General features: G+C 46.5%; 1 protein-coding gene across 2 annotated transcripts; it reads left to right on the top strand.

Moving 5' to 3' along the window:
• The first annotated feature begins 377952 nt into the window (after positions 1-377952).
• On the top strand, positions 377953-1079828 carry GPCPD1 (glycerophosphocholine phosphodiesterase 1). 2 transcript variants are annotated; one of them, XM_085612626.1, is made up of 20 exons: positions 377953-378092; positions 433461-433541; positions 468961-469051; positions 481436-481520; positions 488140-488215; positions 512809-512850; positions 527477-527600; positions 577309-577552; positions 626614-626776; positions 664412-664544; positions 694105-694159; positions 752769-752861; positions 790520-790597; positions 804229-804268; positions 846106-846167; positions 880173-880238; positions 976965-977101; positions 1014575-1014710; positions 1077078-1077238; positions 1078304-1079828. In XM_085612626.1, exons 2-20 carry the CDS (start codon positions 433496-433498, stop codon positions 1078605-1078607), a joined length of 2136 nt encoding a protein of 711 aa, XP_085468752.1. In that variant the 5' UTR covers positions 377953-378092; positions 433461-433495; the 3' UTR covers positions 1078608-1079828. The 2 variants fall into 2 exon arrangements, with proteins under 2 accessions (XP_085468752.1, XP_085468753.1); XM_085612627.1 differs by having other exon boundaries at positions 377953-378117.
• Positions 1079829-1153433: the final 73605 nt, after the last annotated feature.

The raw sequence follows: 1153433 nt of genomic DNA, 5'->3' as shown, positions 1-1153433 counted from the left end.
TAAGACATCTTTGAAACAGGTTTTCAGCTACGAGCCTAAATTTTGCATTGTACCAGGTCTGTTTGAAGGAGCGAATCATTGCGTCCCTCCCTATGTGTCCCTGTCCATGATACATCCGTGCCATGGCAGACATCATGCTATCAGGCATGACTGGTCTTCCATCCCGATAAACCCACACCTGATCTTTTCTCTTGGTGCACATCCTGCTTTTACCCACTGCCTCATTTCCTCATCTCCTGCTTCTTCCTGCAATCGCCTCACTTCCTCCCAGGTACCCACAATGTTAGTAAACATAAGTGTGCAAGAATTCATTTCTCTCTCTTTTGCCCGATTTATGGAATTTTGATTTTGTGCACAGTATTGAGCCATATCGTTGGCATACTTGTTGCCGACTGCAGTGTAGTCATCTGACCCACTATGTGCAGCACACTTTAGAACAGCCAATTGCTTAGGCAGCTGTATAGCCTCAAGCAACTTTCCAACCACTTCAGCATTCTTTATGGGAATTCCACTCGAAGTCAAAAATCCTCTCTGTAGCCATATTTGGCCAAAGTCATGCACAACACCAAACCTATACTGACTATCAGTTATCACAGTCACTCTCACATTCTTTCCTATCTTGCATGCTCTGGTCAAAGCAACAAGTTCAGCTACCTGGGCCGATTTTATTCCCTTCAGGTAGGATGCTTCCATCACTGCTGCAACTGTGCATACTACATATGCTGCACTCAACATTCCATCATCAGTTCTCAAGAAAGACCCGTCCACAAACATCACAATGTCACTTTCTGGCAATGGCACATCTTTTATATCAGGACGTGGTTTGGTACAAAAATCGAGTACATCCAGGCAATCATGATCCACTTCGTCTCTTACTTCAACATTCTCAGTGTCAGGCAATAGTGTTGAAGGATTCACATTCACACATCTCACAAGGCTCACATTGGTTGCACCTAAGATGACCTTCTCATATTTAGTCAGCCGACTATGTGTCATAAACTGAGTGCGACTCCTTGTTAAAAGGATTGCCACATCATGAGGTACAAACACTTTCACAGGATATCCCATCACAATTTCTTCGCTCTGTTCCAGACTCCTGCAAGTAGCAGCTACTGATTTCAGACACCCAGGTAAGGCTACAGCTACTGGGTCTAGCATAGATGAAAAATATGCAATTGGTCTTCTCAGTTTTCCATGTTTCTGTATTAATACAGAGAGTGCACATCCATTCCTGCAGTACAACTCAAATTCTTTGTCATAGTCAGGCATGCCTAGTGCTGGGGCTTCACACAAAGCATCTAGCAATTGCTTAAAAGCTGCTAATTCTTCTTTATTCAAATCAATGTGATCTCTTACATCACTTCTCGTCAATCGTACCAGAGGTTTTGCAATCAGGGAAAAGTTACTTATCCACTGACGACAATATCCCACCATTTCAAGAAACATTCTCACTTTTCTTTGCGTCATTGGGGCTCTCATTCTTTTATGATCCTGATTCTGTCTATCGTTACTTTTCTTAGTCCTTTCTCAATGTTATGGCCCAAATAATGAACTTCTTTTTGACAAAATTGTAGTTTTGATGGTAACACTTTAAGTCCTCCATCGGCCAAATGATTCAGCAAGGCTATGGTGTCCACTACACAGGCTTCTCGAGTTTTCAATGCCACAAGCAGGTCATCGATATACTGGACTAGTACTGAATTTTTCGGGCATTTCTAAACTTTCTAAAGACTTTTTCAGTATCTGATTAAATATTGAGGGGCTTTCTGTATACCCCTGAGGGATTCGGCACCAAGCCAAAATACGTTCGCCAAAACTAAGCGCAAAAATCTGTTGGCTATCATGGTGCAATGGAATGGAAAAGAAAGCGTGACAGAGGTCAATTACTGTGTACCATTCTGCATCATGAGGAATCTGATACAAAATCACAGATGGATTTGGTACAATGGGACAACATGACACAACAATTTTGTTTATCTTTCTCAAATCTTGCACTATCCTGAACTTCCCATTAGGTTTTTTCAATCCCATTAGTGGTGAGTTACATGGACTACTCATTATTTCTCTCAAAATACCTTGTTGTACCATTTTCTCGATTATGGGAGTAACTCCTTCAATTATTTCAGGTGTCAATTTATATTGAGGAACATTTGGGTAACTTATCCCTTCTTTCACTGTTATCTTTACGGGATCTACATTAGTCCCACATCTTCTCCTGTGAAATCTCAAACTTCGGCTTTTACGGTCTGCTTCAATTCTTTCGGTAGTTCCTCAGGGTTAAATACAGCATAGGCTTCAGTAACCTCTTTTTCCATCTTTGCCATAGTCATTTTATATAGCACGTCTTCATCAGGGGTCTCAAATGCTATACCATCAGGGGTACAGAATATGGTGCAATTCATTTTGCACAACAAATCTCTACCTAACAAATTTACAGAACTTGAATCGCACACAACAAAACAGTGCATTTCAGAGAATTTCCCTATACTAACCTTTACTGGTTCCGTGAGATACGTTTTAATCTGCCTTTTGGATACGCCAACTACTTGGATTGTCTCGTCTGAGAGAGGAAGATTTTTAACATCAGCTGACCTAACAGTTGATCGAGTAGCACCAGTATCTACTAGGAAAGTAATATTCTCATTATTTACCTTTCCGTCCACAAATGGGCCTGTCTGGTCTACTTCTAGAGTTGCGCAAAGTACGCACTTTTCTTCCTCCCTTTGGCACCGTCAATAACCTTTTTCTGACTCACTCTCATTGCGTTGTAGCCAATACTGCGAGACAGCGCTAGCGCGCGGCAGCTTAGTTACCTGTTCTTCATTGTAGAATCCTGTCTCATTACTGTATTTCTGTGAGTTTACACTCTGCGGAATAGGTGGTTTTGGCACCCGATTCTGTTGGGTAACAACCTGCTGCTGTCGCTGCGGTTGACCGCTCACCTCATTCTGCACCTGTGGATTCAATAATGCATTTTCATTATTAGTATTTGGGGGAAATTTACACTCGGATTGCCAATGCCCTATTCTTCCACAATTATGACATGGGAATTTCTTTTTAGCTTCTTCTATATTAAAATGTCATTTTCCTTTTCAAGGGTTACATTTTTGTTTTGGTCCTGTGTTACTTGCCTGTTCAATTAACTCAGCTTCCTGTCTTTCTGCTACCTTTACTTGTGCCCACATGGCTTTTTCTTTTAATTTACGCTGCTTAGCTTCAATCTCATCACTAAAATACTTTGCATGTCTTAGTACCTCATCTACTTTCTTATTTTGCCAATCCACAGTATGTTGCTTAATAATTTCACTAATTTCTGGACGTAGACCATATACAAATCTGTATACAAAATGACTCAAATCCTTTTCGCTTAAATTTTCGTCTCCAGTGAACTGTTTAAACGTGAGAATAAACCTTTCATAATATGCATGTACTGACTCCTAACTTTCTTGATGAGTTCAGTCAATTTTTATCCAATCAGTTTCTTTGGGAGGCACTTTATTTTTCAGGAAAGCGATAACCTGTTCATATTTCTTCATGACCTCAGGATCAGGGGCTCCTGTCTTTGGATCCCTAGGGTATTCTTGTGTAGGCCAATTTATCATTAGCTTACATTCTGTCCATAGATCTGCTGGTACTATTATGTCAAATAGACTATTTAGGTCAATCCACAAAACTTTCGATAGTTTTACAAACCTATCCACTTGTCGGTACCACTCGACGGGCTTTTCGCGTAGTTGAGGAAAATCATTTGTAAAGGACAAAATATCCTGCCTAGTCCAGGGGACATGTACATAGCCCCCACATGGAATTTCTCTCATAGGGCATTCTGTTAACGCTTTTTCCTTTTCTCTTACAGGGAAAGCTGCAAAGGACTTTTCTGAGGCATCATCTCGTTTCCGGTACCACCTGCTCCTCCGTTTATCCACATCTCCCCATTTTCGCAACAAAACTATTATGTCCTTAATCTGACTTATTTGTCCTGTGGTGTTTAAATTTTCAATATCTTTCTCAGTGAAATCTACTCGATATGGTTTTTGCAAGGCTTTTACCTTTTCAATATCTATACCCATTTCTTTAGCTACCTCCTCTAACCTTTCATGCAGATTCTTTGCTCTCCAAGTTATAAGTTATACTTTTACACAGAAATAGAATTCTTCATCCTGATATGTTTTCAATTTTTCTGTGGGGATGGTCCCTACTATTAATTCTTCCAAAACTATTCTTAGTTTGGCCACATCTATTGATTGTGATTCTCTATCTTTTCTCTGTAAACTCCTCAGCCATTCACTCAATTCTTCCGACGTGGGGCCTACGGATTTTTCCTCATTACCTTGTCCTAAATCTTTTGCGGTCTCTGATACAGATTCTATAGTCATTGTATGTTTTTCTACTATATTTGGGTTTACTGTTAGGTTTTTAAGAATATTTGGCTCTATTGTACTTATGGTTTTCCTCCATGGGTTTTCGTCTGAATTTTGCTTTGGTTTCTCAATCTGTCTATTACTGTTATAAGGGACCGTTAGGCAATGTTCACTATCCTTTTGTTTGTCAAAAATAGGCATCACAGGGCCTATAGTTACGGGGACAGTCACGGCTTCAAAATTTTTAGTTAATTCCCTGATCTTTTCAGTTCATTCTAAAGTGGTTTTTGCTAATTCTGCCGAATTTTCACCACTTTTATTATCTGATTTCCTCTCTATTTCTCTGAAGGAATTATTTTTTCCTAGTTCTTGGGGTACTTGTTCAATTTAAAAAGGTTTCTTCACACATTGCTTTAATTGAGGATATACTTGTATTCTGGTGCTGAGGAGGTGTGAGTCTAACCACACCTTGGGCCTTGTGGAACTACTCGAAAAGCTAGGTCTTCAGCTTCTTGTGGAATTCATGAAGTTAGGAGGATGCTCTTATGTGTAGCAGCTGGTTGTTTCATGCTTTAGGAGCTATGTAGGAGAAGGCTTGACTGCCAAATCTGGGTTGCCGTATGCATGGGATTTGTGCAAGTAGGAGTTTGGATGAGCGGAAGTGTCTGGAAGGTTTATGAAAGCAGACGCGATTGTTGAGGTAGGCTGGGCCAGTGCAATGCAGTGCCTTGAAAGTATGGGTGAGGAGTTTGAATTGTGCTCGTTTGGGAATGGGGAGACAGTGGAGCTCCTTCAAGGGTGGCATGGGAGGTGGAGAGTGATTTGGCCACGGAGGTCTGAATGGTCTCCAGCCTTCTGGTGAGCTTTTTGTTGATCCAGGCAAAGAGTGCATTCCCGTAGTCCACTTGCTTGTGACCAGGGCATGCATGACGTTTTTCCAGGTGATTATTGGGAGCCATTTAAAAAGGAGCACCCAAGATTCCCTTCTTCAAACGTTTTGAAAGATCTTCACTGTCAGCCAATTCAGAAGTGCATAACAGTTAAGGTATACATTATTCTGGACAGTCCATGTCATGTAGTTGCTCCCAATTTTCTATCGCACAGAATCATCCATTATCTGTCCAGCGAACAGTTCTGTCATCTCAATCTCTTCTTATTAAGTCCCCAAATTCCACAAAGCTTGTTTGGGTGGTCAAGCTTCATAGTATTTGTTAGACCTGACATCCTTGGCGTGGGTTTTTCCCCTATCTTTTGCCTCTATTACCTGGATTTTTTGATGCTGTGCTGGATTTCGTTTTTGCTGGTTTAGATGCTTTGGACACTCTGCCACTGCTAACCAGTGCCAGAGTGTAAGCGCTCCCTGTGTAAAATATCATATTGATTGGATATACCTGATTGGCATATCTGTATAACCATGAAGTCCCTAGTAAAGTGCACTGTGTGTGCCAGGGCTGGTGATGACAGATGCTACTAGTGGGTCTGCAGCGCTGATTGCGCCACCCAGCCTGCGAACCCAAGAAGAGAAGGGCCGCACTGCCTTCCCGCCGCTCGTTGGATTGTCGAGAGCGGGCGGAAGGGCGGACGTGACCGACCAGGGCTGTCAAGGAAGAATCTGCCCACGCTGAGGCTGCAGCATAACGCGCACTGTGAGAAGAGCTGACTGGATATTACAGCCCTGCTGTAATACCCCCTATGATAGCGAGTAGAGACTTGAGACTGTTCTTAACATAGAAGAAACTTCCTAGTAACCTAGTGCAACCATTAAGCTTATGTGCAATTACCCTGTAAGTGATCGTCTTTTCTCCTGCTACACTAGATAAAGTTATATTTTTGATATACTCACCTGTGTGGTCTACATTTGTGGTGTACCGGGGGGGTCATTGTGGTTGTTACTTGCAAATACGTTACACATTGCCTTGGAGATAAGCCTGTCTGCTCGAGCCAAGCTACCTAGAGGGTGAGCAGGGGTTATCTACCGTGTGTGTCCCTGTACCCTGACTAGAAGTAAGGGTCCCTATTTGGTCTAAGGTACTTACCTCTGCCAACTAGAGACCCCCAGATCTAACATTGGTGGTCAGCGGTGCGGATTAGAACCAGTATTTGCACTTGACCTGCAGTGATTCTCTGTACATCACTAGTCTAGTTAGCAGTTACATATTGCACAAAGTTTTTGAAACCTATTTTTGGAAGACCTAGGAAGCATCATGTCTCTGAATGGAGTAGGCGAGGAGATGGAATTGCAATTTGAAGTAAAGGAGTTGCTCACATACAAAAAAGAGCAGCTGAAGCAATTCTGCAAGCAGCTAGGATGCTTAGTGAAGGGCAGCGCTAACAAAGAAGAGCTACAGAAAGCTCTGAGGGCCTGGTGGGAGGCCAAACATGTTACGCCAGAGGATTTGACTAGAGAGGACGGTGCACAGGAGCATGGATTTGGATCCAGTGATTTGCCAGTGAATAGGCCAGCGTCTAGGGCTGGCAGCACCCCTTCCAGTAGGGGCCCCTCTCCAGAGGAGCTGGAGGAGAATCAGAGGATTAGGGCCCATGAGATTGAACTTTTTAAGCTCAAAGCTCAAGCAGAGGAAAGAAAATTGCGCCTTGACAGTGAGAAGAAGGCGGAAGAGAGGAGGAATGCTCTCGCCTTGGAAGAGAGAGAACTCCAGTTGGCTCATGAGTTGAGCATGAGGGAGCTGGACATTAAAGCTAAACAGGTGGAGTCCAGTCCTAATGGTGGCAGTGCACAACCAGTACAGGCGGGTAAAGTATACATACCAAAAGATTTGGTGCAGAATTATCAGAGGGGTGAGGATATATATGCATGGTTTAGATCCTATGAGCTTGCCTTGAAGATGAATGAAGTGCCTGAAAAGAGTTGAGGGGCAGGTTTGTGGAAGCACTTTGAGGCCTCTGGGAGGGATGTGTTAGCACCCTTAGAAGCAGCAGGGACCTTATCCTACCCCACTATGAAGGAGGCCTTATGCCTCAGGTATGGGCTTACACCAGAACAGTACCGCCAGAAGTTCAGGAACTTCAAGAAACTTGATTCAAGTACTTGGGTGGAGTGTGTGAGTATGTACACGCGTGCACTGGAAGGTTGGATAAAGGGCAGCAAAGAAACTGATTATGTGGGGTTGTGTCACTTGATTAGTTTGGAGCACTTGAGTAGTCTATGTGTTCCAGAGCTGCGCCAGCATCTTTTAGACAGCAAGTTAACTGATCCCAGTGAGCTTGCTAAAGAGGCAGACCGCTGGACTAGCACCAGGGTCAACAAAGGGGTGGTAAGTATCCCAGCCAAGGGTGGACAGGGTCCCCAGCAGAAAGGTGGGGAGGACAAGGGTAACAGTAAGGAGTTCTCTAAAGGGCCCCAAAACAGTTCCCAGGAAAAAGAGTCCCAAGCCCCCAAGCCTAAGAAGTCTTGGCCCCATAAGGGCAGACAGGACAACAGACCTCCGCCTACTGGCTATGCTTGTAGGGAAGTGGGCCACATAGCCCCTAAATGTCCCAAGAAACCCCCAGCACCAGCTGCTGCTCCAGTCCCAGGGTTAGCTAGTGTAGCTTTGGGAGGGGATTTGATTTCCAGTGGGGAGGAGGGATTAGCTATGATGACCCTTGTCTCTTTAGGAGACCAAGAGATGGTCCAGGATACCTTGATACCCGCTAACACTAAAAAATACGGGCAGAAGGTGACCATCAATGGGAGGGAGATAGAGGCTCTGAGAGACACCGGGGCCAGTGTGACGTCTGTCCGGTGCAAGTGGGTGTCTGAAGAGCAAGTCATTCCCAATGTACTCCGCCCAGTAGTGGCAGCTGACACCTCAGTGCGCCTCTGCAAGATGGCGCGTGTTCCCTTTACATGGGGGGGGAGTCTCTGGTACTTTGGAAGTCTGTGTCAGTGATGCCTTGCCGGTAGATTGTCTGTTGGGTAACGACCTGGAGAGTTCTCCATGGAAGGACGTAGAGCACAGAACTCACTTGGAAATGTTAGGACTGCCAGCGTGGATCTGTGTATCCACACGTGCCATGACAGCCAGTAAGGGTGGATTAGTAGAACTGGAGCCTGGAACAATGGCCCAGGAACCTGCCAGGAGAGGAAGGGGCAAAGGGCGCGGGAAACCGGCCCCCACTGTTCCCACGGTCCAGGAGGAAGCAGAACCTGAGGGGGATGCCCTGGAACCTACAGGGGAACAGGTGGCCGAACTCGGGGAATTGCCTGAGCTGACCCATTGGCAGCAAGAGGGTGGTCCCTCCAGGGAGGAATTCTCCCAGGCTCAGAAGGAGTGCCCTTCTCTCATTGGTGTGCGGCAGCAGGCTGCAGACCAGGCAGCGGGCCTAGGGTCCAAGGAACATTTGATTTACTGGGAGGATGACTTACTTTATAGCGAGCCTAAGTTTGCTGAGCCCGGTGCAGCCCGTGTGCTGGTGGTACCCGAGCGCTTCAGGAACTTCTTACTGGGTCTGGCTCATGACGTGCCTCTCGCAGGACATCTGGGGCAAGACAAGACCTATCACAGGCTTGTCACCACTTTTACTGGCCCCAGATGAAGAAACACGTCGGTACCTTTTGTAAGTCTTGCCAAACATGCCAAGCCAGTGGTAAGAGCGGAGGAAAGTGCGTGGCACCCCTCCAACTGCTGTATGGCCACCCTGTTAGAGGACCTCTCACACTGGTGAAGGAGGGGTGGGAGAAATCCCGTGGGAAAACCCCCCAGGATGTGTTTAGCTATGTACTGGCCATCCGCAACCAGATGCAACGCTTCAGGAAGCTCGCTCAGGAGAACCTCGAAGCCAGCCAGGAAGAGATGAAAAGATGGTACGACCAGAATACCACTCTGGTTGAATTTCATCCTGGTCAGAAAGTGTGGGTGATGGCGCCGGTGGAGCCTTGTGCGCTCCGTGACAAGTGGACCGGGCCATATGAGGTGGTAGAGCGCAAGAGTGAGGTGACCTACCTGATCAACATGAAGACTCCTAGGCAGCCCCTGAGAGTCTTGCATGTGAACCGCCTCAAGCCCCACTTTGAGAGGTCTGAAGTGACAATGCTCATGGCTACAGATGATGGAGGGGAAGAGGATGGTGATCCTCTCCCTGACCTCCTGGCAGCCAAGGAGCAAGACGGGTCAGTGGAGGGTGTGGTCCTCTCCCCCACCCTGACCCCAGAGCAACAGAGAGACTGTCGCCAGGTGTTGGGTCAGTTTGCATCCCTGTTCTCCCTGACCCCAGGTGTCACCAACTGGTGCGTCCATGATGTGGACACTGGAGATAGTCTACCAGTGAAACAGAAGTTTTACAGAGTAGCTGACAAGGTCAGGGCCAGCATCAAGGAAGAAGTTTCCAAGATGTTGGCGCTAGGGGTAATTGACCCTCCAGCAGTCCCTGGGCTAGCCCAGTGGTCCTAGTTCCCAAGAAAGCTGCTACACCCGGTGGCCCGCCAGAACTTCGGTTTTGCGTGGACTACCGTGGGCTCAATGCGGTCACCAAAACTGACACGCACTCCATCCCCAGAGCTGATGAGCTCGTGGATCGGTTAGGAGCTGCCAAGTATCTCAGCACCTTTGATTTGACTTCAGGGTACTGGCAGATTGCCTTAACTGAGGGGGCCAAGGAGAGGTCGGCATTTTCAACACCAGAGGGGCACTTCCAGTTTCGCGTCATGCCCTTTGGATTGAAAAATGCCCCTGCCACCTTCCAGAGACTGGTTAACCGGGTACTGACCGGGCTGGAGCAATTCAGCGCCGCATACTTGGATGACATTGCTGTGTTCAGCTCCACTTGGGAGGAACACTTGCAACACCTCTGTGAAGCGTTGAAGGCCCTGCAGACGGCAGGCCTCACTATCAAGGCCAGCAAGTGACAGATAGGGCAGGGATCAGTGGTGTACTTGGGACACCAGGTGGGGAGCGGCCAGGTGGCGCCCCTACAGGCGAAGATTGATACCATTCTGGCTTGGGAACCCCCCCAAGACCCAGACAGAGGTGAGAGCCTTTTTAGGACTCACCGGGTATTACAGACGGTTCATCAAGGGATATGGCACCATTGTTGCCCCCTTGACAGAACTAACTTCTAGCCCAGGAAAGTGAATTGGACCGAGGCCTGTCAAACTGCTTTTGATGCCCTGAAAACTGCAATGTGCACAGCACCAGTGCTTAAGGCACCTGACTTTTCCAGTGAGTTCATAGTGCAAACAGACGCTTCAGAGCAAGGTGTGGGAGCAGTACTCTCACAGATGGACGACGAGGGCGGGGACCAACCTGTAGCTTTCATTAGTAGGAGGCTACTCCCCAGGGAACAGAGGTGGAGTGCTATTGAAAGGGAAGCATTTGCTGTGGTCTGGGCCCTGAAGAAGCTGAGGCCCTACCTGTTTGGGACTCACTTCCGTGTTCAGACCGACCACAGGCCCCTCAGATGGTTAATGCAGATGAGGGTTGAAATCCAAAACTGTTGAGGTGGTCCATCTCCCTACAGGGAATGGACTTCACGGTGGAACACCGTCCCGGTACAGAACACGCCAATGCTGATGGTCTGTCCAGGTTTTTCCGCCTTAGTGATGAGAACTCCCAAGAGGGTGGGTAGTTCTCCCCACTTTCAGCTGGAGGGGACACGTGTTAGACCTGACATCCTTGGCGTGGGTTTTTCCCCTATCTTTTGCCTCTACTACCTGGATTTTTTGATGCTGTGCTGGATTTCGTTTTTGCTGGTTTAGATGCTTTGGACACTCTGCCACTGCTAACCAGTGCCAGAGTGTAAGTGCTCCCTGTGTAAAATATCATATTGATTGGATATACACATTGCCTTGGAGATAAGCCTGTCTGCTCGAGCCAAGCTACCTAGAGGGTGAGCAGAGGTTATCTACCGTATGTGTCCCTGTACCCTGACTAGAAGTAAGGGTCCCTATTTGGTCTAAGGTACTTACCTCTGCCAACTAGAGACCCCCAGATCTAACAGTATTCACCCACAAACTTTGGAATAATATTCCTAAATATCTCCAACTCTCTCCAAATCATTTTATTTTCCAAAAGCAACTAAACATTTACCTTCTTTAATTATCTGCTTTTTTTCAACATGGTTTCATGGTTCCATGTCAGCACCAGGATGCCTGCAGGTGTCAGACGCACTTTACAGAAAGACTTTATAATGAATATATAAAATCCATTTTCATGAGAAGAGAGTCAAATGACTCTCTACACATCGGAAGAGAGAGAAGAGATCAGACTGTGTATAGCATGAGCACGATACAAGATGCACTAGAAAGATCAAAATAGGGCCTCCCACAATTAATTCAAAGCAGGTTTTGAGCAATTCCATAGTACAGTGAACTATGATTTCACTTCACCTGGCTGTCATCAGCCTTCCTGAAGCAAGAAACAGAAACAGACAAAAAAACGGGTCCTACCTAGACATTTCCTCACCTTGAACAGAAACTACAGTCTCACCCCTTGTTGCTATCATCTACCAAATGGCAGTGCCTGCGAAGTTCAAATTAGCAGTCTTTTGCTACCAAAACACTCACAGATTTCCAAAGGACCCTATCTCTAGCCCTTTCACATCAGTACCTGGGTACCAACCAGCAAGCCACCGGAATACAGGTACTACACTACCATTATATGGGAGAAGAGCTCCTTGTCCTCCAGCCTGTGCCATGCTGAACACAAGCGACACCAAAGGCATCCAAAATGGATCCCACTGGCCCCAGTAGTTATACTCACTACACCCAAAGTCCTACTACCATACATGTACCACAAATACACTGCACATACACACACAGTCAACATGCAGGGGCTGTATCACAGAAGTGCCCCAGGAGTGCAAATGGCGTTTGCGCCTGCTTTGCGTGGCCCAGGGCAATTTGGTATTAAAGAAGGGGCTGCAGACGCTTTTGCGCCCCTTCTGTAATACCGTTCGCACAGGCACACATAAAGCGCCAGTGCTATCATCGGAGGACATTCCCTCATTTGCATGGCCTAATGCAAAGAAGGATATTCCTTTGCCTCTGCAATCAGGCGCTCGGGTGGAGAGGCAAAGAAGCTGTAAGGAGCCTCACTGTCAGTGTGCCCCCTGATAGCAGCCCTCCTTTGGATCCACTAGATATCCCCTTGCAGGTGGGTGGAGTCACTCACTGCACCCGCCTGCGAGGGGATTTCTAATCCCCCTTAAAAATGCAGGTAGGTTGTCGTTTGCATTATGAAACACAGAGCAGCTTCAAAGCAGCCGCTCCGTTTTCCACATGAATGCGCTACCACCAGGTCAGAGCGAGTTTGCAGCTGCCCTGAGGGTACGCCTTCATCCTAATATGGCACATTTTGCTTGTTTGGAAAAGAAGGAAAATGCACCATATGTATGATACAGCCCCACATGTTAGCGTTAGGTTTTGTGTTTCACATCACAGTGAAATCTTACGCAAGTGATAATACTTTGATACAGGAAAAACGTCTGGTCACGCCATAGACTTTAAAAACATGGTACACTGCCACCATCACTTAATGTAATACACCCAGGGCATGGACAGTGAGACACTGACTACTATGAGAGCACAAATGATGCATCCCTCAGGTCACAGGACAGTTCCTGGAGATGGCATTGTCAAGAATAGCCCTAGGCCTCTGTAAACTTGCTAGATTAGCATGATACGAGGGCCAACATAAAAGTCAGAATATCAGTTTCACCTAGAGTATGCACTCAGAGCAGGGGTACGTACCCATTTACCATGCAGGTGACATTCCTGTTCCAATAGGGAGAAAAGCCACTGACTCAGGAGCAAGAATCTGAAATGGACAACATATCCTTCAGCTGTTTAGAAAGGGTCAGACTCAAAATCCATTCTAAGTATTCTTAAAGCTCAAGCTGTCATTAGTGAGACTTTAAAAACATTTGCTGTTTCTGGATGGTGCTAAAATAGTACACATGCTGTATAATTTGTAAGAGAGTGCAGCTGTTTAGTAGCCTTGATGGTCCCTCTCATTGGTGGGTGCAGTACCCACAATCAGAGGTGGCACCACGGCCTATGCCAGGGATTGGGTCAGCAATTCGTGGCTGCTATTGCACTGGCATTGTCTTTCTAGGTGCATCCACTCTGGGGTATCACTGGACTCTCCCAGTCCTTCAACAAATTCACACTGGAGGTGCAAACTGTCAGTGTGCCAACAGTGTGCCACCTCATCGCTGGCACACATTTAGCACACCTGTGGCCTAGTGAAGATTGGAGAACACCCACTTTATATTCTGTGGTCACCAAGTGTGTGCCAGTGCATTGGGAATTAAAGCAGAAGTCACACAATCATCTGCCACCCTGTCTGTAAGGTGGACTTGGCACGGGCATCTTTGCAATACTGTCCATGGCTTCTCAGCTCATCTGAATCGCTTTCAAGTTGGGCCATTGTTTGTGTAAGAAATTGGATAGTTGGTTGACTAGGGCGTGAGCTCTGGTCAAGCAGCAACCACAATCCTTGTCATGGTGAGGCACAAGCTAACTCTAAATTAACCTGTGCTCAACCTTCTGGTAGCTTGGCACATACAAGTCAGGCTTACCTTAAAGGCAATGTGTAACGTATTTGTGCAACACTTCAAACAGTAACATAGTGAAAAACACCATACAAAAAAATCCAATCAGTAGAGCCAGAGATATGCAATTTTAAAGATTTTAGTGAAAATTGCTCCAAAAAACACAAAGCACCAACTGTGGATATCTGTTCACATTGGACAGTACAAAGCAACAACTTTAAGCCAACCACAATGGAGCACTGGCCGGCTAAAAGGGCCCAGTTATGCCCACTGAACAATGTACCTTAAATCCTGGTTTGAAGAGAGTTGCAAGGATTCAGGTCAAAGATGTGCTGTGCAGCCGAAGCGATGCGTCATTCCGAGATGCAGCGAGGCTGCTATGTGAAGGCCTGCGTCATCAGTGAGGATCCTGTAGACAGAGCTTGTAATGCGAAGTCCAGCATCAAGGATGAGGCATGCAGTTGGAACGATGCATCCGTTCCGAGAAGCTGTGAGGCTGCGATGTGGAATCTAGCATCTTCGTCGAAGCTGCAATCGACAAAGGATGCAAAGGCCTGGGCAGAGGATGATTCACGCAGTGGATTTGGTTCTTTGTCCCTGGTCCAATCCACACAGCATTAGCGATAAAGTGGCCTGCCCAGTTTTTCACCGAGCAGCTGAGGAGACACATCAGTTCCGCTGGATCCACAGAGGCTATCAGAGCACCTTAGGCCCACTTCCAAGGGTCTAGGACTGGGGTGGCACTACTCAGCAAGAAAGACTCACGTATGGCAGAGCCCGGGTGCAGGTGCAAAGATGTTGGAAGCATGTTGTGTCCCTGAGGCTTTATATCAGTAGGCCCGCCAAATCGTTCTTGGAGTTACGCTGGGTTCTGAGCTCAAGAGATGCAGGTCCAGTCCTTCTCACCCAGGCAAGAGGGAAGCAGGCGACAGGTCAGCACAGCAGGGCAGCAGTCCTTCAGACCAGGTGTCCAGCAGAGTGACAGTCCTTTCAGCAGCACAGCAGTCCTTCTTCCTAGCAGAATAGCCACAGATCAAGAGGTGTACTAAAGAGTTGGTGTCTGAGGTCCAGTTTTTATGCCCATCTGTGCCTTTGAAGTGGGGACAAGCTTCTTGACGCATGCCTATGAAATGCCCAGATGCCCTGCCTTCCTGTCCCTGTCTCCAGACTAACTACAGGGGGTATGCAGCCCCTTGTGTGGATGCAGGACACAGCCTATTGAAGTGCAAGTGGGACTGGGCCCAAACCCTCATCTCATCCTGACAGTAATGGCCCATCCAGTCACACCTCAGCTCCCCATTGTGTGTGGCTGTCTAGGAGGAATAAGTAAAACCCAATTGTCAACTACATTCAGGCATGTGACCCAGGGACAGGTTGCAGGCACCAAATGGCTAAGGCAAGAAAAGACCAACTTTCTAAAAGTGCCATTTTCAGAATTGTGATTTAAAATTACTATTCCAGAGACACCAAACATGAACTGTGTACCTCTTCGTATTTTGAAATTACACTTACACTTATAAAATGTAATAAGGCAACTCCAATATTATCCTATGGGAGAAGTAGGCCTTGTAGTAGTGAAAAATAAATGTGAGTGTTTTTTACTACCAGGAGATGTAAAACTTAAAATGTCCTACGTTTGAAATATATTTCACCCTGCCCTCTGGAGTGTCCAGGGCATACCCTAGGGTTGGCGTATATATATTACAAAGGGAGTTTTCAGGCGGCAAAACATTTACTTTTCCAGGCTGAAATGGCATTTAAAACTGCACACACACAGGCTGCAATGGAAGGACTGAGACATGTTTAGAGTGCTACTTTGGTGGGTGGCACAATCAGTGCTGCACACCCACTAGTAGCATTTAACTTACAGACCCTGGGCAAAGGTAGTGCCACTGTACTAGGGACTTACAAGTGATTTAAATATGACAATTGGGTAAAATCCAATCTAACATGTTTAAGGAGAGAGCACAAGCACTTTAGCACAGGTTAGCAGTGGTAAAGTGTGCAGAGTCCTAAGGCCGGCAAAAACAAAGTCAGCAAAAACAGGAGGTCTGAAGGCAAAAGATGAGGGGGGAAAACCACCCCAAGGATGCCAGGTCTGATACTTTGGCACTGCTAATTTTACCTACACTTTTTAGTACAGAGTAGCAGAACATTTAAACAGTAATTTCCAGAACCAAAGCCTTCTTGAGTGATCATACGATCAGGATTAACAAAAAACGTGATTGAGGGTGCATGAAGAGGCTACCCTAATGCATTGCTGCGTGTATCCCCTTTAACAGCTCTGTGGAAGTAAGAGTTCGTTTTAAGCGTGTTGTGAAATCTGAGTGCATGTTTTTCCGGATCCATTACACTCTCTTGAGACAGAGGGACTATTTATTTCACAGCCGAGGGTTCACACAAATAAACATCTGTGACTCCCAGTCAGGGGTGATTCAAAGCAGCTGCTTTTGCAAAATGTGCCAAGTGAGTCAGCATAAATCAATGAAGCCAACAACTTTCTCTGGCTCTTTCAACACACAACGCTCAAGCAAGGGAGCTACTGAAGAGAATTGTGTGTAATTAATCTGGCGTGTGGTCAGTGGTTTGGGTACCAGTGCACTTGAAACAAGTGGACATCCCTGTCATCCCTGTCACGTAAGTATTTATCCGTCTCCACTGAAGGGGAATTGATACAAGAAATTAAATGCGGAACTAGTATGTCATCTTCCTGCTAGCTGTGCTTACCAAGGTGTTTAGACTATTTGCCATAGTTGAAATATGCTGCTTTTTTATTGATGTCATGTTCTTTCAGAGGTTTGTAAACTACTTTTATTATAATGGGCACTCATAACTATTCACTTATGATCAAATGAAGTACCCGATTATGATTGTTAGTTATTACGTCTCGTGCTCCGAATTCAAGGGCCTGGGACGCTGTAAAGAGGCACTGTGTATTCAGTAGGATTAACGCTGAGGCATTTGATTATATTGTTTTAGATTGCACGTAGTTTCTAGTCCCTAGTTTGAATTTGTATTGCTTTCAAAGGTTCTAGATATGAATAGTAGAAACAGATAGCACAGACTATTTATCAATTGATGCGAATACACTACGATGGAAAAACTGTTTGAATATTTTGACTGCTTTTTATGATGTGTAAAATTAAGAAGTATGTATTTTATTTATACCTTTATACCGATGTGTACTTTTATATGTGTTCGACATTGGCTTTCTTTCTGTCAGTGGGCATGCACGCTGTACAAGCAGGAACCCTCACTCTAGTCAGGATGAGTAAAGTACACACCTAAGTTTACCTATGCTCACCCTCTGGTAGCTAGGCACAGAACAGTCAGGCTAAACTACAGAGGTAATGTGTAAAGCATTTGTGCAAACGTACAGTAACATATTGAAAATACCACAAAAGGGCTCCACACCAGTTCAGAAATATAGCCACTATTTATCTAATTGAAATAAGACCAAAACTATAGAAATCCAGCATACACAAGTGTAGATGTGATTTTATTAATAATAAAGCAAAATACAGTTCCTCAAGTCAATAGAGCGACACAAGGCTATTGCAACATCGTGACCAACAAAATCCACAGTTCCGTCTGACATCAATGGACTCGAGGGTTGGCAATTGTGTCGGGATGGACCCTCAAACAGCACCTTGGAAATTGAAGAGGCCTCGAAGTCCTTGCTGAGATGTGTGGTGGTGAGGCATCGCTGGGGTCACTGGCATTCGGTGAGTCTGTGAGGTTACACGTGTTGCAGGTTGAACCCCGTGCAGTCGAATTCAGGAGCAGTGATGTTGGCAGTGCCGGAGCTGCGTTGTCGTCGTGGGCGGTGCGGCATGCATGTCATGATGCGGTTGACATTAGCGTACTCGATGTCGCTGTCGTCAGTAGACCAGGGGCTGTGGTATCATCTAAGGCGAAGGTGAGACCAAGGATGCATTGTTGTCGAATTCAGTGTCCACGGCCACAGTGCAGGCAGCGGCGTCAAAGACAATGAAAAGCATTGTCATCGATGAGAACAGGGCTGCGGTGTCATTGGGGTCAGTGCTGCTCTCATCCAGCACGGAGTGACCAGAACGGCGTTGCAGGACGGCTTTTCTCAAGGTTACAGCCCATCAAATACCTCCAAGCACTCAGAACTGGAAATTAGCACCACTCTGCAGGTCAAGACTCCCAACAAGGGAGTCCAGGTGCTGCAGTTTAAGGTGAAGTCTTAGTGTCTATGAGACTTCTTAACTAGAGGCAAGCACGCACAAGCCCTTGGAAAAACTTGGAAAGCAAGATTCAGAAAGCAAAGTCCAATTCTTTCACTGCCCAAGACAGAAGCAGCAACTGCAGGCCAGCACAGCAAAGCAACGAGCAAAATGGCATTGCCCCTCCTACAGCTTCCCCAGCTCTTCAGACTCTCCTCTTAGTTTAGAAGTGTTGTAAAAATGTTGGGTCACAGCTCCAGTACTGATACCAGTTTCTGCCTTTGAAGTAGGCAAACCTCAAAGAAAAGTCTTTGTAGTACACAAGACCCTGCCTTTTCCTGACCTGCTCCAGACACACTCCGGGCGGTGGAGACAACTGTGTGCAAGGACAGGCACTACACTATTCAGGTGTCAGTGACAACTCCTGCCATCCCTCTTCCTTAGGAGAACCCATTGTCCTGGTGATGGGCCATCAGGATATGCAGGGCTCCCTTTGTGTGACTGCAAACAGCCCAACAATCAGCCTAAACCAGACGTTGATTTCCCAGGCAGGTAGAGACACAAAATGGTAAAGCAAGAAAATACCCACTTTCTAAAAGTGCCATTTTCAAAATCATTTTTTAAAAAACAACTTCACTAAAAAATGTATTTTAAAATTCTGAGGTCAAGGAGCCTAAACTCCATAACTCTATCTCTTCCCAATTGAAATTTACACTTGTAAGATAATAGAAGGCAGCTCCAATCATAACCCATGGGAGAGATTGCCTTGCAATAGTGAAAAACGAAATTAGTAGTATTTCACTATCAGAACATGTAAAACACACCAGTACATGTCCTTTCAAATACACTGCACCATGCCCATGGGGCTACCTTGCGCCTACCTTCGGGTTGCCTTGCATGTAGTAAAAGGGAAGGTTTGGGCCTGGCACTTGCCAGGTCGGCATAGCAGTGTAAAACTGCACAGACAGGTTCTGCAATAGCAGGCCTGGTCCATGTTTAAAGGGCTACTGAATGTGGGGCACAATTAGTGCTTCAGCCCCACTAGTAGCATTTAGTTTACAGGCCCTGGGTGCACACAGAATGGCAACTCAAGAACAAGAACTTGCATGCTTAGTCGGTCACCTTTCTGCATGCACATGTGTGTCATTGGGCTTGTAGTGAAGCACCTCTTAATGTCAAGAACTTTTGGTCTACACAGTACACAGAGTTGTTGTAGGATACCGAGAACCAGACAGTGGCATACAACAGGATAGAATAAGCACAAAGAGGATGGGAAAACAAGAACAGAACAAAGAAGGCAAGAAACCCTAATGGGCACAGGCAGGGAAAGGAACCAATAACTGAACAAACACAGTGGGTTTCCACTAACAGTGCACAAAGGCAAGATACAGAAGGTCTCACAGCAATAGATTTAAATTAATCACACTAAGGTTCAATGTTGCGCTCTGCTTACTCTTAGTCACAAGAGCTTTTGTTTTGTTCTCTAGTCCTAGCTAATTGCAGCTAGAGCCTGTGGTTCAATGGCACCCCACAAAAACGTTTCAGATATCTCATGATTAATGGAAGATATTTTTCCCCATCATCTGGCAGGATAGCCATGAGAATCCCTCACTGGTCTAGTGGTATAACCTTCAAATCAAACAGAACGGCAACTGAAGGACAAGAACTTTGGAAACAGAAAAGCTGAGCCTCGTGATATCAAGTTACTGATGACTGTTGCATCCACCAGAAGACTTGCAATACTGTACATCCTGCCTAGAGAGCAGCCTCCTTTTAGGCTGTTGGATCCAAGATGGCTGTCCGCTGGTGCTCTTTAGGAAAGGTAGCTGGAAAAATTGAGCAAACCTCCATAAACCCCTATCGAATGAGTCGTATGGGAATGTAATGGACATATTTTAAGATCACAATGTTTTGTTTGGCAATTCTGAACATTCTAATCCATATGCTTCTGTCTTTTAGTTTAGTTTAAACTATCAACTTGATAAGTAACCCAGCTTGACGAGTCGCACCGTAAGAGGAAATTTAAAAAAAAACACACTGCACTTTAGAGCTCTTGATAACATGCATGTTAGTTTAGCATAAAATGTTTAGAACAATTAAGAAGTTTTATGCACAAAGTATTTTCACCTATCCCGCATCAAACTTTAAATAGACCTATATATTTGATTTTGAGAAAAATTAAAGTTTATATCTCTACATATGCTGCGGTGCCTCTGCTCTCATACAAGAATACATTGATATATTAATAGTTCAAACTATGTATGCTGCGATGCCTTGGCTCTCACACAAGAATACATTTAAATCAATCACAGTCAAAAAAAACTTACAGCTCATCTCATTGCAGCCTCTTTTTTTGGTTCCTGTCTGTATGATACAAGAATTGAACACAGGAATGCCCTTTTATTATCACAGGCCAGCAGTAATAGATTCTGACATTGGCCAATTATTAAGCACTGGTAGTTCGATGTAGGCTGGAATGTATTCATTCTTGAATGCAAGAAGAAATGTGTAGTTTTTATAGATAAAAAATTGTTGTATTCCTTTTTATATTTATTTTACATAATTTAAAGTTTAAAAATGTCATCTTGCTCACTAGTTTCTGCAACTATCATCTACTCCACCGATTTGTAGCATAATATTCAGTCACTTGTGGTCTGTGATTCACCTAAGGAATAATCTGGCAATCTTGAACGAACCAGTTGTGTTGAGATGAGTTCCTGCACTGTCAAACGGACTTGACGATATAATCTATTTTTTTTCATTGCCGTTTTAACCTAATTACATAATATAGTTTCACTCATAATCTATCAATAGTGCAGGTGTGCATTTGGGATATGATATTGTAAAATGATGTATGCCGTTTTTGAATTTTTAAAAGGTTGATCTTAATTATGCATGAGATGTGATGCTGATGTCTTTTATGGCTTAGTAAGCCGAATAAGTATAAAAAATAGGACATTGACAAAAAATGTCGAGAAAGCCGAAACGCGTCTGTCAGTTACTGGTTATCCAATAAAATATCGTGAAAAATCCCTCCTGAGTGCACTACGTTTTCTTGAAGGAGGTTTTTTGAATATGTATATATTCTAAGGGTGAATTGTTTGGCACTATGAACCTATAAATCCAACAAGCAGGAAGAATATTGAATTCAGCAAAGACAAGGATGATGTGAGCACCTAGTGAGCAAATCTCTAGAGCACATACATACTGTAAAGGCCAACGCCACCACCTTCACGAGAGAGGCTACTTGTAAAGTGTATGCTTCAAAGTATTGTATGCGATGAGTTATGTTGACTTTTCACTAAAACGTCTAAACACATAAACCAATGAGGCATAATATGCTGATATTAGTATATGCAGAAGGTAAATTGTTATCTTGTTGTAGCCTTGATGTCAACGTTCCTTTCGAAATGGCGATATTTATGTCATCAGTATAAAGTCTGGTTTAAAATTGTATTTGGATAGTTTGGTGCTGTTGCCAATAAGAAATAGTACAAAATAAATGGTGCAATTCTCCTGCGATATTTGCTTGTTTATAACAATTAAGGACTGGAGAAACAATATTCAGATCATTTTCTTCCCCACTTTCTAGTATCTACATTATTAATGTCCCTCAGTTTCTACAGTTGTTTCGAGCAGCTTGCTTTTCCTGATTAAATCCATTTATGGTGGACCAACAGCGTCAACATCTGATGGTGCATATTGATTATGCTATAATTTGAAGATGTATTCACATTTTCTGACCTTAAAATGCCATTTGGCATATTTTCTTGTATAATGCTTTAAATCAAACATGGCTCTCAAAAACGGACTCTTAAAATTTTTACTATGTCCTAGGATGTTTTTTTTGTGTTCAAAGAATTTTATTAAGTTTTGCGAGCAGAGTTGTACAGTGGTAAAAGGCAAAAATTGTACAGAGAGATGGGAGAGTTACATTGATGGGTAGGTGAAAAGGCTGTGCACAAAGTGAGACATAATTCGATTATGTACTTGATACATATCATTTCTCTGATATTGAGTTATGCATGAATATCATCTTGGATACATATGAGGAGTTTACATTTCCGAAAGAGTGTTACATACATGGCCTTCCTACATGTAAAACAATCTGATGGTAATAGATAAAAGAATAAGTCTTCACATGAGTAAGCAATAAGTTAATTCTTTATAAGACCCGATGTATGTATCAGATGAGCACAGGTGTGAATAGAAGAAGGTGTTTGTCTCACGTCAATGGGGGGAAGATGGTTATGTGAGTGACCTTGGGGAATGGTAACATGTCGGCGGACGTACATTTTATCAGCCGTGAAAGGAGTTCTCTAGCGGGAGAGTGTCTTTCTCAAAGGGAGATCATGGAGGTTTGTGAGGAAAGGCACCATCATCCAGCGCCCTCCATATTGAACATGGAGGGGTTGTCCTAGGATGTTTTTAATTCCATCAGATAATCTTGATGTAGCTAAGTCAACAAAAGCCATGGTGTCTGCTCTTCTAGCAGAGAACCACTTCCAAATTAGGTTCACTGAAGGTGCCATATTTGTTTAGTCACTCAACAAACATTTTTTGCTTTCAAGAAACAAGCTCTCGAAGCGGCAGCTTGGTGAAAACAGAAAGAACAGTAGTCTTGACAAACAGAGTTTGGTGTGGGGTCATTGTTGGACATCCTTGCCTGGGACCGCCGTGCCTTGCGTGGCAGTCCTGTAAAGGGAAATCTAATGACGGTTGCCTTGCCTGCCTTGATTAGGGTGGGAGGACTGACACTATGACCAGATGCCTCTGTGCTGAAAGGGCCATCACATCTGGGATTTCCGATGGTGGAGCCAGCTGATGCTCTACCTTTCGAAACTTCACGGCTGCCTTTCTATGTGGAGTCCAGCAACCACGAGTCTGGTAGATTAGGGCACTGCCAACTTTCAGCCAAACTCCAAATAACCCTTGAAGTCTTACTTTACATCCCATTCTCTATATACCTCAAGCCACTGGGATTCATAAGGTTCTATTTCACTGCTTCATTCAGAGGCCAATTTGTAGGAATAAAAAACCCAAGTTGCTATTGCAACATTATCATCTCCGTAGTCAGCTGCAGTGGAACGGGCTGTCACCAACATTGTGCTCTATGTGATTTTGTGACTTAATTCTCGAGGAACTTGTCATCTGTATCCAAATAAAACAATTATTACCATATGCCCGATTAGGAGTAGATGAGATGTAGCCCTGAAGCCTCCAATGACAAAGGAGCAGTGGATCCGTCCATGTATGCTTGGAATCAGCCTTCTGTTGTGCTCTAGACTCTGTGCTATATCGTACAAGCTCTTGCATAGGATTTATTATACACCCGCTAGCTAGAAATTTAATATACACCCGCTAGCCAGTAATTTATAATACACCCGTCAGACAGAACAGGTTTGGTCCTGATGTCCAAGAGCTTTGCAGAACTACAGCAAATTTAGCACATTTTGCTTGCCAATGTCCCGCTGTCCAATTGCGCTAGGCAAGGTCCCTACTGCTTCATATTCTAGTAGTCCATAGTCATCCTACGTTATGGCCCTGTCTCTGTAAAATAGCATATGCGTGGCGGATGATGGGGTGCATTAGATAGAGCAGCCTGGCACAAGAGATTCAGATGAATGACATTAGACGCATGATGTTTTTGAACAGATATGAGTGTAAGCGTTTTAAGTGCTAGTGCTTCAATGGAACACACTTCAATATTTTAGAATGGCGGGCTGTGTGTATCACAACTTGAACATATTTTTATGTATGTGTATTGGATTCTTATTTTCAGCTGAATTTCATGTGATAGTTTATGTAATTTAGATGTGCCTTGTGAATTTGTGCATAATGTTGAACATCTTGTATCTAACATAAAATAGTTATGACTGACTTGAAAATAAAAATGGAAAAATTACAAGATAGAACAACTATTTATCAGCATGACCTAGGACTAAGAGGGGACAGATGCGCAATAATGAGACCTTTATGTAATCTTAACTGCACCAAATTGTGTTTGTCATGTCTATTAAGCATGCCCATTTGTCGTATTATGAAATACACCTTAAGGTCAAGAAACGGAAGTCTACACCGTACAGAGTTGTTGTAGAATACACATGAGCAGGCAATGACCTACAACAGGAAAGAATAGGCACAAAGAAGGGGGGGAAACAGGAACAGAACAAATAAGTCAAGAAAACCCTAATTGGCACCGGAACCAATAACTAAACAAACCCAGTGGGTTTCCACTAAGCGTGTGCACAGGCAAGATTCAGAAGGTGGCACAGCAATATGGAAAGCATTATCTGTGAGCAGATTATTCCCCCATAGGAAGGGAGCAGCAGCAGTGGTTCTAAATCTAGATCCTAGAGGACAAAGATTAGACACAGATTGGACTTCCATACAAGAAACAAGCCCATATGAGTCCATGTGAAACACAGTGGGGAGAGACACAAGAAAATAGTAGCATCACACGGTCAGTTCTTAAGACAGCCTGTAACACAAGACAAGGGGGGCAGGGGCTGCCCCTTCAAATTCAGGAGACAAGGCGACCCCTGCAAAACGAAATACAGAGATACATTGTTGAGGACAAAATAGTCCACTGACAAAATACTAAGGGGGCTATTCACAAAGGTAAAGTTACACATGAGTAAATGTACACATGTATGATTACTCTTACTCTTACTCTTTTTATTACCTTTACTATCTTTGGCTATGCACCATTTACGAGCGTAAAGTTACTCAAAGTGTTAAATTACATGTCCCCACCCCTTGAATTTTGGGGCTGGAGCATAATTTATGAGTGTAAAATTACAACTTGTAACTTTTCAGATGTAGGTGGGGTTGGGGGGTTGCGTCAAAGGAGCAGAAATTTCTTTATGGTAAATTATAGGGACATTTCAAAACGTTTAATAAACTTACAAATAAATTAGTAACCATATTTTAATGATAAATGTACATGTGAATTAATTTTAAATGTAGAACAAAAGTCAAAAATGCTACAACATAATTTCCTTAATTTGTAGTAAAATTGTTTAAAGTTACCTTAATTTTGGAATTTGAAAAGTATTCTTAAGATATGTTATAATACACTAATATTTAAATTGTATTTATAGACAATTTTTCAATATTGTTTTTTTTTCTTTTTTTTTTTAATTATGTTTTCATTTTAAGTCGCTACCTCTATTAGGGGGATATTAGCAAGAGAAGGCGATAATTATCGCTAACCGCAGTTAACGTGCCTTTTCTTATCGCCGTCTATCGCGGGAAACTATCGCTGTGTTAGCGGCGTATTACCAACACGCCGCTAAGAGGCGATGTGAAATCCTGCGATAGACTGCGATAATGAACATTAGTGCGTGAAATCCTGCGATGATTTCACAGCGCTAATGTCAGGCTTGGTAATAGGGGAGTGTGGACTTAACCTTGCAATCCACCTCCCATAGGTATTAATGGTAAGTCAGGTTTCAATCAGGCGATAGAATATTGCGATGATGGGGGCCTAGCGCAACTTTTGTCATCGCGGGACACCTTTGCTAATAGAGCAAAGTTGTTTTAGCAACCTTATCCGTGTGCTTTTTGTAAGGAACGCCTACCTTGCATGTCATTAGCGATAATTATCGCTGGCATGGAAGGTGATAGGAAAACCAGCAGAGAACGCCGGAAAGCTGGCGCATTTTAGCGCTGGCTTGCTAATGGGGTGATTTAAATATCGCCGCTTTATCGGCAAAAAGGGCCGCTAAAGCAGCGATAAAGCCTGTGTTAATATGCCCTCAGGTTTCTATAGGAGAGTGTTGCAGTACCAGCGGTTGGCCATGTGTTGTGTTGGACTTACTCCAGCTTTAAACTGGAGTGCATTTACAATTGTTTGGGTCTTTTCTGGCTGAAGTAACTATAGAAGAGCAGTTTGTGAATAGTAAAAAAAGCTTACTTTATTGTGAATAGATGAATGTCCCCTCTGTAATCCTCCATTTACTTTGACTTACTCTTCCCTAAATGGCTCCCATTTATGAGTAAATATTCTCTATTTTCCAGCTGCTGCCCCCACCCCTCTCACATTTACTACTAAAACATATATTTATGCGTGGAGATTCCGAAGACGGGGCAGACATCCCCACATCTACAATATCGGAGATGCAGAGTCGTACATTGTAGCAAGTACATTAGTGAGTAGCATTTTGTGGTATATTAGTAGTACTGCTGTAGTACTACTAAACATATTCCAAAATGCAGTTTGTGAATGAGACAATATGATCCTAAGAGAAGCAACGGAGAGAAAATAGCTCTACCTAAACAAGGAAAGACAAGACATAAGAAACTGGAACACAAGCATGAGAATAGCAAGACAAAGGCAAAACTAGAGACCAAATGGATAGGAGTAAGCACAAAGAACCTAAGAACTGTAACAAACATTCCAAAGCAAGGCATGAATGAAAACATGAAGAATGAACGAAGCAGGACAAGTACAGGGATACTAGGACCCAGTGTAACTATGATCTTCCATATCATTTTGGGAACTGTTTCTAATTTTGGACTAGCACTTGATAACGGATGCATTCTGGATGTTGTAGGTTTCTTTTGCTTCCACTGAATTTATTAAACTAACACACATGTAAATCATAGTTTGTAGACAGTGAGGAACCATCATTCGTCTGATCCACATCACCATTTCTCCATTCCACTGTTTCTCCTCAAAGTTCCTGGTCCCGTTCTGTACTCTCGTCTGTCCATACTAGCTTCAACCAACATTCCTTTACTATAGACCACTCACTCAGATCCGACAACCATTGGTGCCATGGAGGGGTTGTGGGGGCTATCCATGTATCACTATGCGTCTCCGGGCCAACTCCGGCCCCAACAGCGCAATTCGATATGCTGTTTTCATCACCATGTTTGGGAATGGCTAAAGCCCAAGCAACGCAATGAGGAACCATCCTGTCTAGCTTGTTGCCCATGACCTCCCTTAGTGTAAACAACACGTTGACCCAGTAAGTCTCCAACTGTGGACAACTCAAGGTCATATGGAGAAAATGGGCCGGGGACATATGACATCTAGGGCATGTATCTGCACAACCAGGAAAAATCCCATACAACCGCTGCGGCGTGAGATACACTTCGTGCAGGTAATAAAATTGTGTGAGTTTGAAGCGTGCATTACTAGTGATGTCCTTCACCTGGGTGCAGGCACATTTATTTCAGCATCTGCAAGGGATCTTCCAGATTCACTGACCATCTAGTGTGGGCAGTCCCCATATTTATACATTTATCAACCTTCGGTGCAACTTATAACCGGGAAATTAGACCCCTATTTCCTTCCGGAGCCAGTATGATACCAAGTATGTGAGATTCTTCTGGTTCATCAGGAAAGTTGGACCATATCCTCCAGGTCGTACAGGAGAAACTGTCCTGGTGCTACATGGAACAGGGTGGTCACTTCCACCATTGTACTGAAGACACAATTCAAATATAAGTCATCCGCTTAGTCGTATCCATCAAGGACTGTACTTGTTGGCAAGGCTTCAACCACCAAAGAGGGAAAAGCAGAGTGCCCTACGCAAGACTCGCATCACCACCTGCTCCCAGGCCATTGCCACCTGTCTCTCAATTGGGGGTGGGGGTCAGTCTGCCTTCACTCCGGTGCCCCACATTAATAGCTTGGGGAGCTACCTGACATCCATTAATTTAGCCCACAGAACTTTTTCCCTATTGGTGCCATCAGCACACCACAGTTCTGCATACTGCAAGAGTCCAGACAGATAATAGAGCTGCCAGGAGCCCCAGTCTGCGGTTTTCAGGGTACAGTTTCAAGACATCAAATTTCACATGGCTCCTCTTGCCCGCCCACACCAAGGACACCAGCAGACTATTGAGTTCCATGAACATAGCCCTCTGCAAGTCGAAGAAAGAATTCTGCATCATGTACAGACAACGGGTAAAGGCACCAGCATGCTCAGGGCCCCCCTGCCCATCACCAAGACCGGGAGTGTATTCCAGAACTAAGCGGAGGTTCGTAGACCATTGATCACCCCGACCATATTCAGGTGATATTGGGGTTCCGCTGCGTGGGCAATCTGCATGTCCAAGTACCGAAACTTCTCCGTCTCTCAAAGTAGACCTACCTCGGGAAGCTCCATCTTCGAATGCACCACCAGGCACACCAATACGAAGGCACCGTCTTAAGTCTATTGACGCGTAAGCCGGATGCCCCACCAAAGTCCTCCAACACCACCAGCAATACCGGGATTCAATTCCCTGGCCTGCACAGGTATAGGAGAGTGTTGTGAGCATACATCTACGCGGTATGCACCAAATTCCCAAAGCGCATATACCACTCCGTCAGGTCTTGCTGCACGCATGCCGCCATGAGCTCCATTTACAAAGCAAAGAAGAGCAGGGACAGGGGGCATCCCGCCATGTACCCCTCCCCACACAAAAGTCCATGGACACCACCTTCCCTGTCCGCACCCCCTTAGTGGGTACAGCATATAAAAGACGCACCCAGGACAAGAATTGCAGCCCCACTCCCATACACCTCAACATCTCCCACAGGAACTACCAACCCAGGGTGTCGAAGGCCTTCTCGATGACCAGTGCCACTAGTGCTGCTTCCAAGTCCAACCCCCAAGTGGAGTGCATCACATGGAACAGTTGTCTGAAATTCATATGGGTACCCCTCCCTGGCATGAACCCACCTTGATTATCCTCGACTAGGCTTGACATAATCTGCCGCAGCCTCATGGCCAGTACCTTGGAAAGGATCTTAGTATCCACGTTCAGCATGGAGAGTAGCCGGTAAGATCCCGGGTCACATGGGTCTTTCTCTAGCTTAGGCAGCATCACAATAAGTGCCTTGTGCATAGACACTGGCAGCAAGCACTGGCGTGTTGCCTCTAGGAGCTTCTCCAGTAGTTTAGGGACCAGTAAAGCAGAGTATGTTTGGTAATATTCCACTGCAGGCCATCCAGACCTGGGATTTTACCATGGGGCATATCTCGTATGACTGCACAGAGCTCTTACTCACGAAGTTCCTCTTTCTAGCTCTCCCTCTGCTCCTCTGATAGCCGGAGCATCACCACTCTGTCTAAGAAAGCCCCCACCACTCGGCCCGTATCAATCAGCGGTGCCTCGTACACCCCTGCCAAATGGTCTCTCAATAGAGTGCTAATGCCTATTTGTCTGAGCAACATTGTTTCATCTGCCTTAGACAAGGATAAAACCAAAGAGGGAGGTAGACTCTTTCCTGTTTAAGTAGCCACACCAGCAGGCGTTTGGATTGGGCCCCTCTCGATGCAGTTGCCGTCGATATTCCCTCCTAGTATAACAGTCTAACCTGTCCCATATAGTCACCACATTGTGCTGAGCTGCAACCAGTGTACAACCTTTTATTCCCAGCCTTCCAGCCCACTGCTGCAGGCTGGTCAGGTCCCCTTCTGCCTACAGCAGGCCCCTTTCCAGCCTCCTCCGAGTGCCACAGACCCAAGAAAGGCTTTCACCCCTCACAACTACTGTCAAGATATCCCACTCTGTGCCTCTCAGCTGGGTAGAATTCCAGTTGGTATCAAAATACCTCTGCAGAACTGTTCGGATCTCCTCTCTATAAATTGGAACTTGCAGTTCCTCAGGGAGTAGACACCACAATGGAATCCAGGGTTGGTGCCTTCCTACCCTGTATTCCTGCAATAAAGGTGCATGATCCGACAGGAATCGCACCAAGTACCAGGGCCCCTAACACATTGGCAGTGATGTCTCACAACACCAGAACTCTATCTAGACGGCTGCCCACATCGTAGGCAGGGGTGAAACTGGAGAACTCCTCCACACCTGGGTTGAGTTCCCTCAAGACATATTGCAGTTCAACAGAGCCATCTATTCCATAAGCCCTACTGTCATAAGTGGTGAGGTCCCCATGCGGGTGGGGCTTCTATTCAACTGTCCATTACATTAGAATCCCCTTCCCAAATAGTGGATATCTCCATATATGGGATTAGCTCCTCCTCCAGCATGCTGAGAAAGTCTTCATCATCCACATTTGGGATGTACACATTCAAAAAACCCACCTCCACTCCATCCAGAAACCCATGGACCAGGACATATCCACCCTCAGCGTCAGTAAAGAAGCTATGTGGGTGGGATGAAACCTGTGGGGCCATCGGTATCGAACTCCCAGCATAACTGGAATAAGTTGAGTTGCCTCTCCATTATTTCAGCAATTTCTGTGCCTCCCCATCCATTAAGTGTGTTTCTTGGAGCACTCCCATCCTTTTCAAATAGGCATTTACTATGTAGCACTTAACAAATGTATTCAGGCCGCACATTCCAGGTGATCATGTGCATGTGTCATGCAATCTCTCTATGCGGTCTGCTCACCACATAGAGGGGCATTGTACATCGACATGCAGCATAAACGAAACATGAACAACTTCCTTGTGCTCCCCCCACCCGGGTAAACACTTGCAAACTCAAACCATGTCTTCCCACCAATATTTGACCCCCCCACCGAACTCGCTGACTCAGGTGTATATAACCGTCATAATATGAAGTGAAAGAACCTCACAGCTGAACATTTAAACACTTTCACACAGCGAGCCAAGTCTCCAGGCCAGTCCAAACTGCATACCCCAAGGGTCACTCTGACCCCGGACAAATATCCTCACTACACTTCCCTACTCACACCTTCAACAAACAAACACTCCTGCTCCTGTCTAAATACCCACCTCTCCCAACTCATCACACTGCAGACACTCAACACACCAATGAAGAAAAAGGAACACCAAATAAACAAACAGAAATAAAAAAGCAACAAGGGTAGAGAAAGAAAGAGAGGGGGAGTGACACACAGGTCCACTGCCGCCCTTCATAGTGTGCCACTACACTGTCTGCTGTGCAATCCGAAGGCACATAAAACAGCATAACGAGTTCCCTTGGACATACAACTGCAGACTGTTTAGTGGCAACTCCACTCAGTCCCAGGTGCTACTGGCTGGACAGGTCTGGCGTCTCCTCAACCATCTCCGAGACACTGTCAGTGGATCTACCTTCACGAGTGCTCTCACTTCCTCCTTATCCAAACATCGTTGTTCAATATCCAGCATGCCATCCTGTCTGACCACCACCAGGGTGTTTGAGCACGTCTCTCTCCTTTGGTTGCTGCGTCTTCTCCCCCCCGCTCCTCTCTGACAAGGGCCAAGTGACCAGCTGGAGGCCTCCCCAGTGCCAGGCACTGGGATTTTGCCATCTCTTCAAGTGTCCAGCCAGTCCCACACTTCCTTTGGCGTCACAAAGAAATAAGACTGTCCCTCATGGAGGGCTTTCAATTTTGGGGGAATAACAGCATGTACTTCAACCCCATGGCTCTCAGTTTTTGTTTCACTCCCCCAAAAGTTTTCTGCATCTGTTGCACATGCTGGGTATAATCCGATAAAATGTGAGTGATGAAGTCCTCAAAGGAGGGATTCCCTTGCCGGCGCACTGTCTGTAATATAACATTCCTGTCCCTGTAATTAAGGGTAGTTGTGATTATTGTTCAAAGTGGACCCACCCCAGAGACAGCCGTGGCTCCACGGCTCTGTGAGCGCGTTCAACAAAAGAGACTGGTTATAAGTCGGCATCTGAGGGCATCTTCTGAAGCCATTTTTCTAGAAAGTGGTCAGGGGCTGTTCCCTCCACTCCCTCGGGAAACCCAGCAAATCTCAATTTACAGCGTCAGGAGCGCCCATCTGCGTCCTCTGATTGCATCTCGAGCCACTGCATTTGGATCGTCAGGGTAGCAACTGTGGACTTGAAGGCTTTTACTTCCTCCGGAAGTTTGCTACATGTTGTTTTGTCTCCAGTGATCTCTCAGCCACCTTGAGCAGGTCGATGTGCAACACATTCAGGTCCATAGATACTGAGTCCATCTTGACCTGTACATTGGCACTGGTTGCTTGATCACCACCAGAATCTATGCACCCGTGAGGCCCTGTGGATTATCCAGCCTCCGCCACTCACCACCAGCGGGCTGCCTCCTGTGTATGTGGCCATGTATAGATCAAGTTTTGTTTGTTGGGCCCCTGCAGTGCTCTGTCTTTACCCATCTCCCGACCAATCAGAGCTACCATAAAATGTTCAGTCAATCACAAGGGTTCTCGTGGATATTTTTTAGTCCTCATTTCAAAATGAGATCGGTCTACAGTTCATCATCCTGTTTCCAAGATTTATTAATAGCAGAAATAAAGACTGAAGTCGCACTCATAGGCTTACCATTATAAATCATCATATCTTTCCTTAATCAAAATATCTGCATATTAATCATAACATTCTTCAATCAACCCGGGAGGTTGCACTTTAGACTTGACACTAAAATTCACTTATTAACTTATGTCCCTCATTATCAGGTACAGTGGACCACTTATACCCCTATGAAAGATTCTACAGCAATTCTAATCACTATGGAGTCATCTAAATAGAGAGTTCATTAAGCCTATGAAAATATATTAAAAATATTCCAATTACAAGTATACACAAAACATGTTTCTTCATATTTTAAACTAGCAATAATTCTGGGATTCATCATCGTTTTCAACCTATATATGCCAGTTGTTTTATGCCCTTTTGCCACTTTCCCAAAACAGGAGTCTAGACTCACAAGTACAAAAAATTGAGGGGCATATCATCAAGGAGGCGATATAAAATTATCGCCGCTTTTGCGTCCGTTTTCGGAAGAAATGCAGCGATAATTTTATCGCTTAGTCAGCAAGGTCACGCTATCGCGTGCAGGGCCAGCTTTAGCGCTGGTGGCGCCCTGTGCGACAATGTTTGTTGGCGCCCCCCAATGACCACATCCACCACAGATTCTCTCACTAGCACCCTTTAACAGTGACCAAGTCTCCATGACCACACTCTCTCAGATGCATTGAATTAGTTATAGCGCCACTCATACCAGTGTAGGGAGTTCGAGCACTTTGCATCACACACATTACACAGAGACAATCAATCATACGTATGTAAATCAGTGTATAGGAAATGTTACATAAGCCAAAGGACTAAAAGTGTAGGAGTCACATGTCATCCATACAGGTAGGCAGTATATTTTAAGAGTGCTTGGTGTGGAGAAGCACAAACTCAGAGTCGAAAAAGAAACCGCATAGTTGGGAGTTTTCTTTAATAATAAGAATCGATTTCTAGCCAAATTAACCCTTTTTGCAACATTAATCAATGTTCTAATAATGTATACTTTGCAGTGTGTATGCAATGCAGTTCTAGGATGAAAGTTAATAGCTCACTATTCTATATTAGGACTTTAAGTCATAAATTGCAAGTAACAAAAGGATGTCTCTTTTGAAAGCAGTAACCTGCTGCTCTGTTTACATCATACGCACTCTGTAATCTACTTGGTACACGTTCTTTGCAGCAGGCATATTAACCCTCTGCACTAACTTCACCGCAGTCAAAACCTCAACTATACAAAATGCTGATCTCTCTCCAGGAAGATAATTAATCACACGAGTTATCCTGACATTTATGTGAGGCCTGATAATTGCCGGCGGAAAGAAACGCTGCAGCAGGTGCTTCAAAAGCATAATGAATTTTCAAACACGGCGCCCCCGGGAAGCCAGCACCCTGTGCGGTGGCACCGGTCGCACCGCCCTAAAGCCGGCCCTGATCGCGTGAATCCTTGCTTTATCGCCTGTTTACTGAACGCCCAGCTTTGCATCTCTAATGAGATGCAAAGTGGACGTTCCTGCCCTGACATAACTGGAGAAATGTCGCTAAGCGACATTTCTCCAATTATCAATGGGCACGCTAACCTGCAGAGCGACAAGCAAAGAAGCGATAACCTCTGTTATCGCTCCTTTCCTTACGCCTGCTTCAAAACTGACTTAGCCATGATATCCTATGTAAGGTGGATATCATGGCTAGGTATGCCTTGCCCTATCATCAAGCTATCGCCAAACTTTGTGAGATTATCGCTGGATTTCCAGCGATAATCTCACATTTGGCAGTTAGCGCTTGGAATTTTATCGCTTTTGAGGTAAGCATTGCTAATAGCACGCTATCTCAGCGATTAAATTCCACGTTACACGGCGATAATTATCCCAGCGCTAAGTGCACTTAGCGATAATTATCGCCGGTCCTTGATGATATGCCCCTGAGTTTGTTGAGTTAATATGAGACAAGCTTCAGTGTATTTTTTGTGAGGGCTCGTGAATACCAATTGTCCTGGTAAAAGAAATATGACAAGAATATTGCTTATAAGCTAGTGTGTGATTTGTAATCCTAAAGATCAGGGAGTAATGAAAACAACACCACATACACGTGGTAGAAGCTAAAATGTCAGTAAAAAACTGATTGTGAGAGCGTCAGGGTACCAAGAAGGATTTTGCCTGCGAGCAACAGCTACGGCTGGGTCAGTGAAAGACCAACATGGACAAGTGCACCTAAGCATGCTACTAAGCTACTTGCTCAATGCTAACAGATTGTGGTCGCCTACATGTATATGGCCATGCCCCCTTATTGGTAAATCATGCCCTTCGTTCCTTGCAGTCGTGCGCAAAAGAGCAAGAAATCTTCTTCGCCTGTCAAGGAGCCTCTACCAAGCAGAACCCCAGCCCTACCATCCAGTATCCTTTTCAGGTCATAACATAGAGGGGGTCTCATCTAGCTCTCCATGGAGCTTGCGACTGGCAGACGTTGAAATGTGACTAGTGTACAACACCACTATAACTGGAAACCGATGCATGCCACCTGTCTCAACAGGCATCACAGACAACACAGGCAAGCCCCAGCCTCAGCCACCATCGCCGACTTCTCGTCTATGCTCGCCCCACCAAAAAATCAATCATGTCTTCACCTTTATTCAATGCCCTTAGACGTGTCCATTAAATACCAGGTTGATGCCTCAGAGGTTCATATGCATCATTATTATACATAAATATTGTTTTACTTATTACATTTCCATTTCCTCCTAGATAAAACTGTCGTTCCTTCTATGCGCCCTTAAATGGTTTATTAATAGCAAAGAATGTTTATGTCAATAGCAAGATCAAGGAACGTCGCTGACCTTCTCTTCAGATCAACCTACTTTAAGACGGCATTACTTAATATTCTGTTCTGTTTTTGTATTCTCTTTAGAATGACTCTCATTTGCCTGGCAGCTTTTTTGAACTTGGCTAGAAAGAGTTTTAGTTCTAGAATAGAGTTCTTCACTTAGAAACATGATTTGATAAAATGCATCTGATGCTTTTGTTGATTGGCAGGTCTGTGTGTGTGTGTGTGTGGCTGTGTGGATAAGTGGTTGCGCTTATGCAACAATGACTCAACAGATGGGTGGGTGAATGAATACAAAGATGAGTAACTGAGTTTCCGAGTGTATGAACGGATGAGTGCATTGATGGATAGCTGGATCATTCACTGATTCATCTACCTAGCCATGCGGTAATTTATCCAATCGCGCACCCACAAGTTCACTTAGTCATTTACCTATCCCCTCGTGTATTTACTCAGACATTCATCTACCCACCATGTACTCACTCACCCATGCATCGTCCATGCACTCATCCACCCACTCACCAATTGCCTTTCTGTCACATTCACCCATACACACAGCCACACACAGTCAAACTCGCCTATCATTAAAAAGCACTTTCACTTGAATGGAAAGTTACACCCATTGGCTTTGTCAGTGCTTGTTTATCTTTCCATTTAACGCCTGACCACAGGTTTACCTAGTTTTATCGAGCTGCTTGCATTTCGTGTTTGTGTTATCAGTGGTATTCCCCAGAAAGGATTGTGGTTAAGCTCTCAAACATTGTCTTTGGAACATTAGTTGTCATCGCCTTTAGTAAATATTGCGCCTTTTCCTCGGCCGTGCATGGCTACTGGCCTGAAAAGCCTGAGCTCCCGCTGACGTGGATGGCACACAAGGTCACACAGAATGGGAGTGTGCAGCAGCCTGAAACAAAGTGCTGAGCCTGACCAGAAACAACAGCCCTTGCCTGAGCAGTCACTATCAAAGCAAGGGACCTGTCGTTCCCAAGCAAAGAACACAATTTGTGTCTCTTACATGCAGACAGAGACGCTGACACATAGTCACAGACACACACCCAGACAAGCTTAGGCACAGAGAGACACACACACAAAGGTGAGTGGGGAACATCAAACAGTGAGATAATAATCATGACTAACCCTGAAAGACGAGCCACAGGAAGTGATGTAACAACTGCACATAGTACATCTACACGAAACTTTGCTTAAAAAAGCCGGCGGAGAAATTCACCAACAAAATAAACGAAAGACAAACCATTAATAAATTAGAGTAAATTAAAAAGGGAACTAGGAGGTACAACCTAGATGCAAATGATAAGCAGCAGGATCAAGGTCGGAGGAGATGAGAAGAGAATTTAAAAAGGCGCTGCACCACCCAGGCTGTGCAGGGGGCGTGGCATCCATAGAATGTACACTGTACATCTCTCAACTGACGTCTGCTTTGAAACTGCCCGGCAGGGTTCTGCGACGACCGAAGGATAGAAACGCAAGAGGCAGGGCTACTCATTGGAATGGATACTTACAGAATATATACAGTGCCACTTTCCTAGCTATGATTGATAATTTGCCCCAGACACTCATGGAATCTGCCACTATACACAGGATGCAGAACCGTGCAGGTAACTGGTGCATGGCTGCTCTAGGTATGGAAGGGAGAGTAGAGTTCAGGTGTTTGATGCACACCACTAGACAATGCCAGCAAAAGGGGTAATAACAAGGCAGATGGGCAATTTCCTCTTCATCAATGAAATCTGGGTAGGCATATTGCCAATGTGCAATCCGAGCAAATTGCTCCCATCCCATGAGCTTCAAGGGCAGCTATCTCCATCACTGAAAATCTCCCGCCTTTATCCACTGGCAAAATAAGCCTTGAGATAGAGAGGCCATTGTTATACAGTGAGAAACAAAGCTGTCTTTAGCCAGACTTAATAACTGAACTATAAGCAGTGATGTGCCTGAACAAATCATGTGAAATAATGCATGTGTGGAAAAAGTCTAGGCTGGGCCCAATTCCACTTATATATTTTCTAAGCAGGTGAAGTATAGTGTGGAAATAATTTGAGTAAACAAATACGTTTTACTGAAGCATCGCTATAAATAAAAATAAATATCAAAGACGTCCAACGTCATAAATGTGTCAGGAAATTTTGGAATATGTTTATATGTTTCTTAAAGCGCTCGAATGCCGAGGCGTCTTGGCGCTGAAAATGTAGAGGCAAGGAGAACAGATATCGACCGCTTATATAGTTGCAAAAAGCTTAGTTTTTTAGACTTTTCCTGAACATCTGAAGATTGGGTTGAAGCCTCATAGCCTGAGGCAGCTTGTTCCAAAGCCCAGCCACACAGTATGTGATCGTCCGGCCACCCCAGCCTTCTCTTCTAATCTTTGGCACTCTAACAAGACCTTAAGTAGCCGATCTTAGAATGCGCGACGGGACATAGGATACAAAGAAACTTTCCAGATCCTCTGTGGCACCACCATAGATTGCCTTATGCACATGTGTAAGCGCCTTAAATTCTATGCGCTGTTTTATAGGCAGCCAATGGAGAGATCGTATCCCAGCTGAGGTGGGCTGTCCTCTACGTAGACCCAGCACAAGCCTAGCTGCTGCATTCTGTATTGATTGCAATTTCAGCAATTGAAATTTGTCGACCCCCAAAAACAGGGCATTGGAATAATCCAACTTCGAAAGAAAGAGAGGTACCATCACAGTTTTTTGTAACTCCTGAGATACAAAAGGGAAAATGTTCTCAACGTCTTCAGGAGAAAGAAGCACGAAGACATGAGACTGTTAACTTGTGCACCGAAATTGAGCTTGCTATCGAAGAGAACGCCCAGATTTCTAACCTTCTCTACTGGGGATGGACATTCTCCCGCCTCTGCCGGCCACCACGATTGGTTCCACAGGGGTGGACCTGACCCAAACTCCATCACCTCTGTTTTGTCTGTATTTATTTTTAAGTAGTTCTGACCCATCCAGGACATGATCTCTGTGAGACAAGAGTGAAATCTACATGCAGTGGTTTCGAGCTGATTGGTGGTAGATATAATAAGTTGGGAGTCGTCAGCAAACGAAACCAAAGCGAAACCATGTTTCCTGACAAGGTCGGCCAGAGGTGTAACATATAGATTAAATGGGGGCACTAGCGAGCCCGGAGCAAGATGGCTGCGCCGTAGTGTAGCTCTGCTGGTCGAGCTATCAATCCATCAAGAATCCGCAACTATTGGTGCCATCCGTGGCTAATAATGACGGCTGCCTGTTTATAAATTGTTGTGGAATGCTCTGCTGCAGAAATTAGTGTGCTCCGCTGTCTCTGCCCCAGGGAAGACGACCTTGTGCTGGCAGTCCGCGCTGCAGGTAAAATGGCAGCCTCTGAAAGGGCCTGCTAGCAACTCTATCGGTGGAAGGCTTCTGCTCCGACTGGCTGGTGGTGCGCGGTACGCTGCGGTGCTGCCTCCTGACGCTTACCTGTGGGATAGCGACTGCTTTTGCTACCCCTGGGCCGTGCGGGGCCTACTGTGCTGCGTCCCGTGGCTAATGGCGACCCCGGTGTTGTGACCTACCTCCTCGAGCCGGGTGCCGCTGTTGCCTGCCTGCAGCCTGTACCAGGGGCTGCCGCGAGACCCCTCTGCTTGGCGGCACAGTGGGGCCCCCGTCTGCAACCCTGGGAGCTGTCGCGGAGTCGGCGGCCTGCGGAGCGGTGAGTTTCTTGCCGGACCGACGGCGTTCCTGTGTAGCGGAGCGCCGGCTGCTGTATCTTGCCTTGGGTCAGACTGCTCTGGGAGGGCTGCGCTGACGTCCGTGGCCTGCTCTCTGCACCGGGACTCTCTGCGCTCGCTGACGGGGCCATGGTCGGCCCGGGGCGGGCCGCGGTGCATCTTGGTCCCGGCTGCGGCCGATATTGGCAGGATAGCCCGGCTCCTGACTCCGGTGATTGCGCACCTGCTGGGACGTCTGGGGCGCGCCTAACTTGTAATGCGCTGAGAGGCGGTGGGACCTGGGGAACCTCCCGGACTTGTCGAGGCCTGCCTGAAGACAGGAAAAAGTGTATAATGTGCTGGGCCTGCACGGGATAAGCACATTGAGCAGCGCATCACCTGCTTTGCCTCTGTAGGGTTGTGTGATCTACTGTATAATGCCTGGACTGTGTCTGCGCTCTGGTCTGGCTGGGTGATCTCTGTGCTGTGTGGGATACCGCCTCATAATCAGTGTTATGCGTCTCATGGAGATGTAGGCTGAGTCGTCAGTTCGCCCCACATTCACTACATCCTTGGGGTGGCTTTGCTCATTCAGGCACTGGTATTCTGCTGAACATCCTATCTAGTGCGCAGATTGGTTTGAGGCGCCGATTGCTATCTTCTATAAAACCACACACCTCTGCTGACCCTACTCCAGTACAACTATGGGGCGCACGGATAAACAGCAAAGTAAGCTTCAGTTTGAGGCTAAAACGAGTACTAAAGCCTCTACGCCTGCTGCCCTTGGATCGGAATCAGACCTGGAGCAGGGCCTGACAGCACGGCTGGAGCGCATGATGCTCAGTATGCAACAAAGCCTCCAAACCATATATGCTAAAATTGATGGATTAAATCTCCGCATGGACAGTATGGCCTCGAAGCTAGACAAACACGATGAGCAAATAGCAGAGGTGGAGGCCCGCATCTCGGCAACGGAGGATCAGATGGAGGTGGTGGGCACCTCATGTGCCACTATGGAGAAGGTACTTGAAGTCATTAAGGCCAAAAGCAAAGACATAGAAGCTCGTTCCCGAAGAAATAACCTGCGCATTATTGGGGTGGCCGAAACTACCAACACTGGGCCCATGGAGACAGATATTGAAACAATGCTCACGACACTGCTGGGAGCTGAGCACTTTTCCAAAGTGTTTATCGTCGAGCGCGCTCACCGGTCCCTGTGCCCTCGGCCCGTCCCGGGAGCCCCGCCGCAACCAATTATTGCTAGACTCCTTAACTATAGGGATAGAGATGTGGCTCTCCATCTGGCCACGGAGAAGGGGAGGCTCGACTATCAAAGGGATGAAAATAGAATTGTTCCCTGACTTCACTGTCGCAGTACAACAGGCTCGTCGAGAGTTTCAGGCTGTGAAGAAGAAACTGCAGTCTCTTCAAATTCCCTATGCTATGCTCTACCCGGTTCGCCTGCGAATACAACATGACGGGAAGGCACGTATTTTTACGACCCCAAAGGAGGCATTACAATACACTCGACGGCTGGAGCGGCAAGAGACAGTACGCGGGAAGAGTGGACATTCTGACTCTGAAGACTGAGCACGTGAGACTAGTTTAACTCTGTTTATTGTCGCTATTTTGCATAGTACTCTCATGGCACTTTTCTGTGTAGTTTGTCCTCTTACGGATTGATATAGGGCTACTGAGTATGCTGGCGTGAGTGACACTTCTAACTCATGTGTACCATGATTTGTAAATGCCGTTAAAGGATGCCAGCATGGGTGCATGTTTCGAATTGTATTATATGCCTAATGATAGTACCAGGTAGCTCAGGATACATTTTGCATTTTGCGCTGTCCATGAGTTGGTTTGCCAATTTTCTTCTAGCTCGACCCATCTCGCCTATGCGGGGGGCCAGGAGCCTCTAGTGACCACTGAAATGGGAATTCCCCGCAAAGTTTTGGGTTTTTGTTGGTGCCAAGTTGGCGCCCCTATTGGGGTATTGTATCTATTTGCTCCTAATCTACTATGTACTGTGAAAATGCAAATGTTCTGTTTTCGTTTTGTTCATACAAGGGAATATGCGCAGCAATGTTTGTTGGCCGCTGTGGGGGGATGGGGTGGTTGGGGATCTATGATTCAATGCATTGGTATTGTGCAGATTCTACTTTTGAGTGCTGAGCTGTGTCGTGAACGTGGATGTTGTACTGTTGTAATGTTATGTCCCAGATTAAGTCGCCATGGTAGTTAGAAACCGACCAAATCTCACTTGGATGAGCTGGAATGTCAGGGGGCTTAATAATGCCAAGAAGGTGCGGCAGGTGCTAGCCTATCTGGACAGGCACAATGTGCAGGTCGCACTGCTGCAGGAGACGCATCTTACGCAGCAGTCCGCCTTGAGAGTTGCCACAAGGTGGGCAGGGATGAGGCTGGCTGCGTCCTACTCCTCGTACGCTCGGGGGGTTATGATATTGGTTTAAAAAAATGTTCCCTATATGCCTGTCCAAGTAGATGCAGACACTGAGGGCAGGTACATAATAGTTCAGGGTACGCTCTACAATACACCTTTAACTATTGTTAATATATATGGCCCAAACACAGACGATCCCGTCTTTTTTGATTCTTTGTGGGGTAAACTCTACAATATCTCATCTGAGACCATTATTTGTGGCGGTGACTTTAATGTGGTACTTGACCCCACGCTGGACAGAAGAACAACAGTAGCTTGAATACGATTGTTGGGGCTTGCTGATATCTGGAGGCAGCGGCACCCCCGAGCCATGGAGGGAACGTGTCATTCGTATGCACGGCAATCTTGGTCCCGTATTGATCATTGGCTGGGAACGCCGGATGTTTGTAGTTGGGTTACACAGATAAGGCATTTACCTAGAACTTTGTCCGATCATTCCCCAGTGGCTTTGGATATGGCCCTGCCCTCTCATGTCCCACCTCCCTTCCAGTGGCGCTTGCAGTCCTCCTCCCTCCTATAGCGGATTACTTCGTAATAAATGCAGGGTCGGTTCCAACTATGGAGGCGTTGTGGGAAGCCTTTAAGGTGACCATTCGGGGGGCCTCCATGCTGGGGTCTTGAAATCTCTCCGTCGCGCCATGGAGGTGCTGGAGAGGGAGCTGGGGGACCTTGAACATCAATATAGCGTCCGGCCCAGCCCAATCATCTTGGCGCAAATAAAGGATTTTTTTTTAGCATATAATGAAACTGGCAAGCAAGAGGTTAAGCATCTCTCTAGGCGGAATAAGGCGCGCTTTTATGGTGAGGGTGGCCGGCCGGGGAGGACGCTTGCTGCCTGCATCCTAGATCCACACCTTAGGACGCCGGTCGTTCAGGCAATTAGGGTTGATGAAGACGTGCATTATGATCCTGACAGTATTTTGTGGGCGTTCTCTGATTATTACACTGCAATGTATGCCCACCGGCCCACGGCTAGCCCCAATGAGCTAGAATAATATTTGGATGATATCTCGTTGGTGTGGTTATCACGAAGACAACAAGAATTTCTGATGTACCGACTAACACTGGGGGAAATACAAGATACTATTTCAGCTCTGCCTGGCGGGATGGCTGCGGGCACTGACGGGCTGCCAGCTGAATTCTATAAAGAGTATGCCGACCAATTAGCACCGTGTCTGCTCCAGCTCTATGAGGAAGCATATGAGACCCAATGTCTACCGCCGACCCTTTGGGAGGCGCTAGTGGTCGCCCTTTTGAAACCTGACAAGCCACCTGATCAGTGCGACTCGTATCGCCCGTAGTCTCTTATAAACACTGACGTGAAAATTCTGGCGAAGGTTTTGGCTACGAGGCTCCAACTTCTCCTTCCGGTTATGGTACTCCCGGACCAGTCGGGGTTCATTCCCACTCGTTCCACATCCCATAACTTACGCACCATATTCGCGGTAATGCATGTTTTAAAGCCCACACTCCCAGCGATAGCAGTATTACTTGACGCTGCAAAAGCGTTCGACTCAATAGCATGGTCCTATATGATTGCGGTCCTCAATCGTATGGGTGTCCCATTTGTGTTTAAGAACTGGATTAGATTGTTATACACTAAGCCGGAAGCTAGAGTCAGAATTAACGGCCACCTCTCGGAAAAGTTTTCTATTCACCGGGGTACTCGGCAGGGCTGCCCGCTATCGCCACTGCTATTTGCCCTTGTGCTGGAGCCCTTAGCCTGTATAATACGGCAGAGGCATGATGCGTCGGCATTGCGATTTTTTCAGCGCTCACTTGCAGTCTCCATGTATGCTGATGACATGGTGCTGTATGCCCGTGAGCCGGCGCAGTTTCTGGCGCCACTTATCCGAGAATACATTCAGTTTGAACGATTCTCCGGCCTTGGCATCAACTGGTCCAAGTCCACTATATTGTCTCTCACTGATAGTACCTGGCCCTTTGACATGGAGTACCCGTTACTGTGGTGTTCGGAGGCTGTCAAATACTTAGGAATCTGGTTGCATAGGGATCAGCAGACGGTCATTCAAGAAAACGTTGGCACAGCCGTTACCCGATTGGAAGAGCAGGTGACTTGTTGGATCAAGCTGCCACTCTCCTTTGCTGATCGCAAAGCCTTAATGAAAATGATAGTGCTCCTATTCTTTTTATATCTCTCTTTAAATATCCCGGTGTGTCTTACAAGACACTTTATTGACACTCTTCGCTCACTCCTGATCACACTAGCTTGGGGTGGGAAGAAGTCCCGGCTCCGGTGGGAAACACTCACATTACCGTATGACCAAGGCGGATTTGCGGCACCAGATTTCCATCTCTACTACCTCTGTGCGCAAGCACAGTATGCCTATTACTGGCAACATGATCCTGCATACATCCCGCATGGGGCGGTGGAGGCGGGTGCTGGCCATCCTATACCCCTTAAGGCAATGGTTGTAAATTCACACACGGTGTATGAGAAGGGGGAATTTGATACGGTGCAAACTACCTCACATGCCTGGCGGGAGCGAGGACAACGGGCGCGTTAAATACCGCTATATGCTGCAAACATGCCTTTGCTCCACCACTCCGACCTCTTGGTTACCCAAAAGACGGGTGCGCTGCGGACGTTGGCGGAGATGGGCCTCTGCATCATGGCGGACGTGTTCCCTGGGGGCCAGTTTATAACTTCAACAGATTTGTCCGCCCGGGGTGAGGTTTCTGCCATGCAGTTATTTGTGTACACTAGGTTGCGCTCTGCCATGCGTGTATTTCATCTGCATTTCCCTTCTGAACCACCGACTCTTGATGCACTACAACTTCTATACACGGCTACCTCCAAAACCAGGCTGGTGGCAAAGCTCTATAGGGCGTCCCAGCGTGACAGGGTTTCTGTGGGGGCGACGGCCCTGGATAACTGGAACACAGTGCTCCCAAAGCCCCTCATGGAGGATGACTGCTGAGATAGCTGCTGCTTGACGGACCGATTGACGCCGAATGGCAACCTGCGTTCGGTGCACTTTAAATACTTGCATCAGTTGTACTATACGCCGGCGCAGTTATTTAAATTTGGGCTCCGCCAGTCTGATGCCTGTAAGCGATGTGGTGTGCCTGGGGTGGGGTTTTATCATCTGGCATGGGAGTGTCCTAAGATATTTGACTATTGGGGCGAAGTTGTGAGAATAATTGGTCTGATGATTGAGGAACCACTAGACTGTCATCCACGGCTGTGTCTGTTGGGAATTGGGGCTAAGGTGAACTCTTCTAATAAAAAACTTGTGTCTATCGCATTGCTAATGGCTAAACAAAGGATCTCTCTCTGTTGGGAGAGTCGACAGGCGCCTACAGCAAAAATGTGGCTGCAAGACTTAGCGTATTGCCGGGACCAGCTCACCTGCTATGTGGAGGAGTTGCCGTCAGCCTCAAGGCCACGGGACCTTTGGAAACCACTTACATCATATCTGCTGTCACTTACTGATGTTTAATGTCCTGACTGTAGTTGTTATGCTACCCTGTTCACCCTCACTCTGCAAGTTGGTACCTGACATGCTATCCTTGTAATTCTGGGTATGTTTGATGACATGGTTTTGCGACGATGTAAGCTCACTACTGTAATACTGATTGATTCTTCTTTTGCACTGATGCCATGAATCTACAATTATGCAAGGTTCTGTATTGTATCTGAAAAGCACAAATAAAGTTTTTTAAACTTAAAAAAAAAAAATCCCCATCTGAGGGAGGAAAAAAATCAAATAAAAAAACATAGATTAAACAGGGTTGGAGATAGGGTTGACCCCTGTGGAACTCCGCAGGGGAGCCGAAAGCTTCCCACCACCATCCACTGCCCTGCGAATCTCGTCAGCTGTCTTGACTAACGCTGATTCTGTCAAATGGCGTGGCCGAAAGCCATGTTGGGAGGAGTCTAGCAAGCCATTTGTATCAAGATAGACTGTTAGGATTTTATTCAAGTGTTTCTCCAGAACCTTAGCTGCAAAAGGAAGGCCAGCAATGGGGCGATAGTTGTTGGAATTACAAGGGTCCAAACTTGGTTTTTTTAACAGGGGGGCAACGGCTGCCCTTTTCCAGGTAGTGGGATAATGTCCAGAAATTATAATTTGATTTAAAATGGGAGTGAGGTGTTCACAGATCGAACCTGCAGCTTGATGCATGAAAGTCGGCAGACATGGATCAGTGGGTGCCCCTGATTTTAGGGAGAGGAGAACTTTGTTAACCTCCTCTTTGCTCTTCAGCTGAAAGCTAGTCAGCTTACAGCTGAGGTGTATAGTGGGCACTATCGTGTCCGGAGGTTTTATAGTATTCGGAAAATTATTGTATATTCTTTTGACCTTCTCTTGGAAGTGATCCGCAAGGGCATTGCAGAACTTTGGTCTGGCTTGAATGTACTAACTTGCTGGGGTTTAGCCAGCAGATTAACCGTATTAAACAGTTCTCTGGTGGAATTGCCCGCATCCTTAATTTTAACTGTAAAATAAATGTTTTTTGGCAGCCACTATTGCCTCCTTATATACTTGGATGGAGAGATTATATAGGGTTTTCTTTTGACTGTCATAGTCTATCCTCCAGAGACGTTCCGCCTTTCTGCAATTAGTCTTTAAGCTTTTGAGTTCAGGGGTGTACCATGGGAATGATGTCTTCCCTCTCTTTATTTTAACTATTTTTACTGGTGCAACCTTATCAGCTGCTGACAGTAGCCAGTCGTTGAACTGCTGCACTGCCTTATTGTTATCATGATCTAACGCGGTTAGGCCCTGACCAAGAGCTGACTCAAAAGCTCCTTCCTTAATTTTGTCCCATCGTCTTATTGGAAGTTTGATTGAACTTACTTGTGCTTTAGGCTGTAACTGAGAGATTTTAAAATTAAAATAGATAGCCTTGTGGTCGGCCCATGGCACGTCCAGTGAATTAGAGAAGGTGATATCTAGATCATTGGTGAAAATCCCTTCCAGCGTGTGACCCGCTGTGTGGGTTGAGCCAATTATCACTTGTTTCAGGTCAAAAGCCGTAAGATTATCCAGGAGTCTGGTGGTATATAAATTGTTGTTTAATTCCAGATAGTAATTGAAGTCTCCTAAAACCGTAAGTGAGTGGGGGTCAGTGTATGATTCCAGGAGAGTCAACAGAGCCTGTGAAAAAGTCCCTCTCGGACCTGGTGGGCGATATATCAGTATACCCTGGAAGATCTGCATATTATTAAGTTTTATTCAGAACTGCAGTGCCTCTGCCAGGAGAGTAGAGATCAATTCCGTGTGTAATTTAAAATTAGCCCGGTAAATGATAGCTATCCCCCCCCTTTGCCTGATGCTCTATTCTGGGAGAAATACACATATCCTACTGGGACTGCAATGTTCCAGTCAGGGGCGAAGGCATTATCCATCCAGGTTTCTGTTAAAAAAACTAAGTCTGGTATAGAGAGTTGAATGAGATCTTTCAGTTCATATTTATGCTTCACCACGGAGCGAGCATTTACTAAAAGACATTTAATGTGTTCAGATGCAGCTCCCTCGAAATTGTCGGTTGCCTGCTCTGAATTTTTCATAGTAAATCCTAACTCCATGTTGCTGTCCTGGATATTACCCTCTGTCCTCCACCTCTGATCGTTTCCCTGTATATTAGGGCTCAGTCTGAATGTGCAGCTTGGGCACCCGACAGTAGCTCTAGTACCCTGTAATGTAGATAAATTATGGGGAACACATGAGCTGGACTTTAAGTCAAGTAAAACTTGCCTGCCATATCTAGCTGGTCCATTTGGACCAGGGGTCCTGGCGCTGGTCGCGCTCCGGGCACCGACGGGCCTGCCTTTGGCGTGACTTCTGCACGCGCCCGCTGCACGGACGCTCCAGCGTGAAAGATATAGCAGTGGCGGTCAGAACAACTAGAGCGTCAACCCCAGTGCAGTGCGGTCCCGATCTACTTCCGGGAACCGCAGGGTTATTGTTATTCTCAAAGTTAAAGAATAACAATGGGAGCAAGTAGCGCGAAGTAAGTAAAAACAATTAAAACACACTTTAGGGAAATAATTCTAAGTGAGCAGCTATTTTATGAGGTAAAGTGATATGGTAGCAGAAAAGTGCAAATAAGCAGCGTTTCACCTTAAAAGCAGCTAAAACTGATGCCCTGCCACCTACACTGCGCGGACGCTCCAGCGTGAAGGATATAGCAGTGGCGGTCAGAACAACTAGAGCGTCAACCCCAGTGCAGTGCGGTCCCGATCTACTTCCGAGAACCACAGGGGACGAAAGCCGGAATATTCTCTTTTCAAAGTTAATGAATAACAATGGGAGCAAGTAGCGCGAAGTAAGTAAAAACAATTAAAACACACTTTAGGGAAATAATTCTAAGTGAGCAGCTATTTTATGAGGTAAAGTGCAATGGTAGCAGAAAAGTGCAAATAAGCAGCGTTTCACCCTAAAAGCAGCTAAAAACTGATGCCCTGCAACCTATCTAGAAGACATTTATTGAAGTTGGCAATATAAATCCAGACAAAACACCATACAAAGTAATGCACAGGTCTCTAAAAGCTAAGTGCCCGGCCTGGTCCCAGCTAATCAGCAAGATTATCAGTTGCAGTGTTAAATTAGGGGGTAGTCAGTCAGTTATCCATGCATAACCACATATTACTCAGCGGCAGAGATTCCTACTGCTTCTGGAAACTATTGTGTGTCTATGCATAGCGAGATAAGTTCAAAGTAGTAGTCTGGGCAATGCATTTTATAGCATATTGTACCAAAACACAAGGAATTAGTATGTTTGCCCTACAGCGACGACATTTAAATGTCCCAAGAATTATAGTCATACTAACTAATAGCTATGTAAGCATACACAGTGACTTCCAATTGACTGCTTAAACCTGAGCATACCACCCAGGGTTCATCTCAAAACTGTTTTATTACAATATAAATTCATAATATATTTCCCAGTGTTTTGATCTGCTCACCTCAAAGCATTAACCAAAGAGATAATTGCCATCCACAACTGCCACAGGTGTTGCAAATTATACCACAAACAGTCATTAATATTGCCAGTATGATGCTCCTTAAAATATTTAATTCAGTCAATTACTGCCCTTGATGATTCTCTTAAGTTTTCATTTTTAGGCGAGGGACATATGAGAATTGGCTCAAATTAGCTCTGAATGCCTGATCTCCTTAGGGTCACAAGTTGATTGGCCCGGGGGTGCACTTCAGCTCTCTATTTGTGCAGCGCCAGGGATGCTGCATGGAAAAATTATTTGTGGTGAGTAGGCACTCGCAGCAACGCTGCCTCATTAATACTTATGAAGCAGGATTCATTCTGTGAATGCTGACATGGAGACCTGCAGGGACAGCAGATCTCCTTCTCCACAATACCTTTTGCAGTGTGGCAATAATATGACTGTTGACCCATAATGGGATTGTGAGGGGAACACTTACTTTAAAAGGAACCACTGTCCTCGCTGCCAAAAGGACAGGCCAGCTAAAAAAAACAAGCATTGGCGTAGCCAATAGGTCTCGCCTTTGGGACCTTATAAGTGTTTAGTTATCCAGCACAGTATCCTTGGTGCAACAACATCAAGTGTTGCATGGCTAAACGCTTATAAGGTCCCAAAGGTGAGACCTATTGGCTATGCCAATGCTTGTTTTGAGTGAGTGGTGTGGTGGTGGATGTGGTGGTGGACGTGGTGGTGGATGTGGTGGTGGTGGACGTGGTGGTGGTAGATGTGGTGGTGGGCGTGGTGGTGGACGTGGTGGTGGTGGACGTGGTGGTGGACATGGTGGATGTAGTGGTGGACATGGTGGTGGTGGTGCACGTGGTGAACGTGGTGGTGGTGGACGTGGTGGTGGTGGACATGTTGGTGGTGGAGGATGTGGTGGTGGTGGAGGACGTGGTAGTGGTGGACGTGGTGGTGGTGGATGTGGTGGTGGTGGACATGGTGGTGGACGTGGTGGTGGATGTGGTGGTGGTGGTGGGTGTGGTGGTGGTGGACATGGTGGTGGTGGACGTGGTGGTGGATGTGGTGGTGGTGGACATGGTGGTGGACATGGTGGTGGTGGATGTGGTGGTGGTGGACATGGTGGTGGTGGTGGTGGTGGACATGGTGGTGGACATGGTGATGGCGGATGTGGTGCTGGTGGATGTGGTGGTGGTGGATGTGGTGGTGGACGTAGTGGTGGATGTGGTGGTGGTGGTGGATGTGGTGGTGGTGGTGGATGTGGTGGTGGTGGATGTGGTGGTGGAAATGGTGGTGGTGGTGGGCGTGGTGGTGGTGCATGTGGTGGTGGTGGACATGGTGGTGATGGTGGATGTGGTGGTGGAGACATGGTGGTGGTGGACGTGGTGGTGGTGGAAATGGTGGTGGTGGACATGGTGGTGGTGGACATGGTGGTAGTGGTGGACATGGTGGTGGTGGATGTGTTGGTGGTGGACATGGTGGTGGTGGTGGACGTGGTGGTGGTGGACATGGTGGTGGTGGACATGGTGGTGGTGGTGGACATGGTGGTGGTGGTGGACGTGGTAGTGGTGGACATGGTGGTGGTGGTAGTGGACGTGTTGGTGGTGGACGTGTTGGTGGTGGACGTGGTGGCGGACATGGTGGTGGTGGAGTGGTGGTGGTGGACATAGTGGTGGTGGTGGACGTGGTTGTGGTGGTGGACGTGATGGTGGTGGGTGTAGTGGTGGACATGGTGGTGGTGGATGTGGTGGTGGACGTGGTGGATGTGGTGGATGTGGTGGTGGTCGACATGGTGGTGGTAGAGGGCTTGGTGGTGGTGGACGTGGTGGTGGTGGACGTGGTGGTGGACATGGGGTGGTGGATGTGGTGGTAGTGGATGTGGTGGTGGTGGATGTGGTGGTGGTGGTGGACATGGTGGTGGTGGACGTGGTGGTGGTGGATGTGGTGGTGGTTGACGTGGTGGACATGGTTTTGGTGGACGTGGTGGTGGTGGACGTGGTGGTGGACATGTTGGTGGTGGACATGGTGGTGGTGGTGGTGGGCGTGGTGTTCAAATAGCTGGCACATTTGCCGTTAGGATCCATACATCATTCAGTCAGTCATAAAAGCTTTGTTCGACAATGTGTCATAAAAGCACAATCCAATGCACGATAAATGACCAATATTTTAAAATTGATAAAACAGGAAATTTTTCCTCAATTAAAAGAGACCATAAAACAGATAGAAAAACAACAAAAATAAAAATAAAATTTATGAGCTTGTCTCCAGACTATATAACAATGTGCAAATAGTAGCAAACAATTTTCATTCGTAACAATGTCATAATTACTTCTCAACTTAAATAAATACCAGTGTACTAAGATTTAAAAAAAAAAAGGAAGTGGGCAGGGTAACGTGCATAGGTTAAAGTGCCGCCATCGCTTTTGATCTTATTATCCATGCCCAACCTAGAAATTTGGCTATAGCTAGGGGAAGTGGTAGCCAAGTTTCGGTGCGAATCAATCTGAGGGCAACCTCACATTTTTGAGTACCCAAAACACGGCAAATAGGAGCCAGCCATATGCGCCGTGGAATAGTATAAGCAGGGCACACAAATAGTAAATGAGCCAAACACTCCATAGATACATGACAGAAGGGGCAATACATATCAACTGTGGTCCCCCAGCTTGCTGAAAAAGACTTGACAGGTAGTGTACCAACTCTTAATTGGAACAAGAGCTTTCTATCAAGAGGCTTTGTAATAGTGTCCCAATAGGCTTCTAGCCTTTGAGTTGGTTTAGCCATAAGGAATTGGCCTGTCAGCGTCGATGGGTCACAATTCCTGAAAGTGTTGGCTTCCACCCATCCCCAATATCTTTCCTTCAATTGCACTTTCGATGGGAACTGCTTTTTTTCTGGATTCTCCCAAAATTCAGCCATACCAATATTTTCTAGCATCGATCTAAGATTCTGCAACCATTTAATTTTCTTGAATTGGTCAACTCTTCTTAGGTCTTTAAAACCCTCAGCATACGAGGACAATTCTGGGGTTGACCAAATTCTTCGCCAGTATAATAGAGGTCGCAGTCTAGCACTGTCGGCCAATGCCTTCCTTCCTAGATCACTAAGTAAAGGCAGCACTGGTGTACTTTGCGGGAGGTTAGTGATTTTTCGTAGAAAACTATTTTCAGCAACAGTCAATTTAGACAGGTTTTTGTAGCCCCATAACTCTGCCCCATAAAGAACTGCACTAATGACTTTCATGTTATAAATAGTCAGGCTAACTGGTTTTGTAAAAGATGCATTAAACTCAGATAATAAGGTTCCAGCTAGCTGTCGATGTTTCAATGTAGCCATATCCAGTTGTTTGCCCCATTTCATATCCCTCTGTATAACAACCCCAAGATATGTATATTCTTTTGCCTGCTCCAGCGGATGTTTATTTAGCAGCAATGTTCAACCAAACAATCTATGGGCGTTAAATGTCATATATTTTGTTTTAGAGACATTTATTTCTAATCCCCGAAGTTGGCAAAATTCCTCAAAGAGAGATAAAGCACGCTGTAAGCCGCTCGATGTTTTTGCTAATAACAACGTATCATCGGCGAACATAAGAATTGGAATTCTTACACCCGCCAATTTCGAAGCGTCCGTTGGAGTATTTTCCAAGAATTTTACTACCCCATTAATAAAGATGGAAAACAAGGTTGGGGCCATCACACAGCCTTGTCTCACCCCTCTTTCCACTCCAAATGGGGGGGTAACCTGGCCCTGGCATCCCCACCTAATTTTTGCATATGTGTCCTGATGGAGTCTAGCAATGAGAGATAATAATGTATGGGGCATCCTCAAGTCTTGTAAAACTCTCCATAATCTCTTACGGGAGACAAGGTCAAAAGCTGACTTTAAATCTACAAAGGCAGCGTACAAGCTGCCTTTTTCCAAAACCACCGTCTTCCAATAGAGTAATGTAAAACGAAAGGTTTGATCGATAGTACTTATACATGCCCGGAATCCAGCCTGGAAGGGAGATAAAATATCTTGTGCACTAATCCATTCCTGAATTTTATTTAACACCAAACGTCCCATAATCTTCTGTGATTAATCAATTAAACTTATGGGTCTATAATTCCCAGGTAATGACTTATCACCCTTTTTATAAATTGGAATTATCTCAGCTCCCTTCCAAGACTCTGGTACCGACAAACCTTTAGCAATTTCGTTCATTAAAATCAGGAAATAACGGTTCCATTTGACTTTGTTGGAAAGGAATATATCAGCTGGAATTCCGTCAGGACCTGACGCTTTACCACCCAACAGAGTACCTAAAGCAGTATTAACATCATCTTCGTTAAAAGCCGGTCCATCATAATAAGTATAAAGAAGCTCGGGTATCTCCCTGTCATCTAAGCCACCAGCATATTGGGATTGGAAATGCGTTACCCATTGATCTTGGCTTACATGGTTTGCCAACTCTGATGGACATCTCTCTCTACCCCATTTTACCACATCCCAAAATACTTTTTGGTTTTTATTTTCACAGGCCCTTTTTAAGTCCAGCCATCTATTATCGTCTCAACATTTTTTTGCCAGGTCCTGAGCTTTCTTGTATTTCAACCTGGCTAGCCGGATCTTAGGGATGTCACCTTCCCTGATGGCAAGCCCCAGAGAACTACGAGACTCCTTACAATCCTTATTGAACCATTTGCTTCCCTTCTTTTGATGGGTACCCTTATTTTTAGTAGTTTTAAAAAAATAGGAACGAAGATGAATGAAAACCTGTGCGTGAAATCCAATAAGCATTTCTGGGGGTGCCAAATTAGCTAAAAGATCTTCCAGGTCTAATACCGCCTTGCCTACATCTAGTGAAATCCTAACTAAAACTTCTGGTTTTGCTACTAAATTTACCCATTTTAGACGTCTCATATCATTTGTGGGAACTAAGTCTAAAGTTGTCAATTCCCTACTGAACTGAAGAACGCCTTTTTCAACCACTACCTCAAAGACTACGGATAGCGGGTTGTGATTGCTCTCAACCCGTTCAACTACCTTCATGTCCTTTAACGCGTGCCAGAACTGACAATTAATTAGTATATAATCAATACGACTATGACTAGAACCATTATTAAAAGTACATACACCAGCTCTATCTGACTGAGTTCTACCGTTTAATGCCCTTAGCCCTCTCTCCATGCAGAGAGAGTTCATTTGCACCACTACATCCGTCCATCTCTTTACCGGATTGAGATCTAATTCTGGGATTCTCCAGAGATCATCTTCAGTATCATAAAAATTGAAATTGCCATTTAGAAGGGGTTCGAAGGTCATATTAAAATCACCTGCTAATATTACATCAGTGCCCATGGAATGTTGGCCGAGGAGTGTATCTAAGGCTACTAACACCTCAGATTTCCTTCCCTTTGTCCCCCTTGCATAAACATTATAAACATCAAGTTTTTCAGCCACTCCCCACAACAACCTAATCACTAGTATGTCCTTATTATTGGACTCAAGGACCTGAACCTTAAAACCAATCTCGTGGCGCACCCAAATTACCAAACCTCCTGAAGGTCTGCCCTTCCCACCATTAATTGCGGGGACATAATAATTCAGAAAACCTACGCAATGAATTGAATCCAATGCCCAGGTTTCCTGAAACAGGCAAACATCGTGTTGATCAACAAATGAATGCCACTCTGGCGATATAATCTTGGAACTTAGTCCAGCTATGTTCCATGACACCACAGATAGTTTAGACATTAGAGTTTTAGGTGGGCACAGAGATCTCCCCTCATTCAGTGGGATACCATAGGAATTTGAGAACTCAATAGCTCTCTTTGATGTCAATATAGGATCAGCAGGGGAAGCAGTACTGGGTGAAATAGCATGATAATTAGTTGCCTCTATAACTCCTCTAAGAGCTGATACATCAATATTGGGGGAAGGGGAGGTCATTGTATATTCTTCCTCATTTGAAAAATGAGTACAGTCAGAGGGGACCCTAGTAGGATGTTTAGCCGACTGCAACACATTTGTTAGTCAGTCATTAGAATCTAAATTTGAGGGTCCATCTGATATACGGTCAGCAAGCCCCCCGGGGCACTCCTGACCGGATACAAATGGAAAACGTCTGAATTGTATTGAAGAGTGGTCTGGGGAAGATGTATGAAACTCTAGGGCTAACAAATTCTCAACCAGGGCATGATCTCTTAATATTAGCTCTATGGAATCCCAAGGATTTGTCCTGGAAGAAAGTCTACGAGCTCTCGTAATATCTTCCCTAATAATAGAGCGACAGCCCCTAACATGGCGAATCCAATGGATTGCTTTATTTGTGAGGGAATCTGTACTTTCTCTATTAATCCCGATATTATATTTAGGGACGTTAATCATATACATTTTTGGTACCTGATCCAAAGCAGTACCCGGCGATGTAAAACCTTGTTGCCTATGTTTATTTCGATTGATCCCTATACCTAGATTAGCAGGACATCTAGTTTTCAACTGTGAGAGCTGTGATTTTAAAACAGTAGCATAAGAAGGACCGCCCAATTCTACAATAGAACTATTCTCTTCTCCCACAGTCTGGGAATGTGGGGTATTGGGCTTACTCTGTGCACCCTTAGATGTTATATCTGAACGGTTTTCCTGTTTAGATGTTGGCTTTGATTGTTCAAACTGCTTAACACTACATTTTGAAACTTTCTACAGGATGAGGGATCCTTTGTGTCAAAAAGTCAACCTTCACAGTCAATTCTACCAGCTGTGTACGTATTAATTCTACCTCTAATTTTAATTCACTAAAGAGGGAGAGCAGACCCAGAGAGTCATTAATATTATCTAGAAGAGGTGCAGGTGGAGAGCTACATGGTAGCAATACAGAATTATTCAGATGAACATCCCCGGTTTCTTGTTCATGTAGATCTAAAAGGGGAGCAACCTATTTGTGCAAACAACCGGAATTTCCCCTCTATCAGCCTTACTCCCTCCTGGAGCTTGTCTCTTGGCTACAAAGCTCTCCTTTTGTTGCTCTACGGTGTCTCCCTTATTAGATTTATGAAACATTGCAGGAATTATTATCTGCTGACATATGGTAGATTTAGGCAAATATGACTTGTCTATATTTGGTTCAATGCTTGCAGCTTGAGTGCATGTATCGCTACTTAAGATATCCTAACAATCGTTGATCAACAGATCAATTCTATCCAAGGTACAATTATTAACGGTTACCTTCTGCTTCAAGGATTTCTTGACCCTTTTCCCCTTAGATTCTCTAGAGCTGCCCCCCCCCCCTGCTCCACTATTCCCATCCATTGTTTTCCTTTTCCCCATTGTCAGCCCAGTGGGATAAATTTTATTTAAAATCCCGTACTATTATTAGACTCTACCCCTATATCAAATGGAATAGTCTTCTCAGTTGGTTTTCCTGTACCAACAGAGGAATGGCAAGACGATACTATGTCCTTCAGTACTGTTCTCCAGAAAGTACAAGAATGAGAAATATGGGTCAAACTTTCAGAAACTGTTTCACATATGCAATTTGGGCAAGTGTGCGACTCACCCAACTGAAGGGACCCTGGTACCAATCGTAGAACAAAGAGCCAAGAGCCCTGGCCCAGCCCGGCCTCTTGTGGGCGATGACGAGCAAGGACGGGCCCACCTTGGCCCGAGCTTCGCCCGGGCGCGGCACGCGCACCTCCCGCGCCGCTGTGAGCAAACGCGCTATTTACGCGCCGCTGTCAGCTCCTCCCTCCTGGAGCACCAGATGGGTAATGGGACAGGCAGTCCCGATGTGTAGAATGCCCCCGGATAGCGTGAATCGGCGTCCCGCGCCGCGGTGAGCAAACGCGCTATTTAGCACCGCTGTCAGCTCCTCCCTCCTGGAGCACCAGATGGGTGATAGGACAGGCAGTCCCCATGTGTAGAATGCCCCCTGGATAGCGTGAAACGGCGCCCCGCGCCGCAGTGAGAAAACGCGCTATTTTGCGCCGCTGTCAGCTCCTCTCTCCTGGAGCACCAGATGGGTGATGGGATAGGCAGTCCCGATGTGTAGAATGCCCCCTGGATAACGTGAATTGCTTCAACAAAATTCCCACCATATGAGTGAAATATCGGATGCAATTTAAAAAGACAAATACAAATGAAACGCATTTCAAATATTTTGACTGTTTGAAAAATTAAGGGCTTTCACTTTTAATTTCTCCCAAGGGAATTGATTAAAAAGTGCTGTCAGTAATAAAGTTAAATCAGGAAATCGGAGAGATGAGTCATCCGCAAGTTGACAAAACAAGGAATGTGCGTGAGAGAGGGGGGAAGCAGGAGGTGAGCCTGGGAGTGGTGCGTGCGTGCGTGCGCAGTCTGCTCATTTTCAAGCACTGCACTCATGCTTGTGGCACGCCCCTGCTCGCTCCCGCAAGCTGGATGCCGCCACAAGCACAAGTGTGTGCTTCAAAATGAGCAGAGCAACGGCTAAAGGCCCTCCTTGCAGCGCATGCGTGCTGCGTAGGCAAGACCTAATGAAGAGAAGATAGGAAGACAGACCAGGAAGAGAGGAAGTACCATGTGGAGAAACAGATGGGACAAAAGAAATAATAGACACTTGCCAGAGGAGATAACATCTAGAGGTAAGGGTTCCATCAGCGAACTGGAGCATGGAGGCAGAGCGCAACTAAGGAAAGGAGCCACATGGGAGACTGTTGAGGAGATAAGAGACTGGAGTCAGAACAGCTGGGACTCAACCTAGCGTTGGAAATGCTGGTTCCAAGGGTTCTATGCGTCAGGAAGACGCTGATTGCCCATATGCGGTCCAAGGAGGAACCGCATAACACAATTAATCAACGAGCGCTCGAGGAGAGGAGTGAAAGAGGGAATTTTATGTTTTATTATCCTGGAAAGAAGAAGTCCAACCTATGAATGAATGAATAAATTGAATGAATGAATTAAGTCATTTATAAAGTGGGATCAAATGGCCTGAGGCGTCTTGGCGCTGGTTGCCTAAGGAAGGTGAATATTAGTCCCCTGATTCTGAAAGAGTCATCAGAAATAGTTTTGACATACTCTCTCTGAGTAAAAAGCAATTTTTTTACGGACTTCCAGAACATAGTCAGGGATGGAGCTGTTTTAAGATCAAGGGGCATACTATTCCACAGAAGAGCTGTTGATCTGAAGAAGCTTTTGCCTCTTTATGTTGGTCTTCGCAAAGGCAGGAACCACAATCTTATTTGTGGAACCAGATCAGAGTGTTCTGTTGGGGATATACAATCTCAGCTGTTTCTTAAAGTAGAGGCGGCCCTGTCCATGAAGGGTATTGTAGTCCACACAGAGAGCCTTGAAGACAATCCGTTGTCTGACCAGTAGCCAGTGCAGTTTTTTTAAAGCTGTTTTGCTGACTGGGACTTGGGAATCTTTAACAAGAAACGTGCCACAGCATTTTGCGTCTGACGTTTATTAAATGAGGTGGACAAGAGATTAGAGTATAGGCTATTACAGTAGTAAAGCCTCCCCAGTACCAGCGAGATGATCACTGTCTTGAGAAGCGCAAACATTTAATATTTTCTAATCTGTTTAACTAATCCTAAGGAATACAAGGAGGCTGACATCACCTTGTTAACTTGTTCTTTGAGCTTCAGTTTGCAGTCTATCATTATCCCCAAATTCTTAACAGTTGCCACAGAAGTGGGGAGTGGGCCCATTTGGGGAGGCCACCATGATGGTGACCAGAAGGGTGGGTTGTTTCCAAATAAAATCACCTTGGTCTTAGATGAGTTAAGCTTCAAACAATGTCAATACATCCATTTGCTAACCCCATTCATACAGTTCCTGAAGGCGTCACTGGAATAAACCTCGCTCTTGGCGAGTGACACCTCAATTTCGGTGTCAGTCAGTCAAACAGTAAAAACGTACTGCACAAAACAAAACACTTGCAAACACAGATAATACAACATAAGACTTTAAAATGCTCATTTATCAGCCCTTTACAAAAGCAGCAGAGTAAAAAAGTGAAAATATAATTTTAAAAAAAGACCACAGAGATTCACCCTGGGAGTACTTTTTTTTATTTTTTTTAAACAAAGTATAAAATACAATAAATGTCTTCTATAAATGTTGAAGAACATAGATCAGCTGAAACTTGTCCAAATGGCACAATACAGTATAAAGGGACCCTTTCAAATGGAGGCGTCCTGAAGACCACCAACATAGCACCTAGCACGCCTGCTCCACATTCCATTAGGAACTTGGCCATACAAAATACGACAATGTGAGATGTATCTGACTGAAGTGTTCTGTGAACCTCCTTGTGCTTTCTAGCTTCCAGGTTTCTCCAAAGTGAAGCTATCCATTTAGCTCGAGACTGTCTATACAGAGGGAAAAGTGACTCGGGTCCTCCTTGGCAACAAGTACAGTTCTCATCCACCATGTCCAATACTTTGCACCACTTCCTTTTAAAAGTTTTTACAGGTAGGCACCCATACCTAAACTGTAAGTATAACTTCCTTGCTAATGGAGGGACAATTTCATCTTTAGTGCTCTCAAATAACAGGGTCAGTTTAAAATCAATAAAAGCAGCAGTGGGTGATCCTTTGCAATTTTGTATGTTGTTATTCACACCACTATACCAGTAAACAGCTTTGAGGCTGGACTTGTGGATTTGATACAAGGTCTCTGGAAGATGCCAGTGTATGTCGAGGCTTAACCTCTGAAAGAGGGTCTTAAGAGTGCGAAGCCACAAGATCTTGCTTACACATTGTGGTGACATTAAATCACGAAGACCCACCCTGTAAGATTCTATTGCTCTGGTAGACAATAGTCAATGCCAAAACATGAGCACTCTAAGCTTGATTATGTGGGTAATTTGTTTCTTGGCCAAATTTAAATAAAGTGGAGTCAGTGGGGTGCTTACAGGGAGATTTGACAGAGATCTAAGAAATGTGTATTCTATTACTAACAGGTTATTAATATTTGTACAACCCCATATCTCCGCACCATATAAAACAGCTCCTAGAGCCTTAACATTGTAAATCTCTTGCACCGGAGCCACCCTTCTGGATATGGTTTTCCCGTGGATATTTTCTATGTTTACCGTTTGTTGAACTAGGGACAGCTGTGCAATTTCTACCTGTGGTACCCCACATACATTATTTGTAAGTTTCAAACCAAGTTAATCCTACACTGGGTTGTTAGTCTGGAGGAGAAAATCATACATTTGGTCTTGAAGCCATTGAGCTCCAGGCAAAATGCCTGGAAGTCATTTAACAATTGCTGGAGCCCCTGAGGCGACTTAGAAATGAGCAGTGTATCATCTGCAGAAAGGAGTGTAGGGGTTCTCTGCGCTCATATTTTCTGTGCATCACACTCATCCCTGCTCAAAGACTTTATAGCATCATTTATATACAGAGTGAACAGTGTGGGCAGTAATACGCACCCCTGTCTTACCCCTGTGGATTGTTTCTGTTAATGCCCCGTCCTCCCCCACCTCACTTGGGCCAGGGTTTCAGCATGTAAACTTTTCAAGATGTTCAGAAGGGGAGCCGGAACTCCCATTCCTTCTCAGACTCCCCATAGCTTGTCTCTTTGAACCATATCAAAGGCTGACCAAAGATCAACAAAGGCAACATATAAGTTGCCCCTGTTGATGGTCACTTCCCTCCAGTAAATACATATAAAGTGAAAAATCTGGTCTATAGCACTCACGTTTGATCTAAAACCCGTTGTGTGTAGATTTAGATTCCGTATGTAGGTTTCCTGATTTATGCCTTTAAATAGGTACAATTCATATTGCCCTTATTTAGGCATAGAAAATCCAGCCCTTATTTAGGCATTGTCCATGCTAACCAAATACTGGCATGGTCTCCTACATCCGTCCATCCACGTCACAACGAGTTCTTGGAAAACAGGACTTAAGCCTTTAGGAATTTCCCCTGCTTGGATATTGATTTCTCCAAGAACTCATTTAGTATGCATGAACATCTATTCCTTAGGGGTTCATTCATGACGTTCCAATGCCCGACTTTTACGTCAATACAGGCATTCCTTCACGGTATAAATATACCTGCTCTTGCCCTGGCAAACCATGGTTCCAGCACGATCCAGCTCGACTGCCTACTTGCTGTTCACCACGGCAAGTTTGGAAGGAAATCGAGTTCCAGCCTGACGCACTGACCAGACGCTGTCATCCTCTTCGCAGAGAATCCAGTTCCAGTGTTTCTGACTCCCCTTGTGGAGTGTTAGATATCGAGTCCCGGAAAAGAGATTCCAACCTCGCACATTCTAAGGTATAGAGCAGACTAGAACTTAAACAAACTTTTGGCAACTCTTGGCAAAACTAAAACTACTGCTAAAACTAGCTGTACTTTAAAAAACAGCACCTACTTCTTACCTCGTACTATACTTAGGTTAGGTACACTGGGGTAGAACTATTCAGAAGCATCAGTTGAGTATCCACATTTTAGCCTGTGAAATACAGTGTTCACTTCAAACAGACATGTTAGCAACAAAACACTTGCAAACACGCGTAAATGTATGCAACTTAGTGATCCGAATCATTCCGGGTCAATGCGGATTCACCTACTTAACTTTTAACGAAGGTGATAAAGTACCCATTGCATACAAATCACACTTGTATACACAAGCAGAAATGAAGTTTACTTCTACAGAAAAAATTCTGACAGCAGTTCAAACCGCTGTAGCAAAAGAAAGAGCCCTAGCACAGGGGAAACGAATAATGGTAGTGACTCCTGTGCCAGCCTTTGAGGCAGTTACTAAAGCTAGCATTCCGAATGCAAAAGCTTTACATCTGAGATGGATACAATGGGTTAATTCTCTAGCTGCAACTGATGTTGAATATGTTTTTGATCCTTATTTGAAAACACAAGCATTCCTGCAATACGAACACGAATGCCCTCTGCCTACTGAAGTTCTCCCTCTTGATCAGTACGAATTTATAATTTATACTGACGGATCTGCACAACCTGCTACGGGGAGTAAACAAGCTTCAAGTGCAGCTTGCACGATCGATAAAGGTCTTTGCGCGATGGCAAATTCCAACCAATGGTCATAAAAACGCAATCTCTAGGAGATTCTACAGATCAGCGAGCTGAACTACAAGCATTCAAGATGGCACTTGAAAACACGGATCGTGAATTCCCCACACTCATAGTGTGCGATTCTTTTTACTGTGTTCAATCTTACAATTAATATTTACAGAACTGGCTTCAAAATAGTTTCAAAGATGTAAAAGGTGGCACAATCAAGCATAAAATGCTTTGAGAACAAGTAGTTCAGTTGCGAAACGGACTACAAAAGACTCACGTGATACACATGCTGAGTCATCAATGTGATGGCGTTCACGTTGAAGGGAATTCATTGGCTGATGAAGCCGCAAAAGGGGCTGTGCAAATGGCTTCCGTAGCTGCAATCACTCGCTCAAAAACGAAAATAGACAGTGAAATAATGCTGGCTGTCAATGCTTCAAGCAAAGGCAGTGGAGCAGCATTACCTAAAAATTTCCACTCAAATACTCATATATAATTGATGCGAATAATGTTCCGTTTGCTCGAATCTCTGAAGTGGGGGATAGGGTAATACCAAATATGGAAGGAAGAGCAGCTTTGATTTACGAAGCACATCTGGGACCGGGGTCTGACACATCAGGTTATCTCTCAAACAATTTTAGAACTAAAAGAGATGTACTGGTGCCCAGGAATGAATACATTGATACACATCTTTATCAACGAATGCAAAGACTGAAATAGAGATCGCAGTACTAAACGCCATCAGATACCGGACTACAACATAGCTAGTCCAGTTCAGACACCATTATTAGACAGCATTAAACTATGTAGGTGCAGGCGTCCTCTTGGACCAATGCAGTCCCACAAGCACTAAATCAAGGTTCCTATGGATGTGGCCTCAGCGCTCGGCTGACGCTCAAACTGTTATAAAAGATTTGCGAGTCTTTATCGGCACATACGCAATTGGCACATTACATTCTGACCAGGGTCCTGCGTTTAGCTCTCGAACTTACAAAGAAGCCATGGCCAGTTTGGGCATAGCATTGCGGTATTCTTCTCCATTCCATCCTGAGGGAAATTCTGTTGTGGAAAGAAAAAAACCGGGACATAAATCAGTCTACAACAGCTAGGGTATTAGGTTTGGGTGATGGGTGGGTCAAACACCTTTATGAGGTCTATCGCGAACTTAATAACTTGCCAAGAAGTTCTCTAGGGGGAGTCACTCCGTATGAAGCTCTATTTGGAACTAGAATGTTGGTACCGGACCTTGATATGCGAGGCACAGTGATGGAAAATAAGAAATTTGATAGCAAAGATCGTTTGGATGTTTTACAGGACTTAAATGAACTGAGAACAAAACAAATCAATGTGCTCCTGAAGCCAACCATCACTGAGGAAAAACCGTCCGTCCCAGCAAGGCCTGTCTTGATCCCAAAGCTTGGTGATCTAGTCAGATAAAAGATCGCGGACAAGAAGGAATTTGGGCCTTCTTACAGACAACCAGTACCTGTCCTAGCAATCCACAGATCAAGAACAGTACTTTTGCCGCCCCTTGCTGGTAAAAAGGAGAAAAGATTTGTGTCCATCGACCTGATTAAACCACACTATGTGGTCGATACTAAGCAGTAGGCCAAGTGGACTCCGCCAATGTAGCAGACGCAATCCTCTGGCTACAATCCAAGAGGTTCAAACTGAGAGACTCATCACCTTTGAAGATTCTGCAGTTCGTCCTGATACACTTGTATACAACGAAGTAACAAGTGATCAACTGGTTCCAGCGAATTCAACGAATCCTGCTGCAATTCCATCCATTGACAGAACTGCCTCTGGCTATTTCATGACCTTTGCTACGTTTTCTGAGGATCCCAGTGAACCTGAAACGACGCCAGCACAAAGAACTTTCAAAGAAACAAGCAACAGACTTTTTTAATCTCCTGAAAAAGACTTATCTGGATTATTTGGGGAATATTCTTCTTTATACTATGGTTAGCTCTGGTAATAACTCTGAGTATGCTGATCAATGGAAGATCATTCAAATGGACACAGCAAGTAAAAGAGTGAACTTAATTCTCCAGCCACACAAATCATCCCATTGTGAAGCAAGAGACCTGTCAAAGGTGAATATCACAGCTGTTCCTATACATGATGGTATAGTTTGGGACCAAACTCAATATGACATTTCTGGCCTTTCGGAGCTTTTGAAGATTCCACATTTGTTTAAGATTTTATTAAGTGGCTTTATTACCTCTAGTACCTTTTCTGATGATTGGGACTTCGAGACAGTTAATAACATGATGTCTGATCTAGAGATGTCTACTCTATTCACAAATCATGAATATTTAGAGGGTTCATCAGACAATGAACAAATGTATTGTTATAACCACTATGGTCATCATTTCTTGCATAAATCTGCATCACCTAGAAATGTATTTATGTATAACCAATGGGAACATTGTCCTACACCTCCAAAGGGTAGTTCGAAAACTTTTGTGATGAAATTTTCATATTTTTCAGGCTACAATTTGTCTAATCCAGAAACGTTTTACTTTAAAAATGTGAACCAGACAGGAACGAAAAATATGTTAACCAATACAAAACAGATTTATTCTGCAGCCTTTATTGCCCAACTGTCTAGACAGGGTTTCGACTTTTGTAAAGACAACATTGAGACAAAGACTGTCTGGGGTACAAAAGATTGGCAAGTATCATCCCTGAGCAAATTATGTTTTTGAATGACACTGTCCAGCAAACGTCTTGCCTTGGATTAGCCAGGATCGAAGACATGAACACACCGACCATACCTATACCTGCAAGTAATGACACTACACGGGGGGAGGTCGACGTACATAATATTTTGCATCACAACAGATCAGATCCAGAATGGAAAAAATGGTTGCTCTGGCCCACAGACACGAATAACTGTCAAGATCGATTCCTGAATAAAACACAGGGTTTCACTATCAATAGGCCAGATCCACGCTATGTTCAAAGACAGCATCCAAGGGTAGTAACAACATACAGTGTACGGAAACTCTGCCTTGATTGGCTACAGAAAGCTACACTGAAGGATGTTAAACATCACTTAACTTTACTTCCAGAAGGCGCAGACCTTAGGGAATTCTTGCTAGGGCCAAGAAAACCGCGTCAAAAACGTTTCATATATGCCAGTATCTACGCTGCTTATAATGAAGCATGGAAGGTTACCCAAGCAGAAACTGCAGAACGAATATGAGAAAGTGATCGTATTAATTTAGAGAAAACTCTCTCTTTAGTAGACAATGGGTTAACGACTGTGTCGTCCAGAATATATTCATTGGACAGCATTGTGTCTTCTGTCATAGACATCATGGAACAAGACTTGGTCATGTTGCAACATGGTCAGTCTCAGCTACGTTCTATCATGCTATTGGGCTGGAAGCTACAAAACTTGCGTGCAGGCTATGTGCCTTGGCGTTTAATCAATACTACGTTACTGTTTTCAGAGTTTAATCTCACTGATAAACAGATCAGACTGGCGCGAAGGGGAGCAGACTACACTATGCTGAACATTGAAAAACTGGAAAAATTACCATTCACAGTGGCAGAAAAACAGCTACTGAGTGGATCATACATGGTAAAATTACTTCGCCTGTTACAACTTTCCATTTTCAGTATTGCCTAAAACATATACCAGTTGGCAAATATGAAAGGTTGGGTAAAGGATACATCAAGACATCATGGGATTTACCTTACACCCATAGATGTTGGAGTTGGGAACGTGAAGTGTTTCTTAGCGGTGAAAACTGTGAACACACACGAAGCGGTTCTCTCCTTTGTCAGGGTATTAACTTACATGGGGCCTGTGATGGTTCCACTACAAACTTATCCTGTCACCTGCAAGGTTCACCGGCTGCAGTGATTAATCCAATTTTTGGCCAACTTTCTAATGGGAGTTACATTATGTTGAATGATCACAGCTGCTGTGGCATGTTGCCAGGTATTCCATATCTAGTTACGGTTACATCCAGGGTCACTTGCTGTATGCAAGTCTTTTTTCCACAAATAGACACAGTCAGGGAGTCGCCTTTATGGCCTTCACTGAACATCTCTTCTATACGAATTGATACTCTAAGCAGAATGAAAGCCATTTTTTTACAACAGTGCCACTGACCTCAGCCAAAGAAACCTATCATCTCCAAGTCGCAAGGACTTCTGCAGAGATACATACCCTTTTGTATACAAACTGCCCTGTACATTTCTCGGAAATGTTAGGTCGTATCTTAAAGATGTCTGATACGAGCGGTATTATACATGTATTTAAGAACGTGTGTGCAGGACTGTTAGCACCTTTTCAAGCAGTCCTCGGAATTTTTCCAAACTTCGTGCAACTCTGTGGACTGCTGCTACTTTTAGCACTTGTTGCAGGGATCCTATTTTTGCTCCTACTGCTACGATATGGAAAGCCTCATCACCAGCGTCACTCCAGACACCATAGAGAGAGCTCTATTGGAGATGAAGTGTCTTGAGCGCATCGTCCAAATTTTGGGTTTACCTCGTCTACAAGAATTAAATACCACATGGTTTCTGTCATTCAGACCAATCTGGCAAGATTGCATCTTACCTGTTCTACGCTGCCTGCTCTGCAGTGAAGAATGCGTGCTAGACATCTGTCCAACACTCCCATCAGTCATGCCTACGGATATCGATACTCTGCTGGACCCAGTAACAGCCCAGGCTCTGTGTTGTCCTCAGCGGCTACCAATCCTGATGACGGCATTCATTGAGATCTCACAGATGCAAATTGCTTCTGCTGAGGTACGAGAGGAAACGACAGGCATGCAGGTAACATCCGATTCGAACATTGCTGATGCAACCAATGCTGAAGGCGATAGTTCACATCTATGTGCAGTTAATCTTTTAAACGAGGTATTCCAACTTTCAGGATTAGAAGATTTCATGTTTTCTCCAGGCCCACAAACTGTCTTTTGATTCAGGCACACAGTGTTCCGTGCAGACTCTGAATTTGGCCTTTGTTCTTTTCAGACAAGGGACTAACTTTGGAACTTTTTCCTATGATTAATTTTTTTTCTCCAAATTTGTATTTTTTCATTTTTTGGCACAAGTAATCTGCTTATAGTAGAACTATTCATAGAGAACAGAATTCTTTGAAAATCTTCCAGTGACATTATGCCACCTTGTCACATCAACAATTGATTTGCGTTAACCTGATATGAAATGGTTTCGACCCTTTTTCTTCTGTATTAACGAGCCATTTCATCATATGTATATATTTCTGGTTCATTCATGTTGGCATTTTCAATGCACGCATATACTTAGAATGAAACATTGCTTTATATATGTACAGCACCTTATGCATAGCAATGGTTTGTAATGCATTTTAGGACATATGTTTTTAGATATGTTTTAGCATGTTTTCGATTATCAAGCAATTTTCTCGGTTAGACATGTTTAGTATGTTTAGGATTTAGTAATGTCGTTCATACGAAACTGGAGTGGGTGTTGTGTGTAGATTTAGATTCCGTATATAGGTTTCCCGATTTATGCCCTTTTATAGGTACAATTCATATTGCCCTTATTTAGGCATAGAAAATCCATCCCCTATTTAGGCATTGTCCATGCTAACCAAATACAGGCATGGTCTCCTACATCCGTCCATCCACGTCACAGCGAGTTCTTGGAAAACGGACTCTTAAGGCATTAGTAATTTCCCTTGCTTGGATATTGATTTCTCCAAGAACTCATTTAGGATGCATGAACATCTATTCCTTAGGGGTTCATTCATGATGTTCCGATGCCCGACTTTTACGTCAATACAGGCATTCCTAAACACCTTCAAGGTATAAATATACCTGCACTTGCCCTGGCAAACCACGGTTCCGGCACGATCCAGCTCGACTGCCTACTTGCGGTTCGCCACGGCAAGTTCGGAAGGAAATCGAGTTCCAGCCTGACGCACTGACCAGACGCTGTCATCCTCTTCGCAGAGAATCCAGCTCCAATGTTTCTGACTTCCCTTGCGGGGTGTTAGATATCGAGTCCCGGAAAAGAGATTCCAACCTCGCTCATTCTAAGGTATGGAGCAGACTAGAACTTAGAGAAACTTTTGGCAACTCTTGGCAAAACTAAAACTATAGATATAGCTGGCTATACTTTTGAAAACAGCACCTACTTCTTACCTTGTACTACACTTAGGTTAGGTACACTGGGGTAGAACTATTTAGAAGCATCAGATGAGTATCAACATTTTAGCCTGTGTTATTTATGTATGTATTTTATGAATATACGTCATAGCTACAAACCATGCTATTGCAGTATTATTTTATCATACTGCTAACTCTGTACATATTGTACTTCGCAGCCTGTCTTACGATTGTAGCAGTTCATATCTCTTGCATAAGAAATAAGACTGTTCAATAAACCCTTTTTATTGAAACGCCCGTCTCTCTATTTCTGTGCAACTCTGTAGAAACGAAGCATGCACGATTGACTGAGTGAAACTGTTATCTATTGTTTCCACCGTTCTGAGATTGTTCCGACTCTAAGGGAAACAAAGTTGTTATGTTTATGCGGTTGTTAGAAACTAATCCCTTCTTGTGTATTCAAGAAGTTTCTAGTGACCTCTGAGTTAGCTGGCACACACAAGTAATTAAGTTTAATGTACTCGATAGAGACATACTGACCTCAGTCCTATGTCAAAACTATAGTGTATATTATTCCAATGCGCAGAGCCTATCAGGGATATAGGAACTACACTTCAAACCTGCCTGCAAATTAAATTCCTCTCACAAATCCAATCCTGAAGATGATCAAGCACCTGCTTCCAAAAAAGGGAGTCTATGAGACTGATAGGCCTGTAGTTCGCTGGAAGTGCAAGATCGCCCATCTTAAAGATGGTAACAATTTCAGCTAGCTTCCAAGAGTGGAGGATGTCCATACTAGCTATGATACTGTTAGAGAACAGGTTAATATATGAACCTCAGATTTCTGGGTTTTCTCTATAGAGAACACGAGGTATCCTATCAGGAACTGCGGCACGACGTGGAATGCAGTAATTGATTGCCTTTATGGTCTAACTTAACGAAAATTGCAAATTGATAGGTGTCATCGGCATATGATGACCTATGGGTGAATTTGGAACACAAAAGATTAATTATTTTAAGCGTAAAGAAATTCAAAGAGAAAGTACATATATAGACACTTGACAATGGTAAATGAGCTCAGGAAGAGATAGAGAATGTTAGAAAAGGAAGAAAGAAGAAAGAAGAAAGAAAATAAAGAAATACACAGGAAAGAAACAGTGAAGAATAAGATATTAACACACTTTTTTTGAGTGCATGTTCTCCTAAGAGGGCAAAATAATTTCTGATGCCCACAAAATAAAACATCATATACAGTTCAGCCTTAGTCGCCAGACGATCTATAAATAAAGGAAAGAAGCAGAGTAATCTCCAAACTTTTGGCCTTCACCCTCTTATTTTCTTATCCCGTTTTTGTTGGCTTTAAAGACTGTGCGCTTTAGCACTGCTAAACAATGCTAAAGTGCTTGTGCTCTCTCCTGTCAACATGGTAACATTGGCTAACAGCCAATTGACACATTTAATTTACATGTAAGTCCATAGTAAAGTGATACTGCATGTACCCAGGGCATGTAAATTGAATACTTCTAGTGAGCCTGCAGTACTGATTGTGCCACCCACTTAAGTAACCTTTTAAACATGTCTTAGGCCTCCATTGTAGCCTGTGGGCAAAGTTGTAAACTACCATTTCGACGTGGCAAGATAAACCTCTTGCTAGACCCAAACATTCCTTTTTAAGACACCCATGTCACCCCTAGGGTAGTCCATATACATCCAAGAGAGCAAAGTGCAGTGTATCTAAAAGGCTGGACACATACTTTTAAGCTTTACATGTCCTAGCAGTGAAAACATCTCAAATTAACGTGAGGCCTACCTCTCCAATAGGATAACATTGGGTTGCCTTGTTACATTCAATAAATGCTAACGTTTGATTGGGAAAAGGTGAACATTTCATGGTTGGTGTCCGAGAAACTGTAATTAAAAATCTTCCTTAACGGTAAAGTCGGAATTTAAAGTACAATTTTGAAAATGTCACTTTTAGAAGATTGACATTTTCCTGCCATATTTGGTGCCTGCAGCTTGTCTTATGTCACATGACTGGGTGTAGTTAGCAGCTGGACTTTGTATATTCCTCCTATACAGGTACATAATAGATGGATTAGGTGGGACTGGATGGGCCATCATCTGGCAGAATGGGGGTTTGTGGAGTGGAGCACAGCCCAACTTTAAGTGAATAGGCTGTGCCCTGGTTTTACACAAAGGACTTGTCACCACTGCATTGTTCATGCGGACAGACTGGTGTCAGGGCAGGGGAGACAGGAAACTTCAAGGACTTGGAATGGAAACCTCTAGAACCATATACCTCAAAGTGGGCATAGGATATAAATATTGGACCCTCATTCCTGACTCTTGAGTACACTCCTTGACCTGTGGATACTATAGAAGAAGGGCTGCTGTGCTGTTTTGCTGCCAGCAGGATTGCCACTTTGCTGCCTTGCTGCTCTGCTGCCATGCCATCTGAGAAGGAAGACTGGACCTGTACCCCTCATCCCAGACTGAAGAGACTCCATGGGTCAGCCAGCTGACTTCCTGTTTTGAGCTACAGGGACATAAACGCTCCAGAGGCTCCCTTTAACTGCTCAGCTGACCTGCTGTCTGTACCTGCAAATGGACCTCCCTGAGCCCTATTGACCTTTGCTGGAGTGAGTTTTTGACCCCCAAGAGGTGTTCCTTAGGTGCTGGTCTCTTAGTGTGGCCTCAGTTTACCAAAGAGAAGGAGAAATCCTGAAGCTTTGGGCTCTTTGCAAACATGAACAGGCCTGTTTGTCTCAAGATTTAGGTGAAACCAGACTCTGCGCCACCGCAACCCCCAACAAGGCTTGCCAGTGCAAGATCTGCTCTTCTTGCTACAGCATTGACAGCTCGTGGGGACCACCAACAGGATCTTCATGCTGCAGCGATAACCAACCGCAATGCCTCGCCTGCTCTTCTCTCTACATTAATGGCGATCCGCGACGCTCTCCCTGCTCCTCGCAAACTTCCACCACAAACAGAACTCCTCGTCCTGGACTTTGAACTATTTCAGTTGGACTAACCTGGTCCCAGTATCCAGCCTGTGCTCCATTATTGTCGGCCTGAACTTGTGACTTTCACCCTTTCTCGCACACCAGGTAATCGTGAGTGGCGCTTTGTGTTTTTAGGTGCTGTACTTTCCTGAAATCTTTAAAATTGCATACCTCCAGTTTCACGAATTGGATTTGTGTTGTTTTGGTGTCAATTTATTACATTTTGCTCTATTTTTTTAAAAATTGGTGTGGGATTGTTTTTGTGTCATATTCAAACTTTCCCATTTGAGGTGCTTCATAAATACTTTACACATTGCCTCTATGTTAAAACTGACTGCTTTTCTGCCAAGCTACCAAAGAGTTACACACAGGTTAATTCGGGGTTCGCTTGAGACTTCACTCTAACAGAAATTGTGGTTGCTACTTGAGTAGGGTTTTACGCCCCCTCTTAACAGTAACCCAATTTCTAACAGAGCCTGTAAGGAAATCCATCTTTTTGCATGATCACTCCCAAGGTTTTGGACTGACGCTGTTGGTTTACTGACTCTGGAAGTACACTGAGGCATGTTAACCTGACCTCAGAGCCAATGCTCTGATCCTCAAAAGTATATGTTTTATTGGTTTGTCATCAATTGGCATAGGTTAATTTACATATAAGTCCCTAGTAAATGGTACGGGGCGTGGCTTCGGCAGCCACGATGGCGGACATGAATCGCTGAGGCTCCCGTCTCGGGTGCCTATATCGCAGTTCTGAGAGCGGCGCCGGGACTGCTAGCCGGTAACAGATCCGGCTGAACCCATGCAGCTGGGGGTGCGGTGCCAGCGGAGACCCGCAAACGTCAGAGAGACCCATTCTATACGGAGCCGCGGCGCGGGGAGCCTCCTGCGCCGCGACATCTAAGATGGCGCCAGCGGCACAGTTAACGACCTGCTGACACGGGGACACAGCGGCGGGCGTTTGAGAGCCGCGCCTGCCCGCAGCGGAACCCAGACCCCTCGGACCTCGAAACACCCGGCGGAGGTGCAGGGGGGAGCCGGCTCCCTCACGCAAGTGGTCATCGCACGGGGATCGGGAGCAGATCTGGCCGTCTCCCCTCCCCCACCTCCTCTTCTCCCCCGCTGGCCGGCCCCAGGGGCCTACTGTGACTGCGACCAAGGAGGTAGAGTGGTGGCGCGGCGCATCGGCGAGGGCCTTGGACTTGCCCGGATGGGGGCGAGAGGCGCTGCCTGACCTTCACATGGCCGCCTGAGCGGCTCGACGACCCGCGGCGGGAGCTCCTGCCTTGTGGGGCGCTGCGGTGATGAGGCCCCCCCCTCCAGCGGAAGACGCAGCGGGGTGCCCCCAAGACGCTGCTGGTCCACGGAGCACAAGGTGCGTGGTGTGGGGGCAAAGGAGACCGTGGCCGGGGTTGGAGCCGCTGTGACCCCAAACTTCATTGCCAATCGGGCGCACCCCCTGTCTGACCTGAGTGGGGCCGCCTGTACGTGGCGTGGCATCGCTGTGTTCCCTCCACGGGCCCCCACGACCTACGAGGACGACAATTACAAGATGTATCCGTGACGTAACACGCACTGACCCGGCTGTATATCTGGCTCGGAGACGCCATAGCGAAGGGGTGATTCGCCGACCAAAACGCTCCTGTGAGGACTTTCCCCCGCCCCGCCTGACTCAGCGGACACTGCCCCGTGCCTGGACCTCTAGGCGAACAAGAATATCCAGCTCCTATCTGAGACTTTCCCCCCCCCCCCCCCTCCTGCTGAGGGACCACAATCGCGCTGGGTGGGCCCATCCCCGTCTCCTACACCCGATAAGGAGTACCACTCAGCCATGGGGAAACCAAGGTCCACGCAACAGTGTGCGGTGCCGGAGACCGCTCCGGAAAAGATGCCAAAAACTTCGACTTGGTCCCCCAATACCGTGCCCTCGTCGGATCTCTCCATCTCGGACAAACTAGATAAAGTCCTCGCAGCTATCGAAATCTTCTGGATCTCGATGGAGGAACGGCTCGGCACGTTGACGACGGAAGTTAATCTGCTCCGGGATGATCATCGCAAGCTGGCGGATCGGGTACGGGCGGAGGAACGGACAATGGAGGAAATGCAGCCCGCACTGAAAGAACAACAGTCGACAATCCAGGGCATCCTCACCCGCTTGACTGCAGTGGAGGAAAGGGCACAGGACTTGGAAGGCCGCTCGAGACGCTGCACTATTCGGGTGGTGGGGCTACCGGAGAGGATCGAAGGAACAGACCCCATAGACTATCTGGACACTTGGATCAAATCCTTTACCCCGGCAGCGGACCGCACCGCGTTTTTCTAGATCGAACGAGCCCACAGGGTGCCGGCCCGGAGGCCCAATCCCGGAGCGCACCCTCGACCACTGCTCGCTAAATTCCTGCACTTTTGAGATCGAGACACGGTGCTCCGAGCGGCACGTCAGGCGGCGCCACTCCGAATAGAGGACAAGCAGGTAATGATTTTCCCAGACTATGCTCGAGCGGTGCAACAGCAGCGATCCACTTTTCTGGACGTCAAGCGGAAATTGCGGGACAACAACATGCAGTATGCGTTACTCTATCCAGCTCGCCTCAAGGTCCTCTACAAGAGCTCTTCAGTCTTTTTCACGACTGCCTAGGCGGCGCACGAATGGGTGGAACAACACTGCACACGGACGCCTGATGCCCGCCCCATAAACGGCTCACCCTACAACACTTTCCGAGCAACAAAAAAGCGCCCCACGAAGCCTCGTCACACAGAAATGAAAGCAACCTCTGGCACCCATGACTCACCGGATCTGGAGCAGATTATGAAGGAGAGACGGGAAGCATTACAGGCGGTCATAGATCTCAGATCCACCCAGCGGACCGACTCCATTGATCGCCCTCCGCACATCTTCTCCTCAGAGGGTGAAAATGACAGTGATGACACCGCATCCGGGGTGGGCTCCGTAGTGCCCTCTGGGGTCACCCCTCAAACGGCAGAGGGACTGTTGGATGGGCAGGTGTCCCCCTCCTCACTATGATGCTCTCATGAACAATAGACTGCCTACTTTGTATCCTTACAAGTTATAGTCAATATGCACCCACTGTTGCAGATGTCGAGCTTGGCACATCCCTAGCGCTGCGCAATGATCCTCTTGCATGCCTGCTAGACACATAGGCGCTCAGCTTCAGGTCGCTACCCCCCAACACGTAGAACAGGTTCACTCCCCCGGCGTTACAGGGAGAAGTTTGGACACATCGTCTCTTGGATGATGAGTCCTTTGCATTGGGACTGTTTCCCGTACCCCAGCATACCGTTTATTTCCCAGTTCTTCCACACCCCACATGTCATGGCACCCTACACCCGCCCGACCAAATGCCCCAGAGGCCGGGATCACTGGTTCATAATTGGGCAGCGGCGCAGGGAACCCCCTAGGTCCCCATACACGACGTACTACCCATGGCACAGAGGACGAGTGTAACAGACGTTAACATCCTCACGATAAATGCACGCGGCCTTCACACTCCCCGCAAGCGCTATGCGATCTACGCCTATGCGAAGCGCCAAGCAGCATCCATACTCCTATTGCAAGAAACCCATTTTTGTGCAGCGGAGGTAAGCAGGGTGCAGGCGAAATGGCGGGGCCTTGTTTGCGCTACAACCTACTCATCATTTGCCCGCGGCGCGCTGATCTGGGTTCGACTGGGTACCCCGTTCCGGGAACTCCAGCGGGTGGTAGACGGGGAGGGTAGGTTTGTCCTGTTGGAGGGACTACTTGACGGACAGGCCGTCCTATTGGGAAGCATATATGCTCCGAATGTTGACCAGGATAAATTTTGGGACAGACTTACGAAAACCCTAGCCCAATTCACACATGTGCCCTGGATTCTCGGGGGAGACTACAATTGTATCCTGGATCCCGAATTAGATCGCTCCTGCCTCCCACTGCCACGCTCCCCTGCATACAGACAAATCGATAGATTTAAGGCATGGTTGGCACACTGGTCACTCATGGATGCGTGGCGATTACATTACCCTCATACGCGCATGTACTCCTTCTACTCTGCTCCTCACAATCTCCGGGTCCGGCTGGACCGGTTCTTATGCACGGCAGCGGTGCTCCCTCAGGTCCGTCACACGGATTACCTGGGTAGAGTTGTATCCGACCATGATGCACATGTGCTAAGTATTCAATGGAGACCCTCACACCCCCCCGTCCCCACATGGCGCCTCCCGCGCGATTGTCTGGCGGATCCGGTCTTCACCCACGAACAGGAGTGTAGTATCCGAGAATATTTTGCCCGAAACGCGGGGTCGGCATCCTCCACCCTGATCGCGTGGGACAGCTTTAAAGTCGTGGCCAGGGGAGATTGCATTCGACAGCGAGCCGGGGTGAAACGTACCCTGGAACAGGCCCTCGAGAAAGCTGAGATACGGCTTGCTAACGCCACAAAACTTACCGACCAATCGGTGGCAACGGTAACGCAGCTCGCCCATGCTAAATCGGAATATCAGGGAGCATGTACGGATATGCGGCGATACAACTTTCGGACATTTGCGACTCAGATGCACAAAGACCGCGACAAGACGGGCTCGCTGCTAGCGTGGCTAGCAAAACAAGACACGGAGGTACGACCCATCACGTCCATACGTACGCAACATGGCGTCTTGGTACACTCCCAGGACGAGATTCTGCAAGAATTCCGTCAATATTACTCGGAGGTCTATGACCGCCCCAGAGCATGGAATCAGGGGACGATCGATCGCTTCCTCGACTCTCTCCCTCTCCCGCGGATCTCTGCTGCAGAGAAAACGGACCTGGACACAGCCATCCATACCTCGGAGATCACACATGCCATACGTACATTGGCCCGAAACAAAGCCCCGGGCTTGGACGGGTTCCCGCTAGAATACTATGTCACCTTCGCTTCCCTACTGACCCCCCGTCTATCGACGGTACTGGACACGGCACTACGTGCAGGCGATTTACCCAGATCCATGAGAGAATCGGTAATTGTCACTTTCCCGAAGCCCAACCGCGACCCACAGCTGTTAGCTTCTTATCGACCTATAACGCTCCTTACAGCCGACTGCAAAATTCTAGGGAAAATATTGGCAGAAAGATACTCCCGGGTGGTGTGTCCACTATTACACGCTGACCAATGCGGATTCGAACCGGGCAGGAATACCTCCCAGAACATACGACGTCTGTTCCATATCCAGGACCAGATTGGTGACCGTTTCCCCAGAGCGGCGTGCCTGATCTTGGACCTCGAGAAGGCCTTCGACACACTGACGTGGCAGTACCTGTTCTCGGTTCTCCGGCGTGCTGGACTCGGCCCCAAGCTTGTAGCCTACACCCGCCTTCTATGCACTAAACTCACCTCCCGAATCCGCATTGGGCGTCGTATTTCTTCGGCATTCGCAATACACAGGGGTACCAGACAGGGCTGCCCCCTCTCACCCTTGTTATTCGTGCTAGCTGTGGAACCCCTGGCTATCCGTCTCCGGAGGGAGGGGCAGGACTGGGGCATACCACTCGCGGACACCACGCACTGTGTCTCACTGTATGCCGTAGGTCTCCTCCTGTATATACGGGACGTCACCGCGGACCTAACCTCCCTCGGGCTCACCTTGACCGAGTTCGCAGAAGCTTCCGGCTTGAAGGTGAACTGGGAGAAATCTGTGGTATATCCCCTACACCCCGACTCTTTCCCTCAGGAGGTGTGGATCGGGGATCAGAGACTAAACTGGATGGCGGAGGCCCCCCGTTATCTAGGGATTCGCCTATATCACTCACCCTCTGACCTTTTCGAGGGTAACCATCGTAGGGCCCTCGCCTCTATACGTTCCACCATCGGGTTTTGGCGGCAACTCCCGCTAGCCCCGATTGGCCGCGTGGCCCTAGCAAAAATGGTACTGGTCCCGCGTCTACTCTATTATTTTACTAATCTTCCAGTGATACCGCCTCGCTCCTTCTTTAAAGATTTGGACACCCTACTCGGATCCTTAATATGGGGCGAGGGACGACATAGAATCGCACTGGCAAAACTGAAATTGCCCACGACACAAGGAGGTCTTGGAGCCCCCTCGTTCGAAGCCTATTTCCTAGCGGCGCAGCTCCAATGGCTCTCCTATTGGACAGCCGGCAGGCACACGTCCGAAACACACACGGCCGCGGGTCAGATAATGACACCGGAACTATGTCGTTTGCTTGTGCCGGGATCCCGCCCGGTGGGGACTTACCCCCTCCAAGTGGAGGTGGCCCGGGGATGCATCCGGCGCATACACCGGCTCGCACCTGACAGGCCCTCGTATTCACCGTTGCTTCCGCTGGTGGGCTGGCCCAAAGACACCCAGTTCTTCACCCCTGCCATGCTTCGAGAGTGGACATCTAGGGAGGTCACCGAGGCAGAAATGCTTTTCGCGGAGGGACACCTCCGACCATTCCAGCAACTCATTGATGAATATGATCTCCCCCCGGGACAATTCTTGCGGCACCGCCAGCTCCTCAGCCATTTTCGACCATACTATGATCTGACGTTAGGGGAGCCCCCCACGCATCCGGTCCTTCACATGATACTGCGAATGGGACGGGGTCGTCACCTCACAACCTGGCTGTACAAGTCCATCCAGGAGTTGATACCCTCATCATTGACGCCCCTACGGACCCTTTGGGAGGAGGCGGTGGGGCGGGCGTTTCACGACAATGAGTGGGACAGGGCACTCGAATTCCCCAAAAAAGTGTCTCGAAATGCCCGTTTCAAAAACATACAATATTACATTCTTCACAGGGCCTACTTGACCCCAGCGCGCCTCCAGCGTTTTTATCCTGACACACTATTCCTTTGCCCCCGCTGCCAGGCGCAAGACGCAGATTTCCTCATATGTTTTGGTCGTGCCCGGGGATCCGGGCATACTGGTCGACTATCCACGAGACCCTCCGGGATCTTACGGGGTTGCCCCATCTAGATACCTGGTAGTACTGCGCACTGGGAATAATGGGCCGGAAAAAGCGGCATAAAGTGCCCATACGATTTGTCTCCTTAGCACACCTCCTGGCTAAACGATGCATAGCTATGCATTGGCGTTCCCCTACGGGTCCCCTGCTGGCGGCATGGAGGGGGGCGGTACTCAAATGGTCTACGGCTGAGGAGGATACCCTGCGGGAGGAGGAGGCGAAGGGCACACGTAAAACCCCGATTTCCCTGGAGTGGGCGCTGTTGATGCATCAGTTTAAACAAGCCCAGCCCCTAGCTGATCAGGACTCGACCGTGACCACCCCTACTGCCACGCGGCCGAGTGCGACACACACCCACCCGGAGGACGCTCCCCCCTAATACTTTACACTCACCCTGGAGTGATTGGGTTCCTATCCCCGCTGCCCCGAGGTCTGCGCCTATGCTGTATGTCCGCCTGCTTCGTCGTCCTGCGGCCAGGAGTTTCCAAGGCGCTGCTCCACCGGTTACCTTACGGATCACATGTGATGTAGTCTAGCTGACCCTTCTCTAATAGTCCATGACTGCCCCTAGTTTCCTCCCCCCCTCCCTGGTTTGATCTTTTATACGGCAAACACCTGTTACATTGCACATAACTGCAGTAAAGATAATTATAAATGTCAAGATTGATTTCACCTGACTGAAAACATGTGCTTAATGATATTGTGATCCAATACTGATATGTAACGAAAGTACTTACAAATGCCAATAAAAACAAGTTTAAAAAAAAAAAAAGTCCCTAGTAAATGGTACAAGGAGTACCAAGGGCATGTACGTTAAAGTGTCCTTCATGGACTGCAGAAATTATTGTGGGGCCCTTAGTGTGACAAAGTAAAAGTTGTCTCCCAGTCTGTCACTGCAGACCGGTAGAGCAGTTTTATACCACTCTCTATTCATTGCTATTTACTAAAGATAAAGTCCAGACCTCCTATATTAACATACATGTCACCCCTAACTTAGGGGTGACATGTATGACATAGGCCTATTGAACCTGTGTCTGATATATTAAAAGGTAGGACATGTATTCTTATATGTCCTAACACTAAAAATCCCAAACTGTAGTTTTTTACTGTGGTAAGGCTAGTAGCCCTATTGCAGAGTCCAAAGTTACATGCTGACAGCTCAGCTGTTTTAACTTCTGAATGGGATTAGTAAAGTTGATACTTCAAGGTATCAAAAGAATTGTTACATTAAGCCTGACTTGATGACCAAGTGAATTTAATGTCATTTTGAGTAAAAGGCAACTTTAGAAAGTTGCCACTCTGTTGCCCACGTTTTCCAGTGTCAATCCACATATGCTGGCAATAAGACTCTGCTCTTCTGGGGAGAGGTCTAAATGACTCCATGGAAAGGAAGAAATAGAGGCCTGCCATTAGAAGAGATGTTACCTCTCCCTGGCAGAAAGTTCTACAGGGTGTGAGCTCAAAAAGAGAGCTTCAAAGGGTAAGCTGCCTTTAAAGGGTAAGTAGTGGACACACACAAGAGGGACTGCTCCTTTGTTCTGGTTGGCGTCTAGGACAGAGAGGGGAAAACAGTTGCGATGCTGCTCTTCCTGTGAGCCTGTAGCTCTCAGGTAGCCATACCTCTAGGGTGGGCTACTAAGCTCCACACACCTAGAAAGGGGTTCTCCCATCTTGGGAGTGAGCTGAATATTGCACTCTGGGATAGCTAGACGGCACACCTGGCATCATCAGGCAGGAAGGGACTTGGTAGCCCATTGGATAGTAGTCACTGCATTCCAGAGGGCAAGTTGCGGGCATAAAAGTGGTACCCATGGGACCCAGACCTCAGATCATGTCTATACTGGAAAAAGGACCAAAGAAGTACTGCCCTGCTATTTCCTGGACCTAGCAAAGAGAGGATGCACCAAAGACTGGACTGCACGTGCTGCTCTTTGGCAAGCAAAGAGAGGACTGTGCCTGTGGTGCCCTGCTCAAGGAAACGTCATCCCCGAGCTCCAGACAGAAGAGGTGAACTCCAAGAGTCAGTTGACTGGCTTCCTGTTACAGCACCAGGGCAACAAAAGCTGAAGAAACCACCTTGGCAAACTTTTTAGCCACAATTGCTTATTCACCAATGACCACCAAAACACAGTCTGGGAGACTGAACTCTGACACTCCAAAGTTGCATCCAAGTCTGCTGTACTCAAGAGAGTCATCAAAGGGTAGTTTGGTTGTCCAAAACGGATACCAGTCGCAGTTTTATGGAAACGCTGGTTTCGTTGTGACTGGAGACCAGGAGACCAGTGGCAAAAGGTTTTTGGCAGGACTTCACCTTGACTTAGGTGTACATTGATCTCATTGGCAGAAGTTGCCTGACCATGTTCGTGGACTGAGGGGTAGCCTCAGGAATATCCCCAAGGACTGGATCAGCATCCTCGACATATTCAGCATCCTGTATCTCGTGCATGAGGAACACTCCATTGATGCCAGTGTTGGTTTGCCCATTGAGTCTGGCACTGGACTGGAGTCTACTTTGACTGCAAGGTAACTATCCTGCTAAGCCTTACTGCCCCCTCTGACTTGCTCCTTGCCAGAGTTGGTCACCGAAAGTGGGCCGTGAGTAATCAAAGACATCGGACCATCAAGGTAACTCTGTGAGGTTGTTGCAGAAAGCGCTGGGAGACTCGGTCGGGTAGCCATGCGCTATATAAAAACAACTGAATTGAATTGAATTGAATCTTGTGGGGAAAAGTGTGCTGCGTGAAACAGCATAACGTCCTGTTATATAATAGCCCAAATTGACTCTAAATGCACGGCAACCATGTCACTCCAACCAATAATGTGCCTTTCAATATACACTGTTCAGGCCATTAACCATACACCCATGCATAAGTGGTCTGTGGTTTAACCTCTGGTCTGTATACAAAGTTTTCAGAAGTTTTCAAAGCAACCATTAACCGGAGTTGTTACCAATGCTTGTTTGCATTTTGAAGGAAAGGAGGGATGTACAATTTACATAAAAACTTGAAAAGTCATACTGCTGGAACCCTCTAGGTGGATTTTGTAGGCTTTGGTGTCTAAAAATTCATAAAAATAAGATCTACTTTTATAAACCTGTGTTGGATTTTGTTTGTGTTGCGTTTCTTTATTATTCAATTGCTTTGGTAATTCTAAATGCTTTGCACTTGTTCCTTTGATAAAGCCTGACTGTTCGAAGCCTCAGCTACCTGGGGTTGACCTAAGGTTTTACAAATGAGCATGACTGGACCCAAGGCAGATTTGTGAGTGTATCACTCAGTGAGGTCGCACAACCCCTCCATATTATATAACGCATTTTCACACTGAGCCTAAGGCTTTTTATTGCAATTGAAAGGGAAACAATGAATCCAAGTATAAATAAATGAATCAGACCTGGAGGTTTCTTCTGCCCACTCCGAAGGACAAAGTAGCCAATACCAAAAAAAGTTTACTTTGAAAAAGGGACAGTGAGAAGGAGGTAGCCATTCATGGGAAAAGTACAGTGCTTAATTTGTGTCAGTGCTCAGCACCGCCACTTAATTCTTAACACCAGCACTTCATTCTTAACAAAAGCACTTATTTATCACTGTCCACCACATGGTATTCCTGTCTGTAATTTTTTAGCACAGCAGCAGATAGTTTACAAAATCAAAATACTTAAAAAGACAATATTACCAGATGATCAAGGCCATTCTTACAGCAGTGGGTAACCTGGAAAAGTCCAACTTGTCACATTCTTAGGAATGTAATGGTTAGTGGTAGCATTTTTACTCCTGTTTGGAAGCAATGTTAGGGGAAAAGAGTGGTGCGTGTTGCAATGGTATGCTGAGACTTCTTGGGCCCAGGCACTCATTTATTTATTTTAATTTAAGCCCTAGACCATTGTTGATTACCATCCTTGTAGTAAAGAATTTGATACTTCTATTGGTGGACAAGTTAATGTGTGATATTTTCTCAAGTGGCGAAACTATGAAAGCCAACTTTAAGGCAATCAAACAGGATCTCTTTTGGACCTGGCCCCTCCTGATATTTTGGTCAAGGTGGCAATTCCTTACTATCCATCCTTATGGATATTCTCAACCACTCACTCAAAACTGGCCCTATCCCCCAAACATGGAAACATCCCCATGGCTAATCCCCACCTGGCAGACAGCTACAGACCCATCTCCCTGTAGTGAGTAAACTACTACAAAAGCACGTCAATAAACATCTGTCCAACTTTTTGGAGACATATGATGTCCTCCACCCCACCCAGACATGCTTCAGATTGAGGTGTAGTATGGAAACTGCACTGCTAGTCGCCACTGAGGAACTCTGCTTTATCTTAAACCAAGGTGGTTCAACAGCAATTATAATGTTGGACCTAAATGCAGCTTTCAATACAGTATTACACTCCATGCTCATCCAGAGGATTATGGAAGTTGGCATTACTAGGGACACCATCAAGTGGCTGGTAGCCTTACTGGAGGATATGAGCCTTCAAGTGTGCAAAGGCCCATATTCTCTCCTCTATTCACCCTCTGCAGTGTGGAGTCCCACAGGGCTCCTCACTAATCCCCACACTTTTTAATTTGTATGCTCTCTCCCTTGCAGAAGTTTTACGGTCTCATGGTCTCGCATTAGTGTAATGTGTAGATGATACTCAGATCATCATGTCCTCACACCTGTCAGCCGAACCTCCACCCAGCTTAATTCATGTTTTAGGGAGGTCACAGACTGGATGCCTGCAAGCAATCTGAAGCTTAATGGCAACAAAACTGAGGTACTGGTGGTAGACAACAATAGCTCAAGGTGGCTGGAATTGTCCTGGCCAGAACAACTAGGCAAGTTACCAGAGCCAGCCAAAGCAGTAAAAAGTCTAGGCTTCTGGACAGACAACAAGCTCACGATGGAGACTCAGGCCAAAAAATTGGCCAGTTCCTGTTTTGTGTTCTCAGGAAAGTCTTACAGATATTACCAGTATCCACTAGCAGGGTAATGGTACAGAGTATAATAAATTCACGTCTAGACTATGGTAACTCCCTCTATTTAGGAAGTCCTAAATATGTGATAAAAAGGCTCCAAGAGGTGCAGAACGCCTTCCAAGAACACTGCTCAAAATACCCAAGCACCAATCAGCAAGACCAGCCCTATCATCCCTACACTGACTGCCAGTTCAAAGGATAATTCACTTTAAGGCTCTGTGCATCGCTCATCGGGCCTTCTACGCAAAAGGCCTACTGATCATCCAGAACTTGCTCACTCCATATGTTCCAGGGAGGTCTCTGCAATCTAACAATCAGGGGCTCCTGTCAGTGCCCAAGATCAAAAGAGGGAGAAGCGGAGCCCGCTCCTTTGTGTACCTTGCATCCGTGCTTTCGAACGCCCTTCCAGCCTCCTTCAGAAGTTAGCAGTCAGAAGTATACTTCAGAATTTGTTTTAAAACACCCCTTTTCTGAAGAGTGGATTTTAATCATTTGGTTCATCATGGTAGCTCAGTGAGGTTGTTGCAGCAAGCACTGGGAGACTCGGTCTGGTAGCCATGTGCTATATAAAAACAACTGAATTGAATTGAATTGAATTGAATCTTGTGGGAAAAGGTGGCTGCGTGAAACAGCATAAGGTCCTCTTATATAATAGCCCAAATTGACTCCAAATGCATGGCAACCATGTCATTCCAATCAAAAATGTGGCTTTCAATATACACTGTTCAGGTCATTAACCATACACCTATCCATAAGTGGTCTGTGGTTTAACCTCTGGCCAGATTTGTTTTGGGCCCAGACTGAGCCTTTACATATGTTTCGTTTTATAGGTGTCATTGCATAACAGTTTCAGCCTTCCCCTGGATGTAGTTGTTTTCAAATTCTATTATATCTAAGCTAAGTTACGCCTGCTCTTTGGGACACTACCCCATTTCTTGCAATTAGGTCAAGCAGGTGCACCAGCTCTACGTGATAACTTTGTTTTTGTATCTCTATCTTGCCACACACTGTTTTTACATCATCTTGTCTGGGAACACCATACCAGGCAGATTACACAACACAGGCACGTTTTAATCTGTCTTTCAGCTTCTCAGCATAATTTCCAATCAACAAGACCTAAAAGCAAGGAACAAACACAGTGTGTGTACTGGCAACCCTTCGTCTTTCTTCCAACTGTGAAACATAACAAGATCTCGCAATGGCGGCTTCAGCTGTGAACAACAGCACGGCTTGAACTATGCCCTTGAGCAGCTGGTTCCTCCTCCATGAACCATTCCTTTCCTCATCCTGTGACATCCAAGTGTTTTATCTCAAGCTGCAATAACAGAAGCAAAACCACACGAGTGGGTGGGACACCTTGCAAGGAAGGCAATACCTACTTGCTCTCTGTTTCAAGTAAAATCATTTTTTTTTAGACATTGGACAAAATCTACTCATAATGGTAATGCACAGGAACCACCTATCCAAAGCCTCGCCTCTGCTTCTACGGACATACAGTCTTTCTCTTAATTCACCTCCTTCCAACCTGGATTCAGTCTCCCAGTCAGCAAGAGTCATGAAAAGCGAATTTGTCTGGACAGTGTGCTGGGGTTCTGTCTTGATAGGCGGAGCTTATTTGTTTTGGAGGCAGTATGTATGAAGGACTTCGGTTCCTGTGCATTGCTCAGAGTGCTGAAAGATGCTTGAAAAATAAGAAATAGACGTAAGAAATCAGCAAAAGAGTTCACAGAAGAAGCGGTCAGGAAAGTCGAGATAACAAGGGTGGAACCAGCTCACGTTGTCAAATTACCTCTAAAGGTGAGGTCTCCTCAAAGCTGAAGGACAAGACTGTTTGGTCTCATCTGTGATGTTAGACAAGGTAGTGCAACTAATATGAAACAGAGGGGAAGATGTCCTGTTGGTGGACGCGTATTTGACATACACGGTTAACGAAAATGCGAAAAAGTAAATATTCAAAGACAGCAAGGATACCTGTCTGTAGGCACCATGACATATTATAATCAAGCCACTATAGAAAATAAAGTTCCCTCACTAAAAAGGTCCCCTGCTGACTACCTGTTAAAGACAAGGTCCAGTTTAAGACACCAGCCTAGCCTTTGTGACAGTACCAACCTGTCTGACTTCAAATGTATTTCGTTCTATGCCAAACAGCACACTCAGAAAGGTTGATTGCCATCTTGTAGGTATCTATGACTTTTATAGTGGTAACATAGCAACAAAGTATTGTAAGGGGTGCTCCTCTGTCACCATGCAAGGGGCATTTCCGTCCCAAGAGCACTCTGTTACGTCAGTGGCATAAGGAAACCTTAGGGGTCGACTGCAAGAAATGGTGAGAGGGCCCTCGCAAAACTCATACCCTTGAGCTGACAAGCTGAGGCACCTCCGCACTGCGGGGGCTGTGGGGTTGTCCGTTACACTCTTGTATTGCGTTATGAAAACTCAATTAGTCAATGCGATTACTGCAGAGGTCCTTCTGCTTAACCAGACAGTCACATAATTGAATCCAGCTTGCTAAAGTGGGTATTAGTAAAACACACAAGATGATGGACGGAATGTTCCACATTGGCAAAACATTCACCCCCAGTCACAGATCTGGGTTTAATCCATCGTTATTTTGCTCACCACGCCACCCCAGTTCAGACATGGCCATATGCAAATCAGTCTTGACCCTGTGCCTCATGGGAACAGTCCAGCCCGAACTGCCAAGCCATGTCTTCCCTGGACTGGAATCAAGCATCCTATGACCAGTTTCGGGGTTTCACCCCTCTTCAGCCAGGATAGCTTGACTACAGTGGCGTAGTGAGAACGGGACCCACGTCTGGGCATACCCTCCCCACATAGGGCGAACAGCAAAACACACAAGATGATGGACAGAATGTTGCACATTGGCAAAACATTCACCCCCAGTCACAGATCTGGGTTTAATCCATCGTTATTTTGCTCACCACGCCACCCCAGTTCAGACATGGCCATATGCAAATCAGTCTTGACCCTGTGCCTCATGGGAACAGTCCAGCCCGAACTGCCAAGCCATGTCTTCCCTGGACCAGAATCAAGCATCCTAGGACCGGTTTCGGGTTCCACCCCTCTTCAGCCAGGATAGTTTGACAGTAGATCCATTTGGTGAAGGTTCTCACAAGAACCCTCAGTAAGTCTATTCTATTTGTTGTTCATTGTACCACCATACAACAGACTAGTTTAATAAATTAAAAAATTCTATTCGCAAAGACCTGGTTTGATCATTAGAAATGTTTTCTACAACAAGCTTTAATTCTGCTAAACACTTTATTTTTTATTAACACATAGCAGGTGACTTGTTGTAATACGAAGAAGTAAGTAAATCTTTATTCGGTTTTCAGAAAAAAAAAAAAAGAAAAACCATAAAAGACTGTCAGGGTACATTACATTAAAATGCCAAACTGAAAATTATTCCTTGAGCATCGCTTTTAAAATTCCCTTTCTCGGGTATACAACAAGATTTATTATCTTTACATTAAAAAGGAACTACCCTTCTCCTTAAATTAACAAACTTTACGTCATCCAAGATTTGCTCTGTGTTTAAAAATACACTTTAAAAACGTGCTGACACATTTAGAGATCAGTACAGTATTCAAAAATTGCAAGTGCAGCATAGCAGGACGGCATCTTCTAAGGCCAAGGCTTCTCAGCAAGGGAATTAGCCATAGTTTGCGATGTGCAGTATAATATTTGCAGAACAAAACGGTATGCATCGTTGATTGTTCAGACGTTTCGTCGCAAGGGCACACCGTTACACACTCATCCCAATTATGTCTTTTAGGAAAAGCTACGAGCCTATGGAAAATGTTCAATCTAAATTGTGCCAACAAAAAGCGCTCAAATTGTGACTCAACGTATGTCAGATATGGTTCCATTTCCAGGGTGGTCGTTACTGCCAAGGAATGTTGGACTGATGTTTTTTTTATCTCTTTACTCAACCGTAGTTCTTCCATATGGCTCAGAGCCCTTATTTTTAAGTCTTTCTTTGGGATCTCAGCAATTGATTTGGGGTTAGAATAATATTTAGCCAACCCCAGGTCTGCAAGGAGATTTTTCACGTATAGCAACCACTCTATTTTCCCCACATGTTCCAGGGACATACAATCTGCCACTATCTCTTTTGTAAATACATTTTTTGTTGACGTCCAAATACGGCGCCACAACAATAGTGGTTGGATTTTTGCCAAATCCTCTATGTGAGGCATTCCGAGCTCTGCATGGCAGGCAAAGGTAGATACTCGCTTGGGTACCGCCAGGAGGAATCTCATAAATGTATTCTCTGCTACCTGTAATGCTTTGGTGTTTTTGTGTCCCCACAGCCCCGCCCCGTAAAGTGCGATGGAATGACACTTTGCTTTACAAATACGGAGCAGCTCTACTGGTGGCCTCTTTCCTAAATTCTGGGAGAATTTTATAAGGGCGATTATTGCTCGCAGTAGTTGATGTTTGCGGGCTTCAATGGCCGCTTTCCAGTTAAGCTTTTCGTCCATCATGACCCCGAGGTATGGGTATTGGGTAGTCAGTTCTAGCCTTTCTTTATCAAGAAAAATACTCCTTCCCCCTTTCTTTCCCTTTCCTGCCACCATGACATATGTTTTTTTTATATTTATTTTAAGATCCAAACAACCCATAAACCTTGAATATCTTTCCAATGCTTTCTGCAGCTCTCGCGGGGTGCGTGCCAGGATCACGGCATCATCCGCGTAAAGGAGCGCAGGCACCAGGGCGATTTTTCACTCGGGGGAGGTCCTGACCCCCCCTCAACATCTCCACCTCAAGGCCGTTAATGTAAAGGGAGAAGAGAAAGGGGGCCAGCATGCAACCCTGGATATCAGATAGAGTCTTACAGTCATCTGCCCACTCCTGAAGACGCTGGAGAACCACTCTGCCCAGTACTTTTCCCAGCGAATCGAGTAGCGAGATTGGCCGATAGCAGGTCACCTCCTCCCTGTTTCCCTTCTTAAATATAGGGACCATAATCGATTGGGTCCAGGATTTAATTATCCCACACTTCATTGCAGCATCAAACACCCTCTTTAAAATTGGGGCCCACAAGTCTAATTTAAACTTAAAAAAATCAACTGGTACCCCGTCTGGGCCAGGGGCTTTTCCACATTTGCTCATTTTAACTGCATTTATGACTTCATGGATTCCATAATCTAAGGGAATCGGGAATAGATTACCTTGTATGCTCCGATTATTATCCTCTACTACATCTAATTCTGATTGTTTACCAAAAACTTTAGAGAAATGGTTTACCCATGCTAAACCCTCAATCGCCACTCCTACTGTTGGCTGGTCACTTGCGTCTGTCAGGAAGGGTGTCTTCACCACCTTCCAAAACTGCTCGCTATTTCTATTCTGGGAACTCTCATGGAGTTGATCCCACAGTGCTTTTTTCAGTTCCTGTTTTCTTGTTTTACAAGCTAATCGGTAGGACCTTCTTAATCTACGAATCTCCTCTTGGTTTCTTACAGTTTTTGTTAACGCTATTTTTAGAGATTTGTGAGCCATAGTACAGTCGTGGTTAAACCACCCTTTTTTCCCACCCTTTTTCCCTTTCTTAATGCTTGTTAAACAATCGTTTACCTTATCCAGAATTACACTGAAATTGTGCAAAACTTCCTCTTCACCTATGTCAATATCTAGGCACTTCACTATGGCAGGATATACCGCGAGTACCACCTTGTTTGTCAGGTCTACTGGGTCTATCTTTCCCCATCCTATGGCATAGCCATTTATTTTTTTTAAATATATCTTATTCTGGGCAAGTGCGGTCATCAAGAGCTGTGGTGTTAATTGCCCCTGGTCCACAACCAAGTCAAAGCCCAGAGCAGCATGATCGCTTAAAGTGTTTATTAATAATCTAAATCTCTGGGCCTTGCTACCAAGGGTCGCTGAGACCAATATATAATCAATCGTCGTCTCCCACCCCCTACCCAGGTAAGTTGGCTGTAACTGCCCACAAGGGGTTTTAGTTTCGTTTAATATCACCAGACCTAATTCAGACAGAGTTTCATTTAGGAAATCTCCTACCCCAGAATGAATAAAGTGGGTCGTGTAGTTTTCTGTTTCGTCCACCACACCACAAATATTGCTATTTTTCCCATCGCAGGGATGATGGTTAAAATCGCCCCCCATATAATGCTTGGGACATCTAACCCTTGCGTTTGTTTTGTCAGGGTAAAAAGTTTCTTACGGAGAGTCCCGAGTGTTTTTACTCTCTCACTTTCTAGCAGATTATCGTACATATTTACCAGGATGATTATCCTCTTCTTCTGGAACGATAGTCTCAATATCTGATAGTTAGGTTGTAAACTCAGAGCTGTTACTTTTAACCCTGATATGGTGTTTTTTATATATACCATCAGGCCACCCTTAGCCCTACCATGAGTGCCTGCTACTGCCGGGGAAAAATAAGTTTTATACCCCATCAGATGCATTTCAGTAGTAATCCATGTCTCCTGTAGGCATATCACGTGGTAATCTTGAACAAAATCCAGGGCACTTCCATTCATAATTTTTGTGCGTAAACCCGCTATATTCCAGGACATAATTTGTACTTTATTATCGTCCTTTCTGAGGTCTAAACTTTTATTTATACTAGCAGCCTCTGCTACGGGTAGATTCTCCAGAACCCTTTGCCCATCAACCCCATTTTTGCTTAGATCTACTACAGAGATTATTCCCCAGAGTAATATTGTCTACTCCTTTGACCAGTGTCAAAATAAGTAGTAGTAGGTGGTTACTGCTTTCCATTTCTTGTCTTTCTGCACTCTCGCTTGGAATAGCATCCTCTTTGAGAGTGGTAGGATCTGCCATAATTGATTTTAGTGAGGAGGCTTGCTCCAGACTAAGTCAATCTACCTCGTCTAAGCCAAACAGCGTCGAAAAATGGTTAAAGGTGGGTACATTAAACCTCTGGTGTAGTGGGGGGTTATTGTTCTGAAACCCCCTGGTAAGCTGAGGGCAGAATGGATAATTACGAGAGTTTTGATGGGGAAATTGGTAACCTGCTTCCCTCCAATCTAAATAAAACTCTTTTACAGGGTTTGGTTTTGGGTAAGAAGTCAGTTCTCGTGGGTAAAAGTAATTGACATAATGTGTGGAAATACCGCCCCCCCCTCTGGCTTCATACCAGTCACCAATACATCTAACAGCTCTATGATCCCTGAAATTTATGATTATCACACCCCCCTTCTTTTCTTTTGGTCTTGTTCCAACCCAGCTCGTACGTCTCACCATTAGGATTTCCCCATTTATATGCGCGGGAAGAGGTCTATTTTGCTTCAACCAATAAATGGTTTTGTTTTTTAAGGCATGATGGTCCTCCCTAATTCCCTCTGACAATTCTGGTACACCAATCATAATAATCGTATATGGGGCTGATTCAGGGGGTAAATCCACTCTTCTACTCGATGGTATATTAGGGCGCTGAAGTGGCCGTTCGCCATTCCCGTTCTCCAATCTATCTTCTACAGGTATATTATTTGTTACCGGAGAGAGTTTCTTTTCAGCTTCTCCTATCTTTCCAGCTTTAGACCTATCACCGACCTTTATCTTCCTTTCTGTTTCTTTGCCATTTGCTAGGGGCTTAGTTTTGTCTTTATTGGTAGTTTCTTTGGATGATTTGGCCAATGCTTTTTTCCCCTGCGCGGTATAAGATTTCATAAGAATACCGCTGGTTGATGGTTGTTCTGAAGGCCGAATAGAAGGGGCAGCAGGGTCAGCAATGTTGCTTTTGGTCTGTAACCTTAGTAGTTCAGTTAGAACCAAGTTATTCCCTTGCATTTGTTTGCCCAAATCGTCCAAATATGAGCTTATTAGTCTAGTTCTCTCAAGAAGAGGGAGTAGGAGGGACTTGACCATGATCTCTATTTTGGTAAATAAGTCACCCGCGGGGTCCTGGCCAGTAGACAGCCCTATGGTGTTAGCGCTTGCACTTGGTTTATTTATCTCAAGGGGCCCTATAAATGACGAAGTTTGTGCCAAGAGTTTTGCTTTCTCCTTTTTAACCGGGGGTGACATAATAGGAGATCCTCGTCTCTTTCTTTTTTTTTTTTTTTTTGATCTATTCTCAAAGTGCCCTGTAGTCAACGGAGAGGATATAACCAAATTCGGTGAGCCTGATAGCCCAGATGTATTTAAGCTAGTTGTGTGGTCGGAGAGGGATACCGCACCTGGGGAGTTTATCTCTATATCTATCTCTTCCCTTTCGGCAATGGGGTGGGTGCTGACACTACCCAGATCCACATTTATCGCCCCAGGGGAGGGTACTTTCCCAATTTGACCTAAAGAGGAGCGTTTACCGGTTAACAGGTCTAATGACAGACGCTTCTCTGTATCCGCAATTTCCTTTTCCAGAACAGTTGTTACACGTTTAAAGAATTGGTCTATTGTACCAGTTACTGTTCCTTTAGAAGTGTTAACTGTTAAAGTACGTGATTTCCCTGCGTCTGATGACATAATGGTAGAAAATATACAAATACCAAATTACAAATGCGGAAAACGGTGTGCAGTGCCCGTGTCTTGTGGGTCTTGGTAGCAATACAGGGAAAAGTCTCTTACCACGAAATAAAGCTTAGAGGGGTGGCCCGTCCCGTCCTCAATGGTCCTCGGATGGCCACAGACGACCCGCCCTTTGCCCGGGCTAAGTGCGGGAGCGCGCGGGAGCGCCCGGGGCTGCTGGCGTGCGACCTTCTAAAATAGTATTGGATGTCAATGTTTATGGGCGGGGGGGCGGGGCCAGCAGGGAGAGCAGCCCAGGTGAAACGGATTGGGCAAGCAGGGACTCCTGTGTGATGGAGTCCCTGCTAGCGTGCTCGCAGCCCTGCCAGCACCAACACGCCCCAAGTAGTGACACACAGAGGAACCAGCCCCTCTGCCTGCAGCAGCTCCCGCTGGACTTCTATGCGCTGCGGGACCCGCGAAGCGGGTCCGGCGAGTTGCTGAGGTTTTTTCAGAGGGCAAAAGGCGATGACGGCTACAGCAGAAATCCGGTGTCAGGAGCCAAGTTGAGCCAGTGTGAACCAGTAAGAACCCCACGAAGACAATCCAGAAGCCCGTTTTTACTCCGTGGGCGGGGGGGGCGGGGCCAGCAGGGAGAGCAGCCCAGGTGAAACGGATTGGGCAGGCAGGGACTCCTGGGTGATGGAGTCCCTGCTAGTGTGCTCGCAGCCCTGCCAGCACCAACACGCCCCAAGTAGTGACACACAGAGGAACCAGTCCCTCTGCCTGCAGCAGCTCCCGCTGGACTTCTATGCGCTGCGGGACCCGCGAAGCGGGTCCGGCGAGTTGCTGAGGTTTTTTCAGAGGGCAGAGGGCAAAAGGCGATGACGGCTACAGCAGAAATCCGGTGTCAGGAGCCAAGTTGAGCCAGTGAGAACCAGTAAGAAATCAAATGGTGTGAGAAAAAAAAGAAATACATTTTTTTGAAACAGAACATTTGACAATGAAGTATTACAGTCAAATAAGCATGATGCAAATAGGAGCTTTCTGTCAACTAATAAGCTGCACATGTTTTTTTACACATTTAAGAAATGCACATTTCTACAGTTTGTTCTTGTTAAACATTCTAAAAACTAATCTCGTCTAGATTTTTTAGACTGTATCACTCACTAGAAGAATACATCATAAACACCATGAAACTTTAAATGAGTCCAATAATTAAAGTAATATAACGTCTCCCTAACAGCCTTAAGGTCTACAGATTAACTGAATGCACAAATTTAAATTTCTTTCAGGTAGCAGTCACCCTGGTGAGATGGCTTGGTGTTGCCTAGCTGACTACACAGTACAGCAGAGATCCCCTCCCCTCTTGTCTACATGGTACAGGAGATCCCTCCTCTTGTCTACACAGTACAGGAGAGATCCCCTCCCCTCTTTTCTACACAGTACAGGAGAGATCCCCTCCCCTCTTTTCTACACAGTACAGGAGAGATCTCCTCCCCTCTTGTCTACACAGTACAGGAGAGATCCCCTCCTCTCTTGTCTACACAGTACAGGAGAGATCCCCTCCCCTCGTCTTCACAGTACAGGAGAGATCCCCTCCCCTCGTGACTACACAGTACAGGAGAGATCCCCTTCCCTCGTCTTCACGGTACAGGAGATCTCCTCCATGCCCTTTCAGCAAGAGGTACCTCAAGGTCAGCATTAAACGATCTAAAAATGTTGTTTTTGATTAAAATAAAGTAGAGGAACAATTTATGTAGATGTAAAAAAAAAGATTGGGTCCGTTGTTGATCACTTCAACCACTGAATGGTGAACGCGAGGGTGAATATGATATTGGGGAGATATAGGGCAACAAGGTTTCGCTTGAGGAGGTGAGTTTTAAGTTCCGTCCAGAAGCGGTGAAGGGGCGTGGTCTTCTGGATTTGAACTGGGATGTCATCCCACACTCTAGGCACGAAAGAGGAGCAGGACTGATGCCTCATGTTTTCCTTGTGTCATTTCGTAACTTGCAGTCTGGTGGTGCATGTTGTCTGTTCTGCCGGAGGTCTTGATCTTGGTTTGGTGCAGCATTAGTGTCCATGGTCTTATTCCTTCCTTTACATGTGATGATAGCTCAAGTAGATAGGATCTGGAATTCACCTCGGTGACATTCACGTCACCGCTTCCTTTTCATCCTTTAGTCAGTAGACAAAAGCATTCTCGTTTTGAAGCATCCCTGGGATAACATTAGTGCCCAGTGACTTCTACCAATGTACTTTTCACTCACTCATTTGGAATCATAAACCAGGGGTGTTAGGGACAACTCAAATGGGGATCACTCCTATAGCTTGAAGATCACTGCTGAGGAACTATCCACATCCAGTTGCTGAGCGAGGGACTTCTATCCATTTTCTCACTTCCTTCCAGCACCTCTCTTAGACTTCTGCATAACCACACATCTCCAGGCCTGTGCCCTTATAGACCTCCTGCTTCAACCTCATCTGTGCCATTCCGGGAACACAGATTTAGCAACAAACTTCATCAGAAACATGCATCAGAAACACTGCCTGTTTTACTGCTTATGCCATAATGGATATCCTAGCTACTAATGATGGACAACAGAACTCTCAGATTTTCCTGGGTGACTTCAACCTCCACTGGAACGACCTTGATGACCCAGAGGTAAATAGCCTCAAAGCATTCCTTTCCGACCGTAACCTGTCCCAAATTTGTGATAATCCCACCCATGAAAAAGGTTCAACCTTGGATCTAGTAATTTCCAAAACAGACTCCACCCAGCTGGAATCAATCCTCCCTTGTGACTGGTCCGACCATTACATCATCACCTTCCATATCAATGTAGCTATTAAACCGCTCTCTGTACAACCCACAATGTCGAAAATCTGGAAGGGAAATCTAAATAACGTAAATTCTGTCTCACTCTTAACCGCCTGCCCAAACCTCTTGTCCCCACCTGTTGAATTAGAGGATGTTCATTATCTGACTAATCACTACTTCCATGCTATGAACTTGACATTAGACAATCTAGCTCCCCTAAAATTGAAAAGAGTCACCTCTAAAGTAACAAACCCCTGGTATGATGGCAGGCTAAATGAAGACAGAAGATCACTTAGAGCAATTCAACGACAATGGAGGGCTACACCATCCTCCGACCACTTCAAACTACTAAGAAGCACGAGAAACTCCTATTACAGAAAGATCAGATGATCTAAAGCTGACTTTATTAGCAAACAATTAGTCCAGGCCAAGAATCATCCCAAAAGATTGTGCAAAATAATCAAATCTCAATCTAAGGGCTTCGCCCACTCCCCCTAAATCGATTCAGAAACTCTCCTCAATTGCAAAGACTTTGCCTCATTTTTCAGACCCAAGACCAACAACATAAAGACTGAACTCCTTAACGATCCACTATCCCATACTGACCCACCCATGCCAACATCATTAACATCAATGACGACCTTGCTTACTTGTCCCGCAAAGCATGACCTCAAAAACAATGCCTCCTGGATCGCCTTCAACCTCTATAGCAAAGAAAATATCCTAAAAACACTCATGTCTCTGAATCCCTCCAATCTCTTTATTGACCCTCTCCTTGCAACCCACCTAAAAGACTTCATTCCAATGTTAGTCTCCCCTTTGGACTAGGATCATAAACACTTCCCTTTTCAAGGAGCCATCCCAGATATCCTCAAAACTGGACAGGTTTCCCCATCCTGATGAAACCCTCGGCGGACCCATCTGACCTGAATACCTACTGCCCTATATCCAACATCCCTACCCAGGCCAAACTATTAGAAAAGTGTGTTCACAACCAGCTTAGCAACCACATAGAACACTTCAACCTGCTTGATCAATTCCAATCTGGTTTTCGGTCCGGGCACAGCACTGAATCAGCCATGACTCATATTATAGATGACGCATTACAAATATTGGACGAAAACAAAGCCTGTTTGCTAATCCTCCTTTACCTATCCTCAGCCTTTGATACCGTCAAACACGAAAAACTACTAGACCTCCTGAATCATAGAATGGGACTATCTGGAACAGTTCTAAATTGGTTCACTTCCTTCCTCCAAAACAGAACACAAAAAATCAAGCTCAATCAATCTCTATCCAAGCCCACCCCTGTCACTCTAGGAGAACCTCAGGGTTTCTTCCCTCTCTCCAACACTCTTCAATCCGTTTATGGAACCACTCACCGTGCTTCTCAACGCCTCAAATGTCCAATATCACATGTACGCAGACGACACACAACTCTGCATTAAGGTCCACTCATTGGAATACATCAAATCCCTTAACTCGACGATACAGAAAACACAGACCTGACTCGCCAAAAACCACTTAAAGCTAAACACCCTCAAAACAGAATTCCTCCTAATCGCCCCCCCCCCAGCCAAACAAACACCATACGCGAGTGGATGAAGCATCCATCTAACTGCACTCGACGGCCAACCCCAAATTATAGACTCTGTGAAATCACTAGGAATAACTTTGGATAATAAGCTTAATATGCAGAATCACATCAGTGCTGCAACGAAAGGAGCACATTTCCAGATGAATACGCTGAGAAGATTGAAACCCTTCATACCCGCAAAAGACTTTAAACAGGCAGTTCAGACTCTTGTAATGCCCAGAGTGGACTATGGGAGTGACGCTCTCTGCGGCCTTCCCAGCTCTATTACAGCCCCTCTTAGAGCCTCAATCGACGCAGCCGCTAGACTCATCATAGGCTCCAAAAGAAATTCTCACATTTCCCCTGACCTTCGTGCCCTCAACTGGCTACCTTTTCGAAGCCAGAATGCATTTGAAAATTGCCTGCATGACACACAAGGCACTGAACCCCAAAACCCCAAGATATCTAGCGGAGACATTGGTTCCATCGGGTGGTACCAGAACCACCAGGAGTTTTAATAACCTTCTATTGAAATCACAACGATTTTCTAAGAAGAAACATATAACCGTACCTTCTCAGGAATGGCCCCCAGGATTTGGAATGCCTTGCCTCCTGACACAAGACGGAACCCCTCCACGAAATCTTTCAAAAAAGAAGTGAAAGCCATCTTTTTGGCCAAATTCACCTGAACTATTTTGTATTCATGTATATATGTGTTTATTTATATTTGATACCATTTATGTATCTATCTAACTCACTGTTTTTTACACCTATGTCCACCTCCTATATCTGCCTTGTAAAGTGCCCTGATACCCGAAAGGTTCTTGTTCGCGCTATACAAAACACTCAAACTAAAATAAATAAAAAATAAGCTTGGATTCTGGGCATGATCTTATGTTTTTGCCATGCCAGTTCTTCCTGGTTTGTATCTAATGGGCACCTACTAGGCTATACTCTGTGGTGGGGTAAGAGGAATCTTCCCTGATCCATCAAGGTCTATACAATATAATTTTGGGCTTATTGACTCATTCATCTTGAGATATCACGTCTTGTATTCCTTTATGGTGTCTTCTCTTACTAGCTGGTGTAAAAATTAAATAAATGAAAGCGAGACTGAAGTGGTGGTGTGAAGTTGGTAGTAAGACAGCTGGAGGAGAGGAAACAATGCCTGTGAGTCCTGAGTTTACTGCCAGTTCCTCCGCAGCTCTGTTTCTTGTAAGTGTTATGCAAAGCTTGCCATTATTGCATTGCACAGGAAGTCCGGTCTGACAACAGTGTCTGTGGTTTCTTTAATATCTTCCCTGTGTTTTTTCTAGTTCATTACATAGAGCATGCTTTAGCCCCTGCATTCAGCATCTCTATGGCTTTCAGAGCCAGGTGTTGGTTTTTGGTGCCTCATAAGTTTACCCTGGTTGAGACCAGTTATTAATTTGTGTATATATTTTAGTTTTTTTGTAAGGCACTATACCATGCAAAATGGCACCTCATTGTGTAATGCAATTGGTGGCAACATCTGTTTGTAATTAGCCAGCCACAAAAAAACACAGGTTACCGTGTCTTCTAAAGAGTACTGATTTTAACAGATGATCATTTTCTATATCTATGGTTTACAAACACAATTTAGTTTGTATTTTGTTGTATATAAATAGCATGTATCCCAATAAATCTCCATGTCTCATATACAATCAGACCGTGAAAGGATAAAACGTTTTCATTGCTTAGTTTCTGTCTCCATCATCTTGTGACGGTTCTCCTGATAGCACAGATTCTAGAGGCAAGGTAAGTAGTGTAGAGCGGCGCTGCTTTTGACTTCTGCCCCCACCGTGACATAACTCTGAGAAAATAAATCGCCGAATGTCCCTGAAGGGAGTCATTTAGAGCCGCGTGTGATGGCAGAGAATGCATCCTCCCGTACCCCGATCTCCCTGAAGGGCAGGTTGCTGCTCGACACACACTCCAGCAGGAACTGAGTGCGCGTTGTTTGCTGCGACCTTCCCAGGTGTCAACAGGTCGCAGTGGGAAGCAGTCAGGACAATTTGCCTGTGTCGGACCCGCTCCTAGCCCAGAGCATACATGCCAACATCTGGAAACTGGAAAGAGGGAGATTTTGCACAAAAAACAAGCATTGAAAATGCAATCGGTCTCGCCTTTGATTAAGTTAAAGCCATTTGCTTTGCTAATGGTATTGTATAGCAAAGCAAATGGCTGTAACTTAATGAAAGGTGAGACCTATTGCATTTTTAATGCTTGTCAGTCCTTCTTTCTACCTAGATCAGTATGTTGCTATGTTTCTGTTCCTTTTATGCCTCTCGTGTTACCGTTTAAAATCTGGTAATGAAAAATAAGTTGCAGAATCACAAAAGGGTGCCAGTACCGGAAAGCACTGGCCCAAATTAAGCACTGTTTGTAGGTAAATAGGAAATCCATTAACAATGAAACGCATTGTGTTTCGTGATGCGTTTGAGCCCCGCATTATAGCAACCTATTGATTTTTAAAGCGGCTGATTGCCTACTCAACCATTGAAATCAGCGTGTCCTGCAGCTCTTAACGAAAACGTTTTGTGGGTGTCCCAGCACACTGTTATGGGACTTCCAGGTTTGCTTTTGACAATTATAAAAAAATGTTCCAAAAAAAGCATGATAAGTGATCTCCTGCAACAAACGTCCATGCTCTGCAATAAACCAGCTTCCAGTGTTTTTTTGTTTTCCTCACCAAACTGCCATATGCCATGAACAGCACCACGTTCATACCCGAAAACTAGTTGCTGCTTCGCGGCGCCATGACTCTGTGCTGAGACCCCAAACCTTCCACAGTTTCACCACTTACGGTCTCCCGACCTCATACCACCACCCGGAAGAAGTCCTCATAACCCCCATCACTTAACTAACAAAAAAGTCAACACTGCCAGGAGATGAAAATAGGAGTAAACAAGAGAGTCTCCATTCAAAGAAAGGAGACTAGTGTGTACCCGCTGGTGTTGACGTTGCCTCGAGTCATAAGCCTCCATTTTGAATGCACTGGGCAAATTAAGACTTTTAGCAAGACAATTGAAAAGGGTGGGCCTGTAATGGACGCTTGCAGAGCCCGAATGAGGAACTGCCCCTCCCCACCAGGAGCAGTTGGACGCTCAGCATGTCCTTCATGCATACCTGCCAGTCCCCTAAGGGAGGGTCCTCTTAGGCAAGCTTGTTGATACTCACAAAGGTTTCATTTTGAGTTTACACTTCCTAATGCGAGTACACGGACAGATAAAAAAAAGAGCATTACATGTTCTTCTAGGCCTACCTAGCTGCCTAGCACAGATCAATGCTTAGATTGCCTAGATTCGAGAAAGCAGGAATGAATATGCATTGTATTTTTCTTTCGAAGGTAACTACATGGTTTATCGCATGGCTAAGCAGACATATAGTGCTATATAGAAGAGAAATCGATATTCTGAAGCTGCCCAGAAGATTTGGCACTTGGTTCATGTGACAAGGAAACATTTCTAGACTCCTGTCCCGTTCTGTTACAAATCACCATTTTCAGGTGAGTAAATTATTTGTTTCAGTTGCAGCAAACCAAACTACAACTCCGAGCAAACATTAGACTATCAGTCAAATGGAAGCTAATGGCTGCGATCATTGTGCCTGCAGGAGGTGGCAACACTAACTCTCAACGCACCCGAGGGTGTCGGCATGCTTGCACTCATTGTTACCCTCCAACAACATAGAAATGTCTCCCATTGACTTCAGTTGGGGTCACCCGTCCGAAAACCTTCCTCGTGTTCCGTAAAGTAATATTCCGATCTCATTCAATTAAATAGCCTGTCCTCAAAAATCACTTGAAACCATTCACATTGAAGTGAAAACGGTTAGAGGTGTGTCAGAAAATCCCTGACCAGTAAGCGGTAGGGAGGGAAACGGCATCAGGGCGAAGGGACAAATAGACCGCTAGGTTGACAGGGGAGGAATTTATATCTCCCCCCGACCCCAACCCCGGCCGGAAGTGACGAGCGGGACCCCAAAGGGGTCTCTGGACACTAGGCTGCCCAGTGTGCCATCCTGTGGCACTAAAGGGGCCGCCCTCTTATGAGGGTCCCCTGCGGTGACTTTGTCAGTCAGCCCACATAGTGCCAATATCGGCCAAACTTACCAGCCCTCCCGCAGCAACATACAGGTAGCATAAATAAGCAGACAAGACAACGTTTTGGTGGAGAAAATTGCTGCAGGTTTATTAGCATACCAAATATGCCAACATGGTGGGTTAGCTTACAGGCGATCCAAAGGCAAGCCGCCCCTCGCGGCCTACCACCTGATGGGCCAACTTGCATCGTGGCATTAGCCAATCGGTGCTTAGGGGTTGTGGTGAGGGCATAGCCCCTCCCACTTCCGGTGAACCATTGGTCCACCATATAACTCACGCCCCACCCGTACGAGGGGCGGAGCGTTCAAGCGACCCCCGGTTGTACAGGTTTCCAACCGCCCGTAGGACTGATGGGTTGCCGTCGCACCCCAGCGTCCACCGCACAGGCTTCTTGGGGATATTCGGCCTCAGCACCCTTTGTGCTCCTGAAGAGGGTATCCCTGAGTACCTTTCTGCCTCTGGATCGCCATGTAACTCCGCCACAGCCCTGGGTGTGGTGACCGTCTCAGCCAGGGCCCCCCACCAAGGCCTCCATTCCTACTTACATCCTGCTAATTCTAGGGCCTCTCCCCTATCCAGCAAGAACAGGTCCACGCTTATACTGGATTGATGTACCCAATCGTCATAAAACACCCTGTGAATTTGGCGTGTAGCACCCATGTCTAATGGAGCCATACCCCCTCTACAGATGAACCTCCTGCTCGCAGGCTCCATCGCCTCCCCTGACCGAGCTCCATGCCATGGGAGCCGGGGGGTGATTTCAGACCACTGAAGTTCACCTGTCCCCCACTGGTTGCTAATTTTCACAGTGTGGTCTTCGTGGTCTTCTTCTAGGGTGCATTACTTCGCCACATTGGCCAGACAATTTCATAGTTCTTTTCTATTGATCCCTGGCAAACATAGTAATGGTGTCACAACAGGTTTGAGGGAATAAGTGTATGCACCCTTTTGTGAAGTGACAACTTACGCAGCCTACTCTGCTTGCGGAACCTTCGACTGGTCACAGATGCCCGGTCCCTGCTACCCACCTGTGACCCTTGATACTTACACCAGTAATGGTGTCGACCTACCAGATTCTGTGTCACATGTTTCGCTGTAGTCCCTTGGGTGGATCCGCTGGGACCCTTCTGTCTCCCTGCAAATGCTGTGTCACACACTACGGCCCTTTAATGCCCTTGCTCGTCCCTCAAAGACACCTGACAGCCTGATGCCCCCCGCAGCTTTGGTGAAGGGTTTTGGCCCAGCACACCCAGTCTGTGTTTCTAACATTTATCTTCCTAGAGGTGCCAGTTAGTGTGAGTGTTTATCCCTGTACTGGCAAGGCATGTCAATGGCCATTCCCCCCTTTTGGTGACTATCGTGCAATGGGATATGTGACATAAACACGGGTGTCCTCGTGTACCTGCCGTGTAAGAGGGTGAACAACATGAACGAATACTTGCCCCTTCTTGAGCAGTGGAAACGGCAAAACAATCCTTCTTAATCATGGTAGCCAAATATGCTCTGACCCCATGTACCCCTCAGCTTATTGCACCGCAATGGGCGTGGGCCAGAATGTAGGCGGTATATGTGTGGCTTATTCAGGCCCAACTAATCTGCAGGGCTACCCAGCTTGCTCAGGCAATGTGCTGAATATTGCCTGGTATTTAGCCGCTATGACATTGCCTCCCTATATTTACTATAAAAGGAGCACTACACCTACAAGAAGCCCATCTGTTGGCTTAGTTAATGCTTTTTAGTTGCATGAGATAAATAAGCCACAATTATAGCTTTCTTGCATAGCCAACCAAGATCTAGCCGCCCCCATCCATGGCTGCCAAGGTTTCAACTGCTATGTGTGACATTTCCATCATTTCAGTGCATTAAGAGTGACATTTAAAAGACTATGAAGGGCACTTTCTTGCTAGCAAACAAACCATGAAGATGAGGGAGACATACTGATATCAGTAATTACGCCCATTTGACCAACAAGAAACTCTAAGAAGACCAGGGTTTAAGGCTGTTTTTCTGAGATATTCCCTAGCTTGGAGTGTGCATGTGTGAGACAGTAACATATATATGATACTTTGGGAGTTAAAGTGCCTGGTGTGGTATGAGACTGACGTAGCTCATATGGAGCAGAGTATCACAAATATACACAGTCAGTCTGAACAGCCTGGCGCAGTAAGTACAGGAGATGGGCGCATCCAAACTACAAGCCTTGTTTGATGTACACACCTTGCGCTGTGGGGGGAACTGGCACGTGCCGGCTTCGCCTCATACTCAGCACGCCACTCACTGACCCATGGTGCCATACTCAAGCTGCACCCCAAAGGCCCCCCAAGCAGCAGCTGCACCTAGAGAGAGCACTGCCCTCCCCTACCAGGGGACGGAAGGCGCAAATATGCCCCTCTCGAGCACAGGACACCAACCAGGCAAACAGCCCCAATATGGCTTTGGTGTAGTAGTATACTGAAAATGCAACGATTCTGGACAGGTGGCGCATGTGCTTGCGAAGAACACAGTCCCTTATCAAATTGGCGCCAACCAAGTACAAGTCTCTTTTTATTCTTCTCAACCTATGAGAGCAAAACTAACGGTCGCACTACCGACCCACAGCGCTCAGATTACCGAGCCCAGTATGCCTCCCTGCAAAGCTTCACCATGCGCCGCATGGGCCATGTGTTCCACCCTTACAACATCACTAAAAGGTTTCTTTTAGATCTAAACAGAACCTCCTATATGCTAGTTGGTAGAGTCACTTATTATTTTCATTACTATTATTGAGCTGCTGCTGTGTTACCATATTGCAAACACGTCACCGACCCCGAATATTGTATGGAAACACATTCAGAAATTTGAAGAGTATGCCCGTGCACTGTCAGTAACTCTTCCCAAAGTGGGCATGAAAGAGCTGCACAGTATCAAGATCAAATCTGTTCCAAACAGGGGCCCCCAAATAAGTTTCTACCAAGGGCAACTGGTAATACTACCGCATGTGCATCAACGGCAACTGGTAATACTACCGCATGTGCATCAACGCATCTAGGCTCTCCTAAACCAGCGGTTTACCCACTGAGGGGCACCAAACTTGCCACCCCTAATAGCTCTGCAGTCTTTCTTCATGCAGCAGGCAAATGGCAAACTTCATAAGGCTCGACAGTGTGCTGTATGTGAAGTTAAAATGGAGGTCTAAAGCAGCCCTTCCCTTATTCTTATGGTGCTTAGCTTGGTGAGCCGCCGGACGGTATTTACGGCATTTGTTATTGCATCCAGATATATCCTACAAATACTACACTACGCCTACAACTAGCAATTATTTTTCTTGGCTTTGTCAATGCTTGTTAGCTGCATAAGATGCACAAGCAACCATTATGGCTTTGTTGCATTGCATATTGAAAAAGCTTCAATTCTACATGGTGAGACTGTTGCGTTTATGTTTAACATTATATCCAATGACTTAATTCAAGCGCAAAAGCAAGTTCTACAGCAATTGAGGGCATTACCACTAAACCGCACGCCTAATAAACAGAAATCAACAGTACCGCCCTGAGAAGCCGATAAATGTGTGTAAAACCCCATCTGTACCAGCTAAACCAATAGAAGTGGATTAAAACAGGGACACTGCAGTGACCACCAGGTGTCCTATCTAGCCCTCCATACTTCCGCAACAGCCAGCTAGGTCACATGCGCACGTGCCATGGGCCCAAACTGGAAAGCAATGGCCATTTTGAAGCCGGACTGGCGATGTACAATCCTTACGCTAGTGGTGACGCAGACCGCCTTCTAGCCAGCTCCAGCTAAGAGCCTGCTCTTTGCCTAGGAGACCCTGGAGCACAGACCTTCCTTACACCACTAAGGTCTTGGAGCGCTGGCCGTTACTGCACAACAGGAACTATATATCTCTGGGAAGAGCACCTGACCTATGCATTTGTAGAGATCCATTTGCAGTAAAACTTTCCTTGCTATTACATTTTTGTATTGTCCATTGTTCCTCGCTGCAGTGGCATGAAATGAAGTACTATTGTGTACTCCTCTATTCCTTAACGCTGTATTTGTATTAATATGTAGAGGAGCATCCATTATATTTTTGCCCCAGGAATGGAACAGGAATCATCACCCTAGCTGTTAGTGCATTAGAGAGCACTCTGTCCCGGTTTCAACCACCTATTTCAGCACTGTTTAAGAATTATGAAGTTATGCCCAGGTCTGAAACCTAGTGCTCAAATCGGGTGTGTCGCTTTTTACTGCTATTGACTCAGAGATGGGCCGTGAAATTCAATTTCTTAGGTTACTAGCTGCTGCGGGAATTCAAACACCTGGCTGTGCAACCAAAACTCTGATAGGTGCCTGCCGGCAGGGGACAACAAGGGGTGGATTCACATGTTATCCATTTAGGCAGGCGGTATAGTTGATGAGTACTTGGTCTGCCCCAGCACAAACAATGATTTTAAAATGTAATGTAATGGATTGGTGCTCTCTTTGATAATCAGAACTGATTTGAAACCCAGCTGCAACTTTTTTTTTTGCGACATCAGAATAATGAAAGTCTGGGGGAAAATACATATGCCCTCATCTGTACTTTGAAGTCTGCACACCTTTGACAGTTAATAGCTTCCTGTAAACTGCACTAACCAAAAGGAAGTCTCTGATAAAAAGCGGTAACCCCACTAACCTGTTGACATAACACTCCCTTTGTGATCTGCATGTTACATGTTCTTTGTCGCAGGCATATTAACCCTCAGTGCTGCGTACCGCTAATAACACTTTTTTTTTTTTACATTTTAATTGTTCTCTGCAACCTTGCTGGAAGACGGGAATGGCGGCCGGGCTTTTAATCACAAGATAACAGCACCCAGGTGCCCCCATGCCAAGTGATTACCCTGAGCTGCACATCATGCAGCCCCTGTAGTCCGAGCCTACTCTTGGATAACTCGAGCCTGCCAGAAGGCTAACCTACCCCAGTTATGTATTGTTGTGCTTGCCCTCGGGATCACAGACATCCGCGGTATGCACTATGCCAGCCATTGTCATCCTGCCTTCAGGTACATTTACATAAGGCAGTACCGGGTAGAGGCGTCACATGCCCAGCTATGCTCCAGGCTATACTTTGCAGACGCATGTTGTACACCGGTATTTATGTGTCTAGATTTTTCCTACTGCGCTGTGATACCAGTACGAATTAAAGCCCTTCACAAGGAACACAGAAATACATTTAGACATATGCAGCATTTACTTGCATCGCTCAGAAATGTAAGGTTTCAGTTTAAACGTTTTCTTGCTCCGTGGTGTTCTTAAACCGTCTGAAAGTTCCATTGATACTGATACGTAGCGTGATCTGCCTATGTGCATGGCTTTGAAAGTGAGTCAACTAGTTTGGAAAAAATGTATTTTTTTTTTATTTTTTTGGGGACTTCGAACTGGAGCCACTGTACCTCCCTGAGGAAAGGGGGGTGGCTAACAGAATAGGGGACTAGGTCAGAAAAGGCTGTAGGTCACACTTCTGAGGCTGCACTAAAATGTACTTTGCTTAGGATCAGTTCCAGGCGGGCTAAGTCCATCAGGTCTGCAGAATGCTATAATAAGGCTGTCGGTAAGAGAGGTGTTGTGACCTTCCAAGAGCGCTATCTCTCGGGCAGAGCAACACTGCATGTATTGGAGCATTTCACACGAGCACCAGTTACATCACAAGGGGACACGCTCATTTTATTGTTAGGCAGGAGGAGATTAAACCTGTTCTCCACATAATAATCTGGCAGCGAAAGCATTCAGTGAGCTGTGGGACAGGCATACGAATCTGTGCAAGCCCGACTCCGCCTTTGGCCCTCTCAGGCCGTGAAAGTGAATGTGCCCACTTTAAAATATTTGCTCTTGATGTTGAAAAACGTCTCTCGGATCGAACCCCTGACCCTTAGCCAGAATGTTACATCTCTTAAACGCGTGTGCTATTGCTCACTTGTTAAAGAAAATCTCTTGTGGTGCATTACAATGCGTGCTACATTACACCTCACGGGTAGTGTTTTCAGTGAGCCGTGGGACAGACGTGCGAATCTGGGCAAGCCCGACTCAGCCCTTTTGTCCCTCTCAGGCCGAGACAGTGAATATGCCTAACTTAAAATATTTTCCCTTGATATTGAAAACGTCTCTAGGTTCGAACCCTTGACTCTTAGCCAGAGACGTTTTAATGCATGGGCAAAGGGGGCACTGGCCCAGGGCCCCAGCCTTTCAGGGGGCCCCCTGACAGTCAGATCCATTCTCCAGAGTTTTGCCCTAATGACCTTGAATATTTCCTAAACAGTTTGTTTTAAATTCTGTTTTCATTTCATTTATTTCTTATGTACCTGATGTGTGAGAGTCTAGTACAGCCATTTTGCAGAGACATTTTGTGTTTATGTTTCATGCAATATACATAAAAAACGTTTATTTTTTATCAAAACAAGGCCTAACATATAAGAAATGGGAGGGCAACACAGAGATTATTTGCAGTAATATTGGTGAGCTGCTGCTGTGTTACAATATTGAAAACACACATAACTATCCCTGAATATTAAATGTAAACACATTCAGGGCCTTATTTATGAGAAGTGATGCATCGCTGTGTGAAAACAGGGATGCGTCACTTCTTAGTGCGCCCTCCTTGCGACATGATGGATGTGTCATATTTGCTGTATGACGCATCATGTCGCAAGGAGTTACAGATACGTCAGTATTTCTGACGTATCTGTATGCGCAAAAGTGATGCATTGCTGGGGTGTGTCTGAAAATAGACGCAACTCCAGCAATGTGTCCTTTCACATGGGGCAAGCCCCATGTGAAAGGGCCTGCATCAGTCTTATGCCTGCTGTGTGGCAGGTGTAAGATATTGACGCAATGGCGTCCTAGAAGTGGCGCACTGAGTTCTCATAGATTTCAATGCGCCACTTCTACGAGGCATTTTGCGGGGCAACACCCACCCTGCATACATTATGCCTGGCGCAGGTATAATGCGGTGCAGGGGTTTACAAAGTGAAGCATCTGCCTAGATGCGTCACTTTGTACATAGGGCGTAACATTGCACATATTTTACGCTGCCGGTGCGTCACAAAAAGTGACGCACAAGCTGCATAAAAGGGAAGCAAGGCCTCATAAATAAGGCGCTTAGAATTTGGACGAGTGTTCCTTTGCACTGTCAGGGACCTAAAGAAATGAAATTGTGTATTTCATAAAGCGCGCAGCTACTCAGACTAGAGTGTCCTGGCACATGACAGTGGGAGGAAAACATGCGTAAAAGACCCATCAGTTATCAAAAAGCCAGGTTTTAAAGTTCTTTCATGAAAGAGAGTAGGTCTGTGGTTAGTCTCAGAGACTCAGGGAGGCTATTCCACAATTTTGGGCCTAGAAAGCCGTGGGATCTGCCTCCAATGCGGGCACTGCATATTTTAGGCATGATGGCCAGGTTCGCATTGGAAGAATTTAGGGGTCTAGATGTTGTGTAGCGATTAACGCGCTTATTTATGTAGCCGGCTCCTAAGCCATGGAAAGCTTTAAAGAAGATGGTCATCGCTTTGAAGTCGATCCGTTCTTTTATGCGGAGAGACTTAAGAATAGGGGTCATACTAGATCTGGGTTTAGGTCTCAGGATGGCTCTGGCCGCCGCGTATTGTACCACTTGTAGGCGCTGGATAAGGGATTTGGGAAGACAGAGGTACAAGCTGTTGACATAGTCAAGCTTTGATGTCACCAGAGTCTGCACCACGATCTTTCTGCTCTCAAGCGGTAACAGTGACAGAAGTTTTTTTTAGCATCCAGAGTATGCCAAAGCAAGTGCCATTTAGATTTTGAATTTGAAAGCACATGGAGAGTGTCTTGTCTATGACAATTCCTACGTTTTTGACTTTCTCCTTTTCAGCGGGCGGGGGCGGCAGAGCTTTTGGCCACCAAGCGCTCCAGTCAGGCGTTTATGGATTACCAAAGAAAACAACTTCAGTTTTGTCAGGATTGCACTTCAGCTGATTGATCTTAACCAGTTAAAAACCTTTGTGAGGCAAGACCTAATCATTGCCTCGTCAAAGTCGGTTCCTTTTTCACACGTAAAAATCAGCTGAGTGTCATCAGCATAGGAAACAATTTTGGCGCCCTCTTCCTCTACCAGAAATGCAAGGGGGATAGATATATATTAAAAAGGGTAGGACTGAGAATGGAGCCCTGAGGGACACCTACATTCATGGCCGGAACTGGTGATGAGAAAGGGGGGAGCCAGATGTCCTGAGATCTATTTGCCAAGAAGGATGACATCCATGCTAAGGCGGTCCCCCCCCAGACCGATGTTAGCAAGTCTCTCCAGGAGCCTCTCATGTGGGACCATATAGAAGGCCGCCGACGTATCGAGCAGTATCAGAACAGTCTTGTCTCCCTGGTCCAGCTTACCCTTGAGAAATTCAGTCACTTCCAGCAGAGCGGACTCCGTACTGTAGTTAGCCCTAAAACCGGATTGGGACTCATGAAGGAGCTTCCCATCTTCAATGTGTTTTTGGAGGGCCTTGTTTACATGCTTCTCTAGTACTCTGGAGAGGGTCGGAAGAAGGGAGATTGGCCTGTAGTTGGCAGGGTCCGTCGGTTTGGCGTCAACCTTTTTTATCAGTTGAAGAATCTTAGCATTCTTCCATATTTCTGCATGTTGCCTGAGGAGAGAGAAGCATTAAAGAGCTGGTTTACTGTGGGGTTTATGGTGGGAGCTAATAGGTTCAAGATATTCCCTGGGTCAGTAGGAGAGCCAGACTTAATGCTTTGGAGAGGGGTCAGTGACTCTTCAAGCTGAAACTCAGGGAAAGCTAGTAAAGATGGAGGATCCAAGAAATTTGCTATTAGAACTAAGGTAGAAGGTCAGTTCTTCCTCTGAGATGTTAGTGAAGGCTTGTTGGATCATGGAGATCTTTTTGTGGAAGAATTCAACTATTTACTTAGACCATTCTTCAGTGCATGGCCCTTCCTTTGTGCCGGCTTTCAGGACAGTAAAGGATTTAACTATGCTGAAGATTTCCTTACTCTTATTTTGGGCATTTTCTATCTTGGTTTGAAAGAGGTTTTTCTTGGATGCCTTCACGAGAATGTAATGAGCTTTTAAGGTGTCTTTATACACCTTCCTGTCCTCAGGTAGATAGGATTTACGCCATTTCCGTTCAATTGTTCCACAATTTCTGTTGCGAGATCTAAGGGAATCGTTAAACCATGGAGCTGGTGGGGCTGACCTCTTTTAGGAGCAGCAAACAACAAGTACCACTGCATCAATGTTCGTTCGGAGCCATGAATCTATTGAGAGGGCGTCCGAGTCGGGGCAGCCAGACAGCTCTGGTGAGGAACGACCGAGGGCGTCTGCTAACATCGGGATGGATACTTTATGGAACGTCCTGTAATTAGAGACCCTCTGCCCTGTGTTAGCTCAAGGGGCTGTGGTAGAGTTGGAAATGATGAATTTTAATAGGAGGTGGTCAGACCAGGTAATGGGAAGAGGTAGGCTTACTGATATGTCAAAGTTGTGAACGATTTGGTCTAGGGTATGGCCCTTCTCATGGGCGGCCAAAGAAACAGATGGAAACATGTTGCAGGCCTGCAGCACCTCCAACAAGGAAATTGTTTGAGGGTCTTTTCCATTGTCCATATGTATATTGAAATATCCCAGAATGAGGCAGTTGTTGTATTTTAAGGCCAGGGAGGTGGTGGCTGTATTAAGCGTAGTAATAACATTTCCAATAGCACTGGGAGGTCTGTAAATCAGAAATCCAGCTATGCTATGATGGGGGGATAAGGTACAGCAGAAGCCTTAGCAGTCTAGTTTTTTATTGTAAATCATGGCAGCACCTCCCTCCTTCCCATTCGATCGGTCCCTCCTAAGAATGTTATAACCCGTAGGGATGGCCGAGGTGATAGTAGGGTTGGAGGCTTCAGACAGCCAGGACTCAGTGAGAAATAAAAGATCAGACTGTTAGTCTAAAAGTAGGCCATAAATGTATGGTTCGTGCTTTTGTATAGAGCGACAATTTAAAAGGGTGGCCTTTAAGTCCTCTGTTTTCTTATTGTTTTTACACTTATTGTTGCGTGGGAGGATATTGGGTGAGAGTTTCCTGGGCTGGAGGAGAGTCCAGTTGCACTTATTGCATCGAAAGTCTACCTCCAACCTCGGATCAGCGGCTGTACAGTGACATAATGGTAGCCGCCTAAGGCTAAGCAGTTTTTCCCTATTGCAATGTAGTGGAAGAAACTCATCGGAGGGGAACTGGGCAGCATGGCCGGCGCCGAACGCCTCCGGGTGCAGACAGGCTTACCTTCGGTGCCAGCGACGCGCCCGCTGGGCACGTCCACTTAGCACGTCCGTTTGCATCGGGAATATATAGGCTAATGCCTATGATGCAAACTGGATCGCCAACGCAGCTGAGGAAGCGGAAACTGCATAGGCATAAGTGAGGAGCCCAATAGTAGCCCCAGCCCTCCGCACAATCAGCGTATCAGCCGCGGCGGACCAGGACTGGAGGAAAAGCGAGATGCGAATCGAAGCAGCTAAGGAGGTGCAGGCAAGCAGAATCAAGTAAAGTGCAAGTGCGCATAGGTAGGAGAAATTGTTAAAAAGCACAGAGTAATTCAGCCAGACTTATACAATTTAAAAAGTAATAAAAACCTAGTAGCAAGGCAGGAAACACTAAATCCTACAGCTATCAGCTGCGCGCATCCGTTTGCATCAGGAATATATAGGCTGATGCCTATGATACAAACTGGATCGCTAGCACAGCTGAGGAAGTGGAAACTGCGTGGGCGGAAGTGAGTAGCCCGATAGTAGCCCCAGCCCTCCACACAATCGGCGTATCAGCAGCAGCGGACCAGGACTGGAGGAAAACCGAAATGCGAATCGGAGCAGCTAAGGAGGTGTTGGCAAGCAGAATCAAGTAAAGTGCAAGGGCGCATAGGTAGGAGAAATTGTTAAAAAGCACTGAGTAATTCAGCCACACATATACAATTTAAAAAGTATTAAAAACGTAGTAGCAGGGCAGGAAACCCTGAATCCTACACCTGTAAGCTGCACGTGTCCATTTACATCGGGAATATATAGGCTAATGCCTATGATGCAAACTGGATCGCTAGCGCAGCTGAGGAAGCGGAAACTGCGTGGGAAACAGGGGCTCAAATTAGATCATAAATTCAAAGGTGTCCTGAATAGGGGCCCCCAAAATATGTTTGGCCCAGGGCCCCCCAAATCCTTAAGATGTCCCTGCTCTTAGCCAGAATGTTACGTCTCTTAAACACGTGTGCTATTGCTCACTTGTTATAGAAAATCGCTCTTGGTGTGTTACAATAAGTGCTATATTACACCTCACGGGCAGTTTTTTTTTTTCACACGTTATAAGGCTGAACAGTTGAGTCAGCGCCCGGCGCGCTGCAAACCTGTGGTCAGTAGTTCGCACACAGCTCTCTTCAAGGACCTCGTCAGCCTGGTGGGCGGCTCCTCCCTTCGTGAGGGAAATGAGCTCAACCCAAACAACAACTTCGAGGCGGCTGCCGCCAAGGAGACCCGGGTGGGCGAAGGCCAGGGCCCCGAGACCAACACGGTGATCCTGCCGAGGGCCCACTACACCTGGAGACCCACACCCACGGTAGGCGCCAGAGCCTACCTCTTGAAAGCACCGCGAGCTATTCCTTAACGATGGGAAGCTCACGCCCAGTTGACATAGGACTATTCCCAGCCCCCAACTGGACGATGCGCAGTACTTGCAGATAGTAAATGGGCCTGTGCCTATGCGGCAGCCCAACTCGATTCCACCATGCCGGGATGAAAACCTATGCCAGCGCTCAGACCCCCCTTGCAGCAACGCCTCTCTGGGCCAGCGGGTGCCGTGTAGAATGGGCCCCCCTAGCCAGCCCCAGTCCTAATCCTCACCCCCAGCCCCGACCGCGGGCAAAGGCCCCGCCGGCCCCCAGCTTTTAATCAGAAAAGAGGGGGGGGGGGGGGGTGGGAGTACTCCATCCGGGACTGCCACAGGGAGCAGGGAGATGATTGGGCCGGATTCGATCTCTGGGTCTGAAGCACTCAGTGGTGTCGTATCCACAGTGCTATGCCAGGCACGATAAGACGCTTGTGATGAGCCTAAGGGAGCTGCCCCAACTTTCCCCCCACCAAGGCGGCTCTACAGCATGGCTGGGGCCGCTTTGCCCTGTGTACAACCCTACATGGGGAGATCGGGCGGGAGGTGGGGGGTCAGACGGCATCACTCACTGTGTGCAAAATCGGCAGCTCCCAGGGGACACAGACAAACGGTATCAGGGCGAGGGGACAAAGAGGCTGCCAGTCAGTGTGTCTTGTTTTCGCCTGTCAGATTCCATCTGACAGCGGTGAGTTTTTGGATACCGAGGCGATAGCCTCATTACTCCACATTCATTTTTGAGTTTTTTAGTCGCTGTTTCGGTTGTCTTATTGATGTGACGCTTTGTCACAGTTGAGGTTGGATCACAAGGTCAGCGCTGTGAAAGGCCGCAGGTTGCGGTCAATATGGTTTGCGGAGGTGTCAGCAAGTTTAGTCGCAGAGTCTTGTATTCGTCTGCCAAATGTCTTCTGGCGGTGATGAGCTTTTGATGGCTGCCGCGGCGGTTGCCTTCTGACAGTGATGAGTTTTGGGTACCTGCCGGGGCGATTTGCCCTCAGGCAGTGATGGGTTTTTGGATGCTGTGTTGTTGTTTCAGTTTCACAAGTTTAGCGCTTCGATGGGCCTCGGGTAGCGGTCAAATGGGTTTGTCGAAATGTCTGCAAGTTTCCTGATCAGTGGGTTATCTTTTTGATCCAGTCCTTTGTAGAATGTCATGTTGAGTTTGCGGAGATGGTCGTCCAACATCTCAACGCCTAGGTCTCTGTGGAGGTCTGCTGTTCTTGTGAAGAGTGGAGCACCTGCTGCGATCCGTAAGGCCCTGCTCTGTAGTCTCTGCAGGTCTTTCCGAAGCTGCGGGCGGCAGCCACTCCAAACTGGCGCAGCGTACGTCATAGTTGGTCGAATTATTGCGGTGATTACTCGCACCTTGCTCTGCAAGGGCATCGACTTGGTCTTCAGGAGTGGGTATAGTGCAGACAGTTTTGTTGCTGCTTTCTGGCAGGTCTTCTCTATGTGGTTTCTCCATGAGAGGCCGCCAGGTGGGTGGGGGAGGAATTTATACTCCCCCCCCCCCCCACGCCAACCCCGGCTGGAAGTGACGAGCGGGACCCCAAAGGGGTATCTGGACACTAGGCTGCCCAGTGAGCAATCCTGTGGCACTAACGGGGCCGCCCACTTATGAGGGTCCCCTGCGGTGACTTTGTCGGTCAGGCCACAGAGTCACGCTGGCATGCAGCTGGGCTTTGTGTTCCTGCACTATGTGCGCCCACGGTAAAATGTAACCGGAAGTGTAATCGGTTTATTGTTAGAACACTTGAGTCCCGGAACCCCGCAGTAAATGAAAACGTTATAACCCTGTGCTAACAGTTAGCCCTGGCACATCTACCGCTACCTGGGGATGCCATATTTACTCCTCAAACACTGAACCGCTCAGCGGTGCAGAGATGTGTATTCCTGGGCACTTCCGCCCCTATCGTGTGTCTTGGGGTGGGGGCTGCGGCGGGAGAGGTGAGGGGACAAACAAAACAGGTGCGTAAAAATCAATCAGGTGCTTTCCATATGCAGCCCGGCACCCCGGAGCCATCGCAGGAAGCTGCGACTTTCAACATTGTAACGTGAAACAGAAGAGCAACGTGTGAAGTCTGGGAGAGAGGGTGCTCAGAGACTGACAGTCCAGGGCCACATGTGGGGCTAGAGGAACGAACATATGAGGGCTTAAGACACAGAACCCAGGGCTTCGAAGAACTGAAAAGGTGCACATATGTGCAGTGATCATAACTGGAACTGTGTAGAAGCATGATTCATGCACGACCAGTAAGGGGGTGAGTGCAGGCATGCCATGCCAGCAATCGGACACTGCCAGCTGTGCATGCCAACTGCAATTGGCAAGAGGATGTGGCAGGTCTGCGGAATTTGCAACTGTGGAACCGTGTTCGAGTCTTGGCGTCGGTTCCACACCCTGTGGTCCTGGACAGATCATTTAACCTGCCTATAACAAAATCTGATCTTGTGTGATGTATCTGCTGCTCCTGTAAGGAGAGCACTCAAGTCGAGTTCGCGCTAAGTACGGATGCCAAGGGGCACACTATGTCACTAGTGTTCTAAACACAGCAGCAGTCTGAAATGAGACAGTACGAATTGGAAGGTGTTAGAACTGGAGTCACCAATTCCAACGTGGTAGCTTGGCGCAAGGTAGGAAGGCACCAGAAGGCAATGTGTAAAGCAGTTGTGCAGCACTCACCCACATGGACTCATTCATGCGCACACAATGAGGGACGCCACACCAAGTTGTTTGATAAAAACAAGATTCTTTATCTATGTCAAGTCGTGGTGAACTAACTCATTTCAGGAATAGGCAGATATGATCAAGATAACCATGAATTCATTTAAATAAATATACCAGATAAATGCAGGGCAACAGTCAATTCATCACAGTAGGTAAAACAGTGCATTTCAGGGCAACAATCAGTTCATTCAGAGTAAGTAAAACAGTGCATTTCAGGGCAACAATCAATTCATCACAGTAAGTAAAACAGTAAGTAAAACAGTGCATTTCAGTGGAACAAATAGTTCATTCACATCAATGGATTATTAACTCGCAGGATAGCAATTAACTCCCCTAGGTGACCAAATTCATTGCGGCCCAAACCAGACATCACCTCTTCACTACGACCTCAGTCCCCAGGCAACAAGATTCTGGGTAGTGGGGCATTATGGGCGCAACATTTGCGAATACGGGCCAACTCACGGGGCAAGTCATCCACACTGGGTATAGTCACCGGCCCAGCCCAACCGTCCTACCATAAGGGTTCCGAGGGGCCTGCAGGGCCCGGTTGCAGCCCTCTGAGGGGAGGGCGGTTACGGGGCTGCCTCTCCGATCTCTCGAAGCTCTTCAGCAGCCCCGCTATCTCCTAGGGTTTCTGCCCTCCCCCAGGGGGGTTACCTTGCTGCTTTGGGGCCTCCGTCGGCCTACGCGGCTCCGTCCCAGGCGGGGGTGAGATTGGGGGCTCCTGCTTTCCTCGGAGCCCCCGCGTCGATGCTCACCGTGGACTCTGGGCCTTCCCTCGGCCCAGGATCGAGTAGGTGTACCGCGTTCTGAGGGGCCTGGCAGCAGGAGCCAATCGGCGGGCAGCTTTCAGAGGGCGTGGCCTCCAGGACCAATGGGGCCGCGTCTGCCACGGAGAACGGCCGACGTCACTCTCTGGCCTAGCGCAGCCTCCTTCGCTACCACGGCGGCCCTCCCAGGCTTCGGGGGCCGCCGCGGCGGGTCTCAATCAATGGAGTGCCGGGGGCAGTGGGCGCTGGGGCCGCGGCGGTGGACTTCACCAGGTGAGCTATCCCAGCGGCACGGTGCCAGTATGCGCGTCCCGGGCCACGGCGGTGATGGCGGGCACAGCAGCAGTTCTACTTCAGCGGTGCGGGGCCCGCGGCAGTGATTTTGGGCAGTTAGCGCTTCCACCACCACAGCGCTAGGTCACATGTCCCCGGGCGGCGGTGGTGAACAAGGTGTGCAGCGCTCGGCGTCAACAGCGCAAGGAGGTCTCCACACACAGGGGCCCAGCAGTTTGAAAATTTTAGGTTGACATAGCACTAATAGTTTACACAGCGCTGGGGAGTTTCAACAGGCAGAAGCACAGCCGCAGTTCAGCGATGGGGCAGAGAAGTAGCGCTGAGAGGAGACACAGCGCCCAACGGCAGGCAACTTCTTTCCCAGGGGCACAGTTCTGGCAGCAGAGCGCTAGATGGTCAAAGCGCTTTACCTGGAGTTCCTGTAGGGCTCTCAGCGACAGTCCACGTTTCCAGGGCAGCACTTATCTTAGGGGGAAAGAAGATGGCAGGTCCCCCCCTGGCAGGCTTATGAGGGGGAGAAAGGGGTTGAGATGGCAGGCATCAGAGGCAGGGTGGGTCCCTGCAGCACACTGGAGTTGGTCCCCTGGGTTCCCCCCTCACTGGGCAAGATCAGTAGGCAGGTAGAGTCCCTCATCTAACTTGGGTACAGCAGGGCCTAAACTCAGTCAGTCCCAGTAGTGTAGCTTTCGCCCCTAGGCCCAACCGCCTACGCTCCGGCAGAGGTTCCCCCAGGTCCAGTGGTGCCCCAACTGACTAGTTCAGTTTCCCTCCTTTCCTCTTATACCCCCAGGTCAGGTGACCCTCCTGTAAAGGCGGCAAAGCATAATCCCTCCCAGGGCTGGAAGGTTCCAGGAGCTTCCACATAACTGTCTATGGGACAAAAAGGCGGGATGGTAAAGATAATGTATCAAGATGTCCCAGTCTGCTCCTAGCCACTAGTGCGTGTATGCAATGGCCACTCCGCAGTAGCAGGGGCCTGTGGCAGCCATGTTATTAGGAGAGAGCACCTGCACCTCAGCACTGTTTGGCAGTGGTAAGGCGCCCAGAGACCTAGGGCCAACAAAAAGATGGTGGCAAAAATGAGGCGACAAGGGCAAAAAACAGGGTAAGACCACCCTAGGGCTGACAGGTCTAACATGCGTCCCCCCCCAGCCGAAAGTGGGGAGAGCTACCCACCCTCTAGGGAGTTCTCATCACTAAGGCGGAAGAACCGAGAGAGACCGTCTGCGTTGGCGTGGTCTACTCCGGGTCGATGTTCCACCCGAAAGTCCATCCCCTGGAGGGAAATGGACCACCTCAGCAATTTGGGGTTTTCGCCTCTCATTTGCATGAGCCAGCAAAGGGGTCGGTGGTCAGTCTGAATGAGGAAGTGAGAGCCAAAGAGATATGGCCTCAGCTTCTTCAGGGCCCAAACCACGGCGAAGCCTTCGCGTTCTATCGTACTGCGCTGTTCCCGGGGGAGTAGCCTTTGGGAGATAAAGGCCACTGGCTGGTCTTGGCCTTCCTCATTCAGTTAAGAGAGCACAGCTCCTATGCCATGCTCAGAGGCGTCTGTCTGCACGATTAATTCCTTGTTGAAATCTGGAGTTGTGAGCACCGGAGCGGTGCATAACGCGTGCTTAAGGGTGTCAAATGCCTCTTGACAGGCAGCCGTCCAGATGACTTTGCGGGGTTGTTTCTTAGACGTCAATTCAGTCAGGGGGGCCACGATGGTTCCATACCCCTTGACAAACCGGCGGTAGTAACCCGTGAGGCCGAGAAAAGCCCGGAGCTCTGTTTGGGTTTTGGGCGGCTCCCAGGCCAAGATGGTCTCAATTTTGTCCTGGAGGGGTTGCACCTTACCCCCGCCCACCAGGGGTCCCAGGTAGACGACAGAGCCCTGTCCAATCTAGTAACTTCCTAGCCTTGATGGTCAGGCCATCCTGTTGTAGAGCCTGTAGCACCTCCTGGAGGTGCTCCAGAGGGTCCTCCCAGCTGCTGCTGAAGACAGCTAGGTTGTCCAGGTAGGCAGCGGAGAAGGCCTCTAGGCCAGAAAGCACCTGGTTACCAACCGCTGGAAAGTGGCCAGAGCATTCTTTAGCCCGAAGGCCATCACCCGAAAGTGGCCCTCGGGGGTGGAGAACGCAGTCTTCTCATTGGCTCCGTCGGCCATGGCAATCTGCCAATATCCTGACGTCAGGTCGATGGTACTCAGATACTGAGCTTCTCCCAGTCGGTCAATCAGCTCATCCACCCTAGGGATCGGGTGAGCATCCGTCTTGGTCACGGAGTTCAAGCCACGGTAATCCACACAGAACCAAAGTTCCGGTGTGGTGCCCGGTGGGGCCGCTTTCGGCACCAACACCATCGGACTAGCTGGAAGGGCTGCTGGAAGGCTCAATCACCCCCAGCTCCAACATCTTGGCTACCTCACTCTGGATGCTGGTCTTGATCTTGTCGGACAGCCGGTAAGACTTGGTTTTCACGGGTGGGCTGTCCCCTGTGTCCACGTCATGGGTACACAGATGCGTGATCCCAGGAGTGAGGGAGAACAACGAGGCGTACTGCTCCAAGACCTGGCGGCAATCCCTCTGTTGCTCAGGGGTCAAGGATGGTGAGAGGACCATTCCCTCCACCGATCCATCCTTCTCTTGGGCCGCCAGAAGGTCCGGAAGAGGCTCGCTCCCATCCGTCACCATAAGGAGAGCAAGCTCTGATCGCTCATGGTGCGGCTTCAGGCGGTTGATGTGGAACACCCTATGGGGTTGCCGGGGGGTCTTGAGGTCGACAACGTAAGTGGTCTGGCCTCTCTTCTCCACAATGTCGTATGGACCAGTCCACCGGTCCTGGAGGGCGCTAAGCTCTCCGGGCTCCATGACCCACACCTTCTATCCCACATCCAACTCCACCGTCCGAGCGTTGCGGTCATACCAATCCTTCCTGACGGCTTGACTAGCCTCCAGGTTGTCTGAGGCTCCCTTTCACAGCTTGGCCATCTGGCTGCGGAATGCCAGCATGTAGCTGACCACGTCACGGGGAAGCTTCGTAGAAGTCTTCTCCCACCCCTCCTTCACAAGACTGAGGGGCCCCCTAACGGGGTGGCCATAGACCAGCTCAAAGGGGCTGAAACCGACCCCCTTCTGCGGCACCTCTCGGTAGGAGAACAGCAGACAGGGTAAGAGGACGTCCCACTTCCATCTCAAGTCCTCTGGCAGGCTTCGGATCATCCCCTTCAGAGTCTTATTGAAGCACTCTACGAGCCCATTAGTCTGGGGGTGGTAAGGAGTGGAGAACCTGTAGGTCACTCCACACTCCTTCCACATGGCCCGCATGTATGCCGACATAAAACTAGTGCCCCTATCTGACACCAAAACCTTGGGGAATCCCACCCGGGTGAAAATCCCCAACATGCCCGTGCCACTGCAGGTGCAGTGATGGTCCTCAGAGGGATCGCCTCCGGGTACCGGGTGGCGTTGTCCACCAATACCAAGATGAACCGGTGTCCCGAAGAAGTCGGCGGGTCCAGCGGCCCGACATTATCAATGCCTACCCACTCAAAAGGGGTGCCGACAACCGGAAATGGTTCCAAGGGGACCTTCAACTTAGTCCCAGTCTTGCCACTTGCTTGACAAGTCTTACAGGTCTTGCAAAAGGTGTCAGAGGCAACTCGCATTCTGGGCCAGTAAAAATGTGGGACCAAACGAGCAAAGGTTTTGTCCTGGCCCAGGTGTCCTGCTAGTGGTATCTCGTGTGCCAATTCCAGCAGAAAGGCCCAGTAGCATTGGAGGACCACTAAGGCCCTTGATGACCCATGCACCGGAGCCTTAGGCTCACTGTAGAGGAGGCCATCCTCCCAGTAAATATGGTAATTGCCGGTCTCTTGGTTCGTCGCTTGGGCTTCGGCCTGCCACCGCATACCTTCAAGCATAGGGCACTCTCTCTGTGCCAGACAAAATTCCTCCCTGGTAGGCCCTCCTTTCACCTGCCACTCTGCAGGGGTCGGCAAGTCCCCCACGGGAACAACATCTACCTCTGCGGACTCCGGGGTCACCTCCGCGGGCTCCACATCCATCTCGCAGGGTGCGTCCTCCACAACGTCCTGACCAGCATTGGGCTGGGCCATTGTTCCAGGCTCCAACCCGGGTTGAGTTCCTTGCAGGGCAGCCATGGACCTAGTGACCACGCAGGTTCACCCTGGTAACCCCAGCATCTCAGCATGGGAGTTGAACTCCACTTCCTTCCAGGCGGTATGTTCCAAGTCGTTTCCGAGCAGACAGTCCACCGGCATGGCAGGGCTTACGGCAACTCTCAACTGGCCTGAGACTCCTCCCCACCCAAAGGGAACTTGGGCCACGGGGTAATGACCCAGGCTGTTATCAGCCATTACCACTGGGTGGAATAACTCAGGAATCACCTGCTCTGGGGACACCAGCTGACGTCTTACCATCGTCATGCTGGCACCCGTGTCCCTCAGAGCCTCCACCTCCTCCCCGTTAACCCGTACCCTCTGCTGGTACTTGGCAGTGTTTGAGGGCAACTGCGTCACTGGGACCCTCTCTCTATCCCCCAGTGAAACCAGGGTCAAGCCTGTCCACTCACCCCCCTCATCTATGGACAACTCCTCCCCCAGTGCTACACTAGCCACTCTGGGGCTCTTACCTCCTGTGGGGGCTGGGGTCCGTTTGCGACACTGGGAATCCCCCTTGTAGTGCCCAACCACCCCACATTCGTAACACCGGCAAGTTCTGGGCTGCTGACTCTTGTCAGGGTAAGTGGGTTTCTGTGATCCAGATTGGGGTGGGGAACCTACCCCCTCCCCTTGTGGTCTATTTTGGGGGCCTTTAAAGAACTCCTTCTTTTTATCTCTCCCCTCTCTCTTCTGGGGTACCCCCTGTCCGCCTTTCGGGGTGTCTCCCCCGGGTCCCTTGTGGGACAACCAAGTGCTAACCCAGGTATCCGACTCTTCCGCTAGCTTCCGAGGGTCAGTCAGCTTGCGGTCCACCAGGTGTTGACGCAGCTCAGGAAAACACTTACCGAGGAGGTGCTCTCTTAAAAACAAGTTGTACTGATAGAGATCAGGGTGTATATAATATCCCTACTTCCACGGATAGAGTAATCTCACAGTTACACGCACATACATTCTTCATACACTAGGGCCCATTTCACTAACATACGCTCAAATACTCTACCAGCAATAACCTGTGGAAAGAAAAAACTCTTAAACACCCTGCATCTATATCGAGGTCAATAGGATCTAGTTATTGAGACTGCCCTTAAACATAATCTAAACAATCTATACAATAATAATCAAAATATAATACTCAATAATTGACAAGAAATAATAACCAACACCATATTCAAAATTATATTGTTTTATCTAAAATTAGTCAAAGAAAATCAATCAGAATAAATCATTTTTCTCATAGTTACCTATTCTAGCTAAATGTCAGAACGGGTCAGAACAAGTCTCTCGGTAAAGTCTCTCAAGACGAAGTCCTCTCAGCAACGATCCTCACCAACGCAGATTCGGAACGCGGCAAAAGGCAAATGGCAAGTGGCAAAAACCCTCTCTAGGCTAACAATTCTTATAGTGAATTAAACAAAGGAAAGACACATTTTGTATTGACTTCTTCCGTCGAACCTCTGAGCAAAGCGAGAAGGAAAGGATGTAGCATCGCTACATTTGAAAATCTCCGCTCAGGAAAAATCACAAAATAAACATAACGGAACAGGAACCAAAAAAATACAACTGTATCTTGTAGTTTCCACATTTCCTCGGCAATGAGATCATAGTTCAGAGTCTTTCTTTAAAGCTCCTTTGTTTCCCAAAGCTGCCAAAGGACGTTTCATTTCATTTGGAGATCGCCCAAAACTGCTGCTGTCCTCACGGAAAGTTTTAACCAGGCAAAGCAAGGACTGTGGTCAGCTGACTTCAGGACCATATTCAGCAAGGCTCTCTCTCGTCACAGTTTTCTACTCGAGGCCAGGCTCTACATGTCGGCCATCTTTACTTAGGCCACAATAGGCCACAATAGACCATCTTAATTAAAAGAGTCAAAAACAACGTTACCACAGCATAGTGATTGAACAGTGTTAACCCCACTAATACCCTTATGTGTATGTAATTATCTAGCTCTTGCAACATAGAAAAGCATTAATTCGAAAAGCGTTTTGTGCTTAAAAATAAACAGCACACAGCAATCTTTAAACATGTAAACACGCACATTATTATTAAACAGCACACTTATGCGTTCCTACGTGTAATTCTCTCTTGTTAAAACAGACGAGTTGATTAGTATAAACACTTACACAAGACAAATAATTAATAATTAATAAATTAATATAACAAATAGACATGCCAGAGCTTCAAAACCCAGTTAATTTTCAAACTGAAAACTCTGCTCTAGCAATCCCCCCTTTGGTGATTTTATCACCAAATAAACCCAAAAAAAAATTAGTGAAAATTTAGTCCCATTTTAGGAGAAATCGGAAATGTCTTTTTCTCCTTACACATCACTACACACCAGTCACTCTTTCATCATCCCTCTTTGTTTCTAAATAAACACTCTCCCTCAATTCTTCTAATTCAATTTCTTGTGGTTCTCTTTTCAACCTTTTGTTTTTCTTCTCTTTATTTAATTTCTTTTTCCATCCCCTGTTTTTACAACACACACACACTAATCTCAGTATCAATAAAGCAACAATTATACAAGTTAAAGGAAACAATATTCTACGTATAATAGTACTACCTATTTTTGCAATAAAATCTTTAACAGCTATCACCTTATTAGCTATTTTAGTCCATAAACTCTCAGCTTCAAGTGGTACTAATTCTTCATGCAAATCAGTAATATTTTTGATATAGACCTTCAGGTCTTTGCTTTCATCTGGAATGTAAGTGCAACAATGTTGAACTTTCAGCATTCCACGAACTCCACCCTCCTTGGCCAATAAAATATCAAGGGCAAGTCGATTTTGCATTGTCATGGCACGTACGGCACTTAATTCCGTATTCACTAAAAGAAACCCTCCAGCGGTATTTGTCGATAAGCGATCCACCACTGTTGACAGTTTCCGAATTCCATAAGCATTTAAAGAAATTCCCACTGCTGGAATTAAAACCCCAAAAATATCACCCACTATTTCAGACCAGGTTTCTCTCTTAAAACGCATTAGTAAATTAATATGTTCTACATCTCTTATTTTATCTATATGGAAAATCTTTGGAAAGACCAGGCCCACATAACACGTGCCATACCAATGGTCAGGCAACTTGTAATAAGCCTTGTTCCCACAAACATAGTACACTCCTGGGAAAACTGTATCTTCTCCACCTCTGAAACCCCAACCTGTTGCAATGAAGTATGTATCATGGCACTCACTAGTCCCAACAAAATATGTATCATATTGGGATTTCCTCCTTGTAATGCATAGCTTACCCTTCTGTGGTGCATCTAGAGCTAAAGTTGGACTAGCCCCATTTCTCAATTCTTTTCCCATCTCAATGTCCCAAATTGTCTCACTCACTTTATATTTCCCTGCTTTCTCATGCATGTTCAATCTCCTTTCCTCTACCATATCCAGGAAAGCTTTCTCCTCTTCTTTCAGACTGCAAGTTAAATTATTCTTAAAAATGTAATCTAATGTTAATCCTTTCTCTTCAATAAAAAAGTCACCAAAAGTGTTAGCTTCTTTAGCTGGATTCAGCTCTTTGATCATTGGCAAATGCCCAAAAATACTATCTCTGTTAGACATCTTATAATCTATCTTCCCTAACAAATAGAAAACACTACTTAATATACTACATTAAATACCATATGTAGCTGGCAAATGATGCTAAGTAACACCCTCTGAAACGGATGCAGGTAATTGCATACAAACGTAGCAATCCCTAACTTCCATTGTTTTCACATATTCGTATAACAACTTCGAAAAAACATTACTAGAAAAATTATTAATTGACCTATCTTTGTGTATGTAAGTATTACTAATTCTAGTCGGAACTACTTTTTGCGAATTCTTCTCTATATCTGTCATATTTTCTGTATGCATCTCAAATGTAACTTTAAAAGTAACTAATAAAACTAAAACTCCCCATAGTAGCATTAATAATCCAGTACAGCAGCAGCACATTCTACACCATCTTTTAAAGAAGGCACATCTACTTTGATTATCCTCTATGTTAGCCATTTTACTACTTTGACCTTGTCTTTTGACTTAGCCTCTACTACTCCACTACTGTAATTTCCCAACTTTGGATTACTTCAGACAACTGAATTTCAGACTTTCTCCTTTCACTTTTTCTCCAAGTGATTTCTCAGTTCACTCAATTTGGATATTCATCAGTTTTCACTCCTTCTTCTTCAGTAACATCAAATTGTATCAGATCATCAACAACATCCTGTGCATCTGACTCTTCTCCAATGTCAGTCAGAATAACTTTTAAGATTCCAACAGTTCCTTCTTTTTCCTCAACCACTTTTCTCAAGATCCCCTCCGGATTATCTCGAGTCACTGTTTCTTCTTCTCCTTCTTCAGACAGTGCCACATAAGACCATTCCGGTGATCTGTACTTTTGGTTGGGTCTTCTTATTCTTTTTATTTCCTCAGGTTCTCTTGATTCTTCTTGCTCCTTTCTTTTTACTTCATTTTGACTCGATACTTCATTCACTTGTTCAGCTTTTGATGTATTTGCTCTTATTACTCTGTATCTCAATCTCTTTACTCTGTTGTTAGGCCAACGATCTCCTCTTATCACCTTTTTCGGCCTAATTTCTTTATTATTTCTTTCTCCAATCCAAGTTCTCTTTCTCAGAACTTGACCCTCTGTTTGTTCATTCTCACTCTCATCCAATTCTGTTTCAAGTGCCTTCTGTTTTCGTTTTCTAGCAGTTTTCTTTTTCTCCACAATTTCTTTCACCACTGTTTGAGACTTCCCTACTCCTGTCCCTCCTCGGGTCTCCGACACGCAATCTTCTTGCTGTCTACTTGTCCCTTCACCTAGCTTGTCAAGAATGTTCCCTACACCTCCTCGGGGGTCTTCCGCAATCTGTCCCTCTCTATCTTCTTCTGACCCTGCTTCTTCAGGTATAATCTCAAGTGGTTCTTCAGTCTCCTCCTCTTCTGATTCAGGAGTAATCTCTGTGGAATTGCTCTTTTCTTTTCTTTTTTCTTCACTGCTTTTTGAAATTTCAGGCTCTCTTACAGAATCTGATCTCCTTTCTGAGACTCCCAATGGTTCTCTTGAAGCCTTTTCTGCTTCTTTTCTCACTTGTTCTGTATCTTCATCATCACTGGAATCCGATTCTTCAAAGTACTCTTTACCAGTTCCCTCTTTTGGGTTTGGAACTCTCAGAGTATGACTTGCATGTATCCAGTTTTTCACACCAGCACACTTTACTGCAGTTGTTGTAGTCAGAATGACTTGTCTCGGCCTTCCCCACCTTGGAACCAAGCAATTTCTTCTTCTGTGCACCTTAATCCTCACCCAGTCTCCTGGACTCAGATCATGGGCTTGCTTCTTCTCAAGTGTGGTAGCTTCTTCTCCAACCTGGTGAAACACAGAATGAACTGCGTCAGCCAGGCCTTTACAGTAATCCAAAATCATGTCATCAGTTATTGTCATCAACTTATTGACAGGTACAAATGCATGGCGCATTGCACGTCCCATGATTATTTCGTGCGGACTTAAACCAGTAGTTCTATCTGGAGTAGATCTAATAGTCATTAGCACTAGAGGCAAGACGTCGGGCCATTTCATTCCAGTGGCTAAGCACATTTTACCAATCCTGTTCTTGATTGTGCCGTTTATCTGCTCAACCACACCAGAAGCCTCTGGTCTGTATGCACAATGTAGCTTCTGCTGTATGCTTAATGCTTCACAAATCAAACTCATGAGTTCATTATAGAAGTGTCCACCTCTATCAGACTCAATCGTTACTGGAAACCCGTACCTAGGAATCAACTCCCTTAACAGTAACTTTGCCACTGTTATTCCATCATTTCTCCTAGTCGGATAAGCTTCCACCCATCTTGAAAACAAACAAACTACCACTAGAACATACCTCAGTCTGTTCACTTGGGGCATTTCAATGAAATCAATCTGCATTCTTGTAAAAGGACCTCCTTCTCTGCCTATTGTTCCCAGACTCACCACTGTCTTTTTCCCAGTGTTAAATTGCTGACAAATCAAACACCTTTGACAGATGCTCTCTGCAATTGTCCTAAACTTTGCATTGTACCAGGTTTGCTTGAACGACCTGATCATCGCATCCCTCCCCAAATGTCCCTGGCCATGATACATTCTTGCCATTGACGACAAAATGGAGTTTGGCATTACTGGTCTGCCATCCCTATAGACCCAAACATGGTCTGTTTCTCTTGGAGCACATCCTGCCTTAATCCAATCTTTTTTCTCTTCCTCTCCTGCCTCATCCTGCAACTGCTTCACTTCATCCCATGTCTCTAAGACATTAGTAAACATCACAGAGCAAAAAGACATTTCACCCTCTCGTTCCCGATTAATAGACTGATTGTATTTCGCACAGTATTGAGCAATGTCATTGGCATAACGGTTTCCAACCGTTACAAAATCCTCTCCATGTCCATGGGCAGCACACTTTACAACTGCTAACTCCTTAGGCAGCTGTATCGCCTCAAGTAATTTCCCAATCACTTCAGCATTCTTTATTGGAGTTCCACTCGATGTCAAGAAACCTCTTTGTAGCCAAAGCTGGCCAAAATCATGCACAACTCCAAATCCATACTGACTATCAGTCATCACAGTTGTTCTCAAATCTTTCCCAATTTCACAAGCTTTTGTCAATGCCACCAATTCAGCAACTTGTGCAGATTTCACTCCTTTCAATGGTGATGCTTCCATAACCTCTGAAACTTTGCACACCGCATATGCTGCACATAGCACACCATCATAATTTCTCAGGCATGAACCATCCACAAACAACACATGATCACTCTCATGCAAGGGAAGATCCCTTATGTCTGGTCTCTGTTTTGTACAGTAATCAAGCACATCCAAACAATCGTGATCATCTTCTGTTTTCACACCCATATTTTCAATATCCGGCAAAAGTGTCGCTGGATTCACATTTACACATCTCTCAAGAGTCACATTCGATGCTCCTAGAATCACTTTCTCATATTTAGTCAGCCGACTATGTGACATGTACTGAGTTCTGCTTCTTGTCAAAAGAATTGCCACATTGTGAGGTACGAATGCCCTTACAGGATATCCCATTATGATTCCCTCACTCTGTTCTAGACTCCTGCATGTTGCAGCCACAGATTTCAGACAACCTGGTAAACCCACAGCTACAGGGTCAAGTGTCGATGAGAAGTACGCAATAGGCCTTCTCAGTAATCCATGCTTCTGAATTAACACTGAAAGTGCACATCCATTTCTCTCACTGCAGTACAATTCAAACTCCTTCTCGTAGTCAGGCATACCCAAAGCTGGAGCCTCACACATTCTATTTTTGAGCTCTTCAAATGCTGCCATTTGTTCTCCATCTAGTTCCAATGGGTCTGTCATCTCAATTTTTGTCAGTTTAATCAGTGGCTTTGCTATCAGCGAAAAATTAATTATCCACTGACGACAATAACCCACCATACCCAGGAACATTCTCACTTCCCTCTGGGTCTTTGGAGCTTTCATTTCCCTGATGATTCTGATTCTGTCATCAGTCACTTTTCTCAGACCTTTTTCAATATTGTGTCCAAGATAATGCACCTCTTTCTTGCAAAATTGCAATTTGGCTGGAGATACCTTTAACCCTCCATCTGCCAGATGATTCAGTAAAGCTATGGTATCTACTTCACAAGCTTCACGTGTCTTTGATGCCACAAGTAGGTCATCAATATATTGTACTAGTACTGAGTTTTCAGGCATGATCAAACTCTCCAACGATTTTTTCAACAACTGATTGAATATCGAAGGACTCTCTGTATACCCCTGTGGGATACGACACCATGCTAAAATACGCTGGCCAAACCTAAATGCAAAAATCGGCTGGCTGTCATGATGCAATGGAATTGAAAAGAACGCATGACACAAATCAATCACTGTATACCACTCAGCATCATGTGGAATCTGATACAGGATCACTGATGGATTTGGCACGATAGGACAACATGCCACCACAATTTGATTAACTTTTCTCAGATCCTGTACGATCCTAAATTTCCCATTAGGCTTCTTTAGCCCCATTATCGGTGAATTACACGGACTACTCAGTAGTTCTCTCAGGACTCCCTGCTGAATCATTTTCTCAATTATAGGAGTTATTCCTTCAATTATTTCTGGTGTCATTTTGTACTGAGGAATGTTAGGATATGTAATTCCCTCTTTCACTGCAATTTTCACTGGATCTACATTATTCATCAATCCCACATCCTCTCCAGTAAAATCCCAAACTGTCCTTTTCACTGTGTCCCTCAGCTCTCGAGGCAAATCCTCCGGATCAAACACAGCAAATGCACCAATTAACTCACTTTCCCTATTTTCTAGAGTCACTCGGTACAAAACATCCTCATCTGGTGTTTCAAAAGCTATTCCATCCGGTGTACAGAAAATTGTGCAGTTCATCTTGCACAACAGGTCCCTACATAACAGGTTCACTGGACTCGTGTCACAGACAATAAATCTGTGCATGTCTGAAAATTTCCCTATCTGTACTCTTACTGGTTCCGTAAGACGTGTCCTGATTTGTGTATTGGCTACACCAACTACTTGGATTGCTTCATCCGAGAGAGGAAGATTACTAACATCTGTTGACCTGACAGTTGATCTCGTCGCACCTGTGTCTACCAAAAAAGTAACACTCTCTTCATTTATTTTCCCATCTACAAATGGTCCTGCCTGGTCTATTTCTAGAGTTGCACCAAGTATGCACTCTTCCTCCTCTCTTCGGCACCGTCAATAATCACCATCAGATTCACTCCCTTCATTCTTTAACAAGTACTGTTGTACCTGATTAGAACGCCTTGGTTTGTTTACCTGCTCATCATTGTAGAATCCTGAATCCTGATTATACTTTTGTGACCCTCTATTCTGCGGCAAGGGCGGTTTTGGCTCTTGACTCTGCTGTCTCACAACTTTCTGTTGTTGCTGCTGTTGATTACTTCCTTCACTCTGCACCTGTTGATTTAAGGGTTTATTCTCATTACTCGCTAATGGTGGATTGGTACTTTCTGATCTCCAATGCCCCAATTGGCCACAGTTGTGACAAGGAAACTTCTTCTTTGCTTCCTCAAGATTCCCCTTTCCTTTCCCTGCATATCTAGGTTTATTCCCTGCATTATTTCCTGGATTATTTGCCTGTTCCATCAACTGTGCTTCCTGTCTTTCTGCAACTTTCACTTGTGCCCACATTGCTTTCTCTTTCAGCTTTCTTTGTTTTGCTTCAATTTCATCACTGAAGTATTTCGCATGTCTCAAAATCTCATCTATTTTCTTACTCTGCCAATCCACTGTGTGCTCACGAATTCTCTCACCAATTTCAGGTCTCAGGCCATATACAAATCTGTATACAAAATGACTCAAATCTTTGTCACCCAGGTGTTCATCTCCACTGAATTGTTTAAACGCCAGTATCAGCCTCTCGTAAAAAGCATGAACTGATTCTTTTGCTTCCTGTTGTGTTCTATCTATTTTTACCCAGTCTGTCTCTTTTGCAGGTACTTTACTCTTCAGGTATACCATCACCTGATCATACTTTCTCATTACTTCTGGATCTGGTGCTCCTGTTCTTGGATCTCTTGGATATTCCTCAGTAGGCCAACTCACAACTATTTTACACTCAGTCCACAAGTCTGCTGGAACAATTATATCAAACAGACTATTCAGGTCAATCCACAGCACTTTTGACAATTTCACAAACCTATCTACCTGCCTATACCACTCGACGGGCTTTTCTCTCAATCGAGGGAAATCATTCGTAAATGATAAAATATCCTGTCTGGTCCATGGAACATGTACATATCCTCCTCCAGGTATTTCTCTCATAGGATAATTATCCACTGGTTTCTCTTTTTCTCTCACTGGAAATGCTGAATAAGTTGTTCTATCTTCAGATTCCTCTCTTTTCTTATACCACCTATCCTTCCATTTTTCTACATCTCCCCATCTTCGCAATAACGCAACCATTTCTTTAATCTGTCCTGTTCTACCAGTTGCATTCAAATTTTCAATATCCTTTTCTGTAAAATCCATCCTGTAGGTTTTTTGCAAAGCTTTCACTTTATCAATGTCAACTCCCTGCTCATTCGCTATTGCTCTTAACCTGTCATGTGTATTTCTCGCTCTCCAGGTAATATTTTTGCACATGAACATTAACTCACCATCATGAAGAATTTCTGTTGGAACTGTCCCTGTAACAAGCTCTTCTAATTCTACACGTAACCTAGCCACATCAATTGCTTGTGAATCTTTATCCTTTTTCTGAAGAACTTTCATCCAATCATTCAAATCTTCAGCTGTTATTCCAGTAGTTTTTCTCACTGGAACCACTCTCTTTTGCGGTTCTAAAATTGGCATCCCTGAACAACTAGCTTCACTAGCATCCAATATTTCACTACATGTGTCATGTCTGGATTGTCTCAGGTCACTACTTTCTGTCCTTTTTCCTGAATCTCCTGAAGGACCAACTGAACTTATCAAATTATTCCCAACATATGGAATCACCAAACCATTTTCACCTATCCTCTGCTTGTCAAACACAGGCATAACCGGACCTATGGTTACAGGCACCGTAACAGCTTCCAGATTCTTCGTTAACTCCCTAATCTTTTCGGTCAGCTCTGTTGTAGTTCTGGCTAGTTCTCTTGCATTTTCGTCACCACTTCGATTCCCTCTCTCCCTGAAAGAATTACCACTTCTTGATTCAGATGCCACATTTTCTGTCTCAATGATACAAACTGTATCTCTTATCGGAGAAACAACTGGTGTACTCTCATCTGGTTCTGGTCTATATGGAGGTGGTCTTTTGTAAATCATGTCATTCAAGACCTCATCCTCATATTCATTAACTCCATATCTTCTCATTTCTGACTCAGGAACCCTCTCTGCTCCCTCTTCAACTGTTCTCATCAGATATAATCCCTCTGACATACTAGCATCTCGCCACCTTTTCATTCGATCATGATGAGTCTCACGATCATGTCTCCTCCCAAACATGTACCTGTACTGTCCTCCAGATCTCTGTTTTTCTCGCTCATGTACTTCCTCTTCCCATTCCACTAAAGCCTCAAACTGTGTAGGTCTTGGTTTCGGGTCTAGACATAACATCTTTTCCCGTAAATTTCTCAACACGGCCAGATTAAATGAACCATGTTCTGGAAATGCTAGAACACCATCCTCTTTGGTATACCTAACCCAATTCTCCAACCATATACAGGTATGATACCCATATTTTGCAGCCATGTAGGATGCAGGTGTTTTCGTTGGAGGTAACAATTCACCCTCTCTCGTCTTAACATCTTTATCCTTGTTAAACCACTTTTTAATTTTTCCAAAGAATGTTTTCTTCTTTTTCTCTTCTTGGTAATACATTTTAGCTTTTACCAAAACTTCTACTCTTTTCCCGTATTACAAATATACAATACGAATTTTCAACCAATAACAGCGCGACTCACACTAACGCACCAATCCTGGAGCGTCTACGTCACTAGAATAGCTCTTCCAATCCTTGCGCGGCTCACACCAACGCACCAATCCCAGCGCGAACACTATTCTGATCTACTATCCAATCAGAGCACGGTCTTCCTGACGTCAGCAGTCGCTGCAGTCGCTTGTCTCCTGTCTCCTGTCACTTGTCTACCCCTCCTTCACAAAATCTTTTCAGTAGACTTCGTGTCAAAATTTCTACAAAATCTATTAGTTACAACATATAAACATCTCCATTGTCTGCTTCGCTAACCACAGAATAGTAAAGGAAATCTATTTCACAAGAACCATCAAACTTTCATACATCTCTTAACTGTTTCCTCCAGGACTTATCCAAAGAGTCTTACAATCAATTAAATGTATATGCATTCACGCACATTCACACAAGAAAATATAGTACATACACACAGAATCCTGCTTCCCGAGAACAGCGAACAATCTGTCCTACTACAGAATTATCACACACGTTAACCAAGCAGCTTACCCCTGCCCAGTTCCTCAAACAAGCTCAGAGAATACCTATTACTCCTCCCGCGATAAGCTTTAACGGTGAACCTTACGGATCCCTGGGACTTAAGACCAGAGTTTCACAGATAACCTTCACTACCATACACACTCCTTATATACCAGAAATATATTCTAATAGTAACATACAATAATGTCACTGATTCCGGACTCAGACAATGTGACGCGCAACTTCAATTGTCACACGTTTTTCCTTACAATTCCGTATTTCCCGAGAGCAGCATATACTTCCCTCTGCCCTTCTACGGAACTGCTACCAGCTTCCAAGTTCCAGAAGCACTACATATAACTCAACATGACAACTCCAACATATAATATTAGTACATATACCAACATCAATAATCAATAATCAATATGTAATCTAATCAGATCAAGACAATCATCAATAACCATCCTACTCTGCTACCAGGAAATTGATAGAGATCAGGGTGTATATAATATCCCTACTTCCACGGATAGAGTAATCTCACAGTTACACGCACATACATTCTTCATACACTAGGGCCCATTTCACTAACATACGCTCAAATACTCTACCAGCAATAACCTGTGGAAAGAAAAAACTCTTAAACACCCTGCATCTATATCGAGGTCAATAGGATCTAGTTATTGAGACTGCCCTTAAACATAATCTAAACAATCTATACAATAATAATCAAAATATAATACTCAATAATTGACAAGAAATAATAACCAACACCATATTCAAAATTTTATTGTTTTATCTAAAATTAGTCAAAGAAAATCAATCAGAATAAATCATTTTTCTCATAGTTACCTATTCTAGCTAAATGTCAGAACGGGTCAGGACAAGTCTCTCGGTAAAGTCTCTCAAGACGAAGTCCTCTCAGCAACGATCCTCACCAACGCAGATTCGGAACGCGGCAAAAGGCAAATGGCAAGTGGCAAAAACCCTCTCTAGGCTAACAATTCTTATAGTGAATTAAACAAAGGAAAGACACATTTTGTATTGACTTCTTCCGTCGAACCTCTGAGCAAAGCGAGAAGGAAAGGATGTAGCATCGCTACATTTGAAAATCTCCGCTCAGGAAAAATCACAAAATAAACATAACGGAACAGGAACCAAAAAAATACAACTGTATCTTGTAGTTTCCACATTTCCTCGGCAATGAGATCATAGTTCAGAGTCTTTCTTTAAAGCTCCTTTGTTTCCCAAAGCTGCCAAGGACGTTTCATTTCATTTGGAGATCGCCCAAAACTGCTGCTGTCCTCACGGAAAGTTTTAACCAGGCAAAGCAAGGACTGTGGTCAGCTGACTTCAGGACCATATTCAGCAAGGCTCTCTCTCGTCACAGTTTTCTACTCGGGGCCAGGCTCTACATGTCGGCCATCTTTACTTAGGCCACAATAGGCCACAATAGACCATCTTAATTAAAAGAGACAAAAACAACGTTACCACAGCATAGTGATTGAACAGTGTTAACCCCACTAATACCCTTATGTGTATGTAATTATCTAGCTCTTGCAACATAGAAAAGCATTAATTCGAAAAGCGTTTTGTGCTTAAAAATAAACAGCACACAGCAATCTTTAAACATGTAAACACGCACATTATTATTAAACAGCACACTTATGCGTTCCCACGTGTAATTCTCTCTTGTTAAAACAGACGAGTTGATTAGTATAAACACTTACACAAGACAAATAATTAATAATTAATAATTAATAAATTAATATAACAAATAGACATGCCAGAGCTTCAAAACCCAGTTAATTTTCAAACTGAAAACTCTGCTCTAGCAGTACAACCCCTCATAGTCGCTCACTTCGCTGCCACACACCCAACCCTCTAAGGCCTTACGTGCATAATCACAAAAATCCACCCAGTTCTGTGTGGGAAGCTTATGGCTGTTGCGGAACCTCTGGTGATACTTCTCTGGAGTGAGACCAAACTTTCTAAGCAGGGCCTCCTTCATGACAGGGTAATTTGTTCGCTCTTCTCTGTCTAAGGTCAAGAGTGTTTCCCTTGCCACGGGAGGCATGTACCGGTATAGGCCACCCCCCCAGTAACTCTCGGGCACCCCATGGGCTACCAAGGACACCTCGTATGCCGCCAACCACTTATCTATGTCATCCCTGACACTAAAACTGGCCACCACCTCCTTTGGAAGATAAAACTTAGGCTCTTGTGGAGCCTCAGAGGGTACGCTGCCACCATTCCTGTTGCCTTGCGCCCCTAGTTGCAATGCTCGCAACTCCAATTCCTTTAGGCTGAGCTCATGCGCAAGCTTCCTTTTCTCCATGGCTAGCCTCTTCTCCTCTCTCTCCTTCTCCATCATAGCAAGCTCCAATCTCAATTGCCTCTCCTCCCTCCTGTTCTTGTACTCCTCCACCGACACACTCCCTGCTGACACACTACTACCTGCCCTGGAACGTCTCCCTGGCAACACATTGTCACTAATGTCTACCTGCAGTAGGTCCAACTCTCCTGGAGTGCCCGGTTCCCCTCGAGCGCCCGGCTCCCCGAAGTGCCCGGGTCCCCCTGTCCCTCGTCCCCTCTCCCCCCGGGGGGGCCAATACCCATGCCCTATAGGCTTTCTGAAGCTCCTCTCTCTTGGCGCCTCACTTGAAGGCCACCCCATCCCCTTACAGGACTCCCTCAGCTGCGCCACCGTATACATTTCTAGTTTGGCCAGCTCGAACTCCATCCTGACAGGTGAGGCCCCAGACAATTTAAGGGGAAACACTAGGACGTAGTCAACAGTTTCAAAACAGGAGCCTATACAATCAAACAGACAGTGAAGGGCAATTTGCTAGGCTTGCAACACAACCGGTGTCCAATTGCGGCGCACACTGAATCCCTGTAGGGTGCTGCACAAGCACAAGTCCCAATCCCACCGCTGAACACCAATGTTAGAACTGGGGTCACCAATTCCGACGTGGTAGTTTGGCGCGAGGTAGGAAGGCACCCGAAGGCAATGTGTAAAGCAGTTGTGCAGCACTCACCCACATGGGACTCATTCATACGCACACAATGAGGGACGCCACATCAAGTTGTTTGGTAAAAACAAGATTCTTTATCTATGTCAAGTCGTGGTGAACTAATTCTTTTCAGGAATAGGCAGATATGATCATGGTCACCATGAATTAATTTAAGTAAATATACCAGATAAACGCAGGGCAACAGTCATATCATCACAGTAGGTAAAACAGTGCATTTCAGGGCAACAATCAATTCATCACAGTAAGTAAAACAGTGCATTTCAGGGCAACAATCAATTCATCACAGTAAGTAAAACAGTAAGTAAAACAGTGCATTTCAGTGGAACAAACAGTTCATTCACATCAATGGATTATTAACTTGCAGGATAGCAATTAACTCCCCTAGGTGACCAAATTCATTGCGGCCCAAACCAGACATCACCTCTTCACTACGACCTCAGGCCCCAGGCAACAAGATTCTGGGTAGTGGGGCGTTATGGGCGCAACATTTGTGAATACGGGCCAACTCACGGGGCTAGTCATCCACACTGGGTATAGTCACCGGCCCCGCCCTACCGTCCTACCATAAGGGTTCTAGGGGCCTACAGGGCCCGGTTGCAGCCCCCTGAGGGGGGCGGTTACGGGGCTGCCTCTCCGATCTCTCGAGGCTCTTCAGCAGCCCGCTATCCCCTAGGGTTTCTGCCCTCCCCAGGGGGGTTACCTTGCTGCTTTGGGGCCTCCGTCGGCCTACGCGGCTCCGTCCCAGGCGGGGGTGAGATCGGGGGCTCCTGCTTTCCTCGGAGCCCCCGCGTCGATGCTCTCCGTGGACCCCGGGCCTTCCCTCGGCCCAGGATCGAGTAGGTGTACCGCGTTCTGGGGGGCCTGGCAGCGGGAGCCAATCAGCGGGCAGCTTTCAGAGGGCGCGGCCACCAGGACCAATGGGGCTGCGTCTGCCACGGAGAACGACCGACGTCACTCTCCAGCCTAGCGCAGCCTCCTTCGCTACCGTGGCGGCCCTCCCAGGCTTTGGGGGCCGCCGCGGCGGGTCTCAAGCGATGGAGTGACGGGGGCAGTGGGCACTGGGGCCGCGGCGGTGGACTTCACCAGGTGAGCTATCCCAGCGGCACGGCGCCAGTATGCAGGCAGCGGTGATGGTGGGCGCAGCAGCAGTTCTCCTTCAGCGGGGCGGGGCCCGCGGCAGTGATTTTGGCCAGTTAGCGCTTCCACCACCACAGCGCCAGGTCACATATCCCCGGGCGGCGGCGGTGAACAGGGTGTGCAGCGCTCGGCGTCAACAGCGCGAGGAGGTCTCCACACACAGGGGCCCAGCAGTTTGAGAATTTTAGGTTGACATAGTGCTAATAGTTTACACAGCGCTGTGGAGTTTGAACAGGCAGAAGCACAGCCGCAGTTCAGCGATGGGGAAGAGAAGTAGTGCTGAGAGGAGACACAGCGCCCAACGGCAGGCAACTTATTTCCCAGGGGCACAGTTCTGGCAGCACAGCGCTAGGTGGACACAGCGCTTTACCTGTAGTTCCTGTAGGGCTCTCAGCGACAGTCCACGTTTCCAGGGCAGCACTTATCTTAGGGGGAAAAAGGATGGCAGGTCCCCCCCTGGCAGGCTTATGAGGGGGAGAAAGGGGTTGAGTTGGCAGGCATCAGAGGCAGGGTGGGTCCCTGCAGCACACTGTAGTTGGTCCCCTGGGTTCCCCCCTCACTGGGCAAGATCAGTAGGCAGGCAGAATCCCTCATCTAACTTGGGTACAGCAGGGCCTAGACTCAGTCAGTCTCAGTAGTGTAGGTTTCTCCCCTAGGCCCAACCGCCTACGCTCCAGCAGAGGTTCCCCCAGGTCCAGTTGTGCCCCAACTGATTAGTTCAGTTTCCCTCCTTTCCTCTTATACCCCCAGGTCAGGTGACCCTGATGTAAAGGCGGCAAAGCATAATCCCTCCCAGGGCTGGAAGGTTCCAGGAGCTTCCACATAACTGTCTATGGGACAAAAAGGCGGCATGGTAAAGATACTGTATCAAGATGTCTCAGCCTGCTCCTAACCACTAGTGTGTGTATTCAATGGCCACTCCGCAGTAGCAGGGGCCTGTGGCAGCCATGTTATTAGGAGAGAGCACCTGCACCTCAGTACTGTTTGGCAGTGGTAAGGCGCCCAGAGACCAAGGGCCAACAAAAAGTTGGTGGCAAAAATGAGGCGACAAGGGCAAAAAACGGGGTAAGACCACCCTAGGGCTGACAGGTCTAACAGAAGGAAATTACAAACTGAGGCGTCGACTTTATATGTGTTAGAGTAGTAATTTTTGTAGCCACAGTTTGCAAGGGTCATCAAACTCGCCCAAGAGGCAGTCGTGATTGGTCACTAGGCAGCGCATAAATAACAAAGGCCATAACCTTGTACTTATAAACTGCCTGGAAGCCTTACCAGACAAAGTCTAGCCGCTGTGTAAAACTGGTAGTCAGACTGTTGCAGAGGGCTGGAAATCCTTGCAAGCACTGCACCAACAGTCTAAACGTGTTAGCAGACGCACTGGATATTTTAGGAGAAATGCTATTGCTGCACGCATCGGAAAACGTCAGCACTTACACGAAGCAGGTAGCAGGAGTCTAGGAATGCGAGCATGCACCACTTAACAACACTCCAAGATCTCAAGTGGGCGTGTAGTATGCAGGCATGCTATGGCTCAGGTATGCACCGGAACACTGGATTTTAGATGCATCACCAAAATGGAATTGCCGCATGCACAGTTATAGCAGCAGTTTGATAATGTTAGCATGCACACAGTATGTAGTATGCTAGAATCGGAACATTGTGCTAAAACTCTGCATGTGTTCTTTAGATGGCTCACACTGCAGCAGAAAGCCTAAAAAAATAAATAAGCTATTGCACATTACAGACGTCTGTTTACATTGCGCTTTCTCCGTCCTGAAAAAACAAAGTGCCTACACGGAGTAATGAAGGACAGATTGTCACGCAGACAGTAAAAGATCCAGTCCTGGTGGGCGGGGCTAAAAGCGTACAGAGCGGCAACAAGGAGGGATTAAAAAGCCTCCTTTGCAATAGAAAGGCTGCGTTTTGCATAAGCCATGATGCAAGCCAATGGAAAGAAGGGGCGGGGCGGGGCGGGGCTTCAAGTCCCCTTCGGAAACCGTATTGATTCCAAGAGGCCCTCGTATGGCGAGTGCAACACATGCACGCTGCTAACGCCAGGCGAGACCTAAAAAGAGGATTTATTTTTCAAAACGCCTTGCATTGAAAGGGGGCAGTTTTAGGCAGCAGAAAGCTAAAATAAAGCCCTTTGAATATAAAAGCCGGGAGTCCACCTCCTGAATAAGGTCTTGTGGGCATGTGTGATACCTACTGGAATTGGAATTCAGAGCCACATCAGCACTAACCTGAAGACCCAGACTCAAAACAAAATTAACCCGGGCAAAAACATTCAAACCACCACCCCAACACGGCAAGAGGTCACTGCAGCCCAGCATACTTCTCTGAAAGCAGCCCTCTGGCCTGCAGCCTACCAGTGAAATGTCGGAGTGGCAGAAAGGCCAGTTCGGTCCTGCTAACTTAGAGTGAGTGTGAGTTAACACACCACGAGGACTGTGGCTCTGGATATTCTCTGGCCTCCTGCCCTGCAAAGTTTACCCCTGCCTCTCTTGGCTCACATCTTGTCTCGATCTCTCTGTACAGCCCTCCATCTTAAGAGTACTTCACCTATGGTGAGCCTAGGCCTCTCTTAATTTCAAGAGTACATGGGCCAATGTTTATGCGTTTCATAGAGCTGTCTATAAGAGCTTTGTGTAAAGGTGTTTATCAACCCCCGAAAGATGAACTGCAGAGTTAGCTTTGTGCCGATTCAAAACCGGGAAATGCCGGTTACACAGAAATGTCAGTGAGTGTTTTACTCACGAGCCATCTTGTAGGTAAGACTGTGAAGGTGTGAGGGCCTCGAAGCATGTATTACTGCACTCAAGGACGACGGCAGCAGGCAGGATAGGCGCTGTAAATCAGAGCGGTGTCCCTAAACAATAGTCCTACCGTTCCGGTACGCCCCCGGGGGCATAAGAGGTAGCATTCGGCATAAGATTGCACTTGCTCTATAATCAATAAGGTTTCAAACTTCGGCCAGCCTGATTTTGTTTTCATTTCACTGGTTTCTTCTAATCTGCCATGCTATTGTAAAGAGCACGCGGATCGATTTCAGCTAAATCCATCTTCTCGGTGTTTTAATTACCTAGCTCCCTTCTCATTTAAAAAAGTTAAATCAGAATAAATTAACTCTCAGTTGGGAGCAAATGTTTTAGGTTAAATTTAATTTTAAATGATTTATTTGGTAGTCAACAACCAATCCCGGGTAACGCCCCCTGCCCCCGCAGTGACCGCATGTTCACTCTAGGACTCGTTTTTAATTAAAATGAAAACAGAGAATCTAATCGCATCGTATTATGCAGCTCCCGACCCTGGAATTTAATCAGTGCTGTGTAGCTGGCGGGTTACTGGCCACGGGCCACTGGCGAGGCAGTTACCAGAGAAGAACGGGTGCTTTGTGTCTCGAAATGTTACCCTGAATGTTGGCGTTTGTAATTCAGTGAGGAAAAATATTTAGAGAAACGCCCATAGAAAAACTCCAAAAACAGTAGATAAAAATATCACAATTTCATTTCAAATATTCTTTTACTGTTATTTTAGATCCCTGTTACGAACCATTTTAGGCAATCCACCAATTGGACTGTCTTTTTGGGCGTCAATTAGGGATCGGCAGGTGCAGCACCTAGCGTGCCCTTGGGCACCCATGACACCCCTTTTTGCTACCCTCGGTGACAGTGGTCATAAAGACAGCAGACGGTCTAAACACCATTCAGGGCAATGAAAAGCCCTGCTTATTTTCTGCTGCTTCCACTGACTTCAATTCCCATCGCCCATTAGCAACAAATAAGAGGCTTTTCGTGCGAAAAGGGTTCAAAGGTTTATGATGTCACTTCCGCTGGTATTTCGTTAAATCAACTTCCATGACTACCCTGGATAGCATATGTGAATGTCAGAGAGCAACTCGAGCCGCCTGTTTCCTACTGCCATTAAAATAAAGGTACATGGAATTTCAGGGCAGCCTTAACCTTGACTCTCTCTGGCATCACATGATATGTACATGCTATATATAGACTGAAGAAAAGCAAAGTAAAAAGTGGCACACAGTGGACTATAACATTTAATGGTTAGAAAGGTATCACAGGTGCCCACGCAATTTGAAGTCAGTAAGACTGGCTTCTATATACTGTATTCAGAAACTGACATGCACGCTAGTTGTATCATGTCTTTAACAATCTACTTCTGAGCCAAGCCTGTGCCCTGTTTTTGACTTCAAAAGAATGTAGTGCTGCTGTTCTTTAACCACCTGTTCTGTTTGTGTGAGGGGAGCTTGCAGTGCTGATGCCACACACACAACTCGTTCTTTGCATGTTACTTGCAGTGCTACTACCCTGCTGTTCCTGGTCTGTCTGTGCATTAGAGGGAATCCTGCAGGGTTACTGCCCTTAGCATCTGTTCTATGTACTGATGTGAACTTGCAGCTCTGCTTCCTAGGGCCATATTTTTGGGCATGTAGAGAAAGCATGTGTATGTGTCTGTGTATGTGAGCAAACCTTGATGGAGGTGGTGGAAGCAGTTTGGGGAGGAGGACAAGTAGAGGAGTAGACAAGGGGGTGTCTAACGGTCAGGACTTACTTCAGTCATGCAGAAGAACCAGCATCCACAGGAGCGGAGATGTGTCTCAGCTCTCCAATACGGTATTGTCTGCCCAAGTAGAACAGTCACACGGGTAATGCCTAATACCTCCTAGGAGAGAAGAGACATAAGAGGAGACCACCAGGGGACGACCAGCAGCAGGACAGGCGAGTTGAAGCAATAACTTTTCTATTCGCATGCCTCCATACTGCATGAACACAAAATAATAAAGAAAGAGAAAAAGAAACAATATACTCAGTGTTAATAGGAATACTTCAAAAGTAACATTGTTAGCTAGGGGTATTAAGCTGGGTAAGCATCCAATATTGTTGATAGTGCACTATCACATACTCACACTTATAACTAACTGCTGGTTTGAGCTTAACATAAGACGCCTCTTCAGGAATAGCAAGAAATGAAAATACCCAGTTCACTCTAATTAGAAGAGCTGAAGGTGCTCTGTTATTGCCGTCTTGTATAGTCAGAGGCACACGTCTACCTTCCGACTTGATTGAGACTGGGTGCACCTGAAGTAAGGAAAAATGTCAAACACCCATTACTAGTAGTGAGTCCTGCTACAATTGTTGCTGAGTCAGATAGTAAAAAATAACAAAGCAGTTTCTGCTCACTGAGAGTTCCACAGGGGGTCTCTGTAATCAACGGAAAGTCTTTGCCAGGCTATAATGAAATTAACAGGGTCGGACAGCCACATAGTTCAGCTTTTTCGTAAGCCACCAAAAACATAAAGGAAACAGTTGACCTGAGAGCCCAAGAGGAGATTCAATGTAGCAAAGGCAGGCGGTTCTCGAGCGGCGGCGCAACCATGCGCTGGAAAGAGAATCCGACTTGGGCGGGGGAAGTCAGCTGAGTGTGAAGCGAGGCAGGCAGTCTCCTAGCAGCAGCGCGGCCACACGCTGGGAGAGGGCATCCGACCTGGACGGGAGAAGTCAGCTGGGTGAAATGAGAGGCAGGCAGCCTCCTTCGGTAGCGTGAGTGCCCGCTTGAACAAAGTTGGATTCCTGCCTTGAAAATGGGGAATAAACCAGGAAGCACAGCACAGGATAAAGACTCTGACGAGCGCATCAGATGAGTCTTCATTAATCTCTCCAGAGATTCCTACAAACGCCGTGCAGAATGTTTACATGGCTCTCAGGACAAACAGGAAGAGCACACTAGAGAATCCGGGTCAGGGGGTGTGGTCCTATCCCATGGTAGAAGTAAACCAAGTGCACAAAACAACAGGAACTGGGGGTCTTATAACGGACAGCACAAAGGTGATAAGTGAAGATAGACTGAAGTGCAACAGACCAAATCAAACCTGGCCACGAGAAGAGCATGGATTACCATCAATCTTACTCGAAGTACAGAGCAAATGGTGAGAGAAAGGTGGCTCTCATGATCAGTAATATCATTTGGTGATCCAACTATTTGGCAGAGGTATGTCCCATGATCATGGGGACTGCCTCGCTAGTTTGAAGCTCTGTTGTTATCTCAGGCTGGTAAGTATTAGCCAGCAACACATGAAGTGTAAGAGGTTGTGAAAAACAAGGATCGTGATCCTGTAGTGTGCAGTGCAAGGAATAGAAAAAGTGAGAACTAAAAAAGGTTGTGTAGAGAGGACAAATCTTGATGTGCCGAGTACTCCACACACCTTGATTAAAAAGGTGTAACAGGTTATAGCAGTACTAGCAAGTGACTACTATGTAAAGGTCAACATGTTTCAGCCATCCGGGTTTGACTCCCTACGGCTTTCGTCAGGACCTGTGTTGCACTGAAACAAGCTACTGCAAAAAGTACAGAAAGTACATTACTAGGCGTGAAAAAAATCACACTTATCTTCAATTTAGGTTGAATAGAATTGGAAAAATACAACCTTCAACGCTCAAAATCCTCAGAGGCGTAGAGTGTAATCATCACCTAGAAAATAAAGCACCCATTGCACATAGTCCAAAATACACCAAAACAAAAGTGCTGTCATTTTAAGCAAGAATCTTTCTTGGCATTATCAATAAGCATATCAAAATTGCTTACCCAACGTGCTCTAGGATAGTACATCACCTACCCTGGAACCATGCTCGGGTGTAGGAGGCCCCGCTCTGTGACGTGGGTAACAAAAAAGCAAAACACAAGCAAAGAGATTCGCTTAAGTTTTTCATTGTTTTGTAATTATTTCATTTTTTTGTATATTTACAATTTTTTCGATCAACCGTGATTATTGGTTTAGCTTAGAGGCGCTCCCCTAGTGTACCCCTGTGTAGTTCTGGCTTAGCATCCAGAATAAAAAACACACTGCACTCTCACTAAAATTAAATCACCCTGAAGACAATCCAAACTATCAGTTTAACATAAAGGAAGTATTTAAGTCAGGCTGCAATCTCAGCCAAGCGCTATTAACTAAAAAACTAAAAAACTAAAGACAAGGCACCAAGTCCAATGAGTCCTCTGCTAGCAAAACGCACACACCTTATGAAGGAAAACGCATCCATTCTGAATGGATAGGAATGCTTACCTCTCTGTCGTTGCCCCAGACCTGGTCGAGCTGGGTGGGAGGCAGCGAGTGGACTGAGGAGTGCACTTAAATCATGTTATCTGTCTCGCCTCGTAACGATCAGCGGTAGCTGCCACGCCCACTGAGGTCACCCCTCGCTGTCTGTGAGTGGCGTATATTGAGAACTACAAAGTGACGTAATGCTGCTAGGGAAATGTAGTTTTGAATGAAGGAAAACCCGTCCATACTTCGCCGCTAAGATTACACATAATATGTGATGCGCGATGCTCAATGTCATAGGGCTAAATAAACTACAATCAAGTAATAAAATCAAATAATGAAATAATGAAATCATGAAGTAATGAAAATCGCCCATTGCTTAGATCCTGCAGCGTCTACTCGAGGCTGCTATCTGCGGACAATGTCACATTTATAGTGTAAAGCCTTAAATTATAAGCGGACCAATAGTGTCGAGGAGCTGTATTTATCCTACGTGGTCGGGTGGTACTTGTCGCATTCTTATATGTTGGCTAATTAAATGAAACCGCCAAGTGATATCATGCAGAACAAAATCGTGGTTCAAAAGGGAATCTTAAATGTATATACTGACTCCTTCGCTCCGTTATAGTAATACCTAGTACTGCATCACATACAAGAAAAAATTGTTTATAAATGCTCTAAGACTAAGAGTCTGAAAAGGGGCATCGAGTTGCAGACTACTGGCAATAGGGGTGTTATATAAATCAGCCACCCGGTCGTTCGTACTGGCAAGCTAAGAGTTGTGCCGAGAAAAAGGTGCTTGGCATTAGAAGTTCCTGACACATACAGATCTCTATGAATCAAGTTTAAAGATTATATCTATATGTCGCCAGTAGCTATCAACCCCAGGAATCGAGTGTTATATAACCTGTCAGTAGTTTATGAAGCCCTTAATAGTCTTATGCTCAGATGTTCCCTCAATCAAGAATTTTCATCAAGAATTTGTAAACTGTGTATCTACAGGCTGGTCCAAGGTATATCATCATTTAGACCTAGAGTGTCACTGTGAAGTTTGTATACCCATTTTTGTTCTTTGATAAACAGGAATCTGGAAACATCACTCATATGTAGAGGTATAATAGGTTTTTCTAATACCGTCCAGTGAAACTCTTCTGCAGCATGGTTCGCCTCTACAAAGTGTCTAGTAAGTCTGGTTGTGAGTTTTTTACACCTGAACGTGCTCTTATGTTCAAGCATGTGTGCCCTCACTTTGCGAGTAGTCATACCCACATATCGGATGTGGCATGGACATGTGAATCTAATCGCATCGTATTATGCAGCTCCCGACCCTGGAATTTAATCAGTGCTGTGTAGCTGGCGGGTTACTGGCCACTGGCCACTGGCGAGGCAGTTACCAGAGAAGAACGGGCGCTTTGTGCCTCGAAATGTTACCCTGAATGTTGGCGTTTGTAATTCAGTGAGGAAAAATATTTTGAGAAACGCTCATAGAAAAACTCCAAAAACAGTAGATAAAAATATCACAATTTCATTTCAAATATTATTTTAGATCCCTGTTACGAACCATTTTAGGCAATTCACCAATTGGACTGTCTTTTTGGGCGTCAATTAGGGATCGGCAGGTGCAGCACCTAGCGTGCCCTTGGGCACCCATGACACCCCTTTTTGCTACCCTCGGTGACAGTGGTCATAAAGACAGCAGACGGTCTAAACACCATTCAGGGCAATGAAAAGCCCTGCTTATTTTCTGCTGTTTCCACTGACTTCAATTCCCATCGCCCATTAGCAACAAATAAGAGGCTTTTCGTGCGAAAAGGGTTCAAAGGTTTATGATGTCACTTCCGCTGGTATTTCGTTAAATCAACTTCCATGACTACCCTGGATAGCATATGTGAATGTCAGAGAGCAACTCGCTCGAGCCGCCTGTTTCCTGCTGCCATTAAAATAAAGGTACATGGAATTTCAGGGCAGCCTTAACCTTGACTCTCTCTGGCATCACATGATATGTACGTGCTTTATATAGACTGAAGAAAAACAAAGTAAAAAGTGGCACACAGTGGACTATAACATTTAATGGTTAGAAAGGTATCACAGGTGCCCACGCAATTTGAAGTCAGTAAGACTGGCTTCTATATACTGTATTCAGAAACTGACATGCACGCTAGTTGTATCATGTCTTTAACAATCTACTTCTGAGCCAAGCCTGTGCCCTGTTTTTGACTTCAAAAGAATGTAGTGCTGCTGTTCTTTAACCACCTGTTCTGTTTGTGTGAGGGGAGCTTGCAGTGCTGATGCCACACACACAACTCGTTCTTTGCATGTTACTTGCAGTGCTACTACCCTGCTGTTCCTGGTCTGTCTGTGCATTAGAGGGAATCCTGCAGAGTTACTGCCCTTAGCATCTGTTCTATGTACTGATGGGAACTTGCAGCTCTGCTTCCCAGTGCCATATTTTTGGGCATGTAGAGAAAGCATGTGTATGTGTCTGTGTATGTGAGAAAACCTTGATGGAGGTGGTGGAAGCAGTTTGGGGAGGAGGACAAGTAGAGGAGTAGACAAGGGGGTGTCTAACGGTCAGGACTTACTTCAGTCATGCAGAAGAACCAGCATCCACAGGAGCGGAGATGTGTCTCAGCTCTCCAATACGGTATTGTCTGCCCAAGTAGAACAGTCACACGGGTAATGCCTAATACCTCCTAGGAGAGAAGAGACATAAGAGGAGACCACCAGGGGACGACCAGCAGCAGGACAGGCGAGTTGAAGCAATAACTTTTCTATGCGTGTGCCTCCATACTGCATGAACACAAAATAATAAAGAAAGAGAAAAAGAAACAATATACTCAGTGTTAATAGGAATACTTCAAAAGTAACATTGTTAGCTAGGGGTATTAAGCTGGGTAAGCATCCAATATTGTTGATAGTGCACTATCACATACTCACACTTATAACTAACTGCTGGTTTGAGCTTAACATAAGACGCCTCTTCAGGAATAGCAAGAAATGAAAATACCCAGTTCACTCTAATTAGAAGAGCTGAAGGTGCTCTGTTATTGCCGTCTTGTATAGTCAGAGGCACACGTCTACCTTCCGACTTGATTGAGACCGGGTGCACCTCAAGTAAGGAAAAATGTCAAACACCCATTACTAGTAGTGAGTCCTGCTACAATTGTTGCTGAATCAGATACTAAAAAATAACAAAGCAGTTTCTGCTCACTGAGAGTTCCACAGGGGGCCTCGGTAATCAACGGAAAGTCTTTGCCAGGCTATAATGAAATTAACAAATTTTCGTAAGCCGCCAAAAACATAAAGAAAACAGTTGACCTCAGAGCCCAGGAGGAGATTCAATGTAGCAAAGGCAGGCGGTTCTCGAGCGGCAGCGCAACCATGCGCTGGAAAGAGAATCCGACTTGGGCGGGGGAAGTCAGCTGAGTGTGAAGCGAGGCAAGCAGTCTCCTAGCAGCAGCGCGGCCACACGCTGGGAGAGGGCATCCGACCTGGACGGGAGAAGTCAGCTGGGTGAAATGAGAGGCAGGCAGCCTCCTTCGGTAGCGCGAGTGCCCGCTTGAACAAAGTTGGATTGCTGCCTTGAAAATGGGGAATAAACCAGGAAGCACAGCACAGGATAAAGACTCTGACGAGCGCATCAGATGAGTCTTCATTAATCTCTCCAGAGATTCCTACAAACGCCGTGCAGAATGTTCACATGGCTTACGGACAAACAGGAAGAGCACACTAGAGAATCCGGGTCAGGGGGTGTGGTCCTATCCCATGGTAGAAGTAAACCAAGCACAGATGTTGGTGGAAAACCCTCTTTTATACAATGCTAGTCACCTGATCCAGTGATGCCTGGGTGTTTTCGGAAATAGTACACAATCAAGAACACTGGATGACCAAAAGAGTGCATTATGGGAGTTGTAGTGGGGTTGCTTTCAGCCAAACCAGGACGCAAGAAGCCTGACGGTTAACACTAACCATCCCTGATGAACAGGACCCACCTTTTGACCCTTTTTGTGGGGATGTATGACGTTACAACGCATGCTTTTACACCGCATGCCGTTACAACGCATTTTTTACACCGCAAGATCTGTTACAACGCCAGCCTTTACAACGCATGCTTTTACAACGACGTACACTAGATGGAGTGCTGACATTAGAAATGTATAATTTACTATTCTAACTCCAGTCCACGTTGCAGTAGGGAAGGTGTTTGGATAGTAAAACTACACTATTTCTAATGTTAGCACGCCATCTAGTGCATTTCGTTGTAATAGCATGCGTTGTAATGGCATGCGTTGTAACAGATTTCACGTTGTAATAGTTTCGTTGTAATGGTAGTGCGGTGTAAAAGTTGCGTTGTAAAGGTTGTTCACCTTTTTGTGGGCATGTTTGGGGAGAGGAAGAAAGTGGAGGTGTAGACATGTGAATGTTACCTTCACTAACTACAAGGTCTGCTGTTGGTAAAAGTAGCGAGGCAGGTTAAGTGAAATCAATAGAAATTAAGTAGCTCGTCTTGCATGAACATGACAGTGAGAAAATGCTTATTTTTGCATGATTACCTTATTTGTTGGACTGATGCCGCTGTGTCTTTTACGCTATGCACTGGGGCAGACCAAGCCCCAGTGCATGTGCTCTACCACATAATACATGTGGAAAATTGCTCTAATCGTAATTTGCACATGTAACTTAAATCCCTATTATATGGTACAAAGTGTAACCTAGACCTATAAGTTAAATGTCACTAGTGAACTGCAGCATATATTGTGCATCCACTAAAGTGGCTATGTAACTTTTTAAGTTTCAAATTCGACCTCTCAAAATAACACCTTTTCACAGGCCTACACCTAACCTTTAAAACTTAATATGTCACCCCTAAGAAAGCCTTAATTGCCTTACATCCTAATTAGTCAGGGTGCATGTTGTTTAAAGTTGGACATGTAACTGTTTATTGTAAAACATGTCCTTACAGTGACAAGGCCCTAAAAGGTATTTTCATAATAGCAGGGATAGGTGTTCCATAGAAAAGTATTAGGAGTTAATATTAAAATTAAATAATGTTGTATCTGCCTACGAACTAGCTAAAAAGTAAATTCTTGGATCCAATTAATTGGTAAAGTCAAATTGTACTAAATATTTTATAAAGTACAATTTAAAGAAGTCCCCTTTGTTGTCTAAAGGCTCTTGATGTCCATTTGCCTGATCTTCAAACTGTCACCCAGGAGTCAAATAGCTCCTCAATGAACTGATACTTTCCCCCAGAGCTGAAACAAAATCCTTGACTGTGGGAAGGTGTTCTGTTCCTTTACAGGATGAACTTCTGGGCAGTGCCCAGGAACTTAATTATCTTCAAAGAGGCCTAACCTGTCACAGGAAGATGTAGCTAGCATCTGATCATGCCCCCTTCCTTTGTCCCACTAGCCAACCAGGCACCCTAAGAACTTGTACCCACTCACAGAAGTGGCCTCCAAGGTTCAGGTGACTGACCTCCTGTTAAGCTACAGGGACACAAAAGCTGCAAATAGAACCTAGCTCACCGGTTTCACCTGCACCTTCTCTAGATCCTGCTTATGGCTTTTGTTGGATTGAGTCCTGGTACCCTGTGTGCTGTTCCCCAGGTCCTGGAGCCCTTGGCTGTAGTTTTAGCACATTTTAAAAGTCTAAGGAACAAGGCGTTGGTTCTAACTACACTGACATCTGTCACAGTGGGGCAGACAAAGGACCTGTGCAGAGAAAGGAAATTGAAGTTGGGCCAGAATGCTAGGTGGCAGATTATGAAAGGGCCCTCAAGGCCTGGGAAGGATCCCATCAAGCACAGATCCCCTCTGAGGAGGAAGCAGTGCAGAAGATGAATGGACAAGGAACCACCTGTCACAAAATGGATTATCTGGTGTACCATCCAGGACTGGAAGCAAAGTAGGCTTTGTCAGCATGAGCCCTTCCGAACTGGACATCCGCCAGTTGGTGCTCAGTGACAAGCAATCAGCAAGGGGACTGCTGGCCAAACTGACAGCCTTGGCACTGGAGGAGAAGAAATTTGCACTGGAAGATAAAGACTGATCTTGGGTGAACACAAGGCCTGATTAGCAGTCTTGAAGTGTGAATAAGATGGCGGGAGCAATGGTAAGGTGTCTACTGGGGAAACATTGCACCTCTAGCTTGCCCAAGGGTATCGTGTCTAGCTTTGCGGTGAACAACGACACTGACAAATGGTTTGTCGCCTACAAAAGAGCACTGAGGCTGCACAGGGTGGGGCAACAGCACTGGAGAGTGCTACAAAGGGAGTTTGTGCCAATAATGGCGAACAATACACTCCTGACTATAGAAGAAGGGGTAGCGATTCGTACACAAACATAAAGGATGCCCTTGTACAGAAGATATTATCACACCTGGAGAGTACTGGGAGAAGTTTCGGAAACACACAAAGGCACACAACAATCCTGGGTTGACTTTGTAGATGTCTCACTAACAGCACTAGAGGGGAAACGCTGTCATTACATCGCAGTACTATTACAACGCGGTTGTGTTGAAAGAGTTTACCACCCCCAATGCCGACGAGCACATACTTCCCCCCACGCAAGAATGGGTCGACACAGTGTCCTCCTTCTTTGACGAAAAGGTCAAAGTTATATATAGGTCCTTCCCTCAAGACAACATGAACAGCGTTGATCTTCACCCGGCCATAAATAGCTATCCTACTCTGCCTTTGCTGATGGAATATAAAGCTGTGACTTGTGAACAAGTATCAGTAGCCGTAGCAAAGATCAAATCAGGCTCCCCAGCAGACCCTCTCCCACTCGGTTTTTTCACGAAAATTGCACCTCTGTTAACACCTAATCTTACAGAGATCTTTAACATGTCACTAGATCAAGCTATGGTCCCGACCAGATGGAAAACAGCTCAAGTTAAGCCCATCTGGAAAAAGCCAAACTCAGATACCAGGGTACCAGGTACCTACCGTCCTATGTCACTGCTTCCTTTTTTCGGGAAGGAACTTGAATCCCTGGTAAATAAACAACTTACCGCCCATTTGGAAAATCACAGACTCCTTGATCCATCGCAATCAGAGTTTCAGTCGGCTCATAGTACCGAAACGGCAGTATTAGAGATGGTTGATAATATCAGGCTGGCCCTGGATAAAAGAGAATCAGCTATGCTGGTCCTTGTGGACCTGTCAGCCACTTTCGACACCATCTCCCACAGCATTTTAGAACAGCAGATCTGGGAGATGGGAGTCAGGGGGAAAGCCCTGGACTGGTTAAAAAACTACCTACAGAACCATTCACCCACCGTACATATAGATACCCTGGCCTCACGTAGTAGGCCAGTAAGCATAGGAGTCCCCCAGAGATCTACTTTGAGTCCTATGCTTTTTAACCTCTATGTAACACCTTTGGCCAGAGTAATCAGGTCCTATAGTTTTGAGGCCGTGTCACACGCCGATGACACTCAGCTGTTGATTACATTTGGTCCCGACCCTGCAGACACAATGATCCGGTTTAAAAACTTTATGATCCATATTAACAACTGGATGGGCAATAACAAACTACAGCATGCTCCTAAACTGCAGATCAGCTGTACAACACGCCACAGACATTGCTGAAGCTCTACTCGCTGAAGAAATTGATATCGCTTTTCTCACAGAATCCTGGCTAAATGTCCACTCCACCCCCATTCTTGACATTCTCACCCCTCCAGGGTATAACATCATCAGACAAGACAGGCCGATCAAAACTGGGGGGGACTAGCCATCATTCACAAAGCTGGAATACAGATTACCAAACTTAAACCTGCAGAATACCTTTCGTTTGAATACCTGGGTGTCGAACTCACTGCCAAGGGCACCTCACCCATCCAATTCCACACCATCTACCATCCTCCTGGAGAGCGTACCATTTTCCCCGAAGAACTAACAGACCTAATAACACGGTTCTCCATGACAGACTCTAAAGACGTGTTCCTCTGTGACCTCAATATCCACTAGAACGACCCAGAAGACTCCACTGTCCAGAACCTATCCAACTTACTTGAAATATATAACCTCAAACAACTCTGCAATAAACCAACTCACATCAAAGGTGCAACACTGGATGCGATCATTGCCAACAATGAACTGGTCTCTCTGAGATCGATTTCTCCCATTGACTGGTCCGACCACCACCTCATTCTGTGCAAGATTGATGCACTTGTCAGCCACCAACCTATTTGTGATAACAAACCTAAACACTGGACCAGAAACATCAAAGAAGTCCCTTTATCCAAACTTGAATCCAGGATTCATGCCCATCTTCAACTACAACCCTCATCATGGGCGGCCGATGATCTCACTACACACTTTAACTAAAAAATGACAGAGGTTTTAGACCAAGTAGCTCCACTCAAACTCAAACAATTGAGTCGAACCAACATGGATCTGAATGATGAAAGGCGTCAACTCAGACAAACGGAAAGGTCTTGGAGCCTAAACCCCTCGACCTTGCACCTACCGCAACTTAGATCTGCTCGGCAGGCATAAAAAAAAACACATTTTCAGTGAAAAGGCGTCTTTCTTCCGCAGCCAACTAGATCTGGCGAAAAACAGACCGAGAGAACTCTTCAACATTGTCAAAAGCCAAACAAACTGCACTCCATCTAAAGTAAATCAATGCCACCAAAGAGCGATGTGAAGAAAGTGGCAATTTCTTCTCTAATAAAGTCTCAAAAATTGATCAATCCTTCATCCAAACTGCTAACCCTCCTTCCCTCTTAACCTGCCCCCCTTTAACCACCCTTGACCATTCAGAAAGAATTCTTACCAAGGATAATCAGGTCTGCCTCCAGCTAAAAAACAATGCGAATTGGTCTGACTTTGAGCTAATGTCGGAAAACGAGGTCTTCAGTATAATCTCTAACCTAAAACCTTCCTCCCACACTATGGACCCCCTGCCATCTACAAATATAAAAGAACTCAACTACACCATTTCCCCTTTCTTGACAAAAATCATCAACACCTCTCTCACCTCAGGCTGTGTCCCAGACTCCCTTCAACTAGGACAAATCACACCCATTCTCAAGAAACCAGGGGCCGACCCTAATGATCTTAACAACCTCAGACCTATCTCCAACCACCCATTCCTTGCAAAAACATTGGAGAAATGCGTTCTCCACCAACTCAACAAACACATTGATGAGTTCAACCTCCTCGACACCTTTCAATCAGGATTCAGGAAACGCTGTAGCACGGAAACAGATATGCTCAACGTCTCTGACGATATTCACAAGGCTTTAGATGAAGGTGATGCCTGCCTACTCATCCTTATTGACCTATCTGCGGCATTCGACACAGTAAATCATCCAACTCTTCTGGAGACCTTGTCAAAGCGCTCCGGCATTAATGGCACAGTACTAAAATGGTTCACCTCCTTCCTTCAACACCGCTCGCAACAAATTAAAATCAACTCATGTCTCTCGAACCCAACAAAAGTCACACTTGGGGTCCCGCAAGGTCGATCCTCTCTCCGTCCCTCTTCAATCTCTTCATGGAGCCCCTCACAATCATCTTAAAAAAAGTTGGAATGAATTACCACCTTTACGCTGATGACACCCAAATCTATTTCAAAATCAAGTCTCCCAGTGACATCCGACACGTCAATGTCACTCTAACCGCGATCCAAACTTGGTTCAATGCTAACCACTTAAAGCTCAACCCAGATAAAATGGAACTAATCCTTTTCTCTCCAAAAAACAACCATCGACCAATCCAAGAGTGGCTCACGAATCTGGTTGCCCTAAACTGCCCCCTCGTCCTATCCGACTCAGTTAAGTCTCTAGGCATCACCCTTGACAAGAACTTATCAATGGAGGCCCACATCAAAAACTCTGCAAAGAGTGCTCTTTTCTCTCTAAAACACCTCAAGAAATTGAAACCTTTTCTTTCCCATGATGACCTCAAGACAGTAGTCCAATCCCTAGTTCTCTCTAAAATCGACTAGGGGAACGCCATCCTAACAGGGACTCCAAAAGCTCCCCTAGCCCCACTTAGGGCAGTGCTGAACATGGCCGCTCGACTCATATCTGGAGTAAAAAGATTTGAACACATCACTCCAGCTCTCAACTCCCTCAACTGGCTTCCCATGGAAGGGAGATGTATTTACAAGCTGGCCTTCATCACACACAAAAAACCCTTCACTCTCCTGTCCCCAACTACCTGAAAAACAAACTGGTAAGAGCAGGTTAATCCAGAACACTGAGAAGCTCCAACTCACTCCTCCTTATTCCTCCGAAACTGAAAAAGAAAACCACCCAATACCAATCGTTTTCTGCCAACGCTCCCAGTATGTGGAACACTCTCCCTAGAGTCCTCAGATGCAACCCCTCCTTCTCCTGTTTCAAAAGGGACCTGAAACTCCATCTCCTTAACAAATACTTTCCTGACCAACGTCAACTAACCTAGACTTCAATATCCGAGTTGACTCCTCTCTCTCTCTTGACATTCAAGGATAGTTGGTGACCGGACTGTGTTAACCACCTTTTTTTTCGTTCTCTCCCCCTCTGATGTACTGTTTACTTATTTATCATGCTGTATTTTTTTATCTCTGGTTTGCTTCCTTACTGCCTGCCTACTATGTAATGCAATTTCCTTCTTTTTTTTACAGTGTGTATGTAAAGCGCTCTGATACCTACGGGTCAAGCTAGCGCTATATAAAACTTTTAAAATAAATAAAATAAAAAATAAATAAACCGCTCAACAGCAGTAAGACAGAGATCATCTTGATTGGCAGGGCTGAAGAGTATTGGTCTAACAAGTGGTGGATCCAGGAATTGGGCTCATGCACATTCCCTAAACAACCAGTGCGTAATCTTGGAATAACTATTGACAACAAACTATCCATGAAAAACCATGTCAATCTTGTATTAGGCACTTGCTATGGGATCCTCCGGAAACTATGTAAAATCTTTAAATGAATAATATTGAATCCAGGAAACCTCTGGTGCAGGGTCTAATCGCAAGCCGTTCGGACTATGGGAATGCCTTACTAGCTTCCCTAAATGAAGATTTGTTTTTCCAGACTGCAGATCCTGCAGAACACTTCTGCCAGACTTATCTTGAATCTTCCACCGAGATCCCCTTCAGTCCCCAGACTGAGGTCCCTCCACTGGCTTCCGGTAAGAAAGAGAGGCCATTTTAAAATCCTATGCCTCACCTATAAGATCATATATGGAACTGGACCCTGTTATTTAGCGAACAAGCCCAACTGGTACCAGCCAGGAAGACTGTTAAGATCCAGCTCAAAATCTCTTCTTACCCCACTTCGAATTCGCCCTGTACGAAGTGGGGACGATCCTTTTCCTTTCTTGCCCCCTACCTCTGGAATAAGCTTCCGTCTCATCTTCTCTCCATCGCCGAACACAAGTGTTTCCGGAAGGAATTAAAAACGTGGCTATTTGATCAGAAATAACGCTGTCTAGATTTGACCGCCAGTCTACTGGAGTCCCGCAAGCGCCATCAGGCCTTTTTGGTGATTTGTGCATTCAACAAGTTCCCAAGTTCCTTTGACTTTGTTACAACGACCACGTTGTTAGTATGCGATGCTACAAAGAAAGGGGATTCAGCCCCCCTCAGTGGAAAGAAGGGAGCTACAAGGATAATAGAAAAGCCAAGCAGGATGACGTCAAACTTAGAATAAGATTAACATGCCACTCATGAAGGAAGTGACCCGAAATGGGCCACCCGGGTCACCTCTTGGCCTTCCCAAAAATGAAGAATCGGGATAACAGCGTAGAATACAATCTAACACCTTTATTAGTAAAATAAACTGGAGTGGAGCCCGGTCTGACCAGTTTCATGGGATATCTGTCGAGGGACTGGCCCCAGAACACTTGTAAACACAAAATAAGCCTTCCAACACCTCTCAAAACCCTGCCCCTGGTAGAAAAATACAGCTTGGCAGAAGACTGAACAAAGAAGGCATTGAGAGATGAGCTACCACCTGCAGAATGGGTACACGTTATCAGGCTCCCAAGGCCATCTTACTCGGTCTCAGCTCTCTCTAGTGTGTGAGCATAACTATATCCAGGGATAGGTATGCAAAGCTGAATAAACTATTCCCTTCATGCCTCTGAGTTCCAACCTTGGATGAGATAAGGGAACTTTCTGAACAGCAACTTCTGCTGAGACAAGCAGAAAGCGGGGGCACAGAGGCCGGGTTTTGCCTACAGCGTAACATGGCGGCTACAGATCGTAAAATGGCCTCTCGGATGCTAACCTTAGCCTGCACAATGTAAGTCAAAGGCTGGTCACACACATTTGCAATAGCGATCAATACAAAGTAGCTACGTGAATCCTAACGTAACACAGTATACGCCATGGCAGACGGGGCAATGGCTCAGTCGATTCTAACAACGCAGAGGCACCCTGCATGGCCCTACATGAACTTGCCTTAAGTTACACTGTGCTGGGAAGGCATTAAATGGATGGGATGTGGGTGTACCCACGTCTCCACCCATGCCCTTTGGTGCACTTTCAGGTTTATCAACACTGGTAGACCTGGGAAAGCATCAGAATTGTATTCCATCCGATTCATCTTTGTTGTTTCATCTTTCTGAGTGTGCTGCATTCTGCAGCACACTTAGAAAGAGGAAAATACCCTTAGATTATTTTTGTGCAGGAAGGTGTCCCTTCCTGCATGAAAACAATCCTGTTTGTGATGCAGGCGCCCTTGCACCACAGCGCAAGGGTGCCTGCATTGACGCTAGGCTGCACTGAATGCAACAGGGCAAGGAGAGGCCAGGAATGAGCCATAGCTTGGGAATATGGCACATTCCTGCTCTCTCCCTGTTATGCAATGGAGCAAAGAAAGTTGCCTTGCTGAATTACGTTGCGTGACATAATGATAAATCTGGGCCGGAACTTAGAAACTGTCTACACACTTTTTACCTGAAGAACTATCAGAAGATCGGAAAAAACTTGCCCAGCCGATTTGATAAGGGAGCATCACGGCTGGGCCTGACTTCACTATAATTCCCACTACGTTATTCCCTCCACACCAGAACTTGTCGGCGCTGAGCCCTCTTTGGTTCCAATCTGCAGCTTCATCTACGTATCCGTTGAAGGAGAACCGATCAACACCAAAGCATTCTGGGGAGCAAAAACCTGAACTTCTCCTACTGGAGCTTTTCCCATCTACATCCAATAGTTCCATAGAGGCTACATCTTAACACCAGAGTCTGTCGACACCAAATCCCCTGCTGTCTATGCCATTCCACTGCCTGCTTCCATTGAAGGCTGTAGACGTTGGGGAGTAACTTTTCCACATGAATGAAACGGGTCCATGTATACGACCTGTGTTCCATTGCAGTTGGCCTGAAAACATACCCTTGTCCTGATCAAGTGCAACCAGATGACCATGCTTGGTGCTTAATGCCTTCTGGCACTATTTTTATTTCAAAAATGTTTTAAATTAATTTCCCCGATTCCCAATATTGGATTATTGACATGTTGGTGTCATTTTGTTCATTAAAATATTCTCTATTTTTATAAATTGGAGTGGGATTTTTAGTGTGCTGTATATTCAACTGTTTTACTTTCGCTGTGTGCCCTATCACAAGCGAAGTCATAAGAAGGGAGACTCAGCCTGTTCCAAGAAGTCCCCCACAGGTCAGCAGTGCCAAGGGTTTGCAAGTGTGGGAATTGAGGTGGAAATCTTACCAGGGCAAACCAGGGTCTGGCCACCTAATCTTCCAGCATGGTGAAAGAAGGCAATGGCCAATCATTAACAGGGCCAAGGTAGAGGCTCCGAGGGATACAAGAGTCAGCATGACCAAAGTAATGGGCTGACTGGTTTCCCCAGACCAAAATATCCACGATTTCCTCCATAGGGTAGTCAGTGCCAACTAGGAGGTGAAATGTTATCACTTAGCAATGGTCACCTTTTGGTTGGGGAGGAGATACTGGTCTGAGAAGGGAGCCATGAGCCCTGCCATTCCAGTGGAGTGTCTGTGAGGCAAAAACCTAGAAACGTCTGCCTGTGCTGAGGTGGAAAGGAAGAGTCCTTCAGAAACATTGGGTTTGCCTTAGTGAGCATGTGTGACCACAAGGGCCCAGAAAGACAATCAGGGAAGTCAAAGGAGCAGCCTGGGGTCTGGATCTGTGGGCATGAAGGTCATCCCCTTTCTTTACATTGCTTTTCATTTGTCTATGTCAGTGTCCTTCAAAAATCCCTGCTTGTTAGTGGTCAGTCCTGCCTCTTTGTCCCTCCTTTTTCTCTTCTGTTCCTCCCACACAGCAGGGACTTAGTACTGTCTCATTCCACTATGGTTATTATCTGTTCTTTAGGGGACAAGTTGTATGCTTGGATACCTGCTCTGTTATTGTTTGTCTGTGTTCAAATTGAGCTACATATCTGCTTACATTTAAATATATGATTGTTACACCCATACCCTCTTAATGCCACATTTATGTTACTGCTGCCTCCCCTGCCGTGCCTCCCCCTCTGTTGCTTGTATTTAATTTAGGTTTATTTCGGCTTTTTGCACTTTTAGATGTTCTCTGTGAGTTGGACTTCTTTTTGGTAGGATAGTTTGGTTTGGGATTCCTTTTAAGGTGGGATTGGGCTTGTGTTTTTTCCTGCCTGCCTCTGCTCACTTCTCATTTGCCTGTCTGCCTAATTATTCCCGTGCTCTCCACCCCTACCCCTCCTAAAATAGTGTTTGTGTGGGCCCCCACCACCCCTCCAATATCGATTGATGCTTTTTTTTGGGTGCATTTTAGGGCAAAGATTTGCCTACAATCATCCACAGGATGTCAGACCGATGCTGAGGCTCGAACACGGATCCCCGTCTCTGAAGTCTGCAGCTCTGGCTGCCGAGCCACATCCTCTCGCTCTGGGGGGTGTCTGCTATCAATACTGGTGCCCCCATGGGGAGACCATTTCCCAATGGGCTCCCAGCGCAGAGCGTTGTGGCGCTCCTAGGTTGTGTGCATGTAATAGGGCCCTGGTTGCTCACCTTCTCCAGGGGCCCGGCAGGTCTGGGGCCAAGTCTCTATGAGCGTCAGACCCCCCGCAGCCCCCTGGGGGCGGGGGGCGGTTCTCTCACCTCCACCGTTTTATCCCCTTGTCCGGAGGCAGCACCAAATGGTGAGCGTTCCCAGCACAGCTTGATTCACCACTCCAGTGCCGTCAATCCCCATCCATGCGCTGGACTTCAAATCGGCCCCCAGGAGGGTGGTCATGTGGATTGGGAGGGGTCAAGCACCCATGGAATGCCTCTCCTTCCAGCTGCGACCATGTCCTCTACTCCAGCCGAAGTGGAGAACAGACCAGTGCGCAGACTCTGTCCTCTTTCCAGGCCATGGCGTACTCCAGCTGCTCATTTGCACCAGTCGAGTGGTCCCTGGCCTGGAAAGAGGACAGAGTCTGCCACACGGGTCAATTCCCTATTTCACCCGGAGAAGAGCAGAGGTCTCTCTCCCATGACCCAGCAGTCCCTCAGTCGTCCCTTTGACTTCTCTACCCCTGCAGACTCTATTACCTTCTTGGGGAGGAGGGGGATGCTGTAGGGTATTGTGAGCTGCACGGATCTAAATTAAAACATGAATGCCATCTTGGGCGGTCAGACTATGCCCCCAGCATCAGTGCTTTAAATGGGCAGGTACTACCAGGCACACAGTACCTGAACTTCATTAATTGGGAAAGGATGATACAAGCACTGCTACAATGGCTCTGCCCTGTAGCAAAGAGGTAGGCTAAGACGAGGAGAACCTTTTACTTCTATATTTCCAATTCAAGCATCATGCAACTGACTTAACCGTGGCAGATATTTTAAATGCAGACTTCTTGTGACCGATTACGTAAACTAGAACAGATTTACTACTACAGTAGACCTTGCTGGCAGTTTATTTGCTGCAAATTGTTAAAAAACAGAAACGTTCAAGTTAACTGTCAGTCCCCCTCCCCTTTTCTCTTCCACATCTTGACTCGCAATTTATGGGTTCCTGGAACAAATTTTTCCACTTTCAGCACTGGTACTAGGACAAACTTGCATCTATTTCCCAATATCTCCGGTGGGTTACGTCTTTGTGGGTGACAGACAGGGGGTAGAGGTCGATAGTTGAGGCTGGAGGGTCCAGACGATGGGCATATGCGGTCCTTATAACTCTCGTCCACTCACATCCCAGCACTCAAAATGACTGAAGACTGCCCAATTACAGAGACCAAGTTATTCACTTTTCTCGTTAGTAATATAGAACAAGCATTTGCAATGCAATAGGTCTTGCATTTGCCAGAGTTTGAGCTATTGGCATTGTAAATGGCAATGCCTTTTATTTATATTTTGTTTTTCAAAACAGATACATAAAAGGCATTGTCATTTACAACACCAATAGCTTAAACTCTTGCAAATGCAAGACCTATTGCATTGCAAATGCTTGTTTTCTTTTATATTGGCACCTAGTCAGATGTCTCTTAAGCCTTGTTTGTGGAGGGTGGGCGAAATGCTCCAGGAACACAAGCAGGACATGGTTGACTATGTGCTGAACTTGTGTTCCCACATTGCTGAGTAAATGAAGAGGGCTAAAACAAACTTGGAAGCCATCCAGGAGTTTATTAAGCACTGGTATGACTAAAAAGCAACCTTAGTGGAATACCAGCCACATCAAAAAGTGTGGGCTGTTGAGCCTGTGGCTCCCAGGGCACTCCAGGACAAATGGACTGGATCCTAAAAAGTACTGGAAAAGAGGGCTGAGGTTACCTACCTGGTACACACAGAGACCCCCACAGGGTGATCCATGTCAACCAACTGAAACCCCAATTTGACAGGGCAGAAATGACCATGCCTATGGTCACTGATAGAGGAGAGGAAGAGGAGAGAGATCCTCTCCTCGACCTCCTATCCCACAATGCCAAGGGTGGTTCATTGGAGGGAGTAGTTCTCTCCCCTAAACTGACAGAGCAGCAGCAGAGATACTGTCGCCAATTATTGTGGCAGTTTGCTGGATTGTTGTCCCTGACCCAGTGGTGTGTTCACGACATTGACAAAGGTGACAGATTACCTGTCAAAACAAAAAATACAGGTTGTCAGACAACCTAAGGGCCAGCACAAAGGAAGAAGTTTCCAAACTGTTGCCCCTGGGGTGATTGAGCCCTCTACTAATCCCCGGGCCAGCACAGTGGTGCCCAAAGACAGCCCAAAAGGTGAGCACTAGACCTCAGGTTCTGCATGAACTACAGAGGACTAAATGCCAAGACTGACATACACCCTATTCCCAGAGCTGATGAGCTCATCGACCAGTTAGGGGCTGCCAATTATCTCAGCACTATTGATCTATTTTTTGGGTACTGGCACATTTTCCTGATTGAGGGAACAAAGGAGAGATCAGGATTATTCAATACTGAGGGCCCTTTCCAATTTATTGTAATTTCCTTTGGATTGAAGCATGCCCTTGCCACCTTACAGAGGATTGGTGAACAGCGTACTGTCTGGGCTGATGGCCTTTAGTGCAGCATATCTAGACAATATTCTTGTCTTTAGCTCCATCTGGCAGAACCAGCGACCTCTGACCCTGTTTACCAGGCAGGTCGCTCCCCTCACCGCCATGCAGCCCCCTGTGTGACCGCTTCCCGCTGCTGTGACCTGACTGCCTGTGACCGAGTGCCAGGTGCCCTCTTTTTCTCCTGTACCCCGAGTGAGTGCCTGTGACCGCCTTTTCATTTGTACCTGTGTCATTTTGTTGCCCGGATTTTGCTCCCTTCACCTTTTGCCCTGATTGTGATCCCTTTTTTCTTTCTGTTTCCCGTGTTTGCCGCGTCACCCCCTCGCCGCCCGTTTCCCGCCGCCGCGTCCCGGTAGCTCCGCCCCCTCGCACCCCATTGGCCGCCCCGCTCCCACCTCCCAGCTGCTCCTCCCTCCCTCTTCCACTCATATGGAGGCCGCGCAGCGGTAGAGAGAGCGACCTCTGACCCTGTTTACCAGGCAGGTCGTTCCCCTCACCGCCACGCAGCCCCCTGTGTGACCGCTTCCCGCTGCTGTGACCTGATTGCCTGTGACCGAGTGCCAGTGCCCTCTTTCTCTTCTGTACCCCGAGTGAGTGCCTGTGTCCGCCTTTTCATTTGTACCTGTGTCATTTTGTTGCCCGGATTTTGCTCCCTTCACCTTTTGCCCTGATTGTGATCCCTTTTTTCTTTCTGTTTCCCGTGTTCGCCGTGTCACCCCCTCGCTGCCCGTTTCCCGCCGCCGTGTCCCGGTAGCTCCGCCCCCTCGCACCCCATTGGCCGCCCTGCTCCCACCTCCCAGCTGCTCCTCCCTCTCTCTTCCACTCATATGGAGGCCGCGCAGCGGACGCGCGCAGCGGGCGCGCCGCTGGCGCGCCTAAGGCAAGCCCGTCTGCGCCCGTCCGCGCCTGAACCGCGCCCAGTGCTAGACCCCCTGGCCCCCGCAGACGCCAGCCCACCCGCCAAACCTACAACGCCGCCACTCTCATCGCACTCAACACCGGCCGGATCCCCGGCTGTTGCCGAGCCGCCCCAAGATGCACCCACGGACCCTTCACCTGCCAATCCTGCAAGTTCTCCTGCATCCGGACCCGTACCGCACCCGCCAAGCCAAGCACCAGCAGCAACCACCTGAAGTGCATCCTGCTCAACACCCGCTCCGTCCACAGACACGCCGTGGAACTCTGGAACCTGCTCGACACCACATCTCCAGACGTCGCCTTCCTCACGTAAACATGGATGAACACCTCCTCAGCGCCCAACATCGCCATCGCCATCCCGGACGGATACAAGATCACCCGGAGGGACCGCGCCAACCAGACAGGAGGAGGCATCGCCATCGTCCATAAGAACACCATTCGCATCACGACCAACTCCGACGACACCCTCACAGCCGCCGAACATCTTCACTTCCAGATTCACACCGACCCCAAGACCACACTCAGAGGCACCCTCATCTACAGACCCCCAGGACCCTGCACACAATTCAGCGAAGACATCAGCCCACACGCCCTCCCCTCCGCTGACTACATCCTCCTAGGGGACCTCAACTTCCACCTGGAGAACAACAGCGACAACAACACCACCACCCTGCTGGACAACCTCACCAACCTCGGACTCAAGCAACTGGTGAACACCCCCACCCACTACGCCAGACACACGCTTGACCCAGTTTTCTCCTACAGCGAGCACATATCCTTCAGCCACTCCACCGGACTCCACTGGACAGACCACAGCTACGTCCAATTCAGCTTCAGAAGAACCCCAACTCACCACCACCAGCAACAGGTTCCCCGCAGGAGCTGGAACAAGATCACCACCGACCAGCTCTCCACAGTACTGAGCCAGAACCCTCCCGCCAGCTCAACGGACCCCAACCAAGCAGCCAACAACCTCACACAGTGGATCACCAACTGCGCTAACGACCTTGCACCTCTGAAAAACCATCCCAACAGGCCCAAGGGCAAGACAGCCCCCTGGTTCAACAACGACCTCAAAAACTCCAAGAAGAACAGTACGGGGGAGACCTCGAGTAGATTTGAAGATCTCCAATCCTGCTTACTTTCCCTCTTTTCAGATCTGTATAAAGAGGATTTGGAGCCCTCCCCATGCTCAGTTCAAGCATGGTTAAGTACTAAATCTCTTCCCTCTATAACAGAGGAAAGCAGAAAGGAATTAGAGGCCCCCATCAGCATGGAAGAAATAAATAGGCTAATTAATAAAAGCAAGAATAAAAAAGCCGCCGGTACAGACTCACTCCCAAATGAAGTATATAAACTTCTAGCGGAAGAACTGACCCCTGCCCTGTGCTCCCTCTTTAATGCGGTCTATAGCCCTGCCGGTAGGGTTCCAGAGTCTTGGAAAGAGGCAACTATAGTCTTGATCCTCAAACCAGGTAAAGATCCACTTAGTGCTGATTCTTATCGCCCTATCTCCCTGCTTAACGCCGATTATAAGATCTTTATGGGCGTGTTGGCACGGAGACTGGCGAAGCTGGTCCCTAAGCTGATTCATCCAGATCAAAAGGGGTTCGTAGAAGGCAGGCAGATCCAAGAGCAAACTCAGTTAATGATAGGTAACATCGATTTGGCCACCACAAGATCTGACCCTCTGGCTATAATAGCCCTGGATGCGGCCAAAGCATTTGACAGAGTTTGCTGGGTTTATTTATGGGAGGTACTGGCAACATTAGGGTTTGGGCCAATCTTTATCCAAACTCTGAGAAATTGTTATCAAGGTTCATCTGCGCGTATCTTACTGAATGGGACTGTTACACCAGCCTTTAGCATTCAGAGAGGGACTCGGCAAGGTTGTCCGATCTCTCCACTTTTGTTCAACTTCTACATTGAACCACTAGCCCAAGTCATCAGGCTAGATAATGATATTCATCCCTTTAAATCTCTATCTTACAGTTGCAAATTAGCACTGTACGCTGATGACCTGACTGTATTTACAAACAATCCCGGTGTGGCGCTTTCCCGTTGAGAGTCTATTACGGAGGAATTTGGGGCTCTGTCAGGCTACCTGGTAAATAAATCTAAGACGGAGGTGATGGGCTGGAATGTTGAACAATGGGGAGGAGTAGACTCAGCAGAATTAAAATACTTGGGTATTTACATAGTCAAAGATCTAGCCAGAGTCCCCTCTCTAAATTTGTCCAGAGTAATTAAGGAAATAGATCGCCTCTTCTCTAGATGGAGAAATCTCCCTTTGACCATATACGGGAAAGTTAATCTGGTGAAGATGATCATTCTCCCCAAGGTTTCCTATGTCTTCTCTGCTATTCCTCTATCTTTTCCCCAAAACTTAATAACTAAAGTTCAGAGTAAGATCGGGAGTTTTATTTGGGGAGATAAAGGTACCCGATTGTCTTGGAAAAAACTAAGGCGTAGACTCGCTGAGGGGGGTTTGGCACTCCCGGATATTTGTTGGTACGCAGTGGCCTTCCAGTTTAAAGCTATTCAATCGCTACTGGTGAGACCTGGAGACTCGGCATGGGGGAAACTGCTCTATGAAATGACAAGAACGGCAGAAGAGGGAGGAAGAGTAGAGGCATTTTTGCACAAGTTTGGTGCTACAAAGTACTTCAAAAAAGTACGCTTGAAGGTTCTAAGGGCAGCTCTAGTTCTCTGGTTTAAAGTAAGAACTATATGGGGGATAGGGTATTATTCGCCCCATGCCCCTATTTGGGACTCCCCAGGGACACCTCATTGTCTAAAGGACGGGCTGGCCTTAACTGTAAAAAGGGCTGGAATTACAACCTGGTCGGAATTGGTGGACACAGAGGGGGTCCTTCCGTGGGAGGTTTTGAGGGCCAGGATCGGCACAGGTTTCTCCAGGTTTAAATACTTACAGCTTGCCTCGTGGTACGAAGCAGAGAAAGAGCAAGTAAAAGGAAACTGGGAGGTAGAAAGGCTGTGCCACTCTGCCCAGGCTTTAAAAAAAGAGGTATCAGTGTGGTACAACCTAGCCCTTGAAGCGGTAGACTCGGAAACACCCTCATCGATCAAAATATGGGAGCAGTCCCCCTTTGAGCCAACAATAGAAGCACTGTTTGAACCATAACTGAAGCTGCTGTATAAATTCATCAAACCTGCAGCTTTAAAAAAGAACCACTTTTTTGTAGTCAATAGACTTTACTACACACCAGCGAGAATCGCGAAATTCGCCCCAGCTCCAACCCCGAAATGCTATAGGTGCAAGATCCCCCTAGCAAATGATCTTCATATATTCTTTGAGTGCCCTGAAATTAAGACCTTCTGGAAAGAAATCGGTGACATTCTCAACGATCTGTTTAACTCTATCATAGAGGTCAATAAGTCACTGATTTTCTTCGGGGACGATGGCCTATTTTGCATCAAGGCGTCACAACAGCAGCGAGGTCTATTGTTATACTTGATTTTGCTTGCAAGAAGGGAAATATGCAAGAGATGGAAAGACCACCATCCACCCACCAGAGAGGAGTGGCTTAAGGCTTCCTTCGCCATGGCCCATCTGGAATATGATGGAATAGGGGATGCGTCTACTAATCTTTGGCATCCGTTTATGAACTGGGGTCATAATCTACGACTTAACACGTTTGTCCAATGATTACACCAGTTACCCACACAAATAAGGGACTGGCCAACCAATGGAAACATATGTGGTAAGCCGTGGGCCTCCTCCCCCATAAATCGTTTAAGCGGCTTCATAAGACCCACAAGTGTTTATTGGTGAGATGAGGACAAAAAAAAAAAAAAAAAAAAAAGAACTCCAAGAAGAACTGCCGCACCCTTGAGAAAGCCTGGTGAAAAAACCTGACTACAGACAACATGAACGCCCTCAAGCACGCCTCCCGCAAACACCACCAGCTCATCCACACCACCAAGAGGACAGCATTCAAGGAACGACTAGACAACAACGCACACAACAGCAAGGAACTCTTCAGCATCGTCAAAGAGCTCTCCAACCCCAGCGCCGGAAACAACAAAATCACTCCCTCACAAGACCTCTGCGACTCACTCGCCTCGTTCTTTCACCGCAAGATAGCCGACATACGCAACAGCTTCGGCGCACAGACCACGCACCCAACCACCGAACCGACGCCCCCCACCACCACCCTCAGCGCCTGGACCCCGGTCAGCACCACAGACACCATCCACACGATGAACACCATCCACTCTGGATCACCAACCGACCCATGCCCCTACCACGTCTTCAACAAGGCCGACTCCGTCATCGCACCCCAACTCCGAGATATCATCAACTGCTCCTTCAACACCGCCACCTTCCCGGAGAGCTGGAAGCATGCCGAACTCAGCGCCCTCCTGAAGAAACCATCAGCAGACCCCACCGACCTCAAGAACTACCGCCCCATCTCGCTCCTCCCGTTTCCTGCCAAAGTCATCGAGAAGACCGTCAACAGACAGCTCGCCGCCTTCCTCGAGATGAACGGAGCCCTCGACCACTCGCAGTCCGGCTTCCGAGCCAACCACAGCACCGAGACCGCCCTCATCGCAGCCACTGATGACATCCGAGCCCTGCTCGACAACGGGGAAACAGCGGCCCTCATCCTCCTAGACCTCTCCGCAGCGTTCGATACTGTCTGCCACCGCACCCTAGTGCAGCGCCTCAGCAACATCGGAATCCAAGAGAAGGCTCTAGAGTGGATCATCTCATTCCTCGCCGGAAGAACCCAGAGAGTCCGCCTCCCCCCGTTCAGATCCAAGGCCACCGAAGTCATCTGCGGCGTACCACAAGGATCATCACTCAGCCCCACCCTCTTCAACGTCTACATGAGCCCCCTCGCAGCCTTCGCACGCCAACACAACCTCAACATCATCTCCTACGCCGACGACACCCAGCTGATCCTCTCCCTCACCAACGACCCAGCCACCGCCAGAACCAACCTACACGAAGGGATGAAAGACGTAGCCGAGTGGATGATGAACAGCCGCCTGAAACTGAACTCGGACAAGACGGAAGTCCTCATCCTTGGACCATCACCCTCTGCCTGGGACGACTCCTGGTGGCCCCCTGCCCTGGGCAGCGCACCCAAACCAACGGACCACGCACGCAACCTGGGCTTCATCCTGTACTCCTCCCTCTCGATGACCAGACAAGTCAATGCCGTCTCATCATCATGCTTCAACATCCTACGCATGCTCCGAAAGATCTTCCGATGGATCCCCACCGAAACCAGGAAGACGGTCACCCAGGCACTCGTCACCAGCCGCTTGGACTACGGTAACACCCTCTACACCGGAACCACAGCCAAACTACAGAAAAGACTCCAACGCATCCAGAACGCCTCCGCACGACTCATCCTGGACATCCCCCGTCACAGCCACATCTCCGGACACCTGAAAGACCTGCACTGGCTCCCCGTCAGCAAGAGAATCATGTTCCGACTCCTCACCCACGCACACAAAGCCCTCCACGACCTGGGCCCCAGGTACCTCAACAACCGCCTGACCTTCTACACTCCCACCCGCCAGCTACGATCGCCAAGCCACGCCATCGCCGCCGTTCCACGCATTCGAAGAGCCACCATGGGAGGAAGATCCTTCTCCTACCTAGCAGCCAAGACATAGAACTCCCTCCCCATCCACCTCCGTCTCACCCAAGACCACCTCTCCTTCAGGAAGCATCTCAAGACCTGGCTGTTCGAGCAGTAGCGGACCGCCCTTCCCCTAGCGCCTTGAGACCCTCCGGGTGAGTAGCACGCTTTACAAATATCTTGATTGATTGATTGATTGATCTAACCTACCCTAAGGGAAGTGCTTTAGGCCCGGCAACAGGCAGGACTATCAATGCCAGCACGTGCCAGAGAGGACAGAAGACTCTAGTGTACTTGGACTACCAAGTCTGTGGGGGAATAATGTGCAGCTTCTCCAGACCAAGATTCATCCAATCATGACTTGGGAGCATCCCAAAATCCAGACTCAATTCAGAGCTTTCCTGTGACTGCATGCTATTATAGGAGATTTATCAAGTGGTATGGTACCATTGTAGCTCCCCTGAAAGAGGGGACTTGAAGAAAGCAGCCAAAGAACGTCATACGGACTGAGGAGTGTCATAAAGCCTTTGACACCCTGTAGAAGGCACTGTGTGTAGTACCTGTACCCAAGGCACCTGATTTCAGCAACAAGTTTGAAGTCCGAACAAATGCTCCAGAACATGGAATTGAGGCATTGTTATCACAGCTGAATGATGGGTGTCAATATCAACCAATTGCCTTTATTAGAAGGCAACAGCTTCCCAGAGAGCACAACTGGAGTGGGATGGAGAGGGACATCTTTGTTCTGGTTTGGTCACTGAAGAAGCTGAAACCTTTGCTATTTCAGAGTTCAAACTGACCACAGGCCTCTCAGATGGCTCATGCATATCTGGGGCGGGGGACCCCAAACATTTGGGGTGGTCCACCTCCCTATATGGTATGGACTTTATAGCGGAGCACAGACCTGGGACTGACCATCCCAATGCCTTTACAGGTTCTTCTGCTTAGATGATGAGAATTGCCAAGTGAATGGCTGAGTTTCTCCTCGCCTTTCATATGTAGTCAGGCCATGTTATAAAATGCCCCTTTTTGCATGATCACCTCTTTTTTTGGATGGATTCTGCAGGGTTTTTTTTATCTCTGTGCACTGGAACTCTTCTAACTAGGCCCCAGTGCATGTGCCCTGACCCATAGAACATGTACACATTTGCTATACTCTTAAGTGGCACATTTAACATACCTATAAGTTTATGGTATATGGCACAAAGTGTACCCATGGTCTGTAATTTAAATGTCTACAGCACATATTGTGCCACCACTAAAGTGACAGTGCAAAATATGATGGCAAGCCTGCCACCAGTAACCTTGCTGTGTAAGGTTATACTGCAAATTTGACCTGCTAAAATAAGCCCATTTGACAAGCTGAAATCTACTTTTAAATGTTAGTAAGCCACACCTAAATAAGCCTTAATGAACCATATGGCAGGGTACATGAAATTTAAAAGTAGGATGCATAAAAGTGTAATAAACAACATGTCCTTACAATGACAAGGCGCCAAAAGCTATTTTCTCTGTAGCAGGATCAGCTTTTTTATAGGAAAGCCCTATGAATAAATATTACAATTAAATATTTATAGCTTTGCCTAGAAACCATCTAAAAAGTTAATTTGTGGGATTTAAAAAAATATCCATCACAAATCAAATTAATTTTTAAAGTCGGAATTGGTACAAAATATTTAACAAAAGCTGCTTTTAAAAAGCAGCCTTTTATTTGCCTAAACCCTCTAGAAGCTTATGTGGTGAAGCCCTCTATGGCCCACTTTGGTTCTCATCTTATTTTTACATTTTACACATTGTTAGCAGACTGCATTTTTTATTGTGTTCATTTTAGCCCTGTTACCTTCTACATGTTTTAGTCTCACAATATGTTTCCAAGTAACCCCGCACATATTGCTTGTATTTAGAAAGCCTTTCCTGCTGCATAATCTGTACTCTTCGTTCAAGGCTAGGAACACCGAACGAGATATCCTAGTACATACATTGTCTTCACGGAGACAGCTTCTAACGTTTAGACACATCATTGCATCAAAGCTGTATCTCTTACACAGTGGTTTTACTATATAAACAGTGCAATGTGCAAAGGGCCTTTGTGGGTGAGAGAGTGCATTCCAGCCACAACGGTCCTGAGACAGATATTGTGCTCAACAATCAGCTCTGCCAATGCTGACCTGCCATGTAGATCCTGCAGAGAGGGACTGCCGATCCAACTCCAGACCAAGTCATTCAGGTATGGGTCTCAGGCCATCCTAAAAGATTTGGAAGAGGGTACACCCATTATGTTCTCAGAGTAGGGGTAGAGTTAGGTAGGAATCTAGTCATATAGAAATTAGACTGCCATGGTTGGACTGTTTATTCTTATCAACATGTTCATAATGCTGGTCACTTTGCTTTGTTTTAACTGCCTAATAATCGCAGCATATTCCAAAATAACCCTATTTGACAGATTTAAATCTACTTTTAAATGTTAGTAAGCCACACCTAAGTTAGCCTTAATGTACAATAAGGCAGGAACACAGAAGTAGGTTGCCAAAATTACACTGTACCCCAGGCAGGTTAGGGGTTTCGGTGAGGCACTGTGAGCTAGCTAAGAATTGGTCCAACAGCATCTGATGGTGTAGATGGACTCAATCCCTGCACTCTGAAGTCCTGTTGTCCTAATATACAGTCATACATTTTCTAGTGGGCACCATATAACACCCATTTGCATGAGCTTCTAACTGTTACCCAGAAGCTGACTAGGTCCTTGGTGAAGTGTAAACATGCTCCCAGAGCTCAGACAAAGTCCTTGGGTGAGGGATTTATTCTGTTCATCTACACAATGACCTTCTGGTTCTGGGCAGTACCCAGGAACTTATTATCTTCAAAGAGGCTTACCCTGTCACAGGCAAATGTAGCTAACTCCTGGGCCTGCCGCTTTCTTTGTCTAACTAGCCAATCTGGCACCCTAAGTGCTGGGGCTGCTCTCACTTGTATGCAGGACAAAGAAGCGGAGTCAAAGGGTCAGTTGGCTGACCAACTGTTATTTAAAAATTCTAAAACAATTCTTTTTTTTAGAAAAACATTATTTTATCTTGAGAAGAGGAATTTAGAAGAAAGCTTATCTGATACAGTTTAAATTTCAGTTGTAAAGTAATTAGAATGTTAGGTTCTTTATTTTTATCAGCGTATTCTAATGCAACCTAGGCCAATATAAGATGGCTTACAAGCTTTAATATGTTCAGGTGAAGAGGCCCCCTCCATAGTCAGTGTTTTGTATCCAACCATTGACAACAATATAGTCTGAGACCATAAACTATGATGTGACAGCTATGACTTACGAGGTCTGCCACAGGACAAAAGACCATACATTTGGGAATGGGAATGGCACCAAAACGTAGAATCAACTCTGTATCAAACTGTAGTTTTTCCATTCACTCAAAGGATAATCGTAAATAGGAGGGAAAGCAGGCTATATACAAGCATATGTGCTTGAACAAACCCAAGAGGGCTCTTGCACAGGAAGAGCTGCACACAAGTGTGCTTAGATGGCACCCTGCTCCATGCCATCAGGATTGCAGGTTTCCTGTCCGTTCTTTCATATGTAGTGGGTACAGTGAGTATCACAGTTTCCAGGTGCTACGGGAGAGCAGCAGCAGCATTCCCTTTAGACGATGGGATACACTATTTGTTTCACTTGCTCATCAGTCTCTGGTGCAGTAAAGAATGTGTCCTGCTCTTAGCAGCATATGGAGCGGCTAAGCGTAAGCAGCGCAACACAAGCAACACCACTCCTAATGGTAATGAAGAAATACTGCTGTGGATTATTCAAAATTGTGAAGGACAATTTCATAGAGCAATAGCTGATCCAACAGATAAAGTTGTCTTTAGCCACACCAAATGTTATATTGCAATGTCTGACCAATTGGAAAAAAATTATTTTCATCTTTGGAGTGTGAGAAAGGCTGTCCAGTCTTAATGATGCTGCAAAATTGCACCAGCACAACCTATGTAGTCTAAAAGTGTGGGTGCAAATGGCACACAGTAACCCATGTAAATAACTCAGGCTGCTCACTTTCAAATGTGAGCAACTCATCCAACTTTGATTACTTCCTTATGTCCTGCTATTTTGCTGTCCTGTATCTATAGCAGTGTGTTTTACTTTCCCTTGCCAGTCAGTGGTAAGATCCATGTCAAACATAAGAGTAAAATAATTAACTTCTACCTAATAAACCAGTAATGTAATGAAACTTGGGGGGGCTCCCCTACAAAGTAAATGGAGGGCCCCCCTCCAGACTCACTAAAAAGCTCCCCGGCCATGTTACTGTGCTGAGGGGGCCCCCACACTACATGGACTGCGGGGGCTTTGTTTCACCACTGTAATAAACACTCACCAACAACAAGGGACAGCAAAGGATCTGTAAATGATGTAGACAGCTTTTCTTTCAGAGCACACCATGAAAAGAACAGAACATAACAGCATTACGGACATAGAGTATGATGTGTAGGTATTTATATAGTGTAAATCCTAGCTGGGGAGCAACAGAGAATGGCGCTGTCATGGGAGCTAGGAGACAATTCAAGATTATGTTTACCAAGTGGGGTTTTACTTATTTGGATAACTGTTTGTGTTATCTATATATCCATTTATGCCCACCCATCTGTAACTCAACAAGAATAAATATGTAAATTATTTGGCAAACTATAACTCCTATTAACTACACCAGTTTAGCAAACGTAAGAAAAATATCCCCACTTCTGGCTTAAGGTCATCAGCCCAAGTCCTGCTGCTTTCCCACTTTGACTGTGTAATGCTTCACTAGATGGCCTTGCCAAAGGCTGAGTGAATGAGACTCTCAAGTAAAGTTGTGTGTCATTATCATATTGTTACATTTTGATGCTGTTATCAGTGAGTAGATTGTCAAGGGAATCCATGTAAAGACTGATGATGATTGGAGATAATATGGAATGCTTGAGGGCTCCACAATTGTTAGAAATCTTCAGGGAACTGCCGGTGCCCATGTGAACAAAAAAGTATTGGTTGGATAGGGATGAGAAGAACCAGTGAAATACTTTGCCAATGATTTCCATTCAGGAATCCAAGGTATGATTAATAGTGGGATGGTTGATGGTTTCAAAGGCAGCTAAGGGGACCAGCAAAATCAGTCAAGGCAGCTAAGGGGTCCAACAAAATCAGGAGGTCAAAATAATCTTTGTATGTTGTCAGGAGAGTACTGTCTAGCACTTGTAATGTCGCTGTCCCTGTGCTGCAGCGTAATCTGAAGCCAGATTGGTAATCCTGCAGGAAATGGCTAGCACTGACATGATCTTGGAGTTGAGAATTGACTAGGATAGATGAGTGGTCGGCCAGTAGTTAGCAAGGTCATCAGGTTCTAGTGTGGATTTCTTCAGGACTGGTATGATCTGGCCTCTCTTGAGAGCTTCTGGGAAGATGCCTTGAATGAGGGGAGCATTGATGAGGGTGAGTAAGGATGTGATTATTTCTTTAGAGGGAAGCAGGTGGTGCAGTGCTCAGGACTTTGAAGACTGATGAACAAAGCCAGATTTTATTAGGACCAGACACTGGCAGGTAAAATCACTGGCGTGCATGTCCTATGGCAGGGGCTTGTCATGCACACAGTCAGATTCAGATGATTGAAAACTGATGATGTAGTCGCGAAGAAAGAATTTGAGATCTGACTGTTTCCCATCTGCCAATGTGCCTAAATTCAACAACCAGGGCTCCACACCCAAGGTATGACAAGGATGCAAAGCTCCGATGGATGCTGTGCATGGGTCAAGTCACTGCCTGGGTCATCACCTCAGGCAGCACCCAAATGTGGAGTGATCACACACACACACACACACACATATACACACACACACACCTCTATAAGTACATTCAGCCTTCCTAGGCCCTGTTTGCAGCAACAGTGACTGTCACTGTTGCTACAAACTTCAAACCTGACAGTTACTGACAAGCCATGATCCTACTAAGAAATTATTGGGGGGAGGTGTTCCACTCCATACACCGCTCATGAGACACACAATCCATAGAAACGGATACACACTTATAGTGATAAAGAGCCCAAAACATCCCATAAGTGGTTAAAGTCCAGTAGTGTCTTTGGATGTGTTAATATATGACAAAGTGTAATGTCTTTTGTTGGTGTGTTTTCTCAGTTATGCTGGTTCATAACGAGGCATTTTTAATGTAATAATTTGTCCTGTTCACATTTTTTGATTATCTGCAGTATCAAATGACATTTCAGCCTTTTTTTACTTGCTCATGTTCAAATTGAATACATTGTTGGGATTATATCTTCTGCTTAGATCAATGTTAAGTAGGGACTAGAATAGACTGAGCTTTAAATGGTGATGCATAACATGCTTTATAAATAATAAACAGTAACTATTTTTTTTTTTAAACGTGAGAGTGTGAATGTTACATTTTTGAATTACATTGGTTTGTACATACAGTCAAGGGACTGCTAGTAGACACTTGCAAAAAGTATCCTATTCCCTTGATCTTACAAGGGATCTCACTCTACTTTCCTATAACCACTCCATACACCGCCCTTAAAGCTATGTGGAATACACTGGTCTTCAATGGCATATTTGTCAAAAATAAATGCAAAAAATAAATGCCCTTTAAATTAGGTACATAGTAATAGTCTGCTGTGTAAATGTTTCACTATACAACATATAGCGTCGCTAATTTGCAGTACAACTATCAAAATAAGGACTGAGCAACCCATTAATGAGTAAAAAATATAAGTGAAATGATCGTGTTTCATACGTTATCTATTTAGAGTGATCATATTTTGTAGGCCCAAAACTGCAACTGGTCACAGAGATAGAAAAGGAATGTCAATTTGTCAAACAACTGACATTGTGTAAAATGCAGTGGCGGCTCCTCCGCAATGGCGGAGGAGCGTCGCCTCACTGCCTGGCTCATAGCCAGCAAATGTAAATAAAACGGTGTTCTTGCATTGCTCTATTTTGCATTTGACGGCTCTTAGCCAGCGCTTTGGCAAGGGGTGGGGAATAGGCTTGAGAGAGTGGAGGAGGAGTGCCTTGTGCACTTCACAGGCCGACCAAAACACACATGCGCACTTAGGTTTTCTCCAGCCCAGCTGCATTGAGCAGGCGGGCTGGAGAACCCCCCGACCACAGACTCCCTGGTCTGAGCAGGGCGTCTTTCCTACCTGCTCAGATGAATCCCCGTGCTAATCCCCGCGCTGCTATGCAGCGCGGGTATTATATATGGCGTCTGTCCCAGGGGCTGCTGGGACCAGGTAGGAAGAGGAGAGGCGGCGCAAAGAGACAAGACACGATGTTGGAGGTGGCCAGCAGCAAAAGCTACAGTCTTTTTTCAGATTGTATTTCTACCCCCCACGCACAACACCTCTCAACCACCGGACCCCACCCACCCCACCACCCTTTGTTTATGGCGGACGCCACAGGTAAAATGGCCTCCTATCGAAACCCAATTCAGGCTAAAAATTGCAAAAACAGTTATAAGAGGCAATATGATATAGCAAGATGTCTCAATTCGATCTAAAATTGTAACACATGAATTATTTCTCTGTCTGGGAAATTTGCAAGTAATTGAGCAAAGTAGGGGTGGTGCTGGTGCGCAGTAATGCTGCTGCTCCGCTCTGTTTGGCCCATGTCAGACATAAAGAGATAATTCAGTTCTGATTAATATTGTGTGTTTTGGAACTTGCAGTTCTTTTTTTATCGTTAAAAATATAGAATGCAAAGAGCAAAACCATAATGGGTAAACTACTCACACCCAATTTCCCACTAAACTGCTGTGGTTGACGTTGCAATGAGTGGGGAACTGTATCAATACACTTGGGTGGAAGCAGTGGAGTTGTGTCTTCCAGTATCCTGTTATGCCACAAAGTTCCTTGTTTCTCTATAACTTCATTCTTTCACATACTTTTAATTCAACTATTTTCTTCTCATTCCCTCATACGCATACCCTTTCTTTCTCTACCGGTCTTTCTCTTGTACCATTTTTTTCTCAAATGCTTTCTTTTTGCTTATTGTTTTTCAACCCAGCTCATAACGTTGTTCTATCTATTCCTTTCTTTCTATTTTATTCTTTATATGTAAGCTGTTTGGCTCATTTACCCTCTACCCCTGTAAAATGTTCTTCATTAATACACTTGTCTAGGCTCCTCCTGAACTGAGGCAGCTCCTTCTTTGGAGCAGAGGAGCGTCGCCCCACGTAAATTACCACCAAAACCCCAGAGATGAAAAATAAAATGGAAATTCATTACCATTGTATTTTTCATCCCAGTAACAAGCAGAGCGGGCGGGGCCTGCTGAGTGACATCAGCAGGGAGGAGTGTAGGATGTCTATGCACTGTTTAAAGTGTGCATGTCTATTTTGCCAGCCGCCACACAAGCACACTTTAAACATCTCTAACCCAAGTGTCCTAAAAGACAGCTAGGTTAAAGCAGGTGCAGGCCTCCAGAGCACTGTGGAGTCCAGAGTGAGGATGCGCCCTCTAATCAGGGCACTGCTCTCATGCTGCATGGGAGCAGTGCCAGGATTGATCAAAAGAATTTCCTGGTGGCTGGGCTGCAGTCGAAGGAAGAAGACGTCCGGTGCGGAGGATGTTGTGTTCGTATTCAGGTAAGTGAGTTGTTTTTCAATTTAATTTTTTTTGTGTGACCCCTCCCCATAGATGTCATCCACCACTGCTTCTGAACTGTTCTCACCCTGCATTTCTTTAAAATACATTTTTATTTCAGTGGTATCACAAAACAAACAATTACTTCTTTTCAATGGAGCATGAGCGAACAATGAACATAGCTATGTAAAACAGATAGATATTACAAAAATATGGCGTGGAATGCTAATCACTCATAAACTCTTGGTAATATTATACAAAGCAGCAAAGGTAATTCAGATATGACCAAGCCCAAGATTAAAGCACACGAAAAACTAAAAAAAAATATGTCTAAGCACAATAGTACTCCTGCTATTTCATTCCCATTGGTGAAACAGTCATATATAGTGCAAAAACGCAAAGTGCTACAGTACCGAACTTCTACATATTAAAAGCCAGGAGAAGTCCCTTTGCATGACCATACAGAACTCCGCGGCCAAACTTGTCCTCGGCATCCCCCGACATGAACACATCAGCCAACACCTGTGGAGACTCCACTGGCTACCCATGGAGAAGAGAGTCACCTTCAAAATCCTCACTCACGCCTGCAAATGCCTTCACAACAACTGACCCAAATACCTCAACGACAGAATTAACTTCCACGTACCCAAAAGAAGCCTCCGATCTGTCAACCTTGCACTTGCCGAAGTCCCTTTGCATCCACAGAGCCAGAGCGGGCCGAAGATCATTCTTACAAATTGCAGCCAAGACCTGGAACGAGCTACCAGCAGACATCAGACGCGCCCCCTCCCTGAACACCTTCAGGAAGACTCTCAAGACCTAGCTCTTCAACTGAACGGAACTGCGTACCTCCCCTTCCCCCTTAGCGCCTTGAGACCCTCACGGGTGAGTAGCGAGCTTACAATTCCCTGATTGATTGATTGATTGATTGTGCAAACATGCAGGTAAAAAAAGTGCAATCGTATACAGAACAAAAATAGCAATAAACTGCTACAGGTTTCAGCGCTTCATCCATCATGTCCTTGTGTTTGCTTTGTTCGAGGGATGTTCGAGGGATGTTGGTCCCTTACTCACTTTGCCACTGTATTTAAGCTAGCCTGGCTGATGAAAAGTGTTACCAAGAAACCGGTTCCAGGATGCTGTTTCCGGTTCAGGGAAGGCCTGGCTTGGCAGTTCGGGCTGGACTGTTCCCATGAGGCACAGGGTCAAGACTGATTTGCATATAGCTGGGTCTGAACGGAGGTGGCGAAGTGAGCTAAAGAATGATGATGGATTCAACCCAGATCCTAACTGGGGGTTAGTGTCTGAAATTTTTCAGCGCTCCGTCCATCATCTCCTTGTGTTTGCATTGTTTGCCCTAAGTTGGCAGGGTATGCCCAGACGTGGGTCCCTTGCTCAATTTGCCACTGGATTTAAGCTAGCCTGGGTGATGAAGGGTCTTACCCAGAAACCGGTCCCAGGATGCTTGTTTCCGGTTCGGGAAGGCTTGGCTTGGCATTTCTGGTTGGACTGTTCCTGTGACGCACAGGATCAAGACTGAATTGAACCTAGTGGGGTCTGCACTGAGGTGGCTAAGTGAGCTAAAGAATGATGATGGATTCAACCCAGATCTGTGACAGGGGGGGGGGGGGTCTGAAAATGTTCAGCCCTCCGTCCATCATCTCCTTGTGTTTGCTTTGTTCCCCCTGAGTTGGCAGGGTATGCCCAGAGGTCCCTTGCTCACTTTACCACTGTATTCAAGCTAGCCTGGCCCATTAAGGGTGTTAAATAGAAACCGGTCCCAGGATGCTTGTTTCCGGGTCAGGGAAGGCCTGGCTTGGCAGTTCGGACTGCACTGTTCCCATGAGGCACAGGGTCAACACTGATTTGCATGTAGTAGGGTTTGAACTGAGGTGGCGAAGTGAGCTAAAGAATGATGAAGGATTCAACTCAGATCTGTGACTGGGGGTGAGGGTCTGACATTTTCAGCGCCCCGTCCATCATTTCCTTGTGTTTGCTTTGTTTAACCCCTTCGATGCTCATGACGGAACGGTTCCGTCATGAGCATCGGTTGGGCTGTGCTCATGACGGAACCGTTCCGTCATGAGGACAGCCCCCGGGGGAAGCGCTGGCGCTCCCCCCCTTGTCCCTCGATCTTGGCCCCCTTTACGGGGGTGGCAGCGGAAGAGCTTCCGCTGCCACCCCCGACCCCCCCCGAGCCCCCCCACGCTTTCTGATGACGTCAGCGCGCACAGCGCGCGCCGGCGTCATCAGGAAGCGTTGGACGCGCTGGAATCCATTTCTTCCAGCGCGTCCGAGGGGAGCAGAGGTAGGTGTTTGGCGTCTGGTGGGGGCCGCGGCGGTGAAATCTCTAGTATTGAGGCATCGGGGGAGAGGAAAGAGTATTTCCTCTCCCCCGATCTCTCAATACAGGGCATTCCTGCTCCACGATCGCGCACAGCGTCGCGATCGTGGAGTAGGGATGCCCCACTAGACACCAGGGATTTTGTATTTGGAGGTTGGGAAGCGACCCCTTAGGCAAGGGTCGCTTCCTTGGGCACGATTATTTGGCAAAGTCTTTTCTGCCCCCCCTGGGGGCAGATCGGCCCGCTTTCTGCGCGTTTCTGCCCCCAGGGGGGGCAGAAAAGCCCACTAGTCACCAGGGATGCTGTTTTTACTATGTAGGAAGCGACCCCTTGGGCAAGGGTCGCTTCCTTGGGGGCAAATTTTGTGGAAGTCTTTTCTGCCCCCCCTGGGGGCAGATCGGTCCGCTTTCTGCGCGTTTCTGCCCCCGGGGGGGGCAGAAAAGCCCACTAGACACCAGGGATATTGTTTATGCTATGTAGGAAGCGACCCCTTAGGCAAGGGTCGCTTCCTTTGGGGGCCAAATAATTTGAAGACTTTTCTGCCCCCCCTGGGGGCAGATCGGTCTTCTTTCTGCCCGTTTCTCCCCCTAGGGGGGGCAGAAAAGCCCCCTAGACACCAGGGATGTCTATTTCGTTATGTAGGAAGCGACCCCTTGGGCAAGGGTCGCTTCCTAGGGTGGTAAAGTGATTAGGAGACTTTTCTGCCCCCCCTGGGGGCAGATCGGTCGTCTTTCTGCCCGTTTCTGCCCCCAGGGGGGGCAGAAAAGCCCACTAGACACCAGGGATGTCTTTTTCTTTATGTAGGAAGCGACCCCTTGGGCAAGGGTCGCTTCCTTTGCGGCCTAATTTTTTAGAATACTTTTCTGCCCCCCCTGGGGGCAGATTGGTCGTCTTTCTGTCCGTTTCTGCTCTTTGGGGGGGGGGGCAGAAAAGCCCACTAGACACCAGGGATATAAATATTATTGTAGGAAGCGACCCCTTGGGCAAGGGTCGCTTCCTTGGGCCCCTAAATGTTTTGAAGACTTTTCTGCCCCCTCTGTGGGCAGATCGGTTTTATTTTTTTGCCGTTTCTGCTCCCATTGGAGGCAGAAAAGCCCACTAGACACCAGGGAATTAGTTCAATTAGAAATAGAAGTGACCCCTCGCTTCCAGGGTGCAATTTGTTATATGTATTTGGGTCACCTGCCCCGGGACTGAATAGCCTTTTTTTTCCTGCTGTTTTCTGCCTGACCTGGCACACAAACCGATTGACCATTTGGGTAGTGACATGGCATGTTATAATGTTTATTGTTATATGTTTTGTGATTTCCAATTGTAATGTTTTTTTTGTTTACTTTTTTGTTCTAGGTGAAGGCTTTTCTTCTGTTCACGGTGACATTTTGGTTCTGGTGGTTTTGCTGTTTGTGTAGTTTGGTAAGAGACTGTTTTTTTGTACAATGCAAATGTGTTTGATTTCTCTGCCTGTTTTTTTTTGCAAATGGTGTAATAATAGCAGTATGTTTGGTTTTTGAGTTTCAAAAACTTTTTGCATTGGTGCATGATGTGTATTTTGTTGTCTTGTGAGTAATTTGTTTTTTTTTCTTCTTTCTAGTTTGATATCGTTGGTCTTTGCTGTGTCACTGCAGAGTTTGTTTCTGGTGAGTGTAGCTGTCTCTTTTGATTTTGGATTGTATAGTTTTTGAGTACATTGATCTTATTGATATAAGGTACACATTTCTTTACTTACTTGGTTTGCACATTGTTGGTTGTTGTTGACTTGTTTGTGCAGTCTTCCATCTTAGTAGGTATAATGGCTAGCCGCAGGATGACTGCTCAGCAGGTTGTTGGTTTGCTGTTTGAGTCTTCCTCTGATATTGGGTCAGAGACTGACTCTGCTTCTGAGGGAGAGGGGGCAGGGGACGATTCTGGCAGTGAGTTTTCTCTCCGTATGGGGTCATCGGATGATGAAGATACTCTTAGCGCGGATGAAGTGCCTGTGTTAGAGGAGGAGACTGATGTGCCGATAGTGCGGCAAGAGGCATCTGGGCTGCAGCCTGCGGCTGCAAGGCTTCCCGTTGGTGTAGTGCGGCAAGAGACATCTGGGCTGCAGGCTGGGACTGCAAGGCTTCCCGTTGGTGTAGTGCGGCAAGAGGCATCTGGGCTGCAGGCTGGGGCTGCAAGCCTTTCCGTTGGTGTAGTGCGGCAAGAGACATCTGGGCTGCAGGCTGGGGCTGCAAGTCTTCCCGTTGAAAGTGATGACCTCTGGGTTGCCCCTGGCATGGTGCAGCCGGAATTTCCTGAGTTTACTGGTGTTCCAGGGTCTAGAGTGAATACCGAGAACTTTTTGCCTGTAAATTTTTTTCAGTTGTTTATGGACGATGTGTTTTTGGCAGAGATTGTTGAGCAGACTAATTTGTATGCCGAACAGTTTTTGAGGGACAACAGTGCCAGTCTTAAGCCACACTCTAGAGCTACCCGGTGGACTCCCACAAATGTTGAAGAGATGAAGAAGTTCTTGGGTTTAACTTTTTTGATGGGCTTGCTAAGGAAGCCATCATTGGCTTCATATTGGTCTAGCAGTCCCTTGATGGCAACGTCTATTTTTCCGGCAGTCATGAGTCGTGACAGGTATTTGCTTCTGCTTCGGATGATGCACTTTGTAGATAATGGTTTAGCGTTGCCACGAGATCACCCTGATTGTGACCGTCTTTTTAAGATTAGGCCTGTCCTTGATCACTTTGTTGATCGATTTTCTGAGATTTATGCCCCTGGTAGAGAAATTGCAGTGGATGAGTCTTTGGTGTTGTTCAAGGGCCGCTTGGTTTTTAGGCAATACATTCCTAGTAAGAGGGCACGCTATGGAATAAAGCTGTATATGCTGTGTGACAGTAGGACTGGATATGTCTCTAATTTCAGGGTGTACACCGGTAAGGAATCTAGGTTTAACCTCCCTGGTTGTCCGTCCACTTTTGGAGTGACTGAGAAAATTGTTTGGGAACTTGGAAGAGGATTTTTTAACAAAGGCCACCATTTATATGTAGATAACTTCTACACTGGTGTACGGTTGTTCAGGGAATTGGCCAAAGTGGACACTTTTGCTTGTGGCACAGTCCGCTGTAACCGTAAAGGTTTTCCGAAAGAACTTGTTTGTCAAAAGCTTGTGCGGGGACAGTGCAGTGCGTTGCGTTGCCAGGAGCTTCTTGCTGTGAAGTTTACAGACAGGAGAGATGTCTACATGCTGACTTCCATCCATGATGAAAGCACTGCACCTGTGACTGTTTGGGGTCAGGTCGCTGAAGCGCGCAAACCTGTATGTGTTTTAGACTATAATAGGTACATGGGTGGTGTTGACAGAGTAGATCAGAGGTTGGAACCTTACACTGCTCTTCGTAAGGCTTACATTTGGTACAAGAAGTTGGCTATCCATCTTTTCCACTTGGCAATGTTTAATGCTTTTGTTGTGTTCCAGGATTCTTGCCCTGAGTCAAAGATGACTTTTGTTAAGTTTCAGGAGTCTGTAATAGGCAGCCTTGTTGTAGTGGAACAGGCAAGTGTTCCTAGAGTTGGACTGGTGGAGGATGTTGCTAGATTGAAAGAACGCCACTTTCCAGATCACATTCCTCCCACACCCGCAAAAGATTTTCCCAGTAGGAGATGTAGAGTCTGTTGGCGAAGAGGTACGCGGAAGGAGAGTCGTATGTACTGCCCCGATTGTCCCTCTCATCCTGCACTGTGTCTCTCTGCTTGTTTTAGAGCGTACCACACGCGAAAAAATTTTTGGGAGGATTCTTGAGTGGTAAAGTGAACTGGCTGGTCTGTATTCTTTGGATAATTTGATTCTGTTTCAATGTTGGTGTTAGTGCAATGTATTTAGTTGCTGATTTTCTGTTAGAAGATTTTTATCTATTTGCAATTTGTTTGTGTTTTTATTTTTTTCTAAAAAAATCCAAAATGTGATGGCGGTGTGTGTAGGCTTGCGCTTGGCTGTTGGTGTGTGTGGACTGGCACTTGGTTGGTGGTGTGCGTGGAATGGTGCTTGGCTGACGGTGTGCGTGGACTGGCGGTGTGCATGGACTGGCGGTGTGCGTGGACTGGTGCGTGGCTGGTGGTGTGCGTGGAATGGTGCTTGGCTGGCGGTGTGCGTGGCTGGTGGTGTGCGTGGAATGGTGCTTGGCTGGCGGTGTGCGTGGAATGGTGCTTGGCTGGTGGTGTGCGTGGAATGGTGCTTGGCTGGCGCTGTGCGTGGACTGGTTCTTGGCTGGCAGTGTGTGTGGACTGGTGGTGTGTGCGGACTGGTGTTTGGCTGGTGGTGTCCGTGGACTGGAGCTTGGCTGGTGGTGTCCGTGGACTGGAGCTTGTCTGGTGGTGTGTGTGGACTGGAGCTTGGCTGGCGGTGTGCGTGGAATGGTGCTTGTCTGGTGGTGTCCGTGGACTGGAGCTTGGCTGGCGGTGTAGGTGGATTGGCGATTGGCTGCCGGTGTGCCTGGACTGGCGATTGGATGGCGGTGTGCCTGGACTGGCGCTTGGCTAGCGGTGTGCGTGGACTGGCGTTTGGCTAGCGGTGTGTGTCGACCGGTGCTTGGCTGGCTGTGTGTGAGTAGTGACTTTCTGCTGGTCACTACACACACTGCTAGCTGAGTGCCACTCCACGCAATCCTTCTGCCTGTGTAGTTGCTGTGTCTGGATTGTGGGCGTGTGAAAGTGATGGGCCCTTGAATGGCGCTGTGTGCCGGTGTGAGTTTTGTTATGTGATGGGCCCGCGGCTGGCGGTGTGAATGGTTTTGTATGTCTCACACGTATGAAAGGTGTATGAATGGCCTGTAAAGAGGTTGGTGCCTTGTCGTGGCTTTACAGCTCACGAGCTGTGAGTCAATGGTTCAGTTTCTTGCCCTTTCAATTATTACCAGTGCATTTCATTTTTTGTGAAATCACTTGGTAATACAATTTTATCTACTGAACCATCACTCACCCTCGTGCCAAATCCAACCAGTATGTGCGTGTGCTTGCGGGTTAGATGACTGTGCAGTAATATTTGTTTTTTTGAAGCAGGGTGTACCTTGTCCCTTTTTGGTGATTTTTGTACTGTGTTGCTTTTGTACCTGGTGGTGCGAATGGTCTTGTTTGTATCACGTATGAAAGGTGTGTGAATGGCCTGTAAAGCGGTTGGTGCCTTGACGTGGCTTTACAGCTCACGAGCTGCAAGTCATTGGTTTGGTTTTTTGTGAATTTAATTATTGACAGTGCATTTCATATTTGTGAAATCTCTTGTTAATAAAATTTAATACACTGAACCATGACTTGCCCTCGTGCCAAATCCAACCAGTATGTGTGTGTGTTTGAGGAATAGATGGTTGTGCAGGAATCTTTTTTTTTTGTTTCTCTGCCAAGGTACACTTTCCATGTAAGAATAACCCACCAACTGTAGATATTGTCGAAAACCTTTGGGAGTTCATGGTGATGTCTCTCTAGTGATTTGAAAAATATTTTTTATCCCCATTGTCCTGTAAACCTCAAATTGTCTGCCACATTTTCTTTGCAGTATTATTCCTAAATTCTCACGCTGTAGTAACAATATGTAATCTGGTTATGCAAGGGGGGTTACTTTTGTTTTTTGCCCAGGGCTCGGCGGCCATCTAGGGAAACCTACCAAACCCAGGCATTTTTGAAAACTAGACACCCGGCGGCTTCCAGGGAGGTATGGCTTGCGTGGATCCCCCAACGTTTCCTTACCCAGAATCCCCTGCAAACCTCAATTTTTGCTCAAAAAATCACTTTTTTCACACATTTTGGGGTGGGAAAGTAGTGGCATCACCGGGCTCACACAAATTTACCACCACCCAGCGTTCCCCCAGGTCTCCCGGTAAAAATGGTGCCTCACTTGTGTGGGAGGCCCAAGTACCCGCGGCAGGCAAGGGCCCCAAAGGTAGTGAGGCCACCTCAAGATGGCCTATCGCCAAACCACCTGGTTTTGCAAGGGGGGTCACTTTGGTTTTTGGCCCGGTGCGCGGCGGCCATCTAGGGAAACCTACCAAACCCAGGCATTTTTGAAAACTAGACACCCGGCGGCTTCCAGGGAGGTATGGCTTGCGTGGATCCCCCAACGTTTCCTTACCCAGAATCCCCTGCAAACCTCAATTTTTGCTCAAAAAATCACTTTTTTCACACATTTTGGGGTGGGAAAGTAGTGGCATCACCGGGCTCACACAAATTTACCACCACCCAGCGTTCCCCCAGGTCTCCCGGTAAAAATGGTGCCTCACTTGTGTGGGAGGCCCAAGTACCCGCGGCAGGCAAGGGCCCCAAAGGTAGTGAGGCCACCTCAAGATGGCCTATCGCCAAACCACCTGGTTTTGCAAGGGGGGTCACTTTGGTTTTTGGCCCGGTGCGCGGCGGCCATCTAGGGAAACCTACCAAACCCAGGCATTTTTGAAAACTAGACACCCGGCGGCTTCCAGGGAGGTATGGCTTGCGTGGATCCCCCAACGTTTCCTTACCCAGAATCCCCTGCAAACCTCAATTTTTGCTCAAAAAATCACTTTTTTCACACATTTTGGGGTGGGAAAGTAGTGGCATCACCGGGCTCACACAAATTTACCACCACCCAGCGTTCCCCCAGGTCTCCCGGTAAAAATGGTGCCTCACTTGTGTGGGAGGCCCAAGTACCCGCGGCAGGCAAGGGCCCCAAAGGTAGTGAGGCCACCTCAAGAAGGCCTATCGCCAAACCACCTGGTTTTGCAAGGGGGGTCACTTTGGTTTTTGGCCCGGTGCGCGGCGGCCATCTAGGGAAACCTACCAAACCCAGGCATTTTTGAAAACTAGACACCCGGCGGCTTCCAGGGAGGTATGGCTTGCGTGGATCCCCCAACGTTTCCTTACCCAGAATCCCCTGCAAACCTCAATTTTTGCTCAAAAAATCACTTTTTTCACACATTTTGGGGTGGGAAAGTAGTGGCATCACCGGGCTCACACAAATTTACCACCACCCAGCGTTCCCCCAGGTCTCCCGGTAAAAATGGTGCCTCACTTGTGTGGGAGGCCCAAGTACCCGCGGCAGGCAAGGGCCCCAAAGGTAGTGAGGCCACCTCAAGATGGCCTATCGCCAAACCACCTGGTTTTGCAAGGGGGGTCACTTTGGTTTTTGGCCCGGTGCGCGGCGGCCATCTAGGGAAACCTACCAAACCCAGGCATTTTTGAAAACTAGACACCCGGCGGCTTCCAGGGAGGTATGGCTTGCGTGGATCCCCCAACGTTTCCTTACCCAGAATCCCCTGCAAACCTCAATTTTTGCTCAAAAAATCACTTTTTTCACACATTTTGGGGTGGGAAAGTAGTGGCATCACCGGGCTCACACAAATTTACCACCACCCAGCGTTCCCCCAGGTCTCCCGGTAAAAATGGTGCCTCACTTGTGTGGGAGGCCCAAGTACCCGCGGCAGGCAAGGGCCCCAAACGTAGTGAGGCCACCTCAAGATGGCCTATCGCCAAACCACCTGGTTTTGCAAGGGGGGTCACTTTGGTTTTTGGCCTGGTGCGCGGCGGCCATCTAGGGAAACCTACCAAACCCAGGCATTTTTGAAAACTAGACACCCGGCGGCTTCCAGGGAGGTATGGCTTGCGTGGATCCCCCAACGTTTCCTTACCCAGAATCCCCTGCAAACCTCAATTTTTGCTCAAAAAATCACTTTTTTCACACATTTTGGGGTGGGAAAGTAGTGGCATCACCGGGCTCACACAAATTTACCACCACCCAGCGTTCCCCCAGGTCTCCCGGTAAAAATGGTGCCTCACTTGTGTGGGAGGCCCAAGTACCCGCGGCAGGCAAGGGCCCCAAACGTAGTGAGGCCACCTCAAGATGGCCTATCGCCAAACCACCTGGTTTTGCAAGGGGGGTCACTTTGGTTTTTGGCCCGGTGCGCGGCGGCCATCTAGGGAAACCTACCAAACCCAGGCATTTTTGAAAACTAGACACCCGGCGGCTTCCAGGGAGGTATGGCTTGCGTGGATCCCCCAACGTTTCCTTACCCAGAATCCCCTGCAAACCTCAATTTTTGCCCAAAAAATCACTTTTTTCACACATTTTGGGGTGGGAAAGTAGTGGCATCACCGGGCTCACACAAATTTACCACCACCCAGCGTTCCCCCAGGTCTCCCGGTAAAAATGGTGCCTCACTTGTGTGGGAGGCCCAAGTACCCGCGGCAGGCAAGGGCCCCAAAGGTAGTGAGGCGACCTCAAGATGGCCTATCGCCAAACCACCTGGTTTTGCAAGGGGGGTCACTTTGGTTTTTGGCCCGGTGCGCGGCGGCCATCTAGGGAAACCTACCAAACCCAGGCATTTTTGAAAACTAGACACCCGGCGGCTTCCAGGGAGGTATGGCTTGCGTGGATCCCCCAACGTTTCCTTACCCAGAATCCCCTGCAAACCTCAATTTTTGCCCAAAAAATCACTTTTTTCACACATTTTGGGGTGGGAAAGTAGTGGCATCACCGGGCTCACACAAATTTACCACCACCCAGCGTTCCCCCAGGTCTCCCGGTAAAAATGGTGCCTCACTTGTGTGGGAGGCCCAAGTACCCGCGGCAGGCAAGGGCCCCAAAGGTAGTGAGGCGACCTCAAGATGGCCTATCGCCAAACCACCTGGTTTTGCAAGGGGGGTCACTTTGGTTTTTGGCCCGGTGCGCGGCGGCCATCTAGGGAAACCTACCAAACCCAGGCATTTTTGAAAACTAGACACCCGGCGGCTTCCAGGGAGGTATGGCTTGCGTGGATCCCCCAACGTTTCCTTACCCAGAATCCCCTGCAAACCTCAATTTTTGCTCAAAAAATCACTTTTTTCACACATTTTGGGGTGGGAAAGTAGTGGCATCACCGGGCTCACAGAAATTTACCACCACCCAGCGTTCCCCCAGGTCTCCCGGTAAAAATGGTGCCTCACTTGTGTGGGAGGCCCAAGTACCCGCGGCAGGCAAGGGCCCCAAAGGTAGTGAGGCCACCTCAAGATGGCCTATCGCCAAACCACCTGGTTTTGCAAGGGGGGTCACTTTGGTTTTTGGCCCGGTGCGCGGCGGCCATCTAGGGAAACCTACCAAACCCAGGCATTTTTGAAAACTAGACACCCGGCGGCTTCCAGGGAGGTATGGCTTGCGTGGATCCCCCAACGTTTCCTTACCCAGAATCCCCTGCAAACCTCAATTTTTGCTCAAAAAATCACTTTTTTCACACATTTTGGGGTGGGAAAGTAGTGGCATCACCGGGCTCACACAAATTTACCACCACCCAGCGTTCCCCCAGGTCTCCCGGTAAAAATGGTGCCTCACTTGTGTGGGAGGCCCAAGTACCCGCGGCAGGCAAGGGCCCCAAAGGTAGTGAGGCCACCTCAAGATGGCCTATCGCCAAACCACCTGGTTTTGCAAGGGGGGTCACTTTGGTTTTTGGCCCGGTGCGCGGCGGCCATCTAGGGAAACCTACCAAACCCAGGCATTTTTGAAAACTAGACACCCGGCGGCTTCCAGGGAGGTATGGCTTGCGTGGATCCCCCAACGTTTCCTTACCCAGAATCCCCTGCAAACCTCAATTTTTGCTCAAAAAATCACTTTTTTCACACATTTTGGGGTGGGAAAGTAGTGGCATCACCGGGCTCACACAAATTTACCACCACCCAGCGTTCCCCCAGGTCTCCCGGTAAAAATGGTGCCTCACTTGTGTGGGAGGCCCAAGTACCCGCGGCAGGCAAGGGCCCCAAACGTAGTGAGGCAACATCAACATTGCCTATCCCAAATGTCGCCTCACTACGTTTGTTGTCCTTGCCTGCCGCGGGTACTTAGACCTCCCACACAAGTGAGGCACCATTTTTACCGGGAGACCTGGGGGAACGCTGGGTGGTGGTAAATTTGTGTGAGCCCGGTGATGCCACTACTTTCCCACCCCAAAATGTGTGAAAAAAGTGATTTTTTGAGCAAAAATTGAGGTTTGCAGGGGATTCTGGGTAAGGAAACGTTGGGGGATCCACGCAAGCCATACCTCCCTGGAAGCCGCCGGGTGTCTAGTTTTCAAAAATGCCTGGGTTTGGTAGGTTTCCCTAGATGGCCGCCGCGCACCGGGCCAAAAACCAAAGTGACCCCCCTTGCAAAACCAGGTGGTTTGGCGATAGGCCATCTTGAGGTGGCCTCACTACCTTTGGGGCCGTTGCCTGCCGCGGGTACTTGGGCCTCCCACACAAGTGAGGCACCATTTTTACCGGGAGACCTGGGGGAACGCTGGGTGGTGGTAAATTTGTGTGAGCCCGGTGATGCCACTACTTTCCCACCCCAAAATGTGTGAAAAAAGTGATTTTTTGAGCAAAAATTGAGGTTTGCAGGGGATTCTGGGTAAGGAAACGTTGGGGGATCCACGCAAGCCATACCTCCCTGGAAGCCGCCGGGTGTCTAGTTTTCAAAAATGCCTGGGTTTGGTAGGTTTCCCTAGATGGCCGCCGCGCACCGGGCCAAAAACCAAAGTGACCCCCCTTGCAAAACCAGGTGGTTTGGCGATAGGCCATCTTGAGGTGGCCTCACTACCTTTGGGGCCCTTGCCTGCCGCGGGTACTTAGACCTCCCACACAAGTGAGGCACCATTTTTACCGGGAGACCTGGGGGAACGCTGGGTGGTGGTAAATTTGTGTGAGCCCGGTGATGCCACTACTTTCCCACCCCAAAATGTGTGAAAAAAGTGATTTTTTGAGCAAAAATTGAGGTTTGCAGGGGATTCTGGGTAAGGAAACGTTGGGGGATCCACGCAAGCCATACCTCCCTGGAAGCCGCCGGGTGTCTAGTTTTCAAAAATGCCTGGGTTTGGTAGGTTTCCCTAGATGGCCGCCGCGCACCGGGCCAAAAACCAAAGTGACCCCCCTTGCAAAACCAGGTGGTTTGGCGATAGGCCATCTTGAGGTGGCCTCACTACCTTTGGGGCCCTTGCCTGCCGCGGGTACTTGGGCCTCCCACACAAGTGAGGCACCATTTTTACCGGGAGACCTGGGGGAACGCTGGGTGGTGGTAAATTTGTGTGAGCCCGGTGATGCCACTACTTTCCCACCCCAAAATGTGTGAAAAAAGTGATTTTTTGAGCAAAAATTGAGGTTTGCAGGGGATTCTGGGTAAGGAAACGTTGGGGGATCCACGCAAGCCATACCTCCCTGGAAGCCGCCGGGTGTCTAGTTTTCAAAAATGCCTGGGTTTGGTAGGTTTCCCTAGATGGCCGCCGCGCACCGGGCCAAAAACCAAAGTGACCCCCCTTGCAAAACCAGGTGGTTTGGCGATAGGCCATCTTGAGGTGGCCTCACTACCTTTGGGGCCCTTGCCTGCCGCGGGTACTTGGGCCTCCCACACAAGTGAGGCACCATTTTTACCGGGAGACCTGGGGGAACGCTGGGTGGTGGTAAATTTGTGTGAGCCCGGTGATGCCACTACTTTCCCACCCCAAAATGTGTGAAAAAAGTGATTTTTTGAGCAAAAATTGAGGTTTGCAGGGGATTCTGGGTAAGGAAACGTTGGGGGATCCACGCAAGCCATACCTCCCTGGAAGCCGCCGGGTGTCTAGTTTTCAAAAATGCCTGGGTTTGGTAGGTTTCCCTAGATGGCCGCCGCGCACCGGGCCAAAAACCAAAGTGACCCCCCTTGCAAAACCAGGTGGTTTGGCGATAGGCCATCTTGAGGTGGCCTCACTACCTTTGGGGCCCTTGCCTGCCGCGGGTACTTGGGCCTCCCACACAAGTGAGGCACCATTTTTACCGGGAGACCTGGGGGAACGCTGGGTGGTGGTAAATTTGTGTGAGCCCGGTGATGCCACTACTTTCCCACCCCAAAATGTGTGAAAAAAGTGATTTTTTGAGCAAAAATTGAGGTTTGCAGGGGATTCTGGGTAAGGAAACGTTGGGGGATCCACGCAAGCCATACCTCCCTGGAAGCCGCCGGGTGTCTAGTTTTCAAAAATGCCTGGGTTTGGTAGGTTTCCCTAGATGGCCGCCGCGCACCGGGCCAAAAACCAAAGTGACCCCCCTTGCAAAACCAGGTGGTTTGGCGATAGGCCATCTTGAGGTGGCCTCACTACCTTTGGGGCCCTTGCCTGCCGCGGGTACTTGGGCCTCCCACACAAGTGAGGCACCATTTTTACCGGGAGACCTGGGGGAACGCTGGGTGGTGGTAAATTTCTGTGAGCCCGGTGATGCCACTACTTTCCCACCCCAAAATGTGTGAAAAAAGTGATTTTTTGAGCAAAAATTGAGGTTTGCAGGGGATTCTGGGTAAGGAAACGTTGGGGGATCCACGCAAGCCATACCTCCCTGGAAGCCGCCGGGTGTCTAGTTTTCAAAAATGCCTGGGTTTGGTAGGTTTCCCTAGATGGCCGCCGCGCACCGGGCCAAAAACCAAAGTGACCCCCCTTGCAAAACCAGGTGGTTTGGCGATAGGCCATCTTGAGGTGGCCTCACTACGTTTGGGGCCCTTGCCTGCCGCGGGTACTTGGGCCTCCCACACAAGTGAGGCACCATTTTTACCGGGAGACCTGGGGGAACGCTGGGTGGTGGTAAATTTGTGTGAGCCCGGTGATGCCACTACTTTCCCACCCCAAAATGTGTGAAAAAAGTGATTTTTTGAGCAAAAATTGAGGTTTGCAGGGGATTCTGGGTAAGGAAACGTTGGGGGATCCACGCAAGCCATACCTCCCTGGAAGCCGCCGGGTGTCTAGTTTTCAAAAATGCCTGGGTTTGGTAGGTTTCCCTAGATGGCCGCCGCGCACCGGGCCAAAAACCAAAGTGACCCCCCTTGCAAAACCAGGTGGTTTGGCGATAGGCCATCTTGAGGTGGCCTCACTACCTTTGGGGCCCTTGCCTGCCGCGGGTACTTGGGCCTCCCACACAAGTGAGGCACCATTTTTACCGGGAGACCTGGGGGAACGCTGGGTGGTGGTAAATTTGTGTGAGCCCGGTGATGCCACTACTTTCCCACCCCAAAATGTGTGAAAAAAGTGATTTTTTGAGCAAAAATTGAGGTTTGCAGGGGATTCTGGGTAAGGAAACGTTGGGGGATCCACGCAAGCCATACCTCCCTGGAAGCCGCCGGGTGTCTAGTTTTCAAAAATGCCTGGGTTTGGTAGGTTTCCCTAGATGGCCGCCGCGCACCGGGCCAAAAACCAAAGTGACCCCCCTTGCAAAACCAGGTGGTTTGGCGATAGGCCATCTTGAGGTGGCCTCACTACCTTTGGGGCCCTTGCCTGCCGCGGGTACTTGGGCCTCCCACACAAGTGAGGCACCATTTTTACCGGGAGACCTGGGGGAACGCTGGGTGGTGGTAAATTTGTGTGAGCCCGGTGATGCCACTACTTTCCCACCCCAAAATGTGTGAAAAAAGTGATTTTTTGAGCAAAAATTGAGGTTTGCAGGGGATTCTGGGTAAGGAAACGTTGGGGGATCCACGCAAGCCATACCTCCCTGGAAGCCGCCGGGTGTCTAGTTTTCAAAAATGCCTGGGTTTGGTAGGTTTCCCTAGATGGCCGCCGCGCACCGGGCCAAAAACCAAAGTGACCCCCCTTGCAAAACCAGGTGGTTTGGCGATAGGCCATCTTGAGGTGGCCTCACTACCTTTGGGGCCCTTGCCTGCCGCGGGTACTTGGGCCTCCCACACAAGTGAGGCACCATTTTTACCGGGAGACCTGGGGGAACGCTGGGTGGTGGTAAATTTGTGTGAGCCCGGTGATGCCACTACTTTCCCACCCCAAAATGTGTGAAAAAAGTGATTTTTTGGGCAAAAATTGAGGTTTGCAGGGGATTCTGGGTAAGGAAACGTTGGGGGATCCACGCAAGCCATACCTCCCTGGAAGCCGCCGGGTGTCTAGTTTTCAGAAATGTATAGGTTTGCTAGGTTTCCCTAGGTGCCGGCAGGGCTAGGGTACAAAATGTACAGCTAGTCACTTTGCCAAAAAAAGGGTCATTTTTCACTCCAAAACCACGTTGCGTTTTGCGCCGTTTCCTGTCGCGGGCACTAGGCCAACCCGCACAAGTGAGGTACCATTTTTCTCGTAGGACTTTGGGGAACGCGGGGTGGGTGGAAATTTGTGGATCCACGCAGATTCCAGAACTTTCCATCACAGAAATGTGGGGAAAATGTGTTTTTTTTGTCAATTTTTTACGTTTGCAAGGGATTCTGGGTAACAGACCATGGTGGGAGGCAGTCAAGTCACCCCATCCTGGATTCCCCTGGGTGTCTAGTTTTCAGAAATGTATAGGTTTGCTAGGTTTCCCTAGGTGCCGGCAGGGCTAGGGTACAAAATGTACAGCTAGTCACTTTGCCAAAAAAAGGGTCATTTTTCACTCCAAAACCACGTTGCGTTTTGCGCCGTTTCCTGTCGCGGGCACTAGGCCAACCCGCACAAGTGAGGTACCATTTTTGTCGTAGGACTTTGGGGAACGCGGGGTGGGTGGAAATTTGTGGATCCACGCAGATTCCAGAACTTTCCATCACAGAAATGTGGGGAAAATGTGTTTTTTTTGTCAATTTTTTACGTTTGCAAGGGATTCTGGGTAACAGACCATGGTGGGAGGCAGTCAAGTCACCCCATCCTGGATTCCCCTGGGTGTCTAGTTTTCAGAAATGTATAGGTTTGCTAGGTTTCCCTAGGTGCCGGCAGGGCTAGGGTACAAAATGTACAGCTAGTCACTTTGCCAAAAAAAGGGTCATTTTTCACTCCAAAACCACGTTGCGTTTTGCGCCGTTTCCTGTCGCGGGCACTAGGCCGACCCGCACAAGTGAGGTACCATTTTTGTCGTAGGACTTTGGGGAACGCAGGGTGGGTGGAAATTTGTGGATCCACGCAGATTCCAGAACTTTCCATCACAGAAATGTGGGGAAAATGTGTTTTTTTTGTCAATTTTTTACGTTTGCAAGGGATTCTGGGTAACAGACCATGGTGGGAGGCAGTCAAGTCACCCCATCCTGGATTCCCCTGGGTGTCTAGTTTTCAGAAATGTATAGGTTTGCTAGGTTTCCCTAGGTGCCGGCAGGGCTAGGGTACAAAATCTACAGCTAGTCACTTTGCCAAAAAAAGGGTCATTTTTCACTCCAAAACCACGTTGCGTTTTGCGCCGTTTCCTGTCGCGGGCACTAGGCCGACCCGCACAAGTGAGGTACCATTTTTCTCGTAGGACTTTGGGGAACGCGGGGTGGGTGGAAATTTGTGGATCCACGCAGATTCCAGAACTTTCCATCACAGAAATGTGGGGAAAATGTGTTTTTTTTGTCAATTTTTTACGTTTGCAAGGGATTCTGGGTAACAGACCATGGTGGGAGGCAGTCAAGTCACCCCATCCTGGATTCCCCTGGGTGTCTAGTTTTCAGAAATGTATAGGTTTGCTAGGTTTCCCTAGGTGCCGGCAGGGCTAGGGTACAAAATCTACAGCTAGTCACTTTGCCAAAAAAAGGGTCATTTTTCACTCCAAAACCACGTTGCGTTTTGCGCCGTTTCCTGTCGCGGGCACTAGGCCGACCCGCACAAGTGAGGTACCATTTTTCTCGTAGGACTTTGGGGAACGCGGGGTGGGTGGAAATTTGTGGATCCACGCAGATTCCAGAACTTTCCATCACAGAAATGTGGGGAAAATTTGTTTTTTTTGTCAATTTTTTACGTTTGCAAGGGATTCTGGGTAACAGACCATGGTGGGAGGCAGTCAAGTCACCCCATCCTGGATTCCCCTGGGTGTCTAGTTTTCAGAAATGTATAGGTTTGCTAGGTTTCCCTAGGTGCCGGCAGGGCTAGGGTACAAAATCTACAGCTAGTCACTTTGCCAAAAAAAGGGTCATTTTTCACTCCAAAACCACGTTGCGTTTTGCGCCGTTTCCTGTCGCGGGCACTAGGCCGACCCGCACAAGTGAGGTACCATTTTTCTCGTGGGACTTTGGGGAACGCGGGGTGGGTGGAAATTTGTGGATCCACGCAGATTCCAGAACTTTCCATCACAGAAATGTGGGGAAAATGTGTTTTTTTTGTCAATTTTTTACGTTTGCAAGGGATTCTGGGTAACAGACCATGGTGGGAGGCAGTCAAGTCACCCCATCCTGGATTCCCCTGGGTGTCTAGTTTTCAGAAATGTATAGGTTTGCTAGGTTTCCCTAGGTGCCGGCAGGGCTAGGGTACAAAATCTACAGCTAGTCACTTTGCCAAAAAAAGGGTCATTTTTCACTCCAAAACCACGTTGCGTTTTGCGCCGTTTCCTGTCGTGGCCACTAGGCCAACCCGCACAAGTGAGGTACCATTTTTCTCGTAGGACTTTGGGGAACGCGGGGTGGGTGGAAATTTGTGGATCCACGCAGATTCCAGAACTTTCCATCACAGAAATGTGGGGAAAATGTGTTTTTTTTGTCAATTTTTTACGTTTGCAAGGGATTCTGGGTAACAGACCATGGTGGGAGGCAGTCAAGTCACCCCATCCTGGATTCCCCTGGGTGTCTAGTTTTCAGAAATGTATAGGTTTGCTAGGTTTCCCTAGGTGCCGGCAGGGCTAGGGTACAAAATGTACAGCTAGTCACTTTGCCAAAAAAAGGGTCATTTTTCACTCCAAAACCACGTTGTGTTTTGCGCCGTTTCCTGTCGCGGGCACTAGGCCAACCCGCACAAGTGAGGTACCATTTTTCTCGTAGGACTTTGGGGAACGCGGGGTGGGTGGAAATTTGTGGATCCACGCAAATTCCAGAACTTTCCATCACAGAAATGTGGGGAAAATGTGGTTTTTTTTTCAATTTTTTACGTTTGCAAGGGATTCTGGGTAACAGACCATGGTGGGAGGCAGTCAAGTCACCCCATCCTGGATTCCCCTGGGTGTCTAGGTTTCAGAAATGTATAGGTTTGCTAGGTTTCCCTAGGTGCCGGCAGGGCTAGGGTACAAAATGTACAGCTAGTCACTTTGCCAAAAAAAGGGTCATTTTTCACTCCAAAACCACGTTGTGTTTTGCGCCGTTTCCTGTCGCGGGCACTAGGCCAACCCGCACAAGTGAGGTACCATTTTTCTCGTAGGACTTTGGGGAACGCGGGGTGGGTGGAAATTTGTGGATCCACGCAAATTCCAGAACTTTCCATCACAGAAATGTGGGGAAAATGTGGGTTTTTTTTCAATTTTTTACGTTTGCAAGGGATTCTGGGTAACAGACCATGGTGGGAGGCAGTCAAGTCACCCCATCCTGGATTCCCCTGGGTGTCTAGTTTTCAGAAATGTATAGGTTTGCTAGGTTTCCCTAGGTGCCGGCAGGGCTAGGGTACAAAATGTACAGCTAGTCACTTTGCCAAAAAAAGGGTCATTTTTCACTCCAAAACCACGTTGTGTTTTGCGCCGTTTCCTGTCGCGGGCACTAGGCCAACCCGCACAAGTGAGGTACCATTTTTCTCGTAGGACTTTGGGGAACGCGGGGTGGGTGGAAATTTGTGGATCCACGCAGATTCCAGAACTTTCCATCACAGAAATGTGGGGAAAATGTGTTTTTTTTGTCAATTTTTTACGTTTGCAAGGGATTCTGGGTAACAGACCATGGTGGGAGGCAGTCAAGTCACCCCATCCTGGATTCCCCTGGGTGTCTAGTTTTCAGAAATGTATAGGTTTGCTAGGTTTCCCTAGGTGCCGGCAGGGCTAGGGTACAAAATGTACAGCTAGTCACTTTGCCAAAAAAAGGGTCATTTTTCACTCCAAAACCACGTTGCGTTTTGCGCCGTTTCCTGTCGCGGGCACTAGGCCGACCCGCACAAGTGAGGTACCATTTTTCTCGTAGGACTTTGGGGAACACGGGGTGGGTGGAAATTTGTGGATCCACGCAGATTCCAGAACTTTCCATCACAGAAATGTGGGGAAAATGTGGGTTTTTTTTCAATTTTTTACGTTTGCAAGGGATTCTGGGTAACAGACCATGGTGGGAGGCAGTCAAGTCACCCCATCCTGGATTCCCCTGGGTGTCTAGTTTTCAAAAATGTATAGGTTTGCTAGGTTTCCCTAGGTGCCGGCAGGGCTAGGGTACAAAATCTACAGCTAGTCACTTTGCCAAAAAAAGGGTCATTTTTCACTCCAAAACCACGTTGCGTTTTGCGCCGTTTCCTGTCGCGGGCACTAGGCCGACCCGCACAAGTGAGGTACCATTTTTCTCGTAGGACTTTGGGGAACGCGGGGTGGGTGGAAATTTGTGGATCCACGCAAATTCCAGAACTTTCCATCACAGAAATGTGGGGAAAATGTGGTTTTTTTTTCAATTTTTTACGTTTGCAAGGGATTCTGGGTAACAGACCATGGTGGGAGGCAGTCAAGTCACCCCATCCTGGATTCCCCTGGGTGTCTAGTTTTCAGAAATGTATAGGTTTGCTAGGTTTCCCTAGGTGCCGGCAGGGCTAGGGTACAAAATCTACAGCTAGTCACTTTGCCAAAAAAAGGGTCATTTTTCACTCCAAAACCACGTTGCGTTTTGCGCCGTTTCCTGTCGCGGGCACTAGGCCGACCCGCACAAGTGAGGTACCATTTTTCTCGTAGGACTTTGGGGAACGCGGGGTGGGTGGAAATTTGTGGATCCACGCAGATTCCAGAACTTTCCATCACAGAAATGTGGGGAAAATGTGGTTTTTTTTTCAATTTTTTACGTTTGCAAGGGATTCTGGGTAACAGACCATGGTGGGAGGCAGTCAAGTCACCCCATCCTGGATTCCCCTGGGTGTCTAGTTTTCAGAAATGTATAGGTTTGCTAGGTTTCCCTAGGTGCCGGCAGGGCTAAGGTACAAAATCTACAGCTAGTCACTTTGCCAAAAAAAGGGTCATTTTTCACTCCAAAACCACGTTGCGTTTTGCGCCGTTTCCTGTCGCGGGCACTAGGCCGACCCGCACAAGTGAGGTACCATTTTTCTCGTAGGACTTTGGGGAACGCGGGGTGGGTGGAAATTTGTGGATCCACGCAGATTCCAGAACTTTCCATCACAGAAATGTGGGGAAAATGTGGGTTTTTTTTCAATTTTTTACGTTTGCAAGGGATTCTGGGTAACAGACCATGGTGGGAGGCAGTCAAGTCACCCCATCCTGGATTCCCCTGGGTGTCTAGTTTTCAAAAATGTATAGGTTTGCTAGGTTTCCCTAGGTGCCGGCAGGGCTAGGGTTCAAAAACTACAGCTAGACTCTTTGCAAAAAAAGTGTAAATTTTCAGTGTGAAAATGTGGTGTGTTCACCTTAGGTTTTGAGCCACTTCCTGTCGTGGGCACTATGCCTACCCACACAAGTGAGGTACCATTTTTCTCGGGAGACTTAGGGTAGTTCAAATTTGTAAAGCAACTGTTATTACCTGTTGATTTTTGATGCATTTCTCCCTTCCAAATGAAAGACATTGTGTAAAAAAAAAGTCATTTTGAAAAATGACCAATAATTGTCATGCAAATATGAGTATTCCCAATTTCGAAAATGTGCAAATATGCACTGTTTCTGAACTCTGTAATTTGTTCCCATTTCAGAAATACATAGGTGACTTTCATACCGATTTTTCCAAGTATACATTTTCCCACAATAATTGCTATATACCCGGACCAAAAAAAAAATACATTACAAAATGCTGCTCATTTTTCTACTCTGGGTTCGTTGGGCTCTTGATGAACCTACAAGTCCTATATGTCCACACAACCAGGAAGGTCTACCGGATGTAACGGTACATTGCTTTCAAAGAGATGTCATAATTCGAAGAAGTTACAGGTAAAAACGTTGACTCAAGAGGCTGCTTTTTTCAACAAATTTTTAATTTCTCCTATATTTGCCTGTAAATTTCTATAAAGAAACCTTGATGGATCTACGCAAATGACCCCTTGCTGAATTCAGAATTTTGTCTACTTTTCAAAAATGTATAGCTTTCCAGGATCCAGTATTGTTTTGTTACCCTTTTCTACCGTTAACTGGAAGGAGGTTGAAAGCACAAAAAATAGCAAAAATAGGGTATGTCCCAGAAAAATGCCAAAACTGTGTAAAAAATGTTGGTTTTCTAACAAAAGTCTGTCATTCCCTAAAAGCTGGAGACATTGTGATTTCAGCCCCACAAACCCTTTTTTGATACCATTTGCAGAGAAAAACCCAGAAGCTTTCATTTGCAGCCCGTTTTTCACATTTTTCACAAAAAAAAAAAAAAATTGCTGTATTTTGACTAATTTCTGTGACCCCTCTAGGAGAATCCACAAACCCTGGGTACCTTTGGAATCCCCAAGATGTTGGAAGAAAAGGACGCAAATTTGGCGTGGATACCTAATGTGGTCAAAAAGTTACAGGGGCCTAAGCGCGCACTACCTCAAATAGCCCAAAAAGGGCTTAGCACAGGAGGGGAAAAGGCCTAGCAGCGAAGGGGTTAACCTAAGTTGGCAGGGTATGCCCGGACATGGGTCCCTTGCTCACTTTGCCACTGGATTCAAGCTAGCTTGGCTGATGAAGGGTGTTACCCAGAAACCGGTCCCAGGATGCTTGTTTCCGGTTCAGGGAAGGCCTGGCTTGGCAGTTCGGGCTCGACTGTTCCCATGAGGCCCAAGGTCAAGATGGATTTGCATATAGCTGGGTCTGAACTGAGATGGCCAAGTGAGCTGAAGAATGATGATGGATTCAACTGAGATCTGTGAAAAGTTTCAGCGTTCCGTCCATCATCTCCTTGTGTCTACACAGTCCCTGTGCAAACATCCAGTTTAAAAAAAAGTGCAATTGTATTCAGTACAAAAATAGCAATAGACTGCTACAGTCCCTGCGCAAACATGCAATTTTGAAAGGGCGATAACAAAAAACGTATAAAAAGGAAGAGCCCAAAGTGCAAAAGCTTGAAACTTCCCCCCCACCACAATAGCTTCCCATACCCTCATTCAATGGGAAAAAAACACCACAACCTCTCAAATGTCCTCAATTAATTGATTGTTCCGTTTAGCATATGCATATTCCAATTGCCTTACCCTAACCATTATAGCTTGCCAATGAATAAAGAGCACCTCGTTGATTTCCAAAATTGTAGAATGAGTTATTGTGCAATTGAAACAGCTAAGAAAATGAACTCCTTCTCACCCCGCAGAAATGCCCCATTGTTATCCAACAGCCCAAAAAGAAATCATAGTGAATCCGGTATCACCTTTTTTACTAGCTGCTGGCTTAAAACCAGAACATCTGACCTCAGAAAGGTTGCAAAACTTGGCAAGTAAAAAAAGTATGAGGGCAATTTCTGCCGATGCAGGACATCTAAAACATTTATTAGGGATACTAGGAAAACATTTATGCAGAAACTGGGGGTGTTATGGAGCACCTATCTAGGAAGAAACTCATTTTTTAAAAGTTTGCTGCTCTAAACAGCTTATAGCTGAAGGAGGAAATATCTACCGATGATATTTTATAACGAAATTTTGCGGTTATTTCCTCCTGAATCTTCTGATGTAGTGCATTGTATCAGTTACCAAGCCCTAACAAATTATTTTAAATATATATTTTTAGAAGATGAAACGTAAAATCCCCTAACTAAGAGTTGTAGGCCTTAAAAAACTGGACATTTGTGCAAAGGTCAGTCATAGGACAGAGGCACTCTCATTATTCTGCCGTGCTAGCTCTTGCCACGTCTTACATTTGTTGTACATTATAAAATCTAACATTATAGCAAACACAGGTCTTTTTCAAAGCTTAACTAGATGTTCCGGTATCTTTAGCCAAAAGCTACTACAATCGTGCAATGAAAAAAAGGGTGACAATCATATATATTATATTTTAAACCAATTTCATTTTTTCGCGAAATCCTTTTTTTATGGAGTTTATTGGGGACATTTTCAAGTTTTTAAGAAGAACGAGAACAGAAATCTTAACTCTTTTACCATTGCTCTTAACTGGAAGAAAATGGATCAACGCACAAACGAGAATGAGAATCGATAAAGTCAGGCTGGTAGCATAGATAAAAATCTTTACTTAAGGGATTATTAATCATTAGGACATGTGGACACTGATGCTTCCATAAAAACTTCATAATTACGCTATCAATCTCATTAAAAAATAGCTTTTACTAAGCTTAAGGAACATTAGCAAATGAAAATATCAATAGGTGTTGGATTGACATTTTAAGTAAAGTAGCCTATTAGAGATCAAGGAAAAAAATTCAATTTCTCTAATAATTTTGTACCTTTGACCAGTGCTACCCAATAATTTGACACATAGATGTCTAAAATATTGGAAGTTACATACACGCCAACGTATCTAATAGGGCGAATGGGTGACCAAATGTTTCTTATGATGACGTTTTGAATCCTGTGCTTTTATGATTTATTTAAATCGAATAAAGCTTGTTTGACTTGACTTGACTTGGGTGACCACTGGCCCCTAACTGCAAAGCAACACTGACAATACTGTATACTGACAAGGCACCCTCAATCTCCTACTCCAAGGATTACGAATACATTTGAAATAAAATGATGTAACTGTAGGTCCTCAATAGCCAAGAGCATTTCCTTCCTTCTCATAGATCATGTATTCAGCTGCCTGAAGTACTCCAACCCTTGATAAATTCTGCTTATACCCTTTCAAATAAATTAGTTACAGGCACTCCTGGCCTAGGGCAAGTGCTGTGGTCATTGCACAGATTGGGCGCCTCTTGAACCCCTGTACTCTTCACTTCCACATCTAGGCATCTTCTAAAACCCAGTATTCTTAGGCCAATGGTGGGATTTACTCCCACAATCCTCACTCCTCTGTAGGTGCCCTGTACACAATTAATCCTATGACAGACTCCTTTTGCACTCCCCAGTCCTGTAAGAAGGTATTTCACTTACCTGTACCCCATCATTTCGTAACACTGTGCTCATGTCAGAGATAACCTGAATAGATTTCTGGGGTGGTGCCCAGCTTGAGGTCTGATAACTTTGGTCAATATGCGAATGACACTCGCAAGAATCAGTGGCTGGGCAACGATGAAGAACTTTTACCACTTTCTGTATAGGTTGCATCACCACTGTGAAACAGCTAAGATGTCTCTGCCCAGACCTAAGAACACCAACTGATTCTTCTTATCCCGTGCAGTTCCTGGATGGTGGCATGTTGGCTGTGGGTCTGTGGAGCTCAGACAGTTGTGGGTGCATGCTACTGGCATCCTGTCCATGGGGCCAGGGCTTGAACAGACATTGAAATGACCATGTTTTCCGTGTAGGGAATGTCTGCAAGCCTCTCCTCTTTTCTAAGAGAAAAGGGCATGGTGGCAGATATTAGAGACTTAGCTAAACATTGGTAAATCAACCCCTTATGCACTTGTATGTTTCCCAAACCATCCTGGATGCCTCCTTTTATAGGTCGAGCCTAGCGTTGCAGCGCATGCGCTGATCGCTTTGCGAGGCATGCAGTATTCAGTATAGCGTGGAAGCTTCGTGGAAGCTCCGCCCACTCGCCGCCCATCTGTTTCCTTGGCTTGTCTCTTAAATGCTGCCTTCCAATTGGTTGTAGGCTTGTTAGTCCCTCCTTATAACGCCCATGTCATCATTTGTGTCCTTCCATGGTTACTGGGCCCTTTACGGCACAGACTAATTTCTTCCCGTACTCCACCTCCCGCAGTCTGATGCTTTCTCATCGGCAACCGCCCCCCACCACCACCCTTTCGTGCCTCGTCACCCGCAGGCATTGCCATTTGCAATGCAATGGGTCTCGCGTAAATGTGAGTCCTATTGCATTGCCAATGCTTGTTCTATCTCGATTTCCTAATCCAAAATGGCCAGACTTTATTTTGAGACCCTTCACCTTCCTGTTCCCATATTATAAAAGCTCTCCTGTTGAGTGAGGAATTGGTGCTGCAATACTCTGTTGCTTTTTTCCCAATGAGCTTGTGCTTTCCTAGTCTACCATTGTTTCTCCCTGTGAATTTTGCCTATGTTTTCCTTCTTTAAGTTTCTCCAGTCTCTTGTTCCTGCTTGCCTTTGGATACAGACTCCTTTCAGTATTGCACTTGATGTCTTGTGTTCTTGGCCTATTGTTCAGCTATGGTATAACTCACTCTGGAATTATGCAGGAGGTTTTTAGAGCCTCTTTCTTTTTTCCTGTGACTTTCATCAGGGAACACTTTCAAGTTTTGCACATTTCAAGTCCTGTCTTGCAAAGAGGCTTCCAACAGGACTCACTATTTCATTGAGTTACAGATGAAGATAGTAAAGGAGCGACCGTTGCACACAGCCCTACAAAGAAGACAAGTTAGCAGAAATTAGATATATCTATGTTGGTGTGCTTGTTTCATGTATGCCATGAAATGGATTATTGGGTGTACAGACTTCTTACGTGAGACATTGTAGATGAGCATAAATGCATATCGTGGGAGCACTGGCTACTCATGGTGAAAATATTTTACATGCATCTAGATATATTGATTCAATCTTGAATGCACACATTAAGTCTCAAGAGACTTAAAGAATATATTTTGGAATAATGTATACTTGTATTGTTCTTCACTTGAAGTACAATTTGATGACAAAACAATCGGAAAGGTTGTAGTGCTGAGATATTGTGAACATAAGAAATGCAATCTAACCCTGTAATGTAAAAATGTGCATTGCATGTGCTTCAATTTGCTTCAAAGACTTCTCAGTTGACAACCTAAAGCTTGAAATTGTATTTGGCCTGCCACCTCCATGTTGGTCATACTCATCTCTATAAACTAGTTCACCGCATTTCTGGAAAATCATCAGAACCCACACACTCCAACCAAAATACTCAAGTGCAAGCCTTACCCTTAAGGACCATGATACTCCAAAGAATTTGCCAGCAACAAATTCTCCATTGGCATACAGGTAAGAAAGTGGAAGAACAACAGAACCCTTAAGACTTCACTTTACTGAAGTTCCTTCACCCAACATGCAAACTACTCCTCACGTCAGCCAAAGCAAAGTTTTATACAAACACTGTAGGAAGCTGGCTCTGTATATGGTATACCACTAAGTGGTTATACCTTGCACTGAGTCCAGAGATTCCCCTAGAAGTGTGAGGGGCTCAATGTAACCCCAACATGCTGTATTAGTAGTAGTGTGAGCAGGCAGCCTTAGGCCTTACAACGAGGAGTGTAAAACATTTATTGCACACATTGACCAATAAGGGACGCACAACTCAAAATTGAGATCTACACCAATTTTATAAAAATAAGCTTTAATCAAGATTTATTTTAAGACCAAGATCTTCGCAAATAGGTAACTACATTTTTAATTAGAAATTCTTTTCAGTTTTAAAAGTGGAGCTGCAATTTCAGACAGTTCAATGTTATCCTATGGAGGAAAACAACAATTTGGTTTTACGGGTAATTACACCACTTACAGTTCCAGTATTCAGGGTTCAAGATCAGCAGAGGGCAAGGTTCAGTTAAGCACAGAGTCTGCACCACCATTGACACAGGGGCGGCTGGGTGCAGAGGTCAAATTCAGAGATCGGGTCAATGCTTTTCAATGTAGACTGGGGGCGTTTGGAGCCACACTGCCTGCAGGTAAGTAGATAGGTTGCAGAGGCCAAGATTTAGGGGTTAGAGCAAGCACAGAGGGGCCCACAAGGTAGCCCAAAACATACACAACCAGCGACACATGAACGGCCTGATACAGAGTACAAAGACAGCATTAGGTGCCCAATGCTTTTCAATAGAGAACTTGGATTTTGAAAACAGGCTGCAGGCGTCAAACTGGAGGCTGCATAGAGGAAACCAGAGACATCAGAGGTAAGTTTGGATGTTGTGGGTTGTAGGGACACCGTCGGTTGAGGTCCCCAAGGCCCAGGGTCTTTGGGTGCAGGGGTGTCCTTTGACGTTGGGTTTTTTCTGTCCGGGTGGTCAGAAGAGCCTCTGGATTCACACTTCAGGTGTCGTTGTGGAGTCCAAGAGGGGTCAGCCAACGCTGGACTTGAGGTCAGGATTGCTGGGGAACCTATTCAGTATCAGTGAATTTAGACTGTGGCAGCCAAGCTTGCTCTGATGAGACCACGACGGGCCTCTGCATCTCAGGCCCTTGCGGAGCTCCATTGGCTCCCAGAAGTGAAGAGAATACAATTTAAATCGCTCTGTATTGTGTTTAAGGCTCTGCACGGTATGGGGCCTATACGGTTGCAGTACAGGTTTGGTTGGTATGTTCCCATTCGTAATCTCCGCTCGTCCTCAGCCAATTGGGTGAAAGTACCGAGGATTAGAAGAGTAAAACTGGGGGGATGAGCTTTCAGCATTGAAGCTGCACGGCTTTGGAATAGCCTTCCCTTGGACCTGAGACAGATGAAAGACGTGTTGCAGTTCAGAAAGAAAATAAAGACCTGGCTCTATCCTAGAGTATAATACCTGTTTTACTCAGCTCCTAACTGCACCTTGGTTTTTCTAGTCTGTATTCATGTTGGCAGGACACATGTCTCTTAGCGCCAGGATGCCCGTTGAGTTACAGTGCGCTTTATAAGTAGCAATAACATTAACATTAACAGTGGGCCACCTGGACAAGGGCTGGAGGCGTCAAGTTCAGAGTGGGCAGGACTTACGTGTCTGGAGGGCACTGGAGTCCTTGGATTTGGTTTCTTGTGGATAGAGCTGCTGTCCTCTGGAGTTCTGGTCTTCTTCCATGGCAGGCAGTTTTGTGGAGGTTGCTGGCTGAACCTGTCAGCTCCTGGAGGAGGCTGGGCTGGGCCACCCCCTTTGGCTCTTAATCCCAAGGTTCTGTGACTATTATCATTCTCTGGCCGCCAATTTTGCCATCATTGTACTATAGAACTACTGCATTTCTTCTCACTTGTGCTACACAGGATCCATATCCACTGTATTTTGTTTATAGTAACATTTGGGTGCTTGTTAAAGCCAAACATTCCCATATAGTTGTGCTTTTGTCTATGTTTTTATCTATGCTACATGGTGTGCGCACATGCTTTGATCTATATTAGTGACTAATGTACATCACATTACAACGAAGGTTTTATTGATTTGTATTTCTGTTTCTTAATTGCGTATCAAGCTGTGACCTATTAACTATCTCCTCTTCCCTTGAAATAAAGTCACACCAACCATGGGGAAGCTTTAAGCATCGGATCCTGCACAGGGTGTTGCAAAGCATAGCATGGCGTCCACACAACCAAATAATCGCACTAAACGAAATTGACCTCTTAATAGAGGAGGTCGAATCGATCATAGTTACGGACTCTGCCCCTAAATGTGATTTAGTGGGTAATCCAAAGAAACCTACCCTTCCCAACTATTTCAATAAGAAATTGGTTTAGAAAACAACCCGCAAAACTCCCACACCACATGCAGATGTTAATCCATCTCTTACGAGTGAGCATGCTATTCCCGACTCTCTGCACACGCTTCCCTCTGAAGATGTTTAACCCTGTAGCAACCGTTTCTTGCCCTGGCATGCTTTGTTAGGTACCTCTCTCGTTGACCTAGCAAATCACATATTATGGAGTTAAAGGCAGCAGTGGGGGAACTAAAGCTTATGATATTGCAACTCACTAGTATGATGAACCAAGTTTTAATTCCCAGGGACAACATCACCACTAATGCCAGCGAAACATCTTGTAATCAGGAAGCTAGGCTTCTCGAGCAGCTACCTAGATTTACCATGGGACATACCAACTGAAGGTTATCCATTGACACTGGCCCGAGACAAGCTAAAGATCTTGGTCAGAGGTATTTTAGGCCTGAGCCCCAACAATACCTCAAGCCAATTAGATCCTTGGACCACTTTCAACCACAAAAGCCATCTAGTACCCACCCAAAGCTGACTCATCCTGCAGCATTTCTACTAACTGGGTACCACTTGAAATCAGCCATCTCCTTCCACATAGCAGACCCCACTAACTCAACCGTAATGACCAATGTTCCTAAACTCCCCTCCTACACAAAGATATGAAGGAGAGGATTCTATAAAAAACAAGGTGATACATTGGATAAGATATGTAAGGGGCTGTCGCTCAGTCATTCGTGATCACATCATTAGTGCTAAAAGACACCCCACAAGCAACCTGAATTTTGATATGATCAAATTAGCTTTTTAGAGATGGGAATATGGCTGAAAGCCTAGTGCTCTGGATATGAGGTCCTAAACACCAAATAATTCTAATATCCAGTTCAAATACATCTGGTCAGGGACTAGTTGGTCTACTGCCACACATAACACTCTACATTCTACATCTGGTTCTTCTCCTCTGAGCTTTGTTGACCGACTAATGGGTTTTTCTAGAAATATCTTGTTACTAGCTTTTCCATCCACATTGAATTTGAACAGTATTCCTTTGATTGAGGCTCCAAATGATCAGGTAGTTGCAGCCAGCTTTATGACATCAGGTGCTAAGATAAATTCCAGCTTGGCCATTAGCCCTGTAATTAATTCACAATCTAACGCCCTTTCAAGCCTACTAATTACTAACAATGTCTTATCTGCTTGTAACACTCATCTCATGGAATGTGGCTGATCTCAAGTAAAGAAAACCCAACTTGAATGAGTTCATTGATAAATATGACTTTTGCCTGTTCCAGGAAACATGGAGCATAGACCCAATTTTCAAACTGGGTTACCTAAATCTTTACGTCCCAGCTAAACCAAGCCAGTTTGGGAGATCATCGGGCATGCTAACTATCTTGGTTAAAGCCTCATTAACTTGTATAATTCGGCAATTAGAGAATTGATTGCCCAGATATTCTGGGCATCCAACTAATGACTGATAAGAAACATAGTGTTGCCATTTTTTGACATCTGTGCTAGAGGGGTTAAGGGTGGTCTGGCTTTGAAAACCTTACAATCTCTTGAAAATTAGCTGGATAGGCACTCACCCCAATTCCATCTCATCCTATCGGGGGACTCTAATACCACCTTTGAGCCTCTCGATAGTGATGAATTTAGGTTAACTTATGAAGAGGATGAGAAATGGGCTATTCCAGAGTTAGACATATAAAAAGGTGGATTCAGACTGCTCAGCAGCTAAAGGCTCTTTCTCTTGAATTTGGGGTCAGGGCCTTAGACACAAAGGGGACTTTTACGTTCACCAAACCCAATCACATGAGTTGTATCAACTATATTTTAGTCGATCTAAGGCTTGTTGATAATATGGTCATCACGAAAAGAATAAAGAGTGACCATAATTCAGTGTGTCTCACTATGTTTGCTCTTTGGGCAGACCTATCTGATCCTCTTCCACTCCCCTCTTCTGGGGACATTGAGCCTACTACTCATATGTGCCAACTTAAATGGCTCTAGTGGCTGCCCACCCGGATATTTTGCCATAAGCTATGACTTAAAAACTGTATTATCCGTATATCTGTCCCAATAGCAAAGTGGATGTAATAGCAGTGAGCGATTTACACAAAACCTTTTCTGAGCATATTTTGACATACTTTACAACCCCAAACCTAGATCTTGGATTAATAAGGAATGCAGACATCTTAGATAATCATTGGCCATAAAATCAAAAGACAATGCCCGAATTCCTTTTATTAGAAATGCCTATAAAACAAGCTTGTTCAAAGCTAAAAGGGATTGGGATGAACAGAGGTGACGGGACTTAATGGAAGCATGCTCTGCTGATGACTCCACCAAATTTTGGTCTTTGGTTACCTGGGAGGGCAATACTACTGTGTCCGAAACTACTAACTATGTCTCTCCGCTTGACCTTTGACCCTGTCACCAGGCAGGTCGCTCCCCTCGCCGCCACGCAGCCCCCTGTGTGACCTGTGACTCTCTGCTGCCGCCGCTCGTATTCAGCCTGCCTCGCCTGCGTCTCTACTTGTACTGTCTTTGCCTCCTTCTCTGTGCCCATTTTGCCTTTTGTACCCCCTTCCTCTGTGCCCATTTTTGCCTTTTGTACCCCCTTCCTCTGTGCCCATTTTTGCCTTTTGTACCCCCTCCCCCTTGTGCCCCCTTCCTTCGTTGTCCCCTTGCCTCTGTTTCCCGCCACTGCGTCCCTGCGGCCCCGCCCCCTCGTCTCCCATTGGCTGCCCCGCTCCCACCTCCCAGCTGCTCCTCCCTCCCTCTGACCCTCATATGGAGACCGCGCAGCGGTAGCGAGAGCAACCTTTGACCCTGTCACGAGGCAGGTCGCTCCCCTCGCCGCCACGCAGCCCCCTGTGTGACCTGTGACTCTCTGCTGCCACTGCCCGTATTCAGCCCGCCTCGCCTGCGTCTCTACTGGTACTGTCTTTGCCTCCTTCTCTGTGCCCATTTTGCCTTTTGTATCCCCTACCTCTGTGCCCATTTTTGCCTTTTGTACCCCCTTCCTCTGTGTCCATTTTTGCCTTTTGTACCCCCTCCCCCTTGTGCCCCCTTCCTTCGTTGTCCCCTTGCCTCTGTTTCCCGCCGCTGCGTCCCTGCGGCCCGCCCCCTCGTCTCCCATTGGCCGCCCCGCTCCCACCTCCCAGCTGCTCCTCCCTCCCTCTGACTCTCATATGGAGGCCGCGCAGCGGTAGAGAGAGCGACCTTTGACCCTGTCACGAGGTAGGTCGCTCCCCTCGCCGCCACGCAGCCCCCTGTGTGACCTGTGACTCTCTGCTGCCGCTGCCCGTATTCAGCCCGCCTCGCCTGCGTCTCTACTGGTACTGTCTTTGCCTCCTTCTCTGTGCCCATTTTGCCTTTTGTACCCCCTACCTCTGTGCCCATTTTTGCCTTTTGTACCCCCTTCCTCTGTGTCCATTTTTGCCTTTTGTACCCCCTCCCCCTTGTGCCCCCTTCCTTCGTTGTCCCCTTGCCTCTGTTTCCCGCCGCTGCGTCACTGCGGCCCCGCCCCCCTCGTCTCCCATTGGCCGCCCCGCTCCCACCTCCCAGCTGCTCCTCCCTCCCTCTGACTCTCATATGGAGGACGCGCAGTGGCCGCTCAGCGGAGGCCGCAGCGGCCGCGCCACTGGCGCGCCAGAGGTGTGCCAAAGGCAAGCCCGTCTGCGCCCATCTGCACCTGGACCGCGCCCAGCACCAGAACCTCTGGCCCCAGCCGATGCCAGGGCACCCGACTGAGATACGACACCGCCACCCTCATCGCACTCAACACCGGACGACCTGCCGCCTGCCACAGAGCCACCCCGAAGCGCACCCACGGACCCTTCACCTGCCAAGCCTGCAAATTCACCTGCCTCTGAACCTGCACCCCACCCACCGAACACAGCAACAATAACAACAACCACCTCAAGTGCATCCTCCTCAACACCCGCTCTGTCCACAAACACGCCGTCGAACTCTGGGAACTCCTTGATACAACAGCACCAGACGTCGCCTTCCTCACGGAAACCTGGATGAACGCCTCCTCGGCCCCCGACATCGCCATAGCCATCCCGGACGGCTCCAAAATCACCCGGAACGACCGCGTCAACAAAACTGGAGGAGGAATCGTCATCATCTACAGGAACACCATCAGCGTCACGACCAACGACAACAACACCACCACCTTGCTCGACAACCTCGACAACCTCGGACTCAAGCAACTGGTGGACACGCCCACCCACCTCGCTGGCCACACGCTCGACCCCATCTTCTCCACCAGCAACCACGTCTCCTTCAGCCACTCCACGGGACTACACTGGACCGACCACAGCTGCATCCACTTCACCTTCAAGAAGACTACATCCCACCACCACTCGCTACAAATCCCCCGCAGATGCTGGAGCAAAGTCACCACAGACCAGCTGACCACATCGCTGAGCCAGAACCCACCTGTCGACACCCCTGACACCAACGACGCAGCACACAATCTCGCACAGTGGATCACCAACTGCGCCGACGACCTCGCTCCACAGAAGAAACCCCCAGGCAAGACTGGCAACAGAAAAACCTCATGGATCACAGACGCCCTCAAAATCGCAAAGAAATCATGCCGAACCCTCGAAAAAGCTTGGTGCCACAAACGGACATCAGAAAACATGACAGCCCTCAAGAGCGCCACCCGCGAATACCACCAGATGATCCGCACCACCAAAAGGACATCGTTCAAGGAGCGGCTGGAAATCAACTCCCACAACAGCAAGGAACTCTTCAGCATCGTCAAAGAGCTCTCCAACCCCAGCGCCAGCAACAACGACATCACACCGTCGCAAGACCTCTGCAACTCCCTCGCCACATTCTTCCACCGCAAGATCGCAGATATACACGACAGTTTCGGACCCCAGACTCCGCCTCCAGCCACCAAACCAACGACCCCCACCACCACCCTCAGTGCATGGACCCCCATCAGCACTGAAGACACCACCCATGTCATGAACACCATCCACTCTGGCTCCCCCTCCGACCCATGCCCTCATCATATCTTCAACGACACCGTCATCGCACCCCACCTCCGGAACGTCATAAACAGCTCCTTCACGTCAGCCACCTTCCCTGAAAGCTGGAAACACGCAGAAATCAACGCCCTTCTGAAGAAACCCACAGTGGACCCCAAAGACCTCAAGAATTTCGGCCCCATCTCTCTTCTCCCCTTCCCGGCTAAAGTCATCGAGAAGACCGTCAATAAACAGCTGACTGCATTCCTCGAAGCAAACAACTCGCTCGACCCATCCCAGCCCGGATTTCGAGCCTACCACAGCACCGAGACTGCCCTCATCGCAGCCACCGATGACATCAGGACCCTGATGGACAACGGAGAGACAGCCGCTCCCATTCTCCTGGACCTCTCGGCAGCCTTTGATACCGTCTGCCACCGCAGCCTAATGACCCGCCTCTACAACACTGGGATCCAAGGAAGGGCCCTGAACTGGATCACATCGTTCCTCTCTGACAGAACCCAGAGAGTCCGCCTCCCTCCCTTCCGCTCCGCGGCCACTGTGAGAAGTTGGCCTGGTATATGATGCTCACTAGTTAAAGTGATCACCTTGTACCATGCCAAGCAACCCTTATGGTGTGGTTGTAAGTCAACCTTTTCGGACTAGCTGCCCTAGTGGTAGCGTAGGCTAAGCAGTCTTTGAGGCTAAACTCGTGAAACGTGTTAAGCCAGCTGTTTTACCAAATGCAACCCCCTTTTATACCAATGAAAGGACACCACACAGATATATATTCAAAATATATAGGTATTTATTTCTCAAAGTAACCCCTAGTCTCTTTATGAGCACAGGAGCACAAATCGTCAAACAAGATTATCACAGAATACACAGAAGTTGCACTTTATATGGATAGGCCCTGGTGGCCACTCGAACCATATACTAAAATAGTGGTATAAGTACCACGAACAGAAAAGGGAAAAGGCCTAGGGCCTCTAGAATCGATGGGCCTACAAGGAGCTAACGTCAGTTAGTGACCAGGAGGTCCACGGGTGGCGTGTGCAGCGCAAATAGTCACACGCGTGCTCCCATAGGTTTCAATGGGTGCGTAAAAAGTACAAAGTTACTGCAAAGAGGATCTTCCGGATGGACTAGGAACTCAAGATTTGGAACACAGGCACTAGAGATGTAATACTACACTTGGGCACAGGTGTGCCAGCTTTACCTCACCCACAGGAAGCGGGTGCATAGGCCTCGAAGTGCGTCGGGTTTCTTCTATCTGTTCCGTGGAGCTTGAAGACAAAGATGCTGCAGGCGGTCGGTCCGGGAGAGATGCAGTGGATCCAAGAGTGGATCGGAGATGTTGAAGACCTGTAAGCAGAGGGGACAGTGTTCACAGTCACTAGCCAGTGACCAGCATGGCACCAGGTGGGTACCAGGCAATGTCGGGTGCAAACAGGAAGAAAGGTGTAGCTTGTCTCTGCAGCCACGTGGTCCCTGGAGGTCGACGACGTCCAGGAGTCGGTTCACGAGCTGTCCCACGCAGGTTCTCGCTGTCGGCGGTGTCGCCGACTTGATCGAAGCAAACAAGCCTTGGCAAAAGCAATTGTTGTAGGAGATGAAATAAGCTGATGGTTCTGACCAGCAAGGTCAGAAGGACTGCTCCTTTGGAGGGGAGCAAGGGCCAGTCTGGAGCAACCAGACCAGCGGTGTATTTCATAGAGTTCGTCGCCAAGATGGCTACTAGCCAGCGGGCCAGCAACCGGTTAGGCGCGTCGAGTGGCAAAATGCAGAAGGGCCCCACGCAGATCGTGGAGATGCTGGAGGGCTCACCTTTGGTGCAGATGCTGCTCGGGTGTTGGGCTTCTCAGATCCCAAAGCACAACTTGGAGGGAGCCTCGGTTGTTGCACTTGTCAGCTTTCGTAGTCGTTCCAAGATGGCTGGCTCCACGTGTCTCGGTGCCTCCACGGGTCTCTTCTTTTCAGGGACTGTGGATCGGGCGGTGAGAGGTCTGGAGGTCCAGGTCTTGTCAGTCTCTGGGCTCGGGCTCCGGCGGGAGGCGGCGGCAAAGCAGACGTTGATTCGCTGGATGGTGCTTGCGTTAGCAAGGTGGTCACTCCCTGACCACAGGGGAGATTGGCTTCAGTCCTCTGTGCAGCAGAGCGTCGAAGTTCCCGTCTTCTTCTTAGTGTTAAGTTGATTCCAGGATGTCTGAAGTCTTAGGACACAGCTCCTACCTTTAAGCGGATTCTAGGGGCCGGACTACCTGCTAGGTCCCTCCCTAAGGGTGGGACCAGGAAGGGGGGTGGTTACACCCCCAATCCTTTGTCCAGCTCGCCCCAGGCCTGGGACTGGTGTGCCCCAGGACCGGTTTGAACTGGCATATGCACCGAGGCTCCTTGTGAGCCACAGGCATGTCTGGTTTCTTTCAAGCCCTACCTGACCAATACACAAAATCCTGTCTGGGGTGGTGCACGCACCTCCCCTGGCAGGAAACCCTTTGTCCACACCTCCCAAGCTGGAAGGACTCCCAGCAGCAGGAGGGCAGACTTGTGTCTGTGGTGGCAGCATCCATTTTGTGGAGCTGAGGCTATGTCTGATTTTACCCGGGTTTCAGGTACTGTACATGTCGTGTCCCTCTAGAAGGGTGGAATGCTAACCCCGTCGCCAGAATTGGCGTGGGGTTAGTATTCCAATTCGTATGACACCTTACTCGACATGTTTTGATAAAGCCAAACCAAAGATAGCATTTAACCGCGAGGTTCATAATGCACTTAAGAGTATATGGTATGACGATATCTGGAAACAGTAGAAGGAAGTTGTTCCGACCACTGCAGACAGGCTCAGCTCATGCCAGAGCACCATCTCACATGGAACCAAGCACTCTGCCTTCAGGATTGTTAAGGCCTGCCATAGGAGTGACTTATAGGTTACCAGGTGTCCCATTTAAGGTTAGGTATAGGTATACTACACCTAAGTAAGAGGTGATTACACCAACTTACCCCAGCTGAGTGATCAGCCAGTTGTGTCAAATTGTTAGGCCAAGCCTGGGGTGGCATAATACATGCTTCAGCCCTTGGCAGGCCTTGGGTACACCAATGCCCTGGGTACCTAGTGTACACTGGTACAGGGGCTGACAGGGTGATCCACTTCCAATTGGTTATGCACCTAGGGTGCATAGTTTTAATTTAGTAGAGAGAACAGCAGGCTGGGGGTCTGATTGGCAGGCCCACAGCCTCAATATGTCAAAAACCAGTGAAGCAAAAAGCAAAAATTTGGGGTGACCATAGGATAGCAGACCCTACTCTCCTACACAACCCCCCCCCAAACGCTGGGACATTAAACTAGCCTTGACCAGTCTCGTCTTCATGTCCTAAGTGGAAGTACCTGGAGAGACCATCTGCATTCCCATGGTCAGTACCTGGCCGGTGCTCCACTGTAAAGTCCATCCCCTGTAGGGAAATGGACCACCTAAGCAGTTTGGGGTTTTCACCCTTCATCTGATTTAGCCACAAGAGGGGCTTATGGTCGGTCTGAATCTTGAAGTGAGTGCCAAACAAGTATGGCCTCAGCTTCTTCAGGGCCCACACCACAGCAAAGGCCTCCCTCTCAATAGCTGACCAATTCTTCTCTCTGGGGGTCAACCTCCTGCTGATAAAAGCAATGGGTTGGTCTTGACCATCTACATTAAGTTGTGACAGCACAGCTCCCACACCCAACTCAGAAGCATCTGTTTGGACAATAAACTCTTTGGAGTAGTCAGGACTTTTCAGGATAGGTGCAGAGCACATGGCCTCCTTCAGGTCATCAAATGCCTTTTGACAGCTTACTGTCCACTGAACCTTTTTGGGCATCTTCTTGGATGTCAGATCATTAAGAGGAGTCACAATGGACCCATAGTTCTTAACAAACTTCCTGTAGTACCCAGTCAAGCCCAAGAAAGCTCGAACTTGAGTCTGGGTGGTTGGAGGGGACCAGTCCTTGATGGATTGTATCTTACTCTCCAGTGGTTGAACTTGGCCTCCACCTACAAGGTGGCCCAAATATACAACCTTACTCTGCCCTATCTGGCACTTTGTAGCCTTGATAGTGAGGCCTGCCCTTTGCAGAGCCTCAAGAGCCTTCTTCAGGTAGATCAGGTGATCCTCCCAGGTGGAGCTAAAGACAGCAATGTCATCAAGATATGCTGCGCAAAAGTCATCCAACCCAGTAAGGACTTGGTTCACCAGCCTTTGGAAGGTGGCAGGTGCATTCTTCAGACCAAAGGGCATCACCACAAACTGGTAGTGCCCACCTGGGGTTGAGAATGCTGTTTTGGCCTTAGACTCCTCAGCTAATCTGATTTGCCAATAGCCAGCTGTTAAGTCAAATGTGCTCAAAAACTTTGCAGAAGCTAGTTTGTCTATGAGCTCATCTGCCCTTGGAATAGGGTGTGCATCTGTCCTGGTGACAGCATTGAGTCCTCTGTAATCCACACAGAACCTCATCTCTCTCTTGCCATCTTTGGTGTGAGGTTTGGGGACCAGAACCACTGGGCTAGCCCAGGGGCTCTCTGAGGGTTCAATGACACCTAATTCCAGCATTTTATGTACCTCAGCCTTTATACAGTCCCTGACGTGGTCAGGTTGTCTGTAAAGCTTGTTCTTTACAGGCAGACTGTCACCAGTGTCCACCACATGGGTACACCAGTCAGTTTGACTAGGTATCAAGGAAAACATATGTGTAAATGATTGTAGAACCTGTCTACATTCAGTCTGCTGATGGGCAGTGAGGTTGCCTCCAAGGGTCACTCCTTCAACTGAGCCATCTTCAGGGTTCTGAGACAACAGGTCGGGGAGAGGGTCACTCTCTTCCTCCTGTCCCTCATCTGTAGCCATGAGCAAGCCCATGTCTGCCCTGTCAACATATGCTTTAAGCCTGTTAACATGGAGTACCCTGTGGGGACTCCTGGGAGTTCCTAGGTCGACCAGGTAGGTGACCTCTCCCTTCTTTTCCAGGATTGTATGGGGTCCAGACCATTTGTCTTGGAGTGCTGCTGGGGCCACTGGCTCCAACACCCATACCTTCTGTCCTGGCTGAAACTCAACCAAGACAGCCTTTTGGTCATGCCAAGCTTTCTGTAAGGCCTGGCTTGCCTCAAGGTTTTTGGATGCCTTCTCCATATACTCAGCCATCCTGGAGCGGAGACCAAGTACATAGTCCACTATGTCTAGCTTAGGCTTTTTGAGAGGTAACTCCCATCCTTCCTTCACCAAACACAGTGGGCCTCTCACAGGGTGCCCAAACAACAATTCAAAGGGGCTGTAGCCAACTCCTTTTTGTGGGACCTCTCTGTAAGCAAACAGAAGGCAGGGTAGAAGGATGTCCCATCTTCGCCTGAGCTTTTCAGGTAATCCTTTGATCATACCCTTTAGGGTCTTATTGAATCTCTCAACAAGCCCATTGCATTGTGGGTGATAAGGGGTGGTGAACTTGTAGTTGACACCACATTCCTTCCACATAGCTGTCAAGTATCCTGACATAAAGTTGATACCTCTGTCAGATACTACCTCCTTAGGAAACCCCACTCTGGAGAATACTCCCAGCAGGGCCCTGGCCACAACAGGTGCTGTAGTGGTCCTAAGGGGAATTGCCTCTGGATACCTGGTGGCATGATCCACTACCACCAGTATAAATCTGTGCCCAGATGCAGTGGGAGGATCCATGGGACCCACTATGTCTATTCCCACTCTTTCAAAGGGGACCCCCACCACAGGTAGTGGTATTAGGGGGGCCTTTGTTGTGCCACCTGATTTGCCACTGGCTTGGCAGGTAACACAGGAGCGACAAAACTCCTTTGTATCTTCATTCATGTGAGGCCAGTGAAAGTGAGGGACAAGTCTGTCCCAAGTCTTGTTCTGGCCTAAGTGTCCTGCTAAAGGAATGTCATGGGCCAAGGTAAGAAGGAAGCCCCTAAATTGCAGAGGTATAACCAACCTCCTGGTAGCACCAGGCTTGGGGTCTCTAGCCTCTGAATAAAGGAGCCCTTCATCCCAATACACTTTATGGGTACCTTGAGCATTCCCAGCAGCCTCAGCAGCAGCCAGCTGTCTGAGGGGTTCAAGAGAGGGACAGGATAACTGGGCCTGCCTCAAGTCAGCCCTTGAAGGTCCCCCTGTCCCCAGAAACTCAACCTGATCAGGTTCAAGCTCTTCAGGGACAGTTCCTTCAGGGTCCTCTAGATCAGCTTCCTGGGAAGGCTGATCATCACTCTGAGGCAGGGGGGAAGGCACAGCCTTGACCCTCCTGTTCTTCTTCTTGGTAGGTGCTTGGTCCATTGTTCCAGGATCCAAGACCTGAGGTTCAGTGAGGCACTTTTTGGCCTGTGACCTGGTCACAGCAAGGACATGTGATGATATACCTAACATCTCTGCATGAGTCCTGTACTCCACTTCTGACCATAGAGAACTCTCTAGGTCATTGCCCAACAAACATTCTACTGGGAGGTCTGCACTAACCACAACCCTTTTGAGGCCAGTTACCCCTCCCCATGAGAAGTTAACAACTGCCACACTATGTGAAGTAGTGGCATTGCTGGCATTGGTCACCAGGTAGTTCTCACCTGGTATGTACTGTCCAGGGTCCACAAAGCCTGGTGTCACCATAGTGACACTGGCACATGTGTCCCTGTAGGCTTGAGCCACTTTGTCATTAATTAAAGGAGTCTGTCTGTACTTGCCCAGGTTACTGGGGCTCACAGTCAGGGACAAATCAATGTCCCCATCACAGATCAAGACTGCCTGTGTCAGGGTTCTGTCTAAGTCAGAATCTCCTTCAGTTCCCATAGTGATTCCCACTACACCCTTTGTCTGGGGACCAACACTGCTAACAGTAGTACTGGGAGCAGGTGCCTTAGGGGCAACAGTGTTGGGGGCTCCACCCTTTTTGCAATCACTAGTCCAGTGAGTTGTATTCTTGCAATGATTGCACCAGGGTTTCTTTTGACCTTCTTTCTTCTTTTTGGACTGTTGTTGGGACCCACCCTCCTTAGCAGTAGTTTGGGGCCCTGTTGAAGACTTCTGGTCTTTAGATTTCTGATCTCCACCCTTTTGGTCTGTTTTCTTCTGATCACCCCCTTGGCCCTGGTTCTGGTTCTTTTGCTTAACCCTGGTTCTGACCCATTTGTCTGCCTTCTTTCCCAATTCTTGGGGAGAGGTCAGATCAGAGTCAACCAAGTGTTGATGCAGTTGCTGGTTTTGACAGTTATTTAAAATCTGTTCTCTCATCATCAAATTATACAATCCTGTAAAATCAGATACCTTACTTCCCAGCAACCAACCCTCCAAAGCCTTAGTGGCACATTCAACATATTCAGACCAGTCCTGAGTCTGTGTCTTTTGGGTGTCTCTGAACATTAACCTGTACTGTTCAGTGGTTAGGCCTAACCCATCTACCAGAACACTCTTCAGGACTCTGTAGTTTCTGACATCCTCTTCTCTAACAGTGAGGAGTCTGTCTCTGCCTCTTCCTTCAAAGGAGAGCCAGAGGATTGCTGCCCACTGGTCTTCAGGAACCTGCTGTACTTTGCAGGATCTCTCAAGAGCAGTTATCCATTTGTGGATGTCATCCCCACTTTTGTAGGGGGGCACAACCTTAGACAGGTTCCTATTGTCAAAGACCCTATCTTTGTCCTTAGGGACAATGCTGCCACCAGTGGGTATAGACCCACTCTCTCTAGGTTGCCTAGCCTTGTTCAGTTTTTCTTCCATCAGGGCTACTTCTAGCTCCTGCTTCCTGATCCTCAGCTGGGCTTCCTGCATTCTGGCCTCATGTTCCCTCCTCTGAGGGGTGGTCATCCTTTTCCTGGAGTGACCTTGAGAGCCTCTAGAGCCATGAGAAGCATTGGAGTCACCTGAGCGATTCCTTTGCCTCCCAAGCCCTGTGTTAAGTCCACTGGGGAGATCCAATGGGGTAAACCCATTGTCAGTCCCCAATAGCCTTAGTTTAGCTGGGCCAAGAATAACACTTGGCACTGGGCTAGTTCTCCCTTCATCCTCACCACTTTCTGTATCCCCATCACTTTCCTCCTCTGTAGTATGGTGCTCATCTAAGGGATGGCTATTGGAAGGGGGTACCTCTGTGGCATCTTCAGAAGGGGGGCCTCCTGTTCCTGACCCTAAGGGGGCTAACTGGGAAGCTTTCCTGAGTTCTCTCTGATTCTCATCATTCTGTAAGAGTTCTCTGAGCTCAGCAGAGGTAGGGTTCTTGGGCTGTTTAAGGCCTCTAAGAGTTGCCAAATGCCTGAGCTCATTCTGGTTAAGGGTAGCAAAGCTGGATGGTGCCCTCTGGGGGTCACTCTCAACAGAGATGGGTACAGTGGACCCCTCTGCCCCGGCCATTGCTCTTAAGTGTGGGTGGATGTGTTGCAATCTACCTACACTTGGGTTTACCTACTAAACCTATCTAGTAGTTGTAGTCAGGGTGTGCTACTCCCTTTGCTCTACAACAACTAAGTTCAGTAGAACTTATGTATATCTAATCTTGTTTTATATGTACCTATAGGTACCTATGTGATCTTTCAATTGGTAACCAAGAGATTACAATGGTAAAACACAGCAAGCTCAAATCCAACCGCTGCTCACCAATGTGAGAAGTTGGCCTGGTATATGATGCTCACTAGTTAAAGTGATCACCTTGTACCATGCCAAGCAACCCTTATGGTGTGGTTGTAAGTCAACCTTTTCGGACTAGCTGCCCTAGTGGTAGCGTAGGCTAAGCAGTCTTTGAGGCTAAACTCGTGAAACGTGTTAAGCCAGCTGTTTTACCAAATGCAACCCCCTTTTATACCAATGAAAGGACACCACACAGATATATATTCAAAATATATAGGTATTTATTTCTCAAAGTAACCCCTAGTCTCTTTATGAGCACAGGAGCACAAATCGTCAAACAAGATTATCACAGAATACACAGAAGTTGCACTTTATATGGATAGGCCCTGGTGGCCACTCAAACCATATACTAAAATAGTGGTATAAGTACCACGAACAGAAAAGGGAAAAGGCCTAGGGCCTCTAGAATCGCTGGGCCTACAAGGAGCTAACGTCAGTTAGTGACCAGGAGGTCCACGGGTGGCGTGTGCAGCGCAAATAGTCACACGCGTGCTCCCATAGGTTTCAATGGGTGCGTAAAAAGTACAAAGTTACTGCAAAGAGGATCTTCCGGATGGACTAGGAACTCAAGATTTGGAACACAGGCACTAGAGATGTAATACTACACTTGGGCACAGGTGTGCCAGCTTTACCTCACCCACAGGAAGCGGGTGCATAGGCCTCGAAGTGCGTCGGGTTTCTTCTATCTGTTCCGTGGAGCTTGAAGACAAAGATGCTGCAGGCGGTCGGTCCGGGAGAGATGCAGTGGATCCAAGAGTGGATCGGAGATGTTGAAGACCTGTAAGCAGAGGGGACAGTGTTCACAGTCACTAGCCAGTGACCAGCGTGGCACCAGGTGGGTACCAGGCAATGTCGGGTGCAAACAGGAAGAAAGGTGTAGCTTGTCTCTGCAGCCACGTGGTCCCTGGAGGTCGACGACGTCCAGGAGTCGGTTCACGAGCTGTCCCACGCAGGTTCTCGCTGTCGGCGGTGTCGGCGACTTGATCGAAGCAAACAAGCCTTGGCAAAAGCAATTGTTGTAGGAGATGAAATAAGCTGATGGTTCTGACCAGCAAGGTCAGAAGGACTGCTCCTTTGGAGGGGAGCAAGGGCCAGTCTGGAGCAACCAGACCAGCGGTGTATTTCGTAGAGTTCGTCGCCAAGATGGCTACTAGCCAGCGGGCCAGCAACCGGTTAGGCGCGTCGAGTGGCAAAATGCAGAAGGGCCCCACGCAGATCGTGGAGATGCTGGAGGGCTCACCTTTGGTGCAGATGCTGCTCGGGTGTTGGGCTTCTCAGATCCCAAAGCACAACTTGGAGGGAGCCTCGGTTGTTGCACTTGTCAGCTTGTCGTAGTCGTTCCAAGATGGCTGGCTCCACGTGTCTCGGTGCCTCCACGGGTCTCTTCTTTTCAGGGACTGTGGATCGGGCGGTGAGAGGTCTGGAGGTCCAGGTCTTGTCAGTCTCTGGGCTCGGGCTCCGGCGGGAGGCGGCGGCAAAGCAGACGTTGATTCGCTGGATGGTGCTTGCGTTAGCAAGGTGGTCACTCCCTGACCACAGGGGAGATTGGCTTCAGTCCTCTGTGCAGCAGAGCGTCGAAGTTCCCGTCTTCTTCTTAGTGTTAAGTTGATTCCAGGATGTCTGAAGTCTTAGGACACAGCTCCTACCTTTAAGCGGATTCTAGGGGCCGGACTACCTGCTAGGTCCCTCCCTAAGGGTGGGACCAGGAAGGGGGGTGGTTACACCCCCAATCCTTTGTCCAGCTCGCCCCAGGCCCGGGACTGGTGTGCCCCAGGACCGGTTTGAACTGGCATATGCACCGAGGCTCCTTGTGAGCCACAGGCATGTCTGGTTTCTTTCAAGCCCTACCTGACCAATACACAAAATCCTGTCTGGGGTGGTGCACGCACCTCCCCTGGCAGGAAACCCTTTGTCCACACCTCCCAAGCTGGAAGGACTCCCAGCAGCAGGAGGGCAGACTTGTGTCTGTGGTGGCAGCATCCATTTTGTGGAGCTGAGGCTATGTCTGATTTTACCCGGGTTTCAGGTACTGTACATGTCGTGTCCCTCTAGAAGGGTGGAATGCTAACCCCGTCGCCAGAATTGGCGAGGGGTTAGTATTCCAATTCGTATGACACCTTACTCGACATGTTTTGATAAAGCCAAACCAAAGATAGCATTTAACCGCGAGGTTCATAATGCACTTAAGAGTATATGGTATGACGATATCTGGAAACAGTAGAAGGAAGTTGTTCCGACCACTGCAGACAGGCTCAGCTCATGCCAGAGCACCATCTCACATGGAACCAAGCACTCTGCCTTCAGGATTGTTAAGGCCTGCCATAGGAGTGACTTATAGGTTACCAGGTGTCCCATTTAAGGTTAGGTATAGGTATACTACACCTAAGTAAGAGGTGATTACACCAACTTACCCCAGCTGAGTGATCAGCCAGTTGTGTCAAATTGTTAGGCCAAGCCTGGGGTGGCATAATACATGCTTCAGCCCTTGGCAGGCCTTGGGTACACCAATGCCCTGGGTACCTAGTGTACACTGGTACAGGGGCTGACAGGGTGATCCACTTCCAATTGGTTATGCACCTAGGGTGCATAGTTTTAATTTAGTAGAGAGAACAGCAGGCTGGGGGTCTGATTGGCAGGCCCACAGCCTCAATATGTCAAAAACCAGTGAAGCAAAAAGCAAACATTTGGGGTGACCATAGGATAGCAGACCCTACTCTCCTACAGCCACCAAGATCATCTGCGGCGTACCCCAAGGCTCCTCACTCAGCCCAACCCTCTTCAATATCTACATGAGCCCCCTCGCCACCATCGCACGCAAACACAACATCAACATCATTTCCTATGCCGACGACACCCAACTGATACTCTCCCTCACCAAAGACCCATTCACCGCCAAAACCAACTTCCAGGACGGAATGAAAGATGTCGCAGAATGGATGAAGCACAGCCGTCTGAAGCTCAACTCGGACAAGACGGAGGTCCTCATCCTCGGACAATTCCCATCCACCTGGGACGACTCCTGGTGGCCCACGACGGCACCGACACCCACGGACCACGCACGCAACCTGGGATTCATCCTGGACTCCTCACTCACGATGACCAAGCAAGTCAACGCAGTCTCGTCCTCATGTTTCAACACCCTGCGCATGCTCCGAAAGATCTTCAGGTGGATCCCCACCGAAACCAGAAGGACGGTCACCCAGGCCCTCGTCACCAGCCGACTGGACTACGGGAACGCCCTATACGCAGGAACCACAGCCAAACTTCAGAAACGTCTTCAGTGCATACAGAACGCCTCCGCACGACTCATCCTCGACATCCCTCGCCACAGCCACATATCCGCCCACCTGAGAAACCTGCACTGGCTTCCCGTCAGCAAGAGGATCACGTTCAGGCTACTCACCCACGCACACAAAGCGCTCCACAACATGGGCCCCGAATACCTCAACAACCGCCTCTCGTTCTACACCCCCACCCGCCAGCTCCGCTCCACCAGCGTCGCCCTCGCCACCGTCCCACGGATTCGCAGAACCACCACCGGAGGAAGATCGTTCTCCTACCTGGCAGCCAAGACATGGAATTTCCTCCCCACACACCTACGACTGACGCAGGACCATCTCACCTTCAGGAAACACCTCAAGACCTGGTTATTCGAGCAATAGCGGCACCCACCCCTCCCTTCAGCGCCTTGAGACCCTCACGGGTGAGTAGCGCGCTCTACAAATGTATTGATTGATTGATTGATTGATTGGTGTGAGTACTTTAAGAATCTCTACCACAACGGTTCTTTAGCTCATACTGAGGGGTTGATCTTGGATATAAGAACCTTGAGTCCTGTCACCCCAATATTCAAGAAACTGATATGAAAGCTTCTCTTGCTGCTATTACAAGAAGTAGGGCTCCTGGGCCCAATGGTATACCTGCCGATATATTGATATAAGATATAGACGCCTGTCAGCATACATATTTACCCTTGTTAACGTCATTGCATTGGGAGCTCCTATCCCAGATTCAAGGAAGGGTGCCGAAGAGATACCAATCTATAAAAAGGGCGATAGAAATGTCCCCACAAATTACAGACCTATCAGCCTATTAGATTGTATATAAAATGTCTTTAGTTGTCTTGTGACCAAGTTCTTCGTTTTATATTAATATGTTGGAAGACGGTGTTGATTGGCAGAGCCAACCTTTATGTTGCTTTTGTCCATCTTAAAATCCACCTTCCATCTGGTTCACCGCCCAAAGTTATGGCAAGTTCTACGTGTTATGGTAGTTATATGCTTGCATGATAACAGCTATGCTGAATCCGTTGAGGAGCCCAGGGTCAGCTGACTGAGAGGATTCCAGTTTCTAAAGGAGTCCACTATGGCTGTGTCCTGGGCCCTACATTGTTCTCATTGTACTTACATAACATTGTGCACTTCCTTTCCCAGAATTCTACTGATGCCCCTTCCCTAGCTCCTTTTTTGCTGATGACACTTTATTGAGCCCCTAAACCCCCAACATGCTACAGTAACTCCTGGATTGTTTTGGTGAGTTTTGTCGTAAACAAGGGTTGGAGATCAATGCAGCAAAAAACACGTTTTTGTCATTTAATCTGGACAAATCACACAAAGTGAGATTAGTACTGGGGGAACACCACTCGAGAGGGTGGACTCTTTTGACTATTTGGGTATAAAACCTTCTTCAAACATGGCATGAAAGTCACATGTTGTCAGTGAGCCGATTGTAAAACACAGACAGATTCTAGGTGTCAATCTGAATGAGCATTGTGCATCATTTAGTAAACCCATAGCGCCTGCTCTCCAGATCTATGAAGCCAAGGGTCTGGGCACCGCTCTTCACGAAGCGGAATTCTGGGGCTTTACTAACATTAATGAACTGACAAGATCTGAGAGTACATTTCTTAGAAGCTTAGCCTACTTACTACCTAGTACCCATCTTTATCATTTGATATTAGATCCGGGCATGAAAGTGATTAACCCAAGCTAGGCTACGCCCTCTATTGTTTTGGAGGAGAATTTGGCCCACCCGTGAGCTTGCTTACTATACTGAAGCCTTGCAGGACATCATTAAGGTGGAAAGGTTTAATAAAATCGTTTGACCCTCAAAAATCAAAAATCTGTTGATTTCCTTGGACATGACTGAGCTTTGGGAGTCTCCATCCAGTGACCATATCCCATCCAAGGAGCTCTTGAAGAAATAATATTGGTCACAGTTAATGTTCAACGATGCCCAAAAAGCAGCAAGAGCTACCTTATCCTTGATTGTAAGTCAACCAGTGTATTCCTGCAATTTTGGGACTTTATTACTGTCCTGCTGGACAGGAAGTTATACTTCCAATTCAGAATTGGTTTCTTACCTCTGAAATCTTTTACTTGCAAATGGGCGGCCCTGGAATCCCCAGTATGCCCAGGTTGAAAATCTTTGAAGGAAACCCTCCCGCATGTTCTTTTTGTTTGCCCAGCTTATGCTCGACCACGATCAAATTAGCTATCGCCTTTTTGTAGACAATTGGGCACATGTAGTTACTGTATTGCCCTTAGAATATTAAGATCAAATTGCCGTCCATTACATGCTTGTGCGGTTGCTAAATACTTGGGCGCCATGTGGTTCTTAAGAAGAAGGGCTCTTCTTCTTCACAAGAAAGCATGGTCCACTTGTTTCCAAGGTCAATTTATTAGTATACTGTACCTTATGTTGTATATGTTGAGATACTGTGCTATTTAGATGACACACATGATTGCTCTATGCATTTTCATTGTCCGATTGGTTTTATGTTAGTCTGTTATTGCTGTGGAACAACGTGAATACTGTATGCATTCATGAAACTTTCTTTGACTATTATTCCTCATTTCAGGCAATGTTGTACCAGCGAACAAATATGAAGAATCAATGTGGCAGCTTTATCATTTTATATATTTATCTATGTATCTTACATTGTTTTTACTGTATATTTGTATGGCCTAAGTTGCCGAAATAAAGTTATTTTGACTAGTTGACTAGTACACATGCAACACATACACAAAGTGACGTTTAATCCACCAAGGCACACAAACTGTCCATCAACCATCCTTGACAAATACTCATCATTCTACAGACATTTTCCATTCACATGCATTCTCCATCCACAGACAGCCTCCATTCATCTACTCACCCATCTATGTATCTATTACAAATTCAACATTCATCAAAACATAAATTCATGAGCCATCTAGCTTCCAGATTACTTAGCTGTCCACCAACTCCCCCTACCTCCTTCATTCACTTATGTATCAATAGAGCCATTCAGCCATCAACTAATAACATAGTATGTGTACTTGTGAAGCACATGTTCACTCTTTGGGGCATATTGACACTGAAATAACAGATGTTTATGCTCAGTCATCCATACATATCTGTTTACTTGCTCAGCGATCAAAGCACTTAGCATCCATACAGTCACGGCCCATGCAGGTAAGAGCGGTGAGGCCCAGAGGATTTCGACAGACGATGACGCGGGATTTTTTTTTATTTATTTAATTTTCCCTCGTGGTCGTCTGTCGAATTTCCCCCCCTGGCCTCCACCCGGCCCCACAGCTCTTACCTGCATGGGCCGCTCCTGAATCCCCACAGCCATTCTGGAACAACTGCATCAAATAGGTAAGGGTGTTTGCACTGCTGCTTCAGACTATGTGAGAGAGGCCTCAGTGACACCCCCTGAACTTTTCCTGTTCAGTAGCAGCAGGAAGCTTGGTAGCGTTGTGACTTTTCAGCCAGTAAGGGAAGCTTCGACTGCTGTTACCATGGTGTACCTGTGCCGTGTGGGAGGGAAGGTTGCACGTTTCTGTGAGGAATGGATATTACCCTTACACATCCCCCCCCTTTTGCCTCTCGCTGAAGCAAAAGCATGAAATATCAGGGTCCCTGTTGAAGCTAATCTCTGCAACCAACTCTAATTATTTATTTGTGTTGCTTCTCGTGGTGCACACTCTCTTTATGTGTCAAAGTGGCGGTTTAAAGAGTGATTTGGGGTAAGGCGGGTAAAAAGGTTGTGGCAAGTTAAAGGAGCAGATGGGAAGTAAACTGAAACACCAACTGAGAAGCTATTTCCACCCTTTCCAGACCCATTGTGTGGAGCGCAATGAAACCACTGGTCGCCATAACAACAGAAACAAAGGACTTGCATTGGCCATATGTTTTTAAATAGTTCCTGTAGTCTATTACCTATTATGATACAAAGAACAAAGAACAAACATCGCATGTTGTCCACTGTACTTCGTTTCTTCTTTATTCACTAAAAAGAATGTAAACGAGATTATTCAGAGGTAAAGCAGAAAGTTCTGTTGCACGAATACATTCATTATACTCTGAGTAGCAAGTCTACAGGCGGCCCGTCAGAAGGGGAGTTGCAGGGGGTCATTACACAGGACCCGCGCTTCTTGTGGGACCCCATTCGGGTGCAGCAAAATATTGGCGATTTAAAAAAACAAAATTTTAAAAACAATACTGCCGCCCTTATCAATTATAATGCAGCTAACATGACTAATTCCTGTTAACGGCGCCAGATGTTGATCCCCGGTGTTTTCTGTTTTCTCACAGGACATAACTTTAAACTTTGAAACAGCTTATTTTCCTGGGAAAAATCCCCGTTTCAATTTTAAGGCCCCAGCACTGCAACAACTTCGAAGCGTGCCTTTCGGGTAGGAATTACTCTGACGGCACAAAGCAATTCAGTTTATTTGCAAAGTAAATAACAAACCGGTAACAGATGGTTCATGAGCAGTGCTTTAAATGGGCAGGTACTGTCCGGTACTGAGTACTCGCACTTCTTTTACTTGAAGGGGAGAGTACCTGCACTTCTCAGGAGCAAAAAGGCGCTCTAAATACAAAGTACCTGCACTTCTATATTTCCACTTAAAACACTGTCCCTGTGACGTTTATATTTGATGCCTTGCCTAATCCGGGTTCTTGACATGACTGTTGAAATTGTGTTTTATTTTTACCATTGCCTTGCAACAAGTATTAGGTGAAACAGCTGCCATGACACAGCAGTATTTCCAGGCTGACTTTGCACGTGGAATGCTCTGCGCTTTATTTTAGGTTTGTGTCATTCTTATATATCGGCGATGCGGCGAGTGCAAGGTAAGTGGTTTTATTTATTTTATTTTCCCTATCCTGTATTATGTAAACCTCCCCTGGCCCCCCTGCCCCGCGCCCCACTGCTCTTACCTGTTAGGGCCGGGCCTGGCCACTTTTAGACTTCACTTTCCTCAGTCTCATCTTTGAAAGGCCTTAAAAGCTGGCAGTCCTTTTCTTGACATGCTTCCTGCTGGGACATCTTAAGGATTTTAGGGGCCTTGAGCCAAACCTATTTTGGTTGTTCTTGCTCAGAACAGGTTTGAATTTATGTTTAATGTCAGCTCTTTCATGCCATCATTGGCCAGGTCACTGACAGTGCACAGGCGAAATGGTTCACATTTTACATGTGTTTACATCTAATATTCAGGGATAGTGATGTGTGGTTTCAATATTATAACACAGCAGCTGATCACTAATATTACTCAAATAATCTCTGTGACAGCCTCCCATTTCTCATATGCCAGGTCCCATGGTGATCGAAAAGAAAACTTTCTATATGGATGTTGTTTGAAACATAAAAATACAATTTCTCTGCAAAATGTCTGAAATAGACTTTCACACATCACCTACATTAAAAATAAATTAAAGGAAAACGGTATTTAAAACAATCTGTTTAAATTATTCTAGGTCATCAGGGCATGGCTCTCTGCAGAAGACCGCAGGCTCTATCTGGGGCCCCCCTGAATGGCTGGGGCCTTGGGCCAGATCCCACTTTGCCCATGCCTTAAAACGCCTCTGGCTTCCTGGGCTCGTCGCCTCTTGTCTCTCCTGCAGTGGTCATTTCATACGAAAGAAAAACTATGTAAGAAGATGACAAACGTGGATCCATGATCAAAAGCCCAGTTAGTAGAAGCATTGAGGTACATTCAATGAGCTGAACTTTACTAATGGACAACAGGGAGGCTTGCATTTATAAGTTACTAAAAAACAAACAGGAGATTTGAAGTATGAGTGTACAATGATTCATTTATTATTAGTCATTGCTCTTACTCATGTAAGCGGATTAAGGATCTTGCTGCAAAACAAGACGCAGCTACACCACTCTTTAAAAGATGCAAAAAACATCAAAAGCCAGACCAGTGAAACATGCTGTTATCTATGTTAGATCTGCCCTGTATATTACGCACTGAGCTCCCATCCTTTCATCAGGACCAGTGATGATTATCAAGGAAGACTTCAGCCTTTTTCTGGATCTTTCAAGTGTGATTGACAGCTTGATGTCATGCTTGTATCCCGCGGTTGCATCCATTTTGTTATTCAAATTACTGTTTAGTCTGTACTTGGGCGATGAGTAATGCTTTTGATGGGCTTGGCAAGGCAACTTGCGAGACTTGAGACAGGATTTGAATCCTTTGTGCTGTTTGCCTATTCAGAGGATATTGGTTGGACGTGCTAAGAGCCTTAGCTGCAGTTAAAGCTGGAGGAGAAAGAAAGCCAGCCACTAATTGTAGGTGGGTTAAAAGTGTAGAAGTAACAGGGGCAACCGGGCAGCTGCCATCATTGCGAGCTTTAAGCCCCGAATGACAAACCAGCCCAGTTGTAATCTGGAACTCTGCAAGAGTTAGCGCATGGACAAAATCAAAAAAAAAGTCTCAAAGCAGAACAAGCATTAAACACCATTACAGCGCAGAACAACCAAAATACAGGGTTCGGAATAATTAAACTCTACATTTATCAAATTTCGCATCAGTTTGATTTCGTTCAACGCCTCTTACATCATAAAGTCAGTTTGGAACTAGCCTAGAATTATCATTTCTTCTACTTAGCAGTCAGAAATGAGTTGCACTGGAAAGCGCTGGAATATTGTACCTCCTAATGGCCAATCTCCCTCTAAACTGTTGGCGAAAGTACTGGCGTACAGACTAATGAGAGTGATGGCTACCATACCAGCCCTGGATAAATTGAGATTTATGCCGTTCAGACAAACGCAGCACAACCTGAGACGCCTATTTGGATGTCTTGAATATAGACACCTGGTAGAGGAACTGGCATTGATATTAGCACTAGATGCCGAAAAGGCATTTGACTCCATGGAGTGGCCGTATCTGCAGGCAGTCCTGCAAAAGATGGGCTTTGGCCAGTCATTCCTGCGATGGGTTAGGCTGCTGTATCAGGACCAGCTAGCACAGGTCGGGGTGAATGGGATGAGATCAAGAGAGCTCCGTTTAGGGAGGGGAACCAGACAGGGGTGCCCATTGTCCCCACTTCTATTTACAGTGGTGATTGATCCCCTGGCAATGTGGATACAGGACCCGGATTGGGAGGACACAATCTTGCTATATATACTGATGACGTGTTACTGTATTTGGCAGCCCCAGAGGTCTCAATCCCATGGATACTCAACATCCTCTATATCTTTGGGAAGTATGCAGGTATCCGTAAAAACTGGAATAAACCCAACGCGTTCCCGATAACAGAGTGGACCCCACTGGCTGCCTGGGAAACTCCCTTGCAATGGGTGATGGACAGCTTTGAACACCTGGGTATCTACGTGACCATGAGGAAGGCTGTATTCCTCTGGAAAAACCTAAAGCGAGTCCTAACAGAATATAAAGTGGCAGTATCCCACTGACGAAAACTCCAAATCTCCACGCAGGGTCGGGTTGTATTATACAAGATGATATACCTTCCCAAACTGCTGTATAGACTGCAAAATACCCTGGTGGAGGTTCTGGATGCGTTTGTTCAGGACCTAGATGCGGTGACTGGACTGTTGTTATGGGATGGAGGCTCACCTAGGATTGGATCTTTGGTACTGACCCAGAAACCGGAGGACGGGCACATAGCCCTCGATTTATTTATTTATTTATTTATGTAGTTTGTAAAGCGCACAGCTACCCCCGAGGGTGTGTCCCGGCGCTAGAACCTGAACCTCCGAGTGAGAAGAAAGGAGCAGAGAGGGAATCAGCAGGATAAAAATCAGAGTCCAGAAAAGAGCCAAGTTTTGAGTCTGGCCCGGAAGATGGATTCAGAAGGGCAGAATCTAAGATCGATTGGCAGAGCGTTCCACAATTTTGCCGCGATAACACTGAACCCTCTGCCGCCCATTCTAGTGAGTCTAAAACGGGGAGAGATCAGAAGGCGGAGGTCGTTGGATCTAAGGGATCTGATGGAATGGGATATTGAGACTCGCTTTTTCAAGTAATTGGGTCCGAGGTCATTGATGGCTCGGTAGGCGAGGGTAAGGATCTTGAACTGGATGCGGCTGGCCACCGGTAGCCAGTGAAGTTCCTTACGATAGGCGGAGACTGACTGACGGTAGGGGATATTACCAATTAATCTGGCCGCCGCGTTCTGGACAATCTGAAGCCGGTCTATCAGATATTGAGGGGCACCAGCATAAAGGCTGTTGGCATAGTCCAGGTGAGACGTAATGAGAGCATGGGTAACTGTACGACGGGAGTCCAGAGGGAGATAGGGGAGTATCTTTTTGATCATGCGCAACTTCAGGAAGCAGGCAGAGGTCACTTTATTAACCTGAGTTTTGCATGAGAGGGAGTCGTCAAACTGAAATCCCAGGTTACGAGCAGAGTGAACGGGAGAAGGAGCAGGATCAAGTGCCGTGGGCCACCACCAAGAGGAAGGGATGGAATTTTTCTGGTTAAAAAAAAGCACCTCTGTCTTGTCTGCATTGAGTCTAAGGTGGTTATCAGTCATCCAGACACTGATGTTGTTGAGGCACTGGCGGAAGTTGGTGAACGCGGAGTCTGAGTGGTCACTGAAGGAAAACATCAGCTGGGTATCGTCAGCATAAGAGACCACCCTGACTCCGTAGGACTCCACAACGTCGGCCAGTGGGGCAAGATAGATGTTAAAAAATAGAGGGCTGAGGGCAGAGCCCTGTGGCACACCGCATGACAAGGGTTTATCCTCAGATTTGAACGGCCGCAGCAACACCCTCTGACTTCTTCCTGAAAGGAAGGACTCGATCCAGCTAAAGGCAGTGCCGCCAATGCCTATCTGTTTGAGTCGGTCAAGAAGGATGGGGTGGGAGACCATATCAAATGCAGCGGACAGGTCGAGGAGGACCAGCATAGCCTCCTCGCCCCTGTCCACGCATTCCCGGATCGTTTCCGATACTTCCAGCAGAGCCGTCTCTGTGCTGAATCCCGCCCGGAATCCGGATTGTGAGTCGTGCAGCAAAGAGTTGCTTTCCAAATACTCCGTGAGTTGCAGCTGCACGGCTTTTTCCAGGACCTTTGCGGGTTTGGGGAGAAGGGAAATGGGGCGGTAGTTGGCGAAGATAGTGGGATCAGCATCAGCCTTTTTTAGGATGGGAATCACCAAAGCCTCCTTCCAAGTAGTAGGGAAAAAGCCATGGTGGAGGGAGGCGTTCCAGATGGAAAGGAAAGAGCTGGCTAATGAAGGAGCCAGCTCTCCCATAAGTTTAGCAGGGACAGGGTCCGAGGGGGCGCCAGATTTGCAGTGGATGAGTAACCTAATAGCATCGTCCAGGGTGAGTTTATTGAAGGAAAGGAAGGACGGAGAAGCTGGGGGGCTTGTGGAGGGAGGCAGGGAGGCTAGCCCTTTAGGGAAGGAGATACAGAGTTTGTTTATTTTTTCAAGAAAGTAGTCAGAGAGTCCCTCGCATAGGGCCTGACTCGCAGAGTTCTGAGTGGCCCTAGCAGGAGGATTAATGAAGTCTTTGACAATGGTGAAAAGGGTTTTTGACGAGTTTTTGGCATTAGCAATTTGAAGAGAGAAATGGTCTTTCATAGTAATTTTTTTTTGTTTGAGGAATTTTTTCAAAGCAGATTTGTAAGTGAGTTTAGCTTCAAGGTCATAGTTTTGTCTCCACTTACGTTCGAGTGCCTTGCATCTGCTTTTTTCCTCACGGAGGGGGGTGGAGAACCAAGGGGCAGAGGGACGAGATCTAGTTGAGGCAATGATTTTCTGGGGAGCAATGGCATCAATAGCTTTGATTAGGGCGGTATTCAGCCTAGAGACATTTCCGTCAATATCAGTGGAGAGGGATTCCGCCTGGAAGTGGAATATTGGGTCCAAGGTGGCACATGTGACCTTATGCCACTTTCTTCCCAACTCTTTCCTAGGGGCCAGGGGGGCAGGTTTCCGGCCTAGGGCGAGAGAGAAGGGGATAAGATAGTGGTCAGACCAAGTAAGGGGGAGGGGGGGGAGGACAGTGATAGTCGAGAAGTTGGCGAAGATAAGGTCCAAGGTGTGCCCAGCCACATGAGTGGGACCAGTGACTAATTGTGTGAGGTTCAGACTATCCATGGTTTCCAACAGATTGTTAGCCTTCACGCAGAGAGGGTTGTCAACGTGGAGGTTAAAGTCACCTAAGACTAGAAAATATTGGTGTTTAAGGGATAGGTCAGCCAGCTGGTGGGTAAGTGCAGTAAGAGAAGGGGAGGCGGCAGTTGGGGGGTTGTAGACTAAGGTACCAGCCAGTATAGCTGCTGCGGAGTCAGATACAGAGAAGTACATGGCTTCAATTATACCGATGTTGGTGAGTTTGGTAGTGGTCAGCTGAAGATGGGATTTAAGGATGACGGCTAGTCCGCCTCCAGATTTTCCTCCAGCCCGATTGATGCACTTTATATCGTAGCCTGGGGGGATGGCAAGATAGATATCCGGAGAGGAGGAATCAGTGATCCAGGACTCAGTGAGAAATAGAATATCCCACTTGTCAGAGGAAATTGACATCCAGATATCGTTGGCATGACGGGGTAGTGACCGGCAGTTAACCAGGCCTGCTTTCAGCGTTCGGTGGTGAGACGATGACGGGCTGCGATATAGGATAAGAAGGCAGACGAGGTAGGTAGGACGGGAGAGTGAAGTTACATTGAGAGCAACGGAAGGGAACTTTTTCCAAATGGTCAGGGTTGCAGAGGATAGTGGCCGAGCAAGGGGAGGGATTTAAGAGATGTAGTTGGGTATTAGTCCAGCACATGCGGGTAGAATCAATGGAACTGGCAGGGGGTCTGGCCCTGGGCACGGTCCAGGCGCGGACGGGCGCAGACGGGCTTGCCTTAGGCGCGCCTTCGGCCCGCAAACGGCGCGCCCGCTGCGCCCGTCCGCTGCGCGAACGGAAATGACACATGATTTATATAGGAGTGGGGTGGGGCGTGGCCACCAAGGGGGCGTGGTTAAGTCGCACGCCGGCAATGGCGCCGAGTTACCTTCCCTGGAATCGGCTGTCAGCGCTGAGGCGGCGCTGAGCCCACAGAGCGGTCGGGATGGCAGTCACAGCGTAATAACACAGATAAAAGTGCTCATAAAATCGGCATTTTAGCAAATATGTGACACAACAAGATTAAAACAGAGTAGCAAGCGGCTCCCGGCTTTTCGCCTCAGGAGTATCAAGGGTTCTGACAGGTAAAGCTAGGAGTTCAGCTTTATGTACACCGTGGGGGGGGCGTGGCCACCAAGGGGGCGTGGTTAAGTCGCACGCCGGCAATGGCGCCGAGTTACCTTCCCTGGAATCGGCTGTCAGCGCTGAGGCGGCGCTGAGCCCACAGAGCGGTCGGGATGGCAGTCACAGCGTAATAACACAGGTAGAAGTGCTCATAAAATCGGCATTTTAGCAAATATGTGACACAACAAGATTAAAACAGAGTAGCAAGCGGCTCCCGGCTTTTCGCCTCAGGAGTATCAAGGGTTCTGACAGGTAAAGCTAGGAGTTCAGCTTTATGTACACCGTGGGGGGGGGCGTGGCCACCAAGGGGGCGTGGTTAAGTCGCACGCCGGCAATGGCGCCGAGTTACCTTCCCTGGAATCGGCTGTCAGCGCTGAGGCGGCGCTGAGCCCACAGAGCGGTCGGGATGGCAATCACAGCGTAATAACACAGGTAAAAGTGCTCATAAAATCGGCATTTTAGCAAATATGTGACACAACAAGATTAAAACAGAGTAGCAAGCGGCTCCCGGCTTTTCGCCTCAGGAGTATCAAGGGTTCTGACAGGTAAAGCTAGGAGTTCAGCTTTATGTACACCGTGGGGGGGGGCGTGGCCACCAAGGGGGCGTGGTTAAGTCGCACGCCGGCAATGGCGCCGAGTTACCTTCCCTGGAATCGGCTGTCAGCGCTGAGGCGGCGCTGAGCCCACAGAGCGGTCGGGATGGCAGTCACAGCGTAATAACACAGGTAAAAGTGCTCATAAAATCGGCATTTTAGCAAATATGTGACACAACAAGATTAAAACAGAGTAGCAAGCGGCTCCCGGCTTTTCGCCTCAGGAGTATCAAGGGTTCTGACAGGTAAAGCTAGGAGTTCAGCTTTATGTACACCGTGGGGGGGGGCGTGGCCACCAAGGGGGCGTGGTTAAGTCGTACGCCGGCAATGGCGCCGAGTTACCTTCCCTGGAATCGGCTGTCAGCGCTGAGGCGGCGCTGAGCCCACAGAGCGGTCGGGATGGCAGTCACAGCGTAATAACACAGGTAAAAGTGCTCATAAAATCGGCATTTTAGCAAATATGTGACACAACAAGATTAAAACAGAGTAGCAAGCGGCTCCCGGCTTTTCGCCTCAGGAGTATCAAGGGTTCTGACCGATGACCTGCAGCTTTATCATTAATGACTGGACATTTGCAACAAGAGCTGTCAGCATATGCAGATAGAAGAGCTGTGGACCCCAGCCAGCTCTATGGGGCATAAAGAGCAGAATGTTAGACAGTGGGCTGTAGCCAAGTGGTTAGCTTAAGAATTCTGTAAATCCTGATTGAGAAACTGTTGCTGTCCGCATGAGGATGTTATGTATCACTATTACATCAGCACATCCTGATCCTAAAAAGTGTTATGACAAAATTCTTTATGTTAATAACAGTATTGTTGGACTGAATTGGACGTTGAGCTTGGTGTCTTTATTTCTCGATTTAAGGTATTCCATATAGAACAATAGGGAGCTTATATTAATGTTCTCTCCAAAAATGTTTAAATGTTTTTGTAAATAATTCCAATAGAACCCTACATGCTTATATTAGCTATATGGGGTGGGCAGAGTCAACGGACCACCGGACCCAACTGCAGTAGTAGTTAAAAGATGGCATAAAGCGATGAGGGTTCTGGGGTGGAAAGGCCGGGTTACACTTGAGACTCCCCTTTGACAGTTGCTCTGCTGTCCCTCCGACCGCCGGTTGAAGCCTATAAAAAAATAGGACCTGCTGGGTATATAATTTGACTTGACGGGTAGTCAGTGTCTCTATTACCTTCAGATAAAACACATCCTGCAGGGGTATGGCGGTCTCCTGGGGGACATTCCAGACGAGACGCCCCTGGAGTTTCGCATACTGGTGGCCCCGTTCCACAAACACGCAATTTCGCATATATACTTTTGAACAGTGTGCCCCCCCCCCCCCCTTGAAAACCTGTGAGAAAATGGATGCAAGACCTGGGAATGATGGACGACAGTGCCTGGGGGAGGCATGCCGGTACCTTTGAGAGGTGGTTCAGGCTCGCTCATCTGAAAATCCTTCAACGGGCATATTACATGAGAACCGGACTACTTAGGAAGGGGAGAGTGAGGGACGACAGATGCCTCTGGGGATGTGGGTAGAGGGGCTTTCTGGTGCATACCCTCTGGGAGTGCCTGGGTATCAAGAGATACTGGGCGCGGGTGCGTGACAAGATTTCTAGTGTTCTGGATTGCCCCGTGATACTCACACCCCAGTTGGTAACACTTGGCACTTGGGAAGGGCAAACGCTGGACAAGTATGCACTCCTCTTCAGTAATGTGACATTGATGCTTGCAAGAAGAGACACAGTGCGCCAGAGAGACAATGACCCTGAGACTGTTGGTGGGGATCTCTGACATGCACTGGTGCATGAGTGCAGCGGAGGTGATGTATCAGGCCAGGGGATTTCCTCCAGATTCGATAATGTCTGGGGCCTGTGAAGCGAGGCAAGGGCTGCAGCAGACTGACAGGACCCAGGCATGGTACAATTCACGCTGGAAGGGGAAATAGAGGAGACATTTTGAGCCGAACCCCAAGATCTCCCAAACCAGAGAGCTGCCAAGGGACTGGGTGGGTAGGTGGTGTAACTGTTGAACTGTGGTGGGAATTGAGACACATTCTGATTAGTTGCAATGTGATAGAGTGCCTTACTGTAACAATGTTCTTGTCTGTTTGTACTATTGTTCAAAACCTAAATAAACAGAATTGTGAAAAAAGAAAGAAAGGAGTTTCACTGGTAGTGGAACGAGGAGTTTTATTGTTACCCCACATTTTGTGTTTGACAAATGATGCACCATCTTTACCACATGTAACCACAGTTCTTATGCCTTCAATTTGCACTCTGTTTACTCCATTGACAAGACCATTAGATTGGGGACTATCTAACAACACAGTGTATTGTTCAATATCATTAGATTTAAAAAAAAAACTCTTGCATTGTTTTGGAAACATATTTGTGAGAAAGTGGCTCTGTATATACTGTTCCCAAATAGGTACAGTGTGTACAGAGTCCACAGTCCCCAGAGGTTTGGCAGAGGCTAAAGTTAGATATAACCTTACTCTCTAAAGTGGTAGCTTGGTCGAGCAGTAAGGCAGGATCAGAACACAGTGTAAAGCATTTGTTGCACACACTCAGTCAGCAAATGGTCTCACACACTCAATAACTGAACTCTAGGCCAATGGTTTATATATATAAAAATATATGCTTGTTTTATTTTAGAACCAACAATAGGTATCAAAATATACTTTCTCAGAATTAGATGCTTTAGATAAATACTTTTGCAATATGCAATTGACTTTTATAGAAAGTTACAGATTGTTGCAGTAGGCAACACAAGTTTAAACACAATAATGCATTGAGTTCAATGGAAGTTTTAAGTTATTTGCAATAGATTACTTTCAGGATTACTTTTGTAATTCCAGGACTGGATCCTAGATTCAGTCCTGGGTCAGTTCTCAGAAACAAGTGATAAAAGTCGACTTAGTTGCTGTTATGATTTTTAGACAATATTTTGCTATTTTAAGAGTTGACACAAAATATTTCATAGAAAACAGTCAATAATTCCCTATGGAAGAAAATTCAAGTTGCAGGTATAGTATGTTCTCGTTAGTACTAGGTGCCTAGACTCAGTACTGGGACCTCTATCTAAAGCAGGTAAGTAATTACGTTTTCACAGTTTGTACGATTTTTAAAGAATATTTGAAGTTTGCAAAAATCGACACTTAGAAGAAATTTCACCGAAAAACACACAATGATTCCCTATGGAAGAAAATTGGGTTACTGGTAAGTACGGTTGTGAATATTTTTCAGGGTCAGTGCTGGGCACCAAGATCCAGCACTGGGAGCTCGCCTAATAGCAGGTGAGTATTTTCGTTTTCATTACTCGGCTGATTTTTGGTGAATATTTTAAATTTTGAAAACTCCACACAGAAGACATTTCAGAAGAAACCAGTCAATGTTACCCTATGGAGAAAATTGAGTTATTGGCTTTCAGGTAAGTATTCGACTGGCAAAGTTAAGGTTCTGGGCACAGACTCAGGGGTCTCCCAGGGTCAGGTAGGTACAGTTGTTACACCCTCAGCAGCACAGGGGCAGCCGGGTGCAGAGTGAGTTAGGCCCAATGTTATACTACGGGAGGCAGGGGGGCCTTGGTTGGTGGCTGCTGACTAGCAGGCCACGCGGCTGTGGGAGCTGGGCTCCAGGTCACTTGCTCAGGGCAAATGGGGAAGTAGATAAGTGCAAAGGTTACACTGCCAGGGCCACTCGGGCGGCTGGGTGCAGGGTGCTTTTGAGCCTTCGGGCGCTCAATTGGTTTCAATGGGAAATCTCCGGTTTAGAAAATGACTGCAAGCTCAGGGACGAAGATTCTTCCGGTGCCACCACCACTTCGAGAGGCAAGTTGGGTAGTTGGAGGATAGGTAGGTACCCAGGAGTTGGGCACACGGGGCCGAAGGGCGCCGGGTGCAGGGGTGCCTTTTGGTGTCGGGAAATCTTACCCTCTGTTGATCGCGGTTGGGGGGGTACCTGGTTCTGAGGCTGCAGGCGTCATCAGGAGCGTCGAGGGAAGTCCTTGGGTGCCGGACTCGGGGTCACAGTCACTGGGGGGTCATCTTCGTGGTCTTTGTTCACTCCGGCACAGGCCAGGCTTGGCGGATGCAGAGTGTGCATGGTTCGCGGTTCTGGCCTGATGCCAGGGATTAGAAGCTGATTTTGAGTAGAGCCTCTACTCATGGGAGTCCCAGGTGCTTAGAGCAAAAAGGTAGCCAGGTCCTCTGGGGTTTGTGAGGTTGCTGGCCACGAGAGATGCCGGGTTGTAGCAGGAGCAGGTTCGAGGGTCGACAGGCCGGTAGGGCTGGGGCCAAAGCAGTTGGTGTCTTCCTCTTCTTAGCAGCTGCAGGGCAGGTCTTCTTTCTTCTTGCTCTTCTTTGTATTTCGGAATCTGGAATCTGGGGAAGGAAGGTTCAGGGTGCCCCTAAATACTAGATTTAGGGGCGTTACAGGTAGGTGAAGGGCAGGGACCAATGGGTCCCTGTCCTGGGGTGGGTACACCCCCTATCCTGCCTCTCTCCTGTGGAAGGGGGGCAGTAGCCTAGTCCTGATTGGGTAGGGCCTCCCATCTTCAAGATGGCGAGTGCCCAGAGATGTGCTTCACCTCGCCTCCCCCACCTGAGGGGTGGGGTTGGCAGGCTGGCACATCCCCTGTCCTTATTTGGGGTTTCCGGCCAGGATTCCCGCCAGAGTGGGAGCTGCCAGTGGCCTGGGGAAGCTCACAGAGGCGGCATGCCTTTGAAGCTTCCCCCTGCCCATCCCGGGGGAGGAGATCTAGCACCTCGCCCAGGATGTGCATTGTTACAGGCCCAGGAGAGCAGGGGCTCTCCTACCCAGGGGTCCAGCAACATGTCTGCTGTGTGGCAGCCTAGGCAGCCTCCCAGACCAGACGTGGATTGTAGGTTAGGTTTCAGTGGGCATCTCTAAGATGCCCTCTGGGGTGCTTGGTACATTAAATCCCACACTGGCATCAGTGTGGGTTTAATGTGCTGAGAAGTTTGATACCAAACTTCTCAGTCTTCAGTGTTGCCATTATGGTGCTGTGGAGTTTGTGTTTGACGAGTTCTCAGCACCATGTACTCTTAAATGGCAGCACTGCACTTACAGTGCCCTGGATTGGACCTGTATACTATAGGGGCACAGGGCTCATGCTCCTGTGCCCACACCACTGGCATAGGCCACCCAGCTAGAGGGGTGGCTGATGTATGCCAGGGCAGTGTAAGTGGTGGGCATGGCACACAGGGATGTGTGCCATGTCGACTCTCTGTTTTGTCTTGTACCCAGACACTCAGCCTGCAAGGGCAGTGTTTGTGTGTTAGGGTACAGGGCCTCCAAGGGTGGCACAACAAGTGCTGCAGCCCTTAGAGGCCTTCACTGGTCACAAGGCCCTGGGTACCTAGGGTACCATTTACCAGGCGCTGACATGTGGCCAGGGTTTGCCAATTTGGGTTTTATGTTTTTAGGGAAGGAACATAGGCCCTGGGCACCTGATTGGCAGGAGTCCAGGGCACACTCAGTCAAAGTACATTCAGCAATCCAGCAAAAAGTGGGGGCATGCCATGCCAGAAAGATGGCACTTTCTCACAACATTCTACACCGTTATCGGAGACTAGCACTTTGGGTGTACCTTGCAACTCAACAAGTTCCTGCAAAAAGTGACTTCTATTTCAGTAGTTGGTGATCTCACAAAAGTCTAGTGCACCCATTTTGAGAAACAGTTCACCAGCACAATAATAAATACGTATGTTCTGGTAGCAATGGGACCTGCAAAATCAATCACTACCTTCTTTCAAGACCAATCGGGCACAGGTACAATCTGATGAGGTGTGTTTATAACTTTCCAGTGCTTATTTGAAAGAGCACATTTCTTGCAAACATCTACCATGCAAACTCACCGACCTGCAGATCCTTTCTTGGTCACCAAAAGTGTTTCCTCTAAATCTTATTAGTGCACCTACTACCCACATATCCTTTTTGTGCTAAGAAAAGGATACAACTTCTTAACCCTGAAAGAGGCAATAATTTTTATAACCTCAAGAACAACCCCCTCCAAACTCAAGTCAGCTGTTACCTGCTCAAAGCTCTTTACTTCCCCACGTAGGCTCTCATTATAAGTGTCCCAGTAAATAGGCTGCATTTTCCGACCCCAAGAGTTGCCCATATAGGGGTCAACAGTAACTCCAGGGTTGGGTAAGATCTGGCCCATTAAAAGTTGGATTCTGAGAGTCCACTAATAAATAAGGAATTACTGGGGAATTGATAATCAGGGCCCGATTCACAGAACTAACTTAAGACAAAATCCTAAACGTACTACCATTTTGGTATTCACAGAAGGCACTTACTCATTTTGGTATTCACAGAAGACACCTACTCATTTCGGTATTCACAGAAGTTAGGAGTCCTAACTTTAGGACTCCTAAATGCATTCTGTGAATACGGAAAGTCTTAAAGTTAGGATTTTCCTCAGTTTAGGAGTAGTAAAGTTAGGAATCCTAACTTTACTACTCCTAAACTGAGAGAAATCCTAACTTTAAGGCTTTCTGTATACACAGAAGGCTTTTACGAGTCCTAAATTTAGGAGTCCTAACTTTACTACTCCTAAACTTAGAAAAATCCTAACTTTAAGACTTTTGGTATTCACAGAAGGCATTTAGGAGTCCTAACCTTACTACTCCTAAACTGATAAAAATCCTAACTTTAAGACTTTCGGCATTCACAGAAGGCATTTAGGAGTCCTAACTTTACTACTCCTAAACTGATAAAAATCCTAACTTTAAGACTTTCGGCATTCGCAGAAGGCATTTAGGAGTCCTAAAGTTAGGACTCCTAACTTCTGTGAATACCGAAATGAGTAAGTGCCTTCTGTGAATACCAAAAAGGTAGTAAGTTTAGGATTTTGTCTTAAGTTAGTTCTGTGAATTGGGCCCCATGTCCCAACTCCCCTAGTAATTCCTCATTTCCACCCTTGCCCTTGCTTTCAATCAGAGATTTAAGCTGTTTTCAGGAGCCAAAATCTCTAGAAGAAAGTAAAGCGATCCAGAGTGATTTTGGGGATCTCATCATTCAGATTGGGGCTTACCTGTAGATACCGGCCCCATCAGAATTAACAAGCTAAAGCTACCTTAATGAGGATCTTAGATGTTTGACAGGGGGCCAAACTTTATCTCTATAATCACACACTTTTGCAACACAATACATTTCGCCTGCTTACTATCCACTTTTGAGATGACAAACTTTGCAGACCTCCACAGCATCAATAAAAGCCACACCACCTTCTATAATGAAGCTTGATACACCCACTGGGGATGCACGGGAGGGAATGGAGGCCTGAGCAAAGCCAATGCCACAAATCGCTATCGTTACCATGATGATTCGGAGGGGGCAGTGTCCCTTAATTTCCACTCAGTCAGGCATAGCGTAGTTGCCAAATGCACATTACAAGGAGATAAGTACCTGGTGTAACACTCTGCGGCTATAGGTCACAGGCGGTTATCCCCTCTCCCTACATTGAGTTATTTTGTCCTCATTATGTTGAACCCTATGTCCATTGTTCTGAGATGCATTACACCACACACAGATCAGCAATGAACTGCATATCACTGGGGGACCACGCGGTATCTCCCTCATTCGCGAACCCCCTGGGATGGTATCCTTTAATCCATCATGCATGACGTGTTAAACACATACTATCATCGCTGAACCATCAAAAGTTGACTTGCTATTGTATTTTCTCTATCTGTGTGGTGTCGTTGATCTATTGCTGTAATGCAATGTTTTTTTACACTGAAAACGACAATAAAAATATTTAAACAAAAGAAAGCCACACCACCTTCTATCTACTCATCATCTTGAAAATCACTTTCATAGGGTATGGGCAACCTTGATAAACAGTCACCCCTGACATTGATTCGACCTGATATGCACTTAAAAGTGTAATCTTGTGATTTGGAAATCAGACAAACTAATCTCAGAGAAGTCTTTCCCAACCCATTTTCACCCATCAAATATATTAATGGTTTATGGTCCGTGCACAAGATGAAAACATGCTCCACAAATGAAATATATTTTAAACTTGTCAGGTGTCAATTTTAGTGGGGCAAATAGTGGTTCTCTTCCTTCTTTCAAATTCAGGAATAATGTTACTTGGCCAAAATGACTCAGAATTGCACCACTTTCTCTCACTTGTCTAGACCTAAGACCCTTCTGGCTGAACCATATACAGAAATTCTTCCGCCAGCTCCCATATTCCCATAGTTAAGTAAAAAAAACGACTTTAGCTTATAACTTTTGCCACATTCTCAAAATTTGAAAAATTCACAGCATGCACCTGCAGCCACACTATCTCTAAAGCCAGTCAATAATTTACGTAATAAAATGTCTGTCCTATCTATTAAGATAGTAGTGTTGTCATATAGGAGACAAGGGTTGGGAATTCTGTTCACAATCGGGTAATCCATATTACATCTCACCAACAAGTTATCAAGGTAATTAATAAAAATATTAAATAATAATGGGGCCAGAGGCAGCCCTGCCTAACCTCGTTAAACATTGGCAAAAGTCCATTCTCTTTTCCTGTGTTCCATAGCGGACCATTGCTTTATTAGTAGCATAAATATAGCATTGATCAACTCAATCTGGACTTGATGTACACCAGCCCCCTTTTCAGAAGAACTCTAGCAATACCATCAAATATCGTCCTGAATTTGAGAGGCCAAAAAAAGACTTCCTCCCCTCAGGCCGACCTATTTCAAGTGGAAACAAACTAGTTTCAGAACCTAATGTACTGTCCCCAGTGAGGGCCTTACCCTAGCCTGGCAAACTATTATATTGTTTCTATGTAAAATACTTGAATTCTTGATTCAATGGCTTTATCAAACAATGTCCCAACCCTTTCAGAGAGTGAGATGGGTCTTGTCTTCATTCTTGAAAATTGAAATTATTGTAGCTAATTTCTATGAGAGTAAAGTTTTGCCTTCTTTCATGGTTTTATTGAATAAACGTGCAAGAGAAGCAGCCCAACCCACTATGTCATGGATGATAAAAACCAACAGAAACATGTCTGCAAAACTGGGAATTGAGTGGCTGAAAGCCACACGTAATGTGCACTCAGCCACTCCCACACAGACCACAGTGGTGTTTCCAGTCTTGAGCCTCGAGGGATGTTCTATAAGTTGTATGGAATGGAAGGAAAGATGGGGCGTAGTGCAGGAGAGGAGCACAACTCAGGATGGAGGACATAAAATTGGGCCTTTTTTTATATGCTTAACCAGAGCCATGTATTTCAGAAAGTTGGTGTGGAAAATCTTATACTCCGCCCTTTCAAAGATGGTGATGTATCTAGGGAAGCCTATACAAAATTCCTGATCCAAGATGGAAGGGTTTTTTCCTGTGATGCTGAATCCTGTTTAGATCATATTTAGGAAGCATCTACAAGTGATATTGCATTACATTTGTTCCCTTATTTTTTCAGCGTGTCCATCATCTATTTGCTTCTCTTGTTCTTTCTGATTTTAGATTCTTTTTAGCAGGCCTTTCCACTTGATGTCTTCTGGATTCTTCCTGCTTGGCTTTTTCTCCTTCCTGATATCAGAATGAGTTATGTTCCTTGTTTTTCATTTTTACATTGATCTCCAACGACAATCAAGAGTTACATGTTAGCCAAAGACATTTTTTACCCCATTGCGACTCCCAATGCAAACTATGCAAAGGAGACACTTGATACCTTGTACATGCACTATTAACTAAAGGGTGGCACTGTGGCTACTGGGAGGTATTGCCCTTTCCTCAGTCTATCACAAAATTAATTCAACACACCTTCACAGCATAATGTCCTTGATACCCTGAGACTTTGCCATTGTTTTGAGATTCAATAGCTGGTGCTACCTCTTAATTCATTAAAGTTGAGGGAGGGCATGAATACTCACTTTGACACAAATGACCGGTCGATATACGTGTCATTCAGGATTGTACTTGGCTTCCCACAGGCGCTGAGTAAGGGGTGTACCAAGCATTGGCAATTACCTGCCATTCCAAGATAATGTTGGTATTAAACAGACATGATGTAACCAACACACATGATGGATTTGTTGAATATCTGTAGTATGTGCAATACAAGCAGCAATAAGAACATTAGGCTAATGCAATATAAAATTCTGTAGAACCAAATGTTGGTTAAGGTTGTTTTGCTAATTCACTACCACCTGATAGGCTGCTCCTGCCATGATGCATGCAAGCTGTGTATTTCAACACCTCGTTAGGGTTTGTAAGCGCTATATAAATACAAGTGCTGTGTTTGGCTTTTCAATTTCATTTGAATGTTTTTAACCATATTCTCAGGCATTACTGCTTTACTCGTCTGATCGCATTTCCTTTAAACAAGGTGATGCCCTGCACAAGAACTTCTAGGTTAAAAGTGCTGCCTGGGGTTTTATATGGTTTAGCATTCACAAGAAGCAGATGGAGAGTGGGCATATTGCATTTTTTTTACAATTTTCTTGCTTGGAGATTTCCAAGAAGAACTGTGCAATCTCAGTTTTTTAAGCACTCAGCCACAGTGTTCCCTTTCCCGTTCTTATCTTTTCTGCGAAAGCAAACTACAAACATTTGCCATAAGGGGAAGACACAACACTAAGGCGATGCTTCCATTAAATCACTGAGTCACAAACAATACATTTATTTTATGTTCCTTTGCTGCTGAAATGTAGTGGTGTTCATTCAAATAAGCCTTTTTTTTTTAACAATTAAATTAAATAAAGATGGCGGATAAATGTCACGACGTCCTCAGTGATGCGACAACTTTACAAGTAGGAAAGTGATACCCTTCGTGATATGCAGCCAGAAAGACTCAACTCAACTCCAATGATAATCGGCGTCACACTGGCCACCTCTAAATTTATCATGGATTGGAATTTGCAATCCAGAGCCAAGGCACAAGCGAAAGCTATGAGTGTACACATTTCACATGGGACGAGTGTCGGACTGGCCCATAAGGCAATCTGTCATTGCCAGAAAGGCTAGTCGCACAGCTCAGAGCGTGGGCCGTTTTTTTGCTATTTGCAAGTCTGTATCATGGTCTGGATGGCCAGTTTTTAGTTAATGTCCTTTATATTACCATAAACATTGCTCGCAGCAAGCACAAATGAATGCAGTCTACAATACTATGCACAACAGCCGTTACAGGTTTTCAGTTTCCCCCGATTTGGACCATTTTTTTTTAGCTGCTTAGCAAATGAGGCCAAATTTATTTTGGCGCCCGACCTAATTTCTGTCCCAGTCTGACCCTGCAATTGACCTGTCTAAGGGCCCACTAGCGTAAAGAAGAAGAGATGGTTGCTTGGGGCAGAGTAGTATGGGATAGCACTTTAATCATACAGGTAAGGTTGCCTCCATTCAAGGAGGTATGTGGACAATGGTGTAACATGTCACTCTCCTAGAGCAGCAACGATCCTTGTAACAGCTCTGGCTTAGTCCCTCGCCAGCCTATCAACATTGATTCCCATGAGATTTCCACTACCCATGGCCAAAATGTAAGCAAGTACGACTCCACTATGGTAATATGGAAGCGCGTTTCACAATTCACTAGTACACAAAATGCCACAACACACACAAAGGCCTGCTAGACCCATGTTTCCAGAAGTCGCAATGTAAGCAAAACCCCAACCCAAGTAAGGACATTATCCCCAGTGTGACCAATGTTCCGTATGACGCAGTGGATGTCTCACTAGTTGACCAGTTTAACAAAAGAAGGATGCTGTTCCTCAAAAAAAAGCAAGAAAGAGAAATGAGAAAATGTCAGTCCTGATCAATTGGATCGGGGATCCGTGTGATCAGAAGCGAGTCCCCTCACACACCCAGATGGGTGTCATGCTTCATCAATGGGCTGCTCCTCATTGGTCTGGCACTGCAATGGCCAACGGCCCCCTCGAGAGGGCTCTGTGCCGGAGATCTTTTGATTTGGTAGCCATAATGATGAATGCAAATGAGGATATAGTGAGTGTAGGGTGATGTGATTTAAAAATGTCTAAGTGGTACAGAAAGAGGTTTAATAAGAGTTTGATGGGAGAAAAAAACAAATGAGTGCTGTTACAGGAGCCAATGAACTGTGACAGCTTAAAATAAGAGAAGTAGGGTCAGCATGTTTCATGCCTTATGGCCCTACTGGATCTTAAGAATTTCTTCAGGACCAAATAGATGAAGGGCATCACCACAGACTGGATGGGTAGACACTCCCTTAACACATATAGTATGTCTTAACTTGAGTTAAAAAACATGCTGAGGGCGCATTGAACCCCGAAGTGAAGTGTGCGCAGTAAAACAAACAAACAGGCAGGCGATCACATGTGGAAACACAGCAAAACAGAACAGCAAACCCACGTATAGGGCGTGGTACATCGTATGGTTGCATTTCCCAAATGCAAGCAAAAGGGATCTTACCCTATTAGAGTAGTGACTGTGCCCCTTAGGTATGGACAGAGGACCGCGCTTAGGTGCAGAAACAAACTGGTAAACATAGGTGTACCAGTTAGGAGGTAACTGATAAACAGAAAGGTATAAAGGTAACACACATTGCATTGGTGTTTTTGGTACTCACGTAGTCCCACATGGTAATTTACCCATTATCTACCCTCTTCTGCCGGTCTGGAGGTAGTGAAGATGTGAAGAAACCAGGGAGAGGGTTTTTTAATGTTGCAGAATTCATTACAGGTGTGTGATAAGGAACGATCACAGGCAGTGGCAGAAATGCGGCCGCCATATTGGAAAGTAAGATTGTCCCGTTATCATGATGATATTTTGTATGTCAAAATGGTTAAGTCGCACCCACGTGTGGACCAGACAATGCAATGCCCAAGATTGCACAGCGCTAGCATTATGCATTCTGGGGTTGCAGCATTGTGCATACTTCCAGTGAACAAATAGCCCCAGATAGCACAATATCCCATCTGGCAAAATACAATGCCAGTCCTATAGCCTCCTCCAATCTCTGTTACCCTACGTTGCTGCTGCTTCTGCCATCCAGGAACACAGGAGGCCTGGTAGATCACGAGTGGCCGGAGGGGAGCCGTCACGGAGGGATCAAGCTAATATATTAATATTGTCTCCATCATCTGGTTGCCTTACCTTGATAGGCTGATGGTGGAGAAGGACGGTGCAGTCCACATCTGCTGCCTAAGTCAGTGTGAGGGCCCCATGCAGCCCGAAGTTCCAGTCTCTCATTGGTCTACACTGACCGGCCAACTCACCCGTTACTGTGCATCTGTCTCCTTATCACCCACCTGCCTGCAGCTCACAGTAGAAGAGAATGATGCAACTGGAGTGCCCTTCTTCCTACCTGAGGCAGAGTTAGATCCAGATGGAGCCACATCACTGCTCTTGAGACCTTCTTTTACCTCAAATAACCTTTGAAGCTTGTGCCTGCAATGAGATGAAGTTCTGTCCCTCCGTCGCAGAGAGTGTCCATGGTGGCTGCCTAGTCTTGTCCTTGAACCACCCCTACAACTGTGAATAATGTACTATAATAAATGTTCCTCCATTACACCACTATGCTCATTATGTTGTATTTACATGTCAATTGAATTTCCCTCAAGCACTAGATGATTTTTTAAATATAGTTTTCTATTTTTAAATAGTTCCCTTGGAAACCCCATCTCCTTCTTCTCTTTCTTGAAGAGTGTAGGAGGAGTTTTGTTCTGGTACCATAGCTGATATCAATCAATCAATCAATCAAAACATTTATATAGCGCGCTACTCACCCGTGAGGGTCTCAAGGCGCTGAAGAGGGGGGGGCGGGGGTGCTGCTACTGCTCGAAGAGCCAGGTCTTGAGGTGTTTCCCGAAGGTGAGATGGTCCTGGGTCATACGTAGGTGTGCGGGGAGGGAGTTCCATGTTTTGGCTGCCAGGTAGGAGAACGATCTTCCTCCAGCGGTGGTTCTTCGAATCCGTGGGACGGTGGCGAGGGCGAGGCTGGCTGAGTGGAGCTGGCGGGTGGGAGTGTAGAATGAGAGGCGGTTGTTGAGGTATTCGGGGCCCATGTCGTGGAGCGCTTTGTGTGCGTGGGTGAGGAGCCTGAACGTGATCCTCTTGTTGATGGCGAGCCAGTGCAGGTTTATCAGGTGGGCGGATATGTGGTTGTGGCGAGGGATGTCGACGATGAGTCGTGCGGAGGCGTTCTGTATGCGTTGTAGTCGCTTCTGAAGTTTGGTGGTGGTTCCTGCGTATAGGGCGTTTCCGTAGTCCAGACGGCTGGTGACGAGGGCCTGGGTGACCGTCTTTCTGGTTTCAGTGGGGATCCACCGGAAGATCTTTCGGAGCATGCGCAGGGTGTTGAAACATGATGACGAGACGGCGTTGACTTGCTTGGTCATCGTGAGGGAGGAGTCCAGGATGAATCCTAGGTTGCGTGCGTGGTCCGAGGGTGTCGGCGCAGAGCCCAGAGCTGAGGGCCACCAGGAGTCATCCCAGGCGGATGGGGATTGTCCGAGGATGAGGACCTCTGTTTTGTCTGAGTTCAACTTCAGGCGGCTGAGCTTCATCCATTCTGCGACGTCTTTCATTCCTTCCTGTAGGTTGGTTTTGGCGGTGGCTGGGTCTTTGGTGAGGGAGAGTATCAGCTATGTGTCGTCGGTGTAGGAGATGATGTTGATGTTGTGTTGGCGTGCGATGGCGGCGAGGGGGCTCATGTAGGTATTGAAGAGGGTTGGGCTGAGCGAGGAGCTTTGCGGTACGCCGCAGATATGACTACAATACATATGATTCTGCAATCCATATAAACAAACCTACATGCGGGTCATACAATTACGCTAGCTGCAACTAATTGACACCACTGAGGCTTTGGCTAGCATAAATGTGCCCAACACCTGCATGTTTGCGATGGCCAGATGAGAATATGGACTTCTTTCATGTATTCTGGAAGTGTCTTGTAATTATGAAAAATTGGTCTTACTCTGCTATTTTCAAGACTCTCCTCTGCATTCTGGGGAGACCTATTGGTATCACACAGGTGTACCCTGCTGGGGCTTTCGTAGGACATGGGAGGTTACAAAGAGGGACCCTTCCCTGGTTGGTTTGAGCACCATGCTTGTGAAATGGGACGTAGCACGTACATTGAACACTTGCTGACCCAACTTCCTTGGCTTTTTTTGGCACTCTGCCATGGAACGTTGTGCGAAAAAGAAGGAACCTTTTTACACGGCACTCGATTGTCACCACAAATATCACAAAATTTGGGGGCAAATGTTGGAACTGTTATGGGCTGGGTTGACAGATGCAAAGAAATGTGTTGTCTGTCCTTCGCCCATTATTCACTTTATTGCCTGGACTGTAATGACTGATTTAAGTTTTGAATAATCAATAAAACTAGTTTATAAAAAATAAACATGTCTCTAGTTTCTTTATAATACTTGGGATTCTGCAATCTTGGTGGTCCTCGTATTTTATTCATGGATCTTCTTGTCTGGTGGTTGGGGAACTGGATGAGGGTGAGATAAGGGAGTGCACGAATGGTTGCATGGTCTTGGTCTGTGCGTAATGAAGGATGGGTTTTGTTGTCATGGGCACTCAGCTTGTTATGTGTATACAATAGGCTTATTGAAAATTTTTCATTGCCTTAAGGGTGGAGAGGATTCTGGGTCAGAGTAACACCTCCCTATATACACAATTACACAAATAGTTTTACTCCAACTGGCCATCCAGTGGTCGGTATCAAAGCACGTGAATGGAAAGATGTGAAGTGCCTAGTGAGGGAGAATATAACATCACCAATAGGTGAGCAAGGAAGCAATTCCTTTTGATTTAGGTACCCTCACACACCCTAGTGGTGTCATGCTTCATCATCGGGTCACCCCAACGCCTAAAAGTCGGGTGGGCTCAACCACAGTGTTGGGAGCTCTTTGAAGATATTTACAGACCAGGGGGGCTAGAAATTAAAAAACCTCAGGCAGATCCCCAGTTTCCCTTTATTATTGGGTCTGACTGGGTTAATAAAATAACTAAAAGAGGGGTCTTAATAGGAGTATTATAGTCCTAGGACCCTAGTGCCAACATGTTTCAGTCCAAGTGCGGCCGTAAAGGTCCAGGACTTTCTTCAGGGCAAAAGTGGCCTCCCTGGGTAATAGAAAGGAGATTCCCTATCCTATTTACTGTTGCAAGGGCAGAGTAGCTGCTCCTTGTGCAAACGACTGATTAATTAATCCGTCTTGCTTGGTATTCCATCTGAAAGAAAAAACATGGACAGCAAGACAAACAACATGTATTTGTAAACTTTTCTCATGATTTTTCCAAAGTGATGTGTCCTATAAACGTGCTAAGGACAACCATCAACACCAACACTTGCCGAGTGATTCTTTGACATAGTGGTGTGTTCGGACTTGTACCACTCATTACTATATCTGTGCACAATTAATTCAAAGTGACAGATGTATTGTGCGGTGGCGATTTTGCTCGCATCCTAACTGTTTCTGCATGCCAGTTAGTGAATACTATCAATGCATCACACTCTCCCAAACCCACTCGCACACAACACCCATACCGTATCAATGTATCGACATAGTAATGTGAACCATGCGTGATTAAAATCGTTGTTGTACTCGTGCGTTGATGATTCACAAAGTACAAACATGCATACGTTCTTACCCGAACTTAGGATGAGTGTCGTATCTCAGGAGATCGTAGGGCTAAAAGGGGTAGCTCTATAGTCAAACCCTGTCAATGTGGTCCCCCGAACGTGGAGAGAAAAAGGGAAGGAATGTTGGACATGGCAACATGAAATTGAGGTGGTTTTGGATGTGCTGGTTGTCATCTCGGTAGAGATGAAATATGCCCACATCTTGGGTTGAAGAAGGAAATCTCCCTACTTACTTCATCAAGAGTCCTGCCCCGCCACTCAACCTACTCGGTCCCGATCTCCGGCGTTTTGCGCCGTTGTGTCGTGGGCCGGGTAACTTGTACTTCCTTGTTCCCAGTGCTGAAACGGGATTGGTTCTGGGCTCCCCCGTCGGAGGTGACGATAAACCACACGTGATCCCGATGGTCGGAGGATCCATGGGAAGTGTAGTTTACATGTACAATATGTCGCAATAAAGACGAAAACACTAATTGTGCTTCAAAAAAAGATTTCGAATGAATAGGATTCATAGGAGAACCACAATGCTGACACTGTTTCAAAAATACTAGCTCCAACTCGAGCGGGTCGCTGAGACACATTAGGAGCAGCTTGTTAAGCAGTTACATTGGTGGTCTTGATGGGGTGTAGTCATCCACTATGGGATATTAACTAGAACGTCAGATCAGAGTTCTAAGCTGGAATGTTAGAGGACTGTACAACCAAATTAAGAAGAGAAAACATTTTGGCTTACATCCACAGATTGATGGTTCATGTGGTGAAGGTCTAGGAGACTTTCCTGGTAGACTAAACCTTCTTATGACTAACATGTGACCTTTCTACAGTGAGAGCGAGAGAGAGAGAGAGTGTGTGTGTGTTTTGGTGGCGGCAGAGGTTTAAAGAAAGGGAATTTACAATCCTTTGAATGACAAACCTTATTTTTTTAGGATGGCTTTATCAATGAATTGTTCTCATTTACTTTCCTACAGGTTTTTATAGCTATGATCAAGGCTCAGGTTCTTGTTTGTTTTTTTGCAGAGTGCCTTTTTTCAGATTGTAGTTGTGATGATGTAGGTGTCTTGATAGCCCTGATCAATGTGCCAGATCGTGAATGGATACACTTTTAGGCCAAAATACGGAAACCTTTTAAAACATTGTAAGGTTCTAATAACCACCATATGTCTCCTTAATGTTTAATCATGTGTAGAAAAACTACAATATAACATTATAGTCCACTGTTTATGGCCTTTAACAGTTGTTAAAGGTCCTCTCTGAGGGAGGGGGGCTTTAGAAAACTATTATACCCCAAGGCAGAGGTGATATAATGCTACTTGTGAGAAAGTGCCTCTTTTGACATAGTTAGCTCCCCAATTTGTGCCTGGAACATGGTGTGGTTTGGACTGAAAGTGCTCAGGGTTCCTGGTAACCAGGTCCCCTGTGTCAGAGCTCCTTCCCTAAAACTGTACCACGATTGGCACCACTTCAGATCCCGCTGTAAGTCCCTAGGAAATGGTACCCCTGATACCTAGGGCACTGGGACTGAGGAGGGTCTCCTAGGGACCCCTCACCATGGCCATACTAACTGCCACTGCAACCTGCATGCCTTAGTGCAGACAAAAATGAAAAAGATGACATAGCACACTGCCTGTGTGCCATACCAAAACAGGAGTGCCTAAGGTTTAGGTAAGTCACCCCTCTAGCAGGCCTTACAAGCCCTGAGGCAGGGTGCACTATATCTCAGATGTGGGCATATCTTCATGAGCAGATATGCCCCTACAATATTTAAGTATATTCTTAACATTGTGATTGCTAGGGAAGTCATAGAAAGTACATGGGCTGACAACTCGACTTTCCCAGCAACATGATGACTCTACTGAACCCAGGAGTATTTGGTACCAAACACCTTCTCTTAATAACCCCCACACTGATGCAAATGTTGGATTTATTAAAACATGTACTGAATGGGCTCCTCAGAGGTGCCCCCTGAAAACCTACCAACCCTGGTGTGGTCTCTGACTGGCTTTAGGCAGCCTGCCAACACCAGATATGTTTCTGGACCCCTAGGTCAAGAGCCCCTGGTCTCTGCAGCCAGAAACAATGCCCATCCTGGGCGGAGGTGTCACACCTCCTTCCTCAGGATGACTACAGAGCTCGAGAGGGATGCTTCAAAGTCCTTGCCACCTTTGTAATGTGACCCCAGACACTGCTGATAGCAGCAGATGGCAGCCCCTGGGTCAAACCCCCACCTTTGGCTTGAGAACCGGTGGGAAAACTTATCAAGAAAAGGAGTTGTGCCCCCCTTTACCAACTCCACCCCTCAGGTGCTGGAGGCGAAGTGATGGACATTTTTCAGCACCCACCATCTTGAAGATGGTGGGGCTTATCAAATCAGTGCTAGGGCTATGCCCCTCTCCCACAGGAGGGTGGCTAAATAGAGGGTGCAGACACCCCAGGTAAGGAACCCATTTGTCCCTATCTATCACTCGCCTGTAATGCCCCTAAATCTAGTGTATAGATGGCACCACCAGACCTTGAAATCTGATTCCTGACAATCTAAGAAGCCTGGATGCTGAAGGGCCGCCCCCAACAAGAAAAAAGGACTAGTGACTGCCGACCTGTCTGCTGCCTTTAACCCTTGCTACAAAAGTCGACTCGTCCTGCAGGCCCAGCGACATCCAAAACCCTGGGTGGACTGCCTGACTTCTATAAAGATCATGAAAGTACTGTGGACAGCGGACCTGTCCAAGAAAAAAACAACTTTAAAACCAAAGTGCTCTGGCCTGAGGAATCATGAACCCATGTCTGGACCCACCTCTTCACCCGACATCCATAGCTTGAGTTCAAGTGGCCCACCGTTCCAGTGGAGGTTGCTCAGCATTTCTGAGCCAGAGTTCAACGTGGGTTGACCCCTGCCGGACTGTACTTTGACATCTGCAGCTTCAATCTGAGGCACTCCCCTGGCCGCTACCTGCCTGGTAAGCTGTTCCTGATGCCAAAGGACACCTCTGCACCTGAAGCCCCTGGGAAGCTTGACCAACAGTGTCCCTACGTCCCCTAGCATCAGAACTTACCTGGGTAGCTATGGGTTTTCTATGTTCCTGGCCCGAGCATGCAGATTTTCTCCCAAACCGATCTCCCCCATTGATTTGCATTGGGAGCCCGACACTGTGTTGGCACTCACAACATTGCCGCCCCTATGCCGATGAGGGTGTAAGTTTGGTGCTGCCTTGTGACCCCCTTGTGCTTACCTTAACTCCCGGAGATTGACTCCTGACACCACTATCCGTACCTGTGAGTAGCGCAACTTCGATCACCTCCAGTCTCCATTTGTTAACATTGGATGCCCGACCCCAAATTTGACCTCTGCACCCGACCGCCCCTGTGCTGCTGGTGCTGCAATCTTGGTACTAATTTGAGCCTTACTGGTGTTGAGCTGAAACCCCGAAGACTGGATCTGTAAATCGTGTACTTATCTTCAAAACTGCATTCTTTGTTTTCCTCCCATAGGTTAACATTGCTGAACTGAAAAATTGCAGTGTCCACTGTTTAAAGTGAAAAGTATTTTTATTCAAAAGCACACTTACCTTTCAACGTACATCTTGGTATTAAAATAAATCTTGAAATAAGCTTTTTTTAATACAATTTATGTGTATCTCCTTTTGAGCCGTGTGTCATTTATTAGTCAATGTGTGTATAACAAATTTCTTACACTCCTGTGTGTGATGCCTAAGGCTGCTCGACCACACTACCATAAATAGAGCACTTTGGGTTTACATAGAGCCCTGTACACTTCTGGGGGAATCACTTGATTCTTTACACAATATAACCACTTAGTGGCATATAACATAAAGTGCCAGCTTTCTACACTACTGGAACACAAATCTATGCAACCGACACCTCAGGTGGTGCAAAATCGTTACTCCATTTGTTATAGTCTCAGGCAGAATGGAAGTAGTGCTACTAAAACACATTATGCCAATTGATACCACTAGTAGATCACTTTCCTCACCTTTGAAAGTAGATTCCAAACAACAATTGACTTGTAAAATACACTTGGCCATTCTGCTAGAGGCTCACTGTGGATGGTTCATTGTCCACAGTTAGGAGCATACTCGATGATGGAGTATGCTTAAACAGTGAAGGTGAAAAACCAGCATCATTAGAAAGGGATTTTCCTGTCTAACAAGGTGGTTTGTGAAAAACACACAGTAATATGTCATAAATAACCTGAAAGGGATTTGAAAAAACTGAGTTACTCTTGGTTTAAGCATCTTGAGAATCAGAAGGATGCACCATGGCTCCCCTTTAACAATTTCCTCTTAGTCCCCTCTTGTTTGTGCTAAAACTCTAGCTACAAGCCAGGTTCTTTTCTTTGAAGAGGGGGACTAAAGGTGGTTCTTGACATTCCTTCTTCTTTATGTCAGAGTGTTTCAGCAATATAGAAGGGAGCTTAAGATAGTCTTGGGCATAGGAGTCTGCACCAGAAAGCCTCTGTTGTATTTAGGGACCGAATTTCGAGGCCCATTGATTCTTCAATATGGTTAATCAACTTTGCTTTGATAGTGCAGTTGAGAGGGTAATCACTCGAGGGATCTTTAACAAGACACTGATCACCTCCCTTGACTCAATTCAATTAAATTCAAATCTTTATTTGGCCTGTTTAAGGATAGACCATAAAAGTAGGTAAAATACAATACAAATCCATGTGCTCTCCAGGAATTTTAAAACAATTGTACGCGTGGTAAAAATGGATAAAAAAGAATATATATGCATTTACATGCTATGAGTCTCCACATTTCGATGAATAGCCAAAATTATGAAAGAACAGAGATACAATTCACATTCAGGGACAGAGAACAAAAACCTCAAATAGGGTCTGCTATGTGCTCCTACTAGCCCCTCAACGTAGCTCCACCTGTAGAAGCGGGCTCAGTACAAGTCATGGCTACCTAAATGTGAGCGAAGAAACAAAAAGAGAAAAGAGCTAACACAGAGAGTCACTCTTCTCCCGTGTACACAAATGTATATTGGAGTCTTCCTAAAAAACCCACAGCAAGCATTCAACTAAAAAAGATACACTAAAAAGTATAAGAACATGAAAAGACCAGAGTGTAAGTTAAACTATCATAGTTTTTCTAGCCTGGATGACTGCTTTCAAAAAGGCACAGACAAGGTAAAAGGTTTCAGGCAAACCTAAAAACTGTACGTGAAGCAAGGCTACTCTACACCATTGGAATCCTAACTTGCGTAACAAAGGTTTCAGAAAGTGCTTGAGTGCTAGACTGTGCAAATTGCAAAAGAATATAAAGTGCAAAAGTGATTGTGAAGATTGATTATCACAGGGGCATGTAGATACTGTGTTTCCTTCTGTGTCTAAGGAGCTTTTAAAAAATAGGAACAATACATTGACCCCGCTCTGAAGCGAAAATGAAGTGATTGCTCCCATTGTGTAAGATCTAAAGATAAATACATAGGGGATTTGCCTGTGACTAGAGATCTGTAATAGTTCAAAACTGAGGGTTTTTGTAGCTCATTTTCCATTCCTGTGTCTACACAGTAGTCCAGAAATAATGCATTCACCTCTATCTTGTCAATTTTGGAAATACTGCTAGGTGCAGTAAACCAAGAAGATAAACCCAGGGTTGCTAAAGTGTCCCGTATATATTTCAGCCATGGGATAGAGAAGGCCTTCTCTAGCGTGAGAATGATATCCCTACATAACTTTGCTGCTGTGTTTGTCCAGATGCTAACCCATAATATGAGTGGCTCCAAAAATACTTAATCAGGAATAAAGCCCTAGTTTAGCTCAGAATGAATAATGGGGCTAGAGATGGTACCTGGTTACTCAACAACCGCCAGAGGAAATTATTTTCCCCTGCCTGTAAGAAACAACATTTGTTAAAACTGATACACTGCGATGGTGGAAAAACGGTCCCTCTAAAACCTGGTCTAATAAGGTTACAAACTGTCCCTGCAGTTTTACTACGTTTGAGACCAGCATGAGTGAGCTGGAGATGCCAAGATCCAGAGGAGCTAAAGATTAAACCTAGATAACAAAAACTATCAACACTCGTTAATGCTTGCCCATTGATACTGATTTTGGTTAGCCTTGATTTACCGGGTCCACATGACATAATATGTGACTTGGAGTAGTTCGTTTTTATGTCAAGATTTTGCATAAAAGAGGCAAAACGGTCCACCTTATGTCTCAACACGTTCCCAGTAAGGGCTAGCAGCACCGCGTCATCTGTGTGAAGTAACACGGGAACCGGAGTGCCTGCGATTTTAGGTATATCTAGGTGGGAAGAAGTTAAATGAGCTGTTATATCATTTATATAAAGAATGAAGAGTAGTGGTGCCAGTAAGCACCCCTGACACACTCTGCTCTTCAGTGGGAAGTCAGATGAGAGCTTGCCAAAATAATTTAAAGGTACTCTAGCTGAGAGATCTGTGTGTAATAAATACAAAAAGTTCACCAGTGGGAGATCCACTCCTTGATCCAGCAACATTAACCATAATTTGGTTATATTCACTAAATCAAATGCAATGGGCAGATCCATGAAGGCAAGATAAATAGGAGACTCTCTGGCATTAATGTACTTGGAAATTGTCATGGCCAGGTTCAGACACTGTTCTTTGGTACCTACATTTGGATGGAAAACAAATTGAAAGGGGGAGAGAATGTCCTTATCAGCTGCCCATTAGACTCTGCCAATAATTTTAAGTGCGCTATTGATAAGCGAAATGGGGCGATAGCACATGGGAGACGTGCACCTGCACTTTTTTAATATTGGCACAACCGTTGCAGTGTGAGGGATATTAGTTGTTAGGCAGGAGTTGAATGTGCTGATAATGAAGGGACCCCATATCTTAGGCACAGATTTCAACAAGTCCATTGGTACCCCATCTGGGCCTGGCGCTTTCCTGCCCTTACTGTGTTGAATGACCAATTCCACTTCTGGCAAGGATATTAGAGGGGGGGAGGAGTTCTGTAATCCTTTGCGCAGAAATGTTAGCATACTCGTATTTTCCTCAATATAGTATACAGACACAAAATGATTGACTCAATCAGAGCTTAAAAAATTATTTTGCAAAAGAGGAATAATAGGGGAGTTCCTTGAACTAATTTGTTTTACTAATTCCCAAAAGAATGTCCTTCCCCAGGACTGAGTTTTCCAGCAGTTCCCAGTCCTGTTTATATAGTTCCATCTTCCTATGTAAGAGCCTGATTTTATACACACTGCATGCCTGAAAAATCTCAAGCCTTACCCTGGGCCTTGCTTTTAGGGCCTTTCTCAAGTTTTGATTCACCAGAGAACAAACCCCATCAAACCACCTAGGGTCCATGTTGTATTTGTGGATTGGCTTGAGCATAGACTCCCTGATAATACATATTAACCTGTTGTAATACAAGGCCATCAACTCCTGTCTACTATCTCCTAGACAATTGAGGAATGTGCCTAGATGGGTCTTAAGTAGACCAGATAATGATTCTATTGTTTTTTTCAGCGGCCAGACCAGTCTCAAGCCATCCATTGAGTGATGTGTGATGGAAACTAAGTTACGATTACATATATGTCTCTTAATCTGTAATAGCATGGAAGCACACAAGGCATTCTGATCTCCCCACTTCGTAGGTAAAATCTCTCCTTTTGAAAATCAGGATATAAAGTTAAGGCTTACAAACATATAGTCTATTAATGAGACTCTACCCTCCCCTCTAAAAGACAGGACCATACTAGTGACCCCCCTAAAGTCTTGAGTAAATCAACCAAGCCATGAGCAACAAGGTACATATGGTGCTCTGCCCCCTTTGCATTCTGGGTGGTAACATGCCCATCTTTCTGGTCATCTTGGATCCAAGAGGGCCCATTTAGCTTTGCATTGAAATTGCCACAAAGAAGAAGATTAAATTGCTGATGACTATTTTCAGCCTTAACTTGTAGATCAGATAAAAAGTTAAACAGACTAATGTAGTGAGTACAAGTAACATTAATAAAGTAATTGTTATAAAAATGTATCAAATAAAAAACTCTATTTGTCTCTGAGTGCACATTTTAAGCACTAGGAAAGATGGTGACTCAGATTTAACCTGTGAGACCTCTACCTGGAGACTTAGATTGACCCAAATGGCTAGCCCACCTTAGTTCGACCGCCACTCGATGGGACATCAAGGCAAGAATAACAAGTATAGCCCATGTGCTGCAGCAGTAAGTCAGGTTTCCTGCAGTGCAATTATATAATATTTTGAAACTAACGCCTACCAGTCCACGTTATTGATCTCCTCCTTATGGCCTACTACATTCCAGCCAAGAATCGAAAAAGTTCTATGCCGTGTTGTTGAGGTGTGAAAAATGTTTACTGGTTGCTGTGTAACAGTGGGTACAATAGGTGTTATGGGTATCTTACTGGCCAGAGGTGTAGTAGGCGGGACAGTGGATGTTTCAAGCACCTTTATGCCCACGGGTCAATCCAAATCAGAAAGTGCATCGTACCAATTGGATGTAGGTACGGGGCAAGGGTCACTAGGTATGTGCGATGAAACCAGAGAACTGGTTGTAACATCAATGGGAGATATAGTAATTAAATCTGCCAAATTATAATTGACTGAGGGGAATTTATAAGACCCACAATGAGTAGGACAGGTGCCTTGAATGCCCTGTCCATGATCTAAAGAAAAATTACTTGATTGCTGCTCTGGAGGTAAGGGGGTCTATAAAAATAACCAAGTGGGACCAGGGAAATAGAACTGCTTGGCAGAGTATTGTGCCTGGGGTTAAATAACAAATGATGTGCCAGCCATGGGAATCTAAAATTTACACCAATACAATCTCCCAAACGTTCTGGGTGGTTTGTCCCTATCCATGCACATCTCCTTACATGCAAAATATCTCTTGCATGGAAAAAAGACATGCCTCTGTGGCGAACCAGCCAGTCTAAAGTTGTATTAAAGAGTTCCTCGTAGGTTTCTCGCTGATCATTTCTTACAGAGGGTAAGCCCAGAAACACATCCACATAGGGCCAAGCAACCAGAGGGAGATCGATTACAAGTAGGTGAGTAGAAGGCTGCACTAGTGAAGCTTTTCCCTTTAACTTTGGGAACCGAGGTAAGCAAATAGTCTGCGTTTGGCCTAGTAAATATGTATTTATTACATAGTTGATCTGAGAAAACTAATATATTACAGGGAAAAGGTGGTGCATATGTTGATGAGCTAGAGTCCACCAGGGGTGCATCATGTGCTTTGCCTACACTGCCTTGTCTGTTGGGACCGTTATTGAGGATGCCTGTTTGAGATGGTAAGTGGTCGCCACCAGGAAAGGAAAAAAAAAATTTAGATTCAATAGCGTCCAAACGTGAGTAAAGGAGAAAGTACAGAACTAAGCATTGCGCACATCTTACCTGAAAATGTCTCTAAATGGCTTGCCAAGAGTTCATTAATTAAATTGGTGAACCAGATCTTCTCTTGCTGTAATAAAGAAGATGGAGGCCTTGGGCTTAGTGTTGATGCAGTCTCAGGCTCTTGTGGGGTATTGACCCGACTGCTCGCAACCTTTGCCGCATTAGATTTCTTTGACCGCGTGAAAATGAGGCCTTATTACTAGAAACAATCGCAGGAGTAGGGGTATCAGAGGGGGAATATCCTCACGGTTTATGATTGGTCCTGGGGCGGTGGTAGGAACCGTGCCGTTAGAGGGTAAGGCAGAGGTCGTGTCCAGAGGGGGTCGGGTGATAGACCAAGTGGATCCCCACTGTCGCCACCAGGATTTAAAGATAGCTTCCGCTCTGTACGCGCAATTTGACCCTGACGGCTCATTCCAGCATTCGATCGATTGACGTGGTATTTGTTAGGGGGTGAAGACAGAGCAACTACCTCCCACTTTTTTTCTGCTCATGGTTGATTGAAAGACTCAAATGCTGAATCTGAACTATTGCCAAATCAAATCGATCAGGCTCCCGAAAGAAGATAAATCCAAAAAATTAAACTCGGAAGTATGAGAGAAAAAAGTACCTCTGAGCCTTTGGACGATCCCAGAAGCAGCCGGTTGGTTGACTTAACTTCAGTGACCAAGGATGGCTGTGATTAAATATAAAGCTTGGTGGCAGACGGCTCCGAGAGTGGGACCAGCCTAGCCTCGTCCAGCCGCAGACGGACGCAGACGGGTCTGCTCTTGGCCGGTCTTCTCCTAGGCACCCACCCGGTTCCGCCCGTGCTGCGGGAGACCCGCGATGAATTTAGCAGGCGCCTTTGGGTGCTGAAATTTGCCTGATCGCCTCCCTTGAGTCCTCCATTGCAGGCACACGCCCCCTTCCTTCTGCTCTTCTCCTGAATGACCTTATGTTTTCTAGACTCTGCTGGATGTACTTGAATAACATCCCCATCAACAGCAGAACTGCCCCAACCTTTCTGCAATTCTCAGGGGGCTCTATTAAGACTGTTCATAGTGAGTTGGGGATTGGGTCAAAGCATCTCCAGGCCAATGTAGCAAGAGATAAGGAGGCCAGTAGTATGCACAATGTTATGGTAGGATATATACCCTGGATGTGACAATCTGCCTGGTAACAGTAGAACCCCGATGGAGCAATTGACACTGCTACAGCTCTTTAGGGTGATAGGGAGAGGATAGGGAGACTCTTGAGTCCCCTATTGCGGTTTCAGAGATCCATAGTGCCATGCAGTCACTGTCCAATTTGAAATCTCTCTTGAGAAAGGGCAATTACCTTCTGCAGTGAGGAGGGCGCACATCTTCGACCTTTCCAAATGAAAAGCCCTTTATTATGTGGTTCATATATGACCCTCTCGCTTTTAAATACCAGTTCTAAAAATGTATCTACAGTGCTGCTGCACAGCTTGGTGCCAGCCACCCATAGATTAATTCATCCAGATCTGTGAAGACTTTTGGCCGGCAAGTAAACCACCATCAATGTTCACAAATTATTCAGGGTTATGAGGGTTGGCAGAGGTAAAAGGGACACGATGTTGTTTGTGCTCAATGCCATGAAGGCTTTTGATTAAACTCTACTAGTGGCAGGTGCTGACGCGATTTGGGTTCCGTTCTTTTTTTTAAATTGTCTGGCTTATCTATAGGGATCTTGGAGTCTGAGTCTGATAGAATTGAGTTTTTTCCTTAGCTATTCCATTTCCGTGAGAGATGAGACAGGAAAGTCAACTGTTCCCTTTGATGTTTTTGATTTCTTTTGCTCCCTTGGTCATCATGTACACCAAGGAGACGTTGCACTATGCGTTTACACATATAAGCACTTAGGTAAATATGCAGGTAAATTCACTTTTTTAGTGCCTTCCCTGAAACTTTCTTCTACATTAACCCAGGCAGCCCATGTGAGTTTTATAAAATGTTTGTGATTTCAAAATTTCTATAACTTCTGCAACTTGACACATAAGCCAGATGTAAGATTTGTTTCCCGAACGTAGAAGGTTGTTGACGCAACTGGTCTGGGGATTAAGGGGGCAAGAGTCTCTTTTGAAATGCTGACATGCACATGGGCTTTGTTACGGATTTAGATTCCTGATTTGTGCAGATATTTCTAGCTGCCCAGTTATGGAATGTGTTGTGCAGGCTTGATCATAGTTGCAGTTTATAGCATAGTCTAATGGGACAGCGGGGTTCAGGGTTTGCGTGTAGGGTTTTCCAAGTGCCTAATTTGTCAAATAAGAGGTGCTAAGCTCATAGTTTTTCCCAGAAACCCACACCAGTGCTATTGAACGTCAAGTGCAAATACCCAGGCTGTGCAGTCATAATTCCACGTGATGCCCTTTTAATTGACCACCAGACACTCCCTGCGTCATTATCTCACCCTTGCAGGTAATTTTTCATACCGGCTTTCCCCGCTTGTCACTGTTTTTCTGCCTTTCTTTTCCTCTCTTCTGTTTTTCTCCATCTTGCTCTGGGACAAAGTCTGTTGAGGAAAAATAAGTTTTGGTTCCCAAAAATGAGTCATAGTGGCCCCCACCTGGCTCAAATTAAGCACTGGGTTTGCCTCTCCTTTATTCATTTAAACTATGGGTCACACTCCGGTGCAATATTCCCGCTTAGCTTGGAAGGAGGCGATGTGGCATTTGACTGCACCTGTTCCTTGTCGTCTGACCCTCAACCCTGTCTCGTACAGCTCCTGTAGTTCAGAGTTGAGCTGGAGTTTTGTCACTATAGGACCTTTTGAAAATAATTTCCTTAAAGTTAGAGACAAGTTAGAACCTTCTGTGCTCAAACTCTTGATAGCCACAAATGAGGGTGGTCCCCACTTGGTTACTTATATTGGCACAATATATAATGACTAGGCTATCTGGTTTTAGGTTGAAACCTACAATAACTGGGAAAAAATCCACCAAAAGGAAAATAGCCATCACCAGTGTAAACAAATAAACGCTGAAAAAACACCTTCACAACCACAAACTAAGTACCATTCAAGGAAAGGAAAAGATGAGTGAAAGGGTCATTTTTATTTCTTACTGAAGGGACCAATACAATGTAACTTTGTTATTCAAGGCAGCAGCAAAAAAGCCTGGGCCGACATTATTCTGCTTGAGTTTTGTTGTTTAGGGATGTCACTAAAATATTGTTTCTTCTTCCTTCTGCTTTTTTCAGTTTTGTGGTATTTGGTCTAAAGATGCAGTGTTTAGAGGCCTGTTTTAGGTCTTATTTAGTTATTTTATAAACTATAGAGAATCAGGAAATATCAAAACCATATTTGATATTTTGGTTACATTTGATTTCAATCGGTGTCCCTGCAATGGTGGGCGCGTCATCAAGAATCTGAGCCCCAAATCACTTCAGGAAGAAACAGGCCCAGACCTTGTGCAGAAAGCCAGTATCAGGTGCAATGAGGGGCATAGTTATCAATAGTGCAGCAGGTGCAGTGGGACTGGGGTCTAGGGGCCAGAGTGACCAATTGCACCTCAATTATACATGGTTTTGCAGCAAAAGCAGAAAGTGGTGCCAATTGCCCCAGGTTGCGTGGGTGCTGCCATGACCACTTCACTCAAAGTCTACAGTGTCTCCGGCCCTGAACTTTTCATCCACAAATCATTTATTTCAGGTGTGGTAGTATTATTACTTACATCGGAGAAAGGGAAGAATACAACACCCAGAATGCCTTAGGATATCAAACAAAAGACCAGGACTGGAACCAGTGTCCATAATGACCTGGAGGATGGTGTTCACCCAAATTAGGCCTCCGAGTCAGTATTTCTTCGCCATTGCAGTGCACATCTTGCCTGACGCATTCTCTGCAGCACCCAGTGCTTTAAATGAGCAGGTACTCGCCGGTACTGAGTACCGGCACTTCTTAGATTTGTCACTCTAAGTACCGGCACTTCTCTACTGCCCAGGAGAGTACCGGTACTCATGAGAGGTAGGCTCACTGGCTGAGAGTGCTAATGAGCAGGAGTGGAACTGTCTGGCAGCCAAGGCGCCGCTTCTGTAGCCCGATCTGAGCCCCAGCTGAGCTACTCAGCAGGGCTCATTTGAATAATGTGCGGTGCTCGTCACCCTGTGCTTGACAGAGCAGGGTCGAAATTAATTTTACCTGCTAGTGTGCGCGTGTGATTTTCAAAGCGCAGCACTTCAGGTAGTGAAAAGTCAGTGCAGGGTAATACTTTAATCATAGAAATGTTATCAGGGGCAAGGGCGGCGGATTCTCACACTTCCCGTACTTTCTCTCAATACCCAGACAATTCAATCGAAGAGGCCCCTGGAGCGCTAATCCAAGTGCTTTCTGCACTAGCACCTACCTTCCTAACGCCAAAAGCCTCAATGACCCTGTCTGTACATAGGCTTTCTTGATGAGACACTGCAGCAGGGCTCGCTGTCTGACTCTGAAGAAGAGACAGGCTAGAGAGCCCCGCGGTGCCGCCAGCAGCTCCTCGGTGGATCGTTCTGACAGCTGTAAAGAGATTCAGCTAAGTCAGATATTAATTTAATATTTCCTGCTGCTGACATTTAAAATGTTTGTTACGGAAATGATTAGGGGGCTCCAGCAGGGCAGAGAGCCTTGCAAATGGGCAAACTAGAGTGGTCTGTCTGTGCTGAAAATGCGCTATGTTCTGTCTAAACTAGCAGTTCTGCTGATTTATTAGTAGCGCAAAGTGTTTAACATCCCTGCTCGACAGTGCACTACGAAGCAGCACCCTTTATTTTCTCAGCACAGGTAGACTTGCCAAGTCAGAGATAAGTCATGTGATTATTGTTCCCGCTGTAGAGAGGTCAGAATTTTCTCTACTGGCAGTTTTCACTCTCATCATTAAGTAGGGTAGAGGGTTAATATGCCTCCTTCAAAAAAGCATATTGTATTGTATGTGGATAGCTCAGTGAGTTGCTCCCTTTGGTACATGTGGTTTGGCCGCACCTGAAGCTGAGGTTGGGGTGGAGGGTGCTGATTTTTTAAAAGAAATTAAATAATAGCTTCAAAAGCACCTGCTGCAGAGTTTGACTTTCTTGTTGCTCAAATGAGTGTGATTTCTGATATTTGTCTATTTCCATTGACTTCATTCCATGATTTTGGTTGGAAGAAAGTGCCACTCTAAGTGTTACACATCTACTTGTTGCCTGACTCTCGTAAATCCACTGAATCTATAAAAATGTCACACATTAGCAATCTGAAATATTAGCAGCTAAACTCAAATGAGTGTCATTTCTGATATTTATATGATTCCCTCGTCTTCATTGCTTAATTTTGCTCGCAGGAAAGTGTCACTCATAGTCGTTGAAATGTCACTCATAATTACAATGAAAACATGAAAATGTCACACATAGCAATCTGAAACCTGGGCAGCTCTGGGGTCCATTCAGGCCCTCTGCTGTCAACCACATTCACAATATCCTCTGCATTTGCGCAAACACAGGAATCATGGCAGTCCCCTGGCAGTGGCAATTAAAAAAGCCATGGTGAAGAGTATAACATGGCTTTTAATATATCAGAGTCTTTTGTGTGTCTGCTTATGTTTGTGTGTTTGCCTGCATTTGTGTGCCTGTTTTTGTAAGAAAAAATCAAGAGAGAGAATCAAGACACTCTCAGGAGGTATTTTAAAGAAAATGGGTGGCACTTTGTGTGTACATGTCTGCGGCGACAAAGGTTCATGAATAACGTAGTAGGGAGGATTGGTGGGTGAGTTAGTGGATGGATGAGTGAGAAAGAGTGGATGTATAGATGGATGAATGGATGGATGAGTGACTGGATGGATGAGTGAATGGATGTATGGGTGAAAGAGGGTGGACGATTGGATAAAAGGGCGGATGATGGGTGGATAAGTGAAAGATTGGATGGATGAATGAAAGGGAGGGAGGATGGATGAGTGAAAGGAGGGATTGAGTGAAAGGGTGGATGGAATTAAAGGGTGGATGGTATAAAGGAGTGATAGGGTTGATGGATAGATGAGCAAAAGGATTGATGGATGAGTGAAAGGGTGGATAAAGAGATGGACGAGTGAAAGGATGAATGGATAGGTTCAAAGATGGATGGATGGATAGGTTTGGATATGAAGGGTGGACATTCGGAATGGTGAAAAACGGAATGATGGATGAAAAACTGAATAGACAACAGAATGTAAAGGGTAAATGGTGGACATCAGCAGGTAAATGGTAGGATGAAAGGATGAATGGATAGATCGATGGAAGAGATTTCTTCTGGGGAGGGGAACAACCTTTACAATGCAACTTTTACAACGCACTACCATTACAACGCATTTTTTACAACGCATAATCCATTACAACGCATGACATTACAACGCATGACACTACAACGCATTTTTAAAAACTACCTTTACAACGCATTCCATTACAACGCATACTACCATTACAACGCATACCATTACAACGCATAATATTACACTATACTATCCAACACTTACCCTACTGATGCACCCCCTGGAGTTAGAATAGTAATTTTTACCCCTATACTATCCAACACTTACCCTACTGATGCACCCCCTGGAGTTAGAATAGTAATTTTTACCCCTATACTATCCAACACTTACCCTACTGATGCACCCCCTGGAGTTAGAATAGTAATTTTTACCCCTATACTATCCAACACTTACCCTACTGATGCACCCCCTGGAGTTAGAATAGTAATTTTTACCCCTATACTATCCAACACTTACCCTACTGTTGCACCCCCTGGAGTTAGAATAGTAATTTTTACCCCTATACTATCCAACACTTACCCTACTGATGCACCCCCTGGAGTTAGAATAGTAATTTTTACCCCTATACTATCCAACACTTACCCTACTGTTGCACCCCCTGGAGTTAGAATAGTAATTTTTACCCCTACACTATCCAACACTTACCCTACTGTTGCACCCCCTGGAGTTAGAATAGTAATTTTTACCCCTACACTATCCAACACTTACCCTACTGTTGCACCCCCTGGAGTTAGAATAGTAATTTTTACCCCTACACTATCCAACACTTACCCTACTGTTGCACCCCCTGGAGTTAGAATAGTAATTTTTACCCCTATACTATCCAACACTTACCCTACTGTTGCACCCCCTGGAGTTAGAATAGTAATTTTTACCCCTATACTATCTAATACTTACCTTAAATGTAATTTAATATTATGCGTTGTAATGGTATGCGTTGTAAAGGTAGTATGCGTTGTAATGGTAATGCGTTGTAAAGGTATTTTTTAAAAATGCGTTGTAGTGTCATGCGTTGTAATGTCATGCGTTGTAATGGATTATGCGTTGTAAAAAATGCGTTGTAAGTGCATGCGTTGTAAAAGTGTGCGTTGTAACGTCATACATCCTTCTGGGGGAGGGTCATGATGATTTGCTTCATTTGCTTGGTGCCATAAGAGCTTTGGTTTGAAGTGCAGGTATTTTCAGTTTCTTCCTACTCACGTGCTCAAAAATATATAGTATTGTGCCAAACAACATCAATTAACAGTATGGCATTAAGAAGGTGCAACTATTGCAAAAAAAGGAAATGTTAACATATTATCGCATTTCTCTTTCATTTTGTGAAATTAGTTAACTTGCTTTGTTTATATAAACATATATCATGTGTTTTGGTGTGTGCTGCAACTATTCTGGAAGTTGTTAAGTATCATTATGTCTTGCCCTTAGCCCCGCCCCTAGCCCCGCCCACTCACTACACCTTTAGCTCATTTTAATGAGTAACTGCACTTATGTTTTCCAATTTAAAGCACTGGCAGCACCTCATAGTTTACATTTCTTACATCTTACGATAAGTCTCATGTATTTCTTGGGAAACGTTGCGAACAGTTGCGGGCGGCCCTTCTCCGGTCTCTGCACGGATTATCCACCATGTGAGCCTGCCATAAATTCAACGTGGCCTACATTCTTGGCTCTGAGTGGTGTTTACTGCATTTACAGAGAACTGCCCTCTGGTGATACCTGGAGTCCTGTCACGTGACTAACTCTGGCGGCGAGCCTAAGTTTAGTGGTTCCACTGGATTCCTTCCTCGTGGTCTGTAACCTTAAACATGCTCTGTTCCTGGCATTGAGCCAAGCATTGAAGACATTTGCATCAAGTTCAGCTCACAGCTGGAAACAAGCGTTGTCACAACAACTTACAGGACAGATACAGCTGTTGGAAGGATCTAACAAAAGAAACAGGGCAACTCTTGTTTTTGTAATCAAACTGATTCCTTTCATTTCACAACTATTTCGGGGAGTATACCGATGAAGGAGGAGGGCGCTTCCTTGCACAAAATGATTGGCAACAACACAGGACTTTCACAGTATTAACATTCCATAGTACATTCTGCAGAGTGGGCTGCCAGGGGAGGCAGAGTGATGGCAATGTACTATGTGGTGCTGTGAGCTGCTGTGAGGTGCTCACTCGCATTGGGCTGAAGGCCTGGCATTTGCTGGCCTCAAACTAGGCACATCATGTAGCCGAAGTAGTGACATTCTGCACATACTGTCTGTGGTATTCATGAGCTGCTCTTGAAAACGTCCATTGCGCTTTTAGGACAGAGACTACCATCAAGTGAAACGAAGCTTGCAGTAATGTGGATGCTGGTTGAGAACTCCCTGTGGAGAACAACAAAAGCAAGCTTGTCACCTTTGGGCACCACATGCAACAATGAAACACACAGAAGGTGAGGGGAGGGATGCTTGCAATTTCTCTAACCACTGGCAACTGCTCGGGGTGGCATTCCAACCTATTTTCTTTTGCCCACCATGCCACCTCAGTTTGCACCTAGCCAGTCTTGATGCCTGCTCCAGTCGGAACAGTTCAGCCCGAACTGATAGGCCAGGTCGTTCTGAACCAGAACACGAGAAACTTAAGACCAGTTTCACCCTGATTGGGGCTCTTCATTCAGATCTAGCACATGAAACAATGACCATTCATGCACCTGCCTGAGAAAGGCTGTATCAATGCAAGGCCCTCTCATTCATTAGGTTCTTTCATCACCTGGGCCATTTACACAGCATCCCAGAATCAAAACTACGAGCTTCTGCTGGCCTGGCCTCATCCATGGATGCATAGACAGCATTGGACTCCACCGGATGACCAGTGCCCACTCGGAGAACCCTTTTCAGCTCAAATATGTAAAGGTGAAAATAGCCTTGCCCCAGGCCCACATTATTTTTCAAGTTGGCTAGACCCCTCTAGGATAACTCTGCCCTAAACCTTGCTTCAAGTAAAGATGCCCATCAAAACTGGAACGTTTTCTTGAACATTTTTACTACCCTTCACGATAATTAACATTTTAATAGACCTTTATTTTCGGACCTACCCTTAAATCCTAATTGGCGGTCTAGACCAGCAAATGAAGTGTTAATGGTTAACTTTTGGAACGTTGTCTATATGGACATCTCATTATTTTTAAAAGTGTTGGGAAATATTGGCTCCCATCCACACCAGGCCATGTTTGGCCACTAAAAGGTGTGCCGAGCGTGCCCTATAGAGGCATTTAATCTTCCCTGTTTGTGAAAAGCAGTTGTATGTTCTTTCTCAGCTACCCGACATAACAATACATACAAGCAATCAATTTTGAGTTTTAAAACAATGAATTGTAAATATTTAAAAGTCGTGATAATATATTTTACAGGTCAGCTAAACTAAAACAGTCAAACATCCACCAACACTTCCAATACACAGAACCACTGGCCTGCTTAGGTTCATTATTGCACTACTGCAATCTATATTACAATCTGCTAAAGTAGGGGGAGCTTGCTGGTTACACTAGTAGCACCACTATGTCCCACTTGCTTAGATAAGTAAAAACCATCACATAGAATCCAAGTTGTACATAGAACAGAGAGTTTTTTCAGGTGCTGATCCAACATAACCAATTTCTTAAAGCACGTCTACGTGAAAAGAACACCTACCTGTGCATAAAGGGAGCTAGCCAGTTCTGGTGCTAGGAAATAGAGAAACATTAGTTGAGTCAAATAGCAAAAATACATGAAAGGTGAAAGTCTAAAAGTAATGTCTGGGGCCATTGGTACACTTCAGAGATCTTCTTGACTCACGGTAATGCTGTAGACAGTAGGAAGTTCTTTCAAATGAACATGTTGAAAAAGAAGTCCCCTTCCCCACTCTAACCATTGAGAGGAGCTATCTAAAGATGGAGGCTTGGTATGCTCAGGCTACTGCATTACAAATAGATGGGCCTAAAGAAAAAAAGAAAAATCCCAACAATATGAGATTTAGAGTCCCAATATAAGCAGGCCCTGGTTTAGAATTCAGAAAAATACACATAAGGCACTAGACTTTCAGAGACGAGATCCCATGGTACCTCAGGAACTAGCCCAAAAGCGCCCATCAATATAATAGGCTACATTAAAAAGCAAGGCACAAACCTAGGTTTTCCAGACTGCGAGTTCAGATGCACCGAATGCTTCAAAATCATACCCGAGAAGCACCAGTAAATCACATACATCTCAAGAAATAGCTAACCACTGCTTTGTTTGTGTAACCAAAATTCCAATTAGTTTATTATTTTTTTAAAATAATTTATTCTGTACAAAACATATTTTTACTCTTTCTACTGTTTATTCACATTAGTTTGACATGCTCACATTACTTCTTCGGTTCCAATAAAGTTTGGTCAATTTGTCATTTGTATTTTATTCATTTAATTGATTTGTATTGTCCTAAGAATGTCACAAGGCTTCCCATCGCTAGATTCGTAGAGACAGACTCGATAGCAGTGTCAGTTACTTAGACACCTAAGCTAGACCCTACAAAGCTTATATGAACATTGATTGTGGGTTTAAAACAAAAGCACAGGCTAGGATATCCAAAAGAAGAATGGGTATTCTAAGGAGCATCATCACAAGTTAAACGTATTTTTTATTTAAGAGTTTGGGTTTTAGTGCTTTTTTGAGCCATGTGTACTGATCTCAGCTGAGGGTCCAGTAAGTTCTAGATCTGGGCTCCATGTGCTCTGAGGGTTATTCCTGCTTGGGTTTTTAGGTCTCGCCTGACCCAGCGCTTGCGCTGGTCTGGCGAGACTTAAAGTAAGGGCTTCAAAAAATGTTACCGCCGGCCACAGCTTGCAGTGCATGGGCGCGGGCGCGCGCTTGAGCAGAGGCGCCATGTGGCGTGATTACTGCTGCGCGCGCACCACTCGTGCACATGCACTGCAAGCTGTGGCCGGTGGTAGCATTTTTCCCCCGCCACGGCAGTCATTTCTTGAAGCGAGCGCTTGCTTTATTTTTTCTGTTTATTACTTCTATGTAGTAATGGTGGCACCCGTGCTTTAGCTTAAACATCTTAGGCTAAAGTCGGGTGCTGAGATTGCTTCAAAAGTAAAGAAATAGACAATTCTTTACTTTTGAAGCAATCTCGGCACCCGACTTTAGTTTAAGATGTTTAAGCTAAAGTACGTGTGCCGCCATTACTACAGAGCAGTAATAAACAGAAACAAGCATTGGCATAGCTGATAGGTCTCGCTTTTGGGACCTTATAAGTATTTAGTTATGCAACTGTTGCATGGCTAAACACTTATAAGGTCCCAAAGGCGAGACCTATTGGCTATGCCAATGCTTGTTTTTTCTTTGGAAGAGCAGTCAAAATTTATATTGCTAGATCCGAGTCACCAACCAGAGTTGCAGAGGTGCATCCCACCTTGGAGGTACTTGGGACCGATTATCGAAAAGGATCTGAAGACTGTAGACAGAAATTTGAAGTTTATCTTTATCTCCATCGTAATCATCATATAAAACACTATGGGGCCGATTAAGATGTTGGTCGGAAAGGCTCCGAACGGGATTCGGATTCGGAGAATCCGATTTGGAACCTATGTTTCCGACCGAATCGGATATATTTCCGACCGACCGATTATGATGCAAGAAAACCGTTTGGGCTGTCCGATTAGGTTCCGATCAGCATACGGACAACCTGAGTCATTTGTAGTCAAACCGTATAGCTCTCTGGACACTTTCCGACCAAGCGATTACGATGTCTGACTCTGACAGCTGTTCCGAATTGGTCTGCCCAACACAAAATGGCTGTCGGAATCTGACTTTGGGTGCCCATAGCAGGCCCCCCTTCACCCACAGGCCTCCGGTTGGGGCCCGTGGAAGTACCCATGGGACCCCTCTTCAAAACCATGCACAGTGGGACAGGCACCATGGGGTATCCGTCACAGGGTGCAAGGTTTTCCCCAACCACCCCTTTATAGGTCAAGCCTAGCAGCAGCGCGCATGCGCTGTTCGCTCTGCGAGGCATGCTGTATTAGTGTATGCAGTGGAAGCCCCGCCCACTCTCCGGACATATTTGTAATTGGCTTGTGTCAGTGTCCTTCCTTAATGCTGGCTTCTGATTCGAAAATAGGCTTGTTAGTCCGGTCTTGGTACTGCCTTGTCTATGTTTGTTACTGCTCATAAGGACTGGACCTTTTACTTGGCTTGTTACACGGTCTGCATTATATAAGGGGGTGAGCACTATTTTGTTTATTGAAAGTGATAGGGACAATGGCGGCCAATTTTTATATACAGCGCTATGCACTCTAAACGGTATGCTGAGCTCGGCGTCCGCTTTAGGGACACCACGCTCACTTTACATTTTTCTTTTTAAAAACTTTGATGAGTTTATCTTTTTATTTTGTAAAGCTTTAATACAGAGCGCGGTTTCCGCTTCAGGGACGCCGCGCTCGTTTTCTTTTTTTTGTTTTTGCCTCCTTAAAACAAGCATTTGCCGTGCAATAGGTCTCGCATTTACATGAGTTTAAGCTATTAAGCTATTGGCATTGTAAATGACAATGCCTTTTATTTATGTTTTAAAAACCAAAACATAAATAAAAGGCATTGTCATTTACAATGCCAATAGCTCAAACTCGCATTGTGTTATAATACTCATCATTGCTCTCAAACTACTAGTACTGATAATGATCTTTATGAGTGCTGCACATGAGCTGTTCACCTGCTGAACCGCCCCCTTCAAAGTGGCTCCCGCTGCCCTCCGCCCCCTCCATCCTGGTGCCTGTGGCCTGCGCTGTTATTAGCCCCCAGCACTGAGTTTACACCCCGGGTCTTTGAAGGGGTGTAGGTAGAGAGGAAGCACCCCACTGAAGGTGGATGGGATTTACTTGACGCTATCTTGGCTTCAAAAGCGCTGTATGCTGAGGTGGGGTGGGGCGGGGCGGGGATCACACAAGCTGGGACACTCAGCTATAGGTTTACACGTGGGTGAAGTGTTGAAGGGGGACTTACGGTGCATCCCGGGCTCCAGACTGAGGAAGTCTGATAGGAGCGTAGCTATTAAGGGTGCATCCGGTGCAGTGGCATCGGGGCTCACGGATCCCTCTATACTGCTGCACTTTAGTACCAAGACAGCAGTTGGGAGTTCATTCCTTGCTTGCACGGGGGTCTTGCCACATTTGCCCCTTCGCTGCATGTTTCCAGAGCAAGATGTGGCACCCCCCCTCCACCGGGCAGTAAGAGTAGAAAGAACTAATGTAATCACCTCAGAGTGAGTCACTGGTGAGAGAGGCTGTACTGCCTCCTGTGAGCATTACACTGGGCGTCAGAAAGTAGCCGGGACTCCAGGCAACTCCTGTGGCACATGAAGGTCGCGATTTGAGCATGAATGTTGCAGTTCTGGTGGAAGTGGATGGTAAAAGGTTTGAGTGCCTCCTATGGAAGATGTGCTTAGGATCACACCATGTGTCAAGGATGAACCTGGGCTCAGACTGGGGTCAGAGGTCACATCATGCGCTCTAAATTGTATTCTGAGCTCGGCATCCGCTTTAGGGACACCGCGCTCACTTTAAATGTTTCATTTTTTAAGCCTTAATGAGCGCGGGGACTGCTTCAGGGCCAACGCGCTCTGTTTATTTTTTTATTTTGTAAAACTTTAATACTGAGCACGTCGCCCGCTTCAGGGACACCGTGCTCGGTTTCTTTTTTTTGTTTTGCCTCATTAAAACAAGCGTTTGCAATGCAGTATGTCGCGCAGTCACACGAGTTTAAGCTATTGGCATTGTAAATGACAATGCCTTTTATTTATGTTTTAAAAACAAAAACAAATAGCTCAAACTTGCATAAATGCGAGGCCTATTGCATTGCAAATGCTTGTTTCAATGGAAACCTGTCTTCTTGTTCAGAACACAGGCTCCCATTAAGGTAAATCCGTGTCTGACCGAACGATGTTCGAAAGCATCGTAATCGGTTGGTTGTACCCGCAGAACCCGATTCGGTCAGAAACGATTCCAAGACCAATTCGGTCTGAAGAGTTTCCGACTGATATCATAATCAGGCCTTCAATCCTTGGGCATCCGAGCACTAGAGCAAGCTGGCAGATAAGAAAAAATCCAAACAACTGCCTTTTCATCAATTCGCAGTAACATAATACATTCTCTGTAACATAAAAAACAGCCAAGGAAGGAAAAAGTTATTCGTCCAGAATGAGACTGATGCAAACTAGGTACGAGCAGCATATACTTTGTGCAGGATCATGCATTTTTGTATTGCTGTATGTACTTGAAGCTTTTGGTATTTTGAAAGGATGCAAAATATATCCTTGCAGTCAAGAATCAGTACATTTAGTGGTATCCTGACCACTACCGACAATCAATAAAGGCGTCTTAAGACTGGACAAATGTGATCTATTTTTAGATGTTCACCACTGCTTCACTAGCTGAGTTTTAGAGCATCCTCAGTTTCTTGTCCTATGTCTTATTATTGAGTGTGCAAAGAATATCATAGTAGTCCTATTTGGACTCATTTTCAGTTTTAGAAACTGAAGATGTAAGTAACTATCCAGGAAGCCGCCAGGCTTTTCATGTGTACATTTGTACATTTGTAAATTGGGATTTATCAAATTTAGCCCCAATATTTTAACCTCATTGTTAGAAATTGGATTTTTGGTCGGCTGGGGCATGTGCCAAAGTCAGGCAGAAACCACCACTCTAGTCAGGATAAGGGAGTTACACTCCTAAAATAACCCCTGATCACCCCCTTGGTAGCTTGGCACGAGCAGTCAGGTTTATCTTAGAGGCAGTGTTTAAAGCATTTGCACATAACCAACAGTAATACAGTGTAAGAACTACAAAAGGACACCACACCAGTTTTGAAGAATATCCAATATTTTTATGTATTTAAGATAAGACCAAAAACGATAAAAAATCCCCAATACAGTACTTACAAATCTTCAATTATCAAAATATGCTTGAAAAATAGTTCCTTGATGTCGATAGCTCCGTCCGGGGCTATCATGGCGTCGTGAGCAAACAAATCCAAACAGTTCTGGCTGACCGTGGCGTCGCAGGCCAGCTACGGTGTCGGAAAGACCAGCAAACAGTACCTTTTAGAAATGCAGAGCATCGGCGACCTTTCGTTGAGCTTCCAAAAGCACGGTGTACGCAGGCGTCGGTGCAGGAGGTCGGTGCAGGAATTGTCGGGGCCCTTGAAGTCACACGCGTTGCAGGTCGAACTCCTCTCTGTTGAAGTCAGGAGCGCTGGCGTCGGCAGGCGTCGGGTTCTGCGGTGCGAAGTGCAGCGGTATGGTGTGCTGTGCCCTCAGGTCAGGGTGCGAGCAGCGGCTCGGTGGCGGCGTCAGATGGCGTCGTCAGTGAGACCAGGGTCGCGGTGCGAGGTGAAGACAGTGCTCGTCGTGGTGCTGGCAGGTCACGGTGCAAGCAGCGTCGTCGTCGTGGCTGAAGCGCTGTCGTCATCTGAGAAACTGGAGTCGATGGTGCCGGCATCGGTAGGCCAAGGCTGCGGTGCAGGATGAGGGCGGTTCGTCGTGTAACTTTACTAGCAGTGCCCTCGAACCACGGTGCAGGCAGCGGCGTAGATTTCGGCATGGAGCGGCATCATCGGGGATACCGAGGCGTCGTCGTGAAGCAAGGCGGTGCGGAGTGCGGTGACCACAGGTCGTGATGCAAACAGCAGCAGCTCTGTGGTGGCGACAGCAGGTATCGTCGGTGAGACCAGGGTCACGGTGCAGTGTTGCGGTGGTGCCATCTGTGGTGCCTTCAGGACACGGAGTCAGCAGCAGCATCGTAGAAGTCGTCCGGTTGCAGCACATAACACACAGTTCCCAGTCCTGAGGGCAGAAGAGCTTGAAGCCTTTGCTGTTCCTGAGTCTTCTTGAACAAGTGGCAAGCTCTACCTCAAGCCCTTGGAGAAACTCACAAAAGTAGATTGCAGAAAGTTCAGTACAGTCCTTTGACTGCCCAAGACAGAAGCAGCCACTGCAGGCCAACAGAGCAAAGCACTCAGCAAAGTGGTAGTTCCTCCTCACAACTTCTACAGCTCTTCTTGGCAGTCTTCTTGGTCCAAAAGAGTTCTGAAGTCCCAATATTCATATCCCAAAATCCTTTGATCTATTAGGCAGAGAGTGTATGTGCCCAGCCAGAACCAGATCTGCCTTCTCTGGTGTGACTTCCTGGCAGGAGGTGGAGACGGCATGATCAGAGGCAGACCAGGTCCTTTGAGGTGCAAGGAAATCTTCTCCTCCTCCCCAGTTGCAGCCCAGGTCTATTCAGCCCTTTCCTGACCCACCTAGACTATCTGGAGCCACTCCTGCTCCCCAGCCTTCTGTCATCCAAAACCCAGACAGGCAATCCACATTCCAGCAGCGGCACACAGGATGACTGAGCAAGAAAATACCTACTTTCTACAAGTGGTATTTTCAAACACAGAATGTAAAAATCACCTTCACTAAAAGATGCATCTTTAGATTCTGAGTTCAGGCATACTAAACATTATCTTCCTACCTAATTCCCCGGGTCAGTTATGTTTATAAGATGGTATAAACAAACTCCCCATTCTGTCCTATGGGGAACAAGTAGCCTTGCAATAGCGAAAAATGAAATTGGCCGTAATTTGCTACCAGGACATGCCACACACCCGGGCATGTCCTACCTTTCACATACACTGCACCCTGCCCACAGGTGTACCTTGGACCAACCTTAGGGGTGCCTGACATGTAAGAAAAGTTAAGGCACTTGCCAGTCGACATGGCAGTACCAGACCACACAAGGGCTCTGCAATGGCAGGTCCAAGTTACCTTTTACGGGCTGTTCATGTGGGTGGCACAATCCCGTGCTGCAGCCCACCAATGGCATTTGATACACAAGCCCTGGCACATGCAGTGCACTTTACTAGGGACTGACACATAAATCAAACCGGCCAATAATGGAAACACCAATCCATAACACATTTTACAACAGGAGCACTTGCACTTTACTACTGACTAGCAGTGAGAAAAGTGCGCAGAAACACTAAGCCAGCGCAAACAGAGTCAGAACCGGGAGGTCAGAAAGCAAAAAAAAAGGGGAAACACGCCAAAAGATGCCAAGTCTAACACTCATCCTGCGATGCAGACATGAAACCGCCAGGAGTAACTTGTAGGTAATGAGTTGTAACCTGTTTCAAAGAGAAAAGTCAATCAGCAGAAAAAAGATTTGCAATAATTTAGACAGTGGTGGTTCACTCAATCCTTATTTAAGTACAAAATGGAGTGAATGAATGTAACATTCATTGTAGATGCAGAGAATATTTTGAAAATAACTTGTATGTTAAAAAAAAACCGATTGAATTATTTGAGGTCGTGCTGCAAGATGTTAAAAATAAAATGTCGAGGACCAACAGAAATCCTGGGAAACTCCGCAGGTTACTTGAAGTGGGTCAGGCACAAAATTTGCCATGCAAAACATGAAGGGTGTGTTGGCCAAGAAAACTGCAAACCAATTTCATTGCAGTCTCGTCACCAACATGAGACGCTAACTGTCCCTGTCAGATGAAACTCCATTGTACTAAATTTTCAAAATGAGGAAAAGCTTTTTCCTCAAGAAAATTGAAGAAATATCAATAAAACACCCACCAGAAGACAAGAAAAAGTTACAGAGGAACAGGCACGGGCAAAAGGGGTGTGATTAATTGAGAGTGGCGGGGAGAGATATTGGTTTGTAGGCAGAATTCAAGACATAGTAGAGGTACTAGGGTGTAGATAATGTAGATGTATTAGAGTATCGGACAGGGATAGATATTCTAGGGTATTTAACATTTTGTAAGAGAAAGAATTTGAAGGTACTGGCATTAGGAAGAGAAAGAGGAATTTAGGGTATAGGGAGTGGTAGAGGTTAAAGGTAGGGATATAGATACTAGGTATAAGTAGAAGCAAAGGTTCTATGGTATAGGGAGAATAGCAATAAGACGTCATATGGTAAGGGTGATGGGGCAGAGGAATTATGGTTCGTGTACATGGTATAGGTATTGTAGAGGCACTAGAGTAAACACAGGTTAGAGATATCAGGGTAAGTATAGAAGCATGTGAGTTTAGGCTGAGGTATAGAAACAACTGTATTAGTGGGATAGAGGTTCAAGTGTATAGGTGAGAGGAGAGGTAATAGGATATAAGCAATTTTAGAGGTACAGGGGTATAGGCGAGGGAGTGAGGGTAGAGATAGTAGAGCAAAGCAGAGGTAGATATTCAAGGGTATAGGTCTGGGGAGATAACAGGGGTAAAGACAAAATAGATTCAGGGAAAAGTGTGGAGAAAGGTGAATAATAGGAAGAGTCATGAATGAAGGAAGAAAGAGAAACAAGGAATCTTTGTGATCAGTAAATAAAGCAAATGCAGGGAATTTTTTCAACATGAAGGGAGTACATCAGAATAAATTTGACATTAAAGAAGGCCATTAATTTGACAAAGAATGGACAATTTGGCATCTACCATATGTGACTCAGTGACAGTGCAGCCTGCTAGTTAGTTCACTCTGAAGGTTTTTTGCCTCCATAAATGTTGCAGATTCCTGAGTTTTAAGTAAACTTAGAAGTAGATTTCTTGCGCTTTAAAGAATGTAGGGGGGCTTTATTGAGTAGAGATGTCACCTGTGTGTGTATCAGAGAGTCTGTGTGTTATGAGACATGACAAGGAGCTACCAATAATGTCCAGAAATGTCCAACTATGACGTGCTGACATGGTGTACAGATGCAGAGAAGCAGGCAAAGGCACAAACATGGAAACAGCTGGTGCAAACAGAGTAGTGGAACAGGAGCAGGACAGAGAAGCCAAGACAACCCCAAGATTCCAAGCAGCAAAAGAAACAAATAACAGGACACACACATTGAGTTACCACTAGAGGTCTATGTATGTATGAATTAGACCTACCTCCAGAACAAGAGAAACACAATGTCACTGTGCAGATTATTCTTGTAGGAGCCGACTTGCCGAAACCCATTGAAATACGATCTATGGAGACTCCTAAAATAATATAGCAATATCACACTGTTAAGGTTAAGGTACTTAGTAATACATGATATCACAAGACAAAGGTTGGGCCAGTGACTGGAACTAGGAGCCCATTCCTCTACAAAAGGAATACACTTGTACACAGTTGAGAACAAAATAGTGTACGTATCAAAACTCTAAGAGCCCCAGAGAGCAAAAGGCAAGCTTTAGAAAGAAAAAGGCAAAAGAAAAGAAGCACAGATAAGGCAGAAGAAACTGGAACACCTATGAATAGCAAAATAAAAATGAAAAAATTAAAGACCTAGAGAATCAAGGGCTGGACATAAGGGTCTATCTTTCAGCTCTTGCTTAAAGGCTCTGAGGAAAGAATGACCTACTATGGAAGCCACACTGTCTGTCCCAGTTGTAGCGCATGTTACAGAGAAGTTGCCCTCGGGAAAATGATGTCTAACACCACACGGAAGAAAAAGCCAAAGGCACAAAAAACGACGAAAGTGCTGGGCCACAATAGTAGAACAGTTCTTGCGAGTTTGAAATTTTGGAACTGAGTGAGACCAGGACAGAAGCAAAACTGGAGCTGTGAGGCCTGGAACAGAGCTAAAGTAAGACAAGCAGTGGAGGAGAGCTGGCAGGCCAAGAACAGAGCTGGACCTGGAGTTAGCAGGACTGGGACAAAGCTCAACCTGGAGTTAGCAGGACTGGAGCAGAACTGGAGCACAGCTAGAGCAGTATCAAAGAGTCTAACAGCAGGTCAAGCCGGTGGAGTTGCAACACCTGGGTACTCTGATCAGAGGCTCTTTATATACTGTTAGGACAGGAACTACCTAACAGGAATGGTCGGGTCTCTGAATAGGAATAGTTTGACAAGATGGGCTCAGAAAGGAACACACTGGAATGATGTTGATGTTTGGTGGCCATTTTGGAGTGGAGTCTATGTTGGTGCCCCATTTTGGGAATGGAGTCCCACTAAAGAAACCTTGTAATATAGCTTTCTACTTCCAGCTAAACACTTAGCTGGGCCAGAAGCATAACAGTAAAACTCCATCTGTTCTTTGAAGTACTAAGTTTTCTGCAAATGGTGAGACTCAGAAGATATAGGAAATTGCTGTAAATAGTTTGGGTCAGGTGGCAACCTGTAGTGATACTTTCCTACCAAGATATCCACACATGGAGCGTGTTTCAGAGGCACAAGAAACAATTGAGCAATGTACGGTGTCTTACCTCCTGATAGTCCCAAAGTTGGCTGTTAGTTTATTTGGAGTGGGTCGATAAGGTTTCTAGTGTTTATTGTCTTCTTGTAGGCAGCGTACTTGGGTCAGAAATGGTCCCAGCTTCTAAATCCAACATGGTGGAATCAGAGTAGTCCTAAATGAAATATTCAGGCCTCAACTGTCAATTCCTCTCAAGAGCAGTGTGCTAGATATTATTTAGATATTATCTGGTTTATTCACACAAGAGCTCTGTCTACGGGGTAATAAGACATCTCTTGTTCTCTAGTCATCTTCAACTCTCATAAGGACATACTAGGAAAGACTTTTGAAGGCTTCACCTTCTCGGATAACATATTTACCAGCTGATTGACATTGGGCGAACTATGCCCAGAAAAATATATTTTTGCTTTAATTGGCACAGGGGCATCATGCCCAGAAACATATCTACCATCATCTTCAGTAGAACCATGTGGGAACCAATTGCCAGATGATGACCTACAATGCTCATGGCAAACGGTGGAACTCATATATATATGGTCCTGGGCCCACAATTTATATATGGGTCACAGTGTACAAGCCAGGACAATCTAAAATTACAGGATTATTGCATGTGGCAATAACATCAAATAAGACTATTTCCTTTTGGTGAACAACCTTTACAATGCAACTGTTACAACGCACTACACTTACAACGAAATTTTTACAACGCAACATCCACTACAACGCATTCCATTACATAGCATGACACTACAACGCATGTTTAAAAACTACCTTTACAACGCATTCCATTACATCGCATACTACCTTTACAACGCATACCATTACAACGCAATCCAACACTTACCCTACTGTTGCACCCCCTGGAGTTAGAATAGTAATTTTTACCCCTATACTATGCGTTGTAATGGTATGCGTTGTAAAGGTAGTATGCGATTTAATGGAATGCGTTGTAAAGGTAGTTTTTAAACATGCGTTGTAGTGTCATGCTATGTAATGGAATGCGTTGTAGTGGATGTTGCGTTGTAAAAAATGCGTTGTAAGTGCATGCGTTGTAAAAGTGTGCGTTGTAACGACATACATCCTTTCCTTTTGGTCTCAAATGTTATACATAATGGCTTTGTGTGACAATGTACAGGAACTGTACATAACATTATACCATCCACTGTCTATAACCAGTCTGCTCCTTTTCTTCTAATATTAAGGATAATTTGTTGTTGTAACAAAGACTGAGTGAGACAGAAGCTCCTGAATCTAGAAGTGCTAGCACCTGAAGACAGTGTCCAAATTCCCCTTGAATCAATACACTAAGAAATAGCATAGATTCACCACTAACACTGACAAAGTCTCACACAATATGTTCTCAAGATGGGTTGACAGGTCTTACACAAAACAAAAGAATATGTCCTTATGAATCCTAATACAGACAAATCCCAAGTGACGTCTGCAAGCTCGTTCTTTAACTGATAGGCTTTCCATAGCCGTTCTGATTTTCATAATCTCTTCAGGTGAAGAGGCAGGAAAATCAAGGGCTTTGACTGGCTGGTAACTTGGGACCAGAGTGGTCTGACACTTCATTTTATTGGCTGGTTTTTTTCTGTCTTCTTTAATTGATTCTGTGCTCTATCTTTAAAATTAGGTTAGTCAATTCACGCAAGGAACCATAAGGGGCACACGTGCTAATTCATTCTTGATTTCTTTCCTTCAGACCTCTTCATAGAAGTGTCATTTGGGTCCAGTCAACCCAGTCTCTGTGGCTATGTGCTTGAACTGGTTAACAAATTTCAGGGCATCCATAATGCCTTGCTGGGGATAACAAAGTGCTTCTTCTGCAAATAAACATGCATATAAACTCTCCCAAGAGGGAAGCCTTAACAATGTAAGATCCTCTTGAATAAGTTCAGCAGGCAGAATAGTTGAATAAGACCCTTTATTAAGTGTAAAGGTAACAGAGACCCCATCCAACGCTCAGGACTGCAACTGCTTCACATCAGATGCTCAGCTCCCATAGCGACCCCAAGTTCCACATTCCATTCCAGTTAAAGAGCCCCTCATACTCATCTTAAGACACTACATTACCTCCCCCTTTATACAACAACACAATACCCCACAAGATATGCATAACACAGCTAAGAACTCCAACACATATATAATATAACATATTGTTCTCTGCAGAAATACTGGTTTGCGCTACTAAACATAATCTTGTAACCTAGAGGGACGTCTAACATCCCTATGGGGCCTCACTTTCACATCTCCAATGGGCATAGATGACGTTGAGTTATCAGCTGGATGCGAGATTGACACCCCCATAGGCATACATTTAGACACCCTATTGAGATTCCATACCCTATGGTCATTTGTCTTAACCGCATTCTTAAAGAGCTTGATGACCTTAAAAGGTTTGCTAAATTTGGAGCACCCTGTATCAAGGCGGGGTGACTTAATTTTTATCCAATCACCCACAGACACCACTGTTTCTTTTGTAGCTTTGCGACCATCAAACCAAACTTTACGCTTTTCTTGTACTCTCTTCTCCTTCTCCTTCCACCCTTCAATGCAACCTACCTTCTCATCAACTAATGTTCTTTTTGCCAGAACCCATGAAGGATAAGTTTCCACGTTTGGCACTCTTCCCCGGAAAAGTCTAAAGGGCGACACACCTATCGAAGAATGAGGCGTGAACCTATATTCTCTCACTTTTTACTTTATAGCCTGTTCCCAGTTCTTGCCTGATATAACGGCTTGCTGTAAACATTCCTTCAAGACTTTTACAAACCTCTCAACCAACCCATTACATTCGGGATGATAGAGAGCTGCCCTTTTGTGTTTAATACCTCTTGAAGACAAGAACTCCTCAAACGCCTTTGAAGTGAACTGAACCCCATTGTCTGACAACAATGAAGAGGGAAAGCATTCCTTCTCAAACACCTCATCTAGAAAATCAATTACTACCTGGGATTCCACTGAGTTCACAATCTTAATTTCAGGCCAACGTGAGTGCATATCCATACACACAAGAACATACCGATCACAAGCATTCCTTCTTATAGGTCCCAGTATATCTATGGAAATGTCACACCATGGACCTTCCGAGGGTTCCCTTTTGACCATAGGCTGCATCCTGCACTTCAAGATTTTATCACTGCTGGCATACTCCAGACAATTTCTAACAACCCTTTCCACATGGGTGTCAACGCCGGGCCACCAATAAACTTGTCTTATTCTTTCCTTCGTCTTAACAATCCCCATGTGACTAGAATGAGCCCGTTCAAGCAGACAACTCCAAAGTTCTGAGGAGGAACCAATTTGCTGCCTCTCATAAGAATGCCATCAACCACAGCTAACTCGTCTTTGACCTGCCAGAACCCTTTAAGTTCCTCACTGCAATCTTTTTTATCACACCAACGACCCAAGACCATGGCTATAACCTTCTGCAACACCTCATCTTTGATCACAGACTCTTTCCAGACCTTTTCAGAAACAATGCCCTCACTAACCAGACAGACATTAACTTCCTCATTGAGTTCATCACCATCAAACCAATCACTCTCCCCTTGAACAGCATCCATAACTGTTTCATCACCTGAATTTCCCAGTCTGGACAAGCAATCTGCTAAAGTATTGCTGGCTCCCGGAAGATAGTTCACCACAAAGTTAAATTCCTGTAGCGCCACCACCCATTTTCTAATCCGGTGAGATACCAGATCAATACCCTTTTTTGAAAAAACCTCTTTCAACGGTTTGTGGTCACTTAACACGGAAAACTGACATCCCCACAGAAACTTTCGTAATTTACGTATAGACCAATAGATCGCTAAAGCTTCCCTCTCAATGACCGAATAATTGAACTCGGCATCTCTCAAAGGTCTAGACAAGAACAAAATAGTCTTGTCCTCACCTACCCCTTTTTGTAAAAGAACTGCTCCAAGGCCTTTTGAGCTAGCATCGGTCATCAAGTAGGAAGTTTTCTTGGGGTCAAAACTGCCTAGTTCTGGAGCTTTATTGAGCAACTCTTTTACCTTTTTAAACTCTTCATCACATGCATCATTCCACGCAAACTCCGACCCTTTTTTTGACAGATTTCGCAAATTCTCTGTGATAATGGCCAGATTAGGAATGAATTTATGATAGAATTCAGTCATCCCTAAGAACTTCACCAGCTCATCTCTATCTTGGGGAGTTCTTAAATTGGAAATAGAGCTAATCAGGTCAGGTTTGGGTTTAATCCCCTTGGATGACAGAAGATGCCCGAGATATTCAATTTCTGCCACATTGAATCGACACTTGTCTTTCCTTAGAGTGAGACCTGCATCACCCAACTTTTTTAAAACTGCCCTCAATCTAATATCATGCTCCATAGTGTCCTTTCCGAACACAAGCACATCATCTTGGTAGATTCTCACTCCCACCAGACCCTTCAAAATCCTCTCCATAACCCTCTGAAATACGGAGGCCGCTGAAATGAGGCCAAACGGCATTCTCAAGAATTTAAAAGTGCCAAAAGGCGTTACAAAAGCAGTGAGATCTTGAGATAAGGGATGTAATTTTACTTGATGGTAGGCAGAGGTCAAATCAAGGGAGGAGAAATGTTTAGCATTATCCAGCGAACATAACATCTCGCTGATGTTTGGTAGAGGGTAGTGATCAACAATTACTGCCTTATTCAATTCTCTCAAGTCCACACAGAGCCTGGCCTCTCCGTTGGCCTTACGGGCCATAACTATGGGAGAAAGCCATTCCGTGGCCTCCACCTCCTGTATGATGCCATTGGTTACTAATTTATCAAGTTCCACTTTCATAGATTCTTTTACCAAAAGTGGCACATTCCGAACCTTAGCAACCTTGGGGATTACATCATGCTTAACTTTAATGTGATGGTAGTAGTTCTTGAGACATCCCAGTTTTGCCTCAAAAACCTCGGGAAATTCCTTGACCCATGATTTACATTCCACCCCAACTTGACTTACAGCCGGTAACTCTTTTAAGCAGACAGAGGGATCCCTATTGGGATCCAAAAATATGTGTAAGTCACGCTGATGGAACCAACTAATAAGAGACTCTCCCTTCATGGATACATACACTTTCCCCGGAAGGATTCTGCCTTTAACGTCAATGGTGCCCCAAAAACACCCTAACAGATCAATAATTTCCCCACCATAACCTCTCGGTTTGATATCAGGCTTTGACAGTCTTACCCTCTTTGCCAAATATTTTTCAAAAAACGATTTCGGAATCAAAGTCACCTTAGCGCCCGAGTCAAGTAACATCTTTATAGGAGCATCGTTAATAAGAACCACCTCCATCGGGCCATCACCACCAGCTGATTTGACTTGACAAATATTCGTTGTATCCGAATCAGAGTCTGATTCATAAAGATCTATTTCCCTTACTTTTTAAAAATCTTTTCCTGATCTACACCATTTTGTAAAATGACCCTTTCTCCCACACACACTACATGAGGCTTTTAACCCAGGACAACCTTTAAAATTGGCCATGTGACCTGGATTGCCACACCTAAAACACTTGCCAGAGAAAGATTTAAGAGCAGGTGGTTTGATCTCAGATTTGACAGAGGTAGCGCCTTTAGAGGTTTTTTCCTTTTCGACAACTAAAACAGTTTCACCATTTGTTTTTTTAACATTACTATTTTTACGTATGGTGTCTACACATGCCTTAGAATGTTCATGGGTTTTTGCGATTGTAATGACCTCATGTAGAGATGGGTTGTCCTTCTGCCACAGGTTATCACGGGCTTTGTCTATGTTACATCCCAACATAAACTGATCACGAAGGCGTTCGTCTAAGGATGCAGCAAAATTACATGTGGCAGCAAGTTTGCGCAATTGAGTAATATATTGCTCCACCGACTCCCCTTCCCTTTGCATTCTCCTTCCGAAAGGATATCTTTCAAGGACAGTACTGATCTTTGGAAGATAATGTAAATCTAGTTTTTTTATGCAAATCTCAAATTCGTTTAGGCCTGAAGCATCCCCATTCGAGAGGTCGGGGAGATGCTCAAACACTTCTTGACCCTCGGAACCTAAGAAGTGCATTAACAAGGAAGATCTCCTTTCAGCACTGAAGGAGGTGCCACACACCCTCGCATAATGAGTAAATACCTTTTTCCACTTTAACCATAGAAGAACTGGATCACCAGGGGATGATAAGAAGAAAGGAGGTGCAGTTACGTTTTGCATTGTTAAACAACAGTAATATGTTAAAGAGAGAAGAAAAAAAAAAAACACAAGTTATTATCAATATCTCAAAAACGTGCACACTGTTTCTGCCCCTTTTTAACCATAACTTAACAAAAAAAAAAAAACATGTATAAAGCAGAGTCAATGAGCAAAATAAACCAAGCTGTGTCAGCGTGCCAAATATTGGAGAAGCTGTGTGTGTCAGCGTTGACTCTACATGCCACACATTAGACTTAAAGAACTGTAAGTCCAGATGAGACCTAACACACTGATGTACTCCTTGAGGCTGTGCGTGTCAGCGCACTGATTATCGAAGAAGCTGCGTGTGTCAGCGTTAAATCTACCTGACACACATGGAGAAGGCTGTGCGTGTCAGCGACTGTAATGGGCAAATGAGAAACGAACTTGTGAAGTGAACAAAGTCACGGTGCGCGTATCGGGGAGATAAGCAACGCGCATAAAAAATATCTTAGAGTTGTACTTGACTTGACGATCTTGTGCGAATACGGGATATTTAAAACCGCAGACGTATGCTGATCAATGAGATTCCCGGCCCACACGGACACAAACAACAGCTGTACGAGTCACCTGATATTCAACCAATCCACAGTCAGCAAGTGACGTGTAAGCGAGGTGACGTTGCCTGATCAACGTAGAAGAGACGTGCAAACGAGATGACGCCGACAGATGCACAACGCTTCCAGTGAAAAGAATGCTTGCCTCTCGGATGCATCCACGCGAACACTTTTAAAACCAAACACCACAGCAACGGAAACTCGGTAGGCTCCTTCCAAATTTGTAAATTAGCAATAACAAAACATGAAAACTTTGAAGAAGAACCAAACATCAGTTTGTATCCGGCCTCATAAGACACAGAAAGGATCTGGGAAAGCGAGGTTTCTCTCTCATGCCAAAGAGTTGAAAATACTCACAACTCCAAACAAATGTACTCCAGAGTAGCGTAGGGAAATGCTGACACGTAGAGAGGTAGACTCACCAGATCCTTGCAAGATTCTTCAATGTCCTTTGTAAAATTGCGTTAAAACTTGATGAACTTGAACATAAAGTCTTATGAAGGTGTTTCTCTTCCTTGAAATGTTGTTGAGGTCTCAGAAAACGAGTAGGGTTCTTTAATTCTCCATCGTCGCCAAATGTAAGATCCACTTGAATAAGTTCAGCAGGCAGAATAGTTGAATAAGACCCTTTATTAAGTGTAAAGGTAACAGAGACCCCATCCAATGCTCAGGACTGCAACTGCTTCACATCAGATGCTCAGCTCCCATAGCGACCCCAAAGTTCCACATTCCATCCCAGTTAAAGAGCCCCTCATACTCATCTTAAGACACTACACATTAACAATCTGACAAGGTTCATTGGCAGCTACTAAGGGTACAGCCCAGAATAAGGGCAAACCAGCAAGGTTACTTATATATTAGCCTGTCTTACAACGATCTGAATGGAAAGTTTGGATATGAGTAAGACCTAGACTGGAGCAGCGCTGGACCCGGTAGGCTTGGAGTAGAGCTGGAGTAAGACAAATAGTGGAGCAGGGCTGGAAGGCTTGGAGCTGAGCTGGAGCTAGAAGTACTGTAGCAGATCAGGAGTAGAGAATACAACAGCAGGAGTAAGTCAAAAGGATCTGTGATGCACTGGTACTCAGATCAGTAGCTCTTTACTGGTATGGCCGGAACCACCTTACATGGTTGATCTGAGAAAGGAACATATTGGAATGTTGTTGGAGTGGAATCTGTGTTTCGCGGCCATCTACAAATGGAGCTTAACTAAAGGAGAACTGTAGTCCTGAATATCCTCTACCAAAATATCCACCTATCAAAATATCTGAATTAAAAATATTTACTACCAAAATATCATTAACCCTATATTCATAACACAAATAACAAAAATTTTGTTTTCATAATATTGTCCTTCAAACAATTTTAAAGTTAGTTAGTACAAAAATATAGATTACAATAATACTGAGTTTTAAAAATAACATTAAAATTAACAAAAATATCAAAACACAAAATATAGTGTATGACAATATGAATAATATGGCTGAAAGATATTAAATGTATTTCAATAAAATTAGTTTCAAATTATATAAAGCTGAGATGCATTTTCGGAATATATTTGATGTAATTAAAAATAATTACAAATACATTATTTGTAATTATTCTTTTAAAAAAGATGTAAATTAAATCACAAATAATAAAAAATAATCAACCATTTTACATTAAAAATATATATTTACAAATCATAGATCGAATAAAAAAATATAAAAATATAAACATCTATTTATTGAAAGATAAACATAAAATGTAATATCTTCACAAATGAATGTATTTAAAAAAAAGTTTAAATGTAAAATGTTTTCCTATAATTCTGCAAAAATGTAAAAAAATGTTTTAAATACATTTCAAATTGAAATAAATTACCTTATATGGCAGGTCAGATTTATTATTTTAACTCCAGTCCAACCAAAATTGTGAAACATTCATCAATTTAGCAGGGGCAGATTTAGCATTCTAACTCAAATCCAACTAACATTAAAGAAAATGCATATGTTTAGTGAGGCAATTGTACTATTCTTACTGAAATCCAACTGATATTAGTTGAAATTCATATATTTGGATGATCAAATTTGCTATTCCAACTCCAAATCAATCAACGCTGGGGAACATGTTGGACTGTGGGCTGTCAAATGTACTATTCCCAACCCAAAGAAAGCAACATTTGGTAAGTGCTGTACAGTCAGATTTACTATTCCTACTACAAACAAATCAGCATTTGGGAAAGCGATGGACTTTGAAAGGTCATATTTACTACCCACGGTCTAAACAAAACAATATTGCGAAAAGTCTTTGAATCTGGAAGGTTCCATTTTCTATTCCTACTCAAGCTAAGCAACAATGGGGAGTGTGCTGGGCTCTGGGGGCTGGGAAGGATCACATTTACTATTGTCTATCCAAAAAAACAACATTGAGGAAAGTGCTGTACTCTAGGGAGCGTAATATGTACTATTCCCACTTCAAAATAAGCAACATAAGCAACATTGTGAAAAAAAGGGATGAATTCTGCTAGTCATACGTACACTAATCAAAATTAAAGAAAAATAAATAATTTATTTAAATAAATATAAAAAATAAATTACAAAAAAAATATCAGTACGACCTTAACCATGCTGAACGCCTGTGGGCCACAACTGGCATGATGATAGCAAAAAGGAACATAGCGCAGAAATGGGGTGTGGGAACACTACCAACAATAGCGCAGTGGTATAGAGATATGGATATGGTGATGGTGGCGGCGAAGGCCGCCTTTGTAAATCGTGGATGCCCTCGCAAATGGGCTAGGGTGTGGGGAAAGTGGAACGCACATAGAGGAGAAATTTGTTCACCCCCAGAACAGGATAGTGGGTCGGACGAAGACGTGTAAGGGTATGAGAATGTAGATGTATCGCGATAAAATTGATTTGAATGAGTGACTGTAAGAAAACTATATGAGGTTGCTGTAACACATGCGGATCTGCACTATGTTATTGAAAAAAAAATTTAAAAAATAAATACAAAAACCAATATCAGTAACCACTTATTAAAGTCAAAAAGATAGCAAAATAAAATTATTTAAAAATGAAAACCCTTAAAAGCAATATCAACATAAATACTTTGAAACATAATATGAAATAAATAACAATAAAAATATCAGTAATTTACCTACCACTTATTAAGGTAAAAAAGATAGCAAAATAAACGTATCTATGAATGAAAACCCTTAAAAGCAATATAAACAGAAATACTTGGAAACATATTATAACTTCTGACATATACATTTATTTTAACACAATACTTTATTTTTCAAAATTCAACTTGAAATGGATAGCAATTCATTTAAATTACCTTGTTTATCAAATGTAAAGATTGTTTCCTGACTAACAAATCTTATTCAAACAAACATAATAACATTTATTTCAAAAATTAAAATAAATTAAAAATACACAATTATTTTAAACAAAAATATTACGATATATACGTTTTAAAACACTACTTGCCCAAAACCCGTCAAATGTAACCACCTAAAATATAGCCAGCATAAAAAATGTAACACAAAATATGAAAAAAGAATTAACTTCAAAAACTCTAAAAACGGGGCGGAGCCAGGCCGGCGGCCAAGATGGCCGCCCGGGCTCCCGGCTCCGTCGACTCTCTCTTTTTGCTGCTGGACCTAGCTGTCGGGGCAGCTCTGCCGACACTCTCCTGGATGTTGGAGAAGGACCGATTTCACCGAGAGTCGCTCCGGCGGCTCTCCGAGCTTCAGGGACGAAGATATGCTTCCCGGTCGGTGTGGCCTACGCGGGTCCCGGAGCCGGGACCTCACGTGATACTGTAGCCGGTGGTGAGTGGAACAACAACGGCCGGGAAAACACGGTCACCCGCGGGGGCGCTCGAACCCGCCCTGAACAACATCCTAGCGCCCATTGCTGAGTGCCGTCCCCTCATGCCGGACGGGCCCCCCCCCCACCCACCCGAACGCTGCCTCGCTAAATGTGGACGTGTGACGCTGCTCTGTGTCTCTCTGCTGGAGATTGGTACGACCCGCTAGCTGCTGCCTGTATCCCGCGATTCGGCGGATCGGGGCCGATTGCTGCATGGCGATTTGGAGTCGTTCGGACACACTGGATGGCGCAGATGAGACCTCTGGGGGGCAGTTGCGATGGCTATCATAACGGGTGCCACCGGGGAGACGTCCGGATGGCACAAATGATGGAGGCTCTAGTGTGAACTCTGGTGGCTTTAATGCTGTGCGCCCCATTTGGTAGTGATACCCTCATGGAACCCTGCCCGCCCGAGTCGATGGCGATGCGCATTTCAAAAGGAGTGTGGAGTTCGGAAGCCCCTTCCCGTGTTTTGGAAGCACAGCGAGTGGGTTTGGTTCGCATGGCGATTAGTGCCCGGCATAAGTGGAAGTATGAGAGAGCCTGATGCGGTATTTTCACTGTGTGCCTTTGCCTGGTGACTCCCTCTACGATCTGTGGTATGTCCCGGATGGGTATCTCTACGGGACCCTATACGTTGCCGATGAGTGGACGTTGGTGACTGGGGTCTACTTGATCGCTACAAAGGGCATCGTCGGAATGGAACTTGGTCCATGGACTAATGGAGTGTTCGGGGATTCCATCGGATGTGAGACTGTGGGGACTCCTTTATTGCCCTCTCCCTTGTGGCAGACATCGTCGCGCAACCCATTTAAATTGAACTGCCTACTCTTCCTGAACCGGACTATGTCTTGCTGCGTGGGAGGCGGTTGTGGGCTGTGAACGGCTGTGAAATGTGTCGTGTCCTGGCGTATTGGAAGAACTCCTACTCTTCTTTGGATATCCTTGTCTATTGTACTCTTGGTGCTTTGTTGGCTACGTTTTTGTGTGGACTGGGACATGTTTCTGATAATGGCCGGGTGGGGCTGGGTTACGAAATAGTGATTGTTTCCCTCAGATGCTGACAGGGGGGTAACTGGGGGGGCTGGCGGGGCGACTGCTATTCGATGGGTTCCTCGGCTGTCCTGCAGCGGAACGGATATACCTGTAAGTTACGCGGAGGGGCAGGGGGCCTGTACTGGTGAACCCCCCAATATATCTTTCTCTTTTATATTTCCTTCTTTTATATTTCTCCTTTCTTCTATATTTCGGGTTCCGTACACCGGGCGACAGGCACGCTGTTAAGGGGGAGGCCGTAGCCATTGGCAGAGGTGCAGGGTGAGGGGTTAGGGGGGAGGGGTACTACTGTTTTTTCCTTTTATGTTCCTAGGGCCTCTTTCTTATTCTTTGTCTCTCTTGGCTTTCTCTTACTTCTCCTCTTTCTTTTTTATTTCTTTTGGGAACTGTCTCACAGGTTCCTCTCTATACGTCCTGGTATTACAGATTACAGGGGTGGATGTTTCTTTAACGTTTTTATATTGCAGCGGGCATGAATCTGTATTGGTGGGCGAATTGTATAGCTCATTGTCTATCCTGTTTAAGGTGCGTCACCGCCAACGTCCTGCCTACAGTAGTCCCGCCTGTGAATATCCTGAGCTGTGGTAACCCCTGTCCTTTGTATTATTGGATTGTGCGGCATTAGATCCTGTTCTTTCTTAAAACTCTAAAAGAAACCTCTTTCATCCTGGTGCCGATATGGTACCGATACTATCCTGAGTTACGACGGGGCATTTGGGAGGCGGGTTGTTGTACTCTTGTGGATTGACTGATTTGCTTTGATCGACTCTGTACTACTGGCCGACTATGATGGTTTCAGGCCCGGGTTTGTAACTGCTTTATGTACCAATAAAGGTTTATAAAAAAAAAAATAAAAAAAAAAAAATAACTCTAAAAACATTACTTTAAAACACTACCCACCTTAAATAAATTTAAACCACCACAAAGCAAAAAAACATGGCATTCATGAATTTTGTTAAAAGTTAAACCTAAAAAACTAAATAAAAAACACCCTAATATATAAAAAAAATAAAGAAAATTTTGAAAAAACAATGATGAAATAAATTAAACATTAGTAACATAAATGCCACGTAAACACAATTTTAAAAACCACAATATTAAAGTAATATATATTTAAAACTTCAGTATTATAGTTACAAAAATAAAAATAATACACTTAGCATTGATATTCAATATACTGGTACTCATGATATTACACCTTTGATATGAAGTACCATCAATATTCTGGCATCAACATTAAGGATCCACATTGGACTGCAGCTTCCAACTTACAGCTGTCCCCTTTGCTGGACCAGACCTATAATACAGAGATCGAATTGAGAAAACAAGCTCATGTAGCATAAGAACTGTAGGAAATCTTTAAGAGAAAAGTAGCAAGGAAACACTGAAAATAAACAGAGCAACACACGCACAAGCAACTTAGACACTGTAACAAGCAAGATGGAGCACAGCTGAGCACTAACATGTCAGTAGGGCACAAGGAAAAAAAGAACCGTAGCTAACACGCAGGATCAAGGTATGCTAAAGTGGAGAATGAAAAATGTAGGGCAAGTAAAAGGTCAATATGAATTGTAACAAGCAAGGCAGGGTAAAGCTGCAGACTAAATATATGAGGACATGCACAACGGCCCTAAAAACTCTAACAAGCAAGAGAGAAGGATTGCCTTGCAAACCAGAGACTTCAAATGGGAGATGTGTTGTAACGTGCAGGGCTGCTGATTTTGGAACTGGGGAACCAGGTTTGAGCCTCGGTGTTGGCTCATCATCCTGGGATTTTGTGCAATTCACTTAATTTCCTAAGTAAAAAATAAAATGAATGTGTCCCTGTGTAAAGTAACTGGTGGCTGTGTAAAGCACTCCAATACCTTCGGGTCAATATTGTGCTATATTAAACTGCAAAAAAAGGATACTGGGATGCAAATACAGGATCTAAGGGTCTCATTACGATGGCGGAGGGACAGCCACTGCCAGCCGTGCGGTGGCTGTCCTCCTCCATCTGGCTGCAATTTTCCCCCGCCAAGTTATGATGGGGGGGGGAATCCACAGGCAAGCGTGGCAGACGCAAGGACCGTCCACCACAGTTCCGCAAGGCGGTCCTTTACTGCCCGCCTTGCGGAGCTAAACTATGGGCCAACATTTCGGTGGTGCCTGGGATTACGATATCCCTTTCCGACTGTCTTTTCGCGGTGGTCATCCCACTGCGAAAAGACAGGCGGAAATGGATTTGGGGGCCCTTAGCGGGCCCTTCTTGTGTTGGGGGGAGGGAGCTGAGCACTGGGGGGGGTCCCCACGGTACCCCCTGCATTTCCCTGCACTGCGTGGCAGGCACCGCGTGATGCCTGCCACGTACTGCAGGGAAATGCACAGCATGGCATTTTGGTATTGCGTACGGTGCTCCTAATTGCAGTGGTGGGACTGCCGCATGTCTGGCAGGTGGTCCCAAACACCGCAACGATGGCGGGCGGACTCAGGTCTGCCCGCCATCGTAATTAGCCTTTAAGTACTTAAATACAAATAATAAACAAAGGGGACAACTCAATGAGAAACAGAAAAACAAGACAAGCAGCAAAGGGAAAAAGAATCAGGAACAGAAATAATACATTTTCTGTTAAAAAAGAGAGCAGCTCAGGAACTGCAGCTGACTGTAAACTAAAGACAGAAACGAATGTAAAGAAAAATTCAGTAGAAGGGTGGGAGAAAACAGCAGCAAGCTTCTAGCAGAGGGAGGAATTGTTCAGCAAACAGGAAACAAGATTTTTGATGCACAGACGTTCATCAAACAATTCACGAAAAAGGATCTTTAGACACTGACAGCTTACAAGCAATTCCACACAGCTGCACAACAGGAGTGGAAACACCTGATTTGGCTGCATATGGCTAGCAAGAGGTGTGTGTAATCCCATTGTTTCACAGGTCTTGGAAGAGAGTATCACGCACTGAGGAATAGCTGGACTAGGAAAGTGGCTGTCAGGTTGTCCTGAATATTTGGCAGTGCATTTTGTTGCAAGTAGTCCATGGAAACATATCGGTTTGCCAGTCATGCAGTGTTTCAATTCATTCTAGTGGTGATTCCATACCACAGTTGGTCCATGCACAACATCTCACAGAGGCAGAGGGGTGCAATTATGATAATAGGAAACACCCAGAATGAAATGAAAATTATGCAGAGTACATCATAAAAGTTAGCTGTTCATCACACCACTTATTTAGCATTTAGAAGAATCATGGAATGGAGGGCAAGGGTCTCCAGCACAGAGTATCAGGTTCATCTGTGGAGCCATACTGGATTTCCTGTATTCTGATCACAGTGAAACAAGATTGCTGTATACTGGTGAGGTAGCAAATGTATTTGCCTTTCGCAAACCGACAAATAAGGGAAGCATTAATAGTGTCCTGATTTTGTAGATTTTATTCATGAAGGCATTCTGAATTTTAATATACCAATAGGATGATGCCAACATATTGAACATTTTTAGACAAGTATCCCCTAAGATTTCCAGAACCATCAATTTTATTCGAGGTACATTCTTGCCTTTTCCAATTGACTGTTCATTGAATTTTTTTGAGTGGTGGATGTCTTTCATGACTGCACTTTTAAATTCCTGCTTTTTAATAAGGGCTCGGCCTGTAGACGTCCTATTGTTCCAAATACATGGCATATACTTAAACGAGGCTTTGGGTCAGTCCCTTGCTCATGATTCGGTTGTTTTGTTGCTTATCTCCTGTATCTCCTCTTGATTTGATAGCTTTCATCCCTAATCTTGCGCTAGTTCATCCTGGGACAATTTTGGTCTGAAAGCATTTTGATTTGAGGAGCTGTATCTTTTTCCCGCTAATGTGAGGGAACTATATATATGTTTTAGTACTGGCTTGGACGTCACGTTTGGTTTTTGCCTTGGTAGCATGATTTTAGCAAAACTGTTGTTTTGTAATTTGGTGTGTGTTTTCCCCTTTTTACGCCTGAAAACATAGGTCACACTCACTCCCTGATCATCTGAGGTACAACGTGTCCCACAGCTAGTTTCTGGCACTGCTATCTAGCAGTGCAGAAATCTGTCCTTCGTAAAGACTACATCCCACCTTTCCCTGGGCTTTGCCAGAACCACAGAATCTTCAAATGACTTTGGGGGATCAATCCCCTTGAAGTTAAGAAGCAGAAGAGGATGGCGTGCTGACGGAAGCATGTGCAGTATGGTCTTGCGCCGTGGGAGTGTTTAATTATTTTGGAATTAGTGAGAAGATCCAGCCTCTTGACACGTTTTTTTAATATTAATCCTCAGCTATGGAACACACGTGATTCACACATGAATCACTTTCCCTTTAGGCTGTCTTTCCTTGTTGTCTGCTCGTCCTGAAGAAGACCTTATATGACACTTACCCAATTGCGTACTTGTCTTGGTCAAAACGTCGATGTAATTTTTGGTCTATGTCCATTAGGTCTTCCGGACCCAAGAATGAAAAAGCCTACTTATGTGCACCGGAGACACTTCATTTACAATTGGAAAGGATAGACTCCGGGCCAGATGTACAACCCTTTTTTGCAGCCGCAAATGGGAAATTGGCCCGTTCGCTACTGCAAAAAATGTTCTAGGCATGTACAAATGCTTTTTTGCGAGTCACTGACTCGTAAATTAGCATTTGTGACTCTCGCTATTAGGAAGGGGTGTCCCTTCCTAATAGCAAGTCACCATGCCATGTACTGTTGTTTTGCGACCCCATTTTCAGTCGCAAAACATCCGCAGTTTACCACCTACTTCAAGTACATGGTAAACCACGCACAAACGGGAAGGGGTCCCCAGGGCACCCCTTCCCCTTTATGAGTGTGTGTGTAAATATTTTTTTTAGGAAAACAGGCTGCATTTAAAAAAAAGACCTGCTTTATTCAAAAAGAAGTCCCAGACATAGTGGTCCGCTGACCCCAGCAAGCCACCATCCCTGGGAGTGCTAGCCATTCCCAATAGGGTCACAAATTGTGCTTGCCTTGTGAATATTGATGAGGCATGCAATTTGCAACCCCATTGGGAATCGCAAACAATGTCTGCGACACTGTTGTACATTGCATTTTGCGACTCGCAAATTGCAAGTCGCAAAGAGATGCAATTTGCGAGTCACAGAATGCAATTGTCGTATATCTGGCCCTCCATCTTTTAGTTGTTACTTGTATATTGTGTATATATTTGTATGTCTTGTATCACTTATATATAAACTCCACCAGTCACTTATGTCACTTTGTCACTTTAGTCACTTAATTTTTTGTCACTGATGTCATTTGATGATCATTGAATTTTGACAGCCCTATATGACTATGTGTTTTACAGAGTAAAAATTAAAAATTGATTTTCATGTCAAATATCGCTGTCATTCATGTTCCATCTTGAAGTCTATAAAGAAATGCATTAGATTTGTTTTTTACCTGATTACTACTACATGAGTTTAAAGCAATTGCTCTACCCGACAGAACCATTTGTAGTTTGTTACATTAAACAAATCAGACATTTCACACAAAATCAAGTGGCAAAGGGTTAGATCAGGATATCTGGGAAAAAAACTACAACGAACCAGAAAGAGCAGGTCTTAAACTCTCATGGGTTCTTCTCTATCCAATTCACAATGAAGGGGCTTTAGGGAACATAACCTGCAACAACAAAAAATAAAGAGAATAATATACTTTTTACGCCATTCACAAAACAGATCTTGCAGAGTGTAAAAAACAGATAAATCTATAATTTTACCTACAAGTATAGTTTGTGTTCGTTGCAATGGCTCTCTAATTCCAGCAAATGATTCTTTCCTTCTAATTTATTGGAAGGGAACAGAGCCTGTATTATAAATAGAAAGAGAAATAACACCTACACCAAATAGGCCTACCAAATTCCTAGATACATACAATTATGTGCACTCACAATGATTGATCTTTTACCTAAAAGTATGCAGATTTTCCTCAGAAATTTGCTTGATAATTTGCACAGGGCTAGAGTGGATTTGAAACTTCTGAGTATCCTTTACATTCCTTGGTCAATAGAGGAGACATTGTGGAATACAAAACCTGCACAAACACGGATAATAAATATTTGATTATGGGCAATAAAACAATACTGTAAAAATCCAAAAGCAAGAAATCTAGATCTATCACAATGTGTATTCTTTTACCTGCATGTACACATGCTTGTCCAAAGTTTTCACTAGCCTCGCTCTGCAAGGCTAGATTGTCTCAGCACCAAAGGCTCTGTCATTTATATCAATAATTCCCTTGTCCAGCTTCACTGTGGAGGACTGCAGAAAATGAAACTGTAACAATATAGAAAGAACATAAATATTATCTAAATGCCACCTGCAGATAGTACCCTTACAAAACCTCCAAAACATACCAAACAGCTCCATTACAACACCTGATATTTTCCTGAAAGTATGCATCTTTTCTCCAAAGTATTTCACAGGATTATCCCTTAAGGGCTGGAGTTCATTAGAAATTTCTGTTGATGCTTTTCAGTCCCTGATTCACATGGTATAGAGGAGTAGACTAGGAGGAAAAAAAGAACCTGTAGAAAGAAGATAACACTTGATTAGGTCCTACCAAAGGATACTCAAAAAAACAAAAGTTAACTCAAGCCAGCATAATTTGTTATCGTTTACCTGAATGTATGTATCTATTGTATGAAGTCTTCACTAGGCTAGCTGCCCAGGACTATAGTGAATCTCAATATCATCTTCAACATTCATGTAGATAATTCTCTTGTTCAAATTAATTACAGAGGCACTAGAGAATGTAACCTATATCAATAGAAAAAACAAAACAATTGTGCAAAACCCAGCAACATGCATAAATCCTATACTCATAGTATATGCAGTATTTTACCTAAAAATATGCAGCTTCTCCCCAAACTCTCTGTGGGTTTTCTCCAGGAGACTGAGTGAAGGTTGGTAAAAAGAGTAGTTTTGAAATCATTATGGCTTCTCTTATCAATTATTCTTGTAATTCTTCTTTTGAATTCACTAACAAGGTAAAGGTAGCCTGGAGTATAAAGAATGCTGAAAACATTTATCCTTACAATTTGTTCCACAGCCAGCAGTTGATGTCCATCTACAGAAAAACACAGTTTTGTTCACATCTGTTTCTGCCTTAAAGTCTGGGCCATGGAGAGATTGAGTATTACCCAACCAAGAGTTCATGCAGCAATGCACTTTTTGTTTTGTAACTAAGTCTATAATGTCATAATGTCTATAATGTCATCATTTTTCAAATAAGAACAACACATTCCATTCAGTTGAAATGAGCATAAAGGCTTCAAGGTTTTCCTGACCAATTTGTTTCTTGGGCGGATTTCGATTCACTTCAGTTTAGAAAAACTTCTCTCACAGGCTACTTGTGTACAGGATAAGGTCAAGACATATTTATATGCCAATTACAAATGCCGGTAGGCACTGCAGGGAGTCATTTGTGTGCCAGTCCAGTTTTAGCTCTATTTTAAAGGCCTTGTCCAAAATGCAGACAAGGGACTTATTTCTCGATATAACAGTAAAAGTATTCAGTAACTTCTGGTTATGTTGGGCTGTACTTTGTAGGTCATTTTGACTAGACTGGACTGATTTTGGTCCTAGGCTGGAATGTGCCAACATTTGTGAGTGTTGCTTTCAGGATATGTTCAAATCTTTGTGTTAATGTGCTTTCTTTGAGCCTTATTCTGAACTAGGCCCTGCTCAAGTCCTAAGCAAAATTTGCAAACTTGACACTTCTTTCTCTGTGCAGCAGGATTGGCTCTTCTAGCATTTTGAGGTTATATGTTCTTGTTGATGATTTGCTATGATTTTAATGGTTGTTGCCATCCATAAAGGCGCTTTTTCTGACAGATAATTGCCTCATGTTTGTTTAAGGGCTTAGACCTTGTTATCACTAAACCTGTGGCTCTATTCTGTCTGCAAAATCAAGGCATTTGGTATATGCACATCTTTTCCTGGTTGGTTATGTTTTGTTATCATGCATGTGGCCTGCAGAAAATAATTCAGATTTGGTGCTATAGCATGTGTCTTACATATAGAGCGGCATGTAAAGAATTGGGAGGGATTGTTACGCAGATAGAATATATAAACCAATATCGCTAGTTGTCTTCAGGTCACTTTAACCATGATTCTTAGAACAGAGGGGATTTATTGCTTTTTCGGGATTCTGGGTGGCATTTGATCCATATTCTCTTTGCAAAGGTGAAGAAGATGCACTCTGTAGGTTTGCATTTTTTTTCCTATGACCGTAAAGTATTATCTATATCTCTTCACTCATTATCAACCTAACTCTTCCTCTTTCTACAGCTTGTATCTTTTCTTTTGGCTACCAGATCGTTCTGTTTTTACCATATGTGTCTCCCTAGCACATCCAGCACTACCTCATTTCTAATTCTACTTCACCTCTCTCATTATACAGTCTCTCTACCTCTCTGTTCACCTCCTCTTTTCCCCCAACCTTCCTATCTGACCAGAGCAGTGCACACAAAGAAAGAGGAGAAGAGGGACAAGGTGGGGAAGAGAGATACAGAGGAAAGTATTAGATTTCACACAATGGAATGGTGAAAATCCTCAGAACAGTTCTTTGATTTTCATTGTTGCTGTAAGTATTGCATTAGTAAACATAACTAAAGATACAATTGTAAACAAAATTCCCATATGGTTTACTCTGATATTATGTGCTACGTCACTAAACATCAACCCACTCACTCCTATTTTACCACTAAAAATGCGAGGAATGGGCTTGTTACACACATAATTCCACGTAAAATGTTGCTGTTGCAATTTAATGTACACAATTCACCCAAAGAATGTTTTTGGAGCATAGTTCCAGATTGTATTATGTTAAGGCTAGGGCATGGGTTCTCGAAAACATTTTCCTAGGGTCCACAAAGTTTGGTCAGTGATGTGCCAGAGGGCAACATTGATTCCAGCAGAGTGGATGTCCGAGGGTTGGTGGTAAGGTGGGTGTAAGGGAAGCGAGGCATATACATCTAGTGTGTGAATTGCACAATGTGAAACCAAAGATTTTGGATTAATCCCGGCTTCTCCACTTAACTAAATGGTGTGATCATAGATATTGTTTTATTTCACTTTCCCTCCTTTTTCTTCATTATCTCATATGAGGACTCAAAATACATGACTTTAGGATGGTTGCTGTACAAAACCTTCTCCTTTGGTTGATTTAATAAACTATAATGTTGTTCATGTATAATAGAAACACAAGCCACCCAAAGAGTGCACATACAGACTGACCTTCCTCTTAGTACTCTATTAGCATTGTTGTCGGAGGGTGGGAATGAATGTTTCTGAATTCATCTTTTAAAACTATTGCTTTCAGTGCCAGCTGGCATGTACCGAAGGTGGTGGGCAGGAGACATTAAATAAATAAATATATAAATATATAAAATGCACTTAGCTTCCTGTGTGACGTGATGTCCTCCTCCTTTGGTCTTTTCTCAAGGCAGGCTCCAACGTGGGACCCAGCCAATTCCCCTAACCAATCCTGGCACTATTCTCACGAGGTTGAGAGCAGCACCAGGATTGGAGGGAATGGCCTCATTCAGCGCTCTCAAAAGCAGTGGAGGCCTGTGCTCTTTCAAACACAGCTGTCTGGGACAGCTAGATGAGAGAAGTTTCAAATGTACATGTCTGGTTGGCCGTCATAAGATGGCCAGCCAAATAGACATGCGCATTTTAAACTTTAGCGCACAGCACCCTGCTGCCACTCAGCAGCACTGGCCCCACCCCACCCTGTCACTCAGTTCGGGATGGGTTGGTTGATGAAAAATAAAATGATAATAAATCAACTTTATTACCATTTCATTTTTCAGCTCTGGTCTACTCTGCAGCTTTTCTTTGTGGGGCGATGCTCCCCTGCTTAAATGGAGTAGCCGCCCCTGATCACTTTAAAAAAAAATACTTTCAATGAACTAATATCATCTGATGTACTAGGGTGAAATGGTTTTGCATGTTAATGGAATACACTATTTGAATTTGGAAGAGACTTTATCATACTTTTAAACTTTTTCTGCAAAATGTCTTTAAAAATGAAGATGTGTCTAAAGTTGAGCAGTGGAGGATAGCCTAGGTACTTTCTTTTTTTAACTTCAATTAACCTTTAAATAACTGCTTAGCTGTTTATTTGGCATCTTTAATGTTAGTGCTGGGTTAAGTAAACAGCAGCCCAGTGGTACTGTTGACCAGAGGACCTCATGTCAAACGTGAGTATCACTAGCCTAAAGTGCTTTCTTTGCACAGTGTTCTCACTACAAAATGTGAAGCTGTTACCATAAAATGACAAATTATGTTTAGCAAATAACATCGCTGCACAAGAAGTCCGGGAAGATGTATTTGTTAGTAGTTTTCCTCTGTTCTCGTTGTTCTCACTAAGCCTGAATGAATGGCACAAACAGGATGTTTTATCTGTCTAGGGAAAGAAATGGGACAGAAGGAAAGAAAAGGGGGTGCTGAAAAATTATGAGAGAAGAGAAGACAGCTTGAAGAAGAAGTGAGAGAAAACCAGAACATTTTTTACATGTTCACAATGCAGTCTTAAACAACAAATGGAGTCCACGGGTCTAGACCAGTCTGTCAAAAGAACAAAAGTAACACAACAGCACGTTCAAACATAAAAGAGTCCTCTTAAAGAGGGCCAAGTCCCATCACCCACCGAAGTGGCATGCTTCATCATCTGGGACCTCCCATAACCACACCTGGTGTGGTTAGAGAGCTACAACTCCTTAGGTTACTGTAACAAGGAGGAGCTCAGGGATGTTTTAATTCCTGTAATAGGGAGGATAAATTATCTCCGGGTGAGAAAGACTGCCATAAGTGTGGTGAATCTAAATGCAGTGTGTGAGTTAGAAAGGTGGTTTAAAATTGATTAACATTGGAAAATTATTTTATTCAGTATCCAATGGCATCAAACTAAAAACAGCAGGAATCATGGAGGAAAACATGTCCACAAATGTTATAGGAACACGTCCTCTGGCATGTTCACAATGCAGACCAAAGAGCTGTATCACAATACTTGTATACAGCAGCGGGTCCTCTATCTTCGGGTGTAAAAGCTTTGGCCATTGCTTTGACAGAAGACTCCACTTGCAAGCAAATGATTCTGAAAGAATGGCTGATACAAAGTCAGAGACAGCAGTTGTATGACGTTAGAACAGAGACGTTTTAAGGCAAGGGCAAGTGGGCTCTGGCCCAGGACCCCAGCCCTTCAGGGGGCGTCTGATGGAGCCAGCTCTGTTCTGCAGAGAGACTTGCCCTGATGACCTCAATAATTCTTAAACATATGGTTTTAAATATGTTGTTCTGTAATGTATTTTTAATGTGGGTGATGTGTGAGAGTCTATTATAGTGTGTTTGTGTGTCATGCAACATCCATAAAACAATTCTTTAGATCGAAACAGGACTTCACATAAGAGAAATGGGAGGGTGTCTCAGAGATTATTTGCAGTAATATTAGTGAGCTGCTGATGTGATGTGATGTGAATATTGAAAACACATTTTACTATCCTTGAATATTAGATGGAAAAACATTTAGAATTTGGACCAGTGTACCTGTGCACTGTCAGTGACTTGGGCAAAGAAGGCATGAAAGAGGTGAATTTGGATCATAAATTCAAAGCTTTTCTGAACTTGGGCCTCCGAAATATATTTGGCCGAAGGCCCGCAAAATCCTTAAGATGTCCCTGCGTTACAATGCATTCCGTTGCAACGCATGCCTTTACCACGCATGCGTTACAACGCAAATGCCTTTACCACTCATAACCTTTACCACAAATATGCCTTAACCATGAATGCCTTTTTAACAATTTTCATAGTGAAAGCATGAAGGTTAACGACATATTCATGGTAAAATTGACCCCTGCTCTGAGTCCTAAAACCGGTCCATTGCGCCCTGACTGCCTCCATTTAAAATATATATATATATATGTATATATACCCCTCCCCTGAGCACTGGAAGTGGACTTCCCTCCCTGCCTCCAGCTTTTCTAAAAATAACCCCTCCCCTGAGCCCTAAATGCAGATACCTGAGCAAATCCTTCCTATAGACCCCACCTGCCTGAAAACTACCCCTCCCCTGCCCTGAGCCCTACATGTGGACCCCGGCGCACCCCCAGCACTTCTAAAAACTACCCCTCCCCTGTTCTAAGCCCTAAAAGCGGTCCCCTGCGCAACTCCCTCACCTAAACAAAATTAAATACATTCATAACCCCCCGCCCGAGACCCAATCCCCCATACCTCTCCATGAAGTCAATTCCTCTCCAGCTCTTCTGAGGTGCGGTACACGTTGTAAAGAGGAAGCGGAACGGTCTCTCCATTTCCGCTAACGACACCAATAGCCTTTACCACCCTTACCACATATATATCTTTACCTTACATACCTTTACAACGTAAAACGATGTAAAGGCATGCATGGTACAGGTTATTTGTGGTAAAGGTGCATACATTGTAACACATGCGTGGTAAAGGCTATGTGTGATAACAGCCACCTCAGGAGTCCTGTCTATTGATGCAGCTAAAGGTGTCACTAGTAAGGAGAAGTCACAAATCAGTACTTCTGCAACACTTGGAGCAAATGTGGAGGAAGCAATAGGATCAAGTGCAAAGGCTACTCCTAATATAATTGGATACTAACATTATCTGTTGAAAGAAATTAACTAACAAGGCAATCATTTGTTTGGCCTTGAAAATTCTCATATAAATCTAAAAAGTATTTTCTTAAATAAATCGCCTGAAGGCACACTGACCTGGAGAGGGGGCATTGACCTCAGGGAGGGCGCGGTGTTTAGCAATAACATAGGATTTGAAAGCCCCTGCTGCAGAGTACATTGTGCGTCCAGCTTTCACGCAGCAATAAAACTCTTGATATACATGATAACTTTTGTGATTAATAGTCCTGCTAAATAGAGGGGTCCGAGCTTAAAGTAGCGCAGATGCTTAATATGCCTGCTGCAAAGAACAAATCTGTATTTTATGTAAATAGCTGAGTGGATTAGTAAATCTAGTCTTTAACAGCAATTTAAAACACATGAAGTGTATTTGAGAGAGAGGCTATGGAGAGATGAGGGGCACTTTTGGCGGGTGGTAGTCAAGGAATCCGGGAAGGAGCCACAGAGGACTGTCGCACCAGGCACCACCAGTGCTAAAGCCAGCCCTGCAAAAGTCAAGAATTTAATGGACAGTTGGCATTCATGAGAAAAGATGGGCGTATGCGACACTAGTTAAGCTTTTCAGAAATCCAAAAATCTTTCTTTTGCACAGTTTGCTTGGCATTTAGAAAATGTGACAAAAGTGGTCCTTTTATCTGAGGGATGAAAAATGTTAGCCACTTGAACATGCGTTTTACAGAGAATGAGGCATCCCAATTCCACAGAAGATGCACTGATTCGTATATGATGACCATCTCTGGAGTTCACATAACCACTCTCTTCTCTCAGCAGGCAACAACTCGGGCAGTACAAGTCAGAAAAGTAGAGAAATATTGGGGCGTGTGGTTGAAGTTATTAAAGTGATTGGGAAAAGAGTAATAAAGGAATAAAGAAGAATAAAGGAACTGTAACTAAGAAGTACTAATGGCACTTCATGAAGGGAGAGTGTCCTTTAAAAATATGTCTGAAATGAGCACAAAGGATGAGCCTATGATCTTAGCTAATGATCGATTTTGTTTTGGCGTGCATAATACAGTAATGGACATTTTTACTCAAAGTTTGACTAATCGCTGCAAGACCCACTTAACTTTGGCAGCAGAGTGAGTTGTGGCCATGATGAGACTGCATTGGATGCTCTGTGAACGAGCACTGTGCAAGGCCCAGGCAAAATCCTGTACCCCGGCGTCATTGGCCTACCAATGAGCCCATCCTGGTATACCTCAACTCTGACAAACGCATTTAAGACTTGGTCTGGCCATTTGCTGTGGGGATCCACTGGACAAAGGAACATCAGTGTTAGTCCTCAATGGACCTGGGGCAGCCTTGATTATATCAGGCGGAAACTGCAAGTGACCTGCTGCGGGACTAGATGGAAGAGCAGCCCTACCACCCAAAATGGACACCTCTCTGAGTCCGGTATACAGAGGCTGGGACTGGGCAACACATACAGTGGAGCGGTCTTACTGCGGGGGTAGACCTGCCCCTGGATGTTTTGCATGCCCACACCGGCTGACATTAGAGGAGACCCTCAGGGGGCGGGCTGGCAGCGTGACGTGATGCCAGAGAGGCCCTATGTGACAGTGAACTGAGGCCAGTGAGGAGTGGAGCCGGGACCTGGCTGAAGCGTTGTGGTGCTCTCTGGGCTGAGGACCCACTGTTGGGGGAGCACCAGGTCGAGGAGATGGAGGCTGTGCTACGGCCTGGCCACCAGAGCCGGTCAGCCCCTGATGGTAGTGGTGAGTTGTCTGTGTCCAGCTGCGGAGTACCTCCGACTGGTAAATTAATGGTGGGACCGCTCCGGTGAACGTGGGCTGTTCCCGGGACTACGTAGAGCAGTTGAGTTGCAACGTACTTGGTGTGTCTTCATCCCCCTGCGATGAGAACACGCCTGGACGAGAGGGTCTGGGGTGAGCGGGCCAGAGCCCTCTGGATCATGCATCAGAGGCCCCAGGGGCCCACACTGAATCCTCTGACAACAGCAGGAGAGTCCCCGGTAAGAGGGGGAGGACATTGTGACCGCCTCACGGAATTGGTGCCTGGAGCTATATGGGAGGCAGGTCACTTCAAGAAATAGCACTGGGAGAGGGAGGGCCCTGAAGGATTACTAGAGCCATAGTGAGGTAGCAGCATCTGCTGCGAGACGCCTGGGGCAACCACGCCACAAAGGTGTGAAGAGTGGCAGCAGGAGGAATCTCCATCTCTACTATAACCCCTCTGGGAACTGGGACCCTGGATCCTCACAGTGCCCTCACCCACACCACAGGAACACTCCTTGAAGTACTGATAACTGAATGCCAGACTCCACCTGTCACTGGGGGAGTGTTGTTTCACCCTGTGCTGGTGGGTGCCCTGCGTACTTCCCTGCTGCCTGTAGCCCCATATCAAGTCTAATATCTATGAGACCGCACATTAACCCTTTTGAGAGACCAGTGGGATAGGGAGGCAAGGCGTGGTATACAACTTGCCCCTGATGTCGGATGTGAGGACCTGCACATGCCCCATTAGAGGAGCTGCACAACACTTTCCAGGTGTTCTGCCTTGCCTGGGCTGCACAGATGGGGAATACAAGAAACAAACAGACAGGGGCCCCACCTGAGGTTCCTGTCCTCTCTCGTGGTACTGCAGCAGAAGATGGCGATACCGTCCCACCTGTGGACCCCATACAGTTCCAGCTGGACAAGTTCCTAGTGGCAATAGCTGATAGTAAAGCCACCCTTCAACAAGATATAGGCACCGTGTCTGTGGGCCTCAGCTTATTGCGAGCGGAGCACCATAAGTTGGCGGTTCGAGTCAAAGAGGTGGAAATCACCACCACAAAACTCAGGCCAAAATGTACAACACTTACAAGTCAAATGTCCGATCTGAGGTACAGGGTTGAGCTTCTCGAACGATGTGCAGAAGATGCAGAAGGTCGCAATAGATGCAACAATATCAGGGTGGTAGGCCTTATGGAGGGAGTTGAAAAGGGGGTATATGGTGGCCTATCTGGAGAGCTGGCTGCATACAGAGGTGGCCCTGGGCCAGCTAACCTCCTTTTTTGCATTGGACAGGGCCCGTTGCGACCGACAGCCCCGGAAAGACCCCCCCCAGACCGGTAATGGCCAGGTTGCTGCACTACCGAACAGAAATATCATACTGCAGAAGGCACGTTCGGGGGGTCCTTTGCAGTGAACAATGGTAGGGTCTCCATATTCCCGGACTTTACGGCAGTGTTGCAGGCCAGAAGGGCCACATTACTGGAGGTTAAAAAGGCCCTCCTTGACAATGAGATATAGTACTCCCTGATGCTCTGCTCCAAGCGCCGGATTGCACTTGATGGCTATACATATTACTATGAGGATCCGGAGTCAGCCTAGGCACGGCTGGATACATATAAGGGGGAGGACTGCCCTCCCGTCGGTGTGCTCAAGATCATTGGCACCCAGGCGGAGGTTGCAGAGGTGCCAACGTAGGACCGTGCATGGTGGCCCCAGGAGTATCCCATCTCTCTCACAGACCGAACTGGAACAAGCAACAGCCCTGCAGGCGGTACCAGATATTGGGTCAGTGCATAAGAAGACCTCAGTCGGAACATAAATCAGTGGGATTGAATCTGTGTCCTTGCATGATGATGAGACTGTACTCCCTGTGGTAACACCGTAGACAGCCGACGATCTGGTTTGATATCCTTTGTTATGTGTAGCCCTGCTACTGCAATGATGGGGGGTGTCTGGGTGGGTAGGAGGTGGGGTCTGGCCTAAGACACATACCCTCTTATGCACCTTGATTGCATCATACTGTGTGGTGCTCTGATTTACTGCCAGGGGAGCATTGGCTCTGTTTAGCATGTGTTAGGCCAGTACTGCATGGATCTGGCGCACCCATCTTGGCCCGCACCTCAAAGAGAGGCCCTTGTAGGCTGTCTGGGGAAAGTATTCATTTAGAGTATGTTCGAATGAATCAGGCATTGACATTTATGTAACGGAATATCAGAGGGATGGGATCGGCCTCCAAGAGTCATAGTATCCATAGGTACCTCAGGCGGAGGTGAGTACAGGTGGCCATGCTCCAGGAGATACACCTGGTTGGGGCTGAGATTGACCAATTGAAACCTAGATGGTGGGGGCAGCTCTATGCCACTTCCTACTCGGCCTGTGCCAGGGGGGCCTTGATATGGAATAGGGCGGGGACCCCATTTGAGCTCGCACGCTCAATTATAGACAGGGAAGGTAACTATGTCTTACTGGAGGGCAGATAGTTTGGAAAGGAAATTACACTGGGGAGCATCTATGCTCAGAAACTAGATAACATTTCCTTCCTTCACTCCTTTTCCACACACATGGCTGGCCTACCAATCTACTGCTAGGTCGTGGATCTTAACTGTGTACTGGATGTACAACTGGACCACTTGATTTTCCCGCTGGCATGGGCGATGGCAAGTAAGCTGGCAGAGGGACTGCGAGACTGGGTGGGACACTAGAGGATGGTAGATATCTGAGGACCCAGCACAGTGACTTTTCCTATTTCTCTCACATCCATAGCATGCACATCCGGATAGATTGCTTTGTGTGTTCCCAAAGACTTACCCAAAATATTGTCCATTCTTAATATTTAAGACGCACCTTGTCTGATCACAGCCCTATTTTACTTGGGTTTAAAGTGGTAGGGAAGCGCCCACCTGTCCCTACATGACGGCTTAACCCGGCCTCTCTGGAAGACGCATGATATCGTAATTCCTTGGTGGGGATGATCTCAGACTACTTGACTCATCACCAGGATTTTGCATGCTCAAGTATAGTGGAATGGGCGGCCTTTAAGGTCGTGATATGGGGCCATTGTTTTGGACAGAAAGTCGGTACCCAGAAGGAATTGAATAAGGAACTCCAGATTCTGGACGATAAACTGCACACCCTGGATAATTCCCTTAGTACCCAGCCAGAAGCACTGGACGAAATCCAGGAGATGTGAGAACAGTACAATGCTACTCTGAATAGGCTATGCAACCATGATTATAAACAGTATATTAATAGGGCACATGATGAGGAGGGGAAGTCGGGCCGACTATTGGCGTGGCTCATCAGACTGGAATCTCGGGAGCCCCATCACACACAGTCAGCAAGGAGATGGTCAGCCCTTGTACTCACCCGCCTCCATTAATATGGAGTTCTGCAATTATTATGAAGTCTTATTATTGAGGCTCGGATATCAGTCTCTAAAATGGTTATGCTCCTGAGGCTCCTATATTTTTCACAAATTTGCTGGTGGGAATGCCGGTTTTGTGGTTTAAGCAACTGGACACCTTGTTACGTGACTTAATATGGGATGGGAGCCGGCAGACGGTGTCTTTAGCTGTCCTTCGACGCCCTCCTAAAGAGGGGGATTTAGGTGTCCTAGAGTTCGAAGTTTATTTCTTGGCTTTCCAACTCCAGTGGATCACGCTGTGGGTGGATTGGGCTAATCAGGGTGAGCTGGCAATAACTGGGCAGTCGGCACACATGGAAACTCTATTGGCAAAACTGTATTGCCCCTCAGTGGCTATCCAACGTCCATTGGTACAGTTGTCTGCGGATATTAGCCTCCCCCAAAAACATTTCTAGTAGCACAAGGTTGAAATACCTGGAGCTGAATGTCGACCCTGCTCTAGATACAGACGCTTGGATGCTGACTTTCCTCATATGGTGTGGTGTTGCCCCCTACTGCAACCCTATTGAGAGGAGGTGCTCTCTGGCCTAGTCTCCATGCTTGGGGGTTACCCCTGTTCCTTTGAGGCTTGTATTTTGGGGCTATTTACGAGGCTAAGCACAGAAAAGATGGCACAAGGTTTATGGACCTAGCCCTAGTGTTAGCTAAAACGTGCATAGCTATGACCTGGAAATCGGCAGTTGGACTGAGGGTCCCGGCTTGGAGGCCAGATGTGACCCAGTGGGCAAAAGCTGAAGAAAGGGCACTGGTCAGTCACGAGGCTAGAGGGGTGAGGATCCGCCTTATAGCAGATCTATGGACTGAGGTGTTGGTAGCATGGGACCACCCAGAGAATGGCTCCGGGGAAGACCCGGAGGTGAGTGATGACTCGCCTGTAGAGTAGAAGTCTGGCGCAAAGGGGGACTGAGGTCATGAGATAGCTGAGAGACATGTTGAGGAGCACACATTGAACCCTAGCTTTGGTATTCTGCCTAGATGTAGCAAATGGAGGAGATCCCCTCACCCAACAGGAGGGACAGACGGTATGGTCTGAATCGGAGGGGGCAAATGTTCTAACTCCGGGAGGAAACTGCCCGGCGATGAGGGTCTGGCCCCTCACCCAACCCCGCCTACCTCCATGATAACAGACGGTCGCTACCCACATGTATTAAAGGTGAGTGGCGCGATGTTGATTAGGTCCCTCCTCTGTGCATGTTTCCCTGTTTCCTTGTGTTTTTGTTTCTCTATGTTTCCCACTGTTTATTAGAAGATTGGCACTTCACTTTTCCTTGAATGTCATATTATCTTTTTCATTGTATTGCTTGTATGCTCCCCTTCATAAAAGCAAGGGGAGATCTCCTGAGAATAGCAACTGTGTGGATCAATGGTAATAATCAGACATGAACAAACTAGAGTGTTATTACCCACTGACAGTACGTTTATTTTGTGCTTTAAATTTGTTACTTCATGACACAGTGCTGTAATTTGTGAAAGTGTCAAATGCCAATAAACAGAACTTTAAAAAAAAGAAAACTTTGGCAGCAGATTTAGCATGCCTGGACCTAAAGAACTTCCATCAGTCTTCCCGGTAATGCTCTTGTGAAACTTTTCTCCTTGCTGCAGAACATAAATAGCTCCATAACAGTGCAGACTTTGCAGAAAGAACTTCAAGATTTTGCTACTAAATGGGGAATTTAAAAAGGACACTACCTGAAGAGTATGCGGAAAAGACCAGACTAATGAAGACCCATTACTGAAAGTAGAAGAATTTGACCAAGAACCTAAGGCTGGGCCTACAAAGTGTAATACATGACGTGACTTCTATGTGTTGTTACTCTATCTTGAAAAAGTATCTTCTTTTCAGCAATGCCTACCAGCATTTGTATTTGGCATAAAAATATATCTTGACCTTATCTTGTACACAAGTAGCCTGTGAGAGAAGTTTTTCTAAACCAAAGTGCATCAAAATCCGCCAAAGAAACCAAATTGGTCAGGAAAACCTTGAAACCTTTATGCTTATATCAGTTGAATGGAATGTGATTTCTCAGTTGAAAAATGATGACATTATAGGCTTAGTTACAAAACAAAAACTGCATTGCTGCAAGAACTCTTGATTGAGTAATTTTCTATTTATTTGCAGTCCAGACTTAAAGGCATGAACAGAAGTGAACAAAACTTTGTTTTTCTGTACATGGACTTCAACTTCTGGCTGTGGAACAAATGTACTACTAAATTGTACGGAAAAAAAATTTCAGCATTCTTTATACCCCAGACTGCCTTTTCCTTGTTTGTGAATTCAAAAGAATTACAAGAATAATTGATAAGAGAAACCACAATGAATTCAAAGCTGCTCTTTTTACCAAGCATCAGTTAATCCTCTGGAAACACCCACAGAAATGTCTGGGCAGAAGCTGCCCATTTTTAGGTAAGAGACTGCTTATATTATGAGTTTCAGATTTTATATATGTTGCTCAGTTTTGCATGATTTTGTTTTTATTTTTTATTTTTTCTGTTGGTACTGGTTATTTTCTCTAGTATCTCTGTAATGAATTTGAACAGGAGAATTATCGAAATGAATGTTGAAGATATTGATGAAATTCACTCTAGTCCTGTGTAGATAGCCTAGTGAGGACTTTAGGCAACAGATACATACATTCAAGTGAATGATCACAAATTTTGCTGGCTTGAGTTAATTTTTTTGGGGGGGGGGGTAGCCTTTAGTAGGTCCTAATCAAGTGTTATCTTCTTTTTACAGGTTATTTTCTCAACTAGTCCTCTCCTCTATCCCATGTGAATCAGGACCTGACAAACATCCACAGAAATGTTTAATGCACTCTAGGCAAGCATGTGTACATCCACGTAAAAGACTACACATTGTGATAGATAGATATTTCTTGCTTTTTGATTTTTACCGTATATTTTTGTGGTCCCTAATCAAATATTTATTATTTGTGTCCTTGCAGGTTTTGTTTTCCACAATGTCTCCTCTATCGACCAAGGAAAGTATAGGATGCTCAGAAATTTTAAATCCACTCTAGCTCTATGGAAGTTAATCTGCATGCTTTTAGGTAAATGACCAATCATTGTGAGCAGGCATAATTGTATATATCTGTGAATTTGGTACGCTTGTTTGGTGTAGTTGTAATTTCTCTTCTTTTATATTACAGGTTCTTTTCCTTTTCATAAATCAGTAGTAAGGAATCATTTATTGGAATTAGAGAGCCGTTGCAACCTATATAAACTATAACTGCAGGTAAAATGATAGATTGTATCTGTTTTTCTCTTATTCATGTTTCTTCTCTCTCCACGTTATTACAGTTTTGATTCTCAGAGGGCCAACCAAGCGAATCATAGAAGAACTAGCACAGTCCTGTCTTGGAACAAAAGCTATTTAAATTCAGGAAAAAGTGCAAAATTTGTGAGGGAGCTAGATTTAATTTCTTTTGAGCGTTTTGCAAAATATTTTTATGGCTGATATGCAAAATGTATTCCTTCACTGTTTGTCATTAGAGGTTCTATTCTCCAAGGAAGAGTTTCAGAGTTGCTCTTTCTCTTATTCTTGTTATCACAAGTTCTATTCCCTGAGATTCCAGTCTAACCCTTTCCCCTTGACTGAGTACTAGATTTTTGATTTATGTGCTGATCAGAGTCAAGGACATAGTTGGTTGGAAAAGAGTATCTAACTACACTGTGCAGGGCGTTAATACTGCAAGTAAGTGTTTAGTTTTCAGAACTGTACTGCTCCTAGTGGCTCTATAAGCTTTAAAATGCTTAATTTACCAAACGTTTCTCTAAAAATGAGACCTCTGAGAGTAGCCAAATGGTGTTTCATGAAAGGGCACGCTCCCTGAATGTGGGCCATTCTATTTGGCAGTGTCAGAGCCAAATTGTAACCTTAATCTAACCCTGAAAGTAAGAGAGGCATGCACAGACAGTGGAGAAGTGCAGCTCAGCGCATACGGAAAGTGCCACACACCTGGATTGTGGTTGCTGAGATTAAACAAAGGCATGTGTGGTACCTCCCCTTGATACCTCTCCTCTCTTCAGACATTGAATATGCACCTCAGACATTTCCAAGGTCACATACAGCAAAACCTTGACCTTGAATATGTGTTCCTTAGTGCCAAGGAGAGATGAGAGACACTTTTGGAGATCAGTCTTATCTTCTGCTGTATATGAAGTGATCTATAAAGTTGTAACGCTGCGCACAAGTCCTAGCCTGCGCGCTCAGTACACAGTAAAACAAGCATTGGCATAGCCAATAGGTCTCGCCTTTGGGACCTTATAAGTGTTTAGCCATGCAACAGTTGTTGTTGCACCAAGGATATTGTGCTGCATAACTAAATACTTATAAGGTCCCAAAAGCGAGACCTATTGGCTATGCCAGTGCTTGTTTATTTGTGTTTAGTTGTTTGTAGTGGGATGGATGGATGTTGTTTGTAGTGGAATTATGTGGTTTGAATTTAAATTGTTAGTTGTGGAATTGTGTAGGTTGTAATTGTGTGGTGTGTAGTGTATTTGTGCATTGTAAATATGTGGTATGGCGAATAGATAGGGGTGAGAGGTGTATAAAATAGATAGAAAGTAAGAATGAGAGGGATAGGTAGTTTGTGTATGAAGTGGTGAATGAACTGTAGACATAGTAGTTTAAATAGTGTGTGAGAAAGAGAGATAGAAGGGGAGAGAATGTTATACATGTATAAAGAGGCTGCGGTTGTGTATGTAGAAGATAGTGAAAGAAGAAGAGGAGAATGTGTGTTTGTTTCTATTATTTGAAAGTTATGGTATTGAAAGTGTGTTGAAAGATATGAAGTGGACTAATATTATAAATGCTGGATTAGTGTGTGTGAGAGCGAAATAATGGTGTGAGAGATATTATGAGAGAGAGAGTTTTGAGAGGGTTATTTTGGAGGGAGGAGTAAGGTGGAGTTGTACCCAGTACGAGGAAGTAAAGGTAGGTAGTATGTGCTACTAGGCAGTTTAGATTATAGGTGTGTGTGTGTGTGTGTTGGAGAGATGATAGTGTGTTGAAGTGTGATGTAGAGATGTGCTGCATTTGTGTTGTTAGTTGTGTAATTGTGTTGTTGCATGGTGTGCTTGGCTGATGGCAGTACGTGAAATACTCCCTGAAAGAACATTAGTTTGACAGTTTGTGCGACAATATTTTGATAACTGCAACTCAGTGTGGCTAAATAGTCAAAGTTGTAAACCAACTTTTGCTAGACTGTGAACAAAAGAATAACAATGGAAGTGCTGCCATAGTAAGTGTTAATTATTTAATGATTATATTTTTTGGTTACTTTTTTATCTTTTAAAGATATTCTAAATCTTTTATTTTATTTACATGTTTTTTTCTTTGCATTTTTCAATTGTGTTGAATAATTCCGATTGACAGAGAGTTGCTCAATGAAAAGCCTGACGTTCTTTTACAAAAAAAACTGCACACTTTTAATGGAATAGTAAAAACTCATTTGATATGGTGTGTAATGCTTCTGTTGTTAGGCACTATAAATAACAAGAGCTATTACTGTCCAATGTATTGGCACTCGACACAGCGACTTCAGGAGGATGAAAGGCTGAACTGGCCCGGTCACAACGGGTGACCCACAGTTCCCACACAGATGTCACTAGCAACCTTGTATCTCACTGAGTCATCAGATCCTTGAAATAGCCCCCATCAAGCGACAGGAAAGATCTCCACTCAAAAACACCCAGCATACAGTTACATTAGAAATATTAAATCGGCACTAAGGTTATATTTCCACTTAGTGACATCTTGACTGGCTCCGCGTTTGTTTGTTCTCTGAGGCATCCACCAGCTCAGGCTGGTTCCAGAATGAGACAGTACGCCCGGAAAACGCCCCTGGCCTGTTTGCTGAAATATGCCCTGTCATTAATGTGGTAAACAAGCTGAGCATTTGGCTGTGAGGTGCGTTCTTTCCCTCAATGCCGCTTCACTTGGCAGGCTTAAGTGCTGAGAGACACCTTCTGAAAACATCCCTGAATTCAGGGAGAACGAACAGCTAAGCCCTCCCGCATGGGTTCACACCAACTCGGTTCACTCCACCATCCACAGCTGCATACCATAAGTTGTTTTGTTTGAAAGCCCTTCTGTGCATTGCTCCAGTGTACTAAACTGAATTTTCCAAAAACAGCACGGCGCTCGTGAAACGGGCACATCCCTGAGTGCTAAAGTCTCTTCTAAATTATTCAAAATGGAGTTGGGTGACCCATGCCGTGCACAACAAAAGAAAGGCAAGGCCGCCATACTCAAAGACAAAGAGCGGTGTGCCAAGCTGGAAGTGCTGGTGTCAATGTAAAAATAAAAAGAAAGTGTGGCATTGCAGCTTACCGCGCTGGAAGTGCTCAGTGTCAATATAAACAAGAGCTGACGCAGAAGCCGGCATTAAAGGAAGAACAGTGGGGGAAGAAACGCAAGAGAAGCCCGGGAGTTGTGTGCAAAAGTGAAAGTGATCGCGATGCACTTAACCCCTTCGCTGCCAGGCCTTTTCCCCCTCCTGTGCCAAGCCATTTTTTGGCTATTTGGGGTAGTGCGCGATGAGGCCCCTGTAACTTTTTGACCACATAAGGTATCCACACCAAATTTGCATCCTTTTCTTCCAACATCATGGGGATTCTAAAGGTACTCAGGGTTTGTGGATCCCCCTGGAGGGGCCACAGAAATGAGCCAAAATACAGCAACATTTTGTTTTTTTCGGAAAAATGGGAAAAACGGGCTGCAAATGAAAGCATCTGGGTTTTTCCCTGCAAATGTTATCAAAAAAGGGTTTGTGGGGTTGAAATCACAATTTTCCCAGATTTTAGGGGATACCAGACTTTTGTCAGAAACCCAGCATTTTTTACACAGTTTTGGCATTTTTCTGGGACATTGCCTATTTTTGCTATTTTTTGTCCTTTCGACCTCCTTCCAGTCAATGGTAGAAATGGGTACAAAAGCAATAATGGATCCTAGAAAGCTATACATTTTAGAGAAGTAGACAAAATTCTGAATTCAGCAAGGGGTCATTTGTGTAGATCCATCAAGGTTTCTTCATAGAAACTAACAGTTAAATATAGGATAAATTGAAAATTAGTTGAAAAAATCAGCCTTTTGTGTCAACGTTTTCACCTGTAACTTCTTCTAATTATGACTGCTCTTTGAAAGTAATATACCATTACATCCGCTAGACATTACTGGTTGTGAGGATATATAGGACTTGTAGGTTCACCAAGAACCCGACGAACCCATAGCCAAAAACTGAGCAGCAACTTGCAATGGTTTTTTATAATGTACCGGGTATATAGTAATTATTCTGTAAAAATGTGTACACGGAAAAATCGGTATGAAAGACACCTATGTATTTCTGAAATGGGAACAAAATATAGAGTTTAGAAACAGTAGATATTTGCACATTTCCGAAATTGGGAATACTCATACTAGCATGAGAATTATCAGTCATTTTTTAGAAGGACTTCTTTTTTACACAATGTCTTTCATTTGGAAGGCAGAAATGCATCGAAAGTCAATAGGTAATAACAGTTCCTTTACAAATATGAATTACCCTAAGTCTCCCGATAAAAATGGTACCTCACTTGTGTGGGTAGGCATAGTGCCCACAACAGGAAAGGCTCAAACCCAACGTGAACACACCACATTTTCACAATGAAAATGTACCCTTTTTTTGCGTAGTGTCTAGCTGTAGTTTTTTAACACTAGCTCTGCCGGCACCTAGTGAAATGTTGCAAACCTATACATTTTTGAAAACTAGACACACAGGGGAATCCAGGAAGGGGTGACTTGACTGCCTCCCACCAGGTTCTGTTACCCAAAATCCCTTGCAAACCTAAACAATTGTCAAAAAAAACACATTTTCCCCACATTTCTGTGGTGGAAAGTTCTGGAATCTGGGTGGATCTACACATTTCCACCCACCCCGCGTTCCCCAAAGTCTTACGAGAAAAATGGTACCTTACTTGTGGGGGTCGGCCTAGTGCCCGCGACAGGAAACGGCGCAAAACGCAACGTGGTCACACCTAAATTTCGCAGTGAAAAATGACCCTTTTTTGGCAAAGTGCCTAGCTCTAGTTTTTGAGCCCTAGCTCTGCGGGCACCTTGGGAAACCTAGAAAACCTATACATTTTTGAAAACTAGACACCCAGGGGAATCCAGGATGGGGTGACTTGACTGCCTCCCACCAGGGTCTGTTACGCAGAATTCCTTGCAAACCTAAAAAATTGTCAAAAAAAACATATTTTCTCCACATTTACGTGGTGGAAAGTTCCGGAATCTGCGTGGAGCCACAAATTTCCATCCAAACCGCGTTCTCCAAAGTCTTACGAGACAAATGGTACCTCACTTGTGTGGGTCGGCCTAGTGCCCGCGACAGGAAACGGCGCAAAACGCAACATGGTCACACCTCAATATTGCAGTGAAAAATGACCCTTTTTTGGCAAAGTGCCTAGCTCTAGCTCTTTAACCCTAGCTCTGCGGGCACCCTGGGAAACCTAGCAAACCTATGAATTGGGGTGACTTGACTGCCTCCCACCAGGGTCTGCTACCCAGAATCCCTTACAAACCTAAAACATTGTCAAAAAACCCATATTTTCTCCACATTTCTGTGGTGGAAAGTTCCGGAATCTGCGTGGATCCACAAATTTCCACCCACCCCGTGTCCCCCAAAGTCTTACGAGAATAACGGTACCTCACTTGTGCGGGTAGGCCTAGTGCTTGCGACAGGAAACGGCGCAAAACACAACATGGTCACACCTCAATTTCGCAGTGAAAAATGGCCCTTTTTGGGCAAAGTGCCTAGCTGTAGTTTTTGAACCCTAGCTCTGCGGGCACCTTGGGAAACGTAGCAAACCTATACATTTTTGAAAACTAGACACCCAGGGGAATCCAGGATGGGGTGACTTGACTGCCTCCCACCAGGGTCTGTTACCCAGAATCCCTTGCAAACCTAACAAATTGTCCCAAAAAAATCTTTTCTCCACATTTCTGTGGTGGAAAGTTCCAGAATCTGCGTGGATCCACAAATTTCCACCCACCCCGCGTCCCCCAAAGTCTTACGACAAAAACAGTACCTCACTTGTGCGGGTCGGCCTAGTGCCCGTGACAGGAAACGGCGCAAAACGCAACGTGGTCACACCTCAATATCGCAGTGAAAAAGGACCCTTTTTTGGCAAAGTGCCTAGCTCTAGTTTTTGAACCCTAGCTCTGCGGGCACCTTGGGAAACGTAGCAAACCTATACATTTTTGAAAACTAGACACCCAGGGGAATCCAGGATGGGGTGACTTGACTGCCTCCCACCAGGGTCTGTTACCCAGAATCCCTTGCAAACCTAAAAAATTGTCAAAAAAAACACATTTCCACCACATTTCTGGGGTGGAAAGTTCCGGAATCTGCGTGGATCCACAAATTTCCACCCACCCCGTGTTCCCCAAAGTCTTACGAGAAAAACTGTACCTCACTTGTGTGGGTCGGCCTAGTGCCAGCGACAGGAAACGGCTCAAAACGCAACGTGGTCACATCTCAATTTCATAGTGAAAAATGACCCTTTTTCGGCAAAGTGCCTAGCTCTAGTTTTTTAACCCTAGCTCTGCGGGCACCTTGGGAAACCTAGCAAAGCTATACATTTCTGACAACTAGACACCCGTGTGCTTCCAGGGAGGTATGGCTTGCGTGGATCCCCCAACGTTTCCTTACCCAGAATCCCCTGCAAACCTCAATTGTAGCTGAAAAAGTCACATTTTTCACACATTTTTGTGGGAAAGTTGTGGCATCACCGGGCTCACTCAAATTTCCCACCACCCAGCGTTCCCCCGGGTCTCCCTGTAAAAATGGTGCCTCACTTGTGTGAGAGGCCCAAGTACCCGCGACAGGCAAGGGCCCAAAACGTAGTGAGGCGACATCAAAATTGCCTATCTCAAAACCACCTGGTTTTGCAAGGGGGGTCACTTGGGTTTTTGGCCCGGTGCTCGGCGGCCATCTAGGGAAACCTACCAAACCCATACATTTCTGAAAACTAGACACCCGGGGGCTTCCAGGGAGGTATGGCTTGCGTGGATCCCCCAACATTTCCTTACCCAGAATCCCCTGCAAACCTCAATTGTAGCTTTTCCCACCACCCAGCGTTCCCCCGGGTCCCCCTGTAAAAATGGTGCCTCTTTGGGGGATCCACGCAAGCCATACCTCCCTGGAAGCCCCCGGGTGTCTAGTTTTCAGAAATGTATGGGTATGGCACCGGGCCAAAAACCCAAGTGACCCCCTTGCAAAACCAGGAGGTTTTGAGATAGGCAATTTTGATGTCGCCTCACTACGTTTTGGGCCCTTGCCTGTCGCGGGTACTTGGGCCTCCCACACAAGTGAGGCACCATTTGTACCGGGAGACCCGGGGGAACGCTGGGTGGTGGGAAATTTGAGTGAGCCCGGTGATGCCACAACTTTCCCACACAAAAATGTGTGAAAAATGTGATTTTTTTCAGCTAAAATTGAGGTTGGCAGGGGATTCTGGGTAAGGAAACGTTGGGGGATCCACGCAAGCCATACCTCCCTGGAAGCCCCCGGGTGTCTAGTTTTCAGAAATGTTTGGGTTTGGTAGGTTTCCCTAGATGGCCGCCGAGCACCGGGCCAAAAACCCAGGTGACCCCCCTTGCAAAACCAGGTAGTTTTGAGATAGGCAATTTTGATGTCGCCTCACTACGTTTTGGGCCCTTGCCTGTCGCGGGTACTTGGGCCTCCCACACAAGTGAGGCACCATTTTTACCAGGAGACCCGGGGAAACGCTGGGTGGTGGGAAATTTGAGTGAGCCCGGTGATGCCACAACTTTCCCAGAAAAAATGTGTGAAAAAAGTGATTTTTTTCAGCTAAAATTGAGGTTGGCAGGGGATTCTGGGTAAGGAAACGTTGGGGGATCCACGCAAGCCATACCTCCCTGGAAGCCGCCGGGTGTCTAGTTTTCAGAAATGTTTGGGTTTGGTAGGTTTCCCTAGATGGCCGCCGAGCACCGGGCCAAAAACCCAGGTGACCCCCCTTGCAAAACCAGGTAGTTTTGAGATAGGCAATTTTGATGTCGCCTCACTACGTTTTGGGCCCTTGCCTGTCGCGGGTACTTGGGCCTCCCACACAAGTGAGGCACCATTTGTACCGGGAGACCCGGGGGAACGCTGGGTGGTGGGAAATTTGAGTGAGCCCGGTGATGCCACAACTTTCCCACACAAAAATGTGTGAAAAATGTGATTTTTTTCAGCTAAAATTGAGGTTGGCAGGGGATTCTGGGTAAGGAAACGTTGGGGGATCCACGCAAGCCATACCTCCCTGGAAGCCCCCGGGTGTCTAGTTTTCAGAAATGTTTGGGTTTGGTAGGTTTCCCTAGATGGCCGCCGAGCACCGGGCCAAAAACCCAGGTGACCCCCCTTGCAAAACCAGGTAGTTTTGAGATAGGCAATTTTGATGTCGCCTCACTAAGTTTTGGGCCCTTGCCTGTTGCGGGTACTTGGGCCTCCCACACAAGTGAGGCACCATTTTTACCGAGAGACCCGGGGGAACGCTGGGTGGTGGGAAATTTGAGTGAGCCCAGTGATGCCACAACTTTCCCAGAAAAAATGTGTGAAAAAAGTGAATTTTTTCAGCTAAAATTGAGGTTGACAGGGGATTCTGGGTAAGGAAACGTTGGGGGATCCATGCAAGTCATACCTCCCTGGAAGCCCCCGGGTGTCTAGTTTTCAGAAATGTATGGGTTTGGTAGGTTTCCCTAGATGGCCGCCGAGCACCGGGCTAAAAACCCAAGTGACCCCCCTTGCAAAACCAGGTGGTTTTGGGATAGGCAATTTTGATGTCACCTCACTACGTTTTGGGCCCTTGCCTGTCGCGGGTACTTGGGCCTCCCACACAAGTGAGGCACCATTTTTACCGGGAGACCTGGGGGAACGCTGGGTGGTGGGAAATTTGAGTGAGCCCAGTGATGCCACAACTTTCCCACACAAAAATGTGTGAAAAAAGTGATTTTTTCAGCTAAAATTGAGGTTTGCAGGGGATTCTGAGTAAGGAAACTTTGGGGGATCCACGCAAGCCATACCTCCCTGGAAGCCCCCGGGTGTCTAGTTTTCAGAAATGTATGGGTTTGGTAGGTTTCCCTAGATGGCTGCCGAGCACGGGCCAAAAAGACAGTTGACCCCCTTGCAAAACCAGATCGTTTTGACATAATTAGTTGTTTGTTTCTACAGCGTGAGAATTTTGGCACAATATTGCAAGGAAAATGTGACAGACATTTTGAGGTTTGCAGGACATTGTGGATAAAATAACTTTTTGGAATTCACAAGAGAGACATCACCATGAACTCCCATGAGTTTACGACAATATCTACAGTTGGTGGGTTATTCTTACACGGAACATACACCTTGGCAGAGAAACTAAAAAGACAAAGATTCCTGCACAGCCATCTATTCCTCAAACACACACACCTACTGGTTGGATTTGGCATGAGGGCGAGTGATGGTTCAGTATATTAAATTTTATTAACAAGAGATTTCACAAAAATGAAATGCACTGTCAATAATTAAATGGACAAAAAACTGAACCAATCACTCGCAGCTCGTGAGGTGTAAAGCCACGGCAAGGCACCAACCGCTTTACAGGCCATTCACACACCTTTCATATGCGATACACACAAGACCATTCACACCACCAGGCACAAAACCAACACATCACACCATTCACAAAAAGGGACAAGGTACTCACTGCTTCAGGAAGACAAAAAAGACAAATATTAGTGCACAGCCATCTAATCCTAAAGCACACACACATACTGGTTGGATTTGGCACGAGGGTGAGTAATGGTTCAGTATATACAATTGTATTAGCAAGTGATTTCACAAAAATGAAATGCACTATTAATAATTGAAGGACGAGAAACTGAACCATTGACTCACAGCTCGTGAGCTGTAAAGCCACGACAAGGCACCAACCTCTTTACAGGCCATTCATACACCTTTCATACGTGTGACACATACAAAACATTCACGCCGCCAGCCGCGGGCCCATCACATTACAACACTCACACCAGCAGACAGTGCCATTCAAGGGCCCATCACTTCCACACGCCCACATTCCTGACACAGCAACTACACAAACTGATGGATTGCGTGGAGTGGCGCTCAGCTAGCAGTATGTGTAGTGACCAGCAGCAAGTCACTACTCACATACCGCCAGCCGAGCGCCAGTCCACACACACCGCCAGCCAAGCACCAGTGAACGCACACCGCCAGCCAAGCGCCAGTCCACGCACACCTCCAGCCAAGCACCAGTCCACGCACACCTCCAGCCAAGCGTCACTCCACGCACACCGCCAGCCAAGCGCCAGTCCACGCACACCTCCAGCCTAGCGCCAGTCCACGCACACCTCCAGCCAAGCGCCACTCCACGCACACCGCCAGCCAAGCGCCACTCCACGCACACCGCCAGCCAAGCGCCAGTCCACGCACACTGCCAGCCAAGCGCCAGTCCACGCACACTGCCAGCCAAGCGCCAGAACACACACACCACCAGCCAAGCGCCAACCTACACACACCACCATCACATTTAGGATTTTATATACAAAAAAACACAAACAAATTGCAAATAGATACAAATCTTCTAATACAAAATCTGAAACTAAATACATTGCACTAATGCCAACCTTGAAACAGAATCATTTTTTAAAACAATACAAACCAGGCAGGTCACTTTACCACTCATGGAAGCTCTCAAAATTTATTTTGCGTGTAGTACGCTCTAAAACAAGCAGGCATACACAGCCCAGGGTTAGAAGGACACCCGGGACAGAAATAACGAGACTCCTTCCGCTTATCTCTTCGCCAACAGACTCTACATCTCCTAGTGGGAAAATCTTTTGAAGGTGTGGGAGGGATGTAATCAGGAAAGTGGCGATCTTTCAATCGTGCCACATCCTCCACCACTCCAAATCTAGGAACACTTGCCTGTTCCACAACAACAAGGCTAGCTATCACAGAGTGCTGAAACTGAAGAAATGTCAACTTTGACGCAAGAGAACACTCCTTGAACACAATAAAAGCATTAAAATTTGCTAATTCAAAGAAATGGATGGCCAACTTCTTATACCAAACATAAGCCTTCCGAATAGCAGAGTAAGGTTCCAACCTCTGATCTACTCTGTCAACACCACCCATGTGCTTATTGTAGTCTAGAATGCACACAGGTTTGCGCACTTCAGCAACCTGACCCCAAACAGCCACAGGTGAAGTACTCTCTTCATGGATGGTAGTCAGCATGTACACATCCCTCCTGTCCACAAATTTTACAGCTAGTAGTTCATCACTACGCAAGGAACTGCACTGCCCCCTCTGAAGTTTTTTGCAAACAAGCTCTTTCGGATAACCTTTATGGTTAGAGCGGATTGTGCCACATGCAAAAGTGTCCACTTTATACAATTCCTTAAATAATTGCACAGCAGTATAGAAGTTATCAAGGTACAAATGGTGGCCTCTGTTACACAGTCTTCTAGCAAGATCCCACACAATTTTCTCTGAAACTCCAAAAGTGAACGGACAACCTGGGGGGTCAATAGTAGAATCTCTACCAGTGTACACACGAAAATTAAAAACATATCCTGTCCTACTCTCAGACAACATATACAGCTTAATTCCATAGAGTGCCCTCTTGCTAGGGATGTACTGCCTAAAAACCAAACAGCCCTTGAACAAGACCAAAGACTCATCAATAGATATTTCTTTCCCTGGAGTATAGATCTCAGAAAATCGATCTACAAAGTGATCAAGAACGGGCCGAATCTTAAAAAGACGGTCACAGTCAGGGTGATCTCGTGGCAACGCCATAGAATTATCAACAAAATGCAGCATACGTAGCAAAAGTAAATACCGATTACGAGTCATAACTGCAGGAAATATGGCAGTTGCCAACAAGGGGCTAGTAGACCAATATGAAGCCAAGGTTGGCTTCCTTACCACACCCATCAATAAAGTCAAACCCAAAAACTTCTTAATCTCTTCCAGATATGTGGGAGTCCACCGGGTAGCTCTAGACTGGGGCCTAAGTTTGTCACTGTTGTCCCTCAAAAACTGTTCAGCATACAAATTCGTCTGCTCAACAATCTCACCCAAAAATACATCATCCATAAACAACTGAAAAAACTGTATAGGCAAAAAGTGTTCACAACAACAACTCCTGAGAGAAAGCTCTACCTTAACATATATAAGTGGATCAAAAAAGATCTCTCTGATTAAACAGCTAAATTAGCCACCATAAAGAGAGGAACACAAACACATGAATGGCAATAGGGAATTGATGATGATATTATAATATTTTTATTTTTTTGTATAATACAGGAGTTCGATAAGTAAGTTTACAAATAACTCATAAATAGGAGATAAACAATACAGTAAGTGTGATGGTTGATAGTGAAAAATACACAAAATAATCAAAAATGGGCCCCCATCAGGGATTGGAAAGAGTATATGTACAATTAAATAACAATCATATAATCAGGCATACAATGCATTCATACACAGTCAATCTTAAAGGGTAAAACATACATTAACTCTTCTTAAAAGATAAGAGAAAAAAGGTGAGCAGAGGGAAAAACTCCTCGTAGTGTAAGGGTGTCTAGGGTTAGACACCGCTGGCTAATTAAGGGGGGATGCGCCAAATCAAAAGCAGCAAGACACGCCAGTGCTTCCCCCGTGGGTGGGTGTCATGACGAGCTGGACTCGTCATGGGCACACCGCGACCGTGCTCCATGACGAGTCCAGCTCGTCATGGGCACAGAACGGGTTAATGAGGCCAGCAGAGTGATGAGATCTGTGGTGGGGCAGGGGGAGGGAATTGAAGCGCGGAGAGAGGCACGCAAAGCGCGCGCCCGCGCACATGTACTCAAGCTCTAGGCCGGCCATGGCAGCATCTGGGAGCACTTTTTTTTACCCCTTTACTAAAAGTCGAGCAAGCACCGCATGCGCTGCTCTAGGCTCGACCTAAGCAGATACCAATACTGCAAATTACACTAGAGCCAGAATTTAAAATACATTTAAAATAGATGAATGTAAGAACTGTATAAAGCCTATTTTTACTCTACAAACAAATTCATGAGGGAATTTTGAAGAGATAACTGTCTCTTAAAGCCATTACAGAAGCCTCATTCAGTTTAGCAACTTTTATTTTCAAAGTATTTATGTGCCATCATAGGTCGAACTTACCCAATAGCACAAGTGGTCTGGTTGCAAATTACCTTTTGTGGGTTTCCCAAGATCTTACAGGGGCTTACACCCACCCATTGCCTACCATTAGTTGGCTTTACTGTCACTCTCATTTGCTTGCTTCTTATTCAAAAGCTTTCCTTGCTCCAGCTTGTCCATCTTGTGTTTGTCCCTTCCTTGGGGCTTGGCCTCTTTACCATCTCTCTGATTTGCCCGCTTCTATCCTTCTACTGCTCACTTTTAGGGATCCTTTTTTTCTTTTTGGTTTAACACTTCATAAAAGCGCATGTATTTTCGAACTCTTTCTTTCTCCTTCCATGTGCTCCTCTCAAATGACCAGCCCCTAGCGATCCATGTTTCTCTCCCTATACTTCTCCCCCAACCTCCTTGTGCTCTGTATTGTTATCACATTTATGTGAATTCCACTGTGCCCTATGTTGCTGTCACTTATGTGTGCTTTTTGCTCTGTAGTGTTCTAATCCCCTGCCCTAATGCTGTGTGTTCTTTATCCTGCACCCCTGCACTCTTTACTCTTCTCCATGTGTTCTTCTCCCCGGCCCCTGTTATGCTCTCTCCCTCATGTGATGCTTTTCCTCTCCTTCCCCCCACCTACTCACACCATTCACTCCTCCTATTCCACCCAAGTGGTCCTTTTTAAAATTTTGCAATAAAAAAATCTACATTTTTTTATTTACCAATCCTGATAGCATCCGCGATGTTGGAGCAGTAAATAAAAAATGAAAGCAAATGGTGCACACGCCATTCAGCTTTTGCGCACATGCATTCTGATGCACGCACAAGCATACATCATCACACATGCATGCCATGAGTGGACATGTTATAGCCTTGGGCCTTTTTTTTATTACTTTTTTTCTGGACAATTCTCCACAGCATCAGAAAAAGTCCCAACACTTTAGAGCATCGCCAAACAGGCAAGCCAAGATGTCACAAAGTGAGACCAACTGGTTGTGCCAATACGTGTTTATACTAAATTCTATTTGAACCTGCTGTGCTATAAGTGGGCCTTTGACTATCATGGTTGTGCACTGAGAAACACAACTTTTAGGAAGTGCTGCGATAAGTTAATTATTATTGATTATTATAATTATTATCAAGCCAAATCATGCCTTTTTTAAGCACATTTTAGGCACATTTTGATAAGGCTTCTGGCATCCTGTACAGATATATGAAAGATGTAGGTGTTGTTGCTAGAGATCAAGTTAAGCAAAGGATACTTACAGCACATTGGGAGTGGGCTTCAATGTGACAACCAAAATTCACGTAAGATTCTACGTATGGACTTCCTAGCTCAGCATATCAACTGAAGAGCTGACATCAATACAATATAAAAGACTAGGTAACAGTGTGCTGAGGTGTCTCAATTCCAATGCATCTATCTCTCTCTCATCTTCCTCAATATGTGTCGCACCAGCCCACATCTGTATATCTTGTATATCACCCTTCCCATTTCTCTCATATTCTCCCAATGCGATCTTCACTATACGTAATAGTTCTTTTATGTGTCCCTATGTGTCGCTCATGATCCCTTTTGGCACACATCATCTTTCCCTAATGTTTTTTTTTTCGTTCTCTCAATTTTACTTTTATCCTTCTCCAGTTTTGATCTCACACACCTTTGTTGTTTATCTCATGTTCTCTAATATGATGGTTACGTTACTCTAATGTCCCTCCATGTTCCCTGTAATGTAACTCTCAGCAGTACCTCCAATCATACCTCAATATCTCTAATATTTACATTTTCCCAACTTCTCAGTGATACGTCTCTAATGATCCCCAAAGGTATCTTTCTTTTCTACGTGTGACTCTAATCAGTGTATTCTCTCTTCCCAACATGTTTCTCATATTTCCCTTATTGTGATTCACCTCTCCCCCATGTATCTCACCTGCAACTAAGGCCTCTCACCTTTCAAGAGATTTGTTGTTCCTCTTTCCTTACCTTAGCTTTCATTTTACTATGAATCACCCCTCTTCTCCCATATATATCCATTAACTATTCAGTGTATTCCTCACTTTTCAATATGTGTTCCTCATTGCTGTCAATCTGTGTTTCCAGGACTGGAGCTTTCATAGTTGGAGCCATGCAATGCTGTCCAAATAATCACCAAATACAATAAATGAAAGTAAATCTGATCAATGGGTCTTTCATCTCACCGGGTCTGAACCTCTCCGCCAGGCCTCATAGACTGGGAGGATTGTAGTGATGATGGAGGGGTGGCGATGATACTTTTTGGTGTCTCATCACTCCTGGACTCTGACAACTCATACTGCATAACACTGGCTGAAGAGAGGCCACACCTTGTGGTAAGGGGAGGGGGCTTCCCTGCAGGAGACCCTCTATTCACCAAGAGGAGCACCTCTTACAGGTCAGGGAGAAGGGGATCATGCTTCGATTATGGAAGATGAAGAGGACCTTGGAAGTGTGGCAAAAACTGATGAACGCATTTGTTGTTGAGGCTACACTCCAACTATGTGGAGCTCTGGTCTCCATGTTGGTGGAATATACCTAGCCGGCCCCCCAGTGTATTATCCCGGGTGTCACCTGAGTCATTTAGTCCCTGGTCTGGGATCAGCCCAGATCAGCTTATTCCTAAAGAGTTTATTCCACAGCCCTCCGATGCCATAAACCACCAGTTGAAAGAGGATGGATTTTTCAGGTGTCAGCAAACGTGAGCCCTCTCTTGTCCTCCACTGGTGCCCAAGACCCCCACAGTAACAAAGTCTGTTCCCTTCTGCTGCATGTCTAGGCACATCTTAGCTAGCTGTCCCAGAGATCCACTTGGGTGTTGACCACAGACGTCCCCCTCCAGTCCGACCTCATTTGTCCACATCCCCTAGAGACAGCCTCTCCCAACTCCCTCGGTCAATCTCATTCATTGTGTCACTTTTTCCACTGAGCTCTCTGCACCCTTCCAAGACTCTGCAGCCCACCTTACTCTGTACATTAATCATATCTGTGGGTTCTCTGCCACCATGTGCTCCCCTCTCCATTCTGTGCTTATTTCTCTATTCCTCCTCTCCTACTGTCAGCCATTCACCATTAAAACTGACTAGACACCAGATTGTAAAACTCCTTCTGTAAATTTATATCATCCGTCTTCCAAAGGGCTGATGAATTAACCAGTAAAACTATCATACAGGCAAGATGACAAACACTCTCTTTACAACTTGCAGCTCTTTTTAGATCTTGCCTATCAGCAGAGTTGTCTGTATTACCTACTGCTAACACTTTTTTAAACTTTTCCATTGAGTGGCTTTGGCTTTTAAACAAGAGTATTTCACTTTCACCTTACATTGCTGACCGGTTGGTGCATCAGTACGCCTAGAAGGAGCATGCATTCTAATAGATGAGTTTCATTGTTTTCAGTATTTAGCTATTTAGGAATGCAGAAGCTATATTGTAAAGTGGGATACCAAACATAAATCAACACGTTGGGCATGTTAACCTTAAACATTATTTGAATTATGATATAGATAAGTGTAGGAATGCATAGTCGTTCTTGCGAAGTCTTATTTTTAAAGAAATTATGTGTTTGTGTGCGTGAAAAACAATACATGAAAGACATAAATGTGATCTTCAAATAAAGGAAGACCGCTCAAGTTTTATACTTCAGATCTGTGCTTTGTTTTCTTCTTCAAATAAATATTTGCATTTTTTAAGTGTAGGGAGCTGCCTCTTAAAACGTTTTTGTGCGTCTCTTTTCTATGCTTTACTTGCATCACTGCACAACTAAACAGTGGCACTGGTAGGTGTCATTGAAAACATCTCGCCCCTTCGGTGGAGGGAGGAATGTAAGGAAAGCATGACACCAGCCCTGCCGATGGGGCAGTGTGAAAGGTGTCACCGTGAATGATAACTCACTCAGGGGCAGCAATCGAACCCCTGGTAACACGTCTCAATGATCACAGGCCGCATGTGGCGATGCCGTGTGTCTAGCTGCAGCTCGCGGCGGCGTGAATGACAAACAAAGCTTTGGTTGCCATTCAGACCGCAGCCGCTGCATAATTAACGGTGACACGTTTTACCCTTCCCTAATGGCGGGACTGGTGTCACGCGGTCTCTACAAGAAGCTCCCCCCATTGTACTTGTCCTGATGAGACCTGCCCAGTGCCCACCTTTCCGTGTCAAAACGCCATTGACGCAATTAACAAACAAACATACAACACATAGCCTTGAAAGGGCTTATGGATTATAATGGGTTTTTTTTAAATAGTGGTTGTTAAAAGAAACACGTGTATTTGTTAGATGTATATTTCAGTGATTCTTAAGTTCACTCGGGACACTGAGCAATTGCTTTCGTTCACGATGATTTGAGTAAAATGTCTTTTACTTTTTTCTACTTTTGAATGAACTTCATAAAGATTCTTACAATCATTATGGTGGTCTGAGATTTGAATATAAGGTTGTTTTCCATTTCTGCAGCACATAGTCAAGTGTGATCCATTTATTTCCATTGTAATTGTTCATGCAGTCTTCAATTAACTTTCCTGGCTCAGTCACAAACTGTAACTATATCCAAAGGTCTTTCCACTAGCTCACTGTACCCTATTCATTCATAATACATTCCTAATAGGTTGCTGTTGTGCATGTCTCTACTTTGTTTCACTTTCTTAGGATGACATTCGAATAGAGTGGGCAGAAAAATAATTAATGTAGTTGGTTAGTGTTTAGGTGTTAAGGCAGTATGATGTTTTATGAGACTGTGTTCTGATTTGCTATGAATGTAACATTTTCAGCCATACCATGACGATTCTACAGTTCTGTCAATTTTATATGCAAACATAATGTATAAATGCCTCGATTTTGGGAGTGAGCAGGAGACTTTCCTGTTCTACTAGGTATGCTGTCCAATTCTTTCCTGATTTTGCTTGCCACTTAGACTTAAACTAATTTTTGATCTTACTTTTCTGTGTATTGGCTTATTTTTGAGGGCCTTCACAGCACTGACTTATTATTTTATTTTTTAATAAAACCCTTTTAACTATTCTGCTGATCTAGAACTCAGTTATTGAGTGGGCCCTTTTACTTAATTGACTATATTTCTGATATTTTGATGTTTTGGGAGGTGTCTTAAGTCAGAGACACATTACCTTATGAAATTCAGGTTTGACACAGCCTCAGATTTATCGAATTGTGGGTCTTCTGATGGAAGTACATTTTAGGGTGTCAGTATTGCAGGTAACCTACGCCCATACACAATACCTGTCTACAGGCTTTAACACAGTGTAAAACAATCCATCATATGTTAAAGGCGAATTGACTTAAACACATTGTTTTCACAATAAATAAGTGAGATCTTCTGCTTTTATCATCATTTTCCATAATAAACTGATTAGACCTATAACATCTGACATAACTTTTTCCCATGAACCAACCAGGCCTGTAGCCTTTTTCATTGGTTTGTCGCCATAAAAACACAGGCCTCAGCATTGAGCACAGGATTCGCTACAAAGCCACCATTGATATACAGAACTACAATTACAAATATATACATAATCATAGCTGGCAAAACAAAATGCAACTGTTGCTAAAACAGAATAACAAGGATTCTCAAAGACCAAATATACCCCAAAGGCTGTTGGCATTAGTAACCTCCTGCGACAAACAAGAGGTAACTAATGCCAATAGAGATTCTATGTAACAAAATATCTGTCTGCTATCCTTAGCTCAGTGTGACGACCATCCACTCGTAAAGGCCTATTGGCTTTAAGATATGTTTTCACAATGAATAAATCTTTGTCATAACTTTTAATAATAACAGATAACGTCTAGAGCCTTGAACAGCAGCTTGTCATTATAACCATCTCAGTCCTACTGTAAGGAGCATAAGCTTTCCCACAAGACAGAAAGTCAAATACTAGCAATGTTTATACGCCAAATCACACAATTTCTACCCAAACAAAATCTGTACTGAAGGGAATCAACAATTGGGCAGAGCCAAACACCGTCTCTCAGTAGTTATAAAATTGCAAATCATGTACACAATTACAGGTTGGCAAAACAATATGCAACCCTTTCTAAAATGACATAAGGATTCGAAAAGTGCAAATCTTTCACCCCAAGAGTTTGTCAGTGAGGTAACCAACACCGTAACCTTTGCCTACTATGGTAATTAGAATGAGTTCCGCTAAGCCTAAAACAAAATACCTGTCTAAAACCTTTAACACAGTTTGAAGACCTACTGGCTTTAACATCTGCTTTTCATAATAAATAAGTAATGCCTACTGTCTTTCTCATACTTTTTCATCAGACCTATAGCCTTGATTAAGGGCTTAGCATCATAACCAACTCAGTCCTGCTGTACTGAGCCTAACCTTTTCCAAAAGGCAAAAAGTGCCGTACAAGCACTCTTTTCAAGCAAACACTCACAACATTTTCCCAATCAAAATCTGTATTTATGATAATCAGCATTTCTGGTGAGCTAAAGCCCCTTTCTCTGTGGTGTTCTTAGGCCTCTTTTTCTGTTGTGTAAGGTTATGAAACAGCTACGCTCTCAAGCCAGACCTAAAAGGAGACCTGCATTCAAGCAAATACACTGAAAGTGAGATTACGTCTACAGAAATGTAAGCAAATGACAAAATGTGAAGTTGGATCAATTTATTTCTAGCCTGCACGTGAAAGGCTTCACATGAAATGTTACAGTCAAGAAACACCACATACCAACAAATTATGTTGCCTCATAAATTCACACCCGCTCACAGCGTTATGAAATTTGCGATTAAAGATTAACACTTCTTGGAGGAATATACCACGTTACATCGCGGTGTTTACACAGTGATACCTTTACAACGCAGGACAACGCAAGTCGTTACAACGACTTGCGCTGGAGGGCGCTGGACTTAGGAATAGTATGATTTACTATTCCAACTCCAATCTACGTACAGTAGGCAAGGTGTTGGAGTAGTAAATCATACTATTCCTTAGGTTAGAGCACAATCCAGCGCAAGTCATTGTAATGACTTGCGTTGTAATACCCACGTTGTAAAGGTATTGAGGTGCAAACATCGCGATGTAACCGATGTTTCCCTTCTTGGAGAGCTATCCCCGTCATACACACTTGATCTGAAACAGTTTCGAGATGAGATAGTCTAGTTAAATAATGCATTCATTGCCCTCAGCATCAAAGAAGAAGTGTTGTATATTATGTTATTTAGGGGTACATGAACCACCTGGCAATCATATCATAGCCCTTAAAGGGGCAGCTGAATGCAAATCGGTCAAGTTTTAGCAGCGTTATAATTTGAATTCTTGCTATGTTAACATCTGAGTAATAAAATCTTGCAGCTTCCAGTACTTCTTGGAGGGGTGGTGGGTGTTTATTTTCATAGCAGGGGAAGAAGTGGAGAAGTGTGGCTCAGGGGTTAGAGGCGGCAGACCCGGAAGCTGAGATCGGTCCTGGACCAGGGTTCAATTCCCAGCCTCGGCGGGTCTTGGGCTAAAAATTCCACGGACTCGATAATTCTTGCCCCGGTGCCTCCTCGACTCACGGGTTCACACTCTGTGACTCTGGGCAATAGCTTGCTTAATCTCCACAACGGCCCCTCGCGGCGTGATGTCTGACTTTCACCTTGTGGATACCCTACTATCTCACAGGGGAATACCAGGACGGGTTCCCTAAGCAAGCGCCGGGAAACCCACAGCGGGTAGCTGTGCGCTATATAAGCTCAATTACATTTACATTGGAGAAAGCAGGTACCTGCCATATCCACCTTTTCTTTCTTCTTATACTAGAAATCATTGGTCCTTCTCTAACAATTTGGCTCTAGGTCCTATCTTGTTATTCTTGCTACAGATTTTGGTCTATACAGGTGCCCTATTCGATTGTCATCTTCCAGTTTAGAAATTCAATGTTGCCACCCACTGCACGAGTGGAGTGCTTGGCAGTGACCAGCATTTCAATCCACAGTGATGCAACAGGTCAGGTTATCATTCCTGTAACCCGATCTTCAAAATGTCAACCAGTGCTAGTTTCTAATTGTCCCCCTTCCTAGATCCTGATGTAAGCTCCTAATATTTGGCCACTCCATGACACCTCTTACATGTTTATTTCAGGATAGGAAGTTATGTTGTGGAATGTAATAGTTTTCTGCTATCCATGGTAGGTAAGATTTATGAAATACTCATCTCATCAACTACTTCCATCCAAGGCATGCTAGGGTCTAGAAGAGGCCATGGCCTTTTTCTCCACCACCTGACAATATAAAGTAAAAGGTTATAAAACATACTGAACTAATCTAACCCGTCTTAAGTGGCTGCTAGCAGTGAGGCCCCAGGATACTGTTTATGAGGGGGGTAATGAAAAGGAGCATCAATTTCTCTATACATATCTTTCATACAGCTATTAATTTCCTAGTTGCATCCTTAGTTGCTAGCCCTGAAGAAGAGGGGTGGGGGGGGGGGTGCATCTCAGGGGGTCAAATATGAGTGGTGGAAACTATCCCAATGCGTTGCCTCCCCCACTATTCTGACCATTAGGGGGCCTGTGGGAGCCTTTAGTAAGTAGCCTTGGCTTCCTTGTTTTGATCGTGCTCGCATAGGCCCCAATTACGAGTCTGTCGGTCCATGGACCGCAAGACTCGTGGGGGTGCGGCAGTCTCCCAACCGCCCGATTACTATTCAGCCAGTCGGACCGCCACAGACCCGCTGCAGCTGCTAGGGAACCGCCATTCCCTGGCAGTGTTGCGGCGGTCAGGAGGCTGCAATATGCTTGGCAGGATCGCCGCAGTCCCGCCAAGTATATTACGAGCTTCCTCTTTGCCGGCGGTTTCATGGAGGTTCCTCCTCCATTAACACCATGGTGGAGAGGAAACAAAGGGGACCCTGCAGGGCCCCATCCCTCCTCCGTATGTGGATGCACACACAACATTTCCTGAATGTCATGAACTTTTCAGTCCATGCTGTGCAGGAACTGTTTTTGGCGTTCCCTATGTGGTGCCCATTTTCAGGGCACCGCCACAGGAACGTTAAAAACAATGCCCGCCAGACAGGGGGAAACTCCTAATCTGGTGGGTTGTCTGACCATGGTTTTGGCGCTGGGGCATCATGGAGGACTTGGCGCCACACCGCCAAAGTCATAGTCAGGCCCATAGTGTGGTCATAATTGACTCCCAAGTTCTGGCATTATTCATTTTGCCCTTACCCCCCTTTGAATCTCTCAATAGCAGTATTCCTTTGTAGTCTGCTCATTTGAGCAACTCCAGCAATTAATGCTAGGTCACACTACTCTTTTGCACCTCATGGTTCTTTGCCTGTTGACCAACATATTGTTAGGGCTATACATTTATTTGTCACCTTAGTATTTTTAGGTTACAAAATACTCCTAGTACACAACTCTCATACTTCATTGTGAATTGTCTATCAGTGATTGTCGTGATGTATCATGTTACCTCCACCTAATAGTCTAACACGTTGGAGCAGGTCCCTCCTCTTTGCACCTCGGGCATTCAGCCTGAGCTCCTGGATAGTACCTATTGATATTCTGTAATATATGCCCTGAGTAAATGGTAACAGTAAATCAACTTGAATCAGGAGCTCCGAGATACGAGGGTCCTTCTTAGGGTTCAGTTCCACTCCTCCAAGCAAATCAGTCCATTCATATCATCCACCCATCTTTCTTTTAACTCATCTATTGTGGTCTTAGCCTGACTAAGTATTCCTTTTTTGGTCCACAAGAAGGCCTCAGTCAATTCCAACAGGTTGGGCTTATTGCTCGCCACCATTTCCATCCCAGAAATTCCCTCTGCAACCCATCTTAGTAACCACTACAGTTGTGCAGCTAAGTATTAAGCTTCCATATCCAGGGTCATCATTCCCCCTTCTAGTGTTGGGAGCTGTAGTTTAGCCAGGGCCACTTTGTGTCTGCCTGTCACCCATATCCAGCCAGTGAGCAAAGTATCCATTTCCTGAATCCGGCCTCTAATGGGTTGTGTGCTAAAGATATATATAGCACTAGGAAAGATCCACCATTTTTGTCACAATGATTCTCCTCATTGCCGATATTGGTACGTCCTCCAGAACAGCACATTTTCTTCAGCATTGAAACTGCTGGTTTCCGGATGACATACTCTTGTATCTAGCAAGACCGTACCACTCAATGACAAGAGTACTCCATATTTTTTAGCTGTTTGGGAGTTACTCAATGTATACAATTAATTGGTCCAAATCGGTAGTCTTACCACTGTCAGGCCCTCTCCTAGTAAATACAATATGGTCTGCTCTATTAGTAGGAAAAATAGAATTAGCACTAAGCCTATGAACTATCTTGTTCTTCAAGGTTTCAGTGGTCTCATTAACACCTAGTTGCAAGGGGGGGGGGGAACATTGACCAAAACCGCCACATAGGGACAACTCGCAGGATGAAAATTAATCGTTATTGGGTCATGACTAGGTAATGCGGTATTAGAGTAAGTATGCTTATCAGTCACCGACTGAACCTGAGTACTAGGGGTGGTCACTTTACTCCGGTGAAAGTTATCAATATTGAATGCCTGCGCAGGGTGCTCACGAGTCGCCCCCATACACATACACCCTCAGCAATTGCTAAAGTGTAGCAATAATAGCCCCAGGTAAAACCAAACCATTCTAACAAAATGGAGAAAGATTCCCAACAAAGCTCTCTTGCCCAGAATTTGATGTGGGTGGCTCAACAACACTAACACCAGATCTGTTCTCAGTGGACACTTTCTGACAAAAGGATGTTATATTTCTCATTTCACCCTCCAACCTATCCAACTTTGTTCTAAGAGGCATCAATAAATCATTAATAGTAACAGTTAATTTACTCCAAAAAGGAGCCCAAAGAGGATCATCAGTCAGGATGTGATAGTCAACAGTCCCATGACAGGCAGGAGTGCCAATGATGATGGAAATAGTCACTACAGCCTTCCGCGCCTTCCGCGCCTTCCTTTTACGCTTCGCTGCAGGTGGACATGCTGGGGGAAAAGAAACCGAAGAAGAAAGTAGAGAAGAAGCTGGCACATTCCCAGACACAATGGGTGGTTGATAAATATTAATACCGTCCAAGACCTCTGTAACACTGCTACTGTGGATCTCCTAGTCATTACCCAGTCCAAATTCTGAGTCCTCCATGTGCGCCACATGATCATCGAGCCCATTTGTGCCAGCCATGCTCAACAATAAGCGCCTTTCTGCTAAGTCAATTTTTTGGGATATAATTCCCACAGCGCACGCTAAAAAAGAATCCATAGTAGTACACTTGGGAAGGGTATTTGCATCTGAAGGTGTCTTAACACCACCAACTTTACATTTACCCATAGCTCGTGCCACAACACCTACCAAAGTAGCAGAGAGTGTGGAAGCACGCTTAGTAATAAAAAGGCCCACTTACATAACAGGTGTCAAACAGTTGATCAGGTATCCATAGGGTACCCACACCATACTGTCGGCAGAGGGACCCAGAGTCCAAAACAAAAAGGGTATGCCCAGCCAGGCCTCGTTCGGCCGTGGACGGGTGCAGACGGGCCTGCCCTTGACCAGGCTTTGCCCGGGCAAGCCCATGCATGTCCCATTCCACAAGAGCATGTGGCGTGCTTTGAGACAATGTTGAGGTTCGTGACCCATTTGTCCTTGCTTGAGGCACCTCTAGGTGCAAGGAAGGCTGGGTCCGAGTCCCGAGATGCGGCAAAGGCAGGTTCACTCCCCTTTCTGGAGTCATTCTCTTTTACCAAGTAGAGGATTAAGGTTTGCTGAGAAACATACTGACATCTTTGTTTGTTCCAAGGAGTGGGGGGAGAATAGTGAACGTGTGCTTTTGAGATGTGACTGTCACATTACTCGTATAGCAAAATGAAGTCCAGGTCACAGGCCAGTCATTTTGCAAAAACAACTGGTTCACGGCCTGAGCCTAGCACATTGGGCCCACTGTTCTGTTTTGTGCCTTGAGGTAAATATTAACACAATATTCAAGTTTAAATGATTAAATCCAAGGTCACAGCAGTGTTGCTCGTGGTAATCTGGATTCATTTCTCACTTCTCTCTGCAGTGACTACTTGCTTTGTGAAAGCCAGTGGATCTGTCTTACAACTAAGGGACTGATTACGATGTCAGCCAGAAATGCCTCTGCGGTCTTGCCGGGGTCAGTATGACCTGCCGGTGTCACATCGGAGGTGGTCCCTCCAACAGCAGTATTATGATGCCAAACAATACATGGTTGACCAGCAGATGCGGTTCTTCTCACACTCTAAAATATCAATCTGAAGCTCTCTGTAAGGTCCAATGGAGTCGATCGGAGCGCAGACGGGACCCTGGAACTGCCCGCCCTAATACTATGCATATTTCCAATGCACTGCCTGTGTCAGTCCAACCATCTCATCAGAGCTGGCGGGAGGAGAGGTTTATAATGCCTAAAAACAACACAACATGTTTCCCACCACATTTCCTGTGCAGCAATGGAGCCCATTGCGCATGTCACCCTGCTACTATACATAATCAATGAATTTGAGAATCGGAACTGTCGCGGACGTCTCCGCCGTTAAGTCACATACCTACCCTGAAACATTAAAGTGATTACAAAACGAAGATGCAGTAAGGTGAAAGTGTCCTGTAGCATGTTGAGCATGGGAAATGAGGGAATGTCAGCGTCGGGTATCCTCAGTGTGAACTGGAAATACAGGGACAGACCCATCTTATAGGTAGGAGTATAAAAGGGCATAGGCACATAGATATATGTACACATAAATGTATAAATGAGTACACCACAACTCTACATGCCACAAAAGTATGTACTACAGAAACACACACTCTGACACCAGGCCCAGTTCTAGGATTTCTTGGGCGCCTGGCAGAACCAGAAAATTGCCTAATATGCAATATCACAGGAAGTCACATCACAGCAAGTGACTTCTATTGACCATTCATTCTCTGGCATTGTTGAAACAGTTTTGTAAGAAGCTATTTATCTAGTGTGGCTACCCGTAAGATGGCCAACAATACCTATAAAACCCATAATAAAATAAATAGAAATAGATTAGAGCTCAGTCATGTGGAAATACAATACATCAACCGAATAGGATGGAAAGGCTAGGCCATAGGTCTTTTTATAACTGATATTTTCACTCTGAAGCAGCAATTGTTTCCAGATGAATGCATGTTTTTAAAAAAAATGAGTAATAATGTCCGGGCTGGCCTGGCACCCCCCCACCCCCCCCTCATCCCAATTGTGCTGTCTCAAATCCAGTGTCCAGATGAGTTTCGCAGTGTCGGAGCAGCCCTCCACCAGAGCCTCCACTCTTTATGATCTTGGCCCTACCACAGGGCAGGTATCCAGGTCAGTAGAGGGAGTCTTAAGCAGCATGGGATGACGTATGTGTCAGTACTAAAAAAGGTGGAAGGATCCAGCTCATCTCAATACCAGAACTGATCTTGCTCTATACAATCCTTCTCATGCATCCTGGTCTCCCGCAGAACTTACTCCAAGACATTGGACTTGCACTATCTTGTGGGTCAGTATGCTTTGTTAGGCGGTCCTCAAGTATCCCTGGTGGACCTGTGGTATCCCCCACTACTGTTTACTGAGGCCCGGCAGCAGGACATGAGCTATGATCTCTAGATGTCCAGTTAGGACATGTGTAAATATTGTGTCACTTGCAGCTACATTTCTTAAAAAGGTCTAGATAAATAAGAGTGCACACAAAGCTGGCTTAAAATCTGCATGCACATAAAGGATCGTTCCAGATCAAAAATATTTGGAAAGGAAGGCACACATGTCAAAACTAAGCAAATTTCGCACATGGAAAATCAAGCGACAGGGAAGTAGAATTGTTGGCATAAGGCTCAATTTATGTAGCTGTACAGAAGTTCAAAGTCATATTAACATCGCCTCCGCCTTCTTACGTAACTTATTCTGCATACTCAAATTTACCTCTCCTATCCAAGCTGTACTTTCCACCTCACCTGTTGCCGAGTCTATTACCTTCTCTTGCTGGTTTGACCCTTCTGACATCCACCTCAACGTACATTCTCATCTCTCAACATCTCCATTATCCGCAAGCATCTTATATTCTCTCTCTGGTCATGCCAATCTGAAATCTATTTTTACCCTCCATGCTCTACCCTTTACCGCTCATCATCCCACAGAGCCTCTCACCTTCTCTTTCTGGTCCTGCCCCTCTTACATACACACATCCATTCCCTTCCCTACTCTTCACTCCTCTTTTTTCATCACGTCTCCCCTTCATGCTGTAGTCTCAATGTTCTATATTTATCACCTCTTCTGCAGCCTCTAACCGTAGCATATGGATTCTGCCCTTCTCACCTCAATCTCCCCCCTTTCCCCCAGCTTCGTCGCATTCATTTTCTGATTGGTGGGCTCTTATATCCACCTCTTTCATGCACTCTCCACACCTCACCACCCTACCTCATACTTTTCTCTATGATTCTGCCCTTCTACATTTCCCTCTCACCCTTCACACTCTATCCTCTGCTTAAGGTCTTCTTATAATCTTTTTACTTCTCTATCTCCCATATGTCTACACCTCCAATCCAAGTACTGCCCTACACCTCCCAGTTCTCATGTGGTTGGTGGGGCAGAGCTGATCTCAGATCCAGAATCCCAACTTCTTGTGTGCAATTTGGAGACACTGGGGCTGTCCTTAAAGGGTGCCAGCACCACTCACACTGCAGATCATTTACTACAAATCTCTCGGACATCCAAGTTAGTTCCTCTCTTCCATTAACTTGGTCAGATCACTTCATGGTCAGTTTCCAAACGTCTCTCAATTTTATTTAAACCAGTAGGAGCAATAAACCTCAAGGGCCTGGGAGAGTCTTCCTTCTTCTCCAACTTTTCTACTCAGCGTGTCCCAGAATATTCAGACATCAGTAGTGCGTTTACTAGCTTTCAGGAGTCTCTTCAGCAGACTTTTGGACATAATAGCACCTTTAAGACCTAATCAACACAAGTCCACTAGAACCCCTGCTCCGTGGTTTACTGACGACCTTAAGCAAAATAAATCGGTTTGCAGGAAAACTAGAAAAAATATGGTATATACCAAAAGCCCACTCGGACAAAATTGTCTACAAATAACTATTCAAAAACATTTACAGCCACGCGCAAGTCGCATCCCATCAATAGAATTGACAGTGCTGGAAATTCCACCAAAGAACTTTTTAAAAATCTCAAAGAATTTACTTGGCCGACAGCTGGCACTCCCCCTACTGTTATGTCTTAGGAACCATGTTAACGCCTTCGCTACCCGTTCTGAGGCTCAAATTGAGAATACATATAAGAGGCTTTACAAATGCAACCCTTCTACTCACTCTCTATACATCATGCCCTTGAATCATAACTCCTCTACAGCCCTGGAACATTTGGAATCCAGAATTGGTGTCAGACATGATGAGCAAGATCAAATCGGATTCTCCATCTGATTCTGCCCCCCATACAGTGGGGGACTTGCCAACTCTCTTAGACCCACCATCACAGCCCTGTGCAACCTCTCACTGGATTTTACCACTATGCCGCAAGCTTGGAAAGTAGCACAGGTTATGCCCATACTGAAGAAGCCTAATGGTGACACTTCAATCCAGAAAACTATAGGCCAGTCTCCCTTCTCCCTTACCTAGGCGAGATTATGGAAGGCATAAATAACCAACAACTTACCCGACATCTGGTATCTAATACCCTACTGGACACCACACAATCTGGGTTTAGAGCCTTCCATAGTATGGAAACAGCGCCTATGGGAGTTCGAGATATCATGAGACTCACTCTGGATGAGGCCTGCCCATCCATGCTGGTGTTGCTTGATCTTTCAGCTGCCTTCTACACCATCTCACACATGATTTTGATTCAAAGACTCACTGAGATTGGTGTCAGTGGCAAAGCACTATAATGGATGAAAAGCTTCCTCAGCAATCGCATCCAGGTTATCAACTTAGGCTTTTTTAAATCTTGGGTCATGTCACTATACTGGTGGATCCCCCAGGGCTCATTTTTAAGCCTAGTACTCTTTAACATCTATGTGGCACCCCTCACTCAAGTAATCAGGTCCAGTGGATTCAATGTAATTTCAAATACTGATGACACTCAATTGATCATCTCCATTACCACAAACCCGGACCCCACTAAACTTAAATTCAGAGAGTACATGAGGAAATTTCCCTCTTGGATGTCCCACAACGGCTTACAGCTCAATGGTGACAAATCAGAAATAGTTTTGTTCGGCAGGGCTCATGACTACAGGATAAGCGATTGGTGGCCATCTGAATTAGGCACCCCCTCCACCCAAAAAGGTGGTAAACAACCTGGGCATTCTAATCGACGATAGCATCTCAATGAAAGAGCAAGTGAAATCTACTTGTGGCATCTGCTTTGGTTCAATATGTATGTTAAGAAAAGTATTTCAATGGCTGCCTCTACAAACAAGAAAGACTCTCACACAGGCACTAGTGGTGAGCTGCTCAGAATATGGCAATGCACTTATGGCAGAGGCCAATGACTTTCTCCTGTCTAGACTTCAGGTTATCCATAACACCGCTGCCTGACTTTTCCTTAAACTTCCTCCCTGCACACCTTCTGTACCCATGCTTAAATCACTGCACTAGCTTCCCATTAGAAAGAGTTGCTTTCAAATGAATGTGCCTAGTACACAGAGCTATTTCAGGGAAAGGACTAATGTATCTCCAAACCAAACTGTCAATTTACCACCCTACTAGAAATTTGATATCTAAGGATCAACTCTTGCTCTGCCCATGTTGTATTTGCACAGTTAACCAGGGCGGCAGAGCCTTTATTATTTGGGCCCTCTTAATTGGAACAGGCTTCCGCTTCACATTCGCATATACTCTGATTTTGCATCTTTCAAGAAGCTGCTGAAAATGTGGCTTTTCAGACCAAGAAGCTATGAAAGATCAGATCTCTTGACCTATTCCTCTTCCCTCTTTTAGTGGGTACGGTGTCTCAGTTCTGAGATACCACCTTGGGTGTGATTTGTTGCGCTATATTGAGTCTGAATAACCTAACATAACATCTCTCCCTCCAGCATCCTATCTTTCATTGCTGGTTGTCCCCTTTATATCCACCTCTCAACTTTGACCCACCACAGACTATTACCTTGCCTCACTGTGCTTCTCTTACATACACATCTCACTTCCATGCTACATACTTAAACTAATTTCTTATATTGTCTATTAACTTTCTAACTGATTCTTCCCCTATTACATCAACCTCTCACCTTCCTATTACACACTTCACCTCTCATCTCTTACCAGTCTCTAACGTTCTCTAGCTGGTTCTACCTCTTAAAGATCTACCTCTTTCCTGTATATCTCGCCCAGCTTTTTACATGCTCTCCAAGGTCTTACCCTCCGATATCCACCCCTCAACATGTTCTCCATTCCCCATTTCAGTTCGTTATATAGTCTTTGTCTCCTACCCATGCAATGCCTTTTACCTCTAATCTTTCCTTTCAGCCTTATCTTTTTTCACTGGTAAGGCCCACTTTATGTCTGCCTCTTCCCTCCATGCTCTACTTCTTCTTACATCTTGCTCACCTCTACCCTCATTTTGCTGGGCCTGCCCCTCAAAAATCGACCTCTCCCCCACATGTGCTGCCATTCATCATAGTTCTACCCCACCTCTTACTTTGTTTTCAATTTTGTGCAGGGGCGTAACACAGGCCACTGCACAGCTGATGGGCCCTCAACATTTCAGGGGAGTCCCAGTCCACTAGGCTGCCCACATTCAGCGCAGCAAAAGACACACAATTGGGCAATCTCCTTCCATTACCACACCTTCAAGTCCATATCTGCTTGGTCAGTTCCTGCCTCAAGCACTTATTATCCCCCTCGTATCTCATCAAATACACAAATAAACAAATACCCCGCTTTCTTAGGCTCTGGTTGAGCTGTGGTTCGTGTAACTTCAGCTTGTACGAAAAAAACAGTACAAGAGAATTGTTTGTCAAAAGTTGCCACTCACACCATTATACATTCTTCTCCCTTTCCTATAGCACCTTCAAGTGCGATGGATAATCGCTGTCATCATGCAGATGCAGCGATTAGGTGGAGGGAGGGGTGCCAGCAAAGCAAGTCTGGCAGAAAATGAGGGGCGAATAAAACATATTCATTACAGTTGGCATCTGACGGGGTGTTTGGGGGCAATCATTTTGCCCTTTCTGCCCATTGCTGAGGGGCACAGGAGAGCGGGGGGCCTCCTTTGGGCCTCACATTGCTGCACCACAGATACAAGAAACCAGGGAGGAGGCTGACTACCTGTAGCTTGTAACACTGATGGCTTCATAAAGGCAGTGCTCTGGTGCGGGGCCTCATAGTTTTGAGCATGCACGAGGCCCTGGTAAATGCCCATGACCAGTGCTTGCCCTGACTGGCACACAACATCCTCCCTGAACCCAATACCCTCAACACCACTGCTGGGACCAAAGATTGATGTTCCAGCTGCTCTCCGAAACTGACCCATGAAGGAGGGTATTGCAGTGTGGGTCACGCTGAAAAGGGATATCTTCAGCTGTATCACATGAGGGGGCTTGAAGGGGCATTGGAAGAGCAAGCACAGACAAATGTCTATCATTATTTTAATACTATTATGACTTTATATTTCCTAGAGTTAACATTATGTCAAGTAAAGATACCATCCCAAATACATGAAGTTCACCAAAATCATGAAAATGTAGAAAGCACACTTAGCAGATGCAACACCTACCCCAGAAGTTGAGGTCCAAAACTACGCAATGTAGTGTAAAACACAACAATCACACCATATAAAAACAAGAATTCAAAAGCTGCAACACCCATTCCTGTATCATACGCTAGATTCTCATGCAACAAACACATACAACAAAAATGTACAACAAAAATGTATTAGTATGGACAGAAACACAGTCTAACTTACTGAGCCATGTCTTGGACCAACACACACACAATCCACATGATATAGCCAACTAATGTGAATGTCATGACAAACATCCAATTTTTACTGCATAGGAGGACACGGGGCATAGACTTCTTGCCTAGAAAGCATCTTAAATTTAAGTGGGGTGATGGAAGACTACAGGGCCAGGACACTGTCTGATCTGTACCACTACACTATCACCATATGCATAGGACATTGAAAATAAGTGACAACTGGGTCTAAAGGATATTAGCACAAAGTGGCAGCCGCCTCTGCCAATGTTGTCATTGGAAGTACTGAAGAAGATCTATTGAAGGCACAGCCAATGGTCCATATCTATTAAGTCACATATTGAAATATATACATTGCTCTGTATATATATATATATATATATATATATATATATATATATATATATATATATATATATATATATGTGTGTGTGTGACTAAAATAACTATAATGTATGCAGTCAATATGCCTCCAAGTGCATTAATCAGAAAGTTGCCTTTGAACACATAAAATTCATATGCAGCATACATCTCACTTGCACAATGGACTTCTAAATATGCATCGACTTTGTGAAAATACAAAATCCAATGCAAGAGGTCTGGCCCTTTAGCACACACTCCTACACAAACATCATATGAACAGTGACACCCAGCCAATGTAGGCACACAAATCTACACAATATCCCTATTGACTGATCATACTCCATGTACAATATACTATCCTTGTCACACTAACATCACTGTACACACACATCACAAATTACACATGAATGACACTTAACAGCGAATGCTATTTTTGGACACAGAAATTTCAAAACCAGAAAAGAACATGCTTTATTCAGCATCCATAAATCAAATGATAAATCAAAGGCCAATGGCAAGTCCAAATTTCTCTGGATTGTGGGCCTGCAAATTGTTGCCCATACAAACTTGCCTTCAGTATTCCTGCAAAGGGGTAACCTCCCAATGAAGGACATCTAAGGGGCAGGCCAGGCACCAAAATGAAAAAAACTAGGGTGGGGTGGTTGGGTGCTTGAGAGGGCTGGACTCAGGATTGGGGCGGTCAGCTACGTCAGTGGGAGGGCACGCCGAAGGTTGTGGGGGGCCTGGGCTTCACCATCCTGGATATCTTGTATTCCTGAAGGGTGGTGAAGAGAATGGGGGGGGGTGACTTTTTTAGATTTGGATGTATTTTTACTGTGGATGCACTGGGGTAGGATGGGGAAGAGGATCTTATGGGTTTAGGAGGGGATGGGGCTTTGCAAGGAAGGGGTCCTTCTCACTTCCGGGATTTAACCTGTGTTGTTTGGGTCTCAGTAGGGGCCTAGGGAGTTTATTTGGGGGTTAACGTGGTAGGGCATGACAGGGGAGACAGGGTCTTCTTTTTAGGTTTGGGGGGGAGTAGGTCAGTTTGGAAAGGGAAAAGGCCATGGGCAATGAGGTGGAGTTTTTGGGCAGAGTTAGGACCAGGGAGAGGCAAAGGTAGGTGCAGTGGACATCTGTCTGGGGGGGAGGGTGTGTGTGGTGTGTGTGTGTGTGTGTGTGTGTGTGTGTGCGTGTGTGTGTGTGTGTGTGTGTGTGTGTGCGTGCATGCATGCGTGTGTGTGTGTGTGTGCCCATACGTCTGTGTGTTTGTGTGCTGCTTCTGGATGTTGATGTGGGTGCATGCTTAGGTTTGCGTGTGCTTTGGTCAGGTATGGGAATAGGGACTGTGGATGGGGAAGAAATGGGGCGGTGTGGGAAAGCTGAATTTGGGATAAGGCTACCGCGAGTGTGGAGGCTAGAGCTTGATTCAATCTCTGTAGGGAAGACATGTCAGAGTGAATGCCCTCCATCTGCATAAGTTGAGTGGTATGCACCTGAAGGACATTCAGCACTGCTGTCTGACCTGCAGAGATTTGCCTCAGGACATAATAGCGTCTGGAACATGATGCGACAACATTTTCCACATTTTCACTATCTTAACCATATCTATGTAACAAATGATGTTTAGTCTCTCACTCCTGACGCCCCTGTCTCATTGCATACTTAATTAATGTAATCCAAGTGAGATTGGACCTCCTAATAAGAAATGGATTTACACTGCAGACTTTAGACATAGCATATAGTGTGCTATCCCTAATCCACAAATTGTGGAACAGCTGGTCCAGAGCTACAGTTAACATATCTTGATGAGTCTAAATGAAGATGTATGAATCTTGGAATGGGCCATAACACACCTGTCAAATCACAGTTGCTCATCTATTAGCAGATGTAGTGGTTCGAAGTGTCTCATGTGCATCTCATATGGTGGACACACATGTAATATAAAATAATAATAGGCATAGCTATGGGAAAGCTATGTCATAACAAGTATAGTGTCATGTTAGCACAGTGCAATCACATCATTTTCATTTTGCTGATTGAAAAACTTATACCAGTTTGTCATGGAAACATAGCTTAGCACACTGCCAATTACAATGAGTGCATCTTACTTAAGGTTCATGTGGATCACTATGCTACCAGGCTTGGAAGAATAACTGTTTGTCCAAAATAATAGTCATAAACATCTTACTTGATTCCTTTTGGCGACACTTCTTACTATTGTGTGAATACTGCAGATCTCCACATCTGACAAGGCCAAGTCAGCCTATCCCTCCCTTATTAATAGTATCATCCACACAATGTGTAGCTTAGATGCCGTTGTATTTCACCTCTATATATCTGCTCTTCTCAAATGATGGTCATGGCACATTTCCAGATATCACATTTATCCTTCTAAAACATGGTTTACTTAGCATTAAATAAAGAAAAGCCACATTTGAAACCCATGATTAGCTTGGGGAATGTGTAAATTTCTCATCCATGTACTTGAGCCCCTGTTACATGCAAATACCTATTTTGTTAGCCACACACAGACATATGTTGTTACCAACACATAGTCAGAAACAGGAACTGAGCATCCGATCATGTAGGGTGTAACCTGACACTCTGTCATGGAAAGAGCCAGTATGAAATGTGACATGAGTACACAAAGTTCTAACTTTGCCAGTGGATACATTGGAGAACACCTAGCACCAGTGCTGTTTGCTACAATTTGCAGACTGATCAATCACTACTCACCAAGGCCTACAATTACACATTCCCTGCTAGCTGGATGTATTACATGGCATGTCACAGTCAAGTTCTCTGACATCAATTCTGTGTCAATACAGAGCACAGGCCAAACATTGGTATTTGGCCTGGACTATATTGAGCATTAACAAAATACGTGAAGGGTACTTCCTTGCACATTGTCTGTCATGTGTCCATTTTACAATAGAATGGCACTACTGCCAGTACCCAGACTATTTTAACCTCACATGTCCCAGATAAAAGGGACATAACCATGCATCTACTACTATTGCTGCATGTGTAAGTTTTTGCAACATTCATGGGTTTTGGGTGTCTCCAAACCCAAAGTTTAAGACACTGACTACAATAAATGCATATGCATGGTGTTGTATGAAGTCCAACAAGGCACATACTGACCACCTTTTTGCTGCTGTCTAGCTCTCAACTGCCCATCTAGGTTGGAATAGGCCACTGCCATGATGCGTAGCATTCGGGGGATCAGAATGCAGCGCACCCCTCCAGCCTGTAGGTGAAAGGCCCAACTGAACTCTGGCAATCTTTGCCCAGCCTCTCAAGTCCTGCACTGCGCCGACGTGTGACCCCCCACGGACCGCACCTTCCTTTAAATGGTCCTCCACAGCAACACCTTCAAACAGTTAGGATGACAGGGTAACATGCCCATAGTACACATGCATTAGGTACATATTCAGCTACTTTAACACATAGTTCATGAACCGATAGCTTAAGCAAACTAAAAGTTAGCAGACTATATTTCTCTACACTGCACCTGTTGTCAATGATGACTAATTCCCATTGGAACAGTGATATAAAGTCCAGAACAGTACAGACATATAAACAACAGTGCCCCTGTCCAAAACATTTACCTACACTCTTTTTTAAGATATGCAAAATGTTTTGATGTGTGTCTCATTGTTTAAATCTGCCCTATGTGCATGCTTAGCAGACAATTACACCACCAATGTTGTCAGATTGTTACTCACCTGCTCCTCTGGTGTGCCATGTATCTGCTTGTACAGGGGCAGGACCGTGCCCACCAGCATCTTTAGCTCTTCCAGTGTGAAGGCAGGGGCCTTGATCCCTGTACAGTGAGACATTGTAGCTCCCAGAGGAAATATACAGCGACAGATAGATGGTGAGATCCTTAAGAGTGCAGATTATGAAGGCAAGTGACCTATATTGAAAACAGAAGACTTATAGACCGCATAAGCGGTCTTCTGTGTGTGTGGTCAAAGGGATTGGTCCGCATTGGTCGCATTTTCCGAAGTCGTCAAGTGGCTTTAATTGCTGCATGACACTCCGCCTACTGCGCGGGTAAAAAACCTGCAGTCCGCAAGTAGGTTTAAAACATAACTAATGGAAGTGTGCCGCGTTAGTGTACACTAGAGGTGGACCCAAACAGCGAACAGCAACTGTCACCATAACAAGTTACAGCCCATGGCTTTGTCCGAATCAGTTCTGAACAGCCTACCACAACCTTTAAAAAATGTTTCGGTCAGTGCAAAAACATTAGGCAATGTTTTGGGTTTGTGATGCACCATGTCTGGATGCACTATATTGCATGTGAAACCTAACTCTACCTCCCACACTCCCATGATGAACTAACCTTGAAAGTAGCATGACACTATTATTGGGAGGCTAATGACAACAGTAAAACCCAACAACTGTTTTTGTATCTTCAGTTTATCACAGTCAATATCCGTGCCAGTCACATGTACAGGTCAAAATACACCAAGTCACTGTTTTTTAATCCACTGTGAACCGGTGTGCTATTTGTGTTCTGTGCAGGTGGAAAGGAGGAAGGTGTGTTTAATGTTCAGGATAATACATTTCCAGATGGTAACTACACTCTACCATAACACCGCCTACAGATGCTTTGCACATTAAATAAATATTGTAAGACATATTTGTGTTCTATACTTCAGTGCACATCAGCATCTTAAAGAACTTGTATATTGCCAATGTTTGTGTATGTTATTGTATGTGGAATACAAACATGACAACATGGCTGTGTAACATTTGCCGGCATAAATTGCACAGTGATACGCTAGATGTATGTAGTATCCAGTGTTTTTGTCTTGTAAGTTTTGGGCTATGTACTACCTGATTTTGCATGGAAAAAAACCTGCCACTAGTGCAAAGACACCACTGCACTATCATTGCTGTGTCAACAAACATATTTTCCACATTTAGCAATGACATGTATTCTGTGATATGTTTCCAATAAATATTGATCTGTGAAATGTGTTTTTCACTGACATGGAGTGTTATGTGTGGTTAGTTGCTCTTTGCTGTTTGTCTAAGTACATTTGCTTGGGGCATTGTGATCTGACACCAGCTGTGTATACACTCTACACATAGGTATTGAGGAGGAGCCAGAAGACAGCCTCCTGTGTACCGGCCATTTCCAGACCTCAAGACAATGGAAGAGAGAGACGCGATCAGAAAATACCGTCTCACTTGGGCAACCATCCAAGATTTGTGCCAGCAGTTGATAGATTCATTGTGGAGTTATCGCACCTATCCAGGAGCACTGCTCCCGAAGGTTAAGGTGATGGCAGCACTACATTTCTTTGCCACTGGATCATTCCAATACAGGGTGGCAACATCTGGTGGAATGTCACTGCCCATGTTTAGTAATGTTCTTCAGGATGTGGTGCAGGCATTGACCCGATATATGGACAGCTATATGAAGTTCCCAACACCAAGAGAAGTGGCCACCATCAAAGGAGATTTTTATGTTTTGGGGAGAATACCCCATGTGATTGGAGCAACTGATGGCAACCATGTGGCTTTGGTTCCACCACAGGCCAATGAGCATGTTTATCACAACATGAAGCACTTCCACTCCATCAATGTCCAGGTGGTGTGTTTGCCTGAAATGTGTATTTCACATGTCTGTGCCAGATTTCTGGGGTCTGCAAATGACTCATATATCCTACATTACAGCTTCATACCGCGTTTGATGAGTCAACTGCTACCTGAGCAGACCTGGCTTGTTGGTAAGTAATGTTTCATAAGAACGTTTTAGAGTGGGGGTTTGTATGTCAGATATGAATATGTTGGTTGACCAGAACACTCATTACTATCTTCCATGAAGACGACTCTGGATACCCCAACCATCCGTGGTTACTTACACCATTGCGCAATCCAGTCACCGCAGGAGAAGTCCACTTTAATGAGCTTCGTGGACGGACAAGACAGATAGTGGAGCGGACTTTTTGCCTCCTGAAGGTAAGATTTCACTGTCTTGATAAGACCGGAGGAGCCCTGGCACAACTATCCTGCTCCAGGAAAGATGTGCCAGATCGTCATTACCTGCTGAATGCTACACAACCTAGCAAATCCTAAAAACATCACTCTAATTGAGGAGGAAGGAGAGCAGCAGGTGCCACCGACTGAGGATCCAGGCCTGGGCAATGAAGACAATGGTGATGAAGCTGGGGTGGACTTGCGACAACAGCTTATCCACAACTTTTTCACACGAATGTAAGTATGCAATCAGATGATGTTACAAGTCAACATAGCTTGTTGTTGTGTAGCTGTGTGGACTATGTGTATGTAAGCATCAGATTGTCTGAAAAGTGTGCTAAGGTTTGTGGAAGACTGGTTTTGGATATGGTAATAATTACATGCACAGTGTGTCAGTCAAGCCTAACTAGTGTTAACAATGACATTGTTCGGGCGGAAGTTTCATTTTCTTTGATCTTGTGAGACATGATTAATGAGTGCTAACTTATATTTATTTTGTTGTTTCAGTTAACTTTGCCATGTCGCAGAAGAGGTGACTTTCTGAGTTGTGGCATCACCAGACATCTGATGCTGTGTCTGAGACCAGCCTGAACATGGATTTATAGTTGATTTGTCTATTCAAACCTATCAGTCCTGTTTTATTTTTGTTTTTTTGGCTACTGATTGTGTCTGGTATTTATGTTGTTTGTGATCTGGTACCAGCTTGTATCAGTAAAATAAAAATGTGTTACAAACAGAAGTGTGCATTATGTGATGTAGGCCATCCTAACAAGTGGTTTACTTTACTGAACATGCTCAAATAGTGTATTGACACAGATTGTTGAATGGGATGTTAACTTGAGTTGCTTGGATATACAATTGACTATCTGTGAACATGTACCGTGCACTACAGTTTGTAGGATACACTGATTGTATATATCTATGTTGTGGTGCCAAGTTGGATTGACTTTGTGACACATAAGTGCTAACTTACATGTACTTGTTGACCAAGGTTCTTCACACTTTCATCATAGTGATCACATGAGAATCACCACATTTTGAGATAGACACAGCAACTGCAGGCTCCTGGGGTATTGGGGAATTTCCGTCTGTCTCAACGTCTCTCCCTGTGGCTTGTGCAGATGTAGAGGGCACAGATGCAGTAGGCACACAGGGAGGGGTACTTTGATGAGCAAATGCCTGGTGGAGGGTAGAACTTTTCTCCCTCAGCACCCTTATGGCCTCGTCTATTTGTTGGTTATGATGCTTCATTCTTTGGTCTTGGCAAGCCTGCAGTTGCTCAATGTTCCTGAGGTGTTGAGCAACCTGGCCCATTGCTCCCTGGTACCCCTCATAGGTATCCAGTAACTGGGAGAGGTTTGGGTGGGCATCTGTGGTACCAGCTGATTGCCGACGTGGATCCACACGTCTCCCACCACCCTACCCCCACGGGCAAGCAAGAACCTCCTTCCTCATTGACTGGGTTGGTGTCTGTCAACTCCACAGTATTCAATGTTGCCGAGTTTCTGTTATTGCCCGTGGTTGAGGATGTGTCTGTCTGGGTAGGGGTTAGCTGTGTGTTGCTAGCTGAGGCAGGAGTTCTTGCTGTGGACCCTGCTGGACATGCTGATGCTGTCTGCTGGTGGGCCTGGTTGCTCCTCCTCATCTGAGGGTACAAGAGAGTTATCACCGCTGGTGAGCTAATTCCGGGTTGGAGTCTGAGCCTGGCTTTTTTCATCATTTGGCCATGGAGGTGTTCCCAGATCGGCCTGTGGGTACAGAAATGACACAGTCAATTATGTGATTGTCCATTGCACCTCAACTGGTACACATTAAGTACAAGCCTGGATCAACAAACAGTTTAAGATGGATACATTGACACCTTCACCCATGATGTTATCCTAGATTTGGCATCACAAATGCTACTTTCACAAGGTATGTATAGGGATTCTGCTCCAACTATGTGCTAAAATGGTCTTTTACTCTGGTTTTCTTTTAACATGTCCACTGACATTGACTTCTACCTGTCAATCTGTAGATTACACTGGCAGAATAGTGAGCTCCACATCTGAAGAATGGGCATGACGTACATTATCTTTGAATCAAAATTGTAGTTGTTGTTATTCCTGTGTACTGTGCACAGTCCATGTATCACCAGGCACAGCCTACACCCTCACATTCTGTGTAATATCTATCAAAATGTAGACATGGTGTGAGTGATGTGATCATTGTTTTCAAATCATGAGTCTTGGTTACATCCGCCTAATTGTTCAAACATGAAAGTGCATAGCATTTTGTATACACAGCTCAGGGATTTGTAAGTTACAATCCATAGTTAGATGTGATGTGATGTTTGGAGGTACTTTACAGGTGATTATTTAGTGAGCTAGGGTTATAAAAGCCGTCGGGATTTGTGGTCAGTGCAGTAAGTACTGTTCTCACCCAGCCCACCTGGATCTATGGATTCCGGCCTGTGAGGGGAAGTGTAGTGGCAAGATAGCTGACACAGGTGCCTGTAGTTTGAATTGAACACAACTCCCATCAGGCCCTGTCCTACAAATACCCCTCCCAACCAGCCTACTGGGCCTATGGTTTCCTGACAGTGAGGGAAAGTGTAGTAGCAAGATGGCCGGCACAGGTGCCTGATGTTTGAATTGACCACAACTCACCTCAGGGCCTGTACTCCAAACACTAGGCAGCAGTAGTAATGAGACTCGGGTACACTTCAAAAGTGTGTCTACAAAGAATAGATGTATATCTATCCCTACCACTTAGTTTAGCTAACTAGGAGGGACTAGGTCTTTACTTAGGGTATCCTGAAGAAGGCCGACAACCAATTAAGGCAATCGGAATAGGCCGAAACATGTTGATAGTAGCGGACAGGGTAATGGAGATATAGTCTCTCCGCTCCACTTGCTTGATATTATTTGTCAAGGGGGGGCAGAATAAATTAGAAGAGGGGCAGCTGCTTAGACAGTTTAAATACTGTTTTTCTTTCTGTAATTGGGATCCCTTTCATGTAAAATTGTTTTGTGAAAAAATATATGCACTCCACCATGAGCGTTGGTCTACGCCAGGGTGTTGAAGCGGCCTTATGATGAAGCACGCCACTATTTAGTGGGTGAGGGCAATTTTAACAACCCGGTGGGTTTTCCAGTTTGGTTCCCTCCTAGACTGTCTCTATGTCCCATATTCCCAGATCCCGACTAGGGCAACTGGGAGTCTATTAATTTTGTGTCCTTCCCACTTGGTGAGTTCTATAGAAATTGTTTAGTGTCAGAAATCGCCATATTATCTCTACTACTGTATTATAATTTTACCTTATGTGCTGATGCCTGATGAGGCTTTGCTGTCTGAGATACCTGCTCAGGTTTAGAGATTCCCTTCTCAAGGGGTCTGGATTAGGCTGCTCATTTGACTAGAACAGGCACTGAAGAGGTGCGAGACGGGCTTACAGCAGCACAATTTACCTAAACTCCGTAGCACACACTCTTCTCCAGTTTCCAGAGTTAGTTTCGTAGCCAGTGCACTCAGTACAGCACACAAAGGTGTGAACTGGATTTTGCACAGTGTGTCATCATGCTGGCATACTGTGCAGAATCCAGTGCGCAGCTTCCTGGCTGCAGCCTCTAACCCCACCCTTCCCCACCTTGTCACAGAGTGGGGTAAAGTCAGTAATCCCACCCCATTCTGTGACGAGGTGGGGAAGGGTGGGGAGACCATTACCCAGATGAGTGAAATACCGTAACCGCAAACTCTGCGGCAAACAAGTGGATTTGAGGATACACCTGGATATCAATCTCCTGGCAGCAGGGCGGATCGCTAATCGAATAACGCAGTCCGGGTTGTCCAGCTGGTGGGAGAGAGCTGTGTCGGCTGGGTCAGAGGGGGTGCGGAGAGCCCCGACCTGAAACCGATGTTGGTAGGTGTTCCTAAACCTGAGGTGCAGCGTGACTGGTTGAGCACGGCCGTCCCTGAGCCATGGGCTTGCCTTTGGGCCTTACTTGGGTAGAGACCAAAACGGCAGGCGTTGCCGATGAGAGAGATAGCCTCAGGGATAGCAAGAGCACACAGAGGTGAGGAGCAGACCTGGGGATCCGGCTGGCACAGCGGCAGCCGCAAATTTATTGCCTGGCTGGGTTGTATTTGGAGTGGCCGGCTACCCCGAGGACGAGTACTGTCGTAAAGTGGGCCTCACTGCAATCCTGCGGCTAGGGACCGAAGACGCAACGGAGGTGCAGTTACAGGCTCCTCAGTGCTTGGGTCCCCAAGTGGTGCCGGCATGGGGCCGGCCGGGATTGAGCTATGCCTGCTGCGACCTGCTCCTGAGCGACACCGGCATGGGCTGCATGAACTGAAAGCCTCTGGGTGTAGGCAGGGCCTACGCGTACTAGATTCTCCGAAGGCCGGAGACCGTGGTGCACCGGGAGTTAGCGGTCCTCAATGTGACCCCCTGCTGAAGCACCCATCAGCGTATCGGTGTATCGGAGGACATGGTGAGGGATTGTCCCTGTGGTGTGTTGCACGGGAGGACCCCGTATCTGGCTCACCTGTGCAGTGACCGGGCCGTCGCGGCTGCTGATTTCCTGCACAGGCCTGGGTGGCCTGAACTGGGCTGCAGAATGGAGCTACAGGGGTTGCTCGTCCAAATGATCAGAAATACTCCTAAAACAGTCCCGATACTTGAAGTTAACACACCGAAAATGACTCAAGTTAGCACCCAGATCAAGATTAATGCTGTATTTCATAGGTAATATGAGTCCCTATATGAGGTCCCACCAGTGGCAGAGCCCCAGGCAATTGATATTTTTTTTAATAATCTAACCCTCCAGCAGATCACAGCAGCAGATAGGAAAGCTTTGGCAACACCTGTGACTGCCACTGAGATCCGAAAAGCCATAAAAGAACTTCCTCACAACAAAACACTAGGACTTGATGGACTACCGGTTTATTTATTTATTTATTAGAACTTGTAAGGCGCAACAGCTACCCAAAAAGGGTTTCCCGGCGCCGCGATACAGCAAGAAAACAATATTTATGACCAAAACAAGCTGATTGAGTTATAGGTCGAAAAAGTTCTATGCCACCTTCTGCACCCAAATGGTTACGCAGTAGGAACGGTTGTATCAATCCTCATTACTCAAAGGAGCTTTGTCCCTTACTACGGTACAGGCCCTGGCAACCTCATTGCCGAAACCTCGCAGGGACCCCACTGATATCACGGCTTACAGACCTTTATCGGTATTAAATATTGAGTATTAAGTGCCGAGTAAAATGTTGGTCCACCGTCTCCTCCCACTCTAGCCAAAATGTATACATATAGACCAATGCGGCTTTATACCCAGTTGCAGCACATCATTGAACATACATAGGCTCTATCATGTAATGGATGCGACCCCTAATACATTCCATGCGGCAAGATGCCTTGCACTCGACCTATATCAGGCTTTTGACACCTTAAGTTGGGAGTACATGCTGGCTGCCCTTCACCAATTTTGCATCCCCCCCAGCTTTCTCCCATGGGTTACACTGCTATATACCTCCCCCAGTGAGGGTGCGTACTGGAGCCCACATATCAAACCCATACCCAGTGCACAGGGGTACGAGACAGGAATGTCTGCAATCTCCAATGTTGTTCTTGCTTGCGTTGGAACCTCTTGAGCCGTGGCTACACCTGGACGCCCCAGAATGGAGTATCCCCATCGGCCCCACAATCCGTGCACTGTCACTCCATGCGGATGACATAATTTTATACCTCAAAAATCTCCAGGACAATTTACAGATGGTAGCCCGCACTTCATAGCTTTTTAGGTCGAGGACTACCGGTCTGCCGAAAGGCAGAACCGGAAGTCGGAGATTTAATGACTTGGAGAAGAGGGGCTTGAACCCGCCCCTCTTCTCCCCTGTTCTCCATTGGCTGGCCTCGTAAATGCTGGCCAGCCACTGGAGAAGAGGTCAGTCACTCCCATTAGGCCCCGTCCTTTTCGGATCGGGGGGCGTGTTTTTTGCGAGAAGTCTCAGGGAGGAGACAACAGCAAAACACACCCCCGAATCCGAAAAGGATGCTGCCTTTCTCCGAGGCATTTCTGCTCTGCCTCGGAGAAAGGCGGTGGTGTGTCCTGCAGCGGCCCCTACCCCCCCACACAACCATCCGGTGGGCCTATAAGTGCTCACCCCTCCCCGCTGCAGCCTGGGCGGACCTGGGGCCGCTCCTTCCTTCTCTCCTCCCCTGGCCCGAGTGTGCGCTGCCAGCGGCAGGAGGAGCTGCAGCATGGCGGCCGTGGAGAGCAGGCGAGTGTGCGAGATGCAGGGCTGCTGCAGCCAGGCCAAGCTGCAGTGCCCCACCTGCATCAAGCTGGGCATCCAAGGATCGTACTTCTGCTCGCAGGTAGGGGAGGGGATGGATTCGGGCCTGTGGGGGAGCAGTAGGGTGCGTGCATGTGAAGCCCAAGCGCAGGCACTCACGCTGTCAGCAGTGAACACCCTGCCGGGGTTTGATTTGGCTGATATGCCCGGGCACGAAGCTTGCCTCGTCTGTGTAAGAGGGCGGCACCAGCTCCACTTTGAGCCGGGTCCGGCTCCTGTGCAGGTGCAGAGGGGCCTAGCCCGTAGCTGCGATCAGGTGGTGCGGGAGTTGGAATGAGTGTCGGCGTTTATTTATATAGCCCTTGCAATATGGGGTTTGACAGAGCAACCCTACACTTTTTATGCAGTTTGCGAGTTGCACATAAGCTCGCCCTTCGCCTTAATCTTTCTTAAAATATAATTTGGGTTCACAAGTTTCATTTAGGATTTTATGCACGTCTCTGATTCTCTATAAACCTCCATCTTTTTACAACTTTGTCCTGCTCGCCGCGTTGCCACAACCTCCGCTATCTGCAAGTCAGTCTCTCTACACGTGGGTCCCATGCCTTCTTTTTTTCTCTCCGTTTCCTGACTTTATTTCTACCAATCTTATTATTGTTTTATTTCTAGTGTATTTCAAAATGACCTTGCCCTAAAAAATAATTGGATATGTTGTACTGTTCTGCGGGGGGTTAAGTTAATTTTTTTTTAATTTTTATTATTTTTTATTGACCCTTTCCCTAGTCGTTGCCCGTTACTTACAGGGACGCTCTGTGCCACCGGCATCAAAGCTCGCCCTTCGCCTTAATCTTTCTTAAAATATAATTTGGGTTCACAAGTTTCATTTAGGATTTTATGCACGTCTCTGATTCTCTATAAACCTCCATCTTTTTACAACTTTGTCCTGCTCGCCGCGTTGCCACAACCTCCGCTATCTGCAAGTCAGTCTCTCTACACGTGGGACCCATGCCTTCTTTTTTTCTCTCCGTTTCCTGACTTTATTTCTACCAATCTTATTATTGTTTTATTTCTAGTGTATTTCAAAATGACCTTGCCCTAAAAAATAATTGGATATGTTGTACTGTTCTGCGGGGGGTTAAGTTAATTTTTTTTTTATTTTTATTATTTTTTATTGACCCTTTCCCTAGTCGTTGCCCGTTACTTACAGGGACGCTCTGTGCCACCGGCATCAAAGCTCACCCTTCGCCTTAATCTTTCTTAAAATATAATTTGGGTTCACAAGTTTCATTTAGGATTTTATGCACGTCTCTGATTCTCTATAAACCTCCATCTTTTTACAACTTTGTCCTGCTCGCCGCGTTGCCACAACCTCCGCTATCTGCAAGTCAGTCTCTCTACACGTGGGACCCATGCCTTCTTTTTTTCTCTCCGTTTCCTGACTTTATTTCTACCAATCTTATTATTGTTTTATTTCTAGTGTATTTCAAAATGACCTTGCCCTAAAAAATTATTTGATATGTTGTATTGTTCTGCGGGGGGTTAAGTTAATTTTTTTTTTCTTTTTATTATTTTTTATTGACCCTTTCCCTAGTCGTTGCCCGTTACTTACAGGGACGCTCTGTGCCACCGGCATCAAAGCTCGCCCTTCGCCTTAATCTTTCTTAAAATATAATTTGGGTTCACAAGTTTCATTTAGGATTTTATGCACGTCTCTGATTCTCTATAAACCTCCATCTTTTTACAACTTTGTCCTGCTCGCCGCGTTGCCACAACCTCCGCTATCTGCAAGTCAGTCTCTCTACACGTGGGACCCATGCCTTCTTTTTTTCTCTCCGTTTCCTGACTTTATTTCTACCAATCTTATTATTGTTTTATTTCTAGTGTATTTCAAAATGACCTTGCCCTAAAAAATAATTTGATATGTTGTATTGTTCTGCGGGGGGTTAAGTTAATTTTTTTTTTTTTTTTATTATTTTTTATTGACCCTTTCCCTAGTCGTTGCCCGTTACTTACAGGGACGCTCTGTGCCACCGGCATCAAAGCTCGCCCTTTGCCTTAATCTTTCTTAAAATATAATTTGGGTTCACAAGTTTCATTTAGGATTTTATGCACGTCTCTGATTCTCTATAAACCTCCATCTTTTTACAACTTTGTCCTGCTCGCTGCGTTGCCACAACCTCCGCTATCTGCAAGTCAGTCTCTCTACACGTGGGACCCATGCCTTCTTTTTTTCTCTCCGTTTCCTGACTTTATTTCTACCAATCTTATTATTGTTTTATTTCTAGTGTATTTCAAAATGACCTTGCCCTAAAAAATAATTTGATATGTTGTACTGTTCTGCGGGGGGTTAAGTTAATTTTTTTTTTCTTTTTATTATTTTTTATTGACCCTTTCCCTAGTCGTTGCCCGTTACTTACAGGGACGCTCTGTGCCACCGGCATCATTACGAAGATCTTTAGGTCAGCAGTAAAGTAAAGGACAGCCTTTCTTTCGGGTGTGTTGCAGGAGGTTTTGAGGCCTTCAGTAACTTCTGAGATTGACACATGACAGCACTTTATGCAGGGTTAAATATAGTTAAACGCACCTCCGTGTCATCACGCACTACATGAAAGCACTTCCCACATATGCTTAAAACAACAAGCATTTACAATGCAACGGTCTCGGCATTGTTAAAGTTAGAGCTATTGGCCTTGCTCATGACAATGCCGTTTCTTTAAATGTTTTAGAAACAAAAACATAAACAAAAATAATGTCATGAGCAATGCCAATAGCTCTAACTTTACCAATGCCGAGACCATTGCATTGTAAATGCTTGTTAAACTTATTTCCGGACTGGAAGTGAATGTAAATAAATACCACGCTTTCTTCTTTGAGGATAATTCCCGAAATATGACAGTAACTTTCGGGGATAAGATAATTAAGGTTGCACCCAACACATTTAAATACCTAGGGATACAGGTGTATAGGACTGCACACACGGTGTATAGGACTGCACAAGATCTTGTAGAAGGAAATCTCCAGAAAGCGGTAATTCATTGCTCCCCAGCTGTCTTTCTGGATGTCACTTCCCCTTTCCATAGTGGGGTGTCTCGCGATCTCGAAAATAGTAATGCTCCAGCGCATATTGTATTTCTTCACTAATTTTACTATAGTAGTCCTGATGCATTACTTTAAAGTATTGAACACACTCCTAACAGACTTGATATGTGGAAATGGCCGGAAGTGAAAACGCTTAGAAAAAAAACTACAGTTGCCATCGGATAGCGGCGGTGTGGGGGTGACAGATTTCAAACCTTACTGCCTGGCAGGCCACCTGCAATTGCTCAGGCGCTGGTTAGCTGGCCATATTCTGCTTGAGATAACCTACACGCTTTGCATGCTCACTCACCCAGGACTCGCTACACAAATTGCTATGTCCCCGAGAGCGGACCCCCACTCGGGCTCTATGGCTACTAAAAGTCGCTCTTGTTTACTGGAAAATGGCCCTGAAGTATACTGCACAGAGTTTTCCCTACTCCCTCAATATACCACCACTAGGGCTCCCCATCGGGCGGACTGACACATCATCGACTGCGCTTATGGGAACAGCCAGGCATGTCGATGGTGTGGGGCACTGTTGGGAGATGGCATGTTGTTAAACCACACAGACTTTTTAAATGAGCAGGGTTCATCGGACCCGCTGTTTATTATACATGCAAATATCACACAAATACGTTAAACTACATTGGGCGCCGGACTGAACACAACACACTAATTTGTACACTCCTTATACTTAATAGGTAATGGTAGACACTTGATACAGTTGTTATAATGAGGCCTACTGACACACTTAGCAATACCTTTGGCGCAGCTGCGGGATCAATGGGGGCCAGACTTAGGCAGGGGGTTGCAGGCCAGGGAATGGAAGGCTCTTCCTGATTTCCCTAAGAAATTTTCACGGAACTTCAGGTTCAAAATCATACAATATATGGTCCTACATAGAGTCTACCTCACACCCCCCAGACTGCATGCTATGTTCCCAAACGCCTCTGCAGCATGCCCTAGATGCCCTGAACATGATGAGGGTCTGTTATTACACATGTTATAGCCCGTCTCATTCTTTCTTCTTATTGGGCAGAGATCAGCACAACATTAGAGGCGATAACAGGAGGAACTAATTGGCATACAGTCGAAAGCTGTCTATTGGGGCCATAAGCCCGCCCAAAGGCTATAAGGCAAAGGCGAAATTTGCAGACCTGGCAAATTTCCTAGCGAAGCGTCTGATAACCAAAAGATGGAAATCAGCATCCCCTCCTGGTATGTTACCTTGGAGGGAAGATGTTCTATGATGGGGTATGGCGGAAAGTGGCGAGGTCCGCCGTGAGTAATTCAGGGTGTTACGGAAAAGACCAACAGCCATGGACTAAGAAACTTTTCTGGATTCCTTTAAAGCCTTGGACTTGCCCAGTGCCTGATCATGTCACCCGTGTCCAGCTGGGCTCTGTGTGGACACCTGTGGGGATCTGAATAAAGTTTTACAACCGGAAATAACAAAATGGGTGTATTATACACAGACCAAAACATTTTGAACTGCGACGGGTACTTCCACATACAATAATGTGGTAATATAAATGAATATGTGTAATAAAAATCGGAAGGTTCAGATATTACAGTAAGATTTACTCTTGTCCCAACACTGTATGATGGTTGCCGTCAGTAGAGGGGAGGTGGGAGGGAGTTTGAAGTTTATTAAGTTAAGGGCTTGTAATGGAGTGAATATAATACACTGCAAAACACTAACACCATATTCTGTACTGATTACATGCCTATTATTTACCTACATCTGGACATTGTACATGATATATGTAAAGGGATAAGAATGTATGGTCACATATAAAGTGCTTTGCTGTGGCACTATCATGTATTGTATGAACTATAAAAAAAACAATATAGTTTGTGGAAAAAATAACTGTTATTTCACTTATGTGCTTACAATGACTAAGTATGACTACCCACTACAACTATTCATTTTTTAAATGCACGTGTTTTTGCATAGACTTTTGAACTTCTGACCTAAATGCGTCTTGTTTACAATATCAGGAAAATGTTCTTCAGTACAAGCACTGACAAAGCCAAAAGGCTGGTGGCCAACGCCAGACCTATTGGCTTTGCCAATACTTATTTCTAACTCCCTCTTAATTTACTTAAGCATATATGCCAACCCCCCTGATTCAGGCAGGAGACTACTGACTTTAAAGCTAATCTCCCGCCTACCAATTCCTGCTTGCAGACACCATATATCGGATTGCTGAATCTTGATCTGCCGGAAACAACGCAAAACTGAAATGTTGGTGCCTGTCACTCACGCTCCCGCTTTCCCCTCCAATGATTACCGCTGACATCAAAGGTTAAAGCGTTGTCCTTAATTCAGTTAGAGGGGGAGATAAGAGCATGGGACAGGCTATTGTTTTTGTCAGTTTTACATAGTGCATACAAAAACAGAGTTAAGAACTCTGTTTGCATTAGGTTATTAAACTGCCTAAGATGTTCTGTGCAGCACGTGAGATGCAATGCTTGCTGCAGCCGCTAAAGAATCACACCACACGTGTGTTTGGTTCTGTGGCGTGGTCCCGACTGCGACTCCGAGGCCCCGCCTCTTTATTATTAACAAATGCGCATGGCGTCGTGCACCAGCGCCAATACGTCAATTCCGGCCGCGGGTAGCCTGGAACGCTACCCCGCCGGTAAACATTACATTCCTTCCAACCTTTATAAAACATGAACAAAAACATCAACATGTGGATCTGTTACCAGTTCCGGTCAGGTTGTCTGCTCTCAGCTCCTACCCAGCCACAGATCACGTCATGCTGCCAGTCCTTGGCTAGTCACACCAGGAATCCTGCCAGACGGGAAGAGGGAGCAGGATTGCCCCGCAGACAGTATCTGGAATGATCTCCCCGTGAAGACGATAGGGGTGGAGTCACTTCCTGCAAGACTCTGCCCTCCGGAGCTCTCTCTGTGGCAGTGGATCGTCGTCTGTCTGGACTTCCGAAAGGTGATGGTGCAGCTTGGTCAGATCAGTCCTGATCAACCATAGGAACAGTTCCTTGGCCATCTTCTGCCTCCTCATCCGCCATCTGCTGACTTGGGCCTGCCTCCATGCTACCCTGGGATGGAATGTTGGGAGTCCCTGCATTGACTTTTTTGAAGAACGATATATTCCGTGTGAGTTCTGTTCTCCTCCGAGATGTAATCATCGTGCCTGTTCGGCGAGTCACTGTCCATGGACACTGCTGGAACGGATGGCGGAATTTGCTCTCTGGGTGCCTGTCTCAGACATAGACCAGGTCTCCTTGTCGGATAGTCAACGTTTTCGCTCTACGGTTGACACTGGCATGGTCGTTGGTACTGGTCCTTTTGGCTAGGACCTTTGTAGAGTCAATCTGGGAAGGGGCCCAGTTTGGGTGATGAGGAATAGTGTCTCGCACCACTTGACCCATGCTTGCTGGTCCCGGTGCCCTCTCAGTCGTGAGATGAGGCGTTAATCTGTATTCCCTCAGGAAACTGAATGACCTTGTTGAGAGTGCGCATAAATCTCTCTACTTCCCCATTTGCTTGGGGCCACCGTGGTGTTATTTTCCGATGTTCGATGCCCCAAGGCTTGAAATAGTACGCAAACTCTTGTCCCTGAAATGGTGGGCCGTTATCAGTCTTCATCACCTCAAAGATCCCGTGAGTTGCAATGGTTTTCTCTAATTTGGTGATCACTTCAGTGGCTGTCGGACTGCCGACGATTTCTATCTCTGGGTATTTCGTGTAGTCATCAATGAACACGAGGGCATGGCACCCATCCGGAAGATGACCAAAGTCGACAGTGACGCACTCCCATGGTCGTTGTGGGTTGTCTTCAGTGATGACAGGGTGGGGGGATCTGGTTGGCCTGAGACCAGGCACCATTGGCATGTTCTGACCGTCTGCTCAACCATCGGATCCATCCCCGGGAACCACACTTTCGCCCTCAGCCAACCTTTTGTTTTCACCACACCCTGGTGTCCTCGATGTGCAAGGTCCACTGCTTGTTGAGTCAGTCCTAACGGAATCACTAGTTGCGGACCTCTGAGCTGACGAAATAGAGTTTGTCTTTGATTTGCATGATTGACTTCGCTTGTGCTGTTCGTCGGGTCATTGTGGTCTGTATGGGGCGCCAATCGTTCGCCTGAAATGCGGCGATGGCTAGTTGCAGACACTCATCCTTCTGGGTGGCTTCCACTATGGCTTCAAGGCTTATCGGAAGTGGTCGGGATCTTTTCGCTATGAAACAGACGTATTCCTCTGTGTCCTCTGCGTCCTCTTCTTCTTCTTTGGTTGCGGCCCTCGGATGTCTCGAGAGGTAGTCCGCTGGGTTGGACTAGCCTGGTTTGTACTCTACCCGGTAGTCGTACCTCTGCAGCTGAAGGATCCTTTTTTCTATTCTCGTGGACGCGCTAATCCTACCTTTCACTCGCCGTGAGGGGAACGGCTGCCATTCACCTCCCGCCTGCCTGCCTGCCTCCAACGTCGCATCATTTCCAGCCGTGTGGGGAACGGCTCTGTGGTGGGACTGCCCACCCAGGGGGCACTGCGCCGAGGATGCACCGGACGTCACCAGAGGGCGCCGGAGGCCCTCAAAAGCACTGAGCGCCTCCCGCAGCGCGGGACGCGCTAATCCTACCTTTTCACTCGCTGTGAGGGGAACGGCTGCCATTCACCTCCCGCCTGCCTGCCTGCCTCCAACGTCGCATCATTTCCAGCCGTGAGGGGAATGGCTCTGCGGCGGGACGCGCGCGGGCTCGCCCTGGCCAAGGGCGGGCCCCTCTGTGCCCGTCAGGGGGCCGAGGGAGGCCGGGCTGGGCCACCTCTCTTCCCTTTCATATATTGTTTTCCCGGACCCGTATTTGTAAGTACTCCTAAGAGCACTATACATTAACAATATTATGGTCCTGAGGGAGAGCAGAAGTAAAATGGGTACCGGGACCTTAACCGGTACCCTTGATAACTTTATCATTAGGGCCAACTCAGTTATTGACCAAGGGATTACGCTGATGGAGCGGCGGGTTTCCCAAGACTTAGCCATTGCTAGAAGATCCTCTTTGGGGTATTTTGCTAATGTGCGGTCTCCCAATTCCCATGGTCAGTCTAGTGGTAATACTGTTCCGATGATTTCTGAATCTATGCACGCAATATCGACTGACCGAGATTTGGATTGCATTAGACCGGGGGAGCAATCAAGGGTCTCGGTTTCACCAGCTCTATCACCTCCTATAGTGGCTAGCCCTGTCAAGACTCCTAATACCAGGCTTTTACGGGAGAGACGCCAAGGGGCAACTACAAAGCGCAAACAAGGCCAGGTTTGCGCCATAAAAGACAAGAGAGGGAAGTCGATAAAAAATAAATTGCCTATCACTGTACCTGTACTTAATGCTAGGAAGCAGGCCATTACTAACCCTCCGGACACCCTTGCCGCATCAGTAGAACATTCAATAACTTTGGGAACGAAACCACAGGTTAAGGATAAGGATAATTGTGAGGGGGTGAGGGCGCTGATTGAGGACGCCATTTAACCAAAATGAGTGATCTATTTAGCCTTCTCCTCCGCCCAGTTGAAGCCAGATTAACTACAATTGAACAGCAGCTTAATGAGATTGGACTTGTTTCCTCGGAAATTCTAGATTTCCCAAAAAAAGAATTTATGCCTAGAGACTTTGTACCTTTCAATGACCATGGGGGAGGAATTGATGTTACAGAACCTGCACCCCCGCAACTGCTACTCTAGTTTTACCAGTCTCAGTTGCTTCATCACCGAAGATATCAATGGCAGATGTGACCACGAACCCACGGGTTATGAAACCGGTTCAGTCTAAAGAGGGAGTGGGGGCTTTTACAACTCAGGCCCCTTCGGGCAATATTATTATCGATTTGCCCCCGGAAGTGAGTCCCTATCTGGTGGTTTTAACAGGGGTCCCGGAACTGTGTAAATCTGGTCAAGAATCGTTTATGAGTTTAAAGAACAAAGTTGTCGACTGGTTAAATAAATTTAGGCCATTGCCCCCCCACTTCTCTAGTAAAATACTTATAGTCCGTAGGGTATCTTGGGTGGGACATTTAACCAAGGATATTAGGGGTGATTGTGTTCATGTTAATTTTAGGGATCCAAGAACCATGGAATATATTTGTAATTGGAGCTGCAATCCAATCCTTTCCATTGTCTTATTTCTATCCCCCCAATCATTTCCCTACACAACAGGATGAGTGGACACTAGTTAAACGGAAAAGGAAGAGAATGACCACTAGGGGTTGGCAAGTGTACCCGCCCGCTTTGAGTGAGATTCCCGTACAAAACAGGTTCAGTGGACTGGAGACTGTCGATTGACAACAGGCGAAAGGGGGAGCTCCCTTGGGTACTTTCTCCCCCTTGAGCGGTAACCGTACAAGCCAGGGAGGAGTAGCCCAGTATTTATGTCCTGAACCTCCAACTATTGTTTCTGTGAATGAGGGGGGTAACACTGTGATAGAATATGGCCCCGCAGTGGCTTTTACCGAGAGGGACGCGGATCTACCCAGTATAGTGGAGGATGAATCAGGGAGGATGGAGGTGGGTTTCTCGAATCTAAGGCCCCAAAAAGGTTGTGAGTACCCACCCTGTTCTATTGTTAGCTGGAATATTGCTGTCATAGCTGCCAAAGATGGTTACCCTGGTTGGGCCGAGTTTCTTAGCTCTTTTGACATTGTTTGCTTTCAAGAAACCTGGTGCAAAGAAAGTGTCAGCTTTTCTGGCCATGTTTCATTTAATCTGCCAGCTCTGGAATCTCCATCTGGCAGACCGAAGGGAGGGCTCCTGGTTTTGGTTTCTGTTAAAATTCCAATTGAGGTAAAAAGATACCGGACCGTTGGGGCCCACTCAAAGATCCTATGGCTTTCAGACAACCAGGGTTCTAATATTATTTTAATTAATTTTTATAACAACGTCTTCGATAGCTCAAGGTACAGTGTTGTGAATGAGTTAGAGGTTGCCCTAGAAAATTTAACGTCTGGGGCCAATATCGATTTCAACTATATTTGGGTAGGGGATTTTAATATATCCACTTGTATTTTTTCTAACACGGGGGTTTGTGGGGTTAAGAACCATTTTGAGGAAGATGATCTGCACTTCCCGCATAATCTCTACGGGGAGGCCCTGAATAAATTAGTGGCTTCCCTTGATTTGGTAATTCTAAAAAACGCAAAGAATGATCAGGGTGATACTATCCCCACATTTACGGGCAGGAATGCAAACACAGTGATTGATCACGTTTGTGTATCATCCCACATTACTCCACTGTGTAAACCACCCAAGGTCACCGATAATATGATGAGTGATCATAATTGCATTATTACTATCATCTTTTTATGGAAGTATTGAGCTTCTCCCCCCGAACGCTCTGTGGCGAATATAGAAGCTCACAGACCCAATGGCGTAAGAATTAGATGGAAAGAAGAAAAAGCAGAAGGAGCCAGTGAATCTATAGTTAAGGATTGCCGAGAAAAAATTATTGCTATCCTAGAGTGTGATCGTGAGGCCAATGACATTGTAAAGGATTTTATTTTCATTAATAAAGTCATCGAAAATAAATTTACTAAAAATGTCTCTGGAAAACTAGCCCCCAGGAAAGGTTGGTTTGACCATGGTTGTACTACTAAATTATCAGAACTTAAGCAGGGCTTGGCCATTAGGCCTAGAGATAAGACTATGGTCAACAAACTTAGGCAAAACTACAAGATCGAGGTAATGCGGCGCAAGAAGGAGCTACAGCAAGAGGCCTGGGACAAATTGACTCAGGCTGCGGAGACGCATACCTGTGCTCGATTTTGGGCAACAGTCAATTGCCCCTTTCTCAAAGACGATATGGTACCTGAACTTACCTCAAACGTGAACAATGTTACATGGGTAACCCACTTTTCCACTATTTTTAATTCTAATTTATTGTCCGAGGACAATAGTGGCGGTTCATGGCCCTCTATCGCGCTGAATGTTACCGTCTTAGAGGTCATATCGAGTATTAAAGCGAGTAAGGGGGGCAAGGCACAGGGCCCTGATGGGGTCCCTATTGATGTCTATAAAGCTTTGCCAGACATGTGGGGACCACTGTTAGCCACGGTTTTTAATGCTGCCGTATGCTATGGGGTCCCACCAACCTGGGAAGAATCAATTATTATCCCAATCTATAAAAAAGGTGACAGAGGGGATGTTAAGAACTACCGCCCTATCTCTCTCCTAGATTCCTCGGTCAAAATAATGAGTAGGGTTTTATTGGCGAGGTTGGAACAATGGGCTGAAGACAATGGGATTTTGGCTAGTACCCAGTATGGTTTTTGGAAGGGGCGTGGAACCGTGGATCAGTGTTTAAATTTGAATCTCCTTATAGGGAAGTATACGCAGGCCAAAACGGGTTCCCTCTATCTCTGCTTCGCTGATCTGAGCAGTGCCTTCGATATGGTGGATCACTCGATTCTCTGGACCAAACTGTTAGAAATGGGAGCTCCAGAAGGTATTGTCTTCTTTCTTGCCCAATTATACTCTAATCTTCGAACGAGTATTCGTTATGGCTCTACAGTGGAGTGTACGACAAAGTTCCAGGTACGCCGGGGAATTAGACAAGGATGTGTTCTTGCTCCACTTCTTTTTATGCTTTTTATAAACGAGGTAGATGCTGTTTTAAAGGAGGGGAGCGCGGATGTCCCCAAGATCAATGGCCTAGATGTACCGGTACTGTTATATGCTGACGATGCCGTGTTACTTGCTAGGACTCCATTAGGTCTTCAACGCCTGATGGATAATTTTTCTGCTTCTATTGTGAATAGAAAACTATTCATCAATAAAACCAAAACTTTTATTATGACCTTTGGGGCAGGGTCTAGGAGACTTAAATCCTTCTTTTTGGATGGATACAAGGTCCAACAAGTGGATAAATTCTGCTATCTGGGAATCACATTCGCTAAGGATAGCAGATGGACCTATGAGACTATTAATGTACGGACTGAAATGGCGAAAAGTGCCCATGGTATTTTTAAATTTGCTGCTAAGCGTGGGGAAAGACGTATTTGGGATATGCTACAAATTTATAAAGCTCGTAGCGTGTCTATTGCCTTCTATGGTGCGGGGATCTGGGGATTTACATCCAATAGCATCTTACAATTAGAGGAAAATCTTTTTCTCAAAAGGTTACTGTACCTGCCCAAATCAGCCCCAAACTAATTAACCCATATAGAGCTAGGGATTCATCATTTATCCGACTTGATTTCCCTAAAGCCACTGATGTTGTGGCGTTCTGCTTGGCTGAAGGAAGAGACTTCCCTTAATAGGGCTGTTATAACTGATTGTCTTTCCCTTGATAATTATCTTAACATTCCATGGTTAAAATATGTTGTATGTAGTTTTAGAGATATTTATGGAATAATGTTACTGTGGATTGTTATGCTGCTTCAGTTTTGTCTAAAGCAGAGATGAAGAATATTTTTATGACTTATTGGGGGGAGAGACGGAAGGTGAACACTGGTCATCTAGTTACCAGCATATTTTACAACAAAAATGCGGATGGTGATGGCTACCCAATTTATCTTAGTAATGTTACTAGAGCCTCATACCGGTTTGTGTTGACCAGACTAAGACTGGGTATTGTACATAACCTGGTAGCCTTCCCCTCCCCTAAATCACACCCTGTTGGTCCCTGTCCCTGTGATGGCACTTCTGCACAAAGCACTTTGCATCTACTTTTAACGTGTAAATTGTATCATCATCTACGAATATACTTTTTAAAAACAATTTTTGTTAAATATGGTGTAGGGCTGTGTGCTATTCAATGAAATTGCTTTTTAACATGTATGAAGCTGATATTTGTTTTTTTACTGCTACCTACCTTTTTAAATGTATGCATTTGAGGAATAGTATGATGTTTTAATTATTGAACGGCTCAATTATATCACTGTATCTAGTATGATGCTATTTGGTGACGTTTGTTTATATGTGCTTTTATGGTCATTATTGCAATGTATCGAATAAAGCTTTATAAATTGAAATTGAAATTATTCTCGTGGAGGCTTTGAAGCGGAACCCTGAAACAACGGTATGAGAGGCTTGTGGCCGGTAGAGACAGTAAATGGGTGTCCATACACGTAGACGTGGAAGTGCCGACAGGCCCAGTGGATGGCGATTGCCTCTCTATCTGAGAGTAGCGCTGCTCTGTTTCCGTTAGGGAACGACTTGTGTAGGCAATCGGAGACCATTCCTCATTGCGTTGTTGCTGCGAGAGTACCGCCCCAAGTCCGTAGGGACTGGCATCAACAGCGACGTTGTTGGGCCGAGCCGGGTCAAAGTACAGCGTGGTGTCAGCCGAGAGGGCTGCTTTAGTGTCTTTAAAGGCCTGTTCCTGCTCGGGGCACCCACTGCCACGTGGTGGTGGACTTCGTCAATTCCCTGAGGTGCTTCTTGATGTTTGTTAGACCCGGGATGAAACGCCCACAGAGGTTTACCATCCCTAGGAAACTCCGTACTTCTGAAATGTTGGAGGGTGCCGGGGTGTCCTGAATGTCTCGCACCTTGTCGGGTTCTGGGGCCACTCCTTTGTCTGAGAACGTGTAGCCGATAAAACTGATTTTGTTCTTCAAAAACTGGCACTTTTCCTTGTGCAGGGTGAGGCAGGACTCTTTGATCCTCAGGAGAACGCTGCGGAGTCTTCTGTGGTGATCTTCCACTGATGAGGAGTATACCAATAGGCCGTCACTCACATTCAAAACCCCTGGGAGTCTGCTGAGGACTTCTCTGATGGTGTTGTGAAATACCTCAGCGGCACTCGAGATCCCAAAGTTGAGACGCTTGCATCGTCTGAGGCTGACGTGGGTAGAGAATGTGATGATGTATCGAGTCTGGATGCAGGGGAAATTGGTCATATCCTGAACGTAAGTCCATCTTTGAGAACCACACTGCACCGTTCAGTTCCCCCAGAATATCATCGATGGTGGGGGTTAAGTGGCGTTCCCTTTTTACGGCTGCGTTTGGGAGGCGCATGTCGACGCAGATGCGGACCTGCCCAGGCTGTTTTGGTTTTCTCACCACTATGATCGGGAACACTCACGGGGTAGGCCCGCTGACCTTCCCTATTATCCCCTGTTTCTCCAGTGCTTCCAGTTCGTCTTCGACCTTTTGTCGTAGGTGGAAAGCAATGCGCCTATGTCTCAGCGCTACCGGTTGCACTGACGGGTCAATGTGGAGAGAAACCTCTTTCCCTTTTAGGCATCCTATTCCCTTGAAGATGTCATCGAACTCCTCCATGATGGTCACTTCCTGGAGCGCAAGGGCAAACGAGATCAGCTTCAGCTCTTCTGCTGTCTGGCCGCTTACCAGCATTCCGCTTCCTTCTTTGGTTACGTACACTGTGGGGGGGATATTGAGGTCCTGGTGTCTGAGTTCCGTTTTGAAACATCCCAGCAGTGGGATGGGTGTCTTCTGTCCGTAGGCAAATACTTGAATCTTTGCTTCACGCAAGGGTGGCCGTGGACTCAGTTGGATGTATACATTAGCAGCCATCAGTTCAATCGAGGCCCCTGTGTCTATGGTGGCCCGTATGTCTTGTTGGTGAATTTTGAGTCTGCATTTTGGAAGTCGCCATCTTTTCCGTGGTGGCTGATCCACTGCGAATACATAATGGACGAGGTACTCTCCCGTGTCGTCGTCCATATCTTCGCTATCTTGCGTTTCAGCTACGGTCTGTGCAGCTTCTTTCCGGGGCTTCGACGACCTGCATACCGCCGCAAAATGGTTCATCCACCCGCAGTCGGTGCACCTCTTCCCCCTTGCCGGGCAGTCTTGCATACGGGGGGGGTGCCTCCACAGTAGCCGCAGTTTTTCCTCCTGTCTTGCAGACGCTTTCCTGGGCTTTGGCGCGTCTTTGTTCTCACCATGTTCACCTGCTCCGCCACATTTGCCTGCTCCGTCTTGATGGGGCGATGGAGGGCAGCCTCCATGTGGGATGCTCTGGCTTTCGACAATTCTTTGGATCGTCCCAATGTGAGGATATCAGACAGCGATTTTCCAGACTCCTGGAGGATGTTCTTTCTGAGCGTAGATGAGTAGCACCCATGTATTATCTGGCCCCTGATCTCCTCCTGTTCATCCTGGAAGCCGCACGAGCTAGCGAGCTCCTTCAAACGTCCATGGAAAGTGTCCAACGACTCTTCCGCTTCCTGTTTGGCCTGGCGAAAGATAAATCTCTCGTAGTCTGTTTGCCATCAGCTCAAAGTGCGCATTCAGAGTGATGAGCAGCGTCACGTACGTCTTGGGGGTAGCTTCCGCCAGCGTTTTGTAGATGCGGTGTATATCTTTTTCCCCTAGGTGGAGTAGTAATGCTCTGCGTCTATCCCGGGCTATCCCTGCCCCTTCGAAGTAGAATTGTAGACAATCTGTCCAGTCCCTCCATTTTGGGGCGAGGGAGGAGGAGGCACCATCCTCTATGAATGGCTCAATAGCCGGAATCACTGCCATTGTGGGCGTGGACGTGGGCGTACCTCGTGGCACGTGCACTGCCTCTGTGACAGGTCTGAGGGGAGCTGCCCAACCGAGGTCACGCTTTGGTCCTTTGCGCAGTGGTGTGCCAGGCTGCTCCTGGTTATCAATGCCCTCCAGGGGTTGGCACAAAATCAGCTCCAAGAGTTGCTCCCAGATCAGGGTTGCACAGTAAAGTGGGTGTGTGAGCTCTGGTCCTGGCTGAGGCTACTAGGCCCTCTCTAATGGCAGCGGCTAGACTCTTACCGGGGTCCCGGGCTTCCTGAGGTGGCAGCAGGCAGGATTCTCCCTTTTTCCTTTCGCAGGCACAGTGGAGCTGATCAGGGCAGCCTTGTGGTGAGGGTTCTGGAAACCCCCTCGTCACCAGTGTGATGTTCTGTGCAGCACGCAATGCAGCACACAAGATGCAATGCGCGCTGCGGCCGCTAAAGAATCACACCACACGTGTGTTTGGTTCTGCGGCGTGGTCCCGACTGAAACTCCGGGGCCCCGCCTCTTTATTATTAACAAATGCGCATGGCGTCGTGCGCCAGCGCCAATACTGGAACGCTACCAGTAAACATTACACTGCCAAAAATAAAATCTGATTGTCGGTCACCATACATGCTAACGGATCCAATTTAAGCGGTACAAAAGGGGGTGGTGATGGACGGAGCATCAGAACCAATCAAACACTCATACCCAGTCAACAGATCAGGGTTTGATCCATCACCGTTCTTTAGCCCACTCCGCCACCCCAGTTCAGACATGGCCATATGCAAATCAGTCTGACCCTGTGCCTCATGGGAACAGTCCAGCCCGAACTGCCAAGCCATGCCTTCCCTGGACCGGAAACAAGCTTCCTATGACCGGTTTCTGGTATTTCAGCCGTCTTCAGCCAGGCTTGCTTGAATCCAGTGGCAAAGTGAGCAAGGGACTCACGTCTGAGCATACCCTGCCAACTTATGGCGAACAAAGCGGTACAAAAGGGGGTGGTGATGGACGGAGCATCAGAACCAATCAAACACTCACACCCAGTCAACAGATCTGGGTTTGATCCATCACCGTTCTTTAGCCCACTCCGCCACCCCAGTTCAGACATGGCCATATGCAAATCAGTCTGACCCTGTGCCTCATGGGAACAGTCCAGCCCGAACTGCCAAGCCATGCCTTCCCTGGACCGGAAACAAGCTTCCTAGGACCGGTTTCTGGCATTTCAGCCATCTTCAGCCAGGCTTGCTTGAATCCAGTGGCAAAGTGAGCAAGGGACTAACGTCTGAGCATACCCTGCCAACTTATGGCGAACAAAGCGGTACAAAAGGGGGTGGTGATGGACGGAGCATCAGAACCAATCAAACACTCACACCCAGTCAACAGATCTGGGTTTGATCCATCACCGTTCTTTAGCCCACTCCGCCACCCCAGTTCAGACATGGCCATATGCAAATCAGTCTGACCCTGTGCCTCATGGGAACAGTCCAGCCCGAACTGCCAAGCCATGCCTTCCCTGAACCGGAAACAAGCTTCCTAGGACCGGTTTCTGGCATTTCAGCCATCTTCAGCCAGGCTTGCTTGAATCCAGTGGCAAAGTGAGCAAGGGACTCACGTCTGAGCATACCCTGCCAACTTATGGCGAACAAAGCGGTACAAAAGGGGGTGGTGATGGACGGAGCATCAGAACCAATCAAACACTCACACCCAGTCAACAGATCTGGGTTTGATCCATCACCGTTGTTTAGCTCACTCCGCCACCCCAGTTCAGACATGGCCATATGCAAATCAGTCTGACCCTGTGCCTCATGGGAACATGGGATCCAATTTAGGCAGATTGCCTCTGCTTCAATATAAGTCAGTGGGGAAACTACATTCTCTTGGCTATTTTTAAAAACCTCCCACTTGTCTGCCCTTAAATATTGGCATGTATACCTAAGTGAAATACCATCCTTTCGAAACACTCACTGACACGCACGGTCTCAGATTTTTTTAACACCATTAGAAATGAAACAATATTCAATAAATGCGCGACACGCTATGACATGTCGTGGCAGCCGCAATGTCACATGCCAGCCATGGTCTCCAACCCCTTCTCTACCTCTGCTGTTCGTCTGTGTCGTCCTTGGCTCTGCGTTACAAATACATCACTGTTTCTCTAACCTTCGTTGTGGACCACATCCGTTACAACATACTTACTCTTTTATGACTCCAGATAAAGTTAACTTTCCCCAGCAGTGTCTTCACAGTATAGAAGTAATTAACTATTGTTATTTTGAATGTTTTTTTGTTGTTGCAGTTTTATACAGCGCAAACTCAACCCGAAGGTATTGGAGCACTGTACAGGAGAACCACTTACATTACACACGGACACATTCATTTTTGTAGGCACCGTTGGATTAAATGATTTGCCCACGATCACAGGCTGTAGAGCAGACGTCGAGACTCGAACCTGGTTTCTCCGCTCCTAAATCGTTAGCGCTGGCCCTTACGCCAACATGAAACCTTTGACGGTAACACGTATAAATGAGGATTTCCGATTCTATTGATGGCACTAGCAATTCAGTTTGCACTGGCACTCTGTTGTAACTTGCGTTTATCTGCTGCTCAGCCAGAATGAGTGTGGTGTGGAATGTTGGATGGATGGAATGTTGGATGTCTGTGAATGTCAGTTGGGTATGGGCTGAGCAGCAGGACAGCTGCTCCTGGTGGGGTTTTCATCATTTATACTTGTAACAACTTAAATAAAGAACTTAACTAATCTACGCTAGAAGTACAGAACTTCATTTGGATTACAACATTTAGGCGATGTTTTAGAAGAAGAATCCACGTGTGCCACCTATTGGAACTTAAAAAAAAAAGTGAAACTTGACAGGAACAGAAAAGAGAAGTCCAAGGATGTTCGAGAACTGAAACCTGACAGGTACAGGAAATAATAACCAAGGAAACCACAAGGTAAAAGACTTTTTAAGGAAATTAGAACTACGTATGTACTGCTGTCTGGCACCCAAACCCCACCAGTGACCCTGCCAATGGTCGCCCTTTAACCCAAGCGTGCCAGATTTAGAGTTAATCATGGACAAAATACGAGTTTCAGTATTTCACTTAAAATATGTTGATCGGGGACAAAGATCGGGTCCCAGTGCTAATTATTGAAGAGTTAGGTTTCAGTGTGAAGAATCTGTATGTGTGTCGATCGGGGGCAAAGATCGAGCCACAGTGTGTATTTTGAAATATATTACTCGGGGGCAAAGACCGGGCCCCGGTGAGAAGCTGTTAAGCAGTTGGTTGACTTTAAAATACGGGCCCTGTTGCTGTCTGATGCGGTTTTTGGGCAGGGATGAATAACATCGATTCTTTGGAAGTGTCGAGTGAGGGCAATGACTAATAGAAGTCTCCGAGGTTGACAAATCATCAAACAATGCATATATTAATTGGCAGCAAATGTTTTCAGGAGTAGAGATGTGCTGATGCCGATTGAATTTTCAACTTTTATTCAATGGTTTACACTGTTTTCAGGGTGTGCCGTGTATGTACAGTTTTGTCCTCAGTAACGGATTAACTGTTACAGTTTAAATGGAAAAAAATCCTGCACAAGATGGACAACACACGCGCCAACTTACCTCCTAATGGAGACCTTCGGCGTCACCATGTCACCATCTCTTTTGTGACGACGTCTCACTCCAATCCGCGTGAGTACTCCTGTGTGGAGATTATGGGTGCATGTGCGTGCCGAAAACCACCCGGTCCTACGTTGATATGCGTGCCTCCATTTTAAGTGAATAATCTTGGCGCACACAGTTTACAAGACCAGGTATTGACAACAATATCAATTGAGAGTTTCAGATTACCAGGAACCTTGCTGTTCGGAGATCGGCAGTTGGTCAGAGAAATATTTTTATCAGTTAACCTTCTTGCCTTGCTGATGTGTGATATATCGTTTTTATTAACAGCTGAAGATGACTGTGTAAATTGCTGTGAGAATATCGACAGCGTGTCCTTTAACTCAGAATGTTTAAAAGAAAAAACACAAGTGAGAGGAAAAGATCCTGCCTTTGCTGACGTTTGCCAATTACATCACTGGTCAGGGTAATAGAGTTTATTGAAAGCTGAAGATTACCTGCTGAATATCGGCAGTTTGCCCTTTAATCCAAAATGACTATAAAGTCTATAATTGGGATAAATGACAGAGACCGTAACTAAAAGCAAGAGTGTGATGAAGGGCATAGAGCCCAGAGCCGGGACAGTGATCCTAGGAGATAGAATCTGGCAGCCTCCAGAGTGAGCCTGGAACCGGGATAGCGATCCCAGAAGCTGGCCATGGAACCAGAAATAGAAGGGGACAAAGTGTCCCAGAATTTGAACCACGACTGAGAGCCAAGTCCCATAATTGGAATTGGGAGGGGCAGGTGTCCCAGAATATGAACCACTGTAGATATTGTGTATGGGTGTTAAGCCACTCATTGGTTTGAGGCGTGTATGAGATGGCTGTGTTTTGTTAAGTCACTCATTACTACATATTTGTTGTAGATTGATAGTAGGTAAATAAGTCACCTATTGACTTAGTGCTTGAATTTGAACCACGACGAAGAGCCTTGTCCCATAATTGGAAGTGGGAAGGGACACAGGTCCCAGAATTTTGAAACACTATTAATGTTGTGTATGAGGTGGTGGTTAATTGTTGGGCCACTTATTGGTTTGAGTCGTGCATGAGATGGCTGTGTTCTGCTATGTCACTCATTATTAAGTATGGTTTGTTGTATTATATGTGTGTACGTGACACTGATTGTATTGGTGTTTGAGTTTTGGAATGTTGGATAGAAGTGTATGAGGGTGATCGTTTTCTGACCTGCGGTGCGCGCGGTGTGTCCTGATATATGTATTGGTTTAAGGGTTGTTCCCTGTATGTTGCTTGTCGTACCGGTCTGGCCAACTGGTGTGATCTATGGCATATAGGTTTTGGTGCATATAGGTTTTGGTGTATGATGTAGGATGGTGGCTTATTTCAGGAGGTGACGTGATACTTTGGTCAGAATGTAATGTGGTGTGAAATCTTATGTGCGAGATGAGATGTAGTATGGTGTGATAGGATGTTTCTTTTATGTGAGTTTGGTGAGATGTAGTATGCTGTGATAGGATGTTTTGTTTATGTGAGCTTGATGAGATGTGGTATGGTGTGATAGGATGTTTCTTTTATGTGAGTTTGGTGAGATGTAGTATCTTGTGATAGGATGTTTCGTTTATGTGAGTTTGATGAGATGTGGTATGGTGTGACAGGTTGTGATGTGAGATATTTATGTTGTATTGCATTATTTTTCTTATTATTAATGCATTGTATTCAATTTCTTGACTATATGTTATTTGCCATATTGTCATTATTTTAAGTGTTTCATCTAACCTATTTCACAATGCACTTGTTCCCCGTAAAGAAGGGAGATATGTTGTAACTTGCGTTTATCTGCTGCTCAGCCAGAATGAGTGTGGTGTGGAATGTTGGATGGATGGAATGTTGGATGTCTGTGAATGTCAGTTGGGTATGGGCTGAGCAGCAGGACAGCTGCTCCTGGTGGGGTTTTCATCATTTATACTTGTAACAACTTAAATAAAGAACTTAACTAATCTACGCTAGAAGTACAGAACTTCATTTGGATTACAACACACTCAAGACTTGTCCCTGTTGTCCTTAGATAATTCGTGTCTCCCACGCCCCTGCTGGCACCTTCCCACACCCTTCGCATTATCCGCACTACACCGCATTCAAGATCTCTCTAGCACAACAACAGGGATTTCCTGGAAGTCCGCCGGACGTCACAGAACGTACTCGCTCTCCCATTGGGCATCCTCTCCGTCACGTGACATTGTCAAGACCTATCCTTAGCCCTTAGCCCTGTTCTCGTAGGCAGTTGAAACCGGCTGGGACTGCTCCAGTAAGACGGCGAAGCCCGGGCGGCGCTGTGACCACTGCCCGGCATGGAGACTTCTCTTCCCCCACCTCGCTGAGAGCGGCCCCTTTCCCTCACCCCCCCATCCCCGACACCGCTGTGAGTACTGGCTGGGAGAGAGGAGGTATTATCCCACCCAGGCCAAGAGGGTAGTGGGATGACTCTGGCTCCTTTGGAACCTTGGGAGGGGACGTTAGAGGTACTGGGGTGCCGTAGTGCGTGTATATGTGCGTGTTCTCTTGTTTTTTTCTGCGGATGGCGCTGCTATTGGTCTAAGGTCTGTGTTGGGCTGAAATGTGGCACTACCTGCCATTTCAGACGCGGGTGCAGGGGAGACAGAATGTCGCTACTTGTACAGCTCATCTCCAAGCCTTTCACTGCTGGGGCTGATGAGGTCTGCGCCTGACGGTAGACGCAATTTGATAACTGTATTAAACATTTGCAGCGTCATCGCTGATTTTAATGGGGCGCGATGAGGCTTCCTCAAATAACTGGCGATCTTGTTAGTTTGTATTGTTGGGAACAATGGAACCTAAAAAATAAAGAGTGGGGTTTTGCTTTTGTTATCCGCTCCTTTGGGTGTTCTCTGCAGCCTGGTGAAGGGTCCGTGGAAATTACACAGTAGCAGTTCCCTGTACGCGGCAGATTCCTGAAGATGTGATTTTCACTGACCTTCACTACCAAGGTGCGCCTACTTGTGACCCTAGGAAAGCCCTAGCTGGGGTCGTGCACAGGTGCTTCTGAGCACTCTAGTTTGAAGGGCTGCTGCACGGTGAATCCGTCCGTCGTTTAAACACACAGCTCTCAAGAGAAGGGTGAATCGTAATATCATAAACTGGATGACCATCTCTTTTCGAGTGCTTTGCTTCGATAAATAACCAATCCTTGTAGATCCGATCACACCCAGCACACGTTTTTGCATCTACAGGATTTCTTTAACTGTCCATCTAAACAGCTCTAAGCATTCTACAGCCCCCAAAATTTCTCTAACCCACCTAACTCATTTCTTACAAAAGTGACGTGCGATTTATGTAATTATGCACCAGAACATAATAGATCAACATTTCGTTAGAAAATTCTTTTAAATATACACCATGTGACGTTTTTTCAGTTTATCTTTTTGCTGCAGAATCCATGTACGCTGTTCTTGACGAACTATAGCGTAGTGTTGCCTTGTGCATAAAATTAAATATCTCTTGGTCACTAGGCAGTGACTTGTAACAATTGCATTTCAGCAAGGGAAGTGTGGGTGCCGAAGATAACATGCGAAACATTTTAAGACTGACATCTAATAAAAGAAAGGGTCTGACCCCCCCCCAAAAAAATAAGGAACCAAATATTGAAAGGTTTTAAATAAGTGGCTGCCGCAACAAACAGGAAAATCATGAAACTGTCAACTTAGGTGTTAATTGCATTCTGCGCAGGTGAATGGCCTTGGTGCATGAAAGAATTGGGAGGGGGCGTATTGCTTAGTTGTTGAGGATCAATAGTTTCACTATAAATGTATCGTCGTGATTTGCGATAGCTTTTCCAAATCTTCTTTTATTTGCTCATTCTCACGAGGAGCTGAAATGTGTACCGGTTTAGGGTTTGAAATTCTTATCTCACTCAGTAGAAAGCATGTAACAACTTATGCTAAATTGTTTCTTAAAGTCTGCATAATAGACTCCAGTCGAATAAATGAATATATTCTTTTGTTTGCATCTATTTATGCACTGGTATCTCATTTTGAGGTACTGTAACAGCAGGCAAGGTATCATAAATTGTTTATTCTTTGCTGCTTCTTTTCTAAAGTTGTCTTTATTTAGAATTCTTGTCAGTCTACTTTTCCCTTAAGGATGCTACACACGAAAGCTATTGGGGCAATAGCTTAGACATTTCAAGATTGACGCTTCGTTGGGTCATTTCTTGAAGGTTCTTTGAAACAAGTTGAGAATTAATTACACTGGATTATTTACGTTTACTGCAAATTTCTCCCAGCAGTAGAATTTTCAAAGGATTCTAGGAGTACTTCAAGAAGTCTATGCCCGCTATACATTTCTAGAAATGTCTGCATGTTTAATACTTAAGTATGCAGATTTTCCAACAGTTTGAAAAATCTGCATTAATTAATACAATACAAATGTGCAATAGCACATTTAATGTTTTCTTTTGCTTGAAGAAAATATTTTTCCACGTGGTAAAACCACTTTCCCCTAAACCCTCATTTGAATGTTTTTAACCGTTTAGTAGCATAATGGAAATTTAAAAAGAAAAAAAAGTGACTTGATCTTCGAATCCCCCCCCAACTCCTACCCAGCAATAAATGTCTTGACTGTGTATTGATTTAAAGGGGCTATCCACACCCCTTCTATGAATTGTGATTTAATTCACAAATGATGAAGGGCTAGATGTATGACACATTTCACCAGTCGCAAATGGCCCATCGGGCCTATTACGGCCAGTAAATGCATTTTCCTATGTACCAACCCTATCGTGTGAGTTGTTAACCTATTACTGACTCACAAAATAGGGTGTGCAAGTCGTTATTAGGAAAGGGCGTGTAAACGGAGTCCCTTCCTAATAGCGAGTCACACTGGTAGGTATGCATATTTTACGGCTGTGAATGTGGTTGCGAAACATTTGCAGATTACCACCAATTTCAAATTGGTGATAAGCCATTCGTAAACAGGAAGGGGTCTGTCCGCAAGGTACGTCTACCCCTTTGTGAATGGGGGTGGCAAAATATTTTCAGAGCAGGCAGTCGTCCCACGGATCACAGCCCGTGCTACAAAAAAATCAAATGAAAAGAGAACCTTTTATTTTTTAAATGTATCTCATTTTCCTTTAAGGAAAAAGGGCTGCATTGAAAATAATGCTTTATTTCAAAAGCAATATTAAAGCTACAATGGTTCGAGAAGTAATATTTAACAAGGAGAATACATTTGCAATTAATAATACAAATAAATTAGTCTAATAAGGAAAACGTTTTTTTAAGGCACAAAGACTTAAAAAAAAGAATGGGTACTCAACACAGAAGATGGATACAAAAATATATATGTTTGAACAATAGCAAAATATAAGCAAATAATTACAAAAACATGGTGCTCACATATTTAACACTAAAAAAACATAATTCATAATATACTGTGAAAAACAAAGAACAAATGGCAAAACAGAAACACAATTAAAACAAACAAGCATTCCAACAAATAACAAGAACAGAAGAAGGCAGTTAACCCCTTGAGTGCCCCTCCCTTTCCCCGCCCTGTGCCGGCCCTTTCATTAGCGGGCGGGGTTCATGACGAGATAGTCTCGTCATGGGCACAGCGCAACCGCGGCCCATGACGAGACCATCTCGTCATGGGCACTCAAGAGGTTAATGCTTCCTTTTGACTATGCCAAGAGTGAGCGTCGACAGAGTTTCAACCTATGTTATTCTAAGGTCATCATCAGGACAGACAAACACTTTAGGGGAGCATCCAAAGAAATCTAAAAATGAAACGAAAAAACGATATGTAAATGGGTACCACAGCTGTAAAATGATGCTTCAATGAATGGGAGCATGACACAGTGCAAGGGATATCGTGCATAAAAAAAGGGGGACACCCAAGGGAGTGTATTTAAAAAATAAAAAAAAAATACAATTAAATGAATACATAGTGAACATTTACCATTAAAAAGCCAAACCACAACCATGTGGAAAGAAGGCAAAAATGTAGAGCCACAGTCACCACTAGCCAATAAATCACAAACCAGCCTACTTTTATATTGTCAGTGGCATTCAAATAAGGGATAGCGAGCTCATCCAGAATTCTAGACCTCAGAAACAATAGTTACTGGAATGTATTAATCTAAGGAGTGCTAATTCAACTTATTACTAGCCCCGTAAGACTTACCAAAATAGGAAAGAGTGAGTAAGACACATTTCGTAGATAATGTGTCTATCCGAAAGGCCAGTGTAACATATCCACCTGACTCAGTGAGAATTCAGAGCAAAAGTATCTGATTTCTAAGAAAGAAATATGACATAATGTATATAAATAAAAAACCTAAAAGCAAAATAATCATTAACAGTCTTACCATTAAGATGAATCCTGTGAAGATCACATAACGTTCCCCCACGTTGCGTTATGAGCGCGAGACAAATCACAGCGTCTTTAAAAGCACTATTCACCAGTAGCGCTAGACAAAAGACGAGGCTCCTCGTTATAATGGTCAAAATCCAAAAATAGAAGGAAAGTTCCAAGTGCAATAAAGTGAAAAAAATCAATGGAAGACTCAATAATAAAGAATAATCGGTGTCAGTGGGGCGGTGACCTTACCGCATGCACAAGGGCACAAATCCCGAGTTGGAAAGAAAGACTTAGCTCGAGAGAGAAGCGGTCGGACGCAGCGGTGACCTTACCGCATGAACAGAGACACTAATCCCGAGTGGGAAATGTAAAAGAAAGACTTGGCCCAATGACAGATCCAATATTACCGGGTATTGTGTCAGAGAAACAACAAACCCACCGAATATTAGCAGATTGTCAAAACTATTAATCAAAAGAGAAGACTGGGTTGGGAGGCATAACATTCCCTACAGTTTGAACAAAAATAATAACATAAATAGAAAAAAGTAGAAACAATCCGAAATTGTGTGTGAGTACTAACATAGTCAAACTCGCTCTAAAAAATGAAGGAAAAGGGATACTTAAATCAAGTAGCAACATACCATGTAAATAAGCCACAGAGAAACTGGACATGGACAGTAGCATTGAACACTGCAAAAATGATGCAAGTGACAGTAAATCACATAAATGTGTATGGGTGAGATCACCATCAACCCTTCATAAAGGTGATTGAGGAAAAGTAAAGATCTTGCATTACTTTTAGTTTGAAATTAAAGAGCTGCATTCTCTAGTGTATTGGGTCCCTTAATAATGCTGTTGCACCTCAAGATCCAGCGCCATTCAGCCTTGTTTAGTATCTGTTGAACATCCCCACCATGTGATGGTTTACATATCAGTCCAATCACCTGTCATTTTATCTGATCAGGGGAATGATGGTGGTGAAGTAAGTGAGATACCATAGGGGCATGTTCATTCCTGCATAACCTTTTGGGTGGTTTGACCCACATAGATTAGATTGCAAGGGCACCATAATGCACAGATCACATTCTTAGAATTACAGTTGGTGTGATCTTTAAGTTGTGTACTATATTCTCATGTTGGAATTGTTTAGTGTTAATTGTCGAGTCACACATTATACGATTCCCACATTTGTGATGACCTACAACCATATTCAGTCCCCAGAGCTAGACCAAGTTGGGAGTAGGAGGTTTGGGTAAGGCAGCACGTACCAAATGATCACCCATATTATGTCCTCTTTTGAAAAGGGAATAGTGGCAATTCGTTAGAATTATCTGTTGATTGGATCAGTGGCCAGTGCTTTTTGAAAACTTTGGTGATGGCATTGCTTTGTGTTCCAAATGTGGTTACACATGGCATTCTCTCCATTGGTTATTTAACAGGAGGTGTCAGTAAAAGGTCTCCGTGATTATATTAGGCCTGTTTAAGTGATCTTTTGACTAATCGTCGGGGCTAACCACGATCCTCCAATTTATTTTTTTTTGCCAAAATATTCGCTTTGTGAAAGTAATCCTTTTGAACCTGCAATTTTGTTTAATCCGGAGGAATTGCCCAAAGGGCAAAACATTCTTTAGAACTCTCGGGTGGTGACTAGCATACTGCAATAAGGTATTGCGAGCCTTGAGTTTGGTATAACGTCTAGTTGCTAGTTTACCTTCGCATGGGAAGATCGTAAGATCTAAGAAATCGATCTTTTCATTGCTGGAATGGAAAGTAAAGCTCAAGCCCAGGGAACAAGATTTCAACCAGTTGAGGAAAATTTCTAAACTGTGTTCATTGCCTCACCAAATAAAGAAAATACCATCGATGTAACGCCTCCAATGGCGTATATCGGCAAAATATGGATTTATTTATATCGTCATAGATTGATTTTTATTTTAAAAGTTTTGTATAGCGCGAACAAGGGTATCGGAGCGCATCACAATAATTGGAGGGAAAAACTAGGTAAAGGGGAATATTGTAGATTGAGTAATAGAGGATAACATAATGAACTAATAAAAATGTACAAGGATGCACACAAACATTTCTTAGTACGGTAAGGTAGAGAATCTGGGTCTTACAGTTAGGCCAATAAAAAAAAAAAAAAGCAAATCGGAGGATTTAGAAAACAGATGTACCATGGTCATTTAAGGCAGGCACTTGTTCATTAGGATTATTTCTACTTCATGTTTGAAAGCCGTGTAGGGGATTCTGCGGATTTCCGGTGGGAGCGAGTTCAAGATCTTCGGTGTCGTGCCAGAGAAGGCTCGGAGCCTCGTTATCTTTTTGCGAAAGGTCTGAGGTTTCAGTAGTAGAGAATATGCACTTCTTGATGGTCTGCCCCCACCTGATAGTTCTAGTTTTTGAGCCAGGTAACCAATAACTGGGGGATGTTGGTGTCCAAAGAATTTATGTCCAAGCACACCAATAGTACAGTACATGTCTTCAAGTTGTACAATCATATCACCATTGTCTCGTGCATAGCTCTTAGTGTTAATCGCCAGCTCTTTAATAAAAAACATCTATATATTTGCACAGAGGTTCAAGCACTAAACCACATCCCGAGACGACGGGTCTTCCAGGGGGGTTGGATAGACTTTTGTGAACCTTAGGCAACGTATGGAGGACTGGTGTCCTGCGTAATTTGGTGCTAAGAAATTTAAATTCATGAGCACTTGGGTAGCCTGAGTTCTTGGCTTCAGAAGTAATATTAAAAATTGCTTTCTGAATGTCTCAAGGGATTGGTGCACAAGGGCGTTTAATGATTGTGTGACAATTGTCGTAAGATTTTAGCCTTATATGATCCTATTGATTGAATCACAATGCCACCACCTTTGTCTGTGGGTTTAATGATTAAATCATTATTGTTTTTTTAACATAAGGAGAGCTTTGTGTTCTTCCTGTGAGATATTGTATGGAACATATTCAAAACGTTTATTAAGCATTCTAACCTCCTTCAAAACCTTAGTTTCAAAAGCCTTATTTCAATTGGTATTTTGTTAATAGGCGGATGGAACGTTGAGGGAGGCCGTAAACCAGAAGGATTAAATTCCCCTTTAAAGCTCCCATCAAGCAGGGCAAGAAGCCCAGGATGAAGAGGGCACTCTCAATGTTGGCACCGGAGGTCGGGGGACTGGGAAACCCGGATCTCCGTAAGTATTTTCAAGCGGCGCAGTTGCGCTATCTGGTGGAATGGAGCAGGTGGGAGTCTGATAAGCATTGGCTCTTTCAGGATCAGGCGGTGGCGGGCAGGCCTCTGCAGGAGGTTCCGTTCCTGCGCAGGGCCCACCGCCCCGCAAATCTATATACGCCTCATTTATCACGAGGGTACCTCTGCGTGTATGGGTCAACACCAAGCATGGCCTGACGACATTCCCTTCGCCTCTAACGCCCCTGGTGGATAATCCCGACTTTACCCCGGGACGTGCAGCGGGGTGTAGGGCTTTATGCCATATGTATGACTCGGAAGGAGTCATCCCCTTCACGCGCTTCCGACAAGAATACACGCTCCCGGAGACCGAGAGGTTGCGTTACATGCAAGTTCGCCACTGGGCGATGCACCCTCAGACACGAGAGACGGCTGATAGGAGACTCTTCCCTTATGAACGCTGGCTTCTATCTCGCACGTCCGATGCAAAGCTCATAACTGACCTTTATCAGTTTCTCCAACCACCCTCGTCGCACTTCTATAATCCAGGGAGGGAGCGCTGGGAGAAGGAATTGGGTAGGTCCCTGAGTCATAAAGAATGGGAACAGGTAGCATACAGAGCCAGACACTCGGCATATCACACGGGCCTCACTGAAACCTTCACTAAAGTCTCGACCTACTGGTATTATACCCCGGAACGTGTACACGCCATGGACCGCAGTAAAGATGACACCTGTTGGAGGGGTTGTGGGCGGGTGGGTAAGCTGACGCATGTTTTATGGGACTGTCCCCTCCTCGACTCCTACTGGAAAGAGGTGATAGACGATATTGACTCCCATTTTGATACTGAACTGCCACGCCTCCCAGCATATATATTATTAGGTCTCCCGAACAGGTTAATGTATCCCTTAAAATCCCGCAGAGGTAGGCAGATCGACATTGCGCTGGGATCAGCGATGCAGAACATTCTCGTACACTGGCACTCCACTACACTCCCCACGGTTACGGGCTGGCTCCATAGATTGTGGCATGTGCTCGGAATAGAGAAAATGTTGCTTACAGTGGCAGGGGATGCGGAGCAGTTCATTGACCTCTGGCAGCCGTTTCAGTCCTTATTGGTCACAGAATTCAGGGAATTGACCTGCCCGAGATATCTTCGACTCTTGCGGCTCACCAGGCTAGAGGACTCGGCCTCCTGAATAGGCTCGGAGCAGGGATCCCTAGGAGATGGCGAGGGGGAAGGGCAGGGATGATCTGAACTATGCACTGGATGAGGGGAGGGTAGGGGGGGGTGGGAAGTTGGGGTTTGTACTATTGTTTCTCATTTTCTTTCTGAGTGTCATAACGGTCTGTTGTCTCAGGGGACTGTTCTTTGAAGGGCCCCCCGCCCAGTACAGGGCCCTGGCCGCCACGTTCTGACACCTTTTTGGTTTGTATTCTTGGGGTTTTTCCAGGATATCTTGATAAAATGTTTTAAACCTAAGGGGTTGTCTTCCAGCATCAGCTTCAAGAGGATAGGTTTTTCCCGTTCCTCTCTGTTTGAGACGCGGCCGGCCCAGATGGGTTGTAGGCGGCATGCTGTGTTTAAGTATGAACTGTCTGCTTTGACTTTGACTATGCTTTGTCATGCTGATATACCCGTGCAGTAATCCGCTGGCCCGCTGGGTTGTAGGCGCTAAGTGCTGATGCCGTTGACGATGCTCTTTCAATAAAACAAGATGTAAACATAAAGCTCCCATCAAGAAACAAGCACTGGCATAGCTAATAGGTCTCGCCCTTGGGACGTTATAAGTGTTTAGCGAAAGGTGTTGGCAATGTTTTTAAGGTATGTTGTAGAGCAATGTGTTCTTATATATTTACTTGAATAACTGACACCGTTTTTCTTGCAAATTTTATTGCATGTTTGTCGGTAACATTTTGACGGTAACCTTTTTATTTGTATGAATTTAGTTGAGCTGAAAAAACTAGTAGTTATAATGTACATTTATAGACGACAAGCAAAGCACATCCTCAGGGCCCATAAAAATACCTACTGCAGTGTGGTCCTTTCTGTCGCGAGTCCAGACAGCAGAAAGTTTGAGAATGGAGAGTGAAGAAGAAATACCAACAGCAGCACACACTCCTTTCACATAAGTAGCTGGATGACTGGAGTTAGATGCACTTCTCGGGTTCCTGCAGAACCGCACAAATATAAACAAAACCTCAAAATCCTGTGATTCTGAGCAAATCACTTATTCTCCCCTGCCTAACAAAATGAACGAGTCCGTGTGGAACGCAACTCAGCACTCTGATAGCCTTCAGGTCGAGTTCGCGCTTTATTTACACGTTAACTTAAAAATATCTTGGCAAACTGTGTTTAAAAGTAAAAAAATACTATCAGATATGCATTTTTAGTTCAAACAGCAGAAGGACACAACAATCCGAGAACACAACCAAGACAAATGAAACAAGCATTTGAAAAAAGCACGGCGGCGCGTTCTGTTCAATTAGTAACCTGATCCACAATGAGGAATGCAGCTGCCACACTGCGCGTGGCATTGTCACAGGTTCCAATGAAGCGGGATCCACTGAGCCTTTCATCCTTACGCGGTCAATAAAATCTGTACCACTTAGTTGGGTAGCAATAAATGTTTGTCATATCAGCACCAAGACACCTAGGGGTGAGGGCAAAGGTGCGCTTTACAAATACACACAATGCTATTATATCATTCGCTGTTTTAGCTATGGCTTGTACTTCCTCCTGCAGCAGAAGGCACACCCTGGTCGGAAACTGTTAAAGGGACCCAAGTAAAACTCCCTTTAGCGCACACACACACACACATCCCGAAGAGCGAGCGTGCAAGCTTCAGCGTGTGACGGGCTCCAGAAGAAATGCACTGCTGCCTGCGTGAGGTGCAGGTTCAGCTGCAAAAACGGGCCCCTTCTGTAACCCATGTTAAGGTAAAAACAAATTTGTATCTGCGCTGGTCTGAAACAGGAATCATCTCTCTGACAACTCCCACCCATCCAAGAAATCTGTGCGATTCTAAACCAGTCACCCTGACCACACCTTTCATCCTTCAAAGGCAGATAAGAGTGTGAATGGGCAAATCACTTATTCTTCCCAGCCTAACAAAATGAACGAGTCCGTGTGGAACGCAACTCAGTGCTCTGATAGCCTTCGGGTCGAGTTTGTGCTATATTTACACGTTAACTTAAAAATATCTTAGCAAACTGTGTTTAAAAGTTAAAAATACCATCGATAAGCGTGTTTGGTTCAAACTGCCGAAGAACACAACAATCCGAGAACACAAACATTAGAAAAAAGCCCGGCAGTGCGTTCTGTTCAAGTAGTAACCTGATCCACGATGAGGAATGCAGCTGCCACCCTGCGCGCCGCTGCTCGCTCCCGAGAGCAAAACTCCGTGGGAGTGAACATCAGAAAGGAGGTAGGACATGCACCCGCCTTTGGCCATTTGCGTGCTTTCATTATTGAAAGACACACGCAAAGGCGAATCCAATGTGTGGGAGGAGTTAGTCCCACACAGAGACGTTTAGAGTGATCACAAGAAGCCTCCCATAGAGCAGCACATGCTCGCTGCGCAAGGCTGGACCTAAAAAGGCTCAGGTGTAATTGACGAAAAAATTTGCAAAAGTTCCATTTGAATTTCGAAAAAGTTGGTTTTCTCAGTAGGTACAAAACTGAGCCCTTCGCTCAAAAAGTAATCTCATTAGATGAGAGAAAGTGTTCAGATAAGTTAAAAATCTGAAGAGGATCAGGTGTTTGATCATTGGAGAATTCAGTGACTAAATGGAGGACCCCATTGGTAAAATTTCTTGCGAGTTTGTCGTTCTCCGGATTCGAACACCATTGTGGGGTTCTCGTTTTCACTCTGCCCCTCCCATGTCCGCGTTGATCTAAAAAAAAATTGGGAATCCTGATGTGGAGGGACCAGGGCCAATAACTGTGCCTACTTCAGAGTCCTCCGCCGAACTGTCTGAAGCAACCCCCAAGGTTATTTCAAAAGCAATCACAGACATTGTAGGCTGCTGAACCCAGCAGGCCACCATTCCCAATGGGTCTCAAATTGCAAAGTGCCTCATAAATAATAATGACGGGTCCCTTGCAACCTTTTGTGAGTCGCAAACAGCGTCTGAAAAGTTGTAGTACATCAGGTCTCGTGACTTGCTAAAATTTGCAAGTTGTAAAACCTGACGGTCGTACATGTTGCCCTACAGATATTTGGAAGTAGTATGCGTTTTCAAGAAACCGTGTTGCCTCACTGCAGTATTCGCAATGTACTGTAGGTGTTGGTAAAATAATTACAATTGTGCTAGTGACAATCCATACAGCACATAATAGAAATTATTTGTTGTCTCTTAATGTGTGTCATTTATTGCCTGCTGATATATTTTACTTGTAAGGATCTAAATATTCTGATTATACCCTGTCGGATATATTGTGCTAATGTTAAGGGTGCAGTGTGTGTGTGTGTGTGTATGTATATGTATATATATATATATATAAAATCTACTGGCGGTCGCCAGTAGATAGTTATAGTTACAACCTAGTTTCCATAGGAAATCTCAAAATTCTATTTTGAATAACTTTGGCGCCGGTTGACGAATCCTCGCGAAATTTTCAAAACTAATGGGGTGCTCCGTTCAGCTCCTACCCTGAAAGTCTCGGGGTGATTCCTCAAGCGGGGGCCGAGAAAAAGGGGGTAGGTCCCAAAACGCGTTTTCCCCATGCATTTTTCCATAGGACCTTTAGTCGCAGCTACAGCCTGAACGGCTGAACAGAATTGCGTGAAATTTGGCAGAGAGGTAGCCATAAGGTCAAGGAAGTGCCTTTTGCAGGTCTGGTGTAAATCTGTTCAGTATTTCCTGAGAAAATAGCATTTAAAAAGCATATCAATATCTATACGCGCGCACCGTGCGCGCACCCTGCCGTGCGCGAGCGCAATTCTGATTGGTTGTTAGATGTCGGTAAACATTCGAATCGGTCGAAACCAGGAAGTGTCGGCCGCCATTGTGTCTCTCGCAGTCTGAGGGGGTGAAAAAAAAATGTGGAGAACGTGAAAAGGGGGCAGAGTGGACAGTTCCTGACCCCCTAGCCTTGGTCAGGGGGTCACAGAAGGACCCCCAAGGGTTTTTTTAAATCTCGAGGTGCGTGCACGGCGAACCGTGGACGCTCGGTGCGCAAAGTGCACCGAACGCCCACAGCGCGCGCGCAGTGAAAAACCTGAAAAAAATAATAAATACATAACTTAGCATTTTAAAAAAACGTACAAATTCACTGAAAAAACCATAGGTTTCACACACGTTATAGTTACGAATTGGCATTTAAAAAACCTTGCAAATTCACTTAAAGAACCATAGGTTTCACACATGTTATAGTTAGCTGGACATTTAACTCGTAAAAAACCAATGAAATTCCCCCGTTATAGTTAGTACAGGCAACTATAACTCACGTGACCGCAATCCTCTGCTGATGACGTCCGATATTACATCACTGATGACATATGTGTCTTTATGAAAAATAAATATTTGTAATGTATGTATAGCTAAAGATTAATGGAAGAAGACATGGGTAAATAAGTGTCTAAATACAGTGATGTAATATCTGACGTCATCAGCAGAGGATTGCGGTCGCGTGAGTTATAGTTGCCTGCACTAACTATAACGGGGCAATTTCATTGGTTTATCACTACGACGGGCTTCACCTTCGACAGCCATTAAATGCTGAGTTACTTGAAAAATCGTCATGACAACGGTAAACACATAGACTTAGAAGTGTACACTCTACCCAGATATCTGCTCAGAAAACAGACGTTTTTCACATTGTCTTAAGCATACATCTACATTATTTCTTTTCACATTAATTTGAGTGTACATACCTATGAATATTAGTATCTCTAAAAGTATAATACTGTATACTATATATATACACGCTGGATATTGTACACTTTTAAGCTTTGCGTGCAGCATAAATTATGCAAACAAAAGTAGGGAACTATGGGTAGTACCAAACTGTTGGGTGGAGAGCAGCCCCTTCGTTTGGAACTCTACAATACCACCAACACTCTACAACTGCTTATCTCAGATGTCTGTTTTTCTAGCAGAGTTTTTAAGTATAGGGTTAGCACAGTACCATCCAAGCCGAGATTGAAAAGTGCCCGTTTTTAATAATTCCAGGTTGGCTTGGATGGTATTTTACCAATCCAAAGCTGGAATATTGTACCTGGAGCGTTAAAAGGCTTTTGTCATTTTTCAGCTCAGAAAGGCTGGCTATAGCTAATCCTATGTTTAAAGACTTAGTTGTGATAATGGTAACAGACCTATTCACTTTTTAGGTCTCGCTGACACAGCGAAAGCTGTCTCTGAGACATTTTGTAAGTGGGCTTTCAAAAGTGCTACCCACATGGTTTTGCTGGCCTAGGGCTTGAGTGCACGATGGCGTGCACGTGCACAGCTGCTCCTCTGCTTCTTGCATTCCCCCCTCCCTTCTCACCCAGCCCTTTGATGCTCTGCTCGATTACTTTCACTGCTTTGATGTTTGATCGCAAACGCGATCACTTCCGCTTGGCATAGCCTGTACTTGTTCTCTTTGTCCTCACATATGCTCTTCCCTCTATGTTTTTCTCTCTGGTCTCACATGTGCTATTCCCTCTGTATTTGTCTCTCTTCCCTCACATGTACTCTTCCCTCTGCATTTTTTCTCTATGCTCTCACATGTGCTCTTCGCTCTGTATTTTTTTCGCTGCCCTCGCATGTGTTCTTCTCTCTATATTTTTCTCTCTGCTCTCTACCCTCTGTTTTTATCTCCGGTCTAACATGCGCCCTACCCTCTGTATTTTTCGCTTTGCGCTCACATGAGCTCTTCCCTCTCTATTTTTCTCTCCTCCCTCACATGGACTCTTCCCTCTGTATTTTTCTCTCTGCCCTCACGTGCTTTTCCCTCTGTATTTTTCTCTCTGCCCTCACATACTCTTCCCTCTGTATTTTTCTCTCTGCCCTCACATACTCTTACCTGTATGTTTTCCTCTTTGCCCTCAAGTGCACTCTTCCCTCTGATCACATGCATACACAACTATGCACACATACACACACATGCATTTACACACACATATGAACATATACAAACACACACAGACATGCATAAACATATGCATATACATACACACCAACCCCACATACACATATAAACAAGCACGCACACCAACATACTCAAACACATATACATACACACAAACATGCATACACAGACATAGGTATACACACAAACATATGTGTACACATCCATGAAGACAAATGAACACAATGACACACCCATACTTGCACACCAACACACACATGCATACACAAACATATACACATACAAACACATGCATACACACACACACAGATATATACATATAGACACACACACTATGCACACACACGCATCTCCCGTACTGTCTCAGGGGAAGAGCCGGTGTCAGCTGTCTCCTAGAGGGAGATCTCGTATGAGACTATAAGACTCAGTCATGTGGTGGTGGGGAGAGACAGACATGCCTCCCTTTAATTGTGTTGTTGCAAGATGGTGACTATCTTCTGCCACTGGTGCATTCAGATAAGCGGCAGGAAGTTCGGACACATGCACTGGTTTCAATTTCGAGAAAGTGGGGTGAACGTTTCACAGATCGGGAGTGTGTGTCAACACGTGTTTCTCCTTCACGGCAAGGCCAATCAGTACGTTTTGTTTAACCGTGTGGTCATGAATCCTTTAATTGCATAAGTGAGCGGGTATGGATGTAAACAAAAATGTAACACTAATACCACATTTTCTTTCACTCTTGTGAACAGGTTTGCTGTGAATGTATGAATGAGAATGGCGTTTTAGAATACATTGCATGGAAAAGGGTCAACATGGTGTTTACGTGTTTTTGGGTGTTTTTTAATTTTTTTTAAATTTATTTTTTATTGAATGGTTAACGTCATGATATACCGGATTCGGATGCTTCATTGCAGATCAGTTGTTTGGCCCATGGTTATTTACGAGTTTGGAAAATACTTTTGTATTGTCTCGATTCTTTTTGTCTCTGCCCTATCTCTTGGCTGCGTCCTTACTCTCTCCCATCTTCTCTCTCCACCTCTTTGCTACATGTTCTCTCGTAATGTTTTCATTTTCCCCAACTCTCCTCTTTACTCTCTCTAATTCTTTTTTTTTTGTTGCTCCTTTTCTGTCTCTTCTCTCCCCACCTGTCCCTTCTCTAACCCCACTCCTCTGCCCGCGCCCCCATCCCTCTCTCTCGCAGTACTGCAGCATAGGCAGCACCAGGTCTCTGATGCCTTCTCAGTGTTGGCCCTGGGGGTGGAGGAGGTAAGTCAGCCCCCCAAGTGAATCCCATTATCAACAGATAGTGAACCTCTATTTACCAGCAAGTACGGAGCGGTCTCGGGTGACGGCTGATGCGAACAGTGATCTGCTCTCGGGCCTGTGGGGTGGGGGCGTTACCTTACACTAGGAGAGGAAGTAAAAGTGATATCCTCCCCTCCCCCCCACTAAACCACTGTCTCTCCTCTCCTCCCCTCTCCCTCTCCCTCTCCCTCTCCCTCTCCCTCTCCCCTTCTGATTCCCTTCCAACTCGGTCTCTCCTTACCCACCACCTCGGTCTCCTCCTCACCCTCCACACGTGTCTCCTCCACACGTGTCTCCTCCTCACCCTCCACACGTGTCTCCTCCTCACCCTCCACACGTGTCTCCTCCTCACCCTCCACACGTGTCTCCTCCTCACCCTCCACACGTGTCTCCTCCTCACCCTCCACACGTGTCTCCTCCACACGTGTCTCTGCTGCAACGCCGCACACTGCTGCACGCCACACACTGCTGCACACTGCTGCATTACTCACTGCTGCATGCTGCACGACACTGCTGCACTCCAGTGCTGCATGCCTCACACTGCTACACGAAACACTGCTGCATGCCTCACACTGCTACACGAAACACTGCTGCACGCCGCACACTGCTGCACACCGCTCACTGCTGCACGCCGCTCACTGCTGCACGCCGCTCACTGCTGCACGCCGCACACTGCTGCACTCCACACACTGCTTTTATGCGAGTTTATGCTACTGACATTGTAAATGACAATGCCTTTTATTTGTTTAAAAAACCAAAACATAAATAAAAGGTATTGTAATTTTACAATGCCTATAGCTCAAACTCTTATAAATGCGAGACCTATTGCATTGCAAATGCATGTTTCCCTTGCATGCCTGGCACTATTCTTATCCTCTGGTTAACAACTGATAAAAAAACAGACATTTGAGTGTCAGTGGTTTTGTTGAGTGTTCCATACGAAGGAGCTGCTCTTCATCTAAAACCTGTGAACTACAGTGGCCCCCCCCCCTTCCATTTTTGCATCTGATAGATAGCTATACTCTCTGCATAAGGTTGTATACATTTTTCAACCTGACTAAATGCTCATCCACATTTTGATTCTTAAAAGTGATCCACATTTGCTCTCCTTTCCCTCGGTCATAAACGGCACTCCCACAGCAATTTTCTATAAATACACCCTCAGGCATGTTGTGAAAGTTTTTCAAGTGGTGTGCACCCACATTGTCTGACTTTGTGTATCATTATTTCCCTCCTCTAGTTTAAACACTTTGTCTCCTACAATTGTGATCTGCAAATGTGGAGGGGCTTTTTTTTTTTTGTAGTGTCTTGGTCTATATTTGGTCCTGCTCTGATTCTCACAGGTGCTTTTTCTCTTCATCAAGTTGGGTTTTTCTCTGTTGGTTATTAAGACTAAGATACACCACTCCAAAGATCAACTATCAACTAAGTCCTTAACAGTGAGATGACCCACATTCACTTGTTTTGGAATTCATTGGCTGCACCCAACTGTTCAAATGTTAGTCTTGAAAGTTTCTAAATGTAGGCAGTGGCTAGCTCAGTACCCGGATGGCTGGCATAAATTGACCCTTGGTGATTTCCAACAGTAGACCAATATCCCTCATCGTGTTCGGTTAAATTCCTGCGGCATCCATTCCAAATACCGAGACTTTGTCTTGTTTCACTGTCTAACAAAATAAATGATTGAGTTTGTAGAGCATGCTAGAATATATTTGTGACTCCCAATATCTGTCCAAATAGACATCTACATACATTTTATTGTTCAGGTATTTCAGCACAGTTGGCAGTTATTGAGCTATCCAGGGTGCTGAACTCTCATAGCATAACACTGACCTGTTGTTTCCTATAAAAACGTTCACTGAATACCTTGAAAACATCTTTTTTTCTTCTGTATGATTAGAAGTAAGAAGACCACCCCTCCTCTTAATTCTTGCAGTTATTCAATATTAATGTTTCTACAATTATAAAATGTTAAAGGCAGAATAAAAAGTAAAAGCACAATAAATAAATGTTTTACTTTCATAGCACTTCATCATCTAATACCTAGCAAGACATTCACAACTAGAAATCATACCTCCACCCTGTCTTCTTTAGTCTGCACATTCCTAATACCTTCATTTTTTAGCTTTGACTTTATGAATGTTTTGACTGTCTGCGGTTTTAAAAAAAAATGGTGTTACAGCCTTTGGTAGCACAGCAAAAAGAAATAATTGAAGCTTGGTTTACCCTATTACAAAATGTTCCAAACATGTATTTCTTTGTAAGTATCAAATTCTAATGTTAATCTTAAAAGAACCAATCCCCTCCGCCCCACCATGCGTCCATTTGTGCATAGCGGGCTAACTTGGGGGAGGGGGGGGCGGCAAGATTTTGTTCCAACTGAACTTTGCATTTTAGGTCTCAAAGTTCTTCTTTTGCAAAATGCAGTTGGCTTAAAACTCAGAACTATCTGAAGGAGTCGCACATAAAATAGGGTCACTGGAAGCTATGTAGGTGTGTACGTGTTATGTTCTTTTATATATTCCTCTTGATGCTTATGTTTTCTGTACACTTGAGATCTTGTCTCTATACTACGTATGGAAGTATGTACTTGACTTTCTAAGTTTGCTGTATGCCATTCTCTCTTTTTTTCCTAACCCTTTCAGATAGTTCACCAACCCAGAATACGATACAGTACCAGACAAGCTCAGTTCACGTTTTCCACTGCTTGTGCTTCATCCCTCAGCATATTTAACTATTTTTCCCCTTTTATGAGCTTGATCTTTTTAACTCCTTCCTGTTTGGGGCTGCAGTAGAAGCATATTTCTGAGTAAGGAGTTCCTTTTTTTTTTGTTTCTTTTTTTTCCCTTCCTTTTTTCTTCCTTCCCTTTTCCCCCCTCTGGCCTGTTTTCCTTTCCTGGCATGCTCTCTTACTTGGTATAGCACAAGTGTTTGAACTACCCCTGCAGTTATCATTTGGCTTTGGTTGTGACATATAAGTCAACCATGGTGAAGTTTTATATCTATGTTTGAACAAAGAATAACAAATGAAGGGATGGTTTAAAATAAAAGTATTTGGCTTCTCCATTTCAGAGGTAGAAATCCTCCTCCTTAAATGCAGAGTAGGTGGTACCACCCTGTCCTTTGTTTTTCCTCTGACTGATCCTTTGGAGCATGATAGCAGATCGTTGCATACATTTGGCCAGAAGGTTCTCAATGCCTCATTCACAACTTCTGGATCAGAAAAGTCCACTACACTTGTAGGCAAACTTGATGAAAATGTCTGGGGTTGGGGCGGGAAGGGGAGGGGAGGCTTGTAAACGGTACAGGGAAGCAGCAGTAGATGCTTTTTTTATATTTTTTTTGGGCAATTGTATTTATTTATTTATTTTTTAACATATGGCTGATTTTCCCAGGGCATCCCAAAAAAAAAAAAAACACATCATGGGTTCAACTCGCAGGTACGTAGTTGAAAGCCTAACTTCTTCGCTGCTGGACCGCCACCCCCCCCTCACCCCCGTGCTAAGCATTTTGTTGGCTATTTGGGATAGTTTGTGCTTAGACCCCTATACCTAGGGAAACCTAGCAACCTGAACATTTTGGAAAACTAGTCGCCCACGGGAATCCAGGATGGTATGACTTGTGTGGCTCTCACCAGGTTCTTGGGAGGCCAAGTGTCCGCAATAGGAAATGGCCCAAAATGTACTGTGAAGACTTCTAAACCATCGATCACAAAAAAGACTTGGTTTTACGTGGGAGTCACCTGTGTTTTTTGGTCCTTTGCTCGGCGGGCATATAGGGAACACATTTCTGAAAACTAAATACCCAGAGTATTCCAGGGAGGTGTGGCTTGCGTGGACCGCCAAATGTTTTTCTACCCAGAATCTCCTGCAAACCTCAAATTTAGCTAAACAAACAAATTTCCCTCACATTTCTGTGCTGGAAAGTTGTGAGCTCAGCAGGCCAATCACCCAGCCCCCCGATTCCTGATGAAAATGCTACCTCACTTGTGTGGGTGAGCCAAGTACTTGCGACAAAGAAGGGCCCAAAACGTTTTGTGGAGACATCCGAATTATCCATCACAAAACGACTTGGTTTTGCAAGGGGGCCACCTGCATCGGGAGAATGTGACTTATTTTGCAGGGGATTCTGGTTAGGAAAACTTTGGGGGAGCAGCGCAAGCTACACCTCTGTGGACTCTCCCAGGTTCTAGCTTTCAGAAATGCCTGGGTTTGGTAGGTTTTCCTAGATAGACTCCGAGCCTGGGACTAAAACGAAGGAGCCTCCTTTGCAAAAATAGGTTGTTTTGTGATAGATCGGGAGGTGGGGGGGGGGGGGGGGGTACCTGGATTTTTGTTCCCAGGCTTGACGGCCATATAGGTACACCTACCAAACCCATACATTTCTGAGAACTAGACACTAGGGAAGAGTACCATTGGAATGGGAAGATTCTCCCCTTTCCAATGGTACCCCCCCAATCTGCCTGGGTGCTCAGGGGGCTGAGATAGCCAGCAAGCATATGGGCAGTGAATGTGAAATGAGCCAATCGACTCATCTCACTCTCAGTGAATGTGCGTCGATCGTCATTACACTGAAATAAAAAAATGCCTCAGGAGGTTGGGGAAGCTCTTCCCCCCCAGCTCCCTAAGCTGTAAAAAAAAAAAAGAAAAGCAAACAGCAGAGGGATTTGGTGCGCGTGTGCAGAGGGCGGAATGGTTCAGTCCTCTGTACACCAGCACCGTGGCACTTGACTGAACTTTTCAGTCATGCGCAACGTAGGGGTTAAAAACGGTGCACAGGGCCATTTTATTTTTCTGAATTGTCTGGTTCCAGCTCACATTGAGGAGGTTGTCCCGGCATCCTGAAGTGATAATCTGGAACTCAAGTTTGACTTGGTGCTTAACAGCAAGTATGGTATCCTAGATTGCTCATTGTCTTTAAATATAAATCCGCTCCTTACTCAGTTGCCACTCTTCCTCAGTAGTGTTTCTTACACTGCTTTTTCTGTTCTCTTTACTTGTCTAGGTCTCATTTACATTTTTAGGTCTCGCCTGACCATGCGCTGGTCTGGCGAGACATTTTGTGAGGGCTCCAAAAAGTGCTACCACGCCAGCCTAGAGCTACATTGCATGTGCGCGGGTGCGCGTGTCGTGCTTTACCGCGATTACTTTCACTTTTGTGGCCTCGCGGCCGCTTTGGTGTTTAATCGCAATAGCGATCACTTTCGCGGCCGCTTTGATGTTCTCCGTGAGGCTTCAATAGATTGCAGCAGTTAAAACAAGCATTGGCATTGCCAATAGGTCTCGCGTTTGGGACCTTATAAGTGTTTAATTATGCAACTCTTGCATGGCTAAACACTTATAAGGTCCCAAAGGCGAGACCTATTGGCTATGCCAATGCTTGTTCCTTTTTTCAGTCTGGTTTATTTTCCCTTGTACCATGTACAGGGTTTTCTCCAGTTTGTAAATAAGAACCCGTATGATCTGTCAAAGCTATATAGTTGTTGCTTAATATCACATCGGCTTATATTTTCTGAAAGGCCTTCTGCCCTTTCCTAAATTGGTTGACAAACAGCATGCTGTAACTTCTTGTTCGATGGGGAAGAATAGAGGGGTGCAAATATACCGGCCCTTCAAAAAACAAAAGGGAGCCGGTGATTGTTTACTCCAGTCACAAAAGTATATAGAGGAGAGCTATTTTTTAAATAAGGAGATAATGATTTTTCTGAGTGTTGAGATTTAAAACAGTTGCTCTGACTTCTAGCATTTCTATTAGTGTCATCACTGCTGCCTTGTATTAGCTGAGTACAGTGGTCAATTGGTCTAGCAGGGCCCTGAGACCTTTGTGGTCCGCACTGTACACTCTGAGCTCTTGGGATGTTTGCTTGTTCGTATGCCTGTGGTCAGTGTACCTCTGCCATGCTTTTCATGCATCTATAAACCTCTTGCTTGCATGTACCTGTGAAACTATTGTTGCTGTTGTATTTAGCTGTGTTGCCTCAAATTGATGTTTGCGCACCCCATAAAGTGCCTTCAGAGAAACAAAGCATCTTGTTTTGGTGTGAACATATTTTCTAGGCTCTTTTTACGTGTCCTGTATCTACAGGTGTTCATAAACACTTAGCTTTGCGTAATTCATATAGCTTATTGCTATTTTCTCTTTCTGCACGCAGATTGTTCTGTGCATGTTCTTCACTTTCCAAACTTCCGGAATTTGGAACGGGTTGTGTAGATTATATAGTGGTTAGCCACTGGCACTGATTTTAGTATTGTAGTTACAACTGTTCTGCTTCTGATCAGTGCTCCACTTTAAGATTACTGTTTTCATAGTGAAAACCCTGACTTGTTTTACTTTGCAACATTAATATAGTATACATTATTGGATTGTTTTGTGCAGTGTACTTTCCATTTGATTCATACTGGTAATATATTGAGTGTGAGCTATTAATAACATTGTGTACTCAAATATTACTTCGAATACTGTACTCTGAACTAGCCTCACACACCCTCTCAAGTTGAGCATTAAGCTGCTTATCCTCTTCTAACAAGAGTCCGTGACCCCCACTGTCTGTTATGCAATGTGCAGACTGGCAAGGACCTAGAGCTTACTCTCATTTAGAGAGATTTTTTTTTTTAAAGTTCAACATATCACCCCTAAGGGTATCCAGGTGCTGGTGGCTGCCTGGGGAGATTACGTAAGCTATTGCCCGGAGTCGCATGATGCTGAGCTTCTACCTGGGATCGAACCGTGAGCCCCCACATTCTGGAGTCAGCTACACCTCTCCCTGATCGCTTGTAATTAACGACTCAGTGGACCCGGACCTGGCACTGTAGATTAAGTGTGATAGGCAGTTGGCTTGTGCCTTTCCCTCTAAATCCTGTGTTTATTTTCCCAGTACCCATTCCTGGGGTGGAAATGTATTGAGTAAAGTAGCTGCTGGAAGAAAAGCATTTCAGTCTATCGTCTTCTGCTTTAATAGGAGCTGCATTTTGTGCTTTAAAATGCATGATTTTTCCTTATTACAACAGATAATTTAAGGAATCTGGCCTTGGTAAGCTAGCATTGTGGCCCTTTTGAACCCTTCGTTCCTACCACTTTGCATTTGTGCTCTATTTTAGCTTTCCAGCAGATCACTTTCGTTTCTCTTTGCTCATAATTAATTGTTTAGCACCACGTTAACACACGTAATTGTGGGGTTTCCTCATTCTTTTAGATTTTCTCTTTATGGGATGTAAAGCCTAACAATTCTGCATGTTTAGTTGATTTTCTCTGTTGCCTCTCCACTGACTGTTCTCTTCTGGTTTCTCACATTCCTTATAATAAATTTGATGAACATACCTATGAAAGAAATATTGTATTATATATTAAATTATTTCCCTTGTTCCTTTTGGTGTTTAATGCTTTGTCAGCATCTTAGAGGGTTTTAAAATCACCTTAAATTTAAATTGAGCTTGATTGGGCTTGTTTTTGCGTCCTGTGGTTTGCTGTACTTTGAGTGTTAAAGATGATGCCATCCATCATAAATGTATTGCTCTTATACTTCTAATTCCGATTTGTATTGTGAAATAGTCTCCTGCTCTGCATCATTCTGCATCCTATTGCTGCACTAGTACCCCCTTTCCACTTCTGTTTATGGTAAATTAATTCTCTTTTCAACTGATCACCCACGGCACTTCTAAAAAAACGAGTCTGAACATTACTATAATCAGTTTTTTTTGTGTGTATAGATGTATGATATATAATAGTACTCTTCATTTTCAAGTTTTTCAAAATACATATTTTAAAAATAATTGAACATGACTTTTAACCAAGATTACTAGAGATTAAATAAAATGCCTAGATTATCCGAAGCGTTTGACAACTAGATTAACTGATGAATGTTTGGTAAAATTGACTAACTTCCAAGAGAATCTAAATCTGGAAAATGTCAGGGTACAGAAATTGGAATGGTATGAAAAAACGATTGAACAAGTGCTACAATGTCTTAAGCTAAATTAAAAAATGAACAATCAAGGCCCAAATAGAATCAAACTACCCATGGAAGGAGAATGAAGTGGTTCAGTGATGCATGTCTGACAATAAAAAGGTTGACTAGAAAAGGAGAGAGAAGTCTCAGAGATAGATATGATTTGGGCAATTATTCTAAACTCGTCAAGATGAGTTACATAGGTCAAATTGGGCACAAGTCATTAAGGACACTGAGGGGACACTGATCCGAAGATAGCGACACTGACCCCGAAAATAGCAATTAATAATACCTTTAGATAAGGTTGTGTGATGCCTCCCAACTTTTTGCTATATTTTTTGCAGATCGGCCATCTGTGTTAGAGGTGGATAGAAGTGCAAGCTCCAGAAGCAATGGAAAACCAATATTGTGCTTGCTGTATGTAGAGGATTTAGTAATTTTAGACCAGACAGAGCTGGGCCTACATAGGAATCTGGACATATGTACAAAATATTGTAGTATAAAGCACCTAACTGTAAATATGGACATAACCAAAGTATTATGCTTTGGGAGAAGAGAACTTGGGCCCGATGTACAACCCTTTTTTGCGCTCGCAAACGGGCGATTGGCTCGTTTGCGACCGCAAAAAAGGGTAATGGCATGTACAAATGCTATTTTGCAAGACAGTGACTCGCAAAATAGCACCTGCGAGACTCGCTATTAGGAAGGGGCGTCCCTTCCTAATAGCGAGACTCACTGCCATGTACTATTGTTTTGTGACTGCATTTGCGGCCGTAAAACACTCGCAGTTTACCACCTACTTCAAGTAGGTGGTAAACCACTCGCAAGCGGGAAGGGTTTCCCATGAGACCACTTCCCCTTTTTGAGTGTGTGAGAAAATATTTTTAGGTCGAGCCTAGCGGCAGCGCACATGCTCTGCGAGGCATGCTGTAATAGAAGCCGGCGCCCACTCTCCGCACATTGTTTCATTGGCTTGTGTCGTTGTACTTCTTAAATGCTGGCTTCTGATTCGTAGAAAGGCTTGTTAGTCCCTCCTTGGTACCGCCTTGTCTCCTTTAGTTACCACCCATAACGACTAGACCTTTTACTTGGCTTGTTAAAAGGTCTGCCTTATAAGTGGGTGAGCACTTTTATTTATTGACACTGGGGACAATAGTGGCTGCTTTTTTTGTATCAGCATCCTGAGCGCGTGCCCGCCTTAGGAACATCGCGCTCGGTTGCATTTAAAAAGAAAAAAAACCCTTTAATATGGAGCACGGCACCCGCTTAATGGGACACGGCGCTCTGTTTCATTTTTATTTTTAACTTTAATACTGAGCGTAGTGTCCCTAAAACTGCGCCTGTTTCAGGGTCACAGTGCTGAACCGGGAGCAGCTTCGGCTTATTTGCTGCCCACTCCCTCTCCTCAGCCAGTCTGCGCTTGCCTCCTCTTTTGGCACCCTCCCTCCCACGAGGGGGCGGAACTTAGCAGCAATCTAAGGGAGTGAAACTAAGCCTTTGCAATGGAAAGGGTCTCGCATTGACACGAGTTTGAGCTATTGGCATTGTAAATGAAAATGCCTTTTATTTATGTTTAGGTTTTTAAAGCATACATAAAAGGCAATGTCATTTACATTGCCAATAGCTGAAACTTGTGTAAATGCGAGACCTATTGCATTGCTAACGCTTCTTAAAGAGCAGGCAGTTTCCTTTAAGGAAAACAGGTTTATTTAAAAAGCAGTCCCAGACATGGTGGTCTACCGACCCCAGCAGGCCACCATTCCTGGGAGTGCTAGCCATTCGCAATGGGGTCGCAAATTGCGCTTGCCTCCTGAATATTGATGAGGCATGCAGTTTGCGACCCTATTGGGAATCGCTAACTGTGTCTGTGACACTGTTGTACCTTGCATTTTGCAAGTCGCAAAGCGACGCAATTTGCGAGTCGCAAAATATAAGGGTTGTACATCTGGCCCCTTAAGTTTAATTGGTATCTGGGCCCCAAAAACTAGAAATAGTAAATGAATACAAATATCTCAAGATCTGGTTTGACAGGTCCCTGAAATGGCATACGCACTTGGAAGCCCTAAAAGCCCCCTCCGAGCCACTGGAATCAAGCTATCCTGGCTGAAGAGGGGTGAAACCCTGAAACCGGTACTAGGATGCTTGTTTCCAGTCCAGGGAGGACCTGGCTTGGCAGTTCGGGCTGGACTGTTCCCATGAGGCACAGGGTCAAGACTGATTTGCATATGGCTGGGTTCAAACTGTAATGGCATGGTGAGCAAAAAAACGATGGATTTAGGCCCAGATCTCTGTACTGGGGTGAATGTATGACATTGTTATGCATTCTGTCCATCAACTGTTGTTTTCGCCTAAAAGCTCAGGCCCATATATCGGTGTGCTGTCTGTAAAAATGTAATCCTGCTTATGGAGAAATGTTCCATAGACCAATGATGAAGGCTTATAGCTCCACGATACCTCCACAATTGCAATACGGGGCAGAATTAATTTGCCTAAGTGGCAGGGATATTGAGCAAAGGAAGTTCATAAAATCCCTAATGTCTTTACCAGGTTCATCTATGATCCAGGCAATAAAAATAGAGTGGGGGATGACATCATGGAACATACAGGCCCAAGTGGCTGTATTAAGATTTTGGAAAATATTAGGCCCGGTCGAGGGCTAGAAGATTTTGCAAGGGTGGAAGAATTAGTTTCAGTACAGCGATCTAAAATGGGCGAAATGATCTAGATAGAAATTGGACACTATATGTGGGAACTTGCAAGTGGGAATGTACCAACAGATGCTACAAGTAGAAGCTACAAAGAAGGAATTAAGAATGCTATGGAAGAAACTCTTTTGGAAAGAAGTTTGGCAGTATTTGAGAGAGAGAAAATTGGTGCAAGTTATGTTAAATAGTTGGCAGAAGGAAGCCTGGTTCCCATATTGGGATATATTACCTTATCATTGGTTCCGATGTGAAGTATTTAAATTAATAATTGGTATTAATCCTTGGGGTAATAAATGAGAAAATAAAAACAAATTTATTTATTTGGTGTTTTTATATAGCGCGAACATCACCCTGGCTAGGTTATCAGAGCGCTTTACATTTGCGTATCTTTAAACTTGATCAACATGAACGCCATGCAAACTTAGTAAAAATAATCAGTATACAGCAATATTCTAGAAACAGTTGTGCTACAGGTTCATAAGTAATTTTACATTGATTTGTGAGAGAAACATTAGAGCTTTAACATTCATATATACACAACCAAAATGAGGTTAGAGTTCGATGAGAGGTAGCATGTTTATGATCAAGAAGGATCCCTTATAATGTCAAGTCTGCTGAGATTATGGAAGATATTTGCTCATAAGAAAAGATTTGGCTTCATTTTTAGGTCTCGCTATCTATGTAGTGCGAAGCGCTGCACGCTAGCGAGATCTATTGTTGTCGACTTGAGTTTGGAAGGGGGATAGGACATGTTCACGTGTATGGCAAGACAGGAGATGTGCACGCGTACGTTGAGCGACGTTATTACAACTTCTGCTCGCACCATACGCGTGCACATCTCCTGTCTGTGCGCGCCGCCCTTACGTGGGCAGCTTGTTATTTATTCTCAGCGCTCACACCAGACAGCAGCAGCAGAGGAGCACACGCGGCGGCACACTGTGCAAAGAGAGCAGCGGCCCCGGTAGCGCACAGTTTACTCGCCGAGACTAGTACTTGCCTGGGCGAGCGCTTCCTCCTACTGCCATATACCCTCCTACGTATCTCACCAGGTCGCTCCGCTCCAATCCCCAGCTGTCCCTGCACCCCCTCCAGTGTCAGCCAGCCCTGCGCCATCTGCAGACCCCCACTATATTCTTCCAGGACTACAGACTTTGTTTCCTTCCCCCGCCAGAACGAAGGCATCACGGCAGAACCTTTCAGCCCCAGACCCCCCCGCAATACAGCTACTCCCTCCCCGCATTCCTTACCGTTATGCCATACTTCAGCGCGATGCCCTACAGCGTGTCCCTAGAGCTCACTGGGTGCTCAGTGTACCTCACTGCCCAGGCGGCCGCCGTCACGCTGGCAGTGCTGCCGTACGAGTGTGTTTTGGTGCGTGCCAAGCTCAAGGACAGTTCGGCTTCGGATTCAGACTCAGGGCCTCAGCGCAGATAGACGGCATCTTCTCTGACGATCCTCCGCTTGCGCTGGGACAGTCGATTGTGCACGCTCACGGCGTCTCATGCGCTCCCACCGCACTTTGTTTTGCGAGCTCAGACAATGCCCCCCGCTGCACTCGTGACTGCTCCGTGGGCTGAATATTTTACAGTACCGGGAGGGAAGGGCTGTGGAAGGAAACGCCGGCGGATCCATATATAGCTGTACATTGGCCATGACTGGCCGTTACTCTGGTGCCTGCCACTGCCCCGAGTTTTTCCATTTATTTCCTAGTCGTCCACCTCCCTCTGTGCACTTGTAGCTGCTCTCCTCCTCGGCATGGGCCAAATGTTTTATTTCAACCCAACGCAGGGCCCATTTACCTGCAACGTTCAGAGTGCGTATCAGTTTTTTTTAAGGTGCGACAGAACGGACTGGGTGGAATACTGAGCATACGAGAACCAGTGGTGGGGGTGGGTGAGGCAAGGGTGTATGGTTTTGAGCTGTGATGCTCTGTAAATTTATGAATTACCATAATTCCGTTTTCGGCGATGTAGGTATTAAGTTTTGTGGTATTGATAGTCTTTCTCTTGTATTAGCGTGGCCTTTGGCATAGTCTGTGAGGCGTTGCCGAGCTATGATCTTTGTTAGCGCTGGCCGGCCTGTATCATTAAAATAGTTATTTTTACACAACAATTAATGTCCCGCCCAACGGCTAGACTCCTTTTATGAGAGTGTAGGATGGCAGTGACTACAGTTAGCGCCCCTTCATTTTTTTCGTTCTGCAGCAAAATTTTGAAATTCAGTAATGCACTCTACCTTGGGGGGGTCTGACCAGGGCCAGCTCTAGGGCGCTGCAATCGGTGCGACCGCACCGGGTGTTGACTTGGGGTGGGGGCGTCCTTTTTATGTCTCGCTGAGCCAGGGCATGCGCTGCTCTGCGAGAAATTTAGTGAGTGGCTTTTGAAAATGCTATCAGAGGCTTTTGCTTGCCTCAAGCTTGCGTTCACGCGCGCAGCCGCCATGTGGGTTTCTGTCAAGGCTCATTAAGCCTTGCATGCCTCTCTCCGCCTTGTTTTATTTACTTTTTGCGTATGCGCGCGCACACAGCTCCCGGTTGCGGCCGCACTTCTTGCTCGCAATCACTTTCGCGCGCACCATTTGCTTGTTGTTTGAAAGTGAGTCCTTTCTGTTTTTGAACTGCACAGGGCACAGTCATTTATTTTGGGTGTAAAAATAACGATGTTCCTCCGGTACCACAGGCTTGGACCAGTACCTGGCACACGCGAAAGAAAATCTGTGGGGGGCGAGGCGGCTAAACGTGACCTAAACGTTGCTGAAAGTGGCGTGCCCTACAGCAGGTACATTAACCGACAAAGCAATAGTATTATGAGATAAATATTAGACTAGCAGGCACATTAATTATCTGGTCTACTTTAAAAGTGGTAACTAGAGAGAGTTCCGGGAAGTGGGTGTCAAATGTCACCAAACTCTTTAATCAGTATAAGTGATGTGGGGGGAGGGGGTGTAGGCAGCACCTATAGCAAGGAAAATCACTCCGTCGGTATTCCATTTTTCTGGTGTGATACTCTGAGGGTTGCTTAAAGGTTGCAGGTTTGAATCTCATGGCTACAAGGTCAGCCGTTCATCCTAACGGGGTCGATAAAATCAGTTCCGATGAGTTGGAAAATTAGTAGTAGCACCTTTTATTCAAAGTGGGAATAAACTGTATGCCTGTGGTAACAGGACCCGCGTGAATACAACAACCAACATTTATGTAAGGTTTGGATGAATTTCTGGACTTTATGAGGGAAGGTACGCGTCGCTTCAAAATTGTCACTCGGGCAGGAATGGAGTTGGCTTTTGTGATGGCAGCACTGGAAATATCCTGGTACATTGGCACGGGAGAGAACGGTTGTCTCTATGCCAGCCTCACCTGTTGCTTAGTGCCATCCTCTCAACAACACTTCGCACACACTTTCTCCGTCATTTGAGGAGGAAGACCTAGAAATCCGAGCAGCAGTGACTGCCCTCTTGTGGCCACTTTTGGTATCAGCAATACGCGAGTCCCCAGAGTTTTTGACCCCCTCCTTTATGGAATGTTTGTGTTTCTGAACAAATCGGAAGGCACGTAAACAGGGTGTTTTAGGGCCCCATTCAAATGCAAGAGTAGTTCTCCACACGTGGAGACCTACACCTTGATGTATATCTCGTGGTTGTTATTTACCATTTCCGTGTGGAGATCTACAGCTAGGTGTGAACTTACAAGACTCACCCTTCTCAAATGAAGGGGGCAAAGACCTTTACGCATTCATTTCTGACCGAATAGTTAGTAACTATTAGTAACTTTCCACCTGCAACCCACCAGGTCAGAGATTTCACTAAAGAAAAAAATGGGTAATTTTATTTTAATTTCAATTTTTTTTTTTAAAATAAACTTTGATTACCATAAAGTATCCAATTGTTACAAAATATTTCACTGAGGTATTTTCCGTAATTGTACAGCTAGCATATGCTAGTAGGAGTGTGTGCACATAGGCACACCAGAGTCATACTGTTACAAAAATAGTTTGCATGATGCAATTGTAATAAAGATGCATGAATTAAATAGGTTATCAATGTAACTACTAACGGTTAACCAAGAGCCCTTCCTCCCATGTCCTGGCCCGCCAGGTCAATTTGTCTGGCATGGTAATTGCGTGTGTGAGTTTTGCTTACCATTCCATATTTCATTGAGCGGGTATGTGTCTTCTTTTCGCCCGCAAGTCACGCTGCCCACTGTAGTACAGAGTGTCAGTTACGGTGGGGTTGGGGTAATGTGATGTGGAAAGAGGTCCAGCGCTTTAAATCCCTCCATTGTGACATCCCACTCCATAGAGATCGGGTGTTTCCGCAACCCTCGAGCCTCTTCTTGCCTGTTTACCGCACTCTCTGCGCCACTCCAACGCACCACCTCATCATACCATGTGGCTAGCGCAGGGGGTTCCGCTGACTTCCAACTCATCGTAATCGCTCATATAGCTAGTATAAAGGCAAGGTGTAGGAAGCGAAGCTGAACTTTCTGAGCGCCTGTGCGTTTGCGGAGTCCTAGCAAGCATTCAGTTATATTGTTTTCAATCTGCAAGTACGTGACTTCCCTAACAGCGCCACGCACCCCCTCCCAATAGTCACTAAGGTGAGGGCAAGCCCATAGCATGTGTACAAAGCCCGCCTCAGATTTATGACGAGGACAGCAGTGTTGGGTGTCTGGGCACAGGGTTAAATAGGATTTATGCAGATCACTGCATTTAATAAATTTGACATTTAGAGACACTCGCTTGGGGTGTTCCAGTATACTTACCAAGCTTTATCGGATATTTGGCAATCAATAGTTTCCGACCATTTCGTTCTCAAGTCGATGAGCGGGACAGACGCCTGGGCACAAATACCAATACACACCCATTTTATGAGATAGTGTCACTCGCCCATGTAGTATAATGTACAAACTAGTGCATGCAGCAGAGGCGCTTGCCGTAGGGGAGCCCAATTTTTTTATTATATTGTTACACCGTGGCATATGTTAAGTAGAGGTGACCTGGCGCCCCTGTAACTTGCATAAAGTTGTCATGGTCTAGAAGGGTGTTGTCACTAAACAAGGCACCTACTGTATCTACTCCCACTTCCGCCCAGGCCTGTACTCTACTTTGTGAGTCTGCCACCATGGGTTGGTATCCCCAACAGTGAGATGTTTCTAGCGTAGGGAATGGCGCTGGGTGTGTAAAGCAGCGCTTTTTTCCAACACTGAAGCGCCGTCTTGAGTAGTGGTGGTGCAAGTGGGGGGAGTTTGCCTTTTGGCAGCAACAATGTGTGGAGCGATCCACGATCTATGTCCTGTGTTGTATAGACTATTTCTTGTAAGTTTCTGCCCACAGTCCAATAGGATGACCATTGTAGCTGACGGGCATAATAGTATGCCCTAAAGTCTGGCAACCCCCAACCATCCCCTATGCAGCTCTAATTGCAGTTTTTTAAGACTCACCCTTCGGCGACCGGACCCCCACAGAAGGTCCAACAATAATGTGTCAAGGGCGCGGAATGTGGATGGCGGAACTAGTATTGGCAAGTTTGCGGAATAGTATAATAAGCAGGGGGGTACCACCATTTTGGGAATGGCGACTCGCCCCATCACCGATAGTTGCCGGGACGACCATAATGCCACTCTTGATCACACTGCAATAATTGCTTTCATCAAATTGCCGTCAAGCTGATCCACTTGTGACCTATATATGTGGATACCTAGGCATTTGAACGTATTATGTGCCACCGGTATATTATATTTGCCAAAATTAATGACGTGTGGGCGGGGACCTTCATACAGGAAGAAGGCGTTTGACTTCCCTTCATTTTTTTTTTTTTTTTGTGTGTAAATTTCTTTATTAGCATTTAGAACAAAAATATTCAAACAACATTAACCAAATAGCCAGCTTCTTCCAGTCTTAGCAGACTTCCCTTCATTAATGGCAAGACCATATATACGTTAAAAATTAGAGCAAATGGTGGGGAGAGGTTCAAACAGGTTTGTGAGGTCTTGTAGGTACACAATGTCATCCGCAGAGGCTGATATCAGGTGGGTTGTATTACCTATTGGAATCCCCAGGCGCTCAGCCGTCTGTTGTAACGCAAGCGCCAGCGGCTCTGACAAGTACAAATAATAAGGGGGAAAAGGGGCAGCCTTGTCTCGTGCCATTGTGTATTCTTGAGATGCAGTGCGTGCACTCGCAGTAGGGGCGGTATATAGCAATCGTACCCAGCGGAGGTGTTCAGTGGGGAGCCCAAACCTCTTCAGGGCTGTGAACATATAACCCCACGTGACAGTATCAAAAGCCTGGCGCAGGTCCAGCGCTATACAGCCAGCATTAACATAATCCGCAGGGGCAGTAGCCATAATGTGGTGTAGCCGCCTGATATTTAAAGACTTGCTGCGCGCCGGTAGAAAACCGCATATGACCTTGGGTATCAGTTTGTGCAAGTGGGGTAGGAGCCGGTTCGCCAAGATCTTACTTAGGATCTTATACTCTGATGCTAAGAGCGACAATGGACAGTAGGCTGATAAATCTGCATCGTCGCGCCCTGGCTTTGGGAGTGATATTACCAGCGCCTGCATAGTGGTGTGCGGGAGGTGGCCTAATTCCAGTGCTTTATTGTTTAATTCCTCCAATTTAGAGATGAAGGCCTCTGAGTAAGAGTCAAAGAATTCTATTGGCAAGCAGTCAAGGCCTGGTGCTGTATTGCGTGGGAGTCCTTTGATGGCTGCCTTTATTTCCATTCTCATAATGGGGCCAGAGAGGCTTTTCTGGGTGTCTGCTGTAAGTTGTGGGTAGGGGAGACCCTCTAGGAAGTTGTCGACCAGTGAGTCATCAATGTGTGCGGGTTCGCTCTATAGTGCGCTATAGTAGTTGCAGAATGCATCGTTTGTCTCGCTGTGAGTGGGCCATGCCCATCCCTGGAACATTATTGTGGGGAATAACAGGAGGTGTTGGATTGTCCTGCAGTATTCTAGCCAGTAGTGTCCCAGATTTGTCAGCCTCAGTGTGCTTCAGCTGTGTGTACGCTCTGTGGTCTGTTACCCGGAGAGTTTCCAGCAGTTCGGCTTGCTGTATGCGCGCTTCTTGCAGCGGATTTTGTTTAGTCGGATCGCTCGCTGCTGCCTGCTCCAATTCAGTCATTGAATTTTCTACTCTGAGGTTTTTATGTGTTTCCTGTTTGGATTTAATTTCATTTTAACATTAAATAGGATTATTTTTATTTTAATCAAAATATTAAAACATATTTCCCTATCTTCTAATCAGCTACGACTACCTCAGCAACAATGAAAAACACAAATGCATTGCAACTTAACGCATTATTGCATTTATTTTTTATTTAAATAATTTTTAAATGAAAGCACTGCTGTTTAGAGTATCAATTGTGTTGAATCCATCATCATCTTGGAACCAAGTTTTTTTTGAAAATTCTTTTTATTGGCATTTTGAGGTTTAAACGTACATACGTGTGTCGCAGAGAGTGTTGTGGTACATGGGTATTAGAGTAGACCTTCAACAACATAGGGAGTACTTCAATATCTTGTTCAGTGAGGATGTGGTCTGTGTTGTAGCAGAGCATTGCCAGAGAGGGGAACTGGGGGAGAACTGAACTAGGATGTGCCATGGGGTGTGTAGTGTTTGAGTGGGCGTACGCGATGGGTCCATTATTGCCTACTCGACAGTGCAGTTGCTGCTCGCTCAGGGGGAGGCGGGTGTGTGGAGTTATGTGGGGGGCCGTTGAGTGTGATAGAGTGACGAAGACGGACCCGACTGGTCCGGTGATGGCACAGGGAGTAGTGGTGGAAGATCCACTGTCTCGGGAGCCTGTATAGCAGAAGGCTGTACCGTGTTGGGGGTCTGGATGGCAGTGGCTGTGACTTCCGGGGTCTGGGATTGTCTGAATTGGTACAATAGGAGCGCCCATTCTAGGGAAATAGGGATTTTGCGGATACCTTTGGCTTCTTCCGCACGGATTACCTCTTCCTCAGCAGCTGCCCATTTAAGAACCGCTCCTGCCCATGCCGCCAGCGGGGGGCCCGATCGATCACGCCAGTGCATGGCTATACAGCGCTTGGCCAGCAAGTGGGCTAGGGATACAAAGCGCATTGGTATTTTTTGTGTCGTTTCCTCCGTCCCAGTATGCCCAATGCACAGCCCTCCCAGGTGGTCAGGTGGGTCAACCCGGTAAGCTCCCTGAGTGTTGAGTGGATAGATGACCAATAGGTCTGAATGCCCGGACACGTCCAGAACATGTGATAAAAGTCAGCGTCCCCCCATCTTGGAACCAAGTTATGTATCATTTTTTTATGTGTGTGTATATATGTGTATATATAGTTTAATTGGTTTTAAAATTTTAACACTTGCTGTTTCATTTATTGACGTGTTGCAATGTATATTAAAAATTTAACATTTCTTTTGTTTATTTTATAAAATGTTTTTAATTGACTTAAAAATAATTTGATTTGATTTTAATTCGAATTATGATTGAATTTAATTTATTTGAAATGTTTGCCATTGTTAGTTTTCTTCCCTGCCTCCATTGATTTTCCAGAGGTGTGTATTGCAGTACCAGAGTTGAGCATGAGTGGCCCTTGACTTGACAGATTGCTAAATAACAAAAAATCGCACCCTGTCATTTCACAGGCAAGTGCATGCATGGGCGTGGTGATGCACATGATGATGCATGCATTCATAAATGTCATCATGCATGGGCCCGCCTTTGAAATCACGTGGCTGCATCTAATGTGCCATCTCACCCTTTTTTTTTTTTTTTTTTTTCTTTTTCTTTTTTCCTTCTTAGGTCTCGCCTACGCAGCGAGCAGGCGTTGCATAGGAAAACGACCTGTAGCAATCGCTACGGTTTTAGTCCCAAAAACGTGCTCGCGTTGCATTGCCTTTAACGGCAACGCGTGCACGTTTGGCGATTCCCTTGCGGGAGCGAGCTTGGCACCATATGTTTGTAATTAACTTGCAAACACATGGTGTCCGCATCTCGCTCCCACAAGGGAAACACTTTCACTTTTGCCGACACTTTTTAAGGCGCGCACGCTTGTTTGAACAGTGACTTTTGCCGACACTTTTTTAGGTGTGCGCACTTGGTAACATATTGCAAGAACTCGAACCTGAAGGTTTTAGAGTGTTTAATACGAGCACCAGTTACATTACACAACGTCACACACATTTATATGCATCGGCAGACTAAGTGATTTGCCCACATTCACACGATGGTGAACCGAGACTAGAACCTGGTTCCCCAGTTGGCAGCTATGACTGCAGCCCACATCCTTGGTAGAAAGAAGGCGGTAGGCAGAAGCCACATAAAAGCTCGGGTCGTTATGGGCTCGAGGTTTACAGGACCTGGAGCACAGCCAAGCTTCAGGATCGAGCTCTTTCGGTGGCTCGCCCCCCTCTACCCATCCCGGCCACTAAGACAAGTCATCAAGGGTCCAGGACCACTTCAGGAGACTCTGAGCCAGCAGGGTGTGGCGGCTCAAGGCAGTCTGTTGTTTCGGCAGTACTCCCCCCCCCCCCCCCCCCCCCCCGCAATACACCGAATAAGACAACGTGTTACAACACATGAGCACCACCTTCTTTCGGGGGCAATGCACTTTGTGGTGCCCTGCAAACCTTCGAAACACGCAACACCATCACTAACTTCAGTCAAGCAGCCACTAAGAATTGCGAGCTCTGGATATTTGGCGCACTCAAATGAGGCATTTCTAATGAATAGTCCTCCTTTTTAACATTGCGAACATTACCTGAAAACAGTAGCGCCGTGAGTAAGAAGGGAAAAGCTGCAGTTTCTCTGTACTTGAGGGACCCCTCCATTGTGGGCGTTAACAGAAGCCGAGACAACATGCGCCGATCTTTCTGCTTGGTGGGTGTGCCCCTGAGCCCCCCCACCCGCCTTTTTGTTTTTTTTTATTTTTTTTTATTGCTCCTCTTGCATTCATAGATTTCCATTCACTAAAATTAAATGACATGCTTGAGATGTCACAATTGGCTCCAAGTAACATATCCTTCTCACTTGTACCCACTGCTACTACTGAAACTATACGACAGAGGAGGACGAAATTATGCTGCAGGATTAACTACATTGTGCGGCAGGCTAATTATGCGGCATATAATGGGGCACATTTTACAATTGCATTACTTCCGTATTTTGTCATTTATACACCTGTTGACCCTGTCTAGGCGAATGTTTCACCCTTCATCCTAGTAGTACAAGTTTGACACCCACATACAGAAATAGGTGACATAAAGTAGACTTAGGGGCCTAATGTTGTTTTGATCCCCTCTGGTTTCATACACATAAGGCACAAAACCGTTCATAAACTGCGGTAAGTACTCTGCGGCCGAGTGAAGACATTCTACAACAAGCATTGGCATAACCAATAGGTCTCGCCTTTGGGACCTTATAAGTGTTTAATTATGCAGCACATTATCCTTGGTGCAACATCAACTGTTGTATGGCTAAACACTTATAATGTCCCAAAGGCGAGACATATTGGCTATGTCAATGCTTGTTGAAAATGTGATCATTTTTGCACCTGCTGCCTCGTTCCTGCCTTCCAGCAACTTCCAGATATCAATTAAAATGTCAAGAGAAGTACCGTCATTAATCGGCTTCCTGGAAACAGACCGGAGATTTCTCTAGTGGATAGTTTGACTCATCCTAAGGCAGCGCAGAGGGTTAAACTGCCTGCTGCTAAGAAAGTGTACCACTAGTTTTTCTTTCCTTTGGCGTGCAGTTTATCTATTTTGTTTAAAAATGTTTCTCCACATTTGCGAAAAGTACTGAGGGTAGTCTTATGGGTAAGCTCCTTTTCTCACAGAAAGAAGCCCAGGGCGCAGTGGACATTCGAGCACTGGAGAAACACAAGCACATTACACCGTTGACTCTTCTCACTTTCATCTGAAATGTATTTATTCCCACTGTGCCAGCGTAAAGCAGTTCTTTATTGCACACCTTCACCTCTGGTGGGTAGGCTGTGCTTTTAGGAGTCTGCAAGGCTTCTGAAGGTTGTAAAGCATTGGTGCAAGAAAAAATTAAAGTAGTTGAGGCAATATGAAAGATTTATTGATGTAAAACGGGATTGTTCTAGGGCTGGAAGGAAACGACTGTCAGTCTTCAAGTGCCACCATTACTGTTTTGTCATTAGCTAACCAAGTCTGCCAAGGGAAACCCAGATGTCTGCCTTGCGATTGTTTGCAGCGTGCCAAGAGAGTTTCCAGATTGACTCGTCCCTACCCCCGTCTTGCATTACACTGTAAACACAGAGGATGCAAGAATCGAGGACTGCCAAAAGTGCACCTGACACATTTTTACATGCAGGGTAAATTCCAGGTCAACCTGTGGAATCACAACTAACCAGCATATGCAATGCAATAGGTCTCGCATTTGCGAGAGTTTGAGCTATTGGCATTGTAAATGACAACGCCTTTTATTTGTGTTTTGAAAACTTGCAAACGATGTGTAAATACGCACTTTGTACTTATAGAAGCAAGGCTGGCAGTAAAAGAGGGGCAGTTGCCGCCAGCCTTGCTTCTCGTAAGCAAGGACTATAAGCACCACTTGCAGGTTTTCAAAACACATAAATAAAAAGCATTGTCATTTACAATGCCAATAGCTCAAACTCTCGCACCTGCGAGACCTATTGCATTGCAAATACTTGTTTAAAGCAGAGATGGACGAAATTATTTTAATGTTAGGGGTGAGAGCGTTCCAAATTCTTCGTGCTGCACCAGAAAAAGCTTGGTCATAAGTTCTTTTCTTTCAGAAAAGGGTCGGATTCAGTAATAGATCTCAGTGACTCCGGGAAACACGGCATCCTCCTGATATGGTTTTCTGGGCTAGGTACACTGGTGTTTTGTGGTGTATCGCTTTAAGAGTGATGCATACCATTTTTAGTTGAATTCTTGCTTCGTAAGGCAGCCAGTTGAGTGCTTTCAGATGAGGGGAGATGTGGTCGAATTTTCTGGAACCACTTATAAGTCTTGTGGCCGCATTTAGACAGGCTTTTAGTGGTGCTGTTGAAATCTTGGAGACCAGATAGGGTTGTGCAACCATACTCGATCCTCTGACTAGTGCCTGGACTGCTGTTTTAAGGTTATGAAAGGTTTCAGTTTTCTGAGGTAGCTTAAATGGAATTGTTATGAAAGGTTTCAGTTTTCTGAGGTAACTTAAATGGAATTGGGCACTTTTTGCCATTGTGTTAATGTGATAGCATTTTTAGGTTTTTGTCTAGCATAATTCCCAGGGATTTGGTTGAATCGAAGTCCTCGGAGTACAGTTTAGTTCTGTAATCAGTTTGGTCCAATCTAGGATATCCGTAACACTTTTCTGGGGAGAAATCAGAAGGAATTCAGTTTTATGTGGGTTAAACTTGGTGATTACTGGTTAGCCAATGGACGGTTCTCTTTAATGCCTGGTTCATGATACCGATCTATTATATCAATGTGATCTTGATGTAAAGCGGTGTGTCATCTGCGTACATGTGGAAGGAGATGTTTGCTTGTAAGATTTCTGTGAGTGGCTCTACGTACAGATTGAATAGAGCCGGGAATAGTGTTGAGCCCTGAGGTACTCCAATAGAATTTCTGGATGATGCTGATAATGTTTGGTTGACTATGGACTTTTGAGATCTGTTCTCTAAGAACGAACTAAACCACTTTAGGACTGTACCCTCTAAGCCCATCATATTTTTCATGCGATCTAGTATTTTGGCATGGTTCACAGTGTCGAATGGCGAGCAGGATTAGGAGACCGGTTTTGTTGCGGTCGAGTGCAAGTAGAGCGTCGTCCACGATGTGCAGAATTTCTGTTTCAGTACTGTCGTTTGGTCTAAATCCTGATTGGAAGTCATTCAGCAGTTTGAATTCAGAGATGTTGGCTCAATTGTTGTACACATTTTCCAGGACCTTGTTTCGCATGGGAATGTCGTTACTGTTCTGAAATTGTTACGGTCTGAGTGGTTCTCCGTTGTTTTTTTTTAAGATTGGAGGGACTTCCCCTGTTTTTAGGCAGTCCGGTAGTGAGTGGTGATAGTGAAGCGTAAATGATATTTGTCCATGAGTGGATGAGCAGATGGTTTATTGTAGACCAACAATTTGCAGGTAGAGGATCGTTGAAATGATTGTTTGGTTTTATGGTCGAGATAATCTTTATCTAAGTCAATGAAAGGCTTGAATTCTGACCATAAAGCATTAATTTTAGGCATTTCCAGAGCTGGTTGATATTGAGATTTTGGTCAAAGGACATTCAGCTGCTTTTATTTTTTAAACAGATTTTATTTGGTCATTTTGCAATACATCGGGCGACAGCCCCACAGTGGCACGTTTGATCATTTGGACAATATGTGCATTAATAACCATTTCCATGAAAATAGACAAACCCTGCTGAACATGCAGGTAAAATAATAATCTAAACAATATGCAGACAGTGGTCAAATTTCGAGGTACAGCACATGATTCAGCAGATTCAAAATACACATCACAGTAATATAATAAGGCAGTCAAGCTATAAGAACTTGGGACACATGGCAGGGAGCGAAGGATGCCGCTCATGTGTCATCTTAAGGTAGGGGGGCAGGTCGATTCCACGATATGACGCCCACCATGTCCATATCTTGCGATGTTTCCGTGGGCAGCCCCTAGCCTCAAATACTGCATTCTCAGCTCCCATACAATTCGGTCTTCCATTTGCCTATAGTCTGGGGAAGATGATGCCTACCATCCCCGTGCTATGTCCCATTTGGCAATAGTAATGGCAAGGAACAATAGATGTTGTTTGTATTGGTTCCACCCCAATGTTGTCAGTGGAATGCAACAAAAACAGCTGTGTGTCTAGTGGGAGCACCCACCCCAGCACCTCATTAAGACATGACCTAAATCTGTTCCAAAAGGGCTGTTGGGCCGTGCAGGTCCAATATCGTATGGAAGGACCCATCGTCTCTGCCACACCGCAGACACACTGGGGACTGAATAACCCCCATTCGCCACAGTTGTACCCTAGTGTAATCAACTCTATGTAGATATTTGAATTGGATGAGCCTGTAATGTGTGGAGACTGGCGTGCCCCTCGGACAGGCAGTCGCTTCAGCCCAATTGTCATCCATCAATTCAGGAATATCTGCCTGCCAGGCCAGTCGGGTCGTGTCAAGAGTGGTGCGGAGTGTGTGTCGTTAGAGTTTGGTATATTTGCGTAGTCCAAGATCCCCCATCAACAGGCAACCCTCCAAGGGCTGGAACTCGGGGAGAGTCGCCATATTTCAGATCTGGGGGGAGAGTGCGTGTCGAAGCTGTACAAATTTATAAAATTGCGACGTATGGAGGCCGTAATCGGTCTGCAGGTGCTGAAATGATTTTAAAGTAGTGCCCCTCAGAACATCTCCAAGGGTCGAAATCCCCACCAAGTCCCATCCCCGGAACCCGCTCAGTGTGGTAGCAGTTCTGAGGTAAGTAACATGCCACAAGGGGGTCTGTCGAGTAAGTCGCCCTTTCCATCCCATTTGTCTGGTCTTGGCCCTCCATAACTGTATGGCTTGTCTGCCAGCCGGTGGTAAATGGTCTAGCCTTGTGTAGCTATATAATAAGTGAAGTAGGGGGACTTGTTCCATCACGGCGTGTTCAATAGCATAAGCCGGATCGGTGGGAGAATTTAATTTGATTACGAGGATCTGAGACGCAACGTAATATGAATAAATGTCAGCAGCCACGATTCGCCCCACAATACGTGGATTGTGCGCAGGTACGGAGTGCCACGCGAACAGCTCCACCGCCCCAGAGGAAATTGTTTTGTATTGCGTTTACTTGAGCAAACCTCGCACGAGGGATAGGATAAGGGAAATTTTGGAGGCGATATAAGATCCGAGACAGGAAAACCATCTTCAAGATGGCTGAGCGCCCATAAAGGGAGAGCCGACCATATTGTCGTTTATTTTTTGAGGCTGATCAACAATGGGGTGATATTACTTGTTCATAAAATCTTTGGGTACGGGGAAAGGAAGATCCCCAGATATTTGAAACCATGCGGGGCCAGGGACAGCTGCGCGGCCCACGATTCACGGCCTTGATGTCCACACACTGGGAAGAGGATGGATTTAGCTTAATTAGCGTGGAGTCCAGTGGTGCCACCGAATGCCTGAAGAATTTCCAATACACGTGGTCCAGAATACCTTGGGACTGTCCTAAAAAAGAGAACGTCGTCAGCATATAATGCTATGCGATCCAATCTTGAGCGGGACCAATCAAATCCCCTAAGCACCGGGTCACCTCTGACCCAGGCTGCCAGAGGCTCGACCGCCAGGGCGAACAACAATGGAGACAGTGGGCAACCCTGGCGGGTACCCCTCTGGATCGGAAAAGGGCGAGAGCGGTGTCCCGCAATTCGAAATGATGCAGTCAAGTCTGTATACAACAGGCGTATATAAGCCAAGAAACGGGGTCCAAAGTTGATTGCCTCAAGCAGTTGAAAAAGGTAGACCCAGCTTAGTGAGTCGAATGCTTTGTCGATATCGGCTAACAATAGGGCAGCAGGACGGCCTAAAGTGGGGGCCTCACTGATGGCATTATGGACTCTTCTGATGTTATGTTGAGTGGCCCTCTGCGCATGAATCCCGACTCATCGGGGTGGATCAAATCTGTAATACACCCCCTAAGGCGGTCGGCCAAGACTTTCCCTAATAAGATGGGGCAATAGGAAGATGGGTCCTCAGGGGCAGGTTTGAGAAAAAGCACTATCTCCGCGTGGCGCTAGTCCCTTGGTAGCCTTTCCTGGTCAGGTGCGTCCGCAATGGTTGCCAATAAGTGAGGCCCCAAGAGAGGCATATGGGATTGGAGGAATTCCATGGGGAAACCGTTGGGACCCAGGGTGCGACCTGGCCGAATCGCACTGAGGGCGCCAGTCAGTTCTTTTAGCGTTATTGGAGTCTCCAGATGTTCCCGGACAGAGTCGGGGAGTCTGCGGGGTGGAATGTCCATAAGGAACTCGCTATAAGTTCGGCAGAGATCTGCTCCTTCCGGGCATATAGAGAAGTAAAGTGCTTCGCAAACTCTTCCGCTACCCCCGCCGGCGACGTGTGTAAGGACCCGTCTGAACCACGAATAGTGGGTGTGATGGGCGGGGTGCCGTCTGCTTGGCACAATCTGTGGAGCATTTTACTGGACTTATCCCCCCACTGATATATCCGATGTTGCGATGCCTCCCAGATCTCTTTGGCTTCGCCCAGCAGATATTGACACAGTTCTTGTTGTGCGAGCACTAAATTGCGGCGAATTATGGGGCAGGGATTGGCACGGAGTTGGGAAGATAGGGACGCCTGGCGCATTTCTAAGACATCGAGCTGTTCGCGGCGCGTACGCTTAACTTGTGTGCGATAGCTAATTTCGTGGCCCGGACGGTCGGCTTGAGTGCTTCCCAGAGGGTAGTGCTCGAGGGAGCAGAGGGGCCTTTGTTGGCCAAATAGGTAGTGATCGTTGTATTGAGCATATCGTGATAGGCTGGACTGCGGAGGTGCCAAGGGGACATTCTCCAGCCGAATGGGGGCCTGCGGGAGCTCGTGTGGAATTGCATTGTGACCGGGGAATGGTCAGACAGCGGGGTCGATGTTTTATCTGCAAGAATCTATGAAGAAAAACCCGGGGGACAAGAAAACAATGTAGTCGGGACTGTGACCCATGGACCGTCTATGTGCGTGTGTGTGTGTGTGTGTGTGTGTGTGTGTGTGTGTGTGTGTGTGTGTATGTATGTATATGTGTGTATATATATATATATATATATATATATATGTACACACACACTCACTAGGGTGGAATTCGTGCCTTATGTCTGCCCAGTCCATTGTCTATGCCAAAGTAAACAATTTGGTCAGATCCAATGGATGAGGGGAGTCGAGGATGCGCTGGCGGTCTAATGGCCCCATGGTATCATTCCAGTCACCCCCATCAGGGTCACACCAGTTGGAAGGGAACCCTAGATCCCCAGTAATTTTTCAATAAAAGTAGCGCCTAATGGTGGGGGGGGCATAAATGCTACCGATGGTGATCTGTTCACCATAGATCGTACCTGTGACGAAAAGGAATCTGCCCCCAGGTTCTGCCCTATGTGCAATGCATTTAAACTGAACTCTGCGATGGATAAGAACCGCCACCCCTCTGGAGCCCCTTGTGAACCCTGTGTGGTAGATGTGACAGAAACCGAAGCGAGCGAGGCACGGGGCTTTCGTTGCCATTAAATGGGTTTCTTGTAGAAGCACGATGTCTGCCCCATACCTCTTTGTCTGTCGCAGGACAGCCCCACGTTTTACCTTATTTAGTAGCTCCCGAATATTCCAGGATACCACCGTTGGGTCCCCCAAGGGGGTTTTCGTCACCGGGTGTCAGAGTCCAAGTAGAAGCTGAGTAGAGCTAGGAGATCGGCATGAAAGACCATATGAAAAATATCCCACCGCCTGCATGTACAACAAGCATTTACAATGCAATGGTCTCGGCATTGGTAAAGTTAGAGCTATTGGCATTGCTCATGACATTATTTTTGTTTATGTTTTTGTTTTTAAAACATTTAAAGAAACGGCATTGTCATGAGCAATGCCAATAGCTCTAACTTTAACAATGCCGAGACCGTTGCATTGTAAATGCTTGTTTGTAAATCCTTACGTAAGCCCAGCTGCAAGGGGATTGTTATTGGTCGATACTTAAATCTATTTTGCAAACCTAAGAACATAAACCTATTTTGACTTGCACTTGTGACGAACATCCATTTCATAACTTTGTGAGTCAGATGTGTCAGTAAAATTAACTTCTGGCATGGATTTTTAGTCACTTCAGAAATAGTTTCCTTTCCGTTAACCCTAGCTAGCCTCCCTCCAGACCAACTCTAGAAAATTCCCCTAAACTCACTGGATTGTTAGGCTCTCTGAGAAGCCGCACCTGCGTCGCCATGCAAAATGAATGACACACCACCAGGCATCAGTCTTAAATTCCAAAAACATATGACACCCAAGACTATCCCTTTCCCTAGTGCAGAAAGAGCGCGCGCCTATGTCGCGCCTTCTTCAATGCAACCAATGACAAACGGGTTCTCCAACAAGGCACTACTTTTCACCAATCAGGACTCTCGCACGCCACCCCACGCGGTCGACGCGTGCTAGCATACCTCAGAAACGTGAAACTCTCTAATTGCGGGGAGGGGGGAGCGTGGTTACCCTTGCAAGGGTCTCGAGAGTAAATGTCTGCCATTTTAAGGTCATGCAGTTTCAGTCGATCCTCTCCTAAGAATTGAACGAAACTGCCTGACTTTAACATGATCGACAGTGCCGTACGCGCCTTGCTCCCACACAGTTTCTTTGTTTCATCTTTGACGGTATGCGCGTGACGTCACAGCATAATAAAAACACACTTTTGTACACACACTTTGGCGGAAGAGACGCTTGAGAGTAAAATAATGCGTCTCGTCACAGCCCCGCCCCTTTGTCGCCTATGGACTACTTTGACACCTGGTGAAAGAGTCCCCACTTTTCCGATGTGTTTGTGCCCCAATCCGGATGTAAACATCCCCAAAAAGTATTAGTTTTCCGTACTTTTGTATGTTTTATACGAAGCCCTATTCTCTCGCCTCTTTTACGCGATTACGGTATATGTTAACATATTTTGAGCATGATGTCTAGCTCAACAATAGTTAACAGCAAAACACATTTGAGTTTATGTCGAGTTTGAACATTATTTTCCCGAAATTTCTCAGCACTTCCTCTATCCGTCGCGGAAGAACACAGCCATATCCTACTCCATACCGCCGACTGCGGCAATCAGAAAATGACAGTAACGTGTTCTGGAATTAGTAGAATGACATATCAGACGTCACAAGTAGGGTTTCATGTTTTTAACAAGGCAGAGCAAAAGGCACACCACTGCCTTTCTCAGAGGTCAAGAAGAAATGCCTCGGAGAAAGGCAGCGGCATTTTCGGATTCAGGGGCGTGTTTGTCTTTTCTCTCCTCCAGCCATTGGCTGGAGGAGAGAATGAGACTTTCTTTAAAAAACACGCCCCCGATCCGAAAAGGACGGGGCATGATTGGAGTGACGGGACCTCTTCTCCAATGGCTGGCCAGCATTTACTAGGCCAGCCAATGGAGAACAGGGGAGAAGAGGGGCGGGTTCAAGCCCCTCTTCTCCCAAGTCATTATCTCTCGCGAGCGAGACTGCGCAAGCGCAGCCATCGCTAGCCGAGACCTAAAACATATAAACATTATAAAACAACATATCCGAAGGGATATCCCACCCCACCGACGCTACCAAAAACAAGGAGCATCTGTCGCGGGGCGAAGAACAGTGGACTCCCAACGGGTTGGGGGGGGGGGGCCTTAGATATCCCACCAAAGGATCCCACCCGCCCGATAACACACGAAAACCGGGATTGCAATACGCCCGTGGCTTAACAGCCCGTGGTCAAGGACCCACGTCCACCCAGACAACGACATTACTGATATATCTTCAACCATATGCAGTGTCTTACAAATCACCATTTGGAGAGTGAAGCAGTCCATTCATGGTGGTCGCTCAGGGCTCGGTGACACTCTGTCCGACCCCGGCCGCTTTTGGGACTTGTTGCGGCGTGGCCACTGAGTGCGAGAGCTGCGATAGGAATCTGAGTCTATGGCAGATGGAGAGTTCGCTCGGAGCTGAGGATGCTCATCCGACCATGCGAAGACAGCCTTGGGGGTGTCGAAGAAGTAGGACTTGGAGTTGTAGATTACTTGCAGCAGGGCCGGATATAGCAGCATGTATTGAACGTTCAACTCCCTAAGTCTGCGCTTCGCGGCCATGAAGGATTGGCGTTGTTGCTGGACCAGGCGCGTGTAGTCCGGGAATACCAAGATTGAGCGAGAGTCGTGTATAAAGCAGTCTGTGTGTCCTGGCGAATCGCAGAAGGGCGTCCCGTTCGGCATAGTTCATGATCTTTGCAATGACAGGCCTTGGGGTTGCACCCGGTCGGGGGCCTCTGTGTCAGGGCCCTCTGCGCCCTCTCAGCAACGAAGGCAGAGGATAGGTCTTTAGGCAGGGTATCTTTGAGCCACTTAGTGAAGAAGTTCATCATTGATGCCCCTTCATAACCCTCGGCCAGGCCCACGAAGCGCAGGTTGTTCCTCCGAGCGTGGCCCTCCGCGTCCTCCACCCTAGAGGCAAGTTCCTGCGTGACGACAGTCAGCTTATTGACTTTCTTTTGAAGTGATGTCACTGAATCTTCCACCGTTGAGACTCTAGTTTCGGACTCGTGATCCAGTCTACTGCCATACGAAGATCTTGGCGTAGGAAGGGGACTTCGTATCCCGCAACATCGATTTTGGCGTCCAACATGTCTCGGGCACTGTTAATTGCAGCCAGGTGGGCTGCATTATCTGGGGCCGAGCTGCTCCAGTCTCCGCCAACAGTACCTCCGGTAGCTGTAGTGTATTGGTCCATAGTGCCCTGCTTGGGGCCAGCCCCACCAGGTCTGCCCTTGCCCATTAGGATGGTCGGCCCTGGCTGTAAAGTAGACAAACTGGGTGATGAGCCCACACCCACTGGGCAGGCGGTCGTCCCCCCCGAACCCCCCCCCCCCCTCCCCCCCCCTTCCCCCCCCCCCGCAGGCGGGACTAGGATGCTAGGATGGCAGAGGCCAGGAGGGTACAGCCCCGGATGAAGCACCAAGCATACACAGTGGAACAGGCCGGGATGCCGGGTCCGCCGGCGGGAAGGTGTCCACACCACCCAATGCACCAAGTCGAGCCCCACAGGCCCAGGGAGAACTCACGGGGGGGGGGGGACACTGGAAATGGCCGTGAGCCGCGACAATCCGTGGGCCCTCTGTAGCTCCAGCACACACGTCTCTGCTCCCTCAGGGCAGTGCTCCAGTACCTATAGGCAGTACAGGCCAAATAGTAGGGAACAATGTGGACCTGCCCCACACAGCAGTTAGAGCGACCTCGGGGCCACCCGTGTACCAATCCAGGGTAATTATAGTGTGCTCCTCATAAAGTGGAGGTCTGTCCCCAAGGCACTGAAAGCGCTGATGCTTCTGCCTGCCAGCCCCGGGCCGGTCGCGGGAGGAAGAGGAATAATGGTGGGGTCAATCACCGTCTGGGTCGTGGCCCGACCCCAAGTGCCTAGCCAGTGTCCCGCTCAATCTGCCCTACCAGGGCGTGCACTCAGCGGCGGTCGGAAAGGCCACACTCGCTGGCTCATGGGGCAGCGAGATCTCTGCATCCCTCACTGCAGAAAGCCGGGCGGCGTCTCTGGACAGGCACCACCGCAACCCCGGCGCGGCTCCAGAAGAATGGCAGCTGCTGAGTGGAGGGGGAGGGGCCAGGCGGCGTAACTCTCACGCTGGCACAGAGCTACCCAGCTGCGGGGCTCACCGGGGGTACAGGGCACCACTCCCCCGAAGTTCATGCCTCAGGCACAGAGCAGAGCCAGCAAGGACCAGGGTGATATCCAAGGGTAGGCGCCATCACACCCACGGCACTGCACCAGTACGATGGCGGCCGCGGAGCAGAGTGGAATGGGCCAAGGGTGATCTCCGCACACCGGTGCTGCGCTACACACAAAAACAGCCTGCCGGGGGGGGGCACGGGGCACTCGGCACTCCCACTCCAAGGTCCGATGCCTGAGTGCCGAGCAGTGCCCGCACCGCAGCTCCACACCGCAGTCCCCAGGCCGGCCACAACAGCGAGTGCGGCAATCAGCAGTCCGACTCGAGGATCTGTGGTGTTCTCTGCTACCACCCCTCCGATCTTCAAATCGAAGAGATCTCCACACTCCAGAGCCGGTGGGGTAATCGGCGGAGCTAGGTGAGTCTTCTCCAGGCGGGATTTAGAAGGATAATTATTGGATTATGGCGTGGGTGGACGGAGCTCAGCTAAGCTGCGTCTGCCATGATGGCCTGTCAAGCCACGCCCCCCTTCAGCTGCTTTTTTGAGCTCCACCTCCATCGATTTTGGCTTTAGCTGTAAAGGAGGAGAAAGCTTTGCTGCTTATGTTTGATTTTGTTGCTGCAGAGTTGGCCGTTTTGTTGGATTGATCTTTTAGCAGTTCGAATAGTTTCTTCGGTCTGTTTTTTGCATTATCCAGTTCTTTCCTGAAGAAGCTTTTTTAGAATTTTAGAATGCTTTTATTGTAGGCCTTTCTGACCTGTCCTTGGTTGGATTAAATGGGGTGAGGAAGGGTGTTGTCGCCATTTCCGCTCTGTGAATCTGAGTGATCGTCTTCCTTCGTTAAGGGAACCGTTAAACCAAGGGTTTTTATCTTTGTCAGGGGCCTTTTTTGAGTTTTAAAGGGGCTATGTCCTAAATTATGCTCGTCATTCTATTATTGTAAAAATCTGTGAGGTCACTGTCTACCATGTTGTTAGGCGGTTGCAATTTTCTCACAGCATGCTGCGAGATTTTCCATATTGAGCCCTCTACTGTCAAAAGTCAATTTTCTGGGTTTTATTGATTGTGAGGAGGTTTTCGATTTTATGTGAGGTATTTGGAAGGTAATGATGTGATGATCGGACCAGTCGCAATGGATGATCAGCTTTTTCTTTAGAGATGATCCAGTCTATGGAAGAGCCTTTAGAATGGGTTAGTAGATAGCATTCTTGAACCAGCGATTGATCTTCAAGGTAGGCTTTGAGTAAATTGATCTTATTGTCAATATGATTATCCTAGTGGAGATGTAAGTCTTCTAGGAAAATATCATTGGAATGGGGAGTAGAGTTTGCTGTGATGATTTCTATCATCTGTACTATGAACATGGAATTTTTGCCTGGAGTGTGGTAAAATACGAGAATTATGCAACCCTGATCGTAAATGTACGTGTACTTTGGGCACAAAGTGTAACGTTTTGCACATGTTGGTGGGTTGCTCAAAATTAATAGCCCTGCAGAAACCTTTTACGCCCCATCTTTTGAAAATATGCTACTCTATGCCGTGCACTAGCCATTGAACTTCTTGTTAACATGCCTAACCTTGACATTGCAATAGCTATTGGAAGATACATGGTCACAGTAAAGTTTTATATGTAGAAATGAGTTGCAGGATGAAAGTCATGATGGGGTGGGGATGTTTAGTATACATTTTATAGAAGACTAGAAAGTATAGTTTTTAATTTGAAATTTTTAAAACCATTTCTCATTCAATGGGTATATTGAAGCGGTGTGACTATGATCTATCCATCGTGTAATGAAATGTATGGAAAATTACTTTTCTTATTTAAGTGTATATAAACATTTTTTTGCTGTTTAAAGACCTGTGGTCAAAATAATTATTTTGACTGAATAAAATGTTAGTGAGGGTGGCAATTCTTATTTTTAAATTGTTTAAAAAATATATTGAATGAATTTAAAATATTTAAAAATTTGATATAATTTGAGGAGGTAATGTGTAACTTGAATATATTTTTTGAAAATAAAGGTCAACAATTTTCCCTTTATTTTCTAACACGAAGATGTCCATCCCGGTGAAGGAGAGCTCAAACGGCCAACTAAAAGTAATTTTACTACCGCAAGATGAGTTAAAGAGGCTCCACCCTCTCATTTTAGTGAGTGGGGGTCTTAATTCTGCAAATAGGAGGAAATCTCTACTCGGAAATGGTGAATAGCAAAAAAGCGGAGATCTACGCAGAGATGTAGGTGTAGATCTGCACATGCAAGTTTTTTTATTTTTTTTATCCTTAAATCTCCCTTCTTCCAAATTCCAGCAGTATTGAGTAAAATACCTTTACTTCAAATCTTTATTTGGAGTCCTACTCTTGCTGACTTGTGAAATTTATGTAAGGCTGGTCAGCTTTTGCGGAAACAGCCTTTTAGTTGGAAGGAAACCAATATGTGTTCATCATTGGTTGATTTTGCTTCTGCAATAGTTAAAACCAACTTCTGCTTTTTAAGATATTGTCTGCGTGCCGTCGAAATCAATGAGATTTAAACTAACGTGGTTTAATTCTTACGTTTTACTGGTTTTACGAAATCTGTCATGAAATTTCATTTAATTTGCACAACTGTTGCAACAAGCTCCGGTACCTCTAGTTTTGCTTCCCTGTAAAGTTCATTCTACTTTCATCTACTGATAGAATTTTGTTTAACATAAAAGGGTATTGTCATCATTAGCATATGCACTGATATGATGCTGGCTAAACGTGCCACTAAGTAATGTGTAGCCCTATATAATGTGGAATATATTTTCCTCTACCAGCTACTTCCAGTCCCACTTTTTAGGTCTCGCCTAGGCAGCACTTGCGCGGTCTGTTTGAGACATGTTGTATCTAGGATGTGGTCTTGAAACGCCCATCTTTTTCATTAGTTCCTGTTGTTGCCCTTAAGAAATGCTGGCTTTTCATTGGTGAATATACTTAGTAGTCCCTCCTTTTGGAATTTTGTATCCACCAATGAGGACTGCCCCTCTTACGTATGTTCTTGCTGTTCAGGTTATTTATACTTGGAGAGGAACTCTTTTTTTTTTTTTTTTAAGTTGGCCTGCCTCTTTGCTCATTTACTGTTCTGTTTACTTCTGCAATTAAACTTTGGTTGCTTCATTTGCTTGCTGTCCCTTTATCTCCCTGTGCCGCCTCCTCGCCCCTCCCACAAAACTGCTTTGGTTGCTTCATGTCCCTTAATCGCCCCTTGCCTCCCCCTCTCTCATTCCACAACACTGCTCCTGTACATTGCATGTTTACTTTGTCAACAATGGTGATAAGTGCCACCCAAAGATCGCAACTAATGGATGTGAAGGCCATTCACATTTTGAATAGAAATGTAACTCATGCATACAGAAAGCTTGTCACCTATGCATGTAGCCCAAGTAAATTTCTCTTTCCGATGGATATTGGGAAAACTCGGTCTAGCCTTTTCAGTATTTTCAGTATTATCGCCACCTGCTAAGTTGTTTTTAGCGAGAACAAGTAACGTTTCTGCAACCACGCACTCGGTTATCAGTAGCTGTTCTCTGACATGCTGGTTGTAACTGGTGCTGAGGCAGCTGATGGATACTGTAGTCACTGATCTATGCTCCAAAGTTTGCCCCTCAAATCTTCCTGCCTTTACTGCTGCCATTCCCACCCCTCAGTCATCACCTTTCCTTAAGGCGTCTCACTACTTCACTGCCCGTTACTTTGATGCAGACCATGTCTTGCATTGCTCATGCATCTATTTCACCTCCACATAAACTTTTCTCCGAGTATCTTTTGCTATTTCTTTCTAAAACACAAAGATGCAAGAAATGTGCTATAGTAGCTAATTTTCTGACCCAGGACCTTCTTTCTAATCACTGCTTTGGCCTTTCACCAACAATATATATCTTGTATTTCTGGGCAAACTGCTTTCGTTCGTTGGACCTTAATTTGTGTATAAACCAACTGGACCTTGTACTTTGGCTTTTCATTTAGGAGTGTGCCTGTTTCCATTTTCTGAGAGCATTAAGGGCTTACTTTGAAGAGGCCTTTGATCCCCTATTATGTGGGGCTCCTCCCTAGATACCAAGAGGTTTTGTTAAGTTTGTAGTCCTGTAAACTAAAAAGATCAGTTTGCTTTTCTGGAGAGGTATCAGAACTTGATCTGTTTTTTATGTATCAAGTGGTAACCCAATTCAACTCCAGAAAATTCCACTACACATGCATCCACTCAGCTACAAAACACATAATTGCACTCCACATAAATCGACTCCATGCCACATAGCATCGCTCCACATAAACGCACTCAACTGCACATAATTCCGCTCAACATAAGTTCATTACATGCCACGCAATTCCACTCCACAACATAATTCCACTACACATCACATACATCCAATTCACACCACACAATTCCACATCATGCCACACAATTCAACACCACGCCTCATAATTACTCAATGCATACCACCACACGACACACAATACCACAGCACTACAATTAATTTCCACATAATTGCTATCCACATAATTTCATTGCACACACATGCACTGATCAAGCATCTCTCATATTGGTTTTCTTCAGGTCTTTCAGCACTGCTTCTTTACCATAACCTTTCAAAAAAAAAAACGCAAACACACTCACTCCTCTTCTTTTTTTTTTTTTTTTTTTTTTTTTAAAAACCTTTATTTAACAGCATGTGCAGACAAATACGGGCCTACAACCCCCAGGCCGGCCTCGACAATAAAAGGGCACATCAGCAATCAATTATACAACTCAGCAGCATATCAGTACCAGCACGAATAGACCAGGTTACGTTATACACAATTGTGCCGCCGAGCGCCAGGATGATGAGGTTTAATTTTTATAAAGTTTTGAAATAAGTCCATAGCAACAGGTCTGGAAGGATCCGAATCAAAGCAATGCAGTTAGGACTATAGTGGGCAACGATCATCAGAAGAGTCAGCAAGCATTATCCGTAAGGTAATCAATCGCACTCAATGTAATCAGGATAGAAAAGAAGCATGTCACATGACGATCCCCAAGCACTACCCACAAGTTCCCAATCCTCCCAACGACCCAAGAAATAAGAAAGGAAAGAGCAAGCGGGAAGGGTAAAGAGTAGAAAGGGAGAAGAGAAAAAGAGAAAAGGAAGAAAGAAAAAGGAGGCCCATAGAAAAAAACCAACAAGGAAATATACCCCCCACCCTACACGCATGCAGAGGCTACGGCCTACCCCCCCCTAGCAGTGTGTCTGTCGCCCCAAAAGAGTACCCGAAATGTAGGAGAAGAGAAAGAGAAGAAAAAGAAAAAGAATGTCACGATTAATCGGAGGAGGGCCAAGGATCTATTCAATGCAAGCAAAAACGTTACCCGCGGTCACCCAACCCCAGGCCCCGACCTAACACCCACGCTACATGTACCTCCAACAGTCACAAGTCCCAGTCCCAGCCATACACGTATCAATGTGCACCAAGAAAAACCCCCCTCCTCAGCCTTGGCCCCTTCGAATCTGCAGTCCAACAGAATCCAATTGCAGTACAGCCAACCTGGGCGGGATGGGCCACCATGGAGTCCGTTGCAGAAATCGAGGTGTAAGAGACAAGTCAAACTGGAGTGAAGCTCGATAGTAAAGGACCGCAGATTGCGCCACTGCTATGCCGTGGCTAGTACAACAGGGAGCAGGACGATGCATAAGTTCCAGAGTAGCGGCCGGCCGATGTACAGGAAGCAAGTCCAGGAGGACGCTCAGAAACGTGGCACCAAAGGACAAAGGAGATGGGCAAAACGGCGTCCGAGACACAAGCTCCGGCCATACCAAGGGAGCAGTATTGTCAGACTCCTCCAGGGCAGAGCCGACGAGTACCGCAGCGGGCACTGGGACACGACCCCCCGTCACTGCCACATACCTCAACTCAGGTGATCCACCGACAGTCGACTGAAGATGTGGCTTAATATGCCGCACTGGAGGATCATCATGGCCAGCTGAAAAAGTCCAATCAAACCGGTCCCCCAAACCAGTGAAAGAGTCGCAGAAGGCCAACCGCAGGTCCTCCAGTGCTGCCAGGATGTCGCGAAGCCCCAGCGGTGGATCAAGGAGGGAGGGTGCTGTTGCGTCCGCCATCTTAGGCAAGCAACCACCAAACGCCCCGGGAAGCAAGCCCCCCTCACCAGCCATCGGTATCTGGAAAGCGACGAGCTCTCTGCGGGGCCCCGGTGGTGCAGGAAACGTGGAGGCAGCCGGTCGTGGAGAGGCTTCAAGGACAGGGGAATCTGTGGTGCAGGGAAACCCACCGGCAGGACCAGGGTTCCCGATGCGGAAGATGGCGGCCGCTGCTGTAGACTGCAACAAAGAAGCGATCCCGGCCCTCTCCCAGCTGGGCCGGGATACAGTATACGGGAGCCGGATACAATGTTGCGAGCGAGGCGCGCTGGGCAGCCGAGCATGGAAAAGGCTGCTGCGAGAATCCCAGCGCCGCGCTCCAGGTCCGGTGCACCGGCTCCTCCCTCTCCACAGCGGCCGCTGCTATCGTTGTCGCCGCCGGCCGTCCCCACTAAACAATAGCCCGGCTGCGACCGCTTGGAAGGCCGGAATGGTAACCGGGGCTCAACTCCGCCGGGGCAGCTCCGTTCTCGACCGGAGTCACAGTAACGTGGTCAGGAACGTGGCGCTGGTAAGCGTAGGGCTCGGAGGCGCAGGATTCTTGCCAGGATATCGACGAAGGGCGCAAGGGTCGGCGGAGCCGAAGAGCTAGGCGGCCATCTCGGCTGCAGGCTAGGCTCCTCCTGACACTCCTCTTCTTTTGATGTCTTCTGCGTACACAAGTGCAGCTTCTTTATGCGTCTAACTTACTCTCCCCTTCATACTTTCTCACACACTTTCTTCTACTTTTTCTAGAGTTCATTCACTACTTCATACACAAACTACCTATCACTCTCAATCTTAATTATCGAGCTCCCACCCCTATCTTTTCAACATAGCACATATTTCCAAGACACAAGTACACTACACACAATTCCACAACTAACCATTCCAATTCAAACCACGTAATTCCACTACAAACAACATCTATGCACTCGACTACAAACAAACATAAATAAAAAACTATCATTTACAACGCAAATAGCTCTAACTTTCGCAAATGTAAAACCGATTGCATTGCACATGCTTGTTTTTGTGTGGCTTGACAGCACTGCGTTCGCCAGACAATTATGACAATTATGTGAGTGTCACCAGGGAAGGGGCTTTGGCTTCACCCTCTTGTTAGAAGTCAAGAGTACCTTTTTTGATTGGGCAGAAGTTGCGTGATTCCACAAAAAAATGCTTGCCCTTCACACAGCTGTGATAATTTAGTTTATTTGTGCAGCTGCCGAAGCTGAAACTTTTTCAGGGCACACACATGCCATTTCAATGCTATTAAAGTGTCTTTGATAACTAGATAACTTTTAGTGTTTCTATCAGGCAGCAGCACAGATGGGAGGAGGACAGTTCATGCACATGTCTTTTTTGGTCTGGCTTGACAGCGCATTTATAAGGTGACCTATTGGTTTTGCCAATGCTTCTGTAACAGGGTGGGGCCAGTCACGTTCATCGTTTTACATTCTATTAATCTTGTCCAAGTGTAAATGTAGTGAGAAATTTGAAGCAGAGTGCTTCAGAGGTAACAAGTTGTTGCCTTGGTGAGTCTCTATTGGCTCGGTTTTGATGTTCCTAGTGACTTTACTGATCATGAAGTTGGCTGAAGTCACAACAGCTGTCTTGCTGATATTGCTGCACGTGTTACAATTTATAAACAACCTTTTTCTTTTCTTCCAATAGGAACGTTTTCTTCAGTGACATAAACATCTGCAGTGATGGCATCCCTAATCACTCTTCAAGTGAGGGCATCAACTATACCAGGTAAAGAGTACTTTATTTTATATTGCCACTATATTATAAACCAATATATCCAAGTTTTAAATTAGCAAATATACTGGATGAGTCAAACATTTAACCAATCAAGTAGTGTTTTACACGAGGAATGTACCGCTTCATTAGTCGTTAGCAATTAACATTTTTCCTCCACCCATGGACCTTTTTGATTGTATCCTCAAACCAGGGCCAGGAAGGATCTGAAAACTGCCAAAACTGTTTTAATTCCAGTCCCTTAATACTAAACTCTAACTTGTATTTGGAGCGAAGAGCAAGAAGTAGTGTTCTGGGTGAAATGTCATTCAAATTACCTTCCCATCTCAATAAGGCAATCTATAATAATAATTTATTGGCTCAAACCCCATTCTCTCACCCTCTATCTATGTATGAACAATAGGTTATAATGTGTGTGATGCCCAGTCCAATGTAATTTGAATATTTAGCTAATGTTGATTGGTCCTCAATGGCTAGTTAGAAAAAAAAATCTTAGGATGCCGGAAAGGGGGGATTAATATTTTAAGATCTAGACTTCCGTAACAGGCAAACATTTTCCTTGTTTAGGCATGATAGAATGTTGTAAAATGTAATCTAGCTTTCAAATCCTGGCTCTTGGGTAAGATACAGATTGACTATTGTTGACTTTCTTCTCCGTAGTTATGCCATATGTGGCTTGGATGATTTGTTTTTGATTAATTTAGTTATACTACATTATGTAGAGCCCACAGACGTGCACCCGACTTTCTTTATTTGGGGCATTTTAACAGACTTCTTCAGGAGCTGCAGCACTAGTGCTTTCTGAAGGAAACTAATGCAAGATTTTCATTGTACTTCCATCAGTTAATTTATGTTTGGATAGTATGTTGTTCCGCAGGCAACATTAGATTTCTCCATGGTGTGATCTTTTTAAACTTCCATTTGAGCCCTTCACCTGTGCCCTGTCAATGCCCTTTAATTTTGCCTTTTTACGCAAGTTTGTCTCTTGAACTACTTGTCTTGACTCCTCTTTTTAGGACTCGCCTAGCGTTGCAGCGCGCATGCACTGCTCACTCTGCGAGGCTTCTTCAAATCGATTAAGTTTTAGAAGTGGAGTGTAGGCTCCGCCCCTTGGTCTCATTAGCGTGCGTCATCGTCTAAGTTAAACGCTGGCCTCTGATTGAGAGGCTTTTTAGTCCCTCTTTGTTACCGCCCTGTCTCCTTTTGGCCCTGCCCACCCGGACTGGATCGTTCACTTGTGGCGTTACACAGGATGCTTTAGTTAGTCAGGGTGCACCATTTTCTTTAATAATGTGGGACAATGCTGGTGCTTGAATTGCAGCTCACCCACACAGCAGTCACGGGACAACGGCGGGCGTTACTTGCATGCGGAGCAAAGTGCTTTTTAATTGAATATTTACCAACACCCATCCCCCCCCCAGCACTCGTGGGACAATGGCGTGCCTTATTTGTATACAGAGCGCAATGCGCGCTTTTACTTTAATAGTTGCAGCTAGTAGCGGAGTACCTGGGGTGATTTGATATATTTTTTTTTTTTTTATAACTTTAAATCAAAGAGGTGTGCCCTATTCATTGACACCGCGCTCTGTTTATTATTATCATTCTTTTTTTACTTTAAGCCTAGCGCTTAGCTGCTGCACACCCCGGTCCCTCCCTCAGAGCGTGGGTGGCCTCCTGCTCTGGAGTGCAGGCATCGCGGGCGACTGGAACTGCAATCCACCCAACCGGCCCCAGAAGGATGCAAAGCTGAGGCATGCAGACCGGATCTTGAACCGCCATCCACGGACACAAGCGGCTCCCCGAATCCTCTCCCTATGCGCGTTGGCGCCAGAACAGCAATCACTTCTTCGGCAGAGGACCTACAACCCAGGAAGCGCGAGGATCCTGGTCTTTTCTTTCTTTCGTATAATGTGTGTTTTGTTTTTGGTTCTGCTTGTTGTGGTGGTGGTGCGCCCACACATGATTGGTTTGACCGAGGTTTGATCTTTCACAGGTGGCTGTTGCTGCCACGCAGTATGGTGTATTGTAATTTTCAGCCTCTGCTGACTTCAGTTCCACAGAGGCGAAGCCGCAGAGGGCATTAAAAGTGAATGGTGCCATTTTCATACTGATAATTTATCGGCCCTGAGCTCGTCCGGCCAGTGTAGGGTTCCCTGGGATAGGACCTCTCACTGCAGGCCTGGGACTGAACCTCGTACAGCAGCGTATTGTGTGCGTTCTTCAGAGGCGCAGAGATAGTGCAGCGGGTGCAGTGTCATTTGGATTTAGGGGTGTGAGGAGGCCACTGCACACCTACAACGACTACCGTTTACAACACAGCCGTAAAGGGGGAGAGGGTGGGGTCGTTTTCTTCCTTGTATCCGACACATTAGTGCTTTCAATGCTAAAAATAAGTGCAGGTACTTCCCAAGTTAGGCTAGGGGGAGGACCTTGAACCGCCATCAAAGGACACAAGCGGCTCCCCGAATTCTCTCCCTATGTGGGTTGGCGCCAGAACAGCAATCACTTCTTGGGCAGATGACCGGCAACCCAGGAAGAGAGTGCTTGCTTTTATTCAGCGCGTGTGCCTTTGCGGTACTGTAAGAACACGAAGAATTTCACTAGGGAAGTCATCGCCTGTGCCAGCGATTACGTTCCTCTATCTCCTTGTTGGCACTTTCTTCTATAGTGCCCTTTATGAACTGGACGGCCTTTAGCCGCTTTTATGAAATGTCGGTGCGTAGCTGGCGCTCGTTATAAGTGCAAAATTGAAGTCAGGAGGACCTGAAATACCTTACAGGGGGCCGGGATTCCACACTTTCCCGGATTCCCCTCCTCACACTGCCCTCTGGGAAGAATGTCAAATATTCTCTGTACGTTTTGAGTGCCCAGCATTGCCTACCTTGTGCAACCCCTCCCCCCCCCCCCCCCCCCCCCCCAATCCCTTTGTACGCTGTTCAACTCCTGCCGGCCAATGAATCTAGGGGGGTGATGAGGGGGGTGGCAAGGGAGTGCCCTTTGCTGTGTTTCTGGCATCCAGCTGCTATATGGCTTAGTCTCTGCACCTGTGCAGGGGCTGCTGCTCAGGAGAGCGAAGCTGCATCGGCTTGTGCAGTCCCGGCTCGTCTTTTACAAATAAACAGGTGTGAATGCTATTCATTCTGCATGCTAGCCCTCCTTTGAACTTTTTTCTCTGGTTACAAAATGCTTTACTCCCATTTAGGAAACAGCGTAACTTTATTTTTCTTATCTGAAAGAAACACGTTAGATTCCTCACCTTAGAATATCCCCAGGCGTCAGACTGGATCCGGAAGATTTTTCGTCAGCAATACCCCTTGCGTGTCGCTAGGCGTCGTCTGCGGCTCTGCGTCCGTCGTCGGCGTCGTGCGCCGGAGTGACGTCGTCGGAGTACTTAGACGCCGCCCTCGCGCGCTGACGTCAGTTCTTCTTTTTTCCGCGCCAGTAAGCGCAGATCCGGGAGAGCTACCCCTTTAGTCAATTTTTGACTAACTTTTTTCGATCCTTTTTGATCTTGTCTCGACTCCGGTGCCGGTAGGATGCCTGGTTTTAAAGCCTGTGCTGACTGCAACCGCTTGATGTCGGTTACGGACCATCACCGCCGGTGCCTTTACTGCTTGGGCCTCGACCACGGTGCGGAGTCGTGTTCGGACTGCAAGGCCCTGACCTCGAAGGCTAGACGGGAGCGGTCCCGTAAGCTTCTCGAGATTCGCCACTTGGCTCCGCGCGCCTCTCGATCCCGGTCCAGGAGGAGGTCCAAGGATCGGTCGCGGAGCCGCAGCCGACGTCACCATCGGTCATCGGGATCCAAGTCTTCGGGTAAGTCGAAGCATTCCAAGAAGTCCAAGAGGCGACGCCGCTCTTCGGACTCCCCTCGCCGGTCGCGCGACTCGGCCGAGGGTCAGGGTGGTTCCACCCCCGCGGCTCCGGCGGAGCCGCAGGCGCTGCGCACGTCCCCATACCCACCGGTCCCTGGGACTGACGCGACGCCGGCGGAAGTCGGTGCCTTCCTCTCGGCCATGAGGAGCCTGGCTCCGCTGTCGACGCCCGCTGGCTCGCCTTCGGGCCCCGCGGACCTGACTGGGCTGCCTTGCCTGCCGGCGGCTCCGGCCTCGACGCCGCAAGCGCCCGAGGGACTCGTTCCCGAGTCCCCGCCGACGCCAGTCGACCTCGTAACGCCTCCTCTGCCGGCGTCGACACCGATACCGACGCCGACTCCGCTCGACGTCGAGCCCCGGTTCAGCCCCACTCCGGGCCCGGCGCCGATCCGGTGTCGATGGACGCCGCGTTCGGCGCCGCTGGAGACACATTATGTCTATCGCCCGGCTCCGCTCCTTCCTCCTGTATACCAGGAATCGGATGATGGGGACAACTGGGAGGGATCCGAGGATCCTATGGCCCTTCAGGCTCAAATGTCACAGGACTGGGCAGATGAACTGGGGGAGGCCAGTGGCCTGGATACCTCTCCGGACACTGGATTCATCTCTCCTCTGACTGTGGCTTCGGAGGAGGGCGCTGCTTTCTCTGTGGTGCTGCGCAAGGCGGCCGCAGCCCTTGGGCTCGATCTGCCTGCCGTGGCTGTGAGGACTAACGTCCTTACTGAGGTGCTTCAGTCTGCAGCAAGCTCCACTGAGCCTCTGCTGCAATTCAATGAGGCCCTCATTGACGTTCTGCAGGGCACCTGGTCCAAGCCCTCCACAGTTCCTCCTGTGGACAGGAACGTCGCCAGGCGCCACCGCCCTGTTCCGGGCGACCCCAGTTTTCTGTCCCAACACCCTACCCCTGAGAGCCTGGTTATCCAGGCCTCTATCTCCCAATCCTCCTTCCCGACCGCCCCGCCGGACCGGGATTCCAAGAGACTGGAACAGTTTGGCAAGAAGCTGTTCTCCTCCCTTAGTTTGGGCCTGCGGTCTTTGAACACCGCCTGTCTCTTGGACCGTTATTCCCACTCTCTGTGGGATGCGGTGGAGGACGTGCTGCCCCTGTGTCCGGAGGAGGTCCGGACACGACTTACCCAGGCTCTGGCCGATGGGAGGGATGCAGCACGACATGCTATCCGATGTGGGCTTGACACTACGGACTCGCTGGGTAGGGCCATTTCTACCACGTCACGCCTGGCTGCGGTCCACGTCATTTTCGGGCTATGTCAAGAGCACTCTCATGGACATGCCCTTTGATGGCACTCCTTCTTGGCGAGAAAGCGGACAGTGCGCTGAATCGCTTTAAGGACTCCCGGGCTACGGCCAAGTCCTTGGGCCTCTCTGCCCGCGGTCGCAAACTTCCGCTTTTCGCCCCTTTCGTGGCCAAGGAAGGGGTGCCTCCTCACGTGCGCCTAGCCACCAGCCGCAGAACCAACCTGCTCGTGGTCGTGGTTTCCGCCGAGGCGGTTCTGGAGGACGACTAGGTCAGCCCACATCCACCCCGGCAGCATCCGCCTCAAAGCCTTCCTAGTCCGAGCTTTCAGGCCCATGCCACGCCAGTGGGCGGCAGAGTTCGCCATCACCTGCTCCACTGGCGGTCCATCACATCGGACAGGTGGGTGCTGCAAATCGTCCGAAGGGGCTACTCCCTCCCCTTCGAGACGACCCCTCCAGCCATGCCACCGCAGCACCACCGTATCTCGGGGATCATTTGAATCTTCTCCACGAGAAAGTTTCGGCCCTCTTGGCCAAGGGGGCCGTCGAGCGCGTTCCGAGCCCAGAAGTAGGTCGTGGTTGTTATGCCCACTACTTTCTGATTCCCAAGAAGGGCAAAGGGGGCCTCCGCCTTATCTTGGACCTCCCGAACGTCAATGCCTTCCTCCGGAAGGAAAGGTTCAAGATGTTAACTTTGGCTCAGGTTCTAGCTGCCCTAGACCCCGGAGACTGGATGGTAGCGTTGGACTTGCAGGACGCTTATTTCCACATCCCCGTCCTGCCGGCCCACCGGCGTTACCTGCGGTTCACGGTGGGCCAAGAGCACTTTCAGTTTACCGTGCTCCTCTTCGGCCTCACCAGAGCCCCTCGGGTGTTCACGAAAGTGATGGTGGTGGTCGCAGCTCATCTGCGCAGATCAGGGGTTCCAGTCTTCCCCTATCTCGACGACTGGTTGTTGAAGGCGGGCTCGCCCCAGACAGTCGTCTCCCACCTCCAGACTACGGCGGATCTCCTGCATTTGCTGGGATTTTTCATCAACGTGCCGAAGTCACACCTGAGTCCCTCTCAGAAGCTCCTCTTCAGAGCAGTTCTCGATTCGGCGCAGTTCCGGGTCTATCCACCGGAACAGCGGGTCTGGGATATTCAGGCCCTGATTCCCATCTTTCGGCCTCTATCCTGGGTTTCGGTCAGGCTAGTGTTGCGGCTTCTGGGGCTGATGGCCTCCTGCATCCTACTAGTGCATCACGCCAGGCGGCGCATGCGGGCTCTGCAGTGGGACCTGAAGTTTCAGTGGGCCCAGCATCACGGCAACCTGTCCGACCATGTCTTGATCTCGGAGGGCACTGCACAGCAGTTGCAGTGGTGGCTCACGGACCGCGATTGGGTCATGGGCAGAAGCCTCTCCCTTCCCCAACCGGAGCATGTCGTAGTGACGGATGCGTCCCTCCTGGGATTGGGTGGCCATATGGGAGAGGCGGAGATCAGAGGCCTCTGGTCTCCGGCGGAGTCTCGTCTCCACATCAACCTGTTGGAGTTGAGAGCGATCCGACTTGCACTGAAAGCCTTCCTTCCCTCTGTCAGGGGCAGTGTCGTGCAGGTGTTCACGGACAACACCACCGCCATGTGGTATTGCAACAAACAGGGCGGGGTGGGGTCGTGGACCCTTTGTCAGGAGGCTCTGCACCTCTGGACGTGGCTGGAACACCAGGGCGTCACTCTAGTGGTTCAACATCTGGCGGGCTCTCTGAACGCCAGAGCAGACGAACTCAGCCGCCGGTGCATGATGGATCACGAATGGCGTCTGAACTCCGAAGTGGCGCAAGGTCTCTTTCAGCAGTGGGGAGAGCCTTGGTTAGATCTATTCGCCACCGAAGAGAACGCGCAATGTCAGCAGTTCTGCGCGTTGGAATTTCCAAGGCGGCACTCGCTCGGCGACGCTTTTCGTCACGAGTGGAGTTGTGGTCTGTTTTACGCCTTTCCGCCTATACCACTTCTGCCCAGAGTGCTGAAGAAGATCAGGCACGACCGGGCCCAAGTCATCTTGGTGGCTCCGGATTGGGCACGAAGGTACTGGTATCCCGAGCTACTCAGTATGTTGACCGATCCTCCGATACGTCTGCCCCTTCGGGAGGATCTTCTGTCGCAGCAGCAGGGGACGGTCCTCCACCCGAACCTGTCCAGCCTCCACCTCCATGCGTGGAGATTGAGCGGCGGCAGTTGATGCCATTTGACTTGCCTCCTGAAGTCTGTGATATCATTCTGGCAGCCAGGCGTCCCTCCACAAAGACTGTATACGCCTGCCGGTGGAACAAATTTGTGGCATGGTGCACAGCAAAGGCTGTGGATCCCCTTTCCGCCCCTCTTTCTGAGGTTCTCCTCTTTCTTCTTTCTTTGGCCCGGCAGGGCTCTGCCCTGGGCACCCTGAAAGGTTATCTTGCTGCCATCTCTGCCTTCTTGCGGCTTCTTGATCAACCTTCTCTTTTCAAGTCCCCTGTGGTTACACGCTTTCTAAAAGGCATTACTCACACGTTCCCTCCTGTCCATTTTGTAATGCCTCAGTGGGACTTGAATCTTGTTCTCACATTTCTGATGTGCGCTCCCTTTGAGCCTCTTTATAATTGTCCTCTTCGTCTGCTGACGCTTAAGACTGCTTTTCTGGTAGCCATCACCTCGGCTAGACGGGTGAGTGAGCTCCAGGCTTTATCATCCAAGCCTCCTTTTCTCTCTGTTCATCCGGACAAGGTTGTCCTTCTGCCTCGTCCCTCCTTTCTTCCGAAAGTGGTGACTCCATTTCATCTTGGGCAGTCTGTCACCTTGCCCACCGTCTGGACCCAAAATGTGCGCTCTCCTTTTATCTGGACCGCACAAAGCAGTTCCGGGTGGACGACCAACTTTTCGTTGGATACGTGGGTGCTAAGAAGGGGAAAGCTGTGCACAAACGGACCATCTCTCGGTGGGTCTTTTTGTGCATCAAAATTTGTTACTCCTTGGCAAAAAAGGACCCTCCTGTTGGGCTGCGCGCCCACTCCACTCGGGCCACAGCGGCTACTACTGCTTTGGGACGGGGTGTCCCTTTGCAGGACATCTGTCAGGCGGCGACGTGGGCTTCGTTACACACGTTTGCCAGGCATTATTGCCTTGACAGCCAAGTCCGGAGGGATGGCTTCTTTGGCCGTTCTGTCCTCCAGGACTTTCTGGTGTGATCTTGGTTCGCAGACCCACCACCGGGGATGGTATTGCTTGGGTATCTATTCTAAGGTGAGGAATCTAACTAACGTGTTTCTTTCAGATGAACAAGTTACTTACCTTCGGTAACGATGTATCTGTAAGAAACATTAGTTAGATTCCTCACCGACCCACCCATCCTCCCCGTTCTGCGAACTGACATCTAGGGTTAAGGTTATCCTTTTCAGGCCCCTAGATTTTATTTTTGGCACCAGTGTCGGTCTTTGCATGGCTCTGCGTTCCTGGCGCGGAAAGCTATGTACAAGAACTGACGTCAGCGCGCGAGGGCGGCGTCTAAGTACTCCGACGTCATTCCGGCGCACGACGCCGACGACTGACGCGGAGCCGCATACGACGCCTAGCGACGCGCAAGGGGTATTGCTGACGAAAAATCTTCCGGATCCAGTCTGACGCCTGGGGATATTCTAAGGTGAGGAATCTAACTAATGTTTCTTACAGATACATCGTTACCGAAGGTAAGTAACTTGTTCTTCTATGTACATCTGTAGAAATTCAAGCAAACATTATTACAAGTGTATTTAATAGGTAAAAACCGTTGCCAATTACAACGACAATAGGTCTAACACAAGCAAATGCGAGACCTATTGCATTTCTAATGCTTGTTCTTAGGTTTTTTATTTTTTTTTTACATTAAAATAATTCCAATGTTGAGCGACTGCTCTGTGCAAGTGTTTTATGGAGTTGTGTAGTACTCTTAAGTGGAACCCAATGACTGGACATCACAGTTAACCTAGCTCAGGTTTGAAAGACACTCTGATATCTAATACTGTGGTTCGCGACGGCTCAGAAAATTAAGTAGTAACAGATTAATAAAGTGTATATAAATAAAGAAGTCAAATAGAACATTTTATATATGAAAACATTCTGTAAATGTGAAAGTATTTGAAATTGGAGGCTTAAAATTAAGTTTGCATCTCACATTTTGGGAGCAGTCCTAATACAGTAACCAGACTATAGTATGATTGATGAGAGCCCTCAATTGAATCAAAAACAAAAAGCTTCAACCTTCCTATTAAAATTTAGATATTGTTTTGTGATTATGAATTAAATAAATTATTTCAGCAATTGAGTATTTTGTTTTATTTTTTTCCAATGCTTGTTTTTATATGATTTGTATATTGCTTTGCAGTTCAAATCGTCAAAGATGCTTAGGCAGAGTGGGGGACTGGATTCCAGTAATGATTTAGTGGTGGTCCCTGGGCTCTAATAACGTTTAAGCGGAGGGCCACAGAAGTCAAAAGGTCAAGAATCGCTGCTCTAGTACACATTTAGCGACCCCTCCATACCCCACTCCCCTGGCTTTGTAAATGTCTTTGTTCATCATTCTGGAAGAGGGACTGAATTGTAATTGATTGCTTATTGTAGTGGATGCTAATTTTGAAATCTAATTGTGAGAGATCATTTGAGGGGGTCCAACGGTCTTGTACGGACTGAGTTAGTACTGTCTCTCCTTATTGCTCTCAATTGGGTACTTTTTGGTGATACAATTTGATTAAGTGGCACACTCAATGAGGACAATAAACAATTAACTGTTTTAACAATATTTATTAACAAATCAGCATAAAGATTGTTCAGTAAAATATGCAAAGGAAATTATACTTGTGCAGAAGCTATGTAGTGTTGTAAAATATGTTTTTTTTCCTGGTGTTCCTTTTGTTTCTTACTGTTCTTTCATATGTTGTCTGTGTTAAGTCGGACCCTCGTCAAGTTGAGTTATTGGTGTAACTGTGGGACTGGAAGGCTGAGCAGTTGCCAAACCCTGTAGGTGCTTGCTCATGTCGAGTCTTAAACAGATGTGTGGAAAGCAACCGAAGCTAAATAAAAAAAAAAAAAGTTATTGTCCGTTGGGTCAAACCCAAATGGCTTAATTAACTTCTAGGGAGGACCACATTAACTTGGCATTAGATGCCAGTGGTAACCATGTCATAGCGTTTTTTTAAATTTACTTTCAACCATACTGCACAGCAGCCGTGATGCTGTACAACAGAGCTAAAAATACACACTGATAAAGCCAATAATTCTCGCGCAGGCAAGACCTATTGACTTTGCCAGTTATTGTTTTGAACATAATTTTGAACATGTATTTTTTCGCTATCGTGGAGTTATTCATTATGTTGATAATCCTTAATACTTGATTTACACATTAGCGCATAATTTAGAGGTAACACATTGACGCAACCGATTTAGTAACGCATGCGCCTCATTAAAACACTCACACTTACGCCAGTGTGGTGCATGTGCCCTAACCTCCACTTCTCCTAAGGGCCACCATAGTTCAGATTTCTACTGCTCGTTGTCTGGAAGGAATCTGTGAAGGATTCCCTGGAGATTTCTGCTCTACTTCTGCACAGAAGTTATTATTTCTTTAGAATTTATGTCCCCCCCCCCCCCCCCCCCCTTGAATTGTTTTTGCCAACCCCTTTAACAGCCTGCTTCGGTTTTTTAACCCCTTCGATGCTCATGACGGAACGGTTCCGTCATGAGCATCGGTTGAGCTGTGCTCATGACGGAACCGTTCCGTCATGACCACGCCCGCGCTAGAACCCTTCAGCACCGCGGGGGAATCCGCGCAGCGCTGAAGGGGTTAACAAATGTAACTGTAAAACTTTGATACTTTGTCATTGGGAAATTCTCTCTTCATAATCAAAATAGAGCTAATACCTTATGCTGACCCTTTAGTATAAGATTTATTCTGGAGTTGACTGCTTGTGTACTGTTTTGGTCCTCTACTATTCAAATTCAGAAGCTCTTTATCTAGGGATAGTCATACTTGCGCACGGGACACTTTGAGAAAGAGAAATAACTTTTCAAAGAACAGAAACAAATAAGATTAACAAATTTGTGATTTTAAAAAAAATATATATATATACTTACATAGGAGAGAAGTATGTAACGCAGTTCTGTGATGCTGCAACTAGTTTTCCTTTATTGCTGGTGCCAAGCCTATCTGGGCAGATACTCCTGTATAGATATGCAGCACGAAAGCAGGAAGAATTCCGGGTTGTGATTCTAGCCAGTGTGATCAAAAGTTGGACGGCAAGATTATAACACCTTTTGACCTCGTCATTGTCTCTTTGGCATTTTATATGTGTATATACAATATTTCCTTTCAATGCAAGGTGTTCTAGGAAGTGCTGTTCATAAGACATTGTATGTATTTATAAAGACTTTTTTTGACTTTTTGATTTTTTTTTATTTTATTAACATTGCTCAGATCATCAAACAATACAGGACGTTTAGCACAATACATGCGGTGAATTACCCATCCTTTGGACAATGACCGACCTTCAACAGCACTAGTGAGGCAAATAACAATAGCCGTTAGGGTCCTAGTCCTCCCCCCGTCTGCCTGTACTTCTGCCATGGCCCCCATACCTTTCGCCATTTTTTTGGTGCAACCTCTGCTTTATAAAGACTTTTGTTGCTTCATTATGCTAGGCACTCTGAGAAATGTAGTTCATTGAGGATAAAATGTCTATTCTCCTGTTAAATCAATTTGTGATCCTCCTTCCCATCATAATTTTAAAACAATTAAAATTGACGCTAAATGTACAATCGGCCTCCCAAATCTAAAAAAAATATGACTTAGCAGGACAATTAAGATAAACATTTGTATGGCCTCAAGGAAATGTGGAAAATTATTATCACAGATGGGAAAAGTGTTTGAGAAGTCCAATTTGGGATCCCCTGTGGTTTCCAAAACAACAGACTTGACATGACAAGTGTAAAAAATAACATGACAATTAACCGAGATATGGGATACAAGTTTTAAGGCCTCTCCGTTCCAGTTTGCTTTAACTCTGATAAACCACAATCGCTGATTTCTAACCTAGCAGCAAATGAGGAACACTTTTGAAATGCAAGGCAAAGGGCTGTAATATCCTGAGGGATCTCTTTAGCCTAAATATAGTCAGGGTGTTTGACAGCATTAGGCACTCTCTACCATAAATAAAGAGGCAAGTCTTAGAGATTTATAAGTGTGATGTACTTCTCTTTTGTATGGATTTATCTATTTACTAAAATCTTTGCACATTTCCTTTTTGCTTACTAAATCATGTTTCCGCACAAGCGAGAGGTTTTCTGTCCTTTTTAATATTTTGAAAACCCTTCATATACATGCGTCTGTCGTACCTGGCCATGAAGTTAGAATTAATTTACATCTTGTTGCTTGGATCATCATAGTAGGTGAAAGATTCAAAATTAGTTTTTGACTATGCCTCTCCAAATGAGTCCCAAGACACTTTTGGGATCCATTAAGTAGTTCTGCTTCATTTATAGTGTTCAAGGTGGTATTTTGTCTCTGTTTGCAGTCTATGCAGGAGGTGTGCAATAGAGCCTTTTTCATGATTGAGTTTAACTAACACCCTAGTTCAGATGTCTTCAAACTTTTTTTGTTCTCAGCCCCACAAAGTTAAGTATTGCCTACCGCGCCCCCCTAAAACATAGGACAAGGATTGATTGGGGAATCGTGAGGAGCAGGGCTGAGTACAGAGGGTGGGCCCATTAAATCATGTCAGGGAGACTTTGTCTGTAGCTCATAATACACAATAAGGGCTCGATTTCAATGTCGGTTGGAGTTGCTTCCGACTGACACAGTCGCCAGTCTTGGAACCGACTGACCTCCGATCGTCAGTCCTGACACCGCAATCACAATGCAACCGCACATGATGCAATCGCATACTCCCATTTCTCTATGGGAGATTGTGCTGCAGCCGTAAACTGGCCATAGCACAAGCTACCATAGAGAAATGGGAGATTCTGTTTATCTCTGCACTGTTCGGCAGGTGAGGTGCCTGCCACACGGTGCACGGATTAACGGGGGGGCATCATAGTGCCCCGTTGGCCCCAAACCAAAGGCTGCAGGGAGAAGGGGGCCCGAAAGTCTATTTCCAACAGGCTTTCTATGTCGGAAAGCCCGATATGGAAAGCCTGTTGGAAACAGACATTATAATCACGACAGACACATCCTCCATAGGAATTACGTGCCGGTCTCCTTGAGCCGGTCGAAATCCAGCCAGAATGACCGTCCCGGTTTCACTTTCGACTGCCTAGGTTGTGATTAGGCGGTCAGAACTGAAACTGTGGATGTCGCGGTCTGATGCTTTCTGACCGACATCGGAATAGGCCCCTAAATGTGAGGTGTATAAAAGAGGTGTATAAAAGAGCAAATTCTTTAAACAAAAACCTTAATTGACCAAAATGCTCAGGCCCCATAATTGTGGTGTTGTAAGCCCCTCGTACTCCTTGGCCCCAATGTAACTGTAGCTGCTGCACTCCTGATAGCTGTCTCCCTGAGTTGCAAGCTAGTTCTTCTGTCTTTTTCACCCCTTCCTCACCATGCCTGATCACCACTGCAATCTTGAAACAGGCTGTTTGTACCTATTGAGTTTTATTTAGCAGAGGCTCTGGTCAGATTCAGATTCATTTTTGTTAGCTGACAAATCACTGAATCTACCTGTGCTCTATCACAGGATGTTGATTCGACGCAGAGACTCGAACCCTGTTCCCTAGTTCTAAAGTCATCAACGTTCACCATTAGTCCACATCTCTCTCCTTTCAATTAAAAAATAAATTGCTACCATGTGTTGTCCCTCTTTTTGCAGCAGATGTGACCTTGGCCCTAATGCTAATAAGGAAATTGAGCCCCCATATATATATATATTTTCTTAAGTCATAATTGTGATACAGTGGGCCCCTCCGACCCCTGGACCTCAGTAGTGTTGAACCTGCTTCACTTGTGATAGCTACTGCCTTGCGAAAAGGGCTGTCTATTCTGCCGTTTGTTAAAAACATGGACTCACATTCCCTTCCCTGTAGCATTTCTAACATCCAAACTGGGACATCTGCTCTGCTCTGCTTAAATGTCCCCCTCCCCTAGGTCATTGCTCCACGGTACACTGGTACAGCAATTGTGTATTGTACCCTAATGCAAGCAAGGAAGGATAGTACGACCGCCTTAACTGAGGTTTAGCTGTCTCATCATGCCACTGAGCCCTGATGTCAAGTACCTGCAGCACCAATGATGCCTACAACACTGCGAAGTAGATTGTCTGCTCTGCTCACTCCGTGCAGCAAGAAAAGGCAAATCTTGTGCACTGGTTCATGCTATCTGGGCAAAGGTTTCACCTCATTAGTACCTGATTAATTTCAGAATACAGCAATGAGCATGTTTTTTTTTTTTGTAGCATTTTAACTGTCTCAGCTGCAAACTATTTGTTAAAATCTGCAGATTATGCAGTTAATTATGGGTTATGTGGCAAATATAACAAATCCATAGGTATCCAAACCATGTCGGAGCTGCAAAAATCACATAATTCCACTGACCCTGCTTGACGGTTAAGACTAATCTTGAGATGGCTCCAAATGAAAGAGGGTGGCGACTCCTGTGCTGTGAAGCCCAGGTATGAACTGAGAACTGCAGAAGAATCCAGGCTTTTTTTTACAAGGGTGTCTGCAACCTGAATTTATTTTTTCATGTGTGCAATTTATTAATCACCAAATATTAAGGCTGCTTTGGAGCTATTATTGGCTTTAATTGAAGGAGTCATGTGCACAAATATTTATTTCTTATTGAGAGGTGATTTGAGGGTGTTGCTAGCTGAGATCTGGATTCCAACCTTTTTATGAACACTTATACAAATGTTTCTAGGTACAGTCTAATGCCTTACCAATACATTTATACATGTATATGAAACTACTTAGATATTCACTGTAGTCCATCAGGGACTGGTACCTCGTAGCACTATAAATGATCAACCATTGCCCACTGCGTCAGCCACGATTCAGTTCCGTGACTCTGGTCTCACAGACCTCTGCAGTAATTAAATTAGCCAACTGTTCCATTAGTAAACACGCACATATCCCACCAATTAGTTTAACTTGCACCTATTTTTCATTAAACATCTTCGTTAATTTATATGCAGTCACTTGAAGGTGGAAAAATATCATGAAATAGTTACATCACATTTTATAGTTTTCAGCAACATCCATGAACTTGCCATCCTATTAACTGACCCTGGCCCCATGACACCGAGGATCCCAATTCACATAATCTTTTTAGGCAATTTAACTGCTGTATGTAAATGAAGATCGCTTGGAAAGGCGCCAAATAAACAACGTTGTGCCTACAGGTCATCTTGATTTACAAGTACTTACAGAGGCATTTCACACCTTTGGGGACGCAGCCAGAGACCCCTAGAAGAGCGCCCCACAGTTTGAGGACCTCTGCCCTAGATGTAGTTATAATTCCAACAGCCAAGTTGTCTAAGTGCGCTGATTCATTTATATTCCTGATGAAGGTGAAGCCAGGATATTTATATAAATTCCCTTTCTCCACTATTTTGCCAATAAGATACAGTGTAAAAAGGACCTGCTTTTTCTGCAGATATTCTTTTCTTCACCCACATTTAATATTAAGTGGTTAGTTGTACAAAGCTATGAAGACCCTAGTTTTCTTTGTATTATAGTTCATCAATACTAAATAATCAGAATACAGAAGTCACAATACATGTGACTCCTCTTTGGAGAAAACCAGTCTGGTTCTCTTAATTTCTTTGGTAAATCTGCCAGATATAATGCAAAGAGAATTGGGGTCAAACACACTCCTGACATTGTGACAGCCGGTTGGATCTGTCTTCAGTTGTGCCTAACTAGAGTCATGGATTACTTGGAGGATTTATAACCTATCTGGAGGGATGTTTCAATCGACCAATTTCCTCCATAGGCATTTTTTGTATTTTAAGTAGGAGGCTGCCTACATTCTCATTGAGTTCGATAGACTTCCAACCTATAGTCAATAGCACAAAGCATTGGTCATTGGAGAAATTATCTCCAGAAAAACCACCTTACTTAATGGGTAGTAATTCATATTTTAAGATCTATTCTTCCAGATGCAGAAGTATATCTTTTGAGTACACATTAGCATTAATGTGAGTTAGACTGGTTTACCTGCAATTTCCTGAAAGCCTGGAATCTTCTTTCTCACAAATTTGTTTTAAAAATTGCGGCCTTCCACCAAATTGAAAAAAGCTTCATTTCTGTAACCCAACAACAGTTTTTTTATTATCATTGGTGAGCCCACCAATCTGTTTGATTTTATTACTGCTGCAGGTAAATTATCTGGGCCTGCTGTTTGACTCAACTGATAGAATAGTTTTCTTTGTACTTTGCTTTGTAAATGTTTAAACAGTAGCGCTAATTGGTATTTAATGAACTGCAGTAGAGGGAAATTTAGTATGACCATAGAGATTCATTATATAAATAACCCGGGAAACCTCAGGAATCACACAAGCTGAAGATTTAGTATACAATGCACAGCTATGACGAAATAAATTCCCTGTATCCCCTTGTTTAATTAGCCCCTCACATAATGTCCCAATTTTTAGAGTAATCCATATTTTTCAATTTTAATTGTCCCTTTTTAATGGTTTTGAACGCTTAACATCGGGCAAGGTAGCTTTTCGGGATAACCCTTTAACAATGCATTTTATACAGTTGACTTTTAAAAAACTTGCATGTTCTATCGAACCATTTCAATTTGGCTGCGTTAAGTAGCGGGTTTGTCATATTTTTGCCTCATCTGAGTGGAATTTGTAGACATGCAACGATCTTCTTAAGCATCGGTAGATATCAAACAAGTTTACCTTCTGTTTGTTGAGAATCCTCTTGCTTGGATACTAAGGTTTGCAAAATTAAGCATTTGCTGAAGGGGATTAGAATCCAATCTAGTGGACTCTTGATGGGAATGCTCTACATCAACTAGTAAGACATTCTTTTTGACCGTATGGAGTCTCATATCAAAGTTTGTCTGTAGGGACCAATGATCACTCTCTTCTGTTAAGAGGTTAAAATACGTGAATTGCATGAAGTTACAGACTGGGACAAATATGAAAAAAAAAACTGGTGAATTCAAAATTTCCGACCTGCTGGTGAGTCTTATAATATTGCGAACATTAATCTAGCTTATTCATAAAAATAATTTTGGCTGGGACCTGGCCAATTGATACACTACAGTAAAATATCAAGTGTCACACCAGAGCTCTGGCATAATTTTCCAGATGAGCCACCCATTACTAACGTCCTAAAGATGATAGAGATGGTACGAGGAAGGCGACTCGTTTTCCATCTGTACAGAGCGCTAAGAGAAGACCTCCTAAGGGAGTCGCTGGGTCTTCAGCAGAAATGGGATGCAATATTAGACGAACCTCTGACTGAGACTGAGTGGCGAAAGGTACACATAGGGGTACACAGTCAGTGCAAATGCCCGCTTCAAATTACTTCATTACACATCGGGTATATGTAACCCCGCGCACACTACATATAATATACCCAAATCAGGCAGAAAGCTGCCCTCGGTGCATCACTCGGGGAGCGGACTTCATCCATATGATCTGGCAGTATCCCACGTTGCAACCCTACTGGGAAAGAATCTTAGTGAGACTGGGAGAGGCCACAGGGTGGACCATCCCTCGGGAAATTAAAGTAGTACTGTTGGAACCTGTTACCTGCACCAAAAAATAAAAAGCTGAGCAAACACTTTGTGAACTTGGGACTGATGTTGGCCAAAAGACAAATTGTAATTATGTGGATGCAATCACGCCCTCCGAACTACCTAGACTGGCTGAGGGACACTGAGTGGGTGACAGCGGAGTTGGTCCGGATGAGAATGGTGAAGGACGAAAAAGCCGAAGATGACAGACTAGCCTGGACATCCATGATAACAGACCTCAAGCGAGACCAAGGACAGTCTACCCAACAAAGTAATGTGAGGGACAATACTCAAGTGTGAGTCAAGCGGAGGCTCCGACCGGCAGACCTCGCCACCTGAATAATATAGTTAGGACGGAGTTATTGGCAATCAGTGAGTGGAACTGAATCGCCTTCAAAGAATGTTTTTTTTTTTTCTTCTTCTTATTTCTCTAAATTGTTAAACATGGTGACAAGACATAAAGGGATACTATACAATGTTCTATGATACAGATGTTTGAATTTAAAAGGACATGGAACGTTACTTTCTCCAAGCTGGATTACGACATGTGTTCAGTGCTATATATTGTGATTAACAGTCGTTTTTAAATGCCAATAAAAATATATATATAAAAAAGCGTGTTCATATATCGGCCAGCAACCTGCACACAAGCATTTCATCAACCTTGTGGGCAGTAACTTCAAGTTAAAAACTCCTGTCATAATAAATAATATGCTTGGATAGTCCGCAATAACAATATAATCATCAATTACTTTATTTCGATTGCAAGTCATAAAAGTTTACTTACAATATGCCAATGATATTGAATGGTAAAATAAAGTGCGAGTCTTAATCAGAAGCCTAGTAAAGTCGTTAAAAATGTACAACAATTATGACAAATTCTGCCATTTCTATATTCTTTCTTGGCAATCATATAGTCAGTTAAATTTGTGAATCCACCTTAATAAACACCGATAAAATGGAAGCCAACAATATTGGGTTGGTAGCCTTAGATAAAAGGCGCAGTCATGCAATAAAAGTATTTACAATTAAGTATAATCAGTAGTTCACATTGGCTTCTTCTTTCCAGTACCATCCAGTAATTTACATGATAAAAACACAGATAATAAATGCAATATGAAAATGATAAAACCATGTTAAAATGCGTCAAGTTATAGAATTCATCAAATGCAATAGAACAGTGATAAAACCATGAAAAAACCATCAAGATACAATATACATCTTGTGCAACCACAAATGTCGCCTTCTTTAAAAGTTAAGAAAACTAAAACCTGAGGAATTTGGTTGAGACTTGACTAAATGTACGCCCTCTGAGACCTGCCTCTAATACCACACATTTGGCCCAAGAATTTTTCCACTGCACAAACAAACCGTGGCCTGGCATCAGACTTCAAGATTCTCAGTGCGATTCTATAATTGTCAGTTCCCAATCGCTTGCAGATTGGAGTAAGCCAGTTTTTCCTCTGCATCACGTATAATGGGCAGGCAAACAGTACATGTGCTAGGGTCTCTTGGTGATTTTTACTGCCAGGACAGCTAAAAGTAAACTTGTTCCTACATTTCCATTTGCTAGTAAAATCATTCAGGGGCAGGGTACCAAACCTGAACTGGATATATAATTTCCTATCCCCGAGGTGTTTTATAAAATCAAGTTAGTCTTCCAGGGAACGATCTAGTTTGAGCCATGAAATCTAGAGGGAGCTTCCCCAAACCCTGCTGCTCATTTCCTCCTGAATTACCCTCCCCCAGTAGGCATTCTTCACACTGCATTTCTGGGGGAGCAAGGTGGAATCGTTGACCTCCCATGTGTCATCCCTCCCAATAGCTGTAACCAAGTTCTTAACCCCTCTCAGCCAGCTGATTTTATTGGCTGTATCCCTATGTTTTACTTCCTCCAAAGTGCATGCATATGGCAATTCAGGAGTCGTCTTATCCCTCAGCCAAAACAGCAAAGGGCACAATCTTACTTTGGAGATGAGGTAGTGTCTGCCCATGTCTAGCATGATCGGAAGAAGGGGAGTACTGTGGGGTAGCATCCCATGGCTTCTTAAGAATTTAAAATCTAGGCTACTGCGCTCCTCTACATGTTCCGAGCCCCATAATTGTGCACCATACATCACAGAGCTCCTCACTTTAGCGTTGTATACTTGCAAGGCTGGCCCAATCGGCTTGGTATTAGATAATCTGTGTTCTCTCCCTAAAACCCCAGACAACCGTTTGTTCTTCCTGACCATCCTGTTAATATCTGGTTTTCATGACAAATTATCGGTTTTGTGAAGGTTCAGGGCCATAAATTTGGATTTGTTTGTATTCATTATTAAACCTCTAGTGTCGCAAAATTCTTGCAACTGGTTTAATAGCTGTTGTAACCCTCCAGGTGTTTTAGATGCCAGCAGAATATCCTCCGTGAAAAGGAGAGCAACTACTCTTCCACCCCCCCCCCCCCCCCCCCCCCGTCAGTATAGGAGCATCGTTCGGTTTTACCCTGAGAAATTGTACCACATTATTCATGAATAATGAAAAAAGCATTAGGGCCAGGGCGATCCCTTGGTGGACACCCTTATTACCAGAGATTGGATCACTAAACTGGACGTCTGTTTCGAGCAGTACTCGTTTTAAGGCCACATGACGATTACTAAAGTCTGGACTGTGAAGCTTGCACCAACAAGATTCTGAGCAGCTCGCACCTCTCAAGATCGTGTGGATCTCCACCATAGCCTACTTAACAGGCCTTTCCGGTGTCTGTGACCTGGAACTGTTTTTAAATCGTGATTTTCCGTTCGGTACATATTCAGTATCTAACCACACATACGGGACTATTGCAACATCATACTCTTCGTCCTGAAGATGGTCTGATTGACAGATTTGCCAAGACAGACCAAATTAATCTATTTCCTCAGTAATCTGTCTCACGTCTAGGATTTGTTTTCTGTTGTGTATCGAGTCAAGTCCTACTGTTTATTATTTGGAATAGATGTTTACACTTATGATTTGAAGGTTGATCTTTTGAAGAACATCAATACCCTTGGTCATAGTGTTTTGTTGTTAAACCTTATGTACCCCCTCATGATTTGTTCACATTAAATTTGTTTACCGTTTGAAAATTACACTCTTGTGTTGCGAAATTGTTCATCATAGATTCATTGTTTTTGAAGTAATGTATTTTTATTTGGATTGATCAATAGTCTGTTACCAGAAGGGACTTAACAAATAAGTAACTACTTGCAATCATCTAACTGAGTTTGTTAAACCAAATCCCTTGAAGGCACAGTTACCTATTACCCTTTTAGACTCCAGCATGTGCCCCAAATTTTTACTACGTGCTGTGCGCCTGTCGCAGCACTCCTCAGACAGCACACCCATCAATCTTCCCATATTTGGGTGTCTTCCAAAGAAGCAGCACTAGTGTCCATGAAAACCTGCACAGCTCTCTTCAGACTAGATCTTACTCTCAATCTATAGAAATCCAAAGAAAACCATCTCTAAGAATCCTATTTCTACGAGTCAAGTTAGACACTGTATCCTCAAAGGTGTATCCCATCGAGGAACGATAACAGACTTGTCAGGCTGGCAAACCCATCCGAAGAAGAAAGGCTTTCGGTTCAACATTACAAATCCCTCTTAGGGATTATGTCCTCATGCATTCCGCTCATTCCATTCTGTCGCCTGAAAATGTGTCCCCTTCAAGAGGGACTGGAAACACAGTGGATGCAACTCAATGGCTCCTTCAACATTATTGGGGTTACTCCACGCATGCTGAGAGTGGTGGACAAACCAATAGCATCTGTCACTCTGCCTAGCCTTCCAACAAGTAACAGCCCCTCTAGTCATCACTACAGATGCTTCTCTGGAGGGATGGGGAGATTACTTCCAGGATTTCAAAGTCATTGGCTGGTGGCAACAAGCTCATCTTTCTCTGCTGGGACAAGCCAGACTTGGATCTTTTCACAACCCCCCAGAACTGCAAATGCCGGTTTTATTCAAGTTGGCCTCTCCAACTGGGGTCATGGTGGGAAGGTCTTTTCAATTGCATGGTCCAGCAACTTTTCCTTTGTCTTTCATCCAATCCCTCTCCTCCCAAGAATCTTGCGAGAAATGAAGGCAGAACCGTGTAAACTGATTCTCATTGCTCCTGCTTGGCCACATCAACACTGGTTCATGGAGTTGCTTCTCCTTTCTCAGGATTGTCACATTCAGTTCAGAGTCCTTCCCAATCTTCTGACAATGAACCAGAGCCAAGTTCTGCATCCGGATCCCAAACTTCTCCACTTATCAGCATGGCTCCTGTGTTCCATGAAGTCCAACATCTGACTGTACCAACGGAGTGTAGAGCGATCCTAGCCAGAGCCCGTGCTGACAGTGCAAACAAAACCTACCGCCTCATGTGGCAAAGGTTTTGCATCTGGTGCCTTCAGTCTAACATACATCCCCTCTCCGGAACAGGTTCTAACATATCTTCTGCTCCTAGCGCAGTCAGGTCTTGCGCATGCTTTCATAAACTCCCATTTGGCATCCATTTCCCGTTTCAGGTGATCTCCTTCTCCATCATTATGGTCTTCTAGAATCATCTAACAGTTCCTGAAAGGCTTATTATGTACTTTCCCTCCAATAAAGCGGCAGGAACAAAGAGGAGAGACCAGTGGCCAAAACGATTTCTTGAGGGTCTGCAGCCCACAGGTATTCACACCTCTAGGGTGGGCTACCAAACTCTTGACAGCCAAGAAGGGTTCAGACATCTTGATCGGGCAGAATATTGCATTCTGGGATTGCTAGATGCCACACATAGCCAGAAGTCGTCACAAGGCATCCTGGGAGCCAATTGGCTAGCATATTTTTCCCCAGGGACCATCCTGGGCATAAATATAGCACCCTGAACCATAGATTACAAGGTAAATGGAGAAAGGATCGAAGAAGGATTTCCCTGCTGACCTCTGGACCTGGCAAGAGAGATTTCACCTACTGCTGGACTGCACCTGTCTCACCTGGCACTAGCAAAGAGAGGACTGTGCCTGTGACTTCTGGATCGAGGAAACGTCACTATCAAGCTCCATACCAATAAATTAACTCCAAGGATCAGTCCGCTGATCTCCTGGAACCAGCACTAGGGCCATCAAAGCTGAAGTAGCCCACTCTGGCAAGTCAGCCACATTTGTTGAATCGACGCTGACCGCCATTCAGCCAGTGACCAATCCTCGATGGCCAAAAGTTGCACCAGAGTCTGCTGGTCACGGGATTGTCGTCTGAGTTTAACTTGGTTGCCAGAGATGGATACTAGCCTTCACCAAATGAAACCACTGGACCTGCTGCGTATAGAAATTGGTAGCCTGGCTGCAGCTGGCCTTCTACTGGCTTATTTAGGAATTTGAAGGCCACCAACCCCTGTTTCCAAAGTTGCCCCACCTTACCCGTGGACCGAGCAATAACCGCAAGGACACCCCCGTCGACTGAACAGCACCCAGATCATTCTTCAGCATCAGGACCTCGCCACTGAAGTCTGTGGCGGTATTGATGTAAAGTATGACATTTGACTGTAGACTGCTTTGGTGCCCAGGTAATTGTCCAAATAGGCCTTACCGGCCACACTGTCCTTCACCATGCTAGGATTTGTCCCCCTAGCTTGGGCCAGAGTAAGCAAATGCAACTCTTTCAAACTTTGCAGTTACAATGCTTGTTTGTGATTTGGACTAAGAAGATGAGATTCACGTTTTCTTCTTCGAAAAATCCATACCTCCGGAACCTTCCAGTGGATTTTGCTCATCTTGGTATTAAAAAATGTATTTAAATATAATCTATTTTTATAAATTGGTTTTGATTTCTTTCGTGTTGCTTGACTTTTGTTGTTTGGGGCTTCTAAATGCTTTACACAAGTTCCTTTGTTTAAGCCCTGCTGTTCAAAGCCAAAGCAACCCAGGGTTGACCTAAAGGTTTTACAAGACAGTTTTGCGAGTGTATTACAAGGTTGGTTCTCACAACCATACCATACAATACATCACAATCATCACACTACCTCAAGGTGTAATAAGTGTGTTCTTGTTCCCCTATCAATATTTACAAGGCATGAGTATCACATTATGTGCTTTAAAAATGTATTCTTTGTATAGATTTGTTACCTATATGAATTGCAAACCACTTTAGAATAAACCATATATGAATTATGAAAATCATAGTATAGACTGAGGTTTGGCCACATTAGAAAACACATTGATAAATTATGCCTACTATTTACCAATGGACTGATGAGTGAATTAGCCCAAAATTATTTTGTCAGTAATGATGTTGCATTTACCATTAATAACCTAAGCATGATTGTGAAACACAAGATCCAAATGGCTGAATGAACATCTTAGGGACGCACAAGATATTAGTTACTTACCTGTAAGTGTAGTTCTCCAGTATTGGAATCGTTCATAGATTCACATGCTTGAATCCTTCCCCGTCGTCGAGATTGGCGTCCACGGTAACTTAATTTAATAGTACCATGATAGGTATAGGCTAGAAAAAGCCTAGGCCTCTCAGTTTAGCAACCTATCATAGTCATTAATATTAAAGGGCCAAAGTTACGCATTAACCAATCAGAATGTATCACTTTCTAGAACACTCCTGAGAGAAGCTCCAGTATCTCAGATTTAGAGCCCGAGTGGAACAGAATAGTACTGATATAGAAAGGTGAGCTTCCCCATGGGAGGAGGGTGAGTTGCATGTGAATCTATGAAAGATACCAATACTGGAGAACTAGTTACCGGTAAGTAACTCATTTCGTACTCCAGCAGTGGAACGTTCATAGATTTACATGCTTGAATCAGATTAGCCAGCAGTTTAGTAACACATTTACATTATAACTTAATGTGTAATAAATATGAACAACCTTAAGCATATATAGACCAGCAAACCAAGAAGAACATTTTTCAAGAGGATTTTAATAAGCAGACAGTATACATATCTGTGCATATAAATGAAACACAGCATGTAAATGTGCGTAAAGAAATGAGAGGCTGAAGGGTAGACTGGGATGGCTCACCTTTACTGAAAAAGATGTTGAAGCACTGCTTGGCCCTCTGCCATATCAGTGGGAACTGCTGAATCCAAGCAATAATTTTGAATAAAGGTGTGTCTGTTCTTCCATGTTGCTGCCGGGCAAATCTCAGGAAGTGACACCTCAGCAAACAATCCTGTAGAAGGAGATACAAGTCTCGTGGAATGGGCTTGAACTCTTGAAGACAAGGGTCAGCCTACTTTCTGATGGCAAAATTGAATTTTCTTGGAGTGCTGTAAGCAACAAATAATGGAGAGATCTTGCGGAAAGCTTTAGTTCTTTCCAAGTAAAACTGTAGGCATTGCTTGACATCTAATGCGTGAAGAGCCCTTTCTGCTGATGTCGAAGGCTTTGGAAAGAAAGTCTTGAACTACAGGCTGCCTGTGAGGGAGGAGGTAGCACCTCCCACGTATGAAGCCTCTATTGTCCTTGAGTCTGGGAGTCTTTTCACACGACTCCCCAGGAAGGCAGAAGGATTTCTGATGGCCAGCAGCTGTTCAAAGTCACTGGACAAACTAGGCATTAAAGTGGCAACTTTCTTAGGGTTAGCTTTCCCTAAAAGTGACATTATTTTTGACTTTGGCATCAAGTTGGGTTTACAGCCACGATTCATTTGATACCTTGAAGTACCCATTTTATTAGTCCATTTAGAAGTTGTCCGACTGAGAGGTCAGCCGGTAACTGTTAGCCAATGGCACTACCAACTTTTCCACAGCAAAAATGGCAATTTAGAAGTCTTGCTGTTTGGACATATTAAAAGTATATGTCCTACTTATTTAATTACAGCTCCATATCTTAGACCTTCATAGAGCTTCCTTGGGGAGACTTGTATATATTGTTAAGGGAAGTGGGTACTTTACCATTAGTTTAAAAATGCAAAGTCGTACTATCAGTTTTAATACATGCTATTCCAGACTGCATTGGCATGCTGGGAGCCATTTTGTACACGGGGTTTTACAATCTGTGCTGCAGCCCTAGGTGGACACTCCGACTTACATGCCTTGGATACCCTTGGTACCATATACTAGGGACTTATAAATACATCAGCTTCTACCAACTGGGGGTTGCGAATTCAACATACAATTTTTAATGCGTTAGAACACTGGCATTGAGGTCTGGTTACTCTGTCAAAAAACCAGCAGCCTCAGCTCAACACTTTGGGGGTGGAGCATGAAAAAAGTCATTTTCTTACAGGTAACTATTAAAGTACACAGGCCACTAGTCTTTTTTTTTTTTTTTATTTTTTTTTTTTTTTTGTAACAGCCACGGTTAGAATTAGTCTGTTTTGCATAATTACCAATGTAACCTTCTCAGTGGGGAAAAAAGTTACAGGGGTTTGGTCTATAGAGTTAAGGACTTCGAGACGGGAAGTATGTATGTGATTCTTGGGGAAGGGCGGTTCTATTCTGCTCTATAATACCAATTGCTTCTAATGCCAGTTTGGTCAGTCAGTCACCGATGTGGCTTTGAAACATTTCTTCCTTGTGCGAGTCGCTGTGAGGCGGACCTGGGGCGGAGCAAAAGTGATGTGGTTTTAGAGTCTAGGATGAGGCAACACACAATTGTTACAATGTTTTAAGTCAGTCCAGTAGGATATCTATTGATGGAGGTTCAAGCCGACTGGAAAAGTCCAACCGCTTACCGCACTGGCTTTGCTCCGCTACGTTGAAGGCACTAGTCCCACCATCTCCTTGTCCCTCTGCAGTAACGTACTGTCTTACCGCCTCTTGGCTTTTCAGCTGCTCTGCCTGAGAAACTACAAAACTTAACCCAGGCCCGAACCAGCCCATGTGCACTGCATGTTTAATTTATAGATTGATAAAGTTTCAAAACCAGTCGTCGGGCCACATGACTTGGGGAAAGCAGGGTGTCACAGTGGCAACTTGGATGTACTCCACTCTAGTCCCTCACTAAGACGCTCTGGGTTCTGTCTTCCATTTGGGCCCTAGTGAACTCCTGCCGAGAGCACCCCAATCATTAGACACCCCCTACTCAGCTGGTTTCCCTGTGTGTGGGCAGATAAGAGTGTGCAGAAATTCCACAGTGGACAGACAGTGGTGAGAACAAGGGGGCAAGCATTCCCAACTGCTACAATAGCAACTGTGTTAAGTAGTGTAATGAGGAGTGGGTTGAGGTTCACTAGCCTGAACCCCCTTCCTTTGTAACGGAAACAAGCTAGTTATTTAATTTACAAAAACATGAGTATTTAGTAACTACGATTTATTTGTAATGCCACGCTCCTCACAAACCTTCTCTAATAATGAGCAAAGTTGAGGTATGCATAGGCAGCATCATAGTACTCAAGTTAGTAAAAGAGTGCTATTACTCTGCTATAAACAATGCATCCTCTGCTTGCAGTGATAAAACATTGCAGCCTGAAGCAGTCCAATCTTCTTTTCCTTTCAAGCATCCATTCACACCAGGTATGTTAACATAGGACCAGCTGTGCAAATCTCAAACCCTGTGATTCACACGATCACAAGTTTTGTGACTGCAAAGTGGCTATTTTGTCACTCATGTCCACTCTGTTTAAAAGGCGCATTCCTTAAACATTTTGATGCACTCTACAATGTATCAGTGGCTTGCACATGTAATTCCAATCGCAAACCATTGAAGTTACTGACACCTCAAATTAGGTGTCAACTGATTCTCAGAGAGGGAGCGGGGCAAGACTGTATCCCCTTTGGAAATCTTGTCGGCAGCTTCATGGACAATAGGCAGGTTTCCCTGATGGTTTACAAAATTCTCGTACTATAATCTGGATAAAACCAGGGCTTCAGATACTTGTTAAAGTCTTGCTCCAGTAAAAGTGGCTTGATGCCTTTTAGTTAGTCCTAAGTGTTTGGATTTATAATCATTATGTTAGTGTGATTCTGAATAATGTGTTTTATCAGGAATGAAACCAAGGTATTTGGGACATTTACTGATGGTTGGAGAGTTGTCTAGGATTTAGAATAAAGATACTGTTCCACTGAGACAGAGGAGGTGGTGTCAGACAAGTGAAATTCGTTTTTATTTGGATTTAATTTGAGGAAGTGCTTGGTAAGCCAAGATTGTAGTTTGCCTTGAGAAAGTTCAATAATAAGATGTTTTGAGCGGAGACCTCCAAATACAACTGAGTTTTTCCAGTATTAGATCTTTTATAGAGTCACTGTCTTGAATTCTTCCTCACCATCAATATAGGAGTCCCACAGTATAATTGTAAACAGTACAGTATTCTAAACATAGCCTATAATGGCTAGAAAACATTCATTTCATTATCTTAGCCACTTCATTTATAAGGAACCAAACTTCAGCCAATCGGGTGACAGCTCAGTCTGGAAAACTCCCCAGAGAGGCTTCATTCCCTCAGATTTTCTAATGCACTTAGTGTGAAGGGAGTCTCCCTGAACTCAGCCCAGTTTATCAACAGTATTACTCATGTCAAGCCTTTTATCAAGAAGGGCAACTTTTACCAAGATCTAACAACCCAGGATTTCAGAATCGACAAAGAAAGGATTTTTCAGACCTTGTGGAACTTGTGAAAAAGACTTCATTCCGAAGATCCACATAAGAAGTGTTTATTGCTTACACCATTCCCACAAGGTGAAAGGTTTGAAAATCTGCCACACTGTTCCCTCTAAGACTCGTAAAGATAGAGAGGGGAGACTCTTAAACGGCTACAGAAATTAAAACTAGGACTGTGGTTTCTGAGGAGAAGGATAATGAGGATGCCTCTCATTCTCGAGTGGGGAAAGGTCGCGTGACCATAGGTCACCGGAGACGCTAAGAAAGGCCTTGAAAAATACTCATTATGAGTCTTCCCAGAGAGGGCATCAGAAGAGCGCTCTCACGATACAAAAAAGAGAGCCTTCACAGAAAAAGTTAGGTCTGAGCCAACCAATCCTTCTCCCACTTTTGGCTTTACATTGGAAGAATTCCGCTTCAGATCCGTCTAACTTTGGCATTTAAAATGTCGATGATATCTGTCAACCATACTGACAACTGTGTCGGCTAACCTTGTCGACGACAACTATGATGACAACGATGGCAACGTCGACGAGGACACCGTCGACACAAGTGCTATCGACGAAAGGACTGTCGACCAAGACGCGGTCTTTGATGGTGAAACTCCTGACTAAAAATTGACAACGCTCTCCATGGTGGAAAAGAGATCTCCTCCGTTGACATAGATAACAATGGAGTTGTCAACTAGGGAAAAACGCCATCAGAATGTTTGCGACCGTAACACAAATCTATAAGAAAGGTCTCTCTTCTCACGCCAAGTCACTTGCTTGATGAAGAAAATTCAGATAAACGCCCATTTGGAGCGGCCCACAGACCTACAGAGCTGAATTTTGAATACCAAGAAGAGAATGACGAATATTACAATTTAATATTTCTCAAAACCACAGTAATGTATAGAAAAGCCTGCACAATATATGGAACCATTCCAACATTATACTCGCCCTCCAGTTCAAGAAAGTATGGTTTAACTTCCATTAGCTTTAGTTCAAGACCTCCAGGGAATGTTGCGTGACTCCTGTAAAAGATTCCTGGAACCTACAAAGGCAGTATCTCCTCGGTCTATTTGTCCACCTCAAACGCCCAGTCCAAGTACTCCGTGTTTTGTAGCTGCACCTCTAAAACCTGACAGGACTCCAGCTTCAAACAGATCAGTGCCTCCTGAGGATGAAACAGCCTCCTGGGGTTTGGAAGACGGATAGGATGGAGAAATCCCAGTCAACCAATCTACTCCCAATGAATGGGACGATTATTTGATCCTGCACCACAACTGCCGGACTCTCCATGTGATGACATCCGAGGTTTCCATAATCTCATGGAAAGAGCCGCAAAACGGTTTCAGTTACCTTTGACTATTAGAGAGTTGGACTGTTTTTCATATGATTTTTAAAGAGCCTACTAAAGAAATCAGTTGGAGTGATCCCAATATTTTTTATTTGGGAAGAAGGAATCAAGATAATGAAGAACCCCGGAAGAGTCTGTTTTTCGAAGACTAGACCAAAAATACAAGGCACTATAAAGCTCACCTGCATGCCTGGTTGGGCATCCAAGACCAGATTCTGTGTTGACTCAAGCAGCTCAGCGCCTGTCCAAGAATCATTTAACGCCCAACTCCACACCACCAGATAGAGAAGGCAGGCACTTAAATTACATTACATTGGTAAACGTTTCTCATCTAGGGCAGCAGCTACTGTTTGTGCTGCCAATTAGCTAGCCATACTGGGCTGGTATTACAGGCAAATGTGGTCAGACATTGCTGCATACATAGATCTTTTGCCTGCCCTCCTGAGACAGCAAGGATGGTTGAAGACCACGTCGTTCAGGCCAGACGTTCAGAGCAAGATCTTAGACCTGCCATATGATGGAGAGGCATTGCTTGGAAAACATGTGGATGACACCTTACAGGCGAGCAAGGCAGACACAGATGCTATACGATCTTGGGTACCCCGCAGATGAGAAATGTCTTTTTAAGGGGCAAGAGGAAAAGGGTTGTTCACATATAGAGGGGATAATCAACCATACAAATGCCAACAATATTAGCCCTTTCAGCAATAATACCACCCTTCCTATCAACAACAGCAATTTAGATCACCAGCAGCAGCAGCTTATATGAAATAAGCGCCAAGAAGGCAACAAGCCTTACAAGTAAAAGACCCTGGCAGAACGCAGTGACAGCTCAAAAGTGCATTTCATACCCTCTTTATCCCATCAACCTATTGGAGCAAAAACGTCAACATTAATACACCAATGGCAGCAGATACTATCTGACATGTGGATGTTTGATTTAATCCCCTACGGTCATACTTTAGAAATTACCCAGAGGCCTACAAATTTTGCACCGATGGGAGCCCGCCCACCTCATCCTCTCCAACGGGAAGTTCTGACCATGCTACAAAAAATAGTAATAGAGACAGTACCTCCCTCCTGGAAAGGAATGGGTTTCTATTCCCGATTCTCCTTAATAAGAAGGAAAAACCGGAGGAAGGCGACCTATTTTGGACTGACGGATGTTAAACAAGCACCTGAGGAAATCATCTTTTCACATGGTAACTATTCAATACATTCTGCATCTCCTCTGTCACTGAACTTGTCAACCTGGGATCTACAGGATGTTTACTTTCACACCCCCATCCATCCCAAACATACCTCGATGACTGGTTGATAAATGCACCACCTGCTCATCCAGTATCAAAAGCAGCAGGCTTTTGTCTAGCACGGTTCAAAGATTTGGATCTCACTAGCAGTCATCAATAAATCCTCCAAAGAAGATCACATTTCTTGCAGCAGTTCTGGATACAATCCGAAGCTGTTGGTGCCAAGGCTACTGAAAAAGTCCATTTTGGTACGCCTGTTCATATCTCTTATGGGGATGATATTTTCTGCCTTTTCCCGAATTCCTTTTACCCACTTAAGAATGCAGCCCTTACTGGAAGAGTTAGACAAGCAATTAATTCAAACGCAGAGATTATTCAACAACCTAATCTGGATCACTCCAAATATGACTGTGGCCTTACCCTGGTGGACAAAAGATGGCAATCTGTCAATGGGGGATAGCATTCCTAACTCAAACACGAATTCGCCATTATCACGACTGCTTCCCTAGTGGGATGGGGCTCTCATCTGTAGGATTGAAAATAAATAGGAAATGGTCTCCACAACAAATAAAAATGTATATAAATTTGTTAGAGCTCAAAGCCATTTAATTCATCAGTGTTGATCGCACAGACACCACCAGCATCCATTATGTATACCAACAAGGTATCTGGCCCAATCGCAGGAAGCCCAGGAAATTTAGAAAATGGGTGCTGAAGTACCAAGTAACAGTAAGAGCAGAACATGTTACGGGTACTAACAACCTGGCAAACACATTGAGCAGAACACACAACAGCTGTCAAGAATGGGAGCCCAAACATACCACTTTGAATAAGATCTTCCATCAATGGGGCAAACAGACACTAGATCTTTTTGCCACCCGAGAATCGAAAATGCCTGTTTTACACATGTTGACACCCGCAAAAGAGGCCGGGGGGGATGCGTTGTCGATGAGATGGCTAGGGATCTTTGCCTTTCCCCCGATCCTCTTGATTCCAAGACTCCTCTGCCAGAAGAGGCAGAAACCGTGGCGAATAATTCTGATTGTTCCAAGATGCCCAGACAGCATTGGTTCACAGAACTGTTACTCCTATCGGAAAGGACCTACATCGAGCCGAAACCCCTACCTATGTTACCAAAAATGAACCAAAACCAAGTACTTCATCTGGACCCAACCTCTTTACACTTATAGGCCTGGCTCCTGAATAAAATGGGTTTGCGAGCATGAGCGTCCCTCAAGACTGTTAAGAAATTCTTGTGAAAGGCAGAACTGATAACAATTATAAAGCGTATGAACTGAAATCAAAGCTTTTTTGTTTATGCTGCCAGAAATCAAATATTTACCTTATCTCATTCGTGGCAAAGCAATTCCTACCATATCTCTTATTTTTTGGCAAAGTTCGGTTTGGTCCATGCTTCCCTAAAGGTGCATTTAGCAGCAATCTCATGATATAGAATATCAACTTCTTCACCGTTCTTGTGGCCTAATAGGGTGATTAAACAGTTTATTAAAGGACTTTTCAGAGTCTTTTCTCAAGTTAAAGCACCTCCTCCATCTTAGCAGGTCAACTGAGTGCTTGCGCAGCTATTGAAGGCTCCATTCGAACATATCCCACGTGGAAAATGGCGTTGTTGATCCTTACATCAGCAAGGAAAGTTAGCAAGATGCAAGTCTTCCCAGTTAAAGAGCCTTTTCTACAGTTCAAGGACAATTGTATGATTCTCAGAACCAATCCCAGATTCATTCCCAAAGTCCTGAAAGAATTTCATCTAAATGAGTCAATTGCCCTGAGGACATTCTTTTGAAAACCACAAACAGCAGTTGAAAGATTATTGTATATGTTAGACGTTAAAAGATGTCTGAAACTTTATCTGCATCGCACTAAACACTTCAGGAAGACAGACCAACATATGGGAATCCCCATAAGGGTCTTCCATTTTCCAAATCAAGCATAGTTCGATGGATTTCAGCAGCTATCCAGCTTTGTCACTGCCAGGTTGGCAGACATCTCACAGGCAAAGTTTAAAGCACACTGTACTAGAGCCGTTTCTACTACGGCAGCTCTATTCGCTGCTGTGCTTCCCAAAGAAATTTGTTGAGCGGCAACATTGAAAAACAGTCATACGTTCACACATTATTGCCTGGAATCGTCGGCGCACAGTGATGCGGCTGTCGGACAAGCAGTGTTGCGCCATTTGTTCCAATAAGGTCAGCCTTTTACCATTCTATTAATCCCACCTTCCACTGTTGTGCCATTGTAATGTTGATCGTACACATGATCTAACTGCTAGCTATTCTGATTCAAGCTTTCAAATCTATGATGGACCCAATACTGGAGAAGAAAATACGTTACTTACCTCTATCTTTAGTTCACCAATATTGGCATATTTCATAGATTTACTTGCGACCCACTCTTCTCCCCATAGAGGCTCCCCTTATTGATATGGGATTATCTTTCCCACTATTGTTTGAAAGTCTGAGGGAATGAATCTTCTGTGGGAAGTGTTCTAGTGGGTGCTGTCAGCTGTTTGGCTAAAGTTTGGTTCCTTATAAATGATCTGGATCAGTTAAATAAGTGATTGTTTTCTAGCTATTAAAGGCTATGTGTAGTATACTGTACTACTTTACAATTATACTGTGGGAACTCCCACTTCAAGAGAGAATGATTCAAGCGTGTGAATCTATGAAGGATGCCAATACTGAAGAACTGCGGTTACAGTTAAGTAACTTAATTTCATCATCTGCATAATAATAGTAAGATAAACTGGATTCCTTTATGACTTCACCCATCTGTTTCCTATAAAAATTAAAGAGAGCAGGGACTCGGAGCCAACCTTGTGTAATACCTTGACAAGCCGCTATTATGTTGGACATTAATCTACAAATTTTGATCAGTTGCCAATCAAGATTGTCACCTTCAGCGCACCTGCTGTATTTTAGCTTATAATTGAAGATATCCTAATTAACCAAAACCAACTCTGCCGAAATCCGGTAAGGCCGGCATGCAAGAATAAACCTTGTCAGGGATATGAAAAGGATCATTTGTGATTTGCAGAATAGCAGTCTTTGTCCTGCAGCCAGCTCTGAAAACCGAGTGGAAGTCCTCAAGAAAATTATTGCTTTGAAGAAGCTGCTTTAGTTGACTGTTTACACAGCTTTCCAGTGTCAGGTGAAAGTTTTGTCATCAGCAGCATTTTTTGTTTTTGATGTTTTAGAAGGGAAGACACTTATCCAAACTTGAAACAATCTGGAAACGTTCTTAGAGTTATAGAAAGGTATATAGGATTAAAGTGCATTTCTTTGGCTACTTAGTCGATAAGAATATTTGCGAAGCAATTTGAAAAATTGAGTTTGCCGATTGCACATAGAGCCGCAAGAACTTATTTTCTCGTGTAGGGATTTACAAATTGCTCCGCCTTCTACCCTCTAAGTATTCTTTGAAATATCATTATGACTCCTGATAAATTTGAGTTGTATTTGTTCAAATCAAATTTGTCTGTTAGTCCAAAGACTGACCAGCTAATCTGTTCCTTAAATATTTGTGTGCATTACCCATGGAAAGCAGATGTTTGGACTAGTATCGTAATCTCATAAAAGACTATTGGGTTGTTTTTTCTCATATTTATAACTTTTATTTTTGTAATCTAATAATGTGTGAATCCTTTCAATTAGGTAGTCATTTGATTGTCTTGGCATTAGGTGTTGTCGACAAATAGTAATCTAGAGATGTTTATGGCCCCACAGGAACATAAATGTACCGTATGTAAGTTGTTGAAGAAAATGTTAGGGACCTACTGCAGAATAAACAGAAAATATAAGATTGATGTGTAAAGTGATGTCACTTCCCTTTTCGACCAAACTGTAATCTAAACAAGGTTGATTTGTAGAACTGGCTCAGACTGCATACTGTAAACTCTTCCATGTCCACACCATTTAAAACAGCCCACATATTTTGTTAATCAAGTTTGTCTCAGGTTCACTAAGATAGCCTAAATACAGTAAACTACAAGGAAAGGGACTGACTGCGGAGTGGTGTTCGCTTTAGGAGAACTACCTGGTAGGTAACTGATATGCTCGGCACCCTGGATGTGAAGTGTGAGAATTTCCACATAGTTAGTGTGGTGCCAATATTTCCCAATTTCCCTGTTTTATTTATCCATTTTAAGTTAGGAATATTTGATTCCTTACAATCTATAAATACAGAAAATGTGGTGTTGTAATTGGAATCTATTTTAAGGTTTACATACAAGTAGACTTAATTCTTGGTTACTTATGTGTTATGCTAATCTTGTTTAGGACTTGTAGATTTGTAATACAATCTATTTTTATAATTTTTTATATTCAAATTGTGAAGTACTGTTTGGAGGAGTATGCTCTAAATTAGTACGTTTAAATGGTGAACTGTTTTGTCTTCACAGGTGAAATTATTGCAGTTTGTGGAAGTAGTGAAGCACTAGGAAATTGGAACCCTCAGAAAGCAGTCACACTACTTCTTGATGCCAATGAAGGGTTCGTAACTAAAGAATTTTGTTTTTACTTCGGAGTACTGTTGGAATGTGATGCAAAATGTGTGTGCTTAAAGCGTTGCTCTGATAAGGCAAAATGCCCACTAAATTATTTTGAACTGTATCTCTGATCTTTCATCTGTGTAGGCAACCTGTTCAATGTCTGGTAGTGTTATGTTTTTTGAAACCTTTATGTACGAGTGCAGTGAAAGGTAAAGGGGAGAGTTTTTAGTAGAGGGACCAGACTAGCTGAGGAATGGAGGTTAAAGTATGAGTTACTAGCAGGTAGCGGTGAAATATTTTTTTTAAAACCACTGTCTTTTCTGTTCGTCACCATATTTTTTGTGTTTTGTTGGTGACCCCTTCCATGATACTGCTTTGTTGTGTACAAATGAAATTTGCTCTGTTGCCTGTGATGTAACTGCTCTTCAGTATGTGAGTGTGATTGCACTGATTTTAGGATTTCAGTGTGCAAGAGCACAACCTCCTCACTAGAGTAGGACCACTCCATTACAGTCCTGGGGCAGAGCAGACCAGGTCTACCTTTAATCAGTGTTATAGTAACTGCATGTTTCTTAAAAGAACAGTGTGTGCTGCTTGCAGCTTGTGCACTTTTGACCAGACAGGCACCCTTTTCTTTTTCTTTCAGCGAGGGAAGGTTAAACAATACTTTGGGTAGCATATTTCTTTCAGCTAGGTGCTGCAGTGTGGTCTTACCACTAGCTTATGAGAAGGTTGTTTGGCTAAGAAAAATGCTACACTAGACTGAAATATTAAGATGCCTACCTTCTACTACAGATTGACTGTATATAATGAAAACAAGTGTTCTGGGAATGGCTACCGCGAAAAAACAACTGGAACACACTAGCTAAAGTGCTGCCCATCCGACTCTGGTGGTTTATCCCCCAGCTGATTCACAAATTGTAGGTAGGCTTTGTCCCTTGTAGAGCCTCCTGTAATCATATGCGGTTACTCTCTCATACCTGACAGGCTAACATAGAAGAGTAACAGCAAGTGGTAATGAAGAGAAGGCTTTCAATTGCATCGAATAACCCTCTCTAATAGGGACTTCTAGCTGCATATTCCTTACCTTTGAATTTCCAGGGTGTCAGGCTGGATCCGGAAACCTTTGCTGAGCAATACCCCTTGTGCGCACCATCTGGTGGCTCCATTTAGCTCTGTGTGATGTCGTTGGCGACGTACTACCAACAACGAAAACCCCACTGCCTAACAACTATACTCAAAGTGCTAATCGTCATTTATCTATATACACACACTGCAAGAACACAACCCCCACATACACGGGACACAGGAATATGAAATCAATTACATTAAATGTATTGTATTGGATCCCAACAAACATGAATATATCAAAGAAAATACAAAGTAACGAATAATGCAAATTGCCGAGGTGCAACTAACGCACAACTACACACCCATTCAATCAAATTTTCAAAATGAACATTGAAATAGTGGTCCCCCACACATATCTACTTGATAGAATAGTGGTATCAACACAGTGTCACTTCATAAGTTAAGCACAAAAGTTTGAGCAATTCGTTTATACAGAATATTTTTTTTCATTAACATGAATTGACAAACTGGGGAAGAGGGGGTACCCGAGGGGAGGGGGGGGGGGGGTGTGGCAAAAGAAGACAAAAACTCCAGCCCTGATGCGCGTTTCGGTGTGTGACCCCGATGATGGGTCTCACCTTCAGTGCGCAGTAACTTGAAAAGACAATGGAAGAAGCGCCTAGGAAGCATAGAAATAACATTTCATATATACATTCCAATTATGGTCATAGGATAAGCCTATATGGTAAAAATACACACAAATGAGGTAAAAAGAGGGGAAGGTTCTTGGATAAAATATATAAAGGATACAGGTTTAAAAAAAGTGGAAGACGTACACAGGATCAGTGAAGAACCGGTGGACACCAGATCCCAGATACAAAAAACCTGTGAGGAAAGGTGAACACTGTGTATCTACATCTTCGACCCATGATAAAATGACAAAGAAAGAAAAGAAAAAGGAGAGACGGAAGATGCTACTGCGATACGTCACCCCATCACCAATGTGGAAAGCGGTCCAAGGTGGGCAAGACCCTAGACTCCACCTGGACTGAACAATGCAAGCATCCCAGCCGTGTCAGAGAAAAACAATGGTAGAAATCCAGATGGAGGCCAGGGGGGGGGGGGCTGATCTTAAATGGCAACCAAGGAGGGACAAAGATACAAAAAATACATATATGTCAGTGCAAGTTATTATTCTTTGTTTAAAAGTCCGATCCTAAATTCACAAGTGGACTGCAGATGATTCTCTTACCCTGGCGAAGAACGAGGACAGAAAACCGGTCCCAACACAATCACAGATAAATCAGAAAGGTTAGAGGTCGGTGAATCCACCAATAATGGCAAAATATAGAGAGTCCCCAATTCTTTCCAGAAAAGAGTGCCGCGCGCATAGGTCGCATCTTTCTAGTTCCGAAAATCCGGGGTCGATGAGAAGGAATTGCTTTCCTTTTGTCGAAGGATGTAACCCCCAAAGACGCCATGGGCCCTAAATAGCGCTCTGCCCGGAAGGATGCGAGTGTCACTGTCAACATAGCAGTGCATGAAGTGAGCATCCTATCGTTCACGTAGCAGCTGCAAGTGATGACTACGGCAATCCCAACGTGGGCGCCATGTTAAAATGGGATAACAATAGCAATTAGAATTGGCGACATGAAAACAAGCCAATAGGTCACCACCCCGTACCGATGGACACATAAGACGCCAAAACAAGGGCGCCAGATTAGAATCGATTAAAGGAGACAATGTACAAAACTCCTTACAGATCATGTACTAATTGACAAAAAAAATAAAATGTGTATATATAGCCAAAATACTACTAGAAAGAGGGTACACTAGATTCCTACACATGAGAATAAAAACAAATGAGATGAGCCGATATGGGCCCCAAAATGAAAGGGCAACCTAGGGTAGAGAGGATTGAAAAAGCAAGGTCATACCGGAATATGGGTCCCATCAGGGAGGAGAGTCTAAGAGGGAGGTCATACAACTCAGTAGGCCAACCGGTACAGAGGGGACTAGGGGATCATGGGACTATTGGAGAATCGCATTCTCCCATGGAAAAAGTTAATTGTTAGGTCTCGCCTGACCCAGTGCATGCTCTGGTCTGGCGAGACTTATTGAGAGGGCTCCAAAAAGTGCTACCAGGCCAGCCTAGAGCTACAGTGCATGTGCGCGGGCACGCGCGCCGCGCTTTACCGCAATTACTTTCACTTTCGCGGCCGCACGGCTGCTTTGATGTTTGATCATGAGCCCGATCGCGATCACTTTAACTTTCGCGGCCGCTTTGCATAGCCAATAGGTCTCGCTTTTGGGACCTTATAAGTATTTAGTTATGCAACTGTTGCATGGCTAAACACTTATAAGGTCCCAAAGGCGAGATCTATTGGCTATGTCAATGCTTGTTTCCCTTGTTTGGAGAGTGAAAATTCAAAGACTTCACTTTTTTTTACGGATGGCAGTGGTATCCCTGCCTGGTTGAGGCATAGTCTTTTTCAAGATTGACCACCTTAGATCACTCTCAGTATGATTGGATTCCTTCCAATGGTTGACCAATGGTGCAGATTGATTAATAATCCCAATATTGGATTTATGTTCGCCAATTCTTTCTGCATTCGCGGCCCATTTCCCCAACATAGGCCAAGTTGCACGGGCACAGGAGGGTGTATACAATGTTGGAAGACCGGCAGTTAGTCATTTCTTTAAGGAAAACAGTTCTATTGTTGTTCCTAATTTTATCTGTCACAATAGCATTAGGGCAGGCATGACAAGAGCCACACTTGTGATTTCCTTTAATAGGGTTGCCTTACAGAGATGGATTTTTGGCAGGAGTTGTCACGGTCCGTTCTTTTAGCCCTCACTAAGAGATTGCGAAGATTTTTGCTTCTCTTAAAGGCAAAAAGGGGTCTAGGCGGTTTTTGTTAATTTTCACCGATGTTCAAATGGTGCCATTGTGTGTTAATAATTTGGCGCACTTTGTTGTCAAAATTCGAATGTTTCGTTACACATACCAATTTGTCTTGCTGCTCTTTATCAGGTCTAAACATGGTGTCACGGTCATAATATCTCGCTCTCTTAAGGGAATCTTTGATTAATTTGATGGGATATCCTCTTCTGATAAGTTTATCTTTGAGGATTTCAGCTTGAATCCTGAAGTCCTTGATAGTGGTACAATTTCTTCTCAATCTAAGAAATTGACTGAAAGGAATGCCGTCCTTCTGGCATCGGGGTGAAAACTACTGAAATGCAGTAGCGTATTTCTAGCTGTGGGTTTGATGTATAATGGCACCGCCAGCTGAGCATTCTGCTCATCTCTTGTGTGTTTTTTTTCTCATGTGTACGGATCTGGTGAACCCTCTTTCTAGTAGTATTTTGGCTCCCCTATCTATCTCCAGATTTGAGTCTCGTTCACTGTCACGTGTCCAGACATTTGGTCGAGAGCATGTCTCTGCTGCCCTCTATTGGCACCTTTTATTGCCAGTGGACTTTTATACTTTTATTTATATATTTCTGTGTACTTTTTACCCTCTTTTTATCCTTGGGTTTTTAGTGCATTGTCTTTCGGAATTTCCTTTATCTATGTATCTATCTATGTATCTAGTTTTTTTTAGCAATTAGTACATGATCAGTAAGGTGTTTTGTACATTGTCGCCTTATTTCACCTTTAATCAATTCTAATCTGGCGCCCATGTTTTGACGTCTTATGTGTCCATCGGTACAGGGTGGTGACCTGTTGGCTTGTTTTCATGTCACCAATTATTTTTTACCATATAGGCTTATCCTATGATCATTATTGGAATCTATATATGAAATGTTATTTTTATGCTTCCCAGGCGCCTCTTCCGTTGTCTTTTCAAGTTACTGTGCCCTGAAGAAAGTGAGAGCCATCATCAGGGTCACACACCGAAACGCGTGTCTGCGCTGGAGTTTTTGACTTCTTTTGCCTCCCCCCGAAGTTGAATTCATGTTAATGAAAAAACAATTTTCTATAAATGATTTTCTCAAACTTTTGTGTTCCACTTGTGAAGTGACATTGTGTAGAGACCACTATTCTATCAACTGCATATGTGTGGGGGACCACTATTTGAATGTTCATTTTGAAAATGTGTTGATTTGTATGTTTTTGAGGATACATGTGAATGAATGAGTATGTATTTGTTTGATTGAATGGGTGTGTAGTTGTTAGTTGTGCCTGGGCAATTTGTATTATTCGTTACTTTTGTTTTTCTTTCGATATATTCATGTTTGTTGGGATCTAATATTATAAATGTAATGTAATTGATTTCATATTCCTGCGTATATGGGAGTTGTTTTTGCAGTGTGTATCTATAGATCAGTGACGAATAGCACTTTGAGTATAGTTGTTAAGCAGTGGGGTTTTCCTTGTTGGTATTACCCTGCCTACGTATTCGATCAGGGGCCCCCTTCTCTGTGATTGGCGTCGGTAATGAAGCCCAGTACCTAAACAGGCACCACCCTAGTGCGCCGATGTCCATCATTTTCTTTCTGCGCCAGTTAAGCGCCGATCTGGGAAGAGCTACCATACTGTCATTTTTTGACAGGCCTTTTCTCGACTTTTTGTCAAATTTGGTCCAGATTGAAGAAGAGGAGGTTGTGGGACGTGCTCCCAGAGCCCAAAGTCCACTTTGTCCCACTCGAGGTCCTCGGGACACTCTGGGAAGAGGTAGAAGAAGTCCAAGTGGATTTCATCTTTGCCTTGACTGTCGTCCATTGACTAAAGAGGTAAGGAGCACCGTGGCTCTAGGCAGGGTTCAAGAGAGCCAGAGCCAGGGTCCATTTCGCACCTCCCTCCCGGGAGCCGGATTGACCCCTGCTCAAATTAGTTTTACGAGGCCATGCGTCGTGTATTTGAGCGGGCCGACCCCTCTGGTGAGCCCTCGGGGCCCTGTGGGGAAGGAAGGGGCCTCGTCGGATTCAGCTCCTTCAACTCTGGCTACAGCACCGGTAGGGCTTTGGAAATCTGATCCAGGTGGACGCCGGTCGTGCCATCGTGATTACCTCTGGCGTCAGACCCGAAGTCGGTGCCGCCTGTTTCCTTCGGCAGCACCAGCCCCATCCTTATCCCTGCTGACACCGAGTCAGAACGATGTCGCTCGATGCCGATTCCGGCGCTGCATGAACTCAGGGGGTTCTATGTGTTCTCCTAAACACTTTGAGGATGTATTAGGCTCAGGAGAGGAATGGGAGGTGTCGATGGACCCTTTAGAACAGCAGGATGGCTCTGCAGAGCAGTTGGACTGGTATGGGGAACTGGTATTGGGAACTTTGGGAAGCCAGTGAACTGGACACTTCTCCTGATAGTGGCATGCTCTCTCCGCCAACTGTGGCTATGGAGGAGGGGGTAGTTAAAAGGGCAGCTGAGGTCCTTGGACTAGAGCTTACCTTCTATGCAGGTTATGACTAACCTCCTGACTGAAGCGCTTCAATCTGGGGCTTCCACCTCTGTAACCCCTTATGCCCATTAACAAAGCACTAGCTGTCTTTCTAGGCACGTGGTCCAAGCCTAGCACAGTGGTTCCTGTGACTAGGACAATTGCATGCCGCCATCGCCCAGCTCAGGGCGACTCAAAGCACCTCAAAGTTTGGTGGTGCAGGCCTCCACATTCCAGGGCACGTTCCCTTCCACCCCTTCGGATAAGGAATCCAAGAGGCTGGATTCATTTGGTAAGAAGATGTTTTCTTCCTCCAGCCTGACACTACGGTCTGAACACCAGATGCTGATTGGGCCGTTTCTCCCATTCCCTTTAGGAGGCTTTTGCGCAAGTGCTGCCACAAGTCCCAGAGGAGACCCGGGCTGTGCTCTCTCAAGCAGTTAAGGAGGGAAGAGATGCAGCAAAATTCACCTTAAGGGGTGGCCTTGATTCGACTGATTCGCTGAGCAGATCGATTTCCATGACAGTGGCCTTGAGGGGCCATGCCCAGCCTCGGATAATTTGCTTTTCCGGGGATGTCCAGGCAAATTAGATGGACGTGACCTTTGTGTGTAGGTTTTCCTTGTGTCTAAGGACCTCAGGATTCAAACCGCAGCACCTGCCACCGCACCATGTCTGTCACGGATCCCCACCTCGTGTGTCTTTGGTGTCTGGAGAGCGTCCCGAATCCATGCTCCAACTGCTGAGCATGGCGCCAAAAGCTTTAAGGGAGCAGTCCCTAAAGCTGCTTGTGGCCTGGTGTCGGGCACCTTGGAGGTCTCTACTTCAGAGGTCTCACTCCCGGTCTTAGTAAAGAGGAAGGTCCGAGCACCGCTTTGGAGGCTCAAAATCATCATTCTCCCACGCCAAAGGAATCGGATAAGAAGCACCACAAAAAGTTGAAGTGAGCATCGACTTCACCCCATCCATCACCCGACATGACAGAGGAGTCTTGGAGTGCAAGGCCTCGTTCCACTGAAGGGGAACCATTGAGCTCTGTGCTGGCCGATCTGGCCCCGGCGCCCATGGCTCCTCTTGAATCCGGACCAGCTCCGATTGTACCTTCTCTACCTTCCCCGGCGCCGAGACTCCCAATCCCTCCCACGGCACCAGCCTCGTTCTTATCTCATACAAGACTGATCCGGTTGGGCGTCGACTGACGCCCAGACCGGCGCTGACGGGGCCTTTGGGCTCTGTGTAGTTTCCTCCGCCTTATTATGAAGGGCTAGGAATTCACCCCAGAAGGTCTCCTCCTACCTCCAGACTACGGCAAACCTCCTGCATGCGCTGGGATTCACTATCAACTTGCAGAAGTCACACCTGACTCCTTCCCAGACGCTCCCTTTCATGAATACGGTGCAGTTTCAGGCATATCCTTCCAAACGGCGATCCTGGACGTTCAGGCCATGATACCAATGTTTTAGCCTCTGTCCTGGATTTTGGTGGAACTGACACCGAGCCTCATGGCCTCCTGCATCTTGTTAGTGACTCATGCAAATGGCATATGCGGGCTCTGCAGTGGGACCTGAAGTTCCAATGGATGCATTATCGGGGAAATCTCACCGAACTGGTCCAGATCTCGGAGGGAACTGTTGGAGATTCGTAGTGGTGGCTGACAAACCACAAATGGGTTACGGGCAGACCCCTCTCTCTTTCCCCAACCAGATCTCACAGATGTGGCACTCCTGGGATGGGTCGGCCATCTGGAAGAGGTAGAGATCAGAGGAATCTGCTCCGAGGCGGAAGCCGGGATCCACATCAACCTCTTGGAGCTTTGTGAGACCCAACTGGCACTGAAAGCCTTCTTTCAGTCTATCAATATAAGGCTGGTTTCGGTTTTCACAGACAATACTGCCATGTGGTTCTACAACTAACAAAGCAGTTTGAGGTCGTGGACACTGTCAGGGGGCTCTGCGCCTCTGGACTTGTCTGAAACAACAGGGCATATCCCTGATGGTTCAAGACCTGGTCGGTTCCCTGAAGACCTGGGCAGACTAACTCAGCTGTTGGTGTCTAATGGTTCACAAGTGGCGTCTGCATCCGGAGGTGGTCCAAGGAATCTTTCAGCAGTGGCGAGACCCTTGGTTAGATCTGTTCGTCTGTCGCATGCGTAATGTCAGCAGTTTTGCGCGTTGGGGTTTCCAAGGAACTTTCTCTCTGGGACCTTTTTCATCTTGGGTGGAGCTCAGGCCTCCTTTCTGTCCATACCACTCCTGCACAGAGTGCTCAAGAAAATCAGGTGCAACCAGATGCAGGTTATTTTTGTGGCTCAGGTCTGGGCACAGAGCGTTTGGTATCCTGAGCTTCTACAAGTGAGCATCGATCCTCCGATCAGGTTGCCCCTTCGGGAGTATCTTCTGTTGCAGCAACAGAGGAGGGACCTCCACCCAAGCCTGCCAACTCTGCCTTCTTGCAGGTAGTTTGAGCGGTGACAGTTGATAGCGTTCAAACCCCCCCCTCCCCCACACACAACTCCTCCCCACCCCACTGAAGTATGTGAAGTTATTCTGGCAGCCAGGCGTCCCTCCACTAAGTCGGTATGGGCCTGCCAATGGCAAAATGTTTGTAAATGCCTCCCGGACATTCTCCTGTCCATCCTCTTTCTTGTCTGGCAGGGCTCTGGTCTGGCCACTCTGAAGGGTTACCTTTCTGCTTTCCTACTGTTGCCAGATCAACCGTCACTTTTCAAATCGCCCATTGTACATAGATTCCTGAAGGAGCTTAAGTATTTGTTTCCCCCTTTGTCATGCCCCAATGGGACCATAACTTGGTCCTTACCTTTCTGATGTGTGCCCCATTCGAGCCGCTGCACAATTTCCCCTCCGGCTGCTCATTATCAACATATCCTGTTTAGTGTCATTAAATTTTGCCAGGAGGGTGAGCGAACTGCAGGCTCTCTTCCAAACCTCCTTACCGGACAGTCTTTCCAGACAAAGTAGTGCTCCGCACCAGGGCTTCTTTTTAGCCTAAAGTTGTGACACCTTTCCACCTAGGCCAATCTGTCACCTTGCCCACCTTCCATGTTCCTCTAAGGAGGAAGAACGTCTCCACGGTCTGGACCCAAAAAGAGCGTTATCGTTCTACTAGTGGATGACCAACTCTTGTGGGGTACGTTAGAGCAAAGAAGGGACGTGCTGTGCAAAAGAGAACCATCTCCCGATGTGTGTTACGCTCTAGCAAAGAAGGAACCTCCAGAAGGTCTCAGAGGGCACCTGAGAGGATAAATGTTTAAGGTGCCCGATTCAACTACTTGTTTGGCATGATACCTGAGGCGTCCCGAGACAACTGTTTTTTTAAACTTATTGAAAGGCTTTCTTCATTTTATGATGTTAGCCAAGGCCTCTCCAACTGGTGGAGATGCCCGCCCCCCTGACCAAGCCCCACTAATGGCAGCAATGTTGGTAGAAAAATAAGTAATCTGGAGAGGTGTGTCCTCTCTCAGCAAGGACCACCTCTAAGATGCCCTGGACCGAGGGGACCCCTTTCTTAGGAAGTCCTCCATCTTGAAGGATTCTACCCAATCAGGTTAGGGAATGCCCCCTTCCCAAAGGGAGGGGACATACAAAGGGTGTAGTCGCCCTAAAGGCAAGTCTCCTATTGGCTACCATTACCTGTAACACCCTAAATTCTGTATTTAGGGGCACCCCTGAACATTGATCCTGATTCCTGCAACCTACGAAGGACGAAAAAGACACCATTCAGCAAAGCTAGAAGACTACGGCGGCTGACTTGGTCCCAGCCCTACCGGCCTGTCTCCAGCTAAAGAGCCTGCTAAGAAGATTATGCCTGCCTGCGACTTCCAAGAACCCCAGGACGACTGCCACACTTCAACAAAGAGATCTCACGAGGACAGCGGCCCTGTTCAGAAAACTCCAACTTTAAAAACTCCGGATCCAGGCGGATCCGTGACCTCTGCCCACTCTGCACTGATGACCCTGGCCTGAGTGACTGGCTTACCTGTCCAGTGACGTCTCCTCAGTGGTCCAGACCTCGACTCCATCAGTGGCCGACCTCTCCTGGACTCCACGATGTCGCCTGCAGCCTCTACACGAAGTGCCCCTCTGACCGCAGCTGTCTCCGACAAAGAAAATCCGACACCAAAAGGTACCCCTGCATCCTCAGCCGCCTGGCCTTGGGGAGCCCAAACAATGGTGCCCAGACCATCCTCGACATCCCAGCTTACCTGTTCAGCTGGTGGTCACCTTCATCCAGCGCCCTGGTCGGAGCCTGCAGCCTCATTGCGCAACCTAGATTCCCCTTTGAAGAGCATTGGGCGCCAGATGCTGATTTTCACCCGGTAACCATGCAAAAAGTGTAACTTTGCTACAGACCAGGTCTAATAAAGGCATCCTCCAGATGGTCCAACTGCTACAGAATGGGGCTTTTGAATGGTTTCTTTCACTGCAAGAGTAATTCTATCTAGACACTGGGAACATGGGTAATACCTGCAGCTGTCTCACTCGGACTATTGCCAGACTTCATCCCCTGATCCATAATCGATGACTATTTGCTTCACTGTACTTCTACACAAGGGTTGTTTCAGGCTTATACTAAACATTACTGGGGGAACATCATTTGCGCCACTCCATTCGTTCGTGCAAGAAAATGGTGCAGCAGGCTTCACAATGAGTACCCAGATGATGATTGGGATGAAATCCCAGATGGTTATTACAGGGAACTCTGTGAGGCGAGAGTAAAACAGAGTTTTTTCAAACTCCTATAGGTGTGGTATTGGTCCCAATGTAGACTGTGAAGGTCAAACCTAGCTCCCAACTCTGCTTGTTGGTGTTGTACATACTCCCAGGGGCACATCATGCACCTTATTTATTCCTACAGTTCTCTTCTGTTGTACTGGGCCCAAGTCAAAGGCACCATGGACATTGCCTGTGATTTGAATGTGACTCTCCACAGAGCTGCTCCACGACACACTGGAACACCTGACACAACAGACACTGGATAGGCTTAGCACTTTTGTTGCCCATCATGGCCATTTTGAGATGTTGGAAACAGCGGCTACCAACTAAACACAGATATTGGATGTATGACATGGTAGGTGCTACGCCCCATAAACAGATCATCTATTGACTACAAGACCAAAGGGATATTTGCAAGGAAATATGGTTTCTTTTTCTCCACGAGACACCATGACTTTTTGTTGTCTCTATACGTCTACACCTCTTTTTTTTCCTGAAGCACTTTTTTGATCCGCAGATGCGCCATCCAAGGAGCAGATCCCTCTTACGAACCGTGAATGGGAGCACCGGCTCAGACTGGACCCCACAGTGCTCTAACTTGCCTTACTTGTCAGAATGTTCTTTGGTTCTCTTATAATCAGCGCTCCTTTTATTTATTTATTTTTTGCATTTGTCCATTGCACAGCTAACGAAACTGGCCCAGGACTTGCTGTTCTAGGTAATTTGAATACCATTTCGCATTTGTTTCCAAGCCTTATTGAATGCTTTGTATCCAGCGATTCTTGACAGCTCTCCAGTTGAAGCATGTGTTTTGTAAGTTGCAGTCTGTCTTGGTATTAGTGTGTTGTTCATCCTCGCTTGCAATTCATGCTTGAAATGAAAATGCAATAAAGAATTACTGCCAAAATAATAGTGTCTGTCATGTGGAGGGGAATATTCTAAGTTTATGGTTTCAATGAGGATACCTATGATGCTCGGAGCCCACTTTTAAAGCAACTTCAACACACTGCTGATGAGGCACTGTGGCTTGTTACAGGCCCGGTTTTCAATTTCATGTTTGTACGGCTGTAAACAGTAAAGACTATTTTATGACTGCTTCTGAGTGTCTTGTGTAGAAGCTTGCTCAAAATGTTTAAAGTATGATTTAATGACAGTCTGTTAAAAGGGTTAACTCTGTTAATTATTCCACAGTACCCTATGGCGAACATCTATCCCTGCTTCCAGGTGTACTCCAGTTCTGTATCGGTATTTTAAAGGAAGTTTATTAGAATCTAAGGTATGGTCGTTCGTTTGCTATGAGAATGTTTAGTTTGTTCTTCACAAAATCAGACTTCTAATATTTTCTTTAAAGTACTAGAAATGTGAGTTTAGTAGATTATCAATCTGGTCCTGACACTGCATTTACTCATGGCTGTCAGTGGTCTTGTGCAAAATTGGAAATCCAATCAATAAATAGTTTGTAGTTTCAGAGAAGTTGGTGGTTGTTTGTTTTATATATTTTTCAGGTTCCCTTATAGTTTAAACTTCTGGAACCTTATTATATCAAGCAAATTGACCGTAAACTATAACTTCACATTTGAAAATGCGATGCAGGCTACAAACACCTTAATCGTCAGCCTACCATTTTCTCCATCAGACTAACTCTCCTCTCAATTCCCTAATCTCTGTGGCTACCAGTGTTGTCTAATTGAGTCTTAACCACAGGTTCTTGCTTGACTGGTTTGGTCAAAAACATCAGAAGTTCATTCTAGCAACTCCACAAACTTCTTGTAGATACAGAGACGGGGGGGGGGGGGGGGGGATTGGCTAATGTTCTGTAAAGTTTATACGACTCGCACACTGTTGGAAGCCTAACCCCTACATTCTAAATCACGTACCCACGTCTCAACCTTTTTAAAAAGAATAAATAAAATAATGACATCTTCGCCTATAAGGCAAAGCCTTCTCAGAATTAATTTCATAAGACAGGTACATATGCTTACGCGCTTAAACTAAATTTGAGCAAAGTACCGTGGCAGAATTTAAGTGTAGGCTCTATTATACATTCAGCTACGTTTCAGTAGCATCAGGATCTTTTGGCCGGCTCAACTAATGATTGTCGTCCTGATGCCACATTACTCACTTGCAAGATGGTAATTCATTTGATCTCCTTAATCAGACCTGAAATTAACACCTTTATAAGTATGATGCATTATTATGAAAGTATTTCACGACATTAAATGCCCATTTTCGAGGAGCTAGGTATTTGGGCCTGTTTTTCTTTTTTTTTTTAATGGACTATTTGTTCCTCATCTTTTACCTCATTCATTCCTACCCTTAACAGACAAATTTACCCTTGAGTTTAGAATATGGGATGTTCAATTTCTTGTCCATGCAGGATTTGGCACCCTAACTGTTTTACGGCAGCCCACTTTTATTTTCCTGGCCTGCTTATTAGTAGGCAACTGGCATTGTTTGCCATCAGCAGTAGAAGCAGTTCCTGTCAGACTATTCCTTTTGCCCTTCTGTGCCCTACACCGAGGATCTCAAAGTTGGTATGCAATTCGATGGTATCAGCGATTAGACTTAGCTGCTTTCCTTTACACGGCTGGTTGCTAACATCTGTTTCCTGTCTGGATTTTAAGGGAAAGGTAGGAAGAGCAGCCCACCTATTAATGTCTTCCCTTCTCCTAGGTATAGGTATTTTTTGGCTTGCTGATTGGAAGTGAAGTAAGTTCCTCCCGTCTCCCACTCCCTTCTTCCTTTCCTAAGCCTACAAGCAATCAGATCATCAAAATGGTAGAGTGATGAGTGAAGAGCCTGTGAGCAGTCTGCGAGCCAACAAACTAGTTGCAGCCCATGCCCCACCCTTTTAGTTTTCACCACCGTACTTCGAGATTATTGAACCTTCAACAACATTCATCTGAACGCCGTATAAAATCCACATATCTAAATCAGCTGTCATAATTTAATTTGTGTATCGTAGGCTTGATAGTCGTAAAAACTATAATGTTTGAGGCATGTGGCTGTAGATCACATGCTGTGCATAGCTCGCCATCTAGTGTTGGGTCCGGATGTTTGCTCTTGTTTTTCTTCGAAGAAGTCTTTCCAGTCACGAGGTAAAAGGGGTAATTAAACACGCACCAGAGGGGTTTAAAGATCCTGTTAGGGCTAGAGTTATTAACCCCAGGATTGAAAAGAAAAATAAAGCTGCCCCAGCAGACCAGCATACATGAAGTGCCACATACCGTTAGACTCCTTGGTAGTATCCAATGCCAGAAAGAGGGCTAATTCTCAAACCTCCGGAGATGCTCCACCACCCGACAAAGTCTAAACTCTTAGACGCCTCTGGTAAGCGCACAGCGTCACAAGCAGCTAACATATGGCGTATCGCTAACACTCAAGCTTTGTTAGCGAGGTTTGATAGGGCTCATTATGACGAGCTAGAGACCCTTCTACAGCATCTTCCAGAAAAAGATAAAACTAAGGCTAACGACCTAATACAGGAGGGTAAGCTTATTACCAACACCTCCATCCACTGCGCTCTAGATGTAGCAGACACCGCCTCACGAGCGATCAACACAAGTGTCCTGCTGCGTAGACATGCTTGGCCACGCATTTCAGGTTTCAAACCTGAAGTCCAGACTGCCATTCTTAATAAGCCATTTGACCAGCAACACTTGTTCGGACCTACCGGCTAAATCAATTGGAGCCTTGCAATCGCAAGCTCCCAGACGTTCCGTTCTTCGCTCCTCTTACAGGGGCACCTCCAGAGGCTACTTCTCAGACAACCCATCTACATCTTACAAAACTCCCACCCAAACTATTTTCACCAGAGGTTACCAAAGAGGAGGCTACAGAGGCAATAATAACAAGGGCAGAGGCAAGACCAACAATACCCGCTCTGCCTCCACCACTACCCACTGACTTCCCTCCGCTACTCCACCCCCCCCCCCCCCCCCCCCTTCAAACCATTCCACTCCTGTCGGGGGGAAATTGCTACAGTTCCTTCCTGTCTGGAACAACATCCCCACAGACAGGTGGGTGAGACAAATAGTTCACCCCCCCCCCCCAAAACATGCCACCCAGACAGCGCCCAATGTCACCTGATAAAGCAGGAGGTAATCTCCCTCCTACATGCAATAGAACCAGTTCCACTGCATCAGCAAAACACAGAAGTTTACTCCCTGTACTTTCTCATTCCAAAGAAGGACGGTTCTCTGAGACCTATACTAGACCTCAGACCCCTAAACCTGTACATACACTCAGACCATTTTCACATGGTCACACTTCAACAGGTCCTTCCTTTTCTCTCACAAGGCGACTTCCTTGCCACTTTAGATCTCAAGGACGCCTGCTTTCATATTCCCATTCACACCTCTCACAGGAAAGATCTCAGATTTGTAGTGGACTGTCAACACTACCAATTTAAGGTACTCCATTTCGGAGTCACCACAGCACCCAGAGTATTCACCAAGTGTCTGGCAGTAGTCGCAGCTCATCTAAGAAGACAGCACATTCACGTCTTCCCGTACTTGGACGATTGACTCATAAAAGCCAACTCATACAATCAGTGTGTACATCACACTCACACCACAATCCAGCTACTCCACGACTGGGGGCTCACAGTAAACCACGCAAAGTCTCACCTACAACCGTCCCACATACCACAGTACTTGGGTGCCACAATATACACCTCCAAAGCACTTGTATATCCCAGTCCAGCCAGGATAGCAACCATACAAGCCCTCATAACCAAATTTCAGCTGCAACTCACTTCCAGCTCGAGTGTTCATGCAACTCAAAGGGATGATGGCCTCTTGCATAATTATATTACCTCACGCAAGACTCCAGATGCGCCCTTTGCAGGAATGCTTAGCACGTCAGTGGAACCAGGCTCAGGGTCAGCTGACCGATCTGGTTTTGGTGGACGGTCGCACTCATCGCTCTCTGCAATGGTGGAACACCAAGAACCTTTCCAAAGGGCGACTGTTCATCGAGCCAGTTCCACAGATTGTGCTAACAGTGGCCGCATCGCTCTCTGGTTGGGGAGCTCATCTATTACATTACACCATGCAGGTGCAGGTGGACTCCTTGCCAAAAGATACTCCACATCAATCACCTGGAATTACTAGCTATATTCCTGGCCTTAAAGTCATTCCAAAAATACATATCAGGCAAGGCTGTCCTAGTCTGTACTGACATGACAGCCATGTACTACATAAAGAAGCAAGGCGGGACACACTCCCAACAGCTTTCGCAACTAGCGCAAAGCATATGGAGATAAGCTATTCCTCAGGACATTTTTCTCCTAGCCCAACATGTCCTGGGAGTCCAGAACAATCTAGCCGATCTGTTAAGTCGTCAAATGCAACAGATTCACGAGTGGGAACTTCATCCACAAATTCTTCAACCGTTTTTCCACATGTGGGGGCAACCAGAGATAGATCTCTTCGCCACACACAAATGTCAACTGCCCAAGCTTCGCTGCCAGATACCCACACCCATTGTCCAAAGGCAATGCGATATGGATGAATTGGTCAGGCAGATTTGCATATGCTTTTCTGCCTCTCCCACTCATTCCACTGGTTGTGCGCAAACTGCAGCAACATTCACTGACTCATCCTAGTTGCTTCAACATGGGCCAGACAACCGTGGTACACCACATTACTGAAACTATCTGTAGTCCTCACCAAAAACTACACCTCTCCCCATGTCTCTTAATTCCGAACCGTGGATAGATCAGACACCCGGACCCAGCATAGCTCGACATAGCGATCTGGCTCCTGAGGTCCTAGAATTTGGGTACCTTAACCTTCCCCCTGACTGTATGAATGTTATCAGAGAGGCTAGACGACCCACCACTACAGCCTGCTATGCAGCCAAGTGCAAAAGATTTGTGATCTATTGTCACAACATCAATCCTTTAGATGTGTCTATTCAACACATCGTAGGTTATCTGCTGCATCTCCTCAGGTGTAACTTAGCATACACATCTATTAGATTACTACACCTTACTGCCATAGCAGCCTATTTACAAAATAGACAACACATGTCACTATTCAGAGTACCTGCCATCAAAGCGTTTATGGAAGGCTTCAAAAGAATGATTCCTCCCAGGGTTCCACCATCACTTGTGTGGAATTTGAACTTTGTCCTCACAAGACTAATGGGCCCTCCATTCGAACCTCTGCACAAATGCGAGCTACAATTTCTAACATGGAAAGTCTCTTTCCTAGTGGCCATTACTTCCCTTAGAGTCAGTGAGCTACAGGCACTCACTATCCAAGAGCCATTTTTACAACTACATCATAACAAAGTGGTTCTCAGAACTAATCCAAAATTCCTTCCTAAAGTTATTTCTCCCTTCGATCTCAACCAGTCTTTAGAACTGCCAGTGTCTTTCTCACAACCACAGACAGTCGCAGAAAGAGCTCTTCACACTCGATGTTAAAAGAGCACTGCTTTATTACATTGAAAGAACAAAACAGTTTCGCAAGACTGAACAACTTTTCGTTTCATTCTCACCACCACATAAAGGCAACCCCATATCAAGTCTGGGATAGCAAGGTGGATTGTCAAATGCATTCAAACTTGCCATCACAAAGCAAAACGTACATTATCTGTTCCTCCTAAAGCCCACTCCACACGAAAGATAGGGGCTTCAGTGGCATTTTTAGGGAACATTCCCCTAGATGACATCTGCAAAGCAGCTACATGGTCTACACCGCACACATTCTCAAAGCACTATTGTGTAGATGTGCAATCTAAACAGCAAGCTAGTGTGGGCCAGGCTGTACTCAAAACACTATTTCAAACTACTGCAACAGATACTGGTGGTCGCCGCTAGGGACGGGTACTGTTATACAATCTATGCATAGTGTGTGATCTGCAGCTCATATGCCTCGAGCGGAAAATGCTACTTATCAGTATGCATTTGTTCTTGGCATGTAGAGCTGCAGATCCACACGCCCACCCACCTCCCCGGCTACCTTTATCTGTTCCAGTACTATCTTTAGATACAGCATACATGGGCATCTTATCTGTGCTCACAAAACTCCATTTCCCTGCTGGCGAAAAACAATCTGAAGATGGAGCCGATGCCCATGCGCACTATCATCCAAATGAGTCACCTATCCCGTGACTTCCAAAGACTTTTCCAAGACAAAAACAAGTGCAAACATCCTGGCCCAACACCAGATGGCGATCTATGCATAGTGTGTGGATCTGCAGCTCTACATGCCAAGAACAGATGCATACTGGTAAGTAGCATTTTCCTTCTGCATCATGAGAATCCTTAATGAAGAATTAAAAATCCCAAACTCCTCCCTTGGTGTCATCGGGATGGTACTGCATATGAGGTAAAAATCCGGAGTTTCATCAAAACGAACACAGGTGGCAAACTGCTGTAGAGCCGTGTAGTGTAGGGACACGTCTTGGCACCTTAAAGATGCAGTATCCCTTCATGCAAATGCTGCTTACCTAGTGCCATTTTTTTCCTGGTTTCATTAAAAAAGTTTAGTGAAAAGAGTTTTCAGCTGTCAGTTTTGCACTAGTAAAATTTATGGTAAATTGTATTTTCTATAAATAAATGTTGTTAATGTATCCTGCAGATAGGCATATAGTTAAAAAAACAAATACATGTACTTTTGTACTTTTTAAATGGATTATCACTTGTAAAAGTGAACTGGGATTCTGTATATAAACAAAATAGTTCAATATTTATTAATGAAGATTACCAGGATGAATCTTCAATACTAGTTAATGTTTCCTTCAGATCTGTCTCGCACATTATTTTTAAATTGGTGGTGTGAATTGATTAGGGGAGGGTTATTCATGAATCTACTACAGCCTGGTTAAAGTAATTGAAAAATACAAATAATGAAAAAGATGTTGCTGTAACTTTTAAATTGCAGACTACGAGTGGTCCTTGCCAAGTCATAGTACACAAGTGGGAGACTCATCTGCAACCAAGATCAGTATGCCCTTTAGGTATGGCCATCACTTACACCTGCAAAGAGCATATGTATTCTGTTTTAATGTTATGCTTTGCAGAAAAGTTGTAATTTTATTTAGATTTTTTAAATACAGAACTAATGTTTGAAACCAACGTGTTAATTTCATTAAACTTTACACATTGTTGTAATAGTGTCATGGGCCTCATCCTCAAGTTATGTTTGTCCAAACATTTATAATGAAGTTGAATTTTTCTAAAAATGATGTACACTGTGTGTTATCTTGATTGACGTAAGAATGACATTTGTGAATACTAATATACTGTACATGTTTTCAATGTCCCCAGTTTTGTTTTGACCGAGTTGCTCCCGGTCAGCATAACGTTTTGGAATTTGACCACCACAGATGCTCAGTTTGTCCACAAATTCTCAGTTTGTCCGTAAATGTGATGCACTGATACAAAGCTGCATTCATATCAAGAATGACAAGTCTGTACTTGGGGAGCTTGCAGTGTTTCCAAGATCTGGGAGTCATGCCCAATTAATAACACTGGACGTGAGCAGTCAATCCCTTCTCTATATCAGGTGTTGGCCCTGTGCATCTAATCTTCAAAGAAGAGATAAGAGTAGTAACCTCTCCAACGGGTACCTCATCTCATGGCTTCCTACGGAAACACTTTTCTTCTGACTATGACCTCTAACTAGTATTGCTCTGCAGTAAACAACCTGTTTTATAAAGTGCTAAACTCTGGATTTTAGTCCAATTTTAAACCACTCCCACAATCGGCAGAAACTGTGCCACAGGGAGGTGTGTGCTCAGCAGCATGCTGTCTCCAATGTGAAATGCCTTAATCAGAATTGCAGTCCATGGGTTTGACATCTGAAAAGCTAACCACTAGCCCTCTTTGTCCTAGAAAGTATATCTAGTCTTATGCTTGAGACTTAAGATAGCTTGGTTCAAATAGTGCTTTTTGTTGCTCCTCTGGTGGTGATAACATATCTTCTGTGATGGGGATGGATCTCATTTTCTGCAACGTAGGATCCTCTTTGATTGTTCTAAAAGCTTGAATAATTCCCCACTGCCTGCATGGACCCCAGTACACCTTTTTGCATGGTTGATTTTTGTAGGAAACTGGCTCTGTATATTCTATACCAACAAAAGTGTGCACACAGTCCAGTGAGTCACTGAAGGTATGGCAGAGGTTAAAGTAGATAGCTGGGCTGAACAATTAGGCTTATCAGAGGGTAGTGTGAATGCATTTGGTGTACACACTCAAACGAAGCAGGAACACACACTTAATGGCTGACTCAAGACCAGTGGTTGTAGAAAAATATTACTGTAGTTACTTTTATTTCTAGGAACCAAGTTGAACTCAGTTACAGGTAAGTAGACTTTTATGCAATACTTTCAGGTTACTGTCAATAGGTTTGTATAGCATCAAACAGTACTTTACATGTCCATGCAATGCTTTTCAGTACAGAAAAAGATATTTTGTAGACTGGATCACACTTAGTACAATACAGTGATCGACCAATGCAGTCCTATGGGACAAAGACAGGTGAGTAACTTACAGGTAAGTAAACTGGTTGGGTATTCAGTCTTCAGGAGTTTTGGTCACCACTGAGCAAGGGTCTGACCAAGGTAGGTACTGCACCACCAGCGGCACTGGGGCAGCCAGGTGCAGAGGTCACTGGACCCAATGTTATCCTATGGAGGCTGGGCGCACCTCGAAGATGAATCAGTTACAGGTAAGTACCTGCAGTTCAGAGGCACAAGCCCTGGGGGGTGAGGATCAGCACTGGAGTGCCCACTAAGGAGCACTGAGACTGCACCACCAGTGGCACTGAGGCGGCCGGGTGCAGAGTGCAAAAGAGGAGTCAATGGAGATTCTCAGTCGGACGAAATGGCTACAGGCTCGGTTCCAAAGGCTGGCTGAAGGAATTCCATTACTGAAGAGGTAAGTTAGTGGGGGGGATGCCGTGGCACCGTCGTTTGGGCTCACCAAGGCCCTGGGGCTGCAGGTGTGTCTTTAGATGTGTGGTTTTCACACCAGCTCCGGTCGGGGGGGGGGGGATTGAGGGAAACCCTTCAAGTTTAGGCTGCAGGCGTCCAGGGGGAGGTCAGGAGAGGTTGTCCAACACTGAATCCCAGGTTACGATAGCCAGGGAGACTTTACTGGGTCGTGGGCCACCTGGACTCTGGCCATGAGCGTCTGGTGCAGAGGCGTGCAAGTGTCGCTTATCCGCGTGGATTCGGAGTCCTTGTGTTGGTTTCTTTGTTGGACAAATCTGGTGTCCATGGGAAACACAAATCTTTGTTAAAGTCAGCACAGGTCCTGGGGGTTCTTGGAGGTTGCTGACTGCGGGCCACACCAGTTTCTTGGAGCAGGTTTGCTGGAGGAGCAGTCTGGCCGTTACGGCTTGGGCCAAGTCAGTCATCTTCTTCGGGCTAACCCACAAATTCAGGACCTGTGCCAACTGCAAATGAATGCATTCCAAGGCAATTCGCAAGCGGACCATTAAGTGCCTAGTGGCGCAGCCAAAGAAGGTTCCATGCCATTCTCTATTCCGATCCAGAGGGAGATCTGTTGTCTGTTTCCGTAGCTGGTCCTGCAAACTATCTACACCCCACTCCCAAGTTGTCATTTACGTCAGGTAAGTTGTTGAAGTGCAAGAAGTTGTTGTCAATAGTTCTTCGGCTTCTCTTAAGCACTGTGCTTCTAGGCCTCGCTACAGCACTCCACCTGTGGACCCAACAGCCGGGTCTCCTCCATGCTTTTCGGAGTTCCCCAGAGCTGGAGCGACGCCTGCCTAACTGTTGGAGTTTTAGGGCGGCATGCACTCCATCTTTTGACCAGTGGCGCTCTGACGCCTGGGAGTTCTACTGAGCCAAGAGGTGCCCCTGCTCGATCACCTCCAGCGGGTTCTTCTCAGATGCCAGCCCTGCTCTCTGGATCCACACTGGCACCAACTTCTGCCAGTTCCAGTCCCCTCTGTGCAGTTTTGGCACCACCGATTACACTCTATGAAGAGGAAAGTATCCTTCTTTCAGACTCTAAGACTGTGCCGCCTCAGCACCACTCGGTACGGTGCTGCTGGACCACATCAACCCGCCCCGGACCTGCCACCCTTTAACACCCAATAAGGGTCAATGAAGAGAGGTCTATGGCCTCCTGGAGGATGAATCCTATCAGGTGGAGAATAAGTAGAAAAAGCTGGGTGAAGATAGTGTTCAGGAGACCTGGCCAGACTCTGGCTTGGTTTCTCCTTCAGGCCCCACCACAGAGCAAGGGGCATCTTTCACTATGGTGATGCGAAGTGTTGCAGAGGTCCTCAACCTGCATCCCCCCACTTTTGAGGTCAAGACTAACGTCCTGACATAGTCCTTCAACACAGGGTAAGCCCCACAGAGCTCCTACTCCCCTTTAATGTGGCCCTCACCAACATTCTCCTGAGGGCCTGGACCAAGCCCTGCATGGGGTCTCCCATACACAGTGTCACGTGCTCAGGATAGGCCCTGTGAGAAACTCCACAATATACATGTGCATTTTTCTTAAGTGCCTTCTGTTTTAAACACAGTGACTTTTGACATACATTTGTGTGCGTGGCCATGCAGGATAACATTCTCTGAATCTGCATTGCTTACATTTCCATTTCGTAGGTACACTATCAAGACACATTGAACATTCAGTTCAAGGTATCAAGTTCACTGCGCAAATATTATTTGTCCTTGTCCAGTACGTAACAACGCTATCCAACTAGAATAAACAATTGTAGCCTGAGTGGGGTTGCGACGTGGCCACATGGGGGGTGATTATATATTACAGAATCACTTCCTTTTTTACGGGAGAGGAGTTCTAAGCTGGCACTGCAAGGTCACTACATGCTGGAATTCCAGCTCAGCTGATACCTGCTTACCAGCACTAAGGATGTCCAGCTCTACACCAAGACGAGCAGCTTGATGGCACTTACCCACATGTAATCAGGAGTTAGGCCACCCGGGCGGGGATTTGGCAGATCACCCACCCTAAGCAAGACTAGGTTAGGGAGCGTAGGGCTACACTATACACAGTATTTATATGCATGCACACAGTCACTACCTTGGCACAATAGTGGACATTTTCATCTTTTTCACTATTCTTGTAATGCTAATTACTCTAATCTAGTTAATTCCATTGATTATCTCCGCGTATATATTTTATACAAGAATCACAAAGCGTCAATACATATTAAAGTGCCTTGCTGAGTATTCCTGTGTATTTCTTTGGGTATGCATGAGAGTCTAAGCGAAATGTTTCTAGATCTGTTACTATGATTTCCTTGAGGGATACGGGTTGTCAAGTTCTGGAGTTGAACACACATTTGTTGCCCTGTAAGGCTAGGGATATAGATGGAGTGTCATGCACATAATCAAACGACACACACGACTCAAGAAGGAGATCCACACCATTTTATAAAAATAGCAAGTATCTTTTATATATGTTTAGGTATCAGAAAAATAGTTTAGGTAAATACTTTTTTAAATGATTTTTTTGGGGTTCAAAAAGTGGACACAGTTCAGTTTTTGAGTTCTGCAATGTTACCTATAGAAGTAATAGCAAGTTTGCAAACTGTTACAGTGCAACAACTTGCGAGACAAATCTCTAGGAATTAAGGTCAGTGGTGGGCAAGGTCCAAAGCACAAACCGCGCGCCACCAGCAGCACAAGGGTAGCTGGGTGCAAAACAGCGTTGGGAGCACAATGTTGTTCTATGGAGATCAGTCTCTGCGAAAAGAGGCTGCAGGCTCTGTTGGACTGAACAAATAGGAGGGCTCACGCCTTGCAATGCTCGGATGTAGCAACACCCTTGGTGCTCTTCTCCATGGCCCAGGGGCGACTAGCGCAGAGGTGTCGTTCGGCATCCGGTTTTTCCTTACTGGGCCAGACTCTGGCTTGGAGTGATCTGTGCAATGGTGGCTTCAGCTGTCTGCTTTTGGTGGTTCTGCTGTCCTAACTTTTGGAGTTGTTGCAAGTTGCAGGGAGCAATTTAGCTGTCCTAGAGGAGGTCTTGGTTCTTTATCGAAGGCAGGCAGTCCATCCAAGGTTCTGCAGTCAGCAGCTGCAGAACGAGTAGACTTTGGTGCAGTTTTTGACGAGGTATGCAGACAAGCTATCGGGCTGGTACCAAGTCAGCTGCTTCTTCTCTCCTCTCTGCTTTTGCTGCTTATCAGTGTCCTCTCTCTTGAGTCATCAAGATCTGCTTTTCTGGTGCCAGGGACTCCCCTAAATACTGAATTTAGTGATGTTAGGGGAGTGTAGGGTAGTAGCCAAAAGGAATGGGCTACTGACCCTTGAGGTCCTTATGTCCCAGAATTCCGAAGTATGCCATCACAAAGATGGCTACTTCAGAAAAATGATGTCCATCTCAATGTAGCTCACCTTAGGGGTGGTACTAGCCTGGAGGGGGCACCCTTACCAGGCTAACTCATTTTCCCACCTGTCCAGGTTCCAAGGGGGTCCTGGGCAAAGGAGGGCGGCTTCCTCTTCTATGTGGGGAGCCAGACTCTCATTCCAAAGGCGGCAACTCTTTGAAGCTTGCCGGCTTGGGGAGGCTAATCACCAGGTCCTCCTGTGCGAGGGGGTGTTACATCCTGTTCCTGGGCAGGCTTTTATTCTGGGCCTCCTGAGAGCAGAGGCTCCCACCCTAGGAGGTCAGATCAGTGTCTCAGGTGGCAGGCTGGCAGAAACCAGGGTAGCACACCAGAGGCTGGTATGATTTCAGAGGGCACCTCAAAGGTGCCCTCTGTATTGGTAAATCCATCACTTGTCTCAGTGGGGGTTTATCAATATGAAATATTTGATGCCAAACATTCTTGTTTTCAGTAAAGCCTTCATGTAGCTGGGGAACTCGTTTTTACCAGTATCCAGCACATATTTTTATTAATGGCTTATCTGTCCATTTGAACTGGCAGTGAAAGGACTGACCAGCACAGGGGCATATCTGCTCATGCAGGTATGCTCTCGCATGTATTATTCAGCACTTTGCCTTAGACCTGTCAGGCCCGCTGTAGGGATGACTTACAAATATCACTTGCAGTGTTAGGGGGCGTGGCGCACAGGGATGTGTGACATGCAGTGTTTTCACTTTTGTCTGCACCAAGACACGCAGCCTGCAATGGCAGCCTTGCATGTGCTTGGTGAGGGGTTCCTTAGGGTGGCACAATTCGTGCTGCTGCCCTTAAGGACCCTCTTTAGTACCTCAGGCCCTAGGTCCCAGAGTACCATTTACTAGGGACTTGCAGAGGGTGCTAAAGGTTTTGCCAATTGTGGTAACAACTGCACAGTTTTGGGAAGGAGCTCTGGCACTGGGAACCTGGTTAGCAGGAACCCAGTGCACTTCCAGTCGAAAGCACATCAGTTACCAGGCAAAATGTGGGACTGACCATGTCAAAAAGGGCTACTTTACTACAGCAAGGTAGAGAGATTGTCACACAACTTGAATACCAAGGTGTAATAGAAGGTTTCACCTCTGCTATGAATAATCGCTTGTTTCCAGTTATGAAACCAGACCAATCTCATCATCTAGTATTGGATTACAGATATTTAAACACAGCTACACGAACATTAGCAGTACAAAATTCTCACAGAGCAGCACTAATGAACAAAATAGTGTGTAAAAAATAAGAAACAACATAAGATAACTTTAATGGGGTTTTCTGCCAATATATAGCACCTGAAAGCAGATACTTGACAAGCTTCAGCGCGTTCTCAAAAACAGTTCTGTTTACCTCAGGGGTATTTATAAGAACAGCACTAGGTTGTTTTCAGCCCGAGGTACAGAACTTGCACAACAATTTGACGACCCAGCAGTGTCCTATGTTGATGACATTTATTTAATGGATGATAACCTTCCTACACGCTGGGAAAAAAAAGTATAATACACAGTTCTCTTCCAGGGGATCCTCATCAATAGTCATAAGCATTAGAATATTCCCGCCCATGTGCGGGATCCCGGAAACAGTATATTATATGTGCCCCACATATATATATCCATACATATATACCTATATGTATACACAAGCAACTGCAGCCCATAAACCCTAGAGCTGAACCATGCTGTAAGTAATTTCCACTACACATAAGAAAATAGCATTATAAACATGAGAAACAACATTATAACTTGTTTGGAAACTGTTTTAATGCTTAGAAAACAGCAGAAATTCTTAGAAAACACAAAGCATAGGAAGCTCCCAGGCTGCATTGCAAATACCCAGTCTAAAAAGACTGAAAAGCTAACTCATAGCTGCATAGCAAAAAACTGACACCGTGCCTTTAAGGCACACCTGACCCCCACCTTCCCATCATGCCTCAGGGGTGGCAGTTAGGCAGTTGTTCTTTCCGGCTCCTTATGGAAGGATCCTGGCAACAGAGCTCCACTTTTTTCTGAGTTTGTCAGAAAATATTGTCTGTTTTTCAACTGTTTTTTCCCTTACTTCGACGTTTTACATCTAAGTCAGTAAGAGGCTGCCTTTTTTAGGCATTTTTGGGCATTTTTTCCAACTTAAAATGCCTTCTCTTTTCGATCCTTGCCCTGCTTGTGGCAAGAAGGCCAGGACTGACTCTCATAGGGTCTGTATCCTGTGTCTACCGGAGGATCATGATTCCAAAACATGTACTCACTGCCAGAGCATGTCCAAAAGAACTTTGAAGGACAGAGAGCGAATTCGCGTTTATGGCCTGGCACAACCATCCAGAGGCCGATCTCCGGTGAGGAAGGGCTCCAAGAGGCCTAGAGATTCATCTAGAAGCAAGTCCTCTCGTCCTTCCGCCTCAGCGTCGGGCTCGGCGCTGAGAAAAGATGTTCCGGTAGGTCGTGTTTCCAAAAAGAGACTTTCGACAGCGGGCTCGCCGTCGAGAGCAGGTACATCATCGACGTCTAAGTCCAGACCGCCATCGTCAACTCTGCGACGATCGGCGTCGATCTAGAGCCTCTCTGCCGTCGTCAACCCGGCGACGTTCGGCGTCGAGAGACACCACCCCTCCGCCGTCGTCAACTCTGCGACGATCGGCGTCGAGGAGCAGGGAACCTCCGCCGTTGTCAACCAGGCGACGATCGGCGTCGAGGAGCAGAGAACCTCCGCCGTCGCCAACCCAGCGGCGATCGGCGTCGAGAAGCAGAGAGCCTTCGCCGTCGACATCTCGACGTTTATCGGCGTCGAGGAGCATGGACCCTCCGCCGTCGTCAACCAGGCGACGACCGGCGTCGAGGAGTGTCACCCCTCCGTCGTCGAGGGTACGATCCCCTCCGTCGTCGAGGCTCCATCGGCGTTCGACGTCGAGACAGCAGGATCCTCCGCCGTCGTCGTCCAAGCGGCGTTCGGCGTCAAGGTTGGCATCCGCGTCGACGTCGAGAGTGGCAGCATCTCCGCCGGCGTCCCCGCGGCGTTCGGCGTCGAGGGAGAGAGGGCCTCCGTCGTCTGCTTCACATCGCCGTTCGACGTCGAGGTGGCATTCTTCGCCCACTGAACATGGCCGCCGGTCCACATCGAGGCGTCGTTCGACGTCGAGAGAAGAGTCCCGGCGAGAAAGGAAACGACGCCACGGATCGACGTCAAGACCGCGCTCGACGTCGAGACAGGCCTCGGACAGGTCGGTGGTCCTGGTGACAGTCGGCGTCGCGCCATTCCTCCTCTCACCCAGGGGCATCTCCACGACAGGCGATTCCACGAGAACCTGCAGGCCAACCCCGTAGGTCTTCTCCTCAGACTCAAGGGACAATTAATCTGTCGCCCAGATGGCTACTGCCAGCACGTCATTGGCAGGACAAAGGGGCTACAAGGAGGCTGCGGGAATACGTCAGCCCAGTGCATGTCTCTCCGCTGCAACGGCTGGTGGCGGCTGTGGACAGAGCTAGTCCCCCCAGGCCAACACGTCAGAAGTCTCCAGACGACAGGCGACGCAGATCGCGCTCCCCCAGACGGGAGGGGCGTTCATCTGGATCACGGGCTCGTGATCATCGCCGGAAGCGGAGGACTCAATCATCGTCCTCTTCCTCGTCCTCCAGGTCATCCATCAGGGACTATTCACCCACGCTATCGGGCAGTCCAGGGTCTCGCCCATTGATGACATCAACACCTACCAGGAGGTGTTGCAGCGGGGAGCGCAGAAGCTGGGGATTGAGATGTCTGTCCCCCAAGTCACCACGTCGGTGATTTTTGAAACACTTCACCAGAAGTCTGCCTCTCGTCCACTGCTGCCTTTGGTCCCAGGAATCATGGAACCAGTCATGGACACCTTTCTCACCCCGGCGACAGTCAAAGCGGTTCCGGCTCTTATCCTCAAATACAAGCCAGCTACCTCTGACCCCGTCTTTGTGAAAATGGACCCGCCTGCGGACTCCGTCATAGTGGCAGCTGCAAGAAAGGGTCAGACGGCGTCGGCCTCCTCTTCCGTTCCTCCAAATAAGGAGAGTAGAACCCAGGACTCCTGGGGACGCAGGGCCTGCTCTTCTGCGGCGGCGTCCCTCAAAATCTCCAGCGCGGCGGCGCTTCTGGGCAGATACGATAGGGCTCTCTGGGACTCGATGGAGCGATTCTTTGAGGAGATTGTTACTGAAGGGGCTCTGGTGGCTAATCAGTCGATTAGCACAGCGGCGGACGGTGCGCTAATCTCAGCCCACTCTTACACACACGGCGTGTGCGCCAGAAGGTCGTCCTGGTTGCGGCTGACAGGGCTCAAGCCAGACGCACAGCAACGGATTTTAAACCTCCCGTTCTCTGGCAACTCCCTCTTCGGCACTCACACGGATGAGGAGATGGGGCGCATGAAAACTGAGCTGGACACCCTCAAAGCTGTGGGCTTGGAGAAGAAAAAGGAATTCAAGCGCCGTTTTCGACCCACCCAACGCAAGGGGCCTCAACAGAGGGTTCAAACCCCTCAGTGGTCTCAGAGCAAACCCCAAGGAAAGTCGCAGTTTCGAGGCGGAAAGTCCGGCAGGGGCAGAGGTGGACACCAGCAACAGTCCTCCACTACCACGAGAGGAGGAAAGTCATGAGCTGTGGCTTCCTCTACGGCCGTTGCCCACTCCAGTGGGAGGAAGTGCGTCACAACATCTAGCAGAGTGGGACAGCATCACAAAAGATCGCTGGGTGCTGAATATACTGCGTCATGGATATGCGCTACGTTTTCGAGCGCGTCCCAGAGACATCCCGCCAAAGAGGTCCCGTCCTCACCACTTAAAACTGCTCCAGCAGGAGGTGAGGGCCCTTCTGCAAAAACAGGCCATAGAAAGAGTTCCTCCTTCGCAGGTCGGAAAAGGAGTATACTCCCGGTACTTCCTGGTGCCCAAGAAAGATCAAGAGCACAAGTTTCGGCCGATTCTGGACCTTCGTCTCCTAAACAAAGTCATCGTCAAGGAGAAGTTCCGTATGTTGGCGCTTCACCATATATGTCCACATCTGCAAGTCGGGGATTGGATGTGTTCGGTGGACCTCCAAGAGGCGTACTTTCACATTGCAATAGCGAAACATCACCGCAGGTACCTGCGGTTTGTTGTTGGAAGCAAGCACTACCAGTACAAAGTCCTCCCATTCGGACTCAAGTCGGCTCCGCGAGTCTTCACCAAATGTATGGCAGTGGTGGCAGCCTGCCTACACAAGCAGGGTCTCTTCGTCTACCCGTACCTAGACGACTGGTTGCTGAAGGCTCCATCCCAGCAGCAGGTGAAGAAAGACTTCCAAATCTGTCTGAGACAGTTGCATGCTCTCGGCCTTCACGTCAACATGGCAAAGTCCGTGCAGCAGCCCACACAGTCCATCCACTACCTTGGCTCCGTTCTGGACACAAGCGTGGGAAGAGCGTATCCTTCGGGGGAGAGACTGTCTTCAATGAAGAGGAAATGCAGGCTTATGCAGCAGATGCGGAGGCAGTCAGCTCGGCAGGTAGCATCTCTGCTGGGTTCCATGGCGTCCTGCATTTTTCTGATTCCCAACGCCAGGCTGCGAATGAGACCTTTGCAGCAGGCCCTGGAGGACCAATGGGATCAGTCCACAGGCCGTTGGGGAGATCGAATCTCTCTCTCCCAGGTAGCGAAATCTTCCCTAGCATGGTGGACTCGTCAGGACAATCTGTTGGTGGGAGTCCCGTTTCACCAGCCACTTCCGGTGCAATCGGTGGTGACAGATGCATCGCTGCAAGGATGGGGGGCCCACATGGGGTGCCTCCAAATACAAGGTCGGTGGTCTGCAAAAGAACAGGGCTACCACATAAATATGCTAGAGCTTCGAGCAGTCCACCTTGCTCTAAAGGCTTTCCTCCCAGCAATCAAGACCGACTCAGTCCTGGTGCAGACCGACAACACCACGACCATGTTTTACCTGAACAAACAGGGCGGGACTCGGTCATGCCCCCTCTCCCTGGAGGCACAGGCGATCTGGCACTGGCTGCTCGCCCGGAACCTCTCGGTAGTGGCAGTACACCTTCCAGGGGAGTTGAATATCAAGGCAGACGCACTCAGCAGGCACTTCGAAGATCAGCCCGACTGGGTGCTGCACGACGACGTGGTGGCAGACCTGTTCCGTTGTTGGGGTCGTCCAGACATCGATCTGTTTGCAGACGACACTAATTCAAAATGCCACGCCTTCGCGTCCAGATTCCACCGTCCAGGGACCAGGGGGAATGCTCTTTTGATGGATTGGTCCGGGACATTTGCCTACGCCTTTCCGCCCCTGCCTCTGATTCCGAAGGTGGTATCCAAGCTGCTCAGATCCGACATGAAGATGATCCTCATAGCTCCGGACTGTCCGCGCCAGTGGTGGTACCCGGACCTTCTTCATCTCTCAGTTCGCCCTCACAGGCGGCTGCCTTACAGGCCGGACCTGCTGTCCAAGATGGGCGGGAGGATTCTGCATCCCAACCTTCCCTCACTGAACTTAACAGCATGGCTCCTGAGGTCCTGCAATACGGACATTTAGGTCTACCACCTGACTGCATGCATATTCTCAAGGAAGCGAAGCGACCCTCCACAAGAGCGTCTTGTGCGTTTAAGTGGAAGAGGTTCTTCATTTGGTGTAGGGAGAATCACCTTGATCCTACAAAGGGGCAGGAGGACGTCATCCTTCCGTACCTCCTTCACTTAGCTAGATCAGGCTTGAAGTATGCATCCATCAGGGTCCATTTGTCTGCCATTACAGCTTACAGGAGGTCTCCCAGTCAACCTTCTTTTTTCCAGATGCAGGTGGTCAAGGACTTCTTGCAGGGGTTGAAAAAAGTTTACCCCCCTGTTCGAAACCCTTCTCCTCCGTGGGAGTTGAACTTGGTGTTATCCAAGTTGATGGGCCCACCTTTTGAGCCGATCCACAAAGCTTCTTTACAGCATCTGTCGTGGAAGGCCGCTTTTCTGGTAGCCATTACATCGGCCCGCAGAGTAAGCGAAATCCAGGCTCTGTGTACTAAAGAGCCGTACACAGTTTTTCACCAGCACAAAGTGGTCTTAAGGGCACATCCATCTTTTCTCCCTAAGGTAGTGTCTGATTTTCATATTAATCAGTCCTCGTAGGCGTAGACTGCGGATATTATTTTTTAACAACCATCTCTTAACGTGGCCGGAGCCGTTGGAACTTTGTGATGCAAACAAACCTTTGAAGGCTGCGCTGAATTACCGCTGGGACTGCGAGGACCAGGGTGCCTTGTACTGCTGGTAAACCACACACCTGGTGCCTCTTCCCGGCCCCTCCTCCTCCCGCTAGTTAATCTCTCGCCCCTGAACGCGTGAGCGGGACGCGTGCGGGGCGTAGTCCGGGGCGAAGCCTGGGCAAAGGGTGGGCCGTCTAAGGCCGTCCGAGGACGATCGTGGACGGGACGAGCCACCCCCCTAACCTTTTTCGTTTGGTGAGAGTACTTTCCGTGCATTTGACTATAGCTGTCGTATATTGTGGACATTTATGTTTTTATTAGAGTAAAGCTGGACTTTATTTTGTAATTATTTTTTCTCTATATAGTCCATTAAGATGCCACTAGACGCTGATAAACCTCGTACCTTAACAGTTAACACTTCTAAAGGTCCAGTGTCAGGAACGATCGACCAGTTCTTCAAACGTGTAACTACCGTTTTGGAGAAGGAAATAGCGGACACAGAAAAACGCTTATCTTTAGATTTGCTAACAGGCAAGCGTTCCTCATTAGGTACGATTGGTAAAGCACTTTCCCCAGATGTGGTGAATGGGGGTGCAGGAACCTCTAAACCCCACTCCATGTCTGGAACGAACAAAAATATGTCCCAGGCTGATTCCCCAGGTTTGGTTCCCTCCCCTGATAATATAAGCAGCCTAACGGTGTCAGGGCTATCAGACTCACCGAACTTAGCCATTTCTCCCTCGCTGATTGTGGATCCTGTGGTAAAAAGACAATCAGTAAGAAAGAGACGAGGTATTTTTACTAAGTCATCTTTGGCTAAAAAGAAGGCCAAATTCTCAGCCCAAAACCCGAATACATCAGGCTCTGTAGCAACAAACAACCCCTCCTCAAGCATTAATGCTTTAGGATTACCATCTAGTCATGACACTATGGCCGACTTACTTACCAAAATAGAGATTTTGGTTAAATCCCTTCTACTTCCACTTTTGGAAAGGTCTAGATTAATAAATTTACACCTGGACGATTTAAGTAAACCAATGGAAAGGAACCACTCAGTTACTTCTGAACTGCTAAACATTTACACTAAAAGTAGTACTATTGAACAAACCCCTTCTTCTCTCGTGGCAATGCGATCCCCACCTATTGATAACATGACGACATTGAGCATTGCGCCGGGGGAAAAATCTGCGGAAACATTACTGAATAAAACCACAGATTCAGGCAGAACCTATCACGCAATAAACGGCAAAGAATTGGATAGGGAGAAAAAGGTGGCAAACAGTACCAAATTTGGTTTTCAAGAGGCAACTGAAGACCTAAAAAGTAAAAACGCTATTATTTCCTCGGTAACAGCTAATGCGAGGAAAAGGGTTACAAAAGATCAAGAGAATAGTGATTGGTTACCTCAGTCCCAACACATTCCGGCAAGTAGAAGAGTGGACTTACCCCCAGAATCAGCCCCTTACACGATTATCCTGACTGGGGTTCCTGAATTACCAGAGGGCGTAAGGGAGGACTTTTATGCGTTAAAAAATAAAACCATTTATTGGTTGACCCACAATACACCCCTCCCTGCTCATATAAACGGAGAAATTCTCATGGTGAGACGCACATGTTGGGTAGGAACAAGACCAAAAGAAAAGAAGGGGGACGTGATAATTATAAATTTTAGAGATCACAGAGCGGTCAGATGCATAGGCGATTGGTATGAAGCTAGAGGGGAGGATACAATCTCCACACATTTTGTCAACTACTTCTATCCAAGAGAATTGATTTCCCATCCTAAATCCCATGCCATAAAAGATCCCTCTCTTAATTGGAGGGCAGTAGATCACCATTCCTCCTATCAAGCCCCCCGTAATCACTTTTCTAATCCTCAGTTAAGTGGAAGGTTCCCGAATAATAATCACCAGTTATGTCAGGCCACAAATCCAGCACATTGGAATAACTATTCCTATACACATCAGAGGTTTAACATACCTACCTCTAATCCCTATGCAGTTTTGCATGGTTTGGAAGGCGTAGATTGACTTAATTCTGGAGATGTACAATCACGGAAATTAATAGAACCATGCCAATCTCCTTTTAATGTCACTGATGATGCAACTGAAAATGCGGATACTCTAATAATAGAAAATGTTAGTCCCCAAATAGTACAAAATCCCCCACAGCTTGGAGGTTTAGATACCACCCCAATGAGGAATATCTGTAGCGAACTACCTAGACAGTTGGGGTCTGTAGAATTAAGAGCTCTAGAGAACCCCCCTGTGGTGGAAGTAATTAATATAAACAAAAGCTCTGATATAAGAGAACTTGACACCACACTACAAATTATGTCATGGAACATCGCGGGTCTACGCCCCAAAATAACGGACGGGTCCCTAATGGACTTTGCTGAAGATTTTCACGTAATCTGTCTACAAGAGACATGGTCCACCAATGAACAATATCTGATGGGCTATAAAACATACTTCTCAGCGGCAGTTGCAGGCCCTCACGGTAGGGCAAAGGGGGGCTTGACGACATTTATAAAAAACACCATACCTGGGTTAAAGGTAACCCCTCTTAGACTCCATACTAATTATCAGATATTGAAACTCACATTTATAAGGAAGGGGGTAGTTTTTCTAGTAAACTTCTACGATAACCTCCCAGAATGTGAGAGATTAGACTTGTTTGGGGCTCTTCGTAACAAACTTCTTACCCTGATAAAAAAAAATACAAGGGTCAGAAGTCCCAAGCATCGTTTGGGGTGGCGACTTTAACCACCACCCCTGCGGCGTGAGAAATAGCAATATCTGTGGGGTGGGGGAAGAAATAGACAATCATGTGACTCATTTTAGCCATACAAAGCTAGGAGATTTTCTCAACGAAATGATGTCCGAACTAGGCCTGGTGATTCTAAATAAAATAAATATTTTATCAGGCCAGTTACAGGCTACTTACTTGGGCAGGGGGTGGGAGACAATTGATTATTTCCTGGTTTCAGCTATATTGGAAAGTAAAGCTCAGAGCTTTAGATTAATAAATAATATATTAAGTGATCATGCAGCCTTGGCTTTTAATCTCACCATCGATGTGGGGAAATTTAATCCATATATGATGATGACAGCTCTTGCCCAGAATAATATTCACCTTACAAAACTAAATGGCTTTGCCATAGGTTGGGGCAAGATAGAACCAGAAGCATTAACCAACAAGGTGGTTCAGGCGGTATATCCCGCCATTGGGAAATGTTTAGACAGCGATACCAATCAAACAGAACTGCTGTATAATTTTAGCATAATTCTGGAGAAAGTAAAATACCTTTTAACACGCACTAATAAAGGGGAAAAGGGCGAGAAAAGGGGGTGGTTTAGCCATGAATGCACCTTAGCCCATAAACTCCTAAAAAAAAGCCTTGACAAAACCTGTAAGAGATCAAGGGGAAATTTGCATTTTAAGGAGGACATACCGTTTAGCCTGCAAAAAAAGGAAACCGGAATTAAAAAAATCTCTATGGGATCAATTATACGAGAGCTCTCAGGCTAAAAATGGTGAGCTGTTCTGGAAGATAGTAAAGACTCCCTGACAGATAGCTCTGATCAGCCAAGAGCCGAAGTAGCGATTGATGGCCCAACATGGGTAAACCATTTTTCTAAAGTGTTCAGCAAAACACAATCAGTGGACCCATCAGAGAAGACGAATGATAGTCCCCAAGAAGTTTTATTTCCGATTCCCCTAACCTTTGAATTACACGAAGTTATAAATGCTGTTAAAGCAAGTAAATCTGGAAAAGCCCCCGGACCAGATGGAGTACCAGTTGACTTTTTTAAATTTAAACTTGACCTGTGGGCGCCAATCTTGAAGGGGGTGTTTGACGCGGCAATGAACCACGGGTTAATTGAAACTTGGACACAATCAATTATGATTCCGATTTTTAAGAAGGGAAATAGAGAGGAGGGGTCTTGTTATCGGCCAATATCATTATTGGATTCTCTTGGCAAAGTCTTGGGCAGGGTGGTTTTGCAGCGACTTCAGGAGTGGGCAGAAGATCATAACATATTATCTGTTTTTCAGTTTGGCTTCCGGGAGGGCTTTGGTACAATAGAACAGGCACTGAATTTAAGCCTATTGATGGGAAAATATGTTACAGCAAAAGAAGGAAGAGTGTATATGGTCTATGTCGATCTCACAGCGGCATTTGACTGTTTCCCATTCAAAGCTCTGGTTTGTACTTATTGAGATGGGCATAGATCCAGCCCTGGTAAACCTTCTTCGTGCACTATACCTCAACGCCTCGTCCAGGGTCCGTTTTGGAACACAGGGTGAACTATCCGAGTCCTTTAGGGTGGAACGCGGCGTGAGGCAGGGTTGTGTCCTGGCCCCCTTCCTCTTCTCACTCTACACTAATGGTCTGGAGGTAGAGATGTTGAGAGGGGCCCTTGACCTCCCCCAAACAAAAGATCGCCTCATTCCAGCGCTTCTGTATGCGGACGACGCAGTAATTTTAGCGCGTACCCTGCGAGAACTGCAGAAATCCCTAGACAGGTACTCGAAGTTTATGGGCACCCTGGATCTCAAAATAAATATAAAAAAAACCTATGTGATGGTGGCAGGAAGGGATAGGAAAAGGGCAAACTCCATCTTCCTAGATAAAGAGACTGGAATCTACTACCCAATACCCGTATCTTGGAGTTATGATCGATGAAAAACTTAATTGGAAAGCGGCCATTGAAGCTCGTAAACATCATCTTTTACGTGCAATAATGGCCCTCATAAAATTTTCCCAGAAATTAGGAAAGAGACCACCCGTAGAATTGCTCCGCATCTATGCAGCGAAGTGCCATTCAATCGCACTCTACGGGGCAGGCTTGTGGGGGGCACAAAAACACGACTGTGCTGCAAGTTGCAGAGAATACTTTTATGAGATTTCTCTTGATGACTCCTAAACGAGTATCTACATTTTCCTGCCACGCTGAACTTGGTATGGCCCACATTGAGGATTTGGCAAAAATTCAACCTCTCCTTTTGTGGCGCCGTATCTGGACATCACCAAAAAATTCTCTTACAAAGGAGATTGTTGCAGATTGCATGTCTCTGGAGAACGCAGGGAAAATCTAGTGGCTGTTGTATGTAAAAAAAGTTTTTTATCGATTTGGGTTTGTCCAAATATTATGTTAACCCTGAGATAATGTCTGAGATCTCAAAGAAAGAGCTAAAAATAAGAGCTCTCACTCATTTGGAAGAAATACGGCTAACCAAAGAAATAAGTAAGACATCTGTTCAACACTCCATGATAGTCGCGACCACTTTGTATATTGAACCATACTTGACCTATGTCGACTCGCAATTTGAGCGTTTTTTGTTGACACGTTTTAGATTGAATATCTTTCACAGGCTCGTAGCCTTCCCCAAATGTAATGCCTAGAAAGAGGTTCTAGGGGCGTGTCCCTGTGATGAAACTTCGGTTCAAACAACAATGCACACTGTTCTATTTTGCAAGTTTTACGCTGAGCACCGTAATTTATGGCTAACCCCAATGTTAAGAATTCTTGGTTTTAGACGATGTCGCCCTGCTATGTTGCACCTACAATTTTTGAATACTATATTGATCACAAAAACTGTTGTGACATTTTTAAAGTGTATCTACTATCATAGAACAAATCTTGGCTGAAAAAATTCCTGTTACCCTAAATAATCTTATATATTGAGTTTATTGTGGATGATATGTTCTTTGTGCTTTTATGGTTATAATTGTTTTTATATAACCGAATAAAGATTTTTTTTATAATTATATTAATCAGTCCATTTCTCTGCCATCCTTCTTCCCGAATCCAGCGACCCCGGCTGAGCGGTCGCTCCACTCCTTAGACCTCAAGAGGGTACTTAAATTCTACCTGGCAAGTACCAGAAGCATTAGGAAGACGGATCAGCTGTTTGTCAACTATGGCGCCATGAGAACAGGCTTCCCAGCGGCTAAACGATCCATTTCCAGATGGATTGTTTCCTGCATTACCCTAGCCTACCAGCTGGCGAAAAGGCCCTTACCTTTGGCCCCTAAGGCTCATTCTACTAGGGGGAAAGCGGCCACAGTAGATTTCTTGCATGACGTTCCAATGGCAGAGATCTGCAAGGCGGCCACTTGAAAATCGGTTCACACCTTTACCAGGCACTACTGCCTCGAATCCGATTCCAGGGCGGATGCCCAAGTAGGCCAAGCCTCCTTGAGGAACCTGTTTGGGTAGCTGGGTCTATCTGAGCATACTGTTCCTTCTGTTTTTCTTTCCTTTGCCCGCAGGGGGATGAGGTGAGGCTCGCTATTCTATTCTAATGCTTATGACTATTGATGAGGATCCCCTGGAAGAGAAGGATTAGTTACTTACCTGTAATCCTAGTTCTTTTCCAGGAGTATCCTCATCAGTCATAAGCAACCCTCCCGCCTCCCCGGGCAAAGGTGTGATAGTTTTCAGAGGTTATTATTTCTTTGTGCCATGACTTTTCAGTCTCCGCAAAGAACAACTGACCTAACTGCCACCCCTGAGGCATGATGGGAAGGTGGGGGTCAGGTGTGCCTTAAAGGCACGGTGTCAGTTTTTTGCTATGCAGCTATGAGTTAGCTTTTCAGTCTTTTTAGACTGGGTATTTGCAATGCAGCCTGGGAGCTTCCTATGCTTTCAGTGTTTTCTAAGAATTTCTGCTGTTTTCTAAGCATTAAAACAGTTTCCAAATAAGTCATAATGTTGTTTCTCATGTTTATAATGCTATTTTCTTATGTGTAGTGGAAATGACTTACAGCATGGTTCAGCTCTAGGGTTTATGGGCTGCAGTTGCTTGTGTATACATATAGGTATGTATGTATGGATATATATATGTGGGGCACATATAATATACTGTTTCCGGGATCCCGCACATGGGCGGGAATATTCTAATGCTTATGACTTTGATGAGGATACCCCTGGAAGAGAACTAGGATTACAGGTAAGTAACTAATCCTTTTGGGATTTGCTCACATGGTCTACAAATTCAACTTTAAAAAATCAAAAATTGCCCAACTTATTGTCCTGTTTCTGAGACACAAGCAGTCAAGTGAATGCAAAAGCCTTGTGACACACTTCCTAAAGAAGTGTGCACTTTTACAACCACCAAACACATTGAAGAAACATCAATCCATATCCGGATTCCTAAATTTTGGAAGAATATACATTCCAGATTAAGCAGAATGGGTGAAACCATTCTCCGACTTGATTCGTCCAGACTTCTCAAGCACACACTGGAGCACTGAACACATGCATGTTGCATTCAGTACAAGCTGAGAGGATAGCTTCAAAACATTTATACACACGGATCATCAGGTTTGTGGTATTGATATGTATAATTGGGAGTGCATCAGGATATACTTAAGTTATATTCAACGAAGGAGAAACTGTACCGTATATAGATCACATTTATGTTGAGATGTGTTATGCAGACTTAAAAGATTCTGACGGCGGTACCAACTGCTTTGGTGAGCACGCATTGGCTTGGAGGAAACTAATAATTGTTGTGACTCCAGTGCTGGCCTTCGAGGCAGTCACGAAACCAGCGTTCCCCAACGCTAAAGCAGTACCCCCAAGATGGATACAGTGGGCCAACTCCCTTACTGCAACCGATGTAGGCCACAGATTTGACTCTACAGGACAGACACAAGCATACCTGCAATCTGAAAATTAATACACTCTGCCTAATTAAGTCATGCATCTTGATCAGTATGAATACATAGTTTGTACTGCTGGTTCTGCACAGCCTGCCGTAGGGACAAAACACCAAAACTCCGCAGCATGCACAGTCGTTAAGGGTAGAATACAGGATGGTGAATTCCCACCTGAAAAGACCGACACGCAGTCATAAGGTGATTGTACAAAGTAGTTGTCAGAGCTCTAATTCTGGCATTTGAGAATACGGATATTGGATTCCCCACACTCATTGTGTGGGATTCATATTACTGTGAACAGTCTTACAACAAATATCTACACTGCTGGAGCCAGAATGGATTCAGAGATTTTAAAGAGTACACCATAAAGTACTAAGAGCTTTGGGGACAGGTTGCTAAGCTGAACGAATGCTTGTGACACTCATGTGCTTCACACCTTATATCATCAACGTAAAGGAATACACGTTGCAGGGAATTCCATTGCTGACAATGCCGTAAAAGCAACATTACAAACTGCTCCTATCGCTACGATTTCTTGTTCCAGTATGAGGATAGAGACATTATGATGGCTGTCAACACTTCACGTGAGGACACCCACTTGCCGATAGGCTTCCCAGCAAAGTATTCCTATAATGCCTCGGCTTTACCATGATATCCATCGCAGCTTCTCACATCATAAAAATGCAGTCAAAGTGGACCGTTTGTGCATGCACTGCGCTGTATAATCGGCTTTTAAGTGCTTTCTGTATTATGTATTAGAGGACATTGAGCAAAAATGGAGAAAAATCGTTGACAAACAGGATCAAGAAGGCGAAGCTGGAGGATTCATTAAATACAATTAAAGTAAGGTTGGTGTGGCATTCAAACGATAGAGAAATGACGGTGGCCATACAGTGGTCTAAGACTGCTTTCATTGTGAAATACACTACTTGGCATTCAAGTTGCAACATGCAAGGTTTGTTTACAGAGTACCAGAGCCCAGAGAAGGTACTGTTGAAGATCACATATGGAAAAATGCTTATCTAAAAGGATCCCACCTAGTGCATGTGCCCCTATATGATCTGCCTGATTGCTTAGGTGTGGAGCCTGGACTGCTGGGTGGATTCTGAAGGCAACCGCATCTAATTTGCAGACATACTTTATTTTTTCTGTAGCCTGCTGTATGGAAAAGTTAGCATTCATGCCACTTATTCCAGTTTGCATAGTCATGCCCTACATTTAGTTGTACTCTACATTTAGAACCTTCTATTCAACTCCAAGATAATTTTCTTCAGTAACTTGTACTTTGTGGCAAAACGCTGCACTTCAAGTAGATTGACATATGACCAGAGGATGGCTTTCATTAACTGTTAATTCTAACTAGCCTTCCAATCAATATTTACTGCAATGTTTGCGTGAGACCCATGGATCTGACCTGTTACCACTAGCTCCAAAGCTCCATCCAACCTTTTTTGGTTGGAAGTTGCGGTTCAACAATTATTAACTTCATTACCGATGCTCTACTTTGCTACTTTCATCTAGTTCTCCATCATGTTTACCACAAAGCACAATTAATGTATTTATCGACAATTGCCATCAGGAGAAATGGTTTTCCAGCAGTTAAGTAAAGATTTATAGGCAAAGTAGAAGTGGAGAGCTTTCACACCAGCGTGCCTTTTGTCACTCAGGCTTTCTTTTGCATTTTTTCCAGTTCCCTGTAATTTAAAGCATGGTGACATAATGATAGTAAACTTCTGTTGGTTCATTGAAACCACAGTTTAGTGTGCCCTTTTGCAGTTCAGTCAGGTACTTTACTCAGAATTGTTTTGGTGTCCAAGGTTTTTCATCCGGGCAATGCTAGATAACGGTAATTTTGTTCTCCCCTGTGATCCCTCCGCCCGACTCATCCTCAACGTCCCTTGCCGCAGCCATGTCACCCCCCTACCTGAGAGACCTACACTGGCTCCCCATTGACAAGAGGATCACCTTCAAGCTCCTCACCCACGCACACAAAGCACTCCAAAACACCGGACCAGCCTACCTTAACAGCAGACTCAGCTTCCACACCCCCACCCGCCAGCTCTGCTCCGCCTGCCTCGCCCCCGCCCCCCACATCCAACGAATGACCTCCGGCGGCAGATCCTTCTCCTTCTCCTTCCTCGTTGCCAAGACCTGGAACGCCCTCCCTACCCACCTACGGCAGACCCGAGACCTGCTCACCTTCAGAAGACTCCTTAAGACCTGGCTCTTCAAGCAGTAGTGGCACCCCCTTCCCGCAGCGCCTTGAGACCCTCACGGGTATGTAGAGCGCTTTACAAGTACTTTGATTGATTGATCCATACATAACTGTTGTCTAGACTTTCTGGAGGCATTGTATGGGTAACACCAGATCAGACACATCACATTGTGCCTTTTACAATCTTTGTTTTCTCCTTGTGGCACTGTACACAATATAGGTATGAGTTATTTTAAGTTGTGCTCTGTGACTTTATATTAAAGCTTTTGAGTGGTTTTAGACATACCATCAGAATCTTTATGCAGAAGAAGAACTCCTCTCCGGAGGCTCCAGAAGTTTCAGCGCAAAATGACTGATAGTTCAAGTTGCAGACTACTAGCCCAAATCTATTAAAAGGTGAACATTTTAGGGATGTTTTCACTAGTGCCACACTTTTATTTCTGGTCAAACATTTTCCAGTTCTTTTTGAAGGGATAGTTCAGCATAACGTTCACAATAATTTCTTTTGTGATTGTATGTATTAGCTTTTCAAAAAGTTAAGAACATGATAAAATTGTCAGACCCCGTTTTGTTTGTTAGCATTTCTTTTGAACAATTTTCATTTTTTGGTACTCAATTCTTAGAATAACCTTTTACCATGGCTAATTTGCTGTAAACTTTTCTGTTGCTGTTTATAGGAGATGGGTACAAGAGGAGAGAGGTTCAAAAGAGAATTTTCTAATCCACCACACATTTTTCTTGTTAATAAATTGTTCACTTCAACCGGTAGTTACCAGAGGAAGGTTGCTTGGTGGTTCCTGATTTTTATTTTGAAATTGTTCTTCTCAAAGAGAATAACACCTAGAGCATCATTAGGGGTTGGCTGGAGTTTGTAGCAGAGATACAAGTGGCCTGGAATTTAGTTTTTGGCTGGTATGTCCGCTGAAATATTCAGCCATTACGAGTTTCCCCCTTAATTGGGGAATAACTGCTTGCCCTGGAATTTACAAGCTTCTTTTCTGACCAGTTTTTCACCATATTGGCCAAAAAAACATACATTTTCCGCCTTGTCTAAGCTGACGGGAAATATTAGTAGGACTGCAGGTGGGTGGGTTGGATAGGGGTGTTAAATGGGCACAGGGCTGTTGGGCTTACATTTGCCTATTTGAGTGGAAGTATTACCATACAAAAAGGGAGGATTAGCAGTGTATAAAGGTCCAGCATACCAGCTCCCAACCAGGCTACAGAAATCCAAAGAGTATGCGTTCCTATCAAAGAAAGTGTAACAGAAAATTGGTTGGTGGTTATCTATCTGAAAAACCAGATAGAGAGATCTGATTGCTCGGGAGCAGTGGCCCTCACACACCCAGATGTGTCACGTTTCATCATAAGCAGAAAGAACAGTTGATAGAATGTTGAACAATGTCAAACATTCACCCCAGTACAGATATCTATGGCCTAAATTCATTGCGTTTTTGCTCCCCATGCCATTCAAGTTTAAAGCCAGCCATATGCAAATCAGTCTTGACCCTGCTCCCTATGGGAACATTCCAGCTCGAACTGCCAGGCCAGGTCCTCCCTGGACCAGATCAAGCATCCTGGGACTTGTTTGTGTTCAACCCTTCCTCAACCAGGCTAGTTTGACTCCACTGGGATTGAAAGCACATGGCCCACTTCTGGGCATTCCCGTCACACTTGGGTTGACAATTGCAAAAAGAACAATTGATGAACAGAATGTTGAACAATGTCAAACATTCACCCCAGTACAGAGATCTGGGCCTAAATCCATGGTCTCTTTTGTTCCCCATGCCATTCGAGTTTATACCCAGTCATATGCAAATCAGTCTTAACCCTGCTCCCTATGGTAACAGTCCAGCCCGAACTGCCAGACTGGACACCTTCCGTGAGGAGCTGGTTCTAGCCTGCAACCCCTAACTAGCCTCAGATGACGTACATGAATATGTTGGATGTGCTTTTCTTGACCTATTCAATCGTTCCACCTGACCCATCACATTAGGAGCAAGAATTGCAAACAATGGTGATTCTGATTCTAGAACCATGTAACCAAATCTTCAAAGTCTGGAGTACTGTTTTGTGATGAATGTCTTAAATACAGGAATTAAATTGTATTTGTTTTCCTTTAACCTCTAGAATTTGAGTGCCTGAGAGATGATGGCCAGTTTGGAATCTACAGTAAGTAAATGTCACTTTTCTCTTGTGCACCATACCTATTCATTAAGTTACAATTTAAAGGGAACAAAAATAATGTGTCTACTTCAGGAGCGCTTGACATGTACTTAAAATATCTTATTTACACAGCATCTGTTAGTGGTATTCGTTACATCTTGGAATCAGATTAGTTTAACTAAATATGTATGGGATTTATGTGTGTTTCATTGCAAAATTGTAAGTTTCTATTATAGCCATCCTTGAGGATTTTTTTCCCCAAAGTAAATGGTGACATTGATGGACAGCCCACGTCTCCTATAATTTCCAGGACTCCTACTGGGCCCCTTAACCTTGCTTGAGCCTTTATCTACGCTGGGCATCTGTTCTCTAAAATAATGCCCTTGATCCCATTTGGCGTAGTCATTCTTTTTTTTTTTTTTTTGATGCCTGGACTTGCCCAACTGTGTACTTGTCCTTGTGTTTTTTTCAAATATGCCATTGGGCCCTAGCTTTGCAGCGTGAATCTGTCTGGATTCACTATGCTGTGCATTGTTCCGCCATCTAGTGGTTGTGTCTGTAATTATAGTCTTTCTTTTTTTATTTTTTTATTTTCGTGGCCCAGGTGGGCATCGACATACCACCATTTGGTGTCCTTCGTGACGTCGACTAGTTTCCTCCGGAAGCTTCCACCTTTGGTCTCAAGCTTCAGATTCTTTTTTCCACTGTTGGGTCTGAATCGTTACTGAAGAGTTCCAGAGAGTTGGAGAGAGAATCAACGATAATAGCAGAAAATCGAAGAAAAGCACAGATTTCAATCCCGACTACAGGTCAGGCAACCGGGACGACGGGGGTGGGGGAGGGCGGATTGTGGGGGGTGGGGGAGGGCGGATTGTGGGGGGCGGGGGGGGTGAATTTTCAGACGAGATCTCGACGTTCGATGGAAAATGCACACACAGGGGGCTCCCTGAGTGCGGGGATGGACAAAACACCTTTCAAGTTTTGCACCAATTGCCACCACAAATACGCCCAGAAGGACCAGCATCCAGTATGCAACCTCTGCCTGCCGCTCGATCACAACAGCGAGGACTGCAACACGTGCTCGCCGTTCACACCCAGGACCCTCAGAGCAAGAGAGAGGCAGAGAAGGGCAAACTACATCATGCAAGGGCAGGGGCCACCTCCATCGCTCCGAAACTTGGGCCTCTCCAGTGGAGAGGAGGACCACATCGCAGAAGGACCGGAGGACTGCACGGTCATCGAAGTTTAAAAGAAAACGTCGCAGGAGGTAAGAGTCGTCAACCCACAGACACTCGAGCGACAATCATAAGAGTGAAGCAAAGTCCTCGAAGGGAGCATTGCCGTCGAAGCACTCGGCAAAAGTAACAGCACCCAAGGACAAACAGCCTAGCGGATCCTTCGAAAAGGACTCCCAGTAGGCGAGAACCCACAAAAAATCAAGGTCGTCGAAGGATGCCCCCGAAAAGGACACCTTGATGCCGAGAAAATAAGGGTCAACGACTACTTAGACTTCGACAACCTCGAAGCGCAGCGCTTAAACTCTTGAGCCGAACAAGCTGCCGAGATGGAGAGAAAGAAAAGGAGGCTCAAGGCCGAAATGGGTACCATCCTGGAGCGAAAGAAGGACTTCAACGAAAAGATGAGCTAGTACACCATCCCGCCGAAGCCTGCATTACTTCGAAGGCGAGGAAGATCAGCACACCTATCAGGACTTGACTTCCTCGGAGGCGCAAGACTTGGATTGGCATGACCTCGACGCCGAATTGGCGGAAGAAGGGACAGACACATACCCTTCGAGGCCTTCACCACCAGACGATATAGGGGTCTATCATATGGTGTTTAAAATGGCTGCAGAGACATAAGTTGTAAAATTGGAGGAGGAGAAGCCCAAGGCATATTTTCTCCTGGAAACTGTTACGCCTACAAACAAGGAGTCCGTTCCTGCCCATGCTCCCTAGTGTGGTGGACCAGGGCAGGGAGGGAGGCTTTCAGGGAGCCAGCTGTATGTAAGACAGAAAAGAAGTACAAACACTCCTCAAAAGACCCTGCATTCATTCAGGGATCAGTGCCAGCCGATTTCAATAACTACGCAGCGGCTGGGAAGAGGACCAATGTTCCCACAAATGCCAGACCACCTCCAGACAAGGAGTGCAGCGATTCAATGGAGCATCGCCAACTCAAACGCTCTAATCAACAGGCATGCATACCAACACTGGGAGGAAGTGGGGCAACTCCTAAAACTACTACCAGAACAGCACCAGCAAAGGGTAGCCCACCTGGTAGAGGAAGGGAAAAACATGGCGAACACATGTTCGAATTCGGCCTTGGACGCTGCAGAGACATCCAGCAGGCAAATTATGATTGGGGTGACAGAAGGCACGCATGGCTCTGGATTTCAGGCTTCAAGCCGGAGGTTCAGAACAACATCCTGGAGTCTCCCTTCAACGGAGAGCAACTTATTGGAACGCCAGTTGACGACAATTTGACCCAGCTCAAGAAGGACAACGAGACAGCAAGGTCCATGGGACCACTGCAGTTCAGAGGTATGAGAAGGGGTACACCCTCATGAAGGCCAAATGGTAGGGAAGGCAGCCTACCTAGTACATTGCACCAAGCCTTCCAACAAGGTTATCAAGGAAACGGCCAGGGGCAGCAGCAGCCGGGACAACAGCAGCAGAACTGCCCGTACCTGCCACAAGGCCAGTCCTTTCGAGGCTGCTCAAACGGACGAGGACAGGCACGGATAGGAGGGCAACAACCCAACTCCAAGTGACTTCGCCATAAGGCAAACGCCCACCTTAACACCACCTCTAGGGGGGCATCAGAACAGAAGACAAAACTAAAACCTGATTTTACAAAACCAACAGTTCCTCGGACATATAACACCAGTAGAAGGCAGGATAAGGGACTTTCTCCAGGAATGGAGGACGGTCACAACGGACAAATGGATACTATACATCATACAATACGGCTACTGTATAGAGCTAAAGAAACAACCTCCAAACAAGGTGCACTCAGCAAAGGAACCTTCGCTCTTGCTATTAGAAGCGCAGGAACTACTAAGCAAAGAGGCAATAAGAATAGTGCCATACAAGGAAAGGAACAAGGGGGTCTACTCTACATACTTCCTCATACGAAAAGTGGACGAAACACTAAGACCCATTCTAGACCCAAGGTTCTTAAACAAGTTCATAAGGACACTAATATTCAAAATGACGTCTCTGCAAGAGGTAATACCCCAAATACAGGTGGGGGATTACTTGGCAACTATAGACTTAAAAGACGTGTGCTTACACATCCCCCATCAACAAAGAACACACACCTACTTTGTTATCAACCAAACTCACTACCAATTCGCAGTTCTAGCATTCAGACTCAAATCTGCACCAAGGGTGTCTACAAAGTGCCTAGCAGCAGTAGCAGCTCACCTAATGAGGCATGGGATACACGTATACCCCTACCTCGACGACTGGCTCGTAATAGCCAGCTCTTACAGCCAATGCAAACAACACATCCAGAAGGTGATACAAACACTAATCCAACTGGGTTTTTCAATCCATTAGGGAAAATCTTCAACAGAACCAGACAGGTGAAAATATTCTTAGGAGCAGAGATATACCATACAGGGCAAGGTGTTCCCAAGAATAGAGAACCTTGGCAATACTGAAGGAGACACGTCTTCACCGCAGGGGGCAAGCTCCGACAGTGAGCAAGCTAATGGGGATGACGGCGTCATGCATACACCTGGTCCCAAACATTTGTCTTCACATGAGACCATTCCAGGAATGGGTACAGCAGCAATAGTCACAGGCAACAGGGAGTTGGGAAGATCTTGTGGTTGTCACACGCGCAGTGCATCGGGAAATAGTGTGGTGGAACAAGGAAAACATGTCACAGGGGAAACCATTCACACAACCAACTCCAACAGTGACCATAACAACAGACGCCTCCCAGCTGGGGTGGGGCGCGCACATGAACAGACTCCAGGTGAGGGGTTTATGGTCGCAGGAGGATGCGGTCAAGCGCATCAGCTACCTAGAGCTGAAAAAAGTGTTCCTAGCCTTAAAAGCCTTTCAGAAGGAGCTGTATGGAAACAGGGTGTTGATCCAGACAGACAACACAACTACCATGTTCTACATCAACAAACAAGGAGGAACACAAACAGTAGCACTATCAGGGCTAGCACAGGAAATATGGACATGGGCCATTCCTCTAAGGATAGACCTGCTAGCAATAATCTCCCAGGGAAGGGCAATGTGGAAGCAGACAGACTCAGCAGACAAACGTCAGCATCCCACGAATGGCAACTCAACCAACAGGAAATAGAGAAACTATTCCGGAAGTGGGGTACACCGCAAATAGACCTATTTGCAGCACACCAAAATGCAAAATGTCAACACTTCACATCCAGGCAACCAGACCATCGGTCCCAAGGGAATGACGCTAATACTAATAGCACCTCAGTGGGCCAGACAGTCCTGGTTCTCACAAATAGTAGAAATGGCGCAAGCATCAGCACACAGATTTCCAAAGAGAAGGGACCTGTTAACGATGCAGGACGGAAGGGTGCTACAGCCAGAGAGCCTCAGCCTAGCAGCATGGCTCCTGAAGACCTAGAATTTGCACACCTCAAACTACCAGCAAGCACAATAGCGGTGCCCAGGGAGGCAAGGAGACCTACCACAAGAAAGTGCTACGTAGCAAAGTGGTAGAGATTCTCTGAATGGTGCATTAGAGAAACTACAAAGGAAAATTACAAGGGAATCAACAGTACTAAAATACTTAACGCATCTACTACAAAATAAACTAAGCTACACATCCCTAAGAGTGCACTTAGCAGCGATAGTGGCTTACACAAGAGGAGAAATAGGGAAAAGCTTCTTCACCTCCCAAGTAGTTAAAAGATTTCTAGAAGGGGCAAAGAGAATCGCACCTCCAAACGGAATGCCAGCACCAGCATGGAACCTCCACGTAGTTCGAACTCAATTGATTAACGGACCATTTGAGCCTATTCACAAAGCTACACTGCACATGCTCACTCTAAAAACAGCCTTCTAAGTAGCTATCACATCGCTACGAAGAGTAAGTGAATTGCAAGCGCTAATACTTCAAGAGCCTTACCTTCAGATACACAATGATAGGATTGTAATGAGAACAGACCCACACTTCAGGCCAATGGTGGTGTCACGGTTCCACATCAATCAGACAATCCAAATAATAAGTTTTTTCCAAAAACCAACCACAAGCACAGAAAGGGCTTACTCACACGGGACGCCAGGAGGGCAGTAATTATAGAGAGCACAAAGGAGTGCAGAAAGACGAAGCAGTTATTTGTATCCTGTGCCAGCTGTTTTTTGGGACGACCAATTACCAAAAATGCCATTGCATGGTGGATTGCACAAACTATACAACGCTGCCACAAGCAAGCAGGACAACCGTTACAGGGAGCAGCTCATGCTCACTCAACAAGGAAGAAAGGGGGAGCAGCTCATGCTCACTCAACAAGGAAGAAAGGGGCAACAATTGGGTTGCTAGCAGACACGCCTACTCAAGACATTTGCAAGCTGCAACATGGTCTTCAGTGCACACGTTCACTAAGCACTACTGTGTAGATATTCAAATGAACAAGGAAGCGCAAGTGGGACAGAAAGTCTTACATCACATATTCAGTAACCAGAGCTCATCTTCCACCCAGCCACTACAATAACAACAAACCGCTACAAAGTCTATGCACAGCATAGTGAATCCAGAAAGATTCACGCTGCAAAACGTATAGTTTCTTACCTGTCGTGTAGTTTTGCAGCTTGAAGACTTTCTGGATCCACTAGCGATAGCATCCTCCTCCGCCAGAAAGATGAGACCGGAGGAAAAGGATTAAAACAGGAATAAGACTTTAAAGGTTAAAAGAAAAGAAGGATTAACACAAGACAAGAAAAAAGAATCCGAAGATGGCGCCCTAAGGTGGGAGCTTCAGTAGGAAGCCCGTCGACGTCACGAAGGACACCAAATGGTGGTATGTCGACGCCCACCTGGGCCACGAAAAAAAAAAAACATTACAATTCCGGACCCAACCACTAGATGGCAGAATAATGCACAGCATAGTGAATCCAGAAAGTCTTCAAGCTGAAAAAATACACCGACAGGTAAACTATACTTTACCCAACTCTCTGCTGAATTTCACATGGTACCCTACTCTGGGCCCTTGTTATCCTGACTCCCCCACCCTAAGCCTTTTCTGGTGCCACATCCTGGCTGAACATCTCCTATGTCTGTCTGGCATCACCCTAGCTCTCATCCCTCAGATGTTTAGAGTAGGGAACCTCGAAACCCCCAAACCTACCTCAGTCATAAGCTCTAGGTGTTCCCCCTCCTTTTTCCCAGGCTATGGCATCCATACCTCTTATTGTCTTGGATCAGATTTCCTCTGTCACCACTTCATCAGGGCATGTCGTCTTATGTAGCAAAAATGCTTATTTTCTATTGCATTTTTTATGCTATGTCTCTTAAGTCATTATGATCATGAATATTCCAGATCACTTCCTTATAGAACAATATTCACAACTCTTGTAGCTGCTTGGAGCAGTCTGCCACACTGCACCACAGAACATGGACGGAGCTTTCACACACTTCTCGTGCAAGTTCTCATGCACTCTCCTGCACCAAGAGCACCTGGCATACCCCTTGTTCGTACTCGCATAATTCAGCCACTCGCTCAGGCTCACAAGGCCAACCACCACCCACGCAACATGCCACACTTGCATGCATGATCCTCAACCCGCTCGCTCACCAAACAAGTCATGGAGCTATGGGATCGACTACACCATCATGCTCTAGATCTACTCTTCCTCACGGAAACTTGGCTAAACTCAACCTTTGCAACTGACATCAGTACAGCGATACCCGCTGGCTGTAAGATCACCAGACAAAACTGTTGGCACAACCCCGAGGCGGAGTCGCCTGCAAAAACAACAGTTGATGGACAGAATGCAGAACAATGTCATACATTCACCCCAGTACAGAGATCTTGGCCTAAATCTTTCATAGTTTTTTTTTGCTCACTATGCCATTCCTGTTTGAACCCAGCCATATGCAAATCAGTCTTTACCCTGTGCCTCATTGGAACAGTCCAGCCCGAACTGCCAAGCCAGGTCCTCCCTGGACTGGAACCAAGCATCCTAGGACCGGTTTCGGGGTTCGACCCCTCTTCAACCAGGATAGCTTGATTCCAGTGGCACAGTGAGCCCAGGACCCACGTCTGGGCATACCTGGCGCACTTAGGGCGAGAAAGCAAAAGACACACAATTGATGGATGGAATGCAGAACAAATCAAAACATTCACCCCCCCAGTCAAGCAATCTGGGTTAAATCCATCCTTCTTTCGCTCACCATGCCACCCCAGTTTAGACCCAGCCATATGCAAATCAGTCTTGACCCTGTGCCTCATGGGAACAGTCCAGCCCGAACAGTCAAGCCAGGTCCTCCCTGGACCGGAAACCAGCATCCTAGGACTGGTTTTGGGGTTTCACCCCTCTTCAGCCAGGATAGCTTGATTCCAGTGGCACAGTGAGCCCAGGACCCACGTCTGGGCATACCTGGCGCACTTAGGGCGAGAAAGCAAGACAATTCATGGACGGAATGCAGAACAGAGTTGCCATCATTTCCAAAGACCCCATTAGCTGCACCACTCACGCATACACCCCCACTAGCCAAACAGGACAACTTTGTTGAAGATCTGCATCACAGGCAATTTCTCCATGTTCGAGGCATGTGTGGCTGTAGATACACATGCTCTGCATACTTCCGCCATCTAGTGTTGGGTCTACATGTGTGCAAGTTGTTTTTCTTCAAAGAAGTCTTTCGAGTCACGAGACAGTTATTCCTCCTCTTGGTGATAATGCACATGGGCATTGTCTCCGTTCGTTTGTTTTCTTTCTGCCATCTGGTTCGTACGTGTTTTGTGGTGCTCCAGTTCTAGACGGTCTCGGGTTCCTTTCGATTCGCTGTTCATTTCCATTGTCGTTGGTATTGTTTCCATCGTTGCATCTGGAAAAATCAGAACTTTCGCCTGTCGATTTAACGTGCTGCCATCGCGGCATTCGGGCCTCCTCTTTATTTCAACCAGCTTAGACTAAGAATGCGCGCCTAATGGAACAAACGCCATTTCACTTCTGCCCCAGCTGCCACGCGAAGTACCCGAGAACTGACCTCCATCAGGTTTGAAACTTATTTTTGTCTTTGGACTATCAGGAAGCAGACTCTGAACCATGTCGATCCTTTCAATCAAAATAGACATTATGGGACCTTTGGGCGCATTGCAGAGGGATGCAGTACAGAGAGATCGAAGAGACACCGACATCTTTGGTCAAGATGTTGAACTTGAACAGAAGAGCTTCATGAGTACTCTGCAGCTGAGGAGTCCTTTACCATCTATGGCTCTGGGTCGGGCACTGCCTCTGACCTAGACACTGGTCTCCAGATACACAATTTTACTTCAGGCCAGTATACAGTGAGTGTACCTGCTCCACCTCCCCAAACATATTTGGTTTTGACGGACTCTTCGGCTATCATGCCACTACTGCCAGTAAGCCTTTGTAGGCACCGACCATCTGCTAAGGACGCCCCGCCCTCGGCACCGAAAGCCAAGCTAAAACAGCTGGCTCCTGCACCAAGCTGATCGGACTCTGCACCGAGCCGACCACCTGCCTCCTTGGCACTAAGCACCCTGCTTCCACCCCATTCGACTCCGACCAACTTTGATCTGAAAATGAAAACTTCTTCGATAGCGAAACCTTGGGCTTTCACATCCAAGTTGCCTCCAGAACCAATCTGAACTCTGCCTTTCTTCTAAGGCTTTTCTCTTCAAAATTCACTTGTCATTTTTTTCAAAAGCCGCTTTATTCTACATCTTTCAATTCTCCCTTGCATTTTGTCTAAGCGGTTCAACGTCAAGGAGACGCCAACATTCAACATTGAGAAGCAGATCACTGATTCACCATCACAGGAGGTAGAGGAGCAAGTTGATGTCTAAAACACGTCAGAGGAAGAGGAGATGCATGTGTGAGGCGTGTGTGCTGTAGATACACATGCTCCTGCCATCTAATGTTGGGTCTGGATGCTTGCAAGTTGTTTTTCTTTGAAGAAGCCTTTCCACGTCACGAGGTAACACTCCATTGTTCGATTGTTTTTTCCACCATCAAGTTCGGACGTTTATTGCTGCGCTCTGGTTCGAAACCGTTTGGTTCCCCTTGACGCGCAATCCTCTCTACCCTCAACGGTATCATTTTCTACGACTTTCCCACTTCTCAGCGTATAGTTTCTGTCAACGGAATCTACTTTTCGATCAGAAAGCTTTGTGGACAGACTTCGGGCCTAACTGCGTCGCATCAGCTCTACCGATGGAACGGACACCATTCAAATTCTGCCCTCAGTGCCATGCACTGATTCTTACAGGGTGGGTAACTTGTGCTTGTCTCCGTAGCACAAGAAAGAAGTCTACAACGCTTGCAGATCTGTTGGATTGAAGAAAACTCTTGGCGATCGTCTGGCTCGACGTCAAGAGATGTAGCATCAGAGCATCGAAGACACGCCGGACATCTTCGTTGAAGATTCCGGTCAAGAAGACGTTGAGGATCAGCGGCAGAGGGGGAAGAAGCCTTCTCCGTGCAGTACTCTGACTCGGAGCTCGAGATAGACCTCAACGCCGAAGTACTGCCGCAGGGACCAGGTGACGTGAGAACAGGAGACCCCTTGCCCTTTCAAATCACCAAAAGAAGCACAAGGCCTCAGCACCAACTCTGCCTTCTGGCCAAGGTCGGAACCAAGACGACGTTTCCGACGCCCCGCCTCCAGGCCCGGCTCCAAAACAGCCAGTCAAGCCTTCCAGCTCGGAAACGAGTCTGCAAAAGTACTCGTCGGAACCGAAGCCCTCTGGTTCCAAACAGAAATCCAGCTCGGAGCCGAAATCCTTGATGCCAAAAGACAATCTAGAAATCTTCCTTACCGAAAGGCAAGCACACACCGGCACTGAAAGCACAGGCGCTGAAAACGTTGGTGCCGAAACTGAAAGATGTTACTTCGAATCCGAATTTAGACATTGTTTCACCGAAAACGGATCCCAAAGCAAAAGAGACTATATATTAACCCTGAGACTGGAACATACGCTTCTTGATGAGGACACTCCTTACAATATCCCTTTTAAAGAGGAAATCTGTTGCGATCAGTCCTTTTCATCCACCACCATCATCCCCTCCACCACCTCCTTCTCCACCTTCAAATCCTTTGCAAATCACCTCAGGGTTCTCTATAGCATCACCAAGGTGACGACGTTGTTGATGATGATGATGATGATTGGGGGGGGGGGGGGGGTGTGTGTGTGTGTGTAACACATTTACCAGTAGATTTGTGGACAGATTATATAATTAGTCCTACAACACAAAGATCCAGACCTTTACCCAGGCTAGCTATCTCCTCCATACAACGTTGTATCCCACCAGGAACTCATTGCAGGGGCTGCACAATACTATGGGGTGGCACTGCTCAACGAATCATTAGAAGCATATTTTCATGTTCGAATTCATCCGGCTCATCACAGATACCTCGGATTTGTGATAGCAGGCAAGCATTACCAATTCAAATTACTTCCCTTTGGAGTGACTACAGTGCCAAGAGTATTTACCAAATGTCTGGCAGTAATCACGGCTCATCTCAGAAGACTGCATATTCATGTCTTCCCCTATCTAGACGACTGGTTGATCATAGCGAGCACGTACCAAAACTGTCTACAACACACACAGATCACAATAGACCTACTTCATCAACTAGTCTTCATGGTCCATGCACAAAAATCTCACCTGCATCCGTCACAGATGCAGTCTCACCTAGGAGCCACTCTAGACACAGTCAAAGCTCTAGCATCTCCCATTGTAGCCAGAATTCACAATGTTCAGGCTCTCATACTACAGTTTCAGTCCAACCAAGCCTAACCAGTCAGAATGATGGCATCTTGCATCACAACTTTACCTCATGCAAGACTTCACATGCGTCCCCTACAAGAGTGCTTGGCATGTCAGTGTAATCAGTCATGGGGTCAATTAACCGATCTAGTGTTGGTAGACGGCCGTACCGATCGCACTCCACAGTGGTGGAACCTACAACACTTATCAAAAGGACGACGTTTCATCAACCCTATTCCACAAATCGTGCTCATAGCAGACACATCTCTGACAGGTTGGAGTGCTCATTTCAAAGATTACACAATACAAGGCCTATGGAGCAACAAACACAAAAGCCGCCACATCAACTATCAAGAGCTTCTAGCAGAATTTCTAGCACTCAATGCTTTTCAAACTCACCTCCTAGGCAAAACTGTCCTAGTCCGAACAGACCACATGACAGCAATGTTTTAAGTGCAAAAGCAGGGTTGAACACACACTCTCCAACTGTCAAGACTCGCTCGCGCAGTTTGGAACTGGGCAATCCATCACAAGATATATCTTCTGGCAGAACACCTCCCAGGAGTAAACCATCATATTGCCGACCTGCTCAGCAGAAGGAGACAGCAAATTCAATAGTAGGTACTCCATCTGAGTTCTCCTTCCCTACCTTCAACAATATGGATTCCCACATATAGACTTGTTCGCCAAAGCAGAAAACTCAAAGTGCCCAAGCTTCGGCTCCAGGTTCCCACACCCCTATGGATGAACTGATCACAGACATTTGCCTACGCTTTTCCGCCTCTCCCGCTCATTCTGTGTCTAGTTCAGAAGCTCAGGCAAACATCCCTCTCACTAATTTTAGTAGCTCCCATATGGGCCTGTCAGCTGTGGTATACCGCCCTGTTGGAGCTGTCACTAGTTCCACATCAAAAGCTGCACCTCACCTCCAGTCTCCTCGCACAGAACCATGGAAAAAGAAGACATCCAAATCCCAAAGATCTGAACTTAGCGATCTGGCTCCTGAAGTCAGTTTGGTTATTTAAATTTACCACCAGACTATATGAATATTCTAAAAGAAGCAAGAAGGCCTACCACCTGAGCTTGTTTTGCAGTATAGTGAAAAGATTTGTTGTATACTGCAATAACCACAATTAAACCCTTTGATGCTTCTATACAAAACATTATCTGTTACCTGTTACACTTACAGCAAACTGGACTAGCTTATACATCTATTTGGTTGCATTTTGCAGCTGCGTATTTGCAGAACAGTCAACATTTGCCACTATTCAGAGTTCCAGTAATCAAAGGTTTCATGGAGAGGTTGAAGAGAGTAATACCTCCAAAGATTCCTCCTGCCCCAGTTTGGAATCTCAACATTGTCCTCACAAGGCTCATGGGCCCAACTTTTTAGCCATTTCACAAGTGCCCTGTGCAATTTCTCTCATGAAAAGTTGCTTTACTCATTGCGATCACATCACTGAGGAGAGTTTGTGATATACAGCCATTAACCTTAGAAGAACCCTTCTTTCAGATGCACAAAGACAGGGTAGTTGTACGCACAACCCTCAATTCCTTCCCAAAGTGGCTTCTGCTGTTCATATAAACCAATCTGTTGAGTTACCAGTCTTTTTTCCTCAACCTGATTCTGTAGCAGAATGCACCCTTCACACGCTTGACGTTAAGAGCTTTATTGTACTACATTGATCGAACAAAACACTTTTGAAAAACAAAACAACTGTTTGTTGCATTTGTTCCACCTCACAAAGGCAATCCCATCTCTGAATCTAGTATTGGAAGATGGATTGTTAATTGCATTCAAACATGCTGCGCTAAAGCTAACTATATCCATACCCCCTAAAGTGCATTCCACCCGCAAAATAGGGGTTCTGTGCCCTTTTTAGGTAACATTCCTCTAGCTGACACATGTAAGGCAGCTACATGGTCTACACCACATACATTTACCAAACACTATTATGTAGATGTGTTTGCATGTCAACAAGCTAATGTAGGCCAAGCAGTACTTAAAACACTATTTCAAACAACTGCAACATCTATAGGTTAGCCACCGCTTTGGGAGTATACTGCTTTGTAGTCAATGCAAAGCATGTGTATCTACAGCACACATGCCTTGAACGGATAATGTTACTTACCCAGTGAGCATCTCTTCTTGGCATGTAGAGCTGTAGATTCACATGCGCCCACCCGTTTCCCCGGGTACCTGTAGTTGTTGCAGTTCTTCAATATACTTTTATATGCATGGACATCTTTATACTACACTTACTTACTCCATTATCACCCTGTTGCTGGAAAACAATCTTAACAATGGAGTCGATGCCCATACGTACTGTCACCTAAAGGAGGAGTTGCGTTACCTCATGACTAGGAAAGACTTATTTGAAGAAAAACAACTTGCAAACATCCGGACCCAACACTAGATGGCAGGAGTATGCAAAGCTTGTGAATCTACAGCTCTACATGCCAAGAACAGATGCTTACTGGGTAAGTAACATCGTTATTAACAGCAGGAAGAAAATCTTCACCATCATCAGATTTTATTGTGCCTTCTGTTACCTCAAGAAATATCACCCCTCGCAACAACTTTGCAACAAGCTCTCAGAATTCTTCTGTAGGCAGAACTCACTGACAACTTAGACCTTCAACCTGTACCCTGTCACAGGTCAACTTCCTATCTCGGCCGAAGAACGAACTTTGACCCTTCATGGCCCGCTGTCACCACCACCAAAATCGGCTCTACCATGCAGACCATCTACTCGGGTGCTCTTCCAACCCTGACCCCCACCAGAGGCACTAACACCCATCCTCAAAGCCTCCATCAATGCTGCCACATTCAGGAACACCTGGAAACACGCCGCATACACATCCCTGCACAAGAAACCATTCGCTTATTCAGCCAATCTCTCCAACAACGGATCCATCTCCTTATCATAACTAGGCAAGGCCTTAGAGAAATGAACCAACTTGCATTTCACCAACCACCTCATCAGCCACCAAGCCCTAGATGCCATGCAGTCTGGATTCATGCCCAGCCACAGCAGAGAAATAGTACTGATCTCCACCACTGACATCTCCTTGATCCTAAACTGAGAGGGCACGGTGTCCCCAATTGTCCTGGACCTCTCAATGGCATTCGTCACAGTCTCACACCCCACAGGGAAGAGTGATGAAAATGCTATTGTTGCAGAACCTGTTAAAAAACATTTCAAAGTACACCATTAGAAATGCTTATTGTGCAGGTTGTCCTTTCTTTACGCTGGACTAGACATGTTAAAATCTAAATCACTTTTAGAAGGATGTTTCTATGTGAAGTGTCAAGTAACATGGCATTGCAGTGGTACAATGTAGTTATTTCAAGGGACACCCCAATTGAGCTTTGAATGCATCTTGCCTGCGAAATGTCCCTCGTTCGCAAGTATTTTTAACGAGGATCTTAGTATGTGCCATTTGCATGACTCCAGCAGATAGATTCCACGCATATTCATTTTGATTTCTAGTGTTTAGCCCAGCTTTTTGCAAAGCTTGAAAAGAAATTGATAAACTTTCTATAAAATGTTGCAGTGACCTTATTTGGTGCTTACCGGGATTTATAGTCTGTGTTCCACAATTATGAACAATAACTGGATAATTTACATTACATGAATAACAGTTGGCATTTTCATTCCTACTTCCCACTTTGCTAGATGGCGTTGAATCTGTGGACTCCGGATGGCTGACATGTCAGACTGAGCTTAGATTACGTCTGCATTATTCTGAAAAGCAACCAGTTTCCATGACGAAGAGAAAATTTAAAAAGTCTAGATTTAGGTATGACTTTTTATTGATGTGCACGTCTGTACAGACCTACATTTTAGAATGTCTGCAGTGAAACTATCTTAAGCTATTTTAGATTGATTTAAACTCTTGCTGTTACTGGTCCCGGGAATAGCAATGCTTGTTAGCCTTCTAGATATGTGAGTAGCAAACGTAAACATATTGCATAACACAACGTATGTTAAAATGTTGATGGCACTAGAGCCGAGTACTGAGTGGCATGGGCATAGTCGTGGACAAAATATTGGATTGATTGATGACAATATTGTAATACAGTGGTATGGTTTTTTTGGTAAGTTGGTGTTTCTGTACGATAGTTCAGTTTGTAGTAATGGCGTATTAGAAAGACTGATATAAAGTCAATATAAAATAGAACCGGAGTGAAGAACATTGTGAAAGGATCAGTAAAATATCGTGATGTATTTCCAGTAAATTGCATAAGGAGTGCATACCAAGGAGCGTTATATTTCAGTAAACTCAAATTTGAGTACTTTATCCTACATGGTCCATGTAAAAGTTCCCTCTCTTTCTATTTCATGTAGAACAAGCTAGTCGCATTCAGTTCACACAGCTATTGTAGGCCCATCACATTTAAGAAGTTTTAAATCTAGCATTGCTACATGTTTGACTTCTACCAGTTTTTCCCCTTTGAATCATGCGTTCCAATGCAACTTCTGCTTCGCATTGTAATCCTCACTCTCTATAGTGTTTACTTTCATTAAACATTGTCATTCTTTTGTGATGGTCATGAATTGTATCCCCTTCTCCCACCCTCTGCCATAGATTTTACCCCCTCCCATCAACCTAGTATAGGCTAACCACCCCCCCCACCCCGGATTGGATTGTTGTGGATACACTTGCACACAGAATGTACAGAGCATGGGTGCTCCCACAGGTCCTGTCTCTTTCCCAAAAAGAACAAGCATTGGCATAGCCAATAGGTCTCGCTTTTAGGACCTTATAAGTATTTAGTTATGCAGCACAATATCCTTGGTGCAACAACTGTTGCATGGCTAAACACTGATAAGGTCCCAAAACGGAGACCTATTGGCTATGCCAATGCTTGTTTAAACTTTTGACTGCAACGTCTCCGGGGACCTAAAAGGGCCAGGCTCACCAAGCCCAAAAAACAGATATAAGAATTTTGAAAATCCTGACGGTTACAGGCCAGCAAAGGAACTAGATTGTAAAAGTAGAAACAAAAGAAGGATTAGAGAGTTAAGAAGGTACACAGGGTTGAGTGAGGAAAAGAATAGTATGTGATGTAATTTGCATTTGTATAGCGCTGCCCACCATTGTTATAGCATCTCAGCACTTTAACCGTTTGGACACTCTTAAGGATCTGGAAGTCCATCACTTGAGCTGCAAGAACCATTGTGTGATAGTGTGTGAGGTTTTGTTGGCGTTTGGTTACACCTAGCTCCGCGATGTAGTTGAAGGAGAACAGTGTACAGAATAGGGGCGTTGGGGCAGAATGAAGAGGCAGGACAAAATGGACGGGGTGAAAGTGAAGAGAGGGCAAAGAAGGGAGAATGGATTGAGATGCAGATAGAGAACAGAATAAGGAGGGTGAAAAGAAGGAGAGAAGTAATCTGAATAGGTAGCGGGGAAGAATAAGAGAAAGAGATAGGTTGGGTGGAGGAGATTCAATAGAAAACCCGGGAGAACAAAGAGGGCAGAGTTAGGGGAGAAGGCAACAATGAAACAGAAGAGGAGAGGAAGCGTAACCGAATGGGAGAAGAAATCTGAATAGAGAGCTAAGGCAGAAATCGAATTGGGGTCAGAAAGAAATGGCAGCAATTAAAGCGAGACAGAATACATGGCGAGTGGTGGAAACAGAATGGAGAACTGGGGAGACATGAGGCCTCGAGGCCAAAGAAGACAAAAGGAGAGATGGCAGAAATACGAACTGGGGCAGAATGGAGAGCAAAGGCAGAATGAGAATGAGAAGGGGAAGAAAGGCTGGGTGGAGGGTTCAGATTGGAAAGAATGGGGGGAGAGAGGCAGGAGGAAGAGAAGGGCGACAGACAGGAGCAAGAGGGGAGAGACTGCAACAACAAAGTAGAAAATAGGGACAGCTGGCAGTATACGAGTTGAGGTTAGAATGGAGGAAGGGGATAATGCAGTGGAAAGGGAGAGACTGCGGGGCAAAGACAGAGAGGGAGGAGTAAAGACAGAGAGGGGAGAGAAAAGACAGAGGAGAGGGAAGAGCGAGAAAGGGAGAAAAGGGCCAGAGAAGACAGAGACAGACGGGTGAGGTGGCAGAATACGAGCTAGGTCAGAGTAGAGTCAAATGGCCGGATGAGAGGGAGAGAATTCAAGTTGGATGGAGGGAACAGAATGGGTAAAGGACAGCAAGGAAGTAAAGCAGTGATTTAAGTGGGCAGGCACTGTCCGGTACTCAGTACCCGCACTTCTTTAATTTGAAAGAAGTGCAGGTACTGCATTTCTCAGCACTGCTGCAATACATTTGACGGGAAAGTACCAGCCCTTATCTGGAGCAAACTGGTATTTTAAATCACAGGTATTTTAAATCGAGAGTACCTGCACGTCTGTATTTCCATTTTAAGCACTGGAGTAAAGGAAGGCTGGAATGAAGTGGCAGGCAGATAAATAAGGGGGCGGCTGCACATACTATGGTGAAGACTTGGTACTCTGCGAGATTCTGAAGCATCACAAAATAGCAAGAGCATGATCATCTCTGAAAAGGCGCAGGGGAAGGACATGAGCGGTGGTGCCAAGAGCAACAGAGCAGACAACTGCACACCAAGCTGTGACCCGCAGCAACCCGGGCAGGGAGTGACTATTGGCAATAGACTGCTGTAAAGTGAAAGCAAATTTGTGTGCGTGCTTGGCAGGGGCGGGGGAGCGCATTCCAGGCGGGGGAGCGGACCCTTTGAAGTACGATGCCAAACGGATTGCATGGCGGCACGATGCATGTGATTGTGCGCGTGCTCGCCATGCAATCCACTTTTGGGAGCCCCTTACTAGAGTCTCGCATAGCGATTGCTACGCATTAGCTAGGCGAGACCTAAAAAAGGAAATGAAACAGATTCAGAATCGCAATAGAGAAAGTATAGCTTTGAAGGCAACACTGACAAGGCACTCTCTTGCAGAAGGGAAGGTAGTGGCAAGTGACCAAAGCCTAGTATTTGTGTTCTAATTCACTCTCTGATGCATCAGGCGGCCGTGCTAAGTGACCAAATGGTGACATTGTTATATTCCCCTCTAGACTTGACCATACTTGAATGGCCTGAGGCATTTAGTATATCTCCTAGTCATCATACAGTACACTTATGTGTCATGATATCTATCCTCATAACCTCATGAGATGGTTAATAATCACTGCCCATAACGTTAAAAAAACATGAAACTAAGATGATATGGCTAGAAGCCATTCAGAGAAGTGAGCCCAAGATGGCATTAAAGAGAATTTTGATTTGATTTTGAGCCTAAGGGTCCATTTTTCTGGTAAATTGGATTTTGGAAAAGCATGAGCAGCACTTCAGCATTTTTCTGGGCGCAGCTATTAGTGGAGACATGTAGGAAATGAAATGGGGGGAACCCAGCAGGTGATTCCCTGGCTTAATTCTTTGAACTAAGTGCCCGTGGGGGTGACTCCTATGTCATGCAGGTGCGCCTTCTTGAAGTGGACTCCCTGATAACCAGTGGTGCGGCCCATCGGGTCTATTGAATTGACTTTGGTCCTTCACCGCGGGGACATCCTGCTGGGCCACAGCATTTCAGTGCTTCGCCAAATAGGCTCTGGATGGAGGACTAGGGTGGAGCCCGGGGCCTTAGGGGGTATTTTGGTGCACTTCTGCCATTAGTTCAGTGCGGCTTGCATCCTCCAGCTCCATTTTTAAAAGTGCATTTCTTCTTGGGGCCCCACTGCTTGATACCACGACCTCTGCCCACTGCAAGTGGCTGCATCGAGGATATTTCTGGTCTGCAACTTGCACTGATGGAGTGAGAGACGTGATGCAAGAGGCGACACTGGTGGTGTGGGGATTTGGGGGGGGGGGCAGTGTAGAGAAACCAGACATGCCGCTTGGGGCTGGGGCAGGCGGTGGTGAGTATCGAATTTCCCTCAGTGAGTCTCCCACAGTCAAAGCTTTATATTTCTGTAAATAAGACAAAATTCTTAATCCAGTAGAGGTCATTTACGAGATTCGTCCTAGTTGTCACCAAAAAACTAATTGTTAAAATAAAGAAAAAATGAAAATATGTAATAAAAATAATAGAGCTCTGTAATTTTTTGCCACAGCGGAAGATTTGCAAAAAATATTATACCGTTGCCTCAGTCTTTCCCTTGAGATTGCTGGAATATATAGAGTTTGGCTGTTCAAAAACAGGTGAAACAGAGCATCAGCAGCTTAGCTGCAGTTTATATTTCATAGTGTCGTGATCATGGATCGATCAATGAGTTTTTGCCTGAATAGTGACTTTTTTGGGCAATCTGCTTAGCTGTGGTATTTTGACATGGGCTTGGCTACTACTTAGGGAAACCAACTTAACCCAGACATGTCTGAAAACTAAACACCCATGGAAGTTCAGGGTGGTATGATTTGTGTGAACCCTGTGACGTTTTCTTACACAAAATGCTCTGCAAATCCTCAAACTTAGGCTAAAGTCATGACTTTTCCTCAGTTTTCTGTGGCAGAAAGCTTTGAAATTCGCAGAAATCTACAAAATGCCTACCACCCAGTGTTAACACAGTTTCCCCAATAAAAATAGCACTCCTCTTTGCGACTTTGGATTGTCCTACTACATTGGTTCAGGGCAATTTGAAAGGTTTTCGGGATTTGATGGAACAATTTGAAGGGCTAGTTATTTATGGGATGTGGAAGACACGGATGCATGCACAGCCATTTAAAGGCACATACCTTTAATCTGACGAGTCCATTTTCGTCGTTCTCGCAGAACTTTACGTTTGTGGTGTAGAAAGCATAAAGCAAACACCGGCCTTGCTGATATGGGCACTTAAGACAGTAATAACGGCTCTCCTGTCCCTCCTTGTCAAACTCTGCATCACCAGTATGAATTACTCCTTTTCTCTGTTGCAGGAATGTAAAAGGCAAAGTGCTGATCCTGCAGCTTAGCAACGTCCTCCACAAACAAATGAAATAGACTATTTCTTCTACAGCAGTACAACTATCAATAACTGCCAACTAAGTCATGGAAGGACATCTGTCTTCCTGTGGTAGTCAAGACAATAGTCAAGATATACAATCTGTTGCCAAATAGATCAGTTGTATGGCTGCATTGTACGATTGTAGTACCTGGTCGTTTTGTATTTGTTTTGTCCATTTACATGTTACAATCAAGTTTGCAGCAGGGCTTGTGAACTTTTGCCAACTGACACCAAATTGGGATCAAATACGTGCTGTCATTTAAGAGTTGTAGTAAGCACGTGTACTTACTACTTAGCTGAGAATTTCACATCAAGCTGTTTGTTGTAATACAGAGCACTGCTCTGACCTTTTTGGAGCTTCATACAAATATGCTCTTGAAGGGATGTTTTATGGCGAGTTCAAATTGCACCATGGGCCACTTTATGTTGGAGCTGCTATCTTGTCTTTAAAGTTGCTGCAGCAGCCTGCCTTCCTCATTCATCAGATATTTCCTCTTGCATCTTCACAGTTTTGAACCATTTCATTCTGCTTTGAAATTGAGGCATTGACAGAAAATCTGCAGGAAATACCCAGGAAATCCACAAAACATTTTAACATCTACGGGGATATTGGAAGTTTGTTTTCTTCCTTAAAACCCATTCCATTGACTAGGTCTGGTCCTACTTATCCATAGAGGGGATTCCTTATGTGTCTTCACCCACCTCTAATAAGTTCAGACTCTGGATATTTGTTGTCTTTAATTATGCAGGCACCATTACTCATGGGTCTCACTTACCAGTCTCTACTGAAATTTCTCAGAATCCCTGTGGGTTCACCAGAAGTACTTCATAAATGATCCAGACTTTTATTATAGTGCCGGGCCTAACCAAAATGCTGTCACCAAAATGGTTACAGCAGTTAGATAACGGCATGCCACAGAAGTATATATTTTGAATGTATAGTGACTGTCTGGGTTTGATATACTACTTGGTTAATTTGGTTAATACACCTGCCCATACACAGAGCTGTGAGGGGACCATTACTTTTAACGACAATATACTTTAGATAGTCCATCACTGGGACTTCCAGGGGCTCCTTACTTAACACAAGATGTTGATTCAGAACTATGCTGCTAGACTACTACATGTAAAGCCACAAGCCCACATCAGCCCTACCTTGAGGGCCCTACTTTGGCTACCGGTTGCCAGAAGATTCACATTCAATCTGCTTTGTATGACCCACAAAGTAATACATGGAACAGGGCTGCTTTTCATCAGGGATTAAATCACCAAAGACATTCATCAAATGAACCTCTGCTCCAGATTTGCACCTTGCCTCAAATTCCCAACATACTAGGAAAAAAAACATAGGTGGCACATCTTTCTCTGTTCAAGCAGCCAAACTATGGAATTTTACCCCGAAACATAAGATCCACCGATAACTATCTTTTCTCATCCAGGGGATACTCATCAATAGTCATAATCTATGAATAAGCCCCGCCCATGTGCGGGATCCCGGAGCATATAGAAAATACATATATATACATATATCATTCATTTTCATTGCTCCTTCTGTCTCCCCACGCCCAAGGCAGGCAGGTCGTTCGGTGTCAGCGGAGCGCGCCGACTTCAAGATTTCCAAATATGTCAAGTATAACGACCACCACCGAGCTTTTCAATCACCAGATCTTAGTTTATTAGGTAACGCGTTTCGCCTGACACAGCAGGCTTGATCACACACGGAGTCGTGGGATGAATACACGTTTATACTATCAGGGAATCAAAACAGAAAACGGACAGCATACAAACTAGTATCAGCCAAGTGTGTTAGTTTGGCGGCCATTTTAAGCTAGTCAAAAATAGATGAAACATATGTTCAGTCTAGTGCTGTATATGGCCTAACACATGTTATTTCTAATTTTTTTTGAACTATTGTATTCATAGTTTCAAACAATTGTTTCCTCATATTTTACATGTTGATATCCTTTATACATAGTAGCTGGAAAGAAATATCCTATATACAGTCTAGTGCTGTAACCTGTTTTGTGAGTCCTCAATATATACACATAAATTACACTATTCATAAAGCGTAGTGCATTGAGTTTAAACTATTGTATTCATAGTTTCAAACAATTGTTTCCTCATGTTATACATGTTGATTTATATCCATTACACATAGTAGCAAGAAAGAAATATCCTATATTCAGTCTAGTGCTGTGACCTGTTTTGTGAGTCCTCAATATATGCACATAAATTTTACTATTCATAAAGCATAGTGCTCTAATATGCATACATATGAGGCAATGTGCTTGTGTGCATAATGGTATGTATAGGCTATACGAGTTCATGACACAGTGTCAGTATTATTGTCCGTTTTAAAAGAACATTCTCCTCAAATAACGTGACATGATATATCCCTGCTCCACCCAAAAAGATCCACACCCAAATCAACAAAATTAAAAATCTGTGCTACCTTCCCCTTATATAATCTATACATTACAGAAAAGAACTAAAACATATCGTTAGGAATATGGAGGTTCTCTTATCTGTCATGTGATTCAATTTTCTTTTCTGGAAGAAAAGGGTAGGGGTATATTGCGATTATCCACCACATTAGTTCGAAATTACTATGGATGTGAACGGTTCATCCACTTGGAGGGGAAGGGGAGGCAGGGTTGAGGAGGGGGTTGGGGTGCAGGATAACTAATGGCGGTTGCATTCTTGCAGTGTTTAGTGAGCCTTGTTGGCGACCGAGGACTCGTGGCTGCTAAGAGATTCTATTTCTTTATTAATTCAGCTGTTTGGGCTGGCTCTATTACTTTTATGCTACTCTGATTTGGCCAGCATTGTGTTCTCAGGTCATTATAAACGCATCATTCGCAGTTGATTAACAGTTTTACATGTACCTCTATAGTCTACATAGTATACAGTATATGAGGAAGTAGCTTGAACTAGATAACAGATGGTGTATCAAGGAGCTCTACTGCCCAGGGTCTAACCTTAACCCGAACTCAAATAATGCAGGAAAACTCAGAGGCAGGTTCTGATGCTGAGAATGCATCTGCTGGTGAGGATCATGAAATAGAATGTGGCCATTGCAGCTATGACGTCCCTTCGCAAGCATATATCTGTGCAGCTGAGGACCCCGGCAGAGTAGCCCAGTCTGAAATGCAGGCAGTTACTGCACAAAACAAAAGCAGGAGTGCTCACTTAAGAGCCCCCTAATAGATTTCAGCAGCAATTTCCCCTCTTTATTCGAAAGCCTGGATGTAAAGTCAAAACTTGCCCATGAACTACTTCAATCTATTTGTTAATGATGTATTCTTTGAGGAAGTTGTGCAAAACAAATCTGCATGCTGAGCAGTTTAACGGAGCAGGGAGGCACTCTGGCACCTTATTCTAGGTCACAACTGTAGCTTCCTACTTTACATTGGAGGTGAAACATCTGGGCCTTATGCTCCTCATGGGATTAGTACACTAACTAACAGTACAGTCTTACTTTTCTACTCGTAAGTTGTGGGCAAAGCCGAGCTTCCCATCAGTCATGAACAGAGACCAGTCTTTAATTCTGCTGGGGATGATGCATTTCTATGATAATTTTGCAGTGTTTTATTATAATTTTATTTATATACCACGTACTACCTCTGACGAGGCCTCAAAGCATTTTTTCAGTGAGTGGCACGTTACTCTCGAACCTAAAAAGGATTAGTGGTATATTAGTATACTGAAATTTGAGCGGAGGAAAGGAATGTTAGGTGGAATGAAAAAGGATAAGGGGGGGGGGGGCGGGGGAAGGAAGAGTCTAGAAAGTGTTTTCTGGGAGATCATAGTAGTAAGATGAGGTTTGGGATGAGTATAAGGAGAGACGGAGTGAAGAATCTCTAGAAATAGATTAGGGAGATCATAGTAATAAAATGAGTTTTGGGAAGAGTCAAAGGGGGGATAAGTGCATTGGAGAGTCAAAGTATTTTGTTTTTTTCTACAATAGGAGTAACGTAATAAATATATAGATATACAAGTACGTATTATACATAATTATATCAAGAAATACACATATCTAGATACATACATATAATCAAATTAAATGTTTATGTATGCAGGGATATGCTGTACATTTGTGTTTGAGTATGGAGGCTATGTCGAAAAGAGCCAACTCTGAGTAGTCTTCTGAAGATGGATTAGTTACTTACCTGTAATCCTAGTTCTCATCCAGGGGTATACTCAAAGTCATAATCTATGAATAATCCCCGCCCATGTGCGGGATCCCGGAGCATATAGAAAATACATATATATATATATATATATATATATATATATACACATATGTGAAAACATAAATGCAGCCTAATAATGTTCAAAACATGGCAATGCTGTAAATTACATATTTTTGCATAGTAGTGCCCCCGTAACCCGTAAGGAAAAAAGGAAGCATCAGGCAAATTATAACACAGCACTGCTTTATTGCCATAAAGCAACATGTAATTGTAGGCATTCGCCAGTAGGCTGCAGTAGAGTATCAAGAAACCAAGAAAACTGACACCCTGCCTTTAAGGCATTAGAGTAGGGGGACCGTGCCTTTAAGGCCTGCCTGTGACCCCCTGCTCCCATGATGCACTACAGGTGGCAGTTGGGCCAGTTCTTTTTGGCGGTGCCTCCGCACCCGAGTAGATCTGCCTTCCATACATTACTTATTTAAAGAGAAAACATTGCTCGTCCGGGGAGGTGGGTGGGTCGCTTATGACTTTGATGACTATACCCCTGGATGAGAACTAGGATTACAGGTAAGTAACTAATCCTTCTCATCCAGGGGATACTCATCAATAGTCATAATCTATGAATAGAGTAGCAAGCCCATACCCAAAGTCTCGCGGACGAGCAAAAAACAGTTAAAAAACAAACAGCAAAACACATTTTGCATTTACAGTTATGCAAACCGGTTCCTCAGAGAAGCCTGCCCCACCTGGGCGTCGGCCTGCGCATCTGAATCTAGGAAGTAATGGCGCGTAAAAGTATGGACTGAGCCACATGTAGCCGCTTTACAGATCTCAGACATGGGAACGTTGCGAAGGAGTACTACAGTAGAAGCTTTCCCTCGAGTAGAGTGTGCTCTAGGTTTACCCTGTAAAACTTTGTGGGACAGTTGGTAAGCCAAAGCTATACAAGAGACAATCCATCTAGAGATAGACCTCTTGGCCGCAGCCAGCCCGGTATTAGTGGGCCCATAGTTAACAAAGAGCCTGTCTGACTTTCTAAGAGTAAGGGTCTTAGCTAGATAGAATTTCAAAACCCTCCGGAGGTCAAGAGAGTGTAGAGCTCTCTCCGGGGGAGTGGTCGGCTGAGGAAAGAAGGTGGGCAACGTGATCACCTGATTAATATGGAAGTCCGAAACCACCTTGGGCAGGAAGCTCGGATGAGTACGGAGCACCACCCTATTAGCATGAAACACAGTGTAAGGTTCCTTGCAGCAGAGGGCCTGAATTTCACTAACCCTACGGGCCGAAGTGATGGCTACTAAGAAGGCAGCCTTCCAGGTCAGATGTTGCAAGGAGGCCTTATGAATCGGCTCAAAAGGAGCTCCCATCAGCTCAGAGAGAACGATATTAAGTTCCCAGGAAGGGGAAGGAGACCTCACAGGTGGGTAAACTTTCTTAAGCCCTTCTAAGAAATCCTTTACCACTGGCATCTGAAAGAATGAGGTCTGGGTAGGAGACTTCCTATAGGCTGTAATAGCAGCTAAGTGTACTCTGATGGAAGAGTACTTTAACCCAGACTTCGCCAAGTACAGTAAGTAGGGGAGAATAACCTGTTCTTGACCCCGGATCGGATCAAGGGCGTTATCTCTACACCAGAAGCAGAATCTTTTCCATTTAAAGCCATACGACTTCCTCGTGGAGGGCCTCTTTGCCTCCCGAAGAATGCTCATACAGTCCGGTGGAAGATCTAGATGTCCGTACTGGATGAATTCAGGAGCCATGCCGTCAAGCGGAGGGAGGGGAGATTGGGGTGGAACACTCTCCCCTTGTCCTTGGTCAGCAAGTTCGGCAGGCATGGCAACCTCCTCTGTGGTACTTCCGACAGCTGGAGTAGATCTGGGTACCACCACTGCCGGGGCCACTCCGGTGCTATTAGGATCATCAGAGTTCTGGCCCTGTAGAACTTCTGAATCACAGCCGGGATGAGAGGGAGAGGAGGAAAAGCGTAAAGCAATGTCCTCGACCAGCTGATCAAAAGCGCGTTCCCCTGCGACCCCCGACGAGGGAACCTGGAGGCGAAGACGGGGCATTTCTTGTCCGCGTCTGCGAACAGATCGATGTCCGGTATGCCCCACAAGCGGAAGATGTCTTGAGCGACGTCTTCGTTGAGCACCCAGTCGTGCGCTTCGACGAAGTCTCTGCTGAGGCCGTCCGCCTGCACGTTCAAGGGTCCCTGGCAGGTGAACAGCGACGATAGTCAGGTTTCTCGCCAGAAGCCATTTCCAGATTGACTGGGCCTCCAGAGACAGGACCCGTGATCTGGTCCCTCCTTGCTTGTTCAGATAGAACATAGTTGTGGTGTTGTCCGTCCGAACCTGAACATAGTCGGTCTGCAGGGATGGGTACAGGGACTTGAGAGCGAGATGGACTGCTCGGAGCTCCAAGAAGTTGATGTGATAGCTCTGTTCGGTAGCGGACCAGAGACCTTGTACTTGAAGCCGGCCCATATGAGCCCCCCAGCCCTGCATGGAGGCGTCTGTGACCACTGTCTGTGTCGGAGGCGCCTGATGGAAAGGGACGCCGTGAAGCAGATGGGAGCGCTTCATCCACCACCGGATGGAATCTTTGGCGGCTTGATGAAGGGTAATGTGATCTTCCCAGCGGTCGGACCTCTGCGACCACTGATCCTCTAGGTCTTGTTGCAGAGGACGCATGTGCAGACGTGCGTTGGGCACGATGTAGATGCACGAGGCCATGGATCCCAGGAGAGAGGACACTTGTCTGGCTGTGGGATATTCCGTGCTGAGAAGCGTGCGGCTCTTTTGCAGCATGGAGGATAACCTCTCCTCCGAAGGACACACGCTTGTGCTTGGAGTCTAGAGAGGCACCCAGGTAGTGGATCCGCTGAGTTGGATTGAGGATCGACTTCCTGTAGTGGACCTGAAGGCCCAACGAGTGTAGAAGGTTTAGGCAGAACGAGAGATGACTCTGGAGTCGAGCCGGAGTGGAACTTTTTAAGAGCCAGTCGTCTACGTAGGGGTAGACGAATATCTTCCGTTTGCGGAGAAATGCAGCCACCACCGCCATGCACTTTGAGAATGTTCGTGGCGCGGACTTGAGGCCGAATGACAGGACCTTGTATTGATAATGTTGGCGAAAGATGCGAAATCTGAGAAACTTCCGATGTTTCGCTGAGACAGGAATGTGGAAGTATGCATCCTGTAAGTCGATGGCACACATCCAGTCCCCCTGGTGTAGATGTGGGAAGATCTGGTGCAGTGCTAGCATCCTGAATTTTTCTCTTCTGAGAAATCTGTTGAGCAGGCGGAGATCGAAGATGGGTCTGTAGTCTCCGATCGCTCCTCTTTTCTGAACAAGAAAATACCGGGAATACACTCCCTGATTTTTCTGCCTGTTTGGAACTTCCTCTATGGCGTTTTTGGAAAGGAGAGTGGCAACTTCGTCCTTTAAAAGCTTGTTTTGGCTGGGAGGGAGTGGCTGTTTCCGTGGGGGTACCTACGGAGGGGGAGATTTGAACCTCAGCAAGTAGCCACGCTCTACAATACTCAGCACCCATCTGTCGTTGGTAATTGCATTCCACTCTGCCAGGTGAGCGGTGATACTTCCTCCTACCGGAGTGGCAAACGAGCTCGGAGGAAGTAAGTTTTCACTGTTTGGGAGGTTGCTTGTTAGAGGACTGCTGCTGTTTAGCATTTCCTCTTCCTCTGCCCCGGCCCCTTTGCTGAAACTGGGACCTCTGTTGGTTTTGAGAGGACCATTGGGGCGTTTGAACGCACTGGTGAAAGGCACGTTTGTCGCCCTGGCGAAAGCGCTTGCGGAACTCTTTGCGCTTTTCCAGTCCCACAGCCTTTACGGTGTCCAATTCCGTTTTCATCTTGCTCATTTGGTCGTCCGCATGAGCTCCAAATAGCGATGATCCATTAAACGGCAGGTTAAGAATTCTTTTCTGCGCATCTGGTTTGAGGCCCGTTAATCTGAGCCAGGCCGAACGGCGGGAGCAGATGCCATGGGAGTAGCCATGCGCGGCTAGGTCTGATGCATCCGCCGCTGCGCTTATTACTTGGTTGGCCACCAGTCCGCCTTCATGGAGGATCTCCGTGAAGTCCTGCCTTTCCTCCCTAGGCAATTTCTCCACGAATCTGGCCAGGGAATCCCATAGGGAGCGATCATACCTCCCCAGCAGGGCTGAAGCGCTAGCGACCTTCATGTGCGAGGCAGAGGTGTTGCACATTCTCCTGCCGTAGGAGTCCATCAGCGTGCTGTCCTTCTCAGGGGGGACAGAAGCAGATACTGAGGCTGAGTGAGACTTCATGGCCGCCGCCACGATCACCGAATCCGCTGGCGGGTCCGCCCTCAAGAATAAAGGGTCCTCGGTCGGAGCCTTGTACTTCTTTGCTATTCTCGAGGGGACCGAGCCCGCTGTAGCCGGTGTATGGAACGTGGCCATCGCTGGTTCTAACAATCCTGGCACCAACGGGAGCAGAGGTCTGGGAGCTGACCGATGGTGTAAAGTGTCAAAGATCACAGAAGTGGGTACCTGAGGGACGTGCAGTGCGATGTTCAACTTCTGCGCCCCTCTACCCAGGACGTCCGAGAAAGTTATAATGTCATCCACCGGGGACACTCGCGATGGAGGCGTGGATGAAAAAGTAGGAGAGTAGTCCCGGACTGAGGATCTTGTGGATGAAGTCCCAGTGGACGACCTGGTGCGTCGCCTCTTGTGGGAGCGTTCGCTATGGTGAGCCCTTGATCCTGATCTGCGCTTGGACGGAGATCTTGGACGTTTTGGCGCGGTGCGACGGTCCCTGGAACGAGACCGGCGTGGTGAAATTGGCCTTGGATCCCTCTGAGGCGATTTACTCCTGCGCGGTGGGGAATACGTGCGGGAGTAGTCCGATCCCGGACTCCGACATGCGCCAGCGCCCACATCTCGTAACCAGCGCGGTGACAGTCCAAACCGCTCTGGAGCCTCGGGTGATCTGTCCGGAGATATTTGCACGATGTGCAGTCCCGGAGATGACTGTTCTCCTGGGGACCTCTCCGCGGGCGTCACCATCGGCAAGTGTGAGGTATGCCGTTCTGGTCTCGACGGCGGTCTCGACGCCGATCGCGGAGACCTCGACGTCGATCTCCTCTTCTCTGGCACCTGACGTCGGCTAGATTACCTCGACGTCGGCCGTGTCTTCGATGTCGACCTCTCTCGACGTCGACCAAGCGACTTAGACGTCTACCTCTCTCGACGTCGACTGGGCGACTTTGACCTCTCTCGACGTCGACTGGGCGACTTCGCCGTCGACCTCTCTCGACGTCGACGTGGTGATCTTGACGTCGATCTAACTCTCGACGTCGACCTTCTATGTCGCCGAGTGGGGGTAACCATCGACGGCGACCGGCCCACTCACGGCGGAATGTACGTCGCCGCATCTCTCGACGTCGACCCCCTCGAGGGTGGCGGAGAGTGTCTCGACGTCGACGGAAGCCTCGACGTCGACGGAGACAGTCCAGATGTCACCAGACTAGCAGCCTTCGAGCCCGAAGGGCCGCCTCTCGACGCCGACTTACTTTTGCGCGGCGGAGACTCTTGATGGTAGGATGAATCCCTCGACGCCGAAGTTCTCTGCCTTTTCGCCGGCATCCTAGACGTCGATGGCGAAACTCTTGGACTCCTGGTCTTCTTGGAGCCCGGGGAGCTGGTATGTCGCCGTTTCTGTACTTGCGTAGCTGAAGAAGGTGATCTTGATGAGGAATGCTCGCCTTCACGACGGCTTCGTTCCTTCTCCAGTCTTGCATGCAGTTTAATGCGCTCTCTGTCCCTCAGAGTGCGCTTTGAGAACTTCTGGCAGTGGGGACACTGGTCAGGATCGTGTTTTGATGGTAAACACACAATACACACCGAGTGTGGATCCGCCAGTGCCATTTTATTACCACAAGAAGGGCATTTCCTAAATAAAGGAGACATTCTGACTGGAAAAAATTGGAAAATTCACTGGAAACCAGCAGAATCAGCCCTTAAAAGCCAGAAAACGTCGAAAAAAGCTTGAAAAAGCTGTAATTCAAAATTTCAGTCAAAAAACTGAAGAGCTCAAGCTCCAGGATCCTCACAGAAGGAGCCGGAAAAAAGAACTGGCCCAACTGCCACCTGTAGTGCATCATGGGAGCAGGGGGTCACAGGCAGGCCTTAAAGGCACGGTCCCCCTACTCGAATGCCTTAAAGGCAGGGTGTCAGTTTTCTTGGTTTCTTGATACTCTACTTCAGCCTACTGGCGAATGCCTACAATTACATGTTGCTTTATGGCAATAAAGCAGTGCTGTGTTATAATTTGCCTGATGCTTCCTTTTTTCCTTACGGGTTACGGGGGCACTACTATGCAAAAATATGTAATTTACAGCATTGCCATGTTTTGAACATTATTAGGCTGCATTTATAGGTTTTCACATATGTATATATATATATATGTATATATTTCCAAATATGTCAAGTATAACGACCACCACCGAGCTTTTCAATCACCAGATCTTAGTTTATTAGGTAACGCGTTTCGCCTGACACAGCAGGCTTGATCACACACACGGAGTCGTGGGATGAATACACGTTTATACTATCAGGGAATCAAAACAGAAAACGGACAGCATACAAACTAGTATCAGCCAAGTGTGTTAGTTTGGCGGCCATTTTAAGCTAGTCAAAAATAGATGAAACATATGTTCAGTCTAGTGCTGTATATGGCCTAACACATGTTCTTTCTAATTTTTTTTGAACTATTGTATTCATAGTTTCAAACAATTGTTTTCTCATATTTTACATGTTGATATCCTTTATACATAGTAGCTGGAAAGAAATATCCTATATACAGTCTAGTGCTGTAACCTGTTTTGTGAGTCCTCAATATATACACATAAATTACACTATTCATAAAGCATAGTGCATTGAGTTTAAACTATTGTATTTATAGTTTCAAACAATTGGAAGGGAAGAACTGTTCATCTATTGCATTCAAGAGATTGTTTTTCCACCTTGACCTTGGATGATCTGTCTGTCCTGTCTTTTCTTTTTAATTTTTTTTTTTGTTTCATTAGTTTGTTTACTGTACAATGTTTAATATTGTACCATCTTCGAAGTAGTTAGAGTGCTTTGGGGAAATAATTAACTATTCTTTGCTAAGAGTATGGCTGCCAGTGAACTGGCCCAGACATAACTGGAGCTGAGGATAAGAAGCTTGATGGGTTCAGCTGCCATTGCAGGATGAAATGCCAGATAGCAAGTAAATGTAAAGGAGAAGAAAATATTGAAATGGTTTGCATTGAATGCACAGAGGCCCTGCACCAACTGTTATTTGAAGCAGTAACTGACATTAGTTAAGCCTGACTCCACTAACTCAGAGGTGGTAGTGTTTTTAATGCTTTTCTAGCAGAGACCATTCAGTTGAGAGTTTCAGTGGGCTCTGCATGTGCGTTTAGAAAAAACTGGTTATAGGTGTTTAGTGTCTTGCACCATATAGACCCAAAATATCTGTGGTGGTGATAATAGGGATGTTGTCATTCTAGCAGAAGAATTGGAAGAGTGCTTGCATATCAAAGCCACCAATACAAAGTTTGGGTTATCCCCTTAAAATACCCTATGAGATTCTTCAAATGCTCCAGAATGTCTCACCAGGCCGGGATCCTGAGTGGGTAGAGCTTTGAAGCCCTTTAATTATTGGCATTGGGGAAAATCTGTGATGATTTGTATAGTACTTCTTGAGTAATTGACATTCAAACTTGAATCAGATTTTAGTTTATATAAAACTCACTCCAGAATTTGCCGTTGCTAATGATTATTCATTACTGAGATGTCCAGAAAGTCCCCTGGGGAGATTAGAGAAAAGGTGGAATGCCCCCAGCCCCTACATGTTTAACAAAAATAGGGGTCTTTTGTTTGCAAGACTGGGAACGGGAACCAAGATGAGACACCAGTCTTTTTACAACTGTCCATGTACTCTGTAGTTTTGTTGTCCGTTGTTCCATTCATGCTTAAACCACGAGTCTCCCATCCACCAGTCAAGCCAGCAAGATGTAGAAGATCAGGGTTACAACCCTCCTCAAAGGCTCTATCTACCGTATTTCCTACTGTTTAGTATCCGGTAACAGTGAATCATGAGCTCTGCTTAGCTGTCCTCTGGCCCAAACTCAATAGAAAATCTTCAAACAGTTTTTTCTCCTTTCTTTCAGAAGATCCTTGGTACATTTCATATATTTTCTAACTGAAATAATGGCTGAATCCTCACATTACAGATCTGTTTTCCAGTTGGGTGGGATATGGATCCAGGCAGGTTTACTCCAATTAACTTGTGCAAAGAGTATATTTTGCCAACATTAAACAGTCCGTATGGAACTGTAGCATCTGTGCGACTTACAGTACAAACACCATTAAGGATAGAGATGGTAGGCTGCTGTGTCTCCTTAATGTTTAATTACGAGGAGCATTTTCTGAGAAAAGTGCTTTTAAGACCAAGAAGAGCATACTGGATAGACCTACAGCAAAGGACTCAGCAACTGGGACTATGTCAGAGCTCTGTGAAACTCACACCAAGAGACCATCCCTTTAAAGGACAGATGTCTTGTCATGTTGGGCATGTACCATCTACCTCAGTAAGCTATCTTCACATAACGTCAAACTGAAATCTTAATTTGGTTATCTCAACCTACCACCAGATTGTATGACAATTCTTAGAGAAGCAAGAAAGCCTACCACTAGAGCATGTTATGCAGCAATGTGGAAAAGATTTGTCATATATTGCAATATTAAATCAGTTGATCCACTAGATGCATCTATAAAAAATATTATTTATCTTCTGCATCTACAACGAGCAGGTTTAGCCTACACATCTATTCGACTACTCCTTGCAGCAGTAGCTGCATATATTCCAAACGGGCAACATTTATCTTTATTTAAAGTTCTAGTAATCAAAGCGTTGATGGAAGGCCTTAAAAGAATACCACCACCCAGGGTACCACCAGCACCTGTCTGAAACAACAATATTGTTCTTACAAGACTTATGGGCCCACCTTTTGAGCCTTTACACAATTGTTCATTACAATTTATTTCATGGAAGGTTGTTTTCTTTTTTTTTTTTGAAACCGTTTATTACAAAATTAAAAAAATATACAAAGATGGGCCTACAACCTTCAGGCCGGCCACTAGCAAACAAGAGGAGCATGTGATACAAACAATAGCGCGCATGCCGCGGCAAAGGGAAATGCACAGGAGTTAGAAGCGGTGGTAGCCACACCATCCGGGCCCACATAACGGTTTCATTTTAATATAAATAACAACAAAAGAACAAATCCACAAGGCAACCCACAATCGGAAACAGCAGCATGCGCTCCCCTAGCGGGGGGGACCCTACCAATCCTTAGGAGTAGCAAGGGGGGGAAAAAGGTCAAGACTGGGATTAGGTGGACTCAGTGCCCGGGACCGGGGAGATAAACTGGCTAAGGGGACGGGGCCGGTGACGGATCGGGCAATAACGGCGGGGTACAGATTCCCCCGCGGTAGGCGTTCCAGGGGCCCCATACGTTCACCCATGTCCCAGGCTTAACTCTCGCAACATACACCACCTTTTCCCGAAACATGCACCAATCCATGTTATCCTTCCATGCCGAGACAGTCGGCGACCTCTGGGAACCCCACAGTTGAGCAATGTCGCGTTTGGCCACCATATATCCCAGAGTCACCCACCGCGTCTGCGGCACCGAGTAGTCGGTTGGCTCCCACACATTCAACAGGCATCTCCTCGCTTCGGGCAGCAGCGACACACGCGTAACCACCCGTAGGACCTCATGCACACCACGCCAGAATCGCTCCACCTCCGGGCATTCCCACAAAATATGGAGAAAGGTCCCCAAAGAACCACACCCACGCTTACACAACCCGTCCACAGCATATCCCATACGCAGTAGCCTTGGCCCCGTAACATAGACCCTATGGAGTATCTTGAGCTGGACGAAGCGAAGGCGGGCCGGTATGGCCACCTCTTTCGGGGAGGCCACCGCCGATACCCAGTCCTCGTCATCCAGCTCCAATCCATCGGCCACCCATGCCTCCCGAAGGTTAGTCAGCAGTCCCGAGCGGTCATTGATAAGTTTTTTGTAGATGAATGAAATCGTGCTGTCCGGTACATGTCCATCTAGCACTCTATCCTCCAGGGGGGAATACTCCGGGATGGAGGCAACGTCCGGGAATACGGAGCATAGCGCATGACGGATCTGCATATACCGAAAGTACTCCCTGTCCTGCAACTGGAATTCTGTCCGTAGCATCTCGAACGTTTTGAATCCCCCCCCCCCCTTGTCCAGAGATCACCCACCCTGCTGATGCCTATCATGTCCCACTTTTCAAAGCCCTTCGAGGTCCACAGGGAGCCCAACTGCTCAGATGCGTATAGTGGCGACGCCCGGGTCAAACGACCTTTCCACCCCATCGCCACATTAGCCGCGTGCCACACTCGTACCATGACACGCGTGGGGCCCGTCAGACATGCGTCAAGCGAGCTGGAGTAAAGCGCTCGGTTATAATCACCACCCGGCAGTAACATCTTATCCATTTCAAAGGCCGGGTTTAGAGCGGGCCCGTACAGGCCGTGATTAATCGCAGCCAGCTGGGAGGCCCAATAATACCGTTTGATATCCGGGAGGGCGATCCCCCCGTCATACCACGGGAGCGTCAGCTTCGCCAGGGCGATACGCGGTCTACCTTCCCAGAACAGTCGGCGCTGCAAACTCTCCACCTCGCGAAAGTAGCGCGCCGGGACGACATCCATTGTGTTCTGCAGAGCGTACAGGAAACGCGGCAGCGACATCATCTTAAACAATGCCGCCCGGCCGAGCGGCGAGAGCGGCAAGCGCCTCCAACGCGCAACATCCTCCTTCAGGCGCTGGAGGGGGGGAAGCAAGTTCTGACTATATCGGGCCTCCGCGTCCAGGGTAATGAAGACACCCAGGTACCGGAATCCCCGCGGGGCGATCTGGATAGGACAGCCCCGCGGAAGGATAGGGTCCTCCCCAGAGAGAACATAGACGCACGATTTAGCCCAGTTAATGACAAGGCCGGAGTTGAGACCAAATGAATGCAATACATCAACCAGTACTATCAGTGATTTACGTGGGGAAGCCAGGTACAGGAGAATATCGTCAGCGTATAGAGATACGCGGTCCTCATACTCGGGGGTCCAGCGGAGACCACGAATAGAAGGTTCCCACCGCAGCCACTTCGCCAGGGGCTCCAAGGCGAGCGCGAAAAGGAGCGGCGATAACGGGCAGCCCTGCCGCGTGCCCCTGCCCAGCTCGAACGAAGCCGACACTCTACCGTTCACCACGACCTGCGCCAGCGGGCCAGAGTACAACTATTTTACCCAACTGATGAATCCTGGGCCAAACCCAAACTTCGCGAGCGTCGCCCAAATATAAGGCCATTCAAGCGTGTCAAACGCCATAGTGGCGTCCAAGGACGCCAAAATGGCCGGCTCTCGTATGAACGGGACACGTGCGAGCACCCCATGCAAACGCCGCAGGTTAAGCGCTGTATTGCGATGAGGGATGAAGCCGGACTGATCCTGGTGAATCAAGTCACACACTACGCCGACCAGCCGATTGGCCAACACCTTGGCGAGGATTTTGGGCTCTGCATTCAATAACGAAATAGGCCGATAGGATGTGACCCGGTCCCGTGGCCTCCCCTCCTTATGGATAACCACGATAGTAGCTAGACGCTGGTCTAGCGGGAGGGAACCCGCCGAGTGGGCCGCGAGGAACATAGCACGGAGATGCGGTGCCAGCGTATCCGGTCGCAGTTTATACAACTCGATGGGAAGACCATTAGGACCCATGGCCTTGCCGGAAGCGACCGAACGTATGGCGAGGGCAATTTCCTCGGAAGTTGGAGCAGCGTCCAACGACACTGTCCTCCTCCGAAAGGGAAGGCAGCGCGATATCCCTGAGCAGGGCGTGGGAATCCTCTTCAGAGCGGGAGGACACCGGGGAATACACCCCACGGAAATAGTCTGCAAAGCAGGAGACAATTTCTTCTGGTTCAGTGACACACACACCATTCTGTTTCTCAATCAACGGGACAACTCGACTCGCTCTCTCCTTTTTATCCAGCCACGCAATCAATTTCCCAGCCTTATCACCCACATCATACAGTCTCCCCTGTTGCTCTCTACTGAGGCCCCTGGCCGCCTCCGTGACGAGGGCCTTATAAGCCGCTTGCTTGAGTCGGAGAACATGTAATTTGTCATCCGTCACCCCACATTCTAGATCACCCTCCAACTCGGTTATCTCGGCTTCAACACGAGTCACCTCCTCCCGCTCGCGCCTCCGGGAATGGGAAATAAGGGACAAGGCCTCTCCCCTGAGTACCGTCTTGAACGCCTCCCACAATGAGATCGCCGATGACACAGACCCCACATTCTCGTCAAAGTAGCGCTTAAGGGATTTAACCAGCTCTGCGCGAATGGTGGGGTCACGCAGGTACCAGGGATTAATCGGGACCACCCTACCCTCTCCCCTCGAAAGAATATCAAAGTGTAACAAGAGTGGGGAGTGGTCCGAAATACCCCGTGCCAAATGGCGCACCTCCCCTATCCTCCCAACGTGCGCTGCCGGAACCAGGACATAATCTAGCCGTGAGAGACTACCATGAGCCCCTGAATGGAAGGTGTACTGTAGCTGCGTGGGATGTTTCAAACGCCAACAATCCACCAGCCCCAAGGTATCCAAGAGGCCAGACAACCATGCCTGGGCACGGGGGAGATCCCTAGGGGGGTGACGATTCACAGTTCCGGAAACCACAGCATTAAAATCCCCCCCCCACCACTAGAATCCCCTCCGGAAGGCCAAGGAGGAGGCGCCCCAGATCCGCAAAGGTGGTCGTCTGCAGCCCCGGCGGGACATAAACAGACACGAAAACGACCACTCTGCCCTCCATTCTACCCACCAAAACCGTGTAACGTCCCCTGTCGTCATGGTGCACCTCATCAATCTCCAACGGGAGCGAGTTCTTAACCATAATGCCCACACCCCTTGAACCAGACGTAAAGCCCGAATGGGCCACAAGGCGGTAGCCCCGTCGATTCATGGCACAAAAGGAGTTGCCAATGAGGTGTGTCTCCTGCAGAAAAACTATATCGGGCGAAATTCGCTTCAAGAACTGCAGCACCACACCTCGTTTTATCCTGTCCCCCAATCCATTAACATTCCAGGACAACAGACTCAGTCCCCTACCCCCCATCATAAACAGAAGCCATCACTCGTCCCCCAGGGAGCACTTCAGAAATGACACAACGATGCTTTTGCCTTGTGGTAGAAACGAACAACACCCCACCCCAACCCACCCACCCCAACAAAACTCCCCCCTCCCTGCACCCCTGCATGAGCCCAGACAGCCCCCCCAACTTGCAGTGTGCCTGTCGCCCCTATATAGTGAAACTAGCTAGACCCCCTAGAGGAGGAAAGAGTACCCCTTCTAGACCCCACACAACCTCCAAGGGAGGGGAAAGAACAAAGACAGAAGCTTGGTCTAAAGTGGCATCATAGTCGTCCAGAGTGAGGCCCAATATCAACCCCTCAGTCCCGATCCAGTGGGCCGTCTCCTCCCGCCGCCCCTCCCCCCACCATCTCGAGCACTACCCCCAGACAGAGTGTCCAGCCTGTCCCCGGCCGCTTCGGGACGATCAAAAAAGTGCGTGCGACCATCCACCTTTACCCGCAGCTTGGCCGGGAAGAGCATGGCGTATTTTAAGTTCATGTCCCGGAGCCGGCGCTTAACACCCAGGAAACTCAGTCTCTGTTTCTGGACCGCTTGAGTGAAATCGGGATAAAAGTTCACCTCCATATTTTCCAGCTTAATCGGCCCTTGCAGTCTGGAGGCTTGCAAGATCGCGTCCCTGTCCCGAAAGTTAAAAATCCGGGCAATGAGAGGCCGCGGAGGGGCTCCGACCTTCGGCCTTCCCCCGGGAACTCTGTGGGCCCTCTCCACGGCAAAGAATTTACTCAGTCCCCGAGGCTGGAGATGGGTAGCGATCAGGTCCTCTACAAAAAGATCCGCCGCCGCTTCCTCCCGTCCCTCGGGTACTCCGATGATGCGGATGTTATTCCTCCGGGCCCGATTCTCGGAATCTTCCAGGCGCCGATCCATAAGCGCACTCTCCTGACGAAGTCGGTACACTTCCGTTTGGAGGGCCGCCACCTCAGTCGTGAGGCCCGACGCGGTGTGGGCCAAAGAATCGACCCGGTCGTTGGTCTTGGAGAGATCAGCCCTCACCAGGTTGACATCAACTAGGACCCTGTCGATTTTATGGGCTAAGGTGTCAAACCGCTGGCCCACCGAGGCCTTCATCTCAGCGATGGCGCCCATGACGTCTTGCAGAGTCCACTCTGTGGGCAAATCCGGGGCATCCGGGGGGCACTCAGAGGACTTGTGTGGTCCACCGGGAGATCCTTTCGGGAGGGTGTAGCGGTCCATGATGTTGGCCTGATGTGCGGCGCCACGCCGGGTCGACTTGGCCTTCAACCGATCGCCATCTTGTTTCGTGGCCATCGTCGCGGGTCTCACACCCTCACCAGCCACGCAGTAAAAGGCAAGCAATCAAGGCCACGGGCTCCGGGGGGTCACCCCAGGACGGCGGAGCGGGCCACAGCAGGCAGGCAGGCAGGCTGGGTCACCCAGCGAGGCCACCCCAACACAAAGAGCGCCGCGATCCCACTTGCAAAGACGGCAAGGGGGCGCGAAAGTGAAAGTGAAAGTGCGGGGTACGCGACTCGCCAGGCCCAGCCCGCCGTTGTTGTTCACTTTGCCACCGGGCCGCCCCCAAACGCGAGTCCGGGGTCAGGAGCGAAGGAGGCCGCAAACTTCAATCGGTGCTCACTCCGGCACCCGAGGTCCAATTCGAAAATGGGAAACGGGTACCACCTCGGCTCAGGCTCACCGACACAGTCCCCTCAACCGATGCAGGATGAAGGCAGGATAAACGTAGGAGGTCGCGGAGGTCCTCGGGAGCCTCGCACCTACGCGGCCATCTTGGTTGCGCGCTAGGCTCCTCCTCCGAAGGTTGTTTTCTTAATTGCTTTCACTTAATTAAGAACCCTTCTTTGAACTTCATAAAGATAGGATAGTTCTTCGTACAGATCCAAAAGTAGCCTGTTTTTCATACTGACCAATCAGTTGAGCTCCCTGTGTTCTTCCCTCAACTTGATTCAGTAGCAGAAAGATCTCTAAACACACTTGATGTCAAAAGAGCACTATTCTACTACATTGATAGGACAAAAGATTTTCACAAAACAACTTCTTGTAGCCTTTGCTCCACCTCATAATGGCAAACCTATCTCTAAATCTGATATTTCAATATGGATTGTCAAATGTATTCAAACTTGCTATGTTCAATCTAAAAGAACTTTAACTGTACCTCCTAGAGCGCTTTCTACTTGCAAAATAGGAGGATCATGGCTTTTTTTAGGAAAATGCCCATAGCTGACATGTAAGGCAGCTACATGATCCACACCAAACACGTGTACCAAACTTTATTGTGTGGATGTATTCGCATGCCAACAAGCTAATGTAGGACAGGCAGTGCTTAAAACACTTGAACAACTGGGACACCCACTTGTTAGCCACCACTTAGGGACAGTACTGCTATACAGTCTACACAAAGTATGAGTGTCTACAGCACACATGCCTCAAACGGATTATGTTACTTACCCTGTAAGCATCTGTTTTTGGCATATAGAGCTGTAGATTCACATGAGCCCTCCCTCCTCCCCAGACATTTCTAGTTGTTGCAGTTCTTATTAATTACATTACATACGCATGGATATCTTTATACTACACTTACTTACTCCATTCTCACCCTCTTGCGGGAAAACAATCTAACACTGGAGTCGATGCCCAAGCGCACTATCCCCGAAAGGCGAAGTCACCTTACCTTGTGACTGGAAAAGACTTCTTTGAAGAAAAACAACTTGCAAACATCCTAAACCAACACTAGATGGCAGGAGTATGCAAAGCATGTGAATCTACAGCTCTACATGCCAAGAACAGATGCTTACAGGGTAACAATCCAAATGAAAGACGAACACTAAGGATGCAACAGTGCTAAAATACCTAACACACCTACTAGACTGCAAATTAACATATGCATCTTTAAAAAGTACTTGTAGCGGAAATCGTGGCCTACACAAGAGATCACAAAGAAAGAAGTTTCTTCACAGCTCCGATGATAAATCCGTTCTCAGAAGGGGCAAAGAGAACTGCCCCATTGTAAGAAACTGGCTCTAAATATACTGCACCAAAGTGAGGTACAGTGTGTATAGAGTCCAAGGGTCTCCAGAGGTTTGGCAGAGGTTAAAGTTAGATAGAACCTTACTCTCAAGTGGTAGCTTGGTCGAGCAGTAAGGCAGTATCAGAGGACAGTGTTCAGCATTTGATGTACACACTGTCAGCAAATGAATTCACTCACTCAAGGACTGAACTCTAGGCCAATTGTTATTGTATAAAAATAGATACTGTTATTTTATTAGAACCAAGCAAGCCTGATACAGGTAAACTTTCAATTCTTTTCAGTAATAATTTACTTGTCAACAGTTTTAAAAAGCAATGAAGATTGTACTTGATTTGATTTACAGGGAATGCAGTAGGTTGCAATACTTAGTAAATGCAGTACATCGAAATGAATGGCTTTTGAAGTAAATGCATGTAAAATTACTTTTGCGTTATTCTTGTAATCCAATGCTGGACTCCTATGTTCAGCACTGGGACATTTACTTAAAACAGGTAAGTAATTACGTATTTGTAGTTTTTACGATTTTTAAAGAATATTTTCAGATTTCAAAAGTCCACACTTAAAAACTTTTTGGACCAGTACATTGAAATACATAGGCTTTTCCTATAAATTGCAGGTAAGTTACTTTTGCATTACTTTTGTAATCCCGGGCTGGACTCCTAGATTCAGCACTGGGACATCTAATTAAAACAGGTAAGTAATTCAGTTTTTGTAGTTTGTACGGTTTTTTAAAGAATATTCTTGTATTTCAAAAGTTGAACCGTCGAAACTTTTTCACAAAGAACCCCCAATGTTATCCTATGGAAGGAAATTCAATTCACCGGTAAGGTACTTTTAAGTTACTTTTCTTACTGGGTGCTGGACACCTGGGTTCAGCACTGGGACCTTTCCTGCAAACAGTTGAGAAAATTCGGTTAGGTTATGTGATTTTTAAGGAATATTCTTAGTTTTCAAAAGTCGACAACCTTTTTCACATAAAATCACCAATGTTGTCCTATGGGAGGAAATTCACTTAGCAGGTAAGTTATATTAACGATACTTTTTCTTACTCAGTGCTGGATACCTAGATTCAGCACTGGGACATTTCCTGAAAACAGTTGAGAAAATGCGTTTTGGTTATTCGGCTGATTTTTAAACAATTTTTGAAATTTTCAAAAGTCGACACTTAAAAACTTTTTGGGAGAAAAAGTGTCAATGTTATTCTATGAAGAAAAAGAGGTTATTGGTTTCCAGGTAGGTAATCGGTCTTTTGAGTTAGGGTTCTGGGGTTAGACTCAGGGGTCTCCCAGGGTCAGTGATGCACTGTTGCACCCCCAGTGGCACTAAGGGGGCCGGGTGCAGACTGAGGCCCAATGTTATCCTTTCGAGGATAGGGGGGCTCTGATTGGTGGCTGCTGGCAAGCAGGCCACTGGGTTCTGGGAGCAAAGCTCCTAGGGTTAAGCTCAGGGCAAGTTGGAGATCAAGTTAGCACCAAAGGGGCACCCTCAGCGGCACTAGGGTGGCCGGGTGCAGGGTGCTGTTTTGAGGTCGGGTGCCCTGTTGATTTTAATGGAGATTCTCCGGGACATAAACACTGCAGGTTCTGGAACGAGGATCTTCCAGGAGTGACCACCACTTCGAGGGGTAAGTTGGGATGTAGAGGGTTGGTTAGGCACCGCTGGGTTGGGCACACAAGGCCATGGGGTGTCTGGTGCAGGGGTGCCTTGGGACGTCGGATTTTCTTACCCGCTCTGGTCGCGGTAGGGGGAGGGTCCTCTGAATTGAGGCTACAGGCGTTGTCAGGAGGCTTGAGGCAGGTCAGGGGTCGTCGGATCTCAGGTCGGGATCACCGGGGGGACCTCCTCGTGCTGTTTTTCCACTCAAGCTCCAGCCGGGCTCAGCAGGTGCAGGGTGGGCTGGTTTCGCGGTTTCTGGCTGGCACCAGGAGCTGCAGTTTAAACACGTCCGGTGTTCACGGGAGAAACAGTCTGGAAAGTGAAGGCAGGCAGGTCCTCCGGTGTTTGTGAGGTTGCTGGCTGCTGGACACGCCAGGATTTCGCAGGAGCAGGTTCGAGGGGGAGACAGGGCTGGGGCCAAGTCAGTGGGCGTCGTCCTCTTGTTAGCTCTGCACGGCTCTTCGTCCTTCTTCTTATCTTTTTCTTGTTGTTGCTGGATCTGAGGAAGGAAGGTTCAGGGTGCCCCTAAATACTAAATTTAGGGGCATTACAGGTAGGTAAAGGGCAGGGAACCAATGGGTCCCTTCCCTGGGGTGGGTACACCCCCTATTCTGCCACTCTCCAGTGGGAGGGGGGCAGGAGCCTGTCCCTGGTGGGCTGCGTCCCCCATCCTCAAGATGGCGGGGACTCGAGGTTGTGCTTCACCTTGCCTCCCCCACCTTGGCGGTGGAGTTGGCGGAGGTGGGCATACCTCTCTTCCTCACTTGTTTTTCCTGCCGGTTCTCCAGTCCAAAGTGAGGGGTAGAACCAGTGGGCATCAGTTGCTGAAAACAGCAAGTGGTCTGGAGAAGCTCCCAAAGGCGGCAGGCATTTGAAGCTTCCCCCGCCCATCCTGGTGGAGGGGACCTAGCAACTCGTCCCAGGATGTGCATTGTTGCAGGCCCTCGAGAGCGAATGGCTCTCGACCCAGGGGTCCAGCAACATGTCTGGTGGGTGGCAGCCTAAGCAGCCACTCAGTCGGGACACTGGTTGTGGGCCGAGTTCAGGGGGCATTTCTAAAATGCCCTCTGTCGTGCGTTTTACATTAAAACCCACACTGGCATCAGTGTGGGTACAATGTGCTGAGAAGTTTGATACCAAACTTCCCAGACTTCAGTGTATCCATCATGGTACTGTGGAGTTCGTAATGACAACCTCTCAGCACCATATACTCTTTAATGGTACACTTCACTTACAATGTCTGAGAATGGACTCAGATACTGTAGTGGCACAGGGCACATGCCTCTGTGCCCTCACCACTGGCATAGTGCACCCAGCTAGAGGGGTAACTGACCTAGGCCAGGGCGGTGGTTGGTAGGCATGGCACACAGGGATGTGTGCCATGTCGACTCTTCACTTTTGATCTGCACCAAGACACGCAGCCTTCAAGGCTGTGTGTTTGTGAAAAGGTACAGGGCCCCTAAGGGTAGCACAATTGGTGCTGCAGCCCTTAGGAGCCTTCTCTGGTCACAGTGCCCTGGGTACATGGGGTACCATTTACCAGGGACCTACCTGTGGCCAGAGTTGCCAATTGGGTTTTGTTTTGGGGAAAGAACACAGGCCCTGGGGTCCTGATTGGCAGGGCCCCAGAGCACATAAAGTCAAAGAGCATTAGTAGTCTGGCAACAAGATAAAAAGGAGGGGGGGTTTACTGCAACAGAAACCCACTTTCTCACCCATCAAGAAAAGTAACTGCACCCACATGGAATTTTACTCACTCTATTAATAAAGGCACCCTTTGAGCCTTTACACAAGGCCACATTAGAGATGCTCACAGTAAAGACTGCATTCCTGGTGGCTATAAGGTCTCGTCACAGGGTAAGTAAAATACAAGCACTCAATTCAAGAGCCATATTTACAGGTTCACACTGTCAGAATTGTCATGAGAACAGATTTCCAATTCTTACCTAAAGTAGTGTCACACTTTCATATAAATAAAACAATACAAATACCAAGTTTTTACCAAAAGCCAAAAAATCCAGCCGAAAGAGCATTGCATGCGCTAGATGCAAGATGTGCTATAATGTACTATATAGAAAAGACCAACAGGAAGACATAGCAACTGTTCCTCTCATTTGCAAACACAGTATGGGAAAACTTCTAACTAAGGGCGCAAATTCCAGATGGGTCACACACACACCATTCAACTGTGCCACACAAGTGCAGGGGAGAAACTAAGCGCAACCCCGAAGGCGCACTCAACAAGGAAAAAGGGAGCAACCATTGCCTTTCCAGCAAATATACCTTTACAGGATAAATGTATGACGGCAGTGTGGTCATCTGTACACACATTCACTAAACCCTACTGGGTAGACATTCAAATGAAAAGGGAAGCTCAAGTAGGACAAAAAGTGTTCAAACATCTGTTGACAAATATAAGCTCATCTTCAACCCAACCACTGCAAGACTAACAAACCTCTACAAAATCTACGAACAGCATGTGAATCCAGTAAAATGTCATGCTGCAAAGCAAATAGTTGCTTACCTTTGAGTGTAGTTTTGAAACTTGAAGGTTTTTCTGGATTCACACGCAATCCACCTACTTCCTTCAAGAAGATCAAAAGAGAAAAACAGACTAGCATTAGAAAAATAAAGGATGGCGACCAAGAGTGGGAGCTTTCCGGGAGGTTGTACACCGTCGCAGGAAGCACCAAATGGGGGATCTGTCGACAAAACAACAAAAACAACAATAAAAGGACTACAAAAAGGTGGTGCATTTCGGACCCATCCACTAGATGGCGGAATAATGCACAGGATGTGAATCCAGAAAATTCTTCATGCTGCAAAATTACAAAGAAACTATTTGTTCACCTTCATGAAAAGATCAACTTTTTTCCTTAACCATCAACAGCTGTAAAAAGATCCTCTACATTTACTAGACATCAGATTTAAAGTTCTACATTGATAGGACAAAAGACTTCCGAAAGACTGACCAATAATTTGTTTTCAAATGGTAACTTCATATGGAAACCTATATAAAGGCTTCTCTTCATCAAAAGGGGGCGTATAACAATGGATTACCTCATGTAGTTTCATACTGCAATGTCCAAGCTGGCCATGTACAAGAGTGGTTTAGAGCACATTCACTGAGAAGTACGGCCACAGTAGATGCACTCTTTGGTGTTGCGCCCTTATTGCACTTTTCCAAAGTGGCTACTTGGTCTCTGACCCCTACCACAGCCAGGCATTACTGACTAGATGTTCAAATGATAGCTGAAACATCAGTTGCTCAACTGGTGATGCACAACTTTTTTTCATTCAGGTAAGGCTCATTTCCACCTATTTTTCTAACAAAGTACTACTTTGATAATTTCAGTTCAAGCATGTGATTCTATGATAACTCCAATACTGTAGAAGGAAAAGTTACATGCCTTTAACTGCAGATTTGTAGCATGTGTTGGCTGTGGTGTTTTGAGTCATCTGCTCCTTTGTTTGATTGTTTTTTCTGCCATTGGGTTTGTATGTCTACCTCGGAGCTCTCTTACCGAAGTTTTGATTCCTGCCACGAGGCCTTACAAGATCCTCGGTTCATCAATATTCGAAAGTTTGGTCTCGGTTCTACTTCGGTTTCTATTTTTACTACTGCCTTCTTCCACTCGATGGCTCAAAAGGATGGAAAAGACGCCTTTCAGTTTCTGTCCCAAGTGCCGCACCAAGCATTCCAAGCAGGATCAGCACTCTGTCTGCAATCTCTGGAACACAACAAGGTGTTGTGTGCGGCGTGTCTGGCCTTTCAATCCAAGAGGACGCTTTGGCAACGGCGGGAACGTCACTGTGCCCACTCCACTATGCAGGCACACCAAGCAGGCAATATGCCAGATATCTTTGGGGAGCAGTCGATTCATCCCCTGAGGAAGAACTAAAGGACGTCTAGGCACAGGCTGCACTATCAGCACAGCAATGGACAGCACAGTCTTTTCAAGGTTTTGCCATTTGGAGTAACTACTGCACCAAGAGTATTCACAAAAAGCATTGCAGTCTTAGCAGCTTATCTCACAGGGCACACACACACACGTTTGCATATCAAGACAATTGGCTGATCAAGAGTGCCACCAACCAGCAATACCTGCAGGACACTCAAAAGGTAATCAACCTTCTACCCAGATTAAGCATCACAATCGGTACAGCAAAATCTCACCTGCAACCTTGGCAAGTGCAGCCGTTTTAGGCACAGCATTAAACTCTATTAATGCCAAATCCTATCCCAGCCCAGAAAGGGTGCATAAGTTTCAGTTCGCATTACCTCTTTTTCAACCGCATCATGTCACAGTGAAAATTGTCATGGGTTTTCTCGGAATTATGGCGTAGTGTATCTTCATAGTGCCAAACGCACGACTACATATGTGTCCCCTTCTACGCATTCTTCAATCACGTGTGGGGAGCACATTAAATGCCATTTTGCTGAACACTAGATTAGTGATTAAACACAAATAAGAGTTTGAATGTTTGTTGCAGACGTCAAACCCGTATCTGGTCTTCCTAACGGAAACCTGGGCCAACGAAACGTCCGGGCTCGACTTGGTTATAGCGCTACTGGCATGATGTGCACTGTCCAGTGTAGACAGGAAAGCACAAAAGGGTGGTGGCATAGCAATCATTTATCGGTATAGATTTTTTTTTTTTTTTTTGAAACCGTTTATTACAAAGTTCAAAGAATATACAAAGATGGGCCTACAACCTTCAGGCCGGCCGCTAGCAAACAAGAGGAGCATATGATACACACAGTAGAACGCATGCTGCGGCAAAGGGAAACGTACAGGAGTTAGCAGCGTTGATGGCCACACCATCCGGACCCCACATAACGGTTTCTTTTTAACATAAATAACAAAAAAATCAAACCACAAGGCAACCCACAATCGAAAACAGCAGCATGTGCTCCCCTAGAAGGGGGACCCTACCAATCCATAGGAGTATCAAGGGGGGGAGAAGGTCAGGACAGGGACTGGGTGGACTCAGTGCCCGGTACCGGAGAGCTAAACCGGCTAAGGGGACGGGGCAGGCGATGGATCGGGCAATAACGGCGGGGCACAGATTCCCCCGCGGTAGGCGTTCCAGGGGCCCCATACTTTCACCCATGTCCCAGGCTTACCTCTCGCTACATACACCACCTTTTCCCGAAACATGCACCAGTCCATATTTTCCTTCCAGGCCGAAACAGTCGGGGACCTCTGGGAACCCCACAGTTGAGCAATATCGCGCTTGGCCACCATATATCCCAGAGTCACCCACCACGTCTGTGGCGCCGAGTAGTCGGTTGGTTCCCACACGTTCAACAGGCATCTCCTCGCTTCGGGCAGTAGCGACACACGCGTAACCACCCGCAGGACCTCATGCACACCACGCTAGAATCGCTCCACCTCTGGGCATTCCCACAAAATATGAAGAAAGGTCCCCAAAGAACCACACCCACGCTTACACAACCCGTCCACAGCATAGCCCATACGCAATAGCCTTGGCCCCGTTATGTAGACCCTATGGAGTATCTTGAGCTGGACGAAGCGAAGGCGGGCCGGTATGGCCACCTCTTTCGGGGAGGCCACCGCAGAGACCCAGTCCTCGTCGTCCAGCTCAAATCCATCGGCAACCCAAGCCTCCCGAAGATTAGTCAGCAATCCCGAGCGGTCATTAATCAGTTTTTTATAGATTAATGAGATCGTGCTTTCCGGTACATGTCCATCCAGCACTCTATCCTCCAGAGGGGAGTACTCCGGGATGGAGGCGACGTCCGGGAAGGCGGAGCATAGTGCATGACGGATCTGCATATACCGAAAGTACTCCCTGTCCTGCAACTGGAATTCCGTCTGCAGCATCTCGAACGTTTTGAATCCCCCCCTCGTCCAGAGATCCCCCACCCTGCTGATGCCTATCATGTCCCACTTCTCGAAGCCCTTCGAGGTCCACAGGGAGCCCAACTGCTCAGATGCGTATAGTGGTGACGCCCGGGTCAAACGATCCTTCCACCCCATCGCTACATTAGCCGCGTGCCACACTCGTACCATGACACGCGTGGGGCCCGTCAGACGTGCGTCGAGCGAGCTGGAGTAGAGCGCTCGATTATAGTCACTACCCGGCAGTAGCATCTTATCCATTTCAAAGGCCGGGTTTAGGGCGGGCCCGTATAGGCCGTGATTAATCGCAGCCAGCTGGGAGGCCCAATAATACCGTTTAATATCCGGGAGGGCAATCCCCCCGTCATACCACGGGAGCGTCAGCTTCGCCAGGGCGATACGCGATCTCCCGTCCCAGAACAGGCGGCGTTGCAAACTCTCCACCTCGCGGAAGTAGCGCGCCGGGACGAGGTCCATTGTATTCTGCAGAGCGTACAGGAAACGCGGCAGCGACATCATCTTAAACAATGCCGAGCGGCAAACGCCGCCAACGCGCGACATCCTCCTTCAGGCGCTGGAGGGGGGGAAGCAAGTTCCGATCATACCGGGCCTCCGCGTCCAGGGTAATGAAGACACCCAGGTACCTAAATCCCTGCGGGGCGATCTGGATAGGACAGCCCCGCGGAAGGATAGGAGCCTCCCCAGAGAGAACATACACGCACGATTTAGCCCAGTTGATGACAAGGCCGGAGTTACGACCAGATTAATGCAATACATCAACCAGTACTATCAGTGATTTACGTGGGGAAGCCAGGTACAGGAGAATATCGTCAGCGTATAGAGATACGCGGTCCTCATACTCGGGGGTCCAGCGGAGACCACGAATAGAAGGTTCCCACCGCAGCCACTCCGCCAGGGGCTCCAAGGCAAGCGCAAAAAGGAGCGGCGATAACGGGCAGCCCTGCCGCGTGCCCCTGCCCAACTCAAACGGAGACGACACTCTACCGTTCACAACCACCTGCGCCAGTGGGCCAGAGTACAACAATTTAACCCAGCTGATAAACCCTGGGCCAAACCCAAATTTCGCGAGCGTCGCCCAAATATATGGCCATTCAAGTGTGTCAAACGCCATAGTGGCATCCAAGGACAGCAAGATGGCCGGCTCCCGTATGAACGGGACACGTGCGAGCACCCCATGCAAACGCCGCAGGTTAAGCGCTGTGTTGCGATGGGGAATAAAGCCGGACTGGTCCTGGTGGACCAAGTCACACACTACGCCGACCAGCCGATTGGCCAACACCTCGGCGAGAATTTTGGGCTCCGCATTCAATAACGAAATGGGTCGATAGGATGTGACCCGGTCCCGTGGCCTCCCCTCCTTGTGGATAACCACGATGGTAGCCAGACGCTGGTCTAGCAGGAGGGAACCCACCGAATGGGCCGCAAGGAACATAGCACGGAGATGCGGTGCCAGCGTATCCGGTCGCAGTTTATACAACTCGATGGGAAGACCATTAGGACCCATGGCCTTGCCGGAAGCGACCGAGCGTATGGCGAGGGCAATTTCTTCGGAGGTTGGAGCGGCGTCCAACGACACTCTGTCCTCCTCCGAAAGGGAAGGCAGCGCGATATCTCTGAGCAGGGCATGGGAATCCTCTTCAGAGCGGGAAGACACCGGGGAATACACCCCACGGAAATAGTCCGCGAAGCAGGAGACAATTTCCTCCGGTTCAGTGACACACACACCATTCGTTTTCTCAATCAACGGGACAACTCGACTCGCTCTCTCTTTTTTGTCCAGCCACGCAATCAATTTACCAGCCTTATCACCCACCTCATACAGTCTCCCCTGTTGCTCTCTACTGAGGCCCCTGGCCGCCTCCGTGACGAGGGCCTTATAGGCCGCTTGCTTGAGTTGGAGAACATGTAATTTGTCATCCGTCACCCCACATTCTAGATCACCCTCCAACTCGGTTATCTCAGCTTCAACACGGGTCACCTCCTCCCGCTCGCGCCTCCGGGAGTGGGAAATAAGGGACAGGGCCTCTCCTCGGAGTACTGTCTTGAACGCCTCCCACAGTGAGACCGCCGATGACACAGACCCCACATTCTCGTCAAAATAGCGCTTAAGGGATTTAATCAGCTCTGCGCGAATGGTGGGGTCATGCAGGTACCAGGGATGGATCGGGACCACCCTACCCTCTCCCCTCGGCAAAATATCAAAGTGCAACAAGAGCGGGGAGTGGTCCGAAATACCCCGTGCCAGAAGTGTGGCTCACTGGTTAGAGGAGGCAGACCTGGAAGCAGAGGTCAGCCTGGGACCAGGGTTCAATTCCCGGCTCGGCTGGGTCTTGAGTCCATAAATGTCCATGGACTCGATAATTCTCGCTCCAGTGCATACTCGATTCATGGGTTCACACTCTGCGACTCTGGGCAATAGCTTGCTTAATCTCCACATGGGCCCCTCGCGGCGGGATGCCTGGCTTTCACCTTGCGGATGCCCTGCCGGGTTATCTCACAGGGGAATACCAGGACGGGTTCCCTAAGCAAGCGCTTAGAGACCGCTTGGTGATTTGCGCTATATAAAATTCCTGCACTGCACAAATGGCGCACCTCTCCCACCCTCCCCACATAAGCCGCTGGGACCAGACTACCATGAGCCCCTGAATGGAAGGTGTACTGTAGCTGCGTGGGATGTTTTAAACGCCAACAATCCACCAGCCCCAGAGTATCCAAGAGGCCAGATAACCACGCTTGGGCCCGGGGGAGATCCCTAGGGGGGTGACGATCCAGAGTTCCGGAAACTACAGCATTAAAATCCCCCCCCCCCCCACCACTAGAATCCCCTCCGGAAGGCCAAGGAGGAGGCGCCCCAGGTCCGCAAAGGTGGTAGTCTGCAGCCCCGGCGGGACATATACTGACACAAACGACCACTCTGCCCTCCATTCTGCCCACCAAAACCGTGTAACGTCCCCTATCGTCATGGCGCACCTCATCAATCTCCAACGGGAGCGAGTTTTTAACCATAATGCGCACACTCCTTGAACCAGACGTGAAGCCCGAATGGGACACAAGGCGGTAGCCCCGTCGATCCATAGCGCAAAAGGAGTTGCCAATGAGGTGCGTCTCCTGCAGGAACACTATATCGGGCGAAATTCGCTTCAAGAACTGCAGGACCACACCTCGTTTTATCCTGTTCCCCAGTCCATTAACATTCCAGGACAACAAACTCAGTCCCCTACCCCCCATCATAAACAGAAGTCATCACTCGTCCCCCAGAGAGCACTGTAGAGATAACACAATGATACGTTTGCCTTGTGGTGTAAACGAACAACACCCCACCCCAAACCACCCACTCCAACAAAACTCCCCCCCCTCCCTGCACCCCTGCATGAGCCCGGACAGCGCCCCCAACTTGCAGTGTGCCTGTCGCCCCTATAGAATAAAACTAGCTAGACCCCCTAGAGGAGGAAAGAGTACCCCTTCTAGACCCCACACAACCTCCATGGGAGGGGAATGTACAAAGACAGACGCTTGATCGAAAGTAGCATCGTATTCGTCCAGAGTGAGGCCCAATATTGACCCCTCAGTCCCGATCCAGTGTGCCGTCTCCTCCCGCCGCCCCCCCCCCCGCCATCTCGATCACGATCCCCAGGCAGAGTGTCCAGCCAGTCCCCGGCCGCTTCGGGACGATCAAAAAAGTGCGTGCGACCATCCACCTCCACTCGCAGCTTGGCCGGGAAGAGCATGGCGTATTTTAAGTTCAGGTCCCGAAGTCGGCGTTTGACGCCCAGGAAGCTCAGTCTCTGCTTCTGGACCGCTTGGGTGAAATCAGGGTAAAAGTTCACCTCCATATTTTCCAGCTTAACCGGCCCATGTAGTCTGGAGGCTTGCAGGATCGCGTCTCTGTCCCGAAAGTTAAAAATCCGGGCAATACGAGCTCGCGGAGGGGCTCCGACCTTCGGCCTTCCCCCGGGAACTCTGTGGGCCCTCTCCACGGCAAAAAATTTACTCAGTCCCCGAGGTTGGAGATGGGTAGCGATCAGGTCCTCCACAAATAGATCCGCCGCCGCTTCCTCCCGCCCTCGGGTACTCCGATGATGCGGATGTTATTCCTCCGGGCCCGACTCTCGGAATCCTCAAGGCGCCGATCCATAAGTGCACTCGCCTGACTAAGCCGGCGCACCTCCATTTGTAGTGCCGCCACCTCAGTCGTAAGGCCCGATGCGGTTTGGGCCAAAGAATCAACTCGGTCGTTGGTCTTGGAAAGATCGGCCCTCACCAGGCCAACATCCACAAGGACCGCGTCGATCTTCTGTGCCAGGGTGTCGAACCGCTGGCCCACCGAGGCCTTCATCTCGGAAATGGCGCCCATGATGTCGTGGAGAGTCAGATCCGTGGGCAAGTCCGGGGCATCAGAAGGGCCCTCAGTGGACTTGTGCGGTCCGCCGGGAGATCCCCTCTGGAGGGTATAGCGGTCCATGCTGTTGGCCTGATGGACGGTTCCATGCCGGGTCGACTTGGTCTTTGACCGATCTCCATCTTGTTTCGTGGCCATCGCCGCTGGTCCCACAATCGCACCAGCAACACCGTAGAGGGCAGGCAATCAGGGCCACGAGCTCCGGGGGGGCCACCCCAGATCGGCGGGGTGGGTCACAGCCGGCAGGCAGGCAGGGTCCCCCAGCGAGGCCACACCAACACAAAAAGCTCCGCGATCTCACTTGCAGAGATGGTGCGAAAGCGAAAGTGCGGGGTACGCGACTCGCCCGGCCTGGCCCGCCGTTGTTGTTCACTTTGCCACTGGGTCACCCCCCAACGCAAATCCGGGGTCCGGCGAGAAGAAGGCCGCAAACTTCAATCGGTGCTCACTCCGGCACCCGAGGTCCGATTTGAGAACGGAAAACGGGTACCACCTCAGCTCAGGCTCACCAACACAGTCCCCTCAACCGAGGCAGGATGAATTCAGGATAGACGTAGGAGGTTGCGGAGGTCCTCGGGAGCCTCGCACCTACGCGGCCATCTTGGTTGCGCGCTAGGCTCCTCCCTCATCGGTATAGTTTTAAAGCCACCTTTGAGTCTACTCAGCAGCTAGGTGCAGAAGCTATGACCTTTAACATCAAAGTCACTAACACATTGTCCTTCCCTGATCTACTCCTTTACAGGTTGCCAGGGCCGAAATTCATATTCATACAAGGTCTACAGACATTCATAGAATTCTGTCTGGACTCTCCTACCTTTACCATACTAGGGGATTTAAATTTTCACCTTGAATCTAATAATAATGTAGACCCCTCAACTCTACTAGATAATAGGGTGGGTTTCGGACTGACCCAGATTATCTCAGAGCCCACGCATAAGGCCTGTCGTAATCTTGATTGTATTTTCACTAACAATTCCAATATTACAGTGAACAAAGTACTACCCCTAACATGGACAGACCACAAAGCCATTTTCTTTAAACGTTCCTATTTTGAAAGTAACATGTCTCAGTCAAAGAGACTGCCCCCTACCAAATTCAGATCTTGGCATAAAACCAACAAAGAGGATCTAGTAGGGACGCTTGATAAAAGTCCACCTTTGCTAGGGCCAGATAATAACCAGGCGGCTGACTACTTTGATGGATGGATTAAATCTGCTATTGATCAGTTAGCCCCAGAAAAAATAAATAAACAGCGGAGAAGTAAAGCTCCAGCCCCCTGGTACAACTTAAATCTTAAACTTATAAAATCTAAGTGTAGGCGCTTAAAGCGCGCAAGGAGGGCAGACTATAGTGAGCAGGGCAAACTAGCATTAGCTGAATACAACAAAGCCATTAAAAGCACTAAGATGAATTATTTCACAAACAAAATCGAGGCAGCACAAAACTAAAAAAAAAAACAGGAGAATCAATTTGCACCATATCAAGCCCTCTGTGATAAAGTGGCCAATTTCTTTCAGACCAAAGTTCAAAAGGTCTATGACGAACTAGCAGGGAGAGACCATGCCCCTATTATGGCCCTTATATCACTCACTGAGGACTCCCAGAGATCATTTCTTGCCAATTGACCAGTTTCTCAACTTTAACAGTGGACAAAGTAAACAATTCATTACTATCCACTAAATGAGGGTCTCTGCCAGACCCCTGTCCCCCTGCTATAATACATCTGGCCTCAGACAAGATTAGTACTCAACTAGCTCCACTTCTGAATGTCATCAGGTCAGGGACTTTTCCCGCTTTCTGGAAGAAAGCCTGCATTAGACCCATTCTAAAGAAACCTTCTCTTGACCCTCCTGAGCTGCCAAATTACCGGCCCATATCCTTACCGCTTGCGGCCAAAATCCTAGAAAAACAATCAACCTAGACCTAACTGGTTACCTCGAAGCCAATGACCTCCTAGATCCCACCTAACATGGCTTCAGACAACGGCACTCCACTGAATCGCTCTAATTATGGCCGCCGAGGAAATACGCAGACAGTTAGATGGGGGAGGAAGAGTCATCCTTATCCTGCGTGACCAATCAGCAGCGTTTGATGCTGTCAATCATCTGGAATTAACGCAGCAGCTAAAGACAATAGGAATTCGAGGAGGCCCTAACCTTACTAACCTCGTTCCTCACTGCGAGGAAACCGAGGGTGTGGTGAGACAATTTTAAATCGGAGAGGTTCCCCCTCCCTTGTGGAGTTCCCCCAAGGTTCAGCTTTGTCGCCAACCCTGTTTAACATCTATGTCACACCTCTGGCCAAGCTGACTAAGACTCACCGTTTCTCTCTGGTATCATATGCCGATGACACTGTTATCTCTAGTTCTTCTAGTGTGGAAACCGTGGCTGGGAGTTTTCACAAGTGTCTGAAGCACAAGTATCTGGATGCATCAGAACTACCTCAAATTGAATACAGAGGTGATGGAGTTTGGGACGGAGCCACCACTCTGGAACCAATTTTGGTGGCCAGCAGAAGCAGGTCTCTGCCCAAACCCCTCGGTAAAAGCTAGGAACCTAGGATTCTTGTTTGATGATCAACTAAACTTTGAAGGACAGATCAACCTTTTAACAGCTTATTGCTTTTTTCTACTAAAGACCTTGCGCAAAATGTTGCCTTTTATTTCCCTGGATCCCAGGAAATCTGTTGTTGTCGCACTAATTCTCTCCTGAATTGACCACTGCAGTGCACTGTTCCTGGGCATGCACCAACGGCAACAGGTAAAACTTCAATCCCTTCAAAATGCCACAGCGCGATTGCTGCTCAATATTCCCAAATGCCACCATATTTCGAGCAGTATTAGTGAGCTTTATTGGCTTCCGGTCAAGCAGCGCATAGAATGCAGGGCGCTATGCCTGGTGCATAAATAGGCTTTCCTGTTTTCAGTTTCTATTTTTGGTGAATTCTGGTGGTGTTTTTTCAGTGTTTTCCGGTGATTTCAAAACCTCAAAAAAACGGTGCTTTTCAGTGGTTACTCATTTTTGCCCCCAAAACAACAACTGAAACGGTGTTTTACCGGTGTTTTTGGGACGCTTTGCTTTTATTATTGTTTGCTTTCTTAATTGGTGCATGGAATATAGACAGTCTATGTACAGTGTATATGAGGTTAAAATACATCTTTACAAGTCGAATTTATTGTAGTACACCATACAATATTTTTTCAGTGAATCTTTGGTCATTCGCGCTCTCTTTCCTACCCATGTACACTTTTATTTGGGAAAAGGCCCTCTCGACATTGGCACTTGAGACTGGCAACGCCAAAACAGACAGTACACAATTTGCCAACTCTGGCCACTGACGTAGCTTTCCATGCCAGTATTGGTGCACCTCAAGGTTGACATTCTCTGGGCCAGGTTCTGCGACATATGCGTTGAACTGGGTGCATATGCCCTCCGAGGTGTTAAAGCGGTCAAAAATGAAGCTGTACTTTGCAAAATCTGGAGAAAATTCCCCTTTACGGAAGGGATCTAACACTTGCGCAGAGTACCATAGTGAGGCTTCATTAGCTTCAAACGCCATGGTTGGTGAAGGGACATTTCTATGCATCATAGCTAGCCATTTCTCATGCATTGTGAAATAAGATTTCCTGAATTGGTCCTCAACACTTCTCTGCTTACCAAGTGGCAAGCATTCTAACAGGGAACATGTTGCAGTGCCAAAGTCACTAAAAGTGTCGCCTAGCCTACTCTCGAGGAGATGTTTGACATCTACACCAATGATGCTGAACACTTGGTAGACCAGGGTGTTTTCTGACTCTAGTTTTTTGATTATGTCCACTACAGCAGTCATATTTTCTTGTAGGAATCTAAGAATGCAGTACAATGTACTTTTTTTTACATCGCTATCAATATGCAACCGAAGATCCTCACATTTCTTGCCTTTTGCATCATCACTAAGCAAAAAATCAGTAAACGGTCGCCACATAGATAAAATTGTATTCACGGCCTCTAGGACTGAGAACCACCGACTAAATGACACAGTTGGGATTACTTTTTCTTTGCTGCCACACAAAACACAAAAAGAGAAATATTTGCGTTTTAGTTCCCGCGCATACCGAAACAGTGCACCTGAATGGACTACAAAATCAATAGCATTCTTCATTAGCTCAGAAGATTGGAGAGCTGCTTTCAGCATACCATCTAGCAAATGGCATGGGTCTCTTACAGGGAAACACTTCAGCTCAGGTATTGCTTTTGAAAGGTCATCACATAACTTTTTCATATACGTAGCGGAATCGCTGCAAATACAAACAATGTCACTCCAATCTTTGTTAAACTTTGTCAGAACTCTCTGCAGCAGCATTCCAAGTGACACTGCGTTGCATGTTTCCAGTACATCTAGATCTGCCATGATGGTACGTCTGTACCATCCATTTTTTGCATCACAAAATGTGATTAGCACTGCCACTGCTGGGTCGCCACGCATCTCTGGGGTTTCATCAAGGGTAACGGAGAGCTTTACATCACCCTGGAGTAACTCTGAAATATGTTTACTACAGAAAAGCTGCAACCAGTATGTAATGAATTTACATGGAGATGTTATTGATAAACACGCACACACACAAAAACATACTATTTAGAGGCTTTACTGGCGCCTCTGTAGCTATGGTTAAATCTACCTTTGCATAGCAGAGGCACAACTAGAGCCAAATTTCAGGGGGGGGTGGGTAAGAATTTTTTTTGGGGGGGGGGACTGAATCTTGTAAGCCATAGTTGTAAATACCAATCTGGCGGCCTGAGGAGCAGGGTGCCGCTCCACCCACCCACACACACACTTGTCAGTGCTGCTAGAAACATGGGGTCCCTTTTTGTTGCGCAAACTCCTGAAGCATCACCCGGGGCTTTCCATGGGTTATGCAGGCTTCATCCAGAGCCCAGCCCTGGCAGCCTCACTTGGAGGTCTGCTGACCACACCAGAGGCCCGCACTGATGCTACGTCATAGCATAGGTTTCCCATCTGCAGGGTACAATAACATACATGCCAGCATTTCAGAAAAGCAAAGTGGGGGATTTACTTCACAGACCATTCGCTTGTTAATGAGGCTTAGTTGTTTTTTCACCTCTTCTAGACCTCCTGCATCGCCATTCTGACTATTGCTGGAAGAATTAGCACGTTACACTGCAGGTAGTTCCAAGCACTTCTCACTGGCACACCACGACGTCGCCATTGGTAACCTGCGGGCCGGCCAGATGGTGGGGGGAGGGGGGGGGGGGCAGGAGGTCATTGGTCCCCAGGCCCCACGCTTTCTCAAGGCCTTGAATGTGGCAACATTATTATAGATTTTAAAGCACGTCTGCCCTATTTATTAATGACGAGCCCCCGGCAATTACCAGACTTCACATAAATGTCAAGAAAACTCATGTGATTAATTGTCTTCCTGGAGAGAGCTCGGTGTTTTGTAAAGTTGAGGTTTTGACTTAGGTGAAGTTAGTGCAGAGGATTAATATGCCTGCTGCAAACAACGTGTACCAAGTAGATTACAGAGTGCATATGATGTAAACAGATCAGCAGATCATTGCTTTCAAAACAGACTTGCAACACATATTTTATCCACGAGTGTCAGTGTTGTATGCTGTGTTGCAGGCATGGCTTTGCTATTATACTTTTTCAAGGGTCCTCACATCCGCCAAGGGCTAGGGGTAGCAATGCTAAGATGAGAGTGAGTGGACCAGAGCAGCTGAAGCGAGGGGAGAGGATGTGGCCTAAGGACTAGAGTGGCCGATCTCGAAGCTGGGTACGAAAAGTAGTTGCATTTGTTGTTTCTGTGACTAGGAAATCAGAGTACCTGGCTGTGGGCAGAGCCAGGGGAATTATGTGATTTTGCAGTAATAGTGCTTTCTGCATTGTTATGGATTTGCCCCTTGTGCCACATAACCGATCATCACTGCATAATCTGCAGTATTTAGCACCAAAAAAAAATGTTCTAGCTCAAACATTACTAACACGTGGCAACACATGGTGCAGTGCAGTGTCAGGCACTTCGCAAAGGTTGGCGGATCACGTTTCTGTTGCTTATTGTTACATTTTGGTACAAAACTAGTACTAATGTGGTGGAACCTGTGTCCAGACAGGGTTAATGAGCATAAAAAAATGATATAATGAAGTAATACTATCACTAAATGCGAGGCTTTACTCTCTTCCCTGCTGCTCCGGTCAGGATGCGCCTGCTCTCCACCGCCTGCCCCCGAAGTGACCCAGGAGCGCCCACCCCACGCATCTGGACTGCTGGAGCCCGGGATGCGTCGCCTGTCAATTGGAGGATGGCACAGTGCCTTCCATCTATGCGCACTGCCCGCCTCTAGGCGCCTGCCTTCCATCCATACGCATTGCAGAGCGTGTTTGGGGGAGGCTGGTGCCCCACGCGCCCCCTCTCTCTGCCCGTGCCCCTCCTCACACGCTCCAGGCGCTTCTGCTCTGCCGCACGGAGGGACCCCTGCCCCGGAGGCGGGCACCGTCGGTGGGAGCTGCAGGGGCTCTTAAGGGGTGAAATAACAGCGAGGCCTCATTAACTTGCAAATGGTCTTTTAAAGACCTGTGGAGTGCCCGGTTGCGGCTGTATGTGCGACGGTTAAAAGTGGGGAGATTCTCGCAAAAGTGTAATACAATGGCAACATTTGCTCCCTAGCTACCAAATCTAGCCACCACGATCCGCTACACCACGCTGGCTAGTCTTACAAAACAACATGCGGGCACTTTCCACTTACCTGCTGGGCCTTGGAGCACTGGCGGTCATCGTCTCGTCGTAGTCTCGTCGTCGGGGGGGTCTGAAGTGCGCTGCGGTGTGGTGTGTGGGGCCAGACAAAGTCCGGACAGCATTTTCAATCGGACCTGGCCCCACCCACCAACCTTGCCAACCAATGTGTGTCCCCGAATTTAATGGGGGTGACACACGTTCCAAACTGCTTCTGTTCTGGGGCTTTGCATCTAACGCTTTGGCTCCATCAAGTGGCCAAGCGGTGCAACAGCAATGAAAATCAGTGACACTCTGTTTAAACCGAGTGCGCTGATTTTCATCCGGTAGGGTAGTGTCGGTTAGATTCGGTTTAAACCGAATTCCGGACAGCCTATGCATAAAGCATTATATGGTGGAGGGCTGTCGGATCTTCAGAATCTTATTCAATGGAACGCCCCATGGCGGAATCTTAGATCTGCCAATAAAGGACTTGTCCAGGTTCCTAAATCCAACCGGCCAGATTGGGAGGTAGATGCCTTTCCTATCAAGCATCCAAGCTTTGGAATGAACTGCCGGTCAGCATCAGGCTACAACCTACTAGACCCCTGTTTTGGAAAATGCTTAAGACCTGGCTATTCCCTCAATCGGAAAGAAGCTCTCTCACCCAATTCTTTAAATGTTTCCTTGCTTATCCAGCACCAAGACGCCTCTGCATTTGTGCGCTCTATAAATCCTTACTTATACTTCCAAAGGTGGGGAACCCCAGAGATAGACCTATTTGCACCCCAGGAAAATACCAAAGCTTCGCCTCCAGGTTTCCTCACCCACAATCCAAAGGCGATGCCCTATGGATCAACTGGTAAGGGATATTTGCTTACGCTTTTCCCCCCTCTACCACTCTTACCTCAAAAGCTAACCCAAACATCCCTCAAACTAATCCTAATAGCTTCTACATAAAAGCGACAAGCGTGGTTCACAACCCTACTTCAACTATCGGTAGTGCCACACAAGAAACAACTGCCTCTCTGGCCACATCTTCCAACTCGGGAACAGGGGAAGGTAATACATCCAAATCCCACACAGCTCAATCTGCCGATTTGGCTCCTGAAGTCTTAGAATTTGCACACCTTAGTCTCCCACAGGATTGCATAGAGAATTTAAACAAGCACATAGATCAACTGCACAAGCATGTTATGCAGTTAAATGGAAAAGATTTATACATTACTGTTTAGCCAAACCAATCCAACCCCTCTTTCCTACAGTGCAAGACCTTATTTTGTATCTTTTTCATTTGCAACAAGCAGGCCTTGCATATACTTCTATCAGTTTACATTTAGCAGCTCTCGCTGCTTACATGCAATACATACAGCATATGCCGCTCTTTAAAACTCTAGTAATCAAGGCATTTATGGAAGGACTAAAGTAATTCAACCTTCCACCCCACCAGCACCAGTCTGGAACCTCAGTTTTGTTCTCACTAGACTTATGGGACCCCCCCTTTGAACCACTACATTCCTGTGATTTACAGTTCCTCACATGTATGGCTGGTTTTCTGGTAGCTATCACATCTCTTAGGAGCATAAGTGCACATCAAGCGCTCACATTAGAAGATCCCTTCTTACAAATCTATACAACTAAATTAGTACATCGTACTTGTAGGAAGCTGGCTCTTTTATATAGTATACCAAAAGAGGTATACTGTGGAAAGAGTCCAGGTATTCCCTTATATGGTGACAGGGGCTTGCACTAGCAATCCCAAGGTGCTCTTCCAGACCGTAGTGTAGTTGAGCAGCCTTAGGCTTAGCAAAGAGGAGTGTTAGGTACACAGTCAATAAAAGTTGCTCATGACTCAGTAAGGAGATCCACACACATTTATAAAAATAACTCTGGTCTTTATAGAAGTTTTAGCACCGTGGTCATCAAAATCAAGTAAGTCGTTTTGAGATCTAAATACTTTTAAGTTTCAAAAGTTGCCAAAATGCAATTTCAGAGACGGCAAGGTTATCCTATGGAGGAAAAACATTCACTGCATACAGGTACTTCACAGCAACTTACAGGGCCAATGTCCTGGACTTAAGGTAGGTATGTGGCAAGGTCCAAGACAGCTCACCAACAAGTCACCTCAGGCGGCATTGGGATGGCCGGGTGAAGAGGTGCTTTTCAGCATCGGGTGCCCAATGTTATCCTCTGGGGAAAAACATGAACTGCATTCGGGCATTTCAGAGCGACTTATGGGACCAATCTCCTGGACTTAAGGTGAGTATGGGGCAAGGTCCAAGGCCACACTAACAGGTCACCTCGGGAGGCTGCGGAGCGTCAATGGGGATCTGTCCGGTCGGAAAGAGGCTGCAAGTTTGGACTGGGAAACTAGTCCGGCTGAACCAACAAGGGTGCTCACAATGCTCATAGGTGTGGGGACACCTTTGGTCCAATTCCACTCGGGTCAGGGGCGACCGGTGCAGAGGTGTCTTGAGGTGTTCGGTTTTTAACAGCCGAGTTGCTCGTGGTCAGGCTACACAAAGAGGCTGCAGGTGGCGTTGATGAGTCCCCTCCTGGCACACCGAAGGTGTGCTTCTCTGCTGGAGGGCTGGGGAAAACACGCTGGCACAGTTGGCCCACTTCAACTCTGGCTTGGAGCGACAAGTGCAGTGGTGCTGACCTAGGTCAGGGTTTAGACGCTCTGGGGTTGTCGCAGTCCTTTCTATGGTACCTGCAGGGAATCTTTCTCTCCTGTGGGGGAAGCATGATTTGAATACCAGGCGGCGGTGGGCTCTTTGAAGCTCCCTGCGTTGGAATGCTGATTTTGCAGGTCGGCCTTTGGAGGGGTTGTAAACACCCTCAGACTGAGCAGGCTTTGTTCCTAAACTCCTGAGAGCAATGGCCTTTGGGGTTAGAAACTCTCCCTGTGGTGGCAGGCTGGCTAGGGCCAGTCAGTCAGCACACTAGTAGTTGGTAGGTTTTCAGGGTTACCTTAAAGGTGCCCTCTGGGTGCATGTATTATAAAATCCATCACTGGAATAAGTGTGGGTTTATTAATACGAGATGCTTGATACCAAACATCCCTAGTTTCAGTAAAGTCATTATGTAGCCTGGGAAAGTTTTTTTTTTTTTTTTTTTTTTTTTTTTTTTGGCCAGTGTCCAGCACACGTACTTAAAATGGCTTCCCTGGTCACTTGCACTGGCAGTAATTGAACTGGCCAGCACAGGACATATCTGCTAATGCAGATATGTCCACATATGTAATATATTGCACTCTGCCCTAGGACCTAAAGGCCTGCGGTCGGGGCGAATAACCTATATTACATGCAGTGTTAGGGGACATGGAACACAGGTGCGTGACATGTCGTGTTTTCACTTTTTAGAGCACCTTGCCATGCAGCTGGCAGTCTGTATGAGTTTGTTTGGTGCTGGGTCCCTCAGATTGGCACAAGATATGCTGCTGCTCTTTGGTACCTATGGCAAAGGTACTAAAGAGCCCCTAGGTTACCACTTACTAGGGACGTACAAAGGCGCTAAAGGCCTGGTCACTTGGGGATAAAATGACCAGTTGTCTTGTTTGGGGAAATAACACTGGCACTGGGGACCTGTTTAGCAGGAACCCAGTGCACTTCAGTCAAAGTTACATCAAATACCGTGCAAAAAGTGGGTGGAGGGGGGCTACTGCAACAAAAACCCAGTTTACTACAGTACTAATAAAAAGCTCTTTCCTAAAGTGGTTTCCGCATTCCATGTGAATCAAACAATAAAGGTACCAGTATTCTTCCCTAAACCAGATTCAGTCTCAGAAAGGACTCTGCACATGCTTGATGTTAAAAGAGCATTAATGTATTACTTCAAGTGAACGAAACGTTTTAGAAAAACAACTTTTTGTTGCATTTTGAAACCCACAAAAAGGTTCCACTATATACAAAGCTGGAATAGCAAGATGTATAGTCGGGGGTATTCAAACTTACTTCTGAAAAGGGATCACTACCTGCAACGCCACAAGCTCACTCCACACGCAAAAAAGAACCTCTAAGGCTTTTCTAGGAACCATCACATTAGCGGCTATCTGTAAGGCAGCTGCTTTGAATAACCCACAAACAATCACAAAACACTATTGTGTTGATGTCTTAGCTAATCAGCAAGCTAGAGTGGGTGAAGCTGTATTACAAACACTTTTTCAAACTTCCACGTCAGCCACTAGCTAACCTCCCTTTTGGGGAGCACTGCTTGACCTCGTGTGCTGTACATATGTATCTAGGGCCAACACATGCTACCACTGGAATATATTTCTTACCCTCTAAGCATTTATTTGTCGCGTTTAGTGCCTTAGATTCGTATGCACTTATTTACTTCTGTAATAGAACACTTTACCGTACCTTTACGCGCATGCTCATCTTTTCTGTTACTATGCTGCTCCTATCCCAAACTCACCCGTTGAGGTAAAAGCAATCGAAGAAAGGAGCGGATGAACATGCGCAATACAGACAATTGAAGGAGTCGCCGTACTTCAGTGGATCGAAAGACTTCTTCAAAGAAAAGCAAGTTGCAAACGTCCGAGCCCTCCACTAGATGGCAGGAGTATGCTAAGCATATGAATCCACAACACTACATTTTACAAAAAGATGGTTATGGAACTTATTCCTTCTTCAGCATAGACTTCTTTCATAGATTCTCACAGGGCCACCCTCCTCCCTGTTCATGAGGCTACTGCATACTCAAAAACAATGTATGAAAATCTGGGAGTTGGAGTGAATCCTCTATCTGATTGGCTGAACAGGTCAGGTAGATGGGTTGATAGTTGTCTTAGAATGTCATCAGTTCTGTTTAAATACTGCTGTTTTAACATTAACTACAAAGTGTACCCTGCCTGACATCGGAGAATAATTGAAACGTGAATCTATGTCAGATACCAACCCCGAAGAACTGTAGTTACACGTAAGTAACTTTTTTCTCTCCAGGCTCCCCCTCATTAAAACTGCTATACGTGGACCTATGCTGCTGATAAAAAGGATTGCCAAAATGTAAAATGTTTTTTTATTTTCAATCATAAAAACATATTCCACTTCCCTTTCCAAAGTTCAACAGAATTTCTGGTCAAATGTGAAAACTGCCTCCAAGCATTATCAACGCAGGTACAGCCACTCCATTGCTGTATGACCTGGCCATTTGTAGGCGCCTCTGGCCCCCTGGGGAGGCAGTTCTGACCCTCTTGCAAAATGATTTAAAAAGTATTTCTGGTTTTTTAGACAGCGATTTTCATGGTTAGTACTTTATCCTAATAGCACCAGGTCTTAATTCTTTTTCGAGCGGGTGGTCTCAATGTTTTACATCTGGATAAACTAAGTTACTAGTAAATATATGATGTACGTGTCTATAATATTCATTTAAATTGTTAATCCACTTTTTTCTCCCCTTGCAATAGAGTGAAGCTTACACTAGAAGGTCCAGAGGAGGAGGAGGAAGACGAGGAGCAAGATAAAACATCTTTACTTGTGCTTCCAAAGATGGGAAACACCTTGGATATTGCCTTAATAGGTGACAATGAGTACCAGTCTCGGCACACACAACCAGAATGTGGTTATGCTTTGTTGCCTGATAGATGGACCGAGTATAGCATACACACTATGGAGCCAGCTAACCTGGAACTTCTCTTCGACTTTTTTGAGGTGGGTTTCTGTAAAACATATTTTAGTTGGACACATGAAAAAATCTACTTTTGTCAGCAGTCTGCTTCCAAGTATCCATGTCTCGGGCAGTCCAGTTAACAAATATTTTGCATGACATCCGCCCATTCTCCAGATAAGAAAGTAACTTTTTACATGCCTCCTTCAACACTGGATCAGAAAGGCATGTAAGTCTGTGTGTGCATCCATATGAGTATCTTCTTCCTGTCTCCCGGAGAATCTCCATAGATAATCATAAGGACCAAAAAGTGCCACCCATGTGCGGGAGCCCTGAGCACTTCTTTCAATGCCACATTTTGTGTAGTATCTTGGTTTAACTTTGGAAAGGCCAGGAAGTAAAGTGATGATAATGCAACGTTTTGCAGCCGTCAGAACATTCATTTTGATAATTCCTTTAATTTACTTTAAGAGATGGAAGGAAACCCATCCATCCTTTAATTGCTACTAAATCTAAGAAAAATGGCATCTTCAAAAACAACCTTCACAGACTCGTTTTCTGCTCTTTTACAGTGAATAACAGGTAAAGATAGGGCAATGTAACTGAATAGGCTGCAGTAATGTAAGTGGGACAATAGAACACTATCTGTAACGTCACATTGACCTCCAATGTCCCATCATGCCCTGTAAGTGACAGTTGACTTAGTTTTTTTTTTCTGTCTCGTTCTGACAGGATCCTGGAGCACAGAGCTGGCTTTTTTCTAAATAAATGGATTCCGTGATTGTATTCTCTGCTTAGAAGCTTCACACCACAGCACCTCCCTCTATGCTCCCTCCTGACGTGTAGACTAAAACTAGATTCAGTGGGCAGGAAAGCATTTGGCTCTTGCACTGACAACATGAAATCAGTGAGCAGTTCTGACCTTCCTGGAAGATGCAACAGGTCACTCTGGGACTGCCTGCAAGTTCATAGAAGACTTTCCCAGAGATGGATGCAAGGATTTCCAAGAAATAAATCGGAGGGCCATGATGGTTTCAGCTAGGTCACCAGTGCTGCCACTGTTGCTTCCATCCTAGCAGCTCATGTGTACTGCCATGGTTTGGCTTTGCATTGCTCATCCTGATTCACACTCGGAAGACTGAAACCTGCGAGATGTCTCACTTGAAAACCGAGTTTTTACACACTGCTACTGGTTCGATTGGAGAAAAGGAAGAACATAGAAGACATTCCAACAGACCCTACAACGGCCAATATTTCCTTCAGATGGTTCAAACCCCTTACTTGCGTCTGGAGCAGTCAGTCCAGAGGTGCATGAGGCCAACAGCAACCTGTTATAACCACTAAACCCAAAACCGGTGGCAAACAGTGAGTTCCCTCACCCCATCTTTTGTTACCCTCTCCGGTAGTGGGAAGCATAACATCTTATAAGAGAATTTCCTGACAGGATATGTATACTTTTTTCTGCCAAATGTCGTCTTTCTGCGAAGTGTCCTGATTGTAGCAGAAACATGCCCAAAAACACACACACAGATGTCTTTGCTTTTCAGATAGTAATGATCCCCAGAATATGTAATCACTGCAGCACTCTCTCTTGGAGCACTTTGAGAGAGTATGAGAAGGTTTGCCTGTATGACCAAGAGGAGTGATGAAAAAGGCAAGATTCCCTGGCCGGTGAGATTTCTGTGGGGAGTAGAGAGGTCACTTCCTCTACCGGTGCCCTTCACTCACCCTCTTACTACTCCCACCGTGGAAATCCAAGGGGAGACCACATGGTGAGACATGAAATCCCTGTTTCACGTTGAGGACATGGAGAAGAGGTATAGCATCTACTTGCTGACCATATAGGGCTGGTTCGACATAAAAGAAGAGGAGACAGTTGACTTTGAGACATGGTTCATGTCGAGGCACCCATCTACTGCAGAGAAGACTACGGCGGAGTGGCTTTTGCAAATGAAAGTGTGAAGACTCTCCAGTGGCTACTCTCCGTCTATACCCGCTTCTCCAGTCATCATACTGGATTCATCATCGCCACAACTTGTGACACACCACCACAGCCTCCTCAGGCATCTCCTCTTCCGCCACATAGAATAATTCCAGCGGTAATCCCACCATCTAATACTTCTTGACCACTACAGTCACAAGCACCAGTGGCACCTTCACCAGATCACTCCAAGTCGTGATCCTGACATGCCATACATCGCCATAGGTCTAGGTGAAGGCCTTAGGCTTCACTACTGCTCAAGGCTGCCTAGGCTGTCTTGTTCATGAAGTCTGGATTCTCCATCCCGATCAGGGTTTTTGAGATCCTATCACACATCCATGTTCACTGGTCACTATTCTCCTGTGCTCTTACTAGGCTCTCTTCCCGCGAAGATATCTCCTGTAGATGCCATCAACACTTTTTGAGGGGGTAGTTAAGTTTATTGAATGAGACCTTAATCTAAGGTCAGCAACATAAAATCACAAGACTTTCGATTTTTAAGTAGCAAAATATAAATAATATCCATTATATCTTACATTTTGTCAAAGTGGCATAACAGACTAAAAATGTAACTAGATTATAGCATACAAACTCTTTGTGGAGAGAATGTGGACTAACGGCTAGGGCAGTCGACCTCGGAGCTGAGGAACCGGGTTCGAATCTCGGCAGGGACCATAACATCCTGTGATTCTGGGCAAATCACTTAATCTCCCCATGCCTAACAAAAACGAATGTGCCCATCTGGAACGTAACTGGTGCTCATGTAAAACACTGATACCTTCGGGTGTAGTTTGCTATAGAAAACTCGATCCAAAAAAAAACACTGGGGGGGAAATATTACTAAATTAATCAGTTTTTGATATATTTAAATTAAAATAGAAGAATAGAATGTTTCTTTCATTGAATATCCGCCACATCAGGGCAAACAAAAAAGTATTGTGTTCCACCATAGCAGAGATCACATATACTATCCACCTTTCGCAAATTTGACCGATTCTTTTTAAACAAAATTTAAAGGCAAAGTACCTAAACGAAGCATTAGTATTACCCTTATTGTGCTATGATCTAAAGACCTAAAACGACTATATCAGGAATAGCCTTGTACAGTTTCAGGTTCTTACAATAAATATTATCACTTAGCTAACTTAACCTAGGGGTTGCGTTTAAAAAATAAATAAAAAAAAAAAAAAACTTACGTTGAGCAGGAGACCTGGACTGTAAAAGTCTATTGTACATTTTAATTGTGATAAAACAAACCTGAGATTATAATTGAAAGTAAAATCCTTTGTACACATGTAAAATGTTTCCAGCTTCAGCAAATCTCCTAAAGTTTTCTTTGGTGCGTGAAGATTATAGGCCCTCTTTAGTATACTTGCCATTGCTAAAGAAGCTGAACTAGTTAATGCAAGTTCCAGACACAATGCTTGCACAGAAACAGTCTGACTTGACATTCATTTAAGAAGAATCTTCCCTTCATACAAATTCAAGAGAAACCCTTTATCAATAGGATTGTATTCCAATGCATATGTCACTGTAGGTGAAAGTGTAGATTTAAATATTTCCAATTGATACTTTAAAATGACGCCTGCCTGATGCATTATCAATTCTAGTCAGTGCTCCTTATTGTGCTGAAGCCTTCTTCCCAATGTGGGAAAATGAGGCCTATTATTAAGGAACTGTATTTGAGGGAAAGTTGGTACGGAACTGTATTACAACCCTTCCCAGATAGGTATATTCTGTCACCATTTCAAAGGGAATTTCGCCTAAATTCCAGTGCAAAAGACTGTGCTGCTTTTTCCACATGAATTGAAGGGTATCACTTTTGTTTTTTTGCAAAATTAAATTGCAGAACAAATTCTTTCACATATGAATTTAACACATTCAGGTTATGTTGGAGACAAATCAAAGTAAGATCGAAGACATTTGCGTCCTCTGCATACATCAGGACATAAATGTCTTGGGTAGCGAGACTTGGTGGGGAGAATCATTCATATTTCCAAACTGTGCTGGCAGGTCAGGCAGACAAATTAAAAACAATAAAAGAGCCAATATACAGCTCTGTTTCAGGCCATTCCATGCTGAGATTTTGGGAGTTTTACCTTTCTCTCAGCCCATCAGAATTTTGAACCGGGTGGAAAAATGTTGAGCAATGCTCAGTCTTCATGAATTTGGCCTAGATCAGAGACCGCAGTTGGTCTATCCACCTTATCAACCACTGCCGAGAAATTGACAAAAACAGTGCAAAATGTGAGATTTCAAAACGACATACTTATCAGTCAGATTGCACAATTGCAATAGTATCACTTGCCGAATGTTTAGGTCTGAATCCCGCTTCTACACAATGAGTCAGACCTCTTGCAGTAGTCCAGTCTTTAAGATGTTCTAGGATACTACACGCAAAAAATGTTCTTAACGTTTGAAGTGAATCAAACTTCCGGTAATTTCTTGGGATTGAACGAGAACCTCTTTGATGTAGTGGAACCACTATACTTCCAGTTTACGATTGAGGGATTTGACCCGTTTAATAACCATGTGCAAACAAGGTGCTAAAATATTAAAACATGCCCCTAACTTCAGAGGCCTCTTTCAGGACTTTTACTGTGTATCTGATACGGATCAAATGCTGCAACTGACATTGCTCTGCCTATATACATAGCAATCAGCTTGTCTGTAGGAGGTCTTAATTTGTCAACTTTCTATTTGGTCAAGCTATAGAACTGGAAAGGATCCTTTACTTTGCAGTCTACATTTTCTGAATAAATATTCAAAATATATTTGTATCATTCTGAAGTTGGAATTGAAACTACTTCAAGAGCCTGTTTATTTGCACTATATTTCACAGTTCAGCTCCAAAAGAGCTTATTATTCTTCAGAAGAGCTGCTTGCTGGAGTTCAAACCAATTTCAATCTGTATGAAACGATTATGCTTTTTTTTCAGTAAAACTGAATTTTGTTCTCTCTGGTAGCAATTTGTTGAATAAATTTCTGTTGCATAAGTTTATTTTTCAGGAATGCGCCTTTTCCACATGGTCCTTCACCAACGTAGTCTCCTTTTTGATAAACGTAAACTAGCTCTGTATGCTGTGAACTACTTCATATTCATAGGTTGGGTTTTCATGATTTACTTTTCTCTGATCCTAGAAAGACATGATTTTCTTAATCATATGGAAAGTGGTATAAGAGTGCCAAGATATCCGATTGTGTTTTGAGTCTAAAAGTGCAGTACCATGACCCACCCCAACATCCTCACTAAAGTTTGATGAGTTAGGAGGTTCGTTACTATAGTCATAGTTGTATGGTCACTCTCTGGGCAAAAATAAACGGAAGATATCCTTATAAGAGGTGCAAATTAACGAAATATTCCTCTTCTTAACACAGCCTTCAAGTCTGTCATAATTGAGGCATTGCAGCAACAGTCTATCTTAAGACTAATGCTGCCTCTTGTCCCAGGTCGCATAGAACAGGCCATGGACATGTTCCTGACTCTGGCATCTCTCAAGGTGTCCCCCACCGTAGCAGCAGTGCAGGGTTTTCCACCTAAGACTGTGCAATCTGCATCTCCTTGCATGGAGATTGAGCAGCGTCACTTGACTGCGTTTGATTTGCAAAGTAAAATGTTGATGTGATCCTAGCTGCCAGGCACCCTTCCATGAAGTCTTTACACTGGCTCTTGGACACATTTGTGGCCCGGGGTGCAGTCCGCAGGAAAGACCCTCAGCAAACAAAACTTTTGATATTATTCGTTTGTGTTGTCTTTGGCCACGAAGAAATTGCATGGGCATTATTAAAGGTTATTCATCGGGCCTTTCTGTGTTTACCAAACTAATCGTTCTTGTTAAAATCTCCTGTTTACATTTCTTAAACGTTTGAGACACGTTCTTATCAGATTGTTTGTAATGCCACAGTGGGACTTTAATTTGGCTCTGGCATTTCTCATATGTGCTCACTTTGTGCTTATACACAGCTGCTCATTGTATTTTATTACCCTAAAGACTGTCTTCCTGGTTGCAGTCACTTAAGCTTGTCACATAAGTGAACTTCTGGCTCTCTTGGTGCAACTGCCCTACACTACCTGTATTTCTGGACAAACTGGTGCTGAGGACCAGGATGGCCTTCTTGCCAAAATTCATGACCACTTTTCACGTTTGGAATCCATCACCCTTGTAACATTCCTTGCCCATTCTAAACGCTTAAGAGGAGGAGCAACTTCATTGGCTGGACCCCGAAATAACTTCACGCTTTTACATTGATAGGACCAAAGATCATCGACTGGACGATTTGCTTTTATGGGATTTTCTGGGACAATGAAAGGTAAGGCGGTGTAGAAGAGGACCCTGTGTAGTTGACTATTCCTTTGGATTGGGACCTGCTGCACATTGGCCAGAAAGCAGCCTCTGGAAGGAATGAGGCCCATTCCCCTAGGGCTAAGGCTGCCACCATTGTGTTGGTACTCATAGTGCTTGTCCTTAACATCTATCAGGCCACGACATGGGCGCTACTACACAGGTTCACGAAGCACTACTGCTTTGACAGCCAGGTCCAACAGGGAGGGCATTTCACCCGTTCAGTCTTGCTGGACTCTGTCTGAATCCATTGCCAACAGGTTTATCCACAACAGAAATATTAAACGACGAAATATTTAAAAAAAAATTTAGGCTTTGGGAGCTGTTGCTTTTGTATCTGCAGTAAATGTGAGGATTCTGAAGTTAAAAGTATGCTTTCAAAAGAACAAGTTACTTACCTCTGATTATGGTCTTTTTGGTTTATACCCTGTATAACCACTGATTCCTCACTGCCCTCCAACTTCCATATTCTATTGGGTGCTCTCTTACCATCTAAAAAGCCTTTAACTATAGAGCTGCATACTGTTACTTGCCTCCTATTGTTTAGGGCTTTTTCAGGTCCAATGGTAAGGAAAGAGTTGATCAAGAAACTGAGGTCTGCGTGCCTTAGGTTGCGCATATATGTGGCTCTGCTCCATTACTTCTGGGGAGAGCGAGGCAAATGTGGCGTCACAAGTAGTCAAGAAGCAGCGTATAGTTGCACAGCTATGTGAAGTTTCTGGATCCAGTCTTGCACATTGGATATTCAAAAGGGAAGGAAGCTGCAATTAAAGTATCGACCAGAACAAGCATTACGAAGGTAAGGCACTTGTTCAACAACACATCTTTCACCACTGGAGTAAACCAAACTGATTTATTTGTCGCCAATCGGAGCGAGAAATGTGGCTATTACGCCAGCAGGAACTCCCTTCCTGGGTTATTTGAAGCAGGCTTTCTATATAGTGCACTACAATGAAGGAGACTGTGTAGAGAGTTCAGGCAACCCTTATTGGTTTGCAAGGCTTAAATCAAAAATCCCAAGTTCTCTATTTTGAGGTAGTGTGGCCGAGCAGCTTAGGCTAATCAAAAGGGAGTTTTGAGCATTTATTGTACACACAGTCAATAAATGGGACACAGTATATAAATATGAAACAGATTTTTATATTTTAGGTACTAAGATCTTCGTGATCAGGTAAGTATGTTTTAAGATAGTTTTTTAGCATTTAAATGGAAAATACTGTATTTGCGGTAATGTTAACCTATGGGAAAAATATTCAGTCGTTAGGACCACTTGTTAGTGATTTACAGGACTGTTTTTCAGGACTTAAGGTAAGTAGGGGGCCAAGGTCCAGGACCGCATCAACAGGTCACCTCGGTCAGACCTGGGGTGTTTTGGTGCAGAAATGCTTTTTGATGTCAGGCAGCCCGTTGAAGTCAATGTGAAAAGGTACCTCTAAAAAGAAGCTACAAGCGGAGACTGGGGTGGGCAGTTGGTTCGAACCCAAACGAGAAGTTCAGGTTTTTAGGGTCTCTGGAGCCGGGATGCACCGTCGGCTGATGTGGGTTCAGGCTGTTGGGCTTGTGTGCAGTGGTCTTTGGTCCAGCTGGTCACTGCGGTCAGAGGTAAGGGGGGGGAGAGTCTCTGGGTGCTAGAGACACCGTCGGTTCACTCGGGCTGTGGGGCTCGGGTGAAGAGGTGCTTTGAAGTGTCAGGTCGCAGCGGTCAGTGGGCCTTGCTTCAAGTGACGACTTGTAGATGGGGGCACAACAGGACAGCTGGGCCATTCTGGATGCTGGCTTCTGCAGTGCTGACGTCCCTCATCGGCTGGTCAGTCTCTGTGGGGTCGGTTTCTGAATTAGACCACCAACAAGTCTTGACTGCTGCAATGGATGTGGTACCCCAGGTATGGGTGCTGGAGGAGGCTCCTGGAGGGTCCAGCATCCTGATACTTGCTGGGGAGACGGAGCTGACCTCTCAGAGCACGGAACACCTCTTCCTGGGTGGCTGCTATTTCGATGAGCCTGGTGGTTAGCAGTTTGGTAAACCGGAGCTTGTGTTTCGGTGCCTGCAGGATTCAGGGAAGTAGCTCTGCTATCCCACGGGTGATGCTGGCTTTTTGGCAAACTGCTGGCAGTCCTCTCGGGCTTTTGGAGGCTGAAAAGCTGCAGGATGAGTCCTCTTTATCGCAAATGTCAGGGACAGCAGTAAGGCCGGCAGGGTTGGTGCCAAGTCAGTTGCTGGTCCTCATTTCCTCTGGCTCTTCGGTGGCCGCCTTGAGTTAGTCGATTCTGCTTCTCTGGTTCCAGGGGCTCCCCTAAATGCTAGATTTAACGGTGTTAAGAGGAGTGAAGGGTATTAGCTAATGGGCTAATTACCCTTGGGGTCACAACACCCATTATATTACCACCTGTGCGGAGTGGGCATAACCCTGTCCCAGATTTCCCAGGTGCACCAAAAACAATATGGTGGAACCCTTCCTTTGTGGAGCACATCAGGTAGCCCACCTTAAGGGTGTGACTAGCCTGTATGTGCAACATGCCTACTGCATAGCTAGTTTCCTACCTGTCCTGGTGCCAAATGAGCCTCAGGGCAGGGGGTGGTATTCTCCAGAAAAGGAGGAAGCTGTGGTTGGAGATTTTTCCAAGTACCAAGAGTGGGTCCGTCATTTTGCCTTTCATTGTCAAAGTTTTGGTTTTATTTATTATCACTACTTCGTGGTTTTCTGTAGCGTACTCATGCATTTTATTGAGCAAGCGTTGCAAGCCGACTTGAGTGTGGCTTATTAGGACAACATTGTCAGCGTACGAGATACTGGAGATAGCTGTGCCTCCAAGCCAAGCATTGCAGGTGCAGAGGGCTGATGTCATATCCGCTGTATAGAGGTTAAACAGCGTTGGCGCAAGCACGCATCCCTGTTTGATCCCTTTAGTGGTTGGTATACGCCTTGAAAGATGGGAGCCATTACCTAGTTTTACCTGTATCCATGTGTTGGAATAGAGGTGTATTAAGATTCAAAAGAGATGATGGAATTCCCCAGGAGGCCAACTTTCTCCACAGTCTTGCTCGGTTGACATGGTCGAAGGCTGCCTTGCAGTCGATGAAACAAAAGTGGATCCCCTGTTTGGATGATTTCACCTTGTCAATAAGCAGTGACATGGTTAGTATATTGGTTGATGTTCCTGTATCTTTGCAAAACCCTGTTTGGTGAGTGAGAATTATTCCCTTCTCTTTTGCCCAGTCTGGAGCTCTGTGAGTAAGGTAACAGCAAAATATTTTGCCTCTGTCTAATAATGCAATCAGACAATAGTTTTTGGGTGAGTTGTTGGCTCCGGCCTTGAAAATTTGAGAAATTATGGAACCCTTCCATGAAGCGGGTAGGAGTCCGGACTGTCTGACGGTGTGAAAGAGGGGGGCCAGTACTTCTGACCAGTACTCAGGGTCATGTTAAAAGAGCCCTGGTGGAATCCCGTTGGGCCCCGTGGCCCCTTCTCTCCTTCCATTTGAGATTTGGTTTTTAATTGTTGTCACTTTGTTTCCCTTTGCCTCTTCCTCTAGGTTCCTTTCAGGTTATGTTTCATGGATCCGTTGGTTATCCAGAATTGCTTGTTGACTAGATGTTTGCTGATTAAAATGGGATTCTAAAAAAGTTGTCCATGAGCGCTCTGTAATATACGACAAAAGGCCTCCCTGTGCCAGTTGTAAAATTTTGTTGACCGTGGCCCAGAAACGCGTGCTGTAGGTTGCTTGGGAGTCATGACAGTGTTTTACCAAAAATGCATTTTCGTTGGAGCTTTTGATATCCCACTTGAGTTTTTTGGTTTGCGCTTTCCTTTGGCGGAGATGGTGGTTTAGGCCCACGTCCCCCAGGGTAAAGCCTCAGCGCTCTAAGAAGTTTTTTTACCGTTTATTTTAAATTTACAAAAAATAAATCAAAAACTATTTTAGTTCGGTTCGCTGTTCTCTCGTTGCCCTCCGCTCAACTGTTGGATCACTTGAAGGGGTATATCTGGCTATAGTCTAAAAGGAGCTTGAAAGTGTAACTGTGAAGGTTTCCCATGAACTGATCGGGGTGGCACTAAAATTAGTATGATCAGGTAGCATTATTTTTGCAGCCAGGAGCACCTACCTGGAATTTACAAGAGGACTTATGCGTCCGTTTGTGCGGGAGTGCTTGGATTGAGACTTCCTGGGGCCGGTGATCACTGTCCCCTTTGTCTCCTAAGCGAAATCCTGATACGTGTTGGAAGAGTGAAAGGGAGACTAAAGTGTAATCTATGATGGAGTTTGCAGTTTCTGAGTAGAATGAAGTGGCCGGAGGGGAGTCGTTAATAAATCTTCTGTTTAAAACCCTTAGATTGATGTGCTCCAGATCTTCTAGCAACTCTTTTCCTACCTTGGTTGGTCTGTCATAATTGCCTTTATTTTGGGTTGGTATGTTCCAGTAGAAAGAGTGGGCCTGTATGTCATCGTTTGACGATGTGCCTAGGATTTGCCGGTTTTAATACCCGGAGAGGATGAGGTTGGTGGTATTCTCAGTGCTAAAGATAGTGAGCAGATGGTCGTTTAATTGTTTTGTCTCTTGATTTTTTCGTCTCGGATTTATATATGTATTGACCACTAGCACCTAGTCTTCAGAGCTGCTAAGGTTTAGGTGGATCTTGACTGAGTTTACTGATGGCAGTGGAAATTTAATTTCTTGTGCAATATCAAATTTTGTTATAGCGATTTAGGTGGCTAGGCTCCCAGATAGGTTACCGTATTTGGATTTACTCAGTGCTGGAGTATGGAAGCAGAGGTACCTCTAGTTGATATGGATCCACTGTCCATGTTTCCTGCAAAAGGACACCTCCTGCCAGAGCAAACATTGTTCCTGACCTCCTTAGAGGGCAGGCTCTCAACCCTGGGTGTCAGAAACTCCTCTTTGGTGGCAGGCTGGACAGGACCAATCAGCCAACACACTAAAGGGCTGGTTGGTTTCTGGGGGCACCTCTAAGGTGCCATCTGGGTCCATGTCATAATAAATACAATACTAGAATCAGTATGGCTTTATTAAGAAAAGGTGTGTGATGCCAAACACCATAGGTTTCAATGAGGCCATTATGTAACTGGGTAATTCGTAATGACCAGTGCCCAGTACTTACCTTAACATGGCTTCCCTGTTCCTTGCAATATCTAGTAATCTAGTAATCTGGACTAGACATCACAGGGCCACATGCCCATCTCACACAGCCTTCAAAGGCTGCAATGGGTCCAAACTGGAGTGACGTGGTGAGCAAACAAATTATGTATTAAACCTAGATCTGTGACTGGGGGGGGCGGGGGGATTGTTTGATTTCTTCAGCATTCCGTCCATCTGTTTTTTATTTTTTATTTTTACTTGTGCAAATTGTGTTACAATTAGACCATTTTACCTTGTTTTAGGGAAAAAAGCACTGTCACTGGGGCCTGGTTAGCAAGGACACAGTACACATCATTCCAAAAACATAGTTACCAGTGGCAAAAAATGGCGGTGACCATGACAAAAAGGGTCACTTTCCTACACACAACGAAAGAGAAGGAGACTTACAGGACTACCACCTGTATGTCAATTGTATCTTAAACCTTGTTTTTAGAGAGAGTGTGGAAATTAGCTTCTTTAGGGGCCCACCGGTGCAGGGGTTCACCCTTATCTGTCCACGGGTCCTTAAACCAACAAAGAAAAGATTGGCACTGAAGCTGGAATTCAAAAAAACAAGTTTATTCACTCATGAGTGAGACCACGTCCATACAACACTCTCAAGTTTTCCAGGAGGTAGTGGCTTGAATACACAGACCATGAGTCTTTTATACTGGGTTTGTTGCAGAGTAAGCATGGAGACTCAAATAGAAGGTACAGTTCTTCACAAAGTTATCGACAAACATGGGCAGATGGATATCATTTAGTCAGCGAAGTGGGAGGGGAACAGAACTGCTTACATCAGTAAGACATGATGGACAGTTACATTTTCAAACAGGTGCATTCTAGCAGCTACAGGCCTCTCTGAGCTCATACATTGCTTAAGCTTAGAATAGAAGGAGTTAACTAAAGCTGATGACTCAAGCAGAATAGAAAGGCAAGCAACAGTGAAGACGGAAGAATCACATGGCTAACAAAATGGACGCCACAACCAAGATGGCTTCAGCTCATGCTAACAGCAATTATTTTCGATTTCCACAAGAGCATTGGCACTGGGGCCTAGTTAGCACTTCAGTCAGCAATATCCGTATTGGTGAGCAAAAGGTGGGGGTGACCATGACAAAAAGGGGCACTTTCCTACACACCTGACCCCACCAACGAAAGAGGAGACTTGCAGGACTACCACCTGTATGTCAATTGTATCTTCTACCTGGTTTTAGAGAGAGCATTGGCACTGGGGCCTAGTTAGCACTTCAGTCAGAAATATCCGTATTGGTGATCAAATGTGGGGGTGACTATGACAAAAAAAGTGCCCTTTTCTACACTTGTGCATAGCCTTTAATTCACTTCCCCTGATCAGGAGGGTATTGACAAAAGCCAAGAAGGAGCTTTATCGGCTCATTCAGATTACCTCATGGTGGTTCAGAGAGCATCAAATCACAGAGCTACTTCTCCTTTGAGAGAATCTCCCCATTGCGGTGGAATTCTGCAGCAGAACAGGTTTGAAAAGGACCCCGATCAACCAAGTCGGTCAGTACCGCTGCCGGAAACATCTATAGGGGCATTTGCTACAAATCGCAAGCTAATGCTTGGAGAGGGAATCCCCCTCCCACACGTATGGCACCTTAGCGCGTATAACACATTTTAGATCACACACTCACTGTAAGTGTAGATCTCACCTTCACATAGTTTACTGAGAAAAGCCAGTATTACTGAAAGGCCTGGCTGAAACATGTCGACCACCCACCGGATGCAGGAGTCCCTAACCATTACTCCACCTACATCCATTTCCTTGCTTTTACTGCTATTGGAGGCCCAGATATTAAATACAACCCCCTGGGTACTGGGACCACTGAATAGCTTTTAACCTTTCACATCACCTTCACTGCACACTCAGTAAAATACCTGCTCCGCTGTAACACAGGCGTTGAAGCACACCCGGAACACATTCGGTGTCATTGGGTGGGCCCGATGATGAAGCATGCCACCAACTAGGTTGGTGGGTGAGGGCTTCATAAGGAAACCAAACGGTTCCTTTTCCATACAGTCCTGAGTCCTGTATCACATAAGATTAGGCTAGTCCTCTCTTGATTATATATATATATATATATATATATATATATATATATATAATAGACCTGGGGATACGGACTGGCTATCTAGTCCTCTCTCTCTCTCCTTGATAATTGAATAACGTTTTATATTGCCAGAATAAAACCTTTTGGAAGAACTGATCAACTTTTAATGGCTTATGCTCATCCACGGAAATTGCATTCTCTGTCAGAATAGGTGGTAGCTCACTGGGTGTCTCCTGCCATAGTCTTTTGTCATAATAAAGCGAGTAGTTTTCTGCTGGAATTATAACGCTGCATTCAACAAGAACTGTGTCTACAGCCTTCTTTGCAAAAGTGTCTATAGCAGATATTTGCAGTGCAACACCCTAGGGCCTAGAAGAACAGGCACACCTTTACACAACAGTGCTATCTAGATTTAACAGTACACAGAAATGTGGTGGTGAAACCAGCAGTTCTACATCTATTTCAGTACGGTGAGCCATTTTTTCTTAGTTTCCCACAATCCTCCAGCAAATTTGTATTTTTGAATTTGCTCCTTGTTACTCTGATTTTAGCATGTCAATCTGTGAAAGATCCAATATTGTAGAAGAACAAGTTACATTACTGTAATTCTGGTTATCCAGTTTTGGTATATAAGATCACATGTGACCCACCTTCCGGTCTACCTCCGGTTAACCTGTCTGATATTATTCTTCAACACATGCCACAAAATCTAAGTTGCAGTGCCCTATGTTGGGAAGGATTAATGTTGTTCTGATTGCTGATTGGCTGAAGTTTACACCTTTTGAAATAATGTGTATAGACTACTTTGACCATGTTAAAGCGTTTCTGCCTAAGTTTAACATTGCTTTGCTCACCATGATTACCAGAGAACTCTCAGCTTGATGACTGGGTTGATTCAAACATGTGAATCTAAAAAAAGATGCCAATACTGAACCACCACAATTACAGGCAAATAGCTTTTTGGCCCCCAGCTCTTTGGCAAAACGGCTTCATTTTGTAATGACCATGTCAATTTTTGAAATCTATTTGAAACATACTTGCATCAAGATCTTTTTGACTAGGACCTCTTCTTGTACCCAGTATGGTATTCCTTAATTTTTTTAGTCCACTCAGTTAGTACACTGCAGTCTGTGTCAAATGTGATTTATTAACATTGGAGCCTCTGTTTCTCATTCAGGGGAATCTCAATTTTATAGACATAAGCACTAAATTGCCTAACTCACTTGCAGATTCCAGGAGCACTCTAAAAAAGCTAAAAAGTTGTTTGAGGCATGTGTGGCTGAAGATGCACATGCTGTGTATACTCCTGACATGTAGTGTTTGGCCTGGATGTGAGCAGACTAAGTCTTCTCGAATCACTAAGTGATTTCTCCACTTCATGTTGGTAATAAGCATGGTCATCAACTCCATTGTCAGTTTTTTTTTATTTTTTATTTTTTGCTGTCCGTTTCAAACGTGTTACTTAGCTCTGTATCGATGCTGTTGCAATATTATCTTCCTTTTTTTCTCGGTTCCTCTCACTTCCGTTGGTATTGTTTGCTTTTGTGGCTTCCCTTTCTCGCATTGTCTCGACATGTGCAACTTCGTTTGGGCAGTGATCGGACTGACTTAGGCCTATCCAAAGGGGTCTCGCACATTGGGGCCACCCTTTATGCTCGCTCCGTGATCGCTATCCCTGGTTTTTGATGGAACGGACACCTTTTCCGCTTCTGTCCTTGGTGTCGTACAAAAATATCCCTGGCCCTGACTTCTGCCTCTCATCCGAACATGGCGAGACTCTTCGAGACAGTCCGGCTCGTAGCTTGGAAATGTCGTGCAGAGGTGGAGAGGACACGCTAGACCAATTCGGCGTTGAGGACCTTGAGCAGAAAATGCCAACTGGAGTATTCGACAGCAGAGGAGGAGGTGTTCTTGCCTGAAGCAAGTTCTTGCTCTGACCTGGAGATCCAAGAGCTCCTGCCTGCTCAACTGGTTGTGAGGACAGTCCCTCAGCCCGTACCCCCTGGATTCCCCTCACACTCTGAGCTGACCCTCATCCACTTAATTGCCAGACTGATATGCTTGAGGCTCCGAAACAGGCTTCGGGCTGCCTCTGCTTTCGGGCCATGGTTGGTACTGTACTGTTGCTTGGACCCTACGCCCAGCCACAGCTTGGCGCTGAAGAAGATTCTGAAGCTGATGCGTTTGGCACTGACCAACTTCCGCTCAGCGCTTCAATGCCCTTTGAAGCCAAAGCCTTCGCCATTGAAAAATGCGCTTGGTGCCAGCAACCCATGTGCAGACACCAAAGCCCTCTCCATCAAAACCGACAAAGATTTTTTGGTTTCGTGGAACAGTTCCTCCAGAAACTGCAGGTCAAACTCTATGCCTGCCAGTGGCACATCATGATCCATCCCTCCATGCAGGCATCCAAAAGGGAACTCCACTTCATGGAGGCTCTAACACTCCCCAGCGCTAGTGCTCTTTCCCTAAAACAAGGTAACTGTTTTGTTATTCCCCCCAGTTGGGAAGATCTTTAGCACCTCTAAGTCCCTAGTAAATGATGCCCCTGGTACCTAGGGCATTTGTACTAAAGAGTCCATATGGGCTGCGAAATGTATTGTGCCACCCTAAGGGACCTACCGCCAAACTCGTGCAGACAGCCATTGCAGGCTGAGTGAAATGGTGCAGACAAATGTGAAAACACGACATGGCACACACCCTCTGTGCCATGCCCACAGACAGTGGATGCAATATATCACCCCTACAGCAGGCCTTATAGCCCTTACACAGTGTGTATTATATTACATGTGAGAACATATCTGTATGAGCAGATTTGCCCCTATGCTGTCTAGTTCAATTGCTAGATAGCGCAAGTGAACAGGGAAATCATTTTAAGTGTATGTACTGGTCATTAGGAGTTTCCCAGCTACATGATGGCTTCACTGAAGCACATGGTGTTTAGTATCAAATACGTAGTCTTAATAAATCCACACTGATGCCTGTAGTGGATTTATTAAAGCATGCGCCCAGAAGGTACCTTAGAGAGGCCTCCCGAAAACATACCAGCCGCTTAGTGTGCTGGCTGACTGGTATTTTCCAGCCACCACACATACTTTTCTGATCCCCTGGAGTTGAGAGCCCGTGCTCTTGGAGGTCAGAAACAATGCTTGCTCTGGCAGGAGGTATTTGAACCTCCAGCAGGATGGCTATTGAATCTGCATATCTGATAGAGCCTTCTAGCTGCAGATTCCTTATCTTTGAATTTCCCAGGCTGGATCAGGAATCTTTTGGTGGAGCAACAACCCTTGTGTGCGCCGTCAGGTGGCTCCATTCAGCTCTGCATGCCATCGCCCGCATCGTTAGTGCCTATAATGACATTGTGGTTACCTAAATAGGTGCCACCCAGGCGCGTAGAAGTCAGTTCTTTTCTTTCTGTGCCAGTTAAGTGCCGATCCGGGAAGAGCTACCTCTGTTTTTTGTGATGGGCCTTTTCTCGACTTTTTGCCGACTCTGGAGTTTTTTCCAACTTTTTGTACGAGGATGTTTTTGAGGAAGACAGGGTTTAAAGCGTGTAGTGCCTGTCGCCACATGTCTGCTACAACCCCTCCACCTCGTCTGTCTCTGGTGTCTCGTGCACGACCATGGTTCCAAGTAGTGCTCGGACTGTCCAGCTGAGTCTCCGGCGGGGCTGCAATTCGTCAATTTGTCGGTAAGCCAACTCACTTGCTTACCGACGAGTTGCAGCCCCGCTGGAGGAATTTTATGTAAATTCTAACGAGGGAAGGAAAAAAAGACAGCCACTTGAAAGAATTTATCGCTAAAACAGAATGCGAGTGGGAGAATAGAAGTAAAGTATTTGACAGATCCAAAATCATGGGTTTTTTCATGTGAAGACAGCTACTTCTTGGAAGATTTTATTGTTGAGACTGAGTGCGAGATTAGAAGTAAAGATTTTGACAGCTCCAAATTCAAGGATCTTTTAGGTGAAGTACCAGTGATAAAAACAAGTTGCACAGCAACCAAATAGAAGGATTAAAATCGTTGTTTTTATGAGACTCCGTTGACTAATGGCTAAGAATATGCCCTAAAAGTCAAGTGAACTAAGGTCTCCGTGACATGAAATAAGGACTGAAACCAAAAAGGCAACCAAACAGTGCCTATAAAGAGAGCCATATAGTTGTCATCATAAAGATGGAATATTAAATAGAACCATTGAAATGCGTCAACGCTGCACTCGACACAATCCGTGGGAATAGCTTATCCTACAGATAAGAACGATAGATTGTATCTAGGAATAGCATTTAAACTGTTGAACCCGGATGTGTTACTATATGACAAAATGTACTGTCTGTGTTAAATGTTTGTTGGTACACACCATTTAGGTACATGGTTTTTATCTCATAGTATTGGAATCGGGTACAAATGTTCTTGTAATCACCCCTTCAGTGAAACATGTTTTTTTTCATGTGTATGTAAAATATGGATTTTATGGTATATGAATTTGACTTTAGTGTAATTGTAAACTATTTTTTTTAATTGCAATAATTGTCTATTTTTAATAAAAAATATTTTTCAATATATACTTCACATTTGGCATGGTTATATCTAGAACTGTGTATGATCTAACACATGGGCTGAGACCCAGTATTTATATAACTTTCCACCAAGGGAATTTCACTTCTACCTGTCAGTAGCAACTTATTCCCCATGTCTGGTACAAGGGGTCCCTCAATTTTTTGATACTTGTTCATCAAGGCCAGAGGCTTTAAAGCCCCTGCCGCCCTAGATATGTTACCCCAGACCTGGGAGATGTTCCCCTCTGACCTGAGGCCCATTTGTCACCAGGACAGGTGGGAAATCAGATGCGCAAGTAATCGAGTTGCACCACCAGGCTCGTTCCACTCTTTGTTATGTTATGTTACTGAAATTTTTATAGCACTCTGTTACCCTGAGGTGTCCTGGCGCTATGCACTACCTACCAAAGGAGGAAACTATGACAATTGACTGGGAGGATCATTTATGTAAATAGCCAAGTTTTTAATCCCGTCCTAAAGGGAAAAAGCTCCGAGTTCCTGAGATGGAGAGGAAGGCTGTTCCATGCCTTAATGGCGCAATGGTAAACTCCTACCACCCCAACTGGTTTTATTGTAGCGGGGAGAATAGCGAGTCTAGATTGCAGGGAGTGCAAGGCTTTCCCCGGAACATACCACTGAATTGAGTGTCTCAGGAAGTTGGGGCCCATGCCATTAAGAGCTTTGAAGACTATACACATGGCCTTAAACTGAATCCGTAATGCCACAGGTAGCCAGTGAATAGATCCAAGTCCCGCCCTTACTGAAATAAACCTGGGTGTACCAGTGAGCATCCTGGCTGCCGCATTCTGCACGGTCTGGAGTCTGGACAGGTGTTTTTTCTGTATGTTAATGTAGACTATTGCAATAAATCAACCTTGACAGAATGAGTGCAGTGACGGCAGTTTTCAGGCAGTCTTCTGTGAGGAGGAATTTGACTTTACGGAGAGTTTTAAGCATAAAAAAGCAGGATGAAACAACCCTGCTAACCTGATCATCAAAAGACAATTTCGAATCAATAAGCACTCTGAGATTTTTTGCCTTTACCACCGGAACAGGAGGCCCGCCCATTGTAGTCGGCCACCAGTCCGGTGTCCAGAGGTTGGCAGTGTTCCCTAATAATATAACCTCGTTTTCTTCTGCATTAAGTTTGAGGCAGTTTGATGCCATCCAGGCTGCGATTGCCTGCATGCAGTTATGACACTTTGAGGCAGTCTCAGCTTCTGGCCCTTTTTGGATTGACTGCACTATTTGCGTGTCATCGGCGTAAGAGGTCAACTGGAATCCAAAAGATTTAATCAAGGTTGCCAGCGGAGCGACATGTATATTATATAATGTCGGGCTGAGCGAGGACCCCTGTGGGACTCCACATGGGAGAGAAAAGGGCTTAGCACTGTCTCTACCGAGGTCCACAGTTTGTATTCTGTTAGCTAGGAACGATTTCATGAGGTCACAAGCCTTGCCTTTGACCCCGACCGCTGATAAATAGTCCATCAAGACTTTGTTATGGACCGTATCAAATGCAGCAGAGAGATCCAGTATGATAAGTATGGCAGCGCCGCCCTGATCTAAGGCCTCCCTAATCTCGTCCGTGGATTTTATTAGTGCCAATTCAGTGCTATGTTCAGCACAAAATCCAAACTGCGTGGTGTCTAGAAGTGAATTGGTCTCAAGGAACAAGCTAAGTTAACCATTCTTGGCCCTTTCAATCATCTTGCCCGGGAAGGGGAGACGAGAGATGGGTCTATAATTGCTTGGATCTTTTGGGTTTAAGTTAGATTTTTTGAGCAATGGGAGAACAGAGGCTATTTTCCAGGAGGCAGGGAAATGACCGGTATTAAAAATAAAGCAAAACAATGGGGTAAGGGCTTCCCCCAATGATAGCTGAAACCAGTTTCAGCGCCGAGACTGGGCAGGGGTCCAACGGGGAGCCTAATCGAATCTCAGAAAGAAGCTTGGTGACTCCAAGCTGATCTAGAGATGTAAAATGATCGAATATAAAGGAGGGCCCACTAGGCTCAGAGAGCTCTATTGGCACTACCTCATTAGTAACTACAGGCGTAAATGTGAGGGAGGAACAAATATTTAAAACCTTTTGTAGGAAAAAGGCAGCCAGAGACTCGCGTAGTTCTGAATTGCTTCCAGTCTTAGGGCTGGGAGAAGAAGTTAGCAGAGAAATAGTTTTAAACAGCTCTTTGGATGAGGAGCCAGCACCTCTAATTTGTTCCCCAAAGTAGGTCTTTTTCGTTTCAAATGGCAGTTTTTTATAACTAGCAAGGCCTGCCTTGTAAACCTCCCTACCAGCATTACCGTACTCTCTCCTCCATACTCTCTCCAGCTTTTTGCACCCTAGTTTTTTGTTTTTTAGGCTTTCAGAGATCCACGGGGCAGTTGGCAGTGCCCGCTTAAGAATACACTGTTTGCCTGGCACTAGTTTCTTACAGGCAGAGTCCACCCAATCTGTATAGATGGTCGTGGCTTCTTCTACATTCTACGTTGGTCATTGGTGCTGGCATTGAGCCTTGTAAAAGATTTCCTAAAGCAAGGTTGTCAATGTTTTTCCAGCGACTAGTAATTATAGTTGCCCTAACCGGAGGTTTATAGTTATTATGTAGGACTTGTTTAAGTTCAAATAAGACTGCCGCATGATCAGTCCAGGTGAGTGGTTTAGTGTTAGTACAGACCAGGTTGGGATTATTAGAGAAAATTCCATCCAACGTGTGGCCTTCGGAATGAGTGCAGTCTGGTACTAACTGCTTGAGGTCGCCCCCACTAAATATTTGCTGCAGTTTTATGTTTTCAGTCACTTAGATCTTCCAGATAACAATTAAAATCGCCCATGACTGTAAAATGCTTGTTTGACAGTCCTTCCTCCAGAAGTGATCCTATTAGAGTCTAAAAACGCACCCCTGGGCCCAGGAGGTCGATACAAGAGAATAGTATTAAATGTGACCTGATTTGAGGTTTGAATATTAATTAGCAGAGCTTCACAATTCTGATTGGAAGCTTTGGTAAAGGTGTGTCTGAGAGAGTCATGAAAAGGGACTGCCAGCCCACCGCCTCTCTTCGAGAGTCTATCTTGGGTGAAGCAGAGGATACCTGGGGGGGTGGGGGTGGGGGGTAGCTTTAAGCAAATCAGGCCCTGAAGCTTCGTCGGACCAGGATTCAGTTATAAAACCCAGTTTAATATTGTGGTCTTCCATAAACAGACCACATTCCACACTGTGTTTAATTAGCGACCTAGCATTAAGCAAAAGACATTTAAGTGGTGCCTGAGAGGCTCGACTGGTCTTTACATAGGATATATTACCATGAGAAATGCTACGATTCTCATTGATGCAGGGCAGAGCAAAAGAGCACTTGGGGCAATGCTCAACCTGTGCCTCCTTAATTAAGTTAGGAATAATCCTTGGGCAACAGGCCTTAGCCCCCCCTCAGGATCCCAACCCATGAGCTGCTCCCTGGAATATGCTTGAGACTTTGATATTAACGGACCTGGGAGACGTGCCCTGAGCCCAGACCGAGCGCGGACGGGCACAGAGCGGTCGCGTCAGCATGGTAATTTATAATCCCAGGAAGAAAGACTAGAATACAAACCGCCAAGATGACGGTACCCTGACAATGATTCCCCCCACAAGCAGCGGTATAAACGGAAGATCGGCGCGAAGCCGAGAACAAAGTGCAGAGTGCAGTTTTAATTCATGTAAGCAAAGTTATCGAAGTTAAAATCACAGTTTTTAAAAAACAATTAAAATAAAGCTAGTAGAATGGGAAAATCACCAGCCTGGCGAGCGTTGAACGCAGCTTCAACTCAGGCGGTAGCGCTGCGCAGTCGCGTCAGCACGGTAATGTATAATCCCAGGAAGAAAGACTAGAATGCAAACCGCCAAGATGGCGGTTCCCTGACGACGAGTCCCCCCACAAGCAGCGGTATAAACGGAAAATCGGCGCGAAGCCTAGAACAAAGTGCAGAGTGCAGTTTTAATTCATGTAAGCAAAGTTATCGAAGTTAAAATCACAGTTTTTAAAAAACAATTAAAATAAAGCTAGTAGAATGGGAAAATCCCATTGGGGAGATAAGAGCTCAAATTAAGAGGGCAAAAAATAAGAAAGCAGCAGGTCTGGATTCTCTCCCGAATGAGATCTATAAATTGTTCCAAGAAGAACTCCTGCCGATTCTACATACACTCTTTAATGCAGTTTATAGTACCTCCGGGGTGGTCCCTAAATCATGGAAAGAGGCCATAATAGTTTTAATATTGAAACCAGGAAAGAGCTCCCTGGCGGCAGATTCTTATCGCCCAATCTCTCTGCTAAATGCGGACTATAACATTTTTATGGGCATTTTAGCGGAGAGATTGGCAAAATTGGCACCAAATCTAATAAATATAGATCAGAAAGGTTTTATGGTAGGGAGATCTATCCAGGAACAAACTCAAATCCTGATTGGGAATATTGACCTGTCAGAGATCAGAGGTGACCCCTTGGCGGTAGTGGCCTTAGATGCCGCCAAGGCCTTTGATCGAGTATGTTGGAGCTTTCTATGGGGAGCGTTAGAGACAGCAGGTATAGGTCCGATATTTATTCAGACCCTAAAAAATTGCTATGCTGGGGCATCGGCGAAAATTCTATTAAATGGTTCTCTGATCCCCAGCTTTGAAATAAGGAGAGGAACAAGGCAGGGATGTCCTTTGTCCCCTCTCCTGTTCAATATATATATTGAGCCTTTGGCGCAAATGATCAGGCTGGATAAAGAAATAAGTCCATTTCTTTCACAGGACTATGAAAGTAAAATCGCACTTTACGCCGATGATATTATTATTTACACCAGTGCCCCCAATATAGCGATTCCCCGGATTGAGATATTGCTAAAAGAGTTCGGTGCACTGTCAGGATACCTAGCAAATCCGGATAAAACAGAAATTATGTGTTGGAACACTTTTTATATAGCTTAGGTTCTGAGAGTGGGGAGTTTAAATACCTTGGAATAAAAATAGTGAAAGACCTGAAGAAAATACCTCTCCTAAATATAGCCAAAATCGAAAAAGACCTAGATTATCTCTTTGCTAGGTGGAAGAATCTACCTATGACGATATATGGTAGAGTAAACCTAGTAAAGATGTCAGTTCTTCCAAAATTGATATATCTCCAACACGATCCCCCTCACTTTTCCACCAAAAATTATAAGTAAAATTCAGGGCAAAATTGGAAGTTTTATTTGGGCGCAGAAGAGTGCAAGACTTTCGTGGAAAAAACTAAGAAAAAAGCTCCTGAAGGGCGGCCTGGCACTACCAGATATTAATTGGCATCTAATGACATTCCAGTTTAAGGGCACTAGGATGCTATTAACAACCCCGGCGGAATCCAGATGGGGCACACTGTTGGGGAAAATGATCTCAGCTGAGGGAGACTTTGGACAAAGTGGGTTTCTGTATAAATTTGGGGCCCCCAGATTTTTTAAACGTGTACGCCTCAAAGTTCTTAAAACTGCTTTATTAAATTGGTACAAAATAAGGCGAACTCTAGGTATAGGCTATTTCTCCCACTTTGCCCCAATATGGGATTCACCGGTGACCCCAGAGTGTCTGAAGGACGGCCTTGCTATTCCCATAAGAAAAGCGGGTTTGGAGAGATGGTCCGAGCTCATAGACTCAGAGGGGGTACTCCCATGGGAGCTGTTAGAGGCCAAGATTGGCCCCACCCTTTCGAGGTTCAAATACCTTCAGTTAAGATCATGGCATGAAGCAGAAGTGAGTGAAATCAAAGGGAATTGGGATATGGAGCATCTATTTCAGGATCCTCACGTAAGGAAAAAAGAAATATCTCTATGGTATACAAATTTTCTCGAGGCAGAGGATAGCGAGATTCCCTCTCTAGCATCGCTGTGGTCCCCTCTCCCCCAAGCCCACCCCATCGAAGCACGTTATGAATCTTCCTTTAAGTTACTTTATAGATATATAAGACCTGCTAGGTTGAAAAAAAATCATTTCTTTGTGCTGAATAGGCTTTACTACACTCCCGCCAGAATTGCTAGGTTTGCCCCGGTCCCGACCCCACAATGCCCCAGATGTAAATATAACAAAGCGGATGATATACATATGTTTTTTGAATGTATGGAATTGGGTTCTTTTTGGAGGAAGGTGGGGGATATCTTGACTCTTATTTGTGATATAGAATTCGAAGTTGATGTCAACCTTGTATTTTTTGGTTCCAACGATTCTATAGGGGAAGCACTGTCCCCATTAGAAAAGGGACTACTATTATACCTAATTATTCTGGCTAGGAGAGAGATATGTCTAAGGTGGAAGGACCCGACGCCCCCCAACAGAGATGACTGGGTTAAAGCCGCGCTGAATATGGCAAGTTTGAACCAGGAAGATAAGACAGAAGTAGATGGAAACATCTGGTCCCCCCTATTAGAGTGGGGAGGTCGTCTGCATCGGATTAATCGTTAGTCACATGGAGGCTGAACCCTGGTCCAATGATTACACCTATCCTCAACAGCGTGAGGCAGCCCAAGGGGGCAACGGCTAAGGCAGCGAGTCGAAGGGCGCCCAGTTTCTCAATTCTCGGCTTGTAAAATCTGCCTAGGTTTAAAGGTGAGATGAGGACAAAAAAAACCAAAAAAATAAAATAAAAAAGCAGTAGAATGGGAATCACCAGCCTGGCGAGCGTTGAACGCAGCTTCAACTCAGGCGGTAGCGCTGCGCAGTCGCGTCAGCACGGTCATTTATAATCCCAGGAAGAAAGACTAGAATGCAAACCGCCAAGATGGCGGTTCCCTGACGATGAGTCCCCCCACAAGCAGCGGTATAAACGGAAAATCTGCGCGAAGCCTAGAACAAAGTGCAGAGTGCAGTTTTAATTCATGTAGACAAAGTTATCAAAGTTGAAATCACAGTTTTTAAAAAACAATTAAAATAAAGCTAGTAGAATGGATAAATCACCAGCCTGGCGAGCGTTGAACGCAGCTTCGACTCAGGCGGGCTGCCTGATATGCTGCCTGATGTGCTCCATGAAGGAAGGATTCCACCATTTAAAATTTGGTGGAATTAGGAACTCTGGGACAGGGTTATACCCACTCCCCACAGGAAGTGGTCATACATAGGTTGTAGTGACCCCAAGGGTAAGTAGCCCATTAGCTTCTACCATGCGCTCCCTTTAACACCCCTAAATTCAGTATTTAGTTGACCCCCCGGCACCAGGAATGGAAATTTACCAGACAAAAAAGCTGAAGAAGTGAGAACTGTGGACTACTGGTGGAGTTTGGCGCCAAACCCGGTCATCTGATCCTGTCCTGACAATTGCAATGCTCCAACTCGTCCGGTAAAAGCCATGGAGTGCCACCAGCACTTTGCCAAGCTGTCCCCAGCTCCCTTGAAGTGGAGGAGCCACTTCCCTGCAACCACTGACTGCAATGTCCGGTTCACCGTTCTACTGACCACTGGGTCCACTGATGCAGGAGCCACCCAGAAGGAGGCCGCTCTGCTCCAGAGGATCATATCCATCTGGGGTCTACAATCAAAGCTGTAATGTTCCACCTCCAACTCCTTCAGATCCAACCACGTTTGGGGGCAATCCTCAATGCAGAAATGGGCAAGGGCTTTCAGAGTCCTGTCCTTCCATGTATGGCTTCCTCTTTTTCAGTCATATCAACAAGTAACAGTGTGAATGGCCATGCGCCTCCTTGACATGATGATTTCCCAGCCCTGGTACACATGTGCCTGCTACAAGAATTCTTGAAGCGTCAGTGGTATCAGGCGGAGGATCATTGGGATGATCTAGTGCTGATCAGTAGCTGCAACCATCTCTCTTGCAGTGGTGGAACTCCTACAATTTGTTTCAAAGGCGTTGTTTTCTCGAACTAGTTCCGCAGATTACCATTACAATGGACTCCTCTCTCACGGGGTGGGGTGCACATCTGCAGAATCTGACTGTTCAAGACCAGTGGAAATCCAGTCACTGGGCTCTCTACATCAACTTTCGAGAGCTGTTGGCTCTCCATCTAGTGCTGAAACCCTTCTAGTTCTCATCCGGACGGACAACATGACAGCTGTGTATTACATAAAGAAACAGAGGTACTTCTTTATAACTCTTTTCACTTGACAGAAAATATTTTTCTTCTACACAAAAAAACACTGCTTCTCTCATAGGGGTGTTCCATTATAGTCATAAGCACTGAATAGTCTAGCCCACACACGGGGGCCCACAAGCTGTTTTCCAATATATCTTCTTAAGTGTCGAGTTTCGCCTTTCGTCAGGAAGGCCTGCAGACATTTAAGAAAGAGACACAATATGCAGCCTATCTACTTGGGCTACGGGGGACAAATTCTTCATCATGAAGACAAAAGGGTCCAGGATAAGGTATAGGACGATAATTTGAGTTGATTTGCAAACAGCATACATTTTTCTCACAAAAGCTTTTTTATGATGGAGATGAAAGAGAGCAGGACAGAGTAGCCTCATATGCTGTCATATGGCTAAAAAAAGGGTGGGCCTTTAAGAACCTCAAGACCACCAGTATCCCATCATGCACAACTGGTGTCAGTTGCTTGAGTACTTTTTTCTGGCTTCTGCTGACAGGACCCAGGAGCATTGAGCTCAACCTTTTATAGGTTTTTTTTCTCTTGACATTTTCATAGAAATTGCTAAATCTCACCTCAACCTACAAGTGGGACATCTGAGCGAGGAGAAGGTCAGTCTTCCACCAGGGCTTTTCCCTCAACCTCCAGAGGATGTAGAAGGCCTGAGAAACCTTTTTCTGACCAAAAACGACATTGGCCACCATTCAGAGGATAGACAGATGCAAGGTACAGTGCTGACTTGTTCACCATGGAGAGCTAGCTGGATCGATGTTGCCGTTGAGGTAACCATTAGTCGACGTAGAAGGGGCAAACGCCCTTACTCACCGACGTTGTTCGACGCCGAAGTTACTCGTTGTCAAGAAGTAGTGGTTTGATGTCTAGGGAGGTCAACTTAGACGGCACCGACATCCATATTTTGGAGTAGGTCAGTTTTTAGATGTCGAGGAGAGCACAGAAGACCAAGAAAGAGGAGAATAATATATTCCTCTCCATATTCTCAATATTCAAGAGCGTATTCACCCTCTTGATGATCTGCCATCGTCTGTCTCCACTTCCTCCACGAATAGTGTCTCCTCCACCAGTAGCGCTTCCTCCTCCAGTAGTGCCGCCACCAGTAGCACTTCCTCCTATAGTGCCTTCAGTACCTTCACCTCCAAGGCCTAGAATGCACTCTTGATCGCGCCACAACTCTCGTCATCATGGCTGCAATAGATCTAAGCGCCCTTCCTCTTCACGACATTCTCATCGTCTCCATAGGTCTCACCACACCAGAGCAAGGTTGCGATCTCATCGGCACTAAACTGAAACTTCTTCCACTATTATAGGAAGATATAACCCCACATTGACAGACTCTCCAACGCCTCTTGTCTCCCCGGTGGATGGCATTACAACCTTCCATGAGGTTATAGTCTGCTAAGCTTAACATAGCAGTGCCTGTACAGTCTCTAGACCTTTGCTTCCTCTGGTTCCCGGCCTCAGACCTGCTTTGGAACTTTTCTTAATGCTAGCCATAGTGAAGTCTGCTCCATCCAGGCTTCAAAATAAGTACCGAACTCCGGATCAAGACCCTCTATTTCTCCGATTTGATCCTCCACCCTATTCCGTGTAAATTTTGGCTACTAAAAATACTATTCCTCCTCTCCGTCAACAACTTCTCCTCCAGATAAAGAGAGCTAACAACTGGATTCAACAGGCAGCCACGTTTGTGAAGGCAGCCAGAGCTACTGCTCTCTTGGGCAGATATGATCAGGCCCTGTGGAATCCCATTTAGTATTTCACTGAACATCTTCCAAGAGACGAGAGAGGGTTTCATGAAAATTGTCAAGGGCGCAATGGTCTCCATCTGGCAGATCTCAGCAGCAACATCAAAGATCTTACCAACCACAGAGAAAACGGACAAGAGGACGCTCTACCCAACATCCTACCCAAGGGGGAAACAGGCAACAGGAAGCAAACCATGAGTCCTCCCTTCTGCTTCTTCTTTTAACCACTCTGGTTGGGGTAAGTATTACGCATTACCTAACAGAGTGGCAAAGCATCACCAAAGAGACCTGGGTTGTGAATATTGTGCAAAATGGAACTTGAGACAAGTTTACCACTCCACCTCCAACTTTTCCACCAAAGCCGTCCGCCTTACCATCTTAACTTGCTAAGGTCGAAGGCCATCGCCCTTTTGCAGAAGAAGCAATGGAGCCGTTCCCCTACAGACAACAGGGGAAGGACATTTAATCCAGATACTTCCTGGTGACAAAGAAGGTGAAACACAAATTCAGACCCAATATGGATCTAAAAATTCCCAGCAAATAGATTCGGAGGGAGAACCTCCAGATTCTGATTTTTCATCAAATCTACCCCCAATTACCCCAGGGAGATTGTCTTTGCTCCATCAACCTTATTGATGCATACTTTCACATTCCAATTACCAAGAAGCATCAATCGTTTCTAAGGTTTGTTGTGGGGCTCAACCAGTTCATAGTACTCCCTTTTGGCGTGAAGTTGGCACCCAGTACATTCTCAAAGTGCATGGGTGTACTGGGAGACCATCTATGAAAGCACCGGATCTTCGTCTACCTTTATCTTGACGACTGGTTCATACAGGCGTCCTCTTCTCTAGAAGCCCAACTGTATTTCATTTGGACTTGCATTCTCCTTCATCAGCTGGGGCTTCACGTCCACCTCAACAAGACCATGTCCAGACCAGTCCAGATTTTACATTACTTAGCAGCCTCCAACACCATTCAAGCAAAGGTGTGTCAGACTCGTATGAGGGCCTACTGTCCAACAGTAAGACCAGTATCATCTCTTCTCGGCCTGATGGCCTCCTGCATCCTTCTCACTCCCAATGGTCACCTCTAAGTGTGTCCTCTCCAGGAATGTCTAGAGAACCAGTGGAATCAACTGGGCGGCAACTGGTATACATACATGTGATACAGCCCCTGAATTGGTGGTGTTCTCCAACCAATCTCCTACCAGTCATGGATGTCTCACCAACTGGTCCCATCTGAGATCATAGTGATAGATGCATCACTACTTGGATGGGGAGCTCACTTGGATCACCTCTAGATTCAGGGCACATGGTCTCAGAGAGATGAAATACCATAGCAATCTGCTCGAGCTCCGCACAGTGCACCTAGCGCTCAGACCTTTTACCCGTCGTTCACGTCCAACACCCTGCTTGTTCAGGCAGACAATACGACCACCATATACCACCTTAACAAGCAGGGGGGGACCACACCTCCCGCATGCCAAAATTGTTCAGGTAGATGCTCTCAACTGCGCTCTTGACAAAAACCACAAATGGGTATTGCACGACGAGATAGTTTAAAGTTCTTCCAAATGTGGGGCACCCCTTCTATCAACCTGTTCGCCATGAGGGAAAACAGAAAATTCCGCTGCATTGCCTTCAGGTCTGACCAACCAGAGATGCTGGGGAATGCCCTAAGGATCGATTGGTCCAGCAAATTTCTTTACGCCTTTCCACCAATTCCCCTGATCCCGGCGGTCCTGATTAAACTATCACACTTCAAAGCCAAGATGATCCTCATAGCTCCAGGGTGGCCATGTCAATGGTGGTTACCGGATCTTCTACACTGGTCACAGCGTCCACATCTCAAGCTTCCATGCAGACCAGACCTGCTATCAAAGTTTGGAGGCCAGATGGTACACTCCAATCTCTCCTTAAATTTGGCTGCATGGCTCCTGAGCTAGTGCAGTATGGACACTTACACCTGCCATAAGATTGTATGGAGATCCTTAGAGAGACTAAGCAGCCTTCTACTCACTCCGCTTATGCCTTTTAAGTAGAAGAGATTATTCTCCTGGTGTTCATCTAAGATCTTGGACCCTACTACCTGCCAAGACGATGTCAATCTTCTATACCTTCTGCACTTGGCTAAATCTGGCTTGCAATTCTTTTTTTTATAAAAGTTTACCTGGCAGCTCTTACTGCCTACAGAAAATGTCCTTTACAATCCTCTTTTCCAGAATCCCAGTCATGAAGGATTTTCTAGGTTTGCAGAAGTTTTTTCCTTCCATCTGGCACCCGTCCCCTCCATGGGATCATAATGTAGTCCTTTCACGCCTTATGCAGGACCCCTTTGAGCCCATACACAAGACATCTCTCCAACACCTTTCTTGGAAAACCGCTTTCCTTGTGGCGATAACATCTGCCTGCAGGGTTAGCGAGATCCAAGCACTCTGCTGTCATGAACCATACACTGTATTTTATTCTACCAAAGTGGTCAAAAGAAATCTCCTGAAGTTCCTCCCTAAGGTTGTTTCTGACTTCAATGTCAATCAGACAATCTCATTACCAACTTTCTTTCAGAATCCCTGGATGTAGGGAGAGTTCTAAAATTCCATCTAGACAAGACATCTGCAAATTGGACCAGTTGTTTATCCACTGCAGTCTGATCCATACAGGCTTAGCCACCTCCAAGCAATTCATTTTACGATGGATAGTGTCTTGCATTTTATGGTTATCAAAAGGCTAACAAAACACTCACATCTAAACCTAAAGCAAAGTCCACTTGGGCGAAAGCGGCTACTTCTGCCTTACTACTCAGTATCCTTATTCCAGAAATCTGCAAAGCAGCTGCCTGGAAATCAGTACATACATTTACCAAGCACTACTGCCTAGGTTCTGACGCTAGAGGAGATGCTCAAGTAGGGCAGGCTTCCCTTGGAAATCTATTTGCTAAAGCGTCCCAGTAAATCCTCTTTCTCCTCCACCTCGCTATATGGGGATGGGCATGCTACTCTATTCAGTGCTTATGACTAAATGGAAATGCCCTACGAGAGAAGGAATAGTTTCTTACCTGTAACTCCTGTTCTCTCATAGGGAAATTTCCATTATAGTCCTAAGCAGCCTTGCCTCCTCCCCAGTGAAGTGGACAGAGGTATTCATATACTCTAGATATGTTGACACATTGCCTTCAAAATGAACTGAAGCAACTGCCAGCTGTTGTGCATGATGGGTGTAGGAAGCTGGCTCTGTATATTGTATACCACTAAGTGGTTATCTCGTGCACGTAGTCCAGGGAATCCTCCAGAAGTGTACAAGGCTCAATGTAAACCCAAAGTGCTCTATTTGTGGTAGTGCGGGCGAGCAGACTTAACACAGAGGAGTGTAAGACATCTGTTATGCACATAGAGACTAATAAATGACTCTGCTCAAAAAGGAGATCTACACCAATTTGAGAAAAATAAACTTCTTTCAAGATTTATTTTAAGACCAAGATGCTCGCAAAAAGGTAAGTATGTTTTTCAGGAAAAATATTTTATACAAGCTTTGCAATGTTAACCTATGAAAGGATAACGAGAATGTCGTTTTTGTATGCAAGTACTCTAGTTACAGATTCAGTCTTTGGGGTCTTTGGTAAACACCAGGACGGGTTCAAATCAGTTCCAAAATGGTACCACCAGAGGCATAGGGGTGGACGGGTACAGAGGTCGAATTTGAGGTCAAGTGCCCAATGTTAACCAATGGACACTAGGGGCACTCAAAGTCGCTCTACTCATAGGCGAGTATAACGGTGTAAGGAGTCGATCTACTGGAGCTAAGGTAAATGCAAGGGGGACCACAAGGCAGCAGCAAACTTAAACCCTCAGCGGCACAGGGGCAGCCGGGAGCAGAGTTCCAACACAGTGCCAGGCTCCCAATGTTAACCAATGGGGGAGATTCATCTTGAAAAGACTGCAGGCTTAGGCCAAGAAGGCGTGCGAAGAAATCCCACAGATGCCCAGGTTAGTAGAGATGCTTGGAGACGTAGGGGCACTGATGGTTGAGGTCTTCAAGGCCCAGAGGCTTCGGATGCAGGGGTATTCTTAGAAGTCTGATAACTCGTACCGGGCAGGTTGTGGTCAGGGGACTCTTCAGGTTGAGGCTGCAGGTGTTGAGGAGGAGCCCGGCAGGGGTTGGCCCAAGGTGGACTCTGGCTCAGAAGTGGTGGGCAAACTTCACAGGACTGGTGGGCCACTTGGGCCGTGGGCGTCTGGTGCAGATGTGGTACCGTAGGCAAGTTTGCGGTTCCTCATGGCAGAGTTATTTTTCTTTGCAGATGGTTTCTTCTGGGAAGTTCCTCTGTCTACAGGTAATTAGGAGTCTTTCTTGAAGGCAGGCAGCCCTCCCAGGGTTCTGGAGGTCGCTGATCTATGGAGCGATCACTGTTCTTCAGCAGGGTCTTTGAGTTTGCCGACAGGCCGGTAGGGCTGGGGTCAAGTCATTTGGTGTTTTTCGGTCTTCACTGCAGCACGGCTCTTCGTAGGTCATCAAAATCTGATTTCTGGGTCTGGGGAGCCACCTAAATACTAGATTTAGGGGCATTACATGGGAGCAACAGGTAAGGACCGATGGGTTCCTTACGTGGGTGTCTACACTCAATTACGCAACCCTCCTGTGGGAGGGGACATAGCCTTGGCCCTGATTGATTAAGTCCCACCATCTTCAGGATTGTGGGTACTGAAAAGTGCTTTTTTCATCTCCAGCACCTGAGGAGTGGAGTTGGCAAAAAGGGGCACACCTCCTATTCTGACTGTTTTCCCATCTGTTCTCTTGCCAAAAGTGGGCGTTTGAACCAGGGGCTGCCATCAGCTGCTTGCAGCAGTGGCTGGGGTTGCATTACACAGGCGGCAGGCCTTTGAATCTTCCCTCTTGAGCCCTGTACCCATCCTGCAGAAAGATGTGACCTCTCTACCCGGAATGTGCTTTGTATCTAGCTTCAGAGAGCAGAGGCTCTCGACCCAGCAACGTTTCTGGTGGTGGCAGGCTGCATAAAGCCAGTCAAGAGACCACACAAGGGCGGGTTGGTTTTCCGGGGGCACCTCTGAGGTGCTCTGAGTACATGTTTTAATAAATCCAACACTAGCATCAGGGTTTTTTTTTGTTTTTGTTTAAGAGGAGTGGTTTGGTACCAAGCACTCCAGGGTTCAGTGAAGACATCATGGTGCGGGGTAACTTCAGTTGTCAAGTTTCCAGCCCAGGTACTCTTTGTAGCTTCCATGGCACTTACAATATTAAAGAATAGACTTTAAATATTGTAGGAGCATATCTGCTCATGCAAATATCCCCATACCTGAGATATAGTGCCCACTGCCTTAGGCCTGGTGAGGCCTGCTAGAGGGGTGACTTACCTATGGTTATATGATATAACAACGCAGGGAAATACTATGCATGCCTTTACACCGCATTTCCTACCCTGCTATTTTTTTATAGAACGCATATGCTTTTACAACGCATGCCTTTACCGCGTATTGTATGTGTGTGTGTATATGTGTGTGTGTATATATATATATATATATATATATATATATATATATATATATATTGTGTGTGTATGTATATAGTGTGTATTTGTGGGGGGAGACCCCCACACCCCTGAACTTACCTTAAATGCTTGATAAAGGCATGCGTTGTAAAGGCATAAATGTTGTAAAAACATGTGGTAAAAAATGTGAATTAAAGGCACAACATGGTAAAAACCTTGTTGTAAAGGCTGTTTCCTCTTATCCATACCTTGAGCAGTGCTGCTGGACATGGCGCACAGGCAGTGAGCCATGTCGACTTTGTTGGTTTTCACTGCACCCAGGCATACAGGCCAACTGGGGGGGTAGAAGTTTCGCTGTTGGGGCCGCCAAGGCCTGGAATGGACTCCAGATGAATCTCGCAGCCTTGCCAAGCCTACTGGCCTTTAGAAAAGCATTGAAGACGTGGCTCTTTACTAGCTAGGCTGAACTCTAGCTGGCATCTCCTCTTTCTCACATTTGGACCCAGGAAGGATTCCATATAGCGCCAGGACACCTTCGGGTAGCAGTTTGTGCTCTATAAATGTCAAAAACATTAGTGACGGTGGTATGACTTTGGTGAGGGGTTCCTGGGGGACCCTCCACAACCGGTACCAAGGGTACCATTTACTAGCGACTTTCAGGGGAGCTGAAGTTGCCAATCGTGGTACAGTTTTTGGGAAAGAACACTGGTACTGGGAACCTGGACAGCAGGCACACAGTTATCTACAGTCAAAGTTGCATCAAGCCAGAGAAAAAGTGTGGGAGGAGTAATGCTACAGAAACTCACTTTCCCACTATGGGATACTGGTGGTTTCTAGGTTCTTAAAGGCACAGCCTCTTTTTTTAGCCATATAATGACATCCTATCTCTACTCTATCCTACTCTGTCCTGCTCTTCTTCATCTCTATCATAAAAAGGGGCTTGTGAGGGATATTTGTTTGTAAATCCTCCCAAATTATCCTCATACACCTTATTTTGGCCATTTTGTTTGTCTTCATGTTGAAGAATTTGGCCATTGCAGCCTATATACCTTGCCTGCAATGGCCACATTCTTCAACATATGTCTGTTTCTTAAGTGTGCTTGCAGGCCTTCCTGAAGAAAGGTGAAACTCCACACTTGAGAAGATATATTGAAGAACTGCTTTGTGGTCCCGGCATGTGGGCGGGACTATTCAGTGTTTGACTATAATGGAAATTCCCTACGAAAGAAAAGCAGTTACAGGTAATAAACTATTCCTTTTAGTAAAGTGCTCTCATGTAGCAGAAACAAATGCACAGTCCTGGTTTGTCTTCCAGATACTCATTTTCTTTATCAAAGGCAGCACTGTTGGACGTTTTCAAAGTGCACCTTAACCCCTTGAGTGCCCATGACGAGATGGTCTCGTCATGGGCCGCGGTTGCGCTGTGCCCATGACGAGACTATCTCGTCATGAGCCCTGCCCGCTAATGAAACGCCCGGCACAGGGCGTGGAAAGGGCGGGGCACTCAAGGGGTTAAAGGATGAGAAGAAAAAAAAAAACACCCTCAGGGTGGTGTGAACAGTCAGGTGAACGACTAGGAGGACCAGACCTCCAATTTCTGATGAATCCTCAAGAGGTATATTCAAGATGACACCTTCACTGACAATGGTGGTGTACCCTCTGGAAGTAGAGATTTATAAGGTTGAGGCAAGATTCATTGGCTACTTGCCTGCTGTCAAAGAGGATTTCAACACTAAAGAAATTTATACAAATAACATCAATGTACTCTGATGTTGGAGCAACCCTTGACGTCGAGGTATTGGAAATCATTAGCCTCTTTACATCAGTCTGCTAAATTAATTGACCACCTTATTTAGACTGACTTCTCACAGACTTACTTTCTGGACAAGGTTGTTATGCTGATAGTCGAATTTTCAGATTCCCCTCTTACAAGGCCTCAATCACTTCCATTGCTGACTGCGCTGATTCACCAGTCACTCCAACCATTCCAACTCCAGCACACCTTTTGTAGTCCCACCATCAAGACCATACTCTACTCTATATGCAGTTACCTCAAGTAAATCCAAGACTCCCAATCCTATATCACGCTCTCCTTGTAGAACAGTCTATTAATTGAGATGGACTTTGCTATTGTCATTCCTGGCACTCTAGGTGATTGCTGTATTTAGGGCAGTCTTCGAGAACAAAAACCTATACCTCCACTTCATCTTCCAGATTGAAAGCGAGCGGATAATCTTCAACCTTAGGGGATTAACTTCCAGCCAGAAATTCACCCATTGTTGACATGAAAATATTTTCTTAAAAGCCTGTATCTGAGGTGCCACTAAACATCCCTCTGCCTTCCACAAATAAAACTACTTCAGTTTTATTAGTGATATGAACAGTTATAATCAAGACCACACCTTCCATAGTCTTGGGATTTGTTCAGACCTGCTATAGAACTGTTTTTTAGCTCTTTATATTGCAAAGGCGTATTCATGTCTGCTTCAGAAAATTAGAAAGGCAGATCAGCACCCATTGTTCTACAGCTAGGATCATCCTCTAATTTGTCATTGTCTCTGCTGCAAAGAAAAACCATGCAGCTGCATTTTCATCTGTTCCTTCTGACAAGGAGAGCAAGCACTTAGACTTTGTAGGGGGTAGACTGTAGCACATCAGTAATAGGGATCAAAACTGCTTGTGCTACTGCCTTGCTGGTCTGATTTGTTAGGACCCTATTTGATTTTCTGCAACAATTCACTGATGCTTTACCTCCGGATTGGCCCGGGGATGTTTGGAGATCTTAAATGAAAGCAGGGGAGTCTTCAGTCAAAGTTTTTGTACTATCACTGATGATTTTTATCTAGCTGCTGATCCCTAATGCCACAGGCAGTCATTAGGGTGAGCTCCACTCCATATTACATGCCTCAACCTAGAGGCTCAACAGAGAACACTAAATCTCACTTTCTCTGGTAATTATCAGTTTGATTCAGATGCGGATGAACAAATGAACCTAATGGAGATGAAAACTTTAAAGTCTGTAGGCTTGGGAAAAATGAAATACAAGAAGCAATACAACAATCCCCATGACTCATGCTACTTTCCACAGAGGTTTCAAGGTATTTGATAGCCTAATATGCAACTATAATAATTAACAGGAAGGAGGTGTAGTCAAAGGGTAAAAGTCAGTCATCAGTATTTTACAGCCGTGGGGAAATCCTGTGGGCAACAAACTGACTCTTACTTTCTACTCTTTTGTTACCCAGTCTGGTTGGTGGGACGCATTTCAAACCACTTGGATGAATATGGGTGCTGAATATTGTGGAAAATGGCTGTTTTCTCTGGTTGAAATATCCTCCCTTGGGAACCACCAAAAGAGTTGAACCAATACAAGCTGGGCAGACCTTAGGAGGTCATTATTATTTATGGCATGAAAAATATGCCCCCCACCTGAAGGATCAGGAATTTATTCCTGCTGCAAACCTAAACCCATTATAGATCTGAAGTCTGGAAATGAATGGATACTGTAAGAGAAATTTAAAATGCTAGCTTTCCTTGAAATCTACGCACTATGTGCCATAATTCTACAGGATGCCTTTTCCGCATTCCTATTGTAGAGAAACATCAGGCTTTCCTAATCTTGTAGGGGATGGAGATCTGGAAGCACGGTGACTTGGATCTCGACGCGGTGATCTTCGCTTGACAGTCTTAAAGAAGTCCTTAACTTGTGGATTTGCGAAGTGTGTTTGCCTTGATAAGTAACTCGCAATCGTGCCGGGTACATGAGGGCATATTAAATTTGCGCTTTACCTAATTTTTGTTTGACCTGCATTCGTTTGCGCCGTGCTTCCTGAACTGTGACAGTAAAGTCCGGATAAATGGTGATTTTATTGCCCTCGAATTGCAGCGACTCGTTGTGCACAATAGGATGTGGATTGCTGCCTGTAGGAGGATGGGGACCCAAGGATCGATGTGCCCATTCCACAATAAGTTGTGTTGAGAAGGCCTTCTCGCCAAAAGGCACCCTTCAGAAGGCGCTCGACGAAGTCCTCCTTGCAGCCTGTGTTGGTGCTTTCTGGTATACCTATGATTCGGATGTTATTGCGGCGACTATGGGCTTCAAGGTCCTCATTTTTGGCCGCAATTACTTTTAAGAGCTTGTCCATTTGCGACACTAGTTACTGCATTTGAGATGTGGCATCTTCGTTGTCCGAAATGTGCTGTTTGGCCTCTTTAATCTATTCATGTTTATCCATTTTCTGGACAAGGAAGTCAAGGCGGCTGTTCATGGTATCCATTTTTCCAGAGAGGTCAGCAAGGCTATGCTGCATAGTTAAAAGCAGGGCTTTAACTTCGTCTTCTTGGGTTGTTGATTGTTTCTGCGCCTGCCCGTTGTCCGCATTCATCAGAGTTAGAACGTGTAGCTGCTTTCTTTGCTTCGAAGATGAGCTTGGGTCAGCGGCCGTCTGGTTTCCCCATTGTCGCGAGAGAAAAAGATCTGTATATCCATAAGGATCAGCAATGATGGGAAGGTACACACTAGGTAGCTATTTGGATAGCTAGGTGGAAGGAGGCAAGCAGTCTGTTGTGGCATTGTCACTACCAGGAGGAGAGAGCGTTAGGTTTCAGAAGGGATTATTACTACCAGCAGGGGCAGTCGTCGGTATGGCCAGGTAGATGAGCAGTGATCCTCCTGCGGAGCAGCGAGCAGTATATTAGGAGAAATGTAGGCCTCATAAGGCTGATACCAGGCCACTGTACTGCACCCCTAAGGGCATGTCAGATGAGGTCATAGCGCAAAGTGCTGGGAGGAAGGCCCACTTTGCTACAGCACTGACGGGTCAGGAGGGTGGCTGAGGCGAGGCTCTCCTGAGCTCGTAAGGATGGCACTGCACCAGGCACACAGGGTGTCTGCAGGTACGGTGACCTGTGAAATACTCAAGCCCGATATCCAGCAGAGATCCGTCATGTCCAACGAACGCGCATCGTTCCCAGCGCTCGTGTTACACAGGAATCCAGGCCAGAGAGAAAGACGGACGCCAACCGTCACAGCACCCGCAGGGATTCGGCCAAATGGAGCGCTGTGGAAACCAGCAGGTATGGCGTATGCTGTGGTGGAGTGCAAACAGCGCCTACCAGACCGGTGCGTAGTAGAGCCCTTATGCTGTAATACAATAACGTGGGGGGGGTCCATCAATAAGCGGGAGAGAGCCCAGGGCACCGCTGTGGCGGGGGGAGAAACACAGCGGCGTAGTGCGGCACGCGGAGCGATGTGGGTGCGGAAGGGTAATGGCGCTCACACAGTCCAGTTATCACTGCCAGAGCGCAAATACCACATGTACCTCACCACATTTGTCGGGGTCTCCCAATGGTCCTCACAGCTGATGTCTGCCCTGATAACAGCAGTCGCTGGAGGCAGTAAGGCGGAAAAACACTGGCGAAAGGAGCGGCCAGCCACTGCTTGCTGAATATAGCGGCCTGTCGCCACGTGGAATCCCTGGGGCTCGCGCAGCAGGAAGAGCCGCGCAGGTCTCCAGGAGTGTCGCCACTCTCATCCCATATGCGCAAAAGCACGACCAGGAGTCAACATGCCTGGGTCAGAGAGTCTCAATTTTTGCCACAGACCTTGAGGATAGGGTGATGCATAAGCGGACAGCTGTAAATGCAGGATTAGTGGGGTAGGTTTAAGGATAAATGACGGATTATGCCGCCAAGCTGCCGGAGCCTCACAGATTTGCGGCCATCTTTGTCGTGCGCCATCTAGCTCCCCCAGGCTTTCCTAATCTTCCATGTAGGGATTGAACACTACCATTAAAAGGACCTTCCATTCGACCTCAAGCCTGCACCAAGAACTTTTAAGTGCATGACTGTAGTGGCGGTGCATCTCAGAAGATCTATGTAGAGGCCTGGCTGATCAAAATGTCTACCTTGGAGCAAGCTGTTCAGCATTCTCACATGACAAACTCTAGTCTACCAAGGTTTCCATGTCAGTCAGGAAAAATAAGCATCAACTCCTGTACTATCTATACATTTCATGGAAGCGGTGTTGGACAGACTAAAGGCAAAAGTATATAAATCAGAAGTGTTGCAACCTTCTAAGGATGAATCATCCTATGGTAAGACTGACTTGATATCTTCTGACAGTTTTTTTTTCTCAGTCGCCAGGTGCGTCCAAATTTCCGTCAAGCTCCAGGTCGACCCCTCTTGGTGTTAGTCTGCGGGTGCTTTTAGGATTCTGCATTCCCTTTGATCAAAACAATCTGTGTTTGCAGCACTTTTTGGTGTCGGCGCAGCCTTCGTTTCATCATAGGGCAGGGTTACTTATTAGAACTCACTGCAAGTCCACCAGACATCCCTCCACTCAGACACACACTTTCCCAATAAGATTAGTGCTTCCTTCAAGAGGAAGTAGGCACTCATTTGCAAGGGAGTCATAGAACTAGTGCTGCCACACCAACGCCAAAAGGAGTATAGTCCCTGTACTTCCTTAGCCCCAAGGACTGGTCAGTCCGGCTTATACTCTACCTCCGGACCCTCAACAGATAATCCTCTCAGCGCACTTCCACATTGGCACGCTCCAGGATGTCATCCCCCTACTAAGCCCTGAAGTAACTTCATGACTGCACTCAACCTGAATGATGCATACATTCACATCCTGATCCACCCTGCACATCTGCGGTATCTCTGGTTGGTGGAAAGTGGCCAGCATATTCAGTTTAAAGTGTTGCCCTTTGAGGCCCCCGGGGTGTTTATAAAGTGTCTTGCTGTGGTCTAAGCTCATCTTAGCTGGGCCAGCATCTATGTGTTTCTTTACTGGGGTGACTGACTGGTCAAGAGCTCAAACGAACAACACTGATGCTCATGTCTAGACCACCTTAGGTCTCTTGCACAATCTAGGGTTCACCGTCAACACTGTAAAGTCCCACCTTCAGCTCCTTCAGTTTAAACCCTTCTTAGGGGCAGCCTTCAACTCCGTAACTGGGAAAGCTGATCTCCAGCCACGCATGGATTCAAGCTTTCCAGTCGTTGCTGCCTGTTTTTGCTAAATAACGATCAGGACGGTTGCACCTCCTCAGCATAATGGCATCGTATATTGCCATAGTTCCACATGCCAGATTACACGTGTTCATTACAGAAGTGCCTCGTTGCATAGTGTTCACAAGCAGAGGGTCTCTGGGAACATCTAGTGTTGATGCGGGCCAGCAACCATTGCTCTCTGCAGTGGTGGAACAGCAACAATGTGTTGCAGGGCCGGCCCTTTCTCGACCTAGTACTGCAAGTTGCCATCATGACAGACGCTCCCCTCACAGGGCGGAGGGCACATTAACAAGACCTAATCATTCAGGGCATATGGACACCCCGCCAACTAGATTTCCAATTCAACTACTTAGAGCTACTGACCATCTAGTTAGCACTCAAAGCCGCCTTCTACATCGTTCAACACAAGGCGGTTCTCAACTGCACATACATGACCGTCGATTACCCCCTCCAGAAACAGGGTAGCACACACACCACAGTAGTCTGCTTTAGTTTACGGGCATTCAGTGGTGGGCACTTGACCACAAAATCCATCTACTGGTGGAGTATTAGCTGGGAGTGGACAACAATTTTGCAGATGTGCTCTGTAGGATGCAGCAAAAAGTCCATGAGTGGGAACTTCACCTGTAGGTCCTACTCCCATATTTCTGTTGGGGTTTCCTGACCTCTTTGCCATTTCCCAAAATGCCAAATGTTCAAACTTCACCTGTACCTTTGCGCCCACACCCGCAGTCTGTGGGCAATGCACTATGGATGAACTAGTCAGGGATATTTGCGTGGGCAGTTGAGCCTCTCCCACTCCTTCAATTTGTGGTTCTGAGACTTCAACAGACATCCCTCACTGTCATCCTGGTGGCTCTCATGTAGGCCAGACATTCCTGGTTCACTACCACAGTGCTCAATCTCTCGATTTGGCTCCTGAAGTCCTAGAATTTGGCTACCACAATCGGTCTCCTGAGTGTATGACCGTACTCAAGGGGGCCCGCTGACACACAACCTGGGCCTGCTATTCAGGCAAATTGAAAAGATTTGTACACTACTGTCTATAAATAGGCCCTCCTCTCACCCCCCCCCCCCCCAAAGCCAGCAGTCCAAGACATATAGTCTGCTGCCTGCGTCATTTACATTTGTAAGGCCATACTTCCATGTCTGACTGACTTCACTTCACTGCTGTTGCTGCCTTCCTTCAGAATAAGGAGCACACATAACTGTTCAAGGTCCCAGTCATCAAGACCTTCATGGGAGGATTCAAACGAGTCATTCTATCCAGGGTACCACCTGTTCCTGTATGGAACCTCAACATGGCTCTCCCTGTACTCATGGGCCCACCTTTCTAACCACTTTGTGTCCTCTACTGTCTTTCTCCTGGAAGATGGCCTTCCTAGTGATCATAACCTCACTCGGAGAGGTGAGTCAGCTCCAATCACTCACCCTAGAGTAACACTTCTTTCAAGTGCACAATATTAGGTTCGCCCTTCGTACAATCCAAAATTCCCCCTCTGGTAGTATCTTCTTTCCACGTCAATCAAACTATTGATCTTCTTGTGTTCTTCCCACACGTAGATTCTGTAGCAGAGAGGGTGCTTCATCAGGAGGGCCCTCTTGTACACAACAAAACAAAATCCTTCTGCAAAACACAGCAGCTTTTGTCTTTCTCAAAGCCACACAAAAGCCTTGCTTTCAGCATGGCGGGATTAGTTATGGAGTTGGTCCAATGCATTCGGACCTGTCAAGCAAAAACTGAGAGGCAACTCCCTGCCACACCAAAAACCCACTCTAAATGCAAAGAGGGGATTCTATGGCATTCCTAGGTAAGACCTAATTGACATATGTTAGGCAGCTGCTTGGTCCACCGCACACACTTTCACTAAACAGGACTGTGTTAAACCACCAAAAGCTTTCATTGGCTAGGCTGTTGTATTTACACTTTTTCAGTCCTTTGTAACACCCTCTGACTAGCAGAGCATGTACATCTACAGCTACACATTTCGTGAATTGAAAATGTTAACCCTGTAAACATCTGTTCATGGCATGTAATGCAGTAAATTCACATGCGCCCACCCTTTCTCAGTGGAAGCCTCTTCTCTCTTGCTCTTCATTTGGTTGTTTTCTTATCTTTGCTATGCTCCAATTTTTTCCTCACCTGCCATGCGGAAAAAGAAATAACTGGAGCCAATGCCAATGTGCATTACTAGTAATAGGAGTCACTTTAACTCATGACTTGAAAGACCTCTTCTAAGAGAAACAAGTTGCACACATCAGAGTCCAACTTCAGATGGCCGGAGCATGTGAATCCACAGCACCACATGCCAAGAGTAGGCTTTGAAAAAAAAATTATCCATTTTTACTCTTACATTTGACAGTAAACAAGAAGCCTGAAACCATAATTCTTAAAATCAATGTTCATTTATACCATGGACTAATGTTCTTTGCCAGATTTGAGTCTTACTCCTCCTATTTCAAGGATTTATTCATGTCACATCCATTGCCACTGTCCATGGAGGTACCGGAAACCTCTAAACCCTCTAGCTTTCCCTATTATGCCCCCTTTGTCGCAATAACCCTATCAGAGCTGTGGACTCTTAACGCGCTCATCCCTCCTCCCTATGCCGGCGTCAAGATGTGTGCCATTGTTAGAGCCTTCTATCTGTGCCCCTGAGTGTTATGTTGTCGTCTTTTTCCTGGAATGCAGCCAGTATCTCCGCCTAGGTCTCTATATCCTGTAGCATCGTGCTTTGTGCGTCTCATCTGCTAGTGTTGATTCTGCAGGGTCCCTGCACCATAATGTTATCGAGGGAGGTGTGTGTGTGTCTGAAATTGAGTTAATATCTCAAATGACTGGTATTTCAGAAGGAAGATAAAATATATATATCTATTTCATCTCCATCCTGAAATGCCCGTCATTTGAGATATTAACTAAATTTCAAAGATTATAGCAATATATTGGTCTATTGATAGATTGATCTTCAAAAACATTATGTGCTTGATTTGCCCTTATAATTTCAAGGATTTTGAATCTTTCAACCAGGAACTATGCTGTAACTTGGTTAAATGATTTTTCCGTTGGCCACTCTTATTATTATTTTTTATTTATTTTTTTTACAGTAGTTTTTATTAGAATGAAAAGGTTATCAGTCGCATAGAATTCAGCAATCATTACATATTCAGACATATATTATCCATAAATTTTGTTAATCAAACGTTCGGTTTCACTCAATCATCTGTTTCCCTCCTGCTCCATCGGCGTTCTGTCATTTCCATTTCTGTGGTCGGTGAAATGCAAAGGTCACCCCCTATATACATTCCACTTGCTCCATTTCCTATCCCACTTCTTGGGGCAACCCCTAGATTTGAACACCTTTTTTTCTGCGACCATACATTTGTCAAGGTCTCTTGCCCAGTTACCTGATGATGGAACAGCAGCTGCCCCCTACTTCATAGCTATGTTACACTTTACCAATGTATATCCCAGGTTAGCCCACTGCTGCTCCACCTCGGTGAGATCTATTGCCTCCCATATGTTGAGGAGCCCTAGTTGTGGTGTCAGTGTGATCTCCTTCCCTAGTGCGCGTTGGATGTGCCATGTAGCCCTTTCCCATAGGGCCTGTATGAGTGGACATTCCCATATGATATGATAAAAGGTTGCCTCCCCATTACAACAACGGCGACACAGAGTCTCTTGTCAGCTCCTGATCTTCGCAAGGGTGACACCGGAGAAGTATGTTCTATGGAGGACTTTTAGTTGGACAAGGTGGAGGCTAAGAGGGATAACTGCCTCCTGGGGGACATCAGCGCTGTTTGCCAGTCGTCATCCTCAAGCTGTCCCAGGTCCATTTGCCATTTATCTCTGAGGGGTTGAAACAGGTTTGGTAGATTATTGCACAGCTTTCGGTATGTAAGCGACACTTTTTTTTTTTGTTGCAGTGATTCAGAAAGGAGACGATCCTCAAGGGGAGACGATTCCGGTAGTTCCACGGTATTCCGGAGAGCTGCTGTGAGTGCGTGATGGATCTGGAGATAGCGAAAGGCTTCTCCTTGAGTTAGGTTATACTCCTCCTTCAATTTCGTAAACTTTAGTATCCTACCCTTTTTCCACATGTTATCTATTGTCGCAATACCATTAGTATCCCATCTGTCGAACCCGGGCTGGTTGCAGAGGGTACCCAGCTTATAGCCGACCACAGCGGGGTTGCCTGGGTCAACACATCAAGCTAGCTAAGTCTACGATTGGCCTGATGCCAGACCTCTACAGTGAGGGCTGTAGGTCCCAGATAACAGCTTCTCCCAGCCTTCAAATAGAGGGCCCCTAGATGGCCTTCACGACCCATTTGAGAACTATCCAGGAGGAAGGCGGGGTCCGATACAACCATTGATTCACCACCAGCTGTGAGGCCCAGTAGTGCAGACGAATGTCTGGGAGTGCTATACCCCCATCATACCATCCCTTGGTCAGTTTAGTGATGGCGATACAGGGTGCCTTTCCTTCCCACAACAGAGTCCTAACCTCACTCAATGTTTTTTTAATACGAGTCTTGGACCTTGTGTGGGCAGTTCTAGAGTGCATACAGGAAGCTGGGGAGAGCCAACATCTTGAAGAGTGCGGCTCGGCCCAACATGGAAAGGGGAAGTGTTCGCCAATGTTTGACATCATTGCGTAGTCTGTCCAGAGGCGCGGTTACGTTTTTAGTGTAAAACAGTGTAGGATCAGAATCACAGATTTGGACCAATTAATGGAGTATCCAAAATATTTACCAAAATTGGTAAAGGTATTCAAAAGTCTATGCATAGATCTTGCTGCTGAGGCCAAATAGAGTAGAATATCATCGGCATAGAGGGATATTCTGGCTTCCCTCCCTTCCGCCCATATCAACACCCTCAACACTGGATCTCCTCTGACCCACGAAGCCAATGACTCCAAGATCAATGAAAAAAAATCAATGGGGACAGGGGGCACCCTAGTCTTGTGCCCCTTAGCTTAGCTTCTTAGCTCTAGAGAGGCGGTTGTTGACCCTTACCTGACGTTTTAGGTCTGTGTAGTGTATCTTAACCCATCCCATGAATTTCGGGCCAAACTCTGGGCGTCGCAGCACCTCGAAGAGGTATGGCCATTCGATGTAGTCAAACAACATCTTGGCGTCCATAGGCAACACAACTGCATCTTCAATTACGCATTCACGGCCCAAAACATTATGAAGGCTACGGATATTGAATGCCGTGTTGCAGTTTGGCATAAAGCCGGACTGGTCAGCATGGACTAGTGACGTGAGGACCGGGGTAAGGCGGACAGCCAGGAGTTTCACAAGTATTTTCGCCTCAGCGTTAATCAGGGATATCTTTCTGTAGGAGTGGCAACTGTCAACAGCTTTCCCTGGCTTACGGACCATTGGCCACTCTTGATGTCAGTCTCTATACTTGCATTAGGATGGGTTAGCAGCTGTGCAATCACTTCTACATACCAGACCAGCCTACAACTTGGTACTTGGCATAGAATAAAATTATTGTGGAGATGCTCAAATCTTGGTTGATTAATAGATATTAGTTTCAGTGGCAATATGTTTTTAAAACTCCAGGGCATCATCATGGGTGCCAAATGTGTACCTACATATGTAAATCAGTGTATGATTTAGATGAAGGTCAGTGGTACCTGGCACGAAGAAATTGTTGAATAGCCCATGTATTTTTTTGTCAACTTTAAAAGACATTCTGAATTTATAAGAAAAGATACCAAGTAATCATTACAGTAATTTCTGAACAGACTGAATAACAGTTAGTAGATTATATACAACTAACCAAGCTCGACAGAAAACCTTAATCGTACAACTTTACACTACATCCACTATAGGAAAAGTTAAATTACTTGAGAAATTGAGATGAAGACAGTATCTTGAAACAAGCGCATAGGAAAAACTCGATTTGGTGGCAGAGGATTCAAACCTCTATTATTGATAAAGCAAAAGAAGTTTGAAACAGATAAGGCACATGTCAACACTATAAACAAGACCACAGAATTCACACCCCTGTTCATAATGCATTGTATTAATTATAGTGAAGTTTATAGAAAAAACTAATTAACAATATTTGGTACATGTAGCTAGATGACACAATACTAAAATGTTTTTTTATTATAAAATCCAGACAGTCCAATATGTAAACTCACTAAGACTAAGAATTTTTATCACACTTTGGATAAACTGTAATGGCACTTAACTGACATTAAGAATCCAAGAACACCCAAGAGGTGGATCTCATCTAGAAACCTATTCCTTGGCCAACCAGTATTAAATATCATTTTGGTCTAAGGTAATTTATATTTCATAGCATCTAATCCATTCAAACTTTAAATGGAAGTGGAAATAAGCTATACAGAAGAAAATGTAAATGCTGACTCTTGAAAATGGACTCTAAGGGCAGTGGACCCAATATAGATTCAGAATTACTTACTTTAAAACTGTGATTTCTTGTTTGCCATAATAATTGGGCATTATAAGTTTGTTCACATAAGTGGCGGAGAGTTGAAATTAATTTCTCACTCACTCTATCTTTATATCTGCACATAACACAAATTATTATTAGCTGAAACTAGTACATTTGGGCTTTGTTGAATTCTCTCCTATCTTTTATGCCTCCCTTACCTCTGAGTTTACCAGTACATTGTTGGATCTTAAAGCAGAATGGCTAGTAATCTACCTAGGTGTACTTTTTACTGGTGCCTTTTTTTCCAATGTTTTACAGTATTATTAATTCCTACTAAATATCTGAAAGGAAACCACTAACCAACACTAACTACATTTACTACATTACAATTATATGCATTAACTTTCCGTATTTTATTCCAAATCTTTGTTGGCATTCCGTCTGAAAGAAGAGATCTTTTTCACAAATGTTTTTTTCTATGTCCCCATGCCTTCTCCAAATTTTGATGTCAAGACTTCCTTGCACTTTTTTCTGCGTGGACTGGATGAGCTCTGAAAAAAAAACATTTTTGTGAGGTTTGGGGGCAATGAGGATGGCTGAACACCTAAATCTTCATTGGCAGATGGAGAACGTCATGCATCACCATTTGTTTAGTCTTTCTTTAGAGTCCAACCTCTATTCTGTATCAGGGCACATACCCTTCTTATTGTTCATTGCTGTGCAGTCTACCAATGTTATAACACCTACAGTCTGGGGGGAAAATGATACTACGCAGGGTGTAGGTGTTACAGGGGCTATGAAGAGTACCTTTATATTTTAACACTGATTTCAATGACCATTTGTGACCAGATGTTAAGTGATAATACACAACTTGGTGCACAAAAAGGACTCTGTGTCCCCCTCCAAAATAAAAGGTCCTGATAGATAAATAGATCATTGGAAGTAATCAGACTTCCGATTGCAAATATTAAAATCCTAAACGTTTTAGTATGCTCATTATGAGTGTGGTTCTTTCTTGCTTGTCCCAGTCTTTCGACCTGGATAGCAAACTGCTTAGAGGCTAAAATTATTGTAGCCTAAAGCAGGTTCCTATAGTAGGAGTTTCATACTCCATTCCAGGATCTATACGTAAGAGGTGAATTTGCCTATAAATAAGGAGAATTCATTTTTCTCTACTAGAATGGTGTCATTTTAATTTAAAATTAAAAAAAAAACTGTTCTATTGTTTTAAGGCAATGAATTGTGATTCTGATGGATACATCAGCCAGTGGATTCCTCACCTTGTGAATATCCCCTGCGCCAGCAACATTCGGAAACTTTTGTAGCAGTCCACGCCGATGAGGTCTAAGACGACGTCACAGAGACACGGCTCTGTTCGCGACTCCGCTGACGTTACCGACTCCATAAGAAGACCTCGTCGGCACGAACTGCCGACTGAAACGGTCTGCACGTACGTTCAGAACCCCGGCCAATTGATTTGCCATCATCGGCGTGGACTGCTACAAAAGTTTCCGAATGTTGCTGGCGCAGGGGATATTCACAAGGGAAGGAATCCACAGGCAGATACTGTATCCACCAGAAAAAGCGTTACCAAAGGTAAGTAACTTGTTCATTATTTCAATAGATATATTGAAATTCTTTCTTTTTCCTGTACAGATCTAGTAGCTTTTTATTCAAACCCAAATGTCCTTATTTCAAAGCTTTTTAAATTGTCAGGTTGTATTACCCTGCTCCTTCATTTTTAGAACTTTAAATTTCTGGGTTCTGTTAACCTGCCAATTAGCTCTCAAATAGTTGATTGGGGTGGGGTTTAATCCCCTGTGCTGGTGCAGTGCCCTCTTTTTCATCTTTGGCTTTGAAAGGCAAAGCGAGGGGAAGTTTCCCAATAAGGTTTTTGAGCTCATAAATTATGTCTTTGTTTAAAAGAAAAAATCATTCTCATATAATGTGTTTTAGGACTATGCATAAAGGTTGAGCTGTCCAGTGTTCACGAAGAATTATATATAACTTCTCATTCCATGTTCTCTTGGTAAGTTGGGTTTCTCAAGGTCACCTTAGCAAAGCAGCACAAAGGTTACATACGTTTATAGTAGAAGAGATTTAACATGTAAAATGTACAGAAGGCAGTAATGTTGAGTAACTCTTCAAGACGAACAACTTTTCTTGTGGCTTGTCATTTTTTTTCATACATTTAATGACGATTAAACAAAAATTCTCTGATTTGTTTACTTGTAGGAAGACCTAAGTGAAGCTATAGTGCAAGGTGATACACTCCCTGGCCATGTTGGCACAGCCTGCCTTTTGTCCTCCACCATTGCTGAAAGTGGAAAGAGCAGTGGCATTCTTACTCTCCCTATTATGAGCAGGAATTCAAGAAAAACCATTGGAAAAGTTAGAGGTACTAATTTTCTTTATTTCAATTGACCTTTTGAACTGCATCGAGTGATCAAGGACACATTTTTATGTGTTAAGTAAATGAAGAGATTTATCCTGTTTGATAATGATATTTAAGTGTCATTCCCAGAACTGCACACCATTTCTACATACTGTTTCTCAATATTGTTTTGCTTTTTCTCATTTTCAGTTGTCCTATAACCTAAGTGACCTGCTCTTTAGCCAAGTAGGTGATGTAACCATTTTAACATTGAATGCCTTTGGCCAGTCTTAAAATCCCTATATAGAAATAACAATCTGTACCATCATTTACTTCTCACTGACCATTGATTTCCACTTATCTGAAAGAGACTGTAGTTATAGATTCCTTACCTTTAGTATTACCCCAGGCGTCAGACTGGATCCGAAAAATTTTCTTAGCAGTACCCCTGCGCGTCAGTCAGTGGCGTCGGTCGACTCAGTTGCCGTCGTGTACACCGGAATGGTGTCCCAGTGTCTACTTAGATGTCGCCCCTGCGCACTGACGTCAGAGAGAGAGCTACCCCTTAGTCATTATTTGACTAACATTTTCTCGACTTTTGGTGACTTCTTTGAGTCCTCTGACCCTTGGTGTACGAGGGATGTCCCATCGATGGACTGGGTTCAAGCCGTGGGAGGCCTGTAACCGCCTGATGTCGGTTACGGACCCCCACCTCGTGTAACTCTGATGTCTGGAGCGCGACCATGACCCAAAGTCGTGCTCCGACTGTTGGACCATGAATCCAAAGTCTTTGCGTGAGTGGTCCTGAAAGTTGTTGGAGGCCGGCAGTGAGTTCTGCGTCCCGTGGAGGTCCCGGTTGAGAGGAAGGTCTCTGGACCAGTCGCTGAGCCACCACCCTCATTCTTCATCCAAGTCTTCGAGCTCTTCAGGTAAGTCGAAGCACAAAGAAGGCAAAGAAGTAGCGTTGCTCTTCGCCTTCTGCCTATCAGTCAGCCAACGCGACGCGGAACCCGGCGCATCGTCAGTCTCCAGCTCTGTCTTCAGAGCCTGCTCCAGGGACAGCTCTGAGCTTCCCTCCTTTCCCCAGTGCCGGAGAGTCCCCTGCCCAGCTTCCAGCTTTCTACGAAGCACTTCATGGCATCATTGGGCAGCCCGACTCCGCTAGCATGCCTTCTGGCCCCTCGGACTCAGCTGGGGGCCCTTGGACTCGGCTGGGGGCTTCGATGATGGCGGCTCCAGTGCCAGAAGGCCCCTGAGGATCCAGGCCTTGATCTGGATCAAAGCTGGTCCACCTTCCCCAGTGCCGATCCGGACGACCCCCGGGGCCGGTCGTGGACCGACCCTAGCCTCACTCCCGACTTGGACACGGCACCGGGCCGGTGCCGGACAGCACTTTTGTGCCTCTGTTCATTCCTGGTGTTCCTTTCAGGCCTGACTGGCAATCGGAGGAGGGTGACGAGGACTGGGAGGGGTCTGTGGACCCTTTGGCTGACCAACTTGATGAGCTGGACTGGTAAGAGGACCTGGGTGACCAGTGGTCTGGATACCTCCACAGACCTTGGCATGCTTTCTCCCCCTACCATAGCTATGGAGGAGGGAGCGTCCTATGCAGTGGTGTTGCATACGGCGGCTGAGGCCTTGGGCCTGGAGCTTTCTACGGTAGCAGTCAGTACTAACCTCCTGACAGAGGTGCTTCAACCGGCGGTGGCCTCTTTGGAGCCCCTTTTAATAAAGCCCTCACGAAGGTCCTTTTGGACACTTGGTCCAAGCCCAGCACGGGCTCCTGTGGACAGGATGATTGCCCAACTCCACCGCCCGGCCAGGCAGTCCCACTTTTTCTCTCCCAACACCCGCCCACGATAGCTTGGTTGTCCAAGCCTTGTCCTCTAAGGGCTCATTCCCTACTACTTCCCCAGATAGGGAATCCGAACAGCTGGACCACCTTGGGAACAAAGATTTTTTTGCCGCCAGCTTAGCACTGCGGTCGGTGCCTCTTGGGCTGTTATACCCATACTGTGTGGGATACGGTTACGTAAGTGCTGCCACACTGCCCGGAGGAGGCCTGGGCCGTTTTCACCCACACCATGGCAGAGGGTAGGGACAGAGACAAATTAACCGTCTGATGTGGACAAGATACCTCTGACTCACTGGGCTGAACGGATTCCACGTCAGTAGCCCTGAGGTGCTAGCCTGGTTAAGGACGTCTGGTGTTTTTGGGGATGTTCAATCCACCTTACTGGACATGCCCTTTGATGGCCCTCGCATTTTCGGTGACAAGCCAGACTCAGCGCTCGAGCGCTACAAGGATTCTAGGGCCAGATCCTTTGGCCTCGCAGTGACCACTCATCCAACACAGTCTAACTTTCGTCCCTTTCGTGTCTACGGAAGGAGTGCCCCACCAGGTTCGACCCAGTCTAGCCACTAGTTTACACAAGCAGCCAAGCCTGTGCGTGGCTGCGCACGTGGGACCCAGCGAGGCGGGTCTGGAGGCCAGCGGGTGGGCCAATCCACCCATAAGTCAACTGCAGCAGCCTCCAAATCTTCCTCGTCCGACCTTTCAGGGCCACCAGAAGCCATTGGGCGACAGGATTCCCCATCACCTACCCCTCTAGCAGACCATCATGTTGGACAGGTGGGTTTTGCAGATAGTCCAAAGGGGCTACTCCCGCCCTTTCGAGACTGCCCCTCCCTCCATGCCACCATCCTTCCATCGCATTTCGGAGGATCACTTGGCCCTTCTACGGCAGAAAGTTGCAGCTCTCTTGGCCAAGGGAGCTATCGAAAGGGTCCCTGTGCCAGAAGTAGGTCGTGGTTGCTACTCCCACTACTTTCTGGTACCCAAGAAGGAGAAAGGCCTGTGTCCTATCTTAGACCTTAGGGCCCTCAACCGCTTCCTCTGGAAGGAGAAGTTCAAGATGCTCACGTTGGCTCAGGTCTTGTTTGCCCTCTACCCCGGAAACTGGATGGTAGCGTTGGACTTGCAGGAAGTATATTTCCGTATACCCGTTCTGCCAGCCCACAGGCCACGAGCATTTTCAGTTCACTGTGCTCCATGAATAAACATCCGCTTCAGTTCGCTATAGTAGTAAGGGAGATCTAACGGAAGAATTTCCCTCTGGGGCATGGGTGTGTCCTGGCCCCATTTCTTTTCTTATTATATGTTAATGGGCTAGGAGAACAATTGTAAGGTGGGGCAGGACATAGCGAGGACTAACTCCTGCCGAATCCCGGTACTACTATCTGCGGACAACACTGTCCTAATAGTCAGGACAGCTAACGACTTACAAATATTGCTCGATTGTTTTAATGCTTTATGAAGGAGTTGGGATTAAAGGTTAATTGCTCTAAATCATTCATAATGAAATGTGGACTAAAAAAGTCTAAGACAAGTTAGTTTTTACATGGGTATGAATAAATTAAGAAAGTCCCTCATTTTACTTATCTGGGAGTACCATTTGATGCGGATTTTAATCAGAAATGCTTATTTAATATCGGAGCAATGCAATTTCAAAAGTCAATTGACGCCATCTTTAGATTTGCCAAAAGATTAAGCTATAAGCCAATTAAAGAAATCTTATGTATTCAGAAGAGCAAAATGCCTTTCAGTAGTAACTTTTGAGGCTGGTGTCTGGGGATACATAAACTGCAACTCACTCCAAATAGCAGAAAACAAGTTCATAAGGAGACTTCTTACAGTGCCCCAGAGTTCCTCTGCCTCTTTTTGTCATGAGGAAGTTGGCTTTAGCCTTTTAAAATATTATATTACACTACAGCCTTTGTTGCTTTGGGCAAAATGTTTGAAAAATCCAGAGGCTAATTTTTGTAGAAAAATCCTAACGGATTGTATGAAACTGGATAACAGCTTAGATATACCTTGGTTAAGGTGTATTAAAACTTGTTTTGCAAAATGAGGGTCTAGGGATATTATACAAATCCTGATACCTTGAGAAATGTATCCTACAATCAAATCACTTTTCTATCAAAGCCTTGAGCGGCCAAGTGTACTGTGTAATGCCACTGGACACTCTGTCCCATCTTCTCAGCAACAAAGAGAACTTGCCCTTTATTTGCAAATAGATTTGAATGAAAGGCAAATCTTTTTGCTGACCAGGCTTTGCCTAAAAACCATACATTTCTTGGCTGCTATTCTCACCCAGGGCTCATGGTTTTCCTCACTTCCTGTCTGTCCTTGTGACAATTCCTCGTGTCAAAGCAATAAGCACCTTATTTTATTTTGTAAATGTTATACTCATCAGAGGAGACAGGTTATCTGTCCATTATTATTAGCAGCGGAGATAAAAGTTTGACTTAGCGATGGACTATTTGCTTTCCCCAGGAACCACATATATTATATATGGAGTTTTAAACTACCTTTTTACTGCTTTTAAGATCCGTAGCAAATATTGGGTATTTTTTTACTTATCTGTATTTTATTTTGTCTGTTTATTGGCTTTTTAATGAAATTGACGTATACAAACTTTTATGACTCTTTTGGAGTCGAATAAAGTATTTTGAACTTCACCGTGCTCCCCTCTTGGCCTTACCAGTGCCCCTCGGGTGTTCACGAAAGTGATGGCGGTGGTCGCAGCTCATCTGCGCAGATCAGGGGTTCCAGTCTTCCCCTATTTCGACGACTGGCTGTTGAAGGCGAGCTCTCCTCAGGCTGTTTTCTCCCACCTCCAGACTACGGCGGACTTCCTACGTTCGCTGAGGTTCACTTTCAATGTGCCGAAGCCCCACCTGACTCCCTCTCAGAAGTTCCTTTTCATCGGAGCGGTTCTGGATACGGCGCAGGTTTTGGGCTTATCCTCCCGAACAGTGAGTCTGGGATATTCAGGCTCTGATACCGGTTTCAGCCTCTATCCCGGATCGAATGACCCTGAGGCTGCTGGGCCTCATGGCCTCCTGCATCCTCCTGGTGGATCATGCCAGGTGGCATATGCAGGCTCTGCAGTGGGACCTGAAGTTCCAGTAGGCGCAGCATCGGGGCAATCTTTCTAATGTTGTCCAGATCTCTGAGGGGACTGCAAGTCAATTGCAGTGGTGGGTTAACAAACCAAGATTGGGTCAGCGGCAGATCCCTCCCCCTTCCCCCAATCAGAGCTGACAGTGGTGACCGATGCGTCACTCCTGGGATGGGTCGGCCACCTGGCAGAGGCGGAGATCAGGGGACTCTGGCCTCCGGGGAAGTCTGCCTCCACATCAACCTTTTGGAGCTCTGGGCGATTCGTCTGGCACTGAAGGCATTCCTTCCCTCTATTAAAGGAAGAGTAGTGTAGGTGTTCACAGACCACACCACCGCCATGTGGTACTGCAACAAACAGGGTAGGGTTGGGTTGTGGACCCTATGTCAAGAGGCTCTTTGCTGTTGAACATGGCTGGAACATTAGGGTATGGCTCTGGTGGTTCAACATCTGGAAGGTTCTCTGAACGCAATGGTGGACTAACTCTGCCGTTGGTGCATGATGGATCATGAATGGTGTCTTCACTCAGACGTGTTGCAAGGTCTCGTCCAGCAATAGGGAGAGCCTTGGTTAGATCTGTTGGCCAACAAAGAAAACGCGCAATGTCAGCAGTTCTGTGCATTGGAATTTCCATGGCGGTACTCGCTCTGCGACGCTTTTCCTCGTGAGTGGACTTGCGGCCTCCTGTACGCCTTTCCGCCGGTACTACTTCAGCATTCGAGGCAGAAGAAGATCAAGAGCAACCGGACCCAAGTTATTCTTGTGGCTTAGGACTGCGAACGAAGAGTCTGGTAACCTGAGCTGTTGAGCATCGATCCTCCGATCAGACTTCCTCTTCAGGGAGGATCTATTGTCGCAGCAGCAGGGGACGGTCCTCCACCCGAACCTGTCCAGTCTCCACCTCCTTGCGGGGAGATTGAGCAGCGGCAGTTTTGACCTTTTACCCGAAGTCTGTAATGTCAATTTTGGCAGCCAGGCGTCCCTTATCCAAGTCTGTATATGCCTGTAGATGGAACAAGTTTGTGGCATGGTTCACAGCAAAGGCTTTGGGTCCCCTTTCTGCCCGCTTGCAGAGGTTCTTTTGTGCATATGTTCTTTAACTCATCAGGGCTCTGCCCTGGGCACTCTTAAAGGCTACCTTTTGGCCATATCTGCCTTTCTTCGCCTTCCTGATCAACCTTCTCTTTTCACGTCTCCTACTCATCTTTGTTCGTTCTCATTTCATAATGCTCCAGTGGGACTTGAATCTTGTCTTGACGTTCCTGATGTGTGCTCCCTTCGAGTCTTTACATAACTGCCCTATGAGACTCCTTACTCTGAAGACTGCCTTCCTTGTCGCCATCACCTCTGCTCTGAGTGAGTGAGCTTCAAGCTCTGTCCTCAAAACCTCCTTTTCTTGCTGTTTATCCGGACAAAGTAGTCCTCCGCACAAGGCCCTCTTTTCTTCCTAAAGTGGTTGCTCTGTCCACACAGGACAGACCATCACTTTGCCCACCTTCTTCCAACCTCTGCACCCCTCCAAGGAGGAGGAGAGACTCCACCTTCTGGACCCCAAATGTGCACTGTCTTTCTATCTAGCCTGCACAAAAGATTTCCGGGTGGACGATCAACTCTTTGTTGGCAATGTGGGTGCCAAGAATGTATTTGATTTATTTGCAGAGTTTTTATATAGTGCTGGCTAGACCCGGAGGTATCGGAGCGCTTTACATGAGGATCAGCGAGTTACAGGTTACAAAATGAGATCAAGTTAGGAGAGCTAGTAAAAACATAGGGGAAAAACAGTGATTACACAAAAACATGAGTTATTAGCGCTTAGCATAGCCAAGACACACGTCAAAAGGGGAGTGGAAAGGGAGATCAGGAAATGTAAAAGGGGGGGTTAAGGAATGCAGAGAGTGTCAGGTAGACTAGCCAGGTGGAAAGTACTTAAAGGGGAGAAGGAAGTCAAAGTGAAAGACAGACAAACCGGCTGGGGACCAACGATCCAAAAACATCCTGTGTATCGGTGGAAGTATACGCTGGGAGGGGTGTGGGAGACCCAAGGGGGGGTAGACTAGAGTAAAAGTCAATCAGGCGAACAAGGAGCAGTCCAGCAGCAATGAGGATCGGTCGAAACAGCAAGATGGAGGACCCATGTGAGCCGAAAGCATTATCCAGAATGGTGGAATAAACAAAACTCAATCCACAAACCATAAAGGTATCTGACTCCACGGTTCCACGCAGGGCTGGAAAGGGGAGGCAGCCACAGGATCACGGAGGGTAGAGGCGGAGGCGGGAAGGAAACATAACGGGGAGAAGAGGAAAAACTATGCCCATTGGCCTGCTGGGTATGTGACGGCTGATGGGGTCAACCAGAGAGAAACTCCTCTGTAGCTGCCTAAACCGCTCCACCGGGCTTGGGCCATGTTGCTCAGGCTCTGCGGTAAGTACATCATTCAAGGTTTCTGCCCAGGGGGCATCTCTGTAGTTCAATTGGCAGCACCATTCCCGGTGTTACTGGGAAGCGCCGTCTGCTTCACCCTCCAGCTCGCCCTCACCTCATTTCGGCCCTGTGCCAGTGCATCAGAAAGGTCAGCTTGTACAACAGTGGGCAATCTCTTGATGGGTTGTCCTATGGATTAAAATCTGCTACTCCTTAGCAAAAAAGATGGCTCCAGTGGGACTGCCTGCCCACTCCACCAGGGCTACGGCGGCTACTACGCCTCCACACCGGCCCCAACAGCGCTAAGGATGCCTGGCTTCACCCTGGGGGCGCCCAGGAGTGGACACTTCACAGGGAAAGCCAGGAGGGGTTCCACAGCGGTATGAGTATCAGCGCCAGGAAACCGCAAAGGCGACACCGCAAGGTGGCCGTCTGGTGACAGTGCGCTTTATAAGTACCTTTACATTTACATTATTGCCTAGGCAGTCAAGTCCGGAGACGCAGCTACTTTGGCCGTTCTGTTCTCCAGGACTTTCTGGTGTGAACTTAGTTCGCAGACCCACCTCTGGTGTTGGCATTGCTGGGGTATCTATTCTAAAGGTAACGAATCTATAACTACAGTCTTTCAGGTAAGCAAGTTGCTTACCTTTGGTAATGATATATCTGTAAGACATATGTAGCTATAGATTCCTTACCACCCTGCCCATCCTCACCGTTCAGCGAACTGACTTCTGGGGATAGGGACTCCCATCCAGTGCCCTAGTTATGTGCACCAGTGGTCAGCGTCTTGCATGACTCTGCGATTCCGGCGTGCAAAGTCATATCAGAACTGACAGCGCGCAGGAGTGGCATCTAAGGAGACACTGCAACATCATTCCGGCGACAACGACAGACATGGAGTCGACCGACGCCACCTACTGATGCGCAGGGGTACTGCTAAGTAAAATCTCCAGATCCAGGCAAATTACATATGTCTCTTACCGAAGGTAAGTAACTTGTTCATTGGAGAGAACTTCCACACTATAGTGTTTTTTTTTTTTGTTTTTAGCATATTCACTGCATCTTTTGATAATTAAGTTACTTGGCCACTAAAGGTTGCAAATCTTTAAGTAGCATATTCCAAATATATTTTTTTCTCTATGCCTGTTAACCCCCCCCCCCCTCCCCCCCTCCCATTTATATTTATTTTAATACATGGTTATGAATCTGAGAATAAAGTACTTCACTTTGCATGTTTTCATTTTGCAAAATGACCAGAATAGGGAGAGCAGATATATGCATCTCATTTCCCAAACCTTCCCTCATTTATGGCTTGAATCTCTAACTGTTGTAGGATTGTTTACAGTCTTGTCACCTACTTTTGGAATGATTAGTCTTTGTTTCCTTTTCAAGCAGTAGCAAGGTCACAAGCTATGTTCTCCAGGATTGAATGTGCTTGTACACTGGTAAATTTGATCCTGATGCAGTCTGTTAGAGGACTCAAATACCTGAGTTTGAGTTTATATTAATTTGTATAGTGAAGAACGGGCTTCTCAACAACACAGCCAGGCATAGATTCAGAGAAATGATGAGGCAGCAAGGACTGCTACCTTTTCAAGCTTTTCCTGATGTTTTAATTGGGAGAAGAATGCCCATTATAAAAATGCAAAGGTGCCCTGGTGTTTTGATACATAATTACTAATAGGCAAAAAAGGTGGCTGACTCCCTGCTTTAGCTCCTGATGATTTCCTAATGGTTTTGTATAAAGACCCAGATAACTTGACACCCGTTGAAGTAATTGCATTGAAAAGAATATAAGCACAAAGATGAGGGTAGAGGCTAATTGAATCCGCACCCAGCAAACAACAGTGGTTCTTGTAATTAAGTGAGTAGTGGTGCACGAAACCAGAGAGTACTCCCCTCTTTACTCCCAAAAATATAGGATGAAATCCTACATAAACATATATACACACAAGTGGTTCAGCACTAAACACTATACACTTCTCATATAATCAGAGCATGTGACACCAATTGTAGAGTTTTTCTTCTTTATTTATCTTGATCGCAGATATCTTGTCATTCGTATATTCACATAACCGTAGCCAACGCGTTTCGTCTCACACGAGACTTCTTCAGGGCTTATGTATATACTGAGTAATCTCCTTTTGTGATGGCGAGTTCCTATGATATGGAGTTCTGCAATGAACACTTCTCAAGGTCACATGATATTTTGTAGTACTCTTAACCAGCGTGATCACTTCATGGTAACGGCGAAGTAATTGCATTGAAAAGAAGCATGTTAAAATATTAAATTTTTTTATTTGGAAAACAATAAATGCATGTAGGAAATAAAGAATAATAAGAGTTTGGTAGGGTTTGAAGTTACATTGGAATTAAAGTGAGTAAATTACGTGGAAAGCCTTTCTGTGTTGTGTGAGAATCCAGTAGTAGTGATAACTCAACAACACTAGGTTCTCCTCCTTTGAGGACCTGCTGTTTTGAGGTGGTCTTGTTTCAACCCAGATGATCTTAGAGTTCCATAGAGTATCTGTGCAGTTAGTTTCACATCCTCAGAAGCGTATTAGCCCATGGTCTCCAGATTGAAGTTAATCCTGGGATGTTCCATAGCCCAGAATGTCAATGTTCGAGCTTCAAGGTACGCCACATGGGAAGACTGCAATCCTCTAGCCCCTTGATAAGGCATACATTTTACTAGATGGGATTTGTGGTTCAAGTATAAATACTGCCACCCCATTGTATAAACTGCCTGAGAAAAAACTTCCAAAGCTATTTCTGTGAAAGGGACTCCTCTTATTTCCAAGTGGTTAGATTGTTTGTTGTGTTCTAGCAGTCAGTGACGCATGACTATTAGAGTATATAGGTTTAGTTTAACGAGATACAGATAGATGAATAGAGAGGTGGATTTTATTGCTGCTTCAGAGACTTGTATGAGATTGGAATGTGTGGGTTCGGGATGACTAATCTAAGTTGCTGCATTCAAGTCAATCCTTATTGGACATCTGGATTTGATATAGGCCCAGGCGAAATTTCCGTTACTCTGCTGTAATCTTACATAATATCAGTAATGTTATGTTACATTCAGTTTGCAAGAATAAGTTCACAAAAGAGCATGGGTACAGTGGGAACGACCAGAACTCAAGCAGCTGCTGTATGTTTTGCGCTATTTATTAAGCAGCAAATGTAACTTTGTGTCAACATTGGATTGAAGAACACATTTTGTGCAAAAATATTGTGCCAAATTCTAGTTTTGCATTTTGGGTAGTTTTAGTTGAATAGAATGTGAACAGCTCCATATTGAAAGTTTTTATTTTTGTTTTAAGCGGAAAGTTTCCACAACCTTGCTCGTGAGATAGGAAGCCTAATGAATACATGGAATTCCATCAGTTCAGAATTTACTGTGCCTCTGTTCGGAGGAATTACAACTTTAACTGTACAAAATGATTACAAAGAGTGGGTGATAAAATTATGTTTGGGGCATGTATGGCAGTTGATGATCCTGCTGTGCATTCTCCTCCCATCTAGTGTTGGGCTCGGATGTGTGCAAGTTGTTGTTCTTCGAAGAAATCTTCTTGGTCCACGTGGAAGTATGACTCCACTTCTTGCTTGCTATGTGCATGGTCACCGACTCTATTGTTAGATTTTTACCCCCTGCCGCCCATCTGGTTTGGGTGTGTGCTTCTGTTCTCCATTTTGACTTAGCTGAGGGGATCCTTTGTTTGGTTCCCATGTCCACTATTTTGGTTTCCATGTCCCCTATTTGTCAGTCGGTATTGTTTCGATCGCGTTTGCCTATTTTCTTTCGTATAGGGTCGATGTTTACAGTTCCTGTTTGGAACAGTACGCTGGTCGACTTCGGCCCCGGTGGAGCCTTACCCGTTGGTCTCTTTCCTTGCAGTCGGTCCACTCTCACCATGCCTCTCCTGTAATGGAACGGATAACCTTTTGACACTGCCCTCGGTGTTGTGCAAAGTACTCGAGGGCCGATCTCCACCAGGTCTGTAATCTTTGCATTTTACTTTTTTTTATTTTTATTTGTGACGCGTGTTGGTCCTTTGGCCAAAGAAGACCTTTCGAGACCGCAAAGCCCACCGACTCAAGATGGCGAAGATATTCCAGACCTCTTAGGCACCCAGGACCTCAAGGGAGAACATCATCCCGAGCCTTCGGCCACTGGTGAGGAGGCTTTCTTGCCCAAATAGTCTGGCTCCAACCGTGAGTTAAAGACCTCCCGTCGGCTTAGCAGGTCATCAGTACTGCTCCCCGTCAGCACTTCTCCCAGCTGCTACCCCACAAAGGGCATTCAGCTGCTCAGGACCCACAGAGGTAGGCCAGTGGGCCACCACGGTTTTCCGGCCTTGGTCTGCAACAGCTGTCAACTTAAAGCACCATGCTCTGTGCTGAATGCTCCTGGCGCTGCACCTCCCTGACAATTGGATCCAAAACCGTCAGCCTTGAAGCACCAGTAGCTGCCAAAACACTCTGCTCCAATAGAAAGACCAGTCCACGAGCCAGTCAAACCGGTCCTCCAAAAGTTGCAAGAGCAGCCCAATGACGGACAGAAACAAATTGTCACTCATTCACAGAAAGTCTTCTTTACACAACCTGACTCAGTTGCAGGGACGGGCCCTTCTTACCTTTGACATTAAACTAGCCTTAATGTATTATATAGATAAAACAAAACAATAATTTTTTTTAAACCACTAATTGTTTGTTGTTTTTTCTGATTCACATAAAGGAAAGTCCCTATAGAAATCAGGTATAGCCAGATAGATGGGTAAATGCATCCAAAACTGGTACACAAAAGCTAAAAGATTTTTGCCTGTAGCTACTAGGACCCATTCCACTAGAATGAAAGGGGCCTGTAGAGCCTTCCTTGGGGACATCCCAATAGCTGTCATTTGTAAAGCAGCTACTTGGTCTACACCATTCACTTTCTCAAAGCACTACTGTGTAGCTGTATTAGCCCATCAACTAGCTAATGTTGGTCAGGCTGTACTACGTACCGTTATTCAGGTTTCTTTAACATTCACAGGCTAGGCTAGCCGCCGCTAAGAGGACTTCCTTACAGTCCATCAACATCCACACGTTTCTAACAGAAAATGTTACTTACCCTGTAGGCATTTATTTGTGGCATGTGGTACTGTAGATTTACGTGCTCACACCCTCCTCCCCAGATGCCCCTATTGGTTACCATTTCTTCCTACTGCTAATGTAATCTTATCTCTTTCCTGTGTCGCTCTGCTCCAATCATCCCACCCATCGTGCGGAAAAAGTTGCATTGCAAGCAAGTGGTGGTGACTCAAGATGCTTACAGGGTAAGTAACATTTTCCTACTCCAGCATTGGATCTTTCATAGATTCAAATGCTTGATTCATTCCCAATTATCAAGCATGTTATCACTGTGGCACTTCAAATAACTTACTTGATTGTCCACCCAGTAACTTTACTTCACTTTCATTACTTTAACCTACCGCTTGTAGGAATTGGGTCGCCTCATTTCGTTCCTCTTTTTCTTTAGGAATTTATCCCCTGAAGAAGGGCGGTACAGCTGCCCGAAATGCATTGGGGCTAGTACTAATGTGCTTTAAACTCTATGGATAACAGATATTGGATCCATGAAAATCATGTAAACCATTGCAAACTGCATTAAAGAATGTACTGATTGCAACCTTGGATTACTCCAGTATTGGAACGTTCATAGATTCCCATGCTTGTATCATTCCCCGTCGTCGGAATGGGAGTCCCCGGTATACATAAAATAGCAATAGAAACCATTACCAAAACAGAACCTAGGCCTAGGCCCATTCTTCTTTTGCAACCTATCCACCTCTTTTTGTAAAAGAGACCCAAAAAAATAAACAATCAGATTAGCCTCACCCCCTAGAACCCTCCCGAGAGAAGCTCAGAACCTCAGATTTTCTACCGCACGTTGTGCAAGGGAGTCCCCACTGAGCTCTGCTCAGTTTTTGTTCCTAGAACTTGGATTCTAAAACTTTTTCAGCAGTTTTTTCTTCAATTTCTTCAGGATGTCGGGTAAAGAGAAGAAGGCCCTCTTTAAAGCATGTGCTACCTGTGCTAAGAAGAGGTTATATATTGAAGACAAGCACAAGGACTGTATTTACTGTCTGTACCCAGACTATAAGGCTGCAGACTGTGTAATGCTGCACTTGTTCTACCAAGTCTTTGCGTGATCGTGAAGGGTGTCTTTTGACCTGGCTCCAGAAGCTGAAATCAAGAAAGGAGCCAGTGTCCAGTGACAGCGACGAAACATCTTCTGCAACCTCTTCCTGAAGGTCTGTAAAAAAAGAGTAGAGCTTCTCCTTCACCTTCTGAGAAACGCCCTGGTAAGGCCTTGAAATTTTACCTCTGATAGGTCTGAAGGGCTTAGTCCTGTCGAATCTCCTCACCAAGGTGTAAAGGAGAGGGAAGGACTATCGAAAGGAGTAAGTTCTGAGAGGAAATTCAGTTCTGTTCCTCCGTCTCCTCCTGCGGCTTCAAAGACCGTCAAAAAGCCATCATCATTGACTTCTGAGGTGAAATCATCTAAAAAGACTCACTCGTCGACGCAGTCATTGATTCCGTCGACGAAAAAGCCTAAGGTACAGTCTTCATCTTTCACCCCGTCGACGGTGGTTTCCTTGTCACCAGTACTGACACAGAGCTCTATGTCGACGAGTTCAACGCCAGTGGTATTTGTATCGTCTATGATGGTGTCGACGATGACTGTGTTGTCGGAGATGTAACGTCAACAACGTTGATGAGGACGACATCGACTGCGTCGACAGCTGTGTCGACGACGGTGATTTCTTCGTCCACTATTCTTTCTTCGACGCCGATAGTCCCGTCGACGGTGGAAAAAATTTCGATTTTGCTCAAGTAACGTCAAATCACACAGGAGATGACGTCGCCAAGGAGGGTGACTCCTTTACCTCTTGCACTTCTCCTCGAAGAGGAGGAATCGGATGAGGAGGAGGGACCCTTTGGCTATGCTAATAGTCCTTCTCCGCTACATGTCAAATGCCAGGACACGGATTCTGAAGGGGAATTTGAGGACTTTGAGCAGTATGGTCCTCCCTCTCAATATCAACAAGACTATCATCAGGAGATGGTCCAAATGCCCATCTAAAAGCTCCTACCAAACAGGCAGCAGGCAGCAGAGGAAACAGTCATAACGTGTACACGCCTGTTTGCCAATCTCGGTCTAACAATCCATGAACAGAAGCCTTCTCTCAGTCCGTCAAGGACAGCCAGATTTCTGGGAGCCTTTCTAAACACCTCCGTAAACAAGACTTTCTCGACCTTGGAGAGGCAAGAGAAGCTGAGGTCCATGGCTTCCAGACTGTTAGCAAGGAGGTCACTTTCAGTTTGCCTCTACAAGTCCCTGCTGGGTTCCATCTCCTCATGCATACCCCTGATTCATCACTGCAGATTAAAAATGCGTCCACTTCAAGAAGAGTTAGACTTGCAGTGGCGCCAAGTCGACGGATCCTTCGACAAGATCTCAGTGACTGAGGCCATCAAAGAGACCGCGTCGTGGTGGATGACCAAAGAAAACATTTCCCAAGGTCTGTCTTTCAGGCTAGCCCCAGCTCCACACATAATAACTACGGACGCCTCTCTCGAAGGCTGGGGAGCGGTGTTACAAGATCTTCATGTAAGCGGCCGGTGGCAGCCTCAGCAGCGTCTGTTGCATATCAATCTGCTGGAGCTCAGGGCGATTCGCCTAGCCTTGCATGCCTTTCTTCCACAAATTCAACAGTCGACAGTTCTTATACGTACGGACAACACGACGGCCATGCAATATATAAACAAAGAAGGAGGCACCAGATCTCGACTGTTGTCGCAAGAAGCACAAGCAATCTGGGAGTGGGCAATTCAGCAAGAAATATCACTCCGAGTGGAACATCTTCCAGGTGTCCTCATCAAAGCTACGGACACGCTCCGCAGACTGAAGTCTGTCAGCCACGAGTGGGAACTGGACAACTTCACTCTTCGGAAGGTTTTTCACCGATGGGGCACACCTTCCATAGATCTCTTTTCCACGCCGGAGAACAGGAAATGCCGGTTCTATGCAAGCAGGATTCACCATCCGGAATCGTTGGGGAATGCGCTTTCGATGGCCTGGTCAGGCGCATTTGTTTACACTTTTCCCCCCATTCCTCTGATCCCCAGACTTCTCAGGAAGCTCAAAGCAGAACCATGCAGGATGATTCTGATAGCCCCTGCGTGGCCCAGACAGTTTTGGTTCACAGAGCTTCACCTTCTCTCCCTGGACCTTCCTCTGCCCTTGCAGCTGATTCCTTCGCTGCTGACGATGTCCCAGGGCCAAGTCTGGCATCCGGATCCTCAGTCACTTCAGCTCTCAGCATGGCTCCTGAGCAGCGAGAATTTCTAGGTCTGAATCTCTCAGCAGAATGTAAATGGGTACTTTCTCAGGCAAGAGCCCCAAGTACGAATAAGACTTACAGATTAAAATAGAAGCGTTTTTGTATCTGATGTCAACACAATGGCCTCCATCCTTTTGAATCAGAGCTGCATGAAGTTCTTCCATACATTCTATCATTAGCAAAAGCGGGTCTGGCTCACTCTTCTATCAAAGTGCATCTGGCGGCAATTTCTCGCTTCAGACGTACGTCTTCAGGCCCTTCCCTCTGGTCAGCAAGGATAGTTAAACAGTTTCTCAAGGGACTTTTCAGAGTTTTCTCTCCAGTCATGCCTCCTCCGCCTCTTTGGCATCTGAACTTGGTTCTCACCCAGCTTATGAAGCCTACTTTCGAACCGATTCACAAAGCAGAGTTAAAATTCCTCTCCTGGAAGGTAGCGCTTCTTCTAGCTTTGACTTCTGCGAGGCGTGTGGGAGAAATGCAGGCTCTCACCATTCAGGAACCCTTTCTACAGTTCAAAAGAGGAACAGTGGTACTACGTACTAACCCAAAATTCATTCCGAAAGTTCCTTCGGACTTTCAACGAACTAAAGACTTCAGAAAGTCTTCTCAAATGTTTGTGTCTTTTTAGTGACCCTTGTAAGGGATTTCCCCTTTCCAAGCGGGGGATCGCTCGTTGGATCACTAATGCTATCCAATATTGTCACAACGCAGTGGGCAAGCCCCTGGAAGGGGGCGAGTCTGTGCTCATTCCACGAGGGCGATGTCTTCTTCTACAGCCCTCTTTGCTGGTGTTCCTATCCGGGAATTCTGCGTGTAGCGACCTGGAGCAGTACACAAGTTTACAAAGCATTACTGCCTTGATTCTGTGACGCAGAGTGACACAGCAGTAGGCCAAGCATTCCAGAAGAACCTCTTTCATAGCGGTGAGATTTCCCTTTCATCCCTCCTTCCATGTTACTGTTTTATCAGCTCTAGCACATTTTTGAACCTTATGTATTTATGTTTCTGAAATTTCTAAGTATGTTGTTGACCATTGAGAATGTCTTCATGATTTGTTTACTATGGCTTTGTTCCTAGTTTGATATTGGTAATGGTTCCAAAAGATGTGCTGATAACTGCTAGCTACTCTGATACAAGCATGGGAATCTATGAAAGTTCCAATACTGGAGTAAGAAAACAAGTTGCTTACCTGTAACTTTGGTTCTCCAGGATTGGAAACTTTCATAGATTCCCATGCGACCCACCCACCTCTCCTGGAAAAGCTCAGCCTCTACCATCTTCAGTGGTTTGGTTACACAACAGCTACGAAAATCTGAGGTTCTGAGCTTCTCTCAGGAGGGTTCTAGAGGGTGAGGCTAATCTGTTTTTTTTTTATTTGTCTCTTTTACAAAAAGAGGTGGATAGGTTGCAAAACAAGAATAGGCCTAGGTTCTGTTTTGGTAATAGTTTCTCTTGCTATTTTATGTATACCGGGGACTCCTATTCCGATGGAGGGTAATGATACAAGCATGGGAATCTATGAAAGTTTCCAATACTGGAGAACCAAAGTTACAGGTAAGTAACTTGTTTTTTTATTTTGGATTATTTGAGCAAATTTTCCACTTTTGGCTTCTCTGGCAGTGCTAATTGAGGGATACTTCCGAGTGGGGAAGTGCAACTGGAGGCGCTTCAAATAAGAGCATTCATAAAATGCATTTATAGATTGCAGAACATGTTGTTTTGCAAGTGAATTAATATTTGATTGCATGTGGTTCAACAACCATTCTATATCGCAACATAAGTGCCTATCTGCTTTGCCTTTCTTTCCCTGTTGATTTTCTTAATCCTCTGCACAGTGCAATGTTGACATACTTGAGCTATTAACATTGTAAGTCCACAAGAGACCCTCCTCTTTTTTTTTTCTAGATCTCGTTTTGCTGATAAACCCTTTCTGAGTTTGTGTTGAAGGCTGTATAGGGGTACTGCACCCCCTGGTTTACACCCCTGGTGTCTGAGGTGTTTCCCATCCTGAAGTGTTCTTGCACATCGAGTCTTCAGAGTCTTTCAATTCTCCCTCCACTAATCCCATCCTCCTCAACCTCTGGTTTAGTAACTGTGCTCTTGCTGTTGCCCTAGCTGATGATGGTTCCCTTAAGAGTTTTCTTCTGATACTTCCTCGGCCTTGAGCACGTGTCATTAACAATTTTGCCACTAATCTCAGGGTGTTCTACGTGCGCCACAGGGTGCATAATGTTTCTGTTGTAGGCTTTGACTTTGTGCTGGTGTGAAGATTTCTCCTGTGCACAAATTGAGGGTGCCTGGGAATTTTTCTGTGTCCTTTGCTTGGTGAGGGAATATATCCCCAAGCGCTTTTTGTTTGGTTTGTTTATGATGGGGACCTTGCGATGCTTAAGAGTAGATACGCTCATGCACTGCTGCGGATACGCTCATGCACTGCTGCAAGCAGCTGATCAAGTTTGGACACGCTGTGTCGTTGCAAAATTGCAGGTTGCGGGAAGCTGCCGGTGCAGCGGCGGAGACCGGCGTGGTGGTGGAGACAAGTGGAGATGAGCGGCGGTGGCAGTCAGTGAAAAGACGACGGGGGCGCTGAGTCCCAGGAGTTGACCTCGTCCACGAGCTGCCTGGAAGCCTGGGGACTCCACTACTCTGCGACACAGACCAATTTTATTCACCTTTCATCCTTGATTTTAAATCTGATTTCACAACTGTACAGGCCATATCGTAGCAGCCTCCGCAACAGAGGTGAGGTGAACGGAGCCTCTTGCTCCTAAGTCAGTTGTGCCTGGTGCCTGGGGGTAGTATAAGACTATAAGGCTAAGAACAAGACTAAGAATGAGGGGTGATACTGGGGCCTCGACAAATCTCTCCCCCTCTCCCTTTTTAGGTCTCGCTGAGCCCAGCGCATGCGCTGGTTCAGAGACATTTTGTATATGGGATTTTCAAAGTGCTGCTGGCTGGCCTAGCGCTTGCGTTCACGCGATTGTGCACGCGCGCAGCCGGCCTCCAGCAGCACTTTGAAAACTGTGCTTTAGAGCGTCATCGCGATCACTTTCGCTTTCAGAGCAATCGCGATGACTTTCGCTTTTACGGCCGCGCGGCGTCACAGGGCTGTTCCCTTTAATGCACATGGGGATCTAATGCAGATTTAGCCTGCTGGGTAAGGCACATTGGCAGTGAAATTAAACAATATTCCGACAGCACAGGGAGAAAATCTGATCTTCCCTTTTTTTGGTTTGTTATCCAGAAGCAAGCTTTTTCTGAGGGTTTGTTTCTGAAAAAGAACGTTAAGCAGCTCACCATGAATTAATGGCTCATCCAGCACTCGTTTCTGATGCAAGTCCTTCTGACAAATCAGTAGAATCATTGTCATCACAAATAAACAGACAGAAAGAGGGATTGACTGGGGCCTTGCTCTGCCCCAACCACACTGTTCAGTGTACGAATAGAGGCAATGGTGCATAGGGTACTTAGAATTTTGGTATATTGATTAAGACGCTGTAGCTGCTAATGGCAATTGCATTTATACAACTGGCTGGTTAATACCCTGTATTGGGTTGTGCACAGCTGTGGGAACAAACCCAGGGTGCTCAATATAGTTTTGGGGCCATCTTGTGGCTCTCTGATCTTTTACCCACAGTGCCATGGAAGGCATTTTTTTTGTTTATCTGTGACAAAGAAATGTCAGTGCTCAGCTTCATTGACTCTACCGCTGGTACATTATACATTGGGTGAGTCATTTATATTGATTTTTACATGTGCCAGTTTAACTTGTGTTCTCATGCAACTAGTGTAATAGACTGTTGTATTACTATTCTCTGTCAAAGGGTCCCAGTTTTTCATTTGTACTGATAAATATGGACTGAAAACATTTATTTGTATGTCTGTATTTATGTTCCTGTCTATTTATTTTTAAAGGTGGCTAAAAAAGGAAATAGGATGTGTTTTTCAGTGATTCAAAATGCTGTCATTCATGGCTGCCATACCAGTAGGAGAGCAGATTGATAGGTATTTGGGTCATTGCTGAAATGCATACTTTTGGGAAGCTACTTGCTTGTACCCAAACACTGTCACTGAACTCTTGGCCGTGCCATTTAACTGTTTCCTAAGCTGAGATATAGTCATTATATAAGAAATAAAGAGTCGCCTGCTGTACATGATAAAGATATTACAGGTCACGGAGGAGTTCCATAACCATATAAAGGAATGAGGTCAAAGGTAGAGTTCCGATATATGGTTACGGAATTCCGAGGTGACTTGCAATATCCCTATCATTTACGCCTGGGGATACTTTACCCCATTTAATACATGATCACACCACAACTGGATGTCATGCAGTTGTCTGAAGCTGAACACAGATAAAACGGAGGTGTTATTGTTGGGAAATAATACCTCCTTTTGTTTACCAGATTGGTGGCTGGTGGAGCTGGGCTCTCTTCCAACACCGGTGTCTAAGGTAAACAAGCATTGGCATAGCCAATAGGTCTCGCCTTTGGGACCTTAGAAATGTTTAGACATGCAACAGTTGATGTTGTTGCACCAAGGATATTGTGCTGCATAACTAAATACTTATACAGTCCCAAAAGCGAGACCTATTGGCTATGCCAATGCTTGTTTTCCTTACTTTGCCACTATTGTTTGGCATAGGACAACACAATTTAAAAGGCCACCTCAGCAGCAGCACCCCTAGTGGCAACGGCAAATCTTCTTCTGCAACCTTCTTCTGAAACCTGCATTGAGAGGCCAAGAAAGACTAAGCGGGTCTAAGTGAGAGACTGTGTGGGAATCTGCCTGTACCCTGAGCGCGGCAGCTTTTAGTAGCTGATGCAGAGTGTGAGCCCAGGACCCTGCAGAAGCGGCCCAGATAGGTTTGGGTGCAGCTTGCGGGGGCACTGGCGAGCTCCCGCCTGGGTGGTAGCCAGGCCCCACCCAACTCCTGAAGCTCCGCAGCACTCTCCTTCTACGCGATTCTGATTCCGTTACAGCCTCACATTCCCTGACTTCAGGAAAATACTTGGGGGATTACCTGGCAGTAGGTATTCATCCTGGTTTGCAGCCTGCCAGTCACTTATTACCCCAGCCGTATGAACTAGAACTGGGTCCGGTGAGGATAGTACAAGCAACCAGGCAGCGCAAAGGGCACCAAGTATGTTTCTTGGAGCATTTATTCATGAAGATAATATAGCAAGGCAACAGCCTTGATTCGTTTTGAGATCGCTAACCTGGAACCAATAAGAAGACTAATAATGATGAGATCTGGTAAGGTAAGGTGTAAGGGGCAAGCCCTAATTAAAAGGAAGCGAGAACGAGACACTGCTCTGGGTCACCTTAATGCAAAAAGGATTCCACAAATCCAATTGAGTGGGTCTGCTGTCAATGATCCCCTTGTTTTGAGGAAATGTAGCGCCATACGTGACTCGGAGCTGGAGCTACACTTAGAAATACACTTAGAAAGTAACTCAAAGGTTCCAACTACCTCAGACTGCACCACAGGCTTGGGACCAGACCGGTTCGCTGACAAACTCACAGATAAAGTAGGTATAAAATCATTGGCTCTGCATAATCTGTCAAAATAACAGATTATTTCCGGCCAATAGGCAAACATGACATTACCAAAAAACAAAATATGGACGACCAATTTGGACCAGAAGAAATTATGGATGCTATTAGTGATGTTTACACCTCCCCACTTCTTAACTCGGCATCTCTCCCAAACTTACAACCATCAGGCGGGTCACCTGTGCATGCCCCTGAAGATGTGATGTGTACGGACACAGGAATAAATATAAAGCAGGTGCAGATGGGGGGGCACTGAAAAGAGCACCTTAACTTTTTGCATTTCCTGAATTTAAATGAAACAACAACAACTAGGATCCTCCGCTGCGAGTCCCCGAGAAGGGGACAAATATAATTAACTAGGCAGCAACTATAGAGGAGGAGTTAACTAAAAGAGTATGGACGGTGATACCTGGAGAAAAAAGCCCTAATCTGTGGTCCGCCATATTGAACTTAATGCAAGCAACAGTACTGGCCCTAACTCATCTGGAATGTGTCTGGAATTGACGAGAAACTCAAAAAACTAAACACATTAGCCACAAGGGCCCAAGGAGGGGTGTGGCTTGGCGCCGATGTAGGCAGCAGCGGACCTCAGAGCTCCTCCGTGGCTGCCCTCCGCCGAATCTTATCCTGCTGACACATGGAGGTTCCCAACGCTGTAAACGGGAGCGGAATACCGGGTGCCCCCCCGGCTGCACTCTCTGAGGCGTGCGGGGCGCAGATCATCGGGGATAATCATCTGTTCGAGGCATATGAGCTGCAGAGTCACACACTGAGGATAAGATCGCCATCTGGTGTTGGGCTCGGATGATTGCAGGTTGTTGTTGTCTTCGGAAGAAGCCTTTGGTCACGAGGTTGGTGACTCCTCCCCTGGACAACAGTGCGCATGGGCATCCACTCCATCGGCAGATTGTTTTTTTCCGCCATTGGGTTCGGATGAACAGTTTTCCGCTCCAGCAGAAAACTTCCAGCAATCGATTTAACTCTTTAATCTTCATTCCATCGACGTCGACATCAACTCGGACCGGTTCCGGAAGCGGCTGATGGACAGGACACCCTTCAAAAAATGCCCCCAGTGTGGAGCGAAGTTCCCCCACAGTGACCACCACGAGGTTTGCAACCTCTGCCTGTCGCCGGAACACAACGAGTCCACCTGTCCAGCTTGTTCCGCTTTCCGTTCGAAGAAGACCCTCCGGGACCGAAGAGCTCGACGCCATATTATGGCCAAACCAGCTCCAGAACCGGAGGACATCTTTGCTCAAGATGTTCCCGAAGACGACACCGAAGATCTCGAGATCGTGTCCGAGGCCGACGATTCCGATGACCTCATCACTCCAGGGCAGCGTGTGAGTACCACCCCCCCTGCCCCTGCCCCATCCAAAAAAGCATTGGTCAAGACTCCGCCAGCTGGGCCCAGTCGCGACCGGAAATCCTCTTCAGAAGCCCCGCCCTCGGGCCCGGCTCCGAAGACATCTAAGCCTGTGGGTGGCTCGGGCTCGAGCAAACCTCACCTGATTGTGCCTTTAACACCCTCGGCACCCAAACACCCACTGTCGGCACCGAAACAGGCTCCAAGACCGAAATCTCCTTCGGCACAGAAACGTTCCTCGGCACCGAAGTCTCCACCGGCACCGAGACGTTCTTCAACATCGATGCCTGAAAGTCCATCGGCACCGAAAACTCAGTCGGCACCGAAAACTCAGTCGGCACCGAAAACTCAGTCGGCACCGAAAACTCAGTCGGCACCGAAAACTCAGTCGGCACCGAAAACTCAGTCGGCACCGAAAACTCAGTCGGCACCGAAAAATCCATCGGACCCGAAAAAATCGTCGACGCCAAAAACTGCGTCCCCGCCGAAAAAAGCTCATAAAGACCCGAAGCGGACGTCACAGACACCACCTTCGGAGCCAGATGAACTTTTTCGACCAGATCCTACTCAGAAGCGGATCTACATCAATCCTAACACGGGACATGTGACTGCCATCCCATATAAAAAGCGGAAGCTGGACACTACACCTCCCCCAGCTCCCATACGGAAAAAGGACTGTGCTACTTCACCACTTCGTCCTTCCTCTCCTGTTTTACCTCCTAACCCGTCCCCCCCTCCTCCTCCTGATTCTCCTTTACCTTTACCTTTACCATCTCCCTATCATTCACCTCCTCCACAGGATGATAATGATGACTTAGGGGGAGGGGCGGACCCTGATTTATTTAATGATCCTGTTGATCCAAACGACCCTTTTACGTTCCCAGACCCAGCACCCATGGATGACTGGTCTTATCCTATACCTGACATGCCTGACCCCACTACCTACCCCTCCAAGCCCTCCCCTCCTGATGACCACCTAGGGTTCGGCCAACTTATAAATAGGGCAGCAACATTCCACGCGTTACAATGCACACAGACGCCCTTGAAGAGGACTTTCTCCTTGATACCTTTGAGCAGTCACAAAAGACTGTTCACATACTGCCCATGATCAAAGGGGTTATAAAGCATGCTACTGAAGTCTTTAAGGACCCTGTTCGAGCTAGGGTTCTCAACCCACGCATCGAAAAAAAGTACCGACCAGCCCCGCAAGACCCTGCATACATTAAGGCCCAGCTCCCTTTAGACTCCCTAGTCGTATCAAATGCCAGGAAGCGCGCTAACTCACAGACAACTGGAGAAACGCCTCCCCCAGACAAAGAGTCTAAGCTTTTAGAAGCCTCGGGCAAACGGGTCGCCGCGCAGGCGGCTAACCATTGGCGTATTGCGAATACCCAGGCCCTGTTAGCCAGGTATGATAGAGCGCATTATGACCAACTTGAGGACCTTATGCAACATCTGCCTGAACCTTTTAAGTCCCAGGCCTCTGACCTCATCCAAGAAGGCAAATTAATATCTAATGCCTCCATTAAATGCGCCTTAGATGCAGCAGACACTGCTTCTAGAGCGGTCAATACTAGCGTCTTACTCAGACGACATGCCTGGCTCCGTATTTCCGGTTTTAAACCGGAGGTTCAAACCGCAATTCTAGCTCAACCTTTCAACCAAGAGCAGCTATTTGGCCCTGCAGTGGATACTGCATTAGAAAAAATGAAAAAGGATAATGAAACTGCCAAGTCTATGGGAGCACTGCAGTCTCATCAAAACCGGGGTTCCTTTCGTCGCTCCTTTTATAGAGGAGGCTCCAAAAACACATCAACTGAGACCACGTCCACCTTTAAAAATTCTGGACAAACATCCCCTAACAGAGGTTATTTCCGGGGAGGTTATAGGGGAAACAATAACAAAGGTCGAGGGCGGGGCAACAACAACAACACCCGCACCTCACCAGCCACCAAACAGTGACTTGCCACCACTCCCCCCAGACCATTCCACTCCGGTCGGGGGGCGACTCCAACAATTCCTGCCTGTCTGGACTTCCATCACCACAGACAGGTGGGTAAGACAAATTATCCAGTCTGGCTACTGCCTCGAACTCATACAATCCCCCCCAAACATACCGCCCAAACAACGTCCAATGTCCTCGCATCATCTCTCTCTCCTCAAACAAGAAGTTCAATCCCTGTTACAAAAACATGCGATAGAACCAGTCCCCCTTCAACATCAGGGAAAAGGGGTATATTCTCTATACTTCCTCATTCCCAAAAAGGACAAAACACTAAGGCCCATACTGGATCTCAGACTACTAAACCAGTATATACATTCGGATCATTTTCACATGACCACTCTCCAACAAGTCCTCCCACTTTTACAACAGGGAGACTTCCTCGCCACATTGGACCTCAAGGACGCATACTTTCACATCCCTATGCATCCCGCTCACAGAAAATATCTACGATTTGTGGTAGATGGGCAACACTATCAATTTACAGTTCTCCCATTCGGAGTAACAACAGCACCCAGAGTGTTCACCAAGTGCCTAGCAGTCGTGGCAGCGCATCTCAGAAGACAACAGATCCATGTCTTCCCCTATCTGGACGATTGGCTCATAAAAGCCAATACATACCAAAAATGCGTTCTCCACACTCATCGCACGATTCAAACTCTCCACAATTTGGGATTCACTATCAACTACCCCAAATCCCACCTACAACCTTCCCACTTACATCAGTATCTAGGAGCAACCATAGATACATCCAAAGCCATTGCCTATCCCAGCACAGCCAGGATAGCCAGTATACAAAATCTCATCTCTCAATTTCAAACTCATCCATCTCTTCCAGCAAGAGTGTTCATGCAGCTCCTAGGCATGATGGCGTCATGCATCTCCATAGTCCCACACGCACGACTTCAAATGCGTCCCTTACAGGAATGCTTAGCACAACAGTGGAACCAAGCTCACGGACAACTTACCGATCTGGTGTTGGTGGACAGTCGCTCACTTCGATCACTGAAATGGTGGAACACCATCAACCTGTCCAAAGGGAGACCGTTCTTAGAGCCTCTTCCACAAGTTGTGCTAACTACAGACGCATCTCTCACGGGGTGGGGAGCCCACCTCCTTCACCATACCACTCAGGGCAGATGGACCAGCCAACAAAAACTGCTCCACATCAACCACCTGGAACTCTTAGCAGTGTTCCTAGCACTAAAATCCTTTCAAATTCACCTAAAGAACAAAACTGTCCTCATACGCACAGACAACATGACGACAATGTATTATATACAGAAACAGGGAGGGACACACTCTCTCCAACTGTCCCAACTGGCACAGCAAATCTGGAGATGGGCAATTCCCCAGAACATCTACCTGTTAGCAGAACATCTCCCAGGGATCCACAATCAAGTGGCCGACCTCCTAAGTCGCCACACACAACAGATCCACGAATGGGAACTACACCCCAAGGTTCTACTCCCCTTCTTCCAAAAGTGGGGACAACCAGACATAGACCTGTTCGCCACTCCCGAAAACACAAAATGCCCAACCTTCGCCGCCAGGTTTCCACACCCACAGTCGAAGGGCAATGCCCTATGGATGAACTGGTCAGGCAGATTTGCGTACGCCTTTCCGCCTCTCCCACTAGTTCCATTTGTGGTACGCAAACTGAAACAACAGTCACTAACACTAATACTAGTGGCTCCCACTTGGGCACGTCAACCGTGGTTCACCACACTTCTGGAACTATCTTTAGTTCCACATCAAAAGCTACGCCTCTCCCCGGATCTATTAACCCAGAACCATGGAGAAATCAGACACCCAGATCCTCAAACACTGAACCTAGCGATCTGGCTCCTGAGATCCTAGAGTTCGGTTACCTCAATCTCCCTCCAGACTGTATGAATATCATAAAAGAAGCCAGACGCCCTACTACTAGAGCGTGTTATGCCGCTAAATGGAAACGATTTGCCATCTACTGCGCTAATAATGACATACATCCATTGGATGCTTCCATCCAAAACATCATTTGCTATCTACTACACTTGCAAAGATGCAATCTAGCGTATTCCTCTATACGTTTACACCTAGCAGCCTTGGCAGCCTACTTGCAAAATAGGCAACACCTGTCCCTTTTTAAGGTACCAGCCATCAAAGCGTTTATGGAAGGTCTCAAAAGAATTCTTCCCCCAAGATTGCCACCTGCACCAGTGTGGAATCTCAATGTGGTTCTAACAAGACTCATGGGTCCCCCATTTGAACCTATGCACAAATGTGAATTGCAATTCCTAACATGGAAGGTAGCCTTCCTTATCGCAATCACTTCCCTCCGCAGAGTAAGTGAAATACAAGCCCTTACACTCGAGGAACCTTTCTTACAACTACACCGTAACAAAGTGGTTCTTAGGACAAACCCTAAATTTCTTCCAAAAGTGATTTCCCCTTTCCACCTTAACCAATCAGTAGAACTACCGGTCTTCTTCCCAAATCCAGACTCGGTAGCTGAAAGGGCCCTACATACCTTAGATGTTAAAAGAGCCTTGCTTTATTACATCGACAGGACAAAACCTTTTCGAAAGACAAAACAACTCTTTGTTGCTTTCGCGCCACCACACAAAGGCAACCCGATCTCCAAATCAGGAATAGCCCGGTGGATAGTTAAATGCATCCAAATATGCTACCTCAAGGCTAAACGTACACTTACAGTTCCCCCTAGGGCGCACTCCACGCGTAAAATAGGGGCTTCTATGGCCTTCTTAGGCAATATTCCCTTAGAAGACATTTGCAAGGCAGCCACATGGTCTACCACGCATACCTTCACTAAACACTATTGTGTTGACGTGCAGGCCAAACAACAGGCCTCCGTGGGCCAGGCTGTCCTAAAAACTTTATTTCAAGCTGCTGCAACGGATACAGGCGACCACCGCTAAGGGGAGCACTGCTGTATAATCTATCCTCAGTGTGTGATCTGCAGCTCATATGCCTCGAACGGAATATGCTACTTACCAGTATGCATCTGTTCTTGGCATGTAGAGCTGCAGAGTCACACACGCCCGCCCGCCTCCCCGGGACCTGTATCTGTTCCAGCATCCGTCTTACTTAGACATTACACATGGACATCCTTTCTTTCTTTTCTATATACTCCATCTTTTCCCATCATGGCGAAAAACAATCTGCCGATGGAGTGGATGCCCATGCGCACTGTTGTCCAGGGGAGGAGTCACCAACCTCGTGACCAAAGGCTTCTTCCGAAGACAACAACAACCTGCAATCATCCGAGCCCAACACCAGATGGCGATCTTATCCTCAGTGTGTGACTCTGCAGCTCTACATGCCAAGAACAGATGCATACTGGTAAGTAGCATATTCCATTTGCTGCGAGCTGCTCCTGGCTGAAGCGGGATCCCAAAATGGCGGCTGTGATCGGAGGGAGCGACGCCGGCCGTTAGGGAGTCTGGGGAGCTCTGGTGCGACTGCTGGCTATCGCGGACTGGCTGCTTCGAGGGGAGAACGACCTGAGAGCCCCCGGGGTGGTGCGGCTGCGGGGCGGAGAGGACGGGCTCGCCTCGGCGGATGGACAGACAGATTGCATGTCCCCAAAATGGCGGATAGCGGGACGCCACCTTTCCTGCAGTAAGACTGCCTGCATCCAGGCCGCCCAGCTTGCATTCGGAGTCTGCTGGCGCGGGCTAAAGGTGCTGGGCGACCCGCCTGGCTGCGGCGGTTGATTGAGGCTTCATCCCTCTGCGCTGGGCTTGTGGCCGGCACTCCTGCGGGCCGCGTGGCGGAGGACCCTGCGGCTTGCGGGCGGCAGCCGCGCCTGGAGGGACTGGCGATTGCCGTGACTGCGATGGACCCCCGGAGACCCTAAGAAGAGGAGGGCATGAGTAGACTGTGGCTGGAGGCACCTGAGAGGGTGGCAATTCCAGGGTGTGACGAATGGAGAGTGCAGGCTCCCCCCTGGTGGATGCTGGCGGGCCCCTCGCTTGACTGAGCCGGGTGACACGGAGACTTCACTAGCGAGCGGTGCAGAGAGGGAGTGAGGTCGCTGTTCGCGGCTGGGTCGCGCGGGCACTGGGGTCCGCCTTGCGGTGCGAGAGGTGGGGGCTGCCATCCCTGGAGGTGCAGGCCCGTCCCACCTAAAGCCCGGGACCTGCTGCGCCGGAGGGCCACGGCGGCAGTACTGCGGATCCTTCTGTTTCTTACACCATCTTGAGGGCGAGCCCCCCTGCGCCTAGCTGAACTGTCTGACTGGCCGCTGGGCGGGCTGGAGCAGCTTCCGAGGGTGAATCCGGGCTGAAGCTGCTGGGACCCCTTGCTGCCAGGTACTTTGTGCGTGCGCTGCGGCGCCACCGTGCCCCCGTGGGGGCGAAGCGGCCCCATGCTTGTCTGGTAGGGGCGGGACCCACGACCCTTCTGCACGCACCGCTGTTCTCGCAACTCTACCTTGGAGGATGGGCAGAGTGTCCAGGAGCAAGAGATGTGAGGCTCTGCGGCCGTCCGAACCAGAACAACACTCGGATAGCGAGGGCGGTATGGCCGAGGGACGTGGTGGGGAGCAGCCCGGAGACCCCTCACTGGGAGACATTATGCAGGCCATCATATCCTCTCGGGAGGCATTGGAGGCGCGGATAGACACCATTGGGTCGGATCTCACTCTCCTGAAAGATGATCACCGGAAACTTAAAGAGAGGGTAGTGACCAACGAGACCACCATGAAGCCCATTCCGGATGCTGTCGCTGTCCTCCAAGGCTCACTGAAAGAGGTGGTGCATAGGGTTAAGGTCCTAGAGATGAGGGCTGAGGACAGCGAAGGGCGTTCAAGAAGGAACAACCTCCGCATAATTGGCGTTCCGGAACGAGAGGAGGGGGCTGATGCGGTGCAGTACCTGGAGAGCTGGCTGAGGGCAGCGGTGGCCCCGGAGGGGGTCTCCCCCTTCTATGCGCTGGAGCGGGCTCACAGGGTTCCGGCTCGCCCACCTGGGCCTGGTGCTCCCCCTCGTCCATTTGTGGTGCGGCTGTTGCCTTACCGGGATCGAGACTTTCTTCTGCAGAGGGCCCGCGAGAAACAGAACCTACAGATCGGGAATAGCAAGGTGATGATATTCCCGGACTATACTAGGGAGGTGCAGCGTCGGAGATCTTCCTTTCTGGCTGTCAAGCGGAAACTGCGCCAACTTCATCTTCCCTATGCGATGTTGTTCCCGGCCCGCCTTAGGGTAACCTCTGGGGAAAAGACGCACTTTTTCCTCACCCCGCAGGCCGCCTGGGACTGGCTGGACACCCGAGGTGACGCTGGGCCATGCTCACCACATCTGAACTCGCCTCGGCAGCGGTTGTCCCCCATTTCTCCCCCACGGATGCCTCTTTCTCCTGCTGATCGTCGGCGAGAACGAGACAGGGCGGTCTTGGCGGTGGCGACCATTAGCCGTGGGATTGGTGGTCTGGCTGGCGCTGACGTAGACTGCGAGAGAGACCGTTCTGTGAGCTCAGGGTCAAGTAGTGTCCGCGGGCTCTCTGATGTCGAACTTCCGGATGTCACTCCACAAACGGCGGATGAGGTGTTTGGCTAGATTGTTGGCCTGTCTTTTGGTGGGGAGCGGGTGGGCAGCCTCCTATGGGCTCTGGCCCCGGTGGACTACCTGATATCTGCTGGGGGTCTTGACTATCTCATGGGGCCCGATAGGATGGCCAGGTGTTGGCGGGGGGTGCCGGGGGGGGTTCTGGGGCCATCGGGAGCGGGACACGTACCTCCACCTTTTCTTAGTTTTGAGCATGACTGCCTTAATTTGGATGGGGGCCTGTTTTAGTGTGCCTGTCCTGGGGTGTGGGAGTTAGGTAGGGTTTAGGGTTTGGGACGAGGGGGGGGGGGTCAGACATGTCGCTCCAGGGAATCCGCGCGATCGATATATAGAGTATGGATCATGGGTACCTCCATAGGCATAAAAATTATGACCTGGAACGTCAGGGGCCTACATACGATGAACAGACACAAAATACACGCCTATCTGACAAGGAGGGGAGTCCAAATAGCCTTGCTTCAGGAAACTCACTTGACCAAGACTGAAGGGGCTGCACTACAGCGCCGCTGGGGGGGTCAGGTTTTCCACACTACGTACTCGCCCTTTGCGCGAGGGACATTGATATGGGTGCGAGTGGGGGTGCCCTTTCAATGTGTACGGCAGATAATTGACCCTGAGGGGTGTTTTGTGGTGGTGGTGGGGCGTCTGGAAGGCCGGGATATCACCCTGGCAAGTATATACGCCCCTAATGTAGATCAGCCGGCTTTGTTTACGCAGCTATCTCAGAAGCTGGCGCGGGTCTTGACTGGTTCTGTGTTGATGGGGGGAGACTTTAACTGCATCACTGATGTGACCCTGGATCGGTCTCATCCTCCCCTCCCTGATGCCTCCTCGCATAGAATAGCAGAAGCGCGCCTTGACTGGCAGCGGCGCTGGGAGCTGATGGACACCTGGAGGGCACAGCACCCAGGGGAGCAGGACTATTCTTATTTCTCGGTTCTACATGAGCTACATGTTAGGCTGGACTCCATTCTTTGTTCCCCAGATGTGCAGGGAGGCGTCACCCTGAGTGAATATTTAGCCAGGACAATATCTGATCACAATCCCCTCCTGGTATCACTGAATTTGCTGCGAGTTCGGTCCGCTATTCCCAGTTGGCGCCTTAGACCGGAGGTATTGGAAGACCAGGTCTTCTGAACTACAATAGGCACGGCCATCGAGGAATACTTCCAGACCAACACTAACACGACCGCTGGCATTCATAATGAGTGGGATGCTTTTAAAGTAGTGATAAGGGGTCGTTGTATTGGAGAGGCGGTTTGGGTTCGCAGAACCCTGTTGCAGGAAGTTCAAAGGGCAGACCAACAACTCCGTGAAGTGGAAAAGGAGAGACCTGAACGGGTGGAGGGGCAGGAGGGGCTCCTGGCGGCCAGGGAAGGTTTGGCGACCCAGGTAGAGCGCCTGCGCTGTTTTGATTATCGGGCGTACGCGGTGCGGGCGCATGCTGAGAGAGACAAATCTGGGGCTCTACTGGCATGGTTGGCCAACCCAGCGCGCAGGGGAACACCAATCTTGGAGCTGCGGGATGGAGATGGGGCAGTGCACTATGAGCAGCAGGCTATTAATGGCCAGTTCCTAGAATACTATACCGCCCTTTATCAAAGTCAATAAAACCCCCGGGTGCTGGAGGAGGCTGACTTCCTGGATATTGAACTCCCTCAGGTTGAGGCAGAAGAGGCGGAGAAACTGGGTAGAGACATGGAACTGGGGGAGATCCGGGGAGCAATAAAGCGGATGGCCAGGAATAAGACCCCCGGCACAGACGGGCTCCCCATAGAGTTTTATGCCTCATTTGTGGATCAGTTGGCCCCCCGCCTATTAGCTCTCTACAACAGGTCGCGGCGGGAGGGCTACTTGCCTCGTACAACCAGAGAAGCAATAATTGTACCACTTCTGAAGCAGGACAAACCAGCGTGGGATCGTGCTGCTTATCCCCCCCTCGCAATGCTTAATCTTGATTACAAGATTTTGAGCAGTATTCTGGCCGGCCGCCTCCTGACCCACATGACCACTCTGGTCCACACGGATCAGGCCGGGTTTATTCCTTCCCGGAATACGGCCATGAATGTTCGCCGCTTATGTCAATTGCTTCATAATTCAGTGTACTTCGGGGAAGAGGCTTGTGTTTTATCGATTGACATGGAGAAGGCATTCGATAGCTTGGAGTGGCCGTACTTGTTTCGAGTTCTTAGGGCGTTCGGTCTGGGCGAGGGATTTGTGGACTGGACGAGGATATTATACCACCTCTCGACTGCCAGGGTTCGCACGGGGGGGGGTGATATCAGAGGCCTGCAGTGTTGGCAGGGGGACGAGGTAGGGATGTCCACTGTCTCCCCTCCTGTTTGCGCTGGCGATAGAACCCCTGGCGGTGCATGCCCGATTGGGACGTTGTTTCCGGGAATTGGATGGGGGCGGCCAGGTTCATTGCATCGCCCTGTACGCGGATGATCTACTAATGTCCTCGACAATGCTGATGAGCCGCGGGGGGCCCGAGAGCTATTGGGCAGACTGGGCCGGGTGGCAGGTCTCAAGGTCTACTGGGATAAGACGTGCCTTTTCCCTATTCAGGGTGGTAGAGGGGCACCTCCAGGTGTTTCGGATGTGAGGTGTGAAAGCAGTTGCCTGACTTATCTAGGGGCCCGAATCTATCACGAGCCCTCTGACCTACTGGAAGGGAATATCGGAAGGGCGATGCGGACCGCCAAGAGCAATTTTGAATTCTGGGGGACCCTTCCCCTTTCAGTGGCGGGAAGGGTGGCACTGTTAAAGATGGTCACCCTACCACGCTTTCTGTATTACTTTGGCTCCCTCCCCCTATGGATACCGCGAAAGTATTTCACCCAGCTCCACGCTATGGCTTCGGGATTTTTATGGGGGCCTGGGAGGCGCAGAGTGGCGCTTACTACCATGCAGCGCCCTAGACTGGAGGCGGGATTTGCAACCCCTGACTTCGAGGCCTATTACCATGCAGCCCAATTTCAATGGTTTACTAAATGGATGGCCAGGGCACTGCAGCTGGAGGAGGACCGCGGGGGCTTGGGTCCGGACCTGCATCGGCTCTCTTGGACGCTTCTCCAGCTTCCCCTACGGGAGCGGGAGACCCCGAGGGAACTGTGGGTGATGCGACAGTGCTGGAATCAGGCGAGCAGGAGGGCTAAGATCCTCCGTATGCCCCGGGGATCCCGTTGAGGGTCTGCGAGGCTCTACCACATGGGGGGGATTGGCAGCGACTGCGAAGTTTGGGAGGAAATGGGGGTCACCACTATTGGAGACCTCTATGAGGATGGCGTGCTTTTGCCTTACCAGGACCTCTTGGAGCGGTTCGACCTGCCCCGACAGGACTTTCTTTTACATGCGGCAGTATCGGCAGCTATCCGGAAGCACTGGAAGAGGGGGATGGAGGAGCCCCCGACCTCTCTCCCCTGTCAATATGTGGTATATGCAGCGGGGATGATTTAAAGCGGTAACCTACCTCTACAGGCATCTTACTCAGGAGCTTAGGTCCCCTTTGGAGAGGCTACGGACCAAATGGGAGGCGGACCTTGGGATGCCTATTGAGGAGAGACCGTGGGAAGATCTGATGGAGCGGGCGTGGAAATGCTCTAGAAATGCGAGATTTCAGCTGATTCAGTTTTATGTCTTTCAGAGGGCGTACCTCACCCCGCACAAAATTTAATGAATTTTTTGGATCACGCACTGTCTGCCCCCGCTGCCAATCAGAAAATGCTGAGTTTTTGCATATGTTTTGGGAGTGCCCATTATTGCATGAGTATTGGGGGAGGTAACGGCTAAATTGGGCGACACGACGGATAGGAGCATTGATCAGACCCCGGGGTTTTGCTTACTTCACTGGTTTCCCCACACTGCCCGTAACAAGGTGACTAGTAAATTTATTGACTTGGGACTAGTCCTAGCTAAGCGAGAAATTACCAGTCATTGGAAAGCGGCCACGACACCCAACGCTGTGCGCTGGCTGCGAGAATTTACAAAGTGGGCCGACTGCGAGGGGACTCTCAGACTTCAAATGGCCCAGAGAGCCGATAATGACAAAATGTTGACTGCAGCCAGAGCGTGGGTGGCGTTGGTGGACCTGCTTAAGACATCGGCAGCTGACCCTGACTGATCTCCCTCACGACACCACTAGAACACACGCAGGGCTGACCGGCCCTTCCCGAGCGGGCGGCAGGGTTGGAGGATGGCGGGTTTGAGTGGCAACTACTGTTTGTTCGCCCCCTGACAGTACGATACCAGTGGTCCAATCAGCGGGGCTCATTAGTGATGCTGAAAGTTAGCGGAGGGTGCGACATGTCTGGCAGTGGGGGGGGAATTGGAGGGGCTGGGGGTGGGCAGAGGGGGTTTTGTTACCTTGTTACTTATTGTGGAGGCTTGCAGCGAGGCCTCGTAGGACACTTTTGCCTGGATACCCTAGATGGGACTATAGGCCGTGCCTAACCTGACACTGTTGACGAAGAGATGGGGTTGCAGGGCCGACGGGGGAAACGGGGATCGGGGTAGTGATGCTCCTTCTAGGGGGCTTTGATATCGCAGGGGTAGGATGGGATAGAGACATGGGGGTCCAAGGAATGACCCTGTCTTATGATGGGGATGGCAGAGAGATATCGATATTGTGGAATTGGGTCGGGGGAACTGGACAGGGGCCCTAGAGGGGATGGTTTATTTAGGCACGGCCCAACTTGTTGTAGTCATTGAGATGTTTACTATCTTATTGTAATAAACTTGCAATAAAGTTTGTTTAAAAAAAAATTAGTCACAAGGGCCCAATCAAACCATTTAAATGACTTTAAAATGTTGCAACATGTCGACTAAGAACTAGAATGGTGGGATACTAACTTCCCTTTCACAAAGGTATAGGTATTCCGGTCTTCAAAAACAAACCCAAAGGCAATAAAATATACACTTTTTTTCCAAGACAATTGTATTTCCAATAACATAGGTACCTCCAATCCCTACCACAAAATGTTATGTGCTCCCATTCGAGTGGTTAAGCCCCTCGGGACAGAACCAATGTCTGGATGTAGAGCCCAATGAGGAATCATGCCACTAATTGTGAGTGAGGTCTGCTCCGTTCAGCAACTCGTATTTGTGATCTAAGCATACACTCATGGCAAGCTACGCTGTAAGACTGTAAAAGCTGAGCTTTACTCTAATTTGATCTTCCTCTGTCCACCATAGGTTTATGGCATCATGTAAGGCGTTTTTACAGCGTGCTGGACCAATGGATCAATGGTGGTGGAAAATCCATCCTCAAAGGATTTCACCTGACTCACTTAATGATGGGATGCCTTCAGAAGTATCACCGCTAGACACTTGCCTGGGAGAATTTAGACATTTACACCCCAGATATGCTGGCGGCAGATATTGCTGACCTACTTGAGCTTCCCGACAACTTGCCTTACCTCAGGGATTCAGTTAGGTTCACAGCACTTGTCAGGCTAAATCTTGCTCCCAGTGTGAGAAGAACCATATGGGGAAAGAAAGACCAAGAGACTTCATTTCAAAATCAAGCAGACTGTGGGTTTCCACCAATGCACAAATTCTGCCTGAGGTACCAGTTCCCATTGGACAGGTGATCGACTTACATCACTGAACTAAATTCCTCGGTTAAAACTCAACAACTAAACTGACAACAAAAGTCTGACACCTTCAAACTAATTAAAATCGACACTGATACCAAATACATTCAAGAGACAGAGTAGAGCATCCAGACTGTTGGTGTGTAGGCTTTGAGTGGATTGGAGTATCAGATCGTTTGTATTTCCCAAAGGTTGTTGGGGTTTATTGTGAATTGTTCTACTTTGCAACCAGTTGTAACATTTTAAGAATTCATCATCCTGTCCTCCAGTCCTGACGTATTTCTAGTCACAAAAATAATTCCAAATCAGCGTCGCTGATGTATGTTGTACCCAAAAGTGGCAAAAGCATAGTTTATGTGGTATAGTGAAGAAAGGTTATTGGATTATCTTACCAACGACTTTAATTTGAGAAGAATATTTTCAGAAAAACACATAACCAGAGCTAACCGTCCAAAGTCATGAACGGGCTAAACGGTTTTTAATGGCTGTTTGGCAATTGCTTATTTGAACTGGTCACCCTGCTAAAAGCTTAAGAGCTAATGATTGCAAATTCGTCTTCTTGGTGATCATTTGCAATGATGGGGAGATAGAAGCTGCAAAAATATTTTTTCATAGGGTTGAAAGGTAAATTGTCACACTCTGATGTTTGTCAGTACTGCAAATCGTTTGTTTTATAGTATGGAGAAAGATCTTGGAGGTTTCTCGCCTCCGTTGCCCTCAATAAAATGAAAATACTCTTATCCTTCTAGTTATTAAATATTGTGAAATGTCAGTGCCTTTCTGTTTTGCACCCTTGAAGACCAAAACCTTTTTCGTGACTAAAATGTTGGGCCATCACAGCTTAGATTTAAAATAGGATCTAATATTGGATCATAGTCTTAAAACTCTAGCATATTAAACCCCTAAAAATCTTTTTTAAAAATTGTTAAAGCGACAGATAAGAGTCCATGCATTTCTGCACATAAAAACTAACCAACCCGTGTTTATTAAGTCAATAAGAATCTAAAACTAGAGACTAGTGGAAAAGGGAAATAAGGGATGCCATTCATTGCTATGGCAATAAATATATTGCCAGTCCCAGTTGCACAAGTGGGACTTTGCCATTAATGCAGAAACAAGACATAAGCTTGAAGTCCGTAACTGGCAGATTCAAATAAAGTGCCGCTCTTGGCAGTGATTTTTGTACTAGTAGAGAAAGGAAATGGTCACAGACACTTTGAATGGTATACATATTTTTTTGATTTGATAGCTAAAATGTTGGAAATGTTTGACTGAACCTTTTAAAATGTGAATGATTTAACAAGAACATTTTATGTTTACTGGTAATATGTTTATGCAATTCAATAAAATCCTATGAACTTTTTTTATGGGGTCGGAGGTGGTACCTGCGCTCAATGATGCACAGAGCACAGGAACCGCCTGTCCAGTCACTGACACTTCTTGGTATAGGTATTTGTAGTCTAGTAATGGCGATAAGGAGATCATACTCCGTTCTGAAACATCTCTTGTAAATGCTGTATATTTGTTTTTATTTTGCTGTTTGTCGCTGCAGTGCGTTAGTGGTGGAAATCTTTTAAGTGTTTACATATTTCTTTTGCAAAAAGTTCATATTTATGCTACTAATGCTTGCTAGAAATCAAAACCAGCCGTCCAGTCCTTAGTCACATTACTTAGAAATAGATAAGGTGCATACTATATACTTCAGCTATCCAGCCTATGTTAAGTGCAAAGGAAACTAATTCAGGATAGCAAAATAAAATATTGTGGCACTAAACCAAGTTATTTCCATTTATAGTTGACTTCATTGTTATCAAACCAATAAAGAACTATAGTTGTGATATGAGCAGTTCATTTTCAAAATACTGGAAGCCAAGAACACCTTTAGATGTTGGACATAGAGGTGCAGGAAACTCAACCACAACCACACAGTAAGTTATTATTCAAACATTCATATGCTGTGCATGAACTAGTGAACAATAGTTTAATGTGATTTGCAGTTCTTAAGTGCACTGTAACCTTACGTTCTTGAATAACTAAATGATTTTTAATTTTCACTGGATTAGCGTGCAATTTGTGGGTATTCTGTGTGTTCACTAGTTAACAGACCTCCACTATATGTTTTAGACTGAACTTTGTGCTTTCTAGTTGATACAAAAAGGTTCGGACCAAAAAATTCCAAACTCCCTATGCTTAATTTCGCTGATACAAATGTCAGTGAAATTCCCATAGAAAACTAATGGTTCGAGGCATATGAGCTGCAGATCACACACTTGGGATAAGATCGCCATCTGGTGTTGGGCTCGGATGATTGCAGGTTGTTGTTGTCTTCGGAAGAAGCCTTTTGGTCACGAGATAGGTGACTCCTCCTCTGGACAACAGTGCGCATGGGCATCCACTCCATCCTCAGATTGTTTTTTTCCGCCATTGGGTTCGGATGAACTTTTCCACTCCGGGTGAAAACTTCTGAAAATCCAGCTTTCTAAACCAACAACATTTACAACTCGACGTCGAAGTCCAATCGGACCGGTTCCGGATACGGCTCATGGAAAGGACACCTTTTAAAAAATGCCCCCAATGTGGAGCAAAGTTCCCCCACAGTGACCACCACGAGGTCTGCAACCTGTGCCTCTCGCCGGAACATAACAAATCCAACTGTCCAGCCTGCGCCGCATTCTGTTCCAAGAAAACCATCCGGGACCGAAGAGCTCGACGCCATATCATTGCCAGACCAGCTCCAGAACCAGAGGACATCTTTGCTCAGGATGTCCCGGAAGACGACTCCGAAGACCTCCAAATCGTATCCGAAGCGGAAGATTCTGATGACCTCATCACTCCGGGTCAACGAGTGAGTACCAGTACCCCTACCCCAACCTCCCCAAAAAAGACATTGGTCAAGACTCCGCAAGCTGGCCCCAGTCGCGACCGAAAATCGTCTTCAGAAGCCCCGCCCTCGGGCCCGGCACCAAAGAAATATAAGCCTGCAGGTGGCTCGGGCTTGAGCAAACCTCATGTTATTGTGCCCACAATACCTTCGGCACCGAAGACTCAACCCCTCTCGACACCAAAGCAGGCCCTGAGACCATCGAGGCCGAAATCTCCACCGGCACCAAAACGTTCTTTGGCACCGAAACCATCCTCGGTACCGAAAAAAGTCCACAAAGACTCTACCGATCACCTAAAACACAGATCGGAACCGAAAAAGTCGGCGCCAAAGCCACTTTCGGACAATGAAGAACGTTTTCGCCCGGATCCCACGCAAAAAAGGATTTATATCAATCCAAAAACCGGACATGTCACCGCTGTGCCATACAAGAAAAGGAAGCTGGACACAACACCTCCTCCAGCTCCCGTAAAGAAGAAGGACTTTGCCACCTCACCCATTCGTCCTTCCTCTCCTGTATTACCTCTCATCCCACCCCCTCTGCCCCCACCTCCTTCTCCTCTACCATCTCCTTCACATACACCACCTCCGCAGGATGATGATGATGATTTAGGGGGAGGGGGGACCCGGATGACCTTAATGATCCTACTGATCGTAATGATCCTTTCACACTCCCGGATACGGCACCCTTAGATGATTGGGCTTACCCTTTACCTGATATTCCTGATCCCACTACATACCCCTCCAAACCCTCCCCTCCTGATGACCATTTAGGGTTTGGACAGCTGATAAACAGAGCGGCACTGTTCCATGGCGTCACCATGCACTCAGATACACCTGAAGAGGACTTTCTCCTCGACACATTTGAGCAGTCGCAAAAATCAGTTCAGATCTTGCCCATGATTAAGGGAGTGATAAAACACGCCACTGAGGTTTTTGAAGGCCCTGTTAGAGCTAGGGTTCTTAACCCCCGCATTGAAAAAAAATATAGACCGGCCCCACAGGATCCCGCGTACATTAAGGCACAGCTCCCTCTAGGCTCTTTAGTCGTTTCAAACGCAAGAAAGCGGGCTAACTCCCAAACAACAGGAGACACACCGCCCCCAGACAGAGTCCAAGCTCTTAGAGGCCTCGGGCAAGAGGGTTGCAGCACAAGCTGCTAACCACTGGCGTATTGCCAACACATAAGCCCTATTAGCCCGATATGATAGGGCTCATTATGATCAGCTAGAAGATCTTTTACAACACCTGCCTGATCAGAACAAATCCCAGGCCAATGACCTCATCCAAAAGGGAAAACTGATATCTAATGCCTCAATCAAATGTGCACTAGACGCAGCGGACACTGCCTCTAGGGCGGTCAACACAAGCGTATTACTTAGACGCCACGCATGGCTACGTATTTCCGGCTTTAAGCCGGAAGTACAAACAACCATTCTTGCTCAACCATTCAATCAGGAGCAACTATTTGGACCAGCAGTCGACACTGCACTAGAGAAAATGAAGAAAGATAACGAGACTGCCAAATCAATGGGAGCATTACAGTCTCCACAACCCCGAGGCTCCTTTTGACGGTCCTTTTATAGGGGAGCCTCCAAAAATGTGGGAACAGACACCTCTTCCACTTTCAAAACCTCCGCACAAACATCCCCTAACAGAGGATATTTTAGAGGAGGATACAGGGGAAACAATACCAAGGGCCGAGGACGGGGCAACACCAACACCCGCACCTCTCCAGCCACTAAACAGTGACTTGCCCCCATTCCCCCCAGACCATTCAACTCCGGTCGGGGGCAGACTCCTACCTGTCTGGAATTCCATCACAACAGACAAGTGGGTAAGACAAATTATCCTGTCTGGCTACTGCCTCGAACTCACAAACACCCCCCCCACACATACCACCCAAACACCGTCCAATGTCACCACACCATCTTACACTCCTCAAACAGGAAAGTCCTTGCTTCAAAAACACGCAATAGAACCAGTTCCACTCCAACATCAGGGTACAGGAGTATATTCTCTATACTTCCTAATTCCCAAAAAGGACGAGACTTTAAGACCCATACTCTACCTCAGACTACTAAACCGGTACATACACTCAGATCACTTCCATATGATCACTCTCCAACAAGTCCTCCCACTACTTCAACAAGGCGACTTCCTTGCCACATTGGACCTCAAGGACGCATACTTTCACATCCCCATGCATCCCGCTTACAGGAAGTATCTAAGATTTGTTGTAGACGGACAGCACTATCGGTTTACAGTCCTCCCATTCGGAGTAACGACTGCACCCAGGGTATTCACCAAATGCTTAGCAGTAGTGGCAGCGCACCTCAGGAGACAACAAATCCATGTCTTCCCGTATCTTGACGATTGGCTCATAAAAGCCAATACTTAAGACAAATGCGTTCTCCACACTCACTGCACTATTCAAACCCTACACAACTTGGGATTTACCATCAACTATCCCAAATCTCAACTACAACCCTCCCACATACATCAATATCTGGGAGCCACCATAAATACGTCCAAGGTCATAGCTCACCCCAGCACAGCCAGGATAGCCAACATACAAAACCTCATCTTAAAATTTCAAACTCAACACTCTCTTCCAGCAAGAGTGTTTATGCAACTGTTAGGCATGATGGTGTCATGCATCTCCATCGTACCCCACGCACGACTTCAAATGCGTCCCTTGCAAGAGTGTCTACCACAACAGTGGAACCAGGCTCAAGGACAACTTACCGATCTGGTGTTGGTGGACAGTCGCTCACTTCGTTCACTGAAATGGTGGAACACCATCAACCTGTCCAAAGGGCGACCGTTCCTAGAGCCTCTTCCACAAGTAGTGCTGACCACCGACGCATCTCTCACAGGGTGGGGAGCCCACCTCCTTCAACACATCACTCAGGGCAGATGGACCACTCGACAAAAACTGCTCCATATCAATCACCTAGAACTTCTAGCGGTGTTCCTAGCACTGAAATCCTTTCAAGTACATCTAAAGAACAAAACTGTCCTCATCCGCACAGACAACATGACGACAATGTATTACATACAAAAGCAGGGGGGACACATTCTGTTCAACTGTCCCAACTCGCACAGAACATCTGGAGATGGGCAATTCCCCAAAACATCTACCTGCTAGCGGAACACCCTCCAGGGGTTCACAACCAGGTTGCCGATCTCCTAAGTCGTCAGACACAGCAAATCCACGAATGGGAATTACACCCCAAAGTCCTATTCCCATTCTTCCAAAAATGGGGCCAACCCGACATAGACCTGTTCGCCACGCACGAAAACGCAAAATGCCCAACCTTCGCCGCCAGGTTTCCACACCCACAGTCGAAGGGCAATGCAATATGGATGAACTGGTCAGGCAGATTTGCGTACGCTTTTTCGCCTCTCCTACTCATTCCATTTGTGGTACGCAAGCTCAAACAACAGTCACTAAAACTGATCCTAATAGCTCCCACTTGGGCACGTCAACCCTGGTTCACGACACTTCTGGAACTATCGCTAGTTCCACATCAAAAATTGCGCCTTTCCCCGGCACTATTAACCCAGAACCATGGAGAAATCAGACACCCAGATCCCCAGACACTGAACTTGGCAATCTGGCTCCTGAAGTCTTAGAGTTTGGTTACCTGAACCTCCCACCAGACTGTATGAATATCATGAAAGAAGCTAGAAGACCTACTACTAGGGCGTGTTATGCTGCAAAATGGAAAAGATTTGCCATTTACTGCACTAACAATGATGTACGTCCACTGGATGCTTCCATCCAAAACATTATTTGCTATCTACTATACTTGCAAACATGTAATTTAGCGTATTCCTCCATACGTCTACACCTAGCAGCCTTAGCAGCTTACTTACAAAATAGACAACACCTGTCTCTATTTAAGGTACCAGCCATCAAAGCCTTTATGGAAGGTCTCAAAAGGATCATTCCTCCAAGATTACCACCTTCCCCAGTGTGGAATCTAAATATTGTTCTAACACGGCTCATGGGTCCTCCATTTGAACCTATGAATAAATGCGAACTGCAGTTCCTAACATGGAAAGTGGCTTTCCTTATCGCAATCACATCCCTGCGAAGGGTAAGTGAAATACAAGCCTTAACTCTTGAAGAACCATTCCTGCAACTACATCGTAACAAAGTGGTTCTTGGGACACACCCGAAATTCCTCCCTAAAGTCATTTTCCCTTTCCATCTTAACCAATCAGTCGAGCTACCAGTCTTCTTCCCTAATCCAGACTCAGTAGCTGAGAGAGCACTTCCTACCTTGGATGTTAAAAGAGCCTTGCTTTATTACATCGACAGAACCAAACCTATTCGCAAAACCAAACAGCTGTTTGTTGCCTTCACTCCACCACATAAAGGCAACCCCATTTCCAAATCGGGTATAGCCAGGTGGATAGTTAAATGTATCCAAATATGTTACCAAAAAGCTAAACGCACCTTACAGTTCCCCCTAGGGCGCACTCCACGTGTAAAATAGGGGCTTCCATGGAATTCTTAGGGAACATTCCCTTAGAAGATATCTGCAAAGCAGCCACATGGTCTACCACACACACCTTCACTAAACATTACTGTGTTGATGTGCAATCCAAACAACAAGCCTCAGTAGGCCAAGCTGTCCTAAAAACTCTATTCCAAACTGCTGCAACGGATACAGGTGACCACCGCTAGGGGAGACACTGCTATATAGTCTATCCTAAGTGTGTGATCTGCAGCTCATATGCCTCGAACAGAATATGCTACTTACCAGTATGCATCTGTTCTTGGCATGTAGAGCTGCAGAGCCACACACGCCCACCCGCCTCCCCGGGACCTGTATCTGTTCCAGCATTCTTAATTAGACACTACACATGGACATCCTTTCTCTTTATTCTTATACACCATCATTTCCCATCATGGCGAAAAACAATCTGAGGATGGAGTGGATGCCCATGCGCACTGTTGTCCAGAGGAGGAGTCCCCTATCTCGTGACCAAAAGGCTTCTTCCGAAGACTACAACAACCTGCAATCATCCGAGCCCAACACCAGATGGCGATCATATCCTAAGTGTGTGGCTCTGCAGCTCTACATGCCAAGAACAGATGCATACTGGTAAGTAGCATATTCCTTTCAGCTAAGTTGCAAGTTGAATGCCCACAGGATCAAAATGCTGCCGTACACCAATGTTCAAATCCGCTCGGGCAACCACAGGTGTGCCCTCATTTAATTCCGACATTGCTGAATGGTGAAAGCTCAGTTAGCACACTTGCTCATTTAATTAACTGAATGTGGTTTGAACGATGTTGGTGTTGCCGTTGTGAAATAATTCACATACTGTCAGCCAAAGCCATGTGGCGGAAAGAGAGGCCACAAATTACAATGGATAAATCTGCCCCGAGCCAAGGGAGCCCAGAGGGCTGGGCAGGCAGGAGTCTGACTTTCACGGTTTTAAAATCTTGCTTTGTGGCATAGCTTTATCTGGAAAAAAACTGGGTGAAACAGTATGAGATATTGTTAATGAAAGCTTTAAGAGTTGCCATTAATCTCTATTCTGGCTGCTGGCATAAAGTAGGCTATGTACCCTCTGGAGACAAAAATGCTTCTTCCTAAACCTGATGATGTCAGGAGAAACCTTAGAAGGCAAACTGCTGTCACCTGGAAAAGTAGTAAGGGGAATCCTGCTTCCTTTTCAATATACAAAGCTGAAAGCCATATGGTGGGACATACTTGCGCTGATTTAATGCGCACCCTAACAATATTCATACAAGTTGCACAGAATCTGCTAAGTATAAGTCTTTTGAACCATGTAGCGAGACCACACTACTACTTTGGTTACAGAATTAGAATTCCATTATGTTCGAGGCATGTGGGCTGCTGAATTCATATCTGTGCATAGATCGCCGCCTAGTGTTGGGTCCGGATGTTTGCACGTTGTTGTCCTGGAAGAGTCTTCGAAGTATCCTGGGATAGGTGACTCCTCCCCTGGACTACAGTGCGCATGGGCATCCTCTCCATCTTCAGATTGTTTTTTTCCGCCATTGGGTTCGGATGTGCTTATCTTGACTCAAGTTAGGAAAAACTTTTTCCAGGCCAAAAGGCCTTTAGTTCGCGTCGGTACTGTTCCCGATCGGTATCGATAGTATCTTTGTTAGTTTACTAACTTCCAGAACCAACTTTTTCGCATCTTACCCGACCATCGACCCGACATCGACTATGGAATCGAGGACACCATTCAAGCGGTGTCCTGTATGCAATGCGAAATATCCCCACATCGACGTCCATCCGGTGTGCAACAAATGCCTTTCACCGGATCACAACGAATCTACATGTATGGCCTGTGCCCGATTTCGATCCAAGAAGACTCTCCGGAATCGACGAGCGGCGAGACTCGAGGCGCAGCAAGCGGCACCGGCCCCGGCCGACATCTTCAGCGCCGAGACCGAAGATGTCGAAGAAGTGGAGAACCTACCCTCTAGTCCCGCTTCCGAACATGACTCCGGATCGGAAGACGTCGACGAAACACTCTTTCGCAGAGATGAAGACGACACCGAGGTAGGAGACTACAATGAGGCCTTAGGGGCCGAAGAGAGTAGCTCCGGTGACGAGCAAGGCCTACCCGTACAGACTGAGGAAATCCCAGTGCAACGGTCTATGGCTCCGGTCGAGGGATCGCCTTCGGGCCTTACCCAAGACCTATCCCGCAGTTCTTCGGCCCCGCCCTCGGGCCCGGCCTCGGACATTCAGCGGCAGCCATTCAAACCCAAACCGGCTGGTTTCCCGTCTTCGAAACCGAAACCAAAAGCTGTATTGGTTCAATTGAAACCGAAACCGAAAGTGGCGCTGGTCGGATCGAGGCCCTCCACACCTTCGACGCCAGCAAAACCCGTCGGCACCGAGCGCAACAAACGAGACTTCGGTGCCGAGCTTGAAGCGGCCGATGTCGGAGTCGACATACGGAAAAAGACCTTCGGTGCCACCAAACCTACTCTGCTCCCGGCACCGACGCAATCGGCTCCGACCCCAAAGGTCAAACTGCCTGCTGCGTCTCCCACCGCTTAGACGGCACCACCAAAGCCACACTCATCGACGACTTCAGCCATTCCCGCCCCTCGACTCGACTCACCGGCGCCGAAAAAGTCCACGCCCGCCTCCACAGAACCGGTCGGCGCAAAGGAATCTAGGGCGCTCCAGGTGCGACCCGTTGCTGCGCAACGCACCAAAAACAAAACGGTCCTCCAGGACACGTCGGGCTCCGAGCCAATAAAAGCTCCAACAGCCTCTTCGGCACCAGCCAACATTACTTTTGGCCTGCCACCATCCACGGCCCCGAAACTGTTCCAAATCAGGACACGGGTCACCCACACCATGATCACGCCTGCCGAACGCTCTACGGAGACGTCTCCATCGCATCTCATCGACGCCGACACCGGCAGGATGATTATCCACAAAAAGAGAATAACTTCTGAGCCAGCTATGGACTCCTTCCGGATCCCACTTAAGAGAAAGCTGCCAGTGGCTTCGGAACCAGTTCTTTACGAACCTTTCCATTCACCCTACCAGGATCCACAATCCTTCTCTCCCACACACTCCGACACGGATGCGTTGGAGGACTACATGGGTGACCAAGTCCCCTACCCCGGAGAGATGGACCCTGAGGGCCAACAGGACCCTGATCAAGCTTGGGATGACCCTGTAGACCCAGGTGCACCTATGGATGCACAGGACCCGCAACTCTATGGAGCAAAAATATCTCCCACAGAGGACACTGCCGCGTTCAACGCTCTAATTGAACGTGCTGCGGCCAATCATGGGGTGCAACTTCACTCTGACACCATCGAGGACGACTTTCTCATGGATACATTCGCATCCTCAGAGGAATATAAAGACTCTGCCCATGTTAAAGGGGGTCCTCAAACCAGCAAAGGACATCTTCAAGGAACCCACCAGGGCAAGAGTGATAAACCCCAGGATCGACAAGAAATACAGATCAGCGCCTGGGGACCCTACTTACATTAGAGGCCAGTTACCTCTGGATTCCATTGTCGTTGCGAATGCTCCCAAGAGGGCACACTCGCAAACAACAGGTGACGCTCCTCCCCCGGACAAAGAGTCCAAGGTGCTAGAGACCTCTGGCAAACGGGTTGCCGCCCAGGCAGCTAACATATGGCGCATTGCCAATACTCAAGCGCTCCTCGCTCGCTACGATCGAGCGCACTACGACACATTAGAGCAACTACTCCAACATCTCCCTGACCAATTCAAAGAAGGTGCAGAGATCCTCATCAGGGAGGGACAACTGCTCACAAATGCATCCATCAAGTGTGCACTGGATGCCGCAGATACAGCTGCCAGAGCCATAAACACTAGCGTCATGTTGCGACGACACGCCTGGTTGCGAATCTCCGGATTCAAACCGGAGGTACAAAATAACATCCTCAACCAACCTGTCAACCCCGACTACTTATTCGGGCCGGAGGTTGACACCACCCTAGAGAAAATAAAAAAGGACACAGACACTGCAAAGTCCATGGGGGCCCTACAAACGCAGTCCTTTCGGAGCGGCTCCTTTCGTCGCCCCGGAAATAGAGGAGCAGGTAGAGGACAGGGGTCACAGCAAACGTACAACAAGGGCAACATGCAAAACACCTACGATAAAAACACCCGGGGTGGATATCATGGCTCCAGCACAAAGGGCAGAGGACGCGGCTACGGCAACACCAGGTCCTCCCCCAAGAACAAGCAGTGACGCCCTCTCCCTTCCTCCCGACCACATAACACCTGTCGGGGGAAGGCTACTAAGGTTCCTGTCCACGTGGAACTCCATCACCACGGACAGGTGGGTCAAAGATATTGTCAAATACGGTTACTGCCTAGAATTAACCTCAACTCCACCCACAATACCTCCAAAAAACCGTCCTATGTCCTCAGAGCACTTAACGCTCTTACAGCAGGAGGTGCAAAGTATGCTACTAAAAGGCGCAATAGAGGTCGTACCCGTCCACGAGCAAGGTACGGGGGTGTACTCCCTGTACTTTTTTTAATACCGAAAAAGGACGGGTCACTCAGACCTATATTAGACCTGAGACCCCTGAACCAGTACATTCTTTCCGAGCATTTTCACATGCTCACTTTACAGCAAGTCCTCCCGCTGCTCAAGCAGGGAGACTTCCTGGCCACACTGGACCTCAAAGATGCGTATTTCCACATACCCATTCACCCCTCACACAAGAAATACCTCAGGTTCACTGTTCAAGGGCAGCACTACCAATTCAAAGTCCTCCCCTTCGGCGTGACAACAGCACCCAGGGTGTTCACAAAGTGCCTAGCTACTGTGGCGGCACATCTACGGAGGCAGCACATACACGTCTACCCTTACCTGGACGACTGGCTCGTTCAAGCGAAGTCAGCCCAGCAATGTGCCAGCCACATGTCCCGCACCATTCACCTCCTTCACAGTCTGGGTTTCTCACTAAATTACCCAAAATCCCATCTCCGGCCAGCACACGTACAACAGTACCTAGGTGCGACTATAGACACTCTGGCGGCCACAGCTCAGCCAAATTTAGTGAGAATCAACAGCATGCACATGCTGATTTCCAAGTTCAAACCACAACACTCCCTTACCGCGCGAGTGTTCATGCAGTTGATAGGCATGATGGCCTCCTGCATTTTCATAGTCCCACACGCGAGACTACATATGCGCCCGCTTCAGGAGTGCTTAGCACGTCAGTGGAATCAGGCTCAAGGACAGTTGAAAGACCTAGTGTTGGTGAGCGGTCGGGCATACAACTCTCTGCATTGGTGGAATCCACAAAACCTTTGCAAGGGCCGACCGTTCCAAGAGCCTGTCCCACAGATAATACTGACGGCGGACGCGTCTCTCCAGGGATGGGGAGCTCATGTACTCCATTACACAGTGCAGGGACTATGGACAACACAACAAAAGAAGATGCACATCAACCTTCTAGAACTGATGGCAATCTTCCTGGCTATGAAAGCATTCAAAGTACACTTGTGCAACAAAGTCATGTTGATCCGAACGGACAACATGACTGCCATGTACTACATTCAGAAGCAGGGAGGAACACACTCTCCACAGTTGTCTCATCTGGCTCAGAGCATGTGGAAGTGGGCCATTCAGAGGAACATGTTCCTCATGGCAGAACACCTCCCCGGCAAGGACAACCAGATGGCGGATCTGCTCAGCATCTATCAGAGTGGGGGCGACGTCTCACCCCGACCGGACGCACAGCGTACACAAAGCATAACTTTGATGCCATAGTATCCATTTTCACATTTTATTCAAATTTCTTCAACTTAAACCTTGTCGTCCTTGGTACATCTTGTCACATGAGAGACATCTTATGTATTATAATCCTTAACGACTGCAAACATGCCAATCCAGGCCTTATTTTGTAGCGCGGTACATAAGTATTGCCCATTCATTAATCCACATAACCCAATGCATTTCGGGCCTCCGTTCGGCCCTTCGTCAGGGGTACTCTACAATTTAAAAACATGGTGTCAGAACGTATCTTAAATCAATACATCACATCAAAATCTACGTTAGCTTATACTGCTTTTAACCGCATATGCATTAACATTTTCCCGCTAACAGTAACACAGAAGTTACCCCTACATTGATGCCCACCACATACAAACCCTTCAATGTGTCTCAATCTCGTTACAAACCACCCCTTCAACAGCAAGTTGTTGCCTACCAGCTAAAGCACACCAAGCTATTACCTACTGATTCAACTTCCATGCGCGGCTCTCAGTTCGAACGCCAACCTCCCTCTACTGCGTGCTTTCTTGAATCTGTGTTTTAACACCTGTGCTCATATTGTGACCCTCCTTCTTTCGTCACTGCCTTCGTTAACCCTGTGTTTCCCTTTGTGTGAGGCAATTGCCTGCTTGTGCCCCAACAGACTTTCGTAATTCAGAACAGCAAAAGTTATTTCTGGCAAGTAACCGCCACTTTGTCTGGCCCTAGTGATCTTTCAATTTATCGGAGTGCTACCACTTATGTAAAACTGTTGGTTGTACTATAAACAGGAAAACTGATAAACTACATGTCCCAGCATCCACTCTTGTTACCCGCCTAAAGTATAACAGTACCTAGTGTGTCACCCTGATGGGTCTACTCTTCTCCCATACTACGCATCAATTCTAACTACCCCGCCCACCCTTAGTAAACCAAAACGTTAATTCTATGCATATCCACACTTTTGCATTTACATAAACAAATGTGCTTGTTCGGCATGCGCAGGCCGACATGCGTATTAATAGATCCGTTTTAAATTTGAATATGATTAATTTAGTTTAAAAATTGCACAGTTCAAAGGAACATTGTTTGGGAACGAGTTCTTTATCCAGTCTCTCTTGTGACATGAAATCCAGTTTCTTTGCTGACAGTAATGGGTGCAATTCGTCGTAGGGCAAATAGTAAGTTGAATCAGTAGGTAATAGCTTGGTGTGCTTTAGCTGGTAGGCAACAACTTGCTGTTGAAGGGGTGGTTTGTAACGAGATTGAGACACATTGAAGGGTTTGTATGTGGTGGGCATCAATGTAGGGGTAACTTCTGTGTTACTGTTAGCGGGAAAACGTTAATGCATATGCGGTTAAAAGCAGTATAAGCTAACGTAGATTTTGATGTGATGTATTGATTTAAGATACGTTCTGACACCATTTTTTTAAATTGTAGAGTACCCCTGACGAAGGGCCGAACGGAGGCCCGAAATGCATTGGGTTATGTGGATTAATGAATGGGCAATACTTATGTACCGCGCTACAAAATAAGGCCTGGATTGGCATGTTTGCAGTCGTTAAGGATTATAATACATAAGATGTCTCTCATGTGACAAGATGTACCAAGGACGACAAGGTTTAAGTTGAAGAAATTTGAATAAAATGTGAAAATGGATACTATGGCATCAAAGTTATGCTTTGTGTACGCTGTGCGTCCTGTCGGGGTGAGACGTCGCCCCCACTCTGATAGATATCATTACTCACGTGGCAAAGGGCAAACCAAGTTTTCCGGGCAAGCACGCAATCCAATCGTAAATGGAATAAAACTTCAGGAGAAAAAGATGATGAAAAGGAGTGCATGCAGTCAAACCCCTTCGTTTGCAATTATTAGGATCTGCTCAGCAGACACAGCCACCAGATGCACGAGTGGGAGTTACACCCATCAGTACTCCAACCGTACTTCCAGCAATGGGGTCATCCAGAGATAGACCTATTCGCCACAAGCGAAAACGCAAAATGCCAAAGCTTTGCCGCCAGGTTCCCACATCCGCAGTCGCAGGGCAATGCGATATGGATGAACTGGTCCGGCAGATTTGCGTATGCTTTTCCCCCAGCACCACTGATACCGCTGGTGGCACGCAAACTCAGACAACATTCACTGACACTCGTCCTGGTTGCTCCAACGTGGGCACGCAAGCCATGGTACCCCACCTTTCTCGAACTTTCCGTGGTGCCGAATCAAAGGCTGCGGATCAAACCCGCGCATTTGACGCAGAACCATGGAGAGATTCAGCACCCAGATCCGCAACAGCTGAATCTGGCTCCTGAAGTCCTAGAGTTTGGCTACCTAAACCTGCCACCTGACTGTATGGACATCATTAAGGAGGCCAGGAGACCCACTACCAGAGCTTGCTATGCAGCCAAATGGAAACGGTTAGTCATTTATTGCAATAATAATGACATTAACCCGCTAGACGCATCCATCCAAAACATAATTTGTTACCTCTTACACCTATACCGATGCAATCTGGCGTACACCTCTATACGTGTCCATTTGACCGCAATATCAGCCTATCTGCAGACCAGGCAGCACCTCTCTCTATTCAGAGTGCCTGCCATCAAAGCATTCTTGGAAGGACTCAAACGAGTCATTCCACCAAGCCACCCACCGGCTCCGATGTGGAACCTCAACTTGGTCCTCACACGCCTGATGGGTCCACCCTTTGAACCTCTACACTCATGCGAGATTCAATTCCTTACCTGGAAAGTAGCTTTCCTAGTAGCGATAACTTCCTTACGAAGAGTTAGTGAACTCCAGGCACTAACTGTTCAAGAGCCATTTATACAGGTTCACGCCAACAGGGTCGTACTACGTACCAACCCCAAATTCATGCCCAAGGTGATATCGCAGTTCCACATGAATCAAACTATTGAACTGCCTATTTTCTTTCAAAACCCACAAACTGTCGCAGAAAGGGCACTCCATACACTAGATGTGAAAAGGGCCCTCATGTATTATATCGACAGGACCAAACCCTTTAGGAAAACAAAACAACTTTTTGTTGCCTTTGCCCCACACCACAAAGGTAACGCTATCTCCAAAGCAGGTATAGCCAGATGGATCGTTAAATGTATTCAAATTTGCTATCAAAAGGCTAAACGCACTTTAACGATTCCCCCTCGAGCCCACTCAACACGTAAGTTAGGGGCCTCCATGGCTTTCCTAGGTAACATTCCTTTGCATGATATATGTAGAGCAGCCACCTGGTCCACTACACATACATTTACCAAACACTATTGCGTAGATGTGCAATCAAAACAGCAGGCAGCTGTAGGACAGGCTGTTCTCAAAACTCTTTTTCAGACCGCTGCAGCTGGCACTGGTAGCCGCCGCTAATAAGAGGGCACTGCTGTATATTCTATGCACAGATATGAATTCAGCAGCCCACATGCCTCGAACTGAATATGCTACTTACCAGTATGCATCTGTTCTTGGCATGTAGGGCTGCTGACATTCATATCGCCCTCCCTCCTCCCCGGCGCCTGTAGCAGCTGCAGCTCTCAGAATTACTGTAAAGCATGGTCATCACTTTCTGTATCTACTCCATCACTGCCACAATGGCGAAAAACAATCTGAAGATGGAGAGGATGCCCATGCGCACTGTAGTCCAGGGGAGGAGTCACCTATCCCAGGATACTTCGAAGACTCTTCCAGGACAACAACGTGCAAACATCCGGACCCAACACTAGGCGGCGATCTATGCACAGATATGAATGTGAGCAGCCCTACATGCCAAGAACAGATGCATACTGGTAAGTAGCATATTCAATATGTTCCAAGGACCTCATTCCAATAATCCTATTAATAATTTCAATGTATACATTTATTCTTGTATTGTGCATGACAGTGGTTGTAATAATATTATAAGTGACTTCTCTGTTGATATCTGGTTGCAATTCTGTGCTTTATACATTGAAATGATAATAAAAATATTCAAACCTAGATAGAGTATCCACCAGAAAGAGGGTTGCTGCAGATGAGCATGTGTTTGTCTGCCACATCCTGCCCTACCTACACTGTTGGAGGCTTTTTGTCGTCTGAAAAAGAGACGAAGTCAGAAGGCAAAATGGCATATGGAAAACAGCTAGTATTTAGGTGACCTCCTATGTGGTCCTCCTAACAGGATGCCTAGTTCCTGGTCGCCTGCACCCAATCGACTTTTTTCTGCTCTCCGACACCAATGGTACATGGAGAAAGTAAGGGGAATGTCTTAAGTGTCCGACAGGTGTATGATGCAAGGTGCTTACCAGTCTTCTATGGTGAATAGTTATCGTGCTAGGGTCATATTTTATCATGTCTAGGCTAATACTCTTACTCAGTCCTGTACTGCATTTGGCAAGAGGGGAGAGCATCTAGAGCAGTAGTCTGTATTTTCTGAGTAGAGCACCAGGTGTTTGCACCAAAAGACTGTCAGTAATCACAGTCCATCAGCAACTTAAAGTTTAAATATCTTCTCCTTTCTGTAGCTGTGATGGCTCGATGCCACATTTCCAGATTGATCCTGACAACCCTCCTCCTGAGCCTTTCCATAAAATTGTTAATGATTATTGTGCAAGTCTACTCTGCAGCCCCAAGTCATGGCAGTAGAGTTCAATAACAAATGAGCACCATATTATCCTTCAAAGAAAACTGTGCCTTTCTTCATGCCTCCTTGAGATCGTGCACATTGATTCTTGTTGCATCCTTCTTCCATATCTTTTGGTGGGATCCAGTAATTGTCTCCGCAGTGTACCTGTAGAGGCCCAACACCTTGTTGTTTCCATAATTACAAACCAGCTTTTGTTTGATATGCTGGAAGGTAGGAATAGTGTGGCTTGTCAAATACCACCATTGCAATATACTTAATTTGAAAACCTTTTCCTATCACAAACTACCCTCTTTTACTACAGTGGGATATTCCATGGCTTGTATTTGCTTATTCTGCACTTTTCTTCATCTCATATGTCCCTTATTTGTGTCTCCTACCAACAAAAATGCGAAGGCAGGCACTAAAGTGCCTGTTAAGAACTGCAGTCCAACCCAAAACGTTACCAGTGAATCTAGAGAATTATCAGTATTCAAAGTTTTTCTGAAGTCTGTCCTTTTGCTACTAAGCTCTAATCAATATGCTGACAATGTCTCAACAATGATTAGGTGTCGTCGTTCCTATGACACAGACTTCTTTATTAACAATGTAACATTACTATTTGCGTTTTCAGTTGAGTAATAACATTCTCATGTTCACTTAAAGCTAGGAGTACTTTTTTGATAACCATATCTGAAAGAAACACGTTAGTTATTGATTCCTTACCTTAGAATTGGCCCCAGGTGTCAGACTGGATCCGGAAAGTTTTTCGTCAGCAGTATCTTTGCTTGTCTGAAGGTGGTGTCGGTTGGCTCCGCATTCGTCGTTGGCGTCGTGTCGCCGGGATGACGACGCAATAGCTTATTAGACGCTGCCCCAACGCGCTGACGTCGGTTCTTTCTTTTTCCGTGCAGATCCGGAGAGAGCGGTACCTCCAGTCACTTTTTGACTGACTTTTTGGCGACTTTGGTCTACACCTTTTTTGAGTCTTCAGTTCCTGGTGCATGTTATGGATGCCCGGTTTCAAGGCTTGCGGCTCCTGCAGCTGGCTGATGTCTGTGACGGATCCGCACGGCGAGTGCCTGTTTTGCCTGGAGCGCGACAAAGACCCCAAGTCGTGCTCGGACTGCCGGACCATGAACCTGAATTCTTTGTGGGAGCGGTCCCGAAAGCTTTTCGACCCCCGGCAGTCGGCTCTGCGCCGACCACCTCCAGTCTTCTTCAAAGTCTTCGCACTCCTCAAGTAAGTCTAAGCACAAAAAGTCGAAGAAGCATCGTCGCTCTTAGACTTCTCCCCATCGGTCGGCTGACGCGATGAGGGATGCGGGTGATGCCCCTTCCGTGGCTCTGCGTGCGGAGACCGACGGGTCGACTGTGTTTCCCTCCCTTTCTGGGACCCGGAACGACCCCTGCCCAGCTTCGCACCTTTTTACGAAGCGATGCATGCCATCTTTGGGCAGCTCAAACCGCTGGTGCGCCTTCAGTCCCCGTGGACACAGCAGGGGGCCCAGGGCCTTTGATGCCGGTGGCTTCGGCCCTGGCACAGCAGGGTCCCTTTTGGATCTAGGGCTGGATTTGGATCGGCGCCGGTTGATCTTTATTACACCTCCCCCAGCGCCGATTCCACAGGCACCATGTCCGCAGCCGATGCCGGTTGTGTACCCAGCCGGTCTCGACCCCGGCCTCCACCCAGATGTAGACACTGTGCCGGACCTGTGTCGCCCGATGCCGAATCCAGTGCCGACGGGTACTTTTGTGCCCTTGTTCTACCCTGGTTCTTTTAGGCCAGATAGGCAACCAGAGGAAGGTGAGGAGGACTGGGAGGGGTTTGGAGACTCTTTGACTGACCAGTTGGGTTACGAACCGGACTGGAGAGAGGAACTGGGAGAAGCCAGTGGTCTGGATACCTCATCAGACTGGCATGTTGTCTCCTCCTACCGTGGCTACGGAGGAGGGAACGTCTTATGCAGTGGTATTACGTAGGGCGGCCGAGGTCCTCAACCTCTAGCTCCCTACGGGTGGCAGTCAGGACCAACCTCCTGACAGCTGCTTCAACCGGCAGCAAGCTCTTCGGAGCCCCTGCTGCCGTTTAATGAAGCCCTAACCGACATCCTCTTGGGCACCTGGCCCAACACAGGGGCTCCTGTGGATAGGATGGTTGCCCGACGCCACTGCCCGGCCCCAGGTGACCCCACTTTATTCTCGCAACACCCCACCCCTGAGAGCTTGGTGGTCCTAGCCTCCACGTCAAAAGGTGCATTCCCTAAAGCACCACCTGATAGGGAATCCAAAAAGCTGGACCACCTTGGGAAGATGTTTTCTTCCTCCAGATTAGGACTGAGGTCGGTACGCACTGCATGTCTGTTAGGCCATTACACCCGCTCCATGTGGGATACGGTGGCACAAGTGCTGCCCCAGTGCCCGGAGGAAGCCCGGGCTGTACTCTCCTGTGCAGTTGCCGAAGGGAGAGATGCAGCAAAGTTTACCATTCGCTGTGGACTAGATACCACCGACTCGCTAGGTAGGACGCTAAGCCTGGCTGAGGTCGACTGTTTTTTTTTTTTTTTTTTTTTTAGGGGATATCCAATCCACTCTTATGGGCATGCCTTTTGATGGCCGTCGCCTGTTCGGTGACAAGGCAGACAATGAGCTGGAGCGCTTTAAGGACTCTTGGGCTACGGACAAGTCCTTGGGCCTCTCCACCACCCACCCTGCACAGTTTGCTTTTCGTCCTTTTCATGGCTTCGGAAGGGGTGCCCCGCCACATCCCGCCCAGAGCCACAGGCCTGCGCAAGCTTTTCAGCCCCTGTGTGGACGTGGGAACCCCCGCTGTGGTTCTGGGGGCCAGCGGGCGGGCCAGTCCACCACAGCCCCCTCTGCAGCAGCCTCCAAACCCTCCTAGTCCGACCTTTCAGGGTTCACCATCAGCTCACCCTCACCTCCCCCACTGACGCACCATAACGTCGGACAGGTGGGTTTTGCAAATAGTCCGAAGGGGCTACTCCCTCCCCTTCGAGACTACCCCTCCATCCATGCCAGCTCAGTACCATCTCATGTCGGAGTATCATCTGTCCCTTCTCCAACAGGAAGTTTCGGCACTCTTGGCCAAGGGAGCCATTGAGCGAGTTCCTGCCCCAGAAGTAGGTCATGGTTGCTATTCCCACTACTTTCTTGTGCCCAAGAAAGACAAATGCCTGCATCCGATCTTTGATCTTAGGGACGTCAACCGCTTCCTCCGGAAGGAGAAGTTTAAAATGTTGACGCTAGTTCAGGTCCTGTCAGCCCTCGACCTTGGAGACTGGATCGTAGTGTTGGACCTGCAGGGTGCTTATTTTCATCTCCCCGTCCTGCTGGCCCATCTGCGTTACCTGCGGTTCACAGTAGGCCACGAGCACTTTCAGTTTACCGTGCTCCCATTTGGCCTTACCAGCGCCCCTCGGGTGTTCACAAAAGTGATGGCGGTGGTCGCAGCTCATCTGCGCCAATCAGGGGTTCCAGTCTTCCCCTATCTGGACGACTGTTTGTTGAATGCGGGCTCACCCCAGTCTGTCGTCTTCCCCCCTCCAGACTACGGCAGACCTCCTGCATTCGCTGGGGTTCTCCATCAATGTGCCGAAGTCACACCTGACTCCCTCTCAGAAGCTCCTCTTCATCGAAGCGGTTCTGGACACAACGCAGTTTTGGGCTTATCCTGAACAGCGAGTCGGGGATATTCGGGCTATGATTCCGATCTTTCAGCCTGTATTCCGTGTTTCGGTCAGAATGACCCTGAGGCTGTTGGGCCTCATAGCCTCCTGCATCTTGCTGGTAGATCATGCCAGGTGGCATATGCAGGCTCTGCAGTGGGACCTGAAGTTCCAGTGGGCACAGCATCAGGGGAATCTGTCAGATTGCGTCCAGATCTCGGAAGGCACTGCACGTCAATTGCAGTGGTGGATAATGAACCAGTATTGGGTCAACTGCAGATCCCTCTTCCTTCCCCAAGCAGAGTTCACAGTGGTGACAGATGCATCACTGCTGGGATGGAGCGGCCACATGGGGGAGGCGGGGATCAGAGGCCTCTGGTCTCCGGCGGAGTCCGGACTCCACATCAACCTTCTGGAGCTTCGGCCGTTTTGTCTTGCACTAAAAGCATTCCTTCCCTCTGTCCAGGGAAGAGTAGTGCAGGTGTTCACGGACAACACCACCGCCATGTGGGAATGCAACAAACAGGGCGGGGTGGGGTCGTGGACCCTATGTCAAGAGGCTCTCATATACCTGGTGGTTCAACACCTTGCACGTTCCTGAACACCAGGGCGGACGAACTCAGCCACAGGTGCATGATGGATCACGAATGGTGTCCTCACTCGGAGGTGGCGCAAGGTCTCTTTCAGCAGTGGGGAAAGCCTTGGTTATATCTATTCACCCCCGAAGAGAATGCGAGTTCTGCAAGTTGGAATTTTCAGGGTGGCACTCGCTAGGCGACGCTTTTCGTCGCGAGTGGAGTTGCCGTTTTCTACACACCTTTCCCATTACTGCCCAGAGTGCTGAAAAAGATCAAGCATGACCGGGCCCAAGTCATCTTGGTGGCTCCAGATTGGGCACAAAGAGCCTGGTTTCCTGAGCTGTTACACATGCCATCGATCCTCCGATCTCACTGGCTCTTCAGGAGGATCTTCTGTTGCAGCAGCAGGGGACGGACCTCCACCGAACCTGTCCAGTCTCCACCTCCCAGCGTGGAGATTGAGCGGCGACAGTGGACGGCCTTTGACCTGCCTCCCGAAGTCTGTGATGTTATCTTGGCAGCCAGGCGTCCCTCCACTAAGACAGTACACGCCTGCAGATGGAACAAATTTGTTGCATGGTGCACAGCAAAGGCTGTGGATCCCCTTTCTGCCCCTCTTTCCGAGGTTCTTGTTCCTCCTTTTTTTGGCCCAGCAGGGCTCTGCTCTGGGCACTCTTAAGGGCTATCTCTCCGCCATTTCAGCCTTTCTTAGGCTTCCTGATTTGCCTTCTCTTTTTTCCAGTCCCCTGTTGAAACTGCTTCCTTAAGGGCATTGCCTATCTTTTTCCTCCTGTTCCCTTCGTAATGCCTAAATAGGACTTGAATTTGGTTCCTACATATCTTATGTGCACTCCCTTTGAGCCGCTCCATAACTGTCCTCTCAGGCTTCTGACTTTAAAAACTGCCTTTCTTGTGGCCATCACCTCTGCGCGCAGAATAAGTGAGCTCCAAGCTCTTCTATACCTCCTTTTCTGGCTGTTCATCTGGACAAGGTTGTCCTTCGAACTCATCCTTCCTTCCTAAAGTGGTTACTTCTTTCCACATTGGACAGACCATCACTTTGCCCACCTTCTTACCAAAGAGGAAGAGAGGCTTCGTCTGGATCCAAAACGTGCGCTTTCATTTTATTTGGCTCGCACAAAGCAATTCTAGGTGGATGACCTGCTCTTTAGTGGCTGCGTGGGCGCCAAAAAAGGTTGAGCCATGCACAAACGGACCATTTCTATATGGGTCTTTTTGTGCATCAAAGCTTGCTATTCCTTGGCGAAGAAGGAGCCTCCAGTGGGGTTACGCACCCATTCTACCAGGGCGACGGAAGCTACCACTGCTTTGGGACGTGGAGTTCCCCTTAATGACATCTGTCAGGCAGCTATGTGGGCATCGCTGCACACGTTCACAAAACACTACTGCCTGGACAGCAGAGTCCGGAGAGACTGCTTCTTTGGCTGTTCTGTTCTCCAGGACTTTCTGGTGTGAACTTGGTTCGCAGACCCACCTCCGGGGTTGGTTTTGTGCGGGTATTTATTTTATGGTAAGGAATCTATAACTAATGACTCTTTCAGATGAACAAGTTACTTACCTTTGGTAACAATATATCTGTTAGAGACATAGATTAGTTATAGATCCCTTACCAGCCCACCCATCCTCCCCGTTCTGCGAACTGACTTCTAGGGTTAAGGACTTCCTTTCAGGGCCCTAGTTTTGTGCACCGGTGGTCCGTGTCTTGCATGGCTCTGCGCTTCTGGCATGGAAAGTCATGTACAGAACTGAGGTCAGCACGCAAGGGCGGTGTCTTAAGTAGCTACCACAACTTCATCCCGGCGACCACGACGCCAACGACTAACGTGGAACCGATCGACACCACCTTTCGAATCGCAGGGGTACTGTTGACAAAAAAACTTCCGGATCCAGTCTGACGCCTGGGGCGATTCTTAGGTAAGGAATCTTTAACTGATCTGTGTCTCTTACAGATATATAGTTACCGAAGGTAAGTAACTTGTTCGTCAGGCTTGCAGGACCATTATCAAAACACTGCTTCAAAAGCAGCATAAAAAGCTTCCTTTAAAAAAATTTATTTAAAAAAACACGTTTTTATTTTAATCCCAAGGGCGAGACATAATGTAGTCCTTTCCACCTGGGTGCTGCAGTTACCAAACTAGCACAGTTGTTCAACGGTCCTTTCATTTTAATCATACTTACCATCTCTGGTCATGAACTGCTGTAAACATAGGAAGTCCAAGAAACTCCACACTCCAAAAATCGACTTACATTGTATGAATGCACCTCTGGTTAACACACAGGTTGTGGGGCAACACAATGTCTCGACGTCAACCTTAACCGAGAATGGCAGGGGTCTGTGGTCGGGTATCTGGTGTGCAGGGTGCATGGGTGCATTCTGGTATTTAGAGTCCTACATTCGAATGTGAGAGACAAGTACCAGAGCTGACAGAAGCAATCATCAGGGCTAGATTAACTACTAATTGCTATAAAGAGCTGTAAGGACATTTGCGGTTCCAGCCTCTTGGTGCCTGCTAAACTACGGACTGGCACAAGGAGAAATAAGTAGAAGACTTTCAGTCTGGCATACAGTATGGGAGATGAACCCGTTAACCAAGTCATAGTAGTTTTAGATTAACTAAATGATGAGCAGGAGACATGCAAAAGAGCACAAAAAAGGCAGACTACACAGTCCATATTATTTTTCATGTCCTATCAGTGATGCAACTATAAAGACTATCATTGGTATTTTGTGGTTATGATTAATAAATTGTGTTATTTTATTTTTGATAAAAACAATAAAATATATTTGAATTAAAAAAGAGAGATCACCGAACACTAGTACTGAAGTACAATTACTTAGCTGAAGAGAAATAAGAGTATAACTCCCAGAATGCACTGGTATGCTCCATGAAAGCAGAGGATGGAATTCGGCCAACCTGCTGGCGACCCCTTAGAATCCAGTCACCTGGCTGCTGCACATAAAGCACCACAATGTTACTTATTTGAGAAGCCATGAGTTTGCTAAGAGGACAGTACTTAACTTGTAATATTATTTGATGTGTTCCGCTTTGTCAGAGTGTACTGGGCCACACCTTAAATTTGCCTGCACCACAAAACCACCTTTTCGAAGTTCTGACTGTATGATGCAATGATGCCTGTGTACCTGAAGCTTCTAGAGCAAGAAACACTACAAACGTGTTTTAAAAGAGAATTTAGCCACATGTAGTTCTAAAACTCTAAAAAGCACTTATTGGAATTAATGTTCTAATCCCTTTGCAGGAAGGCCATCATATATGTGGAGTTGGAAGGTGCAAACAGTAGAACGGGTTACATTATCTGACTAGCTGGGAGTAATTGTATACATGGTTTCAAACTAATAAGGTCCTGGAGGAAAGTGCTGTCACAAGAGGCATGCGGTTTAATAATGCCCTATCCATTCCAAGTGCTGCGCAATAGGACTGTTTATACAGTGATGGGCTTCCCTCAAAACCCTCAGATGTGTAACTGCACCTCACGCCCTGCAAAGGAAAACTGTACAAAGAAACGCATGAAAAATGGGAATACCGCCAAACCAGGGCAGCCCAGATAGAAAGAAAAGCGCAAAACAGCAAACATTTAATTTGTGTCTTAATATCCTCCCCTCTGCCCCACCACAAGCAAGGCCTTTTAATTACTGAAAGTAGAAACCGAATACCTCCGTAAAGCATTCATGTGCATCGGTATATCAAACCATTTCCTCAAATTAAATGTGTAATCCTCCAAAATGCCTGCTTCTAAATTAATGAGTTTAAGGAGCGTGGAGATCTGAGAGGATCCTGAGGCCCGAATCTCTTAAATTCTCAGGTTTAATTATGCTGGGAGTTGGTGAAAGTGTTCACAGGCTGGGAGAGTTTGCACTGCTCCAACAAAGTTGCCCTGCCCACTACCCCTGATCAAGCCCATGAGCATGGACTGCTGCGACGCGCTATCAGCTGGTTAAACATTAGCACGTTAATCTCAGTTCAGCAGACAAAGCTGTGTGGCACTGAGCCCCAGTCTGTCTGGGTCGGTCAGCCATTTCGGGACAGTCCTATCTGGGGACCTGACACTTAATGCAAAGGAGAGAGGGGTCACTGTGAAGCCGCCAGTGCTTGTAACGCCCATTACCGGAAACTCCATTAGCGACCCCCATGCACATCTGTGCCCAGCAGAACAGGCGCTGCTCTTAATAGCATGCTTACCACTTGGAACAAAAAGAGGCAAAACACACAACTAACAGTAAAAAAAAAAATATTTGCAATGCAATAGATCTCGCATTTAAATGCGAGACCTATGACATTGTAAAGAAGCGGCCGCCATTGTCCCGGCTGCTTGAAAAGAGAAATGCAAAAAGAACTATTGATGGACAGAAAGCAGAACAATGTCATACATTCACCCCAGTACAGAGATCTGGGCATAAATCCATCGGTTTTTTTGCTCACCATGCCATTCCAGTTTGGACCCAGCCATATGCAAATCAGTCTTGACCTTGTGCCCAATGGGAACAGTCCAGCCCGAACTGCTGTCTTGACGGAGGGTGAATGTTTTGATTTGTTCTGCATTCCGTCCATCAATTGTGTGTCTTTTTCTTGAAAAGAGAAAGCACTCGTGGCACGCTGAATGTAAGCAAAGCACATCGTGCTACAGTAAGAGAAACTCAATAAAGAAAATAGTGCTTACAGACTAATTCACTTGTACCATATAACAACCGAAGTAAAAGGGCCAGTAGCCATGGGAGGTTACAAATTAAAACAAGGTGGTACTAAGGAGGGACTAACAAGCAGTTTACTAAATTGGAAGCCTTCATTTACGAAGGACAAAGAAAGAAGCCAATGACAAATATGGGTGGAGAGTGGGTTAGTCTTCTATTCCATACTCCAGTACAGCAAGTCTCGCAGAGCAGTGCATGCGTGTTGACTCCAGGCTCGACCTCATAATATAGATATAGAATAAAGACTATACGAGGGATTATACACAAGTGGTCATGCAAACTGTTGAGCACACATACTAGATATTGATGTACAATGCAGAGTTTCCAACTGCACAGGGACTATAGGAAAGCATGAACACCTTAATACAGTTAGACAGAAATACAAAGCTGTAGGGAGGTGCTTAGGCGTATTCAGCCTACTTTGCTCATGCCTGATTAACGCTAGTTGATCATAAAATATAGTGGCTTACCTTCCCAAAATAACCCTTTGTTACAGTACACTGCCGCTTTAATACAAAGCTTCAGAGGTCCACTTGGAGCTCCCTGCAGTGATGGGCAATACATTTGTTCTGCTCTTCGGAGCAAGTATCCCGAAACGCGATTTGTACTGCTTGCCTTTATTTGACTTGCAAATGTTTGCTTTACCTAGTTTTTTGTCACCCTACGTGGGTGCCTCTTGGCGTTTCAACCCTATTTGTGAATATAAGTTTCGTATTTCTCTTAAACAAAGCCTTTACTGTTGCTGTCCTACACGCCCCATCCAAGGTATGTCTGGTATATGCCCATCCTCCAGTGGAAATATAAATATTTGGAGTCTGACACTTGTCAGTATGTGACCTTCCTGGAAATGCATCACACAACAAGAAGCTACCCTATTAGCAATTCTGATTATTAATGCATATAGAGGCACATTATGCCAATGTTTAGGTGGTGTTGGGCATTACAAAAATTGTATGGACTGGCCTCGCACACCACCAGGTGTCATGCTCCATCATCGGCTGTCCTCGCCCTTTAAAAACCACGTTTGATAAAGGGCTGGCTTTGATAAAGGGCGGGCCTGCACCTGGAGACAGGGAGGTATTTCTTAAGCTACAGACAGGTTAGCACTGGGGACAGGAGAGAAGCTAGTAGTCAAACTGTTTTTTTCCAGGGGCATGTAGCTGTTTGGTAGTCACACCTCTGTGGATGAGCTAGGGAGTTCTGAGTGTAGAGAGGGTTCTCGCCATGTTAGCAGTGGACAGAATGGTGCATCCTGGGATAGTCAGATGCCACATTTCCCAAGAAGTGGTCATCAGGAGGGAGGGAACCTGGTAGTCAATTGGCTACCACTGCATTCTAACCTGTGGGCATTTTCTGTAGATAAACAGGGCAGCCAGAACTCAGATCTCAACCGACTTGTAAGAAAGACTAAAGAAGGACTGCACTGCTGCATTGAAGAACCAGCAAAGACTGCACCTTCTAAGACTGCACTTGCTGGCTAGCGAAGAGAAGGACTGTGCCTGCTTTGTTGTGCTCAAGGAGAGTCCTTCTCCAGAGCCCAGTCAAGCTTAGAGTCTCCAAGGGCCAGACAACTGGCCTCCTGTTCACAGCACTGGGATACAACAGCTGAAGAATTCTGCTGGGACAAGTTAACAGCCCAAAGTCTTCAAGTTGCTACCACTGCCGCAATGCAGCACCAAGGGCCAAGACCCAATGCATAGAGTTGCACCTGAGTTCGCTGAGCCTAGGAGTGCTGTCTGGGAGGGTCTTGTGGGTCATGGACCCTTCAACCAGGAGCCCCACAATATCGGAAGGGACGGAGGAGCACCTTAACGAAGACCCCCGTAAACCGTGTCGCCTCCACAGCATCCTGAGAGCATATTCAGCTTCCTTCATCCTTGGCATCAGGACCACTCCATGGTAATCCATTGCAGTGCTGACAGACACAATCTACTGGACCTAAAGGGTGTGGTAAGTGTATGAACACAATTAAGTGGTACCACCACACCATATGGCACAACCTATTTTCTCACAAGCAGGCCCAAAGCTGATTTACATTTGGCTGGTTCCAGTCTAAGGTGACTAGGTGGGCAGAAAACGATGCACTGGTATGCGGCCACAATTAATAGTGGCAGCTTTTTTTTTGTGTTATATAGCGCAAACTAGACCCGAAGATATTGGGTATCCGAGCGCTTTGCATGAGCACCAGTTTAGTTACACAAGAACACAATAATTTTTTGTTGGGCACGGGAGATTAACTTATTTGCCTAGAATCACAAGATGTTGAGTGTCTTTGCCAAGGCCCGAACCCGGTTCCCCAGCTTTAAGGTCCACCGCTGTAGCCGTAAGGCTATATCCTCAAGCATTCTACCTATCAATTGTTTGTCTTCCTTGATGACCCACAGTGGAGGCAAGAAATCCTGCACCAAAAGTAAGCAGTCTTTGTTCTAGTGTCTCCTCATGCTCATTACTCCTATACCACAAAATGAAAATATCCAAACTGGTTTCACTAGACTAGGAGGCCCACTATAGGTGAGTAGGTTGAAGATATAGGGACATAATATCCTAAGTACGCTCCTCTAAGTAGATCTCGTCCAGCCCCCACTCAATACCACTTAGTGTGTCAACCAGTCTTAAGCTTCTGAGCTTCTCATTGTTGGTAGAATTTACAGTGGTTCATGCAGGAAGTACTGTGGTTATGTTTTAAGTCATGAACCTGCTTGATATCCTGCCGTTAATTGTCTAAATTTAGTGAGCATTCACAGCGTTAGGTTGCCATATGCAGTGCCAAAGCAATGACAGATTGAATAGTTTATAAAAGAAAAAGTACAGAGGGTAATTTTGCTTACCCTGGTCCCTCCAGCCATAGCAGAGTGGTAGGATCTTGGTTTTCTTAGAATTCATTTCTAAAGGACAGTCCAGTGCAAAGTGTTGGATTGCACGTCGAATGGCATAGCAGCAATATTGCATTTGCCACCTTAGCGTTAGGAAATTGTTAGATGTAAGTGAAGGGTTTGCTCGCATACTCAGTCCAAACTTCAATTTCTGCCAGGTTGTGTACCACAAAGTTACTAATGTTTGGTAACAGAAAGATATCTATAAGAATACCCACTCTTTTGCATTTATTTTAATTAAATTGTGCAAGCTAAAGCAATCCTATGTGAAGCGATTGTGGTAGTGCACTCTTAACCATGACACAGTTTGGGGTAACCAATAGCTAATATAGCTTGTCATTTGAATCGTTCCTTATTGCAATTTACACAAGATGCTGCTGACATCATTAGAATAGAAAGGAATTCTGGTAACCACATTCCTCTTTCAATGTTGACTGTCGAGCTGAAATAGTTAACCTGTTTAGTAGGTAATTACATTTCTTAATTACTTTTCCTTCGTGGAATCGTCATTGATATTTATAAGCAGTGAATAATACTGCCCATGTGTGAATCTCAGAGCACTTTCATCAAATATTTGTGTGCATGTGTGTATACATAGACAATTTAGAATTAAAAAGGCTAGCTATAGTATAAATTTGTCCGATTTTGTATGTCAATAAAAATAAATTTAAATGGAAAAAAACATGAGTTTAGCGTTTAAGAGAGTTGCAAGTATTAGTATCCCATTATGCCCTTGAGTGACAGCCACTTGGTTCTCCTTTCAAGCATTTAAACAAGATCCCTGAGCACTGGTCTACACAATTTGTTGCTACTCAACATGAAAATCTTTCCAAACTCATTTTTCCCTTTGCACTCAACTTAATCAGAGATATCAGAGACTGAGAATGTTTTCCAGTGATTTCTGACTATCCTTTTTTTTATTATATATAATTTTATAATCTTCCTTCACATTTTCTCAAGTGTTTTTCTTGTGCTAAAAACAAAGCAGGAAATAACATCATTAACCAGACTCTCACTTCGTGGAGAAGTGTCACCTTTATTCATAGAGGTCACACAGGATACTAAACGACATAGAAAATTTGCTTTTGCACAATGCTAGAGGTTGAGAAGTTCTAAGGAATAGAGGAACAGTGAGCCATAAATGTTACCCAGGTCTCGAGACCCTCCCAGAGAAAATCTCTACAAAGCCCTTCTAGATAATTCACTTTTGCTGGCATGCATCATCAACACTATTCTATACTCCTGCTGCCTACTCCTCGTTGACCACTCAATCAGCATTGTAGAAAACATTAAATATCAAGACAAGCTTTGAAGCACCGCTCATATGTGAGACTTTTCATATCAAATAACCCTTTGCAACAGTACAAAAATATGCAGATGGATGTCGATCTTACTCTTCAGACATAAGTGGCTGTTTAATTTAATTGGCTACTTTTTGTGGAAAAATTAAATTGATCAAATTTAGCCCCATATAAGCTCCAATTCTTTCTTGTTAAAGTTTACTTTCCAAAGAATATCTTATAAATGGGCTCCAAGATCCTAGAAATTGGGAGAAATATTCACAGTTTTGACTTCAGTGAAGAAACCCAAAAAGGAGAACTAAGAGTACAATGCAAGTAACTTTCCTTCATGCAGAATTGAAACTGTCAATACGTTTATTGGTATTCTGTGTTTTTAATCATATTTGAGAGAAAAAATGTTAAGTATTTTTTTATCTTATCGCCTACTTACCGAAATGACCTCCATAGTCTTGAGGAGTGTACCTTTTGACATAAGTTAGAACTGGTGTAACCATTGCCTGGTACTTGCTGCTGTTTGCAGGGTTATAATCTACACTTTCTCCATTTGTGTCTTTACAGACTTGCTAAGATCCGAGAAAACACTATTGCTTCACTGAAGAATGCAGCAAGCCATGTATGTTTCTCACTATTACAAATCTGTCTATACCTTAATGATTAGATCTAAAGTAAACTGCATCTATGCCATTTTTTGAGGTTTCTTCGAACCCCTCTATTAATGCATCACGAGCTGTGGTTCCTAAAATTATAAAATGTTCATGTAGATGTAACAAATTCTTTGAGCAGAGTTTGATTTAGATTCATGTGATTTGCTATAACAAATAATGGTTGGATCCAAACTTATTATGAACTTGATGACTCATTGGAGAAGGCCACTTAGAGAAGCAAAATGTGATGGATTTGAATACTTGAATTTTAACTGAGGTTATTTACACTGGGCAGCTGTTAATTCTGTCAAAAAGAGAGTGGCAATAGGAATTTGCAGTGGTCAAGATGAATTCAGGCACTTCAGTACCAAGATTATATTTGTCTAAGCAAATTGCCAGAATGATCAAACCTCATATTTGGGCCCTCTAAATGTGCTATGATCCCTGTGCAAAAGAAACATGTATGAGGTTGCTTGTGTTCTTGTTCAGCAGAAGAATGGCCTGACAGTTTAGAAGGAAATGTCCTTTTTGGGTTGGGGCCCAAGATAAATCCATACAGTTTTTCTTTTCTGTAATGACATAGTGAACAAAACAAGGCTCTAATAGAATGCTGCCAAGAGCAATTGCCGGTGGTCATGATTGTCAAACATTTCACTTGTTATCACTTTGGCCGAAGTGTATTTTTAAGGACAATCTTTTTAATTCGAGGTTTTCGTATTTTCCTCAAGTCTGCTTGACTGCTCACTTTGAATTAATTGCAATTATCTGGCACAATAAAGGTGGTATAATTCGCATAGCAATGAATGCAACCTGGACACAGATTGTTTTCAGGCTGGCTAATCTTGATGAGAAGAACCCTAGCCTAACAAAAAACTTAAATATAAACCTCTTGTAATCAGGAACCAACATCAAAGCTACTACCTTTAATTGTACATTATTTAACAAACAAATAATTCAAAAACATTTAAATTGTTGTATTACTTCTTTTGCGGGGCTTGTGCCTCTGGGCTGATAAGCCTTGCCTGAGAAATAATTTAAAATGGTGTGTTTAAACAACTGGGGATTTTAGCACCTCTTTCACATGACTATGATTACAAAACACTTTTGTTTTGATGCCCATAAGGGTATATTTTAATACTTTTGACTTATTCCGTATCAAATCACTTGATGTATTGCGAACTTCGTTTCGGTTGGGAAAAGCTTTATTCCTGCCTACTACTTTTCTAACATTCCTAGCTGATGGTTACCCTTCTACGTATCCACGCCTCTGTTTTCTGCTCGGCTTCATTTCCACACTTGTTCATTTTTCAGTGATAGATAGTGAGCTTGATCATACTTCTTTCACGTTCTGAAATTATCTCCTTGACCCACCTCCATTTAAAAAAATGTCTTGGTCTTACCTTTTTCTTCGTTGATAGCGTGTGCCACAACTTTGTCTTCAAAGCAAAACAGAAAAAACTGTTTGCAGCAAACCGGTGTAGATACTAATAGTTGAAGAACCTGCATGATGCTTAGGCAGAGCAAAAGTTGACCGATTGCTCATATCTGAAATGTAGGAGTACATGCTACAGATCTTTTCCAAATTTCCTCTTCAGATCCTTGCCTATTTTTCATTGTAGTTAATGTCTCATGATGTAGGCAGTTTCTTATAATGGTGAAAGCACGAGTTGGAACAACCATTTTCCCCTGAAGCTAGGGACTTTTTATGAATGGATGCGCTCTTATTAATGCTCTCAAGAGGCCTCTCCTTGCCTGTGTTGGATGACTATTTTGTTGTGGGGGTAAAGGAATGGGGTTCGAGATCCAATCAATAGACTCTACAGTAGTACCTCATCCTCTGGGTTATGTTCCAATGGATCAATTCTTTCAACATTCTGGTAGTACAGGCTAGTCATTGAATATCAGCACAGATAGTCAAGTCGAACCATTTTCTAGTACCAGGCCATCTAAAATACAGAAGAGACCTTGCTTTCCGGAGCAGGGACATGACCTGCACTTAATAGATACCATGCGGAAGGACCTCTACATTTTCAATACAATACGTTGCATTATATCCTGCCTTTGTCATTTTGTTTCTGTCATCTTTTTTAGTACAACTCAAGGTATATTAATCTAATATTTCTTAGTTTGGGGCAGTGTCAAACAGTCCCTGTGGCTGTGCTCGCACTTCTCTGATTATACAGCCCTCTTGTGCATGTCTCCTATCCCAGCAGTCCTCACCGCACGCGTCAAAGCCCTGCTTGCGCCACTTTCATTGTCACATGACATGGAAACCTGTTTCTGGTATTAACATTTGCGGAAGTTGTTGCGTCAGGATCCTTGGATTTTGGATTTGAAGCATGCAGAGAATAACCCACCTGTAAGGCAGTAAGGGTCCTTTTCACACCAATGCCCACCCATTTGCCTGAAGCTTCAGGTTTGCGAGTGCTTCTTCGTTGTGGCAGGGACCACAGGTCAAGAATCCTGCCTCTCCCAACCCAGCTAAGAGCTCTTACTCCTCCAATCAATTACAAGCCTTACAGGTAACTCTTAAATTCGCCAGCTTAAATAAATTGAACCTTCAGTGCAAGAGCTTTTCTCTGCCTGCTTGTTTCTCTGCTAGGCTCATAGTGTGGCATGGGTGATGCATGTTTCTGATTAAGTGCAGGTTAATGTGCAGTCATAAACTTTATTTATTTTCACTCATTGATGAAGAGGGGCCAGATGTGGTCTTGCTCACGGAGAAGTGGCTGCATTAAAGCTCAATGCCTGACATAATTTAAGGCCTTCCTCTGGGGTATTACATATGGCGAAGGGACCGCATCGACTAAGCGCTTGAGGATTAGCCATCATACTTGGAGAGTCCCTTCAATGTATTTATGATCTGCTACTTAATCCTTGGCGTGAAAGCCTTTTTCTCGATTTCTTTGACCCCTGACATTCACTTTTTCAGAAGTGTTATTTTATAGACCGCCTGGTCCATATGCTAATTTTTCTCAGGCTCTCCCTGACATTATTGCCAATTTAGCTATTAGCAAACCTAATTTCAATATATTGGGTGCCTTTTACGTCCACTTTGATGCAAATGCTCATCATCTACAGGCTTATTACAGGATCTTAGTTCCTTACAACTGATACAAAGAGTAATCGGGTCAACCATGAGAAAAGGCATCTTACCCAATATTCAGTAATGACCTTAAGGTTGATGAATCCTTGCCAGTGTTATGGTCCGATCATTACCTTATCCAAATGTCTCTGCGCATTCCTATGCTCATCTCTCCCCCTTATCGGTTATGCGGAAGGATCGCAGGTGGTCCAAACATAATGTCCATGAGTGGAAGATAATTCTCAACTGCTCCAGGCGTGAACTGGAAAACCACCCTTCCTCTGCTAATGACAAAGTTGTTAAATTGATTAAATGTTCTTTTGATCAGGTTATTCTAGTCAATACCCACAAGCTGAATCTGAAGGGTAAATCCTCTCCTTAGTTCACCCTCATTTATTGTCATTAAGGAAAGGCTGCACAAGGTTAGAAAGGAGGTGGAGGAAGTCCTATGATGAGCACTGTAAGAAGGATATTTGCATGGCAATCAAACTTATCACACAGAAATTAGCTCTACCCAAGCCTCCTACTATGCACCCAAAATAAACAGGGCTTCCAATTCACCTCTTGGAATTTGTTCAGGTTGTTAAATCTCTGACCAAGCCTAAACCAGACAGCGCGCTACCAGAGTCTACAGTAGCCCTCTGTAATGACCTAACTCATTTCTTTCTAAAACAAATTCTTCTTCCAGTACTTTTTACCAAGGTGAAGTCTGGTTCCCTTCTCGAGCCTCCCCTCCTCATATCCTGGTCCAAGGATCTGAATAAGTCTTTCCGGTCTTGCTGGTCTTACTTAATCTGTCATTACTAAGTGGTCTAGTGTCGGTGTGGAAAAACACAGCAGTAAAAAGCCTGTTAAAAACCTAATTTGGACCCACTATGTTTGGGGAATTAAATGTCCATTTCTTTACTACCTGGATCTTTGAGGCTCGGCTGCTATCCTACACCTGGATCTTAGCGCTGCGTTCGGCACAGTAGACCACGGAATCCTCGCCCAGAGAATGACCAGTGTGGGAATAACAGTGCTCTAAAACGGCTTACGCCATTTCTTCAGGACATGGCTTTTCATGTGTTTAACAAAACATGTTGTTCTGACACCTTCCCCTTAAATGCTGAGTGCCCCAGGGATCGGCCCTTAGTCCCACGCTCTTTAATTTCTTTATGCTCCCTCTCGCCGAGATCGCTTGATCGTGTCTTATGCTGACGACACCCAATTAGTGTTCTCCATCTCACCTGAGCACAGGCCAAAATCCAAACAACCTGGTCCTTGTCTGAAGAAAGTGGCCAACTGCTGCCTTAAGCAACAATCCGAACATCCGGTCTCTAACAGGCTGGGCTGACTGTTAAGGAACTACCCCCTCTCCATAACCCTCATAATGAACTTTGGGGTGTGGCTTGAGCAGGGAAACTTTCAGTCAGCTGCTGTGGCCTATTCAGAATGCTTTGGATAAATCTAGATCTGCTTCACCTTCTTACTAGAAGGGTCATTGTACAGGCTTTGGTACTATCGTGTCTTGACTATGGGAACTCGCTGTACCTGGGAGCACCTTGATATGTAACCAAAAGACTACAAGTTATGGAAAATGTGGTAGCACGCCTCTTGTTAAACATCCCGAGGTACCAGTCAGCGTGGAACACATTGGCTATGCTTCACTGGCTCCCAATTGACCAATGGGTAAAGTTTAAGGCTCTGTGCCTGGCACATGGAACATTCCATGCAAAAGGCCCGTCTGTAGGAAGTTGGCTCTTTGTATGATATATCAAAATGAGATGTATCGTGTAAACAGTCCAGGGGGTTCCCTTATAAGTGGACAGGGGCTTGCTATGGCAATCCCAAGGTGCTCTCCTCGGGTGTAGTGTGGTTGAGTAGTCTTAGGCTTATCACAGAGGAGTTTAGGATATCTACGAAACACACCCAATAGTCAATAAATGAGCCATGACTCAATAAGGAGATCCACACAAATTTATAAGAACAACACTTACGGGGCGTGGCCAGGCGCCGTAGGAAATGGCCGCCTGAATCCCGAGCTCCGCCGGGACCGTTGGTGTCCCCGTAAATCCGCACATAATCCTGGCTGGGAGGCACACCAAGACGAGCCCCCAGCTCCCTCAGGCTCAGCGCCTCATCGGAGAGGTTTCGCGGACTCCTGCGGCTCACGGAGCAGTCCGTGCGGCGATCGCGGCTGCGGCCCTACTCATCGCCCATGGAGCCCTGTGGCGGATGCCTGTCCTAAGCGAGGCCCCGGCTTCCGGCCTACCCGCGGCGCGGACTGGGTGGAGCCATCGGCGGAGGACGCCGCCTCCCTTTCGGCGCTGTTACCGCTCCCCTGCACCTGCTGGGCGGCGCTGCCGGCGGGACCCTGAAGCGCCGGAGGGCCTGAAAATTGCCGGTGAATCCAGGTGACGACTTTGGGAGGAGGAGGGGAGCGGCCCGTTCGCCGTTCTGCTGCCACCCGAGTTGGGAGGCGATACAGGCCGGCGCTGCCTCGCGACGGTGACCTGCGGTGCCCGCCCGGCGGGGGACTCACTTCTGCAGCTGCCGGGGCGGCTTGGATGCCGGGGAACTGGTCGTTGGCCCCCTGACGGCGCTTCTTGGGCCGGTGGGCCGCGGCGCGCGCCTCAACCCGGGGCTCCCGCTCCGAGTGGTTCCTTGGGGAGGACAGGGGGTGCCCCAGTGACGCTCCGACTCGGCGGGGAAGACTGGAGCCGGCGCCGACCCCCGGGCACTCTAAAGTCCGGGCGGACAGAGGACCATCCGGCACCAGAGGACCCAGAGCAAGTATGCGGCCTAAAGGGGGTCTTACGACCCAGTCCAATAAGCTGGACAACTACACGGTCCCAAAAACGTCGACGCAGCCAGGAGGGGCGACGTTGGAGGCCCCAGATCCGGCTGAACCCTCCCTGACGTCCATAATGGCTGCAATCCAGACCCTTGGTACCAACCTGGAAGCAAAGATGGACAAGGTCACTATTGAGGTAAATCTGCTCTGTGCTGACCTGGGGAAAACCACGGACCGGTCCAAAACCAACGAAATGGACATCAAAGCTCTGCGGGAATCGGAGAGGCGGCTTGAGGGCAGGGTCAACGAACTAGTACATCAACACCGGCAGCTGGCCCTACGGCTCGACGATCAGGAAGGTAGGGCTCGGAGGAGCAATATACGCGTGGTAGGTGTGGCGGAAGGACTTGAAGGGGACTGTACGGAGCTCTTTCTTGAGGATTTGATCCTTCGCCACCTGAAACCCAAGAGACTATCGAAGCTCTTCACTGTCGAAAGGGCCCACAGAGCCCCGATCCCGAAACTCAGACCGGGGGCCCTACCACGAACAATTATTGCTAAAATACTAAACTACCGAGATCGCGACGCCATCCTCCAGGCCGCCAGACAACATGGTGACCTTCAGTACGAGGGGGCCACGATTCGTTTCTTCCCGGACTTCACGCTCCAGGTTCAGCAGGAGAGGCGCTCCTTCCAGGGGGTCAAGGCGGCGCTCCGAGATCGCGGGATTCGGTACATGATGTTCTTTCCAGCCAAACTGAAGGTCATCGCTGGCGGTAAATCCCTCTTCTTCACCTCGCCTGCGGCGGTGCAGGAGTGGCTGGACACGGCCGAGACGGCGGGGCCTCCTCGGCAGGACGGCGCACAACGGCGAGACGCAGGACACCCATCCCCCGGGTCAGTGGCGGGCAGAGCGGAGGGGGCTGAGCGGAGCCAGCGATCCTGGCGTTCGAGATCGAATAGTCCCCGTTGGGACACACCCAGCGACTCCACAGCAAGATAAGGCCATGAACGCTTGACTGAGAAGCCGTCGGTCAGTAAAGTATAAACTGTGTTGATGTGAGACTTGTTAGCTCCACGGAGCAGCGTGAATGGGTTTCGGAGCCATGCTTACTGTTTAGCTGATGCGCTGCCGGTCTGAGGGGTTGACCGAGTTGGGGCACCACGGGTGGGCGGCCAGGATGGGGCTGGCCCACGTACTTCCCACGTAGTTTCCTCGGTGGGATCTCACCGGGGTGGGTTGGGCGACAGGCGCTCTGCTAATTGGGGTGGTGGGTAGTTTTGGACCCACGGGGCAGGGAGGGGGGGGGGGGGTGTTGTTCTTGCAGAGGGGGGTAGGATGTTGGGAGCAGTCGAGGGGGGGGGGGGGGAATGTATGGTTCTTCAGGTTCTTCATTGTTTGCATTGAGTACACTTGCGGGGTGGGAACCGGGGAGGGGTGGGGAGTTGGGGGTCTTTTATGGTCACACGAACTATGTTGTCATGGAGTCAGCTGCGATGCCGGGGTGGTGGGACGAAGCACCTTACGATGTAACGGATATGGCTAGGAGATGGGAAAAAAGTTTGAAAGTCCTCAGCTGGAATGTTAATGGATTAGGGGACAGACTTAAACGCACTCTAGTTCTACAATTCATCAAGCGGCACCAGCCAGACGTGGTACTACTGCAAGAAACTCATCTGATGGGTAATGTATGTAAGGCCCTCAACAGATGGGGGCTACACTCTGGCAGCTCACTCTGGCTTCACCTCCGGCTCTAGGGGGGTGGGGATCCTCCTGCGTCGTTCACTGCCCCTCCATATTGACCTCACTAAAACCGACCCACAAGGCCGCTTCACGGCTGTATCGGGGCGGTGGGAGGGCCGCATACTTAACCTACTCTCGGTCTACATTCCGCCTGGCCTTCAAACCCGGGCCTTCGAGGACCTGGGCACGATGCTCCTTTCCCTTCCTGATGGTCAACTGGTGCTGGGGGGGGACTTTAACGCAGTGGTGTCTGGGACACAGGATAGGCGGCCCCCCAGAGACCTGCCCCGGGGGCAGAGGTGGATGGCGGATTTTCTGGAGGCCTTTGGGCTCACGGACGTTTGGCGACTGCTTCACCCTACAGACAGCCACTTTACCTTTTTCTCTGGGTCACATCACTCCTTCTCGCGTTTAGACTACATCCTTACCTTGCTACAACAGGGCATGACAATCCGGGAGGCAACACTTCTGCCTAGAGGCATCTCAGACCATTCGCCGGTCCTTACGCACATAACACCTGGGAATAAACGTGAGGGCTGCATAGTCCCAGTACACAAAACACAACGTAGGAGAGACGAGGGAAAGAAAGGGGGCGAGGCTATCTCTGACTCCCTCAGAAACTTTTAATCACACATGACAGAGAAGCAAATCCTAAAGAATAAGGCAAAGTACTAGCCCTAGTAGGTGGGAAAATCTATAGAGATTTAAATACTGCCCTCACACACCCGAGAGTGTCATGCTTCATCATAGGGCCGCATCATACACCCAGGTGCAGACCAACACCTTGGGTGGAGCGCAAATTTTTTAAGAGAAAGAAATGATATATGATGAAGTCGAGTGGTGAGGGTACAGTGTAAAAGACAAATAGACAGAATCAACACAGCAATGAGGTTCTGACAGTACTGAAACGAATAGTCTCCTAAAGGAAGGGACCAAAGAAAAGTGCAGAGGAAAGCAAAGTATAAAACTGTCTCGAGGTTAACCCTCAATTTTATTCCTGTTAACCTCGGGCAGGGTTAAAATAAATGATATGGGGTATCAAGGGCAGGTAACGACCCCGTAATCCCCACTGCTAAAACCAACATGTTTCTGCCAGTATTCTCTGTGCCCAACCGGGTCACTCTGGCATTCGTCAGGGTATAGGTCCCTTGTTGTCTGGTCTCACCCACTATTTGGGTATGTATTACCTTGATACTCGGGGTATTGCCCCGGCGTTCCTCTATAATGAGATTTCCAAGAGGTTTTATACATCTACAAAAAACGGGAGAGAAAGCAAGGAGAACAAGTTGCAATTCACAAGCTTATGATTCTCTATCTTGAATATACTTCTCATAGATAATCCCACACACTCATTAAAAGTGACCAATAGTCTATGGTGCAGCCAAAACTAAAAACACCATCAACGTCCCTGTGCACGTGGGCACCACCTCTCACCATACACATTAAACCAAGTGTTACGAGTGTCTGATGGTTGACTCGTTATTTCACCGGGTACACCCTTAAAAACAGGTAATAATGGGTCACCGTGCCCCAATACATAATCCTCAGATGTCCATTGACCCCAAACATTCCTGGTGTTCTAAGAAAAATGAAATCTTAGATACTCACAAGAGTTTACAGTTACAATTCTGAACCCGGAACGGCGGGGGAAGGTGCTCTTATTGTCACACTCTGTCGGCAAAAAACCACACGAATGTATCACTCAACAGGCGTGGTCACATAATCAATGGAGCCCCCAGGGCAATCATCGTATGGTTTGCTCTCATCACAACTTCTCTCTCATGTGCTTTAAATCAGACCGTTACACATCCCCTAAGTAATAAAGTAATGGCGTCTCCGCTGACTTAGCCTTCGATTCTCACTCACACAACCCCTTGTCATGCTGCCTCTGTCATACGAGTACTCACTACTCCAAAGAGACACTCTCTCTTGTGGCCCCACAACCGTCCTCCGACGATAACTGTGTTTCGTGGTCTGCCCTTAAATACAGAGATACACTTGGCCACAACGCAGCTCGTTGCACGTCCCGTCTGTGTGTGTTCTTGGGACCGCCCTCTCCTCTGCATTATCATAGAGAAAGGACTACATGGCTCTACGTTACATTTCTCATTCCGTGGCGGCCATATTGAAGTGTCTGATAACCACTAAGTCAACTATGTCTAGGGAGTAGACCCATTATAATTCCCAAAGATAGGAGTACATTGTTTTCATCTCCTTATATGCTTAATTACAGCAACTTTTTTACATAGCATATAGTCTGAGGGATTCTTCTCAGCAAGACCGAAGAATTAATTCTATGAACGAACCATGGGTACGCCACGGGCGTTCTTAGTCTCTCTCTTTTTTGTGTGTTCACATACCATAGGTAAATGCAATAAATCAACGTTGCATTAGGCCATACAGTTGGAACCAAGGTATCCCATCATTTAATCCCAACGTATGGCTCTTCAATCGTTCCACCCATCTCTGTTCACGTGTGAGAAGGAGGCTCGGAACATCACTGGTATTAGGTGGTATAAATGGTTTATCTATCACCACCCATCTCAGATCCTTTTCATTATGTTGCTTTTCCAGGAAGTGGGCTGTCAGTCTCGTATTAGACTTCCCACAACGTATGGTGCTCATATGTTCCAGGATACGGACCTTGATTTTCCGGGTCGTCATGCCAACATAAACCAGTTGACACGGGCACTTGACTACATAGATCACGTTTTCGGTATTGCACGTGGTGTGTTGTCTTAGTTCCCAGGGGCTATTCAAACCAATGTCAATGATTTTCCCATTAATAGATAATGGGCAGGCTCTACAAAAGCCGCACGCATAATGCCCCATTATAGGTGGTAGGAGCTGCTGATTATTTCGTGGGTTCCCTGCGTGCCTCTCTGATCTCGGGCGAGTGTTCACAATTAGATTCTTTATACTCGCACTTTTCTTGAAAGAGAACAAAGGAGAAGGCTGATTCAAACCATTGGAATTTAAAATCTGCCATTTTTTACTGATAATTTTCTTTAGAAGATTGGAGGATGTGTTGTATGTCGTTACACATATACTCCTATCTACTGTCTCTCTCACATTTGTCTCTAAAAGAGCATCTCTGTTGCAGTTCCTCGCTCTTTTCTGGGCTTTCTTTATCACAATATCGGGGTAGTCTCTTGTCTTTAATTTCGCACTTAGCACCTCTGCTTCCTTCTTATAATCCCCCACCTCGGAACAGTTTCTGCGCAAACGGAGAAATTGTCCGTACGGAAGATTCTCCCTCAAGGATCTTGGATGGAAGCTCAGGAAAGACAATAGATTATTTCTATCGGTCTCTTTATGGAACACATTGCTCCTCAACATTCCGCCCTCAGCTATGATATTCAGGTCGAGGAAGGGAAGTGTATTATTGGTGATGGTACCAGTGAAGAACAAAAAAGGATTTCTCTGGTTAAGCCAGGTGAGAAAGGCTTCAGCCGAAGTCCTATCTCCCCTCCAGATGATAAGAACGTCATCTATGTATCGATGCCAATCCCTGATGTTGGTGCGAAAGGGATTGGTAGGTTGGAAAATCACTTCTTCCTCAAATTTAGATACATAGAGACAAGCCAAACTGGGGGCACATGAACTCCCCATGGAAGTGCCATGTGTCTGTAAATAGAATTTATCTCCGAACTTAAAGAAATTCTTAGTCAGTGCCAGTTCCAAGAGGCAGAGTATAAAAGCCCTCGGTGTTTGGAAATCCCACTCCTCTGAAAAGAGGATATTTTCAATCACCCTTAGAGTCTCCTGTTGAGGGATGTTAGTGTATAGAGACTCTATATCCAGCCCGATAAGAAGATCTCTGTCCACATCGAACTCCATATCTTTGATAAGATTCAATACCTCTCTGGTGTCCTTAAGGTATGCAGGCATCTTTTGTACGATCGGACGCAGGTAGAAATCACAGAATTTGGATAGGGGTTCTAAGATTGAATCTACTCCAGACACAATCGGGCGCCCTGGAGGGGGTCGCGTCGGTTTATGTACCTTGGGTAAGGTGTAAAAGTAAGGTACCGTTGGATGTTGGTTACACAGAAATGTTGCCTCGTTTTGGCTGATCCAATCGTTCGTAAGCGCTTCCTCAATTAGTGAGGCTATTTGGACCCTCAGTTCCTCTGTAGGATCCCTCGGTAGGATGGTGTAATTCCTACGATCATCCAACAGGAGGAGACATTGGGCATTATAGGTATCAAGATCTTGAATAACTATCGCCCCGCCCTTGTCAGCTGGTTTTATAACCACAGTTTTCTCATCCCTGAGGTCAAAAAGGGCTTGATTTTCTGCTGTAGAGAGATTAAAGAAAGGTTTTTTCGCTCTTGTTTCATTGGCAAGGTCTAGCTCTCTCAACACTGCCTGTTCGAACACCCCCACTTCTGGTGGTAACTGGTTAAGGGTAGGCACAAATGTTGATTTTTTTCTAAATCCTGTATCATCCCCCTTCTCAGTTGGTTCTTTATCCTCAAAGAAGACTCTCAGGCGTATGTTCCGAAAAAACCCGGCTAGTTCGCATTTAAGTTTGAAATTGTCGGGTTGATTAGTAGGAACAAATCCTAAGCCCCTCGAAAGCACTTTCTCTTGTGTTGGTGTTAGGACCAATTTACTCAGGTTCATGATCAGGCTTGATCCCTGCTGGTACTCGGATCTCCTTCCCGTGCCATGCTGCGTGTTATCCGCTGGTTCAGATCTTCCCATTGAACTCTCTGGGTTCGCTGTGTTCTCTGTCTCCCCCTGCCTCTCCCCCTGCCTCTCTCTAAAAAAGGAGGGTATTCTTTCTGAAAAAATTGTGGGGGGCCCATCGGAGAGTACATTGGAGGCCAACCAAATCCCATTTGTGGGCCCTGTTGGTATGGACGTGTGTAGCCTCTGGACCACCCTCTCCCCCTATATCTGGGTCTGTAGTCACTGTCACTGCTCTCACTCCCTGAGCTGGAAAACTCAGTGTTCTGGCGTGCCTGCTTTTTTTGTGTGGCTATATTCTCTTTGCTCTTCACATATTCATCTGTGATATATGGGTACACTTTTTCTCTCGAAAATTTTTTCAAGTCTTTCTGAAGTTTTTGAACTTTGGAGTTGACCAAGTAGTCTTTATATTCATTGACTACCTTATTGGTCTCCTCCAATTTCTTTTACAGTACACGCCTGGCATTTAAAACATGAGGACACCAGGAAGCAGATCTCCGACTCAATTAGACACTACTTCGACAACAATGTAGTCTCAGTAGACTCCCCCGTCACCTTGTGGGAGGCATTTAAACCCGTGATAAGGGGGGAGGCGCTCTCAGTCATTTCGCTCAGACGGCAGGAGCAGCGCGGACAGGTCACGGCGCTTGAGGCAGACCTGGAGGACCTAGAGAGAGAGGCATCGGAAATTGGGACCAGGGGCGTCAGACACAAGTATCAGTTAAAGGCGGCGGAGTACAGGGTGCTGGTTACCAAGAGGCTCAGACTTTAGCTCGGCATAAGATGGGTAGACTCTATGATCAGGGCGATAAGGCCGGGAAACTTATAGCCTGGCTCGAGAAAAAACAGCAGGCTAGAAAGGTGGTGCCAGAACTTCGCACCGAGTCAGGGCACATGATTATAGAGCCCCGGGAAATAGTGGAACAGTTTGCAAGGCATTACCGACAGGTCTACAGGCGGAAGTCGGACCGCCCGGAGGAAGACTCTATAGTCCTCCTAACCGATATTCGAATGCCTTCCCTAACAGATGTAGATCGGGAGGCCATGGATAGCCCGCTTACCGAGGAAGAACTGCAGCGTGCAATAGGAGACCTCCGCCCTGGTAAGGCCCTAGGGCCCAATGGCCTCCCCATAGAGATTTATAAGCTGAAACCTGACGTCACCAGTAAGTATCTGAAACTAATGTTCGACCGAAGCAGGGAGAGAGGGGTGCTGCCTCGTGATCAGCGCATAGCGACCATAGTGGCGATACCGAAAGAGGGGAAACCCAAAGACTCATGTGCGTCATATAGACCAATCTCGCTTCTCAATGCTGAGCCCAAAATACTGGCCAAGACGCTTGCCAATAGACTCAAATTGGTTCTTCCCTCGCTGGTCCACCCTGACCAATCAGGGTTCATGCCCCATCGCAACACGGCCCTTAACATTAGACGGCTACACGGCGTATTGGGGCAGCGCCACAGACTACAGGAGGATGCGGTGGTGGTCTCACTGGACGCCGCCATGGCCTTCGACACCTTAGAATGGCCATATATGTTCGCAGTCTTGCGTAAACTGGGCTTTGGGCCCCATTTTATAGCTTGGGTGCGTCTATTATACGCCGAGACCAGGTGCTGGTGAACAATGAGGTGTCTGAGGTTTTCGCACTCGAGAGAGGGACTAGACAGGGATGCCCCCTCTCTTCGCCCTTTCCCTTGAACCGCTTGCGGCCTGGATACGGCAGGACGTCTATCTGAGGGGTATAGTCTGGGCGGAAGGTTGGGAGGACAGAATATCCCTCTACGCCGATGACATCCTCCTGTACCTCTGCAAGCCGCGCAGGTCGATAATTGTGTTGCTCGACATACTTGCCAGTTTCGGTCGTAACTCCGGCTTCCGGATCAACTGGAATAAATCCTATCTCTACGTACTCCGTGGTGATCCTCCGAGGCTCCCGGACACGTGCCCTATCACGGTGGCAGAGGACGGGTTCAAGTATCTGGGAGTATACATCACCACCAACAAAGCCCTACTCTATGATCAGAACCTCAAACCGCCGCTAAGTCGGCTCCAACGGGAGGCTAAATCCTGGCAGCACTTACAGCTGTCTCTATTGGGCCGAGCAGCCCTATTTAAGATGCTAGCGCTACCGCGGTTCCTCTATGCGCTACAAAATTATCCAGACTTAGTCCCTAACACCTACTTCGTAGCGATTGAGGCGGCACTGCGCGACCTCCTCTGGGCCGGGTCGCCCCGAATCGCCCTGACTAAGCTCAAGCTGGGGTGGTATGATGGCGGTATTGCCCTCCCAGACATTCGCAAATATTACTGGGCAGCCCACCTCTCAGCGATCAACCAAGGGACGTATGGCGACGGGAGTGACCCCGCCTATGGTATGGATAGGTGGCTGCTTCCCGGGGGGGGGGGAACTACGAGATAGCGCTCTATTCCACACGAGGTGTGCGTCAACTTACTGGACCTACACTACACTCGGTGCAGTTATGGCATATTGCGCAGAAGAAGCTCGGGTGGTCCGGAGTTCTTACAATGGCCACGCCACGCTGGGCCTCCGAAAAACTAGGTAATCTGGGACATACCAAGGGCTTCCGCAACTGGGACTTGATCGGAATCTCCCAAATCAAGGATATCTGGGGCCCCACAGGGATCCACACGTTCGCCCACTTACGTGACACATATGAGCTGGCTCAAGCCGAATACTTTAGATACCTACAGGTGCGACACTCCCTGCAGGCTAATATCCCACCTGAGACCAGACTACCACAAACCTCCCCGCTTGAAGATAGATTACTGGACGGGCACATTATAGAACACGCCATCTCACTTGCATACAAAAAGCTAATTAATAACCCCCCGGACATGCTATTACCCCTTAGAGAGAAATGGGTGGCTGAGGGGCTGGAGACGAGGAATGGCTTTATGCTTTGGCTTCCCCGCGTGAGGTCGCGATATCAGCCCGACTGCGGCTCATCCAACTGAAGATACTACATAGAACATATATATCTTGTACTAGGTTACATTTAATGGGGAGGGCAGACACGGTACTCTGCAGGAGGGGTTGTGGTGACACGGGTACCTTCTTCCATATATTATGGGATTGCCCCAAAATTCAACGGTACTGGCGAAGGGTGGTGCACTGTATGCAGGAGGTGTGGGAGGTGGAGATTCGCCCAGAGGCCAAGAGGTGTCTCCTCAATATATGGGAGCCAACGGACCTGCCTCTGAAAGGGCGGCTTTGGGTGACGCTCGGACAAATGGTAGCAAAGAGGAACATTGCCAGACTCTGGGGAAGCCCTGGTCCACCAAAACTGACAGACTGGCACAGCGACATGGACTGGTGTATGATACAGGAAAAAACTGTGTATGTAGCGAGGGGGTGCCCCCGGAAGTGGGTGGAAGTGTGGTCCCATTGGAACGATTTCAGGGGAGGCATTTGCGAGCCTCCGTCCACTACGCAATACAGCTCAGGAGAGGTGTGACGAACCCGGCGACCCTGTGGCCCCGGGTGCTGCAGGGGGGCGCTATAGCTGCATCCCCTGGTATATGGGAGGACTCACTGTGCTCAACAATGTGACCTTTGATTAGGTAGGTTGTGGGGGGGGGGGGGGTGTTCGGTTGTGGGGCTCACTGGCGCTATCCTCGCAACATGTTCTGGTTTATAGTCAAAAAATAAAAAATGAGTCCTTCACTATCCTCACTGAAACTGTGAGACATCTGCACTTTATCGCGCCGCTGTACCCCCGGGTTGACGGCATTGGGCGGTGTGCTATACGAAGCAATGCACGTGTTACATACTGCGCGGCCGGCCCGAGGGGTTGTAGGCTGGAAGCTATGTATTGTGAAATAATGTAATAAAGGGCTTTACAAAAAAAAAAAGAACACTTACCTTTATATATGTTTAAGCACCAGAAACAAATTGTTCAGGTAAGTAGGAATTCTTCAGTCGAAAAAGTCGATACAGTGCAGTTTTTAAGATCTGCAATGTTAATCTATGGGAGGAAAATCTTCTACGTTTCACCAGTTCTTGTCAGTGACTTATGGGACCAGTGTCTTGGGTCAAAGGTGAGTACAGGGCAACACCCAAGGGAGCACCAACATGTCCCCTCCAGCGGCACTAGGGTTGCTGGGTGCAGTGGTGCTGACAGTGTCTGGTGCCCAATGCAAACCAAAGGGGATCGATCTGCTTACAAAGAGGTGGCTGGGGGGGACTGAGAGGTCAGTCTGGTGAAACAGAGTGGCTTTGATTGCGATGTTGGTGCACGTGGGGACACCTTTGATCCTCTTCTCCTCTGATCCTCTTCTCCTCTGAATGGGCCGCCTGGCTGCAAAAGGTCTTTGTGGTGTCGGGTTTCTCTGTCCGGCAACACTAGTGGTTGGAGGGGCCTGCACGCTGAGGCTGCAGGCGACGTCGGGGAGTTCACAAGGAGGCACTTCACTGTGGACTCAGTACCTGGAGGCACACTGAAATTGTTGGCCCACTTCAACATGGGGTGTGGGGTGTAGTGGTTCCCGGTTGCTTTGGGTTTTGGCGGTTTCAAAGTCCTTGCAGGTCTTCATTTGCTGTCCCTCTGCAGGTCTTGGTTCCTGGGCAAAGGCTTTGGAGACTTCCACAATTGCAGGATAAGTTGCCTTTTTTGTGTGCATTTGGCAAAGTTGGAGGGCAGGCCTGTTGGGTTGCTGGGTCTTCTGTTCTTTCTGTGCGACTCTTTACGTCCGTCTTCTTCTATCATGTAGGTACACAGGTAACGCCGAAAAAGATTCAAGCGGTTGAACTGAAAGCTTTGGACTCCAGGCCACCTAAGACTGCCTCGCCAACTGAAGGCAAGTCGAGGCAAAAAGAACCAGTCGAGGTCCCATATAAAGTATACTGCAGATGGGAAAGCCTCGGGGAAGTTATCAGCATCCAAAACTTTGGTGCCGAAAAAGAGAGCAGCGCCTATGCTCGCTGCCGAAGAACGAGCCCTTGAAATAAAGTGCAAGAAAAGACGGCTCAAAGCCGAAATGTCCACAATCCTTTCAAAGATTGAATTCAATTACTCTCGCCAGGGATTTCGAATACCATTGAAATCTTTGACGGAAGATTAACTCGAGGAAGCTGTAGACAATTGTCCGCCGAGGTCCTTTCTTCCGAATGATGTTACCATGTACAATCAGCTGGTTAAAAAGGTGGCTGAATGGTATGGAGTCCAACTGGATGAGGAAACGTTTTCAGACATGTTTCGTACTAGAGAGACTACATCCCTCTCAAAATACGAATCTATCCCTTCCAGTGCTCTCAAGTATCTTGGTTCAGGGGAGAGAGGAGTTCAAAGTGCCAGCATTCAGGTCAGTGCATCTCGGGGTCTTCTAAAAAATACATTCTTCTAAGGACCCACAATACATTCGAGTCAATATGTGGTGGTGGATTCCTTCATTACAGCCACCTCCAGGAAGAGACCAAATATCCCAACCACCTCCGGTCCACCTCCAGATAGAGCAAGTAAAATGATAGAAATGGTGGGAAGAATACTCAAAAGAGGAGCAGCATCACAATGGCACATAGCAAACTTCAATGCCCTTTTTAACAGGTATGCCCATCAGAACTGGGAGGAGATGGCAGAGTTTAAGCGACATCTGCCAGAACAATATCAGAATAGGGAATATGACCTTGCATTAGAAGGAAGGAACATAGCCAACACATGTTTAAAGTCTGCATTGGACACCATGGACACAGCAGCTAGACAGCTAGTATTCAGCAAGACCCTAAGGTGACATCCATGGCTAAGAATCTCTGGGTTCAAAAATAAGGTGCAGGTGAACATCAACACCCCTTTCAAGAGAGAACACCTGTTCAGTAATGCAGCAGATGACACTGCAACAAATCAGAAAAGACCACACAGCGATTTCAACAGGGCCCTACAGTTTAGGGGCCAGCAGAGTAGGGGAGTTACCCCATTAGAAGTACAACCAGAAGAGTGTGGGTGGGGGTCAAATTGCTTCATCACACGAAACCTTTCAGCACACTGGCCAGGCACAGCTTCAGCACAATGTCAGTTCCACGCTCCACAGAGACTGGCCTTTTGCAGGCGAGCGAGAGGAGAAAGCCAGCAGTTGAGGAGCGACAACAATGAACAAGTGACTCAATAAAATTGGACTTTCATCCACACACACCATTTGTGGAGAGAATAAGAGACTTTCTCCAGGAATGTGGAGGGAGGTCACATCAGACAAATGGATTCTCAACTTAATTCAACACAGCTAATGCATAGAATTGGAAAAACACTCACCAAAGCGGGCCCAAAGCAGAACACCCACACAAAGGAAAAAATGGCAGATCTTCAAAAGAAAGCAGAAGAACTGCTACAAAAACAAGCAATAGAAAATATACCCTTAAAATGGTCAAGGAGTCTACTCCACATATTTCCTAATTCGGAAACCTGACAAATCACTCCGACCCACCCTAGACCTCCACTCCCTAAACAAGTTCATAAGAACACAGAGGTTCAAAATGACAACTCTACTGGAGGTTATCCCTCAACTCCAATATGAGGATTACATTGCAGCCATAGACTTAACAGATGTGCCTGTAATTCATTGGAATAAGCAGATAGACAAGACGTTCCAGAGCTTCATAACAAAGCACGCTACCAGAGTGCTGCCCTTCGACATAAAATAAACTGAGTATTCCCAGAGAGCCTGTCAGCCGTAGTCGCTCACCTGAGTAGAAAGGGAATACATGTTTACACCTGCTTAAATGACTGGCTAGTGAGAGCAAGTTCTCCAGACAAGTGCATGGACAGCAGGAAAAACACAGTTTGGGATTCACAATAAATGGAGAGAATGCTTAATCGACTCCAGAACAGTAGAACGTCTTCTTGGGAGCCGTAGTAAAGAGCCCCTTTTTTTACATGTCACTCCCACTTTTTGCCTGGTATTCTATGCAGTTTTACAGAAAGTGCACTGAGTCCTTGCTATCCAGATCCCAAGTCCCAGATCTCTTCCCTAAAACTGTACAATATTTCCCCCAATTGGCAAAACCTATGGTACCCCTGTAAGTCCCTAGTAAATGGTACCCTAGGTATCCAGGTACCTAGGGCAGGGGTACTGAAGAGTCCCTAAGAGCTTCAGCACATATTGTACCACCCTAAGGGACCCTTCACCTAACTCATGCAGACTGTAATTTCAGGCTGCCTGTCTTTGTGCAGACAAAAGTAACAACACGGCATGGCACACATCCCTGTGTGCCATGCTGGCAGACACTCCATGCAGAATCGAGAACTCACCCTATAGCAGACCTGACAGCCCTAAGGCAGGGTGCACTATACAACGTGTGGGCACATCTGCATGAGCAGATATGCCCCTATGCTGGCCAGTTCAATTACTGTCAGTACAAGTGACCAGGGAAGCCATTTTAAATACATGTGCTGGACACTGGTGAAAAAGGAGTTCCCCAGCTACATGATGGCTTCACTGAAACCTAAGATGTTCGGTGTCAAACATCTTGTATTAATAAACCCACTCTGATTACAGTGATTGATTTATTAATACATGCACCCAGAGGGCACCTTAGAGATGTCCCCTGAAATCCTAGCAACTACTAGTGTGCTAACTGACCAGCCTGCCAGCGCAGACTAGTTTCTGAACCCCAAGGGTGAGAGCCAATGCTCTCAAGAGGCCTGGAACAAAGCCTCCTCCGGTAAAGGGCGTTTTACACCCCCCTACAGCAGGATGACCTGTTAATTTGCATTCCAAGGCAAGGAGCTTCAAAGAAACCACAGCCTTGGTTTGCAAATCTGGCCTCCCTCAGAGGTGATGCCTACCCCCAAACTAGGCCCCATTTGGTGCCTGGACAGGCAGGAAATATAGTTGTCAGAGAGGTGTGTTTACACTCAGGCAAGTTCTACCCGATGGGAACATGAAAATTAAATGTCTGCCAACTTTGTGAGGGCAGAATTAGGAACTCTGGGGCAGGGTTATGCCTGCTTCCCACAGGAAGTGTCATTTTAGGGGCTTGGTGACTCCAGGGTAAGTAGCCCATTGGCTACTCCCATACTGCCCTAAACGCCCCTAAATCTAGTATTTATATGAGCCCTTAGAAACAGGAAATCAGATCCTACCAACCTGACAGAAGAAGACGGACTTGAAGAGTCGCAAAAGCAAGAAAATAAGACTTGGCGCCAACCCTGTCCTCGACAATTGTTCCAAAGACGACTCGTCCTGAAGCCGCCTGTGCCTCCAAAAGCCTGGGAGGATTACCAGCTCTCACCCAAGACCCAGAAAGAACTGCTCCCCTGCATCCTGCAGGCCCCCAGGAAGAACTGTGAGGACTCTGGGCTTCCAAAAACTTGACACTGGAAAGCACCACTGCACCCGTGGCCCCTAGCTGGAGTTAAAGTGGGCCATTGGTTCCAGCGTGATTCCCCAGCCCTTCCAGATCCGAAGGCCACCTTGGGTTTGCCAACGGTGGACTTCCCAACGTCGCCTGCTGCCTCTTTGCAGGCGCTCTCTACTGTAAGTGTCTCCAGTGACAAAAACCCAACGCTTCCAGACACTTCTACACCCAGCTGCCCCAGTAGAAGAGGACCAAAGGTGTCCCCGCGTCCCCAAGGATCGGGAGACCTGAGCCCCCTTGTTGGTTCAGCCGGACTGGCCCCCCAGTCACAGCTTGCAGTCTCTTTTAGACCAAACAGATGGCCACTGACTATAATGGGGCACCCAATGCTGTGTTGTACCTCTGCCCCCACCGGCCCCAGTGCTGCCCATGGTGACCTGTTGGTGATGCCTTGGACACTGGCCCATACTCACCTTAAGTCCAGAAGATTGATCCTGTAAATCACTTTTTTTTTTATTGCATATTTATATAGCGCGAACTCGACCCGAAGGTATTGCAGCGCTTTACATAGCACCGTATTTACATTACACATTCAGGCACGGGGAGATTAAGTGATTTGCCCAGAATCGCATGGTGTGGACACGACCTCGAGGCGCGAACCCTGGTTTCCTGCACCAAAGTCGGCAGCGTAGCCGACGGACCACATCCTCTTTAAAGTACCTGTATGCAGTATGTCTTTCCTCCTAAGGGATAACATTACCGCTTCCGAAATTGCACTGTTGACTTTTTAAAACTGTTAATATGTCTAACTCAAAACATACTTACCTGATTGTGATGATCTTGGTGTCTAAATTTATATAAAGATGTTATTTTTATACATTGGTTTGAATCTCCTAATAGTCGTGTGCATTATTTATTGACTGTGGGCATGCAGCAGATGTCTAACACTCCTCTGCTCTCTGATAAGCCTGAGGCTGCTCGACCCACTATCTCCTAAGTGAGCAACTTGGGATTGCTAGTCCCAAGTTGCTCTCTTAGAGCAAGTCCCTGTCCACATATATGGGATACCTGGACTCTTAACACAGTATACTTCTTTTTGGTATATTATATAAAGCTTCCTACATGAGCAAGAATAAACACAGTTCAAGTGAGGGCATTTCTATTCGACAAGAGAGTCCTGGCCATTACCAGAAGGGCCAATTTCTGACCGGGAGGACTGGGGGGATATTATTAGGAATAATGACTTCCCTTATACCACTAATGCGAGGCTATTCTTAAGAGACGATGCAGCAGTGAGTCCAAAACCAATGGTCACAGGTGACTGGGAGCTGGGAAGATCTAGTTGTCATGCAGAGAGTACAGGAGGAAATAAGATGATGGAACAAACCTAAAACACCAGCAGGAAGACCCTTCATGACGCCAGCTCCAACAGTGACCATCACCACGGACACCTCACATATGCGATGGGGAGCTCATGTGGTGAAACTAAACATCAAAGGTTTTTGAAACCACAAGAATCAGTACAACACATAAATGTACTGGAGTTGAATACAGTGTTCCTAGACTTAAAAGCCTTTCAGAAACAATTGTGGAACAAACCAATACAAATTCCAACTGACATTACAACAACTATGTTCTACCTCAATAAAAAAGGGGGTATAAAATGCTTTCCTCTCTCAAGACCAGTGCAACAGATATGGGGATGGGCCATTTAAAGACCAATAACTAACTGTGATACTCCTACCAGAAGTAGACAAACTAGAAGCAGGCAAACTGAGCCGACAAGCATCCACCCCATACAAGTAGTAGCTGAATCATACCGTGATGGAGAAAGTTTTGAAAAGGTGGAGAACTCCAGAAATAGACCCGTTTGCTACTCCAGAAAACACGAAATGTCAATACTTCACATTGAGGCACTCATACCCTCACTTCCTGGGGAATGCGCTGTCGAAAGACTGGTCAGGGAAATTTGCTTACACTTTTTACCCCAGTCCCACTACTCTCAATGGTAATCGACAAATGCAGGCGATTGCGGATGGCAGCTCATCAGTGGACAAGATAAACTTGGTTCTCGGATAAATCAGATGGCACACAACGTGCAGAAACTGCCAGTGTCACAAGACCTGCTCTCCATAGGAAACCCAGAATCTAACGGTGTATAGTGGTGTGGCTGCTGAATACATAGAATTTGGCCATCTAGGACTGCCAGAAAAAGAAATGTCTGTCCTCGGGGTATCAAGGAGACCAACAACTTAATAATAATAATAAGCATACTTTATTGCGTGATTAAAAAAACCCATTGCAAGTGCAAAGTTAAAATATCAAAAATTCATTTAAAATAGAACTAATTTAGTCCGGTAAAAGTAGGTATGTCGGGTGGCGCATGCCAAAACGTTATGCCGACGGAGGATCGCTGACTGGGGGTCCCTCAGTTTTTTTTCAGCGTGAGCCATAAACCTTACTAGGGCACAGTTTAATTTAGTGTTCTTAGGATCAAAGCAGGCCAAGACTGCTGCTCTACAAGTTCTAATCTTTTTTTGTGTTCCAGTGGTGCTTAAGGAGGGCCCGTCTTTTAGTCAGTAGTTTTGGGCATAGACATATGATGTGTATAATGTCTTCTTTATGATCCCCACAAAGTCTGCAGAGATCTCGTCCATGCTCTCTTTTCCATTTTGGCAAATGAACCAACAAGTTAATGACACCCAGTCTCAATTTTAAGAAGCTTAGTTTTGTTCGTGCAGTAAAGGGTACAGTTAGGTACTGCTGTGGGATCAACGAGGCATAGGATTGCAGTGTCAGCCACCCGTGTCTTCTTTTGGCTAGACGAGCCTTGTCTTCCACTATTGAAAGTTGTTTTGTGCTTTTTATACTTGATGAAGCGACTTTCAATACGTGACCAGATGCACTGTTGATTGTCCTCCGAAACCTTGCGGAGTTGTTCGTTTTAATGTCAGGCTGTAGTTTCGCCCAGAACGAGTTCCATTGGTTACTGCGTAGCTCTCTTTTGGCTTTCTTAAGACGGCATCGGGCCGCTCTCAATTTTGTTATTTTTATAGGGTCCCTTGGATCACTTTTAGTGCCCGCCAAGTCTGGTTCATGGATCTTGTTGCAGCTTGTATCTCAAGATTCGAGCTGGGCGTCTGCTTCAGCCCAGTCTGGGTCGCGTGCTTTACTGGTTGCGCGTATTTGTTGGTGAGATCAGTTGCAAATATTGACCAGTTGGAAATTGTGTCATCCGGGCATCTGCTATGGCGCTCGGTAAATCCTTTGGCCTCTATTGCTACTTGTTGGAGATTCTTGAAGGAGCATTTGATTCGTTTTAGATTGATTGTGAAGCTCTCGGATGGCAGTGCCCTTCCTTCATCGAGTTGCATGACACTGGTCCTCAGCGATATTTCTTGGGGACAATGGTCACTTTCAGTTCTGCTCCCTAGACTGAAATCTATTATTTGATGGAAAAAAGAGAGACTGGCGAATGTGTAATCTATTAGTGAAGTGCCTTTTTTCGATATATAGGAGAGGTGAGGGGGCTTGTCTGAGGGAAAGCGTCCGTTGAGGGCTCTGAGGCCCAGGTTTTCGAGGTTGCCTTGAAGGGAACGTCCCTTTGGATCGTTCTTGTGCCATCCTGGCCGGACCTGCGGTGGAATCTCCCAAGTGCTGTCATGTGATTTGGTGACCTCGTTTTTCTCTACGTCTGACATTAGCCACATATTGAAGTCACCGGTTAGTAAGATTTCTGGATCAAGAGGACCAGTTTTCACTCTCACTACTGTCGCAATCGCTTCTTCTATAAAGGATTGCCTTGATGCTGTGGTTGGGCGGATGTAGGCATTCATTAAGATCAAGATCCAGCGTTGACCTTTTCGAGGGGTGTAAGAAGTTCCCACACATTGGAGACAGTGTGATGAGCCCAGAAGATCCCAAGAGGTAACTGCGTTTTTAGTTGATATGTAGATTGCGAGGCCGCCGCTTCCTCTTCCCGGCCGATTCAATTTATGGGCTGAAATGTGATGGGTTTTAAAACCTTCTATGTGCTGCAGTTCGAAGAGCCATGTCTCTTGTAGTAGTAGTATGTAGAATTCCTGAAAGTAAGAGATTGTGGCATTATCCTCCAGTTTACTTGTTAGGCCATTGATGTTCCATGAACAGATCTTTAAGGGAGGTGTTTCGTTGCGGTTTTCCCTGTTGGGCTGTCATCGTAAAAGTTGAGTTGTGTTCAGGGTGCCTGCCAACCATGACCATGTTCCAGCCTTTTCCAGATCCCTAAGTGTTGTAATACCATCTTCTCTTGGTTCCCACGGTTTGTGAGCCAGAGTGGGGGTTTTGTTGCGAGCGCCCCTGAGGACCGAATACGCTGCACCCCTCCCTGGTCGTCGTTTTCCTCGCCATGGCTTGCCTGCAGAATGTGTGGATAACCCGGTTCCCTGCCCGGTTTTATCTGTATACCCCATTGCTTAAAGGTGTCAGTTTGCCCTAGTATGTTATTCATTGCCTCTACTGAGCTCCAGGTGACCTTTGTTGTTTCGTTTGTTTGGCCCTGACACGGTGCAATAAATTCTATCGATGTTATGTCTTGTGAGGTTATTAGATTTGACAGACCTGATGCTTGAATCAGCTTTATGATGTTGCCACGATTTAGGACGTCATGGCTGCCTTTTGACTGGTATTCTGGATAGAAGTAGGTAAAGCGGGCGTCCCCACTCATTGCTGTTCTTTGCGTCCTTGGAGTTGCCTCTGTTCTTTGTGCGCTAGACGTGTGAGCTACTTTTGTCTGAGGGCCCGTGGCTTGGTCATCATTCTGCACTCCTACGAGCTTTTCATTTAGCCAACATTTAGACCAACAACTTGGAAATGTAACATAGTCAGATAGGAAAGGTACACACAGCGGTGTCAGAGATCTGGTCTGCTTCAAGAGAGGACTCTTGAAACTACAGTTATTGGATATCTTACACCCCTGTTAGGAGAAGGCCTACCTTATGCTTGGTCAAAGGTACACCTGGCAGCAAAAGCCTACACAAGGGGATGCATAGGGAGATTTTATCCCCACCCCAGTAATGAAAAGGCTTGTCAAGGGAGTAAAAAGAATAGCTCTGCCAAGGAGTGCGCCCATACTGATGTGGAACCTTAAAATGGTACTGACAGTTGATGAGAGAACCATTCAAACTAATCCATAAGGCCACCTTGGAATTCATCACGTTAAACGCGTTTCTAACTGTAAGCAAGCTACTGCAACTTGCCATACAGGAACCATGTGTGTAAGTACACAAGGACAAGGTAGTCATGAGGAGTGACCCACGCTTCCTCCCAAAGGTCTCATCCCACTTATACATAAACCAAGCTATTCAGATACGGAGCTTATTCCGAGGGCTAAAGACTCAAGTTGAAAGAGCATCAGACACACTGGGCCCCCGCAGAGAGCATCTTCGCAGACAGTAACAAAGGAGAACCAGATACAAAGAACACCATCCCAAGATGGATGACTCAAACAATTCAAATGTGTCACAAGAGAGCTGGCATGCAGCTAGAGACAAAACTAAGAGCACATTTGACAAAGAAAGGAACAATAGCCTTTCTGGCAATTGTTCCATTTAGCAACATATGTATGGCAGCCACATGCTCGTCAGTACACACATTTAAAAAACGCCACTGCATTGATGTACAGAGAAGCACAAGTGGGACAGAGTACTGAAACCTCTTTTTACAAGCCCAACCTCATCTCCAACCCAACCACCACAATAAAATAAATGCTACAAAATCAATGCACAGCATGTAAATCCAGAAAAAATTCATGCTGCACAAGTGAATGGTTACTTACCTATAGGAGTAGTTTTACAACTTGAACAATTTTCTGGATTTACATACGACCCACTCGCCTCCCCATGAAATTAGGCAAGACCAGTTAACAGGAGACATTTAAGAGAATCGTATAACGAAGCCTACGAGAAAATAAAATATACAAACATCACACACAAAAAAAGAATCTGATGGCTACTTAGAGTGGGGACTTCGGAGGAGGGTGTCTGACGACAGAGGAGGCTGGAATAAGCACGAAACGGTGGGGACTGTCAACGTCCAACCCAAAAAATAAATAAGTGAAAGCAACAAAGGACTACTGTACAAGGAGAGAGTTCTGTACCCAACCACTAGACGTCAAAATAATGTACAGCATGTGAAACCAGAAAATTCTTCAATCTGCAAAACTACTCCTATTGGTAAGAAGCCTTTTCGTTACCTCCAGGACATGACAGTGGTGATGAAGGGGATAATTTACCCCCACAATATGAAGACAGTTTGTATATGGATCTGCAGGATGCCATTGGACTTGATAATTCCACTGATACAGGGTTTTTGTCCCCGGTTTGGCCCGCAACAGAAGGGTGCTTCCTTTGCTGTGTTAATTTGACATGTTGCTGAGGACCTCGACCTACAATTGTCTTCTGTTGTGTTTAAAACAGATGTCCTTGGGGCCGTCCTACAGTCTGGGATGGCTTCATCTGACCCCTTACTCTCATTCAATGTAGCCCTAACTGATACTCTAGGCAACTAATGTAAGCGTTGCTCTTGCCCACCGGTTAACAGACAGGTGGCCATATGCCACAGACCGGCGCAAGACTACCCTGATTTTCTAACGTCACATCCTACTCCAGAAAGTCTGGTGGTCCAGTCTTCCACCTCAAGGAAATCCCCTATTCATTATCTGCGACACCCCACCACCAAGCAGAGTCTCGAAGAGGATTGAAGCATTTAGGAAACACATTCTGTTTGGCCAGCTTGGCCTGGAAGTTGATCAAAGCAGTTTGTCAATTAGGTGACAGCACCCACCAAAAGGCAACATAAGCAATCCCAGACTGGTTTCGGCGTTGTTAGGCCTAAACGGTAAAGTGTGGCTTGGAACTTACGGCACAGCGTCTAGTGGCCTCATGTTGGGGCTTAGCTTTGGCCACTTAGAGCATGACATTTGGGGTACCATTCCAACCCATTATTTTTGCCCCTCTGGAAAAAGGCGTGTCTTATCCAAATCAGTTCTGACCCTCGTAGGAACAGTCTTATCACTAACTGCCAAATACAGTTGATATGCCTTATGGTGGATCCTACCTATTTGGCGGATTCTGTCTATTTGGCAAAAAGCTGATGCCACCTTAGAACATTTTACTGAAAGATCATGTTTTGTATGCCTCTCTACCCCACCATATACATTTCCCACCAGTTCTGTCCATTCTGAGACTACTCAAAGGCCCTCCAGCACTCACAGCAGTTACCCCAGACCTTTCGTGGCCAGGGAAACTGATCAAGCCATCACTGTTTTGATCCTCATGGACACTGATCTTTCCTGTCTCCCCTTCACCTGTGACATCAGTTGCTTTAGCTTGTCCTTAATGACAAATACCAACCCTGTGGTAGGTAGGATCCAAGACTTTATCATAGCATTGTAATCTATCACATCCAAAATATGGGTCCTCCAGGTTGTTCAGCATGGATGTGTCCTCCTGTTACATTCCTGCGCACCACATCTTCCTGCGAGAGGTGCAAGCTCTACTCTAATTCTTGAATAGGGTCATCAAAATCTCCTCTCCTAATTGGTCTATTGGAAGCCTATGCTCCCTTCTCATTATCTGTTAGTTGTTTTAGTGGCCAGGGCTCTATAATATCAGGGTGTAAAGATGGGAAGTTAAGTGATGGTGTGGGGGAGTTGTGGTAAGGTATGTGAGGCCACCTTGATTATGAGGTTCTACATAGTTTGGAATCTGCATGGTGTGGTGTATCAAATAGTATAAAAAGAGGTTAAGTGGAAACTCCCAACCCTGAGCTTCACATTAAGACGGGGTCAAGACTTGCATTTAGATAAATACATTTAATCCATATTAGTCCTGGTCTTTCCAATTAGAGACTTGCCTTAGGTTCTAATGATAGCCGCATACAGAGATTGTTCGCTATTGGTGTCACAGGTGAATATCTGGTAGTTACTCCTATATATTTAGATCTACATACCACGCACAGTTGTTGCATGCTACTGTGGTAATACATGTAGGCAGCCGTGGCATTCGTGTGATATGGCTGTCTGTACTGGGCATGGGAAAGCCTCCTCCTTCTACACCCACAAATGAGGTGGATGGAGTTCTGAATGGTGCCATTGGTGCCAGTAGTAATCGAAAAGTATCTAATTCGCTTGTACCTGGGCATTACAAACTTTTTGGGTAGGGCAGTCAGAACCAGTGTGGTGCTCTGATGCCACGCTTGGATACCTATCACTCTGTTCTTCAAAGATGTACACCAATCCATGATGGCCATGCCAATTGATGGTACATGTCTCTTCGGAAATTAGGCAAACTCAACCTTGGAGTGCTTCATGGAGAACAATGTCTTTGCGAGCTTCCGTGTACTGTCACTGCCTAATTTCACTCCTTTCGAGGCTTTGAAGGAGGTTTCCAACAGTGGCCTCACCAAGCCTTTTGGCAGCAAAAGTAGACATTCAAAGCCTTTTGAGGCCAGGGTTGTGGAACTACCCCCCAGTGACAAGGCCCCAGATGCAACAAACTATCTACTCCCCAGCACTCCCCCTGCAGCAAAACTGCTTTAGTTTGCCCTCAGCCACACATAGTCACCCAGTAGAAGGCGGATCAGCTTATACCTCCACAGGTGGCAGAGCATTAAATCAGACCAATGGGTTCTCCAAATTATCCAAAATGGATACACACTCTGCTTCCTATCTACCCCTCTAAATGTACCTCCTATACAGTAAAGGTTCTTGGAGGACCACATGTCCATTCTGCAAGGGAAAGTTCAGGTCGTCTTGCAAAAGGGAGCCATAGAGTTGGTCCTACCATCAGAGGTCGGGACTAGTTGTTCCCATTACTTCCTGGTGCCACAGAATGGTGGCCTCTTTCCTATCCTCAGCATTCATCTCCTGAACTTTTTCCTCAAGAAAGACAAGTTCAAAATGCTCACATGGGCCAGGCTCTCTCTGCCTTGGTTCCTGTAGGTTAGATAGTGACATTGGATCTGCAGGCTGTCTGCTTCCACATGTCTTCCTAGAGTACCACAGATGTTGCCTGCGGTTTCAGGTAGTTCAAAAGTACTTTGTCTTGACTGCTTCCTTCGGCCTTACCAGTGCACCCTGTGTGTTTCCGAAAGTGATAGTGGTGGTGCGGCCCACCTTTGGAGATTGTTAGTATCTGTCTTCCCATACCTAGACGACTAGTTATTGACGGTGAGCTTGCCTCAGACAGTTGTGGACCACCTCCAAATGACGGCCAACCTGTTGAAACCACTGGGATTTTCCATCCATGTGATGGTCATACTCTGCTCCTTCACAGAGGCTCCCTTTCATTGGATGATAATGGACACAGTGCACTTCTGAGCCTTACCTCTACCTCTGCGAGTCCAGGGGGGCTTAGTGCGAGTGGCCTCTTGGCCTCCATCATACTTATGGACCATTCCAGGTGCCACATGCAAGCTCTACAGCAGGACCTGAATTATCAGTGGGATCAGCACCAAAAGAACCTTTTTGAGTTCATCCGGGTGTTGGAGGAGACTGCAAAAGAGCTTCAGTCGTAATGTCCGGACCGCAGTTGGACCAGTGGTAGACTCCCCCCCCCCCCCCCCCCCTCCCTCCCTCCTCCACCCAGAGCTAACGGTTGTTACAGATGCATCGTTGCTGGGTTGGGGAGGTCATCTGGAAGAGGTGGAGATGTCGTAAATAAAATATTACGCTCCCATAATTTCTATAATATCAATATGATCATGCATAAAGCAAGAGGCTGAGTCTGTGGTATCAGGTTCAAAAGGGCTTTATTCCAATAACTCGAGTCATAGGGAGAATAGTACCATCACCACAAGGGATCAGGAAGGGTCTCAAAGTATTCTCAAAACATTATTCACAGAGTACAGTATATATACATTTCTATAATATACGTAAGTAAAAAGAGCAAAAGAGAATGAGATAAGAGCATGTGGGTGTGTAGGTAGGCGTGAGGTGGGCGTTCATGTGGGCGTTCATGTGGGCGTCCACTTGATAATAGGTCATAGGTGGGTGGATACCTGGAGGGGGTTGCGTGATCAGCTGGAATTGTACTGGAACTTTGCCTTACTTGTGCTCAATTCGAGCATGACGTGTAGCTGACGTGGGGAAGGGTTGCTGTGCAACCGGGGAGTCTGGAAGTGAGGCCTTCAGTGAAGCCTTCAGTGTCAGGACGACCAGCACATCTTGTTTTATCTGATATCTGATGTCTGGAGCAGGGACTGATTTGTGACATAGGTTGCCCATCACCAAGAGCCGATGTGACATCTATTTCTTCATTTACTTCATTTACTGCAGAGGCCTTACATGGGGGCTATGGGCTTTTTACTGACGTGAGCTTTGCAATCTCACAAACAGAGACAGAAAGGCTAGGCTTCCTCCTTTGCAGATGGGTTATGTTTATCCCTCCTTCTCCAGGCAGGAATGCGGCTCTGTAGGAGTAAGCAGATAACCGTGCTCAATACTGTCTCGGCACCTTTTGACAGGGCCCCTTTGGATGAGGCCCAAGTGCGCAAGGCCAAGGATACGCAGCTGCAGCTTTCTGAACGTCTGAGGCCTGAAACCTTTTGTCGGGTCTGGCTGAGCCACAAAACACGGGTTTTCATGTGGTGCAGGAAAACATGATGCAAAACGTGTAGGCCTCAATACAGATTTGTCGTTTCTCTCATGGGAGACTGAATGATGGCAGGCCACGTTATAGCATAAGCATCATGATAGAAAGGCCATGGAGGGGAAATGCATAGGTTACATGCATGTGCACATAAGCGTTGGGGGGCACATGGGGACACATAGGCCTCATAATTTTTTATTTTCCTCATTCCCTCCTTGTCCCCTAGTGGACCCCTTATGTCACATCTATTTTCATGAGACAGTCGATCTGTTCTTGCAGCATTATTTTTCCATTTTCAATGCTCTGTAAATGGGGATGTGGAACACATGCAGTAGCACACAGGCCGCAAATGGCCGGGCCACACTGCAGACATAGGCAACAACTGAATATCATTAATAGTATCAACCCACAGACGGTCAACACTTTCCATCCCCATGCCGATATTAATCCCCAGAGCCAACTGGACCAAGTCCACGTGCCTGGGTCTTGATGTATGCTTTGGGCAATCTTGTGGAGCCTTGTTATTGCTTTGTATACAGACGGTGCTTATTAGGAATGAAAACGCAACAGCTAGAACTGATGACCCTACAAGCCCCGCCCCTATCCGCCAGGATGACGTCAAGAACAAGACGATTCTGAAGAACGACCAGTCTCATAGCGGACTGTTCCTGGGTCAGATTCCCCAGGGCCGATGCAGTCACATTAGCAACTGTTTCTAGAATCCTTGTTAGCCTGCGGATAAGTTTACTGTTTTGGACGGGGCCTATGAAGAAAAAGAATCCTTTGTTGAAATCCGTGTATTGCTCCCAAGCTGTCTCAGTCTGGTCGATGCCAGAGGCACCGAGCCCTCGTCTGTGTCTGACAAGTGTGAGTCGGAGATCTTGATGATAGTTCGATGGGGCCAAGAAAACGGGTGGTAAAAGAAATGATATATAACACGTCCCACCCCAGTCTAAGGGCAATTGCACATAGGCTGTCTGGCCACAAATAAAATAGGTGTGTCGTGATGCTCTGAAATAGGACTTTCCTTTGTCTTTAAACACTATTATAGTATTACACTCGCTGTGTCCTAAATGTACCGAGCCTTCTTTTCTGACACACAAGTTCCCTTTCACTGGCAGAACAGTAATTGAAGATGGACCTGACATGTGTAGGGGCTTTACATTCAACACTATAAAATCGAGGGTCGCATTTCCTTGCAAATACTCTTCATTTTCTAGATCTGTACCTTTCCTTTGGGGAAGACCCTCTTCATCTGGGAAACATGCTTCATTCATGACTTTATTCAAGTTACCCCATACCCACTCGCCCCTACACTCCTCGTCTTGACATTCTTTGGCATCACCGTTGATGGATGTCATTAAGGCAAACCATGCTCCGCAAGATCCATTATGGGAGAACGGAAAAGGGAAAAGAGGCAACACTCTCTTCACCTTCTGATACGGGGGAAGTCGGCCACAGACCCAGCAGTCTGTAGCATTGCTAGTCTGATGTGAATGGTGCAGCATCTGAATAAACGTATTGTTGCGTAAGGCAAGTCGATATGTTAGCTCATGGGATGGTAGATCACTAAATGTGTGTACTATGGTATCATTAGTGGAGGAGTGTAAGAGTGAAGCAATAGGAGGAAAAATAGCATGTAGTATTAAGCTGATACATATTATCGTGATACACAGAAGAGATAGAAAAATCAAAGTCACTATACATCTACCACGTAATATTTTACAGTATTTGTTTTTCATCTTGCTCTTTTTATCTTTCGTATCATTCGAGATCTTATGCAAGCCAGAATACATGTTCAACCGCTTCACCACCTAGTGGACTTAATTGATCAAACGGGTTCCGACTTATGGGATCTAAGTTTAGCTTTGTACTTCTGCTGCGGAGTCTCCTCTAGTAAAGGGGGCTCGAAATCCGAAAAGTTAGTGTCCTTTTTGAACGAATCGTTATTCCCGAAGTAGCGTTTACAATGATGAAGATGAACCCATCCTTTCCGTCCTTCGACTTTAACGGCGGTCCTTGTGGTCAGCAACACCAACTTTGGCGTTTTCCACCTCGGCTCAAGAGGACTTGCTCTATCAAAGTTCCGAATCAGCACATAGTCCCCAGGAGCGATCGAGTATTCTTTGACCTGGGTGTTGTCAGGGAAGGCGGCGGCAACCTGTGAACGACAAGAGAGTAGTGCAGACATCAAGGAAGCCAGGTAATCTGTCAGCATGTTACTATCAACATCAGTGATTTTTTTAGGCATTGGAGTGCCCCACATATTCGGTGGTCTACCAAAGACCACTTCATAAGGAGATAAGCCTGTTCTAGAATGGGCTACCATTCGCATGTAAAAGAGGGCAACCGGCAGGGCTACCATCCAATCTACACCTTTGTCTGCGCAAATCTTCGCTAGTTTTATCTTCAAGGTCTGATTATGTCTTTCTACAAGGCCTGCTGCCTCAGGATGTCGTACACAATGGAAGTTCCAGGTATACCCTAACAGAAGGGACACTTCTTTCATGAGTTCAGAGGAGAAAGGCTGACCGTTGTCGGAATATACGACACGCGGTAATCCATAACGTGGGAAGAACTCTCGCACCAATTGTCTGGTGGTAGTTACAGCAGTATAATCAGGGACTGGATAAGCTTCGGTCCACCTTGACAGTGAACATACTACTACCAGGACATATTTGTAACCTCTACATCTGTCCATTTGGATATAATCCATTTGGAGGACTTCAAAAGGATGGTCAGGTGGATGGAATCCACCTTGTTCCATCGGTATGCCTTTACCTGGATTGAATTGGCAACAGATCATACATGTTCTGACCTTTTGTTTCGCTGCAGCACGCAGGTGCTTGTTGAACCATATATTCTGTAAGCTGTCTAGCATTGCTTTCTCTCCTAAGTGTGCAGGACTATGTGCGGTATTTATGATCACTTGTTCCATCGAATCAGGAAGAAACCATGTCGTTTTGCCCTTAGTCATCCAACCCTGATCAGTCAGTACCCCTCCTTGTTCCGACCATTTCTTTAATTTGTCTAGAGTAGCATGTGTCTGTATGTCTTGTACATCCTTGGAAGGATCTCTGACTGTCATGGCTTTGGACATTGATGGCACCTGTGACTTTGTCATGTCTAGTGGGGTCTGAGCTGTCTGTTTAGCAGTTCGGTCTGCCAGATCATTGCCTTGAGAAATGGTATCTGTGGCTTTAGTATGTGCTTTGCATTTCAGGATAGCTATGGCTGTTGGTAAATGTATTGCTTCCAGAAGGGCTTGAATAAGGGGGCCATGCTGTATCTTGGCCCCGTGAGAGGTCAAGAAACCTCTTTCTTGCCATAGCACTCCGAAGTCATGAACTACCCCATATGCGTATTGTGAGTCGGTGTAAATGTTTACTCTCAGGTGCTTAGCTCTTATGCACGCTTGTGTCAGGGCGATGAGCTCTGCTGCTTGTGCTGACAGTATGTCTATTCTTTTAGTCTCTATGATTTCAGTAGCAGTGGTCACTGCATATGCTGCCACTAATTCTCCCGCCCCCGTCCTCATGCACGAGCCGTCAACATAGAGTGTTAGGTCGGGGTCTGGGAGTGCAATGTCTGTCAAGTCTTGTCTTGGCTTAGTCACGGTATGTATTATTTCAACACAGTCATGTGGTGGAACGTTTTCTGTACTCGAGGGCAAAAGTGTAGCAGGATTCAGTATGTTGCATCGTCTGATCTCTATGTGTGGTTGAAATAACGTCAGCTCATAACCTGTCAGTCTCGCTACAGTCAGGTGTTGGGTTTGTGTTCGGTTCAAGAGAACCTCTACTGCGTGTGGTACTTTTACTGTCAGGGGGTGGCCCAGCACTATCGAGTCACTTTTTCTTATGGCTAAGGCCGTTGCTGCAACAGATTTTAGGCACGCAGGCAAGGCCTGGGCTACTGGATCCAATGTACTAGAGAAATAAGCACAGGGCTTGTGTTTTCCTGCATGATCTTGTGTGAGGACAGATAGTGCTGTTCCATCCCGTTCTGTCACAAAAAGCATAAAAGATTTGTTGTAATCAGGGATCGCTAAAACTGGTGCTTGACATAAAGCTCTTTCTAATTCTTCAAATGCCACAGTGTGTTCCTGTGTCCAAGGGAGGACATTAGTAGAAGCTGCCTCCTGTGTCGTCAACTGTATGAGGGGCTTGACTATATAAGCATACTGGGGAATCCACTGCCTGCAATATGAAGTGAGGCCTATGAATGCACGTACCTCCTTTTGCGTCTTGGGCTGTGAAAGGCCAGAAATCAATTGAATACGTTCTGGTGTTAGCCTCCTACCCTCCTTGGAGAGCAAGTGCCCAAGGTATGCCACTTGCTGTTCACAGAATTGTAACTTCGAAGGGGACACTTTGTCAGTGAAGCAACCTCACAATCCTGTTCCGATCTTGCAGTGATGAGAAGGTCATCGACATACTGTATCAGTGCTGTAGAGCTAGGCATATGAATACTGTCTAGTTGTCTTTTTAGTGCCTGACTATAGATGCTAGGACTTTCCGTGAAGCCCTGTGGTGCTCTTGTGAATCTGAAGCTGCGGCCTTTTAAACTGAAACCGAAAAGATATTGGCTGTCTGGATGTATTGGGACACTGAAGAAAGCGTTTTTCAGATCAATAACTGTAAAGAACGTAGCATGTGCATCAATGGCAGTCAATAATGAAGAGATGTCCGGGACCACAGGGTACTGTGGCACCACACATTTGTTTAATTCTCGCAGGTCCACAACTAATCTATATACAGGTGGTGAATTGGGATCAGTTCTTTTAAGAATAGGAAGAACTGGTGAATTGCATATATTTGAATTAGTCTCAATCACCACCCCTTGTGCAATAAGGTCATCTATTATTTTCAGCAACCCTACTTCAGCTTCAGGTGGTATTTTGTATTGTCTAATCCGTGGCAGCACTACACCTTCCTTGAGGGTGACCTGGTGCGGTGTAATGTTCATGTAACCCACATCAGTCGGGCCTTGTGCCCATAGGCGCTGTGGTACATTTTGGAGTCTGCTGTCAATATCTTTCATCACAAAATGTCCCTTAAAATCACGTAAATACAGTCGCACTCCTTCTGGCGAGCAACAGATAATCGCTCCCAGTTCCTTTAATGTTTTTATACCAAGTAAGTTTTCTGGACATGATTTAGTGAGCAGTAAGTCTGTAGTATGTATTAGTGGACCAACTCCTAAGGAGATTGGTTCCGAAACCTCATTAATAATAGGTCTACCTGAAAATCCCAGGGATACACTCTTTGAGCCCGAGAGGGGTGCCCCTGGCACCTCGGAATGACTGATAGTTGTTCTACTCGCCCCTGTGTCAATCAAAAACTTTTTATTTTGTCCTAGTAAACGTGCATGTACATAGGGACCCGCTTGGTCCACAGGAACTGGAATAAGGGGCAAGTTGAATTCCCTCTCTGGGCTGCTTCATGAATATGCTTGGTATTCTGGATAGGTAGTTTGGGCGTGCTCATACATTTGTGTTGTGGCTCGGGCTGGTGCAGGTGCATGGACAGGCGGTGGCGGCGGTGGAAACGTATCTGATTCCTGATGTGTGTTGCTGCCCTTGGGACGATACTGACGAGGCTTTGTTTTACCTATGGCTATATTGTGTTTAAGCACTGCACATTAATTTACAAAGTGGCCTGGTTTCTTGCAATAATTACAAGTCCCATTAGTTTGTTTCGTGCTATTCTTGTTCGTGTTTGTGTTTGCCGGTGTTGATTGGGCCACCAGCATCTTCATTTTTGTGTCTTTCATGCGTCTCTTTTCTTGGTCATGTTCCTCTCTAATTCTGTTCTGGTGATACTGTAACATCTGTAACATTTGGGAAGGGCTGCTTGCTTGCCAAGTGCTCTCAACTTCAGTACCATATACTTTACCTCAGGTATGGAATTTTCTACTAATTTGCTCACGAAAAGATGGGGATATGAATCGCTACCGGGCTTAAGGCCACTATTGATAGTGAAACATTTCTCAAACCTAGAGTAAAAATCGCTAGTGTCCTCGTCTGGTTTTTGTTTACAAGCTGAAATAGCATCCCAGTCTTCTTTCTTGGTAGTCAATAATCTCGGCAAAACTTGCACAAGGAGTTCAGGTAATTCTTTAGCTCGGGGACCCAGACCAACCCCCGGGCCTCTGGCGTCTTCTTCTCCTTGCAAAACTTCCTAGCCGATCTTTTTTTCTCCCACCTCCCAGTCCTTTTCTTTAAGCTTCTCGTAAATACCAGCAGGCAATAGTACTTTTAATAGCTTTAGAATGTCTGCATATGTATATTCCCCTAGGCGGAGAATGTCTTTTAGTTCCCTGTGAAAACCCCCATGATCTTTATCATGGGACGGTAACATTTTTTTCATTTCCAGTATCTCCAATTTTGACAAAGGGGTGTAGACATATACCCGTTGCAGTTCGTTATTGGAACCCTTTACAGGATGAACCTCCCGTAGGGGGTTCAACTTGTCATACACCTGGCCTTTAACCTGGGGTGGAGCGGGAAGGAGGGACCTAGTTACGTATACTATATATTTGTGGCGCTGATCCAAGATGACATTAATCAATTCTGTACCCAAGTTCATCCATCTGTCTAGTATTATGTCGTCCAGCAACCTATACAATAGACCAGGACCAGAATATTGGCTCTCATACAATGTTATCAAATGTTGGACCATGTAAACACCAGCTATGCGCTGTTCGTTTGGTGGAAGGCTCAAGAACGTCTGTGCTACGATATCATTATTATATAAATCATATTGGGATACCCACAGAGTGGCTGACCGTGCTAGTTCCTTTTCGGTCGGGGTGAAGGGCTGTTCGTTACCTAACCATTCATTCACCGCTTTGTCGGTGATTTGGAACAGACTTTCAAGGGAATATCTTTTTTTTTATAGCTGTTCCCTGTTTACGGTGATTTAGGCCCTTGGGCCTTTCGAATCGTCGGGCATGGCCCACATATTGTATTTTATCTTGGTCCCCTACCTCATCAGAAGATATCGCAGCTTTTTCATTCGGTCCTGCTTCGTGTGACGCTATTATTGCCTTTCTGATTTTGGCCAACATGTTGTCTGTCTGTCCTGATTTATCATGCTGACCGGCATCTATGCGGTCACTCCAACCGATATAACGACGGTCTACATCCCTGTTGCCTTCGTCTTTTTCCCTGATCAGACAGTTAACTAGGAAGCGAAGGATATGGTTCTTAATGATCACTTTTCTATTTTGTACAGCATCTGCTATGCTCTCTGAGCCTTCCCCTGTTCTTATGAATGTGTACATTTTCTTTAGATGTTTATCCATATCCGGTAACTTTTCCAAATCTGTGACTGCTTGTCTAAGCCGTAGTGAAAATACGAGCATTCTGTCCTTTCCTGGATCGGGATCGTATATACATTCGGGGATGTCTACTTTTACTGTCGGCCCCCCTCCTGACGCTATTCCGGATCCTCCTTCCCCGCCGTCCTCGAGCTCCTGGAGCTGTTCTTGCGTTGGGGGGTGCAGGGAAAGATCCGTCCACGTATGCTGGTGGGGATTCCTCTAGGTAGGTGTTAATAAACCTTTCGGATGCTGTTTGTCTTATTTTTCGGGGTACTGGCGGTGGCTCTCTAATGGAACCTTCTACTGGGGTCACCTTTGCTAGTTCCTCTGAAAGGACGGGGTAAATACCAGCAACGACAGTATTCTTTTTTTCTTTCTATTTGCTCTCTTTTTACCCGTTCCCCTTCCTCCTGTAATTTCTTTTCTTTGGCTTTTTCAGACTCATTTTTACTTCTCTCTATTTTGTGGAACTCTTTTTCTGTTCTTCTATGTGACTCCTTGCGCCACAACTCAATGGCGTCCTTCTGAGCAGGTCTAGATTTTCTCTTCCGTATTTCTTCCTCTACTTTCATAATGCTTTCCGCATCCCACGTCCCCGTGATAAGCCATCTATACTTTGTCTCTAAATCCTTTGTGTAATCCACCCATAGTTCTAAAAACAACACGGCATCTAAACCATGCTTACAGTACATGAAATGTCCAGGTGTGTCCCTAGGCGGAATGTTAACTGGTTCCTCTAGTACACCTTTCCTGGTACATATCTTACGCAGTTTTGAAAACAACGGCATGTTGGAATGTAACCGAAAACAAAAATCACAATGAACCAAAAACAAAAATCACAATGAAACAAACCTACATAAAAACCTGACACATTCAAACCTAACTGAACCTGACTAAGACAATAACATTCATACAGTTAAATCGGTGCACCTGAAAACTTGGACTTTAATTCTTGAATGCATGCTCTTGAACATACCGGTCTCACAAGTGAGACACGTCTTTACCGTGTTCATTAAATGAACCCGTCTGTATTGCAACCCCCATGAGAAACTCACCGGGAAGCGGAACTTGAAGGCCTCGGATACTTGACGCTGCGTAGGGAATGGCGTATCTTAGGTGGATCTCTAGAAACCTCGGACACAGCTCTCTCGCAGGGTGGGCTCTGGGTCGGGACAATCCGCAATCCACATCGCCTCGTATGGATGCCTGGTCGCAGTCCGTCTCCTTCGTTGGCCTGAGGGAGTTGGCGGGGAAATCCCGCGGCGTGTACACTTGAAGTCCGTCACGGCTGTGGAAGGGGGCAAAACTGGACCTTCATCTCCGGCGCATGGGGAAGGAGATTTGTCCCTGTTCGGGCGCCATTATGTCGTAAATAAAATATTACGCTCCCATAATTTCTATAATATCAATATGATCATGCATAAAGCAAGAGGCTGAGTCTGTGGTATCAGGTTCAAAAGGGCTTTATTCCAATAACTCGAGTCATGGGGAGAATAGTACCATCACCACAAGGGATCAGGAAGGGTCTCAAAGTATTCTCAAAACATTATTCACAGAGTACAGTATATATACATTTCTATAATATACGTAAGTAAAAAGAGCAAAAGAGAATGAGATAAGAGCATGTGGGTGTGTAGGTAGGCGTGAGGTGGGCGTTCATGTGGGCGTTCATGTGGGCGTCCACTTGATGATAGGTCATAGGTGGGTGGATACCTGGAGGGGGTTGCATGATCAGCTGGATTTGTACTGGAACTTTGCCTTACTTGTGCTCAATTCGAGCATGACGTGTAGCTGACGTGGGGAGGGGTTGCTGTGCAACCGGGGAGTCTGGAAGTGAGGCCTTCAGTGAAGCCTTCAGTGTCAGGACGACCAGCACATCTTGTTTTATCTGATATCTGATGTCTGGAGCAGGGACTGATTTGTGACATAGGTTGCCCATCACCAAGAGCCGATGTGACATCTATTTCTTCATTTACTTCATTTACTGCAGAGGCCTTACATGGGGGCTATGGGCTTTTTACTGACGTGAGCTTTGCAATCTCACAAACAGAGACAGAAAGGCTAGGCTTCCTCCTTTGCAGATGGGTTATGTTTATCCCTCCTTCTCCAGGCAGGAATGCGGCTCTGTAGGAGTAAGCAGATAACCGTGCTCATTACTGTCTCGGCACCTTTTGACAGGGCCCCTTTGGATGAGGCCCAAGTGCGCAAGGCCAAGGATACGCAGCTGCAGCTTTCTGAACGTCTGAGGCCTGAAACCTTTTCTCGGGTCTGGCTGAGCCACAAAACACGGGTTTTCATGTGGTGCAGGAAAACATGATGCAAAACGTGTAGGCCTCAATACAGATTTGTCGTTTCTCTCATGGGAGACTGAATGATGGCAGGCCACGTTATAGCATAAGCATCATGATAGAAAGGCCATGGAGGGGAAATGCATAGGTTACATGCATGTGCACATAAGCGTTGGGGGGCACATGGGGACACATAGGCCTCATAATTTTTTATTTTCCTCAGAGATCAGGTCACTCTGGTCTCATGCTGAAGCCTACCTCTACTGATTTGCATATGGCCATGCCTGAACTGGGGTGGCACAGGGAAGACATGGCTTGGCAGTTCGGGCTGGACTGTTCCCATGAGGCACAGGGTCAAGACTGATTTGCATATGGCCATGTCTGAACTGGGGTGGCGTAGTGGGCAAAAGAACGATGGATTTAACCCAGATCTCTTGACTGGGGGAGAATGTCTGCATTGTCAGCATTCCGTCCATCATTTGTTTGTTGTAACGCTTGAAGCCTACCTCTACATCAACTTGCTGGAGATTCGCTTGTCACTGAAACAGTTGTTCCCTTCTATGAAGGAGAACAGGTACAGGTTTTCACAAAAAACACTGCTAACATGTAATACTGTAACAAACATGGGTAGGGGTTGTAGGTCTTGTGCCAAGAGCCTCTGCCCGTTTGGAACTGGCTGACTTATCAAGGCATCTCCCTGGTTGTACAACACCTGGTGGGATGTTTAAATGCTAGGGCAGTCAGACTCAGCTGGTGATGCCCACATGATCACAAATGGCGGCTGTACTCAGAGGTGGCATAGGACGTTATCCAGCAATGGGGAGAATCCAGGCTTGAGCTTTTTGCCACAGCAGATACCATGCATGTAAGAAAGTGCCCTTTTTAACATGGTCACCCCCACTTTTTGCCCTAGTACTGATACGTTTTGACTGAAATTGCTCTGGGTCCCTGTTAACCAGGCCTCCAGTGCTGTTTCCCTTAAAACAAGGTAAATGTCTACTTTTGAACCAAATTGGCAAGGATTTTAGCACTCCTGTAAGTTCCTAGTAAATGGTACCCCTGGAACCCAGGGCATGGGTAGAGGGTCCATATAGGCTGCAGCATGTATTATGCCATCCAAATGGAACCCACGCAGACTGCCATTGCAGGATGCGTGAAAAGGTGCAAACCATTATTAAAACACGAGATGGCACTCTCCCTGTGTGCCTTTCCAAGGTACGCTGCAAATACTATATGTAAGTCACCCCTACAGGAGGCCCTGGAGCCCTAAGGCAGGGTGTATTATAATAAATGTGAGGGCACATCTGTATGAGCATATAGGTCCCTGTGATGTCTTGTTCCTTACTAGATATTGCAAGTGATCAGGTAGCCATCTTAAGGACATGTACTGGGCACTGGTCAATATGAGTTACCCAAACCGTGTCTTAATAAATCTGTACTGATACAGTACTATATTTATAATGACATGCACCCAGAAGGCATCTTATAGGTGCCCTCTGAAAACCTACCAGGCCTCTAGTGTGGTGGCAGCCTGTTATCACCCAGGCTAACATCACATACAGATATCTGAAAGAAACACGTTCGTTAGATTCCTCACCTTAGAATATCCCCAGGCGTCAGACTGGATCCGGAAGATTTTTCGTCAGCAATACTGTGAGAAGTTGGCCTGATGTATGATGTCACTAGTTCTAGTGTACACCTTATATCAGTCCAAATACCCTTATGGTGATTGGTTGTAAAGTCAACCTTATAGACCAGCTATCCTAGTGGTAGCATGGACAAGAGCAGTCTTAGGATAAACTCTGAATGGCATGTGAAGCCAGCTGTGATACCATATATAATCCCTTGAATACCAAATGAAAGGACACCACAACAGATATATATATATAAAATAAAGTGTATTTATTCTAGTCAAACCCTCAGCACTCTTTATGAGATTAGAGGTAAGTACAACACAGTCTTGGATGGGTATGAAGGAAAAGGCGCTCAAGCGTGTGCACTAAGGGTATCACTTTTCGATAGTAAGTTTAGGTGCTGCCAGGTCAGGGATACCAACCCAAAGGATCCCTGCGATAAAGTGGGAGGTGCGCAGGACTTTGTTTGCTACAACACAGTCTTATTTAAGCATACATTAAGTCACACAGGTAAGTAATACAGTTAGGCCCTAGGGGCCACGCAAACCATATACTAAGTAAGTGGTATAAGGACCACTGTCACGGAAATAGGATAGGCCTAGGCCTCGGGAATCGCTGGGGCTACACTACACTAGTAACAGTTAGGAAGTGGGAGGCCCACGGGATTCAGGTGCAGAGTGGAAACACTCACGCGTAATGCGTAAAAGTCGATAGAAATAGTAGTTGTTGGCAATTAACAGTTTAAGGACACTTCTGAAGCAGCTAGAGAGTCGAGACTTGGAAACTAGACCCTAGGATAGTCACTACCCTTGTGAGCACCGAAGTACCCAAGTTACCTAGCCCACAGGCTGCGGGTGCATAGGTGTGAACTTGCGTCGGGTTTCGTCGTGGACTTCTATGGATGCCTGAAGGAAAGTTGCTGACAGGCAGCCAGTGAAGAGTGTCCGGTGGATCCCAAGGCTGGGATCAAGAAGAGAGGAGACCTGCAAGCAGAAGGGACAGAGTCAAGGTCACTATCTAGTGACCACGTGGAACCAGGAAGGAACCAGGCGATGTCGTGAAGATTGCAGGTGAAGGTGAAGCTTGTCGCTGCAGCCATGAGGACCAGGGAACGTCGAGGACGACCAGGACCAGGAGGCGAGCTGTCCCACGAAGGCTCTTGCTGTCGGCGGCGTTTAAGTTGGACTAGGACTCACCAAGCCTTGGCAAGCGAAACCCACAAAGAACGGAGGACTTGCTTCTGGTGCAGACCAGGAAGGTCTGGGGTGCTTCTCTTTTGCAAGGAAGCGGGAGCCAGTCTGGAGGAGCCAAACCAGCGGTGAAGATTTCTGGATGTGTCGTCACAAAGGCCACTAGCCAACGAGCAAGCAACCGGACAGACGCGGCAAGCAGGAAAATGCAGAAGGGCCCCACGCAGGACTCGTGGAGTGTGGGGGGCTGATCTTCGGTGCAGATGGTGCTTGGGGTTGGGGCTTCTCAATCCCCGGTGCACAACTTCGAGGGTGCCTCAGAAGCTGCGCTGGAAGATACTAGCCACTTTTCCCAGGTAGCCGGTCCCACGCCTCTCGTTGCCTCCACGGATCTCAGCTCGGCTGTGGATGTGGATCAGGGTCGGAGAAGTCTGGAAGTCAAGGCTCTGGTCGGGCTCTGCAGTCGGTCCCTCGTAGAACTTCAGCAAAGCAAAGGGTAGTCTCTTGATGGTGCCTGTTTTCACAGGGTAGCCACTCCTTGGCCACAAGGGAGATTCTTCAGTCTTCTTCTTTCGTCGAATGTCGAAGGTCCAGAGTTTCTGTTCAAGTTGCAGGTTCAGGATAATCTCCTGGGGCCCAGCTACCACTCTTATACTAATCTGGGGGGCTGGGTTACCTGCTAGGTCACGCCTTATGGGTGGGACCTGGGAGGGGGGTGGTTACACCCCCTTCCCTATGTCCAGTTTCGCGCCAGGACTGGGGCTGGAGTGCCCCAGCACCGGTTTGAACTGGACTATGCACGGGACACCTTGTGTGCCCCAGGCATGTCTCATTCTTTTCATCCCTCCCTGCCCCAATACACTAAGGCCTGTCTGGGGTGGTGCTCGCACCTCCCAAGGCAGGAAACCTATTGTCCAAGCCTCCCTTGCCGGGATCACTCCCAGCAGCAGGAGGTCAGACTCGTGTCTGTGGCAGCAGCATCCATTTTGTGATGCTGGGGCTCTGGTTAACTTTAACCGGGTAAGTAGGTTACAACATGTCTTCTCCCTCTAGAAGGGAGGGATAATATCCTCATCCCCAGAAATGGGATGGGGGTATTATTCCAAAGTGTTAGACACCTTACACGACATGTTTTGATAAAGCCAAACCATAGTTACCATAACCGTTTAAGATTATAAGGCACTTTAAGAGTATATGGTAGGCTATATCATAGAACAGCTATAAGGACATGGTTCCGAAAGCTGCAGACAGGCTCAGCTCATGCTAGAGCACCATCTCACATGTTACCAAGCACTCTGCCTCCAGGATTGTTAAGGCCTGCCATAGGAGTGGCTGATAGGTACACATGTGTCTATATGTAAGGTAGGTATAGGATTACTACACCTAAGCAAGGAGTGATTACACAACCTTGCCCCAGCTGAGTGATCAGCCAGTTGTGTCATAATGGAAGGCCAGGCCAGGGGTGGCACAATACATGCTGCAGCCCCTGGTAGGCCTAGGATACACCTATGCCCTGGGTACCTAAGGTACACTGTACAGGGGCCAATAAGTTGATCCTATCCAAATGGGTTATGCACCTAAAGTACATAGTATCAATTTAGAGAGAGAACAGCAGGGCTGTGGGTCTGGTTAGCAGGCCCACAGCCACATCTAAGTCGAAAACCAGTAAAGCAAAAGCAAAAAGTGGGGGTGAACATAGAAAGCAGACCCTACTCTCCTACAAATACCACTTGCGCGTCGCTAAGCGGCGTCTGCGGCTCCGCGTCAGTCGTCGGCGTCGTGCGCCGGAATGACGTCGTCGGAGTACTTAGACGCCGCCCTCGCGCGCTGACGTCAGTTCTTCTTTTTTCCGCGCCAGTAAGCGCAGATCCGGGAGAGCTACCCCTTTTAGTCTTTTTTGACTACGTTTTTTGATCCTTTTTGATCTTGTCTCGACTCCGGTGCCGGTAGGATGCCTGGTTTCAAAGCCTGTGCTGACTGCAACCGCTTGATGTCGGTTACGGATCATCACCGCTGGTGCCTTTACTTTTTGGGCCTCGACCACGACGCGGAGTCGTGTTCGGACTGCAAGGCCCTGACCTCGAAGGCTAGACTGGAGCGGTCCCGTGAGCTCCTTGAGCTTCGCCGACGTCATAATCGCTCGTCTGGCTCCAAGTCTTCAGGTAAGTCGAAGCACTCCAAGAAGTCCAAGAGGCGACACCGCTCTTTGGACTCCCCTCGCCGGTCGCGCGACTCGACCGAGGGTCAGGGTGGTTCCACCCGCGCGGCTCCAGCGGAGCCGCAGGCGCCGCGCAAGTCCCCATACCCGCCGGTCCCTGGGACTGACGCGACGCCGGCGGAAGTCAGTGCCTTCCTCTCGGCCATGAGGAGCCTGGCTCCGCCGTCGACGCCCGCTGGCACGCCTTCGGGCCCCGTGGACCCGACTGGGCAACCTTGCATGCCGCCGGCTCCGGCCCCGATGCCGCAGGTTCCCGAGGGACTCGTCCCCGCCGACGCCGGTCGACCTCGTCATGCCTCCTCCGCCGGCGTCGACACCGGTTCCACCTCCGACCTCGGCTCGACGTCGAGCCCCAGTTCAGCCCCGCTCCGGATCCGGCGCCGTTGGAGACACATGTCTATCGTCCGGCTCCGATCCTTCCTCCTGTTTACCAGGAATCGGATGATGGGGGCGACTGGGAGGGGTCCGAGGATCCTATGGCCGTTCAGGCTCAGCTGTCACAGGACTGGGCAGATGAACTGGGGGAGGCCAGTGGTCTGGATACCTCACCAGACACTGGATTCATCTCTCCTCCGACTGGCTTCGGAGGAGGGTGCTGCTTTCTCTGTGGTGCTGCGCAAGGTGGCCGCAGCCCTTGGGCTCCAGCTGCCTGCCGTGGCTGTGAGGACTAACGTCCTCACTGAGGTGCTTCAGTCTGCAGCAAGCTCCACTGAGCCTCTGCTGCAATTCAATGAGGCCCTCATTGACGTTCTGCAGGGCACCTGGTCCAAGCCCTCCACAGTTCCTCCTGTGGACAGGAACGTCGCCAGGCGCCACCGCCCTGCTCCAGGCGACCCCAGTTTTCCGTCCCAACACCCCACCCCCGAGAGCCTGGTTATCCAGGCTTCTACCTCCCAATCCTCCTTCCCGACCGCTCCGCCGGACCGGGATTCCAAGAGACTGGAACAGTTTGGGAACAAGCTGTTCTCCTCCCTTAGTTTGGGTCTGCGGTCCTTGAACACCGCCTGTCTTTTGGACCGTTATTCCCACTCTCTGTGGGATACGGTGGAGGACGTGCTGCCCCTGTGCCCGTAGGAGGCCCAGACACGACTTACCTAGGCTCTGGCCGATGGGAGGGATGCAGCACGACATGCAATCAGATGTGGGCTTGACACTACGGACTCGCTGGGTAGGGCGATTTCTACCACGGTGACGCTTAGACGTCACGCCTGGCTGCGGTCCACGTCCTTTTCGGGGGATGTCCAGAGCACTCTCATGGACATGCCCTTTGATGGCACTTGCCTTTTTGGTGAGAAAGCGGACAGTGCGCTGAATCGCTTTAAGGACTCCCGGGCTACGGCCAAGTCCTTGGGCCTCTCGGCCCCCCGGTCGCAAACTTCCGCCTTTCGCCCCTTTCGTGGCCAAGGAAGGGGTGCCTCCTCACGTCCGCCTAGCCACTAGCCGCAGAACCAACCTGCACGCGGTCGCGGTTTCCGCCGAGGCGGTTCTGGAGGACGACGCGGTCAGCCCACATCCACCCCGGCAGCATCCGCCTCCAAGCCTTCCTAGTCCGAGCTTTCCGGCCCATTCCTCGCCAGTGGGCGGCAGAGTTCGCCATCACCTGCTCCACTGGCGTACCATCACTTCGGACAGGTGGGTGCTGCAAATCGTCCGAAGGGGCTACTCCCTCCCCTTCGAGACGACCCCTCCAGCCATGCCACCGCAGCACCACCGTATCTCGGGGTATCATTTGAATCTTCTGCGAGAGGAAGTTTCGGCCCTCTTGGCCAAAGAGGCCGTCGAGCGCGTTCCGAGCCCAGAAGTAGGTCGTGGTTGTTGTTCCCACTACTTTCTGGTTCCCAAGAAGGGCAAAGGGGGCCTACGCCCTATCTTGGACCTCAGGAACGTCAATGCCTTCCTCCGGAAGGAACGGTTCAAAATGTTGACTTTGGCTCAGGTTCTAGCTGCCCTCGACCCTGGAGACTGGATGATAGCGTTGGACTTGCAGGACGCGTATTTCCACATCCCCGTCCTGCCGGCCCACTGGCGTTACCTGCGGTTCACGGTGGGCCAGGAGCATTTTCAGTTCACCGTGCTCCCCTTCGGCCTCACCAGTGCCCCTCGGGTGTTCACGAAAGTGATGGCGGTGGTCGCAGCTCATCTGCGCAGATCAGGGGTTCCAGTCTTCCCCTATCTCGACGACTGGTTGTTGAAGGCGGGCTCGCCCCAGACAGTCGTCTCCCACCTCCAGACTACGGCGGATCTCCTGCATTTGCTGGGGTTTTCCATCAACGTGCCGAAGTCACACCTGAGTCCCTCTCAGAAGCTCCTCTTCTTCGGAGCAGTTCTCGATCCGGCGCAGTTCCGGGTCTATCCACCGGAACAGCGGGTCCGGGATATTCAGGCCCTGATTCCCATCTTTCGTCCTCTATCCTGGGTTTCGGTCAGGCTAGTGTTGCGGCTTCTGGGGCTGATGGCCTCCTGCATCCTACTAGTGCATCACGCCAGGTGGCGCATGCGGGCTCTGCAATGGGACCTGAAGTTTCAGTGGGCCCAGCATCACGGCAACCTGTCAGAGCATGTCTTGATCTCGGAGGGCACTACACAGCAGTTGCAGTGGTGGCTCACGGGCCGCGATTGGGTCACGGGCAAGTGCCTCTCCCTTCCCCAACCGGAGCATGTCGTAGTGACGGATGCGTCCCTCCTGGGATGGGGTGGCCATATGGGAGAGGCGGAGATCAGAGGTCTCTGGTCTCCGGCGGAGTCTCTCCTCCACATCAACCTGTTGGAGTTGAGAGCGATCCGACTTGCACTGAAAGCCTTCCTTCCCTCTGTCAGGGGAAGTGTCGTGCAGGTGTTCACGGACAACACCACCGCCATGTGGTATTGCAACTAACGGGGCGGGGTGAGGCCGTGGACCCTTTGTCAGGAGGCTCTGCGCCTCTGGACGTGGCTGGAACACCAGGGCGTCACCCTAGTGGTTCAACATCTGGTGGGCTCTCTGAACGCCAGAGCAGACGAACTCAGCCGCCGGTGCATGATGGATCACAAATGGCGTCTGAACTCCGAAGTGGCGCAAGGTCTCTTTCAGCAGTGGGGAGAGCCTTGGTTAGATCTATTCGCCACCGAAGAGAACGCGCAATGTCAGCAGTTCTGCGTGTTGGAATTTCAAAGGCGGCAGTCGCTCGGCGACGCTTTTCGTCACGAGTGGAGTTGCGGTCTGTTGTACGCCTTTCCGCCTATACCACTTCTGCCCAGAGTGCTGAAGAAGATCAGGCACAACCGGGCCCAAGTCATCTTGGTGGCCCCGGATTGGACACGAAGGTACTGGTATCCCGAGCTACTCAGTATGTTGACCGATCCTCCGATACGTCTGCCCCTTCGGGAGGATCTTCTGTCGCAGCAGCAGGGGACGGTCCTCCACCCGAACCTGTCCAGCCTCCACCTCCATGCGTGGAGATTGAGCGGCGGCAGTTGATGCCATTTGACTTGCCTCCTGAAGTCTGTGATATCATTCTGGCAGCCAGGCGTCCCTCCACAAAGACTATATACGCCTGCCGGTGGAACAGATTTGTGGCATGGTGCACAGCAAAGGCTGTGGATCCCCTTTCCGCCCCTCTTTCTGAGGTTCTCCTCTTTCTTCTTTCTTTGGCCCGGCAGGGCTCTGCCCTGGGCACCTTGAAAGGTTATCTTGCTGCCCTCTCTGCCTTCTTACGGCTTCCTGATCAGCCTTCTCTTTTCAAGTCCCCTGTGGTTCAACGCTTTCTTAAAGGCATTACTCATACGTTCCCTCCTGTTCCTTTCGTAATGCCTCAGTGGGACTTGAATCTTGTTCTCACATTTCTGATGTGCGCTCCCTCTGAGCCTCTTCACAATTGTCCTCTTCGTCTTCTGACGCTTAAGACTGCTTTCCTGGTAGCCATCACCTCGGCTAGACGGGTGAGTGAGCTCCAGGCTCTATCGTCCAAGCCTCCTTTTCTCTCTGTTCATCCGGACAAGGTTGTCCTTCGGCCTCGTCCTTCTTTTCTACCGAAAGTGGTGACTCCCTTTCATCTTGGGCAGTCTGTCACCTTGCCCACCTTCTTTCCGCCTCCGCATCCTTCCAAAGAGGAAGAGAGGCTCCACCGTCTGGACCCAAAGCGTGCGCTCTCTTTTTATTTGGACCGCACAAAACAGTTCTGGGTGGACGACCAACTTTTCGTTGGATACGTGGGTGCTAAGAAGGGAAAAGCTGTGCACAAACGGACCATCTCCCGGTGGGTCGTTTTATGCATCAAAATCTGTTAATCCTGGGCGAAAAAGGACCCTGCTGTTGGGCTGCGCGCCCATTCCACTCGGGCTACAGCAGCTTCTACTGCTTTGGGACGGGGAGTCCCGTTGCAGGACATCTGTCAGGCGGCTACGTGGGCTTCGCTACACACGTTTGCCAGGCATTATTGCCTAGACAGCCAAGTCCGGAGGGATGGCTTCTTTGGCCGTTCTGTCCTCCAGGACTTTCTGGTGTGATCTTGGTTTGTAGACCCACCACCGGGGATGGTATAGCTTGGGTATCTATTCTAAGGTGAGGAATCTAACTAACGTGTTTCTTTCAGATGAACAAGTTACTTACCTTCGGTAACGATGTATCTGTAAGAAACATTAGTTAGTTAGATTCCTCACCGACCCACCCATCCTCCCCGTTCTGCGAACTGACATCTAGGGTTAAGGCTATCCCTTTCAGGGCCCTAGAATTTTTTGGCACCAGTGTTGGTATCTTGCATGGCTCTGCGTTCCTGGCGCGGAAGGCTATGTACAAGAACTGACGTCAGCGCGCGAGGGCGGCATCTAAGTACTCCGACGTCATTCCGGCGCACGACGCCGACGGACGCGGTGCCGCAGACGACGCCTAGCGACGCGCAAGGGGTATTGCTGACGAAAAATCTTCCGGATCCAGTCTGACGCCTGGGGATATTCTAAGGTGAGGAATCTAACTAACTAATGTTTCTTACAGATACATCGTTACCGAAGGTAAGTAACTTGTTCTTCTGACCCCCTACACATGAGAGCCCGTGCTGCCAGGGGTCAAACAATGCCAGTTCCGGAGGAATGTGATCACACCTCCAGCAAGATGGCTAGTAAATTAGCATGTTGAGGCCAGAGGCTTCAAAACGATCTCTTGATATGCGACACCCACTTCCCACAAGACATGGAAAATGCCACACCTGCCCTGGGGCCCACTTAGCACCAGAGCGGGCAGGAAAGTAGTTAGTCAGAAGGCATGTCACACTTTCAGGCTGGGCACACCCCTAAGGTAGGCCACGCGAAGGGGACAGCCAAGAAAGGGTTTCACAATTTTGAATTTTGTGAAACTATGAACTCTGGGTCAGCATTATGTCCCCTCTCCACACGAAGTGGTCATATAGGAGGTCTTGTCCCTCCAGGGGTAAGTAGCATATCGGCTACTACCCCACAGACCACTGAACTCCCCCTATTTAGGGTTCCCCTTGAGACCAGAAACTCTGATTTGTCTACTGAGAACCGCAAGAAGGACAAATAAGAGCCGAAGTTGTGAGAACGGAGGTCCTGCACCAAGATTGGTGGAAAACCCTGCCAGGCTGCGTGGGCCGCAACAATCACAAAGACTGACTCGACCAGAAGCTGAACATCTCCCAAAACCCTTGGAGGACTGTTTCCACCTTCAACAACCAAGCAGCAACTCCCTCATAGGAGAGGAGCCATTCCCCTACATCTGAAGGCACCAACTGCATAAATTCTGTACTTCGTCATGCTGGCCAACGGGCCCAACAAGGGATCAACTTGCTAAGAAGAAGTTGTCTTGAGCCCAGGTGGTCAGCCCTGTTGCTTTCACCAAGACTTGAGACTCTGACCCCTCCCGGAGTTTCTAAGCAACAATACCTTGGGTACCAGTGTCCTTACAACTACCAAACCTTGTTGTGTGTCCATTCCGGACACCTTCAACCCCGACTTGCCATCGAGGGACTTCAGTGTCCACGAGGCTTTCGTTGAGATTGGACCTGCTGTCCTGTTTCTCTCCCTCTCCATGCCACTAGAGCTAAGTGAGAGCCTCTAACTACAGCGACCTGGCGGACGGAACACCTCAAAACACCTCTGCACCCGAGCCTCCCACCCTGGGTTCACATAAATCAGCTGTGCTCCAGAGACCCTCCAGAGCCGAGCCCCCCTTTTTCCCTAAGTTTCCACTTGCAGCCTTTCTTTTGCAGGTACTTCTTCCATAGAGGTTAACGCCTAGTGCTCGAGGCTACCAACAGGACCAGCACCTCTGCACTCGGACATACCAGGGCAAGTAAAACCAAACTGCTGGTAGTTTCTTGGACCTTGGCCCCTAAGCTTCTTAAGACCGGCTCTCAAGCTGCAATCGGTGTGTCCATAAACCTTCCAAGAATTACGTTCTCCAATACATAGCACGTTAAAGAGTCCATCATTCATGGACCATGATAAGTCGCTGTACTTTCCTAGTGACTGCTGAGAACCGTGAATGATGGACTCTGCCGTGCTGCGTATTAGCGAACGTAATTCTTGGAAGCTTTATTGACAAACCAATTGCAGCTTGAGAGCCTGCCTACCTTATTGATCAACATCTTCATCAAGCAAATATTTTTAGAATTGATTGATTGATGTGAAACGTATATAGCGCAACTGTCGCCCTACGGGCATCCTGGCGCTTTAGACTGGAGAAACATACCAAGGGGACAGTGGGAGAATCAAGGGAAGGGCGCAGGTTTAGACTTTGGGATACAGCCAGGTTTTAAGCCCCTTGCGAAATTCGAGCAGGGAATTGCACTGCCTTAGATTCTGAGGGAGTTTATTCCACATGCCAGAAACCACTATGCTGAAAGCCCTTCCGCCCACCCTGGAGCGTTTAAATCTCGGGACTACCAATAGACCAGCTGTGAATTACCAGAATTACCAGAGTTTGGAGACAACTTTTCTCCCACCTCTTTTTGTGAAATCAGGTAAGACTGACCTCGAGAGACTCTCAAAACTACTGCTTTGTTTTTGCATCGTATGCCTTGTATCGCATTTGGCATAATTTTAAGTTGTCTTTTGAAGCCTTGAAAAAGTCACTTCCAGGACGAAACACGTGTCGGCTGTTGTCCATCATCGAACATTGCTGTATCAATTGGACTCAGAAATGTCATCATCACATTGTTTAGTCCTCGTAATCTCTCTTTCTGTAAAAACTGGAATAAATCAGATCTATGTTCAGTGGGATTATTAAACTGTTGAGAAAATGAATCATTTTTCCTGGACTTTGTAAACCTGGGCAAAGTAAAAAATAGTTTTTTGGCAACTTCTAAATACATATGACCACATTTAACTAACTTGTTTGAGTACCGGGGTATAAAAAATATATATTATACTGCTGGTACTGACCCTGTATTAATAGGTCTATGTTCTTTACATCATCACATGTTTTAGGCACTATGTACCTTGGCTACAATCAATGACATAAGATACGGGAGAACCCCTGCTTTTACCTGCAGATGTGTTTTGCAAAGCTATTACAAGCCCTATTATAGGTTTGTTTATTGAATCTTCAATAGCATCTGATAAATGGTATACCTTCTGTGTTAAGAAGCGTAAAATATAGACTCATCTAGTCTTTTTATATCATTACGCTAGGTTCCCATCAAAATATATCGTATTTGCAAAAGTCCACCAGTATATGCCTCAAAGCCAAAACACTCTTTAGCGCCATGATGCTCCTGGGAGTGGTAGTTGCGCTTTATAAGTGCCCAATTACATTTACATTTACTCTAAAAATTGGTACTCCTGTGTTCCACTTGATAACTTATCCCGTTTTTGAATCACTTCACAAAATTGTAACCATATATTTAAAACACACAAATGCCCCTTTGTATTGTAGCTTATTGTATTAATACCCAAGACTTTTTACTCACTTTTATTGAGTTTTTTTAACGATTCTTCCAGGATAGTATGCGCCAGAAAGCAAAGAAAGTTGTAGGTCTGTAGCCCCAGTGGGATCTACAAGGACAGAATATACTTTTAGGGTGCTTAAATTTGCGGCATATACTGGTGGACTTGTGTTAATTTGATAGCAACCTAGCGGAATTATATAAAAAGACCGCTTGGCGATGAAATGGCGACATTTGACAGTTTTTCATCTCCCTTACGATGGAGGGAGTGTCATCAGGCCAATCATCCCTCCACTAAAACGGTCTGTTAGGGATGCTTGGAGAGATTTTTTTTGTCTGGTGTTCCCGAAATATCCTTCCTTTACAGGCACAGTTGTCTGATATTTTGTTGTTTTGAGTATCTTTAGCCTTATTGTGGCAACAGTTAAAGGTTTTTTGTCAGCTCTTTCAGCCATCTTACTTTTACCTGATCATTCATTCTTTTTCAAATCACCTGTTTTTGATACTTTTTTCTCAAAGGACTGACCCATATGTTTCCTCCAACATTTCTGATGCCTCAGTTGGACCTCAATCTAGTTCTCACTTTCCTCAAGTGCACTGTATTTGAACAAATGCACAGTTGATTTTCTCTGAATGCCCACCTTAAAGACTGCATTCCTCATATCGATAATATCAACTTGTGTGAGTAAATTGCAAGCACCATCTGTCCATGAACTCTATACTCCCTTCTTCCCATACAAATTAATACTTGGTATTAAAGTGTCATTTCTCCTGAAAGTCGTCACGCTTTTCCACAAGGGACAGTATCTTCTGCCAACTTTCTTCACCCCTTATCAATCTAAAGAGGACAAAAGGCTACATCAACTAGATCAGAGAGCTCTGAACTTTTACATAGATTGTACCAAGGAGCATTGGGTGAACAATCGGCTCTTTGTAGGCTTCTTGGAGACAAAGAAGTGATAAGGTGTGCATAAATATACCATCTCCAGGTACATTGTCCTATTTATCAAATCCTGCTATGGATTAGCCAAGGAACTGCATCCAGAAGGTAAGTCTCTGTGCTCATTCCACCAGAGCAAAGGATGCTACCACATCGCTGGTATGTAGGGTTCTAGTCTTGGATGTCTGTCAGGCTACTATGTGGCATGAATTCACATGTTAACCAGTCACTACTGCCTGAATAATCCGGTCCAGCAAAGAGGGCAGTTTGCCTATTCTGTCATGCAGGATTTCCTGATCTGATTCTTTCCACAGACCCACCACATGGGGAGCCACTTCTTTGGTATCTGTACACAAGGTGAGTAATCTGTGGTTAGAAGTGTCCACAGAAGAACAAGTTGCTTACCCTTGGTAAAGCTCTTTCTCTTGGATACTCTAGCAGCTGAGTTCTTTTCCTTACCTGGGCATGTTAAACTTGAATGTTCATGTCCAGCATTTTAAATACACTGCACCCTGCCTTAGGGCTGCCTAGGGCCTACCTTAGAGGTGACCTACATGTATTTAAAACAAACGGTTTGGGCCTGGCAAGTGGGTAAGCTTCCAGATCTACATAATAGTTCAAAACTGCTCCCACAGGCTCTGTAGTGGCAGGCCTGAGCCATGTTTGAAGGGCTTGTTAAGTGGGTGGCATAATTAGAGCTGCAGGCCCACTAGCAGCATTTAATTTACAGTCCCCGGGGCACATGTAATGCAGTTTACTAGGGACTTCTAAGTACATTTAAATATACCTATTGTGGATAAGCCAATGTTACCATGTTTTATGTGCAGAGCACATGCACTTTAGCACTGGTTAGCAGTGGTAAAGTGCCCAGAGACCTAAAGCCAGCAAAAATGAAGTTTGCAAAACAGGAGGATAGAAACCAGGTGAAACCCCACCAAGGATGCCAGGTCCAACAGTGGAACAATCTGATTTCTACGACTCCACGTCAAACAGCGCAGACACACTGACATCTGCTTGCGGAGGTGCCAGCTGTGTAGGTGAGGAATCTGTGGTGGTTAGCCAGAGTATCCACCTGAAAGAGCATTACCGAAGGTAAGTAACTTGTGTGTTTATGCTTTAACATGCTTGTTTATATTCTTCCTTTGTGACGTTGTGGCATTCAGGGACTCAGATCATCTCCCTTAGCACATTGGTTGAATGTTGTTTGGTCTGGTAATGTACTAATGGACTAAGTTCTTCTTTCCATTACTGTTATTTCTCAATTCTCCAACATCTGTCTTCTCCTGATCCACTTTCTCTGTGCTCTACTTCCACTGTCTCTACTGCTGCTCCGCTCAATTCATGCTTTCAATTCTCTATCTGCTACTCTGATCGATTTTCTACCTACTCTGCTGGACTGCAACTTGTCTTCTGTATCCTTAGCTGGTCTGCCCTCCCTACTATCTGTCTTTTTCCTCATGCGCTCTGCTACGTTTTAACCTTGTTTCACCCATTCTCTGTGCTACTATTCTCTATGGCATCTCTTCAGTCTCCAGCTTCCATTTTCATCCATGCTTCATGTCCAGCATGCTGTCCTAGCCACTCACTCAGCAGTCACTTTCTTGTGATTGAAGGGGAATCTTACCAATAAGGTTGGATGACTATGATATGACAGTATGGTAAATGGTTGTGTTTCTTATCTTTTTTTCTAATTTGGTCTACACCGTAGTTGAGAACACTTCATTGACATTAGTCACTATAGGGAGGATGTCAGATTTGTCATGTCAAAGATCTTGGTCAGGCAGCATCCTGTCCCATGTCTAAAACTATGCTTAAAAGCACAAGAGAGCTTAAAGCCTTTTGTGCCTAAGGCCTTTCAGTGGTCCACAGACGGGGCACTTCACATTGTCTACTCACGCCTCTGCCCTTTTTGTCTTTAAAGTGTTTTGGGAGCTCCATGTGAACAATCTAATCATTCTTCCCACATACCAATACATCTAGTTCTGAGAAGATCCTGTACACTTTTCATCTTTATCAGAATACTTTCAGGAATTGGTAATAATCAGGCCAGTAATTTGTGACCTTGTGGGGCAGTGGTGTTCGCTAAGCATTTGGTAAGACCACCATTACTAGATCGTGTCATCATCCGTGGCTAGACTGTATGTAGCCTAGCTTTCGTACAGTGTTAGGGTTTACTTCACTAGTACTAACGTGATGTTAGAGGTATTTTCTATGGCTGTCAGATATGTACCTGGCAATAACCTGGGCTACAGCATATAGTAAAACCTATAAGACCATCTTCACCCCGAAGCCATGAAAAAAATTCCTGTGAAGTTGTATTAGGCTACCAGATGTTAGATTTGTTCCTCCTACCTTACTGAGGAGTTGTGGAATCAGACTACATATTGAGAATGGTATCCTCCACTATATGCAAGTAGGATAAAGTTTGTTTTTAAAGTGACTCCACACTTTACCTGTGACAAGCATTTAGAAAACATACTCCACTTGGCTTCCATTTATTTACTTACAGAGAAACTGTGAGGATTCACGTCCACACATGTACTACCACCAGTTTGGGAGGGCTTCGTATTAAAACAGTCAAAAGATACATTTCTTTCCTGCCGCCTGGTGGCAGAGATTCTATAAAGTTGATAATGGGTAAGGGCTAAGCACTAAGAGTAATAGTCACAAGATGGTAACTTTTCTGCTTCTTGAAGTAGTGTGTGTCTACCCACAGTACTTGGTAGGCATGGCCTTCTGCCTACCCTTGCACCCAATATCCAATACTTGCGTACACTGCCCTGAGGCATGGCTAGCGGATATGCGGCACAGGGCATGCAGGCACACCCATATTAACCACTGGAAAGCACCTTTCAACAAGCCCAGTGGGGACCCATTAATAAATTAGTCAAACACATTTCTTTTGTCTTTTCTACCTTTTTTTCTACTTTTAATGGATCTCCACCTCAGGGTGGTTGTTACTTGTCTGTTACTTCAGTCTGTTGAATCAGCGGTGCCCTTTGGTTTGGATCTCTTTTCCTGGAGAAATTGACCTTGCTTTTTGCCATAACTTTTTAAGAGATACCTTGTGAGCCAATTTGCATTGTTCAAGGGCGTCTTTAATGTGGATGGTACAATTCCTTTAGAAGATGTTTTCACTTTTATAAAAGTCAAAAGGTGTACCTTACTTGTTCCTTATTGGTGAAGCTTTGCAGTCTGTGGCTAGGGCCCTAACGTTGTATCCTGTTATGCGTTTGCTAAGTTTTTATGACTTCTAGAGGGCAGATGTTAAGGCATGCAGTGCCTGTCTAGCCATATTGTCTGATTTGGTATTCTAAACCATGACTGACTGGCTCTTTCGCCAAATATCGACCATCATTGTTCCATAGGCTAGAACCTTTATCAGTAAATTGTAGGGCAGCACCAAGTGTACTTGCACCGATGTATTAATTATACACATTTTAGCAAGAGATCCCCTTCAATCTTTGTGGTTTACCCATCTGTGTATATATGGCACCCTCCCATTCTTGTAGCAGAAATTTCCATAATGACAGAACATAGAATAGAAGATTAAAATGATGCATGTTAATGGGGATGGAGGTACTTTTAGTCCTTAACATTGCTCCTTTACAATATTCTTACATACTAGCTTTTACCTCTTTGTTGTTCCTCCTCAAAATCTAGTGAAACTGAAGGTAAAATGTTGAAATCAAAAGTAAAAGGGGATTGGCTTCTAGAGCAGCATACGTGTTTAAGGGCTCTTGTGAAGTGTAAAGCTGCATTATATTTTGTTTCCCCCTGGCTGGGCTGGTGAGAAGACTCTTAACGATATGTGATGAAAAAAAGAGTAAGTACTCAATATGAAGTATTTTGTGTTTTTGCTTTAGGGGGCTGCATACGTGGAATTTGATGTGCATCTTTCCAAGAATTTTGTGCCCTTGATATACCATGACCTCACTTGTTGCATATCAATGAAAAAGGTATGTAGAAGCATGCTATAAATTATGTATAATGAGGTCAATTTGTATGACTAGGCACTTGGGCTTATTTATTACCTTTTCTCCATTGTTTCTGCCACTCTTGCAGTAACTGTATTCTTCTTTCCCATGTTAATCAGTATGCTGGGAAAGGTGTTGACTGGTTCTTCTAGGAGTCTGCGTTTATAGATCTAGATATACAACTATATTTATATCTTTATAGATGAATAAAGGTCGTGTATATATAGGTAGATATATGTAGATTTACCTAGATATGTATCTCTCTAGTCAGCCATCATCTGAAAAAGACTATTAGTTATAGATTACTTACCATAGAATTACCCCAGGCCTCAGTCTGGATCCGGAGAATTTTTCTTCCGCAGTACCCCAGCGCGTCGGTAGTTGGAGTCTGTCAACTCTGCGTTCGTCGTTGGCGTTGTGATCGCTGGAATGATGTTACGGTATCTACTTAGATGCCGCCCCTGCACGCTGACATCCGTTCTTTCTTTTTCCGCACCAGTCAGCGCAGATTCGGAGAGAGCGGTACGCTTAGTCATTTTTTTACTTTTGTCGACTTCTTTTTTTGAGTTGTTCGACTCCTGGTGCACGGAGGGATGTCACATCGACGGACCGGCTTCAAACCTTGTGACTCCTGTCACAATTTGAGTCTGTTTTGGACCCACATCTCGTGTGCCTTTGGTGTCTGAAGCGCGACCACGACCCGAAGTCGTGCTCCGACTGTCGGGCCTTGAACCTGAAGTCTTTGTGGGAGCGGTCCCGAAAGCTTCTCGAGTCCCGGCAGTCAGCTCTGCGCCGCTCGGGATCCTGGTCGAGAGGGAGGTTGCAGGACCGGTCGCGGAGTCACCACCATCACTCCTCTTCGAAGTCTTAGTCTTCAAGAAGAAGGGGAAGAAGCACCGTCGTTCTTCGCCTTCTCCCCATCTGTCGGCCAATCCGGCGCGGGATGCGGAAGGTCGTCGTCCTTCGGCTCTGCCCGCGGAGCCTGTTGGGTCGGCACTGAGCTTCCCTCCCTTCCCGGGAGCCGGAGCGACCCCTGCCCAACTTCGTACCTTTTACGAAGCCCTCCACTCCATATTTGGGCAGCCCAACTCCTCCGGCGTGCCTTCGGGCCCGCGGACTTGGCTGAGGGTTCTAGGCCTTCGATGCCGGCAATTATGGCCCTGGCACCGCAGGGCCCCCAGGGATTCAGGCCTGGATCCGGATCGGCGCCGGTCGACCTTAAGATACCTTCTCCGGTGCCGATTCCATTGACGACACCTCCGCCCCCTCCGACGCTGGTTGTGTCCCCAGCTGGCGTCGACCCTGGCCTCCCCCTTGACTTCGGACACAGAGCCGGACTGGCATCGACTGATGCCGGTACCGTGCCGACCGGTACTTTTGTACCACTGTTCTATCCTGGTTTTCCTTGTCTCCCTGATTGGCAGGCAGAAGAGGGTGAGGAGGACTGGGAGGGGGTTTATTGACCCTCTGGCAGACCAGCTTGAAGAGCCAGACTGGAGAGAGGAACTGGGTGAGAACGCGGACAATGCGCTCAAGCGCTTCAAGGACTCTAGGGCTACGGCCAGATCCTTGTGCCCTGCTACCACCTCTCGCCCCATGCAGGCTGCTTTTTGCCCCCTTCGTGTCTACGGAAGGGGTCCCCCACCATATTCCACCCAGAGCCACAGGCCTGCGCAAACTGCCCAGCCTCTGAGCGGCTGGGGATGTGGGACCCACCACTGTGGTTCTAGGGGCCTGCGGGCTGACCAGTCCACCAGTTCCCCCTCTACAGCAGCCTCCAAACCTTCCTAGTTCGACCTTTCATGGCCACCAGTTGCCAGTGGGCTGCAGGATCAGCCATCACCTCCCCCACTGAGATAGCATCACCTCGTACAGGTGGGTTTTGCAGATATTCTGAAGGGGCTACTCCCTCCCCTTCAAGACTACCCCTCCCTCCATGTCATCAACACTCCATCGCATGTCGGAGGATAACTTGGCCCTTCCCCGTGTGGAAGTTGCGGCTCTCTTGGCCAAAGGAGCTATCAAGCGAGTCCCTGTGCCAGAAGTAGGTAGTGGTTGTTACTCCCACTACTTTCTGTCCTGTGAGGACGAAGGCCTGCGTCCTATCTTAGACCTCAGGGACGTCAACAGCTTCCTCTGGAAGGAGAAGTTCAAACTATAGACATTGGCTCAGGTCCTGTCTGCCCTCGACCCTCGAGACTGGAGACTGGATGGTAGCATTGGACTTGCAGGACACGTATTTTCACATGCCTGCCCACCGTCGTTACCTATGGTTCATGGTGGGCCACGAGCATTTTCAGTTTACCGTGCTCCCCTTTGGCCTTACCTGTTCACGAAAGTGATGGCAGTGGTCGCAGCTCATCTGCTCCGATCAGGGGTTCCAGTCTTTCCCTATCTCGACGACTAGTTGTTGAAGGCGAGGCTCGCCCAAGGCTGTCGCCCACCTCCAGACTACAGCAGACCTCCTGCATTTCTTGGGGGTTCACAGTCAATGTGCGAAAGTTGCACCTTTTTTTTCGGAACGGTTCTTGACACAGCACAGTTTCGGGCCTATCCTCCCAAATAGCGAGCCTCGGATATTCGGGCTATGATACCGATGTTACCACCTGTATCCCGGATTTAGGTGAGAATGACCCTGAGGCTGCTGGGCCTCATTGCCTCCTGCATCCTGCTGGTGGATCATGCCAGATGGCATATGCTGACTCTGCAGTGGGATCCGAAGTTCCAGTGGGCGCAGCATCAGGGGAATATGTTCAATGTCGTTCAGATATCTCCGGGGACTGCACATCAGTTGCAGTGGTAGCTCACAAACCAGGATTGGGTAAACAGCAGATCCCTCTCCCTTCCCTAACCAGATTTCACAGTGGTGACAGATGAGTCACTCATGGGATGGGGCAGTCATATGGGAGAGGTGGAGATCAGAGGCCTCTGGTCTCCAGTGGAGTCCGGGCTCCACATCAACCTTCTGGAGCTCTGGACGATTCGTCTAGCAGTGAAGGTATACCTTCCTTCTGTCAAAGGAAGAGTAGTGCAGGTGTTCACAGACAACACTTCCGCCATGTGGTATTGCAACAAACACAGCTTAGTGGGGTTGTGGACCCTCTTTAGGAGGGTCTTCGTCTCTGGAAGTGGCTGGAACATCAGGGCATGTCCCTGGTGGTTCAACACCTGGCAGGTTCCCTAGACGCCAGGGCGGACAAACTCAGCCACGGGTGCTTGATGGATCACGAATGGCGTCTTCATTCGGAGGTGGTGCAAGATCTCTTTCAGCAGTGGGGAGAGCCTTGGTTAGATCTATTCGCCACCGAAGAGAACGTGCAAGGTCAGTGTTAGAAAACCACACTCCCACACTGAAAGGGTGGTGGTGGTCTTCCGGACACACTGTGGTAGCTTGGCTCGAGTGGTCAGGAATCAGGCTCCGTGCTAAGCATACGATATACCCATACAATAACCATGCGTGCATCCGTTCCAAAAACGACTCTACACCGTAAAAATTATGAAAATATCTTTCTTTATCTTCTTTTTCTCTTAGTTGCTGATTGGATAAAATAAATAACAATCACAATATACAAACTTTTTAGATAGTGCAGGTCAAATAAATACTGGCTTAATGATTCAATAAATAGGGGTGATCATAAATACTGAAGGCATAAATAAAAGTGCAATACATACAGGCAATTAAATATTCTGAGGCAATAAATACTGTAAACCAATAAATATTGTGCATCAATAAATACTGTGGACCAATAAATACAGTGGAACAATAAATAGGTTAAATACAATAAATACAGTGCCCCTAATAAATACTTAAAAGCTGACAGTGACACTCATAGACTCAAATCACATTTGACTCAAATCACATTTGAATTCCTAAGGGGTGATTTAGCCCAGGCACAGCTTGTGGGGATGTGGAAGGCTAGGGGGTGTCTACTCCCTGGCTTGGACAAGGCTGAGGCCTAAACTGAGGTAGATCAAGGGGGGAATACCAGAGACCTGGCTCTCTCCCTCCACACAACTTCTCTAGATTAGTCCCAGCTCACCCCTGGCACAGTCAGGTTGGTTCCAGCACCTCCCTAGCCCCTTAGAGCAGTCTCTCAGGTCTCCACAGGGCCTTAGGCGCCCTCTACTCCACTTACTGCCCTTTTTCTGATGCTCCGACGCCGCTGGAGTCGTGTCGACGCCGTGAGGCGGTTCCAGTTCGATGTCGGCGGCCTCGGCACAATGTCAGTTCTTTGACGACGCCGGTAGGCGGCTCCGGTCTCGATGTCAGCGGCCTCGGTTCGATCTCGACCTCCGATTCGATGCGTCTGGCAGTCTTTACTCGATGTCTACTTCCGGCGGCTCCGGAGTGCGATCCTCACTCCCGACCTCCGGTGCTCCTCTCCTTAGGTTTCCGGCGACTCCGGAGTGCGAACCTCACTCCCGACCTCCGGTACCCCTCACCTCGGTCTCCGACGACTCCGGAGGGCGGACTTCACTCCTCCGATGACGCCGCTCACTCGACCTCGGGTGACTTCCTCCTCGACCTCTGGTACTCCTCACGACCTCTGACGGCGCCCTCTCTCGACCTCTGGCGGCTCCGGGTACGACGTCTGCTTTTCCAGTCAGCGCCGCTTCTCCACCTCGGGCTCCAGGTCTCAGGCTACTCTACGTCGGACTCCAGGGAAACCAGTTTCCAGGTCAGGATCTTGCTGTTCTGTTTCTAAGGCCTGTTCCTGCTGTCCAGGTCCTTAGGATGGTTTTTCTGGCTTCTTCCCACACAGGGCTCCAGGCTGGGCTCAGTCAGTAGGGACTAGTATCAAGGGTGGGTTTATGGACCCCACTCCAGGCACAAGTTTCCACCCCTGCTGCCTCACTCCTTCCTCCTTCAAGTTTCTGCTGCTCACTCTTCACCAGTCAGGTGCCAACTGCCAGCTCCAACTGCCAACTCTCTGTCTTAGCTTCCCAACATTCTAAACCGCCTCCAACTGTCACAGGGTTCTGGAATGTTCTGGAAGGTGCTGGTAGGTTCCAGTGGATGCTGGTGATGTCACAGGTGGCCACCATTTTGTGCTCCAGGCCCTCAGACAGAAGTTTCAGGGGTAACTAAAATGGCTCCCTGAATCTGCAGCAACACGAAAAAGCCTGGTGGTTCCCAAAAAGGAAAAATTCAAACAGGGTTTGAGGCAAAAGTGGGACAAAATAAATAATGATGAGGAGGGACCACCCAAAGGGCTGACAGGTCTAACACGCGTCCCCCCCCCAGCTGAAAGTAGGGAGAGCTACCCAACCCCTTGGGAGTTCTCATCACTAAGGCGGAAATACCTTGAGAGACCGTCTGCATTGGCGTGGTCCACTCCAGGCCGATGTTCCACCTGAAAGTCCATTCCCTGTAGGGAAATAGACCACCTCAACAACTTGGGATTCTCCCCCTTCATTTGCATCAGCCAACGAAGGGGTCTGTGGTCGGTCTGAACTAGGAAGTGCGAGCCAAACAGGTATGGCCGCAACTTCTTCAGAGCCCATACCACTGCAAAGGCTTCACGCTCTATTGCACTCCACTTCTGTTCCCTGGGAAGTAGTCTCCGGGATAGGAAGACCACGGGTTGATCCAGACCCTCTTCGTTGAGTTGCGATAACACTGCCCCAATGCCATGTTCTGATGCATCTGTCTGGACAATGAACTCCTTGGAAAAGTCTGGGGCCCTTAAGACCGGGGCCTCGCACATGGCTTTCTTCAATCTCTCAAAGGCTTGCTGACAAGCCTCCGTCCAGACTACCCGTCGAGGTTGTTTCTTGGACGTGAGCTCCGTGAGGGGGGCTACGATGGTACCGTACCCCTTCACGAAGCGGCGGTAATATCCCGTGAGGCCCAGAAAAGCTCGGACCTCAGTCTGTGTCTTGGGGGGTTCCCAGGCCATGATGGCCTCGATCTTCGCCTGGAGGGGTTGCACCGCTCCCCTACCCACCAAGTGTCCAAGGTACACTACCGACCCCTGCCCGATCTGGCACTTGCTGGCCTTGATCGTCAATCCAGCTTGTCTCAGGGCCTGGAGAACAGCTTGCAGGTGACGCAAGTGATCCTCCCAGCTGTTACTGAAGACGGCTATGTCATCCAGATAAGCAGCAGAGAAACTCTCCATTCCGGTGAGGATCTGGTTTACCAGGCGCTGAAACGTGGCAGGTGCGTTCTTGAGCCCAAAGGGCATCACACAGAACTGGTAGTGGCCATTGGGCGTGGAGAAGGCTGACCTTTCCCTTGCTCCATCAGTCAGAGATCTGCCAGTACCCTGAAGTAAGGTCAAAGGTACTTAGATATTGGGCAGCTCCCAGCCGGTCAATCAATTCATCCGCCCTAGGGATCGGATGAGCATCAGTTTTGGTCACTGAATTCAGTCCCCGATAGTCCACACAGAACCTCAGTTCTGGTTGGGCACCCGGTGGTGCAGCTTTTGGTACTAACACCACCGGACTGGACCAGGGGCTGCTAGAAGGTTCGATCACTCCTAGCTCCAGCATCTTAGTGACTTCACTATGAATGCTGGCCTTCACCTTGTCTGACATCCGGTAGATCTTGGACTTCACAGGTGGGCTGTCTCCTGTGTCCACGTCATGGACGCACAGGTGAGTCCTACCCGGGACAAGGGAGAACAACGAGGAGTACTGCCCCAGGACCTGGCGACAGTCCTCCTGCTGTTCAGGAGTTAGAGATGGGGAGAGAATCACTCCCTCCACCGACCCATCCTTCTCTTGAGACGCAAACAGATCAGGGAGAGGCTCGCTTTCCACGTCCTCTCCTCCGTCAGTCACCATCATCAAGATGACTTCGGGCCTCTCGTGGTGGGGTTTGAGGCGGTTGGCATGCAGCACCCGCAGGGGCTGACGAGGGGTCTTCAGGTCCACCAAGTAGGTAGCCTTACCCTTCTTCTCCAACACCTCAAAGGGTCCTGACCAGCGATCCTGGAGGGCACTAAGCTCTCCCGGTTCGATCACCCACACCTTCTGGCCAGGCTCCAACTCCACCGGGTGAGCATTGTGGTCATACCACGCCTTCATCACTGCTTGGCTGGCTTCCAAGTTGTCAGAAGCTTGCTTCCACAACTTAGCCATTTGGCTCCGGAAGGCCAGCATGTAGCTCACCACATCCTGGGGAAGCTTTCTGGGAGTTCTTTCCCATCCGTCTCTCACCAGGTTGAGAGGTCCACGTACAGGGTGCCCATACAGAAGCTCAAAGGGGCTGAAGCCCACTCCCTTCTGTGGCACTTCCCTGTAGGAAAAAAGTAAACAGGGTAGGAGGACGTCCCATTTCCTCCGCAGGCTTTCAGGCAGACTTCTGATCATGCCCTTCAAGGTTTTGTTAAACCTCTCCACCAGACCATTTGTCTGGGGGTGGTAAGGAGTGGTGAACCGGTATGTCACTCCACACTCCTTCCACATGGCCCGCATGTACGCTGACATGAAGTTGGTCCCCCTGTCGGACACAACTTCCTTGGGAAAACCCACTCTGGTAAAGATTCCCATCAGGGCCCTAGCCACAACAGGTGCTGTTATGGTCCTCAGAGGTATTGCCTCTGGGTACCGTGTGGCATGATTCACCAGAACCAGGATAAACCTGTGACCAGCTGTAGTCGGTGGATCTAACGGACCCACAATGTCGATGCCCACCCTTTCAAAGGGGGTGCTAACGACAGGAAGTGGTTCCAGGGGAGCTTTCAGCTTCACCCCTGTTTTCCCACTGGCTTGGCAAGACACACATGTCCGGCAGTAGGTATCGGACGTCACTTTCATCTGAGGCCAATAAAAGTGTGGGACAAGACGGGCGAAGGTCTTGTCTTGCCCCAGGTGTCCTGCCAATGGTATCTCGTGAGCCAACTCCAGAAGGAAGGCTCGATAACGTTGAGGAACTACCAAGGCTCGTGACGATCCATGTAGGGGTGACTTGGGTTCACTGTAGAGGAGGCCATCCTCCCAGTAAACACTGTAGTTCCCTTCAACGTTTCCTGCTGCCTGGGCTTCGGCCTGACGCCTTAGCCCCTCAAGGGTAGGGCACTCCCTCTGGCCCTGGCAGAATTCCTCCCTGGACGGACCTCCCTCCACGTGCCACTCGGCCGGGATGGGTAGGTCCTCCAGGTTGGTAACGTCCCCCACCGCAGACTCCTGGTCCACCACCTCCGGTGGCCTATCCGTCCTACGGGGTGGGGACGCCGAGGCAGGCTCCTCCTGTCCTCGGTTCTTCCCTTGACTGGCAGCTGGCTGGGCCTTTGTTCCAGGCTCCAGCCGAAATGAACTCCCTCTTCGGGTAGTCGCGGACCTTGTGCTAACACAGGCCCAATCAGGTGTACCCAGCATCTCGGTGTGAGTCCGGTATTCCACCTCCTTCCAAGCGTTGTGCTCCATGTCATTCCCCAGCAGACAATCGACTGGCACGGCAGGGCTTACGGCAACTCGAAGTGAACCTGCAACCCCCCCCCATTCAAAGGGAACCTCGGCCACTGGATAGTGGCCTGTTCTGCCGTCAGCCATCGCGGCTGGGTGGAGTACATCGGGAATTACCTGCTCTGGAGACACCAGTTGGCTACGCACCATAGTCATACTGGCTCCTGTGTCTCTCAGAGCCTCCCCTCTTTGGCCGTTGATGGTGACCCACTGCCCATACTTTGCGGTATTTGCGGGCACCTGGATCTTAGGAACCATCTCCCGTTCTCCCAGGGACACTAAAGTGACACCCGCCCACTCCCTTCCCTTAGTTAAGGGCATCTCCTCCCCGAGCACTACACTGGCTACTCCGGGGGTCTTTCCTCCAGTGGGAGGGGGTGGTCGTTTCAAGCACTTCGGATCTCCTTTATAGTGTCCAACGCCACCGCACTCATAGCAATGGACAACCCTTGGCTGCTGACTCTGGCCAGGATTAGGGTTTCTGGGTGGGTTAGCCCTAGGGGTGAATCCTGTTCCCTTCCCTTGGAAGTTATTTTGGGGGCCTTTGGAGAACTCCTTTTTCTTTTCCCCTCCCTCTTTCTTCTGGGGGGCGCCCTGTCCGGCCTTTTGAGTATCCCCTCCAGTCCCCCTTGTGGACACCCGGGTACTAGCCCAAATGTCCGCCTCCTCAGCAAGCTTCCGGGGATTGGTCAGCTTGCTATCCACCAGGTGTTGCCGCAGTTCAGGGAAACATTTCTCGAGCAGGTGTTCCTTCAGTACTAGGTCAAACAACCCCTCGTAGTTCCTCACTTCACTGCCCTGAATCCAACCTTCCAGTGCCTTCTTTGCATAGTCCAGGAAGTCCACCCAATTCTGTGTGCCCAGTTTGTGACTACCCCTGAACTTCTGTCTGTACTTTTCGGGTGTTAGTCCAAACTTCCTTATGAGCGCCAGTTTCATGGTGGGGTAGTGGGTCTGCTCATCCTCTTCGAGGGCCAACAAAGCATCCCTACCAGCTGGAGGCATGTACTTGTACAATCCCCCTCCCCAGTACTTCTCTGGAACCCCATGGGCCCTCAACGAGACCTCATAGGCCGCTAGCCACTTGGCGATATCGTCGCCCACTCCATAGCTAGCTACTATGTCCTTTGGCAGGTATGGTTTAGGTTCCCTGGTGATCTCTTGGGTTTGGCTGCCACCATTAGGAACAGGTTGTGCCCCGATTCTCAGGATCTGAAGATCTATTTCTTTCAGTCGTAATTCATGGGCCATCCTCTGCTCCTCCTTCTCCTTCTCCAGCCTTGCTAAGTCCCATGTGAGCTGTCTTTTCTCCCTCCGGTCTGTTAACTCCACTTCAGACAAGCCACCGCTAGAGGCACTGCTGCCCTTCCTAGAAATGGTTCTGGGCCCCGCTGACAGGTTCCCCACCTCAGGTTGGTACATCTCAGCCCCCTCGGTGTCAGGCTCTCTATCCCTGTCCTCCTCCTCAGCCTTGCTTTCTCGGCGTGCCTCCCCCCAAGCCCTTAAGCTGGTTTGGAGTGCACCCTTCTTTGCTCCTGGGGGACAGTACACCCCCTCCCGCTGGCAAAACTCCCTGAGTTGGGCCACAGTGTACGTTTCTAGATTTTCTAGTACAAATTCCATCTCGCCCACTCAGGTTAGATGACAGGTTTTGTGCAGTAACTATGCAGGGGGGTACCTTTAATAATACCTCCTCCCACCACCAGAGTAAATTTGGAAAAAACAAAAACCCACAATTAGGAAGGCCGCTTTGAGAAAACTCCCGGTGTAGGCCTATGGACTACCCACAGTTATTGTTGAGTATACGTAGGCACAGCTCTATCCCACCACTGAACACCAATTTATGTTAGAAAACCACACTCCCACACTGAAAGGGTGGTGGTGGTCTTCCGGACACACTGTGGTAGCTTGGCTCGAGTGGTCAGGAATCAGGCTCCGTGCTAAGCATACGATATACCCATACAATAACCATGCGTGCATCCGTTCCAAAAACGACTCTACACCGTAAAAATTATGAAAATATCTTTCTTTATCATCTTTTTCTCTTAGTTGCTGATTGGATAAAATAAATAACAATCACAATATACAAACTTTTTAGATAGTGCAGGTCAAATAAATACTGGCTTAATGATTCAATAAATAGGGGTGATCATAAATACTGAAGGCATAAATAAAAGTGCAATACATACAGGCAATTAAATATTCTGAGGCAATAAATACTGTAAACCAATAAATATTGTGCATCAATAAATACTGTGGACCAATAAATACAGTGGAACAATAAATAGGTTAAATACAATAAATACAGTGCCCCTAATAAATACTTAAAAGCTGATAGTGACACTCATAGACTCAAATCACATTTGAATTCCTAAGGGCTGATTTAGCCCAGGCACAGCTTGTGGGGATGTGGAAGGCTTGGGGGTGTCTACTCCCTGGCTTGGACAAGGCTGAGGCCTAAACTGAGGTAGATCAAGGGGGGAATACCAGAGACCTGGCTCTCTCCCTCCACACAACTTCTCTAGATTAGTCCCAGCTCACCCCTGGCACAGTCAGGTTGGTTCCAGCACCTCCCTAGCCCCTTAGAGCAGTCTCTCAGGTCTCCACAGGGCCTTAGGCGCCCTCTACTCCACTTACTGCCCTTTTTCTGATGCTCCGACGCCGCTGGAGTCGTGTCGACGCCGTGAGGCGGTTCCAGTTCGATGTCGGCGGCCTCGGCACAATGTCAGTTCTTTGACGACGCCGGTAGGCGGCTCCGGTCTCGATGTCAGCGGCCTCGGTTCGATCTCGACCTCCGATTCGATGGCGTCGGGCAGTCTTTACTCGATGTCGACTTCGGGCGGCTCCGGTCCGATGGCGACCTCGATTTCGATGACGTCGGCCGGCCTTGACTCGATGTCGACTTCCGGCGGCTCCGGAGTGCGATCCTCACTCCCGACCTCCGGTGCTCCTCTCCTTAGGTTTCCGGCGACTCCGGAGTGCGACCTCCACTCCCGACCTCCGGCACGATTCTCTCCGGTTCCGGCGACTCCGGAGTGCGAACCTCACTCCCGACCTCCGGTACCCCTCACCTCGGTCTCCGACGACTCCGGAGGGCGGACTTCACTCCTCCGATGACGCCGCTCACTCGACCTCGGGTGACTTCCTCCTCGACCTCTGGTACTCCTCACGACCTCTGACGGCGCCCTCTCTCGACCTCTGGCGGCTCCGGGTACGACGTCTGCTTTTCCAGTCAGCGCCGCTTCTCCACCTCGGGCTCCAGGTCTCAGGCTACTCGACGTCGGACTCCAGGGAAACCAGTTTCCAGGGCAGGATCTTGCTGTTCTGTTTCTAAGGCCTGTTCCTGCTGTCCAGGTCCTTAGGATGGTTTTTCTGGCTTCTTCCCACACAGGGCTCCAGGCTGGGCTCAGTCAGTAGGGACTAGTATCAAGGGTGGGTTTATGGACCCCACTCCAGGCACAAGTTTCCACCCCTGCTGCCTCACTCCTTCCTGTTTCTGCTGCTCACTCTTCACCGGTCAGGTGCCAACTGCCAGCTCCAACTGCCAACTCTCTGTCTTAGCTTCCCAACATTCTAAACCGCCTCTAACTGTCACAGGGTTCTGGAATGTTCTGGAAGGTGCTGGTAGGTTCCAGTGGATGCTGGTGATGTCACAGGTGGCCACCATTTTGTGCTCCAGGCCCTCAGACAGAAGTTTCAGGGGTAACTAAAATGGCTCCCTGAATCTGCAGCAACACGAAAAAGCCTGGTGGTTCCCAAAAAGGAAAAATTCAAACAGGGTTTGAGGCAAAAGTGGGACAAAATAAATAATGATGAGGAGGGACCACCCAAAGGGCTGACAGGTCTAACAGTCAGCAGTTCTGCACATTGGAATTTCCAAGGCGGCACACGCTAGGCTTCACTTTTCGTCGCGAGTGGAGTTGCGGTCTTCTATACGCCTTTCCGCCTTTACCGCTTCTGTCCAGAGTGCTGAAGAAGATCAAGCTCAACCTGGTCCAAGTAATTCTTGTGGCTCCGGACTGGGCTCTTGAACATGGCCATCGATCCTCCAATCAGACTGTCCCTTCGGGAGGATCTTCTGTTGCAGCAGGGGACAGTCTTCCACCGAACCTATCCAGCCTCCACCTCCTTGAGTGGAGATTGAGCGGCGACAGTTGACAGCTTTAGACCTTGCTCCTGAAGTCTGTATTGTTATCTTAGCAGCCAGGTGTCCCTCTACTAAAACAGTATACGCCTGTAGATGGAACAAATTTGTGCATGGTGCGCAGCAAAGGCTGTGGATCCCATTTCTGCCCCCCATTCTGAGGTTCTCCTCCTCCTGCTTTCTTTGGCCCGGCAGGGCTCTGCTCTGGGCATCCTCAAGGGCTATGTTGCGAGTTGGTGGTGTTATGATTGGAAATTAGCGCCCCGGGGAAAATCCTCAAGCTAATACGCACTGTCCCAATATCATAAGCGGTGCTGTGAGGTATGGTAGGGAGAACCACCTCGCTCACTCAGGCGTGGCCGAGCCGCCAGAAACATAGTACTCAGCACATGCTAAAATAGTTATTCACATGTATATCAAAGTTCAAGTATACAACAAATCAATCCTCTTCTTGTTTCACTTTTCTTTAATTTCGGTTTCTTTTTTTTCTTTTCTTGTTTTCTCTTTATTTTGGTGGATACTTAGCCAACACGTGTTTCGTTGCCTGGATGGCACACTATCCCCCGACTTTTTCCAAGCTCAATCTTTAATTTGTTTAGCTTCTCTTTTGGTGATAATTCCGTCCCAAAATGATATTTGTAAACAGATAGCTTCCGTGTCAAGTAAATCTTTCCTCGATATTTTACTAATAGAAAATAATTACAAAAAAAGTATATACTTGTGTGATGGGGTTCTGCGGGTGATTGGAGATTGCGGTAGATTTGGGTGCAAGCCAGCAGCACTGCCTCTGACAACCACAGGCTTCTGCACCTCAGGGAGTTTGGTACAGGGAGGGCCATCTCCCAGCTGCACACCGACTTTGGCCATGTAAGAGGTGTGTTGCATTAAGGAAGTGGACAGAGTTCAGGCCCTGCGGCCAAACCATTTTCTCCTGGAAAAAAGCTTTGCTCAATGGGATAGTTGGATACATTTGATCTAAAAGCCACAGACATTAACAGAAAGTTAAATATTTAAGTGACGCTAACGCTACAGTTCTGTATGGTAATAAGACTTTACCTTAAGTTAAATCAAATTAAAAATCGAGACGTTTCCTGAGAAAAAGAAGTTAGTGATGTTATAGTTATTAGGTGATGAAATAAATATTAAAAAACTGTTTAAAAACAAAATGAAGTTCACCAGTTGTAGTTTACTGAGCTAACTGTAACTTTCACCCCGCCATGCACTATTTATGACTTCATGTAACATTAGTTGTGAAATTTTAAATTGCATTATTGTGGACATTACGGACAACTACATAGTCATATAGAGCTACCAGTATCTGGGTAGATGTGTTGGTCAATAGCATGAAATTAGCACAAGCCCTGGAGACTAGTGTAATTGTGCATTCTAAAAGTTGTATAGTACATTGTTTATAACTCACTAACGTTTGGGTGGAACAAGTACACCATGGTAAAGTAAAGGCTGATGGATCATTGTGAACAACACTGTGTGTGGGAGAGTGCAAGTTATAGTCACTTCAGTTAACTATAGCTAGTGGGTTTTAGTATTTGTTCTAGCTTAGAATGTTACATTTAAACTGACATTATCACCTAACTGTAATGTCTTTTTAACATTTGTTTATAAAATAAATAGTTTCTATATACCAACTGTGAGGACGCATGTATAGTTATAGCTAGGGTTCCATTCTAAAGGCATTTTTGTTTCCATGTCAACTTTTTTGATGCCGAACAATGACTGTGTGCAAAACCTTTTTTTTTTTTTTTTTAAACATCACCATTGGTTTTCCCATGGAAAAGTTTATCAAGCGGGGATAAAAAAAAAAGTAGGTGCCACAAAATTGACATTTCCATTCAACTCCCTTAGAATTCTTTGCTCCTCAATACAGAAAATGAGACTAAACATAAGTATATCAAACTTGGCATGCAAGTTAGAATTTACTCAAGGAAGTGCCTTTACTTGGTTTGGTATAAATCACTTTGCTAGCTTTCGAGAAATCAAATACAGCCCAGTCTGAGCATGAAGATAATAAATTGTAGAACCCTCTGGACCATTAGCCCTGAAAGTTCAGTGAACCCTTTTATGTGTACCATAAACTTGAAAGAAAGATTTCAAACCTGATTGGAGAAAGTGTTTGTTTTCCTGACAGCAATTTTAATTCCGTTAAATATAAAGCAGAGTTCACAGACCTGAAGCTCTTGGATTGGCTGGCCACGGAGAGAAATATCTCGTCTGGCTGCCATTACAGGACTCGGTACTTCCGGCTCAGAATCCAGAACAATAGTTTACGAAGACACAAGTGCAGGGGTAGTAGCTCCTGGCTACCCCCCCCCCCCCCCCCGACTCAGATAAGAGGGTCACAAAAGTAACCACCAAAGTCAAATGCAAACTGTAGGGTGCGCATGGACTGTCCGACCATTGCTGCAGCCAACGCCAGGTGTGCAAGGCATCTGGCCATATACAGTGGTAGTTGGCAGGAAAAAAGTTTAAAGGAGAAATTGACGTGGCATATGATCAAAATACTTTAGTTATAAAACCTTAACGTGTTAAAAAAGCCTTCGAAATTCACTGACAAAACCACAATTTATGGAAAGTTATGGTAACAAAACTTAAAGACCACTGCAATTTTCCAATTATTATGTTAACCAGTCCTAACTTTCATCCCGTCATGCACTACTTTTGATCTTACGTAGGATATCCGTCATTGCATGTTAAATATTACCACTACTGCTATTGCTGCTGCTAAAGCAATTTCTGTGATAATTTGAGTTGTGCCTCACTTTTTTACAGAATTTTAATAGAGGAAGCATAATCTCATATTTGTTAGAATTTACATTGTAATGTTTATTTGTGGATGGATAACAGTCAGGCAATGTGATGACAGTGGAATAAATAATGAAAGGACTATCATTTATTATCTAGCGGTTGTTACAAAACAAACTCACAAATCCACTGAGGCCTATTTGTTCCAAGTGTCCTTGCTGCTATAGGATGCTGAGCCTTTAATAGGCGGTGCACTGCTTACCAGTATCTAATCAATTGATTCCTACTGCCCTGGTCTAGTATTCTAGCAAATATAAGGGAACAATACCTAAGAATATTGGACAAGAACAATGTCTCGCACTTTTAAAGTTACTCTTATTGGCCTCTAAAACTGGATGCTGAAATTAATAAATTATAAAAAATTCTTTTCATGCAAGTCACCTAAAGCCTCCTTTTTTTTTTTTTACTATTTTTATTGAATTTTCATAAATACACAAACAAACAATACAGTCATGGCTTTCAGTCTAAGATACAATTACACTAGTTATTGCTTCTCATATGCAAAGACATATTCAATAACATTAAGAAAAGGTAACGTAGCTATTTAATCCATTTCTCCACCGGAGCCCATATCTTAGAAGCAAGCTCCCGCCTCTGCCTACCCTTTATTGAATAGACTGAGGATTCAAGTTTATGGGTAGCAAGCAGTCTAGTTCTCCAGTTAATAAATGTCGGGGCTTCGGGAGAAAGCCATTGTGAAGTTATACATAAACGGATCATGGACATAGCAATGAACAAAAACGCAGACGTATGCCATGAATTGCCCAAAGATACTACCCCATCATAACCCATTATCACCATCTCAGGTGTCAAGGTACATTGAATCTTGAACATAGAATTAATAAAACGTTCTATATCTGATATAAATTCAGTCAGTTTAGGACAAGAAAAAAACATATGGCTTGCATTTGCTGCGTATAACCCACATCTTGAGCAATGGTTCCCTTTTCTACTACCCCATTTTGCAATTCTTGCAGGTGTATAATAAAGATCGAACATTGACATATAACTTTGAGTCCGAAGACTACCAGAGACCAAGACTTTACTAGCGAACTCCAAAGCTGGGTTTAAATCCATACCAGTCTTCCCTAATTTATCTGCCCACCTTGACCCTTGTGCACATAGATCATCCGGTAGGCTAGATAGTAAATGCTGATATATCATACCTATTTTGGCTTTCTTCCGAATGAGTTCAAAAATCTCTATTTTATCGAATAGTGAGGGATTTCCTACAAGCTGTACAAACAAAACACTTCTAACCTGAAGGTATTTAAAAAAATTCATGAGGATAGAGCTGATATTTATCCTTCAAGCCTGAAAAAGATAGCAGTTGCCCATCCCCCACCAAATCTCCGATAACCTGCACTCCTTGTACTTGCCATCTAGACATTACCAGATCTTGACAAATGGAGGGTGAAAAAAGTCGGGATGCTTTAAAAGGGGTATATACGTTAAACTGGTGAATAGACAATTTCCGTCGAATTTGCTGCCAGATTAGGAACATGGCGTTAATTACCTTGAATCTAGTTTTTTTGAAGTAACTCTGTTCTAGAATTTTAACCAGGATGCCCTCGGCCGCAGTGCCTAAACCAATCTCAAAAATAGTAGGATGATTACATAACGAAGCTTTGAATCTATTACCTAGAAGCGGCACTCCCAAAGTCTGTACTATTGCAGACCGATAATATAGCACCAGATTAGGTACTGCCCAACCGCCTTCAAAGGAAGGCACATCCACTTGGCAGCCCTGCGAGAGCACTTATACCCCCACAGAAACCTATAGCAGATCCTGTCTGCTTTAGCCAGACTGCTTTGAGATATTACTAAAGGAATTGTCCTAAAGAGATATAAGAACTTTGGCAATATAAGCATTTTAAGAACACTGCATCGGCCGTAAAGAGACAAATGTAAATGATCCAATCGTTCAAGTTTAGTATTTACTGTGTCTATTACCGGAAGAATATTTAAATCCGGAATAGTGTCGACTGCCGCTGAAATTCTTACCCCAAGATACATTGCTTCCCTGACTATTAAAGTCCCAGAGTATGACATATCTGGTGTTTGAACATCCTGGGTCTTAGCCACATTTAACTTCTACCCAGACACTGAGCCAAATTGTGCTGCAGACACGTTAAGTACCTGGAGTGCAGAGAAGACATCCGATGTTGACACAACAATCTCGTCTGCATAGGCAAGGGCTCGATACTCTGTGGTGCCAACTCTTATAGGTACTATACTCCTATCCCCTTCAATTTTACTTAGAAACGGATCAATGTATAGGGCAAACAGTAAGGGGGAACACGGACACCCCTGTCGAGTGCCCCTGCTAATATTGAAATAATCGGTCATCTGGCCCGAAATACGGAGTGCTGCCTCTGGAGAGATGTACAATGCCTGAACAGCATGGATAAATTCAGTACTAAAGCCCTTCCACCTGAGCACGGCCCACAAGAACCCCCAGGAGACCCTGTCGAACGCTTTCTCAGCGTCCAACAGGATCACCCCGAGGGGAGAAGCCGTGGCCTGAGCCCAATCCAATAGTGCAATGACACGCCGAACATGGTCTGCTGTGTCACGGCCAGGGATAAATCCATGTTGGCGCAGGGATACTAATGGGACTATTACCTCGACTAGTCTAGAGGCTAATATTTTCGAAAATATTTTGGAATCGCTGTTAATAAGAGAAATTGGCCGAAAAGATGATGGGCTCAACTCTGGCTTACCTTTTTTTTTTTAAACAAGACAATCGTAGTCTGCCGCCATGAGTCTGGGACCATTCCTTTCTGGGCAGCCCTAAAGACAGCAAGGAGATCGTGCCGAATCTCTGCTAAAAAAATCTTATAGAACTCGAGAGGCACAGCGTCTGGGCCTGTGGCCTTGCCATTGGCCAATGCTTTGACCGCTAGTACCACCTCCTCCCATGAGATGGGGGCAGATAATAATTCGTTCTGTTCAGGTGATATCTTAGAAGTATTTTGGCTCGATAAAAAGTCCCCAATCTCTGATTCTACCTGGCTGCTCTCTATGTCCTTTGTGTAAAGCTCTGCATAGAATTTTAAAAATACTCCATTTACTCCTTTTGGAGTATCCTTAACCATACCATTTTCATCCTGTATTCGCGCGACACGACTCTGTACGCTTTTCTGATGAAGCCTCTTCGCTAATACCCTTCCGGAATTTTCACCAAATTCGAACATCATGGTACGATATTGTAAATACTTAGTAGCTAAGTCCACGCCGAAAGACTCCAAAAATTTTGATTTTAATATAGCTACAGCTTGCTGGGCGTGTTCTACATCACAGGCATTTTTAATTTTAGAGGCTAGTTCTAATTCTGCTAATCTAAGCTCCTCCATACGACAATTCAATTGCTCTTGCTCTTGCTTCCACCGAAATGAAGAGAAACTTTTAGTCTCTCCGCGAACTGCAGCCTTTAAAGCGTCCCATACCACCTGATCAGAGGCTGTACCTCTATTAATATCAAGAAACTCTATTAACCATTTTCTTATATGTGCCTGGTAGGCCTCATCAAACAGAAGCTTCCTTTCGAAAGACCACTGCCTGGGGGGCTTCCTAATTCGAGGCCAGGAGCACTCGACAATTAATGCATTATGGTCAGATAAAGTCCTAGGAGAGACGTAGATGAGGATGCTTCAGCAAGCTGCTCTGATACCAGAAAATAGTCAAGCCTGACCAATTTATTATGTGGGGCAGAGTAGTATGTATACCCATCATCCGATTTATTATGTCGATTCCATAAATCTGCCAACCCATGCTCTTGTACTAAGGCCTGAAGTGCTTTAAACACCTTGGGCTTCCTACCACTATAGTTGCTATCGACTGCCAAGTTAAAGTCACTAAGTAAATTGATGTTCAAATCCCCACAGAATAAAAGTGGATAGGGCCAGGTAGCTAATTCTACATTTAGGAATTTGAATACATCCGGGTCGTCGCTATTAGACCCGTAAACCGTACAGATGGTTAATGATCTTTGCCCAACCGAAATCTCAGCTATAGTCCATCTGCCGAATTTATCCTCACAAATTTACCTACAGACCCCTGTCCCACGCTTCATAAGGATAGCCACTCCTCTAATCATAGAGGTCTGTTTGGAGCATACAATTAAATCATACCCTGGCAGCTTCAAACAATCACGCCTCCCCCAGGGTATATGTGTTTCCTGTAAGCATAGTAAATCAACATGCATAGCGTGAACCATTTTAGAAAATAACGCTAGTTTCTTAGGATCGTTAAGACCACATATATTCCATGAGCAACAAATAAGTCTATCCTGCCCCATGAGCTCTAGGGTATCGTTTCCACCTAGACTGCACTTTCTCCAAATTTACAAACAAAATAGCCAAAATAACAACTATACAAAAGCATATATCAGGAACTGAAGCCATCACTAACATCTTTCCAAAACCTAAATACCCATAACCCCCCTCGAACCCCCCTCCCAATCCCAACCTCCCCAAGATAACCCTCCCCCTTCACCCACCCACCCCTAACAATACCCATATGTGGCAGCTGGACCTAAGTCCAAAAGATGAGAGAGCTGGTTAGACATTCCCCCCCCCGGCCTCCCGCACCCTCCAATAATAAATAAGAAATCAAAGCAAGAGACAATCATCCTCAAATAGTTTCCATATCCCAAGAAATAAACAAATAATTAAATAGATATTATACTGATGTCACTATTTTATTTCTTGAGGAAAACCATGAATATAACCCCGAGGTGAATCACACCCCAATCACACCCCAGTATCTCTTAAAACTATTTAAACCGAGCCCCCGCCCAAACAAAAAAAAAAATGGGGGGAAAGCACCGGGGATTAGCCTTAACTATATGGTGCACAGATAATCCTTAGCCTGAATTTCAGACAAAAAAAACCTAGTCTGCCCCTGAAAAATAATTTTCAATTTGGACGGGAAAAGCAAAAAAGCCTGCGCACCCTTTGCTTGGAAGGGAGAAATCAACTGTCGGAGCTGCCACCTCCGCTCTACTGTGGCAGGACAGAAGTCTGGCCGTACAAAAAAATCGCAATCTTTCCCCCTTCTCTTTCTATCGGGCCTCGCTAAATCGTAAATCTTCTCCCTTGCTAGACAATTATTGAGGCATATCAATACTGCCCGAGGTCTGTCCCCAGAAACTCCAGGCTTTTGCCGCTGCTTTATCGGAGAGCGGTGAGCACGCAGTACCTCCAGCTGCCAATCCCACTCCTTTACTTCTGGGAATGCCTCAGAGAACAATTCGACAACAAATTGCCTTGTATCCCCGCCTTCCAAGCCCTCAGGTATCCCAAGGATCCTGAGGTTATTTCTTCGGGCTCGATTTTCTAAATCGGTTAATTTCCAAAGAATGTCATCCTTCTGAGCACCCATCAAATCCGTTACGCTCTTCTGCGCAACTAAGGCATCCTCAAGATTAGAAATCCTTTCCTCGGCCGCTCCGATTCGAGTAGCAATGTCAGTGCAGGTTTTGGCGACTCTGCGAATGGAATTCTGTACTCTTCGACAGGCCCCCTGTGCTCGAATATTCTCCTGACTAGCCTCCTCCCGATGCACCATCAGCGTCTGATAAATCAATGCTAGTGTGATTTCCCCTATCTGCAGATCAGACTGATTAGAGGAGCCAGGTACTATGCTACTGCTTGGACCATGTTGGATAAGAAAGCTATTACTAGGCGGCGGTACAATAGCTTCAGGGGCCCGAGAACCTGGCCCTTTACTTTTACGTACCGTCCCAAAGTGGCAGGACATTAACTCCTCATTAAGGACTTCGTTCGATCGCCAATCACCAGTTTCGCTGCCATCATCAGTCCACTCTGGATCGTGCTCATCCTCTTCATCACCCAGAGAAGAGCCTGTGTGCTCCGACAAAGAAAAAAATTTGTCTCCCTCAGGCTCCTTACAAAGTTCGTTACCGAGCACACTAGCAGTTGGGGAGTTAACTACCTTTGAGGTCGAGATATCGGAAGTAGGGAGAGAGAGCCCAGAGCTTGTAAGGTTCTTAGTACTCTGGACTACATCCCCCATAATTCCATTCACTATCGTGTTTAAGCCTGGTGACACATGACCATTTCCTGTAGTTACTTTATTTGTAATCTTATCTTTTGGCCACTGTTGCTCCGCTGCTGAGTCTTCTAGCCCAATAAAAGTATTGTCTGCCAAAAGAGAACCAGATGTAATTAGGGATAGGTGCCTCCCTACTTGCGGTTCTGCGAGAAACGGTTCAGCTCCCCCGGCTGCCTCTGCTGTTCCATGCTCAGAGGGAGGCTTGATCTTTAAGGCAGCATTCTTAAAGAGACCCGGGACTGTATGCTTGCCCTTACCGGTTCCTTTAACGTAGACACTGTTGCGGATAGTGCCTCCCTCCTTTGCGGGTCCTCTGCCCCCCCCCCCCCCCCCCCCGCCGCACTCGGTGGGTCTCCCGCACCAATCGGGATTGCAGGATTGTCGCCAGAGGTAGAGGCAGTACTCGCTGCAGATCGCGCCCTTGCTGCAACCGCCGCGGCCGTCTTTGCCTTCGGGGCCATGTTTCCGAGCCAGTACCCCCTGAGAGCAGACACACCGAGGCTGCGAGCGGAACACTGGGATGCCGACAGGCACAGAACGGCAGAGCGCTGGAAAGCACTACGCGGTCCAAATTCCGGCGTGCAACGGAGAATCAGCCTTAACATGCCACTGCCCGGTCTCTGAAGATGTAAGGTAGGGGGAAGTCTCAGTTTTTCAAAAGCATATTAGGAAGGTGGTAGAGGCCAGTGGAGAAGCGCCAGCTCACACGGCCAGAGATGCGGCCGCCATCTTTGCCATTTTCACCTAAAGCCTCCTAAAGACATTGAGAAGAGGTATGTTTACAAAAAAAGATATAGGACAAAGGGAACAAATGCTGCATATACAGACTCTAAAGGTAACCATGTTTATACTTTGGCAAAAGTAAATGCAGAAAGGTATCTTCAAAATCCTAGGTTCTATAAATCAATGTCTTTGCCAGTTACATCAGGAAACCTTTTGCCATTGATGCTATCCAAAAACATATAGCCAATGCTTGAGCCGGAAATACCATGTATAAGTGGATTACATAGAGAAAAATATTTTAAAGTTTGGATCCATACCAGAAGAGGGAACTAAAGAGAAGTGATTCACAAAAATAAAAAGGAAAAGAAAGCACCACCTGCAGAAAACCAGTAAACTGGCTTCCAAGTTGTCCACTAATATGAACATCATGATCTACAGGCTCTTTAGGATTAAAAGCTATTTTAGAAACTCTGAAAATATTCTGATATTGATATTTGAGTGACAAATGTATTGAATTTGAAAGAAAATCCTGGTTTAGGCCATAAATTGAGAAACAATTGATTTTTTTGACAGTCGTCTATAACCATATTGACAAAATGAAGTTCGAGATCACCAAGCATCTGACAAACTTATCAAATAAATAATTTACGAAATAGTTTCACTAATTATATTCTCTTTCAGGGGATACTCATCAATAGTCATAAGCACTGAATAATCCCCGCCTTCGTACGGGATCCCGTAGCATATAGAAATATACATATATATGAGTATGCTCGGGCGCACAAGTGTATAACACTTCCGAAACATACACATACATATGTATATATACATAAACATGCAGCATAAAAATGTTCCAATAGGGCAAACTGCCCATGACATTCACTCATGACCTGGTCAGTGACATCACTCATGACATCACTCATGACATCTCAAATGACATCACTGCTGACATCACTGCTGACATCATCCTTGTGATAGTGGCAGACCTCCTCTCCCCCTAATATAACCTTTGATACACACATTCAAAAATAGAAACTAAAAATGTCAAAACAATGGACATACCAATACCAGTTACAACATCCTATTCAGTAATTCTAAGATCCACATACACATCCACTCATTCACCGACAGGCCTATACAGGCACTCATACATGTACTCACTCATCATATGTACTCGTACACCTATACATCCTGTTACACAACGCCACTCATCCATAGTTACTCGCACACCTAGTCACTCATGCTAATAAAGAATCAAACATCCATTTACTTTCATATACAGTTATACACACACCACCACGCTTACTTCTACAGAAACTTACACATACTTAGTCTTTTAAACAATCACTTATTGAAACACATACTTATTCATACAGGAACTCCTTTCAATCTCTCACTCTCACATATACTCACTTATATACACCAATAGTCACATATACTAGTTTAAAACATATGTATTTACTCATAAAGACACTATTGAGACAGTCATTCTCTCACTAACATACCCATGCACACACTCATCCACCCATACAGTCCTGCACACATGCTGTCTTCAACACATACAAACAGTGAGTCACTCATTCATGCACCTATGCACTACGTAATACCCTCCCACCGAACCATACAGACACTCATACTGATACTCAAAAAAACAACTAATAACCTATATAGACACTCATGTAGCTACTCACCAACCCATGCAGCCACTTATACACAAAGTGAGAGACTGATACAGATATTTACATATTTAAACATTACTCACTAAGCCATGTATTCACTAAGGTACACTTAATCAGTCAGTTATACAATCAATTTTTCAAAAACAAATCATCCATTTAGACACTTGTATACCCATTTATTCTTCCATCGACCTTGAGATAAACATATATAAAGCATATGTAATTTTCAGAAAAACGCACATTGAAAAACGTATGATGTCATCAGTGATGTCATTTGAGATGTCATCAGTGATGTCACTGACCATGTCATGAGTGATGTAATATGTGACATCATCAGCAGTGCATTGCGGGCGCGCGAGTTATAGTTAGCTGAACTAACGATAACGGGGGAATTCAATGGTTTTGTACGAGTGAAAAGTCCAGCTAACTAGAAAGCCCCTGAAACCTATGGTTTTTTCAGTGAATATAGATTTTCACATAACTAGTAAACAACTGGTGCAGCAGTTTACACAACAACTGACAAAGTGATACAGATATTCCCACAGTTTAGTCACTATCCAATATATTTAGTGAGACACTATAAATTAGTCAAATAAACAATCACACTGCTACTAAATTCTCCATCCAGAAATAATATATATATATATATATATATATATATATATATATATATATATATATATATATATATATATATATACACACACACATTTTTCAATGCAAATTGCTATATATATATATATATATAATACATATTTAAATAATGAACCAAACCACATTCACTGGATGATGTCATCAGTGATGTCATTTGAGATGCCATCAGTGATGTCACTGACCATGTCATGAATGATGTAATGTGTGACATCATCAGCAGTGGATTGCAGGCGCGCGAGATGTAGTTAATACAACTAACTATATCGGATGAATTTCAATGGTTTTGTTCGAGAGAAATGTCCAGCTAACTATAACACCCCTAAAAACCTATGGTTTATGATCAAGGTCAGTGTTTGACCAAAACACGTCTTGGCGGACTACATGGTGGCAATAAATAGAGAAAAATTGCACAAATCACTGGGTCTACGCTCGATATTTCCGAAGGAGTTTATGGAGCAAATGTATGTGTGTGTGTGTATATATATCTCCATCTATCGTGGCAGAGTGAGCAAGGGACTTGCGTCTGAGCGTACCCTGTGGCGAACAAAGCAAAACCAAAGGACATGGCTTGGCAGTTCGGGCTGGACTGTTCCCATGAGGCACAGGGTCAGACTGATTTGCATATGGCCATGTCTGAACTGGGGTGGCAGAGTGGGCTAAATAACGGTGATGGATCAAACCCAGATCTGTTGACTGGGGGTGAGTGCTTGCAATGTTCAACACTCCGTCCATCATTTCCTTTGGTTTTTGCTTTGTTCGCCATAAGTTGGCAGGGTATGCTCAGACGTGAGTCCCTTGCTCACTTTGCCTCTGGATTCAAGCAAGCCTGGCTGAAGACGGCTGAAATGCCAGAAACCAGTCCTAGGAAGCTTGTTTCCGGTCCAGGGAAGACGTGGCTTGGCAGTTCGGGCTGGACTGTTCTCATGAGGCACATGGTCAGACTGATTTGCATATGGCCATGTCTGAACTGGGGTGGCCGAGTGGGCTAAAGAATGGTGATGGATTAAACCCAGATCATTTGACTGGGGGTGAGTGCTTGCAATGTTCAACACTCCGTCCATCATTTCCTTTGGTTTTTACATAAGTCTTTGTACACGTTTTCATATATAGATGTGTGTGTATGTATGTTTTTATGTGAGTTTATATATGTATGTTTGTGTGTATGTATATAACATGTATTTTCTTACAACTGCTAGTGTTCTCATCTTTCCTCTTGTATGACTTTCGTTATGGGTGATTCAAGAGGTGCTACCTCTACGGTACTTCTTTCTCAAGGCAACACTTGTACTTTGTTGTGTTTGCCGACTTCTTGTGTTCAGATCTTGCTCCATTGTCTCCTGTGTCAATGAGTTCTTGGTTTCCCTTCCTCTATGAAACAATTTGGATAAGATAATCCTTCCCTGTGGCGAGGAGCTATGGCTCAGTCTCCCTCTCTCCTTGGTTCCCCTACTCACAGCCAGCCCCGTTTCAGGTGATGCTGAGCCAATGTACTCGTTCTGGGTCCATGTTGACTTTGAACAAAATTCTCTTCCTCTGCCAGCAGAAACGCTATATGCTTTTTCTTCTTCTGCTTTTGTTACCTGTGGTTCCTACCACAGTTCTTGGGCTGCAGAGCATTTCTTCCTAGCCCTCCTTCCTTAGAGCAGCCGGTCTTTTCTGACTCCATCTAGAGACCAGCTAGTTCTGATCAGGGATTTTGATCCAGTCAGTTTGCAGGCCCTCCTCCGGGGATGGTTTTGCTTATTATCTAATTTGAAGGTGTGGAATGTGTGGCTAGATGGCTTTGCAAATGAAGTTAACTACCTTCTGCAACGCTTTATCTGGTAGAGACAGGATCTAGCTGCAGATTCCTTACCAACTCTCCCATCCTCTCTGTGAGCTGATTTATTCCGATCTTTGATATTCTGCTTTATATTGGGATATTCCCCTGGCTTCATTTTGGGATACTCCTTCTTACAGATGCGTCTGTATTGATCGAGAGAGAGAGAGAGACAGAGATATCTCTTATTGGCACATTGTTTCCTTGACCAGGTTCTGTAAGTGGCTCCGTGTTTTGGGCTCGGAATGTACTCACCAAAGAAACTGACATCAGCATGTGGGGAATAGGCATACAAAGACTCTAAATTCAAACATCGATGTAACTACAGTCAGTCAAGGCCCTCTACCGATGCACAGAGGTACTGCTGCTGCAAAAAGAGTGTTGATCCAGTCTGGCACCTGGGTAAATTCAAAGGTAAGGAATCTGCAGCTAGATCCTTTCTCTACCAGATAAAGCGTTACCGAAGGCAAGTAACTTGTTAGTTGTGCACAAAGCACGAAAGGGGACATCCGCAGAGACATTGAACGCTCCCTCACTCAATAAGGAGTCCAAGCGCATGGATGCAGCAGGCAAGTGTGTAGCGCTTGGAGCAGCCACACATAGCTGCTTCACAGATTCTGTGGGTCTACTCTACCAGTATGACTAGTAGAGCTATGAGGAAATGGAAGAGTTTCTCAAGCACCTCCCTGAGGCGTACAGAAAACCAGGACAGGAGTTAGTTGCTGAGGGCAAGAGCGTCATCAGTACAAATATATGATGCCTCCTTGGCAGAGCAGATACTGCAGTTAGTGGAAATAATCCCAGCATCCACCTCTGCAGACATGTCAGGCTTAGGTTCTCAGAATTTTGGCCAGAGGTGCGACAGCACAATCTAAAAGTCATTTTTTATAGCGAGCATCTGTTCGGCCCCCAAGTTGACCAGATGCTTAAATAAGTTAAAAAGGGCATGGGCAGTCTATTTGTGAAAAGGGTACTGCTTAGATCACACCATGCCACTCAACATTCCACCCTCTGCCAGGTCCTCAGCTAAAACCCTCTAGAGCTCCTAGAGGAATAGGTACAAGTGCTTCTTGCAGAGAGTGCCATGAAACCAGTGCCCACCCCAGCACGGGAAGAGGGTGTACTCTCTCAAAAGGAATGGCTGCCTCTAGCCAACCTTAGACCTCTGGATATTGGACGAGGTCCTCCTCTCCAAACACTAATAGACGGTTGCTCTGCGGGGACTTCATCCCATGCTTCACCGCGATGACATGTCAGTGCTGAATCTGAAAAATGCATACTTTGACATCCCATTCCACCCTGCGCATCACCAGTGCCTTTGATTTGTGTTAAGTGGTTAACACTATTAGGGGGTTTATAAAGTGCCTAGTGATGGTAGTAGTTGTAGTGCGCCTGCACAGACATGACCTACACATCATCCTATACCTGAGCGACTGATCATGAGCAGCATTAAACTGCAATGCCTAACGCACATTAGCACACACTCCAAAAACAGTGTCCCTACTTCACAAGTTGAGGATTCTATATCAAAAGCTATAAGTCATACCTTCACCCCAACTAGTTCTGCCCTTCCTGGGCTCTTTTGTAAACGTGCTAAAAGGGAAAACATACCCCAGTGAACATTGGGTGATGACAGTCCAACAGCTGCTTCCTCTTTTTCAGGCACAATAGCCCCTCAATCTAAGTACTGTAATGATACTCTTAGTGATGATGGCGTTGTGTGTAGCGATTGTGCCAGATTACACGTGACCACTTCAGGATTCTCTTTTGCGGCAGTGGGTAGAAACGTTAGGGCATTGGGAAGGTCTAGTGTTGGTAATAAACAAGACTCAGTAATCTCTGCTGTAAAGGGACAGCAAAAACCAATTGCTCTACAAGCCCTTTTTAGACCCCTTCTGCAACTGACCATTCAGGGCCAGCTCAGACGCCCAGACCCAGGCAGCTGAACCTTGTGATCTGGCGTCTGACTTCCTAGAGTTTGGCTATCTCAAACTTCCAGAGGAATGCATGCGCATCTTGCGAGAAAGCAAAAGACACACAATTGATGGATGGAATGCAGAACAAATCAAAACATTCACCCCCAGTCAAGAGATCTGAGTTAAAACAATCATTCTTTTGCTCACCATGCCACCCCAGTTTAGACCTGGTCATATGCAAATCATTCTTGACCCTGTGCCTCATGGCAACAGTCCAACCCGAACTACGAAGCCAGGTCCTCCCTGGACCGGAGACAGCATCCTAGGACCGGAGAGACAGGCAAGCCCAGTACTTTCACCTGGTATGCAGCTAAGTGGAAGAGTTTTATGCACTGCTGTCACAATCTTCCAGAGGAATAAATGCTTATTTTACTAAAGACGTGCAAACCCACTACTTGTACCTGTGATACAGCTGGCTAAAAGTTATTCATGCACTGCTCTATCTTTCTGGGGTGATTGGGGGTAGCACAACATTTTCCCCCCGGGAGGGCAGAAAGAATGTTTAGGCTACAGAGGTGGTGGGAGCAACCCAATGCCAAGACTGTCCCACACCATCCCCCCAAAAATATTATTTTGCTATCCCTTTGTTCCTAGTTACCCCTCTCCCCCACTCACAGATCAACCTCCTATATTTGACACCAGGAACATAAATAGAAGTGACATAGCACTCAGAATTGATTGTTCCTTGAGAGCTCTGGATCTTTTTTTGAGGTAATACATTGTTGCAGCATTGGTTGTACAAGCAGGGAGTTGGTAACTAGAAAATAACTTTACAACTAGGTACACTGCCTTCATCTGTAGCAGATTGGTGTGACTGTTTTTTATTTTCTCTAACTATAGTCTTTGTGTTTGAAAACTACACTTTTATGTGCGCCCCTTTTCCAAGAGAGAATCATCTGTCAATGTTTTGGGATAGAATGTCCTGGTGAAATCAAACCCCTTACCTAATCTGCATGTCAGTCTTTTTGGACTCTGTAGTGAATATGCTGCACACTTGATTGTACCAAGCCCACCTCAACGTCTTCCACAACCTCATTCTAACAGACTTTGGCTACCACACATTTTGAGACCCAGAGCCTCACGTCAACGACAGCAACAATTGTTTGCAAATGTATGGTGACAAATCTTCATCTGATAGACTTCTAGCCGCAGATTCCTTACCTTAGATTTATTCCCAGGCAACAGACTGGATCTGGAAGTTTTTCGTGAGCTGTAACCCTGTGCACCGGTAAGTGGTTTTCGGCTCTATGACGTCTTCCACTCCTGGAAATGGGTGCGTGGTGCCTCTATAGGCACCACACCAGGACGCTGACATCAGTTCTTTTCACACCAGGCAACTCAGTTCAGGAGAAAGTTGCCCCCATTCAATTTTTGATTGACCTTATTCAACTTTTTGTCAGTCTTTTTGAGATTTTTCTACTGGTGTGGCGGGGTGTCCACTTGGAAGGCAGACTTCAAGCCCTGCAGCGTCTGTCACCCGCAGATGTCGGTGATGAACCTTCATCTTGTGTGCCTCTGATGCCGAGAGCGCAGTCACCATGTGAAGACCTGCATCGACTAACATGTCAGGCATCCCAAGGCCTTGAGGCAGTGCTCCCTCAAGCTCTTCACTGCCAGACATTTAAAGAGGCAACTTTAGCCATCCCGGTCAAGAGGAAGTTCCTGGGATCGGTCATGAAGCCAATGATACTCGTGGTCCTCCAAGTCGTTTAAGGACAAGATCCACCAGTACAAGAATAGTAAGAAATCAAAGAGGTCCCGCAGGCACATCTTCAGGCCCTGTGGGTTGGGAGGAGCCCCCACTGGTTCTCCCTCTGTGGTCCCACACCCAGTCGTGCCCTTTGGATCCACAGATGGATCCGATCGGCGTCAATTGGGCCTCCTCAACCTTCCCTGGGACCGGTCCCGATGCCTGTGCCCTCCAGCGACTCTGGCTCCGTTACTGAGTTGGGGGTGAGAATGGGGACGGAGGGACATCGTTCAGCTCTGACTGGAGCCATGTTTTCCAGGCCAGAGTCCTCTTCTTATGGGCTGAGACTCTGGGAGGAGTCGTTGGACCCTGACTAATCCCAGCCCTACACCCCAACAAGAACTGGTGTGAGGAAATGGCTGGGACATCAGCGGACTGAACACTTCCCCAGGTACTGGCATGCTCTCTTTCTACTGGGGTTATGGAGGAGGGGGCTTGATTTACTATGATGGTGAGAAGGGCGTCTGAGGTCCTGGACCTTAGTCTATCCTCAGTGAAAGTCAAGAGTTACGTCTTTACTGAGGTGCTTTAGCCGGGAGTGACCCCCTCAGAAATGCTTTTCCTGTCTAATGAAGCCCTCTCGGACATCCTGCTGGGGACTTGGTCCAAACCCTGCTGGGGCTCGTGTGAAAAGGACGATTGCACACCGCTCTGCCTCACTGGACCCCAACTTGCCCATTCAACACCCTACCCCAGAGAGCTTGGTGGCCCAAGGCTCCACCAGCCATGTAAATCCTGGTGCATTCCCTACCACTCCACAGGATAGGAAGTCTTAAGAGGCTGGACACCTTAGGAACCGAAGTATTTTCTTCCACCAGCCTGGCGCTTCGGTCTGTGAACACCTCATGCCTTTTGGGCTGTTACTCCTAATCTTTGTGGGATTCAGTTGTGCAGGTGCTGCCCATGGTCCCGGAGGAGGCCCGAGCCATTCTTTTCCAGGCTGTGTTAGAGGGTAGAGATGCAGGGAAGTTCATGATTTGATGTGGGCTGGTAGCAAACAACTCGCTTGGCAGAGCGTTTTCTTCATCGGTGGCCTTAGGGCACCAAGCCTGGCTGAGAACAGCTAGCTTTTCCGCCCATGTCCAAGCATCACTTATGGACATGCCCTTTGGCTCCTATCACTTCAGAGACAAAGTGGACTCCGCTGTGGAGAGTTTCAAGGATAACAGAGCTACCGCCAGGTCCTTGGGCCTTTCCATGGCCCCACGCCTACACCCGTCTGCCTTTTGCTCCTTTCATGGCCATGGAAGGAGTTTCCTGGTGTGTCTTGTGCTTCCAGCTGTGTCTTTACCAGGTCAGCCACCACGTAATGCAAGATTCCCAGCATCTGCATGACCGAGGACATAACCACAGACCCTGTGGGTGAGGCAGCCAGAGATCGGCTTAGTTCACCACTCCACCCGGCAGCCAAAGCCTCCAAACCCCTTTAGTTTTGCCCTCTTTCCATCGTGAGCACTCAGTGGAAGGCAGGTTAAGCCATCACCTACCCTGCTGAAGGTCTATAACTTCAGACCCCTGGGTTCCCCAGATTGTCTGAAGGAGATACTTCCTCCACATCGTGACTTCTTCTCTACCCACTTGTGACAGGCTGACAGAAGGGATCTCTCTTTGCTCCCCCAGGAAGTGCCAGTTCTTTTGGCCAAGGGAGCCATAGACAGGGTGCTGGCGCCAGAAGTATATCATGGTTGCTATTTCCACTACTTTCTGGTGCCCAAGAAGGACTGAGGCCTTCGTCCTGTCCTAGACCTGTGCGGTCTTCATTTCTTGTTCACAATGCTCACACTCGCTCAAGTCTTGTCTGCACTAGACCTGAGAGACTGGATGGTAGTGTTCGACTTGCAGGACTCATACGTCCACATTCCAATACTGCTTGCCCGCAAGCGCTATCTGTGGTTCCTGGGGGGGCCACAATCGCTTTCATACCACCGTGCTTCCATTTGTCCTTACCGGTGCCCCTTGAGTGTTCACCAAGGTGATAGTAGTGATAGCAGCTCATCTACGGAGATCAGGGGTGCCAGTCCTCCGACTGGTTGTTGAAGGCAGGCTCGCCCTAGGCTGTCGTCTCCTACCTCCAGACTTTGGAGGACTTCTTTCACTTGCTGTGGTTCACTATCAACATGTCAAACTCACACCTGACTCCCTCTCAGACGCTTCCTTTCATCGGAGTGATTCTGGATACGACGGAGAAGTTTCTGGCCTATCTTTACGAATGGTGAGTCCAGGAAATTTGGGCTATGGTACCGATGTTCCAGTCTCTATCCTGGATTTTGGTGAGACGGACTGTAAGGCTGCTGTGCCTCAAGACCTGCTGTATCCCGCTTGTGACACATGCCTGCTGGCATATGCAGGCTCCTCAGTGAGACCTGAAGTTCCAGAGGGCTCAACATCAGGGGAATCATTCTGACATGGTCCAGATCTTGGCGGAAACTGCAATGGATCTGCAGTGGTGTATAACAATCCTCGATTTGGTCAGCGGCAGACCCCTCTCTCTCTTCCCAAAACAGATCTGACCGTGGTGACAGATGCATCACTCCTGGGGTGGGGCTGCTATCCAGAAAGAGATGGAGATCACAGGACTCTAGTTTCTGACGGAATCCTGACTCCACATCAACCTACTGGAGCTTCAGGTGATCCAGCTGGCATTCAAAGCCTTGCAACCCTTCATAAAGGGAAGGCTAGTACAGCTGTTCATGGACAACACCACTGCTAGGTGGTAGTGCAACCAGCAGGGCGGGATGGAGTCGTGGACCTTCTGTCAAGTGGTCCTGCGTCTCTGGACATGGCTGGAACGTCAGGGCAAATTCTTGGTAGTTCAACACCTGGCGGGATCTCTGAACGGCAGGGCATACAAACTCAGCCGAAGATTCCTAGCGGATTATGAATGGCGTCTCTATCAGGAGATGGTGCAGGGTCTCTTTCAGCTGTGGGGAGAGCATTGGTTCGCTCTGCTTCCCACAGCCAAGAACGTGCAGTATTAGCAGTTCTGTGTGCTGGAGTTTCCAAGACTGCTCTCGCTCTGAGATTCTTTTCATCTCGACTGGAGCTCAGGCCTCCTGTAAACCTTTCTGCCCATACCACTCCTTTCCAGAGATCTCAAGAAGATCAGTAACGACCGGGCCCAAGTCATCCTTGTGACTCTGGACCTGAGGTGTTGAGTATTGCCATGGGCCTTCTGACCAGGCAGCCCTTTAGGAGTATCTTCTGTCACAGCAACAGGCAGGGTTCCTACACTAGAACTGGTCAACACTCCACCTTCATGCGTGGAGAATGAGGGGTGACAATTGACAGCTTTGGACCTTCTGCCCAAAGTCTGTAATGTCATCTTGGCAGCCAGGCGACCCTCCACCAAGCCAGTATATGCCTGCTGTTGGGGCAAGTTTGTGGCATGATGTGCACAGACACAGGTTGGCCTTCTTTTTTGCTCCCTTCCCTGAGGTCCTTCTCTAAATCATTTCTCTTGTCCAGCAGGGCTCTGCTCTGGGCAACCTAAAAGGCTATTTTGTTTCCACCTAAGGCTTTCTGCAGTCAGCCATCCCTCTTCAAATCCCCTATTGTAAATAGGTTCTTGAAAGGTTTGCAACACGTTTCCATCTTGACTCTTCATCATGCCTCAGTGGGACCTTAGTCTGGTCTTGACTTTTTGGTTGCGCACTCCCTTACCATCAAGACAGCCTTCTTTGTGGCGATATCTGCCCGGAGGGTCAGTGAGCTTTAGACTTAGTCATCCAAGCCTCCTTACCTGAACATCTACCCAGACAAGCTGGTTCTTCGCACTGCCAAAAGTTGTCACTCCTTTCCATGTAGACCAGTCCATCACCTTGCCTATCTTTTACACTCCTCCACGTCACTCCAAGGAAGAGGACCGATGTCACTGACTGAACCCAAAAAAAGCAAAGTCGTTCTGCCTTGATGACACAAAAGATCTGGGTGGATGACCAATTCTTTGTGGGGTATGGCAGAGTGAAGAAGGCAAATGCCGTGCAGAAACTGACCATCTCCTGATGGATCATGCCCTGCATTAAGATCTGCTATTCAGGGAAAAACTCGTAACCTACTTTTAAAATACTCCTATCTTTCTAGCAGTATCCCTTCTGCCCTGTTCTCTTGGGGTAACTATATGTTTGAGGCATGTGAGCTGTAGATCACATGCTGTGCATACTCCTGTCATCTAGTGTTGGGTCCGGATGTTTGCACTTTATTTTTCTTTGAAGAAGTCTTTTGCAGTCATGAGGTAGGTGACTCCTCCTTTCAGTAATAGTGCGCATGGGCATCGACTACATTGTTGGATTGTTTTTTTCCGCCATTGGCTTTGGGTGTGAATTACTGTGCTCCGGTTCGACACCGTTCCCTTGGTTTCCCTCGGTGCGCAAGACACTCACCCTCAACGGTATTGTTTCCGATCGCGTCTCAATGCTTCACGTATCGCAGTTCTTTCTAAAAATCTTTCTAACAGAAAGCTCGTGGAAGGCCGTTGAGCCTACCCACATCGGTCCGACCTGCAGTCGATGGAACGAACTCCCTTCAAATTCTGCCCTCGGTGTCACACGAAGTACCCGCGCACAGACTCTCATGTAGTGTGCAACCTGTGTTTGTCTCCAGAACACAGAGAACAGGACTGCGACACGTGCTAGGCTTTCCGCTCCAAAAAGACACTTTGCGACAGTCGGGCTCGGTCACGACATGCAGACCTAGCACACAAGCTCCATTCTGGGCATCTTCAGGCAACAATTGGACAAGGAGACCGGAGATGGCATGGGAGCCGAGGAGGAGCAAGAACTGAGCACGGCTCCGACCAAGATGAAGACATCCCGCATGGACAACGTACTGAGAGTAGAGACCCCCTCTCGTCCCAAAATCCACCTCAACATAAAAAGAAGTCTCTGGTCCAACCCGCGCCCCTAGGCCCCGGTCAACACTGAGACCACGCTTTTGACACCCCACCTTCTGGCTCGGCACTGAAGCCTGCAAAAAGCCTTCCGGCTCCGAAACGCCTCACTCAAAATCGAGCTCCAAGCCAAAAACTTCGGGTCGAAAGAAAAGTCCGGCTCCGACCCACACCATTCGGCACCGGGAGACACATTTTGGATCCGAAGACATCAACGCCTAAGACTCCGGCACTGAAACATTCGGTGCGGAAACAGTCAGATGTGCCAAAATCACCAAAAAAAGTAGTTTCAACGCTCCAATCGATAAACCGGACCCAAAACAGAAGGTGTTGTACATTCGTCCAAAGACTGGACACATCACCAAAGTGACTCTAAAAAGAAAGACTGCTATAGAAGAAGAATATCACATACATTCCTTTGAAGAAAAGTGTTGGAACTAACCCTTCTCCTCCTCCTACTCTTCCATCACCTCCTTCCCCTCATTTTCAACCAATTTCACCTGAGCATTCACCACCACATACACCAGACAACCAGGATAATAGCTGCATGGGACTTTCTTTCGAGCTCAGCCTAAGTTGAGGACTCTAGATCATTGCCTAGCAGACATTCTACAGAAATTGCAGAGGGCACCACCACCTTCCTTGGGCCACTAACCCCTCCTCATTCCCAAGGGTGGCTGGGTGCAGGGAAAACAGCGTCTGGTGCTCAATGCGTTTCAATGAGGATCAGTCTTTTTAATAAGAGGCAGCAGGCTCCAGTTAGGAAGCCAGTTGGGCTGAACTAGCCAGTGAGCTCAGGCCTTGCGATGCTCGGGGACAGAGGGACACCTTTGGTTCTCTTTTCCAAGGCCCAGGACTGACAGGTGCAGAGGTAGCTTTAAGCATAAAGTTCTTGTTTACCAGAGCAGTCGCGGTAGAGGGGGCCTGCTTGGAGAGGCTGCCGGCGACGTCTGGGAGTCCAGGACGGGTGAAGCCACGATGGACTCTAGCTCTGGAGGGCTCGCAAACCTTGTTAGCACTGTTGGCCCACTTCAACTAGGGCCAGAGATTATGGGTGCAGTGGCTGCTTTACATGTCGGGTTTTGGCAGTTCCGATGGCCTCCGAGTGTTTTCTTTTGAGATTCTTCAGAACTGATCCACTGTTGAGGTCTTGATTCTTTTTCAAAGGCTGGCAGTACACCCAAGTTTCTGGAGTCAACAGATACAGGACAAGTCGACTTTGGGTGCGTTTTTGATGAGGGATACAGACAGGCCAGCGGGGCTGGTGCCAAGTCAGATGCTTTCTTCAGTCTTTTCCCTGTTTTTGCAGCTCTTCAGTGTCCTCTCTTTTTGGTCCTCAGGATATGCATCTCTGATTGCAGGGGCTCCCAGAAATACTGAATTTAGAGGGAGTGCCAGGTAGTACCCAATGGGCTTGTTACCTTTAGGGTGAATCACCCTCATATGACTACTTCTGTTGGAAAGTGCACATAACCCTGACTCCTGGTTGGTTAATTCTCCCCAAGGCAAGATGGAGGAATCTGAAGAGAGGGGTCCACATCACTTGCCTCACCCTAGGGTTGGATCTAGCTGAATGGGGGCATCCCTCCTAATCTAACTAATTTTTCCACCTGTCCGCCTGCCAAAAGTAGAGCAGGACAGGGGGCTTGGCATCCTACATTACAAATGCGGTGGTAGGGGTCATGGCACACAGGAGTGAGTGACATGATGTGTTTTAACTTTTGTCCGCAACAAGACACGCAGCCTGCAATGGCAGTCGTGCATGTGCTTGGTGAGGGGTCCCCTAGGGTGGCACAATTTGTCCTCTTTAGCACCTCATACCCTAGGTACCAGGGTATCCGTTACTAGGGACTTACAGAGGGTGCTAAAGGTTTTGCCAATTGTAGGAACAATTGTACGGTTTTGGGAAACCGCTCTGGCACAGGGGACCTGTTTAACAGGAACTCAGTGCACTTTCAGTTGAAATCATATCATGCACATGTCAAAAAGGGCACTTCCCTACAGGTGAGTTTTATGTAATTTATAAACATAAAGTTAAGTCTTTAGTTGAATTTTCTCCCATTTAAGTGTCACATTTACACACAGCAAGCATCTTTCTCCCAGTGACTGCCTGACCTGCTGCCATATTTGTAACTGAAAACTAATACAGCCATTTATTTTAAATGGGAGAAATCTAAAGTGCAGAAATATTTTATGAACATTTTTGCACAACACTTTTTTGCATTTTAAATTTCTACCATTTAAAAAAAAAAAAGTTGTGTTTGTGTTGTACATGTAGTGGCGCCACATATGGCGAAAGGTATGCCTATTACCTCTAGTACATACGACGCAGGCTCTCAGTCACCCATACACAAATATCCCATTCATTTGCACACGTTCAAACATCCCCACACACCATGCACTCAATACCCTATCATAGTAGCCCTAGACACAGTATTTTGTTCAAACCATATAGTGTCTGGGCGCATGTACATTGGGCCAGGGGCTGTCTGATGACAATGCACGAGGTTACTTGGCCCTCAGTAGTTCACAATGATTTTCACTGAGCACAAGTAGCTCTCATTACAGAAAATGCTGGAGGTCCCTGGTTTAAATCTTGACGTTTGTTTGCAGTTATTATTTTTACTGTATAATGAAATATTTTTAAAAGGGTATGTGTTTGTGCTTGTTTTGTAACACTTACATTTCTTTATTTAGAAAGGTGATGCTGAGTCAATAGAACTGTTTGAGATTCCTGTAAAAGATCTCACGTACGACCAGCTTCAGCTGCTGAAGGTATTTGGAATTTGAATATTTTTTGTAATGTTAGTTATACATCCGTGGAATCCTTACCTTCACAATTGTGCAAACAATGAGCAAGCGATGTCCAAGCGAACCCATGCAGATATTAGGAACATTTTGAAAACATTTTCTTTATTTGATCATCACAGATAATCAGTAATTAGAACATGAATGTACACTAGATCATCCTGCATAATATAGTTGTTGCTATCCATAGCTGAGTCTGATCTGTTGTATGACAGAAGCAATGCAAATGATGTCCTAAGAATACAGAAATATCTTCACCCTTGCATTCATGTACATTAAATCTTTGAGTTCAGTAAGGAATGTTACACATTGCATTACAAATTCATATTTAAATTAAATTGCTGGATTGCCATAATTACATTTTTATTGATTAATATGATGACACTGGACATGGTTAAAAGACAAACATTTGTAGCATGCCGGTTCAACGCCTTCATTGAAGATCTCTTCAAAACCGGCACCAGACTCCATATCGGCATCGCAGCCACCATCAATACCAAAGACCTCGATGCTGAAGACACCAAGGGGCCCATTGATGCTGAAAACCCATTCGGTACCAAAAACACCATCAAAGGCTGGCTATGATGACTGCGAGCAGCCTATTCTCCAGCGCTTGCCGAATGCGTTGGATGTTCGCCAAATCGGCTTTTCATTCACCCACAAACTTGGAAAATCTCAACCAAGCTGCCACAGCAAACCCTGCCATGGGAGTTGTCGTCCTTCAGGGACAAAATTGACTTGAAACCTACAGTTCCTTCAGGGTCCAAAAGACAGAAGAATAGGGGCACTAGCCTGCTCCGTGCGCGACCCTTTTTTCCTCCTTTCACACTGCCACCACCAGACAGGTTACCTCCTCCAGCTTCTAAAGCTGGGTCACCACACTGTCCTTCTGGGGCGGGAAGCCCATTGTTTCCAGGGAAGCGCTATGATGCCCCCCATGAGCCTGAACACTGGGGCGACGCATAGTACGACTATGATGTGATTTCCCTCGGGCAATACAGACCCTGATCTGTGCCCGACAAAACCTTTCCCACCTGATGAACTTACCATGTACAAAAATGTTATACAAAGGGCAGCTATTTTTCATAAAGTAGATATTCACGTGGTACAGGAAGATGACTGTCGGTCAAAATACTGTTAAAAAGCTCAAAGCATCCTCCAGTTCATCTCCATGCTGAAGACGATGCTCAAAATAACGCCAGACACCTTCAAAGAGCCAGTCAAAGTTCTGGTCATCAAACCAAGGGTCGTCAAAAATACACACCCTCTCCCAATGACCCACCCTGCATCCTTGGCCACGTTCCTCCCAACTCCATTGTGCGCCATATGACGCAGATACATGCTAACACCCAGGGTACAAAGGACACTCCACCTCCTGTCAAACATAGTAAAAAGATTGCTGCAGCATGCAAGAGGGTGGTAGTACAATTAGCCACACATTTGCGGTTGCTAACTCCATTGACCCTACTCTGCTGATACAACAGTGTGTATTGGAGTTAGATGGAGGCAAAACCATCTCAAATACCATTGTCCACTATGCTCTTGGTGTCGCCAACACTGTAACCAGTGATCTTAATACTAGCCTCCTGGTCAGGTGTCATGCTTTGCACCATGCCCTCGAGTGGGAACTCAACCCACAAGTCTTATTTCCATACCTCCGACATTGGGAGTTTTCAGAAATCGAACTCTGTCTTTGAATGCACCACAAATGTGGCAAGATGAAAACAAAATGTAATGGCCTGTTTACAGAAAGCTGGTTCTTGGAAGAATACAGTAAACAATGTTTGGGCAACGGATTGACAAACACGAGCTGGACAGGCTAAGGCAAATAAAGCCAGCAAATAGAAAGCCAGCAAATGTGAATTACAAACCACGTAGTCAATGGTCTGCAATGGACAGACTATTCTTAGGTCAACTTTATGACTGTCCCCAAGATGTCTTTAGCAAGCCAGGCTGAGACCTAAAAGAGAGCCACTATGGCTTTCTTTGGAAACGTATACCCATAGCTGACATCTGTAATTCAGCTACATGGTCTACTTCATACACGTGCACCAAGCACTACTGTGTGGATGTCTTAGCGCACCAACAAGGAAGATCTGACCAACCTGTTCTCAGAACTATATCTGATAGACTTCTATGTACAGATTCCTTACCTTAGAATATACTACAGGCGTCGGACTGAATCCGAAAGCATTTGGTGAGCAGTACACCTGCAGGCAGGTAGGTTATGTTGTTCTGCTCTGTGTGACGTTGTTGGTGTCCTCTGCACCGGAAGTGACGTTTGAGGTGCCTATATAGGCGCAACCCCAGCACGCCGACGTCACTTTCTTTCTGCATCAGTCACTGCTCCAGTCAGCGCAGATCTGAAGAGAGCTACCCCCAGTCACTTTTTGACTAACCTTTTTAAAACCTTTGTTGAAGATTTATTTTTAGACTTTGTCCCCTGGTGTGAAAAATGTCCACCAGACAGGCAGGTTTTAAATCATGTGATGCCTGTCAAAGACAGAGGTCAGTGACAGACCTGCTCCTAGTTTGTTTGGCGTCTGTAGTGTGATCACAAGGCCAAGACCTGCAGGGATTGCTACGCCATGCATCCACTTTAAGCAGATCCATGCTGCGGACTCGCAGCGGGCTCCAAGAACAGCCGGTCACTCTCTAATTTCTTGCTGTAATTATAAAAATCTGTTTTCTTAATGCTGTCTAAAAGTGTATTTTAAAAGCATTTATGGGGAATTTGACGACGGACACCTAACAAGTGTGGTTGGAGGAATTGTTGCTATCTTAAGTATCCTGTACATAGGCACGGATCACTTTATTGGGAGCATTTGAAATCATGACCAAGTTGAGGTCATTTTCCACGCTCCAATTTAGAGCAGAGCACCGTTTTTACTCTGAATACCGGGGTCATTACTAGGACGATTTTTTTTAGTTTTGAGCAGTCTAGTGTTTGAGACCAGCTCCCTCTCTATTTAAAAAGGCTTATGCCGCTGACACGCTGCTGGCACACCAAAGCCAATCCAGTCTGTTTCCGGACCACGTCTAGCAGAAGCCATGCTGCCTTTTCTTCCCCTACACAGGTGTGTTCCCTTTCAAGGGAAGTACTGGTGTCTTTCTAATGTAGCCCTTGTCATTCATCTAAACTCTTTGACCCCTACGATGGGGATTCTTTAGGCTTTGTGTGTAAATCTTGTGGGGTCTCAAGGAAATGTTGAAGGCTGGGTTGACTAATGCTATACCCCGGGATTGCGCACCCAGATGTGTCATCTGGTTCGATCAGTTGAAAGGCCTGTTCATTAGTTTTAGGTCCCTCTCCAAGCCCTCGTCTGACATATTGTTTCTATTAGATAACACTTGGGACTTACATTTCTCATGGAAACCTGGCTGATGGAAGGTTCTAACCCAGACCTCGCCATCCCACCAGGTCACAGGATTTTGTATGCTAATGGGGGAGAAGATAATAGTGAAGGAGGCAGCTATCATCCTTAACGATAATTTTGAAGCCTCCTCATCGGTGCTGGGCCAAATTGAGAACCTTGATGGTCTTATTTTTCTGCATTAATATATTCCCTTCATCCTTTTTCTGGCCTGCTGATTTATAAATCCCCGGACAACCCCAATTGCTGACTTCCTCAACTGTGACACTATCGCTCATTTGTCACTTCAGTACGCTGGTGTTAGTGTGCTGGGGGCTTTTAACACATACAGATGTTCATAACTGAATTCAGGCCTCAAATGTTGAATGCCGTAGATTCAGACTTTGGCAGATCTTAACTTGACACAACATGTTACGGCACCCAACAACAAATCAGGCCGTATGTTGGACTTCAACTTTTCCAAAATTCTGTGTCTCTGAGCCAGTGCCGCTGAGTACATGGTTTGGACAGATAATTTCCTGGTCCTGTTCTCTTTTTAAAGTTCTAGACATTTGCTAATGACTAGGACAATTCCCGAATTGAATAGAAGCTGGTGCAAAGTCACAGAGGTCTCTTGTGCTCTCTTCAGTCCTCCCCCTCCTTCTTTCTCAGGCATCCACTACTCTGATGCGGTCCTGATTATTCAATGGATCACCAAGGCCGTGGACCTTCTAGCACCCCTGGAAACTCAAACAGCTGAAAAATCCAAGCCTTCTGCTCCCTGTTTTTGTCCCGCCTTAATAGCAGAGAAAATCTTGTATGAAAAGCTTGGGGGCAGCTGGAGGAGGTCCTATGACCACGAGGCAAAGCGGCTCTTTAAAGCATCGCTCAGTAAATTCTGCAATCATGAGAAGGCACTTCTTGATATGCAGTAAGGCTGCCACTAATTGCTCCAGCGAAAGAAAATTCAAAAACATTGTGCTACTTTTTCCTTGCTGTTTCTGGACTGCAGAACTGGTGACTTCCCCATGCCTAGTCACAGACCTGCCCTCTCTGAATTTTATCTAGGAATTATTGAAATGCAAATCAGCCCCCCATCCTCCCAGAATGGTAGCACACTGTTAATCCTTCCCTCAAGATCTGGAATGCATCTTTCAACTCTGATATTTTTCCTGCCACTTAGAACCAATCATTCCTTCTACTTCTAAAAACGTAAAACGTGTGCTTAGTAGTTTCAGGCCCATTTCACATCTGCCAGCCTCGGCAAAGATCTTGAAGTTGGTGAACTGCCAAATCTCATCCTAAATAGAGGCAAATTGTCTGCTCCGTGACACTCAGGCTTTCGTGGAGAATCCAGCATCAAAACTGCACTGTTGAAAGTGTCAGTCTGTTCGGGAAACACTGGACAGAGGTGCTTCCGCTATGTTTGTATTGGATCTTTCAGCAGCATTTGACACGATGTTGCATGCCACCATGTTGAATAGATTAATTCCACTTGGCTTTCAGTGCACAGTCTTATCCTGGATAAATTCCTTCTTGGCAGAATGTACAGAATGTTTTTATTCACCCTTTCTATTGCTCCCCCAAACTTCTGGTCTGTGTGGTACCACTGGGATCTTTCCTGAGCCTGCTGTTTTTCTACATCTGTATTGGCCCACTTGTCACCTTGATTGAAATCTGGCTGGTGAAGGTGGTTTGCTATGCTGATGAAATGTACCGGTTTTTCTCCTTTAGGGAGCACTCGGAAGTGGCCTTCCTCAAATTCAAAAAGTGCTTGTAAGGTATATTCAATTGGGTAGAGTCCAATTTCCTAAAATTAAATGTGGACAGACAGGGGTTCTTTTTCAGCCAGAACCCCTCCACCCCCCTAATCTTCTGGTGGCCTGAAGAACTTGACAGGCCCCCATCAGCAAGGAATCTGAGCATCCTGTTTGATTCCGACCTCAATTTCATGAAACAAATCAAACTAATCTCTTTGATTTGCTCCCTGAAGCTTAGATATGTCGGGAAGCTGCAATTCCTTGTTCCGCTGGAAACCCAAACATTTGTGGTCTGTGCACTCATGAATTCACGTCTTGACTATGCCAACAGCCTCTATCTGAGCCAAAGACTCCAAATCATTCAGAATGCGACAGATAGGCTGATCTGGTGGGTCACTTTTCGCCAACAAATTTTACCCCACTTAGGCAGCTGTATTGGCTCGTTTGACAATCTGCCTTCATCCCTCTCGTGCTGTGTGTGACACAGCGGGTTTGGGTTCCCAGTTTTTATTTGACAATGTAGGGTTTGCCGAACTTAAAAATAGAGCTGCACAGTACCATGGGGTTGAACTCCATTCTGACCCCATAGAGGAGGAATTTTTATTAGAAACATTCTCGCAGCCTCAAAAAACAACAAATACTCTCCCTATGCTCAAAGGGATGATTAAACATGCCCCTGAGGTTTTTAAAGACCCTGTCAGAGCTAGAGTGCTCAATTCTAGAATTGAGAAGAAATACAAGCCAACTCCAAGCGATCCAGCTTACATTAAAGGTCAACTCCCTCTGGACTCATTAGTAGTGGCAAATGCCCATAAAAAGGCAAATTCCCAAACCACAGGTGATGCCCCTCCGCCAGACACAGAATATAAACTACTGGATGCATCCGGTAAAAGAGTTTTGTCCCAGGTGGCACATTTTTGTCGTATCGCCAACTCACAAGCTTTACTGGCGAGGTATGACAGGGCTCACTACGATGAGCTTAAACTCGTGCAACATCTTCCAGACGCATACAAGAACAAGGGAAATGATCTCATACAAGAGGGAAAGGTAATCCCAAACACCACCATAAATTGTGCCCTGGATGCAGCAGATACAGCATCCGGTGCAATTAATACAAGTGTGTTACTACGTAGACACGCGTGGCTGCGCATATCTGGTTTCAAACAAGAGGCACAGTCTACCATCCTCAATCAACCATTTGATCAGGAACACTAGTTTGGACCCACTGTGGACTCATCGTTAGAAAAGATGAACAAGGACACAAATATCCAAATCTATGGGGGCTCTACAAGCAACAACTAGTAGAGGTTCTTTTCGTCCCTCCTCTTATAGGGGCGCCTCCAAGACAATTGGTACAGAAACCACCTCTTCCGCCTATAAAAGCCCCACCCAAACGTCCCCTAACAGAGGTTATTTTTGAGGAAATTACAGAGGTAATAACAGAGGGAGAGGGGGTGGTTCTAACACCCGCAACTTCCCCACCACAAAGCAGTGACTCCTCCACTCCACCCAGAACACTCCACTCCGGTTGGGGGAAGACTATCACAGTTCCTACCTGTATGGATTTCTATCACCACAGACAGGTGGGTAAGATAAATTATCCAATATGGTTACTGCCTGGAACTCACTTCTACTCCTCCCCACATACCTCCCAAACAGCGTCCATTGTCCACAGAACATCTCGCGCTTCTCAAGCAGGAGGTTCTCTCTCTTGCAAAAGCATGCAATAGAACCGGATTCCTTACATCACCAAGGTACAGGGATTTACTCCCTTTATTTCCTCATTCCAAAAAAGAACGGCTCTCTCAGGCCAATATCAGACCTCAGACCATTAAACCTGTACATACAATCCGACCACTTCCACATGGTCACTCTATAACAGGTCCTCCCACTGCTTCAACAAGGTGATTTCCTTGCCACTCTAGATCTCAAGGTCGCCTACTTCCACATTCCTATTCACCCTGCTCACAGGAAATACCTAAAGTTCGTAGTGGATGGACAACATTACCAGTTCAAAGTCCTTCCATTCGGAGTCACAGCACCCAGAGTCTTTACAAAATGTCTCGTGGTGGTAGCAGCCCACTTAAGAAGACATCACATTCATGTGTTTCCTTACCTAGACGACTGGCTCATAAAAGCCAAGTCACGCAGCAGTTGTGTACGAAACACACACAACACAATCCAGCTGCTACACAATTTAGGATTCACAATAAACCTCACCAAGTCACATCTCCAGCCGTCCCACACCCAACAGTATCTAGGTGCAACAATAGATACTTCCAAAGCCCTTGCATACCCCAACCCAACCAGAATAGCCAGTATGCAAGCCCTCATAGCAAAATGTTGCCCGCAACACTCACTACCATCTCGAGTGTTCATGCAGTTTATAGGGATGATGGCCTCTTGCAAGTTTAATCATCCCATACGCAAGACTCCAGATGCGTCCATTACAGGAATGTCTGGCACAAGGCCAGGTTCAACTTACAGATCTGGTGTTGGTAGACAGCCGCACATATCGCTTTCTGCAATGGTGGAGAACAGAAAATGTTTCCAAAGGGCAGCCGTTCTTAGACCCAGTTCCACAAATAGTGCTAATAGCGGACGCATCGCTCACTGGCTGGGGAGCTCATCTCTTAAATCACACCACTCAGGGTATGTGGACCCCTCAACAGAAACTCCTCCGCATCAATCACCTGGAGTAACTGGCCATATTTTTCGTCCTGAAATCATTTCCTTGGCAAAACTGTCCTCGTCGGAACGGACAACATGACAGCAATGTACTATATAGAAAAACAAGGGGACACACACACACACTGCAGCTTTCACGCCTAGCACAAAGTATTTGGAGATGGGCCATTCCTCAAAAGATATACCTCTTATCAGAGCATCTACCTGGGATACACTATCAAATTGAAGATCTGCTCAGTCGTCGTCAACAGCAGATTCACGAATGGGAACTTCATCCGCAAGTTCTTCATCCGTGTTTTCAAATGTGGGGCACCCAGACATAGATCTGTTTGCCACACACTTAAACACAAAATGCCCAAACTTCGGCTCCAGGTATCCACTCCCATTATCCAAAGGCAATGCGATATTGATGAACTGGTCAGGCAGATTTACGTAAACTTTTCCGCCTCTCCCGCTCATTCCGTTACATGTACGCAAGCTCAAACAGTCTCTCATAATGAACCTGGTTGCTCCAACCAGGGCCCGACAACCATGGTTCACAACACTGCTGGAACTCTCAGTAGTCCCACACCAAAAGTTACGGCTTTCCCCAAAGCTTCTCACACAGAACCATGGAGACATAAGGCATCCAGAACCAGCTCAACTGAATCTAGCGATCTGGCACCTGAAGTCTTAGTTTGGTTACCTCAATCTCCCACCAGACTGCATGAACGTCATTAGAGAAGCTAGACGTCCTACCACTAGAGCATGCTATGCAGCTAAATGGAAAAGATTTGTTGTTTACTGCAATAACACAATCAATCCACTAGATGCTTCAACTCAAAACATTATCTGTTATCTACTGCATCTACAAAGATGTAATCTGGCATACACATCCATACGATTACACGTTGCTGCTATAGCAGCTTACCTGCAAAAGAGACCACACTTGTCATTGTTTAGGGTACCTCCCATCAAAGCTTTCATGGAAGGCCTTATAAGGATAACCCCTCCCAGAATTGCACCCTCTCAATATGGAATTTAAATATTGTCCGTACAAGGCTCATGGATCTCCCATTTGAACCTTTTACATAAATGTAAGTTATAGTTCCTCACATGGAAAGTAGCTTTCCTTGTGACCATCACATTTCTCAGCAGAGTGGGTGAACTCCAGGCATTAACCATACAAGAACCATTTTTGCAAATACATCACAACAAAGTGATTCTTAGGACAAACCCTAAATTCTTACCTAAAGTAATTTCAGCCTTTCACCTTAACCAGTCTGTTGAGCTCCCAGTCTTTTTTTCCTCAACCAGATTCAGTAGAAGAACGAGCTCTTCGTACGCTTGACGTCAAACAAGCTATTCTTTACTACATTGAAAGGACACAAAGTTTCAGGAAAACTAAACAACTTTTCGTAGGTTTCTCAACACCACATGAGGGCAATCCTATGTTGAAAGCTAGAATTGCCTGGTGGATCGTTAAATGCATTCAAATATACTACCAAAAAGCAATGTACATTATCCATTCCCCCTAGAGGGCATTCCACACGCAAACTAGGGGCATCCATGGCATTCTTTGGAAACATCCCCATGGATGCCATTTGCAAAGCCGCAACATGGTCTACAGCACACACTTTCACAAAACACTACTGTGTAGATGTGCAAGCAAAACAGGCTACTGTGGGCCAGGCTGTACTAAGAACACTTTTTCAAACTACTGCAACACATACAGGTAGCCACTGCTAACGGGGTAACTGCTGTATAGTCTATGCAAATGTATGCGATCTACAGCTCGTATGCTTTGAACAGAAAATGCTACTTACCAGTATGCATCTGTTTCTGGCATGTAGAGCTGTAGATCTGCATACGCCCACCCGCCTCCCCGGACACCTATATGTGTTGCAGTACTATCTTACATCGATACATTACAAATTGACATCTTTTCTATTTCTAACTAACTCTATCATCACCCTTTATGGCGAAAACAATCTGGAGATGGAGGAGATGCCCATGCGCACTACTAACCAAAGGAGGAGTCACCTATCTCGTGACTACAAAGACTTCTACAATAACAAAGTGCAAACATCCGAGCCCAACACCAGATGGTGATCTATGCAAAAGTATGCTGATCTACCGCTCTACATGCCAAGAACAGATGCATACTGGTAAGTAGCATTTTCCTTTGATGGCTCCCATCTGTAAGGAGATGGAGGACTCATTCAAGCACAGCAGGCTTATGGCCAGGTCCTTGAGGCTTTCCATGTTCTCTTGCCAACCCCAGTCTGCCTTACATCCCTTTCGTGGCTTTCATCTGTCTCTTTTTACACCCAGCCGCCATGGCCTGCAAGCTTTGCAGTCCTTTCGTCGCAGAGGATGTGGTTCCCATAGACCACATGCGACAGGCAGCTAGAAGTCTGGCCAGTCCACCACCTCCCTGCCTTCTCCAGACCCCCTAAGTTTGCCCTCCAACCTACATAGCCATCCAGGAGGGGAGAGCTAGGTTACGCCATCACATTCACCTCTGCAGGTTGATAACATCTGACTGTTGGGTTTTGCAGCTGGTCTTAAGGGGCTACTCCCTCCCCTTTGTGGCCACCCACTTGCAGCAGGCTGAAAGAGTGCCACCTCACCTTACTTCAGAAGCAGGTTGTGGTTGCTATTTCCTGGTATGTTCTGGTGCCTAAGAAGGACGGAGGCATTCGTCTTAGCCTAGACCAGCGCCCTCCACTTTTTCCTGAAAAAGGAGAAGTACAAGATGCTCACCTTTGGCCAAGTCCTGTCTGCCTTGTATCTGGGAGACTGGGTGGTAGCGTTGGACTTGCCCGATGCATATTTTCACATCCTTATTCTGCCTGCCCACAGACAATTCCTGTGGATTATGGTGGGCTAAGAGCACTTTCAATTCGCTGTGCTCCCCTTCGGCCTTTCCAGCGCCTCTCGGGTGTTTACCATGAGGTTGGTGGTGGTTGCAGCACATCTGCAGAGATCAGGGGTTCCAGTCTATCCTACCTTAACGATTGTTTGGTGAAGGTGGGCTTGCCACAGGCAGTCCACTCCCATCTGTCTACTGCTAGTCTCCCTCATTTGCTGAGGTGTTCACTATCAACGTGCCGAAGTCACACCTGGCTGCCTCTTACCCGCTCCCTTTCATCTGAGCTGTTAGAGACACATTGCAGTTCGGGCCTATCCTCCTGAGTGGCAAGTCCAGGATATTCAGGCTATGAAACCGATGTTTCGGCCTCTAACCTGGGTTTCGGCGAGAACGGCCCTGAGGTTGTTGGGTCTCATAGCTTCCTGCTTGTAAGACCTGCCCGCTGGCAGATGCTGGCTCTGCAGTGGGACCTGAAGTTCCAGTGGGCACAGCATCAGAGGAATGCCTTTGACATGGTCCAAATCTCAGGGGGAACTGCAAAAGACCTGCAGTGGTGGATAACTGACCGTGATTTGGCCAGTGGCACACCCCTCTCCCTTCCCCACCCAGAGCTGACTGCAGTGACTGGTTCGTCACTACTAGGCTGGAGAGGCCATCTGGGAGAGATGGTCAGAGGACTCTGCTCTCTGGTGGAATACAGGCTTCACATCAGTCTTCTGGAGCTTCAGACAATCCATTTGGCATTGAAGTTCTTACCTTCAATCTGGGGAAGGCTGGTTCAGGTGCTCAGGCAACACCACCACCATGTGGTACTGCAACAGACAGGGCTGGGTAAGGTTGTGAACCCTCTGTCAAGAGGCCTTGTGCCCCTCGACATGGCTGGAACACCAGCGCATATCCCTAGTGGTTAAACACCTGGCGGGCTCTCTGAATCCCAGAGCCGACCATCTCATCCATCAATGCTTAGCGGTTCAGGAATGACGTCTCCATCTGGGGATGGTGCCAGTTTTCTTCCAAGAGTGGGGAGATCCTTGGTTAGATATGATCACCTCTTCCGGGAACGTGCAATGTCAGGAGTTTTGCGCACTGGAGTTTCCAAGGCAGCTTTTGTCTTGGGTGGAGCTCAGGCCTCCTCTATGCCTTTGTCCCAAAAGCACTCCTTCCCAGAGGTCGCAAGAAGATCCGGAACGGCTGGCTCAAATCATCATTGTGGCTCCGGATTGGGCACGGACCGTATAGTATCCCAAGCTGTGGAGCATAAGCATCGATCCTCCGATTAGGCTGCCTCTTCAGGAGGATCTTCTTCCTCAGCAACAGGGCAGGGTTCTGCACCAAAATTCTACACCTTTTTGCGTGGAGATTAGGTGAGGACTTATTACAGACTTCTGGTGGAAGGTCGAAGTCTGTTATATTATATTGACAACCAGGCGTCCCTACACCCAGCTGGGATACGCCTGCTGTCGGTGCAAGTTCCTGGCATTGTGTACAGATAAACACGTTGATCCCCTATCTGTGCCCCTCACCCAGGTTATTTTGTTCATTCTCACATTAGCCCAGCAGGGATCTATTTTGGTAACTTCAAATGGTTCTTTCTGACATTTTGGCATTTCTCGGTTGCCAAATCAGCGATCCCTTTTCAAATTCCCTATTGTACATAGGTTCCTGAAAGGTCTCCAGCATATGTTCCCACAAGCGCCGTTTGTTGGAGCTCAACCTAGTTCACACTTTTCTCATGTGCACTCCATATTAGAAGCTCCACAACTGCTCACTCAGGTTCCTAACCACCCAGACGGCCTTCCTAGTGGCAATAACATCTGCCCAGAGGGTCATTGAGCTACAGACATTGTGTGCACATCCTCCGTACCTTACTATCTACCCAGACAAGCTGGTCCTTTGGACTTGAGCATCCTTTTTACCAAAGGTAGTAACTTCCTTTCACGTAAGCCAATTTATCGCTCTGCCTATCTTCTACGCTTTTACTCACCCTTTTAAGGTAGAGGAGAGACCCCACCAGCTGGAACAAAAAAAAAGGTCTTTCTACCTTGAGGGAACAAAAGAGTTCTAGGTGGACGATAAACTCTTTGTGGGGGATGTCGAGACCAAGAAAGGGAAGGCATGTGGTGCAGAAGTGGACATCTTGTGATGGATAGTGCTCTACATCAAAATCTGCTATGCGCTGGCCAAAAAGCAGCCTCCTGAGGGTTTGAGTGCTCATTCCACCAGAGTGAATGCTGCTATCCCCGCATTAGCCCACAGAGTTCCTGCCCTAGATATGTCAGGTAGCAATGTAGCTTTCTTTCGACGAGTCTACGATTCAGTACTGTCTGGACAGTCCAGTCCGGCGTGACATTCACTTTGCCCTTTCAGGTCCTACAGAACTTTCTAGTCTAATCCGTCTTGCAACCCAACGTCCAGGGAGGTATTGCTTGAATATGTATTCTAAGGTAAGGAATCTGCAGTTCAGAGTCTCTATCAAATGAACAAGTTACTTACCTTTGGTAACGCCTTATCTGGTAGAGACTCTATCTAGCCACAGATTCTTTATTAACCCTTCCATCCTCCTCACTCTGCAAATGGTTTATAATGTAAAGGACTGTCCCTTTAAGCACCCTAGCTTTACATACCAGTGGTCAGTGTTCATGAAAAGAAACTAATGGTGCGCTGGGGTGGCACCTATATAAGGACTGTGCACGTCACTTCCGGTACGGTTGACACAGGCTGTGCCACGTGGTTCCGAACTATGCCACCTACCAGCACACATGGGTAGTGCTAACCAGATGTTTCCAAATTCAGTCTGACGCCTGGGAAATATACTAAGGTGAGAAATCTGCAGTTAGATAGTCTCTAATATGTTTGTTGAATAGCTTTACTTCTGTTATCTGAGCATCTAGCATTGAAATATCAGCCAACTTCTCATTTATATTTATTTTATTCTTTTTTTAGTTGTCTCATGTGACTGCACTGAAGTTGAAAGAGACTTATGGTACGTATAAGTGAAAAAATGAATTTTAAATTGGTTACTTCAGTGTGTCAGTGTGCTTCTGCAGGCAGCCTACGTTTTCTAGCTATAGCATAGCACATTACATTTTCGGGAAACACTATTGATATGCACAATAGACCAATCATTAACCAGCATGCTGTCATTTGTAGAAGTACCACCATCAGGACATCTCGCACTACTTATGGAAACTGTCTGAAATTCATCTTGCAGGAGTATGGTGCTCTTGCTCCTGGCTTTCTCGAACTTTCAATTACTGTTACTGCAGTTAGGAAACATTTACCTTCCTTTCTTTCTATATTTTTCTTCCTTCTTTCTATATTTGCTTCTTTTTTTCTTATTCTTTCTCATTTTACCTTTTTTTTTTTTTTTCTATTGCTCTCTTTCTTACCCTTCCTGCCTTTCCTGCCAACTGAGGTATTTCCACTTAAACTCGTGTCTGTGATGTTTCCCATTATCAACCTCTAAGTGTCCCTGCCAACTAGTAACAGAGTAGAACTTGCTTCTGTAGTTGTTACTTTGGAGCTTCACCAAGCAACTCACCTGCCGCCCACCACCCCAACGGAACTGTGCATACTGCATAAATAATAAAGTTCTGTATACCTGCAAATAGACACATTGTTGCTTCTATTCCACCAGACACAAGCGCAGAACCTGCTTCTCGAACACTCTGTAAATTACTTAATTCTCCAGTATTAGATCTGTCATAGATTCACATGCTTGTATCATTCCCCATCGTCGAAGTGGGAGTCTCACGGTACTATTTCAAAGCAATAAGATTATTAAGCATAGGCTACAATGGCACTAGGCCATGCAGTTAATAGCCAAACTTGGTCTATATCCAATCAACAGACAGCATCCTCTAGAACACCCCCCACAGAGGCTAGATTCCTCAGATTTTCTACCAAACGTTGTGTGAAGGGAGTCTCCCTGAGCTTTGCTCAGTTTATTCTTCAAACCTTCTGATTTCAGGAAACACTTCTCATGTCAGACGAATGTTGCTTTCCAATATTACCCTTGGGCATTCTGGCCATGACAAACATTATACGAAGGGTTTATTCAGGCCATGTAACATCCGTGGCAAATTGATGGCCCTCCTAAAAAGTGCATTTATTGCCTCTATCCTGATCACACAGTCAAAGACTGTAAAATATGTTGCACTTTTTCACAGAAGACCCTCAAAGATGGAGAGGGAAGACTTTTGTTGTGGTTACATAGGATTCAATCAAAGGAAAACCCAGTTTCTGAGGGAGAGGGTGATGATTCTTTGAGATCTGGCAAATCCTAAAAAAAAGGATAGATCCTCTGACAAAAAGTCTTCCGAACACCCTAAGAATGCCCTTAAGAAACACCACCATATGACCCCTGGTCATTCTAAAAGGTCTCAGGAGAAATTGCATCATAGACCTTCTGTGAGAAGCTGGGTGGGTCTCTGTTGTAGTACCCCCCCCCCCCCCCCCCCACTTTTTGCCAGACTACTGATGTACTTTGACTTGATGTGCCCTGGGTCCCTGCCAATCCGGTTCCCAGGGCCTGTGTTCTTTCACCCAAAACGAACCCACACCCAGTTGGCATCTGTGGCCACAGGTCAGCCCCTAGGTAAATGGTAGGCTGCGTGTCTTGGTGCAGAACAAAGTGAAGAATCGACATGGTACACATCCCGGTGTGCCATGTTTACAAACCACTGCCCTGGCATAGATCAGTCACCGCTCAAGCTGGGTGCACTACACCAGTGGTGAGGGTACTAGTTCATGAACCCTGTACCCTTAGTGTCTTAAGTCTATTCTTAGACATTGTGCAGTGCTGCCATTAAGAGTATATCGTTCTGGGAGTTTGTCATTATGAACTCCACAGCACTATAATGGCTTCACAGAAAATTGAGAAGTTTGGTATCAAACTTCTCAGCACATTAAACCTACACTGATACCAGTGTGCGATTTAATGAAAAATGCACACAGAGGGCGTCTTAGAGATGCCCCCTGAAAGACGACCTACCACTTGTGTCCAGGCTGAGTGACTGCTTTCAGCTGCCACCACCAGACATGTTTCTGGACCCCTGGGTCAAGAGCCTGCTGCTCTTGGGGGGCCTGAAACAATGCAAATCCTGGAACGAGGTGCCAAGCCTCCTCCCCAAGGATGGGCAGGGTCCACGAAGGAGAAGCTTCAAAGGCTTGCTGCCTTTGTGAGCTTCCCCAGTCCACTTGCTGCTTTCAGCAACTGGTCCCCACTGGTTCTGACCCCCACTTTGGGCGGGAGAACCGGCAGGAGAAACAAGTGAGGAAGATAGGTGTGCCCACCTCTGCCAACTCCACCCCTCAGGTGGGGGAGGCAAGAGGAGGCACAGCTCTCAGTCCCCACCATCTTGCAGATGGGGGGGACCCAGCCAACCAGGGAAAGGCTTATGCCCCCTCCCACTGGAGGGTGGCATAATAGGGGGTGTACTCACCCCTCGGAAGGGACCCATTGGTCCCAAGCTTTTTGCCTACCTGTAACGCCCCGAAATCTAGTATTTAGGGGCTCCCTGAACCTTGCTTCCTCAGACCAGAAGAAACTACAAGAAAAGGACCGAACAGCCTTGCCGAAGCTAACCCACTGACTTGGCCCCAGCCGTACCGGCATGTCTACACCTTGAACCTGCTCCTGCCAAATCACGGTGTGTCCTGCAGCCAGCAAAATCAAACCCCGGAGGACCTGCCTGCCTTCAACCACAAAGATTGTGTCTCCCGTGAATTTGTTCATCTGCAACCTCTGGCCGGACACCATGAATCTGCACCACTCTGCACCCGCTGTCCACAACCTGAGCTCGAGTGGGCAAATGCCACGAGGAGGTACCCCCGGCGATCCTAACCCGAGATCTGGCGACCCCTGACCTACCTCAAACCTCCAGCTGACACCTGCAGCCTGAATCCAGGATGTCCCCCCCCCCCCCAACCACGACCAGGAGCTGGTAAGAAGATCCAACCCTAAAAGGCACCCCTGCACCAGACACCCCACGGCCTTGGGTGGCCAAACCGACGGTGCCAAACCAACCCCCGACTTCCCAACTTATCTCTCGAAGTGGTGGTCACACCCAGAAGACCTTCATCCCCTAGCCTGCAGTGCATTTGCAAACCTGAGGTTCCCCATTGCAAACAGGGCGCCCAATGTCGTAACAGCACCCTAGTGCCGCTGAGGGTGCACCTTTGGTGCTACTTTATTTCCCCATTTGCCCTGAGCTAAAGTCCAGGAGCTTTGCTCCCCCCAACCAAGTGGCCTGCTAGTCAGCAGCCACCAACCTGAGGCCCCCTAGCCCCCATTGGATAACGCTGGGCTTCAGCACTCTGCACCCAGCTTTCCTAGTGCAGCTGGTGTAACAAGAGTGCATCCCTGACCCTGGGAGACCCCTGATTCTACCCCAGAATCTCAACTCCCACTACCGAATACGTACCCTAAAACCGATAACACTATGTTCGAGGCATATGAGCTGCAGATTACACACTGTGCATAGATCACCATCTGGTGTTTTGCCTGGATGTTTGCACTTGTTTTTGTCTTGGAAAGTCTTTGGAAGTCACAAGGTATGTGACTCCTCCTTTGGATCATAGTGCGCATGGGCATCGGCTCCATCCTCAGATTGTGTTTTTGCGCCATCGGGCTCGGATGTGTTCTCGCGTTCCAGTTCCGTTAAGTTTTCTCTTTCGAGGCGCAAAACTTCCCATCTCGACGGTATTGTTTCCAGCCACACGCGACCCTTCAACTTCGAAGTCTTGGATTCCGGTCCTCGACAGAGGCCTTGGGCTCGAAGGACCGTGAGTACAGACGTCGACCTCACCAGTTCCTCGGCACCGACAACACCCTCGGAGCCGACTAAAAAACGCCTGCCGAAAGACCCCGATACTTCCAAGCCAAAGACCTCGGAACCGAAAACAGCAACCAGTTCCAACTGATAAAGACACTTCAAAACGACACGGTTTCAAGCCTAGAACCGCTACCGAGTCGACGCCCAAAAAACTTATGGCACCGAGGCCCTCGTCTCCGAAGGATCTGTCTCCCACAGATAAACTTTTTCGTCCAGATCCTACCCAAAAGACTTCAATGAAGGATCCTAAGACTGGTCATTTAATGCTCAGCATCAAGAAAAGACCCCTGGAAACGCCTGCGCCCGCACCGCCACCAAAGAGAGACTTTGCTACTTCTCCATTAAGGATTCCTTCTCTTCTTCCTGCTCCCCCACCACACCTCTTTCCCACACCATCACCTACCCCAATAGATGATGATGATAACACCTCAGATGATGCAGGGGAAGATGCAGACGATCAACCCCTTGGGGACCCTACTCCTACTGGCTCCCCTGACCGATGGGATGATTACAGTGTCCCAGATGTCCCTTACACCCCACAAGACTATATTTATCCCTCCAGACTTCCCCCCCACAGGACAATATCGGATTCAACCAGCTCCTTCAAAGAGCTGCCCAATACCACCGGGTGGCCCGTCATACAGACCCAGTAGAGGAGGATTTTCTTATGGATGCTTTTGATACCACAAAAGTCCACCTCAACACTGCCCATGCTTAAAGGGGTCATTAAGCACGCACCAGAGAACTTTAAAGACCCCGTCAGAGCTCGGGTCATCAACCCAAGAATAGAAAAGAAATATAAAGCTGCCCCTACTGACCCAGTATACATTAAGGGCCCTAGTAGTCTCTAATGCCAGGAAGAGAAGAGAGCAAATTCCCAAACGTCAGGTGACGCACCACCACCAGACAAGGAATCAAAACTCATAGAAGCCTCTGGCAAACGCACAGCGTCACAGGCAGCAAATATTTAACACCCAAGCGCTCCTAGCCAGGTATGACAGGGCACATTATGACAAGCTTGAGTCCATAATGTAGCACCTCCCTGACAAATATAAAAACAGAGCCAGTGAACTAATCCAAGAGGGTAAGACATCACTAACACCTCCATCCGCTGTGCCCTAGATGCAGCAGATACCACCTCAAGGGCAATCAACACCAGTGTCCTTTTGCGCAGGCATGTCTGGTTACGTATATCAGGTTTTAAACACGAAGTACAGAGTCCTGTACTCAATCAGCCTTTTGATGAGCAACACCTATTTGGCCCTAATGGAGACGTATCCCTCGAGAAAATGAATAAGAATACAGACACCACCAAATCTATGGGAGCCTTGCAATCGCAAGCTCCCAGCCGGTCCTTTTTGTCGCTCATCCTTTAGAAGCACCCATCGAGGCTACTCCTCTGATAGCCCCTCCACCTCTTACAAAGCTCCCGCACAATCCACTTTTACTCAAGGTTACCAAAGGGGTGGTTACAGGGGGAATAACAGCAAAGGCAGAGGCAAAAATAACTCCCGCTCTGCCGCCACATCTACCCCATGACTTCCCTCCACTTCCCCCCGACTATTCCACTCCATTCGGGGGAAGACTCCACCAATTTCTCCCTGCCTGGATAAACATCACTTCAGACTGGTGGGTCCACGAAATCATTCAATCAGGCTACTGTCTCGAACTAACATCTACCCCCCCCAAACATACCACCCAAACACCGTCCAATGTCACAAGAACACTTGTTACTGTTAAAGCAGGAGGTAATCTCCCTCCTACAAAAAAGTGCAATAGAACCAGTTCCCCTGCACCAACAAAACAAGGGAGTCTACTCCCTTTATTTTCTCATACCAAAAAGGATGGATCTCTAAGACCTATTTTAGACCTCGGACCCCTAACCTATACATACGTTCAGACCACTTCCACATGGTCACACTTCAGCAGGTCCTCCCTCTGCTTTCCCAGGGCAACTTCCTTGCTACTCTAGACCTCAAGGATGCCTATTTCCACATTCCCATTCACAGCGATCACAGAAAATATCTGATTCGTAGTGGACGGTCAGCACTACCAATTCAAAGTACTCCCATTTGGAGTCACCACAGCACCAAGAGTGTTTACTAAGTGCCTAGCAGTAGAGGCAGCACACCTAAGGAGACAACACATACATGTCTTCCCATATCTAGATGACTGGCTTATAAAAGCCAAATCGTAAAATCGGTTTGTACAACACACTCGCGCCACTAGTCAACAACTTCACGACCTGGGGTTCACAATAAATCACGGCAAGTCCCAGCTGCAACCGTCCCACACGCAACAATACCTCGGTGCCACAATAGACAGCTCAAGAGCGCTCGCCTACCCCAGTCCCGCGCGTATAGCGAGCATCCAAGCTCTTCTCACCAGATTCCAACCGCAACACTCTTTTCCAGCTTGAGTGTTTATGCAACTCATAGGGATGATGGCCTCTTGCAAATTCATAGTGCCTCATGCAAGACTCCAGATGCATCCTCTCCAAGAGTGCTTAGCACGCCAATGGAACCAGGCTCAAGGTCAGCTAACAGATCTGGTGTTGGTAGGCGGTCGTACCCATCGCTCTCTGCAGTGGTGGAACACCAAACCTTTCCAAAGGGCGACCATTCCTCGAGCCAGTTCCTCAAATAGTCATGCCAGCGGATGCATCGCTCTCCGGCTGGGGAGCTCACCTACTACATCACACCATGCAGGGCAGGTAGACACCTCAACAAAAGTTACTCCACATCAACCACCTGGCGTTACTAGCCATATTCCTAGCCTTAAAAGCATTTCAAAAACAAATATCAGGCAAGACTGTCTTAGTCCGCACCGACAACATGACAGCCATGTATTATATCCAAAAACAAGGTGGGACACACTCTCTGCAGCTCTCTCAGCTTGCTCAGAGCATATGGAGGTGTGCTATACCTCAGAATTTTTTTTCCTAGCCCAACATGTCCCAGGAGTCCAAAACACAATAGCCGATTTCTTGAGCCATCAAACAGAATAAATCCATGAGTGGCAACTTCATCCACAAGTTCTTAAACCGTTTTTTCAGATTTGGGGGCAACCACAGATAGACCTCTTCGCCACCCAAGAAACCGCCAAATGCCCAAACTTCGCTGCCAGGTATCCTCACCCATTGTCCAAAGGCAATGCGATATGGATGAACTGGTCAGGCAGATTTGCGTATGCTTTTCCGCCTCTCCCACTCATTCCACTAGTGATGCGCAAACTACAGCAGCACTCATTAACGCTCATCCTAGTTGCTCCAACTTGGGTCAGACAACCATGGTACACCACACTGCTGGAACTCAGTAGTTCTGCACCAAAAACTACACCTCTCTCCACGCCTCTTAACCCAGAACCATGGAGAGATCCAACACCCAGATCCAGCTCCGCTCAACCTAGCGATCTGGCTCCTGAAGTCCTAGAATTTGTTTACCTTAACCTTCCTCCTGCCTGTATGAACGTCATCAAAGAAGCTAGACGGCCTACCACTAGAGCATGCTATGCAGCCAAGTGGAAGAGATTCGTAGTATACTGCCATAACGACGACACTAATCCCCTAGATGTGGCTATCCAACACATCATAGGCTACTTACTACACCTCCAAAGATGCTGCCTAACCTAAACCTCTATCAGATTGCATCTTGATGCCATAGCAGCACATCTACAAAATAGGCAGCATCTCTCATTTTTCAGAGTACCTGTCATAAAGGCCTTTATGGAGGGACTCTAGAGAATAATTCCCCCCAGAGTACCACCTTCCCCTGTGTGGAATTTAAACATCGTTCTCACAAGACTAATGGGGCCTCATTTGAACCTCTACATAAATGTGAGCTAAAATTCTTAACATGGAAAACTGCTTTCCTCGTAGCCATTGCTTCTCTACGAAGGGTTAGTGAACTACAAGCACTAACCATTCAAGAACTCTTTCTCCAGATACATCTTAATAAAGTTGTTCTCCGAACTAATCCTAAATTCCTCCCTAAAGTCATTTCTCCCTTCCACCTCAATCAATCTGTAGAGCTGCCTGTATTCTTCTCGCAGCCACAAACAGTCGTACAAAGAGCTCTTCACATCTTAGATGTCAAAAGAGCACTACTATAACTACACAGAGAACAAAATATTTTCGCGAGACCAAACAACTATTTGTGTCTTTCTCACCACCACACAAAGGCAACCCCATATCAAAATCTGGGATAGCTAGGTGGATTGTCAAATGCATACAGATTTGTTACCACAAAGCAAAATGTACATTATCTGTTCCTCCTAAAGCCCACTCTACACGAAAGATCGGGGCTTCAATGGCATTTTTAGGAAACATTCCTTTAGATGGTATCTGCAGAGCAGCCACATGGTCTACACCACACACATTCACAAAACACTATTGTGTTGGGGTGCAAACTAAACAGGCTACTGTGGGCCAGGCTGTAATCAAAGCACTATTTAAAACTACTGCAACAGATACTGGTGGTCGCCGCTAGAAGTGGATACTGCTTTACAATGTATGCACAGTGTGTAATCTGCAGCTCATATGCCTCGACCGGAATATGCTACTTACCAGTATGCATCTGTTCTTGGCATGTAGAGCTGCAGATCTACACACGCCTCCCTGGCTACCTTTATCTGTTCCAGTATTATCTTACTTAGATACACCACACATGGGCATCTTTACTGTTTCTTACTAAGCTCCATCATTTCCCTGCTGGCGAAAAACAATCTGAGGATGGAGCGGATGCCCATGCGCACTATGATCCAAAGGAAGAGTCACATACCTCGTGACTTCCAAAGACTTTCCAAAACAAATACAAGTGCAAACATCCGGGCCCAACACCAGATGGCGATCTATGCACAGTGTGTAGATCTGCAGCTCTACCTGCCAAGAACAGATGCATACTGGTAAGTAGCATATTCCTTTCCTCCATAGGAGAACATTGACTGTTTTTCTTGGTAAAATGTGGGGTTTGATAACCTAAAGAAATTCTTTAAAATTGTACTTTTTAACAGAAACGATTTTACTTATCTGTTTACAGGAAATTCCCTAGAGTAGTGTCCAGGTATACTACTCTGTGTAAGAAAAGTAATCTCAAAAGTAACTTACCTATAATCTTACTGAATGAAAGTCCCATACAAAGTATATGTACTGTATTTACAAAGCCTTGCTTTTCTCAGAAACAATACTGTACGTCAAAACAAAGTCCATTTACAATTGCAATCCACTTTGTTACAAACTGTATATTTACGGCAAAGTACTTATCATTTACCTGTGCCAGGCTTGCTTGTTCTAGGAAATAAAATAACTAAAAGAATATTTTTTATACAAAAACAATTAGTCTGAAGTTTGAGTGTGTGAATTCATTTGCTGACTGAGTGTGTACATCAAATGCTCAACACTATCCTCTGATACTGCCTTACTGCTCGACCACACTACCACAAATAGAGAGTGAGGTGCTTTGTAACTTTACCCCTGCCTACCTTTGGGGTTCCACTGGACTCTGTGCACACTATACCTCACTTTGGTATAGTATGTAGAGAGCCAGCTTCCTAGAACTGGCACTGAGTGTTATGACCCTGGTTAAAAGACACCACATCCATACACATTTAGAAACTCCCTGGGACTCCGCTGTCTGTGTGTGTGTGCCTGCGTGTGAGTGTGTGTTACCTCATTAGTACCGTCGGGAACTACAAGTCCCAGCAAACCTCCAGGGCACTCCCAGATTGCCTGCAAAATCTAGAGTATATTAGGCTCCGCCCTTGGATTGTCAGATGCTTGACGATCCGAGTTGGCGCCAGATACCGGAGTATCTGATGAATCATTCCAGAAGAAACTCAGACAAAAGGCGCACTGCAGAGACTTCACCTCCCACCTGCGCCTTGATTGACTTGTTCCGACTTCAAGCTCCTCTCGCTCCCAGAGATGTCTCCTTGCGATTTCGCCGGTGCTCTCGAGGGCAATTTAAAACCCGGTTTCTGGTGCACCCAGAAAAGCCCCTTCCCGACTTCTACCTCCTGCTTTCTTGAGAGCAAGCCGTGACCCGGCCTTCTGTGCTCCCAGAGGTGCAGTGATCCTTTAGCCATTGGGAAAAGTTCATGCTCAGGAGAGCGGTGCAATATTTCTCTTTTCTGTTGCTTTTCGCTCACCTTGTGTTGCGAGCCCTTATTTGTCACACCAGTTATGGGGTAGTTCCTTTAAACGCACAGGAACACGAGTTTTCCTTTTTGATGATTTTGGTGGACAACTAGGTAACGTGCAATCTTTTCTTTTGATTTTTTGGGAATTATATTAATTGTGCAAGAGTACTATTAGCTCTCGTTCTTTACTATATTTTCGTATTGATTATTACCTGCTCTTTGATACTTCTGGTGGTCCGTGAATGGCTGTTCCTCTACACTGCTCTCGCCCTTTTCATGACTCAATCCCTTGGGATTTGCTTTGTGTGAGGAATGTGAGTAAGTTTTGTATATTGGCACATACTGACACATTGTGATTGAACACACTAGATTTGTTACATGTGTTCGTTTTGTCTTACTGCAGAAAACCTTGCCAGGCTACCTGTCCCAGAAAGAATAGGGCCGCGTCTCCCTCACCTCATGGGACGACGCTATCTACTCCTTCACAGCTTTTTCTTTGTTTGTTTATTTTACTCCTTTTTTCCCTTGCCCCTAAGTGGTGTGTGTTGAACGAGCTGTGCATCATTTGCTCCCAGTAGACACCATCGGGAGAAAAAGTTACCTTGCATTGTGCATCGCCCCTGCTGGTCACTTGCTTCAGGTTAGTGGTTCAATCTGACTTCGTGACACTGAGGTCTGGTTAGCTGGCCTCAGTGCACTTTCAGTCAACAGCAGCAGCATCAATCGAAGAACCAGTGGGTGACCATAGAAAAAGAGGCATTTCCTTACAAATCCAAATAACATTACATACTGCTAGAAGGGCTTTTAGCCAACCCTCTATTTATTTTGCTGTTTGAGTGTCAATCAAATTATGCTTCTTCCCACCATTGAGCATTGTATATTATCGCAGATCACCCAACTTTACCAACTTGCTGCTTCCACTTTGAGCTACTGCATTTCGCTTGTGTATGTGTATACATCCACATAAAAATCCCCGAAGGTTAGACATTTGCAAGCACTTCTATTCACCAGTGACTTGCTGGTCCCTATGTATGTTAGGGGGTATTCACCTACTTCCATAACAATCAAGAAATGTGTTGAAAGTTGCAATGTTTACCGGCCATAAACCAGTTTAGGATTATTTATTTATCCTATATAAACCATTACAAATCATTAAGATAGCAAGTGTGTATATGTGAATTTATGTTGAAACCACACATCCTCCGCTTTTGGGAGAACATTTCAGGAAATTTCATCTGACCTGAGGGACATCTAGTAAGGACTTGGGGAACTGCAGGTTTGAGAATGTCATACGACCCTAAACATTTCTAAAAAAAAAAACAACAATAATCATGGTAAAAAAACAAATATATACCAATATAGACTTATGGACAAATGTCCTTATCAATTGGTTTGACTTACAGGACGCCGATGCGGGTCATGGTATAGGCAAGCAAGCCAAGCCTGTTTCACACGAAATCGTGGTAGGAACATGCTACGTGACCTCGGCACCCTTGAGGCACGCTATTACCGCGCTGCTAGTAACTTTCCTTAAGAAATTCAAGTAAGGATTTCCCCACTGTGAGTACATGAGGGGATTTTACTCTAACCAAGGGTAGGGTACACCTTAGCGTGTGCAGACCGCCCTGGTTATTAACATCGGTCCTGACGAAAACCTGGATATTTTTCCCACAAGGTTGAAACATGTAGCCCTATTTCACTTTCTCACTTCACTTCACTTTTGTTGATACCTCAGGTCAATTTAACCTCACATGGTATCTCCTGATATTTTTAATATTGTTCAGTTGCTCAAGAATTAAAGTTTTTTTATAGAGAGCTAAATCTGACCAATTTTTAATCACTTCCTTCACCTGCACCACAAAAAAAGAAATTCCAGCTCCACTGTAATCAGGTGTCGCAGCACACCCGGATGGCATTTGGCTATCCGGGTGGTACCCCGATGATGATGATGATGCATGTCACCAACTAGGTTGGTGAGTGAGGGGTCTTCTACAAAAAGGACGATTCTGTCCTTTTAGTGCACCTCTCCCCAGCTCTGAGGCATTGAGTTACCTTCGAGGGTATACTCCTTCTAATGTTTTTGTAATTGGTTTGATTACCTAACATTAACATTTTGCTTCTTACTACCACAATGCACAACATAACTCAGTAAAGTTCTATTATAGGTTGTAGCAATAGTTATGAACCGGTTGGATTAGATTAAAATAGAAGACACTTTAATTTGTATGTATTAAAGTGTCATTACAGTGTTCCGTTGTAATCAAGACATTTAAAGTTGCCTCTTGCTCCTATTATTAAACAAGCTTTGGCATATTTATTCATCCAAGGGAAAACTAGCACAAGCTGTAGAAGTTTGTTGAAGCCACATCCCCGCTGCTTTTTTTTTAAAGTTTAGAATGCAAAACATCAATACATGCTGTAAAAGTTAGAGGATGAGAATTAAGACAAAATACTTATGGCAATGAGAAAATAAAAAGCATCCTCAAAAGGTACAATCTCTAAATAAAGAGTAAGAAAAGATAAGAAAGGGAAAAGAGCGGGAGGGGTACAGCAAAGGAAATGAATGAGGAGGAGCGAAGAACAGATCGAAATAGATCTTTAAAGTATACTAAGTAACAAATTGGTATTCTGTATAATGACATTCAAATAGCACAACTAGAAAGAAAAGATGTTAATGGTAACCACAACAAGTCTTTTTTTTTATCAACAAAGACGTAGTGGAGGCATAAGCTCGATCGAGTCTATGATGGTGACAAAGCAAATTCCACCAAGCTTGAAAAGAAATGTTCGAGGTATCCTTCCAATTAGTGGTAATAATATGAAAGGAAATGGCTATAACCAGATCAATACATTTGCCAACATTGCTGTGTACATTCCAAACAGTTGAAGAACTAACTAAGAAAATATGTAAAATATCAAAAGGTACATTAGTAGTTAAAATTTCATTCAATTTGGACCATATACGAAGCCACAAAGTTTTAACATTGGGACAGTGAAAAAACATATTCAGAAAATTACTGCTTTCGTGGGAGCAAGACCAACATTTTGGGGAATCCAGCAACTTGAATCTATGTAAGTCAGTAGGTGTAAAAAGGAGTCTGTTATAAAAATAATATAAGGTCTGGGTAGTACTAGCTGAGCGTGAGGAAGTATGGATTTTGGACCAAATGGAGTCCCATATTGGAAAGTAGAAGTCTTGTGACCGGTCCTTTCCCACAGAAGTTCTAGTTTAGATTTAATTCGGACTTTGACAGGACGGTAAAGTAACTTGTATATAAGAGCAGCTTTAAATTGAGTTAAGAAGTCCAAAGGAGAAGAGATAGATTGATCTTGTGTGTTGGCAAGGTTGCTTTGAGAAACCAGAAGTGTTGTGATATTTGAGTAAGGGGTATTGGTGGGCTCGTACGGATGAAACGCCATAGGAGCTTTGTATCTCAGGGTATTCCATAAGGGAACCATCTCTTAATAAATGGTCGAGTGTGGTAATGCCTTTATCGATCCATTCTTTCAAAAATAAAGCTCTGTTGTTAATTTTGAGATGTTTGTTATACCAAATTGGAGTGCATAAGACGTGTTCCACAGAAGATAGGTGAGTAGTAAGCAGGGAGGTAGCTATTACTTTGGAATTAATAAAGGTAGGTGAAAAAAACCTTTTAGGAGTTTGGGAAAGACGAGTAGCTGAAAGAAAAGAAAGATGTGTATTGCGCTTGTTATATGGAGCTCCATGCTGTTACCGGTGGAGGAGAAGAGTCAGATAAAAAAGGACCATATTTGTTTAAAAGAAAACGCAGTGATAACGTTTAAGGTTAGGGAAATTTACTCCTCCCAGTTCTTTGGAGACTTGTAAACGTAAGATTGAAACCCTGGCCGTGCGATTATTCCAAAGAAATTTAGTCAAAGAGCAGTAAATAGCACAAAAAAAGGAGTTGGGAAGGGAAACTGGAAGCACAGAAAGAACAAAATTAATAATTGGAAGAAGCATCATTTTAATCGTGGCTACTCTGCCCCACCAGGTAAGGAAAAGTGGAGACCAACTTTCCGTGAGATTTGATAATTTTTTTAAGTATTTCTGCAAGTTTAATTGATAGTTTCCCTAATATTATTAGCATAAAGAATCCCTAAAGATTTAATACTTTTGGAGTTCCATTCAAATCTGGTGTCTTGAAACATATATGGAAGACAATATTTGTTTAAGGGGAGGTCTTCGGATTTATCAATGTTTAACTTATAGCCAGAGACAGAAGAGTATTCTTGTAGAAGGGAAAAGAATGCTGGGAGGGAAGATGGTGGATTAGAGATATATAGAAGAATACCAGCGTAGGCAGTGAATTTGATGTCGATATTATTAAAATTAAAGCCTGTATATTGTGGTGAACGTCTGAGTTTTTCTAGAAAGGGCTCTAAAGCAAGAATAAATAGGAGAGGGGAAAGAGGGCACCTCGGTCTCGTCCCTCTAAGAAGTGGGAAATATGCAGATTGACATCCGTTCACCCAAATAGAAGTAGTGGGGGAAGAATATAACAGATGAATATATTTAATAATGGGTGGGCTAAAGCCATGCCATTTAAGTGCACCTCAAATAAAATCCCAATTAACCCTATCAAATGCATTTTCAGCATCCAGCGTGATGACTGCAACGGGAGAGTCTAATTTAGAAGCCAAGAGGATAATATGGAGAAGTGTTCTAGAGTTGTCAGTAATGGAGCGTCCTGTAACAAAGCCAGATTGATATATATTGATAAGATCTGGGATTACTTTATTTATACGAAGGGCAAGTAATTTAGCATAGATTTTACAGTCTGTATTAATCAGGGAAATCGGTCTGTAATTTTACAGAGGGAAGGGTCCTTATTTTTCTTAGTATTAAACATAACATTTCCTGAGTCAAGGATCCGCATGATTCACCGGTAGTGAGAAAATGGTTAATTAGTGTGAATAACTGGGGGACCAGAAGTTGTTTGAAATGAAGAAAAAAACGAATAGTGAAACCATCAGGACCAGGTGTTTTATCTTTGGGTAAGAGTAATGACTTCAATGATTTCCTGTTCTAGGATGGGTGCATTTAAAGATGAGGTCAGTGTGACCTATTGGAGATTTGAAAATATTCTGAAAAAAGTAGTCTATTTGGTCAGGAGTGGGATTGGATTTTGGAGCGTATAGACAAGTATAGTATCAATAAAGCAGTCAAGGATTTTAGCGTCTGAAATATGCCGATCTCCAAAATTATCTGTAATGGCCACAATTTTAGATTTTTGTATTTTAATTTTTAAATAGTTAGCCAAAGATCTGCCTGCTTTATTCCGTCCACCATACATCTTGGCATTACATTTCAGGAGATTGTTACAAGCAGCATCTAACGACTGTTTATTGTACTGTAGTTTAGCTTTATTAAGAGCAGAAAGCGTATCGGGACAATTAGAAGTAAAGTACTTGTATTCTAAGGCTTTAATTTGGTTCTGGATGTGTGTAGAATTAAGGATAGCTTTTTTTCTTTTTCCGGGAAACAAGATTAATAATAAAACCCCTGGCGGCAGCTTTAAAGGCATCCCAAATTAAATGATACGGAGAAGTAGAGGAGAGGTTATTTAGGAAGAATTCCTGGGTGAATATCTTGAACTGTTCAATAAAATGCATATCTAGTAAGGGAATTATTGAAACGCCAACATCGGAAGGAGGTGGGAGACGAGGGATATTCCATATCTAATATGACGGGAGCATGGTCTGAAATGAGAATGGAGCCAATCTGTGTTGGTCATGTATTGAAGGGCGGGTTGAGCGAGAAAGATATAGTCAATACGTGAATCTGATTTATGTACAGGGGAGAAAAAGGAAAATTCTAGAACATCAGGATGGGAGGTTCTCCAAGAATCTATCAGTCCTCTGGAAGTGATAGCTTTATAAAAAGTCTTTTGCATCTTATTGGGAATATACTTCGCTTGGGATTTCCTATATACAAAAGGGTCCATAAGTTGGTTACAATCACCACCTACAATCAGATTTTCAGTAGCATGTGAGGAGAGAAGAGTAGGGAAATCATTCCAAAAGGTTAAATCAACACCGTTGGGACCATAAACATTGCAAAAAGATAATTGAGCATCATTAACTTTAACATTTAAGAAAAGCCATCTACCATTAATGTCTTTCAATTCATTCTGGAGGGAGTCTTTCAAAGATTTCTGAAATAGTATAACCACTCCATTTTTGTTGTTCACAGCAGGAGAACAATAAATATCTCCACCCATTGTTTAGGGAGAGAAGATACATCCTGTTCCCTGAGATGTTGTTCTTGCAATAGTGCAACCTGACATTTTAATTCAGCAAGATGAGACAAGACACGTCTTTTGACAGGATTATGAATACCTTTAACATTCCATGAAACTATATAGAGGCCTTTTATCAGAGAGATTTATGCATAAATAGATAGTAGAAAAGATAACATCCAGAGAATGAAAGATAAAAAAAAGAAACGTAAATATCTGATGAGGAAAAGGGTACATAAAGGAAGGTAAAGGCTCGATGTGAAAGGGAAAGAAACTTGTGAGGAGATGAAATAATGCAGAGGAAGGAAAATGAGGGAGTATGCTTGGTGTAAACACCAACATGAATTGAAAAAAGAAACATAAGATACCAAAAATTCAAAATAAAGAGAGGTACATAAAGTGAAGTAAAAGGCAGGAGAAAAAAGGGATGAGGGAAGAAAGGAAGAAGAGCAAAAGGAAAGGAGAACAAAGTCGCTCTAAAGAAGATAGCAGAAAAAAGATGACCAAAAGCCAAAGAGCTTTAGTCATATTAAACAGCTATAAAGAGAAAAATAATGCAGGAAGGAGGGGGGGGGGCGAAAAGAACAAGACGGCCCACTCCAAACGGGGAGCACGGAGGAGAAACAAGTTGATTACTACAGATAAACAAGAGGAATAAGGGGTATAATACGCAAAAGAAGTAGCAACATAAGGGAACAATGAGGAGGGGAACTTACCAAACGTTAGGGTACATTGCTCCGAAGCGGATATAACACCATATACATAACAGTAACTTGGATTTGAACATCAACCACAGGAGTATATAAGGAACATCTAAAAGATATGGGAGAAGATAAGAGATAAATTAAGGCTTGCTTAGGTCCATGGCGTCTTGTTAGTGAACGTGGATGAATTTACGAAGTTCAGCTGGATCTTCAAAAGTAAAAGATCGATCTTTGTAGGTCACTTTGAAGAAGCAAGGGTGGATGAGACCGTAGCGAGTGTTCATGGCTCTAAGCGATGGTCGAAGGTCTAAAAATTCCTTGCAACGGTTGGCAGATGGCGTTGAAACATCTTGGCTGAAAACAAAATTGTGTCTAGACCATATTATTTGTTTGTGTTATTTTGCAGCATTGAGATTTGCCATGAGGTTAGAATAAAGTAAAAAGTATGCAATGATGCCTCTAGGTTTAGCTGCTGAAGATATATTTGATGGACCCAGTCTATGCTCTTTTTGAATGTTGAGGTCCGTAGATTTTGGCAGACCAACAACTTGTAGAACTTGGGTTTTCAAGAAAGAGATCATGTCCGACCACTTGGAACCTTCTGGAATACCATAGATGCGTAGGTTGTTGCACCTATTTCGATTTTCTAAATCTTCTGTAATTTTCTTAAGTTGTGTTACTTCTTTCGTGAGAAAATCTACTCTGGCGACAACGTCTTGTGCATCACTAATTTTCTGTTCCACGTCTGAAATACGTGACTCAAGGTTGGACCATTTTTCTTCAATACGTTGAAGTGAAGCAGTGGTTTCAGACATGAAGGGACTTATGTTGCGCAGTTCGTCCATAATGTCCTCTAACGTCAGAGGAATCTAAAATCCTGTGCATCTGAGCAAATCATTTCATCTTTCTCTGGCTAAAATATGTAAATATGTGAAATGAATTCGTAGTTTAGGTAGTGTAATTGAAAAATTGTAAATCCCTTCTTATCATTTTACATCACACTCCTACCCCATAATGTACAGAACTCATTGCTTTCCAGCAAGGTTTTCACAATATAAATTCCAATGCATGCACACATTAGTGCATACAAGGCGACAACTCGGACATGTCTTTCAATGACAAAGCCTTCATTGAAAGACTTGGATGATCCCACTAATACATCTAGACAATACTGAGACAGCTGTCTGAATGGAGCTTTGCGACTCACTACCCCTCAAATGTTGGGCTAAGGGCAAGATTTGTCAATTGATTCATGGGAGTGCCCCTATTACTTGTCCGCCAATCTTATCCTTAGCAATTGTACTCCTCTTCTAAGCCCTTGCAGAAAAAGTTGGTTCCCAAGTCAGATCTCATGAACCATCTACAAGTACCCATCTCCTCACTGCTGGTGCCCACCCATCTGGCAGCAACGAATATGTGGAAGTTATGAACATTGTCCAGAATGGGACAGCATCACAGACTGGTATTAAAGCTGATGTGTTATAGCCATGCATTGCAGTTCATCAAATTCCTTTTCCTGTGTTTATATTCACAAGGTTCTTAAGATGGTGTTTAAAGGAGTAGAGGAGGGTTCCTACTTCAGTTTTTCCCTGTTTGAAAAGCATTTTAGTTTGCTGGAGATCCATCCATGATCTCAAAGTGCTTAGCAAGTTTCTGAAGAAGCCATTTCTCTGTATTTGTATTACCTATTTCTTGCTTACTACATCACAGTACTTTTCGGGAACCGGGCATCAAATTACCAGAATCACTGATAGACCAGTAGAATTTGGTTACCCACAATCACCTTCACGCGCAGTAATCTTTAATACAGACTTGGCCTATTAGCGGTACAGAACTTAGCCTACATCTTCCTATACCACCTCAGTGGCAATAATCAACTTACTATCGCACTTCAGATGTATAAATTGACTCACGTTGAAAAAGTGCTATAAAGGGTTCTGTCAAGAAATTAGTTTATTTCAACTTGGTGAACAATTGAGGTACGCAATCATCATGTAAATGTATATAAACGATTTTCAACTAACAACCATGACAACAAGGTGATTTTGGTTTAGAGCACCCCGTTTAATTAAAATGTAACATTTGACAATTGTATATTAGTAGTTGGTGTGCAAAACACCATCTGCAATACTGCATGAAATGTTTACTGTACTTGTACTGGACTATTACCCAATATAATATATACCAGTAGCATTACCATTACCTAGTTTGCTTATGCTTGCGCATCTGCATCCCTAAAATTTTGTATGGGCATGGTAGTCTTCCCTATCGTTTTGAACCAAAAGTAGATGTTCGAAGTATGTGTGGCTGTTGATACGCATGCTTAGCTTAATCCTGCCATTTAGTGTTGGGCTTGGATGTGTGCAAGTTGGTTTTCTTCAAAGAAAGTCTTTCGAGTCACGAGGTAGTGTGACTCCTCCTCTTGCTATTAATGTGCATGGTCATTGACTCCATTGTGAGATTTTCTTTCACTGTAAGGTTTGGACATGTGCTCTTCTGCGCCGGTTTGACACCGTCGTGCTGTTGCTTTCTCAGTTTATAACAGAGAACGACTAGGTCAGCTGTAGGGCCTGCTGCTTCTTTGTGAACGTCTGGCTTGATGTATCGGAGATATCTTGGAGTGTGGGTGAAACACCAGACCGGAGGACCTCCAGAAAGATCTACAGGTACGAACATCGGCTGCAGATTAACGGACCTTCTCCCTCGATGATATCCTCGGAATGGAGATCGAGCTGGAAGATCTGCCTTCAGCTCTACGAGCCATGAGTAACAGCCTGTTAACATTGGTTAACAGCCAATTCCAAAGAGCTCTTAAACCATTGCCGCGGCACGACTGCCTTCAGGCCATGGTCCGCACCGACCATCTGTTTTGGATACTCCCAGCCCTACACTAAAAACTCAAAGCTGCATGTTTCGTAGCAAACTTCTGCCTCAGAGCAGAGTCTACCTTTAAAGCCGAAACCTTCTGCATCGAAGCAATGCCCAAAACCACCTGCTTCTGAGCCTAAAACTTTAGTACTGGAACCTTCTGCGTTAGATGCTAAAGCTTTTTCATCCTCAACAACAGCACATGGGTTGGGACCAGTGTCACCCGTGCTTCCGACTACAGGAGGAAATTGACTATACACAGAAGCACATCATGATCCACCCTGATACTGGCCTCATAAATGAAAGACACCCCACCTCCACACCCCCCCCCCCCCCCCCCCCCCCCCCCCACCGTCTAAGATAATCTTTCTTTAAAGGAGGCTTTTAATGTTCCAACTCCACTCAAACACAGGAAGAAGATGGACAAGGCCACGAGCCCTTGTCATCCCACCCCCTACAGTGACTCCACACCATACACCCTCACCATCTGCTTTATTGGCTGCCCTTGCACCTTATTCCCTGGAACGGTTATGTATTCTTAATTAGGGTGTGGAGATGGAATGGAAAAACATTTATAGAGCGCATGGCTACCCGGAGGCATCCCAGCGCTAATAGCCGACAGCAGGGGGACCAGAAGGGGCTAAGGAAAGAGCAAGGTTTTTATTTGTTTCCGGAAAGCCATGTGGTCAGGGATAAGGCGTAAGTGGAGAGGCAAGGCATTCCAGAGTTTGGAGGTGTTGTAGGAAAAGAGTCTGCCACCACTTCTGGACCTTTTGATCCTAGGGATCTCGGCCAGATGCAGATCATCTGATCTAAGTTTACGCTTGGCTTTATATGGGCGAATCATGGTGGAAATCGCCGGTGGACCAAGTCCTTGCCTTGCTTTATGTACTAGGCATAAGGATTTAAACTTGATTAGTTCCTGAAACGGGAGCCAGTGGAGGGCGCGGAGAGCCGGTTCTGCTGACCGCCTATTGGAGATTCCCGTTAGCAGTCTCACTGCACTGTTTTGTACAGATTGAAGTTTCTTGATTGCTGAAATGGGAGCGCCCAGGTACAGAGCGTTCCCATAATCCAATCTAGAAAGTATTAATGACTTCACCACTACCTTCTTGGCCGTGGAGGGAAGAAGGGGCAGGATCTTTCAGGCCATTCTAAGTAGGCCGTAGCAGAGGGCTGCTGTTTTCCTGGCTTGTGTCCTGAGGCTGAGGTCCTGGTCCAGCCATACCCCCAAACTCTTGATTTCCGCTTTTGGTATTGGGGGGTGGGCCCATGCATGATGGCCAAATCTGGCTGGGGTTGAAACGGAGGGAGTTACCCAAGACCATGATCTCAGTTTTTTCTCCATTGAGCTTGAGTTGAGTCATCCATCCAGCTTGAGATGTAATTTAGACAGGAATGGAGGATGTGAGATTCCTGTTCGGCTTGGTTGCGCCCGACCACCAGCTGGGTGTCATCGGCATAGGTGATTATTCGGATTCCGTGAGGCTGTATTCTGGCTGCTAGCGGAGACATATATACATTGAATAATGTCGGGCTGAGCAAGGAGCCCTGGGGCACCCCGCTCGGCAGGTGTATTGGTTTGGAAACAGTGCTTTCATTAAACACCTGGAAGGTTCTTCCCTCCAATAAAGAGGATAGCCATTGGAGTGCAATGCCATCCACTCCGATATTCCTGAGACGCCGGATCAGAGTTGAGTGATTCACCGTGTCAAACGCGGGTCTCCGGTCAAGGAGTATGATGGCCGCTGAGCATCCAGAGTCAAGAATCTTCCTGCTTTCTTCCACCACTGCCAGCAAAGCGGTTTCAGTGCTTTGGCGTGGGCGGAAGCCGGTTTGGGAGGGGTGAAGCAGGCTTTCAAGAAACCCTGAGAGAGTTACATTTTACGTGTTTCTCTGTTATCTTACTAATGGCCGGGAGAAGGGATATGGGGCGATAGTTGCCCAGCTCGACCGGGTCCAGATTGGGCTTTTTTTAGTAGAGCTCTCACCCCCGCCTCTTTCCATCTGGAGGGATCTATTCCCGTGGTAAGCGAGGCGTTGATCATGTTAGGTGTTATGATAGGGGTAATCTGTTTCAGGATGTTCAGTGGCGCTGGGTCAGCCGGGGAGCCGCTCTTCACCGTGGTCAACAGGGAGCTGAAAGTTTCCTGTGTCACCAGTGGAATATCCTTTAAGATGAATTCTGTTTGGGAATTCATCTGAGGTTGGGGAGGGGAATATTCCTTTATCTTAATTGGGAGGGATTCAAGCATAAGCTGAACTTTTGTTACTAAAGTATTCAGAGAGTTTGTTACACTGGTCGCCTGACATATCAGGGGCTGCTCTGGGGGGGGGGGGTGGGAGGAGGGGGGGAGCTTTGAGCAGATTTTTTATGATATTAAACATTTCTTTGGGGGTGTTGGACACAGCTAAAATTCTGTTTTCATAAGAGGAGGCTTGAGCTTTTTTAATTCTGCTTTATAAGCAAGAATGGCTAACCTATAGTTCTGTTTTTTTACGGTGGAATATCTTTCCTCCAGTATCTTTCCTTCAATTTGCATTGCTGCTTTAGAGTGCGTAATTCTGATGTAAACCATGGGGCATCTTGGGGCCCTGACGATTTCTTTATCCTGGTCTTTGGAAGGACCGTATTGAGTGATTCCTCATTTCCAGCAGAGGAAATCCTCATCCGCCTGCACCGGACATTGGGATAAGCTAGGTTTAGTCTTTTCCAGCTCCTGAGACCATTTCTCCAAAGAGATCTTGTTCCAAGGGCGACCAGATGTCCAGGATGGTTGCATCTTGGGCCTGGTTGTCTGAGGGGACCAAAGAAGATTTATCAGGAAATGATCTGTCCAAGGTAGAGGAGTGGGTTCAGTTCCCTTCAGGTCAACCAGATTAGAAAAAACTTGGCCGAGAAGGTGTCCTCTTACATGTGTGGTCTTATTGATTTTTTTTGGGAGAGTTTTAGGGATAGGAGGTCTTTTGTTAGCTCACCGGCATTAGAGACTTGTGGTTCATCGAAGTGGAGGTTGAAATCTCCTAGAATCGTAAAATTACCCGAGGTACCGGCCAGTTTGATTGCAGCCTCAAGCAGTGAGTTATTAAATGACCCTATTGGTCCCGGTGGCCGGTAAATCAAGATGCCTGTGAAGGCGAGAAGTGGGGAGAATTCTAGAGAGAAGTGAACATTCTCAGTCTTTAAGCGGGTTACCCAGAAGGCGGCAGGTGAGCTGTTCCTTATAGGCGTGGCTATTCCACCACCTCGGACGGTCAGTCGATCGGTTCTTTGTAGCGCGAAGCCTGGGGGAAGAGCTTGCGTGATGTCCGGCCTTGAGCTAGGGGAGAGCCAAGTTTCAGTAATGAAAAGAACGTCTGGATCTTGGTCTCTGAGGAGCATCCCTATTTCTGCCGTATGTTTGGGCAGGGATCTGCAATTAAGAAGGAGGATCCTAAATTCGATCCTATTATGGGATTGATCAAGCCTGTGTGATGTGAAGTTGTCTACATGTGGGGCCTTTCCTTAGGTCGGTGCTGTTGTATATAAGGCGGGCTGGGATGGGTGATGCAGGGGTTTTGGCCCCTGGGCGCGGACAGGCGCAGACAGGCTTGCCTTAGGCGCGCCCGCAGCGCGCGGTCGCATTAAAGTGTACTTTTTTTTTTATAAACTTTTTATTGTTTATACAGTTTGGCACAAGCTTAGCATACAGTACATAGAAACAGTATATCCAGACATCTGTGTTTTTTCAGTCAACGGCACAGTGACTTTACAGGTATAAAGTGTACTTTTAACTGTTTTTTGCACTGCCCGGGTTCAGCCACTGAACCGCTGACCCAGCGCTGTCAAAACGGAAGTGTGTGTAAAAGCCCCGAGCCCCTAGAGCACTGAACATGGCTCTTGTTCCCGGTAGCACCACAAAAATCAATTCCCCAGTTAAAGGTACAGTTTTTGAAAACACAACAATTTAAAAAGAATCAGGAAATTGTCTTAAGTGAAATTAACTGTCCTAAGACCGTACTGACCTGCAGCCGCACTCAGAGTGAGTGTTCTGCTTCCGGCCTGAGTCGGGTAGATGAGAGGGACTTTTTTTTTTGTCCTACCACAAGATGAGCCCTCAGACACATATGACACTGAAGCACCAGCGGATACCGACACTGATCTGTACCTTGCAAAACGCTCTCCCCTGTTGACACTACCACCTACCATGATTTAATTGGTAGAGCTGCCACCTTCCATACAGTGCAGTTACGTACAGAGATGCTCTCCTCCACACAATGCTCAACACAATACTTGCCCATACTCAAAGGTATGCTCAGCCACACCACGGACATTTTCAATGACCTGGTAAGATCTAGGGTCATATCCCCAATGGTGAATAAAAAATATAAAGCGTAACTTAATGACACCATAAATATAAAAGGACAACTTCCACTATACTTTTTGGTTGTGACAGCACAGAAAAGGGCCAATTACCAAACAATGGGTAAGGCAGCTCCACCAGATAAGGTGAGTAAAAAGATTGGCACAGCTGGAGAGAGAGAGTGGCCCCCATTCTGCCAATCACGGGCAGTTTGTAAATTCTGTTGGTCTCCTCTCTAGATACGATAGGGCTCACTGGGATGAAATGAAGGAGATTACTCCATTACCTCCCTGAGGACCATAAGAAACGGGCTTAAGAATTTGCCTCTGAGGGTAAAGTAATATTTGAGGCATGTGAGCTGTAGATCACATGCTTTGCATAGCCTGCCATCTAGTGTTGGGTCCGGATGTTTGCACTTTGTTTTTCTTCGAAGAAGTCTTTTCCAGTCACGAGGTAGGTGACTCCTCCTTTCGGTGATAGTGCGCATTGGGCATCGACTCCATTGTTAGAAGATGTGAATTGCTGCACTCCGGTTGAGCACCGTTTCTCGGGGTTCCTTCGCACAATCCACTACCCTCAACGGTATTGTTTCTCGATGGAGTTTACCATTCTCCACGTATCGTTTTGATTCAAAGACCATTAATCGGAACACTCGTGGAGGGCTGTTGGGCCTACCCGCGCTGGGCTCGCTATCAGTCGATGGAACGGACTCCATTCAGGCTCTTTCCCGGGTGTCGTGCTAAGTTCCCGCGCACCGACTTGCACGAAGTGTGCAACCTCTGCCCCGGAACACGATGAAAAAGACTGCAATGCCTGTCGATCGTTTCTATCGAAGAAGATGCTCCGTAACTGCCAGGCTTGATGTCTCGAAATGCAACATCAAGGCGGCTCCGCACCGGAACTTTTCAGCGAAGATTCCGACAGAGAAGAACCTCACGCTCAAGGAGCCAAAGAAGAAGAACATATCTCTGTGTCTGAGGCCGACTCCGAAATAGAAGAGGAGCAAGTTACACTGGGTCAGCGTACCGTGAGTACCGAAACCCCCTTGCCCCAGCAACACAAGACCAAAAAGGCTCCGGTCCTTCCTCTGCCTTTGGGCCAAAGTCAGCAACGAGAGTTTCGGGTGCCGCGCCCTGAGGCCCGGCGCCGAAGCAGAAGGAAAAGCCTTCCGGCTCGGGCATGAGTCGACCCCATTCCGGGACTGAGGCGAAACTGTTGGCCTCGAAACCGAAGCATGTCGTGGTAACCATTCCACCCTTATTGAAGAGTAAATCTTCGGAACCGAAAAGTTCGGAGCCGAAACCTTCGCCCGAAAAAATCAACCAAAGACAAAAGGACTTCGCCAAAAGAGCCTTGGTCTGACGTTCCACCTTCGGATCCGAAACAGAAAGAACTGGTAATAAATCCAGACACTGGACATATACATGCCAAATTGCCTGAAAAAAGGAAAATGGCCCTGCAGAAGGATTACCACATTCCTCTGAAAAAGAAAAATGTGGGTACTAACCCTTCTCCACCTTACATTCCACCTCCTTTGCCCACTGATCCAAACGTACTCATCACACCCACAAATTCACCACCACCACCACCTGACCCACAGAATGATGGGGATGAGGATAGGCCACAGGATACTGACCTATGGGAATATTATGACACTGACCCAAACATGGATAATGACCCTGATTTATATCTGTCCAGACCCTCACCACCGGATGGCAATATAGGATATATTGAGCTGCTTAACAGGGCTGCTCATGATCATGTGGTGGAGCTGCATAAGGAGATTCTAGAAGATTTCTTATTCGAAAGCCTAAGTTCCTCTCAGAAAGCTACTCGAACACTGCCAATGCTTAAAGGGATGCTTAAGCATACAGATGAAATTTTTAAAGATCCTGTGAGGGCAAGAACTATTATACCCAGAGTGGACAAAACATATTAATCTGCACCTACTGACCCCTTCTACATTAAAAGTCAGCTGTCTTTAGACCCTCTTGTGGTTTCCAACGCTCGCAAGAGGGCTAACTCTCAGTCCACAGGTGAAGCCCCTCCTCCTGATAAGGAGTCGAAATTAATTGATGCTCGGGCAAAAGGATAGCATCGCTAGCAGCCAATCATTGGTGCATTGCTAATGCTCAAGCTTTGCTAGTGCCATATGATAGGCGCTTATTCTGATGAGTTAGAAAAGCTCATGCTATTTTTACCTGATAAGCATAAATCAAAGGCTAATTACCTTATTCAGGAGGGAAAATAATCACAAATACCTCCATCAGATGCGCCCTAGCAGCCCGCGCAGTAAACACCATGTACTGCTACGCAGACATGCTTGGTTGACAGGATTCAAACCTGAGGCGCAAGCCTCTATCCTCAACCAACCATTTGATAAGGAACACCTCTTTGGACCAGCCGTTGACACTTCGCTGGAAAACATGAAAAAAGACACTGAGGCCACCAAGTCAATGGGAGCTTGAAGTTACCTTCAAATAGGGGATCCTTTCGTCGCTCCTTTTACAGGGGTGGCTCCAAGAAAATAACCACAGAGAATCCCTCCTCCTCTTACAAGGGCAACAACCAATCACCCTCACCAAGAGGCTATTTTAGAGGTGGGTTCAGAGGAAACAACTGTAAGGTAATAGGCCGAGGCAACTCAAAACGCTCTTCCCCCGCAAACAACAAGCAGTGACTTCCTTCCGCTACCCCACGATCATTCCACACTGGGGACGTTTATCCCAATTTCAACCTATCTGGAAAACAATCGCCTCAAACAAATGGGTTCTACAAATTATCCAATATGGTTACTGCCTGGAACTTAGACACTCCCCCAAACATTCCTCAAAGATCACACGCAATGTCACAAGAACATCTCCCCCTTCTCAAGCAAGAAGTTCTCTCCCTGTTTGAGAAAGGAGCTATAGAACCAGTTCCGTTACAATATCAAGGGGCCGGTGTATACTCCCTGTACTTCTTAATTCCCAAAGAGGACTGCTCCTTCAGGCCTATATTTGATCTCAGAGAACTAAATCTATACATTCAGTCGGACCACTTTTATATGGTAACACTCCAACAAGTGCTCCCGCTTCTTCAGCAAGGCAATTTTCTGTCCACTCTGGACTTAAAGGACGCCTATTTCCATATCCCTATACACCCTGCTCACCGCAAAAGCCTCAGGTTTGTGGTAGCATGCCAGCATTATCAATTCAAGGTACTCCCGTTTGGAGTAACTAACGCACCCAGGGTTTTCACCAAATGCCTGGCAGTAGTTGCAGCTCATCTACGAGGATAACACTTTCACGTCTTCCCATACTTAGACGAATGGCTCATAAAAGCCAGTTAGCAACAAAGCTGTCTGTCACACTCTCAAAACTGTGCAGTTGCTCCACGATCTTGGATTCACAGTAAATCTGGCCAAGTCACATTTCCAACCATCCAATACACAAATTTATTTGGGAGCCACTATAGATGCACAAAAGGCTCTAGTCTACCCCAATCCGAACAGGGTCCGCAATATGCAGACTCTACTCTGTTTCAGCCTCTACTCTCTGTTTTAGCCTCAACACTTATTGCCAGCTTGAGTGTTCATGCAGTTACTAGGGATGATGGTGTCATGCATCCTAATAGTCCCTTATGCAAGACTTCAAATGCGTCCCCTGCAGGAATGCTTAGCACGTCAGTGGAACCAGGCTCAGGGTCTGTTATCAGACCGAGTGTTGGTAGACAGCCACACCCATCGCTCTCTGAAGTGGTGGAATACACAAAACCTGTCAAAAGTGTGGCCCTTCATTGACCCGGGTCCACAGATAGTGCTAACAGCAGACGCATCTGACTGGTTGGGGAGCTAATCTCCAAATGCACACAATTCAGGGCATGTGGAGCATGCAGCAAAAAGAGCTTCACATAAATTATCAGGGCATGTGATGCTTGCAGCAAAAAGAGCTTCACATAAATCATCTAGACCTGCTAGCGATTTTTCCTGCGCTCAAAGCATTTCAACTTCTACTAGTAGGCAAAGCTGTCCTTGTTCGTACAGACATGACAGCAATGTACTACATATGGAAACGAGGGGATGGGGGGGGGGACACTCTCACCAACTGTCTAAATTAGCACAGACCATCTGGAGGTGGGCCATACGTCACAAAATATATCTCCTTGCAGAACACCTTCCAGGAGTAAACAATCAAATTGCGTATCTGCTCAGCAGACAGACAACAGATTCACGAGTGGGAAATCCACCCTCAAGTTCTCCTCCCGGTTTTTCAGATGTGGGGCTTCCCAGACATAGATCTGTTCGCCACACACCAAAACGCAAAATGCCCAAGCTTCACCTCCGGGTATCCACACCCATTTTCCAGAGGCAATGCACTATGGATGAATTGGTCAGGAATATTTGCCTATGCTTTTCTGCCTCTCCCACTCATTCCGCTAGTGGTTCGGAAGCTCAGACAAGCGTCCATGACACTAATTCTAGTTGCTCCTACATGGGCCCGTCAACCGTGGTTCACCACCCTGTTGGAGCTCTCAGTAGTCCCTCACCAAAAGCTACATCTTACAGCCAATCTCCTCATGCAGAGCCGTGGAGAAATAAGACATCCAGATCCCAGGCATCTTAACCTTGCGATCTGGCACCTGAAGTTTTTGAGTTTGGCTACCTCAATCTCCCTCCAGACTGTATGAACATTACTAAAGAGGCTAGACGTCCTATCACAAGAGTTTGCTATGCAGCAAAATGGAAGCGTTTTGTCATATACTGTAATAACAATCAAATCAACCCACTGATGCTTCAGTTCAAAACATTATATGCTATTTATTGCATCTACAGCGTTCAAACTTAGCGTACATATCCATACTCTTACATCTTGCTGCATACCTTCAGAATGGACAACATTTGTCTCTCTTCAGAGTGCCTGTCATTAAAGCATTTATGGAGGGACTTAAGAGCCATTCCTCCAAGACTTCCACCTGCTCCAGTGTGGAATCTCAACATTGTCCTCACCAGACTCATGGGTCCACCTTTTGAGCCATTGCACAGATGTGAGCTGCAATTTCTCACTTGGAAGTTAGCTTTCCTCATTGCTATCGCATCACTGAGAAGAGTGGGTGAGCCTCCGGCACTACCCATAGAAGAAACATTTTTACAAGTACAACAAAACAAAGTGGTTCTCCGGACCAACCCTAAATTTCTACCAAAGGTCATTTCTGCCTTTCATATCAATCTGTTGAGTTGCCTGTGTTCTTCCATCAACCAGATTATGTGGCAGAACGTGCTCTACACACCTTAGGTGTGAAAAGAGCATTACTCTACTACATAGAAAGGACAAAACCTTTTCGTAATACCAAACAACTATTTGTGGCTTTTGCTCCACCACATAAAGGCAATCCCATATCAAAATCAGCTATTGTATGGTGGACAGTTAAGTGCATTCAAACATGCTATGCAAAAGCAAACTGAACATTAACAATTCCCCCTAGAGCGAACTCCACACGCAAACTAGGGGCTTCTATGGCATTTTTAGGAAACATACCCATAGATGACATTTGCAAAGCTGCTACATGGTCTACACCACACACATTCACAAAACACTATTGTGTAGATGTGTTAGCAAGACAGCAAGCTAGTGTGGGCTAAGCAGTTTTATGTTCACTATTTCAAACGGCTACAGGTTAGCCATCGCTTTGGGAGATCACTGCTTTATAGTGTATGCAAAGCATGTGATCTACAGCGCACAAGCCTCGAACGGAAAATGCTGCTTACCCAGTATGCATCTGTTCTTGGCATGTAGAGCTGTAGATTCACATGTGCCCACCCGCCTCCCCGGGTACCTATACCTGTTGCAGTGACAGCTTACTTAGATACAGATATACATGGACATCTCTTTTTACTACTCTCTCTAACTCCATTATCACCCTCTGCGGGAAAACAATCTAACAATGGAGTCGATGGCCATGCGCACTATCACCGAAAGGAAGAATCACCTACCTCATGACTGGAAAAGACTTCTTCGGAGAAAAACAAAGTGAAAATATCCGGACCCAACACTAGATGGCGGGCTATGCAAAGCATGTGAATCTACAGCGCTAAATTCCAAGAACCAACGCCTACTGGGTAGGGGAGAGGAGTTGGCTTAACGGCTAGGGTGCTCGACCTTGGACCTGGGGAACTGGGTTCGAGTCTTGGTAATGACGCTGAACATCCTGTGATTCTGGGCAAATCACTTAATCTCCCTGTGCCTAATAAAAAATGAATGTGTGTCCTCATGTAACGTAACTGGTGCTATGTAAAGCGCTCTGATACCCGATTGGATTCGGGTCAAGTTTGCGCTATATAAAACTCTGCAACAAAAAAAAAGTAGCATTTTCCTTCTAATACCAGTATTCACTGTGCTCTCGACGCTGTTGATACTGCAGCTAGGGGGATAAATTCTAATGTAAAATTTTGCAGACATGCTTAATTACGATAGTTTAAACCCGATGTCCAATAAAATCTCCTGCCCCATCTTTTTGGTCCCCAAGTAAAAACCCTTCTTGAGAAAACCAAAAAAGATAATGAAACAGATAAGTCAATGAGAGCGCTACAGACCCCGCCTCACCGTGGCTCCTTTTCCCGTTCTTACTATCGTGGAGGTTCCAAGACCACCTGCCCAGAGACCTCTACATTATACGAGCAGCCTCAAACCCAAAGCACCTCGCTTAGGGCTTACTACAGAGGCTCATATAGGCGTAACAACTCCAAGGGTTGAGGCAAGGGAGGACTTACAAAACAATCGCAAAACCCTGACTCTCAAATCATTTCTCCTGATCACACAACACCTGCCTGGGTTGACTACAAGGGTTTTTTCCTGCCCAGCGGAATATCATCTCCGACCAGTGGGGTGTTGGATATCATCCAACACGGTTATTGTGTGGAGCTCACTTCCACACCTCCCAACATTCCACTTCACATGAGACTTTCCCCACAACATCTGCTCCTCAAAAAAGTAATTATAGACCCCATTCAACTCTACCAACAGGGCACAGGAGCCTATTCACTATACTTTCTTATGCCCAAAAAGGACGGGTTCCTGAGACCAATCTTGGTCCTCAGGCTCCTAACCAAATACATTCTCCAAGAGCACTTTCTCATGGTCACTCTTCAAGATGTCACAAGGTGAATTCACGGCTGCACTCTACTGCAAGGACACCTACTTTCAAATTTCTATTCACCCAGCACATCGCCAATATCTGAGGTTTATAATAAACTGTCAGCTTTTCCAGTTCAAAGTGCTCCCCTTCAGGGTCACTACCATGGACCGGGTACTTTACCAAATGCCTATCTGTAGTAGCTGCTCAACTGCCAGACAAAGCATTGATGACTTTCCATATCTGGATGACTGGCTCATCAAAGGCTCAACTCGTCAAAAGTGTTCAACACGCATGCCTTCAGAAATCTTCTTCACAAACTAGGCATTACAATCAACACCTTAAACTCCCACCCCAGACTCCTTCAGATGCAACCCTACCTAGGAGGGCATTCTCAACTCACAACTAGGTATAGCTTTCCCAAATACTGCCAGGATACAATCATTCCAGGCACTTATTCCCCAATGTTAACGATGTCAACAAGTAACAGTGAGGACAGTAATTAGACTAAACATTCATCAGTTGCAGGGGCGCTTATCACACCAATGGACTCCAGCGCAGAGTCAATGGGAAGATCCAGTGTTTGGCAGCCAAGCTTGCCACTCTCTGCAGTGGTGGAACACCAATAACCTGTTAAAATGACTGCCTTTCCTAGCTCTATTTCAACAGAGAACAGTAACAACTGACACCTCCCTTATGAGCTTGGGAACATATTCCCAAAATCTAACTGTCCAGGGCCACTGGACACCCAGTCAGAGACAAATCCACATAAATCACCTGGAGTTACTAGCTTTTCACCAGCGCTGAAAGTCTTCCTTCCTCACCTAAATAGCAGGATAGCACTCTTCAAGATGGACAACATGACACCCGGGTATTATTTACAAAAGCAAGGGGGCACAAAGTCTACACTGCTTTCCTATTTAGTCCAGACCATTTGGAAGTGGGCTCTCTGATGTAACATTCACCTATTAGCTTAGTACCTGCGGGAGTGGACAACGACTTTGCAGATCTCTTCAACAGGAGGCACCAACAAGTCCATAAGTGGGAATTCCACCCACAAGTCCTCCTCCAATACTTCCAGTGTTGAGGACAACCAAAAATAGCAGAAAACACCAAATGCCCAAACTTCGCTTCTAGGTTCCCACACCCACTGTTCAAGGGCAACGCACTATGGATGATTTGGTCTGGGATATGTGCTTGCACTTACTCCCCCTCTTCTACTGCTTCCATTTGTGATTCACAAACTTCGGCACGCATCTCTCTCTCATCCTGGTGGTTCCCTCATGGGCACAGCAACCATGGTTCACCACACATCTCAAACTGTCAGTAGTACCACACAAAGCACTGCCAAACAGGCAGGACCTTCTCATGCAGAACCATGGAGAAACTAGACACCTGGACCCCAGATCACTCAACCTTGCAATCTGGCACCTGCAGTCTTAGAATTTGGCTACATCAATCTCCCACCGCAGTTTTGGGCATTCTTAGAGGCAGGAGGCCTACTACTCGAGCCTGTTACGTTGCCAAATGGAAAAGATTTGTTCACTATTGTCATTCCAAACACATTGACCCCTTTCCATCTTAAGTACAGGACATTATCGGCTACTTATTTGATGTACATACCTCTGATTTACCTTTTATAATCTATAAAGCTACACCTAGCAGCAGTAGCCACATATCTGCAAATTAGCAAACACTTTCCTAATCAGGATTCCTGTCGTCAGAGCCTTCCTGGAAGGTATTAAGAGTCATTCCTCCTAGAGTGCCACCAGTTCCCACGTGGAATCTCAATATTTTATTGACAAGATTAATGGGCCATTCATTTGAACCCCTCCACTCCTGCCCCCTCCAGATTCTATCTTGGAAGTTAACATTCCCTGTTGCTAACACTTCACTGATACGTGTCAATGAGCTTCAGGCATCAACTTTAAGAAAATCTTCTTCCAAATACATAGGAATAGGGTTGTACTTCGCACCAACCACAAATTTCTTCCTAGAGTGGTCTCAATTCCACCTTAATCTACTGAACTGCCTGTCTTTTTCCCCAACCTGACTCAGTTGCAGAAAGGGTTCTGCATACCTTCGACGTAAAAAGAGCTCTCTAGTATTACATTGACTAAGTCTTTTAGAAAGACACAACTATTTGTCGCCTTCTCAAAACCTCACAATTGAAGGGCCATTTCTAAATCATTAACGATAATGGGGCAACCCAGTAACCCTCAGAACCTGGGTAAGATAGTGTGTGCAAAAAACAATGGTTCTGTCGGAAAATGAACAGGCTAACTTAATAGGTACTGAATACACGTTAGATTCTCAAGGACACACACAGACCAAAAGAAACAGGACAGAATCCAGGTCACTTGATAGAATGATGTTAATTAATGTATCAAAAACACCAAAAATATTTACAGGGTAATCCAACCAACAAACACAGGATGTAGTGAAACAATTAGTGAAACGGTGATACTTAGCACAAAACACATCACATATAACGAATATGTACAATGAACAATACATAAAAATAATCAACAAACAAGGTCCTATTTACAATACATAAGCCACTTAAGGGTTCAAAGTCTCCTCGTTATCTAAGTGGATTTGCATGTGACGCATAGGACATGTAACGTCGACGTTTCGACCCTGGGATAATTGTGCCAATTATTACGCATCGGATTGGGTCTTCATCAGGCCAGACGGGGTTGGGGACCTGGGGAACCAATTTAAATTGTAGGAAAAGGATTCCTGTTGTCGCAAATGCAGATGGCCAACATCAAATGTTGAAATACTAGTTTAATCCTTTGGGACGGAGATATGATTTGGGAGGAGGAGTGGTGCTGTCTCTACAATCGCCACAAATTGGAGTCCGTGAATGGACATCTGATTCCGTCTACGGCTCAGCTGCAACTGACCGATTACCCTGTAAATATTTTTGGTGTTTTTGATACATTAATTAACATCATTCTATCAAGTGACCTGGATTCTGTCCTGTTTCTTTTGGTCTGTGTGTGTCCTTGAGAATCTAACGTGTATTCATTTCTAAATCAGGCATTGTAAGATGGATTGTTAAATGCATCCAAGTATGCTATGCTAAAGAACTTTACCCATTCTGCCTAGAGCTGGCTCGTCAAGAAGCCAAAGTGGGCCAAGTAGTTCTACTGACACTATTTAAAACAACTTTAACTACCACAGGCTAACCATTGCTTATGGAGGAGGACTGCTTTACAGTCTATGCTAAGCATGTGTATCTACAATGACACATGCCTCAAACGGAAAATGTTACTTACTCAGTGAGCATCTGTTCATGCCATGTAGTGCTGTAGATTCACATGCACCTACCCTACTCCACGGACACCTGTGCTTGCTAGTTATTTTTCCTTTTTGCACAAACTCCTTTGGCATGGACATCTTTATACTACGCTTTGCTTCACGTTCCATCTTCACCCGCTGTTAGACCTACCATCCTTGGCGTGGCTTTCCCCTGTATGTTTGCCTGTGCCTCCTGTGTTTTTGCTGTGTGCTGAACTTTGTTTTTGCTGGTCTAGATGCATTGGGCACTTTGCCACTGCTGATCAATGTCAAACTACAAGTGCTCCCTCTGTAAATTGTGAATATGGATTGGTGTTTCATGATTGGCTTGTTTGACTTACTACTAAGTCCCTAGTACAGTGCACTGTGTGTCCCCAGGGGCCGTAAGTCAAATGCTGCTAGTGGGCCTGCAGCACTCATTGTCCTACCCACACAAGCAGCCTTGCAAAAGGTTCTCAGACCTGCCACTGCTGTGACTGCGCGCAGTCTATCTGAAAGAGACAATTAGTTGTAGATTCCTTACCTTAGAATTACCCCCAGGCATCAGACTGGTCAGTTTTACGAAGCAATGCATTCCATCTTTGGGCAGTCCGACTCAGCTGGTGTGCCTTTATGCCCCGCGGACCCATTTGGGGGCCTAGGCCTCTGACGCCTCGGGTCCCCCATGGATCCAGGCCTGGATCCGGATTGGCGCCGGTCGACTTCACTGGTCCTTCCCCGCCGCCAATTCGACAGTCGATGACGCTGGTTATGTCCTCAGCCGGTGTCGACCCGCACCTCCCTCCCGACTCAAACGCGGAGCCAGACCGACGTCCGTACCAGAGCCAGAGGGTAATTTTGTGCCCACGTTCTTCCCTGGCATTCCCTTTCGCTCTGACAGGCGGCCAGAGGATGATGAGGACTGGGAGGGGTCTGATGACCCTCTAGCAGACCAGCTGGAAGAGCCGGACAAGATAGAGGAACTGGGTGATACCAGTGGTCTGGATACCTCCTCAGACCTTGGCATGCTTTCTCCCGCTACGGAGGAGGGAGCGTCATACGCAGTGGTGTTGTGTAGGGCAGTTGAGGCCTTGGGCCTTGAGCATCCTACGGTGGCAGTCAGGACTAACCTCCTGACTGAGGTACTTAAGCTAGCAGCATCCTCTTCGGAGCCCTTGCTGCCATTTAACAAAGCCCTCACTGATGTCCTTTTGGGCTCCTGGTCCAAGCCCAACACAGGGGCACATGTGGACAGGAACATCGCCCGACACCACCGCCCGGCTCCGGGCGCCCACTTTTCCTCTCCCAACATCCTACCACCGAGAGCTTGGTGGTTGAAGCCTCGTCTTCGAAAGGTAGTGTGTTACCTACAGCTCCTCAAGATAGGGAATCCAAGAAGCTGAAACCATCTTGGAAAGAAAATGTTTTCTTCCACCAGGTTAGGACTGCAGTCGGTGAACACCGTATGTCTCTTGGGCCGGTACCAACACTATGTGTGGGACATGGTTGTGCAAGTGCTGCCACAATCCCCGGACGAGGCCTGGACTGTACTCGCCCGTGCTGTTGCAGAGGGTCGAGATGCAGCAAAATTCACCATCAAGTGTGGACTGGACACTGATGACTCACTAGGCAGGACAGTTTCAACGTCAGTAGCTCTCAGATACTAAACCTGACTGAGAACATCTGGCTTTTCGGAGGGAAGTCCAATCTACTCTTTTGGACATGCCCTTCGATGGCCGTCGCCTGTTTGGTGACAAGACAGACAACGCACTCGAGCGGTTTGAGGACTAAGGCTACGGCCCGGTCCTTGGGCCTCCCAGTGTCCTCTCGTCCCTTGCAGTCTGCTTTTCACCCCTTTCGTGGCTACAGAAGGGGTGCCCCAAAACTTTCCAACCAGAGCCACAGGCTCTGGTTGGAACGCAAACTGACCAGTCTCTGCGCGTCTGGGGATGTGGGACCTAGCGTCGTGGGGCCAGAGGGCAGGCCAGTCCAACACTGCCCACTCTGCCACAGCCTCCAAACCTTCCTAGTCTGACCCTTCAGTGCCACCAAAGACCAGTGGGCGGCAGGATTCGCCATCCCCTTCCCCAATGGTCCACCATCACGCCAGACAGGTGGGTTTTGCAAATAGTCCAGAGGAGCTACTCCCTCCCCTTCAAGACTTATCCATCCATGCCACCTGTATTTCGTCGCATGCCGGAGGATCACTTGGCCAAGGGAGCCATCGAACGAGTCCCTCTGCCAGAAGTAGGTCGTGCCGGTTACTCCCACCACTTTCTGATGCCCAAGAAGGACAAAGGCCTGGGTCCTATCTTGGACCTCAGGGACGTCAACCGCTTTCTCCGGAAGGAGAAGTTCAAGATGTTGACTCTGGCTCAGGTCCTGTCTGCCCTCGACCCTGAAGACTGGATGGTAGCGTTGGACTTGCAGGATGCCTATTTTCACATCCCCGTCCTGCTCGCCAACGGCGTTACCTACGGTTCATGGTAGGCCACAGGGGTTCCAGTCTTCCCCTATCTGGACGACTGGCTGTTGAAGGCGAGTTTGCCCCAGGCTGTCATCTTCCACCTCCAGACTACAGCAGACCTCCTGCATTTGCTGGGGTTCACTATCAATGTGCCAAAAGTCACACCTACTTGAATGAAATGAAATCCAGCATCTGTAAAGCGCACAATTCCCGAGGGTGTCAATGCGCTGGGTGCCGTCGGGAAGATTAATCGAGTTATTGCCCAGAGTCACATGGTGCTGGGCTACCTGCCGCCGGCGCTGGGGATTGAACCGTGAACCCTGTGGTCCGCAGTCGGGCACCCTGGCTGCTGCGCCACACCTTCCACTCTCAGAAGCTCCTTTTCATCGGAGTGGTCCGTCTTGCACTGAAGGCATTCCTTCCTTCTGTCTGTGGAAGAGAAGTGCAGGTGTTCACAGACAACACCACCGCTATGTGGTGCAACAAACAGGGTGGGGTGGGGTCGTGGACCCTATGCCCTCTGGACATGGCTGGAACATCACGGCATGTCCCTGGTGGTTCAACACCTGGCAGGTTCTCTGAACGCCAGGGCGGACGAACTCGGCCACAGATGCTTGATGGATCACGAATGGCGTATTAACTCGGAGGTGGTGCCAGGTCCCTTTCGTCAGTGGGGAGAGACTTGGTTAGATCTATTCGCCACCGAAGAGCACGCGCAATGTCAGCAGTTCTGTGCCTTGGAATTTCCAAGGCGGCACTCGCTCAGCGAAGCTTTTTGTCAAGAGTGGAGCTGCGGTCTTCTATATGCTTTTCCACCTATACCACTTCTACCCCGAGTGCTGAAAAATATCAAGCGCAACCGGACCCAAGTCATTCTTGTGGTGCCTGACTGGGCACAGAGTCTGGTATCCCGAGCTCTTGCATATGGCCATGGATCCTCTGATTAGACTGCCTCTTCAGGAGGTTCTTCTGTCGCAACAGAAGGGGAGGGTCCTCCACCCAAACCTGTCCAGCCTCCACCTCCTTGCATGGAGATTGATCGGAGACATTTGACAGCTTCCAACCTTCCTCCCGAAGTCTGTAATGTAATCTTGGCAACCAGGTGCCCCTCCACTAAAACGGTATACGCCTGTAGGTGGAACAAATTTGTGGCATGGTGTGCAGTACAGGCTGTAGATCCACTTTCTGCTCCCTTTTCTGAGTCGCTCCACTTAATTCTTTCTTTGGCCCAGCAGGGCTCTGCTCTGGGCACTCTTAAAGGCTACCTTTCGTCCATTTCCGCCTTTCTTCAGCTGCCTGATCAGCCTTCTCTTTTCAAGTCCCCTATTGTCACCCGTTTTTTAAGGTCATCCATCAGCTCTTTCCTGATGTTCTTTTCGGGATGGCTCAGTGGGACTTGAATCTGGTCTTAATCTACCTTATGTGCGCTCCCTTCGAGCCGCTACATAATTGCCGTCTCAGGCTCTTAACTCTTAAAACTGCCTTTCTGGTTGCCCTCACCTCTGCTCGCAAGGTGAGTGAGCTCTAAGCTCTCATCTAATCCTCCTTTCCTTGCAGGCCGTCCGGACAAGGTTGTACTCCGCACAAGACCTTCATTCCTTCCCAAAGTGGTTATCCCTTTCCACATAGGTCAGACCATCACTTTGCCTACCTTCTTTCCGCCCCCGCATCCGTCCAAGGAGAAGGAGAGACTCCACCTTCTGGAACCAAAACGTATGTTATTGTTTTATCCCTATCGCACACGACAATTCCGGATTGATTATCACCTCTTTGTGGGCTATGCGGGTGCGAAGAAAGGTCAGGCCGTGCAAAAATGAACCATCTCTTGATAGGTCGTTCTTTGCATAAAAATGTGCTATTCCTTGCCAAAAAAGGAACCTCCGGTAGGCCTGCGTTCTCAGTCCACCAGGGCGAAGGCAGCCACTACCGTTTTGTGACATGGAGTCCCCCTCAGTGACATCTGCCAGGCAGCCACGTGGGCATCACTGCACATGTTCACCAAGCATTACTGCCTGGAAAGTCAAGTCAGAAGAGACTGCTTCTTTGGCCGTAAGGTTCTCCAGGACTTTCTGGTGTGAACTTGGTGCGTAGACCCACCTCCTGGTATCGCTGAGGTATTGATTCTAAGGTAAGGAATCTAAAACTGTTTCTTTCAGATGAGCAACCTACTTACCTTATCTCTGTAAGAGACATATATTAGTTTTAGATTCCATACCGCCCCACCCATCCTCCCCGTTCTGCGAACTGCCTTCTAGGCAAAGGAACTCCCCTTCAGGGCCCTAAGTTTGTGCACCAGTTGTCAGTGTCTTGCATGGCTCTGCGCTTCTGACGTGGAAAGTCGTGTACAAAGAACTGACTTCAGTGTGCAGGGGCAACGTCTAAGTAGATAACGCGATGTCATCCCGGCGATAACTTGCCGACGACGGACGCGGAGTCGACCGATGCCACCCACCGACGCGCAGGGTACTGCTAAGAAAATATTTCTCCCGATCCTTTGACACCTGGGGGTAATTGCTAAGGTAAGGAATCTATAACTAATATATGTCACTTACAGATATATTGTTACCAAAGGTAAGTAACTTGTTTGTTACTGCCATGGTGGCCTGGCAAGTGCACAACCCTTTCCTTACATAGGAGTCACCCCTAAGGTAGGCCCAAGGAACCCCTGTGGGCAGAGTGCAGTGTAGGGAAAAGGTAGAACACGTCCTGATGTGTGTAACATGTCCTGATAGTGAACTACAGTGAATTTTGTTTTTCACTATTGAAAGGCTATCCCATAGGATCGAATTGGAGTTTATTTATAACATCTTATAAATATAACTTCCGATTGGGACAAGATAGGAAGGTGGAGTTTAGTATGCCTAAACTCTCAATATAAAAATGCATCTTTTAATATGGATGATTTTTACATTCTGTGTTTGAAAAAAACACTTTAAGAACGTAGGTCTTTTCTTGCTGAACCACCCTGTGTGCCTCTGCTGGTGTGTGATGATTGATGTCTGGCTTTGGAGAAACAGGGGTTGGGGATGTGGATTCACTGTAGATAGGCACTGAGGGGGTTGAGGTGTGTCCTGCCTTTCCTGGATGAATTAGGGCTGGGCTAAATAGACCTGGGCTGCATTTAGAGTAGGGGGAGGAAATTTCCTTTCACCTTAATAGGCCTGGTCTGCCTTACACAATGCTGTCTCCTCCTGCCGGGAAGCTGGACCTGAGAGGACAGTACTGGTTTTGACTCTGCACAGAGCCTCTCTGCCACTAGAGAACAAAGGAAAATGTTGTATACATATTGGTGCCCAGGCCCCAGAACTTTAAAATACTTCTGGACTCAAGAGGAACCTCTGCCAAGGAGAAAAGCTGGGAAAGTTGAAGGCGGAGTACTGTCCTCTGCTGTGTGCTGTCTGGGGTTGACCTGCAGTGGCTGTTTATGCCAAAGAGAGGACAAAGACCTTGCTGTGTACCCTGCTTGAAGAGCTCCAAGGACTAGAATTAGAGCTTGCTTCCTGTTCTGAAGTCTCAAGGCCACAAAGACTTCACCGCCAGCTCCCCTGAACTACTTTGCTGAGAGTTCTGACCTGCCAGGAGGTGCCTGTTGCTAAGCTGGGCCTCTAGAGGTTGTTCCGGCTGTTGGGAGGTGGAAAAGAGATGCAACTTTAAAACGTATGGCTCATCTGCACCAGTTTCCGATGCATCGCTGCTGTGAAACCGACACAGCGTCTGCCCACGGCTGAAGAAATCGCCACAAGCCGAAGTCTGTGTGCCAATCTCCGAAGTCCGAGATCACTGCACCGAATCTGAGGCAGGACCTGTGTGGCTGCAAGAACCAATGCATCGTGGGACCGCGGCTAGAGAGACCAAGGCAGCACCATTGCCACCGCATCGAAAATCGACGCATCCCAGATCTGCACGCATCGCACAGGGGTGCCAAGTCTACAAGGACACCGGGTTCCAGTAAGAAACCGACGCATCACCTCCTCGCACAGCAAGAAACCAACGCATCACCTCCCCTACAGTAAGGAACTGACTCATCGCCTTCTCTGCGTGGCAGTAAGGAACCAACACATCACCTCCCCTGGAGTAAGAAACCAACGTATCAACCTTCCCTGGAGTAAGGCACCAACGCATCACCTTCCCTGCACGTAAGGAACCAACGCATCACCTTCCCTGCAGCTGTTTTTGTTAAAGATTTTGGCGCATCCAAGGTACTTTGGGTTGAAAGTGTTGCATCTATAGTTTGCAATGGACAGAGCTGTTTTTACCTCTACGAAGTACATTTTGATCTTTGTCGTTTTGGTTTATATAAAGATTACTTATTTCTCTAAACTGGTGTGGTGTCCCTTTCTAGTGTTTTCACTGTATATGTGCACAAATGCTTTACACACTGCCTCTCAGATAAGCCTGTCTGCTCATGCCCAGCTACAAAGGGTGTGACCAGGGGTTATTTTAGAAGTGTATACCCTTACCCTGACTAGGAAGAAGGGTCCCTACTTGGACAAAGGTGCAAACCATTTCCAACTAGTGACTTCCATTTCAAACACCTGCCATGCGTAAAACAATTTAACAATGGAGTCAATACCATGTGTGCATTACTAGCAAGAGGGAGGAGTCACACTACTAACTGATTTGAAATACTTTTTTTGAAGACAAAACTTGCCCACATCGAAGCCTAGATAGCAGATTCTTACTGGGTAAGTAAAATTTTCCTTTCAATAGATTTTCAATTTATATAAGTTCTATTCTCCCGAGTACGTGAATGAAATTTTGTTCCCTTGTTTACATTCCTATTTTTAAAATATATATTTAATTTGTTTTTAGCATCTGTTCCTGATGAAGAGAGTTCAGTTTCAGATAACCAACCATTCCCCTCTCTTCAGATGGTAAGTGTACCTGAAAGATAAGATATAATATAAACTTTATTTGCAGGCATTAAATTGTGGTGCGCTGCCATAAAGATTATTTGTATTTTTTTCTTTTTGCACACATGAACAACAGATTCATCATTTTTGTAATGTTGTTTTGTGATCTAATATTGGTCTGAATTTTAAAACGTACTGAGGCGGACTTGTGGAAAACTGTCAACATTTTATTGCACTTAATAGTGACCACATCTGTGACAGGTGTGCATGTGCCAGTCCTATAGGGAGGACCACAAATGACACAACCACCCAGACTGGAGCATAAAGTTACATTCAGAACACTTGAGAAAGTAGGTCAACATGGAATACATTTTACGCATTTGAAGCACCATATTTAAGGAATTGCAACAAGCAGTTTGCAATAAAAAAAAAACACTTACTGAATGAGTAACCAATCAGAAAGGGAATTTCATAAATTATTCAAAAGCAAGGAGCAATACTGGCAAGCAATGTACATCTGAGTTACTTAATAAAGATACGTTATGTCACCTAATGTTAGATTCACATGCTTATAATATAACCTGTTCTCAGTATAGGTAAGGTAATGCTTTATTGTACATGGTTATTTAAAACCTTTACCATTTAATAAAAAATTCAATATAAAACGAAGGTCAAATCCATACATATTAAGACAATAAATCCTTCAGTAAAAAAAAACGAGAAAAAAAAAACGCATACTGAGGTAGGAGCAACAGAGTTAAAATAAAATGGGATTTCAGTTAGGCGGCTTGTTTATCTTGATAAAATGTGCAGTAAGTTAGTCCTTGTTGCAGGCCGAGGGATAATGTAGTGAAATACCAATGCAATAAGAGCAAATTTCTTTTTTTTTTAAATGTCACTTCAGTAAGAACGTGTTTGCGTAAAAAAAAGAAAGTGATTAATTATGGTGACAGTTCGAGCTCTCCCTGTAATCTGGTCAGCGCTATTCAGCGTAGTTCAAAATGCCTGTTGCTTCTGGTATTGTCCTCCACCTAGTGAGAGTCATAGCTTGGCGAGTGGCAACTTGAGGCTTTGGTAAAATTCACGGACCTTGGTTTTGGCCCTTCTGCTTGAGCTGGGCCAGGAGATGCAGCTCATTATTCATCCTCTCCAAATGTCTGGCACTGGCTCAACCTTGGAGCAAGTGCACTTTGGAACTCGTTGCTCAAGGAGCTGGTGCAATAGCTGTGGTGCGGTGTTCCTGAGCATTCTCAGTGGAAGGTTTGGAGGAAGCTGGATAGTCCATCTGTTGGATCCGTGTCCACTTGCATCTTGGGTGGGCTGCTAGAGTGTTCTCAGTATAGGAGTCCCTATCTTTGTTTAAAAAACAGTTGTCATAGAAATTGAACATTTCCTTAGTCTTGCACCTTGTGTAGCCTGTCCACCACATTATATGGCTCAAACTATGGCCAAAGAAGTAGAGCTCTTGAGCTCCAAGCCCCCTGATACTTTTATGCTTACGGGTGTTTTAGCTTGCATAAAGCGTGAGAAGAGAATCCTCAGACTTCAGCTCTTCAATGTTGATATATGTATAATAGTAGTTTCTACATATCTGGTGCTTCATTGATTGTCATAACTACTTGTGTAATTTCCCACTGCATATGCGCACCTTCGAACATACTTCTATATAGTTCTTTTAATGCACATCAAAGAGTCTTTGTTCCTGGACTTCTTAGTTAATCTGTTGAATGCAAGCCTAGCAAGGCCTCATTTATCATGAATGTTCAGAATATTTCACCCAAATGTATTCATAGAACTGAATTGCAGCACTTTTCAATAGGAAATATAGTGCAATGAAGTTCTGTGTTTTGAACATGAATGTATAAATGCAGCCTGAAGGCTTACATTTAACAGAGATAGAAAAAGAAGGCCTATTCCCTTAAGGACCTGATAGGCACTCTTTCCCAGCAAGCCTTGTACAGGTGGTTAACTGGTCTGTTTGTTTTTTTAGCCTGTGAGATAAGGATCCCATAAGAATCCCAGGAACAGGGCTGAGTCTTTTAACCTCAAATTGTACATTGTTTTTCTTCATAGAAAATTATGTACATGCCATGTGTAGCTGTAAATACCCATGCTGTGCGTACTTCAACTACCTAGTGTTAAGCTCAAACGTGTACAACTTCTTTCGAAGAAAGAAGTCTTTTTGAGTCACAGGACCTAGTGATTACACCTGTTAGTGGTACTGTGCATGGGCATTGGTTCCTTTGTTTAATAGTTTTTTCACTTCTGTCAGGTTCAGACTAGTTGAACTGGTGAGCTCCAGTTCTTCGCTGTGTGGTGTTCTCGCCGGGCCCTCAGATCAGTTTCATAATTTGTAGTTCCAAACAATCCTGCGTTCTAGTCGGTCTATACTGTTGCGCACCTCATCACTCTGTCAGTCACCTGCCTCTCAGCTCCCACCTTCCAGTTCGAGAATGTCTCCGTAATGGAAAGGACTCCATTCTGTTCATGTCCTACTTGCCACTCCAAGCACCCAAGGTCTGACCTCCACGAAAGCTGCAATCTTTGCTAGACTTACGAACACTTTGAAGATTCCTGTTCGGCGTGCCTTGCCTTCCGTAACAAAAAGACTCTTCCGAACTGATGCTCTTGTTGCCTCGGCAGCCATGGAGAATAGGCAGGAGGAAGAAGAAACCCCATACATCTTCGGTGAGGGAAAGGGTTCTGATGTTTAAGAGGTAGAAGCTCCAGGCATCAAAATATAGGTGGGCGTCTCCATGGAAAATGTTGACTCAAAGGATGACTAGTCAGGAGAGCCTCCACCAGCCCAACGTCAAAAGAAAACTAAGTGGGTATTTCTACTTCTCCCCAATCCCCACACCCCCCACTCATGATGTGGAGAAGCCTGCTTCAAGCACCTGTGCTACCCACATGGCAGTGTGCGCCACTGCCTTCCAGCCATGGTCGACAATGACAGTCTGAGCCGGACCGGACGCCTGCTCCACACTCTGTGCCAAAGTCCTAATCAAACCCTTAATCCTTATCTGACACTTCGGTGCCAGAACCAGAGGTGCAGCCTCTATCACCCCCTGTCTTAAAATGCTTGAAGCTAAAGATTTTGGAGCAGAAACAAACTTTACAGAAGCATTCGTACCAGAGGGCCAATTTGGTGCCGATACCCTTTGAACCGAAGCTTCTGGGGCCGAGATTGAGCTTGACCCCTTCTGGATGGCAACCTTCTTCAGTTTCATCATGGCCGCCTTCTACTATTGCCTCCTCTGCCACTTCTGATGACAATGGACAGCCAGTCCATGAGCATCTGCAGAGCCACCTTGATGCTCTGTAGCAACAAATACATATTTGGCCTGGCACTGGTAAGATTCTGTCTCAGCCGCCACAGGGGCAGGTGGATTCTGTTCCTCATAAGAGTAAATTGACTTTTGAGGAGGCCTTCAACACCTCAGTGCTTCCTGCTCCTAAAAGACCACTAAAACCTACAGTGCTACCTTTCCACTGCCCTCTTGCTCATCCTCCTCCTTCACCTTCCCTTCTTTCTCCAGTGTTGCCTTTGGAGTCTCCAAAGCACTAATCTCGGGGTTCCTCACACTCGGGGTGGTGGGGATGGGGTTGCAGGGATAGTCTCAGGCATCCTTGTGACCCATATGACCCACAGGGCCCAGGTCTCTTGGACAACTGTACTGTAGAACCCTCTGCCAATACTGATCCATACCTGTACTCTGCTAAACCCTCTCCACCAGACGATGTTACTTCATACTATAAGGTTCGACATAGGTCAGCCACTTTTCACAACGTATAGCTCCATGTGCAGCAAGAGGAGGACGATTTCCTTGTGGAAACCATTTCCTCTACCCAACGCTCCCTCCAATTCCTCTCCATGCTCAAGTGGGCTCTCAGACCTGCCACCTGCAACAGAGATTTTTGAGGAACCATTTAAGGAGATTTAGCCCGCCTACAGTAGAGAGGAAGTTTATGGCCTCCCTCAGTGCCCCTCCTCCCCCTTTACATTTCTGGGCAGTTAGCCCCTGACTCTCCAGTGTTTCATTCAGCCAGGAAACTCACTAACACACTAGGCACTGGTGTTTCGCCCCCTCTCAACTGGGTGAGCAAAACAATAGATTCTAGAGGTAAGAGAGTGGCGGCTCATTTGGTGACCAATTGGCGAATCTCCAATTCCATTGGCCTCCTCCCCAAGTGCAGTGGCAACCACTGGGATCAGATGGCAAACTTGGTACCAGAACAATACCGTAAAAAAGAGGCAGCTGATGGTAGTAGCATAAGGAAAGATTATTTCCAATACCTCTGCTCTCTGGATACTGCGGATATAGCAGCTTGTGGCATTAACACAAGTATCCTTGTGTGCCGCCATGCCTGGATGCGTGTTTCAGGTTTTAAACTGGAGGTCCAGCAGCACTTCCTTAATGTCCCATTTGAAGGTCCGCATCGTTAGCCCTCAGGTCGATGAGATGCTTGAAAAAAGTAAAGAAAGACACTGATACGGCCAAGGCCATGGATGCCCTCCAAACACCGCCTCCCCGAGTCTCCTTTTGGTGCACACAAGTTTGTCGCGTACCCAAGACCCCAACTTCAGAAACCTCTTCCACCTTCACTAGGCCAGTGCAACAATACCCCTCGCGAGGTTATTACAGGGTGGATACAGGGGGAACAATGGCAAGGATAGAGGCAAGTGTGTAGCCCCAAAAGGAACTGCCCTCTCAAAACAGTGCTGCTCTTACATTTCCCCCCGATCACACGACACCTGACTGGGAAGATTGCAGGGTTTCTATCTTGCTGGTCAGAAATCACCTCAGACTGTTGGGTTCTAGATATTATACAGGAGGGGTATTGTCTGGAACTCACACAAACCACACCAAACATTCCCCTTCAACAACAAGTATCTGAAGAACATCTGCAGCTACTTCACAAGGAAGTGCAGGCTCTCTTGGACAAAGGGGCCATAGAGCCACTTCCTCCTCAACACCGTGGAAAGTTTGAATATTCCCTCTAATTTCTTAACCTCAAGAATGACGACTCTCTCAGGCCCTTCCTTGCTCTTGGGCCTCTCAGCAGATCCATTCTGTTGGAGCACTTTCACATGGTGACACTACAAGACACTATTCCATTACAGCAGTCGGTGACACTACAAGACACTGTTCCATTACTGCAGTCGACTTCATGACCGCCCTAGATCTGAAGGACGCCTACTTCCACATACCCATCCACCCAGCACATCGGAGATACCTAAGGTTTGTGATTAGTGGACATCATTATCAATTCACAGTGTTCTCCTTTGGGTTTACCAAGTACCAAGGGCTTTTACCAAATGTTTAGCCGCGGTGGCAGCTCATCTCGGGAAGAGCAGCATCCAGGTGTTCCCTTACCTACACGACTTGCTGATCAAGAGCACCATGCAGCAACTCTACCAAGCACACACCAAGACCGCAATAAATACACACCTTGCACAGACTCAGCTTCACCATCCATCTTGGCAAACCTCACCTCGAGCGCTTCAAGGACAGCCTTTTCTTGGGACTATTCTCGAGGCACATGCACACGTTGAAAAAGCCTACCCCAGGACGAGTACAAGTCTTCCAAAAGCTGCTACCTCTTTTTTGGCCAGATTGCCAGATGAGGTATGCGTTTATTAGGCATGATGGCCTCTTGCATAGCTATAGTCCCTCATTCCAGGCTCCACATATGCCCGTTACTGCAGTGCCTTGTGGCAGGCACAGTTCTGTAAAGCAGAGGGTCACCTTGAGGACACCCACACCTCTGTTGAGATGGAACACAAAAGCTGTGGTGCACACAAACATCCTGTTACAGGGGCAGCCCTTTTTGGACCCAATTCCATAAGAGACCATCACCACAGACACCTCACTCACAGGTTGGGAAGTGCATCTCAATCCTCTCTCTGTTTAGGGCCATTGGACCTCTGCCCGAAAAACATTTCACATCAGTAACCTGGAGCTGCTAGCCATTAAGCTCGCTTTCTGGCCTTATCACCCTCTCATCCAAAGCCAGGCAGTCCTGTCACGCCTGGATAACACAACTACCGTGTTCAAGTTAAAAAATACAAGGTGGCACACAGTCGCCATAGCTATCCAGTGAAGCACAGAGCATGAGTTAAAACATTATAGAGTACATCTGCTCATTCAAGGCAGTCTCAGGGTGGGCAACAATCTCGGGGACCTGCTTAGCAGGCCACACTAAGTCCATGAATGGGAACTCCACCCTCAGGCCCTACTCAGGTACTTTTAGTGTTGGGGTTCCCACAGATAGATCTGTTCGCCACAGCCGAAAATGCCCAAATTTTGCCATCAGACTACCACACCCACGGTAATAGGTGATGCAATATGGATGCATTGGTCAGGGATATCTGCTTACACTTTTCCGCCTGTCTCACTTTCGTGGTCAGGAGGCTAAGAAAGACATCCCTCACACTCTTCTTATTGGCACCAAACTTGGCGCACCAGCCATTGTACTCCACGCTGCTAGAACTTTCTCTAGTTCCACACAAGAAGCTCCCCAGCAGGCCGAACATTCTCACGCAAAACCATAGCACTCTCAGACACTGCACCCTTCAGCAACTCAACCTTGCGATATGGCTTCTGAGGTCTTAGTTTGGTTACCTAAACCTGCCAGAAGAATGTGTGCCTATTCTCAGAGGCACGCCGGCTTGCTACTCGGGTCTGTTATGCAGCCAAGTGGAAACGTTTTATTCATTGTCTTCCTAAAACTGTCAATCATCTCACAGCATCTGTACAACATCTCTTCTGTTCACTTCCAGATGTCAGGCCTTGCCTGCACATCTATTCATTAACGCCTGGCTGCTGTAGCTGACTACTTACTGAATAGGTAACATATTTTGTTATTCAGAGTACCACTCATGAAGGCCTCAAAAGGGTCAATCCAACTAGTCCGCCTCCTGCGCCTGTCTTGAATCTTAACCTAGCCCTCAATAGACTCCTGGGCCCTCCTTTTGAACCACTTCATTCTTGCCCACTCCAAATCTTGTCCTGGAAGGCGGCTTTTCTTGTAGCCATTACTTCCCTAAGATGAGTTAGTGAAATACACATTCTTACATTTAAGAGCCTTTCTTTCAGGTACATCAGGATAGAGTAACATCATCCAAAATTCCTCCATAGGGTAGTTTCCAGCTTCCACCTTAACCAGACACTTGAGCTGTTAGTCTTATTTCCACACCCACAGGCTGCAGCAGATTGCACTCCACACTTTCTAGATGTCTAGAGATTGTTAATGCATTACATACAGGACAAAACCTTTCTGTAAGACACAACAGCATGCTCTCTCTGCCAACTGTGGTTATGGAGGAGGGGGCATCCTATGCCATGCTTTAAAGGGCAGCCAAGGTCCTCGGACTAGAGCGGCCTTCCTTGCAGGTCAGGACTAATCTCCTGACTGAAGTGCTTCAACCTGGAGCTTCCACCTCCGAACTCCTTTGTTCAAGGCATGTGAGCTGTAGATCACATGCTTTGCATACTCCTACCATCTAGTGTTGGGTCCGGATGTTTGCAAGTTGTTTCTTCTTGGCAGAGAGTCATTGAATGATCATCCAACTACTCTAGAAGTCATTTTCACACCATCAGACACCCTCAAGCTCTTGAGGTCATCAGCAGAGCTTAGAAAAGTGAGCCTGATGATTTGAGGATGACTTGAAAATGAGTATCTGATGACTCCACAAGATGTGATTGTTTCTGTTGATCAGAGGATGAGCAGTCGATGACATCCCAAGATGAGATGGTTTCTGATGATTTGAGGATGCTTTTAAGATGACTATCTGTTTACTTCAAAGGCACTCACAAAATTAAACTGGCCCTGATGGTTTGAGGAGGGCTTGCTTATTACTTGAAGAGCCTTTCTCTGTTTTGGTTTCATTTTTGTCACAAAAAATAAGCCTTCTTAATAATTTAAGAATTATTTGGTGATTAGTGAACAATGAACACCGTTTAGCTAATTGATTGATTTATCCATTTGTAGAGCGCGCGAATGCCCAAGGGCGTCTTGGCGCTGTGAGATACCGCTGGCTCTTGAAGATGTTGATTAGGGCTATGTGGAGAAAAGCCACGTTTTAACTTTCTTTCTGAAGATTTTCAGAGATGGGCTGTTTTTTATGTCTAGCGGTATTTGGTTCCAGCTTCTTGCCGTGTGTACCAGGAAACTTCTTCCGCCCCAGTTAGCTCTCTTAAATCTTGGGATCCTGATTATTTTCATTTGGCTGGATCTTAGAAGTCTATTTGGCTCATACAGTTTTAAATGGGATTTTAAAAATTGTGATCCAGTGCCAGTAATTGCTTTATATGCTAAGCATAGTGATTTAAATTGTATCCTTTTTACAATTGGCAGCCAGTGCAGATTTTTTAGTTTGTGGCTGATTGTTTCAAATTTTGGTATCCCTAAAATCAGCCTGGCCGCTGCATTCTGCAGGCGTTGGAGTTTGAGTAGGATTTTCTTCCTGGCTCCGGCGTATAAGCCGTTTCCTTAGTCCAGTCTGGACAAGGCTAATGCTGTCACCACTGTCTTGCGGGAGTCATGTGGTAGGTAAGGTAAAATTTTCTTAATCATTTTTAGAATGTACCAAAGTGATGATGCCAGCTTACTGGCTTGGGCATCAAAGGAAAGATTGGTATCTAGAGTGATGCCCAGGTTTTTCACCTTTTCTGATGGTTCAGGACATACTCCTAATTCTTTTGGCCACCATGAATGGGACCATATTTTTGTGTCCCCTCCTAGTATCATGACCTCACTTTTATCCCCGTTTAGTTTTAGGCAGTTTGTTCTCATCCATTGGCTGATTTGTACCATGCAGATTTGAAATTTTTCTGCTGTGTTCTCTACGTCTTTATTTATTGAGACCACGATTTGGGTATCGTCGGCGTAGGATATTGGGGTAAAGCCACAGTTCATTATTATTTGTGCAAGGGGAGTTACGTACAGATTAAAAAGAGTGGGGCTCATCGAGGAGCCCTGCGGGACTCCACATGGTAGGTTGAATTTGTTGGATTTTGCCTCTCCCGATTCTACTGAGAAGGTTCTGTTCTCTAAATAGGAAGTAATGAGGGCACAAGCTAAATCATGTAATTGTGCTGTTTTTAGACGTGTTATGAGGATCTCATGGTTGACTGTATCGAAGGCCGCCGATAGATCAAGTAGAATCAATGCGGCCTTCGATCCGTTATCCAGTGCTTGCCTGAGTTCCTCCACTGCTGTGATAAGAGCAGTCTACGTTCCATGTCCTTCACGGAAACCAAACTGTGAGTGGTCCAACCAGTTGCCGTCCAACAAGTATCGGGATAACTGTTTATTCAATAGTTTCTCTAAAACTTTAGCGGCAAAAGGGATCCTGGCTATTGGTCTATAGTTGTTCGGGCTTTCGCAGTCTAAGTTAGGTTTTTTTTAGAAGCGGTCTGATTGATATCATTTTCCAATCATCGGGGAAGACTGTTAGTTTAACAGCATTCTCCAACCACTCGTTGAATTGTTTACAGGCTGTATTACAATCTTCGTGAAGTGTGGGGTATGATAATTGGAGTGTTTCAGTAAATGCCTGGTTATCCATTTTAGACCATTCTAGGTACGTTGTTTGTTTAATGTGTTCCATGGGTCTCCCAGTGTCCTCTTTAATTTCTAAAATAGAACTGATTAGTTTGTGGTCTGACCACGGGATAGGGATAGTGTCTATTTTTGTTAGACTTTCACATGAAGTGAAAAGACCGTCCAATGTGTGGCCAGCATCATGGGTGTCCATGTATATTTTTTGTTTTAGATCAAAATTTGACATTGCATCAATAAATGGGGCTACCTTTGGGTCGGAGATTTTTTCTAAGTGTAGGTTAAAATCTCCTAAAACTGTGTAGTCTGGACTAATCACACTGGATTCGAGAAACGGGCTTAGCAGCTCAATCAAGGGCGTTTTTGCACTAGGTGGTCTGTATATAAGTAGTCCATTAAACGTATATTTGTCTGTGATTTTAATTTGGAAAGTTAAGGTTTCGCAGTCTGGGGTACTTCCTTTGTCTGAAGTTTTAATTTTATAGTCTTTTTTTGCTATAATTGCCAATCCTCCCCCACGTTTTGTTTTTCTGTCAGCTCTGGAGAAGGAGTAACCCTCCGGAATGGCCAGGGTCAGGTCGGCATCTGAAGCTTCGTCTGCCCATGTTTCGGTAACAAATAGTATATCAATATTATGATTATCTATTAATTCCGCTAATTCACAAGTTTTCATTTACATATAAATAAAATGTTGCTTCATACTAATGGGGTCTTCACGCACCAGTAAGAAGAGTGTAGTATGCTGCCTTACTGAAATTGAGTATTTAATATTAACATTGTACATTTATGACACGTCAATATATTGGGCAGTCTCTCTACCCTAACTTTCACTCTGTCTTTCTCTGGCTTATCTCTGCTCTTATTTCTTTTTCCCGCAGCCTCATTGCTGAGTTCATTTATCATCACACAATGTTTTCTCTTCTGAAGTGCGGACTTTTGCAGCTTCAAATGGAATGAAAGGGTGATGAGCATCTGGCATTGCAGTGCTATTCCTTAAGTGAACATTCTAGACTTTTGCATGGTATTGAACAGTCAATGCCAGTTTGTTTGCAAACTACCTTTAAAAAATATGTGCACACACCTAGAATATTTTTTTTCCTGTGCAGGTGCCGGAGACCGCTGGGTCTTGCCTTGAATTTCTCGCCTTTAGGGACAGTCTTGGTATATTGTGGTGTCCAAATTTTTCCTTTGCATTCTGGTACTCTTAGTCCGGTGTACAAAATCCAGTAAAGTACCAGGATACAAAGAACAAAGCTTAATGAAATAAATGTTAAGATCCTGTTTTGTGGGATCTGAAAATCTCGGAGCTTTGCTGTGCACATTTTTCTGTAATAAGGCAGAAATGGCTCACTGGTTCTTTTTGGATTGACTCCTGCGCAGAGAAAATTAGGGGGTTCTTTGCTTTGTTCCCAGTACAGATCAGGCTCAGAGAGACCCCCCTATGCTACAGAGGGACCCCCCTACTGCTGTGGGCTGGCACCACCCCATCGGATCAATACTTTGTTTTCCCTTACCCTGGCAAGGACAGAGAGCGCTGTGGCTTAGAGGGACACGCGTGATTGATTGTCATGGTGAATCAGAGTGCTGCAGGCATGTAGGCTGGAGTAGCCGGTTACTCGCAGCCAGAGGCGCAACTAGAGCCAAATTTCGGGGGGGGGGGGGACAAAAAAAACATTCGGGGGGGGGGGGGCTGAATCTTTTAAGCCATAGGCAGAGTGGAGCTGCAGGGGCTCTTAGAAGGGGTGAAACAACAGCGAGGCCTCATTAACATGCAAATGGTCTTTTAAAGACCTGTGAAGTGCTCGGGAGGGCTGTGTGTGCGCCGGGAAGCTGTCTCATCCCGGGCTGCCACACACGACGGGGGGGGGGGGGGGGGGAGGGGGCTGAAGCCCTGTGAGTCCAATGGGTGTTGCGTGCCTGCTCGCAGCACACTTCGAGGCATTGGACTACTCACTGCCTGTCACTGCGGTCCCATCAAACGGAGGCACAGGCTGCACCTTGGCTGCAGTGAATACCTTTCCTCCGCCCCTACCCATGAGTCACTGCACGCATCACATTTAAACCTATGCAGAGTCAGGGCTAAGGCTTAGGATACTAGGCTGACGACTAATTGTTTGTCCGCAGTGGATTCTCAAGGTCAGATGTTTAAAATCAATAGGCAGGCCAGGGATTAGGCTCGAAATCGGGAGGGTTGGCATAAATGTCCTTCTGCTTATTTAAAGCACTCCAATACCTTTCTGTCGAACTCGCGCTATATAAATACCTGAAAATAGACAGATACGCTGGGCTTTAAGTGGGCCGGGTCCTGTCGGTGCTCCACACCAGCAGTTCTAATAAGCAGGTGCTGGGACGGGTCCCTTTCGGGCTCTCTATCCTTACTCTCACCGTTCGAGTAAAACAGAATAATCTTAACTTGCGGCAGTACTTCCCTTCACTGCTTCTGATGGATCTTTAAATGGACTCGTTACAGTTCTTTCCGTCTCATCTTTTCCGAACTGAAGCATTTTAACGATTTTATATAAAGATGCCATTGTTGATGCTTATTTATCTTATGCAACTAACACCTATTGACAAAGCCAGTAGTCTTGGCTTGTGGTAGGTGTAATGTTAATTGTTGTATTGTGTATATCTCGATGCAAAGACAGAAGGAAGCAGCAAAATACCAGTCAGGTGGCACATAACACTAAGCAGAGATTTTGAACGTATGCGTTTTAAGCCACGCCCTTAAAATGTTGTCAAAGCTGGCCCAGAATTGTTTCTGTTTACTTTTACAAGATAACAAATAATATGATTTACCACGATTCAGCATTTAAAAGACTTGTATTTACTTGAACTTTAAAGGCACCATATTTTAACGTAACCTATTTGTTGTATGCTGGCATACAAAATATTTTTAAATTGTGCTCATGCACCAGCTTTTACAGCCTGAGCCACCTCGTAACTCTGGTCTTGCTAATAATTTGTAGGCTCGCCTACATTTGCATTGTATGAGGCAAGTTAGGACATCGGTTGCCATTGCCAGTGCTTGATGACTACACACACTTAAAACTGTTTTGTAGGCCTTTCTCTATTTCCTGAACCTCACAGTAGTGCCTCCCCTGCATTGGACGGAAGCGGGAGTCGAGGCGCTGGATGCAGGGAACCGGCTGTAAACAGAGAAAGTTCTTCTTCGTCGACAGTGTACAGATTCAGGGAGACCGTACTAGAGGCAAAGAAGAGATATTTCGTTGGTATTTTAGCTGTGGGGCAGGGGGAAGAGGCAGCAAGTGCGATGGGTTTGATTTTTGCCACATCTTTTCGCACTTTAGGGTAATCGGAAAACGCTGTCCTTTGTTTCAAAGGCGGGAACCCGCCACTCTTTAATATTCGGCGCTAAAATGTAGCGCTTTGTTTGGGAGAGGTGGTGGAAGCAGGAGTCCCCCGCTCCTCTGTGCTTTAATTATTTTGTCGAGTTTCTTGAAAATGTGCGAATGGAGCCGCATAAGACGTAGATTGCATGAATGTGCTTGGCACTTTGAGACACTGCAGCAAATGTGTTTTTGGGGGGGGGGGGGGGGCAGGGAATGTTTGTTCACCTCTGAACACAACCGTGGAGCAGACTCAGGTGAATGTTGTGCTTGATTATTTCTAAGGTGCCCGTGGAAGCCTGTCCGAATGAGTGTCTGACTTCATTTTGAAGAGATAGCATTGGAATGTTGTCTTCTAGCCTGATCATGTAATATAACTCTGAACATTCAGAACCCGCTGTCCACCAAAGTTTGATCCCGATGGCATTACTGGCACTTTATTATCTCGCATCGGGAGCACCTATGGTGATGCTACAGAAATATATATTTTAAAGTCAGCAGACCTTAATACACTTAATTATTATTGCGTGTATTGGACAGCAGAACTAGCCACTATTGCAGCATGCCAAGTATGCTTCTACTGTGTCATCCCTCAACCACACATATTAAATAACTGTCTGTTTAATAATGCATAGCTACACTTTTGTTCTCTCCTACACTCAGCTTTTCTTCCTCCCCTTCTCACCTCTTCTATCCTTCTCCCCACTCATGCTCTTCTCTGTTTCCCAGTTTCTCCTTTCTCTCTGTTCTCCCCATTCTCACTGCTTTTGATTTTTCAGTTTCACATCATGTTTGAGGCATATGAGCTGCAGATTACACACTTTTGCATAGATCGCCATCTGGTGTTGGCCCCGGATGTTTGCAGTTTGTTTTTCCTCTTGGAAAGTCTTTGGAAGTCACAAGGTCGGTGACTCCTCCCTTGGTTCGTATTGCGCATGGGCTTCGGCTCCATCCTCAGATTGTTTTTTTCCGCCATCGGGTTCGGATGTAATACTTCGCGCTCCGGTTCCGAACATTCCAGTTCGACGATCGAAGCGGAATCCTCGCTCTCCGCGGTATTCAGATCCTGATCTCCTCAATCACCTTCTTCTTCGACACACCTTCGATTCCAGTCATCGACGGCGGCCTTCGGGCCTATGCAGGCTCCGGTCCCGGCTGATGGAAAGAACTCCATTCAAGAAGTGCCCTCGATGTGGGTCCAAATTCCCCCACACCGATCTTCCTGAGGTGTGCAACCTCTGCCTCTCCCCTGAACACGAGGCTCGAGACTGTCCCGCCTGAAAGTCTTTTAGATCCAAAAGACTATTCGAGATCGAAGGGCCCGACGGAAAATGGCGCACTCCTCGACTTCCGTTCCAGTCGACATCTTCGGGGATGACGTCGAAGCTCCCAGACAGCAGCACACCGAAGAGGACCTAGTCAGTGCTTCCGAAGCCGACGACTCTGATGTGGAGGACATCACCCCGGCGCAGAGGGTCGTGAGTAAAATACCCCCTCCCATACCCGCGCCGCCACCCAAAAAGGCTTCGGTCACGCCTTCGCGTCCGGGCCTAGGCAAGACCAAAGACACTGCTTCGAACACCCCACCTTCGGGCCCGGTGAAGAAGCCTAATAAACCTTCCGGCGGCTCTGGCTCGAGCCAGCCTGCCAGCGGTGCCGAAAAACACCCTTCGGCACCGAAGAAGAGATCGGCCTCCACCTCGACACCGAGCTCCGCACCAAAGCCCTCGGTGTCGGAAGCCAGCCTCTCGGTGCAGACCAAACATCATAAGGCCCTCGGCACCGACACTCCTGCGCCGAAGCCTGTCTCGGCACCGAACAAAAAATCGGAGGTTCCAAAAAAGCACGGCACAGACAAGCCTAAAAAGCCATCGGCCCCGAAAACTTCGACGCCGACCGAACAACCAGTGTCGCAAGAACTATTTACACCGGATCCTTTGCAAAAGACACTTACCAAGGATCCAAAAACTGGACATTTGGCACTGTCTTCTAAAAAGAGACATTTGGACAAACCAGCTCCACCTCCACCTCCAAAGAGGAAGGACTGTGCAATCTCCCCTTTCAGAGTGCCTTCCCCACCTCCTCCACCCTCTCCACCTCCGCCCCCTCCACCTTCTCCACCCCTGCCTCATCGCTCTCCGACCCCGTCTCCAGACCATGATGATCAGGGGGGCCCATACTACGACCCAGCAGATGTGCCACAAGACCCCACCCCTACAGGATCCCCAGACCCATGGGATGATTATAATAATCCAGACATTCCAGATGGCCCACAAGATGACCTTTATCCATCTTGGCCATCTCCACCAGAAGACTCATTAGGTTTTCACCACCTACTTCAGAGGGCGGCACATTATCACGGGGTAGAGCTACACACTGACCCAGTAGAGGAAGATTTCCTCCTAGACACCTTTGATGCTGCACATAGGTCTACTGCTATACTACCTATGCTCAAAGGGGTAATAAAACATGCGCCAGAGTTTTTTAAAGACCCAGTCAGGGCTAGGGTCCTAAACCCACGCATAGAGAAAGTATAAAGCTGCCCCCACAGATCCTGCCTACATCAAAGGGCCAGCGCCACTGGATTCCCTAGTGGTATCCACTGCAAGGAAGAGATCAAATTCCCAGGCGTCAGGCGAAGCACCACCGCCTGACAAAGAGTCAAAGCTCTTGGATGAGTCAGTAAAACGCACTGCGTCACAGGCAGCCAATATTTGGCGTATCGCCAACACTCAAGCGCTATTGGCCAGAAACGACAGAGCGCATTATGATGAACTAGAAACCATCATGCACCATCTCCCAGAAAAATACAAAAATAGGGCCGATTAATTAATTCAAGAGGGTAAGACCATAACTAATACCTCTATACGCTGTGCATTAGACGCAGCAGACCCAGCCTCCAGGGCCATTAACACTAGTGTCCTCCTCCGTCGCCACGCTTGGCTGAGAGTTTCAGGCTTTAAACCTGAGGTACAAGCCATATTAAACCATCCATTTGATCAAGACCATTTATTTGGTCCAAAGGTAGATGAGGCCCTCGAAGATGAAGAAAGACACAGATACGGCGAAATCTATGGGAGCCCTACAGTCACACCCTCCTAGGTGCTCCTTTTGCCGCTCTTCCTTTCGGGGCACGGGCAGAGGCTACTCCTCAGATAGCGCGTCCATGTCCTACAAATCCCCTCCTCAGTCCACCTTCACAAGGGGTTATCAAAGAGGCGTCTATAGAGGCAATAACAATAAAGGCAGAGGCAAAACAAATACCGCCCGCTCTGCCACACCGCCTACCCAATGACTTTCCCCTGCTCCCTCCAGACCATCCCACTCCGGTCGGGGGCAGACTACAAACTTTCCTTCACGTCTGGGAGTCCATCATATCAGACAAATGGGTGACCCAAATTATTCGTTCAGGGTACTGCCTAGAACTCACATCTACCCCCCCAACATTCCACCCAGGCAACGCCCAATGTCACAAGAACATTCCACGTTATTACTAAACACGCAACAGAACAGGTCCCCCCCCGATCAGCAAAATGTAGGGGTCTACTCCCTATATTTTCTGATACCAAAAAGAGACGAGACTCTATAACCTATCTTAGATCTCCGGCCTCTAAACACATACATACATTCGGACCATTTTCACATGGTAACACTTCAGCAGGTACGTCCGCTCCTCTCCCAGAACGACTTTCTCACCACACTGGACTTGAAAGACTCATACTTTCACATTCCGGTACACCATGCCCACAGAAAGTACCTCAGATTCGTAGTGGACAGGCAACATTACCAGTTCAAGGTGCTCCCATTCGGGGTCACAACAGCACCACGCGTATTCACCAAGTGCCTAGCGGTAGTGGCGGCACATTTCAGAAGACAGCACATTCACGTCTTCCCATATCTGGACGACTGGCTGATAAAAGCCGCGTCCTACAACCAATGTGTACACCACACCGCCACTACAATCCAACTGCTTCACCAACTAGGCTTCACAGTGAACCACCAAAAGTCCCAGCTAACACCATCCCACATAAAGCAATACCTCGGTGCCACCATAGACACCTCAAAAGCCATAGCCTACCCCAATCCGGCCAGGATTGCAAGCATTCAGACTTTGCGTCAAAAATTCATACTTCAACACTCCCTCCCAGCAAGAGTGTTTATGCAACTGATAGGGATGATGGCCTCTTGCATTTTCATAGTGCCTCATGCAAGACTCCAGATGCGTCCACTCCAAGAGTGCTTAGCGCGCCAATGGAACCAGGCCCAGGGGCAACTGACAGATTTGGTGTTGGTAAACGGTCGCACCCATCGCTCTCTGCAGTGGTGGAACACCACAAATCTTTCCAGAGGTCGACCGTTCCTGGACCCGGTTCCACAACTAATCCTGACAGCAGACGCATTGCTCTCCGGCTGGGGAGCTCATCTACTACACCTCACAGTGCAGGGCACATGGACGCCGCAACAAAAGTTACTCCACATCAATCATCTGGAGTTACTGGCAATCTTTCTAGCCCTAAAATCCTTTCACACACAGATTTTAGGCAAGGCAATCCTTATCCGCACAGACAACATGACCGCCATGTACTACATCCAAAAACAAGGCGGAACACTCTCCACAGCTCTCTCAACTAGCACAGAGCATATGGAGATGGGCAATTCCACACAAAATCTTTCTCCTAGCCCAGCATGTCCCAGGAGTCCAAAACACCATGGCAGATCTGCTCAGCAGACAGACGCAGCAGATCCACGAGTGAAAACTTCACCCGCAGGTTCTTCACCCGTTCTTTCAGATGTGGGGGCATCCACAGATAGACCTATTCGCCACCCACGAAAACAAAAAAATGCCCAAGCTTCGCCGCCAGATACCCACACCCATTGTCCGAAGGCAATGCGATATGGATGAACTGGTCAGGCAAATTTGCGTACGCCTCTCCACCTCTCCCACTAATTCCATTAGCGGTGTGAAAGCTACAACAGCACTCCCTCACACTGATTCTAGTAGCTCCAACATGGGCCAGACAACCGTGGTACACCACGCTGCTGGAACTCTCGGTAGTGCCACACCAAAAGCTACACCTCTCACCATGCCTCCTAACCCAGAACCATGGAGAGATCAGACACCCAGACCCAGCTCAGCTCAACCTTGCGATCTGGCTCCTGAGATCCTAGAATTCGGATACCTTAACCTTCCCCCCGACTGTATGAACGTTATCAGAGAAGCTAGACGCCCTACCACTAGAGCCTGCTACGCTGCCAAGTGGAATAGATTTGTTGTTTATTGCCATAACACAATCAACCCTCTAGACGCATCCATACAGCAGATCATATGCTACTTACTCCATCTACAAAGATGTAACCTAGCATATACATCCATTCGGCTACACCTCGCAGCAATTGCCGCTTACCTTCAAAACAGACAGCACCTATCACTTTTCAGAGTGCCTGCCATTAAAGCCTTCATGGAAGGCCTAAAACGAATAATTCCCCCCAGAGTGCCACCCTCACCTGTGTGGAACTTAAATATAGTTCTCACAAGGCTAATGGGACCGCCTTTCGAACCTTTGCATAAATGCGAACTGCAATTCCTCACATGGAAAACAGCTTTCCTTGTAGCCATCACCTCCCTTAGAAGGGTCAGTGAGATACAAGCACTTAGTATACAATAACCTTTTCTCCAAATGCACCCGAACAAGGTTGTCCTCCGTACCAACCCAAAATTCCTACCCAAAGTCATCTCACCCTTTCATCTAAACCAATCGGTAGAATTACAGTTTTTTTTTCTCGCAACCTCAAACTGTTGCAGAAAGGGCTCTACACACATTGGATGTTAAAAGGGCCTTGCTTTACTATAGCCAGAGAACACAACCTTTCAGAAAGACAAAGCAACTGTCTGTCTCTTTCTCTCCACCTCATAAAGGCAACCCCATCTCTAAATCAGGGATAGCTAGTTGGATTGTAAAATGCATACAGATTTGCTACCACAAAGCAAAATGCACTCTATCTGTTCCCCCTAAAGCCCATTCTACAAGAAAGATAGGGGCTTCTATGGCTTTTCTAGGAAACTTCCCATTAGATGATATCTGCAAGGCAGCTACATGGTCAACACCGCACACTTTCACAAAACTTTACTGTGTAGATGTGCAAACCAAGCAACAAGCTAGTGTGGGCCAGGCTGTACTAAAAACACAATTTCAAACCACTGCAACGGATACCGGTGGTCGCCACTAAGTTTGGGAACTGCTATATAGTCTATGCAAAAGTGTGTAATCTGCAGCTGATATGCCTCGAACGGAATATGCTACTTACCAGTATGCATCTGTTTTTGGCATGTAGAGCTGCAGATCTACACACGCCCACCCGGCTATCTGTATCTGTTCCAGTCTATCTTATTTAGATACAACACACATGGGTTTCTTCACTGTTATTACTACGCTCCATCTTTCCCTGTTGGCGAAAAACAATCTGAGGATGGAGCCGAAGCCCATGCGCAATACGAACCAAGGGAGGAGTCACCGACCTCGTGACTTCCAAAGACTTTCCAAGAGGAATAACAAACTGCAAACATCCGGGCCCAACACCAGATGGCGATCTATGCAAAAGTGTGTAGATCTGCAGCTCTACATGCCAAGAACAGATGCATACTGGTAAGTAGCATATTCCTTCCTCATTCTCTCCTTTCACGCCCTTTCCTCTAGGACTGCTCTTCTTCTGTTGCCTCTCACTCATTTCTTCTCCTCTTTTCACTTTCACCATGTTCCACTCCAATCTTGTACTCCCTATCTCTGCTTTCCCAAGTTCTCTTCAAATTCTTTGTGTACCTTTGCACTCGGATCTCTCATCCTCATTCTTACTTTTGTTTTTCCTTCTTGCACATCTTTCATGACTTCCATCTGTCTGCTTCCTTCCTTTGCCACTCTTTCTTCCTACCCCTACATCAGAAAGAGTTTACACGTTGCAATACAGGCCTGGTACATTAGTACAATGATAGTTCATGCACTGTATTGTATTGTAATTGCATTTATATAGCGCTTACTACCCCTGATAAGGCATCAAAGCGCTTTTTCGAAGAGGGGAGAGACTGCGGTAAGAGTGGAGCTAGTGATCTCAACTTAGCAGAATTACTGGCAGCAGAGAGCAGTAACTGATTATGGAATGGGCAAAAGGAAGTAGCAAATGGCCAGGGATTTAGTTGGCAGAGGGATGAAAGGGGTATGTGACAGGATGGCCTATAGTATCAGTAAAGTCATGCAATTTTTTGTGGGCCTTTTGATTATTTGTAGAAAAAAAGTTGTTTCTGGCTGCAATTAAAACACTTTCCACCCCCCACACTTTTCAATACAAAGTTAAAGCAGTGTTTCGAAAGAAGAAAAGGCTTCCATTACAAAATTCAAATATGTTGTCCGAAGAGACCAGGGGCTGCTGGATGTTGGAGAGCACAGGTAATACGGTTGCTAGAAGACATGTCCTGTGTCTTTTCAGGGTAAGTGTCACTCGGCTGGGCCTTGACTGTGAATGAGAACTCCACAGTGTCACCATACCTTTTTCTGTAGCCTTTAGACATACATGGTTGTTGCTTTCTTCGATACCTTCTGTATGCTTCTTTCTATTACACATCAAGAAGCTCCACTGCAAAGTATCTATGACCTGGGCTCACTCACCAGTGCCAGCGCCAGATTCTCTGACTATCTTACCTGGTCCTAAGATGGATGGTATATCTTCATGTTTCTGACGCAGTAACTTGTCCTCCATATGCAGACCCTAAGTCAGCTGTCAATCTCATGTAACAATAGAGTATGCAAAAAGTGATGGATGGAATGCTTGAATTAATCTCAGCCACTGGTAATTACTCGGGCCGCACCCCAATCCATATTCATTTTGCACACCATTGCACCTCCGTTAGGCCCCGCGATATGCAAATCCGTCTTGACCCTGTACTAGTGGGAACAGATGAGCCTGAACTGCCAAGCCAGGACCCCCCTTAACCGGAACACAAGCAACCCAGGACCGGTTTTGTCCAAGTTAGGGTTCTTCGGCCAGGTATAGCAGAAAACTAGGACGTACCTGTCTCACATTGGGCGACAGTGAAATACACAAAAAAAGTGATGGATGAAATGCTTCAATTAATCTCGGCCAATCAGGGCGAAACCAGTTATTTCACTTTATTCCATGGCATTTTGCATTTGGTTTCTAGTCCGCTACGATTTTATTACTTGCAGTGCTGAGTTGGTTTTACTGAACTAATTAGACTATTACACCATGTATCAAAAATGTGTAGGTTAGAAACTCAGGATTGAGAAAGTGTCCATAATGATGCGGAGTGAGATTATTGCCCCTTATTCCTAAAACGACTCCTATGCCTCTTAACACCACTCATATCTTCCATTGTCACTTTGCTAAGCCTTTGACATATAGCCCGGGCCACTCATACCACTAAGCATCTTAACACTGATTAGTACTCGTATCACTCAGTAACTCTTAAGATGCTCTGATTACATGTCAACATCCAGTCAACACCACCCTTTCCCCTACACCAGTTAGCCACATATTTTTGTTACACCAGAAGCATTTACCATACCCACTTACATCACCCCTCACTCACCATTCCCTGAAGTTACTAGGCTTCACTTGCACACACCACTAGATTAACATTTGTACAATCGTGACACTGCTCACCCTCTCCATTTAAATAGTCATACCTCCTACATAGAGTTGCAATCTACTTGTTGCAATCCCTGTACCATTGCCTACTATTAACCATACAATACAATTCAGAACCTAATTACCAAGCCATCTATTTGCGCAGAGACACTTTTACCTTAACTCCACTTCAGGCTGGATCACTTATCCCCGCACTCACATCTGCCATTTGCAAAGCTAATTGCTTCCAAAATTCACTTAACATCAGTCTTCTAAAATACCCATTCATTATAACTCATTCAAACAACCACCTGTTCACATCATTCAACCCCCAACCTTCACACTTAGTCATGCTAGGGAAGATGTAACAGTACTTACTATCAGCAACAACCAGTCACACTATTACACAAACACATTACTTGTCTAGACAACTATCTCTCATCTCAACCACTAACTTCACTTCTTACCGCCTTACTCAGGCATTTGTATCCCTTGACAAACCCACTTTCACTACACGCATGTTCAGTAGCCATTCAAGTTTGGTGCTTTAGCTTTACTACTAAGTCAGTACACCAACTCCTTTCAATAACTCTTTTTAGCACTTGTTTGTTTCTTCTATAACTTGCATACTACCTCAAATGTTTGCCTCCTTTTAATCAAACCACTCTCCTTCTACTTTATGATTTATCCATTCTCAGTTGTTCACAACACCAGTCATCCACACAACCCACCAGCAACCACAGCCTCAATCATATTATTTTATTCACACCAGCAATGAGCTGCAGCCACTCACTCTCCAACTGTCTCACACCATTCACCTATATCAGTCATTGTAAATATCACTCACCCATGCAATCAGTCGGATCAGCCATTCAGTCATATCTCACCCAAAGATGTGCAAAACCCTCTTCTGCCTCACAGGTTGACCTAGCCACTCAAACTTTCTTTCCCAATTCATAACCCAGCCTGCCATCACTCGAAACTCAGACACTTGAAACATTCATTCACTACTTCACATTAATTGCAGTCCACACCACGCATTATTTACCTTGGTCCTTCACAACGCAATTCATAACTCATCCGCAACACTGATCATCCCCATATCCACTCACACCCCACCAGCAATATACTTCACAGTTGCAATAGCCCATGCAACATTCTTGCACTCCTTCACAGCAGACTCACACTGCACCCACACTTACCACACATTCATAATACAACCCAGTTGAACTAGTCACCTGCAGTCAGTCACAGCTTTCACTCAACATTAGTGACAACCAAACAGTGCTTGTCTTCATCCGCACCTATCGTATCATTCTCAGCCTACTGAACTCAAGCTATCATTTACACACATTCGGCATCTCTTCATGTATTAGACCTCCCTGAAAGTACATACTAAAGCCACTCAAAATGCTTCTGAGCCACACAAAACACTTATTTCTTCACTCACAAGATTCATGGCCAATGTCAACATTTGATCAAGCCATGCTCAATCAGCTACTTGCACAGTTCACAACCACAAAGACCAATCTTGCACCGCTGCCTTCTTACATAGTCTGTTACAGCAGCCCCAGTCACATCAACACTGAACTGCAGCACCTGCTTGACCACTCACAAGACCCCTTAGAGGCTTACTTACAGACAACTTAGAGGCTTAGGTACAGACACTCACAACCGCATACTTCATAAGCAGTGTCCTACATGCACAGTGACTCACTCAAGATTAATCCTTCACTGATGGTACTAACCTCTGCACTTAGTCATTGTTTGTGATTAAACAAAGAGGACTAGCTTAAGTTGAGCAGAGTGTTACAGTACTCAAATTTAGTTCTGTCACGGGCACCTTGTTGGTGTATTCATGAAGCCCTCACCCACCAACCTAGTTGGTGGCATGCTTCATCATCGGGCCCACCCAGTGACACCTAGTATGTCCCGGGTGTGCTACGATGCCTGATTACAGCGGAGCTGGTATATTGCTGAGAGTGCAGTGAGGTTGGGTGAGTTGTGATTTAAAACGGCTTGGTGGTGGTCCCAGTACCCGAGGGTAAATTAAATTTTAATAACCGGGCCGTCACCAGCGGTTAAAAGTAAGGCTACAGGACGCGTGAGGGTGGCGAGTTACTGCCCCCTGCGTCCTTCAGATGGTCGACATGTTTAGCCAGTGCCTTAGAGTGTTCTGGCTTTCCTCAGGACCGTTTTTTAAAAAAAGGTGTGGTGAAATAAAACAGACTTAGTGTTGTGGTACAGACTATGTGATACACTCACTAAGGCGTTTTTCTATATGTGAGAGGGGGATTCCCTTCTCATGCATATCTGTACAAACAAACATTAAGAACAAGGACAAAACATTTACAGAGAGTCAATAGTCAATTTAGACATATGGTCAACAATGCTTAGGTGGCCGGATCTATAGTGCAAGGTGAGAGGACTATAGTCGGCTGGGTGTGATGGTACTGGTGGTGCCATCAGAGTGAAAATACGCGACTAATTAGGAGCGTGGTGTGGCTAAAACACGGAAATCACACTAAAAGGAGTTGACTTAGTGTGGCAGGGCGCAAGAAAATTGTTCTTACGCTTTGGGTTATTAGCCAAGGCTTCCTGGAGGGAAGCGGTAAGGGGATGACCCTATGAAAAGAGATAACCTGTAAGGGTTAGGGACCTGTGAGGAAAGAAGCGCTTACCCAGTTTGTTGTTTGGAGGCTTATCAGGTTTGTCATACTCAGTCTTTCTGGTCAGTGCCTGCCTTGTACCTGTTGTCCCGCCGTCGTCCTCCGGTAGAATGAGCCTGTCGGCGTGTGGGCTTTTTATACTATGGTTAACAAGGTAATGATGAGCACCTGTGGAAATAGTAAGGGTGGACAGACTACCCCTTTGTGTTGTTGCTGCTCATGCTAGTGATTTGCACACTAGTCTCTCGTGCATGCTCAGTATATCAGCGCGGTTGCTATGTTGTTGCTCATGCTCATGATTTGTACACTAGTTTCTCGCACATGCTCAGTATGAATGCGTGATTATAATGCAGGTGATTTGTACTCTAGTCTTTTGCATATGCTCAGTATGATGGCACGATTGCATTAAGGTACATGTAGCAACTAAAATATGCCGCCGTTGGTACGGGGAAAGGGGCAACACCCGTGTTAGGTGTGGCGTGGTCTTATCTGCGCAGGCGCGAAGGGATCAGCGTTGGCTATGTATGCGCCAATATTGGGGAAACATGCCTGTGGTACGCGCCGCCTCCCAGAGTGGTTCAGCCCGTTAATCACTGCTTAATGTGCATGCGCTGCTAGGCGCTGCAGTTGACATGGCAGTATTAGGGGGGTTGAAGCATGTGCCCATGATTATGGCAGCCTAGTGGTACACACAAGGGGGAGCATGATCTATGTCTATGTACAGAGGGACTATGGCACGGGGGACTGACCACTGTACACAGGCGAGGTAATTGTGACTAGAGTAGGTCTAGGGTGACTGAATTCCACGGTATGGCGTCGTTGAGGCCATTGGTTTGGGTGGATAGACGATATATCCAACGTTGTTCCTTGCTGAGTAATTTCTTCTCATTATCCACTGCCAGTTCCGGTAGTTGTTCGATGATGGTCCAGGTCAGGTCATTGGGAGTGTGTCCCTGGGTGATGAAATGACTGGTCAGTTTACTAATGTTCTTCTTGCACCGGATTGTGCTCCTGTGTTCTGTGACTCTAGTTCTTATTTTGCGGGCGGTCATACCGATGTATCGGAGGCCGCAGCTGCAGGTGAGTAGGTAGATCACGTTGCGTGAATTACAGTTTGTGTGGCTGCGTTGAGTCCACACTTTGTCTGGTTCTAGTATCAATGTTTTCGTATGGCTGGTAAGATGGCACACGCTACAGTCATTGCATGGATAATGTCCAGAGATTTTAGGCAGGCCCCACGCATTCATGATAGTGTTGGGTTCTCTATTGGTCAGGGGTCTGGGGCGGGTGCTCACGAGTTGGTCTTTCAGGTTGTTGCACCTTTTGTAGGCAAACCTAGGGGTGTCCCATTGTCGTTGTCCAGAGTTTAGGATTTTCCAGTTTCTGCGTATGAGCTTCGCCACTTCATTGGAGGCTGTGTTAAATGTGGTGACACACGTGATGGGTTGGTCACTCTTGTCCTTGGGTACAGTTTCCAGGAGGGCCTCCCTATTTTGGTTCCTGGCTCTTTTCTTGGTTTTGTTAATGATGGCCCGGGGGTAGCCTCGTTCCTCCAGTTTCTTAGACAGGTCTGCCGACTGATTTTTGTAGTCGGTTGCTTGAGTGCAGTTTCTGCGTATACGCAGAAATTGCCCAAATGGTAAGTTTTCCCTTAAAGGGCGGGGATGGAAACTTGTGTAGTGGAGGAGTGAGTTCCTTGAGGTAGGCTTGTAATAGGTGGTAGTGATCAGTTGGCCATCTTTGGCCCATATGTATGAGGAAGAGTTGTAGAGTTATTTCTGATCAGAAATAACTCTACAACTCTTCCTCACTTGGCTCAATGAAAGAGACCCATACCTGAAATTCACAATGACCTCGAGTGCAAGCCACTTGGCATTCCTTGATCTGAACATATGGGCCAAAGATGGCCAACTGATCACTACCACCTATTACAAGCCTACCTCAAGGAACTCACTCCTCCACTACACAAGTTACCATCCCCGCCCTTTAAGGGAAAACTTACCATAGTCCTCTTTGTTTAATCACATATAAGCCCTCGGGGACTCGGACTAGCTTACTAGTCCTCTCTCTCCCTCTTGTTACACGCACTTAGTCATTGTTTTACATCTGTGTCAACAAAATTACTTAATAAAGATCAAAATGGAAGAGTAAAGATGAGGCAGAATTAAAAGGAGTACAATAATAGGGTCTCTGCTTAGTGCAATAGGTTAACCCTTTCGCTGCGGCGGGAATTCCGCCGCAGCGCGGGGGGGCAGCGCGGTGGCGCTGTGCTCATGACGGAGCCGCTCCGTCATATTACTTAATAAAGATCAAAATGGAAGAGTAAAGATGAGGCAGAATTAAAAGGAGTACAATAATAGGGTCTCTGCTTAGTGCAATAGGTTAACCCTTTCGCTGCGGCGGGAATTCCGCCGCAGCGCTGGGGGGTGCGGGGGGGGCAGCGCGGTGGCGCTGTGCTCATGACGGAGCCGCTCCGTCATGAGCCACGGTTGAGCTGTGCTCATGACGGAACGGTTCCGTCATGACTCCGCCCATTTGCGTTGTCCCCCCGCACAGGCGGGGAAACAGCGCCGCGTAGGCGGAGCGGCCGCCAACGGCCGTGACATGACGGAACCGTTCCGTCATGAGCACACGGCAACCGTGGCTCATGACGGAGCGGCTCCGTCATGAGCGTGCAAGGGGTTAATACACCAGTGTGACCATGTGATAGTAAAAGTGGCAATCATATAAAACTCGTAGTGATGATTGTGTAATTATCTTGGGGTAACATGAACATATCCTGAAGTCCTTGCAGGTAAAATGCTTTCCTGTGGTAAGCTGAGGTAAATTCCAAGTCAAGTCTGCCTTTTCTGCTTTCCTCTTCTGTTTTCTTTGCACATGTAAAATAGGGAGAGTTTTTCTTGTGTTCAGACAGGTAAGTGCGCTCTTTTTTGTAGACCACCCATGAAGCAATTATTGGTGTGTGTGGTCTTTTTGTATTGGTGATCCTCTCTGCCTGGAAACTAATAAAACAATGGATATTTTAATTTCCTGTGTAAGTCAAACAAAGTTTACCCATTTCTTCTCAAGATCATTCTAGAATAATACATCCCCATCTTGAAATCGCCATGCAGTAACATGGCCAGAACCTATCCTCTGGTAATACATCTCCATCAAGAAGTAATTGTTGACTAGTACAGTCCCGTTATAATCCTGGGATCATCCTTGAGTGACACATTCTCATTCATAAGTCATCACAAGATCATTCTGTAATATTACAGCCCCATACTGAAATATTACTAGGATTGTGCTGGAATAATCCAGCCTAATCCTGAAATCATCATGAGATCATCCTGCAGTAGTACAAGATCATCACATGTTTTCCACTGAAGTAATCAGGAAATCATCCTGGAGTAATCCAGCCTAATCCTGAAATTATCATGCGATCATCTTGCAGTAATTCAAGCTAATCACGTTTTTCACTGAAGTAATCTGGAACTGATCCTGGAGTAGTTTCTCTGATGACTCTAGACTCATCTCATTTAAATATTCTCCCCTGTAAGCATACTTCAGGATGGCTTGGGATGATTTCCCCAGATAATTGCAGGAATAGCCTGGCTGAAGTCATCGGGTGACTTCAGAATGGCTCCAGGATGATCTTCCTTTTTGACTTGGGTATACTGCATCCATTAGCACTGTGACAGGCACCCCAGTTTCTTTTGAGGCCCAAGACCTCAGAATTATGCAGGGAACAAGGCCTGATTATTTGGGGAAACCCAAGGTCTCTATGTATTAAGCTCTAAGCCCGGGGACAGAGAACACCCAAATATACACCGTGTCAATACTTTGCCTAGGACAAAGTCCCCCAATTGGTCTGCGAAGCCTCAACATTATAGACCAGAGGGCGTCCTTTTTGACAGCACAGTATAAACCCAAGTGGGTGTCAATAGCGAGAGGCCGACAGCCGTTGCAACCGTACTGAGAAATTGGGACGGTACAGACCCCTACAGCGAGGAACGTCCGTCTATAGCAGGGGTCTCCAACCTTTTCTGTAGTGAGAGCTACTTCTGCTCAAAGAGTCTTCCTGAGCTACTAGCCAATTTTATAACTGTAAAACAGTGACTGCACTATGACCACCCTAAGCAGGATTATCAGTAGTTATCACCCAAGTATTCCAGGTGCGGTTACCATCAGAAATGCTAAGAAAACGTTCATCAATATAAAAGGCATCCACCTGACTTATGAAGTAACATTCAAATCTTGACATGCACTGCGGCACAAAGGACATAAGTACAACAGTAGGTCTCCCCAGCTTAACTTGAATTTTCATTCATCAGTTTAGTTTCTGAAAATGCCCGTTTTTCTATCAAATACCACTTTCAACTTTGGGCAAACAAACTCAATTTTCCCAAAGAAAAGTCAGAAACCATATATCAGTTATGACCATTAATATTCCAGGAATAGGTAAATATAGGCCAGTCATGCTCCTAGTATGTAAATGATGGCTGCCAGTATACCACGACTTGACCAAAAATACCCAAAATAGTAAAGGATGACCATTATTATGCCATTGGCACTATTATGCCAGGAACGGACACAATTATATCAGAGATAACACCCTTATAATGGGGGCTAGCATACACATTTGCTGGGGCTTGACACCAGGCGTAGCTTTCAGGAAACAATAGTGTTTATTATGAACGCACATAAATGCTGATGAGTCTCTTGATTTTCTCTGGTCTGGATTATGCCCTGTTCTTCTCCGGGTCTTGAGCTGATCATGCACCCAACTGTCACATTTTCACTCTGACTCCTGCAGTCCCACACTTTGGTGGGTCAGCACTGATTACTGCGCATGCTACTCCTGCCTACTTCTTTCATGGTCCACTGTTTACACACATGTTGTGATTGATAAAGCAGGGACTAGAACATAGTCAATCTCCTTGTGGCTTAGTTATATTGAGATTGGATACAGAGTATCAAGTGGCAGGTTCTATACGCCGATACAGTGTGTGTTTGAGTGTTAGTATGAGTTACTGCCATAGGTTTTGGTGGCTGTCACTCTAAGGGTCTTGAGATGAGCAGTGCTGCCTTCTTTAATAGGCACCTACTCTCTGAATTTTATACTGGGCTTGACTTCACCTCTGAGAGCTACTTTGAAGGTACTGGCGAGCTACCAGTAGCTCCTGAGCTACTCGTTGGAGACCCCTGGTCTATAGGCAACAAATGTGGGCAGAAAACAAAGGCTCTGGCTCCGGACGGCAGTGCAGCCTCAGTCCCGCTTGGAGATTGAAAGACGCGCGCCGCGGGAGCCGCTGAGATGTTCATCTCAAGCCTGCAGCGCATCCAGGTGGGGGGGGGGAGGACTACACCGCACTAATGGTAGCCACCCACGCATATCCAAACGGGGAGGGAAACAGCTATGTAACGAGCACAATGCACGCTCCTGCGGCCCAAACACAGGAGAAACACTACATAAAGCATCTGTATGGAAAAAAACAAAAAGCCTTGTGAAAGAATACAATGCTAAGCACAAAGGCTGTGAGAGCCACTTAACTGAGGCTGAGAGCAGCGAAGAAAGATGGAAAGTAGAAATAGGCATAGGACTTTGAGGACTCCTGTGTGTTGATTGGTAGAAATTCATTATGGTGCCCAGGGTGGTCTGGGAAAGTTAGTGTTTTTCGTGATTCTGATGGCTGCTGTTTAATACAATGGTATGGAGAGAGAAAGCATAATCCTCGCCTTCAGTCCTGACATAAATCCTAGTTTTATCCTCGTTAAACTGGCAATAACTTTGACTTTCCCCGGGAAAATGCATACAGGAATATAAGCAACAAAAACTTTGCTGTGACGAATGAACAATTCATTTTTAAAATGGTAAACATAGTGTACTCAAATTGAGCAGATCTGATGTAGGTTAAGGAGAGATGCAAAGGCGCTTAGATGTCTTAGCATTTAAAAAGTCATGTCTCGCATTTCAATTTGGACTCAACAGTGCTCTGTTTTTTTAGTTGTTTTTTTTTTAGATAGCCAATAGGAAGAGAAGCATCGCATTAGCTTTATTAGTTTTTAACATGAAAGTAAAGCCATCTAAAGAACATTTTTTTAAACGATTCAGTTTTTATAGGAATTCTGGATAGAAAGACATTCTAGCTACCTAGCAGCAAATGTCCTTGCTTTAAAAGATGCAATTAAAAATAATATTGCAATCTTCAAAACTTATCTCGGAAGTTCTGTGACTTCTTTTCTGACTTAAATTTCAGGAACTCTTCTTTGGGTTTCAGGCTGATTGTGGTTGTAGTCAGATTTCTCATAATTATTTTTCCGGACCACAGCAGAAATTACAGTCCTAATTGGATCTACTGATTTCTTTTTTGTTGAAATGGTAGCAAAAAATGTACCTTCTTCCTGAGACGCCTTTTTCCCCTTCAGGGGCTTTTGAGGGCTTTAGTTGCACTTCTTGATCAGTTCAAGCCCCTCTTCTTCCTGCAGGTTAGCAGATCAATTTATTTCTCTGGCTGAAGAACCGCATTCATAACTTGGGTTTAAGAATAAGCAGGATTCAATGCCCGGACCTTCTATGGGCTAAAAAGAGTTCTCTCACGGTATCCTTCTTGTCTTCTACAAGGTCCATCAGTGTTCTGATTTTTTTTTTTTTTTTTGTTGAGAGTCCTGAAGTTTAACCTAGTTGCAATTGGTGAGAACTCCTAAATGTAGCCATGCAAAATTATCACACTGTTTACACTTAGATTATGCAACATTTCTGCATTTTCAATCTATCCAGGAAGCATCCATTGCAATGCTCCACATCTTTTGCCAGACCTCAGGACAGAGGAGAAATCCCGGTTCATTATAAAAAGTACTACCCCGTTATAGTTCTGGCAGAAAAGCCAGTACTTAACAACACTTCAATAAATCGTTTTATAGACTTTTGAAGTAAAAGCTCTGCTGATTTTCTCTAATTATGAAATATTGTAAGTGTGACATTTCTGACAAAATGTGGTTTAAGCTCAGTGAAGGCTTTTCCAATGGATCCCCTCCACAGCCTAAGCAGTAACAAGACTTTGGTGTCCTAATGTCCCTACTGAAAACATTCAAACAAGCATGACTTGTTTTCCTTCTGACCCTTGTGCAACTGGGTGTTTTATGCTTCAAGGCACACATTACTGCTGACCTATTTATAGTCAGCTATTGGCTTAACAACATAGTTTAGTGCAACATGTTAACACTCCACCCTTGTCTACAATACAACAGTCCTCCTGCTTGTCAGCCCTTTTACTATGTTTTAAATTCTATGTGTGTGCAGCATAAAACCATGCTGCATCCCACATTTGGAAATTTGACTTTTATGTTGCCGGCACAATTTTGATGTGGACCGACCTAAAAACTAAACAGACCAATTGTTGTATGTTTGTCAGTTAGTTGGCACGGTTTAGGGTTAAGCATATGCACGGAGAGTTGTTTATATGCGTCTCAGTGCCTGGCCTACAAACTGTCAGCACTCCTGTAATGACAAGAAGTCATGGAAACTTTACACACAGCTTGACTTCTGTTCCTGACACGACACTGCTTCGACATATGGAAAGTGATAACACCTAGATGGTGTGTTTCACGTCTGCAAAAGTCAGAAGGGGTGATTCCTCTACCTCTAACTTGATGGGTTCTAGTGTGATACCCTAAAATAAAGTATGCAATTGCCGCCATGACGAATCCCTCAGCTGAATCCATTCTCTTGAGGATTTCTTTGGTAATGCCATTAGGACTTCTTTGCCAGTGATTGTTTATAAACATTGTACCCAGCCTCCTGAAGCCCGCAATAGGTCTTTCCTGTACCAGCGTTTAAGAAAACTACAACAAAATAGCAGAAAAAATGTATTAATGTTTCTTTTTTTATGAAGGTTAACGAATTAAAGGTGGTTTTAGTTTGGTAGGTGAAAAATGTTGGCTGTGCCTTAACAAAATCAGGAAAAATTTCATCCTTTGCGAAGACTTCCACAGTTCCCAAGTTTCACTTTTTGTCACTTATTTTCTGTAGCCGATGAGGACAGAATGTCTGGCTGCAGGGAATTTGATCTGCACTTTCCCCTATATCACTCAATAGCAATGTTGTAACTCTACACGGCGCGCACCGACCATCCACTCTGCGCGCACCGACCATCCACTCTGCGCGCACCGACCATCCACTCTGCGCGCACCGACCATCCACTCTGCGCGCACCGACCATCCACTCTGCGCGCACCGACCATCCACTCTGCGCGCACCGACCATCCACTCTGCGCGCACAGACCATCCACTCTGCGCGCACCGACCATCCACTCTGCGCGCACAGACCATCCACTCTGCGCGCACAGACCATCCACTCTGCGCGCACAGACCATCCACTCTGCGCGCACAGACCATCCACTCTGCGCGCACAGACCATCCACTCTGCGCGCACAGACCATCCACTCTGCGCGCACAGACCATCCACTCTGCGCGCACAGACCATCCACTCTGCGCGCACAGACCATCCACTCTGCGCGCACAGACCATCCACTCTGCGCGCACAGACCATCCACTCTGCGCGCACAGACCATCCACTCTGCGCGCACAGACCATCCACTCTGCGCGCACAGACCATCCACTCTGCGCGCACAGACCATTCACTCTGCGCGCACAGACCATTCACTCTGCGCGCACAGACCATTCACTCTGCGCGCACAGACCATTCACTCTGCGCGCACAGACCATTCACTCTGCGCGCACAGACCATCCACTCTGCGCGCACAGACCATCCACTCTGCGCGCGCACAGACCATCCACTCTGCGCGCGCACAGACCATCCACTCTGCGCGCGCACAGACCATCCACTCTGCGCGCGCACAGACCATCCACTCTGCGCGCGCACAGACCATCCACCCTGCGCGCGCACAGACCATCCACCCTGCGCGCGCACAGACCATCCACCCTGCGCGCGCACAGACCATCCACCCTGCGCGCGCACAGACCATCCACCCTGCGCGCGCACAGACCATCCACCCTGCGCGCGCACAGACCATCCACCCTGCGCGCGCACAGACCATCCACCCTGCGCGCGCACAGACCATCCACCCTGCGCGCGCACAGACCATCCACCCTGCGCGCGCACAGACCATCCACCCTGCGCGCGCACAGACCATCCACTCTGCGCGCGCACAGACCATCCACTCCTCACCCTCCGGAATTCCCAGTCTTAACAGTAGGACCTCAGGGTTTTGATGAATACAGTCTTTCAGCGGGAAAAGATTCCTTTGTCAAACCATACCCATTTCAACACTTTTTATATACACTGCACCAGCTTTGCCTTTTGTGATATTTTTAGAGTACAATTTTGTGAATCTGGAATCGTTGAACTTTGTTACTTCTCCCACAACTAGCTTTGGCCTTTTTTTAAGTGCAATAATAGCATGGCTGTGTCAAACTACATGGGAGTGGCTCCGAAACCTGTACGTTTTGGGAACAGAAGCACCCGAAGATCATTGCAGAGGCAGCTGACAAACCTATTCTGGCGCAGTATTGTATGTAATAAAAGGATAATGTATAGATCCTACGTGCTGTTTGTTGCAACTTAAGTGCAGATGTATCTCTAACAGTTAAGTCCATTTGATATGCGTAATTAGTAAATGACCTCACAGTATTTTCATTTTGTCACGTTATTATTCTTCAGCTATCTGACGTTTCATCTTGAACAAAGTTAAATAGTAGCATGTATGTTGCCTTTCCAGTACCCAGAAAGCAGCTTCACATCTATTATATTTTCTTTCACTTAAGATTTAGATGTAACATTTTTCAATTCTTTTTTCCCTTAGGCTTTGGAATCAATACCTGAAGATGTCGGATTTAATATTGAAATCAAATGGATATGCCAACAAAAGGTAATGAAATTAGATTTCATCTATGCATGCAAATTTCGCTTGGAGTAGCACCGCTGTTAAAGGAGTTTTACTAAGTTCGGGGATGGCACATCTTTTTATACAAGTGTAATCCTAGCATGAAGGTTAGATAAGGGTAGCATCAAAGGATGCTGTTTTTAGTCAAGCATTCGAGATCTCTTCTATATACTTTAGTATATACCTTAGTATATACTTGTATGTGTATGTACTTTGTGGGTTCTGGAGATCAGCCCTAGGACTTATCTGCTTCCGCTTAGGGACTTGTTTTTCTGTTCAACTGCCTCTATTTAACGGTCTGTTCAAGGCATATGAGCTGTAGATCATATACTTGTGCATAGATCGCCATCTGGTGTTGAGCTTGGATGTTTGCACTTTGTTTTTGTCTTAGAAGAAGTCTTTGTAGTCACGAGATAGGTGACTCCACCTTAGGGTGACCGTGCGCATGGGCATCGACTCCATCTTCAGATTGTTTTTTTCCGCATCGGGTTCGGATGTGATTTGCTGCGCTCCGGGTCGTTCTCGAACCCCCTATGACGCGCAATCCTTCACCACTCGACTGTATTGTCTCGATCGCGTTTCCCTTTCAACGTGTATCTTTGGAAAATATAAAATCTTCGACTTGGGCCTATCTGCGCCGACTACGCCAGCAGTCAATGGAAAGGACTCCTTTCAAAAAATGCCCCGGATGTGGTGCTAAGTTGCCACACACGGACTTACTCGAGGTTTGTAATCTCTGCCTCTCCCCGGAGCACGAGGACAAGAACTGCTTACGAAATATTCAGCGCAAGAAGCTTGGTCCCGGACATCTTCAGAGCAGATCCCAATGTCCAGCCAGAACAACCAGCAGAAGGAGAGATCTTAGTCTCTGAAGCCGACGACTCCGACATCAAAGACCAGACAGTCACCCCAGCTCAACGGTCCGTGAGTACCGAGACCTCTCTCCTAACCAACCCAAAACAAAAGGCTCCGTAAACACCTTCGCCTTCGGGCTCAGGTCGACACTGGCAACACATTTCAGATGCCCGGCTATGAAACTGAAAGAAAAGCCTTCCGGCTTGAGCCAACCCCATTCCGGTGATGAGAAGCCACCTTCGGCACCGAATCCCAAAAATAAACATGTGCCACACCCTTCTTCGTCGGCACTGAAAACCGCCTCGACACCGAAGCCTTTGGCGTTGAAACAAAGGACTAGCCTTCGCAGCCGAAACAAATTGAATCGTAAATTTCGGAGCCGAAAAAGGTCTCGGAGCCAGAAACTCTTACACCCAAAGCTAAAGAGTCCAAGACCCCGCTGAAAGCTTCTGACAAAGTCGAAAGAACATTCTGACCCTAAGCCTTCAGCACCGAAAAAAGACATTGCACCCAAATAACAGTCTGTGCCAGATTTTTCAGATCCAAAGCAAAAAACTTTACACATCGACCCACAAACCGGTCATGTTATCACCAAACCTCCTAAAAAGAGGAAACTGGACCATTCAGAAGACTCTGAAATACCCATTAAACAGAAGGAAATAGGCACTAACACTTCTCCACCTTCCTCTCCTTCTTCACCTGATCCAAAGGTGTTCATTTCTCCAGCACTCTCCCCTCAATATACATTTTCTCCTCAACCACAAGAGGATGAAGATGATATGGGTGGGGATAGGACCACAGATACAGATAGGGATGATGACGCACATACAATCCCCCGTGATACAGATCCTTGGGATGATTATAATACCGATCAAGATCCACACAATGACCCGGACATTGAAGTACTGGGTATTTTAGACCCAGCGGTGCAGGGGCACACACCCTATGACTTCTGGGTTCACCCTGTTCCAGACCTACAGAAACAGAGTCTTCTGGGTGAAGTCAAAGATCGTTTATTGGCTGCAGACCAATTACAGGTATCCTCGAAGTACAACAGCGTGTATGTTCTCAGGAGACTGCTGAAAATCATAGAAACGGACTTCATCTTAAATACGCTTTTCCCTGCCTCAAGCATACATTCCTAGGTTTTATGATACGGTAATAAACAAGTGTACATTACAAAGAAAAGGCAGTCATGATGACCATCCCACATTCCAGTTCGGCCAGCCCACAATGATTTACACAGTAAGGTTCAGATCCCACACTTGATATCAATAGGCCCCAATAAAACACGGGCAGCTCCTGTTTTGGGAAACAAGTCATAAAGCAGGAACAGTCAGGTGTGAAAGAGATTAGCCGGAGGCTCGTGTAGAATGAAAGGGTTTTATGATGGGTCAAACCCTGATGCTAATCACAGGTGGACGGAGGAAGGGGAGCTCGTGAGACCAGTTTGACCTGGGGCAGCAGAGCCAGCTGCCCAGGTCACAGAGAAGTCACGGGAAAGCACATGTACTGTGAGGCCCGTATTTGCTCCATTATAGCCTATGTGAGGGCAATGACAAGATGGCCACCGCTTTCAAAATGGAACCCGCGTAGTGAAGCAGAATTACGTGTACACAGTGAATTCATAGCTAGAACGATATATAAAGCACTCGTACATGCCGCATTAATCATTTGCGGTTTGCTAATACCAGATAAACAGGGGTAGGGCCCTATCCCCTACGCGGTGACAGAGATTAAAGTACGACAGACCCTCCTTTTGCCCTTACATAGGCAATCACTATACTCATCTTAATCCGAGTCCAGGTCGATGTTCACGAAGTCATGGAGATGTTGCTGTAGCATCATCCTATTACTTAGCTCGTCCCTCGATACAGGTTTCCTTACACATAAGGTAGCACAGAGGCCACATATCGCAGGAGCACACTGTATGCACAGACAGAACAGGAAAAGAATGGCTAAGATCATTCCAATGACCATCAGAACTTTCCAACCCCAGGCAGATATCAATTCCCAGAACCACCCCACCAGTGACCAATCTCCTTTATCCACGTGTATGGATTCAGATATTTTATGGAGTTTGGAGCTGGCTTGATAGACTGTTGGAGCGTTATCTGGTATGAAAATGCAGCAACTAGATTGGATAACCTTACATACCCCACCGCGGTCTGCAAGAATAACGTCTAGAACCATGCGGTTCTGCAAAGTCATAAGGCGATCCGCTTGGAGCTCAGCTGTCAGATTACCAAGGGCACCAGCCGTTACATTTACAGTGGATTCAACCACACGTGTCAGTTGTCTCAGGTTCCTACTATTCACCATAGGTCCCCAAAACGGCAGGAAGCCCAAAAAGAAGTCTCCCGCTTCTTGACCGGCAGTATCCTCCTTACTAATCACACCTCTCACAACTCTGGTCTTGTGATAATCAGAGGCAGCAGTAAATGTAGGTGGTAGCAGATTTGCAATATAACACGTGCCCGAGAAATCGGGGGGCAACCATGTATATGCTCGGTCATTGCAGATGAAATATGTGCCCTTGGCAGCCAAAAACGCAGGGGAGAACTGTGACGGGAAAGTGTACGTTTCAGTACAGTCACTTCTTCCCAGTTGAGCTCTAGGATTCTGACCATTACCCTGTAAGCAGAACCGACCTATGTGGGGTACGACCCAGATTGGGGATGAGATTTTTCGCTGTCTTTCACCCAGACTAATACTATACCCCGTCGCGTTCCATCCTACATAAGGTCTCAACTCTTCTTTGGGAATGGATGAGTATGCATCAATATCCCTACTCATATCGGCAACTCCTTTCATCAAAGCCTTATTATTGGTGATAGGTCTGATGGAACGCGGTTGGCGAGGGGAGTACGTATCTAGAGCAGAGAGAAACATGGTCTGGAATGCCCATGACGATCCATTGTAACTAAATGGCAGCACCAAATAGGGGATACCCTTGTTAATGGTATGTGGCATTAACCCACACACCCAGCAATTGGTTGTGTTCATTACTAGTTGGTGCTGGTGCAAAAGCTGGATAAACGAGTTATTTACGAACTCGGATCGTCTGGTCTGTTCGTGCTCAGGCAGAGGGTGAAAAGAGTGAGAGGAGGCAGTAGAAAGAGGTATAGGCTGTACAGTGGGCGCAATGGTCTTTTGAGAGGAGAAAAACACAAATCCTACGATGAACATTATTATACTACACAGCGTAAATAGGCACAGAAATACAAAACATTTACTTTTTACAATTCTACACATCCTTGCTTTAGAGTTTATGTCCTCAACGGGTCTCTCCATCTTAAAAAACTCCATCCTCTAAACGGGCCGCTCGCGGCGGATGAGTTTCTTCTGCTAAGGAGTACGCCTATCAGTCCAGGGAAACGCCCTAGACCAACCAGAACCGTTGACCTAACGTCTTCGGCCTGTACCCCAAAGTCTTGGCACCGCGACCCTGCGGCTGAACCCGGATGGTGGTTCGAAAAACAAAAATCAAGAAAGTCCTTCAGATGGGAGAGCCAAAAATGTCAAAAAGGGAATAGTAAAGAAATCTTTATTTGTCCATGGGCCTTGGTCTCAAATTATAGCGGAGACGGCCAGGTGCTGTTTGGTCTTGGAACAAAAGTTCAGGCTCAGTGGTGTCCAGTCGATTTGATGGTGGCACAGCTTCTTGCAGAATATGGTCACTCTCTTGGTCTGAAACTGTGCCTCTTATGCGTGCGTCACTGAATGGTACAAAACGAGGTACAATGTCTGCCTCAGAGTCGGCGATACCCTCCTGGACCCACCGGTCATATGGCAAAGGCAAGGGGACTACTTTGCAGTGGGTGCCATGGATCCAGTGCTTCTTCCCTTTTACTCGCACCGCTGATCTCGTTGATAAAAGCACAAGGTGAGGGCCGATCCAGCGAGGCTCGTCGTTGCTCTTGCGCTGGAAATTTCGGACCAGGACCCACGAGCCAGGGTTGATAGGGTGTCCAGGAGGTTCAGAAGCTTGGGGAAGAGTATCATGTACCTGTTGGTGCAAAACACGCAGTTTAACAGTCAAATCATACAGGTAATCGAGTAGTACTGGATGCTCAATCTCACGAAATTTCGTAGGCCTCGGTACACCCCATACGTTGGCCGGGCGGCCAAAAACCACTTCGGAAGGACTAAGTCCCACTCGTGAGTGTATGGTCATTCTGGTGGACAGGAGTGCTAAAGGCAGAGCATCAGGCCATTTAAGACCGGTGCTCGCCTGAATTTTGGCCAGCTTGAGCTTTAAGGCTCCATTGTAGCGCTCTACTAGTCCAGCTGATTGGGGGTGATTTGCAGCGTGGAACTTTTGCTTTATGCCTAAACCTTCACATACATTCTTCATCACTTTACCCACGAACTCACTTCCATTATCACACCACACCATTCTTGGCATTCCAAACCTAGGGAAAAATTCTTTCACAAGGGCTTTGGCTGTGGATAGGGCAGTGTTATCTTTCAGAGGATAGGCCTCTTATCCATTTTGAGAAAGCACAAACAACCACCAGTACATATTTCAGGTTGTTGCATCTTTCCATGTGAATAAAGTCCAGCTGCAAGACTTCGAATGGACATGATGGGGGTGCAAAGTGACCAGCTGGAGTTGGTGTTCCCCTACCAGGGTTGTATTTCAAGCATACCATGCAATTCTTGACCACATTCTCTGCACACTTGGGAATTCCAGCATTCTGCCATACTGGAGCCAACAACTTACAAATTCCTTTCGTACTGATATGTGCCATTCCATGTGCCATAGTAACCACTGGGAGCACATATGCGCCAGGTAACAACCATCGCCTATGTTCTGTCAGATCAATCCAACAACCATTCTCATCCAACTTACCCATACTTTCTCTCCACTTGCTTAGCTCTTTCTCTGTGGCCTCAGCTTGAAGCGACTTCACACTCTCTATTGTGTTCTCACACATTCCAACATTATCTACCCATCTTGCGGGGCCTGCAACATACATTCTAGTCTTCACATTCTGTGCTGTTTCTTTCGCGGTCTCATCAGCAAACGCATTCCCACGTCCAACATCATCTGTAACTTTCCTGTGCGCACTGCATTTCATGATCGCAACTTGCAACGGTAGGGTCAGTGACTCAAGGAGATCATTCACCAACTTGCCATTCTGAATTTTAGCTCCATGCGACGTCAGAAACCCACGCTCTTTCCACAGTCGCCCAAAATTATGAGCCACGCCAAAGGCGTACTGGCTATCTGTGTAATTATTCACTCTCATTCCTTCAGACAACACGCACGCTCTCGTGAGGGCGATTAATTCTGCTGCTTGGGCCGAATTATGTGGCACTCGTGCAGTTTCCACGACCGTGTGTAAAGTCGTGATAGCATATGCAGCAGTCGTGTCACCATTAGGGAGCTTGAAACACGAACCATCCACCCATAAAGTACCATCACACTCAGTCAGGGGAGTATCTTTTAGATCTACTCTCCCTTTCGTCTCTTCCTCTGTTCTGAACAGACAGTCATGTTGCTCAATCTCATCTGAGTCTGCTGGAATTGGCAATAACGTAGCTGGATTCAGCGTATTGCATCTCTTTATGTGTATGTGATTTGCTAACAGTGTAAGCTCATAGCCTGATAATCGCGCACTAGTCAAGTGTTGTGTCTTGGTCCTGTTTAATAATGTGTCTACAGCATGTGGAACCATAACGATCAATGTGTTGTCCATTACCAAACCAGCAGATTGTCGGATAGACATCGCTGCAGCAGCTGTCGCTCTCAGACAGCTTGGCAATGCCCTCGCTACAGGGTCCAAGGTTGATGAAAAATATGCGCATGGGCGCGGTCTGTTGCCAAAGGGCTGTGTTAACACTGACAACGCACATCCATCTTTCTCGTGAACATACAACGTAAAAGGTTTGCTGTAGTCAGGAGTACCCAACACAGGAGCTGAGCACAATGCATTGCGCAATTCCACAAAACTTTTCTGGCACTCTTCAGACCATGGGATAGGATTCGGTGTGTCTTTGCATGTTAAGGCTAACAAAGGTTTTGCCAACAAGGAAAAATTAGGAATCCAATGCCTACAGTATGAGGTAATGCCCAAGAAAGCACGTACTTCTCTGTGTTCTTGGCACACTCAACTGTGCAATGGCTTGAATTCTTTCTGGGGTCAGTTTCCTTCCCTCCTTCGACAAGAGATGACCTAAGTAGGTCACTTCTTGTCGACAATATTGCAGCTTAGAGAGAGACACTTTGTGATGGAAAGCAGATAAATGGCGCAACAATGACAATGTGGCTTCTTTACAGATCTTTTCAGTATCCGCGGCGATCAGTAAATCGTCCACGTACTGAATCAGAATAGCGCCACTAGGTAAAACAAGTGCATCAAGCTGCGCTTTCAAAGCTTGACTGTATATGGATGGACTCTCACAGTAGCCCTGGGGAGCGCGTTTGAAGCGGAAGCTTCGGCCTCCCAGACTAAAGCCAAAAATATCTCTGCTCTCCTTTGCAATTGGGATGCTAAAGAAAGCATTCTTTAAATCGATCACTGAAAACCATGCAGCAGAGGCTGGAATCATCGTTAACAAGGCAGTTATATCAGGGACAACCGGAAACTGTGGCACAACAATCTTATTAACCTCTCTAAGATCAATCACAAATCTGTAAACAGGTGGCTGTGAAGGGTCTGTTCGTTTTAAGACAGGTAAAATCGGACTATTACAAACGTTGCCTCTTGTTTCTTCAATCACACCCTTATTAATCAAGTCGCTGACAATGTCTAACAATGCTTTCTGGCCTTCATTAGAGATCTTGTACTGTGGAATACGTGGCAGTCTGACATTAGCCTTTAAAGTCACCACGTATGGCGGTATCTCCAAGAGGCCCACATCATTGGGACCAGTAGCCCAAAGGGCATCCGGAAGGGATGACAATTCAGGTGGCATTGTATTTTTAGACCAGTACATTGGGGAAATCACTTTCTTGCCTAATGTAAGTTGTACTCCTGAAGGAGAACAATACAGTGTAGCGTGCAATCTTTTCAACAAATCTAATCCTAGCAAATTCTCACCACAACCTGTTGTCAGAATCAGGGTTGCTTTCAACTCGCAAGGCCCAATAGAAAGTGACATGGGACTAGAAATCGGGTTCCTAACCGGGGCGCCAGAAAAACCTACTGAAACATTTATATCGCCAGACAAAGGTGCGCCAGGGAGTTTTGAATGCATGATTGAACTCTTTGCAGCACCAGTGTCTAGCAGAAAGGGCTCCGTTACATTTGCTGTAGTTACCTTAACATACGGTCCACTCTGATCCACTGGCACTGAAACAACTCCCTCTCTCTGTCTACGGCTATCCTAGTAATCATTACTTTCTGCATCACCGTCCTCTGCATAATAATCATTATTATAATACTGAGCCGTATTACTAGTCGCATTGGCTTGCTGATCAAAGCTATTAATGGCGCTTTGGGGCGGAAGAGGACGCGCGTTCTGGGGAACACTTCCACGCCCTCTGCCTCTAGGAGCTTGCTGACCACCCCTACCTCTTGCGCCATACGCATTACCGTTCCGCTGCATTAATTTAGGGCAACTATATTTAAAATGACCTTCCTCTTTGCAGTATGAACATTGGTTGGGACCTACAGGGACACGTGGTGGATAATACCCATTCATTTGCTGATTGTTCTGAAATTGTTGGGGTTGGTGATAGACACCTTGGGGTTGCCTATAATTATTCTGACCTCCACGTGGCGGATAGGCCTGCTGCAAAAGGACCTTCGTCTTTAGTTCCCTCGTTTTCTTTTCTGTTCTATCTTTTTCATCTTTATCTCTGTTTTCATAATACTGTGCAGTAGCCAGTATTTGCGCTGAAGAGGAAACAGCCCAAGAACTTTCTGAATCTTTTAACTTTTTACACAGGTCAGGAAGTAGATTCTGCACAAACTTATCCACAAATAACCGTTGGCCACCCTCAGTACTCATATCTTGCCCACTGTGGTCAACAAACGTTTCTTCAAACCTAGTAAAGAAGTCTGACACTGTCTCATCTTTCTTCTGCTTGCATGCAGATAACTTGTCCCAATTTACGCGCATCGCGGGCATTATTGTCTTCATATACGTGATGATTCTACCAGGCAGTTCTGCTACTAAAGGCTCAGGTTTCGCACCACCAGTTTGTCTAGCATCAGCAGCGATGATGTTAGCCCATGTGTCTCCTAGTTCTGCAGCATGATCCGTATTACGTATGGATCCCCACAAGGGCTGTGGAACCACATTCCCAAACAGCATATCTACATCAGCCAGATTCATTACACAAGATTCTGCAGTCTGTGACAACTCCTTATAATAACCAGTAGGGTTTTTACGGGGATCAGGCAATGACTGCTTGAGTGCTAACACCTCAGATCTTTTCCATGGAACATGTACCCAAATACGCTGGAAATGTGCTAAGACAGATGGATTAGCATTTGCATCAGCGGGTCTCCAAACTGGGGGAACCTCACGCATCGGATATTGGCGTGCTTTTACCCTCTTTCCCACAGAGACATCAGGTTCAAACAACGACTGTTGACAATCATCATTCCTGAAGGACAATACAACCGCAACTGCTTTATCTACCTCGCGATCCACAATTATACCAGTTCCAAAGTCAAACCTCACTCTACACAACTCCTGCGGGCTCGGGTCTTTACCACTATCCTCCAATTCTTCACAGAGAATTTCGCACATTTTCTCAAACACATATCTCTGTTTTGGGGCATCCCACTGATGGAAAACGTTGACAACTGATTCCACATCATACAGTGAAGGGAAAACAATCCATCTACGCGCCATACTATCTATTACCTTTTTCTCATCAGGGTTAGGCAATTGACTACGCAGTTGCTTACGCTGTAAACCAGGAGTCGCACCAGATGACTCAAAGAGAGGCGACATTAATGTAGTAACCACATTAGCTAAGCGCTGTCGCGCTGAAGGAGAAGCTGAGGCGAAAACAGGGGGAAAAACAGAGGGAAGAAAAGAGGATGCAGAAACAGGTACTGGAGTGGTGGAAGGAAGAGTGTCAGGGGAGGCAGCTGCTGAATTAGGCAAAGTCGCAGGAAGCGCGGGGGCAGTCGGGAACACAACTGGCGGCCCTTGAGAGGGCTGCGCTATATGGACAAGAGCCGGCTGCGCAGCAGCTGGCGGTAGCGGCAAGGCTTGCAGTATATTAACTGGAGGTGGCATATTCACAAGCTGGGGAGGTGCCGTGGCATTTTGAGCATACGGGGGTGGTGAACTCAACAAATGCGACATCAGGGGATCTTTCTCCTTTTCTTCTAACTCATTCTGCTTAGAGTGTGGTAAGGCTGGGTAACATTTGTCGATCCCTAACTTACGCTGCCTGTGCAATTGCTCATTCATCTGCTCCTCCTCATTATCTTTAAATTGTACAGCTGCTTGCATTACTGTCATACCTCTCTCCCTTTTATTCTGTTTCGCTAGCTTAATTTCCTTCTGTTTGGCTTCCTTTCGCCATAAGCGGAAAGAGTCAAACATCGCCGGCCGGGCTTTCTTTTTGAACAATTTAATTTCTAAATTATCTAAAATATCGGTATCGAAACTACCATTTTGGGGCCATTTTAAAACACCGTCTTTCCTGGTGTAGTGGATCCATACTTCGTTATATGCAATGGGGCCTACGCCATGCTTTACATAGAGCTCATAAGTTGGAGTTCCAACCGGAGGGACCGGGCATGATTCCTCCAGCTGGAAATCTTTTCCACAACCCAAACAGAATAATCTACCAAATATTCTAGAACCAGGCATCTTTGCTCACTAGTCTAGATCCAAACGTCAAAGGATTATCAATTACGATAGTCTCGTGAATACACGAGTCCTCTGGCTTTGGCGTTTGCAAACTCCAAATTACCAAATCAAACGATCCCGAGGGATACCAAAACAAATGGGAGACGCTCCACTTACACTTAACTGAATATTGCTGATCGATGGCGTCACCAGAAGACTCTCTCGATTGTTTCGCTCTCTCAAAACTCGTCAAGGGTCCAAAACAGGTCGATTAATCAGGGCAGCAGTCCTTCGTAGCCGTCGGGACGCGGAGAACCTCGCAGAAAAGACTTTCGGACCACGTCGACATGCAGGGGTCGATGAAGTGGCGGCCTTCCTCCGGAATTTCCACACGAAGCTCCTCACGAACCTCTGGCTTGGACTGGTACCACTGAAATCGTCCCGAGTTGGGCGCCAAACTGAAGTACTGGGTATTTTAGACCCAGCGGTGCAGGGGCACACACCCTATGACTTCTGGGTTCACCCTGTTCCAGACCTACAGAAACACAGAGTCTTCTGGGTGAAGTCAAAGATAGTTTATTGGCTGCAGACCAATTACAGGTATCCTAGAAGTACAACAGCGTGTATGTTCTCAGGAGACTGCTGAAAATCATAGAAACGGACTTCATCTTAAATACGCTTTTCCCTGCCTCAAGCATACATTCCTAGGTTTTATGATACGGTAATAAACAAGTGTACATTACAAAGAAAAGGCAGAGTCATGATGACCATCCCACATTCCAGTTCGGCCAGCCCACAATGATTTACACAGTAAGGTTCAGATCCCACATTTGATATCAATAGGCCCCAATAAAACACGGGCAGCTCCTGTTTTGGGAAACAAGTCATAAAGCAGGAACAGTCAGGTGTGAAAGAGATTAGCCGGAGGCTCGTGTAGAATGAAAGGGTTTTATGATGGGTCAAACCCTGATGCTAATCACAGGTGGACGGAGGAAGGGGAGCTCGTGAGACCAGTTTGACCTGGGGCAGCAGAGCCAGCTGCCCAGGTCACAGAGAAGTCACGGGAAAGCACATGTACTGTGAGGCCCGTATTTGCTCCATTATAGCCTATGTGAGGGCAATGACAAGATGGCCACCGCTTTCAAAATGGAACCCGCGTAGTGAAGCAGAATTACGTGTACACAGTGCATTCATAGCTAGAACGATATATAAAGCACTCGTACATGCCGCATTAATCATTTGCGGTTTGCTAATACCAGATAAACAGGGGTAGGGCCCTGTCCCCTACGCGGTGACAGAGATTAAAGTACGACAACATCTATCCCTCTAGGCCATCACCACCAGAAGATAACATTGGGTTTGCGCAATTAATTAATAGGGCTTCACAATACCGTGGGGTGCAATTACACTCCTAATCCCTTAGAAGAAGACTTCTTATTAGAAACATTTGCACCCTCACAAAAGTCTACACACACCCTGCCAATGCTAAAAGGCATGCTAAAACATGCACCTGTAGTGATTAAAGACCCTGTCAGAGCCAGGATCTTCAACACCAGGGTGGACAAAAAATATAAGGCAGCTCCCAGTGACCCAATCTACATCAAAGTCAGGCCCCTTTAGATTCTCTTGTAGTGTCTAATGCACGCAAGAGGGTTAATTCACATAGCACAGGCGACCCCCCCCCCCCCTTCCTGATAAGGAATTAGAACTGATACTCATCCGGGAAACATCGCGTCACAGGTTGCAAATCATTGGCATATCGCCAATACCCAAGCTTTGTTGCCCGGATATGACAGAGCTCACATGATGCGCTTGAGAAGCTTATGCAACATCTTCCTCACCAATATAAGAACAAAGCTAACAATCTTATACAGGAGGGTAAGTTAATAACCAACACATCTATCAAGTGTGCCCTCGATGCGGCCGATACCGCATCTCGTGCTATTAACACCAGCGTTTTATTACGCAGGCATGCCTGGCTCAGAATCTCTGGATTCAAGCAGGAGGTGCAGTCCACTATTCTTAATCAGCCAGCCTTTTGACCAAGAACATCTCTTTGGGCCCACAGTTGATACATCTTTAGAAAAGATGAAAAAAGATACTGAGACTGCTATGTCCATGGGGGCCTTGCAATTACCTTCTCTAGAGGTTCATTTTGTCGCTCCTTTTATAGGGCTGGCTCCAAAACTACTGGCTCAGAGCATTCCTCTTCATCATACAAAAGTCCCAATCGAACTACCTCCTCCAGACGATATTTTCGAGGAGGGTACAGGGGTAATAACGGTAAACGAAGAGGTCGCGGTAACAACAACCGCAACTCCCCTACCACCAAGCAGTGACTTTCCTTCACTTCTCCTGATCATTCTACTCCTGTCAGGGGACTTCTCTCACAGTTCCTACCGGTCTTCGATTCCATTACAACGGACAAGTAGGTAAGACAAATTATCCAGTATGGTTTTTGCCTGGAACTCACCTCTACTCCCCCAAATATCCCTCCTAGACAACTTCAAATGTCCTCGCAACATCTGACTCTTCTCAAACAAGAGGTTCTCTCTCTATTACAAAAAAATGCAATAGAACAAGTCCCCTTGCCTCATCAAGGCACAGGGGTTTACTCCTATTTTCTAATTCCAAAAAAGGACGGCTCTCTCAGGTCAATACTGGACCTCAGACCGTTAAACCTTTACATTCAGTCAGACCACTTCCACATGGTCACTCTCCAACAGGTGCTCCCACAGCTTCAAAAAGGTGACTTTTTCTAAACTCTGGGTTCGAGGCATATGAGCTGCAGATTGTACACTTAGCATAGATCGCCATCTGGTGTTGGGCCCGGATGTTTGCAGTTTGTTTTTCTTCTTGGACAGTCTTTGGAAGTCACGAGTTTGGTGACTCCTCCTTCGGTCCGTACTGCGCATGGGCTTCGGCTCCATCCTCAGATTGTTTTTTTCCGCCATCGGGCTCGGATGTGATACTTCGTGCTCCGGCTTCGAACTTCTACGGTTCCAGCCTCGACGGAAAATCCTCGTTTCTTCGAGTTTCTTCATCATCATCTTCATCTCTCGAAGCGGCACTTTTCTCCATCCCGTACATCGGCACCGGCCTTCGGGCCCTCCTCGACTCCGGTCCCGGCCGATGGAAAGGACTCCGTTCAAAAAGTGCCCAAAATGTGGGTCTAAATTTCCCCACATCGACCTCCATCAGGTGTGTAATCTTTGCCTCTCTCCAGAACACGAGGCCAGAGACTGCCCCGCCTGTAAGTCTTTTCGATCGAAGAAAACCATCCGGGATCGAAAAGCTCGACGCACCATGGCGCACTCATCGTCTGCAGCTCCACCGGACATCTTCGGAGACGGCGCCGAAGCTTCGGGGCAAACACACACCGAGCAGGAAGAAGACGTCGTCAGCGCTTCCGAGGCCGACGACTCCGACGTGGAGGACATCACACCGGTGCAGCGGGCCGTGAGTACTGTGCCCCCTCCCACCCCCGTGCCCAAAACCAAAGAGACTCAGGTTACTCCCTCGCCTGCCGGCCTGGGCAAAACCAAGACCAAAGCTTCGATCACCCCACCTTCGGGCCCGGTGTCGAAGCCTCCAAAGTCTCACGGCAGCTCGGGATCGAGCCAGCCGACGCCCGGTGCCGAAAAACAGCATCCGGCACCGAAGAAAGCAATATCCAGCTCGACTCCGAAGCCACCGGTGCCGAAGCCTGGACTCTCGGTGCCGACCAAACACAAACACAAATCTGTTGGCACCGACGCTCCGGCGCCGAAAACTCCTTCGACGCCGAAAAAACCGGAGGCCCCAAAAAAGCATGGCGCACACAAACCATCGAAGTCCTCGGTTCCGAAATCAACGGTGCCGACGGACGATTTGACGCCATTGGCTCTGTTTACACCAGACCCTTTACAAAAGACTCTGTCCAAAGATCCAAAGACTGGACTATTGACTTTAATTATCAAGAAAAGACGCCTTGATACTCCGGCTCCTCCTCCACCACCCAAACGGAAGGACTCTGCTACTTCTCCCCTCAGAGTGCCCTCCCCACTACCACCTCCCCTACCTCCTCCACCTCCTCCCCCTCCCAGGTCTCCGCCACCTTTACCTCACTACTCTCCGGCCCCGTCCCCAGATCCGGACGACGGGGACCCGGACAATTATCCGGCGGACGCCCCAATGGATCCCACTCCACCAGGGACCCCAGACCCGTGGGAGGATTACAATAACCCTGATGTACCCGATATTCCTCAGGACGACCTATACCCATCCAGGCAGTCTCCTCCAGAGGACTCCTTAGGGTTCCATCATTTAGTGCAGAGAGCAGCACACTACCATGGGGTGGACATGCACACTGAACCAGTGGAAGACGACTTCTTACTGGATACATTCGACATACAGGACAAATCCACCTCTATCTTACCCATGCTTAAGGGTGTCACCAAGCATGCCGCAGAGGTGTTCAAAGACCCTGTCAGGGCCAGGGTACTAACCCTAGAATAGAGAAAAAGTATAAGGCGGCACCCACAGACCCTGCATACATTAAGGGCCCTGCTCCCTTAGATTCCCTAGTTGTCTCTACAGCTAGAAAGCGGGCTAACTCACAGTCCTCAGGAGAAGCCCCACCGCCAGACAAGGAATCCAAACTCCTAGACGCGTCTGGCAAGCGCACCGCCTCTCAAGCTGCAAACATGTGGCGCATTGCAAACACACAAGCGCTACTTGCGCGCTATGACAGAGCACACTACGACGAACTTGAGGCTCTTATGCAGCACCTCCCCGAGAAACACAAGCGTAGGGCTCATGAGCTAATACAGGAGGGTAAACTCATTACAAACACCTCCATTAAGTGTCCCCTCGATGCAGCCGACACTGCTTCTAGAGCCATAAATACCAGTGTCCTGCTTCGTCGCCATGCCTGGCTCAGGATCTCAGGGTTTAAGCCTGAAGTCCAGGCGTCCATACTCAATCACCCCTTTGACCAACAAACTCTCTTTGGGCCCAAGGTAGACGAAGCGTTGGAAAAGATGAAAAAGGACACAGACACAGCAAAGTCTATGGGGGCACTCCAAACACAAGCGTCTAAACGTTCCTTTCGACGCTCCTCCTTTCGTGGCACAGGCAGAGGCTTCTCCACCGATAGCACCTCTACCTCCTACAAATCCCCTCCTCAAAATACCTTTTCAAAGGGCAACCAAAGGGGTGGTTACAGAGGCAACAACAATAAGGGCAGGGGCAAAACTAACAACACCCGTTCTGCCACCCAGCCCACACAATGACTTCCCTCCGCTCCCCCCAGACCATTCCACTCCGGTCGGGGGCAGACTACAAAACTTTATCCACGCATGGGAGTCCATAACATCGGACAAATGGGTGACCCAAATCATCCGGTCGGGGTACTGTCTCGAGCTAACATCTACCCCACCCAATATCCCACCAAGGCACCGCCCAATGTCTCAAGAACATTCCACACTGCTCAAACAGGAGGTACTCTCCCTCCTCCAAAAACACGCTATAGAGCAGGTCCCCATCAATCAGCAAAATCTAGGGGTTTACTCCCTATATTTCCTAATACCAAAGAAAGACGGGACCCTCAGGCCCATTCTGGACCTCCGGCCTCTAAATGCCTACATACATTCAGACCATTTCCATATGGTCACCCTACAACAAGTCCTCCCGCTCCTCTGTCAGGGAGATTTTCTCACAACCTTGGATCTGAAAGACGCATACTTTCACATTCCAATACACCCCTCTCACAGGAAATACCTCAGGTTCGTGGTGGACGGGCAACATTACCAATTCACGGTTCTCCCCTTCGGGGTCACCACCGCACCACGAGTGTTTACCAAATGCCTAGCGGTAGTAGCAGCACACCTCAGACGTCAACACATTCACGTCTTCCCTTACTTAGACGACTGGCTGATAAAAGCCGCGTCTTACCACCAATGCGTGCAGCATACAAACAGCACCATCCAACTGCTCCACCAGCTAGGCTTCACGGTGAACTACCAAAAGTCCCACCTCATACCATCTCACACAAAGCAATATCTCGGGGCCACTATAGACACCTCCAAAGGTATTGCCTATCCAAACACAGCCAGAATCACAAGCATTCAAGCCTTACGCAAAACATTCCTTCCCCAACACTCTCTTCCAGCAAGAGTGTTCATGAAGCTCATAGGAATGATGGCGTCTTGCATCTTTATAGTGCTCCATGCAAGACTACACATGCGTCCACTTCAAGAGTGCCTAGCACAACAGTGGAACCAGGCCCAGGGTCAGCTGACGGATCTGGTGTTGGTGGACGGCCGCACACATCATTCTCTGCAGTGGTGGAACACCACAAACCTTTCCAAAGGGCGGCCGTTCCTGGACCCGGTTCCTCAGGTGATTCTAACAGCGGACGCATCGCTCTCCGGCTGGGGAGCGCACCTCCTACACCTCACAATGCAAGGTCTATGGGCGCCACAGCAAAAATTGCTCCACATCAACCATCTGGAGCTCTTGGCGATCTTTCTAGCCCTAAAATCTTTCCAAAAACAGATTTCGGGCAAAGCAATCCTCATTCGCACAGACATGACTGCAATGTATTATATCCAAAAACAGGGGGGGACACACTCTCCCCAGCTCTCCCGCTTAGCCCAGAGCATATGGAGATGGGCAATTCCCCAAAACATCTTTCTCCTGGCACAACACGTTCCAGGCGTACAAAACACCATGGCAGATCTGCTCAGCAGACAAACGCAACAACTACACGAATGGGAACTGCATCCGCAAGTTCTTCAGCCATTCTTCCAACAGTGGGGGCATCCTCAGATAGACCTCTTCGCCACCCACGAAAACAAAAAATGCCCAAGCTTCGCCGCCAGATACCCACACCCATTGTCCAAGGGCAATGCGATATGGATGAACTGGTCAGGGAGATTTGCATACGCCTTTCCACCTCTCCCACTAATTCCATTAGTGGTCAGGAAGCTACAACAGCACTCCCTCACACTCATTCTGGTAGCTCCGACGTGGGCCAGGCAGCCGTGGTACACCACGCTACTACAACTATCAGTGGTACCACATCAAAAACTGCACCTATCCCCATGCCTCCTAACCCAGAACCATGGAGAAATCAGGCACCCGGACCCAGCTCAGCTCAACCTGGCGATCTGGCTCCTGAAATCCTAGAATTCGGATACCTTAACCTTCCCCCTGATTGCATGAACATCATCATGGAAGCCAGACGTCCTACCACTAGAGCATGTTATGCCGCAAAGTGGAAAAGATTTGTTATTTACTGCCGTAACAATACAATCAACCCTTTAGATGCATCCATACAGCACATCATATGCTATCTGCTCCATCTTCACAGGTGTAACCTGGCATATTCATCCATACGCCTACACCTAGCAGCGATCGCTGCTTATCTACAAAACAGACAGCATTTATCTCTCTTCAGAGTGCCCGCTATTAAAGCCTTCATGGAAGGCCTTAAACGAGTAATTCCTCCCAGGGCACCACCTTCCCCTGTATGGAATCTAAATTTAGTTCTTACACGACTAATGGGTCCGCCCTTCGAACCAATGCATAAATGCGAGCTACAGTTTCTCACCTGGAAAACAGCTTTTCTCGTAGCTATCACTTCCCTTAGAAGGGTTGGTGAAATACAAGCGTTCACTATACAGGAACCCTTCATACAAATACATCACAGCAAGGTCATACTTCGCACAAATCCGAAGTTCCTGCCCAAGGTCATTTCCCCCTTTCATCTCAATCAATCGGTGGAATTACCTGTCTTCTTCTCGCAACCTCAATCTGTTGCAGAAAGAGCCTTACACACACTCGATGTAAAAAGGGCCTTGCTATACTACATACAAAGAACGCAACCCTTCAGGAAGACTAAACAATTGTTCGTCTCCTTCTCTCCACCACATAAAGGCAACCCCATTTCTAAATCAGGGATAGCTAGGTGGATTGTAAAATGCATACAGATTTGCTACCAAAAGGCTAAAAGAACATTATCTGTTCCGCCTAAAGCCCATTCTACAAGAAAGTTAGGGGCTTCTATGGCCTTTCTAGGGAATATACCCTTAGATGACATCTGCAAAGCAGCCACATGGTCTACACCGCACACCTTCACAAAACATTACTGTGTAGATGTGCATTCCAAGCAGCAAGCTAGAGTGGGCCAGGCTGTACTAAAGACACTATTTCAAACCACTGCAACGGATACCGGTGGTCGCCGCTAGGGTTGGGTACTGCTATATAATCTATGCTAAGTGTACAATCTGCAGCTCGTATGCCTCGAACGGAATATGCTACTTACCAGTATGCATCTGTTCTTGGCATGTAGAGCTGCAGAGTTGTACACGCCCACCCGCCTCCCCGGCTACCTGTATCCGTTCCAGTACATCTTATTTAGATACTACACACATGGGTTTCTCACTGTGATTACCAAGCTCCATCATTTCCCTGTTGGCGAAAAACAATCTGAGGATGGAGCCGAAGCCCATGCGCAGTACGGACCGAAGGAGGAGTCACCAAACTCGTGACTTCCAAAGACTGTCCAAGAAGAAAAACAAACTGCAAACATCCGGGCCCAACACCAGATGGCGATCTATGCTAAGTGTACAACTCTGCAGCTCTACATGCCAAGAACAGATGCATACTGGTAAGTAGCATATTCCTTTTAAAGGACGCTTACTTTCATATTGCCATTCACCCCGATCCCAGGAAATATCTTGGGTTCGTGGTAGACGGTCAGCACTACAAATTCAAAGTCCTCCTGTTCGGGGTAACTATAGCACCCAGGGTCTTCACCAAGTGCCTCGCAGTAGTGGCAGCTCACTTACGAAGACAACATATTCACGTGTTCCCTTATATGGACGACTGGCTCATGAAAGCCTAGGCACACAGCAGCTGTGTGCAACACACACAACAATCCAGCTGCTTCACGACTTGGGATTCGCGGTGAACCTCACCAAATCCCACCTCCAACTGTCCAGCACACAACAATATCTAGGAGCTACAATAGACACTTCAAAAGCTCTAGCATACCCGAACCCAGTCAGGATAAGCAACATGCAAGCTCTAATAACAAAATTTCAGCCTCAACACTCATTACCAGCTTGAGTGTTCATGCAGCTAATCGGGATGATGACCTCTTGCATTCTCATTGTCACTTATTCAAGACTCCAAATGCGTCCCTTAGAGGAGTGTCTGGCACGTCAGTGGAACCAGGCTCAAGGTCAGCTAACAGATCTGGTGTTGGTGGACAGCCGCACACTTCGCTCTCTGCAGTGGTGAAACACACAAAACCTTTCCAAAGGGCGGCCGTTCCTCGACCCGGTTCCACAGATAGTGCTAACAGACTCATCACTCACCGGCTGGGGAGCTCATCTTCAAAAACATACCATTCAGGGCATATGGACCCCTCGGCAAAAACTCCACATGAATTACCTGGAATTGTTGGCAATTTTTCTAGCGTTAAAATGCTTTCAACTCCATCTGGTAGGCAAAGCTGTCCTGGTCCGTACAGACATGACTGCAATGTACTACATACAGAAACGGGGGGGGGGGACACACACTCGCTGCAGCTTTCACATCTAGCACAAAGCATATGGAGATGGGCCATTCCGCAAAACATATATCTTCTTGTGAAACACCTCCCAGGAGCACACAATCAAATTGCAGATCTGCTGTTTCGTCAAAGACAACAGATCCACGAACGGGAACTTCATCCTCAAGTTCTCCTTCCATTCTTTCACATGTGGGGCCACCCAGAAATAGATCTGTTCGCCACACACCAAAACGCAAAATGCCCAGCTTCGCGTCCAGGTATCCACACCCATTGTCCAAAGGCAATGTGCTATGGATGAACTGGTCAGGCAAATTTGCTTACGCTTTTTCGCCTCTCCCGCCCATTCCATTAATGGTTCGGAAATTCAAACATTCTCACAATGATCCTAGCTGCTCCAACATGGGCCCGACAACCATGGTTAACAACCCTCTTGGAACTATCTGTAGTCCTGCATCAAAAGCCACGCCTCTCACCGAAGCTTCTTACCCAGAACCATGGAGAGATAAGGCATCCAGGTCCCAGTCAACTCAACCTTGCGATCTGGCACCTGAAGTCTTAGAGTTTGGCTACCTCAATCTCCCACCAGACTGCATGAGCATCTTTAAAGAAGCTAGACGTCCTACCACCAGAGCATGCTACCTAGCAAAGTGGAAACGATTTGTGATTTACTGCACACATAACGAAATCAATCCACTAAATGCTTCTATTCAGAACATTATCGGTTATCTCTTGCACCTACAACGATGTAACCTAGCATATACATCTATAAGACTACATCTCGCTGCAATATCAGCTTATATCCAAAACAGACAACACTTGTCTTTGTTTTGAGTACCCGCTATCAAAGCATTTATAGAAGGACTTAAAAAGATTACTCCATCTAGAGTTCCACCCTCTCCGGTATGGAATCTAAATGTTACCAGACTCATGGGTCCCCCATTTGAACCTCTGCACAAATGCGTATTACAGTTCCTCACTTGGAAAGTAGCCTTCCTAGTCGCTATCACATCTCTTAGACTAGTTAGTGAACTCCAGGCATTAACCATACAAGAACGATTTTTGCAAATCCATCATAACAAAGTGGTTCTAAGAACTAACCCTAAATGTTTACCTAAAGTAGAGTCTGCCTTCCACCTTAACCAGTCTGTTGAACTCCCAGTTTTTTTCCATCTACCAGACTCAGTGGCAGAACGGCCTCATCTGAAAGAAACATGTTAGATTCCTCACCTTAGAATATCCCCAGGCGTAAGGCTGGATCCGGAAACATTTTTCGTCAGCAATACCCTTGCGCCTCGCTAGGCATCGTCTGCGGCTCCGCGTCCATCGTCGTGCGCCGGGATGACGTTGTCGGAGTACTTAGACACCGCCCTCGCGCGCTGACGTCAGTTCTTTTTTCCGCGCCAGACAGCGCCGATCCGGGAAGAGCATACCCTTTTAGTCATTTTTTGACTAAACTTTTTGGACTCTTTTGGTCTATTCTAGTCGACTCGACTCTGGTGCCGTTAGGATGCCTGGTTTTAAACCTTATGACTCCTGTCACCCGACTGATGTCGGTTACGGACCGCCGGTGCCTCTACTGCCTCTGGGCCGACCATGATGCCGAGTTGTGCCTCAACTGCCGGGCCTTGACTTCGAAGGCTAGGCAGAAGTGGTCCCGCAAGCTACTTGAGCTCCGGCAGTTGGCTCTGCGCCGTTCATGGTCGAGGAGGTGGTCGAGGGACCGGTCGCGGAGCCGCAGCCATCACCACTCGTCTGGTTCCAAGTCTTCGGGTAAGTCGAAGCATAGTAAGAAGTCCAAGAGGCGACATCACTCTTCGGGCTCCCCTCGCCGGTCGCCCAACTCGGCTGAGGGTTCAGGTGGTACCACCCACACGGCTCCGTCGGAGCCACAGGAGTCGCGTCCGTCCCCATACCCGCCGGTCCCTGGGACTGACGCGACTCTGGCAGAGATCATTGCCTTCCTCTCGGCCATGAGAGGCCTGGCTCCGCCGTCGACGCCTGCGGGCGCGCCTTAGGGCCCTGCGGGCTTGACTGGGAGGCCTAGCGAGCCGACCACACGACCCCTCCGCCGACTCCGGCGCCACCTTCGGACTACGCCAGTTCAGTCCCTGGTCCCGGTCCGGGCCCGGCGTCGGATGGGTGGCAATTTCATCTTGGGCCCGGCTCCTGTCTACCAGGAATCTGATGACAGTGACGACTGGGAGGGGTCTGATGACCCTCTGGCCCGGCAGGGCCAGTTATCACAGGACTGGGCAGACGAGCTGTGGGATGCCAGTGGCCTTGACACCTCCCCTGACACTGGCTTCATCTCTCCTCCGACCGTGGCTTCGGAGGAAGGTGCTGCATTTTCTGTGGTGCTGCGCAAGGCGGTCGAAGCCCTTGGGCTTGAGCTACCTGCTGTGGCCGTGAGGACTAACCTCCTCACAGAAGTGCTCCAACCGTCAGCAAGCTCCTCGTAGCCTCTGCTGCAGTTTAATGAAGCACTAGTGGGCGTTCTGAAGGGCACCTGGTCCAAGCCCTCCACAGTACCTCCTGTGGACCTGAACGTGGCCCGGCCCCACCGACCCTGCACCGGGCGACCCCAGTTTTCTGTCCATGCACCCCACGCCAGAGAGCCTGGTTATCCAGGCCTTTACTTCCCAGACATCCTTCCCGTCTGCTCCCCCGGATCGGGAATCCAAGAGACTAGAACAGTTTTGTAAGAAGCTGTTCTCCTTTAGTTTGGGATTGCAGTCTATGTTCGAGGCATGTGGGCTGCTGAATTCATATCTGTGCATAGATCGCCGCCTAGTGTTGGGTCCGGATGTTTGCACGTTGTTGTCCTGGAAGAGTCTTCTAAGTATCCTGGGATAGGTGACTCCTCCCATGGACTACAGTGCGCATGGGCATCCTCTCCATCCTCAGATTGTTTTTTTCCGCCATTGGGTTCGGATGTGCTTATCTTGACTCAAGTTAGGAAAAACTTTTTACAGGCCAAAAGGCCTTTAGTTCGCGTCGGTACTGTTCCCGATCGGTATCGATAGTTATTTGTTAGTTTACTAACTTCAAGAACAACTTTTTCGCATCATACCCGACCATCGACCCGACATCGACGATGGAATCGAGGACACCATTCAAGCGGTGTCCTGTATGCAACGCGAAATATCCCCATGTCGACGTCCATCCGGTGTGCAACAAATGCCTTTCACCGGATCACGACGAGTCCACATGTATGGCCTGTGCCCGATTCCGATCCAAGAAGACTCTCCGGAATCGACTAGCGGCGAGACTCGAGGCGCAGCAAGCGGCACCGGCCCCGACCAACATCTTCAGCGCCGAGGACGAAGATGTCGAAGACGTGGAGAACCTACCCTCCAGCCCCGCTTCCGACCACGACTCCGGATCGGAAGACATCGAAGAACAACTCTTTCACAGAGACGAAGCCGACACCGAGGTAGGAGACTACGATGAGGCCTTAGGGGCCGAAGAGAGTAGCTCCGCTGACGAGCAAGGCCTACCCGTACAGACTGAGGATATCCCAGTGCGTCAGTCTATGGCTCCGGTCGAGGGATCGCCTTCGGGCCTTACCCAAGACCTATCCCGCAGTTCTTCGGCCCCGCCCTCTGGCCCGGCCTCGGACATTCAGCGGCAGCCATTACTACCCAAAACGACTGGTTTCCCTTCATCGAAACCGAAAGCCGTATTGGTTCATCAGAAACCGAAAGTAACACTGGTCGGATCGAAGCCCACCACACCTTCGACGCCAGCCAAACCCGTCGGCACCGACCGCGCCAAACGGGACTTCGGTGCAGAGCTTGCAGCAGCCGACGTCGTCGCCGACGCACGGAAAAAGACCATCGGTACAGCCAAACCGCCTCGGCTCCCGGCACCGAAACAATCGGCTCCGGCCACAAAGGTCACAGTGGCTGCTGCGTCTCACACCGCTTCGAAAGCAGCACCAAGGGCGCAATCATCGACGCCGTCGACAGCTACTACCTCTCCTCGACTCGATGACCCAGTGGCGCCGAAGAAGTCCACGCCCGCCTCTACAGAACCGGTCGGCGCCAAAGAACCGTCGGCGCTCCAGGTGCGGCAAGTTGCAACGTCCTTGCAACGCATCAAAGACAAGGCAGTCCTCCAGGACACGTCAGGCTCCGAGCCGAAAAAAGCTCAAAAGCCTTCTCCGGCGCCGGCCAACATCACTTTTGGCCTGCCACCATCTACGGCCCCAAAACTGTTCGAAATCAGAACACGTGTCACCCACACCAGGATCACACCTGCAGAACGCTCTCCTACGGAGACGTCACCATCACCGATGCCGACACCGGCAGAATGATGCTCCACAAGAGGGGAATAACTTCCGAGCCAGCTCTGGACTCCTACCGGATCCCGCTAAAGAAAAAGCTGCCAGTGGATTCGGAACCAGTTCTTTACGAACCTCTCCATACCTCTTACCAAGATCCGCAGTCCTTCTCTCCGACACACTCCGACACAGACGCTTTGGAGGACTACATGGGTGACCACGTCCCCTACCCCGGAGAGATGGACCCTGAAGGCCAACAGGACCCTGACCAGGCTTGGGATGACCCTGTAGGCCCGGGTGCACCTATGGATACACAAGACACGCAGCTATATGGCGCAAAAACGTCTCCCACAGAGGACACTGCCGCATTCAACGCCCTCATTGAACGTGCTGCGGCCAATCATGGTGTGCAACTCCACTCTGACACAATCGAGGACGATTTTCTCATGGATACTTTCGCATCCTCAGAAAGGAATATAAAAACTCTACCCATGTTGAAAGGTGTCCTCAAACCAGCAAAGGACATTTTCAAAGAACCCACCAGGGCAAGAGTAATAAACCCCAGGATCGACCAGAAATATAGGTCGGCACCTGGGGATCCTACCTACATTAGAGGCCAGCTACCTCTGGATTCCATAGTAGTCGCGAATGCTCGCAAACGGGCGCACTCACAGACGACAGGAGATGCTCCTCCCCCGGACAAAGAGTCCAAGGTGCTAGAGACCTCTGGCAAACGGGTTGCAGCACAAGCAGCTAACATATGGCGTATTGCCAATACTCAGGCGCTCCTAGCTCGCTACGATCGTGCACATTATGACACATTAGAAACATTACTCCAACGTCTACCTGACCAATACAAAGAGGGAGCAGAGATCCTCATCAGGGAGGGACAACTCCTCACGAATGCATCCATTAAGTGTGCACTGGATGCCGCAGATACAGCTGCCAGAGCCATAAACACTAGCGTCATGTTACGGCGACACGCCTGGTTACGAATCTCCGGATTCAAACCTGAGGTTCAAAATAACATCCTCAATCAGCCGGTCAACCCCGACTACTTATTCGGGCCAGAGGTTGACACCACCCTAGAAAAAATAAAAAAGGACACAGACACTGCAAAGTCCATGGGGGCTCTCCAAACGCAGACCTTTCGGAGCGGCTCCTTTCGTCGCCCCGGAAATAGAGGAGCAGGTAGAGGACAGGGGTCACAGCAAACCTACAACAAGGGAAACACACAAACTTCCTACGATAAAAACACCCGGGGTGGATATCGTGGCTCAAGCACAAAGGGCAGAGGACGCGGATACGGCAACACCAGGTCCTCCCCCAAGAACAAACAGTGACGCCCTCTCCCTTCCTCCCGACCACATAACACCTGTCGGGGGAAGGTTACAAAGGTTCCTGTCCACGTGGAACTCCATCACCACGGACAGGTGGGTCAAAGATATTATCAAACACGGTTACTGCCTAGAATTAACCTCAACTCCACCCACAATACCTCCAAAACACCGTCCTATGTCCTCAGAGCACTTAACGCTATTACAGCAGGAAGTGCTAAGTATGCTACAAAAAGGCGCAATAGAGGTCGTACCCGTCCACGAGCAAGGTACGGGGGTGTACTCCCTGTACTTTTTAATACCGAAAAAGGACGGGTCACTCAGACCTATACTAGACCTGAGACCCCTCAACCGCTACATTCTCTCGGAGCATTTCCACATGCTCACCCTGCAACAAGTCCTACCACTGCTCAAACAGGGAGACTTCCTAGCCACACTAGACCTCAAAGATGCGTATTTCCACATACCCATTCACCCATCACACAGGAAATATCTCCGGTTCACTATTCAAGGGCAGCACTACCAATTCAAGGTTCTTCCCTTCGGCGTGACAACAGCGCCCAGAGTTTTCACAAAGTGTCTGGCTACTGTGGCCGCACATTTACGGAGGCAACACATTCATGTCTACCCCTACCTGGACGACTGGCTTGTTCAGGCAAAGTCAGCCCAGCAATGTGCCAGCCACATGTCCTGCACCATTCACCTTCTTCACAGTCTAGGGTTCTCACTAAATAACCCAAAATCACATCTCCAACCCGCACACGTACAACAGTACCTAGGTGCGACCATAGACACTCTGGCGGCCACAGCTCAGCCGAATTTAGTGAGAATCAACAGCATACAAATGCTGATTTCCAAGTTCAAACCCCAACACTCCCTCCCCGCGCGAGTGTTCATGCAGTTGATAGGCATGATGGCCTCCTGCATTTTCATAGTCCCACACGCGAGACTACATATGCGCCCGCTTCAGGAGTGCTTAGCACGTCAATGGAATCAGGCTCAAAGACAACTAAAAGACCTAGTGTTGGTGAGCGGTCGGGCATACAACTCTCTGCATTGGTGGAATCCACAAAACCTTTGCAAGGGCCGACCGTTCCAAGAGCCTGTTCCACAGATAATACTGACAGCGGACGCGTCTCTCCAGGGATGGGGAGCTCATGTACTCAATTACACAGTGCAGGGACTATGGACAACACAACAAAAGAAGATGCACATCAACCTTCTAGAACTGATGGCAATCTTCCTAGCTATGAAAGCGTTCAAAGTACACTTGTGCAACAAAGTCGTGTTGATTCGGACGGACAACATGACCGCCATGTACTACATACAGAAGCAGGGAGGAACACACTCTCCACAGTTGTCTCATCTGGCTCAGAGCATGTGGAAGTGGGCCATTCAGAGGAACATGTTCCTCATGGCGGAACACCTCCCCGGCAAGGACAACCAGATGGCGGATCTGCTCAGCAGACACAGCCACCAGATGCACGAGTGGGAGTTACACCCATCAGTACTCCAACCGTACTTCCAGCAATGGGGTCATCCAGAGATAGACCTATTCGCCACAAGCGAAAACGCAAAATGCCAAAGCTTTGCCGCCAGGTTCCCACATCCGCAGTCGCAGGGCAATGCGATATGGATGAACTGGTCCGGCAGATTTGCGTACGCTTTTCCCCCAGCACCACTGATACCGCTGGTGGCACGCAAACTCAGACAACATTCACTGACACTCGTCCTGGTTGCTCCACCGTGGGCACGCCAGCCATGGTACCCCACCTTTCTCGAACTTTCCGTGGTGCCGCATCAAAGGCTGCGGATCAAACCCGCGCATTTGACGCAGAACCATGGAGAGATTCAGCACCCAGATCCGCAACAGCTGAACCTGGCAATCTGGCTCCTGAAGTCCTAGAGTTTGGCTACCTAAACCTGCCACCTGACTGTATGGACATCATTAAGGAGGCCAGGAGACCCACTACCAGAGCTTGCTATGCAGCCAAATGGAAACGGTTCGTCATTTATTGCAATAATAATGACATTAACCCGCTAGACGCATCCATCCAAACATAATTTGTTACCTCTTACACCTATACCGATGCAATCTGGCGTACACCTCTATACGTGTCCATTTGACCGCAATATCAGCCTATCTGCAGACCAGGCAGCACCTCTCTCTATTCAGAGTGCCTGCCATCAAAGCATTCTTGGAAGGACTCAAACGAGTCATTCCACCAAGCCACCCACCGGCTCCGATGTGGAACCTCAACTTGGTCCTCACACGCCTGATGGGTCCACCCTTTGAACATCTACACTCATGCGAGATTCAATTCCTTACCTGGAAAGTAGCTTTCCTAGTAGCGATAACTTCCTTACGAAGAGTTAGTGAACTCCAGGCACTAACTGTTCAAGAGCCATTTATACAGGTTCACGCCAACAGGGTCGTACTACGTACCAACCCCAAATTCATGCCCAAGGTGATATCGCAGTTCCACATGAATCAAGCTATTGAACTGCCTGTTTTCTTTCAAAACTTACAAACTGTCGCAGAAAGAGCACTCCATACACTAGATGTGAAGAGAGCCCTCATGTACTATATCGACAGGACTAAGGTCTTTAGGAAGACTAAACAACTTTTCGTTGCCTTTGCCCCACACCACAAAGCAGGTATAGCCAGATGGATCGTTAAATGTATTCAAATTTGCTATCAAAAAGCTAAACGCACATTAACGATTCCCCCACGAGCCCACTCAACACGTAAGTTAGGGGCCTCCATGGCTTTCCTGTGAAACATTCCTTTGCATGATATATATAGAGCAGCCACCTGGTCCACTACACACACATTTACCAAACACTATTGTGTAGATGTGCAATCAAAACAGCAGGCAGCTGTAGGACAGGCTGTTCTCAAAACACTTTTTCAGACCGCTGCAGCTGGCACTGGTAGCCGCCGCTAATAGGAGGTACTGCTATATATTCTATGCACAGATATGAATTCAGCAGCCCACATGCCTCGAACTGAATATGCTACTTACCAGTATGCATCTGTTCTTGGCATGTAGGGCTGCTGACATTCATATCGCCCTCCCTCCTCCCCGGCGCCTGTAGCAGCTGCAGCTCTCAGAATTACTGTAAGCATGGTCATCACTTTCTGTATCTACTCCATCACTGCCACAATGGCGAAAAACAATCTGAGGATGGAGAGGATGCCCATGCGCACTGTAGTCCAGGGGAGGAGTCACCTATCCCAGGATACTTCGAAGACTCTTCCAGGACAACAACGTGCAAACATCCGGACCCAACACTAGGCGGTGATCTATGCACAGATATGAATGTCAGCAGCCCTACATGCCAAGAACAGATGCATACTGGTAAGTAGCTTATTCATAACTCCGCTTGTCTCTTGGACCGTTACTCCCACTCCTTGTGGGATACGGTGGAGGAGGTGCTGCCCCAGTGTCCGGAGGAGGCCTGGACACGGCTCGCCCAGGCTCTTGCCGAGGGGCTGGATGCAGCGCGGCATGCCATCCGATGTGGACTGGACACTATGGACTCGCTGGGTAGGGCAATGTCTACCACGGTGGCGCTTCGTCGCCATGACTGGCTGCGGTCCACAAGTTTTTCTGGGGATGTCCAGAGCACCCTCATGGACATGCCCTTCGATGGCAGTCGCCTTTTTGGCGACAAAGCGGATAGTGCGCTGGAGCGCTTTAAGGACTCCAGGGCTACGGCCAAGTCCTTGGGCCTCTCGACCCGCGCCCGCAAACTTCCGCTTTTCGCCCCTTTCGTGGCCAAGGAAGGGGTGCCCTCTCACGTCTGCCTAGCCACAGGTCGCAGAACCAACCTCCATGCGGTCGCAGATGTGTATTCCGCCGAGGCGGTACAGGGGGGGTCAACGTGCCGGTCCGTCCACATCTACCCCAGCAGCATCCGCCTCAAAGCCCTCCTAGTCCGTGCTTTCAGGCCCATTCCACACCAGTGGGAGGCAGGGTTCGCCATCACCTGCTCCACTGGTGTTCCATCACGTCGGACCGGTGGGTGCTGCAAATCGTCCAAAGGGGCTACTCCCTCCCCTTCGAGGCGACCCCTCCAGCCATGCCACCACAGTGCCACCGAATTTCAGGGGATCACTTGCAACTTCTGCAGGAGGAAGTTACGGCCCTCTTGTCCAAGGGGGCCATCGAGCGCGTTCCTGGTCCAGAGGTAGGTTGTGGTTATTCCCACTACTTTCTGGTTCCCAAGAAGGGCAAAGGGGGCCTACGCCCTATCTTGGACCTCAGGAGCGTCAACACCTTCCTCCGGAAGGAGAAGTTCAAGATGCTCACTGTGTAGCTCAGGTTCTGACTGCCCTAGACCCTGGAGACTGGATGGTAGCGTTGGACTTGCAGGACGCATACTTCCACATCCCCGTGCTGCCGGCCCACCGGCGTTACCTGCGATTCAGGGTGGGCCAGGAGCATTTTCAGTTTACCGTCCTCCCCTTCGGCCTCACCAGTGCCCCTCAGGTGTTCACGAAAGTGATGGCGGTGGGCGCAGCTCATCTGCGCAGATCAGGGGTTTCAGTCTTCCCCTATCTCAACGACTGGTTGTTGAAGGCGGGCTCGCCCCAGGCAGTCTTCTCCCACCTCCAGACTACGGCAGACCTCTTGCATTCATTGGGGTTCTCCATCAACGTGCCGAAGTCGCATCTGAGTCCCTCCCAGCGGCTCTCCTTCATCGGAGCGGTTCTGGTCTCTGCGCAGTTCCGCGCCTATCCTCCGGAACAGCGGGTCTGGGATATTCAGGCTCTGCCTCCCATCTTTCGGCCTCTATCCCGGGTTTCGGTCAGGTTGGTGCTGCGGCTCCTGGGTCTGATGGCCTCCTGCATCCTGTTGGTGCATCACGCCAGGTGGCGAATGCGGGCTCTGCAGTGGGACCTGAAGTTTCAGTGGGCCCTGAAGTTTCAGTGGGCCCAGCATCGGGGCAACCTGTCCGACCACGTCCTGATCTCGGAGGGCACTGCAAGACAGTTGCAGTGGTGTCTCATGGATCGCGATGTAGGTCAGTGGCAGATCCATCTCCCTACCCCAACTGGAGCACGTAGTGGTGACGGATGCATCTCTCCTAGGATGGGGAGGCCACATGGGAGAGGCGGAGATCAGAGGCCTCTGGTCTCCGGCGGAGTCCCGGCTCCATATCAGCCTTCTGGAGCTGCGGGCGATCCGGCTTGCACTGAAGGCATTCCTTCCCTCTGTCCGGGGAAGTGTAGTGCAGGTGTTCACGGACAACACCACCGCCATGTGGTATTGCAACAAACAAGGCGGGGTGGGGTTGTGGACCCTTTTGTCAGGAGGAGGTTCTGCGCCTCTGGACACGGCTGGAACATCAGGGCATTACCCTGGTGGTTCAACATCTGGCGGGCTCTGAACGCCAGAGCAGACGAACTCAGCCGCCGGTGAATGATGGATCACGAATGGTGTCTAAACTCGGACGTGGCGCAAGGCCGCTTTCGGCAGTGGGGAGAGGCTTGGTTAGATCTATCTGCCACCGAAGAGAACGCGCCATGTCAGCAGTTCTGCGCGTTGGAGTTTCCAAGGCGGCACTCGCTCGGGGACGCCTTTCATCGCGAGTGGAATACGCCTTTCCACCTATACCACTTCTGCCCAGAGTGCTGAAGAAGATCAAGCGCGACCGGGCCCAAGTCATCTTGGTGGCTCCGGATTGGGCACGGAGATTCTGGTATCCCGAGCTACTCAGTCTGTCGATCGATCCCCCGATCCGTCTGCCTCTTCAGGAGGACCTTCTGTCGCAGCAGCAGGGGACGGTCCTCCACCCGAACCTGTCCAGCCTCCACCTCCATGCGTGGAGATTGAGCGGCGACAGTTGATTCCATTCGACTTGCCTCCTGAAGTCTGTGATGTGATTCTGGCAGCCAGGCGTCCCTCCATAAAATCGGTATACGCCTGCAGGTGGAACAAATTTGTGGCATGGTCCTCAGTAAAGGCTGTGGATCCCCTTTCCGCCCCTCTTTCTGAGGTTCTCCTCTTTCTTCCTTCTTTGCTCAGCAGGGCTCTGCTCTGGGCACCCTAAAAGGTTATCTTTCTGCTATTTCTGCTTTCTTACGGCTTCCTGATCAGCCTTCTCTTTTCAAATCCCCTGTTGTTTCTCGCTTCCTTAAGGGCATTACTCACATGTTTCCTCCTGTCCCTTTCGTAATGCCTCGGTAGGATTTGAATCTGGTCTTGACGTTTCTGATGTGCGCTCCCTTTGAGCCACTTCATAATTGTCCCCTTAGTCTCCTGACCCTTAAGACTGCTTTCCTGGTAGCCATCACCTCTGCTAGAAGGGTGAGTGAGCTCCAGGCTCTCTCTTCTAAACCTCCTTTTCTTTCTGTCTATCCGGACAAAGTTGTTCTCAGGACTCGTCCTTCCTTTCTCCCTAAGGTGGTAACTGCCTTTCACATCGGGCAGTCTGTTACGTTGCCCACCACCTTTCCGCCTCCTTCGAAAGAGGAAGAGAGGCTCCACCATCTGGAGCCAAAACGGGTGCTGTCCTTTTATTTGGACCGCACCAAGCAGTTCCGGGTGGACGACCAGCTCTATGTTGGCTAATAAGGGACGAGCGGTGCACAAGCGGACCATCTCTCGGTGAGTCGTTTTGTGTATCAAAGCTTGTTACTCCTTGGCTAAAAAGGAACCTCCTATAGGGCTGAGGGCCCATTCCACTTGGGCCACAGCGGCGACAAATGCCCGGGGCCGGGGAATCCCCTTGCAGGACATTTGTCAGGCAGCAACGTGGGCCTTGCTGCACACGTTTACCAAACATTATTGCCTGGACAGCCAAGTCCGTAGGGACAGCTTCTTTGGCCGTTCTGTTCTCCAGGACTTTCTGGTGTGATCTTGGTTCGCAGACCCACCACCAGGGTTGGTATTGCTGGGGTATCTATTCTAAGGTGAGGAATCTAATGTGTTTCTTTCAGATGAACAAGTTACTTACCTTCAGTAACGATATATCTGTAAGAAACATTAGTTAGTTCGATTCCTCACCGACCCACCCATCCTCCCCGTTCTGCGAACCGATATCTAGCGTTAAGGTTATCCCTTTCAGGGCCCTAGAATTTTTTGGCACCAGTGTCGGTCTCTTGCATGGCTCTGCGTTCCTGGCGTGGAAAGCTATGTACAAGAACTGACGTCCGCGTGCAAGGGTATTGCTGGCGAAAAAAAATTCCGGATCCAGCCTGACGCCTAGGAATATTCTAAGGTGAGGAATCTAACTAACTAATGTTTCTTTCAGATATATCGTTACCAAAGGTAAGTAACTTGTTCTTCACACACTAGATGTTAAAAGAGCAATACTCTACTACATTGAAAGAACAAAATCATTTCGAAAAAATAAACAACTCTTTGTGGCTTTCTCCCCACCTCATAAGGGCAATCCCATTTCAAAAGCGGGGATTGCAAGGTGGATTGTTAAATACATCCAAATATGCTATCTTAAAGCCAAACGCACATCAACCATTCCCCCTAGAGCTCATTCCACACGTAAACTAGGGGCTTCTATGGCATTCTTAGGGAACGTTCCCCTAGATGACATCTGCAAAGCAGCAACTTGGTCTACACCGCACACTTTCACAAAACACTATTGTGTAAATGTGCAAGCAAAACCAGCGCGTGTGGATCAGGCTGTATTAAGAACACTTTTTCAAACCACTGCAACAGATACAGGTAGCCACCGCTAAGGAGATAACTGCTGTGTAGCCTATGCACAAGTATATGATCTACAGCTCATATGCCTCGAACGGAAAATGCTACTTCCCAGTATTCATCTGTTCTTGGCATGTAGAGCTGTAGATTCATATACGCCCACCCGTCTCCCCGGATACCTCTATCTGTTGCACTGCTATCTTACTTACATACATCACACATGGACATCTCTTTTCTATTTCTTACTAACTCCATCATCACCCCTTATGGCGAAAAACAATCTGAAGATGGAGTCGATGCCCATGCGCACTGTCACCCTAAGGAGGAGTCGCCTATCTTGTGACTACAAAGACTTCTTCGAAGACAAAAGCAAAGTGCAAACATCCGAGCCCAACACCAGATGGCGATCTATGCACAAGTATATGACTCTACAGCTCTACATGCCAAGAACAGATGCATACTGGTAAGTAGCATTTTCCTTATAGAACACTACCAGCAGAGGTCAGTAAAATACCAGAATTGCTTACTGCTGAGGGACTTCCTTTTTAAAATTTTTATGGCCTCTGCCTCTATTTAACTTTCTTGATAGAAAATGACAAGCAGAGTTCAGCAAACTACCGGAATCACTTTAGCATTTTCTAGATTCCAGTCCATAGAAATTGTCTTACACGAGCACCCGTAGACAATAATATATGTTCGAGGCATATTAGCTGCAGATTACACACTGTGCATAGATCGCCATCTGGTGTTGGGCCCGGATGTTTGCACTTGTTTTTGTCTTGGAAAGTCTTTGGAAGTCACAAGGTATGTGTGAGAAAGTGGCTCTGTATATACTGTTCCCTAATAGGTACAGGGTGTACAGAGTCCACAGTCCCCCAGAGGCTGATAGAGGTCAAAGTTAGGTATGACCTTACTCTCAAAAGTGGTAGCTTGGTCGAGCAGTAAGGCAGTACCAGAGGACAGTGTAAAGCATTTATTGTACACACTCAGTCAGCAAATGGTTTCACACACTCAATAACTGAACTCTAGGCCAATGGTTTATATATATATAAAATATATGCTTGTTTTATTTTTAGAACCACAAAGGGGGTAAAAATATACTTTCTCAGAATGAGAGGTTGAATATAAATACTTTTGTCTTAAGCAATAAATTTGTGTAAACAGTCACAGTTGGTTGCAATAAACAATCCTATTTCCTAAACATAACAATGCATTGAGCTCAATGGTAAATTCAGGTTATTTGTAATAAATTACTTTTCAGATTACTTTTGGAATTCCAGGTCTGGCTCCTAGAACCAGCCTTGGGTCAGTATTCAGAATCAAGTGATGAAAGTCGACTTAATAACTGTAATGATTTTTAAATAATATTTAGCTATTTCAAAAGTTAGCACTTAGAAAATATTTCAAAGAAAACATTCAATGGATCTCTATGGCAAGAAATTCACATTGCAGGTAGAGTACTTTATCGTTACTTTAGTAATCCAGGACTGGGTGCCTAGACCCAGGACTGGGGTCCTTATCAAAAGCAGGTAAGTAATTTCGTTTGCAGAATTGGTACGATTTTAAAAGAATATTTCAAATTTGCAAAAATAGACACTTAGAAGAAATTTCACAGAAAAGCAGACAATGGTTTCCTATGGGAGAAAAATGAGTTAGAGGTAAGTATAGTTGTGAACACTTTTCAGGGTCAGGGCTGGGCACCAAGATCCAGCACTGGGAGCTCACCTAGGAGCAGGTGAGTAAATTCGTTTTTGTCACTTGGCTGATTTTTGGTGAATTTTTGCAGTTTTGAAAAGTTCACACTTAGAAGATTTTTGAAGAAAAAGCCAGTCAATGTTACCCTATGAGGAAAATGAAGTAAGCGGTTTAAGGGTAAGTACTCGACTGGCAGGGTTGAAATTCCGGGCATGGACTCAGGGGTCCCCCAGTGTCAGGTAGGTACAGTTGGTTCACCCTCAGCGGTTTCAGGACGGCCGGGTGCAGAGAGAGTTGGGCCCAATGTTATCCTATGAGGGATAGGGGGGCCTTGGTTGGTGGCTGCTGTCTGGCAAGCCACGCGGCTGTGGGAGCTGGGCTCCTGGTCACTTACTCAGGGCAAGTGGGGAAGTAGGTTAGTGTAGAGAGGGCACTGCCAGGGCCACTCGGGCGGCTGGGTGCAGGGTGCTTTTGAGCCTTCGGGCGCTCAGTGGAAATCAATGGGAATGTTCCGGTTTGGAAAAAAGGCTGCAGGCTCGGGGACGAGGATGTTTCAGGTGCCACCACCACTTCGAGAGGTAAGTTGGGTAGTTGTAGGTTAGGTGGGTACCCCGGGATTGGGCACAGGGGGCCGCAGGGCGCCGGGTGCAGGGGTGCCTTTTGACGTCGGGAATCTTACCCTCTGGTTGATCGCGGCTGGGGTGGCACTTGGTTCTGAGGCTGCAGGCTTCTTCCGGGATGTCGAGGGGGGTCCTTGGGTGCCGGACTCTGGGTCACAGTCGCCGTGGGGTCGTCCTCTGGGTCTTTGTCCACTCCGGCACTGGCCAGGCTTGGCTGGTGCAGAGTGTGTTGGGTCCGCGGTCCCGGGCTGGTGCCAGGGATAGCAAATAGGTTTCTTGAGTAGAGCCTCTACTCGTGGGAGTCCCAGGGGCTTAGAGCTAAAAGGTAGCCAGGTCCTCCGGGGTTGGTGAGGTTGCTGGCCACGAGGGATGCCGCGCTGGTGCAGGTTCGAGAGTCGACAGGCCGGTAGGGCTGGGGCCAAAGTAGTTGGTGTCTTCTTCTCTTTTTAGCAGCTGCAGGGCAGGTCTTTGTTCTTCTTGCTCTTGTAGTTTTCTATCTGGAATCTAAGGAAGGTTGGTTCAGGGTGCCCCTAAATACTAGATTTAGGGGCGTTACAGGTAGGTGAAGGCCAGGGACCAATGGGTCCTTGTCCTGGGGTGGGTACACCCCCTATCCTGCCTCTCTCCTGTGGGAGGGGGGCAGTAGCCTAATCCTGATAGGGTAGGGCCTCCCATCTTCAAGATGGCGAGAGCCCGGAGATGTGCTTCACCTCGCCTCCCCCACCTGAGGGGTGGGGTGGGCAGGCTGGCACATCCCCTGTCCTTGTATGGGGTTTCCGGCCAAGCTTCCCGCCAGAGTGGGGGGGTTGCAGTGGCCTGGGGAAACTCCAAATGGCGGCCTGCCTTTGAAGCTTCCCTTTGCTCATCCTGGGGGAGGAGATTTCTCACCTCACCCAGGATGTGCATTGTTGCAGGCCCGGGAGAGCAGGGGCTCTCCCACCCAGGGGTCCAGCAACGTGTCTGCTGTGTGGCAGCCTGGGCAGCCTCAGAGCAGACGTGGATTGTAAGTTAGCTGTAAGGGGGCATCTCTAAGATGCCCTCTGGGGTGCTTAGTACATTAAATCCTACACTGGCATCAGTGTGGGTTCAATGTGCTGAGAAGTTTGATACCAAACTTCCCAGGCTTCAGTGGTGCCAATATGGTGCTGTGGAGCTCGTGTTTGACAAGCTCTCAGCACCATGTACTCTTAAATGACAGCACTGCACTTTCAGTGCTCAGGAATGGACCCGGGTACTGTAGGGGCACAGGGCTCCTGCTCCTGTGCCCACACCATAGGCGTAATGCACCCAGCTAGAGGGGTGGCTGACATATGCCTTGGCAGTGTAGGTGATGGGCATGGTACACAGTGATGTGTGCCATGTCGACTCTTTGTTTTGTCCTGCACCCAGACACTCAGCCTGCAAGGGCAGTGTGTGTGTAAGGGTACAGGGCCTCTGAGGGTGGCACAATGAGTGCTGCAGCCCTTAGAGGCCTTCCCTGGCCACAAGGCCCTGGGTACCTAGGGTACCATTTACTAGGGGCTGACATGTGGCTAGGGTTTGCCAATTTGGAGTTTGTGTGGCTTAAGGAAGGAACATAGGCCCTGGGCACCTGATTGGCAGGAACCCAGGGTACACTCAATCGAAGTTCATTCCGCAATTTAGCAAAAAGTGGGGGCATACCATGCAAGAAAGATGGCACTTTCTCACAGTATGTGACTCCTCCTTTGGATCATAGTGCGCATGGGCATCGGCTCCATCCTCAGATTGTGTTTTTCCACCATCGGGCTCGGATGTGTTCTCGTGTTCCAGTTCGGAACCGTTAACAGTTTTCTCTTTCGACGCGCAATCCTTCCCATCTCGACGGTATTGTTTTCTATCGCGTTTCCAACCACACGCGACCCTTCAACTTCGAAGTCTTCAATTCCGGTCGTCGACAAGGCGTTCGGGCCTACCCGGGCCTCATCTCGGCCTCATGGAAAGGACGACATTTAAAAAGTATCCTCGATATGGGTCGAAGTTTCCCCACACCGACCCTCGTGAGGTGTGCAACCCCTGCCTCTCACCGGAGCACGAAGCCAGAGACTGTCCAGCTTGTGCCGCCTTCTGCTCCAAAAAGACCATCCGGGACCGACTAGCTCGAAGAACAATGGCGCGCTCGTCATCTTCGATCCCCGACTACATCTTTAAAGAGGGTGTCGATGTTCTGGTGCAGGGTCGAGATGAGGAAGCCATCATCCGCGCCTCTGAAGCAGATGATTCCGACGTCGAAGACATCACTCCAGCTCAAAGGCCGTGAGAACAGACGTCGACCCCCAACCTACCCACTCCCTCGACACTGTCAAAAAAGGCTTCGGTTCCACCTTCGGGCCCAGGTGCATGCCGAGACACTGCTTCCCATGCCCTGCCTTCGGGCCCTGTAAAGAAGCCTAGTAAGTCTTTAAGCGACTCGGGCTCAAGTCAGCCTACCCTCGGTACCGAACATCCGGCACCGAAGAAAAAGGCGTCATCGACCTCCTCCACGCCGACCGCTGCTCCCACATCGAAGCGCTCTGTGTCGAAGGCTAGCACCAGTTCCTCGGCACCGACAACACCATCGGAGCCGACTAAACGCGCCTGCCGAAAGGCCCAGATACTTCCAAACCGAAGACCTCGGAACCCAAAAAACAGCAACCGGTTCCAACTCATACAGACACTTCAAAACTACATGGTTCCAAGCCTAGAACCGCTACCGAGTCTACACCCAAAAAACTTATGGCACCGAAGCCCTCTGCTCCGAAGGATCGGTCTCCCACAGATTAACTGTTTCAACCAGATCCTACCCAAAAGACTTTAATGAAGGATCCTAAGACTGGTCATTTAATGCTCAGCATCAAGAAAAGACCACTAGACATGCCTGCGCCCGCACCACCACCAAAGAAGAGATACTTTGCTACCTCTCCATTAAGGATTCCTTCCCCTCTTCCTCCTTCTCCCCCCCCCCTCCCTCCCCCCACCACACTACCCTCCCTCCCTCACAATCACCTACCCCAATAGATGATGATGATGATGATAACACCTCTGATGATGCAAGGGGAGGTGCGGACCCTGCTCCTACTGGCTCCCCTGACCCCTGGGATGATTACAGTGTCCCAGATGTCAGATGTCCCTTACACCCCACAAGATGAAATGTACCCCCCCCCCCCCCCCCCCCCCCCCGACGACGATATCGGATTCCACCAGCTACTTCAAAGAGCTGCCCAATACCACGGGGTGGCCATGCATACAGACCCCGTAGAGGAGGATTCTCTTATGGATACCTTTGATACCACACAAAGGTCCACCTCAACACTGCCCATGCTTGAAGGGGTCATTAAGCACGCACCAGAGATCTTTGAAGACCCCGTCAGGGCTCGGGTCATCAACCCAAGAATAGAAAAGAAATATAAAGCTGCCCCTACTGACCCAGTATACATTAAGGGCCCCGCCCCGCACCGCTAGACTCCCTAGTAGTCTCTAATGCCGGGAAGAGGGCAAATTCCCAAACGTCAGGTGACGCACCACCACTAGACAAGGAATCAAAACTCCTGGACGCCTCTGGCAAACGCACAGCGTCACAGGCAGCAAATATTTGGCGCATTGCTAACACCCAAGCGCTCCTAACCAGGTATGACAGGGCACATTGTGACAAGCTTGAGTCCATAATGCAGCACCTCCCTGACAAATATAAAAACAGGGCCAATGAACTAATCCAAGAGGGTAAGACCATCACTAACGCCTCCATTTGCTGTGCCCTAGATGCAGCAGACACCGCCTCAAGGGCAATCAACACCAGTGTCCTTTTGCGCAGGCATGCCTGGTTACGTATATCAGGTTTTAAACCCGAAAAATAGAGTTCTATACTCAATCAGCCTTTTTGATGAGCAACACCTATTTGGGCCCAACGTAGACGTATCCCTCGAAAAAAATGAAGAATACAGACACCGCCAAATCTATGGGAGCCTTGCAATCGCAAGCTCCCAGGCGGTCCTTTCGTCGCTCATCCTTTAGAAGCACCCATCGAGGCTACTCCTCTGATAGCCCCTCCACCTCTTACAAAGCTCCCGCACAATCCACTTTTACTAGAGGTTACCAAAGGGGTGGTTACAGGGGGAATAACAGCAAAGGCAGAGGCAAAAATAACTCCCGCTCTGCCGCCACATCTACCCCATGACTTCCCTCCACTTCCCCTCGACTATTCCACTCCAGTCGGGGGAAGACTCTACCAATTTCTCCCTGCCTAGATAAACATCACTTCAGACAGGTGGGTCCACGAAATCATTCAATCAGGCTACTGTCTCGAACTAACATCTACCCCCCCCCAAACATACCACCCAAACACCGTCCAATGTCACAAGAACATTTGTTACTGTTAAAGCAGGAGGTAATCTCCCTCCTACAAAAAAGTGCAATAGAACCAGTTCCCCTGCACCAACAAAACAAGGGAGTCTACTCTATTTTCTCATACCAAATAAGGACGGATCTCTAAGGCCTATTTTAGACCTCAGACCCCTAAACCTATTCATACATTCAGACCACTTCCACATGGTCAAACTTCAGCAGGTCCTCCCTCTGCTTTCCCAAGGCGACTTCCTTGCTACTCTAGACCTCAAGGACGCCTATTTCCACATTCCCGTTCACAGCGCTCACAGAAAATATCTCCGTTTCGTAGTGGACGGTCAGCACTATCAATTCAAAGTACTCCCATTCGGAGTCACCACAGCTCCAAGAGTGTTCATCAAGTGCCTAGCAGTAGTGGCAGCACATCTAAGAAGACAACAAATACATGTCTTCCCATATCTAGACGACTGGCTTATAAAAGCCAAATCGTACCATCAGTGTGTACAACACACTCGCGCCACTATTCAACAACTTCACAACCTGGGGTTAACAATAAAATCACGCCAAGTCCCAGCTGCAACCATCCCACACGCAACAATACCTCGGTGCCACAATAGACCCCTCAAGAGCGCTCGCCTATCCCAGTCCCGCCAGGATAGCGAGCATCCAAGCTCTTATCAGATTCCAACCGCAACACACTATTCCAGCTCGAGTGTTCATGAAACTCATAGGGATGCTGGCCTCTTGCATATTCATAAGAATTCATAAGAATATTCATGCAAGACTCCAGATGCGTCCTCTCCAAGAGTGCTTAACACGCCAATGGAACCAGGCTCAAGGTCAGCGAACAGATCTGGTGTTGGTAGATGGTAGATGGACACCAAGAACCGTTCCAAAGGACAACCGTTCCTCGAGCCCGTTCCTCAAATAGTCATGACAGCGGACGCATCGCTCACCGGCTGGGGAGCTCACCTACTACATCACACCATGCAGGGCAAGTGGACACCTCAACAAAAGTTACTCCACATCAACCACCTGGCGTTACTAGCCATATTCCTAGCCTTAAAAGCATTTAAAAAACAAATAGCAGGCAAGACTGTCTTAGTCCACACCGACAACATGACAGCTATGTATTATATCCAAAAACAAGGCAGGACACACTCTCTGCAGCTCTCTCAGATTGCACAGAGCATATGTAGGTGGGCTATACCTCAGAACATTTTTTCTCCTAGCCCAACATGTACCAGGAGTCCAAAACACAGTAGCCGATCTCTTGAGCCGTCAAACAGAACAAATCCACGAGTGGGAACTTCATCCACAAGTTCTTCAACCGTTTTTTTTTTTTTTTTTCAGATTTGGGGGGCAACCACAGATAGACCTCTTCGCCACCCAAGAAAACGCCAAATGCCCAAACTTCGCCGCCAGGTATCCTCACCCATTGTCTAAAGGCAATGCGATATGGATGAACTGGTCAGGCAGATTTGCGTACGCTTTTCCGCCTCTCCCACTCATTCCGCTAGTGGTGCGCAAACTACAGCAACACTCATTAACGCTCATCCTAGTTGTTTCAACTTGGGCCAGACAGCCATGGTACAGCACACTACTGGAACTCTCTGTAGTTCTGCACCAAAAACTACACCTCTCTCCACACCTCTTAACCCAGAACCATGGAGAGATCCAACACCCAGACCCAGCTCGGCTCAACCTAGCGATCTGGCTCCTGAAATCCTAGAATTTGGCTACCTTAACCTTCCTCCTGACTGTATGAACGTCATCAAAGAAGCTGGACGGCTTACCACTAGAGCATGATATGCAGCCAAGTTGAAGAGATTCGTAGTATACTGCCATAACAACGACACTAATCCCCTGGATGTGTCTATTCAACACATCCTAGGCTATTTACTTCACCTCCAAAGATGCAACCTAGCCTATACCTCTATCAGATTGCATCTTGCTGCCATAGCAGCATATCTACAAAATAGACAGCACCTCTCACTTTCAGAGTACCTGCCATAAAGGCCCCCCCCCCAGAGTCCCACCTTCCCCTGTGTGGAATTTAAACATCGTACTCACAAGACTAATGGGGCCTACATTTGAACCTCTACATAAATGTGAGCTACAATTCTTAACATGGAAAACTGCTTTCCTCGTAGCCATTACTTTAAGAAACCTTTCTCCAGATGCATCTTAATAAAGTTGTTCTCCGCACTAATCCTAAATTCCTCCCTAAAGTTATTTCTCCCTTCCACCTCAATCAATCTGTAGAGCTGCTTGTATTCTTCTCGCAGCCACAAACAGTCTCAGAAAGAGCTCTTAACACCTTAGATGTCAAAAGAGCACTACTATACTACATAGAGAGAACAAAACCCTTTCGTAAGACCAAACAACTATTCGTGTCTTTCTCACCACCACACAAAGGCAACCCCATATCAAAATCTGGGATAGCTAGGTGGATTATCAAATGCATACAGATTTGTTACCATAAAGCAAAACGCTCATTATCTGTTCCTCCTAAAGCCCACTCTACACGAAAGATAGGGGCTTCAATGGCATTTTTAGGAAACATTCATTTAGATGATATCTGCAGAGCAGCTATATGGTCTACACCGCACACATTCACAAAACACTACTGTGTTGATGTGCAAACTAGACAGGCTAGTGTGGACCAGGCTGTACTCAAAACACTATTTCAAACTACTGCAACAGATACTGGTGGTCGCCGCTAGGGGTGGATACTGCTTTACAATCTATGCACCGTGTGTAATCTGCAGCTCATATGCCTCGAACGGAACATGCTACTTACCAGTATGCATCTGTTCTTGGCATGTAGAGCTGCAGATCTACACACGCCCACCCGCCTCCCCGGCTACCTGTATCTGTTCCAGTATTAACTTACTTAGATACACCACACATGGGCATCTTTCCTCTTTATACTAAGCTCCATCATTTCCCTACTGGCGAAAAACAATCTGAGGATGGAGCCGATGCCCATGCGCACTATGATCCAAAGGAGGAGTCGCATACCTCGTAACTTCCAAAGACTTTCCAAGACAAAAACAAGTGCAAACATCCGGGCCCAACACCAGATGGCGATCTATGCACAGTGTGTAGATATGCAGCTCTACATGCCAAGAATAGATGCATACTGGTAAGTAGCATATGCCTTTTCAAATCTTGTATTTTCAGTGATATGACCACCGAATACCCTGCTTTTATATTAAAAACAGAGCTTTGGAATATATCATTTCCCACTGAAAGGTAATATTTCTCTCCATGAGTTCCCATACATGGCGTATCACACAGTTTGGTGCTTCTCATCCAGGGGATACTCATCAATAGTCATAATCTATGAATAATCCCCGCCCATGTGCGGGATCCCGGAGCATATAGAATATACATATATATATACATATGTGAAACATATAAATGCAGCCTAATAATGTTCAAAACATGGCAATGCTGTAAATTACATATTTTTGCATAGTAGTGCCCCCGTAACCCGTAAGGAAAAAAGGAAGCATCAGGCAAATTATAACACAGCACTGCTTTATTGCCATAAAGCAACATGTAATTGTAGGCATTCGCCAGTAGGCTGCAGTAGAGTATCAAGAAACCAAGAAAACTGACACCCTGCCTTTAAGGCATTGGAGTAGGGGGACCGTGCCTTTAATGCCTGCCTGTGACCCCCTGCTCCCATGATGCACTACAGGTGGCAGTTGGGCCAGTTCTTTTTTCCGGCTCCTTCTGTGAGGATCCTAGAGCTTGAGCTCTTCAGTTTTTTGACTGAAATTTTGAATTACAGCTTTTTCAAGCTTTTTTCGACGGTTTCTGGTTTTTAAGGGCTGATTCTGCTGGTTTCCAGTGAATTTTCCAATTTTTTCCAGTCAGAATGTCTCCTTTATTTAGGAAATGCCCTTCTTGTGGTAATAAAATGGCACTGGCGGATCCACACTCGGTGTGTATTGTGTGTTTACCATCAAAACACGATCCTGACCAGTATCCCCACTGCCAGAAGTTCTCAAAGCGCACTCTGAGGGACAGAGAGCGCATTAAACTGCATGCAAGACTGGAGAAGGAACGAAGCCGGCGTGAAGGCGAGCATTCCTCATCAAGACCACCTTCTTCAGCTACGCAAGTACAGAAACGGCGACATACCAGCTCCCCGGGCTCCAAGAAGACCAGGAGTCCAAGAGGTTCGCCGTCGACGTCGAGGATGCCGGCGAAAAGGCAGAGAACTTCGGCGTCGAGGGATTCATCCCACCATCAAGAGTCTCCGCCACGCAAGAGTAAGTCGGCGTCGAGAGGCGGCCCTTCGGGCTCGAAGGCTGCTAGTCTGATGACATCTGGACTGTCTCCGTCGACGTCGAGGCTTCCGTCGACGTCGAGACACTCTCCGCCACCCTCGAGGGGGTCGACGTCGAGAGATGCGGCGACGTACATTTCGCCGCGAGTGGGCCGGTCGCCGTCGATGGTTACCCCCACTCGGCGACATAGAAGGTCGACGTCGAGAGGAAGATCGACGTCAAGATCACCACATCAACGTCGAGAGAGGTCGACGTCGAAGTCGCCCAGTCGACGTCGAGAGAGGTCGAAGTCGCCCAGTCGACGTCGAGAGAGGTCGACGGCGAAGTCGCCCAGTCGACGTCGAGAAAGGTCAAAGTCGCCCAGTCGACGACGAGAGAGGTCGACGTCGAAGTCGTCCAGTCGACGTCGAGAGAGGTCGACGTCGAAGACACGGCCGACGTCTAGGTCATCTAGCCGACGTCAGGTGCCAGAGAAGAGGAGATCGACGTCGAGGTCTCCGCGATCGGCGTCGAGACCGCCGTCGAGACCAGAACGGCATACCTCACGCTTGCCGATGGTGACGCAGACGTCGTCGACGTCAAGGGATTCGACGTCGAGGGCAAAAACTGGACCACCCGCGGAGAGGTCCCCAGGAGAACAGTCATCATCTCCGGGACTGCACATCGTGCAAATAGCTCGAAGGATCACCCGAGGCTCCAGAGCGGTTTGGACTGTCACCGTGCTGGTTACGAGATGTGGGCACTGGCGCATGTCGGAGTCCGGGATCGGACTACTCCCGCATGTATTCCCCACCGCGCAGGAGTAAATCGCCTCCGAGGGATCCAAGGCCAATTTCACCACGCCGGTCTCGTTCCAGGGACCGTCGCACCGCGCCAAAACGTACAAGATCTCCGTCCAAGCGCAGATCAGGATCAAGGGTTCACCATAGCGAACGCTCCCACAAGAGGCGACGCACCAGGTCGTCCACTGGGACTTCATCCACAAGATCCTCAGTCCGGGACTACTCTCCTACTTTTTCATCCACGCCTCCATCGCGAGTGTCCCCGGTGGATGACATTATAACTTTCTCGGACGTCCTGGGTAGAGGGGCGCAGAAGTTGAACATCGCACTGCACGTCCCTCAGGCACCCACTTCTGTGATCTTTGACACTTTACACCATCGGTCAGCTCCCAGACCTCTGCTCCCGTTGGTGCCAGGATTGTTAGAACCAGCGATGGCCACGTTCCTTACACCGGCTACAGCGGGCTCGGTCCCCTCGAGAATAGCAAAGAAGTACAAGGCTCCGACCGAGGACCCTTTATTCTTGAGGGCGGACCCGCCAGCGGATTCGGTGATGGTGGCGGCGGCCATGAAGTCTCACTCAGCCTCAGTATCTGCTTCTGTCCCCCCTGAGAAGGACAGTAAGCTGATGGACTCCTACGGCAGGAGAATGTGCAACACCTCTGCCTCGCACATGAAGGTCGCTAGCGCTTCAGCCCTGCTGGGGAGGTATGATCGTTCCCTATGGGATTCCCTGGCCAGATTCGTGGAGAAATTGCCTAAGGAGGACAGGCAGGACTTCACGGAGATCCTCCATGAAGGCGGACTGGTGGCCAACCAAGTAATAAGCGCAGCGGCGGATGCATCAGACCTAGCCGCGCACGGCTACTCCCATGGCATCTGCTCCCGCCGTTCGGCCTGGCTCAGATTAACGGGCCTCAAACCAGATGCGCAGAAAAGAATTCTTAACCTGCCGTTTAATGGATCATCGCTATTTGGAGCTCATGCGGACGACCAAATGAGCAAGATGAAAACGGAATTGGACACCGTAAAGGCTGTGGGGCTGGAAAAACGCAAAGAGTTCCGCAAGCGCTTTCGCCAGGGCGACAAACGTGCCTTTCACCAGCGCGTTCAAACGCCCCAATGGTCCTCTCAAAACCAACAGAGGTCCCAGTTCCAGCAAAGGGGCAGAGGAAGAGGAAATGCTAAACAGCAGCAGTCCTCTAACAAGCAACCTCCCAAACAGTGAAAACTTACTTCCTCCGCGCTCGTTCGCCACTCCGGTAGGAGGAAGTATCACCGCTCACCCGGCAGAGTGGAATGCAATTACAAACGACAGATGGGTGCTGAGTATTGTAGAGCGTGGCTACTTGCTGAGGTTCAAATCTCCCCCTCCGCAGGTATCCCCACGGAAACAGCCACTCCCTACCAGCCAAAACAAGCTTTTAAAGGACGAAGTTGCCACTCTCCTCTCCAAAAACGCCATAGAGGAAGTTCCAAACAGGCAGAGAAATCAGGGAGTGTATTCCCGGTATTTTCTTGTTCAGAAAAGAGGAGCGATCGGAGACTACAGACCCATCCTCGATCTCCGCCTACTCAACAGATTTCTCAGAAGGGAAAGATTCAGGATGCTCGCACTGCACGAGATCTTCCCACATCTACACCAGGGGGACTGGATGTGTGCCATCGACTTACAGGATGCATACTTCCACATTCCTGTCTCAGCGAAACATCGGAAGTTTCTCAGATTTCGCATCTTTCGCCAACATTATCAATACAAGGTCCTGCCATTCGGCCACAAGTCCGCGCCACGAACATTCTCAAAGTGCATGGCGGTGGTGGCTGCATTTCTCCGCAAACGGAAGATATTCGTCTATCCCTATCTAGACGACTGGCTCTTAAAAAGTTCCACTCCGGCTCGACTCCAGAGTCATCTCTCGTTCTGCCTAAACCTTCTCCACTCGTTGGGCTTTCAGGACAACTACAGGAAGTCGATCCTCAATCCAACTCAGCGGATCCACTACCTGGGCGCCTCTCTAGACTCCTCAAGCGCAAGCGTGTGTCCTTCGGAGGAGAGGTTATCCTCCATGCTGCAAAAAAGCCGCACGCTTCTCAGCACGGAATATCCCACAGCCAGACAAGTGTCATCTCTCCTGGGATCCATGGCCTCGTGCATCTACATCGTGCCCAACGCACGTCTGCACATGCGTCCTCTGCAACAAGACCTAGAGGATCAGAGGTCCGACCGCTGGGAAGATCACATTACCCTTCATCAAGCCGCCAAGGAGTCCATCCGGTGGTGGATGAAGCGCTCCCATCTGCTTCTCGGCGTCCCTTTCCATCAGGCGCCTCCGACACAGACAGTGGTCACGGACGCCTCCATGCAGGGCTGGGGGGCTCATATGGGCCGGCTTCAAGTACAAGGTCTCTGGTCCGCTACCGAACAGAGCTATCACATCAACTTCTTGGAGCTCCGAGCAGTCCGTCTCGCTCTCAAGTCCCTGTACCCATCCCTGCAGACCGACTATGTTCAGGTTCAGACGGACAACACCACAACTATGTTCTATCTGAACAAGCAAGGAGGGACCAGATCACGGGTCCTGTCTCTGGAGGCCCAGTCAATCTGGAAATGGCTTCTGGCGAGAAACCTGACTATCGTCGCTGTTCACCTGCCAGGGACCCTGAACGTGCAGGCGGACGGCCTCAGCAGAGACTTCGTCGAAGCGCACGACTGGGTGCTCAACGAAGACGTCGCTCAAGACCTCTTCCGCTTGTGGGGCATACCGGACATCGATCTGTACGCAGACGCGGACAACAAGAAATGCCCCGTCTTCGCCTCCAGGTTCCCTCAATGAGGGTCACAGGGGAACGCGCTTTTGATCAGCTGGTCGAGGACATTGCAGAAGTTCTACGGGGCCAGAACTCGGATGATCCTAATAGCACCGGAGTGGCCCCGGCAGTGGTGGTACCCAGATCTACTCCAGCTGTCGGAAGTACCACAGAGGAGGTTGCCATGCCTGCCGAACTTGCTGACCAAGGACAAGGGGAGAGTGTTCCACCCCAATCTCCCCTCTCTCTGCTTGACGGCATGGCTCCTGAATTCATCCAGTACGAACATCTAGATCTCCCACCGGACTGTATGAGCATTCTTCGGGAGGCAAAGAGGCCCTCCACGAGGAAGTCGTATGGCTTTAAATGGAAAAGATTCTGCTTCTGGTGTAGAGATAACGCCCTTGATCCGATCCGGGGTCAAGGACAGGTTATTCTCCCCTACTTACTGTACTTGGCGAAGTCTGGGTTAAAGTACTCGTCCATCAGAGTACACTTAGCTGCTATTACAGCCTATAGGAAGTCTCCTACCCAGACCTCATTCTTTCAGATGCCAGTGGTAAAGGATTTCTTAGAAGGGCTTAAGAAAGTTTACCCACCTGTGAGGTCTCCTTCCCCTTCCTGGGAACTTAATATCGTTCTCTCTGAGCTGATGGGAGCTCCTTTTGAGCCGATTCATAAGGCCTCCTTGCAACATTTGACCTGGAAGGCTGCCTTCTTAGTAGCCATCACTTCGGCCCGTAGGGTTAGTGAAATTCAGGCCCTTTGCTGCAAGGAACCTTACACTGTGTTTCATGCGAATAGGGTGGTGCTCCGTACTCATCCGAGCTTCCTGCCCAAGGTGGTTTCGGACTTCCATATTAATCAGGTGATCACGTTGCCCACCTTCTTTCCTCAACCGACCACTCCCCCGGAGAGAGCTCTACACTCTCTTGACCTCCGGAGGGTTTTGAAATTCTATCTAGCTAAGACCCTTACTCTTAGAAAGTCAGACAGGCTCTTTGTTAACTATGGGCCTACTAATACCGGGCTGGCTGCGGCCAAGAGGTCTATCTCTAGATGGATTGTCTCTTGTATAGCTTTGGCTTACCAACTGTCCCACAAAGTTCTACAGGGTAAACCTAGAGCACACTCTACTCGAGGGAAAGCTTCTACTGTAGCACTCCTTCGCAACGTTCCCATGTCTGAGATCTGTAAAGCGGCTACATGGCGCTCAGTCCATACTTTTACGCGCCATTACTGCCTAGATTCAGACGCGCAGGCCGACGCCCAGGTGGGGCAGGCTTCTCTGAGGAACCTGTTTGCATAACTGTAAATGCAAAATGTGTTTTGCTGTTTGTTTTTTAACTGTTTTTTGCTCGTCCGCGAGACTTTGGGTATGGGCTTGCTACTCTATTCATAGATTATGACTATTGATGAGTATCCCCTGGATGAGAAGGATTAGTTACTTGCCTGTAATCCTAGTTCTCATCCAGGGGTATACTCATCAAAGTCATAAGCGACCCACCCACCTCCCCGGACGAGCAATGTTTTCTCATTAAATAAGTAATGTATGGAAGGCAGATCTACTCAGGTGCGGAGGCACCGCCAAAAAGAACTGGCCCAACTGCCACCTGTAGTGCATCATGGGAGCAGGGGGTCACAGGCAGGCCTTAAAGGCACGGTCCCCCTACTCTAATGCCTTAAAGGCAGGGTGTCAGTTTTCTTGGTTTCTTGATACTCTACTGCAGCCTACTGGCGAATGCCTACAATTACATGTTGCTTTATGGCAATAAAGCAGTGCTGTGTTATAATTTGCCTGATGCTTCCTTTTTTCCTTACGGGTTACGGGGGCACTACTATGCAAAAATATGTAATTTACAGCATTGCCATGTTTTGAACATTAGGCTGCATTTATATGTTTCACATATGTATATGTATATATATGTATTTTCTATATGCTCCGGGATCCCGCACATGGGCGGGGATTATTCATAGATTATGACTTTGATGAGTATACCCCTGGATGAGAACTAGGATTACAGGTAAGTAACTAATCCTTACTGTCTCTCCATGTTAAATAACAGTAGATGTTTCAGCACCCAGGCTAATTTGCTGCATCGCTAAATACATATAAGGTCCCAAAGGCGAGGCAGATTGCATTACAAATGCTCGTTAGTATAGATACTTTTGTGTGCAGTAATGTTCTCTTACTACATACTATGCTTTATTTGACTTGTAACAGCTGTATTGATTTCACTCTTTCTGAAATGTGTGTAGTTTTTGGGCCGTCGCCTTGGATAGTTTGGTGAATTTTTGTATGTGACATTTCACAGTGACGAATGATTCTGAATTAGTAATGCATTTATGTGAACTGTAAGTGTTTGGTGAACATCGAGGGACCATAGCTAGCAATCAGAGGAGTTACAGAATTGGGATTTCAAAGCCACACACAAATGCAGCCATTCTCAATTTGAATCCAAACATTATTACACCAGTGCAGCTGTGACTTGCCGCCACCTCTAGTACTGGAAAACACTGACCGCTATGACATTGTCAACACATGTTCCCGATTTCTTGCATCAGTCATTGCAATACTGAGACTGGGTCCTCAAAGATGATTCTTGTTCAAGTTTGACTTGGGAGAAATTTGTATGTGCCACTAGTCTTAGCTGTTTTAATTAAAGCCCAATGTACTGAATATCTTGTTGTAGCGCACAGTGCAGGGTATTGTGCTATGACCATAGGACTTCTTACTGTTAATGTCGGTTTCCTGAGCAACGGATGTTTTAGTATTTTCAAAGGAAGTTTTCGAAATGATGGTGTAAGGTTTCATTCCATTAGTGATGATTAGAAGAGCAGTTGGGTCACATTTTTGTCTCCATGCCTTTGTTAATCCTGATTCTGCATTCCGCCTCACTTTTAGCTCTCCACTCACCCATTAGTTGACTTGGCGATAACTAAGGACCTTTCTTTCCACTAACATCATATAACATCCGATGGTTGCTGTCAACTACAGCTCTTTCTTCCTGTTTTATCTCCAGGACACTTTCCCGAAGTCGCTGATTGATCAATTACTATAATATGTACCTTTTCAAAGGCTTGGGTTTGATTTTCTCCTTGTCTGTTGACAGCCTTGTAATCAACATAGTCCTCTCGCATAGGATAATACCAGGTTAGAATGTTTATACACTTATACCTTGCAAGCCTGTAGATTTCTAGTGCATACAGCCATGGTAATGAGCACTGTACTAGTCCTAATCAGACTCGATTAGTAGTAAAATTAAGTTTATATAAACATTGTGTCTATAAAAACATCACACATAATTATACACTTAAATTATATAGAATGTTTATCATTTAAAATTCATTTTTTTCTGACATTTAAGGTAATTGCCATAGAAATGGTAGCTAGTACAGTACCATGGAGAATAAAACAAACCACTGTCAGCACCAAACCGTAGTTTTCTCTTTTTGAGGAGTAATCTAAGGTATTTCTTTGTTCATTCAAACAAGTTAGACAAATGAACAACAAAACTAACCAACTCATTAGGTGCCTTATATTTGCATTCACAAATTACTCTTCCCACCAGAGGGCAATATAATTGTTCAGTCCTGTATAAGAGAACCAACAGTCTCATATGCATTAACACTATTCTTCTACTAAGCTTAGGGCAATCTTCCCTATGATGCAATATTGCTTTGATCTTTCCAACATGGCTTCTCGATTGGGTCTCGATTTACCTGGCTGAAATCTTCATTAACCCTGTATTCAGGAATGGAAATTCATCTCCTACAAAAATGTCATAACAGCTAACAAACTCTCAACCCAGCAATGCGTCCCGCCACCTAGCACTAGCCAAATTAAATTGATTAAATATCTGTATTTTGTACATTATATTACATTTGTTATCATATTGGCCTACCATTCACCAAACCTGCAACCTTCTTTTTGTAACTTGTCTCTGGTACTGGCCTCAGTGCCACTATTTTGGTGCTGTATGCAACATTTCATGTAGAAATTATGCTGTTAAATATATATACGTAAAAATAAAGTTTTGTCTGCTTAGCGTTTGCTGAAAGTTGAAACTACATAAATTCAATTAAATAGCCTATGTACATGAGTTTGCTATAATTGTGCTTTTATTGCCATAGTTATTGCATTGAAGATTAAGAATTAATCCAGATGCTAAATGTGTATTACACCATATGATTAACTAGGCTGCAATGGGGCTGATCTGGTCATGGAGTGTGTCAATTATGTTCGAAAGTTTATGTAGACCTCTAACAAAGACGACACATAAAATAACGAAGCAGAGATGGTATTTTCCTCAAATGCATTATCAACTGTGAACCCTTCAGTGTTAGAATAGTAGCCGCTCAGCCGCTATGGAGGATCAGCCAGCCTGGCCATCGGATCAGTGACAAAATGTGTTGCTTCGATCTGATAGAGACATCGAACTGCAGATTCCTCACTCTTTGAATTTCCCTGGCTTCAGACTGGATCTAGCAGATTTTTTTGTGAGCAGTACCCCTGCTCGCCGGTAGGTGGTATCGGTCTGCTCTGTGCATCGTCATCTGAGCAGGAAGTGACGCCCACATTACTTATATAAGAGCCACCTTCACATAAGTTCTTTTATTTCTGCGCAAGTTAACGTTGATGTGGTAGAAAGAGCTACCCTTTTGTCTCTGTTTCACGTTTTGTCAAATTCTTTTTGGAGGAATTTTTCTTCTGGTGGGCCGAGGTGATGTCTTTTGGGAAGACTGGTTTTAAACCATGTGATGCCTTGTCAACGCGCCATGTCGGTTACGGACCCACATCTAGTGTGTCTGTGTCTCCAGCCACAACTCCAAGTTGTGCACGGACTGCCGGGCATGGCACCGAAGGCTTTCAGGGAGCGGTCCCTTAAGCTGCCTGTGGCCCGGCAGGTGACGCCACGTTGGTACCAATCGAGAGGGAGGTTGCGGAACCGCTCCAGAAGCCCCAAGTAGTCTTCCTCCCACTCCAGATAATCAGGACATTCGGGGAAGAAGCACAAGAAGTCTAAGCATACTTCGACTTCTCCTCATTCAACAGCGAACATGATGAAAAAGCATTGACTTCCGAATTGTTGCAAAGGCCAACCTCGAGCCTCCCAACTTTTCCGGAAGCGACCACTACAGAAAGAATTTTACTAGGCCATGCGCCATGTATTTGTGCGGACCGACCCTTCCATTGCTCCTTGGGGCACTGTGGGGTCAGAAGGGGCCTCATCGGGTTCTGCGACAAAGACTCCGGCTTTGGCTCTCACTGGCCCCAGTGGATCGGATCCCAGACTGGTCATGCCACAGTGACCTCCCCAGAAGCTGGCCGTGCTACAGTGACCCCGACACTGATGCTTCCTGCGCCAGCCCCATTTTAAATCTACAAATCCGACACAGAGCTGAAACTGTGTTGATCGACGCAGATTCTGGTGCCAACAGCACCCATGGGTCCTAGGTCCCTACCTGACCTATATTCTGAAGGGCTAGGCTTTGGAGAGGAATGGGAAGGGTCACTAGATCCTTTAGAATACCAGTTAGAAAGACTGGAAATAGACTGGTGTGAGGAACTAGGGCTGGACTGTTCCCATGAGGCACAGGGTCAGACTGATTTGCATATGGCCATGTCTGAACTGGGGTGGCAGAGTGGGCTAAAGAACGGTGATGGATTAAACCCAGATCAGTTGACTGGGGGTGAGTGCTTGCAATGTTCAACACTCCGTCCATCATTTCCTTTGGTTTTTGCTTTGTTCGCCATAAGTTGGCAGGGTATGCTCAGACGTGAGTCCCTTGCTCACTTTGCCACTGGATTCAAGCAAGCCTGGCTGAAGACGGCTGAAATGCCAGAAACCGGTCCTAGGAAGCTTGTTTCCGTTCCAGGGAAGACATGGCTTGGCAGTTAGGGCTGGACTGTTCCCATGAGGCACAGGGTCAGACTGATTTGCATATGGCCATGTCTGAACTGGGGTGGCAGAGTGGGCTAAAGAACGGTGATGGATTAAACCCAGATCAGTTGACTGGGGGTGAGTGCTTGCAATGTTCAACACTCCGTCCATCATTTCCTTTGGTTTGAACTAGGGGATACCAGTGGTCTGGACACATCCCCAGATACTGGTATGCTTTCTCCCCCTACGGTGGCTACAGAGGAGGGAGCATCCTATTCCATTGTGGTGAAGAGGGCAGCTGAGGTTTTGGATCTGGACTTGCCCTTGGTGGCAGTCAAGACTAACATCTTGACAGAAGTGCTACAGCCGGGAGCTTCCTCTTCTGTACCCTTGCTCCCTTTTAATGAATTACTTACGGATATCCTACTGGGAACCTTGCCCAAGCCCAGCATGGGGGCTCCAGTGAACAGTACAATTGTCCGCTGCCACCACCCCGCACCTCGGGTCATGAGTTTTCTCTGCCGCACCCCCGGACAGGAAATCCAAGAGGATGAACAGGTTGGGGAAGATGATGTTTTCTTCCACCAACTTTGAGTTGCGGTTTGTAAACACTGCATGATTATTGGCTCGCTACTCCCATACTCTGTGGGACACGGTTGCGCAAGTGCTGCCACAGGTCACGGAGAAGGCCCGGGTCGTGCTCTTCCAAGTGGTCAAGGACTGGAGAGATGCTGCAAGGTTCACCATTAGGTGTGATTTAGATACAACCGACTTGCTGGGCAGAGCGGTTTCAATGATGGTGGCGCTTGAATGCCACGTCTGGCTGAAAACATCTGGCTTCTCAGGGGATGTCCAGGCTTCCCTCATGGGCATGCCCTTTGATGGCAACCATATTTTTTGGAGACAAGGCAGACTCCGCACTGGGGTTCTTTGAGGACTGACAGGATACAGCCAAGTCCCTGGGCCTCTCAGTTGCCCCTCAGCAACCCCAGTCTGCCTCTCCCCTTTCACAGCTATGGGAGGGGTTTTCAACCCTACTCCAGCCACCGCCCCACACAAACCTTTCAGTCTGTGCGGGGGCGAGGGCATGGTTCATACCAATCACGTGAGTTGGGTAGCCAGAGGTCTGCCACAATCTCCAGTCCCTCTGCAGCCGCAGCCTCTAAGCCCTACAACTCTTGCCCTACAAGATCATGGAGGGCCAATTTGTGGCAGAATCGGCCATCCTCTCCACCACTGGCAGTCCATAAGATCTGGCAGGTGAGTTTTACTGATTATTCGAAGGGGCTACTCCCTTCCCTTAGGATCATCTCCTCCCCCTTTGCCTCCATCCTTCGTCAGCAGATATTAAGGATCATTTGTCCTTGCTCTGTGAGGAAGTCATGGCTAGATTGGCGAAGGGAGCCATAAAGAACCCTTAACCTCTTCCTCAAGAAGTAGAAGTTCAAGATGCTCACTTTGGCTCAGACATTGTCTGCCCTGGACCCAGGAGAGTGGAGGGTAGTTTTGGACTTGCAGGATACCTATTTTCATATTCCCGTCCTGCCTGCCCATCGGCACTACCTGCAGCTAACTGTAGGCCACGAGCACATTCACTTCATCATGCTCCACTTTGGCCTCACCAGTAGACAATGGGTGTTCACCAGTGTGATGGCGGTGGTTGCAGCTTATCTGCACAGATCAGAGGTGTCAGTCTGCCACTATCTCTGACTGACTGCTGACGGCAGGATCGCCCCAGGCTGCTGTCTCCCACCTTCAGACTACGGCGATGCTTCTGCATTTGTTTGGGTTCGCTATCAATGTGTTGAAGTCACACCTCATTCTCTCACTGATGCTCCCATTTATTAGAGCTGTTCTGGACACTGTGCAGTTTTGGGCTTATCCTCCTGAGCAGAGAGTCCAGGATAGTTAGGTTATGATACAGATGTTTCAGCCTTTATCCTGGATTTCGGTGAGAATGACAGACTGCTGAGCCTCAATGCCTCCTACATCCTGCTAGTGACATATAACAGATGACATATGCGGCTCCCCAGTGGATCTGTAGTTCCAGGTGGCGCAGCATCAGGGAAATCTCTCCGACATGGTCCAGATCTCAGAGGGAACTGCAGAGGACCTGAAGTGTTGGTTAATCTGCTTTCTTGGTTACGCCCACTTTTTGCTGGTGTCAGTATGGCTTTTTTTTTTTCTGACTAGCCTGACTAGGATCCTGCTATTCAGGACCCCAGTCACTGTGCTTCCTCCCTTAATTTGACATGGTAAGTACTTTTGTACCTCCACAATTGGCTACTGGTTTACCCCATAAGTCCCTAGTATATAGTACTGAGGGACCCAGGGGATTGGTGCACTCAAGGTCTCACATGGGCTGCAGCGCCATGTAATATGCCACCCATGAGAGACCACTCAAACTGTGACCACAGGCCTGCCATTGCAGCCTGTGTAAGCTGGTGCTAGCAGTCACCCCTTAAATAGGCCTTTCAATACTGAAGGCAGGTTGCTGGGTTATAAGTGTGAGGGTGCCCCTTCATTAGCAGGATACACCTACAAACCCCAGAGTCGATTCTCCAGGCTTATTAAGTGCGGTCAGCCATTTTGATATATATAGTGTCCATCCGTCATTACACGATGGCAGACTATACAGTGCGGAACCTGGGCATATTCTGGTTCAAACATGTTGGAATCCTACCCTAACACCATTACTGGTGTTGGAGGGTTTATTCCATGCACTGGGGTACTCTTCCGGGGAGCCCCCAGTACTCCCTGTAACAGCTTTCAGGGTCTGCCAGCAAGCTAGTGCTGCTGCTGCTCACAGACACGAGTCTGCCCTCTTGCTGCTGAGCTGAGCTCGAGCAGGGGAAAGTGGAACAATAGGTTTCCTGTCACAGGGAGATGTGACCACCTTCCAAACAGGACTTAGTGTATTGGCCTGGGGTGGGGGCGCTTGCTAGATCCACCCGACTGCTTTGAAGGGCACATTTGGTGCCCTCCTTGCATACTCCAGTTGAAACCAGTTCTTGGAGTCCTTGGCACCCGCTCTGGCGCAAAACTGAACAAAGGACATGGGAGTATCCTCCCCTCTGTCCAGTCCCTCCTCTGGAGTACTCCTAAGTCGTCCTAACTCTTTTTCTTAGAGTATAAAAGGGCTTACCTGTGGGTGAAACAGCAGTTCATATACCTGACAGGTTCTCTTAATGCCAGAGTGGACAAACCTAACCATCGACGCCTAGCTGATCACAAATGCCGTCTCCATCCGGAAGTGGCGCAAGGTTTCCTTAAGCAGTGGGGAGAGCTTTGGTTTGATCTGTTCAGCTGCGCCGAGAACGTGCAAAGTCAGTAGTTGTGCGCCCAAGTATTTCCAGGGTGGCTCTCGCTCGAAGACCCTTTTCGTCTCGAGTGGAGCTCAGGACTCCTGTTCTCCTTTCCACTCATACCACTTCTGCCCAGAGTTCTCAATAAGATCAGGAATAACCTGGCTCAAGTCATCCTTGCAGCTCAGGACTGGGTATGGAAAGTCTGGTATCCTGAGCTTCTCAGCATTAACATTGATCCTCAGAAGATCCTCTCACAGGGGCAGCCTGATCGGTCACAGCAGCAAGGGAGGGTCCTCCACCCAAAGCTATCAACATTAGGCCTTTTTGCGTGGCGATTGAGCAGCAACAGTTGACGGTTTTCGACCTTCCTCCCGAAGTCTGCAAAGTTATTCTGGCAGCCAGAAGGGTATATGCCTGCTGGTGCAACAAATTATGTTGTAAAAAAAGTCTATTGACCCTCTTTCTGCTTCTCTTTCTAATGCCCTTCTTTTTATTCCTACCCTTGCCAAGTATAGCTCTGATCTGGGCAAACTAAAGGGTTAACTTTCTGCTCGGTCTGCCTTTTTGTGGCTGTCTGGCCAGCCCTCTATTTTTTAAATTCCCTATTGTTAACAGGTTTCTTAAAGGTCTTGTAAATGTTTGTCACCTCTCCTTTCATAATTCCTCAGTGGGACCTTAATTTGGTTCTCACTTTCTTACTGAGATCTCCTTTCGAGGCTCTTCGTAATTGTCCCCTTCAGCTACTTGCCAACAAGACAACCTTTCTCTTGGCAATAACATCTTCCCGGAGGGTGAGTGAGCTGCAAGCTTTGTCATCCAGGCCTCCATTCCTCTCTGTTTTTCCAGACAAATACCTGCTTTCCACTAGGGCCTTTTTTCTACAGAAAGTGGTAGTGGTTTAGTTTCTCAGGTTAAACCTGGCTTGGTTGCATGTTGATTATGCCAGATCAACATATGCTGCATTCCAGTCCATTCACTACTTAGAGGTAGTCCATGGCATTTGAAAACCAAGAGTGCATCTTTCTGAGCAGAAATTGTCTTTGATATGATTGAAGACTCGCGATTTTCAGAAGACACCATAGCTCAACAGTCTCCCAGATTTCATGTCTTCTGGGCTTCATGGCATCCTACATTTTCCTGCTATGAAATGCATGCCTCAACATAAGGCTTTTTCACCAATGCCTTGAGGGCTAGTGGAGTCAATATTCCAGCAGGGAGCATTACTAAAGGCAGCAACCATTTAGCCCTTCCCTTGATGGCACTCTGAAAAGAATCTGTTGCTCCAGGCATGACTCGAAGTTGTGTGATAAATGTACTCTTGTGCACCCAAAGGCTTTTGGAGCAGTAGGTAGAACTCAGTTAATGAATGTAAAAAGCAGTCACACTCGAAACAGAAGTCCCACTCCAGTTGCGATCTTGTTCAACAGGACGTACTCCCTCAGTCTTCCCGTAAGTCAAAGTTGAAAATGCTCCATGAGCTCCAAAAAGCTCACTTAATCAGTCTGGAAGATGCGAGAGTGCCAATTGAAAGTTCATTAGCTACAAGCACGTTTTGACTCTCATCTGGTCCTGCAGGTAGACCTGTATGTTTTGCCTCCATGCTTGGACACCACAGACTGTTGATAATGACTCTAGTGTTGTGCTTAGCAGGCACACTTGGAACAGATCAACTGGATTTTTAGGGTATATCCTAGTGTCCTCGATGGACTTGCCCTTTGCTGGCTCTAGATTGTTTGCAAAGAAGGCTGATTCCGTGCTCAGACAGTCGAGCCACAGCAGGATCCTCTGGGCTATTTTTCTTTACAATAATTTTCCACTATTATAACAGAAAATGTGGGGGCTATTCAAAGGAGCCATCTTAAAGTCAAAGGCTCCCCTTAGAACCTGTGCTGCAGGAGACCCAAATCCTTTTGGGGCAGAGGTCGTAGTGGGATGACCGAAGCTGTTTGGATTAGCAGGGACAGATTTCCTCTCTTTCTTCCTCCCCTGCTTTCACAGCCACCAAATTACTTTAATTGGCCTTACAGGCCCTCACCCAGCCAGACGGAGACGCAATACAATATTTCCGCCCTGGTTGGACATCCATCCTATCCTGCAATTCATTTATAGGACCAACAACATGCCTTTCAATTCTTCCCCACCCATTTTTTCCCCCACATCAGAACAAATCCCAGCAGACTATTCTACAACCTTGCTAGGAGAAATTCACTTACCAGCCATGGAGTGGGTGTTGAATTCAGAAAGAGGAGAGGGGTGTATGTTTGGTATACTTCTTAGTATTTATGATGGCCCCCTGCCTATACTGGACCTCTGCCCACTGAATGCCTTTGATGAAAGTTAAATTTGGAATGCTCACCCGGTCTCAGATTCTTTCTCCTCTGAACTGAGGAAACTAGATAGTCTTCATGGATTTGCTGGACACTTATTCCCATATACCCATCCTGCAGTCCCCCCAGGCGTTGCCTGCGATTCACAGTGGGAATAGAACATTTCCTGTTTGCCCAAGCTCCCAAAGTGGTGCGCTCTGTCTCGCTGTGGGGGTTAGAAATGCATGTGTTCCTATATTGTGACAATTGGCTGCTCAAGGCAAGCTTGCCTTATTCAATCATAGGTGTAGGAAACTGGGCCTGTTGTGTTGCAGCTGTCCCACCACTTTTTGCCCCCTTTTTTAGATATTAGATTTTCTGATTTTCGTCTCTGACTGTGCACAGAAGCCTGCTAACCTGACCTCAGTGTAAGTGCTCCTTCCTTAAAACAAGGTAATGTCTGATTATTCTATAATGGGCAAATAACTTTAGCACCCCTGTAACTGTAAGTCCCTATGAAATGGTACCACAGGTACCTAGGGCAAGGATACTAAAGAGGGTCCCTATTAGGGCAGCATCATATCCTAAGCTTCCCTAAGGGACTAATACACAAATTCAACACAGCCTGCCATTGCTTGAAAACATGACCTGGCACACACCTGTGTGCCATGCCAAAGACACTGATGGGCTATAGGTAAGTCACCGCTACAGCAGGCCTTGAAGCCCTAAGGCAGGATTCATTACAGCATGTGAGGACAAATCTGCATGAGCAAATATGCCATGTAATGTCTAGTTTCATTGCTGGATATTACATGTGCAGCATTACAAGACAATGGGGCAACCCAGTAAGCCGTAGAACCTGGGTAATGATTGGTACAGCAAAACAGTTGGTCCCAACGGGAATTATTCAAGTTAAGTACAACTTAGTGCCCGATATCACCCATTACAAAAACACTCAAAAACTGAACATCAAGTTTATATAAAATATGAATACATCATTTTCTAGACACATTAATTCATGTGACACAGAAGCTCCATAGTTAGTGGAAAGTTGGTGTGGAATGGGGTGCTCGTGGATAGATCAGAGAAGAATAAGTATTGCAAGTGACAATATGTACAGTGTAAACCATGGTTTCAGATTGAGACCGGCTGACAATGTTTTTTCGAATCCGATTTCCCACGAGTCATTAGATACACTTTCTGAATGCTTTGTTTATCTAAATATGGAAAAGTTTTTAGTCAAGGTCAAAAGGGTTAAAATGTTGACGTTTAGACCCCCAAAGAGGGCGAGGGCCAATAGAATCTTGCAGTGGGGTCTTCTTCAGGACTGAAAGGGAGCAATCCACTGTCGAATTACATGTGGGGCAATTGTAGGAATGGACTAGGAGGCTCTCACAGGTCGGAAGCAAAGCCTGCTCTGGCAGGAGGTGTTGTCACCTCCTCCTTGCAGGATGACTGGTAATCAGCATATCAAGGCAGGAGGCTCCAAAGGCCACCACTGCCTTTGATATACCTGGCTTCTCCCAGACATAGAGAACTTCACATCACAAATGACGTTCAGGTCAGTGACCATCTCTTTGAAAGGAGATGAAGAGACTGGAAAAATGTGTTGAAGATGCAGAAGGATCCTTTTGACTCAACAATGTGAGCATGGCGTGGCTACTACATGAGTGCTGTAAAACATAGCACTGAAGTCTTCATTGAAGACTGGGTCCAAAGAATGTTACCCATTGATTTGTTAACCGTTTTCGTACTTGAAACTGAGCACATAGTTTAAGTCTTCTAGCTGAGCACCCCCACAAGTTCTGTTGCATTTAGACTCCTTAATTACAGAGATGTCATTTTACAAGAAGCTACAAGCAGCCAGACACATGCATGCTATAAAGTGTTAAATCAAAATCCTTTTGCCATTTCAAGATTGTTTTGCTTGTCCAGAGACCGTGATTAAGTTCTGAAAGAGTGATAAACTCTAACTATGATCCTTAAATACTTTAATCTTTCATAATGTAGTGATGGGTGAGGACTTCTCTGGAGTATGTTTGGGCCTGGAGCAGGCATGGGATTAGCTGGAGACAAGAGTTGGTCCAGATGAAATGCGACCTCAAACAAGGCGCTCACCAGCACAAGATGACATGAATGAGATGGTCTCCTTTTCCAAAAAGGGGTGCACTGTGTAGGAAAGTGCCCCCTTTTGTCTTGGTCACCCCCATATTTTGCACTGTTACTGATTTTTTTTCTACTGATGTGCACTGGGTCCCTGCTAACCAGGCCCCAGTGCTAGTGCTTTTTCCCTAAAACAAGGTAAAGTGGTCAGATTGTAACACAAGTAGGTGGTACCCCTGGTACCTAGGACATGTGTACCAAAGAGGGTCCTTAAGCTGCAGCATGTATTATGCCACCCCAAGGGACCACCCTTATAAATTGCCATTGTAGACGGCCTGTCATGGTGCAAACCATGAGTGAAAATACAACTTGGCACACTGACTGTGTGCCATGCCAAAGTCACTGCATGTAATATATGTAAGTCACTCCTACAGCAGGCCTTGTAGCCCTAAGGTAGGGTGCATTATATTACATGTGAGGGCATATCTACATGAGCAGATATGCCCCTGTACTGTCTAGTTCAATTACTAGATGGTACAAGTGAACAGAGAAGCCCTCTTAAGTATATGTGCTGGGCACTGGTCATTACACATTAACCAGCTACATGGTGGCTTTACTGAAACCTATGATGTTTGGTATCCAACACCTTGTCCTAATAAATCTGTACTGTTGCCAGCATCAGATTTATTATAACATGAACCTAGAAGGCACCTTAGAGGTGTCACTGGAAAAACCCATCAATATCTAGTGTGCTGGCTTACTAGTATCGTCCGACGTGCCTCCACAGACCGGTTTCTCACCCCCTGCAGGAGAGAGCCGTTGCTTGCTGAGGCCAGAAACAATGCCTGCTCCAGAAGGAGGTGTTCACACCTCCAGAGGGAAGGCTAGTGATTTAGCATATCAAGGCCAGGGGCATCAAAGCCCCAGACGCCTTTGATATGCGGATTCAGCTTCCCCCAGACCTGGGAGATTCCACCCCCTGCCCTGAGGCCCATTTGCCAACAGGACAGGCGGGCAATTAGCTATGCAAGTAGGCGTGTTGCACCACCAGGCTAGTCACACACCTAAGGTAGGCTGTCTGGTGTGCTCCACGAAGGAAGGATTCCACCATCTTGTTATTGGAGAAAATAGGAACTCTGAAGCAGGGTTATTCCCTCTCCCCACAGAAAGTGGTTATATAGGGAGTGTAGTGAATCCAAGGCCCATTGGCTACTACTCTTCACTCTCCTTATTGCCCCTGAATTCAGACTTTGTGGCCCCCTGAGACCAGGAACTCAGATTCACCTGACTAAAGAAGGACAAAGAAGAGCTGAAGAACACAAGAACTGTGGATTAGCTGTGGACTTTGCGTCAAATCCTGCCTACCTGCTCCTGTCTCGACAATTGCAAAGAGCCGGCATATCCTGCAGCTGTGCATCCTCCGAAAGCTCTCGGAGGGCTGCCAGCACTTCACGAACCAGCCAGCATCTCTCTTAAAGTAGAGGAGCCACTTCCTGCAGCCTGCAAGCACCTACCGCATGGACCAGATACACCGTTCTGCTGACCAGGGCTGACTGACCATAGCGAGCACCAGGCGTTTTCCCAGGGAGGCCGGAAGGGTGGGGCCATTTTGGGCCGGTTTTGCAGCAGTGCTGCAATATCGCCCCCGGAACAAGAGGTGCTTGACACTAGCACCCTCAACCGCCTCCCACCCCAGTCCGGCACTTCTTAGTAGCACCCCCTACACCAACCGGGGCTGATCAAGCATAATTGCCAGGGCATGTTTCTGTTTCCTATCCTGCTGTGCTTCCGACCCCCAGGACACTTAAGAAGCAGCTTCCCAGGAGGAGGTCTCTGTGCTCTAGGAGGTCAGATCCATCTTCCTACCAATGTTTGGAGATGCCAGGAGCCGCCCTGCACAAATACCCGGAGTACCGGAGCCCTTCCAGCAGCCAAGGCTTGTTAAGTGCCTAACCAGACACCAACACTGCCAAGGCAGACCTACCGACGTGGCACGCATCGAGAGTAGCCCTGTTGTCCTGTTTTGTCCCCATCTCCAAGTAGACCTAAAAAATTAGAGCTTCCAGTGCAAGTGACCTGCCGGACAAAACGCATGTGCACTCATGCCCCACAGCCCGAGTCCGAGCCTACCGACAGTGCACCCTTGCTCTAGAAACCCTCTAGAACCAAGCACCCCTTTGAGTTCTTATGGATTTTCCCCACTTGCAGCATTTTTCTGTTACAGGCTTTCTCCATAGACTTAAGCTGTAGCGTTCAAGGCTACCCTTAGGACTAGCACCTCTGCAGCCAGTCGCAACAAATGTTTAACACTACCCTCTGATAAGCCTAAGGCTGCTCGACCACCCTACCACAAATAGAGCACCTTGGGATTACCTGGACTCACTGCACAGTGCACCTCATTTTGGTACAGTATAAAGAGACGGCGTCCTGCATATGGCTCTCTACTCGGATGCATGTTAAGTGGAAGGCGGTACACTGGTACACCATTCTGAGCCTTTATTGATATTGAAGGATGAGAAACTGGGTGTATCACAGACTCTTGCCTGGGGGATAAACCTGGTGTAATGAGCCACATAAACAGCACTTTGTCGAATTGTTGTATGTATCTAATGCAGATTCTTTCATATTTATTTCTGTCATGGTTTCATGCAGTGGGGACATGTGTATATATATTTTTGGGGGGTAGAGTGGAAGATGATATCTGGTAGGTTTGAATAGTCCAGGTCTCACATGGGTGATTTTAGTGTGGCCCACAGGATGGAATGTTTGGAGTTTGTACTTAGAGTAGATACTCAGAAGTAGAGTTAAGCATTTTGCAGGAACATACTGGAGCGTGCACGCTCGGTGGCCCTGTTTACAGAAAACTAAAATACTGATTTGCAATGATTACCAGAAAAGGAGGAAGTTGTGTTCTTCCTTGAAACAGTATGGTGTTTTGGATAGTGCTTTCTCTCAAGACACACCTTACCAGAGAAGAGGGAGCTAAAGTTGCAAAACGATGAAGAGAATATCATGCATTAAACTAATCCTTAGATTTAGAGAACATATGTGTTTGTGGTGCGGGGGATTAGATGGTGTAGAAGGGACAGTACCTAATCTCTAAGTCCCAAATATAGATGACAAATCTTTCTGCCTTAAGTTGGTCCATTATTTGTTTGTGTATATTTTGCTATTTGTTTATTATGGGCAGATGTTAATGGTCTACTGTACTAAAAAATATCCATAGAAAACCTACTGCTAAAGCAAAAGCCATGCAGCGACCCAACAGAATATTATTTATGACCGGATAAGTTAGCGTTTGAGTTAATTCAGTATACCATGTCCAACCCCTTTTTCAGGCAATCTTTTCTTCAGGTTCCTTTTGTGTACTCTAGGAACTGGAAATTAGAGGAAATTGCTGACTCTTCCAGGTTTAATTGCAACTCATACAAGAGGTATGAAGAGGAAGACAATGACATCTGAAACTGAGTATGTATTGAGGAAAGGGCTGGCACCAGGAGACTACTGAAAAGGAAGATCAGGCTTACTAGAAAGGAGATTGCAAATTTAGAAAGGAAGATGCATGCTCTAACAACCCCAAGACATGGCACCATGTTATAGGGATTGATAAGGTTTAGCGCTGGAGAGGAACAAGGAATAATAACTGACAGAATACAGTCAGGCACTGCTTGGGGAGAGGATGTCAAGCAGAATATTGATGTGGATCCTGAACTTAAATTGTTAGGTGTGCTTTGTGCATCCCTTATGGATGAGTCTGGCAATGTGATTTATATGCGGATCAGAATGCATACAGTATTTTGTACTGCTTTTTTAATTGAGGAACTGTACAAACACCCTGCCTATCAATGTTATCAGAAGCGGATTCCTTTCTGTCCGACAGAATTCAGACCGTTAACCTAGGCCCATTCCACTCACTGACTACCAGGATGACCAAGGGAGTACTACAGGGCTCATGCATGAGCCCCACCTTGTTTAACATTTACGTTACTCCCTTGGTGAGACTTTTGAGGAAATTGGGATCTATCCCCATATCCTACTCTGATGACACCCAACTACTCCTCTCATTTGACAAATCAACGCCAATATTCAGAACACCTTTGCTGAAGGAATGAAGGCCATAGCAGAGTGGATGAAAGTCCATTTTCTCCAACTTAATGCTGCCAAGTCGGAGATAATGCTATTTGGAAAAGCCACTGTGAAATGGTCCCCAAGCTGGTGGCTAGAGGAATTAGGTCCTACCCCATGTCCCAAACAGGTGGTAAAAACCCTTGGAGTTCGGTTGGACCTCAAACTCACACTGGGAGATCATTCTTCTTCCACCGTTGGAACTTGTTTCCATAGCCTCAGCATGCTCAGAAGAGTCTTCCCCTTCTTGCCACTATCCACCAGGAAACCTTGATCAAGGTTCTATTCTTAAGCCGCTTGGACTACTTTAATGCGCTGCTGATTTCAGTCAATGAAAGTTCACCGCGGCCCGAAGGCCCGAAGAAACATTGCGGCCCGACTGGTGACCAATGCCCCCCCTAGAACCGCTTCACTCCCTTTGTTTCAAAAACTACACTGGCTGCCAATACGGAAAAGGATAACATTTAAGATCTGGTGTATGGCATACAAAGCTGTAAACAGCCTAGGCCCCGGCTACCTAAATGATAAATTTGTTCCCTCCAGACCCCTCCGCTCTGGAGCCAAAGCCCTGCTCCAAGTCCCGCTCTTTAGAAAATCCCGCCAAGGTGGTAAGGCCTTTTACCATCTGACCCCACACTACTGGAACAAACTCCCCATTTACATGCGTCAATGCACGGATTACCTGGCATTCAGAAAATCATTGAAAACCCCGCTGTTCTGATCATCCCTCATTAGCTCATTTAGGCGGCCCTAGCGCGGATATACTCTTATGGGGGTGAGCAAATAAATAAACTGGATGGACACATGCCTTCTTCTCATATGATTACTGAGTAGTTGGGTGACCTGCAATAGGATATGGAGAGGGGAGAATTGGTGTCCACCACAGACCTCCTAAATTAGAGAAAAATTCCAGGTAATGTTTAACTGTCCTCAGAGTTTTATACGTTTTCTGGGGAATGTTTGGTGGCCTGGTTGCTGGGTGTTTAGGAGATGCTAATTCAGATTGGCATCCTTTCTGAATGAAAATAGAAGACATCCATAGTGATGGCCTCCAAGCTTTAAAAGGACCACACAAAGTATAAGACTTACTGACCCTTGTTGATGCTGAATACGGATACCAAAATCCAAGTGTCTGCACCAGTGAACAGTACAATGTCGTATGTCTGGCTTGGTGTATCCGAGACCAAAATGGGTTCAGTGTAATGGGCGAGGTAGTTTGGAAAAAAGTGAACTACGCTGTGATGTCAGTTAAAATATTTTGTCTGTGTATTACACTTCATGAAGTTTGGCTTAAAATTCTTAAAATGGACAAAGCATTTATATACAGGAACATTTGGTTAACTTTGTCACGTTAACAGGTAACTTGTAAATGGGTTGGGAGACTTGCTAGAGATGTCCCTAACCTCCCCCCCCCCCCCCCCTGAGTTTGCTTTGCCTGTGGAACCCCTTGCATGTTGCTGCAGTAGGTAATCGAGGGTAGCACTAGGTAGTACTGAACATGTAATTTCACTACATGCAGTGAAGTACTTTTCTATTTGATCCTGTAAGTTCAGTCCTTGCAGGGCATGTGATTCAGATGGGGATTGGCTTCTTTGAAGGAGCAATTTCAGTTTGTAGTTTCTGTAGTGTACCTTTAAGAATGGTTTGTGAAAAAATATTTGTCACTTGCTTTTAAACCTAGTGTCTATTAGAATTTAAAGTATTATTATGGGAAAATACAATAATACAATCTTGCCAATAAAGCCTACAAATCAGATTGGCAGATCATTTTTATTTTCACAATAGGATTTTCACAGGAATGATTGGCCTTTATAAATATTATTCAAAAAAGTTTCTTGTTCATGGTCATGTTGGACATCGTTAAGTGCTTATGACTTGAATGATGATTCCTTTGAAAGAGAACTAGAATTTTGGTAAGTAGCTTATTTTGCTTCCTGCTCATATGGAAGCATACTAGTTTTCGGCAAATGAATGTAGTATTGGAGACTCTGGCGTTTTTCTACTTGTACTTACCCCCTCTTCAGTATTTTCAATGCTTCTAATTAAAAAAGGATTCTAAATCTCTTCAAAGCAGTGCCATGCAAGAAAATTGGGCAAATCCGGGTTATAGTGTGGTATAAGAAAAGAACAGAATCAGTGAAGCTTAATTATAGGTGTAACATTCTTGAAAGCATTTATGTCTGCAGGTTTGTGTAAGACAAAGATCACAATGTCATATTATTCCTGCAGTTTGTAGCCTACATATATGTCCTTTCCCTGGTCAGGTGTTAGTAGAATCCGTTTTTTAAAGTGAGATGTTTCAGATTTCTTACACTATCTGATTAGTGAAGGTCCTTTCCCTTGTAGGCTACAAGAGTCTGTATGGTTTTATGCTTCACATTTTTAGTCTGGATGTGGACTTTTGTATAGTAGATGCAAGTGTTTGAGATCAGGGCATTTATTGTATGTTGCCTTTTAGTTTGTGCCCTTTTAATAACAAGATCTTTAATTAGCTTGGAGAAGATTTTTTTTTTCCTGCTAGGACTCTTCACAGAAGTGTTCCCCTTTTGGCCTCTTTGCCTTCTATATGCAGTGTTGATCAAAAGCATCTGAGGAATAAGGTTTTCATCACTGATATCTTGCTCTACAGCAGACAGCAATAGAACACTGAGGGGTGAGAGCACCTTAAAGAACAAAACATCAGTTAAGGAATATGATAATGGATCTCATGCTATAGAAATGAACCAAATTCCCTTTTATCAAATTCATACTTGTACATCAGAGGTACTGAGGAATACTGATTAGTTCAGTTGGTACAATATTTCGTGCAACCACTATCTTAGCAACTAACACCACAATTGGCTTATTGATCCAGTTATGGTCTACACCAGTCTTGTTTCAATACACATAAAAGTCTTAATGTGAAATCGCCTCTCACTTTGCCCTCTGCTCTAGAGGAAGGAAGCCTGATTCCTCACCTCAGCCTAAAACGCCAGCCTCTTGTCCTCCTAGATATTTGACCAAGTGATAATAAAGATTTCATGAATATCTTCAAGAGGCCTGAAAACACACAACAAGGACCAGACCTATTTATAGACAGTGTTGTTTTGCTTCTTGAACAATGAGCAGCATATGAATATGAGCTGTTATACAAATGTGATAAAAAATGGTTCATTATGCATTTCTGAGGATTTCCTGATGGTTTAGGAAAACGCTAAATAAGTACTAAAGCCAGCTTGGCTCTGTGTATGCACTGAAAGATCATTCTTCCTCAGGAGATCTTCATCGATAGTCATGAGCACTGAATAGTCCCGCCCACGTGCGGGCATCCTGGAACACTACTTATAATATATCTTCTCCAGTATTAGGGTGTCTTTCATAGATTCACATGCTTGAATATTCCCCGTCGTCGGAGTGGGAGTCCCACGGTAAATAAAATAGCAATATATATATATTTATATATATAGTAAAATATATACATAAGTAATCATATAATTAGTGCATATAGGTGTAAAACACACATAGTGTACCTATAAGAGAAAAAACTCCATAGGAATACAATGGAGAGAGACAAAAGACCTTTGTAGTCTATCTCTGTCATTATGTAAGTCCGAACTCCAGCCAATCAGGCGTCAGCCCCTCTCTAGAACCTTCTCCTCAGAGCTCCTCACCTCAGATTTTCTACCGCACGTCGTGTGACAGGGAGTCTCCCTGAGCTCTGCTCAGTTTTTGTCAGTAAGGATGTCTTCTAGTAAGAAATCTTTGTTCAGACCATGTTCTTCATGTGGAAAGCTGCGTTTGTTCTCTGAGGACCCACACAGTAAGTGTATTTACTGTTTATATCCTGACCATGAGGTGGCAAAATGTAAATTTTGTAGAACTTTTTCTACAAAAACTCTAAAGGACAGAGAAGGCCGCCTGCTATTATGGCTACAGAGACTGAAGGACAAGGATAACCCACTCTCTGATGTGGAAAGTCTCTTTTCTGGTCGTTCCCAACCAGCCTCTAAGCGCAGTAGTGTGCAGGAGTTACCATCTCCTTTCCTGAAGAAGAAGAAGCTGGCTTTGCCTCTGATAACTGCCACCTCTGTGGTCTCACCTACTGCTTTGTCGCCTAAGGGACACTGTTCTCAGGCTGCTGAGGCGTCTACTTCCTCTGGGAAAAAATTGTCAGCCTCGTCGACGATGCTTCCGACGACGAGATCTGCTGTTTCTACCTCGTCGACGGTGACCCCGACGACGACGTCAGCTGCTTCGTCGTCGACGAGCGTTATGTCGACGTTATCCTCGTCGACGATTACCATCAGTTCTTCAAGGGCGGTGACTTCTGTTGTGCCCATTACTTCGACGTCGACGAAGAAGGCAAAGGTTCCGTCGACGAAGACTGTGCCGTCGACGAAGACGTCGTCGAGCTCGTCGACGCCCGCTCCGTCGGCGAAGAAAAAGAAGATCTCGTCGACGACACTGTCGACGGTGGTTCCGTCGACGAAAGCCTTGTCTACGAAGACCTCGACGACGGCTCCGTCGGCAGCGGCTCCGTCGACGGTGGCTCCGTCGACGGTGGCCCCGTCGACGACGGCTCCGTCGACGGCGAATCCGACGACGGCAATTTTGTTGCCACAGACTTCGTCGACGATAATTCCGTCGACCATCATTCCGTCGACGACGGCTCCATCGACGAGTACATCTCCACAGACATTTGTAAGGGTACAAATAAGAGGTGTTGCGTCTACCCAGAAAACAAGAAGGGAACAACAGCCTCAGCTAGCTTCAGCGTCGGTTTCATCTTTAGCTGGAGTTTCTAGGACACCGTTACCTCCTACTGTGGGCCCGGATAGCCAGGAACATAATATTCCTGTGGGAGATGCACAGCCTCCCTCACCATTATTCGCTACGGATTCGGATCAGGAGTCCGAAGGGTTACCGGAGTCTTTCGGAACGGCACAAAGTCCATCCGACTTAGTTATTAAGTGCCAGGATGTCAGTAGTGAGGATGAGGATCCGGTATATATACACCAGGCCCCTCCGAAGCATAGAACGGCGACCCTTCCTTTGTCGCTCATTACTAATCTCCAACGCATGTTGGACGACTACAACCAACGGTTCCCTCTATCCCCTCAACGTTCAGAGGTTCCGTCAACCCCAGTGATTCCAGCAGTTGTTCCACCGGTACCTATTGTAAATCCTGCTCCTCAGATGCCGCCTGTACCGCCACGACAGGTTCCGGAAAGGTTGTTGCCTCATTATGAGCCTGTAGAGGAAGGCCCTCAGGACACAGAAGAGGGTGAAATCCCAGATGATGATGGGGATGTAGAATACAATGATGATGATATGGCGGAGTGGGACAATTACCAGGCACAAACACCATCCCCCTCACAGATAGTAACAGGGGATTCACCTCCAGTGGACATAGCCAACTTTCACCAACTGATGGAAAGGGCATCACACCGTTTTAAGTTAACAACGGAGCGCAGGGAGGAAGATTGCTTCCTTTAGGATTTCAAGAATCAACCTTACAAACGGACTCATGCTATTCCCATAGTTGAGTTTATTTGGGAAGAAGGCAAGAAATTAATGCAGACACCGAATACCTTGCCAGCTCAGGTGCCTCGATTAGAAAAGAAATATAAGGCACCAATAGGAACCCCAGCATGCCTCACGGGTCAGGCTAAACCTGAGTCGGTCGTTACGCAGGCAGCGCAACGTAAGGCGAAAAATCCGGCATCTTCTATCACCTCACCTCCGGATCGTGACGGACGTCGGATGGATGCCATAGGGCGTAAATTCTCTTCTATGGCCTCTACGGTGGTTAGAGCTGCTAATGCCTTGGCCATCCTGGGACGATATGACAGACAAGTTTGGGCTGATATCTCGGATGTGGTTCAGGAGTTACCAGAGCCATCTAAAGTGGAGGCAATGAAGTTGCTCCAAGAGGGAGAAGCGGCATCGGCGGAAATAATCGATTGTGCAGTAGACATCGCCTGCATGGGTTTCCGTCAGCTTGCCGGAGCGGCTGTTCTGCGTAGGCAAGGATGGTTAAAATCTACATCCTTTCGTCAGGAGGTTCAGTCCATGATCCTAAACATGGCATATGACGGAGAGTCTTTATTTGGGAGCCATGTCGATGAGGCTCTACAGTCCATAAAGAAAGACACTGAAACAGCTAGATCACTAGGAAACCTTCAATTTCAGCGGAGTAATTTTCGTGGTGCACGCGGACGCGGCACCTCCTCAAGTTTTCGAAGAGACAATAAACAATACAAACCTTACAATCAAGGGTCCAACCGTTACTCTTATGGACAGCAACAGCAAACATCACGGCAGCAAACCTCCAAGTCATATAGAGGAAAATCTTCATATAGAGGAACCGCATCAAAGAGACAGTGACTCTTACCGGACGGACAAGGTTGGAGGTCGAATCTCTCTGTTCTTTTCCCAATGGTCCTCCATCTCAAAGGACCGTTGGGTTTTGGACATTGTGAAGAAGGGACACGCCTTAGAATTCACCAAATTCCCTCCTCCCACTCCACCCTCCGGACCACCACCAGCTCACATGAAAGAACTGTTGCATCAAGTACGACTTTTAAGGCAAAAAGGAGCTATAGAACTGGTACCAGTGTCTCAGAAGGGAAAAGGTTTTTATTCCCGGTTCTTTTTGATCACAAAGAAGAACGGAGAGTGGAGGCCCATCCTCGATCTAAGAGCACTAAACAAATATATAAAGAGCCAATCCTTCCGTATGATGACGCTGGTAGACATCTTGCGCTTACTCTTGCAGGAAGATTTTCTGGCGACGATAGATCTCCAGGATGCCTATTTTCATATCCCTATTTTACAGCGGCATCGAAAGTTCCTGCGTTTTCGAGTGGGTCAACACGATTACCAATTCAAAGTGTTACCATTTGGCCTGCGCTCGGCCCCTCGAGTGTTCACGAAGGTACTGGCTCCAGTAATAGCGTATTTGCGCCTCCAGGGAGTGCAAATATTTCCTTACCTGGACGATTTTCTCCTGAAATCTCAGTCAAGCACTCACCTGCGACAACACACTCTTCTGTGCCAGAACGTGCTTCGCTCTTTAGGCCTGTCCGTAAATGTGGAAAAATCCCAACTTCATCCGTACCAACAAAGAGATTTCCTGGGCGCAACTCTGGAGACTGTGTCAGCGAAGGCATTCCTCTCCCAGGAGCGTCTCAAAAAGATGCTGCGACTGGTGGCTCTGATCAGATCAAGAGAGTCAGTTTCTGTGAGACTATTAAAATCATTTCTGGGGATGGCGTCATCATCCATTGCCTTGATCCCTCATTGCAGGCTGAGGACACGTCCTATTCAGGAAGCTCTGGATGCTCAGTGGCGTCAGGTAACGGGATCTTTCCACGACATGATATGTGTCACAGATCAGATAAAGTCAGCACTCGCATGGTGGGCAATTCCAGCCAACTTGACGGAAGGCATGTCCTTTCTGTCGTTGCCACCGGACAGAACACTCACAACAGACGCCTCATTGGAAGGATGGGGCGCACATTTGGAGGATCTCTCTGTGAAAGGAAGATGGTCCACACATCAAAGATCTTGGCACATCAACAAGTTGGAGCTCATGGCGATTTTTCTGGCTCTAAAATCATTTCTGCCTTTGCTCCAAGGAGAGTCAGTGCTAATACAGACAGACAACACAACCTGTATGCACTATGTCAACAAACAGGGCGGAACAAAATCCCCAAGTCTCTCCAGGTTAGCTCAAAGAATTTGGGACTGGTCTCTCAGTCATCAGATCTTGCTTTCGGCAGTACACCTGCCAGGAGTATCCAATGTCCTAGCGGATTCCCTGAGCAGGTCCTCCTCGTCGACCCACGAGTGGGAGTTACACCAACCCACTCTAGAGAGGATATTCCAACTATGGGGCCGTCCGCAACTCGATCTCTTTGCTACGCCGGAGAACCGGAAATGCCGAAATTACGCAAGCTGGCATCCCCACAAGGAATCACAAGGGAATGCCTTTTTGATAAACTGGTGCAATCTATTTGCGTACGCCTTTCCTCCAATACCCCTCATACCTCGGGTTCTTTGGAAGATGAGGAGACAACCTTGCCACCTGATCCTAATAGCCCCGCGCTGGCCACGGCAAGCGTGGTTCTCAGAACTGCTCCTCCTGTCCCAATGCCAACCAATCCTCCTGCAACATCGGACGGATCTGCTCACAATGAGCGAAGGGAGAATTTGTCATCCAAATCCCTCCTCACTGAGCTTATCAGCCTGGAACCTGAACACCATGAGTTCGCCCACCTAGACATCCCGCAGGATTGTAGGGATATTTTGGCCCAGGCAAGAGCACCTTCTACAATCAGGACGTACAAGTTTAAATGGAAACGTTTCTGCCATTGGTGTGCTGCTAACGGAGTCCATCCGATACATTCCACGGCAGAGCAATTGCTACCATTCTTCTTGCACCTAGCCAGTTCTGGACTGTCGCATGCAACCCTAAGGGTTTTTCTAGCAGCCATTTCACGTTTCTGGCAAGATGGATCAAGTTCCCTTTGTTCCTCAAGAATAATCCGCCAATTCTTTAAGGGTCTATTCCGGAAATTTCCGCCAGTTCGGCGTCCTCCTCCGTTGTGGCACCTCAACGTTGTGTTAGCACAATTGATGAGACCTCCGTTCGAGCCCATTCACAAGGCCGACCTAAAATATCTCACTTGGAAAGTAGCTCTACTTCTGGCACTAACGTCTTCTCGCCGTGTCAGTGACATCCATGCTTTTACCATCAAACCTCCGTTCCTGCAGTTCAAACCGGATGCTGCAGTGTTACGCACCAATCCATCATTTCTACCCAAGGTGCCTACTGACTTTCACATTAATGAGCCAGTAATATTAAAGACATTTTTTGCCAATCCTCAGACACCTGCAGAACAAAGATTACATTCTTTGGACGTCAAGCGGTGTCTTAAGTTCTACATCAGTAAGACAGCTTCTTTCAGGAAATCCGATCAACTTTTTATAGCATATGGACGCTGTCATAAAGGACGTCAGGTTACTAAACCAACGATTGCACGCTGGATCTCGGCAGCTATTGTCTTCTGCCACCAAAGGGCAAATAAACCTCTGCAGTCTCCAGTGAGGGCACACTCCACTAGGGCAGTGTCATCATCTACTGCCTTATTTGCTGGAGTATCTTTGCAACACATCTGCAGAGCAGCTACGTGGTCGACCAGACACACGTTTACTAAGCACTACTGCTTGGCAACTTTAAGCGAGGAGGATGCTGCAGTGGGACAGGCAGTGCTGCGCAATCTTTTTAAGTAAGGTGAGCCTCTTCCTCCCGCCTCCATATTGTTTCCATATATATATTATGCATTTACAATGTTACAGTTGTTTCTATACTGTTTTTATGCATAAGAAGATTGATTATCTATATATGTTGAATCTATTTTGGCATGGAAACAATGGTGATGGTTACTGCTAGCTATTCTATATTCAAGCATGTGAATCTATGAAAGACACCCTAATACTGGAGAAGAACAATTGTTACTTACCTGTAAACAGGTGGTTCTCCAGTATTGGTGTCTTTCATAGATTCACATGCGACCCTCCCTCCTCCCTTCAGAGGCTCTCTTCTCCTCATACACTCTAAAAGTCACTTTGGTGCTACGAAAATCTGAGGTGAGGAGCTCTGAGGAGAAGGTTCTAGAGAGGGGCTGACGCCTGATTGGCTGGAGTTCGGACTTACATAATGACAGAGATAGACTACAAAGGTCTTTTGTCTCTCTCCATTGTATTCCTATGGAGTTTTTTCTCTTATAGGTACACTATGTGTGTTTTACACCTATATGCACTAATTATATGATTACTTATGTATATATTTTACTATATATATATATATATATTGCTATTTTATTTACCGTGGGACTCCCACTCCGACGACGGGGAATATTCAAGCATGTGAATCTATGAAAGACACCAATACTGGAGAACCACCTGTTTACAGGTAAGTAACAATTGTTCTTCTTAAATGTAGATGATCATCTTTCTTCAGGGAGGCCTGGAGAAACATGTAAGACATGAATATGTTCAGCCTGTAAGAAAGGCTACAATGGGCAATTTCTTCAAAATGTGTTTTAAAAAGGGTAATAAATATATATGTACATATACATTTCAGGCAAATTAATTAGAACAGAAGCATTTGACTGTTTAAATCTCTTTCACCATTACTAAGCGAAAGGTGAAGGAAGAAAGGATAGTGTATGCTGTCATTATGTAAATGTGAAAGATAGTCTGCACATTTAAAATCCCAGAGCCCTCCATTTTCCCATCAAGCCCAGCAGGTGGCAGCATCCTTAGGTTTTTTCCCGGCTCCTATGACAGGATCTTAGAGCACTGAGCTCGTCCTTGTTTGGCTTTATTTCCTCAAACGTATTATTAGGATATTTGTTGACTACTGTTTCACTTTACGGATTTCTTCTGTACCAGTGTTTTTCTGTCTTTTTCTTACTGACATATTTTTTCCCTTGGTGAAAAAAATGCCATCTCTATTTGACGAGTGCCCTGCCTGTGGAAGAAAGAGGGTAGTCAAACCTTCGTGATGTCTGCATCATTGGCCTTCCTGAGAGTCACATTACTGGCTGTTGGAAGGTTCCCAGCTCATCCTGAGGAAAATGGAGCAGACTTGCCTCCATGGTACAGAGGAGTGACCCAGGCATAATCAGAAAGTTGGCTGTCCAGGGAGTGAGTAGAGTCAGTCCACTACCAGGGCTCTTCCACCTTCCTCTGAGGATTCCAAGCATGGGAGAACTAAAAAGAGAAGTTGCCACCAAAAACAACATTGTTTGTGGTCGATGTTGAAGGCATCAACGTAGAGACACGGTACAGTCCCTACATGTTCACCATAGAGGGCTGGGTCGAAGAGGAGACATCGTGAGACATGGGAGGTTGATGTCAAAGGATATCACTACGTCTGGGCACAGTAGAAATTCAACATCAAGGAGGCTGTCAACATAGAAACATAGGAAAAATTGACACATTGAAGTCTTTCGACGTCGAGACAATCCAGACCTGTGGAAAAAGTCAGTAAATCAAAACCAAGACATCTACCATCCACTTCTGACTCTGAATATTCCAGGGCATTATCTCCATCAACGCCTATACATCTTCCAGACTCTCCTACTCCTCCTCCACCTCTGTTTATGCCTTCATCTCTGCTACCTGCTCTAGTGCCTCTTCCACCTCCTTTGCCAGCACGGATTCCACAACCTGTGGAAGCTCCTCCCCTGAGGCCTCTGCCTTCCCCTCGAAGATCACATTCCAGATCTCGTCATAGTTCAAGGCATTGCAGGCATCGCCATAGGTCCAGATGTTACTCATCATGATCATCTTTTCAATGCACACAACGCCATCATGCGTCCAGGTCAGAACACGTTCAAGATGTCGTTATTCCTATTCTTCCTCCAGCACTGGGAAATATTCAGCCATACTGCCTAATTCTCCCCAAACCAGGGTCTCTCTCTAGTTTGTGACATTAACACCTTTCCAGAGGTGCTTGTGCAAGGCGCATCAGAATTGAACATTCCACTACCGACTCCCGTGATTTTTGAGACGCTTCACCACTGTATGGCATCCAGAACCCTCCTACCACTGGTTTTGGGTCTTTTAGAACCAGCCATGGAGCTTTCCTTACACCAGCCTCAACCAAATCAGCTCCATCGAGGCTACAAAAGAAGTATAGACCTCCAGAGCGGAACTCACTGTTCCTTTGCTCAGACCCTTCCCCTGATTCTGTGGTCTTCCTTGTGGCAAAGAAACTACATTCCACTACTCCTTTGTCTACAGTCCCACCAGATAGAGTAAAAAGTTAGAATCTGAAAGAAACACATAGTGATAGATTCCTTAACTTAGAATTACCCCCAGGCATCAGACTGGATCCGGAAAGTTTTCATCAGCAGTACCCCTGCGCATCAGAAGGTGGCGCGTACCCCCAGACACTTTTTGACTGAGATTTTTTAAGCCTTTTTGCCTCTTCTTTTCGAATCGATCGACTCCTGGTGCCGGAGGGATGTTCGGTTTCAAGTCCTGCAGGGACTGTCATCGAATGATGTCAGTGACGGACCCCCATCGTGTGTGTCTCTACTGCCTGGGGCGCGACCTTGACCCAAAGTCGTGACCTGGATGCCAGGCCATGGCGCGAAGACTTTGCGGGAGTGGTCCCAAAAGTTACTTGAAGTCTGGTAGTCGGCTCCACGCCGCTCAAGGTCCTGGTCCCGTAGGAGGTCGAGGGACCGGTCACAGAGCCATCTCCATCGTTCTTCGGTATCAAAGTTTTCGCACTCGAGGTTAGGTAAGGCGAAGTATCACAAAAAGTCGAAGATTCGTCATCGCTCACCGACTTCCCCTCACCCGTCGGGGCTGAGGGTGCAGGTGGTGCCTCCCCGTGGCTCCCGCGGAGCCTACAGTGTTGCCGTCGGCCAACCCGCCCTTCCCGGGTCCGTCAACAACTCCGGCCCAGCCGCAGGAATTTGTCAGCCATGGCCCGCTTCTTTGGGCTGTCTGGTCCCGCTGGCGCCTTTGGGCCCCGCCGGCCGACTGGGTGTCCTCTCCCTTTACTGTTGTCGGCTTCGGTTCCGGCATCGCTGTCGGCTCTGGCGCCGCAGGGCCCCCAAGGATCCAGGCCTGGATCCCAGTTGACGCTGGTTGACCTAGTGACACCTCCACCGACGTCGACCCCACTAGCACCATTCCCGACGTCACCTGTGCCCCCGGACAACAACACCCCCGGTTTCAGCCCTGATGTGGACACGGTGCCGGAACGGTGTCGCTCGATGCCGATGGGGCCTTTCTACCCCTATGTCCAGGTTCCGTACTTTCGGCCTGTCCCACAGCCTTTGGAGGAAGGGGAGGACTGGGAGGGGTCTGAGGACCCTCTAACAGCGCAATGTGAGTTTGACCCGGACTGGGTTGAGGATTTGAGGGATGCCAGCGGTCTTGACACCTCTCCTGACTTTGGCATGCTAACTCCTCCTACCGTGGCTACGGAGGAGGGTGCGAGTTATTCAGTGGTGTTGCGTAGGGCGGCCAAGGCTCACCACCTCGAACTCCCTACAGTGGCAGTCAGGACTAACCTTCTGACAGAAGTGCTTCAGCCGGCGGCTACCTCTGCGGAGCCACTGATGCCTTTTAATGATGCACTTTCAGACGTTCTTTTGGGCACCTGGTCCAGGCCCAACACAGGGGCTCCTGTGGATAGGAACGTGGCCGGATGCCATAGCCCGGCACCAGGCGACTCCCTCTTCCTCTCCCAACACCCCACCCCTGAGAGCTTGGTTGTCCAAGCCTCTGCGTCTCAAAGCGCCTTCCCTACCGCTCCTCCAGATAAGGAATCCAAGAGACTGGAACAGTTTGGGGAGAAAAATTTTTGTTCCGCCAGTTCAGGGCTGCGGTCTGTGAACACTGCATTCCTCTTGGGCCGTTATTCCCACTCTGTGTGGGATACGGTGGTGCAGGTGCTGCCTGGACACTGCTCGCTAAAGCTATTGTGGAAGGGAGAGATGCGGCAAAGTTCACAATACAATGTGGCCTTGACACCGCCGACTCACTGGGCAGGGCGATTTCCACGACAGTGGCGCTTCGCCGTCACGCCTGGCTGAGGACTACTGGCTTCTCGGGGGATGTCCAGAACACCCTGATGGACATGCCATTTGATGGCATTTGCCTTTTTCGCAACAAGGCAGATAGTGCATTGGAGCATTTTAAGGACACGCGGGCTAAGGCCAAGTCCTTGGGCCTTTCGGCCACTCGCCCTCCTCCGCCTTCTGCATTTCGCTCCTTTCGTGGCCACGGAAGGAGCGCCCCAACACTTTCGCTCCAGAGCCACAGGCCGCAGCAGCAGTCTGTGTGGCTGCAGACGTGAGACCCACAGAGGTGGGTCTGGGGGCAGGTCAGTCCACCTCCACCCCGGCCACCACTGCCTTTAAACCTTCCTAGTCCGGTTTTTCAGGCCCCTCAAACACCAGTGGGTGGCAGGATTCGCCATCACCTCCTCCACTGGTGCACCATCACTACCGAGAGGTGGGTTTTACAAATAGTCCAGAGGGGCTACTCCCTCTCCTTCGAGACTACCCCTCCAGCCATGCCACCCCAGTACCAACGCATGTAGGGGGATCACTTGGCCCTTCTTCAACAGGAAGTTGTGGCCCTCTTGGCCAAGGGGGCCATCAAGCGTGTTCCTGCGCCAGAAGTAGATTGTGGTTGTTGTTCCCACTACTTTCAGGTGCCCAAGAAGGACAAGGGCATGTGTCCTATCTTAAACCTCCGTCAATCGCTTCCTCCGGAGAAGTTCAAGATGTTAACTCTGGCTCACGTCTTGTCTGCCCTCGACCCTGGAGACTAGATGCTAGCGTTGGATCTGCAGGACGCATATTTCCATATTCCCGTCCTGCCGGCCCACCGGCGATACCTGCGGGTTAATGTAGGCCACGAGCACTTTCAGCATTCTATTTATGCATTTAGGCTCTAACTTGGTTAATTAATTTTTTCTTTTTGAATATATGGTTGATATTATGGTTATTTTGTTTCTTTTAGGCTGGGATTAATTTTATTTAAAGAACTGACAAGCCGACCTTACCATTTATATGTCATCTATTCTTCCAAGTAAGGTTCATATTGTTTTTAAATTTTAATCTGGTGGCTGGCACTATTGACATCTATATTTCTTTCCCCATTTTTCATACTCTCACTTTCTCGGGTCTTTTTTCAAACTTAAATTCTGACCATCTAAATATATCTGGTGTTGGTGGCTTATTTTGACGCTTAACTCTGGTATCCTTTTTCTTATTTTTCCTTTTCCCTCTGGTCTGCAGCTCACTATGTAAATATTTATCAAAAAAAATGTTTTTTTTTTTCACCCACAGACCAATTGTATTTAATGTTGGATTTAGCCCGGCACAACAACTAGATGTTGGAAATGAAGATGTATTACTCATTTTCCACTGTATGATTTACTTTATGCGCCCTGAAGGAGTGGACATTACAAGATCTCCGAAATGCGCGTCGCCACTTTCCCTTTGTCCTTTTCTAGTAATTGTCTTTTGTAATGTGTTGATCACCGTGTTGCTGTATTGTTTTGATTATTTCTTATTTGTGTAGAAAATACTTCTTCTTATTGTGTATCTAATTGTGTCATTATGTCTTGTGCTGGATAGGATATGTCCTATTTCATTATTGTCATTTGTGTATGTATGATGTTTTGTATTTTGATTATATATATATATATATATATATATATATATATATATTACCTACTGGCGGTCGCCAGTAGGTAGTTGTAGTTAGGACCACGTTTCCATAGGAAATCCGCAACATTCTATTTTGAATAACTTTGGCGCCGGTCGACGAATCCTCGCGAATTTTTCAAAATAGGTGGGGCGCTACGCTCCGCTCCTACCCTGAAAGTCTCGGGGGGGATTCGTCAAACGGGGGCTGAGATAAAAGGGGGGTCCCAAAACGCGTTTTTCCCATGCATTTTTCCATAGGACCTTTAGACACAGCTACAGCCCGAACGGCTGAACAGAATTACTTGAAATTTGGCAGAGAGGTAGCCATAAGGTCAAGGAAGTGCGTTTTGCAGGTCTGGTGTAAATCTGTTCAGTATTTCCGGAGAAAATAGCATTTAAAAGCATATATATATCTATATGCGCGCAGGGTGCGCGCACCGTGCGAGCACCCTAACGTGCGCGAGCGTAATTCAGATTGGTGGTTACATGTTAGTCAACGTTCGAATCGGTCGAAATCAGGAAGTGTCGGCCGCCATTTTGTTTGTTTTCAGTGCGAGAGTGAAAAAGTAAGGTGGCGAACGTGAAAAGGGAGCAGGGTAGAGAGTTCCTGACCCCCTAGCCTTTGTCAGGGGGTCCCTGAAGGACGCACCCTGAAAAACACAAAAAAAAATTTTTTTTTTTACAAAAAAAAAAAAATTCGCAGGGTGAAAACCAAAAAAAAAATTTTAATACGTAGGTTATTGTAAAATAAATATATAAAAAAAATAATACATAAATAAATTAGCATTTAAAAAACCGTACAAATTCACTGAAAAAACCATAGGTTTCACACACGTTATAGTTAGGAATTAGCATTTAAAAAACCTTGCAAATTCACTTAAAAAACCATAGGTTTCACACATGTTATAGTTAGCTGGACATTTCACTCATAAAAAACCAATGAAATTCCCCCGTTATAGTTACTGCAGGCAACTATAACTCACGCGACCGTAATCCTCTGCTGATGCTAATACTGTATTTAGACACTTATTTACCCATGTCTTCTTCCATTAATCTTTAGCTATACATATATTACAAATATTTATTTTTCAGAAAGACACATGTCATCAGTGATGTAATATCTGACGTCATCAGCAGAGGATTGCGGTCGCGTGTGTTATAGTTGCCTGCAGTAACTATAACGGGGGAATTTCATTGGTTTTTTATGAGTGAAATGTCCAGCTAACTATAACATGTGTGAAACCTATGGTTTTTTAAGTGAAAATATATATATATATATATATATATATATATATATATCTCCTACTGGCGGTCGCCAGTAGGTAGTTATAGTTAGGACCACGTTTCCATAGGAAATCCGCAACATTCTATTTTGAATAACTTTGGCGCCGGTCGACGAATCCTCGCGAATTTTTCAAAATAGGTGGGGCGCTACGCTCCGCTCCTTCCCTGAAAGTCTCGGGGGGATTCGTCAAGCGGGGGCTGAGATAAAAGGGGGGTCCCAAAACGTGTTTTTCCCATGCATTTTTCCATAGGACCTTTAGACAGGGCTACAGCCCGAACGGCTGAACAGAATTACTAGAAATTTGGCAGAGAGGTAGTCCTCAGGTCAAGGAAGTGCCTTTTGTAGGTTTGGTGTAAATCTGTTCAGTAGATTCTGAGAAAATAGCCTTTAAATCAATATATATATCTGAGCCAGCTTACGGTGCGCTTACGGTACGCTTACCGTACGCGTACGGTGGCGTGCGCGAGCGCGATTCTGATTGGCTCTTAGATCTTAGTAAACATTAGAATCGGCCGAAACCAGGAAGCGGCGGCCGCCATTTTCTCTCTCGCACTGAGAGTGATGTTTAAAATATTAAGCCCAAAAACATGTAAAGGGGCTGTTTAGACAGCTCCCACACACATAGCAATGTTGAGGGAGTCCCCAAAGATCCCCCAAGGCCAAAAACGTAATTTTTATTTTTTCGCTAATTTCGCCGATTACGCTTACCGTACGCGTACGGTAAAAAATTATTTAAAAAAAAATGATCCACACTCTCCCCACCCCGTGTGCAATTGGTGCCCGAAGGGCACCAATTGTGCATGGCTTATTAAAGATGAGTTAAACTAAAATATTTAAAAAAAAAATAAATAAAAAAAAAAATTATCCACACTCTCTCCACCCCGTGTGCAAATGGTGCCCGAAGGGCACCATTTGTGCATGGCTTATAACATATACGAAAAATTAAAATATTACCTTTCAAAACGAAGTGCATCATATGTCCTCCATGTGCGCACGGTGCGCGAAGCGCATCGTGCGTACATGGCCCATCTAGCGTAACGTGGGCACGCGGTGCGCGTAGCGCACCGCGTGCCCACCATGCGTGCACGGCACTAACTGCGTAAAGTGGGCGCGCGGTGCGCGAAGCGCACCGCGTGCTCACTGTGCGCGCACGGAACGAACTGCGTTAAGTGGGCGCGCACGCCACGAATGGCGTAAAGTAACTTAGCATTTAAAAAACCGTACAAATTCACTGAAAAAACCATAGGTTTCACACACGTTATAGTTAGGAATTAGCATTTAAAAAACCTTGCAAATTCACTGAAAAAACCATAGGTTTCACACATGTTATAGTTAGCGGAAATTTTACTGATAAAAAACCAATGAAATTCCCCCGTTATAGTTAGTGCAGGCAACTATAACTCACGCGACCGCAATCTTCTGCTGATGACATGTGTCTTTATGAAAAAAAAATATTTGTAATATATGTATAGCTAAAAATGTATGGAAGAAGACATGGGCAAATAAGTGTCTAAATACAGTATTAGCATCAGCAGAGGATTGCGGTCGCGTGAGTTATAGTTGCCTACAGTAACTATAACGGGGGAATTTCATTGGTTTTTTATCAGTAAAATTTCCGCTAACTATAACATGTGTGAAACCTATGGTTTTTTCAGTGAATATATATATATATATATATTCACTGAAAAAACCATAGGTTTCACACATGTTATAGTTAGCTGGACATTTTACTGATAAAAAACCAATGAAATTCCCCCGTTATAGTTACTGTAGGCAACTATAACTCACGCGACCGTAATCCTCTGCTGATGCTAATACTGTATTTAGACACTTATTTGCCCATGTCTTCTTCCATTAAATTTTAGCTATACATATATTACAAATATTTTTTTTTCATAAAGACACATATGTCATCAGCAGAGGATTACGGTCGCGTGAGTTATAGTTGCCTACAGTAACTATAACGGGGGAATTTCATTGATTTTTTATCAGTAAAATGTCCAGCTAACTATAACATGTGTGAAACCTATGGTTTTTTCAGTGAATTTGCAAGGTTTTTTAAATGCTAATTCCTAACTATAACGTGTGTGAAACCTATGGTTTTTTCAGTGAATTTGTACGGTTTTTTAAATGCTAAGTTACTTTACGCCATTTGTGGCGTGCGCGCCCACTTAACGCAGTTCGTTCCGTGCGCGCACGGTGAGCACGTGGTGCGCTTCGCGCACCGCGTGCCCACGTTACGCTAGATGGGCCATGAACGCACGATGCGCTTCGCGCACCGTGCGCACATGGAGGACATATGATGAGCATCGTTGTGACAGGTAAAATAAATGTTTTGTTTAGCACTGATAAGCCATGCACAAAAGGTGGGGAGAATGTGGATTTTTTTTTTTATTATTATTTCTTACCGTACGCGTACGGTAAGCGTAATCAGCGAAATTTTCGAAAAAATTAAAATTGCCTTTTTTCACTTGGGGGATCGTTGGGGACTCCCTCGACATGGCTAGGTGCTTGGGAGTTGTGTAAACAGCCCCTTTACATGTTTTTGCACTTGGTTTTTCAACCCCCTGTCAGAGTGCGAGAGAGAAAATGGCGGCCGCCGCTTCCTGGTTTCGACCGATTCGAATGTTTACTAAGATCTAAGGGCCAATCAGAATCGCGCTCGCGCACGCCACCGTACGCGTACGGTAAGCGCACCGTAAGCGCACCGTAAGCTGGCTCAGATATATATATTGATTTAAAGGCTATTTTCTCAGAATCTACTGAACAGATTTACACCAAACCTACAAAAGGCACTTCCTTGACCTGAGGACTACCTCTCTGCCAAATTTCAAGTAATTCTGTTCAGCCGTTCGGGCTGTAGCTGTGTCTAAAGGTCCTATGGAAAAATGCATGGGAAAAACACGTTTTGGGACCCCCCTTTTATCTCAGCCCCCGCTTGACGAATCCCCCCGAGACTTTCAGGGTAGGAGCGGAGCGTAGCGCCCCACATATTTTGAAAAATTCGCGAGGATTCGTCAACCGGCGCCAAAGTTATTCAAAATAGAATGTTGCGGATTTCCTATGGAAACGTGGTCCTAACTATAACTACCTACTGGCGACCGCCAGTAGGTAATATATATATATATATATATATATATATATATATATTTTAATAAATTCATATTTTTTGTTAACTTTTGGTCTTGTGGGTCTAATCTATTATATGGACATATTGCTTACCTTGAAAATATGTATGTGTAGGAAGTTTAGGTTGTTTTACTGAACCATGCTCCACTTTGGCCTTAACAGCGCCCCTCGGTTGTTCACGAAAGTTATGGCTGTGGTCGCAGCTCATCTGCGCAGTTCAGGGGTTCCAGTCTTCCCCTATCTCGACGACTGGCTGTTGAAGGCGGGTTCGCCCCAGGCAGTCGTCTTCCCACCTCCAGACTACGGCCGACCTCCTGCATTTGCTGGGGTTCTCCATCAATGTGCCGAAGTCGCACTTGATTCCCTCTCAGAAGCTCCTCTTCATCGGAGTGGTTATGGATACAATGCTCTTTCGGGTCTATTTTCCCGTACTGCGAGTCCAGGATATTCTGGCTCTGATTCTGATCTTTCGGTCTCTATCCTGGGTTTCGGTCAGGCTGACCCGGAGGCTGCTGGGCCACATAGCCTCCTGCATCCTGCTGGTCGATCATGCCAGATGGCATATGCAGACTCTGCAGTGGGACCTGAAGTTCCAGTGGGCGCAGCACATGGGGAAGCTGTCCGAGTCCATCCACATCTCGGAGGGCACTGCAAGACAGTTGCAGTGGTGGCTCTCGAACCGGCATTGGGTCAATGGCAGATCACTCTCCCTTCCCCAACCAGAACACGGATGCATCCCTGCTGGGATGGGGCAGTCAAATGGGAGGGGCAGAGATCGGAGACCTCTGGTCTCCGGCGGAGTCCCGGCTCCGTATCAACCTTCTGGAGCTTTGGGCGATCCGACTTGCACCGAAGGCATTCCTTCCCTCTGTCAAGGGGAAAGTAGTGCAGGTGTTCAGACAACACCACCGCCATGTGGTACTGCAACAAACAGGGTGGGGTGGGGTCATGGACCCTATGTCAGGAGGCTCTGCTCCTCTGGGCATGGCTGGAACATCAGGGCATTTCCCTGGTAGCTCAACACCTGGCAGGTTCACTGAACGCCAAGGCGGACAAACTCAGCTGCAGGTGCATGATGGATCACGAATGGCGTCTTCACTCGGACGTGGCGCAAGGCCTCTTTCAACAGTGGGGAGAGCCTTGGTTAGATCTATTCATCACCGAAGAGAACGCGTAATGTCAGCAGTTCTGCGCGTTGGAATTTCCAAGGCGGTACTCGCTAGGCAATGCTTTTCGTTTTGAGTAGAGTTGCGGTCTGTTGTACGCCTTTCTGCCTATACCACTTCTACCCAGAATGCAGAAGATCCGGCGCGACCGGGCCCAAGTTATTCTTGCGGCTCAGGACTGGGCTCGAAGAGTATGGTATCCCGAGCTACTCCGTATGACCATCAATCCCCCGATTCGACTGCCTCTTCGGGAGGATCTTCGGTCGCAGCAGCAGGGGACTGTCCTCCACCCGTCTTGCGTGGAGATTGAGCGGCGGCAGTTGATTCCTTTTGACTTACCTCCTGAAGTTTGTAATGTTATTCTGCCGGCCAGGCGGCCCTCCACTAAGTTGGTACACTCCTGCAGGTGGAACACATTTGTGGCATGGTGCACAGCAAAGGCTGTGGATCCACTTCCTGCCCCTCTTTCAGAAGTCCTTTTGTTGCTTCTTTCTTTGGCCCAGCAGGGCTCAGCTCTGGGCACTACCAATGGCAACCTTTCTGCTATTTCGGCCTTTCTCGGGCTTCTTGATCAGCCCTCTCTCTTAAAGTCTACTGTTGTAAATAGATTCCTCAAAGGCATTACTCACCTTTTCCCTCCTATTCCTTTTGTGATGCCACAGCGGGACTTGAATCTGGTTCTCACATATTTAATGTGCGCTCCCATTGAGCCTCTTCACAATTGTCCTCTGCGTCTCTTGACTCTAAAGACTGCTTTCCTCATTGCCATCACCTCCGCTAGGAGAGTGAGTGAGCTCCAGGCTCTTTCTTGTAAACCTCCTTTTCTATCTGTCCATCCGGACAATGTTGTGCTCAGAACCCGTCCATCCTTTTTGCGAAAAGTTGTCACTGCTTTTCACAATGGGTAAACCATCACTTTGCCCACCTTCTTTCCGCCTCCGCATCCTTCTAGAGAGGAAGAGAGGCTCCACCGTCTGGACCCAAAATGTGCGCTCTCATTTTATTTGAACCGCACACAACAGTTCCGGGTAGATGACCAGCTCTTTGTTGGCTACGATGGCACAAATAAAGGTCGGGCTGTAAACAGATTATTTCCAGATGGGTTGTCTAGTGTATTAAAGCCTGTTATTCTCTGGCTAAGAAGGAGCCTCCGGTGGGGCTGCACACCCAGTCCACCAGGGTGACGGCAGCCACTACAACATTAGGACGTGGTGGCCCCCTGCAAGACATTTGTCAGGCAGCTACGTTGTCCTCACTGCACACTTTTTCTAAGCACTATTGCCTGGACAGCCAAGTCCGGAGAGATGGCTTCTTTGGCCGTTTTGTTCTTCGGGACTTCCTGGTGTGATCTTGGTTCGCAGACCTACCACCAGGGTTGGTATTGCTGGGGCATCTATTCTAAGGTAAGGAATCTATCACTATCTGTTTCTTTCAGCTGAACAAGTTACTTACCTTTGGTAACAATATATCTGTAAGAAACATTAGTAGCGATAGATTCCTTACCGCCCCACCCATCCTCCCCGTTCTGCGAACTGATTTCTAGGGTTAAGGTCATCCCTTTCAGGGCCCTAGTTTCAAGACACCAGTGGTCAGTATCTTGCATGGCTCTGCGTTCCTGGCTCGGAAAGTTGTGTACAGAACTGACAGCGCGCGAGCGCGTCGTCTTAGTAGCTGCCGCGACGTCATCTCTGCGACCACGACGCCAATGATGGACTCTGAGCCGCACGACGCCACCTTCTGACGCGCAGGGGTACTGCTGACAAACGTTCAGATCCAGCTGATGCCTGGGGCAATACTAAGGTAAGGAATCTATCACTACTAATGTTTCGTACAGATATATCGTTACTGAAGGTAAGAAACTTGTTCTTCAGTGGGGCGCAAGGGTTGTGATACTGTATCCACTACCAGGAAAGCAGCAAGTGTGTCTGCTCTGATGGGCAGATATGCAGAGTCTTGTGAGACTCCTAACAAATGTTTGCAGAAGATCTTGTAAGACATTGACGAGAGGACTTCCTGAGGTGGTAAATGAGGGCATGATGGTCTCCAACCAAGCTAGTAATGCTGCTTCTGACTCTTCATTACTGGCAACACATGGATACTGTCATAGCTTGGCCCTAAAAGGGCACTCTTGGCTTTGTCTTACAGCCTTAAAACATGAATCCCAACATCGTATTCTTAAACTTCCGTTCTCAGGGTCCACCTTATTTGGCAGTCAAGCCAATGATGAGATGGCTTGGATGAAGTCTGAGATGAAGACCTTATAGGTGGTAGGTCTCGAGAAGCAAAAAGGACATAAACACACCCACAAGCCTGATCAACGACATATCTACCCCTAGAGGATTCAAAGCCCTCAATGGTTCCAAGGTCACCACCAACAGCAGCAACAAAGACCTTTCAGCAACATCAATGTCATCAACCCAGAGGACAAGCGAGCCACCAGCCTGCTCAAGTAGGAAAGCCTCCTAACAATGATTTTGTGCTTCACCCGCTTCTGGTACCCACTCCAGTAGGGGGGGAAGTATCTAATTTCCTGACAGAGTTGCAATTCATCACAAAAGATGCCTGGGTTCTGAATATTGTGCAGAGTGGGTATTGTTTCAGGTTTACTAGCCCTCTGCTAAATATTCCACCACAGCCATCCAATCAATACCTACAGATGCTGTGCTCAGAAATGAACATCCTTCTGTAGAAGCAAGTGGTGGAAATCGTTCCTCGCATACAATGAGGCACTGGGATCTACTCCTGTTATTTTTTGGTTAAAAAAAAGAAAGGCCCAAAAAAACAAATTCAGACCCATTCTAGATCTGAAGCTAGCCAGAAAATGGATTTGGAGAGGAAAATTCTGAATACTTGCACTGCATCAGATTTATTCCCAAATACAGCAGGGGGACACACTCCGCTCGATAGACCTCCAGGATGCAGATTTTCACATTCCAATAACCAAGAGACACCACAAATTCCCGAGGTTTCTTGTAGGTCATGATCACTACTAGTACAAAGTTCTTCCATTTGTCCTCAAATCAGCCCAAAGATCTTTCTCAAAATGCATGGCAGTAGTAGCTGTTAATCTTGGAAAAATCTGAATATTTGCCTATCCATATCTAGATGACTGGCTGATCAAAGCATCAACACCACAAGAAACCCAACTCCATTATCAGTTGACCTGCATGTCACAACAAATTAGCCTCTTTTCTAGTTCAGTCTCTGTAATAACTTTGTGACACCATCAACACCATACAAGCAGGAGTGTATCCTTCAGAGGAGAGACTATTAATTTGTTTGAAGTGAAACTCTCATCAAAGTCTCATCCCACAGTGAGAACTGGGTCTTCTCTCCTTGAGTGCTACGTGCATTTTTCTGACTCTGAATGCACGTCTCCACATGAGACAGCTACAAGAATGTTTCGAGGATCAGTGGGATCAATGTTCAGGCAATTGGGGAGGAAAGATCACACTCCCTCCCAAACAACACAGTCCCCTGAAATGGAGGTGCTCTCTGAGCACATATGGATCATCTTCAAATCCAGAGAACATGGTCACAGAGGGAAATAATGTATCTCAAGCTACGAGCGGTTCACCTAGTGTTAAAGGCGTTTATCCCGTCATTCCAGACTAAATCCCTGCTTGTTCAGATAGAGAACATGACTGCCATGTACTATTTGAACAAGCAAGGGGGGGAACAAGGTCCAGGCCATTGTCTCACTAAGCCCAGATAATTTGGAATTGGTTGATAGCCAGAGACTTACAAATCACTGCAACTCATCGCACAGGTGCTCAAAAAGTTCAAGCAGACTTCCTAAGCAGAGTTCTTCAGGAAAGCCACAAGTGGGTCCTTCATGACGTCTTGCAAAGCATTTTCAGCATGTGGGGTTCTCCCCTCATAGATTTATTCACCACCGCGGAAAACCGAAAAATGCCCAAATTGCACCTTGAGGGACTTCCAACCAGGCACACTGGGGCATTGCCCTATGGATTGATTGGTCCGGCAAATTTCTCTACATTTTTCCTCTGATCTTCCGGATTCCATCAGTTCTCATCAAACTGTCTTACTTGAGGGACCCAATGATCTTGATTGCTCCGGAGTGGCCCTGGCAATGGTGGTTCACAGACCTTCTCCACATGTTGTAGCGTCCATGCATGAGGCTGCTGTGCAGACCAGATCTTCTCACTAAAGTTGGAGGCCAGATGGTTCACCCCATTTTCTCCTCTTGGAGTTTGGCAAAATGGCCCTGAGCTAGTGTCATATGAGCATTTCAATCTGCCACAAGACTGCATGAATATTCTCAAAAATGACAGAACGTCCATAGGCATGTTCTGCTTATTCGTTGAAATGGAAGAGATTCTGTATCTGGTGTTCTGACAAGAACTTTGATCCAACCAAGTGCCAGGAGCAAGTGTTTCTTTAATACTTGCTTTACCTGGCCAAATCAGGCTTACAGTTCACTTCTATCAGAGTTCAGTAGGCGGCAGTTACTGCCTACAGAAAAAGTACTGTCCTTCACAAACCTCTTTTTTCAAAATTCTGGTTATTTATGACTTTTTAGAGGGTTTGAAAATGGTTTTCCCTCCAATACCGGGTTCATACCCTCCCTAGGAATTGAACATAGTCCTGTCATGTTGTATGCAGTCCCCTTGTGAGCCCATCCATAAATCCTCATTACAAAACCTTTCTTGGAAAGCTGCTTTCCTTGTGGCTTTCGCATCTTGTAGGGTTATTGAGATTAAGGCATTATGTTCTCATGAGGAAACAAGAGACACAATTGATGGACGGAATGCAGAACAAATCAATACATTCACCCCCAGTCAAGAGATTTGGGTTAAATCCATCATTCTTTTGCTCACCATGCCACCCGAGTTTAGACCTGGTCATATGCAAATCAGTCTTGATCCTGTGCCTGCATGGGAACAGTCCAGCCCGAATTGCCAAGCCAGTTCCTTCCTGGACTGAAAACAAGCATCCCAAGGTCCGGTTCCAGGGTGTTATCCCTCGTCAGCCGATATAGCTGCCACTTGAGTCGAACTATCCTAGCTGATGAGGGATGAAACTCCGAAACTGGTCGTGAGATGCTTGTTTCTAGTCCAGAGACGTGCTCTGGGATCCCCACTTGTGAGCAGGACTATTCAGTGCTTATGACTTCAGTGGAGATTCCCCTGAGAGAGTACCAGGATTAAAGGTAAGAAACCAACCCTTCCTTGGCAACACATGGGTGACACTTCTATTGACTAAGGTACTACTCATGTAAGATTGGTGAAATATAGTTTCTGATGGATTCTTGCAACCACATATTCCTCACCTTTAGAATATTCCCTTGTGTCAGACTGGATCCAGAAAGTTTTCACAAGAGTTCTCCTGGCAGGTGGCGCTGTGTGGCACCTTGGTGATTCCATTCCACCCAGGAAGTGATGGAGTTGAACCACATGTAAGCACCAAATGCACGTTATTTTTTTTTAAACAAAAATAGTAAACCACTGTGCAAGGGAACAATGTCGCTTCCCAAAACTACAAGGTTTAAACCTTGTGATAATTGAAATCAAATTTTGATGACCGACCGCACCAAGTTTTGGTATTTGGGTTCTGGACATGAATCCAAGTCGTGCCAGCAAAGCGCCTCATGAACAGTTTGGCAATCTGCGACCATGAAACAAAGTTGTACATCACCAAACAGAAGAAACTATGCAAGTCCTTCTCCCTCTCGAAGTAGAGAGCGTGGACTCAGTCCTTTTGGGGTTAAGATAGGCAGTGTGCAGATCTGAAGGGATACGGATCTTTCCAGTCCCCACTCCTCTGTTTTATTTTGCCCTTAGTGGTACACAACCAACCTCTGGGAGGCAGGATCAGACATTACCTCCTAGAATGGCAAGCTTTTTCAGCTGATAGATCCTTCAGATCGTTCAACAGGGCTATGCCCTTCCATTTCTTTCACACTCATTGCATCTTCAGCCCACATCAGAGTGGCTTTCAGAGTAGTACCTGTCTATCTTGTTGCAAGAGGTCCAAACCTTACTGTCCAAAGGGGCCATAGAGAGGGTACCAGACACAGAAATCAAGACTTATTACAACAACAATGTCCTATTACTGTAAAAAGACAGACATTCTTCCTATTTTAGATCTTCGCCCATTGGAAGGAGAAAGTCAAATTGCTCACACTGGCTCAGGCTCGGTCTGCTCTGAATCTGGGTGACTGGATGGTAGCCTTGAACCTGCAGAATGCATACTTTCATGGATCCGTCCTGCAGTTACCTGATGATTCCTGTAGGCCAGGAGCATATTCAGTTTGCTGTGCTGCCTTTCACTCTAATCAACACACCTAAGTTCATGAAAGTGATGGCAGTGATCACGACACATCTTTAGAAATCCGGGTATGTCAGTTTTCTTTACCTCGATGACTGACTGTTGAAAGTGAGCTCTACATAGTTGATTTGGACCACTTCCAGCTGATAATGACATCAATAGGGCTTGCTTTCAGTGTGCCCAAGTCACACCTGAGTCCTTAGTGATGTCTTCCTTTAATAGAAGTAGTTTTGGATATGGTGCAGTTTAGGGCCTTCCCTCTGTCAGAAAGAGTCCAAGAAATTGGGGTAATGCTCATTATTTTCAGCCTTGGTCGTGGGTCTCAGAACACAGGCTCTGAGGCTTTTTGGCTTCCTGCAATCTGTTAGACTATGTGAGATGACACGTGGGCTCTGCAGCAGTGGAATGGGATGTCCCAGTGAGCCCAACAGTAAAGAAACCGGTCTGATTCCATCCGGGTTTCGGCAGAGGCTGCAGGAGATCTGTATTGGTGGCTGCACTACTGCAATAGGACCAGCAGCAGCCCCCTCTCCCTACTTCACTCAGAAATGACGATAGTGACAGGTGAGTGATTGAGGGAGTCATCTCGGAGAGGTGGCGATCAGAGTACTCTGGTCTCTGGCAGAAATTTGACTCAACATCAATATGTTGAAGTTGTGGCCATTCGCCTCGTGTTGAAGGCCTTCCTACTATCCTATGTCATGGACAACACCACCAACATGTTGTACTGTAACAAGCAGGTCTCAGGGTCCTCTGTCCTGTGCCAAGACAGTCTATGCTTCTGGGATTGGCAATGGGGAGAACCCTAGCTAGGTCTTTTTGCCTTTCAGAATGCGCAATGTCAAAAATGTTGCAATGGAGTTTCCAAGGATGTCTCCAGCAGGTGCATTCCGGCTAGAGTGGAGCACGGGACTCATGTACACATTTCAGCCTTTGTCTCTCTTGTCCCGGCTTCTGAAGATCAGGAGAAACCAGGTCCAAATCATCCTAGTGGCCCAGATTGGGCCAAGAGAGCGCGTGCACTCTCGGCATGAGCATCTTACTCTGATCAGCCCTCCGCAGGCAGCAGGGTAAAGTTCTGTACCCAGGCCTGTGCCATTTATACTCCAGTGTATAGAGATTGATCGGCTGCAGTTAATTGGGTTTTATCTCCCTCCTGAAGTTGTTGACTTTAACTTTGCTACTTTGCATCCATCTGTAAAGTCTATTTACTCCATGCGCTGTGACAAATATTGTCTCCTGGTATGTGGTGGGTAGCCCGCAACACAGCCCTCTTGCCAGCCTTACTGTTGGATGTTTTATTGTTTGTTCTATATTTTGCTCCAGCATGGTCTTGTTGTGAGCATCATTAAAGGTTATTTATCAGCCTTTTTGTTTTTTTTCTTTTGTTAAATTGTAGTTATTTATTTTGCATTTGAGGTTTTTAAAAGGTTTAACCCACATTTTTCTCCAAAACAGTTTGCCACAATGGGTTTTTAGTCCTTACTTTCCTCGTGTGTTCCCTTCAAACTCATGCACATCTGCTCTCTTCTCTTCTGACTATAAAGAGGGTATTCTTTACATTTATTTAAGCTTGTTGCGTGTGTGAACTCCAAGCGCTCTGTGCAGCCACTTCATACCGCCTTTTTCCCTATATAAAGTGGTGATGAGCACGAGGTCAGTCTTTATAGGTTTCACTTGCACAGCCTTTGAATTGTGCTTGCAAAATCTTACAATAAAAACAAATGTCAATCTGACTCCTGTCTTTGTTGCTTGCCCTGTCCCTCTCACCCCCTACAGCTTCGTCATTACCTCGTCTTTCCCCCCCTCCCCCCCCCCTTGATAGTTGCTGGCCCCATCCCTCCCACCCCCTCCTGCAAGCTTGTTGCTTGTCGCTCTCCTTCATCCTTGCTTTGCCTTTTTCAGTCCCATCTCTCCCTTATCCTTCCTTTTTGTCCCCACGTCAGAAAAACAGCTTTGACGTAACCAGCACTGGCCACATCACAGTGCTTTTTTGTTGATTGCGCTTGTCCCTCCCACTCACTCTCGTGTCCCTTTCGTCCCTTCCAGGACTGTTCACCTCATAACGCTATTATTTTCTTTACCTTCAGCCATGTTGCATAGCAGCCCACGCTGCTGTGCAACATGTCTAAAAAAAATAGACAAAAATCAGTAGATCTCACACAGGTGAAATCTATTGGGTTTGTCAAAACTCATTGCCAAAAGTTGTGATTTATTTTCACGTTCGGCAATCCATTACCAGCTTTCTTTTGTCTGCCTCACACCTCAAAAGACGAATGGAGAATCCATTGGCTGGATCTCAGGAGAGCCTTGAAATTTTACATCTATCACACCAAAGACCATTGGATAGACGATCAGCATTTTGTTTGGTTTTATTGAGCAAAAAAGCAATGGCAGCACAGAAAAGGACTTTCTCAAGTTGGATACTCCTCTGTATTAAGACCTGCTGTACAAAAACCAAGAAGCAGTCTCCAGAAGCACGTAAGGCTTATTCCACTACTGCCAATGCTGGGACCACTGAATTGGTACATATGGGGCTCTTTATTTGTAGGGTTGCGACATGGGCATCAGTACAGATGTTCACAAAGCATTAAAGCCAGGTCTAATGGGTCCAACTGGAATTGCATTTAGCTCATTCGGTCATGCAGGACTTTTTGGTTTTGGTCTGAGCCCATTCTACAGACCCTCCACCATGGGAGGTTACTGCTTTGGTACCTATTCTAAAAGTGAGCAATCTGCTGTTATAAGTATTCCTCAGAAGATTGAGTTATTTACCTTCTGTAAAGTTCTTTCTGGTGGATACCCTATCAAATTGCAGATTCCTCACCACCATCCTGCATCCCAGTTCCTTGGACTGGGCCCTTGTTCATCTGAAATGGTCCCAAATTAGACATCTGCACACTGCCTTCAGATTGGTTTTGTGCTGCACGTCAGAGGGTGAAGACGGAGTCAAGAAAGAAACTGAAATCAGCATGCAGCTCCACTCAGTAATTTCCAGGGCAGAATGGAGTCTTCGTGGAGCCCACAGTGTGAACTGCCAGTGCACAGAAGCTCTGATGTGAAAGCTTTCCTGATCCAGCCTGGCATCTGGGGATATCCTGAAGGCGAGGGATCTGCAGAGTGTGAACCAGAAGTAGCATTACCAAAGATAAGTAACTTGTTAATCAGAATTGCTATTTTATCGCAACATAGATTTAAACGATTATTTCAAAGTGTTCTGGGAACTAACCCTTTTAACTGTGAAGATTTTAAGTGTAAAAACATTCTCCAACTGACATTTTATACTTGGGTATTCTTTAGAAGTACTTCAGAGAATCTGTAAATGGGTTACAATTGCCCTAAGTAAATAAAATAAATATAATCCTATAGGTATATGATAAATGTGCCAGCAAGCGTAAGGGAATTTACGAAAGGGAGATTTAGATATAAACTTCCTGTTCTAATTTGTAGGCCCCAGTATCAATAGCAATACTCAGAAGAGGAATTCAAGCTACAGAGGACTCATGTTTTCCTGAAAGCAATAACGCCTACCTGCTCTTATACACTGAACAAGAGGAACACTTATGTTAATTCTGCAGGTTAAGGAGAGAGGCAGAGCATGTGTAACCTCTCCTTTCCAACCGGAAAGCAGTACCTTTGCACCACTACTTTCCCAAAGTTGCTTTCAACTACAGAATTTCAACTTCAAGGTTCTTTAGGAGTGCTCTTAATGGAGGCTGGGTAAGTAACTAATCCTTTTATATATGCCTATGTCCTGTGCATGCTTTCTAAAGATTGTGGTATATATAAATTGACCTATAGAGAAAATGTTACTTTTGTGAAAGCTTCCTAATGATTTACTTATCTTTTTGTACAGGATGGCTTGTGGGATGGTAATCTGTCGACATATTTCGACATGAATATTTTTTTGGACACCATTCTTAAAACTGTTTTGGAAAATGCTGGAAAGAGAAGAATTGTGTTTTCGGCATTTGATGCGGATGTTTGTACAATGTAAGTTTACTTAAACTCTAGAATATTATTGTCATGTTTTACACTGCATTTAAAGCGGGTATCTTCACTGCTGTCTGTACCTGCCGGGACGTAACACTAGGTCCCATGAAGGACATGAAACCTTTAAAACAGGTATGCTTGTTCATTGGGAAAGTGTTCTCTCCTGACTTTGATTTTTTGTCTCGAAACCACTGCTAATGCAAACCAGCAGGGAAGATCTTCCTGTAATTAGCTAACACGGTCACTGAGGGGCACATTTGCTTGGAGATTTTAACACCAATCTTTACATGGTCAGATAGATATGATAGAATTTTTATATATGTTTGATGCATGTGAGCAGTAGATCACATGCTTTGCATACTCCTGCCATCTAGTGTTGGGTCCGGATATTTGCAAGTTGTTTTTCTTCGAAGAAGTCTTTCCAGTCACGAGTTAAGGTGACTCCTCCTTTCGGTGCTAGTTGGCATGGTCATCGACTCGTTCGATAGATTGGTTTTTCCGTTATCGGGTTTGGACAAGTATTGCTGCGCTTCTCTTCAAAACCGTTTCTTCTGGCTCTCCTCAGTCCACAATCCACTCTACCTGCATCGGTATTGTTTCAAACGTGTATTCCACCTCTCTGCGTATCGTTTCCGTCAAGGAAAACCCCTATTTCGATAGAAGATCTTCGATAAGGCCTTCCTGCCTAACTGCGTCGGTCCACTTCTCAGTGGATGGAACGGACTCCATTCAAATTCTGCCCTTGAGGCCACGCCAAGTATCCGTGCGCCGACTCCCACGAAGTGTGCAGCTTGTGCTTGTCTCTGGAGCACAACATACAGGCCTGCGACACGTGCAGATCGTTTCGATCGAAGAAAATGCTCCGTGATAGTCTGGCTCGACGTCACGAAATGCAGAGTCAAAACATCGAATACATGCAGGAGATCCTAGGTGAAGAATCCAAGCACAAATTCGACGCTCAAGGGGCCGAGGAAGAACAAGAAGAACTTGCCTTCATTCCAGAATCGAACTCCGAGATGGAAGAAGACTTGCCACAAGGTCAACTTCTCGTGAGTACCGAACGCCCCTTGACCCAAACTCCCACTCTGGCGAAACAAATGGCTTCGGTCCCTCCCCAGCTTTCGGACCACTGGCGGCCCCAACAAGATGTTTCTGAAGCCTCCTTCGGCACCGAAACCTTCCAAGCAAAAAAGTCATTCTATCCAGGCACCCTAAATCCTCGGTGCCGAAACCTAAAACTATTCCTCCGAAGCTGCAGGGTCCGAATTTCGACGCCCCAGCACCCAAGATCGGACCCAAAACAAAAGGAACTTTATATAAATCTGCATACAGGACATGTTGTTACTAAATCATCTCAAACACGTAAACCTGAGGCAGAGGACACCATTTACCATATTCCTTTGAAGAGGAACAATGTAGATACTAAACCCTCCGCTCCTCCACCACGTTCCCCTCCACCAACTTCTCCACCTTTGCAGCATTGACTGATTACACCAACTAACTCTCCACCACCACCTGATGATGATGATGATGGAGATGGGGGGGACAATATTGTTCCAATATACCCCTGGAAGGATTATAACGTGGATTCACCTACAGACAACGACCCAGATCTTTACCCTGCAAAGCCTTCCCCTTCTGACGACAATGTAGGATATCTAGAATTACTAGTTAGAGCTGCAGAATATCATAGGGTACAGTTACACAAGGAATCTCTAGAGGAAGATTTCCTATTTGAAACGCTTAGTAGCACACAAAGGGTCAGCCACACTCTAACTATGCTTAAAGGTATGATGAGACATGCCGATGATATCTTTAAAGATCCAGTGCATGCTTGCATTCTCGCCCCCAGAATTGATAACAAATTTAAGCCTGCTCCCTCAGATCCAGTCTTTATTAAAGGACAGTTACCACAAGTCTCCTTGGTGGTCTCTAATTTCCGTAAATGGGCAAATTCACAGACTACAGGAGATGCTCCCCCTCCAGACAAAGAGTCAAAACTATTAGAAGCCTCGAGTAAATGAGTAGCCGCCCAAGCAGCAAATCATCGGCGTATTGCCAACACCCAGGCCCTGCTATCCAGATATGATAGGGCACTCTGGGGCGAGATGGAGCAATTTCTACAACACCTACTAGATGAGCACAAAGCAAAAGCCCAGAATTTACCCCACGACGGGAAACTCATATACAATTCCTCAATTAGATGTGCCTAAGATGCTGCAGACCCTGCAGCTAGAGAGACCAACACTAGTGTGTTAAGGAGACATGCATGGTTAAGGATTTCTGGTTTCAAACCTGAAGTATATCAGTCTATTTTAAATACTCCTTTCGACAAGGAACATCTCTTCGGACCCAAAGTGGATAAGTCATTAGAAAAAATGAAAAAAGACACAGAAGTAGCCAAGTCTTTGGGAGCTCTGCAGTCTCCCTCTAATCGGGACTCCTTTCGCTGCTCTTTCTACCGTTGAGGGTCGAAAAGCATATCCTCAGACAATACTGCCGCCTCCTACAAAGGCAACAATCAATCTTTCTCTACAAGAGGCTTCTTTAGAGGAGGATACAGAGACAACAACCACAAAGGTCGAGGCACGAGTTCTACACCACATAATTTCCCCTCCCCAACAAGCAGTGACTTGCCTACACTTCCCCCCCGATCATATAACACCTGTCTGGGAACGTCTTCTACCCCCATTTGGCAATCCATCACCACAGACAAATGGGTGTTGAGAATCATCCAACATGGTTATTGCCTGGAGCTTACCAACAATTACACCACATTCTCACAAAATGTCACCAGAACATTTATATCTACTTCAGCAAGAGGTCCAATCTCTCCTGACCAAAGGAGCCATAGAACCTGTGCCGTCACAACAGCAAGGAACAGGCGTGTACTCCCTGTACTTTCTCATCCCCAAAAAGGACAGCTCCTTGAGACCTATTCTAGACCTCCGAGAACTAAACCTCTACAGAGCATTTAAATATGGTGACACTTCAAGTGCTCCCACTTATACAGCAGGGCGATTTTATGTTTACTCTACACTTAAGATGCATATTTCTATATTCCAATTCATCCCGCTCATCATAAATACCTCAGATTTATGATACAAGGTTATAATTACCAATTCAAAGTACTAGCGTCTGGAGTCACCACTGCTCCCAGGGTATTTACCAAATGTCTGGCAGTAGTCACAGCACATCTGAGAAGACAACACATCCATGTCTTCCCATACCTGGACGACTGGCTCATCAAACCCAGCACTTACTAAACGTGTCTCCAATAAACTCAAACCACTATTCACTTACTTCACCAACTAGGGTTTACAGTAAAGGTGTTGAAGTCTCATCTACAGCCTACCAAAAACAAACGTATCTGGGAGCTACGATAGAGGCTCAGAAAGCTCTAGCCTCTCCAAATACAGCCAGGATTCACAGTAATCCGTCCCTTCTTACTCAATTTCTGCCCAACCAATCATTACCAGCAAAAGTATTCATGCAACTGCTAGGAATGATAGTGTATTGCATTATGATTGTTTCCCACACAAGACTTCACATGTGCCTCCTTCAAGAATGCTTAGCAAGTCAGTGGAACCAGTCGCAGGGTCAATTGACTGATTTAGTGTTGGTAGATGGCTGCACCCATCGCTCTCTTCAGTGGTGGAACCCACAATATGTATCCAAAGTGTGGCCCTTTCTCGACCCTGCTCCACAGACTATGCTAACGGCAGACGCATCGCTCACTGGTTGGGGCGCTCACCTACAAAGTCACACAATCCAACGATTATGGACTCTAAAGTACAAGATCCTCCATATAAATCACCTAGAGCTACTAGCAGTGTTTGTAGCACCCAAAGCCTTTCTAACTCACCTAATAGCCAAAACTGTCCTACTCCGCACAGACAACATGACAGCTATGTACTATATACAAAAACAGGGGGGGCACTCTGTCACGCCTAGCACAAGCCATTTGAAAATGGGCCGTACATCACATTTATCTCCTAGCAGAACAACAATCAAATTACAGATCTTCTCAGCAGAAAGAGACTGCAAATCCACGAGTGGGAACTTTATCCCCAGATTCTTCTTCCCTACTTTCAGGAACGGGGATTTTCTCACATAAACCGGTTTGCCACAGCTCAAAACGCAAAAGGCCCAAGCTTCGCCTCCAGGTTCCCACGCCCGCTCTCCAAAGGCAATGCCCTATGGATGAACTGGTTAGGGATATTTGCCTGCACTTTTCTGCCTCTCCCACTCATTCCGCTGGTAGTTCGGAAGCTCAGACTATCATCCCTCAAACTCATTCTCATAGCTCCCACATGGGCACGTCAGCCTTGGTTCACCACCCTGCTAGAGCTTTCTGTAGTTCCACACCAAAAGCTGCATCTCAACTCCAGTCTCCTCACTCAGAGCCATGGAGAAATCAGGCATCCAAATCACGAGGAACTCAACCTAGCGATTTGGCTCCTGAAGTCAGAGTTTGGTTATTTACATTTACCACCAGACTGTATGAATATCCTAAAGGAAGCTAGGAAACCTACTACTAGGGGGGCGCTAGGTGGCGCACTAGCGAATGGCTGACTTCGTGTAGGGCTCCCGCAGTCCGGCGGCATTTATCCGTTCCGTTATCCTAAGACGGCAGGTGTGGGTGCTGTAATCGCACACAGCGACTGAGTGTGTGTCCCAGCGCAGGCTGTCCAAGTGTGAGCGGCATTGACGGTCCGCAGTGGGAGAACGACGTCCCGGAAGCCCTGGCGGACGGAGTGGCTGGCTGCCGTGAAGCTGCTGACGGGCTGCCGCTCCTGGTCGAGACCGCGGCTGAGGCGCCGGAAGCAGGCCATTGGATGGGGAGTGCAGCGGGACACCTCTGGAAGGGCTGCGCCGGTGAGGCGAACGGAGCGTTGAGACTCTAACAGTGGCACTGCTGGGGGTGGGGGCGGAGGGGCTATCCCCCTCCCCCTCCCCCCCCCCCCCCCTTATGCGGACTGGGTGCGAGCGCTATCGGCGGAGTGTAGGAGGCGCAGCGCCGCAGAGGTCTGGTGCTCTGAAGGTCGGCGTGCATCGGGGACCCGTTGGCTTCTTCCCCTATCACCACGGACATTGGAGTGCTGGGTTTGGGCTGGTGGCCTCAGAATGGGACCGTGGAGCCCATAGCACAGTGGAACTGAGGTAACGAAGATCCCCACGGTACGAGCGGTGTGACAGGGCCTGGCGCACTTGCATGTGCTGTGGCAGGGAGCCTGGGGCCTCGGTCCGCGGACTGGCTAGTGTGCTGGCGACTGTGATTCTGTGCCCTGTGATGGGACTCTGTGGAGAGGTCTAAAGAGCTGGGCGGACTGCACGTGGCTTTCTTGTGGTGAGGAGCGCGCAAGGATCTGCTGAAGCTGGCTGTCGACGCTGGGGGGCTGCTGGTGGGACTTGGCGCCATCACTGCAGATGCGGCGGGTGCAGTTCATTTGCACGCATTGAGGGTGACGGAGGAGTGCGCTACCCACGAGCGTTGGTGACATCGACTGGTGACAGCGGCGGTGCCTGCCCTGAGGAGTAGGGGCTTGGGAGTGGGGTCGCACTGGAGGCCTGCCTTCCGTTGGAGCTGGGGTGTCCTCTTCCCGCCCCCCCTGTTACCCCCGGCTGCCTGTAACGTATTGGGTCTGCTGGCTGGGGCATTTCGGAGGACCCCTTGTCCCGGTGCGCTATACTGTACGGACTACCGTTCAACATGGGCAGAACGGACGCGAGACAGCCCAAGCTCACGTTTGAGTCCAGCAAGAAGGCAACCAAAGCTGTGGAGGTGATTCACGGCCCGGATGGGGCGAGTGGAGCTACGGGGGATTCACCGGAAGCGGCGGCTAACCTGCAGGATGTGCTACATGAGATGCGCCAAGGGTTTGCGACGATTGCTGACAAAGTAGATCGGATGTCGTCACATATGGATGCGGTGGTGCACAAATTGGATGCTCATGAGGAACGCCTGAAGGGAGCCGAGCAGCGGATATCGGATTCGGAGGACACGATGACACAGCACACTTCGCAGCTCTCCAGGATGGATAACCTTCTGCGAGGTATCGCGGCCAAGAACGAGGCTTTGGAGGCAAGAAGTAGGCGCAATAACGTACGCATAGTAGGGATTCCGGAGACGACAAATGTGGGCAAAATGGAGGAGTACGTAGAAAAGATGTTGCTGGAGGCGATTGGTCCTGACATTTTTTTCCTCCCAATTTATAGTGGAACGGGCGCATCGTGTCCTGGGCCCTCGACCGAAGCCGGGTGCGACCCCTAGGCCCATCATTGCCCGGCTGCTGAATTATTGGGACCGCGACGCGGCCCTGAAGGCAGCGCGCAGCACGCGCGCTCTGTCTTACGATGGAAATGCCTTTACTTTATACCCGGATTTCACTCCTATGGTCCAAGAGGAGCGCAGGAAATTTCAAGCTGTGAAGGCCAAACTGCGGAACTTGCAACTGGACTACGCTTTACTCTACCCGGCTAGGCTGCGGGTCACGTACCAGGGACGACAATTTTTTTTTACGAACCCTCAGCAGGTGGAGGAGTTTCTCAAACACTTAAAGCGTGCTCACGGGACTGCGGCTGGGGCGGACGACGAGATGAACGCGCCAAATGAGGAGATGGCGGATGGTGACCAGTGAGTGGGGTGAACATTGTTCGTATACTGTACCAGGGGGATAAATGAGTACTTTGCATGAGAGACGAGATTGGGGACCTCATCCGAGTCCTCCATAGCGTTGTACTCCGTATTTTGCTTGTCTATTCCGTATTGTGGGAGCTGGGGGGCTTGGATGGGAATGTTGATAACCCCAAATCATTTGCAAGTTCACTGGATATACGGGGTGTGTTTTTTTTCTCTCGCCTATGGTCAGTGCTGGGTGCTGATGGGGTGCCCCAGTTGCCTATCAATATAGCGCCGGACACCCCTCTGGGTCAAGTCAGACTACAAGTCCATTGTGGTTTGGCACGGATGAGGGGGAATTAGTGGTGCCACCTAGATATGACCCCCAAAGGGAATTACCCTAGAATTTTGTTGGGATATGGGAACGTGACTAGCCCTTGTTTTTGGGGCGACTGTGGGGGGGACGGGGAGGGAACATGGCTGGCAGGTTGGGGTTTGCTTCAGTGGGAGGGGGGAGGATTTCTGGGGGTTGTTGCGGGGTTGGGTGGTTGGAGTTTGGTTATGGGGGTGGGGGATTTGGGACTGGTAGGGGTTTTTTTGTCCACAGAGGAGGGAGATGGCAGAAGCTTATTGGAATGCTGCTTTGATTCTTTGAGTGGGTCCACTGCTGAGGTTGTTGTGGTTTCTATTGCTAGACACACGGGTTCATGGTACATGGGCATTGCTGCCTGGCGGGTGGTTCATCGGAATGCGGGGAGTTGAGGATTGATGGCTAATATGGTACGGATGGCGAAAGTCAGTCTTATCATGGAATGTCCGAGGTTTAAATGACGCTAGAAAATGTAGACGGGTGATGGCCTATTAAGAGCAGTGTCAGGTACAAATTGCATTATTGCAGGAAACGCACCTTCGCCCCCGACCAACCTATGCCTTGGCCAGTAAATGGGCGGCGGTAAGGAGTTTCTCCTCGTATTCAGGGTATGCCAGGGGGACTGCGATTCTGATCAAAAAGACGGTGCCCTTTGTAAAACTGGGGGAGCATACCGACTCCGAGGGCAGGTTTGTTGTGTTGTGGGGCAGGCTTGGCACTGACACAGTCACGATAGTCAATTGTTACGGTCCTAACGTGGATTCGCCCGCCTTTTTTACGCAGCTGTGGGGAAAGATACTGATCGCTGGCTCCATGCATATCATATGGGGTGGGGACTTCAATGTTGCCCTGGCCCCGGAACTGGACAGGTCTGATGGCGGTCCCCAGTACAATAAAAATGCGCGGGAGGCTCTAGCGGGTATTCTGGAGGAAGGAGGGTTGATAGATAGTTGGAGGTTCCTGCATGCTGGGCTTCGGGAGGGTACGCATTTTACAACGTATGCGAACACATGGGCCAGACTTGATTATTGTTTTCTGTCTCGTGGGTTATTATCGGACTTGGGTCGAGTAAGGCATCTGCCGCGGTCATATTCGGATCATTGTCCGGTTCTGGTGGCGGTCCTGGGCTATGGGAGGGCTGCCCCACCTTGGCGTATGCAACCCACGGCCCTGTTGGATCCACTGTTTAAAACAGAGCTGGGAAAATTGCGGAGTTTTTCCCCCGCAACAAGGGTTCGGTTGCTAGTGTTGAGACCATCTGGGAAGCGTTTAAGGTGACGGTCCGGGGATACTACATTCCAAAGAGCTTCGGGGTACTGAGGGACATACGCGGGGCGCTTCGGAAATTAGAGACGGAACTTAAGGAACTGGAGACTAGGATGGCACAGGACCTGATCGGTCCGAGTCATGAGGAATTTAGAGAGCGGCTTACGCAATATGAAAAGGAGGTGGATCGGGAGGCTAAATTCAGAGGTAAATACTGGCAGGCTCGCAGATATTGTGAGGGTGAGAGACCGGGGCGCGCATTAGCAGAGATTACTCGACATCCGCGTTGTACTAACCACATATTGGAAATCCACACATCGGAAGATGTAACACATCAGGATACGAAAAGTATTTTGGGCCTATTCACTGCACATTATCAGCAATTATACGCTGCGCATAACGCTGGGGAGGTTGATTTTGGAGGGTTTCTGGATGATGTGGCGCTGTGTTGGTTGAGTGATGACCACAGGCAGTTTCTTGGAGCCCCGTTCGAACTGGATGAAATCAGAGAAGCAATTATGTCCCTTAATAATGGTAAGGTGACGGGCCTGGATGGGCTGCCGGCGGAATTTTATAAGTGTTATATTGATATTATGGCCCCAGTGCTCAAAGAGGTCTATGAGGAGTCTCTGGAGGTGGGAATTCTGCCGAGGTCGATGAGGGAGGTGGTGATTACCTCTTCGTTGAAGCCGGGCAAGGACCCTACGGATTGCGATGCGTATAGACCGCTCTCTTTGCTAAATTGTGACGTTAAGATATTGGCGAAGGTCCTGGCCACTCGGCTTTCTCTACTCATGTCCAGGATAGCTCTTCCGAACCAGTCCGGATTTGTTCCGGGGAGGTCTACGGCCAATAATCTGAGAACCCTATTTTCATTGATCCTTAACATAGCGCCCGAACTGCCGGTGGCGGCTATATTTCTTGACGCCACCAAGGCATTTGATTCGGTTGAGTGGAATTATTTGTTCGCTATTTTGTATAGGATGGGGTTCCCGAAGATACTTGTGGCATGGGTGAAGCTGCTTTACACTGAACCAAAGGCGAGAGTACTCATCAATGGTGAGATGTCGGACCCTATTTCATTAACCAGAGGCACCAGACAGGGTTGCCCATTGTCCCCATTACTGTTCGCGATAGCGATTGAACCCTTAGCCTGCCGTATCCGACAGCTGCACAAGAACAGCGCTTTTAAATGTGTCCATCGTCAATTTGATGTGTCACTTTATGCGGATGATTTAACACTATATGTGGTGAATCCGCAACTTAACCTCAATCCGTTGCTCAGAGAATTATTGGTGTTCGGACGATTGTCTGGTATACATATCAATTGGAGGAAGTCGCAGTTTTTTCCCCTGACCCCCGCGGTGGCCTGCTTTGCCTTAGACTTTCCGATTGAATGGTGTGATTCGGATCTTCGTTATCTGGGGATTCGGATCTCACAGCTTAAGGAGGAGACGCTGCGCTTGAATTATGGTACTGCCATCACTAAACTGTCGGAGGATGTGACGAGGTGGATTTCTTTGCCTTTTACCATGGCTGGTAGAGCCTCCCTGATTAAAATGGTGGTATTGCCCCGGTTTTTATATTTGTTCCAGAACGTCCCGTATTATCCGGGGGCGTTTTTCTTCTGGACGCTACGTTCAGAGCGGATTAGATTGTTCTGGGCTGGGAAGCAACCTAGATTAGCGTGGTCGATTGTTACCCAGCCGTACGCTGTTGGGGGATTTGATGTCCCTGATTTTCTGTCCTATTACCTGAGTTCTCAGGCTCAGTTTGCTTTCTATTGGTTCGCACCTACGCCATTCATGCCGCAGCTGGCTGTGGAGGACTGGATAGTTCGGCCTCTGCCGTTGAGGGGCGTGCTTCAGGGCCCGGTGAGCGCGATTGATACACCGGCTACTACGGTGACATGCACGATAGATGCGTGGCAACGGATTCTGCGCAGGGTCGCGCTTCAGTTTTTATATGCGCCGACTTTGCCGTTGGTTTACCACCCGAGTCTGTCCTTGCTGCAGGAAGGGGGGTTTCGGGGGATGTGCGCTAAGTTGAAGATACGATACTGGGGCGATTTATTTCTGAATGGTCAGTCCAAAACGAAGAACAATGGTTTCAGGGCTATCCGACTACACCGCTTGACATTTTTTATTATATCCGGCTGCGACAGGGGCTTAGGGCTATCATACCGCAATTTCCGGACATAGTATTGCCTTTGCAGGTTTTGCTTACTTCCTCGGATGGTAGGCATTTGGTCTCGCACCTATATCGGAGTATCCGAGTGCAAAGTGGAAGTGGAGAGTGTAGAGCGTTAAGGCAGTGGAGCGAAGATATAGGCAGGGACATAACTGAGGCGCAGTGGGCGTATTGTTGTGAGCTAACTTCACAGATCTCGGCCAGTTGCAGATTACGGATCATCCATTATAAGTTCTTGCAAAGACTGTACTGCACGCCTGTGAGGCGGCTGCGGTTTCGTATGTCGGACAATGACAGATGTGAACGTTGCCACTCGGAGGGGGCCGGTTTTTTGCACTTGGCGTGGCTATGTCCACGGGCGTCTGAGTATTGGACGCAGGTCCACACAGCACTTCAGGCTATGTTGGGTGATACGGTTGACCGAGACCCGCTAATGATGCTACTTGGATATACTATGCAGATACCCAAGGTGCATCGGAATTTGGTAACATTGCACTATTACTGGCGAAACAAAGGGTTGCTTGTCGGTGGGGGAGAGGCCGCGCGCCGAAATTTAAGGAGTGGTTAGATGATTTACTATATTGTCAAGAACAAAACACAATATACGCAGACACACAGCCATTGAGTAGTATGGCCAGAGACACATGGGATCCGTTCAGGGCATACTTGGTAGCTAATGCCAGGTCAGATGGAGCTGGAAACCTGGAGGCAGCGGGGACTAGTCCTGCACATACAGCACGAAGTTAGTGGCAGTTGGCTTGGGATCTGCTATGTTTGATGTGTCGGTTTGGGGTTGAGTGGAGCACATTGCTGAGTGGTCCCACATGAGGGATGCATTTTAGCTTTGGTGGATCTGGTGATGATTTGGGGTTTGATGGCTGGTATGTACAGTGCGGGGGCTGCTGTGGATTTTGTGGAGGTGAGAGGTCCTGGTAAGAGTGTCACCGGCTGGGACGTCTTGGATGGACCACTGGGGTGGGAGGCGTGGTCTGTGCTGCAAGGATTGTGGAATACCCTATTGGTATGTAACCCATTATTGCTGCTTATTCTCGAGGCTTCTGTGGTGGGAGCTACTCCCGGGCTTATGGCCCATCAGGCTGGAGAACTCGGTCTGTTGGTGGCTGCAGATGGACGTCTAATGGAACTACTGCAACCATGACCTTCTGCTTAGCATCAGACTTTTGGATACTAATACCCCAAGATTGTTTTTTCGTTGTTATTATACAGGGCGGGGGCATTATAGGGACTCTAAAATAACTTCATGGACCTTGGACTGATGAACAGCAAGCAGAGATAGTATACATGATATGTTGCAGGACATCGCCTCCGGACCTCCGGGTTGTCGGTCATATGGCTGTGTATATCAGTGGTGGTCGAAGGGGGTAGTAGAAACCTTAGCCGGCCCGTGTGGTTGTAGGCGCGATGCTGTACTGCTGTGGATTGCTGTAATAAAGGTCTTTGAAACAAAACAAAAAAAAAATAGGAAACCTACTACTAGGGCATGTTCTGCAGCAAAGTGGAAACAATTTGTTATATACTGTAACAATATCAATCCCCTTGATGCTTCAGTGCAAAACATCAACTGTTATCTCTTACACTTACAGCAATCTGGATTAGCTTACACATCCATTTGATTGCATTTAGCAGCAGTAGCTGCATACTTACAAAACAGACAACACTTATCTTTATTCAGAGTACCAGTGATTCAAGCCTTTATGGAAGGACTAAAAAGAGAAATACCACCAAGAGCTCCTCCTGCACCAGTATGGAACTTGAACATAGTCCTTACGAGCCTAATGGGTCCACCTTTTGAACCAATGCACAAGTGTCAACTACAATTTTTCTCTCATGGAAGGTTGCTTTTCTTATTGCAATCACTTCCTTAAGGAGAGTTGGGGAACTCGGGGAACTAACTATATAAGAGCCTTTCTTTCAACTTCACAAAGAAAAAGTGGTTCTTCGAACCAATCCCAAATTTCTTCCTAAAATGGTTTCTGCTTTTCGCATCAATCAATCATTTGAGTTATCCGTTTTCTTTCCTCAACCTGATTCTGTAGCATAACGAGCTCTACACAAACTAGACACACACTAGATGTCCGAAGAGCTCTACTATATTATGTGGAAAGAAAAAAAGATTTTCGTAAGACAAAACAGCTTTGTTCCTTTTTCACCACCGCACAAATGCAATCCCATTTCAAAATCAGACATTGCAATTCTACCTTTACTAACTCCATTCTCACCCTTTGCTGAAAAACAAACTAACAATGGAGTTGATGCCCATGCGCACTCTCACCGAAAGGAGGAGTCACCTTACCTTGTGACTGAAAGACTTCTTCAAAGAAAAACAACTTGCAAATTTCTGATGGATACACCTGCCAGTGGATTCCTCACCTTGTGAATATCCCCTGCGCCAGCATTCCACTGAACTTTTTTCCCCAGTTCTCTACGCCGACAACGTCATAATGCATCGGCTCCGCTCGCGACTCCGTATGATGTCACCGGAGCTATAAGAGAGCCACGTCGGCGTGATGACGTCAGTTCCCTTTTTTCCGCGGCGTCGACGCGCAACGGTTTTCCAGCACTCTCCTGCTACTTTGTAGTCGTGTAGTGTGTTACTGTTGGAGAAAATTGTCATGTCTTCGACTAGGAAGTCGGGTTTTAAACCTTGTAGGGAATGTGGGGGCCACATGTCAATGACAGAACCCCATAAAGATTGATTGTGGTGTCTTTCTTCTGACCACGACGTGGAAGATTGTTCCAGCTGCAGAAGGATGAATCCCAAGGCCTTGAAAGAAAGGGAGGTGAAGCACTTCATGGCCAAGGCTAAGAAGAAGAGAGGTAGGAAGAAGGAGAGATCGAGACCGGAGTCGTCGACTTCGCATTCTTCGAAGTCAAAGAAACATCATAAGAGGAGGAAGCATTCCACTCGGCGCCGGTCTTCGAAGAGCAAGGCGTCGAGATCGACTTTGCCTAGACGTTCAAGTAAGGATGTGTCTCCTTCTCCATCTAAGTCTCCAGAGGGATCTACTTCGCCGAAGCGGTCCCGGGCGCAGTCACCGGCGCGGTCACCGGTTCCAGTGGAGTCTTCGGCTTCTGAGGCCGAGCAAGAACAGGAAAAAGAGCCTTCTCCAGAGCCGGATGATCCTGCAGCGCCTGTTGAGGACACCGTGGCTCCGGTACCAGGTACTCCTCAGCCGGATCCGGGATTATTCCCTTATCCGCAGTTCCCGACTCCGGGTGCGGATTCGATGCATTTTTTTAAATGCGATGTATGGGATTTTCCAACGGGCTGCCTTCCCATTCGGCGCACCTACTGGTCCCGTGGGTCCTATGGCATACACTCAGGGAGTGCCGCAGCATTTTGCTCAGGCCCCCGTTTATGCCCTTTCTGCCGATGGCTCCTTCGTGGCAGTTTCCGGCGCCGTCTGGGGATCCATCTCGGCTTCGATTGGATCGACCTTCTTTGGAACCTTCCTCGACGCCGTTGCCGACTCCTTCGGCTCCGCGTCCGGCGCCTCCGACTCTGGCGCCGCCGACCCCGACACCTCCGGCTCCACGTTCGGTTCCACCGACTCCGCGTACGCTGACGCCGGCTCCTCGGATCCGTTCAAGGAGAGAGGCCCAGAGGGTCTTGGAAGAGGAGCGTTATAGAGTTGAGGTGGAAGAAGGTGAGGTGGATACATCTTCCGACGAATTTGAAGGGATTCAAGAGGCTAGTGGCCTTGATACGACTCCGGAGTGGGAGCATTCTTCCTCTAGGTCCTCTCCACCGCAGGATCTGGCTCCTTACCATCTTGTTATAAAGAAGGCCGCAGAGTTGCGGACTTGCAGCTGCCCTCTGCGGAGTATAAACCTAACCTTCTGACGGAGGTGTTACATTCGCCTACCTCGACCAGTGAGCCTTTGCTGCCTTTTAATGAGACTATTTTGGAGCCAGTTATGGACGTCTGGCGTAAGCCACTCTTCGCCGGCAGTCTCCAGGCAGGTGGCGAGAAGATATAGGGTGGCACCTGGGGATCCAGGTTTTCTAACTTCCCACCCTTCTCCAGAAAGTCTGGTGGTACAGGCTTCATGCTCGAAGCATGCTTCAGGAGCTTTTCCTCAGACTCCTGCGGATAGGGAGTCTAAGAAGGCGGATTAGGCGGCTAAAAAGACCGTTTCTTCTGGGAGCATGGCGCTTAAGTCCACTAATGCCACCTGCTTGCTAGGGCGCTATGTTCATGCTCTTACGGACTCTATGAAATCTTTAGCCCCTAAGTTGCCAGAAGGTGATAAGGCGTCCTTTATGGAAGTGGTCACGGACACTCAGGCTGCTGCAAGGCAGGTGATTCAGTCGGTGCTTGATACGGCTGATTCGGTGGCAAGGATAATGGGGTCATCTATAGCCACTAGGAGGCAAGCGTGGCTGCGTTCGTCTGGCTTCTCCACGGACGTTCAGGCCACATTGGTGGATTTGCCTTTTGACGGACAGAGACTTTTTGGTGAAAAGGCTGATTCCGCCTTGCAGAGATTTAAAGAGAGCAGGGTGACGGCGAAATCTTTAGGTCTGCAGGCTCCTGTTAAAGGATTTGGGCTTCAGAAATTCAGAGGTTTTGGGAGGTCTTCATTTCGCTCCTTCCGGCAGCCTCAGCAGCAACAGCAGAATCCCCTCTACAGGTCCTATAGAGAGACAAAGAGGTCAGAGAGGTTCTGGCCGCAACCCCTCTTCATCTTCTGCCTCCTCTGCTCCCAATGAAGCTTCAGGGAAGCAGCCCTAGATCCCCCATCCTGGATCATGTAAGACCTGTGGGGGGTCGGGTGTCCCACTTTCTGCGAGGTTGGAAGTCTTTTACAACCGACCTTTGGGTTTTAAACCTCATGGAGACTGGGTACGCCCTTCCCTTTCGGGAGTTTCCTCCCCCTTGCCCTCCTTGCCAGGGTTACTGCTCAGAGGACCATCTACTTCTTCTGCAGAAGGAGGTGCTAGCTTTGCTTCAAAAGGGTGCGATAGAGGTGGTTCCAGAGCAGGAAAGGGGTCAGGGATGCTACTCCCGGTATTTCCTGATTCCCAAGAAGGACAGCAGATTGCGTCCGATACTGGACCTCAGAGTCTTGAACTTTTACCTGAAACAGGAGAAATTCAAGATGCTGACCCTTGCGCAGGTTCTTCAAGCGTTGCAGCAAGGATACTGGATGGTGTTGATCGACTTGCAGGACGCGTACTTCCTGTCCCAATATAGTATCTCCGTTTTACGGTTGGGTCGCAACATTACCAGTTTGCGGTCCTCCCGTTTGGTCTTACTACCGCACCTAGAGTCTTCACGAAGGTGATGGCAGTGGTGGCAGCCCATCTCAGGAGGTCGGGGATTCCGGTTTTCCCCTACCTGGACGACTGGCTTCTGAAGACAGAGTCCACAGAGATGGTGCAGCATCATCTGCAGGTAACATCTCAGCTGTTATTCGACTTGGGTTTTTCGATAAATGTGCCCAAATCTCACCTGGTGCCCTCTCAACGCAACCTGTTCATGGGGGCGGTACTGGACACTACTGTATGTCGAGCATTTCCTCCACCTCAAAGAATTCTCGACATTCAGGAGATGGTCCCTTTATTCCACAATGGAGCGGTTGTTCAAGTTCTGAAGGTCCTTGTGAGAAGTTGGCCTGATGTATGATGTCACTAGTTCTAGTGTACACCTTATATCAGTCCAAACAACCCTTATGGTGATTGGTTGTAAAGTCAACCTTATAGACCAGCTATCCTAGTGGTAGCATGGACAAGAGCAGTCTTAGGCTAAACTCTGAATGGCATGTGAAGCCAGCTGTGATACCATATATAATCCCTTGAATACCAAATGAAAGGACACCACAACAGATATATATATAAAATAGTGTATTTATTCTAGTCAAACCCTCAGCACTCTTTATGAGATTAGAGGTAAGTACAACAGTCTTATTTAAGCATACATTAAGTCACACAGGTAAGTAATACAGTTAGGCCCTAGGGGCCACGCAAACCATATACTAAAGAAGTGGTATAAGGACCACTGTCATGGAAATAGGATAGGCCTAGGGAATCGCTGGGGCTACACTACACTAGCAACAGGTAGGAAGTGGGAGGCCCACGGGATTCAGGTGCAGAGTGGAAACACTCACGCGTAATGCGTAAAAGTCGATAGAATTACTAGCAGTTAGAAATTAACAGTTTAAGGACACTTCTGAAGCAGCTAGAGAGTCGAGACTCGGAAACTAGACCCTAGGATAGTCACTACCCTTGTGAGCACCGAAGTACCCAAGTTACCTAGCCCACGGGCTGCGGGTGCATAGGTGTGAACTTGCGTCGAGTTTCGTCGTGGACTTCTATGGATGCCTGAAGGAAAGTTGCTGACAGGCAGTCAGTGAAGAGTGTCCGGTGGATCCCAAGGCTGGGATCAAGAAGAGAGGAGACCTGCAAGCAGAAGGGACAGAGTCAAGGTCACTAGCCAGTGACCACGTGGAACCAGGCGATGTCATGAAGATTGCAGGTGAAGGTGAAGCTTGTCGCTGCAGCCACGGGGACCAGGAGACGTCGAGGACGACCAGGAGGCGAGCTGTCCCACGAAGGCTCTTGCTGTCGGCGGCGTCGAAGTTGGACTAGGACTCACCAAGCCTTGGCAAGCGGAACCCACGAAGAACGGAGGACTTGCTTCTGGTGCAGACCAGGAAGGTCTGGGGTGCTTCTCTTTTGCAAAGAAGCGGCAGCCAGTCTGGAGGAGCCAAACCAGCGGTGAAGTTTTCAGGGTGCGTCGTCACAAAGGCCACTAGCCAACGGGCAAGCAACCGGACAGACGCGGCAAGCAGGAAAATGCAGAAGGGCCCCACGCAGGACTCGTGGAGTGTGGGGGGGCTGATCTTCGGTGCAGATGGTGCTTGGGGTTGGGGCTTCTCAATCCCCGGTGCACAACTTCGAGGTTGCCTCAGAAGCTGCGCTGGAAGATACTCGCCACTTTTCCCAGGTAGCCGGTCCCACGTCTCTCGTCGCCTCCACGGATCTCAGCTCGGCTGTGGATATGGATCAGGGTCGGAGAAGTCTGGAAGTCAAGGCTCTGGTCGGGCTCTGCAGTCGGTCCCTCGTAGAACTTTAGCAAAGCAAAGTGTAGTCTCTTGATGGTGCCTGTTTGCACAGGGTAGCCACTCCTTGGCCACAAGGGAGATTCTTCAGTCTTCTTCTTTCATCGAATGTCGAAGGTCCAGAGTTTCTGTTCAAGTTGCAGGTTCAGGATAATCTAATCTCCTGGGGCCCAGCTACCACTCTTATACTAATCTGGGGGGCTGGGTTGCCTGCTAGGTCACGCCTTATGGGTGGGACCTGGGAGGGGGGTGGTTACACCCCCTTCCCTTTGTCCAGTTTCGCGCCAGGACTGGGGCTGGAGTGCCCCAGCACCGGTTTGAACTGGACTATGCACGGGACACCTTGTGTGCCCCAGGCATGTCTCATTCTTTTCATCCCTCCCTGCCCCAATACACTAAGGCCTGTCTGGGGTGGTGCTCGCACCTCCCAAGGCAGGAAACCTATTGTCCAAGCCTCCCTTGCCGGGATCACTCCCAGCAGCAGGAGGTCAGACTCGTGTCTGTGGCAGCAGCATCCATTTTGTGATGCTGGGGCTCTGGTTAACTTTAACCGGGTAAGTAGGTTATAACATGTCTTCTCCCTCTAGAAGGGAGGGATAATATCCTCATCCCCAGAAATGGGATGGGGGTATTATTCCAAAGTGTTAGACACCTTACACGACATGTTTTGATAAAGCCAAACCATAGTTACCATAACCGTTTACGATTATAAGGCACTTTAAGAGTATATGGTAGGCTATATCATAGAACAGCTATAAGGACATGGTTCCGAAAGCTGCAGACAGGCTCAGCTCATGCTAGAGCACCATCTCACATGTTACCAAGCACTCTGCCTCCAGGATTGTTAAGGCCTGCCATAGGAGTGGCTGATAGGTACACATGTGTCTATATTTAAGTTAGGTATAGGAATACTACACCTAAGCAAAGAGTGATTACACCACCTTGCCCCAGCTGAGTGATCAGCCAGTTGTGTCACAATGGAAGGCCAGGCCAGGGGTGGCATAATACATGCTGCAGCCCCTGGTAGGCCTAGGGTACACCTATGCCCTGGGTACCTAGGGTACACTGTACAGGGGCCAATAAGGTGATCCTATCCAAATGGGTTATGCACCTAAAGTACATAGTATCAATTTAGAGAGAGAACAGCAGGGCTGTGGGTCTGATTAGCAGGCCCACAGCCACATCTAAGTCGAAAACCAGTAAAGCAAAAGCAAAAAGTGGGGGTGAACATAGAAAGCAGACCCTACCCTCCTACAGTCCTTCGCCTGCTTGGTCTGTTCGCCTCCTGCATTCTGTTGGTCAACTATGCATGCTGGCACATGAGGGCGCTCCAGTGGTGCCTCCGCAGGCAGTGGTATCAGCACAGCGGAGATCTCAGGGAGTCGATCAGGATCTCCAGAGGAGCTGCAGCGGATCTATCTTGGTGGAGCGTAGAGGGCAATCTGTCCCAAGGAAAGCCCTTCCATCTACCTCAATCGGTGGCCACAGTGATAACGGATGCATCCACTTTAGGGTGGGGTGCGCATCTGGGGGATCTGGAGATCAAAGGACTTTGGTCTCCAGAGGAAAGGTTGCTTCACATCAACCTTCTGGAATTGCGGGCGATTCGTTTGGCACTCAAGGCCTTCCTCCTTTCCCTTCGTGCTCAGTCTGTTCAAGTCCTGACGGATTACACTACCGCGATGTGGTATGTCAACAAGCAGGGAGGAGTGGGATCGCATTGTCTCTGCAGAGAGGCCCTGCGTCTTTGGTCCTGGGCTCAGGACCATCAGATTTGTCTGTTGGCAAATCTGGCCGGGGTGCTGAACGTATGTGCGGACAGTCTGTCGGCAGTTCTCCGTCGACCACGAGTGGAGGCTCCATCCGGAGGTGGTTCGTTATGTCTTTCGGATGTGGGGAATCCCTCGGGTGGACCTGTTCGCCACCCGCGAAAACGCGCACTGCCCGTCATTCTGCAGTTTCCGATGCAGGGGGCGTTGGGGAATCGTTTCAGTTGAGTTGGGGCTCGCAACTCCTTTGCGCGTTTCCTCCCATACCCTTGATTCCTCGGGTTCTGAGGAAGATTTGCCAAGACCGGGCCCAAGTTATATTGGTCGCCCCGGATTGGCCAAGAAGGGTGTGGTATACAGATCTTCTCCACCTCTTCTTGTGCCCTCCGCTCCGTCTCCCTCTGAGGGCAGACCTCCTCTCGCAGTCGGGGCAGGTTCTACACCCCCTCCTCCAGAGCTTACACCTTCATGCCTGGAGATTGAACGGGGCAACCTGTATTCTTTCTCTCTCCCGCCAGATGTGGTAGATGTTATTTTATCGGCCAGGCGACACTCCACCAAGTCCATTTACTCGTATAGGTGGTCTAAGTTTGTTAAATGGTGTGGAGAGAGATCCATTGACTCTTTAAAAGCCCATCTTTCTGATGTGCCTCAGTTTGCTCTTTCCTTGTCTCAGCAGGGCTGTGCTGTGACCACGGTCAACGGCTATCTTTCGGCCTTATCGGCTTTTCTATGTCTTCCTGATCAACCGTCATTATTTAAATCTCCGATTGTACTAAGGTTTATCAAAGGCCTTACAAACAAGTTTCCTCCTACTCCTTTTGTAATGCCACAGTGGGACCTTAATCTTGTCTTAACTTTTCTGATGGGGTCCCCGTTTGAGCCTCTTCATAGTTGTCCTCTGAGGCTGTTGTCCTTTAAGACGGTCTTTCTTGTAGCCATAACCTCGGCAAGGAGGGTGAGTGAGCTTCAAGCTCTTAGTTCTAAACCCCCTTTTTTAACATTACATGCTGAAAGGATGGTTCTCAGGACCAGGGCTGCTTTCCTACCTAAAGTAGTTACTCCGTTTCATTTGGGGCAGTCTATTACTCTCCCTGTTTTTTATCCACCTCCTTATCCCTCCAAAGAGGAGGAAAGACTTAATCACCTGGACCCAAAGAGAGCTGTGAGCTTTTACTTGGACAGAACGAAGGACTTTCGTCTGGACGATCAGCTCTTCGTGGGTTATGTTGGTCGTTCTAAATGAAGAGCGGTGCACAAGCGCACTTTATCGAGATGGATCATCCTTGCCATCAAGATCTGCTATGCCCTGGTTGGTAAGGTTCCTCCTGAGGGTATTAGGGCTCATTCAACTAGAGCAAAATCGTCTACATCTGCTTTGGCCAGGGGTGTTCCTGTGGCAGATATTTGTAAAGCCGCGACTTGGGCCTCCCTCCATACTTTCACAAAGCATTATTGCTTGGACTCTGAGATGAGGAGGGAGGGCCACTTTGCGCGCTCTGTCTTGCAAGACTTTCTGGTATAGAAAGGTGGACACCCTCCTCCGGGAGTGGGGACTGCTGTGGGAATCTATTCACAAGGTGAGGAATCCACTGGCAGATGTATCTATCAGAAGAAAATGTTACTTGCCTTCGGTAACGCTTTTTCTGGTGGATACAGTATCTGCCTGTGTATTCCTCACTGGCCCACCCGCCTCCCCGTTGTCCACCTTTGTATACCTTAAAAGATGTCTTGCTTGAGATGTTGTTATGCTTTCTGGTACATTGGTAGGAAATGCTTGTTTTATTTAGCTTTCCTTTTGTTCATGTACTATGTATATTTGATTGTGTATTGTATACTGTGTATACTTTGAATCTGTTGTTGGTCCACCTGTGCGCCTCGGGGGCACGGAAAAAATGGGTGGAACTGACGTCATCACGCCGACGTGGCTCTCTTATGGCTCCGGTGACGTCATACGGAGTCGCGAGCGGAGCCGATGCATTATGATGTCGTCCACGTCGGCGTAGAGAGCTGGGGAAAAAAGTTCTGTGGAATGCTGGCGCAGGGGATATTCACAAGGTGAGGAATCCACAGGCAGATACTGTATCCACCAGAAAATGCGTTACCGAAGGTAAGTAACTGGTTCATCTGGACCCAACACTAGATGGCAGGAGTATGCAAAGCATGTGAATCTACAGCTTTACCAAGAACAGATGCTTACTGGGTAAGTAATATTATCCTCCCATATCTGAAAGAGACTAGTAGTTATAGATTCCTTACCTTAAAATTACCCCCAGGCGTCAGACTGGAAACAGAAATCTTTTCTTAGCAGTACCTCTGCACATCAATGGGTGGCGTCGGTCAACTCTGCTTCGTCGTCGGTATCTGGGATGACGTTGCGGTATCTACTTAGACGCACTGACGTCAGTTATTTCTTTTTCGCGCCAGCCAGCGCAGATCCGGAGAGAAGCTTGCCCCTTAGTAAATTTTTTACTAAACTTGTTCGACTTTTTATTGACAAATTTTCGAGTCCTAACCGACTCCTGGTGCGCGAGGGATGTCCCATTGTCTGGGCTTCAAGCGTTGTGACACCTGTCACAAGTTGATGTCCGTCACGGATCCGCACCTTGCGTGCCTTTGGTGCCTGGAGCGTGACTACGACCCAAAGTCGTGTTCCGACTGCCGGGCCATTGCCCCGAAGTCTTTGCGGGAGCAGTCCCGAAAGTATTTAGAGGCCCGGGAGTCGGCTCCGCGCCGATCGAAGTCCCGGTCGAGACAAAAGGTCGCGGGACCGGTCGCGGAGCCACCACTCGTCATCTAGGTCTTCGCACTCCTTGGGTAAGTCGAAGAACAAGAAGAAGGCAAAGAAGTATTGTTGCTCTTCGCCTTAACCCTGTCCGTCGGCCGACGCCATCCGAGCCTGCTGGGATGGCTTTGCGCTACCCACCCTTTCCGAGAGCTGGAGTGACCCCTGCCCAACTTTGTGCGTTCGACGAAGCACTCAAAGCACTCAATGCCATGTTTGGGCAGCCCGACTCCACCGGCGCACCTTCGGGCCCCGCAAACTCTGCTGGGGGTCCTAGGCCTTCCCTGCCGACGGCTCCGGTGCTGCAGGGCCCCCATGGATCCAGCCTGGATCCGTATCGGCGCCGGTCGACCTCACAAGTCCTTCCCAGACGACTGTTCGAAGGACGACGACTCAGACGCCTCCGATGCCGGTTGTGTCCCCAGCCCAAGTCGACCCCGGCCTCCACCCTGATTCGAACACTGAGCCAGACTGATGTCGAATGACACCGGGACCGGCGCCAGAGGGTACTTTTGCCCCAGTGTTCTTCCCTGGCGTTACTTATCGCCCTGACTGGCAGCCAGAGGAGGACGTGGAAGACTGGGAGGGGTCAGGTGACCCTTTGATAGACCAGCTCTAGGAGCTGGACTAGACAGAGAAGTTGGGTGATGCCAGTGGTCTGGATACCTCCCCAGACCTTGGTATGCTTTCTCCTCCCCTAATCGTGGCTACAGAGGAGGGAGCCTCATATGCCGTGGTGTTGCGTAGGGCGGCCGAGGCCTTGGGCCTCTAGCTTCCTATGATTGCGGTCAGGACTAACCTCCTGACTGAGGTGCTTCAGCCAGCAGCAGCCTTTTCGGAGCCCTTGCTGCCTTTTAATGATGCCCTCACTGATGTCCTTTTGGACTTGTGGTCCAAGCCGAACACAGGGGTTCCTGTGGATAGGAACATTGCCCAACGCCTGGCTCGGGCGACATACTTTTCGTCTCCCAACACCCTACCCCGGAGAGCTTGGTAGTCCAAGCCTCATCTAAAGGAAGCACGTTCCCTACAGCACCGCAAGATAGGAAATCCAAGAAGCTGGATTATCTTGAAGAGGTTTTCGTCTGCCAGGTTAGGACTGCAGTCAGTGAACACCGCATGTCTATTGGGCCGGTACGTGCACACTGTGTGGGACACGGCTGCGCAAGTGCTGCCACAGTGCCCGGAGGAGGCCCAGGCTGTGCTCACCCGTGCCGTTGCTGAGAGTCGAGACGCAGCAAAATTCACCATCAGATAAGGGCTGGACACCGCCGACTCGCTAGGTAGGCCTATGATCTCCGGCGGAGTCTGAACTTAAGATCAACCTTCTGGAGCTCCGGGCGATTCGTCTTGCACTCAAAGCATTCCTTCCCTCCGGGGAGGAGTAGTGCAGGTGTTTACGGACAACACCACCGCCATGTGGTACTGCAACAAACAGGGCGGGGCGGGGTCCTGGACCCTATGTTAAGAGGCTCTTCGCCTCTGGACATGGCTGTAACATCAGAGCATATCCGTAGTGGTTCAACACCTGGCAGGTTCACTGAACGCCAGGGTGGACGTACTCACCCGCTGGTGCTTGATGGATCACGAATGGTGTCTTCACTCGTAGATGGTGCAAGGTCTCTTTCAACAGTGCGGAGAGCCTTTGTAAGATCTATTCACCACCGAAGAGAACGTGCTATCTCAGTAGTTCTGCGTGTTGGAATTTCCAAGGCGCACTCGCTCTGCGACGCTTTTCGTCACAAGTGGAGTTGCGGTCTTCTGTACGCCTTTCTGCCTATACCACACCTGCCCAGAGTGCTGAAGAAGATTAAGCGCGATCGGGCCCAAGTCATTCTTGTGGCTCCGGATTGGGCACGGAGAGTTTGGTATCCCGAGCTATTACATCTGGCCATCGATCCTCTGATCCGACTTCCTCTTCGGGAGGATCTTCTGTCGCAGCAGCAGGGGACGGTCCTCCAACCGAACTTGTCCAGCCTCCACCTCCTTGCATGGAGATTGAGCGGCGACAGTTGACAGCCTTTGACCTTCCTCGCAAAGTCTGTAATGTTATCTTGGCAGTCAGGCTTCCCTGTGCTAAGACGGTATATGCCTGTAGATGGTGCTCAGCAAAGGCTGTGGATACCCTCTCTACCCCTCTTTCTGAGGTTCTTTTGTTCCTCCTTTCATTGGCCTAGCAGGGCTCTGCTCTGGGCACACTTAAGTGCTATCTCTCAGCCATCTCAGCCTTTCTTTGGCTGCCTGATCAGCCTTCTCTTTTCAAGTCCACTGTTGTAAATAGATTTCTAAAGGGCATTACTCCTCACTTTCCTCCTATTCCTTTCGAAATGCCTCAGTGGGACTTGAACTTGGTTCTGACATACCTTATGTGCGCTCCTTTCGAGCCGCTACTTAACTGTCCTCTCACACTTTTAACTTTAAAGACTGCTTTTCTAGTGGCCATCACACATGCTCGTAGGGTGAGTGAGCTTCAGGCCATGTTCTCTAAGCCTCCTTTTCTTGCTGTTCATCCGGACAAGGTTGTCCTAAGAACCAGACCTTCCTTTCTTCCCAAAGCGGTTACTTCTGATGGATACATCTGCCTGTGAATTCCTCACCTTTTGAATTACCCCATCACCAGCATTCCACGGAAACTTTTTTTCCTACGTCGATGAGGACATCACAATAACACGGCTCCGCTCGCGACTCCGGCTGACCTCTTCGGAGCCACAAATAGACCTTGTCGGCGTACTGATATCAGTTCCGTTTTTTCCACACCGACGACGCGTAACGGTTTTCTGGGACTCTCTATTACAACTACTTTGGTTCCTTTGTTTGTGCTGTTTCCTTTGGAGTGGCAGTGCGATGGTTTCGAAGAAGTCTGGATTTAAACCTTGTAGAGAATGTGGGGCCCATATGTCGATCACAGACCCCCATGAAGACTGTTTGTGGTGCGCCTCTTCGGACCACGACGTCGATGGATGTACCAGCTGTCGTAAGATGAACCCGAAGGCCTTGAAGGAACGGGAGGCCAAGTTATTCATGGCAAAGGCAAGGAAGGAGAAAAGAGGTCGAAAAAGATCGAAGTCGTCGATCTCACATGTTTCGAAGTCGAAGAAGCACAAGAAGAAGAGGGTTTCGAGATCGCCTTCACGGGTCTGAGATATCGTTCTAGAGATGTCATTTCTTCATCGCCTTCTCCTCCTCCTCCTCCTCCAGTGACTCTGGTTTGTTCTCCGGCGCCTTCTTCGACGCTGAAGGATATTCCTGTATAGAAAAACCTTGAAACTGAGGAATTAATATATTGCTTTTTATTTTAGTGTAGGGAACATTCAATTGCCCTCACTTTAGTCTTTTAATCCTACAAAGATATCACCTAAATTAATGTAAGGCACACATACACAATGGAACCGATCTTCAAACAAACAAAATAACAATTTGTACAAAGACATACAAATGTACATAAAGAAATATATATATACAACACAAACAAAAATACAATCAACTTTATGTTGCCAATACCCTAAAGCAACTGTCTGCCCATTTTTTTTGGCCGGTCCACTCGGAGTTAGTCTAAGGATGTGTGCACAGAGGCAAAAAGTGCCCTTCATATAGCTCTCTTGTCACTAAAATCTTTTTATATCACACTCATTAAAATGAGTGAGGGCTCCTCCAAAGTGAATGTCGTCGACGCGGACGTGTTTCAGCCTTTGTAATCGTTTCGGCCTCCTCCGGACGAGGGCTAAAGAATAATAATCATCAACTCCTCTAAAGGTCATGTATATATCAGCCCGAGTTCCACCTGAGTGGCGCCCGAGTTTAGAAAAGCGTCCTTTCTCTCATACGTAGTGGTCAATCTATCGTAGAAACCACGTTTATCTGGTATTTCAGATATCCACACTGCCTGCCGGTCAGTTGTGAAGTCTCGAGCCGAAAAATGCTCACGGTCCTCTATCCAGAAATCAGCGTGCGCCATGTGAGAAAGTGCCATCTTTCTTGCATGGTATGCCCCCACTTTTTGCTGAATTGCTGAATGTACTTTGACTGAGTGTGCCCTGGTCTTCTGCCAATCAGGTGCCCAGGGCCTATGTTCCTTCCCTAAAAACTGTGCTGAAACCTAAAACCGAAATCGGCAAACACTGGCCACATATCATCCCCTGGTAAATGGTACCCTAGGTACCCAGGGCCTTGTGACCAGGGAAGGCCTCTACGGGCTGCAGCACTTATTGTGCCACCCTTAGAGGCCCTGTACCCTGACACACACACACTGCCCTTGCAGGCTGAGTGTCTGGGTATAGGACAAAACAGAGTCGACATGGCACACATCCCTGTGTGCCATGCCCACAACATACACTGCCCTGGCATACATCAGCCAACCCTCTAGCTGGGTGCCCTATGCCAGTGGTGTGGGTACAGGAGCATGAGCCCTGTGCCCCTACAGTATCCAGAAAGGGGCACTGTAAGTGCAGTGCTGCCATTTAAGAGTATATGGTGCTGGGAGATCGTCAAACACTAACTCCACAGCACCATGATGGCTCCACTGAAGCCTGAGAAGTTTGGTATCAAACTTCTCAGCACATTAAACCCGCACTGATGACAGTGCAGGATTTAATGTACAATGCACGACAGAGGGCATCTTAGCGATGCCCCCTGAACCTAATCTACAATCCACAGCTGGTCTGAGGGCTGCCTAGGCTGCCACACAGCAGACATGTTGCTGGACCCTGGGTAGAGAGCCATCCGCTCTCCTGGGCCTGCAACAGTGCACATCCTAGGCGAGGTGCTAGGTCTCCTCCCCCAGGATAGTCAGGGGAAGCTTCAAAGGCATGCCACCTTTGTGAGCTTCTCCAGGCCACTTGCTGTACTCAGCAACTAGACCCTACCAGTTCTAAAACCCCACTCTGGCGGGAAGACTGGCCGGAAACCCCAAGGAAGGACAGGGGGTGTGCCAGCCGCTGCCAATCCCACCCCTCAGGTGGAGGAGGCGAGGTGAAGCACATCTCCGGGCTCTGGTCATCTTGAAGATGGGGAGCCCTGCCCAATCAGGACTAGGCCACTGCCCCCCTCCCACAGGAGAGTGGCAGGATAGGGGGTGTATCCACCCCAGAACAGGGACCCAGTGGTCCCTGCCCTTTACCTACCTGTAACACCCCTAAATTTAGTATTTAGGGGCACCCTGAACCTTGCTTCCAGATTCCAAAACAGCATAGAAGAGCAAGAAGAAAGAAGACCTGCCGTGCAGCTGCTAAAGAGGAAGACACCAATTGCTTTGGCCCCAGCCCTACCAGCCTGTTGACCCTCGAACCTGCTCCTGCTAAATCCCGGCATTTCCCGTGGCCAGCAACCTCACAAACCCGGGAGGACCTGACTACCTTGTGACTCTGAGCATCTGGACTCCCACGAGCAGTGGCACTACTCAAAGCAAGTAACTGACCCCTGGCACCAGCCAGGAACTGTGAACCCTGCACACTCTGCACCCGCCAAGCCTGGCCTGTGCTGGAGTGGACAAAGACAACGAGGACGTCCCCCCGGGGACTGTGACCCCGCATCCGGCACCAAAGGACCCACCCAACCGCGATCAACAGAGGGTAAGATTTCCTGACACCAAAAGGTACCCCGGCACCCTGCGGCCCCCTGTGCCCAACTCCTGGGTACTTACCTATCCTCCAACTACCCAACTTACCTCTCGAAGTGGTGGTCGCACCTGAAGAATCTTCGTCCCCGAGCTTGCAGGCTTTGTTCGTTCTGGAGCTTCTCCATTGCAATCCATTAAGTGCCCGACTGCTCAAAAGCACCCTGCACCCGGCCGCCCGAGTGCCCCTGGCTGTGCAACCTCTACCCCTACCTACTTCCCCATTTGCCCTAAGCAAGTGACCAGGAGCCCAGCTCCCACAGCCGCGTGGCCTGCGAGTCAGCAGCCACCAACCAAGGGCCCCCTGCTTTCCATAAGTTAACATTGGGCCTCACTCACTCTGCACCCGGCTGCCCCTGTGCCGCTGAGGGTGTTACAACTGTACCTACCTGACCCTGGGAGACCCCTGAGTCTATGCCCAGAACCTTAACTCTGCCTGTCGAGTACTTACCCAAAAGCCGATAACTCACTTTTCTTCCATAGGGTAACATTGAGTGGTTTCACTTGAAATTTCTTTTAAGTGTGGAGTTTCTAAACTTTAAAATATTCACCTAAAATCAACCGAGTAACTAAAACGGAAATACTCACCTGCTATTTGGAGAGATCCCAGTGCTGGATCTTGGTGCCCAGCACTGACCCTGAAAAGTAATTACAAACCATACTTACCGTTAACTCCATTTTCTTCCATAGGAAACCATTGACTGTTTGTCTGTGAAATTTCTTGTGTCGATTTTGCAAACTTCTAAATATTCGTTAAATATCGCTTGTATAACCTAAACACTTTCTATCAACTGCTTACAGGTGGTATACTAGTGCTGGATCCAGGATCCAACACTGAACCCGAAAAAGTAACCATAACCCCACTTACCTGCGAAGTGAATTTCCTCCCATAGGATAACATTGGTAATTTGATTAGAAAAAGTCATCCAAGTGTCAACTTTTAAAATAGCAAAATATTGCTTAAAAATCATAACAGTAACTAACACGTATTTACTCACTTGTTTCCAAGTACTGTCCCAGGACTGAATCTAGGATCCAGGCCTGGAGTTAGAAAAGTAATCCTGAAAGTAATCCATTGCATACAACTTAAAATTCCCATTGAGCTCAATGTATTATTGTGTTTGAAATTGTGTTGCCTATTGCAATAAACTGTAACTATTGCATTCAAAAGTCAATTGCCTTTTGCAAAGTATTTAACTAAAGCATCTCATTTTGAGTAAGTATATTTTGATACCTATTGTTGGTTCTAAAATAAAACAACCATATATTTTTATATACAAACCGTTGGCCTAGAGTTCAGTTCTTGAGTGTGTGAGACCATTTGCTGACTGAGTGTGTACAACAAATGCTTTACACTGTCCTCTGATACTGCATTACTGCTCGACCAAGCTACCACTTTAGAGAGTAAGGTTATATCTAACTTTAGCCTCTGCCAAATCTCTGGGGGCTGTGAACTCTGTACCTATTTAGGAACAGTATATACAGAGCCACTTTCCTACACACCAGGAAGGATATTTCTGGGCCGAGCTCTTTGCCGGCGCCGAAGGGTTCTCTTGAACCAGTACCAGTGACTTGTCTTGGGCCCGACGTCACCGGCGCCTTCTCGGCCTCGTGTGGATCAGGATTCTGCTCCTTACCCAACCTTTCCTGGGCCAGGTATGTATCCATTGCAGTTCCTGAACGCAATTTATGGCGTGTTTGCCAAGGCAGCCTTCCCTACTGGTGCGCCTTCGGGTCCCGTGGGTCCGCTTGCGTTTAATTTGGGCGTTCCTCAACATTATGCCCAGGCATTTTCCGGCTCCGAGGTTCTCGGCGCCGGTTTCTCAGTCTCCGGCTCCTTCTGGAGGTCGATCCTCTTCTCGGCTTCGAGCAGCGCCGTTGCCTGCTTCAGAAGCTGCTGCTTCGGCGCCGCGTGTGGCACAGTCGACGCTGAATCCTGTTCCGAAGGTGAGATCTAGGGAGGCACAGAGACTTCTTGAGGAAGAGGAGTATCAGAAGGATGAGGCTGAAGAAGGCGAGTTTGAAGGTCTTCAAGAGGCAAGTGGATTGGATACTTCCCCAGAATGGGCAATTTCATCTCCAAAGGCTTTACCCTCGCAAGGTGTTGCGCCTTATCATGCAGCCTATTTTGGAGGTGTGGAGGAAGCCTCTTTCTGCACCTGCGGTTTAAAGGGCCATAGCAAGAAGGTACAGGCCTGCTCCAAATGATCCTGCATTTCTTTGAAGTCATCCCTCCCCTGAAAGTTTGGTGGTGCAGGCTTCTTGTTCGAAGCAATCGACAGGATCTTTTCCCCAGACTCCTGGGGACAGGCATTCAAAGAAATTGGAACAGTCTGCTGAAAAGGTTTTCTCCTCTTCAAGTATGGCTTTGAAATCCACCAATGCAACTTGCTTGTTGGGGAGGTATACCCATGCCTTGAAGGACTCTGCAAAGCAGTTAATTCCTAAACTGCCAGGGAATGATCGCATATCTTTTCAGGAGTTTGTGGCGGATACCCAGGCAGCAGCTCGACAGGTTATACATTCTGGATTGGACACTGCTGATTCAGTGGCAAGAGTGATGCGCTCTTCTGTTGCTACAGGAAGGCATGCCTGGCTTAGGTCTTCAGGTTTTTCTCCTGATGTTCAAAATACTTTTCTTGATCTTCCCTTTGGTTCAAGGCCTTTTGGGGGAAAAGCTCATTCTGCACTGCAGAGGTTTAAGGACAGTAGGGCCACGGCTAAATCTTTAGGACTCCAATCCCAAACTAGAGTTTTTGGTTTGAAAAGGTATCGTGGCATTAGCAGGATGTCTTCCTTTTGTGGCCGTCCACAGCCTCAGTTACAGCAGCAGCAGAACCTCCAATATAAGACTTAAAGAGGGAAGAACAGAGGTAGTTTGCGGGGTGCAGCCCGTCAACTCTTCTCCTCCTCTTCCGCCACTGGTGTCTCTGGAAAGCAGCCCTAGATCCACCATCTTGGAGCATGCTGGTCCTGTAGGGGGCCGTGTGTCCCATTTTCTACAAGATTGGAAATCTACAACATCAGACCTTTGGGTTTTGAATCTTGTGGAAAATGGGTACGCCCTTCCCTTCCGGAAGTTTCCCCCTCCTTATCCTCCTCGCCAGGGCAGGTGTTCAGAGGACTATTTGTTGCTTCTTCAGCAGGAGGTTCTTGTGTTGTTGCAAAAAGGTGCGATAGAGGTTGTTCCGGAGCAGGAATGGGGTCAGGGATGCTACTCCCAGTATTTCCTGATTCCCAAGAAGGATGGCAGGTTAAGGCCTAATCTGGATCTCTGGGTCTTGAATTTTTTCCTCAAGCAGGAGAAATTCAAGATGTTGACCCTATCTCAGGTTCTTCTGGCGTTGCAGCAGGAAGACTGGATGGTGTCGATCGATTTGCAGGATGTGTATTTTCTTTTTTTTAAAATTAATTTATTTATTATTTTATTTATAAGCATTTAAGAAGGTACACAATGCTGTAAAGTCCAACAAGGATACAGGCTACACATCAAGCATCAAGCGGTTATACATCACAATTCAAATCATTTGTTACATCATCAGCTACAGTCTGTCATATTTCTAACATAGCATGGCTAAGCAGTTTGTTGGGCCTTTTAAATAGGCAACTAGATACATCCAGTAGTCCCTTGGCTTTGAACCTGTGGGCAGCTCCTCCTCATATGTATTAAAAGTATCCTTACAATACACCATAATTTTTGGTCCGTGGAGTGTCCTTGCTGCCCCAACATAGTGAAATCCTACGTTTAGCTAAGAGTAGCGCTATCATACAAAACTTCCGTTTTGTGGCTCTCACGTTATTTACTATACCTAGCAGACATGTTCTAATTGAGCAGTAAATAGAAACACCCAGCATTTCGTTTAATAGCTGCATAAACTCAGTCCAGTAGGCTCTAATAGATAAACAATGCCAGGCTAGATGTATGAAATCTGCACCCTCCGCCCGCACCTCTGGCAGCGTGCATCTGCCCTTAAGCCAAATTTGTGTAGTTGAGAGGGGGTATGGTATGTCTGGTGCAGGTATTTATAGTGAAGAATGTGCAAATTGCCATTCAGTATGAGCATACCAGTTTTAGTGCAGCAGGCAGTCCACTCCCCCTCTGTCAGGGGAATATCCAGCGTGTTATTCCACTGCCAATGCTTTGAGTATTGCCATCAATGTCCCCTTGAAGTAGTTTATATAGGCGTGTAACCATATGAGCGTTATGAGGTGTGGTGATAATCATTTGCAGTGCATTTAGTTGTGGTGGTTCCTGGGGGTACGTGGGATAGAGTTTCTTAATTACTTCATGTAGTCTGTGATAGGTGAACTGAAAAAGTAACGTTTTGTTTCTGATGTAGTGCAAGTCTTTGGGATCGATAAAGTTGCCATCCTCATATAAATCGCCCGTTGTATCTTACCCACTTGTCGCAATAGGTCTGTTCCCACTTTTTCCTGGGTAACTGATAAGTCCGGGTGGAACCGCAAGGGTAGTGCTGGTGCATATAGTGGCAACTTATTTGCCAGTTTCCCCATCTTTCACCAAGCTGCATTGGTGGTGTCAACGGTGATGATTGCTCGTGGGTGTATTCGGGCAAGTCTATGCGGCAGGATAGCATTCAGCAGGATGGGATGTGCATTCCCGTTTTCAATAGCTATATGAAGCAAATATGGGATAGGATGATACCAATACTGCGCATATTGCGCGTGAGCGCACAAATAGAGGAAGTCCGGTACTTTGAATCCCCCTTTAGTAAAAGGCAATGTTAAGGCCCGAAGTTCAATACGCGGTTGCTTGCCCGCCCATATGAGGCGATTTACCACTGTTCTTAGTCTCCGGAATACTGTGGTTGGTGGGGTAATTGGAATGTTATTAAAGAGGTAGAAGAGTTTAGGCAGAATGACCATCTTAACAATGGCCAGTCGGTCTGCCAGTGACAGTGGTAGCTGTATCCAGTGCTCCACTTTCTCTTCTAGTGTATTGATGACCGTCCCATAACTTACACGGATAACCGTTTCTGGGTCACAGTGGTACCAAACCCCCAGGCATTTGACCGGTTCTGTTTGTCACGCAAGCGGAAATTCTGCTTTGTGCGGGTGTGTGGTGTCTGTCAAAGGGATGATGAGGGATTTTGCCCAATTAATCTGGAGACCGGAGTGATGCCCAAATTTAATATATTCTCTAAGTAGTGGGGACAGGTTTACTTCTGGGTTCTTGACGTATAACACCATGTCGTCTGCATATAGTGAAATATTGAGTGGCCTTTGTAGGAATTGAATGGCGGCATATTTATGACCCTGCCTCACTTTGCATGCTAGTGGTTCAAGGGCGATTGCGAAGAGTAATTGGGAGAGGGGTCAACCTTGACGCGTACCTCGTTTGATTTGGATATCTGATACGTAGTTGTTAACTCTTATCCTTGCTGTGGGTTGCGTATATAGTATTTGAACCCATTGCAAGAACCTTGGGGGGAAACCCATCCGTTGTAGTATGGTGTGGAGGTATGTCCATTTGATGGAATCGAATGCTTTTGCTGCATCCAGAAGTATTGCAGCTGCTTGCATGTCCGGGGCCAGGTAGTGTGACAATGCAAATAAAGTTCAAGTGTTATGCGCTATAGATCGATCGGGTATAAATCCCGATTGGTCTGGCAATATCATATTTGTCATCAGTGGTTGGAGGCGCTTTGCAATCAGTTTGGAAAGGATTTTTGTGTCTATGTTGATCAGGGGCAGTGGCCTGTAGGATTCACACTTCTTCGGGTCTTTGTTTGGTTTCATGAGGGCAATGAGCATGGCTTCTCGCAGTGTAGGGAGGAGAATCTGATTGGCATGTGCGACCCCATACATTTCAACAAGATGAGGGGCTAGTATGTCAAATGCTTTATAAAATTCGCTGGTAAAGCCGTCTGGGCCTGGTGCTTTACCATTGGGAAGGGGTTCAACTACCTCAGTGACTTCTACCATTACAGGTTGTGAGAGGTACTCCCTCTGTGTATCTGATAGCCAGGCCAATGCCACATCCTCCAAATAGTTCTCAAGCTCAGTCCGGGTGGCTACTTCTCGCGATGCATAATGCTCATCATAATTAACCATGAATGCTTGCAGAATGCCCTTAGTGTCATAGTGAGGTGTGCCATTATCATCTGTTATCGAGAGTACCATATGTGCCTTGTGTCCCATACTGATTTTGCGTGCTAGCGTGCGGCCTGGTCTACCTCCCTCACCATACATGCGGGCAGTGTGGTGTTTGGAAATATATTTGAGTTAAGTCTTCCGCAAAATCTTGATATTCTGACACGACCCTCCGAATCTCACTGAGGGCGGACATATTATGTGTCTGTTCATATTCACGTTCTAAGGCACCCAGTCGGAGCTCTCGGGCAAGCTGGGCTCGTATGTCTTTTAATATGCCAGCATTGGTACTAATACAGACACCCCGTATAGTAGCTTTAAATGCTTCCCATAGTAAACTAGGGTCCTCCGTAGAGGCTTGATTAAAAGTAAAGTAGTCGCTAATCGCTTGTGCAATGGTGTCTGTATAGGAGGAGTCTAGTAATGCCCTGGCATTAAACCTCCCGATTATATGGTGGTAGTGTGTACTGGGGTAGTTCAATAGATAATGGTACCGGTTTGTGGTCGGAGAGAGTTTTGGGTAGGTGTTTAATGCATCGAGTCCAGGATACTCTGTCGTCAGTCCCGAGCCAGTAGTCAATGCGAAACCAGCTGTTGTGAACAGTGGAGCTATATGTGGCCTCTCTGTGTTGGTGGTATCGAGTTCTCCAGATATCGACCAAATTGTACTGTGACATAATATTTTGCACTGTAGTTACCGCCTGTTTGTGTCGCTCTCTAGATGAATCCGACCAATCCAGGGATTCATTTAACGTTAGGTTTAAGTATCCACCCCATAATATAGTCATTTCGGGTAAGTCATCTAGTTTGCGCCATAATGATGTGTAAAAACCCGGGTCATCTACGTTTGCTCCATATGTATTGATGAGGCCGATGCGATGTCCCCTAAGATGACCCATAACTATTATATATCAGCCTAGATCATCCGTTATGGTGTGTTCTATGTGAAAGTGTGTACCCTTTTTCACTAACATCAGCACACCTCTAAAGTAAGATGAGTATGATGAAGTCAAAACCGTTTCTGCCAATTTGTTTCCTATATTACATTTAGTGGAGGGAGCCAGGTGTGTCTCCTGTAGAAGAGCAATATTTACGTGTAATCTATACAGATAAGCAAATATCTGCCTAATCTCTTTCAGGTTATTCAACCCTCTGACGTTCCTGGACAGGAAATTAAGATGTGGCGGTTGCAATCTATCTATTGTGATGTGAAAAAACTATTTGTGGCGTTGTCTAGTTTCTCGCATACATTCCATGCAGTGTTCGTAGCTGTAGATACTTTGATATTGGATGTGGGAGTGATTGTGACTCTATTCGCTTCAGCGTAGTGCATAACTAGTAGCCCGCACCGTAAAGAACATCCCCTCCCACTTTGATATCCCAATCACACCAAAGACATTCACAGCACAACATTAACAACATAACTTGAAACATGATGGGGAGTGGATACAATATCTGCCTGTGCATTCCTCACTGACCCACCCTCCTCCCCGTTGTCCACCTTCGTATAATTAAGGTTCTATGATTTATTTAACATGGTTGTATTACTGTGTTTTTTTAAAAGCCTTGTTTCGTGTATAGGAAATGCTTTGTTTCTTCTGCTTTTCCTATGATTCTTTATACTTTGATTGTATGTTTATATATTGTATACTGTGTATACTTCAATTATGATGTTGGTCCACCCGTTCGCCTCGGAGGCACGGAAAAAATGGGTGGAACTGACGTCAGTACGCCGACTAGCTCTATTTGTGGCTCAGATTACGTCAGATGGAGTCGCGAGCGGAGCTGTGTCATTGCAACGTAGGAGAGCTAGGAAAAAAGTTTCTGTGGAATGCTGGCACAGGGGTAATTCAAAAGGTGAGGAATCCACACGCAGATACTGTATCCACCCAAAAAAGCGTTACCGAAGGTAAGTAACTTGTTCTTCTTTCCACTTTGGTCAAACCATCACTTTGCCCACCTTCTTTCTGCCTCTACATCCTTCAAAAGAGGAAGAGAGGCCCCACCGTCTGGATCCAAAACGTGCGCTATTGTTTTATCTGGATCGCACAAGACCATTCTGGGTGGATGGCCAACTCTTTGTTGGTTATGTGGGTGCCAAAAAAGGTCAGGCCATGCCGAAACAAACCGTCTCTTGGTGGGTCGTTGTTTGCATTAAAATGTGCTACTCTGTGGCAAAGGAGGAGCCTCCAGTGGAGCTGTTCGCCCATTCCACCAGGGTGACGGCAACCACTACTGCTTTGAGACATGGAGTCCCCTTTCATGAAATCTGCCAGGCAGCAACGTGGGCATCACTACACACTTTTACTAAACACTACTACCTGGATTCTCAAGTCCGGAGACACTGCTTCTTTGGCCGCTCTGTTCTCCAGGACTTCCTGGTGTGAACTTAGTTTTCAAACCCACCTCTGGGGTTGGTATTGCTGGGGTATCTATTCTAAGGTAAAGAATCTATAACGAATAGTCTCTTTCAAATGAACAAGTTACTTACCTTCCGTAACGATATATCTGTAAGAGACCTATATTAGTTATAGATTCCTTACCGCCCAACCCATCCTCCCCATTCTGCAAACTGACTTATAGGGTTAAAGACTTCCTTTCAGGGCCCTAGTTTTGTGCACCAGTGGTCAGTGTCTTGCATGGCTCTGCGCTTCTGGCGTGGAATGTCTTGTAAAGAAGTGATGTCAGGGTGCGAGGGCGGCGTCTAAGTAGATACCGCGACGTCGACCACGACGCCGACGACTAACGCAGAGTCGCCCGACGCCACCTATCAACGCGCAGGGATACTGCTACGATAACATTTCTCCGGATCTTGTCTTACGCCTGGGGGTAATTCTAAGGTAAGGAATCTATAACTAATATGTCTCTTACAGATATATCGTTACCGAAGGTAAGTTACTTGTTCGTTAATACCTTACTAGCCACTATCTGCTTTAGCTGTCGTGTAAGCAATACAAAACACTATCAAAATCAATGACCACATTCAACTTTTGCTCCAATGAACTACACCACACCCCCAAAATAGTAAATTCACCCATGCTCTCAGCGCACTATGAGCTGGGCAAATGGTAGCTATGCGCTCTACAAATGCATTTCTGAAGAATGTTTTTGATCGTTAATGATTTTGGGGGAATCTCAGCTTTCTTTGTTGGACCATCTTTTATGTGTCCCTGCTTGATCATCTGTAATCCGTTCTGATCCTTTTAGGTGTTGCAGCCTTTTGCCTCAAATTTGTTGATGATCAAGACCATGAGTGTTCAACGGTAGTCCAGGCGTTTTTGTGCCAGATTACCAGGTTAACCACTGACTTTGTAACAGAGTTGCATTTATGTGTACTGTACCTACATATTCAGTGTGGAAAATCCTAAAAATATGACTTGGTTTTGGCCCTTCAGGACCTGCGTTGGGCATTTCTTAAAGTCTACCCTGAAAGTCATTGGAAACCATTGTAACTTGGCCATGGCTGATATGTTAGAATGTATGCATTGACCACACTTGTACAGAATCTTAGCAAAAACCTTGTATTATTGGGCCAAATTGGAAAATAAAACTGACCAATCCTTAGCAAAGACTGGATTTCACTATTCCTATTGCAAACACTGTCTACAGAGTGATCTTAAACGCTCTTGTTTATTCTCAATTATAAATATTCTTCTCCAGGGTTCGGTTGAAACAAAACAAGTACCCCATACTATTTTTAACTCAAGGACATTCTGAGATTTATCCAGAACTTATGGACCTTAGAAGCCGTACAACACCAATTGCTATGAGTTTTGCACAGTTTGAAGACATTCTGGTAAGCACGGCCATCTTTAAATCTTTAATTGCAGTGGTGCCAAAATATGTATTTGTGTTTTTTGTCAATTTATAGTCCATGACTAGCTCAACTGTTTTCTTACCCTTTTTGGCTTGTACGTTTACAAAATATTAGTAATCCAGTCATCATATGATTTTTTCATTTTTTTTATTTTTCTGTGTTTGCCTTACTTAACTGGCATGGTTCCTATTTCTCTTTGACCTTATTTTCGGTCCTTGTCTGCTGACTGGTGATCACGTGATCTGTACCACAATGTTTAGATGCTTCCATTTACAAGATTTATTTTAAATCATTTTTGGGTGCACAAGAAACGTCATGATCATTTCCTCCTTTTTAGGAGTTTGCTTAGTGTGCTGACGTATGTTTGGCTTGGAGAACTTTATATTTTGTGTGACATTGCTGACCGAGTTTTATGGTGTCAGAGTTCATGCTTGAGTCTTGGGTGTTGTGACTCATTAGAGTCCATATCATTTTCCTATCAAATAATAGGTTTCCACTATTTTTGCGAACAACCTCACTGAATGTAAAAACTGCCTATGACACTAGTCACCAGGATTTCTCAACACATGTGGAAGACTATCCTTGGGCTACCAGAAGATAAAGTTTGTGTTCTGATTTTTGTGTTAGCAGTCGAGATGTAGCCAATGCAAATAAAGAAAATGTAAAGTTTTACACCATGAGAAAGTTAATTTGTCTTCCCCATAGATATTTACAAAGGTGTCTTCTGACCTACAGCTTCCTAAGGAATGTCAAGACTTGCCATCGTTTTATTGGTAAACGTATTATCCTCCCTGCATCCAGTCGAAGCACTTCACTACTAATTTAAATCACTACTGCCCCCCTGTCAAGTTCTGCCTTTGCTTCCACACTGGAGTTGAAATCTAGTGAGGCAATAATAAAGGCAAATGGCCACCTTCTTCATGAACAAAGAAATAATCAATAGTGATGGTAACTGTGTGCAAAGGTTTACTAAGCCCTCACTTTAATAATCTGTAGGGCCATAATCTGCTTCAGTTCACTGGTACAGGCCAAAACCACAATAGAATTCTCTTACCACAGCACTTTCACAGTTGTATATTCTAACAGATAATTCAAACCAGATTCTTCTTTCTATAATAATCCCCAGGCGGCAGACTGGATCCAGAAATATTTTTTTTGTAACAGTGCTCCCTTTTGCCGGTAGGTGGCATTGTGTATCTGTGCGTTGGCTCCACAATGTCATGGTTATAAAAGCGGAGATGCATACAAGCGCAACCCGTGCCCGGTAAAGTCAGCTGGTTTTTAGGTTGAGCCTCGAGTCAGCGCGCATGCACTGCGAGACTTATTGTAGTGGAGTATAGAACAGAAGCTCTGCCCATATTTGTTGTTGGCCTGTGTCATTGTCCTTCGTAAATGCTGGCTTCTGATTCGTAAAGAGGCTTGTTATTCCCTCCTTAGTATCACCTTGTCTTCATTTGGAACCTCCCAGGCGACTGACCCTTTTACTTAGGTTGTTACATGGTACGTGTTCTTCAGTCTGTAAGCACTATTTTCTTTATTGAGTTTCTACCCATTGTCTTCAAGTATGGCTGCTGTGCCTTGCTTTTGTTCGGAACAGCACGGCCACCTCTTCACACAGTGGCTATAACAGGGCACATGCTTTTCTAAAGGGCGCATGCTTTTCTCGCATTGCCATTATATCCCATACTTGTTTAAATACAATTAGCCCACCTTCCCTACCCCCCCCCCATGCATCATCCGGCATCTGGTCCCACCTTATGTGGTTTACTCCTTGTCTGAGTAAATCAATCAATCATAGGCATTTATATAGCGCACTACTTACCCGGAGGGTCTCAAGGCGCTTGGGGGGGGGGGGAGGGAGGGAGTGCTGCTACTGCTCGAATAGCCAGGTCTTGAGCTTCTTCTTGAAGGAGAGGTGGTCTTGGGTCAGGCGCAAGTCGGTCGGTAGGGAGTTCCAGGTCTTGGCGGCCAGGTAGGAGAAGGATTTTCCTCCTGTTGTCGTTCTTCGGATGCGGGGGACGGCGGCGAGGGCGTGGCTGGCTGATCGGAGATGTCGTTTGGGAGCGTAGAAGTTGATGCGGTTGTTGAGGTAGCTGGGTCCTTGATCGTGTAGGGCTTTGTGTGCGTGGGTGAGGAGGCGGAAGGTGATTCTTTTGTTGACGGGAAGCCAATGTAGGTCTCTCAGATGTCCGGAGATGTGGCTATGTCGTGGGATGTCGAGGATGAGTCTGGCTGAGGCGTTCTGGATCTGCTGGAGTCTCTTCTGGAGCTTGGCGGTGGTTCCGGCGTAGAGGGCGTTGCCGTAGTCCAGTCGGCTGGTGACGAGGGCCTGGGTGACCGTCTTCCTGGTCTCGGTGGGGATCCACCGGAAGATCTTCCGTAGCATGCGCAGGATGTTGAAGCATGACGAGGAGACGGCGTTGACTTGTCTGGTCATGGTGAGGGAGGAGTCCAAGATGAAGCCCAGGTTGCGTGCGTGGTCTGTCGGTTTGGGTGCACAGCCCAGGGCGGGGGGCCACCAGGAGTCGTCCCAGGCGGAGGGTGAGGAGCCCAGGATGAGGACCTCCGTCTTGTCTGAGTTCAGTTTCAGGCGGCTGGTCGTCATCCACTCGGCTACGTCTTTCATTCCTTCATGAAGGTTGGCTCTGGCTGCGGCGGGGTCGTTGGTCAGGGAGAGGATCAGCTGGGTGTCGTCAGCGTAGGAGATGATGTTCAGGTTGTGTTGGCGTGCGATGGCCGCAAGGGGGCTCATGTAGACGTTGAAGAGGGTGGGGCTCAGCGAGGATCCTTGAGGGACGCCGCACATGACTTCGGTGGCCTCTGACTTGTACGGTGGTAGGCAGACTCTCTGTGTTCTTCCGTTGAGGAAGGAGGTGATCCAATCCAGTGCCTTCTCCTGGATTCCGATGTTGTTGAGGCGTTGCACAAGGGTGCGGTGGCAGACGGTGTCGAATACCGCGGAGAGGTCTAGGAGGATGAGGGCCGCTGTTTCTCCGTTGTCCATCAGGGCTCGGATGTCATCGGTAGCAGCGATGAGTGCGGTCTCGGTGCTGTGGTTGGCTCGGAAGCCCGACTGAGGGGTCGAGGGATCCATTCGTCTCGAGGAAGGCGGCCAGCTGCTTGTTGACGGTCTTCTCGATGACTTTGGCTGGGAACGGGAGGAGCGAGATGGGGCGGTAATTCTTGAGTTCGGTGGGGTCCGCTGTAGGTTTCTTGAGTAGAGCGCTGAGTTCGGCGTGCTTCCAGCTCTCCGGGAAGGTGGCGGTGTCGAAGGAGGTGTTGATGATGTTCCGCAGGTGGGGAGCGATGACAGCGTCGGCCTTGTTGAAGACGTGGTGAGGGCAGGGGTCGGTTGGAGATCCGGAGTGGATGGAGTTCATCATGCGGACGGTGTCTTCCGTGCTGATCGGAGGCCAGGCGCGGAGGGTGGTGGTGGGGGGCGGTGGTTCGGTCGTGGCGGGCGTTGGTTGTGTGCTGAAGCTGTTGTGTATGTCCGCGATCTTGTTGTGGAAGTGGGAGGCGAGGGAGTTGCAGAGGTCTTGCGACGGGGTGATGTCGTTTCCGTCGTTGGGGTTGGAGAGCTCTTTGACGATGTTGAAGAGTTCCTTGCAGTTGTGTGCGTTGTTGTCCAGCCGGTCCTTGAATGCAGTTTTCTTAGTGGCGCGGATCAGTTGGTGGTGCTTCCGGGTGGCAAGCTTAAGGGCGGTAATGTTGTCTGGTGTTGGTTCCCCTCTCCAGGCTTTCACGAGGGCTCGGCAGTTCTTCTTGGAGCTCTTGAGTTCGTCGGTGAACCAAGGGGCCTTCTTGCTGCCGGGTCTGCTAGGCGTTGTCCTTAGAGGGGCGAGTTCGTCCGCGCAGTTGCTGATCCACTTCGTGAGGTTGTCGGCGGCCTGGCTGGGGTTTGCTGAGCTGGCGGGAGGGTGCTGGCTCAGGGAAGCGGCGAGTTGGTCAGCTGTGATCTTGTTCCAGCTTCTTCGGGCAACCGGTTGCTGGTGGTGGTGGATCGTCGTTCTTCTGAAGTTGAAGTGGATGCAGCTGTGGTCCGTCCAGTGGAGTCTAGTGGCGTGGCTGAAGGCGATGTCTTTGCTGCACGAGAAGACGGCGTCGAGTGTGTGTCCGGCGAGGTGGGTGGGGGTGGACACCAGTTGCTTGAGTCAGAGGTTGGCGAGGTTGTCGAGCAGGGTGATGGTGTTGCGGTCGTTGTTGTTCTCCAGGTGGAAGTTGATGTCCCCCAAGGAGCATGTAGTCAGCGGAGGGGAGGGCATGCGGGCTGACGAAGTCGGCGATGTCCTCACTGAATTGTGTGCGTGGTCCCGGGGGTCGGTAGATCAGGGTGCCTCTGAGGGTGGTCTTCGGGTTGGTACGGATCTGGAAGTGTAGGTGTTCGGCGGTTGTCAGGGTGTCGTCGATGTTGGTCGTGATGTGGATGGTGTCCCTGTGGATGATGGCGATGCCTCCTCCCAACTGGTTGGCGGAGCGGTTCCTCCGGGTGATCTTGTAGCCTTCTGGGATGGCGATGGCGATGTCAGGCGCTGAAGAGGCGTTCATCCAGGTTTCCGTGAGGAAGGCGACGTCAGGAGATGTGGTGTCGAGGAGGTTCCAAAGTTAGACGGCGTGCCTGTGGACGGAGCGGGTGTTGAGCAGGATGCACTTGAGGTGGTTGCTGCTGGTGTTCGGCTTGGTGGTTGCAGGTGTGGGGCAGGTCCGGATGCAGGTGAACTTGCAGGCGTGGCAGCTGAAGGGTCCGTGGGTGTGCTTCGGGGTGGCTCGGTAACATCCAGGGATGCCGCCGGTGTTGAGTGCGCTGAGTTCGGTGGCGTTGTAGGACAATCGGGTCGTCTTCCGTCTGTGGGGGCCAGGGGTCCTGGCACTGGGCGCGGACGGGCGCAGACGGGCTTACCTTTGGCGCGCCTTCGGCGCACAATCGGCGCGCCCGCTGCGCGTTCGCACGGTCGCCATATATGGCGAAGTGCGAGGGAGGGCGGAGCAGCTGGGAGGCGGGAGCGGGGAGGTTACAGAAGAAAAAGGGGCGTGGTTAGCGGCGGTGGCGGGAAGCGGGCAGGGAGGACAACGAGAGACAGGGGGACCGGCGAACAACGAATACAGAACAAATTAACAAAGTAAATACCACAAATGCACACAGAGAAACTCAGCAGTCAGGGGGCACACAACAGGAGACCAAGGTGCAGGAGCACAGCGCTATCGCGTAGGAGACCACGCCGCTCGGTGGCAGGGGGCGTGGTCACACGGCGGTAGCAGGGGCAGCGAGGAGGCACACGCAGCAGCTGGTGGCCGTGCGGCGCGGAGGTGTCCTAGATTAGGTCATCTCCCCATGCCTTCCATTCTCCCCCACCCTTCCCCCCCCCCCTCACTGCTAGTCACGCTAAACCCCTCCTCCCCCAGACCCTGCTTTAATCATTATTGTAATAAGCGCGCATGTTACCGAGCTCCCACAGCTCTGTAAGTCTTTTTTATTTTCTAATCCTCATTATTATTCTTTTTGGCCCACTAGTACAGCTGAATTCTGATGGATACATCTGCCTGTGGATTCCTCACCTTTTGAATTACCCCTGCGCCAGCATTGCACGAACATTTTTTTCTTAGTTCTCCCATGTCGACAAAGAGGTCACAATAGCACGGCTACACTCCCGACTCCATATGACGTTACCCGAGCCATAAGAAGACCCAGTTGGCGTGCTGACGTCAGTTCCCTTTTTTCTCAGCCGTCAACGCGTAATGTTTTTTTCTGGTACTTTCAATTTTACATGTGTTAACACTGTTTCTATCTTCTACTTCATGTTGCAGTGTGAATGGCTTCTTTGAAGAATTCTGGTTTCAAGCCCTGTAGGTAGTGTGGGCCATATGTCCATCACGGATCCCCATGACAACTGTCTCAGGTGTCTTTCTTCGGACCACAACATCGAACGGTGGTTGTGCTGTCGGAAGATGAACCCGAAGGATGCCATCTTGCCGTTGCCTACTCCTGCGCAGGTGACTCTGGCCTACTCTCTGGCGTCGAGGGATTCTCTGGCACCCAGGGAGTCTTCTCCTGCGGTTTTGCTTGTTCCGACTCGGATGTCTCTGTTGCCGCAGCCTCAGACCCCTAAAGATGGATCCAGACCAGGGGACTTCGGATCCTTATTCTCCTTTTCCAGGACCAGGAACGGATCCGTCGCATTTCCTAAATGCGATGTTTGGCATGTTTGCCAAGGCAACTTACCCTACCGGTGCGCCGTCTGGCCCAGTGGGTCCGCTTGCCTTTAATTTGGGCATCCCCCAGCAGTATGCCCAGGTACCTTTCGTGCCTTTTATGCCGACATCTCCATCATGGCAGTTTCCAGCGCCAAGGTTTTTGACTCAAATACCTCTAATCTCCTGCACCGTCTGGTGTTGTCCGACGTCTTCCTGGATTTGAGCGGCGCTGTTGCCCACTTCGGAAGGTCCTCCTTCGACTCCGGCGCCGTTCTCTCCTGCGCCGCTGCCGGCACTGCAGACGCTGATCCCGAAGCGACGTTCCAGGAGGGAAGCGCAAAGACCGCTGGAAGAAAAGTACCACCAGCAAGAACTTGAGGAAGGGGAGATCCTCGACTCCGTTGACGACTTTGAGGGATTACGGGAGGCCAGTGGCCTGGATACTCCCCAGAGTGGGAGCTTTCTTCTCTGATGGCTTGCCTTCACAAGACGTTGCCCCTCAGTCATCCGGAAAGCTGCTTACCTGTTGCCTTCAGCTGAGGTGAAGTCAAATTTCTTGACTGTAGTGTTGCATTCTCCTTCCTCTTATGTTGAGCCTCTGCTGCCTTTCAACGAGGCATTGACGGAGCCGATTATGGAGGTGTGGCAGAAGCCCTTGTCTGCCCCTGCAGGTTCTAGGTCAGTGGCAAGACTGTATAAGCCTGCTCCTGGTGATCCAGCTTTTCTTCTGCCCATCGTTTGCCAGAAAGTTTGGTGGTTCAGGCTTCTTGTTCCAAGCAGTAAACTGGTTCCTTCTCCACCACCCCAGGGGATAGAGACTCGAAAAAACTAGAACAGTCTGCTAAAAAGGTGTTCTCTTCAGCAAGTATGGCTCTGAAGTGCCAGTGTTTGCTAGGAAGGTGCATTCAATCAATCATAATTTATTGTCTATGATTATTTGAAATTGTTACAATTTACAATATATAAAAAATATCATGACATACACAAATGATAAAGGCACCAAAACTAAGTCGCAACCCAGTAACAAAAAGAACATGCAATTTTTTAAATCTGAACAGCATTGATGATGCGCATGAGATGTTAACTAAAGTGCAAGTGCTAAGCCGCCGGCATATGTTGTTTTAATTTAAATTATAGTTACGTTTCCTGGACAACCGCGATAGATCTTCCGAATACCGTATATGGGTTCAGAACAGAAACCATCTGCGTTCACTGTTGTAAGTGAACTCAAATGGCTGAGTATATCAAAAGATGTTAAATTAACTAGCCATTTTGAAGTAAAATGTGCCTGGAAAAACAGCAGCTTTACGATAAAGAAATGCAAAGCTTTACATTAAGATTTCAAACCATTTTAAAAAACTCTACTGTTCATATTGACCCGTAATGGGTTAAACATTTAGTCTGCTTGTTACATGCGCTTGTGAGGTGCTGCTGTGATTGAACTGAACCCATGCCGGCATTGTTCATACTTTTTATATCTGAAAGAAACACGTTAGTTAGATTCCTCACCTTAGAATATCCCCAGGCGTCAGACTGGATCCGGAAGATTTTTCGTCAGCAATACCCCTTGCGTGTCGCTAGGCGTCGTCTGCGGCTCCGCGTCCGTCGGCGTCGTGCGCCGGGATGACGTCGTCGGAGTACTTAGACGCCGCCCTCGCGCGCTGACGTCAGTTCTTCTTTTTTCCGCGCCAGTAAGCGCAGATCCGGGAGAGCTACCCCTTTAGTCAATTTTTGACTAACTTTTTGATCCTTTTTGATCCTGTCTATCGACACCGGTGCCGGTAGGATGCCTGCTTTTAAAGCCTGTACGGACTGTAGCCGATTGATGTCGGTTACGGACCATCACCGCCGGTGCCTGTACTGTTTGGGCCTCGACCACGACGCGGAGTCGTGCTCGGACTGTAAGGCCCTGACCTCGAAGGCTAGACGGGAGCGGTCCCGTAAGCTCCTCGAGATTCGCCACTCGGCTCCGCGCGCCTCTCGATCCCGGTCCAGGAGGAGGTCCAAGGATCGGTCGCGGAGCCGCAGTAGACGTCACCATCGGTCGTCGGGATCAAAGTCTTCGGGTAAGTCGAAGCATTCCAAGAAGTCCAAGAGGCGACATCGCTCTTAGGACTCCCCTCGCCGGTCGCGCGACTCGGTCGAGGGTCAGGGTGGTTCCACCCCCGCGGCTCCATCGGAGCCGCAGGCGCCGCGTCCGTCCCCATACCCTCCGGTCCCTGGGACTAACGCGACGCCGGCGGAAGTCAGTGCCTTCCTCTCGGCCATGAGGAACCTGGCTCCGCCGTCGGCGCCCGCTGGTGCGCCTTCAGGCCCCGCGGACCCGACTGGGCTGCCTTGCCAGCCGGCGGCTCCGGCCCCGGCGCCGTTGACGGCACCGGCCTCGACGCCGCAAGCGCCCGAGGGACCCGTTCTCGAGTCCCCGTCGACGCCGGTCGACCTCGTCACGCCTCCTCCACCGGCGTCGACTCCGGTTCCACCGCCGACGTCGACCCCGATCGACGTCGTGCCCCAGTTCAGTCCCGCTCCGGGCCCGGCGCCGGTCCGGCGTCGATGGACGCCGAGATCGGCGCCGCTAGAGACACATTTTGTCTACCGCCCGGCTCCGTTACTTTCTCCTCTACACCAGGAGTCGGATGATGGGGACTACTGGGAGGGATCCGAGGATCCTATGGCCCATCAGGCCCAACTGTCCCAGGACTGGGCAGATGAACTGGGGGAGGCCAGTGGTCTGGATACCTCGCCAGACACTGGATTCATCTCTCCTCCGACTGTGGCTTCGGAGGAGGGTGCTGCTTTCTCCGTGGTGCTGCGCAAGGCGGCCGCAGCCCTTGGGCTCGAGCTACCTGCCGTGGCTGTGAGGACGAACGTCCTCACTGAGGTGCTTCAGTCTGCAGCAAGCTCCACTGAGCCTCTGCTGCCATTCAATGAGGCCCTCACTGACGTTCTACAGGGCACCTGGTCCAAGCCCTCCACAGTTCCTCCTGTGGACAGGAACGTTGCCAGGCGCCACCGCCCTGCTCCGGGCGACCCCAGTTTTCTGTCCCAACACCCTACCCCTGAGAGCCTGGTTATCCAGGCCTCCACCTCCCAATCCTCTTTCCCGACCGCCCCGCCGGACCGGGTTTCCAAGAGACTGGAGCAGTTTGGCAAGAAACTGTTCTCTTCCCTTAGTTTGGGCCTGCGGTCTTTGAACACCGCTTGTCTCTTGGACCGTTATTCCCTCTCTCTGTGGGATGCGGTGGAGGACGCGCTGCCCCTGTGTCCGGAGGAGGTCCAGACACGACTTACCCAGGCTCTGGCCGATGGGAGGGATGCAGCACGACATGCTATACGTTGTGGGCTTGACACCACGGACTCGCTGGATAGGGCCATTTCCACCACTGTGGCGCTTCGACGTCACGCCTGGCTGCGGTCCACGTCGTTTTCCGGCGATGTCCAGAGCACTCTCATGGACATGCCGTTTGATGGCACTCGCCTGTTTGGCGAGAAGGCGGACAGTGCGCTGAACCGCTTTAAGGACTCCCGGGCTACGGCCAAGTCCTTGGGCCTCTCGGCCCCGCGGTCGCAATCTTCCGCTTTTCGCCCCTTTCGTGGCCAAGGAAGGGGTGCCTCCTCACGTGCGCCTAGCCACCAGCCGCAGAACCAACCTGCTCGCGGTCGTGGTTTCCGCCGAGGCGGATCTGGAGGACGACGAGGTCAGCCCACATCCACCCCGGCAGCATCTGCCTCAAAGCCTTCCTAGTCCGAGCTTTCAGGCCCATTCCACGCCAGTGGGCGGCAGAGTTCGCCATCACCTGATCCACTGGCGGTCCATCACATCGGACAGGTGGGTGCTGCAAATCGTCCGAAGGGGCTACTCCCTCCCCTTCGAGACGACCCCTCCAGCCATGCCACCGCAGCACCACCGTATCTCGGGGGATCATTTGCATCTTCTCCACGAGGAGGTTTCCGCCCTCTTGGCCAAGGGGGCCGTCGAGCGCGTTCCGAGCCCAGAAGTAGGTCGTGGTTGTTATTCCCACTACTTTCTGGTTCCCAAGAAGGGCAAAGGGGGCCTACGCCCTATCTTGGACCTTCGGAACGTCAATGCCTTCCTCCGGAAGGAACGGTTCAAGATGTTGACTTTGGCTCAGGTTCTAGCCGCCCTAGACCCCGGAGACTGGATGGTAGCGTTGGACTTGCAGGACGCTTATTTCCACATCCCCGTCCTGCCGGCCCACCGGCGTTACCTGCGGTTCACGGTGGACCAAGAGCACTTTCAGTTTACCGTGCTCCCCTTCGGCCTCACCAGTGCCCCTCGGGTGTTCACGAAAGTGATGGCGGTGGTCGCAGCTCATCTGCACAGATCAGGGGTTCCAGTCTTCCCCTATCTCGACGACTGGTTGTTGAAGGCGGGCTCGCCCCAGACAGTCGTCTCCCACCTCCAGACTACGGCGGATCTCCTGCATTTGCTGGGGTTTTCCATCAACGTGCCGAAGTCACACCTGAGTCCCTCTCAGAAGCTCCTTTTCATCGGAGCGGTTCTCGATTCGGCGCAGTTCCGGGTCTATCCACCGGAACAGCGGGTCCAGGATATACAGGCCCTGATTCCCATCTTTCGGCCTCTATCCTGGGTTTCGGTCAGGCTAGTGTTGCGGCTTCTGGGGCTGATGGCCTCCTGCATCCTACTAGTGCATCACGCCAGGCGGCGCATGCGGGCTCTGCAGTGGGACCTGAAGTTTCAGTGGGCCCAGCATCACGGCAACCTGTCCGACCATGTCTTGATCTCGGAGGGCACTGCACAGCAGTTGCAGTGGTGGCTCACGGACCGCGATTGGGTCATGGGCAGGAGCCTCTCCCTTCCCCAACCGGAGCATGTCGTAGTGACGGATGCGTCCCTCCTGGGATGGGGTGGCCATATGGGAGTGGCGGAGATCAGAGGTCTCTGGTCTCCGGCGGAGTCTCGTCTCCACATCAACCTGTTGGAGTTGAGAGCGATCCGACTTGCACTGAAAGCCTTCCTTCCCTCTGTCAGGGGCAGTGTCGTGCAGGTGTTCACGGACAACACCACCGCCATGTGGTATTGCAACAAACAGGGCGGGGTGGGGTCGTGGACCCTTTGTCAGGAGGCTCTGCGCCTCTGGACGTGGCTGGAACACCAGGGCGTCACCCTAGTGGTTCAACATCTGGCGGGCTCTCTGAACGCCAGAGCGGACGAACTCAGCCGCCGGTGCATGATGGATCACGAATGGCGTCTGAACCCCGAAGTGGTGCAAGGTCTCTTTCAGCAGTGGGGAGAGCCTTGGTTAGATCTATTCGCCACCGAAGAGAACGCGCAATGTCAGCAGTTCTGCGCGTTGGATTTTCCAAGGCGGCACTCGCTCGGCGACGCTTTTCGTCACGAGTGGAGTTGCGGTCTGTTGTACGCCTTTCCGCCTATACCACTTCTGCCCAGAGTGCTGAAGAAGATCAGGCACGACCGGGCCCAAGTCATCTTGGTGGCTCCGGATTGGGCACGAAGATACTGGTATCCCGAGCTACTCAGTATGTTGACCGATCCCCCGATACGTCTGCCCCTTCGGGAGGATCTTCTGTCGCAGCAGCAGGGGACGGTCCTCCACCCGAACCTGTCCAGCCTCCACCTCCATGCGTGGAGATTGAGCGGCGGCAGTTGATGCCATTTGACTTGCCTCCTGAAGTCTGTGATATCATGCTGGCAGCCAGGCGTCCCTCCACAAAGACGGTATACGCCTGCCGGTGGAACAAATTTGTGGCATGGTGCACAGCAAAGGCTGTGGATCCCCTTTCCGCCCCTCTTTCTGAGGTTCTCCTCTTTCTTCTTTCTCTGGCCCGGCAGGGCTCTGCCCTGGGCACCCTGAAAGGTTATCTTGCTGCCATCTCTGCCTTCTTGCGGCTTCCTGATCAGCCTTCTCTTTTCAAGTCCCCTGTGGTTACACGCTTTCTAAAAGGCATTACTCACACGTTCCCTCCTGTCCCTTTTGTAATGCCTCAGTGGGACTTGAATCTGGTCTTGACATTCCTGATGTGCGCTCCCTTCGAGCCTCTTCACAATTGTCCTCTTCGTCTTCTGACTCTTAAGACTGCCTTTCTGGTAGCCATCACCTCGGCTAGACGGGTGAGTGAGCTCCAGGCCTTATCTTCAAAGCCTCCTTTTCTGTCTGTTCATCCGGACAAGGTTGTCCTTCGGCCTCGTCCCTCCTTTCTTCCGAAAGTGGTGACTCCATTTCATCTTGGGCAGTCTGTCACCTTGCCCACCTTCTTTCCGCCTCCGCATCCTTCCAAAGAGGAAGAGAGGCTCCACCGTCTGGACCCAAAACGTGCGCTCTCCTTTTATTTGGACCGCACAAAGCAGTTCCGGGTGGACGACCAACTTTTCGTTGGATACGTGGGTGCTAAGAAGGGGAAAGCTGTGCACAAACGGACCATCTCTCGGTGGGTCGTTTTGTGCATCAAAATTTGTTACTCTTTGGCAAAAAAGGACCCTCCTGTTGGGCTGCGCGCCCATTCTACTCGGGCCACAGCGGCTACTACTGCCTTGGGACGGGGGGAGTCCCTTTGCAGGACATCTGTCAGGCGGCGACGTGGGCTTCGCTACACACGTTTGCCAGGCATTATTGCCTTGACAGCCAAGTCCGGAGGGATGGCTTCTTTGGCCGTTCTGTCCTCCAGGACTTTCTGGTGTGATCTTGGTTCGCAGACCCACCACCGGGGATGGTATTGCTTGGGTATCTATTCTAAGGTGAGGAATCTAACTAACGTGTTTCTTTCAGATGAACAAGTTACTTACCTTCGGTAACGATGTATCTGTAAGAAACATTAGTTAGTTAGATTCCTCACCGACCCACCCATCCTCCCCGTTCTGCGAACTGACATCTAGGGTTAAGGTTATCCTTTTCAGGCCCCTAGATTTTATTTTTGGCACCAGTGTCGGTCTTTGCATGGCTCTGCGTTCCTGGCGCGGAAGGCTATGTACAAGAACTGACGTCAGCGCGCGAGGGCGGCGTCTAAGTACTCCGACGTCATCCCGGCGCACGACGCCGACAACGGATGCGGAGCCGCAGACGACGCCTAGCGACGCGCAAGGGGTATTGCTGACGAAAAATCTTCCGGATCCAGTCTGACGCCTGGGGATATTCTAAGGTGAGGAATCTAACTAACTAATGTTTCTTACAGATACATCGTTACCGAAGGTAAGTAACTTGTTCTTTTCTCTAAATCGGCTTGCCGTAGAAGTTCCCTTACTTCTGCCAAATATTTTACACCCCTGCAGGACAGGATTATGGAGGACCCTTCCATCCAGCGTATCACTGCTTGCCTGCATGTGCGAATGTTCAATTCATTAAAAATGGGTGTTAAAAGCAGTCTCCTCAAATCCTTCACTGCAGGACATGCACATAGCAGGTGAGCTAATGTTTCATTAAAAAAGCCACATAGTCGACAGTGCTCTGCTTGTTGATTGCTTTTCCAAGATAGCTGTAGGTCTTTCGAATCGTGCATACTCCACCGATAATCTATAAAGATCTTTTTTAACTCAGCGCTGAAATGGGCTACGAAGTAAGCTTGAGGCTTTATGGTTGTGTAGGAGTTTATCACTGTCCCCCAATGACGGCGTTTGGAAATTGCTTTTTTATCTTCCAAAAAAGATTTCTTCTTTGCTGCATCATTAACAGATTTACTGAAATGTGCCCGGTCTGCTGTGCTGTCCCATGCTGATTGTATTTCAAGCTCAGCCAAAGATTTTCTCAGGTGCGCTTCCCATTTATTAGGTGTTTCTTGATCCATCTGGTTTTTAATCTCTTCCCAGCATAGGCTATTCAATGAGCCAGGCTCGGATGAACGAAATTTATGGCATAGCTTCACGAAGCTGTTCATGCCCCGGAATTTATGATTCTGGAGGCCGAATTCCAGTGGAACCTGGGCTGGGCAGGCAGACATTGGTAGGTTGAAAACGGCCTTGTAAGCCTTTGTCTGGCGCTCGTTTAACAGTTCAGCCTCCTTACCGCACCAGATTAGTAGGCCGTATGACAGGGTGGGGAGAATTTGAGCTGCCATCACTTTTAAAAGGTGGGTGTGGTTCGGGCAGTCCAAATTTTTGTTTAGCAATATAGATCCAAAGATTAACGATTGCGCTTTTGCTCTTCGGTACATTTTATCTTCCTTCTATGTTGATCCCCGCCCCAGTTTTATGCCGAGGTATTTATAGGACGCTTGCTTTTGTACTATTGCCCCTTTTACAAGCCATTTGAACTTTGTTTTTTTAGGGCCCACTAGGCGTACAACCTTTTTTCTTTAAGTTCAAGGTTTTCCCAGTCCAAATAAGTTGCTAAGTTGTTTATCGCTCTTTGTAATCCAATGGGGCTTTGGCTCAACACCACAATGTCATCTGCATACTGTAAAAAGGAGATTAGCTCTTTGGCCAAGTTTGGCGGATGGCAATCGGCTGCGTGCATGTATTTAACCATATCTGCGAGGAACAAGTTAAATAGGCTCGGAGCCAGGACGCAGCCTTGTTATAGGCCTTGCTGAGTGTGGATGCTAGCGGTTGCACTACACCCATTGCCTAATTTCACTCTTGCCCAAGTTTCACTGTGTAGGGCGATTATTGTGTCCAGTAATTTGTTTGGTAATCCCCAGGATTTTTGTTTTTCCTTAGACAATTTCTGCTCACTCTGTCAAACGCTGATTTCAGGTCGACGAAACATGCACACAACCAAGGTTTTTTTTTGCCACTTTTTCAGTTAAAAGTTCCAAAATAGCCAGATTTGTTGTAGTGCCCATCCCTGGCCTAAAGCCCGTTTGAAACTTGGGGATTGTTATTTTCGTCCATCCAATCTCGAAGTTGAACTAGGAGACATGATGCGTAGAGTTTGGCCTCTACTTCGAGGAAGGATATCAATCTGTAATTTCCAGGCTTACTATAATCTCCTTGTTTGAATATTGGATGGATTATGTTTCCTTTCCAGGATTTGGGGACCTTGTTCTGGCTATAAATGTGCTTAAAAAGAGGCATAAGGCAATCTGCCCAGAAATCTGGAGCGTATTTAAAGAGGGCATTGGGAAGCCTGTTTGAACCTGCTGCCCCCTCCGTTTTTAATTTTTTTATTATTACTCTTAATTGTTTGGTGGCAATTAGGTTATTTGATTCATTGCTGCTTGTCTCTAGTCCTAGTTCTTTGCGTTCTGCCTGTGGGCTGAGTATTGATTTTTTTCAACATCGAGCCGCTGTTCTTCAGATTTTCTAAGGCCGTCGTCGCTGTAGCTCGCTTTTCGTGCTCCGTGCTGTTATACATGTTTTGCACATCTCTTCTCCGATTTCTGCTTCTTGTTGGAGTCGTGAACCCTTGGTCAGGTTTTTTATGATGCCCCAGAATTCCCTGCTATTTGGCAGTTTACTTGCCCATAGTTTTGTCCAGATTGTACTGTTTTTGCTTCCCTCAGCGTCTTCTTGTAATTATTCCGTATTTCCTTCAATTTACCATTGTCTATTTTCCTACCCATTCTTGCCGCCACAGCTTGTAATCGCACCTCTCTTGCGATCCTTCTATTTTGGTCTCGCAATTTGATATTGAATCATGGCTCCCTCCTGGTGTCTCTTCTTTTTTTGACTTCCGTGAGTGGCTGGGAATTTTCGAATGAAAACGAGGCCCAAGTGTTCCCAGCTTTTTACACTATCCTCTTCTTTCGGGGTCCCATTTTGACTAGTGTATTCCTTAAGTGTGTCCAGAATGATCTTCATGTCCAATCCTTACGCCTTCGATTTCTGAAGGTTAAACTTTTCTGCATGTTGTACTAAAGAGTTTATTTTTTGGACCTGAGCGAGAGTGATAGTAATGTTGGTAATGTGCGGGAAGTGGTCACTTTCTATGCGTGGGCAGACCTGAACTGAGTCTATGCTTGGGACAAGATTGCTGCTGGTGATGGTGAAGTCAATAATTGATTGGCATTTTCCGCTAGTTAGTTCACTTTTTCATATGATATGGCCGGAATGCTTACTTCCTTTATATCTTGCTCTAATTTTCCAGATTTTTTAAGTATTGATGTCCGTTTGACTCAGTTTTTGGTTCGGTGAGGGAAAGCCTGCAGGTTCGACCCTTTCTATTTATTGTGACTTTTATCGGATTTTGGATGCTTTGAACCTTGTTATTTATTTTATTGTGCGCCTTATTGCCTGGTGTTTCTATCATGCTTACTGGTTTGTTCCGTATTTGGACCTCCTCTTTCAGGCTGGGTGTTTGCACCCCTTTATTTGGACTTGTACCTCTGTGGCCTGGGGTGCATTTCTTACTTGGACCTGCGTTGTTTTTACTGCCTCTTCTCCATTCTCGATTGATTTTGATCTGATCTCTACTTTTCAGGTCTAGGGATTTGTGCAGCTTCTTTTTCCACCAGGTGGCTGGTTATTATACGGGGAACCTGGCTCATGTTCTCTTGGATAATGGGGGCAATAGGGTTCAAGGCTTCTTGATTTGTTATCCGTTGTAGTCCATAGTGTGATTCGATTGGTCTGAGACTGTTATTGAAACATCCGGTGTAACTTCTTTCAGTAATCTATTTTTTTTCCGTTGCGTGGTTTGGTTTGTGAACATTGAAGATTTTCTCAGAACCTAAGGTTGGTTGATTATTATAATTTAACCTGGCCTTCCTGGCGCGTTTTCTTTGCCTTCTTGTGGGTTTTGCAATTGGCGAAGTATTGATAGAGCTCTGTGTAACTTCGATTTGGTGGGCCCCTATGTCTTGCCGTTTCTCTGTTTCCTCTTTCTCTGCTGCCTCCTTATCATTGCTACTTGTCTCTTTTATTGATTTTTTTATTATTTTTTTTTACTTTTGATGACTTTTTTTTTCTCAGCATCCTTTTGGGTTCCCATTGTTAATTTTGCCTTGCTTGTTGATTGATCTACCCCTAAGATATCCATTATTATTTTGGGTAGATTTGCTAATGTATCAATTATTTTACAGCAGCCGCAATCCAGCGGCTGTTGGAAATTGCTTGTTTGTGGCTCCAAATTTCCCCTGCTTGTTAGAAGGGACTTGATTAGGTCCAGCTTAGTATTTATACCTGAGATATGTCCGGCAATTAAGTTTGTAAGGTCTATCTGTACCTCCATTTTGTCCGATTGGAAGTTCAGTACCCTGATAGCTTGTTCCAATGTACCTAACAAAGTTTTTCTCCATGGTGCGGTAGGAAAATCTTCAAGGGATTTTTCTGAAACCCCCAACCCATGATCAATCCTACTGACAGATGAAATTGTTATTGTAGATGACTGGCTAATTTGATTTATTTTCATTGAAAAAGTTCCATCTTCTGGTACGTTTCCCTGTTGGTCGTTTCTATGGGTCGGGTTTAATGGAGTGGATGCCACCACCCCTGATCCGCCCTGCACTCTTCCAATTGGAGTAACAAGTGACGGGGTTTTCCCTTGGGTTGCACTTCCAGTGTCACCTGTTTTTGGCAGTTGATTTCCAAAAGGTTAGCATTGTTGGATAAGAAAAATTAGCTTGACCAGGCTTCATCGGGAAGGGCTGCCTGTTCAACTGAGTTATCGGTTTTATCTTCCATGTGCTCTTTTTTTATTGCCCTCAGTTGAACCTCTTCCAATTACTTTATTTTGGTTTGTTGCGGGACTGATCTGATGCACCTGGGCCGTTAGTTACCAGCCTTCTTTCTGGGATTTCTCTAATTGATTTCTGTAAGGCTGAATTCACTTTTGAAGCTTTGTTGCTATTTGACTGTGTAGAAGAGGAACTTGTTTGCACCAAAATAGAGATGCACTTGTCTTGTTGGTCAGACGTTCCTGAATTGAAATGTCCTTTTTTGACCCTTGTATTTGGAATTATTGGGCTCGGCAGCTGGGTTGTCTCTACTGTTAGTGCGTTGGGTCCTTTAAAAAGATAAGAAAAAAATCTGTATCCCAGTGTTACTGCCAAGACTGAAAAATGTTTATTCGGGCGTTTGGGCCGAAACTAGCCTCTCTGTGTCTAGGAGCCTTTCTTTTTTCGCTTGATGGAGGACCTTGTTCTATGAGTTTTTTATTTTTGTTTTTATTTTTACCTGTTATCGCCTGACTATTTTTCCCTGATCTCATGTTCCTTATTTAGGCTGTTTGGGTTATTTTCCCTTGGGGGGCACCGAGAGTATGGAGAGCATGGCTTACTGGTGAGCCGCAAGCTATGCCCAACCTAGTTGGGCCACTTCGGGACTCGCCGGGCCACACTTAGCGGCCCCTGCTAATGGCTGTCACGGTGCCGCTGTGCTGGGACTTGCTGGGGTTTAAGTTGTGAATTACACGTTGCCACGGCTCGCTGTACTCGTGGAGCTTCTGCACCTCTGCAGAGTGAAACCAATGCTGTGAGGCAAGGTGGGATGAGGCAGGGGTGGCCAGATGAGGTAGCGCAGGCGGTGTATGACTGCAAGTCTAATTGCAACCGTGAAGGGGGACGTCTCGGCTCACGGCGGCTCGGTTCTCACCCCCAAAGCAGAGTCTGTGGTCTCAAGGTCTCCGTGCCGCTGCGCCGTGTCTCCGAGCCGCTTCAAGCCGCTGAGGCCTCACTCTCCTCCTCCTTCTCTCCTCCTGCTGCTTGCGCCGTGAATCGCACCCGGAACTAATGACTCAGAACACTGAGGAAGGTTGGATGCTGGGAGACAGTTAATCATTCATTCATGCGCTAATGGAATCTGTCAAGCAAGTAGCTCCCATGTTGCCTGAAGATGAGTGTTCATTTTTTGGAAGCGCTATCCGACACTCAAGCGGAAGCCAGTCCGGTCATTCAGTGGGGTCTGGACACGGTGGACTCTGTCGCCAGGATGATGGGTTACTCTGTGGCTTCCAGGAGGTATGCCTGGCTTAGGACTTCAGGTTTCTCACCAGATGTACAGGCCTCTTTGCTCGATCTACTCTTCGGTGGATCTAGATTGTTTGGAACAAAGGTGGATTCTGCGCTGCAGCGATTCAAGGACATTATGGCTACTGCAAGATCCCTGGGCCTACAGTCCCTGCCCAGGGGCTATGGATAGAAAAGGTGTCTAGGCTTTGGGAAGGCGGTTTCCTTTTGAGGCCGTCAGCAGCCAAAGCAGCAGAAACCGTCTGTACAGGTCGTTCAGAGGAAAAGGTAGAGGCTGTCTGCAAGGAGCCTCTCTACTGCAGTCTTTCTCCTCTTCTCCTGTCCCCACCACCGGTACCATGGGAAAGCAGCTCTAGATCCCCCATCTTGGAGCATGCTGGTCCTGTAGGGGGCCGGGTGTCCCATTTTCTACAAGATTCGAAATCGGTTACTTAGGACCATTGGGTTGTAAATCTTGTGGAAAATGGGTATGCCCTACCTTTTCAAGAGTTTCCACCTCCTTACCCTCCTCACCAGGGCTGGTGTTCAGAGGACCATTTGCTGCTTTTGCAGCAAGAGTTTCTTGCCTTTCTGCAGAAAGGTGATATAGAGGTGGATCCGGAGCAGGAAAGGGGTCAGGGATGCTACTCCCGTTATTTCCGGATTCCCCAAGAAGGATGGCCGATTGAGACCGATCCTGGACCTCATGTTTTGAATTTTTACCTCCGGCAAGAAAAGTTCAAGATGTTGACCCTAGCTCAGGTTCTTTTGGCGCCTGCTGCCCTCTCAGCGCAGTCTGTTCATAATGGCAGTTCTGGACAATACTGTGTGTTGAGCTTTCCCGCCTCCGCAGAGTATTCTCGACATACAGGAGGTGATTCCTTTATTTCACCATGGAGCGGTTGTTCTAGTCCTGAAGGTCCTACGCCTGCTCGGTCTGTTCGCTTCCTGCATACTGTTGGTCAACAATGCACGCTGGCCCTTGAGGGCACTCCAGTGGTGCCTCCGCAGGCAGTGGTAACAGCACAATGGAGATCTCTGGGAGAAGGTCAGAATCTAAAGAGACACTGCAGCGGAGCTGTCTTGGTGGAGTGTGCCAGGCAACCTGTCTCAAGGAAATTCTTTTCAACCTCCTCCACCAGTGGCCACAGTGATCACGGATGCCTCCACTCTAGGGTGGGGTGCTCATTTGGGGCATCTGCAGATCAAGGGTCTTTGGTCTCCGGAGGAAAGGTGGCTTCACATCAACCTTCTGGAATAGCGGGCAATTCGTTTGGCTCTCAAGGCCTTTCTTCCCTCCCTTTGCAGCCGTTACAAGTCCTGACAGACAACACTACTGTGATGTGGTACAGAAACAAACCGGGAGGGGTAGGGTCGCATCGTCTCTGCTGAGAGGCTCTGCAACTCTGGTCCTGGACTCCGGGCCATCAGGCTTGTGTGTTTGCAAATCATCTGGCCGGGGTGCTAAATGTGCGCGCGGACAGTCAGTCTGCAATGCTCGGCCAATCAGTGTCCGCTTCATCCGGAGATGGTCTATCCGATCTTCCAGATGTGGGGGTTCCTCAGGTGGACCTTTTTGCCACTCAGGAGACCACGCACTTTCTGACGTTCTGCAGTTTTCAGTATCCGATTCAGGGAGCGTTGGATGTGGGGGGGGGGGGGGGGGGGGTCGCGTTTCAGTGTGATTGGAGCTCCCAACTCTTTTACGCGTTTCCTCCCATACCCTTGACTCGAGGAAGATTCGTCAAGACCGGGCCCAAGTCATATTGATCACTCCGGATTGGCCAAGAAGGGTGTGGTACACAGATCTTCTTCACCTCTCTTTGCACCCTCCGCTCAGTCTCCCTCTAAGGGCAGACCTCCTCTCGCAGGGGCAGGCTCTACACCCCCCACCTCCAGAGCCTGCATCTTCATGCCTGGAGATTGAACGGAGCAACCTGAGCTCTTTCTCTCTCCCACCGGATGTGGTGGATGTTATTTTATCATCTAGAAGCCACTCCCTCAAATCTATTTATTCCTGTAGGTGGTCCAAGTTTGTGAATTGATGTGTGGAGAGGTCCATTGATCCGTTGAAGGCCCATTTATCGGATGTACTTGGCTTTTCACTTTCCATGGCTCAGCAAGGTTGTTCTGTGGCTACGGTAAAGGGTTACTTGTCGGCTTCCCTCCATTTGCTGGACCAGCCATCTTTAAGCCTCCCATTGTTATGAGGTTCATTAAGGGCCTCATCAATACGTTTCCTCGCACTCCCTTCATTATGCCTCAGTGGGATTTGAATTTAATACTTACTTTCTTGATGAGTTCTCCTTTTGTACCTCTAAATAGTTGCTCATTGAGGCTTTTTACTTTCAAGACTGTTTTTCGGATCGCTAGTATCCTCAGCCAGGAGGGTAAGTGAGCTTCAGGCTCTTAGTTCTAAACCTCCATTTTAACCATTTATGCCAAAAAGATGGTTCCCAGGACCAGGGCTGCTTTCCTGCCTAAGGTTGTCACTCTTTTCCATCTAGGGTGGTCTGTTACCTTACCTACCCTCTATCCTCCCCTCACCCTTCCAAGGAGGAGGAGGAGAGACTTCACCGCCTGTACCCTAGGAGGGCGGTCAGCTTCTACCTGGACAGAACCAGGGACCTAAGTCTGGATGACCAGCTGTTTGTAGGCTATGTTAGGATGAAGGGCAAAGCTGTCCACAAACACTTTCCAGGTGCATCATCTTATGTATCAAGATCTGCTACGCCTTGACCAAGAAGGATTAGAGTATTAGAGCTCATTCCACCAGAGCTAAGTAATCATCTTCTGCTTTGGCTAGAGGTGTTCCTGTTGTAGACATCTGCAAGGTGGCAAATTGGGCCTCCCTCCACACCTTTGCAAAGTATCACTGCTTGCATTCAAAGGTTAGGAGGGACAGCCATTTTGCACGGTCTGTGCTGCAAGATGTTTTGGTATAGGCGGGTGGACACCCTCCTCCGAGAGAGGAACAGCTTGGGGATTCAATTCAAAAGGTGAGCAATCCACACGCAGATGTACCCATCAGAAGAACAAGCTACTTACCTTCGGTAATGCTCTTTCTGGTAGATACTGTATCTGCCTGTGGATTCTTCACTGACCCATCTGCTTCCCCATTATCCACCTGCTTATACCGAAAATCGTCTGACTGTTTGACATTGTTATTTTTCATATGTCATTTATTTACCATGCTGTTTATTGCTAGGAAATGTTTTAGTTTTTGGCTTTTCCTTTGTGTGTGTGTGTGTGTGTGTATGTATATATATATATATATATATATATGTATATATATGTATATATATGTATATATATGTATATATGTGTATATATGTGTATATATGTGTATATATGTGTATATATGTGTATATATATGTATATATATGTATATATATGTATATATGTGTGTATATATGTATATATATGTATATATATGTATGTATGTATATATAACAACCAGGCTCTCTTCAGGTAGGAACAGAGTGCGAGACTGCTCCGGGGAAGACTTGAACAGGCTTTAATGATTTTACACGCTCAGTGTGCAGAGTCCAAAGAAACGCTCGGCAGACGCGTTTCTGCTTTAAAATAGCTTCATCAGTGCCTGTTTCTCTGGCTAATTTCTTTCCTGGGGGTCACTTCAATTATAGGTGTCCACTGTGACCACTTCCTGTCAGATGGTTTCTTGCCCCTCTTCCGCCAAATGGACTGCTAGCCACCTCGCATTCTTCTCCCAGACAACTGCATTCTGGGTGATGAAGTCCTCTGTGGGAGCCCATACAGTTATATATATGAAATCCCAGTTGGTCAAGAACAGCCCGGAGATCAGCTTAGACAATAAAATGTGGTTACAACCTAAACAGGGATTCTATAAATGTCCAAGTTGCAGAGCTTGTAAGTTTGGGATCAACACTACTAGCTATGTAACTCCTTTCAATACCAAACCTAAACTAATTGTGGGCCATTTCAATTGCAAAACTGAGTTTGCCGTATATGTTTTGGCGTGCACCTGTGGTTTAAGATATGTGGGCAGCACGAAGCTACAGGTGCACGTCAGAATACTGCAACACATCCGAGCAATCGTGAACAACGATGAGGCCTACCCAGTCGCCAGACACTTCAAAGCGTGTCACAACAATAACTTAAGTTGTTTAAGTTACTTTGTAATCAGCTCAGCATTAAAATCCCGCAGAGGCGGTAACAGAGAACGACAGGCTTGCTCACTAACATTGCAATGTTAGTGAGCAAGCCTGCAGGACAGGCGAAACGCGTCTAACATCACCAGCTGACAATAAAGAGAATTAGCGGAACGACACGGCGTCGACTCTCCTTTCGTAGGATTTGGTGCATATATATATATATGTATATGTGTATATGTATATGTGTGTATATATGTATGTGTATATGTATATGTGTGTATATATGTATGTGTATATGTATATGTGTGTATATATGTATGTGTATATGTATATGTGTGTATATATGTATGTGTATGTGTATATATATGTGTGTATAGAGATATATATATATGTATATATATATGTGTGTGTGTATATATGTGTATAGAGATATATCTATACACACACATACACATATATATATATTCAATGAAAAAACCATAGGTTTCACACACGTTATAGTTAGCTGGAAATTTTACTGATAAAAAACCAATGAAATTCCCCCGTTATAGTTACTGTAGGCAACTATAACTCACGCGACCGTAATCCTCTGCTGACATATGTGTCTTTATGAAAAAAAAAAAATTGTAAAATATGTATAGCTAAAATTTAATGGAAGAAGACATGGGCAAATAAGTGTCTAAATGCAGTATTAGCATCAGCAGAGGATTACGGTCGCGTGAGTTATAGTTGCCTACAGTAACTATAACGGGGGAATTTCATTGGTTTTTTATCAGTAAAATTTCCAGCTAACTATAACGTGTGTGAAACCTATGGTTTTTTCATTGAATTAGCAAGGTTTTTTAAATGCTAATTCCTAACTATAACGTGTGTGAAACCTATGGTTTTTTCAGTGAATTTGTACGGTTTTTTTAAATGCTAAGTTACTTTACGCCATTCGTGGCGTGCACGCCCACTTAACGCAGTTCGTTCCGTGCGCGCACGGTGCGCTTCGCGCACCGTGCGCGCACAGTGAGCATGCGGTGCGCACCGCGCGCCCACTTTACGCAGTTAGTGCCATACACGCAAGGTAATCTGTTAAATTTAATTTGTAAGTGATGACAATAATATGCCATGCACAGTTTTTTTTTTTTTTTTTTTTATTAAAATTTTTAGCGTAAGCGCACCGTACGCGTACGGTAAGCGTAATCGGCGAAATTTTCAAAAAATAAAAATTTACAGTTTTTGGCCTTGGGGGATCTTTGAGGACTCAACTAACATGGCTATGTGCATGGGCGCTGTCTAAACAGCCCCTTTATATGTTTTTTGCCTTTGTTTACAGCCCCCCCCCCCCCTCAGAGTGCGAGAGAGAAAATGGCGGCCGCCGCTTCCTGGTTTCGACCGATTCGAATGTTTACTTAGATGTAACAGCCAATCAGAATCGCGCTCGCGCACGCCACCGTACGCGTACGGTAAGCGTACCGTAAGCGCACCGTAAGCTGGCTCAGATATATATATTGATTTAAAGGCTATTTTCTCAGAATCTACTGAACAGATTTACACCAAACCTACAAAAGGCACTTCCTTGACCTGAGGACTACCTCTCTGCCAAATTTCTAGTAATTCTGTTCAGCCGTTCGGGCTGTAGCCCTGTCTAAAGGTCCTATGGAAAAATGCATGGGAAAAACGCGTTTTGGGACCCCCCTTTTATCTCAGCCCCCGCTTGACGAATCACCCCGAGACTTTCAGGGTAGGAGCGGAGCGTAGCGCCCCACCTATTTTGAAAAATTTGCGAGGATTCGTCGACCGGCGCCAAAGTTATTCAAAATAGAATGTTGCGGATTTCCTATGGAAACGTGGTCCTAACTATAACTACCTACTGGCGACCGCCAGTAGGTAATATATATATATATATATATATATATATATATATATATATATATATGTGTGTGTGTGTGTATAGATATATTATTATATATATATTATAGTTAGGACCATGTTTCCATAGGAAATCCGCAACATTCTATTTGGAATAACTTTGGCGCCGGTCGACGAATCCTCGCGAAATTTTCAAAACTAATGGGGCGCTACGCTACGCTCCTACCCTGAAAGTCTTGGGGGGATTCGTCAAGCGGGGGCTGAGAAAAAAGGGGGGTCCCAAAACGCGTTTTCCCCATGCATTTTTCCATAGGACCTTTAGACACAGCTACAGCCCGAACGGCTGAACAGAGTTACTTGAAATTTGGCAGAGAGGTAGTCCTCCGGTCAAGGAAGTGCCTTTTGTAGGTCTGGTGTAAATCTGTTCCGTAGTTCCTGAGAAAATAGCATTTAAATCAATATATACATCTGTGGCAGCGCTCCGTGCGCTTACCGTAAGCTTTTCTGATTGGCTGTTAGATCTTAGTAAACATTCGAATCGGTCGAAACCAGGAAGTTTCGGCCGCCATTTTCTCTCTCGCACTCTGAGGGAGGGAGGAAAAACAAAGTAGGAAAACATGAAAAGGGGCAGGCTAGACAGCTCCTAACCACCTAGCCTTGGTTAGGGTGTCCCAAAAGTCCCCCCAAGGCCAAAAATTCTTTTTTTTTTTTTAAACGGCGAATGCGCTTACCTTACGCGTACGGTCAAAAATAAATAAATAAATAAAAAGTATCCACACCTTTCCCCCCGTGTGCATTTTGTGCATGGCAAAAAACTAAAGTGAACATTTAATAGATAACCTATCACTGCGAAGCGCATAATATGTCCTCCGTGTGCGGACGGTGCGCGAAGCGCATCGTGCGTACATGGCCCATCGAGCGTAACGTGGGTGCGCATAGCGCACCGCGTGCCCACCGTGCGTGCACGGCACTAACTGCGTAAAGTGGGCGCGCGGTGCGCAAAGCGCACCGCGTGCGCACGGAACGAACTGCGTGAAGTGGGCGCGCACGCCACGAACGGCGTAAAGTAACTTAGCATTTAAAAAACCGTACAAATTCACTGAAAAAACCATAGGTTTCACACACGTTATAGTTAGGAATTAGCATTTAAAAAACCGTACAAATTCACTGAAAAAACCATAGGTTTCACACATGTTATAGTTAGCTGGACATTTCACTCGTAAAAAACCAATGAAATTCCCCCGTTATAGTTAGTGCAGGCAACTATAACTCACACGACCGCAATCCTCTGCTGATGCGAATACTGTATTTAGACACTTATTTGCCCATGTCTTCTTCCATTAATCTTTAGCTATACATATATATTACAAATATTTATTTTTCATAAAGACACATATGTCATCAGCAGAGGATTGCGGTCGCGTGAGTTATAGTTGCCTGCACTAACTATAACGGGGGAATTTCATTGGTTTTTTACGAGTGAAATGTCCAGCAAACCATTGAAATTCCCCCTTTATAGTTAGTTCAGCTAACTATAACTCGCGCTCCCGCAATGCACTGCTGATGACGTCGCATATTACATCACTCATGACATGGCCAGTGACATCACTCATGACCTCTCATGACATAAGGTTTTTTAAATGCTAATTGCTAATTATAACGTGCCTGAAACCTATGGTTTTTTCAGTGAATTTCAAAGGTTTTTTAAATGCTAATTTGTAACTATAACGTGCCTGAAACCTATGGTTTCTTCAGTGAATTTCTAAGGTTTTTTAAAATAGTTTCTACCAATGCCTACAGAGGTACGGCATGTGAAGAAACAAGAAAAAAACACACAGAAAGAAGCAAAAGAAATGCCGAAAGAAGCAACAGAAGTACTCAAAGACGAAGAAAAGTGCAGGAAGAAGGAAGACGTGCAGAAAGAACAAACCGAGGAGCAGAAAGAGGCCTTGTTGCAAAATCATCCTGTACCCTCAACTTTTTCAGATGGGTACTGGTGGTACCTGACTCTGACTAACCAGTCCTAGAGCCAGTGCTATGCTAGAAGACACTTATAATACAGTTAAAGCACCTACATACACTAGGGAACACTATGCGTCGGGGTACCCCTGTGATTACCATGGCCTCCTCTGTAAGCCCCTAGTACATAATAGCGGAGGGGGATTAAAACTACCTCTTAAAACGCGCCACAGGGCGTGTTTGCACATTGGTGAAGGGATGGGGTGGGGGGCTTGAGGTGACATGTGCAAACACACCCTGTGGCCGTGTTAATTTAGGTGATAAAGTCCCCTTGAATCCTGAGTGTCCCTTGGGTCCAACTAGCCCACCAGCTATCTCCAGGTAGCGCCACAGAGCTGCGTTGCAGAGAGGTATAAAAAGGGGCATGGCCTGGACCACCTCTCTGCAACGCAGCGCAGTGGCGCTTACTGGAAACACCTGGTGGGCTAGTTAGCCCCCAGGGGCCCTCCGGATTAAAGGAGAATTATTTCCCCAACTTAAAACGCGCCACAGGACGTGTTTGCACACGTCACCTCAGGCCCCGTCCCCTCCCTTTCCCACTGTGTAAACACACCCTGTGTCTGTTTTAAGTTGGGAGATTAAGTCCCCTTGAATCCTGAAGGTCCCTAGGGTCAAACTAGCCCACTAGGTACCTCCAGTAAGCGCCATTGCAGAGAGGTGTTGAAAGGGGTACGGCCTGGACCACCTCTCTGCAACGCAGTGCAATGGCGCTTACTGGAACCACCTGGTGGGCTTGTTGGCCCCCAGGAGCTCTCAGGATTGAAGGGGAATTATTTCTCCAACTTAAAACACGCCACAGTGCGTGTTTGCACACGTCACCTCAGGCCCCTTCCCCTCCCTAAACGCGTCCTGTGTCCGTTTTAAGTTGGGAGATTAAGTACCCTTGAATCCTGAGGGTCCCTAGGGTCAAACTAGCCCACTAGGTAGCTCCAATAAGCGCCACCGAGCTGCAGAGGTGTAAAAAGGGGCGTGGCCTCGGCACACCTCTCTGCAACGCAGCTCCCTGACGCATACTGGAGGTACCTGGTGGCCCTCAGGGACCCTCAGTATTGAAGAGGAATTAATTCCCCAACTTACAACTCGCCAGGGGGCGCGTTTGCACAATGGTGAAGGAAGGGTCGGGCCTGAGGTGACATGTCTGCAAACACACCCTGTGGCGCGTTTTAAGTTGGAGAATTAATTCCTCTTCAAACCTGAGGGTCCTTGGGGGCCAACTAGCCCACCAGGTACCTCCAGTATGCGCCAGAGAGCTGCGTTGCAGAGGTGTTCAGAGGCAATGCCTCTTTTTACAACACTCTGCAACGCAGCTCCGTGGCTCTTACTGGAGGTGCCCTGCCATAGCAAACAGCAGTGTCCCGGGGGTGGGCACCCCGGGACACTGCTGGAGCCGGCCCTGGGGGGGTGGTGGTCCCCAGGGCCATGGCAGGGCTCCAGGAGTGGGGCTGCATGGCCCCCCCTCCCAACATTTCCAAAGCCCCGGGGCTGGGGGGTGCTTTGAGCCCCCCGCACATTTTTTAAAAGTCCCGGGGGTGGCGGTCCCCGGGGCTGGGGGGCTCCTCTAGTAAAAATTGCATGGGGAAAACACGTTTTGGGACCCCCCTTTTTTCTTGGCCCCCGCTTGCCGAATCACCCCGAAACTTTCAGGATAGGAGCAGACCGGAGCAGGCCATAAGGTTTGAAAATTTCGCGAAGATTTGTCAACCGGCGCCAAAGTTATTGGGAATAGAATGTTGCGAATTTCCTATGGAAAATAGGTCCTAACTATAACTACCTACTGGCGACCGTATATACTCTGTATGTATTTGTGTATATATTTTGTATACTGTGTATACTTGTATTGTGTTGTCAGTCTTCCCGTTCGCCTCGAGGGCTCTGAAAAAATGCGTTACTGAAGGTAAGTTACTTGTTCATTTAAGCTGTTTTGATAAAAGCGGCAGGGAAGCAGCATATTTTGTGCTTTAAACTGCCATGCGGCACCAGTCGTGTACACTGTAGGCAGGTTTAGAAAACTTAACTTAGATCTGTCGGCTAACACTCAGTTGCACTGCAAGCACAAAAAGGGCTTCTCTCCTACAGGAAGGAAGATACATTAAGGTTAGAGAAATAAACAGTGTTTCCTAATAAAACGGCCTTAAATTAAATTTGATTAATTCTATTTGGAGAGTTATGGCTTTTTTGATGCAGCGGGTTGCTGAGGGTTGAATGTTCCACTGCAAACAGTGCAGCACCTGGGCATACAGCATCCGACAGCGCAATTGTTTCCTTTAAGCCCACTCTTCAAGTGCATTCTAACTGTGTATATACATGGCAATAAAAGTATACGATATCTGTGCAATATTTCAGTTTGTAGCATGAATTAAATAATGACCATTTTGCTAATGTACAAAACTGACATTGCACCTCCTGCAAAAAGCTGCACACTATTAGTCTGTTTGAAATAATTCACCATGCACGTACTCTTACATTCTGGTTCTGCTTAATGGCCTTCAGTACAAAACTATGACACAAGCATTTACGCACTGTTTGAGTTTGGGCCAGATAAGGCATGCCTCCATGACAGTTTTATGTTTATTATTTAGTATTTGTGTGTTTTGTAATACATTAGGATTTGGGAATTGTTTGAAAGCGCATAAATGGGGAGAGGTCTTTATACATCAATTTACCAACTATAAACATAGACACCATTTTTTGGTTTAGTCCCGTTTTTCTTTCTAGATTGCAGTAGCTTTTAGAACACCAGTTCAATTGAGGTGAGGAAGGACTACAACTTCCAGAAGGTGCTAGGGTTATCTGATAGAGACTACTAGCCGCAGATTCCTTAATGTAGAATTATCCCCAGGTGTGGGACTGGACCCGGAAAATGTTCTTGTCCCAGCATCTCTGCGCACTGGGGGGCGGCACCACGCGACGACGCCCCCCCATCTTCCGCGGGCGTGAAGTCAGCGAGGTCACATAAGCCCCACCCCGGCAGGCTGACGTCAGTTTTCCTTCTTTTCGATCCGGATCGTGTTCCAAGCCTGTTTTTAGGCCTTCTTTTCACGCTTTGTGTTTCTTTTTGGGAACAGTGTGAGAATGCCTTCGGACTTCAAAACGTGCACGGCTTGCGCATGCCAAATGTCGGCGACGGACCCCAACCCCATTTGTATGTGGTGTTTGGGTAGCACCATGACTCCACGGACTGCGAGGCTTGTCAGCAGATGAAGCCGAAGTCCCGATGAAACTCCTCTCTGCCCGCATTTCCAGGTCGGCGTAGTCGCCGCGTCCGTCCCCCACTGAAGGATTCAAGAACCGCCGCTTCAGTCTCCAACATCGTCCCTCTCCGAGGCGACAAGGGCTTTGCTCGCCTGTTGGTAAGTGTCGCAGTTTGTCCCCCGCCCTGTGGGGAGCGTGGGTTCTCCGCGGGTTGTGCGGCCTCGCACGTTGCCACCCTACCTGCCGTTTCCAGGCGTGGGGGCGACCAGAGCCCAAATGGAGACCTATGCTGCGGCCCTGCAGACCTCCTTGGCTGCTCCTCCTCTTCCTGGGACGTCTGCGGGGCCTTATGTGGAATCGCCGGCGGCTCCGGCCCTGGCGCCAACAGGTCTTGAAGATGTGGTGTCGTCTGGGTGCGACCCTACGGGGTTTTCTCCTTCGGACCACAGCGCCTCTGCCTCGCCGCAAACCCCCGTGGGGGTCCCTGTGGTGTCGCGGGAGGTTGCCGGGACTCTGGGCTGGTCCTCAGGCACCAGCAGCTGCTGGCCCTGGCGGCGCCGCAGGGGCTGGCTAGAGGCCGGGGCGCATCCCCGGGCCCCTCTTGTGTCTCCACGCAGGCGGCTGCCTCGTCGGAGGTCGAATCGGCGCCTTTTCTGCGCAGTTCTTTGGCCACCCCGTTCTCCTGCTGCGCGAGTCATGGCAGAAGTCCTCTCTGTGTCCCCTACGGCGCCGGTCGACGTTGAACTGACGGCGGTGGCGGACTCCATGGTGCTGTTCCAGCGTTGGGTCGTTGATTCGTCTTCGGAGGCCCCCTTTTCTCCAGAGGTACGGCAACTGTTTGTTTCTTCTTCCCCAGAGACGGGACGCAGTGCCGTGGCTTTTGCCCCGGCGTCTTCCAAGGAGGGCTCTTAGCCATCCCTGCACCCGCAGTCTTCCCCGGAGGCGCCTCAGGTTCCGCACTCGTCGGTCAACCTTTCCCATTTCAAGCTTGGCCTTTCCTTCATCCGGTGGGGCTGGGGACGGTTTTTCTTCGAAGAAGTCTTTTCCAGTCATGAGGTAGGTGACTCCTCCTTTCGGTGATAGTGCGCATGGGCATCGATTCCATTGTTGGATTTTATTTTTTTCCCCGCCATCGGGTTCGGATGTGGATTGCTGCGCTCCGGTTCGGCACCGTTTCTCGGGTTCCCTTCGCGCAATCCACTACCCTTGATGGTATTGTTTCTTGATCGCGTTCTCAATTCTCCGCGTATCGTTTCGACTCACAGGTCTTCAATCAGAAAACTTGTGGAGGGCTGTTGGGCCTACCCACGTCGGGCTCGCTAGTAGTTGATTGAACGGACTCCATTCAAGCTCTGTCCCAGGTGTCGCACAAAGTTTCCGCGCACTGACTTGCACGAAGTGTGCAACCTCTGTCTATCCCGGGAACAATAATTCAACGCGTGCTGATCGTTTCAATCTAAGACGACGCTCGGTGACCGTCTGCCTTGACGTCACGAAATGCAACATCAAAGCTGCTTCGCACCGGACATCTTCGGTAAAGATTCCGACAGAGAAGAAAGCCACACGAATGACAGACGCACTGTCGAGGGCATCTTGAGAAGCTTCGGCGTTTGTTGGATATATATATAACTGTGTAAGCGTGCAACCTGTAACTTTTTTTTAAACTGAAAATAAATGTCATATTTATACTTCATTTCTTGTTCCTTGATGGCATTGTTATTTGCTCTGAATTAACGGGGCTATACTTGACACCAGCATGGCATCAAGGGGGAAAACCTATTTTGCTCTAACTGTACAGAATCATGTAGTGAAATAGCATAGTTTTTACCCTAAATTCCTCGGTGCACAGCTGACACCTGAGTTTGGTGCAAGCCTTTATATTCCAAATTCTGTCCAAGTGCCTTTCCATCGACACCATATGTAAGTAAGACTATGTCTGAAAGCTTGGTCCTTTGAGGCTTGATGTATCGTATGTGCCGGCCAGATACTTGTATACTCTTTAGGGAAAAGCAGTTCTGACTACTAATAGTTTACCAGAACATATATGCAACACTTTTTTTGCTACTTCACAAGCATGGCGTAGTTACTCATAAGCAAGCTCTCTGCACTGATCCTGAAACACTTAAAATTGTGCTTCACCTCCAGATTTCCACTCCCCCAGTCTATGGGCAATGCTTTGTGGAGGAACTGGGTATGGGTCTTTGCTTCCAATTTTCCTACTCTCCCACTTCCACTATGTGTGGTGAGGAAACTGCAGGAATCATCACTTACCCCAGTTACTCCTATGTGGTCAAGAAAGCCAGGGTTCTCGACCCTTCAAGAGATGTTCATCGCATTGCACGAGAAGCTCCCCAACATCCTGGACGGTCTTACACAAAATTAAGGCAGGTTTAGACCCCGATTTTTACACTACTATGCTGCTAATTGGAAATGGTTTTTCATCATTCGCTACTTCCTAAGTTTTCAAAGTCCGCATTAGCCTACACCTCCATGTGGCTGAAACTAGATGTTATTGCCACATACATGCTGTACACAAAACACTACTCCCTCTTCAAGATACACATCAGCGTCTTAATGGAGGGCCTTAAATGAGTCATCGCACCCAGGGTGTAAACTGCTCCAGTCTGGAATCTGAGTATTGCCCTCACCAAGCTCATGTGACCATCCTTCGAACCACTCCATTCTTGCTCTTTGCGGTTTCTCTCCTGCAAGGTCGCCTTTCTGGTAGCCATAACATCCCTTTGGCGAATTAGTGAGCTAACGGTCCTGACAGGCCCATACTGACAGGGTGGTTCCTAGAACCAACCCCAATTTCTGTTGAGGAGCCGGAATCACATGGTGGCAGGATATACTAATTGAAAACCACTACACAGAGTGGTTTTCCAGCTCGTTTTCTTGGGTCTCGCCTGAGCCAGCGCTTATAGCGCTGCTCTGGCGATAGTTTTAGTAAGCGGGTTTTGGAAGTGCTAACCTAGTGGCTTTTTTCAGGCCTCCAGCTTGCGTTTGCGATGTCGTGTACGTGCCCAGCTGCTATCCTGGTTTCTAGCATTCCTCGCATAGCCGGCTTTCCTCCCCCTCTCCCACCCGCTTCTCCCCCTCCCTTACTGCACGGAAGAGTTTCAGCCTTAAACGTAAGGAAACACTTGGAAACGTTTCTTTCACGCTATGTCAAACCCTGTGTACTTGAAGAAATACAAATCTTTTATGCAGGAAAAGCTTCACATTTGTAAACAATGACGTACAAAACAGAACTGTTTACGTGGTCACAGAGAGACACTACTTTTATGCTGCTGTACTGGCGCTCGTGGTTTGTTTACTTGCAACACGTGCAAATGCTAAGCTATTTATGAAGCTGGATGGCTCTGTCTGGCTTCGAGCCCCTTGGCGCCTGTTGTCTGTTTCCTCCTTAGTATTAGTAAATGCAGTATTTGAAGAGCAGATATTTTAGCTACTAGTAAAAGTGTGTTTTTATTTAGCCTTTCTACCCACTTGTTTCCGCTTAATCTTTGCACTCTCCTCTTTGCTCAGCTTTTCAGTCTTTTTCTCTTAAATCATTCTTTTACTTTTGTCTGAGTTTCTCTCTCACTGTTTGCACCCTCGCTTCTGCTCAAATCTCTTGACCTTAGACAGTTCTACTCTTACTTCGTTTTTTTCTCACACTCTGCAATCTCACGCTTCGTTGCTATTACAAGGGCAATACCCACCTTCAATGGTGTGGTGCCTGTCCCTCGCAGCTTGTTCACTCTCTTGTGCCCCATACAAGCCCCTCCTGCCTTCACTGGCGGCTGTGGCTCCCCCTTTCACCAGTGGCTAGTGAAGTATCAGTAGATGATGTAGCACCCAGAATAATGTGCTGCATAGCTAAATACTTACAAGGTCCCAAAGGCGAGACCTATTGGCTTTGCCAATGCTTGTTTGAGGCTCTGGGCTGCCGATTTCAATTAAGATTTGTGAAAATACCCCAGGATATCGCCAGCAACCTCGGCAAGCTTTTGTTTTTCTTTTGTTTGTCTTTGGAAGGGTGTTTGTGTGGGGAGGGGCAGAATGCCCCTTAGCCCGCTGCAGGAGGCCCCACCCCTCGTAGGCTGCACCATCTTTTCACATGGGGAAATAGTTTTATAAGTTGGCTGGTCTGTGACTCGAAAGGCTTCTTTGAAGAAAACCAGTTCAAGCTATTAAAACCCAACACTAGATGACAGGATTATGCAGAGGATGTGAATCTACAGAACTGCATGCAACACACAGATATTTACATGGTACATCATTACGTAATCCTTTTCGTCCACCAACCTGACCTCAGATCTGTGAATATCAGCTGTCTTCTGGGCCATTATTCTTATGCCCTTTAAGATTCTGTGGCACAAGTTACCTGCTGTTCTGGATGCCTTTCTGGCATCCCATACACAGGCTTTTCAGGGCGGTCACGATGCTGCAAAATCTGTCATTCGCTCTGGATTGGACACAAGCAACTGATTGAGATGATCAAAGGGCACTAGTGTGGCTGTTAGACGCCACCCCTGGGCGTGTCTTATGAGCTTCTTCAGGGATGTGAAGGCATCCTTAATGGCCATGCTCTCTCCTTTTCAGTGAAAATGCAAACTCCGCATTGGAGCGTTTTAAAAAAGAGCAGGCCTACAACATGTTCCTTGGGCCTTTCAGCTACCACAAGACAATTCCACTAGCTATTTCACCCTTTTCATGCCTATAGTAGAGGGTTTACATTTAGTCACTGCCAGAGTCGTCCCGTAGCCCTTTCTGCCTTCTTGTGGTGGGGGCTGCTTTTCTCAGAGATCACTTTCAGTACAGCGGGGACAGCATGCAGCTTAGTCCCCTACTCCTCTAGCAGCCACAAAAACTCTTTAGTGTGTCATTGCCAGCCCACTTAGAACAACCTTTCTGTCTTGCAGGAAGTACAGGCTCTTTCGACCAGAGAGGGTTCCGGACTCTGTAGTAGGAGCTTGGTATTGCTCCTACTACTTACAGGTGCCTAAAAGGACAGAGGCCTTTGTCCTATTTTAGATCTTCACACGCTAAACACCTTCCCGCGGAAGGACATATTCAAGATGCGGACACTTGCCCAGGGTTCTGTCTGCCATAGACCCTAGGCACTGGAGGGTGGTGTTGGACCTTTTCTGCAGGCCCACAGGTTCACAGGAACGTATGGGCTCACCTTTGTCCCCTGGGTGTTCACAAAATTGGTGGTGGACGCAGCACACCTTTCGAGGTCCCTTTGGACAATTCCGCTTTGGAGGTTCGCCATACAAGGCACAAGACAGTTTCATCCCTCTACCACGACTAGAGGATGCTGAATGTGGGCTCATCCAGGCAGTCATCGGCAACAAACCTAATCCTTTTGAGTTCACTGTCAACATGTAGAAGTCACATCGGATTCCTTGCAAACACTCCCTTTTATCAGAGCTATTCCGAATATGATACGGTATTGTGCGTTTCCCCCAGAATAGTGTCCAGGACGTTTTGGCTATGATCTCGGTGGTTGAGGCTCTGTCCTGGATTTCAGTGTAGATGTCTGAGTTGTGGAGATTCTGGTTCCTGTATCCTACTGGCCAAACATACCAGAGGAACATGCCACTCTACAGTATGACATCCAATCCCAGTGAGTTCAACATCCGGGAAATCTGTAGGATTGTATTCAGATTTCAGAGCAGGCTGCAAAAGATCTGCAGTGGTAGCTACTGGACCCAAAAATAGGCCCCTCTCCTTACCCCACCCAATGTTGACGGTGGTCATAGATGCATCACTGCTGTATTGGGGAGGCCTTCTGGGAGAGGTGGAGATCAGAGGTGTGCGGTCTTTGATATATACTCAACTCCACATCAGTTGTGGAGTTGAGTGTGATTTGTTCTAAACAAAGGTGCTCACTACCAGCATGTGGTACTGCAGCAAGCAGGGAGGAGTGAGGGCTTGGCCACTGTCAGGAGATTTTGCCCCTCTGGAAGAAGCTGGACCACCAAAGAATTCCTCTGGTCGTAAATCACCTGGCAGAATCTTTAAACGCAAGGACGGAAGACCTCAGCAGCAGACACTTAGCTGGTCATGAATGACAGTTGCATCCTGAGATGGACCAGGGTCATCTTCCAGCAATGGGGTGAACCCTGGCTCAATCTTTTTGCCATCACAAAACATACAATGTCAGCATTTTTCCAATTGGAGTTTCCAAGCAGTTCTTTGGGTGCTTTCGGTCTAGTATGGAGCTCTGGATGCCTGTAAGCCTTCCTGCTACTGCCTCTCCTTTCCTGAATTCTGAAGATCAGGAACAACCAAACCCAAGTCATCCTAGTGGCAAAGGATTGGGCCAGGAGAATGTTATACCCGGAACTCCTAGGCATGAGCATGTGTCCTGCGCATCAGAAGGATCTTCTATCACAGGAACTGGGCAGGATACTGCACTTTGGCTTGCAAAATTTGCATCTCCATCTTAGTCGATTGAGTGGCAGCATCCAGCGTCCTTCAGGATGATGTGTAGGTCTGCATTTGACCTCTTAGTCAAAACCTTGCACATTGGTTGTGCAAGCCCACATTGACTTTCATCTTCAAGTGCTGCTCTTGGGGGCCCTGTTGGGGTGGGACTCGGTCAAAAGGAAGGACCTTGCATTGCAAATCGTTGGTGCCACAAAAGTTCCCCAGTAGATACGCAGTGCAGGACATGCCTGGGCCAAGAGCGGGCCTGTCTGCGCCAGGCTGGGCTGGGCCACCCCTCTGACAAGGACAACGCCCAAATTAACTTTTGTAAATTCCCTTCGGTAAACGCTCCCCTTCTACAGTGTTGTCGTCATGGGCAAAAGCAAAACCATTGGAAACCCCACGCTACCTCACAAACCAACCAGCATTGAATCAATGCTGGAGAGGGCCAATGGGGTTGGATCAACCGAAATAGTCCTTACTGAACCTAGACTATCCTTGGGATGTGTAAGGCCTAGAAGAAGCGGGTCATGGGGCTGGTATGGTGGCAGCTGCATCTCATAGCTGAACGCAGAAACCTCTGGAGTATCCGCCAGTGGGCCAACCTCCCCCTTCTACACTAATATTATTTCTGAGGCTGAATCCTTAGAAGATCGTAACAGTATGATTTTGGCACATCTGTTAATATTAAGTACGCTAGCATCTCTCTTGAACCGGTTTTACAAAAAAGAGAAAAACAACAAGGCCACCAGGGTAAAGCCTGAATCTAAACCAGTTCCGCTGAGAAGGGAGTGGGTTACATGTCAGCAGGAGTAATTAGCAGAGAAACTTTATGCACTAAATTCACCAAAATTTTGGCAAACCATCTGTTACCTTTAACAGAACGCTTGACAGTAATCAAAAACCTATTAATAACTCTGCTTAGAACACAAACTGTGCCTATTTGCGTGCAAGCAGAGGACAATGCTGACCCCGTTTCCCTTAATAGACACAAAGCATGTTTTTGACTGGACAACTTACCAAGGACATATCGTCATCATGCAATGCCCACCCCGATTGCCTGTAACTGATGATTCTCCAAATGAAACTGCAGGCTTTACTATGGACTATCTGGAAGTTAATTGTGGTGTGACCAGTAATATCCCTATCCTATTGTCAAACGGTCTCTCTTCAACAATAGTGTGACACAGCCACGTAATACGATTAGAGCCAGAGAGAACAAGTCAAATAAGACTCCTACCACCACGCTTCTCAATTTACTTACCAAAGCTTGCCCATACGTCCTGGTTACAGCCTATGTCCACGTTTGCAAGAAAATCAAATAGAACCACGGGAACAGGCCAGTAACAACTTTATTTTCTGGCTTGGTGAACACAGAAACTGGAAAATCGGACTGAAGAGAGGGTTTGGGTGTGGCCAGTGGTCTGGACACATCTCCAGACCTTGGCCTGCTTTCTCCTCCTACTGTGTCTATGGAGGAGGGTGCCTCTTGCGCTGTGGTGTTGCGTAGGGCGGCTGAAGCCTTGAACCTTGAGCTTCCTTCAATGTTGGTCTGGACTAACCTCCTGACCAAGGTGCTTCATCCGGCAGAGGCCTCTTTGGAGCCCCTGCTGCCATTCAGTGAGACCCTCACAGACATCCTTCTGGGCACTTGGTCCATGCCCAGCAGAGGTACTCCTATGGATAGGATGATTGCCTGACGCCACTGCGCGGCCCCGGGTGACCCCATTTTCCTTTCCCAACACCCTACCCCAGAGAGCTTGGTGATTCAAGCATCGACTACCAAGGGCGCATTCCCTACTGCTCCAGCTGATAGGGAATCCAAGAAGCTGGACCATTTTGGGAAGAAAATGTTTTCTTCCGCCAGCTTTGGACTGCGGATGGTGGACACCACATGTCTCTTGGGCCGTTACTCCCATACTTTGTGGGACATGGTTGCACAGGTGCTGCCACAGTGCCCGGAGGAGGCCTGGGCCGTGCTCTCTCATGCAGTTGTTGAGGGTAGAGACTCAGCGAAGTTCGCACCGCCGACTCGTTAGGCAGGACGATTTAAACGTCTGTAGCCCTGAGGTGCTACGCCTGGCTGAGGTCCACTGGCTTTTCGAGTGATGTCCAATCAACTCTTTTGAACATGCCTTTTGATAGCCATCGCTTGTTTGGCGACAAAGCGAACAACGCACTCGAGCTCTTTAAGGATTCCAGGGCTAATGCCAGATCCTTGGGCCTCGCTACCACCTCTCACCCCGCGCAGACTGCTTTTCGCCACCCTCTCGTGGCTACGGAAGGGGTGCTCCGCCACGTTCCACCCAGAGCCACAGGCCTGCGCAAGCTGTCCAGCCTCTGCGCAGCAGGGGACGTGGGACCCAGTGTCGTGGGTCTGGGGGTCAGCGGGCGGACCAGTCCATCAGCGCCCCCTCTGCAGCAGCCTCCAGGCCCTCCTAGTCTGACTTTTCAGGGCCACCGGTTGCCAGTGGGCGGCAGAATCTGCCATCACCTCCCCCATTGGTATAAATCACGTCTGACTACCCCTCCATCCATGCCACCACAATCCCTTTTTTGAAAAAATTTTTAGTGCATGATTACAATATTACAATATAGTGCTGCAAATTTCCAACATTTCAATTTACATAGAAAGAAGGAGACATGTATACATTAAATCAACAGATGCTGATGGCCCAAACCAGCGACACTGGTACAATATTTTTAAAAACAAATGCCAAAAGCGAGAAAAAAGGATATCATATTAAATCAGCAGCATTTCGTCATACGTTGCCTCATGCAGATTTATTAACATTTTTACCCCACCTCCTGCGCCACCCACCCCAGGGTTGGACACAACATTTTTTAAATGTGATTCACATCGGGGGAAAAAAACCAAGCCAAAACATTCTCTCAAACCATCTGGTCAAAGGTTCCCAGATCTTTAAGCCTTTCGAGCGGGAGCTCGACCCTCTTTTTTCATAGATTGCTTTTTCAAAGTTATAGTTTCACACTAGTCGTGTTAACCATTGCTGATATCCTGATGGAAATGGATCCAACCAGGCGGAGGCCAGGCAAAGCCAGTATATCGCCATGCCTATGAAAACAAGTTGCTCTCCCGGTTTCCCTCGAATCTCTTCATCCACACCAAGGCAGAAGAGAGATGACTATCTCTCCCTAACACTTCTTTTATAAAGTTTGCGATCAGTTTTTCCTTGTTTCTGGAATTCCTTTTTTTAATTTTTTTTTATTTTATTCAGCAATTAGCAGATTTCATTATTATCACATTACAGACAAAACCTTCTACAATACAAATACAGAGCTAAGACATTCATTACAATATAATTATTTGACTATAACCTTTGATCACAGCCATCCTGGTATTGGGGCCCATAATTGCTCACCAAATATCTTTCTCCTGTGGCCTTTCAATTAATAAAGAGACTTTTCCATGTTATACAGAGTGAGAATACTAGCCCTCCATACAGAGGAAAGAGGTGTATCCGGGCTCAGCCACAATGAGGTTATACAAAGACGCATCACAGCCATACATAAAAAAAGAAAACCCTTCTGTGGTACTGCCCGTTTGCTAGTTGTTATACCAAATTCGGTGCCAAACAGAACAAGACTCACATTAAGGACTACCGGTATTTCTAAAGAGAAATTCAAAAAATGCTGTAGATCGCGCAGGAAGGCGGCTAAGGACGGGCATAGAAAAAACATATGTGCAGCATCGGCTGCTATCACCCCACACCAAGAGCATTTATCCCCCTTCCAGTCTTCCATCTTGCAATCTTAGCAGGGGTGTAATATAAATCGAAAATCGCCATATAACACTGACTCTTAAGGCTTCCAGTCAGCAGTATGGAGTTAGCCATTTCCAGAAACTCCTGTAAATCTATATTCGAAATCCCTAGCCTGTTTTCCCATTTTTGTTCCTGTATTAAGAGGTCATCATGCTGCCCCCAAGTGGCTTCTCAGCACAATTGCGCCAACTTGCATCTACCCTTTATTATCTCGAGAATGCGTATTCCCTCAAATGAACAAGTACCCCTTATAATAGCTTTGTCTAAGAAGCTCCGCAACTGTAAATATTTAAAAAAAAATCACCCCTGTCAAGATCAAATTTCTCCCTCAATAGAGCATACAACATAATTTGACTGTGTTCACAAAGATCCCCAATAGTCCTAATACCGGCCGCACGCCACTTTCGCGCAACAGAATCCTGAAAGACTGTGGAGAGAGCCCCCATCAAGCCAATAGAGGTATATCGATTGAAATCCCTTATCTTGAGCAACACGCGTATCTTTTTCCAGACAAAATACACAGCCATCAGGATTTTAAATCTAGTTTTCTTATAGTAGCTCGGCTCTATAATCCTAACAAATACCGAGCTTCTAGGCCCAAAATTAATTCATAGATAGAGCTGTTCAGGATCCGTCTACTTCTCCTTTCTCCAAATATTAGAACACCCATGTGCTGATATATAGTAATAAAGACGAAAATTAGGGATAGACCACCCCCCACGACTTCTAGGTAAGTAGAGCCACTTCAGGTCTCTTCTCGACCTTTTATAGCTCCATAGAAACCGAGAGCACATCCTTTCTATTCTCAAAAATAAAGAATTGGGAAACCATAACGGAATAGCTCAAAACAAATATAAACATTTCGGGAAGATTACCATTTTAATAACGTTGCTTCTTCCATAAAGGGACAGATGCAGATGATCTAATTTCTCCAAAGTCTTATTGGAGGCTATAACAATAGGGTCAGCATTTAAAGCAGGGATGTCTTGTACTTTCGCAGAAATTTTTATACCCAGATATACTGCCTCTGACTATTTTGACATCAGACGGACAGCCCCTATCTGAATGTAAGATCCGAGTTTTAGCTAAGTTCAGTTTATAGCCTGATATCCCAGCAAATTCCTTAGTCAAAATCTCTATTCTTCTTAGGGCACTGGTCACATCCCTTGTAAGAACTGCTAGGTCATCAGCATAAGCCAATACTTTGACGTCATGTGACTGGGGTTTTACTGGGATAATCAATGAGTCATGTTCCAATTTAAAGATTAGCGGCTCAATATAAAGAGCAAAAAGAAAAGGTGAGCAGGAGCAACCCTGTCGGGTACCCCTGAACACCCTAAGCTCCTCCGATTCCACACCCGAAACCCGGCCAGTAGCAGCTGGTTTCCTGTATAGGGCCTGAACGGCCTTCAAGAAATCAGGAGGGAATCCCTTCCAAATAAGTACTGACCATAAGCAATCCCAGGAGACCCTGTCGAATGCCTTCTCGGCATCCAACAGGGCCACCCCCATCTGGGAGTCTGTCGCATGTGCCCAATCGAATAAAGATATGACACGTCTTATATGGTCAATAGTGTCTCTACCAGCGATAAAACCATGCTGGCGTATTGAGACTATTGGGATAATGACTTTGGCGATTCTCCTAGCGAGTAGTTTTGAGTGGATCTTACTATCGCAATTAATTAAAGATATAGGTTGGTATGACCCAAGCTGCATCCCATCCTTCCCCCTTCTTCTTAAAAACTACAATCGTCGTTTTAGACCACGAATCCGGAGGGGTGCCGTCAAAAGCATGCTGGAATAGACAATAGCTCTGCCCCCAACTCCACCCTGAATGTAATATAGAACCCCAATGCAATTTTATCAGGGCCCATCGCCTTACCACGCGGAAGTGAGAGGAGAGCCGCCTCCACTTCTTCCCATGTGATCGTCTCCGATAAAATATCTTTCTGTGCTTTTGTTAAAGAAGAGGTCACAATCCCTGCTAAATAGCTATCCGCCTTATCCGTTTCCTCTTTAGAGTACAGATCCTCATAAAAGGCCTTAAAGGCTTTCCACACCCCTTGAGGAAACTCCTGAATTATTCCCTGAATATCTTTGATTTTAGCAATTTTACTTTGTATTTCTTTTTGGCGGAGTCGATTAGCAAGAACCCTGCCAGCCTGCTCACCATACTCATAACACTCCTTCTTATGGAGCTGAAATTTGGCGGCAGCCTCATCCGCAAACTGCTGATAAACTGAGGATCTTTTAATAGCAAGCTTTCTCAGTACCGGAGTCAGATCCGCTCCCTCTTTTATTTTTTTTTATCCAGCTCACATTCCACGGTACTAAGGTCCAAGATGCGCTTTTCCATGATCTTCTTCATAGTTTTGCGTTTTTGTGCCGCGAAGCTCAGGGTGTCCCCCCTGAGTCCCGCCTTAAACGCGTTCCAGACCATCCTTTCTGAGGCAGAATTCCTATTCTGGAAAAAGCCGGACAGCCAGTCCCTGATATGGTTATAATACTCCAAATCTAGCAACAGTTTCCTATCAAAGGTCCAGTTAAAAACACGTGGGGTAAGCATATCAAACTCAATCTCTAAAACTAAGGGATTGTGATCGGAAATAAACCTCGGCAAAGTAAATATGGACACCTTACCCAGCATAGAATAAGAATCGAGAAAATAATCCAATCGAACCAATTTTTTATGGGAGCTGAGAAGAACGTATAGCCTGCCTGGCCGACATTAAACCTGCTCCAGACATCAGAGAGATCTTGATCCAAAACCAGTCTATGAACACTTTTATAGACTCGTGGCTTCCTGCCATGATAAGCCTGGCTAGAAGTTGCATCAGAATCCCCATCCAAATTTATATTTAAATCCCCACAAATTATAAGAGGTTGAGGCCAAAGAGACAGTTCTAAATTAATCTTATGAAAAAGTTCTGGGTCATCCAAATTTGGACCATACAGAGTACACATAGTAAACCGCTTATTGTTAAAAATGACTTCTGTAATGGCCCACCGTCCCCACTTATCCTCCTTAGATTTCCTGGAAGTTACTTCTCCCTTCTTGCAGAGAATAGCAACACCCCTAGAGTTGTCCGACTGCCGTGAGCATGCAAGCAGATCCATGCCCAGCGCTTTGAACCAACCCCTATTTGACCACGAAATATGCGTCTCTTGCAAACAGAGAAGATCCCAAGATAGCGCCTGGATTACCTTGGCCAAGACCCGCCTCTTACTTGGATTATTCAACCCTCTTATATTAAGAGTGCAGACTACCAATTTGTTCATTTATATTGATAAGTTTGTCATTTCGAGTAAACCCCCACCCCTCCCCCAATGCTTTCCCCCGCTTGCCCTTATCCTTCCTCGCAAAATTAGAATCACATAAAAATAATAAGATACGGCAATTACATTTCGAGTTCCCGCTGTGAACAAAAAAACCCCTGTGCCAACAGAGAGAAATCATACAATGCTGAATTTTTCACCCCCAGCACCCCCCTTCGCCTCCCCTCCCAGAGCAGCCAACCCCCACCCCAAACAACCCCCACTCGGACCCACCCTACCAACCCCATGAAGCAATGGGACCGTCGTCCCTTGTGATGTAGAGTCGGGTACCCAACCCCCCTCCCCTCGTCTCCAGATCAATGGTAAACCTGCTTATCTCATAAATACATTTGCTAGTATAGCACAAGCAAAAAAAACAAGGCTCATATCCAATCTATACACCCACAAACAAAACTTTAGAGTCACAATCATAAAGTCTGCAAAAATTCCTTAGCTAACGACTCAGCGAAGAACATCTGAGTCCGCCCTTTTACAATAATCTTCAACTTAGATGGATTCTGAAGATAGACCTGAGCTCCTTTTGCCTGGAACTGGGGGATCAGCTGCCGTAATCTCCAACAAAGATCAACAGTGGATTGACAGAAATCAGGCCTAACAAAAAAATCACAGCCCTTCGCATGTCCTTTCTTAGTAGGACGTGCCAGATCATAAAGTGCCTCGCGGGCCAAGAAATTATTTAGTGAAATAAGAATTGCCCGCGGAAGGGGAGATGTTTGGCCCACATTCTTTCTCTGATTAACTGGAAAGCAATGAGCCCTCTGTACCTCTGTCTGCCAGTCCCACTGTGAGAGCTCAGGAAAAGCCTCACCCAGCAATTCCACTACAAACTTGCGGGGGTCAGAGCCCTCTCTGCCTTCAGGAACCCCCAAAATTCTGAGGTTATTGCGTCTTGAGCGGTTCTCTAAATCAGATAGTTTCCACTGCAAGTCATCGCGATGAGCTTTCAGAGAGCCTGTGGTTTCTTTCTGTAAGATAAGATCGTCCTCCAGAGCAGAAATCCGGGTCTCGGCCTCATTAATTCTATTAGAAATATCAGCACACGTCTTCACCACCCTCCGTAACGAGTTTTGCAGTTTTTTAGATGCATTCTGTGTGCATATGCTCTCAGCCTGAGTTTCTGCCCTATGTGCCACAATCAGATCGTAAATTGTCGCCACTGTTCTCTCCTTTATCACTCCTGAAAGCACCAGCAGATACGGATGGCAGAGATACTGAAGGGGGAGCCATTGTATTTGGCGAGCTCTGATAATCCCAGGAAAGTGATGTATCTGACCCCGGTGGGCTTACCCCTTCTACCAAATTCGTGCCACAAGATGCATTCTCTAAAGCCCTGCCAGCTGATGCCATCGAGATCTTTGCCTCGTCATTCTCTTCATTTCCCTCATCGCCAGAACTCACTCCCACAAGCCAGTCTTTTTACAAGGCTCTCGGCTGAAGAGTGGTCTGACAAGGAGAAGAAGTCGTCAGCATTGGATACTTTGTCAGGTAGCTCGCATACCTCTGGATAATAAGGAAGCAAGATGGCGGCCACGCTGATGGCCGGCTGAGCGGGTGGCTCCTCTCCTCGTCTCTGCTAAGGATGCTGCGACCAGCCTAGATTCGCTTAGATCGAAACGAGAATATAAACTCTGATGGTTTGGCGGATTTTATCACTATCTGATCCCCCTCACCGGCTGTTTCACTCTGCTTCCAACGGCAGCGGTCTTCGTGTGCTCGGGTACGGAAGGTACGGAGCTTGGGCTATGGCGTCTAAAGCGGCAGCTCGCTCAGCAAGACCAAAGGCGGCTGCATCTCTGACCGGGACTCCAGTCAAAACTCGACTTGCCACTGCTGCCTTGCAAAATAAAACACCAGGCGGTGGCGAAGATACCCAGAGGCATAATCGATCTCCTTCATTTCTTGTATCGGGGGCTTCGGACCGGGTGTTAGCAGCTGCCGGTCCTGGGGCACTTAAAGCCGCGACTCAGACTGTACCGGCAATGTTTAAGCTCGGAGCCAATAAAAAAACGCCAGGAGGGAGCTGAAATGCGGGCTCTCCATGGCGGCGATGTTTCAGACATACAGTGCGCGCCGTCCTTCTCTGCGCATATGGAGGATATAATACAGGGGTGCGCTGAAAATACGACTTCTGCTGAGAGTGAAATGACAGGGGTAATGGAAGCCGGTACCAACATTTTGATTCCTCTTCACTCTGAAGCACTGCAGCGTGGCGAGCTTGCATCTATGTCTGCACCCAGGGGCACTCTGGGAGCTGAAGTCCCTTTGGGAACCACAAGTGTGCAGCCCAGTGTTAGTGTTACTCCAGCCGGTGCTGTCGTCAATGGTAATGCCTTACCTGATTCCGCCCTTCTAGTTATGGCCGAAAATGAAAAAGCTGGCGCTGTCATGGCATCTGCGGTGGTTGGCGACCAGAATTATCCATAGTTATGCGAGCTACCTGACAAAGTATTGCTTCTGGAATTCCAGTGCATTTTTCTTCACAATTACTTCTTCTGAGTGAAGTCTACTCTGTCTTCATGTCAGACACTCCTAAGAAAGGCCTTTTTAGGCCCTGTGCTTCCTGCAATAAGAAGAGACTGCATGTCGACGACCAGCATAAAGACTGCCTCTACTGTCTCTATCCGGACCATTCCTCCAAAGACTGTAAGGTATGTCGTACCTTTTCATCAAAGGCTCTTAAGGACCGTGAGGGACGGCTTTTAATTTGGCTGCAGTGGCTTAAGGACAAAGAATATACCTTGTCCTCTGAGGAGAGTGAGGTCTCAACAAAGTCTTCAAGAAACTCACAGAAAAAGTTCAGAGATGCTTCTCCAGGTCCTTCTTCGCAGCCCCCTCAAAAGAAGACGCAGAAAAAGTCTTTGGAGGCACCACTTAAAGCTTTGCCACACAAGGATCCTTCGCTGAAGGTTGTACACACCTTTAAAAAGCCTGCTTCAGCCCCGTCGACGACCACCGTGTCGACGGTGGCCTCGACGACAAAATCTCCTTCTACAGCTGTGGGAGTAACCTTGACGACAACAGTCTCTACACTCGTGGCGTCGTCCGCATCGATCTCGTCGACGGCTGTTCCATTGTCGACTATCAAGAGTAAAAAATCGTCGTTGATGCCACGCTCGACGAGCGCGTTGACGAGGGGTGTTCCATCGACATCTCTTCCATCGTTGACGAGGGTGACTTTGTCGACGACGACTCCGTCGACGGGGACTTAGTCGACGCTTCCTTCGTCGACGCTATCATCGGTTGTGTCCATTGGTGTTTCCTCGTCGACGACGACTGCCTCGTCGACGACACCAAAATCAACGGTGGACAGTGCATATGTACACCTCAAGGTTACTAAAAGCAAGCCGACTCCTTCCCTTACGTCCCCAAGCAGGGTCCAGCCATTACCTCTGTCTCACCTTTTGGACGAGGAGGAGGATTCAGATGAGGGCAGAATGTTCAGGGCTGCAACAAGTCCCTATGAACTTCATGTCAAGTACCAGGAGGACTCGGACTATGATGAGCAAGACGCAGAAGATCAGGCATATTATCTGGACAGCCATCTTCGCCAACAACCCATGGTTTGTCTCCCTGCGTCTTTGGTTTCTGACCTCCAATTTTTGATTTCTGACTACAAGCAGAGGTTCCCAACTTCTGCTCAGTCTTCTACTCCAGTTCTAGCTCTACCTCCACGGTTACAGGTTCCACCTCCGCCGGCTTTGCCTGTTACACCTCCCCCTTCCACGGATGATGAGGAGGATGACCAACAAGAGGAGGGAGAGGTTCATGGTTCCCAATCAAACCATGATGAGACGGACGACTGTCATCCCTTTTCCGGCGTCTCCAGTGCCTCCTCAAGCAGATTCGCCTCCTGAAGATATTGGGGGTTTTCACAATGTTTTGGAAAGGGCTGCACAGCATTTCCAAATTCCTATGCCTTCTTACCAGCAGGACTTTCTTGTATGACTTCAAGGAACCTTTTAAAAAAATTGGTGATATCTGTGCCGATCATAGACTACATCTGGGATCAAGGCATTAAAATCCTGCAAAATCCTTCTACGGTTCCCCCAGTGTTACCTTCTTTGGATAAAAAGTACAGAGCTCCAGACTCCGCTCCAGCCTGTCTTACCGGACATCCCAAGCCTGATTCCGTCATCACTCAGGCAGCTCAGCGGAGATCTAAAAACCCTTCTGCTCCGCTTTCAGCCCTTCCAGATAGGGAGGGCAGATGCCTGGACAACATTGGGAAGCGTTTTTCTTCCATGTCTGCATTGACGGTGCGTGCGTCTAATTCCTTAGCGTTGTTGGGGCGCTACAACAGGCAGATGTGGGCAGACATTGCACCATACTTGGAGGCCCTGGTGGACGACTCTAAAGTGGAGGCAAAGAAAATTTTGTTGGCTTCCGAAATCATCGATTGTGCAATGGATATCGCCTCTACTGGTTTCCGCCAATTGGCTGCGGTCCTCCGCCGCCAAGGTTGGTTTAAGGCGACGACAATCCGACCTGAAATTCAGACGAAGATTTTAGATATGCCTTATAATGGGCAATTGCTTTTTGGCACTCATATTGATGAAGCCCTTCAGGGCATTAAAAAGGATACGGACACTGCCAGGGCTTTGGGTACCCTTCTATTTAAAAAAAAAACCTTTTCGAGGCTCCTGGGGTAGAGGTCAGTCTCCTGCTAGGGGAACCTACCAGCAGTATCGGTCTTCCTATTCTTCCTCCAACCAGCAATATAGACCACAGTTCCACAGCGCAAACAGCAGCAATGTCAATACAATAAGTACTCCTTTCGTGGGAAGGGCGGACTACAGAAGGATTCTTCCCAGCGCCAATGACTTTTCTCTACCGCCGGTCTCCATTTCCTCTCCACCCTCCAGAGTAGGAGAAAAAATTTCCCATTTTCTTCACAATTGGAAACAGATCACAATGGATCGTTGGGTTCTTCAACTGGTACAATTTGGACACTCGCTGGAGTTCATTCAGATTCCTCCGCAGACACCTCCTCGACCTATACTTAGAAGAATATGCGCCTTTTACTTCTGGAAATCTCACTAATGCTCCAGAAAGGTGCTTTAGAGCGGGTTCCCCTTCGCCAGCGTAGGAAATGTTTTTACTCCCGTTTTTTCTTGGTGCGCAAAAAGGAGAAGAAATGGAGGCAGATTCTAGATTTGAGATGTCTCAACAAATTCTTAAAGAAACAATAGTTTCCCATGGTTACCATTCAAGAAGTGCTCCAACTTCTCAATGCACACGACTTCATGGTATCTTTGGATCTTCAAGATGCCTATTTCCATATCCCTATCCATAGGAATCGCAAAACATTTCTGAGGTTCGATGTGGCAGGCAGACATTACCAATTCCGAGTCCTGCCCTTCGGACTCAAGTCAGCCCCTCGCATCTTCACAAAGTGCCTTTCTACAGTGGCCGCATACCTCAGAGAGCAACATCACCAAGTTTTTCCCTATCTCGACAACTGGCTCGTCAAGGCATCTTCTCTGGACGGCGCAAGCAGATCTTCCAACGCCTGTCTGCAGCTTTTCAGTCGCTTGGGACTCACTTTCAATCCAGAAAAATCCATCCTGCAACCGTCTCAACAGACAACTTTTCTGGGTGCTATTCTCGATACAAACAAGAGGAAAGCTTTCCCGTCACAAGAGCGACAGTGCAAACTTCTTCACTTAGCGAACCGCATAAAATCCAGGCAGTTTCTCACAGTGCGCCTGTTCAAATCTCTTCTCGGGATGTGGTAATCCTGTATTCTGCTGGTTAGCTACTGTCGCCTCCACATGCGCCCTCTCCAGGAGTCACTATCCAATCAGTGGATTCAAGCCGAAGGATCCTTCGATGTCGTTCAGGTGACCCACCCCCCCCCCCCCCAAGATGGTCACTGCTCTGCAGTGGTGGACTCGCCCACAGAATCTTTCTCAAGGCCTGCCTTTCTTGCTTCAAGCCTCTCCGCAAATAATCACAATGGATGTGTCCCTGGAGGGTTGGGGAGCATTCCTCCAGGAACTTCGGATCAGCGGAAAGTGGTCTCCTTCCGGACGGAAACTTGACATAAACATCCTCTAGCTACGGGCTGTTTATCTGGCCCTCCTAGCATTCTTTCCCAGGATCAAAGGTTCTCTAGTGCTTGTCCGGATGGACAATACTACAACAATGCACTACCTGAACAAGCAGGGGGGTACTCGTTCATTGCCACTCTTCGCGAATCTCAAAAGATCTGGAACTGGTTACTTCAACACAACATTTCCCTCAGAGCGGAGTATGTTCCAGGAACAGACAATGTGCTGGCCGATTTACTAAGCAGGCAACAAACAACATGTCTCGAATGGGAATTGAACCAGCAGGTTCTCAACGGCATATTCTCTCAATGGGGAACACTTCTCTTGGACCTATTTGCCACCCGGCACAACGCCAAATGCCAAACCTTCGCAAGCTGGCATCCCCAACGGGTATCTCTAGAGAATGCATTTTCGATAGCATGGTTCAATGTCTTTGCTTACGCTTTTCCACCGATTCCCCTGATTCCCAGGGTCCTCAGGAAGTTGAAGGCAGAACCCTGCACGCTAATCCTGATCGCGCCAGCGTGGCCTCACCAGCATTGGTTCACGGAGCTCCATCTTCTCTCCCTGGAACCGCCAATTTCGTTGAAACTTTTTCCCTCTCTCCTCATAATGGACCGGGAACAAGTCCGACATCCGAATCCAGCATCTCTCAAATTATCGGCTTGGCTCCTGAGTTCCGAGAGTTCCATGGCCTAGACATTCCTCCAGACTGCAGGGCGGTTCTGGCTCGGGCTCGAGCTGACAGTACACACAAAACATATTCCTTGAAATGGAAAAGATTCTGCATCTGGTGTAAGTCTGCGAATATACATCCTTTCACTTCTCCAGAACAAATATTGCCTTATCTTCTCCATCTGGCCACTTCAGGTTTGACTCACCCCTCTATTAAGGTTCACCTGGCAGCAATATCCTCTTTCAGGAGATTCTACGGGTCCTTCTCTTTGGTCACATAGACTGATTAAACAATTTCTCAAAGGACTCTTCAGGACTTTCCCTCCCGTGAAGTCTCCACCTTGGCAACTCAACATTGTTCTTGTTCAGCTTATGAAACACCCTTTTGAGCCGATGCACAGAGCCACTCAAGTTTCTCTTGGAAAACGGCACTGCTTCTAGCCCTAACGTCTGCAAGGCGAGTAAGCGAACTTCACGCATTCTCAATTCAAGACCCTTTTCTTCAATTCAAACATGATAGGGTTATACTTCGGGCTAATCCCAAGTTTGTTCCAAAGGTCCCGTCAGACTTTCACCTCAATGAGCCTATAGTCTTATGAACCTTTTTTCCGAATCCTATAATCGCGGCAGAAAAGGCTTTGCGTTCACTGGATCTTAAACGCTGCCTTAAATTCTACCATGATAGGACAAAGACGTTCCGCAAATCTAACAAACTCTTTGTGGCTTACAGTCTACCTCAGAAAGGTTTCCCGCTTACTAAACAGAGTATTTCTAGGTGGATCTCTGCCGCTATTACTTTGTCACCAGCAAGCATGCCATCCCTTGCAATCGACAGCTCATGCCCATTCCACCAGGGCAATTTCTACCTCCATGGCACTCTTTGCGGGAGTGCCTCTCACAGACATTTGCAGAGTGGCAACATGGAAGACGCTGCATACATTTACCAAGCATTACTGCTGGGAAATGGAACTCATGAAGGATGCTGCAGGGGGACAGGCGGTGTTACGTCCTCTTTCGATAGAGGTGAGCCTTCTTTTCATCCCACCATCCTTTACTTTACATGCACATTTCTCCATTGTGTTTTCTATTGTTTTCTTTTGATTGCACTTTGTCACTTCTCTGCTTTCACGTTGATATGTTATCTGATGAATTTGTGCATTCTGTTCCATCCGAAATGTGCATATCATTGCTTGCTTTTCTGATTCAGGCATGTGAATCTATGAAAGATACCCTAATACAGCTGCACCTCCCCTTGGCAATGTGAGTTTCCGCTGGAATGGGGTGCAGACTCTAAGGTATTTGGGCATCCACATACACCTGAGCCAAGATCAGATGCTGCGCCTTAATTATGGCTGCGCAATAACAAAGCTCGAGTCACAGGTGGATAAATGGATACGGCTTCCTTTATCCATGGCAGGTTGAATCGCTATTATAAAGATGATAGTGCTCCCTAAATTTTTATATTTTTTTAGTAATATCCCCATACCCCTCACTCAAAGCTTTTTTTGCCACGTTACGATCCCATTTGGTAATATTGGTCTGGGGAGGCAAGCAGCCCCGGGTCCGGTGGAAGATACTCGCTCTCCCTTACGATAGAGGCGGACTTGGAATACCAGATTTTTATCTATATTACCTGATCGCACAATGCGCGCATGCATACGCCTGGTACCACCCTGATGCGCGGATTCCATTTTTGCGCCCGGAAGCGGACTTTGTGCTTCCTGACCGCTTGGCAGCGGTACTACCTAGAGGCGAACCCAGAAGTCCGGTTGACATACAAACTGTATCGACCACTAGCTGGGCCTGGAACAGGCTCCTACGCTACATGGGTCAATCCATTTTATATTCCTCTGCTCTCCCGTTGCCGAATGCACGATGGCTTCCCGTGACCGGTGAGAGGCTCGTGCAACGCACATTGACTAAGTTTGAAATCACCAAGATGGGTGATTTGTACCCGGGCGGGCACATATTCTCGGTCTCGGAGGAAGCACGCTTCCGGGACGCCACTTTCAGGGACAAATTTCTTCTCAACCGGCTTTATTTAACAGCAAGATCTGAGGTGGGGGGATTCCCGTTGGAGCCTGAATACTTCGAGCCATTGACTCTCCTCATTGAAAAGGAAACAGGGGCACATATAATTTCCAAATTGTACAAACTGTGCATAGCACGAGTTCCCTGCAGGGACGAGAAACTGGGTTTGGAATGGGAGGCTGACCTGGGACGTCCTATTGCAGATGATCAATGGTCAGCCTGCTGCAAGGTCACCCAAAGATAGCATTAAATAGTCGCCATAAGCTGTTACATTATAAGTTTTTTCGTAGAAGCTACATGACACCGGCAAAACTACATACTATTGACCCGAAGAGGCCACACACGTGCTGGAAATGCGGCGCCCCACACGCTGATTTTGCCCATATGTCTTGGTCCTGTCCACGCATACACTTGTATTGGGTACAGATACACAAAATTCTGGGGGAGATGCTTGGGCTTACGTTGGTTCCTACCCCGGAGGTGGCATTGCTGGGGTATACGGTCAACTTTCCCAAGTCGGCTCGGAGGTTGGCTTCCATATGTTTTCTGTTAGCAAAGCGAGAGATTGCGCTGCGATTGGGGGGGGGGGGGCAGTTCCCACGACCCAGGCATGGCTCACTGATTTGGCCTTTTGCAGCGTAAACAGCGAGATTTATTCTAGCCTACTGCCCAGCGTAGCGCGCCCTAGAGATATCTGGGGTCCCTACAGAACGTATATAGCGACTCTGCCCACTTCCACTTCCTCTCATTCCGGCTCCGGGATTGTGCCCACAGGGGTTGGTTAGCTCAGGCGGCAGGAACACTGTTTAGCCGGGCGGGCAATGTGTTAGCGGAGGTATCATCAGGCTCTCCCCTTGACAGGTGCAGATGGCGGGTAATGACGTAATCAAATAGCATAAGAGTATGTATGTAGAGATGGCGCTTGGGAAAAACCTGTTCGGAGACTGGGATGCCCTAGAGACATTGGAGAGGTGTGACAGGTCCGAAGAAGGCTGCAAGGACAAGGGTGCTATTAGCGCAGAGCTAGGAGTGTATATTGAAAATGGAGGCAGATGTGTTGTCGTCGGAATGTATATTGCACACCAAAGACTAATGTAACTATTGATGTGATTTTATTGTTGATTTGATTATAAAAGATACATAAAGTTTAAAAAAAAAAAAGATACCCGAATACTGGATAAGAAATGCGTTTACCTGTAACTGCAGTTATCCAGTATTGGTATCTTTCATAGATTCACATGCAACCCACCCACCTCCCCTGGAAGGGCTCACCTGGTTCTCTCAGTGATACATCTACTTAGCACTGTGCTTACGAAAATCTGAGTGACTAGAGCTCCTTCCAGGAAGGTTCCAGAGGGTGGTGATAGCTGATTGGTTGTCCTCTAGAGTTTGGTCCTCATTATAAAAGGACCTGGATATGTTACTAATGTGAGGCCTTTGGCCTATCTCTCTATATGTCTAGTGAGACATTACTTTTCTTGTATATCGGGGACTCCCATCCCGACGACGGGGAATGATTCAGGCATGTGAATCTATGAAAGATACTAATACTGGATAACTGCAGTTACAGGTAAGTAACACATTTCTTGCTTCATATGTCACAGGAGGCAAACCTATGATTGAGATCTGCCTGGTGTAAAGAGCATCGGGGGCAAAAAGTCCCTCTACCTGTCCCCCATTTCGCAATCTTTTTTTTGTTGTTGTCAAAATTGTTTTTATTAGCCACAAAAAGAGAGCATAACATACAGAACAGACCATGACATGTGCCTCATAGCTGAATGGACCAGCAAGCGATAGTGGATACAACAACGTACCAACCCTTAGTCGAACCCAAAATGGGCGAGCCTCCCCTCGCAATCTTTGTAGGTGTATAATAAAGAGAGAAGCAAGATTTATAATACTGGGCTTGAAGCCGCGCCGGAATTAACAAGCTTTGTGCAAGCTCAGTTGAATGGAGAAATAAGTCTTCGGAGAGATCTATTTCCTCTTCCCACTTACTAGCCCGTATTACCAAATCATCCGACATTAGTGAATTGAGAGAATCATACACTAGGCCAATAGTTAAATATTTCTTTCTCAGATTGTCTATAATAGAGTGCTTATAAAGCCAGACGGGCCACCACATTTTTTCTGTAGAAAATCACGGACTTGCAGACACTTATAAAAATCTCTGCAATTCAAATCATCTCTTTCTTTAAGAATTCCAAATGAAACCATCTTGGCTAGAGAATAAAAATCCCCAAGTTTCATCAAGCCTTTATTTTGCCATCTTTTAATTGTTAAATCTTTAAAAATTTCTGTCAAGTTAGGATTATTGTAAATTGGAGTGTAGTAATTCAGACGGCCCACACCCAACATTTTGCGAGCCGATTTCATAGTTTTGAACCCAGCTATCAGCATCTTGAAACGAACCATCTTATAATGAGAATCATTAAAAAAATCTGCAGATCCATCCCCATGCAGCTCTGCCCATTTTAAGTTCTATTGGGGTAGGTATGCTTCCCAGTGGACTATCAATTGACTTATCTGAAAAAAGGGTGAGATTATACAGAAGAGTAGTTGCCCAATTATAAAGTTTAATATTAGGAAGAGCCAGGCCGCCTCTTTCCCTGGGTAGGGAAAGAAACTTATAAGCTCTCCGGGGTTTTTCATAAGCCCATATGAATCGAGAAAACAGGTCTTCGATCTTTTTCAAGCAAATAGCACTAAATTCCAGTGGGATCGTTCTTATAAAATACAAAAACTTAGGGGAAAAACATTTTGATTAAATTGCACCTGCCTATTATTGAAAGATGCAAATTATGTAATCGAGTTAATTCCGATTTAGTTCTATTAATCAGGGGGTCAATATTAAAATCCTGATCCCTTCGACACTAGTCATAATATCCACTCCAAGATACATAACCTTTTCGACCTGTCGAGTGTCATTGCCCATACTAACATTCTTGCAAATCTGCGTTTTAGATCTATTAAGGGAATATCCGGATAAACAACTGAATCTTTCGGTCTCTATTCCAAACTTGGCCATATATATGCTGGGATTTGCGGTTACCAAGGCAATGTCATCGGCATAGGCCAAAACTTTAGTTTCCCAGCCTTGAGAGATAATAGGGCTGATTTTTTTGGTTGATTTCCAAAAGTCGTAAAAAAGGATCTATATATAACGCAAATAAAAGTGGTGATCTGGGGCATCCTTGGCGTGTGCCTCTAGATATTTTAAACGTATCAGTTAGTGGGCCATTTAAGAATAATTTTGCAGTTGGCTGAAAGTACAGCATCTTGAATGCCTGTATAAATACCTGGCCTATCCCGACTCTTGATATGATCTCCCATAAAAAAAAAGGGCAGGAAACCCTGTCAAATGCCTTCTCGGCGTCGAGTAGCATAAGTGCTATTGGATCTTTGGAGACATGGGCGGCGTCAAGCAGTGAGAACTCTCCTGATGTGATCAACGGTACCACGTCCGGGGATAAATTCATGTTGCCAAGGTGATATTACTTTATGTATTACCCCAGCTAATCGAACCGCTAATATTTTAGAATAGATTTTGCTGTTATGCCACTTCAATTCCATCGCACATTGGAGGTTCACTTGGCCCTTCTCCGTCAGGAAGTTACAGCTCTTGGTCAAGGGAGCTATCGAGCGAGTCCTTGTGCCAGAAGTAGGTTGTGGTTATTCCCACTCCTTCCTGGTGCCCAAGAAGGACAAAAGCCTGCGACCTATCTTGGATCTCAGGGACGTTAACCGCTTCCTCCGAAAGGAGAGGTTAAAAATGTTGACACCTGCTCAGGGCCTGTCTGCCCTCGACCCTGGAGACTGGATGGTTGCGTCGGACTTGCAATATGCCTATTTTCACATCCCCATCCTGTCTGCCCACTGGCGTTACCGGTAGGCCACCAGCTTTTTCAGGTCACTGTGCTCCCCTTTGGCCTTACCAGCGCCCCTTGGGTGTTCACGAAAGTGATGGCTGTGGTCGCAGCTCATCTGCGCAGATCAGGAGTTCCAGTTATCCCCTATCTCAGCGACTGGCTGTTGAAGGTGAGTTCGCCCAGGCTGTTGTCTCCCACCTCCAGACTACGGTGGACCTCCTGCATTCTCTGGGGTTCACCATCAGTGTGCCACGGTCACACCTGATTCCCTCTCAGAAGCTTTTTCATCGGAGTGGTTCTGGTCACAGTGCAATTTCGGGCCTATCCTCCTGAACAGCGAGTCCGGGATTATCGTGCTATGATTCCGATCTTTCATCCTCTCTCCCGGGTTTCGGTCAGAATGACCCTGAGGTGCTGGGCCTCATGGCCTCCTGCATCCTGCTAGTGGACTATGCCAGGTGGCATATGCTGGCTCTGCAGTGGGACCTGAAGTTCTAGTGGGCACAGCATCGGGGGAATCTTTCCGATTGTGCCCAGATCTCGAAGGGCACTGCACACCAGTTGCAGTGGTGGCTAATGAACCAGGATTGGGTCAACGGTAGATCCCTCTCCCTTCCCTAACCAGAGTTCACAGTGGTGACGGATACATCACTTCGGGGGGAGGGGGGAACCCAAGGGAGGCGGAGTCCGGGCTCCACATCAACGTCTTCACTCGGAAGTGGTGCAAGGTTTCTTTCAGCAGTGGGGAGAGCCTTGGTTGGATCTATTCGCCACTGAAGAGAATGCGCAATGTCAGTAGTTCTGTGCGTTGGAATTTTCAAGGAGACGCTTTTCGTCATGAGTGGAGTTGCAGTCTACTAAACGCCTTTCTACCTAAACCACTTCTGCCCCCAGTGCTCAAGAAGATCAAGTGCGACAGGGCCCAAGTAATTCTTGTGGCTCCGGACTGGGCATGAAGCGTCTGGTATCCTGTGCTCTTGAACATGGCCATCGATCCTCCATCAGACTGCCCCTTCAGGAGAATCTTCTGTTGCAGCAGCAGGGGACGGTCCTCCACCCGAACCTGTCCAGCCTCCACCTCCTTGCGTGGAGATTAAGCTGCAACAGTTGACAGCTTTCGACCTTCCTCCCGAAGTCTGTAACGTTATCTTGGCAGCCAGGCACCCCTCCACCAAAACGGTATTCGTCTGTCGATGGAATACATTTGTGGCATGGTGCACAGCAAAGGCTGTGGATCCCCTTTCTGCCCCTCTTTCAGAGGTTCTACTCTTCAATCTTTCCGTGGCCCTGCAGGGCTCAGCTCTGTGCAATCTCAAGGGCTATATTTCGGCCTTTCTTCGCCTTCCACATCAACCTTCTCTTTTTAAGTCCCCTATTATAAATCGTTCGTTTCCTTAAGGACATTACTCAAATGTTTCCTCCTATTACTTTTATAATGCCCCAGTGGGCCCTGAAACTCTTTCTGACCTACCTTGTGTGCTCCTTTCGTGCCACTACATAACTGTCCTCTCAGACTTTTGACACTCGGACGGCTTTTTTCTGCTTGCAGGGTGAGTGAACTTCAGGCTCTTTCATCGAAACCTCCTTTCCCGGCTGTTCATCCGGACAAGGTTGTCCTTCGCACCAAGCCTTCCTTACTTCCCAAAGTGGTTACCTCTTTCCATATAGTACAGACCATCACTATGCCACCTCCCCCCATTCCCCCCCCCCATCCTTCTAAAGAGCAGGTGAGCCTCCACCTGGATCAAAACGTGCAATATCATTCTATCTGGATCGCACAAAACCATTCCGGGTGGATGATCAGCTCTTCATTGGCGAGTGAAAAAGCAGATCATCTCTCGATGGGTCGTTCTTTGCATCAAAATTAGTTATACCAAGCGAAAAAGGAACCTCTAGTAGGGCTGCGTGCCCATTCCACCAGGGCCGCACTACTGCCTTGGGTTGTGGAGTTCCCCTTCATGATATCTGCCAGGCTGCCACATGGGCTTCATTGCACACGTTCACAAAACATCACTGCCTGGACAGTCAAGTCCAGAGAGACTGCTTCTTTGCCCGTTCAGTTCTCCAGGACTTTCTGGTGTGAACTTAGTTCGCAGACCCACCTCCGGAGTTGGTATTGCTGAGGTATCTATTCTAAGGTAAGGAATCCATAACTACTAGTCCCTTTCAGATGAACAAGTTACTTAACTTCAGTAAAGATATATCTGTAAGAGACATATAGTAGTTATGGATTCCTTACCGCCCCACCCATGCTCCCCATTCTGCAAAGGGTAAGAGACTTCCTTTGAGGGCCCTAGTTTTGTGCACCAGTGGTCAGTCTCTTGCATGGCTCTGCGCTTCTGGCATGGAATGTCGTGTAAAGAACTGATGTCAGCGTGCAGGGGCGGCATCTAAGTAGATACCGCAATGCCATTTCGGCGATCACAACACAAATGACGAACGCAGTGTCTACCAATGCCACCTACCGATGCGCAGGGGTACTGCTGAAGAAAAACGTTCTGGATCCAGTCTGACACTTGAGGTTAATCTAAGGTAAGGAATCCATTACTAAAATGTCTCTTACTGATACATTGATACCAAAGGTAAGTAACTTGTTTGTCAAGTCCGGAGGGATAGCTATTTTGCCCGATCTGTCCTCCAGGACTTTCTGGTGTGAACTTGGTTCGCAGACCCTCCTCCGGGGTTGGTATTGCTGAGGTATCTACTCTAAGGTAAGGAATCTATAACTGTCTCTTTCAGATGTAAAAGTAGCTTACCTTCAGTAGCGATGTATCTGTAAGAGACATATATATTGGTTATAGAATCCTTACCGCCCCACCCATCCTCCCCGCTCTGCGAACTGACTTTTAGGGATTGGGACTCCCTTACAGGGCCCTAGTTGTGGTGCACCAGCGGTCAGTGTCTTGCAAGGCTCTGTGCTGCTGGCGTGGAAAGTCTTGTCAGACCGCAATGTCAGCCTGGGGAATATGATGCCGTAGACTGACACGGAGTCGACCGACGCTACCCACTGATGGGCAGGGGTACTGCTAAGAACAAATCTCCGAATCCAGTCTGACACCTGAGGGAGGAAATTCTAAGGTAAAGAATCTATAACTAAGCTATGTCTCTTACAGATACATTGTTACCGAAGGTAAGTAACTTATACATCACTTCAGGAGGACCCCTGGTCTCAGCAGCTGGTGTTCTCCACCCAAATCTACACAAATTACACTTTAATGTGTGGAGATTGAGGTGGATGTTATCCATGATGCCCCTCGCCCCTCTGTGAAATCCATCTGTGCTGGGCATTGACATCAATTTGTAACTTGGTGTGGGGCTCAGGACCCTGACAGTCTAAAGGAAAACCTGTCAGATGTACTTTTTTTTTTCATCTTTGCCCAACAAGTCCTTACAGTAGGCACAGCAAAAGGTTACTTTGTTGTGCCTGTCTACATTTGCCGGCACAACTGTTCTTGTTTAAATCACGTTATGATGACTGTTACTAAAGGTTTGATATACCGGCTCCCTCCCAAATCGTTTGTGATGCCACAGTGGAACCTTAACTTGGTCTTGACATTCCTCATGTGTATGCCTTTCGAGCTGATGCGTATTTGCGTCTCCTGGCCTTGAAGACTGTCGTCCTCATTGAGATTGTCAGCTTGTTGCACGAGTCAAATCAGGGTATTTTCAATGCAACCATGTTGTGTTGCACTGTCAGGACCCTCAACCTTTTGTTGAATGTTATGTGCGCCTGGCATTTGGATTGGGGCTGTGAGACTACCCATATGGAGTTTAGATATGCTAATAATACTGCCATAGCTGTAGAAATTCCATGTGGACCATGTCTTCCTGTATCATGTTTCTCTCAGGTCCTACGGTATACTGGGTTACCTCTTTGTGTAATCCTTTCCTAGTTGAGCAGTTGATCACTCTACCAGCTTATAATTAGCCCTAACTCTTTGAAAGAGGAGAAGAGGCTCAATGGAGTTGGAACACAAAGGGGGCTTAAGCTTTTACTTGGATTGTACCAAGGACCTTAGGGCAGACTATTAACATTTGTGGAGTTGTCAGGATCAAAGACGGGGAAAGCTGTGTGGAAGAGGACCCTGTTGGTGGGTTTAATCCTTTGTTTTAATATCTGTGACGTATTGGCCAAGACACAGCCTCTGGAATGTTTAAGAGCCCCTTCCTCCAAGGCCTCTACAACTGCGTTGGTGGGAGGGGTGCCAGGCTGCAATGTGGGTATTCGTACATACTTTCACGAAGCACTTTCTGCCTTGGCACCCAGGTCAGGTAGAGTGTACACTTCACCTACTTGGTTCTTCAAGATGTTTTGGTCTCAGTCCACTCCACAGACTCCATGTTATTTAGGTTCTGCATTGGTATCTATATGAAGTTGAGCAATCTGCGGTTAGAAGTAGCTGTCACAAGAACAAGTTACTTTCATTCAATAGAGCTCTTTCTGGTGGATATTCTTTTTACCCATAGTTTGCTCCCTGTCATCCCACCCTCTACTCAGTTTCTTAGTATAAAAGAAAATATTGATGAATGGGCAATTCTTTGTGCCCTTTTTTCAGAGGTAAGAGGGCATAATGTACACTTCCATACAATTAGCAGTTGCAGTCTATGCTATAATCTGGGAAAAATGTACCCAACAGAAGGTGTTCATACCCACTCTACTAAAGAGTGAGCAGATACTTTGTCCCTGCTTGAAGAACCAGCTATCTCTGACATCATTCACTCTTTTATGAAACATTTGTTTTTGATGCTCAACTTGAGGCCTGTTTTGATTGTCTAATCCTTTATCAGTTTTTAGTTCGAGTCTACTAGACAGTGCATGCACTCTGTTGAGAGGCATATTATCGCTTACCAAGATCAGAGAGGCTGAGATTCTGTCAATTGCTTACCCTTGGTTGGTTTCCTTTGCCTGCTTCTTATTCGTGTACCAGCTTGTCAATCTTGTATTTGTTCCTCCCATGGAGCATTTCCTCTTTGATCGCTTTGATTGGCTGGCATCCTTGTGCGTCAATTTCCATCTTCCTGGTGCCGAGAGTTCTCCGGTTTTCCACGTCTATACGTGAGTAGGATATCCAGTCCAAGTTTTTTCATTGCCTTCTGGGACTTGTAGCCCTGACTTTATAATGGGATAGATGGAGCTACACACCCCAGATTTCAAAGCAAAAATCTGGACTGGATGAGCTGCTCATGCATGAACCTAGGGGAACTCAAAAGCTCTAGGAGATATGTCACATATGCTGACAAGTGTGTGGTGTCATGACCGGCATCGTTCTAGCAGTACCTGATGTCTGATATTGTCTGCCTCTTGTGGAAATGATGAATGTACAGTAAGATCTATAAAAAATGTAAGACATAAATACATTGCTCTTAATGACCCACAGGTGATATCCAGGTTTAGGTCTCTACTACTAACGGCTTTCTCTCTTTGCATGACCTATAGTTTCCGATTCATTTCATGTGCATGGAGTGAGCATTCGGCAAGTCCCTTGCTCTCAATTAAATGGCTTTCTTGACTTCCCTGCCTCCAGTGGCATTTCTCTCTTTTCTTGTTTGCCCTACCTGGGAGCTTTTCGTTCTGTGTTTTGATTGGTAAAGGTATCCTTCCAGTGCTGATGTCAGACCTTGAATGATAGTGCTTGTGATGATTATGTTGTACCCTCACCCCCTTTATCCCTAGTCCCCCTTCTCCCTCGCTTTTCCTTATCTCTCAATTTGTTTTGTTAGTGGTACTAGAATTGCTAGATATTTTTGAAGTTGGAAATATTACTTAAACCAATTTCTGGTAACTGTGAGGCAGGTGGCGCGTCTGTCATAGGAACACTAGATTGCCGAATATTGAAATACATTGTTAAAATGTCATTTACCATGAAAAGAGAAAAGTATCTGCCCTTATGGAATACACCCATATGTTATAAATATGAATGCTTGTTTTGCTAAAGTAGGTCCATTTCCTTTTATTACTTTGTAGGGCATCAATGTGCACACCGAAGACCTACTAAGGAATCCGTCATATATCCGGGAAGCAAAGGCGAAGGGCCTAGTTATTTTTTGTTGGGGTGATGATACGAACAATCCTGAAAATAGATTGCTGATGCGACAGTATGGTGTTGATGGGTTAATATATGACAGGTACATTTTATTGTTCCATCTCTCCATTCCTTTCTTTTCAACACAGCTCACGGATAGCCGAAATGTTTAAGAGTAATCTGAACATAGTCGTAGTCAACTTAGATCAGTCTGACTGTGAAGTTGGAACCTTCTAGAATAATAAAACCTACTGGAAACATTCACTATGACCTGTTATCATTGTATACTTGTGCTACTTAAAGAGACCTTTTTTGGCTTTCTTTCAATAAGAAGATAGTCATTCTCCATCATGTGATGATCTTTGAAATTCATATTTTTCAGCACACATTTTAAATAACTAAAATGTTCTTATTTGAAAATGACTGCACAAAGAAATCATGCCTTTAGAAGGCTACAATTCCTTTAATTATTATTAAACAGAGTCCATTAATTAGAAATATATAGAAGTGCTGTAAAACAAATTTGGCTAAACAGCTCACCTATTTCTTCAAAGAAAATGAGCATTGGCAAAGTAAAAAATTGCAGCCATAGCACCTATTGGCATTCCTAATGCTATCAGAGATGTCTCTCGTGAACAGGCAGCTATGTTGGAGTGCTCAGAAAAAATTTCAGCATGGCCGTCTACCACCAAAAAAAGAAGGGGAAAAAAATTAAACAAGGGAGTCTTGGCGGTTTGTGGGAGGAATCGTAAGAGAATGCTGGGTGGGTGCTGAGACAGGGAAGAGGCTGGTGGAGGAAGTGGGGGCAAGGAGAAAGAGGCACAGCAAAGGAACAAGTTCTGACATCCACAGTGGAAGAAAGTATCATCCAATCAAAACACTGTGACCGAACTGCTCCTTGGCAGGGCAAATACAAGAATAGGATATAAAGCCTTCAATCAAAAGCAGGGAAGTTTCCACGCCTGGGTTTATTGGTCTTTGTTTCATGCAGGGCACACATATTTCCGAATGAGGCAGAGCTATATACAGAAGAGCTTTGGAAAGACTCTGCTATTGCAGAAAGTCTTTACTTGTTAAACTGTATTGATTCAGAAAGCGGAAATGTATGTAATAAACGTGTACATGAACCACTTTCTTATTTTTGATAAAGCCTCCTACCTTTTGACAGGATTTATGACTGGAATCCAGAACAACCAAACATATTCCAAGTGGAGCACCTGGAGCGCCTGAAGAGAGAATTACCTGAAGGAATTCTGAAAAGTTGTGTGTGCCCTTCTGTTAGCCATTTTGCCTGTACATCATCATTTTGTATGCGGAACAGTACTAGTATGGAAAGTGTTGATGTAAATAACGCTCATGTGCAAATTAATGGTGAAAATATTATGTCTGTAGAAGGCTGTGATATTAATAGGTTCTCTCTGGAAACCAATGGCATAGATAGCCATCCAGTGCAAGTTGGTGACAGCAAATGAAGGCTGACTCAGGCTCAACGCTGCTTTATTTGAAGATGTTTTATGTTCATCAGCGGTGCTAAACCTTCACTTTGGTTTGTTTTTTGGTTTGAATAAAGCAATAATTAAGGCTTCCTTACTAGCATTATTTTTCACTGTTGATTTTAAGGTTCATAAGTGTATTTTGATTTGTTATAGATAGATAAAAAATACAATTTAGGTCTAAAGGTCATTTTTTAAACGATCTGCACGAGAAGCATAAAACAGCAGACACCGCCAAGTACTGTAACCTATTTGTCCGCTGTAAATCAAGATCAAAACCACAGTACCTCTTGATAGCCTTTTACCTTTCTGTGCAATATTTGAAATATGTAAGCTTGACTGTATCCAGTCCAGTCTAGCCACAGCTGTAGGAGTAGATTAGGAAAGTTGCTGTACTGTATATATAATTTCTGCAAAATTAGCAAGTTACCTCATTTTGCCTACATTTTTGCACTGGTAAATGCAGTTGTCCAAATTGATTGTGCCACCAAGATACCAGGGTTTGACCTGGGTTTTGGTAGCATGCCATGTGCATGAATCTTTTTTTGTTTTGTTGTGCAATTTATTTAGAGCAATTTGTCGTTTGCTTTTTTTAATAAGTCTCCGTACCATTGAATTGTAAATGTGCTATTGATGCACGTTACGGAAAGAATGTTGCATTTGCGATCTTGTGATTGCACCATACATGAGGATCGAAAAATGGAAAATAAATATATTTACTGCTTAAAATGCTAATATGCACCGTAATGTAAAAAAATAAAAAAAACTCTAGCAGTTGCATGTTTCAGCAAGTAAGCATGAATTATAGGTTTTATGCCCAGTACTTTTATCCTATCTTTAAGCTGGTTGCAGTGATAGGAGATATGTTAATGGGAACCATGAGTAATGTTGCCTAAAAAAACCAAAAGCCTATAGCTATATTTACACTGGCTTACGATTTCCACCTTGTGTTAAACACATAAATTATTGTTTTTCTTGTAATAGGTAGCTATTACTTGGACCAGAATTGTTTCAAGAAGTATGTATTTTAATTTGTCTCATTAGGATCATGTGTATAACCAATTTATAAAGGGTAGTGTTAAAATATTTGTGTATATGAAATGCACGTACTAACAAAGTTGTTTTTATATTGATGGGAGGGGTTGCCAACATGAAAATGACTTTTTACTGAAAATGTTAATAAATAAACGACTTACTTTCCTTTCTTGCGGATTGTATGTTATTACAGTGAATGAGAACAAAGTAATCCGCTATTTCGATAGCACCTGCTACTCAGTAGTAACAGTTCCTTAAGTAAATTGCTTTAGAGCACTATATTCGACCATGTTGTGGATTAATGAAAGACTTTAAGGGTTTAATAACTAACGAGTCAGTTTCTTTTTTTATTTCTCGAACTGTGGGAGGTTACATTGCCTTAGAAGGTGAATTTCCGCAAGGCTCTCAAATTCTGCTTGTTTAAAGGGGTGGCATTTTAATGCAACTCCATCGTCACTTGAAGCACGATTAAGTCAACCCGGAGCCACACCACCTGTAGTGTGCGGTAGCAATGTTCTTTATATCTTCCAGATTGGCATTTGGGGACATTATAAAATGAGGAATCTGCGATTAGAAAGAGCACTACCGAAGATAATTAACTTGTTTTTTGTGTGTTTAAAGATCATGTGGGGTCCATTTGTTATAGAGTGTTTAAAGTTTTTGTTGCCTATGGCTGTATCACCATTAATAGAAATACAGACTGCCTGTCCATCTGAACTAGAGGGAAATAGCTGAAGCAGACTCGCCCTCTCTGCATACCAACCCGACCATACCATCAGCCTACCAAATGCCATAAAAAACTTCAACAGCTGGATAACTGCTTGCACTGACGTTCCTCAAATGCAATACCCAAGCAAGGTCCCAACAACATGCCACCTAGTATATGGAAGAACTCCTAATAAACGCCTCTGCAAACAAATGGAGCGCAAATGGAGAACCACCCAAGACACCGCGGACAAAGACACCTTCAAATCTGCGCTAAGATGCTACCACCAGCAGATCCAGAATGCCAAGCACACAGCCACTGCACACAGCATTGACACCTGCATAAACAAGTAGATCTTTGCTATTGTCAAGAAATTCTCTTTGCCTCCCGCTGCCCCCAGCAGCATCACCCAATAACAAGACCTTTGTGATAAGCTTGCTAAATCTTTCAGCAACTAAATCACCACCATCTGCAGCAATTGCAACGCACACCCAGACCCTATTTCCTTGGCATCCCAGCTCTCCTTCAAGACCAATAAACGAAGCATGGCCTAATGACACCACAGATTCAACCATCAGTCTACTCAGAGACTCCCTGCCTCTACCACGCCCAAGAAAGACCTCCACCCGATCAGAGAAGCACTAACATCAATACTCAACACTTCCATCGACTGCCAGATTCCTGGACACCTGGAACCTTGTTAGTCACCCCTCTGCTCAAGAAACCCTATGCGGACTACTCAATGCTTGCCAACTACTGACCGATCTCCCTCCTACTGAACATGGTCCTAGCAAAGCTTATCAACTGATGCCCCACCAATCACCAGCTACTCGATGCCTCGCAATCAGGCTTCGAGTCGGACCACAGCACACAAACAGTGCTCATAGCCGCCACTGACTACCGCTTGATCCTAGACAGAGGGGATACAGCAGCCCTCATACTTATGGACTTTTTGTTAACTTTTGATTTGACACATCTAACTTCCCAGCCTCATCAGACACCTAGCCAGGATCAGGAGGCCAGGCCTTCTTTCACATCACTCTTAAAGCTTGGCACGACCTCCACATCAGTCTCCTTATCGCATCTGGAATTCTGAAAGAAGCTCAAGACCTGGCTCTTAGACTAACCCCTTGCTGCACACACCTTAGGCAGACTTATTACTGACATCTGCTACAGCACCAGGATAACTTTGCGTTTGATAGCACATTTAACAAATGCTCTTAACTTGAGAGGTGCTTACTGCAAGGAAGTTTGAGTGCAAATTTAATATACAATAATAGCTGTTTTCTCTCTCACTTAGTGAAGAGCATTGTATATGCTGTACACAGTTGGGGTAATTGGTAGAAGGAGCATGAAGCACTCGTGTGAATCCAGGGACAGAGAACAGACGCTTGCACGTTACTCTCAAGTATTTCTAAGTAAAGGCCTGGAACACAGAACTCCAACCGGCTTGTGGGGGGTTTTAGTTGTATCTGTGACGCACGTTTAAGACTCGTAACCGGCTGGTGGAGACTTTAAACATACTCGATTGGGGTGTTTTTCACATTTAAAGGAACTGCACAATTGATTTTGTGCACCGGACGCTTTAATTTACTACTTTCCAACACTGGAGAATAATACAGGAATATAGGATCTCCTACTCCGTCTTGACACCTTGATTTTCAAACTAGACCATCATATCGCCCTAAATCCATTGATTGGAATTTTCTTCGTGTGATGTTGTCCTCCCCTTCGTAGTCCTTAGGAAGACCCGCAGTGACACTACAATTTTTGCGCCGTGTCCAGGGTCGAACCGTTGACACTTTTGTATCATACATGTCTATACAGTTTTCTTGACCACATGAATCATCATTGTGTCTTGAGTTACATGTACTAAATAAGGAGACAGACCAAAAATGTAAAATATTCCTTTATTTTATGTTACATATTTATGTTGTGTATACAGTGTATCGTTTCACTTCACTAGTCACTACGTCACTTTCTCACAATATTCACTTTTGTATCTGCAAATTTAGTTGTGTTGATGACAGCCTTTTTAGTATTCAATATTTCTTGAGACTATAAGAGTAAATCAACTCAACCTATGTCTTTTGGGTGTTTTCTTATTTTTTTTTAATGGCTTTCCATGCTATTGAAATGAGTAACTTTGAGATATGTTTACCTGTGTATTGAGTATAGTAATCACAGCAATTGCTGAGCCCAACAGAACCAATTGTTTACTATAGTACCAGTGCCCAGGTTCTGAGGGACACTAAAGTTGCAGGGTTCATTTGCTGGAATGTGGATGATGGCATTGACTGAACTGAGATGTCTTGCAATAGCAAATGCAAAGACAGAAGTGGGCCGAATGTGGCTGTTAAGAGCGAACGGCTTTTTGGGAATAATTTGAGGGCAATTAATACTCGGGGAATATCACACAATATCAGACAATAACAGATCCATTGAGGACTATGAATAGTTGGACAAAGCGAGCCTAGATTAGCTACTGTGGACTTACTAGAGCAAAGTTGGGAACTATAGAGACTGACAGTTATGATCAGGCAATGGCTTACGAATACCAGAATAGATTAAGTTTGAGTCAGTATACGGCTGGGGGAATACCTCAAGGTGCACAACTACAGAAACTAGTGCAGACACTGATTAAGTGCTGCTTATCTAATTCTGGTCTTTGTGGCTTTGGGAAGATAGGTTTTTTTATGACTGTCCTGGTGATGGAAAGTGGCTGCAATGGAGCACAACAGATAGAAGAATTGTGGTTGAACTCTGTAGGAAGGTGCATTTTGGAGTGAAACAAAAATACTCTCCCACCTGCAACTGAAGCAACTAGCCGTCTAGAACTTGGGAAGTATAAGGTCAGCCAACAGTGGCCCAGCTGTACCAGTGACGAATATCGGGACCATAGCATCTTTGACTCACCTGGCCAGAGTGGCAAAGGCCAACATGGAGCGAACCTCCAAGCCTGGAGAGACTGGCGATATGAAGACCTTGCAACTGATTTAGCAAACAAATAGAGAGGAGAGCACTGATCCAGGAGGCGAACAATGTCTGAATTTTGAGCAGAGACCGCAAACCAGACAAACCACCTCTGCAGTACGAGTCTTTCAGACTCATGGCCCTTTTTTCTGACAGTTATTGTTACAAGTGACAACATATGATTATCCTTCTTCAGCTGTCTTTAAAAGGATACTTTAATTATGACACATTTTTGTAACAGACACCATTGATTTAAAAAAAAAAAATGGATCACTGTGGCTTCTTTCACTTTGTTTATTCTGTTCCTGCTGATTTCCCTCTAGATCAGCAGTCCACTGTGAGTCCTTAGTTCTCACTGTCATGCCATAAAAAACTTCACATTGGATTGGTGTTCGTTTTACCTTTGGGCTTCCTAATTCTTGGTTTTACTTTATCCTTGGGGTCATGTACTTGTTGGTACAACCGTTGCTTGTGTTTGGATGACGTTTAATCTCCTTCCCTGGAGTCACATATTGCTTTGTCTAAAGGAGGTTTCACTTTACTCTCCTGTGGTCCTTGCCACGGTTCATATAAATAGTCTTTCCTACATGTGTCTGGTCTCTTTTTAGTTTAGACCGGCTAGTCATCACTGAGACTTGGTATTGGAGGATTTGGTATCTTCTGGCAGGATTTTGTCTTGTTTCCCTTAAGGCTTTGTGTTTTTTTTTGTCCGTGCCTATGGGGTTGTTTCCTATTTTCATTGTATGTGGTCATTGCCACGATTTGTTATTATGAGCCGTGCTATTTTTAATCTAATTCCTACGTATTTCTGATGGATACATCTGCCTCTGGATTTCTCACCTTTTGAATTACCACTTGTGAGAAAGTGGCTCTGTATATACTGTTCCCTAATAGGTACACGGTGTACAGAGTCCACAGTCCCCCAGGGTTTGACAGAGTTTAAAGTTAGGTATAACCTTACTCTCTGAAGTGGTAGCTTGGTCGAGCAGTAAGGCAGTACCAGAGGACAGTGTAAAGCATTTGTTGTACACACTCAGTCAGCAAATGGTTTCACACACTCAATAACTGAACTCTAGGCCAATGGTGTAGATATATATAAAAAATATATGCTTGTTTTATTTTAGAACCAACACTTGGGGTTAAAATATACTTTCTCAACAGTAGATGTGTCATATAAATACTTTTGCAATAGATTTTAGTAAACCGTTACAAGAGGTTGCAGTAGGCAACTCTATTTTTAAACACAACAATACATTGAGCTCAATGGTAAATTCAAGTTATTTGCCACAGATTACTTTTTAGATTACTTTTGGAATTCCAGGACTGGATCCTAGATTCAGTCCTGGGTCAGTTCTCAGAATCAAGTGATGAAAATCGACTTAAGTACTGTAATGATTTTTAACTAATATTTAGCTATTTTAAAAGTTGACACTTAGAAAATATTTCAGAGAAAACAATCAATGATTCCCTATGGAAGAAAATGCAGGTTACAGGTACAGTATGTTCTCGTTACTTTTGTAATCCAGTACTTGGTGCCTAGACTCAGTACTGGGACCTTTATCCAAAACAGGAAAGCAATTACGTTTTCAGATATTATACGATTTTTGAAGAATATTTAAAGATTGCAGAAATCGACACTTAGAAGAAATTTCACAGAAAAACAGTCAATGGTTTCCTATGGAAAAAAAATTGAGTTAAGGGTAAGTACAGTTGTAGAGATTTTTCAGAGTCAGTGCTGGGCATCAAGATCCAGCACTGGGAGTTCACCTAGGAACAGGTGAGTAAATTAGTTTTTGTCACTCGGCTGATTTTTGGTGAATATTTGAAGATTTGAAAAGTCCACACTTAGAAGAAATTTCAGGAAAAAGCCAGTCAATGTTACCCTATGAGGAAAATAGAGTTTGCGGTTTAAGGGTAAGTACTTGACTGGCAGAGTTGAGGTTCTGGGCACAGACTCAGGGGTCTCCCAGGGTCAGGTAGGTACAGTTGGTTCACCCTCAGCGGCTCTAGGGCGGCCGGGTGCAGAGAGAGTTTGGCCCAATGTTATCCTATGAGGGATAGGGGGGGCCTTGTTTGGTGGCTGCTGACTGGCAAGCCACGCGGCTGTGGGTGCTGGGCTCCTGGTCACTTACTCAGGGCAAGTGGGGAAGTAGGAAGGAGTAGAGTTTTCACTGCCAGGGCCACTCGGGCGGCTGGGTGCAGTGTGCTTTTGAGCCTTCGGGCGCTCAATGGATGTAAATGGGAATTCTCCGGTTAGGAAAAAGACTGCAAGCTCGGGGACGAGGACTCTTCAGGTTCCATCACCACTTCGAGAGGTAGGTTGGGTAGTTGGAGGCTAGGTAGGTACCCCGGGGTTGGACACAGGGGGCCGTGGGGCGCTGCGTGCAGGGGTGCCTTTAGGTGTCAGGAAATCTTACCCTCAGTTGATCGCGGTTGGGGGGGGCACCTGGTTCTGAGGCTGCAGGCTTCTTCAGGAATGTTGAGGGAGGTCCTTGGGTGCCGGACTCGGGGTCACAGTCGCCGTGGGGTCGTCCTCAGGGTCTTTGTTCACTCCGGCACTGGCCAGGCTCGGCTGGTGCAGAGTGTGCTGGGTTCGCGGTTCCGGGCTGCTGCCAGGGGTTAGAGATAGGTTTCGAGTAGAGCCTCTACTCATGGGAGTCCCAGGGGCTTGGAGCCAAAAGGTAGCCAGGTCCTCCGGGGTTGGTGAGGTTGCTGGCCACGAGAGATGCCGCGCTGGAGCAGGAGCAGGTTCGAGGGTCGACAGGCTGGTAGGGCTGGGGCCAAAGCAGCTGGTGTCTTCCTCTTTTTAGCAGCTGCAGGGCAGTTCTTTGTCCTTCTTGCTCTTCTTGTAGTTTCGAATCTGGGGAAGGAAGGTTCAGGGTGTCCCTAAATACTAGATTTAGGGGCGTTACAGGTAGGTGAAGGGCAGGGGCCAATGGGTCCCTGTCCTGGGGTGGGTACACCCCCTATCCTGCCTCTCTCCTGTGGGAGGGGGGCAGGAGCCTAGTCCTGATTAGGCAGGGATTCCCATCTTCAAGATGGCGAGAGCCCGGAGATGTGCTTCACCTCGCCTCCCCCACCTGAGGGGTGGGGTTGGCAGGCTGGCACATCCCCTGTCCTATTTGGGGTTTCCGGCCAAGCTTCCCGCCAGAGTGGGGGGTTGCAGTGGCCTAGGGAAGCTCACAGAGGCGGAATGCCTTTGAAGCTTCCCCCTGCCCATTCTGGGGGAGGAGATTTAGCACCTCGCCCAGGATGTGCATTGTTGTAGACCCAGGAGAGCAGGGGCTCTCCTACCCAGGGGTCCAGCAACATGTCTGCTGTGTGGCAGCCTCAGAACAGACGTGGATTGTAGGTTTAGGTTTCAGGGGGGCCTCTCTAAGATGGCCTCTGTGGTGCTTTGTACATTAAATCACACACTGGCATCAGTGTGGATTTAATGTGCTGAGCAGTTTGATACCAAACTTCTCAGTCTTCAGTGCTGCCATTATGGTGCTGTGTAGTTTGTGTTTGACAAGCTCCCAGCACCATATACTCTTAGCTGGCAGCACTGCACTTACAGGACCCAGGAATGGACCTGGGTACTGTAGGGGCACAGGGCTCCTGCCTCTGTGTCCACACCACTGGCATTGGGCACCCAGCTAGAGGGGTGGCTGATGTATGCCAGGGCAGTGTAGGTGGTGGGCATGGCACACAGGGATGTGTGCCATGTCGACTCTGTTTTGTCTTGTATCCAGACACTCAGCCTGCAAGAGCAGTGTGTGTGTGTTAGGGTACAGGGTCTCTAAGGGTGGCACAATGAGTGCTGCAGCCCTTAGAGGCCTTCCCTGGTCACAAGGCCCTGGGTATCTAGGGTACCATTTACCAGGGGCTGACATGTGGCCAGGGTTTGCCAATTTGGGTTTTGGCTGTTAGGCAGTTTTTTAGGGAAGGAACACAGGCCCTGGGCACCTGATTGGCAGGAGCCCAGGGCACAACAAGGAAAAGTGCATCAGCTATTAGGCAAAAAAGGGGGGGGGTTACTGCAACGGAAACCCACTTTCTTACACCACTTGTGCAGTATTCCACAGAAACTTTTCTCAATAGCTCTCCCATGTCGATGACGTCCCAAGGAAACGGCTCCACTTGAAACCCCGCGCAACATCACTGGAGCCATAAGGCCTCGTCGGCCTGCTGACGTCAGTTCCCTTTTTCTGCACCATTGATGCATAAGTTTTTCCAGGACTCTCCATTTCTTAGTAGTTGAACATTGTTACAGGTTCTTCCGTAATTGTAGCAGTGTGATGACTGCTCAGAAAAGGTCTGGGTTTAAACCTTGTAGGGAATGCGGGGATCATATGTCCATCACGGACCCCCATGATTGTCTTTGGTGCCTGTCGTCTGAAGACGTCGGGGGATGTTCATCGTGTCGGCGTATGAATTCGAAGGCCCTCAAAGAGAGAGAAGCGTAACTGTTTATGGCAGGAGAGAGGCCAAAGAAGGACTAGATCAAAGTCCAAGTCATTGACTCTGTACACCTCAAAGTCGTCTAGGAAGCACAAGAAGCCATTCTTCTCAGGACAAGTCCCCGAAGTCAGGGTCCCCAGCTCCACTGCATCACAGGAAGGATGAAGCCTCGCCTTCCCCTTCGCCTCGGGTGTTTCCGGTTCATTGTCCGACACCGAAGGCTCCTTGCCCAGGGAAGTGGAACCTTCGGCCACTCCACCCCGAGCTCTGGTGTCTCCAGCACTGCAGCTAAATACAGCCTTGCAACCACAAACTGTTCCTGAGCAGGCAGTACCGGATCCGTACCCACCCATTACAGATTATTCGCATTTCTTAAATGTGATGTATGGCATGTTTGCCATGGCAGCTAACCCATCTGGTGCGCCTATTAGCCCCATGGGACCGCTATCTTTTAACATGGGCTTACCACCTCATTATGCCCAAGCACCTTTTATACTGTTTATGCCAATGACCCCTAGTTGGCCTCTCCTGATGCCAAGGTTCTCGACGCCAATACAATCCCAGGAGGGAAGGATGGAATGTTCTCCAGCGCCATCGGGCTCCGGTCCACCGTTGTCTCAGCTTAGGATGGCGCCCCGACCATCCCTGAAGGGCCTCCATCGACGCCGGCTCCGAAGTTACCTGCGCTGCATCTGACACCGCCAACACTGATTCCCAAGATAAGATCAAGAAGAGAGGCACAGAGGCTTCTGGAGGAGGTAAAATTGCAGGAGCACCAGGAAGAGACTGAGGAAGGGAAAATTGTGGATCCCATGCATGAGTTTGAAGGACTGCAGGAGGCTAGTGGGCTAGACACGTCGCCAGAGTGGGAGCTTGCGTCTCGAGTCTGACTTCACAGGAGGACTCTACTTCCCACTCCATCATCAGGAAGGCGGCTGATCTTATGCACTTGCAGTTTCCCTTGCGAAAATTAAATAAAACATCCTGACGGAGGTTCTTCACTCTTCATCTGTGACAGAGCCTCTGCTCTCATCTAATAAGGCTTTGACCGAGCTCATATTAGAGGTATGGCAAAAACATATATCAGCCTCTGCTGTGTCCAGATCAGTGGCAAGGCGGTACAAAGTTGCTTCTGGGGATTCAGCCTTTTTATCTACATATCCATCTCCTGAGAGTTTGGTGTTTCAGGCGTCATGCTTGTCTAAACAATCTTCTGGCTCTTTCCCGTCCACTAAACTCGCAAAAGAAGCTACATTCAGTTCTATGAAGACACAGCCAACTGGTAATCGTGAAAGTACCCCCTTGTAATAATGGAATTACCACATCTGAAATAAACACGTTAGTTAGATTCCTCACCTTAGAATATCCCCAGGCGTCGGGCTGGATCCGGAAAAAATTTTCATCGGCAATACCCTTTGCGCGTCGCTAGGCGTCCTCTGCGGCTCCGTCGTCTGCGTCGTGCGCCAGAATGACGTTGGAGGAGGACTTGGACGCCGCCCTCGCGCGCTGACGTTAGTTCTTCTTTTTTCTGCGCCAGACAGCGCCGATCCGGGAAGAGCTTACCCCTTTAGTCACTTTTTGACAAACTTTTTGGACTCTTTTGTCTACTCAACTCAAATTAGTGCTGGTAGGATGCCTGGGTTTAAAGCCTGTGACTCCTGTCACCGACTGATGTCGGTGACGGACCACCACCGCCGGTGCCTTTACTGCCTGGGAGCCGACCACGATGCGGAGTCGTGCCTTGACTGCCGGACCTTGACCTCGAAGGCTAGGCGGGAGCGGTCCCGCAAGCTTCTCGAGCTCCGACACTCTGCTCTGCGCCGTTCAAGGTCCCGGTCCAGGAGGAGGTCGAAGGACCGGTCGCGGAGCCGCAGCCACCATCACCGCTCGTCGGGTTCCAAGTCTTCGGGTAAGTCGAAGCATGGTAAGAAGTCCAAGAGACGACACCGCTCTTCGGACTCCCCTCGCCGGTCGCGCGACTTGGTCGAGGGTCCGGATGGTACCACCCCGTGGTGCCACAGGAGCCGCGTCCATTCCCATACCCACCTGTCCCTGGGATTGACGCGACTCCGGCGGAGATCAGTGCCTTCCTCTCAGCCATGAGGGGCCTGGCTCCGCCGTCGACGCCTGCCAGCGCGCCTTCGGGCCCCGCGGGCTCGACTGGGCGGCCTTGCGAGCCGGCGGCTCCGGCGCAGTCGTCGACTTCGGTTCCGACGCCGCAGGTCCCCGTGGGATCCAGGCCTGGATCTCAGTCGGTGGCGGTCGACCTCACGACGCCTCCTCTGCCGGCGCCGACACCGGTTCTACCCCCGGCGCCGTGTCCAGACGATGCCGTTCCCCGGTTCAGCCCCGGTCCGGCGCCGCAGCCGACGCCGATGGATGACTATTTCATCTACCGTCCGGCTCCGATTATTCCCCCTGTTTATCAGGAATCGGATGATGGGGGCGACTGGGAGAGGTCTGAGGACCCTCTGGCCATGCAGGCCGGGCAGATGAGCTGGGGGATGCCAGTGGTCTGGACACCTCCCCGGACTCTGGTTTCATCTCTCCTCCGACTGTGGCTTTGGAGGAAGGTGCTGCATTTTCCATGGTGCTGCGCAAGGTGGCCGAAGCCCTTGGGCTGGAGCTGCCTGCTGTGGCCGTGAGGACTAACCTCCTCCCTGAAGTGCTTCAACTGTCAGCAAGCTCCTCGGAGCCTCTGCTGCAGTTCAGTGAGGCACTAGTGGACGTTCTGAAGGGCACCTGGTCCAAGCCCTCCACAGTACCTCCTTTGGATCGGAACGTGGCCCGGCGCCACCACCCTGCTCCGGGCGACCCCAGTTTTCTGTCCCAACACCCCACGCCCGAGAGCCTGGTTATCCAGGCCTCTACTTCCTAATCCTCCTTCCCGTCCGCTCCCCCGGATCTGGAATCCAAGAGGCTGGAACAGTTCTCTTCCCTTAGTTTGGGACTGCGGTCCTTGAACACCGCTTGCCTCTTGGACCGTTATTCTCACTCTCTGTGGGATACGGTGGAGGACGTGCTGCCCCAGTGTCCAGACGAGGCCCGGACGCGGCTGGCCCAGGCTCTTGCGGACAGGCGGGATGCAGCGCGACATGCTATTAGATGTGGACTAGACACTACGGACTCGCTGGGTAGGGCGATGTCAACCATGGTGGCGCTCCGCCGCCACGCCTGGCTGCGATCCACGTCTTTCTCAGGGGATGTCCAGACCACCCTCCTGGATATGCCCTTTGATGGCACTCACCCTTTTGGCGACAAGGCGGATAGTGCGCTGGTGCGCTTCAAGGACTCCCGGGCTACGGCTAAGTCCTTGGGCCTCTCGGGCCGCGACCGCAAACTTCCGCTTTTCGTCCCTTTCGTGGTCAAGGAAGGGGCGCCCCCTCACGTCCGCCTAGCCACCAGCCACAGAACCAACCTGCACGCGGACGTGGATTCCGCCGAGGCGGTACCAGGGGTCAACGTGCCGGTCAGTCCACATCCACCCCAGCAGCATCCGCCTCAAAGCCCTCCTAGTCCGTGCTTTCAGGCCCATTCCACGCCAGTAGGAGGCAGTTTGCCATCACCTGTTCCACTGGCGTTCCATCACGTCGGACAGGTGGGTGCTGCAAATCGTCCGAAGGGGCTACTCCCTCCCCTTCGAGACGACCCCTCCAGTCATGCCACCACAGTGCCACTGCATGTCGGGGATCACTTGAATCTTCTACGGGAGGAAGTTGCAGCCCTCTTGGCCAAGGGGGCCGTCGAGCGCGTTACTGGTCCAGAAGTAGGTTGTGGTTGCTAAACCCACTACTTTCTGGTTCCCAAGAAGGGCAAAGGGGGCCTACACCCTATCTTGGACCTCAAGAGCGTCAACGCTTTCCTCCGGAAGGAGAGGTTCAAGATGCTAACCCTAGCTCATGTTCTGGCTGCCCTGGAATCAGGAGACTGGATGGTAGCGTTGGACTTGCAGGACGCTTATTTTCACATTCCTGTCCTACCGGCGTTACCGGCGGTTCACGGTGGATCAGGAGCATTTTCAGTTCACAGTGCTCCCCTTGACCTCACCAGTGCCCCTCGGGTGTTCACGAAAGTGATGGCGGTGGTCGCAGCTCTTCTGCGCAGATCAGGGGTTCCAGTCTTCCCCTATCTCGACAACTGGCTGTTGAAGGCGGGCTCGCACCAGCAAGTCTTCAACCACCTCCAGACTACAGCCGACCTCCTGCATTTGCTGGGGTTCTCCATCAATGTGCCATAGTCACATGTGAGTCCCTCACAGAAGCTCCTCTTCATCGGAGCGGTTCTGGACTCGGCACAGTTCCGGGCTTATCCTCCGGAACAGCGGGTCCGGGATATTCAGGCTCTTATTGACATCTTTCAGCCTCTATCCCGGGTTTCGGTCAGATTGGTGCTGTGGCTTCTGGGTCTGATGGCCTCCTGCATCCTGCTAGTGCATCACGCCAGGTGGCGAATGCGGGCTCTGCAGTGGGACCTGAAGTTTCAGTGGGCCCAGCATCAGGGCAACCTGTCCGTGGTGGCTCACGGACCGCAATTGGATCAGCGGCAGATCCCTCTCCCTACCCCTCCCGGAGCACGTAGTAATGACGGATGCGTCCCTCCTGGGATGGGGGGGGGGGGGCACATGGGGGAGGCGGAGATCAGAGGACTCTGGTCTCCGGCGGAGTCTCGGCTCCATATCAACCTTTTGGAGCTGAGAGCGATCCGACTTGCACTGAAGGCATTCCTTCCCGTTGTCTGGGGAAGTGTGGTGCAGGTGTTCACGGACAACACCACCGCCATGTGGTATTGCAACAAACAGGGCGGGGTGGGGTCGTGGACCCTTTGTCAGGAGGCTCTGCGCCTCTGGACATGGCTGGAACATCAGGGCATCACCCTGGTGGTTCAACACCTGGCGGGCTCCCTGAACGCCAGGGTGGACGAACTCAGCCGCCGGTGCATGATGAATCACAAATAGCGTCTCAACTCTGACGTGGCGCAAGGCCTCTTTCGGCAGAGGGGAGAGCCTTGGTTAGATCTATTCGCCACCGAAGAGCACGCGCAATGTCAGCAGTTCTGCGCGTTGGAGTTTCCAAGGCAGCACTCGCTTGGGGATGCCTTTCGTCGCGAGTGGAGTTGTGGTCTGTTGTATGCCTTTCCGCCTATACTACTTCTGCCCGGAGTGCTGAAGATGATCAGGCGCGACTGGGCCCAAGTCATCCTTGTGGCTCCGGATTGGGCAAGAAGGTACTGGTATCCCGAGCTACTCGGTCTGTTGATCGATCCCCCGATTCGTCTGCCTCTTCAGGAGGACCTTCTGTCACAGCAGCAGGGGACGGTCCTCCACCCGAATCTGTCCAGTCTCCACCTCCATGCTTGGAGATTGAGCAGCGGCAGTTGATGCCATTTGACTTGCCCCCTGAAGTCTGTAATGTTGTTCTGGCAGCCAGGCGTCCCTCCACAAAATCGGTATACGCCTGCAGGTGGAACAAATTTGTGGCATGGTGCACAGCAAAGGCTGTGGATCACCTTTCCGCCCCTCTTTCTGAGGTTCTCCTCTTTCTTCTTTCCATGGCCAAGCAGGGCTCTGCTCTGGGCACCCTAAAAGGTTATCTTTCTGCTATCTTTGCTTTCTTACGGCTTCCTGATCAGCCTTCTCTTTTCAAATCCCCTGTTTCTCGTTTCTTCAAAGGCATTACTCATATGTTTCCTCCTGTCCCCTTCGTAATGCCTTAGTGGGATTTGAACCTAGTCTTGACATTTCTGATGTACGCTCCCTTTGAGCCTCTTTATAATTGTCCCTTCGTCTTCTGACTCTTAAGACTGCTTTCCTGGTAGCCATCACCTCGGCTAGACAGGTGAGTGAGCTCCAGGTTCTCTCTTCTAAGCCTCCTTTTCTTTCTGTCCATCCGGACAAGGTTGTCCTCCGGACTCGTCCTTACTTTTTTTCTCCCAAAAGTCATGACTGCCTTTCACATTGGGCAGTCTGTCACGTTGCCCACCTTCTTTCCGCCTCCTTCGAAAGAGGAATAGAGGCTCCACCGTCTGGACCCAAAACGGTCGCTGTCCTTTTATTTGGACCGCACCAAGCAGTTCCGGGTGGACGACCAACTCTTTGTTGGATACGTGGGTGCTAAGACGGGGCGGGCAGTACACAAGCGAACCATCTCGCGGTGGGTCGTCTTGTGTATAAAAGCTTGTTACTCCTTGGCTAAAAAAGACCCTCCTGTAGGGCTGAGAGCCCATTTCACCCGGGCCACAGCGGCGACTACTGCCCTGGGCCGAGGAGTCCCCTTGCAGGACATCTGTCAGGCAGCAATGTGGGCCTCGCTGCATACGTTTGCCAAGCATTATTGCCGCGACAGCCAAGACCGGAGAGATGGCTTCTTTGGCCGTTCTGTTCTCCAGGACTTTCTGGTGTGATCTTGGTTCGCAGACCCACCACCGGGGTTGGTATTGCTGGGGTATCTATTCTAAGGTGAGGAATCTAACTAACGTGTTTCTTTCAGATGAACAAGTTACTTACCTTCGGTAACGATGTATCTGTAAGAAACATTAGTTAGTTAGATTCCTCACCGACCCACCCATACTCCCCGTTCTGCGAACCGACATCTAGGGTTAGGCTATTCCTTTCAGGGCCCTAGAATTTTTGGCACCAGTGTCGGTCTCTTGCATGGCTCTGCGTTCCTGGCGCGGAAAGCTATGTACAAGAACTGACAGCACGCGAGGGCAGCGTCTAAGTACTCCAACGGCGTCATTCCGGCGCACGACGCCGACGATGGACGCGGAGCCGCAGACGACGCCTAGCGACGTGCAAGGGGTATTGCTGACACAAAATCTTTCCGGATCCAGCCTAACGCCTGGGGATATTCTAAGGTGAGGAATCTAACTAATGTTTCTTACAGATACATCGTTACCGAAGGTAAGTAACTTGTTCATTAGGGAGAGAGCGAGAGACGAGGAGAGAGAAATAGAGTGAAAAGAACAGACAAAAGTAACTATACTCTCTCTCTCTCTCAATCGGAGTCTGGAAGCAAACCAACGGGTTTGTTGAAGACTGCCGTCACCCACTAGATAGTGGCTTGCTTCCTCACGGAGCCGCAACATATACCCTGGTGTAGACCAACACTTGGTGGAACACTGATTATTTAGGGAAAGAAGAGAAAGAAATATAGAAAGGAGACAGTCTTCCTGAATGAGGGATCCCAAAAAATACAGAGAGAGTATATTAAGACTGTCTAAGTGATTACCATTGTATCTTTTTTATTCTAGGTCCCACTTGACAGGATTAAAATTGGTTGATGGGTGTGCGTGGGAGAGGTTAACACTCCACCACCCTTCTGCTCATACCTTTCCGTCCACACCTGGAGATAGGGATTCAAAAAAGATGGAGCAATCAGCAAAGAAGGTGTTCTAATCAGCCAGTATGGCTTTAAAATCGACTAATGCAATGTGCCTACTGAGTCACTACCTTCATGCATTGATTGATTCGGATTAGGAGGTGATCCCTAAACTTCCAGAGGATGTCCAGGGCCACTTTGTGGAGGGTCTGTCCGACACTCAAGCTACAGCCGTCAAGTTATTCAGTCTGGGCTTGACACAGCTGACTCTGTTGCTAGCGTGATGGGTTCCTCAGTGGCAACTAGAAGGCACGCCTGGGTTTTTCTCCGGATGTGCAGGCCAACCTTTTTGGATTTACCCTTTGATGGCTCTCGACTTTTCGTAACTAAAGCGGACTCAGCGCTACATCACTTTAAGGACAATAGGGCCACTGCTATATCGCTAGGCCTGCAGTCTCGACCTAGAGACTTTGGTTGCCGAAGATTTTGGGGCCTTGGCAAGGTTGCTCCATTTCTGGCCCGGCAGCAGCAACAGCAGGCGAATCTACTATATAGATCACAGAGAGGGAAGAGCAGAGGTCGCCTGCGAGGCTCAGCTTGCTAACAAGTATCCTCCCCCCCCCCCCCCCCCCCCCCACTGATTTCGCAGGGAAGCAGCTCTAGATCCCCTATCTTAGAGCATGTTGGTCCTGTGGGAGGTAGGGTGGTCCATTTTCTACAGAATTGGAGGTTTTGTTACATCAGATCTCTAGGTTTTGAATCTCTGAGAAAATGGATACGACCTTCCTTTCCAGAAGATTCCCTCTCCTTTCCCCCTTGCCAAGGTTGGTGTTCGGAGGAACATATGTTGCTCCTGCCACAGGAGGTTCTATCTTTGCTGCAGAAAGGTGCTAGACCTCAGGATCTTGAATTTTTACCTAAAGGAAGAGTAGTTCATGATGTTGACCCTGGCTCAGGTTCTTCTGGCACTGCAGCAGGAAGACTGGTTGGTGTAGATTGATTTAGAGGATGAGTATTTTCACATTTCCATCCTGAAGTCCCATTGGAAGTATCTCCGTTTTTTACGGTGGGATCTCAACACTACCAGATTACGGTCCTTCCATTCGGTCTTACTTCCGCACCACGGGTCTTCACAAAGGTGATAGCGGTGGTGGCGACACATATCAGAAGGTCAGGGATCCGTTTTTTCCCCTATCTAGACGACTGGCTTCTCAAAGTAAAGTCGCCAAAGATGGTCCTGCATCATCTGCAAGTAACAAAACGGCTGTTGTTCGACTTGGGTTTTCCATAAATGTACCCAAATCTCACCTGGTGCCCTCTCAGCGCAACCTAGTCATAGGGGCAGTACTGAACACTACTGTGAGTCGTGCTTTCCTCAGCAGATTCAAGACTCCAGGCTGTGACGCGATGTTTCAAGATGGAGCGACTGTTCCCGTCCTGAAGGTCATATGCCTGCTCGGTCTGTTCGCTTCCTACATACTGTTGGTCAACCATACATGAGGGCACTCCATTGGTGCTTCCGCAGGCAGTGGTTTCAACACAACGGATATTTCAGGGAGGTGGTCAGGATCTCGAGAGACACTGCAGCGGAGCTGTCATGGTGAAGTGTTCTAGGCAACCTGTCTCAAGGGAAGCAGTTTCAACCTCTGTCTCTGGTGGCTACAGTGATAACGGATCCCTTCACTCTAGGTTGGGGAGTTCATCTGGGGGATCTGGAGGTCAAAGGTCTTTGGTCTCCAGAGGAAAGATGTCTTCACATTGATCTTCTAGAATTTCCGGCGATACGTTTGGCTCTCAAGGCCTTTCTTCCCTCCCTTCGCTGTAGGTCAATTCAGGTTCTGACGGACAACACTACCGCGATGTGGTACATCAACAAACGGGGAGGAGTAGGGTTGTATCATATCTGTGACTCTGGACCTTGGCTCAGGACTATCAGATTTGTGTATTTGGAAATCATCTGGCCAGAGTTTTGAATGTACGTGTGGACAGTCCTACTCGGCAGTACTCAGCCAATCACGAGTGGGATGTTTAGGTGAGCAGTCTAAATATCGATAATTTAATTTCGACCTACCATAATATCGAGTCTAGAATATCGTAGGGACAGAATATCGACCCTAAGGTAAGTAATATCGATTTTTGTTATATCGATGATAGTAATATCGAAGTTAGTAATATCGATATGAAATATATCGATGTTACTAATATCCATGTCACTAATATCCATATTTATAATATTGTTATGTATTTTATTATGAATTTAATGTGTTATTTTTTAAGTGTTCTACTGTTTTTAAAATATATGTATACAATTTATATATGTTAATAATGGTTTTTTTTAAGTTAATTTTGTGTTTTAGTACCGTAGCGGGTTGTGGGTTTATAGGGGAATAGGGTGGGAAGTAATTTAATTATATGAATTTAATTATACATTTTTGGGAATTATAAATTAATTTTAAATATTTTTTGCCTTTAAATTCTGTAGCGGGTTGTGGGTTTATAGGGGATTAGGGTGGGAAGTAATTTCATAATATGAAATTAATTATACATTTTTAGGAATTATAAAATTTTTTAAAATAATTTTTGCGTTTAAATTCTGTAGCGGGTTGTGGGTTTATAGGGGAAGAGGGTGTGAAGTAATTTAATTGTAATTATGTAATATTTATATTTATTTATTGGTATTGATAACTAGATTATTGTTAATTAAGTATTAATTGGCAATTAATTTTTATTAATTGGTAATTAGTTTTGAATAATTGATTAATTGTTAATTATATTATTGTTAATTAAGTATTAATTGGCAATTAATTTTTATTAATTGGTAATTAGTTTTGAATAATTGATAATTATGTTAACTGTATTATTTTATTTGAGTTTCGTGCGTTTATAGGGGAATAGTGTTGGAAGTAATTGAAATCGAATTAAGTAATTATTAAATTTGTAGTTGGGTATTGATAATTAATTAATTGTAGATTAATTATTAATTGGTAAATATTTAAAATAATACTTTTTTGGTTATGAAAAATAATTTATTGTTGATTAATAATAAATTGGTAATTAAATATGTTTAAATATTATTTAGTGATATTTCTAATTAATATATTAATAAGATATTATTAATTGGTAATTAATGTATAATTATTATTTTGTGTTAAAAGAATATGTAATTGTTTAAGATTTTTTAATTGGTAATCAATGTTTGATAATTAATTTTTGGTATACAAAATTTAATTGTTCAATAATTTTTAAATTGGTAATTAATATTCCTTAATTATTATTTATTGGTATTTATTAAGAATTTTTTGCTAATTAATTTTAATTATTTATTGGTTGTTTTTAATAAATATGTATTGGTATTTGTAAGTAATTTTGAGTTATTTAATAATTAAATTATTAATTATTTGAAATAATTATTTTATTTAAAAGTATGTTATTTTTAACTTCTAAGCTATCCAACACTTTCTCTACTGTTGCACTCTCTGGAGTTAGAATAGTAATTTTTACCCCTACGCAATCCAACACTTTCCCTACTGTTGCACTCACTGGAGTTGGAATAGTAATTTAGTCCTACGCTATCCAACACTTTCCCTACTGTTGCACTCTTTGGAGTTGTAGTACTAATTTTTACCCCTACGCTATCCAACACTTTTCCTACTGTTGCACTCTCTGGAGTTGGAATAGTAATTTTTACACCTACGCTATCCAACACTTTCCCTACTGTTGCAGTCTCTGGAGTTGGAATATTAATTTTTACCCCTACGTATCCAACACTTTCCCTACTGTTGCACTCTCTGGAGTTGGAATAGTAATTTTTACCCCTACGCTATCCAACACTTTCCCTACTGTTGCACTCTCTGGAGTTGGAATAGTAATTGTTACCCCTACGCTATCCAACCATTTCCCTACTGTTGCACTCTCTGGATTTGGAATAGTAATTTTTACCCCTACGCTATCCAACACTTTTTCTACTGTTGCACTGTCTGGAGTGGGAATCTTAATTTTTACCCCTACGCTATCCAACACTTTCCCTACTGTTGCACTCTTTGGAGTTGGAATAGTAATTTATACCTCTACGTTATCCAACACTTTCCTTACTGTTACACTATCTGGAGTGGATATAGTAATTTTTAGCCCTGCGCTATCCAAAAATTTCCTTTATGTTTTCTTGGGAGCTGGAGTAGTAGTTTTATTGTCTCTGCTATTTAATATTTATTTTTATTATTTTAGCTACTGTAGTATATAATTAATTTTAACATTCTTTAAATTAAATGTAATTTTGTAAATGTTATACATAATTATTTAATTTTTATTTATGTTATTGTTTTGTGTGTAATGTGTTTGCAATTTTTAATATTTTTAAATAATTTATAATTTATTACAATACTTATAAAAACATTATTAAGTAAGTATATATATTATATATTATATGTATATGTTTAATTCATTTTTTATTAAATTATATTGATTAATTATTAATTTTTAACATTATTAAATATATATATGTTTATTTTATTTATAAGTATTATGTTTATTTAACATATTTATTGTAACAAAAAAAAACGATATTTTTAAAAACTATATTTTTGACATCTATTTTTTTTCCGATATTTTTGCACTTACCATGTTGTAGATAGGATGTCGATATTCTTGACATCGATATTTGTGTTGCGATATTTTTGTAGGTCGATTTTCTGACCTTCGAAATTTTGTCAGAGATCCGGACGTTTATCAGGAGGTGGTCCATCACATTTTCAGGCTGTTTGCTACTCACGGGAGCGCGCACTGCCCTCAATTCTTCAGTCTCCAGTATCCGATGTGGGGAGCGTTGGGGGGATCACAACTTCTTTACGCGCTTCCTCCCATACCCTTGATTCCTCCGGTTCTGAGGAAGGTTCCCCAAGACCGGGTCCGAGACATATTGATCGCCCCGGATTGGCCAAGAAGGGTGTGGTACACAGACCTACTTCCTCTCATTGCCCCCTCTGCTCCGTCTCCCTTTCAGGGCAGGCCTCTCACAGTCACAGGGGCAGGTTCTGAACCCCCACCTCCAGAGCCTGCACCTTCATGCCTGGAGATTGAACGGGGCAACCAGAGCTCTTTCTATCTCCCACCGGATGTTGTGGATGTTATATTATCGGCCAGAAGACACTTCACTGAATCTGTTTATTCTGGTAGGTGAGCCAGGTTCGTTAAATGGTGAGGAGAGAGATCAATTGATCCCTTGCAGTCCCATTTGTCTGATACTCCTTGGCTCAACAGGGTTGTGTAGTAGCAACTGTTAAAGGCTACTAGTCAGCCTTCCTTTGCTTGCTAGACTTATCCCTCTTTGTTTAAGTCTCCCATAGTAATGAGATTCATTAAGGGTCTCACTAACAGGTTTCTTCCCACTCCATTTTTCATGCCTCAGTGGGATTTAAGTTTAGTTCTTACTTTCCTGATGGGGCCCCCTATTGAGCCACTGCATAGTTGTGCATTGAGATATCTAAACTTTAAAACAGTTTTTCTGATTGCGATTACTTCTTCCAGTAGGGTTGGTGAGCTACAGGCTCTTAGCTCTAAGCCGCGTTTTACCTCAATTCATGCAGATAAGATGGTTCTTAGCACCAGAGCTGGTTTCCTGCCGAAGGTGGTTATTCCCTTCCACCTAGGGCAATCTATTACTTTACCCACTTTCTATCCTCTCTACCCCTCACCCTTCTGAGGAGATCTTTCTATCCTCCCTCCCCCTCACCCTTCTGAGGAGAAGAGACTTCACCGCCTGGACTCTGAGGGCAGTCAGCTTCTAACTGGACTGGACAAAAGACTTGAGGTCGGAAGACCAACTCTTCATTGGTTACGTGGGCAAAATGAAGGGCAAAGCTCTCCACAAGAGAACGCTTTCCAGGTGGATCATCCTCCGCATCAAGATCTGCTAATCCTTGGCCAAGAAGCAGCTTCCTGAAGGTATTCAAGCTTATTCCACCAGAGCTAAGTCGTCGTCTTCGGCTTTGGCTAGAGGTGTCCCGGTTGTAGACCTCTGCAAGGTGGCAACTTGGGCCTCTCTCCACACTTTTGCAAAGCATTACTGCTTAGACTCGGAGGTGAGGAGGGAAGGCCACTTTGCACGTTCGGTGCTGCAAGATTTTTTGGTGTAGGTAGGCGTGCACCCTCCTCCGGGAGTGGGACTGGTTGGGGATTCAACACAAAAGGTTAGGAATCCACAGGCAGATGTATCCATCAGAAGAACAAGTTAATTTCCTTCGCTAATGTTTTTTCTAGTGGATATAGTATCTGTCTGCAGCTTTCTCACTGACTTACCCTTACCCGCCTACTTATACTGGAAATGATGTTGGCATTAAATTCCTGTCTTTCGTTATTATTCGAAATTATGTGATATTTGTCACTAGGAAATGTCTATATTTTTTAGTTCCTACTTTCTTTGTCGTTTACTGTGTTCAATTGAGGAAATGTATACGTGTGTCATGTTGTCGGTTCACCCGTTTGTCTCGAAGGCATGGAAAAAATGGGTGGAATTGACGTCAGCACGCCAGCTTGTGCTTCGCTGATTCATTTGGTCTTTTCCTTACAGTCCTTGGTTTGTACTGACATACCAATTATTGCTAGTTTCTAATTAATGTTTGAAAGATTTTTTATCTTTTTGGCACAGTGTTTCCTCAGCCAGTTTCTATAGTAGCTCTGCGTTCTGGCTTGGAAGGTTTCATAGAGAAACTGATGGAGCGGACTTATATGGCTCTACTGACGTCACAACTGGAGTCGATGTCCTCACGGGGCCGTACTACGCCGTCCCCCGGCACTCTGCGATACTGCTGAAAAATGTCCGGTTCCAGTCTGATGCCTAGGGAGAACTCAAAATGACACATTAGAATACTTGTTATCTTGGCAACCTTTAACATAAACTACCACTTTTAACTTGACAGTCTCTAAATGACTTTTTAAGCTAAATTAGGTTATTAATGGCTAGCAACCAAGAAGGAAGATTACAACATATTAAGTAGGGTGTCTTTATAACTTAAGAAAAGATAGCACACAGTTTTTCAGTCGAGATTTTTTCCACTCAGTGATCTAAAATAACACAAGACATCACTCATTGTTCTCCTTTTTTGTATTCACAACTTATTAATTTCCTTATGGAGCTCCAATACTTTTCTCTAATTCAGAGATGGTAACTTACCTAGTTCTAATTTATTGTAATATAATGACATAGTGCAAGTGCTCCGTTTGCGGTGCTCACAAAAATATCACTTCACTTTCGTGTGTCACCTCAGAGTATGATGACTGAATAAATTATTTGAAACTCTATGAACTGTAAAGGTTGATAGAAATTTCCTTCTATTTTTACAGATTAATCATTATTATCCATTAGAGGTTACTCCTGACATTACTTACATTTTTCCACTTATGTATGTTGTAATGACACATTTTTGTTCGTCATACATTACAGCAGAGAGGGTGAGGTTGGGTTTTTACTTGCAGAAACGTCTACCTCCGGTAGTGGGTTTAACTATTCCCCATTATACTTTTAATTTAATCAGTGGGGCACTGTCATTTGTCCACCGATGAGGTAGTTTTAACACATATCCTCTCTGCACTGAACCCTCACGCCAACTTATTTTTATGGTGGACTAGATTCATGCCCTTCCAAAATAAGACACCCCATAAGCTCCCTAACAGTACAGTGGGTAGTAGCTTGCACCCGGATCATCTTGGATCAGGTGCCAGGTTGAGATGCCACCTATTGGGCAGGTGAGGGCATTCATCCGGAAACAATTAAGTCCCTCTTCTAAAACAATCTGTGATCAGTTGTGGTGTGTGTATTTATGAGAATAGGAGGTTTCGCTGGCTGTTTCAATTAATGTACCTGACCCTAATGTGTTTGACAAATATTAGCAATCTCTTCTTGAGTGGAAGTAATTTTTTTTGGGGGGGGGGGGGGGGGAGTCAAGTCTCTGATAAGAGAGAGAGGCAGTCTCCACAGAATATTTGAAGAATAAAATGACATGGGAGTGGAAGGGGGCGGAGGCCTAGTTTCTCAAGGGCAGCCTTATCAGCACAATCTTACCTCCTCCCCATTGCATCAAGTGAATAGGTCAGTCAATCAATCAATCAAACAATTTATAAAGCGCGCTACTCACCCGCTAGGGTCTCAAGGCGCTGGGGGTGAGGGGTCCGTTACTGCTCGAAATGCCAGGTCTTAAGTTGCTTCCTGAAGGTGAGATGGTCCTGGGTCAGCCGTAGGTGGAGGTTCCATGTCTTGGCCGCCAGGTAGGAGAAGGATCTTCCTCCGGCGGTGGCTCTGCCAATGCGTGGAACGGTGGCGAGGGCGAGGCTGGCCGATCGCAGCTGGCGGGTTCGGCGTGTAGAAAGTGAGGCAGTTGTTGAGGTACTTGGGGCCCAGGTCGTGGAGAGCCTTGTGTGCATGGGTGAGGAGTCTGAACGTGATCCTCTTGCTGACGGGGAGCCAGTGCAGGTCTCTCGTGGGCGGAGATGTGGTTTTGGCGGGGGATGTCCAGGACGAGTCGTGCGGCGGCGTTCTGTATGCGCTGGAGTCTTTTCAGTAGTTTGGCTGTCGATCCCGCGTAGAGGGTGTTCCCGTAGTCCAGTCGGCTGGTGACAAGTGCCTGGGTGACCGTCTTCCTGGTTTCGGTGGGGATCCATCGAAAGATCTTTCGGAGCATGCGTAGGGTGTTGAAACAGGATGACGAGACGGCGTTGACTTGTTTGGTTATCGAGAGGGCGGAGTCCAGGATGAAGCCCAGGTTTCGTGCGTGGTCCGTTGGCTTGGGGGTGGTGCCCAGAGCAGGGGGCCACCAGGAGTCGTCCCAGGCGGAGGGGGATGATCCCAGGATGAGGACTTCCGTCTTGTCTGAGTTCAATTTCAGGCGGCTGTTCTCCATCCACTCGGCGACGTCTTTCATTCCTTCGTGTAGGCTGGCTCTGGCGGTGGCGGGGTCGTTGGTGAGGGAGAGGATCAGCTGGGTGTCATCGGCGTAGGAAATGATGTTAAGGTTGTGTTGGCGTGCGATGGCCGTGAGGGGGCTCATGTAGACGTTGAAGAGGGTGGGGCTGAGCGAGGATCCTTGAGGTACGCCGCAGATGACTTCGGTGGCTGCGAAATGGGGGAGGCGGACTCTCTGGGTTCTTCTGGCGAGGAACGAGATGATCCACTCCAGTGCCTTCTCTTGGATTCCGGTGTTGCTGAGGCGCTGTATTAGTGTGCGGTGGCAAACTGTGTTGAACGCTGCAGAGAGGTCCAGGAGGATGAGGACAGCTGTTTCCCCGTTGTCGAGCAGGGATCTGATGTCGTCGGTGGCTGCGATGAGGGCGGTCTCGGTGCTGTGGTTGGCTCGGAAACCGGACTGTGAGGGGTCGAGGGATCCGTTCGTCTCGAGGAAGGCAGCGAGCTGTTTGTTGACGGTCTTCTCGATGACTTTGGCAGGAAAAGGGAGGAGCGAGATGGGGCGGAAGTATACTCTCTTAATAAAATTTAAAAAGGAGACATTTCCGGGCAGTACTGGTCAAACTAGAAGAGTACTAGAATGCGGCAGTAATCCACTCGGAGACAAGACTTGCAAGCAGTAGGGAGGACAAGAAAAAGACAAATAAGATGCAAAACCTAAGCTGAAAAACATACTACGCATGAGTTCTGAGCAACCTGAAATGAAACAAAAGAACTCTTGGTGGGGAAACCAAGCACAATACCTGTGTGAAACATAAGGTCCTCGGAGCTAAAGTTTGAAGCAGTTAACTAAAGCAGAGGTCCAAAATCCTACGTACAAGTTGGAAATACCTGCACAGTTCTTGCTGCTAGGTTGAAAAACGAAGTGCCATAGCCAGGTGAGACAGGAGGAATGAACTGGCACAGGAGTTTACCATTGCTTCCTGCAAGACCATCATGAGATAGTACAGTAATAGAATGAAAGGTGAATAAGTACACAGTAGATAAATCCCAAGAGGCATCCAAGCTGTGACCAACCTTACTCTCAAACACCCATACACTCCAGTTTTAAATTTCAGCCAGGATCTCAATCTTAAGGAAGGAATCACAAATAAGATATTGTACAAGATGAAACATACATATTTGCCAATTTATGAAAGTGAAAAGAGCCCTGGGTGGTCTATCTCCCTCCTCTGTACCAGGATAGTTTTGACCGCTCAGTAGAGGAAGAATATGAGCTCAGGCATTCACTAATTCTTGATGATCTGACGGGCTAGAGCTCAAACAGTTTATTTGGCTCAGAAGATGCATAAGGAGATATAGAAAGAGACTATACTGGAGATGGGGAAATAAGCTCACGAAGTTCTTTTAGAGAAATGCTCCAAACCATACTGAAGTAAGTCGAGAATATATTTTAAGCCAGAACAAGGATTAAGTCAAGTTTGAGTATTGAATTACAAACTACAGCAGTTCCCTTAGGATAAAAAACACAGGTGATACTGAGAAGCACAGAAAAAATGTGTTCTTCATGAAGGAAAAACAGATGTGCCCTTGAAAGAGCTGCAACACAAGACAGACAAGTTAGAAAATCAGCCCTGTAGATAAAACATTAGCTTTTTAGTGGAATCCGTAAAGGAGTTGAAGACAAATCCACAATAGAATAAGTTATCTCATAGTTGGAGGCATTATTAGTAGACGGTTCTGCAACCATAGAGTATTTGGCAGTTTCTGTCCTAAAAAAGATTTAAAAGCCACTTTTAAGGCATGTTGGTTTTCCTCTCTGATGCAGCCAAGGGTCATTGACCTGGGGGGAACCTTTGTTAGTGCTCTTTAACCCATGGATCAAACATTGTTAGCCTCTGTACCATTCCTGGCTCTCTTCTTCCCTGAATCCTTCTGTGAGGATTTCTGGGAAGGGTATTTAGTTGCCAATCCATGATAGCTACTTATATTTTAGGTTCTGCCATCTTTATTCCCAATCCAATATGGTGAAACCATATTGATTCCACAGTTTTTCCTATTTTTTTGTTTATAGGAAGGCGGAAAACTCTGTACTCTGTGTCGCAACACTTTTAGTAGTTCATTTTGTTTCCTCGCTCCTGATCCTCTGATTTTTGTCAGCCCTACCGCCTGTTTTCCTGCTTTCCCTTCTTCAGGTTTCTTCGTTTGCTCTCCAGCTTTTACTAAACATATCCTGTTAAGTGACATTAGATGCCAGCTCGGTTATCCTCTTCCTTCTTGGAATCCCTTATTATCTTTGTGCTGAGTACTTCTGGTCAGACACTGGAGCTTGGCCACCATCTCTGAGGTTTTTGACTTCAGGCTTTTTCCTACTTGAGGCTCCTTCCATATGGCACCTTTTGCTAGGTGCAAATTAGAGTTGACAACAACATGGCTACTGAAAGCGGCAGACCTTACCTTTGGCAGACAATGACTGTGAAGACCTAGACGTCTGGACAAAGAAAGGGTCTCTGTTAGGCTTCATGCCCCGTGACAGGAGGAGGAAATGGAGAAAGTTTGTGCTATTATATGGAGCAGACAGAAGTCATCAATTATAAATGTAAAAGACTACTAGAACATTGGAAATGTAATAAAAGTATGAGCTTGCTGGAGCAGTCAAAAGCTGAAGAACTTTTACTACAGGAAAAATCTGACCAGTAAAAATCAGGTGTAAAATAGATAATCTGATAGACTTGTAGCCGCAGATCCGCAGGCGTCAGACTGGATCCTGAAATTTTTCGTGAGCAGCACTCCTGCGTGCCGGTAGGTGGCGTTGTTCGGCTCTGCATGGCTTCATCTGCGGCTTTCTCAATGGAAGAGACGTGCGTGGCGTCTATATAGGTGCCACCCCAATGCGCTGATGTCAGTTCTTTTCTTTCCAAGCCAGTTAGTGCGGATTCAGAGAGCTACCCCCACTAAATTTTTTGCCTGAGCTTTTTTAACCTTTTGTCAATCTTTTTGAGATTTTTCTCCTGGTGTGACAGGATATCCACTAGGAAGGCCTGCTTGAAGCCCTTCGGTGTCTGTCACCAGCAGATGTTGGTGACTGACCTGTACCTTGTTTGCCTCTGGTGGCTTGAGCGTGGCCACAACACAGACTTGCATCGATTGCTGCGCCATGCATCCCAAAGTCATGACCCATTTTCAGGTAAGTCCCACAAGCACAAGATGAGTAAGAAGTTGAAGAGGTCTTAAAGTTCGCCCTGTCTGTCGAAGACAAATCGAGGGAGCGTTTCTCCAGTATCAAATCTTTCATAGATTCACATGCTTACATTTTCCCCGACATGGTGGGAGTCCCACGGTACTTAATTAGGAAGTACTGTAGCAGTACATTAGGAATCACTGAAAATGAAAGTAAATTGGTCAACCAATCCATATCTTTATAATCGACCCAAACTTCAGCCAACTAGAGACAATCCTTTTCTGGATTCACATGCTGTGCATTTTTCCATCTAGAGGTTGGGTCCGGAATAGTCTTTTTTTTTTTTTGTTGTTGTTTGTTTTTTTGTTTTTGCTTGGGGCATTGTCGACCACTATTTGGTGCTAGGTCCATCCCTTGTGTGATGTCCGACGATGCCCCGGAAGTTCCTGTGCGTGGTAGCCATCTTCAGATTCTTTTTTGCGCCGTTGGGTCTGGAAGCAAAGGGAGACGTTCCAAAGTTTTGGACGAAATACCCGAACAAATCAAGGAATTTGAGTGAAAAAACCATCTAGCAGCGACGATGAGGACACTGGAGAAGGAGAAAAACCTCTGGACCCCTTTCTGTTGGGGGACCCAGTGGAGCAACAATGCAGATGGATCAAAAGAGGTAGGGGCCATGGAAAATACCCCTTTCAAATTCTGCCTAAAGTGCCACCACAAGTTTGCACAGCGCAATCCACACAACGTTTCTAACCTCTGTCTGCCGAGGGATCACAAGGATAAAGACTGCGAGGCCTGTACGGTGTTGGTGTCGAAGACACTCTAGGTACGCCAAAAGCAGAGGGAGGACCATTCTGCAGCCATGCTCCAAAGCCAAACACAACCAAGAGACTTCGGCATCTCAAGCGATGAGAATGACTAGGGAGTGCCCGCAGAATCGACACACGGGGGTCAGACTTTGAGATCCGAAAAGGGGACGTCGAGAAGAGGCATACCGAGAAGACTGCATCAAAGGACACAGAGAAGAAGACTGACAAGGTAAGAAACCCTCAACCATCGGAAACCAAGAGTCTCGAAGAAGGCGCAAAAATCAGCCCAGGCATCGAAGAAAACGATGACCAAGGATCAGACGCCACCAAGAGAAACCCATGGATCCCACACCAGGGATACCGACGAGAGAAGATCATCGAAATCGACGAAGGCAAGTGCCAAATGAGAGGCCGTAAAGGTAAACTCCACACACTTGAAAGCCAGAAACCACCACACCCAAGGAGAGAATCTCCCCGGCTTCAGACACCGAAAGGGCCCTCGAGGAGACGCCTTGAAGTGGACATGGTGGCACTCCTCAATCGAAAGAAGGAGTTTGACGAGGCGCTGAAGGAATTCCGAATTCCCGCAAAATCTGATGGAGCCACCCAAAATGCAGAAGAGGAAGATATCCTCGAAGCTCCAGCAGCCCACTGAACTGCAAGAAAATGTTGAAGAGGAGCTTGACGCGCCAGAAGAGGAGTAAGCCTCTGGGACTTTCGAGTAAGAATGGAACGACCTCAACACAGAAAGCCCAGAAGAGAAGGTCTGTAGCTATCCCTCGAAGGCTTCGCCACCAGACGACATGGCCTTTTACAGCAGCTTCATCGAGAGAGCAGCTGATACCTTCGGGGTCCCCCAATAGAAGGTGAAAGGAGACTCCTGCTTCCTCCTAGAGGCACCATTCACCAAGGGGACACAATACCTCTCAATGCTACCAAGCATCCTGGACCAGGACAAGGAGGCTTTCAAGGAACCTTCCTGAGCAAAAGGGGTAACCCCAAGGGTGGAGAAAAAATAGAACCCTTCCACAAAAGACCCTAAATACATTCAGGGAAACATAATGCCAGACTCCATCATTGTCATCACGCCAAGAAGAAGGAGCAACGCCCACCACTCCACTGGCACATCTCCAGAGAGAGAAAGCAAAAGAATGGACATGGTAGGAAGAAAGATGGAGAAAGAAGCAGCAGTGGAGTGGTGCATTGCAAACAAGTGCTCTCCTCAACAGGTATGGTTGCCAACTATGGGATGACATCAAAGAACTGATGAACAAGCTTCCAGAAAAGGATAAAATCATGGCAAAATCCATCATACAGGAGGGAAAGCACATAGAAAACACCTGCCTGAAACCGATTCTTCGCACACAGCTATCAAGATGTCAACACTATAGGAGGTGATCCCACAGCTACAAGAAGTGGTTTCATTGCAACAATAGATCTAAAGGAAGCCTATCTACACATCCCTATGAACCTACGACGCCAGCGATGGACGCGGAGCCCCACGACGCCACCTACTGACTTGCAGGGGTACTGCTAACGAAAAATCTTTCCGGATCGAGTCTGACGCCTGGGGATATTCTAAGGTAAGGAATCTATCACAAACTAATATCTCTTACGGATATATCCTTACACAAGTAGTAACTTGTGCATCGGGACCAAGATTCTTCGGAAAGTGCCTAGCAGCAGTTGCTGCATCCCTAAGAAGGAGCGAATCCACGTCAGTCCCTACCTAGACGACTGGCTGGTGAAGGCGAATTCAAAGCAAAGATGTTACACACACGTCCATCATGTGATCGCGACTCTGCAAAAATCGGGGTTTTCAATAAACCACAAAAGATCAGCAAAGCCAGAACAAGAAAGTAGGAGCAAGATTAAACTTAAAGGTTGCACAGGCATGCCCAACCCAAAGGAGAATACAAGCTATCAAACAAGAAACTGACCTTTACCAGAAGGGTCAATATCTGACAGTGAGGGCAGTGATGAAACCTATTGGCATGATAGCATCATGTATTATCCTCATCACTCATGCACACCGCCACATGTGCCCTCTGAAGGAGTGGCTATGCAGCAGTTGGTCACAAACCACAGGGAATTGGGACGATCTGGTGGTTGTAACTGAAAAGGTTCAGACGGAGATACAATGGTGGGCATCCAAGAACATAACGCTAGGCAGACCTTCAAGACACCAACTCCCTTAGTGACCATCATGACAGTTGCGTCCCACAAAGATTGGGGAGCACATTCAAGAAACCTGAGGGTACTCGGTCAATGAAAAAATGCAGACTCTATAAAGCACATGAACTTCCTAGAGATGAAGACTATGTTCCTGCACTAAGGGCATTCCAAGCCCACATAAAAAGGAAGACCATATTGATCTAAATGGACAATATCTGGAAAAAAATGTAAGTTATAGATTCCGTACCTTAGAATTACCCCCAGGCGTTGGACAGGATCCGAAAAGTTTTTTCATCAGCAGTACCTCTTTGTTTCGGAAGGTGGCGTCGGTCGGCTCCGCGTCCGTCGTGGTCGCCGGGATGACGTTGTGGCAGCTACTTAGACGCCGCCCTCGTGCGCTGACGTCAGTTCTTTTTCCGTGTCTGCCAGCGCAGATACAGGAAGAGCGGTACCTCAGTCATTTTTTGACTAACTTTTTCTTGACTTTTGTCGACGTCGTGTTTCGAGTCTCTGACTCTGAACAGGTGCACAAGGGATGCCCGGGTTTAAGGCCTGCGGTTCCTGCGATTGATGTCGGTGACAGATCCGCACCGCGTGTGCCTCTTTTGCCTGGAGTGCGACCACGACCCCAAGTCGTGCTCCGACTGTCAGTTGTTGACGCCAAAGGCTTTGCGGGAGCGGTCCCGAAAGCTGCTTGAACGCCGACAGGCGGCTCCACGCCGTTCGAGGTCCCAGTCGAGAGGGAGGTCGAGGGACTGGTTGCGGAGCCACCACCATTCTGGTTCGAAATCATCAAAGTCTTCGCACTCTGGGTCAGGTAAGTCTAAGCATAAGAAGAAGTCTAAGAAGCATTGTTTCTCTTCAACTTCTCCTAGTCAGTCGGCCGATCCGACGAGGCACGCGGATGGTGCCACTCCCACGGCTCCATGCGCAGAGCCCGAAGGGTCGACTCGGAGCTTCCCTCCCTTTCCGGGACCAGGAGCGACCTCCGCCCAGCTTTGTACATTCTACGAAGCGATGCATGCCATCTTTGGGCAGACCGACCCCGCCGGTGTGCATTCGGGCCCTGCGGTCTCGGCTGGGAGGCCAAGGTCTTTGCTGCCGGTGTCTCTGGCCCCGGTGCCGCAGGCCCCCCTTGGATCCAGGCCTGGATCCGGATCGGTCCCGGTTGACCTCTTTACGCCTCCACCGGTGCCACTTCCTACAGCACCATTATCGCCTTCGGCGCCAGTCTGCTCCTCCTGCTCGACGTGGACACGGAGCTGGACCGGCGCCGGGTGGGGTTTTCATGTCCCTGTTCACTCCTGGGGTCCTTTTCCAACAACAGTGGCACCTAAAGGATGAGGAGATGGACTGGAAGGGGTCAGGTGACCCTTTAACTGACCAGTTGGATACTGAGCAGGACTGGAGAAAGGAACTGGGGGAATGCCAGTGGTCTTGACACTTCACCTGACCTTGGCATGTTGTCTCCTCCTACCGTGGCTACGGAGGAGGGAGCGTCATACGCTGTGGTGTTGTGTAGGGCGTCCGAGGCTCTCAACCTCGAGCTTCCTACAGTGGCGGTCGGGGACTAACCTCCTGACTGAGGTGCTTCAACCAGCGGCAAGCTCTTTGGAGCCCCTGCTGCCGTTTAATGAGACCCTCACCGATGTCCTTTTGGGCACGTGGTGTAGGCCCAACACGGGGGCTCCCGTGGACAGGATGATCGCCCGACGCCACTGCCCGGCTCCGGGCGACTCCACTTTCCCCTCCCAACACCCCACCCCGGAGAGCTTGGTGGTCCAAGCCTTCACCTCTAAAAGCACCTTCGCTACCGCTCCACTGGAAAGGGAATCCAAGAAGCTGGACCATCTTGGCAAGAAAATGTTCTCTTCCGCCAGCTTAGGACTACGGTCCGTAAACACCGCATGTCTCTTGGGCCGTTATTCGCACTCAGTGTGGTATACGGTGGCGCAAGTGCTGGAGGAGGGCTGTGCAGTGCTCTCCCAGGCTATTGCCGCCGGGAGAGATGCTGCAAAGTTTACAATCCGTTGTGGGCTGGACACCGCCGACTCTCTGGGCAGGACCATTTCAATGTTGGTAGCGCTTCATCACTACGCCTGGATGAGGTCCACTGGCTTTTCAGGGGATGTCCAGAACACCTTGATGGGCATGCCTTTTGATGGCCGTCGCCTTTTTGGCGACAAAGTAGACAACGCCCTAGAGCGCTTCAAGAACTTACGGGCTACGGCCAAGTCCTTGGGCCCCTCCTCCCATCCAGCGCAGTCTGCTTTTCGCCCATTTCGTGGCTACGGAAGGGTTGCCCTACTCCGTCCTACCAAGGGCCACAGGCCATAGCAAGTTACCCAACCTTTGCACGGCTGGGGAGGTGGAAACAACCAACAAGGTTCCGGGGGCCAGCGGGCGGGCCAGTCCACCAACACCCCCTCTGCAGCACCCTCCAAACCCACCTAGTCCGACCTTTCAGGCCCATCAAACGCCAGTGAACGGCAGGATTCGCCATCACCTCCCCCACTGGCGCACCATCACTTCGGACAGGTGTGTTTTGCAAATAGTCCGAAGGGGCTACTCCCTTCTCTTCAAGACTACCCCTCCAACCATGCCACGGCGATACCACTGCATGTCGGAGGATCATTTGGCCCTTCTCCAGCAGGAGGTTACGGCTCTCTTGGCCAAGGGAGCCATTGAGCGCGTTCCTGTCCCATAAGTAGGTCGTGTTTGTTACTCCCACTACTTTCTGGTTCCCAAGAAGGACAAAGGTCTGCGTCCTATCTTGGATCTCAAGGACGTCAACCGCTTCCTCCAAAAGGAGAAGTTCAAAATGTTGACACTGGCTCAGGTCCTGTCTGCCCTCGATCCTGGAGACTGGATGGTAGCATTGGACTTGTAGTATGCCTATTTTCACATCCTCGTCCTGTCTGCCCACTGGCATTACCTACGGTTCACAGTAGGCCACAAGCATTTTCAGTTCACCGTGCTCCCCTTTGGCCTTACCAGCGCCCCTTGGGTGTTCACGAAAGTGATGGCGGTGGTCGCAGCTCATCTGCGCAGATCAGGGGTTTCAGTCTTCCCCTATCTTGACGACTGGCTGTTAAAGGCGGGCTTGCCCCAGGCAGTCGTCTCTCACCTCCAGACTACGGCCGACCTCCTGCATATGCTGGGGTTCTCCATCAGTGTGCCAAAGTCGCACTCGATTCCCTCTCAGAAGCTCCTAGTCATCGAAGCGGTTCTGGACAGGACGCGGTTTCGGGTCTATCCTCCTGAAACAGCGAGTCCAGGATATTCGGGCTTTGATTCCGATCTTTCACCCTCTGTGTCAGGTTTCGATCAGTATGACCCTGAGGCTGCTGGGCCTCTTGGCCTCCTGCATCCTGCTGATCGATCATGCCAGGTGGCATATGCGGGCTCTGCAGTAGGACCTGAAGTTCCAGTGGGCGCAGCATCAGGGTAATCTGTCCGATTGCGTCCCGATCTCGGAGGTCACTGCTCGACAACTGCAGTGGTGGCTCACGAACCAGGATTGGGTCAATGGCAAATCCCTCTCCCTCCCCCAACCAGACCACACTGTGGTGACGGATGTCTCCCTTCTGGGATGGGGTGGCCACATGAGAGAGGCAGAGATTAGAGGCCTCTGGTCTCCGGCGGAGCCCAGGCTCCATATCAACCTTCTGGAGCTCCGGGCGATCCTGGCTTTCCTTCCTTTTGTACGGGGAAGAGTAGGTCCTCCGCCTCTGGACATGGCTGGAACATCAAGGCATTTCCTTTGTGGTTCAACACCTGGCAGGTTTTCTGAACGCCAGGACAGACAAACTCAGCTGCAGGTGCATGATGGAACACGAATGGCGTCTTCATTCTGAGGTGGTGCAAGGTCTCTTTCAACAGTGGGGAGAGCCTTGGTTAGATCTATTCGCCACCGAAGAGAACGCGCAATGTCAGCAGTTCAGCGTGTTGGAATTTCCAAGGCGGCACTCACTCAGCGACGCTTTCCGTCATGAGTGGAGTTGCGGTCTGTTGTATGCCTTTCCGCCTATGCCACTTCTGCCCAGAGTGCTGAAGATCAGGTGTGACCGGGCCCAAGTCATTCTTGTGGCTCCGGATTGGGCACGAAGAGTCTGGTATCCGGAGCTACTCAACATGGCCATCGATCCTCCGATCAGACTGCCGCTTCGGGAGGATCTTCTGTCGCTGCAGCAGGGGACAGTCCTCCACCCGAACCTGTCCAGTCTTCACCTCCTTGCGTGGAGATTGAGCGGCGGCAGTTGACGTCTTTCAACCTGCCTCCTGAAGTCTGTGACGTAATCTTGGCAGCCAGGCGTCCCTCCACAAAGACAGTGTACGCCTGCAGGTGGAACACATTTGTGGCATGGTGCACAGCAAAGGCTGTGGATCCCCTTTCTGCCCCTCTTTCTGAAGTACTCTTGTTCCTTCTCTCTTTAGCCCAGCAGGGCTCTGCTCTGGGCACTATCAAGGGCTACTTTTCTGCCATCTCTGCCTTCCTTCGGCTGCCAGATCAGCCTTCTCTTTTCAAGTCACCGGTAGTTAAACGTTTCTTGAAAGGCTTAACTCATCTTTTCTATCCAATCCCTTTCGTTATGCCTCAGTAGGACTTGAATCTTGTGCTAACTTATTTAATGTGCGCTCCTTTTGAGCCGCTTTATAACTGTCCTTTACGTCTCTTGACACTTAAGACTGCTTTCGTGGTAGCCATCACTTCTGCTAGAAGGGTGAGTGAACTCCAGGCACTTTCTTCGAAATCTCCTTTGTCAGTTCATCCAGACAAGGTGGTTCTCAGGACCTGTCCATCCTTTCTTCCTAAGGTGGTCACTGCCTTCCTCATCGGGCAGACCATTACTTTGCCCACCTTCTTTCCACCTCTGCATCCTTCAAAGGAAGAAGAGAAGCTCCACCGTGCGCTTTCCTTCTATCTGGATTGCACAAAACAGTTTCGGGTGGATGATCAACTTTTTGTAGGCTACGTGGGTGCACAGAAAGGTCGGGTCGTACACAAACGCACCATTTCTCGATGGTTCGTGTTGTGTATTATGGCTTGTTACTCTCTGGCTAAAAAGGAGCCTCTAGTCGGGCTACACGCTCACTCCACCAGGGTGACTGCAGCCACTACTGCCTTGGGAAGAGGAGTGCCTCTGAATGACATCTGTCAGGCGATCATGTGGGCATCGCTGCACACGTTCACCAAACACTACTGCCTGGACAGCTAAGTCCGGAGAGACGGCTTCTTTGGCCGTTCAGTTCTCCGGGACTATCTGGTGTGATTTTGGTTCGCAGACCCACCTCTGGGGTAGGTATTGCTGGGGTATCTATTCTAGGGTAAAGAATCTGTTACTAACTAATGTCTCTTACTGATATAGCATTACACAAGTAGTAACTTGTGCTTCTGAACACGGCGCAGTTTCGGGTTTATACTCCTGAACAGCGAGTCCGGGACATTCGGGCTATGATTCCGATCTTTTGTCCCTTGTCCTCGGTTTCGGTCAGGATGACCTTGAGGCTGCTGGGCCTCATGGCCTTCTGCATCCTGCTGACCAATCATGCCAGATGGAATATGCGGGCTCTGCAGTGGGACCTGAAGTTCCAGTGGGCGCAGCATCAAGGGGACCTGTCCGAGTACGTCCAGATCTTGGAGGGCACTGCACAACAGTTGCAGTCGTTGCTCACGAACCAGCATTGGGTCAGCGGCAGGTCACTCTCCCTTCCCCAACCGGAGCACACAGTGGTGACGGATGCGTCCCTCCTGGGAAGATCCGGCGCGACCAGGTCCAAGTCATTCTTTTGGCTCTGGACTGGGCTTGAAGAGTTTGGTATCACAAGCTACTGAGTATGAGTGTGGATCCCTGATGTGACTGCCTCTTCTGGAGGATCTTCTATCACAGCAGCAGGGGACCGTCCTCCTCCCGAACTTGTCCAGCCACCACCTCCTTGCGTGGAGATTGAGCGGTGACAGCTGATTCCATTTGACTTTCCTCCTGAAATCTGTATACGCCTGCAGGTGGAACAAATTTGTGGCATGGTTCACAGCAAAGACTGTGGATCCCCCTTTCTGCCCCTCTTTCAGAAGTCCTTTTGTTCCTTCTTTCTTTGGCCCGGCAGGGCTCTGCTCTGAGCACTCTAAAGGGCTACCTTTCTGCAATTTCTGCCTTTCTCAGGCTCCCTGATCAGCCCTCTCTTTTCAAGTCCCCTGTTGTTAATAGATTTCTCAAATGCCTTACTCACCTTTTCCCTCCTATTCCATTTGTGATGCCACAGTGGGACTTAAATCTGGTTCTTACTTATTTGATGTGCACTCCTTTTGAGCCGCTTCACAACTGTCCTCTTCGTTTAATGACTTTAAAGATTGCTTTTCTGGTGGCCATCACCTCTGCTAGGAGCGTGAGTGAGCTCCAGGCTCTTTCCTGTAAACCTCCTTTTCTGTCTGTTCATCCAGACAAGGTTGTGCTTCGCACTTGTCCTTCCTTCTTGCCAAAGATTGTTACTGCCTTCCACATCGGGCAAACTATCACCTTGCCCACTTTCTTTCTGCCTCCGCACCCTTCCAGCGAGGAAGAGAGGCTCCACCGTCTGGACCCAAAACCTGTGCTTTTATTTTACCTGAATCGCACACAACAGTTCTGGGTGGGTGACCAGCTCTTTGTTAGCTACGTAGGCGCCAAGAAAGCCGTGCTGTACACAAGAAGACTATCTCCCGCTGGGTCATCTTGTGTATCAAAGCCTGTTATTCTCTGGCTAAAAAGGTACCTCCGGTGGGGTTGCGCGCCTATTCTACCACGGCGTCAGCAGCTACTTCTGCATTGGGATGTGGTGTCCCCCTGCAAGACATCTGTCAGGCAGCCACATGGGCCTCGCTGCATACTTTTACTAAGCATTATTGCCTTGACAGTCCAGTCCGGAGAGACGGCTTCTTTGCCCGTTTTGTTCTCCTTGACTTTCTTGTGTGTTCTTGGTTCGCAGACCCACTACCGGGGTTGGTGTTGCTGGGGTATCTATTCTAATGTAAGGAATCTATCACTAACGTGTCTCTTTCAGATGCACAAGTTACTTACCTTCGGTAACGATACACCTGTAAGAGACATTAGTTAGTGATAGATTCCTTACCGCCCCACCCATCCTCCCCGTTCTGCGAACTGATTTCTAGGGTTAAGGTCATCCCTTTCAGGGCCCTAGTTTCAATGCACCAATGGTTAGTATCTTGTATGGCTCTGCGTTCCTGGAGCAGAAAGTTGTGTACAGAACTTATGTCCGCGCGCGAGGGCGGCGTGTAAGTAGTTGCCACAACGTCATCCCGGCGATCATGATGCCTATGGCGGATGTGGAGCCGCACGATGCCACCTTCCGATGCGCAGGTGTACTGCTGGTGAAAACTTTCCGGATCCAGTCTTAGAGAGCTTTTGAAGGTTGTCTAAGACCACTAAAATCACCATAAGGGTTGTCTGGATTAGTGCAGGGTGCACACTTAAGTGTGCACCATATACTAAGCCAGCTTCTCACAGTGAGTACCTAGGTACATCCTAGATTGGCTACTGGTGTACCCTTATAAGTCCTAGTACATGGTACTAAGGGGCACAGGTACACCAGGGATCCCCCATGGGCTAAAGCATGTATGGGAGACCACTTACATTGTGACTACTGGCCTGCCATTGCAGCCTATGTAAGCTGGTGCTATCACCACTTACAACAGATAGAAGTTTGCTTACATCTAAGGTCACTGCACTTAAAACCTATAAGTCACCCCAAGGCAGACCTTTGAATCTTGAAGGCAGGGTGCTCGGTTATAAGTTTGAGGGTGCCGCTACATGAGCAGGACACCCCTGCAGCCTACGGAGTCCATTCTCCCAGGTTGTAAGTGCATCAGCCATTACGATATATGAGTGGCCATGGGTCATTACGTGATGACCATCTCTAAACTGGCTGTAATGATGACTCCATGCACAGTAAAGCTCCTCCGGGAGGCCCTCAGTGCTCTTTTAGACCCAGACAAAAAATGATGGCCAATACTGACCAGAGACTCGATTCTGACGGCCTGCTGTTGAGCCAAACTCAAGCAGTGGAAGGCAGAACAATAGATATCCTGTCATAGGGAAGTGTGACCAACTCCCAGACAGGTTTTAGTGTATTGGGGCAGGGTGGGGGCGCTTGCCAGTGCCACTGAGACTGCTGGAAGGGCACACTTGGTGCCCTCCATGCATAGTTCACTTCAAAGCAGTTAAGGGAGCCATTGGCTCCCGCTCTGTCGTGAAACTGGATAAGGGACATGGGAGTATCCTCCCCATTGTCCAGACCCTCCTCTGGGAGGGACCCCTGAATCGTTCCTACCCTTTCCTTAGGGTACTTAAGGGCTTACCTGTGGGTGGGTCTCTAGATTCGTCGTGGGACAAGATTCAGATCAAAGCACCGCTTCATCTTTGACCGCCTGGGCACTCTGAACTTCTCTGGACTCTGCTGTGGGCATCGAGAATGCAACTGGGAAGACTCTTGCTGCTCCCAGTCTCGTTGCCCTGCTTGTCCACTGTAACGTCTGTGCCTGTGCTCCATGCAGGATCTTTCCAAGGCCTGTGGACATCCAGTACACCTGAAGGAATCTCCCTTGAAGTGAAGGAGTCACTTCCCTGCATCTGCAGGCACTGCAACAAAGCTGACCCGTCTGCTGCTCCTGGGCTCCCACGGACTCCGAGAGGCTCAGCAACACAGGTGGAAGTTCAACAACTCCCTCGAGGCCTGCCCTGTCCTCTCACCAAGTTTGAGGCCAGTATCCCTCGTCTGAACTGCCAAAACCAAACCCCTGTGCACCACGTTTACTTGCAGTTGTCATGCCTGTTGGCTCTCTCCAGAGATCTTGGGCTCCTAGAAGCTCCAGCCTCAAGCATCTCCTATGACCAAGATCTTCGTCCTCACTGCATTCTTTGCATCATGGGCCTGCATCTTTGGTGAGCTGCTCGAGGTCCTCTTGCGAATCCTGTGCCTCTGGCCTGTGGGTCCTCTCAAGGTTGTTCTTTGACACCCGGGGGCACCCCTGATTGCTCAGGGCCTACTCTGACTCCCCTGCTCGCTGGTCCTAACCCCGCACCTTTTTCTCTTGCCACGTTGTTTGTGGTTGCCAAGGCTTGTTGGTGCTCCTGGCGGACACTGACCCCTCATCTCTCGACATACAACGTGGGACAGCTCGTGAGTGGCTCCTGGTCTTCCACAGCGTCACCTGGTCCACAAAGCTTCAGCTCCAAGGTCATAGTCAACTCCCCTGCATCTCCCGACATCAGTGGGCATTGGTCTTCCATGTCTCCTGGTCACTCCTGAGTGGCATAGACTCTGTCCCCTCTGCTTGCAGGTACTTCTCAACTTTAATACACATTTGGGTTCCACTGGACACTTTTGCCCAGCAGTGGCATCTTCCTGAAGTCCTCCATTGAGTTTGACAGGGGTTTCCAATGCCACTTCACACCTATGCACTCTGTGTCCCCGGTGTAGGTATCCTGGTTCCTAGGGTATCCCCGGGTGGGGTGGCTCTTCAACCTTCTGTTTTCCATGGGGTTTCTTCAATGCTAACTGGAAAGGGTCCTTCCTCTTTAAAATTGCAACCGCAACTTACCCATTAGCTTGAATTGAGCATGTGGTCGTGTTCCCACTCTGCACACGGCCTCTGTGGGGTTCCTTGGTACTTACTTCGGATGGGTCCCCAGCATTTCTACGGCTTCTGGGTTTAGTCTCGACTTAGGTCGTGGGGTCGCATCCCTCTATTTTAGTATATGGTTTGGTCTCCGCCCTGGTGACCACTTTGTATTCGTGCGACTTACCTGTTTTTATTACAAAGTATTGTGTGCATTGTGTTATATCTCCGGGTAGGAGATATTGTTGTGTGTTAGTGAATGTCTTATAATAAACACCTATTTTTATTAATACACTGCATGGTTCTTTTTCACTTAACCTATACCAATAAGATTAAGATCTGGTAAAACAAGCTGCTTTACACTCCTTCTGGACTAAGCCTGTATTTGGCTCTCCACAGCTACCACTTAGCTTTCTAAGACCACTAAAATTACCATAAGGGTTGTCTGGATTAGTGCAGGGTGCTTCAATTACCATAAGTGAGCGCCATATACTAAGCCAGCCTCCTACAGATATGTCACTCGATGGACCTTACCTGATTGGTGAGAATGACCTTGAACACATAAAATAAAGCCACGATGCATACCTTAGGCTTTTCTACTATGCCAAGACATTTTTGTCAGTAATTTTGCCTCTTGAGTCTGGTCCAGAGGTTTGGCATACCAGCATCACCAATGCCCATCGCCTCTGCAGCCCAGCCATTTTTGAGGTCGGGAAGGATCAAGTACACAGCTTCTGGTCCACCAGGAATGGAGAAGTTCTCAGTGCCCCACCCATACGACAGCAGCCTGTAAGCCCCTTTAGTTTGCCCTTAGTGGCACACGACCACCCTCTGGGATGCACAGATGGGTCCATTCAATGGGGATACTCCGGGTCATTCCTTTCTAACTCGCCAAGCAGCTTTCAGAGCAGCAACTCTCCATCTTGCTCCATGAGGTGCAAGCTGCTTTGGCCAAGAGAGCCATAGGTTCAAGATGCTCACTTTGTTCCAGGTTCTGTCTGCCCTAGACCTGGGTGACCAGATGGTAGCTTTGGACCTACAAGACACCTACATTCATGTACCAGTCTTGCAGTCCTAGAGATGCCACTTACTTTTCAAGGTAGGTCAAGAGCATCTTCAATTTGGGGTGCTACCCTTTTGCTTCACCAGTATCTCCTGAAGTTAATCATTAAAGTGTTATTGGTGGTCGAGGCATACCTTTGAAGCCGCAGATTCAATTTTTGCGCTCCCTCGATGATTGTCTTTTAAGGGTGGGCTCACTGCAGTCAGTCGTATGCAGCTTCCATATAACAATGGATGTGTCAAAGTCACCCCTGACTACTCTGTATCATCTGGGCCATTCTGGGTATGGTGCTGTTTTGGGTGTTTACTCCGCTGCAGTATGTCCAGGACATTTAGGCGATGGTCCCATTGATTCAGCCTGGGTCACAGAGTGGCTCTGAGGCTTCTTCGCTTCTTGGCATCCTGCTCATTGACTATGCCAGCTGGCGTATGCAACTTCTACAGTGGAACCTGCAGTCTCAGTGGGCCCAGCACTAGGAAAACCTGTCAGATTCTATCCAGGCTTTGGAGGAGACTGTCACTGCTCAACCACAGTTGGACCAGTGGCAGACCCAGGAGGTTTGTGGCCCCCAAAATATGAATTAATTACAGGCCAAACTCTCAGATGTCTTTTTGTTTGTTTTATTTCGTGCCCAGCAAGGATTCGCAGTGCGGACCTCTGTACGTTATTTGTTAACCATTTCAGCCTTTTTGCATTTGCTGAATCCGCTGTGCTGCTTCAAATCCGCTGCTGTGATGAGGTTTCTGAAGGTTTGACTAGTGTTTCCTTCCAAACCCTTGGTTGATGGCACAATGAGATCTCAGTTTAGTCCTTACTTTCCTCGTGACTCCCACTGAACCAATGCTCAGCTATCCACTTTGTCTCATGAATTTTGAATACTATATTCCTGGTTACAATAAATTCACTCTTTTGCATGAGTGTACTCTAAGCTCTCTGTGCAGCCGCTGTACACTAATTATTTCACAAATAAAGTGGTGATGACCTGGGGGGCAGCCTTTTTACCACAGGTTGTTGTGGAAATTTAGTTTACAACTGAACATTATCTGCGCCATCTTGCCTCTCCCCAGCGCCACGCACCGGAAACGTACGACAACCATTTTAGGCACCCCACTCTCTCTCCCCGCTCATTACTGATCACCAGCGCGCCCCTCAGGCGCTGCGAACATCCCCCGCGCGCTGGCCACCCCCGCTCTCTCATACACGGGCCATAAACCCCCTCCTTCTGCGCGACCCTGCCATGGAACCGCATCCCACGCCTGACCGACATCCCATACATGGTCATGCATCTCTTTGATAACCCCCTTCCTCTGCGCCCCATTGTCCGAATCGATCCCAGGCCATCACCTAGCCCTGCGGATGCAGTTTATTGCCCCTACTGTAAGGGAAATACCCCACATCAAAGGGATTACAGTAGATCAAGGCCCCCCCCACCCCCTGAGACCCGACCGGTCGCGCACACCCCCGGGAATTGGCGGAATGTCCAGCTGTGATAGCCATCTCCTACTGTGGGTGGGGTGAGGGTTTCCACTGTAGGTATGTGTGGCAACGAGCTTGAAGTGGGGATTCTGAGGATGCTCTATCATGTATCAAAGCAATCTCAAGAATGCGCCATGTACAATAAACTGTGTAATAAAGCAATAAACTTGTGTATAAGAGGCCAGGCCTCAGAGATGTGGTTAGAGCACCTCATGACGATACCTTGCTGTCTGACCTGATGTGTTCTCCTCCGGAGAGAATAAAACTTTGTTTCCTGCCTTCCAGTCTCCGGCGCCTGCCTCTTTCATTGGTAAAATATCGAATGGTATGAGAGGCGATTACCGCCGGGCAATACTTGAAAGGTTATCGACTGAAACTGCCGCTACCATTTAACAATTGGCGTCCCAAGCGTGGGGCCCATCAGCGACACGTGGATCCAGTGGGAGAGGTCCCGACGACAGAGTGAACGACTGCAACGATCGGGAGAGCTCCTGCCCGATAGACCCTCGTCTGGCAGCCGATCATCCGAACTTCACTGATTCCGAGCAGACCTCTCTCGAGCGATCTACGGTCCTGACTGGGAACCATCAGGAGTGCCGCGGCAATAACGGAGAATAGAGGACGATCGGGCGCTGGAGGCGGAAGACGAGAAACTGTCCACGCGGTCCGGGTAAGGTCGTGAAACACGACAAATTGCGAAACGATTGATTGATTGATTGATGGAAAAATACTAGTATTGCTTATTGATTGTTCTCTTTGAGATATTCGCTGTCTACAAACGGGGAGGAGTAGAAATACTCTCTCTCTCTCTCTCTCTCCCTTAGCAGATAGTGAAGGGTAGGTAACGCAGACTTTTGTCCCCGTTGTAACCCGTCGTGCCTATCTTTATCTCCCCACTGATTGATTGTCCGAACATTGATTGTTTTGAAGGATAGTGCTCTTTGAGATATTCTCTGTTTGCAAATAACGTAGAATAGAAATATTCTGTCTAGTCTTTTGCAAATAGTGAAGGGTAGGTAACGCAGACTTTTGTCCCCGTTGTAACCCGTCGTGCCTATCTTTATCTCCCCATTGATTGATTGATTGTCCGAACACTAGTTGTTTGATATTGGTTCTTTGGAGGTATTCTCTGCTTACAAATAACGAGGAATAGAGATATTCTGTCTAGTCTTTGCAAGCAGTGAAAAGATAGGTAGTGCTGACTTTTGTCCCCGTTGTAACCCGTCATGCCTATCTTCTCCCCACTGATTGGTAGTTGGTTCTGCCCGGACCGCTTATTAGAGGTGAACCATCCGGCTCCACTGGAAGGCACCCCTAATGAGGACATGTTCGCTAAATACGGACTAGTCGCCGTAGCTTACATCAAATTAGGGCATAAAAATCGCTATATAGAAACAAGAATAATCAAGCGAAACCTATAGACCGATAACGGGATCCTTTTTGACCCTGCAAAAATAAGAAACGTTAGGAAATAGCCCTCTTGCGAGGAATATGAAACCAGGGGAAGGAACCAAGCTCACGGTCGAGGTAGCCACGAGGTAGCTCGACTCCGTCGCTCTCGCTGTCTAAACATGTCTGCCCTACTGCCCACCCCGCCCAATAAGCACAACAAAATCCTGCACAAACGGAAGCCTGCTGATACCCACCATCGACGTCACCGAACTGGGCTAGATCGCGCACAATTGGGCTATGTTATTTCTCCGATTACGCAGTAACATCCTTGTGCTCGTTACCAGATTGCAAATATGTACAAACACTCCAACAAAGTAGTATAGTTCTAACATTTTAATAACTTATAGGTATAACAAACACACCAACAGGGTAAACACATTAAAACACGTTTTTAAACAACTATTCACATGACAGTCCTCGCCCCTCCTTCTTCGAAATAGCAACATTGACCTGCTTTGGGCGGTCCTTTTAGTCGGCTTTGGGCTATAAAAGCCATGCAAAATCCATCGACATCAGTGGCGGACGACTGTGCGAATAGGCCGGAGGCTACACGAAGCGCCGAAGCTCTGGCAGCGCCAAGTTGGAGTCTGCCACGCTGTGCGGATCTTCCCATTCTCCTCTTCTTCCTTCAACAACGAAGGGTGCCCTGGCAGGGGGAAGCGACGCGGACGGTCCTCCCCCGCCTCCCCAGGTGGAGGCTCGCTAGCAGAGAGGGCACCTCTGCCGTTTCACTCGCCGGCCAGCTGAGTTGCACCCTGCCGCTTCACTCGCCGGCCAGCTGAGTTGCACCCAGCCGTTCCGCTCGCCGTCCAGATGAGTGGGCGCCCCTGCACCCACCGACCAGCTGCAGCAGGACAGTCATTCAAGTCTTGCCTGACCGGGTAACCACTCAGGCGCGGATCCACCAAGATTGCCTTTAGCGTTTCACTCGAGAGGTGGGTCCCCGCAGCCGAGTGATCAGGGGACCCACCCCGGTGGCTGTACCGAAGAGCTGCTGCTGCTGCTGCTGCTGCTGCCTCTGGACTCTAGCGGTCGGTTCTTCAGATCCAGGCCTGGCCCACCGAAAGGCGGCTCTGGACTCGGAAGCTTGTCTGCTCGGGCGTGGGCCCCACCCTTGAAAAAAAACACCCTCTCAGCTTTGCAGATTCTGCGGGAGTCATTGACATTCGACTCCCGTGGGCTTCCGGTGGGGACAACCGCCGCTATTTGCTTGCTTATTCCACATTAACTTGTCTTTGCCCCGGGCGACAGCCATCTTGCCTCCGTTTGGTGCCGTAAAAGAAAGACTGATTCAAAGTGTCGGCGGAAGAACCCGCCTGCTGCCCCGCCCCAAGAACGGACCACGGCATTGCTACAAGATCGCGGTGACGCCATGCTGACGCAAGCTGACGCTAACGAAAGTTCTCGAACTAACGAAAGGGATTCTGGCCCGGCAGCTAGTTAGTGCGAAGACTTAAGACTGTGCACTGGACCCACCCGACCTCGCCCCAAAATGGCGCCAATGTAGGAGGGACCTGCAACTCCTTATGGCGTCTCGGTTACTTGACATTTATGTATGCAATATCTCCACACATGATGGTCGGAGGGACGGGGAGGGTACTGAATTTATGCTAAAGTAGTGTTGCTCATGATACTCGACGCCTTTCACACCGTGGCCGGCCTGTGGCGGTTGTAGGCCCGTATTTGTATACTGACATTGTTTTAAATAAAGGGCTTCTTAAAGGAATTACGGAATCAGCGTCATGACAAATCATCTAGGTGGGTAAAGGTTTTTTTTTTTTTTTTTTTTGAATAATTGTCACTCCCAAGCAATAGAAAGCAGATAATGCAGACCCTATTTGCCTGAATTTTGGATTGATGAAATTTGTACCAATCACGCCTGTCTTTCTCAGAATTGTTGGAAAATGGTTGACTATAGCTTAAGGTATCCGCCGAATGCAAGCTACGGTACCTTGCCCCATAATACGCGACCGATTAAGAAACAAATGCACGACAAGGGAACCCGAATTTAGGAGACGAATAAAATGGGGCATCTTGTATAGTCGAAAGGAAGGATATAGTAGGTCTGTGGTTTTACCCGCTCCTGCCGCTAGCCTGGTACGTGGTAAGTAGAACTTTTTCGTGTCTATGCGCGCTGATGTGCTTTGAATACTGCACACCCCCCTTCTTTTCTTCCCTATAGATCACATCGGCGTTCCGACTGAAGAATGGAGTGGACATGGACCGCACCGTGCTCAATGTAGGGAAAAACATAGACAAACGTTGTGGGATGGTGCGTGAAGTGCAGACCACCACTGGGAGCGTGAAAAACTGTATGGTATGACTGTGCGTATGTGCCTTGATTATACGGTATGAATGTGTATGCATTTCATAGGCTTGGGTCGCTGGAAGAGAACGTCATCGTACGACTGAAGTGCTTGTCTATCGATCAAAGGGAGGGGAGTAAAAAGTCCGACACCCCCCCCTGCAAAAAATGAATTACGGAAAATACTGAAAATACGCAGCATGCATAGGAAAGAGGACAGGAAAGGAGAGCTCTGTGTCTTCGTCTTAACTCCTGTGCTTGACGTATGTACTGTTACGCCCTACCCGGTATTTGTGTATACGTGATCACCGACTTTGTCCTTCCCCCGCTTGTGTTTTCTTACATAGAACTGACCCGTGCTACTCCATGTTGTGTGTGCACCAAGTAGCCTATTATCGTACGCATGTCTCTCTCTCTCTCTCGTTTTTGTGTTGTACGTATGCCAAATAGCCTACTTGATGCGCACGTCTCTCTCTCTCGCTCACTCGCTCACTCACTCACTCACTCACTCACTCACTCACTCACTCACTCACTCACTCACTCACCCACTCACCCACTCACCCACTCACCCACTCACCCACTCACCCACTCACCCACTCACCCACTCACCCACTCACCCACTCACCCACCCACTCACTCACTCACTCACTCACTCACCCACTCACTCACTCTCTCTCTCTCTCTCTCTCTCTCTCTCTCTCTCTCTCTCTCTCTCTCTCCCCCTTACTCTCTCTCCCTCCCCCGCTGAAGGCTCTCTTGCCCTCTTTCTTTTTGAATAAATTAGCGACACTATACCTCCTCAGTATGTGTATAATTGGCCTAAAACACGGTGGTGTTCGAACAAATTGACAAACAAAAACGACCGTACTTTACCACGTTATTACCTCTCCTTTCTGCAAATGTTGAACTTAATTGGCTGAGAAAGAAAGGACAGGTAAGACGACTAATGTCTCCCAATCTGGCCCTCATCACGGGGACTATTTGTCAGTGGTCTTCGTTTTTAGAGCTCTAACGGCACCATCTCCACCGCCCAGAATTGCCCCTGCCCAATTGTTCCGAACTAGAATGTCTAAGCACCCCGTCCTCCCAGAATCACCCCAGCTCTGTACCAGCCGTCCCAGAGTATTTCGAGCAAAACAGCTGATGACTTTGTTCTCTAAAGGTACATTGCCTAAGCTGATGAGGGTTACCTATTGTCTCCAGCAAGAAAAATGTTTAGCTTGTGTCCCTCCCCGAAATAGATGTCTGTGAATCCATGACAGTAGCACCTCGCACTTTTTTTAGCAGTCCTCGGAGGAAAATGCGTATTAACAGAACTTGTGTTAAAATGAACGAGTCTCTACCGGAGAAGCCCCTTCGAATTTTTGATAGACCAGAAAGTTGACAGATGTCAGGCTTCCTGCAACGATTATAGGGCACAGGAATCGACACCTAGCAGGCCAGACGATGAAAATTTGCAGGAACACCCACAGAAACCTGCACCACAGCAATGATTAATAAACTAGTAACATGCACCGACATAAGAGGTAATAGACATCAATCATACAGCGACCGATAAAAGCGTTTCCCCAACTACTCGGTGGTTGGGAGAGAGGATGAAGTGTGTAAATGTCTTCCCTGCCAACTCTCTAAGATTTTGTTTCTTGTACTCATTCAAAGATAACCTGCGGCCATCGGAAGAGAGGGGTCGGACGTGACGCACAGCCTGGCTGCGGACCATGGAACATCTATGGCCTCGACCAAGGGAGGGAGCAACAAAGCAAAAAGGGCGTGAGACGAGGCACCATTATCAGCATGATAACCGATAGAACGAAGGGCTATCTCGAGGCCCCCTGCTCGCCGACCAGTGTGCCTGAAGTCCCAACCCGTCGGGCCCGATTGATGGGCCCAGTGCTAAAAGATTCTGCTCCCCTTGGTCTGCTTTTTGATCCGATCCCACTCCACCCCCTCTTCCCTCAGCATCCCAAAGTACGCCACACCCCTTCTCTCTCTCTCTCTTTTATATGGATTTTGAATTTGACTTAAACAACAGAAGAACAAAATGCGGGTACCCCGCCTCAGGGTACCTACGATAAAATGAGTTCGGGGACAGGACTGTGATCCGAGAACCACGAATGGTCACACCCTGCTACGTGAAAACTTGGGTTTGAGCTGGACCTTAGCTCCACCGCCGGTGCTCAACAGTGCCAACAAAAGAAGAACAATAAGAGCTTACCAGTGATGGCTCGTTATAATAGGACACTGGAAAGAAGAACTCCCTTCCCTGACTGTAACTCATGTTAAGTTGAATTCCTCTCCCAGCCGCTTTTATATTGACTGTCTTCCAATCGAGTTTTCGTGATATTGCATCAGCCACTTCCAACTGTACACTGATAAGTTAAGAAACTCTAACTTTGTATAATGACATTTGTATAACATCAACCGTACACATGACTATGCTGTTTAGCTTGATCCACGCGAAGTCTAGACCTTAAGTAAATGAGCGTAATTATCCCTTGTTTTACCGAACCTCTTTCAAGTATCGAGTCTGTGTTCTAATGAAATTCTGTATACGCTACGCCATCAACTGTCATGTCAACTACATGTAACTGTGTCCAATTGTGTCAGATTGCTCCTGCCTGTCCTAAAGACTCTGTACTTTTAAGGAATGCATAAAAGACATTTACGATATTATGGCTAAAAGGTTAACGAAGGTGAATGTCGGCCAGGCAAGCTGGCGAGATATGTTAAAAGGGAGGACTGTGGAAATTTAGTTTACAACTGAACATTATCTGCACCATCTTGCCTCTCCCCAGCGCCACGCACCGGAAACGTACGACAGCCATTTTAGGCACCCCACTCTCTCTCCCCGCTCATTACCGATCACCAGCGCACCCCTCAGGCGCTGCGAACATCCCCCGCGCGCTGGCCACCCCCGCTCTCTCATACACGGGCCATAAACCCTCTCCTTCTGCGCGACCCTGCCATGGAACCGCATCCCACGCCTGACCGACATCCCATACATGGTCATGCATCTCTTTGATAACCCCCTTCCTCTGCGCCCCATTGTCCGAACCGATCCCAGGCCATCACCTAGCCCTGCGGATGCAGTTTATTGCCCCTACTGTAAGGGAAATACCCCACATCAAAGGGATTACAGTAGATCAAGGCCCCCCCCACCCCCTGAGACCCGACCGGTCGCACACACCCCCGGGAATTGGCGGAATGTCCAGCTGTGATAGCCATCTCCTACTGTGGGTGGGGTGAGGGTTTCCACTGTAGGTATGTGTGGCAACGAGCTTGAAGTGGGGATTCTGAGGATGCTCTATCATGTATCAAAGCAATCTCAAGAATGCGCCATGTACAATAAACCGTGTAATAAAGCAATAAACTTGTGTATAAGAGGCCAGGCCTCAGAGATGTGGTTAGAGCACCTCATGATGATACCTTGCTGTCTGACCTGATGTGTTCTCCTCCGGAGAGAATAAAACTTTGTTTCCTGCCTTCCAGTCTCCGGCGCCTGCCTCTTTCATTGGTAAATTATCGAATGGTATGAGAGGCGATTACCGCCGGGCAATACTTGAAAGGTTATCGACTGAAACTGCCGCTACCATTTAACATTGTGACTCCTTTCTACATTGGCAAACAATCACTCTCCCAATTGACCTCACTCGGAATGGAGCTTGCATGCCTTCAAGATGGCTGCAACTTAAGAGAGCTCCATCGGCTGAAACAACTATTAGAAAATCCTGGTGCCCCATGTTCTCTGATGGACCCTAAAAACACTGCAATTGCCCTCATCATCGGGTGCACCCTAACGACCCAAAAAGAAGGACCCTTGGTGGCTGTGGAACGATCGGAGACAGACTGGGACCTCACACAGCCAGAGTACATTACTGTGGTTGGGAAGCATCGAGGAGCCGCTGCCTCTTGGTGGCTCGTGGCAGCCCCTGCACTCACATACCATGACTAGATGCAAGGAATGGGGACATCTGCTAAGTGTGCTGCAGTGAGTGGAGGTGGAGAGATACTGGCGGTCGGCGCCCGGAGGCGGCACAGGTAGGCATGTACTAACAGAGTGAGTATGAGTAACAGACGTTCGCAACCACTGTGCAGCTTCCACTCAGCGTGCTTGGAGGGGGGGGGTCTGAACCATGGCTGTGGTAATCTTGTGCATGTACTGAAGCCTGCGGCGATGCTGGTGAGGCTTGCAGGGCCCTTGTGTCTGGGTGGGCCTCCAGCTGCCGTGCGGGGGCGGAGGCTGCCCTCTTCTGGTGTTTCCTCTAGAGTGGGGACCTTCAAATTAGGAAAACGTGATCTCTGCTGGGCTGAGGGAAACCCCGTGGCCTCGCATTATATAGCGCCACACGCCCCCAGGATTTCTACTACTGGATATATGGCAGATCTTCATGACCTGTTTCCCCCATCCACGCTGACAGAGGATAGCAAAAAAAAAGAGCTCCTGGGCTGGCCTCCTTAAACAGATCTTGGAGCATTGCGAGGGCACATCACATGCTACAGGGGCAACTTCTAAGAGGACACTTGACAGCTTGGATTTTACGCGATGGGCAAAACCGATAAGTCTCAATTCAAACTCCATTTCGATCTATGCAAGACCCCCAGGTCCCATGATTTAGAGGCCGATGATTGTGGAACTGCAACAGACCTTGTTGATCCTACAGTGGAGACTGATCTTTAACACATATTAATGACTATGCAGCAGAGCCTGACCAATATTGATGGGCAGATCGATGCCCTCTCTTTCCGAAGCGATAGCATGTCCGAAAGGTTAGATAAACGTTCGGAGAGACATGACACTTGAAAGGAGGGTATCCATTAGAGAAGATGGATAGATTGCTACAACTGTGGCACACAAGAAGATGGACCAAATACTCCTCACACTACAGACAAAAACGTAAGATTTAGAGGCCCGGTCTAGAAGAAATAATGTCAGAATTGTGGGCGTTGCAGAAACGACCACCATAGATAGCCTGGAACGTTTTCTGGATCACCTCATGGTTGATCTAATTGTCGGAGACACTTTCTCAGATATGTTTGTTGTGGAACACTCTCATCGCTCCCTCGACCCACGTCCAGTCCCAGGAGCCAACCCTCGACCTATAATTGTGAGGCTGCTGAATTACAGGGATAGAGATGCAGCCTTGCGCAGGACTCGGGAGTTGGGATCACCACGCCACAAGGGATCGGAGTTAAACATCTATCCAAACTCTACCCAACAGGTGCAAGAAGTCGATGTCTGTTTAATGTTTATCCTAGCTAAACGAACACTTTTGATCTTCAAATGGAGTATAGCATGCTATACCCTGCCAAGTTGCATACAATGTCAGAGGATAAGACACTCTACTTTACTGACCCTTGACTGCTTCTTCAGTTGCTCAAAAAGAAGGAAAGCGCTGGCAGTAGTCTCAGTTCTCCAACAGCAACTCACAATGATGGAGATGGCTCACAAGACACTAGGAGCAGTGACCCAACATGTAGATTTTTAAAGTCTGCAATGACTATCGACCTCAAGCAATGACTCTATTTTGAGACTCTCGTCTGTCTTAACGCCCTTGCTCTCTTGTAGACATTTGGAGGGTACAGATGTATTTCAGGGTTGTGGTCGAGGCTGGGGAAGGTAATCCTATCAAGGCTAAAACACTGGGTTATTATACTGGTAAGGCTGTTCCTGTTACTCCCAGGGGCTTCATCCACTTTGATTGCCTTTGTGGACAGTGGAAGTCTCCTGACACCAAAATGTTACTATCAATCTTTTATTTTATACAGAATATTGAGGCATATATTAGAAGGGGCAAATCCGAAATTGAGAAGGTCACATGTTGATTATACTAAATACTTACGGCACACACTACACACCACATGATAATGCATGTGGTTATAGCCAACTAGGAGTAATTGAGCCGGTAACATCCACCCCTATGTGTACCCCAATCATTACCTTTTACTGTGTGTTGTATCTTTTGGGAGGGTTGTTGTGGCGGGTCTGGGAGGGAATCATGGAAGCTATGAAAGTTGGGGGTCTAAATAGCGTGGGATGTTTACGGAAAAAATTGTAATCTGCTATATGACCAGGTATGACCGACATAATGTGGCACGAAGGGAACAATCACTGACGTCGACCAAGATATGGCGGGCCAGACAACTCGCCAGTTGATTAGATTTCTCACTTGGAATGTCAGAGGCCTCAATGATTACAGAAAGATACAGAAAGTGGTGGTGTATATAAAGAGACATAATACAGATGTAGCAATTTTGCAGGAAAGACGTCTCAAGCCAGGCAGTGTTATATTGACCCAACGCAGAATGCAGGGTCATTGCTGCGCTGCATGCTTTACTTCACATGCACGTGATGTACTCGTCTGGGTAAGACAGGGCTCTGGGATTAGACTACAAGAGGTATATGTAGACTCAGGGTGATTTGTAATAGCCCGTTATAAAGAAGACCTGGTCATCCTAGTCGTGGGGTGTACGGTCCTAAATACGATGAACCTCATTTTTATCATTCACTTAGTAACCGTCTACCTCAATGGACTGGGCTACCACGGATCTTGGGAGGGGATTTCAATTGTATTCTGAATCCTGAGTTAGACTGTTCCAAGGGTCCCCCCTCGTCGTCCATTCACAGTGGCATGTGCTCTCCTAGAAATTATAGATAGGGAGAGTTAGTTGGATATCTGGAGACATAGGTCCCCAACTGGAACGGGTAACCAACTGTTCCTTGGTATATGACACTCATACCCTCATCGACTTCTGGTTGATCTCCAAAAGCTTGGGCACTCAAGTTCAACACTGTGAACCCCTCCCACAAACTTATTCAGGTCCTTCTCCGGTGTTAGTACTGGAGCTCCATGCTCTGAGAGCCCCCTGGCCTCTCCGGTCTTAACGTAAATTGGGACAAGTCCATTATTTTTGCACTTACTCCTGCCATGATCCTAATGAAACTAGAATACCCCTTACAATGGAGACCGATTCTGCAGATTTCATAGGGATAAATATCCACACTGATCTCTGGGTTGGCCTGCTAGATAACTATGGTTCGACGATACAAAAACTTACAGAAGATGTGGAATGCTGGATTAAACTCCTGTTATCTTTGATTGAGCGTAGCCATAATGAAAATGGTTGTGCTTCCTAGATTTTTATTCCGGTTTCAAAATATACCGATGCTCATGTCATGAGTAATGTTTGAAAAATTACACACACTAATGATGAAACTGGCTGTGACGCTGCCAAGAGTCTGGTCGGAAACTCTCACCTTACCATTCGACATTGGTGGTCTTAATGCACCAGAACTTGAAGTGTATTATAGAACTGCACTGAGTACATTTGCACATTATTGGATTCACGGGCAGCATAGTTTACCACATTTGTATCTCTAAAGGGCTGCACGGGACATCCACACTCTTCCTCAGATACTTTTCCGTAACCTAACATGACGTCACAGCGTCTTTGACTACTTAGGTGTTACTGCACAAGCCTGAAGATACCTCTTGGACGAACAGTTGGAAGCTCTCCTTCATTCTCCATACATTCCATTACAATGGTGACCTCTTTATTACAGGTAGAAGTTCCAGCAAAATTGATAACTAAATTTTACACATCACCGCAGCAAGCGCGCCATCCTGGGATGACAAAGGCATGATTAGACTGGCAACGAAACCTAGGTAGACCCATAAATTATATATTTTGGCAAAACGGCTGTACCATGACTAAGACTATCTCAATGAATGGAAGACACAGATTAATACATTTTAAGTATATTCATCGAACTTATTATACACCAGAGCATTTGCATCATTACAGTCTACACAAGCCCTCAGAGTGCCAATGCTGCGGAGAGGAATGAAACAGAATTGCACATGTTGCTTGGCATTGTTCAGGAGTGCATGAGTTCGGGTGCACAATTTTTTATGAACTGGAAGTCATTACTGGCACTACGTTGGACCCTGACCCACTGCTGGCATTGTTGGGTTATGACCTAGACAGTGGCAGAGAGATTAGACGATTGGTTGCTGTTGGGCTCCTGTTGTTCAAACGTTGGCTGGCAATGTGTTGGGCCCATGGTCCAGCACCAACTGTAAAGGAGTGGCATGTGGATATGGTTTATTGTAACACACAGTCAGATGTGTATAGTGATTTACTTCCACCCCAGGGTCGTCCCAGGAATTACTGGGGCCCATATCAACTCTATTTAATGGGCAGGACAGGAGAAATGGCCTGTGGTACAATATTGACAACTCAGAATGTTTGAGATATTTATAATGTAACTCTGGGAATAATTATCATACACAAGCTCAGAAATGAGATATAGCTGCTTCTGATGGATACACTTGCCTGTGGATTCCTCGCCTTTTGAATGACCCCATGCGCAGCATTCCACTGAAACGTTTCTGCATAGCTCTCCCACGTCGACGAGGACGACACAATGGAACGGCTTTTCACGCAACTCTGCCTGATGTCATTGGAGCCATAAGAAGACCTTGTCAGTGTGCTGATGTCAATTTCCTTTTTCCTGCGCCATTGATGCTTTAAGGTTTTTCCAGGCTTTCCATCTCTGGCAGTTTCTTTGTTGCAAATACTTTTGTAATTGTAGCAGCAATCATGGCTACCAAGAGGAAGTCCGGTTTTAAGCCATGCAGGGAATGTGGGGGTCAGATGTCTATTACTTACTCCCATGAAGATCGTTTATGGTGCCTCTTGTCAGACCATGGCGTCGGGGATGTTCGTCATGCAGGCGTATGAACCCTAATGCCTTAAAGGAGAGGGAGGCTAAGCTGTTTATGGCTAAGGCAAAAAAGCAGAAGAGAGGTTGAGGTCCAAGTCTCTGACTCCGCAGTCCTCAAAATCGTCGAGGAAACCTAAAAACAAGCAGCGCCATGGATCTCGACGTCGTTCATCAAAGGATGGAACACCAAAGTCTGGGTCTCCGGTTCTCTGAAGTCACGGCAATGACGAAGTTTCTCCTCCTCCTTCTCAGGTGACGCCAGCCCAGGTCTCCGGCTCCGAGAGCTTCAGCGGCGCTCAGGGACACGATGCCTTCTCCGCTTGCCACTCCACCCCTGGCTCCAGGGTCTCTGGTGCTGCAGCTGGAGCCAATTGGGTTGCCTCCTCGGGCAGCCTCAGAACCCGCAGTACCGTATCCAGGATAGCCTTGCCTTTCCAACTCCAGATACGGATCTGTCGCATTTCCTCAATGTGGTGGTTGGCATGTTTGCCAGAGCGGCTAACCCTGCAGGTGTGCCGGTTGGCCCCAAGGGTCCGCTAGCTAACTCCCTGGGAGGTTTGCCACCTCACTTCCCTCCGGCACTTCTCATGCCTTTTATGCCAATGGCTCCAGGGAGTTGACCTCTTCCGATGCCGAGGTAATCACTGGAGGGAAGAGTGCCGTTGGACAGATCATCTCCGACGCCGTCTGGATCCAGCCTGGCACCGACACAACCTTGTTCGGCATCTTCTACTATCCCTGTGGAACTTCCATCGACGCCGGTCCCAAAGTCACCTGTGCCACATCTGGCGCTGCCAACACCGGTCCCAAGAATGAGGTCCAGAAGGGAAGCACAAAGGCTGATGGAAGAGGAGGAGTATCAAGAGCAGCAGGAGAAGGCTGAAGAGGGTGAGATTGTTAACCCTGTACAAGATTTTGAGGGCCTGGATACATCTCGTGAATGGGAGCTCTCCTCACCGAAAGGTCTTCTAACCCAAGAGGTGTCTTCTTATTCTTGCCATTGCCTACTGCAGAATTCAAATCTAACTTCTTAATGGAGGGGCTTCATTCCCCTTCTTCTGTCTCTAAACCCTTTCTCCCTTTTAATGAGACTGTGACTGAGCCTATCTTGGAGGTATGGCAGAAACCAATGACTGCTCCTGCGGTGTCCAGGTCTGTAGCAATGAGGTTTAAGGTGGCTCCGGGGGATCCTGCTTTTCTGTCTACCCCCCATCACCAGAGTTTGGTAGTCCAGGCTTCATGTTCCTCTAACCAGACTGCAGGCTCATTCCCATCTATGCCTGCACATAGAAAATCCAAAAGAATGGAGCAATCTGCGGAGAAAGTATTTTCTTCCGCTATTATGGCTCTAATATCGATGAATGCAACATGCCTATTGGGTCGCTATATCCATGCTCTGATGGACTAGGCGAGAGAGGTGCTCCTGAAGCTTCCGGATCATTTTCAGGTAATTTCCCTGCAGTACTTTCTGATACTCGAGCTGCGGCCCATCAGGTCATTTAATCGGTTCCGGACACTCAAGACTCTGTTACCAGGGTAATGGGTTCCTCTGATGCAACCAGGAGGCACGTCTGGCTATGGAGGTCTGGGTTTTCACCGGATGTCCAGGCTACCCTATTGGACTTGCCTTTTGACGGTTTTCGTCTTTATGGGGCGAAAGCAGACTCAGCCCTACAGCGCTTTAAAGATAGCAGAGCCAAAGCAAGATTGTTGGGTCTCCAGTCCCAATCCAGGAGTTTTGGATACCGCAGGTTTCGCAGTTTTGGTAGGACTTTGTCCTTTCAAGCCAAGTAGTAGCAGCCACAACAGCAGTAACAGGCGAACCCCCTTGTATCGTTCATACAGGGGAAAAGGTAGAGGTCATCTGCGAGACATGGCTCTGCAGCAAGTCTCCTCCTCTCCTACCCCTCCAACTGGTACGGCAGGGAAGCAGCTCTATCTCCTCCATCCTAGAACATGTCCAGTGGGAGGATGGCTGTCCCATTTTCTACGGAATTGGAGGTCTGTTACTTCAGATGTTTGGGTGTTGAACTTTGTGGAAAATGGTTATGCCCTACCCTTCCGGGAGTTCCCCCTCTTTTCCCCCTGTCAGGGTTGGTGTTCAGAAGAGCACCTGTTGGGACTACAGTAGGAGGTTCTATATATACTGCAAAAAGGTGTGGTATAGGTGGGTCCGGAGCAGCAAAGGGGTAGTCCCGGGACTTGCTGATTCCCAAGAAGGACGGTGTCATGATTAGGCATAGATAGAGTGGGGATTACACATAGACACGCACATGTGAGAATGTAAGGCATGAATGCTGAGACTACATCTGCCAGAATGCCATGGGAGGTAAAGCCTGTCTCATTTCTTTTTCGAGTACATAAGCCCCACCTCCGGTTGACTCGGGGCTTGCCACTCGAGAAGTAACGTCCTGCTGGAAGCTGTTCGTGTTCGCCTGCCATCATGCGGCAGAACCAGAAACACTAGACGCCCCCGGTTCCTGATGATACAGAGGGCCTTCTTTGTAGCAATGAGTGTCTGCCTCCGGTTCACGTCGGGCCAACGAGTGCCATCTTTTCCCCTACTACAGACCGCAGACGCTCCAAACACTGATCAAGCACTGTAGCGAGATCAACTCAAGAAACTTGGCTCGCATTTGAGTTGCAGCGCGACCATCTTCACTTCCTGTATTGTTTACGGAATCCTCCCAGAAGACGCGCGCTGAAGCGCATGGGGGTATGAATATCCCAAAGGCCAAGGAATGCTCTACGCGCTCAGGAGAGTGTGCGTGAAATACGAAATTGGCAGAGACGAATCCCAGAGCTGTTAAGAGGCTCGGAGTGCTTGTACTGTGGTATTTTGTTTTTGTGCTTTTTATGAGTAGCTGGTTGGCTCTTTTACACGCTGGCACCGCGTGTAAGAGAGGAAACTCCTTGTGGATAAGTGGAGGTACTCAACTCTACTGGAGGATTATCTGGCGCAAGATAAGCACCTCTACCTTGACTTGATGAATATTGTAGTAGATTCCGGTTACCAAAGAATTTACCCAGAGTATCAGTCAGGAGGAATCATCTTGATTTGTTTTTTCTTTATTTTTTATCTTTTGTGCTTTTTAAGTCTGGATAAGTGCAGCAGCATTAACTGGAACACTGGGCGATCATAGGAGTGAGGTTTACAACTCCAGAAGACATCCCTATTAAGTGTTTTTTGCTGCTGCAACTTTGTTTCATTTGTCCCTTTTTTCCCTTTCCCCTACTTTGGTGAGACCTGTGGAGTGAGATATAAATACTAGCAGGTGTTTCCATATAGGGGGAAAAGGTTAACTAGCATCACCCATCATTCCCGCTGTATCCGGCTTAAGAGGTTAGTGGTTAACCTTCCTCTGTTGTGACAGAGTGACAAGCCCACGGTTACCTACGGCTTGAACGATGGACACCAACACTGTTCTTACCTCAGTGTTGGAGACATTGACCACATTGAGGATGGAAGTAGACGCCTTTCGAGGAGAAAACGTAGAACTAAGAAATGAGATGGGCACCATGAGGCGAGAAGTGGCAGGTCTGTCCCACACTAGCTCTACAGCTGTACGGGGGCACAGTATATCAGGAACTGAACTCTACCTCCACCCACTTCTCATGACACAGACACAGGGCAGTCGGCTCAGTTCCAGGGAGGGGGAGCAGGTCCTTCCACCATCCATGTCATACAGCCCGCACAGTTACCCTTAGCCCCTCCTGAAAGGTTATTTGGGGATCTCAAAATATTTGGTATTTTTCTGGACCAGTGTAAACTGCACTTCATGTACAAACCTGCGGTGTTTCCCACCGATCAGGCAAAGACGCCATTTGTGATGTCCTACCTTGGAGGGAATGCTGCTAGTTGGTCTTTCCCCCTTATAGAGAGAGATGATCCTGTTTTTGCGCAACTTGACAACCTTTTGTGAGGAAATGCGCAAGCTGTTCAATATAAAGGCACACCAGCTCTCATTAGATAGGGAACTCATTACACTGAAGCAAGGTACACAAAATCTGCTTACGTACATCACCACGTTTAACAGACTCATTGCGGAAACAGATTGGCCCATGGAAAAAAGGACTTCTTTATATTATCAAGGGTTGAGAGGCAAACTAAAGGATATATTGGCTCAGGTTGTGCATATGCCGGCTACCTGTGACGAACTCATCGACCTCACTGTTCAATTGGACCATCGGCTTCAAGAGACAAAAAGGGAGAGAAATAGCGTACAGACTCTAGGTTCCAACTTCCCCGCCCTAAACCCATGGCGGAAGAGCAATCTCAAGCCACCGAAGGGGCAGAACCAATGCAAATAAGTGGCACTGGAGGACCGTTAAGTCAAGATGAGAGGGAGCGAAGGTTAAGATAACGTTTATGTATGTACTGAGGAAAACCTGGGCATTTCATTAAGGATTGCAAGACGAAAACCAAGGCAGCGTATAAAGAATACAAAGGAAACAAGAACGTGCCTGTGGTGGATTTCATTTTTGAGAATCCGGGAACCTAAGGTGCCCAAACAAGCCACAGACCCCTTGTTTGAGGCCAGTAGGTGAAGAGGTCTGTCCGGCTGTGGCCAATACAGTCCAAACTACAGTGGCCCATATGAACGTATGCGTTTCATTGGACATACCAGGGGCAGGGCCCGTACTAGTGCATGCGATCCTAGACTCTGGGGCCACTGGCAATTTTATCGACCAAAGATATGCACAAGAAATCGGTGTACCCTGTGTAAAAAAAGAAGATACCGGAACCAGTGAAGGCAGTGGATGGTACGGAGATGACGTCCGGCCCTGTGCGTTTTCATACCCAGCAGATTCTAATGCATGTCAGAATGAACCATTTCGAAAACATCCAATTCGATCTAATAGACGCCCCTCATTTCATGCTTATTTTGGGCATGCCTTGTACGAGGACTGAAGTGGAGTTGCAAATCGGAGCGCCAATGTCCGGGGCATTTGTGGTAGAGTAGAATATGGATAGTCCTTTTAACCTGAGTACTTCCGGTTCATTTTAGGCAGCATTCGAGACATCCTTGGCTCGCCCTAAAGCCGAAACACTTCCCGGGTAAGGGTAAATGCGCGCATGATACAAAGCGCACAGCTGCTACGAATAATTAAGCCGAAGGGCCAGCCAATCAGGTGACAGGGTTAGGAATATTTAACCTGGGAATGAGAGAGTGATTTCGAATTGGCGTTTTTTGCGGAAGTGAGGACAAACTTTTGCACGCAGGAGCTTTCATGCGGTATGGACGTAGGAATGCCTCCTAGGGGGAATCTTTGTTTTGGGTCGAAATGCATCCCCGATAACAAGCACTAACGGGAGGTTTCTGTCTTAATTATATTTTTCAGAAAATCTTGATGAGGGGAGCGCAAGATATCTGATGTGAAGTGAAACTACTACCCACACACAATAGAAGTGGCAGAATAGTAGCAAGAAACTTACTTCTAATGATTTGGTAGGCCCTTTAACTTTTCTAAATTGTGGTATTCTAATAATGGTGAAACGATAGGACTAATGACAGTCTCACACTTATCGATTCAGACCTAAATATTTTAGAGGAGTGAAGAGCTATCCCTGAACAGAACCCAGTTTCTTTCCAAAGTAAAAAAGAGTTGGTAAAATACAACATAGGATTGGATCAGGTAATAATTGTGACAAACTAAGGGAAACTATGACGTTTCATACAAACAAGATGAGGGTAGAGGCTATTGATACCGCACCAGACAGATGAATAGTGTTTTTGTAATATCTTATAGTGCAGCGAACCAAGGAGCACTGCCCTCTACGCTCCTCAACAAGGAACAAGTCCTATCACAACATTAAACACAAAAGGGTTCAGCACTATTCGAGAAAGTCAATGAATATATAAAAGGCCGTCCAGAACGTCGATGTAGTTTTCTTTGAAAAAATTTGTTGTTGTTTTTTTCGTATTTTCATAAACATGAAGAATCATAGCCGACACGTTTTGTCTCTGGAAAGAGACTTCTTCAGGGCTATCGAGAAAAACATACATAAAATGTAATTTTCTTCTTTAAAAAGTGTTAACATACATACAAACACAAAATCAAAACATTTAAAAGACAACACATCTAATGACATTAGTTATTGTGCAGTTAACATTTATGAGTGATAAACAGTATTTATCTCCTAGTTTAAAAAAGAGGACCTACATGCTAAAACATATATTGAAGAAATCTAAATTTAAAAAAATAACAAAAACTCTAGTGGAATTTACACCCTATTTGGATGCTCATTTGTTAATCCAAAGAATATCATCATAAATGTTTATATAATGGTTGGTATCATACCTTCTTAAAATAGTATAGAGGGTGTTTCACATTGATTGTTTATATATTTCAAGCTGGCAACTGAAAATTCCAATTTTTCAAGAGACTTCATATGATGAATATTATCTAAAAGAATAAATGTATAACTAGTAAAATAACATCAGTTACTATCTGCTGGGTATATCTATACATTTGTATATCATCATTTTCTGAATTCAAAATACATATACATATGATATAATAAATATATATATAGTCAATTTGGACCTCAAGTTATATCGATTAGTCCGTGTTCACTATTTAAAGATGGCCGCCGCATTTACCAGTCATTCTGTGGTGTTTGAGACCTTTGTTGTTTGATGCGTGATCATTGGACCATATTGTTTATTTGTCCGATGTAATATTTATTTAGTATTGTTGCAATTAAAGCATTGAGCTAATCTTAACTAAATCTATAATCTGGGCTATAAATCTTGACATTTTTTGTAATCCATCAGAATTTTGGTCAATCTGGAATTTATGGCACAATATACTATGATATCGAATTTGACTCGCTCGTTTTACTATTCAAAGATGGCCGCCGCATACACTCATCATTCCGTTGCCTTTAAGGTCCTCGTCGATCTTTATTCCTTAACAGGTGGTGCATATTGCAGAGCGGGGGATTTAAAAACGCCCACCTCTGAGTGCTCAGTTTCTTATCTGAAAACGATGAGACCAGGAGTTACGGGCCACCATGCCACCTCTGGTGAGTTTATTTAGGTAGCGATATCATTTTCTTTCTTCCTTTAGAAAAACCTGTGTGAATTTTCTACAAATATGTGGGTGGTTGTGCACCAAATACGTTTTCGCCCCACAGATTGGGATTCTAATTTTCACATTGTTAGCATTTTACGCTTCTATTATTTTTATAATTATAATATTGTGCGCACTTTAATCAAAATTTAACACTTATAATCAATTTTGCGGTCTTTTTTACCATGGTATTTTGTACAATTCGTAACTGTTGATACAATAAGCAAATAGATTTACATCAACTCTACTTGGTTTACCATGGATAGATGGTTGCCATACTTATCGTTTGCTTTTCGGCCGCGCAAGATGTTGTTAAACATTATTCTACTCTAGTTTGTGTTCACCTTATGGATGTTGGATTATATAGAAACATGCTTGCTTTTAATTTTGTGATACGATATCGCGTGCACTGCCATCAATGAATAGCATAGCTTGTCCTGACTCAAATCAATTTTAAGAATAATGGCACATATAGCTTTGAGCTATGTCAACGTAGAGACAATACTTGATGATATTAATATATATCTGTATATGGTGGGCAGATTTAGATTTTATTCTGCCCACTTATTTTACGCGAATATACTAAATATGGTTTTTTAAACCGAATAAGCTGAATGTATAGGAATGTTAATCTTTCTTTGATGTAGGTGTTCATACAGACATTTGAACTGTTGGACTTTGTTTTCTGTATTGACAATTACACTTCTATCATATATCAAATAGTAGATTACATTATTGGTTATAAGCTCAAGAGAATATTCATGAGCTTCTGTGGAGCATGGTTCTTATCAATGAATTCATGGATAACAATTGACCTTTAATTTGGATCGAATAGCTACAGCAGCTATGTTGTAGGTAGCATGAAGTAACTGCTGACTTGCCACTTAATGATATATAATATTCTAAGATGATTCCTTTAGCCTCTGCTCTCATTTTTAGAAATCTCTTAATTATCTTTTTTCATGTGTTCTGTTGTAAAAAATGAAAGAAAACAATCCTTCTCTTCTCTTAGTTGCTTAGACATAAAATGATAAATACTCATGATTCTATACACATAAAGTTTATTCAATTGGGTATCTGAGAATATTATATCATGTATATGTATTTTGAATTCAGAAAATGATGATATACAAATGTATAGATATACCCAGCAGATAGTAACTGATGTTATTTTACTAGTTATACATTTATTCTTTTAGATAATATTCATCATATGAAGTCTCTTGAAAAATTGGAATTTTCAGTTGCCAGCTTGAATTATATAAACAATCAATGTGAAACACCCTCTATACTATTTTGAGAAGGTATGATATCAACCATTATATAAAAATGTATGATGATATTCTTTGGATTAACAAATGAGCGTCCAAATAGGGTGTAAATTCCACTAGAATCTTTTTTTTTAATTTAGATTTCTTCAATATATGTTTTAGCATATAGGCCATCTTTTTTTAAACCAGGAAATAAATACTGTTTATTACTCATAAATGTTAACTGCACAGTAACTAATGTCATTAGATGTGTTGTCTTTTAAATGTTTTGGATTTTGTATTTGTATGGATGTTAACACTTTTTTAAGAAGAAAATTACATTTTATGTATGTTTTTCTTAATAGCCCTGAAGAAGTCTATTTCCAGAGATGAAACACATCAGCTATGATTCTTCATGTTTATGAAAATACGAAATAAAGAAAAAAAAAAATTCAAAGAAAACCACATCGACGTTCTGGACATCCTTTTATATATTCATTGACTTTCTCGAATAGTGCTGAACCTTTTGTGTTTAATGTTGTGATAGGACTTGTTCCTGGTTGAGGAGCGTAGAGGGGAGTGCTCCTTGGTTCGCTGCACTATAAGATATTAAAAAAACACTGTTCATCTGTCAGGTGCGGTATCAATAGCCTCTACCCTCATCTTGTTTGTATTAATTTTCATGGGCTACCAGCACTGACATTTGAGGTTAAATAGTTTTTTACAGAAATTTTGTATAATTGTGTAAGGTCATGGATTATGATGACAAACGAGAAGAACTGTTAGGTGATCTCTTTAATGACAGAATGCAACCCAATGTAGTGCATTTACATCCACCTTTGGACAAAAATGAGGGCCTGAAAAGTAAATTTATGCGCTTAGAAAAACTCAAAAAATTTGAGTTAGGTAAATGGTGGGATGGAGCCACACTCAGAAAATATATTGAAAATAGACGTATCCCAAGAGGACTAAGGATCCTCATCTTTCCAAACTTTGAGGATCTTGATCCGGATCTTCTCAAAGAATAGGAGGAAGGTCTATATGAGGCATCATATAAAATGATGGGCACACTAATTTCCAACTCAGAGAGAAAAGTATCTAAAATTAAGGAAGAAATTAAGACTTTGGAGATAGAAATTAATAAGAGCAGCCTAAAAGATGTGATACAAAAAATATGGAGATTTTGAAAAAAGTACTAAATAGCTACCAACTTAATTTTAAGGAGAAAAAACAGAAAAAAATACAAACAGATGGAGGTGACTATAGAAGGGGACGTATTTTCACTATCGCGAGAAAATATGATAATCTAGTCCCAAAACCTCAAGAAGCAGGAACAAGGAAAGGCAATGGCGCAGAAGCTATGACTCTAAAAGTAAAACTATCTACAAAGAATCCCTGGCCACTTACAAATCCAAGATCGTGGCTACCAAAAAAATATACTTCTGCGAGCAAATTGAAACATCCAAAAATTCTAGCAGACAACTGTTTACCATTACACGAACGTTGACTGGTAATGCGCCAGACCTACACCCACCCCCGTCCCAACCACTTTGTGACGCACTGTCAGAATTTTTCTACTCCAAGGTTAATAACATCTACCAAGCCTTTTCCTCTCAAAATCACATCAGCAAGGCCCTCCCTACTCACACCAGACCCATTAGCTCCTTGACTAGCTTTAGGACCCTTTCCACGGATCAAATAATTACCATCATGAAATCTATTAAATCAGGTTCGGCCCTGGATCCCTGCCCCCCTGCAGTATTTTCTATGGCGATGGACATTACCGCCCCGGCCATTACTCAGGTCTGCAATACTATACTCACCTCTGGGATCTACCCTAACTGCCTTAAAAACACGCTGATCAAACCTCTATTAAAAAAACCCAGTCTAGACACTGAAGAACTCAAGAATTATAGGCCCATAGCTAGTCTTCCCTTCCTAGCTAAAGTGGCAGAAAAGGCGATGAATCAGCAGCTCTCAGAATACCTAGAAACAAACCTGCTCCTGGATGACACACAGTACGGTTTTCGTAAATTCCACGGCACTGAAACAGCCCTTCTCAAGGCAGCGGATGATATTAGAACCACCCGTGATCAGGGCATGACAGCGCTGCTTGTACTGCTGGACCTCTCGGCGGCTTTTGATACGGTCGACCACAAGATCCTGGTCGACCGTATCGGGAAGAAAGGCATTGACCATCTAGCCAGAGAGTTGATCGCGTCTTTTCTTGCCGATAGAACTCAGGTGGTCACACTGGGACCATATCAGTCAGCTAAGCTGTCGCTCCCGTGTGGGGTTCCCCAAGGCTCATCCCTGAGTCCGACGCTATTTAATATCTATGTGTCGGACCTTGCAAGTATAATAAAGGCATCTGGGATGAGCCTAACTTCTTATGCTGACGATACACAACTCGTATTGGCCATTAAGGACAAAGGAACGGAAGTGGCGGAACGCTTTCAAAATACCATGAACCAGATAGGAGAGTGGATGGCAGGGAACTGCCTAAAGCTCAATTCCGACAAAACGGAGGTGGTCATTTTTGGACCCCTCTCTCCGAGATGGCCTGTTCCTTGGTGCCCCCCCGAGTTCGGTACTCCACCCAACCCGACCTCCAAGGTTAGGAACCTGGGAATTTATTTTTGATGATCATCTAAACTTTATGGCACACGCCAACAAAGTAGCAGCTACCGCTCATTACAAGTTAAAAATGATAAGGAAAATCATGCCAGTTCTTCCCGATGTAGCTGCCAAAATACTGGTAACCTCCTTGGTCCTTTCCTCTTTGGACTACTGCAACTCGCTTTTTCTTAATGGTCAAACCAGAGTCATAAAAAAACTACAAACCATTCAGAACGCGGCAGCACGCCTCCTGACAAGATCACCCAAGTTTTCACCCATTTCGGACACCATCAAGACACTCCACTGGTTGACGATTAAGAATAGGATCACTTTTAAATCTCTTTGTATACTTTATAAAACCCTACACGACCAAGGTCCACGTCCTCTCAAGGACCAACTTAAATTCTATAGACCATCTAGACAACTCAGATCCTCGAGTCTTAATAATATAATGGTCCCACGTTCTAAAACTGTCTCATGGGGTGACCGCCGCTTTACGGTAGCAGCTCCCAAGATCTGGAATATGCTTCCTCAGCATATCAGATCAAGCAAATCATTATTGCAGTTTCGCAAGAGCCTGAAAACTTGGTTGTTTAACCAGTAATTCCCCGGGTCCTTCTCAATGCTGTGGAGAGTCAGTCGTTCAGTCTAGCGCCGAGACGCCTACGGGTATTCGTTTGCGCTTTATAAATGCCAAAATAAATAAAATAAAGAAATAAAGAAAAAAAAAAGACATGTGAGAAACCTGTTAGTATCTCTTCCAGCAGCAATTCAATTTCTTCCCTGGGGAGTGATCCAGGTGAGGAAACGAGTAGTGCTTTATCTACAGATCCTCCCTCTGTTTTTTTACAAGAGGTACGGAGATACCGTTTGGGAAATCGTACAAAAACTCACAACGAAGAGGCAGGCAGAGGGGTGGCAAAAAACACCAGATCAGGCATAAAGGCAAGAGAACGGATTGTGGGCAACAAGAAGTAAATTGTCCTGTGTTGAATAAAACTGAATGCTTTGACATTTCCCCCGATTGTAACGCGTTGACAATTGTTAATCTGTCGTGAAAATGTTTGTCCTCTCAAGAAGAGTCTGTCCTAGGTAAGGGCCTTAATTATTGCCCTACAAGCAAATGTGACTTTGTTAATGTGCATACAGATCTATTTAAGTTCAGCCGTAAATTGCAAATAAAGAAATACTTTGAACATCATCCCACTGTCCAACGTGTTCCCTTCTCTGATATCAATGTACATTCTGTATTTTCCATTGCTGATATACATAATACACACTTACTCGCATCATAATATGATGAAGAAGAGGTTGGAAATGTTATGCAGGTAGCCAATAATTTGGGTATCTTACAGGATTATACAATTGACAGTGGGTTACGTGCAAATTCTAAATTTATACCACCACAGATACATGAGTCAGCTATCGATACCTGTTATAAAAAAAAGTTACTAGTGACTTCCGTGATTTACATTATAAGAGGAGAGGCTGTATGTATAATAATAATCCTAGTGCAGATGAATATAGACTTTTACAGACACTTAAAGATGATGAAACTTTAGTTATTAGAGAAGCTGACAAGGGTGGCAATATTGTTCTTATGAATTCAAATGATTATTTGAAAGAGATAGACAGACAGTTGAACGATGCTTTATGTTATGAAAAACTGACGACCAATCCCACTACTCATAGAGAGTAACATCAATTCTAAATTGTGGGATTGGCATGAATCTTGTTTGTTATCAGATCAAGAATATACATTTTTACAGACCCACCATTCCCGATCACCTTGTATTTACATGTTACCTAAAATTCATAAAGGAGGCCCCTTTCCACCGGGTAGGCCCATCATTTCTGGGAATGGTGGGCCCACTGAACGTATTGCCCAATATGTTGATTACTTCCTTCAACCCATTGTGAAAAATTTACCATCGTAGCTGAGGGATAGCTCAGATCTTCTATGTAAATTAGAGGATTTCCAATGGGATTTGGATGAATTACTTTTTGTGTCCATGGATGTAGAAAGTTTATATAGCTGCATCCAAATGCAGGAAGGAATGAGAGCTCTTAAATACTTTTTAAGCGGGGTGCCAACATCTTGAACATACTGATATGCTGCTCAATATGGCAGAGATGATCTTGACGCAAAATGCTTTCTTGCATAACAACAGTTGGTTCCTTCAGGTACAGGGTATGGCCATGGGCTCCAGATTTGCTCCATCTTATGCTAACCTCTTTATGGGGCTGTATGAGGTGGAGCACGTCTGGGGCCTGGGGGCTCAAAGAAGGAGTGATAATGTAATCTTCTACAGACGTTACATTGATGATATCTTCATGATCTGGCATGGTACAGTTGAGAGTCTAAACATGTATTATGATTATTTGAATATGAACAGTTTTAATGTTAAACTAACTATCCAACACTTTGATGTCAGTATGGAGTATCTGGACTGAAGACTGTTTATAAGTGGGACCAATATACATAGTGACATGTATAAGAAAAAGACATCCTGCAATAGCTACCTACATGCTACCAGCGCTCACCCACAATCTACCATTAAAGCCATACCGTATGGTGAAATGGTACGCGCTAGATGCAATTGCAGTATGGACAAAGACTTCACTAGGAATATTAATCAAATTAAAACAAATTTTTCTAAGAGAGGTTATAATCAGTCATGTTTGGACACTGCAGAGAAAAGAGCTTTGTCTCTGAATAGGAAGGAGACCCTGATGTCTAAGGCTAAAAGTAAACAATGTGCCAAAAAACTAAATTCAGAAGTCCTATTCATTACAGAGCATAACGTCTTTAGTAATCATATTTATAACATCTTGAGAAAGAACTGGCATATGCTCGAGATCGAAGGTCTTCCAACTAACATCATATCCAATAAACCTAGAGTAGTTTATCGTAAGAGTAGGACCCTTAAAGACATATTGAGTTCAAGTTATGTCAAAGGTGTTCAAACTTCTACCACCACATGGTTACCAGAAAGACCCATAGGTTTCTATACGTGTGAAAACTGTTGCATATGCAAAACTGGGTTTGAACAAGCATAAAAAATTTAGCAGCAGTCAATCAAGGGAGTTTTTTATAAACTGCTTTATGAACTGTAATACGACATTCACTGTTTACATGATTACATGCTCTTGTAAAAAGGTGTACATTGCCAGCAGTATCCGTTGCTTGAAACTGCGGATTTAAGAACACGTGCAAACCATAAGAAACTGTGATGCCAAATATCCCATTGCTCAACACATACATCATGATCATCCAAACGATAAGAACATCACATTTTGCGGCATTGATCATGTTAAGATGCCAGAGAGAGGAGGCAATAGAGAATTGATACTTAGACAGCGAGAGGCTTCTTGGCTCTGTCGTCTCAGGACAAACAAGTTTGGTCTCAATATTAATGACGAGCTACATCAGTTTTTTGTGAGAAAACTGAAATGATATATGCTGTCAATGGTAATTTATCAGAAACGGTCAAATGATGCCACCATTGGATGTTCCATCTAAAGTGCTAATCCGTACAACATTGATGACTGTCTGTTTGCCCTTGTTTACATATGCTATATGGAAATATATTTATTCTCTATATGAGCATATTGTACAGATTATAATATACACTCTATGACCACTTTAGTATTCTGTATCAAATGTATTAACATGTTATATGTTGTATATTGAAAATAATATGTGGACATAAGGTCTTTTTAAATGAACCTGGTATGCCATCTCAAATGATCTCCATATACAAAGCTTGAGGGATCATATGACCTTGTGTCCATCTCATTTATAAGAACCATTGCTCAGACAAAACTTTCCTATTGACTCTAATAAAAAGATTGACTCCGTATAAGATTGGATGTGGAGCCGTAACTGTTGTTGGAAGGTTCATATTTTGCTTGACTTCATTCTTTTGCCTGTACGATGGATACGTGGTCATTAGACCCTTATACTTATCTGCTCGATGCATCATGTAATTAGCATCTTGTAATTAAGACGTTGTGCTAATTCTAACTAAAGTAATAATTTGGACTACAACCTTTGACATTTTGTTATTTATTAGAATATGAGTCAATTTGGACCTCAAGGTATATCGATTAGTCCGTTTTCACTATTTAAAGATGGCCGCCGCATTTACCAGTCATTCTGTGGCGTTTGAGACCTTTGTTGTTCGATGCGTGATCATTGGACCATATTGTTTATTTGTCCGATGTAATATTTATTTAATATTGTTGCAATTAAAGCATTGAGCTAATCTTAACTAAATCTATAATCTGGACTATAAATCTTGACATTTTTTGTAATCCATGAGAACTTTGGTCAATCTGGAATTTATGGCACAATATACTATGATATCCAATTTGACTCGCACGTTTTACTATTCAAAGATGGCCGCCGCATACTCTCATCATTCTGTTGCGTTTAAGGTCCTCGTCGATCTTTATTCCTTAACAATTGGTGCATATTACAGAGCGGGGGATTTAAAAACGCCCACCTCTGAGTGCTCGGTTTCTTATTTAAAAACGATGAGACCAGGAGTTACGGGCCACCATGCCACCTCTGGTGAGTTTATTTACGTAGCGGTATCATTTTCTTTCTTCCTTTAGAAAAACCTGTGTGAATTTTTTACCAATATGTGGGTGGTTGTGCACCGAATACGTTTTAGCCCAACAGAGTGGGATTCTAATTTTCACATTGTTAGCATTTTACGCTTATATTATTTTTATAATTATAACATCGTGCGCACTTTAATCAAAATGTAACACTTATAATCAATTTTGCGGTCTTTTTTACCATGGTATTTTGTACAATTCGTAACTGTTGATACAATAAGCGAATAGATTTACATCAACTCTACTTGGTTTACCATGGATAGATGGTTGCCATACTTATCGTTTGCTTTTCGGCCGCGCAAGATGTTGTTAAACATTATTCTACTCTAGTTTGTGTTCACCATATGGATGTTGGATTATATAGAAACATGCTTGCTTTTAATTTTGTGATACGATATCGCGTGCACTGCCATCAATGAATAGCATAGCTTGTCCTGACTCAAATCAATTTTAAGAATAATGGTACATATAGCTTTGAGCTATGTCAACGTAGAGACAATACTTGATGATATTAATATATATGTGTATATGGTGGGCAGATTTAGATTTTATTCTGCCCACTTATTTTACGCGAATATACTAAATATGGTTTTTTAAACAGAATAAGCTGAATGTATAGGAATGTTAATCTTTCTTTGATGTAGGTGTTCATACAGACATTTGAACTGTTGGACTTTATGTTTTCTGTATTGACAATTACACTTCTATCATATATCAAATAGTAGATTACATTATTGGTTATAAGCTCAAGAGAATATTCATGAGCTTCTATGGAGCATGGTTCTTATCAATGAATTCATGGATAACAATTGACCTTTAATTTGGATCGAATAGCTACAGCAGCTATGTTGTAGGTAGCATGAAGTAACTGCTGGCTTGCCACTTAATGATATATAATATTCTAAGATGATTCCTTTAGCCTCTGCTCTCATTTTTAGAAATCTCTTAATTATCTTTTTTCATGTGTTCTGTTGTAAAAAATGAAAGAAAACAATCCTTCTCTTCTCTTAGTTGCTTAGACATAAAATGATAAATACTGATGACTCTATACACATAAAGTTTATTCAATTGGGTATCTGAGAATATTATATCATATGTATATGTATTTTGAATTCAGAAAATGATGATATACAAATGTATAGATATACCCAGCAGATAGTAACTGATGTTATTTTACTAGTTATACATTTATTCTTTTAGATAATATTCATCATATGAAGTCTCTTGAAAAATTGGAATTTTCAGTTGCCAGCTTGAATTATATAAACAATCAATGTGAAACACCCTCTATACTATTTTGAGAAGGTATGATATCAACCATTATATAAAAATGTATGATGATATTCTTTGGATTAACAAATGAGCGTCCAAATAGGGTGTAAATTCCACTAGAATCTTTTTTTTTAATTTAGATTTCTTCAATATATGTTTTAGCATATAGGCCATCTTTTTTTAAACCAGGAAATAAATACTGTTTATTACTCATAAATGTTAACTGCACAGTAACTAATGTCATTAGATGTGTTGTCTTTTAAATGTTTTGGATTTTGTATTTGTATGGATGTTAACACTTTTTTAAGAAGAAAATTACATTTTATGTATGTTTTTCCTTAATAGCCCTGAAGAAGTCTATTTCCAGAGATGAAACACATCAGCTATGATTCTTCATGTTTATGAAAATACGAAATAAAGAAAAAAAAAATTCAAAGAAAACCACATCGACGTGCTGGACATCCTTTTATATATTCATTGACTTTCTCGAATAGTGCTGAACCCTTTTGTGTTTAATGTTGTGATAGGACTTGTTCCTGGTTGAGGAGCGTAGAGGGGAGTGCTCCTTGGTTCGCTGCACTATAAGATATTAAAAAAACACTGTTCATCTGTCAGGTGCAGTATCAATAGCCTCTACCCTCATCTTGTTTGTATTAATTTTCATGGGCTACCAGCACTGACATTTGAGGTTAAATAGTTTTTTACAGAAATTTTGTATAATTGTGTAAGGTCATGGATTATGATGACAAACGAGAAGAACTGTTAGGTGATCTCTTTAATGACAGAATGCAACCCAATGTAGTGCATTTACATCCACCTTTGGACAAAAATGAGGGCCTGAAAAGTAAATTTATGCGCTTAGAAAAACTCAAAAAATTTGAGTTAGGTAAATGGTGGGATGGAGCCACACTCAGAAAATATATTGAAAATAGACGTATCCCAAGAGGTCTAAGGATCCTCATCTTTCCAAACTTTGAGGATCTTGATCCGGATCTTCTCAAAGAATAGGTGAAGGTCTATATGAGGCATCATATAAAATGATGGGCACACTAATTTCCAACTCAGAGAGAAAAGTATCTAAAATTAAGGAAGAAATTAAGACTTTGGAGATAGAAATAAATAAGAGCAGCCTAAAAGATGTGATACAAAAAATATGGAGATTTTGAAAAAAGTACTAAATAGCTACCAACTTTATTTTAAGGAGAAAAAACAGAAAAAAATACAAACAGATGGAGGTGACTATTGAAGGGGACGTATTTTCACTATCGCGAGAAAATATGATAATCTAGACCCAAAACCTCAAGAAAAAGAAAAGACATGTGAGAAACCTGTTAGTATCTCTTCCAGCAGCACTTCAATTTCTTCCCTGGGGAGTGATCCAGGTGAGGAAACGAGTAGTGCTTTATCTACAGATCCTCCCTCTGTTTTTTTACAAGAGGTACGGAGATACCGTTTGGGAAATCGTACAAAAACTCACAACGAAGAGGCAGGCAGAGGGGTGGCAAAAAACACCAGATCAGACATAAAGGCAAGAGAACGGATTGTGGGCAACAAGAAGTAAATTGTCCTGTGTTGAATAAAACTGAATGCTTTGACATTTCCTCCGATTGTAACGCGTTGACAATTGTTAATCTGTCGTGAAAATGTTTGTCCTCTCAAGAAGAGTCTGTCCTAGGTAAGGGCCTTAATTATTGCCCTACAAGCAAATGTGACTTTGTTAATGTGCATACAGATCTATTTAAGTTCAGCCGTAAATTGAAAATAAAGAAATATTTTGAACATCATCCCACTGT

This window comes from Triturus cristatus, chromosome 6 (assembly GCF_964204655.1).
Source record: "Triturus cristatus chromosome 6, aTriCri1.1, whole genome shotgun sequence".
Taxonomy (NCBI): domain Eukaryota; kingdom Metazoa; phylum Chordata; class Amphibia; order Caudata; family Salamandridae; genus Triturus; species Triturus cristatus.
The sequence above is the reverse complement of the archived record's forward strand: the minus strand, read 5'-3'. Positions and strand labels throughout refer to the sequence as shown.

Coding starts and splice junctions, on each gene's coding strand:
- GPCPD1 (XM_085612626.1), top strand. CDS start 433,496: ATGGCATCCCTAATCACTCTTCAAGTGAGGGCATCAACTATACCAG. Junction 577,553..626,613: donor TTCTCTTCGACTTTTTTGAG/GTGGGTTTCTGT, acceptor GTTTACTTGTAG/GAAGACCTAAGTGAAGCTAT. Junction 977,102..1,014,574: donor GATGCGGATGTTTGTACAAT/GTAAGTTTACTT, acceptor ATTCTTCTCCAG/GGTTCGGTTGAAACAAAACA.